The 1,019,348-nt window shown below is 38.9% G+C and overlaps 1 protein-coding gene across 1 annotated transcript; it reads right to left on the bottom strand.

The window, feature by feature from the left end:
- Window positions 1-134,566: 134,566 nt before the first annotated feature.
- Window positions 134,567-883,591, bottom strand: LRP1B (LDL receptor related protein 1B). The gene is made up of 91 exons (XM_054208041.1): window positions 883,507-883,591; window positions 709,737-709,862; window positions 595,761-595,898; window positions 506,994-507,113; window positions 505,515-505,643; window positions 496,988-497,245; window positions 476,348-476,510; window positions 436,465-436,687; window positions 433,330-433,501; window positions 430,980-431,123; window positions 429,695-429,931; window positions 423,161-423,341; window positions 420,118-420,337; window positions 417,226-417,415; window positions 410,901-411,023; window positions 409,110-409,250; window positions 404,729-404,854; window positions 402,707-402,823; window positions 397,200-397,280; window positions 395,738-395,905; window positions 393,642-393,824; window positions 386,656-386,856; window positions 383,972-384,217; window positions 376,721-376,918; window positions 375,013-375,217; window positions 372,106-372,270; window positions 371,083-371,327; window positions 360,271-360,402; window positions 358,808-359,035; window positions 355,210-355,384; window positions 354,818-354,912; window positions 349,274-349,423; window positions 335,436-335,576; window positions 333,463-333,588; window positions 331,571-331,702; window positions 325,127-325,261; window positions 324,580-324,709; window positions 319,854-319,980; window positions 319,549-319,700; window positions 319,133-319,257; window positions 315,620-315,991; window positions 299,539-299,728; window positions 297,780-297,984; window positions 287,024-287,216; window positions 286,424-286,549; window positions 282,410-282,538; window positions 279,645-279,764; window positions 278,527-278,640; window positions 278,149-278,298; window positions 274,127-274,249; window positions 271,895-272,014; window positions 270,269-270,397; window positions 269,181-269,303; window positions 265,247-265,387; window positions 263,935-264,122; window positions 262,341-262,524; window positions 260,127-260,212; window positions 256,360-256,482; window positions 252,509-252,690; window positions 248,893-249,092; window positions 235,308-235,496; window positions 234,357-234,505; window positions 231,146-231,239; window positions 229,406-229,522; window positions 229,130-229,249; window positions 226,176-226,295; window positions 220,139-220,255; window positions 215,067-215,173; window positions 214,295-214,424; window positions 213,152-213,258; window positions 212,066-212,198; window positions 208,813-208,935; window positions 208,134-208,256; window positions 207,741-207,878; window positions 207,109-207,243; window positions 205,988-206,107; window positions 203,454-203,695; window positions 197,317-197,540; window positions 196,955-197,061; window positions 193,573-193,689; window positions 191,034-191,207; window positions 190,373-190,498; window positions 181,312-181,476; window positions 170,776-170,937; window positions 165,768-165,942; window positions 165,072-165,176; window positions 143,817-143,893; window positions 141,482-141,572; window positions 139,146-139,290; window positions 138,023-138,121; window positions 134,567-135,482 (listed from the first exon to the last, which is right to left on the bottom strand). The coding sequence occupies exons 1-91, from the start codon at window positions 883,589-883,591 to the stop codon at window positions 135,342-135,344; spliced, it is 13,803 nt and encodes a 4,600-aa protein (XP_054064016.1). The 3' UTR covers window positions 134,567-135,341.
- Between the last annotated feature and the right edge of the window lie 135,757 nt (window positions 883,592-1,019,348).

Raw genomic sequence — 1,019,348 nt, 5'->3', positions numbered from 1 at the left:
AGCAAGTTTCCAACAGGGCTCAGAAAGACCTCATGGGAGCTAAGGGCCAATTTATAGCCAGCTCAATGATTTATTTTCCACAAGGATTCCTCTGTTCAGTATTCTCAACCAGGCGTTTTGCACATTCCAGGGTTTCATCTTTTGAGATGGTAAAAATCAATTCATTACTGAATTTTTCTGAAGAAAATTGTGTGGAGGGAAAGCAGGTGTTAAATAAAAAACCAGAAGCACTTCAAACACATTATTTCAGCTCTTATAAATAAAAGTTTTCTCATAAATTCATCTCTTGTGAAGAGATCTCATCTACTTCACCTACCTTTGAAAACCTAGTAATATGAAATTAATAGAATAATATTTACTGTTATAGACCAGTAACATTTCAGAGGGAATGAAGGTTCTAGAATAGGTTTTATTTTGGATGGGTTTTTTTCACTAAGGCAAGCATTCATTCCAAATATCACATAAATTGGAATCACAACTCTACTTTACAAACCTGCTTGGCTTTCTGGGCACTAGATAATGGGTTGCTCTTAAAAAATTTTGTTGCTGTCTCACACTATACATAGACCTCTCTTGGGCTATTTTTTGAATGCTTCCTTTCTTTTTGAGCAACTTTTCTGTTGTCATCCATCTCAACAAGTGTGAGCATTTTTATGACCCCGGTTTGGATTAGCTGTTCTTTGCCACTTTTTAAAGGGACATTTCACCTTGAATACAACAGCCCTTGGCTTCTAACATTCATAAAATTCAGATCTTGCCTACAGTCCCTTATTGCCATTGTTCTCTTCTAGAGTTGCTTTTTTATCCTCTCAGTGTTACTGGCAACAAGAAATTTGTGATTAACCACCCAACAATTCTGCATTCACTGCTTCTGAAGGTTCATGAAAGTAATACAAAGGCAGCAGAGAAAATATTTCATTTTCCAGTTTTATTTTTTACCTTGACTCAAACTGATGCAATGCACGTACTTGAAATTAGTAGTCTATCACAGCAAATCTCATACAAGCATTATGGTATCTATTTATATAAAACCAAGAAAAACATTTTTGCTTTATTAGGGACTTTAATCACATTTACTTGTTTGGATTTTAGAGTTTCAATATCACGTGATAGGTTTTACACAGTTGACTGCTTATTAGTTGAATACTCTAATTCAGCCTCTAATTCTACCTTTTAATGGTTGAAAGCCCATTAAGGCAGCTATTTCTCTAATAGCTGTGTAGAAAAGGTGATGTTTGTTGTTTCATCTGATTGATTCTTCTCCTCATCCTCCAGCTGAGCAGTGTGATGGGGCTGCCCAGGCTCCTCCGTCTGAGCGGTCTGATGGGGCTGCCCAGGCCCTTTCGGTTTGAGTTCAGTGCTACAGCCGCACAAAGCACTTTTTCAGAAGCAGGAAAATAAGACAGCCTTGGTCTGTGTACATTATCCACAATAAAACCCTCCTCTAGCTGTTTCCTGTTAGCACATATCATTAGTCTAATATTATTTAGTAGCTTAAAATAATGCTCTGGAAATCTCTTTTCAGCATTTGAAATACTTTCAGAAAATTTGGGCCAAACCCTTTGCCCACTCAGCTGGGCAGACTAGACAAAGCTACGTAAGTTCTCAGAATATTGCACAGGAAGAAGGAAAGCTTTTTTTTTTTCCCCATCGTGCACAGAGCTTTATAAAACTTTTGTCCAACTTGAAGCAGACTAGGTTACAGGACACTTTTTCTCTTCAGCTATAAAAAAAGAAGCAGGCGTTTGCACCTGCCAAATTTGCTTTTGACTTCCATGCTGTGAACCTGTAATCACTGCAGGTAATGGCACCTCGCTCAAGAGTTAACTCAATAAGTAGCATTAAGGGACATGGAGCTTATGACTCATTTTGTTGCAGCATTTTGTTACACGCTTAGTAGAACAGACTAAATATCAATGGCTAAATTATGACTAAATACCATTGGCTAAGTTATCAAGGTAGTTGATTTTTATAACTCTATCTAAATGTGCTTTGCTCTTTTGTAGGGTCTCTAATGTACCACAAATTGCCCATTTTTTTAATTATTCTAGAATATGTCAACTTACATCGCTGCTTGGCCTAAAGTCAAATGTAACAAATGCTTTGTTAAATAATTGGTCTAAGACTAGAGAACAAAGTCATCCATCATCAAGTCACAGGTTTTGTTTTGTTTCCAATAAATTGTTTCAGTGCAATTTCCTTTGGTAATAAATCTTAAATCTGTGATATTCAATAACATTACACAACACTGAATTTACTATGTGTGTTTAAATACAGGCTAAATACCTATATGAAAACCAAGAGCTTACAAAGCCCTTTTACAGCATTTTTGAGTGTATAATGGACATAAAATATTTAAGGCATAAGCCAACTACTGTTCAGCTGAAGAAGAAACTTCTGTTATTCCCTGAGTGCTCATTATCAAGTTTGCTGAACTTTCCTCAGAAGCAGCTGGTGCCGGGCGGTGCTCGACAAGAGGAACAACAGTCTGGCTTGTCGCATCGCAAATAAGTCTCTCACGTTCGGAGTGGGTCACAGAACAGAAATCGGTTGTTTCATGGCGCAGGAACTGTTGCATTAGCCATATTTTCAGCCTTTGGATAAAAAACACGTTACTCCCTGCCAAGTAAGGATCCTGGCACTACAGAGCCATGCACTAGGTGCGCGGGAATAAGGTGCATCAGTGATGCAAAGCAAACTCAACAGCCATTTTGGGAAGGCACGGTCTATTTTGTAGCATGACTCAATAAATCTAAGAATCGAATTCCTATTAATTATACTACCCTTCTCTGATTTTTTAAAAAATTGTTTAAATTGTTTGGAAGGTGAATTCATTAGTAAAGGATTCCGTTTCATAAGGTCACAGAGATGTGAGAGTCCAAGTGGTTCGATAAATTGAACAATAAATGGAAATATCGTTGGATACGTTTTGGTTTTCTCTAGGTTTTAACATCTAAGTGAGCCAAAATGGTACAAAAAACCCAAGCCATATTTTGCCTATTTTTTATTGAAATTCTGAGAATGTTCCTGATTCTATAAGATTTTCAGATTAAATATGAAGAGCATTTTATCACAAGTTACTCTGAGACTGTTTTGCCAAAACTGAGTCCAGGTTTAGCTGGAAAAAAACTTGGGATTTTGTCCTAAAATAGCAGTATGGATCCATGTTCTGTTGTCCTAAATCCCACTAACAGTGCTAAAGCAGAGACACAACTGCAGAGGAATGCATGACTTTCAACTCCATGGATTAGTGTATAGACAGCTTCAAGTCTTTCATGATTTGCTATTATTTTGTAAGGTGAAGACGAGATATACATGGTATCTGATACATTAGCACAAGATCCCACAGCACATCAAGGGCAGAGAGTAAAAGCGTTGGCCGCTCAAAAAGACTTGTCAGGCATTTCTGGAATACCTGCAGCGTTTCAGCAATGCTTACAAATTGCACGTGTCATTTTGTGATAGACTGCAAATAATTAAAAATGGCTAAATGTACTGCGTGTAAACGGGCTTGTTGAAAACTTTGGTCACAGAGAGAAAGGAATTCTTTTAAAAACCCACTGTTAACAGTAGGTAAAAAGTTAATGAGAAACATGTAAATAATTAATTCTTCCTCCAGAAAGGATTTCTTGTTGCTGCTGATGGACTCACAATATAGGTTTTATTGTTTTTTCTGAAGTAAGCACTGATCTCCATACAAAAGAAAATAATTTATTGCACCAATAACTTTATTAGTATTTGTATTCCCAGTAAATAATATTTTCCGGGGTTCACTAAAGCAGCTCGCCTTGATGATATACATAGGATGGCAGAGCTAAATTGACACTTCAAAATAAGCGGCATACTTCAAATCAAAACAAAATGTTGAAGGAAAATGTGCAAAGAAAAAAGTCTGGCACTTGATATTTGCCAGGAAGCAATTGCAAAGCACACAGAACTATCCAGTTGGAACACTGCATTAGAACATGTCTCTTTCCTCCATGTGATGTTCTTTGAAGCAGTGTCACCAGGAGAAGCAAAACCCTTCCTTTCCTTAGGCATATAGAGTACGCAGAGTCATCACAGCTTGAAGGTAGTTCAGGTCAAAAATAATTAGAGGATCCAGGTGTTCAGACGTGGTCATTTCACACCCGAACTGAAAATACACTCTCCCTACATTATTTGATAAATATTTTGGCAATATTACAGTAATCCCTCTTTTGACATTATGATATTAAGTAATGTGATTGCTTTCAGTTGCCCTATTGAAAATAATTCCTATGTAGTTCTGTTGAACTTATAAATTTCCTGCAAGCTTGCTGGGTACCTTGTCTGCATAGTATTAAAGACTGTGTTGAAGCAGATACATCTCAGGGACAACAGAGATACTTCGGCAGAAGCCAGTTGATAGCTTGGGGATAGGTAACAGGTTTTAAAAAAGGCATAACAAATTGTCTTCCGAGTTCTTTCTGTATAAGATAGACAATCAGCCCCTGGTACGGCTTCATTCATGTGTGACAGACACCGATAATATTTAATCATAATAAATGCACAGGGTCTACTGTTGCTTCTGCTACTGACAGAGAAAATGCACCTTGGCTATCGGATGCTATTAATTTTCATTTATATGTAAATATAAGTGAATAAATATATTAGAAGGAAGGATTATTTTTTTTTCTGAGAGGGAAAGTAGGTTTCTGAGGCTAGGGATTTACCACCATTCAGCTGTAAAAATATACATTAATATTAAACAATCTAATCTAATAGCCACCTAGAAAAAAAACCAGACTTAAATATCCCCAGTGAGTCTTTTCGGCTGTGGTTGCACCGATCTTTACTGGAGAAAGCCCTGGGAAGGCCCCCAGAGTGGATGCTGCAGCCGTACCGATGCCCATCCTGCTACAGGACCTGTCCTAAGCTTGGACCTGTCCTCAGCCTTGCCCTAACGACTACTCCCCTGGTCTTCGTGTACCCCGTAACAAAACGCCCAAGTTCTCCATCCAGCCTCAGGATCCCCACCCAGCAGCGTTTTGTCACATATGGCATTGTCCTGCCTCCAGGCAAATCTTCGCAGCTCAGGTAGCAGACTGCATCTCCTCTGGACGTTTCTTCCCAAAAGGCAAAGCATTTTAATTTTCGGTAACACCTACCAGGAGCACAAGGAGGTTTAATAACTTCGTCCTTTTTTTTTTTTTTTATCTTTATCCCATGGGGGCCTGAAATAGCTAGAGGCATGATGAGCCTGTACAACTTTGTAAAAACTCAAAGGGCTGATGGAGTGGGGGGGGGGTTCTTGCATATCTCCAGCAATTATTCCTCTGCAGAAGGAGGAAATCTCGCTGTCTTTCATGTGAAGGCTGTTACTCATCTTAATTTAAGGCACAGTAACAGATTGTCTCCCCACATTAATGAATGCATGTTTTAGCCTTGTTTCTGACTGTTGTGAACACGATTCTCTACTGATCCAGTTGTTAGCAAGTCTCTGGTCATTTGGACGGGGCGGGGAGAGGGTGGCAAAAATGTTCCATGTGATCCCAGCCACATCACCCTTGTTTGTGCCTTGGGCTATAGAAAATGATGTGCCCTAACCATGTCGGCTGATAGGCTTGTGGCTTTTCAGCTCGTTTTTGCAGAATACCACCTATGTGTCACAGATACCTTACATCGTTACTGGAAATTGTTTGTATCAGAAATAAGCGTGGAAGGAGGCTACAGGAACTCTAATACACCCAACAGCAAGAAATCCTGCAGCATTTATACGTCCTGCAAGAATAATTTCTCAGTCTTTGTCACATGCTGTTTCCCACATCTGGCCACGGCGTGCATCTCAACTTGCCAGTGGACGTTGCTATTTCTAGGTTTTTGTTTCGCAGGCTTGATGTGTGCAACTGCGTGTGACCTAGCAACAGATCTGTAAGAGCAAATCATATCAATCCTGATGGGAATCAAATTAATATATCTTTTACAGAGCACAGCTGCCGTACTGGTGCTGCTCCCTGCACAGAAATGCTATGAAAAATGTTCCCCATTTCCCTACTCATGTACATCCATGCAAGGCAGTCATTTTTTATTATGTATCTATTTCGCAACGTCTTACATAGAAAGCAGCCTAGAAAAGCACCAGTCAACATCAATAATAAAAATAATGAAGAATTACATGATGAGGGCTTACCAAGCATGTTCTGGCATGTACCAGAGAAGCCGTGGCTGGGAGTCGCACACGCTTTCGTCTCCGTACAATCTCTCCGATCGCTGTATTAACCGGCTGCCCAGTAGATGGTGGTGTTATTTCAACTACTTTCCTCTGCGTTCCCTGGGAAGCAGCCAGGCTGCACAGAACAACTATGGCAAAAGTTCCTTTAGGATTTCGCAACTCCTAGCATTGCACTTACTTCCTGCAGCATCCTGATATGCCTTCTTGTAGAAATAAATGTAACCGATAGATACATATTAAATTAAACATTTTTACAATTGTCTTGATGGAAACGCTAGTGACAGGAGGAAGGGCCCCTTCTCACAAGTAGAAAGAAATATTTCTTTGAAGGATCTCTTTTCCAGAAATTTCAGCCTGCTATAAGCTGCGCTCCAGCCCTGGTCTGGTATTATAATTACCTCCTTCTGGGATTTCCAGCCTTCTCCACGGCTTATGTGGGATAACCTAATTACTTATGTTCTTTACCACCAATACCCTGTTCCTTTCTTTTTCAGTTCTTGTAACATTTTTACTTTTCTCTGTTCCTGTCCCCTCCTGAGCAGATACTTCATTAGATTTGCTGACTCTCATGCACCTCTTTTTTGCAGTCTCTATTGTCTGCTTTCCCTTCTCAAGCTGCTGGCCACATCTAGAAACGCAGCAGCTCAGTTCCTGGCTGTTTGGCTGCCATGGAGTAAAATCCCGCAAAGGGGTAGCAAAGCCCGTCACAGATTTGGTGGTGCTTCCCCCTTTGGATGGGAGCTAAAGGGGGAAAATAATAGAATTTTTTAGGGTGGAATCTCTCTCTACGAGAGCTAAATAAAGTTATACTTAATATTTTTCTTAATTGAACAATTATGATAGCCATAGCAGCGTGACATGGTCAGTCACCAGCTGGAAATGATCATCCAAAGGCAGTTTGAGAAATTTGGTTGCTCAACTGATGATATTCAATCAACTGTGGTCTGACACAATACCTGGGGACCAGTTTATATTTGAGGTATGACATGTTTCAGTCCATACTTTTTTGAGTTGCTCCATGTATTTAGTTAGCTGGGTGTTTCTTCATGAATAGTTCAAGAATAGCATGCAATTTTTCCGATGCCAGCAAGAGTGGGAATTTGTAATAGTTGTTTAGGTCCGTGTTTCCGCATTACAATGCTAAGAAAGCAATAACTGATTATAAACATGACATAATAACCAGAAAATTTTAGGATCGAACCTTCTTCTTGGATACGGCAAAACTTTTAACAACTCTTGGGAGTCCAAGAAACTTTTGACATGAGTGCCCTTAACGACCTTAAAAGATGTGTAGATGTAGTGCTGAGGGACATGGTTTAGTGGTAACTTACCAGTGCTGGGTTGATGGTTGGACTTGATGATCTTAAAGGTGTCTTCCAGCCATAATGATTCTATGACCTACAGTAAAATAGAGTTCAACACAGGCATATATCTGTGTCAACATACTTTTAATAATACTATTTTTTCCACACTTTGATCACGAATTGAACTTCTGGGCTTTTCACATCCTTAGGGGCCACCAGCCCAGGCAAACCCACGGCTGGCTGCGGGTGAGAGGTAGGGCCAAGGGCCAATCTGGCCACCCTCCAGCCAGGCATCTTGTGCCACTGCCGCACCCTGATTCTGGACACCACCGAGACCTGCTGCACAGCAGGTCTCGGTGTCACAGACTGCAAACAGCAGCTGATCTCTCAGAGGGAACGTGGCTGTTGCTGTGTGGCTGCAGCCCTCTCCACCTCTGGGCCTGGGCGGTGCCAAAGGCAGGAGTCAGCCTCCTCTCGTCATCCTTCAGGGTCTGACAGCTTCCAGGGAGGAGCGCTCTGCCACTTGCACTGCCCTGCAAAGGTCCACAAGCCTTAAGCCCCAGTCCCTGCCCCTTCCCAGGGAGTGCAGAGATGGCTCCAAGTCAGCAGCTCCTTGCAGCGCGCTTTGCCTGAGGCTGCGTCACCTCCAAGCGGGGTTGCACGGAGGTGGCAGTGCACTACCAGCCTCCGGCATTTCTGGTCCTAGTGGGAGCTCCCAGAAATCTCAGGGTTTTGGGGCATCGACAATGCAGATACAGCTGAAATCTGTGGGCAGGACCCAAGCTTCTGTTTCCAGCGTGTTTCCTTAAGCATCACAGCCCATGCACCGTCAAGGGGCAGTTGCTAATGCAGCACTGTGGTTATCCCAAGGAGACAGCCATCCACATCCACTTAGCCATGCAGAGTAAGGTATAAAAATGTAAAACACATGAGAATGAGGCTGCTTGAGAAGTACAGAATATATTTTTTTGTAATATAAGGCAATTTATATGTAAAACATCTGTAATCACAAAAGTGCCTTAAATACAATATTCAAATTTCAGCAATAAAAATCCTGTATCTGACAATGATAAATCAGCACATTAAAAACATGTCACTCAGGGAGCAGATGCTCTTTGCAGGGGAAACAAGGTTTGTAATGTGGAGTTAAAATAGTGGTGACATAAACAGGATCAGTCATGCACAGCTGGTCTGTGTCCCCAGCAGTGCCAGGATGGGAGCTGAGGAGGTGCAGAAATACTTCACGCTGCAGCGTGTTGCTATGGACACAATGACTTCTTCACCGGGGCTGCCAGGATTGGGTGTTTACAGGGTCGGACCCCGTACTGCCCCTAAAATGATGGGAGCTACTTGCTGGTCAAGTGGTAAATTCCATTAAATTGGCTCTAATAGGAATATTCTAGCTATTTCTTTCTTCTTTGTGTTCCAGGACCCAAATCACTTCATTTTCAAATCCTCTAAAATAATCCATAAACTAAAAAAATCTTACCCTTGTGTATCCTAGTATGAAAATAGCATTTGGATCGTACATGTCCCTGGTCTTCTGAATGACCCTCTACTCCAGTTGATTTCTACATGGATGGTCAGAAAGCAGCTTTTCACATAACCCAAGGAAAAAGAAACTAAGATCTCTCAAAGTAGAAAACATAAGCAGTTCCATTGCTTAGAGAAAAAGGACCAAAAAAAAATCACTAAAGAGAGTGGAATTAGTTCATACCGTACAGCCACAAGCTCAGCCTGAAATGAACTTTAGACAGCTATATAGGAATGGGGAAATTTCACTCATACAACGCAAAGAACAGGGTCACAAGCTAACTTTCATGGGAATTAGACCTTTAAATATGTGGTCTGTGCTTGATTAGAGCAGTGGGCTGAAGTGCAAGATGTTTTCTAGTCTTTTCTTATCTTTTTTTTTTTTTTTTTTTTTTGGTTAAATCTATTTCTAAGGCAATAGATGCTGGTTTAGATGCTGGAAACCAACTATGCCACCAAGTAGCCTCAGTCACAGAAGACTTCAACGTAATACAGTATGCAATTTAACAGGATTATCAGAAAGTAATAGTTAAGGTTTTGTTCTACTAAATGTTCACCCATCCTTTGTCAAGTATTTCTAATTACCAGGATTTTAATGGTAATGTTTAACAGCCCCAGAACTCCAGGGTCTTTTAATATCTGCCACAACAGAGTTTTCAATTATCATAATTCCGTCCTTAATTTCCGTCATCATAATTATCCTTCGTTACAGCAACGTTCTTAAATCTGACTCATCAAAGCAATTTTTTTCCTTGTTTCACTTGATTTGCAGCTCAAACTGGGATTTAACCTCCCCAACAGTCGTTTCACCCTATAGTTCCAATGAATAAAAAAAAAAAAAAATCTTTTCTCTGGTTTCCCATATACAACCGTTGCTGCATCAGTGTAGGGGACACACAATACTTTTTGTCAAAACTAAGAGTCAAAGGTTGAGTATTTATACAATTCACATAACAACAGTAGCAGTACAGGATAGAAATCTCTAATGTTTGCAACAGTCACTCACATCACAGCATGGCTGACCTTCAGAAAATCTAGTATGTTTAAAAAAAAGTACTTGTAGTAGATAACAGCTATCTCTCTGATAATTCACCTGTCTTAGAGGAGCAATCCATTTGATATGCTATTAATTACATCAAAAAATACTGGGATACCAACAAGCTGCAGATCTTAATTTATTTAAATTGCTTATATGCAATTCACTTTCAAAGTGCCTTAACATTTGCACTTGCAAAATGTGATCAGCCTACAAAAAATGTAGGTGTCAGATGTTCTAGCCTCCACTGTCTCTGACTGACGCAAAACCAGGATAAAGTCTGTCTTCCTCAAAAAATGCCTTTCAAACCCACTGAAGAAGGGTCCCTGGAACTAGTGGTGCGCCGCCGCATCGATTCGTTCCCTACCTTGCCCTGCACTTATTGAAGTCAATGAGGATTTTATTGCTGATTTTGTGGGAGCAGACTCCAGCCCTCCATCTCTTTGTCACTGTGCTTTCGAAGTCCTTTCTGCAGTGCGTCAAGAACTCAATTTAACAAATTCAGACCAGGAAGACTACAAAACAAATATAGCTGTAACAAGCAGGTCATGATCAAGGGTTAGGTATTTTATATTACTTCAAGTACTTCTATGGTATTTCTCCTCTTAAGTCTGTGTAGTAGCCTCAGCCTAGAAGGTTTCTAAATTAAAACTAGACTACGAGAATTACTGCATCATGAGGCTTTAAGAGAGAAAAATAACTGGCAATCTCACTGTCATCTTCTATCATTGCCCTGTGGGATGCTGTGTGGTGTAAGGATTGGACGAAGCAAGCCCTGGTAGCCAGCTGAGCCTTGGAGTGGCTGTGTAATTTTGGACCAGTCGCTTGACCTTCTTTCGTTTCACTCAAGCCAACTGGAAAATTAGAGGTAGCATAAAGCCAGAGTGAAAACTGGACGTTGCTGATTTTCTGGAATGGTAAATTGCAAAACTATCATTTTGTAATACCAGCTTTATTCAGTGCTGTAATGTGCACGATACATGCAAACAACAATTCTATACATACACAGAGTGCAATATAAATTTATGTGAATTGTAAAGGCATGCCTTCAGTTTTTGGCTGTGTGTTATGCACTGAAGAGGTCTTCTTGCAACTGCCTAAAATCTACAGATAATGAAAGTGCAGTCCATACTCAATTGCTAATTAATCTAAGACCTTCTCTGTACATTTTTATTAATTTTAATGTAGCTGGTTAGTGGGCAAAAGGCGTGGTTTATATAAAGGCCGCAGTTAGCTTATCGCACGAGGCTTGAGCTGTTTGCTGTAACACTAAGGTCCTGCACACAACAGTGAAGCACACTTGGAAGCCTGGGCTTTTTCTCTCATCTGTATGCTTGATCTCATTAATCCGGCGTTGACTGCACGGTGTCGCCAGGAGGGGATAGAGCCTTTCTCGTTAGACCACAGCTAATATACTGGTCAGGTCATTAAGGCTCTGCTGGGAGATCGCAACTGGGAGGTGTAAATATTTTCAGCCTGAAATGAGGACTAAAGACATTTCTTCACATTTCCTTGGCAAACCTGGAGCTCTTTGCGCACTTTGTGCATATTCTTGCATTAATGTGGCTGATGGCCTCCAGTGACCAGCTCTCTGTACCACCTCTCTGTACCACCTCTGAGGAAGCTCAGGAGTCCTCTGAAATACATTTCTGTTCATCCTCATGTCCAGCCATCTCACTTGCCTCTGCATCAGAAGCAGATTGTGGCTCCTATTCCAGAGGGTTTTTAAGACTTGGACCTGGATGACCTGATCTGGTCTTGGTGATCATCCTGCTTCAAGCAGGCTGGAGTAAATGATTTTCAGATGTACCTTCAACTGGTATTTCTAGGCTCCCCCTCATCCTGCCTGGGTGGTGGTGCAAAATCAGTTTAGCCATGATGATGGCATCATCTCTGAGCAAGGGCAACAATTGGACTTTAGGTGCCTCATTTACCTATTTAAGAGGCTGTCTTGGGGACTTGGAAATCCTCAAAAGTTCACTTCAATTTGCATTCACCTGTGAACTCTTCTGGGTGTGCAAATCTGGATATGGGTCTTACTCATAGCTCCTCTCCTCCTTTGATCCAAAATCTGCAACTGATGTTAATGGGAGATAGTGGAACATGTCTATAAAAAGAATTGTGGATACTATAAAATATATTTTCAATCTAAGATGATAGTTGACTTTTAATAAACTTTTCTGTCTCACGTAAGTGTTCCTGAGCTGCTGCCAGTGCGAGAGTAGCAACTTGAGAGCAGTTTTGTTCTTCCTTTTCGATAAAACTGTTTCAGTTGTCACACATGCAGCAGTAGGATAATATTAGCACTGAGATCTACCTCTATCAGATCAATATGATTTGATTTAAAGTCTATATGTAGCTATTCCATTCATAACTATATAAATATCTTTTTTAAAAAAAAAAAAGTACAGCAAAGAAATACATCAGAGTGACAGGCAATAACTAAAATAATGTATGCAGATATCAATAATACCACATGTATTTCTGTGAGGCCAAAGAAAAACGTAATTACAAGGCATGGCTTAAATACTACTACTGTGCTGGGAAAACAGTGCCCTTATATTATACTGCAATCTAAAGCAAAGATGAGTATCTTTATTTCCTGATGGCATTATGAGAACCAGCCCCCATACAAGCTGGTGATCCTTAACTTAATACTGTTAAGAACTGTCATGACTAAATTTATGCACGTGAAAGCGTAAGCAAATGCGTGTGCTTGAATTGACATACTTGTGTTCATGCAGTTCGAGTGTAACTGCTCCTTAGGTCCATCAAGTTAAGCAAGACCATGACTTGATTGTTGCCCGTTTAAAATCTTCAGAAACTATTAGCTACCTTAGAGAATGAGATGAGGAAATGTCGTGTACATCTAGCTGGTCTTTGGACCCCGGTCATTGGGCCAGCTTTGTGCTGGAACCCTTGCAGTACAGAAGAATGTATAATTAAAAATAATCTTATTAAAGCTTGAAAAATAATTATTGAAAATACTTCTACTCACACTATGTTACCTATTACTTTTCAACTTGGATAGCTAGTGATAGCATGTTGAAACTCAGTGATGATCAAGGGAAGCAGCAGAAAGTAGTGTCCTAAGCTAAAGTAAATTTATAAAATTTTATATTTGTCCTGGATGCATTACCAGCCCTAGCTAGGCATTGCAACACACCAATCTGGATATGGACCATCTGTCATCCAGCACATTCTACCCAACATCTTCTGTATGATCGAAGAAAAAAAAAAATGTCATTCTTTGCTAAGGCTCTACTGGAGCACAATCAGTGGCTCATAAAATCTTACCAGCCCTTATGGGGGAAGAATCTGAACTAGCACTTGGAGTCAGCTGTGTTGGGAAATGGTTACATTTCAGAAGTCCTTCACAGCTGGAATTTCTATTTCATCTGGTGGAACTGAATCAGTTCATTTCATCCAAGCAGTAATTCAAGCCCCTAGAAGAGCGAGGCAGGCAAATTCTACCAGAGAATCGAAATTTGGCTGTGAGTGGAGAGCTGACTCCGGGCTTGAGTTACCTTTATGAATACAAGTGCATATTTCGAACTCTGCAAGCACATATGGTATTGGTTGGCAATTAGGCATCCCCTGATAAGGTTATTTGTCTTCGGAGTCAACAAATACAGTATAATTAACCTTTGTCTAGGTAAAGAACAAATATATTAAGGTTCCTTATTTTAAAATTATTTACTTTGGTTATAATTCATAAAAGTCTAATCAAGACATCATTTAATCTAATAAAATAATATTGAAAGACCCGTGACAGGTAGGCAAAATGTAACAGCAAAAGCTCAACAAGAGATTTTCTCTATACTTTGATTACAATAACTTACTGACCTAGCATAAAAACAGTAAAGAGAATGGAAAACATTCATCCTCAGCACATTAGTATCGTTAGCACAAGACTGTTTTGCTTTTTGTGTCTTCGGTGTCTTGTCTATTCAGTGTTCCTCACTATGAGACTCCTGAAATAATTTAGTAACAAAATAGATACTATCATTAAAATTTTCTCTTTGCTATGTATTGGTATTTCCCAGACATTTCACTCTTCTCTTATTAACAAGAAGCAAATAAATGTAAAGCTTAACCAAGCTCTTCTTCACAGGGCTTTTTTATTAAATTTATTAAATGCAATGAAAAGAATTTTCTTTTTTTAAAGTCACACTAAAATTAGGATTTGGTTATGATCACGATTGATAAAATTTAACTAGTTGCATTTGCAACCTTTGAGCTAATGTCCCTTCTAATAAATCATATTTTTCTGTCCTTTATCTCATATTTCTATCATTGATAAGAAGTAGCTACCATATAACGCTAGCAATCCCATCTGTTATTCACAGGCATGTTTTCAAATGAAGCTCTAATAGACAAATATTTTCAACGGAGCTTTCTTTAAGAAAATATCAAATGCATTTTTTGCAAATTAAATCATGTATAAAGAAAATAATGACAAAGGCAAATATGTCAACAATCGCAGGGTAGCCAGTCCTGCCCTTGACTGACTGAGGGAAAGCTTTTCTGCTTTGGTAAATATTAAGGGTAGAATTTGAAAAACACTAATTAATGTGCACAGCCCCTATTGACTCTCAGAAAGACATGACTTTCAAGGTCACTTAGCCATTTTTAATTATTTCATCCTTAGTCTTTAGCAGGAGACTCACATCACCATGGTATTCAAGAAAAAAATGATGTGCCACATATTGCAAAATACTCTAATGACTGAAAAATCTAAATCCCTTTTATTTCACTATTTAAAACCTCTCATTAGAAGTGACTTGCCTGGCATTTGTACAGGGGGATCCAAATATTCCTTAGATGCTGTTCCCTGCATAGGTGGGGAGAAAAAAGTGTATAGTTCCCACTGACAGTGAATGCAAAGCAGGTATGTGAATGCAAAAATGCAAAAAAAATCTTCCTCTGACTCCAAAACACTTTTTGCCTGGGCACAAAGTGAGCTGTCTTCGGGAAAAATATCATAAATAAAATATGATTTAACTATATACAGCAAATAACATATATAATGCTTTAGTAGCAACAGCAGTCTGAATGACTGCTTGTAGAAGAGAAGTATTGTTGTTATGATCAGCATCAGAGTAAAAATGAATGTCTTGGAATAGCTTCCTTTTTGGCTTGTTATTGGGTGTAAAAAAACACTACCTGTCCTTCTCCAGGGAACAGCAGATTGTTTGTTTGCTTGTTTGTTTTTAAGGGAAAAAGCCAAAAGGCAATAAAGAGGAATCATACAGTCTGCCAGCAGAGCAAACAGTGAAAGCTGGACACGTACATCACATAATGCTTCGTAAGCTGACAACTGATACTGATAAATACCGTCAGACCACACCTCCGTCCTCCCACTGCTCATCTTAATCTTGCCTAAAAAAGATGGGAGTCTAGTTATGAGAACACAGAGATTCCTGACCTGACACAGCGGAGAGTCAGTGACAGGGGAAAACACGGAGCTAGAAGTAGGATTTCATAAAGGAGAAATATTTATATTATAATTAGCATAAGAAGAAAAATGAGCTTTGTGAGTAGCAGGAAGCTTTTTGTGACTGGAGATATTGAAATTTCAATTATTCCATATGATAGAGGTTTATAAAATTCTGACGTAGAAACATCTCTTGAATTGAACTGCCCCGTATCTTGCCTTATAACCTAGACCAAAGGTGTATTTCCAGCTCTGCCACTAGCACCACTGTGACCCAGGATGAGTCACCCACCAATCCTACGTCTCTGTTGCCAGCTATGAAAAATGGGTTAATAACACCTGTCTTGCAGGGAAGTTGTGAGCTTGCATTTTTCAGCCAGGTTGGGGATGGTAAGAAAGCTCGTGGAGGTAATTGACTGATACGTGGAAAGTGCTTTGAATGCAAATGTGAAGTAGTCTTACTTTAGTCAGACTTTCTTGTCTTTAATTTCCCATTTACAAACCAGCGCACTTGTGGCAAGTTTCTTAGTTACAAAAGACCTGTTTTAAGGAAGTTCACGAGCAGCAGCATATCAGAAGGTCTGAGCAGGATGGATTTGTTTTGCTTCTTTCAGATTAACTGTTTACAGCTTCTACCATTGAAGTTTCAAAAGTGCAAGAAAATAAATATAAATGCCTATTCCACTTTAAAAGCATTTGGAAGACGATAGCATGATTGTCTTCTCCCCACATTAAAGAGCTTGGTCATTTTTGGTGACTTTCCTTCTTTCGGTTTCTGTCTTAATCTTGTGCTTTTATTGGGTTTAGTTGTTCACCTTCTCTTCGATTTCTTCCCCTCTAAGTGCACACACTTACCGTCTCTCACTTCCCCGCTCCCTCTCGAGGTATGAAATGCACTGCAGCTGGCCTGTGCAAAGGCTCTTCTATCGCTCAAGGTCAAAGTCTTGCAGTTCCTGTGACTTGCCATATGTTTTGTAATTCCTCTTCTGTCCCTGAAAACGCTGATGCTGCTGCTGCACTGGGAGGCCAGGAGCCACAGGTGTGAAAGCTTCTGATGGCAGCAGAAGTGCCCCGGGCACACCCAGAAAGAGGGCGAAAGGTGGGACCCAGCAAATCTGCCAGCACGAATGGCAGCTCCTGCTCCACGGAAATGCTCCCAGGGAGCATCTGCTCTTCCTTGTGGCTTTGCAGAGGTGGGACCCTCATCTCCCTCCTCCATTTCCCAACAGATAATGTGGGGCATCACAAGTGCCTCAATTCGCAGCTCAACCTATGGAATTTGCAAAGCCAAATGACCTGGCAGATCTGCCTTTGGAGAGTTGAATTGGCCAGGTGCAAATGCATCGAGGATCTGGTGTGAACCCCATTAGCAGCGGTGTGCAGACAGCGCTGGTGTGAGTGGCCCTGAAGTTCACGACGACTTTCATTTTAATTTGTTTTCTAATCTGCTGAACAATCTTCAACATGACCTCTCTGGTGCTTCTGAACGCTCACAGACATGGTTGTTATTAAAACAAATACAGGAATTATTGTTCTCTTTAGTCAAATATCGATTCACATGCTGTTTCTCCTGGATAGATGTCGTACAATCATGATTACATTTACACAGCAGGACCAAGACGTGTGGACCAAGTCCATTTCCGTTCTACAGACTGTTGTGTTTTCTGAAGGATATAACATTCCCTTCGGATGATCTAGCAGAAACTTTTAGGGCTTTAACCAAGAGGCCTTTATAGCTCTAGTAGTATAAAAGCCCATTTTAAATACCACACTCTTTTGTGACCCTGATTCAAACAGGTAGGTAAAAACCTGTCGGCTGTAATAACACGCCTTGCCACTCTGAAGTACACTGAGTCTTCATCGAGTTCATGTTTTCCATTGTATTTTCAAGCTCTAGAAATCTGAAGTTCTATCAATAGGTGCACAAGTATTTAGCCTTTGATTTCAAATGGTGATGCTGCTTTTGCTAAATGGAAGTCCTTCTGAGACAATTGTGTTCCTGCTCTAATAATCTCTGCAGCGACTTGTTTCCATCACGCAGCTCTCTCTGTGCTGGAGTGACTGAAGTTTCTTCCAGTTCAGGAGCACTGCTACAGACAGAGACTGGTTAAAACTAGTTCTGACATGCATGAAATTCTGACTTTTTTCTGCGTGTCACTAATAATTTTATTTGGTCTTTAAAATGAAGAGTCATTGTGCCATGTTGTTCCAGAAGGCTTCAAAGTCATTGATCAAGAAATAAGACTCCATCACAGTGCATAATTGGGTATGAACTGCCATCCTCCCACAACAGAGACTTCGGCAACATCAGAAAGGAGCTTGGTAATACAGCTTTTGCTAACTGAGAATGCGGAAAATAATTTGACATAGCTGCTCAAAGAAGTTAGGAGCAACCTTTGAGCATATTGCACAGGCTGTCATGATACTGCAGGTCTTCTCTGTTATTAAAATGCATGAATTTATGGTGGCAGTGTTGAGTAGCCAAGTGCTCACCAAATCAAAGTCACTGTGCAGCAGTACCCAGAGTTGCCAACCAGCCAGTTTTCAGAAGGGTCTCAGTAAGGCCCAGTTGTTGTTTGTCCCATCCCAATGGGTGAACAAATATTCGAGCTGACCGGCTGCTGGGAGGAAGAAGACTGTCACGATAGGGATATTGGGTGGGGACCGGTCGGATGGGAATTTTAACTGGTTTCTTTAGAGGTCAGTCTTCCTGGTTTTCTTAGAAGTCCTGAAATACTGTCCTTTCTGCCATATAGATTTTAATTCATGGTTTGACCTTCCTAGGCACACATTGGAAGTTCAGATGCTTGTCTCACACTTAACTCCCTCTTATACACTCTCTCCTGCTGTACTATCGGCTGTGTATGAAGGCAACCGGTGTGTAAACTTATATTATTCCTTCTCTTTATTCTCTCTCTTTATCCCTCTTTGCCCGGGAGGTTTGCAGAGGAGGGACTGCATTTCTGAAGTGTTCAGGAAGCACCACACTCGTAGGTAGTGCTACCAAAAATTAAATAGAGTAAAAATGGAGCAGAGATTATTTTCAAAACCAGCTTGGTATACTTTATTGCTCCCATGAGTCAATAGGATGTGTACGAAGAAATCATGCATACAGATGACTTTGGAAATGGGAACACACATTCGCCTTCTAAACTAAGAGTGCTTATAAATATTTGAAATTACATTCAGCCGGCCTGTGTCTTTTTAAATGCACCTTGAATTCTTTTGTAATGTGAATCCGGTCAAATAAGGGTAGGGACCACTACCTTTTCTGGTTTTCGCATTATTTTTTTAGACAAAATGTTACCAAAAAAGCTATAGCAGTAGTGGCAGGCTTTATAAAATAGAGTTTTACAATGGATTTGCTGACGGGCTCTTAGTGCAGCACTAGCCAACAGAGCTATAATAAAGAGCTTTATCTGGGATTAAAGCTTCTGGAATTACTCATTAATTGGATTAATGAACTGTAATTCATCATGTATGTCAATCCTGCTTTAGTCAAACTCCTTCTTCCGCCCTCCTTGTAACATTCATCCAAGGAAGATCTCTGTTCTGGGAAAGTTCAAGAACAATGTTAAGAATTCCATGAATTCACTTTCATTTTAAATCCCTAATGTTGTCAAAATTCCCTTTATTCCTTCCCTGAACACCTCTGTAACTTTTCTTCATATAATATTTAGAGTACTTCAGGGAATTTTTAAAACCCCTCATTTCAGAGCCATTGGATGGTTTTTTTTCGATTTCAGGACTGCAGACAGATGTTAACAGGGCTTTTTTATTTTAAAAAATAAAATACTGGAAGTGTTTAGCTTAGATTTTGTTGTTGTTGTTGAAATACAGTACATTCTATTAAAATATCTTCCTAAGTAGAGTGAAAAAGAGATGCAGCTTAAAACTTCCAATAATTTGTGGTTAAAAGTTTTCTTTGGAAAACATGGTCCATTTTTTATTTCCTCCCATTTTTTTCCTATGTGCTGATAAACGATCTAAAATATTAAAACGGTTTTTTAGCTTTTGTCCTCAGATAAGCTCTTCCATTTGCACCTTCAAAGGACACTTCTTCATTGAATATACAGAATATACATTACTCCAGCGATGGCACTCTGAAACAGTAACATTAGCCCTGCTCAGCTGTCAAAAGCTGAAAAACAGATTCTGCAGATATCACTTCTCTGGAGTTGTTAATAAATTGCCTCGGAGTCTGGTCACAGAAGAATATGTGCATGGCAGGAAGTCAGAATTTGAAATGAAAATGTTTCTGAAGTTTGGAAGTTACCTAATCATATATCTTCCCATTTGCTCTCTGTGTGTCGAAGCCCCTTGGCCTGAAACTCGAAAGGGTAAGGAGCTCTCTGCTTTCATATCTTGGTGGAGAGAAAGAGCCGTTTCATCTGCATATCCCAGCGATTCTCTGTTTTCGGCAGACAGGAGTTCCTGAGGGAAAGAAGCTACCGACTCCCATTTATTTGTAGAGTGGAAGTCAAACATGGTCACAGAGACGGTTTAATGTACATATACTTTCTATACAGAGCATTCGCAGTGAAACGGCAGGACTCGCCCTGCCTAAAAGAAGTGCAGAATAGACTGAGGAGTGGAGTGGAGCAAAAAGAGCTTCTGCTATTTTATGTCAAGGAGCTTTTTCTCTGCTCCTGGCCCCTCTGTGTTGGTGGGAGGATGCTTTGATGGGAGGTGGTGAAAGCCTGCATCTCACTGAGGTGCCTTGTAAAGCCCTTCTGCAGGAGCAGGTAGAGGAGATGAAGCAACGCCGGGGGGATCTCACCAACTCAGCTGCTGAATGTGACTCACGGCATTAGAGCTGGATTAAGGTGTCTCGAGAGAGGGCTAGGCTCGGCAGATGGACTGGAAGACAGGTCAAGCTGGTTGCACCCAAACTCTGATATTAAAATACTCCCTGGCAGCAAAGCAAGGATGTAGTTTAGCCGAGGAAGAAGAAGAGGGGGCGGTGATATCCGAAGCAACATTTTTCCATATGCTTTTCATTTGGTTTGGGGGAATTGAGTTAATGGAATACTGACAATGTTTCTGTGAGTGAATGCATTACTTAGCATTAAGAGAAATAACTTTTATAAGGAAAGGTAATATCCTGTATTAAACCAACTAATATAATTAGAAAGCAGATAGACTCTTAAGCCAGAGTCCCTTTGTCAGTCTGACAAGAAGAACAAAATTCAACCTAATGTAGGTCAGACCCAACAGCTCATAATTCAGTCTAATTGTGTTAATCACTTTGTGGCAGAGAAGGGAGCCGGCACCTTGGTGCAGCGAGGGCTGTCAACAGGGGACAGGGACCATCACCTTACTTTGGGTGAAATATGAAGGTGCTCAGTGTTGTAAAGTGGGTGAGAGGAAAATTCTAACGTACTGTAAAACCAGAGCTTTTACAGATTTGTGTTAATCAGTTGGCTTCTAAGCTTTTAATTCCTGGCTTCTCTTTTGAAGGTATTTTCCTGGGTCTTCTGTGAGGATCAGCTCTGAGCGATTAAAAACAGAACACCTGTTTTCAGTCTCTCCACTGGAAAAAATAGGAATTGTGATTCACATGGCATTGTTGTCTTCCGAATAGTACTATTATCTCTGAAAGTTTCCCCTGTTTTGTACACAGGATCAGGGTGGGCTTTATATCACTGAAATTTAGCTGTCTTGTAGCCATCTCCCAGTCAGTTAAAGCAAAGAGACTCCTCCAGAGAAAAATTCACGTCACTTACCTTCAGGGGAGGCTGATATCGGATTAACTTAATGCATTTGACAGAAAACATTGGTAATTCAATAGCTGTCACGTTGTCTACAGCAGTCCTACAAAGGGGTGGTGACTCAGGGAAGCCCCAGCTGGGGATGGAAACCACCGAGGTTATCCAGTTTCAGATATATTTTATGATGGCTCGGATCAGCCTTTACTGGTGGTGAAACAGAGGTCACTAAGGTAGGAAGCTTTAAACCAGCTGCCTTACCTGCGCAACCATTCCAAGTTTAAGTGCAATTATTTCACTGTTTGTACGTAGGGCTTAGGAAGATACTATTAATCCCCGGAATTCACAGAGGCTGCTCAAGCCAGAAGTAGTTTTCTTTTAAAGAGATCAGCTTGTTATTTGAATCTGGCCCTTGCTGCTAACAGTAGGATTTGAAACATTAAATCTAAAGGCAAGTAGGCGTTGAAGATGTTTGCAATAAAAGTTATGCACTTTTCTTTTTAAATTAGATGGATAAAAGCAAATTGGGCTGAGTGTCCAGTTGATCCTTTTGCTTTCAGGAAACATGGGAAACTTACCGCTGCTCTGAGGTGTCTTGACATGGGTACAAAGCAGAAATGAACCAATTGTGAACCAATAGGATCTCTTAAGTATGAGAGACAGCTCTTTTAGTATCAACTAGAGACATTTTGTCTTGTTTTCTTCATTGCAGACGTAGCCTCGGGTGGTGACAGGTTGACATTCCCATGCCACGGACAATGAAGGCAAAGGAGACAGCTCATGGCTCTGGGAAATTCAGCCTCTTGCAACGCAGGTTACAAAGCCTCGGTCTTGTGGCAAAGCACAAGAATGACTGCACCAAGTCTATCCAGCTGCTGTCTGAGGTGGAGCTGCCCACAAACTCGGACCAAAGGCCAGCCTGTGCAGTTTACGTGTGCATAGATTGCCTAAACGCACAAATTCCAATCAGCATGTTTTTATAGCTGTAGTTATAATCTTGATGTCCCTGTAGCAGAACGCTACACTGAATAGATGTGTGGTTTGGGTATTTACGCATACAGATTTATGCCATCAGTTATGCCGACATCTTCATGTCAAGTGCCAACATTGATTGGCTAAGGTGAAGCGTTGTGTGGGCTGCAGTCAGGTTGTACATGTGGGAGCTACTGAAGGCCCACAGAGATTAAAAGCTGTCTACAGCTACCGATAACAGTATCAGACATCCTCATTTACGAGCTGCCTTTTGGAGTCTGCAGGCTCCAGGGTCTGTCTCCGATACCATCCATGCCAGCAGCCACTTGGTGTGCGTCGGTGAAGCAGCTGACTCAAAGCTTCAGTTACCCAAGGCAAAACTGTCTACCTCGACCTCAAAACCTGAGCAATTTATCGTGAAGTTTGACACACACATTTCAGGCCATGGAATACGATAACGAGCAAGCACTGTGTAGAAACGCCACCACATATATTAATATGCCAGGAGACGGTTCCCCTGAATTGAAATTGTATTTCTGGCTGTACCTCCTGAGGTGAAAATCAGGGTTGCACAGCTCACGGCTTGACCCACAGTGCTGGCACATCTCCATCCCACTTACAAGCGTCCTCTCTTCTTAAGCCCTCACACAGCCTAAATACAACTCTTTCTATAATGAGATAAATCTCTGTAGATTGTCTTTTTCTTGATTCAAAGCAGGCTTTGGAGTCTTTTTTTTATACCACAATATGCAAGCAATATACTCTTCATCTATTGCAATTAATCTGAGTGTTTTTCTTTCCAAACCGGGTAAGCATTGGTCTCATTCTGCTCCTGGATCACCTCTACTCTGAGTTTTGTTCTGTGCTTCAGATAGCCCCGATTCCCCATCCGAGGCATTACTCCAAGAAAATGGTAACACTTTACTTGTATTTTAGGGTGTAGATTGAGGGCTAAGGCTGCTTTTCTGAAAAATCCCACATCTTCCATGACTGTGGAGCTTTTCGTCAACACAGCTTACACTGTTTCAAATTGAACATTTTTAGATGGCTGCCACAAAAAACATCAAACTCTTCTGTTGAGTGTAAAAGTCAATGCCTGAACCCCAGCAAACACTGCTCAAATTATCATTTAAAATGTCAGCACTGGCTATAATGAAACCTGAATTCTCAACTACTCTGAGAAGCCCACTTACAAAGGGATTTTTCCACAGTTAGGAGACTTCTTGGTGTATGAGGGAGATATATATATATATATATAAAAATTAATTTGCAGAAGTATAGATTATATTGCATTATTATTTTATTAACACTTAATGACTGGATCACCCTACCAGGAAGATGACAGTTTCTGCACAACTGCAAAAAATATGTGAGCCTAGAAAATAAAATCTGATTTTCTAATACAGCAAAGATAAATTATGATATGTAGTTTTACAAAAGGGTGAAGGCCACAATATTAAAGAAAAAGTTTATTACAGATAATTGCTTGCTCTGTTTATGCCATTTCTGGAGAACTTGGATAAGCAATTTGTTACAGAGATTTATAACTGTTTTCATGAAGATGTATGAAACTAAAAAAATTGCAAGCCTTTTTAATCCATCTATAAATCATTTTATACATTTAATTTCTTCCATATAAATTTTATGGGTTCATATATAAAATACAAGTTGAAATTGCTACATGCTTTCAGATGAACCAGCTATTGCATTTCTTTTCACCTTTTTATTATTACCTTACGTATTCCCTTCAAGTATAATACATTCAAATTCCCACGGGTTACTTAATATTAAATATTTAATGGCTCTTATAATTCTGCATTTAAAAATATTTTTGTAGGGATGTCAGTGGCGGGTACTGCACGTGTTTCTTCTCGATGGGACTAACAATGTGTTCCTTACTTTGGAAACCAGAGGAATGGTGAGGGAGCCCTGGAGAAAAGCTAGCCAAGGCTGTCTGCGAGGGAATTGCCAAAGCAAGGGGAAACCAGCTCAGGCACGAGCAAGCCCCAGCAGTGCTGAGACCCAGCCCTCTTGGGTCAGGCCAAAGTCTTCTACATCATCCCGTGGGTGATCCTTGTCCTTGAGGCAAGCCCTAGAGAGCTGCTTCGATGTTGGATCCGCTGCTCAGACTCTCCTTTTCCAATCTGTTATCTCTCTTTGCCAGATGCGGCAGAATCCCTCTTTTGCTCGCAAGACTCCATGGATTTCATTGAAAGCAAGTGGTGGGCACCAAGGTTCTTTCTCCTCCCTGCCCTCGGTAGCTCACGCTGTCCTGGTCTCCTCCCTTCTCCTTGTCATACCCACTCCGCGGCTGGCGTAGGGCCAGACCCGCTTCTGCAAAGTTAATGGAGGTTTTGCTGTAATTTTAGTGGAAACAGGACCTTAAATTGTAAAATCCCCTAAAGAGTTTTCTGAAACCTGTTACGTCTACAGCGTGACTATGTCACTTCTATGGCAACGACATGACATTGTTCACTCCTAATTGTTTTGACTGCTTATTCATCCAAGTGGATTATTATGCACATTTGTGCTTTGCGAGAACCAAGTTCTGAAAAAATACCATTGAGGAAAACAGATTTAAAATGTCCTTTTAGCGTTACATTCTTCGCATAGGCTGACTACATATGGAAAAAAGTTAGGTGATCTTTTTTATTTGCATTTTATCTAATAACAGCAGAAGAATTTTGACTTTGGAAATGGGGAGATCTGATCTTTAAGGTTCCTTTTAAAGCATAATTAGAATTTTAAAAAGAATTAGAGTCGCGGTGGAGATAAGGCGTCCATTTTCCCCAAATGTTCTGTAGAGGAAATCCAAAGGGAAAATTTCATCTAGGGCAAATTTAGCACAATTCCTTAATGTGAAAATAGGCAGGAATGTCCTTTTTATTATTGTACAGAACTCTTGTCATCAATCAACAAGAGTAAAACTTAACCTTACTGTGAAAAATCCCTACTACTGTGACTGCAGGCACGGCACTGAGGAAATCAGCATGAGTTGTCCCTTGCCACTTGATTCCTGTTGAAGTTCCAAAAGTATCTGAGCCCGTCTTTCACATTGCACCGTCTCTTAAAATTGTCTCTGGTTATGTTACCTGATCTTCCCCCTCACTCCTTTTGGAAATTTCCCTCTTTTTTCATTGTGTTTGTGCATGTGTTTGCATTGTTGTTGGGGTACGTGCAGCATACGAAACAGATAATGCAAGATATTCCTTTTTTCTGTGAAGGAGCCCTCCAGTTCTCCCCTGTTTGCTCCAGGACATCGTATTCCAAATGGTCCACCAGGATTTCCATTTTCTTCCACTCTTCAGTGAACTCAGAGTCCTTGTAGGTTATTTAATGATTTTTCAAAAGACTTAACAAGGTTATTGCCACTAAAGTGCTTATATCTCAGAGGACTGGGAAAAAGAAATATGCAGTTTAAGCCACAGAACTTCACCAAATCTTTTGGGAGAATAAACCTCTAGACTTTGTCCCCGCATCGGGGACACATACCTTGATGATATGCAGCTATTATCAATGTGCTGCTACATATATTTTAAATACGACAGAGCTTCAATTATAAATTACTTACTTTTTTCTGTATTATTTTAAATGGTAGTTAAGAATTTCAAAGCCATTTCATTACTACAGCAAAATTTATCTGTGGGGACATTAGAATAAAAGGTACTTTATTTGCTTTGTGACTTAAATTGCACCATTGTGGGGTATCAGCTTGCATTTTAAAGCTGTAAATTCACAAAATTACATTATGTTTATAGTTGTCATCAAAATATAAAAAGGAACATTAATCTTCTCGAATTTAATTTTGCCTGGATTTTAATTCCATTGCTTATTACCAGAGGGATTTATAGAATTTTTTTCTTAATATCTCTGACTTCACAAAGTTTATGTTTGAAAAAAAATGATATGCTACAGTACTAAAGTAATTTTCTAGTTGATGGCTTTAGTATTGCCCTCTTATTCTCTAATAATTTAAATACAAGTATTACAGTACTCCATTTTTGTCCCAGCTCAATAGAAATTTTATGCCTGCAATATTTCAGCCTTCAGCTGAAACACAGTGCTGGGAATGAGGTCGGAGCTTCCCGGGTTCCGCGCCAACTTCTCACAGCTCTGCTCAGATTGGAGGTGGACCAGGCCTACTGAGAAAAGACGCTATGATACTTCTTTCAGCTGTCAAGTGTTTTTTAATATTAGATTCACGTTCCTTTTCCAGCAAACTTTACCTTTCCGTCTCTTGCTGGCATTAAATCTCCCAGAGCATGGGCTGGGTGTTGCTGAGGTTTCATGCATCCTTACGTGATCATCCCTCTCAGCTACACGAATTGAGTGAAGGAAAACACATCCTCCTTTGGGCAAACAGCATCGTTCTGTATTAGCGTAGTTCAGAATAATCATTAACTTGTTAATACCATGTTAATACTTATCCTCCATGAGGAAAAATGGGAGATTATTTTTCCTTCATTTCTTTTCATAGGCAAACATTTTATTCAGCAGATGGGACTCTCATACTCCAGGATCAGACAAGATATGCAAAATGTAATACCCCTGGCTGCCTTGTTCAAGCTTATATGAGAGAAGGCTGTTTTGTCCCACGGTTTTGAAGTCTTGCATGAAGTGTAAGATGAGAAAGGTGTGTAACATGGCAGATGCACATTTATTTGTCTAATGACTAGACGTGGGGAGAACAACTGGAGTAAGAAGATGCTGCAAGAAGATGTACTCTTGTCTAGATCTCAAAATAGTTCTGTTTAACGGTTTAGGCTTGTTCTGTTTTTAAGTTTCTTAATAAAATAAAAAGAATAACCTGAGAAATGGTGAGAAATTACTTGCACTCTCGTTGTTTGCTCTGTGGTCACTGGAGGAGCCCCCCGGTAGATTCATTCCTTCTTGGAGACTGCCTATATTTTCTATGAGTTCTGGGGTCATTTGTTCTTTTAGGCACCGGGGCGAGGAGGTCAACAATTGCTGAACTCCCCATTCGGGATGAACTTCTGATATTGGAAATTACCACCAACATCCAAGTTCAGAGAGAAACCTTGCTTTTATCTCTAAATCAGGCACTTATCATCGTTGCCTACCCCACTCCTTTGTTGCCTGAATTTTCATGGGCTGTATTTTAGCTCTGTTGAGAGAACAACAGCTCTTAGATTATGAAACATTTTCACACAGGGTAGCTTAGCGCTTCATGATTTCCTTATGGATTTTGCTTTTTCCAGTTTGTTCTACAAAAGCAGGCAGCAGACCCAGTTTCCAAAAGGGATGGTTCGCAATGTTTGCTAACCTGACTTGAGAGAGGGAAACAGTTAATTTGGACACGCTCATTTAGACGATCTTTTTACCAGTCCTTGTGGGAAGACAATGAATTACTAGCAGATATTAAAATCTCAAAAATGCGAGATGCTAGTTTAATAGAAGTCAGAACTTATAAATATTCCATGTGCCTGGGATTGTATATTACATTTCTGCAATTTTCATACTGCTGTTATCTAGTTTTATTATGGGCTTTATTCTATCAGCAGCTCTGATAACTTCAGTAAAAAGTTTATTTAAGAAAACAAATGTAAAATGGTTTTCGTTGTAGACTAAGTTAGCGTAGTCTTGGACTGTCAGTCATTCTTATTTCTCATTGGGATTTATTGCCTGTTTGGCATTTGTAGTCTACAGATTATACTTAACAGCAAACAAAGGCCTGTCTTTTATTATAGCCTATGCATGTCAAGGATGATTTTTTACTTACATTTGACATCAGACAAGCCAATTTCTGAATATCCTGCACCTCTAGTTTGTCAGTTCTTGGGATGACGTGTCACCCTGGTTGTCATTGTTGAGGGTCTAGTTGTATTTACTGTTATGTTAGTGTCTAATTCATGGATCTGTGACTGAAGGTACAAATGGGGACAAACCGTGATGGGTACCTTGGTTCTCACGAGTTCCTTAGGATTACTGTGGTTTGCAGTCCAATTTAAACTCAAAATTAAGAAAAATGTGTTTGATTTCAGAGTTTCAAGAATTCTTTTTCTATGATTAATCTGTTAGACTATGCGTCAGGGAGGGGAAACTAAACAGAGAGATAATTTACTTGTCTTATAAAAAACAATTGAGGATCTTTCTACCTATTTCTACCTACCTACCTACATTGGTTAGAGAAGTTACACAGAAGGAAGAGGAGGAGGAGGCATTTGCATGGGGCCACATTCTTCATATGCATTTCAGACATCCTAAATAAATAATACATCCATTACTAATGTCTCAGCAGGATGATCTTTCACCCTTTTGCTCTAGTCTCCGGGAAGCCATTGTAGTTCCAGTTACAGTCATGCTCTTCTAATTTTTGAAAAGGTTAACACAGTTTTATCTTTAATAGCTGCTTGATCATTGCAGAAGCTAACAAGTCATGTTGGAAACATTAGTCAGGGAGACAGGGGAATATATCTGGATGTCTCACACAATTATAAGGAGAGTTATTCTCCTGCTGTTATCACTACATTACCATGGATGGTATTGAAATGACATATTTATTACGGAAGAGTACATGAGGTTCAAGAAGCTTTGGGTGCCTGCCAGCAGCGAAGTGTTTGCCTCTCTCTCCTCCATCTGGTCATCTGATTGTCCAAACCATCTTGTGAAAATACTCAGGCTATTTTTGCGTCTCTTACGTTCAAAGATTCCATGTTGGCACTTTCATTAAAGGGTATCACCAAGTTCACTGCCATAGTGATTTGACTAAGTGGCAGAGCACTGTTAAGCAGACAGCCAAATAAAACAGCTTTTTTTTTGTTTTTTTAGTGTACTTAACTAAGCATATGCACCTCTGTGTAAATTGTCTTTGATAAATGAATTGCAATTAATTTTTTCATTCATTTGAAAAAGTAGCCTTGACATTTTTCCCACGTCTTCTCTCTGACCATATCCAGCAGAGCTCTCTCTTCACCAGGAACAAGTCAAATCCCTCCATCTCTCCGGCTTTGGCTTCCATCTTCTCTGAATGGTCTGGTCACTCAAGACCCATGCAATGGCTTGGAAAATCAGAAGCTGTCACTTCTTCCCTGCGTCCCCAGCTCAGTGTTCAAGGGCAGGCTTCAGTATTGTGTGGTGCAAGGCCAGCTTTGCTTTGCTCTCCCCTTCTCCTCAGCATAGAGGAGAACAGATACTGAGGTGGAGGCATCACTTGGGTGCATCTGCATGTACAGGATCCCAACAGAGAATGCTTTGCTGACCCTGACTGTCTTCTGTGTTCAGCACCTGCCTATCCTTAAAGACAAGCCTGACTTGAACTCTATAAATAGAGATAAACTGAACACACCCCCCTCAAACTGCTGTGATCAAAGCTGTTACTTACAGCCTTGTACCTTGCTTACGGTACATCTCGTTGTGTTACGCTTTCTGATTCCACCTGCACTTGAGTGTGCCACACACAGAGACACCGCTTTTGCACTGCAGCTTGGAAACCTTGCCAAAATAAAACTCAGCAGGAAATGTTGGCTTAGCCATTGTGGCTTGCATGTTGCATAATTTAATGGCCACCCACAACTAGAAGACCCTTTTTGTGTTTCATAAAATAGGAAACCAATGTAATACGATTGTGAAAGCGGATTGCATTTCTTATATATTTGCATGCTGAACTCCTTGAAAGAGCAGAGAAGCTTGAAACGGCCTGAACAGGAACCAGAATAAATACAAGAGGGAGAAAAGCTGGAAGAGGAGCTGGGGGAAGCACCGCTGCCAATGCTCTTTTAGCTGCCCTCAGCTGGATTGGAAACAGTGCGTTTTGCACTGTATCAGGAGCTGAAGTCACATGGAAACTGGAGTCAGGGGACAGATCAAGGAACATAAGCAAAATCAGTTGCCTTTCATGTGTTTTCAGCCACAAATCCAACCTCTTTCCAACAATTAAAATTAGGAAATGTTATCATTCTTCCCATGGTGTATGTAGCCATGTGCTCTGGGAATGGGGCAGGAGAATGTAGAAACGTTTAAGTTGCTTTTCCACTTGAAGAGAAGTGTATTAACTTGGAGATCAGCGCACTGATCTAATGTTGTGTGGCAGTAGTCTACAACTATGCCTTATTTCTAGTATTGTGATGCATTTCTTTGCTTGCTTTAGTTCATAAAATATTTCGTAAAGAAAGACTACAAACAAAAAAATGTCCGGTACATATTTCTTCTTATTACAAAATAGAATATTATTATGCTACTTTTATATATTACATATGTATACATGTATACATCTATATATATAATAATATAGATAGATAGATGATAGATGGATGGATGGATGGATGGATGGATAGATAGATAGACAGACAGACAGACAGACATAAATAGATATCAACACTTATATTGAGAGATATATATACCGATACGGATATTTGTAAAAACATCTCATGTTTAAGAAATGAGTACTCTAAGTAAAATATAACTAGCGACATCTTTGAAAAAATCTGCAGATGTTAGTCAGGTTCCTCAGGTAACTGTTGATACAGAAGTAATACGAAGAGTTTCTTATATGTAAAATATGGTGTTTTGGTGAAGGCTCACATTGCAAGTAAGGCAGAAAGAAATTATGCTCAGTGCAGTAAGGTCAACTTTTACCCACACCTAAATACATTTTAGCTGAATATAGGTTAATATTACAGCGTCTTTGGTAACAATTTTCACTAAAAGTTGTATTTTAGTGGCAATATTTGTTCCTAATTTCACATTGAACTACTATCAGATTGCATTTAAAGTATCTTAGTGGCTTAGCGTTACTGCTGGACAATGTTAGTTAGTCACTGTAATTGCCTAAAGATTCCATAGTACTTTTAAATAGGGAAAAGGAATACTAATGAAGTTATACAATTAGAGTAGTCATAGCTAGTGGTTAAATAAGGATGTGAATTGCATCTATGGAGCTGTTCTGGGTTCTTCGATGTCCTGGCTTTAATGACACTTAGCTGAGTCTTAAGAGTAGAAGCTTAAGAGAAATTAAATGTTCCTCATCTAGAGCTGATGACCTGAGATTGTACAACAGCTTAAAAAGATTAAAAGTTTAGCTGAAAGCCCAGCCTATTTTTATTATGATGTAGCTATCGCAATAATATTTTTATTTTTACTGTATCATCTGAAAATATTTTGGAACTAGAAAAAAATCTATAGCAGAGAGAAAAGAAGCAGGAATTTAATGCTTTAGCTTGCACAATTTCAGGAGGTGTTTTCTGACCTGAGCTCTGCGTATGCACTTGCAGCAAACCCTGGGATTCTGTCTTGTCTCCACCTCCTGGTATGCAGGACCTGGAGCTCCCAAGCAAACCTACGGCAGGGGGGGCGTTTGGGACATCGAAAGCATCTCAAAGATGGTAGAAGTGTCTTCCCTAAAACTTGTTAGATCAATACCACTAGCTGGGAGATAAATGCTTTGGACTGAGATATCTGGAGGCAAGTCTGTAATGATTCTGGGAAGTCTTTGCAGCAAAATGAAGGTTTAAGTGATTTTTTTTTTTTTTTTTACATTTTAAGTGAGCTCAAAATATGGATTTTTGAGCTAAAAAATTAATTTTATGGAAAATAATTTCTTTTCTATCTAAAGCACCCTCTTGATTTGTTTTATTTAGACTTTGCACTTGTGTAATAGTGGATGCACGACAATAATGTTGGGTTTCTCTGCTGCTTAATATAAACACTGGGCGACATCTCAGTTATTTTATCAAGAGTGTCACACTAAAAATGAATGTGTCAACATGAATAAACCTAGAAAATTTCAAAATAATTGGACAAGTAGCTTCCACTGCAGCCTCCAGTTGACTAAACTAATAGTAAATGAGAATACCATGATGGAAATATTGAAACATATGTTGGAGAAAACACGCAAAAAGCTAAATGATGACTAGTTTTTTGTAATTATGGCAAATGAAGGAGGTGCAGCAAGCATTGCTTCTCACACAGGCTTGTGGGCCTTTGTAGCTGGCCAGTCACATTTGTTGTTTCAGCTTTCAGCAGGGCCATTGGGGAGCTGCATACGAAAAGTAGATTTGTGTTCCATGTACCTTTGGCAATTCCTTGTCAGAGGAGGCTCAAGTAGCATCCGGCACCTACCGTCTGTCTTTGCAAGGAGAACATATTTTCCAACAGTTTTTTTTCTGTTTCCAACATTTTATTTCTGTTTTCTCTGGTATGTTTTGCCCATCACTGTAAACCTCAAGGGCTTCAAAACACAAAAACCTCAGGCACTGTTTTATGCTTTCTAACCTTGATAACAATGCCACGTCCTTACAAAAAAGATATTAAGTACAGAATTAATCATATCACTGAGCTTTAAGTGCAATGTCTGTAACATCTGTGGTACCATGGCCCATGATCCGGTGATCGTCAGCAAAGAATCAGTGAAAATCTGACATCAAATTACAACAGTGAAACAAAACCTGGCTCCAGAAGAAGGAAAATGGAACAGTGCCGACTGAAACTGCTGCTGTAACGTATGACAGATTTGGGCCATGATCCACCACCTAAGCCCATATTGGTGTCCACTAAGTATAACCCAGGTGTGAAAAGATGCAAAACCCCGTCTGCAGAATCCAAAGGAACAACGGAGGTAAGTTAAGTAAATGACTGCTTCTGCCTTTCCCCCCAGAGGCTGCTGGTACAAAAGATCTGGAGTCACTTGGAACTTCTACCAGAGAGCAAAACCATTGTTGAGCAGCTCACAGCCTGGCAAGAGCATCTCAAAAAATATCTGCAACTACCAAGACTGTCATTAAAAGGGCTCCTGCAGCCTGTCAAGTTAAAAAAAAAAAAAAAAAAAAGGAGATAGGAACAAACTTCCAACAGATGTAGCTGTCATTTAAGATTAAAGCAAAAAGCTGGCGGTACAAAACCTTACGACGTGTGCAATCATGCTTGTTTCTACCAAAGCAAAAGTAGCAACATCTCTTAAAATATTTCAGTTAAAAATAAAAGAACAAAGTGCACCAACAATAAATAAATCAAGACACTAAGTAGAAGAGCGCCACAATATGTCTACACACGCATCCTGTAAGCGCCTCAAAGCCCTGTCCTCAAGGACAAATAATCCCTCCAAGAAATCATTTACTTTCCTTTCCACAAAGCATGCTGAAACATGAAGTCATAAATTCTTCTTCTGACAAGAAGAAAACATACCTGCTCTGAAAGTGGGAGAAATAGGGAACAGGCATGGTTAACAAAACCCACTCGACAGTGTCGAGTCTGGGCAGAGAACAGCTGCTGGAGTCCCTGGCCCAGGATCAAGTGCTTAGAAAAGAAACAGCGAAGATCGTTGTTTTAGGAAAATTGCCCCATTTCAAACCAAGCAGACACAAATTAGTAGTGCTTCCGAAAACCAGACTCCTGCTAACCTGGAAATAAAGTAATCTTCCCATATTAATCTGTACCATGTCCAAACACCGCGTGTGTCCCCTCAGCCAGAGGAGTAAATGGTACAGATAGTGCCTCATGTCCCAGGGCCTTTTTCAGCTTCTCCGGACCAGAGAGGGTTGAGTGGATAGGCTATTGCAAACACAAAGTGGGGATAATTGTTTTCAGGTGAAAGAAGCTTACAGTCATATCCAAAATCCACTTTTACTCAAGTAGAAGCAAGATGTGTATATATATAGAGATATATATATATATATATGTATATATGGAGGGGAAAAAAGCTTCATGAAAAAAAATCATAACTTTTTGGTTGCATTTATATTTCAGAAATTATCTCTTTCTTATTCTACGTATATGGCTTTAAGGCATCCTTTTGTGCTGTGTTACCTAATACCTTAACACTTGCATACAAAAGAATGTAATTTTCGAATTACTGCCTCTGCCACACATATGAGAATTCCTTCCCAAGTGAGTGAAATCCTAATTTTTAAGAGCCTATCCAATTATTTGTATTTTAAAAATCATCTTGGCTAATCACTGACAAGCTGCACAGTACAAGAAATCAGTTGAGTGCATATTTTTTAAAAGTACTATATAATCAAACCATTTAACCAAGCATTTTATATGTCTCAGGACAAAACAAACCTCTGTCAATAAAATTACAAGGCATATCGCAATCTACAACAGATGCTTTATTGAATTCTTTAAATATATTACTCTATTAGCATCAGTTCGTGTCACTGTTACACTTCAGGTGAAACCTTCTTAAATGAGCACCAGATAAAGGATGGACCTGTTGCAGCAATAGATTTACTGTTATGGATTTAAGAGGTCTCCACTGTATTCACATTACTTTATTACCATTTAGTACATTCTAATTAAAAATAAAAAGACTTCTTCCCTTTGCCTTCTTCCCTTGTGCATTTTGAAGTGATTTAATTCTAAAGAGAAAGAGCAAACGACAGATCAAAAGAAAATGTTAGACTATAAATTACCTGCTTCTCTGGACATATGGACTATTCATTAAGTACGAGGTTGAATGCTAGTTAAATTCCTTGCCTGTCAGATACGCTAATTCACCCAAGCCATTTTACACATCATGTAAGACATTCCCATGCTGTGATTTAGGGAATTGCTTCTCAAATGGAAGCTCCGGTTCCCAGACACTCTCCAGCTGCATCTATGCCGGCACGGCAAAGACTGGCACCGCTCAAAGGGAGGGGGGGGGTTATCCCTGCTTTTAACTTCTAAGGATGGAAAAAAGGACTTTCCTCAGGAGTCGGGTGCCCAGGCACGGTGCGGTTGTGGCTGTACCACCCGGCCTTTCCAGCCCCGCAGAGCTGCCGGTGCCGGTGCCAGCACCAGGTCGGGCTGCGCCAAAGAAAAAGTCCCGCTCTCGGGACAGCAAAGCATCCTTCCCCTTAGCCTGTCCTTGGGGAATGGCTCACGGGAAGAAAGGTGCAACTGAGGCACCAAAACCACATCTACTTGGGCTACAATGAGGAACCGGGGGAGCCGGCTGAGCCCAGACCCCATCGGCGTGTGTGCAGGATCAGGGAGGAAAGCCCAAGCAGGTGTCTGCTCTACCACTGCCATCAAAAACCTTAAATTGAACTTTATTAGCATTGGAATACATCCCAAGAAGGTAGGCAATCTCAGCGGGGAAGACAGCCAAAAAATTGCTAGGAACAGAAAAGGGAGGTGTACGGACTTGTATTTTCCTTAGAAAGACTCAGGTCTACCTATATGGAAGTGGCACCATTCTTAACACTCATAAAAATAAGAAGCCAGTTTGCACTGGATAGATCCTGGCAAAACTCTGCCAGAATCAGCTTAGCCTTCTCAGCAGAGTCCAGTGAATGCAATTTAGCGTTCTCCAGCAACCCTTAGCACTTCCCAGGCTTCTTTTCATCAGAGACTTGCCAAAGTGTTTTGAACCACTTGCTTTTTTTTCTGACTTAGATAAACATCCTGTAGGAAATTAGATTAATACTAGTTCACAACGGAGAATCTTTATGACCCTGTTTCGTTATTACTGCTCAGATCATCATTCACATCATGAATAAAGATGTGGGGTATTGCCCCTGCACATACATTATGCTGCTAAAAGGCTGACTCGTTTAAAGCTGCCTTTGCCTTGCTGGGAGGGAAGAGGTGGTGTTGAGGCAGGCTGTCGCGAAAAGCTTCTCCTGTTGCCAAAGTGAGCTGCTACAGTCAACTTCCAAAAACCAAAGAACCTCTCAGAAAGGCGTACGAGCTGGTGCTGGTGTCCACCCGATCCCTGGTGGATCAGGTCCAAGGGTATCCCTTGCTTTGTTGGTGTGGAGCTCACCTTGGCACGGCATGCTTCACGCGATGGGGAGTAGAGGACGAGCGAACAGAATTAAGGATATAAGATCAGGGCCACAGGCCGTCTCACTCCTCACCCTCTCTCCAGAACTCCCAGCACTGAATGGCACAGGCTAAGAAATAGGGGGCATTGCCTTAGACTAGATTTTTTTTCTTTAAGGTCTTTTAGAGCATACCTGAGTCTCAGGTTAAAGTTTTTCCCAGACACGAGACAGGGAAAAATTAACAAAGCCAAAGTCTAATCCCAGGCTGACATTGCACTTCAACATGTTTTTTTCTGGGTGGATTTCCAAACCGAGGAACACACAGTTAAAATTTGTTTGGGGTGTTTCCCTACACAGTAAGTTTACGGAAAGGAAATTCACTTCTGTGACAGAAGAGAAATTTCCTGTGTATGTCAAATCACTTCAGTCTTTTGGGGTATCATGAAGAACAGGTTATCCAGTTTTAACTGGCACGTCAGAGAGCAGATTTTAACTACTAAGTAGGAATTTGGTTACAGGAATCAGGGTTCTCACCGTCATTTTTGTGAAAAGCGCCACTGATTAATCATGTTGTGGCAGAAATCATCAGGCAATTTTGGTAACAACAGTCTTAAAGTTTTTTTGTTTTTTTCCAAGAGGGGGCAAAGCAGAATTGTGGAAAAAAACCACAATATTGTTCTTTGTTCTCCTAAAGAGTGGTCCTTTGAGAGAAATTGTCAGATAGTTGAGAAGTTGTTCTTTCATTGTATTCGCCATCTTTCAAGGCAGTTTCCAGGACACAGTAGCTTTCTGGGAACTGAACCATGGTACAAGGGTTAAAGTTTTCAGAAGAATGGATTATGGATTGCCTGCATATGACTTTTTCCTATTACGAGATTGATGTGGATATGTATAAAGTAAGTTAAACTCAGACTATAGCCACACTCTGCTTCACTGATTTCTCCTCCCTGAGAGCCACTCTCGGAGCCTCTAAGGGCAATTCCAGCCCTCAGATGTACGTAACTTATTAGAATGGCATTGAAAGTCTGGCCAATTAGTGAAAGCATAAATCTGAATTAAAATATCCACTTCTGAAGATTTTTGTTTACTGACACTGATTGCGATCGCTCTTGCTTTACCGTACCGCAAGAAGGAAATCGTGCAGTGGGTTTGCATGGGTTTATTGGTAAATAATTGATATTGTGTGTCATTGGCAGTGGGTACAGAAGATTTACAGTGGCTGGAAAGGTGAGGGGAGGAGCTGGCAGTTCACACTCCAGTAGTCAGAGCTGCTCAACTTAAAATTCAAGCTACGTTCCCGTAAACATGAAATATGAGGATGAGGAAGTGATTTAAATTTATGAATAGGGAATAATGTTCTCCCGCTCTAAAATTCTCTTACCATTTGCTGTAGCTAATGATGGAATGGTTTGTGAATTTACTTTGTGACTAAAATACAGATTTAACCAATTCTGAGCTTTTAGAACATCAGAGTTGGATGGCACGCCGTAAGACGTAATTGTCAATTATCGCAATACATCCATAAAGACAAAGTCATTAAACAGCAGTGAAACTGCAGATGGTTTGAAAGGTATCTAAAAGTTTCTAAATTTAGCCCAATTAAAATAATAGACCAGTGTAAAAAATAGTGCTTTAAGGAGTCTGAGGGGGAAAAAAATGAGACTAGTGATCTAGTAGTCTGTACTCTGTATAAATAAAGCTCTAAAGATGCAGAGACAAGAGACCTTAATTGAAGTCCATTAAAATCAATAGAGGAATAAAAACTGACAGAAATAGAACAGGAAGGAAAACATGCCAGGGGAGTTTTAAAGTACGGATTGTACCAAGGGAGTTTCAAAATATCGAGTGCCCACCTGTAATTTCTACTGACTTAACAAGCACTATTGATGATCAAGAACTCAGAAATCCATCTCCTGCTGAATTTTGGCATGAAGTCTTGCTCTAAGGACATTATTCCGTTGACCTCACTCCCCCTGTGATTTCACCCCTGTCCCTCCTTCTTTCTTTTTTACAAGGTGTGGACTATAAATAAGTAATTATGCTGAATCACTCTCTCTCTGCAGTGCAAAATTCTCCGATCTGCTGCATTTGCTTCATCTAAAAGGGCGGAGAAAAGTATTAATGTTTATCCTTAGGCTTGTGACTAAGTAGCTCGTGAGCACCCAATATCTCTAAAAATACCGATGTCACTCAGAGAATACTTGCTTCCAGCCTGACCTCCTGTTCCTTGTGGCTACGAGGATCCTGAGAAGCCTCGTCGAGGTATAGGGACTATATAACAGCAGTGCTGGCCTTTGTGTTCTCAATTCATGAGCCAGGCTTCAGCAGCAAAATATTTTACTTTTCTTTGTTCTTTCCGTCTGCTTTTTTAGCTTCTAGTGTCATTTTTCAATATTTTCTTCCCATCTATGAAGAATGCCAGTTTTGCCATTCAGGGAAATCCACTTTTAAAGGACGTGATTCTAAGTGTTGAAGCTTTAAGAAAACATTAACTAGCATGAGATTTATAAGATGCAATTAAATGAGATTTTATTTGTATACCTTAGAGGAAATTTTCCCTTATTTGCATGACTTTTCTCTCTATTAAAATAACGCAAAAGAAAAAAAAAATAATAAAAATCCACAGCATCTCCACATAGTCATCATCTGAATTCACAGTGCTCTAGTACCCAGTTGACCCATTGGTGATTATCACTATGGCCAGATAGTGCTTATTTCAGGAAGAGCATCATAGTTGATTATAAACTGTGGAATACATATAATTTTAATACGCTACATCGGCCGGATTAACCACTCCTTCCTCTTACAATATAAGTAGTCCCATTTATTTCAGTATGGCACAAAATTAAGTTAAGGAAAAAATAAAAGAGAGAATGGGTCAATGTAATAGTCAGGAGACTGCACAGCCTGCACCGCTCTTTCTCTGCTCCACACAAGACAGGCTGCTGTGATAATTTTAAGTCTGCCTGATCAACGATGATGCAAAATGCGGGCCAAATGCTGTACACCTTGCTCGTGCCAGCAGTCCCACTGAACCCCGGTGTTTATAGCAGTTTCTGTACTCCATCAACCGGATGCCATGAAATGAAGTAGGATAGTCCATTAATTTCTTTTACTGCAGGACTGGCAAACTGATGAGCGCACCAATTGATGTGCTGAATAGGGGGCTGGGAGGTAAGAAACGCACCTGATAGCCGAATCTTTACAGAACAGCTCCACTAAAAATTATCGTTAATCAATAAGCAGCAAAATGTATTTTTCAGAGGAATATTTTCCAGTAAGAAATCAACCACTGAAATGGCTGTCAGAGGTAACATAGAAAAGGCTGGAAGTTTTCCCATTTCCAGTGAGATGTTTGTATAAATTGGCTAATAAACAAAAGAAACAAGATTATTTGGCAGCCACCCTTAAAAGAAATTTTAGGCCCATCAAGCAAAGAGATGATGTGTTACTGCGACTATGAGCACATCCCTGCCTCACAATTTCCTTTACTTTCATTCGATAGGCTAATTAATTCCCATTTATGTTTAAGTAAATGATTCTTTGCCGCATTCACTGACTAACTTCTTATTGGATAAACATAAACAAAATTTATGGATAGCACTAAACCCAAGTCCTTGGACTGCTGAGAAGACTGTCTTGAGATTTCAGCCTTCAATTTCTAACTTCTTAAGAAGTCCACAGTAAGTAATGATGCTCCGTATATCAGCCTGATACTGCCTCTGCACATTAGTGCTGGTTAGATGGTGTCCATAACTCCTGCGATGCTGAAACCCACACTAAAAACAAGTACCATCATGAGGCTTTTCTCCCTCAATAAAAATGTTTCCTTAAGTGAAGCCTATATCAAAAGAACTTGTCTAACTAAGTAGCCATTTGCTGAACACACTTTGGGGAGCAGAATGGAGCAGAAAGGCACGAGTTTCAGTGATCTGAGCTGCTACTGTGGCTTTCTTTCCTCTGCTGTCTTACAAAACATAAGCCCAAGGGTGGGTGAAGTTTGATAAATTAACCTGGGAACTTGTACCTATGTATTATCCTGATTAAGCAATCTGGCACTTAAAAATATCAGCAGAAGTGAAGTTTTCTTTAGTAACATTCTTGTAAACGCTCATTTTTTGATCCTTAGGCAAGGGCATAAAAATAAATATTTATGAAATAGAAATCATGATTATTCAATTTCCCATCTATAATATGTAGCAATCACATACTGCCCTCGCCTTTGGCCAGATTTGGGCAAGTAAAGTGAGTGTGAACCTGACTAATGGGCACTGTGCTGGTGTACAAAATCTGCTTAAGAAACAAAAGCAGGCAGGTATTTAAAAGGCAGGCAAACAAAACTACATTTTCGCTTAGAAAAGGATTGTAAAAAAGGAAATGGGAAGCAGGCTCTGAAAGAATATTTGTCCTTAGCAGATAGGCAGGCATTTATAGAGAATATCCAGACTACAGGGTCATTAAAATAAAAATAGGGCAATTTAATGAAGAGAACAAAACACTTCAAGAGCACTGGAGTACATTTTACATAATGAAGAATTCAAAGAAAAAGGAGGAAAAGAATGAATTTTAAATACTGTTTTCAGTAGTAACTATCTTAAAGTCTCTAATGAAAAAATGAAGCCTTTATACAGAGCACAGCAATTCCATCTATCAAATACCGTATGTTTGTTTCTTTCTTTTTCTTTCTTTTTCTTTTTCTTTCTTTTCTTTCTCTATTTCTCCATTTCTTTTTCTCTCCTCCTCGCTTTCTTCTCACACATGCACGCTATCCCTTTTTCATAACTTTTTCCATGCTTGTTCTTTTTCTTTTGTTTTGAGCAAGTTATTTCTAGAAAACTTTAAGAAATATTTGAAGTGAATGATGACATACTGAAAACATACACAAAAAGCACTCCTCTTTTTTTTGTTTTCTTAACATCTTTCTAAAAGCATGGTTGAGTTTTGACTGTGAATAGTTATATTTAGGGCCCAATTAGGTAACATGACCTCGATGAAACGATGTGCTTGGTTACCTGCTAGACTGTATTTTGTAGACCAGGATGTCTCACAGAGGGCTTAGGTACCGAGTGCTTTGGCAGCAGAGGTCTGGCAACAAGATAAAACAGGAAATTATGTAGGTGAAAATCAGTTATTTGTAGCTGGGCTCCATTTGCTGGGACTGCAGACCCTGAAAGGGCTTGTATCACCCTCGACAACAATGCCATTATACAGGAGATCTCTAATAATATAAATAAGATCACATTCAACCGCTTACCAACCATGATCACAACCAATCATTTCAACATCACACATACAGCATACAACCCTACAGCAAAAAGTCTGGGTAGCTTTAAATCATTTATATAAATCATTACTCTTTCGAGTGTTTTAGTTTGTCTCTCTCTCTCTCTGATTGTCTCTCTCCTTTTTTTTTAAGGTTTACATAATTTATCATTATAAACAGTTGGGAATAAAATTGCCTACATTAGAAAAAAATAAAGCATATAGGTCAGAAATTGGTTTATTTTATTTTATCCCCAGAATTTACCAAAAACACCGAAATCATATAAACACAAGGAACTTTAAACTCTCTATTGCTGCCCAATTTGGTTAAGCGAAGAACTAACACGACAAAGCTGTGGATGGAAGCAAAAAAAACTGCTGTTGTATAATTTACAACATAAAGAAACACACGCACATCTCATCTTTCTCTCTTTTTCCCACCGACACCATGCTTTGTGAAATAACACATCTTGCTAGACATATTTGGATGTCATGACGCCCACAAGATTGCCTATAGAAGACAACCTAGAATGCTACAGTGTCCTTTCATGAAAATGGTTTCTGTTTTCTGCTCTTATCATGGCAGATGAGCTTTTTGGTACACAGACTAGTTCCTAACAACATTGCCGATCTCGTTAACACTCTAAATATCTCTGAGGCAATATGAAGCCTCCAAAAATGATTAATGCCCATTGACATAATTTCCTTTTCAAGTGAAACCTTAAAAATTTTTAAAAGGCTGATACATTGAGCTTTTAAAAAGGCACTGAAGATTAATTGTCCTCTATCATGTCTGTAGCTTCTAAGACTTCCAAGCTGTTCATTTTCATGGAGATACACATTAGAGAGAAAATTAAAGGTTTTAGATTGAGCGTGAAGATTGTTAGATTGCAAATAATAAACCAAATGTGGCTGTCTGTATAGACTAAATTATTGGGATTTTTCAGACTCACCTACAAGAATGCTTCTTTTGTTACTAGTTCTACCACTTCTAGTAAATCAAGATTTCACTGGAAGGAAAATAAATCCATTCCTTGAAAAAACTTCTTGTAAAACGAATTTAAAATAGAGCTTAAATGTTTGGTTTTCAGCAAGATGCTTGATATAATACATTTTTACTACAAAAGCATCAGCCTGTATCTTCCTCCACTGGGGAAAGACTTAAAAAAAAGGAATTATATTGCATTAGTGTCTCCTCAGGAGACTTCCTCTTTTCCAGTTCTTTTATGATATCTAAAGTCCCCAAAAGAGAATCACTTATGACAGAAAAGCAGAAAAAAATCAGAAGCCATTTTCTTACAGCTTCTGTGGACTATGGTTTAAGTAAGAGTTCTTCTATTTTTCACCCCGGAATCATTTTCACTCGGTTATCAATATTGACAGTTTTACTCGTTTAGGAAAGACGTGATTGGTTTTGGCAGGTCGTTGCGAAGGATGCGCCAAATTGTGTGCAGGTCCCAGGCTCTCTGCTCTGATTCCCATCCCAGAACATTAAATCTCCACTTTTCTAGCAGGTCAGATGCCGCCGTCTTCTCCTGAGGAGATCAATTTCCTTGATGCCAGTAAATGAACGAATGAAGACACCGCTGTGTCAGAAATCGTTGCTGGATACTGGTAGTTCACACTAACAAGAGGAAAGAAGCCAGAGAGTGATTCCTACAGTTAACCTTCACACATACACAGATGGGCCTGAGCAAAAGAAAATGCCACATAGAGCAAAGCCATAAAGGCAGTATCAGAAAGACAAATGTTCCTGATGGAAAATGATCTTTCACCACCAGGTCATTGGTTCAAACCCATTCAAAAAACTGCAAGAGTAAGAAAGGTTAAAGGATTGAAGTTACTGAGAGCCCAAGGCTTTAAAAGAGTTTCCCTGTCCTCTCTGTATACTTAAAAGGAAAAGATAAATAAGCAGCAATAGCTAAGAGTACCTGGTAAAAATTTCAATGAAACATGAAGAATGTCCTTTTAAAACTACCGAAAAATAGAGTTAATACATTTCTCGTATACTCAAGCAACCTGCTTCTAATGATAAATATGGCCACAGTATCACAGGAAATACGGAAGGTAAGACTTGAGTGGGAAAATGAGCACCGCTCGTAGTAACAATAGTATGTAGAAAATGGTGATAAAAATAAATAAAACCAAGATGTGATATTGATGCATGCTTCAGAAGATGATCTGAGAAGTAAATAGATAGGGGAGCAGTAGATGTAAATGAAATAAAAATTCTTGATATAAAAATAGTATATACTGCAAGGTCATCCAGCCAGCACCTCAATCGCACCTCACAGTTGAGCACACGCTTGCCAAAACAGTCAAACCCCGTTGGCACTTAGACTGGAGTAGAGATGACTACTAGAGACATTCTATGAAAAATATTAGCCTAAGAAAAATTAACTCCTTTCAGATACGCCACTGAACATACACTTGAAAAAACCTGCACAGATACCCAGGAAATCCCAGGAAGTTAAAGTATGGTGCTTTTTCAGGGTCTTTCTCTTCTACTCATTCAATGTTTACACTATCTGTAACACTTAAAATACCTTTAGCTGCGGAGTAGGTTATAATATTGTCTTTGCAAGAGACTTGGATTGCTACATTTTCTGTACTGCTGTGACTGTCTTAGTAAAATTATTACTGAAGTACCTTTATTACCTCAGAGAAATTTTCAGTATGTCCTAGAGTCGCATAACCTGGGTAATGTTTTTAAACTGCATCAGTTTTTGTGGCGCAGGTCACGGCACATACCTTAAGAAGGAAATAAGATGCCTAATCATGGTTAAATATCTGAGTCTACAAAATTGGGAAGCAGTAATCCTACTGACTTTTTTTTGGCACTTTTGGAAATTCTGCCTTCCATGGCATTTATAAATGCTGCCACTTAATTTTTTGGTAGAGGAATAAGAAGGAATAAACTTCACATCAGATGTTAGTAAACTCAATAATGTACTTCTGGAAGACATACAGTTGATAGAAAATTAAGCTGATATAGGGACCTGTGCGTAACAATACTTCTTAAGCTCTTTTCTCTTCCTAATGTTGAATAATATGCGTTCCCTACATGCAGTAATCTATTCCACTATTCACTGTGTTGAAAAATTATTCATTTATACCTCTTTTTTCCACTGGCACAAGATTTTAGTGTTGAGTCTTAAGTTTTGATGCACGGCTTATTGGATAGATGACAGAACCCAGCATGGCAATGAGCATACGCAAGTATGAGGGAGCAGAATCAAGCTTTCTGGGCAGCACAATGAGTACTATGCCCCGTTGGATGCATTTTCTCTTTTGCTTGCAAGAACAACTGCACCATTTCCTCGCACTGAGTCTCAGTTAGAATTCAGGAGCAAATGGGGAGAAGTCATTGACAAGTTTTCTCCAGCACAGAAAGTTATTTTAATTTGCTAGTAGACTGGTTTTCATACAACAGCACCTTGACATCTGACACGGTATGCTTCCTCTGTGACTTAAATTGTTTTCACCAATTCTTACACCACCATTTGCTTAACTCTCCTTAATGGTTCAGTTACCAAATGAGATAGAGGAATATACTCTCATATCCCTTTAAAATATCCAGGAATAATTAACCTCTAAAGTAAACTTTTGCTCTACTTTTCAAGGAATCATTAAGCAATAATGGAAACAATAGACTTTTTAATTAAACTTCACTGGGGAGGCAATCCTGGTATCTGCTGAGCTTGCCAGATGCCCTGACAGAATTTCCCAATTTTGCTGGCATTTTACTACTTTTTCTCCGTGACTCTCACTGAACTCTAGCTTTATTTTGAGAGTCTCGATGTTGACAAAGATGTTCCCAGCAAACTGAATTTTCATCTCGCTTGCAGATGTTTTCTGGCTGCCAGTGTCACCTTGTGCACTCCAAGCGCTTGTTGGTCGCTGCCTTTCTTATCTCAAAGTGGTGGATCAGGGAGCAGAGAGGGAAACATGTATCCTTTAAATTTTGCTTTGGGCATTGGCTCTCTGCTCGTATTTTCTCATGAATCACTTGAGGTCCTGACTTCTCCAAGAGCAACCCAAACTTTTGAAGGTATTTCCAGTAAATTTCAAAGGGATGGTCCCTTGAAATTTGGGCCACCATTACTGACCACCTTAATCTCTGTTCAGGGAGTGGCAGGTACAAAATAGTGATTTGAGGGACTCAACCTATGAAGGATCTGCTGGGGAAAGGACCAGCAGAAGAAACACCAACATCAGCAACTCTAGATGTTATCTCCTTTTGAACAGTCTGTACAAGAGCACAGAAAAAGCGCAGAGTGAAAAGTGGACCAAAGAGGTGGAGCAGTAAATTAAGATGTCAGAAGCAACGGAGCATGATGAGTTTATGAAGTCTGTGTTAGATAAGTGTAATGCTTGAAATGTAGGAAAGAAAGTTGCTAGAGAAGGACACACACAAAAAGAATGATCAGAGCTGGGCCTATATTTGGAAGTTAGTGAGGGTGGTAAAACGTTTATAGGTTTTCAGTGTCTCAAAGAGGGAAAACTAGAAATCAGGTGATGAAACAAGAGTAGCTCCCCCAAAGGAAAAATAAAGAGAACTTACCTTCCATGGTGCATTTGAGTGCAGCAGAAAGACAAATCTGCTGCCAGGCCATGTCATGTTCCAACCATCTGCAAAGGCATAATGATGAAGGCACTAACACAAGTATCTGTTAGTGGCATAGCTCTCCTGAAAATGCTACTGCTGATTTTTTGGAGTCTTCGGTAGGCAAGTCCATAGGCAAAGTCAGAAACAAAGGACATAGCTCAGGCACGGTGCAACAATTACTCCTTCATCCCCAATCCGAGAAAAAAGTGTAAGAAAAGGTCTTAATAAACTCCATGTGGGGAAGTTCCAACCTAGGTTAGACAGGTATATCAAGATGCCATCATAAAAGGATCTTAGGAAATGACTAAAAATTGTGTTACGAGATTAGTATGAAAAGTGAGGTATACATAATCAATAACTGCCTGGATGTGCAGAAAACCTTGGCTGTGAAAAATCCATAGGACACAACTATTTACAGTATTATGAAAACTAGATCCTTAAAATCAATCTATATTTTAGCTGTTATTTCTTTTTTTGTGCAGTTATCCAAAAATTTAGGTTCCAACCTGTCCTTTGCACCTACACTAAAAATTAAAAATAGACCTGTGTTACCCTCTTCTACCACCTGTTTCAAGAACAACATTCAATTCTGACATAATAAATACGAAATATATAAATGATACATTTGGGTTTTTTAAATTCTACTTAAGAAAAAATAATTTGTTACTTGAAAATTACAGTTTTCAAACACCAGGGCCTTAAATTTCTAGCCAGGTGATTTTGATGGGAATCACATTGGACTACTGCCAGGCATTACATGAAAAATATGCTCTGAAGCGTCTTCGTTAAAATTATGAAAAGAGTGCAGTTCAGCTGAATCTAAAAAACTTATCCTTAAGTAATCTTGCCATGACTTTTCATTATGGTGCATTAGTTTAAAGAACACATTGAACCCAGGCTAAATCAAGACTTGATTTAAAAAGGAAGAATGGTGAGTTTTGTAAAACTTTAGAGGTGTCAGCATCTGTACATCTCTTTTTCCCAATAACCATGCATTGCAGTAACAGAATTTCTACCCTCAGCTGTGTCACTGAGAAACCATTTGGTTGGCATTTTCTACAGGCACAAAAACAAGCCCGATAAAGAATGTCTTAACATAAAGTCTGCAAAACCAGCTGAGGCCCACAACTGTATGAGGGTCATTTGAATAGCAGAATAAATAAGTGACCATTTTCCGACTCTGACCTGTTCATTTCTCAACTCACATAATTTGAGAAGTGCCGATTTTTCCCTTCCAAATCTTCCATCGTCAACAGTGTACCTAGCAGTCTGATCTAATCCTCCCAGCAGTTAATTTCCATTGAGTTCAGCAAAATGTTCAAGACTGCCTATTTTCATCTTTTGTTTATAACATGAGCTTTTAGAACGGATTCCTGAGGATACAGCAGAAGTTTTTCCTTATGTGTTTTTGTAGTTTATTCTAATATCTGTGAAATCTCTCTCAAATATCAAGAGATGAAATTTAATTTTTATGCCTTTTCCCGTAATAATAATTATTATCATTATGTTAATGCATAATTAAAATATTAATATTACATACATTTTAAATAGCAAAATCATTTCTAGTCTGAACTACACCTGGACTGTTGCTACATAACATCAATAACTGGGAATTCTTGGCATAGAGTTTAATTTTTCTTCCTAATTTCTCCCTTACACATTTTCTGCTCCCAGACTCTCTGTGGCCTTTTGGGGGAATATTCTCCTTTCTGGACATACGTGTTACAGTGCTGTGTCCATGGAAACTGGAGCCCCAAACAGGCAAGAAAAACAGAACTGCAGTTTTTGCCTTCTCCAAGACCCAGCACTTAGCCCCAAATCATCCTCTGTTTTTTCCTTATCTTCCAGATAATTGTTTGTTTCAAACTATTTATTTTTTTCTTCTGAAATGGTTTAGTTTTCATCTTAGTTTTCAACTATTTTTAAAGGTATAAAGATTGATTACATTCTCCCCCTTTCTTTTTAGCTGCCATTTGTCACTGTTGTGAAAAACATCAAAATGAAGGCTACTTCTATTAAACGGGAAACACTATAATTCCCATGCAATCTGTCCTTGTATAAGAAGAAAAGCAGAAATAGACTTTCCTCCATGGCTAGATTTGATTTCCTCACATAAATCCACACCTTCACACATCCCACCCACACATCATTTCATACATGCTGCCAAGTTAGTGAAATGCCACAGACTGCAAGCAAATATTTTAGAAACAATTGCAATTATCTTGTGAATGGCACCCTCTGATTAGCTTTCTTATAATCAATCACACTGATATCTGATTCAGAAAAGCTCATTTATGCCTCTGTAAAAGCAATTAGATGAAGACCTTAAAAGAACAGATTAAAAGGTTTGAATACTCGGAGAGGGTAATTTAAAAATATTAAAAGGAAATTACTTTTTAATTTTATGTATTCATCTATTTGTAAGTTAATGAAATTAATGAGGCAAGAAATGAAATGGAAACCCACAACTTTGCATTTCTATAGTTAGTTTGTTTGCCAGGAGCAATCCCAGAAAAGCCATATTTACTACCAGTCTACAGCTAAAAATAATAAATAGTCTAACTACAAGACTATTTCTATTAAATACTTCATCTCTTTTCTCTCATATAATCTACAAATATCCTAAATATCTCCCTGAAGGAGTCTCTGCTGGCCAGCATGAGGCTGAAACCCTACTGTAAAAGTATATGAAGTGACCCTGGAAAAATCAAGCATTTCTATTAAGATTGTTTTTTCCCTTCTGCAAACAATATCTGCTCAACTTCCCGTGTCAACATAACTTTGAAATGAATCATTTGAGAAACCGAAAGCCTAAGAACTGTGAAAAAAGCAGTTTTCGAAAGATATGTGTGTACTTGAAGTGTTTCCTTCCTACTGCTACAGATGGGGAAAGATTTGCTTGTTTCTCTCATCTTAGCTTGGAAAAATCAGCACAATCAAAATAAGTATAAGAAATGGGCTAAAAGTCAACATGCAGCTCCTTTGCAACCATTGAACATCTGTAAATTTTGATCAAGCACCCAAGCTACGGATGGATCTCAGTGATTGATTAGCCCAGGTACTCTAACGAGATAGCTGGGCAGCATCTCCTGCTGCTGACATCTTGTTGAGCATTTTCAGTCTACAGTTGGTTCTTGGTAGGCTGCCATCCTCAACCCTTCTCCTTAAAAAAAATAAATTGTAATTCCACATCCCTGCTCTGGGACACAGTAATATATATGAGGAATTAATTAGAGCCTCAGGGATGCAGGTTGGGTTATGTTGCTTACAGCTGGTTTTGCTGCAGGCAGGATCACATCTCTGGATTAGGGTGGGCTATGCTAGGAGATAGGAGGTGCCAAGCAGGCAGTAGCAGAAAGTTTTTGGTTGTTTAGGCCCTAAAAGCCTTCATCAGTGACTGCAGACACAGAGTGAGGGAATAAAAACTGGCAGTGTTGAAATGAAGCAAAAATGGGAAGCCCTGCTCTTGAAAATTCTCCTCCTAAATGTTAGGAAGGTCATCAAATATAGCCTTATTCAAATAAGTATTAATATTTGATGAAGATCTGAACCTCAAGATCTGATTTGGATTGAAAGGAAGGGAAATAAGAAACTTGTTTTTTTGATAAGCAAACTAGGAACATTTCTGTAAGAGCTCACATGTATCAGAGAACTGTGGAGGCTGGGCAGAAATGTTGGACTTTCTGCCTACGTCCTTAACCTCTAAAGAAGCCAATATTCGTGTCAGAGCCCTGGTGTCTGTTAATCCATTTAATATTGAACATGTATGTTAACAATTGTACAATGTAATTCAGAAGCGGAGAAAGACTGTATTTCTCAAAATTCTTCAAGCTTTCCGGCTCATTTCCTGAAGAATTTGGAAGAAAAGCAAGTCTGACGCTGTTGCTCATGAAATCAGTGGGAGTCACTTGGTTGAATCCTAAGCTCCTCTGGGAACACCCTTAGAAGGAACACAAAGGGGAACATGAAAACCATCAAAATCTGAATTATTACATCTAAAGTAAAAAGGAGTCAGTAAAATTATTCGAAGAAAGTGACATCAGTAGCCCATAGTTCTTGTGAGGAACAAAATGAGAAGATAACTTTTGAGAAAATTAGGAAAAAATACACCATCAGGGATGTGTTCTGAGCTAATATAACACCAACTCAGAACATATTTTGCTTTTACTGGAAGCTATGAAATACTTAATTAAAAAGATCGTGTTGGCAAGAAGTCTTTTTATTAGTTATATCTAATCACAAGCAATTACTGTAGTATTAAACAGGTAATATACCAAAAGTGTCATTTATTGTTATGAGATTCTACGTGGTTTGATGCGCTGCTTAATAATACCAACGATGGTGATAATAATAATGGACAAGGCACTAGCAGGAAGCTTGTGAGACCATTCCCTCTCTTTTCCTGCCCAGAAGAAATCCTTCCGGCAATTTTGGATCTCAAATTGCACTGCTAGTACTCAGCCAGGTAGACAATTGCTAGCTTGCAGCATTTGGGTCTCACCTTATCAAATATGAATGTTTTCAAGCTTCTCTATATCAAAAAGAGGTGGGTGAGCAGCTCCCCTTTTCTCTGAACCAGATTTCCTTGCTGGAACCAGATTTTCCTTGCTATTGGCCCCCCCGTCCTTGGAAACCAGGATGCAGCATGGCTGTTGCAGGGCTCCCCTTAAAAGCACCTAGGAACCAAGCCTGGGAAACCCTCCTTGCATTGATATCTTTCTTTAAGATGAATGTTTACACCAGATTTTTTTCGAAGTAAAGTAACTCCTCTGAAATGAATGGCTGCAGATGGACACACAGCACTTCAAAAGTGGAGATCTGTTATTACATGCTCATTAGTCACTCTGTGCTTTGGCTGATGTAACAAAGATATCGATCTGGATTTAATAATAAAATCCTGTAGGTATTTCTTTTCTTAATTTTCCCCATTACTTTTACACGTAGACCTTGACCCTAAGAATCCTTCCTGTACCCCATTTCTCTTCTGCTAAGCAAGGATCCACTATCTCCCCTGGCCTATGAGTTTCCTTCTTCTCTTACTGATCTCATAGTTGAACAGGACCTATCTATTATTAAAATACCCCTTCTCTTTTTTTCTCCCATTTAAGCCTTTTAAAAATGCCTCTCACAGGGATCTTCCCTTTTATAATTTCAAGACACATTTAAAAAAACCTCCCAGGTCGCTCTCAGCAGGTGAGTTAAGTGTTCCGCTGTGATTTTGTCCCAAACCAGTGGCTATGTTTCAGGTCTGATGGTCGTCCATGTGCCTGAATGGTCATCAAGCTTTAACTACTTTCTATTATTTCTAGAGAAAATTGTGCTAATGGCAGATTGCACAGGACTCAGTATATATCAAAGCATCCAATGAAGGAACAAATTTAGACCTTTACCCAGAATTCATAAATCCTGCATAAACAGATTTACCTGCTAAGTTAGCTGTGAATATATGTGGGTAAGTGTAAGCGCTTATGTAAGTAAAATAAACAAATAAAGTAGCAGGGTGTTCAGCCTCCTGAGCTGGAAGATAAGAATGGAGAGCAGAACAACCCACCCATAATCCAGGAGGAAATAGTCAGTGATCTGCTTCTGCACCTAGATGTACATAAATCTATGGGGCCGGATGAGATTCACCCAAGAGTACTCAGGGAGCTGGCAGGAGAGCTCACCAAGCCTCTCTCCATCATTTATCAACAATCCTGGTCAACAGGGCAAGTACCAGATGACTGGAGGGTGGCTAATGTGACGCCCATCTACAAGAAGGGTCGGAAGGAGGATCCGGGAAACTCCAGGCCTGTCAGCCTGACCTCGATACCAGGAAAGATCATGGAGAGGATCATCTTGAGTGAGCTCTCACGGCAAGTGTAGGGCAGCCAAGGGATCAGGGCCAGCCAGCATGGGTTTAGGAAAGGGAGGTCCTGCTTAACCAACCTGATCTCTTTCTATGACCAGGTGACCCGCCTTCTGGATGCGGGGAAGGCTGTGGACGTTGTCTATCTGGACTTTGGTAAGGCCTTTGACACCGTCCCCCACAGCATTCTCCTGGAGAAGCTGGCGAATCATGGCATAGACAAGTGTACTCTTCGCTGGGTTAAAAACTGGCTGGATGGCCGTGCCCACAGGGTTGTGATTAATGGGGTGAAATCTTCTTGGTGGCCGGTCACCAGTGGTGTCCCTCAGGGCTCAGTTTTGGGGCCGGTTTTGTTTAATATCTTTATCAATGATCTGGATGAGGGGATTGAGTGCACCCTCAGTAAGTTTGCAGATGACACCAAACTAAGTGGGAGTGTTGATCTGCTGGAGGGTAGGAAGGCTCTACAGAGGGACCTGGACAGGCTGGATCCGTGGGCCAAGGCCAACTGTATGAGGTTTAATAAGGCCAAGTGCCGGGTCCTGCATTTCGGTCACAACAACCCCAAGCAACGCTACCGGCTTGGGGAAGAGGGGCTAGAAAGCTGCCCAGTAGAGGTTGTAGGGGTTTTTTTGTGTGTGTGTGTGGTTGGACTCGATGATCTCAAAGGTCCATTCCAACCATGAAGATCTTATGATTCTATGATTCTATGACATTATATCTTTAGTACACTAACCTAAATTTTCAAAGTAAAAATTGGATTTAGTACATATTAGTCTGAAGATGGAATTTGGCCTAAGATATTCAAAAACCGTTAAGCAGATTGACAGTCCACAGCAGTAAAATATTTAATTTCCCTATTTGCAGCAGCCCACTAGCCATATTGAAAATTTCAGGTTCTTTTCTGCAATTAACTTGAATTGAGAGGGTTTTCGAACTAACTGGAGTCACTTGCAAGATAAAAAAAAAAATTCTACTGAAAGGAATCTATTACTGTATATTTTATTTTAAATTTGAAGGACATATCCTTTGAAAGTTTAAATCTAGCCAAATTTTAAACTTTCTTTATGATCTCTGCACTATTTTTAGAGGGAGAGATTTTTATTTCAGTGTCTGTAAACCAACACAATATGTTGATTTTCTCACCTACCCAAATTGTTATATATAAAGTCACATTATCTTCTTTGATGCTTTCTCATTGACATTGGTATCAGTGATATTAAGTATATTGGCACCTCTGTGATTTTAGGTATGTCAGTGCATCCTTAGGTATTTATTATTTTTGTATTTCTTATTGCTATCTTGTGTTTTTCTCAGCAGCAGCATTCTCACCTCTGCTCACATAATTGTCTAATACAATTAATCAATAGGAAGTGCTGGTCTGTACAGTCACTGACTCATAAATATTATAAAAGCTCTGTCATTGCACCCTGACAATATCAAAATTACAATATCAAAATATATTTCTATTAGTCACGCAGTTGCTTCTGTGGAACCGCAAATACATCTTTTTTTCATGGAAAAAAATGGACTTTTTGGTAGAGTTTGATTTCCAGAGAAAGAATTCACTGTATCTCTCCCATTTCGCTTGTTCTTAATTTGCTTCATAGATAATTATATTCAGAATATGGATATTGTAATGACTGAATCTTTATTTCAGTGACAGTTTGAGATGGAACTGAATCTGCTCAACAGAAAATGAATTCACAGTAAATAACAAATTACCTTTGTCTTACAAAATAAAATAAATAATGGATTCAAACTTTATTGAGAAGAAGCATGGAATGTTTTCGAAATGTTAATTTAGAAAATTGGATGTTCACATTTATTTCATGCATTTCAGGCTGATCTGCAAATGGAATCACTTGTTAACCAAAGCAGAACAGAGAAGTAATAAATTTGCAGAAAAACTTAGAGTAAACCTAAGTGAAAAAATATGTATTTTTCACTAAGAAAATATTTCATAATAGTGGGAGAAATCCATGTCAATTCCTGCGTTTCTGTTTTCCACTACATTGACAACCTTTGCACTGTGATCTTAGCTCCATTGAAGCCATAGTATAACACAAAAATCCCTCGCTGCAGTAAAATCGAGCACTTTGTGAAAAATGTAGCACTCCGAAAATTAAGGCCTTGAAGACTGCAAACACTTTTTGTTTCGCCCTGTTTTCTTATTATTACCTCTGTGAGCCCTCAGAAACCTTCAACTTATTTGTCATGGAAATTGTGAACTCATTTCTGGCTCTATTCTCTTGACCAACCACCAATGCAGAAGACAACACTTATCTTCGTATTTGCAAAGCAGAGATTTGGAGCTATTATTTACCCACAAAACAGACATAATATAGGCAGCAGCAGCCAATAACTGTTGTCATGATCTCCACATTTTGCTCCAAAATATTCCAGTCTTTGGAATAAAAACATTGCTGGAGCTGGAAAAGCCCTTCATTCGCAAACCCCTCAGTAGGACTATGATTATTTTAGTGGTCCCTGCCAATAAGTCAGGACATTTACTTTGGCCAGGATTCATATATGTTGACAAGGGAATGAACAAAGTCCTAACCCACTTTACGCAGGCCATGAAATATTCCCATCAAAGGGTAACACCGCTACACTAAGACGGGCTGTTTTAAGAGGTGAAGAATGCTGTATAAGCATGAATCCTTGGAGCAATTAAATCCTTCAAAAGGCAGCCATATAACAGGATTTAATCTAGAATAAGAAGTAAAAGACCTACATTCTTGGGTCATATATGAGATAAAGCTCAAATTCTGCATTTTAATTTTTTTTTCCAATAACTTATTTGAAGAATATTCACTTTAATCAACTGCCAGAACCTAAAGCTTTCCTTTGATCCTACTTTGGCGCAGGCACAATATGCCTCATTGTAATCCGAATCCTCTCTTTTGTTTCCTGTTTAACATCAGACATTTTAACAGAAGAAAAGAAGTCCCTCTTCAATCCAGGTCTCGAAAACATCTTCTCTGCATCTTTTTCTTTACCTCTGAAACTGGCAGATCTCACAAGTGTAAGACTGTGTCTCCAATTTTTCTGTTTCCCAGCCCCACAGCTCTTGCATTCACAAATCTGCAGTTTGAACCCATAAAACACTCTCTGTCCCTACCTTGTGGAAAACACCAAACACATGCGTGTTCTAAATTTGTGTTCAGTTCCCAATCACATCGAGATGGTCCAGTTGAGGTTGCTGCCATGAACTCAGGCCCTCAGATTATTCACCCTGACAACAGAGAAGTCAGGCTTTAAATCTAGGCTCACTATCATTGACTACAGCTAGGATTTATGACTGAGCTTCTCTTAAATGCTTATATCAATGAATCATAATTGCTCTTCTGGGACAAGCTGGGTTTTGCTATTCAAATCTTCCCACTGCAAAATGAGCTGGCTGCCCTTGACAGTCACATTTTCAAAAAAGTTTCATAGATTTGCTTCATATAGGCATTAAATATTACCCAGGCTTTCGATCTATCTGTGACACAGCAGAGTCCTGTACTCCACGCAGAGCAACGTCATGGTGCCCCGTAAGGGGTGTTTTTGGAAAACGAGTCCCACAACAAAGCAGCCCACCACTATGACTGACCACTTCAGATAGTACAAGAACTGTTTCGTAAGTGGTTATGAATCCTTGGTGCCACGTATTTCTTGCTGGAAGGTCTTATAAGGGATTATACAGACTTCTAAACACCTTAATATTTCTTCTCGTATTCTCCTCCGCTCATTATCAATGACCTCAACAGTTGCGTGGAGTTGTCCATCTGTTCTACACAGGCTTCAAATCATTGCATCAAGCCACATACTTTTCATGTTAGCCTGCATTTGTATTTGAGACAACAAGGTTGAAATATTTAACTTTTCCCTTGCAAAGTGGTGATTTAGTTAATTGTTGACCTTAGCTCCTTCTGGAGTTTATTCCTGGTTTGGGCTTGTCACAGTGCTTTCTCCCAAGAAAGCTGTTTCCAGTCTACACGAGATAAACAACTACAGCAGAAAGTTGCATTGCATCTTTCACTGCATCTTGACAGAAAATCTGTCACTCATATTGCTCCTCACTAAGTTTTAATTACTCTTTTAGATATCCTTTAGGACTCAGGTTTTCCTGACCATCTTGGAAGAAAACTATAAAATTTTAAATTTGGTTTTGTTTTCATTTCACTCTAACGATTTCAGTGAGGGTGGACTGAATATAACAATTTGACTGTGCACAAAACAATTAAATATTTTCTGAGTGCAAAAGCACTGCACATTTTCACCTCACTTGTTCAGAGCGATATAAATGAGTGTGTCAGATGGGAATCTTTATTCTTTCTTTTTAAATATCTACTAATGGAGCAATTGTCAGAAGGCTGAGTCATACTGTAAATGCATTTCTGACCGAAGGCCTGACTATTTCAGCACACCTCAGAGCATCCAGAGAAGTACGTATAATTTGCATCCTCTCCAGTTATTCAGCAGACTCCTGTAATTCTCTCAAGAGCACGGTTGGAATGAAACTAGCAGACATGGGGAAACTGTTGGAGTAAATTTTGATCTAACTGAACTCAAGCTACTACTGCTATTATAGGAAGAAAAATTCCTTACAGAGGCCACTTACAGTGGCCTTACAGTGCATCTTGACATCAGAAAGGTATCTGATGATTATTTATTTTCGGCATAAAGACTGTCTTCTAAAAGGATACTTAATTCTCTCCTTTTTCATATACAGGAGAGGGAAAAGAGCCACCAAAGGAGAGGGAAAAAGTGGAGGAGAGAACAGTGGTATTAGTACAAAGTAGAGCCAGGGCATTTTGATCAAATAGCTCAAGAAGAAGTAAACTAAGATTAATAGAGCTTCAAATTACATTTGAAATTATTAATGCGAAGTGAAATCACGCAAGAGATATGGCGAGAAGATTTAGGATTACTCACTTAAGTAGAAAATGTTTCAAGAACTACATTGTCCCTACCCCTGAAGAGTATATATCTTTCATAATTGTTACTCATATTTAAAGCATTCCATACACTTTTTCTAACCACACTTTTTCTAGATGGGTGGATGAAAGAAGGTCAGAAGTTTAATAAGTACATAGGAAAAGAAGGGACAGTTAGCAAACAAAAGGAGCAGACAGTGAGAAAGAGGATGTTAAACTAATAAAAAGAGAGGGACTGGGATATTTAGTGGCTTCTGCAAATACAGAAACAGTTTAAAAAGAAGTTAAAGACTTTACATAAAGGGCTTTTTCAGAGGAAAGATGTATTTGCAATTTCATCAAATCCTGAAATCAACATCTGCTTTCCTATAGATCTGCATGTCTTCCTTCCACAATTTCAAAAGATTTTTTTTTTTAAAAAATAACCTCACTAACTATTTTCTTAACTTTAATTGTCGTTGAAGACCCTGATCTGCTTTGACAGTCACAGTGCATCTATATGCAGCCTCTCAGCTGAGAAGGAGCTGAAGCAGAAGGAAGGATTTTTCTAGACCAGACTGCTAGGACACAAGTTTTTGGCTCTGCAAACAGGCTCTGACTCTCAAGTAGGTATGTGCATGTGCTTTCACAGTGTTTCAAATATTTTTAGCTTTGGATTGCCACCAACTTGTAAACTTTCTGTGTGCCTGTGCACATTAATTCTTTTTCTCACTGTAAACTTCCTCACCTTTAGGGAAAAAAATGGCTTCAGATTACGTTAGGAGAGTAAACACACAAAGCCCAAGGTCTAGGTCAAACATTGACTTGGAGAAACAATAATTGTGTCAGTAAATTATTTCTGGCACAATATCTGTCACCTGTTTCAAAAGAGTTGAAGGCAAACATGCCCATTTCTCAGCTTAAACAAATCTGGCCTCCATGCTGCTGAGCTGGCAAGAGATGGTTACATTTCTTTTCTCCCTTTTTTTTTAATCAAGTTTTAAAAGATCCTTGTTGCCAGGTTTCAACAACAGCCATTTTAAGCCCTGGGTTTTTTTTTTCCTGCCAATTTCTGGTTTCTTCTTTGTTTTCTGAAAGGGGAATTTGAGGGCTTTGCTCTGCAGGAGATTGAACAGTCGCTTCCCTTGTGCTCATGCCTCCCCTTCTGCTGGAGGGTCAGTGCTTGGGAAGGACTTAAAACTTGGGGAATCAGTAGTGACTAGCAGTCAAAGTACTCAATGCAAGAGTTTGTGTAAATATTAGGAAATTAAAATCCTACATATTGTTAGGACTATTGCATAGGAGAATAATAATATTGAATAGATGTATCCTCACATCTGTTCTGGAAAGCTCATCTTAAGTACGTAGTTCAGGACTCACTGAATGCAGCAGCTTCTTCTGTTGATGTACTAGTTTAAAGCTTAAGCGCAGTGTTATTATTAGTTGCTTCTCAGTCTGCTTCTCACTTTACCCATTTCTGAAGTTTTTTAGACCAATCCTGTTATTTTCCATCCTAAATGAAGAAAAACAGATGGACAAGATGGGTCACAGACAGCCTTGAAATGATGCTGTATTCTCCAAGGAAGGGATGAAATCCTGCAGTTCTATCATTTATGAGTGGTTGTTTACTTATACTGCCTCATAACTAGACCTTGGAATTCATTAATGACTAAAAATCAAAGACCCTTAGCAAGCATTTATGTAAACCTCAATGAGTAAAAAAAAAGAGTCATGTGTATCTTTCATATTAGGGTATAGGAGAATAATAATATCAAATAACCTAGAGTATGCTGCAATGTAAATGTATCAGCTGTGGGTCTGCATAAAAATAAGAAGACACATAAAACTTTATAGCCAATGTCTTTTTAATATTCTAAATTACTACATAAGTATAAAAAATTATTTTGCCTATGTCCTGTTAGCCAAAGAGGCCAGAGGTCTAATGTTTCATTTTATAAATTTATTTTAAGAAATAAAATAAACTGTCTTTGAAGTGTATGCCAATGCAAAAACTAATGATTATATGAAAAATCCTTAGCATAAAATGAAATTAGACAAGAAATGATACAATGTTATTTGAATGACTAGGTCAATTTAGACTGGGGTCATGCTGCATTAAGGGAAGACATTAGATAGGCAGGACTATATTTTCCCTTCCTTTAGAGAGGAGTGAAGTTTATTTGACTCCCACAGCTTAGCAACACATGTGACACAGAGGAATGTTATTTTTCACTGCCATTTTAGTAGGAAATGAAAGCCGTTCCTCTTGAATGCAAGCCTTGCTGCTGTGACCCATGTATTCTTGAGTTTGGATTATTTGAAAAGGCTATAGCACTAGTCACCTCAGCAAATGAAATCATCAAGGGCAACCGTATCTTGCCCGTTCAACGTTTTAGCAGAAATAAGTCTCATTTTGTAAACAAGCACCCCTCATCTGCTGATCCTTTACCCCTTCTCTGTACCTATTCCAGTCTGGGTTCACCTTATCTGAAGATGGACAACAGGCAACGTATACGGCAACTCACTTCAGGGTCTTATTCAGTAACCTAAATATTTCATTGTCTTCTCTGGAAAGAGGCAGCCCTACAGAGCAGCTCACATGCAGCATGCAGCTGAATTCTATGTGTTATATTTTTACTGATCATCAAACTGATGACTTCATCACCATCTTCTCTACCTGAACTAATAATTTTCCATATCGTACCAAATCAGATATTTTGCTGAAAGCCAAAAAGCTGAGATATCCATTTACTTTTCCTTTTCCTTTTTTCAAAACTCTGTAATGCCTAAAAACATTGTGGTGGTATAGTAAATTTATGGAACATTTTACTCTACTTCCTCATATGCATTTTTTTCATTCCAAATGGAGATGGAGGTGAGCCTAGCAGATGTACAGCAGTGGTCTCACGTCTTGCCTCAAACCTTTTTTCTCAAAGCCTCCTTGTAGGGGTTGAAAAGGCTACATCAAAATGTCTAGACAATGTTTGTGTGAAGTTGCATGTCAATAGATAAGATTATTCAAGACTCTCAAGACCTTAACTTATCATTCAGTTACATGGTTGGCATCACTTTGAGCACGAAAAATGCAAACTAAAATTGAGCTAATGAAAGGACTGGTTTTTAGACTATGCATATGCAATTTGTTGAACTCACTGCTGTCGGACGTTGTACCGGGAAGGAGTTTAGAAGGATTCAAATGAACGGTTGGCCATTGGTATGGATGGAGTGAATGTTGACTGAACATCAAATAAGGACATAATGGAGGGGCTATGAGCCCTTGTGCTTCAGGCTGTAACAGTTAACTGTGTGTTTGGGTGGAAACTACTGTTATGATTGGGTCTTTCCATTGCCAACAGTATTCTTGTACTTTCTTCTGAAACATCAAGCAACACTTCAAGAAGCAAAGGATGCTGCAGTAGATGTGCCATACGACAGTTGTGATATTCCAATAAACAAACCCAGAAAATCAAACCTCATCATTTTAAACCTCTTAATCTAGTCTATCATTTATTCTGCCTATTCTGTTTGTAAACTCCATTAAAGTGCATTAACAAACTATAATACTGAAGGCAGACAAAAAATCTAATTATCTTTTGTTGCAAAGCACCATATGCTTCTTTTAACTTCAAATAATAGACTGAAGAACATTAGTATTTTAAATGAATCTTTGATGAAGTTGAACAAGAGAGAGGAAAAAACAAGTTAACCAATATATTCCAGATACATTGTTTTTCACTAGATGGGTTTACCTTGTCACATACTTATTTTGCAGCATACCAAAGGGTAAATGAAAACAGGTGACACGCTTAGTCACTTTTATGTCAGACATTATTTTCCTTCCAGCTGTGGCCCTGAAGAAGTTTTTGTTCAGGGTTTTTTTTATTATTACTGTATTTTTGGCATGCTCATCTAGTTGCAAAAGCACCAGATGTCTCCATTGGCTTTTTGAATGAACAAGCAAACTAGAAAAGAACATTTTTAAACCCCTTCATATAATGCACACATAAAGGATGGTCCTGTTCTTTGGGATTTATTTTTTACTCCAAAATGCTATACTGCAAAAAATAAAAAACAAACACCTCAACCCACCAACACAAAACAACTCCCCCTCAAAGCCATACCTTCTTGTGGCTGATGACAAGTATGGGTCCACTGAACTGAAGATTACTTATTCAAAAGGAGTGAAGCCAATGCATTCCCTCTCCATCCTGCTGGGTGCCTGTGTGTGCCGAAAAAAGCAAGGCCATGTGAGTGCAGAAGTGGGGCCATCAGCCCACCCCAAACCATGATCTTCACCCAGGACCTCAGACACTGAATTTGTGCTGTTGGCACCACCCAAGGGATTTCGCCAGCCCATATTTCAAAGAGGGGCTCATTGCCCCAGGGAGTCTGAACAAACGCCCAGAGTTCACCCCGCTTCACCCCTTTCCCCAGTGGGCTGGTGAGCCACGTGTCAAATGCGGTGTCCATTTTTCCAGGGGTATCTATAAGAAGATATGTTGCCTTTTTTCAAATGTGAACCCTTCTGGTGATAAGAACGGTATGGAAAAATAGTTGTTTAAAAATATTTCTATTGCCCACCTCTGAAATTTTCCTTTTCCTCTTCCTTCCTTGTTCACAGGTGTCATGGTTTCAGCTGGGATAGAGTTGACTGTCTTGCTAGCAGCTGGTATAGCGCTGTTTCAGATTTGAGACGAGAATGGTGTTGATAGCACACTAGTGGTTTTCATTCTGGCTAAGCATTCCAGGCCTTTTCTGCTCTTCTTACTACCCCACCAACGAGTAGGCTGGGGATGAACAGAAGTTGGGATGTGACACAGCTGGGACAGCTGACCCCAACTAACCAAAGGGCTATTCCATACCATACAACGTCACGCTCAGTATATAAAGCTGGGGGAAGAAGAAGAAAGGGGGGAATGTTTAGAGCGATGGCATTTGTCTTCCCAAGTAACTGTTATGTGTGATGGAGCCTGGCTTTTCTGGAGATGGCTGAACACCTGCCTGTCAATGGGAAGCTGTGAATGAATTCCTTGTTTTGCTTTGCTTGCATCTCTGGTTTTTGCTTTACCTATTAAACTGTCTTTAAGTCAAGCCACAAGTTTTCTCACTTTTATTCTTCTGATTCTCTCCCCCATCCCACCATGGGAGGAGTGAGTGAGCAGCTGCGTGGTGGTTAGTTGCCGGCTGAGGTTAAATAGCGACAACATGTTTTACATGAGAGTTAAAATGCATGATTAGTCTTTTATTGAGTAGTCCATAAATAAACTTTAAAAATAAACAAATGGCTGTTTACAATCTTGAAGCTAGAACTAAAAAAAAAAAAAAAAGGTTAAAAAGCTATTTTAGATACTTGGCAAGAGTCATTTTGCTTTGTCTACAGCTAGAAAGAAAACAGAAACCATTTGGCATACCTGCGAGAGTAATGAAGACATACACATGGAATATCACTAGCACTGCTTCATGAAGCCATTGCGTGCTCTTCCAGGTGATTAGTACAAGCCTGTAAATTTAACAGTGCATTGGAAAGAAAAGTGAAATAGTTATTTGGATATTTTGGAGCCAGCCTTCTCTCCCTTTCTCTATACTTCCCAACCCATTGTTAAGCACAATTCATAACCCCTAGTTACCTGTGCTGAAATTACATTCCTATTCAGGAAGGTGGAGATCTGGTAGAAATGTCAGTGGGCTAAGAGTTGCTCAGTTTTTACTCCTCTGCCTGTTTCTCAACAGAGTTATAGGCATGTGTCTTGCAGGAGCTGAATTTTTTTTATTTTAAATCCATTTTTCACTTTTATGTTACTGGTGTGACATGATGTGCTCATTTCTTATTATGTGTCTTTGCCTTGATGTACAACATAAACAATGTACCTTTACAGTTGAGATTTAGGGAAAAGAAGAAAAAGGCTTTCATACATGCACACGTATTTGCCCTGTTTTTCTTTTAAAGGATTACTCACATTCTTTCCAAAAGAAGCTGGCAATACTTTTTCTCAGAAAGGAAATTAATTATAACAGCAACTTCTGGTTTCCTTAAATACATTAGTACTTTAATATTTGATATTGGGTTAAGATCTGAAAAGAGAAATAAAAGCTGTTAAATCTTTAACACATTGCTTCAATTTCCTCAGAAGGTCTGGGAAAGCAATTCCATCTATTCTATTCATTGCATAAAGCAAAAGAGGATTATTCTAAATGTGTTCAGAGACCTTAACTATGCAATATCCTGGCAGAATTCACACGTAATGAAGATTTTAGACCAAATTCTGCTTTCAGATAAAGCCACAGTAATGTCTTTGACTTCAGGACCAGTTTGACTGAAAGCAGACCTTGACCATATCCTGCTCTGGCAATTTTTTGGGCAATGTCTCCTTCTTTGCTCAGAGAACTGTTCGTATGGGTCAATCCTGCTCTGAATGGAGGCTCAGAGACCATCAGTCATCTGCAGTATGCTCTCATTCTGAGTGCAGAGTGAAGGAATTTGGAAACTAGATACAGAAATGTAATATCGGTTAGCCAAAGAATTTTACTGGAAGCAATAATCCACAAATTATATTTTTTTTAATGGGTCCTAAGAATACCTTTTTTCAGTTTCACCCACAGAAGGAGAGGCATAGCTGGCTAATATAATTTCCAGACCGAAAAAAATATTTTCCTAGTAAGCATTTCATTTGGATACTGACAGTTCATTCAAGATCCTTTGGGTTTTCATCTCTCCACTTCAAGTATATTATTTCAGATAATAGCTACGGTATTTACCATTTTTATCTCCTCCTCTCAGTGGTTCAATAAAAGTGCTTTTTGCATATATTGGTCTAAAGTGCTTCTTGCAGGGTCTTTGAGTGCACTGAGGGACACTCCAGCCAGTGCTGGGTGAAAGTGGGTGCTTAAGACTCTTTTGACGTGTTTTTTTCCCCTGTTATCAATCACTCCATCAATACTAGTCTTAATTGCGTTTCTTTATAAAGTCTCTCTCCTGTGTCCTCTTTACGATGATTCCTTTGCAGCTGGCCTTGTTCTTTTTTGGGCTGCATGTTCAATTTTCCGGGACTAATGAACCTTATATCACTTCTGAAATGTGGAATACAGTTATAGGGAAGGATGGTGGCTGCATCCTCACCAAAAACTGCTGAGAAAGCGACGTAAATTTGATCCCATCTCTGCCTGAAGAGGTCTTTCAGCCCCATCTCAGGCTACTCTTATAACCTCTGTCTACTAATAAAAAGTGCAAGATTACCTCTCTTCTAAAAGTTCCGTTACACATTTAGCCAGGGTGCTGTTTTTAAGTGAGCCTTCACCAGTTTTTCAAAAGCAAGCAAGTAGATACCTCTCTTCATTCAATACTTTCAAGTGAGATGCATGTGGATGATGGCTTGTCTCCACAGTCCCAAGCGAGAGACCTGTGCTGCAGTGGGGACAGCGTGTAAGGGACTTCCCTCTTTTTATGTCTTCCACTTACTTTTTTAGATGAACTTCTCCTTAATGGTATGGTTGATGATCCTTAATAGTTGAGACTCCTTATTGTACAGTTTTGGATCCCAGATCCCAGATACTTTAGAGAAAGAATAGAATGCAAATAACTGAAATCTACTTTTTCTTTTTCTCTTTTCTTTTTTCTTTCAGTTGGACTAGATGATCCTTGTAGGTCCCTTCCAACTGAAAATACTCTATTCTCTATTATATTCTTTTTCATGGGTTCAGTCTTCAGCATAATTTGCACTGGTAGCTCCCCATCCTGTCCTTGGGCAACAGCTTTTGTAAGTTTCCTGTCTTCACTGAAGAGTGGTTCTCTGATCACCAGGAAGGAAGAGAGAAAAGGACAGTTTCCCCTGCGCCATCATAAATATTTCCTGCCAGCATCCCCATGATAAGATGGAGCTGGTGATTTCATTTTGCAGCTGCATCACAGAATGGCAAAAAGGAATCGTGCGGTGTTACTGCTTACAGAGCTCATAAAACCCTATCGAGATCTCTGTCCCCACATGCCCACGCTAAAGAATGGATACGATAAAGCTTGGATATGATCCAAACCCTGCTTTCTGTCTGCAGTTTTCTGTTTTCAGCAGCCGAGCTTTTCAAATTTATACTAGAATAATGTGACCTCAGGAGATCTTTATTTAAACAAATAGAATTAGGTTATATAGCTATGTTGCTAACGACAGTTCCTGAAACACATTTAACAGCGATTTGATGTTATTATTACCATTAAGTAGTTTTCATAAGGCCCCAGTTAAATATTTCTCCACTAACTCATAAAGACAAAGAGTTGACCTCAGCTTTCTTTCAGAGTCCATCAATACAGCTCCTTGGGAAGCAGAGGGGCCGTTTAAAACAAAAACAAAGCCAAGAACTTCCACCTCCTTCTGTTCCATATTAGCTAAACACACTGAGCCTGCAGGGCTGCCCGTCCCCTAATGGCTCGTAACAGCCGTTTTCATTCTATTTTTAAGGGGAAAGTTCTTCATAAAGGTGGGCTGCCTGCTGGGCTCCTGATGGATTTAAGATCTTGATATTCAGATTAGAGTGGAAGTAGCTGAAGAGGGAGGAAAATACGTTCTAGTCTTGCTGCTGTGTTCAACGGAAGTTTAATCACAGCAGACGTTTTTTTTCAAATTAGCATTATTTGTGTTTAGCCTTCATTAGTGCAGTTTAGATTAAGCAGTTGGTTACAGTAAACCCTACACAAACCAGGCTTTGTTTTAAATGCCATACCGTAAAAATCTCTTAAGCTTCCCTACAAAGGGGCCTAAGGGCCATATACTTATAGAGATCCATGAAAAGGATTAGAAAGGAAAAAACGCACATGCTTTTTTGTGAATTTAATTTATATGAATAAGATGAAGCTATTAGCAGGAAGGAAAAAGATTCTGCCAAGCAGGGAGCATCACTGCATTCTGTCGGCATGATGGAAATGTTTTGTAGCTGGGTATTTTCTACAGAATATGCATATCGCAAAGCTCACCTCCCCTGAGGTTGCCTCAGAGTCTGGGGTCAGTACCGCCCATATTCAGAGGCACATGTCCCTTACCACTGAGTGCTCCTCTCAACGTGGTCACCCCGGAGGAGCTGGGCTCATTTTCCTGCCCTTCCTGCAAAGAAGAAGCTGAGATAAGACACTGGAAACACAGACACGTATTTGCCCCAAAGCACAGCTACAAGAGACTAGCATGAATTTTTGAGGATGGCATACACATTATTTGGTGCTTGATCTCACTGGCCTTGGAAAACTCTCCTGGAGCCAGGGAAAGGTTTGGACTGCCAGGCAGATCTGGCATCCCAGAGGTGGCCAACAGGTTCTCAGAAAGGTTTCTGAGTTACCTGAGGTTGTCTACTGCCCAGAAAAGTCCTTCTACCCCACGTCCTGCTGGCAATGGCATCGCTGTTCATGTCAGTTTGTGAAGATGTCCTATTATCCTGGATGTCCTTGTCCATGCCTTCTACTCGCCCTCTATACTTTTAAGCCTGAACTAATGTAAATTGACGTTCTCTAAAACGTCAAGGCCCATTTCCTTCAATCTTCCTTTCATGAGCATTAAATCCTAAACAGTGCGGGATACATACGGTTTCCTGACTGGCACTCAGCGCTCTCTTCCAACTCCGGGTAAAATTAACAGCATGAGCTGCTTTATTCAAGGTCAGATTTTTGCACCAAACCTTTGGAGTCTGGGGACTAAAAAAGTCATCAGACACGTCTGGATGCAGAGCTTGGCTGCTGGTGGTCCAGGGACCTTGTCAAAGTCTGCCACATCCTCGGCAGCATCTGGCAATGCATCAACCAGCAGAGCTGGTGCAACAGCAGGAGAAGTTAACCCTGCACCGGAGAAGCAGGACACTGCTGTGGGCATCTACAGTTCCTCTCTACGGTCTTTGCAAAGAAGTAACTACAGAAAAATAAACAAAATTTTGCTTAAAAATGGAAGGAGATACGACTGAAACCCCTCTGCAGAGAATTTTAAAGCAACCAAGGGACCATTGCCTGAGTTTAGAAGTACTGCCTGAGACTGAGTCATCTCAGCATCTCCTACAACTATGTGCATGTGTTGAAAAGTGAATAAGCAACGTTATTTTTTTTCCCTCTGGGGGAAAACTCTGAAAGCACTTTCTCCTCTTTAATATACTAAGAGGTTTAAAAGATTTCATGCTACCTTCAGATGTCAGCGTCAGATTAGGATGTGATGACAGAGGGCATAAGGTATTGCTGGACAGTGAAACGCCTCTGGCCACCAGCAAGCCTGTCCTTGTTAATTTTATCTCAACCCCATCTCCCTGATTTGTCACTGGCTCTGAATTCTTCCATCCCTTCTCTCCATAAAAATGTCTAGCTGTCTCTTAAATTCATTTATGCCATTGCCTTTTATGACCTTACTTGATAACTTACTCTTTGTGTTTTCCATCCTGAGTAAAAAGCCCTGCCTGGGTGAATTCCCTCGTTGCTCCTAATTTCCTAATTTTGAGGTTACATGGCTGTCTGCTCTGGTTGTTCAAGTCCTCACCAATATGAGCATTATTTTTATGGTTGCTTATTTTTTCTCACTAGCAAAAGAGACCGTTGTTTTGTGTTGTTTTGTTTTGTTTTGCTTTGTTTTGTTTTTAATGGCAGTTCATTTACTAAAAGATCTGCGGGCAGCATTTTTCACATTTTTATGCTAGCTGCAAGTTCAGAAAAAGTTTTAAGAAACCTTACTTTTACAGCATACTATACACATAGCAGGGACTCATTAAAAGGGTTGGGCGTGGGCCAGACAAACACAACCCTGAGTCAGGTTGCTAGCTTTGGCAAGTTTCTTCCCAAAATACTAGTCTTTTCCCATTTTCTATGGATTGTATATTTTAAAGCGTCCTCCTCTACTATGTCAGCCATGTGATGAGAACACAGCTTCTACAAGAACGTTCCTCCAGGCTGTCTTGATAATTTTTGCAATGCTTAGTACATTAATAAACTTTAAGAAACAGTAATAAGAATACTATGTTCACATGTGTACCTCTACGCTTCTCACCTCAGCTTGGGTTATTCGCAGAACTCTCTTATATGCATTTTCTGTTTTGAGACTTTGTGCTCCAGTCCAGCTCAAAGGGCATTATTAAGACTTTCCCTGATTCATTTCTGTGCAGATTTCATTGTCTGTCATGGTCAATATATCTTCCCTTAATTTTCACAGAGTCCAGCTAGGTAGGTCACGACCAGATTCTTCTATAATCTTTTTATATATTTAGACACTGTAATAAGATCATCATCCAGTCTGCTTTTTCTTCTAGGCTAAATATGCTACACTTTTTGAGTCTTTTTCTCATCTGTGGCATAAATTTAACTCCCTACCTTTACCGTGCTGCTCTAAAAACTGACAAAAGTGTCAAAGCTGTAGGTGGTATTTCAATCTCTGTACTTGTGAGTTAATGGATTATTTTAAAAATATGGTGGGTTCAGCTTAGGTACAGTTCTTACACCTTTCTTAAGCAGAAATATTGGCCTCCACAACACTGCTGAGTGTTACAGAAGCTGCTATTTGGGAGCACTAAAAAAGAAAAAAGAAAAGAAAAAGAAAAACATAAAAAATCAAAAAGTGTTGGCTATTCCAGCTGGTTATCCTGGGACCTGCTGGTTATCCTTACCAGCATCCAGCCCATCAGACAGAGGAAAGGATAAAGGCTCAAGGCATTCTTGCTCCTTTATTATAAGCCATGCAGACCACAGAGCCTTGGTAGGAAATGGAGTAAATCCTCAGCAAAACAACCCGAGGTCTGGTCTGAAACATGCCTAATGCTCTCTTGTAAAGGTATTTATTTGTTATAGACTTATTAGTGAGAAGAAACTGTGAATCACTGAACCCATGGATTGTGCTGCAACATGAAATAATAATAACCCATTCTTCTAGTGTTTTCTCTGGGCTAGTGATGAAATGACTATGGCCTTTCTCTCAGTCTTTAGCAATATTAATTCCTGTATCCCTGAGTTATGTGGAAAGCATAAGTAGAGAACCCGGAGGAAACGCTGCATTTATTTTTCAGTACAGTCTACAGTCTCATGGGGCTGGTGTGGTTTGTACCAAGGAAAGATAATAATATGTTCTGCTTGCAAGGAAGGAAAAAAAGTAATTGGGGGTGGAGGGTATTTACCGTAGTTGTATAAATAAGAACATTTTGATGTTGATTTTGGAGGTAACTGTGACAGGAATTGTCAGACACATGAAAGACTATTGGAGTTTGACACTCAGGAGCTAAGACAGGCAGCAGCCACGCCAAGGACAAGGTCATGCAAGTGCAAGAAAGATAGTGGGCTAATGACTGTGTTGCTGTCATGTGCTGCGAGGCTAGCACAATAGACATGCACCGCGTAGCACTTGAAAATATTTGTTCCTAGCTGTAATTTTATGTATGAGCTGCAGCTGCTTTGCTTGGCTGCTGTATGTCCTTCTTCGGTGTTTTTACAAAAATGGGAAAATTTGCTCAGCAGAAAAGGACAGTGTAATAGGTAAACCACTACAAGCAATTTTTTTTAATATTGTCAGACTGGAACTAGCCCAAGATGATAGTTATCAGGGAAAAAAAATGCTGTCATTGACTTGATTTGCTCAAGTTTGGCTGATTGTATGAGCACAGAGCTACACTTTCTCACATCCTCCAAAGCATGCCTAAGATCTGTTCCTGAAATTGCATCCAAGAGCCATTCATTAACAGTTTTACCATGCATATTTATTTTGTACTGCAAATGACAATGTGTGAACAACAAAAGGGATGATGTCATTATGGAGGTGCAAGTAGCAGCTCTGTAGTTATGAGTTTTATGTTTTCATTCAAAGCCATACAACATTTTCTGCTCCAAAGATTTGCCTGCGGTAATGGATGTGTTTGCTTAAAATAGCAGAAAAGAATTGTTTCGGGAAATTTAAATCTGGATTAAATATGTTGCTATGCTAATTAATAAAACATCATTTAAGTATCATCTTGTGCTGTGCTTTTAATACAGATCTCTCACACCCAAGAAAATAGCTAGGGCAGAGATGAGCTTTAAGCCTTGTCTGTCTCTGCTCCAGGACTTGAAGCGGCAAGAGATGTAATTTAAGCAGCCCACCCTGGAGATGGCAGCGCTGGCCACATTTCCTGAGATCATATGTGTTTTGACTGTGCGTGCTTTACTTGAGCAAAACTTTGGTTTTTGCAAACCCCGATGGCAGGATTCATAGCGGGAAGCGTGGAAAGCCCTCAGGGCTCCGTGCAGCTGCCTTTTGCAGCACGTGCAATAACGGCCTTGATTCAGCAGTGAGCTCCACGGGTTTAGTCACTCACAGCGGCAGGAGGAAAGATGTGATTTTTGAAGGAAATAAGAGTCACGCCCAGGAAATGAAGATCTAAAATGGCTGTGAATAATGCGAGAATACGAAGAGACAGGAAAATGTTAGTATCTCACCCTAAGATGGGTCTGAAACCCATTTTGAAGGAAGCAAGGGTAACCAAAAAGAGTTACGGGACAGATTTATATAGCTATTTGCGTGCAAAAGCAGGCTGTTGGTGTATTTGTTACACATTAGGAAAAGGTACATGCACAGGCTCCCTCGGTACTGCAGCAGGAGCCGAGCTGTCCTGCCTTGAGACGGAGCGGGTTGCCGTCACCAAGCCTTGAGCACTGACTGCACAAACAAAGAAGGAGGCCGTGTCAGCGCCGGCCACATTTGGGAATTTCTTTGACAAAATGAATTGCCACCAGTGGAGAATAATTTATCATAGCTGAATTTTTTTTTGGTAGAAAACACTGGCTGAGCAAACCCTTTTGTCAGGAAATACTTTTTAGCTGCAAGTTCTGTTCAGGATGAAAAATGCCTCCCCTGAAGCAAACTGATACCCAGGACAGCCAACAGGGATGTGTGAGGAAAGGTCCCATTTCCAATGAGTACACCTCTGTGGCTCGAACAAAAGAAACTAAAAACCCCCTTTCTGCACAGCGGCCAATAACCCCATGGTGAGGGCTTGCTCTTGGAAGACGGAGGAATGGCAGTGCAAGGACATGAGCGTGTGTGTCCTTTGCCTCCAAATGCCAGACTTCAGCTTTCCCAAGGAAAATTATTTAAATCCCAATATTTCCTAGGAAGGGAAAATTCTTCTAATGAGGGAAATGCTTCTTTTTAGGAAGAAAGTGCTTGTTCCTTCATGCTTTCTTCAAACAGCACCATCCAGTGTTGGTTTGATACCTTTCAGCAGAACACTTTTAGCCGTACTTTGGAAGCACAGGAAGAGTCAGGGAAATCAGATATGAAGAAATAGATGTGTCTGAGGTTGGAGAAGTTTCTTCAAGTTTGGTTGAATGTGAACAGACAGAGACGTTCTTCTCGGGAGCCATTGAATTTGATGATATTTCTTGTACCATGTGCATTTGCAGGTTTTCCTCACTCTAAAGTTAGTCTGTGGTGTCCTAGAAAACCTGGGCACCATGAAAAATAAAATCCTGGTTTTGTTTTGTTTTGCTTTTAATTTAGGAAATATTGCCATCTTTCCTAATGATATAGTAAACAAAGCACCAATTGAATCAAAAGGACAGCTTTCTTTGTCTCTTCTCTCAACTATGTTACAGTTTGCAGGAAACAGGAATTACCTATGGAATTTGTACTCTTGGGTCGCTGCCTCTACTAGGTTAACTTGCACTTTTAGCTTCCAACTTCTTTCCTCTAGAAGATTAAGGAACTAGTCAATTAAAAGTATTAGTCTATAAGAAGAAGAAAAAAAAAAGGTGGGGGTGGAAATCTGGAATTAATATGTCCTATAAAGCATTTTCTCATCACCCACCAGTCTCTGCTACTACCCTTCTTGGGTCTTTCCCATCTACTGGGATGATCAGAGGGCTGGAGCGCCTCTCCTACGAAGACAGGCTGAGAGAGTTGGGGGTGTTCAGCCTGGAGAAGAGAAGGCTCCAGGGAGACCTTAGAACGGCCTTCCAGTCCCTGAAGGGGGCTACCGGAAAGATGGGGAGGGGCTGTTTGCAAGGGCATGTAGTGATAGGACCAGGGGTAATGGCTTTAAACTGGAGCAGGGCAGGTTTAGATTAGACGTTAGGAAGAAGTTCTTTACAATGAGGGTGGTGAGACACTGGCCCAGGTTGCCCAGAGAGGTGGTGGAGGCCCCATCCCTGGAGACATTCAAGGCCAGGCTTGATGAGGCTCTGAGCAACCTGATCTGGTTAAAGATGTCCCTGCTGACTGCAGGGGGGTTGGACTAGATGGCGTTTAAAGGTCCCTTCCAACCCAACACATTCTATGATTCTATGATCTGAAACTAAATGAAACAACTATCCGCTATGCGTTAACTAGGCAAGAAATAGTTTTCTGGTCTCACCAGAATTTTTGTGGGTTTGGATGTTTGTGGCTGCCAGGTGTGGGTGAGGAGATGAAGTCTCGTCCCCTGTTACAAGAGGACTGTGAGGCTGAGGGAATTCTCGTGGGTCCAGTCAAAGTTTTTATTTTTCTCACGTTTCATTTCAGTTTTGATCTAATATTTGCACTTCAGTAAGGGATAACAAGTATCAAAACAAAACTAATTTTCAGCCTTCAGAAAACACTTAAATAGGTTTAGAAAAGGTTGCAATGGAACACTTCAGAAACATGCAAGCCTTCCTCTCTGAAGAGTTTTACATCAATATCTTTGTGGAAACAAACATTTTCCTGATTTCAACAGGCCACCGTTTCTCATTAATAGACCTTTCAAGGCTCTTTCCTAGTTCAGACTATTGCATGGACACTGACTCCTGGAAACCCTCTCACTTTAGGTGTTTTGAACCCTCCTAAAACAAAAGTACTATTTTCTATTCCATTTTCTGTGTTAGAGAGACCTGTGGAAAATTGTAATTGTTTAACATTCAATGGACTTTTGCAGCAAAGCCCCAAACACAACAGTTTCTTCTCAGGTTCTCCTAAGCCCCATACTTTATTGTTGGGGGTCCAGAAGAGAGCCAGTGACATTTTCTCAGTGTCCTCATTTGTCACTGGCAATGGGCACAGACAAAAAAAAACCCTGTGTATTTTGGAATCGCGCTCTTCAATACATGAACCTTTTTGGGAGACTGAACACGTTATTCAAGCTCCACCAACAGAAGGAGAGCAACTTGTCCATGAGCCAACTGCTTCCTCATTTCACTCCCAGTGTACTCCTAAGAAGGCCAGTGGGTAATAGAAATCTTGCTTTATTACCATCCTTCTATGTATGGATTAATGTATTCACTACACCCTTTCAGCAAGACGCCAAGCACTCCCCTGCTCAAGTAATAGACTATAATATCCCTGACATTCAGGAGGAAACAACGGAATACAATTAAGAACCGAATACGTAATATTCGCTGAAATAAAACAGATTCCAAATCAATTAAAACAGACTCTTCTCCCAATAGCACCAGACAAACAATAAATTTACAAAAGTAATCGGTTCTACACAAGCTGAGCTAATGAGTGTCATTTGGGTCACATCCTCAAATTGCAAATAAATGTTATCATTTATCAACCTAACACATTACTCAATAAATCTTCTGCACCACTGTTCATACTTATCAGCTGTGTCATTTAATATTCCTTTCTGATTTAGAAAACTATTTCCTCTGGTGCCTGACCTCTTGTAATGGAAAACCACTGGAAACAGACAGTAGCTAATTCAAGAATTGTATCATTTAGAGCTAAACAGAGCTGTGGACAGAGTCGAAATGCTCTAATATTAATTTTTCCATGGGTCTCCTCCCAGGTTGCTAATATTACAAGCTGTTGAGATAAAAGTTTCATTTAAGGAAAGTCAGACTGTAGGCAATGCGGTAAGAGCTTTTACGATGTGTAAAGTCATGAAAATGATTATGCTCTGTCCAGACAAGGAGATCTGTTATCTCATTTATGCAATGGAGAATTTTGGACCCTCCCAATCACAGGCATAAAACCTCCCAATCTCAGCCGCGTGGTGTGCTGCACACCACTTTGCCTGTGTGCTTGTAGCCTGGGGATTGTGGTGAATTCAGCATTTCACAATCGCTGTCAAGATGGGAATGAGAAATGGGGGAGCTTCCAAAAACTACCCCTTCACCAACACCGCCCGCCCCCCCAAAAAAAACCACAAACAAAAACAAAACAGAAGGGGAAACAGGTCTTGCTGCCTCACAAGGCGCATCACCCCACAGGTAATACCTGGTGGGTCCTGTCCTTTGTCCCAGCCTGCCCCATCAGTGGCGTCCTTTCAGGGCTCACTGCAGGTTTCTGTGCCTCGCACAGGTGCAGACCTTTTTCTGACACTTATCCATTGCAGAACTGAATTACCCAGATTCATCTTTTTCATTGCAGACACATAAAAGCATAGGCATACAGCCACTGGGACACATCTAAGCGGGACATCTTGTGACCGACCTACTTCATAAGTGTCTTTGTTTGTGTGTCTCAAGAGCACGTTTAGATTGACTGTCAAACACTAAAGGAGTTATGAACTGCGGTGTCCTCTTTGTGCACCCGCTTTACAACCCACTGCGTAGCTGCACACAATATATAGGTACAGCACCATATTTTACCAGAAGGGCCCTTACTAGCGGCGCACCAGGTAGTAAATGATCAATTCAACAAACTCAGCTGAGCCGGGTGTGTCAGTGGTCGGCTGGCCTAGGTTATTACGTGGATCTAACTCGCTTCTAATTCCCTTTCCTCTAGCTCCTTCTGCCTGCTGCTATTTTTTGTCTCCTGCCCCACTCTTGCTCTTTCATTAATTCAAGTTCCCCCTTTACCATCGTCATCACTTCTCTCCCTTCTTCTTTATGGCTCCTACTATTCTCATCGCCGTTCTTATTTTTACTTTCACCTCACATCCCATCCATTCCCTATGACCTCATTTGGTCTCCTCCTTCATTTCCCTCCTTTCCACTCATCTCAGTCCTTACCCTTCACCATATGAGTCAGATAAGTTACCTTATCCCCTACCCGCCTCTGGCACTAGCACGGCTAAAAGCAAAAGTGAGACAGCCTTTTTGTTGTCAGTTTGAGACTTGTTGTGACAGAAACCCCAAAATGCAAAAAGATATGTCTGCTCCAACAGTTGGAAACCCACCATGAGCAGGCAAAGTCACCCCCCCGGTAGGAGCAGTGGGTGTACAGACCATGTGTGATGTTCTCAAAGCTCTGCAACAACTCTCTCCCCAGCCTGGGGGGACCGAGGTTTGCAAAGGTTTCCCCTTTGGGGAAGTTTTTATTACAAAGACACCAAAAGGCACCTCTGATACAAGAGGACACTGCTGCCAAATAACATGTTCTCGCAGGTATAGCTGGAGACAAATCCAAAATAATGTGGCTTAAATTACGTAGCCAAAAGCAAACATAAGTGTGGAGAGAGTTATAAGCAACTGAAAAATTAGAGGTTGATTATGGAAACTGTTAGGCAACCTTAACTTAAACATATTGTGTTTCTCACTATAGAGACGCTTCCCATTCCGCTTATGAAGGATTCTAGACCTAATGAAATACTCCAGCATAAGCTGGTTTGCAATCCTCTTGAACTGGCCTTAACATATTAAGTTCTACCTTATCTGATTTCACTGAGAATGTATGGAAACAAGCAAATTTGCCATTTCTGATTTCCATATCAACAGAACTCAGATAAAGATGCCAACACTTCAACTGCTTGTTTGAACCGTAGTTTTGATCGTACTGCTCTTTCAGTGAGAGTCCTGAACATTTAACAACACTGGAACATCCAAACTGGTATCTTACGTGCAGATCTGCGAGGGAACTTTACACTTGACTGTTACACTTATTTTAATGTTTGTTTATATAATTTAATCAACAAAGGAGTACTATAGATGGAATCCAGCAATATGTAAATACCTCAAAAATAGTATGCATAACATTTATGGCACAGCATAGTCATAGCACATCAACCACTGTTAAAAACACATTTACTTGAATTTTAGGGTTGCACTTCACACTGCTAAATGTCTTAGATATGTTTATCCAGCCATTTCTAATGTAACGTGCAACATTAAATTTAAAGTAAATGCATTTGCAGTGTCTGTTGACCACTTTAACCAGTTTAATAAACCATTCATAATAAGATACATGCACAGGAGTGTTGCATAAGTATTGGATAAATCATCATTATTAAAATACTCAGCCCTCCAACTAAAACAAACACCTTTTCTTTGAATGTTAATATGCTGAAACTCATCGAGTTATAAAGTCTCTTTGCACTTTTGGTAAATATTTTGCTTTGCGTGCCTAGTCTGTGTGTATTGTGTCTGTGTGAACACTTCAGATGGATGTTTTCTGGCAGTATTTACATATCTATATGCAGTTCACCTGTAATGATAATAAACAATTGCTAAGCATCTCGCAGAGCTTTATCCTTGCTCCAAACTATTTCTTTCCTCTTGCATATAAAGAGACTGCCATTTCCTTAACTAATTGTGTTTCAGCATTTAAAATGAACTCCAGCTTTATAACCTGGAAATATTTTTATTCGGTCATGTTATCTACTTTAGGCAGCTTTTAGGTAGTCTCACGTGAGGTGAGCACGCTGGCTACTCCGTGACAGTATCTATTTTCAAAAACATACAGGCCACAGCTGAGAGCACTCACAAACCACACTTCTAGTATTTGTTATTTTACTCTAGTGCATATTTTTGCATAGAAGTAACAAGTAGATGTCCACTGGGATGTGAACTTTATACAAATCCCCTGCCCCTTTATTCCGTGAAGATATACACTATACCTTTATTCCTTCGCTACACCATTCTTCATTTAATTACCTCTTTGTGCCACATATTCATTACACCCATGCACAACCAATTTCCTCTCTTTGTGCTTTCTGCTTGTTCATCTCCCGTTCAATAGCGTGCAGAGCCCCAGTCATTCCCTGCATATATCACTCCTCTTCCTGCCGCAGCCTCTGCAAAGCCTGGCTCGCAAGCTGAGGAAGAGCCAGTTTCAGGGAAAAAAAATTACCAACCATTTAACCAGACTTTGAGCACCAGTCATCTGGATTTACTCTGCGTGTCCTTAAGCAGGTATTGATCATAAGGACTATCTCTGAAATAGTAGGGTTCTGAGCAAATAAATAGGAACAGCGGAGTAGTTTTTTCTACCCATACTTCCAAGTATCGAATGCTCCATCATGAAAGCCACTCTGGTTATAATTCCTCTCTTATCCTAACTTCTTTCTGCTGCCTGCTTTTTTTCAGTAAAACATAATAAATAGTTTCTGTGGGGTTTTGCTTTCAAAGATACAGAATAATGGTTGTGACTTCCCTCGGGTGCCTGTTCACCATGGTTACCTTGTCACGTTTCTGAGAGTTGCCCGTTGACTGAGCTTCGGACCGCAAAGACGTGGGATGAAGGAGTGAGCCCCTACCAGGACAGGGGAGCAGCCTGGGGTCTCCTAAGGTAGCAGAATAAATTAGAGGGTAAATGTCACTGTGTAAGCAGTGGCAATCATAATTTATGTTTCAAAAAGATATGACATCAGAAGCCCTCAAAACACCCCACCCTTGGAAAGCCAGGCAAATTAACACAGGTAGGTATGTAGCATGTCTCATCCTACAGTTGATGGTAGTTATTATTGCAAAACCCTTGACCTTCTTCCCCACAGATTTCAAAATTTTAACTCTGAGCTCTGCCATTTCTTAATTTTGACCTTCTTCAACAGTATAAATTAGATTTCAAAAAGATTTGCCCATAGCACAAAGTAGAAATCACAGGATGATGAATTTTAAACTTTGATTGCATGCAAATTAGACAAGAATGCATCAGTATGCTTCTGTTCTGAGAAATGAGTGAAGTCTATTCTCTCATGGTGTAGAAGTATGACTTGTATGAAGGTACTTTGGACTTATTTAATTATATCACAGAGCAGGATACACTCTATACAGTGTAGTGTCTGCTGACTGAGATTTCAAGAGTAGTAAGTATGCTCCAAAGATTCTGAAAAACACCACCTCATCAGTGTGCTCTCCTGCCATGGATTTTATTGCACATGTTAGTTGGCATTAGCAGTCTGTTTTACTTCAGGCTCTGCAGCATTTTGGACATCTTTTGAAACTATTTCAATAAAGTTTTGGTAGAGCGCTCAGGGTGTTAAGCACATGTTCACCATTAACAATAATGGGAGACATGCACATACTGCAATCAGGACTACATTTACTAATTACCTCCAAGGCTTTATATTCTAAACCAAATACATTAAGTGCAGCAATTGCCAGAATGCACTTGAGTTTCTTCCATTCATACTTCTGTTCCGGTCTCCAGACAGACCAAATATTCTGATCGTGTCACTCTTTGCTGATAAATTGGATACAAATGTACTCACGTAATTAATCACAGTCGGTGCTTATTATGCATCTTTCTTATTACTATGCAAGCAGATTTTGCACAGCTTGTAGTTCGTTATCAGATTGCATGAAAACAGTTGATTACCTTTCTTCTCATATAATTACATTAACAGACAAGCCAGCTTCCTTTCTCCATGTATCTTTGACGACGCGAAACATTTCAGGAAAGACTGATCAGGAAAAAGGAGCAATATTTCGCATTATTCACGTTTCAAACACTGTAAGTTCAGAAATACTCAGAAATACTGTAGAAAGCAGAAGAAAATGAGATTCTTTTTGCTGTCCCTCAAGTCCAGCAGAGATAAATCCTGCCCTTAGTTGCACACTTCTGCCACTGCCTGGTCATGCTCATGGTCGTGCTCAAGGAAAGACTCTGCCATGGCTGTTACATGAAGAATCTTTTTCTGTTAAAGCTACTAGCATTCAACTTTTCTCCATCTAATGAGGATCCAGGGAGAAAACAAACTACTAACATGAACCCAGAAACCCACCTAGACTGATATAGTTAGCCTTTTTGCTGATGTCAAGGGATTACACAGAGTAAAACTTGGCTGAACTCAGCACCACCTGTCCCAGGAAGAGTCACATTCTGGAAAATGTCACTAGTCCAACCTCCTTCCTAGACAGCATCACTCCTGAAGCAAATAAAGCCTTAACATTCACAGGTTACCTTAACACCGTAATATTCACAGTCTACCTGCAAAGGCTTCCTTGGCCTCCCCTTAATTCCTCCAGCCCCCTCAAAAAAAAAGAAATAAAAAAAAGAAAAAAGAAGAGTGCAGAAGAAACCTAGATTAATTTGTCTGCAGAAATATGGTTTCTGTGGGCCTTTATTTTCATTGTTAAATTACTAAAACATCCAAAATTACCATGACACAGGTTGCAACAAGTCACTGACTTTTACTTCTTATCACTCTGGCTCATTAGGGCTCAAATTTATTTACCTTATCCAGATATTGCTTTACTCCCTCTCCGTAGCGCTAAGAAAGCTGGTTGGGGACCTTCTGGGCACGAGCGCTCTTCTTCCAGCCATCCCGCAGCTCCCTCTGTCCTTCTGGTGTTCCCACCTTGGGGACCTGCCCTGAGCCTCCTGTTTTCCCTGTGACCTGTGTTCTCTGCATAAGACGTGGACGTTTATTTCACTTCAGCCTTCTAATGATGGGTAGAGCCTAAATACCCTCACAGAAATTTATGCTGCTGATGTATATTTTTAAAATAAACCGAAATTGTTATTCGATGACTATTATTTTAATTTCCTTTTGGCAGGATGTGTAATTGTTAAATTTTATTAGATTGCCTGAAAGTGCACGTACAAGATTTTAGCTTCCTTTTTGAGCTCCCATAGTAGATATTTTGCTTTGTATTGAATCCGCATCGTATTATTAATAATTGCCCCTTTTTATCTGATAACTTCCAGGAAAGGGAAGAAAAGTGGCTTAAATTCTATAAAGAAATTAAGAGCTTTGCTGGCAAAAGATTAACACTGTATTGACCCACTTTAGTGTTCTTTTCAAGACTAACATTAAAGGAGAATTCATCATCTAAGCCTCCCCTAAACATCGAGCGTTAGCCCATCGCTGATACAGAAAAATATTGATACTCTTATTAAAAGTAATGGTAAACATAAACCAGAGAAAACTTTGTTCAAGGTGCTCTAATTGGCTTGATCCATTGCAAATAAACATAGAACATTTGTCCCCCAGAACAGCAGGTAAAAACACCCTTCTTCTCCCTGTGCAGCTTTTGCTGATGTCTACATACAGCTGAGCGGACAGATTTTATTCGCTCAATATTTCGGTAGGAAGGACTGCCAATCAGGCATTCATTTCCAGGAGATGGATGAACCTGTGCTAGTAAGGGTTGCTTAAGAGCCATGGTTTCTTGTAAGTGTTTGTAAGAAGATTCCTCAGTTCAGTTCTGTCCCACAGTGCAATTACAAATTCTTGTTTCTTACCATACGTCTTCTTTTGTTTGAAAAACAGAATGCCTGAGCTGTTAATATGCTTATTTGCATATGGGCTCTTTATAGCACACACCATAAACACTGTTCCCTTATGTAATTATTTCAGTTCAGCTTTTTCCTAGGGCTTTCTCTCCTTCTCATTATGCCTTCACCAGCGCTAAACTTCTCTGTGTGCGCCTCTAAATTATCTTCTTGGCCCAATCAATGCTTAGAGCTTTAATCAAACTGAATTCATACTCCGTATTCTTTCTCATTAGTTTGGTTACACTTAAAAAACTGTAGAGACAAATAACATTCATTTCTATTATACTTTGGAATCGCTTCTGGGATCAAATTATCTTTCACACCTGGATGGAGCTGTTGACTTCGGTGGGATTGCATGTGCAGATATGAAAATAGAACACAACGAGATCATCGGATACGTAATAAAATAACGCTTTCGGAAAATTAGCTCTCCTTTCTGCTGGGATAAAGCAGTGGCACAAAATCAACTGTAAACACATATTTACAATTCAGAGCCCTCAATTATTTTCCCAAAGGTTATCTTTAGTTGTCTGTAAATTTACTAGGAGGGTAAATCCCTCTGCTAGCTCTTATGAAATGTCATTAGTCTTTTATTTTCTTATTAAAGACTTCTCTCTGAAATTTTCAAAAAAGGGAAGGTACCTCATTAACTTTTTACTATTTTGGTATGTCATATGCATGTTTAAATACTTACTACTTACACATATGTATCTTACCACTTACAGCTGATGGGGAAGCAAACCTTTCAGTTGGGTTCCACAGTACCAGGTTTTCTCTCAGCTCTGCTTTTAACTCGAGGAAGAAGTATTGAACTCCACTCTTAATTTCACACATTAAGCAGAATAGCCTTTGAAATGTCTGTATGATTTTTGTCTATATTTGTTATGAACATGAACCTGTACTATATTTTTACTGCTAAAATATTGGAACTTTTTCAGGTGGCAAATTGCCCACAAGCTTTATCCTTGCAAACAAGAGCATCATTATTTTCTTTTTTATTTCCTTTTCAAAAATTAGTATATAAAAAGAGAGAAGACTCTGCCCTCAGATAATTACCTGAGTAAACTAGTTTCAGTTTATATCAAAAGCAAGCAATAACTATGTTGCAACAAAAGACATAACCTAGCATAAATAAAAGGGGTTTTAATTACTCCTATGATTATATGAGATGAAGGCAAAATTACAGCTTCAGGTCTCTGATGGGCAGGAGTTATACCTCACCTTCTACTTCTTGTTTGTGGAAATCAGGATGTTTCCAATTATGCTATTTTGGGGTATTGTTTTAGATTTCAGGATTTTCCTTCCTTTTCTCTGCCTCCTCGCATTTTTTATTGCTATTTTACTAAGAGCTAGGATTTAATTTCTTTAGAAGGCCAGCTTTGAGCATCTCACTCCATATATGTGTTTGAGTTCATATTCTCTGGGCCACTTTGAAAACGTGAGATGAAATGCTATTGCTCTCTTCTGATATTCCCCGGGACACAACGCGCTCTGACAAATACCTCCTCAAACCCAAATTACGCTGTTTGGATTAGCAGAGCTTGCTGCATCCCAGGAGGAACATTCCGTCTGGAGGCAGCACAAACATGTCCTCCTCTTCTTGCTGTGTCAGAAATAAAGCCTAGATCAAACATCCTCAACACCAAACACCCTCGTGACAGAAGAACAGATGGACATCCACAAATTAAAATCTCTCTGGAATTCCACTGGAATACTTAGCAGTTTTTCTTTTGTGGTTGCTGTTGTTGTTTTATTAAACAGAGCTAGATTAAAAAGTATCATCTCACTGAAGAAGCTGAAAATTGTAATGAGTTTTGTGGTCAGGCAGTAATTATATTAGCTTTCCCTAAAACTGGATATATTCAAATTCTCAACTAATTACGTTTTCCAAATGAAGCAGGGGAGAAAAAGGTCATAGTATTATAGCGAGTATATTTTGTTTTCCTCTGGAAAGAGTACAAGAATAGTTTCAATGGAAGCAGTTTGAGATTATGCTTGATAATTTGTAATTAACTCTCCAGGGTGCTGTGAGGCCTAATTAATTACTTATTGGAAAGCATTTGGAGATCTTTGGATGAAAGTTGCTATAGTAATGCCAAGAATTGTTGTTATTGTTATCGTTAGGTATTTTCCATCCCCAAATGCAGTTAGGTGGAAAATGTACCTTTATTACCTTACGATATCTTACAACCAGGACTAATCTGGTGAAAAGCAGTATTTAAGAGCTAAGAATCATTCTCTCTGCAGTGGGAAGCTGAAGATGTTTATTTGAAAACTGTGAATATAATTTATGAATAAGCCAAATACATAAATTGCATTCAGAAGTTCCACTGTAATAGCACACTTTATATTCTCCATCTGCAGATAAGCAGGTGCATCTATTTGTAGAATTTGTCTTATGTTATGAAACTGTCTTCAGTGCTATGAAACTACTGCATCATGAATGTCGCCGTGTGCTTAGCATCCAGCATTTGTTCTCAGGTCTGGCAACAGGAACGCGTCACCTAAATGCAATTAACCCAAATCAATATAATAATAGAATTTTGTGAAGGTATTAGGATTCCCATTCAAATTAGGATGATACCTTGGTACAAAATTGAGAAACCTGTTCCTCCCAATTTATTTTTCGAAGCACTCACATTTGCAGAGCGGGAGACTCACATGTAAAAAAGGAGGCGGGTGTTAGCCCTTCTCCCAAAAGTCTGAGAAGGAAAGGACAGCTTCAAAAAAAGATTCTCAGGAGGCGTGAACTGGAGGAAGGAACTTGCTTTTGCAGTACGGTCACTGCTGTTCAGCTGAGCTCTGAGCTGTGGAGGAGGGAAGCTGTGAGCAATGGAATAAAAGTTATGTGCAAGGAGCCAAGAGCCTTCGGGTGTCTCCAGCCAGAACACAAAAAAAAATACTGTTTTATGGCAGCTAAATCTAAAACAATGGTTAAATTATCCTCTGTAACCCCCAACCATATCTATGTATTTATCTTAAGTATCAAAACCCTTTGAAAATACCTGCAGTTGTGAAAAAGGATCTATTTGTCTTACACCAAGGAGTCCAGGGATAGGAAATATTCCTCAGGTTTCCTCGCTGTGAAGAGCTAACAACCCAAGAGGCTAAAGCAGAATGCTTTGCTAGACTCCGTTTACACAAAGAAAAGCCGAAGTTTGAAGTTAGTGTCTGTCTTCCCACCAGAGATCTACCCTGGAGGAGCCCTGCCAGTGCTGCAAAATTGTCGGTAAAAATAGACACAAATACGCGTGCGATCTGTGGTACCCATAATAACTATGTACAGAAATACAGTTTACTGATAGTAAAGTCGTCATGCGTTCTTCAGAAGAAGAAAGATCTCAAAACGTATTGCTTTTGACATTTTTCCCATGTAGTAATACATTTATGAATAAATATCAACATGTGCACAAGATAAATACATAATGCTATTTTTTATGGTGTTGAATGCGTAGTTCCCTCAAGCATTAGCTGTCTCTAACAAGCAGGTTGTGGTGTCTCTCTGTTTACCTTGTCAGCAGTATTCATTTCTGTTATCACTCTTCTGGAAGAACAAAGTTTCTAGATATGCCTCAAAGGTGAACATAATTACGCTGTTTACATTGCTATTCCTACAGGGATCATAAAATAGTACTCAGAACAATGTTTACAGTCATCAACGAGGCAGAAATCACTCTGTACATACCAGAAAGGCAGAAAACAATACCCCGTCACTAACTAATTGCAGATGGGACTGCGCTGTATAAAGATCCCCCATCTCCCATGTGATCTAGGTGCTGGGTACATCAGTAGCCTGAAGCGTCCAGCAATTACTCCGACCATCAAATCAAAATTTCTCTAAGGTGTTTTCTTTTCACTGGGGCCCTGCAGACAATGTAACTTATCAATCTCTAACTTCATATTCAAAGCAATGAAATTAATAAACCAAATGTAATGAAGCGTGCTTTAACGCGACAACTAAACCGCATCCTTCCTCAACGGCAAACTGTTCAATTTTTCTGCTAGGGCCAGGGACAAACTTAAGTGAAGCCCGTAGAAGAGTTTCCTTTAATTTCAGGGTGTTTGGGGTCAGACGTTTGCAGTGGGGCTCACAAAAACCAGGAGTGAAGCGGGAGTCCTGCAGCAGGGGAGTTCACAGCGGGGCAGCATGGCTGCTCGTCCTCCTCCGCCCTGCGAGCTGCCTTCCTCAGCCGCACGTGTGCAGCGACAACATAGCTACGGCAACACGTTTTAAAGTTAGTTCTGTAAAATATACAAGAAATACTGAAGTCAGACAGCATAGCAAGGATAATTTGTGCACTGCTCCTAGATGACAACTCGGAGGCAGCTGGGTTTTAGCACAGAAACGGGTGTTTTCCTTATTTATTGATTGCTAATCACCAGTCAGTCTGTTCCATTCAACCTGAGGTAGCTGTGATGCGATCTTATATTCACAGTCTTCCTGTTGTAATATTAAGCTTTTCCTGGCTGACACATTACATTCATCATTTGGCGACTTGATAGTCAAATATCCTTGCTGTTTGCCGGAGGGAGAGCACAGGGGAGGTATCAGCTCCATCGCACATCCATGGGAACATCAGCGACAGAAGTTCAAACTAATCAGCCAACATCATCAAATATGTATCATAAGAACCCAAAAGCTATCATTTTGGAGAGAGGAAAAATAATAAAGGAACTACAGCATATGAAATGCATCAAGGATAGAGCAAAACCAATTTTTATGGGAATCCTTGGACCTTGTCGACACAGCGCTGTTGTTTATGGAGGCAGTTACGCTGATACAAACATATTGCTGATATAAAAGTGCAACTTTAGAAGCTAATCAGAAGGAGAACATACTTTTACCCTGTTTAACCTGGACAGCACAAGGGTCTGGAGAGCCGTGCGGGCAGTCGTGCCGTGTTGCTGGCCCAGCGTGGACACCTGTGGGTCCCACTGAAACCTGGGGCTGAGGTGGGCAGAGCCCCCCAACACTGGTGTGCCAGTACAAGAAAGGCACCAGGGCACTACACCTACATCTTTTTGTATATATACCATGTGCTTGAAATTACTGTCTAGAGACCAAAAAGGGTTTTGAGGAGTTTTAAGTCATTTGCCTTTTTTTTTTTCTATCTGTCGAAGAGTGAGAGCTGGTGAAGTCACTGAGAACAAAACCATGGATGACAGCGAGGTCAGAGCTTCCACCAAGCTGCGAAGTTTGTTCTTAACTCAGCATTTCCAGCTGCAAAACACAGGCCAAATTCAGGGTTACTGCTGTCACACATATTTAGGAGGTGGCAATCATGAAAGAAAGGGCATCAGAGTCCACCAGAGGCACAGTACATACATTATCAATTTCACAACCCATCTGTTAAATCCTGATCTCTTTAGACCTGTTCCCAGCTTGACAAAATAAAGCTCTGAGAAGACAGAGGCATCTTCTCATCACTCGGAAGACTGAGATAAAATGTTTTCACATCATGGTTTGCTGTACCTGTTTTGCCATTTACGCAGCCTGGCACACTCTCAGTTGCTCATTGAGCTCTGCGCTTGCGCTGTTTAAACTGAGACTGGAGCCAGCGTTGAAACTTTGCAGTTTGAAACTAAAGAACTTAGCGGGTCTCGAATGCTTCGATTTGTCATCTGTCTTCAAATGATTACAAAGAGGCGGTTTTGGTGTTCTTGTCTTTCCAGAACATTATTCATATTATCCTTTGCAAATGGGGAAATATTTAGAAGCCTGCACTACCTTTAAAAGCATTGAGAAAACCAGTTACTTCTGAGCAAATTGGTTGGTATATATGCATTTTTTTAATTATTTCTTATTTCATCTTAGACTAAACTCTCCAAGTTCAATAGCCATTCACAGGTAAGAAGTCTCATTGATTGTGATGGACTTCTTTCTACATCTTTTAGTAATAATGGATAAATAATGGCCGAATTGATTATGTAATTAGCTATCCTCGATATCATTATATAGCTAGATTTTTTTTAGCCATCTACATTAATGTGATTAAGCAATTAAGATCCACATAAGGAAAAACAAGGAAAAAAAAAAAAGAGAGAGGAATTGCTCACAAACTTTCAGACACATGAAACTTGCCTGGAAGCTGGGGGTAGCACAGACAGAAGGCTTCAGAGTGGTGCTTTCAAGTGTCAAATACAACTTGCCCCCTTCCTCTGGAGATTCATTCTCCTCGGAATGACCCCTTTGTCATGGCCCTGACCGCCCCCCGAGTGGAGCCAAAGGTGCCGATTAACCCGCGAGACCAAATGAGCAGGAGCAAGCAGCAGCAGCTCCCCTCGCGCTCGTGGGGAGGTTTGTGCACGGACCGCATCCGAGCGCTGTGCTGGTGCGGGGGGTCGTGTCACCCCAACACCTGCTCATCCCAGCATGGTCGTCACCCAAGGAAATACCCTGATTGCACAGCTTGTACCCCAAAAAGGCGTTCACAAAAATGTGCCTTTTCAATCCCGGGGATAATATTTTCATGTTAGACATCTCTTAGTCATCTGTAAATCACCTCACACTTGTTTCCTCTGGTTTCCTTCTTCTCCTTCCAAACGTTGCCAAAATAATTGCACCCTTCACACCGATCGTGTTGCAGCCGCTTTCTGCACACACCACTATTCCCTAATGATTGTTTTCCTTTTTGTTTTTTCTTTCTTTGAGACCAGAAGGGACTATGGATCGATGTATCCGACCTTCCGTAACATGTACTGAACACTTGTCTTCCAGACAGGCACTCAACCTTGATATAAAGATGTTGAAATTAAATTTGTCATTTCCATTGCTGTTTTAAATTCTAACTATCTTACTTTTCTGAGTAACACCTTACACTTCTTTATTGCAATCATATTTTAATTTGTATATGGATAAATTCATGCTCACTTTCTTAGGTGGACCAGGAGGACTAGAACACATTCAAGAAATCTGTTTCTAGGAAGCTCTAAATTACATTAGCAATATATTTCAGTAATAACAATCAAGCCTGGCTCATTTCCTTGGGATTAATGACTAGCTGGGAGAGCTGATGGCCCCAAGTAGTAGTCATTATATTATTAGAGATTTTTTTTTTTTGTTTTTAATTAGGCAAAGATTAGAAAAAATCCTGTCTTCTCTGTGCGTAAGAGGAATGAGAGCATCACGGGAGAAAAAAATACAATCACTCGGAGTAGGCAAAGGGTCTCCTTCAAACGTTTGATAACCTTTGTAAGATCACCAGGTTAATACTGTAACACACCAGTGTTTTCTGTGGGTTTCATCTGTTCTCTCGGTGTTTGCTTTTCTCGGTTCCCAGAGGGGTTTTTTGTCAATGTTTTGAAAAATGCAGCATGTAGATTTTGAGGAACATTTGTAAATATATTGTGCACTTTTAGAAAATGTTTTACAGCAAAATCTTTTATGACAGGTGGCTCTGACTTCAACTTTGTCAACTAGGATACATTGAAAATGGACGAGGAGAAGGAAGGCTGGAAAATGTCAAAGATATTTAAAACAGAACAAAAACCCCACCCTTGGGAAACAAAAACAACCACAAAAAAAAACCCAGGAAAAAAACAAACAACAATGAAAGAAGAGCCAGAGATTTACAATCCAGTCATTTTAACTCCTCTTACCAGAAAATATCGGAACAAATAGTTAAATTAAGTAATTGCAAATGGCCAGAAGATAATAGGGAAATGGGTAACAGCCAACACAAGTTTCATCAAGAATTGTGTCACTATTGTGACATCGTTCTTCATTGAGAATTGTGTCAACTATTTCCTTCTATCACCAGGCAAGATGCATAGTGCCTACCTCCATGAAATTTTCTTAGTCTAACATGGCTTAGATGAGCTTGCTGGGGTGGATAGTGAAAAGCTGCCAGCAAACCCACATTGAGAAGGAAGCCAGAAGCCGCCCGGGTGTCAGAAGAGGAGGATTTGGCAAGCAGCTCCTGAGAGAGCTGCTGCATCCTCAGCCTCCTGCAAATCCATGTTTCATCAGTGACCGGTGAAGGTCAGAGCACAGACTTATAACATTTACTCTTAACATGGAGCAGAAGGGAACTGCAAGCACACTGGAGCATGAACATAAAAAAAAAAAAGTTCAAAATGGTCTTGATGAATTGTGGAGTTGATCTGGGGGGGAGGGGAGAAAAAAAAAGATGCTGTTCAATAGGAAAGAGTTTCAAGTTTAAGTAGGAACAATCAGCTGCACAAATAGACTAGAATAGACTATTTCAGTTGGAAGGCACCTGCAATGATCATCTAGTCCAACTGCCTGACCAATTCAGGGCCAACCAAAAATTAAAGCACATTATTCAGGGCATTGTCCAAATGCCTCTTAAACACTGACAGGCTTGGAGCATTGACCACTTGTCCAGGAAGCCTGTTCCTATATTTGACCACCCTCTCAGTAAAGAAATGTCTCCTCATGTCGAGTCTAAACCTCCCCTGGCACAGCTCTGAACCATTCCCACGCGTCCTATCACTGGATATCAGGCATAGGACCTCATAACCTCCCTCTCCTTGTCCCCTCCTCAGGAAGCTGTAGAGCAATGAGGTCCCCCCTCAAGCCTCCTTTTCTCCAAAATAGACAAGCCCAAATTCCTCAGCTGCTCCTCACAGGACATTCCTACCAGCCCCTTCACCAGCTTTGTTGCCCTCCTCTAAAAGCATCCAAGGACCTTCACACCTTTTTAAATTGTGGGGCTCAGAACTGCACACAGCGCTCAAGGTGAGGCCACACCAACTGTGAATACAGCAGGAAGTACAGGATGGTGAAGAGCGCCTAGTTAGGGACTCTGTAAATCAGAAAAAAACACAGAGCTCAACCAACCATGTCTGAGAAGAGCAGAAAGTATGATTCGAGGTTTACAAAATGTGCAACTCTCATAGGCACGTACTCGCGGCTGCCACCATTGATTTGGGGGAAAGAAGAGGCATTGAACTAAATGACAAAGTGGTACAGGCAGTGATTTCATAGATAAAGACAAGGGCAAAAATGTTTGAGATCAGACTGATTCTGAGAACAAGTTTTTCTAACAGTACCTCACTAGGTTGCTCTTGGGTTTCTTTGCAGCTTTTGCACTTCTCAAAAAAAGCTGCCAAGAAAAGGAAAAGGGAAGAAGCCTTCTCAGTGTGTCTGATATGCAGGAACCACATATCTTGATTAAGAAAGACTTAACCCACTGTAGAAAAATTGGTGCACGAACTTCAGATCGGTTTGATCTTAATTTTCAAAACAACTTATAAATCACCAGCATCTTGTGGATTGGCTTTCTCTTTGCGTGTTATTTCTAACTTTAACTGTTGTAGCTAAGGAAAATTAGTGCCCGTGACAATGTCGTTTTCAGTTCAAGCAGACTCTTGATGACTTTGTCTTTGTTAACTTATTTGTCTTTGCTTTGTGAAATTATCTGCCATTAACTCATCACGTTCTGTAAATCCTCTGCAGTAATAACTAGATGCAACAGCCCTTCTGTCTAGTCAGTTGAGATTTGACAGCCTCTGTTTGCTAAACGTATCACTTCACTGAGACTTTGGAACACACTTTTCATCTCTCTCCATTCTCATTATCCAGCTAAGGTCCTTATAACATATGGTCCTATTTTCCTAATTGCATTCACTGTTACACGTCAAACCAAGCTAATCTTTCAAACCGTCAGGCTAATCAGTACAAAATGCATGGCCACTGTTTGCACACATGCTGGTAACAAGAGGGGAACAGGACCTACACAAATCAGAAAATGCCACTGAGTCCCAGCTGGCTTGTTTATTCCTCCTTCATTTTCTAAGATTATCTGAAATGCATCTTCTTTTGCATTTACATTTTCGGAGTAATTTTCTCAGCAGAGAACCATTAGCACTGGTGGCTCATGTCCTACCCAGCCAGACCTTCATCATAAATTATGACATTGGCTACTGATTCCCATGAGACAGATCTTAAGGTGAAGGACAAATATTATAGTATAGAATCATAGAAAAGTTTGGGTTGGAAGGGACATTAAAAGGTCACATAGTCCAACCTCCCCTGCAGTGACCAGGGACATCTTCAACTCGAACAGGTTGCTCAGAGCCTCATCCAACCTGGCCCTGAATGTTTCCAGGGATGGGGCATCTACTACCTCTCTGGGTAACATGTTCCAGTGGTTTGCCACTGTAATTATAAAAAACTTCTTCCTTATCTCTAGTCTAAATCTTACCTCTTTTAGTTTTAACGCATTGCCCCTTGTCCTATCGCAACAGGCCCTGATAAAAAGTTTTTCCCCACCTTTCTTATAAACCCCCTTTAAGTACTGAAAAGCAGCAATAAGGTCTCCCCAGAGCCTTCTCTTCTCCAGGCTGAACAACTCCAACTCTCTCAACCTGTCTTCATAAGAGAGGTGCTCCAGCCTCTGATCATCTTTGTGGCCTCCTCTGGACCCGCTCCAACAGGTCCATGTCCTTCTTATGTTGGGGGCCCCAGAGCTGGATGCAGGAGTCCAGGTGGGGTCTCACCAGAGCAGAGTAGAAGGGCAGAAGTATGTTGTTATTATTATTCAAAAGAAAGTATAACATATTATTTAACCACCTTTAAGGCAGCAAAAATGTAGAGATAATCAGTGTGGTACCTACCACTTGGCTGTAGGTTTCTTTTTTGGTAAAAATAAGAGGTAACATGCAGCCTGTAATTTACTTATCATATCTCTGACATAATCACAGCAAGGCTGATCATTCTGCTAAAGCAGGTTAGCTGGGGACATGCCGAGGAAGCTTAGGGGAGGTACTGATTTGTACATTTAAACTTACAGCCACAGACTCTAAGAAACAAAGCCAAAGAAAAACTCTGTTCTTGCATTTAAAAAATATTTTTGGTAACTGGGCCAACTGATACATCATAGACAATTCCATCAAAGCTCTACAAATTCAGTAGACTGGACCTAACTTCTAATGCACCTACAATAAATCATTGAATTTTCTTTAATCTTGAATAAATCTACCAGGAACCTGAAGCCTGAGCCATCAGCACTCTCTTGAAGAACCTGCATTAGCTACGTGCTTTGGTTTAACCAAGCGAATTCCAACAGCTAAAAGCAGAATACACACACAGACGAAAGGAGCTCTCATTGGGCCAATTAGCAATTTTCTGTCTACAAGCTATTTTTCCTAATTCCCCTGTAGAAAGCTTACAAGTGGAGATGAGGCTGCTGCAGCTCCATGCCCTGAGACCCAACCAGCAGTGGGCTTGAACATATATTCTCGGCAGGCACACCACAAACACACGTATACAACACACATGTACAAGTTGACACAGTAACACTCACATAAACACAGATGGGACCAATGGCCTCATCCTGTCTCCTTCTCTGGCTGATCTGGATGAAGGTCCATTCATGGGAAGTACATGCATATATGTGGTGTGGGTCTCTCCAGCAGCTGGACTTAGACGCCTAGTCCACCCAGTAGCTAGTCCTGGATACTCCTATCTTCACGCTGCTTCACACAAAGACACACGCACACAAGCAGGTGTCCCAGCCAACTTCCAGACCTTTTGATCTTGCCTGTAGCCAATGTGGACCCCCATGCCTTCAGCAGCCATCCCACAGACCCACTGGTCTCCAGAGCCAGCCCTGACTTACGATTTCCCCCACCTTTGGTTTCATCCCTCAACATCCCACAAAACCTCTTGCGCCGTTGTGCCCTGGGTCCCTTCAAGTGTGTGTGGGGCTGAGCCTTTAGCCACACAACACAACAAAACCCACTGTTTTTCTAAGTTTGGTCTGCAAGCAACACCACTCATGCCTGTGAGCAGCATTCTTCGCAGTCTTGCTCCACCAGCTGCAAATGTACCAGAGGAACAGCCTGAGACCGTCTTCTCAGTGGGCTGCACAAGAGGTGTAACCCATTTTAAATTAAAATCTGGGTGCCAAGGGATGACTGGTTTATAAGATCAGATTTTGAACTATCTTTAAGTATAAGTAAATGTTTCAAATATAATTAGTACAAATCCTCAGAAGCCTTCCTCAGAAATTAGTTTCTGTGAAAGCAATTTAGGAGTCACCCCCCGTTCCTGCGCCATGGATGATCGCGTAACTTGCTCCTGGTTACGGGGATCTGGGGTTTCTGCCACAGCAAGGTCTGTTGCCCAATGCATAACAATGAGCAGCGACCGAGGGAAAGGACTGTATTTTCTCATATAAAGGGAACAAATACAGAATTCAAGGGTCCTGCTCTCATTTCACTCACACCTTGCACGTCTCAGATTTATTTGAAACAGGAATTGTGGAACCGTCTTCCGTAAAAGAAACCTAAGTACTGCTCCCTGAAATGAATGTATTCACACTGGGACCCTGTTCAGTGCTTTAGTTTGATCTCTAGTCTAAAGTTATATCTGAAGTAACATCAAAGCATGGGTTTAGAACAGTTTTTCTCACATGTATTACATAGAGTTGACTTCATACAATTCAACTGATCGGTCCCAGACTAGAAACCAAGTAGGTAGTTATTTAATGGGAGATACATAGTAGTGCTAGGAAAGGTGAATAGAAAAAAGCTAAAGACTATTAGGTATAGGGAGCAGCATCCACGTTGGGAGAGATTAAACAGCTTGGTATGCAATCTGTTTGGGAAAGAGATGGCTGAGGTGGGATGTCACAGGGAAAGCTATGAACAACATAGAAAAAGTTAATAGGGAGCAATTATTTGCCATTTCTTACCACAGAAGACTTTGGGAGGGTGCGCTAAATTAATGTATGTAATTTAAGAACAGGCAAAGGGCAGAGTTTTTTTCACACATCCACGATTAAACTGTGGAACTGATTATTATAGGGCGTGACAGATGCTAAAATCATAAAAAGGTTCAAAGGCAATTAAACTAATAAAAGGAAGAAACGCACTTCTGGGGCTAACCTCCATAAGATGCGGATACAACCTCCAGCTCAGACCCCGCTAAGCTGCGAGGGGGAGAGCAGAGGTGCCAAACTGCAGGTGTGCTCTTATTCCTTAGGCATTTGCTAATAGCCACTGCCAGAGACAAAATACCGAACCGGACGCCGTCATAGCCTAGTCCAGCACAGTCGGGTTTATGTTTTATATCCTGAGATTCCCTTGTACACAGAGGCCTCTCCGCGGGTGGCTCCGACCCTGGCTGCTCCAGAGCCCCTGGCAGGAGAACACATCCCACCAGCAAAACCCCCCGGTGCAGCGCTGAGCGGGCAGCAACCGCCTAGCAATAATTAATACTGGTCACGTAAACTGTAAAATGACTCGCTTCTAAACACATTACTAAAGTTCAGCTAATGGCCGAAAGAAAACAAATTGTAATTAAGAAAATTATGTGCTTCTCTGTATTTTCAAGGCTTTCTGAAGAAGAGGAGGAAAAGGATGCTTTAGGAGCTTGGATTTTCAGATTCAGATAATTAAGCTCTGCATTAGAGGCTTATTAAAATATATTGCCCAAGAGACCAGACAGAATGTAAAATGGCTGGGTACAAAACTCTCAGAGACAGAGAGAACAAAGCTGCAAGGCCTAAATGACCTTTTACTATTCCTGAATATCTTATGATGTTTGAAAATGAAGATTGCGAAACAGATGGAGCTGTTAACGAGTTTAGGAAACAACATGACATATGCTCAGAAGAGCTTTAGGAAAAAGCTTGTGTTCCGTATGAAATGCTGTGGGTCAGTTAAGATCAATCAAAAGCAGAAAGGAAAAAGAAAGGAAAAAGTCACAACTTTTTTGTTATTAAAAGCCAGAAGATACAAAGGTGTAGCTCTAAATCAGCTGCGACTTTCGTTCATCCAGATGGTACCCCCCACTGGCTCTGGTGGACAGAATAGGCTGCGTACGTCTCAGAGGAAAGAAACTGAAGCTCGCAGGTTTATACCAGAGCTAGCTGCCACGCTTTATGCCTACGTAAGTGAAATCAATTAAATCCAGCAAAAACCTATGGATTTGTACCAGCAGTCAATTGTTGCTTAAGCAAACAGCACTAAAAATTCAGAATTTTGTCTGAAAACTAAACGAGAAATTAGCCTATGCCTTTTCTCAGTGCAACCTTTGAAGCTTGTTTTTTCCACGCAGAAGACCCAGTAAGCTTTGCCTGCTGCCAGTGGAGTACTGGGAGATGTTTAACTTCAGTTACTTACTGCTCACTGGAAGACACAGTTTTCAGTATGAAAAGTTTTAGCCCTTTACATTTCATGCTAGCCAGCTGGATGAGCAATTCCCTACCTCTTGGAGCTCAGTAGCTTGCTACACAGCAGATTGTCCACATTGTCGACGTTACCCACCGCTGTCACGACGTGTCCTCTCCGACAGCGCATGGAGCTTCGCAAGCAACGCAGTTACCTGGCCTCCAGGTCATGAGAGCTGTGGGGCTACAAAACTCCGGTTGTCCATTGCACTTGCATTTATAAGGAATTTGAAGAAAACTTCTCCGCTTAGTTTTCAGGCTGAGGAAGTGGTCTAGCCCTGCAAAATGTATTTCTGGACAACCACCCACAGAGCGGTAGCATGTTTTCATGAGATGAAGCCATATATCTTATTGTCCTTCAATATCCTGACATAATCTTCTATTTTTTAATGATGTTAGCATTTCATTTTCTTAACTCTCTATAGGCCATTACTGTCAATTTTATTACTACAAGGCCAAGGGAACCAGGGGCAGTAGCTTATAAGGGGCTGCTTTCACAGCTCCTGATGAGGAGGAACACAGCGTTCAGGATTGGTACCCCAGTCCCTGAGGGCAGGGTAGGTTTATCTGCTATCAACTAGATGATCTGAAATGTCCCTTCCAACCTAGGCAATTCTATGATTCTATGATCTTCTTCGAGGTTTTTTCCAAACTTACGATTTCTCTGGATTTCCTTTCCCCCCGGCAAAGCTTGCTTTGATTTAAACCCCTCAGCTTGTTTTCTGTGGGAGGAGAAAAACTGTTCCTAGTAGGAGCTCAGGTGAGGTAGTTTAAGGTCCCAAGAAAGCCTGGATGGATGCGACTTGCGTGTGTCTCAACTATTGAACCAGGTCTGTGCCTTGCCAAACCACACCTGACAGAAAGGTTAGATAAGCTTTCTGTGACATTTCATGCCCACCACACACAAAATATAAATGTTAATAATTTATTAACATTTGTCATTAATATTGCAAAGTCAAGCATTCATAAGCCAGGTTGTCTGGGCAACCTTCTTTTTTGCTCTCTCGTGCACTATATTGATGCGATCTGTAATTACACCGTGACATGCTATTATTTCTGTAGGACCCTTGACTCGTTTGGTGCACGGATCAACCAGGGCTCCTTTAATGAGTACAGCTAGTCAATATTTTATTTCAGCCCCACTGTTAATTGTGTGGCGGTATCATATTTACCAGCACTGTTTAAACATCGTGCTGAGGACCGACCTGCTAAACTCCTCGCTGACTTTCAAACCACATTCATTATTTCCCCAATTTTGTGTGGAGCGTCCGGTTGATCTTCACATCAGCACCGCGATGACAGGATGGTAACCTGCGACTTTTGTTGTAGGAAACTGAAGTGCAACCAGATGAAGGTCAAAACGGTTTGCTAATTTTGGATGCCCAGTCTGGGACCTTTGGGATCTGTATTTTTTAGAGCGCTCAGCATTATGTGACATATTGGGTACGTGCAGTGCACCCCTCCTGTTCTCATCAGCTGCATCTGCTATGCTCGGCATTTCTACAGGTCACACAAGAGGGTGCCGAGTTGCATACCCAGAAAATGTTGCTACTGAGAAGGGCCAGCAACTACTATGACTTACAAATATTTATGGGATGTCTTCTGCCGTCTGTCTGGCAAAAAGACAGAAGAGCTACGTGGATTATTTTATCCACTTTCTTTGCTTTTAAGCAATAACAATCAAATGCTGTAGGACAAGCACCAGTGTGGTGCAATGTCCCCACAGTTATGAACATGAGATGTCTCCAAAGAAAACATGGGTGTAATGAAAAGAAAGGGAAGAAAAGTAGGCTTTTGTACGTGGTGGTTTTGGAGATTTTGGGGCACAGAGTCACAGAGGTTGGGGAAGAAAACTCCTCTGTAATTTTCACTCAAATTTAATAAACTGGGGTTTGGCTTTTTTTTTTTTTTTTTTTTTAAATCTTGTGGAATATTTTGAAAATATTTCATTTCAATGCTTTAGAAAGAAAAGTTTTCTTTTGGACAAGACGCTATTTTTCTTTCCAATCAGAAAAAAAATATCAAAGGGTAAAAAAAATCCTAATTTGAAAATGCTACAAGACTTACCACATTAGGTTGAGTTAAACGCTCTTGATTGTCCGAATTATTTTGTGTTTCCATCATTTTTACTATTTTATGCTAATTCACAGGAGTTAGTCGACAGTTTCTGTGTCTCTCACTCCCACACAATCCCATGCAATTATGTCCTGGTTTTAACAGAGCCAGGCTTGGCCCGAAAAGAACAATACCTAATGTTCTGTTCAATTTGGTAAATAATCTTTTCTCGCGATACTGCAAACAGGGATGAACTGATCCATGGAGTGACCTGTTTCTTTCTCTTATTCCACTACCTTCCACCATGTAGCTAAACAAATTAATACAACTTCAAGGCAACCAAGTTCATAAAGGACAGTAAATAGCGTACTCTCTTCCCAAAGCCAAAATAATCTACATTGTTTTGGAACAGTACCATGAATCACTTTAATCTTTCATTTCTTGAGATATTTTTTATTTCTTTCTATAAATTCCATCCTTCCTCGGCTGCACAGCGTCTATTCCAGTTGCATTTGAAAACTCCTTAGATGAGGGTTTTAGTCACTTGCTTTTTGGTGAGTAATTGTACTCATTTTCAGCCAGAAGACGGTTAACCTTTTGAGACAGTCAATTGCCCTCTCTATGTACCTATCACTGTTCTTACTGGTAGTGTAAGACTAAAACTTAATAACCTAGAAAAGATGAAGCATTAACTTCGCTCTGACAAAAACTCATTCTAAGTTTTAAGACCAGAAATTTTCAAGGGAACCTGAAGGATTTGGTTCTCAGAGAACTATAGTTTAGTAGAGTTGGAAACCCGAACAACTTAGTACTTATTAAATCAAAGTCTCGATGACTCAGACAACATCTATAGTACTTTTTTCATATTTGATTATAATAACTACTTGAGTCTGAAGACTATTGCTGAAAGATATTGTAAAATATAGGAAAAGCACAGCTAGCTTTATATATCCCTTTTATCAATTAGAAAATCTTGTTTTGCTTTAGAAAAAGAAACCTATGTACTTAAATTAAATGATAGCAATCTTTAACAAGCACACAAGGAGATTGGAATTATCTATAAGAATATTTAACTCTACATATCTTTGTGAAAATTCCATGAAAAGAAGCATTACATGCATAACATATGCAAAACAAATATTGCGATGTGATACTCTTGGAATACTACATTTGATAGTAACTTAATAATCTCCAAGTTATAGAAGACTGTGCAAACACAGCAAAGCCATAAATCTTTAACAGTTTATATGCAAAATTCTACCCAGCTTTCTGGAAAGGCTCATAATTAGCCAGACAAAGCTCAAGGTGACCTTTAAAGATGAGAACTGTAAAAATAAAGTGAGGGGGTAGGATCTTTACCTGCGTCCTTGTAGTGTGAGATGGGCTTTAAGCACGTACGTTTCCTTCTGCTTTCTCTCCTCTTGACCCTGGAGGGCCACCAGAAGTGCCCTGGCCTAGGGTAGCTGGGACAGCAAGAGACCGAAGGAGATCAGAGAGTGATTAGACCCATCCAGCACTAATGATGAGAAGAGGGAAAGGAGAGGACAGGAGAGGTGGGAAAAGACCAAAGCCCGGCCTGGGCAGTTACCCTCCATCAGTCTGGGACTTCTAATATATATGGTCACAATCAGAAATTCTGAGAGGTGGTTTTGAGGGAGAGGAGACGGGAGAAGGTGAAGGTGATGTCTGTGAGAGCTGGCAGGAGACACACAGGTGAAGCTCTTCATCTGAAAGTCAAAGAGAGAAAGAACTAGGTATGGCTTTGGGGACTGGTTTGTTTGACTTTTATTCCCACCCACTAGATGAAGAGGGCACATGGCCTTTCCATTGGGTTTGGATGTAAAACGGATCTGTAAAATCATTCTTCACTTGACAGACTTGGTCTCATGGGTGGGAATGGTGAAAGCTTTGAGAGAGATGGTTTGAAAAAAAATCCACAAAAAAATCCCAACCAACCAACCAACCAAAAAAAAAAAAATCCCAAACAAAACCTGCTTAAGATCTTCTTAAGTGTAAAATCTAAATAGCCCTGTGTGAGATATGTTGAGCTTCTGCCCCTGGCTGAGTACGCTGATGATGACGTTGCTATCTCAGAGGAGAGCATATATAAAGCTGAAGTTGCATGGTGAGGTGAGTCTCTGATTCATATGCTTTATTCTTCCACTGTACATCATGAAAAATCAGACACTGGGAGTCTTATCTATGCTGTACAAAGCAGAAGGCCTTTTGCAGCTCCTCAGCTACCCTGGTCTTATCTCAGTATCTTCTAACCGGCCACGGCATGGCCACCAGCAGCCTGTGGCTGGGAGTTCAAGATATCCTTCCTGCTCCAAGAGCAGGAGAAGAACAAACCCCCAGACCGGCACGCTTACGGCTCCTTTCTCATCCTCATTTGTAGGAAAAGATCTCACTTCTAGAAGCCTTTGCGTGGGCTTGAAAAATTCTGAGTAAAATTAATCCTTCTTATAAGCCTTCTAAACTCTTAATTCCTCAAATGTTAAGAACATTTACCACTGACAAATGTTTTGTAGAAAAAGTTTCTTACTGCTAAATCCATCTGCCTGCTTAAAGGTGAAAACTTACATACGTTTCTTAACAGCCCCCAAATGAGGTGTTCTGATGTGTCTATTTTCAGATGTTTCATGTTTTGCTGCAATCAAAATTACAAAACTTTTTCAAATGATAGCTCTGAAAATTATATTTTTGTCTCATTTTCATCTTCCTTTAACTGACTACAGAGTCAAAAAGCTAAAAACCATTAATATTCTTTAGGCAGTCATTATCTGGCAATTCTTAAGCAATTTCTTTGCCAAAACTAGAATGAAATATCCTTACAAAGATACTTAAAAAGAGACAATACCTGCTTTGGTGATCCCTCCATGCAAAGTCTTTGTGAGAAATGAATTTAAGAAGACATGCTTAAAGCTGGAAGTCTTTCTTTGTTCAAATAAGAATGAACTGACCTGAAACAGCATTTCGGCTCCTTTTCAAACCCTTCAAAAAATGAAAGGTGTAGCACAAGAAATGTCCTGCATGAAAAAAATAAAATGGAAACTTTCACAATATGCAGTAATTTCTGCCCAGACAAAGGACATGCAACCACCAAGCTCAGTAAAAATTATAACCCAACTGCATGTGTTGCAGCATATTAGCTAGTCATGACCCGATCCTGCTGGCATGGTAATTCCATGGAAACGCTGGGGAAATGACTATAAGGAAGGAATGAGGATTTTTATCAGCCAGTGCCTGGTAGAAGTGTTTTCTCATGCTGTGTGATATGTGGTGATGCCAGGCGAGCACAAGCCCCTGTGGATAAGGGAAGAGCACGGTCAGCCCCCCCAGAGATGCTGGGACACAGCCTCACCCAAACCACCCTGCTCTTTTAGCTGCTTTTTGTTTTCACTGGCTTGGAAGAGGTTGAGCTAACCAAAGCTCTGCCAAGGAGTTACATTCAAACCTGTCTTGTAATGCTTTTATGGAATAATTAGAGGATGCTGTAAGACAAAATATCATCAGCTTCTCTACCATACACTTCTCCTGTACACTTGAGGTGGGATTATGCGACCAGAAAGGAGGTGACGGTTAATCTTGATAAATGTTAAGAAACAGCACTATGCCATTTGCCATTTTAAATTTTAACCTATTTGGCTGTTCCAAAACACTTCCTCTAATAACTCTTGATTAATTGTTTTCTTTGATCCCACAGGACTTAGTTGAATAATCAGCTTTGACCAATTCTAAAATTGTTTATTTAAAATGGTTTACTGTATGAAGCATAGTTCCCATAGCTTTACAAGAAATTATTCTATCCCTTTGTAACCAACTTTGGTTTTCTCTGGAACATCAGAACAAGACACTCTGGGGCATAGGACATCCTAGACTTGTCTCTCTAAGGACACGTGCCTGGTCAAGCACAGGTCCACCAGGAAATTTGCAATCTTTGTCAAAAGCTCTGCAATAAGATTCTTACGAAAGAGGTGGTAACCGATATAATGTCCACTTTGTTTATTTTTTCTTTCCTATCGAAAGAAAATATTGATGTGAATAGATGGCTCGTGCTAAGACAGAGCAAAGAAATGTGTGTGGCTAAGGCACATTCCTCAACTTACAACGAGGCCAGCGTTCAGATGAGACCTACCACACTACTACATTGTTCGAATGCAGCGGCATGAGCACTCTCATGAGTTGAACAAAGTAATGAAAAGGCCATGAGTGTCACTTCATAATTGAGATGGAAAACACTGTAAACATCTCAGGCTTTGCAGGGTTTGCCCACACAGGGGGATTTAGCTTAGTTGGGAACATGCCCTACAGGCACAGAAGAGGCTACGTGGACCACATCTGCTCTGCACGTCCATGGGATGAGCCCACAGATACGCCTGCATGCTGAGCCCGGTGCAAGCCGGGGGCTTCTCCCAGTCCAGGAATCAAAATGATTTCTTTATAATCACTTGCTCTCTGCTTTCTTAGCTACTAAGCCAGACAATGGCTTCCTAAAGTGTCCTTTTACTAAGAGTCTTCAGTGCACTCACATTTTTCATCATTATCTGTTGGGGTTTTTCAGCAACTCTTCCTGACCCAATGCCTGGAAATTCAAGGAACGTGAAATAAATTTGATTCTCCTAAGAAGCTTCAAATACTCCAAATCTCAGCAAATCAGGCAATGATTATTACACAATTTCCACAAATCATAAAATATTCCAGAAAATCTCCCCTTTCTCACGATTTATGAGAAGCAATTATCACTGCCAAGCCTTATTTTAGGGCTGCAGCTTTAACAGACTGAGAGCACTGTGATTTCATTAATGAGCAATAAAAGATTCAACAGAAGCCTCCCCTTTAAGCATCCTATTCACTGTGAAGGAATCTTCTAGTTTAAGGCAAAAATGTAACGCAGATGGATGATGACAACATCACTGGAAAGATCTTCAGGCATTTACATATTTTTCTGATTCCAAAACCCATTAGAGAAGTCAGGCACATTTTGCACTCGCTTTTGAGCACTGCGAACACCATGAATTTAATAATAAAGAGGGTTCCGAGTCACTGCTAGTGTAGTGCTAAATGCAACCCGTATTTCTCATAGGTTTTTTCCTAAGTGACAATCTCGACAAGTCTAGACAGACTTTTTCTCCCACATGTTCACTGAATTCTTCCCATTTTGCTACTGAAAAATTCCAGCAGCTGCCGCAGTGAAACAATGCAGCCAAAACCGAACTATGCTACATAAAACTATGCTACAAACCTTCAGTGGATAGTTGTGGGGAAATATCTTTTTCTACAAAAGCCATATTGATAACTTGAGCATCTTGCTTTTATATATCCAAGTAAAAAATTCATATTCCCTGATGGTATCAGGGAATGGCTTGCAGCTGAATAGATACCGCTAACATTTTCCTGCTAATATTATGATAGTAGCATTGTAATAGCTGTGATGGTCTTACAATATAGGAGAAACAAGGTTTTCAGGGGGCGAGGTAATACCTTTTATTAAGCCAGTTGACGTAGCTGGAAGAACGACAGCTCTGTGCCCCTGGTAAAAGTTATGTGTCTGAAAATATCTGTTGGGTTTTTTTTTTTTTTCCTCTACTGAGAATAATTGGTCTTCTTCCTACAACCAGTTATAATTAATTCACATCAGCTATACCAGGGATTCCCTAACCCTCATAGGAAGCCAATAAAAAAATCTCACTCTAAAGCGACATCCAGAACTTCTCCACAGCCTTTGGGGTGAAAGTTGTCCAAGAAAGATGGGGAGGAAAACAGGACTGGAGTTCTCTGTCCTGGCTTACCTACCCATGGACGTACGTGACACATAAAGAGGAATAAACCATACCATAGGAGACGCTGAAAAAACCCCAAGGAAGACAACGCACTGTGCAATCTCTGTGTCGATGGGCAGATCCAGGCTGAGACAGATGCAGTCAGGGCTTTGCACAGAGGCACCATCGACATTGCCTGGCCCCTTGCACCAGCCTTGTCCCCAGCAAAGAGCGAGGAGCAGGGCTGGTGTGGGGTCGTGAGCTGGTCACCCTGGCACAGCTCCTGCAAAAAACAAAGCCAGGACAAGGAGGGGGTAACACCACTTGAACCAACAAAGCCTTCCCTAAAAGAGAGGTCAATATAGAATAAGGGATTGTCTTAGTTGTCAAAAGTGCCATTTTTTAATGAAAATGGCGAGCACAAAGTCACTTGTTTTTCATGTATTACATGGCAACACTTGTCTTGCAGTCAGGTATCGCAGGCTTGCTTTCAGTGCTGGGGTTTTAATGAGGTGCTTGATCCTTATGTAAAATCAGCACCACAGCCCTTATCCAGCAAGAACTAACAAGGAACTATAAATGGCCCAATTACCAGGCTGAAATGTCATTCACACATTTGTTATCTCCCACACCAACAAGGAAAAATAACACAGAGACGCGGTAGCTGAAGGCAAATTGCAATTACTGTTGATTGAACTAGAACTTGTGAAGCTCTTCATGTAATTCAAAGCTTTAAAATTTAACGTGAACTATATTTAGTTTCAAACATCAGTTGGGTTCATTGATACTTTGTTTTTGGTTTGCTGAAAGTCACAATATCCTTATTAATAATATTAGCAGCTCTAAGTGTTGCCTACATGATGCTGCATCGAGTTCTTAACTCCTTAGAGAAGTTACTCTGGGAGCAGCAGCACTTGGGGTGGAAGATTTCTGTGACACGTGGTCCTGGAGGTCAGATGCTCTTCCTCCAAGTCACCACCACTTCAGTGTAAGGCATGATACTCGAAGAAGGGATTTTGCATGTGTGTCTTTTTAACTGCATTTTGCTTCTCAAATCTTAACCGTTCTGTTCCCAAAGCATATGCTGGTAATCTTTGAAAAACAGATGCTAATCCCATCTAATTTAGATGTTTACATTAGCAGTACTGTAATACTGGAGCACCTAAACAAAACCATCTTCCCTGGAAGAAAAAAAAAAAAAAAGGCCTGCTCACAATACCATCATCTTAACTATTATAATAGCATTATAATATGAGCTACGCCAGATAGTGTGAGTGCCGCGGTCATGGCACGGCAGGACTCCGCTCCTCCCAGCTTTCCCCATTTCTCAAGCACACCAGCTAATCCAAGCAGAGCTCTGAAATAAAGCTAGCACAGGCAATTCCCAGCAAGTAGACATAATCTAAATCCCTCACCGCTTTCAGAAAAATAAGGTTGTTTTTTCTCTTTTCTTGCCTGTGAACTGCATTATTACTGCTGGATACCTGGATACATATCAATAGGAGATGACGTGATCTGCTATAAAGCACTTTGGGTGTAAAGATGAAACAAAGCTGTGCACTGAATGTCTCATTGCCGAAGCGCTCAGGGAAGATCCGGGATGTGTTTAGACACCAGCACTGTCAAGTTTAAAAAGCCTTCTAAAAGAAAGAGGAGAGTGCTTGTATTCCCCCTCTTACCGCGAGCTGTCAGTAAATTCGCTAATTGGGGCTGCAAAATTGCTCATTGCTGGTGTTATCTGAAAGGCAAAGAAGAGACAGGGATAAGGACAGGAGCGGATCAGGCGCTGAAATGGAGGATGCTGTTTTGTGTTTCACTTGATCCCAGATTGATCTTATACAGGTGTAAATCAAATGTTTGCAATATATTTCGGTTGATTTCCGGCCAAGAAATATCGAGCTGATTTTAACACACGGTCCTTAAATGTGCTTGCAAGAACAAGAGTTGCACTTTATAAAAAAACTGGTTATGATGATACGTGTGTGCAGAGCGCTAAAAGGACTGGAAAGAATAAATATGTCTTATCTCCTTACCGTTGGGAGTGACAGTACTTCAGGCTTTTCATAATGAAATAACATTTTTTACTTTTGGCATAGCTTGTTCCTCCATTGGATTTCACTGGACTTTGGTATACTGAAGGGAGACAGCCTAATTTTCAGTAATTTTTGGTAAATTGTACTTTACGAGTCATCTTCCAGAAAATATTGAAGTCTTTTATAGATAGACCATGTTCTGGACTGTTTTGACTCCGAAGTGCATTATTTCCAAATTAAAATTTGAAAAGAAAAATGTTACTAGAAAAAAAACCCTGGTTTTCATCAGGACCAACCATAGCATGAGAACTTGTCATTAGAATATTGCTATAAAATATCAAAAACTTTTTAATGCAACCAAAAAATTGCTCCTCAAATTTTGCTATTTTTGCTACTCTTAGTATTTAAAACACAAGGAGCTACTTACTGCCATTTAGTGAGTCCTTTTTCTCATGTGTTTACTTTTGTTCTGTTATGTTTTGGCTTTTTGGAGATTTTTCAGGTGGTGGTGGTGGTGGTTGGGTTTTTGGGGTTTTTTTGCATTGCAACTATTAGGATGGAAGATCAAGATAAATTACATTTTCTACCCATCGTTTTTCTCTTGGAGTATCCTTTGCATCAGCATTTCCCTCAAGCTAAACTCATGCTTCACCAGTTTTTTAAGCACAACAAGCAATCTCGGGGTTCCCGTCTCATAGCAGAGTCAATCCAGCTTGCAGGAGAGGATAATACATTATGGTTTCTACCCCACACACATCACTCCTTTGAAAATATATGCTCCTTTCTGCTGATTAATAAGGGAAGCTTTGGCCTTTGGATCAAATGTCACTTCTAATACCCTTTGGAACAGTAGTGTGTATTATGGATTTGCTGCAAAATCCACTACATTATGGAAATTTTCCTTAGGAATACAGTGGTCAGTGGTTCCAGAAAAAAAAAAGCAATAAACCACAGACAGACGCATAGACAACTGCTGGAGTGGACAAAGCTACTTCACTTTATTCCTTTTTGAATATCACCTGAACGAAGGTGCCCGGTTTTGGCTTGGGATGGCTGGACACTGAGGGCAAGCCAGACTCAACAGCGTCTTTCCTCTGTCATGTAATGTATTGGTGATGGAAAGCTACAGCCAAACACTTATTCTGGCAGCACACGTTGCATGAAATCTGCTGTAAGTAACTGCTGTTATTCTCCTGATCCACCATGTAAGTCAGGGCAGCAAGCCACCCATCTCCTCCTTCTCCTGGAGCGAGGAGGGAGGGGTGTCCAGCTTCCAAGGCTGTAGGTACTGCACAACAAAGTTTCTCGTCTCCTCTGGTTTTGGAGTTTGGTTGTTTGTTGTTTTTTTTTTAAATAAAGATTATTAGTTTTGCCCATCGGTCTAGGTTGTGTGAGTTTACACAGAAACTTCGTTATAACCGAATGAGCAGGACCCTTACTTGAAGTCAAACAAGAACTTAATCCCTTTGCAGGAGCGGTCCCTACATTATAGCCTTACTTGTAGATTAAATTTGCCACAGGATAAGAATTTTCAAAGGGACTAGATAATCCTCCAGACATCCAAAGTATCCAGAGACATAATTAGTAGCTCCAAAGAAGCTGGAGGGGAATTTAAACATTTATGTTTCAGGTATTAGCAGGCTGGATTGCATTTTGTATCTTTGTATCCTGAATTTAGGGAAAGAGCTTCATTAGTTTTTTTCAGGCGTTTCACCGCTGACAGAGACAGATTACTGAAATATATGGTCTTTAGGTCTCATTCAGTTCCTAATCACTGGATCCTGTGATGCAGTCAGCTAACATTTTTCTCTCTGAGCACATTACAATTTGTAGGTGAACTCGGTAACGTTTTCTAAGCTTGTTTAATATTTCTAGTGTGGTTGTCAGTTGGCTTATAAAATGTTTACCTTTACAGTGGTTTTCGTGTTCCTCTTGGTGAGTTTCTTCTTTGGAAATTAAACCTATCCATGATCCTGTGCAAAGATATTGCTGACCAGAAGGAGTACTGAGTTTCCCGAGGCCACTTTATAATTGCATTTTGGAATACAAATGAGTTTACCTTCTGAAGAAGATATTTCATTTGAATTCTTCCAAGCTAAATTTCTTTTTTAAACTCCACCATCCAGTGCTCATGCGGTCTGTCCACAAGTTAAATAATACTATTTCGTGACTGTGCAAAGCAGTTCCTGTATGGGATTCTACCACGCTTTAGGCCCTTTTTGGCCCTGCTTTAGAGCCTGCTCTCGCTGAGGATGAAGGCCAGATGAAGCAAAGTTGACAGAACCCAAAGCCTGCATGACGCTAAGTTGTGCATCACTCTGCAGTGATACTGAAATTGCAAATTCAGAGTCCCTGACTTGCACAGCTGTGAGTCAAATCGAAATAAAATAGGCAACAAATTGCAAGTAGATAGTATCTCAGACCGCCCAGAGTCGCTCTGATCGAGTAATGCTGTCAAGTGGCGGTAGTTATTATTAGAGCTGCCTCACTGTGGGGAACTGGAGCAAAAATTTCTGGAAATGTGGGATTGTTCCCTATTTCATATTACTGTTTTGTGATCTCAAAAGCCCTGTGTGCCAAACCCCCTCAGCAGCTCAGAGACTTCCACCTCTTAATATATGTCCTGCCAGAAAAAATGTTGCCGCTAGTAAATGGTGATTCTCTACTTCTTGTATTCATGCTTTTTCTCTTGCTTCTTGGTGGCATTTTTCCTTATTGAGCTACTAAAACACACATATGTGCACTAGACAGGAGCTCCTGAGATCCTTTGGTCTGTACCCCAGCACTGCGGTGTCCTCACCACCCCCAACTGGCCACCATAGACATCTAAAGAGGGATTTTCTATTTTATCCCCACATAACTTCTGTTAGCTCTTCATTATAGTTTTAACACGCTGAATTCTTCCGCTACTCATGTTCACATCCTTTAAAAATTTCTAATCATGATTTTCCAGCCAGTCTAGACATAGATAGCTCATTTTATCTTTCCGCACGGTGCATGCTTTGCCGACCCGCTAACCATTTCGATAGCTTTTCTCTAAACTCCCTCCAAATTAGTCAACATCTTTCTGTTAATGATGCATTCAGAGTTAACCTAAAAGGTGAAAAAGCATCAGTAAACGAGCTCCTTTCTACATTAGCAGTGGCTTAAATGAAAGCAAGTTCAAGTGAAAAAGCTGATTTTAATGGTACTAGCGGCTGAGTAGAAGTCTGCTTAGATGTGGAGCCACTAGGCAGATGGATGGTTACATGCATTTTAACAGACCAATATGCTAATGTGGAGATGCCAATAAACAGAACCATTCGGATGGACATTTGACAGATTCAGGACAACTTCATAAGGATTTCAATTTCATTAAAAAGAAAGGTCTTGGAAATTCGAGAGAGACAGAAACGCGTTCTCTTCATGCTGCTTAAAGAGAATCGTGGTGGGTTTTTTCAATCCAACAGCATGAAATTTTTTAAGACAAGGCATAGTGAGCAAGCAGCCTCTGTGTCTATAGAAATGTCAGTCTTCAAGGAAGGACTGAAATATTGATTCTGCCTGCAGCAGAGGGGACATTTGGGGCAGGGGGCTTGAGGTAGAGAATGAAGTGTTCCGAAATAATAGTAGGGAAAGCAATGCATTGTGATGAATGGTAACTACATGCTATTCCTCTGTATCCATAGACTGCCATACAATTTCTTTGGCGTTACAAGTAACATGGGATTGCGTGGAATGGCTCAGGTTATAAAAAATTGTTGGGCACGTAGAGGCATTTATTTTAAAGCTAAAATTGTATATAGTTCTGTGCGTGCCTTGCGCCTAGCACAGTGCAGAAATATAAGAAATTAAGTATCCAGTCCTTAAAAAACTCTGCTCGCAAAAACAAATAAATAGAATGCTAAAAGTGAGAAAACATTAAATGCCAGAGTCTAGATCCACAATTGCTAAAGTCACTACTTAATCTTTTGTACCTTAATTACATGAGTACTAATTCCATGGCAAAGTGCTTCTGGCTGGGCTAAAAGAAAAATATGAGTAAAGCAACTTACATTCAACATAAAGTCATGAGAAAACTTCTGATGCTTCCCACAGCTGAGTATTGAGCTCAAAACGTTGATGGAAGTTCATGAGAAATTATAACTTCTAATGAAAAAGAAGAGGGTCCTTGTAAATTTTTAATATGAACTACACAGACAATTACATTAATAAGATTTAATTATACCATGAAATATTTAGTGTTTTTCTCTATGCTAAATATTATTTTGAACATAGTTCTAGAAAGAATTGAAAGCTTAAGACATACCTAGAAACGTTAACAGGAAAGAGTATTAAAATAATAATTTTGACAATGTATTCATAGCATAGACCAGTATTTCCATCTTTCCTTAAAAAATGGGAATGTTTTGGTCAGCTATTGCATTTTAGTCTCTTTGTAAATAGAGACATAACATAATAAATATGTTGTGCAATATGTTTAATAGAAAAACAGCTCATCTATTATAGATTTCATTTTAATGAGTATGTCACAATCTACAATTAACATCAAAGTTTTGGCAGAAGTGCATAACTATTTATTAGCGTCTACATTTGCCTTGAATTATGCCAAAACTAACCAGCCATATATTTACTATCATCCACAATGTGCCTAGCTAATTAATTCGCTTGTGAAATACTATTTCCTAAATTGTATGCTGCTGCTATTTTTGTTACATGGCTCTTCAGTCTAACACTACTTCGTAATTAACGGATGCCAAGTTTCCTGCAGGAAGTGCACTGATTTCTGCTCATCCTAGTCCCCAGCCCTGGTCCTGCTTCTGTGCAGGCTACGTCCGTACTGACCCACAGGTTGGGCTCCCATTCCCACCCAAACCCCATCCCTGGCTTCCCACACGTGCTGGGACTTCAAATTGTAATTTAAGCACATTACCAAAAGCAGTGAATTACCCTTAGGACAGCTGTAATTGGATAAGCAAGTTGTTATTCTATAAAATGGACATTTCTTATGCCATGGCAGTCTCCCCTGTGGTATCTGAAGCACTGTAAAACACATCCGTGTTTTACGCGGAATCAGACCCACTGATTTTGCCAATATTCGTAAGAAGTAGGTGCCAGCATACAATCAAGTAATTTTTTTCACCCTAAGCATGACAAAATACTTTATGCATCTAATATGGCCCAATGTCAAACACCCAGACATGCCCCCCAAGGGTTTACCTAGCTTCCAGGTGAGTGCAGGGCAGGCAGAGCATCCAGCGCAGTGTGCTGGAAACCATGCGGGACACCATAAAAATATGCAGGACAAATCCTTCCTGGGGCTGCCACCTCCTCCTAAATGGGAATGAGTGCTCTGGAGGCAACCCTGAAAAGATAAACATCTCTGATTTTTGTAAACGGGAGGTCTGTCTTTACATTTAATACAGTTAATCTGTGTACAGACTTATAGCTATACAAATTTTTAATTTGTATGTGCATAGCATGTATTTGCATACTCACGCACACTATCTATACGTGCGGGTGCACACATACAATCTGTACGGCAGCAAAGCCTCCAGCCTGTGCCTCCGGACCCCCTCCCACATCAGAAATACAGATTATTCGCATTTCCACAGGGCACCATCACGATTCGTGGAAAACAGAGGAGCGGAGTGTGGGCACGGAGGGCGTCCGTGCTAAGATGCTCGCTGCTTTCCGCAGGCATCTCCACGTCCCGGACGCCGTGTGGTTTGACGGCACGGGGTTTGCAGCCTGATCCCCTGCACCGACGGGGCTTGACACACAGACGGGGGAAATGGTACACTGTTTATTCAGCCCCAGCAATTCTTAATGTTTTATTTATTAATTTGTTACAGGAGGAGGCACTATTATTAATTTTTAATACAAACCGTGCATGCCGTTTCGCTACGGGAAGCTGTTTAAAAGTTCTGCTCGCAGCACACGTAGGTTGTGGTTTTGCCTGTCTACCTGCTCTCACAACAGCCGGGGCACCACAACTTCTTCTAAAACTGCCTTTCTGTTCTGCTTTATGGATTTTCTCTGCCCTTTTACACCATTGTCGCCTGCCTTTTTTTTTTTTTTTTTTTTAATAATTCTCTCATTTTTTATCTCTGTTTCCTGTTGTCTACACCACCTCGTTAGCTTTAATTCACTGTATTTCCTCCTACCTACTCTGCCAGGCCGCGGTTTTGATTTGGTTCTTTTCCGTTTTATTTGGAGGCCAATAAAGGAGGGAGCGGGGCGAGTGGCCCCACGTGCACAGAGGCCGGCAGGCAGCACAAGGGCTGGCGCCTTGGAGCCTCCTGCCCCACACGCCGCGTGGTGGAGGGGCAGGAAAGAGGAAAATTACAGCCGGGGAGCCTGTAGCTCAAGGAGAGAAGCTGCAGTAAAGCACGGAGAGCCAACAGCCTGGCCTCAGAGGAGACGAGCAAATAAACCTGCCCGGGGATGAGAGAGAGAACTGCAATTTGCTGCAGCTCAGAAACTCCGAATTAACCGAAGGAAATCCCACAGTACAGACCTGCAAGTGTGCGGCAGGGGAGGCAGGAGGAGATGCTCAGAAACCCTTTTTTGGTGTTGTTCTGTCTCTGCTCACTTCTTTGAGGTTTTTTTTTTTTTTTAGAACGTAGCTAGGCAGATTTGAACTTCAGGAGAAAGAATAATTTTTTTTGCAGCTTTTTTTTATTTGTTTTCTGTTTGTTGGTTGGGTTGGGGTTTGTTTGTTTGTTTGTTTGTTTTTAATTTAAAGCACGTTCTTCTTTCTTGGACGCTCAGAGCCAGAAAAAGGCCAGCGCAGACCCATCTCGGACTGAGCTGGTTCAGGGCCCCATCACATCTGCCCTGGGAGACCCAGACAGGTATGGGCAGAGCTGGTTCCCTGGTTAGCACACACAGCAGGGGAAGACACCCAATTTTGTCAGTTCAGAAAAGAATTCAAAATTTCTCTTTTACTGAAATGCCCCTAAGGGTTAGGAATTTAAATTCCTCCAACTTTCACATATTCGGCTGAGGCACTATGGCTCACCTTGTATTTAGTGAAAGCTACAGCTTAGCTTTAATATACACTCCCCACTTCTATTTCCACTCTTCCAGGCGCAGCAGACATCACCTTTTCTTTATAACGTGTGGGACAATCACCCTCGCATCTCTCCGCACTGGCGCACAGAGAAGTTGCCCCCTTTTGGGACCAGCAGCCCGTGGTTAGAAAAAGCAGTCGGCTGCTGTCACTACTGACTCCATCAGGCTCTGCAACAAATTTCACAATGTTTGGCAACCCCAAATCTTGAATTTTCTTACCTCGGACACATTGCCATGCACGTGGGCAGGAGGAGAGGGGAGAAGAAAGTGCCAGGGCCAGTGCAGCACGGTATTCATGGAGGGCACTAGGTTCAAATTTAGGCTTTAAAGACATGGTGATTTGAAAATAAATATCAATTTACCTTGCCACCTTAAAAGGTTTTCCTAGAACACTAATTCCTGATATAAATAAATCGATTAAACGTGTCTTTGTTAACTTTGCCGTTCCTTAAAGGAACTTTCACAGCACTAAATGTCTCTAACATTTTGGGAGATTATTCTCATTGCAAATATACCTTATCCTTAAAATGGGAGCTATTCTCTCTCAGGGCCTGGACAGCCACGTTAGAGGTGATCTCAGCACCTGAGTGCTGCCTCTAAATACTAATACACATGGCTGTGGGGTTTTTTATTTCACTTTCTATCTTACCAGCCATCATCACTGCATCACAAGCTGATGTTCCTCCCTCGGCCAGAGAAGGTAGTCCCATAGCTACACCACAGCCACCTCTTCTCTGGATGCTCTTTGTCTTAATCAACTTATTTTGTTTTACACAGAAAAAATTAACCAAAGCAAAGACACAGCAAAGAAAAACAAAGAGAAAACACATCAAGTAGCCTGCTGACAGCTTGGAGTGTGTCCACCCGGAAGGCCATGATGGTCTATGCTTTTAACAGCAGTTAGATAATTTTAGTCACCGGTAAAAGCATTTGTAGCCACAGCATGGAAGGAAAGAATAAAGGCAATGCCGTCCCATGCTCCGGGCAGCGCAGACGGCTACGGGTACCTCCAACCTCTGGACCTCTGCAGGGCAGGAGGCCTGAAAGTGGTGGGAGGCTTTGGTGGGCCCAGGGTCTAACCAAGCGCAGCACGTTTTATGTTCTGAAAACAGAGGAAAACAAAGTCAGTCGAGTGCAAGGAGGAGAATTAAAAACAGGACAATTTTACAACTAGCGGAGGAGAAACGAAAGTAAGATTTGGCTAGAGATTGGTTTTAACTGGGAGGCAAATCCAACAGGCGATAGTGATAGTATTTAGCTATTATCCCTACAGTGACAGAGAAAAACATCAAAATAGATCATTTCCTTTGTGTCTGGAATGTGCCTTTGTCCTAGCTGCGCACACACACAACCTGGGCTGGATAATACAGCCAGCTTTATCGCGGCACCGATGCTCTGACAAGGAGCCTTGTGAGCAAAGCAAGGGAATGTTTATCATCACAGATCGAATTATCAGTCCTAAGAATACCTTCCATTTTAGTTTGGTCATTAAGATGGATTCATTGTGCAAGTCTCTCCTTAGTACCAGGCTAAAAATAAGCTAATGCTTCCCGTTCACCCACACCATTTCTGTAGCAGACAAAATAGTTTGATAGACCCATACATACGTATATACAAAATGGCATTTTCACACACAAAAATTTAAGAAAGCTCATTTCTTTACAGTGAGATCCGAGGAGCCCAAGATAAAATATGCCGGTTGAATTTAAAATGTTTTCTGCTATAACAAAAAACTTTTCCAGGGACAGATGCTCAGATAAATCAGCACAGCTCCTCTGAAGTGAACTGAGCCATGACTGGGTGCACTCCAGCTACAGAGTTTGTCCATATCAGATACCTCTGCAGGCTGATCCCCATCCTGGCAAAGTCAGCCATCGAATCCCATCTATTTTTGGGAGGGCAGGATCGGTCCCGGCGTATAAATCTAGTTGAATTGCCAAAAAGATGAAGGAAGAAAAGGGTGTCATAAAGTTCCTGGTTTGCTAAGCAGATGGGCGAAAGGCGGCCAATTATAGCGTAAAGCATCATTTCACTAAAAGAAGTGTGAGTGCTGGAAGAGCTCTGAACAGAGGGGATTTTGCTTTGCCATGTGTAGTCTCTGGGAAACAAAAGGAAGGGTGTGACTGAAATGAAGACAGGCAGAGTGCAATATTTTCCTTTGATGTGTAAACAGATTTAATGCAACAAAAATCAATGAGGAAACTCTCCAAAGGAGAGTATTTTAATGTGTTATCATATTTCACATAGATTTCATAAAAATTCAATTTCAATTATAGCACAGTTTACAAACAGCGCTGTGCCTCCCTGGAAAACATATGGCCATCAAAACTTCAAACAAAATACTGCCAAAGTCGCTCATAAAAAATAAATAGCCATAAGCCAGTGTGTTATTGTCCTTTTAATGTTTGTTGAATGCCTATAATTCTTCTCGTGTCCGCCTTGGCTGTCAGCTTTCTGACACTCGGGTCTCCCATTCGCACACCTCCCCTTGAAGATGTCTTGGAGCTGGAGCTGCATTGTGAGCAGTGCTTAATTATTTTGGATATTATCTTACGTCTCCAGCTGGGCTGCTGCAGGAAAAGAAATGAAATAACCAACCACACACACCCCCCCCAAAATAGCGGCGTAGCAGCAGCAGGGAGATGCTGAGCCGAGGCGCGGGCCAGAGCCGCGGTGGCTGCTGGAAGAGGAGAAACGGGCTTTACCCCGAACAAAAGCAAATGGTTTCCTGAGAGCTCTGGGCTCCATCCACCAGCTCCCACTTTGATAAAATAATAACCCCCTCCATGGCTTTGTTTGCCCAAGCCAGGCAAGGAGGCTTGGCGTGGGCCACCTCGCCTCTGGCCCCACCGCAAGAGGCAGGATGGAGCTGGGCTCTGGCCCCGTCATCAAAGCAAACATTCTGCACACAGGTAGGGACCTATTTTTCTACTTTTGCAAAGGGATTAGATCAAAGTGAATTGTGAGCTTTTGCAGTGCTCGGTGCTGCTTAATACACTGCGTTGTGCACCAAAAGGGCATTTACGTCTTCCACGGAAGTTGCTGAAAATAGATCAAAACATTCAGCGTTGGCCTCGCAGCTGGCTCTTGCCACCTGGGCTCGGAGTTGCAAGGCGGATAGGAGTGAGGGTAAAAGTCCAGGCAGGAAGGCAAAGGTGGATTTGAAGAATCACACAGTCAGCACAAATGCAGCTTTGCCCGCAGCACAGCCTGTACCCCAATGGCCACGGCTGGGATATGCGTGTTACAAATCCCTTCTCATACAGCTAGGATATAGGCGCCATTTTATGGAAAAGCAGCAAAGCTTTTCCCCACCTTTATCATACAATCATAGCATGGTTAGAGCTGGAAGGGACCTTAAAGATCATCTAGTTCCAGCCCCCCTGCCATGGGCGGGGACACCTCCCACCAGACCAGGCTGCTCAAAGCCCCATCCAACCTGGCCTTGAACACCTCCAGGGATGGGGCAGCCACAGCTTCTCTGGGCAACCTGTTCCAGTGTCTCATCACCCTCACAGTGAAGAATTTTTTCCTAATATCGAATCTAAATCTCCCCTCTTTCAGTTTAAAACCATTAACCCTTGTCCTATCAGTACACTCCCTGATAAAGAGTCCCTCAGGTACTGGAAGGGGCTCTAGGGTATCCCCGGAGCCTTCTCTTCTCCAGGCTGAACAACCCCAACTCTCTCAGCCTGTCTTCATAGCAGAGGTGCTTCAGCCCTCTGTTCATCTTTGCGGCCCTCCTCTGGACTCATTCCAACAGGTCCATGTTCTTCTTATGTTGGGGGCTCCAGAGCTGGATGCAGGACTCCAGGTGGGGTCTTACAAAAGTGCAGTAGAGGGGCAGAATCCCCTCCCTCGACCTGCTGGCCAAGCTGCTTTTGATGCAGCCCAGGATGTGGTTGGCTTTCTGAGCTGCGAGCACACATTGCTGGCTCATGTTGAGTTTCTCATCAACCAAGACCACCAAGTCCTTCTCCTCCAGCTTTCAATCCATTCTCTGCCCAGCCTGGATTTCTCCTTGGGATTGCCCCAACCCAGGTGCAGGACCTTGCACTTGGTCTTGTTGAGGTTTGCATGGCCCCACCTCTCAAGCCTGTTAAGGTCCTTTATCTTCAAGAAGATTCACTACATCCCTCCCTGCAGTTTCCAAGTGATGGAGAGATGAGCTTCCATTAACAACCAAACTTTGCCCTTTTTTCAATGGAGACATTTCTCTTTTGTCCTTTAAGAGCTGTTGGATGGAGACCAGCATGGACAAGTGAAGGGATGCCGTGTCTGGAGGAGGAGAAGGTGCCCCATCCCTTGCTGAGCTTTCTCCCCTTTGCAGTCCCTGTAGAGGGTACAAGGGAGGGCTGAGGGGGAGCTGCTATTGAGACAGGGCAAAAGCAGCATGCAGGGAAGAGCCACCCTCCAGGGCAACCCTACCTAGCATCCTTAGGTCCCAGACGCATCCGGGAATACGGTGGGGAGCTGCTGTTTAGGCAGGTTTTGTAGTATGCTTGGGCTGGAGAAGGCAACTGGTGGTGGAGGGAGGTGACTGTGGAGCAAGTGCTGATAAAATACCAGGAATGCCTCAGAAGAAATGAAAAGAAGAAATATATGGAAGAAGGAGGATGTTATTGATAGCATTAGTGAAGTGTAAGCGTGGGGGAAGAAAACATGATGTATGCTGGCAAGGGAGGAAGAGCTCAGAAAACTGATGTATTTCAGCTGTGAGAGAGAGGACAGCGTTCAGCGCTATTACCGTTCCTCGGTACACACCTGTCGAGCAAAGACTGTGCGATGCGATGGCAGGCAGCGGCGGCGGCTGCACCTCTGTGAGGGTGTTACAGCTGGTACTCGCAAATTTTGCTCTGCTGTCACTGGAACAGGGGACAGACATCCTACATAAATATAAAGAAGAAGAAAAATCATCTCCTCCTCTCTTAACAGTAGCCTGCCCCTAGGCTAGAGATTTGTTTTTTAGAAAGGATATAAAATATATCATCCCTACCCTCCCATTGGCATTAACGTGTTGCCTAAAAACGTGCCTGGTCCCGACTCTAGGATGTGTACCCCTTGGAGTAAGGCCAAACACCCACATATCTGTCGTTAGGATTTTACAGGTAACCATTTAGCGTCAAGGTTTTCCCACAAGTAGTTCGTCTCCTCACTAAATGAGCCATTTTGACAGCTTCTCGACCATCTTTCTAGGTAAGCTCTTAGGGGCAGTCTGGCATTATGTCTCCTCAGCGTAAGCAGCCACCAGCTGTATGGTTTTCATCACTTCTAGAATAATAAAGACAAAAAGGAAAGACTGGGGTTTTTTGTTGCCGTTTTTCCTATTATGAGCAAAAGTAGCTAAGTGCAAAGTAGATGTCGTAGGAATGCCAAAATAGGTGATTCCACAAAGGCCTGAGAAAGTAGAAATAATTAAATGTTAAATATAAACGTATGACACTTCCAAGGTAGTTCAAATCAGCTTCATCAATAAGTATCCGTATACAGAAAGATGAGTCTCATAACATCTCCTGAAAGAACTTACAAATGATCGGAAAAATTCAAGTACAATTACAAAAGTATCATGGTGCACAGGAACGTTCATTTCTGCACACTAAATATTCCCCTTACGACCTACCATCTGGGTCTCTCCTGTGAGGGCAAATTTGTTCCAATAAATTCCAATCCTCTATTTAAAGATCTTTAATGTCCAGGTAGCTTGAACCCGTAAACTATGAATTCACACTGAGATGAAAGCCCTGGAGGACATTCGTAGACGTGCACGTTGACTCAGCCTCATCCCTAAGCACAAAAACCCAGAATCTGCAGCGGTTGTGGGTCAGATACAATGTGCTGCTGCTTTTTTTTTGTCTTTGTTTTCCCTCTACCCCGTTAGCTGAACACCTTCCCACTCCAGAGCAGGCAGTGCTGGGGTGGATGGCTCGGGTGTCAAGTGGGGAGGGTTTCGGGTCTACACTCTACAGAAGCCAACAGGTATTTGGGAGTGACCTAGTGCACGTACAAGAAAGCAGTGGGCTAGTATCTAAATGCTCTTAAATATTTAACAAAGAGCTGTGAAGAGGAAATCTTGCCACCTTGCTTAACTTACAAACAGCCGGGCTGCATTAGCTGACAAATACAGTGAGTCTCTAAAATGCTAACAGAAAGGGAAAAAGAAAGGAAAACAAACACTGAGGTAATGGATGCATAAAAGCACCTTTGTTAAGGGATAAATCAGCGGCCTTGCTCTGTGTGGGAGGTGGGACTGGAGCCCCCCGGGGCATGGTGCCATGGGCTGTGAAGAGCAATGGTATTTCGGGGGCTCCTCGGAGAGCACCGCCTGTCCTCAGGACAAGGCTGGGGGAGAAGGGAGCGGATATATCACCTCCAGTTCGCTAGCTGCTACTGAAAACCCCGGCTAAAGCAAGAGAGAAATATATCCTTTTTCCTTCCAAAAACTCTCCAAGGATCCACAACAGTAAAATTAGAAAGGTCTAACCTGACACCTATAAAGAGGAATAAAAAATATTGTGGTGGTGGGTAAGTGGTTGGTTAAATCAGGCTGGAAGGCCAGAAAAATTACGTTTCATGTGATGAAGCGCAGCTGAGGAGATACCAGTGGGAGGGAGGAGCGTTGGGTCTCACACGGAGCCCCAAAGTGGCCAGGAAGCAAAACCTGCTGCTTTCCCAGGATGCTGCGGCAGCCTGCACGCTCGGGCAATGAGGCCCTGCCTTGGTCATGCACAGAGGGAAGAGACAAGGGAGCAGAGGACACGACTACGGATCTCCAGTCAAGGTGAGGAACAAGAAGTAGCTTTGCAAGACCAAGACAGACTTGCAAAAACTTGGAAGCTCTCAGGTGGACCCAGAGTTGACATTGCACTACCACCATGGGCATCACTGGGGAGGGCTCCTCGGCACGAGACGACTTTTAGGGAGCTGCAGTTACCCCCGAAGAAGCGTGGGTTTGTGCAGGTCAGCCCCAGGCACGCTCTCTGCCAGAGGAGCGAACAAGTTTGGGCCAGAGCTTCCCCGCCCCGGCTGAGGAGGTGGGAGAAGGTGTCGTGTAAGAAAGCTGTGCTGGACTTCAGTGGGGCTCCCCATGAGCAAACGTGAAACAAGTGAAAGACAGCTGATGGAAAGTAATTATTGCTTAAAAGAGTTCAGTACAGGTGCATTTAAGACAGTTATGAAAGACAGGATTTAACTTCTATTCCAATAAAACCTGTGTCGAATGACAGCCAAGCCCGACACAGTTAATTAAAGCGCGGCGTTGAGACACTCATATATGGAAAGCAATAAACAGCTTTTGCAGTTGATTAAACAGGAAAGGCTGGGGCTTTTAATTTGGCACAGGAGATATTTGCTGTAAGTACACCTCGGAGTCACAGGTATTACTGCTCCAAACAGGACGGTCTGCTCAGCTTACCTCCCCCAAGCCAGGAGCAGCGACGGCACAGGTAGGGACACATAAATTGTCACCACCGCCCTGCAACGGCGAGGCCTCAACGAGGTTGGACGTGGTCACCAGCGAGGTTGGGAAGTGGCTGGCGCGTGGAGCAGAGACAAGCCAGACCTCCGAAAGCGGGTAAAAGTGTTTGGAAACGGACACTCATTACATTGCAGTGGTTTGGTTTTTCCTCTTCCATTTCACAAATGCTCCTCTTGGTTTCTAGACAGAGGAAAAAACAAACAAACAAACAAACAAAAACGTGCCAGAGCTGAAAAATGAGTTTGGGAATGCAGAGGCTCGCTCTTAGAGCGCCTGGCTTTCGTAGTTCACAGCTTTCAGCCATCACCCTCAGCAACAGCCAGACGCGCGGTGTGGCAGTCAGGGTACACAATAGCGCAGCGCCTTACCCCAGCTTAGTCTTAGAGACAAAGGAAGAACAACAGAAAAGCAAGAGGAGCATTATGTGCGTTTCACAATGCCCTGACATTAACAACAGCCTCCTGCAGCCTTTATTCCTCAGCAAATAGTTTTACTGAACAGTTTACCAGCGCCATAAAGCTAGGCGTGGGGGAATTTTTTGTTTTCCACCTCACTGGGTTCATTAAGCATGATTAACCCTCTACGTGAGGGTGCCGCCAGTTGTGCTTTTCACTGCTCTGTCATCTGCTATGTCACAACCAGCAGTGACGCTGTCAGCCCAGGATTTGTGAGCGTAGTCCCGCACTTACAGAATATTTGCACGGATAGGGCGTATGCAGCCCAGACGAAAAAGAGTAAGGTGGTAAGGCAAAAATTTTGTTACGCATTTTCTTTCTCTGTTAAGCGACAGCACCGTGTTTCCCAGCTGTATCTACATGGTAAACCGTGTAGGAAATGAAATCAGAGGAATTCTACTCAAAATATCGTCTGAGAACTGCAAATAATATAACAAAATATAACATAATATAATATAATGCAATGCAATGCAATGCAGTGCAATGCAAGCTGCATACTAGGGTCAGAGGATTGACAGCAAAGGCAAGAGAAGTTGCTGGATACAGGGGTTCATCAAAACCAATTACCCCTCATAAGTGGATAATATGTATAAAACATTATTATTTGTATAGGATCTGGATTGCTGAAGGAGGATAAAAACCATCTGATTACGTTGGGAGGAGCAAGGGGGCAGGATGGGTGGGCTTTTGTCAGGGTAGGTTAAAGGTTGGACTTGATGATCTTAAAGGTCCCTTCCAACCTCAGCAACTCTATGGTTCTATGAAAGGAAGGGACATATTTTTAATGGCCTTGTGCCACTTGCAGCCAACAGCTCAAGTTCTCCTGGCTCAGGAACCAAGCAGGGCTCCTTGTCAAATCCGTACTGAACTTAAAAGTAGCAGAGAAAAGCAGGAACTCAAAATGAGCTTTAGTAATGAAGCTGCACTTTACTTTTCATAACAATGGATTTTTTTAAAAGGTATGTCAAAGAGGATTGAATTTGGATCCATGAATGTGGCAGTAAGTGATGTAACAAGCTAATTAAATTCTCTCTGTCTCCCAAGAGCTAAATTCTTCCTTCTTCCAGCAGATATACACTATATATTGTACTCTTGGTTGAATCCAAGCATCTACTTTAGATCAGCTGGTTTTCCTAGTGAATATACTTTGAGTGGATAAAATATTCTCACGAGCCGAAGCTATTTAGAATGAAGAAGATGGGATAGTAGACACAGTGTGAATCAGTTTGAAATTCTTTGCTGTGAAATTTTGGTGTCTGTATAGGAGTGTTCCTCACCAAGACCAGCCTGTGCTCTGGGAGGTGGGGTATTGACAGTCTCTCCCCTTTGGGTAATACTAAGTATGGGACAGCAAAAAGCTCCATTAATGCACAGAAGAGCCCACGGGACCAGAAAATGGCCAAACTGTTACTTGCAGGATTAAATCAAGGGGGGTCCCAAGGTGTAAATGGGAGAAATCAGTTTTTTTTCCAGGCTTTGTGGAGAAGATGGTGCCGCTGACAGGGTCATAGAAGACCTGCTCTCTTTTTGGCCTTTGGCTTGTGAGGATCATTCACATCCAGATGCCCATCAGCAGCGTCCAAACAATGTTCATTACAGTGGCATTATTATTATTGTTGTTGTTGAAAAATGGAAGTAAACAAGATGCAAACCATAGGGCAACAGGGCTTTACAAGCACTTCAAAATACATAATTTTTCCTTTTTTTTCACTTGAGAACTCTCCATAGCAATATTGTGTGTTCTTGCAAGGGCTTCAGACTGCAGATTTATGCTTTAGTGCGAACTACACTGCTACCTTCAGCAGTAAACTTGGTTCTGAAGAAAAAAAAAATCTCATGTGTCCTGACTGCACAGTGAACCTAAAAAAAACCACCTATCATTAAGAAGCGGGTTTGCTACGCAGAATTTTGAGCAGTCTTTAATTTCCACCGTACATTCTCACACACGTTGGATGGTAAACTCCAAGCTCACACACGAAACATCCAAAGACAGGATTTTAAATCCTAGAGCATAAAGAAGCCGATTTAATCAGCTCAGAGCATGTTGATAAAATAGTTAAGTAGATTACATTAAAATTCCACACTTACAATATTTTATGAGCAAAGCTGTTTAGTCCTATGGGTGGCATTTTTCTTTGCCATAGTCTAAGGCAAGCACCACGAACAGCTGTGTTATGTACACTGAATACATGTTACTTATATCATAATAACTGCTCAGTTCCTGGCAAACTTGGAACTCAGAGTACTCATAAAGAGCAGGTTATATACATAGCCATTTCCTATTAGAAATTTAATTACCCAAGACCAGGCTATAAAACCCAGGCTTTTTGTTTTTTGCCCACGTGCCTGGACTTTAGAAGTCATCCACATGTTTCTGTGGCACGATAGCCCCAAATATCCCTAAATTCCTAAAAGTTCCTAAAAAGATGAGTGTCGCCACATCTCGTACTGACACAAGAAATACTTACAGAAGTGCATTTCGATACTCAAGTACGAAGCTGAGCAGCATCACGAGCAGTATCAAGTAAGGCAGGTCCCTCTCTGTGGTGATCGCTGCCAAGTTCCCCTCAGCTTGGCACGCAGAATGGGTATGGAGAAAGCTTAAAAGCATTCAAAACCGAAATTACAGGAGAAAAGGTAGGATAATGGAACACTTTGCTTTGCAAGGCTGCTGCAGGTTAGGGCAGACAAAGTTTTCAATGGAAATAAAGAATTTCTACAAAGTCATAGCAATGAAAACTAAGATGCAAGATGCCTTTATCATCATAAATTTCCATCTCCCTATGTGTTCTTTAGAAATATAACTTCTCAGGAACTCCAGTACTTTGTGAGGTTATCATGATCCCCTGACTGCCTCGAAGCAAATAGGGATCTTTGCACAACGCGCGTGGGCAGCCCGGTCCTCAGGCGGGAAGCGAGCCAGCCATCCTCGTGTGCCTGATCCCCAGAGGAGGTCAGCACGAAGTGGAAGCAAGGGCGAAGGTGAGAGCTGTCAGGATGAGAAATGGCAGAATTTCAATTCCTCGGGGCCAGGAAAACAGCCAGAGTGGTGGCGAGGGTGAAGAGGGAGAGGAGGGGACTGGAGTGCAAGTTAAGGGTCCCCGAAACCAGCTGGAGAGATAAAGGATGTGATCCTTGCGATTACACAGAACAGACCTAACGCTTTATACAACAATAGTGTCTACACAGAAGCATTTTTTCCCCCCTTCATGAAGGAAACGTGTGGTCGGGGCATCCCTGGGGTTGCTCTGCATACCCACATTCACTTCTCTTGCCTTCTTTTCTGATCTCCGAAATCCTCTTTTTGCCAGGCAGTGAATGGGCTTAAAAGCTGAGGAGGAGTTGGGGGATGAACCCAAAAGAACAAGAACAGAAAACCCGAAACACCTCACTAGAAGACCTGGGAACAAGACAAATCACCAGCCATTTGAACCAAATGGTTAAATGGGTCTTTCTTCCAGCTGCCTCATAGCCCGACTCTCTGAATCCACTGGAAAATTAGTCATTCTTGGGTGTATAGGAGGAGTAATACAAATACTTTTTTTTTTTATTGTACAAATACAATGCTATTTTTTTTTCCTGAAGGTTCACAGCATTCAGCCATTTCCTAAATATAAAACCCCAAGCACAGTTCAGTTGTGCACCAAACTCCTGGGGTGTTTGTTGACTTTCTACCGCCAGCAGTGTGCTCGGTAAATACCACGCGTTGCTCTTCCTCAGCTTTCCCTGACGGTGAATCTCTACCAAAGTACATCTGCATTGGTCCGGGCATTAACTATTCTCTCCCTTTTTTTTTTTCATCTTTTGGCTTAATTGTAGCAGAGGGGAGGTGGCAGCTGAAGGGGAAACCTATGGATTTTGAACCGAAGTGCATGGAGTGGAAGCTCGGTGGGAGGTGGACACCTACCTTCTGCAGTAGCCGTGCCCCTCAGCCCACTGCCTGAGCCTTTTCTGCCGCCAGCCCATCCGCAGTTGCACTTCTTACAGTCAGTCGTTAGTGCTACACTGTTGATGGACTCACTCATCTCGGGAACTACAAATGGAGCACATCATTGCTTTCTTGCTGATGCCACGAGTGCCATCAGACAACTTAATCACGCGCGTACCTGTGGCTCTGCATTTAAAATACAGTTGAATAATGTTGTGCCCATTAGGTGCAGCCTGTTACCTGTGTAAAATAGGTGACTTGCAGCTTCCCACTGTAATTTTCATCCTAGAAAATGAAATGGCAGGTTTTAAATAAAACATTATTTTTATTTAAAAATGTTACAGGTGCGTAGGGGGGAGTCCGTGGTGTAATGTTGCACCTGTCAGGAAGTTTTCAGCCACTTACGAATTGCTTTCCAGTTGAGACCACAGAATCATAGTCCCCGTGGCCTGAATGTCACAAACTTCTAGACTGAACCCTTGTGTAACGTAAGACCCACTTGAATTAAATCTTGGCTGAATAACAGAATTATCTGTTTCGAAAAACCATTTTGTTTTGATCTAAAGATTTCTAGTAATGGAGATTGCATCAGTGACCCTTGGTAATTTGATTGTGAGGTAAATACCCTCGCTGATCGAAACCAAAACCTCACAACTAAACAAAAATAGATTGCTATCCTGAACATCGCCAAATTTCACTCACCTGATTCTAAATTAATCCCATGGATCCCAGACTCATCCAGACTCCTCTATCCTGTCTCATGGAGGCCTCTGTAGACTCTAATCAAAGGACCCCTTAAGCTGTTCTTTGTAGTAAGAAGTTTGCAAAGACGCAGGTGTTTTTTTATCAACGACCCATCCCAGTCCCACAGCTTAGCCGTGCCCTTCCTCCAGCAGCCCTGTTCAAGATACTCTTAAATCTCATAGAGTTAGTATTTCCATTCATTACACTTACTTAGGAGTTTGTTGCAGATTTGGCGTTAGTGATTCATTATCATCATCTGCGTTACTGACTTGGTGCTTCCAGAGATTCAGCCCGCTCCTGTGAAATAAGGCAGGGCAGGGGGGTCAGCAGAGACCTTCCTTCAAGGTAACGAAGCTCAAAGGTTTCTCTGGCAGAAATTATTAGGAATTCTTTGTAGGACCAAGTCTTGTTATTATAGGTATAGATACAATGAAATTAGATACATTTGCTATATTAGGTACGTTAGATACTGTCTACGTGATTCTCTGATGTCCAGAGCTTTGCGGAGAAATTACCTCTTGCCTTTTTTTGATATGGATATAGCCTTGTATTTTCCTCCTGAAATGTGAAGATATTTGCTCACAGTGCCACTTAGTCTGAGGATTAGTTTCTTACAGATCGTGCTTGGCATCAGCGAGGGATCAATGCATGTCTTCATTTACAGAGCAAGATTTATAAGCAAAGAAGTGATAATTTAGAGTTCTGTGTTCATTTGGCTGCAGTAAGGAGGAGCCAGGAAGGAAAGTGGCTCCACGAGTCCCATGTCACTCACGGACATTTTCAGATAGCAAGAGCGGGGTCCAGAGCTGGAGTGAAAGAGGACAAGGTGACACTGTTGGTCTTTGTGCTGCCACCCATAGTCTGGTTGGAGATACTATTCCAGCAGGGTCCGCCGTGCTCATGAGATGGGGAGCAGGACCGAGATGTGCATGTCCCAATGGCGCCATCTTCTCTGCTTGATTTTAACTCTTTTTAACTCTACACTTTCTTAAAGGCTGTAGAAAGAGGCATGGTTTGTCCGCAATGGATGTGATAAGCAGCTTCAAACTTCAGTGATGGAAATTAAGACAAAGAGCAAGTGCTGCAGTTGGTTGTTTAAGGACATCATTGTCACTCTTCAAAAATGCTGGAGAAATACCTGTAGAGGCTGGTTTAGCTATAGCTGATGCTGTTTGGGAGATACAGAGAGGGCAAGGTGTCCCCCCTGAGGTCCTGTCAAGCACTGTGATGCTGTGTTTGTAATTCTTAATTAAATAGTTCCCTCCCTCAGTGCTGTCTACAGGGCTTCTGCATCTGTCGCGAGTATGACTCTCTTTCTATCATCCAAATCTTGCTAAAACATCACAAGTTTTTAAATTGCGATTCAAACTCTAGAAATACAATAAGTACAAATGAAAAGAACAGTTGAGTACAAAGAACTCTGTTTCATACTAACTGTATGCATGGAAATCCAGTTAATTTCCCTGATTTTTTTTTTTTCAATCTGCCAGTGTACTGCTTTATAGAGAGTAGGAAGTAAAAAAACCCTAAGAAAACATTAAGAAATAAAAAGGCATTTGAATACTTTGGACTATGAATCACAAAGGGTTGAAAATAATTTAGCAAATAAGATGCTGCTGGTCTCTGAGTCCAGCAGACTTTGGATGAACAGAGGTACTCTCTAAAATAGGTGAAAAGAAGAATTAAGAGACTCTCATCTAATTCTTTTAATATATGTTATATATAACGTGATTTACTGGCTAGACTCCTTTTCTTGTTTAAATCATTCAAGGAACTTGAAACATTACAGTGAGCCAAAACTGGCTAGTAAAGAGGTAAGTACTGGGGTATAACACTGTTCCCGCTTGCTGCACTGGAATTTTTCATATTCAGGCAGCAGAATCTGGGACACCTAATTCTGGACTAAGCCCCCCTTGTGTAGCACGCCAGTATTTCTGGTGGTGATCCTTGCACAGAAAGTTAAGCGACACATCACAAAATCACTGTAACAAGAGTCCCTGGAGGTCTTCAGGGTTCAGGTGCGCTCCCCGCTATTGTTCAGCCGCTGGTGAAACCTTCTGGATTGCTACCGGGGTGAAGGAGACTTTGTCTTCTCTTGACGTGTGCGTGGAGTCTCTTCACAGGGCTCATGTGTCACCAGTGGAGGTTTATTCAGGTGCCCTGTGGATCCTCTCAAGGACACTCTGGGAGTCCAAGGCAGTGGTTAAGAAGTATTACTTGTCTGATTTACAGTTTTGCCATACCTTCCTGTGTGGAGTGCCTGGTTGCTTTCATGTATTTTTGACCTCCCGCAAAGCTCCAGCCAGTGAAGGGAAAAATCTAAACACACATATTTCTTCATAATATCGACATTCAAAATAGACCATGTAGTTGCAAATGAAAAAGCAACACAAAACAAAAAACCACAAAATCGTAGCCTCATTCTTCCTCCTGTGTTTTGTAATTTTAGGTAACTTGCACTGAAGCCTCCCGTGCGCCTCCTGGAGTCTCCATCCTTTTGCCCACCTCTGAAGTGGCACCTGTGCAGACCGTCCCTTCTCAGTGCACAGCACTTGCTCACGTAGCCCAGCACATTTTGCACGTCCCCCAAAGGCTTGTCCCAGATTTAATCTTGCTCTCTGAAACTTGCTGTTACAAGATCGTGTAGGTGGTGTTCTTAATTAAGAAGCGCATCGTTTCACTTCCTCTGAGACACAACTGTTGCTTTATTAGGTCAAGAGCTATCTCCTTTCCTGATGGACTAATTAACTGCTCCTTGTCCCAGTGAAGGGTAATGCTTCCTACTCCCTCCCCTTTGGAGAGTCACCGGGCACATCTCAGTGTGAAGTGTCCTCTTCAGTCAACTTTCATATTTTACATCACGCTGCACAAATATACACACCTGAGGCAGCATCTCAATAGAATTTCAGCCGTCACAGGTTATTGTTCCCAGCTGATGCGATAGCAGTTAACCACACTGGAGCGACAACGCGGGTGGGGTGACTGACCTCAACATTTTTCTCTTTGGTAGCCTCTAACAATTGTTCTGATAATAACGATGTCCAGGAAAATAGGATGTGATACAGTAACACGTGACGAGATTCAGGCTGTCATACTGTGTTTATTGGCTATGGATATTTAAACAGACAATATAATTGCTGCTTTTTGATTCCACTATCATTATGGTCAATGTTTTGCTATTTCATTTAGCATTAATGTGCTTGTTAACCTAAATTATTTTATTCCCTCATTAAAATACTCACTTTTCAAAAAAAATATATTTTTTAAAAAAAATCTAATTTATAAGACATGAGACGAAAAATCTTCTCAGTTATTTTCAAATATTGAAATGTTATTCACATTTTAGAATACTCATGGCAGTAGACGCAAATGCTAATGGATGTATGAACTTCTCAGCATGAAAAAAGGGGGTTGCCCTGCTGATCATAGTCCCTTAAAAGCAACGGAACATTGTTTGTTTCAATTTTGATATTCCTTGATATTCCTCTGGCACTATGGTCCAGTCAGACGTGATTAATTAGGACTATTCAGTCACAAGAGATGCTGTTCAATCCTTTAACACTTATTAATTTGATAGTAAAATGCACAGTGAGAGCAATCGTATATTTTGGCAGATATTATTGAAATTGGGTAGACAAGATTTTGATTAGGCCTAGGGAGAGCCGTAACTTTCCAGTGTGATTCAGCTTTGGAAAAAAAAAAAGGTTAAGCATTTTGCTGGTCTACAGAAGCGGGGCCACAAACATTGAGGGTGGTGGTGTCCCCACCAGTCCTTCATACGGCACGGTGGGACACGGCGACGTGTAATCCGTATTTCTCACACAGTCCTTCAGTGCCTGAGATTACTTCTTCACTGTCGCCACACTACTGGGGGATTACTTTCAGCTCTTCCACTTGCTGTGTCCCAGCGACCTTGCATATTTAAATCATAATTGGAAGTCAAGTGACTTTTACGAGACATGAATGTTAATTAGCTTTCAAATTGCTGGAGAGGGTACTTTGTCTGGAGTTCCTCTGATTGGGATAATTAATTAGTTGTGCGAGGTCAGCCTCCTGTCTTGCACAGTTCATTGAACAGCGTCTTTTCAAATATTTATAAAGATGTTTTAGTACCTATCACTGAAAGCTACATTAATGTTTTAATTTTAAGCAGAAAAAGACAACCTGATACTGTCAGACACGACTTTGGTGGTATATATAATAGCTATCTCAAATTAGTCTTTTTATTATGCTTTATTTTATTCATGTTCATTAAGAATAGGGGAAAAAAGATATCTGTTTCTGCAATATAGGAAACAAACTGAAAAAATGAATTAAAGCTACAATTGCAGAATGATTTACATTAAAATACTGTTCAGGGCAATGAACTACTAAGACTTCAGGAATTTCAAGATGCTTAGAATAGCTAAATGCATGCAGAAAATCATCACACATCTTTCACAAAGGCTTAACACCTTCTGAAGTGCCAGATGAGACGCATCAGGGCAGTAACAATGTACGAACCCAATCAGGCACCCACAGACAAAACCTGGAGGAGGTCACTGTCTGTTTATGACAGAACTATTTTCAGACTGCCTATTGAACTACGAAACCCTAGAGGGTAGATAGAGGGGTTTTTTTAACCAACGTAGCTCACCGCAGCCAGCTGAAAGGCCACCAAAAGACCACGGGATCTCCAGCCTGGGCACGCAGGGGCCGCACACCAGCCTCGGGGAGCTCAGACGCAGCACGGCTCCCACTGCACAGCCACTCTGACTGTGCTCTACAAAGCACCCTGCTGGAGCCTTACTACATAAAGGAAGCTCAGATGACTACCAGGGATTTATAATTGGAATACTGTGACTCCTGCAGCAAGGACAGCAGCGCAGCATTGCGTACTTTCATACCTTACGCTATTTCAACCAATGGGCCCTGGTCAGTGGAGGATGCACTGGCCGCCTTAAAACTGCCTGGATGCTACACTCCTCTTACTATGAAAAGCAGCAAATACGATCAGATTTTTAAAGTAGAGCATTTACGAGCCCGCACACTTACAAGTGCAGGATATGCACACATTACATTTTTGGGTGGTGTAGGAGGACAAGAGAGATGTTAGGATCTAGGAGAAGGGTAACCTTAACCTGATACACAAGAGCAACCTCCCATCCCACCTTATTCTCACCAGTCTATTCTGCCTTAAGGAATTGCCATTGGGCAACTCCCAAATTGATACTGAGCTCCTTCCTCCAACCTTTTTCAAGGCTTCCAGAGTATTTACCAAATTCCTGTGGGCTATGGGAGCTAGCTCCCACAGGAGATGAGGTTTGCTAACTCTATGGCAGCAAGTTCTGGACAAGGACGTCAGCTACGCAACTAACACCAAAGCTCTTAATAAGATCTAGGCTTCAGAATGAACAGATAAAAATATTGGGGTTTTTGTTTGGTTTTTTTTTTTTTTTCCTATTTTAGGATCACAGCATCAGCATCTAATTCCAGAAAAGATCGATTTGCTATGCTTCACACTTTCCAACAGTAGGAGCGACTGTTTGAAATTCAGGACTCATATGAGTCACCAGGAAGCATGTATCCCAGTAAAAAGGGCCACCTATGACCTATCTAATGCCATTTGCCAACCTTAGAGGACACCTAAACTGATTTATCATCACGCTGCTGTCAGACACCATACAACAGCGATCACCATGGTATCTCAGAAAAACTCTCTCTATTAAATTATCACGATCCCCTCAGATACCCAGGCAGAAAACCACTTTAGAGACTTGTTCCAGCAAAACGCAGGGCGGGACACGCTCATTGTATCTGAACAACCACATCGTTTCTCGCTGCAAAGAAAGGTCACTTACCTGGCACTGCTCTTCTTTAAGATGCTTTGCCTATACGTACGCTCACACTGGAAGGATGATGTCTATCTGCAAACACTGCAGGAATGGTATCCGTAAGTACATGCCTAAGTCGTTTACTGTATTTTTTAAGATTTCATGAAAGGAAAGAGGAGCAAACATTCTTCTCTTTTACTTTCAAATGAAGTCACAACCTATTCCATACCCTGTTTCTTGGCAGTGAAAAATACAAGGACGGGGCTGTGAAATACATACAGACAACATGCCGTAGAGAAAAACCAGAGTTCATCCACATCTTTGTCAGCTTCTCAGGGGAAGGTGCAGACTGCTCACCAAAGCAAAGGGGAAGAGCATCCTCCTGGGTGGAGTAAGAGAAGCGTGAATGGAGCTCCAAACAGCTGCTCTAACCACGACAGGAGCCAACACATTTTGCTCGAGTCTGACACAAGCCCAGATACAGTCAATTATGCAGGGAAACAGTCTCCGAGCTGACAGCACACGCCACAAGTTCTCGGTCAGAGGTATGGATACTATTCTTTCTGAGCACCATGAAAGGAAGGCAGTGCATGATAATGTCCACCAGTAGGACATGAGGTCTTGGACAGAAAACAGAAAGCTCCATCTGACGTGCCCTCTGCTACAACTTTCCTATCAGGTGTGACTGCTGTCACACCCAGCAACGATGTGCTCTTCAAAGGTTCATTCCTGCCTTTCTAATAGACAAGGACTCCACCACCCGTAGGACTGGGATACCCTATCAGCCATGTGGGTGATGCCCAAACCTTACTGTCATCAGTGGAATTAAAACCTTGTATCTTAACACCTGATTTAGGTGTTGGCCTGTTACAGAGCTCACACACACAGAGGCCACCAGGTTTAGACATCAGCGCTTCCAGACTGCCGATGCAGGTGGAAACCCATTCCCCGAGGCTCCAGTGTGATCCCTTCCCAACCTCTTGAGCTATTCAGGTGGCTGAACCCTGATCTGTTGAGCAGATCATCTCTTCAGTCAGCGCTGCCGTGAATCTACACGTGCTTACCTTATTCTGTTTCTCTCTAACAAATCATTAAACGCCTACTTCTGTGGCACAAGATCGCTGCTTGGGCATTACCGACACGAAACCCAAGTGAGAAACTGTTTGACTACACAGCTTTTTTTCTGAAATCTTTTGAGGTGCCAACTCTTGTAACATTCAAAATTGTTTATTTAAGATTCAAAAAAAAATTCAGTGACCAGCTTGTATAATCCTTTTTTTTTTTTTTTTCTCCAGGTTGAACACTCACTTTTAAAGACCTTAACAGCAATCCTAAATTAATATATCCCCTGACTTTCCATGGCAGTCTCAGACCTTCCTTTCTACTCACCTGTGAAAATGAGTTTTTACTCAGCGTGACTACACATCAGTTCTGATACTACACGTATTGTGCATATGTACAAATCTTAATATTTAAAAACGACTTTTTTTTTTTTTTTTTGGACAAATATGGATCATTATTAGGTTTAGTAGCAGTAGTGGAGGTAGTAGTATCATTATCTTCTTTCCGGGAAAAACTCACTCAACATCCCCCTGAGGCCAGCAGACAGTTCCCTCTATTCAAGTACTACTTTGTAGACCACTGTCAGAGGTCATGAGAGTCACAACATCTACTAAGTGATGTGCAGCTGGCGTAGGGAAGCAAAAAGATGCTTTATGCTTCTGTGCTCCTTTTTGCCATCTTACAATACGAGCACTAAGTTAGAAACCTTTATTTTCATCGGATCTGTATTTCACACATGTGGAGATGGTAAGCGCAATAAATTAGAGAACTAGGATGATAAATTACCATTCCCTCCATCAGCCATACTTCTGCCCATCTAAGAATTGAAAAATTCCGAATGCCTCAATATCTTTGCAGAGATGCCCAGGGCTAGACAGACAAGATTCACTGTTGCTCTGCTTGTTCCATGTGAAAAATGTCTTTATTTTTAAGGCTGATTACCTTGAGGACCTTTTATTATCACTGACAGTTTTTTCCTTTATCATCTTCTCATCCTCCAAAAAGGGGGATGCAGGAGAAGATAGTTGGTTTTATTCTGATACATTATGCACTTTTATGTAAAATAAATTATCTGAAATACATTTACACAAAATTCTATCACATATGTGACCGCACTGATTCTGGTCACTAAGAGCTTGATAAAAATGAAATAATTACTGTTATATTAGGACCTTCTCCACAATCTTACTGGTAGATAATAACATTAGGTAAAAGTTTTAAAGGCATTTCAATAAAAGGCTTCCTTCTGCAAACATCAAACACCATGATTGTCTTGGAAATGAAAGACCAGTTAAAAAATGCACATCAAAATAAATATTCTCAAATGCGCTTCCTAGTGTGTTTGTCAACAGGACTGGATTCATGTTGGCACTCTTAGTTGTGTGAAATGACTAATCAAAGAAGCACGAGCATCATCCATCTCAATTTGTCATTTTGAACTTTCGTTGTCATAATTTAGTGTTTATGCAAACTCTTGCACAGAACAAGAGGTTCTATCACAAGGCAGAGTCTCCACTGCACTGCTGTTACCTGTAAATACACTAGTGTAACCTCTGCGGAAAAAAATTACAATCCATTAGACACAACTACATAAAGGATTATTTTCATGTGTTTTGCGTAGATCTTCTCCATTCAGCAAAGAATTTAAGAACCTAGTTTGCGATGGAGCACATCGTATCACCCTTCAAGCTTACGTGTTTTTTGGGTTTTTGGTTGGTTGGTTTGTTGGGGGGGGTTGCCTTTTTTTTTTTTATTCTGTTGAATTAAAATGTGGGTAATGAAAGTAAAAAGAGACATAGAGCTGTACCATGGTCACCCAGGAACCTGGAACCATTCCTTAGCCTAAGAGTAAAAAGTAAACGAACAGTGTATTTCAGGGTTAGATTTATCAGGAGTTCCATTTCCCTGAATAATTTTAATACCTGATATTTATGGGACTCACAAACTGCTTCACGCCGCTAAGAAAAATTATTAGTACTGTGGTAGAAAAATTTTACCCCGATGTGAAATAGTGAAACAGTGAAATAGTACAGAACTAGCATTTCACATGAAGTGTCATTAGTATCTTCAGGAAAGCAACCACAAAAAGCCTTGCAACTATACCCTGAAGAGACAGATGTTTCAACCAGTGATACAGGCACATTTTTTTTCTTCTTAGCTTGTGTGAACTTAAAACACACATGAACCTGTGGCATTAGCAACAGCAAGGCGGCTATGGAAATGTAGAAAGTTAAAAATTTTTCTTGTTCCTTATAAAAATTTATAGAATTTCCTGGCCAAAATTATTTTACTGAACTTATGAGAACGCACGTATATGTTATTGATCAGGTTCTCGATCTTTCACCCTCCCGCTCCTTGTGTGTTTCGCACAGCTGCAGAGCCTAGGGATTCTGGGGCTGTTAAAGGATTGCGAGAAACAGTTCCTATGGAGAACCTTGGTAAAGTAAAAAACAAACAAACAAACAACCCATTGGGGATTATTACACTGCTGTCTGACTTAAACATCTTGGAGGCGGGGCAGTGCTAGAGCTCAGTATCTCCATCAATATTCTGCCCATAAACTTAAGACCAGACTCTGATCTAACATAATACCTAATAGCTCCACTGACATCAACTGTGCGTTTCTAAGACAATAAATAAATTTAATTTTTTTAAAAAATTAGTTTACATTTAAGCCAGTGTGAAGTAAATAAAAATGTCTCACTGAAAGGAACGTGAGACATGACAATAAATAGATTTCATCAGGTCCATATAAGTTTTCATGATTTCAAACTCATGTTGTTTGTATACTCACTAGTTACAATTTACTTCTACCCAACTATCAAAGATATGAAATTATCTGCCAGAAAACAAACAGTAATGTTTCTGAAAAGACCAACTACTTACACCTCGTAACAACTGTAATTATGCAAAAATTGAGGGCCAAATCCATCTCTGATGATGTCAGCGGAATAAAGGCAGAACCTGTGGAATCATAGCTGTATGGTATGAAACTATTTAATAGAGTACTTTTATAGAAAATAAAATCGTTTTAAAATTCTATTGACATAATATACAGCTATACACCTAAGTTATCCAAACATGTGCAGAGCTGCAAAAACACTGAAATAGAAGTTGTATCAAAAGCAAAAATTGTCATTAAGAACAGGAATTTAGCGGTTTGTACAAAGTAATATTCTTTCCCTTCGAATCGCTCTTTAGCTTTCGTTTCATAAGTTAAATTTAAAAATTAGTCAACACACTGAATTAAGTATGTAGATTTTCATTTAAATAAATCAGTCAACAATTTTTTTATAAAGTATTTAACACTTCATTGTAGAAACATAGGCAAAATGACTATTATAACCAAAATGAAAAATACTGTTCAATTTAAAAAAATGTACTTAAACAAGAACCTGAAAAAGTTTATGATATGCATAACATTGTTCAAGCAAAATTGCACTAGTATTACATAAATCAAGAGTTTTATAAAGGCCCCAATATGGCAAAGTTTAGAAATAGGTAGTATGCATGCACAATAGTACAACAAAAATCTTTTATAAAACAGCAGTTATTTTTGTAATGCTTGTACAAAGGGAATAAAGAGCAACCACAAACATATTTAATCTGTTAGGTTAATATATTATGATAGCTAAAAGTCAGTCATGTCTAGCAGAGGAAGGAAGAGTCCTCCACAGTATATGTGTGAATAAGTCTTTTGTGCCTTTAAAGTTATGTATAAAATATTTCGATTCAGTTCAAACCTGAAAGAAATTGTATTCTTTATTTCCATCAAAATTAAAAAAGGTGAGTCAGATTTTTTCCTCTTAGCAACAACAGAAAGCAGACCAGGTCAGAGCAAGTGCTGGAAACCGATACTGATGCTTTTCACTTTTGATAATTGGATTTTGATATTTAACCCAGACTACTGAAACTCAGGCTCAGGTAAGGTTTCACTAATATGCAATTTGATTCTGTTTTACCTCAGCAACATCACAGTTTATATTCATTTAAAGAAACTGCTGCGTTTTGTATTCTTTTATGTCTCTAAACAGGTATGACTCTTTTTGTGATTGTCAAAATTGAATGCTGTGATCATCTCTGTGTGCTTAAGGTTTGGGGGTTGGGTTTGGTTTTTTTTTTTTCCCTACTGCTTGGTGTGTGTTGGGGAATTATTAATCCTTAAGTAATGCATGTGATTAAGTGAATAAACATATAATGCATGTGTAGGCAATGCCCTCTTGTGCTCTAGGGTGGCTACTGTCCTACAGGACTGTTGGAGTTCATATGCTTTGTCCCACAGCAAGTAAGGTTTCAGCTTCCAAGAATATATCTTTACTATGTTCTATAAGGTTTTAATAAATACAAAGCTTGTTTACATGGTATATATGTTTAGTATATCATGTACAGTCACTGAATTTCTGAAACATAATCATTGTGTTCATGCAGATCATTAGATGTTTCATTTCTATAGTCTTGCTTACTTCTTGGCAACCTAAAGCTAATTTAAAAGCAAGTTATGTTTGTTTGTGAAAAGTTATCTAGCTTTATCAGGATCCGAAGAGAAATTCTAATGGGCACAAAGAAGAGAGTAGACCATTCAATCATTCTTTCACCATTTAAAATAAACAAAATTACACACTGTACTACAGCTTCCAGACTACATAATGAAAAAGTGCAGATACCATCTTCATTGATTAAGTAGAACCAAAAAAGTTCATAGAAAATAGATTGCTCATTTTCACGCTACAAACGAATATGTTGTTTGCAATTTTAACAAATTTAAAGGTGTGTTATTTCAGCAGCATTGTTGTAAATTGTACCGTAGTGCAGTTTCTTTTTCATAAAAATACCTTACAAATGGTCAGTCAAAAGTCATCAGCAAAAGAAAAACCCAGAAAACAATCAACCAAACAAAAAACAGAGGTAATGCTGATGCCAAAACAATTATAATACTGTTGGTACATAGAAAAGTAATCCTTATATTTTATACATTTATACAGAGTATAAAAGGTTACAGCAGATTATGCCACAGTCTCCCTTATCCCAATATCTATTTTCTTTGGAAGGAGTTCTCTTCTTTCATCAACACTTGCTAAGGAGTTTCGACAGTTTTGTCCATCCATGTATAACTTTGCATATACTGGATTGGCGTAATTTGTTGTCTGCAGAGAAATTAAACATACATTAGATCAGTCGGATTAAACCAAAACGAACATTTATGGAAATGGAAATGGTTTTGTTAAAGCAAGAACAAGTACACATAAAATATAATTGGACATATTTAAGAACCTGGACTTCTTCAAACCTGATGAGTTAATTATTTAGTTAAAAATTAAATTCAGGATGAGACATGCTCATGAAATAATCAATGACATGACATGACATGCAGCTATGATATTAAAACCGTAAAAACAATGACAAAAATAATAAAAATTAAAAAAAAACTTGAAAAATGTCTCTGAAGTTGACTTGTCCACCTTATCACACTGGAAGATTTCAGAATAGATATGAAGAAGTTTATAGAGAAGGTGCACTGTGAGACCATGTGACAAGTTTAACAGTAGAAAACTGCAACCGACAGTTTCCATGTATTACCTGTTCTAAGACATCAGCATCCCATCAATAGCTGACCATGTTTTCGAATTCTGTGGCCCAAATATACAACATGATTTGACCAAAAATTCAATACTTCCGTAATGTAAATTAAACTTTAAAAATAAACCAGCATAACTCTTAATATATCATAGTAGTTACAGATTGAGAAGTATTTTCTCAACAGTTTTGGCAGTTTGGACTGTAATAAAAAACTCCACTGAAATGAGTGGTACGTCAGTATAGGCCAAGTCCATTTTTAATTCTACAAAGCCCTTCAATATATGAGAAATCTCCTGAGTCTGACAGCAGAGCGCGATGTATAACATGGGTGAAAACTCACTCATGCTAAGGAGAAAGCGCTAGCCACGTTTTATCATGTAAACATCTCCAACAATGCCCTTATACTTTGTGCCCTTACTGTCTCCCAGAAGACCTTTGCTATCCAACTAGACGTTCAGCTTTTTACCTATAATAACTGGTAAGGGTACTGTATGGTGCAAAATATTCCCCTTCCTTGGAACTAACAAAACAGCACAGCTTTGCTTACACACAAACCGAGTGGAACACCAATAAGCTATAAAAGAGGTAAATTAATTTGTTTGGTGTGCTTAAGAAGTGGCTAAACTTTAAATTACCCAAACCAGAAATGGGCAGGTTTTCTTGACTTGCAAATACACCCAGGGTAACAAGGAATAAAAGATGCCTAGAATCTTCGTTCTTCCTTTCCCTGTTGGTCAGTACCATTTCTGAACCCAGGATTCAGATATTCCTTAGGCTGGCTAGCGGCGGTGGCTACTCATTTAGTTACTTAAAAGCTGCCTATTCCATTTATTACAGATGACAAAGTGATTGCTTGGTGTTTCACACTTTCATGGAATGGAGGCAGAAAAAAGTGAGTCACATTTATTTAAAAAAAAAGAAAGAAAGAAGCGGCTACTTTTCTATATTAATGGCACATAAATACGCAATCAACTGCTGTAGCAATTTCTGAGAGCAAACTCTCAGTTATAGCTGTCTGTCCCCATTGAATTAGAGATCTTTACATTTGTCACAATCATTATAATGAGAAATTTAGGCAAACAGAAATTTAGTTTTATCTCAATTGACCGGGCTTTTTATTTCATTGACAATCATTATTAGGAATGATAACCACAACAGAACAGAGACACTTGGCATCTATAGAGCGCCTTATGGAGTTATTAAAATTATATATAACAGTAGGCTCTGTCTCATGATACCGCTTTGAGTGGGTACTGATAGCACGATGCAGTACAGCGAGGTACAGAAAGTACCTGGAGTGACTTGAATAACAGAAAGAGTTAATGTTAGAGATGGGCATATAGCCTAGCTTTATTCACCCATGGCTTTGTGCTCCATCAGAAATATACCCTATATAAATTGTTAAGCTTCCAAATACCACATGTTGCAATCATGCAAGAACACCAATGGCACAAAAGATGAATATATATATACTGAGGCACATGAAAATGAATGTCATATTGATGTCCCCTTTTAACATTTTAAATTTCAATGTTTGCAAACATCATGCTAAATTGGAGTCAAATTCTGATGTATTAAAAGTAACTATTTTACGATAAAAATTGACTGAAAGCTGAACAATCAGTAATTGCATGGCAAATATTAACGGAAATTGTTCATTTTAGTGTGTATCAAATTCCTCTAAAGTAATAGTACTCGTTTGCATTTATTTCGGAACTTCCTTCAATTTGAAAAACTTCACTAAATGCCTGTAATTACGCACAAACTGCAAATATATGAAGATACATGGCTGTGAATGCTACGCTAAACTCATATAATGCTATGGAAAAGCATCACATTGTCTACTGGTTTTGCACTCCTTTGCAACAACACGTTTGCAGTTTTAGATCATGTTACAATGAAAGGTACAGATGAAATTCTGTATGCAGAGAGGAACCCTTTGTTCCAAATAGAAAATGTATTATTTACTGTCATTCTTCTTGCCATTAAAAGAAGAAAAACAAAATTAAAACCAAACAGAAAATGCCTCTATTCTGAAATGACAGACAAACTTTCTTTAGAAAGGGGCTGTGGTGGAATGAAATGGATTTGAATCATCATTTCTCACCCCTGTTGATAGTGGTCCTTTCAAGTCAGAGTTTAGGTAGATTGATGGAGCTGTGTGGGGAAGCTTGAATGCAGTGGGCCCTCCCCCTATGTATCTGGCCTGTATAAACAGAAAATTTTAGTTTCTGTGCTAACAGAGCATCTTCCACGTGTACTTATCAACACTGTTAAATAAACAGTGCACTGATTAAAAACATTGTTTTAGAGTGACCTACAGTTAAAAAAAATATATATCTACTTACAGGTATTCCTCAGCGTGAAAAATTCTTGTATTCAATAAGAATAAAATTCAGCATTTTAAAGTCATTTTCCATTAAGGATTAGAGGCAGACTTCACAATAAGCGTTGGCTCAGTTACCCTTCCTCCGGCGAGCAACTCCATTTTCAGCTTACCTCTTGTATTCAGCACACTGACTGTGTGATTCAGCGATGTCATTCCTAGAGCTAACAGTAATCCGGTTATTGCTTTGTCAGAAATGCCACAGAATGATGGCTGCCCTTTGGTGTATGTCTGATTACAGAGCTCTAGGAAAGATATCGCAGCATTACCCGGTTCATCCCATGTCACATCACTCAGGGAGTTCAATCACTGAAGAGTGGTGCTGCAGAAGTGACAGCATCTTTTACAAGAAAATGATAATACTTACTAGCTTTGTGTAAACATTTAATCTATCTATCCAGCCAGGACTCTGAATTCTTTAGGCTTTTGGAAGTTTTCATATATGAAATAAGTTTTCGTATATAAATACACTCTTTCACACTTCAAAAGGTAGACTGTACGACAATGTATTTCCATTCAGTTTTTGCAACCAGACTAAAAAGATAGGTTACAATTTGGCAACTTAAGCAGATATGTCTATGAAAAAAAACCTCATTTTGTAGTTTAGTTCTAACTCTGTTTTGGTAAAATGCAAGCACTAGGAATACTGTCCATCAGCAAGCATCAGACTGCAAAACAACTGTTAATACATGCATGAAGTTTATGCTAATGAAATCTAGCTTGCCTTTATATTGCTAAATCTAAATGTCATTATTTTTTGTTTCTATTAAGTACATTTAAAGTCAAAACCGTTGTAGGACAAAACAGGTAGTGATTCTGCCATTAGAAAAAGAAAAAAAATTACCTTTTCTGCATTTACAGTAAAATCTGAGGCTAAAAGACCACCTTCACCGTGATCATGGCCCACCTCATACATGTTGTATGACGGATTGCCAATTTCTACATTGATTCCTCCATTTATAATAGGTTGTCTTCTGATAGTTTTTGTCCTATAATACATAAAAACACACACAAAAAAGAAGCCAGTGACTTGACAAGTAACGTCTTGGATGCTTCATCCTCTAATACTACAAATTTTATTTTACTTCTCTTTAATCATTAATACCAACAGGATGAAAAAGTGTTTCCTGCAGAGACAATCAGAAAATCCTTCCATTTTTCAAACCAAGTGCAATCTGAGTTCGTGTGTAGATCTCACATAAGCTGGAAGTAGTTTTTGTTCTTTTTCTCAGTTTGGCTGTAGCGGTAAGAATTCATACAAAGTGCTCAGCCGTTGTCTATAACCCTGACTTCCCCTACTGTTTCCAGATTTGCCTCGCTTCCCAAGGAGAGCCTTGCAAATTCATTGCAGATTCCCTGCGGTAATGAAGATGGAGCGAACAGGAGTCATGTTCCCTTGCTCATTCATTTCACTCCCGTTTGAAATCAGTTGCCCAAAGTCAGTTGTAATCTGAAGACAAGCAAATGGTTTCATTACGATGCATTGAAAATGTATGAACTTCTCATAGTTCCAGTTTGCATTCCCTGCCAGTGGTTACTGGAAAGCTGAAGTTCAACTTGAATTTTTCCAAACTTTAATAAAAGATAGAGTCTTATTTTTAACCTTGAGTTGGGTATCAGTAAAGGTAAGCTATTGAGTTGAATTGTTTTAGTGGCTGGATTCATTTCTTTTAGGTAAGGAGGTGATTTTAGCCTAAGCAATTGAAATAACCTCGAGAGGGTAATTTTTCCCAATGCAATATGTTCTCTAGAATTACAAGGGAATAATAGGGAGGTCACACTCAGGATAATAGTAGTAAAGTCCTTTTGTTTGGTTGAGAAAGATGCAGTCAGTGTCTGAAATCCAGTATACTAAAAGATCTGTGTTTTTCAGAAATGGCAGAGAAAAAACATTTCCTAAAATAAGCACTTATCTGTAGCGTAAAAGTGCTGAACACCTATACCTAATTTAATACTTGACAGTCTTTGAAGAGATAAAAAAAACCCCAAGCTAAAATACATTTTCAAATATAATTTTAAGGCAAAAAAGTTCTTTATTGAGGTTAGCTCTGTTTCCCTACTGAAGCTCTATTATTTAACAAGTTATTCTCAAGAACTTGCTCCACTTAAAAGATTTACAGACCAGCAACTGGTTTTTGGGATTTGGCTATCACTACATTTGGTCTTTAGGTACATAAACACGTGGTGACATCCACGGAGCCTGGCAGGGTCAACATTACTAACAGTATGGTCAGGGAATGTATTTATCTTGTTGGCTCTTCAAAAAGGATTTAAAAATTAATGCTTACTACTTAGCACCACAGTTTGCAGGGGGGGTGTTATGCATGATGCTAGATGATAGTACCTTAAAAGATTCTTTTAATCTAAAGGACTGAAATAGTCCAGGTCTTCCCCAGTTGGCCATATCCTTATTATTTGGAATCTTTCCTTGTTAAACCTGAACACGAGAAAGGCGGCAGCTCTCAGTTGTCTGCATACAGCAGAAACACCCTTACTTCCCCTGCCACCCACCACGGCCTTGGAAGAAATGGCCAAAGTCAAACTCTCTACTACACTCCCTAAATTCATTGTCAGCTCGAAGGCAGCTAAATTCAAGAGAACCAAAGATTCACTGTTTAATGCTGGAATTTGGCTTCCTATGCAAGGAACTAAAGAAATACAGCAATGATGACACGGCTTAGGACTCTACGGTAGATGCTTTCACCACTCTTTCCATCTTCACTATATCTTACATAAAATTGAAAAGAACTAATCAGCGTAAATGCATTTAACTGTAACTAGAAACTGGAAATTCTGCACAGGCTCTATCTGAAAGTATAGCCATAAACACTATTAATTACATGGTTCCAATGAAATACATTAATTCTGTTTACTAAGTCTCTGGATAAAATTATTAACACTTATATGGCCTTGGCAGGATTGAGCAAACTGGATAAGAAAAGAACTACATTTTCTTTACTAGTGTAGGTGGAATATAAGTATAAATAATCGACATGATTACTCCAGCAAGAAGCAGAACGTAACTAACTCACTGCACCCAGAAAGAGGTTTTGGGTTGTTTATAGTGGGTTTTTTTAATATCTTCTCAAACATATATAAAGTGAATGTTTTATATCAAAAAGATGCACATACTTTAAAGATTTACTTTTTTACTTCGTACACCAATATAAAATTACTTACCTTCGTTTCCTTTTGCAAAGAAATAGTCCAATTACCAGAGTAGTGATCAAAGTCACCAGTAAAACAAGAGGAACAATGATAGCGATGCTTCCTAAAACAGGAAAAGGAAGCATCATTGAATACTCACAGCTACACCTAATAATTTCTTCACAGCTGTAAAACAGTTAAATTCATTTAAAAAGAATAATTTCCCTCACCAACAGATGGAATTTCATGTGATGAGCTTCACTGATTTGAGATTTTAATGTGGATCAATAAAAAAAAATAATATCATTACAGTTAATGGTGTACACGCAAGTACTTTTATCAACAGATCAGGACCTTCCTCTTTCCGGATACCAATGTACTTTGGACTAATTCCCTGCCCTCATTTGCAGTGATGAAGGAGTAAGATTTCACCTAAGCTTCAGGCTGACCTGAATAGTGGGCTTCGTTTTAGTGCTCCGGTTGGGTTAAACGTGAGGGAGAGACGTCCATTTGCAGTATGAGGGAGCGTGGAACTGCTGAACTATTTGGACTGGAGAGGCACGGCCACTGACTTTAACTGCCCCCATCATCCTCAGTAGTTTATTTAAGACACGCAACTGTTCATTTAAAATATCCAGTAGGCATGGCTCTGATTGAAGGATTCCATTATTAGCATTTATATGTATTTATAACTCGTATTTGGGGGAAAATGAAAAGTAGTAAGCAATATTCATTTCTAGATGGTTGGTGCATTCCTGCGTTTTACTGCATGGCACTTGAGAGCCAATAATTTTGTTATGTTGATATAGGCAATCAAGGAAACTACAATAATGCTTAATGTAGCAGAAAAACAGTGCACAGATCAGACAGCGATGCTAAAGGAGGAGGGAACAGGGAAGAAAATGGGCTTAACATTATTTTGGTGGGTAACTTCACTGAAATGAGACTACCTGCAAAATTAAGGTCAGGAATTGTACCTTTCTAATAATTTCTTGGCTTTCATGTACGTACCTGGCAATAAAGAAATACATGCAACAAATGATTTTTATGTTATAAAAAAATGGCCTTTATAAACTACAGGGCTCCAGTATAAAGCCGATGTAGAATGTCGTGAGTTTCCTTTAATATGACAATCCTTAAGTGGTGGAAAACAATAATATTGCTGGTTGTTTCACTGATTGAAAATTGTTAAATTTATTGATTAACTAAAAAAAAAAAAAAAAAGCTGTTGGCAGTCTCTGCTCCACAATAAACAGTGTAAACAAAGAACTGAATTCTGCCTGAAGGCTTACTGAAAGCCAAGTCAGGATGTCAGAGGCCTGAAATGAAGTACTAGTGAATAAATACTTGAAGCGTCCTGAGTTCACTTCAGCTTATGAAGATTCCACATATAAAGGACATTACAACAATGCTATTTTAAGATGACATTTGATAAACAACTGGATCTTCTACTTAGGAAGGAAAAAAAAAAAATAAATAAAAGGTTTCATTTTGTCTTGGTAGGTAAACATGAAAAAAAATAATACTGAAAACCAGCCCACCAGGCACGAATTGCCATCTGGTGACCGTGGTGCCACGTGGGGTCGAGCAGCAGGCACAAGGTGGACACCCGTTTCCTACATCGTAGCAGGTATTCTCTCAACGAGAAATACTGATCTAGGTTCTGACTGCTTTTCTGCCTGTTTCCAGCTTGAAGTGTCATTTCACTTGTCCGGATCGCTAGGAAGATTTCATCTAAGCTTCAAGCTGACCTGAATAGTGGGCTCCGTTTTACTGCTCCGGTTGGGTTAAATGTGACGGAGACATGTACAGCAGGGTACCATCAGCATACTCAATGCACCGCAGGGAACCTTGTCCAGTTTAAACTGCCAATAGTGTAACAATACCATCCTTTTATGCTTACAGACATGTTTAAAAAAAATAAAATACAACAGGAGCTATTCTTACTTCCAGGATGATTTTCACAGTAGGTAAAATTCAAACCTCTGCAGACAGCCAATGCAAAAGTTATGCACTACTTACAACTCTACCTTTGATGCTTTCAGTAGAACTTAAATGGTCAGAGGTCTCATACCAGTTCTCTGCACAGCAGTGATTGCACCAAGCACTTGCCACTTGATACACTTTCTTTAGGAAAAGCGTAGGCTAGCCCTTGAAGCAGTGAATGTACAGCACATGGCTTGTATCCGAACCATCTCAGGAAACACCAAATGTCAATCAAAAAGCCAAGAGATAGCTACATTTTATTTCATTTTATTTTTTAATACAGGTACCCAGCACGTTTCATAACATTCTAAAACATCACCAGGTTAAAATTTCTAAACTGAGCCAAATTTGACAAGTGATAGCAGTTATTTGAAGTACTTACTTGTACTGATATTGTCAGACTTGCTGCTTTTGGGAGCTGGCCTCTCACACTGTGTGCCTGACCAGTTGGCTGAACATCTAAAAGGAGCCAATTAAGATGGTAAAATTAATAGATGTCAGCTGTTAACACACTAACCTACCAAAGCGACCACCAGCATCTTCTCAAGAGCTATGCGAATGGCAACAGTGATTCTCCAAAATAAAGCATAAGCTTTGTGGAAGGAGTCAGCAGTACTCCGTCATGGCACTTACAACATTCTGACTAGGTTTTTAGTTTAAAACTACACCTCTGTATCTTCAGCTCCTGTTATTATCATTACAATCTTCATTCCAGAGTCCTCTTCCAGAATTCTTGAATAACAAAACAGGCATAATCAACGGTATATTAGCATCCCATTAAACCAACTACTGCCTACAGTGCAATAACGAAGGAAAACTTGAGGTGGATCCACGCCAAGCCAACTCAGTCCAGCAGGGCTTATTTGCTAAGGCACTTTATTTGCACCATGTTGGTTTAGGGTCAGCTTTCACCTAGAAGCTCTAACAGCCACGTCCGTATCGCACAAAGCATCCGACTGGGCATAAACTGTTACACGCGTCCAGCGACCTGCAGTATCCACATCAATTGGCCCCTTCCCCAGTTCTGCTGTCCCCCATTGCTCTGGATAATGCGAAGTTTACCACAGAATAGTTCTTACAGACCTGGTTGTAACAATTTACTTGAACAAAGACCTATCTTTGACGAATATTCACAAATTAACTGAAGTTCTCCTTTTCTTTGCTTTCAGATTCAAACGTTTTCCTGGAAATTCCACAATTTAATGGCTTTATCTTTTTTTTTTTTTAATTTGAACTATATAACTAGATATGTATTTGTAGAAATATATATATGTGTATGTGTAAGCAAGCATAAAGAGCTGTCCTGAAGGAACACGAGGATCTACTGGCTTCAGAGGGCCCTGAAAACTGTTTATGTTCAGAACATACGCCTCATGAGCCAGGTGCCTGGATGAGCACAACGCTATTCTGCTGTAATTTCCTTGTGTGAATATCAATATGCAAATATTTCTTCAATTGGGATTCAGAATGCTCTCCATGCATGCAAGCAAACACAAGGAGTCCATGTGTGCAGACTCAGCGAATCCATCAAAAAGTGGAAACGAGTACCTGAATGAAATTCAATTGCTTATTCATCCTGCTGTAAATATAATTAAGTTTACCACAGAACCTCAAACTCTCCTTGTGGAAACAGCAGGAAATAGTCACTTTTCATCTGCCTCTGTTGCATATTGTGCAATGAATCATATTTTTTCTAAGTGTTTTTGAATTATTTATGAATTTCAATGTGGGTTATCTTTAGGAAAATGCAATAGAGCATTACCTTCCACGCAGTTCTAAGAACTACTGTTACCTGATGCCTTTCTAAGGATTTAACAAATTGCAAAGTTTAGAAGCGGACATGCTTAATAACTGACATTGTTCTAGAATATAAAAAGGTTTGGAAAGGTACAAAATATTCCAGGCAAAAATTGTGGAATTCTTCCAGGAGAGCCCCAGCCAGCTTTGCTGGTGGTGGTTTTGACTCTTTGACTCTTGGTCTTCGCAGCTCACTGCAGCGGAATGGGTAGTTTCTCTCTTTGCTCCTAAACCTATTCCAGCACAATCCAACGTTCAGATAAATCTCTTTACTGGGTTTCATATTAAGTTTCAACTTTTTTTCTGGGAACTAATTTCCTTTCTGGTAGGATATGTTATGAAGGTGCTTAACTCGAACTCTACAGAGATAAGGCACAGATGGTCATTAATTGATAGCTGATTCAAAATTTTTCACACAATAGATAAACTGCACTATAATTTAGAAGTTCTTCATGTTTACGGAAATAAATTTGTTTACTTAAATAAACATGGTAAATACACACTTAAATTTCCTCACTGCAAAGGAACCGCCCAATTACTAATTAATTACACACATTATGGTTCACAAAAATATTTTTTTAAACTGAACCCAACTGACATTTCCCCTACTGCTTAGCACCATTTTAGCACACTCTAAGTCACATGGAACACATGATTTTCATCTTTTGGAACACATGATTTTCATCTTTTAGAACACGGATCTGTTCCATTTTTTTTTACAGTCTTTGTATAATAATAAAGTCTTTGTATTTCTTACTGGAAGTTTTGCATCATTGCTGCTGGGGATTCAGCTCATGTGATTAAAGCTTGTTATGAGAGGCAATTTTCATTTAGTACTACACGATTGAAAGAGAAATATTTCTTTGAGAGTTAGACATATCTTAACTCTGTACCTAAATCCTTATATTGAAGGTTTCGAATGCTTCTGCTGTATAAGGGAATCATTATTATAAATCTGTCTTAAGGGAGTTTAAAGTATGTAAGATAGCGAGACTAGCAAAAGAATCACTATGAAGCATGCAAGTATAAGCTTATGAAAAAATTGTGTATAATGTACAATTATGTTCTTCAGAATCTTACAGCAGATATGACACCACAACAGCTGGTGAAGACAGAAATCCTACAGCTATATATGTAGTAAACACAGAAACGAATTAAGGTAAGAATATTAGCAGTTCTTTACTTATCTTGGCATTTTAATTGTAAAAGTCAGCAATACTGAAACACTTCTGAGGCATTTGGTAAAAGTCTCATAAAAACACGATAGCTAGTCACCACTTCGTTTTCATTTTTTCCAAATGCTTGCTGTCTCCAATAAAGTCCAAAGGGACTGACGCTGACAGGATGGCAGTCATTTCCTTCTATGCTCAGAGGTAAAATGATTGCCCTTTTACGGTTCAGCAAGCTCCTAAAGACTTGTCTTGGGCAGACAGAATAGAAAAAAAAAATAAAGCCCAGGGGAAAGGTATGTTGTCTGCAAGGGAATTTGACACAGAAAATTAGCCATGAGCAGGCACGTGAATAATGATGGGGTTGGGACATGGACAACTGTTCTTGTCGGAACAAGGGAAATGAGCCGGTCTTAACCAGTTTCAATTGTCTTCAGATATGGTAGATAGAAATTGTTCTTAATCATAACATTTTCTGATATTAAGACCCTTAAACTCAGACTGCTCAGTGCCCAGCATGGGAACTGACTTCTGGTTCAATTTGAAGCACGGTTCTTTGTACCTCCTTCAAATCGTTTGGTGCCAGGAGCTTTTGTTCTGTAGCATTGCCAATAGCTGTGTGGTCAGAGAGAGGACATTTGAAGTACGGACAAACAGAAAGGCATTAACAAAGCAGAACTGCATAAAGCCAGTGGTTTCGTTGAAGACTTTCATATCATCAAGAACTGTGAAGAAAGAACAGTGATAATGTCTAATCTGAGATACACATAAACAAATACAGATGGAAACAGATGGGGAGCCCGACAGCGAAGGACAGGCTGGAGTCAGTTGAGTGGCGCAAGGCGCGACAGTGAACGTCTTAAGGTGAAATCTCCAGTTCCCAACAGAATCGGCAAACAGGTCAAAGAGCAACAATATCAGAGAGAACGCCAATATAAAAACTGAAAGGGAACGTAATAAATAAAGGCTGTACCCAGTCTGCTGCCAAGGTCATTCATAAAAATATGCTACAGCTCTCTGTGTTACAATTTAGCTCTGCATTTAGAAAGAGATGGCTGCTTGGGATACGCATTCTGAGATGCAGCATGCCTGCGCTACAGGATTTGTCTATTTCGAGGAAAGAGTATTACAGGAGAGATGTTTTAAAAACTTTAAACTGAAATTATACCGGTTGAAATTATACAAGTGTCCCGCTTGTAATGAGGAATAGTTAGAACTAAGATATTCACATTTCAGAGATTGATCACTCTGCTGTTACCGAATCTATTCATGAGAGAAAATGTCTTTCTCCTCTATTTTTGTATAACCCTTACAGGTCAGTGCACTGAAACACTCTAAACTCAATTATATGGGCACTTGACCAAAAGGAACCATTTGACTATGAAATGTCTGAACAAACAGAACAACCTAGTAAAAAGGCTAATTTGGTGGCAGTGTGTAATTTTTTTCTGGTTTGTTCCTCTTTTTTTTTTTTTCCATATTTTTTGGTGCCACAGGCATTGTCATAAAAATATAATATAGCAGGCTTAATATGCAGCTAAAAGTGCTTTTGTAGACAACTGCTTTCCAACTCAATATACCAGCATGTATCAAAAAAACCGACAAAAGCAGCATTGAAAGATTAGTCTAGATGTGTAACAGAATCTGTGAAACAGTCATTACAAAATAGAGGTGGAAGGGGAATTGAAAGTGTTTCTTACCTATAAATGATATTTCTTCATTATACAAAGTCATTTTCTAACTTTGCTTTTCTTTTTACATTGGCATAGATAGGAACGTATAATAAAACATCCTAAAGAAAGTATCCAGCCTCATTACTTTAGAACACTTACATTAAAATTTCACTGGAATGCATCTTATCATTAATATTAAAACCATTTGTAAGACGAGAGAAGAGAACATCTGGATTATAGTTATTTACTATCTGTATTAAATTGCACTCAAATATGGAAATAAAAATAGTCCCCTTTTTCCCCCAGACTCTGTAGGATGACATAGGATGACGAAATCCTTGCACAAAACCAAATCACTAAACTATTCCTTACACTAAATTTAGCAATATTTCATACAGGGAGCTGATAGTATAGACTTATACCCAAAGATAAAGCCTCAAAGTTACCAAGAACTTTAATATTAATGAAAGACCAAAAAAGCCACCTAAAACTTTGATCAATAGCACATCCTGTACCTTCTCCTATATTGTATGGCTTAATTATTTTCAAATAATAAATTTTCCATAATTATTTTATACATGAACAGACCACATTTTAGTATTTTTTTTCTAATAAGCATCACTTGGTATTTTTATAAGGAAAACAAAGTGAAGGAATTCAATGTAGAAGCCAAGGGACAGAAACTTCACTATGTTACTTGAAAATGAAATACAAGTTACCTTACAATCCAATAAATTAAGAATAGGAAAATTACATAATCCATAAGCAGGCAAAACAGCAGAAACTTACTTTTGAGGAACCCAAAGAATCTTAAATTTAGTAACAACATACATGAAAAAATAAAATGTGACTTTAAACGTGAATGTTAATTTGTGCATGGCATTACTATACACAAATCATCATTCACAGCTGCTGCACGGTGTTGACTGCAAAGGAACAAGCCTTCATACACAACTCAGCCTCTATCATTCCAAGGTAAGAAAAAGAAGTAATTGAGGGTCATTAAACACTGTGCTTTTAGCAATATGTCTACCGTACATATGCTACGCAAGTATTACTATTAACATAGACTAAATATATAAAAATTAAGCATATCTAGATGACTATGACTGTAGCTGAAATTACACTGAGCAACAAAGCAAAAGGAAAAGAAGAGATTGAAATGGTAAAAAAAAAAGAAAAAAAAGAATGAGAAATGACTGGATCAATAGGTATATGACAAACCACATTTTTGCCTCCTCACAGAGGCGAAGTAAGCAGTGATGTACAGGAGCAGCTACTGCGCAAGTTTTATCCAAACAATTTTAAACTCATGGACAAAGGATATCTGCGTTACAGCCTAGCTAGTAAACGTTCAGTGAAAAACAGACATACTCCTCTTTTAGAAGGTCTTCTCATTTCTTCCTTTGACAACCGCTCTTCAAACACCTGTTTGTATTTAATTCTTGACCTAATGCTAGTTTGCTATACAAACTGAATGAAAGATCTTCTATAATATAGTTGTAACCTGCTGATTACGTTTCAACTTCAAGACATCTGCAACAAAGGTATTTTCAGTTGAAAATTCTCAAAGAACTAGCGTAATACTGTAAAATCCCTATCGTAATTGGGGAGCTCATTAAATATACCCCAGGAAATCATATGGAAAACACTTATTGCAAGATACTTGATAAAATTTTCCTGTTCTCTGACTTATCCTGTCTGTCACGGTTACAATTGCCTTCTACTCTCAGGCGCTCTTCTCAATGCTGCAATTGTTCTATGCTGCAGTGGCTTTTTCTACTCAACCTTCAGAAAGTGCCGGTCAGGGGAGTGCATGGTACAGTCTCTTTCTTGTCCGCAACCGGACTATGGATGTACCTTAACCTATTTTTTTTTTGGAACCGACGTTTGCCATAGTTATGAGTTTTAAATTTACTTCCGAACTTGCATGTACTTAGAGCATTTATACAAGACATACATGAAACCTGTTCCTATTTGAAGATTTTTCAAGGCGAAAGGAACGTCCGGAGGAAGATGCAACATCACAGGAATACGAGCTGGAGGGAAGTTCCTCCATCAAGAGGAATGCACTCTTTTCTTTCTGATTTCCATCACAAACACACACACACACGTGTGCCCACACACAGTGTCTCTCTGCAGCCTACTGGACATAAAGCTGGCAAAGACACATCTTCTGTTTATGTCAGTCCTGCAGGAATTATTTTTGTAATTTATCCATGTCTCCACTTCCAAGTTCAAGCTTCTTGTTATCACTTTTAAGCAATTCCAAAACTTGTTCTCTGCCCGTTTGTTTGCTGTTGTCTTTAACCTATTACTCCACCAAAATTCTCAGTTTAGAAACAAAGTAATTTGTTATTTCTTCACCCTTCACTTTTCAGTTTCCTCTGTTGCCAAACTCGTGCTGTCATTCAAGCTCCTGTATGGTATGTGCCTTTTAATTAAGCTGAAAGACCAATGATTTATCTATCTAATTTGCTCTCAAAATCATGCATCTGCTTACTGCGAGCAATTAAACTATCCAGGATGACTTATTCTTCATTATAGAAGAACTGATGTTGGTTCTAATGTAGAAGTACAACACACACAACTTGAAGCCCTCCGAACAGTCGACCCATCTAGCCACAGGCAACTAGTTCAATGCTGTGCATTGTCCTCTGACTTTCTCTGTTTCTGAGGACACCTAGGAAACAGAGGTTACAAACTGCAGACATGCAGAATTGCACACACTTCTAATGCAGGAAGTAACCTAAGGACGACTAAATTACTATCCTCTTAATTAGCCAGCATAATATAATCTTCACCTTAAAGTCCTCAGCCAGAGTCATGCAGCATTGCTCCAAAGCTCATTGGAGGACTTAAAGTTCTCTTTAAATTTAGTTGGCTTTAGATAGGCATCAATATGATTTATATCTTCTACCGGTTTTGATTGTAAACTTATAACAGAAACTATACTTCATTATTGTCCTGGTTCCGGTGGGGATAGGGTTAACTTTTCCTGGTATTCCATGCCATGTGAGCCACGCCCACCCTGAGCTGCCGGGGGAGGGGGCAGGAAGTTGCTGCTTAAAAGCGGGCTGGGGCGGCCTGGGTCCGGCCGGCGAGCGGCGAGCGGCAGGGGGAGCGGCGGTTCCGTAATCGCGTTTGTATATTCCCCTATCCGTGTTGTTGTTGTTGTTGTTTGCCTGTTCCCTTTGCTGTTCTATTAAACTGCCTTTGTCTCAACCCAAGAGTCTTGCCTTTTCTTACGATTCTTCCTGTGTTTGGAAGGCACGAGCGAGCGACACGTGGTTCTTTGTTGCCGTCTGAGGCTAAACCACGGCAGTCCTTTTTGGCGCCCAACGTGGGGCTCGAAGGGTTGAGATAACGACAGAATCCAACTAGAACGTGGAAAAAACGGTTTTGGTTTTTTTTTGTATGCATTTATTTTATTAGGTAAGTAGTCACTGGTCATCATGTTGCTTGGTTTGTTCTCATGGCTGTGTTACATAAATTCCTATATGGCTTATGTACTCCCTGCGATGCTGTTTACCATGTCTGGAACAGGGATGAGGATTATCATTCTGCTGTCCTGTGCGATATCTGTTTATGATATGATAACATCACTGTTCAGACGGCTATTTTGGGGTGTTTATGCGGTTTTGCTGTCCTGTCCGTACATTGGACACCGTCTCTCAGAATTTGTTAATAATTTCCCCAGCCCTTCTGCCTCCCTTTTCTCCTTCGGGTCAGGTATGACAGCTTTTGAGAATTTTGAATATCCTTGGGATACTCAAACTAGCGTGTTCGTAGTGCTATGTCTCCTGAATACGTTCCAGGTCTTGTTTAGGGTTAAGCGACTATTTAAGACTACCACCCGGAGATCTGCTCCGAGGCTGGATAGTCAGGGGTGGCATGGCATGTGGGAGAGCATGGGCAGGTACCTAGAGAACTACTCACCTCCAATGGTCTGGGACTTCACCCCTGAACAATTACAGGACCCTGATAAAGTGGTAGAATATTTGAAGGGAAAATGCTGTGGCTATTCTAGAGAGGCACAACTCACCGCGCTGTGCTGGGCCCTGGCCAGTATCTACCAGGCACTGCTCAGAATTATGCAGCACCCTCAAGGGGAAGAGATGGAAACCAGACCTGCGGCGGCCCCTGCGGCTGCTGCAGCCCCTGCGGCGGCCCCTGCGGCTGCTGCAGCCCCTGCTGCGGCCCTTGCGGCGGCCCCTGCGGCTGCTGCAGCCCCTGCGGCGGCCCCTGCGGCGGCCCCTGCGGCTGCGGCGGCCCCTGCAGCGGCCCCTGCGGCTGCTGCAATCCTTGCGACAGACACTGCGGCTACTGCAACCCCCGTGGTAGCCACTGCCACTGAACCAGGGAACCAACCCATGCCAGTATCAGTTGCCCCCATACAGAAGAAGAAGTACACAAAGAAATCAGTTCGCTTAGTAAGAGATGATGATGAACCAGGGCCATCACGAGAGCAGGAGGAAGAGGCAGAACCAGAGATAATTACTCGATCCCTATCCTTGAGTGAGCTGCGGGATATGCGAAAAGATTTTAGCCGACTTTCAGGCGAGCACATTGTCACCTGGCTGCTCCGGTGCTGGGATAATGGGGCCAGTAGCCTGGAATTAGAGGGTAGGGAGGCCAGGCAGCTGGGATCCCTGTCTAGGGAAGGCGGCATTGACAAGGCGATCGGGAAAAAGACCCAAGCCCTCAGCCTCTGGAAACGACTCCTGTTAGGCGTGAGGGAGAGGTACCCCTTCAGCGAGGATGTTGTATGTCAGCCAAGCAAGTGGACTACCATGGAAAGAGGTATCCAGTACCTGAGAGAATTAGCCGTGCGGGAGATGATTTATTATGACTTGGACAATGCAGACTTACCCACAGACCCTGATGAGGTGCGATGCACAAGGCCCATGTGGCGGAAGTTTGTACGGAGCGCACCATCGTCATATGCCAACTCCCTGGCAGTAATGGAATGGAAAGGTGAAGAGGGACCAACGGTGGATGAGGTAGCTGGCCGGCTCCGGCGATATGAAGAAAGTCTCTCTTCCCCCCTTGTCTCAGCTGTGGAGAAACTGTCGCGGAAGGTCCAGCAACTTGAAGAGAATATGTCCTACTCCCCACCTGCACGGGCCAGCATCTCAGCTATTAGAAGCAGGCATTTCCCCACTCAAGAGAGAGAGTACAGAGGGTACACACCACGAGGCACCCTGTGGTTCTACCTGCGGGACCACGGAGAGGACATGAGGAAGTGGGACGGACAACCTACTTCGATCCTGCGGACACGGGTACAGGAGTTGCAAGGAAGGACAACCACAAAAGGGGATCCCTCCAGGAAAAGTGCCGCCCCAGTTTCCAGTGGGCCGTTCCCCAGACAAAGCAGAAGGCTTGATCTTGCTTCTGATCCTCTTGAAGGAACTTCCAAGTCATTTATGCAAGAAGTGAGTAATGGATACTATGACCAGTATTAGGGGGGCCCTGCCTCCGGCCAGGTGGAGGAAAGGGATAACCGGGTTTATTGGACGGTGTGGATTCGATGGCCTGGCACATCAGACCCACAGGAGTATAAGGCTCTAGTGGACACGGGTGCGCAGTGTACTTTAATACCATCAAGCTATAGAGGCGCAGAACCCATTTGTATTTCTGGGGTGACAGGGGGATCCCAAGAGTTGACTGTACTGGAGGCAGAAGTGAGCCTAACTGGGAATGAGTGGCAAAAGCATCCCATTGTGACTGGCCCAGAGGCTCCATGCATCCTTGGTATAGATTACCTCAGGAGAGGGTATTTTAAGGACCCAAAAGGGTACCGCTGGGCCTTTGGCATAGCTGCTTTGGAGACAGAGGAAGTTAAACAGTTGTCTGCCTTGCCTGGTCTCTCAGAGGATTCTTCTGTTGTGGGGTTGTTGAGGGTCAAAGAACAACAGGTGCCGATTGCTACCACAACGGTGCATCGGCGGCAGTATCGCACTAACCGAGACTCTCTGATTCCCATCCATGAGCTGATTCGTCAACTAGAGGTTCAAGGAGTGATCAGCAAGACTCGCTCACCCTTTAACAGTCCCATATGGCCGGTGCGAAAATCTAATGGAGAGTGGAGGCTAACTGTAGACTATCGTGGTCTGAATGAAGTCACGCCACCGCTGAGTGCTGCTGTGCCGGACATGCTAGAACTCCAGTACGAACTGGAGTCCAAGGCAGCCAAGTGGTATGCCACGATTGATATAGCGAATGCATTTTTCTCAATCCCTTTGGCAGCAGAGTGCAGGCCACAGTTTGCTTTCACTTGGAGGGGCATCCAATACACCTGGAATCGACTGCCCCAGGGGTGGAAACACAGCCCCACCATTTGCCATGGACTGATCCAGACTGCACTGGAACAGGGTGAAGCTCCAGAACATCTGCAGTACATTGATGACATCATTGTATGGGGAAACACAGCAGAAGAAGTTTTTGAGAAAGGGAGTAAAATAGTCCAAATCCTTCTGAACGCTGGTTTTGCTATAAAGCGAAGTAAGGTCAAGGGACCTGCGCAGGAGATCCAGTTTTTAGGAATAAAATGGCAAGATGGACGCCGTCAGATTCCAATGGATGTGATCAACAAAATAGCAGCTATGTCTCCACCAACTAGTAAAAAGGAAACACAGGCTTTCTTAGGTATTGTGGGTTTTTGGAGAATGCATATCCCAGATTACAGTCAAATTGTAAGCCCTCTGTATCAAGTAACCCGGAAGAAGAATGATTTTAAATGGGGTCCTGAGCAACGACAAGCTTTTGAACAAATCAAACAGGAAATAGTCCATGCAGTGGCCCTGGGGCCAGTCCGGGCAGGACAAGATGTTAAAAATGTGCTCTACACTGCAGCCGGGGAGAACGGCCCTACCTGGAGCCTCTGGCAGAAAGCACCAGGGGAGACTCGAGGTCGACCCCTAGGGTTTTGGAGTCGTGGATACAGAGGATCCGAAGCCCGCTACACTCCAACAGAAAAAGAGATATTGGCAGCATATGAAGGGGTTCGAGCTGCTTCGGAAGTGGTTGGTACAGAAGCACAGCTCCTCTTAGCACCTCGACTGCCGGTGCTGGGTTGGATGTTCAAAGAAAGGGTCCCCACCACACATCATGCAACCGATGCTACATGGAGTAAGTGGATTGCACTGATCACGCAGCGAACTCGAATGGGAAACCCCAGTCGCCCGGGAATTCTGGAAGTGATCATGGACTGGCCAGAAGGCAAGGATTTCGGAATGTCACCAGAGGAGGAGGTGACGCGTGCAGAAGAGGCCCCACCATATAATAAACTGCCAGAAAATGAGAAGAAATATGCCCTGTTCACTGATGGGTCCTGCCGTATTGTGGGAAAGCATCGAAAGTGGAAGGCTGCTGTGTGGAGTCCTACACGACGGGTTGCAGAAGCCAGTGAGGGACAGGGTGAATCGAGCCAGTTTGCAGAGGTGAAGGCTATTCAGCTGGCTTTGGACATTGCTGAGCGAGAAAAATGGCCAGTACTTTATCTCTACACTGACTCATGGATGGTGGCAAATGCTCTGTGGGGATGGTTACAGCAGTGGAAGCAGGGCAACTGGCAGCGCAGAGGCAAACCCATCTGGGCTGCTGACCTATGGCAAGATATTGCTGCCCGGATAGAGAATCTGGTTGTGAAAGTACGCCATGTAGATGCCCACGTACCAAAGAATCGGGCCACGGAGGAACATCAGAACAACCAGCAGGTGGATCGGGCCGCTAGGATTGAAGTGGCTCAGGTGGATCTGGACTGGCAACATAAGGGTGAACTATTCATAGCTCGGTGGGCCCATGACTCCTCAGGCCATCAAGGGAGAGATGCGACATATAGATGGGCTCGTGACCGAGGGGTGGACTTGACCATGGACACTATTGCACAGGTCATCCATGAATGTGAGACATGCGCTGCGATCAAACAAGCCAAGCGTTTGAAGCCTCTTTGGTATGGAGGGCGATGGCTGAAATACAAATATGGGGAGGCCTGGCAGATTGATTATATCACGCTGCCACAAACCCGTCAAGGCAAGCGCTATGTGCTCACAATGGTGGAAGCAACCACTGGATGGCTGGAAACATACCCTGTGCCCCATGCCACTGCCCGGAACACTATCCTGGGCCTTGAAAAGCAAGTCCTGTGGCGACATGGTACCCCAGAGAGAATTGAGTCGGACAATGGGACTCATTTCCGAAACAGCCTCATAGACACCTGGGCCAAAGAGCATGGTATCGAGTGGGTGTATCACATCCCCTATCACGCCCCAGCCTCTGGGAAGATAGAACGATACAATGGACTGTTAAAAACTACACTGAGAGCAATGGGTGGTGGGGCTTTCAAACACTGGGATACGCATTTAGCAAAAGCTACCTGGCTAGTTAACACCAGGGGATCTAACAATCGGGCTGGCCCTGCCCAATCAAAACTTCCACGTACTGTAGAAGGGGATAAAGTCCCCGTAGTGCACATGAAGAATATGCTAGGGAAGACAGTCTGGGTTAGTCCTGCCTCAGGCAAAGGCAAACCCATCCGTGGGATTGCTTTTGCCCAAGGACCTGGGTGCACTTGGTGGGTGATGCGGAAGGATGGGGAAGTCCGATGTGTACCTCATGGAGATCTGATTTTGGGCGAGAATAGCCAATGAATCAGATTGTGTGCTGTTAATTGCTAAGTAACACTGTCACTGTATGTCCTCATTGCTATCAGTTGTACTACAAGTAAGGCACAGGGGTGATGGGATAAGAACTGATCTCAGCAGCCGGCGCCCAGCAGTTTCCTCAAGATCTACATCTTCAGCCTACAGACTGCGTGCATGAGCCACACCAGGTGCACCAGTCACAAGCTCCGAAAAATACAGCATGCAACAGACCAGCACCACCCAGCATCTCACCTGCCCTGAGAGACTGTTCTAACAGATGGAGCCCAAAGCCGTGGATTAAAAGAACTCAACGGACACTTTGGAGGGATGACCCATAAACTAAGGGTATTATATGTGTGTATATATATATATATATATAACAGGGGAAAGTGGTGGCAATTCATTGGAACCTGCTGGGCATGGCATAGATGGTATGGAATAAGGGGTGGATAATGTCCTGGTTCCGGTGGGGATAGGGTTAACTTTTCCTGGTATTCCATGCCATGTGAGCCACGCCCACCCTGAGCTGCCGGGGGAGGGGGCAGGAAGTTGCTGCTTAAAAGCGGGCTGGGGCGGCCCGGGTCCGGCCGGCGAGCGGCGAGCGGCAGGGGGAGCGGCGGTTCCGTAATCGCGTTTGTATATTCCCCTATCCGTGTTGTTGTTGTTGTTGTTTGCCTGTTCCCTTTGCTGTTCTATTAAACTGCCTTTGTCTCAACCCAAGAGTCTTGCCTTTTCTTACGATTCTTCCTGTGTTTGGAAGGCACGAGCGAGCGACACGTGGTTCTTTGTTGCCGTCTGAGGCTAAACCACGGCAATTATATTTTTAGAATGCCTAGTATAAGGGGGTTATGATTTGATCACATTCATTTGCACATGCTAATAATAATAATAGAATAGACCACATTATATGCAGATTCAAATAATAATATTAATGCAAATAAAGAAATGGAATTATAGCCACCTGTTGTTACAGTTAAGGTATAAAAGAAACACAGGTGAGAGAGGGCAATATTCTGTACTAAAGAAACATGTAACAGCCTGTGACCAAATTGTGTACTTGAAAGGTTTAATTTTTCCCCACTCTCTTCATTGGTACCAGACAAGGCGTAATCTCTCTCTAAACCTTGCTTCTCCTGCATGAATGTATATGCAGTTAGATTATTAGTGAGAAGGAAACAGAGAGGCAAATAAAGGTAATCATTAAAATAGAAGACACACTGATGAAACAGATGGAACTGACAGTTTGTGAAAAAAAAAACAAAACAAAAACAAAAACAGAAAAAGCATTTCTTGATTATTTCACGTCTGAATCTGATCTCCTTTTTATTCTGTTTTCAACGGATCTGTGAGGTTACTGGAGCAATTCAGACATCTCTCATATGTTTCTAACATTATACACATCACAGCCCCCCAAACTACCAGTGACTAGTGCTAAAGATATCCTTAAAAAACTTTGTACGTGAATGCCAAAAAGACAGTAACTGCATGTAAGATAACACTTCTTTAAAAGACACCCTCCGTGGTACATTTTTCAGAAAAGGTCAGTACCTCAAGTTTTAACATTCTGTATTAAATTCTCTCGCAATCTTCGTTATTAAGCTAGAAGGACAATAATGGGGGTGGGGGAAGGGAAGAATGTTCTTCATATGCATAAAAATAATGCTAAGAATTAATAATCTAGATTATGCAGGACATTATATCCAAAGAAAAAACACAGTATATTCTGTACCTTTTAAAACCTGACAGAGCATTCATTGAAACTGGAGACTAACTTCACAAAAACTTCCCTTTTTGGTGGCATACATGCAGCCACAGCAAGGCCTTAATTCATTCCTAAATTGCTTAGGTGAACATCAGGACTTCTATTTCCAACGTGCACCTAATATTTAGTGCATTCAAGTTTAAAAAAACCTTCGGGTAGGAAGATAAAATAAAAACGTACCCTAACAGTCCAGGTTGGTAAGAGGAGAGTATGTTCTTGCAGTCTTATAGTTCTCCTTATAATTATGGCTTTAAGATTGCCCTTTAGAACAGATAAATCTTATTCTCTATTGTCTTTACTGAATGATAATAAGGGCTTGATTAGGTATAAAGTTTGCATTCTCAACTGATCTGGCTGCGAGAGAGAGAGAGGAGTTCCTGCTGAATGACAATAAACCCAGACATTTCCTATTTCTTCTAAAAATCAGCCAGCCATGACTTAGAGACCGGTTAAGAAAAACCTTAGCCCTTAGATAAGTGTCTCTCAGAGACAGATGTCATACATAGCACGGCCACACATGAAGGTTGGAGGGATAAGCCATTTCCCTAACAACGGAGCAGAACTTACAGAGAAAATCTTTGAGACTCCTCTTCCCTGACACAATGACTCTCGTGAAGCAGGGGATTACTTCATTCCTTCATGATGTTCTCTACTTGCCTGTATCAGGTTGATATAACTATAAACAAGCTCCAGTTAAGAACTAATTTGATGCCAGAAAAACACAAGATATTGGGAGCAACTGGAGCTTGAACTGAGGCTGGCAAGGAGAACTGAGACATATGGAGTTACGCTTCTTCCCCTCTATCACTGTAACTGTCTTCCACTCCATCAAACAACTATTTGCTGCTCTTCCTCTAAGCCACCTTGGCTTTGTAAAGAAAGAAACAATTTAGAAGATTCTCTTAACAATTCCTAGACACAGACAGCCGCGGCCGTACTAACCCAGCAATCAGTCTAAAGAGACAACAGGAACACTAATTCTATCTCTTCTTATATTCTGAATGTGAAGGGAATTACCTACTAAAGTTTCACTTAAACTTTAACTTCTGATTACCAATTCGCCTGAAATCCTTCCCCACACTGAAGAGAAACTTGAATTTAACCTTTCTCTACCCCCTTCTTTTCTTCCGCATTTCCCCCTTTCCGCCTTTCCTTATCAACATTATTTTCATACTAAGTCCAAACCACAGGCCTATAACAGCTACTAGGAAGAAAATTAACTCTACAGAATCACAGAACCCCTATCTGTGATTCTGTGATTCTATCCCAGCTGAAACCAGGACACATACATTTAATAAAAAAAATAATTTCCAAAACTATATTTAAATACCCTGCCAAGTTGAAAGCAAAAGGATAGTTCAGTTCCACAAAAATTCATTGTATTACTGCTGTGCTTTACTGCCTTTTTTTTTTTTCCTTGAGCTTGGATTATTATCTCTACTGTATAGCACAAGTGCCTAATAAAAGCAGAATAGTAAGAATAAATAATAAGTAAACAAAATAAGTTAATCACAGAATCTTCATGGTTGGAAAGGACCCTTAAGATCATTGAGTCCAACCAAACAACCTACAATCTCTGCCCTTCAGAGCATGCCCTGAAGTGCCACATCTAGACATTTCTCAAACACCTCTAGGGATGGTGACTCAACCACCTCCCTGGGCAGGCTGTTCCAGTGCCTGACCACTCTTTCAGTAAAGTAATTCTTCCTGATATCTAATCTAAACCTCCCCTGCCGCAACTTCAGACCATTTCCTCTGCTCCTGTCATTATTCACTTGGGAGAAGAGGCCAACACCCACCTCTCTCCAACCTCCTTTCAGGTAGTTGTAGAGGGCAATGAGGTCTCCCCTCAGCCTCCTCTTCTCCAAGCTAAACATGCCCAGCTCCCTCAGCCTCTCCTCATATGACCTGGTCTCCAGACCCCTCACCAGCCTGGTAGCTCTCCTCTGGACACGCTCCAGCACTTCCATGTCCCTCTTGTACAGAGGGGCCCAGAACTGAACACAGCACTCGAGGTGAGGCCTCACCAGTGCCCAGTATAGAGGCACCATCACTTCCCTGCTCCTGCTGGCCACGCTATTCCTGATACAAGCCAGAATGCTGTTGGCCTTCTTGGCCACCTGGGCACACTGCTGGCTCAAATCACTATGTTCAAAATGTGGCAATTTGCTCCTCATCCTTTCTGTGGAACACAACCTTCCCAAAGGGAGGACCCACAGCTTTCATCAACAAAATAGTCCTTTGGGTATCAGCGTGTCACTTTTTGGAAGGAAGAAAATGGAGACTAATACCACTTTTGCACAAGCCCAGCTTTTCATTTTTTGTTCTGTCTTCTTTTAGCCTTTCTTTTCCACTTTTCCATAATTATATATTTCAGAAAGAAAGGAAGAGTCCCACTTTGTCCTAGAAAGCTAACGCATTTCTTTGGATTTCTGAAGCCTGTTTCATTACTTTCTATAGATGAGTCCAGCCTTTGACCAATGCACGTCCTGGACAGTGTATCGTATGGAAAAATAAATTCTTCATTTATCTGGAAGAAGGGTTTGGCAGCACAGCTTTTCAGTATAGTTCCTGTTCTAGCAATCTGTCTCCACGCTTCTTTCAACTACACAGTTAGAAAAGTGGGAAGAAAGGATTGCTGGGCCTGTAGATCCTATGAGACCTTTTGTTGCTAGCCTGAATTCTTGCCGTTGTCGGCATCTGGCCTCACACAGAAGCTCTGAGAGGTTAAAATTCATGTTATCAATTCAAAGACTAAGTAAGAGATTCAAACATGATTTAAAATCTTTGGTTTTAATACTTTTTCTCATTTTGACAGTAAATATAGTTAAATGAGATCAAAAGACCATGAGAACAGGCAATGCCACAAAAATAAATATCAATGCTACTGCGGATGTTCCTAATTCAATTAACTTGGCTAAAATCCTACTGCCAGTATATGTTAGTTTTGACTCCAGCTGAAACAGAAATTAACCCTTATTGGCTATGAGATTTCATGTTAAAAAAACTCCACAAAATTATTTTACATATTTTTTGTGTAAAAATCCATCATTAGATTTTAAAAAAACCCCACATTTTACAGTTTAAATGGTTAAAATATTCCTAAGAATTGTGAGAGTATGTAAAATTCAGAAGAGATTCTCAATACTTTATTTTTAGACTGTTTTACCTATCAGAATGTGCCACAAGAAATTTTGCACTGTTGCCTTCTTGAGAGCATTTTAGAGGAAAAGGAGGAAAGGTACTTGCAATACACGACCTTACAGGGAGCAACAAGTTGCTCTTAGGGCTGCATTATTCTGAAAACCCAAGTATGATCCACAGAGATACAAACTGTTGCAAGGAACAACGTCCCATACAAATGCTGTTCAACAGACCCGCTCCATACTCCTCGAAGTTTAAGAAGTGGTAGTCAGAACACTAATCTGGTTTCCAATGGACTGGTGATAGCTCAACTCATAGAGTTTCATTGCTTGAGAACGCTGACAAAGGAATTGTGATCATATTTTTCAAAAAAATTAGACGATAATTCACCATACCTAGTCACTGTCATTGCTACCCACCAGACAACCGCATCACATCCCCACAGCGTATTATGTTTTCATAAACCAGACAGTTAGATGAGATAAGATTAAAGCTGTTCAAGTTACAGACTGTATCCCAAGTCTAGGTCTTTGGCTTATGATTTCACTTCTGACTTTTGCATCACAACTGTTGAGTAAAGCTCTGTCGATCAAACTGGTATTTCATACCTCTCTTTGAAAATGCCTTACAGCGTTTTCAAAGACTAAAGTTGTTTCTTTCCCTGATGAGGATTAAAACATTCTCTTTAAGAAATAGACATAAAATCCTTCAGAGAAATACAGTATACAAATGCATCTGGTTTATACATTTTTTTTTTTATCACAGGAGAAACCGAAGTTATGATGTAGCTCACGTATTTTTGTTTAGCAGCTTCTATTTAACACCATTATTTCTACAAAGTTAACAATGAGACTTATGAATACAATCTCAACTCCTGAAGTGGTACCTAAATAGTTCTGTTCCTTTCCCTGTGCAGATGAGACACAGGACGTCAGGTTTGGACTACAGAACCTGAGCAACGCCCCTGTTTGCCAATCTTTTTGCTATGTGGGATTAACTCGGTAAAATACCTCAAAATGTGAACATTTAAAGCCAACTGGCATTTTCAATATTTTCAATTCACTTATTAAAAATAAAGTTTTTTATTTCTTCTTCCAATGACACAGGTACTCCAAAAGTATGTTTAAATACACTCACCAGCGCAACTATCGAAGGGTAAGTGTGTATTACAGAAACGAGCCCCCAGATTAAGTATATATTGTGAAATGTATGTGAATGTGCATGACTTGAACCAATGAACTGTGGCCTGAAATGATGTCACAGAATGTGCGGCATTAAGTGGAAGGTTAAACCTACTTGCATCTCGGTTCATTAAACGCGGTTAAAGTGCAAATTCCCTCATTCTGACAGTAGTAATCACAAGGGTTCACTTTCTGGTCACAGCGCTGACTTTTAAACCCCACAGAGCATCTGCAGAATTTCAGTAAAATAGACCTATATAAATATTCTGCCTTTTGCTGAACAGATTTTAAACGCATTATATATCATGATGGCAAGACACGCACACATACACAGGCACACACCCACAGATAACAAAATTAAAACTCGCTTTTCATGGAAGGTCCAATCCGACTACACCAAAAAGTTTGCTCATGGGCGTTGATCAAACACTTTTAAAACAATGAGCCTACGCTAACTGACGGGTTCAGGAATCTAACATTCTTAACGAAGTATTCTTGTCAAATGTACTATGCCTTTGTATTGATTGATCCAGATTGCAATGGCCTTTAAAATATTCATGACCATTTTTTTAGCATTGTTAACACTGTTGGCATATGCTGCAGCATTTATGTATTGTAAATCCATACACAAATTAAGGCAGGAAACTTTTTTTTTTCCCTTGAGATGCTATGGTGTTCCATATGAAATTGAAAAGGAAGAAGCCAGTTTTATAAGGAAAAAGAAAGGAAAAATCACAAGCTTCCAAAATAGCCATTATAAGTGTTTAAGCAAATGAATCACCAGACTTAGTCATCATATTTGGGCTTTACATATTATAGCTGTGATATTCTCCTTTTGCTGAGATTTATGAGTCTCTCTAGACCTCAACTGAAGACATTTAAGGAGGTAAAAATAACAGGTAAAAAGGGCTGGATCAAAATAAAAAGAACAAGAGACATAGGCACTTAAAGCATTTTCAGCTGAATAAGGACTACCATGCAGAACTGCATTCCTCTGTTTCTAACCCCTAAACTGCAAACATCTATTGAGAACTTTTCTTCGGTAGTGCACCAACTACAGTTTTGCACGTTCTGAAGTGCTTGAGGTCTCCCAGGGAGGAGCAGTGGGTCCGTGTCTCACACTGGTCAGACTACAAAATCTAGGCATTTCCCTTCGTAACTCCCATGGGAGTCCGAACACAACCGGCACTCTCTTTTGAGATCACCCACCTCATACGCATCAACAAAATGAAGGGATGGCTGGATCTGTATTTACAACATTGTAATGCCAGATCCCTTGGGACAATAAATTACTTATGTCACCCTGGAAATGAGACACTCGAGTCCAATCCTCTCTTCCAACACCTCATATGTTCTTGGAGGATACTTTGACTCCAGATTGTCCTGAGAAGTGGAAGACTAGCCACAATGAAGCCTTTCTGCAGTGCAGAAAAGATCGGATCATTTATTAGGCAAACGTAAAAAAAAACCCGGAGTATGACTAGGTAGCTCAGTGTAACTGCGAGCAGGAAAGAAATTAATTTCTTTCTACAATGACTATTTCTGTATTTTATAGCAGCTGAAAGAGAAGATACACCATAGCTCTCAAGAAAGGACTAGAAACGTAGGCTTTTCTACCTGTTAAGACAGTTCTTCATTGTCTAGACTACAGAATCACCTTTCCTTTGGTATTTGATATCTGGGCTTAAGAAAAGCATCCTGAATGATTCTCTCAACAGTGGTGCAGGAGGGAGAGAGCAATCTCACCACAGGACGGCCAAGCTACTGTGGGCAGTGTGAAGGTTGGGGAAGAAACACGAGATACACAAGCATATCCTTGACCCATAACGTATATAAATGATACGTCGTTCTTCCTATTCTCTAGCCATCGGGTTCCTTACAGGCGTGTACCACCCCACCTCTGACCATCTTTGTAGGAAAAAAGACTTAATCCACCTTTGAGAAGGAGGGCAGGCAACCATCCTGTACCTCCGGATTCCATTCCGGAACAAATGCCTAAATGGGCTTTAGATCTGGCCTGAAACTATTAGAAGTCTCAAAAGATATACCTTTGTATCTATATGCATCCACAACATATATCTTAAGTTATCACAAAAAGGTAGACAAAGTATCAGGTTACAGAAATCGCTAGAAAAAGTACTGTAAGTTATGACTGCAACCAGCACATTATACATCCCAGACAGATCAAAAACACAGGCACGTGCATAATAATTTTGTTATTTGTTGGCACACAGGTATTTTAATGGTTATAATGCAGGATACTCACAGACAGACAGGAATATTTGTCTCTGGGTCCAGCTGACACGTACCACCATTGTAACAGTAGCCGTCACATAACTGACAGGTGGAGGCAATCTTTCCGTTAGTGCAACTGCCACGGTTAAAAAGAATTACAAATAGCAATAAGTATTTTATTAAATCTGGTGAATTCCCTCATAATTATCTACATATTAAATATTTATTTTATTATATGTATCAGATCTACTGATTGCAAGAATTCTAGGCTTCCACTTTGAGAAGCTAGCACAGTCAGTGAGCTTATTATGCAAAATGTTTTTAATCTTTCCTTTTATGAAAATAAACTATTGTTCTAGAAAACAATTACTGATCAATATAGCAGCACATCTTACTACATACACTTTCATTAGCATACAATGTGTCTCTATCACTGTCACAGATACTGCAGAATGAACAGATTTGAACAGTGTGGTAGAACTCGACTGTTAATTTTATTAAATATTCCAATTTTTCCAAGCGAGGACCCATTCAGTGTCCTGACACATTATGCTCCCCGTGGTGAGGAGTGCTCCAAAAGTTGGTTTGAAAAGGCAGGAGCCACACAAAGGGACTGTTCTGATGTGACCTGTTCAAGGCTCGGCACTGCATAAGAGATTTAAACAATAATGCAATAAAATCATTATTAAATATATGATTTTGAACACAAATTTGAACACACACTTACTTGCATACTATGTCGTTACCGTCCTTGGTTATTATGCAGTGTCCCCCATGACATCTGACACACTTGTCCACTTCACATTTTGGACCTTCAAATCGTACCGGACAGACACATTCGACACTCCCATCGTCAGAAATAGTACACGATTCAGAATTCACACAATAATGGTGGCAAACATCTGCGAGCAACACGACAGCTTATTACTAAAAGAGATTAAGGAGTATCATATAAAAATAATACGTTATTTTTATATGTTTTAAAAGGTACTGTAACAAAAACAAAATGATGAATGAAGCTGGTGGCTCAGTGGCAACTACAAGAATCAAGAACAACCCATAAACAGACACATAATATGTTAATGATGTAGTCTTGAGAAGTGAAATAGAAGGATAAACTCATAAGAGATTTTTTTTTTTCCCCTTCTAGGTGTCTAACCATTTATGGCATCATCCCACATAATATAAAGGCTACTGATGAGAAAAGCAGAGTAATGTTAATGTATTTAATGGGACATTGGCTGAATAAAAACCTTTCGATACGTTCACATTAGCATTAACGGCATTATGCTAAACTGAAATGGAAACAGTATTTTGAAATAATTAAGTTTTATTTTCATTTAACCACATATTAAAATTTCATGAAGTTCTAATAATAATACATAAAGACATAATCCATAAGTTCTACAAAAAGCTACATACATGCTTATCTTTATAGACTGTGCGAGACCCCATTACCTTATTTACCTGCTTAAATGCCAGCAGGACAGAGATTTCAAGTAGCGAATTCTTTAACTCTTTAGAAGCACCAGTAACTGTCTCATTTTTTTCACATCCCTTTACAAAAAACAAGCGGCCTGACTGAAAAAGCTTCCAGAGCTACAAAACACTGCTATCTTAACATTTAGGTTCATTTTTATTTATGTGTTCTGTGTAGTTAGCGTGTTGCGTTGACCTTTTGGTGGTGTTCTTGATGGACAGATGAAGTAATTGATATGTAAGATGCATCAATTCTGAACTATGCATCTGCATTAGCTTAAACCGGTCCATATTAATAAAATAATACCTTTCTGTCAAAACTAAAAAATTCACATCCTTTAAAGCAGAAGATGCGGCTGAGGGTGAGCCAGCAGCAGCTAGAAGCAGGGCATTATCAGGCTCTTCACTGGCGAGTGAAACCACAGCCAAATGGCAACTTCAGCCTTGAGTCTGGCCGTGTGAACTCTCAAGCTGCCGTTTGACTGGGGGCACGCTGCAAGCGGCACATTGGAGACTCCTCAAATTGATATATTTTACTGAGTGTATTAAAACAGATGATTTGTGAGGGTACCTCATGAAGTGGGGAACGTTTTGCTTATGCTTCTCTGGGCTCAGTTTTCCCCGCCCCTCTCAGAGAAGACTATCCTGAATGCCATACCATTGATACTCACCACAGAATCACAGGAGCGTTATGGTTGGAAGGGACCTTTCAAATCATCGAGTCCAACCGTTAACCTAACACTGCTAAGTCCACCTCTAAACCACATCCCTCAGCACCACGTCTACCCCTCTTTTAAATACCTCTAGGGATGGGGACTCCACCACTTCCCTGGGCAGCCTGTTCCAATGTTTGATAACCCTTTCGGTGAAGAAATGTTTCCTAATATCCAATTTAAACCTTCCCTGATGCAACTTGAGGCTGTTTCCTCTTGTCCTATTGCCCGTTTCTTGGGAGAAGAGACCGACCCCCACCTGGCTACCCCCTCCATTCACGTAGTTGTAGAGAGTGAGAAGGTCTCCCCTCAGCCTCCGTTTCTCCAGGGTGAACACCCCCAGCTCCCTCAGCCGCTCCTCAAAAGACTTGTGCTCCAGACCCCTCACCAGCTCCGTTGCCCTTATCTGGACTTGCTCCAGAATCTCAGTGTTTGGAAGACTTCTGCTAAAGGACAAAGCTTGACTGTCGGAGGGGTTATTTCTGTTTGATTATTCATTGTATGTCTCCACCTGTCTATGCAGGCTGTAGACTCATCTACTTATGGAATCACCACTGAGCAACCAGAGAGGCTTAAAAGACACTAAATGAAGTAGTTCATTGTTTGCCGTTCCCCAATTCAAGGTACAGAATGGTAATTTGCAGCAGGAGGGCTGTTTTTTGAACAAAAACTACCATAGTTTGAAAGATAATATTGAAAGACATTTTATGAAAAAAGCGTTGCAAGGGAGAAATATTTAAATGTACATTAGGACAAAAAAAACCAACCGAACCCAAAACCTAGGCATAGGAATTTCATGCTCTAAAAAAGTATTTGGTTTCAGTATTGATTGTAGTCACAAACACCTTTAATCTTCTGCTATATCTAAAATGTGTGTGCTACATTTGGATTGAAATGTCACAAATTTTTTTTTTTTTTTTTCCTAAAGAAAGGAATTTCAGTTTCAGGGAAAGTAACAGCTTGCGAGATCACTATATCCACTTTGAATGATGGTAACTGCATGAAACCACATTCTATTTTTTAGGTTGTTTGGGCCTTAAATGATACAAGAAATGAACTTTAACTAGCCTGCATGTCTTATTTCAGGAATTTAAAATAGAGAATTATATTCAAATACATCAAATACATGTGTATATAATAACATGCACAATGTTAGTAGAATTCTATGTAAATTCATTCACTTAAATTTATTTCAGCAGTGCCAGTGCCTTGACATGGAGCACACATTTTGGTTATTAGCCCTTATGCGAACTAATCACAGGAGAAACTCTGCATTGGGTAATTGGAGACGATAAGTATGAGGAAAATAAGGTCTTTGCAATCTGGCAATACTGCATGTAAATGTCTTCTCCCTGCCATAAACCCCACTAATAATATTTTCAGCTTGGGAGCATGAGTAAAATACCTATGCACACTCATGTATCATCCTTTGCATATGAAGTAGTTTCAATCGTATCATGGAAAGACTGAAAAAGATATCTTAGAGGCAACCAATCTTTGCAATAATGCTACATTAATATATTCCAACAGGCATACAAAGTGAATGTGATTAATAAAGCAAAAAATCATACATACGCGTGAATAAAGCACAAAATCATAGATGTGAATTTGTATACACATTATTAACTGTAAACCCCTACAATTTCATAGAACTGGTTTTGGCCACAAAAAAAATACTCTAAAAGATTATAAGACTTTTTTTCCTAAAAAATATTAAGGTTTAAATGAACAAAAGCTTAATTTTATTGTGTATTTTAAAATGTGTTCCAGTCTCTGTATTGTGGCGTTTTTCCAAAGTGTCAGCAGACAACCCAAATCTGATAATAAGCACTGTTTAAAAAGTACCCCTAGATTTACATTTAAATTAATTCTTTAAAAAGAGAAAAAAAAAAAAAAAGGATGTTTGCAGAAGCATTCAACTAGAAACAATTTGTTTGGGTTTTGGGTAAGCCTCAAGTAAATATTTTTTCTTAATCTGTGTGTCTGTCTGTGCATGATTTATGTACTATACTGTTTTCAAATACCCAATTGTGTTTGCAGATAGTTATTTGTGGATCCATGCAGTTTGTTTAATACCAAGTGGGAGAGAATCACAATTACTGCTGGTTTTCCATTCAAAGGTTTCAATTTATTTCATAGTCTCCCAACTGGAAATACATTCAGTTAACTTCAGTACAAATTCTATTTAAGATAAACACTAACCCTTTCCTTGTTTGACAGACCTTTCACTAAAACTAAATACTTTTTGCATCTTGTAGATAATTCTAAACCAGAACTTTATAACAGCTAATTTCCCTTCCATTTTGATAAATCTAGCTTTCTTCAGCAAATTCACTGAATTACGTTCAAAAGAGATGATGGCTTTCACATTTATATGTTCAATTCTATAACAAGCACTACGACAGTCCTCTATTTTAGAGTGATAAAGTCAAAGCAAAGCAGGAGTAGGAAAAAAAGATTAAAAATAGTAATTCTGATCTCAGAAAAATAATCAGTTTTAGGTTAGGGTCGCTGGTGAGTCATCATGTTGAAGAGACATGAGGAAGACAAACTCTAATTTTGAAATCAGTGACCAAAAGAAGAAATTCAAAGTTATATTCAATTGTCTTGAGTCACTGTAAAACCAATAATGGTGACCCATGCTAGGAGAAAGCATGGAGAGAAAAGAAAGATAAATGGAGTAAGAATAGGCGTATTGGTTGATAATCTTCTTTCCCCCCTCCTCTATAAAAGAAGTAAAAGATTAGAGAAAGTTCTAAGAAGCAAGAAAAGCCTTTCTAAAGACTTAGAAACCTGTAGAAAACATTACCTCAACGAGAAGAGACTGATGGGTCAGTGGAATGAAAAACTATGGGGAATTTGAGATGCAGAGGATAGAACCTAAACTCTGAGAATTAAACAAGAGCAATGCTTAGAAATCCTGATTTTCAATACCAGGACGGGGCAGAAACCATAATCAAGGAGATCTTTGACTGAGCAAGATGAAGGAATATAGAGGCAAGACACTCAAAGCAGTTGTGAATATAGTGCTTAATGGGGTTAGAAATAAAAACAAAAGGCAAGGTAGCGATTCAAGACACATGCGTTGGTCTGCAAAGATATGGGATACCAGACAAATTTTTTAACCAGCTACGTCAATTCACTATGTTTAGGTATTCCACAAGTAAAAGATAACAACTATGAGAAGCCGGAGTAGAAAATTTTAACATAATTATCTTATTTCTACTGACAGTCAGCTGTCTTGTACAACTCCGTTGTACGTATTCATTCGTGAAAATACCAGAATAAAAAATTCCTAAAAAAGCTCTTTCTTCACCTACACATGGTAGGCGGATATGGGAGAAATACGTTCAAAGATCACTTGAATATATCAGAGTCCATTGCCTTAGCAGCATGAATAATTGCAGAGTTAAGTTTACCAAGGTGCATCATTGAAAAATCACTCAAATCATGTTAAACTTCCATTTTATAGAACTTTTATTATAAAAGCCAGATTTAAGAGTATTTTATAGCAAGATTTAGGAGTTTGTGAAGATTACTTACAGTACTGACACCTGTCTCCCGTATACTCAGGCAAGCAGTTGCAAAAGGGTTGATTCCCAGCAGTGACGCTGCAGGTTCCTCCGTTTTGGCAAAAGCGATCGCAGACCGTCTGATTGCAGTTTGGTCCCGTAAAACCCAGCGCACAGTTGCAGGTAGGCCTCCCTATTCAAAACAAGGAAAACTATTTTATGATAAAAATAAATAAACATTAAAATAAAAATCAGCAATTTAAAGATTGATAAGCCTATAAGAGTAGCAAGTTTTAATGTCTGAGCCCAACTACATTTCTCTAGACACTAATTAAACATGCCTTTGCAAACACTGCTTGAACTCACAACTTTTTAGATATAAAGCTAGTACTGCAAGATATGGACACCTCGAAAAGTGCATCTATGCATTTGACACTTGTATGTGTACAGTCATTGACTCTTTATTTGGAAATTTTTTTAAAAGATGGTCTTCAGTAGGAATGTAGGATATGACTTCGCTCTTCAAATCATCCTGCCAGGCTGCATTCCTCCGGTTGCAGAGGATAAATATTTGTATAATCAACATTGATTCCTCTTCAGAATACACTCCATTATTCTCAAATCTACAAAACTTTACATATAATCACATGAATATACAAATATTTACGAATGCGCTAATAGCCAAACTTTACATAACAATTTTTACTAAAACACAAATATCTGGGCCTGTTTTGTTATCCACTGTAACACAAAAATTGCTGTCTTGCATCCAACCAAAGATGCCTGTAAGGTCAATATTCAATGTCTGAAAAGTAGCGAGCACCTACTGATGAACATTTGCACAAAATGAACTCCTCGTCTATAGCTTCTTTTTAAAGGGTTTTAAAATAGTTTTCAAACATTGATGCATTTTCCTCCTGTGATTCTTACCAATTTTAATTTTTCCAGTTTTTTTCCTTATCTAAATCTCATGTCTAAAGGATTAATAGCATTGCTACAATTCCACTATTTTATTAAATGCTTACACTTTTCCCTGACTTTTTTCCTTAAGGCTTATCTTATTTAAACCAAACTTCTAGATCCCATAAATGTTTTCCAATCTCCTGACTTTGCTTTTATATCTCATTTGCAATCTTCTCTTCAAATAAATGACCTGATGTGTCCAACCTGCCATCTTCCTTCTCGCTTCCTAATAACCTATTCTCATTCTTGTTTATCTCTTGCAAAACATTATTTTTCCCCACCCTCCTTTCCATTTGCTTTCATTCCGCCTTTATGGGTTTCTTAAACTTAGGGAAAAGGGACAGAGTTTAACACTTTTCTTCTTCCTGGCTTCCAAGATGGGTAAGGAAAGAGATGAAGATTAATCAGGACCTGAGGACACTTCTGAAATAAAGACAAGATGGTCTTTCTTTGAGTGATAAGGAACACAATCCGCTGTGGCAAGTACGATCAAGAGCTTGACTGGGTCACTCCAGAGCAAGTGATAGCTGACATACAGGACTAGATTGGATATAAGGAAAAATTTCTCCATGGAAAGGGTTGTCAAGCATTGGAACAGGCTGCCCAGGGAAATGGCTGAGTTGCCATCCCTGGAGGTATTTAAAAGAGGTGTAGATGTGGTGCTGAGGGACGTGGTTTAGTGGTAACTTGGCAGTGCTGGGTTAACAGTTGGACTCAATGATCTTAAAGGTCTCTTCCAACCATAACGATTCAATGATTCTATGAGTCTACGACTCATCCCTTTGAGTAAAGTCACAGAAATACCATATCCCTGAGTAAGGGACCATGCATGGGCTAAGCAACAGTCAGAGAGTAAACAGGTATCAGGCAGAACAAAAGGAATGCCTCATAAGTAGACTACAGAAAACCAAAACAGTAACACGGGTGCTTTACATAAATGGTAAAAGCCTAAGAATTAAGATGGGAGAACCAAAATGTCCAGTCCTGAATGGGAACATCAATATCATTGGCTATAGCAAATTTGGTGCAGGAAGGTAGTTAATGGACTGTTGTAAAACCAATCCGCATTTCCTTAATATCTAGTCTTTGCCCAAGATAGAATAGGGCTACATGTTAAGAAGTGTTAAAGTCAAACAGATTAGCAAGTTAACTACGTAATGTACCGTATGTGCGATGCAGAAGCCCTTTGGACTGGAATTACAGGCATAAACAGGAAACCCAGCCTATTAGATTTCATTATTGAAAGCCCAAGTCAAGATAATGATATGACCGTGGAACCCAAAAGAGATCAGAGAAAGTCAGGGAATATGTTAACGATGAGAAACTCCATACTCCCTGTATTTACATTTGAAAGACTTCATACCAACACCATCGGGCAGAAAGAAACTTCTCGCATATAAACAGTCCTACTTCATGAAGGGGGGGGGGGGTTAGCGAGCATACAAGAGAAACTCTGCTTGACTTGGGCCTGACTTGGTTTAAAACATACACAAGAGCCAAAATCCCAAGTAGTCCAATGAAAAAACATTTATGAGTTACTTTACCATAATAATTATCTCTCATCTTCATACTGATGTGCCAAGAAGTCCTTACCGCTGCCTGACTTGCTGATGGATTATGACTAGGTCCCTTCCTTGCTAGCTTTGGTCTCATTCATCGTTTCCTCGTTTTAATACAATGCCTGGTGTAGGTATCCACAACTACTTTCACGTTTGCCTCCTGCTGTCTTTTACCACAGCTGCATCGAAAACTCTGAAATGTGCAACCCTTCTTACTTTTTTTTTTTTGTTTCTTCCCTATTTAGTTGGCTGTCTTATTAAAGTAATGTAGACTAAACTAAATATTCCACAAATCCCACAATTTTGATTTTCTTCTGGTCTGCCTTTGTTTTAATACTATGTAATCATTTAAGATCATATTCGTTGGAGAAATTTTCAACGCAAGTGAAGTGCCCTCATTTCTTCTACCGTCTCTGATTTATGCAGAATGATTTATTTATTCTTTTTCCTTCACTTACTTCTTACTCTTCTTACATGAAACCCTTCACGTAATTCTTTTCTATATTTTCTATTTTAAGACATGCTAATTTGAAGTGGTTTGCAAATCATCCTAAAGGCCATGAGATCAGTTAGTCTCTTCCTCTAATGAGTACAGCAGGAACAAAACCATTGACTTAAAAATAGCTCCAACTAGTTTAATATGCATCAGCCTGGTTATTCATATCTGTCCCCTGTGATCTAAACATTAAATCAAAGATATTGAACTCAGATGTTAGCACAGACTCTTTTTGTTTTTCCCCATGTATACACTTGTATTTAAATTTCTCCCCCAAGCCAGGTGCTTTCACATAATCCTTCATCTGAATCAGTGTTTCAATAAAAAAGTTAAAATAAAATAGTGATGGAACATAGATCTGGAGGTCTGAAATCAGTTTTTATTATTAATACTCCTCTCTTTTTTAAAAAGATGGAGCAATGGTATTTCCCTAGTTTGTAGGAAAGATTATTCTATTCTTTGCTAATGTGGGCTGATAAATATGCCAAACTGCTGACAGCTACATGAAAGTATAGGCTAAACCCCATTTCTGTCACTCAGTTTAACATGACTTTTAGTAACCTTAATAGTTTATTGCCTATTTATACACAGACTGTTGCCATCTAAAATAATACTAATAATGACATTTTAATCTGCCTTATTCTCATACATTATTTCTGATACAAAGTAGTTCCAAGAACAGTTCAATAAAACCGCAGTATTAAATAATGACAAACAATGCCAGAAGTTTTTGTATCATAGAATCAGAATATTGATTTATGTTTGCAAGGGAAAGAGTCACGTTAACCAAGATGTCACATATCCTAGCTCACAAGCGCGTCAAGGCAATCTCATGCACAGAGAACTTCAGCATTTGCACCGGTCATGAAGTTTCGGGATTAGAGCTGTACGGAGACAGAGGCAAAATTGCCTCTTAATTCCCAACCTTCACCACCACAGAAAGGTTCAAAACACATTACAGTATAGAAAACATTAACGGGGAAAGTGGTTTATGGAATACCAAATGCCTCAAATTCAGATAACCACCTTTTTGGTTTATTTTATGCAAAAACGTGCTAAAATATTTTTCTGGAAGAAAACAATAAAAATTCCCCTGTTTCGAGCTCTTCCTTCTTCAGTGCAACCTTCTGCTGGATTTACTGTATGAGAATACTGTCTTCTCTTCCTCTGCCTGTTACAGATTAGCATCCTACCTTTCCTTATGCCCCTTCTTCAGTCTATTCCCTAACATAATAATCCCAAGAAAACTTGCCCGTTTCATTTACCTATGTTGAAAAATGTTGTTTGTCAAAATGTCGAGGAGGACAAGGTGGCAGCACATTCTCAGCATCTCCTGTGTAAATGTTCCAGTTTCAAAACCACAATAACAATAATATCTAGAGAGCAAGAAGCACATCTTTTTTTTTTTTTTTTTTTCCTTTTTTTTTTTTTTTTTGGTTCAGGATTTCGCCACTCAGTGATTTGCAATGAAAGCGCATCCACTTTGCTATTTACTATCTCTGACGCAATTCTTGGATACACCGAATTTCTCACTACAGGTATAAGCAAGTGGAAACATAATGCATGTAGTCCCTATATCGATGAGAGTATTTAAAATAATTCTAAGTAAAAATGCTAAAGAAATAAATTGCTCAGAATACATTGAAGTGCACCTAGTAAGACATATAAAACAAGTAACAAAAATAGTAACAAAAATTCTCTGGGGAAACAATGTACTTGAAAGTCACTAGTCTCTGAAGATTCTTTATGTAGCCTCACTCTTAATAAAATAAGTATAATAATTTACAGATTTTTTTTTTTTAATCTTAATTCTAGAACTGATGGAATTTGAAACAAACTTATAAAATTCTCACATATGTTTTTCAAATGTTTTGCACAGAAATTACTAAATTAAAGGAGAATACTTTATGGGGACCATAGGACATAGGAAGTTATTTTTGGCAGTAGGACATGAACAAAATACGTGAAGTTTTTGGCATGAAGATGAAATGCAGTTTCCCTCTTTCATCCATGAGAATCATCCATAGGAAGATGACAGGGATCAAAATCCTACAATGTTCAGTTAGGTTTTGATGACAGAGACTGTAGTTACTCCTAGTTTGCCAATTAATTTGGTATATAATAGCAAATAACTTTTCAAATACTCTTCAAAAATATCTAATAAATATTTTATTGCACTATTTCTGTAATATCTAGGGGATTTCTTCTGGGAATCTACTCATATCTTTAACTCCCATTTACATTTATTTTGTAATGAACATAACTCTAAGGAGATCAACTTTGATTCATGCTCTTGCCTAAGAAACAGAGAAATACTATGTATTTTGTATGACCACAAAAGGCATTTTGCAATTTAAAGAAAAATATATTTTAGGGAAATAGCACTGTTTTCGTAAGCTTTCTGAAAGTTTCGAAAACCAAGATCATCCAGATGAATGCCTGCACCAAGACACAGATTATTTATCTCTTCCAGTCAACGGTAAATTCACTACCAGCACTGTCTGTTTTTAAGTTGTTACGTGTGAATATACACATTTACTTTGCATATTTCACTTGCTGTCACTATTAAAGAGCACAACGTGGCACTACGCCTGCCTACTGTAAGTAATGTTGTGTCTTCTGGAGTTATCAGCAGTCTGTGGGATCACAATAATTCATTTCTCTGCGGCTGAAGAACCATAATTAGCTTTACTGAAGCAACGGGACTGGAGAGAAGATGTATGACCGTACGTAATTAGTAGGTGAGCTGATTGGGATCAATCCCAAGAGATACACATTCTCTCCATGTTGTGAAAGAAAGGGAGAAAAGAACAATCTCTAAATGTATTAGAGTGGCCCCAAAGGCTGCTCTCACCAAGGCTGCTTGTGGTGGTTCTGCTGGGACCATTGTATCGAGCTAAATACCACCCCCCTCCCCTTCCCACGCTCCCCGGCCCGGTGACAAGATGCTGTAACATCCCCCTTTGAGACTACTGGGACTGACATGACGTTAGCAAAGTAAACGGGTTCTTCACTGACAGTGTGCACCATTGTTTCCCAAAATCAACTTGTTTTGCAAAAAAAAAATAATATAAAATAATATCTACGTTATATATAATTCTTTTTTGGAGAATATTTCATCAATTTTCATTTAGTGGAAAGACATAATATTTTTTTACTCATTTTGATACAAACATCACAATTCTATATGGTTAGACATACTCTTGTACTGTAAGTATAGTACAAATAGGTATTCATCTAATTTTGTGAACTACTTAGACCTAGTTAATGTGTTCAAGACATTTAGTAAATTATTGCTCCAACATTTTTACTTTAAACTGCAAGGAGAATGCAAGTGCATTTTTATGGTAACATTTAATTTTTTTCCAAATTCCCATTAATTTGGTTTACTAGAAAGTGTTCATTCTTATACCCAAACTTTTAATTACATGTCTCAGATGTGTACTTTTAATTAACTGATGACATTTTCTTTGTTCAATTATTGTAGTTCAATACAACTGTCATAAACTTATAAATTTTAATTAAAGCTGCCCCAATCTCTAGCTATATAACGTTCACATAGGAATTTGCCAAAAGGCTTAGCAGTAAGTAAACCAACAGTGAATAATCCCTGAATTGCCAGTGGGATTTGTTTAACAAATTAACATTTGTGTGCAGATAATGAGGTTCTACAACTTACCACATCCAGCAACGATTTAGCACAATCATGTTTTAAAAAATGAGTAATACTCCGCAATTTACTTAATTAGTTATCACATTTCTATTATATATTAGGCGGCGAAAGAGAACGGGATTTACACATGCACTAGGACACACACATTCACTAGAAGAATATTTTTATACGCTGAGTCATTTTGTTTCAATCAGAACGTGATGAAAGGTTTGTTTTCAGGATATCTCTTTCTCGATTTTTGAGCCAGAAGCCAACAGTAAGGAAATTCCCTGACTCCTAGGGAAGCCTCCCAGCAGCGGGGACCCTGCAGAAGCTCATCTCCCTGTGAGGCTAAAGTTCTTGGCCGTCCCCAAGCTTTCCAAAGGGCACGCGTGTAGAGTGACACTCATTAGATCGACTGCATCAAAGCTGTTTGAGTTGGATAATAGACGAGAATCAATAAGGGCAATCAGAGCTTCTAAGGCAGGCAGAGTCAAGCAAGCTGAAATTATCACAGATCATTTATAGGATTTGGATTGGCACTCGCACACATAAGACTTCTGCAACTTCCGGAAGAAAAAGCTGCATCGTTTTGAACAAAAATACATTTTTAAAAAAGAGAAAATTGGGAAAATACGTACAACTTGATTGCATCGGTTTGGCAGGACTGTTTGATGAGCCAATCGTATAATGGATCAAAAATATAAATGCTGCTTTTTGAGGAACTGATTGTGAGCGTCGTAGTCTGGGAGGAGGGATGCACAGACAGAAATAGCGCAGTAGAAGAAATTAAGATGATATTGAGCTGAATTCATTTTAAAATAACAATTTTATATTTTCCAGAAATGTGAGAGAATTCTCTACCAAAAAAACCCACAAAAAACCCAAACCAAAAAAATCCCCCCAAAGCGTGCCATGTACCTATTGCTGGCGGACAGGTCCGTTTGGTAGGATGTAATATTACAAATGTAGACACAATGTAATGCTTAAGTTCTACAACCATTAAGAAAAAACTGATCAATTCCTGGTAATAGGGAACTTTTATACTCCCGCATGTAGCAATGTGCAAGAATAAATTAACACGTACACTAAAGACACTGACATGAACCTGACAAAGCAGATCAACTCCACCTTGAAGGCTGAGACAAGGAGAAGGAGGCGCGTGAATGCTGCTCTGGATTCCACACCCCAGTCCAAACCGGGAACGGTGTGTGCAGCCCTCGCTGATGCACTGACTGCCTGACACGCTTTGCACCCTGGTGTATTTGACTGGAAAGAGGAAACGGTTGTTGCAAAAACCCCTTGAGGAATTAAGCTTTCTTGACTTAATTACAGTTTTCAATACTTTTGGGGTATCGAGTTCAGCTTCCCTCTGTAAGATACATAATGGCTTTAGTATATCATGGATTAGATTAAACGAGGATAAGGGGACATCTCACTGACATGCTACTTTGTTTCAGAAACACAGGATTTATGGCCTGATATAGATAAGAAATACAGTCTGATAAGAAATAGAGATTTCTTCTTAATAGAATATTTACAGGGTCCAGGGGCTAGGCATGCAAGGAAGATGAGATGTGGATCAATTTGAAAATTTTATCTGGAATGCCGGATAGGGTCACATTGATGTAGAAAGACATACGGTCTTTTTTTCCATGTCTCCAGCACATGAATGTTCTGGCACAGGCTTCAAGGCATGGCTACCCTCATGAATTAGAAACGGCAGGTAGGAAACCTTCTTAACTTGAAATACGATCATGAAAATTTAATTAAACTGGTAAAGCGGACACAGCACAGCAGAAGAGTATTCCTATTAGCAGGTTTGCTCAGTCAGAACCAGCTCTACATTGGTCTTGGCTTATAAAGGCTTGGCACACTTTGGCCATGTGTGGTATGACTTTAGTTGGCGTTAAAGGTTTGGATTCCCCAAAATCAGGCAGTTGAACAGTGAGATGTGGACTGTGGTGACATCCATGCCATCTCTCCTGATGCATTTTCGGTGCAGGCACATTATCCTGTTTGAGACCAAGCAGAAGTAAGGCTGTGCCTGCATCTCCAGGCTCTCTGTAGGAGCTGGGGCCATGATTAACAATTTAGCAGAACATTGTAGAATCTGTTCATATCTCTCCTTCGCTCACTGGCGACCAAACCCACCACACTGTTTCAGAGGCTGGATTTATCAGGAAAAAAAGATAAAAAATCCAGGCGATAGCATAGCTGTGCAAGCACAGCAAGTTTGAGCTGCCCGGCAAAGCAAACATGAGCTGCTGGAGGTGAGTGGGCCCTACGGCTACTGCCAAAAGAAAAGGACCAAATAAAACCCTGGGGTCTCTGCAGGATTCAGAACTGAGCTGAGTTCTAGGAGCCGAGTTGTTAATTTTATGAAGCCATTGAACCCCATAGAAGTATCAATTAAATGCCAGGCATGTAAAGATGTGGGAGTAAACATCCTCTGCGCGGATGACAAGGAAGTTCTGCACATCATTTAAATCACCCGTGACTTACTTTCATTCACTTGCATGTTCTCACTAACCATGTATTGATCTCAACACATTGATAAAAATCTCAGCTTATCATTTGTGTCAGTAGCTCCATCGGCTGTTAGAAGCAGTTTCAAGTAAAATTCATCAACTTCAAGTACAAGTAATTATCATTTCATAACATTTAGTCATTATTAGTGGTGTTAACCACAAACAACATTATTAACCCTCAAATACTTACAACCGAAAAATCCTCTGTTTGGCACACAACAGATTACTGGGTTTGCATTCACTTGGATTTCTGCCACCACACCTCAGTACATAAGAGGAGGCTCCAGAGAAGCCAGCAAGTGAAGCTAAATTACTAAACTATATAAACGAAAGTTAATTAGTAAGGTGTGCTGAGGAAGGCACGGGGACCTAAACCCCCTCTGTCACAGAGATTAAGATATGTGATTCTGAATCGCAGGGAGCTCGCTCTGGTTGTGCTGAAGTCAAACTCCTGTTCTAAAGTCAGATGCCTGTACTTTTCTTACAGAGATCAAGGCGTTAGTCATTTCATTACGTAGGAGAAAATGATACACACCATCTTCAGCAGCTGATAAGCTTCTGAGATGAGACGGCAAACTCTTCTCCAGCTGTCTGACTTTGAATCAAACATTTAAATATTCCTTGGAGCAGAAAATAGAATTCAACTTCTCCTTTCTCACATAATTACTAAATTTCAGGCAACTTCTTATCACACTTTCCCTCTCTAGCCCAAACACTAATAGCATTATACAAGCTACAACAGCCTACATGTTAGGGACAAAGATAACTGCCAAATATCCCAACTGTTTTGACAGTTAGGATAATCTCCCTGAAGATAAGGGATGCGATTTCAAATTCCTTCAGGAAAAAAAAGGATCTGAGTTCCGATCAACCAAATCTTCCTGAAAATTAGATGAGTAAAATGTCTATTTTGTGAATTCCGGTATGACAAAGGTGAAAGATTGAGGTCACACAACGCTGTAATTTAAGGAAATAACTCTGCGTATGCGTGTAAAAACTTAAGAGGGAGAATTGAGATAAAGAGAGCGCAAGGTGTGTGACGTTGTTCCTGGTGTAGTTTGACCGGACCTTACGCTTTACAATTCCATTTCTACACCTCGACACGTGCGTCTATGCTGAATAGGTACTTACACGTTCCCTTTTCAGGGATGCAGCTTAATTCTGCTAAAACACCAAGATACGTGGATGAAAAGCACTATTGATTACAAAGTATATATATGGTATACACTGCTATATTGTACATCGTTTAAGTACAGACAAAGCAAATAAGTTACAAAGAGAAAAAATATCACAGACAAGGAACAAATTAAAACATTTAAATTAAGGCAGGTATAATAGTAAGATACAGCCACTGAGGAATATTTACCGAGGAGAGAGGCTCCGCAGGTTCCTCCATTCTGGCAGTAGTTGTAGCAATGGTTCGTTTCGCACCTTTCACCGGAGTAACTGGGCCAGCAGTGACATCGAGGATCCCCCTTCTCGTTTATAATGCACTTTCCTCCGTTTTCACAGGTTAATTTACAGGTATCGTCTGCAGCAAGAGCACACACAGAATTCTTTTCAACAATTCCATTTCTTGTAACTGGCAAAACAGAACCTGTTTGTATCTTAAATGGAGCTACAGATCTCTATCAACGAGGGGGAAAAAAATATCACTTTTCAAGATGGAGAAAGTAAACTATCACTTCTGTTTCTACAGTGCTGGTAAAAATGACAAACTTAGGAGACCATAAGCCCCCAGTGAGAGCTGCAGAGGTGGTGGGGGCTGCGCTCGCCTGTAGAGCAGGGCTGGGAGCTCCTACTGTACCGAGTCGGGGGCCTCTGCACAGCAGTTATGCTCCATCCACACGATGCCACAGGAAAGTCGACCTCCTTAGGATGTAAGTTAGTAATGACAGTATGGGTTCTTGCTTGAAACTATCATTCCTTAGTTAGTTTAAGCAATGAAAAAATGAATCTTAGTTTCACCTGGGGGAATCTCAGAAAACTTCCCAGCCATTTTCGGGTGACTTCAGCCTTTTCCTGTTTGATTTTTTGGACGTCTCTTCCACTCTCTCTATTAACTAACACACTTCTCAACCAAACCCTATCCAAAATATTTTAAAGGAAATTATTCAGCCTTTAAATCCTCCTCAGAAATGGATATATGCATACTAACTTCTTGCTCCTAAACCATATTTTCTGATTTATTCTTATTCTCATCTGTTCAGTCTGTAAAATCACTGAGAAGAGATACTGCCTGCTGCTCTGCATTCATCGAGTGCTTACGGCAATAGTGCCACCGTCTTAGCGGTGAGGTACGAGGTGTTACAAATTCTGATTAGGCCAGATTCACTCTTTCTATAAAGCTGTTTTGCAATTAGAGTTGTGCCTGTCTTGGAAACACTTTGAAAAATAAATCTCTATTCATTTCAGTGAACAAGATATAAAATCATTCAATGATACCAACAAGAAATTAATTATAGACTAGCACGCATACAATGCTCAAACATCCAAATAATTGTAATCCTAAAGAAACAGACAAGCACCTTTCCAGCCCAAAACATGCTTTCGGCAATAAGACCTTTCATTTCTTACGTAGCAAAACAAATCCCGTGAAGCTAGACTGCTGCCTAACTAATCCAGCATTTCAAACTACATGGCTTTTAACAAGAGGGGTACCACTAACACTGAGAACTCTTCAGATGCTACGCTGAATTAATCTATTGTAGTTAAACAACTAATGAAAAAGAGCCAAGGTTCCCATTTCATAGAATCATAGAATGGTTTGGGTTGGAAGGGACCTTAAAGACCATATAGTTCCATGCCCCTGCCATGGACAGGGACACCTCCCACCAGACCGGGCTGCTCCAAGCCCCATCCAGCCTGGCCTTGAACACCTCCAGGGATGGGGCAGCCACAGCTTCTCTGGGCAACCGGGGCCAGGGTCTCACCACCCTCACAGTGAAGATTTTTTTCCTAATATCTAATCTAAATCTCCCCTCTTTCAGTTTAAAACCATTACCCCTCGTCCTCTTGCTACACTCCCTGATCAAGAGGTCTATTGACAGACACAGGCACACCAACTCCTTTTTTTTGACATTTAAATAAATAGATTGCGTTGTAAGTGCAGCATTTAGGAATATCGGATATTCTTTAGCTGAATAGTACTCTCCAACACGGACTCTGCGGAGCGCATTGATATAACTGTGCTTATGCAGCAGCCTTTGCTTTGGGTGCACCCTTTCCTGCCCATGTACGTCCCTCCTCGGCAGGGTCTGGCTGCCTCCTTTCACGGCCAGAGCTGACATGGTGCAGACACCTAACCTGGGATCAAACCTACTTAAACAGAACTTCTGGGAACTGATCATCTTTCAGGCAATTGCACCTCTCAAATGAAGCTGAAACTAGAAAACAAATCTAAAAGTTATCGTGGGGGATTGACTGGCACATCATTATTTCAGTTGTTTCCCATTAAAAATACGAAATACTGTGCACACTTAATTTTTTGTTATCCACCCTGGACACATACATCTGCTGCAACAAAGCTACTTCATATTTGGGAGTTTGAGGATGCCTCGGTGTTTTATTTATTTGGGTGGTTCATTAAATCCTTTGATGTTCCATGAACCATTCTTCAGTTACTCATTATAGAAGTTGTTTAAATGGATAATGTAGCATATCTTATTGGAGAGAAGGTCTATTTTTGTTTTGCTTATCTTATCTGTTTTACTTGTCATTAGTCGTGAGTTTATAGAGCAGAACTTGGTAAAAAACAGAATAAATAACACTAAAGTACAGACAAGTGCTCATTTTTATGAACCTTTCTCATAGCACATTAAAAACATGTTATATTTCTCTTCTAGAGCAATTCTGCAGAATTAAGATATAAAATTTGAAAAAAACATGGAAATTAAGACAGACTATGAATTCAAGAGAAAAATAGAGTACCAAAAGGCACATTTAGAACTGTAAAACATGAACTACAAGCTCAAAAATTACCCAAACCATACCAAGAAAATATACTGAGCCAAAAATTGTGTGCAGTAATGATTTTCTAATGCAATTGTCTTTCAAAGATTGGGACACTCATGTCTTATACTTTATAAAATTCAATATATGTTATAACTTTATGCAATGGTCAACTGAGAAGGTTCCTGAAAAAAACATAAAAGTTTGCACTATGTTGTAACACCCTAGGATTATTAAAATTCACTACTGATTTTGTTCTCTATAAAACATTTTAAATTCAAGACTTTGAACACAAATCTAACATGAAACAGAGAAAACTTACTACAACAATTTTGGACTTTAAATAAGCTAAGAAAGAGGACTGAAAGATGTAATGGATAAGCCAGTTTTAAAATACTACGTTAGATTTTAACAATATAGGGTTTTAATGCTGCTGCTTTGTTGTCTGAGGGTAAGTACAAGAATCAAATTACTCTTGCTGATTCACATCAACTGAGTACAAAAGGGATCAGATGCCTTTGTGTGGGAGACAGGAGCAGAACGGTCCCACAGGAGAAGACAGGAAGACATAGAATACAGGAGAGAAATACAGAAGAACTGATATAAAAAGCTGAATACTCTTTATTTGAATTACTGAATAAAGACCTCTGAAGAAGAACTGGGAACAGCTCTAGTAAGAACCCTCTATTGGAACAAAGTTTGTTGGGTTTTTTTGTTTTTTTTTTTTTTTTTTAAAAAAAACAAAACCAGAAAGGTTTCTATCTGGAGTCAATTCAATACTGGCTTGAGCTTGCTGGAACTTGGACTAAAAGACCTCTCAGCAGCTTTTTTCCACTTCTGAAATGACAGAAGTAAATAATTTCACTTGGTATTCTACTCCTAGTCTAGCTACCGGAGCTCTCTAACATGAAAGAAAAGAAAGGTCGTGTAATTTTAGATATTCTTTTGTAGCCTGGTTCTTGAGTCTTCTGCTGCCTTGATTTTCCATTTCAATCTTAATATATCTTTAATAAAGCATCAAATAAATTTGATTTGCAGTTTTTCTTATGTTTTTCTTCCTGCTATGACTGTTTGACACAAACATTAACGGACCTATGGCGTATTTGCTCCATCTTTGACTCTTTCCTTTAACTCAAAGTAAAAGGAAAATATTACACAGAAGAAACACTGATAAAGCAGCAAAACAAAGCTCTGTGAACTCTACTGGTATTTTTTCCTTCACCCGTTCAATTTTTTTATATTCCATGCCTCTCCCCCAGTCACACACACATATACACACATCTTTTATTGGCATTTCTATAACAACCCTTTCCTTCTTGAGAAAAATGCCTCTTACTTTTTTGCTATTTTTTCCCTTTGAAATATCCACTGATTTCCGGACCAGGCAATTAAATGGAGATGATGCTATAGAGCACAAGGTTCATGAACCACCTTCTTTGGGACAAGAAGAGCTGCCCCCCCCAGTGGCAAATACTCATCTCATGGGACAGAAAGGTATTTGTTCTGGCCGATCCTTCAGTCAAGGGGGTAGCTCAGCCTTTACTGAGCTGAATGCACCTATTAAAGACAGAGTGCAGAGTTCTAATCTTGTGGTAAGGTTTTATAAATCTTCCTGCCCCTTTCCAGATGAGGGTCTTACTATCTGCCCGTTCTCTGTTTACTGAAATTTATGAGAACAAGTTGTAATCTACAAATTTTGCCTGATTGCTGTAAGACAGACCCTCTCTCTTTGGTTTCCCTTCACATTTTTTTTTTTTTCCGTTTAAAAATCTATTCGCTGTACAATTATAAATGGAAGACAAGGGTTAAGAAAAGGATGCACAGTGGGAAAAAACTAATGGACACCTGTTGTAATGCAACCCATTTTCTGTTATTCTGGGAAATATCAGGCCCAAAAGTAACCCCTTTGTAAATACAGAAGATATTGCTGTAAACAAAAGATTTCTCTCAAACCAGAAGTAGCTTTCTGTATTTGACCCTGGTTCTGTTTGATAGCTAAAAACACTGAAAGCAGGGCAGCAATCAAGAAGATGGCGTGGATTGAACTGCCACAGCTTTTGCTAGTACATTTCCCTGAGGCAGACTTTGTGGGTGAAAAAGAAGGTATAGAGGGATTAACCTCAACATCCCCAGCCAGAGCACTTGGTCCGCCTGCAATCTATGCGTGTGCAGTGGGCAAGTCCCCGCAGAAATGTGCTGAAGGAAACACCATGATAAATTACATGTTTCATCTCTGTTCCGAAGCAACGTCAGATCTGAGTCTTTGTAATTTTTCTCAGGCTTTTCATCCAGCCAAGAGAGCAGAAGTATTCCCTTCTTAAAACGAAAGTGATAAACGTGCAGCTCCAGAATAGTGAACCCTTGGAAGTGTTCATTACTCTTGCTCATTCAGCTGTGGTACGCAGTCTTCCTCCAATGCAAGTCTCTGTATTTTCATCCTCTTGGTATGTTTTTAGCTTCATTGTGTTACAGACAATTAGAGAGAATAAACCTAATGGATGCAAATCCAGTGGTCTCTTTTAGGAAAATGAAGTTGTACTCCGCCCATTTGAAAACTAAAGGGTAGCTTCTAAACTGAAGAAGTCAGGCCCGCTATAGTCAATAAATAAACCACAAAAAGAAGTGTGCTCTGTCAATCATAATCATCTAGGGAGAAATGAGATGGAAGCTTATCAAAGAACACACAGGAACTCGCTTTCATTTTGTTATAAAAACACATTCTGAATGATACAACACACATATGTTGTAATAACTCCAGCTTGAAAAAGCCAAATCAAACCCAAAAGCTGTTTTCTCATCAGTTGTGGGAGACACTGGTGAAACAGCTGTCTGAAGCAATCTGGATTCAGTCTTAACAGAAAGCCGCCGAGGATTCAGTACGTAGAATTCCTCACATAGGACTTATGAAGAAAAATCATCTCCATGGATTGAGCCAGTCGTAATATTACGCAGAATTTCAAGACTTACCTCAATTTTCTTTTGTTAAAAAAAACATCCAAAACCAAAACAACAATCCAATGAACCAGAATCCAAGTCAGTTTTTGGGATACTGTCACAAGAAAGAGATTACCTCCCTGTCACCAGCCTTACCGTAGACTGACATGAGAGGCATCTTTGCAATAGTCATGCAAAAAACTACCAAAATGAAGAATGGCATACTAATGTTGAAAATATTCATTATTTGTTGAAAGGCATTTTTCACAAGGATAGACACGCATGCGTTGTCAAAACAGAATCTTCAAACAGAGACTCTCCTGGGAGCAGTAGTCAAGATGGACAGGAACTGGAGACGGCTGTCCCATTTTGACTCTCTCAAGTTATGGAAATCTACTACTAGCTTCCTTACTACGTTTTAAAAGACCCAAAACAAAGACATTAAAAAGTATTACAAATGTTCAATATACTACTCTTTACAATTGTAACTTGAATTATATGTTATTCCAAATGAACAGTTTAGTAACACTAGTTCTTGATATCCACAATTACCACTAATTTGTGAAACTAAAAGACTTAGATGACTTGAAAGGGCTTCTGTGCAAATACAAAATAACCAGTGCACCTCGCTTCTATCACTACATGAATGATGTCCACTAAAAGAGACTTACAAAGTTGAGTTTTCAGATCCGTAAATTACCGGTAGTGTATTTTTGAACACATAAAATATAATGTACGTAAATCATTGTAACCTATTTACTATACAACTATTACGTTGTGAATTAACCAGTAACAGCACCAAATGAATACATCAATTAAAAAGTGTTTCACAGATACTCATGTCTCAAATGAAAATCTTCTGGTTTTCAATCTTTTAGGGACAAACCAGAAGACTACCAAAATCAACTGGAATATTTCAACTGACTTTGAATCAGGATTTTACTGCAAACCAGCGAAAAAAAATATTATTATATAACCTCCCTTTGGATTTATATCAGGTCAATCTTCTACAATATACATATTTTGACAGTTATGTAAGGCAGGAATTGCTGTTTTGGGTTACTGACATCCATAACTATGCCAAAAATGCTCCGAGACAATGAAGACAACACAATGCTAAATTTAAACAAGCGGAATGTATGCAGTTTGGAATATTTCATACACATTTTCTAGCCCTTCATCAGAAAAGGAAAGGAAGACTACAGCTTCTATTTTTTTTTTTTTTATTGCATACTGTATAACTTCCTACAGGAAAAAAACCTGGTTTAGAACTTGACTTCCATTAAGAAAAGACATTTACTGATAAACTCCACAATGTCTTTTGTTTGCAGACTATTCATGACCTATTAACAGCATGTGGGTTGTCAGCCAGCCATTAATTATAAACCTGTATTAATTCAAGACACTGATCTTGAGGTCAACTCTGATCTTTCCCGGAATCTTTGCTGATCCTTGGAAGCCAAAGTGGAGTGTCAGCATGAGACAACTTTTAACATCCACTTCATACTTTTTTTAAAAAGTCAAAATAGTGCAAAAACATACACTTGTTAGTGTGCTATGACACTGAGGCTTGTTTCAATTCATAATTTATGATCTGCGAGGCTACAAAACCTGCAATCTACTATTACAAAACTATCATACAAGAAGAAATGTACAAAAAAGCCTATGCTAGGCATTACTGGAAATATAACTGTAATCAGAAAACTAAGAAACACTTATTCAGCAGCCCTTTAAAAAGGCATAACAGATACTGTAGTTGTGGGAAGATACTGAAAATTATCAATATATTAAAAATGCTTCTCTAGGCATTTTCTGTCTATCCATAAAAATTTACAACCAGCAGTGAAATAATTTAAAAGCCTCTTCAGTTCTTTCTCTAATAAAAACATACCTTCCTGAAAAATCTACTGCGGCATAATCCTTTTCCCCACTAGCAAAACTGTAACATTACTGAAATTACGGGTTCAAATTACTACCAATCACCAGAGAAAACCAATATTCTTTTATGTGTCCTTTCTTCAACACCTAAGTAGTAACTATGGGTCATTTTAAATGGTTTTTAGGTGGTACTGTATCAGCAGAAAATCTTGATAAGAATCCATCTGGGATGAACAAAGAGCTGACACGTGGAGGGGCAGGGAAGGTGGATGCTCTGTGAAGACAAAGGGTGTTTAGACTGATTCGCCTCAAGAGTTAGAAACGTTGTACAGTTTTCTATTCTATTTCTGGTTTCTAACACATCTACTTCTCCCCTAACAGTGAAAATTGTTGTAAAACAAATATACACTATTTTATAGTTGTGTAACTATTATATAAATACACATTCATAGGTATTCAGCCAAGGGGGGACAGTCATAAAGCTTTCATTTACTGTATTTTTGCTAAAGCATGGTGCAGTATGTATCAAAGTTGGTACTATAAACACATTGCATACAATATACGCCTTTAGAAGCAAAAAAAAATGAATGGGTTTGTTATCTAGAACGAGTTTTATAATGTTTTACTCTAAATTATTCTTAAATTTTTTGATACAGAAGGCGAAATGATGCCAGACAGGATAGCGTTATTAATACCACATCATAAAACACCAAAACACAGTTGTGTTAATCCAATATTTAAAGAGTAGGCGGTATAAATAGGTGAGATTTTCTCCACAGAATGATGACATTTCAGGCAAATTAATTTAATTGCTAAATTGAGCATTTTAAGTACTAAGGATCTCACCAAAATATGTATCGCTTACACTTCTGAGCCTGTAATCAAACATTAGAAAAACATCCTCATACATTTGGACTTCTCGTACACATAAGAAATCCTATTCTATGATTTCTAGAACCTTTTAAGATTCAAGCTGGCTAAGAATTCATTCCAGCAGTCTGACAACCTTACGTTTGGCCTCAACTGGAGCGGGAAGAGTTTTAGAATACTTAGTAATCATCTTCTATGGAAAAGAAGACTTTTTCCCCTCTAAAATACAGCAAGAACTTAATAGCTCTTTTGCCATGAAGTCAGGTTTCCTGAGTCTTGATATTAGTCATTATAGATATTACTGAAAGATATAATTTTAGATAAAAATATTTCAATTGTTTTTTTCTTTTTTTTTGCCTGTTACTTCAAAGTCATTATTACACGCTATTTACTTACTGCCTTTTGACTATTGCTGCAGCCTAAGCAGAGCTCTTTAGGTGTTTCTCGATGGTCTTTAAGGTGTTGTTTTTTTTCTCCTGAATGGCTAACGTTTAATTTGGACTCCGAAATGCTTCAGAGCTTTTCAACTTATTTTGGTCGATATATACACATTTGCTTTTAAATACCATCTTCTATCAGTTCAGCTGAAAGCTCATTTATCATTTTGATGAATATAAACAGGTTTTTTTAATCAGGGATGTTGCTTCTTCGTATTTCGTTTCCATTTCAGCTAAGTAATATGTATATAGAACATCACCACAAAACTCTGGACTTGCAGACAGCCTAGCCTTTTAGAATGACAAAAACCAACCAGTTGTTCATATTCTGGTTCTCATGCAGTTTTCAATACCTACCTAAGAGGCTCTGATCAACGCATGTTCCGTTCACCAATGATTTTCCTTCTGGACAAGCACACGTCGCACCAGAAGGGTTGAGCAAACAAATGAACTCACATGTCAGGTCCAAGCATGGATTAGGCACTGTTTAAAAAGATAGAACATTAAAAATATTGATTTTGTTTTTCTTTTGGAATTACACCATGTTCTAGAACTAGGAAAAAAAAAAAATAATCAAATATAAAAATTCATATACACTTCAGTTTTCAGGATATCAACAGCCCGAAGTCAGGGAACACACTCACTCAAATGGCACTGCAAGACTCACACCAGGACAGAATTTATTCTAGTAACAAAAAAAAAAAAATCTACTGGTAATATGCAGTAAAACCCCTCCTCTGGTTGTGGCTAGAGACATTTGTATTCAGCGCTCTTCTAATTTTTTATACCTCATTTACAGTGCGGGTACATAAGGCAAGCATTTGTCTAATGCCCTTTCAAAGGAGAGAAAAACGCATCCAAAAAATCTAAATTAAACTTGTATAAAGAAATATGACTAAATCTATTTTCAGCTTGTACAATCAGGCCCTGGTTTGTATTTGTACAACTTGGTTACACTTTTTTTCCCCCTGAGGTGAACTTGCTCAATCTTGAGCTTAAAGTAATTATGCTTACTCACAGTCCATTTGTTTGTAGCGGTGAAAAATCAAGGCACTTTTTGCTTTATCAACATCCACACTTAGATACTCTACAAGGCTCCTGCCAAATTTGTGTACTCTAAATGCACCATTTTTAGGACCTGCTCCATATATGTAATCCTCAAAAACGTCAATTCTATGCGGATGCAGTAAACCTGAAATAAAAATGAATAATAAATACAAGTATATATTTATATTCAAATAATAAACAACCTTGGTTTAATAATAACTTCAATTGCATTATTGCATTTCTCACCTAAAGCTATTATTATTCACAGCTTGTTTTGTACCCACAAAGTTTGCCTTTTAAAAAGCATCTTTTTAAAAGGAACGCTTTCCATACTACAAGCAACTAAAATCTCTAGCTTTGTATTAGCTTTCCACACAATTCAGCCTCAGAAACTGGTTCAATATTGAAAAGTAGGGAAATCCCACAGTAACAACTAGCTAATTAGAACATAGTTAGCTGCAATACTTTAACTAGAAGTATGCGACGATAAAGAAACATTATTCTGCTGTACATAAAAGAAACTATTCTGACAAAATGTTTCTTCAGCTCCCTCTTAACATGTTTGAAATGCCACCTTTCATACCACACTTAATTTAAGTCATAATTACAGTAAATTATTACAAAATGAAATGCTAAGCCTCTACCAATTTCTCATTTTTAAGAGCTACGAGTGCCAATTCGATCACCTCGTTGGATTTCCTGTACACACCTGCCTGTAGAATTTCACACATTTACCCTTGCAAGGAGGCAATAGCTTCTGACTAAACCTTCTTTGCCAGAGATACATCTCTTCGTGATTTGAAGCCATAAAGAAACAGAACCTATCCTTCCTTGCGATACCTTCTTCCTACTTCTATCCCCATTTACTGCAAACTGGGTTTATAGTAGACTTGCATTTATTCAGTTTCTTTCTACTGTTTTTCCGCTCCATCAATAATTGCTACTCAGTATTTTATTTCAAAAGAAATATTTAGAAATTTGAATTCGTTATTTTGTACTTGTTTCATTAAAGGGGTCAAAGTTTTTAGTCTGATTACAAAGCAATTTCTAAGCTCTCCCAATTTTCTTTTGGTTCTATTTCTGTAATTGTTCCACAGTTACTAAAACTGTCAACAGGAGATAAAAGGTGGTATTGCATTACTGATCTTCTATTTCAGTATTAAATCTTACATATGGAATTTAAAAGGTCCCAACATTACACTCTCCCCTTCATAACCCCCAAATTTGCTGGGTTGGCACAGTTTAAGATAGACTGTCTGTGCTATAAAATATTTTGGAAGTCACCGCATCACCTTATATGCCTTTTAGTCTGTAGCCATGTTGTGCCTTTTTTTTTTTTCCTCTTGAAGAATAACCTCACGTTTATTCTTAAAATACAAATGACTATCGAGACACATTAAAACAAATCTAGGCTACTCTGTCAGTCCTTGTACCAGCCACAAGGACTAGCATAAGCACCGAGTATGGATTCTGTGACAGATTACAGCCTAGCCACCATGGGCTACTGTAACCGAAGGAGGTGCAAGCAACTTCATGAGGAGGAGTTCCTGCCTTCTTAAATCTTGCGTCAGGCACCTGCCTGCTTTGGTTCAACGTTACAGGCGGTCGCAGTCAGATCCCTGCACTCAAAGTGATCCTTCTTGAGATGACTGCTTCCACGTATATTGATCCACATTGTGAAATAAACCGCTATTAAACCTGCATAAGATTATGTAAATCTAAATTTGGATTATTGGAGATTTTTCCTAGTATCTTCCAGTTTCCCCCAGTGAACTCTAGATCATTGGTTAAAACGCCCAGTAGCACAAGATGTAACATTATCCTGATGAAGCTCCACTACCAACTGCCCACTAAGTAATCCCCCCAAAAAGCCTGCTTTTAAATTATTTATTTTTTAATGTTTCCTCTCTTTACTCAAATTGCATAAATTGTTACATGTATTATCGAATTGTTAACAAGCCAACGGGCAATTCTGTAAAACCAAAGTTTGTTTAACCAGAATCTCTTTCCTTATAAAAGGAACTTTCCTCATGCACATTCTGTGAGCAGAATTCTGTCGTTACTTATTGACCTGAAAGCCAAATCCATTATTTTTTCCAGAACTGATTGAGGTCAACTGTTCTATAAACTATACAACTCCTGTGCTATGCAGACAGCTCTAACTTCTAACTAGTCAAGGTCCTCTTGTTTTTACCAGTCCAAGTGAGGCCAAGCAAAAATATTAATCACAATGTTATCTGATAACACCTAAGGTAATGTTTAGATAACAATCTTGGAGATTTGCACTTATCACTGAATCTTTGTTCCCCTAAAGTAACTTTATCAGATTATGTAAAAGCTAAAATTATCTTAAATAACTATTGTTTAGACAATATCTGAAGTGTTATCTAACAAAAGCAATAAGTATTACTTAATAATCACTGCTTCTTGCTTACATAGTTTCTTTGATTAGTGAAACTTCAGCCATATAAAATAAAATATAAATCACGTTACAGAAAAGCTCTCCATACCTTGTTTAGTGCTCACAGACACAACTGAATCGGAACCATCAAAAAGAACGCTGCCAATAACAGATAATTCAAAATCAGCCCAGAACAAACGCTGACTGAACTGATCAACTACGAGACCTACAAAGAAAATAAAGTTCAAATAGGTATATAAAACCTGAAAAAAATGTAATATTTTTATGTAACTGGACATTTTTATATCGCTCATATTCTTGCGAAAACAAAATACGGTGACAACGTAAAAACATGACTGGAAACCAAGGAGAATAAAATATAACACCTTCCGCTTAAACCTTCCCCTTGAGGCAGATGTGGGGTTTTTTTACTTTCTTTAGCTTACTCTCCCAAGGTCAGTACCTTTTCAAACCCATTATCCTCAGCAGGTAGGGATATATACCTGGTGGGAATTAAATACAGAATCCAATCCTGTAATTTGCTCTACCAACAAAAAAAGTAAATCTATTATGTCAACAGATTTGTAAGCAGTAGCACCAGCGTGACCACGCGTTAAGAACAAGGCATTCAAATTTCACAGTCTTCCTAACCTATCCTGGTTCCACAAGTATATAATTCTGTGCTTTTTTTTTTTTTTGCTGTCACCAATACTGCACATGGAATTAATTGTTACAGAATTAAAAATCAGATGACATTAATTAAATTAGTGTTACAAGACTTAAACTGCAATATTGACAGATGTGTATATTTGCATACACATGAAAAGAAAGCACAGGAGTGAGGGCATGACTGAGAATAAAAGATAGATAACGTTGTGACTACCCAGCCTCCAGGCAATAACTAGTTAAATCAAGCAGTCCGTGTTTCATAGAGGACGATTAAATGACTAATGTGCCATTTTGGGTCATGTCAAAAGCTTCAGCCTGAAAAAATATTTGAACCATAAAATAATTTAATTCTAAGCTTTTGAAGTTGTGGTGTATTTTTAATAAGAATGGGAAAAAGTATTTTTCTTCCTATTTATGTAAGTAGGTAAGTCAGAAAATACATCAAAAGAAATGATACATAACAGCAAAAATTCTCCTCTTAAGGTCATAAATTAATCAGCTACACATAGATGAGAGGACGTGGAGGAAGTCTGACGCACAGACCAATGAAATATATTTACATTTGCAACTCCGTTACCAAAAACACCTCTTTAAATGAAACACTGGTATTCAGGCATACCGGTAAAGAGAATCATTTCTGGTTAAAGATAATCACAATGTCTCAACTCTGTTTGATACACGCTACCTGTAAGGGGGAATATTTTAGAAGCAGTCCCCAGTTTCTAGCTCTAAATTATTCTTTGCACTTTAGTAAGAGTATTTAAATATCAAATAATAAATAAATAACATTCTCAATGTATCTTTCACAGTATCAGAGATAACACAATGTAAGAGAGTACTTATTTTTGGGTTTTGCATAAAGCAATCCTGTGATAGCCATTTTTATGTAAATCCCGTGAAGTCAAGGCCAAATGCTCAAAACTCGCACTCTCTTACTTGAAATAAGAAAGGCATGTTTAGTAATAAATCTAAGAGTAGTGGAACACAGATGCTTAGAAAAATCTTAAACTTCATTGAAACAATAGTAGTAAAGTCTCATTTAGGAGGAAATAGTAAAGGCTTGGACTCTGACTTTGCATTCTCTCCACAAAGTCATGGATCCGTGTGAAATATCTGTCAAAAGAGTAAAAGACTCCATAAATGCCTACTTCCTACCATGAAGTCAAGGAAGAAAAGCACAGAAGGATGGCACAAAAGTGTTTTCGAGCAGTAGGGACAGGAAAATGCCATACTGTGGCAAAGTATTTGTGAAATTCCCTCTTTGCAAAGTCTGTTCATTTTTGACAATTCCGCTGATTTTCTTAATTTTCATTTTATACATCCTCGTAAGGAGACAGAGGTCTGGTTAAATGTTTATATGAAACTTTTCTATATATATCAAGGAAAATTTTATGAAGATGAGCCTTTTGCAAGTTCTGCTCCTTGTCAAGGAAGAAGTAAATACTTGCATTTTCAGATGAGTTTGATACCATTACTACCTACAAAACTCACTAATTTCACTAATTCAATGCTAATGGCCAAAAAACAAAAAAGGGTTTAAATGCCCTTTAATGACCAAGGAAGTGGTGACTGTCTCCGTAGCACATAACCTTGGCAATCAACCCAACCGATAATAAGAGACAAAAAAAGCGCAATTCCAGAAATTAGAATTAAATCTAATCATTTCTGTATCTGCTGTTTACAATGTTTCATCTAAGAAGTTCAGGAAAGAATATACAACCACTCCAATAAACATAAAATTCTGTTGTCTTTCAGTCTGTATAATCAGAAGCTTCTTACTGAATTTACTATTGCCTTTGTATTTTTTATTATTACTATTGTGCTTCTTACTTACCTAAGGACCATAAGCCGCCTCTCCTCAAAGCTTTCCTTATCACATCAGTAATTTCTTAAGTTGCTATATTTAAATCTAATCATGTCAATAGAGTGTTTCCTTTAAGGGATGAGTCTAATTTACATACGCAACACCATAAGCCCACCTTAGCTTGGGACTTAACAGTCCGTTAAAATATTATTACTTGTTGCTGTGATAGCGGCAGCTTCTGAGACGCTTAGATATTCAGATAGCATCCTCTCGAAAGAAGCCTATGTTTCAACAGATATGCGTACCAAAGTTGGACAACCCCTAATTTGCAATGCAATAATAACAAATTATCATTGTAAGCCTGGAGAAACATCAAATATTGCATGAGAAAATGGGTCATGAACAAATCATTTGTGGTTTCAAGACAGGATGTTGCTATTTAAGAGACACATTTCATTCTGGATTTATCATTTCCTTTGTCATAAAAATTACTTTTATCCTGCCAATGGAGTCTTAATGGTAATTCACAAGAACTTAATATGTACTGCCAAGCTTCAAAATAGTTCTGTAAAATACTGAGATAATTAAGTTGTTGCTTCTTTGAATACTTAAACCTTGTTTTATACTATTTTGCAGTGTATTCAGGAAAGTAACTAGAATAGGCTGTGAGATTTCATATGCATTCTTCAAAAAACGTTCTAACTGCTGTTCCCTTAATTGATTTTCCTTGTTCAGTGCTATTGAAGAAATCATATTTTAACTGATTATATATAGTCCTCTGGTACTGCTTTGTAAAATCATCATGTTAAGCTTTGTTACAAAAGTTTAAGTCATATTAAGGCGTATCATTTGAAAACAGAACTGAGAATTCTGACTAGTAACTGCATATGAATAACCAGAATACATATTTTAAAAAGTATATAACTTTTTTGCAAACTGAGAAACTGGAATTCAGCCAACAAATCCACACTGAGCTAGCAAGTGCCATGGAATTAGGAAAAATGGATAAGCTGTATACCTGTAGGTCTTTGTAAATTCTTTTGAACCAATATCCTTCTCAGAGTACCATCCATAGATGATTCCTCTATGTGAGAGCGATCCCCAATAACTGTCCAATACATCATCCTAAAATATTAAACATAAAAAATAAGCTGGATGCCTACACAGAACCTCAAAACACTTCACTGATATTAAATTCTTGTGAACTTTCCAACCTACCTGAGAGATGGGAAATAACTGATCCCGATTTATACACAGGTAAATTGAGCAGGAATGTTCAGTACATGACTTGAAAAGTTGTAGACATCATTTTATTTCTCTTACTATGCTTTGCATTTTTGTTTGAATTACCAAAACAGAGTAACGTTGAAACGTACATACCCTTTTTTAGGATTTACAGCAATTGCATATGGTTCTCCTGCCATGCTTGTAAGGAGCCTGGTACAGTTCGGTCCGTTCAGTTGACCTACGTTGATGGAGTACCTCAGACTAGTCCAATGAGTCGTATAGTAGCTGAACCAATGCATTCTGGAATGATCAGTCCAGTAAATATTTCCAGCAACCCAGTCAACAGCAATGCCCCTAGGTCTTTTGAATTCTGGACACTAAAAGGAACAGATGTTAAAGTCAGATTGATGGAAATGATCTTTCACAGCAGCTGCACAGTCACAGATTTATGTAACTTTTTACAGTAAAGTAACTTTTACCTTTAATATTTTGAAATATTTAAAAACACTGCAGTGGAAAGACATAAATTCCAGCTGTAGGTGATAAGTGCTATGTGATCTGTTAACAGTTCTATTCAGTGCAGAAGAACAAGTCAACGGTTCAAAACTGTTTTCTCAAGTCTAAGGCTACCTACATGAACAAAAAGGCACTTAGGCATGGACTACTTGATACTGAAGCAAATAAATGTTACATACTGTAATTCGAAAGGAAAAGGAATCATTAAGATTGTATAGCTATTATACTCCACGCAGAGCTATGGTATGATGTCCCATCCCAAAGCCCTCAGTGAAAATGGTGCTTCAGACCATCCTGAGGTATGGCTGCTCAGCGGTCTGCCAAGGAGGCATAAAATCACTGCATTTAGAAAACTGCAGAAAATTACCTCTGTATTCTGACCAGTACCAGTATGCAATTGTAAGGAAATTTTTAAATGTTTCTCTTCCCTTGCCACTAACGGTTCCTGTGCTCCACTGATTAAAACTAGAGTTATACAATATTCAGCTTCACACGTAAAAGAGGCTTGACTGATTATAACTTCAAAATTATAAACTATAGTATCTCTGTAATCATTTCACAATTATCATTAAGGCCTAGATCCAAAAAGATGGTCCTAAGGATAGAAATTCATATTGCAAATAGGAGATATATACATATGAACAAGTTTCTCTAAAGTTTACTAGAATTCCCAGAGAGAGGAGTAAAATCTGTAAAATAGGACTCCCCAACTATTTCTAACATGAATAAAAATATCAAGCTTATCATAAAAAATTCAAGACCCACGTGAGCTAAATACATATGCAATTCTTTGCCTGTTTACCTATAATAACATCAAGTTAAATTAGGAACAAAAAATGTCTATTCCTTGACAAATGCAGTAATGGAGTGATACTAAGCTACGTAACTAAAAGCCAGGAAAGAAAATCCTAAAATAACTTGTTTTCCTCAGATGTCAGAGTTCCCTAATACCACAAGACATTTGTAGACTATTTTCATCGTAAAATAAAGGTCATTTTATTCTCTAGGTGAAATAATAGGACTACAAGGGGGAATTTAGATAGTTCATTGTTCATAAACCTTTAATTCTGCAAAAATGTCATAGAATGCATGTTCAAAAGTTACTGAGAACCCTGACTTTCTATTTAGATGAGTATTACAGCAGAAAAATCAATCACTGCATTCACAAAACAGTATTTCTTTAAAAACAGGGTCACAGTCAATTTTTTAAACTGAAACAAAATAAAGTATCATAATTCTTTGTTAAGAAATGATGATACCGGCAGCATATGCTTCCAGAAACACCACGAAAATAAACTTCCCCCCCCTCAAAATGTAGCATTTGCATTTTTTCTTTGTTACAGTACCCAAGTAACATTCAAGTAAAGCACAAGACAGCCAAAAATATGGGTATTTGCAGATAAGCGTCATTTTATTTTTAATGCAAACTCCTTTTAATTCTGGGTAATATTCAGGCACACGTGTCAAGAAGCCTCTCGCACCTGGAGGTCTCCAGTTAATACTTTGGAGACTGCAAGGTTAATGGCATTGGCCTACAAGGCTGGAATCAAATATTCTTTTAAGAGGAGATCGGCTGTCATGGACAGCAAGTCCCTTGCCTTTCTTTGGATTGTTTACAGTAAGACTGTATTTTTTGGAAGCTGGTAAGCACACGATGGGAGTTACCACGCATGGTGAGAGATGGCTCCCAAAAACCCGGCAGTAGAAGCGAATGAGACAAAGGGGATGTCCTAAAATGATTCTGGAATGAGGTTGGGTTGCTTACTAACACTGACCCTTTCTCATTCTTCTCAACTCTACAGAAGGAAAATTCCAGTAATGCTGGGATGTGTATGAAAGATCAAATGAACAAGGAGATAACCAGAAGAAATGAAAAGCAGCCACCTGATGCAAGAGATTAAAAAAAGAGAATAAAACTCACTAGCTGATGCTATGACTGTAATTCTCGGTTGTGTTCGTTAAGTTTCAGCCTAGCTACGTTGTATTTCTGATGTCTTACACATCTTCTCATGCTGTCTAGGAAAATGACTGTAAATGAGCTTTTACCAAATAGTTTATTTGGATTATGTTAATTTTAAAGAATGATTTAGCATACAAAATAGGGATGAAAACACAGGAACAAAATCATATTAATATTTTCTACAGTCATTTTAGTCCACTTTGATGCTAAATGCCACATACTACAACTTATTAGAAAAATTAGGGTTTGAAGCCTAATCGCCTTTCATGGTATGGTAGTCTCTGCACAGCTACAGACCATGTCAGCTCGATGACTTTTGATCAGAACTACTGCGTCTATTGTAAAAAAAAAAAGAAAAAAAAAAAAAGAAAAAAAATAAACCCTGCAGTACCAGCTTGGATTTGGAAACCATTTTGATATAATGGCAAATTACAGAAAAATTTTCAACCCCTAAAGTTGAGTTTTGAAAAGACAATATGTTACACATGCAGCAGGAACCCACTACATTGCATTGCTTAGCATCTTAACACAGGAAGACCAAATTACAAATCTAATTTATATCCTAAGCACATGGGAAGAAATATTTTCTCTATTTACTTTACAGATGGTTTTGGTACGGCATTGCCGCAGAATAAAGTAAATCAATGATTTATTGTTGCTTAAAATATCTTCATTAAAAAAATAATGATCTAATGAAATATTGTTAGAACAGAAAAAACAAATGAGAAACGCTAATATTAGGAAACTTTTAGACTTCTACTCATCAAAACAGAAAATGTTCCTTGACAGAGGAGCAGCCCAGCAGGTGCAATGGTTCACCAAACCACCATTTGTATCACACAAGTAGGATCACTTAAAAATCCCAACCAGCTGATTCCTGGAAGAGAGGGTCTCCTAAGTACCTAAACTTCATCCGTACAGAGATATAGCTTTAAAGTAAAACCATAAATTAATGCTAACTAGAGAAAACAGTCTAGAAATTGTTTCCATCCACAGCGATGCACTGAATTTGACTGGGCCCTGGGGCAAACATCGGGAGTATCTGTGTGGATCTATCACAAGAGTGGTTAAGGGTCCTTGTTAAGCTCTCAGAACAGTGGGGCTGGAGCAAGCAGCTAATATACTGACTGGATACATTACAAAACCTATGTTTTTCTTCCTACTATATGGTACAATTATTTTAGTGTTCAGCTTTGTGTCCTCTTCCATGAGAAACAGCACTTGAGTTTAAGCGGCAAGTCACTCTGTGTTGAATATTCACCTCAGATAACTTATACGTCTCTCTCCAAGGATTATGCCAGTAACAGCTGGACCAGTTATCACCAATTCACTTACACCGTCTTAACCTGATTGGAACGCGGTCCTCTTCTGCATCTGTCAATAAACTCTGAAGAGTTGATATTTACTATTTCCTTTAATGCTTCAATTTGTACCAAGCTTAAACCTCTTTTCACAGAAAAATACAAGAGATACTTAAAGCTATTCTCTGAGGAAGGCTCTTGATATGCTAATTCCATGGAGCAATTTCATCTGAGATGGATTTTTGCATTAATGTAATTACCTGAAAATGCAGGTGACTCTGTTCAAGCTTACGGTCCTGATTTACATATCAAAGTCTAGATAGAAAAGTTATAATGTAACCATTGAAAACTTATCCATTAAAAAACTTGGGTTAAATTTAAGGAATTCTCAAGCTTTTCAAAACCAGATTTGAGTGACAATATTAAAGCAACACTATAAAACCAATTAACCTAATGATCAGTTACATATAAGGCAATAATATTTGAGTATTAATGAGATAATGCTGGGAAAATATTCTGAATAGTTTAGCACAATGAGAAGCAGGTGTTTCACAAATCTAAATTAAATGTGTCCAAGATATATTCAGATACAGTCTGTGAATTTTCCACGTACAGATTTGTAAAAAAGCTTCGCATGGATCAAGCATCTTCATGAGCACCTACCTGCACTGCAGAAACAGGGGAAAATAATAGTGTATAAAGAAAAATATAATTTTTTCAATACTTTTGAATTAAGAGGAAGTGCCTAGAAAGTATTCTCGCATAATGGTGAAACAGAGATGAGAAAAACAAAAAAGTATTTCAGTACTTCGGAAAAATACTAGTACTCCTAAGAACATTTTATCTTTATTAGTTTAAACAGGCAGACGATGTCAAATGAGCTATGAAAATTTCAACCCCTGGACTACAGAGAAATCTCAAGGAAGCTTATGTTCAATTTTATGGACCTGTAAGAAAGTGTAAATCCACTAGAGAGGTCATGGGTCAGCCGACTACACTTATCCTTGCAGAAGGCATCTGCATATTAACCAAAAAGAAATAAAATAAACAAATAAAACAAAACCTCCCAACACTTGAATTTCACAAGACTTTACAAGTTTGTTATTTTCTAATAACGAACTCGATACGGAGACGTGTCTATCAGGATTTCGTAGGCACAGGTATCTGCCACATTTAAATGAGAAAAATGTCCCAGTAGAATTACTCCACACCTTCAGTACATGCTCAGGTTCTCCAAGTAGCCTTCCCCAAAACTCAAACCACATACCTGGCCTACTAGAAATGCTAGGAATAATTTTCTACTTTAGATCTACTTTACATATATACACTTTCTGCCAACCAAATCTATTCTCTCCTCTGCTGGGCAGGTGGAATTGTGGGGTTCTAACCACTCTTCCCGTATATATGCCATCACAGACAGAAGGTATCTTCAGTGTCCACCAGTGTCTACATCCCCAGGCTTTTTGCCCTGCTGGCATCAAAGGTCAGGAATGTAATTCATTTGCAAAGGAAATATCCTCGGATGAAAGGTACTTAGACGTGGTTTCACATGCATAAGAGCTGAAGGAAAGATGAAAGACTAGCCTACTGTTGCTACTGCCCTTTGTTCTACTGGGTACGTAAAAGCATGTAAGGCCAGCCCTGTTACCTCTCCTAAGTTTAAGGAAACAGCCAGACAGGTGTTATTTCTAACCTGATTTCTTACTGGCCAAGAGAAAATTAAAAACTCTTCCTCTGGCATCACATTTAATAAAAAAAAAAAAAAAAAAAATTAATCTGAATTTCCAGCAGTATAAGAAACACCAGTGGAAAGATCACATTGTTATCTTCAGTTTGGCACTAACACTTCCTTGAGAATCTCATAGAAATATATTAGGCAATATAAGTATCGATCTGCGTTTATTTTATTTTCAAGTCAAGGGCACTTGAAATTACCCTAGGTTATAAAAATCAACATTTCTGTTGTAAAGTGCAAAATTACATTTCTGCTTATTCAAAAGAAGATAGTATGTCTTTCAACGCAAAGAAACATATACTCATTGTTCCAATTTTAAAATGTTTGTCATAGCTTTGCCAGTATTATTGTTTATATGGCCACTATAGAAATCAAGCTCCTCTTTGGCCTATCAACATTTTCTGTTTTCTAAGGATTTGAAATTCATGCCTTTCTTTAAACCATCTGTTGCTTATATACATCTATTATATCGTCTATTTTCTTTCTTAAAATCAGAAATCTTGACGGTATACAATCTTTCCAAGCCTCTAACACACTTGCTTATTTCTCTGCACAAAACTTTTTAAAATACTATAGTTGTGTTCTCTTAGGGACTCGACCGAGTCTGTCAGAGCCTTGAATGGAAAGGCATTAGTAGACATATATACCATTTGAATAAAATCATTCTCAGATAGACATTTTAGTTTACTAAATCAGCACAGGTTACTACAGATAATCAGAACAGAAAAGTAAATGACAAGAAATTTGTATCATGTAATCTTTGATTTTGATGACTTACTATCAAGCCACTGTTACTTTGCCTTCTCTCTCTCTCGTGAAATTTTCTGTAGAAAATCCCTCCCGGGTTAAATTGAGTACTCCAAACAATCATGTCCCCTTGAAAATACGCATCCATTCCAGTTATCCTTGAATTATGTTCAATATGTGATATTTGCTGATGAACATCACTGTAGTTGAATGGATATGCAAAACCCAGGATGTCAGTGTCATTAGCAACATAGAGAACTTGATCTTCAGAGCCTAGGGATTATTACAATGAAACAAAAATAAGGTAAATGTCAACTAATGCAAAATCTGTGTTTTTACTCAAGTAGCTTTTTGGTGTTTGTCTGACACAATTTCTTACGTTAAAATTATTTTCTGATTGTTGAAGACTGCAAAAACACTCACTCCGGGCAATAAATGCAACTCTTCGTTCTCTGATACCAATATATATTACCTCAATGCGCTCCAAGCTGACACTGTGACACCTAAGACTGTATTTTAAGGCGTATGTAATATAAGAATTGGAACACTTTAAGCAGTATACAAAAATAGGGGCTATTATGCATTAAGCCCATATTTTTATTTTTATATAATTATATTTATATATTTATTTAAAATAATTTATATATTTATATTTTTAAGTTACATATTTTTACATGCGTGTTGTGCCTAAAGGGTCCCAAACGTATACATTACAGGAACACAAAGTTGCCAATAAGCATTATTTTAAATTTTTTAATTGGAAATTAGAAATGAAATGATCCTATCTTTACTGAAGGCGGTGAAGTTTTGAAATAGACTGCAACATGAGCAAACTGGGCCAAAGCTGCTACAGAACATGTGCAGTTGTGTCTTATATCTCCTCGTTTCAGACAGCGAACATTTATGGATACCTGTGAATGGGTGGTATTTACGGATACCTAGTTACCATCTTGTTCAGATGTTGTAAAGTACATTATTAATAACAAAATGCTGTCTGCTATCTATTCATTAAGTTTTGAGAAAATCTCAAATTTGCCGGATACATTAGAATGCATTTGCAATATCTTAGTTTTCCAATTTATATCACATTTATCCATACAGAAGCAACTTATCATAATGTCTCTCCAAAACATTTGAGTATGAAATATCAAAACCCATTTGTTCCCTCGCTACTGCTAAACACAAGAAGAAAAAGGAGTTCCATTAAGGCAAGTATCAATGAGGGAAACATTAACTGTATTACAAGGGAAATGAAGCTTGTGAAAAATTCAGATGTAGGATAAGGACTTTCAGATTTTTACGTTAGAAGCCCTCAGAATTATGTCTGTGTCTCTATAATAACAAGCCACTCTCCTCAATTGGTAACCTTGTTTGTTCCCATGCCATAATCCGACTGCTTTTTCACTAATAGGCAACGATGCTAAATCCTGATAAGAGTCCACATTCCATATAGAGGAAATTACGAGTGACTCAATAACATGGTCCTCCCATGGTAAATTTGCTTCAAGAAAATATGAACGAAGCGTGCGAGAAACCTGACTATCACCATCTAACTACCCAGCATGGGGGTACCTATATTACTGACCGGTGTGCTACAAAGAAGGAAGAACTGGAATTAACGTGATCCAATCTGTTACTGTTCTAGGGTGTACGTCCACAGCATGTGCATACTGGCCCTAATGTTCAGAGCAGGCACTGCTCACCATCGTGCACCAGGTACGGACAGAGAGGTACAAGGAGCCACACCTTGTAACGCCAACGCTTACTCTGCACTGAAGGCTCCAAGTGGAGATATTAGTCAAATTCACACCAAAATCTCACTAAATTGCAGGTGAGATGCTATGATCATACTTTCAGTTATTCAGATGCAGATCCATAAAGGTTATGTTAACTTCACTCAGGCGGATGGATTATTGCTTGTTTAATTTCTAAAATGATTTAAAAGTTACGTAACGCCCAGACCTCATTATTACCTCCATTTTGTGCAATACCCTGCCTTAGGAAAGACAGAAATAGCATCTAGGTGTCCATATCTCTCTATCTCCACTGGACCGAGATCGAGGCAGCTAATTTATGAGGAGTGTATCTTAGGTGACTATACTCAGAAAAACTCCACTTAAATGACTTCTATAAGATTTCTCAACAAGACAAAGCAAAACATGTTAACTCCAAATACTACTTAATTTATTCCTAAAGTTCTAAAACGTGTTTCTATGAAAGAGTTGATTCTTCCCTCACCCTTCTAAGGCATCCCCAGAATGCTCACAAGCTTGCTAATATATAATCTCTGTTTTTCTTATTTTTGTGTATCTTTCTGTAGATAGAGAAAGCTGGAGTTGGAAATGGACTTTCATATTAAGGATGTTCATTTACAGGGAAGTGATGAGGATTTACTGCTCTCCAAAATGAAAGGTAAATCTGAGTGGTTTTGAGAACTATTTCTGTGCACTATTCAAGAAATATTTATCTAAATATAAATCGTATATGCAACACATTAGTGCTACCGCCTATGTAGATGACAAATGATTTAGTACTGTCTCTCTATTTTGATTTTTATAGCCTTACCTTTTGCTATGCAACTGTTATTCCTCTCCTTATAATTTTTCTCACATGCACATTTGTATGACCCCTTAATATTATTGCAGTGTTGGGAGCAGGCACCGAATACCATACATTCATTGATATCTATGAAGAAAAGAATTGTAATTTATATACCTACAGTATAATAGAGTATTATTTAACATGTTCAGAAAAAACACGGAGCAAAGCAGATGAATAAAAGGAACTCATAAGCATTGGCATATCTTGCAACAGTAAAAAGAGGCCTTCTGCAATTACCACTAATGTTATTTCCGCTGCAATCAATATATCTCAGAAAGATTTTTTTTTTTTTAACTTATTTCTTCATCCTTCCTATATCAACCTATTATCATTACAGCTTGAAATCAACTTTGAGAATGGAAATGTCTGTTACAATTATCTCCGACATACCTACAGTCAAAGCTACATGATTATCCCCTCCTGGAAAAGCTCCTGCGTACACATTTTTCTTGAGAGCCAAACAATGAAGTTTTTATATGGAAGTATATATTCACTTTGAAAGTCCCACTGACGTCATCTCCACTTTTTCTGTAAGTTACTGCTCACCAGTAAGAAAATGAATTCACAACCCACTCTTTCTGATCAACTCTTTCATTATAACAACTATGTCTTTTTCTGACCACTGTGGCATCATACATATTAAAACTATATTTTCTAAGGAATTTTACTTTCAATCTGTTTATTTTCTTTTCAGTTTTGTTTTATGCATCTTCATTATTTTAAGCATCTCAAAATAATCTCGTGTACCAATTTAAACACCAATCCCAATTGCTTAGTTAAATAATCTACTAAACCTTAAATCACCCATTTACCCCTTAAATTATAAAAATATTTATGGTTCGAGCTAAGCCTTTTGACATTCACCACCAAAGTTAATCTTTGATAACCTCTCCAGTTAAAAGGCACAAATCTACATCCTGTAAATCCTTTCAGTTTTTCTTGATTTCTTATTCCCATAAATATGAATGATTTTTTACTCTGCAGAAAAAAAGTATGTGATATGTATCTCCTTCTCCAGAACAGAAAACTGACAATGCAGTTGACTTTAAATACTTTACAGCAAGGGATGATGGAAGGATCTGTACCTTCACATTGTCTATTCCTCTTGTTTCTCTGAAATCCAGGTTTACACTGACACAGGAGGGATGTTTTTGTTTGATTACAGTATGCATCGTCTCCACAAGGATTCACATTATCCTCACACGTATATTCAGCAACACCTAAACATAAACAAAGTGTCTAAAAAACCGCGGATAGATTTGTTTAAACTGTTAAAAATGGGATCTAAAATAACAACAGCAAATAATAAATTTATCTTCCTGTTAAAAGAGTATCAGGTAAATTTTAAACAAATATATGACATTACAGTATTTACCTACATATGCATATAAATTGACAGTATTTGATTGAGATACTTCACTTCACATCAAGAATTTAATACTAAAATTTATCTTGTTGCAAGTATGACATAAAATACAATCGCCTTATACCTAAACTACTACAAAAACTCAAGAACTATTCTAAAAAACTACTATGACCTGAACTGATACAAAGTCTGCCTTCCCTATGGTATGTCAAATAGAATTAACTTTAACTAAAAAAAAATAACTTTAATTAGCTTCTGTGTCGTTGAGTAGATTTTGCATGGATGAAAGTCTCAGTTAATTATTTCTTTTCTGCTACAATCACGAAAACATATCTTGTCAGCCAGACTCACTTATTTTGCAGTCTTGCTCATCCGAACCATCTCCACAGTCATCAAACCAATCGCACTGCAGCTCCATTGGAATACATTTCTTATCATTACAAGCAAACTCATCTTTTTTACATGGTCTTGCTTTATACGTGATTTTATCTATATAATTACAAATTAATAAGAGAAAAATAAATCAGCATTTAAGATTCTTAGATTATTTTAGACATAAACAAATTGGAATGACCATGAAGCATTCCGCAGCTGGAAATTATTTCAAGCTTAATTTCTTTCAATTTCAAATTCTGATCTACTAACCTCCAGTTAAGCTTTACTGAAGGACAAGCAGATCTTTGTAACAAAGTTTGCCAAGTTGTTTTCTTTGATCTGAATGCCTTGAAAGGTAACATCACCTACCGCAGTGATCTTCATCCGAGTTATCACCACAGTCATCAACCTCATTGCAAATCTGCTCAGGTCGCAGACAAACCCTGTTGTTTCTACATCTGTACGGCCTTGTTGGAGGGCATGGAAACTTTACTGTATATATATATAAAAAAAAAAAATAAATCAGCTATTACCAAGCTAGTATTCTTGAACCTTCTTTACTGTCTCCTTATCAAAGCAATAAGCAGGCATGGGAACGCAGCTGTACTTGACACATGAACGGTACTTGATTTTAACTTCTGGTACCTAATGGAATAACACGTCAACAATGTTTACAGTGCAAGTTCTTCATTTAGGGAATGAAATTATTTTGTGTGATAAGGGTAATTACACTTCTGTTGGAGACTCAGTAAATATGACAGAAATAAAACAAAGGAAGAAGGAAGTTTAATGATGATCAATATTTCAATGTGGAGGTAACCTTTTCTCATCTGTGCATTTCCTACAAAAAGATGAATTTCTCACAAATATCTTACCTGAAATTACATGAATAGCAATAACAACAAAAAACTATATACCACATTTCAAGCTAATCTTCTAAAAGTAACATAAAGAAAACTTAGACACGTATGTCCTTGTATATTTATGTATGTTACATGTCATTTATTGCTTTACTACATGAAAAGCAATGAAAAATGTAACGTCTCACCACACATTTCAGCAACTTCATCAGAGTTATCTCCACAGTCATCCTCGCCATCACAAACCCAAAAATGTAGTTTGCAGAGGGAATTGTTGCACAAAAACTCATCAGCTCTACATATATTTCCCCCTGGGAAGATGAAAAGACGACAGAAAAAACCCCAGGAAAACAGAAAGGTAAAAGAAAGAACATCAATTATTGATAAAACCAGTACAACCGCTTATCACAAAATATCTGCAGAGAATGACACCCATAGCATAAGTAAACTAACAAACCCCAAATGAAGGGGTAGGAGAGGCAGAGAAAATTCTCATTTAAAAATCTCTTCCTTGACCATACATTTCTTTTCATAACTTTTATCTAGGAATTCCCTATTTGGCCTGACTAGAACGGGCAGTCACCAAAGAAAGATGCTGCCAACTCACCAGCTAGGCACGTTCCCCTTGCCTTTAGCCAGGAGATGCTTAAACTGTCTCTCTGTCTGTAACTTCCATTGGTGATGCTGCCTGTCAGAAAAGACTTGGCTGGGTACATCAGTAATTTGTGCTACCAGAGAACAGTACAAACCAGAAGACAGAATATGGTCATCAGAATACGACTTGTGAAAGGCCACTTTAGTCCAGGTTTGCTTACACGAATATCTGATCCTCCGCCTATTCCTACTCCCACTCTGTGTGCCACACGTTGTGCTCAGAAGAGACAAAGTGACTGCAGTCCCTTAGCCATGAGGTGTCACCTTTTTCTTCTCCTGAGGAGTAAGAGGCTTGTCACATCCCTATCAACTATAAACTCTGTAATTAGGGAAGATCTAGCCATGTAGGCACAGAGTAGATAAGACTAGGTGACCTCTAACAGTCTCTTCCTTTTTGTAACTTCTGAAATTTCTCATTAGGATATACTGAACACATACTGAACACAGAAGGCAGCACAAATAGATTCTTCCATGTAACTTCAGTATTGATTGAACTCTGAATCATCTAACCAAATGGAACAGAGGGGGACAGAAAATGTTTTAAGCTGGAGCACTCAAGCTTTAAAAACTGGTTCAAGTTGGATTCAGTTTTAGTACGTGTAGCAGTAAGAAGGCATTTTATTTCAAAATTACGACTAAATTTTAGCATTACCAATCAACAAAGTTATGGAAACTTCTTGAAATGAATTTTCCATATAACGCATTTTTATGGCAACTGGATTCTCAGTTTCCTAAGAGGAGTAGAGTATAAAAGAAATAAAGCTGTGTATCTGCAGAGGAGGAAACATTGAAATTTTATATGGTAACGCCAAAACTCTCGCTGTTGCTTAGCTCAGTGCGTTACACCCATGATAATAGTTAGATCAGGCTCCAGTGGCTTTTTACTTATTCATTCAGTGCCCTGTTCACACCCCATTAAAATCAACAGAAGGCTTTCTTTCGCTATAAAGGGTTCAGAATGGCTTCAATTTTTTTTCCAGAAAATTAATTTGCATGAAATACCCACCGTGTAAGAAGTGGGGAACTCTCACACTATGTTACCAAATACAATTCACTCCCATTGCAAATATAACTTATGAACATTAACAGAAATAATCTTTACTATCATCCAAGGAAAAATATATAAAAATTCAAGTATTCTTCATGATAAAAAGACATGAATATAAATAATTGTGTGTGTAATCACAATAAAAGCATAATTCTAGTTGTACAATAAGATTGAAAAGAGCAATGTTTATAAATATGCACAGTGGGCTACACATAAATATTTAGGAGATTGTTTTAGAATGCTGTAGAATAAAACTCCATTTGTGTTTGCTGAATTTCCAAAGAGGAAAAAATTAGTTATCAGTGAGATAAACTGGCATTTGTTTCATGTGATTGCTCTGCCTGTCATAATTCCATTATAGAATAGATTTCTGTAACAGAAATCATAATTGTGACATGAATACAAAGTATTATAGCAATAACCAACTAGGCAAAAGACTTCTTATTGCATTATGAGCAATTTGCAGTTCACAGAAGCCCCATTATGCTAGCCAAAGAATAATGTGGGCTTCAGATAAAATAAGCGCGTTGCTACTTACACTTCATTGGTTTGTAAAGAGATACAGTCCAGATATTTTAAAAGCAGTTTTAAAATGGGCTAGAAGATTTTTAAAACTTTGTTATCTCTGTCTTCTTAAAACAACCCATTCTTCAACACTTCCAAATACGATGTTTTGATCTTTGCATACAAACATCTCTGGAACATTCTTCCCATTTTCTTCACTTTCTGGTCTCTCTTTCAAACTTAATCATTCCATATAACTTTTTTTTTTTTCCCCTAGTAGTAAGTGTTGCTAAATAGACTTATGACAAAATAAGGAATTACTCCATAATTGCTTGCTTCATCTCTAATTACTTACAATTGTACTGCTTTATGCTTTTGAAGTTACACCCATGTCATGTGACTGTAGATGACACACAGAGAATTACTCACTTTAAAGAAAAGAAGAAAAATCTGGAAAAAACAGGAAGCTGACAAAATGCTCAGTAACATTTTGCTTTAAAAAAAAAAAAGTCTTCAATTTGAGTTGAAATGTCTGTTTGTCACAATTTTGGAATTACTACACTTGCTAAGAATTTTGTGCAGAGTTACACTGCTGCTGCCTAGTAGCTGAAGCAAGGTCCAGTTAAAAAAAAAATAAAATCAGCAGCAACTATGAGAATTAGATCAACAGACATATTTCTCAAAAACATATTTAGAAGCTTAATCATAAGCATGGAAGTCTGAGCGTAGTGTTTAGCTTCATGAGAATCAGTTTATGTGCATAGTTCTGCTCTCTGAGGAGAGTGAGAATTCAAAATGTGGTTTTATGGGTTCTGGTTAGTTGCAACATTTCATCTCCATGGAAATAAATAGAAAACTGGGGTCTTAAGATTACTTATTTAGCAATTTTTCATTATATTGCATGGCTTTGTAATTTATTGTTGCCTATAAAACCGTAAATTAACTGGACTTATTACTGATTTCTCCAATGGGACAGAATATGCTTCCAGTAATAACACAACCTTTTGGTCCTCGGGGAAGGAAAGACAAAGAAGGAACAATGAGCCGTGTTATAAACAACGTAAGTTTTGCTTCGTCCTGCAAATCGATTGTGAAACCGCTATATTGTCTTTGTCAAAAGAGGTCACAGAGCTTTCATTTCATCACTCAGAACGGGCAGGGTACCACTAACTTACAACATGTGTTAATACAAAAACCAACAAAGTGAGCCTTTTTAAAAGAAAAGCGTCTCTCGCCTTGGTCACAGTGTTCTTCATCGCTGCCATCCACACAGTCATGGATCCCATCACAAAGCCATCTGACAGGGATACAGTAGGCCTTATTTTTGCATCGAAACTGATCTTCTTTACATTCTGTTACACAATCCATCTGTGTGAACACAGATATCAACTCAGCATTAATGAATGAGCAAAACAACATCCTTAAATACAATCCTAACAGAATTTACCACCGCTGTTTTTTAATGCCCTAAGTATTTAATACAATAAAGTTGTGCCTGACAACGGAATGTGCAATTTAAATAGTTGCTAAAGTCCAAGTGAAATTGTAACCCCTCGTTACATATGTTCTGATATTACTTCTTTACATTGCTTAGTACTAGCAATGTAAACGATGGCTACATTTACACCTCTGAAGTCAATTGCCCTACAAGAAACAACCCCGGACATAAGGCCAGTTAGCGCAAACTGGTTCATACCAGTCCACCAGGAACTGGTTCCAGCAGTGAACCAGTCCACCAGGACTAGGAACCTCCAGAGTGGATTGTCTTTACGTGCACTACGTACCATTCAGCTATGGCACTTTTCATACTCTAACTGCCACCTTTATGGCTCTAAAAATAACGACTATTTTTGGTCTTTTTTCTTGAAGTTTTTCACGAAGGTGGTAATTTCTAAAAAAGATATCAACAGTGCAACGTGTAGGAAGAGCATGGCATGAAGGCCCACAGAGGGCGAGATGCCTGCCAGGGTTGTGTTGGGTCAATCTAGAGGCCAGAGGGAGCCAAACGTGACACAAACTTGTCCACGCTGCCAGTACAAAGCAGTCCCCGAAGCAAACTCTCCCAGAACCACACTGAGGTTTTGACTTAGGGGAAACAAATTTGTCTGCTCCAAAAGGTGGCCACAGAGCAAACAAACATAATGCAGTGCAACTACCAGGGAACCAAAATCATGAGGCTGTTATCTGACAGTGCTCAATGGATGCAAAAAAACCCAAACCCCTCATTTGCCCTTTTAATTATGTTCAGATCTAAAACTGTTACCAAATTTCATGTCAGACAGCAGGGGGAAAAGAAAAAAAAAAGGATATTTGTCAGCTACCTCATCAGATCCATCAGCACAGTCATACTCTCCATTACATTTCAAAGATGCCGAAATACAGCCTCCACTTGCACACACGTACTCACTTGAAGAGCAGGTTGGAGATGCTGGTTACAAACACATATTTTAGCATTGAGAAAAAGACAATTCACAGATAAGTTGCTTTACAATTTCATGTTTTCATCCGGTTAACATAGTGAGCAAACATGTATTTGTAGCTGACCAGAGCTTTTACAAACATTTGTAAACTACAGTGAAATATTTGACAAAACTGAATTGTTGCATCCTAAGTGAACTGTATAACGATAGTGAAAGGATATCTGTGTTTTATCGCTAAGAATTTTTGTTTGCGTTTTCCTTGTGCTTGGTAACAATGGTAACTACACACATCCACATATTCATAGAATGAGTATATTAATAAAATCGGCTTCTTTAAAATGGGCTTAGGGTTTAGCTATAGTTATGTAAGTGCTTATAATTAAATAAGCTAAATTTATAAGAAACCATGGGTTTAGAAAATATATATCATTACAATTAAAATAAATACATATTAGTTTTATTTAAAATGTAGATGGGTATTTTTGTTGCATTGTAAATCAGGGGAGTTTTGTCATAGGCTTTTATCAGTTGCATTCATCTAGATGAAGCTTGCAAAAAATTTAGGAAAATTCCTGCAAAAATAAACAACGGCATTTTCCAAGGCAGTAAAAAAAGGGAATACAACAATAACAAAAAAAATAACAATTTGCTAGAAAAAACCTTTGCATAAGGACCTGTAAACTTTGAATGAACACCACAAAGCAACATGGTGTTAGTAACACGCCAAGAATTACTGCTGTTTTCAGAGCAGGATTTTATACACTGAGTATACATTACCAAACTATATTTCAAAATAATTAAATTAAGTACCATTCCCCCAACAAGCTTCATATTGCATAGCTGTACGTAAGTGGGATTTTCAAAACGCAAGTAGGAAGACATAATGATACACATTCAAAAGTATTTCAAGCATTTCAGATTTCTTTGCATTCCTCCCTACTTCTAGTGCCCAAGGAATTTCTATTTGTTGATTTATTTTGTCTTTATTTCATTCTGATTTATCCCTCGCTTCGTTTTATTTCTCAGCATTATTTAAAACAATACCTGGTTCACAATTCTTCTCATCATCCCCAAGTTTGCAGTCTTCATGCCCATCACATTTCCATTTCGTCGATATGCACTGACCGTTGGAACACTGGAACTGATCTCTTGAACAGCCTGTTTCACAATACCTCTGGTACAATAAAAACAACATATATACGGGATCAAGAGTTTAATATAAACACTGGTAAACATAGAGCTTATCACAGAAGTTAAAGCCTACACTCCTCCACACTAGGAAATATAGTAATGCCTTGTGAAATAAAATGCATTTGTAGATACGATTCATGAAAGGTGGCTTGCACCCTCTAAGTAGGTGGGCAGCACCTGAGCAGGAAAGGAGAAGGGCCAAAGGGGACAGGAAAGAACAGAAAAGCAGCAAAGCATTATCCAGGGAGTTTCTGCTACACAGCAAACAGTCTACATTGTTTTCTCAAACAAACCCACAAGCCAAACCAAACCACTGCTATACGTAGAAGGGGTGGTTCCCCAACCAAGATAAACATTTCCAGGATGGGAAGAGGTCAAGATCATTGCTGGGGCAAAAAGATGTAGACTATTGTCAAACACAATTTGGTTTTATTTGCATGTTCTCTTTTTAAGATAACTATTTCAATACACTTATTTTTAATTTAATAAAGATATTTGCATATATGGGTTCATACGTAGAATTCCCATTGCTGCTTTTTAAAAATACTAATACATGGGAATCCATTCTCCAACAACGCAAAACTACTAATTTTCTAAAGTAATATTTTTCCTGGAAGAAGCCTACCTCATCTGAGCCGTCTGCGCAGTCATAGTCTCCATCACACCAGAATCTTGCTGAAACACAGTCTCCATTTGCACAAAGAAAGTCTTTCAAAGTGCATGTTTGAGGCTCTGAATAAAGAAGAGTAACAACCCTGGGTTTATTAGCATTTTCATATGATATTTTGTACCTAAACCCCCCCAATCAATGAATGACTATACCAAAGTCAACACCACTCACTTGCAAACTATGAGGATTTTTTTCCTGTAGGATTTTGTTTCATAACATTTTATAATTAAATTTCATTTACGTATAGTAAAGCAGTAATAAGAATACTTTCATCTCAGTTCTGTCGAATGAAACGGCTAAGAGGTAAGGTTTGGAGTTTTGAGTAAAATCTGTTTTCCAGAAATTAAGTATGGGAGGAAGCATAACAATAATCCACTGACTTAAATACTGACAAAATTATTAGAGAGATTTAACAGAATGAGAATGCAGCAAGTTGCAAAAGCCAACGGACAGTATACTTTCATAAAAAAACACTACCGTCAATGTGTTAGAAAACACAGAAAAGGGGAAAAAAAAAGTAAGGGTAAGGATGGAATTTTCAAGTAATTTAGGGAAACAGAAGGGAGATGTCAGATAAGAAGAATCTAAAGATCTTACAGATGGATAAGAAACAGTAAAGGCTGGAAGGTAAGTGGGATATTTTTGATAAATAGATATGTTATTCTACTCCCTGGGAAGAAACAAAACGCAGGGAGGTCTGAAGTCATTATGAAGGTGGACGCAAGAAAGGGGAAGAGTAGCCACAAAATTAATTCAAGGTACAGGCAAAGCAAACAGGAGAAGCAGGCTGCAGGGAGCGATGGAGTAATCCTGAGAAGGTGAGATCGGCTGTTTCAGCCTATTTACTTCACTGTCTTGCACAGCTCTGCGTTTTCACTGCTGCTGCCACAAAAACACTGGCAAGGGGACCAGCGCGAAAGATTGCCCCAGCAGAATACTACCTGCTTTCCTCCTGAAAACGAGGACTATTACAAAAGACATTGGAAAAAAAATGAAGTTAATGTCTGGACTTTGGACCATTAGGTTAAGCAAAGATAGAGAAGTAATGGGGTTGAGGAGAATTTAAGCAAGTCTCTACGTGCAATTTAGACTGCCAGTCAGAGAGAGCGAGCTTTGGGGAAGCTGGAGTGAAAAAGCAAACACGCCTTATTTGCGGGATTATTTCCATCACAGTAAACACTGCATTATGTAAATAATGTAAAATCAAGAATAAGGATTAACTAGCAAGACCTTTTCAACAGAGAAATGGGAAAAGAGTTCAGGTAAATCAATGGAGGAAGGGTAAAAAAGAAAGAGGAGAGGCTGAGAGCAGACAGTGGCAACGGACAGTAATGGCTTGGGCAATGCCAAAGGGTTCCATAGTTAGTTACGGCAGGTGGAAACACGAATGCTTTGGAAAAAAGTGATCGAGGAAAGCAAACACAAAATTTGAGGCTTCCAATTCAGAACAATATTGCAAATACCAGCATGAGAATATAAAATATGTGAGTTGCACAGATCTAAGGTAAAGTTGAACTCAGTTTTTTTTCCTGGATTTATAAAAATAAAAATTTTTTTCAAGAAATGAACAGTTTTAAATAAACCTTTCAGCTTCTTTTTTTTTTCTTCACTTCATAAAAAAAAATTCAAAATGACCCCGTTTGAAAGTTTTTAAGAGAATTTTCATTTTTCAGGTAGGCACAATTTTAATTTTGAAGTTGCAGGAAAGTCATAATAGAAGCAGATCTCCAGCAATTGCATCAGTTCTCCAGAAATGCTATATTTAAGCAAATCAAAGGTTAGCATTTCTATGGATTCTTAGTTTATATACATACTACTTCTAATTTTTTTCATAGCAAAAGCTCATTGTATAAACATTAGTAAATCGCTGACATTTGATTCTTTCTGTTGTCAACAGGCCAGCAGGAGGAAGGTCTAGATATGATAAACAATGTAAAGCAAATAATTTGTGGAAAAAGAAATTCACATGCAAATACACATTTGTCATGTTTCTATATCGATTTGCAAAATATAAGCAAATACATTTTCTATACTGCCAATGAATTATTTATAAACAGAGATTCGATTCTGGAAAAATGTACACAATGAGCTAACTTCTCGATTCTCTGTTTGCAGGACGTATTTCTTGTGCTGCTGGAATACATCTCTCTGCGATTTACATATGAACACAAAAGAGCACTTTCCCATCAGTGCTCAGATTGTTAGTGAAAGGAATAAGTATTAATAGACTTCTGTGTAACCAATGAAGGACAGCATCGTTCAGCTTCTGCTTTATAAAAACTCTGAAACTCCTTCCTGAGAAAATCATTTTTGAATTATTAGAAAGAAATCTATTTGAAACACAGCACACAAGGTGATCTACTTCTTTCACATTTTTAAGACTGAAAATGATCTGTAGAGCCAACAGACATTTGTCATCAACTTAAATAGTAGCAAAAAAAGGATGTAATGAAAAACATTTAAAACAATTTCGTATTTGGGTTTATATCTTGCATTTAATTACCACAGATATTATACTAAGTCATGAACTGAATAGATTTTTAGGAGACTGATTACTTATATACCAGTCAGAGGGATAAAACATAATTTTTTTCTTAAAGTAGGATATGAAATTGAAACTTATGGTGTTCTTTTACCTGGCTCTGTACAGATTAAATATATTTACTCCTTGTGAGAATTCTATGTCTTGTAATGGCTGTTACAAAGTCAACTTTGTATATTAGAAAAGGTTGAACTTGTACATAGAAAAACAAACAACAGCAATACAAACATGGGATAGAAGCACCTCAACCAAAATGAATTAGAAGCCTACGTTGACCTCTTGATTCATCCTGGCACTTGAAAGCAGATCACAAAGATTTAAAGGAATTACTTGGGCCACACTTTCTTGTGATGAATGAGCATTCATCGGATCTACTACTAGATGGTTGTGTTGGAGTTGAAACCTTTCAAGAAGCCAAGCCAGAGTATCCAGTATGATGCATCCACATAACATCAGCAAAACAGTATTATCAGGATGCTGTGGGTTAACCCCGGAGGGCAGCTAAGCCACACACAGCCACTCAGAAGGGTAAAGGTTCAAAAACTTGTGGGTTGAGATAAAGACAGTTTAATAGGAAAAGCAAATCTGTGCAGACAGGCAAAGTGAAATAATAATTCATTCACTACGTCCCATCAGCAGGAGCAACAACACAGCACTGAGAAGATTCTCTAGCAACCATAGTATTTCTACTCTGATTAAATTAATGTCTTTCTACAGCACTATTACGTTTGCTTTGCTTCAATGTTTACAGCGTACTATATTTTCTTTAATTACACTCAATAAAACGGTACTGATGCGTTCTTTTGAGCAAGAATAAGATAGCCATTCCTATGGAGACGTCCATTTTTGAAGTTCCCTGAAAGAGAAAATACTATTTTTGCCCTAATTTGTTTTAAGAAATCCAAATAAACTCCAAAAGCAATTTCCCTCTCCAAAAAGATATTAAGAACTCTTAAAAAGATACAAAGAACTCTTCAGAAGAGTTAAAACTGCATTCTACTTTGCTTAGTGCTCAGTATGGATCTATAACCTTCTTAATTACTCTTACTTATGGAGAAGGGTCCAAATGACACTTGGCAACCTTCATTTAGTTTAATATTTTAAAGAGTTCTTCCAAATTTGAACATATTCACTGGAAAATTGAGCTGCCACTCAATGGTATTTACAGCAAGCATTGAGATCCCATTAGTACTGCTCTCTCCAAAATAAACTCTGCTTCCCATGGGGCCTTGCCTAGATGCCCATCAACATGACTCCTTCACCTCTGCTGTCAGCTGCTCCTAGCAGACTGCTTCTGACACAAAGCCATGGGAGAAAAATGTAATTTCCTCCAATAACTTTCAAATAATAGATTTACATTCAGCTATATAAACGTTAGAGAAGAAGCGAAAGTAAAGAAATAAGCTAGGAAGGATGGTTCCCACTACAGATTGTAAAACAAATATAGTTAAACAGCAATAGACAGCAAGACAAATACAGTTAAAGAACAAATACATGACGGGCACAACTATTTGCATTACACCACTAATACTTTTTCACACCCATATATGACAGTTTTAAAGAAGCACTCTGGTTCTCTAATGATAACTTCACCAGGATGCTGTGTGAGCATGTGAAGAAACTATAGAGAGAAATTTGAATACCTGAGCTGAATTTCTATAATTGAATGAATTCATTCTGCATTCTTGAGAAACAACAACTTTTCTGATGTAGTTGCCTGACAAGCCATTTTGTAAATTCATGTATGCTATGAGCAACTTATTATAATGTGCAATGTAATATATATTGCCAATTGTTTTGAAGTTCTAATGTCATATGTATTTGTTTCATTATTCTATAAGGGGCTTGACAGCATATAAAGAATTTTATACTTCTATTTCAAACAGCTGAACAATATTATATATTTTCCTAATGCATCCAGGATTTTTAATTTTACAACTGTGTCAGCTTACTGTACTTAATTTAAGCAGCAGAATAAGGGAGTCAACAGTTAGAAGTGAGGTATGCATTTGACAAGCAAATGAAATGGAAAAAAACTAATACAAACTACAGTTCACGCGTCTGGCCTTCAGTTGGCTGCACTGTCTGTGTCTGGGTACTCTCAACTCACTTCATTGTTAACAAATGTTTATTGCTTTATCACTGAGAAGTTTTTATGATTCTTATCTAGAAATAAGAAACGCGATATGTAACTTATTGACCAAGGTAATCTAATTGTAATATTTATTTTGCATTAATCAGATTATTGAGAAGTCATAGGTCAGGCACTCCTGCATAGCTGATACAGAACTACAGCTCCTTATAACAATGAATAAAATTGGAGAATTTCAGCAAGGGACATGTTCAATCCTGGCCAACTGATTTTCAATGGATCAGATGGCATTGTATAATACACGTGCAGTTTATTAAAACTGAAAAGTCTTCTCTTGCATGTTGCTAAATTGACCCCACTCCTTATAACACGTACTTAGTAAAAGTTACTTACTACAGTTTTCTTCATCAGAATTATCACCACAGTCATTTTGGCTGTCACATCTCCAATGATCCGGAATACAGTTGTTGTTTTTGCACTGGAATTCATGAGGGCCACAAGTTTTTTTATCTGTAATTAAGATGAATATCATTTACATCACCGCGGACAAAAAGTCAAAATAGGAAAGACTGCTGCTAAACAGTTACATGAAAATATTGCTAGATACATTTAAGGAGCAACCATAATACTTGAAATGCTACTTTGGGAAATAATTTCTCATACCACATTCTTTCAGATTCTATTTAGTCATCCATACCAAAAGAAATATGCTCATAAAGTTGATGATAAAATTAAAATATGGACTGTATACACTGTCATTTAAAGTAAAAAAAATTAAGTTCAGAAGTGATCACAAATTAGTTTGAAGAGAGGGTATTGATGTATGGAACCGCAACAGCTGCACTGGCTTTTCCTTGAATTTATCTGTAAGATTGCTTTACAAAAGATCAGATCGCAGTAAACCACAAGAGTATTTATTTGAAAATGTACAAAACATACATTTCTCTAAAGTTATGTTTGCGTATCATAATTTAAGACTAATCATAGCTGACAGAAAACTGCATTTTGATTTACTTTTTCATCTTCTGATGTCTTGGATTGGAAGTCTACTTACACAAAGTAAAACATTATGAAGCAGATAATGCTAAGCTGAGATTAATTTTCTTTGTGCAGTAACTTTCAATGAGCCTCCCTGTTTACAGAGTAGCATCGTAGGCAAAGCCTCTTGGAGATGCATGAACATCCTGAACTCCTCCAGCAGCAAGGAGCTGCCTCTGTGTTTTATTTATATTTTTTTATTTCTCGAGTAATTCTCTCAGGTTCTAAGGACTGAGATGAAATGAATTAAATTAAGAAGTCATCAGTGATGTTTTCTTCGAAAAAAAGAAAAAAAGTTTGATTTGTAAAAGCCTCAATGACATATTTAAAATTACATGTCACTGTGAGGGTATTTCAATAGAATTTTTTTTTAATTTCCATTAGGCTATTTCATAGCGTGTCAGTTCAGACTTCATATTGCTATCACAACAACTTGATGAGTTCTAATAACTGACGGAATGAAGGAAGACTGAAACACTAACTTAAATCATCCTGCTTTCTCTGCCTGTGAAATGGAAAGGAACACAAATTAGACGTATTAGATTTGATGCTACGGCCCGAACTGCTGCTTTGTGTGCTTTGTTTTAGGTGTGATTCTGAACCTAGAGTGGTAAATCACAACCACGTTTGAATACCAAGAAGGTGGAGGTAAACGGCATTGCAGCTCAGTTGTGTACACTCAAAAATTTGGTAATTACAGTACTTCCTTTGGCATTTATTCCTTATTCTCTGCCAATATTGTGATTGTGAGTAGTTTTCTCCCAAAATACTTTTTCCTATGACGTTTCTCAAGATGACAGTCTATGACATTTCAATCATGACATTTCCAATGCTTCCACTGGCAAGCACTTAAAAAATATTTAACATTACAAAGCATAAAATACCCTCCTCCACCTTAAATTAAGACAGTATTGTATTTTGTTTCTGTAGCTTGGCAAAAGATAGTTTCAATCCAGAAATCCATCCTATATTTATTAAAATACTTCTAGTAAAGTCTACACTTTCCCATTAACATACCTGAATGAGTCCTAAAGACTAATGACAGATTATATTCTATTTATCCTTCCACATTCAATAGCAATACCAAGATCTAAGCAGTAATACACAGAAGCCAGAGATGACATCCCTTCATTTCAGCTGCCTGCTAGGATGAAGAGAACATGCAATATATATTTTCTTAGTCTTCAGAAAGAATTATCCAATTCTCAAGAATGCCAGATCTATTTTCTAGCACTGCCTCTTTACACTTGTGAAGAAAGGCAAGATATTTTTTTTTAAAATGTATCCATGTGTAGTCTAACCTTGTGATTACCACTTGAATATTAATCTTTCTCTTCTTACTCTATTTTTACCAAAATCAGAAAAAAAAAATCATTGTTTCATTACACAAAATCTTTTGCGTGTTTGTAAGGCTCGCTCTTCTTCACTTCACAAATCTGAAATCTTTATTTTTCTTTTGGGTTGACTCTGATCTCTCATAGCAGCTTACACTTGACAATGTCTTACAAACCAGGTCTGCTTGTCTTGTATTTCCTTCTTCACAGTAATGAGAGTTGAAGAAAACACAAGGATACTAGAACTCAGATATAACAGAGGAAGATTTGGGGAAGTTGTGTAACAAATATCCGACCTTTGAGAAAGACTGATTTACTCAACTCAAAGGAAATAGTGCAAGACCTTATTTTTTGAATCATGGAACCCTGAAAACCACACACGGACCCGCACCCATGTTGTCATTGCTGTCTTCAACCCTAAATCGCTTTCCATTTTTGTTAAAATGAGACCACCTTAAAATGTGAAAGTTCAGAGAGGAATAGAACACAGACAAAGAAGTAAGTACTGATAACTCAATATTTCTCTCTTCAAATTATTATCACGAGATTCACTGGTTTACTGTAACAGGCTAAGGGCCCTTTTCAGATATTTGTGTGGCCGCCCGAGAAAGCTGCGGGTGTGTTGGGGTTCGCCTTTTGCGCACACTGAACTACGATTATATTTTAGAGGTAATTCTAAAAGAGCATGAAGAAAATAGGATGAAAGCTTAAATGGCAAACAAACCAAACCCCAAAACATTACCTATGCACCCTTAAAGTATTATTCAAATATCGATCTCTATGAAGTAAAACATTATTTTACCACTACTTTCACTACCTTGTCGTTTGGGGATTTTAATTCCATATACATGCATGTTTGTGTGCTTGTGTGTGCATGCCTGAGAGGAATAAAATCCAAAATGAAAAGAAACTCGCTTTTGATCGAGAATCAGCTAGCTGTTCTGGAGCTTGGCAGCCTGTCACTGGTGCCGGATACAGCAAATTATTAGCCTGTTGAAGGAAGTTTAAGTTTATATAATGCATCCTTCAAATATCTCAAGGAACATATTCTTCATCATCAGAAAAAAACGCCCCACTTTGACTAGGCTAAAAATAACATTAATATTAAAAAAGTGAGGAAGCAGAAAGCAGTCATACTACTGTTGACACATTATGCTAATAAAGACCTGAAATACATATAACCTTTAAAGCAGATTATAATAACTTTCCAAGACCGCACACAGCTTTCTTCAGATTCTAACTCAAACAGGGCCTTTTATTAAACTTGTGAGCAAAGATTACCATAATCTAAAGGCTTTTTTTAATTGCCTGAACAGAAAGCATGAATTAACTCTACCCACTGTTCTTGGATAAACACCGTACACTCGTTAACAAGCACACATTTCCTAATTCCACTTCAATTGTCCGAGTCTGAAAGTAACCACAGAAGACTGAACACATTCAGTCTACTTCTAACAAATTTACTCAATATAATATCTCCAATAACACACAGTGGCAAATGTTGACTATGCAAAATATATGACTATGGAGCACTTAAGGAAAAAAGAGATTATCCTTTATACAAGTTTTGCATTGTAAGCATTTTAGAAATGAACCATAAACGATAACAAGTCAGCATTAGCACCAATACTGGCAGATCTTTATTATACTCAGCTTGCAGCTTTATAATTTAATTCTATCAGATTTTGTTCATAAAAATAACCATCTTTAAATTAAAAAAAAAAAACAACCAATGCAGAAGACCAAACCATGTTCAAGCTACTGCTATAATAAGGTCATTTAAACATAATTCAAATGCTAAAATTACGGAAAACTTTAAAATGTGATTAAACCCTGTTCTTGTCAAGGCTTAGCTGTTCTATGAGTGTACGTAACTGCGAGTGGCACACAGATTGGGAATACAGATAAATTGTTCTGTCTCCTCCAACACAAAAACTAAGACCATTATATGCAGCTAACAGATTTAAAATAAAAATGGAGGTGGTTTTTCAGAGAGGTGGGTAATTAAGCTGCAGAACTCCTTGTTACAGCCTGTTGCGAAAGCTTTACAAAGGTTAAAGGAGAGTGAAACCCATCAAGGGTTATTGCACACAGAGACATATTTGACTCACGAGATCTCTGATTCTCAAAAATTGTTAGAGGCTGGAAGAGTTTCCCAGGGAAGTTTCATTACGGGCCTGCTTTGCTCACGTATTCTTCCCTAGGTACTAGCTTTCAGCCACTGCCAGAGACAGAATAAAAAGCAAGTGTTGTCTTAGACACGCACCAGCATAATCAGTTGTATATATTGTGCCTGAAAATACCTACTTGATTTGGGACTGCCTGCATTGCACCTCTATATGATTTAATTGTTTGAGTAATTTGGACTTTATTCTTTCTATTGGCTAAAATGACAAATCACAACGAAGTACCTATTATAAATACATGTTTTTCTGTTCAGAGTTGTTTTGGTTTTTTTTTATCCTCTTTGCTTTTAAACTTTGTGTCTTGAAGATATTATTAGATTAATTTTTTTAAGACCCTTTGTTCCATATCAGTAGGGCTTGTATGGGTTACTCAAAATATGAATCCACAGTTTAGAAGCTTGGAATGCTGTCAAAATTGGAAGGAAACGACGGGTTGGAGATCAAGGTGATGGGGGACAGTGCAGGAGAAAACTCCCATGATGTGGATCGGAAGATGAACGGTGCAGCCGTAATTCCAGAATAGCTTAGAACAGGATATCAAGAAACTCTATTGACACAGGTCTCCTTTTATAGCCTTGCATTCACTGCTTCTTCAACCCAAATGCTTTTTGGACTGTAACTTCTCTCCACTTGATATGATTAATTAGTTTCCCCTTCTTGACAATTCAAAGGATCGTCTTGCATTGTCAGTGTTGAGGAAGAGTTCAACTTCCTAGACATATTTCTGCACTTGGTGATTGCAGTGGTTGAATTGACATCCATGATTTTCCAACAATACCGATCCACTTATTCTGACTTTGATTATCTGTAAGTCATTTCCCGGGTGGAATACTGCATTTATGATTTTCTTTCAGAGCTGACTCAGTACTTTCCAACAATGCAAGTAATGACTGATAACAGCTTCTATTACTATTGTGTGATCTTTTCCAAGTGATGATGAATAGCAGGCGTATACAATACCACATATAGACCAATGTGAAAACTGCTTATATATTTTCAACTTTCTATGAGTATTGTCTTAATAAAACCATTTTAAATGTTTCTGCAGAAACATAAACAATGAATTGATTATATATGACAGAACAGATATATATATATCTGTTCTGTCAATGAGAAACATCCTAAAAGCTATAGAGTTATAGTTGTGATCTGACAATAAATCTTCAAAAAAGCAATGAAAGAAATTCTTGGATTCAAACCTACTACTTAGATTCTAAAAAATCTGCCTCAGTGGGGAAGAACACTGTGGATACTGTATAAAATCTAACAGAAATTAGGGCTTGGTTTATTCTATCCTTGATAGAGTATCTGCCTCCTCAAACTATGAGGTTTAAGTACAGAAGTCTCATAAGTATCAGGGGTTCTTGGAGGAGTCCTGTGGGGATGCAAAGTTTGTGGAGTGGTGGGTTAGGGCACATAACTCCCTGGACCTCAGAGGGATACGCAAAGTTGGTCACATCGAGTTGGATTCTGCTCTGGACCCTTCTGCACAGCCAGCCTTAACTAACACAATTTGCAAATTATTACATTTTTCACTATTTATTAACTACAGCAGCATCAAAGTATGCAGAATAAATTGACAGCAACAGGATGATACCATGAGAAAAATCAAGAACGTCACTATATTCAAAATGAGATACTCATTTACAGCTTCTACCAATAGAGCAGTAGTATAACATGAAGAATATAGACTACCTGTACGAAGATGACCATTCAACAAGAACTGTATGAGCCAGATACAGCTATCATATCAGCGAGGTATTATTGTACATTGAAAGAGGACATATTATAAGTGGGATGATTATTTCCTCTTGTTTTTTTTTTCAAAATGTCAAGCTACAGTAATATATTCAACCCCACTGCCGTACTCACCGCAGTTGGCTTCATCTGATCCATCAGCACAATCTGGGTCTTCATCACATACCCACAGTTTAGAAATGCAGTGTTTTGTTGTTTTGCACTGGAAATGGTCTGGAGAACAGCTGTTTTCAGCTTTAAATGAAAGGATTCCAAATTAAAACTAGAAATTTCTGCTAATATTAAAAATATTCATTTTAAAGAAAAAAAATCAGAAACTGGATATCTCTAGCATAACTTATGAAACATCTGGAAGAAAACAGCATTCAGGTTTATATTGTTTATAATTTTGTCTTCTTTTTATATATTATGTATACCAGTAAGGTCAAACAAATCTCACAAGCAAAGTATCTATTCCGTCTATAACAACAAATAGGCTTAACATTGATATAATCAAACCGCTTCAAGTAAAAAGCAGTGAGATGGTTTTTTTCTAACTTCCTAAAACACCACTTATCAATTCTGAAAGTCAGTTAGTTTGAAGGACTGAGGCAGCTCTCAATGCTTTGATTGAAAAGGCAATTAAAAGTACGTACAATTTTGGTGAAATTCTGGGCTCTCTGTGAAAAGAGGCCATGGGTAAGTGCTGAGAAAAGTTTGAAAATTATTTAATTTTATCAGTTTAGCGGAACAATTTTTTGAATGAATCCTACAGCAAAAGAAAGATGCAGCTAACCTTCAGCCTGTTCTTTCAGGATGCTTTAAGTTCAAGCTTAACTGGTTTAACCTCAGAACAGCCATTTGACAACAAAAAAGATCCTCAGTGCACTCACGTGATTCTCCATCGACTCCCTCGCAAGCATATATGCCAGATCTTACTATTTCTTAAACTGTTATAACTGAGAGTAAATAGGCAAGATGAATAAAGGACATAAATCTGGACTAGACTGCGAGCAAGCTATTTGTGGTCAGACACATAAGGATTTCTTTAGAGATAAGCGTAAGTACAAGAACCTCCACATTGTTCTACACTGAATTGAACGTAGGTGGAAAATATTCGGACCTATTTTTTTTATTATGGTTTCCCACATGAATGTTTGTCTCACTTTTACCTCGTGAACTCCATAATGTTTTTCCTGTTGAAAAGCAATTTGCTCCTTGATATGATCATTCTTGTTTCTTGGGTTTGGCAAGATGAAAAATGTTAGGTTTGTTAAAAGTTGGTGTATTATTTCTTTTATTGTCATATTTCCATACATAAATTTACAGTGCTGGAATGAAAAAGCATTTAGACTTGGCTATGCTGCTAACTCTACTTATAAAAAATAACAGTGATTCTCAGCTAGGACACCTCACCAGGGGATTTCAAAGTGCTTTACAAGGAAGACCAGCATAATTACCTCCATTTTACATATGGAAAGCCTTAAGTACAAAATGTGACTTTTTCAAGGTCACTTGAAATATAAAATGTAACAGTGGTAGAGCTGAAAAAGGTCTGTATCTTACGAATCCCTGTCCAGTGAAATTAGAATGAAATAGATAATCTCATCTGTTATCTGCCTTGTGACAGGAGCCCAAGTCATACGAGCTTCGTGGTACGCCTACGTAAAACCCACCCTTTTTGTAATCTCCCCAAAGGCAACTGAAGAGTTTTCAGAAGCGACAAGCAAGGTTTTATTAAAATATAAGCTAGAACACTTAACTTTCTTAGAAGCTAATAAAGTCTAGGCAAAACAGAACAGACATAAAAAATGTATATAATTAACCTCCCCCACTCCCCACTGTGTCTTTGCAGGTGGGTTGATGGCTGAATTTCAGACAATCCAAAAGCTTGCTTTATGTCACAGCCGACTGTCTCCTCACTAATCCCTAGGAAGTTTCGACTCCATCACCGCTGATCCCGACCCTATTCCTCCCACGGTCCCTGAGCACTGCTGCGCTGCAGACTCCGATGCTCTGATTTCATTTCATTTCTCTCAGCTACACCTCAAGGTTTTGGGAACCTTCCATCTACCATGTGCAGTTCTTTATAAGGAAAAAAACCAAACAATTTCCTCTGTCTTCCAGAGGAGTTTATCTGACACCACTTAATCAATTTTTACAGAAATGTAACATGCAAACCAACATATCACACTGTCTGTCAGAGGCTACAGCTCTGCTGAGCTGTTTGGAAGATGGCCATTAAACATGACCATCAGCAAAGCCTTTGTATCCTTAGCAACCCTTCCCTTGGAGAAGGCCACGTTCTTTCCAGAAATGCATCACATGCAAACTTTGAGAAAGCTAATTCAGAAAATAGGAAAAAGCACCTCAGATCAGCAGTAGATCTGAATAATGGACTAAGAGAAGGACTGAGATTGTAAGGGAGCACCATCATTTAATTATAGAATGATCAAAGACACAAGCCACTCAACACATTTCCATTCTAAATCTGAAAATATTTTCTCTACTTATACCTAAGAAATATGGAGTGAAAATGAATTTATTAAAAGAAAGATGTATTAAAAGCTGAGTAAATGGAACTAAAGTTGCACAGGAAAATTAATGAAGAAGTCCCCAGAGGAAACAGAACAGAAAAGGCAAAGAACACCATCAAAGAAAAAGGATGTGGAAGGAGCTACGGATCTACATCTTTTCCAATAGAAGACACAGAAAAATATCTTTTTCCATTGAAATGTGTTGCTGCAAGGCATGGCAGATGAAAGCCTCAGGAAGATGAGTCATTTGTGAGGTGCTTAAGAGTAAAATGGATGTTTCAGCCTAAACCAGAAACCCGACTGAATGCTTCAAAATAATTGTTTACACACATCTCTTCCTTGAGATGACTTTAAAAACAACAGCGTTAATAAACAATGTTTTAGTTTGATCTTTTGTATATGAAGCATTGTACATCAAACAATCCCATTAATGAACTCTTTTGCACGTTAATTTATATAGAGGACACTTACAGTATTTTAAATATTTCACTTCAGTTTCTTGTTTAAAACCAGCTACAGTTCTCAGAGCAAAATTCTCTAAATATAACTTACGACAGTCTCTTTCATCTTCCTCATCACCACAGTCATCCTGTCCATTGCACCTCAGATTGACTGGAATACACTTCTGATTCTTCGTGCACTTGAACTGCCCTGACAGACACACATGTGTGTCTAAGTTAAAAGAACAAAAAATACCAAGTTAAAAAGACGAGAAGTTAAAGATTGAAATATTTAAAAATATAAATGAGTTTCCTGATAAGATTTAAAGCATGGCATTTAAATCAGTTTAACATGTTTCTGAAGTCTACAATATATATAATCACCTACCACAGTTCAATTCATCAGAATTGTCCCCACAGTCGTTCTCTCCATCACAGATAAAGGCTGGAAGAGCACAAAGTCCAGTTCCACACTGAAAGCGTCCTGGCTGACATCTGAATTCAGCTGAGAAAAACAAAAACTGATTATCAATACTACCAGAGGACTAGTTAAAGTATCAATAGCATTTTTCTTCTTCTATTGACTAATCAAAAGAACTTATAAACCTTTGTATTTGCCTATTTGGTCTCAATCTGAGTAGATTTTAGGAAGTAAAATGTACATGTACTATTGAAAAATTAATTTCAAATTCTGAGATTTTAAATTTCCATAACTATAGTTCTACCTTACTAGTGATACAGTGTGCGACCCGCTACAGATGGACGCTTACCAGTAGCTCAACAGAGACTTGCAATTAGGATATAAACACTCGAGTTCAGGTCTGCATATAAGAAACTATAATCTATCCCCCTCTAATTCTATTTCCCACGAAAGCTCTAACATTGTTCCTTCTCACAGCCACCGCCATTTGAGCGAACGAGCAATTATGTACCTCTATAGTAATATTTTATATAAACATAGTGTAGCTTAAAATGTAATCTTATGTAGAATGATTACATATGTTAAAGCTTTCTTCAAAGGCCTCTGCAGCAGAAAAAGGGAACTAATTATAAAATTGTAAAAATGCTGGGGAGACATTTCAATACAAAAATATCGAATAAACCATTACTTAACTGGAAGTCTGTAGAACACATAGCAGACCATTTTGTGTATATAAACTTGAGGGAAGAAGGCAAAAATCTTTTGATTTATGTAGATCAAACAGTACTAGTCACTGACTGGGACTGAAAAATAGCATCATCAACAGATATTACTGTTTACGCATCCAGTACACTATAAAGGTACTTTTCTAACGAGTAAGTAAACTTGCAGTCAGCTACCATCACAGCAACCATCCTTTGGGATGCTGAAAACATCATCATAATCGACTTCCAGTTGACTACAAGTCAACGGGGGAATGCTCCAGTAACCTACTATTTGGACTACGGCAGGCTATTGCGAAATACGCTGTGTCTGCACCACCTTCAGGATAGAGTGTCAAAGTTACACAGGATGCAGAAAAAATATTAACTGCATAAAATTCTTCACACTGGACGGGTGAGATTTAGCTCTCCAAAGTTTCCTTTGACTATAAAGTGGAAATATTTATACAAAACATACCGTGAAAAATACACAGAATCTTAGTAGAAATCACATGGAGAACACTGTTGTTATTCAGGAAATTGTGCTAAATAATAATGTGTGGCGAAACTTGTATAATTGCAAGGAAACATAAGCAAATGAGTTTAGAATTCCACATTTCTATTATATACAAAAATAAACCAAAGAAATCTATCAGGTTTTTGGATTTATATATAAAAATCAGCCACCTCAGAACATAGCTTTAAAATAAAAATCTTTAGCAAAAACATAACTGGGATCAAGGAAAGGCTTAAAACATGAAAAACATCTTCTTATAATTTTCTGAAGACCTTAAAAGATGCTTAGTAGATGAGAGTTAATAAAAATCTTTTACAGGGTGACAAACAAGAGCCTGCGCTCTTTGTAAATCTGACAGAGACCAAGGAAAAGAAAACAGCATGGCAAACAAAAGCGTTCAAAAAATTCCTCCGCCTAACATCTATAAAGCATTATATTTGATATGGACCCTACTGACAAAACTGCGTTCCAAATTCAGAATGCACTTACGGCATTCCTCAGGCTCGTCAGAGCCATCTCCGCAGTCATCGACAGTGTCACATTTCCACCAAAACGGAATACATTTGTCAGTTTTGCAACGGAACTGTAAAGGGAAGGAAAGAAGGAAGAAAAGCTTTGATATGCATATTTATCTATTTTTAAACAGAAATAGTACAGTTTATGAAAAATCATATTCACTGCTTAAGTCATTGTTCCATTAATCAACTCTGGCTCTTCATTTTGTAAATCTGATTTTTTAAATATTTTTTTTGGAGACGTTTTGCACTGAGACTTCCGCCAATACAAATCATTGTCGTTTCAAGGACATTGGCACCCTGACTTAAAGTGCCCCTGATATAAACCACGCATTGCATTTCTGTGATTTGATCCTTTAAGATCTTATTCAAAACCGCTCCAATTCTTAAATAGTCTTTGCAGGCTGTTGAATCAGACTTCATACAATTTTTCCAGATAAACCAAGACATCCACAGTTACAGAAAAGGGCCTTAATGTGCAGTGTTGTACTTGTGTACAGTATTGCTTGCATTGTTTGAATTAAATGAGAAAGCCAGAAGGCTAGGCCTTCCAACCCTTCCAAAGGATAAAATATTTATCCAAAAAAGAAAAATCCGTTACAAGACCTCGTCTCTGAGACTCTGAGCTCAGGAAACGCTGTATGTTTTTTCTGACTGAAAGACGAATGCAAATAAAATAAAGAGTAGAAATGACTTGATGCAATCTTCTAGGGCGAAACCTAAAATCAGAGTGGCTAATACTAGGGAGAAGAATCTGGATAGATTATCAGCAACTTTCAAGAAACGTGTTTCCTACCTGCTGTCTATGCAGACACAGAAAGGAAGGAAACAGACAGGTTTAGAAGCGCAAGACGTTTTCTTTTCCGTGACTAGACATAATTTTTTCATTTCTTCACATTTTAAAAATCATTGATTATTCAATAAATCTGTACTTAAAAGGTATATTAAATTTGGTGCCTTAGCTCAGTTTTATGGTTTCTGCCAAGAAAATGTAGGGTTTCATGGCCATTTATGTAGTAGGACCTATAGTTGGAGCTACATCATTCTTGCAGCACGTTGAGGGAAGTGCTGTGTAACAGGCTGGGTCTGAAAGGCAACTATTCTAAACTATTGACCTGTTGCACAAAGGTACGCATCTCAGAGCAGCTCAGCAAAAGGCCTCCAAATACAGAAGACAAACAGAAACTCAGAGAATTCTCATTCTGAGTATTTTCTACTTGCTAGCCCAGCCATCCTGCTGCTCAACTGTTTTAAGGTGCCAGCCTTGCTCTGCTCACCACAAGGGACTTCAGGCTGTTAAAATGACATTATGAATTTAATTCCAGGAAACAGGTAGTAACTCGTAGGTGCTGCTATGCTCTGCATGACAATGCTTGCGTTCCCTCCTAAACTGGGGGGCCAGCCACTTTGCAAAATCAGGGGTCAGAGTCATAGTGGTGTGTCCGGAATGGCCTGAGTTTTGGTGCTCTAGAGTCTGATGCGTTTTGTACTAAAAAATTTCTCACGTTAGTTTAGCCATCAAAAGGCAGACAAAAGTCCAAGAGACAGCTGAAAGTCTGCAGATGTGCAAGAAGAGCGTATTGGCCATCCGACTCCTTTTCATCAGAAATAGCTAACAGTGGGTGTGACGTCAAGAGCGATTACATCGTAGGAACAGCTGTGATTTTACAGCACCATCTGAACATCTTAAGTAGCAAAGTATATTTTTGCCACTGATCTCAGCATCTGATGCCATGAGATTGATGATTTATCAAACAGTAAACAGATTTCAAAATTGGAAGAAAATGACTAATAACCAATGTCAACTTGTATCTGCCTGAAGCAGCTTCTTCTATTTAACCCTGTTCTCCCACCCATGGAAGCCACAAGCGATAAAATATTGCTCCTGGAAGATCCAAGATGTGATGCTATCCTTCAATTCAGACTACCAATGAACTATTTAGGAAGGAACGGAGCCATTCAATCAACTGTTAGCATATAAATTTATGGTAAAATAAGCCTCCAGTGCCATTTAAAGAAAACTTTAAAAATGAAAAAAGAAAAAAATGGTGTTTTTTTAACCAAACAATTTTGAGAAGCCAGATATGGGGGGAAAATAGGTAAGAAATTGCTCATTTTACAAGTGGTTTACACTTTCTTTTTGTTCATCACTTAATGGGAAGTAACAAGCAGACAATCTAAACAGAAAAGATATGATGAACATAATAAAATCACACCAAACACTACCTTAAAGGAAACAGAGGAGGACAGTGGAAAGGTTTCTTAAATAACAATATTACTTGAACGAAACTTTACATCATTTATTAAGATGACCACTGTTATTTAAAAATTAAGAGTGAAATCATTTCCTTAATGAATACAGACAAAACGCATCATGATGTAGAACACTGTAAGAGGTCATTAGCAAAGATATAATAATAGTGGATACTAGAAAAGCCGGACTATTAGAAAGATTTTAAAGGCCATATGTACTATTACAATCAACCAATTAATTGTCTGGGTAGAACAGTCCAAAGACTCTTATCAATGTGGTTCTCCAAGTAGAAGATACTGATTTCTTATAAATCTACCTTATATTTAAAAAAAAAAAAAAAAAAAAAATCACCAAGTATTTATTTTCAAGTACTAGGGTATTCACCTCCTATAAAGAATTCAATGTTTTAATTGATGTTTAATTAATTTAATTAATTTATGTTAATTAATTGCATATTCTACCATTTTCATTTCAGCTACTGGATTGTTTTTTAATGTAACTGTATTGTTTACCTACCTAGCTAACTGGACAGAGCTTGTTTTCCTGTATTAATGTAAAGTTCATTCATGCGTGAATACTCCCAAATCATTGTTATATACACTTCGTATTTTTATGTTTCATATTTTATACAAATGTTTTTTCAAAGCAATTTTTATGGGTTTAGTAGCTGTATTTGTTCTAGTGGCTGGCAGAAACATCCACATTTGAAAGGGAACAAGCTCTGCATTCTCTGGAAAAAAGGCATTTGCAAGTCTATTTTCAACTAATAGCCTTGAAGATGAAACGCTTTAAATGCACCATGACTTACCTAGTCTTCAGCTCCTTTGACTGATGCTTCCACGTCTCACAGGCACCCACATTCACTACTTAAAGCGGAAATCCAGTAAAATACAATCCCCGCACGTCCTCCCCTCCATAGGTACGCACTCACCTGACTGGCAGTGCAGTTTGATAAGCACGTCTTGTTATCCGCAGCGAGGTAAAAGTTAGTGGGACAGGCACAAGTATACATCTTGCCAGGGGCTAGAAGGCATAAATGACTGCAACCGCCATTGTTTAGTGTACACAGATGTTTAGACACTGCGGATAGAACAGGAAAAGAATATCAGAGCCTATTATTTCAGTATACTTCAGGATATCTGCTTTCTAGAGGAAGAAGAATGTATTACACATACTATTTTTACAATGGAATGTCTCAAATCAAAAACCTATAAGAGGCAACTTTTTCCTTTTGCCTTTAAGCTAGTCTCTGTTCTATGCAAAAATTAATTATCACTATGGATGTAGATTCAATACTGAAAGAAAGTGAGGGGAAAAAAAAGCATTAGAGTTTTTTTTATAATGAGACAAAAAATTAGCTTATCTAGGTCAAGTGCCAAATGGTGTCCCGTTAATAATTCCAATGCAGGGACATCAGGAGATCAGACACAACCGTAACGCTTACGTTCTCTGACATTCCCTCAGTCCAAAAACTTTCTAAACAAAAGTGTTTTTCTGTATTATTAACACTTTATTACTTTTCGTATAACAAAGTTAAATGTTTTCATAACACACTGTTCCCATCTTGATAACCGGTAACTTGTACTGTAATGCAACTTAATGGTTCTGTACTTTCAGTCCGGATCTGGGTTCATTTTTAAGCAGACGAAACGTTATCTTGACGCTCTACAAGACATATCACATTTATTTAATTACAGATATGCTTACAACATTAATCACAGATTTATGTTTAAAAATGCTAATTTGAAAACTTCCACAATTTGAAACAAAACAGAAATAAAAATAAATTACTGCAGATAAACGAGCTTCCATTAACTCAGCACCTGGCTACTCAGTGAAAGACATCGACGTGCTGTACAGAAAGCATAGACTGAATAATTACCATCAGGTTGCCGGTAAGAATGATACACCTGGATGTCTGTTATGGTATGCCATGAGTTAATCAGTGATAGTCTGTCTGATCCAGAGGTTTTGTGGGCACGGCTGAGTGATTTGGTTTTCCCATCTGTCCAGTAGATGTAGTCTTCAAACAACGTTAGCGCAATCACCCCTGGAATATCTTGATTAGGGACTGTAAGAAGAGATGCTAAGATTAATGTTCGCTCTTGGAAGACTGCCAGTTAAAATATTCCATACTGCATGGGTTGACAGATACAACTGCTCTATAATGTCTTGAGAATAATTGTCATGACAATATGTCAAGCCTAGAGGGTTCTTTATTACCAGTTACAATAAAGATGGATGGGGGACGAGCTCTGCTTGCTTAGAATTAGTTGGCCCAATCAGTGTTAAGGAAACGAAAGAATTTCAGTTAAAAAAAATCACCTCCAGATTCTAAACCAATGACATGTTAAGCTTTAAAGTAGTACGTAACACAGATATAACTTAACCTACTCTTTACAAAAGGCCAATATTCATTTGCTGGTTTAGGGGAATAAGAATTATTAGAAAACAACCATAATGTAAGGTACACATCTCCAGATGTGCTGTGTTTATCACCCTTGAAGACAATTCATAGTATTTTATAGCGGCAAAATACACTGACAAGAGAGACAGGGGGAAAAAAAAGTTTTACCTTAAAATCAACATAGCAGTGAAAGGGCTTATTGCTTACTCTCAGCATAACCAACCATGCAATTAAAAAAAACCCACAGAGTGATGATAATACCCCATTGTTAAAATATCAAAAAATTATGAGCCAACGTAATTTTTAAAAGGAAGGACAGAAGGGATAAAAAGCTTTGGAGTGCTCTTTATCCTATCGTACCCTCAAACTATTTATTCTTGGTAAACATAAACTGAATGCCACTTTTTTTTTTCCCCTTTTAACATACCTATCTGTAACCATAAATGTCACAGGATAACATCTGACCACAATGGTCAATTTGTAAATTAAAATGTTTTGTCACTGAATCACTCTAATTACTGATAGAACTGAAAAGGCAGATCAGAGCAGCTGAGTCTGCCATTTTTAACCAGCACACCCTTAACACCTTTACCTTGTTTTCTCAGATGAAAATAGCTTCATCTTTTTACCTGGAATGTGCTTAAATAGAATTGGCAAATTTCAAATTCTAGTGGGAACATTCCATAGTTCACTGTCAACCGATGACTTGGAATGTACATGGAATGACAACTTAGCAAATTCAATTTCGTATTCAATAGCCTTGCTGATAGTCAACTCCAGTGCAGGGCAAGTTGCCTTCTGGTCAAGGAAACCCTTCTTCTTAGACCTGAAATTATTTTCCCTTCTTGTATGTTTACATATTCCATACTGAAGTAACAGTATGATATTCTTTTAAAGAGCTTCGTAAATTTTCTAAGAAATTAGTTAAAGTGCAATGAAATCTTAATTTTCGTACTTATTACATAGTCAACTTTGGCATCGTTCCTTACCTAGCATACTACCCCCAAGAAAAGCTTGTATAATTTCCCTTATTTGTAGAATCACATTGTGAAAAGGGGGTGTACAAGCTGGAAGTGAATTACTCCCCATGGTGATTGTTGCTATCCTGTTCCTCAGCAAGGAAGGGAACAATTCTTGAAGTACCATTACTTTCTGTTTTGCCACCAAAGTAACAAATCAAGTACAACAAAACAAGAATACAGAAACTATAAGTACAGGTATTTCCATTATATTGATTCTTTTTCCTCTTTCCTCTTTTTCCGTATTTTCTCACCGCTGGATTTATCAGAATAAATTGGAAGAAAAACCTCCTAGATTCAGGAAAAAAAACAAAGGCTAGAGCAGGGTTTGTGTGTCCACTGGAAGACCTGTATGTGCTACCACCTAATTCGATCAACTTCTTGCATGTTAATTTTATCCCCGCTCTGCTCTGGAGTGAACTTAATAATTTCCTTAGCGGGGCAAGTAGTACCCAGCTTCACTCTAAACGTAGTATGGGGCAACTCTGGTACCACAAACAGTGAAACAAACCCTGCACCGAGTCACAACTGAGCCCAAGCAGTCAAATGCCAGTCATTACCTGTATTCTTTTAATATTCTTTTGTTCAACATGAGTGATTTTCCTTGGACCTTCTTGAGAGATTCCTTAAGGTCTGCATACATCTTTGATAATGATGAATTCAACTTAACACTGTTCCAGAAAAGGCATGTATCCCGAATGTTAATTTCAAAAAGTGACTGATCTTTAAAATGTCTTAGCATAATTACTAATTGGGAATACTAATTATCATATCATATGCTTACTACTGCAATTAATTAAGGAAGCATAGGATTTACACATTCAAGTCATTCGGAAAAAGGAAATTATAACTCTGAATTATTTCAGAATTACCAGCTCATCAAAATCTGCGTACGTGCACGCTCTGCAAAGGAAACACCTTTTGGGTTTGAATCACTGTCCAATATTTCATCAGATCCCGCAAAAACTGGATTCATTCTTACTTCCTCTGTTGCCACTCTCCCCAGTCAGTTACTTCCTAGAATTTAAGTCATTTAACTGCTTTATTGTGCTATTATATTTACCATGGGATTTTGAGTACATCTGGGCACAATCCACTGTGCCATCTTTATATATGAAGACTTAGTTATATTAAACTCAGCACTTTTTTTACTTTAGGTAGATAAGTGTTTGCTATTGAAAGTTTTTTTGTAACCTCTAAGTCATATGGTTGTGCCACAGCACAAAAATTAAAAGACAAGCAGGAATTTTTGGTAAATCTGCAAAACTGCAGGAAATTCCCCACAGATCTTAAAGGGCAGTTTCTAATGAGAAATACAAAGCGGGCTGACAGAAGAAGCGGGAAGGAACAGCAGAAAGAGAACTGCTACTCTGAGCAAACCCCTGAAGCTATCCATACAGCTATTTATTTCACTTTTGCTTGACTTCTAGAAAAATATCTGTTCGTATAAATTATGACCCTTGCTGCTACTTTTGACATCAAATTAAAGATGTCAAAGATACCATTCCAGTCTTTCTAAATAAAATAAACGTGCTTTTTTCTTTGTCTGTTTTCTCTTATTCTGATCACAGTTAAGATTAAAATGAGAATAAATGGGTGTGTAAAAACCTTAATGCACATGAAGAGGATTTATATAGGAAAATTAATTTGATTTGGTCATCTTTATTATTCCCCACCAAGGAAAAATATGCCAAGCAGTCGTCGTTTTTTTGCCATGCAGTAATTGCAAGTAAATACCATCTCCTGAGTATAGATGAATGAGTAAATGCTTACTTTTGTTTCTGTGTATTACGCATACATCAGAACCCAGATGAAACTTTATATTCATGAACTAAAGAAGATTCAGGAGAGTAACACATACTGTTTGAGTTGTCTCATCACACCTTATTAATGGGGAAGCTAAGTTAAGCATGTGGCATAAAATCTTAAATACAACCGGTAGAGAACTGCATTTCAGAAAACTTTCCGTTGACTCAACTGCATTTTTCTTTGATTTATTTTAAGCGAATTTTGTAAGCACCAGGTTTAGAAGCTCAAATCATCCAATTATCTTAAAAACAAAACTACTTTACCAAACACAATGCAACAAATATTATATTCTCTTTTTTATTTTCTTTAAAAGAAGTATGACCGAGTGTACCTGTTTCTAAAAACTGAATTTTCCATTACTACCACACATTGGTTAAAAGTTGAAACTGTCAACAGTATAAACGCTCACAGATTAGGACTGTAGGTTGTCCTGCCACTATTTCTGATTTATGAGCAACTTTGTAATTTTAATGGGCTTCTATGTTAAAGTCAACTTTACATTAAGTAATGTTCAACACAAACTTGATCCAGAGTCTTTCAGAAGCTTGCACTGTTTATAGTTACGACTATGGAACTTAGAGATATTTCTAAAAAAAAAAAAAAAAAAAAATCAAGGAAGCAATGAACGGCCCGTGTTAAACAAAATAGTACAAATAAATAAATGTAAATAAAAATATACGTAAACCAAACCACACAGAAAATAAGTAAAATATTTGCATCAATGGATGCAAATATTTCTTATAAAAATTCTAAGCTGACCATAAAAATATAAAAAGTCTTATAAAATAAGAATTAATAATAATTACATAAATATAAAAAGCTTATCAATTTTTTTCTAAGCTGGCTATAAAAAAAAAAAAAATGTATTTTCTTCCAGTTGGTACACCTGTAAATACTGAGAGTGTTTTCCAAAACCAGGCATTCAATGGCAGCTTAACTGCCATTAACTTTAACTTCACTGGTTGAGGAATAGTTCTATCACAGCTGAATATTATTTTTCTTTAACTTCTAGTGTATTGCAAAGAATGGAACATCATAACTGTTGATGCAATATGTTGTAAAATCTACAGATCACATCAACTATGAATGACCAGAAAAAATGAACACAAAACTATGAGGGAATTTCTACGTCTTATTTTCTGATGGAACAGCAAAATCATCTCTCATGCTCTTTATTCTTTGCCTTTGAGGACATCAGCTTTCCAAAATTTCAGGCAGTGACAGCTATTAATTTATCATAAATGTATGTACTAGGAGAAACACCCACTTTCTTTCTTCAGTCTTTAACTTCAAGAGAACACCTTAGCCACGTTACTGATCTACCTCTTCATAAATGACATACATTAGTTATATGTTGCAATACTAATTGCTAACCTCACAGCATACATTTTTAATCACAGTTTTAAACAAGGAAAGCAGGACTAATTGCTCTCCTTTCTTTGGTAAGTTCTGTGAAAATGGACTACTTCCTACAAATTCGAAGTAAGGCCAGGTTAGTCATAACTGATAAGTAGCTCTGCTTACCCTGCATCACCTGTTTGAAAACATTTAATCAAGACGTCTACTTGACAATCCATTAGTAAGAAAGTAATATATTCTGTTAAGCAAAAAAAAATTATATTACACCAACAAAAGGGTCACATCTCCACCAGCAAATTCATGGAGAATTTAAATAGTCACATTTTAACACAGCCATGAGAATTGCACTCACTTGCTATTAATGACTTTCCAGAATTACCTATGCATTCAACAGATTATTATTTTCTTTTAAGGTTTCTCATGACACTGTCACTCTATGGCCTCTATGAAAGCTTAAAAAATTTGGCTGAAGTAAACCGAAGCCAATCCATATCTCAAAACACTTTGCAAGAATAAGTAATAAAACGCCCCACCTGCAGACCATTAGTCCACTGGACACAGTTCTAGCAGTCCGTAAGTATTTTACTAGACCAGTACTTCCTACACCTGTTTTTTTACCCTCGTTGTTAAGAGCATCAAAACCTTAAATAATCCTTTGTAACCTATGCATATTACTTTTCTCTCAGATGAAGAAAACTCAACGCCTACAAGTGAAGTGCAGTTCAATCAGAAAAGGGATAATCGCCCAACCACCACAGGACTCCATCGGCATGGAGGGGCACACTGGCCAGCTGCTATGGCGTAAGGCAGGGGCAAGAAGTGCCTTCAGCCCCTTCCATAACTCCTTGCCTGAACAGCATTCCTTAGCTGACTGCTTCCACTCGGTCCCAAACAGTTATTTCGGCGACTCAGGTTTCTTACAGCTTACGACCCAGTACATCTCAGAACATATACGCCTGCTTTCATACACTGCAACATACCCTGTGTATCATATATGAATAAAAAAAAGCTTTACGTTGCGCCAACAACAGAATCTTATGAATTCAAACTGATACTTACTTTGATTTTCAAGACCTTGCTCTTATTTGTGCAATAAAATGCATTATGGGGAGCATATTCAACAACTTACTCAACAAAAAAAACCATGGAACGCAAAATCACCACCTTAAGTAATTTCTGAGGAACAACTGCACCCAGAATTTGGTTTTGTGACTCCTTTTCCTCCCACAGCCTCCTCCAACCACAGATGTGCGAGTTGCTTGCAATCCCTCCCTTTCCTGTCAGGCTTTCTACTGCCACCTCTACCTCTCTACTGCGGTTTCAATTTTATACATAGATCATGGATTCTCTTACACTGAACGCTAATCCCAAACAGTGCTTGACCAAGCAACAAGAAGATGAGAAATGGGATAAAAAAGACAAGGCAGAGAAGAGAAGGAATGCACAGACCTACCACAAAGCTGCAGAAAACAGGAAGAAGAAATAAAGGTGGGCAGTAAAAGTTCCCCCTGTTTTAAGGGGAGGCTCTCAACAGGTCAGAAGCAGTGGAAAATAAAAAATTATTAGATACTTGAAGACAAATAAAAATGACAATAGATAACATATTAGAGAGATAAAGTGCTGCATGAACTTTAGGGAAGAAGAGCCACATAACTCCGTAAAAAGGAACATAGGAGAAGTGAGCACAGACTTAAAATGTAGGTCTCTCTCTCTCCCCTGCATTTTGTACTAATTTTGATCCAAGAATTCATATGCTGTAAACCATATCTGTGATAAAAATGTCTACTTTTCTCTTGCTTCCCTTATATTTTCTAAGTAGCTCTACTTAAGCATAAAAAATATTCATTTGATTTCAGGGGTGAAAATCATGCCAACTGGGATTTCCTAACTATGAAATACGTTTATTGAAGAAGCCACACAGAATAAGCCCAGTCCCACCCACCTCGTACTGTAACACAAAGATTTTCAAAAGTAAAGGCAAGTACTGTAACTAAAATCAACACTAAAAAGAGGTCTCAACGTCAGCTTTTCAAATCCATTCCCCAAGAAGAAGGGTCCTTAAAAAGAACAAATGCTGACTTCTAATCAATGGACACTACAAGAATATCTGGACTCTATCATACCCAACAAGGCTACATTTCTTTAGCATTCGCTTCCTGGCCAAGCCGAAGCTGGTTGATCAGTTCTAAGCTAGAAAAAGATCTGTCCCTTCCCAAGCAGAAGGGATTGCAACCTTGCCACGTGTACAAGAAGAGAAGGGGTGAAAGATTCCTGCCATGCTCTTCCCAAAAATGCACTCACCCAACTGGAGCTCCAGTGCTGATAAGTAACCGCTAAAGGTTAATTAGTTGTTGTTATGCAACGTTTTAAATGACCACCTCCTCTCACTGTGGCATTAGAGCAGTTTCTGTTGAAGAATTATGGCACCCAAAGACAGAAGATTTACATTGGTGATCAAAGCTTAAAAACAAGGCTGCATTAGTTTGCATTCCACTCTGAAACTCTTGATTTCCGGAACTGCAATAAAATTAAAACAAAAAGCCTACTGACATCTTGACCCAAATGGAACCAGTGATAAAAATCTTAGGAAGAATTAAGAATCTTCCAAAAAGAAACCGCATCAAGGAAGAACAACACTTAATAAGAAAATAACCATTACACCTACAAAAAAAAAAACAAACTTGGAAATTGCTGATCCTCTCCCGTGCTGAAATCACTGCCCCATCCTGTCCTCTTTTCCATTTGAACTGCCTTATATCCATTTCCGTCTCATTTTACTTTCAACTTCTGGCCTCTTTGAGACACAGTCAATATTTTTTTTATTTCTTTATAGTACTTACTCCTGGTACTTGTTCCTTTTGATAAAGGTTCTGAAGTGCTTACACAATGAAATTAATAATGAATAATGACAATAAAATTATGTCTATTAAGCCTGTGAAAAAATACGTAATTTCGATTATATTAAAACACTAATTTTTTTAAAAGATGAGACATTTCAAAATCAATATTACTTTTACTAAATTGACACTTTGTTTAAAAAAAACAAACCTGTCAAACTCAATGAACAGGAAAAAAAAATTCATATAATATATACATTAATTCTAGTAACTGAAGCCAAGTTTCACAGAAAAAAAAAATAAATATGAATACACCTTTGGGATGATATTACTTATATTTTTAATAACAACATGTGCATGCATACCTATTTCTTTCTGCAAAGGTAATATATACCTCACACATCCATACTGGGTAAGTATGGAAGATACAAGTCCTACCATTAAGCGGTAAGATATTTTGCCAGTCAAAAAACATAATTGAAATGGCGAAAACTGAGAATATCTCAGTATAATAAACTCACACAAAAATTGTTATGCATCCCAAAATTACTATCACAAAAGCAGCAGGAAATTTAGACTTGAATCTAAACTTCATAAGGCACAAATGTATCTGTAGTATTGAAGCTGACTATTACATATGACTTATAACAATACCATGAGAAGAGACTAATAAATTTTCAAAAATCTGCCTATAACATCAGTTGATCAAATCTAGGGACTGCAATATTTTATCATCCCACTTTAAAATGTTTTATTACCTTTTTAATTTAAGTGTGAGCAGTTGTTATATGCCAGTTACCCTGTAGCAGTACAGAGCGGCATGCTGTCACAGCAGTAATCACGTCGTTCTCACATATATACAAGTCACTACTCGAGTACAACGACTCAGAGTGTGCTAATGAGTTTCAAAGACTCTTTAATTATTTTTCAGATTTCCAGAGACCGCTTTCGTGCCTACCAGCCCCTATGCCTTAGACTCTTGTCTTGCTGCTGGTTTCAATACTGATGCCCACTCTGCCCCCCAAGCTGCTGCTTCCTTCATCTTTGCTTTCCATACTCCTGCCACCCCCCAGCGCTGAGAACATAAACTGCTCGGCCCCTTTTGCTTTATCTCATTTATCTTCTACCGCAACCGCAGGAGCCATTCAACACTCTGCAACCTTCTTCATCAAAAACCTCCTGGTTTTGACTGCATTGATTTGAGGAGGGGGAGACCTTGTGACACAAGAAAAACTGTATTTTATGTTCTCTGTTCTGGTTGCTTTCTGACAGGAGCAACTGTAAGTAATGGAAAGTAATGCCCATCCTCTAAAATTTGTGATGGCGCATGTCCAGCTCATACAGAAATATACAGTGAACGTCTGCTAAGCTTTTAATGAGCGCACAGAAAAATTAGATTATAAGCTTCTGAAAATAAATTTGGGTATATTATCACAAGAACAGTGGAAGATACAGAAACCAACCTGTTGGCAAACTTCATAAACTGAGCTCCATAAACTGGAGACTGTGGAACCTCAGAGTAATTGTGTGAATTGCCTTTAACATAGGGGAATATGTGTATTTTTCCTGAATATTATCCTTTAAAAGAGATAAAATACAATAAAATAAAAAAAAGCAGACTTAGGAAGACATATGAATTGGAGAATTTTACCTGAACAATTATGAAAACTGAATCTAGAATGTAGTACTGGAGGTGAAGCAATTGTCAGTCTGAGCTCTCAGATGTGGCTATAATGACTAAATCTACAGACTCCTCAAAAGTTGGGATTTTGAGGAGTTGCAATATCAGAACTACTGTTTATTTCACAGGAGGACAATTTCATAAATAACTGGATTTACTGTTTTATAAAACTCTGGTGTCAAAGATCAGAATTAGATACAAATACTCTCTACCTAAAAAGCCCATACAATTAGCAGTTTTTGAAATTACGTGATAAAAATGGAAAAAAAAAAGCTTATAATCTCCAAAAACCTTATACTTGATATTTTAACACTTGCATATATGTACACCAATTTTGAGATTTGTAAACACTTGGACAGAAGCCAATTATGAGGAAAAGGTTTTTTCAAAATGAGATACTATAGGAAAGTTTCTCTCTGACAACTATATATAGCTAAGGTATTAATTTATGAACACTTAATTCATTTAAGGTTCAACACTTTTTCATTGCTTAATTTTCATGCCGCTGTTAAGACGAAGCAACGAAGCGCTCAATTTTTGTTTTTACAGTATAAAACATCAAAGAACTCGATGCAGTCAAGGCCTAACCTCAGCTCAGAGGAGCTTCTGTACTTCCTAAACCGGACTATCAGATTCTACTTTTATATTATATACTGAAATTCTCATCTTCAAAGAGCGAACTGGGAAAATGGTAGGCACCCCTGGGTTTTAAGAGCTCTGAAGGATAGGAAAACCTGCATGAGGCAATCAGATACCTAGGGAACTGCGAAGCTTGCAGCTCCTCTGGGCAGTGGGAACCAAAAGCAGCTGTTAAGTCTCACAAATTCTTAAACGTGGGTTTCTTTTTTTAAAGCTCACAGAAGTAAACCAGCTTAGTGCTTAGCCAGATTAGTGCTTCAGTGCTTGCTTAATCATTTATTGTGCATAACATTTGTGAATGCTGCAGTGCTAAATTGGCTAAGCTCTAAAGACAGTTTACATAATCAAGCATTAAACTTCAAATAGAGAAGCAAGGTCATTGCTGCCCCTAGCGCCAAAAGAGCTCCCAAGCACTGCAAGATTTCTGGCCTAGTTAGCATGTTTTCAAAGTTCTTACTAGGACTCTCTTGGTATTTATAAAAGCCTATTTCTCTATTGAAATGCAGAGGAACTTTACAAGAGGAAAGCACCAGATGTTCTCTTTTCCTGAAAAATCTTTAAGATTTGTAAGAAAGAAAGAAAAAATAAAACTCGTTGCGAAAAGTGTTAACATTAAGATCTAAGTACATGTAAACTCCCATTGCGTGGAATAAACACTCCTTGGTTTAACGTACAGCATGCCAATAATTAGCCCAAGATTGTTCTGTCTGTGCTCAAGAAGTATCTAGTGCAGAGCAGAGGACACTGCAGTCTCCTTCATATAATAATATCTCTTTACGATAGAAGAATCACACATTCTGACAAGATACTTATTTGCTGGGTCTTGTGAAATCTCTGTGGCATTTTCTGATACATTTTGTAACAGGTAATTTGGGATGCCCAAAAAAATATTCTCCGAAAAAACCCTCACAGCAAGCTTGCCTAATCCTCAAAGGCCACAGAAACAGGTGAAAAAAATACTCAGGTTATGCTAAGTAGTACTTCAGATTGCATCACTCACGATTCCCATTTAGACTTCTCTCTCTGCTCCATGAGTATTTATTTGATGGTGATCATATCTATGCCTTTATCCTTCTCCATTTGAAAACACAAAGGATAGAATAAACTCAACCATCCCTTAATTAACTTAGACAATAGGAAGTGTCTCAAAATGACAAAGGAAAATGGGACATGGAATCCGTGTGAACGGATCAAGAAACAGTTATCACAAGATATGAAACCGATCTTTCTCGTTTAAGTGCCTATCACTGTGGATTAGAGTTTCTTATATCAGAAAGCTAGAAGGGATCAGAGTTTCACCTCCTCTAAACTCCAACCAATGAACTTCCCCGAGTTTCCCTTATTAAGACAATTAATTTGAATAGTTAGTTTTTTTCTCCCAGAAATATTTCTAGTCTTGTGCTGAAACATGAAGACATGCAAAATTTATTTGGTAATTTGCTCCGGGAGAAAGGGGGACGCAAGGAAAAGATTCTGATTAAAGACAAACTGATCATTATGTAGGAACTTCGCAAAATTCTCAAAGCAGCCTTTGGAGCACCTACAGGCACGTTTGAACTGTTTGACACCAAGAATTCTATCGCTTCTGTGTTAAATCCACAGAAACTTTTTCTACAGCTTGATTTTGGTGCCATAATCATATTTTGAGTGAAGCTCCTGACAACAGAAAGTGACAAACAGCATTGGCTAAGAAGAAAATCTTCCTCCCGCGTAATTTAAATACATCAGGATCGTTCTCCCAAAGCAAAAGTTTTTTATTGTTTGAATGTTTATATATGACCTGTACTTAAAATGGACATGTCCTCAAAAGTAGTGTGATATCAGGTCTGCAGAAAGTCGCTGTCACTTCTGGAGCTTGCCTCAGATATATAACTGGTACCAAATTTTTATGAATTTTCATTCACAAATGGAAATGGTAAAACTATCAGGCACGAAAGCCTACAGAATGTCCAGTAATACGTGATTTTAACACTGTAATACCTAGAGAGACAGACATGCTCCTTAAACAGTCACGAATGCATTTGGCTCTTTCAAACCAGCAGAGGTGGGGCTCTGTCGAATGAGAAAGAGAATTTGTTGTAGGAAACACTGCTCTTCACTGGGACCAGCTGGGGATTTGTGACAAATTTCCTGCTTCTCTTGGTTCACATATCCTCAAGGGAAGACATTAACTCCGTGAATATAAAAGCATTTGAAGCTGATGTTACCCACTTGGGCAAGAGAAATCCAGAGGCTGGAGACCGAGGCAATGGACACCAAAGACGGCATGACTGGAATTTTGCAGGTATCTTCTGAAATTTAGCGATAGGAGGACATTTTCTGAGAAAGAGAAATTCTGAAACTTTCAGGTTGAAAGAGAACATTGATGAAGGTTTGACCACTGCAGTCAGGTTAGGGCTAGGAGAGACACATTGGCTATTAATTACTTCTTTCCTTTGAAAGATCCAGAAAGAAGAGTAAGAGGATAACTGTGAGGACAAAATAGCAGGAGAGCAGCACAGGGAATAACACCAAGAGTCGTACGGAGCTTTGCCTCATCTGCCAGAAAAAGAGTGTCAGCAGGAATCCAGCCGGCACTCGGGGTACGTCTGGGCAAGCACTGCTTAGGTGAGCAGGTTACCACCGTCCTGTGCTCACTACAAAACCCATGGAATTTAATGCTGAGATTAACGGGAATGTTTACAGCTCTCATAGCTATTGCTGCAGTCTCTCTAATCTACCATCTCAAATAAGTGCCATTGAATTGTTCATTATCTATTTATAACTTACTATTCGCAAATAGAAGGGCTAGAAAACTCTTGGGTTTGTTTTGTTTCACAGCGAAGCTTCGATCTGAAAATAAAGTAGTTCTTTCATGAACTCTGGTTTGGAGAAAACCTGGAGGCACCCACTGTAAGGTAAAAGCCTAAAAAAGCCCAAATGCATGAAGTTTTACCAGGACAGCAGCTGTTCTGAGGTTTGGGTAAAGCTTGCGGAAGGGAGCTCAAGTAACATTGTTTCATCCCAAAAATAATCCCACAAACCCCCAACACACCAATACTGAGTATTTCATATATTCAAATTAAAGTGAAAGATCTTTAATTATACCACTTGGAATATGAGAACTATTTGTCATAGTGTAGAACTTTTTTTTTTTTTTTAACACTTTATAGATAGAAGATACTAGCTTTTTAATTATCTGTCAGGTGAGATGCAGAACACAGGGGTAAAGATTACTTCATTACATATGTATTTCAAAAGTTATTATTTTATCCATCTACCTGGAAAGCCCCAAATTACATTTGCAATAGCGATCTTCTTACTGGCTCATGCTGAGCAGACTGAGGGGCATTTCCAGGCTTTCTCAGGCTGCAGAAAAGGCTGCTTTTAGCCATGTTCTGACACGTGGCACCCAGGGCATATCCCTGGACACACGGCATATCCTGAGTCTGTTCCCAGAGTTTCTGGTTTCATTTGACACTTTTTCCATGGACACCTATTATCGCATGCTTAAAAATTATTCATAGTCATAGCAGAGAAGGAATATGAAAAGCAACTTTTAAAATATTGCTAAGGAAACAATGTATCAATAAAGGTTGCAAAAGGTTTTAAAGTACAGTTTTACATAATTACACATAACATGCAAAAGCACCTTCAATTTAAAAATTATCAAAGAAAGACAAAAGCACATTTTTTTTAAAAAAAAAAAAAAAAAAAAGAAAAAGCTGTTAACCAACCTTTATGTCTATGAGATCCATCCATGTCAGAAAACTCGATATGATTCTCATCAGCCCAATACAGTCTGTGGTTGACATAATCTATCGTAAGAGCCATCGGTCTAGATATCTGGGTTTCTATGACAACTGTTTGACTGGAGCCGTCCATGCCAACGCGGCCAATGTGAGGATACTCACAGCAATCAATCCAGTACAAGTATCTACAAAACAAAATACAACAGCTGCTTTGTTTAGAGATGCAAAAATAATAACAATAAATTAATTTTTTTAGTTGATCTCAAGAATATATCAGTAATTATTCTGTAATGCTACCACTTTCCAGATAGATTTTTGGATTTTTCTAGGCCTATCTGTAAATGAGAGTGCTAAATGTGAAACGTTTGAATAGCAGAGCCCTCATGCTAGATGTGATTTCATCAAATTCATTACGGACTAGTGAAAAGTGCATTTAAATTGCGTAGATTTGATACCTTCGAATTTGAAGTACCACCCACATTGGACTTTGTGAATCCCATATCTTGCAAAAATTGCATCACTGCTAAACTTACGACAAATATTGTATTATTGCATTTTTTTTTAGCACATATTACAAAACCTTGTTTTGTTGCTAACAGTGGTACGAGGCAAATTGTATTACTTCAAGAAGTACTAGTTCCAAAACGTTAGAATAGTTTCTCACATAAAAGGCTTAAAAAATAGGTAAAGCACTGAGAAAGACTGTTGGAAAGGCGAGCAGCAATTTTCTCTTTAATATACTATCGAGCCACAATACAGAGCATGTTTTTCAAATAAAAAGAAAAAGTCCTATTATTTGGTACACGGATGCACATTGCTCCTGCTGTATGCCATTACTTAGAACCTCAGGATGGAGCCTTCCAGTTGGGAAGCTGATATGCCCCTACTCTTCAGGTTTTGGAGAGGCTCTCAAAGACTCAGATGCAGTTCATATTCTTAACAGGCACCTGGAAAATCGTTTGTGTGCCGGAGAAAATAGTGGCCCTAAGAAGAGCTACGGGTATCCAACAAAACACAGGAGCAATACGTTGGCACTGAGCCTGTTCCACAGAGGCACTAGAGAAAGGGAACTTCTTCCATTGACTCCAACAGAAAAGTTTTTCTTCGGAAACATATCATTACTATTGTATGGCATCAGCAACACCGTTGATCTAGCATTTCTCATTTGTGAGAAGAAAACCCTAAGATACAATTAATACTAGTTCCAACAATAAGTCTGAATACGAAATGCAAACACAGTTTTTATTTCCAGCAACTTTCCATATTAAAAAGAAATGACCAAAGAAACATATTTATATATTTTAAAAAAAAAAAAAAAAAAAAAAGAAAAAGAAAGAGAGCTTGGTGTCGGAAAGCTAAGTCTGTGCACATACTGTGCACTGAGCTGGAGCACGGCACGGATTTTATGCCTGTGTATATCTAAATCTTCCCAGAAGACTGTGACTCTGTACAAGCTTTGTAGAGTTGATTTTTGCACACACAGGGAACATATCCTGGATGTCCAGGCAACCAGAGAGAGATGCCATGTATTGGTTTCTTCAATACATTTAACAAATGTCCACATCCTCCCTACCAAATTTTACAGGGAAGAAAGGGTACAGTTACAAGAAAATTCAATGCTAGTCCTAAGAACCAGTAGAAAATGGCTTTTCTCTTAAAAATAGGAAAGTAGACAGGTTACATTTCTTAGCTAGGAAATTCACTGCTTTGCTTTATTCAGGCAGAGTCCAGAGGAACTCAACAATTTTCTCCTGTCACTGACACTTGAGATGATTACTTGAGACAGGATTTAGAGACAGAAAAGAATCCTTAATTTGCCATGATACCATAAGAGTGTTACAAGACACTACAATAGTTTTATTCATCCAATTTACACAGATATAGCCTAATGTTCCATAAAACAGGAAGCATTACATACAGAATTCAGATCTGAAAAGACATATGGCAAACTTTCCATAGTCTATATTTCATTTATTCAAGGACTAGATAATCATTTAAGTATTATGATTCAGAAGTATTATTTTTCTTAAAGATTACAAGCAGCATAAGTATCTATATTTAAGAGAACACAATTGGTTCGAAATTCACCAGGTTTTAATGACTTTCAATTAAACGTACGCTGCAGTTTTAGTGGAGGGTGTTAATACAGACGATGGTTTACTGGCAAATCGAGAGGCCTCAGTTTATGAGGCATAAACTGCATATTGGGCCATACAGAGCCAGTGACCCATGGCCGTGGCGTTACACATGTAGTCACACAAACAGGAAGTACCTCAATGAATTTGCATTTTCTATTTCAAGAATATAAGATCTTTCTTCTTCTATCATCTGAATTAGAGGCTGGCATGAAATGGTTAGATGGTTTATTTGAGCCTGCCTAATGCTCATTTGGTTTTGATCAACTAGCAATGGCTAGAAAGTTTCGTTTAGAAAAAACAAACCCAAAGCCCAAACAAACAGGAAAAAGTAAAAAAGGCTTGTATCTCTTAGGGTTGGACAAGATGACCTTCAGTACTCCATTCAAACCTCAACCATTCTGTGATTCTGGGAAAATCAAATATTAAATAAATTTTTTAGTGGAAAAATTTCTTTCCTTTTTTTCTTTTTTAAAAATCATTGTATTTGGTCAATTTTCTCAAGGACATCCATTTTATGGGGAAAAAATATAATATTTTAAACTTATAACTGTGAAAAAAAAAATGTCCATAGCTCCTAAAGCTCTCACACCAGTAAAGAAATCAAAAATGGTGGTGGTGCTCAAAACTGCACTCAGAATACCAGCACAGATTTATACTAATAAATAAATAAGACACGTAACAATTAATAAAATTAGTAATTAAAGGTACTACTTAACAAACTACTTAAAATAACTAGTCAGTTCTCACTTACCACTGTTGTTGCAATAAATTTTTCAAGCAAAGTGATCGTTTCAAATTTCTGAAACTAAAGTTAGAAACTAAGTCACCTAAAATAAACCCCTTGTATCCTAATTATGAATCAGTCCAGTTATTAGACATGTGTGAAAATCAAAACTTTAATTTTATAGAGTAAAAAAGGCAAAGGCTGTCTTTAAATTAAGCAGGATTAAACATTTTCACTCTTTGATTAACATGCTAAAACTATCAGAAGAAAGTCTTCATATACATGGTAGATGAGTCGCTTAAATTATTTTGGAAACTAGTAAACACAGAAGAGAGTGCTAACAAGACAGTTTGCTTCAGTGAATAAACAAAATAAAACGTAAGAATTGTCTTCCATGTAATAGGAATTTTTTGTTATTCAGTAACACACTTTAAAAAAGATACAGCTATTTTTTTTTAAATATCTGCTTTCCGCCTACCAAAAGAAGACATTCACAGAGTAGTAAATATAACGAAACATGGCTTAGTACCTGCATTCATCTTTCTATTATACCAATTTTATATGTAATGATGATATAGTAAGCATTGATAATGCCTTTTAGACTACTGATATCCAGTATAGATGAAATTTAGATAATAAAAAAACTAATTAGTATTTCCTGTCTTCTGTTTTTATAAAAAAAAATTTCAATATAAAATTAGGTTTAAATGTGAATTACTGCAAAATGGCTGCTTCATACCCAGCTTGAGGATCTAAGGACAGATCTCTAGGAAACTTCACTCTTTTGCTCACAAGGACGGTGGGGTATAAACCATTGAGTTTAGACACCTCGATAATTCTCTTTTCAGTATCAGACCAATAGAGATTCTTCCCAATCCAGTCAACAGCCAATGCATTGGGAACAGCTGTATTGTGGACTACCTAGAAAAGGAAAAATTACATAAATTATTTGTATAAATACCGGGAAAAGGAACAACAATTTGAGAGTTAGTAATACTAGAATATTGAGAGGTTGGATATATGATACAGTAACATACAACATGCGAAAAATAGGTATTATTCCCTGCTAAACACTGACACTCCTGAAGTAATGACACTTCTTAAGTATCTAAGACAATATTACGCTTTCCTTACAGTAGGGCAGAATGGATAATACCATGATGTAGTAAAGATCAAGTTTCCAGCTTCCCTGCATTATGTGCTAACTTTGAAGAATTTTCTATCTTCCATTTCTCATTTTAAGTTTCTAATTTTCCTTTTGTCTTAATTTAAAAAAAAAAAAAAGAAAAAAAGGACTATTTCCCTTTATTTTTCTGTTTATTTTTCACAGAACCAAATGGAGACGAGGCTTCTCTCCCCATAGTGCGCCCTCAAATACATCTGCTCATTAGCTCACCACTCCTCTCCCCAATCTACATCCGCATATATTTCATTTTAATATCGCAGTAGTGCCATATGTCATCATGATAGACTGACCATAAAGGCACTCAACTCAAGCAAACCGGGAAAGATTACCTTGTTGGAAAGTAAATACTGTGCTCTTATTTCCAATATTCACGTGGCAGAAGAAAGAGGAACTTTCTAAGAATTAGTTACATTTCAGAAGGACTACATTATTAATAAAAAACCCAAGAGACAGAAGCAATTTAGTGACCTACTGGAAAGCCCAGGCTCTAGTGACAGGGATGTGCTATTCTCAAGGTTTTTGATGACTAGAATAATTCTGAGACTTGAACAAACGCCTCTAGTTACACATGATTACAAATCTCATCGTGATTGTATGATTCAATCTTGCTTGGCTGGGAGTACTTCGTGCTAAGTGTTGAGTGACATCTGAGTAGTCCCAATCATTAGAGTCCAACTTCTTCTAGGCTTAAAAATTCTATTTCTGATAAGGTCTATTCTGACTTATTCTATTCCTGATTAGGTCTGTGCAACTAGAACTCAAGAAAAAAAAATCAGAGAGAGCAATACTTGAAAATATTTGAGATTTCTTAAGTACTAACAACGGGTTTATTACTGTAGTGTTCATTGTAATTTATTGTCGTCTTCAGCACTAAAAGCGTGTGCAATAGAGTATAAACATTACACATAAACCTGATTATATATAACGGAACGTGTTATTTTTAATTTTATTTACCATTTGAAGAAACCGAAAAGCCTTCAAGATAAGAAGGGATACTGTGAGATACTTGAAATTAATTTCATAGTTATGAATATGTAAAAGCACCCTTTCAGGTTATTACGTTATTTATCACCTTATAAAATCTTTTTAAAATTAAATCCAGGCACGCACCCATTTTTTTTAATATGAATAAAATACTTTATTTTCTCATACCTTAACACTTCCAGTTTCACTGTTTTATCAATATGTAATTGCAGCAACCGCTGCACTGGGACATGGGACTTTTCATGTAGAAACGGATAGCTCTGCAAACTTAGATAGTGATTTAGCTACACTATCTAGAAGCATCGAGCAAAGTAATTAGCCTCTTTTTTCTGATGACTTTTCCTTTGGAGAGTCACTTTAAGCTCGTTCTAGTCACTGAGATCATCAGTGTGACATTTAACGTACACAATCCAGCTTACTACAGCATTTTCCAATAACTGACTTCATTTGAATCTACAATACTATACATAAAACTGTGTTAATGTTTGAACACATTTATGTGAAAAAGTTCTTGCTTCAATTGTATAAACATCTCCTCCGTGATCAGATGTAGAAGAAAAATGAGATGCCACCAGGTTACCCAGAGCAAGAAAGCTAGAGTTGGTATACTGAACAGATGTTACCTTCTAAAGGGGAAATCGTAGGTAATATATCAAATAGTATCATTTACACTAACAGTCTATTTATTTATAGTAAATAGTAAAACAAGAAGTATGAAGGAAATAAAATAAGAAAGTCATACTTCAAGGGAAAAAGTTGTCAACCATACAACCTCTCTTCCATGACAAAAAAAAAAAAAAAAAAAAAAATTAAAACAGGCTTGCTGGGAAACTAATTATTTGTAACATCAAATTGAAATCTAAGTCAAAGAGACATAAAGTTATGATTTGGCACTGGATAAAAGATTACTGACAGAACATCAGGCAGCTACAATATATAATTCTTGATAATTTTTTGCACAGATTTTTAGCTTTCAGAGGCCAAATCTGAGCCAATTTTTTTCAGTGAAAAAATAAAATACTCTTATGAAAATTAAATGCACTTATTTTCATAATTTTTTATTTCAATATGGCATCCTATTTGAGTAAAATCTCCATCAACATGACACTCATTCTGTAAATTGCAAAATATTAATGAAGGACAAAAGAAATACCCTCCATGCCCCCAACCTAATTTTCTTCTAATGTTTGTTCAAATTTATGCAACATTTCCTTAAAAAAAGAAATTATTACTACATCATTAGAAAGCAACAGGAGGTTTTTTTGTTGTTAATTGCTCTCACCTGGCAATTACGACTTGTTGACTGGGAAAAATTCTTTGTTCTTCTTGAAATAGTTAAGATTAGAAAGAAAAAGTCTGGGGTAATCCCCAGTCCTGAAAATATTCCCTAAAATAAGAAAATACAAACTCATCCAGAATGGACAAGAAGCTGAATAGGATGCTTTGTAAAAAGTTTAAAGGCAATAAGTACAACTCAAGGATTTAATGGATTTTGAACCCTACACTTGCCTGTCTCCTATTTTTTGCAGGAAAAAAAATCTTTGCAGGGACTTGCTAGAACTTTTTAGTGCATGCTGGATTTTAGGTTTACCCCAGTGGAATCAGAGCACCATAACTTATGCTCATCCACATCTGTTTTAAATTCTAAGAACAATTATTTCCATGTGAGGGATGTAAAGAAGGTTCACCGATGGCAGTCAGTTTCAAAACAACCCTCAAAAAGAATAAAGTCGGTGCGCTCTGAGGATGTGTCTGGTCCATGCACTAAGATGCAAATGAAAAATAGAAATCTATAATTTACTGGTGTACAATGAGAGAAAAAAAATCACAGGATATGTTCCTGCTCATTTGTTCCATGTTTAAGAAGGTTAGACATAAGAGAATAAGCAACGAAGAATTCCTTACTGCTCATCACACATTCTGGAAAAACGTTCGCATAAGTAAACAAACGTGCTTAATATTATTCCACTACAGAGGCAAAACAGACAGGTTGTGCAGAAATGTGAGCGCAGTTTTACCCTAGATTATTCACAGCAAAGACATTGAGTTATTTTCACTCTCAGTGTAGTGGAGGTGAGACAAAAGCAAACTGAAGACCATAGAAAATTGTATATACACAACTTACACCCAATTATACCTTTTTTTTTCCTTTGGCATCCTGTAAACCACACTGAACTGCCAATTCAGTCAACTGTCAATTAAGTCTTAAGGAATTCAGATCATAAATACAGTTCTCTTAGTCCCTACCTCTACTTCAAATAAGATACAAACACAACTAAATTTTACTAGACTGGCTACCCCTTGCTGTGTTTGTATGCATATACAAAAACCTCACGATCTGGGTTAAAAGCATGAAGGAGCATTTCCCAAAATACTAAAAAAATTTAATTCTAGTAGTGACATAATTAACCCCCAATTACCTTGATGTCACTTCCATTTAAACACATTCTGTTTATGCGGCTGCCATTTGGTCTGCTGGAATCAATCCAATAGATGAACTCTTCTCTATAGTCGAAGTCTATCGCAATCACATTGTTCAGCCCCTAAAAACAGAAAAAAAAAAGTCCATTTATTCAAATGTTTGAATACAAACTGTTGAATAGCATTCAGAATGCAAAATACATTGCATGCAACATTCAAAATGCTTTATTTTACTGACTGCATATTTTTGAAGTACCGCTCTCATTTTTCCACACATAACTTGTAAACAATCAGAAAAAGATAAAAATTGTAACAGAAATAAATTTGGTGACAAAGAACTATCTCACTTCAGAAATGCAGATGATGTATGAAACTAAACAAAGCTTCTGCGTTTTTCTTTCCTATTATTAAAATGAACTTTAGCAGGATATACATTTCCCTGTTAATGACTACCTTTGTACTACTTTGGCAAACTAAATGACATTCATTTTATAACAATAAACTCAGAAATAACATAAAATTATTATCTATATTAATAGTGAAATGTTTTCATTAATAAAAATTAATCAGGAATTCAAAATTGTGATCTTCAAAGAAGCATTAATTTTAGTTCCTGAATAAGGAGGTTTTAAATCTTAGATGCCATATCGTAGGTATTCTGTACAACCATATACGTGACAGCTGGAGATCCAGCAAGCATCTGGAAGTCTCCTACGGCTCCAATTACTAAGCCAATACATTGTAAGAAAGAGTGGTGGATCATATTTGAGGTACTCCTGTGGGTTGGAAAGAGAAGTCATATAATAATGGCTTTTCATCCCAAATGGCAGATAAGAAATAGGTACTGCACTCAGAGGCTAGCTCTTATTTCCTTAGCTGAGATTAGGGAAGTCTTCCGCCATAAACTGCTTAACATTCTGAGATGCAGTGAAATCACAACTATTCTTAATATACAAAGATGTTGTTATTAATCAAACATGCCCAGAGAAGCTGTGGCTGCCCCATCCCTGGAGGGGTTCAAGGCCAGGCTGGACGGGGCTTGGAGCAACCTGGTCTGGTGGGAGGTGTCCCTGCCCAGGGCAGGGGGTGGAACTAGATGGTCTTTAAGGTCCTTTCCAACTCTAACCACTCCATGATTCTATGGAGCAGCAGCGGTAAAAAGAATGGATGCAGTTCGCACTCCTTTTAAAACCGCAAGATCAGTTAATCAATTCCCGTATCAGCCCAATGCTATTCCACTCTCAGGTAGATCAGCAACCTCCCTCGTTAATGTAACTCATACTTGTAGAGGGGACATGCTGGACTAGCCAACTCTGAAATAAACGACTAAGAACAACCATATTTAGTTGTACAGAAAGTGATACAGGGCTCATCTGCCAACTACTGCAGTGTAATCCTGTAAATCTATCTTTTGATCTAAACGTAGAGGAAAAGAGTGATTCAGCTGCACAAGCCGTCATTAAAGAAAGCCCGAAACAATAGTGTTGGAGGACTACTCTCATTTTCAAAACTCACGTATCCATGCACGGTGTTTTAACAAAACCAACTGCAGCTCTGTCAGTGATAACTATGCTGCAAAACACTTTTTCTGTCTCTTTTTCTACTACTAGTATAAATGCATCTACAGACAACCCCCCCCCCAATTCTTAACAAAGAGACAACAGATGAATGAATACAAGAGAGCATCCAAAATTTATAACATTCATGAAATCAAAGTTAGTAATTTATGAAAAATTAGCCTTATATCTACATATTCTACAACACTGTAAAAATTTCTTAAGTATCCAGACTAATAAAGAGAAATGACTGCCTGCAAGTCTTTGGTTTCAAGTGTTTTATTTTGGGGTCAGTTTAGTTCCAATATTTATCAGAACAACAACTGCAGGTAAAACTATTTCTGTAGACCCGCAACAGAGTTCTCTGCCCAGACAACACCTCCTCTTCATGATCTACATGTCACTTTTAAGTCTTCCTAACGTAATTCTTTGTCTTTTCTCACGTAATCTGCTTTTAGAAGGAATAGGGAAGCTTTCAAACGGCATCAGCTGCGTTAGTCTCTGATTTTAAACCCGTGGTTTTGTTTGTTTCTGTTACACACAGCACACGGTATCCTAGGCCGTGATTTGCGTTGCCTTGGTGCTCCAATTAAAAAAACGCAGATAAAACCCACAAATAATGAGGAGGAAGATTCTCTCTATCTACTCTATGGACACCCTAAGAATTTTGATGACTAGGAGTGAAAGAAATGGAAGGCAAAGAACATAAATGAAACACAATTCAAACAGTTGTACTGTTTATGTATATTCAAAAAAAAAGAGGAAAAGACTGGTATGTAACAACTCAGAGAAGACTGAATGAATTCCTACTTTCAGCTCCTTTACTCTGAGTTTATATGAAGAACTGTTAGAATGGCAAAGAACAGCTCAAATACTCAGAGAAGGCTGGTATTTGCCTTCATCTGGTAGATGTCTAAGAAAGAGCCGATCCACCATAGCATTACAAGGACAAAAAAATGTCCTTATGAGGAAAACAGCCCACCTGTTCTGCTGGTATAGCTCCCTCCTTTGCTTTCAAATCAGGATGTTTTTTAAGATGTCGTATTTGTAGGATCAAAGGCCAGTACGTTCAATATTTTTTAGACTAGTGAATTAATGTGATATGAAAAACGCAGGTTCTCTTCAATGGCTGGAGCTACATGGTCTCTAACGTACTGAAGAGGAGTCCATTAAATTCAAGACTGATGAAGGTCTGAGTCAACCTGTCAGCACCAACCATAACGAAAATTTACTGTTGCTCCCCTCTTTTCACAGACTTCGATTAATTGATATACCAGCAAAAGAGGAGAGAGGCAGTGAGATGTGAATGAGAGGTAGTCAGAAGGATTTCAGAAGAACAAACAGACTTTAACATAATGCTTGCTATGCTTAAATAAAGTCAATGTTTAATGCAAGATGGTTAATTTTGTAATTACTGCTGTGGAGACCTGAGCACCTTGCGACATTAGGATGCACAGCTCACTGACGCAAGAAGTCACAAAAAGCCTAATGCTACTGACTGGCAATAACTGATTTTCTAGTTTTCCTACAATTCATTAATTAGTACTCAAGGAAATAGATGTTCTTATTAAAACGTATTTTGGAACTCTAATCTCTGGTAACTACACTTAGGTGAAGCATCGAAGCAGAGCAGAAACTGCTAAAAAATGACAGCTCTGTACTTACTGGGTGACTTTCTATTTTTGTAGGTTTTTTTTCGAATAAGGTTTGGGTTTTTTCCCTGCAATAATAATTTAGAGTAATTATTTAAAAATTAGATTTAGCCAATATATATGTTCGTGTATTATAATATTTTAAGTCTTGGATTTGTCTGTCTAAATCAAAAAAATAGACTTGGATTATGACAGTAAGTAGCCCAATAATACACGGCCGAATAGTTTTGGGGTTTTTTTTGATTTGTTTGGTTTGGTTTTGTTTTGTTTTTTAAACAGAAATATACAAATTGCACAAAATATATTGTGATGGAAGAGGATCACATATAACGTAATTTTTTTAGTACATCAGACTGACTGACGAAACAACTGCCTGAGCTTTAACCACGTCAAATTCAGATAAAATAGTCAATTTAAAATATTAAGAAAACTCTGGATACTGCAGTTGTTTTGTGGTGCACACAATGCCAATTGGAGGATGATCTTTCTGTCAGTTGCACACTTTAGAAAAGAATAAACGTATTGAGTTAAACTTAGAGCATGGTACTATGATTATACCTGTTTCAACAAAGTGTAGTTGGATCCATCAGTGCTAATTTTTCTTATTTCATGATGATCAGCCAGAATTAAGAAAGGTTCCTCATCTAAACCCCGGGAGAAAGAATATATTAGACTAGCTTTTACGTTAATTTATGGAAAATCAGGAATACAATGCTGAAATACAGATGGTTTGAAAAATAAATGTTACATGCTCTGATCAATGTTATGGATGAAAGAAATATTTAAAACATTCAAATGTTCCAAGAAAGATCAATGATGCAGTATAAAAATGAACAAAGCAATCAATTAGTATATCTTTCAGTGTAATTTAATTTTTTTGCCTTTGTAATATGGGAACCATATTGTATTTTATGCTAATTTAATGTCAGAGTTAAATTTGAAATATATTTCATACCACTTGTTTTAATTTCAACATTCACTTTCAAATCATCACTAAGACTATTATTTGTTGTGGTTGCAAGCCAAGAATGTTTTGACCATTGCTTTCTGAGATTTCAATACTCTGAGCAGTATAGCCACAAAGAAACAGCTGTTTGGAGAAACCTTGATTCTCTAATTCTGAACTGAAGCCAGATTTGGCTTTTTTAACCCTGGTTTTCTAAGTTCATCAAAAAATATTCCTTTAGATACTTAATTCATGCCATCACATGAAAACATCTTTGACATCTTTGAAACATCTCTGACACTGACATACATAATAGGAAAAAAAAAACAAAACTAAAAAATTCTTTTTTAAAAAAAAGTTGTCTTTATTTTAGCTCTATTAACAGAGAGCTCAGCTAAAATGAAAAAAATACTATTACTACTACTAATTAAAAATGTATTTAAGACTTGTATTTACTGCTCATACATTCTGGAACGTATTGTGTTGTCCAGCCTACTCTGCTCTTGTACTGAATACACTGTACCGCTTCGCTTGCATTTTCTGCTCCACTCTTAAGACATTCTCCAGTCCTTAAACGATCCAAGGCACCATCCTCAGCACCGACTGTTAGTGCTTTGTGGAGAATGGCTGTAATGCTCTGCTCTGTTGTAAAGAGTTCAAGGCAACTGATGGAAGAAAGTAGCACTAGGCCAAACATTGACGTGTCGGCACCTCCTCCTCGCAGCACAACCATCCTTGCCACAGCACAAACAGCTCTGTCGTGATCACTTTTGAAGTCTGATGCATTAGACTTCATCGAACTGTATGAAGTCAGTTCATACAGTTTGAACTGCTCCAACAAACTGTACTATGATGTGTTCCAGCCCCCTTCTCGTTTATGGCTTCTAAATGTATGGGTGGCTTGCAAGGCATGAGATAGGAGTAAAGCAAAAAACAGATACTGTATTTCTGCCCCCTCCCGTGTTTCCTCTGATTACTTGGGGAAGAAGCTGAGACAGGAACATGAGGCAGACAGAGGTTCCAGTCTTCTTGCCATTTAGAAAGAAAAAGTTTTTTGACAGTTAAAACCAAAACACACACCAAAAAAACCCTTTTGTGCAAGACTGGAATAAGGAGGAGTGTGCTCAAGCTGAAGATTGCCTCCTGCACTATGAAGGAAATCCAGCAGAACGCAGTAATGAGATTTTTGGTTTTTTCCTGTTGAAAAAAGTTTGCTCTTTCTTTTACTGATCTAGAGAATCCTACTCATTGAAACACATAAAAATAATATCAGTGCCATAGACAGAGGGATTAGGAAATAACCAATGTTCTTAGATATCTTGAACTTTACTGTGTATTACATGTGAGACTGGAGGATTTCATATGCTACAGGAATAATGGATTTTGCAACTTGTATTGCTTTTTCCTGTTCCTCTTTTTTATACCAGGAGCTTGAAGTATATTCCAATATTCTAAAGTTGATGACATAAACCAGCAGAAGTCTTTTAAACACTTATCATAAACATACTATTAGCACGTGACTCAGAAGTAGAATTAAGTGATGTATTTTAAGTTTCCTCATACTTTTTCTAATACAGTTACTAAATCAAACTTTCATAATCCACTGTAACTATTCACTGAAAACGATTTGAGCATAATAGATACTAAAAATAGAAATTACTACATTCAGACATCAAATCATGTTCTTACTGTTCATTGAAGTGTAGCGTGCTTCAAAGTAACTCTATTTATCTTGCATAAAAGGGTAACACAGACCTTGGAGCTAAGGTATTTCACAAATTATTTTGGATAAAGCTGTGGATTAAAAAAAAAAAAAAAAGTGATACCTGAAAGGGATTTGCAGCCATTTAGGTTATCAGGCTGTATTTCATACCCCTCTGCACACAAGCATTTGTAAGTTCCGTATGTATTGATGCATTGCTGGCTACAGGGAAATCCAGATGAACATTCATCGATATCTATACACGTTTTGCCATCATCCTTCAGCCGGAATCCAGGCCAGCATTGGCACTGGGAAAGAAAAGGAAATACATTAACTTTGAATTACTCTTTGATTCTGTTTGTTAGCTGTATTTTCTTCTGAATATGTTAGCATTATAATCTTTTGCACGTAGCCTCGGTTCTCCAAGTAACATCTTAATTACATCGCTATTTATACTGTTTACAGGCAGACATACCCACATTTCTTTTCAACTATTGCTGCTGTGATCCTGTGAAAAATTCCCTCCCAAATAATCCTGCAGAATGAGTAATTATTCTTTCTTCTTTAACTGAAGCAAAAGTAAAATAACATCTTCTCACAAATATGGAAAGGATTCTTCCATTAATTTAATGATGGATGGACCCTTTGGAGCTTTTTATTTTCAAGTACACGTGTGCTTTTTGGTAAAGATAGACAGTTTTTAATAATTTCTCTTGATGCATTGATAACATCTAGCATTCTGTGCAGCAGATACAGTAAAGTGAATGAGAACTCTTGAAGCTGATTTTTATTGGGATAGATGATCACGGTGGCGAGCTCATCACATGCAATGTGAGCGATGCAAAATACAACTGGGTAGAGGGGGTTTGACACAGGGGCACAGTTTAATCAATGGAAAAAAAATTGTGTCCTGTTCCCTCCTGGATCCTCTCTATCATTCTCTGCAGAGACCCATGACATGCTTCCTCCACACCAGTGCTGCTTCAACAAGGTTTTTGCAGTACCCAACCTAGTCTCCAGCTCTCCAGTCTATGACCTCCTAACTAGGACATGGTTTCAGAGGTTTGAATACCTTTACAGCTAAGCCATGTTGGACAGATTTTATTTAGTTCTCAGTGAGGCACTATTCTATTTAAAAGATGAAGAGTTTTGGGGTGCAGTTGGGGTTACTTCATAGTTAAACCCTGAAAAAAAAAATCTCTTCTATTCCCAGCTTCTATTTACAGGTTAGTGCAGTCAGTGGCGAGGGTTTACACAACATCCAATTCCTCTCTATGGCCCAAGGCCAAAGAGCAGATTCAGGCGATTCAGAAAACACCACCACATGCAGACCATGGTTTTATTCTGCAACTAAGGCAATTATAGTTTGTTTCAATATTTCTGTGTCTTTGACTTAGGAAAAAAAAAATAATGGAGAAAACTGTTATTCCTGCTACTCATTCCTATGAGTTTTCCTTTTTCACAACCGATTTTCAGTGCTCTGTATACATCAGTATGATTTGTTACATTTAAAGCACTGTATGTTCTTTTCCATAGATTTAAAGTATATATTTTACCAGGTTATTTTATACAATTGGCTATGGTTTGCTTACTTGAAATAAAATTTTGAATGTTCTTACTACGGTAGGTAAGCTACTTCATGACAAGAAAGCACAACACAGAAGTTAAGAAACAGTTAAGATTTGCATTACGTTACACCACAGTTTGTAATTATTCACCTTGTATCCAACAGGAAGATCCTGACAATCTTGAGAACAGCCGCTAACTTTCTTACTGAGGCATTCATTAACGTGGCAGCTTTTCTCGTCAGATCCATCACTACAATCTTCTTTGTTATCACAAACATCACTTTGAGGAATACACTTGCCATTTTTACACATAAAAAAAGAGCTGTTACATGACTGCTCTGGAAAACAAAAAAAGAGAGCACAACTTTGTGTGGTCTATTAGTATTTCGAATGGATTTTCTCATGGACCAGCTGCGATGTGCGCACGTGAGATGGAACAATTGTGTACAAACTGAATATTCATTTCTTATTGATAGTATTATAATACCTTTTTACATTTCAGTGTCTTTAAAATTTTATTCCACTCCTGGAAAATGTGTGAATACTTCAACTTATTCCCTCCTACAGATTTGTTTTCATTTAATTGAGAATACATTATCTCTGCAGAAAATATAGTCGATAGTTTGCAAAACTTAAAAGGCATGGCTTCTCTGCCCTGTGGATGCTGAGGTGTTTAGTAACACGACTGACTGAATTCTGACACATTCCGTCTCTGAGGACATGCACACATGGTTTTTTTCCTGTTTGGCAAAACTTGAATACATCAGCTCAGCTACATTCAGTTCTTCAAATCAGAATACTTACAGTTACAGCAGGTATGTTGCCTTACCTCAACGCAAAAGCGTGACTTCCATCAGAATCGGTAAGGAACTGGGCTACTGTACAATAAAGTCATAAGATCTAGACAGAAGAATTGGTCTTTCAAAAAGCCACAGAATAGGATGTGATATATGCACCAGGATTCATTTTCTACTCAAAAACCAGTCAGACCTCAGCAAACTTATGTCAGGAGAAAATATCAATAAAACAAATCACATTTGGTCAGTAATTTGCTAATAAAAATAGACCCGGTTTTAATATAGCAAGAACAACCTCGCATCTCCTTTTGTATGATCTATTCCTGTGTGATGAGTATATTAGATACATTAAATATTTCTGGGGCAAGCTATAAACTTTGACAATAATTATGTTAATATAATTTTATTTTAGTGCTAACAGAATTTATGCCTTAACGAACTAGCAGCCATCTTATGCTGTAGGAACTGATGGCTTGAACTTTGTGCATTGAGGTTTTGGATGCTGAGGACTGACAACACATTCTCCTTGAAAGACATAAGGAATATCACCATGAAAGCACTGGAGATTTAAGCTATGAGGTTTTATATCCGCCTGTCTACAATCCTAAACAATTGCTTTCCAAAAAGAAAGGTCACGCGTGTTATTCAAAAAATTAAATACAAACCTGAACTTTTGCATTTTATGTTTATAGGTGCTTCATCAGAATGGTCTGGGCAGTCAAAATCACCGTCACATTGCCACTGGGAATTTAACAGGCATCTTCCATCAGCACAAGTGAACTCTCCAGGGCGACAGTGACGATACCCTAGAAATACAGCAATCAACGACTCCATACTTTGCTCATATTTTTGACATACAATTTTGCATATACAAGGCAATGTAAGTAAAAGTGTCTCTTGTTCCGTAAAGAGATGCAAAGCATTATATGCTTATACAGGAGTGTATACCAACAAAGAGAGAAATCAAATGTCCTGTTTGGGACAGAGAAGTGTAACTTTTCCTGTATTCCATGTGTATAAATTCTGCCTCAAATAATACGTAGTCCTTTAAAAGCGCCTTGAAAGCAAGCCTTGGTTTAGTTTAAAACTCAAGGAAAAAAATATGACTATAAAGCAAGAATTACGTAGCAACACTCATTCTGATTAAAAATATAAATTATATTGAATTATGTTCAACACACTTTACTTTTGAAAAAAAAATGCAGATTTTAAGCTCAAAAATATAACCAAATTGTAGTAACTACTAAAGCCTTGGTTTAACTCCTGAATCTGTAAACATCTGGAATGAGCACTGATAACTTTCTACTCTCTAGAAGTAAAAAGTTAATACTTGTCCTTTTTTTTCTAATTGCTCTATTTCCTGCTACCTCGTATAGCTTTTTTTCCGATAGCAGATGGAAACATAACATTTGACCGTCTGGTATGAGATATCCATCTACATCAAGAGTTTTAAACCTCTTGTATATCTTTAGTCATCATTTAGAAATGTGTTAATGTACTGTTTTCAACATGCAATATGTTATTTCATCAGTTACAAACATTACTTGGAATTCAAATAATTCTGTGGTCTCCTGAAGGCGTTTTTTTTCTCTTCTTTACATAGATCATGCTTGAAAGAAGACAGGGTGGTTTGATAGAGAAAAAGGGTGAAGCTTTTTGGTTGTGTGAGACACCTTGGCGTGCAAGATGTGACAGGCCACCAGCTTTACCTCCGGTCTGCAGCATTTCACAAGTACGTCATGATCAGAAAGGTCATTACAAATGTGTCAAACGAGGGTTTCTGCTTAATGCTGCCTCTGCTCTGGATGGCAGGGCATAATGAAACTGGAAACTGAAACCAGAAAATGCTTCCTATTCCTGTATTGGTCTTTTGATTAGCCACACAAGCCAAGTATCTCACCTTCTTGATGAAATTTCTTGGTTTTGAATGGACTCCCTAAAACTTTTTCTAGATTTTCAAGACCATAAGAAATACATGCAGGATGAGACAGTGGCTCACCTAGCTCAGTATTCTGTCTCTGACAGCAGCAAGAGATGAAATTTAGAGAGAATGCATTTTGTTCTCATGCTATTTTTTTTCTTTACAAGTAATTAATTATTAAAATTCCATTTGAAAGACAGGATTCTACTATCAAAACTTCCATCAAAGAAATTTTCAAGGATTAGAACGATTGTGAACTTTTAAAATCTGTTCAGATGCAAACTCTGACACAGAAGTAAACAAGGAAATACTGGTTGCTCCAATCACCAGACCCATTCTCATATCTAGATAATGCTCTAGGAAAAAAAAAAACACAACAAAAAAATATACCTTTCATTGATACAGATGGGAAAAAAAAATAAATCTAGATTTTTAAATGGATTTCCTTAATTCAGCTTTTAGGGGTTTTTTTTAATTATTTTTTTTATATATTCAAGATGCAAAGGTCTAGTTCTAGAATCTGACAGAGGATATCGAGTTTGCAGTCACATCAGAAATCACATGTTTAAAATCTTGGTGAATTAGGTGGTTACAGCCTAACAACACCTTGAAAAGTCTGTTTTGGAATTGGTTCCTACTCTCTACAAGTAGTTCCCCTTCTTGTAAAAGAATGCAACCCTTTCTTAAAATTACACTATACTGTTTTTACCATACTAGTCACATACTAAGGTGTGTATTTGATTACCAGCTAATAAAAAATTGCATTGGAGCAGTGCAACATGTAACAAATGTTGCTGTAGATTTCAGTTTACTGAGTAGAAATTCAATAGATCTAGTGCCTGAAAGCAGGTCCATACTACAATTAGATCAGGAGTTTGTACATCCTCTGCTTCTCTTGCTATTTCTTCCTTCTGTCTTTTCCAAACGTCTGTCAAACCATCACTATTTATTTGTCAGTATTTTAAGGATTAGCGGGCAACATGTGCTTGGAACCCCGTGTCCTGGGCGAGGGCAGAAGGTGCACGTAGCTCTGCTCTCTGTGTTATAAACTGGTGTTTAAAAATGCAGTAGATATATCAACACTTTGCAGGTGTGAGTTACCCATTGCATTGCTGCTATGGATATTGAATGCACAGTTCACTGATTTCCAATGAGTTGTCTGTCATTAATAAATCAATAACCTGCTTCAATCCTGATTTGGTTTAAACTACACAACCTAAGCAGTTTTTCCCTACAAGAGCTCATTGTTGCAAACTGCTCCTTTCAAAACACCGTGTAGTTTACACAAGCGAAAAGCAAATGGAATTTGCAAGGCAAGGCGTGTTTGTTCCCTTCATTCTTCAAGGATCTGGAAGTCTACATTCGTGAGTGGCACGATGCAGTAAGGGAGGAGCAGCAGAACAAAACAGCTGGTAAGGAGAACCCAATAGCCACACTAGATGAATTTCAGGATTTTATTTCACACTAGCTCTCCTCTGCTCTTGTCTTGTGGACTTCACGCCACTACTACCCGAGGTGTATCAACTGGCTCAGCTTTAGAAGGGTTTTTGTGGGTTTTTTTTCCCCGATCAGTTCACTTGCTTCGACACTACTCCATGTGAGCAGTGGGAGATTCGCTTCAAAGGTGCTCTCCTGATCTCACCCATTTAATGTCGATGTGGCAGGAATGGCTGTTCCCTCTTAAGTACCAGCCTACTTCCAGTGAGCACAGAGAGAAAAGGGACAATTGGGTGACAGCCCAGTTCATCACAGGAACAGATTTTTTCCATGTCATATACAGTTCTAAGTGATGCTGATGAAACCTGTTCTTTACATAACCAGCAAACTAATAAGTACTTATTTGCTGCATTATATTATTTTCCTACAATGTTGCATTACACGTTTGACTCAAACTTTACATGAAAAATTTTACTAAATGCAAATACCAAACATTCTTTTTCTTACAGTCTTTGGATGTCTAATCGCACCATTTACGCACATACACTCTTTAGGTGGTGCATACAATGCAAATGTCTAAAATACAGAGCTAGCTGTCTTCTGCTGGGGTTCTCATCCCTTGAGAGCATTTCATAGAGTAAATAAGCAATATAGATTTTAACTGCACAAAATCAGGCATGATCATGAACAACTTGCCTTTTTGGACAGAATGTCTGCTCTGTATTTTCTATAAATACCATTTAGATAGGTGGATGTTTCTGAGTATGGCCTAGATGCACCCTACAGACATTCACGTAATGTAAGAACCCCTAAATGCCTATGAATGGTGAAAATTAAACATTCACGTCTGGCTTTAGTTGATACCCTTTGACTGCAGCGATAATCATGGCAGAGATGGTTCATTATTTGATAGAAAAAAAAACGCGTACAGAGACAAAGATATATAAAAGACACATACATAATGAACAAGAGTTTATAGACTATACATTTTTAAATTCTGTTAAATGTTATTAGCAATCAACTGTAAGTCACAACTATAGCAAACAATTTGTCATTGTAGCTCCAGCTCCAATTTGATACCAAGCTGTATTCAGAAACGCTTAATTTACAAGTTAACATTAAAACAATTTTTAAAAGCTAACCACAAATCAGAATAGTGATTTAAATTAACAGACCTCACAGAAGGCCTTACAGTTAACAGTCTGAAATTTTTCTGTTTACTCTACTTTTGTTATACTTGCCACATTCCAGAGATTCATCCGATCCATCTCCACAGTCGTCATCATGGTCACATACAAACTGTTTGGGAATGCAGACTTTGTTACGGCACATGAAAGCATTCTCGTCACAAGTGTTATTAGGAGCTAAGGAAAATACAGTACATAAAAATAAATGGAATTGAGAACAGTAAGATATACAACCATTTGCTTACAGAAAGATGAAACGAGAAGTAGTTAGCCTGAGTGGATTCAACAGATACAACCATAACTTCTGAGTCATACGAAAAGCACTGCGTAATTCAACAGCAGAAAAAGCTAATCGTCACTAGACAGATAGCTAAAATCTCATGTAATCCAAGACGTAAAGGCTTCAGAAGTTGACGATGCCTACAACTAACCTAAGGTCTGCCCCTGAGGAAAAGAATATTTGGGAAGCAGAGATCCTTCCTATGTTACTCTGCTCCTGAACAAAAGCTCTTTAAAAACCATAAATACTCAAATTATAACTCAGCCTAAAAATGGTAAGAGATAGAATATGCATTCAGTGGAGAGAACATATTTCAATATTTTTAACCTATACCATTTTTATATACATTAATAAAAGAAAACCCCTGGTGAAACTGCGACTGAACTCCTGACACTTTTAATAGAAACGTATCTCAGAAGACTGTAAGTACCAGGTCATAGGGAACAGATGTCAAGATCTGAACAATTAGACAGCATAAATTGGAGACAGAAATATATCACCCTTTTTGGTGCACAACCTCCCTGACATGCAGCAGCAGTTTCTTCAGGATGAGGAAAAAAACTGCATGGTCACGAATGTGCTAATTTTCACGAGTAAACATGCTGTATAATGTCGATGACACGACACACAGACTGATCTCCAGCTGGTGTGCCTCAGTATATATTAACAAAACCTGAAGATGTTAGGCTGATTAAAACATGGAAGGATCCTGGTACGTACACTTACACGTGGTCCATCAATCTTTATGAACAATCTTGACAGTATAAGGGTACGATATCGCAGACACAAACAACATCTGGCTATTGTAAAGACAAAAGCACCAAGAAAAGTAACACCATACATATTTAACATGCAAACATACCACAGCCTGCTGTGGACAGTTCATCACTTCCATTGGGACAATCTCTCTCTCCGTCACAAAGCCAGTGCTGGGGAACACAGGCATGGGAGCCCAAGCAACTGAACGTATCTGCTGCACAGGTCACTGAACCTAAAAAAACATTAATTGTGCATCTTGAACACGTTTTAACTGATTTATTATTTTTTTTAAGGTAATGGGTAATAACTAAGGGGGGTTTATCTTAAAATAAAACCAAAAGAAGATTTTGTTCTGCACAGTACGATAAACACACTGGCTAAGACTGTATTTTACAATAAAATTTTGACAATCTACTATTTATTTCATTCTTCCCAGTTATTCAAGTCACAATTTTCTGCAAGGAAATTTAATTTACCTTACTTCGTGAGAACTATCCAAGAGAATTAACTTTTCAAACCAATTTTATGGTCTTGTTTGGACTGACAGAACTCATCCTCGTATGATCCTCGCATGACTGTACCCTACACCAGGAGACTAAAGGCATTCAAACCTTGCATGAATCAGCCCCATGTAGAAGAGAACAACGTGTACCAAGAACAACAGTAGTGGGAGTAAGAAAATATCTGACAGTTCTATCTCAACCTATTGTTTCTTTGACTGATTTTTTTTTTTTTAACTGGGATTTCTCCAGATAAGAATATTCTATCCTAGGATTAATTTTACACTGTGTGGAACTAAACTTTTGTGCAACCCATGTATTCTCTTATTTAAGTTAAATATATTTCACTAAAAAGGAGACCATGTATTTTCTACTAATTTTCATTGGAAATTAATAAAATACTAAAACAAATTCAAAAATTTGATTTTTTTTGTACTAGTTATACAACAGGGACAACATTTGTTTCCTTATACTCATTTGCCATTTTTTGATACTTCTGAAGTTAAACTTGATGTTAAATAAATATTGATTTTTAAAGACTGAAAAATCTGAAGTCATCTTGATCTCTTTTATTCTTATTTAAGTTAGAAGTTGAAATTATAAAAAGAAAGTCTTAAAATACAGCACAGATAAGGATGGGAACAATGCACAAAGTATCATGACATTGTGACAGTATGACTTGACACAATGGGATTTTCTTTTAAAAAGAATTTACACTTCCAGTCAACTGAGCCCCAGAATGAAAGTAAAATTTTCAATTTCTTATGCAATTTGAAGAGTTTGGGAATTTGAGAGGACTAATACGCAATAATGCTTATGACTGTATATACAAAAATTTAAAGGGAATAGGAGAAAAAGCTGGAGGAACAAAACCAACTTTTGAACCTTCAAGCACCTGCCACTGAAATGTAGAACTCCCATAGCGATGATACAGGGGTTCTACCTCAAAGATGGGAACTGGATAAAGTTTGGTTCTCCTCTTGCCCATGCTGGTGTGCCATTTCTATCTTTGCTGACAGACTACACACAAATCACAGAGTCCCCATGAAAAGGGTATCTAGCTATGGGTTGGAGGGCCTGGGGGAAGATATCCCTTAACACCCTCTCCTTGAAGCTTATGCTCTTTGGAGATGCTGTACTTGTTCCCTTTCCACCACCTTCTTGGATCGCTTGGTCTCTTTCGGTATGTATGATCTGACACAACACAGAACTAAAATCATTCTACTTACCACAAATAGCGTCACTCTCATCTAAACCATCTCCACAGTCATCCTCACCATCACAGGTCCATTGCTTAGAGATGCATTTGTTGGCAGAGCAAGCAAATTGGTTCCATGAACAAGATGAATCTAGGAATAATACCAATCACTGCATTTGTTAGGTTCACAACAGCACTGTGCTCCCTGTGTTTTCTAGCACAGTTTAGGAACCTCCACACTGCTCCCTTCTGTCCTCCCTATTTTTTTGTGTATTAAAACACTCAAATACAGTGTAATCCTAATCTTGGCATTCAGGATGTTACCGGGTTGTCTAAGAGTTTGCATTTAGCCATTTATTTATTTTAATACATACATAAATAAATAGCAAAACATTCAAAACACATTCTAATATCTTTAAACGGTTTGCCAGTGAGATGAGGACAAACACTTTCAAAACATACATCTGGTTTCTGTATTTCACGTGGATGTTATAACTATAGCGAACCGCTTTATTTTGGTAATAGGGGAGAGATGGCACGGTCCAAATTTTCCAACACTGCCTTCCTGTTGGTAGTGCAGTATTTAATTGCATCTTTAAAAGACTTCACGTTATTTTCTCTCACAAGAAAAAACGCTGTTTATTTGATTCGTACACATTGAAATTGATGGCTCGCTTCTGCATTTCAAAAATCAGTCTGCACAACTCTTCTAAATAAGTGCTACTATTACGCCTGAAAACTTCAAATCATTCACTTTTCCCAGACTTCTTTAAGAATAAAATTCATTTTGTTTTAACTGATGACAACATTATATTATCAACAAAAAGAATTTTGGGTAATACAGTCTGAATTTAAAAGTAGCATTGTAACAACACCTCAAAGTGGGTAAGAGCAATAAATCCACAAATAACAGCTAATAGGTATTAAAATATTTCTTATAAGTACGTATGTGTAACAAAACCTGGAAATGTAAAAACTGAGTCGCACTTGATAAATGTGGTCAACACAAAACCTTCTGATTCTCATGGTGCACAGCAGTTCCAAATTTGAAGTTGTAAGATGTATAAATATAATGTAAACTGCAAACCAAACATGGAGGCATGTTAATGGAAACTGGGTCATGAAGGGAGTAATGTATAACTTTCAGTCATGTTAAGTGGTAAAGCAAAAAAAAACCAAAAAAACCCCCAAAACAGATCTCAGGTTTTATTTAAATAGGGAATAGGAAAACTCGGTGCTGCCTTTTGCTGTTCTGCTACAATTTAATTATAGAAATAATCCGTTCAGTTAATCCATACAAATTTAAGTTAAAAGACCAGCTCTCACTATGAGCAAAACCAACCTGCATGGCTCCTCAACTAGCTAGAGTTAAGAAGCGAAAAGATCTGAGACGGAATGGACTCTTAACCTGGTTCACAGTTTATGCTGTATTTTGTTCACATCACTTCTGTTGTTGCTTTAAATAATTATACCTGTATGGCCTCTGATGCAAAGTAATGTCTATTTTTATGTCAAAAAGGTCTGTTTTGGTTACTTCCTGTTGGGGTCAGAAGACCGGGTCATATGAGGAGAGGCTGAGGGAGGTGGGCACGTTTAGCTTGGAGAAGAGGAGGCTGAGGGGAGACCTCATTGCCCTCTACAACTCCCTGAAAGGAGGTTGGAGAGAGGTGGGTGTTGGCCTCTTCTCCCAAGTGAATAATGACAGGAGCAGAGGAAATGGTCTGAAGTTGCGGTAGGGGAGGTTTAGATTAGATATCAGGAAGAATTACTTTACTGAAAGAGTGGTCAGGCACTGGAACAGCCTGCCCAGGGAGGTGGTTGAGTCACCATCCCTAGAGGTGTTTGAGAAACGTCTAGATGTGGCACTTCAGGGCATGCTCTGAAGGGCAGAGATTGTAGGTTGTTTGGTTGGACTCGATGATCTTAAGGGTCCTTTCCAACCATGAAGATTCTGTGATTCTGTGATATTGATAAGAACCTAATTCCTAACGAGGAATCATGAAGACTTAGTGAAATCGTTAAATGTTAAAGCAATAGAAAAGTCTGTATATAGATGTATCTTTAGGAGAAGAAAAAAAAAAAAAAAAGATGAGACAGCTTAAAATATTGGCAGCGTGAAGTATTAGAGAGTTGAATCTGGAAATGTAGCATTAAAAACCTTTTCATATAGCTCTATATTCAATCTGTGAGATAAATGCACGCTTCTTTCTGTTTTTAAAGTGCATTAGTCATTACAGAAATACAAATAAGATAAAACGCTCACCACAGTGCAATTCATCTACTCCATCCTCACAGTCTTTCTGCCCATCACAAAGCCAGGTGGTCAGAATACATCTTCCACTAGGACAACCAAAATAATTTTCTTCACATGTGGGTTTGTTTTGAACTGTGATAAAATAAAGAATGTAATGTAAAATGGTCTCTACTAGTATGATTAGGAGCCTAATACATTTCTGCTAAATTTCTGAACACTGATGGACAGCAAAGTGTTTATGTCTAAAAAGGCAAAAAAATACTATTTATATTATTTAATTGTGTTCATACAAATTAGAAAATAGTGATAGCTAAGCAGTTTAGGGAGCTGAAATACTTCACTTGCTTAGAGAAGAATCAGACCACAGCTTCAAACTAAATTAAAAGGACCTATAGAGAAAAGTAGTTCAGTTTGCAGGTTTTGAGCTCAGGTAGGTCAACTTTGCTTGTTTTTTTTACACCTGCTGAAGAAATTGCCCTTCTGATCTACCTGCCACTATCGACAAGATAACCTGAATGTGGCAGTCTTTTTGTCTTATTCACTGAGACAAACCACAATCCTAAATCACGCATTGACTGGCTACACCACTGGTGCTGGGGTCAAAAAATTAGACTTTGTCACAAATGAAAAAGTTCTTCTTCCTCGCCTTTTTTCTTTGTAGAGCATGAAAGTAATTTATAATTTGACTTTTATGAACGCTTAGAAAACACATGACATAAGCGCAAATATTAATCTAGTGAGTGGCACGGGTTATTTTCCAAATCTCAAGCAAGGTCTTTGCCTGGGAAAACCCAGGGAATATAAACTAGTGGTGAGCGCTGGAGATCACTGAAGCTCTCTACCAAGGTTTCTATTACTTCTTAAATGTACCGGGGCTATTCACCCTGGTTTTGGTTTCCCCCCCTCCTCTCTCTCTTAAAAAGAAAGTTAAAGTCATCATTTTTATGGCTTCAACTGTATGAATAGAAAAAAAGAAGAAAGAAAGAAGTGGGATGTCTCTGATGACTGGGTAGATATTAAAGAGTGTCTATGTATAGCCATCCCAAAATGAATATTTTGCCTTAATTTTCTGTAAGAACAATGACACTGAACAAAGACTGTTAATGGGAATTATCATATTCATAATACAAACAACTCTCAAAAACTTAATGTGCCGAAGTTGGTCAGTTTTGAATGAAATGGCGAAGGAAATCACATGTAGGTTGAATTGGAATAGCATTCCTTCCAAGTAAAGGGAGGAATGATCCAGGCAATTAGTCACACATTAAAATGATGGAACTTTTTGGCACACATTTGAAAGGCAGAATAAAGTAATACAAATAAATGGACTATGGAATAAAATGCAACATTAGTTTACTTATGCAACATTACTTTACTGAAGCTATAGCATACTGCCCTCAGAATCTCCTTTGGTATGAAAAGTCCCCATATAAAAAAAGGAAATACAGTAAATCTGTTTTGAGCTCAGCGAAGCTTTATATACAGCAAATTCTAAAGAATTATTAGATAAACTGGAAAATATGGAAATTAGTATGAAAACTATAATCGAATAGGCATCTGGCTTATAGGGAGGATGAAAGTTCTTAATGTCAGGTTGACTGTTGTTAGTGCTGACGTTCTAGGTTCCTTCTGGAGCCTGGTGATACTTCCATCGATAACGCTGGCACAAACTGTATGAGACTTCTAACAGAACCTTTTGGTCACATAATGGTCTTATCACACAGAAAAACACAATATTAAATGGGAATAATCAGATGATGTTAATTACTAGGCTAGTAGAAAACAGGATGGTATTTAACAACATAAAATTAAAAGTTTTATTTTGACTAATTAATCAAATTTATTAATTAGTAAATATTTATTTTTGCTAAATAATAATTCTTAGAAGAAAGTGAGAGGTATTGGTCACAGGAAGATAATTACAATCTAGAGCCATTCAATTATGAAAACAAACATAAAAAAATTAAAATGCATTTTCACCGATGCAAGACACATGTATGACTTCATCTGAGATACTGGATGGCGCTCCGGTATATTCAAGAGAATATTCTAGAGGTTGAGATGACTAAGATGACACAGACAGATATCCCTGTCTTGAAAGCGGGAATTCTAAAATGCCTTGGTTTATTTGCCATTGCAAGTAAAGAGTAAGGACATGATTACTGAAGGACGACAAGGTCCTTCTCAGCATAAGACCAGCTATAAACTGGAATACACGTAGACTAGAAATTGAGAGTGAATGAAGTTCTAGAAGATGATAGCAATAACAGGAATACTATGAGCAAAAAATACCACTAATTTTTAATTCTATAGATTTTTGCATAAAAGCCTGAGGTGCAGGAAAGCAGATACAGACTTGTTATCCCCAGAGTTTCTTCACTAGTGCACTGTTCTCACTTTGATCAGAATTTCATAGGATGGGCCTAACCCTACAAATATGTGTCAATAAACCTGTGTTCATTAAAGTATTCTCATTCTAAATACAGTTTATCGCTTCTTTATTTATAGGCATGTTTACATATTGTACTTAATATTCTCAAACTTAAATGAGAGGTTCTGAGTAATAAAGGAGCGAACACATAAATGCCACCCTTCATAGGTAAGAATTTAATATTGTGAATATTTCATTGGTTAACATTAGATATGGTACTAAATGTCTTAATGGTTGGGGTTAAGGATTGCATAAACCCTAAAAAAAATCCTACAACCCCCCCAAAATCAGAAAATAGGTATTTATTTATAATACAGCTAAATATTTATACTTATTCAACATTAAGAGTTTGATTTTGTACAACACTTCAGAATTTAGGATAACCCAAATAACTTATGCAGTAACAGAAAGCAGATGCTAAAACCGTGATTATGAGATAATGAGCACTTCTTGAGACTGCAGAAGAGTCTTGCATAAAAGCACAATACCCCTGCACCAGGGATCTCTCCCTTCAGTGCTACTAGATAGCCTCAGAAGGCAAAACTGTTTAAACTTTAAAAACTTTATGTTCTCTTCTGAAATTCGTTAACACTTCCTCCCGTCATTCTGATAAAAATTGCATCATAAACTCTCATGAAAGTAGAGGCTTTCCTTCAAATTTATACACACATGTATCTTGAAAATGTGTATTTCCAATGTGTTAATATTGTGCCTTCTCATGAAAAACTCTCAGGTAAGAAGTCAAAAAAAACAACTTTAAAAGCCAAATAAGTTTGCTTCTTGTTTCTTCCACGTAAGATATTTGCCTCAGTTGTTCTTGTTATTGGTTCTTTGTCCATCTCTATTTTAATAAGTTTTTCATATGATTCATTTTCCAAGACACTAAGTTTGTGATTTTTTTATTTATTTTTTTTTTCTACATGTCATGAGGCTGTAATGTGTTTCCCATAGGAGAGCAGAAATAGACAGGGGAACCCCAGAAAAGCAACACAATCTCCATCTGTAAATACCTCTCCCTTTTCTGGAAGCCTGAAATCCCAGCACTGGGGCTGGGACTCAGGTGTACCGTGATCTCTTTGTACTGGCTGAAGAGTAGAACAATCACACAAGCAATAACCCTGGATTCTACCCTGTCAGCCTACTCAAAGTACCTCAACAAAATAAAAGAGAACATTAAAAAAGTAAACAAGAAAAGGAATACCATCCACTAAAGTAGTAGCTAATAAAAGTTCCCGAGTGATTGTGCTGAAGCTTGATGCGCTTGACATTTTAATGACTGATGTTTTACTTAAATAAAAATGATTGATGACAGACACAACCTTGAGGAAATAGAAAGTCAGACATTACAGTTTTCTTCAGAGAAATGCGTTAGTAATTTGTAATAATTTGAGTAATCTAATGAAATACAAAATAAAGAGCGGTGAAAAAACCTGCATTCAGTGTTATATTTATCTCCATAAATAAAATAATAATATAATATAATAAATAGTATTGCCTGAATAAATATTTTACAACACAATTAGAAAAAAGACCAAAAAATACTAGAATACACTTTTTGAGAATCGTAATATTTTTTTCTTTTTTTCTTTTTCACAGTTACCTGGGCATTTTAGTTCATCTGTATAATCTCCACAGTCATTAGATCCATCACATATCCATTCTGGCAGTATACAAAGGGAAGTTGAATTACAGCTAATAAATCCTGAAGATTTTATTCCAAGTTTATAGAAATAAGCGCAGTTTGTATTATCTGGAAAGAGACAGTAAATAATAAATAAATAAATAAATAAAACAGTAAAAGACTACAGGACACCTCATACAGATTGAGAGCCTTAGAGTTTGGTTTTCAGGTTTAGCTTGAGTCTGCACAGACCATGCAGCTGCTGGTATCCAACTAGTAATGAGTATGAATTAACTGCTGTATAACAAGGAATAATCACAGAACAGATGCTACAAAGAAGCACAAACACAAACTTACTGCAATTCTTTTCATCGGAAGCATCTGCACAATCAATGATCTGGTTGCACTGTGCTGATTTTCCAATGCAAATCCCATCTGCACAATGGAATTCTGTTGAGGCACACGTTGAATCTGTAACATATGGTTATAAAAGATGTAAATTTGTGTACTAAACAGACTCTTCGGATGCATATTATATGTATTGTGTTTAAACCCTCTACCTTTTTAGGATGAGGTATTCAGAACACACTGTACCTTCCATAGTTAAAAATTCAGTAGAAACATAAGATCTAATCAACTTGAAAAAAATATTATTTTTTGAGACCAAAGTGTGTGTCTAGATAATTCAACTCAATTTGAGATAATCACCATGTGAGGAAGGAGGAAACAGTTTTGGGACCATCTTTGAATCTCTCATATTTCTTTCACGCAACAGCAGGTTGGGTTTTTTGCCTGTATGCTTTTTTCTCTACTCATATTCAGCTAAATGATTAAAATCCATGCAATGCTTTCAAAAAAATGCTAGTTACTACAGCTACATAGGTTTTAGCTATATATTGTGGAATAATTTCCCCTCCGGTCTTTCTGAATTGTAAGGAAGTATTTGTTTTGTCTACTAGCTAGACTTTATTCACTGGCTGATGCACAGATATAAATATTCATGTTTTAAGACATAAAAAGAAAAACAATTCTGATATAAAAAGGAGAACAATTCTGGTAAGTTTTGCAAAGGACACAAACATTGCCATGCATCTGAGAAGCAAGGAAATAGAACACTAGCTGCTTCAAAGAAGAAACGGTGCAGCAGATGCAGAGAAGAAATCACCCATCTTTTAACCCTTCCATCTGTAGTAGAGATTCTCATTACTTCACAGAAGAAGCAGAAAGTGTGTTTTTGGAGTTTTCCATAGCCAAAAGCACTCTCCTTCCAGAGGACTGCAGGTGCAAACCAAAACTGGTCTTCATAGCAATCCCAACATAGGGGTGCACCTGCTGGCTTTTGAATTCTAACGGAACAAACCCCAGCACCTGTGATTCCAACAAAGCTATATGCATTTTTCTAGCTACTTCTATTTAGATACTAAGTATTTACGGAGCAATATTCTGAAGTCACCTTGGAAGTAACTGGCATTTACCTTTACAGTCAGATTCATCAGAGTTATCACCACAGTCATTTGCACCATCACATACTTTGTTACTTGAAACACAGCGACGATTAGAACATGGCTTGAAACCCTTCCGACAGCCTCTGTTTTCTGGGAAGTACAAGCATATAATTTCATTTAGACACTTTTATTAAAACAAGACAAACATTCCAGAAAAACACTGGAAATGAAAATGCGTTTGAAGCTACAGGAAAATCTTCAGAAATTGTTCATTTATTCTCCAGTAGAAGAACTTGGGACTGATAAACACATAGAGAATAATAAATGAAAGCACAATGAGAAAGAACGAAATAATGACAAAAAAGAAAAAGGAAAGCCTAAACCCCAATTTGCATTATCTCAGTATAAAAGGCCCATGTGCTTTAAATGCACTTATTTAGACACACTTTTGTCAGGCATATGACAATTTTTGCATATAGCATCAGTAATTCTATCAAAGAGGACGAAACATACCAAATTTGCCTTAAACCAAGTCAGGAATAAATGGAGAGTAAAATAAAAAAAAATATTATTGGAAAAATTTCTGAATTTGTGAATACAAATTCTACAAGTGTTTTGCTCAAGTAGGTACACGATTGAAGAATGTACGAATTTTACATACGTTGATATGTTTGAAAATCAAGGAATTATTTATTAAAGTCCTAACCACTGTAGAAGTCATGCCACAATAATAAATGATGTTCATTGGATTAGTTGATCAATAATAATGAGTCCAGCATCCTGTACTTCATCAGATTCAGAAAACAACAGACTGTATAAGACCTAGTACATGACAGAACCGCAGTTCTTCCTGCTTTTTCCAATGTGTAGCCAAAAGTTCAGTGCAGTTGATTTAAATCAGGCAAAATGTACACTGTCACGCTACAAATTAATATAACCTTCATAAAATTATGTGGCGAATCCACGGAAAGGCAAATTGTTGGATCTTGCAATTATGGTTTTTCAGTACTGTAGAATAAAGTCTAAAATAGTTTTAGCAGCTCAGTAAACCTCAAACCTATACTGACATATCAGATAACTTCTCTGCAATAACAAGAAAGAGTATTTTGAGATTCCTCACCAGCTACAACTTTCTTATTTATTCCCAGATCGCTTTCTCTATATTCCTTCATCCTACTCTCCTCTCCTAACCAAGTAAAAGAAACTACGTGCAATCTTAATCTTTCTCACATGAACTGTGAATGAAATAAATGACTAAAATTAATAGTAGAGACAAACAGGTTTAATCCATATAAGAACACAGCTGACTGGGGTTTTTTGGTGGTGGTTTTTTGCTTTTTTAAATTACCTCTTATGTCTAAGCAAGATACACACATAAACACAAATATGTAGACGTACTTAGTAAGGAAACCCAAGAAGGAATTCACAGACATAAGCAATTTACTTTTCAGTGATTTAAAGCTGTCACTTGTAATTCAAGGGCTTTTCCCCCCTGGTAACTAGAAGTATTTTGTATATTCCATATTCTTATTTCCTTTTCTGACGTGGGTTTTTTCAGATTCAAACAAACAAACCTCCTTAGTTGTCTACATGTATTATCTGACGGAATGTTGTTATTAGTTTTACATGACACGATCAAAGCAATTATCACATAGAAGTTTGAAAGCTAATGGGGCATAAATTGAAGATGAAACAAGAAAAAAACATTATGAAGTATCAGTTGCTATACTCAGAGGGTTGATGTTAATTTCTTTAAGGAATAAAAAAGGAGAGTGCTATTCCATTTCTTTTTTTTTCAGCATCAACCTTGTAGTTGGACTCCATGATCCTTATGGGTCCCTTCCAATTTGAGATAGTCCGTGATTCTATTAAAATGGCAGAAGCGAACTCCCGGAATTAAAGTAGACAGTTTCATAAAACTATCGAGCTGGCAGGTATAAACATAATAGGTGGGTTTGAAACAACACGAAATTGTTCATATGCGAAACAGAAGAGATACCAAGGCTGCGATATGAATATCCAGAAAAAAGGAAAAGCCAAGAGTTACAGGCACACAGGCAAGAAGGAGATTTCACTTAATACGCAGGATACGTGAGTTCTCTAAGGCGACTCAGTGACTTAGGAAAATTATTTGAACACTAGCATTTTAGATACTGCAGCAGGCAAACTCAGTTGGACACCAAAAACCTGGAAGTGATGCAGTTAGTGATTATCAGGTCAAAAAGAAAGAGAAAGATAGAATCTTTTGGGAAAAATGTGAAAATAAAGAGTAGACACCCTTGGGTCTAACTTGTTGCAAGATGGAGACCGATTGGTGTGAAGAATAATGATATTATAAACAAACAGAAAACCGGGTGGAAAGATTTCTATTACACAGCCATTTTTGCATTTTATAATACTGCTATTTTGGTGTTTTCTATTCACAATCAGAGAGAATCTTATTAAATATGGAAAACTAAATCAAAATTGCTAAATTAAAGCTGAAAATAACCAATTTTTCATCTTTGAAAAAGTAGCTAGCTGTGGGGTTTTGTATTTTTGTTTCAGAGATAGAAATATGAGAATATTTAAGATGCTTTTTAAAAATATCAGTCAGCTAATACATGAAGTTTGTAAGGAAATAAGTCATTCTATCCATATAACGTCAAGGTTTTTTTAATGTGTAAGTTGGCATTTTCTTGCTGTGCGTCTTGGTGAGCAGTTGGTATGAACAAGTAGAAAAGTCTCTGAGGAACCAATGTAAGCGTGTATAACCAAGATAGGAATGTGAAGGTGAAACGTCTGGAAATGCTTACCACAGTAGAAAAGCTTCTCATCAGACTTGTCCTTACAGTGGGCAATGCCATCACAAGTCAGCTGATAATCAATGCATTCACCATTTCCACATTCAAACTCAGAATAAATGTTGCAAGTAGAATTTTTAGCTAAAAATAAAACATATTAACATGTAATTTTTAATACCTTCAACACTCAGTGAAAATGAGAAAAACGTTGGCTGCATTTAAAATATTTCCTACAGAGTTTTTGAAAACCTAAGTACAAAAAAATCCCACCATGGCATCAGAATTTAAGAGCTTCTAGAGAGCGGTGGCCTGTAAGAGCGCTATACTTCTCTGTACATTTGTTGATATTATGCAGGACTGAAGACAGATATCTAAATAGCCAAAAGATTTTCAGCAATGTTATGTTGGAGTTCCCGACCAAGGTAAGGGAGCCTGTAAAAGAAAAATACACAGCCGAATATCCTTGAAGGAACACGTAGTGAAGCAGCTTAAAGGCAGTGATTCTGATGAGATGGTGACTTTGTAACTGCTGTGCTCGGGTGTCCTCTACCCTCTACGTGCCTCTCCACGGCCCCAGATTGTATGCAACTGTTCCTTAATAGATTTTTAAAAAAATCCCTTCAACACAACACTTACCACTTACTTAGCAGTTAATTTGAACTCTCAACTCTGTTTTGTGGCACTGTGCAGCTGCTCAGTGCGTACACAGGTCCCAGCATCAATGAACCACGTCCAGTATTGAAGATACAGCCTAACACCCGATGAAGAAAACCTGCTGTTTCTACTTATTTTTATTCACAAAAAAAAAATCACTGGAAGACATGTAAATTTTTTGTGTTCTCACCTTCTCAGAGTGGATGTTTTATCTGTTATTTTAGAAGAGACCAAGATGTACATTTAAATTTTTTACTCCTAATTTCTCTTGCATATAGATTTTTTTATTAGTTCAGTTAGAAAGTATCACAAAATTTACACAGAAAAATTTGGTCATGAACTTCATGATAGTACATACGCTGGCTTCATGTGTATGTTTCTAAACAAAATATCAAATCAGAGAGAAAGGAGAAATATATAGGACAACTCAAGAGAAAGAATAGGGAAAAGATACCTAATTATTATGCTTTTTTCTTATTTCCATTAGAATTAGTTCAGGATAAATTCAGGAGAACCAATGTCCACTATATGCAAAAGTAAAGCCAATACAAATTGAAAATATTTCTTGATTGTATTCAAACATGAAGAAAAATATAAATGTGAAAATATATATTCCGCAAAAGGTGGGATCTGATCTTGAATATGATTTACACAGTCCTTTAAATTTTAATCAAGTTTATTGCAGGAATTATTTTTTCTCTCTTTTCCCCCCATTTTTTAGCATAGCAAGAACTTAGATCTTAGGAAAAGTCATTCTCAGTTACACTTGTAGTTCATCTAGTTCAGCATCTTAGACTGCAATCTTTAGAGAAAGATGGGGGGGGGAATCAAAATGTATGCGTAGTATAATCTGCCCTCAGTTAAAGTCTGGAAACCCTTGCGGAGATTCCTTCAAGCCCCAACTTTCAGAAACAAAGACTTTTAATCCCTTTCAAAACTGTTTCTTTGATTAGAAATAAGTAGTCCGGGTAGTCTTATTACCCATATAATCATCCAATCCCTCTGAATTTTACTGAAGCTTTGGCTCAAGAATCTTGACTGGCAGTAAGTTATACAGTCTAATTACACTTTGAAAGGACAATTAATTCCTTTTCTCAGTTGGAATTGCTAACTTTCAATTTTATTGAGTATCCCTTTCAACTGCGATACGAAGAAAGAAAACTATTGATCTCCCAGCTAAACTATAAAGTCCACGTTGTTTCCATCCTTCCTGTGTTTGTCAACCCCAACATTTAATGTCTTAAGTCTTTTTTTTTTTTTAAACTAATAACTCAGACCAATATTTCCTGCAAACTTTCTACAATACCTTAGAAGATGGAATCTTACACCATGGCCTAGATGAGGACTTAAACATAGTTTTACCTAACAGCAATTTTAAGTTTTAATGATTTTGGAAAATATAAATGCCATATGACATTATAAAATAAATGATGGAATCTCACTACCACAATAGCAGTTACATTTTTCACCTTGGTTGTGTTTTTTCAACCTCTTTGAGATGTCAGAAGCCATCTTTCTCTCCCACCGCCAAACAAACCAGGACTTTTATTGCATTCATGCAGCAAGTTTAAATCATTACATGAAATTAATATTGTCTATTATATTTAATGAAGGTAAAATGAGGATCAGTGAAAGATTTGTCTCCTTACTGCTCCAGACATTGACAATTCCAGCTCTTCTTTGTATTTTCTCTGATTCTAACTAATCTAGGAAGCTGAAATGTTTATGATTGTGCTGGTTTTGGCTGGGATAGAGTTAATTTTCTTCGTAGCAGCTAGTATGGGTCTATGCTTTGGGTTTGTGCAGAAAACAATGTCGATAACACAGGGATGTTTCTGTTATTGCTGAGCAGTGCTCACATAGAGTCAAGGCCTTTTCTGCCCCTCACACCCCCCACCAGCGAGTAGGCTGGGGGTGCAAAAGAAACTGGGAAGGACACAGCCAGGACAGCTGACCCCAACTGACCAAAGGAATGTTCCATGCCGTGTGATGTCATGCTGCATGTATAGAGCCGGGGAGGAGGATGGTGGGCAGACATTTGGAGTTATGGTGTTTGTCTTCCCAGGTCACCGTTATGTGTGATGGAGCCCTGCTTTCCTGGAGATGCCTTATTAGGCTCTTGAGGAGCAACAGGCTACCACAGAAGAGTCTGAAGCAGGTAAACCGTCCAAGCTTCTAGCAGAATGGTAAGTCTTGCTAAATCATATACAAAAACTAAATATATTTTTTCTTGAATGTTATAGTGTCTCTCTACTGTTACGATTGAAAACAAAAATGGTTTAGAGAAAGCAGGTGGGTCAAAGCTATGAAACCGAAGCAGCAGAACTGGCACGCTTGGCAGACAGATATGGAAGTGGAGAGCTTGGTCTAAGAGGTGGGATTTCTGCCCCACAGAGGTAAAGGTCCAATAAACCACCGGAATTTAGAAGGGGTCTCTAACTGTGACAGAAGAGCTGTAATACAGTGACATTAACAAAGACGTAAGGAAGTGCATGCTTTCCCCCCAGCTTTCTTTCCATTCCAAATCGAGCCAGCTACACTTGTTGAGGGGAGAAGCACCAAGTCATGTTCCACATTATGAATCATCCCTGAGGAAACAGCCCAAAGCCTTCCAGTTTCCACTCGGGCTAAGGCATAGCATTTACAAAGTGACAGGGACTTTCTCCAAATGATTAGAAAAGCAGAAGACTGCAGGGTATGTATATACATCGCACCCTTCCAAATTACCAGCACATACTTCCATGTTCATAAACATCATAAACATAAACATGTGCGGGGATAGTGTGATCTAAAGAAGCAGCAATGGACGACCATATATTCTAAACCACTTCTGAACAATGAAGAAGTAGTTATATTTTCTTTATCACGTGCTGAGACATACTGGTTCAGAGGAAGTGTGGGAAGACGTGAGAAGAGAACTTAGAACAGTGCAGTACAGAATGTTCTCCAACAAAACCAGCATCCAAGGAGTCTGCTAACTTGAAGTGGTACATTCCCCAATTACTAAAACGCCAATTCTACATGATTAAATACAACTGCTGGTTAATAAGTTACAATTATTTTTATATGTCTAAGGCCATGAAATGAAAATATTTGTGCACAAAAAAAACCAAATTGCAAATATGAAATTTTCAGTACAACACAATTACCCAAACTGAAATTTAAGGAGAGTATAAGTATTAATGCTTTTTAACCCCCCAAAAGCCTTACAAGACGTAAAAGAGTTGAAAGCCTGGTATGTGCTGAATTGCCAGATCAATTTTTACAGTATATGGAAGCAATAAAATTAATGGCTTGGGCCAACTGTCTTTTCTTATGAGAGCCAACTGCATCACAGCATAGAAAAGCATTATGTCAGCTAGTATTACTTACTCACACATCTGTTATCATCTATCAGTATTCTGTCCCCTCTACACGAACAGTTCACTCGTCCGTCAGGAGTCAGAAGGCATAAATCATGACAACCTCCATTCATTTGTGCACAAGGAGATAACTCACCTGAAAAACAAATGATAAAAGATGAACTCTGCTTTATTAAATTTGCTTCAATGGCCAATGTCTTTGAGAGAGCAAAGATCACCATATCTCAGATTCATGGGCAATTGATTCAAGTTTTATCAGCCAGATGAAAATGTCAGCGTGCCTCAGATGCTAGCATACTAAAGATAAACAAATGGAGTTACCTTGAATATAATAAATTTAAAAACCCACAACATTCAAAACTGCTGATATTTGACAGGAAATGATTTAACTGCTGTCAAATGAGCACAATGTCCATAGTAGAAAGTGGTCATTCGATAACATTTGTTTACTTGGGGAAGAGGTTTTATCCCATCTTTTATTAACCGTTCCTACAACAAAAAGAATTTATGAAACACCGTGAAATATTTTAACTTGGTTAAGACTAAGTAAAATTCTTGAAATGAATGATATTGGAATTACCAAAATAGCGTATCTTGCTGTGTAACTTACAACTGTTAGTATCATTGGCAACAGCAATAATGCCCATTGGCTGATGCGGGATATCAGAACGAAGAACTTTTGTATCTCCTCCTGTATATTTACTGGAACGCAGAATAGCTCTCCTCACTCCGTCTGACCAGAAGATATAATCGTCATATACAGCCAGGCTGAGAAAGGTACCTGGTCCAGATTTGACAATTACCTAAAATACATAAGTAGAGAGGAGAAACGTGAGAAGGAACGTTGTCGCCAAATAAGATGTTTTGAAAGTGCAAACTGACTCACATCACCCACAGACAAAACACTTAATTCTTCTACATTTACAGCACCTGCAAAAACGAGACAGCAGCACCAAAAATGTGTTAAAAGGATGCTACGAGTGTTAATTTACTATTTATCGATACGTCCAAGTTTCAGAAATCCAGGCGTCTATTTCCTTAAGTAAAAAAATCACAGTTTAACGAAATGTGCTTGTAAAAATATCTACACAGCACACTACCTGCTTAACAGCCTGAACAGAAGAGAGAAAAAGAGGTACTGTAGCATGCCTGAAAGTCTAAAAACTCCGAGTCTTTATGAATCAAAGCCAGAAGGATGTTTCAGAACTGAAGCTTGTTCACCACTATGATCACATTAGAACCAAGACAAGAAATGCTTTGTAATTGTCTCCCAATTTAAAAAAAAATCTCCTCAGTCACAGGCAAAATTGAGACATGTGAACATTTTGACAATTTGCTCACATAAATAACTGTATTCCAGTGCACAGAAGCATTCCTGGCCAAGTTTAAATTCACTTACAGATATAATGACAAAATTACTTATTAATCAGATAATTATAACAAATTCTGCACCACTAGGCACATTATATATTTCTGCATATTTGGAAGAAGGTTTAACCAGCAAATACTTTTTCCAGTGATAAATGTCCCAGGAGGACAGCTTTTCTCTAGCCAACCTTTTTTTCAAAATTAAAAGTATTAAAAGACAGATGGAAATGTATTAGTGGCAAAAAAGATCACTTTTGCAATTTACTGTAAGATACTTTTCAGAACACACTCTTAAAAGCCTATGCTATTCATATTCAGACACATTTCAGAAAAAAAAGACAGCAATCACATATGTTTGTAAAAGATCTGTACAAAATCTGGCCATGCGGATTTTGCAACCCTGTATTTGTTCTCCATGATAATTGTAAAACTATCCCAGCCTGAAGGATCTTATTGTCACAGTCAATGCTAAAGAAGGCACTACTCCGTTCAGCATTCTGTCTTCTGTAGCACTGTCGTAATTTTTCTCAAACTGTAACAAAGGAATGGAAATTCGTTACAGAACTGGTCATCGCTGTTCAAGCTTGGGAGATCTGAGATCCAAATAAGGGGTCACAAAAGCTAACATCCAGGAACATTTGGTTCACTAATGCTCAGAGCATGTCATTCTCCGGGGTCTCATCTATAATGTCACAGCACTATCCAAGGACACTGGTTTTATTTTAGCATCCAAAAGAAAGAGTTCCTATTTCTGCCCGCTTTTGGCCAACTTTACAACCCTTTTAACATTCTGCCTTACAGAATAATGCTGAAAATGACTGACAAATTTTTATTCTTTTTTTTTAAATCTTGATAGCGCTGCTGGATGATCAGAAGTAACTGAAAATGAAAGTCTTCTTTAAAAGTCTGTTCATCCTTTGGTTACCTGTCAAATCACGTTTAATTCCTAAGGACTCAGTGTCAAGCAAATTTGCTGTGTATCAAAGCTGTTGTAAGTCATCTATGTTTCTAAATCTTCTATTCTGTACGGCTCGCTTGTTCATTTTCCTAGCGGTGTCTGTAGCTCTGGACAGAGATAGCTGCAGACTCACCAGCAGGATCATGTAACGAAAGTGCAGGTTCCTACACTGTGACCATACTGAAATCCTCCTCGGATGGCCCCATCTGGCTGGCTCAGGAGGAGTAAGAAGCATAAATGGGTCTGCCCGATACTCCCTGCTTCCTTTTTTCTTGCTGATTGCTTGTCTCTGACAAAAATAATGATGGAAGCCAATACAAGCACTTCGCAGATTTATTCCTCTGAGTTATTGATAGTAATCAGATAAGCTTTGGATCAAGACATAAGACAACTGCCACAGTCTTTCAGGGAATGCATGTACTCAAATACATAACAGAGAGGAAACTCAATGCAGAATCAGTGATCACCATTCAACCAGAAGAAAAATTGTGTTTTCAAACTGTAAAAAACTCCAAGATAATCAACTTATAGCAAGTTTTATATGAAGTGGTGGCTGGGTAGCAACAAATGACAAAAAGCAGTGCTCCCACTTACGATAATACAGGCAAAAACCTTTACGTACCCCATCTGGAAGCACATTATCAACACAAACATAATGCCCGGTTAATGCGCAATCACACAACTACAGTCTATGCTGCCTGTTGTTCAGTTAAGGATGCAGAAAGTGCTGAAATGGGAGAGCCGTTGTATATGCTGAGTCAGAGGAGAAAAGGACACAGTTCCATAAGAAACTGAGCATCTATGTTACACAGAGTGCCATACATGGAACAACTTTCTAACACGTGCAGACAATATACAGGTAAACAGAACTAGAAAGTACAACCTCAACCATCAAATTTAGTCCAGAACGATATAGATCACAATGTCAGAGAAATTTAATTCACAAAGGCCGCATTCATGCACTCCCCCAAACTATTGCAGAACTGTAAAAATACTTAAGACCTCTTCTACGAAGGACAGAAACTGTCAAAAAGCACCCTGTGGCACAGGAGAAAAGTAAGAATAATTATGGTCATCAGCAATGTTTTTGGAGGCAAATGTGGTACTGAATGAATGTGAACACATTGGAAAAAAAGGAATGTAGGAATGTATCGCCATTCTGCATTACAAAGATCTGAACTGAACAGATTATTTTTTTCTACTTTTTTTTTTTAAACGAGGTTCTTAACAGTATGAAACAAAATCAATCATATAAAGATCCTGTCTTGACATATTTTATCATAAGTCTAAGTTGATACTAAAAATTGCAACAATATACGTACAATTTTAAAACATGAAGGAAACCTGAACAAGACACCCCTACCATCCCCTCCACCTGAACCAGCGAAGTCAGACACATCCAACAGCACACCACGGGTTTTAATACCGAATGACGCCACCATTCAGTTCCAGCCTGTACTTCGAACTCTGAATAATAGATTAAAAGTTTTCTCTGCTTCCTGGAAAGAGACAAGGAGACTGGGGGCTCGGGGAGGAATGTCACAAGTAGCGGGGCAATTTAATTTTAACTACAATCCTTTCTTTTTTAAGTTCTGATTTTTAAGTTCTCCACATAGCTTCTGCTTTAACATGCAGCTGCTCTAAATTTGAGGTACGTGTAGCAGTTTCTCTAGAAGAACATGACTATAAAAGGGGAGAAGCCAGTCGGGTACACACGTTAGGTGGACAAGAATTTGTGCCAGGATACTAATATTTGAATGATTTATATAAAACTCTTATTAAAGTCTCAGTAAGAATTAGATTCATAACAATTCTTACCATGACTACACTTCACTTTTAGAGAAAGACAGGGTTGGGTTTTTTTTAAAGATGAGTGCATAAAGTTAATGCATCAGCTTAAAATATGAGTTGATCTTAAGTATTTTAACTCTACTAAATGGCTTAATAAACGGGCAGTGCCATCTACTGAAGCTTTTAAAAGCTTTTTCAGGGCTTTTTGCTCTTCTACAGATATCCAAATCTCTTTGCAGATTGTCTACAGTAGAATGACAAAGCTAGTACAGAAAACTACACTTAAAAAGATTGAAGTTAATGAGAATTTAAAGTCTATTGCATAATAAAATCATTACACAAGTATAAAGCACTATCAGTAATCTAAAAATAAATAACATTTTAGATGAATATCAGAAAACTCAGCCTGACAGAACCAACTTATACAGAAAACATTAATCTAAAATTAGCCAACGTATTTCATTCTTTCAAAAGGAAGACATAAAATAAAAGAAATCAAACAAATTTCTAGTCTAGTTTTAAGTTGGGTTTTGTGGAAGAACAGTGCCAATCACTGTTATATCCTACTAAAAATAATCATGCTTTTTGTTGATTGGTCTGAATAAAGACCATATTTTCATCGTTGTCATATCTTTAATGCATAGATTTTCTTTTCATTTATTGTATCTTCAAAAATACGTTCATAACAACTTGAAGTGCAATCACATAGCAAAGGATACAAAGGACATACCAGAATACCACATTTACCAAGAACACTAAGATCCTGTTTCCATAGAATTGTCCAAGTCAGATGCAACAAAATCAGAAGTGCTTCCTCTTCAAGAATTAATTTTTGTTTCTCCGTGCTAGACACAGAAAACCAAACGGCAAAGCTAAATTTGCAGCGTTCCAGCTGTTACTTAGATTTGCAGTTCAGTTCAACGATATATTAAGCAACTCTTTAGAGCAGGCTTGTACTTTTCAGTGCCATTCAGATGGAAAGTATGCATCTCTGTAAATTTTTACTATATTAACCAGGTTTTTTTGCAACTACATGTGTATTAATTACAGTTAATAGATATTTATTAATCACACTTACTACTTACACACTTATTTTCAACATCATAAATGACAATGAAGAACTTAATCTAATGTTACCTTTATTTCTGCCTCTAGAATTTTGTGGGATTCTGAAGTATTACAAATAATCTGATTCTTCATAGCCTTAGAGATTATTTTCATCTTTTCATTAATTCCTTCTTTCAGTTAATTTTTACCAGGCTACTGTAAGGGATGGGCTGTAAATTCCCTGACAAGGGGTAGAAGGTCCTCCAAGACTTCAATGGAATGCCTCGAACACTCACAAGGAAATAAATAATGCAGGCCTGGCCTTCAAAGAACTGATAAGGCTCACACTTCTGGCGCCTGAAAGTGTGGGAGAACTGTCTTCTGAAGACAGGATAGTTCTGTCACTCGTGTGGTGAGGTTGCTAGTTCTCAGTTCTCAAGGCCATTGTGTCCCATGACTGACCTTTGCTTTATTATCTGTGAAATGCATATGAAAGCGCGCACCCTGCATATACTAATGAAGATTATAGAGATCATGCTAAACATGTATGACTATGGCACTTGTCTCTCCACCCAAATCATGCTACAGGTCACCAGGGAGAAGGGAGAAACCTGAGATGAGGATGTGCTCAGCACCGGGGGCGGACTGTGCTAATTCAGCAAACATAAAAGGGGAAAATAAGTGCCCCTAGGGGGGAACAAAGAAGAAACAATAGAAGAAGACTGCGCCTGGGAAGATTCTTCCCAAGAAAGAAGATTATGCCTGGGAAGATTCCCTGAAAAAGACGCTGGAACCAGGACCAGTGATCTCTTTATCTCTGTCTTTTTCTCCATCTTTTCCTTTCTCTATCCCTCAGTTTCTCTTTCCTCTTAGAATTGTTAAGTAACGGTTAGAGTTGTTAAGTAACGACCTTAAGTACCGCTTGCCATAAGTTGTCCTATACCTGTTGTTAAGTAACACAATGCACACCTCACCACTTGCCATAATTTGTTATATACCAAATTAATTATCGTGGACTTGTTAAGACCTCTACTAACCATTTTGGTAAGCTAATAAATGTTTCTATATGGACCTTGAGATTTATCTCACCTTAGTCTGAATTTATGAATCTGAAGTCACTTACCCCCCCCTCTTTACTGAGAGTGGGATGTGACAGCTTCCAACACTGGACATCAAGATATTTCAGCAAACAGTCCCAAACCAACAGTGTTGTATCCGTGTCATCCAGCCACCCAGCTCAAATGCATTAGAAGATTTTATTGCCATTGGTTAGGGAATCACTTTCGTTAGGTTCGATCTTAGAATGACTTTACAGAACTACTTCAGAAAAAGGAACTCGTCAATGGAGTGAACTCCCTAGAAGCAGGGGGAATGTTTCACCCTTTATTTTGGTTCTGGACTTTTTCAGACCAATGTTAATGCGAAACACGGACACTTGGAAAGTTGAGAAACAACAATTCTTTTTGATCAGATTTACAAGAGAAAAGAATCAAGAAGAGAATATTCCTGCTATAACTAATGTATTTATACTGCTGAACAGAAAAAATTAAAAATTTCACCACAACTTCACTTCTAGTACCATTAATTTCCAAGATTATCCACACCACATGAGCCGCTTTTCAAAGAAAGAAAGAATGGATTGATTAAAAAGCCTGAAACCTAACAATAAACTAACATAATAGGGGCAACAGGAGAGGCAAAACACGATGAACTTAAATGTCTAGGTGGTAAACTGTGCATGTTGTGCCAACTGTATAAATTTTTACTAGCATTTCTTGTTTCTCTACTGTTATTGCTTCTACTGCAGTTTCACGAAATCACAAGAAAGCAGTAGAAACTGCTGAAATAATTTCTCTGTGGAGAGTAGGCTCAATTTTATTTTATTTCTAGACAACCATCCAAGTTTATTAAAATATCTGCGTTCTAGTTGACATTATTTTCCTTCGGGTTAGTTTTCACATCTGACTATTTATTAGTATATAGAGAATACAGCAATGTGATTCTTCAACTCAGAAACACATTCAGGACCTGCATCTTTTTGTAACTGCTCACGTTCAGATCTAGCGATAATCTTTTCTAAGATTTTTTAGCACGTTCTGATTTTAATGGGGTTAGATATTCTACATTTCTAATTGTTAATATTTTGCATGCTTTGTCTCCGTGCTGGATACCTTGGCTGATTTCGCTTCTATCCTGCCTTTGTGAGTTATTCAGCTACTTCCCAAGGTAACATTGATGTCATCGCGAATACCTTCCAAAAGCTGACCAAAATTACTTTGCTGTCCTCAATCATATTTGTACTACACATAAGTATAATGACATGTCTGAAAAGTAGTTTTAGATGTCAGTCATAAAGTCAAGTTTTTCATAAATGCACAGCCAAGCCTTCAACTTCCATTTCTGCATTTAGTAGTTGGAAGAACTGATCTGATAAAATGTTACTGAAGATAATGGAAATTGAACACCAACTTCAGAACTTGTTTAATTGCTTAAATACACAATTCCAACAGAATAAAAACATACATTCTAGAAATTAAAAATTACAGTTTCTGGGAGGTTGCCATTACACAAAGGTTATAATTACTGGAGACACCTCTAGAACCATAATGCTTTGAACAATCACACCTGTAGGCCAACAAAACCACAACTGATACCACAACATTCCAACCTGCATGTTAGAAAATAAACAGACTTCTGTTTACAGGAAATTAACTATATTTCTAGATACTTGATATGTAAAATGTTACAAAATACTCAACACTGAAGAAAAGGAAAAAATCAAAATAGCTCACGATTTATTGGAAAAATAAGTCTAAAACACAAAATCAGCTTTATTTGCTGATGGCTCAATCTCTCTGTTCCTGAAAAAAATGTTATAATTAAAGAATATTAAAGCACTAAGCAGCTAAAACCAGTTATGGCCACAATATTAAATCCAACTAAGGGCAGGAGCTAACATGGAAGAAAATGGGAAAGGGATTGCGAAAGAAGCAATTGCCACGTTCGCTTTCTAAACAGGAAGATCTGACAGAGCACAACAAGAAGTGTTAGAAAAACCCAGTACCCTGCGTATCTTCTAAGTAATAAAAAGGAACAAAAGTTACTAAAAAAAATTTCCGAACTCGAAAGAGTATTCCAGCAGCCAATACCAGTATTAAAATATCAGCGTAACACAAAATCAATAAACTCTTACATTCCACTTAAAAGAGTCAATGCAATACTGTTAAATTATTTTCTACCCATTCCTTGTACTAGATTATTGTGGTAAGTGGAATGAAGAAAGAAGCTGCTATCTGGAAGAACATCCATTACATTAGCATTTCATGTTCTACTATACAATTTCTGCCTTTGTTAACCTAAGTGAAACCAGAAAGCAACAGAGCAGAGCGAGTGAGGAAAAGGACGATCTGTTTAACTATTTTTGAGGGGTGGTTGATGGCAGGACCTTGCTGAAACACCCTGAGAAATCTCAGATCACCAGAAGGTTGGAATGATTATTACTTGTATTACCCTAAAGTTACAGAAACCAGAGATCTCGTCAAGCTGGACAGCATATGAACGAATGAATAAAAACAGCTGCCCTGGAAATATTTTTTCACCAGATCAATAATACAATTTCATGGTTGGATTCTGGCATTCTTGTATCAGTAAGAGTGCATCTACATGGCACTAAGTAAATCTGCTGAAGCACTGCTAGTGAATAGGAAAAAAGAATTAATTCTAACTGAAAAAAGTATAAGAAACTAGTTTAAGAATCCCTGTTGAACTAGATGAGGAACAAAAGAATACATGAGATTTTTTTTTTCTCCTTTTCCCTAATAAATAGGACAAAAATATTAGTGACATGTAATTAGTAGATAGAGAAAAATCAAATCACAAAGCATATCACTGGAATAAAATGGCATGAATATAAGTATTTATGTACATCCTTAAGCTCTAGTAACTTATTCTTAAATTAAAGAATAAGTGTCTGAATCTGCAATAAACTTGCAGGCAAGCACAATGGAGTATTAGCACAAGTTCCTACTTGTGAAAGAAAGAAAAGTTGCATGTCTTTTAAGTCGGTGTTTTTAACTGACCAATGAACCGTACTTCAAGACAGGAGTTTGTCATTTACAATTATAATAATGTAGATGAATACATCGCGTGATGCAATAATATAAAAAAAAATCTCAAATATACTGTTAGTCTTCAAAAATTACAACAAAACAGAATATAAAGGGGCCAGGAAGTCAACAGGAGGACAACGTAATATAGAACTTTCAAATTGTGATCAAAGTCCTACAAAGGAAATACTTGAGAAAGCTGATGAGTATGAGAAAACCAGGTAATTTCCTCTACCTATACTTCCTATACCTGTATTTTAATATGGCAACAAGTCCCTCAAGATTCCATTTGAAAAAACACTTTAATGTGGTAGACAGCAAACTGAGGTACCTTCCAGATACATAATTACTCAAATTAGTCAAGAATAAGAACAGATAAGAGTGAATATATTTTAGGAGAACTGGTGAATGAAACAGGATTTCAGAAAAACATCAAATGGCAGAAACTAAACAGAGATCATTTAAACTAGTTAGATCCTTTTGTATTTTAAGTAGGAACTCCAAGATCATTGCATACAACTCAGCTAACACTTTTGACTGCTTATATTTACTAATGTAAGAGAGAGAATAATAAACGATTGTGCAAACACTACTGAGCTGTTCCCGGTTCAATACAGATCCACCACATGTACGTCTGGAAGACCACGTGCCGTTCTGTTACATTACCTGACAGAAGGTGCAGCAATAACTGAAGGACACACAGATCTAACCGACATGAATCATCTCTGAAAGTATGACCCAAATTTAAATAAAAAGTACAGATTTTGTACAACATTTGGAATCACGATATAATTAAAGGATAAAACCCAAGGAATAATATGAAAGAAGGGAAGACAGTAATTCCATTCTTATCTCCCAAGTGATAAAATAAAAGAAAAACAAATCAAACCCAAAGTAAACCACCAAACTGCCTTCTGTATATTATTCTCAGATACACAGGTGGATTCACAAAAAAACTCAGAAAGTCATCAATTTTCACAGCAAATAGTCAGAGATTGTATACTTTAGCATCTATGTAGCTTTGGTTTGTCCAGGTTCTGATATAGTTACTGCATCTGAAAACATTAGTGAGCTGTGGTTAATTTACACAAATTAAAAGCGAAGGAGAAAAGAAACGACCCAAAGCTACATGCCTCTTCATGCTGATTTTACTTCTGCCGTTACAAGCTTGGCTCTCTTATTTTGCTCTGATAAGGAAATTTTGTTTAAACAAAGTATGGGGAACTTCTCCGCAATAAGATTCCAAAAAAACCCCCACGTAATTCCTATTTAAGATCCAGAAAGATTTCAAAGCTTTTATACAGTATATAAAGGAATTTTTTTAACATTAATAGCTATGAAAGTGCCCTAATGTACTAAACATTATCTTGTAGAGCTGGTTATTGAAAATACAAGCCAGAACACGTCCTTCATTTATTTTATCATGCACTTTGGGAGGTACCAAATCCCCAAAAGGAAGACTTCATGAAATATGAGAAACATAGAGCTAAACATGCAACAAAATCATGAGCACACATCAAATGCCTTCTGCATATGCCAAGCAAAAGGTCTACTCCAGATGAAACTAAGAGAGCACTCAAGGACCAAAAGGTATTATGATAAAAGAGTAATGGAGTGCAGTTGAATGTATCTGAAAACAAATAGGTAGAAAAGAAAAAAAAAAACAGAGTTGTAGAGTAACACTCAAACATTGCACAAAGAAATTCTAGTGCATTCAGAAAAGTTTGGCGCTGGAAGGAAAATTATAATCAGCCTATGTAAAGCAGAACATTTCTCTACCTCGTCTACTGAAGTTCTATACTTTTTTCAAGCTGATATAGATCATTTAGGACGGTGATGCTTCAGGCTCAAAACCCATGGGAAATAGATTTTGTGGTAAGGGTCTGCATCTCCAGACCATCCAGAAACCGCAATGTGTTAACGCAGCATTACTTGTAGCTCAGAAGTGTTTTCAGTTTTAAATCTAATATACAACCAATATTAGGAGAAACGCAGGGAACTAATGATCTTTCCGTAGCATTTTCATTTTAAAGATGCTAAAAAATGCAAAAAAGCAGATTTACAACCAATATGTTTGGGATTTTTGTTTTACTTACATATCTTTGTGATCCATCGTATTCACACCGCTCAATTTTTCCCAGGCTGCCATCTGAAAAGTAAAGTTTCTCCGCCCTATGATCAATGGTAAGTCCATTTGGTGTCAGAATATCTGTACTAATGATAACCTGTGCATTTTTGCCCGAGAGGGTAGATCTCATGATGCTTGGAAGCTGCTCGTTCCAGTTAGTCCAAAACATTAAGCTGTATTAAAATCAAAATAACAAACAAAACCATGAGATACATTTTATAATTTAATTCTCTACGAAATGAGCAACAGAAAAAACATATGCCTTCGTAGACAATTGCAAATGGCATCTATAAGTAATTGTGATAATCAATGTGGAATAAGAAAATGCGATAGCCAACATCCTATAAATTATCTAGCAGTATCACACTTCATTAACTTGTACACAAGTACAGATATTTTTGCTCTTCACAGGTCTGTTCAATTCTGATCATGTCTCTGCACTAATATACCATTACAGATAGATATAAGATGCTTAGCAATATAAACTTAATTCGGCTAATGTGTTTATTAGCAATTTCTAACAGTGAAAGTAAACTGCAGCTTTTCCCATATTAGAACAGTGATACAGACCAAAGGAGTGGTACGTAGAAGGATGATAATGGGGAATCAAGTGACCTTAATATGCTCTACAAGAGGCACAATTGGCCCCTTGCTACTGTTAAACAAGGGTGGACAAAATGAGCTGTGGCTGTAATTTATACACTGATCGGAACCTGCGCATTCTGTCACTGCAGTCTTCACCGGTATTTAGTTGATTTATGACATCTAGATAAATCATATTTCACAATACAGTATAAACTCCTCATTTGCATAAACTGTACGTGAAGTCACACATGGAAATAACCTCCTCGACTACCCATGCAACATCGTACATTCAGCTATCACAAATTAAAAATAGAACATAATAAGGCAGAAATGTAGCCTAGCCTTCCCAAAGGGGAGATAATTAAAAGAAGCAGAAACATCAGGTTGCTTTTCTTCCAGAATTAACAAAGACGACAGTGGAAGAAGTAGTAACTTGAATTTTAAGACGCTTATTAGCAAAAGGCTGAAGTAGAAATATAAAGCTTACTAGGAAATACAGTTTTCTTGAGAGTGGCAAGAAGGGAACTAAGTTAGGCTGCTTTCCAGGATGTTGTCCACAAGCTCCATAAATGTACATCTCTTGTTATATAATTTTATAAAAACACTGATCTTTGCGATAGACACATGGGCCTATCAGTTTGCCACACAAGAAACTCAGATTCCTCTTCATAAAGGCTTAAATTCATTTTGATTTTATTTAAACAATGAGAGTAACATGTCTGACAAAATAAATTAGTAAACTGATTGCTCTTTATAATCTACATTTAGCTCACTTTTCTTGAAACAAGCACAATTTTTTTTTAATATTCCATGAAAATATAATGATTATTTGATCTCAAATATCACAGAATCACAGAATGGTTCCAGTTGGAAGGGACCTTCAAGATCATCTAGTTCCAACCCCCCTGCCCTGGGCAGGGACACCTCCCGCTAGACCAGGCTGCTGATAAAAACATATATAAAATATCTTAATTCTGCAATTGCTTTAAAAAGTTAGTACTAACATTTGTCTCCTAAACGAAGAAATCTACTTAACCTTCACGGAGTTCAACAATATTAGTTGACTGTGAAATAAAGAAGTGGTGCTGTGTCTTTGACATCAGGCAAAAATTAAAATCTGGTAAGAAAGATATAATACATACTTTTGACATTCGTCTAGAGCTAGCACATGTGGATGATCATCTTCAGACATTGTTATTACTGCTTCCCGGTTGAAAGCTCCTCGACGTCTCTGGTCAACAGTGTGTCTTGTGATGGAGGATGTGGTTGAACTGGTCCAATAGAGAGTGTCCCAAGCTCTGTGGTAAGCAAGTCCCTCCACTGACCCAACATCTGGAAGACATGGTTATGGACAGAGCAAATAAAACTCCTTCTAACAAGACATTTGTTCTTCTTTTTCCTTGAAGTTGATCCTGCAGAATCACAGAGTAATTCAGCCTATTGACTGTCAGTTCTTTTATCATTTCACCTGTTTAGGTTTTAATTGGAATAAAAGACTTATTGGTTTTTTATAAATTTAAATAAAAAAAAACATAGAGGGCAAGATCATCATTAATAACCCTGGACTATATTTGTAAACTCTAATGCTCATTAAATTAATATTTTTACTACAGCGTCCCCGGATAATACATTAGAAATAATAACCATTTATTCAAGACAGCAATAATTTAGTCACAACTTCAAACATCATGTAAGCCAAGTCTCAGGCATGTTTTCTCTAATTACTTGTATTATTTAGCATTATCTTTCGATATATTTTCTAACACAGATACAAATTACATTAATAGGGATCAAGGTGTCCTTTTGTTATTAACTATAGTTGATTTTTTTTAAACGCCTGAAAAATACTGAAAAAAGACAAACTCTGAAGGTCTCAGCATCGATACATCGTTTTAATAAGCCACAATACCACACACTTTCATTCTCTATGAAAAATCGTGAGCTAGAAACAAAGGCAAATATTAATAAGCAGCTAAAACATATATTTAATGTCCAGAAAAGATAAATTGAATCTGATTCCAATATATAAAAGTGACAGACTGTGAGAAATAGAAGTAATTATGTCCTACCATTATTTTTGAATTACTACAGAAATGTACGTTGATTACTTCACTTATTATTTTGTTAGAAACAAATACTTTTGGACCAGAAGGTTCATGCAGCTTATTAATGAACTACAGAAGGCAAAAACCTAGAAATATAATAAGGATTACGCTACGCTAGTTATTACAATTTACATTCAGCTAGCTGGAAGATGTAATTTTTAGCATGCAATTCATATACACAGAAGAGAAATATGTTTGATCACACCGAAAGTGCTAACACTAAATCAAAAGTGAGGCCAATAAATCAAAACTATAAGACAAATAATTATTTATCAGCTTTTTATATTTCTCTTTCTAAAGCATTTGGAGATCTTCTGAGTACATTTTCATGATATATCTGTCAAAAAGTCTCAGTAACTTGTCTTAAAGAAGAAAGAACAGAAAAAAATAAATTAAAGGGAGGTGAATATATCAAAAATGGGTTTTCCTGCTTACAAAGGAGAATTTATGAAAAAAAGACATATTCAGCTCACTTACAAGCAACTCAAGAAAGTGACTGGGTTTAACTTTAAAGTCGCATTGAAGGCAACTTGAAATTTCAAAAAATTCTACTGACCGTTGCAAAGATGACCCTTCAGATAAGAATTCTAGTTTTCAAAAAGGTGAATGAGTTATAAGTATTCTTTCTTTAAACGCAATATTTAGTTGTCTTATTAGTTTATTTTGAATTTGAAGCAACAAAAATGTATTGAGATTTCGCAAAGGTTTTATTTTTTATTTCAGAAATCACCTACTAAAAATCAAAGATAAGCAGTTCCTTCAACCACCATGACAGACATGGGCAAACACCTACTGAAGTATTTTAAAACCAGTTAGAACCTGCCTGAACGCAGGCTCGTTATCAGCTATGGTTTCTGCAGCTTCTGGGTATGTCTGTCTGTACTACGAACTGAGAAAATCAATTCATTCTTGGGTCTTGCACCCCCGAGCACCCACACCACATGAACATTGCATTACACCAGGGCTACCTTCTGGAATGAAACAACTAATTCCTCCTGAGATGTAATGGAGGTATTCTTCTGGCAAAAAAATTTGCTGCTCTTTCAGAAAAAAATTTTCTTTTGGGAGTATAAACAAGACCACATCAGGTTTTGTTCCTTTTGCCTACAGAGACCTTCCAAATACTAAAATCTCTACACCTCAAACACACCTTAACTTTCTCACACCATGCATCAGGACATGCAAAAAAGCTGGATGTGGTTTTGAGCAGCCTGGTCTAGTGGGAGGTGTCCCTGCCCAGGGCAGGGGGTTGGAATTGGATGATCTTTAAGGTTCCTTCCAACCTAAACCATTCTGTGACTCTATGAGCAAAATATCACCCTTAGGACTGACATACAGCCAGCACACAATTTTAGGCAGCATGAGACAGAAGAAATCGTAAAAAAATGATGATATCTTAGAGCCAAAGAAACACGGCATAGGATTCAAAGAAAACCCAGACAGCCCAAATCATCCTAGTGGCACCAGGCCAAGCACTGTGTACATGAACCACCCCACTCCCTCGTCTGGGCCCACGGATCATTCCCAGGGGCAGAAATCTGTGCAGTTTAGACATGGGCTCTGATATACTTCTGGGACACTTCTTGCAAATCTTCCGCTAACTGTGAAATTAAAAGAAAACTCAGTAAGAGTGATAAATGTTAAAATAAAGAGTCAGGAATACAATTCTAACTTAATCTACTAATTTCTATTTTAATTATATGATGAATCCCAATTTACTAAAATCAACACTCTTAGAATATAATTTGAACAAAGCTCTTAGATATATGGTTTAACTCTTAGGCTTCCCTGTGCGGAGTCAGGAATTGGTCTCAATGATCCTTGTGGGTCCCTTCCAGCTCAGGGTACTCTATTAAGAAATGACAGAAGATGTATTGACATTTTCTGACCAATTCTACACTTTGTTTGTAATGAACAAGCCATCAGAGCATTTATTGCCCTGGTTTTACCTTTCATATCTGTGAATTTCAAGTGCTTCCTCATCTTTATTATGGAAGTTTTTAGAAAAATGTCATCAAGTCTTTGTCTTGTGGTGAAAGACACAGTCCTCTGGACATGAGGATTTCACTAAGATTTGTTGCAAATGCTGCTCTTCATTTGAAAGATGACTATAAAAAAATAAATTGCAATTCCCTCATGTAACCTCTTGAATTTTTATCAACTTCAGTTTTGTTCCTTGTCTGAATCTGTCAAGAAATTTGAAAGCAAACTGTTTATACAACATCGCCTAAAACTCTTCTGTAGTAGACAAAAGATAATGATGTTGTTTGTTGTTCCTGCCACAGCTAGATGTGATGAACTAGAACACAACTGGAACGATGAAAATGCTCTTCAAATACAAGATGTAGGTTTACTTGTAATTTCTATACTTAAGAGAAGAACTCATTTTTTTCTACAGGAATCAGAAAGTACAGCTTCACATTCTTGAACTGGATTAACACATCATACTGCAACTCCCTATCAGGGTCTGTAACGTGTGACAGAAGGTTTCATTCAAAATTACTATTTATAAAATGGAAATTTCTAAATTTTGAGAAAATGGAGTCATGGAAAGTTATGCCATGTATGGAGACAAGCAAACTTCTAGCATACAGATGAAAAATGCAGTTTCCTCTTGTTTTAACAAAATATCTAAAATGTGCAGTTTTGGAAAACCTTGCCATACATACTTATGTTCTGAGTGGAGCAGAACTGAAACAAAGTAGTCAATAAAACATTTTCTTTAAAACAGAAAAGCAGCAGCAACTTTAAAAGAAAATAAAGAAGCTAGGATAAAAAAAACAAAGAAATCTCTATCTTAATGGAAATTTCAATGATTAAGACTGTGACTGAAAAGAAAAAAAAAGAACCAACCAAACAAAAAAAAACCCCAAATAATCTGAAAATAACCCAGCAACAGAAACAGGCTGTAAAAGCTGCCTGAAAGAAAACATCTGATATCCAATTAGGGAAATGTTTTATCACAAATAAAACTTCAGGAACTGCTTGATGTATATATGCTTTTCAAAGAAGAAGAGAGGGCTCCTTATTAGATGATCACATCTTCAAGAAAATTAAATCTGAAACTATCGAAAGGTTCAGGTTACAAGCCTGTGGATGATAATGGTTTCGTAACCACCACAAACACAAAAATTCAGAGTAAAAAGATACGTCTTTTGTTATTAAAAAAAAAAAAAAAAAAATCTTTCAGAGGAATTCAATTGCCTCGATGTAAGACAAGAAAAAAACCCTAATTAAATATAAAACTGTCTGCTGCAAACACATACCAAGTGTGTCTGCTTAGCTGCACCAAAAGTATAAATTCTGAAGGATTAACACCAAACACTCTTTTATTTGCCAATCACCCTTTAGTTTTATCACGTTCCTTACTTATGTAATTGAGAACGCCACCAACACAGAGGAGAATCATTTAGAACTTCTAGAAATCTGTGAGTAAGGTGGTTTTAAAGTCAATGGCATAAGACCTAGAGAGTAGGTGCTACAGCGATCCAAGATTTAGATAAATTCTTACAACGGAAATTACAGCTAACTTTATTCTTATTAGCATGTAGTAGGAGCCGGATGAAGTACCACCACTACACTACTCAGGCAAATCTTCAGTATAATAAATTATATTAATAGAATATTTTTTGTTAGTTTATATTGTTTCTAGGTTACAATAAACTGGTTTTGAGGTTAGTGAAGAATCCCCAAATTCATATAAATCCTTTTATCAATGCTAATACAGGTGCCAACTGAGGACACAAACATACCTAGAAATGGTCCTCTGGCCACTTTCAGGTGGTTCGTTGAAACTAAAACCTTCTAGCAACTTCGTATTGCCAAAGACAAGACACTGGAGAAGATTCCCAAGCAACTGCATTCTAGTATTATATCATTACCAGTTTGCATTGATATTATTTTATATTTACTTATTTCACACATCCTTAAAGAATATTCTAGAGCAATTTTTTTTTCCAAGCTAATTTCTCGTTAGATATTCAGTTACTTTCAAATACATCAGAAACATATACTCATCCAATTTGGTGCTACAATTGGGGGATTCAGTCCCAAAATCTACTGACAGGATGAAAATTAGCAATTTGTTTACTCTCAGCTTCATAGTTTCACAGCATCATATAATATTCTGAATTAGCAAAGCATAAAGAAACTGGAAATGAAAAGAAACACATTTGTTTCACTGACATACTGAATTAAAACACTGATGGCATTAGATGCCTACAGCACTGATTAAATTTATTCTAGCCATGAAGCAACAGTTTATGATTTTCACATGAATAGCATACTTAAATGAAAGGAACATTAATACAATATGATATTAATATACAAATACTCACATTATTCACCTGCCACTGACATTCTGAATTAAATCAGTAATGGGGTGTATAACTGATTAAATATCTACACAAGAGAATGCAACAGCTTATGATTTACAAAGGCAATGGTAGAGTGATCACATCATTACGTTGCCAAATGCTATCTATCACTTTTACTGAACTTAACGAAGATGGATTGCATCCCACAGATGAGACGCAGCCTATAAATATTGTCATGCTGATCTTCATCTGACTTTCCCAGGGAACAGACAAGCAACAAATCAATAACTGAAGAACGCAGATTAGAGCTCCCTCATTATTGCAAATACAAAATAAAAATACTAAATTCATAAAGCTTAAATTATCTAATAGTTGTTGCCAACTAATGTATATATGATGTAACATATATATTATTTCTCCGTTTCCAAGATTTTTATCTCCTATCGTCTACTTTTAAAATTCTCTGGAAAGTTTATAGTCAAAACTTCCCCGGTTTTGACAAGAACTGCATCAGTTCAGCTACCTTTTCCCTTTAATTTCATATTCTTACACACTCCTTTTCTTTAGCAAAGTTGTAAAGCGAGAACAACTGTCAACATGATAATTTTTTTAATACTGACAAGCCATCAAAGTAATAAAATTGAGCATAAACAGCACTTTGATATCAGAACTTTGGCTTTAATGTTCAGTACGTAACATTAAACACCTGCTTGATCTTTACTGATTCTGGGGATTGGCTTTCACAATTTACCTTTCGGGATACCACCCGTCAATTGGTACACCAGACCGGCCACAGGACACGACAGTGCTTTCTGTCAATCTCTTTGTTGACGATTATGGTGCTAGATAACAGGCGGTCACCACTTGATCTGAGGTGAAAAGAATGCCTCACAAGCAATAAAGCACCTGAAGAAAAGGGTTTATAGTTCACATTTCTAACTGACTGCACAATTACAACTTTAAATAATTCTTTACTCTTCCACTTTGCTCTTCAAGTAGCCATAAAGCAGGAAGTCTTTCTGCTTAACAAAAATTCTAAAACAATAATAAGTTGTAATAAAAAAAAAAAAAAGCAAAACGAGTTCCATTGGTCTCAAAAATTAGAGGGCGATTTAATTTCTTAATCGCTTCTGTCAGTCACATGTAAAACAAATCCATCATATATTCTAAGAGAAATCTTAAATACCAAATATGGCATAAACAACTCTGAACCGTAAGAAACAATTATTTTATTACCATATTTAGCCTAAGAATATTATTTTATGTTAGAGCACATGTAAATTTTGCTAAAATTATACCATAAATCAGCAAACAGCTGTATAATTTTCTGTATCTCCTACATATAAAACCATGCTCTATGCTATTACACATTAAAAATTATTAAATTTAATAAATAGGATAAACAAAGGCTTTGGGTTCCTCAAGGCAACAACTAGCTTAAGTTCAAGGCACTATAAATATCTCCATGGATGTAACCTTATTATTCCTTCAAACGCGCTGCAGTAGCCAGTATTGGAAAGCATGAACATTCGTTGGGAACAATCTAAAGAGATAATTCATTTTAGAATCCACAAAAAAACAACACCCTTTCTTTTTTTTTTTTTTTTAGAAAGTACAATACTGAAATCTCACTTCTTCCAAAAGGTCGACGACTTTAATCACACTTACATGAACTCACCACCCAACTGAATAGCGTATGATAGACGGATGCTACTTCCGTGCAGTGAAGTGCATTAGCTACTGGTCCAGCGCACCCGTGGGACAGCCCTGGTACAGCCCACTCTGGAGCCGGGCAAGGCATGGGAAGCTGGGCCTTGGAGAGAATACCTGCACGCTCACTCAGTGGGAGGTTGTCACTTAGAGAGTGCCGATAATGTAAACAGGACAGAGATACCAGAAGAAAAAGCTGATCCTGACAGGATCAATCAGTAAGTCGTACAGTGTTTCTGGAACATTTTGTTGGTTTTCAAAGTCATTACGGAGACTGACAGAAATACGTTATTCACTCTCATAACAATTTTCAGTTATTCAGGCAAAGCTCTCTAAAATTTTTATGCCAAGAAAGAGATAATTAATAGCAGCATTTCAAATTTTAGATTTTTTAGGGTTTTTTTAGTTTTTAGTTTTGTTTTTTTTTTTTAATCAGTCACCTATCCACACTGGTGGTTTTTGTACATTTCGCTTTGCAGCTTAGCTCACTTCTGGATCAAACAAATGAGCTCAGAAGCTCACAGTGAGAGAACAGAAATACCACCACTAACTTTTTGGTCCTTTTTACCTGAATATACACGGAACAAGGAATTGACTTGTTCAAATGAGGGAAAAAGTGACTTTGAAAGCAGTAAGCCTGTTCCAGAACTATGCCCTGCCCATATATGCATATATATGCATTTTTGGCTCCCAGTTAACAGCATTTAAAAAACAGACTAGTCAAGCCATAGTAGATAGTATCATCTTAATTTGCTGTGATAATCAGCTTTTTAAAGTCAAGTCTGGTTTATGTTACAAAATACAGCAATTATGTATTTAATCCTATGTCTACATTCTTGTGGACCATAATATTTCTTCAAATAATGACTTCGCCTTTTTCCCTCACGAGCGAAAAAATAGCCAGCAACTTTCTTTGAGGAAATCTATATCTACCTCCAATTACTTTTTTTTTTTTTTTTGCAACAATGGATATAGCCCATCCGTAGTTATTCTCTGACAGCTCGCTGAAGAAACCCACATCAACAGAAATGTAAATTTACAATATTCTGTCCTCTATTATCCTAGATATAATTTACTCCTTGATTAGGTTCAGGGACTGTCTCGCGGTCAGTGGGGAATAACATAACAAAGGATTAATGATACATGATATACTTAAGGAAATATAGGGAACTCAACAAATTAGAAAAACAATAGTATTTTGTATAACTGTAAACTGTAACCCTCTGAGTATAGTTCAATATATTATTACTAGTTAACAGGTGTTATAATATCGTAAGTTCAAAATAGTTAAAAGTATCCATGTAAAAGAGGCTTTAAAAGCAGAAAGACTTTTAGAATGGGAAGGCAGCACATAGAGATGGAAGCCTTTTATTAAGTTTTTTAAAATCTCAACAGTTGAGCCCGCATTATCTTTTCATGCCTTACATGTAGACTCTCAAAAAAACCTCCTTTAAATCAATACAAATTACTATTACCATTAGGGTGCCTACGCTAAGATTAAGTCAGTCTTCTAATAAATACATATAATCACACATTTTTCTTATTGTTGTTAAAGTAAAACCAAACAGTATAGAGATATTAGAAACATTAAGGGCAGAATAGCCTAATAACCTATTAATATTTGCTGGATTACATTCCTCTTTAGAATAAAACAAAGGAGAAATGTCAAGAAATGTTCTTCTGTAGAGCTTTTTCCTGACACGTCACCAAATAGTTTTGCATTTTATGAAACTAAGCCACAGCTGCTGATGTAAAAACTTACTTCAGCAGATATTTACATCAATAAAAATTTAAGGGCAACGTGGAAAGTTGAAGCAGTCACAAACAATATTAATTCTTCATGAATAATCTCAAGTTTAACAGACAGAAGCACCTTTGCTGAACACTGAGGCTGGGAATGCTCGGGACACACTGAACGGAAAGATCAGAGGATGCCAGCTCCCACCATGAATACATTTCAGAGTTTCAAACCAGCAACAGCTAAACAAAGCGTGAAATCTGCAGGAACACACATTTCTAGAATAACAACTGCTTAATATAAAGTTAGTAAACTTTATCCACCTATAGTAACAGTTATTTACTGAACAGCTCATAAACTTGATCCATTAATCATAAGATGCAGCCACATCCAGAAATAAATAGAGGATAAACCAGACCGTTTGGTTTTCACTCATAAGGCAGCAGTTGTAATTATAAATTTTGGGTTTTAATACTTAAGTGTCCTAGACTTAACAATAGCCTCTCACTTTCCCTCCTTTAAAGAGTAAAAATCACTGGACCTATATTCCAACAAACACAATTAAAATGAATCTAAAAACCACGGGGCCTATATTCCAACACACTCAGTTATAACGAATCTAATTCATTTATGAAACGAAAAGCAACAACATTAAAGTATTTATTTTTAACAGATTAAAAATTTCTTTCCTGGAGAAGAAAGCTCCAAAACTAAAGGGACCTCACACAATATACCAAATTTAATGCTCCGTAAGAGAAATGGGAACATAAATGCCTTTTTGACAGTTAAATTGGACCCATTTAGTTAGAAAGAATAGTAGCGCACACTGGAACACCTTTAAAAGATTCAGACTGTAAAAAGCCTTACAATACATCACAGGATCTGACACACTACGTTAGCAGTGAAAAGATTTTTGCCTCCTGTAGACACCAGCACCTAAAGTTCAAAACAGAAGCAGCGTTTTTCCACATAACACTTCCTTTTGTGCTGTGAAAGACACTGGCAAAATGTCTCAGTGCTACTGTTTACAAAGTTAGGAAGAAAACCAGTTCACTGAAAGCACCTCATCTTAATGCTTTCTCCTTTTTCTCCTTTGCTTTCTTTTGCCTTTCCTCCTCCTTTTTTTTTTTCCCTTCCCTTCTCTCTTCTTAAGTTTCTAACTTCTTCAATTGCTCTCCTTTCTAGTGTTGTGCCACTACATTAAACCGCCTTGAACGCTGCACTGCTTTTCTACAGATAGACTGAGGCAGGCTTTGGTTAATGAATATATTACCTCGAACTTCTACCTGTGATAATAAAAGGAGACCGCGCTATTAGCTCAGGAACTGAGACTCGGTTTTAAAAAAAAAAAAAAAAAAAAAAAAAAAAGTCTTCCTTGCATAAACGTAAGCTTTTAAACAAGTTAGGAAAACCAAAAGCAATCTCCAGAAATGCTACGAGGCAGCATTTTGTTTCCCACTGTAAATTAATCATCAACTAGCACATCATCCACTGTCTAAAGCTAATCTTAATTTGCATTTTTACTGGGATGAAAGATAGCTCACACAGATGGTTTATCAGAGAGATGGTTTAAGATGGTCTTCTCTCCGTTCTCAGTTGACAGAAATTTTAGGCTTTTTCAGAGCTGCTGATCCACAATGTCATGTTCACCAGGAAGGAAGAAGGAAAACAGACGCTCCTCTGGCACGCTGCTTCTAGGCAGGCAGAGAAGGAAGGATGTCAAAGTAAAGTGCAGAAGTTTAGCAGACGGTTTGCAAATTAGGGCTTAATTTTGGATGTCATAGAAGAAAAAACACCATACGTTTATCCCATCCAATAGAATATATGTTTTGCTTAACGGGTCAATCCACAGCAGTAATCATCTTACGTGTAATGGGAAACAAGAAGTTTATCATGCTGGTCTTCCTTATTTTAATTTAATTAAGGCTCCCATTAGTTGCTTGCTCCATTATAACATAAAAAAATCTACTTTGTGAATAATATACTATCTTTCACTGACTTTCTCTGGGTCAAACTGAGACCTCTAATTCCCTGTAGAAGAAATCTCACTTGAGATCATCACATCATTAAACATAAAGTCAACTCGCGGTTTGTCAGTTGACAAAACAAACAACAGGCAATGGGAGATGTGGTCTGAGAGGGGATAAGCATATAATATTAAAAATCGCATATATCAGATAGATGCTTGCTTCTGTTGCAGCATTTTGAATTCCAAGCGTTTCAATCTACTTTTAAATTACTTGAAGATGGAAGATAGGTCTATTTAGATCCATAAAAGATATATATATCTTTTATCTATCTATAATCTATATATATCTATATATCTCTATATCTCTCTATATAGATAAAAGAGATATATAGATCTTTTTATATCATATATATCTCATATATATATATATATCTTTTTATATCATATATACTTATCAGAGTGCCTTTGAAATGGCTTCCAGTTTGAATACTACAGAAACTGGTTCAGAAGTTTGAAATAATAGTGTTGTTCTGTCCAGAAGTAATTAACGGCAAAGAAAATAAGAATAAAATTCTCCCCTGGGCTCCCTCTGAGAGTAGAATAGACTCTGTTGTTCCAAATGGAACCGGTAACCTGTAGCAATTTTGAACACGTACAATTTCCACACACCTCCCTACATAACCCTCTGCCTTTAACTGCTACCGATTCCTGTTCATTCTTTCTGTTCTGCTCCATTACCTCATTTTAACCTTGGTTTTCAGTAACAAATTCTCCTGGAGAGACTTGCAACAGTTAGAAGGTCTACTACCGGGAGGGCTGAACAGAAATTGTAAAGATTATTTGGAGATGGCCACCCCAATATATTGATTTAAACTCAGTGTCACTTGCATATAAATGTTTTACCTGCTCTATTTCCTTTTGTATTTAATGCCTTCTTTCTATTTTCTACAAAGACTACAGGTCATGAGGGACTAAAATTAAATGAAAAACAACTTCCAAACTGTATGCAATTTCTCTGGATCTTGTCTGGAATACCGCCCTAGGATTTGGTTTGTCGAGGCGCTGGCTCTCGCAATCTAAAGCGCCAGAAAGCTTATATGAAATGAAAAAATACTCCTTTTTGCAGAGTGAATCCTGCACGATCTCTCAAACTGGAAGAGCAGAGAAAGCGCATATATATAGCATGAATTTTCCAAATATAATCCCTGTGACTTTTTGTTGTACGAAGGACTATCATTGACAATGAAGAATAGCAACATCATCAAGGTTCTCAAATATTTTGCCTTAGCAGGTTCACGAAGCTTTTACAACATGACAGGGTACAGAAGTACACACCTGTGCAGCTGGCTTAGGTTACAGGTTAGAAGCAGATGCGGTTTAACCTATGCAAAGTGAACTGCAAGGCTGACCTTTACAGCTTACAGCTAAAATGTGGAAAGTTAAAACAGAATTAGTGGGTGGGCGGAACCACGCAGTAAGTACCTACTCACTCCTACATAGCCTGATACTTAAGTGTGTACTTAAAGCAAGAAAGACAATAAAATATAACCTCTTACGCTCTTTTTGTGAGGAAAGACTGAGATCAAAACCCGATACAGATGGTAGTCGTGTCACAACATATTTAAAATAGGCATTGGTACGTTGGTAAGGTAATTCTAAAAATGTCTGCAGACTGGATTAAACTGTGCATGATGCTATAGCAACAAAATCATGAATGATAACGAATGATTAGATAATTCATCACTGAAAAGAATATTTGTGGGAAATCACAGCCAAGAAGAGCATAAATTTTTAAAAATTGGCAATCAAGAAAGATTAACCCCATAAAATTACTTATAGAAATACGAAAGAAAAAGCCCCTACTGACTGACCAAAGGAAACAATGCTCTTTTCGCCAGTAGAGTTCAGGGCAAAGAAAGATTTCACCCCCCAAAGAACCACACTGCACAAAAAATAAAGGTTTAGGCTATGGCTTACTATGCACATGCTACGCTGGGTTTTTTTGTTGTTGTTATTGTTTCTCCCTGCTGAAGACAGTACCCTATCGGGTACTGGGTTCTTGGTGAGTTTTGAATCCATTTTTAGTGAACTGGAAGAAGTTAGATAAAGTTGTTTATATGCTGTAAATCTACTTTCCCTGAGCCAAAAATGTGTTAGCTAATGGGTTGTTTATGAGTTGCAAATCTGTTCAGTGAGGTGAAAATTTGTCAGATAATGGGTTGTTTATGAATTCTAAATCAATATTCAGTGAGTCGGAACTATGTTAGATAATAGCTTGCGTATGGGTTGTAAATCTGTTTTCAGTGAACTGGAAACATGTTAGATAATGGGTTGTTTCTGGGTAGTAAATCTGTTCTCAGTGAGCTAAAAACATATTAGATAATGGGTTGCTTGTGAGTTGTAAATCTGTTTTTAGTGAACTGGAAACCTGTTTAATAAAGGGCTCTTTACATATCTTAACTCTGTTTTTAGTGTGCAGAAAAGTTCAATAATGTGTTAGATTTGAGTGGCATATCTGATTTCAGTGAGGTAGAAAGCCATCAGCTAGTGGATTCTTTATGAGATCTCCACTCGGTGAACTAAAAGTCTGGGACAATAGCGTCTTGTATATAAAGTACTCCATTTTCACTATTGGAGTCAAATACTGAGTGAAGATTTACAGGATTTGTAGACTTCAACTTAATGAGTTATGAAGGGGTTTGTAGAATTTTTAGAACCACATTAGATCTTTCCGTTGTGGTTTTGAAACTCTTCCTAACAAAGACAAACTTGCTACAGATGTGTACTGATAATTTTGGAGGAAAACATAGCAAAATGAATGTCAAAGATGTTAATTTTTAATCCTGCAATGAAACATTATTACTAAAATCTCTCAGCTGTACTCCATTTCCTAATTTCTGTGTAATCACATATAGTTAACTTTGAAATCAGTAAAGTTTAGAATTTTACACCTTCCAGTGAATGGAATCACTGCTGTGAACCAGTCTTACCACTGCTTTTTCCTTTATAGGTATCACTGTTGGTCAAATACTTCCATTATATCAAGCAGCTTCATGAACTGTTTCCTGTTTACAGTGAGAGGAAAATAATGTGCAGGCTGTGGAAAGGAAGGATATGTAGTACAAAAATACCAGTTTAAAATGAATGACTCAACATAAAGAAAAGGGGTTTAATACAGATGAAGGAGAACAATAAACTAACACATACTGGGATGTGATATCCCTTCTCATTTACAATGAAAAAACAACTGAAGCATTTCTAGAAAAAAAACATCATTGTTAACAAACACATCCCAAGCATATACGGTAAATTTTTTGCAAGGATAGAAAATTTCATCTGACATTCAATTATTCAGAGTGCTGACTCTGCTAATGAAAAATGAAATCGGGCATATTAAGAGTACAAGTAGAAACACTTCTTAACAATTTCTTAAAAGTATAATTCTCAACTATGCTTTATGGAATGTCTTTAGCTCTTGTACAACAACCTATTATAAAGTAATGAGGAATATTTTATTGTTCTGTTTAAAAAAAACCCAATTTGTATCTGCATTGGTGCTTTACCAGTATTTCTTTCTTCTCTTTGTCTGTTTTAAATGTAAAAATTTCCAGTGGCTTTTCATATTATATTTTTAATCTCTTCCTATAGCACCAGAGTTAAAATAGTGCTTGTATGTCACCACTGCATATTTCTGGGAGCTGTTTGTGTCTGTTGTGTGGCTAACATCACCTCTGAATCCCTAGGTTTTAATGCTTTCCTGGGAGCAATGCGAACATCCGACAACATTGCTTAGTTTCTCTTTAGCATATCTTAATACATTATCATTAATTCCTCTAAAATATGCACACATAAAAACTCAAAGTAAAAAAAAAAAAAAGCCTTGTATCATATTTGCAAAATGCTTTTCCATTCATTAGTGTCAACAGTTTTCATGACCACAAATACCTTCCCAGAAGCACAGTGCAGAGGTACACGATGATTCAATTATCAGTGTCAGTTGTAGAATAATATTTCGTCAGTTTGCAGCTGTTTAACTTCCTTCTTTTCTGAAAATATTTCCATTACCATGCAACAGCAAAGGGTGATACGTCCCATATCAAATGTACTTCCATTTTTCCTAATCATTTTCTTTGGTCTTGTTATTAAACTGTTTGACCCTAACCAATAGCTAAATGTAGCACTACCATAGGCAGAAGGACATACGACATCAGAAATTCAGATGGGAATTACCCACAACATATGGAGCAAATGCTACACAGCCCTTCAGACATTTTGGAAAACAGTTACCAAAACAAACTGTGGCCTCCCAAAAAACCAGACAGTACTCAAAAATTACAAGGAAGAGAAGAAACATAGTAAATATGTGCATCTGGTATCTGACTACAGATGAATAAGGTTTATTGCTTATTTAAGAACAATTAAATTGGAACAGAAATGAAAGATAGGAGAAGTTTTTAGAATACGTATTTTTGTAGCATGGATTTTGGGATGTGTAGAATTAAGGATATATTTCTTACATATCCGCAATTCAGATTTTCCTTGAATTCTAATTTTACCATGACAAGCCATGATAACTTTTTATGTACACCTAAAGTTATGTTAGCCTTTGTTGATAAAGATTTCAGTGCCAAATCCTCAGAAGATTTTACTGAGCTGCAAAATATGTTTTGTGTCTTGTCCTGAAGACTTTGCTGATGATACTGGCGTCAATTCCTTGATAGCAGTGTCAGGCTTCAAGTTTTCAGAGGCTAAGAAAATGTCAAGCTTCATACAACTCCTCCTACTAGTGTGGCGAACGAAGGCGTAGGAAGCGCGCGAAGCTGCTGCGTGAGCCTCTCTTAAAATAGACAATTTTGTGGGCTGAAATTTGCCATGGATTGTCACTCAGCACAAGCCACTTTTCTTGTGCTCCTTACAAGAAAGATGAGTCAACTGGACACGCTAATATTTCATACTGAGGAACTGTTATCTCAGCAGAGGTATCTTATCCCACTAACTAGAAAAATAAACAACCAGTAGGTCTGTGGGATAAGGAGACTTTTTTCATTTCTAGGTATTGCACAATGAGGTTTTGTTTCGACAGTAAAGCTCCTTAAAACCACAGTAATAAAAATTAAGCACTGTCATTATCGCTTCTATTTTCTAGTAATGTGCTTCACACATCGTAAGACTGTTATAAAACAAATTATTTTGAAGTTGGAATTCTAAAAATAATGTTTAAATGTATCTTATAGAAATAAGTTACAATAATTGTGTCATATACTTAAGCATGGCAAAACTTTATTGACTTTTTTCCTTTATAAAGTCAAGCAATCATCAACTTTTCCCTTAATAAATTTTATTGAAATAAAATATGTATTTTGGGAAATAATTTTTTTTACTTACTTTCGATTAGCACTTTTCTGCCAGCCCAGTTGTCTTTAATTACTTGTATATTTCCAAAGTGTGCATCGCTGAAGAATATGCGATTCGTACCTCTTCCTTTCAGACTGTAGTCAAAAGCAAGAGCTATCACATTTTTGAAGTACTCTGGATTTTCATATGGCCTTACTGGGGAATTTAAGTTGGTTTCATCTGAAAGATGTATACTCTTAAGTATTGTCCTTCCCGAGTACAACAGGTAACCGTCATGTCTCAGGCAAGTAATTCCATCTTCTGCAAGATAGCCATGCGCACAAGCACATGTTCTGCGTGCATTTCCTCGATAAAGGCAAAGTTGATGACATCCACCATTATTCTTGGCACAAACATTAGTACCTGTACAGAAAAATAAATAAATCTATCTTCTGTAACATTACATTTAGCTAACTTAAATCAAACCAAAATTTTATGTATTCTAAGAATTCTTCTCTTAAAACTGTTTCTACAATATTCCCAATAAAACAACGGCCAAGACAGTTAAGAACGTAACTTTAACCACAACCCAAAGACAATTTTAATGAATACAGTTAGTGAGGAAATATAGTTAATGTTCTTTCCAATCCATGAGAGTGCATATTTTATTAATAGAAAGTGGTAAAATGGGTTATTTCTCCATAATCAGCTAAAGACTGTTTCAAGTGCTTCAAAAGTTTAAAAGTTTTCTTTTTTTTTTTAAAACACCTGTTACTGTCAAAAAAGTCTAATTTAGATACCATGAGAACACAGTACTGTTTTTAGACAATTTCTATCAAAATGAAAACATATATCCTGACAGGTACAAAACTGTGTCAATCCAGTTCCCTGTTTTTAATGAAGACATTTCCCTAACATTTTGTTCTAATTTCCTTTAAAACCTGACTTTAAAAACTCACTCCCTGAAAAACGTATACCATTAAGAAATCATTTCCAAATTAGTAACTACAGTGACTTAAACTATACTTGTTGCAAGCAATATTTAAAATTATAGTAATTGTCAATAATTAGGAGCTACTTTCCTTTGTCATTTTTGGACTATGTATGAACTATTATTATAGTTTGTTTAGATAATTTATTTTCTGTTTCTGACAGCACTTTCCATATAACAACTCAGCTCTTTCAACATAGCCATCTTCCCGTTTCTGAAAGTCTTCCACATAGTAAAGGAGAAGAAAACATTTTAAATAGACTTTTTTCAGGTAGAAAACCGTAATAATTGTCAGGGAATATGCAGTATCTGAAAGTACCGTTGATTGTATTTTCTAACTGCTATTTTTCAAGCTGAAGACACTTTTAAGAAAAAATAATGGGGGATGAGAGTTAACTTGCTGTTAAAATTAGAAACATTGAATTTTTGTGTTCCTAGGCAAAAATACATGAGACACATTCCTCTATAGTCATGTAAAAACACTTGAAGATTTAGCTGGATACATTTTTTGGATTTGGTTTGTTTTAAAGATTCTTTTAAAGTTATATTAGGCTAGAAAAGTTAATATCTGTTTGGAAGGATGAGAGGTCGAGAAGAGAAAGGGAAAATACATGAAAGAGAACCTCAAGCTTCTAAAATCTCTCTGAAAACGTCAATGCTTCCACAGGTCACCAGCTGTAAAGATCTTTAAAACTTGCCAATTCTAAACCCCGTGTACTTAGGACATATCCTCGCACACACGGCAAATAGCACTGAAAGATAGGAATCTGCTTGTGAATAGCACTGCAGGACTGGCTCATCAGAAAGGGTAAAACAGGTGTTTGAAAAAAAAGCGTTTATCACAATCAGCACAGGTTCTTGGGGTTTTGGTTGGGTGGTTGGTTTTTTTGTTTGGGGTTTTGTCTGTTTGTTCTAATAATAGAAGTTCAGGAAGCTAGCTAATTACAAGTTTTTAAAACAATGTTAACTACTTCTAGTTCGATTAACTTAAAAAATATATATAATAGTGTGATATAGAAAAACATTCCAAAAGTATTTTTCACCTGTTTTTTCCCTTTTGTCCTTCTGGCTCACTGACAGCCCCTCCCAAAGACATTAACCATTTGTACCCTAGTAAAATTTGAAAAACGTATTAAAAAATCATTCAGTAATGTTTTTCAAACTAACATCAAAAGATTTGTAGGCTCAGTAACCATTTCTTCTATTGTTCATGTGATTGAATCTTTAAAGCTATAAACAAAATCATTACATTCAAAGAAGCATTTTTTATCCAATTGTTCTATTTTCCTAATTCTATAATAAAGCCCTTCCAAGCAAGCAGACATTAACTATTTGTAGCCTAATTAAAAGAATTGATAGGTTTTTGTGTGGATTTTATTTGTATCCACAAAATATGATGCCCAGAGTACTCTGAAATTACATGCAGGAATTCTTAGCAAAATTAATATGCATATGTTTGCAACGTGATTTTTTTTCAAAACTATTTAAAATTTCCTTTAGAAAAAAAATAGACAGCTTTTCTTATTGATTGTTAAAGATGTTTTCTTTCAAAATGCAAATTTCTTTTACAAGTCACATTTAATGTGGTTATTTAGGAAAGATGTACATAAAACAAACAGGATCTTCGGGTATGTAATGCTGTGATTAAAGCAACTTTTGAGCACTACCAACACCAGACATATATTTGTATTAAAAATTTATCTTCTGTTATAGAAGCATTTTCTTTTTCTCTCTTTTTGAAGACATTTATAGGAAGTTTTGTCTGGATTGAGTGGTAGCAGTTTGTTCTGAGGAAATCATCATCATTGTTGGTAGACTTCTAACCACCTTTGCCCACCGAAACAAGTTTTTCAAGGTCTCTCCAAAATCAGAAATTTAGGAGGTAAAAGACAACTAGAAGCAAGATTATTCTTAGTCAGGTAGTAGAGAATAAAATTTAACCATCAATACTGTAAATCACTGAGAGTATATGATAAGTTTTGTCTCTTGAATTCACAAAATAAATTAAATATAATGGAAATTGGATAATTTATAAGGTCTCTTCCCACACAAAAAAACCTAGGACTCAAACCCAAGTAATTTCAGAAAATAAATATTTGAGACACAGAGGCTAGGAATTTCTAGCTGTGAAAAAAAAAATAAACTGGTTTGCTTTCCAATAGAAATCCAAGACTACCAGAGATTATTGCTCTTAAAAGCACAGTTCAAGGTCACTCTCATTCCTAACACTGTTTTTTCTTTTTCTAAAAAAAAAAAAAAAAAAAAACAAAAACACAAAAACAAAAACAAAAAAAAAACCAAACCCCAAAAAAACCCCATCCAAACAAAACCCAAAACGAACAAACCGGGAATGACAGGAAGTGTTTTGGTTTTCGATTTTCTCCTTAAAACACTCAGAAGAATTTTAGTAGAATTTGTACTATGTTTTCTTTAGTACATTACTTTTAAAAAAAATACTTCAAAAGTAAAGAGTGGAGATAAAATCAGTGATTACTTAACTTTTGGTATGCTTTAATATACATAAAAAGTAGGTGATATTAAAACAATTAATAGCATCCTTAAGAACAGCCAACCTTTCTCTCGTGCTCTATTAAAGACTTTCACTTCCTTCAGGTTTATTCCAAGGCCAGTCCTCATGGTCACAGCATCCGTGGCCTCATTCTTGTGGCCTCTTCTAATAGAGCCATTTGCATGTGCTCTGCCAAAAAAGTTGAAGATGTCTGATCAACAATCCTCAACTAATTAACACCAAACAAATGACTGAAGGGCAGCAGAGAGTTCGCCTAACAGAAGGTAAAGAAACCTTTTCTCATCTATGACACTGATACGCTTTAGCTTTCAGTATCAGAAATGCCCTTTCTTTGGAAATTGCATAGCTTTCTGCGATCCTTTCTGTGACCTTGCTAAGGAATGGCTAATCCTAGAAAGGTGAAGCACCTGGCACTGAAATAACATTTTGAGACTCAAATACTTATGAAAAATAAATTACCTGTCAGACCAGTAGATGTAAGCTCCAAACACCGCGACTGAAAACATATCCACATTGCTCCCTGACAGCACAATCTCCCGATTCCCTCCACTCTCAAGGTCAATTCTTTCTATCTTGTCGGTACGAGCATCACACCAATATAATTTATTTTCCTAAGGATTAATTTTAAAGGAAATATCAACAGTCTTGTCCAAGTATTCATTAAGAGTTATTAAGATTACATCAAAGTGGAAGACCAGCTGGCTTTAATGAAACATAACAAATACTCTACTTTTTAACATATGCTGGAAGACAGAGGAACTAACCTCATAGTCGATGGAAATCCCATTAGGCCACGCAATCCCCAGGCTCACAAGCACAACCTTCTCAGACCCATCTAAGTGTGCCTTGCCTATGCAGGGGCTCTGTCCCCACTCTGTCCAAAATAAATACCTAAAATGTTATAGAAATGGCCAATTAAAAAACCATCAAAATAAGAGTTGAAAATGCGTAATACCGTACACTATAATTGCAAACAAAATGCACCATTACCATTAAATATGTATTTAAAAAACATGACACAGCTCATGTCTCTAAATAATCTTTAGAGATTAAATGTATCATAATACTTGTTTCATAGAACACTTTGTTGAGAGATTTTTTGGAAATGATACATATGAAGCAATTCTTAAAGCTATAATTGATCAGTCAATACGCAATGCTATTCCTTAAAGAATTCAGCTTTGCACTTGGGAAAATAAAAGCAAATTACAAAAAAAATAATTACTGGAACAGGAGCACTTGCATCTAATTACTAATGAATGTTGTGATAATACAAGAGATGTATGTCTAATTTAGAAACGGCTTAAATACGAAGCAGTGAGGAGCACTGTGGGAAATGGTAGAGCAAAGGGATTATATCTGGGACGAAAATAGTTTTCCTATTCCTTCTAATTCACATGGGAAGAATCTGCATCTTACTTATCTAATTTATATTGCTGTACACTTACTGGCCCAGTAACATCACTATCTCGGGGTAAGATGCCAGGTCAGACTGCTGCCTTGACCTCCTACTTCTTAATCTGTAGCTTTAGGTGTAACAAAATGAGGTCAGTTTTTAAAGATCACAAAAGTCTTCTGTGCATTACTAACCCATTCTGTCCCTCAGTCAGGTGGTATCATGCCAATCTGTTGTTAGATTGGATTGGATGACTGCAGATACGTGAAATAAAGAGGGATAAAAATGGGAGAGGGGAAAAAAATATGTATCCTATAATTAGCTCATCAAATTTATCTTCTGAAATAATGCCCACCTTATTTTGGCTCTAATTATAGGGCTTATTAATTAAATTGATCTCATACTCCTTGACATAACAAACAATGTTATGATTACTAACTATAAAACTTATACTACATTAGGAAATTGAACTTCTACATTAGCTAAATTAAAAATATGTTTTGGAAATGTTAAAATAGACAGTATTAACCAGCTGGATATCAACAATCACTGCTTAAGTTTAACACAACTTTAACCAGAATAATAACAGCCCCTCAAAACAGATTTGAACTTGCTTTTGGGCACCTAGTTAGAGGTACTTTCATAACTAAACAGGACATCAACTAAATGTCGACTACCAAAAGGTAGGCATTCAATATACTTGAATTAAACATTCCGTGCTCTTTCCTTAGATTTGTTACTCTGAGAAAAAAAATAAAATTAAATTAAAAACCATAATTAGCACGTTAAATGAACCTAGAACCACCCCCCCCAAAAAAAAAATAAATCCTGAATAGCTGCCAAAAATGTAAGGCAAGTTACTTAATCTTATCTTAGTGCATTAATGATTATAAATATATCGATATATAAACTTACCTAAACTATTAATTAGTATAGAAAAACTTGATCTTCCCATACCTTCCCAAAAGACCTGGGAAGTACCATCTAAAATACTTGTTTCCTGGACCTTTGTAGGTAGCAATACGCTACTGACATGTTTGGTGTATATACTGCAATGTTAGAATAACTACGACTCCAGTTATTTTGGAACTATCCCATATATAACTTACATAGTTGACATGGAGATGCAAATGGCAGAAATTTCATGCTGGCCTAGAATCAAGTTTCCAAAAAAAACTTCTTTGGAAAAAATTAAATCAAGAGTTTGAACTCCCTCTCCCCCAAACCCTAAACACAAATGAAATTCCTGGAATGTTTTTCAAGGAGGCATCTTCAAAGTCTAAGAATTATTTCAGTATGAGCTTACCTCCATATTTTGATTACAATTCTGAGCTTGGTCAGAAAACTATTATTTAATTGGGGAAAAAAAAAAGTCAGCCATGTTGTATGAATAAGTACAACTGCTAAGGGACAAAGACACTCCTTTGTAGGACTACACATTCTTAACTTTTTCCTTAGTAACAATAAATAAAGTTACCAACCAGCTGAATGCTGGCTGCTTCATATCTTGGTATAACTGTCAGATTCAACGAGATCTAATAACTGCTATTTTCCTCTCCATTCTTATAGCTGTCAACTCAAGCTCCAAGAGAAATGAAGAATGTGAAGTCAGGGCAAGGGGAGAGAAGAATATCTTTGAAAGTTTTGCCTCCTAAAGGGAAAGAGATATGACAATAATGGAGAGGGTAAAATGGCCTTAATCTTCCCACAGAAAGGTATGCCTGTACTTCACTAGCAAAACATTGCTGTCCTCCTCAAGAAACTTTGATCGGAGACATCTCAAGATATCATTTTGTGGCAGTACAGTATTAAAAAAAGAGAGATGAAGCTTACCTACCTTCACAGAAGATATATACCATTCTACCAGACACGTAAAATAATTACTAATCTGTGGTCCTCTCATCCTCCTATGATTTCTCAAGTATTCTAAACACATCCGAAAACTAACTATAAAACTCAACCAAATCAAAACATCTAAGGAATGTTTCACAACTGAATTCATTTCTACATTTAACATTTCTCCTCATTACTGTTTTTTCTTTCAAGTTCAATAATTTAAACTCCTTCAAATTACTTTTTCCCCACATTCTATTAACATCTGCTTTCTGGTGGCATTACACTATTTTAAGACCTAAGAAGATGGTTCAGTGGCATCTCTAAATACGCATTAACTTAAAAGCAGGAACTGTTTCTTTCCAAAGAATCTCGTTAATATTGCTGGCTATTATTTCACCTGCTTATGTGCACTCTTGTCATTTTGGCAAAATAAAACGAGGAACTGTTGAATCAGAAAGCATCATGTGAAAATATTGTCATTAAAATAAAAAAATCCGCACTTTAGTAAAAAAGCAACTTTTCTGTCAATAGCAGAATTAAATATTATTCTGCCAAGGGTTCTACAGTTACTCTTCCTTATAGCAATTGTTAAATGCTGTATCTCAGCTACAGTCCATCTTCCCTCTCTAAATACTGTAGAAGAATTGATTACACTTTTTACCATTTCTAGCTGAAAATAATGGATTTATGTAGTTAATATTACTTTAATATCTAAGTTTTCTCCAGAGAAACCACATCTGCTGCACTTAGGGCTCACAGACTTCCTGCAGGCTTTTCCTTTCCTTTGATGTGAGGGGTGAAAACCTATCTGTATATGTGTACAGCAAATGCATTATATGCATATTGAGGAAAATTACATTATACATTAATTATTGTTTTGAAGAAGTTTGATCTACCCTTCTGGTCAGAAGAATTTTATCAGGCTTCTGCGTATTTACCTTCAAAAGTTTTTTAATTTTTTTTTTTTTTCCCCTAACAGAAGACCACAGCTATTCTGGTACATTAAAGACAAAAATATAATAATTAATTCAACCAGATCCTGACCAGGATCGGGAGAAGATCCTACCCTGAAGAACAGCATTAATCCTCAACTGTGAGCAGATACTGCCAAGCAACCAGTGCTGCTATAGGAACACAGCTGTAATGATTTGTGGCAAAAGCTATTACATTATGCAGAAAATAAAACCAGTTATTGCTTCCACCTTCATTCTAGTCTGAAAAATACACAGACCACTATGTCTAAATTCTCATAGAAGAAATCATGGCAAAGATCCAAACGGCATTTTGCATCGCTGGTATCAATCCGGCCTCAGTGAGAAGTCAGAATTCTTCATTACTATGGCTGCAAACTCCTCTGAGTACAGAGACTGCTTTCCTGAAAATAGCGAGATACTGTTTTGATTGAATCTGGGGGAAATGAGCTACAGTGTCATCTCTGGCTTTGGGGGCAGGTAGTTGCTCAAATACTTCTTTAAGATTTTGATACACACCATTTCACGCTTCGGTTTTAGCAGGGTATGTGTAGCAGTTAAATCCACTGAGTCTTGCTTATATGCCTTTTCCTCAGAAAGTACATTTCATACTCCCGTGACAAAAAGACGGGAATTCTTTGCAGAATTTACTGCTTTTGTTTTAGCTGTACCTCTGCTAACAATAGCTTTGGAGCTGAAAGGGGACAGAAGGTTTTCTATCTCTGTTAATGCTGCAGCGTAGTCCCTACTCTCAACAAACAGTTGGATGAATACAGGTGTCATTTTTGACACCCCTTACTCTCCTACCCACACGCTTCATCTCCTGTTACTTTCAGCCACCCTGGCCAATCTCCTTGGTGGTTGTAGTGGGATGTTACACGCTACCAGAATTTATAACAACCAAATGATTTCATCATGATGTTGAGGTCTTCATTAGCTAAATGTGACTTCCTTGGGTTTGCTGGAAACTTAAGAACAGATTTAAGCATGCTTCCAAGCAATGTCTATAACTTCAGTTGAAATGATTTTGGTAGAAAATGAAAACTGTTTTTCAAAGAAAGTACAGTAATTATGTCACGTATACAGAGACCAATGAAAAACCTCAGCATATGATAAGAATACCACTTCCTTCCACCCATGCTCAGTTACAGTACAATAGTTTCACATACAATCCTTTGGGGTTTTATTAAATGCTTATTTATTAGAACAAAGGCCTTGATTTACTTAAGAGCTTCAGCGCTAGCACGCAAACTTTAAAAGAAATGCAAGTAGCCATGGTCATGTTACCCTTTTTCTGGGTGTACCGCAATAGATCTTGGCTGGTCCAAACCCTGGGATATAATTACATATCGGAATGAGCCGTTGAGCCTGGCAACTTCAATTAAGTTGAAGCCATGATCCGTCCAATATATGTTACCTAGGAAAAATACCTTGAAGTTACTGGAAAAAGAAAAGACTACTGCAAAGTGTTTAAATCTTAAGTGCGTAAGTTAGGACCAGAACCTAACTGCTGTATTTTAACTTATATGTATTTATACTTATTTGTAATTTCTAGTCCTATTCAGCCTTCCATTTTAAAATACAAACCTGTGTTCGTGGTTGTCACCGTTGAGACAGTCCATCTAAGAAATAGTGTCCAAGATATTTAAATAATTTTTCTGTCTGCAGTAAAACTGCAAAAACCATTGGTGGTATATTCAAAGTAAACTATTCTATACATATGGAATATTAGAAATAACAGCTAAAAGCAAACCAAGTTATTTAGTCTTGAGCTGAAGATGCAAGAGCGCACTGTCAGAACTCATGACAATTCCTGAAGCAGGTTAAGACCTACCTGCTATCCAGTCCACTGCAATGCCTTCAACTCTTCCCAAACCATTTGTAACAATGTCTTCCTTCCATGTCTGGTCTCGTTTAGATCTGCTAATTTTGTTGAAACCCATGTCTGTCCAATAGATTGTATCATTTCCTGTAAAATACATACCAATGATTCTTAGGTTAATTCAATTACTTCAGTCCAAGTACCTACAACAGTAACTATAAAACTTGACAATTATAATTTTATTAATTTGTCTCAGAGTAAACAGAAGAATGGTATCAAATCTATCATCTTTAATTCCTCATTCTTTTTCCTATTTTTTTATTTTATTTAAAATAATAAAATCAGAATTCTAGGTTTTCTAGCGGTCGTTTAGTACTGCACGTATAACGCAATAAGGCCATGAGAACAAGACGAAAGCTACTACCCCGTTGAAGATCACAATAAATATATCATCCTTTTTTTTCCTAAAGGCATAAGTCTTTGAAAAACATATCATTTTGTTTATAAATCACCATTCCACAATATTTAGGAGTCTGAAAAACTGCAGTGTAAAACTGCCTATACAGTCTTTTCCTTCAGTAATCACACAGATTGAATTTTGGCAGCATAAAAATAATTTAACTAGGAAAAAAAAAAGCGTGACATTTGAAGGTGATACACTGATAAAAGAATAAAAAATTGACCCTAGCCACAATTAATCTTTTATTGTAAATGTCCTGACAAGCTTTCACTAAGAGACTTTTTTGGTGTTTTAAGGCATTTCAGCTGTCTACCCTGCCATTCGCTGCAGTTGGCTGTCCATAAGGCAGAAGAGAGGGACCATTACGTAGTCTTAGAATACAAACCTGTTTTCACTGACCATTTAAACTCATCAGTCAGGCTGAGAATTTGGAGTGGCCAAAGCACAGACACGCACTCCTCTCTGCTGCCACAAAGCACCCTTGATAAAGAGATGGGGCAAACAGAATGACAACGTCCCTCAAGCAGAACGCTCTGTATTTCCATTGACAGAGTTCCGAGTTAGCAACGCAGATATGCTGCAACCCACATTCTGGTTTCAAAGTCATCAGCTGGGGACCTCCTGAGTGAGCTATTTTCTCTGGGAAAGACATTTCTCAGAGACAGATAATATTTGTTCCTTCTTTATTTTTTCATACTTTATATATCTGCTTTTAATTCCATAAGAGAGAGTGCGTATGTATATATAATATATATTTCTATATAGAAATAAAGGCATATTACATATATAAGTATATATAAATATTTATATAACTACATGTACAGACACACACATATATACACACACACACACGTATGTCTGTATGTAAAGAGAGAAACAAAACTTACACAGGTAACAGTCAATTCCAAGACCAAACCAGTTTGGTACGCTCAAGAACCCTAGCCACATCACTAATAAAATGAATGACAGATTCTGACTTCAAGTATCCCAAACATATAGTTTGATTATCACATATGGGAGCCATGAATTTTGCTTCTTATTTCAAATGGGTACAAAAATTACACAGGTCTTAATACTAGCTGCACACACATTCAACAATAAGACACTGATCTATGATTGTGTGCAAGTGTATGCCAAATAGCCTTCACAGGAAAATGACATATACAGAATTATGACAAAGTCTTATCTGAAAGTACGTAGTTAATAAAAAAATATTTCTATCTAACGTGTTTACCAACTGGATAACACATTCTACAAGTGAATTTTATGTACTTCATATTCCATTTTAATTCACCTCCATAAGAATAAACCACTTTGTATTCATACTATGACTATTTAAGTCATCCACGTGAGCAAGAATCCACATAACAGCTTAGAAACTATTATAAGAACACAGAGATCTCTGTGGTTTCACTTCCATGACTAAATTTTAATGTATATAGCACAACTGACTTTGCAGTGCTGTTTTCTTAAAAGAGTTTTTTTCAGTAATCCAAAAATTCAAACAACTGGATTACCTGGATTTGCTTCCAGATAATCAGATGTTAGAGATAAAACAAATTTTAAAAAAATCACATTTCCCTTTAAAATATGTCATTACACAAAACAACCATTAAAAGTCTAAATTACTAATTTACTTTCTGTAAAATGCAGTGGTTTATGACACAGCTTTGTTTTGTTAATGATAAACATTTTTCCTTAGTACACAATATACCTGACCTGAATATAAACAGGTACAAAGCAACTAATGTACATGTACAAAAAGGGATGCTGAGGACACACAAAATCATGGAGCTGTGCAGATGTAACTTCAGAGATGTAAAAACACTTCCCAGTAATGAAGTAAAACACATCTTCAATATAAATATTACAGGCAAAACTAATTTAACATCCATCAAATTGGATTTTTATTTAGTTGGTAGCGTTCCTGTAAAATGACCAGAATTTTTAAGTAGAATGTATCTGTTCTACAAACAAAAATTATGTAAGTAGTGTTGGGACTGGAACTAATCAGGGAAACTCGAGCAATATTTGCTGTGCTGAAGAAGTTCTCAAAGCACATGCAGTTCACTGCTTCTAGAAAAGTATCCTTAAAAGTAAACGCTAACAGCTTGAGTATGCTAAGATAATAATTACCCAACCATACACTGATATTAAACCTCAGCTAACACATCATTTCCTCAAAATTCTCATATTCTTTTATGGTCCTACGTCTTAGTTGTCTACATTTTGTATCCTGAATTAAATCTTCGTTAAACTTAGTTGTAAAATGCATTGACTATGACATTTCGATGTAATTGTTCAAAGATGCTCCAAGGGGGTGGGGGGGGAATCTTTTTTTTTTTTCACCTGAAGTACTGATAAAGGTTATTTATTCACAGCAATGCAAAACTTTTCAGACATTATGTTCTTTCTAGACATTACACTGGAGAATATTGTTTTGATTTTTTCAGGTACTTCATGGAAGCTTAAGAAAAAAACCCAAACCACTACACTCTCTGTACAGTGTGAAAATATCCAAGCAATTAGTTGTCACCAAACTAATAAAGATGCCTGTGGGTTTCAAATACAGCATTTACTGAGTTTCAGTTTACACTTGGATACAGATGGTATGATCCAAATGAGAAACCCCTCTCATTTTACGGATACCTCCCACCTAGTACACACCTGTACGTACACCATGGATACCAATGCCTGGAGGCACAATGAGACATGAGTAAGAGGGGGACAGAAAATGGAGACAAAAGTGTGGAAGAATACGTGACAGAACACCTCTGGGTTCCCAGCTCCCACCAAGTTCAGCAAAATTCAGTAAGGGAATGGGAAGACTCTGCTTTTCAAAGAGGTAAAATCTTGCAAATCTTAAGCTGTTTCTGCGATGAACTGCTGCAGAACTGAAAGGGGCTCAGCAATAACACTGTTATTTCAAAACTATCAACAATTTTAGCTATTACTCCACCTTTATGGAGGCTTTTCGGCACTAACGAAAACATTCCTGTAATCACTCCACATTGTACTTTAAAAAGACAAAAATGCTACTACTCATTAAGTAGTTTGTACCCTCTAAGTTAGTAAGAGTTAAGATAGCGTCTCCCGATGAACAGGATCACTTTCTTGGAGACTGTCCTGCCTTCAGCTGGGATGGAGTTAATTTTCTTCCTAGTAGCTGCTGCGTTTTGGATTTAGTAGTTCTACCCATCAATTTGAAGACGATCAAATTACAAATAAACAAATGATGATGATGCAAATAAACACAATGCTCTCGTTTCTTCAATACTTAGAATGCCTTTGGTGTCTCAAATACAGTAGTGTCTCTCTGCCGTGCAGATTCTCCTCCAACCAGACCAAGCTTACGTACGGAGTACCTCCCACCATGTGAAATAATGGTTACAACAAATGCAAACCAGGTACTAAGGAAAAAAGTATGATGAACTTCCTGGAACAAGGTTGACAGGAAAAAACAACGGGCGTTTGCATTTGTGAAGAAGTCTTCAGCAGCAGGGAAGAATCAACGCCATTGTCTTTAACAATAGCGAAATGAAAGGCTACTGGAATCACACTCAGTTTTATAAACCTACATCTTAAATAACACTGGCAACCCCATTCCCTAACAACTTCTAAAAAAGTCCAAAGGTCAAAACTACTCTTGTAGTTCTTTTATGAGAATTTAGAAATACCAAGACATTTTTTATCCTAGCATTTATCCTAGCGCATTTATCTCCTAGCTCTTTCATGTCTGCAAAAAATATTGCTGTAAGTCTTTTAACTATGATACGCTGTACTATGAGAATATGTTAATGTATTTTAGCCACTCTGCACACCTAAACATTACTGAGAGTAAATCAGAATGTGGGAATGTTTCACGATTAAAAATGAAATGCAACCAATAGTCGCTAAGTGAAAAAACCCAAGAATAAATCAGGTCCACGTGCCTTCTGAATCATATTTGTTCATCAAAGGTTTTAGGAATGAATTCAAAAAATATCAAACTGAGAAAAACAATTGCTTTTTAAGCTGCAATACTGTTGAAAGCTGAACTGTAACTTTTTATAACACAGTATCCCCTCGTGATTTCACTGCTACAGAAGATTTAGATTCATGTTTAGCAATGCATTTGTCACTGTCAGTCGTATTCATGTTCCCTGTACTGATCATCACACAAGTGGCAAACCTCACTCAACTTCATCCTTCCTCAAATCTCATTTTTCCAAAAAGCTAAAATTTAGTACATGCATCTTATCCTTCCAAAATATTAATTTGATATCGACTAGTGAAGTCCAAACAAAGCTGTCTAAAGTAGGAGCTAGCATATCCTATAAGTAGACTATACTAAAAAAATCCCAAAAGCAAAGGAAACACAAGATGCAAAATCCCCAATAAAATCCTAGAATCAGTATTTTAGAACAAAAAGTTCAAATTTTAGATTTCTGTACTGCATGTCGTAACTTTGTAAAGCTTGCAAGACTTGAATTCAAAAATGGTATTTTTTTGAAGGTAAGTATACTATAATAAAAAAATATAATCCCTGGAAACCCAATCGCATTGTCTTAGTACTCTTTGTCACAAACAGACGTAGCCACCACTTCTCTATCATCCTGTATCTTTCCAGGAACAGATGGAATCAGCTGCATCATAGTCTTTCCCATCTAAGATATGCGTATAAAGGCATTGGCTTTTACGAGATTTTTATGTCTCAGTAGACTGTGACTGAACTATACCTAGGATATCATGAAAGCTCTGAACATTAGCTGTCACTGATTTGAAAGCAAAATACACAAGTATGAAGGCACTGTTAAATGTTGAGTGAACTTTAGATTTTGCTAGGCAGAGTAGAGGTGCAAGAGCATCAGTGAAGAACGGAGACCAAAAGAAGAGAAGACTTCAATGAATTTAACTCCTAACCCATTAATAAAAGTTTAGCGATATTTGTGTGATGAAGTAGACAAACAAGCATAAAAAGGTCTGGTTTCAATATGAAGCCATATATTAACATATACTTAAGCAAAGACTTAGGCTCTCTCAATGCAGAATTCCCAGGGAGAAATTATTTCAAAGTGAAAACCAATGGAGTATGACAAAATAGTTGTACGTTTCAGGCAGCCAGTGTCCATATATATATAACATAGGTAACTTAAAATTTTATTTCTAAACTGCTAGTTTGTAAACTCAATGGGTAAAAAAGAAACAGCTCATGAGAAAATTGGTTGAGAAGGAAGGCTGGTCAAAGACTCAACGGGTTGAAAATATGGAGATATACAAGATGTCCCTAGAGGTATATAAAAACCGTGTAGATTTGGCACTTCACGGCATGCTCTAGTGGCAGAGATTGTAGGGTTCTTTTTGTACGTGTATGGTTGGACTCAGTGATCTCAAAGGTCCGTTCCAATCATGAAGATTCTACAATTCTGTGATTCTGTACACTCCAGTGGAATGGTACATAGTACACTTAAGATAGAAATGCCTGTTCTTCAGGCTGTTAGAGCATCCGCTACTAAAAGGAAGAAAGAGATAGAGAGTTGGCTTGTAGGCTGCAGTGAAGTTGCTGAGCTTTACTGAACAGAAAGAAAACAATCCCACACAGCTGCCAAAATCACCTGCTAGCTACAATTCATAGGACTAAGAAAATTCAGGGGAAAAAGTGTCATGACAGGAACAAGCTTTTTTCTATGAAAATGGAACTAATGAAACCTGCTTTCCTATGGATTTGTGACCACTTTCTGTAAAAACACCCGTTTCCTACTCAAGTTTTCAGGGATGTCTCCACTGAAAACCAGCAGATAGTGCTGCTAAGGCGAGCTACATATACATAATACATTTTTCTACTTACCGTAAATAATAAACAGCTGGAGGTTAACGCTGTAACACACAATCAACTTCAAATTCCTTTAAATGTAGTTGTAACTACTTCGAAGGTTTAAAAACTGGGAACTTAGTTCATTTATAAGAATAGTATACAATATTTACCATATATACAATAAACTATACATAATAGTTACCTGCATGGAAGTCTACGCCCACAGCAAATGAAGTTCCAGATATAGGCATTAAAGCATCCATTTTATCATTTGGATCAAGAGGAATTCCTCTAATTCCTTCATGAACAGAATACATAAGAAATGATTCAATGCCTATGGGAAAAATAAAATAGCCAATGAGAGCAAAGCAGAGACTTCCCCAATTAACAAGACTTGAGGAATTAACAAGTACTAGACATATTTTTCCAATACTGATCCATAGTTTCCAGAATGGTAACTCCACCTCTTTGAAAAAGCATCCATGAATTATTATGGTGTATTTCTAAGTAAACAATAAATGCAGTCTTATAAAGAGAAAGGAATCACTGTCTATTTCAAGCATCACCTTATAATTAAGTAATTAGCAGTAACGAAAATTAAAACTTGAGAAGAAAATGTTTTTGAATTATGAGAAATTTAACAATATTTTCAGTGCATGTTTGCACTTTCTGAACATATTCAGCAAGAGACAATTTTAAAGAACTTGTGGAAAGAAGGACTCAAGACTGTAAATTGTCTTTTGAGGCATGGGAATTATCTCCCCGCATTTAGTCATGCACACTTCCTTCCCAGACAATAGAGAGAACAATGCAGCTGATTCATTTTAAATGTCTACTTTTGTGTTAGATTAATCACACTCCAGATCCACCTATTTCCATTAAGTAGGAAGAAATTCTAGTGCTTGCAAGTCTTGCTCTGTAGTCATTCCTGGTTGAGATGAATCACACCTAATTGTTGACAACCAAAATTAGAACAAATACTTTGTTGCCCTAATCCTTTCATATATCAGAACATTTCCTAAGTCTAAGGGAAATTACGCAGCGTGACAATATTATTGAAGAAGTCAGTCATATTATTGAAGAATTTTAACTACCATTCAGAAAAAAAAGCTCCTTTTTCTTCACACCAATTCTTTGAAAAACGCTTTCTTTGTAAGGAGCTAACTAGTAGAAACCCTAGGAATAGGGACTAAAAAGTTTCAGGTAGAGAATTAGAAATTATTCTTCAAAGCCAGAAGAAATCTAGCTCACAAATGAAAAGAACAATGCTAAACTAGTGTATGTACAGAACAGTACTTGTCAGCTTTTCTCCATGAGTTTTCAAGACAGAATAAAAATGTTTTTGACTCATGACCTCTCTTTAACTGAAGGAAAATTAAATCATAAAAAGATGTTATGTTCTAGAAAGTAGTATAAGTAGACATAAAGGAGGAATACATTTCAAATACACAACTTCCACCTGTTTTACCTTAACCCACAACTGACAGTTATAGATATCTGAAGAAGTAATTGTAACAGTAAAAATTACTATTTTGAAAACAAATAAAAAACCGTTAAGAACATGTTATTAAATCACATATGAAAAGCACTGAAGAAGAAAAGCCACGTTTATGTTGCTTAATTCTGCTTCCATGTATACTTTACTATTATTATAAGGTAGCAATCCCTCATAGGAATAAAAAATATTAAATTTATGCAACTCTAAGGCACCTTGACCATAAGGCTGTTTTGTATTATTCAAGGAAAAAGTAAGACTTTGGATGTAAGCTATGTTTTGATCTTTTACATATTTATACTGCTATTAACGATGGCTCAGATGGTTTGCTTTTCTGCCTATATTTAAAAAAACAAAAAACAAAAACCAGAAAAATATTCCTCAGAGTTTCTATAAAGAGCTATGCAGATATAAATAAAGAAATCAAACACTAAATTTAAAGTCTGTCCTAACTGAAACAGACACGTCTCTGTACTGCTTTAATGAAGCATATTAAGGATGGTTATTTAACTTAAAATTAATAATGAAAGTTTATTCACTCATTACGGTGTTTCCATAAAACTGAAGTTAGTTAAAACAAGTATTAAAAGGCATTTTACCTTTGCACGCCATGCGGTTTTTTTGAAGGTTGTAGCCTACTGTACACACACAAGTCCTGGTGGTTTCTGACGTTGGTAAACAAAGCTGGGAGCAGCCACCATTGTTTAACTGGCAGGAATTGCTACCTATAACATGACGGGACAAGAGACAAGAGGAAACAAAATTTGAACACTGCAATCCCGACTAAAAACGAGCGTTGGCATCCATTTATTAGTATTACCAAAACCAAATTTTGTTCAGCTGTCTTTGAGAAATTGAGATATGCATAAAATATTTCAGGTTAGCTACTGGTCATGTACTCTTCCACGCTTCACAGATATGCTCCGATGTGATCTCACAGATCCACGCCCCTACTTTTAAGTAATAGATGAACACTTTTTAATAAGATTTGTAATAAACATTATACACAGTACAATAAACACATCTCAGAAATTTGAAGCTTCGTGAAGAAACATTTAAGTCTACTAAGACATTCAAGGAATTAGTTGATTACAAGTTACCATGTCCATATGAATCAGAGTGCTGCTTGTCACATTTCTTTTTGTATTCCTCATTTTGAAGTAGAAAGCATTTCTTCATCTAAAATCATAAATGTTTTCTAACAATCCAACCATAAAAATGGAAAAGACAGGTGAGGTTTCAAAGCCTCAGGTATCCTCAAAGGGACAAATTGTAGAGTGAAAAAAAAATAATAGAAATCTAGGATGCCAGATTTGTATACAGAGAAATCTGTAAGTGCCCTCCTCACATTTGCTCTCATGCCACTTTGATTTAATGAAATGCAATATGCATACAAAATATGCAAAGATTCTTTAAAAAAAAAAAAGTGCAAGTGTAAAGTTGAATCCCATCTACAGTGTTTAATACTTATATCCCAAACCCTTACATTGCTCTGTCAAAATATAGATCAGCAAGGTGACATTTCACCGCGCAACTTCAGGGCTCTCGTTATGGTTAAAGTTCAGTAGTACAAAAAGACAGAACTGTTCCTTTTCTTGACATTTTACAATGGAAGATGCGTATTGATGCCTGAGACACCAGATATTGCTAACGTTTGGGCACTCATGAGGCTACCTGTATGTCTCCATGGTAGGGAGTTCAAGCATTTTAAAATGATGCAAACATTACTGGATGCCCAAATTTTTATTACATACTGTTCCACCACACTTAAAACTAAAGGCAAGACTGGCAGAGCACCTTTGGTGTATCCTAGATTAGGTAAAATGGCAAGTGTTCCCAGCAGTGCTCAATATGGAACTGAATTAATGTACTCTGTACAAAGACTACTTATTGTCCACCAGAGATCAGGCAGTTTAGCTCCATCCTCTGTTCTTTCAGAAGCCTCTCTGCAAAATGTAGATCCCACGCTCATCCCTTTCAGGGCAACCATCAATACTTTGAAAATAGCTGGAATCAGAAATAATCTCTTTCTAAAGAATCTCCCAAAAGTCTTCATCTCTGATCTCCAAATTCATAAAACTGCGTGTATGACCTCAAATTACACTTTTTCATATTATCTTAGCTCCCACTTTCCCAACTAAGTTTTGCCAGTATTAGCAATATTCCCCCATTTTTCTCCTGTCTCACTTTTGATTTATACTACTGTCACCAAGAATATTAATGAATTCTCTCATAATACTTCACTTACTTAAAATTCAATAATTTGAGATGAGGTTCACACAATAACTGTTTTTTTTTTGACTAAAAATTTTAAACTTAGATTATCTCAAACTTCACTATAGTTTAAAATTCAGAAAACACCTTATAAATTAAAATATATCAGGCAGATATTCTAAATAAATTACCCCATTATATTCAGTAATTTGTTCAATAATAAAATATTTTATATTATTTTATCACTGAATTACAATGAAATACATATTCTTTTGTTCTAGCCACATTTGGAGAATAACATGCGAAAAGATACCAGGCAGTCTAAAAGCTGGTTAAACATGCTTAAAATTTAACATACCTTGCTGCGCTGCTTTATCATACACTTTCATATGTACAACACCTGAAGTTTTGTTTCGCAGGACAGTTGGGTTTCTTCCATCTTTTTTGTTACAGGTACCGATCTGAGCTAAGTTCTGGTCTGCCCACCAAAGCTTCTTATCTGTCAAATTTTCAAGTTATAAAAATTAAGAGGATCACTACCAAATTATATATGTTTGCAACCTAAGGTGGGAAAGAGCTTTTGAGGTTAATTCTCAGATCAATTTAAAGGAAAGTTGCTCAAAGAATAAATAATGTAATTTTTTTTTATTTTAAAAACAGAAATTTTGGATTTATAAATTTTTTTTTTCTCTTTAGGTGATAGGTTTTCGCACATTTTTAAGTGGAAAAACTGAATTCCCAATTCAGAACTGAAAATTACAAAACCTTATTCACAGATCATAAACTACTGCCACACTGGGATTGTTCTCAAACTTTGCTCTATCTGTTCATTATATACATAGAAATGACAAGGACTCCAGTTCCAGGTTCTCATTGCTTGATTTCAATGTTTGAATTAATAAGTATGACAGTTATCATAAAAATCACTAAGGATCTTGTTACTGTCTTAAAGAAATTATTAAAATTACCGACTTACATCAATAAAAATTTTTTCCATCATAATTTACATAAGATTTTAAAAGAATAGAAAAAAAAATGAGATCTGCTATGCACATAAAACTTCAAACCATCCTTCTCCACCCACACCTGCAGAATACTTGAATCACAGGACCGGTCAAAAAATTATGACAGAATTCTCACTTGCTGCACAATTGCAGTATGTGAACATATTTTTCAAGGGTGGGATTTCAGGTGGCTTGGTCATAAAGATTTCACTTAAATTCAGCCAGGATTCTAAGTGATATGAGGATAGAAATTCTAAGCTTGGTCACATTGCCGTGGCCATATTGGTTACTCTGGATGGTAAATTTTCATTAAAAAAGAGACAGAAATGTCAGTATTAATGTAAAGATAAACTTCATAACAATTTAAACAACAATGTACAAAGACAAGCAATTTTAAAGACATTTTAAGAAACTGAAAGGTATACATGAGATCTTTATTCTCTACTTCACTCACGTCACTTCAGGAAAATGTTATTTTTGATGCCCCATTAATGTAATTTAAATATCAACATTAGAGATTGCTTTAGTTTTGTTCAGAAATATACAGAAATTCAGAAATGAGACTTTGACTCATTACCTGCTGGAATTAATGAGTCTCTTCAGTTAAAGAGCTTGATAGTCTTTTATTCATTTAATGAAAGCTAGTAAGATGCCGCCGTGTTAATTGTTTACAATTTTGTAAGGTAATAATCTTTACTACTTTTCTTTAAATCTGTATTGGGGTGGTATTCCTACCAAGTTTTGAATATTTCATGTTTCATACCATCACTTGATATTGTACAAATGGGCTATAAAATAAGTCACAAAAACCACAAAGCTAAAAGGAAAAAGCAAGGACGACCTATCAGGAAACACAGCAAGAAGAAATAAAGCAAACAGAAGAAAAGAATATTAAATATACTTTTTTGAAAGCCTTCCCAGCACTTCTCATAGAAAATCTGTATTCCCTATTGCTAAGGCTTGGAAGACAGAATAGGTTAAAACGAGGGGAAAGCAGAAGAAATCTACAAACGCCTTTCACTCTCTTGGTATTTCATTCTGCGCATATAAAAGGCCACATTTATTAGCTTTACTGTAGCTCTGAAGGATGACATCAAGATCATTGAACTGCTTTTTACACCAGCTACTTCCTGTCAGTGTTTGGATGAAGACACCAGGGTGACGATGGAAAAGCTCTATAGTATGGCACTGCTACTTGTAATGGCCATATTGTCAGGGACCAGAGTCGAGTGTCACGAACCGGAGGTGCCCAAGGACTGCTCACCCTTATGCCATATCTGAGACTATCACTACTTAAGAATCAGGGTACCGAAATCAGCCACAACATGCTTTTGTGACTTGCCAAGACTGAAAAAAACCCAACCTTTAAATGTCATAGAATCACCTAGGTTGGAAGGGACCTTTCAGATCATCTAGTCCAACCATTGTCATTGAACACTCAAGGTGGAGTCATTTGCTTAATGCTAACTAACATATTCTACAAAAATAACTTCCATGAGGTACATGGCGATGGTTCAGTTTAGAGGCAACTAAAGAATACGCTGATATTGCAAGAGCGGTTTTCTGAAAGGCAAGCAAACTTTTGTCAGATGCCAAAGAATAAGCACAGTAATGATGCTCACTGTCTAATTTTAACAGACTAAACACTAAACACTTGAGAACTTAAACTTGCTTCCAAAACAAGAACTCAGCTAACTTATAGCGACTGAATGTCACAGTGAAGAGCTCCTTACCTAACCAAAGCAAAGTCCTTCAGCTGTTTTTCCCCTTATAATATAATAGTTGCGTGTTTATCATAATTAATTTCAGCCAGCTTGTTCCCATTATTCATCAATCTCAATGGTTGCTGGAAGCAAAGCAAATCAGTCCTTTCCTGTCTGGGTGAGACTGAAACACAGAGCATACCGAACACACAGAAAACACTTAGCCAATGCTAACTCTTAATGACATCCTTCTGTCATTGATAAAAGCATTATTTCAGCGAAGAACTTCCTGATGGTTCTAGCTGTAGACAAACAAATTCAATGCCAAGCACTGCCAGCTATTTCTATCAAGTATAATGGGAACAACACCATCCCATATTCTATTTTTCACAGTAGAGGAATGAGATACTTCTCCTAGAAAAACAATGTACAGAGCTAGCACAACCTTTGTCAAAATACAGATTTCCTTTTGAAGTGAAACCGAGAACACGCATATGCCATGCTTCCTTGACAAACTCAAAAGCCACCCCATACAAAATCTTGTCTGACCGAGCCCCATCATACTGCGAAAGAGCGGAATGATTGACTGGTTGAATCCCTTCGGTTTGCTGGCAGGCAGATGGCCACGCAGCACATGTGCTGGCCGGCACCTTGCTTCATGTGAGGCTCCAGAGCGGCAACAGCCTGTGCTTTGTTTTGACACAGAGAAGATGGGGAACAGAGTGGAGAGAAAAAAGGGAAATTTAAGGAACATGTGAAGAAAACTAGGTATTCTGATAGCAAATTGTGGAACTGTGAATGGGGACAGGCTCTACAAATTCTTGCAGTAGAGACATCTGTTGTGCAGAGGAGAAACTGGAGGGAGGTCTTAGGGTGAAAGAAGACGTGGAGTATTGCGCTCGAGGTATTATGGAGAGAAGGTTATAGAGAGAAGCTGAAGTAACGGTATTACTACGATGCAGGAGACCTGAAAGCAGTCTTCACCAGTTCTACTTTTCCAGCAACAACTGCTGATTTGAGGCTACTTCCATGGAAAACTCTCAATTAAAATGCCTAGTTACATATGGAAATTCTACTGACTTTACTCTAGGGAAGAAAATTCATTTTCACAAGTGAAGAAAATTGCTTGTAATGATAAAAAACATTTTTTCATTAAAAACAAATTATAATCAATAACTAAGAAATCATGGAAAAAAAAAAAAGAAAATCAGCCTCTACCGCCCAATGCATCAGAATATATTTTTGAACAGCTTTGATATCAAACTCAAACTTCAGTGAACTAATGGGCAAACACTGACACAGAAACCACAGCCAGTCCTCTGATTTCAAGCCTTTAACACAGTCCTCACTCTCTCTAGAGTAGAGACAGATGTATGATGGGATGGCCTCAGTGTTCCAGGTGCACAAATAAGTTTCCCAGTTGTTAACACACTTCACAGTGCCTCGTTTCTCATTTTCCTTGAATGCCAGAACACCCTACCTCAGTCCTTAAGACTTAAGCCCTTAAGTCCCAAGATCTAAACAGAACGATGACCTCCTCCTGGCTCATTGTGGGTTATCCATTCCTCCTGGCTTAGTCAACTCAATCACCTTAGTGACTGGCCAACGCTCTGTAGCTCGCTACTTCACTATGGATTTTTAAGTTACAAATATAAAATTACACTTCTGAGGATTTCTCCTATATTCCTATATTATAAAGAAAGTCAAGCTATTTTGTTAGTAAAATTTAATCAATCAAATAAAATGTAGTTCTGGTACTAGCCTTCTAGGAAGTCTCAGTAAAGAAACAAGGTTTCATTGGCTCATCTCTGTTCTATTCTCTCAGTTAACAGAGCAGTATAATAATAAGTGCAAGCAAGTCCCTCCTGCTCTCAGTCTTTTGGAAAAGTAACTATTTTAAACAAACTGAATTAGCTAACATTTTAATATCATGTTACCTCAGACCTAGCTTTGACCAACCAGTCTTAAGGGCAACACAACGTAGTTTTGGTGCGGATGTTAAATTTAACCATGGAAGGAAAAACAACAGAAAAAGGAAAAGAAATCATAGCAGCAATTTGATCTCAACTTTTTCTTCAATTTGTCACATGTAGTTTCAAACTGGAACAATATAAATGGCTATATAGAGGCAGTAGCACATGCTTAGGTTACTAAGAAACTATTGCTTTGCAGTGAGTTAATGTTTCACTCATGACTACATTTAAAGTATTAATTACTGTGAAATATAATCTCACAGCAATGTTCTACATGAATAAAAAAGTATGAACAATTCCCTTTTTTCTCTAAATAGTTATGTATCTTCTATACATCTTAAATGAAATAATCAAATGGGGCAAGTCTGTATAATTGCAAGTTTAACATCATCAGCATTTTCATTTCAGACAGAAAAAAAATTACTGTAGATGAACCATAAGTAAAACCCTAAATCAAAAAAAACCTTAAACTTCAGGAACACTGCCTTTCCAACAGATGTTGTATATTAGCTGAATTTCTAGTTCATTTTCTTTTCAGTTAAATTAATTGTTGCCTATGCTGTAGTTTTAATATTTAAATAACTGATTTATAGAGCCAGCCAGTTGAGTGTTTCGTGATGAAAGCTGCAGATTTGAAAAATAATTTCCATTGCAGTAACTGTAAAGAGTTACTGCACAAAAGAAAATAAGCTCTGAAAATATCAAGGAAAAAAAAAGCATTTACTGAGTAGTCTTCACAGGTATATGATGAGACCACAATCTATACAACAAAAATATTCTGAATATAAAGACTTGGAGACACAAATAGAACTCTCCAGTGAAATCTGTGTAAAATATAAAGGAAATCTATCATCCTATGCATTCAAAGGTGGCAGAATTAACTGAGTGAAATGATCATCCTGTGATATCAATCTGCTAAATTAATAGTAGGTTGCATCTGATTATGCTTTTTAGCAGACAATCCTTAGAACAAGAAATTCCTGTGCTCAATTTTGATGGTGTGAATTATAACAGAAAGACAAATGTGAGAAAAGAATATAAAGGTGACTATGTGGCATAATCCATTAGTGAAATCATGGGAATTCGCCTTCTTTTTCTTTTTTCTGTGAGATTATGACCCACAATTATGAATTATATATTCTAAAGGTTTAGGATAACTTTTTCAAAGAAGATACTGTATGCGAAGAAGTGATTTCATTCTTCAAATCACCCATTTCATCATGAATCAGAATGGCCCATCAAACAATTCTGGTAATGACTGCTGTCTTGTGCATAGCATAATGCAACTTAACATTTCACATGTCCAAACTCATCCATAAATTTAGAGGAAGGAAGCAAAACACATACAGTTTTGGTGTTTTGCATCACTTCAAAGCAGCAATCAAAAACTTTGAGGCATTTCTTTAGTATTTAGTGCAAAAATTCATGCTTGGCTATGGTTCCAACAGTTCCCAAAACTGCAATCTGCTGACCCGCCTGTCTCTTTAGGGAAGGGAAATAAACAAAACCCCCAAATTACCAACTTTCCATATTCTTTTACTGACGGATGAAGGCATGGTGTGTGCTTAAATCAAGAAGTTCAATAACCAACAATTACCTACACCACAAATAGTCTCCTTTCTCCCCTTTAATACTGGTATAGAGCAAAACTATTTCTACAAAACCAACCGAATGTCCCATCATGTGGCTCTTTTGCTTACTGAGCTACTAAATGAGACTATTGCTACTTTTAACATACAGTTAACAGTATTTAGACAATTTCCATCAATGGTGTCAGGCATGTCAGATAATGAAGTTCTTCTTTCACTCCCTTCACAACACCAGAAACCGAAATCATCACAGCATAAACTCGTTACAAGTCCTTGAAGTACTTGACTGTGAATACAGAGGTAGTTTCCTATGCCGCCTATACGATCAAAAAGAACAAATCACTAGTGAATACTCAAAACGCACTTCATAATGACTCTTTTAACTTCCTCTTCCATCCTTGTTAAGATGGCACCTGCACAAACATTTAATTAAAAATATAGCTTACAAAAATCTTACTGAACTAGTATTTGTTCTTCTGTTACATGGAGGCTTTGTATGGTGTACTACAAGTTTTAGAAAGATATATGGATACAGTATGGAGAGTTCAATGAGAAACACAACCTGAAAATTTAAGTAAGGTGAAGCTGATGCAAATCCTGACAATTCAGGTATATTAACCAAAAAAAAAGAAAAAAAGCCCCACAAAAAAGCCCCACCCAAAAAAAACCCCAAACACAAAAACAATCCCAAACAAAAACCAAACAAAATGAAAACCAAACCAAAAAACCAGCCCACAAATTCTGAAGTACAGGTATCTTGAGGACAAACCTCTTATGAATACATGCCACAAAACATGAAACGGTCACAGCTGGCCAGTTATGCCCAAAGACCTAAAGAACACACGTTTTAATTGTTCAGAAACTGCTGGGTGGCCAATATATGCCACAACACAGCCTCACACCGAAAAACCCCAACATGTCACACTGCTATTTTTGACCACAATTCCAAGGAGAATTTTAGACTATTTCTCTCAGTAGATAACTCATCTGTGATTTCTAATATTAGGATGAACTAATCCATTTCTATATTCATTTTAAAATATACTAGGTGATTTTACAAAATGACGTGACTGTAGCATAAAGAAAACTTACTTTCACAAACTGGGGAAGAAATAACACTATCTGAAACCTTTAAATATCAACCTGAAGGTAAATCATTTTTCCTCGATTATGCTAACAAGAGTGTTGTTCGATCACTAATTACAATCTTGTTGCTGAAACTGGGTTATAATATACATTAAAATTGTTGTATTTATCCATTTTGTTGGGTAATTAGCATTAAGCGCAGCAACATATTGGGAAACAGCAATTTCAAATGCCCCAAATTGCTACACTAGCATTGTGGACAGTCCTTCGGAGATTTCAGGCAGTACTCTGAATGCAAATTTTGATGGGCCATTAGTTTTCATTAATGGTGGTTTGAGTATTTATGGAAGACAACTATGTACTGTACTTAGAACTGGGCAAATTGCCTAGATATATTTCATATATTAATGCTAATGTAATGAATGGTGTTACGGCAATTAGAAGACTGATGACTTGGAAAATTAAGGTGTATGTATTTGAAGTTTCGTGATCTAAGCAGCCCCCTTCACTTCGCAATTATTACATCCAGCAAAGTCAAAGCTCCCACCATTTGAGTTACTAGAAATGCTAATTTTGAAACTTTATTGAGAATAAAACAAAAATCAAATAACCAATATATTATTTAGCCACATGATGAAAGGAAATGGCATCATGACTATATTTTGGTAATATGAACCCACATTTTCTGTCTAAAATGAAATATTGCCATTGTTACTGTCTATTTTGATTTTTTGAAAATACACCTTGATGGCAGTATTCTATACAGTTTGTGTTCAAAAGACATTGTTCTAATATCTACACTCCCACTGAAAACCTCATTATATGCCTGATTTTGTTGTATTGCCGATTGTATTTTTTTTTCCTGAATTTCAACAGAAATAGCACTTATACACAGATTCATTCACTTCATGAAGTTAATCTATTTTATACTAGTAAACAACAACTAGAAAATGGTATTACTTAGCATCACGGAATATTTCCTTTGAGATTTTTTTAAAAAAAATCACCAGTGCACAACAAATTACATCCTCACTATATACAACCTACATCATATTGCTGTATTGTAGTGAAAGTAGCTGAATATTTTGTGATTTTGTGTAAACCATTTTTATGTGAGGACCTCATACAGAATCCAATCAATACCTCCACCAAAACTGCTGACAGGAGCCTTCAATACCTTTTTCTTCTCAGCGACAAACGTACAATAACTAATCAATACTTTTCTGGCAGTGCTTAGTTTATGACTCAGAGCCACATGTCATTCAAGAAAGAATACACCAGTTTGGAAATACATCAGATGTTGCTGCAAATTCCTTTGTAATACAAATCTTGTAATAGAATGGCTCTGCTCACCAATCCAGAAATATATCTAGTTCTCACCACGAAGGTAAATTTACAACCAGTTTCAGTTACAGTCAAGGAATCATTTTCATTAAGTATCTTGGAAGGCAGGAATGGGACTTCATGCAGAATGCCAAATACTTCTATATAATTTGATTACATGCAGACACTGGCTACCAGGAAAACTGCTAAAATCAGATGCTTCAAATGATATATTAAACTCAAACCTGAACACAAATATAGAAAGCATTTTCTTAATGTTGAAAAGAGTATTTCTCTACCCTAAAAGAAAATCAGCCGTTCTGTCACATGGAACACCCTGAGTTTCAAAAACAGTGGCTGTATTTGTTATCAATTTGTAAATGGCATCAGTAATGGGTGTTGAAAATTATGCATGGCATAGGGTGCTGCGAATTAGACAAGCTTTTAAAAGACCAGAAGAAAATTCAGAGGTTTTTGAACAAAATAAAATGAACAGTTATCATAGTAGCAGAAGAAAACTACCGTTGACCAAATGCAAGACAAGAAACAGTGGGAGGTACTAAGCAAAGTACTCACGGGCAATTTTGAATGGTAATCTAACTAAAAATGACTGATGTTGCATTCACTGACTTTTCAGGCAGTGAATGTGTATTTGAAGAAAAACTGAGAGAAAAACTGAGTAGAAAACCAAATGTGACTTCATCATGGATTTATAGCAACATCTTTGTAATACCAAATGGCAAGAGTAAAAATAAATTTCTGTAGGCATGAAAAAATAGTGATTTTGTACATATTCAAATGTTTTATTTTCAAATGGAATATAATTTTCATCCCATCTATATCATGCTCAAAAAGAGGTAGCAAAAGCAGGCACCAAAAGACTAGAAATTTTGGAGCTCAGCATATGAAAAAAGAAAGTTGACTGACACTACTGAGTACAGAATCAATAAATTAAAGAACCAAAACACAGAAAGATGTAAATTGTATAACTTGTTTCCATTTCCCTCAAGGATAAACCTGAGAGTTGCTTTGGCACCAACTTGTTTGCTGACGTTATCATTACCGACTATACGCTTCCACTAAAGGATGTGATTGTAGGAAAATGTTAAACAGAGTGGGGAAAGGACTAAACAACAGTAAACACCTGAAAGAGTAGTGCTAACTTCCAAACGGTTTACAACAGCTAAACTGCAACACTAAAGTAGAGGGATTGAACACAATGAAGTACAAACAATGAGGAGACTGAGGAGTAGTACTAGAAGGAAGTGGCATTTGGCACTGCCTGGTGAAGCTCTGAACTACTCCATAAACTATATTAAAAAGCAAAACAAAACTTTACTAAGTTAGCTAGTGTTATTTACAGAGTTCACATCACAGAACATAGCCAAGGAGTGCCTAACTGCTTCTCCTTTCTTTTCCCATTTTGAAATTAACAGAATCAAAGATGTGGATAATACGGAGATATAAGAACAGCACAGAAATTACCAAAGCAAGAAAGAAGTCAGTCTTCGGCCAAGCCTCTGTCAGTCATTAGTTCTGAAAAATCTTCTGGAACATAAACTCTAAGATACAGCACAAAACACAGAAAACTAACAGATCTTCTGACAGTTTCCAGTGCAAAAGGCTGCCCAGCCAAAGAATGGAAGACACTAGCTCCTCATGCAGACTATTGGATTATCCCCAGGTGTCTCTAGGAGCTTGTGCTTTCTGATAAGGAGACTCTGAGGGCTGGGAAAGATGCTAGTAAGGAGATGCTTTACAAACGGTGAAAAAAAATTTCAGAAGCAAGAAGGACTGAGGTGCTAGAAGAGATCACTGCTAGAATAAATTTATTAGAAATTCAGCAATTTTTCTGACAATCGCTTCTCCCCTAGTGCACCTGCCCTTGGTGGGGGGGCAGGGGTCATAGGAACTGGGGCTATCTCGGATCACATTACTTCGTCCCCTCAATCCACTGAGGTTCCCTCCAACGTTTCCTTGTTTTAGCTCTTCAGCCTGTTATGGTTTGAAGACCCCACAACAATTTATTATCATTTAGGCAATTATTCTATCACTCAATGACCCCTCCCCACCTTGGAAGGGAAATCGGGAAAACAAAGGGAAACCCAAGAGCTGAAATATAAACAGATTAAATAGAATAAGACTAAATAATTAACATTAATAATACTAAAGAGCCAATATTGATCCCGATACCAATATAAAATATACAAGGATTATACTGAGCCCATTCTATCAGCAGGAAGCTGCACACTTGCAGCGTGGACAGCAAATGCGGGACACTGCGAGCACTATGGCTTCAGAAGGAAGAGAAGGGCTCAGGCGTCCGACACCAAGGCAAAAAGTTCTCAGGATCGCAGCCATCACAGAAGAGAAAAAATCCTCAGCAAACTTTCAAATTTACATCAAATGTGACATTCGTGGTATGAAATAATCCTGTTGGCCAGCTTGGGTCAAGTGCCCGGGTGGGTCTCGCTCCTCATCATCCCTGCACCTGGTGAGCTCGAAAACACTGAGACCTTGAAACCTGCATACCATAGCTGGCTATAAACTACGTATTTTCACAAATTCAGACACTAGAGTCTTCTAGAAATGCAGTTTTCCCTAGCAATAGAAGAGACCTTGCTGAAAACTAAAATTACTGAAAGAGAAATTAATCCAGTGTTGCTCAAACCAGGACACAGATCAATAGAAGTTCTGATGATCAACAACAATTGACCCATGTATGACCTGGTGAGAATACTGTACAAGGGGAGTCTCAAAATACCCGACTCCATCTCCTCTTTCTGCTCCAGTGGAAACATAACCCAACAATACAACACGATCATATACTTAAAATAAAGAAACAAAAAATATAATCTCTCCAAAATGCTGCTTTTACTTGAGGAGACACTAAATGTGAAAGACAGAAAAATGAAAAGACATCAGAAGCCAATAGGACTCCATAGCACTGAGTGGAACCCAAATGCCACAAAACAGTTAAGAATTTGTGCGCAGATATCATATCTGTTTTCAGTCACTGATGAATTTAAGTGGTAAAAAAAGTTAGCTTCCTATATACACAGAGAAGAAACATTCCAGCTCATCTTGGATTTTACGCATTTACTGTGTTTTTAGATAAAATAAGCCAAAACGACACAATAAACATTGGAATTCCTACTAAACTTGCAGGCAAAAAGATCAACCGGGGTACTAAATTTTCCTCACACTACTGTATTAAATCTTACATTAGAATAAATTTTTTCATTCTTCTTTATTTATATATTATTAGTTATGATGATTTATCAATTAAAGATCTCTTATATTGCTTCGTATCACATTGGATTTTCCATTCTCACCCATTTTAGATGCACGAAAGCCTGACTTAAGCTGATGTAAAGCCACCAGCACTTCAGGAAAATAAATGGCATTTATGTTGCTACAATATGTTCCACAATATAAAAACATACAGGAAAAATGAATACAGAAACTTTTCATGTTTTTCAATCAGCACATACAGTACTGTTTATAAAACTGTATTTGTTTGCACTTTTCTCCAACAGATTTATATACGGAATCACACTGCAATGTCGTATTGCAGTTTATTGCAGTTTATAGCTCCAAAAGACAAAACCCAAAAGCAAATCAAACAGAAAACCCCAAACACATTGTAAGTTTTGTTTATCAATTTTGAGTAGGAAGAATTGTCATCACCCGTAAAAACAAAGCATCCCAAACTAGGAATATTAGATGTATACATATGTTTAAAAACTACACAGAAAGTCTCGTACCTCCACGTCTGCAAAAATTCAACTACTTTCATGCAAACAAGCATGAAACACTCTTCTTTCAGTGATAGCTATAAACTCTTTGTTCAATATCCCAGATGGATCATCACTGTTGTAGCGTCTGATTCACAGATGAAGGCTTGATGCCACAGGCATCTCAGCGACAGTATGGCCAAACACTCTTTACAATATCTCATATTAAAGACTTCCAATAGCTCCTTCAAGAAAGTTCATCTATTCATTCTATTTCTAGGCACAATCAAATCAAGGAAAGACAATTTTTCTGAATTAACATTCATGACTCCTTCTGACACAAAACTCGCTTTTGTTTATGAATGCATATATAAAAGCATTCCCTCTCCGACAGATTTTGACAGCATTTGGAGTTCAATACTAGCCAAATATGTGTATAATAAAACTGTTGTAGCAGTTACTACTTTAAAATATGACTTAATTTACACCATGTGCATAAAACCTTTGGAGTTCATTTAGCATAACTGTCACAAGCACACCAACTATATGTACATTATGTAATTAATCAATCAAATAAAATATAAAAAGACTCTGGCAGTTGATGAGTCAACTATCCCAACAAAAGTCTACTTATCAACTGAATGTTTTTTGGAACATCTAAGATAAATGCAAATAATTTTTAATTGAACCAGAACAGAGGCGAGCAAAGCATTTGGAGGAAATGTGGAAAGCTCTAAAGCTATCTCTAGAATAATATAAACCACTAGTTCTCAGTCAGACTGGAATTTCTTAACACGCTGTACCCTAGCTCCAGCAAGGGCCAAGAGCTGAAGACACGTATGAGAAACAGTCATTTCGAAGCAATATTCTCATAATATTCAACCATCTGCAACTTAAAGGCTTCTTGATTTTTTTTTAGGAATTTTTCCTTATGTTACCGTTCTTCTTTTGATATTTTGATAATTTATACATTTTTAAACACTCTAAACATTTCTAATGTGCAAAGTATAAAAAACAGAACTTTTTTTTTTTTAACCGATTTAATAAATAGAATTTTAGAAAATCCAAACCATCAATCATCAACTCATAACCCAAAGAAGTCTTCACAAAGCGCAAGATAATGCCACTAACTAGGGCTATCCTGAACTAAAATAGGACAAGAGCAAATGGCTTAAAGTTGTGCCAGGGGAGGTTTAGGACGGATATTAGGAAAAATTTCCTCACCGAAAGGATTCTCAAACATTTGAATAGGCTGCCCAGGGAAGTGGTAGAGTCACCATCCCTAGGGGTATTTAAAAGACAAGTAGATGTGGTGCTGAGGGACATGGTTTAGTGGTGGACTTGGCAGTGTTAGGTTGATGGCGGGACTAGATGATTTTAAAGGTCCATTCCAACCTAGATGATTCTATGATTTCTCTATTAGAAAAGTGAGCAGCAGAAGAAACAGGTCATAGATAATTCTCTGAAATAAACAGCATAACACACCTCCTTCCAACATGCTTTACAAGTAGCTACAGGTAATAAAAGTCATCAGTCGGTTACCTTCGTCCTGTGTATATGTATGCAAGACTATATTTAGAAACATATCCTTGTAATACAGATTGTAAACTGTCTGTTCAATGAAATATAAAAATGTTTTTCACAAACAAAACATTCTCATTATTGAATGTACTGTATGTATTATTTACGTTAAAGGAACAATGGCTTCTCCAAGCTTTAGATATTTCATTATTAATTAGCTTCCAATAATTTAAAAACTAAGTTATTACCACTGGACTTACCCATAATAGTTAAAGCTGTGGCTTTTGTTAAGTCTTCTTTCATTGACTCCATTATTTCAAGATTACCACCATCCAAGTTACATCTATTTATGGTTCCATTTCCTGAACTGATCCAGTAAAGTTTGTTCTCCCCATAATCTATCGATAAACCTGTAATTAACACATATAACTTTAACTGTGGCTTGAATAGATAATATACACTTAGTGTTAAGCTGTTTTCATAATAAAAGTGTATTTAAGAAATATACACACACAATTATGTTATCTATCCACTCAAACTTTGAAAAAGGCAATTGAGAAAACCAAACAAACTTGGCCATTCACAGTGAAAAAAACAGGCTTTTAGAAAGATTTCTGCCTTTTATTTCTCCCAACATCTGCAGAAATCAATCAGTGACTGACTGATGAAAGAATATTATCTGGCAATGAACAATTACTTGAATGAACTGAGGTCCTAAGCAAGGTCATTAACTGCTACTAAATGTGAACCAGAAACCATCATTTATGTTCTAAAATTATGAATACATAAAGCCTTCAAAAACAAGCTCCTTTTTGTGATTCAGAACTATAAAAAGCCTCTTCTCTCCTTGCACGCACAGCCCGCTGTTTAGAATGCTGAAATAACAAAAGCTAATACTAGTATTAATAATTTAATTTAATATTTTATCAATAAATTTACAGTATTAATTTTAATTTCGCTTCATAGTGAACTGACCTCACAATCAGTTCTTTGGAGTTAGAAGCAAGAGAACTGTAGAAATAAAAATACTTGCAAAATAGACTACTAAACAAACAAAGCATATAATTTCCTGGAAGTAAGAGCAAAGAACTAAGAGATAATGTATTTCAGACTTCTATAACCCTTTAAAAATGTTCAAGTAATTGTATCAGGAGATTTTCCACCATGAAATACACTTGGCTTGGTGACAATACATGCCATAATAATTTGCTTGGATACTAGACTTTTCCCAGAACTCATGTTAGGTGTCCAGCAGCAAGTTGCCAAAAACCACTGTATTTCAGTCCATAGGTCAACCTTGATATCGTACAGTACTTCTTCCATCCTGTAAACTGCTTCTCTGTGGAAAGCCAGATCTATTTTCCCAGTCCTGACAGGAGACAGCAGGGGCATGTGCTGCAGTATACAGCTGGCATCGTGCCACTACTTTACGCACATTTGACATAGTAGGCCAAAACTTTCCAAGCTTTTCAAAATCAACTTTCCAGTTCCTTTAAAATTACTGGTATTTTTTTTCCCCTCTCTGCAAGCGTATCACCCAGAAGAAAAGCAACGCACGCTCCAGGGAGGACAAGGATACCAAGTGGTGTCTTCAGGAGAGATGGATCTTGCAGCGTCTCTCTGCACATACGTGTTCTCTTGCTTGTACAACAAGCATTGCCCACAGCACAAAGACAGCGCCACAGGTGAGAGAAGCAGCACTTAGGCCTAGCACAGGAAACTTTCCTGGCAATATGGATGAGCCTTGCTCTGCGTTACAGAGGTAATATGGAAGTATAGACTCCAAGATAGACAGCACTTATTATTCCCTGTAACTCCTGACTGCTACCAGTCAGCTGCTCACCGATTTCACCTAGACGGATCTATTTATGGGGTTGCTGTGAATGCAATCTACACAGCCATTACAACGTTATCTTGTCAGGTTTTCTACTTCAGATATTAAACTGGTGTTTCTACACATGAGTATTCCAATAACACAGCAGCAACTGACAGAAATAACATTCCTATCCCCTTCTACCCAAGTCTACCACATTTTTCTTCCCAAAGTATTTTCCTGTTGTGTCATTCCACCTGTTACCAACCTTTGTGAAAACATATTTTCTTATGTAGGCAGAGCGTGTTTATTTAGATTTTTTCAGGAATTGTCCTGTTTTTCCTAATGAAAATGGGTGACTTACTAACCATAAGCATAACAGACACTCTTGATGCATTCATCACCTTATGCCCCAGCTGCCAAAGTCAACCTTAGCATGTGGATTGTGAAATACTGCTCTCGGAGTATTCCGTTGAGTTTAAAAAAAAAAATAAAATATTACCATGACTAAGGCCACAATGTTTTCACCTGCACTTTCCAATTTCCTTTCCCAAATTCCCAGAAATACGGTACTATTTCAGCAATTATCCCAGCAATACACAGAGGTACCAAACTTAAAGCCATAGATGTAACAGGATCTTAGCTTCCACTGCCAGAAAATCAAGCTTGATGTTTTAATTTCCCGCATCTGTGAAGTTCAAGTGAATGACTCTTGATAGTATTTTTTTCATATACTTATTATTTAAATAATAAATATTCCCATAACTTTATGTTTACCTGTGCAAATGTTCTCTAAAAACCAGAGGATTCTTAAGGGAACAGTGTGTTCCAAGAACATTAAAGATGGGATTGATTCTTATTACCTAAATCAATTAAATGTTGGACACTGTTATTACAGTTTAGATGAATAGGAACAGCATTTGGAATTTTTGTTCACATTTACCACCTTAGCGACTAAAGAAAGGATTTTTTAACTGTTTATGGCAGATTACATTTCAGGCGAAAAAACAGTGCTTAAAATTAAGAAACCCTTAGGTTTATTTCTCTGCTAAATGCACATACATACTTAGGAAATAACTGTTTTAAAACAAACAAAATAAATTTAAGACTAAAACTTCAAGAGCCAGTCTCAAGAAGATTTTTTGTTCGCATCTGCAACCATTCTGTTTGTAGATTATGCTATATATTCAAAAGAAAGAACAAATTAGCAAGGGATATCCAAAAGTAGAGAATCAGCCAAGGAAATGAAACAAGAAGAGCTAAACAGCAAACAGGGCTGTACTATAATCATGAGCAAAATGAGAACTCTAAGTTTGTTCGTAAGGATTGAAATCTATAAATAAATAAATAAATACATACATTAAGGGGGGGGGGGGGGAGGCGGACCAAAACCAAACCCAAACAACCCTTAAAAACAATCCAACGGATGAATGGTTTGTAGATTTAGAGTTTTATAACAAACAACTGCTTAGCTGAAAATAAGTTCAAGACACCAGTGATCAAATGATCTGCCTCATAACGTATAAAATTCAGCACTAATTCTGAATCCCTAAGAATGCATTTTAATGGGACTCCAGGGACTAGTTCCTTTTTCAACAGAGCTATTCAACGGGAGACTTTTAGAACTGCAGAATGGACTAGCAAGTCATATCTAGTATGTACCAGTTCAGATAAAAAGAAGAGAAACAATCTGTCATCCTAAGATTATCAGTTTCCAAAATCTCCAAACTAAATACTCTTGGTGTTAAAACAAATTATTTTAATTGAAATCGTCTCCTTTTGCTAGAACTCCAACAGAAAAAAAGAATCCGTCAGGATACCTCAGGTCACAGACTGAAAAACTTTTGCTCGTTCTTCAAATTCTGAAATTATGTCCCAAGAAAACTAAAAAACCCCATCAGTTATCAGGACATCAACGTTAATAGGCCATATATTTGTCTTTTTGAGGAATTCCCCTGTGAACTCACTTATTAGATCATTCACCTTGCTCCTCAAATACTCAAAATGAGCACTGCATGAACTAGAATTTCACTTATGGAGAAAGACAGTTTCTCAGTTAGAAATGAAATATTAAATTAAGGTTTTAAGACTGCTACTCTCTGGCTCTTTAGCAGTGTTTTCTTGTTCTTACCATTAGCACGTCTTATGCTAACGGTAAGAATAACTTAACCCATTAAAACAGGCATTTTGCATAAATTTGAATTTAGAGTTTGACATTGGAAATTTAATACTCACTTTATCTATAGTGTATCTGATCATTTTTCCTCAGACCTGCTTTCCTCAGAATCTGCTTTCATTTCCATCCTAACTGACAATTAAACTGAGCCAAGATGTATACCAATTAATACATTTTCAGCAATAAACAAGCGCAAGATTTATTTTCCTTTTACATACGTGCACGTATATATATACACACACTCTTTACATACTACATATTCTAGACTTTACATACTTTGCAATTAAGCACATCTTCAGACTGCCAAGAAGAAGGGAAAAACAATTAAATCCCTATGGTCTCCTTATTATGCAATAGGTCTCATTATTAAGCAATAAGAACTTTCAATCTGGAATATAACCTATTAAAGGTAATTCTTATCAGATCTCAAAGGTGTTAAAAATTTATGTGATCCTACAGCAAGAAAACAAATTGTCTCACTTGCAACTCTGTGGTGAAGCAAAATAAACTTAGTCGAATTCATTCCTACATGGCTCACAGGAATGTTTAACGGCATGAATAGTCCATCTGGCACCAGTGAGACCGTACACATCCATGAAGAAAAACATCACAAAACCCACGTGGATTTGCTCATGCAGCCGTTGACAGTACTGATATACTTACATTTAAGAAAAAAAAAAAAAAAAAAGGGAGCACTTACCGTTCTACCATGTATTTGGCTCAGTGGCTTTACTGTTACTCAGAACAAACTCAATGACAGACATAAGGACTGCAATTCTGCAATTTAGGACCTTGTGACCTATGATCACAGGGTATTCAGTGCAAAATTTTGCACACGGCCTTACTTCTTACTATTGTTTTAATATTATTGAATGTGTTTATGCTTCACTAATTTTAAGTGGGTTTACCGCTCTTTTTTTCTCCAGATAAATAGATAACTGTCTCTTCAAGAGCATAGATAAAAAAATCAAATCAACAGTAAAAGAGTTACCAAATAACATCTGCAAAATCCTTTGAGTTTAGGGTCTAAAATGCACGTCGTGTTCCTCTAATGTCATATTTATTGACTTATTTAACTAAGTCATTTTTGCTTCTGCTTGCTTAATGCATTCAGTTATAAAAACCCATAAATGCTTTAAAATGTAATCACTCTATTGATGCACCATTAATAAGGCAACAACAATTGACGTAACCACTTTAGCTCTCCAAAAAATGAAATTACAAAAAGAAAGAAGTCTGAGCCCAAAATAAATAAATAATAGAGAGAGAGCTTTTTTTTTTTCATAGAAGTGCCGTAATTTATCATCAACTATTTTAACTAAAACGGAGGTTAAGTCATTATATGAAACCTATGCTTCAACTGTTGCTCTTTTCTGTATGTGAAAAGTTAGAAGCCAGACTATCTTTTGATCATGGAGCTGGTGAGGAAGGTTCTACATTTCCAGTCATCCTCTGACATATATCCATAACTTATTAAAATCCTGCTTTCTATGTTTTTTTTTTTACCCATGATCTAAAGATTGAGAGCTACAGATGTGTTCTCCTTCACCTTCAATTTACACAACTACTGTAACACCCTAGCAGTTAATAATACTATACTTAAACTCGCTACAGGAGATTTCAATTAGAATGGGCCAAAAATATCTTAAATTGTGAAACAGAAAAGGACATCCACGTTTTTCATGTCTTTATGCCTCTTCTTATCACTGTTATATAGGATATGAAAAAATCATGATATACTTAAATAGTATTTCAACATAACATCCATAATAAGGCACTAACAAATAAAAAAGAAACAGGAAAAAAGGTATTTACCAACAGGATCTTTTTGATTCTGAAAGAGTATTTTGCTGTTGCTGCCATCCATGTTTGCCATGTTAATTGTGTTTCCATCCGTCCAGTAGAGCTTACTGAAGAAGGAAATGAACATATTTATAACGTTGCTTTGTGTAGACAGTATTTTTAATGCATCGGTCTTGAAAATATTCATAAGTTTAGAAGCAGGCAAAATATACAACTGAGAGCTATATGATTTAATCAACAGTAAGCTTTGGTAGGGAAGCAGTACTCATTTAAGAAATTCTGAATAAAATCTTTCAAAGGCATGCATTTACTTTAAGTTTGAAAGAAAACAGAATGAGCAAACTCAAAACCTGAACTAAGAAGAAATGTTCTGAGTTTATTTAATAAAACAACAGACATCTTACCCCTTTACTGGGTGAACTGCAAGACACTGGGGTTTATCAATTCCATGGATGATTGAGGTTTTCAAGGAACCATCTAAGTGTGCCACGTTAATTTGCGTTTCATCAAATTCTGAGCTGATCCAATATAAATTACGTGATATCCAATCCACTGCAAGACCTCTGATACTCTGAATATCTGTAAAAAGTGAAAGTAGTTGTTCTTTTGATTATTTTTTTCTAGATTGTTCTCAGTCTTGGTGAAAAAAAACCCAACAATTTCTGCTACAGTTTGTTAACAATATTGTGCAATATTCCATTAAGATGTGTTTATAAACTAGTTGCCAAGAATTGGTAATCATTAATTTTCTTCTGGAGCCTCATACACTTACAATAAGAGCATGAAAACTGCACTGAAGATTCGGGAAATCCCCCATAAATACTTCTCAAAAAATTAGCATAAAATCAATTGTCCAAGAATAGTAATCAGACTAACGCTGAATTTTTGCAGTGTAATTTTCTAGTTAAGAAAGCATCTATTACTCAGTGTCCTATTAAAAAGCGTGGTTTGTTGTGGTTTGGTTGCTTTTTTTTTTTTTTTTTTTTTTGAGGTGATGACGTAGAATGAGTTAGCCTCCATTAAGAGGTTCAATAATCATATTTAAGAAACAAAAGAATTACTCATAAGAGGAAGGTTCATACTTCTTTAGTTGAGAGTTATACTTTACACATAGAACCTTAAGTGGCTTTCTAAAAGAAAACTATGCTGACGCTTAAAAGCCTACTTCCTTCTTTAGCACCAAGAAGGCTCAATACAGAATACTGAAATTAAAACAGATACAGCACATAAGTACGGAAGTAGTTACATCACTGAAGATGTTTTTTGGTTTTATTTCTGAAGATTTTGAAGACTCCAGCTTACTCCCCTGCTTGCCTGGAAATGGCTAAACATCTGTCAGCCGATGGGAAATAGTGAATGAATTATTTATTTTGCTTTGCTTGTACACGCAGTTTTGGCTTTTCCTATTAAACTGTCTTTATCTCAACCCATGAGTTTTCTCACTTTTACTCTTCTGATTCTCTTCCCCACCCCACTGTGGGGAGTGAGCGAGCAGCTGTGCGAGGGGTTAATCCACAACACCAGTGTTACCTGAGGTAGCAAAACGTGTGTAAGATATGATTTATTTGGCAGTTCATCAGTGTCTTTGTATGTGGTAGCCTTCCTTAGCAAGACACTAATTTAAAAAATGTTAATATATATATTAATATATACTTGCCTTAAATAATGGGTATCAAATCATTGCTCAAGATCTAGACACCAACACGCTGCTCTCTCTTGGCATAGCTCACATTGGCCTGCATCTTTTTAGATGAGGAACCAGGCCAAGGGTGATTTAATGATTTCATTGCAGTTCATAGTTTGTACACTATCTCTTTGTCAACTTAATGTGGTTACTTCCACCGACAGGATTATTATCATTGACAAACTAACATGGATGTGGCCGCAGACTGGCTCGCATATACATAAGGTCAAACGGTGATCGGGCATTGGGCAGTTTGCCAGCTTTAGAGGATGTAACAGAGGATAGCAAATACATATCCTTGACCCATTTTAAATTGATCCCCTGCCTTTTTAGTTTGTTTTTTGGGGGTTGAAGGAACTAGAAAACAAGCATTTTATACTCTTAAAAAGATTAAAGTATGACTTTGGCATCTTTGTGACGCTGGCATAAGCCTTCATCCAAGGAGAATCCCACTAGTATGTGTTTACTAAGCTTCTTATAAGAAATATGAAAATATAACTGTAAACAAATGAGATCATTTTCACATAATAAGTACTCCTTATAACATTTTGATGTGCCAGAACATTATAATTTTGCAAATTTTACGTATAATAAGTTACATCTGGCACAACATACCCCCTACAAAAGCCCACCACAGAAGTTACCATAATAAAAAGAATATGAAAGAATGCAGGATAAACAGAAACATTCCCACATAGGAAGTTTCTTTAAGTTTCATTAAGTTTCTTGGCAAGTTTTGTGATTTTTCATTACATATTTTGCATAGTAAAACAATGGTTTTATTCCACTACCATTCAAAAAACTAACAAATCTTTCTCTTTTGAGCACCTCAATTCATGATGTAATGAAACGCTCTATGATGCACTCTAAATCTTGTTCTTGTTACTGGTACTGAAAAACGTCTCCCAATGTTATTAAAGTTGTCTTTGAGATAGCAGTGGAAAAATAAAGCTACCCACACAGAATTACTTTATCAATCTAGACAGTCAAGTAGGGATATTGCCATATTTATCCAATGATTTCCCAAAATACGCTAATACAGAACAAATTTCTTCTAAAGCGACACCTGGGGCAGAGCTTTAATTAATTTTCTGAAGTCCCAAATAATCAAATTTTCAGTTTTTTTTTTTTTATCTGCTCTCAAAAATTGGAAAAGATCTGATCTTACAAAAGTGAGTTACTTCTTCTCTCCTCTTCCCCTTCAAACATACATTTAATTGCTGAGGAACCAGAGTTTTCAAAATTTGCCTCCACGTAGTCCCTGTCAGACGGTTTTCCTATTTCCGAGCAGGTAGCTACATTATAAAATAGAAGAACACCACGTGCTGCCAGGAGAGGAACTGGCAGTGGTTGGAAAAAAACTACCAAACAAAACGCACCACTAGCGAGGACAACAAATGGCATCACTGTAGTACCAGAGTGACTGACGTAGGGTTGAAGCAATCAGGTATAGACTTTACACTCCGTTAAGTTTCTGTATTCAAAGTACAGAGCAAAAGTGTCAGAACAATGAAGGTGTTAACGGCAGAAAAAACAGCCAGTCATGATTTTCCATTTGCAATATTTTGTTTCCTTTTATTGCTGTAACCAACCTACCTATAATGAAAAAGCTCAGTAAAAAGGAAAACCTCAATTGTAGTATTTTAGGTAACTGAAGCACCAACGACAGAACAAACGTATACAGGATTCAAAGACACGTTATCAAAAGACTCCACTTTGTCATGGCAGCCAAGTACTGCAAGCAGCCTGATGGCAATCAGTTTGAATATGACACGTGTTGCAAGACGACAACAGGTAAATGCCTAACATCAGTAGCACCAAAATTACAAAGCCACCATAGCACGTATTTCACTGATGGTGCCCCAAAGCTGAAAAATCTACATGGACTAGAAAGAAAAAGTAACTCTGATGGAGCTAATTTCTTTGCTAGGTTGGCACAGAAAGCCAAAGGACGTAAAAAATCCACAACAAAATCTTCAATGCAAACCTACATCAGGATGCTGTTCTTTTTCTGCTTTTCATCTTTTTTCTTTCTACCATCCCCAGGAGACATTATTTCCATTGTTTACTACACATTTCAATCTTGTATAAAAGCAATGTTACAATTACATCCCAATTTATTTAAATAAAAATGAATTATGAATCAATAAAATGAACTAGAATCCTAAACAAAATTGTGCTTTCTTATTGTTTAGATCAATTATTCAATACCAGTGAAAGATATACCTAAGAAGAACTTGCACACTCCTACTTTAGCATCCTTATAACACACATTTACCTATAATGAATTATTTTTACTGGAATGTTATGTTATTTACCTCTTGAAATAATTGTTTCTAAGCCAGTCCCATTAATGAAAGCACGCTTGATGGTCTGTGTTTTCACATCAGTCCAGTATAAGCGTTCCTCAACAGCATCAAAGTCTATGACCGTCACATCATCAATGTCAGGAACAGTGAAGGCTGTGATGAAGTTGAAGTATGGGTTTTCTATGTCCACCCCTCTAATTTCTGAACGCCTTGCATAAAGAAGAAATTTCTTCCTTTCTGTTAGAAAAAAGGAAAACATCACTCCTCATCCTGTTCACAACATCCTTAACAGAAGTCAGCCGTTCATCTGAGATCACTCTACAAATGTGTAAATAAAGTTTATACAAATGATTTAATATCTCCAGAAAATCTGCAGCCTAGTGACAACTGAGAAATAACATATGTTATGGAGGTGTAAAAATCGCAGGAAAAATATATTAATTCTGGACACAAGACAAGATGTAACCACACCACAAAAGTGAAATGGTCTTGTGCAAGTCTACAGAAAAAAAGTTAAATGCTATTTTAAACATTTTACCACACTTCTCCCAATCATAAAAATGCTGTTTCGTTTGTACATCGTAACAGACATTAACATTTGGTATCTCAGGGAAACAGAGTATCACTTTACAGGGAAGTTTTGCAAACAACAAAACTCAGAAGGAATTGCACAACAGGTGTGTAAGCGGTGAAAAGTAAATAGGCAGAAGAAAAAGAACACATTAATTTTTCTAATTTAGAAACCCACTAATGAAAAAGGGCGATACATTAAAGGCAAAACAGAGCTTTTTTTTTTTTTTTAATACATCAACAGTGTAAATTATTGGAGTCAATTTCTGTGAATGAAGAGTAAAGGTAGCTTTCCCCCCCCGCGATATCCTTTATACAACAAAATATTTTTTTTTTAATTTCCTAAATATTATTAATCAACACTGAAAAGAGTAACGTAGTACAAGATTTTACAGATAACAGACACTATTATTTGACATTTTGAGGGCTTTTATAGCTTTAAAGTGTTTATTGTAACTTTTTACAAAACGCCCCTGCAAGGCTGTATGTCTAATATTTACTCTTCATTTCATTTTTTTAATGCTTGAAAATGAAACTAAGAAAATTGTAGAAGAACGGGTAGAGATTTAAGCTATTAAGCACCTATTTGTTATTCAGCTTACCTGACTCATTGTTTTTTGATGACACACTTTGCAGTATAAATCTTTCTGTTTTGCAGAGATAAGTTTTACTAAGATATTATACATGTGAGGAACAGAAAAAATAGCTGTGGTAATAAATATCAAAGCTCCACACGCATCGTATATTGATACAAGTTATCAATTCTCAAAAAGTAGATGTCCCTTTAAAAATATATCATTAAAATGCACTGTAGAGATTGTTTTTAAGAGTATGTATTTTAATTTTTCCAGTTCAAGATTCTAAAATCAATACAACTGTCAGGCTTTGGGAGGAAAACTTACCATAACATGTTTTCTTGTCTAAAGACAGCTTCATCAGATGTGGACATGCACACGCAGCACTTCTGTTGTGATTGATCAGACACATGTGAGAACATGGACCTCTGCCCTCATTAGCAGCGCACGGATTGGAAGCTAAAAGTGAATAATGAAATACACAAAATATTAAAACACCTTTTGGGATGAAGGTTTGTCAAACTAGCATAAGCTACACTGGTGAGAGAGTGGTGAAAATTCTGTCTGAAGACAAATCCAGCCTCATTGACTGACTGAGCTTGTACTCTAATCACTTTCTCTATGCTAATAGGCTCACATTCAACTCTTGTCCAAGCATTTATTTTTTTTTTATTTTTTAGTACAACCACAAAATTTATCATTCGAATTTCATGAAGCCACTGGATAAAGTTTTCCCAGTGAGATATTAATTCTGCAGTCTATTTATAATGTTTAAATGTAAAGAATTGTACACTCCTAACCAGGACACATGGGATAAAAAAAGTGTTAATATGACGAGGACCTGAACAACAAATTTTGTTTTGTGAAGGGTCAAAGCTTACATTATACAACAAATTTTGGCAGATTCGATGTTCCTTCTCAATTTGATCTGCCTACTGGAATATAGTTGGAAACCTCACGTGCAAAGATAATTTGAAAAAAAAACCACGCCAAACTATCTCTACTCTTCTCAAAGAAAAACCTCTCTTAAGTGTAGCTTTTTTCAGGTAGCTTCCTATATTTCACTGATTGAACAAGATGGCCAAAAATTGCTATAAAAAGCAGAAAGAAAGCTGACCAGAGACTTAGTTTACAAAACCTAGAAACTGTTCTTACTATCTTCATTCATTATTACACACACAGAGAAAGTAATGTTGATTTTTCCATTTACTAAAAAAATCTTAGAAAATTAACAGTGCTGAAAAAAGGAAGCGGGAATGACTGACTCATAAAGACAAACTTATAATTAACGAAATCAATTAGTTTAGAATATATTCCTCCAACGCTGTGCTAGCCTGCAATATAAGTAATTAGATAACTAGAGAAACCTGATGTTTGAATTTCTTCATGACAAAAATTTAGCTCAAATTCAAGCCCTAAAATATGAAGACAAACTCAAGGCTTGCTTCATTGAGCCATCTCTTTTAAATCAATGCGTGCTTTCCCTAGATTTATCTACCGACTCCTGTATCCTTTAACTACTTACTTGTCTGACCAGTACTACAGGAAGAAAGAAATTTTCAAAACCTTGGATAAACAGTTAATGGAATTCTATCCAGCATCTTCCATCCTCCTATCAAAAAATCACAGAGTTTTACAGTTTTCTGTAAAGTCGTCCCATTTGCCCCTTTCAAACTCTGGCAGCACCGGGGCCACTCAGCACTCTCCCAGCCTCTGCAGTTTCTCCCGCTATTCTAAGGTTACTAAAAAGGAGCATCCCATATCCTCTCTGTCAGCTATTTTAAATCTCTGATAAAAAAACAAATAAATAAAAAAATCAGCCGGCCCAATAAGCTTAAAGATATTTCTTCTTGGTTAATGACTTAATATCTTGTTTGGCTGCTAATGGACTGTAAATACCTTCTTATCCTTACGTGATGGCTGTATTTGATTCTGCCGTTCTCAAAAATTACAACAGAGAAATATTTATTTCACTTCATCACTTTTCTTAATCTGTAGGAACAATGTGAAAAAATCGAGTGATCTCTCCCAAGTTCACAACTTTGTATGGAAGATAAAAAATGTGAAGCTGAAGAAAAGAGACTGAAGTTAAGAAGGTTCCAAGAGCCCTTCAAAATAAGAATCAACTACTAATGGTCCATTAATATTAGTAAATACAGGTCATCTCTCTCTATGAACTGCACACCAAAAGTGAAACATAATTTCGGGTTTTGACAATATTGTGAAGATCACAGAATCATTGTTGTAAGGGATTCCAGGAGATCACCTAGTGATTCAGCTTCCTGCGTATTTTGGCATTCTTAACACTGCTTCTGCGAGATTTAAAATTTAGTCATACATTTTGTGAAAAGCATTTCCTTTAATTTATTTGCTAACAGAAGCCAGTAATTTCAGTGGAACCTCAGCCTCTTTATATGCATACAACTGTCTGTGACAAGGATCTGCTTTGGGCCTAGGTGCAAGCAGACCATTATGGTCTTCTCTACCAATGCTATTATTTGAGTGTGGAATTCAAATAGAAGAACATATAGAAGAAAAACCAAAAGGCATGCTGGTTAACTGTCATGTTAAAGAAGGAGTTGTGGTTAAAGTATGCTACAAGCCACAACAAAGAGGAGACAGTACAATTTTTGTACTATATGTCCATATCACAATTCCCTTCGTGTATCATGGAATACAAAATTGGTGGAAAAGAAAGAAGTGTTATAAAGCATATTTGCTTCCACATGCACGCACAACTGGAAGATTAAACCATCATAACCTAGAAATTACTTATACCAACACATATACATATATTCCTTTCATATTCATACTGCTTTCACTGAATAACGGCTAAGCCCATTTTTTATGTTCTAATAAAAACTAATTTTCTTGAAGGCAAATAGGTATGCTATTGCTTTGACTCTCAAAAATCCGGCTCTTGTATTTCCTTGAGCTAGTTCTAACACTTTCTTCTATTTCTATTGTGAATACCCACCTAACCATTCCTTATTCACTTTTTCCATGCCATTTATGATTTCACAGACTGGCATCACACAGAAGCCTGTCGATGAGCTGTATTTCAAGAAGCATCAGCTTACCTGTTCTCATACAAAAACCTTTCCCATACTCTTTATCAGCCTGTCAAGCTTTCTTGGCATCTTTTATCCGATCTGTGTACAGAGTATTCAAGATATGGGAGCGATATGGATTTATATAGCCATCACAGTTCACTACCTGCAGTTCTTTATTCCTTTCCTAATCATTTCCACCAATTTGTTCTCCTTTTGATCATGGCAACCCACAGAACTGGCATTTTTACCAACTGGCCAGTCTTTTGCATTATCTAATTGATCCCCACTGCTGATTGCTTGTCAATCTATTTCTCTTATGGTACCGTGCACAGATATACCTATGTCACTCTTTTGCATCATATTTCTTCTTGACTGCTCTCTAAAACATTATTTAAACAAAATGTTTATTTTTCTTGACCAGTAGCCCATAAAAAACCCCTCAGACATTCTACCACCAGTTGACAAATGAACGGTTACTCTGACAACACCTGAATAAGCATTTGCTATGGACCAACTTATCCTCCATGTGAAATTCATACCAAATCCACCCCTTCTTGGCATCAGATTTTAGCTAGGCAAAATTTTAATCTTATACTTGAATGGTGCACAACATGATTAAATTCTGCCTACACCTTCAAATATATGCACTACAGTTATATCAAAAGGATACTTTAAATTGCTGACAATCTATTCCCACTCATATTTAAAACCAATTATAGATCTAATCCTCTGCTCACTGTCAACACTTTCTGTAGTGTTGCTTTCCATAGGGCCAAAGATTCTTCTGCTGTACTCAGTCAAGTTAAAATCTTTATACTGCCTGATTATATCTGATTTACAATTAATCTTTGAATTTACAAATTAGGACTGATCAGAAAATGTATTAGTTCTAAAATACATATTTATTGCCTGTATTCACTATTTCTACTTCAGTTTTTCATTATTCACTTGAAGAATTAGTCAGTATAACACCTAAGAAAAATTTACATATTCACCATGAAACAAACAATAATATTATTAGTTCACAGTTTGCACAATTATTCATGACACTCTATTGTATATGGTATGATAGTAATTCTGAAAGCTCTTGTTAATAATTCTCTGTCCCCCCTGTGATCCCCCCCAAGCGTACAGTTTGAGATGAAAGGGTACTGCAAAAAAAAAAAAACAAACCAAAACAAAAAACCCTCACCAAAACAAACAGAAAAATGTAATAAATGATGTAACTCCAAAATTAAGCATGGGCTACTTGGAACGTCTGACTTTAAAAAATATGCTGACAAACTAGGCAGATAAGAAACACAGACGTAAAAGAATAACAAATGTTGTAATGCTATGGTATTACCACAAGGGAAGGCCAAAGGCAAGATTAGTTTTAGGAGCAGGTGGTACGCTTTATAGAAAACTTTCAAAAAACCAGAAATTTACTGTTAAAGTAAAAAAAAAAAAAGAGGTAACAAAGGATGAAATTAAATCCAAGTGCGAAAAGCTGCGCAAGAGTTACATGACAGAGTGACCGAGAAATAAAACATATGATAACACTCAATACATGTATAGTAATACACATGGGAAAAAAAACAATCTCAAGTTACGTAGACAAGGGTGAGCACTGAAATAGCATCCATACCTCCAAGATCCTTTTCTGAAGCAACAGATAATATTTATACTTATGAAATGGCTATCCAATACCCCTCTCGTTACAAGAACTAGGACACGCTGAACAGAATTATCAAGTATTAGGGTGCAAACAAGCAAGACAAGGTCCTCTCTCACACAGAGCATAATTACGCACGAGAGCCATCTGCCCAAAAAATTGTAGACATGAAGAGTTTGTGTAAGTTCAAAAGTCAACTAGTAAAGTTCATGCAAGAAGAATCACTCAAAGGCTTTAAAGCCTTTGAAGCACAAAGATATCATTTTAGGTTCAACAGTCACTGAGTTACAGGTTACTGGATGCTGACAGGCTGTACGGGAGGAGCACGGCTGTTATCTTCCCTCCGCTCCGCTCTTTCCTGTAGGCACTGATCGGCCCTTGTCAAAGACAGGATGCTGAGTTAAGACACATGCAGAAAAGACTGCTTTCATAATTCCGAAAATAAAACTGGAACTTTCACAAGGCACAAAGGAATCCAATTTAAAGTTCAGAAAGACTGTTCATGTTTTGCATGACTTATAATACTTATACAAATCTTGCTGCTGGTTTTGCAGCAAAAAGAATGTGCACAAGAATGTTGTGATAAAATCTCAAACTAATAAAATTTTTTAAATCCCCCCCCAAATAAAATAGTCAAAACTTTGCTCATCTGCATCTTAAGCTACATTTCTGCAAAAAGTTATTTATTTCAAACAGCTGGCAATCCAGGCCTCAATAGAATATTGTAACAAAACAGTGCTACAAAGTTAAATGTTTTTCATGTTTTAATTACAAAAGAGCCCAGTAGTACCAATATATTTTATATTCAGCAGTTATTATACTGCTTGTCCTGATTTTTAGTCTATAAAAATTCAATCTGCAAACAGAAAAATAATGTCACGCCCATGTTGTTTTTTTCTTATTATTTTTAATTCAAAGTAATACCCTTGAGAAATGCAGAAAACTGGGGAACGTGTAAGGAATTCACAGCTTTCTAACTGTTTTCAAGCTGTGATCCTTCCAATGCACTATATTTACTCCTCTCATCACTATCCTCAGTAGTACACCTCATGGTACAAGTACAACTTCTTGTGCCTAAAATAGAAGACCTTGTTCCCTGCAGCAAGTGAATTTTTAAAATATAACGGTAGTTGAGAAAACGTTCTTCCTAGAAAACCTGTGTTTGCTATCTTAATAGTGATCCTGAAACACAGCTTTGATTCTTTGAAGATAAGTCGGTCTCAAACTCATATTCCTGAGACATGACATTCTTCTGCGTTAGATCATGAAGCCTTCCACATTACCCTGTGATTTACTGACAGATGAACCCCTCATCCACACAAACATCTCAGTATAACTTCACTACCTTAAATTAGCACCTGTCCTAGATTAACTGAAATAGCATTGCTTTAGGCTACAGGAATTCATTTAGCCCTGCTCTACTGTATTTCAATCAAAATAAGTTGCATGAAATATTTTAAAAGCTAATAACCTTTCACCTACACAGGTGACCCAGATGTATACCTACGGAGCTGAGACTACAAAAATGTTTGTCCTTCAGAGATATATTTATACTGACGTTCTGCAATGTAAATCTACCGTTAATTTTATTTTGGGATTCTAAACTGCATGCTACCTTGTTTCATTTATTGCAAAATTGCTACAAATTCAAAGGAAAAATTAAGAAGTAATCACATAGTATCACCATTTTTCTCTAGCTCCAATAAAGCTAGATACTGGAGATTTGCAGAAAGAAATTGCTTCCATTGAAAGAGAATAATTTAGAGCAAACCCAGAAGGCCAATCATAAACCGGAATCTGGTGTTTCCTACATCATAAAATAAAAGCTGCAATTACACAACCTGATATTTGAACTTCTTGATTCTGGCAAAGAACTGCTGAAAACTCTTCTACACCTTATACCTTGCCTTGAGGCCAAGGTATCAGTGACTATGGAATACTGACTGATGTCTCCCTCGGCTACGGTCTCTCTCTAAAGACGTTGCCTGGCCCCAGGCCAAACAGAAAATAGTTGAGTTTTTCTGACAGCAAGAAATGGCTAATGGGAACTCTACTGCTACTGTGAAAACATCAAATATAGAACACGGTTCCTCAAAACCCTAAGGTTCAGGAAGTGATTAATTATAAAAAATAGCAAAACCTACTACATTAAAAGGGTGTGCAGAGATACATATTTACTCCATCCATAAATTAAAATCCTGGGCATACATACTCTTTTGTCCAGAAGGCTTTGTTGGAACAGTACCCTGGCCTGAAGACTAAATTCTCTTAAGAGGCTTATTTCAAAAAGTAGAAAGCTCAAGGAACCTAACGACCACTGAAAAACAGTAACATTCTTCTTTAATCCAAGTTCATACTTATTTTAAAATAAAACCATCAGAAAAATGTATCCTGACAGCAAGTCACATATTGCAAGGTAGATTAGGAGTTGATCATTGCGAGTCCTTACCGCAGTTGTCATCATGCTTAGACTCCCGAACTAACGGTGAATTGTAGTCGTTGCTCTCCTTTTTTCAATGCATGCTATTAGAGAGAATTCTTCAAATCTTTTGACTACTAGTGGGCAGGGAGAATGTTACTTCCTGGTACTCATTTACATTAGAACTATATCCAGAGTGCTCTATGTATAACTAATGTTCTAAGACATTTACAAAGCCATACAAAATTGTCAGAATTTAATATATGCAAATAAAGATTGCTCAGAACCTACTAACATAGAAGTATGAATAGCTCACCGAGCACTACCAACCCTAGGTGAAAAAAAAAAAAACAAAATATCATTTCTCAATATTAAAAAACCCAAGTATACGTGATGGGAATTTTAAAGCAGTTTCCACTACCATCAACTTTTTGGCAAAAGAGTTTAAATTTATCCAGAGATCATGGAACATTCTATAACTAATTAGTGGTCATCTTCCAGTAGTAGTTTTTACTTTCATATATTTACATATAAATTAAGTCACTGTCCTTTGTTATATCTCACAATAAAAACACATATTCAATTCTTTTTTTCAGCATTGGTATTTTCCAGGGCACATCCAAAGAGCTTCAATAGCTAGATATGGCCCATATGTGTCCTATTACAACAGAACCTAATTTACTAGTAGATAATACACCTGGTCCTATCTCAAGCATGTCAGAATGTAACATTAAACTCAAATCTATAAAAATAAAGGGAAAAATGTACACATACATTTGCATATGTGAAGTAGATTATATACAAAGGTATATGTTTAAGTATATACTCGCACAATAACTATGCAGTATTAGAGATGTGATATCTCTAAAACATGTATTATTCACAGCCTAGATTACCTTTATCCTTAAGGCCGTTTACACTAAATAACCTACAGAAATTCAGACAGGTGATGGAGAACTTGAGACGGTAAAGTTACTAGGGAAGAATGGACACCTTATGGCAAATGGGAGGCAGTAAGACCGCTGCAGAAGAATAGCTGCTGGAGTAAACTCAACTCAATAAAAGAGTAACTCACCTCATTCATTAATCATAACTTGTTCTGTTCTTGATTAACTGCTTTGTTGCTTACAAATAACCCATGAGTTATTCATATAAGAATACAAAAAAAGCCTTCAGAGACTTAATTCTTCCCTCTGATGGCTGCTACGTGTGTACAGGAAAGCTATATTGAAGAGTTGGATTATTTTGAGAAAGCTGGCATTTCAGCTGTGCTTGAGAGGTTCTGAGCTCTGTTCTTTTTGATCAGTACTCTAATGTATCTCTTTCCAAGAATGGGTTTTGAAATTATCAGCAATATCATAATAATATCTTCCTGTCCTATATTTGGTTTTGTAACTTTAAATTTATTTTAAACTTCAATGCAGCTATAGTCATATCAAAAAATGTCACTTTATTTAATTCTTCATTTTACATGGGGATACGCTGAGAGAACTGATCTCCAAGTATCCTTCCAACAAAATAACTGAAAAAGTTTAATGAGGATCATTTTCTTCTGCTCAGCGTCCTATCATATCCTTTCATTACTACTTCAGCTAACCACCTCATCCCCATTATTTCACAGTGAATTAAGTCAAGCCTCTGATTCAGAAATCCAAAGACTCCTAGTAAATGATCATGTAACAACACTTTCCAACTATTTCCGTTCACATTTAGGTCTCCCAAGTCAGGGATACAGGGACTTTGAAAGCTCAACGGTTGAAAATTCAGAGAAGGAAGGACTATAAAGCCCAATTAAAATTCTGTTGTGTTTTTTTTTTTTAATGGTGGTAAAAGTGGACATAACTGTTAGGAAGAAGAATATTGCCAGCTGTCAGCATTGTACTAAGTATCTTGGTATCTTGGATTCACCTATACTCAACTGGAGAGCAGCTGGGGAAAAAAGGAAGTATGAGGGAATGCAGGAAGCTGTGTTTGGATCAGCAGCAGATAGTGCTACTAACAGGTAGGTTTCAAGATGAAATCACAGCAAAATGTGACAAGTCCCTATATAATTAATTTGGATTTAATTATTGCTTATGTTATTAGCAACATGCTTAGATACAATCTTACAATCTATATATTGCCATAACCGAAGCCAGAAAATCTAGTGAAAAATAATTTTGCACCAGTTAAATATAATACCTGTGGTTTTAATCCTCATAATCCTCAGAGAAGTAATAAATACAGTTAGACTCTAGAAAAATATTAGATATGCAACTAATGGGCTACTCTGTGATTACTTTCTTGGTCCTCATGAAGTTTCACACCTAGGACCATCTGAATGAGAGATTCACTATTCAGTGATAAAATCTTTTGAAGCTTCAGCTGAAATTATAGGAAAATCATTAGTCTTTTTACCTATGTGACACATTGTAAATCTGTCTCAAGGAGCTAAGTTTTAACAGGTTGCTGCATTTTTCATTAGGAATTAAATAGAATATTTCATTAAACCAGATAGATAAAATCTGGTCATTTTTCATTTTCAAGAATACAGTTTTATCTTTAGTTATTGTAGCTGAAGATTACTAAATACACAACTACTGTTGGACTATCTAGCTAATGACAAAGCCTATGCACTTACCATAATTATACAGCACTGCTCTGCTATAAATAGATGTCACGCTATAAAAGCTGGTGTAAAATTGAAATGGAAATACACACACACAAAGAGGTAACCTCTATACAGATGAAAGTGGGACGTTAAAGTTACAAAATAATGTATCAAGATATAATTAAAGAATTTCCTACTTTTTAATTAATGCATATACTGTGAAATTCCTTTCAGTTTTGATTGTTATGCGCGCCAAAACTAAGTTTTTTGGTACTTTGTGAAGTTTTGAACTCCAACTCATGCCTCCGGCAGGTTGAGTTAATTCTCCCATGAAGGACATACTGTGTTAATTTGAAATTAAAAATTGTAAATGTTATTTTCAGATAAAAGCTGTTGAGTGAATAGGATACACTTTGGAAATGTGTCAGTTTATGGACAACACCCAGTTGGGGCTATTTAGGTAGAAAACTAGTAGTCTGCAGTCCTAAGAGTGAAAAAGACGACTAAGAAGTAAATAGAGATGGAGAAGTCAAGGAGGGCCACGAAGATGATCAGAGGGCTGGAGGACTTCTCCTGTGAAGACAGGCTGAGAGAGTTGGGGTTGTTCAGCCCAGAAAAGAGAAGGCTCCGGGGAGATCTTATAGCCCCTTCCAGTACCTAAAAAGGGCCTACAGGAAAGATGTGGAGGGACTCTTTACAAGGGTATATAGTGATAGGAGAAGGGGTAATGTCTTTAAACTGAAAGAGGGGAGACTTAAATTCGGTATTAGGAAGAAATTATTAGTGGTGAGGCACTGGAACAGGTTTTCCAGAGAAGCTGTGGATGCTCCATCCATGGAGGTGTTCAAGGCCAGGTTGGTTGGGGCTTTGAGTAACCTGGTCTAGCGGGAGGTGTCCCTGCCCATGGCTGGGCTTGGAACTAGATGATCTTTAAGGTCCCACTTCCAACACAAAACATTCTATGATTCTAAGTGAATGAGTAAATTAAGGCAAATTATAGCACAAAGTGAATATTTAAACCTAAGAATTATATACACTGTTTATTTCACAGATAAGTTCATCTTTCTCTGGAGAGAAGCAAGAGAAAGAGGGCTAACACTATTAGGTTTACTTTTGTCAGACTAGTTACTCCAGTTAAAAAAATAATTTAGTTGGAAGCCTTTTAAATAAGTGTGGTTCAGCACTATATTTGTAACAGATCAAGAACAAGAGTCCAAATGGGCAATATTCACAGACACTGATCCCAAGAAGCTTCTGGTTTGAATGAAGATTCTGTTGCCACCCAAGGAACACTAGTGTTGAATATGACATTTAATTAATAATTGCCAGTTGAAGGCAAATTCATATACAGGTATTTGTACATAAAAAGAATACTTTTTTTCCCCTCATAGGAATAATATTTAATTATTCTATAAGTAGTCACCTTGTGGTTGACGACTTGGATGATATATCTGAAGATCAAAAGGCTGAGCACTTGTTTTTTGTATTACACTGACGTTTTGGCCAGTCCATTTATTGGCTTTTGCAAGTGTATTGGTCCGCCAATCTGTCCAATATACTTCACTCCCATACAAAGAAACAGCGAAAGGGTGAGAAAGATATTCATGACCCCGTATAATCTCGATCATGCCGGTTCCATCATATAATGCAGAATAAATGGCATCTGACCTACAAGATAACCCCAAATTTAAGATTAAATAAAGCTAAAACAAAAATCCCACAAGTATTACAAGATTGGTGCAAAACGTATAAAAGCATTACTCTTGCATGGTGGTAAGAATGTTTACAGTGCAGTCATTAACTTCAGAGATGACGTAGTTCACATTATTAATTTAACTAGGGATGCAAAGGGGCGGCTGCTCTGTAAGGCACAGGGAGTCAGAAGCTATGGACGATACCACAGCCGGTAGGGCAGAAGCTTCACTGTCCAGGCCCACATCCCACTGTCCCTGAGCAAGGCGAGCAGGGCAGGCCCCAGGGTAGGTAGCCAGGTTCAACCAAGAGTCCAAATCAGCAGAAAAGTTTGTGGTGATGAGATGGCTCAGGCCAGGAAGCCGCCCTGGGGGTTGGGGCCTGGACCAACAGGGCCCATTGCCCGGCAGTGCTGGGCTGGAGACTTGCGCTCCAGTGGTGTCACTCAGGCAGGGGCTGAGTTCCAGGGCTGAGCTGAAATGGGCTCCTGGGACCACGGGCAGGGTGTTGAGGGGAGGTCCCTGAGAAGCCTGGTCAGAGCCATTAAGGTCTGTTGGTACAGACCATGAAGAAATTACATAAAATAGTAATGGAATTAAAGAAACATATATACTGTACATTTGCACACAAGACTCTTTATGTACATAACGTACATAACTACAATCCTCTTACAATGCAGTTCACATCTCTCTATGTAAGAATAAGGATTTATAAACAGATAAGAAGAATACTGTTATCACTGTTATCACTTTACCTGGCATCTGTCCATACTATTCTTTTTTCAAAGTGATCTACAGTAAGGCCATTAGGCCACGCTCCAGTATCCATATCTTTATATATGATCTTTCTTTCCGCTCCGCTCATGGAAGCGGATTCGATGCGAGGAAAATTTGCATCCCAGTCTGTCCAAAACAGAATTCTGGTGAGAGGAAAGGGAAAAGAAAAGAGATATAAGAAAATATCAAAGCACACAGAATAATTTCAAATTATATTTCAATAAGACACAGTTGGAAAAAAATTTCAAACATTCACTTGTTTTAAATTAAAGAAATAAACAGATAAATTTGGGCAACTACATAAATTCCACAAAGTAATAGGGTAACATTGAGGTAATATTTCATCATTAGTGTCAGAACAATCATGAAACTCAAGAAGTTTCTTAAAAAACTAGAAGTTTAATAGCGTTCCCTTTTTCATGTCCATTAATACAAGTAACAGCTTGTCTTGTCTTCCTTCTATAATTAGAAAACCAGCTCATTACAAAAAATTATAATGAGAGTCTTTGAAAGCAATCCACAGATGAGGAGGATTGGGAGGGGAGAAAGGTAAGAAAGGTGATTTGAGGTAGCAGGGATTAAGGAACATGACGAACTAGAGATTTCCATTTGATATTAAGAGCGTTCCAATAAAGACCCCTAGATTTGGGCATTTCACTAATGAATTTTAAACAGATTAGTCTTTCTAAGAAAACTGAAAATATTTGTTGTATGGTAGGCTCTGTCAGTTATGTACTATCTCCAATCTATTTTCCAATAAGGAGAGCTTTCACCTATATAACCGAAGAAGTTTCCTGTTAAGTAACAGAAGCAGTGTCACCAAAAGGCCAAAAATACACTAACTGTTCTTAGCTTGTTTTCAACGACAGAGGGGTTTTTTTTATATTTTACAGGAAAAGAATATTTTTGACACGAAAACTTTTAATTAGCTGTAAAGAGATAATTGCACAGAGTCAGACTGTAAGAAAACTTCTGACAAGTAACACTGGACAGCTTCAGTCCTGAACACATATTCTAATAAGGCCTCTCCTGTAGTGCCTGGGAACAAATAGTAGATGCTACATTTAAATAATAAGGGATAAGGGTATAAAAAGGCCTGTCTTCCTGCTAAACTCCATTTCTGTCTCCGTGGGTGCGTGTCTCTGCTCCGTGTGCACTGTGTGTACAGACAGCTGTGTGCCAGCAGCTGGAGCCAGACAACAGGTCCCAGGGCCTGTACTTCCGGGGTGCCAGCCACCGGAGCGAGCGAGGGTGTGCACGTCAGCGTGGGATCCCTGGCAAAGGCAAAGCCAGACTAACTGCTGGGAGGGGTTAAGCGGCTTGGCAGCCAGATGCATGCATGTGTCTCTGGGAGCAAGGCACCTGGGGGAGTTGGTTACCAGAGGGACCGGGGGTCCAGGCCAACTGGCAGAGAGACCATGAGGTCTGGGACCTGGCTGAGAGACATTTATGTGTCTGTGTGTGCGTGGCAGCTGGGGACAGCGAGGATCCAGGCTAGCTGCTGGGTAGGACCGGGTGCCTACACCCAGCTACAGCAGCGCATGTGGTGGAATCCCCACCAGCAGCTGGTGTGGGGCTGCAGCCTCAAGGGCTCATGTGTCCTGGAGTCAGCGGTGGGGCAGCCCAGCGATCCTGGGGCCAACCGCTGGGTAGGCTGACTGTCTAAACCCAGCTCCTGGAAGAATCCATTTTATATATACATATATATTTCCCACTAAAAGACCTTCATCCTTGACAGCCAGAGAGGTTAACAGGATAAAACCACTGGTGCTGTTTGTTTGTGTCAATGCTGAGAGTGTCACCTTTGTTGCCAGACATGTGTATGTGTACATACATTTATGTATATGTGCATCTGTGTGCGTGGCGACTGGGAATACAGCCTCACTGCAGCTTGGAATCAAAGGCATGGAGCTATGGCAGCCTCGCCATCTACTTTGAATCATCAGTGTTTGTTTATTCATATTTATTTGTGAAAAGATTGAAGAGCTGTTCCCATCTGCGTTCAAAGATTCTACTCCTTCCTCACTTCTAACAAAATGTAGCACAAAATTGCTTCTAGCTTTTCAAAAGGCAGATTAAGCCTTCAGTTTCAGGAAGAGTGGCGATTTGATTCCCCCCCCACCCCCAACCATTTAATTTGAACAGCTTATCTGCCAATTCTTCTGCCAACAGGATGTCTCTATAGATAAGTGATGCACTCTGTAAATAAGCTTTCTAGCACCTGAATTGTGAGGGCATGGTCCTTTCATTAAAGGAAGTACTTCCTAATTCAGAATTTTAGGTCCCAGAGGGACCCCAGGTCCCAGAATCTGGGACCTTTACCTACTTATATTTTTACGTCCACAGCAGCGTTTCCAAAATAAATATTCAGTGAAGACAAATGCTAGACCATAGCCGGTTCCTAAAGAAAGTTAAACACGCTGATTCTGCAAACTCATTGTAATTTATATTGGTTTTGGCCACATTTTTTTTTTTTAATTTTTTTTATTTTATTCTCTGAAAGAATAATAATTATGAGAAGAGGATGTAGCTATAGACCATTACCTTTTGGTCACTCTAAAAGGATACGGCTACATGCAATATTGGGTAACGGGGTTTCTGTAATGAGTTTGTAGTTTCATATAGCCTCAAAACACTGCTCTAACTCCAAGAACCACAAAATTTTTGTATTTCAATACAGAATTGAACTGACAGTTTTTCTTAACCCTTTTCATTGGGGCAAAACACACTAATAGTGGATTGTATTTCACTCAACATAGACTTTCAAGAACTGTTAAAGACAAATTAGGAACTATAACTCACAGAGAAAAGGAAATCAAAATCCCACACTTAAACCTGTCTTTAAAATACTTTGCAACACGAAAAAGTAACTTTTTTCTAATTACCCGTATCTGGGATCCAAAGCAATAGCCCTCGGGTGTTCCATAGCTCCTGCTATTAATGTTGTTCTCAAAGTTCCATCTAGTTTTGCTACTTCAATTTGATCCAAATTGCTGTCTATCCAATATATGTTTCCTGCAATCCAATCTACAGTAAGACCTTCAGGTGTGGCCAGGCCATGTTGTACTACAACCTCAATGGCACTAACACCTTAAAAAAAAAGAAAGGGGGAAGGGGGGAGAAAGAGAGAGTCTTAAAGAACTAATGCAGAGTCTGATATAGTGAACATGGACATACAAGTCTAACATATGCTCTTGGAATGAATTCTTGATTGATCTTTTGGACGATAACACCTTGTTCCACATGACATTTTTTATTTATAAATGCAATAGACTGCTGTAAAAAAGTATGCTTTTGGCAATATCCAAATCAACTTCATTCCACGGCAATAGAAATTTTTAGTTCTTTGATGCTTTAGTAAGTAACCAGAGCTCTGAAACTTTCAATAAAGGTCAGAGATCACATGAAGAGTAAGACAGGAGACGTGCATGTGCCTTATTACCAGGGACCTCTTCCGCAGCATCTGTGAAAGACACGCTCATGCTTTGCCTCCCAGAGACTAGACATACTAGATAAAACTCATGCAGCTCTATTTCAGTTCTTTCCCAATCAGAAAAAGAGAAAACTGAAAGATTGTGATGAAGACAGAAATGGCAGGGAGAACCCTGTTTGGACTACATATATTTAAAAGCTCTACAACAAATCACCTTACTTTGTTCCTTTGAATTCACATGCACAATTCATGCTGTCACTGTCTAAAAACAGCTGACCCCTCCAGAATGTCTGGAGGGTCTCAAAGTTTTTCACACAAAGGACAACTGCAGAAGCATTCTGTTAGCCCTCAGGACTTCCATGAAGGCTGCTTTTTGCAGTTGCAAGTTAGCTCTTGACAGCTGCAAGACTGAGGGAGTAAATTATTATTTTGTTTTAATCCAGCACAGAAGTCACTTGGGTTCTGGTACAGTGTGATTATAATACAGCGAGACGACAATAGATTACTTTACTGGTTTCATACAAACACCACAACCATTAATGAAAGTGGAAAATCTTTGGCTGTCTTTACATACTTAGCAGTGCAGGATATTTCTTTCATGGTCTGGGTCTGTGGATATAAAAATACCCACAAATGCCATCTACTAAGGAGAAGAAAAAAACCAAGGAAACAAAAAACCAAATGTGTCGGAGAACATACGCGCGAACGCATATGTGAATTTTTACAGAAGCAAGTTAAACATGCTTATGCCTGTTAGCTCATGCAGGAATGAAACCAGCTGATTATACACTTCAACAAAGAACAGGTTTTAGAACAGTTTTGTACGTATTATGAGATTATATTGAAGTATAGGCCATAATTATGTCATCAGGGCAAAGTACAAGTCTTGCTGAACGCAATACAATTTTGAAGCAAAGTCTTTCACCTAGTGAGAGGAGATAATTTATCAGATGTCTTATAGACTCTTATACTTTTTAATAAGGTGAAGGTAAACTACAAAAAAAATGAAAAAAACAACAAACCAAACCAAAAAAGAATACTGCACTCATTGGACCAGGAAGAAATATCAGCCCTTTTCATTTGCCATTTTCTTCCTCCTACAGCCTATCCTGTAATGGCAGTTGTTGTTACTGTTAAGAAATTATAGATTAAATTCATACCTCCAGTATCAGAGAGCTTGCCTCTGTAAATTTTGTCCTCTACCACATCAGTCCAGTACAGTAAACTCTGACTGAAATGAAAATCAAGTGCTATTGTATTTCTTAAACCAGGAACTAAGAGGCTGTAGTCACGTTTGTGAAGATCGATTTTTCTGATCTCATGTCGAATGGAAAAAATTATGAAAGCCTCAAACGGATCTGGAAGCAGAAGATTATACATTTCAAAATAATGAAAAAGATATTGTTACATATTGATATAAACGACAAGTAGAATAAGACCAAGAGAATACTTTATGAGGAGAAACAGATGATTAGAACAATTCATCTTCTGATAAGGAGTCTTTCAAATGCATTTTTAGTCCCACAGACTTCTCATTTTTCCCTTCTAGCATTATCTTTGATCCCAACTACAGATATCAAACATTAAATTCTAGAATATCAAACGCAACTAACTGAACTGTGTTTTGTAGCTCTATCAACAAGGAGTCCATAATTAAAGCTTTAAAAAGTCACATGTTAACAAAATCAGAATCTGTTTTCTCAAAAGTTTCAGAAAAAATTAATCCATCAAAATTATACGTTGTTTCAAATGCCAGTTAATTGAAACAATTTACTAAAATATATTTAACATACCTTTGTTTTCAATTGAATTTCTTAAAAAAAAAAACAAAAAAACAACCCTCACCCTAGACTACTAAGCAAGGAAATGAACATTTTATATGATTATTGATACACCCCATCACAAATACAACTACTCCTAAAATTCTCTTTCCTTTGCTATTCAATGAATGCTAGATTATTTGTGCCTGTGAGTTTATAGTAAATTATACATAAATATCTCTAAATGCTCTCTACATATGTCAACCATACTACAAAATTGATTTTTTTATTATCGTTCTTGCATATATTAGATTAGGAAAAAAATTTCAAACAAGTAGCTGTTTGACCAAAAGCAAACTAGAAAGACAAAAAATGCATTCTTTAACTGTTGAATCAACTCAGCATATCCACTTTAATACAGAAAGTTTTTCACACCAATCTTCTCCTCCTCCCCCCAATTCTTTCTCCTGGAGTGAAATACAAATGATACTGGGGGTATTGTTTTCTATACAATTAAACCTCCATTTTATATAGAAGACAGATTATTGGCAGTTTATGGCAATAGGCAATATTGCATTGTTCTTCTAAAATATTCAAAGAAAATGTCACCCAAGTTATCACCAAATAGAAAGATGCTTATACACCTCTTTTTGAAGAGTTTAATTTCATGGTCTTCTCCCGATAACCATTGCACATACAGATTACTTTATCTGTGATGATTTAAATTAAGCAGGTACCTCAGTAGAGCTATGTTTCTGCTCTTGAAGTACTTGTTCATAATCTGGCTTGGACTTTCCAAATGATCCTCCTATTTGTTAAAGCAATGAATTACTTTCTGCAAAGCCAATTTTTCAAAGCTCTGCAGTAGTTAAATAATTTAACAAAGAACAGGATCACTGACGTTTGTAGCTATTTCACAAGTACCAGTTATCCGAACCTGAGAAACACTTTAATGGCACTTCCCAATTTCTGATAAATTGGCAGCTATTACGCAGGAGACCACAAGCTACTCACATACTGTTTTTTGGGCAACTCCAATGCATAAGAACATACATGATGAACGTCGCCAGTAGCTTCTTTTATGTTTCTCAGTAATTAGGCACCACAACGGAAAAAAGAAATCTAATAAATCTGTGCCATGTTGGAAGGGACTTTTTCATTCAAAGTAGAGGAAGTCTAGCTTAAGCCACGTAACTTACAGTGCAAATTCTCAAGTACACTGATGAAAAGGGTTAGAGTTCAATGGGATCTTGACAAATTTAAGGTATAATACTTATGAATGTAAATCAACAAGAAGAAATGGGTAAGAAATATGTGTAGGCAAAGTAACGCCATTTTCTTTATTTGGACATTTTGGTTTAAATAAGCAGGTCATATGCTGCTTCCCCCCCCCTCCCACCTTTCTTACTCCCCCCCTTAATGCAAAGATGTAAATTCAGATCCTTGGTTACGGTGGCTGATATACAGTCAAGTCACAGATGTGATACTACATAAAACAAAACGATGATTGATAATGCAACAAACAAGACAACGCATTGCACTGCAAAATTTCTCTGGAAAGAATTCAGAAAGCAGACAGAAAGCAGTTTTACATAGGTTCCTCTACGATAAGGCTATTTAAATATTACCAAACGGATAGCAGTAATTATTGCCTGGCTGCTGAGTTGTGAGCCAGAGTCCAGCCAGCACTCCGCTTCACCTAACGTAGCAATCAATCACTGTAGCCTGGATGACTGGAGTCTAGAACTGTATTATTGTATGTGTACCAAGTACCACGTTTCAAGGATAATAAGCTGCATAAAATTGAGTATACAACTGATGGGATATCACATCTGTTGGAAAGAATCTAGAAAATTAGGTTTGCACTTGAAATAAATACGACATAACCCTTCCACTCCCTCCTCTAAGCTTTGGTGAAGGCAGTCTACAATACTGTACCCTGTTCTGAGCACAGCTCATAAAGAAGGATGTGAATCAACTACAGGAATGCAAGAGGAAATCAGGAAGGGTTGTAAGAGGTCTAGAAAGTATGGCCTGCAAGGAAAGAATGAGCAAAGTGGAATTGCGCAGTTTAAAAAACAACAGAATAAGATGATAAGTGGAAGCACATAAAATTCTCCAAAGACATAAAAGTCTGATGAATTGAAAATGGGAAACCCATTGTTTTCTATATAAATAAGAAGTAGGCCAAGGATTAAGGGCTTAAACTGGAGTAGGAAGACTCAAAAAGACTAGAAAAAAGCTTTTCAGGAGAATGAGGCACTGAAACATCTCACCCCTGGGAAACTTGGAGTTCACCACTGAAGGTGTCTTGAAGATCTATGGAAGCAGATAAACAATGGCAGTATTAGATAGCCTTTGATCTTCCTTCCTTATCATGAACTTATCATTCAATGACTGTATAAAATGTACTATATTATAGTGACTTAGAATTTTCAGACTGAATCAAATCAATTTTATTTACAGTAATGCTTCCATCACCGTATAAAACAAAAATTTGATATTTTCCCACCTTGATTCCTTTTCTGGAAATTGAGCACAAACACTTTTTATTTTACCAACTGATTAAGAGTATTTTCATAAAATCTCACTTTAACTCAATTCAATATAATGGTTATCGATTCCATTCTTTAAAACTTTTTTAAAAGAAAAGTAATTGTTAACAATTTATTAGAGAAAAATCATACATTTCTGTACCTTCTGATTTCATGAAGGCACCAAGCTTTTTCACTATATAGGTAAGTGTATAAAATACATGATATAAACATAAGGCATGAACTGCTTTAACAGTTGTAAGAAAAAATTCTGATAGAAGAAAACTGCCTAAACAATGCCCTCAAAAAAGATCGTATAGAAAGAATAATGCTTCACCTTCTCCAGTGGTTTTAATTTAAAATTCCTTCTTGGGAAAAACGCTAATGGAAGCTTAGCGTAACAGCAGTCACACAGCAAGCAACCTACACTGGGCTTTTATGAAATTTACCTCAAAGGAAAATGATAACTTCATAAAGAGTCCAAAAAAGAAATAATCATTAAACGTTTGACATTGCTCAGAGAGGACTGGACCACCCAACCCCCATTTTAGTATTGACAGCTATCTGGAAAGTCTAACAAAACTGAATTTAAACCCAGCTAAAACAGATCAAACATACAGATACATCATGCTTTTTTCCGAATACACGTATCGGGTCACATAGCAGAGTTCCCACAGCTTAGAAAAGGTTGACAGTCATTTTTAACTAAATCTATACTAAGCTAAGTGTTTCTGAATTCATCTAACTTTTATTACACCAAATTCTGAAAGGCTGAACATAAACATGGAATTTAAATACCTTTCAAGAACAGGGTTTTTTTCTGTATGCTTATTATCATCTAAAAGAGTTCAAGTGCAATGTATCAGCACAACTTATTTTGAAATGTGTTCCAACAGAAACTAGGAAGAAGAGTATGAAAATATATAATTTATATTGACTTTCTATCTGACTAATGGAGCTCTACAGTATACTTCTAGTTCAATCAATACAAATTTAAATGTGAATGAAACATTTAGTCTTTGGGCAGTCAGCAATGTAACAGTACACGTGCCAGAACAGCAACAAGAAAACTAGATGAAAACAAGAGATAAGGAAAGTGAAGAAACTCTGAAGGAGAAAACACTTCAACACTTAAAACCCTCAAAAAATGAAGAAAACATAGCAGAAGTAAGGGAAAACTAAGAGAAAAAACATTGAAAGAAACATTGAAAGAGAAACTATAAAGAAAAGAACTGCTTAATTCAAGCAATTTATTTCTGTATTATTCCATTCCATTATATTTCTCTCGTAATTCATTAGACTCTTCTGAAAAACACGCTATTTGATTCCTCTGACAAACACATCATACAAAAAAAAAATAAATCCCATACATTACTGCATCTTCAGTATTCATATTCCCATTAGATTTCTGACGGACACTCAAGTAAATGTTTTTACAATATTTTGAAAAAGCGAAGTGTTGCATACCAACTTTACAGGGTATTGCTGCCTGCTAGTGAAATGTTTGACTGCATATAGGAAAGTGCTATTTTAGATAGCAAAAAAAAAAAAAAAAAAAAAAGTATGTAAGGGCAAGGTAATCATTCTCCTCTGAGTAATTTTTTTTCTCCTGGAAAAATGATTATTAGTTACTGCTCTAATATAATAGACATCTACTCCCGGTTCAAGGCACTTTAAATCACTATGGCTCTTCTAAGAATTACTTTATACCAACCGGTATTATTGAAGAAGTAGTTTGGCATTTGGCGGACTGTTTATCTTTGTAAGATCACTTTGAACTCTACTTGTAATAGTACTTGAAAGCTTTTTTTCTTTATTTTATGTTCATTTAAGATCTCATACAGAGAGACATAAATGGTATGGACATTTTGAGGCTAACAGATTCACAAATGAGACCAAAATTGTGCTCACTTTACTAAAATGCTGTTCACATAGTCAATAACTAAAGTATCTGAGGACCTGTCCTTCAGAGTATTTATCATGCCTTTCAAATGAAATAAACTGAAAGGGGTCAAGAGTATTAGTGGCTATAAAAGCATATGTCATATTTAATACGGAATAATTTTGTTGCAGCTCTGATGGTATTAGGATAGTATCTTTACAGTTTTTAAAGAAAGGTATCATTTTTTCTTTATACCAGCTGACATCACTGGTCTCAGATCATATATTAAATACTACATTCTTTGCGAAAGTCTGTAAAAATCAATTTGTAACTTCAGCTTCTCACCAACATCAGTAAACATTAAGCTGAACTATCTCACACGCTTAAGAAAACCTGAGAAAGTCTAGTCTCACTTTCCTTACTTTTCAGTACAAGTGACTATATTTCACTTTGGGGTTTTCTCCCTTCCAAATACCAGACTTTTCTATCTGCTTTAATTTAAAGCTTCTTTCAAGCTTTCCTCCACTACATTACTAACGTTTTTTAAATGCTTTTAATCCTTTCATTTCTGTAATCCAGTAAGAATGCACTTTTTGAATTACTGGAAATGTCCATAATAAAACAAATCAGATTAATCAAAAGTCAATGAGAATAAGACTAAAGCAGTGCCATAAAATAAGAATTTTAACAGCAATAAAATAAGGTTCAGACATACAGAACTACAGCAATATGCCAGTGAAGGATGATTTGAGAGACTATCAGCATAGCTCAGTAATGACTGAACAGCATAGATTCCTGATCTCATGCTGAAGTAGTAACTATTTACATGTGATAGTAACAATTATGGAGACACAAAGACTCAATTGGGAGACCATTCTGGAAATTATAACAACAGTTATTCCAGTCTGATTAATGCAAACCACATTCTTAATGAATTGAAAGAATAGCTCAAAGGCAAGATGTGTAATTTAAGAGAACATCCATGACATAAAACTAAATTTTAATTATTCATTGTTTCCCAAAAAGAAACATTATTTTTATTACATGCAATAGATATTTTGGCCATAAGTAAATTATGGGCTTCATTACTACTCTAACAAAGTTCTAAAATGTTTTGTAAATTAGCTCAAACATTGTCAAAGCAGAATTTGCCTTTTCTGAAATATGGACCATTAAGTTGCCTACTAACTACTAAATTATTTCAGGTGAGTAGGAATAGGAAACTTGGGCTTTTATTTCTAGCTTACTGATTCAGAGTTTTTTCATGTGATTTGTCTGAGGAAATGCTGAGTATCTGGAATAAATCAAGAATATCTTAATCATGATATCTATTGAATTAGGAAACATCCAAATAAGTTGGGAGATATTTCTATTCAGAATTGATAAGATACCATCAATGAATAACGATAATAAAGAATAAAAATATCAAAGAATCTTAAATGGAAATTTTGAAAATGAAGACAGCAAAATCAATGATATTTTTAAATCCCTACACAGGAGGTAAAGATGTGATGCCAGTCCATACTGCACATACATGTTTGTGTTTATACACACATTCACACTGCACTTGAAAAGACCCGTGTTTTCTAAATCATGCTTCAGTCCATATCGGTACTGAGCAATGAGGGGAATGCGTTCCTCTCTCCTATTTTGGCTTATGTTGGTTTTCTTCTTGATTAGTGAGCTGAACGGACTTACTGATGCCAAAAAAAGTAACAGAATGTCACACGTGAAAAATTAGCTTAAATTGTGAATGCTAACAGGCAGTAGATAATTGACTACGTGTGTGTGCACGTAGTTGCAAAATTAAACTTCTGAACCGTCAAGTAAAACTGACCAATACCATGATGTCACAGATTGATCCGTTTCTTCAAAGTACGTAGAAAATCCCTCCCTCATATTCCATATATAGATACACACGCTTGCATATATATCTCCGCGCATATTAAACATACATGAAAACTGTATAAAACTTCAAACAACTTAGACATTATTTGGTATTAAAATTCTTAGAAAGTCTTATAAGCAAGGAACTAACATTGCAATACCCCTTCATCCTGCATCAAGGATAGGGACAGTTTTAGTGAGTTCTTCAGATTGCCATCAGCCCCACACTTGGATAACCCAAGCCTACATTTCTTATTAAAAAATAAAGGAAGGAAATAACCTCTCACTAAATGGATATAACAGCTATTAACACCTGGAATATGGAAAATTGACGGAATTTCAACTTACCAGTACTAATGCAATTTTCTCCATCCTTACTGAGCTTCCAGCCTTCGTAACATGAGCACTTGACAGTATTTTTATGCTGTTCACATACTTGGCTACACTTCAGGTGCTTGGTACAGTAATCCATAATCTCACAAGTTTTGTTGTCTATACTGAGACTGAATCCTGCAGGGCAGGAGCACACAATTCTTCCTCCAGGAACCACAGAACATTGATGGCTACATCCACCATTGTTGAGTGAACATTCATCTGAAATAACATGGAAAAAACCCATTAAGGTCTGTAAGGGCTGTCAGTTATATTGTATATTCTTAAAGTCACCACGTCAAACAAAATGCATAAAAGGCTACTCAAGAAACGCAAGCTGAATTTTAAATTTTTTAAACAGCTTTCTATATTTAATTTTTAAATTATCTAATTTGTAAGTATCCAGCGTGGTAGCTTTACTGCAACCTTTCAAGATTTCAGCATAGCAGATGTACAATGCATGTACATTTTCAGACTTTCGTGCATATTATTAATTCATTAATAATTAAAGAGTGTCCATACAGTCAGTTCAAAGACCATTATAGCTCAACCATCTTCAATGGTGATCAAAAACTGATGCACAGAGCATCATTTGGGATGCTCTGTGCATTGGGGAAAGCATACTTTCCCAAGTACTTCCCCCTTGCTTCCAGCCACTTGACCTTTCAGGGACAAGGCTCCAACTCTTACGTCCTACAGGTCTGCATCACAAGTAACTTGTCAAAGAAACATGTACAAATATGTAGTAAATATCAGGATTTTTTTCTCCTCCTTTTCCAAAACAGCTAGTGGACAGTACTTCTGTATTCTCTGTGTCGGTGCTCTCACATTATATTCTGCAGGTAACTGATGATTTGCAAAGCTCTGCTAAATGAATTGAAGGTGATTTGTGAAACCTTTAAAGCATCTGCGTTAAAAGCATGATAATTGTGTCTGTGAGAAATTTTGTGACCTCTGGAGCAAAAAAGCATAGAACTACTCCTTACCTCATAGTACTAGCGATATCCAGGGAATCAATGGGAGGGCCAAACTGGTCTGTTGTTGCACTGGAAACTAGGCTTCACTTTGATTTTTTAATCTACTTGTGTCTGTAGTTATTTTGTTTGATTCTAAGAAGTCTCTGAAAGCCTTGCTCACTTGTGATGAAAGTAAGAAATACAACAGTTTTCCATAGAACTATTTCCTTCCCACTCAAAAAAAAAGGGAAAAAAAAAGGCCTTCTAACAGTTCAGATTTCAGGTTTGGTTTTTCAGGGCTTTTTTTATCATCACAGAAAGAATGAAGCTCCTTAATGTGTCTAACATGCAAATGTGTTGCTCAGCATCCCACATTTTGCCCTTCAGTTTATGCTTAGGTATGCTTTAAAACTAAATACTAAAAAAAAATACTAAAAAACTAAATAATAAATAAATAAATACTAAATAATACTAAAAATAAATACTTAATAACTGCTGAGATACCTGTTGACCAATAACACAGCATCTAGAAAATAACCGTGAAAACCCAAGCTTGGCCCTGTACAGTATTCAACAGGATATAGGTGTCATAATGGGCACCGAAATGGCATAGAAATAATATAAATGACCTTATGCTATAATTTCTTTCCCCTGGAATCTAGCCAGCATGGGATCCATATGTAGCTCTCAGAGGACTTATGGCTACAACATAATCTTAACATATTCCAGAGGAGCAGTGAATTTAAGATCCCCTCTCACAGTAGTCCGCGGACCAAGAGAGCAGGACAGTGTGAAGATCTCTTTGCCACATCCTGCAGCAGCTGTTGCCCAGCCAGTGAACTCTGCCTCCTGTGCTGAGCAGCTGCGCTTAGCCCAGCGCAGGGGCTCCTAGTAAAGATAGATCCTAGAGGGTGAAAAACCTTGCAAACATCTCCAAATGCTTTGTAGCAATGCTGGAGATTGTAAAATATTTTATGCAAAGCAAGGTCAGTGAGGAGCGGCAAGTTGTTGATATAATAAAAAAGAATTATAAAATTACTTAAGTTTTTCCTACAAACCATGTTTCACTTTTATCCCTAAACCATCGCTATAGTACACCACTACTGCTATAGTATTATAAGCTCTTTTAAAATCTATTCATTTTATCTTTGCATATATTTTAGAATAATTCAATTAGGTTATCTGTTATATTTCTGTTAGATTTATAAAACTACTTTTGTACATTTTTTACTGAATATAATTTTGCTGAGATAACCTACATTATCTGACATGCCCTGAAATCCTTTCAACACCAGCATCAGGGAGACATGTTAACTCCTCCTAGTCATCCCAATGCATTTCTTCACAAACTCCTACACAGCTACAGCCAGGATTTTACCAACTCAAGCTTCTGTAGTTGGAGAGAACTGCAAATTAGCTTAAACCCTTTAATATATACCAGAGCCTTTTAAATTGTTTACCTCCAGGAGAGTTTTAAGGCGTTAGGAAATTAAAAACTTGCCTAAGGAACTATGTTTTCCCTTATTTGAAGAAAACTAATACTTAAAGCACAACCCAGTATGTTTTAAATTAAGTAAAAATCCTCACATAGGCTACACTGTGACAAAGTTTCAGGCAGATTAACGTCAGAACTGTTTTTTCTATAGTAAGTATTGTGACAGACAATATGAAGAATAATCAGGAAAATGTGTCTGAAAGTAGTACCACAAAGATCGCCTTCATCAGATCCATCAGGACAATCTCTTCTCCCATTGCAGAGCTTCTCAGGCTGTAGGCAGATGGAGGTATCATTAGCACAAGGGTATTTTGGTGGTCCACACATATAGCCCTCGCAATTATCCTCATCAGACTGATCCTCACAATCAATATCGCCATCACATAGCCACGCTTTGCTAATGCATCTCCCTTGGAGAAAAGAGACAATAAACACAGGAAATCAGACTGGAAGCACACTTTAGAAAAAACCTTCAGTAACAATACACAGATATTCTTTTTTATTATGCTTTTCTATTAATAGTACTTTCCTCTTAGATGAGCAGAAAGAAACCAACTTGTACTTATACTCTGAAGCATCATCCACATCAGCGTTGACAGTCTAATTTTCCAAAAAACATCAATCCTAATCATTCCTACACGGAACAGAACTGCACGCAGGCAGGACATATCCTCATAATCTGTTAAATATATCAAATTATACTAAAATGTTTTAACTTTTTTTTTTTCCTGCTTTTCTTCATCTCTTGCTCTTTACTGTCTACTCCAACAGCCTTCCATAGGAGCAATGTTTCAACATCTGACTTTATAAGCACGGCTTTGAGAAACAAAAATCTTTCTAGGAAGTATACCCAATACATTCCCAGATTATGTCAGATAAAGGATCAGCTTTTAGACAAAACTACAGCAGATGAAACTTCTTACATGATTTCAGTTTTATCAAACCAGGGTCCAGATCATTTCCTTCACTCCTTAAAAGGGGGAAAAAAAATTCCACTTTTGTGCTGACCATCATTGTTCAGAGATGCAAGACATCTCTTGATTGAGAAAGGAGTTATGATCTTTAGAAAACATACAGGTATTAAATTCGAATCACCCAAGCCAGGGATTTTAATAGGTGAAAAATAACCAAGATTGTCAATGCAGGTATGTGTCTGTGTGTGCTCCTGTCCCAAACAATTTTTCAACTCTCAAGCATAAACTTGTGACTTGCTAGTTACAACCAGTAGGGGCTACTTCTAAATTTTGATAACACCTAGACTGAACAGAAGTGGCATGTTCAGAACTGGCATTTATTCTCCAGTTAATAAAGACACAACAGGCAGAACCATGAGTTAAGGAAGCTGATCTTGCACAGTGTTTCTGCCTATAAATTATTTAGGTAGGGAAAATCAGACTGGGACAGGAGACTGGAGATCCTGGAAACGTTTGGATCTGTTGACAGCAATGCTGGTGGATGCCCTTGAGTAACTGGTGATGCCTGAGACTGATAACTGGAAACTGTTGCACAGCATGAACTGACACAACTTGGTGCCCAACCGTCCCAGTTTGGCAGCAATCTTCTCAGTAAGAAATCGAGACTGATTATGACTTTGTGGGGGAAGCAAGGAAGTAAGCGTGTGAGATAATCAATTCGGGTAAAACTCTAATCTTCTTGGTTCTTTAATAAACCTTCAGTGTCAAATCTGCTACAGGCTTTTACTCTGTATCGCCCATGACGTGGTTCAATATAAAACCACCTCCAATTCCGTGCAGTTGTCCACACAATGTAGGAACTCTCCCCTAACCATAACTCTACTCTCTGCCATAATATAGTAGTAGATTTCAATTTCCTTTAAAACAAATATTTGCTTAAGATTAGTGTAATGCTTTCCGTTTGCTATTTTCGTCTTCTTTTAATGGGAAGGGTGCCGTCGTCCTCACAGAATGACAGTGGAATAAAACACAGTGAAACCAGACCAATGGAAAAAAATACATTTCTGCAACGTCTCACAAGGCAAATGTGAGACTGCCTTCACTTTTGGAGAAGAAAAGCAGGAAGTGAACCTTCATCTACCGTGAGTGCAGTTTCAAACACAACATAATTTTACCAGTGCAAAATCACCTGGAAAACTTAAATAGGGAATGGTGTCAATTAGATTGAAAAGCTTTTGCCGTTTTCTGTAGTGGTCAATGTCCCAAATATCCTACACTGAAAAGACAGAATTGCACTGACACAAGGAAGCAAAGCTGTCTGTATTATATATATGCAGTTTATGCAATCACAAGTGTTTCAAAAAAGTGTCCATATTCATTATTATCTTGAAATGATCATTGATTTTATATATTATAACACAGCAGTAGAATGAAAGCTAATGAAAAACACCATCAAGCAAGCTAACCAGATCCCAGAGTAAACTGACATTGCTTCCACGACAGCTCTTAATCTGTTTTTTAATCTTTTATACATACAAATATTTACAGCGCTAATCAGTTTTCCTGCCTTTCTCTTACCTTAATGAAGATATATTTTATAATAAAAGATTCATCTTCCACTATGATAGCCATGACATGTTCTTAAGCAGAATATACTTTCAAGGAATTAATCTTTGCCAAAATTCTAGAGATAGACTTAATGAAGTATTATGACTGTCTTCAAATCGTTACTTAAAATTCACTGATATTATTTATTGCCCCTTATTGAAATTCACATTTTTGGTTTCTAGGAACCTTTTTAGTAAGATTCCATCACAAATTAATTGCCTCAATGGATATATCTGTTCTTTTCCATAGCTCTTCTGTGTTAACACAGAAGATATACACGTAAAGCAGTGAATCAGAAGTTCTGAAGCAACAAGTATGTGGGCAAGCCAGATCCAAATGCTTCTCCAACATTTTTTTATTTCTTACAAATACCAGCAAGTATAACAGAATTAAGTTCTTATATACTGTTCAGTCTTTGTTGGGATATTGAGCCCAGGAAGTTTTTCGACAGATTATATATTCAATTGTAGGAAAACTACTTTGGTGGAGCGTTAATTCCATTCAGTTTCCTCTTACACTTATTTCTTACTGCCTAAAGCTGTAATGCCTTCCTAACCTATAGAATGGACCCGATCTCATTTCTATCAAAATGAAAGAATGTTCTAATCTGACATATTTAACAAAATGCTGTGATGGTCAATGATCTTGCTTGTCTTTTAGGACAAACCTGAGACTTAGACTGAACTACTTTGTTTCACGAACATAATAATTTCTGGTATTTAAAAGCTTTTAGTAGAAAGCAGGTGTTTATAAATGTCTCTTGGATGAGACAGAAGAAAAAAATTCTGCACCTAAAAAAAAAGACACCTGTTACCACAGAAAACAACGATAACATGAACTGAGGATAAAACCAGTATTGGAACGGCATATACCATTTTCTAGTTTACTTGCTTTGGTGGTTTCTTTTAGTTTAAATTTTTAATGTCAACAGAATTCACCCCTCCAGTCAGAAATTTCATCATTCTGAACAATCATTATCTTCATAAGGTTATTAAAGTAGTTGTACAAGATGTACAGCTCTAAAGATCTCAAAGTGAGAGAGGACATGGAGCAGGGAGGGAACAAGAGGAAGCAATGCTGGTAAACCCACCTTATAACTGATACCCTTTCCACCCACCCTTTGAACTCCTCCATGCTTCCCATTCTGATGTTCTGAGTGTTCTCCTCTACCAAAACTCTTCTCATGCCATATCTCCACCCTTTCCTTCTCATCAGCCTTCACATAAACTGTGGGGCAGCCCTACCAATTTCTTCATCATCTTCTTTCTCGAAAAGCCTTCCTTCCCAGCCCTCCTCAGTATTAACATCTCTCCATTCTTCTCTACTTGTCACATACTTGTATCTTGACATACACTCCCCATTCAGACAGCGCTATCGCTACTGCCCTATTCCAGTATCACTACGAGAATCAACCCTTGACTTTATTTCTGCTCTATGTACATTCCTTGTTTTCCATTCCAAAGAAATCCTACTTCTTCCCTCATTTTCCCCCCCTCTAGTATATTATTAACATGTGAGAAAAAAGAAGTACAAAATAATAGCCCATAGGGCAGCATTAAAATGGTAAGGCACAAAATGAACTGCTTCTTGAAAGAAATAAAAAAAAAAGCAGTAAGTATGACAAATACACAATACAGTTCAGATCTACTGCTTACAAAACTGAAGTATTCATGGCTCTCTTGCATTTGTCTTCACAAAAGTACTTAGTACTTGATTATGATCATTAGAGTAATTAGTTGACTTTTTAAGTGAGATTGCACAGATTCTGCTCTTGGCCCAGTACTACTAACTGCAAAGTAGGACAATGTAATAAAAAGGATAGATTTATGTAGCCCATAAAAGTGATTTGAAGTACATGCCTGTAATAATTTTTGGAGGACAGAATCAGAATTTAAAGTAGGAAGCTGGATCTTAGTCTAATCTAATTTAGTCTAGTCTAATTTAAAAGAAGTCTAATCTAATTTAAAAGCAGAGAATAACTACCTAGAAGCAGCCCAACAGGTCAATCTCAATCAGGTAGTTATTGCATTTCATATCCTACTGCTGCAGAAGCTCTAGTATATTTTTCATCACATATCACCACAAACAACCACGTGATGATTTTGAAGAAACTAGAAACGTCATTGTGACATCTGTTAACTCAAGTACCCCGCAGCATTTTGGTTGACTTTGGATACCACAGCTCACGAATTGCAGAGGCGGGACAGCTCCAGTGAGATGAACAAGAATACTAAAGGTTTACAAATATAAAATAAAAATAGAAGACATGTGAGGGAAAAAGAAAAGTATTTGTTTATTTAACAAAAAATGTGGTTAAGGAGACATATGACAGAAGTCTTTCAATACTCAAAAGATTTTTATACCAGTGAAAAGATGAAGACAATCAACTAAGCTTGGAGCAAAGATTCACACGACTTATTAGGAAAAAAACGTTCAACTATTAGAGGTAAATTATTAAAATGCTATCTATATAAGTTACAGAATACCCTCTTATTGGATATTCTTAAGTGCATATCAGAAAAGGGGCTGGATATGATGGGTTCTTGAGACCAACATTCCTCTAAGCAGAAAAATCACTTTTGTCTGAAGACTGACAAAAGCTGTAATTGTAACACGACACTCAGGCCTGTGGCATTGTGACAGATTAACCAGAGCCAACAAAAACTACAGTATGGAAAGACCTTGCAGTTACTACTTACAGCCATAAAACAAAAAAGACGTAAGCAAAAAAGTGGGCAGTAACACTTCACTATTACTGTTCTCACCAACTGTCATGTCCCTCAAGATGTATTGGCTGTTTCACCTCCCCCCATACACACATTCCTACCCAGACCCATCTTATTTTATATTAGGAAATCAGATGTCACCACCTAGCAATCTATAAGGGGAGAATTACCCAGTTGCTCCTCATGTGACCAATTCTTATGAATGTGGACGCCAGACAGTATTATTTCTTTAGAATAATCCACAGGGAATAGGATGTTTAGTCTGAAAACTGAACGGATTGTGACAGAAACTATTTCTTATAAACGCATTACTCATTTGTCCCACCATATGGAATTAAATTGAAAAGTAGCTAAACAAAAATTTGGTTTTTTTGTTTTCTGTTCCAATGCATTACCAACATGCCTCCCCCAGACCAACAATCTTGCTCCTTCCAGAACTGATGGAAGGAAAATAGTGAAAGAAAAAATTATGGATGAAAAGTGTCACAACTGATTCCTAAAATGATGTTTCCAAAGAAGCAAGAAGCATGATTGCATCTACGTCTAAATCAAAGCCATATACCTTTGAATTTAGCAAGTGTTTGATGAAATTCTATTTTTTTTTTCTGTACTTATATATGCAGCTAGAGAAGTCACATTTCATCCTTCATCCTGTAAACTGAGATACTGCCCTCCTGGCAATATGACTGTAAACATAGGTAAGTGCATAATGAAGCAGCGTAGTTTAAGACCTTTTCCCCATTTATGCACTAGGAAAAAGACAGTACCAGGAAGAAGAGTATTTCCTGTGTCAGGGTTTCTATCAGCCTATTTCAGGAAATAGACCATTCTATTAAAAGTGAATAATCCCTTTTTAGTTATTAAAGCTATTTCATTTAACTGCTACTTGTTCTATGCATCTTTATGAAAACTGTAAAAACACAAAAGGAAATGTTTTGATTAGACAAAGTTCAGTATTTCCTATTTGTTTATCCGGACATCATGATTTCTCTAACTTTAAAACCAAAGTAGTAACAAACCTCCTTTTCTAAGCTTTTCTAACATGTTCTAAAGTAGTTCACTTATTAAAAAGGAACTCTCGGTTCACAGTATAGATTTGAATAAAGTATTTTACTGTATCCATACACGTTCACAAATACTTTTGGACAGAGCGCTCATAACTAGACTGCAACATTTATCACGCCTCGCACGATAATGCTATGCACACAGGCATTAGAATGGATTCTCCTTTCCTGTAATAATTATAGTTGCCTAATGGCAACGATATTACTACTTATTATATCCTGAACTAAATTTTGCTTTTAAAGTTTATTTTACCTCCAGTATTTGATTAAGCTTTGAAGAAATTGTAAAAAGATTAATACAATGCTGACATATATTAATTTCTTCCTTAACTACACTGTCCCTGAAGAAAATGTTCTATTATTTTGCAAAATATCCTCATGCAAAGATTTTCACATTCTTTCCACATTTTTTAATAAAGTATACTTAGCAAAATTTTATTTTAAACATTCTCAAAGAATTTATTTTTCTTCCGATATTGTGGTTCGAATTTCCAGTGATGTAGTTCTAATTCTTTGAAGTCTTCTACCTAATTACTTTATACCATTTCAACCAACTTACTTATAGGGCCAAGATGGAAAACAGACAAAAATACTTGGACTTTGAAGTACTATTAAATGCTACAATTAAGTATTTGGTTTGAGGTACTATCATACAGAACAGTTTCAGCTTTAAGTAATCTCAAACCCCATCAATTTTATATTGTAAATGAGAAAACGGGTTAAGAGAAGTATATTCATATTCTTTTCCTGGTGTAAGTACAATAAGTAACATCACTTCAGTAGTATTAAACATTAAAAGCATTATTCAAATAGTAGATATGTGATCAAATCACACAGACAGACACACAGACACACTTGAGTAAATGTATCTGCAAGCACATACCTGTACTCTTGCAGGAGAACTTTGTTTTTTCATCACAAAGTCGTATAGTTCCATTACAGCCCTTTTCATCACTACCATCTTCACAGTCCTTTTCTCCATCACAGCGCCACAACTCAGGAACACAGTTCCCGTCAGGACTGCACTGAAATTCCTTCCCATTGCATCTTCCAGGGGAGGGAGTTTCTTAGAAAAAGAAGAATTACATTGAAGAACTTGCTCACGTGAGTTTTTTCCACTCCAAGTCTACAATGCCTTAGAATCCTCCTTCCTAATCAAAGCCAAATTCAGAGTCACAGGCATAACACTCAAAACTCATTAATCCTTTCTAACCCAGCACTCCAACAAGAGCTTCAGATAAGCTCTTTCTTATCCTGCTCACTCCCTCCACTTCCCCCCTCCACTACAGTTTCAAGGTAAATACCAATTTTTATTTTATTTTTTTTTGCATAGCTTTCAGACAAGAACTCATTTGGAGATGTAAGGAGGACCAAGGCTGATGAAGTTTTCCTGGTGCTTCGTTAGCCCTGCCTCTCACCTTCAAGTTACATTCCCTCCTCTTTCTTCATTCTCCTCTTTTTTCCAACAAGGTCCATCTCCAACTTCACAAAACTTGAAAGATCACATCTTTGCTCTACTGCCACAAGAGTTCTGGCTCTGACACCTGCCTGCCTTGTGCTATGACAGCACTGACAGACTAGTTGTAGCCTTTCTGAATTCCACAGCAGTGAACTTCAGTTCAGTGCAGCTATGAAATTAGTCTTGAATGTTTCAAAACATAAAAACTATGTTTTAATTATTATGATTTTATTATGATGATTATTATATTATTATGATTTTAATTATTCATCACATAGTAATTCTCTAAGTATTTTCTAGATTGTGTCCTTTTCAATTTTATCCTTGCCCTCCTTTTCCCAAACTATTACCACTGTGAGCATTTCTAGCATTTCATAACTTACTAATGACAATTACATATATTTTAAAGTAATGATAACCCTATACATTCCTGTTTGTATCAAAAAGCATTTAAATAAAGTCTTATAGGACTGTCTATAAATATATGGTTTATTTTATTAAAAGTTGCTGTGTCTTTCTTTTTCTCTAAACTTTCTGCATTCTTGCATTCCATTGTAAATAGAGGAAAGCCAAGGTGCTGGACACGTGTACGTCACGTAGCAGAGCAGGACACAGAAGATGTACGAACTGACAATAACTGTGCTATTTCAGAGACAGGTGCACATCCCAACTTAACATAGTATTGTATAAAAAGATAGAGCAGGGCTTTAAGCTCTGAGATAGACATGAACAGGGAGGAAAGTGAATAGTTTAGGTCCAGAACAATTATTTTGATACAGATAAAAAATAATAATAACCTTCCTAAATATATAAAAAAATAAGGACTTTACACTACTCCTGCACAGCATTCTGCTAATTCATCTATTTATATGAGGTTTGCAGCTAGACTTAGAATATAAACTTATGAGAAAGAACCAATAAAATTGTGTAAATTTACTTTGTTGTGGACAAATCACTATGAGAAAAATATGAAAGAAAAATATTCCCTCATTCTTATCTGATTATTCTTTATCCTTTGGTACAAGCATCCTCCCCTTCTCCCCCCACCCAAATAAATACAATCATCTGTTGCATTTAAACAGGAATGTAGTTTGTTAAAACATTTTTATGCTTTAGTAACACTTGAAAAAAACAACATGCATCAGACAAAAATTAGTGTTACTGCATAAAAAAACCCAGAAAATATAAACAGTAACTTAAGGAATGCTGCTTAGTACCTCTTTATCTAGGCAGCATGCATCTCTGTAAAAGGAAAAGCATCACATTTAGCATAATTCAGTATAGTAAAACTACAAAACTTATCTCAATATAATACCCATTTTGTTTTCAAATACATTCTTCTTCTATAATACACTTCTATATTATCATATTATGCTTGACATATTTTCCATTCCAACCTTTACCAAGGTTAAAAGCATTTTCTCTTTTTCCATTCACTGAAGACGGGTCCTCTGTATATATCATAAAGCACTCTCTGTGTCTATAAGTATTAAAATGTGGGAAGAAAAAAAACCGCTAACCTTCCTTGCTGCAGTTTGTTTTGGTTTCATCACTGAAATCTCCACAGTCATTGTCACCATCACACGCCCAATGACTTGGGATACATCTACCATTATAACATCTGAACTGATCAGCAGAACACGAGTGAATACAGCCTAGTTCATCACTTCCATCACCACAGTCGTCATCTGCAAATATTATTATTATTTTAAAAGGTAAAAAATGTGAATAAAAGATGCGAGGAGAAGATATTTCCAAGAAGGCAAGAGAAAAATAACATGCAGTAAATAAAATAGTATGTTTACTGACACAGGCATATGGTAAAATTATTTCTGATAGAAGTAACTCCTTAACTCTAATTTACCAACAGCACTTGGCTCTCCGTCATGTTGGACAGTCTAACCCCTTACACTTATTCACATTTATTCGATCAGAGACACCAGTAAGCATGAGAAGGCTGTAGATTCTCTTCATTTCTTTAGTCATGTAACTACACAGGCTTTCAAACACAGTGGTTTTACTTTATCCTCAGTGATTCGTTAACTTAGACAGTTAAGCATGCACACACACAGAGCTTCATAGAAACCAAAATGGAAACCTGATGTCAGAATTTCTTTTCAGTAGTATTCCAAATGTCGTTTCCATGTACTTGCAACAGTGCAAGGTGGAGAACGACAGCACATAAATAAGGGTGCAATGTAGTTTCTCATTACTTTAATGTTGTAGTCATTACAACAATCTTAAGGCAGTTCCTGTAATTTGATTGTGATCACCAAGGGAGGGAAAAGATAAATATGTCAGGTAAACACTGTAGGGTCTCCTTGCACAGAATTTCAGTAAGCACACTGTGACAATTTGGAGAATTTGTCCATTTACGGCTATGAATCCCTGTCAGCCTCATAAGATTATAGTAATATTGAAATGCTACGGTGGATGTAGAACCAACCCAACGTTATTAGGAGTGATGTGACATCGCGCCCATATCACAAGCTCCAAGAGAAGATTCATTTGAACAGCTGTCATTCAAATATGTGCTCTTTCAGACAAAAGAAATAACTACATTGTAAAGTCTTCCTAGGCTTTGCTCTTGAGGATGCTATTTATTAATTTGAACTTGCCCACAAACAGAAATCAGATATTTTGGCCACTGGAACTATTTTGCTTTCTAAAAGTAGAAAATGCTTTCATAAGCAATAACTTAGCTGCCTTTTTTTTTTTTAGTAATGAAAGTTTACACCACACTTCTTTCTACAGAATATACTATTTGTAACTATTACCATATCCACTGCATCATTCCTTGTGTAAAGCTTATTACTGCTGCTCTCTAGGCCAGGTCAGTAATTTAAAAACGCTGTATTTATTCTCTGACCACTTACAAGCCAAACTAGCAATATCAGTTTCAGAAGAAAAGAGTGAGCATCAAAGCGATATTTATGTAACATCTCCCATATTCGTTTCAGATATAGAACGCTTGATACTTGCCTGAATCACATAGCCATTTGCTGCTAATGCACCTTCCATTTTTGCATATAAATTGAGTTAGTGGCTCACACGTTGGGAATTCTGTGAAAGTGTTCAAAAAGAAATAAGAACTATTTAATGTGTATCCTCTTTAATTCTTCCACTCTCCTACATGCATAAATTACACAAGTGTATTGTATTAAACATTTGCACCTGCCAGATATTTAATCTGGGGAGGAGAAAAAGGTGAGACACCAAAAAAAGAGGATAAAAAGGCTTTTAACTGTAAATATTAGTCCAAACCCTATCCTTTCTCAACACACACCACTGAAATGCATTACTCTGCGTCATACAACATGATCCTATATTCCCATCAGACCATGGTTGTCTCTACCACTAAGCATGCTAATATTGTACACCTATATTGTACATCACAACTAAATATTATAGCCTGATGAGTGATACAAACCATATTTTCAATGTGTTTATTTATATAAAAAAGTTCTCCAATTGCAATAACACTGACAGTAAAAGACAGGAAATGGAAGACTATAATATGAGAAGGCTAAGACCAAAGCAGAACAGTCAAGACAAAGGTGCTGTACACTGACATAATACAATCCAAAAGTAAAATGTCAGTATTTACAATCATTTCTTCCAAGCATTCCAGCAAAAGCAGTAGAAAACCGAGCCAATAACATTCATAGAGACTCCTCTATATCAGAGATTTGTTTTTATAATTGTTTGTTATGCTTCTGCATGGAACAACTAATTTTTTCAGACTTCTTTTTCTTCTAAAACCAATGACATAGCTAGGCACGTGTATTCATAGCACTAACATTTTAAACAGCGCTTGCACTTATCCAGTTTGGAAAAATCTACTTTACAAAACCTAGCATTTCATAGGAAACAATCTAAAAGTCTAACTTTATTCAAAAGGAATAAGAAAGAGTCTAAATTCTCTATACAGACCATCAAGAGAATAAGACACCTCTCAGTAACTGATATCTAATGCAAACCAAAGACGACAATGTGAACGATCTCCCTGAACTGCTACTTCAAGGTGTCTGTCCTTCACTGAAGGATTTCAGGTTGGAAGTTCCTGCACAGTACATTCTAAACGCAACAGAAAGAAACATCCAAAATCATGCATAGTCCTGTCAGCCACACCAAAATTGCCCAAGATTAGAACAAATCTCCAAGTGTATTTCTCATTAAGTTGCTGCAGCTAGATTGGGTTCTTCTAGTGTTGTCACAACTGAGACTACCAAGCTAAGCTTCACAATGATTTCGATAATTAGGCCATGTAATTAGTACTGAAGAGTTCTTCTAAACTTTAAAAACATGCCACATAAACTTTTCTTAAGGACAAGAATTGAAACAGTCAATGAATTTCTGACTTGGGTTCGCTGTCTCTTGCCCTCTTTGGTGCAGATAACATTTTAAAGTTAATTCAAAAGTTGTTGGGGTTTTTTTGTTTGTTTTGGTTTTGGTTTTTTTTGTTTTTTTTTTTTTTTTTTGTTTTTTTTTTTTTTTTTGTTTGTTGTTGGGTTTTTTTTTTTTTTTAACAGAAACTCAGGGAAAGTTTTGGCCTAAAAAAGTGACACATGAAACACCAAATCATACCAGCTACATCAAACAGTAATATTTAGAGATCACCAAGAACGTCCCAAGACTGAAGTGATTATTCTGCTTCAACTCAGAAAAAGGTGCGAAGAAAAGTTAGCACTTATGACAACACTTTGTCAATAACTCCTAGAAAAGGTTGTGGACTTTGGTTTGTGTTTTGTTTTGGTTTTTTTGTTTGTTTTTGTTTGTTTGTTGGGGTTTTTTTGTTTGTTTTTTTTTAATTTAACAAAAGAGAGAAAAAGCTGTTTTTCCTGGAGGAAAGCATTACAGTGACAAGAGAAATCTGTTCCAAGACAAATAATGGAGATGTGCAACTACGATGGTACTTAGATACTTAAGTACCTTAAATGCTCCAAGCAAAACTGAAAGCAATTTTTAATTTAGCTTTTTATCTGTTCAATAATTTTCCCACAAATTTAACTAATTTTCCCCTTAACCATACATGAACGTCTTCATGACTTTATTTTTTTTAATGTTCATCTGTCTACCCAACAAGACCTGTATAAAGAGACTGAAACTAATTAAAATGAATTGTGATTACCCTCAGCCCACCACAGTCTTTCCAAGGATGTTTTGCACTATCTCCAGCGTTTGCTTCTCGTAGCCCCAGCCTCCACCATCATCCACAGCTCCCTCTCACATCCTAGAGGACAGGCACAATACCTCCCCTCCTTGTCCCTGTGGTCTCCCCAGTACTCCTTCCCTTTCATATTTCACAGAAAATAGATGAACATCCTGTAGCTGATTCACAGACATCCCTGTGCTGATTGCCCTGCAGACAAAGAAAGCAAGAATGGTGCCTCTTGAGCTCACAGGGAAGTCTCTCCACAGTGTAGACACCGATCTCGTTTCTCTCTGCTATCCAGCTGTTTTGTAAAACTCTGGTTCTTTGAGACTTCTTTCACCCTTTTGTTACTGAGGACAAATGGTATGACAACAAACCGATAAACACATGGACACAAAAAGTGACCACGGGTCTTGTTTCCTTTATGAAAGCAGCAGAAAAATAAAGAGGGTCTCTTTTCACATTTTCTTCAGAAATGTCACGCTTCTTAGTAAATCTGGTTGTATCTTATGACAAAGTGTATGCGTTATGATGCTAGCATTATCTTTCCAGTCCTGCTCACCCCAGCACTATGCCACTATAAGTATGCTTAAGTTCTTGAATCAAAAGGAGACAAAAGCTATTCCTAGTTGAAGACTGGTGCAGCTAAAAATCAAAGATTTGTAATGGTAACAAAAAGCAAACCATGGTTTTACTTTTAATATAAAAATTTGCAAATACAAGAAGAATTTTGAAATGTTTCATAGAAGAAGATATATAACACTAAATAGAACAGCTAAGTGAATACCATTAGCATGCACATTAGCCATCAAATTATAAGCAGAATGAAAAATGTAATATTTGACACATTTGCACAACATTTGCACAGTGCTCAAGGATAAAGAAACAAGATTCTAAAACATGAAACATGCTTGAAGCTTGGCGAAACTGAAAAACAAGAGGTGAAATAAATGCAGATTAAATGACCTGAAGAAATATTCCAGACCAGCTGACATGGCTACCAAGATGATTAAGGGCTACCAAGATGATGAGGGGACTGGAACACCTCTCTTATGGAGAAAGGCTGAGGGATTTGGGTCTCTTCAGTCTGGAAAAAAGACGGCTGAGGGGGAATCTTATCAACGCCTATAAATACTTAAAGGGTGGGTGTCAGGAGGACGGGGCCAGGCTCTTTTCAGTGGTGCCCAGCGACAGGACAAGGAGTAACGGGCACAAATTTGAGCATAGGAAGTTCCACCTAAACATGAGGAGGAACTTCTTTACCCTGAGGGTGGCAGAGCCCTGGCACAGGCTGCCCAGAGAGGTGGTGGAGTCTCCGTCTCTGGAGACATTCCAAACCCGCCTGGAGGCGTTCCTGTGCCACCTGCTCTGGGTGACCCTGCTCTGGCAGGGAGTTGGACTAGATGATCTCCAGAGGTCCCTTCCAACCCCCGCCATTCTGTGATACCAAACAAAACACATGGGAAAAAATTACAAAGATGACATTAACATCTGCATATTGATAAGGTGTTTAAGAACACAAGGTACAGTTAGTCAGATAAACTGTTATAGCACCAAGCATCATGGTGTACCACTACACAGAATGTGATAATTTTAGAGCTGGCAAAATACAGTGAGTCCACAGGGATCACCTTTCTACCTCCCTACACAACAGAACTTACTTGATTTGAAGCATGGCAATTAGAAATCTACCTTAATAACACTCTCATTTGTAGTCACATAATGACTTTATTTTGATACAGATTTTATTAAATGTTATGTATTTTGAAATAACCGATCAAATATCAGTTACTGTCAATATAAAGTGAGCTTTCTTTTTTTTCTGGTTTATATCACCATTAATAGAAGAAAAAGGAAGAAAGTAATAACAAATAAGACAAGAGAAAGCAGGTGGATATTCCAGGAAATAGAACAACTATTTACATGTAAAAATCTTGAATGCAGTTACAGAAGAAGGAGATATTGAGAATTACACATGGACTTAAAAAGTAACAATGTAAACTCAACTAATGGATCACGAATAATTCAAAATTAAACAAACTTAAGGGATTATGTATAAACATAATTTACTGATGGGATCCTACATGTTGCCTTCCATAGATTCTCTGGTAATTGAGGTCCTGGAGATTTATGTTTATGGAACTCAGGGCATCATGGCACCAGCACATGATCATGGCGTCAGCCCATGACTTTTATTTATGCATTTACTTTCTATTTTTTTTCCCCTGCTCTCCACTGCAAGTGCTTCATAGGCATAGAGATATTTGAAAAAAAAACAAAAAAACAAACTGTCATCAGCAGTAGAACTTTAATAACTACAGAAAGGGTTTACAGCGGTAAGAAGTTTAAAAAAAGAAAAAAGGTAATGTTTTATGAACTACATTGCTTTTATAGTTTGATTTTGATTAAGAAACAATATATTTTGATGACAAGTGAATCAAGTTAGAATATCAGCCTGAGAAAAATACAGGTCTAACTACTAAGTATCCTAACAAGTACACTTTAGGTTTTAATTTCTTTTGTGCACAACCTGTCACTTCATGTTTACACGGCTGATGCTACTAAAATAATCAGTCAGCATTCTTTCTTGAAAACTCTTGATAAGTACTTTCAGAAACATATCCTATTATATTGCAACACACTTACTAATTCATATTAGTAATTCAAATATCACAAACATTACCTTGTAAACAGGGAACACCCTGATGCAATAGTTCGCAGACCGCTCATTGACCCTTTTGCTCTCAGACTCACACGAGTTACCTGTGACCTACCAAACAGATGAAGGCAGCCACGCTGACTCATAAACACCTTAATTGTTTGGAAGCAGCTGATTAGAGAGAGGCACCTCCCTTTGCCATATCTCAGAAAAGCAGCAATCAGCAGAGGTGCTGATACTGTCTCATGATACAACCAAGAATGACTAATTTTTTCTGCAAAATACAACATCAAAACATCCTTCTGTTCAGCCTTGAAACAGTCTCATTTTATTGACATCTAGAATATGCTGAAGGGGCCCATGTGATGAGGTGTGTGGCTGAGATAAATATCAATTTCTGAGGGTGACAGTATTTGCTAACGGGCTGTAAATTAGGAACGTGTTGACTGATCTGAATATTTGGTACTCAATAATAGAAAATGCAGCCTTTACTTCGGGTTTATTTAGTAATCAAATAAATTATATTTGGAATTTCAGAAAGAATATTATCAGTTCATATAAAACCAAGAAGGCCCCTCATAATTCTATCCAAAAGTTCAGATGAAATGAGATCCGTATCTGTTTAACTTCTTATAGAATAATTTTATTTTTTCCCCCCAAATAAAGTTTACTTACCACAGGATGTCATTTCATCGGTTTCATCTCCACAGTCATCCTCCCTGTCACATAGCCATGATGTCGGAATACAGCGTCCATTCCCACAAGAAAATTGGTCGACCTGACACGTTCTTGCTGTCAAGACAAAACACTCCAAAAATGCAAGGGAAATGGACTAAACCTGTTAGGTGCCTTGGTGCACGTCTGTCTGTAGAAGTTCCAAGTCTGGAGGGCATCTCCTGGCCTGCTGCTCATTGTACCTGATCTGACTAAACATCACCTGCTTTCATTTCAGAGAAAGCTGAGGTCACCTGCAGGACTGTGTTCTACCTCCAATGTAGAATTCTTAGTGGTTTCTTCAACGTATGAGAAAAAAATGTTTTATATGTAATTATACAAAACTAGGTGGTAAAAGAGCATTGATGTTTGGTAAAATAACATTAGTGCTAGAGTTGAAAAAAACAAAAATCAAGGCTTAAAAATGCCTAGCTTGGAATATTAACAAGTTGTATTTCATAACACGAACAATGATCTAGTGAGATTCGTATTTACCCAGAAAAATGGTACTATAGTATGGGTGTGATGTGCCTGGCCTCACTGTTCTTAGAATCTTTTGCCTTTGCAAATATGCAACTGTAATGACTCATTAAAGGAAAAGGTGTGTGTCTTCTGAAGAAATAAAGATCACTAAAAGAAATCACGCTATATAACTACATAAGTTACTTTGAGACCTGATTAACAGTAAAACTTCCATAAAAATCTAACATATAAAACTGACATTACTTAATAATTTTGTTTATTCTAAATGTGAACCCATAACTACAATGCCAGTGATAGTGACGCAGATTTTGATTCCAAATTTAAGCTTTTAGAGTTCATCTATATGTCATTCCATACTTCAAAAAAATGACTGAGATGACAGAAACCCCAATAATCAAAATAATATTCCTTCATTTGCTATTCTCAATTACCATTTTCCTTTTTCTTGCTGAAAATAGCCCAAAATGCAATAGAAGAATAGGAGTTTAAAATATTTCAAAGTAGTGGGTTTTTAAACACGAATAGTGTTTGCCACTGCAGGACCAAAAGCAACAACAAGAATACAAAATTCAACCCACCGCCAACTGACATAGGGAGGGAAATATGCTCTTCAAATCAGACTCTTGTCCTACAAGCAAACCGTTGAATATTAAAGGATATCAAGATGTATTAGAATCCATATGAATACTGTGATATGGATTCTAAGAGGTGATATGGACACTATAGGTCTGCATTTGCACCAGCGGTCTTCTAAGCCAAACCGCGCAAGTAACAAAGTGGACAGGTTATTACACACATGAAAATTTAAATCAAGGAAAATGACTTCAGGGAATATTTTAATACACAACGTATGCTGTCTGTCACTACATTTCAGTTTAAAACCGTCATCAGCTTATTGATGTCTATTGATATTTTGTACATCAGATATTTAATGACTGTTTAGTGTACACTACTGCTAAGCACTAAATATCACTTCCATATATGCAAAGGACAGACTTGGAACTCCATGAATTATTGCAGTGGAATAAGTAAACAATCTCCACCTTGGTATTTCCTTAAAAATCCACTATGCACTTAATAACTTACAAATGAAAACAATTTCAAGCTACCAAGGGGAAACTGAATAGCTAATTATGCTTTTGTCAGCATAAAATAAAATTTACTAGTGATACGGCACTCATCACAGCATGTTAACAAACAAAATTCCAACTGCTAAAAAAGATTTAGCAGGGACAAGTTTGTACCCAAGCACTGCTTTGACAGCCAACCCACATGGACAGCTTAAGTGCTGAATTACTTTGGAAAGCACAGTCAAGCACAAAGATTAAGTAAAATATAATTTATTTTCCAGCCTTAGTGGCATCAAAATCCGAATTAATTTAAAATGGCAATAATCAGATTACTAGTAGCAGATTGGTTCACTTCACTTCAGAGAAGTCTTGAACTGTTTATAGAGCTGGAGTTAGAGAACTCGTATGCACAACCAAGTAAAATTTTTACCTGCACAGGTTTTATTTGATTCGTCTTCATTATTACCACAATCATTAGCTCCATCACAAAGCCACCTCTTGGGAATGCAGCGATTATTTTGGCATTTAAACTGATCATCGGGACAACTATGATTGACTAGGGAGAAAAAAAAGAGAGGTTTTTTTTCCTAAGAAAACAATCAAAGAAAATCAGCTGAAAATAATACACTAAATGGTATTCCCTGGCAATGCAGTTAGTATGGTTATCTTGTATATATAATCACCATGACACAAAAATTGTTCAGCAAATCAGTCAATTAAAAAAATATTGCAGTACTTTGATCATAAATTAAACAATACATAGTAAAGATTCTCTGATCATACTACTGTCACTATAGAGATCCTCTTCTATGAACTACTGGGTGATAAAAGGTAGCAGCATTTTACAACGTTGCTATTTCCTTGAAGAAAAATATCCTCCATCACACTTTATCAACCTGATGAGGTTTGCAAACTGAAGCGCATATAAACAAAACACCAAAGGGAACAGATGCAAGTTGCAAAGTGCAAAATATTATACCACAGTGAGCAGGGATTTGTGCAGGTACCAAAATGCTTCTAAAATGATGCACATTACTGTCAATGGCCACACATAGATCTGCTGTTTACTTACCATGAAATTGTAGGTGTCAAAAAGTGAAATATGCAACACAGTGTAAAACTGACAAAAAAATCTGGTATTCAGGAGTGAACAAGGTATCTCACAAACATGTTTTTGCTAGCTACCAAGCATCACGGGAAGGATGAAATTATGTAAATACTACTGGCCTGCTCTTGCAGCTGTAGTAAATATATATGTTCTGCTTCTTTTATGCTAATAACAGGATCTATTATTAGCAGGTCTTGCTAATCTTAATCTACGCAAGAGCAGTAAACTATACACACTTTGAAACGCTGGGTTAAAAATAATCTCAAGCTATTTTCCACCTATTCAGCCATCCACAGTCTCTTTTTAAAGTTTAACATATATCTGGAAACAAATGGTATTTAAAATGAAAGGACGTCTTCCAGGCTTATCCTTGACATTTCAGTAGCTTTTATCTTTGACCTTTCTACCTATTCTTCCTATTGAAAACAACACAGAGCGAGTGCGATATCAATAGCACATGAACCCTTCATGAGTGCTTTGTGTGGAGGGTGCAAGAACATTGGAAGATTAATTAATAATCCGAGCAGAACAGCATTTCAAGGCTCGTAATAATTATGAAGCAACCTAGTTTGCAATGTGACTGGAGACCAAAAATGTTACATCCATGTAATAAAGTTAAACATCAAAGTCACTTTTTTTAAAAATTGACTTCAATACTAGATATAAATATTGTTTTTAAAGGTGCTTGGTTTTGCTCATATATATTTATTAATATGTTGTGTGCGTATGCTATTCATGATTACAAATATTGCAGACTAACTCAAAAAGAACTATTGAAGTTACTACAGCAACTGCTGAAAAGAGATTACTGTTATCATACTGGCCACTTAAACTATATATCACATACAGATTTGGGACCAGATTATTTATATCTGTATAAATCCTTTGAGAATTACAAGCTTTGATCTATGAATGGGTCTAAATTACACTAATTTAAATGAGAATCAAGTCAACTCTGCCAAAAGATTTTCTTTTTCACTGTCTTTATTAGTTGAGCTCCTTATTTAAGTGTAAGAATCCCTGTTATTAAAGTAAAATATTAGTAAGCACTAGAATTCAGAACTGGACAAATGTTTTGAAAAGAATTAGGACTGAAATCTGTAATGAGTACTACACGGAGCTATCAAAATACATAAATGCAGGAAAAAAGAAAAACTGGCTATGTAACAGCCATACAGAAAAAGACCTAGACACTACAGAGGATCACAAGCTCAGTGTGTATCATGAACATCACGCCAGTGCGACGCAGACAAGATTTACCCAAGGATGCATAAACAGGACTATCAACCCTCGCAAACGCGTTCTCTCAGTCTGATCACCGTTACAAAGGCCTCAGCAGACGTATATATGTCCAGTTTTGGACATCCAACCCCAAGGATCACCTCGCAAAGTTCAGAAAAGAGCAATGAAATCTAAAAAAAACCATAGTCTACTGGGGAAAAAAGAAAAGGGAACAGATTAGAGTTGTTTTGTCTCAAAGCGATAAGAATGAGAGACTATGATAAGAGTTTTCAGACACATAGGACAATGCTGCCCAGAAGAAGAGTGTATCAGTTCTTCGTGTCTACAAATGATAGGGAAAAAATGTATTTTCATTTCAGTAAAGCAGATTTGATTTAGAGAAATGATGTAATGACAGAAATAGGAAGCACTGTGACAAACCGAGTAAGAAAAGGAATTTTCACTGCTGAAACTCGAATTTTATAGCAGGCTATCTAAGTATCTTCCAGGAAAGACACAGATACATAATGGGTATGTTTTCTATTCTTTTTCATTTCAACACCAACACTCTACGGGAAAAACCCCAACAACCTAACTCTAGTAAAACTGTATTTTTAAAAACAAAGTACATCTAATTTAAAAGCGGAATTGGGGGATGGGGGTGGTAGGTTAGTCTCTGCTGTTGCTGGTTTTGTTTTGATTTGGGTTTTTTGCTGGAGTTTCTGTGGTGGGTTGTGCGTTTTTTTTGTTTTGTTTTGTGGTTTTTTTTGGTTTTGTTTTTGGTTTTTTTTTTTAAGAAATACATTACAAAATTACAGAAATGTTTACGGTTGGAAGGGACCTGTTAAAATCACCTAGTCTAATCCCCTGCTCAAGCAGGGCCAACTACAGCAGGTTTCCCAGGACCATGTCCATATGAATTTCAAGTATCTCCACAGACAGAAACTCCTCAACCTCTCTGGGCAATCTTTTCTAGTGTTTGACTATGCTCACAATAAAAAAGTGTTTTCTTGGGTTCAGATAACATGCCATGCTTTTCAATTTGTGACAATTAGCTCTTCTCCTGATAGTGAGAAGAGCCTGGCTCCCTCTTCTTCATTCCCCCCCATCAGGCATTTATACATATTGGTAAGATCCCTCCTGAGCCTCCCTTCCCTGCAGACTGAACAATCCCAGCACTCCCAACTTCTGGGAAAGATATGCCAGTCCCTTAATCATCTCAGTGATCCTTTCCTGGACTCGCTTCAGTAAGTCCCTTCCTTTCTCATGCTGGGGAGTTCAGAACTGGACACAGTTCTCCAGACATGACCTCGTCAGGGCTGAGTAGACGGAAAGGATCACCTCCCTCAACCTGATGGCAATGCTCTTCCTAAAGCAGCACAGGATGCTCCTGGCTGCCTTTGCCATGAGGTGCATTGCTGGCTAATGGTCAGCTTGTTGCCCACCAAGACCCCAAGGTCCTTGTTGGCAAAGCTGCTTTCTAGCTGGGTGATCCCCAGAATACACTGATGCCTGGAGTTATTCCTCCCCAGAAGCATTTCTGGTTGCTGAATTTTACCATATTCCTCTCCGTCCAATTCTCCAGCCTGTCAAGGCTGCTCTGAATGGCAGCACACTCATCTGGTGTATGAGCCACTCTTTCCAGGTTGGTATCGTCCACAACCTTGCCAAGTTTGCACTCTGTCCAAATCATTAATGAAGAGGTTACTGACCCGAGTATTAACCCTTGGTGTACACTGTTAGTGACTTATCTCTGGACATTGTGCCACTGATCACAAGCCCCAAAGTCTGGCTGGGCTGTTTAGATAGTTTCCAATCCACCTTGCTGCCCACTTACCTAACCCGTCCTTTGTCAGTTTGTTATGAGGATGTTACGGCAGACAGTGTCAAACGCCTTACTAAACTTGAGATAAACAATATCCACTGATTTTCCCTTATCCACCGAGCTATTCACATCATTGTAGAAGGCTATGAGGTCGGCTAAGCATGACTTCCCTTCATAAACCCATGCTGACTACTCCCCATCGCTTTCTTGTCCTTCATGTGTTTGGAAATGGCTTACAGGACTAATTGCTCCATCACTTTCTTAGAGGTTGAGGGAAGGCTGGCCCTGCTTTATGAAGGTTGGACTCGAGATATTCTGAGGCCCCTTCCAACCTGAATAAGCCCGTGACCCATATAAAACAGTGCAATAGTGGGAAACAAAGCAAAAAATACCAATGTTTAAAGAATCAGAAGTGATGATGTCAAAACCAAAAGATGACTGCTCTTGTACTATGATATGAAATGAATACATGAGCATCATTTAAAAGGACTACTATTATTATAAGCAGGAAACGAAGAAAAGGAAAGATTTACATGAATGACCTAAGGATTATCACTTTTGTTCGACTCCCCTTAGACTTACATTATTTTGTTTCCCATTTTTAAAATGAAGTATGAATTGTGGGTTAAATATGTAAAAATGTAAAAGCATACATACAGCAAATTTCAGAGTGCTCATCACTGCCATCCAGACAGTCATCATCCCCATCACAGCGCCAGCGATCCTGGATACAGCGCTTATTGTTACACTGAAACTGTTCAGCTTGGCACAACTGTGGCAGCACTTCTCCATGTTTAACTAGGAAAAATAGCCAAGAAGCACATCTATTTTATCAGCTTGATACAGAATGCAATACCACCTCTACATAAATAGAGAAATAGATACAGATTCTTGTTATCACCCTTCAGAACATTTTTTTAGTAAACTTTGCGTATTTGAGGTAATTCCACCTGAAGCCTGTAGCAGCACGCATATCTGAGTGTATGGTTGAGGCAGTATATTTTTAATAAACAGGAGAACTCGGAACAGGATGGCACTCGAACTGTTTTTTAAACTGGTGCGTAGTTGATAGTGTTAAAATATCAGTTTATAGTATTGCAATGCCTCATCAGCAGTGAAAAGAAAATATTCTTACAGACACAGACCAAATTCTTGTGCATGTTAAAGGGCTAGAAAATGATTACTGAAAAGCTCATTCTTGTATCCAAGCAACAACTCAAACACCTGCATTATGCACTGGTACAGACTCGGCAAAGAAGAAAGGATAAAATTCTGTTGAGGTACAATTAAGTAGCAAGCTACAAGCTTATTGATAAATCCAGACAGATACATTTCTCAGCATAAAGTTCAGAATCCTTAATGTGTAAATACCACAAATCACGCTATGACCCTATGAGGAACATCAAAGTCCTTGGAAAAAGCTGGGCAATGAAGTGTGTTGGGCAAAAAGCAGGAAGCCTGCTTCATTCAGATCTGAAAGTGTCTAACCTCTCTTCCTAATGCTTACATTCCATCTTACCAGTGAGAAGTCCAACTTCCAGTATTTTCTGCTAAAAAGAAAAAAGTTTTCTTTAGCAACAGTGATGGCTCTGGCAGCCATGCATTTGGGTCAAATTCAAGGTAATCGCAAGCTAAATAATTTTCATCATGTTATGAAATAATCCTTATGCTTTACTCATCTCTACTGGGTTCATTGCTGGAGATCTGTGTAAAGTTTTACACACTTCAAGAAAATGATCAATGAGATTAAAACAAACAAACAAATAAAAAAACATACACAAGCAGAGAATTTTGAGTAAGTTACAAATACCAAGTCTAAACATTTTAAAAAATACCTGTATTATCTGATGAGTTATTCTTTTTAATTGACAATCCCACATTTTATTATTAACACTTCTTTTTTTTTTTTTTTTTTTTTTTTTTTTTAAAATTGGCATTTCAATGAAAATATCCAAGGAAGAGATTCAAGAAAAAGACAGCAAAATTTGTGTAGTCTGTGTCAGGACCTATTATATACAAATATATCTGCTTGACATATTTTATGAACAGCACGAACATTTTCTATGTGGGAATTCAATTTAAGATACTTAGTCCATATAAAATAATCTGAAACCAGTTTATATAGATTTTATCACATTTTCTGGTATTTCTGATATTCTTTAAAAGAGGTCAGTGAAATATTTAAGTGCTTTATCATACCAGACATTCTGAAATATTTTCCAATGCATTTCATTCTCAAATGTTGTGTACTATATATTTTGTATTTTTTGAAAAATCTTTATTTTATTTAATAAACTCTCTTCAATTAGAATCTTCATTCAAGGAATATTTCTTTGTCTTATAGAACCACAAAAAGTCTCTAGGAGACCGCGCTTTCTTGGTTTATTTTCAGATTTGACTTGATCCCTTAACAGCAGCATCAACTCAGATGTTCTTTAAAAATCTTACTTGAGCAGGTTGTACTGTTTTCCTCCAAAAGCTGATTATCAGCACAGGCACAAACTCTACCTCCAGGAATGGCTAAACAAAGAGTGCTGCAGCCTCCATTATTAACACGACATGCATTATCACCTGTGAAAATAAAAAAGCAACTTTAAAACTAACAGCCATGCTAGAACAAAAGATATTTTCTTTTTTAGAATATAAGCACATGAATAATATTTTACAATTATTTTCCTCTCATTTTAGGGACACATTATTCTCACAGTTTTGTTACTACAGGTTATAATATATATACAATTTTAGTTACAGATTACAATAACCTGTAAGAATAGAAAAAACAATTATACAATCAGCTCATGACGCTCTATCTCCCTTTTTTATGAGGGGAACAAATATTACAAAATATTTAATATGACACAGCTACACGTACATAGTAGTTACAAGAAATTAAACAGTATATAAAGGAATGTTCTGAACTATATTGGCATCTGCACATGTTAAAACAATGTGACTACGAATGCAGATGCAGGAAAAAGAGAAAGGAAACAGAAATTAAAAGTATAATGAGATCTATGGCAGATAGAATACAAGGCGGATATTCCAATACTCTCTTATGAACACATCTGCTATTTCTCTGCCTTCTTTTTCTGCGTTATTGTTTCCTCCCAAAAGCTGTATGCTGTTCACATGAAGATACTGACAGCTGTCAGATGTTTTAATCATCTACCAAGGACTGCTGCATCCTCACTACCTCATTCCTCAGGCAAGGAGACTTAAAACCGAAGCCCACTGAAGCAAATGTTACAATTTCCTTTGCGTCACTTTGGTCACAACCTAATTGCTTCTATATGCAATGCCTCTCATGATCAAAGCTCTGTTAATTTCACATGTTGATGATACCTGACTATGATCACACAAGCTATAAACCTTCACGTTTGCTGAAACTTTAATTTAAAACTACTTTTTTCATCTTCCTGTCCGAGTAAAAAGCAGGTGTTCCCTCCTCTGCTCCTCACGTTCAGGTGTACAAAGCATTCACCACCTTCCTGGCTTTAAACAGACACTGCCCACAATTCCCTCTCCTCAAAGCACTACCACTTCTATTTTTCTATGAAAATATAATATTAAGTTCTCGTTGAGGTAGCTGTGGACATGCATATTAAACTGTCCTGTCAGAGACATACCTGCATGTTCAGGGAAACACTTTCAAATTATCAAACAAATATCAGATAACCAGCAAATAGTTTAAGAATTGGAACATTTTCAAATTTTATGATGTGCCTCAATAGGTCTTAAAATACAGACCTTGAGCATTTCACAATAACCTGTTCCTAGACATTTTGTCCCACCTACCATACATCACTTTTTAGAAGCAAATGTGTCTACAATCCATTAATATCCCACTGAACTTTCAAATAAACTCATATAAAGTAATTAATACAGAATGCTGTGGGAAGCTGCTGTGGTTATTGTACTTTCATTAGGCAGGGTGTGAGGGAGATGGCAAGAACATGGCTGTATAAACAGGGAAAACTGGAAGTCTCTATGCAGTATGAGGGCTGGACCGCAATTTTAAACAGAGCAGTTCCAACTTAGACTGGGCACTTAAAATACTTTAATTGATCTTGACTTCATGTTTTAGACTATGACCTAAAACTTTGTACAAAAATCAACTCCTTTATTACACCTATGCTCACCAAAACCCAAACATAAACAAAAGATATGTACTTGCATCTAAACCTTGGAAAACCTCGGGTACAACACCGCTCAGAAAAAGTAGCCTTGAAACTCTCTACATCTTTACAGGGCCACCCATTATACAAATCAAAGAATGCCCGTAAAACAAACACGTCAGAAGATACAAGCAGCTGACAAAACAAACAAACCAAAATAATCTTCAAAAGTGAATCCAAACCGATAGAGCACAAGTCAAAGAAATTTGCAGTGATTTCATTAAAGAATATACATGAGTTTGTCAGATCACTAAAAAAGAAAAAGGCCAAAGAAAAAAAGACTATTTAAGACAAATATAGAAAACACTTTGAAAATCCATGATGATTGTGAAGCCCAATGCAAGCTTAAAATAAATAAACTCAAAATTAAAACACTAGATCAAAGTCAACTGGTCGGTCTTGAAGATGAAAAGTTCCTACTTAACCTCATAATTGTGATGACAAACTACAGCACAGTAGGTTACTTGCTAAGTAAGTGATAAAAGAGAGGATGACGACAAGGAAAATACAAGCACCAAGAGTTAAAGCAACAAGATCCTAGATAAAAAGGTTTATAAAGCGAGCTTTAAAGAAGTCCTCAACTTGAAGGTGCAATGAGACCTTCAGTCCCGCTCAGGCCCATCAGTCACACTGAAGAGACTCCTGGGCCAAAACGTCTCCTGAAATGCAGTGCAACAAACAGGTTAAGTCTCTTAATTGATTAAGCTATGGAACTTGTTTAGCTACCAAGTATTTATGAAATTAAATTTCCTTGACTGCTGTTCATAACAGCTATTTTATATAGGTGTTCTTAAAATATTCCCCAAATTTTAAAACTACTTTCAAAGCTATTATCATATTTTTCCAGCTTTTGAAACAGCTGCTGTCCTGCTACTTGCATATGATTAAATTAGGCTGATTCCATTTTAATTTTCTAAATAATCCAGAGCTAAAACAACATACTTGCATCTTAGTCATCATTCTCGGAAAAAAAAAAACAAACAACCACCCCACCACATTATGGAAACCATATACATTTTTTAATATTCTCATTTAAAAGATACACTGAAGTATTTATTGATGCTTAGTAATCATTGTACTTCTATGTTTTCATGAGTATTCATTTATGTTTGTACCTTCCCATAAACCTAACTTCAAGTACTGCTGAAGTTGTGTAAGCCTACTTTTAGGATCACACTACACATATGAAGAGCAGCAGCCTGGTGCTCAAGCAGCTCTTCTTTGCAATCTAAAGAGCTAAAATATCAACTGATTTCCAAAAAAGCTATTTTAACAGCTGTAAATGGACTTATACAAGAATCACTTACATATCAATAGCAATCTCCCCTTTCATAGCAGTGGAAATACCCTTAGGCCTAGGCAGGTTCAGATGCTGACTGTAAATCCAGTTCCTATGATTACTATTCTTCCTGCCACCTCCCCATTTTTAAGATATTCCTGACACATAGAGACACAAGGACAATGCCTAAAAGTAAAATGAATTCTAATCCCTGAAAGCAAGAAAAAAAAAGGTTCCCCTGCAAGAAGATCATGCCTCATGAGATACAAATACGGTGAAAACAACCTCTTCTTAAGGAGATACCAGAAGAAGCTTAATGTTGCTACCCATAGTACTAAGCAAAGCAGGATTGGCACAGTCAAGTATCCTGTAAAAGACCTCCTAATAAGAATGCCACTCTCAATTCAAATATGCCAAAATGAATTGTCATGGTTTCGGCTTGTAAAGACAGTGACAATAACAGCAGTATCAAAACAGTAATCTCAAAAATAGCAGAGCAAAATGTTTTTAAGGCACGTGCGCATAAGCTATAAAATATAGCTCATACCATAAGATGAACTACTATGGTTTTCTCTGTACTACATGATTCAGCTTTGATCTTGCTCTTTCAAAAGAAACACACCAAAAAAAAAAAAGAAAAGAAAAGAAAAAAGAAGAAAAAAATTAGCGTCACTTTCTTTAAAATGAACTCTTATTATTCCTTCGGGAACAATGCAAGATCAACCTCACTGAGAGTGACAAAAAGGGAAGATCCTAAAGGCTGCAGTTAACTTACAAAATTCCAATTGCAATTTCAAACAAAGAATGCATTAATGAGCCAAATCCTCTTTCTCGAGATTTAAGCTCGTTCAGGTAAAAACGTCTAAAAGGTAATATTTTAGTATTCTGTCTCTGATGCTAGCTTATTTGGAAGCTAATAGCAACTGCATTCATTTTTAAATTCCCCACCCCACCCCCATTTTTTTTTTTGTCTAAAAACAAAGAAACTTTCTGAGTACTGAATAAAGCAGCAGAAGTACTAAGTTTTTAAAGCAATGACCACATCCTCTCTTAGCAGACACAGTTCAAAGCATTCTGAAATTTGGCGACCTTGAGGGTAGATTTGGGGGCAGACTTTGCCTTCAAAAAAACCCCAAACACAACAAAAAACCTCAAACACATGTGACACTAGAAGTAAGAGAGCTGAAAAGCATCTGTGGTAAGAGATGCACTGTTACAATGACCTTGACACAGCACAATACTACACATACTACAGTTTGCTTTAGGTATTGAAAATTTAGATGTTACAATATCAGAAAATGGAAACTATCAGCATTGCCTCCATACTCATAAAACCAATTACAAGTTGGCTGGCTGCACCTCAGCTCTCCATAATCAAGTATTAATCTCAATTGCTTTCCCTAAGAAAGCCTAGCTAGGCATATAAAAATATTATTCAGCAGGAAAGGGAAGACTTTGCATTAACCCGTTATAAAGAAAATCACTAAGCTTTTCAGTAGGGCCTCAGATGGTTAAGTGAGACATTTTAAAAAGTGGTTTTCCCACAGAAAAGTAAACTGGAAGACTTTCTTTTAGATAGAGAAGTCTTTGTCTTTTCCAAGGAATATTAACTACATATCTAAGTCTTCAAAACCAGTAAATTTTAAAATGAAACATAAAATCAAACACTATACATGCAGACATTACATGCCAAGTATTTTGCCCGTACACATGTGCACTTCCCATTTTATACTTTAGCATCAATTTGAAAACAGAGCTGTTTCTTCCCTTTGCAAATCACCAGTTGTTTTATTGAGGGATGGAAAAAAAATGGTAAGACTAGACAGAAGAAAAACAATAAAGAAATATTTAGTATGCGTGGTATGTAAAACCTCTGAAATAAACCTATGCAAAATATTTAACCAGTATATGTAGGGAAAATACTCACTATACTTTATTTTCATATATACATGTATCAATTTTGTATACAGATAAATGTGTGTGTATATATATACACACACATTAGACATATAGATATATGCCTATAACAAATATAAAGGCTAAATATTTTCTACCTATGATTCCTAAATATTTTTGCTAACGTTTTGATTCTCTCCATTCTGTAATAGTTTTATCTAAGCCATTCATTGATTACAAACAACAGAGACATAGTCAAATCTTCCAAGTGCTAAGAATAGACATGAACAAGACACTGTACCCACATCTAGATCTGAAGGTCATAATACTGTGAAAAAAAAATTGGCCTTCATGCACAGGGACAAAGTACTCGTAATAGAGTCTGTACACTTAAAAAAAAATAAAATAATAATAATAATCACTGTTTTAACAAGCATATTTTAATGTTGTATCTGTACTAAGTAGCATTCGGATAAATGGTGAAATTTACATGTTGTCACTTTTCTGGTTCATGTACAGGATCAATTGCAGCAGGACTGCCAACACCTTAGTACCTGATTTTCTATAGGAACTGTTGAACTGGAAATGTTCTACATGTCAAAAATTATGATCTACAGACATTAATATTTAATATGGTCGTCTTTTAAACGGTATTTTTAGTAGACTAATTCCTGATGTTCAGTTTTATGTTTGGTGGCAGGCATTAACTGGACATTAACCAGAAATATGTTTTCATTAAAGAGAGCAAATATTCAACAACTCATCTTAATGCTGTATGCCATAAATGGATTCCAAAGTTTTCTTCAGTAAAATATATTTGTAAATTTCCCTGTATAGTAGCAATTGCACTTCATAAACTACATCCATGCAAACCTATGGCCTTTATCTCATTTCTCTACTGATATAAGTAGCAACAACTATGTATTTTTCCACTACTCTCAAAGGTCGCTTACTCCGATTCCGTGTAACACGTACTTTCAGGAGATTAAGTCATATGGTGCTGATGTAGACCAATATGGGAGAGGAAATTCCAAAGAGGAAAAGACAGACACGATCTATGATCTTATTTAAGAAAAGGCAAATGCAATAATATATTTTATGTCTATGCGCCAATATGTATATGTTATCTATTGTATTTTATCAACACAGTATCTCTTTGACACACAGGAAAAATGGCAATAAAGGCAGTGTAAATACATGGAAAAAATCCAGACACGTATAATACTACGATTCACTTTTTAATAAGTATGAGATGATCCATTTCAGCATCAATGGATTGAAACATTGGAAAGTATCTTTCTCACGCCACAAGTTTATTCTTTTTGCTATTGTTGTTCATCTAGTCACCTCAAAATACCAGGAGACTGTAAAGTACAATATCCTTTTATAACAGATCTTTGAAGAAATTGTATGTTTTGAATACCTTGCTGTTTACGTGGATCATAAATCTGGAGCCCAAACAAAGGTGGTCTCTCACTTCTTAACAGCGTCACATTCCTCGTAACCAGATCCAACTGGAAAATTGACCCATTCATATAATCTGTCCAGTAAATATAATTTCCATGATGTGACAGTCCAAAGGGATGATTCAAATCTTTTCCATTATAGACTACCTGCAATTAATTAGTGGTAGGTAAGCATTTGCAAGGTTAAAATAATTATTAATTTTTCTTAGCATACACTACAGAGAACATAAAGAACGAAATAGGAATACTAAGAGAAGCACTGTGCCCAAACATAACAAATTAATGTAATAAAATAAAGTGTCTAAAGCTGTTCTAATATGTAACTTCAGAACTTAATAAATCAATTCTAAGCGTTCCCTTTCAGGTAATGCAGAGGAATGTAGGCAACCATGCAATCACCATGTTCAGTAAATATCTACCTTCTTCCCCAGCAAGGAAGCGTGGTTCTTCATATAACTTTGAGTGTATGTAAAGTATATCAAATATCTGCTTCTTTTAAAGTAAAGAAGAGTGTGTATGAGTTGTTCATTTTTGTTAAAGTGTGAAGTAAGAGTAGAAATTGCTTATTCATTTCTGTAAACTTCCTCTCGAGTCTGGGTTAGAAGTTAAAAAAAAAAATAAACAAAAAAAAGCGACACAGTTTGTTCCCAAAATAAGACAAACTTTCTTTCATGCACCTTCTACCTCTGGTTTATTAATTCATACATAAAACTACAAATTACCCCCCAAATCTTGTCTTTACTTTATTGGCCACAGAAATGTTCTAAAACTGTGTCATTTGCTATAGCTCCAGTCTCAGGAATCCTTCATGAGAAATGCAACTACTGCTACACCAGAGATGTCTATTGATAAAGAGGAATAATTTAAAAATACTTTCAATCCCTACAGAACGAAAACAAAACTTTAAAAAGAATCTAAATTTACCATAAAGTAAATTACAGTAATTAGAATGATCTACTTTAAAAAGACACAGAAATCTGCAGAACTCTAAATCATCTACTTTTAGAAGCCCTGCCTTTATACTTCAACATAGCAGCTGCAGTTTGGAATGACTAAGTTCCAGTTGTCTCCTGTTGGCTGGGGTCTTAGCTTGAACTAATGCCCAAGAGTGTATTTCTATCTTGCCTCTAGAAAGAAGGAAGCTTTTTATCAGATGCCCTACCTTGTCTCTATTTAGAGACACAAACCCAAGAGAACAAAGAGATAAAGCCAGCTAAATTACAACTACTTTGAGGTGACAAACATTATCCCCTTCTGCCCTTCAAATTTTCTCTTTGGGCTTGGAATTCTTTTGGTCAAATCTCCTTATCTCAGTTAACTGCTTGTGTTTGTGATCAAAATTAATCCATCAGTCAATTATCCACCAACTACTGGTGGAATTCTTGTAGGACTTACCCCCAAAAATCTTCACTATACTGACACAGAATTAAAGACACTACTGATTCAGTTAGATTTTGACCAAAAGATTCTATAATTAACCATAAATAATTCAGCATCAAAAGCAAGTATCTTCTAGTTATTTTTGGCTACATAGATTTTACTTGAACAGTTATGCATTTTATTTAAATCACAGGATTACAGAAAAACGCTTTCCAAAAAACCCCAGAACTGTTCCGTGACACACTTCAAAATAAAACCTGTAAAGACAGGTGGCTCTTGTTATTCACCAGTTCTAGTGGGCGGCAAAACCAGCAGTTCTCACTAGTAATCCATGTGTAATCCATAGCAGCTGCATTTAACCTTCCTAGACCCATCTGTCATGGATTTTTTCGGGAAGTCTAGCATTGGTAGTGGGCAAAGATCTCTAATTAAAAAATGTCTTTCTGCCAATGTGCTTAGCCCCCTCCCTTGCTCCATTACAGGCCCATAATGGATTTGGAGCAGAAGTGCTAAATGTAAATCCTGACATAGCCGTTATGACAAACTGCAACACTACAGCATTAGTACAGGTTTAACAACAGATCACTCAATATAAAGGGTTTTAAAAGCAATATTAAAGCAATATGAGCTTGTACAGGGATGAGTTCCAGGGAGGACTGTGTCTACAGTTACAACCTTCAGTACTAGAAATCTATATATTGGTCCTATTGAGCCCGTCATACAAAGGAGTTATGAGTAAAGGATAAACAAGACGTCACAAGACATGTACTTTTTGTGACAAAATCCTCACACAGACATAATGCTTGCCATTCTCAATTAATGGTGAACTTTCAGTTGTCAGGGTACTAATTTTATGAAGCACATGCTAAACCTTCCCCAAATTATCAGACTCCTGTCTAAGATTTAACTGATTTCCAGATGTCTGTTCTGCGCTTGTTCCTTCTACAAAACAGCACAGAACTTCTATACAGATTTGTATCTAGCTAGCATAGCCATAACAGCTAAAACAATCTCTTTCCATCTTTGACAGCACCTGTTGAGAGCTTCGCCTCTACGCATTACCACAACTGCTCAAACAGGGCACTGAGATTCAGCGAAAGCAGCTTATCCAGTGAAGTTAAATGAAAGCCTCTCTGGCAAAGCCAAAAGAAGTTGGTTTTTTTCTTCCTACTGAAAAGCTCTTTGTAGGTTTGTGGCTCAATCAGAATGTAACTCATTATCACATGAGAAAAAATACCTTTAAAAAAAATAAAATCAACTTTTGTGCCACTTTTTAAAGATGAAAATTTTAAGCTGTGTTATAGTCTCTTACAGGAGACTGCCAACATCGCTTGTTTCAACCGAGATGACACTGGACGTGCCGGGGGGTTATGAAGCCTTTAAAAAGCTTGAAAAGTATTTTTAACATAACACAATAAAATCCAGAGAAAACGCATGCCTGTGGCAAAACAGCAGTATTTTTCTTTTACCTTTCTGTCAGTTCCATTCAAAAATATCCTTTCAATGTGATCATAATAGGCATCACACCAGTATAATACATTGGCACGATAGTCCAGAGTTAAACCATTTGGCCATAGCATCTTTGATGTTACAAAGATCTGCCGACTGTAGCCATCCATCCATGCCTTCTCAATTCTTCCCACACTGTCATCTATTTCATCTTCTTCCCAGTCTGTCCAATACATCCAGCTATGAAATTATAAAAATGAACATTCAGATACCGTTTTAATCACCTGAATTATACTGTAGACTTTCAGCAGCAGTTCACAACCGTACATCCACAAGCCAGAGCAACTTTGGCTTTTGCATGTTTCTTTCCACTGCTATTTCTATGACTATATTTACTATCCCTGTGTACTGGGTGCTGCCGAACTGACACTTATGGTGGTTTTGCTTTGCTCATATTGTAATGAATTACATGAATATCAAATGAGTTAACTGATATGAGAAGTGGAATAATTGTTTAAGATCTTATTTAATGACACCGGAATTATAATTCTTTTTTTTTTTTTAAACCAGCAATTTCATTGACTTTGTCACAAAGTTCAAACTTTCTCAGTTTTTTTTGGTTTGGTTTTTTTTTTTTTTTTTGGCCAAGTCTAATTTGCCTTTATGATACAAATCTGCTTTTCATTATGCTTAATACTACCAAAACCACTACTATATATGAATTAATTGCACTCTAGTTTAATAGGTACAGGATAACCTTGACATTCTGTGAATTTCACATCCCACATGAAAGCAGCTAAATTACTCAAAAAACTATTAGGAGCACTCCGTCCCTCACAAAAATGTTTAGAAAGATAGATGGCAATAAAAATTATTTGAAAAATAGCTGCTAGGAAATTTTAGCATAGTTTTATGGTTTATGGTGCAGCAACGTAGATAACCAAAACAACTCTGAAAAGTAAGTACCTATTCTACTTTGGAAAAGTTAAGCAAGCATTGGAGTAATTAATCTAAAAGTATTAGTTCAGATGAGTTCGCTGAGCCATTCTCCCCTGGGCAGTAAAGAACACACCCGATGTTTCTTTTTTTTTTTTTTTTTCCTTGAATAATCTGATTATCATATTTTATTACAGAATTTACTTGTGACAAGTCTGATTTCAACAACTTAAAATATAAATCTTGAATTTTTAGAAAAGCAGAGGGTAGCAAATATACAAAGAAACACCACTTTTCTCTTTTTGGTTTTTTTTTTTTTCTTAGAGTTCTTTTTCCCTCGAAAGGAAAAAGAGGTTCACAGGAAGAAACACATAAAATCTGTATGTAATCTATGAAGTGTCTAAACAGTTTTTCAGCTCATATGATGCACAGTGACATCGATATGCTGAAAACATTTACTAGATAGTAGACATTTACTTTTAAAGTGAAATCTAGGATTTCAATTATTACGAATTAAACAGAGGAAAAACATCATATGGACCTTAAATGTATCCTCCTTGTTAAAGTTGCTGTGATTTAATTGGTATTTATAGACCTCACCTTTGATTTCACCATATTTAGGTTTCTGAAATTCTACAAATTTCTGAAATAACTTGTATGATCCTAACCCACTTAACCTGTCTATAATTTGAAGAATAAAGTTCTGGAATTTAAAAACTGAATTTACAAAGGAATGAAACACTGAAGTGAAAAACAGTTTTGCCATCAAATCTGTGTAAATGATGCCAAATCTACCTTTTTTTGTTTCTTTTCTGGCTCCTCCAAGTCACCCACCAGGTTGTTTTATAAATATATGCTAAGAACATCAATCAATTTTTGATCCATGAGGCTTATAAACTCCATTGCATGTTTGACTCAAACACCACTAGGTCTAACCACAGAATTAGAAAACCTGCGTACGCCCTAAAGCTCAGGCAGAGATGCAGGTCAGTATGGTATTTATTTTACTCAAAGACAAAATATGTTTTACAAATATTTACATGACTGCGCAACAGCAATTACTGAGCCTTTCTCCATCAACTTTTTCTCTGTGCTTATCCTAGTTATCATGTCATAAGCTAAAACATGCTTACAGTAACAGACATCTACATTAATGTGCTTTAATTGTATCTCAAAATGCAGTTAATGCTTCTACATCGGTTAAATCAAGACTAATATTTTCTAAACATAATTAAAATGCCATAATAAATGCTATCCCTCAGGAAAAGATTCCATGAGAAGTATAATCATGAAGGGCACACTATTTTATTAGAAAAGTGTTTTATATAATAGCCCTTTTCAGACTGTACATCTTCATACAGTATTTCCTTTGCCATGCATTTACTGAGCTGGAAAATTTAACAAAGTAATTGTAGGTATGGTTATGGTTTGTGGTCTGATTTTACATCCTCACTATCTGACTTTAATTAATTGTAGCCTTTCCACAGTCACTCCCATTCCTCAAAGGACAAGCTCAAAAGTGAAAACCTGATAGTGTAAATACATTCTACTACTAGGAAAACAGCAATCAATTCAGCCACACTAGAATTACTTGCCTACATCACTCTCCAGCGACAATTCCCTGAATAAACGTTACAGTGAATTTTCAGGTAAAACACAACTATACCACACTAATATAATGTTCTTTTTATTATGCAGCCTATCACAATTAATTATGCCAGTAAGTAATGGAAAGCACCTGTCTCATTTAGTTTTGTAAACCAATGTGTACAGGGATATAGTTACAATTATCTTCAGAAACTGAGACTTACAAAGAGAGAAATAAAGGAGAGTATTATAAAGTTCTCTTGGTATTAAAAATACATACAGGTCTGATACACTCAATTTGTTTGAGAAGTAGGTGAATCACATCCAAATTAACTTGACATTAGTTCAATGGTGTCTGGGCATACACATTTTTCTGAAGGCTTCAGGCAAGAATGCTGGACAGGAATTACAAATATTGTAAACTACTGTAGAGTTACAAACTACTACATGACTCTACAAACCCCAACCTAAGGAAAATTCAATCCCGTATTTATGCTATAAAGACACGCATTAAACAACATTAAATAGTCTACATCATACCCATTGACAGGATCAACAACAATTCCTCTAGGGTGGGACATGTCTCCCTCCAACAAAGTTTTTCTACTCTGAGCAGCTTTTTCCAGCCTGGCTACAGCTATTGTTTTCCTGTGACCATCGTTTGTCCAATAAAGATTATTTCCAATCCAGTCCACTGCGATGCCTTCTACATTATCAAGATCTGTTGAGAGAGAGAGAAGACGGTAGTAAGAGATTAATATTATATGTGTATGTTCTAACATTATCCGTTATTATAAACAATGGACAATACATGGTCCATATAGCTAAATTAGATTTCCTTCAACCTGAATTATAAACTTCCTTCAATCTGAATTATATTTGCTGTGTCTGTCAGAATTAGTCTTTGCTGAAAACACCCTATAAAAGACAAAGACTGGTCATAAAACTTGCGTATTGCACTATAAGCCTTCATATGTTAACCATAGCTGGCCCTGGGCAAACCCTACACAGCAATATCACTCAAGTCAAGAGCAGCTTCCAGGATCAGCTCCAGTACTCTAAATTATGCTTTTATCCAAGTCACAAATTTCTTTCCTATTAAAAAATAAGCAAAACAGGTATTTAATTTACATTAGTTCCATTGTCCCTTGACCCTGCAAAACACATAAGTGAGAACATCACAACAGTCCCAGTTATTCTCCACAGCTAAGTATATGAGCAAACTATCACCGCAGGAAGCAATACATGAGCAAGAACAATGCTACCATTGGGTGTACTGATGGGCTCAGGAGTTTGACAGTGGTAGGGCCCCATCCAGAACCAAAAGGAGTCAACAACGCTCATTCCATGCAGCGTGGAGGTCTCCTCATTTGAGAAATAATAAAACAATTCCCCAAGCAACAAGTTCTCCCTCAAGCTTATCCAACACCCCGTAACATTAACTGAGCTCTACCCTCTCCCATATGATCCCAATTCCTTAACTGACAACGTAAGGTCTCTAAAAAGTTTTCCACCTCTCTTCATCATACCCTTCCCCTTTTCTTTCAGAAAGATATCGGTCTCCAAGTGTGTGGGGGGGGGATATGGAGAATTTCCAGTCATTCTCCCCTGGCCTTTGTAGCATTGTGAAGGTCGAAGCACTAATTTAGTCATCGCCCTTTGCCAAGCAGCTGATCTTACAAGCCTGCCCTCTGGCACGCTCCCGCCGGCACAGTCAATTCTCAGCTACAGGAGGAGCCCACCATTTGCCAGGGGATACCTGAGGGCTGTAAATGCTGGGGGGAATGACGGAGCTTGGGCCATGGCATTGGTGACCACCATCTTTTCTGTTCCCTCTCCCTCACCTTTAAACACGCTCCAGCAGCCCTGCCACTTGCATACCCCCTTTTCCTCCGTCCCTCCACAGAGTATTTCTCTGGGCAGGATGGAGCCGCTGTGTTCCACTACCGCCTCCTAGGCAGCCCTGGCCCCGCGCCGCCCACAGAGACCCCTCCCCAACGCAGGCACCAGCGCTTTGCCTGCCCCTTCCCTCAGAGGCAGCTGGGACCGGTTCTGACCGGCTCGGGGCGGTTGGCAGCCAAAGCCTCACCCCCAGCAGCAGCGCCTTGGAGGGCCTGAGGGGCGGGTTACCGGCTGCTGCCTCCTACCGCCTTCCCAGAGCTGAGGACGCCCCATTTACTTGCTTTAATATCCTCTCTGAGGTAAACTTGGGGTGGAAACGCTCGTTTTACTGTTAACCTTCTTTGGCATCTTGTCACCTGGATTAAAAAAAGGTAATGGAGTAACAGCGTAATAGCTACGACTCCAGTGCTTCCAGTGCTGAGAACTCACAGCACTGAACTGCTGCCTCTCTGCTGTGATAAAAAATGAAGGTCGGTATGGCTGAAAAGGTAAAAAATAAAACCACAAAACACCCCAAAAATAATAATAATAAAAAAACCACACTAAAATAAAACCCCTCCTTACTGCAATGCTATGGATTGAATTACTTGTTTGTCACACTCTGCTGTACAATCCTACAGTACAATTTGCATAACAGGAATCATCAGGACTTGAAAAAAAAAAAGGAACGAAAATTGCTTTTTCTGTTCACATTTACACTAGTAATGCCATCTAGATCCAAGCTTTCATCAGATTCATTCTTTCTCACCAGAGTAGACGTCACCTTCTGATCAACATGAGTTTTTTTGAAAGATTTTCTTTGAACAAATATGATGCAGAGAGATTTTTATCACAATGTACAAAAAAATGCATGTATTACCATTTTTTAAGAAAAGCTGATGTGAGAAAATCCTACTTAAACCCTGCTTACACCAGATATGCATGTGAAAATCTGCTAAACTGAACACAAGTGTTTACTATTTGAACCGTTCTGCCAGACACATGTAATTTAACTGTCAGCTTTCCAGACAACAGCTCCCTCTGAACTCCTGAAGTGCTGGTTTGGGACATTTTAAGTTGTTACCAGAGTCATTTTTACTGCAGCAGCGTTGCGCAGTGGCACTGTGTTGTCATCGTCTAAACTCTCCCTCCGATTTCTCCAACAAGATGCCGCCCCATAATACAGTCAGTAAGTACAAATGGAAAGCTCTACTGACATTCATAACTTCAGCATACCGACAAATTTTATTTTGCAACACGTCAGACATATTTTCCTCGGGACAAACTCTTCACTAATAATATTATTTAGATAACTTTACCGACTATCACTCTAACAAACTATCTCATTCCTTACAAGAGATCAGCAAAATGCTTTGTGATGGACAGGAATGCAAAGCTATTTGACTGAATCCCAGACCACGTAACTTAGTGCAGTACAGAAAACTTTCTGCTTACTGTAACCCACAGATAACATATGGTACGTCATCAACAATACTCTAAGATAAAATATGACAGTTTTACCCAATAAATGAAATACTAGGCTTTTTATACACCTGGATGCAATAACGGCATCTATAAAAGGTGCTGTTACAACCTCAATAGCATTGGAACATGATAAATTACTTCACAGTGTTTTGTTGAATAAAGTTTTTTAGTCATTGTAATACCACCATATTCCCCATCAAGTTAAGAGAGCTATAATGTTTTCAAATACCTTGTCATTGAAAAATGTTTCATTTTTTGTTACTTTTACAACTATTTACTTTTAAAATAAAGCAAAACGCATTTGAATGTAATGTTGAGGTATTTAAAAATAACAAGGAACCCCTGATTAAGAGAGATACTTCAGTCAGTATGCTTTCAATGTTTAAGAATAGAAAAATAAAGGAAGCTGGTACCTACTGAAAGCATGACAGCCATGTCATGTTTTTAAAGCTACTTTTTCCTTTATCAGTACTTTCTGTGTGGGCACAATGGCAATGGACAAACAGCACAGATGAATAAATATGCAAATGAGATTTTTGGTTTTTAATCATAAAAGGAAAGAAATTTTTGAAAATAATGTAGAAAGTAATCGAGAAATTAGTTTACTTGTCTTGAAGAAATCAACAAGGTCTAGAGTAGTTCAGGATCCTTTCTAGCTTTAATACTGTCTATAATTTCAAGTGTGTAATCATCCTATCCCATGCATATTGCTTATGTTCAATTAAACACTCATGGAGACCTATGTATCTTTGTATGTACATAAAACTGTGATGTATTTTACACTTTCTGGGTTTTGGTTGTTGTTTTTTTTTTTTCTTTAACCCAGGTACTGCAAAGTGCAATCTACCACCTGCAGTGACCTGAACAGTAACAGGAATTAAATGTACATAACATCTCCAGCTGCCATTTTTAAACATGTAATTCTTTGAATGTGGGAGCAATTGAAGCCTGACTACCACTGTATTCTTGTGTTCCTTTGTTTTTTGACTACTTAGCTGAAGAATAGTGAATTCTTTTCTTCTCTCTCGTTATAATTCCATTTCACAATTTCTGTGTTCACATTGCTATGCCCAGCTGTAGAAATCAATAAAATAAGAGTGAACTTGCAAAATAATGGCCATTCTGGTTAAACAAAATTTGATTTGACTAGAGTAAGCCAGGCTTTCTACAGCATAGCCCTTTCAACATAAAAATGATTATGTGAATAAAATACCATTTTGATCATTCTTCATTTGATAATTGAAAAGTTGGTAATTCTGGAAATACAACCAGAATTTTACAATCAACATAAGGGTGACAAAGACAAGTAGAAAAAAAAACAGAGTTTGTGTTTATGTTACTTCAACTGAACAATATTTAAATCACTTTAAAAACGTCTGGTTTGTTCCAATTTTTTTAAATTAAAAACCTCATTTGACATGCAAGCTTGAAACCTTAATTATAGTAATTTCTGTTGCTGGTGAAAGTACACTACTATTGCAGTTGTGCCGCCAACTCTAGGATAGGCCGTGCTGTGGGCCGTCAAATATTTATCCGTACTACACAGCAGTTTGTCTCCTGACGTGAAGAATAAGAAATCACAGCTAAAACTATATGGGAAATCAAACTCCAGCAGTGTTAGGTGCTCAGCATTCTCAATTCCCAGTCAACAGCTTGTAGGATCAGGCTCTCATGTAGGCAAACTGTAATTATCTGAGTTACAGTGCTGTTTGAGCTAGCATATCTGTTCTTGCAAAACCTGATAGTCAGAAAAAAATGACAGCTTCTAATCTGAGAAGTGACACCTACCACAGACAGAGTTCCTTGGCAGCATGCCGTTCAGAACGAATATTAAACCACCTCCTGACGCACCTGATTTTCTCTAGTAGCCTTCCACCAAGGAATGATTTAATCTGTCCCTGCTGAGTTCTTGCGAGCTGACAAGAATAAAAGCTAAGGTGGTATGGCTGGGGGCCATATTAATTTTTTAAATCATGAAAAATACATTAACAAGTGTTCTTTAAACATACTTCAAAGTTATGAAGTTGGACCAAGTTCTAACTAACAATGTAAGCTCCTAACCAAGCTCTAACTAACAACGTAAGGGGAAGGTGTAGGGGAAGAATGACAGCGAAATTTTTTGTGTCTTTGTAAGTATTAGGACCACCAATAATACATCGTCGGATAATCCATAATTCTTTTGGTGTTGCATTGGTATTTTTGCTATGTTGTACTTATAAAGAGTTCCAGTTAAATACTGATTAAAGGAGCCCCTTCGATTTGCTGGTTTGATATACAAAGTTTATTCATGTTTGTGTGTTTGATTAGACTAATCCCAACCTGTTTGACAGCTTTCAGTGAGGATGCTTGTTGGTGCTGCCTTATGATGTTTACAGTTACATACTGTCTGCTCCTTCCTCTACTCCACATTTGGATTACTGTTTTGTAAAATGGAATGTGTGATGTTGAGTAAAAGGAGGTCAGCAATGGAAGTTCTGTGATTGTATATTATCCATTTCCATATTTGCAGTGAAATGAAGAATTACCAGATTGACAGTTGAGCATTTTTTACCCAGCTGCCTTTTATTAAGCAATCACCAATATTGCGTAAAGTGCCATCTATTCGTTGCAACTACTACTGAAGGGATCTTTGTGCAGACTCTGCGGTCTGGGGAAAGACCTTATACCAAAACAGCATCATATCACTGCAAACTGGAGATAACTTCTCTGAGACAGGTGGATTAAAACACGGGTTCCAAATGACAGCGATGAAAATCCCTCTACTAGAACAATGGTATTTTAGTTACTTTCACTGTCTTGAGCTTCAATTTACAAATACGGATATTAAGCTCTCTGAAGGCCAAGATGAATATTCATACTGCTTATTTTCTTGAGTACTAGAAAATGAAGCAGTTGTTACGTCTTGCTGAAGCAGTCTTTCATTGAAAAGGTCCATAAAAGAAAAAGAAATATGAGTTGACAAACTGGAGGTTTTATCACTGAAATAGCATTTAGTAACACAAGATCTGATTCTAGACCAGGGAGAGTCTGTGAAGTGTGGTGGGAAAGGTGGAAAGTAGACAACTGCTGGTATTTTCTCTCATTGCTATAATAAATGGTACAAACATCTTAATCAAGGTTCTAAAGAACGTTTAGGTCTTCCTCTTGCTTCCACATGTACAACTAAAAACGCATCAGGAAAGACAATGCTAAATCACCTGTATTACCTTTTTTTCTAATGACTTTGCAAGCACTACAGCAAGTCTCACACTGCCAACCTACTTGAATAAGCTCCACAATCCACACTGTGATTCAGGTTGGAGTGAAGAAGTCTTGTAAAGTCCACAAGGGTACAGGATGGCTCCGTGAACGATTACAAAGAACTACATTATGGATCCATTAGAAATAAATAAATGAGAGAATACAGTGGAGATGTAGGAGTTACTCACTGGCAGAGATAAGCTTAAATGGACAAAGTAAGAATTCACAATAGAGCAACTTAACCAAACTTTACATTTCCGCACTCAGGAAAAATAAACAGGAAGTTACAAAAAAAAACCAAACACAAAAAACCCAACAACAAAACCAACAACCTCCAACTTTGTTAAGGCCTAGTTTGGGTCTGTTTTCCATGAGATTTAAATAAAGCTCTAAATTATCTGTTAAATGTCAGTTCAGCTTCTCCTTAGTGAGTTTCTCTGAATGTCACTATCAGTTAGTGTTGCCTACCATCTTTGAGGATTGTTTCTCGCTCTGTGCCATCAATTTTTTGTCGTCCAATTAGGAAACTGGTAGTATCGGCAAAGTAAATGTAATTGGTTTCGGCATGGAAGTCCAGAGCACGAGGATTGACCAAGTTTTCTATAGGGATCATGTATTCATCAGATACTTTGGTATTCAGGTCCATTCCCCGTATTATTCCTGGGCGTCCCTTCCCGTAAAAAAGAAACAATTCATTCTTTGGTCCTGCAAAAGAAAGATTACAAACATAAACAACTGATGCTGCCTAATCTTCTTTACAGTGCATAATGTCACTGTTTAATTAACTGGCACAATTAGTGGGGGAGCAGGAACATTATTCAATACCAAAAATTAAACTTTCATATATTCTGAAGGTATCTAAACTCAAGAAATCTCGCTAATTATATTACCTTAATTAAAATACAAATTACTTCAGTGAGCTGCTTACATGTAATTATTTTTTTCTATAAAAGTTCACCCTGAAAAGCAATGCTAGATCACAGAATAACTTTGCATCTATTGTGAAATGGACATATATAGCTTTGTAGACATTTAATTTTACAATTCATTAGGATCTATCAGGGTAATGTAGACCATGACTGAAGTAATCATTAAATCTAACACGACCATAAACCCCAGCAAATATAAACCACCATTTTTTTCACCTGATGTTTCTCAGAAACAAACAAGACAAAAGATTACAGTAAATTTCTTTCAAATGGGAAGGAATACAATAAATCAACATACATTGTGTTCTTTCATACTGAGATACAAAACATGGATACCAATATTTCCTATTTCTGAGGAGATTTTTACAATTTAATCAAGTAGGTTAATTACAAATAACTAAAGCTTAGTACGGTGATTTTCTTTCCTTAAAGGTAAATATCTTTAGATGCTTAGTACTATCAATATACCTCTTAAAATTTCAGCTGAACTAAATCAATGCCATTTGATCAAGAAATCAGACAAAAATAGGTGTTTCCCCAACACTTTCAGGACTGTCCTGTTGGCTGTAGGTGACCAACGGATTGTGTGTACCTAATATTAGGTAGAACCGTAGTTAAACAAATCAAACTTGCTCTCACAAAGTATTATGAGAAAAACCTTGCTTGACTTATGCATATGAATGGTCTGCTTCTGAGTCATAAGTTGATTGTGTGGGTAGAAATGAGGTGGGACAAAATATTTAACAGCATTTCAGTACCTCTGTGCCCAGAAGTATACCCTGAAATACAAGTGACCGGCAAACTCTTTGATTTAGATAACATACTTTTGCATGACCTGCCATCACTCCCCAAGATGAAGCCAGTCCTGCAGCGACAAGTCCGTGCTTTGTAGTTGCTGCTGAGCAGACAGATGTGCGAACATCCCCCCGGCATTCCATATGGGTCCACTTCACATGCATGGCTTCTGACTACGACGAGTGAGAAACAGCACAATTGAAACCCATTTAAAGCAAGATAATTATATGCATCGGCTTGTAGAAAGTTTAGACGGGGAAAAAGAGGAAATCTGTGTCACAATAAATCTTTCGCCAGACTATAACTTCAGAAGAAGGTGGGTTTTTTTAAGATGATACCCAAACCAGACAAGTAATCCAAAGGGCCGTCTTGTGGCTTTCAAGCCATTCCCATCGTTGTATGTGATCACCCCTTTTTGAATAGGCTTCTGCACAGCGTTTGCCAGGCAACACTCCCCTGGGGTTGCTGACACTTTTCCCCTTTTATTATTTGTTGCTTTGGTTCATTTAGCTGGTTGGTTGGTTGGCTTTCTGAGAACAGAGCGCATCCCATGCCAACACAGTTTGCTATTCATTCAACTCCATTAGACAGCACCATTCTGGGGCAGATGCCTGTGCAGAAACTAAAGAACAGAACAAGCCTTGTAGCATTTTTCCATATTTGTACAGTTGGGACATAAATCCAGCTGAAGAAGCCAAAGAATTCCTTTCCCTTGACTTCATATTTTCAAATGCATGGTTCTAAATTAGTAGACTAATATATCAAATTCATTTTCCTTAAACTCTTTAAGGTAAATCCAATGAGAAAACAAACTTTACCTTGCTATCCTACATTTACTAAGCTGGTTTACAACAGACCAACGGTATTTTAGCTCAAAAAAATGTTTTTCTCTTCTTTCCTCTTTCCCTCAAGCTTTTTAGTTGTTTTAAAAAAAAAGTAATCAAGTGGTTTAAGGTAGATATTGTTAAAGGTATACAGAAACTCTACCAAGCTGAGACAGCTTTTACAGCGAATCTTGACAAGCAACAAAGATGTCCATTCAAAACAAAAGAAATAGCAGAGTGAACAAAGGGCAAGAGGAACAGAGTAATCACAGGATGTAATAAAAGATTACACAGTGCTCGTGTCTCTCCTCTACTCAGCCTCTCTGCCTCCCTCAGGGGTACAAGAGGGGGCCTAGAGCAAGGAAAGAGTCTTTGCAGCCTCCTTCAGATGCTGACATCTGCAAATCAATGCTCTCAGCTATAGGGTGAAAATTAGTTCACCCGGTCTACATCAATTTAGAGTTTGTTCCCGCTTCAGAAACTTTTCTAACAGCAGTCAGTCTGTTTAATAACATTGATGTTGATCACTAGAATTGATGCATTAGCTTTTCTGTCCAAGCAGTCATGGCAACAATTTATTGCTATCAGCCATATAAAAAAAAAATAAATCTCATAAAGCACCGCTGTAAACATTTTGGCTCTTGCTATCTTTGCACAAAGTTCCCGCAAATCACACTCCTGTTCTGCATGCAGAAAGCACGCCATCAGAGCCGTAATTATAGTCATACGGGACTGTGGACCTCAGAAATTGCTATTTTACCAAAAATCCTGGGATTATAAGAAGTTTTTCATTCTAGAGGAAAATGAAGATTTCTTTCACAGAAGGCAAAGATGATATTTATACAAACCAAGGAAAAACTTAACAGCCATTTCCTATCTCACCAGGTGCTGTGCTGGCAGTTAGTCAGGCTAGCTGCCCACATCTCCATGCTTTTTTGGCAACCCCAACCTCTCTTGAGGTTTGTCGTCTGTCTGCAAAGCAGGCCCAGAGGAACCAGGAATCTCTGAGGTCTGAGACACAATCGTGGGGACTGTATTGGACATCTAACAATTTTGAAGGTGTTAAATTCTGAAAGTGTTGAGTGTGTGAAGCCAGAAAACTTGCAGACCAGGGGTCTCTGGCAGTTCTGCAAGCCGAATGCTCAGGAAGCAGTTGTGTTAGGAGCTTAGAGACACAGGAAAACTGGCAGTAGGCACATAGAAAACAGGGCAGATGAAGAAGCAACAACTTTTCACTGCATCTTCTGATACATTTTTTCTGGAAGAACCATTTTAACCACACATCCACCTAATATCACAGAATCACAGGATAGTGGGGGATGGAAAGTTGGCGATCATCTAGTTCAACCCCCTGCCAGAGCAGGGTCACCTACAGCAGGTTGGACAGGAAAGCATCCAGGCAGGTTTTGAATCTCTCCAGAGAAGGAGACTCCAAGACCTCTATCGGCAGCCTGTTCCAGTGCTCTGTCACCCTCAAAATAAAGAAGTTTTTCCGTCATGTTGAGATAGAAATATCTAGGTTTAAGTTTCCTAGAAAGAGGAATTTTGATCTTACCTGCTGTTTGAGTTCTTTTCTGGTATACACGGATCTCTTTAGCATTGTCAAGTCTAGCAAGAGACTGAACATCAGTGCCATTATATCTGTTTATTCGTAAAATGTTGAGGTTATCTGAATTAACTGTATATAAATAGTTTTCAAATACTGCCAAACCACAAAGATGCCTAATCTGCAAAAGAAAAAAATTATATTATTTTAGCTAGATATTTTAGGTATGTCTATGATTTGTAAACATCAAAGACTATTGTGAATTGCACATGATAAATTGTACAAAAGGATTTCTGAATATGTTGATGAATGTTTGTAAATAATAAATACAAACTGCGCTACAAGTGTAGTTCACATTCTTGTAGTCTGAAGTTTATAATTAGAAAACCTTTTTACAAGACAGAAAATTCAAAATATTTAGCAATCCAAATTAATTTATCCTCTCAATTTCCCAGTTTCTGTATTTTAAATTAAAACTCCTTCATACTTTAAGTGCGATGGCTTATTTTAATATTAACTAATATTAATTCGTTAATAATAACTAAGATAAATTAACTAATATTTAGTAGCATTAACTAATAATATAGTAACATAGATATTTAAAACACAATTTACAGGTTGAATTGATGTATTTTTTGATTATGTTATAATCAAAGCAAGGCAAATAGTGCAAGATATACCCACTGGATATTTCCTTAAGTAAAAAAAAAAAAAAGAATGAATAAATAAATAAATTCCCTCAGCTATGCTTGTGTTGGCATCTTTGAATATGGTTATGGTCACACAGTACTGCTTGCTTCTCAAAAAGTGAATTCTAAAATTGTATTAATCTGTGATGTGTCTGGGTACATTGATTAAAAATTACCTGACATTAGTTAGTTAGCCAATCACAGCTCGAACATGAACTGTTCGATAATCTAGCAGTTGTGATTGATTTATAGATTTAGAAAATGTAAAATAGCTCATTGGCAATTTTGAAAGCTGAACAAATTAAAGAGAATTTGTTGGCAGATGCTCATATATTCACAGACTGAATATCTTATTAGTTTAATCAATAAATTGTTCACCACAGAGTATTTACTTAGCTCATTTACTCACAAATTCAGACGTACGTCACCAAAAAAAACCCAAACCAAAACAACGAAACCCCCCCCCCCCCAAAAAATACCCAAACAAGAAATCCCTGTCGTGCTTCAAATATTTCAGTCTTTTCTGGAAATTACGTCCCAGTTGACCAAATCTTGCCATTGTATTCTCCCCTTGCCCAGAAAAGAAAAAAAAAAAAAAAAAAGAAAAATAATTGAGATCAATGAAAGTGTTTGATTAAGACCCAATAAAAATTCAATCCAATTATAGTAAGATGGAAAAGAAAACAGCCTTGAAAATAACGATGCATCTGCACCAAATTGTCGAGTTCTTCTCTACATTATAATCCTTTCTTCCCTATTTCCATTTGCACTCAGTTTAAAGCTTTATTATTTAACTCCCATGAGAGCTTTTCTATATTTACACAATTAAAACTATGTGACTCTTTTTACAACACATTTTATAATGACTTAATTATTTGTATTTAATTTATGCATTTGTTGTTTCTTACATCTCATGAAGCTTTCCAGCTATCTTATGCATGAATGGAAATCTTGCTTGCTACAAAGAATAGTCCTTTGAAAGCCACCCAGGCTATCAATCATAAAAGCCTATATCATTTCGAAAGCATGTCTTTCGATATGCTTGTACTTATGAAACAAACTTTAATCCCTAAAATTTCTTGAAAATGGTTTTCTGGTCTGCTGTTTCCTTGGACTAATGAGGAGTAACTTGGAGTAACAGTCGTTCTAAATCCTGGCCAATGGAGGCACAAAACCTACTGAAATTACCAATTTCTTCATTTGAGTGGAAAGATAACCAATATGCTTCTCCTTTTGTGATAGCAGTGACCAACCAAGAGGGCAAACTTTTTAATACCCTTCACCCATATGTAAAGAAACAGACGTCCTTCTCCTTTCTTAGGCAGTTTAGAAAAGAAAGGATCCCTCTGAACTTGACCAAGAATCCTCTTTGCATCTAAATTTCAGAACGAAGAGAAAGTATCTATCCCATGACACCAGTACAACTCAGTTACAAGCCTGTAAAAGTATCTGTTAGTTGCTTCTGAAAATGGCTTTCTTTTTTTAAGTATCTATTCCAAAATGTTACCTGAAAAAAAGAGTTTCCAAGACCTGTTATTCCAGAACAACTGGCTAAAGACTAGGAGTAATTTGGTAAAAAAATAGGACGGTGTTTGCTATTTAGTCAGGTGACCTAAACTGGTTTTTGTCACGTTTTCTGCCTATTTTTAAATGGTAGTTATACTAGTTGCCTCTTGGTAAACAGTGATTACTTGGAAGCAAGCAAAGAATGACAGCAGAATAGGTAAAATGTCTATTCTGTCTGCACGTGTTTAAGCTCAGGCAGAAGCAGATGTGAACACGGTACCCACACCAGCTCTGGGAGTCCAAGTAGCAACCAGGACCAGTTTGGTCACTGCTGATTTCCCCTCAATTTACAAGCCTCAGGACTGCCAGGGAACCCCTTCCTTTCCCTGCTGCCTACGACCCTGCTCCCCAAGCTGAAGCGACAATAACGCATTGATATACTCCTGCTCAAACACTCATACAGTCTCAGCATTTGTATTTATGACACCGAACATCTGGATCAACTGGGAAAAGCATCATTGCCATCAACAAAATATGATTTAAGGGCATCCAGATTGGTCTGAACAGGTGAATAGCTTTTGCTCTTCTGTTTCTTTCACATTCTTGTGCCTGTTAGTCTCTTCTTCCCAAATTGGCATGGACATCTTGTCATTAATAATTTATCCCCTAGTATCTTTCCATCGACCCATATTTTCCCTCCTGAAGCCTTTTGCGATGGGGAGTGTGACCTACACGGTGCATTGTTAATGAGACACTGCATGGAAGCTTGTCCATAGGTTGCAAAATGGGCTAAATTGCAAATAAAACAAAATATGCAGATGGATCTTTTAATGTCTAAGACATTCAAACTAAAAAGAGAAAAAAATATGAAATTACTGTAACTGTTAACATTACGTACATTCATTTATTGATATCATTACTTTTTACTCATTTGCAAATAAATACCTACTTGTCTTCCTTTAGTTATCGTATGCCTCTTTCTCCCTTGATAGTCAACAACTTCCACACTATCCAGGTATATGTCAACCCAGTACACATATTTATTGACGAGGTCGAGTGCAAGAGCAGTTGGCTGTTCAATTTTAGAGTCTACTATCCACGTCCTGTTCATTCCATCCATGTCACATCGCTCAACCTTGGCAGCATTCCCGTAGTCTGTAAAGAAAAGCTTTCTGTTGAAAGAAAATAAGATGTTGTAAGTTTCAAAGGGTGTGAGCAGAGTGCAAAGCTCCTGGTGCTCTCTGCAAGGGAAGTTTTTGTTCTTCCCATTCCAGGGGGTTCATCTACCCATAACCCGTATATTCCATATTGATAACCATATAATTACCAAAAAAAAAAAAAAAATCACGTTATCTTCTTACAAATTCACAATTACACAGAATTTTCTTTGAAATGGAACATACTTGTCTTTTAAACGGATGGTATTCATACATACAGAGCTCACATTGCAATCTTAAATATCACTTTAACCATTATTCATAAAAAATGGCAAGATCTTTACACATACCAAAGAGTGACAAATCCACAAAGCACTTACATGGTTTGGAGAACAATTCATTGCGTGTGAGGTATAACAAACACAGCGATCCACACTGTCATGTTTTTGAAAATATATTTCTAAAGAAGATGCTTTAGTCTGGAGTAGTATCCAGCCTTGGAAGGATGTTCAGGCTTTAAAATGTTTCCACAATCCAATGAGTCATTCCATCCAAGAACAACGGGAAACTATCAAAGACTTCAAATTGCTACTAAAGCTTCCTAACCTGATACTTTATTAGCATTCACCGGATCTAGTACACACAAATCAATTTTGATTAACATGACAATATTTTAACAAGATTACCTATTTGTGAGACTAAATGATGCTCGCGATCTGAAGACCACCTTGCCATGACTTTAACATGCTCTAAAGAATAATCTGATTCCAGACTGACTGTTACTAAAACTACTTTGAGAATTAGGATTTCATTTTCCTAATGAAGTGAATTATCTCCTAGTTATTATCGCTAATGGGGATAACATTGGATCAACAGTACATAAACCTTGAGATAGCTTTATGTTAAAGAGTACTAATTCAGAGTCTTGCTTCTCATAGAAACTTCTCATAGAAATTCAGCATTGCAGTTTGTTTTAGGCTGGAAAGAATACATTTGCTAAAGAGCCAAATGAGACCTATATCCTTTATTATTACTGTCTTCAAATAAATAAGAATACATTTTAAATGTAGTTAAAGTGTTTCGCGTGCAAGTTGTATAAATTCAAAAATCATTAAAAGTATTAAGGTGGTAGAATTATCTATGGTATATGTACAGCAGCTGTCAAATGCCAAAATGAATTGATCACAGAATCATAAAATAGGGCTTGAGGAGAATTTGAAACGTCATGTAGTCCATCACCAGGCCATAAGGCAGAATAAACTTTACCTACAATATTCCTGAGGGATAACTCCATTCCTGACAGGGATTTCTATTTATCGAAATCATTTTGAATTCCTGTCTTGTCCTTCATTGTAATTCTGTGTCCCAGGTGTACTTTAAGAGCATTTTAAGAAACACATACTTAACATTCAGGTCCATATAAATCAAAACGTGCATACTACAGATGACGTGCAAAGTAAAAATTATGTCTGCAAAGCAAATGTTTAACTTGGAACAAAAACAGCCAAAGAACTGTGTGCATATAGATGCATATAACACACACATGTGTGTATATATATATATTTTTCATCAGCAGTGACAAGGCCAACACCTAATACATTTAAAGTAAGTTGTTACAGTGTTACATGTAGTCTCCTAGAGACTGACAATAATAAAACTTTATCTTTTAATGTAGAGGCAAAAGACAGAACAAGGAAGTCGCTGCCTAAATGCTGCCGTATGATCAAAGCGTACTGAAAATTAAATTAAGAAAATTAAATGCTTTACCGTGTAATCTTGAAATGCAATTCTGTATTTGAAAAACTAATGCAGATTTTTAGAATGAGGTTTAAATTGGAATTGCACTTATAAGACATGAAGCTGACCCCCACTTACACTGTATTTCCTTTGCCTTGGGAGTTCTCAAGGATATATTGTAGTAGTATTTATTTCAGCTCAAGGCTAATTTTTCTGCTTACAAATGATGCTGGATTTGCCTGTCCATTTCAGCAGAGGGTGGTGAAATTTTTTATCAATTCAGAGAGCAATTCCAGCAGGAATACTGACCCTGTACAGCCCAAGCGCTACGCGTTGGGTACTGGCCTTGAGGGACCAGCTCCGACAGGGACAGGGAGGGTGGTGTTCATTACAGCCTTTATTTCCTGAGACTACCAGTGAGGATGCTAATTTACGTTGCTATAAAATAGTAAAAATTTTGGCATTAAATTGAATATTATTAAGGCTTGTTACCTATTGAAAGCTACAGACCTCTTCATGCATAGAAATTCTGAATGTTCTCCTGGCTCTTTGAAACTGTAGAAACCCTATTACAAATCAAGAACAATGAGAGCCATCCTCTTCATCAAGTCCAGGTGCTTTGCAGGCATCCTATACTGCTATTTTTTCAAACGTCTTCAACTTGTAAAAGTATTTAGTTGTTTTGACCCAATGTTCCGTCCAGAAGCTCTTCCAGAATGGTTTCGTTGTTGTTCCAACAGTTAGGAATCTACATCTTACAACTAATGATGATACCTTCTCAAGGCTAAATTATACCTACCCATTTCTGCAACACACTTATTTGGCTTAAACAGTGCTTTTCAGCTGTCTTGCCCTCCAAAGGTATTTCTAGATGGCAGTCAAATTCTTTCACTCTCTACCTAGCAGCTAGAGACAAGCAAAGAAAGTCAATCTTTGTCAATCTCGTACGACAGGCTCTTTATGTTGCCCTTCTGTGCAGTTATTCCAATTTTAGGTCATGCTATTGAACAAGCATGGTCAGCACTGGATGCACTGTTCCAGAGAGGAGTTCACCAGTGTCTGTACTGCAACCTCCCTGCATCAGCTGGAGATTCAGCCATCACTGCATGACACTTTCTATTTTCACAGCTCTATTACACTGCTGATTTACTGCCATTCTCCTCCCTCTGCTGATTTCCCAGGGTTTAGCTGACTTTCTCCAGTCTATGAAATACAACCCGTTTCATAACTTAACAACTTAGTCTTAAAAAGTTATGGTTGGAGTTTTTCCAACAAGAGTTTGATTTCAACTAGGGAAACACAGGGAATATTCCCTCCACATCTGAGCAATGAAATCTCTGTAACATTTTAAAATAGCCTCATCTGACAAACCCACTGACTACAAATAGCAATAAAGTCATTTTACCAAATAAAACTAATTCCAGAGGAGCAGAATGCTACCACGAGACAAAAGTGACAGTGAACTTCTCAGTCCCTATTCTCATACCAGTCACAGATTCATCTTTCCTTCATTATCAGGCCCCAAAAACACATTAGGAGGGCCTCAGAAGGTTCTTTCCTGACAGAAGACATCTGCCCTCCATAGAAACTTCCTTTCAAACCCAGACAGTTTCTGTCTCAGTTCAGCTGCCAACATTATATGCCTCCCTCATCACCACTGTTCTCTTACAGCAACTTCTCTCTTGTCACTCCCTTTTGTTTTCCAAGCTCTCAGTCACCATGTTGACAAACCAGCTATTTCATTAGCTGAGAAAGAAGTACGTTTTCCTCGTAAAGCTACATTTCGATGACTGAAAATTCTCGATTTCAGAAAATCAGACATTTGCAGGGCAAAATTTCAAAATTCTGCAAAAAAACCCATGTATGGAACAATATTATAAGGTATCATTAAGTAGTTTTCAATTTTTTTCTTGACACATGCAATTGTGCTTCACAGTTGAGTATATTCATGCGTCACTATTGTTACTTTTTATTCTTTATTTCCCTCCTCAGTCTCTCATTACTCTTCATACTAGGGAAGAGGTGCACTTGTCACCATGTCCAGAAGCTCATCTATTCAGCTGCCAGGCCTCAGACTCTAAGCTGTTCCCTGTATAACTCCCAAGCCAGCCTATTCCCACCTCTTATTGCTCCTTTAATTCCCAGGTTGGCTTTTAAACCTCAAATGTTCCTTCGGTGGACCTACGGAAGAGGAATGTGTTATGGCACAGTAACCTCAATCCACAACGAGGAGCAGCAAAACACAGTTTCAGGCATGCACAAACCAGAGAGAAGTACACAAAATAAACCACCATACATCTGACAGTATGGTGTGGCTTAAGAGCAAATGGAAGAGTGGAGGCTAAAAGGACACTTTAATCACAGACGTATCCAAATTATGCACTCTCCTCATTCTGTGGAAGGAAGATGTGGTATCCTATGGAGTTACCTGAAGATCATATATTAAGGCAACTGTCAACGAGACCCAACCCGTGCCAGCTGCCACGTGGCAGTCAAACAGTAATGCCAGGGAAAATGCCATCTTTTGCCTCTCCATCCATTTCTCTCTTCCTTTGGTCTTCTCTTATCAGAGATAAAGATGTGTTAGTGTAAGTGCTACTTGGTAGGAAAAGGATTACAAGCACACACACATTTAAAGGGTAGCACCTTGTACTTAAGTTGAAGAACCAGAAAGAATGTTCTTCTGAAGTAGTTACAGGTCCACCAGCTTAATCTCAAGAAGGTGGGAATTGCTGGGGCAGACTTTGAAGGGAAGAATGACAGAGAGCTTGGCAGACTCCAGGGAAGAGTCAACCATCAGAGGTAAATTAATAAAGTATAGATAGAAAGAAGGCTGCTTTCTTAGACAAAGTTACTGCCATGGACCAGAACTACCCATATTAAAGTAAACTAGATGATAGCATACCTCAACAGGAGCTAAGAGAAGAAAGAACAATATTTAATTTTCAGAAATTACACTGAAAGGATCATTATCGAGACAGAGAGCCACTAAGGATATCCTGCTGATTTTGGGAAAAAATGAGAGACAACAAGTTGGGGGCTTTTTTCTAATTTAGAAGAGGGATTACAGTGTGGGAAAAACCTCTGAATTGGAGTACTAGAAATGAGGTGCAATTTAATCGGTTTAAAACCTAATGAGAAGACCCTTGGCATGGAGAGGCACCAGCCAGATGTACTGCAGGACAAATTGTAAACACAGAAAGATCCACTGTAGGAAATTAAAATTATTGGGACTGTGGTGAACAGGGAACCTTCTTCAGAGGAGGTGATCAAAACACTTAATTAAAAAGACTGTGTGAAAACTTGTGTGGGACACTCTGCTTGTAAATCCAATCTTATGGTATCGGGATCTACTTACGACTTGTGGATTTACTTACTGGATTCTCAGAAGGGGACTGCCATGCAGTCCTGTATCTGATTTCTACTGCATTTAATCAAAATGAATGTGATTTCATTTGATTTACATTGCATTTAATTAAAAACATGCTTTATAGCACGGTCCAGGAACATTTTCCCCTCTGTTGATGATTAAGTTGATTTCTGGGTTCAGCAGTTTTCTTTTTCATCTGCATCTCAAGCAAAAGAAATCAGCCACACTCAGATTTAGCCCATTTTTGGTAGTAAATGAGCCATGGCCCTTAGTGTACCAGACAAATCTTCGGTTCCTGAAGAGTACTACTTGCTCTACTTGCTAACACACCCACATTTAAAGAAATTGCCAGGATTGGGGCAAAGGCAAGTTTTTCCCCAGGGCAGAAATGTAAAGCCATTAGATTAGGGCATTTGGGTTCCCCCTTTTGGCTTCTTTCTAGCTCAACGCAGCACCCATCTCCTTGAGGATAATTTCCCCTTGCAAATCCATGCTATTTCGGGGGGGGCAGGGGGACAGTGGCGGGGTGGTGGTGTAAACACTAGCAGGCTCTCCAGCACAGAGCCTTTAATTTTTGTAACTCGTTTTGGAAGGAAATATTGAGCGGATGGGTTTTGTGCTAGATAGGACTGAAATTCTATTAATGCTCCTCCATGATTTCTGCAACCTGAGGGAGGCCATGTGTTTCAAGTGTTCATAGTATTTTGGAATCCTAACGATGCGTGCATAAGAGTAAAATAATAACAGTTTCTTCTCAAGGAGAGCTGCAGATTCAGTGCCACGCGGGAAGCAGCCCAGAGCTGAGCTGCAGATAGAAGTAAAACCCAGTTAGAGAACTCATTCCCATCGCACACAGCCCAGCTCGAATCACACAGAACAAGGGCAAAATCAGCAAAAGCTCAACCCAAATGCCTTCAGGGGGACATTTCTAACAAAACACCTTTCTCTTTACAGAGAAATCACCGGTTCAAAGAAAGTTTTTCTCATTTGCAGTCACACGGGCGGCAGTCTGAGCAGCAAATGGGGTAAACAGCTGTGAATTTGGAGGATGGATTAAAAAAAGAGCAATTCTGGTTCACTGCTAAAGTAGCTACAAATTGTCGTAATCTGTGGAGTTCTTACTGAACAGAGCAGCACAACATGGGGGAAAAGAGAAAAATCCTGCAACTGTTTTTTTTTTCCTTCTTGTTTTTCCCTACTAAAACTGTCCATCTATAGAAATATGCCAAGTATAAAGCCAAGATCCTTTCCACTTCTGAGGGAATAAAAGCCTTCACTTTCTTTTGTCTTAGCAATGGCAATACATAAAGTAAAGCTTTTTAAAGGTCATAATGTCCCTTAAAAAGTTTTGTCCCCTCCCTTTTCCACCCAAATAGGCCTCCTCTGCAGGGAGGTAACTGCAAAAGGTGCTCCAGTGCGCCTGTCTACCATCCCTGGGTGCAGCAGGAATAATACACGGTAGTAAGATGCACAGCTAACTTTCTATCTTTTGATATCTTTTCACAGTTTCAATTTTCTCTCGGAAGTTCTACTTCCCCACACAGAGTAAATACGTAGCAAACCCACATCAACCCTACCATATTCTCTTTCTTGCTCCGCTTACGAATAGGTGTGAGTTTCTGTACATGCTAAAACAATGCATGGCTGGAATATAACACCAATAACTCAAAGCAAAACACCCATAGAAACAAAAATCCAATTCATTGGTTTTTCTAGAGGATAAAACTGAAAGGAAAGTTTGTCTTACACGCATTATCATCATAAGAGTTAAGTGTGTTTTTTTTCCCGGCCCCACCAACAATAAGATTACAGCTGAGACATACTCTTGAAAAACTGCATCCCTTAGCATATATCAAATTTATACTTGCTTAATCTGCTTTCTGTCTAAATACAATTCAATATTCTTTCATTAAAGCCGTGTAATTACCTTGAGTAATATTGTGCAGCAATGGTGCTTTTTCACTGTATTTCTCTTTCTTCTGAACAAAAGGATGTTGTCTGAATTTTGGAAGTTTATTCCCAATACAAAAGTTTAGTCAATAAAATTTTACCTTCTATGTCACTTTTTTCATAAACATATGCAAAGTTTTAATAACTGTTATTTTTAATCAAAAGACACATTGCAGTTGTATTTGTGGATTCAGTGGATTCATTAAGGGCCCTGCACATTAGTATTTAATTTGTCAAGTTATTGGCATTCATCTGAAAATGTATGGCTTTGGATTTAAATCAGATGTGGAAATCTGGAAGTAGAGTCCTTTCAGACTGTAAGTGTACTTCCCCGGGCGTTACTACAAGCACTTCAATTAGAATAAGACTGAAGAAACATTGATTATTCCCAGTTTATCACAAACCAGCTGTGCCAAATTGCTGTGTTGATCCACTGAGAAAATTCATTTTATAAAGACACTCAAACCATCATGTAACATGCTTTTATATCATCACTTAAGTAGACTTTCGACCTGACAGACAAATTGTACCAGGAAGTCTTTATAATGCTATTTCACAGACTTTTATATATTTGTAAAATGCGTGTTTACATTCAAATCATGCACACGCTGTTAGATATACTTAAATCTGTAACTCTGAGCCTGGAGAAAGCATGATGATGAATGCAGCTCTTGGATTACCCTGAGTAATTATTTCCGAGGATTAGATGGTTAATTTCAACTACTGTATGTTTTATCAAATATACAAGAAGCAGTGAGATAATTTTGCCATTGAAAATTGAAATTCTGTTTCCTCAGCAGACACTCAGGGTCTTGACATATATGCTCTCCTTTTTGTATATGCTATACAAACTCAACTAGAGATATGTATTTTTAATGTAATATTTTTTTATTATTCTGCTTTGAACGATGGCTGGAGCAACAACATGGTGCCACTTGACCGTTTGCAATATTTACACGAACCAAAGCACATAGCAGACTACGCATATTCAAAGACTTATTTTCAAAGATTTAATTAGTATTGTACTGAAGCTCATTCACAGAAAAAATAAACACAGTACTTTTCCTGAAGGTATTTAATTTTCACAATATATTAGTACATGCAGTCAGAGTCTATTTTTTCTTCCACTTGATAAACAACTTTTTCCTTTAGTTGAAAAGAGACAATTTTAAAAATTACTTTTTAAGAATAGGATTTTGGGGGCAGGGCGGGGGGAAAATTTTCATTAATTGTTCAGTACTTCGGGGTGGGGGAAGACAGACCCTGAAAGTGTGTCCGACTCGCAGCCTGGTGAAACGCAGGCGAACAGGAAAGCAGTCTGGAGCTTCGTGGGTTTAACTTTTGTCCTAGAGCTACGGAGCAAATCAGGACAGCACTTAGCAGTCACTCGCTTTTTAAAAGCAATTTTCTAGACGCAGGAGGCTATTATTTCCCAAGCATAACCCCACTTCTCCAGTGGCTTTTCTTTCCCAGAATTTGAGACATGGCCCTTTCAACCCAGTTTGAGAAACATTAGTTACATGGACTGTTTGGCACCATGAAATGCAAGAAGTGTACCCATTCAATTCTTCAGATTTAAAATCATGGTTTCTGCATCACCTACATCTATCACAACACAGATATCTACTTTAAAATAAGAATGCTTTGTCATCAAATTTGTGATTTGTCAACCAACTTTTTCTATTTAAAGTTACAGAGAATGAAAAAGGCAGCATTTTTGCGATATTCATTTATTTAAAATTTATTATTAACGTGAAAAATAAATTATAACAGTTCTTCCGCCTTGGTATTTTATGACCTATACCAGATTAAATGTCAGTAATAGCTGGCATTTGAGAACCTGTCTCATCCATCTTATACAGAAAATGCTACAATAATCATCGTTATATAGGATTATATTAAACTAATCAAAAATCCACAGTTTGCAAGCTTTAGGAATCTCAGGCAGACCTGAAGAAAGGCTAGGATTATAATTAGAGGTGTAGTCTTTAGATCCCAAAAGCTTCAGACCCCAGTTTTGAAACCCGAGAATTTAAAGTCGTGGTGAATCACTAGTCAACAGCAAGGATGGGGATTTCTTCTTTCCAGCAAATTCGTGGAAGAATATATCGGTGGCTATTAAATGCAATGATGTTTCTAACTCTGAAAATCAGAATGTTGTACACCGCTGGAAGCTGACGGGTTTGCTGTGGGTACTACTCCTGTATGCTTGTTTTAGTCTTACTTTCTCATCTAATCATTCATTTTGCTACAGGTATGCAAAGTCACAGCTGTGCTGGTATGTGCTTCAGTACTACTGTCCGCAGAGCTCTTGGCTTAGATTTAAGTCATTAAATATAATCAGTGACATCAAACCTGAGGGTGATCTTGGATGAAGACATAGGCTCTGCTGTAGAAGAACTAATTTGACAAAAGCTACACTTTAAATTTCTATTTTAAATATATATAAAAAAATTAATTTATATTAAGAATATACTTTAAAGAAAACTTTGCACATGCTAATAATTTCACTTTCTGCCAAAGGGGAACAAATACATCTCATTTTGATCTAGACAAGTAAACACAATGAATCCTTAAGTTAGTTTAAATTGTGCATGTGTAGAATAGAAAAGCGACAGCCTGTATTTGACGGCAATGGACAGAGCTGATCTTTATCTCAACGTGCAGCTTTCCTTTGGGATGAAGCAGTAAATTTTGCAGGTTAGGGAACTACTGCAATGTAATTGAGGATTCCAGTCTGTGAACACCTATGAGGAGGTACTCAGGGCTCACCAAGGAAAAAAAGTAAATCATAAATGTATCTACCTCAACCATAATAAATGAAATATGCAAAGTGAAATAAAAGCAAGATTCTCACCCAGCACTTCCATGTTCCTGATTAGAAATCTCCTTTCTTTGATGTTGGGTTGTTTTGGTTTTTTTTGGTAAGGTAATAATTCTGAAGCGAATATTAGAACTTGCCCTTCATCCTGAGTTTCCGATCAAATCTCTCCTGCCGGAGAGATTGGTTCGGACACTGCTGGTCTGCTCAAGGCTTGTTAACGGCACATCTTTACGCAGGTCTGCAGAGCCCCTAACCTCCCCGCTACAGAGTCCCAGCTGCAGCATTATTTAATGTCAGCAACAACCAAATTACTTGATGCCGTGCCTCAGCTTGGCATTTGACAGCAAGAAAAGAAAAATATGCACTTCTGCTTCCCCATTAACTATCAACTAAACAAGTCTTTTTCTCCCCAAAACTGCACTTGCAAACTAAATTAAAAAACAACAAAAATAAAAGCAAACGCCGAAAAAAACAAAGTCTGGTGTGAAACAGAGATCATAGACAATGACCTTTTAATGATCTATTAACCAAGTTAATAGAAAGAAAAAGCAAAACATGACTTATACAAAACCATAGTATTTGAAATCAGATTGAAAATATTGCATTTGCATTATTTTATTTATTCTGAGATGAAAGACACTTTAAATCTTTGAGAGGCTGTGGCTGCCCCATGCCTGGAAGGAGTGTAATGATAGGACACGGGGTAACGGCCTCAAACTGAAAGAGGGGAGATTTAGATTGGATATCAGGAAGAAATTCTTTACTCTGAGGGTGGTGAGACACTGGAACAGGTTTTCTGAGAAGCTGTGGCTGCCCCATCCCTGGAGGTGTTCAAGGCCAGGCTGGATGGGGCTTTGAGCAACCTGGTCTGGTGGGAGGTGTCCCTGCCCAGGGCAGGGGGGTTGGAACTAGATGGTCTTTAAGGTCCCTTCCAACTCTACAATATTTTGATATGATTCTATGACATTTTTTCTTAAGGCATTAGGAAACAAAACTCAATTTTGGTTAAGTGACAAGTAAATTGGTTGGATTCCACCATGGAGGAGGCTCTGCTGTTCTTGCTGTTGTTACTCTGTTGTTGATCTCTGAACCTTTCATTTGCAGCAGCTAGTCCTAGTGGGAAGGCAGAATTATTCATAATACTATTCATAATTAGTGCCTAATCACTAGAACTAATATGAAACTGCTAGAAAACTGACTGGTGTATATATGCCGGATTTAAAGCCAATGCATGTTGATTTGAAACACAAATATATAAACAACAGAAGGATTTTAATTTTGACTTCCAGAGGTTGACACAATTAAGAGCCCACCAATGACCTGTGACATTACTTGTTATATTTCCACTGTGTCAGAGAAGTTATACAAATAATAATTGCCCAAGAATGTTTGCTCTAGTTCTCAAATGTTTCCATAAACTTTTCCTCAAAGTTTTACTGAAGAAGTTTTACTGCTATGAAGAATACAAAGACAAAAAATGCACAAAAAATTGCACATGGCAATATCTAATAAGCAGCAGGTACTCATGTAAGCGTAACAATAGATTAATGGAGGTTGCGTATTTTGATGTTCAAAGTGATTTTAATTGAGCTGGGGCATGGAAACATGGTATTGCACACGGTGCAAGTCACGCACCTATATTAGTGAAAGGATGGAACAGTTCTAGTACTCTGATATTTGATGGCAAGTGGTAAGATATGAAATAAAACATTTTATGTTAAGGGATTTTGCATATGGAGTCATTCTCTTGTCCACTATTTGGTACTGAGAGACAGATATGACCACCAGAAGCGGGTCAGAAACGGTCCGAGTGAAGTCACCAGAGTAGGAAAACAAGAGGCAATAAACACTTTTTGCAGCCGCGTGCCATGGTCCAACCACATAGCCCCTCGTTTCTTGAGGGTACTTCCAAAACACGTCCATACCTCCTGCCAAGCTGAGAAGGGCTTCCCCCAGCTGAGCGCTGACGCAGAGGCGGATTCCCCTGCTCAGGAGAGCAGGAAGTAGCAGTTACAGGACTTCTTAGGGGGAACTTAGGCGTATTTCCACACCCTTCTGTTTCACTAACACTTACCATCACATAATCATAAATTTAAGTCATAACTCAGCAGTTCATGCAGCTGCTTGGAATCTGCAGTATTGCCACTTTTTTTTTTTTTTTTTCTGCTCAGCCAAGCTTTGATAAGAGGTTATTTTTAAGATGCTGTTTTTCGGTCCTGAGGCTTTTTGATGCTTTCGAATTCATGGCAATGGCTACATACACTTAACTTCCGAAAGCGGCATTATCTTCTCATTAAAAACAGCTTTATTGCCTGTGACAGTGACTATAAAAAAACCCAAACAACTTTTTCCTACAAGTCTACAGTCACATACACTTGGCTTTCAACAGCTTACCGTGTTGTCTTCACTGCCAATTTTCAGTGGAAATTAAATGAGTCGTGATTAATATTTCTTGAGTCTCGTCTTCAGAAAACTAGCATATCGGTACCAATTAGATAAACTACATTGTGATACAAATTATTGAATGACTCTAGGGCAAGGCTCATTCCCTAATGACCCCTTACATGAACAGGACATTGATCAGAATATTCACGTTTCACTCATGTACCTGTAAACGCTGAGCTACGGTGTTTACTTCAGTACTGGAAAAGTACAACGGCTTCCAGTCCTGCAGAATTCTTATTATTTCATAGGAAGAATGACAAACCTTTATCATCCTCCATTTATATAGACTTTATTTATAAGTCAAATACGGTCAGCGGGTATTAAATCCTTATCCAAAATTACACCTTATCACAGGACTGGTATTAGTGTCATCTAGCCAGAGTTAAATTTCATTCACTCAGATAATCAACTGAAAACATGAGAAGCTTAATAAGGCAATTTTCCCTCTGGAAGAAAACAAAATCTGGGTTTTTTTCTGACTACAATGCTGATTAAGATCCAGTATCTACAAATCACAGGCACAGAACCTGACAGTCAAGGTCCATTTTTTTTGGGTTTTTTTTAAATATTTCTGTTGGTGTTCATAGCTGCTCAATGAACGGCATGTGGACAATCAAATCGTATTCTTAGAATAGTTGGAAATCTGATAAAGAATTGTTCATGACAAACAGGTATTAACCTATTTTACATCTCTTAGCGGCCTTTCCTATCTCCCATTTATTCAAACCCATTTCCAACTGTTCCAAAGATGAATGTCTTACAAATGGCTGTAACAGTACTTACAGCTTAAATAGTCTGGAAATATTCAGTGTTAGTGGTTATTCCAACAGATATTTTTGCAAAAATATTCTCAACCAAAACCATATGACCCAAGATGTTGCTAATAAATACGTACCGTGATTTTAAAATACCAGCAAAGCCAATTGGTGGCTTTTATTCACTTAGCATTCATAGGCAACTTCTCATCCTGTGCTCTCTCACCTTACCTAAGCACTACAAACGCTACTTTTGTTCTTCTAAGTTTTGCCTGAGAAACTTAGTACTCAGAATTAATGAATTTGGTTTGAGATTGTTTGGAAGCTGTTAATTGCCGTGAGGGCATGGCATATTTGAAACTTGAAAGATCTGAAAGATCTTTCTTCTTAGGAAGGTCTAAGATTTTGCTTATATATATATATATATATATATATTTATTTATTTGAGTTATCGGCTTGACATTTCCCATTTCATTTGAGTGGATCATTCTAATCCTTATTTACTGAATCATCTGCCGCTATTTTCCACCTGAAGCTCGTCTCATTTCAAGAGCAGTGAAAACCTGTGCTGGCATGACAAAGTACTTTATAGAAAAGCCGTATCTGTAACACACTTGCCGTACTTGCTACAGAATTTTGAACATAAGTAATGAATTAAACAAGAGACTGCAGGAAACAACCTGGGAATCGCGGAATTAAAGAGGCTGTCAGCTGATCCAGAGGTATAGCATCCACTTCTGCTCCAAACACACCACTTATTTAATTATATGGTTTTTTAAAAAGATGTTAATAAAATGTATTAGCACAAAGTTATACCTTATCTTTGTTTACAGAAGTGATTGATGGTATTAGCTGGAATAAAAACAAAAATAGATCCCAGCCCCCCCTCTCTCCCCCAAAGAGCCCACAAAACAACCAGCCATGGGAAAAAGTCACAACAACAACAACAAAAGACTATTTTAGGAAAATAGTGGGCAAGTTTATACATTTATCTCTCTAAATCTATATATACCTCTCTCTATCTATATCTGGCAGACACCCTCAGCTATCAGATTGTGACTCCTGCTCCACACCTGCTTGTTCTCAGGGGCAAAAGCACAGTGCAACAGCATCATCAGCACGGAAGGAACTTCGGGAAGTCCCAAAGCATTACTCAATTAATAAACCAGGAAGCTAAAGGCCACTTTACAACTTCCCTTCCCCTCCTGCCCTGGTCCATGCAGGAGCCTGGCGCCTGCCCGCACCCAGGAAGCCTCGTGGGCGGAAGACGACCTGCCCCAGGGAAGGAAACCTCCACCTGCGGAGCGGCTCTGACACTCAAATAAGAAATTTCACAAGCAATTTTGAAGGAAACGCACAAATCTACTTCCCAATTATTCTTCTGAAACACCGAAAATGTAGAGATGTATTAGCAGCACTGACTCCCCAGCAGAACGAGGGGAAAGAAGGAGAAACCAGTACACCCTGGTGACACCTGCACACACCATTTCTGTAATAATTCCTTCAAATACCAGCCCACCCTATGTAGAACTAGACAGGAAGACAATTTCTGAAAATGACTAAACTGCAAAAAAAAAAAAAAGAAGAAAGAATTGCAGCAAAATAAGATAAAAATACTTTATGTATAGGATTATACTCGTGCAAAGTAATTAGATGATGCCAGCATGAACAGATGCATTGATAGCTGAGCTCTCCAACCTACCTTGGAAAATTTAATACCAATTCTAAGTCAATTTTCACATTCAAAGAAGTGACAGTTTTAGTTCATGTCGTTAAAAGATATATGAAAAATGGGATTCCGGCATATTTATGATGCACGGCACCTGGTCTCACAGGATTTTACACGCCCAAGCTGCGTAAGTGGTCACTGACTCCCTCCTCCCCTCACTCTCCAGGCCACTGGGCACACAGTTGCCTTTTAGAGCTAATTAACTAATCAGTTTTATTAATCATTTTACAAAAAGAAGAAACAAGATAAAACCCAATGAACACCTCTTCTAACACTGTGCAGGGAAGGGAGCTACGCGTCCCAGAGCAAGATTTATCACTGGAGATATCTTTTATTACAGCAACAAACACAGCCTGAGGAGAAGATTCCCTTTCCAGTAGGCAGCACTTCAAGTCTGAAAGCCTATCATGGTGCGCCTGCAAGTCAGGAAGGTTTAACACCTTCACTTTAAAACAAAATTGATGCACACTGACACGAGTGGGGAGCGGATCGGAAAACAGCCGTGTGTGTTGTGGAGCGGGGGGCAAGGGGCTGACTGATGGTTTGCTTTGCAAAATGAAAGCAATAGTCTACAGGCATGATTAACAAAACATATTTAAAGGCTATTTTTGTTATATTTATACATTATTTTATTTGCCATCAGAAAAATAATGAATATCTACTTTGCATATTAATTGCAATAGCAGTTAATTCACTCTAATCAGCCTGAGGTGAAGGGAGCACAGATTAACTTGAGGCTTTCCCCCCCACACACTTCATTTCGACGTAATTGTCCTCCTCTAACATAACCCCAGTAAGTAATCTTACAGTCTCCGCCACTATTTTAATCCCTCAAATTCCTTGCAGCTCACTATGACAAGGTGGACGATGGCCCGGGCTGGGACGTACAAGCCACCACCTGCTGCAGAACAGTTATTGCCTTTCTCATTGAAAGATGCGTTCCTGGGCTTTTCACTTTTTAGTCCAAAAGAGGGAAAGGAGCGGTAAAGATACTATTTTATATTCTTTAAAGGTGTTCCTGCGTTCAGCAAGCAGTAATTGTTTGATATAGCCTGCTTCTTGATGGCACCTGGCAAGGGATGTGCTCACTTGTCAAAGCATAATGGAGAGAGCGCAGCGGTGACAATCAGCACGGCACATCATGTAGTACCCAAGTCCCAGTGAAACCCACAGCAATATAAAGGATAAACCCTTGGGAATTGGTTGTGCAGATGCCTTTGAATATCCTGATTGCTTTCTTTCCATGTCTAAACATCTTTGAAATCTCGTCTTCATCCCGGGGAAGTCAGAGTCAAACAAGAATTCACAACACAAGTTACGAACCCCAAGTCCCTTCACGGCAACTAGAGGGGAGCGAAGCACTTTGGACTAGGATTCACAGTACAATAGAATTCAATTGCAATGCCAAACTACATCCTTTCTGTTATCGTTGGGTTTATTTATTTATTTTTTAATTAAACTAGTAATTGAGGCTGTCCTATGTGCTGAACTCAATTAAACGTGTCAGGGTATGTTCAAAACATGCTCTCGAAACTCTGCCACTCAAAGTCCAGGCCAGAACATCCAATCTGCAAGTAGCAGACAGCTGTAAACAGGAAATAAATTACCATCTGAGCAGCAAGCTATTAAATATGTCCTGGAAAAGGTAGCGCTCATCTCGCTATTTATGTAACAGGTGACAATCTAAGGGCAATTCCAATGGCGAGGAAAAAATTAAATCAAAAGGAAGTGTAGATCGGAGAGGGCAGGGCATTTCTTTTGTTTATTGGTTACGTTATTCCTCATTAGGAATTTCGGTTGGATATTTTATCAAGCAGTGATTTTTGGCATCACAGGAAGTTTTCGGTTCAAGAGGCGCCGTGCTGTAAGGGATACCCCACTGGCTGGCTTACACCTGTTGCTGAGTAGTGGGTTTTTCAAATCTGTGCGCACTCATTTCAGTGTCAGAGAACCTCTCCCAGCGTTTCCTTTTGAAGCTTTTGTGCTTTCTATTACTAATTAAACATACAGAACAAAATAAGAGCGTGCATGAGAGAGAAAAAAGTTCTCATCTTTGCTCTGATGAAAATTATTTATTTATACATTGATAAAAAGCTTCAGTGAGAGAATATCTGGTGGCTAAACACTTGTTTGGTTTATTGGAGGAGTGGAGATACTCATATCATTCTGGGACTTCCAGGTTCAGGTATTTCCCGTGCTTGTGGCTTTCTCAAGATATTTTTCATTTCATGGTAACTTTGAAAGTTCCCAGGTTCATCTCAATATAGAACACAGGACAGAAAAAAAGTTTCCCCAGCAGCTCTACTTTTGAAACACTAAAACATAAAAGCCATTAGACTTTCTTCACATATGCCTACACTGCTGAAGTACGCATCCTGCAAAGCAGAAACCCAAAACGTACCAAAGTACAGAGGTTTCCATCTTTCTGATCGTCTGTCTGAAGAAGTTACAAAGTGCTATTTTGTATTTGCTCATCCGTGTCACAGAAAGTGCCCTGGAATAAGTTCATAAAACTAAAGAGTAAAACAAAAAAAAAACCAAACCAAAACAAAAAAAACCCATAAAACAAAAAAAAAAAAGCCCAACCCATCTTGGTGCCAGAAATCCTAGATACCATGTAATTCTTCACTCCGAAATACTCTTCCTTGAATCACGTTGAGGCACAGCCGAAACCGAAGAGGGCAGCTCAGCAGAGCAGGAGGAGTCTGACTGACATATTCGGTGCTTCCCTTATCTGTTAACGATATCCAGCTATTCGCGTATTCAGGAACAGATAAGCTGTTTCAAATCAGTGCTCGGTATTTTTTAAACTGCACACCGCCGCCCCATCTTTATGAAAACACTAGCTATTTATAGAAGAAAAATAATAGGACATAATGCCTGTTCAGTGCTCATAACGGACCACTGTTAGTGAGATATTCATTAATCTTTGTTCTAATTTGAATGGGAATGCATTCTGTTTGAAGTACAGAAATGGAAGCATAAGAGCAGAATACACACGTGTTTTATTAGCAGTTGTTTTTAGAATGCATTCTCTAATATCACATAATGAAGTCACTGATCCAAGAAAGCTAAGAAAATCACAGGGTAAAAGCACTGAAAAGGATGATATTTATTAAGCCTCTTTTCAAGTTTTCCTAGTAAAAGTACTGCCACTAATCAGTCATTCATAACAAATACTGATTGATTTTCATCCTTCTCAAAGCACTCAGGAAAAGGAAGGTATTTGTAGAGGTGTTGAGGCTGAGGTTAAAGCGGTGGGCTCACACAATTGACAAGTATTAAAACAGGGAAAAAACTCAAGGCTTTTTTTAGCTCTTCCACCTGTGCTTTATCCATCTGTTTATAGTTGGGTCTTTCCTAAACACCAATCAGGCAGCGTGCCTAGAGCTTAAATACAGCATCAAGTGACAGAGACATGTTCACATTACCTTGCTCGCTAGGTATGGCAAACATTTGCTTTCATTTCCCAAGCCCTTCATTGATATAAAATAGTTTATAAATCCATTGAGTATAAAACCTCAAAATAGTATGATTTGGCTCATGCAAAATTAATCTGATGCGCTACAGAAGAAGAGGAGGACTCTACACAGCCGTGACACACACCAAAAGTTTATAAACACAAACTAAGCGCTCAGTTCTGCATACTCCTGAACACATAGCTACAAAACGATTTTTGGTAAGGTTTCATTAAGAACTTCCCTACCTTCTCGCCAAAGGCTTGAGGCCTGTGCCAGAGACAATGCTACGGAGCCGCAATGGCAGCTGCTGCGACTAAGACACGACGCTTCGTTTTATCAACACAATGCATGTACGTTCTTCAGTTTCCCCGCGCCTCTGACAAGTTTCCTAGACACATTTCTGTGCAGGTGATTCACTTCAAGGGACTGAGATTTTGCAGCTAAACCGCCTTATACGCACAGGTCCTCAGATTCTTTTTTGCCCAGATGCAGTTACTTTTTGCACGCTGGATTCATAGTTCAGCTTTCAAGGACACGCACTTGAGGAATCAAGAAGATGCACATACTGTCTGTGGATTCTCCCACCAACCAATTTTTACCTCGCTGGCTACAGTACGTACTCAGGCGTACCACAGCCTCCCTGTGAGCCTTGAGCATGTGTAAGTTGAAGTTAAAGACTGAGATTGTACCACCTACCTGAGGCTTCTTTTCAAAATCATGGAGTTTCTTCATATTCTTTCTTTATATCTACTCCCAGTCTAAAATAAGACACACTTTATTTGTTCTTTGGCCTAAATGCCCACCTCTTTCCAAGTCTCTCAGCCCCTCTGTTCTTTCAGGCCAACACTGACTGACCCACCCACCTCCTCAACTGGACCCTCACCCAGGTCCCTCTCCTCTCTCTTTTAAAGCCCTGCCCCGTGCCTGAAAGCCATGAAGGTTAAGCAGTCTCAGCTGTCTCCATTTGGGAGATAAAAGGCTCAAGTCTTTCAGCTTGTTTTTGAGATTTTGAGTTTGGCATTCAATATAGAATAACTGCATATTCTTGAAAAGAACGCATGTTGCACGTAGATAAATTCACTGTATTTTAAACACACAATAAATTTTAAAATGCATATAATGATTAGGAATATTTCTTCATTTCTGTCACAAAGCTATTTAAGTTTTTTTTAATCTATCATGACTGTAGCTATAAATCCAATGACGGAAAATAAGCATTTTTATTTGATTATGCATTTTTAAGCAGCCTTGAGTTTGGGGAACACTGGCTTGAAGCACAAAATGAAAAATAAAATGACACGATGAAAGGTAAATCTCACCAATCTTCTGATTTAGAGAAGACTTCAATCTTATAACAAATTCCGTGTATGAATTTTCTCTTTAAGCTGTACTATATATGCAAATGTGCATGCTCCATAGAGAGTGTCACCTCTAGAGGCCAGGGCATGGTCAGCCAATGTCCTCTGCCGAGCGCACCCCAAAACATCCCTGGCGCGACAGACCTGCACTCTGACCTTTGCTTCTCTGCTTTATTTGGGAGAGTGGTGTTAGAAACAGAAAACAGGCGTAAAAAAAAAAAAAATCACATAAAGCAGAACTGGAACAACCTTCTAAGCCATGTCTAGACCCAGCAGCAACACAGGAAGGGTTCTTCACAGTGAATTTTCCAGGTTTCTCTAAGTCTACTTTTTGCTATAAATGAATGAAGTCATAGGGCTATGCACGTATGTCTAAAGTTTCGTGAGATTTCCTAGTTAGACAATTATATTTGTAGCCACAAACAAGATAGAATATGTATCTAACGGTTAGTGAGAGCCACCTCCCAGATAAAACTTTAGCATCTTACCTTTTTTCCCTGGTTTTATAGCCTAATTCCTGTCAAAGCAGCTTCCAAGAACACCTAATTCTACAGAGAATCTGAGATCTGAAGTGCAGTTTGCCTGACAATTAAATTAGGGAAATGGAGGAAGCAAAAAATACGGTCCATCAATATCCCTTGAAGCTGGAGGGGTAGCTCTAACACCCACAGCGCTACTCTGTTTAGCACTTCGATAGATTGGACTTGATGGTACTGGGTTTAAAATGACACTATTTACTTTCACAGAGAGGTAAACAAAATATGGCAACTATCAGACTGAGTTCAGTGATGTATACGTAATGCCGTTAGAGCTAGACACAGTGCCAGCACTGCCCAGGCTAGAGGGGCTGCTGAACACCCTAAGAGCTAATTTACCTTCCCTTCTCTTCCATAATTCACAGCAGCTGGCATTACCCTCCTTGCAGCTTCCCAGAAAAAACCTATCCCATGATGGTACCGGTTCCAGGAGACAGGTAAATCATTTTATTGTTCGAAAAAGTACTTGAGCAGCTCTCATTTTATTCATTTTGGTTGCAAACAAGCAGTGACGGTGAAGTATAATGTATACTTTCTTTTCTCCCCAATCTTTCCCAGCCCAAATAGAAACATCTTTCCCCAGACATTTGGCACTGACAGCGACAGTCATTACTCTTAATACTGAACTGCAGTATCATCTCCAAAGCCCATAAGATCTCCACTTAGAAAAGGAAGTCTCTGCAATCTTCATCTTGAGGTTTTCTTACCACTTGTAGAAATCTATACTACTTTGCAGTGGCAAAAGCTTCCTATCAGCACCTGTGGATTTCGAATTGCAAATTAGGAGCTCTATTTCTCTGCAGTATCACCACCGCAAAATAGCACACCAGCAGGAGACCAGATGTGAAAATGCTAGGATTTGCCTCGTCAAGGAAGATTTGGGTCCCATCCAAGGGTGAGGGAAAATTGAAGCTTCTACAATGTTTTTAAATTCTGTTTTACATGCAGTGGCCCATTCGCTGCTCTTATTTTCTCTTTACCTAAACAAAAGTTAGGTTAGTTAAATGGGCATGTAGTTCAGCCAAAGACGATTAGCAGATGGAGATTTATGTCACAGCACCGGAGAAGATATTTTCCCACAACAGAAATATATTTCCTTCATTTTCCTTTGGGTGTTCGGATAGACACACGTTTAGGAACATATAAACCGTGTGACCAGGAAGGCATTGGGTAAACATGCCATTTACATAGGACCATAGTTGCATTCATTCTAGCTGCCTGGAATACTGAAAACGTTACCAAGGATTATTTAATACACGCACATTTTATAACTGCATGTAATTACTTACATGACAGTAAGACAGAACTTACAACTTCATAAACATATGAAAGCCACTGTCATAGCTTTTCTATCCACCACATCTCTTTCAGCAGTTAGAAAATGGCTAAATTACCTTTCTCATCCCTGGCAAACTGTTAAGACGAGCTCTCAAACCCACCACATGCTGAGGAGAAAATACAGCCCAGGTGCCCCTGGTTATTACTAGCTGTCACATTTTTTTATTCTGAGAGGCCTGTAAGACTTCATTATCTGATTTTACAGTGGTACTTTACTGTTAACGAGTAAAATCCAAGTAAAGAAAGCACAGAGAAATGAAATTGTACATCCCGGGAGGTGGCTGGCTGGCCATCCCGAAAGCGGGATTCTCCACAGCAGCCAGTCTGGGTTTGAATGGCAGCCAATTCATCCCAAAAACTGTAAATCAAAACAAAACCTGTGCCCTGGGAACAGTCCACAAATTGCATGATGTTTTATGAATGTGTGGGATCATGTCTATTCTTTTTTCTAATATGCCATCTCCATCTGCAACATCCTATTTTTAGTCCTCATCCTGAAGCTGGCTTCACTGTCTTCCTCCTTCCCCTTGGCTGTCCTCCTGATTTTCTTCTCCAAATAAAGTTCTCCACATCCTCTTCACATGCTTTTGTCTCATCTGGCCCAATTTGTTCCTTTTGCATCTTCACTTGCATCTGCTTGTCTGAGCTCAGAGTATTTTTACTGCACTATCTACAACCTGGTATTTTATATTGTCTTTTCCACATCTGTCCGTACTCATTTTAAGCACTAAATTGTACTTTCTTTTCTACAAGACATGATAACAGAAAGGACTTGGAGCTTTCCAAAGATGTTCCAAAACCGAAGAAGCAATGGCCTAGAGACACTAAAAACCGTGTATTTAAACTTGATCATAGACTCTGTAATTGTGAAGTTCACATCTTTATTACAGTCTCTTTTCCCCTGAAACAGCCCTGCAAAGAAATAAAATGACAGAATAAAGTACCCATCATTAAGGCCCAGTATGTGTGAATGTGGACGTAAGCCAAACCAGAAATAGATGGCTTATTTGGCTTTCGGCAAGATAGTATTTGGCATTTAATATATTAAGTGGTAATCTGCATTGTATTTATTTAGCTGAGCATTTAAAGTGCATTTAAATATGCGAATGATAAATAGAAAAGGAGTTATTCAAACTGCAATCAAACTGTATGCTTTCTAGGCCTGGGAATTATTAAAATGAGATCTAATACAAAGAGAATTGTGGGTCCGGGGGTGTTATTATGAAGGATACTAATAGTAATACTTCTAGGGTTTTATTTGTAGGCGCATTTTTTTTCTGTCCCGTTGGAAAACTGGACCTCTAAGGCAGCTGTCTTAGAAAACCCCATCTACGTATGGTACAATAATCTATATATGAGCTTTTCTCATTCACCTTTTACAAACCCTCAGATGCAATCCAAAAATTTCTGCAGATTGCTGCTTAAAAGCCAGTGCAACCAACGCAAACCCCACAGGTCAGGCACTGACTCAGAATGAACTTGTGATTGAACTTGTGATTTTGGAGTCATTTTTGGAGTTTTATACTCTCATATATATGTGGTCCCGCTGCAGTAACTTGATTTCAGATTTGTTCCCCCACACTATGATTCCAAGAATGTTAATTGCCAGACATTTACATGCTGTTTGTCATGTGCTTATATCAGTACCTTCAAGGGACAGATGTTGAACAGCTGCCGAGGCGTAACATCTTTTTGTATGTGTAAGCAAGTAAGTTTGTATTTCTGCCTGGGATTCCAATCCTTCTCTGTAGAATACCCTAACTTATTCATCTTTATGCAAGACAACGTTTGCCATTTAATATATTAGAGGCTAATCCGTGTTGTATTTGTTTAGTTGCGCTACTCGGAACATTAAAATCCAGGAACGTTTATTCTGCAATGTTCTCAATCGGTTGCAGAGGCTGATAGCAGAATTTTCTGGAGATTTGGACTGCAGCTGTTTCTCCGTTTTGCTTTATGCAGCTTATTATGCATTACAGTCAGTCCTACAGCCCCGTCATCCATACCTTTACTTGAATGCAAATGCCCAAACTTCTTTGTGCGCAATTTTTTAACCAGCTGATGTTGGAGCCAGCTGAGGCAAAAGGAAAAGAAGTGTCGATATGCACATCGGTATTGCAGTTCTCCAACGAGAAAGAAAGAAAGAAAACCGGCAGCTTCTTGAAATCCCAGTTTGACCTTGCTTGTGCGCAGGGTACCTAAACTTTGTGGAATTCCAAGCTCTACTTTGCAGGAGCCCAAAGGTCAGAGCTACGGCTGCGAAGCCGGAGCAGAACGCAGACTGCTTACTGGGGTGCGATACAGGTATAAATTCAGGCAGTCAAAACACAACACTGTTTTGTCCACGGGACACATTCGTGGTCTCCATGACAATGTTTGCCCCACAAGACCACTGCCTTGACGTCGGTGACTGGAATACAGCTGGGGCACTTCAGCCCCTGACTTCAGGTCTTACGCTCTCCTGCAACCCTATGAACTACTGAAATTGTTCGGGCCGAACAACACGTCTTCAGCTGAATACCACAACATGTATTCACGCCACATTTAAAGCGATGTTAACAATTGTGCATAGTTTTGCAATGACATGAAGAAAAGACCATGTTTAAGAGCAGAATGCTGTGAGGGATGGCCGGAGCCTGCCTGGGAGCGCCTGCAGTGAGTACGCGGTCACTTTGTTATTGATGTTTTTAACTGTGCTCTTGCTATCCTAGGATGCAAGCAAAACTTTACGTTAAAATATGTTTAAAAAAAGTTTTCATATGCAGGATCACCTGCCACCTTCATCTGTTAACGCTGATGCCTTCAAGGTGGAATAGCTAGTTGGTCTTTGGACAATAAAAAACCCCAAAACATGTTGTAATAATGACGTCCCAGAAAGCAAAAGCACCATCTGACACAGAGAGGCGAGCAAGCGCCGTGGGGCGCAGGAGGCACCAGGGGCCCCAGCTGGTGTAACTCGCAGTGTCAGCAAGCGCAGAGCACTCACTCGTGGGTGCGGATACGTTACTGCTCACGCCTTCTAGCTGGTCAGTGATGTTAATTACAATTAGGTGCTCATTGCAGAACCTTTATAGCTTGTACGGACAGATGAACATAGACTCGATTAACTAGCTATGGACTAAACGGAAATATTTCTGAAGCTGATGTTTCTGAAAACTATTAACAGAATTTAGTCAAGTAATATTTCCTGTTACTAACAGGCAGCAGGGAACCGATCCTACAGCCAGATCTCTAAGGAGTACATTAGATGAAAGATACGAATATCCTTATCCAGTCCTGTGGTTTGTGTGTGGATATTCACAGTAATAAATCTCTTGTCAAAAAGCTTTTGCATTGTATCTCCCAGCATCTGTACTCCTACTAAAACCAGTATTATCCTGTATGCGGTTATTTTTTTCCTTTTCACCGAAGGGTCAAAAGCCAGCTCACACACCATCATGCTGACAGGCAGCCGCTGCCAACTTCGCTCTGCTGTAAGCAGTGTAACGTTAAGGTGATGACAAGCAGGAGCTCGCACTCCCCGCGCTCCGGCAGCTGTGACTCTCTGTACCTTCCAATGTCACTTGAAAAAAATGGAAGTGGGAAGGCTGTAGGAATAATTTTGTGAAGTTGCACTGGGTAGAAGAAAATTACCTTTAAGAATAATGGGTAACAGAATATAGAACACATCCTGCTTCGAAAAACAGTAGCAAAAAGTAAGGGATGACAAGTAGTATGGAGAAGAAAAGTTGACATCATACTGTTCCAACTGAAATAGGATGCAGTTGAGTAAGGATGCACAGGAAACGCTGTATGTCCACGTGGATTTCAACAGAAGCTGAACCAACCCCATGGCTCACCCCTGCGCAAAATCCCCCCGACCCTCTTCGATAGTGGGTCATCTACACAGCTACAAGATCGGGGGCGCCTGGCTCAGCAAGAGGTCTTCAGGAAAGGATCTAAAGGGTGGAAGGATCTCAAAGCAAACATAAAGGTCCCGGTCCTGTTACTCTTCTCTCGACAGCAGCAGATGTAGCTTGACTTGGTCGTACTCCCACGCTGCATTGCGTCTTCTCTGGCAGCTGCTCACCCGCTCTGCTTTGCTAAGCCCCTTCCTGCTGTGACCACGCTCAAGCATTGTTTTAAAACTGATTTTTGTTTATTTTGGATTCTTCTACAGGTCTGCCTTCGAACGTGGCAACACCAGCTGCTCTCTGTTGGCTTCCCTCAGTTGAGGAAGTGACAGCTGGAAGAGCGCGCGGAAAGAATAAGAGCGAACTGGAAGAGGGAAATCAGAACAATTAAATCTCTTTTACCGAGGTAATGCCTAACCCAGAATCTATCCCCAAGTCAGTTACTTCACAGTGCTAAGGAAAAACTCCAGAAAAAGAGCGAGTATTATACTTTTACAATGAGAAGACAAACTTACCTACTTCCCTTAGCTTACTAGGAAAATGGAGACAAAACGGAGACTATACAAAGTGCAGTCACTAAATTATCAGAAATTTGGATGAAGGAGTTGCTGCTAGTGGGAAATATATGGAAAAACGTTGCAAGAAGCCAGTTTTCTTAGTCTAGATTAAGCGAAGGTCTGTCAGTTGTCCTGAAGTATCTAAAAAGTCACTGCAAGAGGAGGGAAATAAACTATTCTTCATGTCAGCTCGCAGCATAATTCAAGGCAATAACCTTAAGTTGTAAGAACCTGAAGTTGTAAGAAGCAAGGAACGTATAGGTTCACAGAATCTGTTCTCTGAATATTATGAAACTGTTAGACAAGGCCTCCTTGAGGCATGTTGCAGGCTTGTTTGTTCTGCCTTCAAACAAGGAGATAAAATAGGTGACCCCTCAACCTTGAACTCTAATCTCTACTCTTTTTCCATACAGACATGAAAAGGGAGAGCAGGTGTGGATTCATGTAACTTATCTCCACGCTGTGACAGAAGTAAGAACAAAATAAAAACTTGCATCAAAAATGTTACAAGCGCAAATTCAAACATTCAAATGTTAGCAAGTATTACAATTCCTGTGTTGTCTTAAATTATCTCATGATACGACCAATCAAAATTCTTTGATTGCATCCATGCTCATAATTATTTCCAAACACCCTGCCCTGAAGAGTGACTCTTGCTTTCTTACATTATGGGCAGCCTCGTGCCCTTCGGCAGAAATGCATTTTGTTCAAATCCTGCTCTGAATACAAAGCTGTTCATTTCCGACCGGGCACTTTTCCACTGTTCGCACCACTGTCTCCTACTGCTTCCCACATATTAATGAATTCTTCTTCACAAAATCCTCCCAGGCTTAAATGAAGTAATCTCCCGCAGAACTTAAACCCAGAATTTCAAACCTATCCGCTAATTATGACTGCTCAACTTAGAATATGTTAAGCCTGATATTGCACAGCCTGATTTCGCCTTTGACGCTGAGATATTTCCAAAACCGTATTCCAAATCACGGATAGCTGAACACAGTCAAAACTTCTGCCTACCAAGGACACCGGTGGCTCATGCTGGCTATTCAAATAAACTCAAATACATAAGCATTAGTGTCTTGTAGAACATTTGGCTAAAATAATTCACTAACAACAGACAGGAATCCTCTCCTAAAATCTGGGACAAAATACTACGGAGAATTCAGTTTTCTTTCCCAAGAAAAAATATATTTACTTTTCGCGCTTTCCCTGCCTCATTCATGTCCTTCCTACCGAATGGAGATAATGAATGAGGAAAGCTTCACTAAGGCTGAGAAGTCGCTATGGTCTACAATGTGCCAGCCAGCTGTGGTCGGAGAAATGAACGCCCGGGCACGTGTATTCTGTGTGTACATCACACAGACACACACGTACACTATATAAGCAGCCTAACAAAACCAACTCTGAACAATCTCAGCTGCTGGCTGAATGGGGTATGACCTGTAGGCACTCAAATCTTTCAAGATAAAGCTGCCAGTATATTGAATGTTTAAACATGCACTGAAGTGCCAATATTAAGATTTCGCTTCTGAAAATGTTAGAATACACATCAGTTTTTGAAACGTGAGCTGCATATACTGAAGTATTATGATATACTAAAATATTATTACCTTCAGAAAACTGTCTACATGGCAAATAACAAAGCATTCATTTCAGGGGGAGCCTCGTACATAAAAGACAAACAAACAAACAAATCCTTGAACTTTCAGAAGTTGTAACACTTTCACATCAGTAAACCGTGCGAAACACTGAGGAATACAAACTAGAGCTTGGCTCGGTGTCGTCAACCATCTTCTGTTCCAATTTAAATATTTTGGTTAGAGGTCTGATTTTCTGTCGAAGCCAGTGTAATCCCTGCTGGAAAAGCAGTTTGCTTATTCTCCTCTCCTTATGCTCAGCCAAATGAGCCGTGCCGGCAGAAAGCCCCACGTATTATCACGCTGCTGGCTAAGAGCAGCCGAGGGATGGTGCCGTACAACTCTTGTGCTTGAAGAAGTCTATAGGCCAAAGTGCACATTTGTAAAATTTACAAAACTGTGAGAGTCTAAGTGGTTATTTTTCAGCAGGTAAAAAAGGCAGGGAGTTTCAAGTATCCTACTATTAACATAATCTTCTCATTTAAAATCTGTTAAATATAAATCCCTGAGTATTTTTGTTTAGGGGTTGTACATTTGCTGTCAACTCCTAATGAATAAAAATGATCTGCGGAAGCAGACTCAACGAGACCACTTTTTTTCTTGTTTCTTTTTTTCTTTTTTTTTTTCTTCCTTCTAGACTTCTCTATGCGAGAAGTTTGTGTCTTCAATGAGCCAATTACCCATTGATTCCAGGTAAGCATGTTTTCAAGTGCCAGCCTGGACGCCGTCCAAACTCATCAATTCTGTAGCTTTGAAACACCGAGCCTTAGGCCAACTGCAAACTTGGACAACATTTTGTGTGTGTGTGTGTGCGCGCGCACGCGCACATGTGTTATCTTATCTCTGAAAACGAATTACCTAGCTCAAGCTAACTGGTAGTGAGCAACCTCAAAGTCAAAAAGCAGTTTCTAGCACCAGAGTGTATTCATTTCAAAAACTAGAGTAAGCCAGTGCTCCCTCGCTTGCAGTTATTGTGCTATCGTTTTCACTATGGTAAAGCAGCACTTGGTTCTCCTTCCCCTGTGGGTTGCACAGTTGTGTATTTCAATAGATAACTTTACACAACTTATTTAACAGCTCCGTAACTGATCGAACAGCGGAAATAAAATTTTGTAACTTGGAAACACTCATCTTCAAAGAAAAGCTCCTCGTCACCGACAATGTTGGTAGCCCTCTGCCCCACGCAGTAATTAGCCGTCTCAACCGCAACAGGGCAAAGCTGCTCATACTGCTTTAGGGATACAAAACTAAATACAACTTTTAAACTTAGAATTCATTCACATTCTCTGTTAAAACCAAGGCAATTCTTAAAAGGCAAGGATGCAGCCTGTGGACAGGAACTTTTGCTGCTCTTTGATTGTACGTTTTTTATTTTGGCATCAAAATCCCTTTAAAACCCAGTTTTCAGTTTCATTTGCAGTAAATCCTACCACCTCTAAAAGAAAAGAATTTAAAAAAAAAACCCTAAAATTTATTTTTTTGACCCTTTTTCCTTAAACTCTCTCCAATACCTTCAAGTGGAGAAACAAAACAAACTGTTACCTTGGTAATGTTTCAGCTGTGCTTTTAAAATAGCCGTACTGAAATGTTAGGGAATACATTTATTCTTCTACTATCCCTTTCTTTGACATTCTAAGCTTACAGACAGGTACAGCCTCCCATTGTGAGGAAGCGTAACACAAGGCTAGAATATCCCTGCCAGGCAGAAATAGTCCTAAGCGTCCCTAATGACAGAGATTACAACTTCTACATGAGTCATACGCTAACTTCTCCTCAGCCTCGTCAATTTTTCCTGTATCTATCAAAGCCTCTGCTAATTATTTTTTTTTTTATCCCCCTGTCCTTTCTTTAACAAGGAGAATAATAAACCACCTTTCTATTTAACCAGTCTTTTATAGAAAATAGTTATGGATTTTCTCAACTTTCTCTTTTCTAGATTAGATTACCACGGCTCCTACAAGTTTTACCCAGGCTGGTTTTTTTACATCTTTTATTTCTTATCATCATCTCCAGATTTTCCTTCAGCTTTTCTATACCTTCCACCAAAAGGGGTCTCATTTCAGCCGAGCTTTAGCAAGGCATGTTCACGCTGCTGAGCAGAGCAACGAGGGCACTGACAGGCACGAAACCTCAGGAAAACAACATTTGGAAAAACAATATGAAAAACTAACTATCCATGTCAGCAGCCCTGAGAGAACAGCGGTCGCCCTCAGGATGAGATCACCATACTGCCGGAGAATTAACTGAACGGCTTGCATCATTTTTGCGAGCGTGGGTAGCTCTGGTTAATCCAGAACAAGAGTAACGCCAATGTTTTTATACTACAAGCACTGCATATACACAGGCGGTGATTTATCATCATTGAAGAAGGAAATGAATGCTATGACAGTAGCTTATTAGGAAACCGGCGGTTTACACTATTTTGTACCGTCACAATACAACGACTGATGTAAAAACAACGCGAGAAATGTGCGGTTCGTCACTAGAAAAAAAGATTTGGGAAACTTTAGAACATCATAATACAGCATCTGGGTTAAGCGTGAACTTCTCGTTACTTTTTTCATTTTGTTCATTTTATAGAAAAAACTTAAAGGTCTCTTTCAATATATATATATACACAGACACACTCTCTAGGTCCACGATAATGAAAGTACATCTTAAAAAAAAGATGAGCCCTAAGCAGCTATTTTCAAAGTTATTTTTCTGTGCTTCAACTCATGCAGTGCTCTAATTCATGTCAGAACCCGTCTTCAACATAAATGACCTTACAGAAACTGGTTAGATAATAAGACAATCAGGTAATGAAAAAAAAAAAAAGAGAATTCAAATGGACATGAACATAATGTACATGCATTATGGAGCCTTAAACTCCCATTTATAGTCTTATTCAGAAACAAAGTGGCCTCGGTTCTCTCTAGCTTAATTGCTTTAATCTTGAAGAAAATCACTGATAGGGTGACTTAAATCATGCAGCTTTTGCCTGGACATTTCAGTTGTTACAAAAAAAAAAAAACAAAAAAAAAAGTAGTTCAAGACTTCCAGACAAGGCAGAATAACATGCCCATTTTCCATCTCCTTCACCAGTAACAAATTCTAATTCAAAGATTCACAGGAATTTCAGTAAAAGACGAGCGTTTTGATCAGAAGCTTAATTAACTAAGGACTGAAAGACAGGGATGTGAGGACAGGCAGAAGAGTAACTACACTAATTGCCCAGAGACAGCTTAAAACAAAAGCGAGAGGGCAGGTGTTGGACCAGCTGTGAATTGCCCCAAGCAGTCCCACTCCTGGAGTTTTATTAGTGCTGTTGCTGCTGGTGTGTTCAGCCCGGTTTGTTGAGGCGGTTCAAATGGTTAGTAGCCAAAAGCAGCAGGGACACCCCATCAAAAAGCAGGTTTGGGTAACGAAGATGCTGCAGACGGATGACAGCTGAGTTCTTCAGGTGGGTTCAGGAGAAGCTGAGCCAAGGGAGCAAGGCATGATCCCGCATGCCACGTCCTCTGGACCAACCGGCTGAAAGGCAACTTTTCATAAGTGAAAAAGGTTTTACTGACTCCTAAGCAGTTTTATTTTTTGCTGTTTTTTTTTTTTTCACAAACTACAGCTATTTTGTGATTTCATAAGTGGTTTTGTATTCCCACTGAATTTTTTCCATAATTATTGACACTACTCAAATATTGTTCTTACTGGTAGCAACAGAGCTATGAAATCCATTACCGGGCATGTGCTGCATAAGAAAAAAGCTTACTGAAGTTCATGCTGTAAGGGATGCTTCGTCAGTATTACGCTAGTTAGCTTTTTATTCTCCAGGCAGCAGCACTCCTCATGAGATAATACCAGCGTTCAGAACAGCACTAAGTGATTCTAATAACGCTGCCAGCGTTCGTTTTGCCAACTCCTTCACTAAGTTTTACAATCACTGGAAAAATATATTCTTTATCACTCACAGGTCATCGTTGTTATTAGTACCCGGTTTTTCTTTGAATGTAACTTGTTTTAGGTACCCGGTACAGTACATCTTCAAACATATACAAAAGACTGGATATTAATTGCCATCATCAATTATTAATTTCGGTAATATTTTTTAATAAAAAATATGCACAATAGCAAATGCACTCACATAATTGCTTGAAAATATGCATATACCAAACCCGTTCAAGCTTTTTCTATTTATATTGTCTTGATTATAGTAGTCCCTTTGATCCAACTCTGGTGTTGTTAATGAGTGCCCTTTTGATGCAGTTATGTATGTGCTTGATATTTTCATTTTTGTCGGTGACTGTGAATATTTCCAGCTGTATTAGCTGACTTTCCTACAAGCTTTTTTTTTTTTTTATTTTCATAAATCCTTTTTTTTTAGTTTATTGAAGAAAAAACATTATTTCTTCTTTTTTTCCTTTGCACACGACAAACTGGTATCGTGTTACTGTGGGAAAGCGAGCAGAAAGTCACCCCTAGTTCCTTTTTGCTGTTAAGCGCAGCAGGAGCAGGAAGGTCTCCCGGTGAGCGGGTCTGTGCCGCTGCACCAGAGCCAAACCTTCAAAGGAGACGGGCTCCAGGGGGAAACGTAAAGGTGACAAAGTTGTACGCCTCAGCTTAGTTAGCAACGATTAAAATTAAAAGATGGAATAGCACAGAACTGGAAGCAGTATCCTGAATACCTGGTATCAGACAAAAAAAAAAAATAACCTTTTTTTCCTAAATGTTTAGCAAGCATTTGAGCTAAAGAGATGACAACAAAGGGAAACAGAATTTTAAAAGACAATGATTAAGTTTCTTTTCTCCTCTCAGTTGCTTTGGCTCCACTATTATACTACTACCAACTGTTCACAGCCTGAAAGAGGTTGTGTAGGGGGAGGATGAGCAACAAAAAACTGAATTCTTAATGAAAACCTTCATATTATCATTAGTTATTGCAAAGTTTTTTGGGGTGTTTTTGTGTTGGGTTTTTATGAAGAAGATTCTTTATTAGTCATTACAAAGTTTTTTTGGGTGTTTATGTGTTGGGTTTTTTATGAAGAAGATTCTTTTTCAGGTCACCTTTAAAACTTTCTAGAAGTTACTGTGTCTTATACGTATCTTACAGCTCTTTGAAACTGCTTTGTGACAAGAAAAGGAACTGAGCTCTTTTAATAATGGCATGTTATTAAAATACTAAAGATTTTGCTGTTTAAAAGTGAGCTTTAACAATTATAACACTCCTCTTTGATCAGCAGAAAATGGTGACTAATCTGAGAGGAAAAAGTTTTAAGCCTCAGAGATGTCTCCCAAGCCTTGTGGCTGCTATAAAAGCTCAGAGACAAGAGAGTAAAAAGAGAATAAAAAAGGCAGCAGACAGTAAGTGTAGATGTTTTATTTTTACCCTGAAAGACTCCCCTGTCTAAATAACAATGAAGCAAATAAAGAAAAATATATACTGGTTTGACCTTCCCTGCTTTTTCCATTCCTGCTCTCTTCCTCCCCTGTAAGAAACTCGATCTCCGCATTGATAACAAATTCCTCGACTTCCTCTCCCTTTTCCTTGTTCGAGACATCACTCAAAATCCAATTGCCATTTATCGCGCTGTCAGGGCATTCTGCCAGGTCGGGCCGAAGGCTTTTTCTTCCTCTCTGCCTAGCCGAGCAACCCCGCGGGCATCACGCCGTCTCCGGCTACTGTCTAACAACAGGCCAGAAGCTAAAGGCCATGTCTCTGCACAGCCTGGACACGGGGAACCCCTTCACTAGCCAGGCAAAACCAGAGAAATGATTCCAAAAAAAATCGTTTGTAATAAAATTTTAAAAAAGACAGGAAAAAGCAGGGGGGTAAAATAAAGATATTTTTCATACTCTCACTGAGGTCCAAAATCTCAAGGTGGACAGCCCAGTGCCACCCAGTCCTCCTCCTCGCCGGGTCCCGGAGGAGGGGACCCTCTGAATGGACAAGGGGATCCGCAGGAACGCCAAAATGCCTCCTGGCGACACCCAGGACCCCGCTTTACTCTGCAAGAGTGTTTTGTTACCCATCCGTTTACCTTACGTTATGCTTTACTCAAGGCAAATAAATGGTAAATTGAAACTCTCTTCATCGTGCCTGAAATGGTTTGTTTTTCTGAAAGATATAGGTACAGAAAAGAAGAAAAATGAAATGACTTTCAGTAAAGTTGATTCGGAAAGGTCTCTCTCCACCCCCTCATCAGCCGACTTGCTCTTTTCTGGCTATCGTAGGTTTCATAATTCAGGATTTCAGGGTTGGCCTCAGGCTCTGTCTCATGCTCCATCAAAGACTTTACCCATGCAAAATTATCTCTTAGCTCTTGTCTAACATCCCACCACGTAGGATAGCTCTTCCTGGCTTACCAGTCTTCCCATGCTGCCAAAGAGGTTGAATTGTCAGCCCCAAACACTTTCTATTTATATCTTCACGGGGAGGGGGGGAAAAAAGAAAGAAAGAAAAGAAAATCTCTTTGACTTGTTAAGGGTTGTTTTCCATCCTCTGGGATGGCTTTTCCGTACCCCAGGAACTATCTCCTTTTGATTCAGTGGTGTGTGAAACCTTTCCCATTCCCTTGGCTTTTCAGTGTGAACTGCTCAGTGGACCTTACATTACATTTCGATCTGCCCAACGAAGGCAGGCGTCGCAGGAGGATAATCACGCGCAGCTTGAGTAGGGACAGACGCAACCGCAGCTAATCGCTCTGGATGATAACAGGATTCACATGACCAACCTCCAACTTCTTCCTCTTACACCTATCAGAATTATTTCAGATGTGGAATAAATTTACAAGTAAAAAGAAAAACTTTATAAGGCAGAAACAACTGTTTCTTGTGATTTTTCTAGATCTCTCAAATACGGTATTTTAAAGATGCTGCTCAACTTTGTCCTTATACAGAAGGCGGCATTGCAGAGTGTCATCTTATCCCTTGCTTTCTCCTTTTTTCTGAAATTTTAGACTGAGGCAAACTTCCCTACTGTGTTTCAAAAATATCATTATATATCAGTAGTAGTAGTAGTAGTAGTAGTAGTAGTAGTATCATACTGCAGCTTTAATTTTAGCCATAGAAAAACTTTTGCTTATAATCCTTAGAATCAAAGAAGAAACAAATGGAATAATATTTTTTTTTATTTTTTCCTTAGAACAAATTTCTGGGATGAGGAAGGGGAAAACTGAAGCTATTAATTCTTCCTTTGTTTCCTTGTTCACCTTTGTGGGTCAGAAAGGTCCCAATGTGGTGCCTGGGGAATGGTTTAGTGGCGGTTTTGGCAGTGCTAGTTTTGTGGTTGGACTTGATGATCTTAAAGGTCCCTTCCAACCTAGACGATTCTACGATTCTATGAAATGATGCTATTACAGACTTAAAATGCAACAGATTTTTTTTTTTTTTTTTTTTTGCTGTTGTGCAGTTGTTTGGCTTTTTTCCCCCGACTTATTAACACTACCAAGAAATGGTACTTAACACCGTAGCATGCTAATAGATGTTGTTCTTTTAACATCATCATATCACAATCGCTTCCTGTATGCATTTACAAATGCTGTGTGAAAGAAATAAGCAGAGCTTCTGTGGATTTTTTTTTTATTTCTACAGCACAGCAGAAGGAAGAGCTGATTAAAAGATTTATTCAACTATTTACATGACACATACTCTTGCAGTATTAAAGTGTGAGCTTGCTCCTTTTACAAATCTCTTTAGCAGTAAGTCTTTTCTCCCCGTTGTTACTGGTACAACTTTTAAATGGTAGCTACGAGCTCCCATGTCAATGACTTCAGCTTCTGATGGGGCATCCTCTCCAGTCCTCTCCCTCCTCCTCTCCTCCCCCTCCAGTACGCTGTGCCCCTATAGTGGTTGCTGTGGGAGGCGTCTCGCCCCCCTCCCCTCTCCCAGCACACCCCTCGCTCGGCTCCGCACATCCTCCCACACGCCGGCTTTGCTCTGCGCGTCCTCTTTGTCACCTCGCCCTCCGCACCCTTGCTCCGCACAGCTCCTTATGTTTGGAACAGTTTTCTTTCTAAGTGGGTGCTAGATCAATACCCTCTGCGTTTCAAACGCTCTCCTTAAAATTCATCTTTTCCCATAGGCCGGTGAAATATAGTAGAAAATGATGATCGGCATTCCAAACAGCATCGGAGCCATCGTTACAAGTCGCACACTTCTGGAAGCTGGAGTAGCCCTTATCCCACAGGCCCTGTCTGCTATTCCTGCCTTTCCCCGGTTCCTGGCATTCCCAAAGAAATTGGAAAATGGGTCCAAGTAGAAATTAAGTAACTCTGATATACAGATCAGTCCAGGTATGGTAGATGTCTAAGCAGTACGACCATTTCAATTGCTGCTGTTGGGAGGGAACTGCAGTATCTCCCAACTCCAGATGCCTTTTTTCTTTTGTAAAATGTCATTATACATTCTCCGTTGCCGCCGCGCTGCAGAGGAAGGCAACAATTTACTTTGAACGCTGGAGGTAATTAAGTATACATATTTACAGTATAAATATGTAGATGTACACAGTTAGCAGTGCACTCTACAATATTAATTCCTAGTGGTCCTGAATGAATCCAAATATCAGAGAACCTAAACAATGTGCATTTTATGCTCCCTATTAAATGCAAGGAGATACTGAGACATAAGAAAAAATAAAATGCCCTGTCTATAGATACTTAGCTGGTCGGTGGCAGAGCTGGGAGAGAACCTAAATCTGATCTATCCTCTTGTGAGTTTTAAATGTATTACCCTCCCTATCTTATATGTACGGTGATCACAGTCTCATGAATATGCATGCTGATTGCCAAAATAGTTGGAATCCTTTAAAAAGTCATTCCTCACGAGTACAGCAGATCTGCACTGAAGGAAGACATTAGCGAGAGACAAAATCATTCTAACTCAGCTCATATTTGTTTCATGTGACAGTCATCAGCACCATCATCAATTTTACACCAATTTCAAGGACCAGTAAAACAAATAGCTTCTGTTTCTTGACCATGGAAGAAAAGAAACCCCATATTAAAATTTATCAGAACTATAAACTACAGACATACGGAGCCAAACGTCTTACTTCAAAGGCATTTGATAGATAACATATTGTTCCCAAACAATTTGTTCCCTCTCTGTTTCTATTTTCTTTTCACTTTATTTCCTGCTCGCATTGTTCTAGCTTTTTCTTCAATACATGTTTCACTGACAGGTCTGGACTCCGAAGTACCCACAGGGATGAGAGGAGACACAGCCCTTCCCGCCGGTGATGGCCCTGACACGGGTCCGATACTTATGCTGTGCTACTCGCAACTGAAAATTAGTTGATGCGACAGATGAGTATTAGTACTGCAAAATCTCTACCTGGGAAAACTGTTAGTTCATTGCTTGGGAGGGGAATTTTTCAGGTGGGCATCCATTAGACATAGTCTGGAATAACCAAAAACATGAAACAGTTCAGATTGGTAAAAGTGCTGAAATCCTAAACCAAAGTAACATGCTTAGATTAGAAACATAACAAACGTGCTTGTTTAAGAGCTTTGTGAACAACAGAATCTTTCTGCTCTCAATTTAAAGTTCAGTTTTAGAAGACTAACAAAAGCCCTTTCATTCATTGTATGATATGAGATAAGCTTAATAGCTCAAGTTCCATTGTGGGACCATAGAAGAATATATAAAACCATCATCACTAAACATCTAGCACAACTCGCAGGCACAGAGATGTAAAATTAATCATACTGAAAATATATTCTTGAGTGCAGCGAGGGGAACCATTCGGAATTAAGAAATTTTCCACGGTGCTTTAGTTGTTCTATTGATAAATGCAGAATTTCTGGTTCACGAAACAACTAAATGCATAACAGCACAGACGTGAACATGTAAGAATAGCAGGGCTTGACCCTGTGCTACTGCAGGACGTTTATCATGGATAGAAAGGCTTGGGATCAAGCTCTGAATTCCTTAGCAATGGAAACGGTCTCGTCTCTGCGAGGGGACCTTCAGCTTGTAGAAGAACACTGGGGCCAGGGAACATACTATGGCAGCAATGCATGTTACAGGAGCAAATGCCTTACAGTGTAATTGCATTTAATACCTGAATATGTAATTCTTACAAGAGATAAAGCCTCCCAGAAGAGCCTGGGGTTCACACTTCAATTAAAAAAAAAAAACAAAACAAAACACAAAAATGTGATCTATAATCATAGGTTTACAGTGTATAAACATAGCTGCCTTAAGAAGCTATCACACACACGCTTTTACACAATCCACTCATTCAGTGCTCAACTTGCAACGTGTTTTTTTTTATATGGATGTTTTTGTGATTGTTTAAATAACATAAAACCAGCAAGTTACCCAGACAGCAGAACCATGCTAATACTTTGACTTAGAAATATGATTCAACTAGTATTAGCATGAAAGAGTAAAAAGAAAGCCAAAGAAGACCCAAAAAAACCCCAAAAGGAACAAAATATTTTTCAGTGGCCAGAATGTTTTTCGATTATCTGTTTGCATTCTGTACCAAAACCCACTCACAAACAAGCAGAACTAATATATAAGGTGGGGCTTATCAGTTAAAATATATGTTAGATATCCCGTTACCAGAACAACGTATGTCAGACAATTAAGAAAATTGCCAACCAACCCGGTAAAGAAATACATGGCGAAATGCAAAACCTGCATTCTGAGAAAAATTTCCAGCCAGTGCTTCCATCCCGAGACAAATTGGTATAGCTCTGAAGAATCACACTCCGGACTACCATAAACACTTCTGGCCTTTCCTGCAGGCCAGCGCTCAGAGCTGCGCTGAACCAGCCACTCTTACCCTCCCGTACAGCGCTGAAAAAGGCAACTGGCTGAATAGGAATGGTTTGTAGCGAGCAGATAACAAACGAAGGAAAACCGGCCTCTCTTCTTCCGTTCCACCCCTCCTCCCAGAATCAAAGGCTTGGCCACAATTCTTACATCCCTGACAGAGAAGATTAGCTAATGACAAGCTTTGGATTCCTCTGGTAAATCCAGCAAAGAATATACAAGCAAATGTATAAAGAAAAGGCTGCTGCTGGCAAATTTGAAAGCTTAGAGTTCTTTCAGATCAGAACTTGCAGAGAAATCAATTTATACATGAAATTTTATTTTTCTTTTAAAACAACTCTGCAGTCAGATCAAGTCCAGCTTACCATCTGCTGCAGACAGAAATACAGCTATATTCAAGAATTACATTATAAAACTTCTTTGTAAACTTTACACGCAAGCTGTTCTTGTCAGAATTAAAGGCATTGTGATAACGCATCTTAATATTCAATCAGGCTTTAAATAGAGTGACAAAAGTCCACATATGGATGACAAGCTGCTCTACAGTAAATATTTTTGTATTTATTGAGAAGGGGCTTATGGCAGTTTAGGACATATTCCACCAGGCATTTCAGTCTAAACTACTTACAGACTGATAAAACCAAGATAATATCCCTGTTCTAACATCCTCGCAAAAATTTAGTTTTCAAATTAACTTGATCCTATTCCTGTTCATATTTAGTTATGCTCTTACTTCATCATTCTCTTGAAAACTTTTCCCAGCTGGTGGCTGTTACAGAATGTAAGACTTTTAGGACCCTGTATTTTAAGCTAGGCTTTATTCCCAAGTGACGCTGAACGTATCTATGGAAGAGAAAAAGCAAATACAACGTAATTTTACCATTATAGCTGACCCTCTAAAGCAGAGTAAAAATTCTTCCACTTCTTTATGCAATGAAACTTTTTAAAACCATTTCCGATATTCCTGCAACTGAGGGAATAGAGTAAGAAAAAACCCTCAAAAGTTGCGTTTCCACATGCTCTCTAGTTCGAAACACAATTTACAGAGAAACAGAGGCAAAAGAAAATCTTCCGACAGGTAGGCATAATATTGTTTCTTCACTTCCAATTCCATTTTTGAGAAGGCAGCACAGGTTGCAGCTAATATAGTTAACTACTTGCTACAAGTTCATTACACGTCACTATTTTATTAGAGCAACTATGCAAATAACTCAACACAGCAAGGAAAAAACAGTTTTTAAAACACCTGAGTGAAACAGATATACTATACGCAGTCACAGACAAGCACACATCATGTAAAATAAATCCTAATGCAGAAAAATAACCTTACCCTGATGTTGGATCAACAGCTATGGCCTTAGGGTTACTGAGATCCAGCTCGATGAGGGTGATGCAGACCGAGCCGTTCTGGTTGCAAACGAAGATCCTGTCGCTGACGTGATCCACAAAGTAAAAATTTCCGGTGATCCAGTCGATTGCTATCTGCTGTACATCTGCCAAAAAAAAAAAAAAAAGGAAAAGAAAAGAAAGAAAAAAAAGCTCAGAAGTGCGATTGTAATACAAATAACTGTAGTGCTAGCTGCCTCACCACGCAGACGCTCTGCTCCGTTAAAGACCTCAAGCTGGTTTTACAGGCATTATATGGTATATAATAAGGCATCCACTTCTCAACACACAAATGCTGGTTGGAGAGAGCTTTTCCTTTTTAAGTACAAAAGTCTGACTGCAATTTCAAGGGCATGAAAGATACACACTTGTTTGTAGTTCTCTTAAATATTCTAAACTTCGTCATTGTGATTTTTTTTTTTTATGGTATATCGAGAAGCATCATCACTGCGGGACGGTGCAGCCGTGAACCAGGGGTGCGAAACGCTGGCGGTCGCAGGTCGCCGTGGGAAGGCAGCCTCCGAAACCACTCAAGTTCCGAAGTGAGTGTTCTAGGAGGTCTGTCCCGCCGTGGGGATGCTGCGCTGATAACGCTTACAAGAATTTATTCATTATGTTTAAAGGGGACTAAAACCAGGCAATAAATACTTCACAGAAATTCAAAAAAAAGTGTAGATACACATGTCTAAAACCACTGTATGTAATGGCAGACATGCGTGTGCATGCCCTCATTTTCATTTAAATTACTTTTTTTTTATAGTTCTCAGAAATCTGGCTGCTGCAGATTCAACTGCCACAATAAGTAGCAATAACGTAGCTGTCTACGTGATGTTTATATAGAGATGTTTCTTAAAAATGACCTGGGATTTTTCCTTCCCAGGACGCTAAGGCAGCCTCACAACTCCCTAACGTAACTGTTTTAAAGCAGTCAGTCCTTTTCTTTTTTGTGGAATCCCGGAACCACTCCAACTCCTGCATTTTTCTTACAAGTCAACCTACCCGTCCATATAGAGACTTAGTGTTACAGTAAGCAAAAGTAGAAGGAAGCGCAAAGAACATAGCTATCAATTTCATTTAAATAAGATTACTTCCTATTCTTGTTGACAGTACTGCATTGATAGCACCCTGTAAGGCAGAGTTATCCCTAAATTAAGAATAACTCAATTAATATAACAATATTTCCTGTTAAATGTTTTCAATGGTAACTATTAATGGGTTTTTATTTTATTTAAAAAAAATATATATTCATTACATTACAGTGGTTTCAACATGCTGTTAACATGAGTTGCACTTCTGTCATATAAGAGAAGCTAGATGTGATAAAACATCATTTCACATAGTAGGTTTTTTTGGTAACTCTTAGTTTTCTGCATTTCTATCATCCTTCAGAAGATGAATTTTTAGTGGTTTTTTCCGCATTCCAACCAGAACCTGTTGCTCCCGTCACATACATGCTGCACTGGCAAATACAAAGTAAGGACAACTCAGAAAAAAATTGCAGTCACTAAGTTTTTGATAATAACCGAGGGCTTACAAGTCATGCATTTGCTAAATACTTAAAACAGACCTGGAGACTCTCGCATTGTCCTTCAAAGCGCAGGTGACATAAACAAGATTTACTCAGTAAGATCTCAGCAAGAGCCACCAGCTGTATTCCGTCTCAGCCATCCCATTACACAGTTCACTGCTGTCTCTTCTGTCTCAGAGCTCTCCCCTTCCGCTATTCATTTTCCTTTTAATTCAAAGCGAATATTACACCTCTTCCCTTCTGATAGCTCCTATTACAAAGATATGCTGAGCCGGAATAAAGAAATGCTCCATTTATCCCAGTATCCCACCTCTCAAGGAGGCCAATGTCAGGTGCACCATGAGGCGTACGTGAGCACTAAGAGGTTTTAGACAACAGGGAGGAAAAGGATTTTTTTTCCCTTGTCCAAACAAAATACAGGACACACTTTTAAAAACACCAGAAAAACTCTGTGGAAACCGGGAATAGTTTAAGCATTTCCAATGTGTCTTGCTTTCCATTTGCAGAAGTTGGATTCGTGGAATTAAAGGTTTACGGCTCACCGATTCCACGAGACTTTTGAAAACTGAACACAGGCCACCATGTAAGAGGAGCATTTCTGAAAATATCATTTATAAAGAATGAAAGTTACGAAAGGGATTCAATTTTAAATAGTTGTAGAAATGAAACTAGTAATTACATTCCTGCAGCGAGCGCTCTGGAAGATTGCTATTCGTTGGGAAGGGGGGGAAAAGGAAGAAGCTGACGTAGCAGCCCCCTGGAGGAGGGCACTCTTTTCTTCTTAACCTGTGGGAAAAGTACCTATTTGCACATAAATGTGACATGTACCTGAAACACAGCTTATTAGCTCTGTTAACATAACAATACTCACATTTCTAAAACGTTGGCTCTATTTCTTCCTTAGTTATTTATTAACATGTCACAAGAAACTGCAGGTATTTTATATGGAAAACAAGGATAATTAATTGACGGTCATATTAGGGATAGCCATTTGCATCAAATAGTTAAAACTCAGGTTGCTGAGCAATCCAGGAAAAGTGCGACATCCAGAAGCAATTTCACACCATAACTTTTGTGTCAAAGCCTTCAAAAAGCATCAGTAGCTCTCAACACCTATGTACGCGATTTCCCTTCCCCAGCAGGTGGTCTTCGGGAAGGGCATGGAGGTACCAGCAGCACGGGGCTATTGGCAAGAGGGAGGCTCATTACGGCTGCGTTCCTTGTACAGCTGTGCCGTACAGAGCATGCTATGCCGAAAGACTTTGTCACAGTTTCCAGAAAAAGTGGCACACTAATTCACATTTTTTCTTCAGAAGTCTACTGCATGAAATGGAGGAGAGAGCTCCCAATATGCAAAGAACTCCTCTCTTAAAAGTGGACCTTCTGGGGCGGCACATCACTGGAATCTCGTAATTAACCTGAACATTCAAGGCACAGTAACATTTGCATTTAGCAGCTACAGACGCGTTGTGTATTGTAGATGCCACCGATCTGGGTTGGGGTTTGTCTTCTTTGTACCGTGTGCTCTGCAGCCACTTGGGAACATCCGATTTCTCACAAGAGAAGAAGTTTATCAAGAATTGTCCAAGTCCACTCCCCCCTAAAATTATATTCTACATGAAAAATCCCCTTAGCTGGCAGATAACAGTTTTTATGAATCAAACTTTTAATCTCTCTGCTTTCTCTAGCAGCTATGCATTACGCTGCTTTGAATGGCTCTCCACTCATCGCACAAGTTGTCTCTCTATACCATAGAGATAAGGTTCGGGTTGCACCGGGGACTTTTAAAATATATATTTTTGTACTCAAGAAGTTACTGAATTCATTTCATGCCTATTTCTGGATTCATATATTAAAACCCAATACGTACAGATGTCTAGTCCACTCACATCTTCAAAGTAATTAATCTTTTTTTCTTTCATTCACAGTTTCCAAAGCCCCTAAGAAGAAATGCCTCCCCCTGAAAGCACACATATTTATTCTGAGCAATCTAGTATATATTTTTGAGGGTTTTTTCTACTTTAATAACAACTTCCTTGGAGCATTTCTGCCAAATGTGATCATCCTTCCTTTATTACTTTCTAAAAACCAGGATTTCCTCTTAAGGACTTCATAAAGAATAGTTAAGACATCATATAGTCTAAATTCTACTCTAATTAACGACATTATATAGAACATGGGCACTAGCAAAAGTGTGGCTAGAAGTAGACTTTTTCTATTTTGTTAAACACACAGATATTATTATACCTTTAGAGAAAATAGCAATTTCATATGAGGGTGGCTAAATCTTCAAAGGGTACTGGAAATATACCTTATGGCTAAAATATAGTTTGTGAAAATCGGAGCTGTATTGCATGACTGTCTTCTTTCACTTTAATTTTCAAACATGTATCTTGTAGTGTCTGCGTTACTACATTTATTTCCATTTCAAACCAAGACTTGCCTGAGAAGACTTCAGTTAGCGGAAGAGAGGGAAAAGCAGTGCCTTATTCTTCTATTTATACTGTTGTAATTGAGGATTCAGCACAAGCACTGCCTATAAAAATCAATATTATGTTAACAGACTTCATTTTTTCCAGATGTTGAAGAAAGACTAGAAAGAGAAAACTTAGTAAGCTTTCTCCATTTATACGCTTCAGCAAAAGCATCCCTTGCTTTTAATGTGAGAAACGATCTAAGCAAACTACTCAGTGGAACTCATAGGAGTTGGGGTCTTTTTTAGAAACTTCTGAGTGAACCAGGGAATGATTTTGGATGAAATATAATTAAAAATTCTCAGTGTGCTCTCCATATGCTTCTGGTTAGTAATGAAAGAGACAGACAACCTCTATTTTAAGGGAAAGGACTTAGCTTCTACTGCCTTATGTACTTAAAATTTCCCTCGCTCTGAACACGACTGCGATGAGGACTGCCTAAAGGAACCTGAAGTCTCCTCAAGACTCAAGGTGCAACGATTTCATTGACAGTGACTATGGGAAATTAGAACCATGATTCATTCTCTCTTTAGGGGCATGGGTTTGGACATTTTTTTTTTATATATGTACAACAATTCAGTATTGATTCCTTGCGTGCATTTTCCTAAAATTAATGTATATATTTGCAAATGCTTAAAAATAATCTCTATTTTTGTCGCCTTTTTTTTTTTTCTTTTGCAGAAGTTGATCTTAAAGGAAGAATTATTTTGATTTTCACAAAAACTTTACAGAAAAAAAATACTAATTTTTCTTCTGTAACCCATATACATCTCTTCTAAATGAATGTAACATCCAGACTTCCCCACAGAAAGTATTCTGGGCTTGCTTGGGGGAGATGAAAGAAGGGGAGGTGGTTTAAAAAGTGGTGGTCGTGTCTTCAATAAAAGAGCACGGATGGGCTGGTACCCTGATTCCCCATGGCTGCAGCCTCCAAACCACAGTCGTGGGGCGCGAAGCATTCGTTACTCTTAACTGCACCAAAACATCGAATCATAGAATAGTTTGGGTTGGGTTAATTTTCTAGAAATCTTTCCACTTTGCAGAGAGCAGCTCAGCCTTGTCACAGGTCGTCAGGTCTGCACGGAGGCACTTGTTTCATTTATTCTGTAATAGAAACGCGGTGGTTTTGAGGATTGTGCAACAGTTGTTTGGACGGTTGGCCATATGCTAGGGGAATAAATGCATCAGAGAAGCAAGAGAGGATTGTTGTAATAAAACTTTCAGGAGCTTAACATTTCTGTAATGAGCATCCTAACACATGGAAGATGTCCGAATAGTCCCCCAAGGGCAGTGCAATAGAGGAGCGCAAGGGTGGCGGTGCTCAAGTGCCTCGTGCCAGGAGGAGTCACCTTCTGGTCCCCTTCCCCCAAAGGCCGGGAGAACGGAGCTGCAGATCTCCCAGGCGTCTTCACACCCGCTCACGCCACAGCCTGGGATGGCAGTAAGTGTTTGCCTCCGGGGCTCGCTTTCATAAACCAGCCCCAAGTAATAAGAGCTTCCTTCACACTATTTTGGCTAAGGACGCATCTCCTGCTTCCTGCTGAGTCCGAAGAGGTGAGAAAGAAACACAGGTAAAAAAAAAGATTAATCTGGAAGCCAAAACCATCAAAAATGAGATAACATAAAAATAAGTAAAAATAGAACAACATATTTGAGACATTTTGCCTTTCCCTATGTTTTCCCAACTTCGGGGTGTATTTTTTCCCACATAAATGCATTTTATTTCTCCACAACTGAAAAGCTGCTTTAATTTTTTGACTGAAAGCTGAGATTTTAGCAGGTGAGGCCTTGTGAACTGTGTAAGGTAGCCAAATAATAACAGTGTCAGGCATGGCCAGAGTCGCTTAGTTTAATTTACTATCTCTGTAAAAAAAAAAAAAATTGTTTATTTAGAAACAAACAAATTTTATTCCAAACAACAATAGCAAGGAAGTTTGGGATAGGCTTCTTGCCTCCACCTGCGTAAAAAGACAAGTTTTGAATAACGAGAAAGACAGCTGCAATCCTTTCTTTTTCTAAAATAGCCAGTAACGGTGAGACCAGGTAAACGGTAGTTAAAAAATGTCAGCTTGTGAAATCCCGCAGAAGCAGTGCCTTTGCTGTGCCTCTCGTCTGAGAGTAATGTCCCTAATTAGCAGCCCAGACAACCTCACACCGACACTGTGGCTGGGGAAAGTTAAGGTGGCATAGATTTTTCCGTGCCCCTTCTACTGACAGCAATTTGCCGTAATTATGTCTGCAATGCCATTTACGGAATAGGATTTTTATTAAAAATGTCACCATTCAATAAGTTAGACACACTGGTGTCTAAACTTTTAACAGCCATGTCCTGAGTGATTATTGCATATGTTTAAAAATGAAAAATCAAATGACAAATATCCATCTATCTTTTTCAAATGACTCATCCTCAAATATCTAATTCCTTTGAATTACATCAGGCTTCTTAGATTTCTAAAGAGTATAAGGCAAAACCTAAAACATACTAAATTTAAGTAAGCCCTTTAAAGCATCCAGACTTCAAGTTCCTCGAAAAGAAAGCTTTTCCTCTTGTTTGCTGAGTAACATAATTTAAATTTCAATAAATTGGGTTACTGTCGAAAATACAGTTGGTATTCTTCCAACTCTACAAGATATTACAAGATACCGCTTTAAAAAACTATAAATGTGAACATTTAGACAATAGCGGTTTCCCCAAGCTGAAGAGTTTTCAAAAATATGAGCCTAATCTAAATATTATGAATACTTAATGAAAGCATCCTGATGGCTCAGGAAGACACCTAGTCTCTCAGAGACGTAGTCGATCCAGTCACTCCGAGACTCAAGCGTTCAGCTTCCAGCTAGGTACAGAAAAAAACACATTTGGGCATTTATTCTGTATAAGCCCTTCTCTTTCTGTATAAAGTCAAACTTTTATCCTTCTGCTGGATGCAGCTCACGTATGAAGAGGAGAAAATCCCACGCCTGAAACTTCACATGATTTAGGCGTTTTTAAAATTAGCCGTTCCATACCTTTCAAAGGACTCCACGAAGACCGTGACACAGTCTGGCCTACAAGATCCCTGTCAATCCTCACATCTCTGACTTAATATGCGAGCACCGATGGCAAGATGTGGTCACAGAAGCCAGCTTGGGGTCTCTTAAGCAGTAGAGCAGATAACTATGTATTTTGCTGCTCAGCTCAAAACACAAATCTTAGCCCACCTGGTGGCCCTGCTCTACCTACACCTTGCCTTGCGATAGTCCTGTTGTACACCTCAATTTCTACAAAAGCTAGAGATTCTCAGGGGTTTGGCTTGCTTTCTTAGGCCGCTATGAGGCATGTTGCTACAGGTGGAAGTCAGGCAATGGAGTGTTATTAAGACAGACGCGCTATAGCGCATTGGCGGAGGTTGAGCATCGAGCAGGTACCGAGAGAGAAATGTGGGATTAACGATAAACTGCTTCCTCCCATTGGGAACCCTGGGATCTACAGAACAGTAACAAGAAACAAGCACAGCTTCTAACAAATCCCTCTGTTTACAGAACATTCAGAGGAACCATGATGATGGCGGACCCCAGATATTCTTGTGTCTGTGCCTTTGCCAGGAATTTTAAAGCAGGGTAGCAAAATCCGGTTCTGAATTTTTTAGGATATTTCATCTTTCACTGGTGTTATAGAACGATTCTACCACACGATGCATCGAGTTTCTGGAATGAGTAAAAAGAGTGAAATTTTCTGTCGTTGGGTCTTGAGTCACAGCGTTGGCTGTGATGCCAACAGATTGAACGAGCAAAGAAAAAGTGTGAAACAATGAAATAAAGGCCTTATGAATGGCCCTATCTATTAATCCTGAGTATTATGATTTTTATAAGGAGCGAATTTTCTGACACCAATCTCATGTCAGAAACGAGTAACAATAGTCAAAAACCATAATGTTTCTAATTCCGCATTACCAAGCTTCAAACACATTGCCCAGTGCTTGTAAACTTGTGATGGGGTCCCAGTAGCCTGCGTACATGCTGAACAATAAAGACAGATTTATAGAGGTACATAGCTATAACAGTCTCTTTTTTTTTTTTACAACTGCACATTCAAAAGCTTCTTATAAATCTGCTGAGGCTGTAAATCAAACCTAGTTATTTACTTCAAAGCAGTTAAGTCATCCACTGTTAAAATTAAAGCATAATTCAGCCGCAATAGGCATCCCATCAAGCACGTGGACTGAGAACTGCCACGGGGAAAACGATGGGGCTACATCAGGCTGTAACACTTGCCTCGTTCAACCACCTGCCATCAACGCAAAAGTCTACAACCTTCCACCTTCCTAGGGCTGCCTGACACACGTATTAGGAACTTCATAACCTACCGTCACACAAAAATAAGGTCACTTAAACATTTTCCCATTAAAGGCGCTAAGCAGTAGATTATTACAATTTTAGAGCTATGACAATAAAATATGGAGTTACTTTTGCAACACAAAGTATTTAAGGAAAATTACTTCCAGAGAAACTTTGAACAATTTAATACCAGAGACAGGCAATGGTGCTTTAAGGAACACTTTTGGGGCAATCATGTAGAAGTAAATTATCTTCGTCAGCACTTAAAGAAAGGGTTAGGGAACAAAGGAAACTCCTATTGCACATTTTTTGTCGAAGGTAACACTTGTGAACCCTGGTTCACAGGAGCTGGACTATGCTGTAGTTTCTCGCAGGTAAAAGGCAGATCATAATTTTGTAGGATAATTTCATTCCGAGTCCACTACATATGGCTATTAGCAATATATGGTCTAGAAATAGGAATATGCAGTACGTGACATGACCTGGTGGTACAAATCAATCTGTTTCTTTTCCCCAGAGGGCATTATTACATTCAGTTTTAATCAGAAGGTAATACTGACCATAGAGTATTTCATTCTGATATATAGATATAAACATATTGGGCACAAAAGTCTTTATCTTCATCTCAAACATATTAAGGGAGAAGGCGAAGACCTTATACTTCCAAAAATTTTCTTTTTGCTAAAATAAATTTTATTACAGAATTTGTTTATAATATAATTAAAATCTGCATACGAAGTCCAATTTAAATCTAGCTTGAGAATTACTACTTAGAGAATACTAGAAAATTTTAAAATAGCTTTATAAAACCTATAACATGCACAGTTAGCAGATATATACCTCATTGTTCCACATAATATCTCTGAAACAAAACCATATCATGTACCTTACTACATGAGACAGCCTCCTTTTTTAGGCTTGTTAAGGAAAGAAAAAGAAATTGCTTCTTATATTAAAGGACATTAAGGTGTTTTCTTCATTTTTTTCCCCCATTGCTACAACACAGAGGAATTGCTGTCACCACCTGATGCTTTCAGCGTGTTTGTGCCTCTGCAAAGCACCCAAACCCACGGTACGGCACCCACTAATGTCACTTCCCTCATATTATAGTTTGAGTAAAACAAACAAATAAAATCCCTCATGTCCCTGAATGCTGACTGCCAACCGACCATAACAAATGCATGCTCGTGTAATCACTACCTCACCCTCCCTTTCCTCCTATCTTTGCTATTTTTCATCCATTTATTACATCTTTTCAATATCAAAATAGTAGCTTCTGAGAAGACTGTTATTTATTATATTTGACCTGACCAACAAAGCAGACGACTGCCCAGACTTTAAATACAGGTACTGTTGATGCACTTATTTAAAAAAAAAAAAAAAAAAGTTATTTTTTCTTGCTAACTTATTTCCAGTAATGCAAGAAATAAAAATAAAACATGGGTTTAAAGTTATGCATTAATTATTTTTCTATCCATTTTCATCCAGATATCATGACGCTGCTTTTTTTTTTGTTTGTTTATTTATTTCAACCGTTATCACTATAGCGGTGGGATCCAAGTACTGGTCTCCCTGAGCATTATCTTAAAATGGAATACCACCACAGACTCCATTAAAAAGTCTCACAAACCACTCAAATAGCTGTTGCTTCCAGTAATACAGCTCAAACTCAATGCTCTTGTATTGAGCATTGTATTGAGCATATCTTGTTCTGAAAGCAGAACTTGAACTTTGCTTTCAGAAAGCTTCCAGCCCTTTCCAAAACTCACCACTTCAGATTGATACGAGGCCATAATCCCACTTCTTCTCCCCTACAGAACTTATGTACTTTGCGCTAACTACTTCTACCTTGTGTATCCCCCATCATTTTAGCATTTCAGTTTTTAAACCTCACGGCATCCCTCTGCCATATGGAAATGCTGTTATTCTCATTTTACATTTAGAGGGGAAAAGACAAGATTACTTGCTAAATGTCACCCTGTAAGTCTCGGGAAAAACAGCGGTCTCCTGACTACCAGCATTATGCTTTTCTTCCTAAATCACCCCTCCTTTCACATAAACAGTACAAAGAATTTGGCTCACCACTTGCAAGGAAGCACAGAGGAGAGACACGAATATGCATTGCATCCCTCCTCTAGGTCCCCTCTGCAATGTATGTCTTTCTCGTAGCAATATTTTTCGCCTGCCCTAATGTTAAATTACTCGGGCGGGGAGTGTTCCCACAGGCAGCCGGTTGCAGGGTGTTAATTCTCCCCGTGTTTAAGAGCGGGGCAGGGGCAGGATGAGGGCACCGGCTGCTGCCCAGGCTCCACCTTCCCCTTGCCCAGCACCCCTCCAGCCAGCACTCCCCTCTCCAGGCTCTCCAGTCCACGCAGAAGAGTGTTTCAGTTCTACTCAGGGCCGCTATCTTCAAATATATATTTTTTGCTCAGTCTATAAAAGAATAATTGTCTGTCCATGTGTATGTTTTTTAGTCTGGTTTACCTGGTCTAGTGGGAGGTGTCCCTGCCCAGGGCTGGGGGTTGGAACTAGACAATCTTTAAGGTCCCTTCTAACCCGAACCATTCTATGATTCTGTTTGCAAAAGGAAAAACCCCAAAAACTCAAACTGTGACCAATTATTTCGTAAGATACAGAACATGGATTACAGTGCGTTCATAGACGGTTATAAAGTACGTTTTCCCAGCACTTCGTCTTACTTGAGTCTCCTTTTCCCCATGGGTTCGTTTCTGAAGCAAATGCAATGGTTAGGACTATTTAAAACAAATCTGAATTTTGCAACCAGTTGAACAGACTCAATGACTAACTGTTAGATCCTTCAAAGAGTCTTAAAATGAAAATACATATTTTCAGGATATTCCTAACTAGAACATTATATTTATCTCCTTATAGATAAACATAAAAAATACTTCCCCGTATTAAAAAATGGAATCATATACTTCAGTAAAATATCAACAGATGACGTGCAAGCGAGTCCAACAATGCCAAAAAGAGCAAGAGGCTCCGGAAATGCAAGTCCTGGCAGGTATCCCCACACACTCCTCAATCAGCTCATTATTTTTGCTTATACAGTGTGACAGAGATTTTACGCAATTACACATGCAAAGACTATCCAAACTTTATCATCAGCTCGAGAAGTGTCACGGTGAATGCCGAACCCGACACATCAAACCGCAGCTGTTCGCTGACATGTTGATAAAATGCGGGGCTTCAGCTTTGCGCAAACAAACCAAGCCTTTTGCATATTCTGTCCTTCTCGTTTAATTACTTACAGTGATCAAAATGCTTTTTTCCAGAACTAAGAAATTTATACAGCTTAAGCCTGACTTTGGAAAAAGTGATTTAGTCCACTTAAAAGATGTGTTACATGTAATTTTCCAATTTCAGAATAAGTGCTTCACTAAAACGACCGTTAAGAATTTTAAAGCAAACCCAAGATTTTGTTTCATTCAACCCAACTGACAAATAGCGAGAAGGATAGGAATTGTTCTTCTATTTTATTTATTTCATAATGCTGACATGATCCATAGGGTTTTCAGCATTTCAAGTTTTACTCCAAAGCTGAAGTCAAAAGACAGTTTTAAATCAAATTTGCTTCATTCTAAGTAGAAACCCACAATGTACATTCTGTGGATTGAGGAGGCAAAAATATTTCTACGGACTGGAGATAATACTTTTTGAGCTACTCATTGCTTCTGCCGTTCAAAGAAGTGAAAAACTGAAAAAAAACCCCCAATCATATATTAAACCCCCAAATCAGATGGTGGTTTTAATTAGTCATGTCCACCACAGTGTAAATAATAATCACAGCTTTATCGGCTTTTGCAAACATGCAACTCCTCTGTCAGTAAGAGCTCCTGAGAAAGTGCTAAGAAAAGAGCACGGCCTTTATTTTACTCCGACCCATAGGAATTCCTTGGTGTGGCTCCGTCACCGCCCGGAGCACAGCCCAGAAACACCCAGGCCACGGTGAGGACTGAAAGCAGAGGAGCCCAGAGCCCAAAGCCACGCAGCTGATATAATTTCTTAAAAAGCAGTGACAAAGATGCTGCAACTGTTTTTTATTTCATCAGATAAGTAGCTTCTGGTTTCAGCTTTACTCGGATTAATGCAATTTCTTGTTCATTTATGAAAAGCATGATCTTTATTTACCCCTCACCCTGTAGCAATACAAGGCATTAGATCGAAATATGAACTGCAAAACACAACAATTAGTCGAGGCCACCAGCTAGATCACAGCTCCCAATACTTGTGTTTTCATTCTGATGCTCTTTTCATTGCATAAGAGACGTAAGCAGATTTTTATTTTTTTTCTGCCCGCTGCTTCCCTAGAATAATACATCAGGCGGAGTTTTTCGTATTACTGTGCATCTGATACAGAAGGGCAAAGTCATAGTACCTGGGACTGAGTCCCTGCTAACGCTAACAGGGGTTGTGCCCGCTCACTGTCGGTCACTTCACTGATGTCCTGTAGACTCAGTTCTGTTTGTAGCAGATACAGCACGGGGCGTTCCGGAAACCTCGCAGGCTCTTTGCTGAAAACGTACTGTCTCGTTATGCTTTGAGCTCTTGGAGAAATCTCTGTCTGGATGGACTTTGGTCTGTAATTGCTCAAGTGCTTCATAAGTGGTACCATATTTTGGTATCAAAATAAGGTTCCAGTTATCACGTTGGATGTAAACAGACAGTATTTTGGGTTTATAGATTTTCTTATGGCCCCTTCTTTCCTATAAGGACAAAAGCCCTTCTGAAGAATCCAGAGACTTTTCTTTTTTTAATTTCATCGCAATGTTCGTGGAACTTGTGTTCTATGAGTTGTGTCTCAGGGAAAAGTCTCTAGGGGGCAGAAGGACTAATTTTAACTACATGATCTGAAGTACATTATGCAAAAAGAAAGTTTGACATTAGTGGGTTTTTTTGGATAAAGTCTGAATGAAATATTTGCATTAAGAAATTAATATCTGGAAGTAAGCGGCAAATTTGCTGACAGTTAGTCTAACTGAAGAAAACTTGATTAGCGTTGTGCGTGACATGAATTTACAAAGAAGCTTAGGATGAAAACCAGTAGCTATATCTTAAAAAATGTGAAACTTATAAATAAAATAGTTAAGAACCAGGAGAAAATGGGAAAAAAACTTCATGCAAATACAATTAGTTGATGGTATATAATACTAAAACATTAATCGGATATTTTATTGCCATTGAAGGTAGCTCCTAAGAGTGTGAACCTGAAGCCTCAAGTTCATAACCAACTTTACTGAAATGGGCAGGTTACAAGTATATGCCTCCAATGTATCTCCTATATACATCTCCTTCCTGAGAAGAAAGGCAGAAGACAAGCTTCTGTGAATACTGAGGCCATCTCAAGAGCCTGAAAGCTGTAGCATAAAGAGTAGGGGACTTTGCTGTACAGCATATATATGAAAGCTGTAGCATAAAGAGTAGGAAATTGCTGTAGCTAGACAGTTGCTTAGATCCTGCATGGGATCAGGAGGGGGTACAAGTTTTGGTTGTAAAAGGCAAGGCCATTCTCTTCTTGTTTCATTTCCAGCATCATTGCAGTTATCAAAAGTAAAAAAAAAAAAAGCATTTTCTGGTTTCAGCAGAGATCAAAGAAACTGCTCAGCCAGAGCTGGAATCAGAGGAACGATCTCTGATGATCTGTGAGAAGGCTGTGCTATGCAAATGTCTGCGTCTCCCTGGACATTTGCCCATTGTGGAAGTCCACGGTGGATTTACAGAAGCAGAACAAGTTCAGTTGTTGTGAAAATTATATTACAAAGAACAGTTCCCGTGGCTACCAAGTAAAAAACAAAATGAAGCCAACGTGGTGCATATACATGTCAAAGGCTTATGGGAAAATGTGTGTCTAATCCCGTAAAACATGCATTATTAAATTCCACATTTCATAAAAAAAAAAACAAAACAAAAAAAAACCAAAAACCAAAACATTTGTGGGTTGCCTTTTTTTTACTGACCTTTCATTATTCTTGTATCTGGGGATATAAATGCATTTGTAAAATATTCACTACAAAGTTGTGCATTTTATATTTGCGGCAACCTATTTATCTATGCGTTAGATCTTTACAGCCCCCACAATTATTTTATTCCGTCTTCAAAACCTTGTTAACAAAATACAAATGTTCCTGTTCTACAAGGAGTATAATAATTCAATTTAACAGAGAGGAAGAGTCCCTCCGCATTATGCCTGACAAAGATAAATTTGCATGGTTACCGATACTATGACAAAGTGTTCATTTTTTATTTATAAAATCCTGCTGCTGCTGCGGGAGATAGCCTCCTTGCTCTTGGATTTCCTCCCTGGTACAAGACCTTTGCTATCAAGGAGAGGTTGGGATGTAAGGAAGACAAAAGAAAAGATACAGTCGTGTCCCACTGTAGATGGAATTCTGAGAATGGTCAGCTAGGAAGCTGAGAAATCGGGGAAGAGGGAATCCAGCAATGCAGAACTGAGAGTAAGGACGTGCAGAGACGTAGGCTTTGCAGAGACAGCGTTCAGGAGACTGTCCCACGCGGAGCCCAGGAATTTAGAGGAAGGAAAAAAAAAAAAAAGAAGGAATCACAAATTTGCACTGAGCCATGCCATTGAGATAAGACATTTTATTTTCTGTGCTCAGTCTGAGAATTAACAACCCAGGGCACGACTACTGAAAAGCACATAAAAAGCAAATAGACAGCACACCAGCTTTGCGACGAAGAGAAGCAGGGGTTTGACTGATGTCAATGAAAGATCAATTGTGGAAGCTGGATAAGTAACAAAGCTTGAAGAAACAGTAGTATTATAATTTTGAATGACTGAAAAATTCCATTCTTGGCAATTAATAAGCAGTTAATAAATAGTCCTTATGTCAGAAGGGATTACTTTGGAGGGAAAGGCCACCAATTCACCGCATCTGCCATGGAAGCTTCTGCCTCAAAACGACATAATGCAATGGTACAGGGACGCTATTCAAGCTGGTAGCACAATCCTCAACTAAAATTGAATGGACTGAATCAAAAAGATGCAGTAAAAGCAGACAGATCCTTCACAGCTAACATTTAGAATCTCCTAATATATGCAAGGCCCTCTTAGGATCTCTGTTCTCACAGATTGTATCTTAACTTTTGTGCAAACACCATCAAGCATTGAGATACACGCTACATCCATGAATACTATTCGTAACGCAAGATAATGGATTTGCCATACCCACCACAGCGAAAGGATGAGATCCAACTGATCGTCCTTGTTGCAACAGAAAGGCTGAATGAATGTTTTTAACAAAAAGATGTGAACTACCCTTTTTGTTCTAGTAAACCTGATGATCATAAAAAAGTCTATGTATAACCAACAATTGGAAAAGACTAGCCAGGAGCTAAAGATAGGAGCATACCGATAAACGGAAGTTTCTGGACAGGCCTGAGTCTCAAAGGAGTCTTGTCATTACAGGGGGCAGAAAAACTGTACGTGAAAGGACAGTTATCAGATAACATTGTTTCCTGCACTAAATAGAAGTCCATACTGTCCATCAAATACTGGATCAAAAGTTCTGTAAGTCCAGGTACACCAGAATGAGGAAGGAATGTATGGACAGATGCAAGGATGATGCAAAGAAAACATTTCCCATACCAGGCCATGGAGTATGAAGGTTATCCAACTGGAGATTTGGACTTGCGGCTGCTCTGAAGGGGAATAGCTAAAAGCATATGGAAAAGTAAAATAAAACATAAACATGGAAACATATGAAAATCCCAAGAGACATTGAGGAAGACATGAGGGAAGACTCAGGAAAGATTTAGTCTTACACATATGATAGTGATGTACGCATGTACCTAAGATGGGGTCCAAATCTGGCTCCCCGTGAAGCATCACCAAGTTCCACAGCAGTAGTCTGTGCTGGAACCCATGTGAGATAACATTCGCAAGTCACCTAGAAGACAACATGTGTAACAGGGTGACAAAATCCAATAATAAAAATAAGGTTTCCAGAATAATAAAGAGGAGGGTCAGTTTTGAAGAACTGCAGGACTTCAGGAGACTGAGTGACTGGGCAGTAAAAGGAGATGGAAAATGCAAGCTGAATAAACATGAAATTAATGTGAAAAGTATCCTAATTTTGTATATTTAATGATGGCTCTGTCTAGAGCACTTACGCATGAGATATTGACATTATAAAAAACAAACAAACAAAATAAAACAAAACAAAAAAACAAAACCCTTTGGACAAAGTAAGAAATGGCACTATCCCAGAAACATCATTTGTCCAGTCTTCCCAGAAATGCAAGAACAGCAATGCCGATTAGTCAGGGCTCTAGAGTGCTAAGGGGATGCCAAACAGAGGACAAGTATGCTGTGATATTTCTTTATGATACTCTTCTCACATCCCATTCTTGCTCCCGTTACTGTATCAGATACTTTGAATGCTACAAAAGCGCCGTTTGAGGTGTCAATGACCGTTGTCATGAAATCTTCTCATTTCTGTTCATCTTCTAGGAGGTCTGTAAGCGTGGGCTGTCTATCACGGAAGAAAAAGAAAAATCACATTCTACAACTATATGACAGCTTATAACGCCTGTCTGGAGACAAGCTTGGTGCTGACTTTATGTAGAAATAAACACCTCCCCCAAGATCTTCACAGTTGTTCTCCTCCTGAGTAAGCTAAACTTTGATTTCTCATGAATATTCAGAGGAACTTCACAGGAAGGTTGCTGACAGAAGCACCACATCTAGAGCTTAATGTTTCCTTCAATGATTGAGCCTCATCAGTGCCAAGCTAAATGACTGTAGCACTAGAAGCTGTGGTTAATTGCTACTAAGAAGTGTTTTAGGTCAGGGGGGTGGGGGAGGACAATTTAGGGGGACCAAAACCTTGGAAGAAAACAGGAATGTAACCAGATACTATTGGATCCTGGTCAATTCCTTTGGGCACCCTTTCTGATGGTCTTCACAGCAACCACATCCAAGAAGTGGGAGAGCCAAAAAGTCAGCTTTGGCTTGTGATGATGAGGGCAAGTAGAAGGTGATAGATTCTACAAGCAGAGAGGTAAATACTTCTGCTCGCTGGAGACCTCAGCCCTCCATGCCCATCACCTGTTTCAACCTCAGAGCAACTCTTCCCCCATGCAGTGGTAGGGCAGGCGAGGGAAGGAACCTAGATGAAAACTGAACTAGTATGGAAGAAGCAACAGGTTTCTTTTCATCCAGATTGGTCCTGTACAAGCACATCTCCCAACAGAAAAGCCTGTGAGCCTTCCAAGGCGAGGTAGGATCGACTGTCTGGAGGTATAAAACACCACAAGGTAGCAAAGCTAGAGACAAGCAGTCCAGGATTTGTACTGGTGTACTGTGATAACTGAATGCCAAGAAAACCCGAATCAAGTATCAGCCAAGCAGAAAATATCATGCTCTGAAGCACCATCCCAGAAGAGATTTTGTTATATTCTACAGAAGAATAGTGGCTAAAGCCCAGGCTGTTCTGGCTGGTGCTTGTTTGGAGAGCACATAAGGTGCTCAGTACTTGTAATGACGAAGACAAAAAATGCCTATTAAAATGAGGAAGAAGGAGATTCTGTTATCCAGAAGATGCTACTCTTGCCACCACCCCCCACACTCCAGCACAAAAAAGTATTAGTATAAGGTTGCACATCAGGGCTTTGGAAGGGCAGAAAATTGTGAGAGATTTTACGCCTTCGTGCCATTAAAAAGATTTTTTGCTATTTGGTCCTAGAGGTAGCAATTTACATGAATGACTGTTCTGAGCGTCTTGCTGTACGGGCCTGCCTTATACGAGAATCTTCCCTGAAAGCCCAGTTGGCTCCAACACTGTCTGTGTAAATCCTTCCAAGAGGAAATTTTCCAGCTTCTCTTCCAAAAACTTCTTGGTCTTGAAAAGATAAAGATGAAACAACAAGCCAATGCCTGGCCTTGGCTAAGACAAGAATGCCTGTGCTGATATTACCATGCCTACGGAAACCGATCCTTATTTAAAAGGCTAAACCTATCAAACAAAACCTATCCATGATATAATAAAACTTACAAGCCTGAAACTAGCTTAATAAACACAGGTAGACAATTTCTGCATTGACTACTGGGGGGAAAAAAAAAACAAAACCAACCAAGAAATCAGCAACAGATGAGTTTTGATTGAACCTTTGAAAGTTCTTATTCCAAGAAGGAGCAGCACGCTGTCCGTGCTGTCTCGCGCCTCAGATGCCCCAGTGAATCAGTCTGTTGAGACCGTTCACTGCAGAGTCATGAGCAGGAGCAGGACAAAAGCAGTTTTCACACTTCTTGTTCCCCTGAGAAGGCACGCTCACACCACGGGGACGGCCGCTGCTCCGCTGCAGCAAGCCAAGAACAGCATCTGGGGTGCGTGTGTCTGGAAAAAAACCACCACCACGGCTGAATCTGCTAGATTTTGTCAGTCAGAGCTCCGAACTTGACTACAAGCAATGTTTCTCTACGCCTCCAAGAGCTATTTCACAAATCAAAATTAAAGAAGAACTTGTAACAAGTCTCTGCAGTCGATTCATGTCCATGGGAATTTCTATTCTTCCTTTGAACAAGATTGAATGATTACAGTCAAGTTTCAGAGAAAATATTAGAGACCCCAGGCTGATGTGTACTAGCACTATGAAAAATGATTAGCTCATTAATTCCAGGCACTGTATTCATTTCGAACCCATCACACGGCCTTAATTTTGCAAACAGCTGCACTAATGCAGATCCGAACACCACCGAGATTAGCAATTCTCTTCACACGCAGAGAACGGAGGGAGAGGAACAAGGGAGAGAACTGGTGGAGAACCACAAAACAGTGCTACGGTCCACTCTGAGAAGGAAGGTAAGTGACAGAACAGACACGCATGCAGTTCGGTACAAAACAAATTTTGCTAAAGACTGTCATTAATTTGATTGTACCTACTAAAAGGAGAAGAAAATAAAATATCAATAACAGAGTGAATTAAAAAAGCACAATCAAATACTACCACCAAGGTTTTTATGGCTCTTAGATATCTAGAGTGTGAAAAGCCCTCTAAAATACAAAATTAAAAAAATCCTGAGTAAAATAGGAAAAAGGAAAAAAAGAACAATCCAACCACCGCACATCTAGGATAAGAAAGTCCTCTAAAAGTAGAATAGTCATAATAAGTGGTGAACAAAAAAATCCAAACCCAAGCCCTTTTTTTCTTCTTGTAAATTTAATTTTCTATTCTAGTAAATATATTATTAGGAAATTAGATTTAAAAAAAACCACTTTACTCTGACGAAATGACTGCATCTTACAACAGCTATCTTGATAGTCTAAACCACACTCCCTATGAAGAATTTATCACTTTGACATGCACCTTTAAGAGTTATAATTAAATTTGTGATTTGAATATTCCTGAACTGGATGGTCAGAGACTTTGGGATCTGTTCAGAGCTATTCTTTGATGCCCGTCTCTCCGTAAAAGGACTTTTCAAAATCTTAGGTCCAATCTTAGGTTCCAGTCTTGACTTTTTAGAAGCCTGTTATTAACAGCACCATCGCACTCCTCAGTGCTGCCATTTCTAAGCTGATCTGTGGGCATCTCTTCTGGGCAAGATGAAGAAAATTGCGTTTTTTTGACTGCATGCTATTCTGCAGTCTGTTCACAGGAGAATGTGTAAGTGGATGAACACCTCCTTCAGAAGATAACAGCGTTCCACAGATTGAAAAGCTGATTGAGAAATAATGCTGTAATGCCTGAGACTAATTCAGCAAAATGAGTTCAAGTATTTTTAAATTTTTTTTTTCTTAACTGTAAAAAACGCCAATTATTTCCAGTAAGCCATGAAATATTTTGTTATTTTCAAGAACTAACATACCTACGATAGCTGACAGCAAATGTGATAAGCATGTGTCTCTCCAATTCATAAACATAGTCCCAGTAGCACAGAATCATTGTCAAGCTTTACGTAGCACTGCTTTGCCAGAGTAAAGGAAGTACTTTACATTTCCACTTCTGTTGCACTGCTGTTCTTGTCACTTCTGCACATTGTATTTCGTCTATAAAAATGCATATCTTCAAGCACTTTGCTTAGATATAAATATGGCAACTCATACTGAATATATATATATATATATATAGGTGTGAGAAACATAAAAGTGCTTCAGTGTGAGTTGCAATGTTTAATGGTCTAAGACAATTTTCAATGGCCAGCCCCAAAATACCTCTGAAGGTTCCAGCAACATTTCGCCAAGGCGGACACCACTGTTTCGCTAAAACACTGTCAAATACTTACTGTGAAGATACTGAGCGATGTTTATTGTCCACTCGTCTGTTAAATTCCCAGCTTTTGTTATCTTGGTACACTTCAGCTGGCTTGAAAGATCTCTTGATTCAATCCAACAAAGTGTGTCCTCTTTGTAGCTATAGTCTAGTGTCAAAACTGCCGATCCTTTGATGGGAGTTCGGGCAGTTACTTTGCTTCCATTAAGGTATAACACCTCAATTGTTTCAGAGCTTGCAATCAGAAGAAGAGGAGGTCTATCAGCAGGCTCTAAAAACAAAGTAAAGAGAATTTAAAGGGTTACCTGTGTGTGTATACCGTATTTATCTTCTCAGCTTTAATGTAGTTTTTAATGTTCTTACCTGCATGTTTTAAGAGATATAATAAATTGGTTTTGTTTTTATTTTCATAACTATCATATATTCCAAATTACTAGTCTATTTTATCCCGCTGTTCTAATGGTTCACATCATTAAAGAAAATTAATTACCCTAGCCCCACAGCTTCTGTTTAATTCCAAGTATCATTATTGCAACATTTTTCATGCCTAAGTCATAAAATGAAATACAAGTTATGCAAATTATTTCTATCCCGATTACTGGCATTTCTAAAAGAATGAAGGCCAGGAAACCCTGCAGAACTCATGAGTACATATGAAATAGTTACGTACTTTTTATATTAGAGTCTGTAAAATAAGACAAAAACTGAGGAGTGGGTGCCGCTAAAAATAAATAAAAAACAACCTAACAAAAAACCCAGTGAAGCAAAACCTGGCTATATCATACAGATGATGGGCCTAACACCGTACATTATAAAGGGGAAAGTGTCCTGACAGCAAAAAGGGAACCGAGAACACGTAGTTTCCATTGGGTTACCTTTAATGTCACAATAAACAAGCAAACAAAAAAATACGAAGAAGCAATCCACATTAAGATATTACATGCAACTTAAAGTGTTGTCACGTTCACCTGAATCACTTTGCCTAGAAATCCCGTTAGTAATTTAAAAAAATACTTGAGCAATATGTGAATAATGAAGGAAACAATAATATCCCGATAGTGAAGAATGTGTATCTTAAAATGCAAAATGTTCCAGTTCAACTTAAAACTTTAAAAAGTTGAGTTATCCACACAGAGGAACAAACAATTCTCATTGAGACAAAGTATTTTTAGCATTACGATGCGCGCTACTGGGTACACAAAAGCAGCTGTTCTTGCTTTAGGGGTATCTTTAATTGCATTACTGTCTCCAACACCCAGGGCTGGTTCGTAATTATGCGTCTGACTTAGTCAACAGCAAATGAATATTCGTCTCCGTAGGATGAGGAGTCTGTTGCACGTGGTGTATTTCATACACTGCTCAAATTGCATGGCATCTTGTTCTAGATCTAGACTAGTACTTCAAGCCGAAATAAGATCCCACTTAATCCAGAACTGTCAGGGGCACATCTATATCAAACCCATATGCCAGCAGTTTCTCTTTTTTCCCCTGGGAAGAACTCCTTCATTAGAAACAGTAGGGCAACACTGCTCTGCTTCAATTTGTAACGAAGAACTGCTGTTGACATAAAATATCATGTGAATTGACTGGAAAAAAAAACATCAGAAAGAAGTATGTGTTTAAGAGAGAAACTGTTTCCTGAAAAATCCCCTTCCTATTAGATGTTGTTCTGCATTCAGACTCCTGCTCCAACCGAGATTGAGGTGATGCAGGACCTTACGAGAAGATTCTCTGAGAGAGGAAGATATGGTGACCCTAAAAATTGCTTGAGGTTTAACTGGAATAACAGCGATATCTGATTTTGCAATGAGGTATGTTCATGTGAATCACTTAATGGAAACCTGTCCTTTGCCAACATGGTCAACACCACTACAACATGTCTATTCATCCAGTTCATTTGTTAAATTAAATGATGTTGCCAAGTGGGCAAACTTTTGGATGTTGTATTTAAAAAAATTACCCTAAAACATAGAAAGTCACTGTTGTGGTTTCAGTTGGGACGGAGTTGACTTTCTTGCTAGCAGCTGGTGCAGTGCTGCCTTTGGATTTGGGATGGGAAATGGTGTTGGTGGTGCACTGGTGGTTTTGGTTATTGCTGGGCAGTCGGAGCCTTTTCTGCTCCTCACGCCACCCCGCCAGCGAGTAGACTGGGGGGGCACTGGGGGCTGGGAGAGGACACACAGCCAGGACAGCTGACCCCAACTGACCAAAGGGATATCCCATGCCATATGACGTCACGCTCAGGGCATAGAGCTGGGGGAGGATGTTCAGGGTGATGGCGTTTGTCCTCCCAAGTCACCGTTACGCGTGATGGAGCCCTGCTTTCCTGGAGATGGCTGAACACCCCCTGCCCATGGGAAGCAGTGAACGAATTCCTTGTTTTGCTTTGCTTGTGTGCGCAGCTCTTGCTCTACCTATTAAACTGTCATTATCTCAACCCACGAGTTTTTTCTCACTTTTACTCTTCTGATTCTCTTCCCCATCTCAACTGGGGAAGTGAGCGAGCGGCTGCGTGGTCCTAGTTGCTGGCTGGGGCTAAACCTCGACACGCACACTGCAGTGGCAAGCTTACGGGAAAAATACTTGTGCTGCCAAGTCAAGAGCTCTCACCCCAATGTAATCTGCTTGTATTCAAAGGAATAAATCAATGTTTAAATGCTGTGTTGAAAGGTAGTACTTTCAATTGACGTCATTCTACTTAATAAAGTTTTCAAAATTTTACAAACAATTCCAGCTGTCTAAATGGAGACAAAAATTTGCATAAATCAAAGTATTTGACAAATAATACTTCATCAGCAAGTCTGATTAAAGAGAAAAAATGCTTCAGTGAATACGGTCTCAGTGGTCTCACTCAAATCCACACAAGTAGGTGTGAAATTCTTTGGCAGTATCTGCTTTTATTTAAATATCTCTTTTGCTGACTTCTTTTTTGGTTATGTAAAGAAGTTCTTTGCTGTAATAGATCAGCATGTATTTTTCCTAAAGTGGATCTCATTTACTCTTTCCCTGTTGTTTCTCATTCCATAATGTATATTCTACCTTGTAACAGACATTTCCCTCCCCAGTAAATCCCACACTGACATCTGCAAAACCACACTTCTGTAGCGTTACTTTCTGAGCTTACTGCCTCCTCATCTGCCTCACATTCACTTCCGCCAATACATCAGTCATACCCATGCATAAGAGTTTTTTTTCTTAATTTCAGAAGATATCTAACAGCTGAAGGGCCTGAACTTATTTGTGAAACAACCTCATGTGGTATAAGCCACAAGTGAAGCTCCCTAGTCTTGCTTTTTCCAAAAGAGAAGGCAGTTGGGTTCTTAGTAAGCAAATTTATTTGAAAGCTGCCAGGTAGTTCCCTTTGCAGTCAGTAGGTGGCTGGTGTATATAGATCTCTCTTCCCCCCCCCCGCCTTCTTATAAAGTTCTGTTACCCATCAGAAGAAGAGCACCAGACTTAAGAGCTTCTGTCTCTATTACCCACTCACCCCTGAGAGTTTCCAGATTGGTACAAAAGGCGTGTTTCCATCTCCATCCCACTAAGTTTTGGAATTCTTTTTCCATCTGACAGCTCTGTGCTCAGCTTCTCCCTTCCCACAAAAGAATACCGCTGCCTAATTCTGCACTCAATCACTCCTTTCCCAACCAGCAACAGGGTGAAAAATCCTCTGTTATTATTTTTGCTCTTATTCTTTGTGCTAAGTAAGATATTTCCACCATCTATAATCTATAAAGCCTTCGAGAGGAGGCAGCTACGCAGGAGCTGTTTGCAGTTACAAAGCCAGCATCGTAGTTCAATTGTCCGAGGTTGCGATAGAGAACCACATCCTTTCTTGCACCGTTTTGAACCGACCTATTGAAAACTGTAATGAGGATTTAATACCTCACTGAACTCCGGAGAAAAGTTGCATATTAGTATTAATGTCTAAGACATAAGGGAATTCTGAAAAAGAATTAGCATCAAACCTCCTGAGCAACAGCTGTAATCAAACCTGGCTGCAGACAAAGGAATGGTAAGGACCCGTGGCACTGCTAAGAGGTTCTGCTCAGCAGGCACTATTAAACATTAAAAATACATCTGCGTTCTGACAGAACATATCCAGAAACTAGATTACCGAGCTTGAAATTATATTTTCCAAGCAGCCCATACATGAAATAATTCAATGGATTGAATCAGTTAATCACGTCTTTTCACAGTAGGGTAGGTAACCTGCTTATTTCAGTGTTGCTCAGATAAAGGCTGATTTCTTAATTACTTATTAAAGAAAGAGTCAAACTATTTTAATGATAAAACTATACAAAAAATATTACAAGTTCCTACAAAAAATAAAAAAAAAAATTAAAGCATCTTACTGTACTGTATAATGCAGATGAAAACAAGAACTAAGATGAAAAAACCTCTTGTTTTCTCGCTCACAAAAACAGCTTGTCTGTTTCTCAAGAACAGAATCCACAAAGATTAAAAGTTTAGTGGACAGATCTAGGATGAGTTACAGGGAGCTGACAGCAGCTTTTCGAATAACTGGACATCATGTGTGTCATTTTTTCATGAGTTTTCTTTCTTTTTTTTTCTTTTTTTTTTCATTTTATAGGAAAGATAAGAAGTGAATAGCTCTCTAATCCGGGAAAGTTTTATGATTCATCCCTCTTGACTAAAATGAAGGCATCTTCCTTTGAATTATGTTTTAAGATAGAGTAGTGGAAAAGATGAAAGACTCGCATTTCCCCCCTCCCTGATCTTGTCTAAAATACAGATCAATAAGTGATGTCACAACAAATCAGAAACTAAGGCGTTTTGCTCTGCCAACAGTTCTCCTCTGGAAGAAAAGCTTCAGAAATGCAAGCTTCCCCCCCCCCGCAATGATATGAAAAGGATAAAAAAAAATAAAAAATAAAAATCAGAATTCAGTGTTTACAAGCAGCTTAAACCCCCTTCTCCTGAGCTATGCGTTGTAAATTATAAGTACTTTGCTCTTAGCAATACATGTATTGTATGAGTCTGAAAAATACGTAGTAGCGTTGAATAAAATGCAGTCCAATTTTACTCTGAAATCAATTTTCAATGTCTATCCAAGAAATGCCCCACAAATGGGCTGCTTTATTTCTAAAATCCTCAAAACTTAGTTCTGTGAGTTTTTGCACGAAAACTGTGCTGTGAAATCAATTTAAGAACGATGAATGTTTACTAAAGACCACAAAAAAACTTTTTGCTTTAATCATTATGAGTTCATCCTGCTTTATCTACACGACAAATGTTTCTTATCGCATGGCATTTCTCTCTAGATAGGCTATGCAGGTGTAAAACATACCAGGAACTTTTTGGAAGAAAGATGAGGGTTTTTTTCCTCAGCTAAAGATTTCCAATTCTCTCATTTTGCTTCCTTAAATATTCTTTTCATCAAATGCAGGCCTTGCAATACAGGCATAGAAACTTGGTAAACAAAGAAGTTCTAAAATTCTGTTCAGCAGAGCTGTATTTTGTTTCATTTTCACCTCAGAAGAAGTCATTAATTGCTGCTTTATTCATAAAAGACAACGTGGTTAAGAAGTCTGGAAAAAAACCATGGCGTGCCCCCAGCTGTTTTGATACCTATTTTAACATCCTTCCCAAAGGTACCGTGCAGCTAACAGTTTACGGCTCCAAAGTTATTTAAATGAGCTGAGGAAGAAAATGCAGAATTTAATGAGGGATAAACCTTACCACCTTCACAGCCAAGTATTTGGCTGCCTCAAGGGGAGGAAAAAAGTAGCTTCTGTGAACTTCATTCCTAATTGTACCACACCGCGTGCGGAAAGATGGTTGTGCAAGTGCTGCTGGTGATCTCCAGCGGCCACCGCACCCGTCCCCTGCACCGGGACAGGGCTCCTCCAGACCCGTGCTCACAAACACCTGTCACCTGCTCGGCACCTTCTGCAACTGGGGCCTCCCAACGTGTCCCCCACGTCTCTACTCATAAATATTCAGAAACCTCCCACTCAATTTACAGAGACGACTAAAATGTGGCGAAGGGCTGATGCGTATTGCACCGTATCTAGGATCTCAGCGTGGACGGAAATTCATATTCTTAGCAGATCTGCTGTTATTAACATTGACAGTTTTACATAATGCCTAACCTGACCTAAACCTCTACTGCTGCTTCTTATCTTTCATAGCTTTTACACACAGAACAGAATATTCCTTACCTCATTTTCTTTATCTATTTGACAACTACTTTTGTCAAATGTAGACAAAGCAGATAGCTTACTCTTTCCATCCTTATTTTCTTTAGGCTTTTTAAGGAATAAAAAGTTGATAATTTTTCTAAATGCCCTTTTTTTTTTTTCCTTAAGACCCCTTTTTTTCTTGATTCTGTTCTACTGATCCACATCCGCTTTGTGCAATGCCCGTTGCTGGATGTCATATCCCAGCTGAAGACTTCCCAGCATTGAGTAAGTAGCAGGATTTCTTTGTATTTCTTGGATTCTACTTATATGTAGAATCATAGAGTCATAGAATCATAGCATGCTTCAGGTTGGTTGAAAGGGCCCTTAAAGATCATTGAGTTCCAAGCCCCCTGCCCTGGGCAGGGACACCTCCCACCAGACTGGGCTGCTCCAAGCCCCGTCCAACCTGGCCTTGAACCCCTCCAGGGATGGGGCAGCCACAGCTTCCCTGGGCAACCTGGGCCAGGGGCTCACCACCCTCACAGTGAAAAATTTCTTCCTGATATCCAATCTAAATCTCCCCTCTTCCAGTTTGAAGCCATTAGTCCTATCATACCCTCTCATACCAGGGTAGTATCTCTTCCCCCATGCAATGGGGCAACATTGACTCATTTTTGACTTGTGATCCATTACACATTTTGGATACTTGTCACCACTCTATTTATTCAGGGCCACACTTTGTTTTTGTCCCTGCTCAAACCTTATCCTACAAGGCAGGAACTTGTGAAAAACAGAAAATCAATGAAGCTACGAATGTAAGGGTGTAGGAGAGCAACCTGCCGCTACATGGAAACTTCACAATTTCCCACACGGTAAGCTGGGCCCAGTGAAGCAACACAAGCTCTTACAAGTCACTGCAGCTCTTGCAGAGCTCTGCAATAAAAGCACCTTCGTTACTGTGCCAGGTGTCTTTTTGACCTCTGCGGCCTATGAAGTATCTGTCCCAAATAGTCATAATATTGATAATTTAATCCGGCATTAATTCAAGGAAAAGTTGTGTTTACACAAAAAAAACCTCAATGCAATGAGTAACACTCATTTCTTTGCAGCACCATGATCTTGATTTGTACTGTCCTGCAGTGACTTCTCTCATTAATGACTAGTGATTCCCTTCTGAAAATAACAGAAAAGATCAAAACTACCATAAAATAAACACGATGAAGTACAGAGGAGTAAAATAAACATGATGAACTACAGAGGAGTAGTTCTTCTCTGTTTATCTGACTCATTTCATCACCACCACCACGATACTGCCAGCTCCCTACAACACTCAGTTGTTCCCCAGCCTGCTGGATCTAAGGGAAACTCAAAAGGCTCAACTCAAGCCCAGTACTGGCACCACACGGGTTTCCTGGTCTAGAATTGCGTTACTGAGTTTCATGCAGCGGAGGAAAAAGAATATTAAAACATTTTTACTTTGCATGGACTTTCTTATCTCACAATACTTCGCTGTCGATTTTTAAAAAATTGCTCAGCTTGTGTAAATCAATAAAAAACTTGGTACAAGCAGTAAAAAACTCTGTAACTCTTGCTGGCGCTCAAGTCAGAACAGATTTAGCAATGCTCTTTACGTGAGGAAGCCTCAAACAATCCAGTAGATCTTCCTATTTTCTGATAGCAAAATAACTACAAAAAGGAAGACTCAAAAAATATATTACAAACAAGGCTTTATACTTGTGTGCTGAATCATTGTACACGCTGAATAATCACCAAAGGAACTTTTTGGGTTTTTTAATATAAAAGCATTGTTAATTCAATATGCTGAGTAAGAAAATACTGTGTACAATTATCACTTCATTAAACACAATTCATTAATTTCCTCAAATACCCAATTTACTATTACTAATGAAAACATGCACTAAGTAACAAAGAGCCTAGTTTGAATATGCATATCATAAAATTCACCTCTTGGGATATTGCAAGGACAAAGCAATCTCATGTCTTTTTTTATCCTCTGGCTACAATTACCTCACGATCATTTCCTCTGCCTTCCCACTATCTCCGTTGTCTTCCCAGAGTAAACAGCCTGTTTGGTTTGTGTGAGGAAAATCTTTGATTTATTTATGAACAGGGAAGCTGGGAACTGTTCTAATCTTGGCTGAATTGAGCATTTCACTTTAATTAATAATAACGATATAATAACTTCTAATATTTCCCTTGGAGTATTGTTGTAATATGTGAAAAGTTGTTCTGCGGTTGTTGTGTGGCTCTTTGTAGCACAGTGAAGGAAAGGCGATCTCTCCGGCGTTCATCTCCGTCTATCTTTTCATATCTATCCTCTAGATATGACCAAAACACAAAATATTTTCATTACGGTAAAAAGATATTAAAACTTACCATTTTTGGCCTTGCAGGACTTGTTATCAGGCTGAAGTACATAACCCTCCACACAGCTGCAAGTGTATGATCCATCTGTATTTATACACATCTGGCTACAGCTTCCATACATGTCGCATTCATTCAAATCTACAGGGACATGAACGAGATCTTGTTTAAGGATTAGGGAAAAAAAAAATAATTTATTCAACAGTAAATCAGAATTCTGCGAGAAGAAGTTTAGTCATTAAGTCATTATGGTATGATGCTTTATGTTTTCCTCTTCTCAAGCCATGGCATTATTACAGATGTTGGCTGTTGAAGTTATTCCAGTAACCAAACAGAAAGCCGGGAGTTTTCAAGTATAACAGCTATTAAATTTGAAAGATGAAACGTTCATTTGTTCAAGTAGGATCCAACGTCTACAGCATGTTGGGGAGACATTTAGGTTCTTGTTAGTACTAGAGACCGCTAGTTATCAGGGTTGATGAATGAAGCAGTGTTTCAAGACAGGAAATAACTGATTATCCTTCTCAACCTATTTATGCTGGCAATGTCTTCTAGTTCCTTAAATGAACTGTCACAACTTCTACATTAAACCATCATCCAATACATCAAAACCTATATATTTCTCTAATAAATATAAAGAACAATTTTCTCAACTAGGGTATATAGGCATAATACCATAAAATCAAGATATGCTATTTAACAGCGGTTGAGGGTTTAAGTAATAAATTGACATTTTTAAAAACTGCTGTTGAAATTATTTCCTCAGATATATTTTCAATCAGAAAACATGACAACCATAGAGCTAAAGAACTTATAATAAATTATATTTATGTAGAATCTGGCTTAGCACTATTACTTGGCGAGAGGCGTGATTGGTAGCGAGCACATACATAAGGCAACAGAACTCCAATCTGCTTATAAAAAGAGAAAAAATAAAACAAGAAACAAATACCTGGACAGAGAATTAAGAAGTCATATATTTCAAAAATGGAAAAGAACACCAATTTCAGTCTACAATTAATTATGCCGAAATAACATTCCCAGCTAAGTTGTATGATCCGGGAGTGTTCATTTATCAAATTCTAATCTAGGTGTGACTTTATGGGCGTGAGGCGAAATGCTACGAGTTTTCCAGGGTCTCCTGGCAGTGAGGGCTGGAGAGCGGCTCGCACAAATGAGCTGTAAGCTTGTCTCAGCCCGGGGAAACGCTCCCCACCTCCTCCAGTCTGGCTGAGGATGTTTTCCTCCCAGTAACTACAGAATAACTGGGGCACGGAAGCACCGAAGAGGAGACCCTGACTCTCGTTTTGGGGGGCACTCTCTCCCCATTGCCTGCCCCCCAAGCCCACGCTCCTTCCTGAGGAACATCTTTGAAGATGGGCGAGGAAGCGGCTGTGCTCATCATCCCAACCCCAGCCCTCTGCCCCGCACAGCCGTCAGGGAACCATGAGGATACCCGGGTGCTAATGTTACAGCCGAGGTCTTGTTTACCTGCGCAGCTTCTTCCATCACTGCTTGTTTCATACCCATCTCCACAGTAACACCTGGTGCCGTTCCTGGTAATGGCACATCTGTATTGGCAACTCATCTGTTGGCATTTGGGCAGCAATTCTGGAAATAATATTAATTAGAGTAAAACATTACTAAATATGTTTATTATTCCTAAATTGCAAACTTTAGAAACTTTTATATTTATATATCTAAGTGAGCGTCTCAGGAAGGAAACACCACCACCATTTACGTTAGCTGTTTCTGGAAATATACTTATGACACATAATACATTGCAAAATGCTTGCTTTGGAAATTGCATTTCAGCAAGTTAATAAATAGAAATCAGCATTTTATTTCTATCAAAAGTTGCTCACAAGTTTATTACCGAGGTGTACTGTTGCTCTGCTTAGACATCCATTTTTTGCACATCAGTCATTTGCAGTCAAAGCAATGATTTGGAAAAAAACCCCGAAACACCAAAGCTCACACAGTTATATTATAGTTACAAAAAACAGCCAAGGTTATGAGATAGGTTTAAACATCTATGTCTACCCTATTCCTCATATCAATTGATTTTCTATCTTTTTAAAGCTTGTTGTGATTTACTGATACACGTATCACCTTCACGGCAATCAATGGGAACACATTCTGGTTCAATAATTTAACGTTGGACACGTAATGTTGGATAAACAGTGGACATTATACATGTCATTACTGCTGAAGTCCTTCATCGGATCTATTGCTTAAATATATACCATCAGCACAAGGCACGATGCTAACAACCAGAGGAAATACTGCAGAAATATAGACTGCAATGATTTCCACACTGAAACAGCATGAAAACAAACCCAAAAAAAAAAGTCAAACACTTCTCAGCCCTAAGACGTATGACATGTATCGATAATTTTGCTGATCAAAAAAAGAGTACATTAATGAGCAACTGCATTTTTTCCTCCAGGACGATAGGAAAGGGATTGAGGAAAACAGCTTAAAGGTTGATCTGAAGATGTTTTTCAGGCCTATATGCAGGTGGATCAGGAACTAACCTGCAAATGGACAGAGAAAGGTTCTGTTACAGGGCTGGCTGAAAGTAACGGGGTATGTCCTAACAGAAAAGAGCAATCCGTATTTTCATACGTGGACAGTTTTAATCTGTCTGATCATTATTCATCAGGTTCTGCTTGGGAGTAGAATGAAAATGAATGTGAAGAGGAGTCTGCACCAGCGTCTGAGCCCTGGAGCTTCCATTCTGGAACGTCTGCCTGTGTCAAAATAGAGCTGCAATTTTGGGAGAAAAGTGGATGTGGCTGGCACTCAAACTTACTACTTACTATAATGCAACTATTCTAAAAAAAGAGAGATTTCATACAATTACCACAGGGCATTTCCTAGAATTCTGTAATCCACGCAATCCACAGGCTGACTAGAGCCTGATAAACCCTCCACTCTCTAAATCTGCCCATTTTCCAAGTGGTTTGCGGGTTATTTCTCTGCCTTTTGTGCCCTTGTGAATAGGAAGATAACACATTTGTTGGCTGTAGCTTCCATCGTTGGTTTTTGTCTCTAGTCCAGTCCTTAAATCCATCACACCTTTCCAAGAACAAGTCCCATGCGGACTGCAAACCAGGAAACTTCCCTAAAGGTACCCTAAAACGGGGCTGCACACCGAGGTGTGGAGCTGGAACCCAGGCTGATCAGGTGGTATCTGTTTATTTAACATTTCTATCTGAACAAAATCAACATATACATTTCAGTTTCTAAGCAAACATGGATCAACCACCCTTTAAAACCTATAATTTTCTTCCTCAAATATTTGTCTGATGCTGTACAGCCAGGAGCTTTTACCGCATGATGACTCTTTGACTCACAACCGGGACTTGACTTGTTTGCCCTCTTTCCATAATGGATGCAGCCAGCCAGAAGCCTAAACCTGAACAGCGGGACCCGCACACAGCCAGCGAAGGCTGCTGGAGAACAGCAACGATAAATTGGCAAGTGAGATCCATTAAGGGAAAATTAATAAATTAATAAAAACAGTCTATCTGCTCACATTTTTTACAAAAAACTCTTGCATTTCACTGATTTTAAATCATTGCAGTATCATGTGGGTGGGTTTTAACAACAGAACGGTTGCGTTGTCCTTACAGTAAGCATAACTGAAGTGCTGTGGATAGACCACTTCTGCCCCAAAACATTTCTTGTCACACATCCCAAGCCTCCTTCTTTCTGCGCTTCTTTATTTTTCACGCTGTCTCTCACAACTTCGTTGGTGTCCTCATTCCATCTGCTACGCTTTGAGCAAGGGCTTCTCTGAGGAGGCATTCTACTAATACTTTCTTCTCTTACGCAAGTCCTTACGTTCACTTTCTTGTGAATATTGGTCATTTATTTATTTATTTATTTATTTTCCCCCCTCAAAATACATGTCCACTGGCCCATGTGAGAAAAACAAAATTTTATCTCTCATTTTACGCGGCCACGCAAAGAAGCAACCTGTCACTTGCCTCAAGTTTTACACTACAACGACTTTTACCAGCTTCCCTGGAGGGAGCCTGGTGGCCAGGCGGCCAGCTGGGAGTCCTTCAAACACAGCAGACTGTCCCACAAATCCGTTGAAGAAGCACTGTTGACTGCCATACGTTTCCGACTTCAAACTAACAATCCTCTCCTCCAAATTATCCATCAGATTATTACAACAGTAATTTGCCTCCATTTGCAGGTCCAGTGAAGAGCTTTCTCACTGCCTGGGTGAGAGCCACCTTCATGCCCCAGAACATTTTTACTCTGTTGCTGATCTGCTAAACCTGCCACAAGCGGGAAAGCACAAAATACAACAACTTCAAGGCTAAGCAGATGTATCTTCTATCTTACTAGTTCTTTTGTTTTCTTCATTTTAAATAACTGATCCTGGAAAACCTTTGGAAGAGAATGGAGTCTACTTGCCTCTGGAACTGTTTGAAGTATTGAAGGACAAGCTATGGAAGACAGTGTATACATTTATGGTTTGGTCAGATCTGTAACAGGCTTCTTGCGAGCAAAGAAAAATCATGAAGCAGCGAACACTGATATTTTTAATGCTCCAGATAGGAAATTTAAAGAGATAAAAACCAGGGACCCTCATTTATTGTCTTTCCTACGTTGCTTTCAGATCAGAGTAAAAATCTGCACCCTTTGGTCTCCCTTTCTCAACGTGAATTGGTTTACAAAGTACATAGGCAGTGAAGCATGAGCATCGCTGAGCTCTCCGCTTTTATCACAGCTACAGAAACCTCAGAATTTGTCAAAGCATGGTATTTCTGCCGTAAGATTTAAAGGAAGAAGCTGCACTGAGGGAAAGCAAAGGGACAGAGCTTTATAGCTCGCAAGGAGACCCACAATTCAAGACGTGGAGCTGCAGAGCAAGGCAGGAGATTTGCTGAAATACCACGTAGCAGAAGTAGTTGTCAGTGCCTTTAGGATGATCTATTTTCTCCAAGTCCAGGAAGTACTGACAATTCATCCAGCTCTGACTTAGGTCATTTTGTTCAGTGTTTTCCTTCTTCCACAGGAGACATGAAGGGCAGCATTTTTTTTCCTCCCTGCATCCCCACGAACGAGCCTCTCTAAAGTTGTGCTCCAGCTCTACCGCAAAAGCCACCCTGCCTTCTCAAAGACACCCACGTCAATCGTGTGCTTCCCGACTTTCATATTCCTCTAACTCCCAGGTATCTAGTCCCATGGGAGAGCAGTCAATCAGGCAAAGACGCTGCTGATCTCATCTCCCCTAAAGGGAGATACCTTTGACAACGACTCAGAGGAGCTGTAAGGTTCTTGGACAAACTGCTCCCACGGGACTTCGTAGTTAATAGAATCATGGCTTCATTTATTCCTCCTGTGTTCAAGGAAGTACACTGCTTATCATAGTTCATCCAAGATGAAGGATATAAGGAACTATCGTCTCTTGAATGGCGTTTTAATGAAGGGATTAACCAATTGATCTGACAGTTCCTCCTGAGCTGACATGAGGTTCACAATTGGTTCACACCAGGTTCTCAAACGTAAATGTTTTGGCTGTTTCTGTTAACAAGAGAAGCAGTTCAGCTTGCAGTTCCTTAATACCCGGAAACGTTTTTGGCTCTTGGGGGTTGTCGAGTAATAGAGTGGATTTACGAAGATACCTCGATTAGCTTTGCCTTTGCTGAAAGGCTGAAAGAGGACTAGATTTACACCCAGCAAAATGCATTTGGAAGCCTTTATTTTTGAGACGCTTGGATGATGATAAGGCCTTTTGGCCGTAGCGGGTTCCCAATTATGCTTCCTAAGTACATTTATAATATATAAACCCTGCTCTTTTTGCAATGACAATATATGCTGGGGAGTATAGACAACATTACAGTACCCTGTAAATTAACATTTACTGATAACGTTGATAATCATCATTGATAGAGAGCTGGAGAAAGTAAAAGAAATTGGCTGACGTTTAATAGTTCAAAGTGCCAGATAATATGCTTAGGGAATAATAGCAGAGCTTCTGCTGTCAGTTCGGGATTTCACGATTCGAAACAACAAAGGATCCTTGTCAGAGCTCATCAGAGAATGACTATGAGCTACCAGTGCAACGGCGCCTGGGAAAAAGGGAAATGCATCACGGAGAGTGCTGGGATAAGTATTTCCCATGGAGAAAGTGTTGATATGAAGGCCCAGGATGTTCGTGAGTCCTTTTCGTCCAGGGTGCAGCTGTCTGTGGCTGTGTCACCCCGATGGACACCTGGAGAATCAACTCAGATTTGAGCAGGATCAGAGAACGGCCTCAGGGATTAGCAGGGGAACGGAGAGCTGCAATCCGAGGGAAGACTGCAACTTTTTGTGTTGATTAGTGCCAGGAGACGAAAACGAAGAGGAATTATGACCGCTATCTATGAATATATCAGAGGATCAACAGTGGGGAAAGAGACAATTTATGCTAAAGGGCTATTGGCAGAAGTACAAATAAGTATAAATTGCCCATTAATAAATTCTGGCTGAAAATGAGAAGGTTCTTAGCTATTACCGTAATCAGGTTCTGGAACTCCTTGTTGAATGGGAACAGCAGGGACAGAAAATACATAAATGCTTTTGACATGGATCATGATAGATTCATGAAAGACAGCATATGGAAAGGCCCCTGAAATACCAGAAACTGCGTTTGTGACCCAGGAGGTTCCTTCTATTACTATACTCCTCAAGCAAAGCACTATCTTATGCTAAAACATCATTTTACATTATGGAACTAAAATTAATCCTTTTTTCCTTGTCTCTGGAACATACCCAAAGGAAAACTTAGGGCAGCTTGTTACTGCATTAGTCTTCTAATTGTACTCCTTACATATTCTTATTTCTCTTAAATATTTGTATTCTTTTTGGCAGCTTTGTGCTTCATGAATTTACTCGATGTTATCAGTGTTATTCGTTTTTGTGATTCAATATTCATACAGTGATGTCTAGACTCCTCTTATCACACATATGCTGTAAGCCTTATTTTTCTTTTCTAGTTCATTTTCCGAGTTTTTGAAGTACAGTTCTTTTACAGATTAGACTCTTTAATGTAATCTACCCTAAGTTTTTTGTTTGCTTGTTATTGTTGATGTTATATGCGCAATATAAAGCTCTATGGTTTGCTTCTCTGACAGAAAAGGGTAGCTTGATTGATAGAACTCAGTTGCTGGATTGAAATAACGCAGCAAGTTTTTATCTTACATTTGTTGGTCATTTTATTAGTTTTGACTACCGTACCATAAAAAACAAAAACAAACAAAAAAAAACCTAGAAAGTAATCATCTTTGTCACGCACCTCGGCCTGTAACTCTCTTATGGTAGATATTCCACTGAAAAAGAGATATGGAAATCAGAGATCAGATTCAGAACCTCATGCTCCTACTAGAGGTGACCTCAGTCAAAGTTCAGCAGAGAAGCAGAAGGAGCCAAATTAAAAAAAAAAACAAATAGCAATATATGGCAGATGTGCCCCATTACACACAAATAGAGGGGGGAGAAAGGGACCAACACCTTAGGCTGGAAAAAATATTCCTGTTTGCCCTTAGACGTGGGCTGAGGTGAACATTTCCTCCACCTATTTTGTGTTTCCCATGGCCAGCGCAGGGCAAGCTGCAGCCTCTGCGTCCGGGCACCGTCCGGGTCACTGCTGCTTCCCGACTCACGGTCAGGAGCCTTGGGAAAACACAGGATTAAAGTTGTGGGGTTTTTTTCCTAGTTGCTAAAATAAAAGAAGAATTATCTAAAAGTTAGATGCATTAAAAACGGAGACATTTACAGTTGGGGTCTGCAAGCCAGGTCCAGCCGCCTGGCCCCAGAGATCCATTAGGCAGGACGGGATTTCTATATAATGCACAGACTGGGTAACAATAACCCAGAATGACAACTGGAAAACCCTGCATCCTGCACTGCCTATGGCAAGTTACAGCAAATTGTAAGTCCCGGGTATAACTGCAATCCTTTTCCTTCACAGTGCTTAGATATCTAAGCCTGGTCTGCTGGTACGTAACTCCATTTGCTTAAACTCCAGAGTGCAAAATCTTTCCCTAAGGCCAGGGCGTTACACTAATATATCCAGGACATAAGCAGAGAAATGATGCTTGAGAATGGTGCTTTGTCCTGGGTACCAGGCTGCTCCTGAATTTTCTTCCATTAAATAGTTACTGGAGAAAACATATTAACATATTGCTGTATTTCCACCCTTTGCCATTACTATAACCATCAGGCAAGAGAGTCATACTCTAGTGTTCATTCTCTGAGCCCACAAAACTCCCTTTTTCCTAACAGTACGGATTCAAGACAAGAACACCTTATATTGCGCAAGCTGTAGTGACTGGTGCATCCTATGGGGGAATGGCTGATGGGGTGTGAGGTATGAACACCCCTGAGGCTGAAGGCACACCTGGGTTATCCTGGGTCCCACCTCCTAAGTCAGTGCTATAAGGACAAAGCTGTCATGTAAAAGCTGAGCACGAGCTTTTGTCATATTAGTTCTCATTTATAAGAAAAAGCCATCTTAACTATACCATATCTGAGCTCACTCCCATCAGCAGGTGCCTCCACACTGGGAAACCTTTGGTCCATAACATCAAGTGATGCAGAAAGTTTTACTGGAGATGGGGACGGTGTCTGCTCAAGATAAGCACTGCTGAGCACGGTGGCACACAGATTGCACTTCATAAATTCTACTTGATGTATCTCAACCCTCTATTGGATCTTTCTACACATCACTGTCTATTTGTTGGCAATCAGCTGCTGAACAAGTTAATATATTATTTTAAATAGACACTAAAATGTATTTGTCTGTTTTATGATCACAAGAAAATTACACATCTTGTTTAATGCACTTGTCAGTCTGCTCAAAGCCAGAAGTGTCTTACTGTGATTACTCTTCAGTGAAAATGGGCACGTCTTGCTGAGTAAGTTCAGGCTGATTGTGATTAACAAGGTATCTTAAAAAAGACAGGTAAAAAATCCTTTTCATTTGTCATTTCTAACATAATGAAGTCAGAAAGAAGAACAAATGTTGCAGGAAGAACAAAGCTTAAATAAGCAAATCACATCTTCCAAATCCAAGCCAGTCACCGCTCCTTTTCAGATCTCAGTATATCCATCTCCAAAATACTACCTAACAGTATCTCCCTACCATGTTCCTGGATAAATTTATTTTTCAAGGATGTACTATTGAAATGTCTTCCTGCCTAAATCTTGACCTACAGTATTTGGCTGAGCTTCAAAACAATTTGTTTTATGTGGTGTTCTTCAACCATAGCATCACAAAACACTTGAAAAGATGAGATCAGCAGGTAGTAGGCATGTAGTAAAATATTAGCTTCACCGGTGGAAACGTCTCATTATTCTGACCTTTTGCTGTTTTAGTTATACCTTGGCTGCCGCACACAAGCGCGAGCATAAACTAAAGAGAAGTTCACATGGGAAAATTTAAACTGGGTAAGTGATTTCATGACTGAAGAGAGTCGTTTATCCGGTTACTAATCTGGATAAAAGACATAGATCTAAAAAATAGACATCCCTCATATGAGAAGAACACACTTGTTTATTTAAGTTTATACAAACCAGTTTCTAGCTTTAGGTATTTTCACAGTACTGAATACATACTGAAGCAGGTTCACTGAGTTACAAAGAATCACTGTTAAACCGTGTCTAATGAGATACAAAGCCTCACAATAGTGAACATGTTCATTAATAATCCAGAAGTGAAAGTTGTGACTAATAAAGTGTGTGAACGGTGATAACGACTGGCAGACAGGATAAAATACAGAGTTTTTTTTGACCGGCAGTCAACAAGAGCAGACCACCTGGGCTGCTCAGGAGTCCGGACCTCGTCATATAAAATGCATTTACAGAGTTAGCTCATCATTTCTCAGCCTTATAAGTAAATTGCGTTTCAGTGCCTGAGGAATGCTTAGAGAGAAAAATGTAACTTGGTGGCAGGGTCAGAGCAGGCTCTGGTGTGGAAAAGGTTCACTAACATTTTGGAGAGGTAAAGGATGTTAGGAAACCTCTCAAGGGGAGCTCTGGAAATCTAAATACAGTTGAGGAGTCTGTCCCTGATGGGGCAGGACCCCTCTCCTGGGCTGCCTCTTTCCTAAGACTTGTCCTTAATTAGTCAAATTCTAAAGGTATGAACCCTATTCCCCTCCCACCAAAAAAAATCTTTCTAGGATTTCCATCTGAACATAAGAAAACACTTTTTCACTGTGAGGATGGCTGAACACAGGAACAGGTTGCCCAGCGAGGTTATGGAGCCTCCATCCTCGGAAAGATTTAAAACCTGACTGGGCATGGTGCTGGGCAACTTATCTAGGTGACCCTGCTCTAAGCAGAGAGTTCATCAGCTAGATGGTCTTCAGAGGTCCCTGCCAACCTCGGGGAATCTGTGGACCCTACAGGCTGTCCCTTCCTTGCAAAGACCTGCTACCACCCCTTCATCCTGCAGCAGCCTGAAGCCTACAACAGGGAAGGGGCACAATTAAATACTCTCTGCAGAGGGCAGGTGGCAATGGGAGGAGAACAAGGTCAAGAGGGGGAGCTGGGGAAGAGCTTTCTCTTCCTCTCCCTTCTCCTGCAGGCAAGACGGTGGTGGGAAGGCAGCTTGGGCAGTATTGCTCCCTGTGGAAGCTGCTATCACCTCCCTCTTCCATGTCTCTTCTAACCCCCAACTCCCCTCCAGCAGCGAGAGCTGCCCAGAGCAGGCAGGACACAGGAGGCTGTTCATCCTTGCACAGTAAATCTCCATGTCTTCAGGCCAAGCGTACAGCATGTCACCTTTGAGACTTTTGCACTAGTCAGCTACCTACTTAGGCAATAAATAGAGCCAGCTCTTGTATCTTAATTCAGCAAAAAGCAAAGTCAGACACTAGGGAATAGGAAATGCATACTATATTCAGCAAATGAAGGAGAAAAGGGATTGAAATTCCCTAATTGACAGGCACACAAATGTAAACTCCCACATGATGCTGTCCTCTGCTATAGTACAAGTGCTGTTGTAAGACTCTGCACAGTTAACCTTCGGATATGAAAAATAGCTATGAAATTTTGTAGCAGAAACAATACACTAGCAGGACCCATACGGCATACTCATAGAGCCCTTGCATTGGTTATTTTTTAAAACCAAAAGCAATTGGAAGGTCTGGACATCACAGTGGGCTGTACGAGGCTTCCTTGTACTTTGGTGTGAAGTCAACCAAATTAAGTTCCAGAGACTTCTTTAGAAGAGGTAATACATAAGCTTTCCCTCTGATGAAACAACATCTTCCACTTCAGCTTCTTAAATATCACTTACTTTGACCGTCAAGTATTTCAATGACCTTGTTCACTCTCATATTTAAATACTGAGCCTTATTTCACATTCTGCTGATGATGGTTTTTATTATGCTCAAACACACTCCTCTTGAATCTTTGCAGCATTCATTTTTTAATAATGCTTTATACTTTTGGCTTGTTTGTAAAAAAATATACACATGTGTAAACATACCTACAGGTCAGTAATTTCAAACATTTACTGAATACATTTTAAGAAGTCATCTCAGAAGTAATAATTTTAAGCAGTTTTTTAATACAACAACCTCCAGCTGAAAACTGCTGAGTGAGTCCCAGAGTGCTCTGGAAACATTAATTAATAATTGAAGCCCCACAGTGTTCTGTTGTAATAGTTACGCACTCCATAATTAGTGTCAGTTCACCTGCGATGCCCACTCCTGTACACGATTCCACTTAGCACATCGAGCCACTGGATAACAAGGACTTCTACGTGGAAGAAGTGTGACTGTCACTGTAGTTTTATACATGTTTTCCAGCTCTATTTAATGGGAAACCAGCGCACAGTATGTCACCATCACTGTTCACTGTCTCTCTTAAAACAGGCCCTTGTAGATGACTGAAACATCTGACTTCCTCACGCAGATCTCCTCGTTCAAAACCAATTACGTCTCCAACATCCACCTACATTAAGCCATACAAAGTTCATATGAATTTGTTGTACAGCATCATATAACATAAGAATTAAGAAACATCTCCTTTGTTGAAATGTACTTCAGGACCAAAGTCATACTACGTATCTTAACACTTTTTATAGTCCAGAAAGAAATACAGATAAGAGTTTCCTATTGACTTAAGGGAAATATTTATGTTTTGAAATATTATTTATTGAGAACCCATGGAAAAGAATGAAAATCTTTTTATTAAGGCTCTAAACTAAAACTTTCTAACATCTCATCAATAAAGACTCATGACTGACACCATTGTTGCCAAAGTAATGTCCGTTGCCATTTTACACCAACCAGAGTTTTATCATAAAATAGACCAGAATATGACTATGAAGGTTTTTAACTGATGTTTTAATTACAACAAAATTATGGGATGCCCTCTACATCAGTAACCTCTCTCCCTGCTTCGTGAACCCAAAGCAGCAGCTACACAGCATCACCTCCACATGTCTCAGACCCAAGTGACCCCTGCGGTGTGGTGTAAAGAGCCGCACTTGAACTGGCCCAAGACTGATATAGATCCAGCGACCAAGGAAAGACACTAGAAAGCAGGAATCCCTCTCCTGCACTTCAATAGCCACTGATACTATGTGCTACAGCCACAGGCCCAGGTCATCACAAGGGTTCTCAGTTAACCAACCTCAGTCAATTTGCTTGTAACGAAATGCTTCCACTGAAATTCTTAATACTGTAATTTTCAGCGCTACTATCTATCTATCATGGCTGCTAGACTTGGACTTTACAGCATCAACAGGTTGCCCAGAGAAGCTGTGGCTGCCCCATCCCTGGAGGTGTTCAAGGCCAGGCTGGATGGGGCTTGGAGCAACCTGGTCTAGTGGGAGGTGTCCCTGCCCAGGGCAGGGGGTGGAACTAGATGGTCTTTAAGGTCCCTTCCAACTCTAACCATTCCGTGATTCTATGATTCATCTCTACAGACATTAACATTTCAGCTATTCAACGAGTTCAAAGAAAGTTACATTTTTGACGTTTTCTACAACTTGAGAGCCACATACGAGGTCAACATAAGTCACATGAATCTTCTTAGGTTTTGACTGGCTCACCTTTGCCCACATCATAGAAAAAACAAATTTCACAAATGCCTGTCGATTCCCCCTAGATCAGGCAAAGTTAATTGCCTGATACTCCTTGGCATCTTTTTAGCCTTTCAGCCATCGCTGATCACTTTTCTATCACCTGTGGTGCGATGCAGGCAGACAGCGGTAGACTAGTACATATATTATTTTACTGGGACACAATTTACAAAAGCATAATCTATATGGATAGCAGTGATGTGTCTTGAAGACGCGGTTATACATTTGGGCTGGGGGGCACTTAGTTTGCTTGTTCCGCTGGGTACTCAGCTTAAGAAAAAAAGATTAAATATCCATTAAGCAATACATTTTAAGAAGAATTACTTTTCCAATTATCTAACTACAGTATACTTGCTTCAAAGTGACCAAGCTTCATTAGCAAATAAACTTTGTGGAAATTAGATGCTGTGCAAGTCAGCAGCATAGGTTAGAAAAAAACCTCAGCAGAGTTGTTTTTCAAAGATAATTCAGAAATGCAGAAAATACCACTGGTCAGGATTGATAATATCCCAGGTTATTCTGCGCAGACATGCCTTTGAACAGCGGAGCCCAAGAGCTCTGGGCTCAGGTATCGCAAACATACGTCCAGTTCACGTTCTGTCATGCTCTAAATCCATCTGGATAAGAGGAGATATTCTGCTCCCGGCTCCTACATCTCTATTCTGTCTTCACAGTATATTGCTGCTTAGTCTTTCACAGTATTATGAATCAGAATTTACATATTTTAAAATGTCAAGCCTCTATTAAAAATACAATCAGTGAGACTGTTACACAGAACACAGAGTGCTGTGAAATGACGGCATTCACAAGGGCTGCCTCTCCCTAAGAGTCCCCGCTTCAGGAGAAGGTGCATGCAAGGAGCAGAGGGCCGTTAGTTGGCACTTTAATCCACTACTGCAAGAAAACGGGATGGCAGTGTTGCCAGACTGACTCTTACATGAGCAAAGCAGGACCCAAAGGGCATTTCACACAAGCTTTAATAACGTTGGGGAGTATTGTGCATGGCCACAAGTGCTCTGTGGAGTGTAGGAGCTGTCATGCGTAGAAAGCCCTGGGCCATCTGACAATGTAAAGCAAGGAAATTGTGTATTTTCATATCTTGATGTATGTCAAGTCTCCAGTCCGATGGCCCAGTCAGTTCTGTTGATAATCTCCTTTGTGCCTCAAGCAGATACAGCCTGGCAGTTCAATGCCATGCTCCCCTTACGTGGCGCACCAAGACGTCTTGGTCCTCTTCTGGAATGACAGCTTGCAGGGAGAAATGACAAGTTCAGCCTCTGTTTTTTTTCTGTTGTCTCAACTAGAGCTGGAGATATAATGGTGCAATAGAGCTGGGAAAGGTGTGGGAGTTTTAAAACATTCCAGAGAGGCCAAAAGATTATTACTTTTCTTTTCCCGATACCAGTAAAAAAAAAAAACCCTAGCATCTTTATTTACTTTGCTCAGTTCTCAGTTATGTGGAAAAACATAATTAAATCATTTTGAAATCATAAAAGGCACCTATAATAGCTTTTTCCAACGTCCAATTTCATGCCTCTTCATGGAAGTAGTACCTCAGAAATTGCTTCTCTTCATGAATACAACTTCACTTGACAGATAAAATCCTCAAAAAATTGCCGAGCAGAAACCTCAGGCTCATGAGGCAGCGCCTTCCTGGAAACTCAGCCAAGGACTTAGAATCAATTACATAAAGGGATTGAATAACAACGAATCCCAGAGAACCAAACCCGCGATCAGAAACTGGACTTTTTTTACGTGCACAACTAAACCCAGTGACGGATAAGAGAAAGGACTTCAAGCTAGAAGAGAATTAAAAACTAGTAGCAAGGAAAAATTATACTGGAGAAACAAAATTCTTATTCAATTGTTAATTTATTTTCTTTCCTGGGAGACAGACATACTTCTGAACTGTGGCAGGGGCTAGAATAAGTAGTGCATTTTTTCACAAGCAGCATTTACAGTGTCTGCCAGTTAAAGAGGCTGAACGTTTAAATTTTTCTCTGCAGCAAGCAGGGCTGGATGGCAAGTTGGCTTCTGAAGTGTGTTTGCCCAATTGGAGGTGCACAATTCGTGACAAATTCCACTTAAGAGTTGTATATTGCTGCCAGTGTCTGCGAAGACAATTGCCAATTCTCAAAATGCTCTTGCAAGTGGTTTTCTTAGCAGCTCCTTATCGGAGTGTTACAAATCTGAGTCTTGTCTCCTAGGTGTATGTTAGCGTGCGTAAACGCAGACGTTCAGAGAAGCCAGAAAATATGAACCCATGGAACCCAAAGCCTAGAAAATCACCGTGATTCAAACTTGTTCTCCTGATGTCTGGGAGAAAATGCACAATTGTATGTCTGGTGAATTGTTGTCATCTCACCTTGCATCCAGCTTGGATTGTTTAGTGGTAACTTTTCTGGAAGACCTAAACATACTTAGAGCACCAGCTGAAAACATGAAGTCAGCCACAACGCTGTAAAGTGCGGTAACATTTGCTGCCATTTTACCATGACTCATCTTTCCTCATTGCTTTTCTTATATTTCACCCAGCTAACGAGACTTTAGCCTTTGGCAATGTGTAATTGATTCAGTGGTGCCGAGTTTGAAAGCAACAGAGGCACAAGAATTGCTTTTCATTCATTGCTTCATTTAGTTGTAAGTCAGAGACCTACCCAGCGCAGCACCTCCACGGCGCAAAACTCTGCGTCGTTAATGCCCACACATGCTACTGACACAGGCACAAATAATACATAGGAAAGCTTAATTTTTACTGAATATTTTCCATAGGACAACAACATTTGTTATTTTTCAGTGCGAGTTCCCCGGCTGTTGTTTCAGTGCTTTGTTTCAAAGCACTTCAAGCCTCTAGAGCCCCAAATGAAACCCTTCCCTTAGTGCATCCTATAAATCAAATATCTGGTGAGTAGCATACTCCAGTGATGAAGCTTTTCAGCCACGTGCAGCTTTTACGCTTAGGTAAGAGTTATATTGTTGTGTAGCTGTACCGACCTTTGCATGTACAGGAAAATAAAAATGCAGTTTTTCACAGGAGATGTCACTTCCACGTTTTATTAGTGGGGACAGTGTAAATAACTGTCATCCTCGTATCCTGCCCCTTTAGCTTCATTCTCCAGGGCATAAGCAAAAAAGGCTGATAAAGAAGTTAATAGAACACGATGTAAAAATTCTCAATGCCAATTTCAGCACGCCAGAGCCTGCAATGATTAGAGGCACAGCTGCAAAGGATAAGACCGAAAATGAGCGACTCGGGTGATACGCTTTAGAGGTTAAACTGTACCATAAAGATCATCCCTATTTCTAGCTACTGAGAATAAATAAGGAATTGCTATGGTATTTACACAAGGGCTTCATGTATTATTGCAACATTTGGCTACTACGTTCCGGCACATTAGAAGTTAACCTGGCTCTTCCCTGGCTTCTCGGGGGGGGGGGGGGAAACCAAAAGGGAAGAAAAAAAGCATCTGTTTCTTTTTTCTCCCATTTCTTTTTCTAAAGCTTCTGATTTTTTTAGAGAAGAGTCCAACTGCGCCAAGCGCTTGGCTGAAGACAATGGATATTGCGGCAGGTTTGCTGGGGATCGCTGCCTCTCTCAAACTCTATTTTGATATATTCTCTCCACAAAGTATAGCAAAATTCTAGTATCTCTCAGTGAAGCTTTTCACAACTTCAGGTAGAAACACAGGAGATGGATGTAACCCTAGTTGCTTTTGGCTCACTCCAAGTTTGGCAGAGAACCTGACTATTTTCTCATTAAAGAGCTATTAGGCTCCAGCTATGCAGGACTCAGCAAGCAGCGCCACCTACATCCAAATTAGGAAGTTAATAAATAAATGCATTGCCTTAGTTTATATTTGTAGCTATTTTTTTTGCATCACAAGAACGGATTTTTGCAGGATTAGATTACTCAGAAATAAAATTATTCATTATAACAGTATAACATTAGCGTTATCGCGACACTTATCTCTATATTGTATATAAGTAAAAGTTACACTTAATAGTTCTAACTATTTGTAACAAATTAGTAATGTCAAGTTATTGTTAAAATACTGTTAATTATGTATACATTCTAATTATATTCCATAATGAAATACAGAATAAATACTGTACACTATATAGTTAACAGTATTTTCGGAAGCCCTAAGTTACAGGGTTCTCCTATCTGCTACTATCAATCAGAAGTTACACATCAGAAGATAAGCACTTTATCATTTGGGAAAATGAAGAATAGATTCATTTACTTCTCTCTAAATGCTTCTTGCAGGAGACTGTTTCAAGCATGCTGTAAATTTTGCCTGTCATTTGAAGACTTTCATAAGGAGTAATACGGTTAATTTCGAGTAATACGATAATATGGAGTCATCAAACACGGTTTTGAAATTGGACCAATTTATGTTCTGTAGTCTTCCCCAGATCAAAGAACAAGAAGCAAACCTTTCTGCTGAACCATGTTTGTTTGTCGGTATGTTCACGAGTTGTGCTGTGAAAGAAATCTAGAGCAGCTTTTATCACTGCCAAGAGTAACAAAAATCTTTTAGTGGAAGAGCTCTGTGAGGGCAGGAAGCCTCTTACAGCTGTGGAACATCTTTAGTTGGGATTAGGTGTCCTTTTTGCTTGACTTAGTAGCAGAACTTCTTAGAGGATGCTCAGACTTCAAAGAGACTTTTTCTCCACAGAGATAAGCACTCCCATAATTTCTAGAAAATTCAATCATGTTAGGAGTTTGAACAGCAATTACAAGAAATTCACAGTTATGGAATCACTTTTTTTTTTTTTTTCCCCCTTGAAAAGTCATATTGAAATAAAAACAGGATACAAACATCTTGCCCACAGTATATTTGTATTATTACTACCGGACTTGTGCCTGAAAAATTATACTGTTTCCATATTGGTGATAGCACTGCTGTGAAGAGACGTGCACAAATGTATTTATAAAACACCAGTGAAACAAACTTGGTGGCTCTTAATGGCTCTTAATTACCTTCTTGCTATTCCCTGTTACCAAGCCTAATGGAAAAGTGGTATACTGAAAGATGAGACTGAAGTAGCTAAGAAAAAAATAAAATAAAATCAAGTCCTATATTTATTTAGTGACTTTTAATAAACGCCATTAAGTACATGAATTTCAGTACAATCTGTAGAGTAGAACATCTGAATAGAAGATTACCGTGAAAATAAAAAGGCAATTAAAGAGGGAGTGATTTAAAATACTTGCCGTATAACTTAATTTTTCATGAAGAAAACAGAAATTGAAACTTAAATTGGGAAAGCATTTTCAGCAGCAACTAGATATGTGTTTACAGTTCACCTTCGCTTTTTCTAACAACCAGGATATAATAATTCTTTTTTGTGTTTGGTTTTTTGTTGGTTTTTTTTTGATACTGTGCAGAAAGTCTTAGAGCTGTTCGGTCTGTCATTGCTGCCAGGTAACCGACAGGGATGCTTTACGGCAACAGCAAAGCAGCATTTCTCTGCTTTCCTTCTTTCTTGGCAAAGCCTCCCAAAACACACACAAATTTCTTTGGCTAAAGTGATGTTTATTATCTAGGATACGTAACTCTGTAATACTGCTTCTGAGTAGAAGATCAACTCTAAAGCAGTTTGAGCTTCAACCCTGCTCTTTGAACTCAAGTTTCCTGCTGCACTTTTATAGCTCACAGATTCTTTTCCTCTGACTTTCTTTTGGCTGAGCATCAAATTTCCCTTAATTTACCCATTGCAGCTGATGAAGACATCCCTGTAACTGATTTATGATAGCTTCATTATACTTATACATTTACATTATACAGCATGATAATACAATATTATATGACAATTATTATATATAACATATATAACATGTTACACGTTATGTATTATATATTATATTTCTATATTGATCTTTGAGAACATTACCTGGACCTCTTTTCTTGTGTATGTGTTTCAATAGACAGACCATGTTTTCAGGCCAGGATTGGAGATGGAGTCTAAAAACTTATAAATACAACTTCTAACGCAGAGCCAGCTATTACTTGTTTTCAGCAATGATCTGTTAGTTGCCGAGCAAGATACAACCCAAAACTTACAGTCCTGAGAGGTTTGAAATTTTGTTAGGAAAACAATTATTCTTTTCTAAGTAAATCCTTCATTTAATCTATTTCGTAAATTAACTGGTTGAATTTCAGAAGCACTGAGCATTTTTTTAACTCCAGCTGCTAGAAGGAATTGCCTCGATGGGAGCTATAGCAGTTCAGCGTATCGCAGGAATACATTTGATGTGTGTATCTAAATCTGAATTTAAGTGATTAATTTAGCTACCATCTCTAAACAAAAAATAAGGTCTGCTGAAAGAATAACGTTTATTCAGTGTTATTTTGCAGACACATCAATTTTCAATGGCGTTGGGGTTGAATAAATTCTGACATTCCTGCCTAGGAGAGGTTTTTTCTTTTCTTTCCAAGTTTCTGGGTCTGACTCTTGCAGTAAGCAACTCTTGCCCTCTTTTTGATCTCTCCCAAGTTTTTAATTTTGATGCCCACTCCTCATTGTCTCTTCCACCAGCACACTACCAAAAGTTCTGCTTTCTGAACGTGCTGAAGAGTTCTCCAAAAAGCACCATTTTCTACTTCTCCCAAACTGTTTACCTGTCCCCAGCCCAGCAGACAGAACAAAGGACACTAGAAACAGAAGGACAAGAAGCTTTCCAACCGCTTCTTCTAACAGACACAGTCTCTCCAACTAAAAAAGTAATATACAATACTTACACAACCGTGAAAAATAATTCTACTATCGCATTTAAAAGAGAGGTTTCAGAAGACAAAAATGTATTATTTTGCAGCACTTTTAATTTCTTGTTTCTGTTCATGAGGTTATAGGGCAAGTCAGAGCAGGTGATTCATTACTGCAAGCTCCTCCCTGTTATCTGACTATAACTGTACCTTGTAGCACAGTTATTAGTAGCTATTTAGTATACGTTAAGTCTATAATATATTTTTCCATTTCATGCTTTAGTGACTATTGTGAGTGACCCTCCTTACCTCCAGCCGTACCTGCTGCCAGCCTCCCTCCAGCAGCTCTGGACACCACCTCCCCCCAGGGCAGGCCACCACCAGGTGGTTCCATCCTGCCATCATCTGAAGCATTGCAAATGCACAGCATTTTCGTGAACTTAATCACACCTTTTCTGTATGTAAGCGACAGCAACATTCCAGAGCGATGAGGAGGCAGTAACTGCCACCTCCGCCAGCAGTTCTTTGACAGTCCTTCCACACATCTCTCCCTAACTCTCACCAAACTCCGAAGGAGAAGGCAACTCCTTCGATAAAGCAGCCTTCAGTAGTTAAACTTCAGTTCATAAGCAGCTTTGATGATTTCTTTGGTGTAGCATTACTATTCGTTGTACGCGTCTTTCTTTTAGTAAGAGAAAATGCATTCTCTGGATGGCATCAAAAAGGTTTCTTACTCCAGTTCTGGTGTTAACTTATTTTTTCAACTTTGTCTTGTTGTCTCCCTTCCCTGAACCTGTTCTTTCTTTCTGTTTTTTCCCCACAGTTAGTTATATAAAACCCACAAAAGTTGTATCCTATAATCCGGGCATGCACCGTTTTCAGAAACACGTGATAGGAACCAAACTGATAACAGACACAAACATCAGGGGAGTACAGTAGATCAGGAGATGAATCTGCACGAAGAAGACAGCAACAGAGGGTTGTTTGGTTGGTTTTTCCTTTCCGGATTTAACTTCATTATTGCATAGCATGGCTTTCATATTTGTAATAACACCTAAAATATCAGAAAAAAATCCACCATCTCTGTATACAATAAAGCTAATGAGCTCCGTTACAAAATTATGCCATTTACTTAGTCCTGTACTACGCTAAATAGTGTAACTTAAGAACTGTGGTACAACATATGGTGTAGTTGCTCTGTGTGAAAACAGCAGTTTAAACACAGTTTCATTATATGAACATTTGAATACACATAAATACCTCCATCCATATTTAACAGATACAGTTTCAGAACTCCTTTCCAAGCCTCACTATCTAACGCAAAGTCAGCCTTACATTTGCCTGATGGAACCCGCAACCTACGTCGAAAACCTAAGCCAGAAAACGACCCAAACCAGTAGACAGCCTGCATCCCAGGAGTCACAACCAGTTTAAGTTATGTCCTTTAAGTAGCTGATAAATGGATATTATTATAAAGATGTCTATAAGATGGGTCTATCAGAGGAGCTCAGAATAAAATAAAGACTTCAAATACCATTAAAATTAATGAATTAGGTCAAGTCGGGTAATTCATCACCTGACTGAATTGGAATCCAATCTGAGGCATCCTTTAAAAAAGACACATTCAAATGAGGCAGTGTGCACTGGGAAGTTCACAGTGGAGATAATCATAATTTAAATGAGAAAACGCCTGCATAGTTTTAGCAAAGTCTGTCAGGGATTCTGTGCAAGAGCAGCATGGTAAGCAAAAGCAAATTTCCACAAATTAATTTGACCTTGATGAAAGGCACGCATTTTTATCAATCAGACTTAACAAATATTGGCTTTAGGCATTAACCAAAGACATACATAAACACCCAGGTTGTTAAAACAGTTGTCAAGTTCATTTTCCTTCTGAAATCACAGTTTGCTGATAAAGGTCTAGCTGAACTTCACCTCTGCAAAAAAACCCTCTATTGCCTTATAAAGCAAGAGTTGGATGGATTAATCTTCTCTGCCTATCAACTGCTACAAAAAAGATGTGTTGAACAGGCAGACTGAAATCTAGAGCCGGAGTGCTGGCTAGGACAGACATACAAATGAAATTGTGTAATTGCATAATTAGAACCACAATAAGCCCTGTGACCACGGCCAGCAGCACCAGCCGGGGGACTGGGGGAGAGCGGGAAGGGCAACACTTTTGCTTGTGACTCCCGTTTATCACAAAGGTTTTATTTCCACTGAAAGGCCAACAGGGCAGCCTGCTTCAGGGGGCATGTTACGGGTCACCAAGTAGAGAACTTTCCTAAGAAAAGAGTAATACATGGTAACTGCTTAATTTTCAAAAATATGAAACATGAAAAGATGCTTTAATGGTACTTTCTACTCTCCGTTCTTAGCGGACTACTGGCTCTTCCCAGAAGTGGAGGACTGCACCTTGTGAAAAACAGTGCTGTCTTCTTTGAAGCCACTCCATTAGCAGTTGAACGAAGAGTCAACCATCACTTTGAGGAAAAACAAGATTCCCAATACATTTCCCGGGTGAAACGTGCTCGCCAGCACTCCCTGCGAAGGTAGGAGATCTGAGATCTGTTGTGCCACGCGGGGTGGGAGCTCCAAGCTAATGCCGGGCGTCCCCGCAGGAAAGGCTCCCCACTTGCGAGCACGGAGAGCTGGAGAACTTCTCTCTCCTCCAAGATCAAAACCTTCTCAACTCTCAAGATTCCCTGAAAGAAGGGAAGAGCAGGGACCGTAGCAGCAGTCAGGCTTCAGCCAAGCACTTTCACACATTCGGTAAGGTGAGGGCGAGATTAGATTTGAGGAGTACACAAAGGCTTTATTCTGTACCACAGTATTCAGACATCTATTTTGTGTCATACCCAGCCTTCACCGAAGAAACACCTTGAGGCATTTCATGACTACGCTGACATTTCAATTATGCTGCATTTAAATAGATTTGGTTGTGCTGAGTCTTATTTCTTGCTAAAATACTTCCCATTCTAAATATAGATTCAAAGACTTATTTACTAAGTCAAATTCTGACAGGGAACACACCAAGGCGGCAGCAAAGCAGAAAGTCACAGCATTTGCCTCCCCTTTTTAAAAATTCTTTCTGTCTCTCCGCCTTTTTTCATCTGCTCCATGACTGGAGGCTGTGCACAGAGAGCACTGCAGAGCTCTGTAAGGAATCCTCAAAACGGGTTCGGCAGGAGGGAAGGCAAAAGAAGGTTTCTTTTCTCTGCAGCCCCCTAGAACTGGCTGGGAAGTGAGCTGGAGACCAGCCTACCCGCTGGCCCGGCCAAAAAGGGTGCAGGCCAACAGAGGGAATCCGTGAACAGCCTAGAAATGAAGGGCTGTAAGTAACTCGGGGAGCCACTCAGCCAACCGACTGCACCCATGCTTTTTCCTCAAATGTCCTCCGAGTTTATAGGAAGCAATAGTGAGTGGCAAAGAACTGGAAGATAAAAACTGCTTCCATAATTTAGCAGCCTCTCTGTAATGACTGACTTCTCTACAAGCCATGAAAATGTCAAAGCCTTTGCCGGCAGAGCTTGCAGAGCTCCCTTACCCAGCAAGTCCTCGGGAACCTGCAGGTTCCTAAAACATAGACCAATTTCATACCCTTCGAAAAAAAGAAGAAAAACCAAGAGTCGGTTAAGTTTCATAAACGTCTCCTCTTCTGCCTATTCATGGCTAAAGAAAGTGAAAGGTGTCTAATTCCACACTCTCTGGGTATAAAGGTTTACATTAACATTTTTCTAGCTCAGGCTGTGCATCTCTGTTGCTTTGGCTGCTCTGCAAGTGACAAATGTTATAGAGCCTGAATATTTTCCTACATGCATATTTAAGACTTGTACTAACTGCTGTTTATCCAAAGGAAGTAGTGGCTTTGAATACTGTCGAAAAATATACCATAATATTGGTGAAGTTTTTACTGAATCTGGTTTTATGAGAAAGTATAAAACAAGTGTGCATAGCTATTCAGCAATATATACTGCTCACTGTTTTAATACGCCTAGAAATACTTGAGGGAATGTGAAGGTGATCTCTTGAGAATATATCCAATACCCACTCTTACCCTTAAAATCCCATGCTGAAACATCATCGCCAAAAATAGCCTCCTAAAGGTGACACTTCTATGAAAGATGTCACAAGTTGCAGCAAGAGCCGCCTGAGTATATAAGCCATATCTACAGTGCTACTACAATTTGCAGATCTATTTCATGTATTCCTTTTCCTATTTGATGTTCTGCTTCCTATTTTACATGAAGTTTTTTGGTTTGGAGAATACTTTGAAGTACACGCAGTTATGCACGGGGCTTGCTCGAAAAATCTCATTATTAAGGGTATGTGGAATATACCTACTAAACAGTGTTTTTGACCAAAAAAAAAGGAACCTGGAAATCAAAGAGCAAGAGACCAGTGTTGTACACCACACTGTTATTCCATAACAAAGAGATTTACAAGGCAAAGAATGCAAATATTCCAACCAAAAATATAATTTAATAAAAGAAGCAAAAATATAACCATTTCCCACATTGCTTCACGTGAAGCGGGTAATAAACAGATGTTAGCACACCTACTCACACACAGGCTTTCACCGTATGTATATTTTACAGGTGAACAATACGTAGAACTATTTCAACGTGTCCTTACACACGTATGTCTTTGGATGAGCGGTGTAGAAATGTTTTCTCACCAGCTGCCTGCCTTCCCCCAAACCATTCGCACACAGACTGGAACACGGGGGAGAGTGAAAGCAGACTGGAACAAATCCTGCTGAAAATTCCCCGGAAGCTGATGGTGCTCAGCCTGGGCTGGTTATTGCAGCACAGGCAATACCCATCTCTAATACCCATCCTCTGGCTGAGCAGAGCCCAGCAGCTCCTCGCAACACCAAAACCTGCCCAGGAAAACGTGGCTGTGGCAGGTCACAGCTTCTGAGACCTTCCTCTGGCCCAGGCACACGGGTACCAGCACATTAGTGAGCTAATCTGAAGCCTTAGAAACATTTTTTAACGTCTCAACCCTATGACGAGACTTTATTGCAGCATCTCCTGCAAACAGGTTTTTCAGTACAAGGACCGTATGTTGCTGCACTGACTTGTACACTTCTTAGACCAGCTGAGGCTCCAGACCTGGTTCAGATTTTGGGGAATCATACGTGGCTATCGCTAAAAAAATAAAATCCTATGGAATATTCACACAGAAAATAATTATCATTATTATTCAGATGACATAAAGGTTGTGGTACCTAGAAGCGATGCTAATTTTAGGTAATATTGTCAACTGTAGTGAATAGCTTCATTTATTTTGTATTTCATTTCACTTCCATTTGCTCTACTTGTCTCTGCAGTAGGTGATTCAGCCACAGGACGCAGATGAGCTGCAGGGTGTTAGCTATTGGTATAAGAAATATTTCCACGGTTTTACTATAATGCTTCGGATTCATTTCACATACACGACCATTACTATAAAACACGGGGAAAAATGCAACCCTGAATCATTAATAAGAAAGGAGTTGTGTAATCCCACCCCCTACTCTTTTTATGGGAGGAAAATACAATTTTTTTAATAGCTTTTAGCGCAACCAAGGAAAATCTACATTTTAAGAAGAAGCTTGAAGAAAATACTGAACAAACAGAAATTCTAGCTTTCCTTCAAACACAATTTGCTGTATTAATAAAACACAACTGTGATCCTCATTGAACCACCCCCCCCCCCCCAGTACAAAGTTCTTTTTTGGAGGTAATGGGAACATTTTATTAAAAATGCCAAACTTAGCAAGTTTGTTTTTTTTTTTTCTACACTGATTTAAGTTTAGTGAATTTAATAATGGCTACCTTTTGCAAAAAAATAATAATTTCATAACCTAAGATTGAAGTATGATTCATTCATACATATCCTCTTGACTCTGATGTTAAAGTTGATTATAATTAGAGATAATCAAGTTCTTTGTTTTTGGCATGGTTGGTATAAAAATGAAATGCACAGATTGTTCTGAGGGGACCCAAGCACTGCAGTGATGAAGGGAGAAACATCCCACTGATTGAGAAAAGGCATATATCTTCATACTCCGCTGATATGCTACGATATTAAAATTATGTCTGCTCACTCTGAGGGCAGTTTATGTGCTTTATGGACCTGGGGATGTGATGTTGTCAGCTGCTCTCTGTCCCAAAATGCACACAGGAGCAGACTGCCACTTCCCCTTCATCAGTTTACTGAAGGATAGGTAAAGGACAGGAAAGGTTTGGGCTCCCACCATTTTTAGTGCAGAGGCAAATATTCCTACAGTTCTTCTCTCTTTGTAGAGCTCTTCTTGTCTCTAACAAGCGTAGCGAGTTGCATGATAGCTACACAGGCGTGGAAACTGGGATTGTGAAGAGTCACATCCCTGCTACCCTTTGTTACTGGGCTATTCTGACCCACCCGGTTGATAAGGGAGGAGACCTTGGTTGGCCTCTAGGATTCACTCTAATCTATTTCAACAAATTGCTAATCATTATAATAATATTGGCTCCTTGGAGTAAGGACAAAAACGGGAAGAAAAGTCAATTTCCTTGTGAGAATGAGGCACTGTATCAAGCAGAGCTGTGCCCAAATTCAGACTTCATCTTTTAAAGGCAAAACCAGATCTTTATTTCAATACAAATGAGAGCAAAACTGGGATTATACTCTGATGTAAGGACTACTAACAAGACTCCCAATTAAAATTATACCAGCAACATCCAGCAACGTGTCAACCTGTAAGAAATCCTATTGTTCTGCCAACCCCGGCTGCCTACCAGGCTTAACTATCAGAAAAATACAACTACATCCAAAACTATTTCCAAAAATTCGTATGGAGAACTTTTAAGGGACCGGTGTTATTTTTACTGACTTTTTACAATGTACAATACTCTCTGAAGTGCCTTTATTAGTTCATTCAGGGTTTTAATAAATTGAGAGACCATACAGGATCAGAGATTTACTTTCTTTCAAGCAGTACCTCCAAAAACCCTTCCAACGTTCAGAAGTTCAAACCAAATGCTGACTATCACAGTGTGCTCTTCCTGACCTGAATATTTCAAATTCAGAGTTTCCTAATGAAAATCTCCCATCAAACATTTTTTATTGACAATGGTCTGCTCTTCAGAACAAAGAGAACTACACCTTGAGAATAAGAAATGTGTATCTGCAACCCTCCACATTTTATTGGCTACAAAAGTTCTCTGACTTCATGCTTTCTCCACACGAAAAAAATGACAGGGAAAGCTGTGCCATTAAAATCATACGAGAATCAAGACTGCACTAAGAGCCCATTATTGCTGCTAATGAGGCTGATACCGCTGCGTCGAGTTGCTCTTTTGCTACCGCTGCTCCACGACTCAGGCAGTCTGACGAACTCGGAGCTGCATTGTCAAACATCAAGAAGGCAGCGCGGGAAGGTCACAAAGTCTACGTAGCATTAGGCACGTTGGTAAAGCCAGCAGAAGGAAGATTGTTTAGAAAATAGAGAGTATGCAAATGCCTTGACTTTTTCATTAGCAGAATTTATCTCTAGCATAGGAGACTGCTGCTATTAACAAACTGGAATGCTCCTGTGCTCCACCCAGGTCCTGCAGCTGCAGTATATTCCCATTTTATATTCCCACTTTCCCAGCCATTGCAATGTAACCGGAGGATGACTTAAAGGAGCTTTCGGAGCAAAGTGTCACAACTTTCCATGAGCAACCTGAGATACAGCACAAATGCGCGCCCGCACCCACACCATTTGTGCAGCCTCCAACTCAGCATAAAATCACGCGCTTTAAAATACGACAATCATAACTCCACATTTTCAGATGGTGCCATTTGTTACAGGATGGTTGTCTGCTGTGTATTTTATCTTCTACATATGAAAAATTTATAGTCACTCTCGAAAGCGTTTCTGAAAAATTCAAGGAACTCACTACCAACTTTCTGTATAAAACAGCTCAAATAAAAAATGTCTTCCTAGTGACGCTAACACATTAGGACTCGGTGTCGGAGAGCAGGACTCCAAGAACCGGCGTATGGCTGACTTAACTCATAAAGAGCACACACAGAGTAAATTAACCAAAGGAGGCAGAGTCATATGGGGAAGGCTATACTGAACTCCATACTCCTGCCGTCATTGAAAGAGTAAGACAGAAGACACAACGGTCCAAGTATTGCTGCGTCAGGCAGGTCAATGGACTAATACAAGGGACTACTGAATCACATGGACTATAAAAATATAGCTATTTATATCCAAAACACGATTCAAAACTGAAAAAAAATCCAGAAATGTATTAAAGCCATATTTAAGATACTGATGTCTCCCAGACTTTCGGCAATCAGTTCACCTTCGGCTTTATTTTCCCCAATTAAATGGAAACAACCCGTGTACATTGATAAGCAAGCATTTATTAGCTATGTTGATCATTTAATTCCATATTTAAGTGATTTAATTTAAGTTCAGATGAAATTATTTAATTTCGTTCTTCAAAGATGGAGATAGCAAATATAAGAGGTGGCTACTGATAAAAATCTGTGGAAAAGCAACTGAAAAATGGAAAAAAATGAAGTGTAGAGCACCAAAAATCCCAAGTTAAGAGACCCGGTAAGATCACTATTACAGCTGAAAAATACAAAGGTAATGTATTTTCATGATCTCCCATCTCTTACAAGAATGACTATATCCCTAGATAAAATCTTTTTTTTTTTCTTTAATGAAATGACATTCAAAAAGCCCTTCAAGAAGAACAACTGGTAGCAGCTGCAATATTCTTCTTTAGATTTTTAAAAAGAGAGAAGATGACCTGATTGAAAAATGCTGGTCAGCAACAATAGCTTTGTCCCATCTTTTTTTTTCCAAAGGAGAGAAGTGCTCCCTGACTGAGAAAAGAGTGGGCAGAAAGCATGTTCTCCTAATCACTCTCAGGTAACAGGCCCCAGCTGAGCTCTACCAGGCAACAAGCTTTCTATTTTCTTTCAAAGAAAGGGAGGTAGACCTCATTTAGAAAATTTAGAAGTTGGATTTTTTTCTTCTTTTTTCCCTCCTTGTGAATAGAAAAGGCTGCAAAATTGGCTCACTAATGCTGCAGAAGCTCCTCACGGCCGTATCGGTTTTATTGTGCAAAATAAGGAGAACTCGGTACCTCTTTGGCGGGAAACTAACCCGTGTGGATATCCACGGGCTCTTCTCAACCTGGCCAGTATTCCTGTTTCTACAGCGACTATTAATAAACCTGTATTTTGATCTGTTAAACGCTGTTTGTAATGAACCATCAAAGTATTTCCGAACAGATGAGAGATATAGTTCAATACTTGTTTTAAATAATAAGATCTGCAAAGGAAAAAAGGAGAAGAAAAAAAGCCAAAGGTATAATTTGGGCTAGTTTCCCTTGACCCTGACAAGGAATGACACAGAAAACAGAGCCTGGGGTTAATTTGGGATTTCATAATCTAATGAACGGAGCCTGTCAGTCTGAGAGGAAATGTGTTAATAAAATCAAATAAAGTACGAGGGGGGATTAGAATTCCTTTCTCTGCATGGGACTACAGTGGCAAAAGGCTATCGTTCAGAATATTAAAACTAAAAGACGCTGATAAAACAGCTTAGCATGTTCAGTAGCTGGTGCACAAACACGATAATCATTTCCACGCTGAGCACAGAATCAATACAGCGAATTACTCCCCAATGCCTAACGGAGGGTTTTCAATGTCACCAAGGGAAGTTCTGTCTCAAATCTCAGCGTCTTTCTCTCTTGCCCATACAGCTCCCCCTCGCTTCCCCCGGCGACGCTCCTTTCTAGCTCGGAACATCTGCCTGGTCTTTTGCCATCCCGCTCTTCCACTGCACAACTGCAAGTTTCACCCGCCCTGTGGTATCCTCCCCCCCGTCACGCACTCCGAACACTAGAGGGACCAGCAGAGTTAGTTATTTCTTAGGCAACTCCATCAAAAAAAGAAAGACAAAGAAAAAAATTTTGTCCCAACGACTTTCTAATTCTAATTAGTTAACGAACTTTTCTTTTTTTTTTTTCCTTTCCCACCTCCAATTTAATAAAGAAAAAAATCTGTGGCCAGTTTCTATCTCCTCTCCCGACAGCTTTCTAATTCCATAATTCTTCCCTTCATAACTTTGTAAATATTTTTTTTTCTGTTAACCTTCAGTGCTTTGTAGTTACTAACATAACTTCTAAGTCTTTTATTTTGACTTTCTGAGCCTTTTATCGTCAAGTCTTTTTGGCTACCACATCTTCTGAGTTTTTAAAGAATTTCTATTATGCTTGTTCATAAATCTTTTTTATAAACCAACTATGCTGCATTTTTGACAAAGCTACAACTCCGTGTTTTGTGCATCCCAAAGCAAACAGTGCCAAAAAACAACATGTCAAACAAATAAGAGTTGCAATAATTACAGAATTAATCTACTTTTAGTTTTGATTTGAACTAAATCAAAGAAGAATTAATGTGGTAAAGAATTCCACAAAAGCATCACATAAACAAAATCCACTTAAATTAGACCAATAAACAAACCAAAAAAAAGTGTTATTAAAACAGAACAAGAGATTGAGTGGAAACCACTGAATATCTATGAAAAGAAAAGCAAGCAGTGACACCAAACAAGAATGAACGATATCAGACTTAGGAAGACAGAAAGCACGCGAAGAGCTGGAAAGGCCTAGAGGCTTCCTGAATGATGGATTCAGAACAGAAAAACGTGGAAGACAGTGGGTTTATGCTCTACTGTTCTTCTCAGGATCATGAATTATGTTCTGCTGTCCGTGTGCACGCCCTTTCCTTTAACATCCTCTGCTTTTTCACGATGAATTTTTGTGGGCAATAATCTCTCTTTTTTTTTTTTCTTTCCCTTCTCCAACCCAGCTTTCATCTATTTCACAATTTTTGCTTCTGTGTAAATGGTGACACTTCTAAAATGTACTCTGACAGCTCCAGGGCATCCGAATGGAGAGCAGCCCCCAGCCCACCCAGTTCCCAGGCTGACCGAGAGTCCCACGCTTCAGCGCTAGTCACTGTTTCATTGGGTATTACTTCATGATATTTCTACTTGATTACACTAACTCGAACTGTAAACTGTTTCTTCTTGATACAAGCAATGTTTTATATAAAAATGGTGTGATTAGATGGAATACCTGAGTCTTTGGTGCTAAATGTTCACCAAGGGGGATGTGGTACCTGGGTGTGGGTAAGGTGCAGACACTCTTCCTTATATCCAACACTTTGATAGAAGAACTACCATGATCCGTATTTCATTCTTAAACAAAAAACCCAAACCCCTCACCTCTTCCATGCTATGTTTCAATATTTAATTGTCAACTTTAAACTCTCTCAACTATTTTCAACAATTTATTCCTTAACTACAGGGGGGAGGAAATAATAAAAAAAACCCACCCATATTTCTTTTTATAACTTAGATATAATCTCTGGTAAAAATCTTCAAAAGTACTGGATAACCCTAAGAAACTCTCTTCATGAAACTCTCTTCATATAACCATATATTTTAACTTTTAAGGAATTTTTGTTCTCTTACATCTGAATCATGCTGCAAAAAATGCACATACAATTTTGTGTGAGCAAAGAAAATCAGGACAAAAATATACAGAAAGCCAATGTGAAGAAATAATGTTAGTGCTGATATCTAGGATTGAACATACTTTTTAAAGATGACGAATATGACTGCATCTGGTAAAAAAGCTTCTAAATCAGAGAAAACTTTTAAGTAAATGGAATGCATTTGTCCAGCTCACTTACTGAAGTCAAACTAGGACCAGTAATGACCAGCTGCCATCCAGTTAAACATGTAGGACTCTGCAGAAGTTCAAATTCTTTGGAGCGTGGAGGCACATTCACACAGCAAATAGCTAGCCCAGTGATGGCTAGCGTTATTTCACCTCTTTGGTATTGCTCTCCGGGGAGTCAATGGAATGTGGGAGCACTGCTCATCTGCTCCAGAGCAGAGCCAGCTGGTGGAGCGCGAGAGCATCGAACCCCATCAGAGCTGTTTCACCTCGGTGTATCTGCCCATGGCCACGGATTCGAAAACTGTCCTGTTAAAATTCAAATCTCTTCCTGCAAATGTAACAATCTGTGCATGTTTGCTGGTTCATGTGCTCCCATCTTTCACACTTTTTGATCTTCCTAATTTTTCTTTAGTTCTCCTTTGCTTGCTCGAACATCATTTAGTGAAATCTATCTAATATTACGTTACAAAAGCTATCCAATACCACAGAATAATAATTATTGTTGAAGAGACAACAGTGGTCCTGGCACAGGACTAGCGATGAAGAAAGAAAGAGGCTGTTCTCTGGGGAGGTCTAGTACACAAATTGAGTTCTAGTGTGAAAACTACTGTTTCAGTGACTCTTCAGCCACTTATTGTGCAAATTGATTGTTAGATCAGCTTTTATTATCGCTATACATCTACTTCTCTACAACTCCGTACAATTGAGTTTTTAAATCAGCAGTATAAAAAATATGATTTCCCAGCCGGTGCATTCCATCTGCTAGGAAGTCTGCAGGCTCCCGAGCTTTTAACACCAGAGATTTTGAAGGTACTGGATTGCAAACTATCTCACGAGGCAAGGCAGACAGCTCACTTATTTTCCAAACCAGTGGTAATTTCAATATTATATTATGAAATTACCACTAAGATTGCACTATGGGGTTTGTTTTCTGTCAGAACGCCCTACCCTTCACGGCTGGAGTGGAAAAATGGAATAAAGCATCTACCTGCTGGTGTCAACTGGACTATTGTTACAACCTACAAAAAAAAAAGGGAAGCTGGACAAGCCTATGGAAAATGCAGGAATGCAGGGATATAATAGGTTGAGGGAGAGGTGGATTAGGACTGGCAGAAAAAGAGATCTAGAGGACAGAAAGGACAACTTGAATAGTCAGAAAAAAATGCCGCTGGCAAAGGACACGTTCTATATATACATGTGATGGCTGTGTACCCTATGGTGTACTGACACTTGCCTGAGTGCCTCTTGATGACACGAGCAGATCATAAAGAACACCGAGAATCCTCATCGGAATCTCCATTCTTAGGATTTTCAGGTGTGGGGACAGTAGGAATGCTCTGTACAAAAGCTTTATTCCTCTGGGAGCTGCGCAAAAGGAAAACCTTGAGAGAGCAGCAAATTGGCAGGGACAGGAGCTGGTGCTGAGCCCACCTGCAAAGCTACAGAAGTTGCATCATGCAAATTAAACTAAAAACCACAATTCCGACAGAGGGGCTCTTTTCTGTATCTTGCTGATGATTGTCACTCATCTTGATGAGAACTGTTATGCTCCTGGTTGCAAGCTGTTATTGTTTTTTCCCTGCGTATTTCAGGCATGCTGAATGCCAAGTCTTTTACTGCCACGCTACTGTTCTAAGGATCTCCTTCTAACTTTATGCTTTTCTGCCCATTTCATTGTTTCTTCATTTGTGCAATTGGCTCTGGCCTAGACTCATACCCTGTTTTTCTAAAAACTTGCTTAGTTTTGATTAGGTGCCTTTTATGCAGAGTAAGGTTTCTTTAAATACGGATTTTCATATTTCTCCCTCAATACATGAAATCCTGGAACAAATAAAAATACCTGCCTGACCCAAGAAACCGCAGGTAGCCCTATGTTGACCACATCTATTATTTATAAATCGTTCAAAATCTACGTTTTGACCCAGGGAAGAGGGAAAACAGTACCTTTCAAGTCTAATTTTGAAACACTATAGAAAATTACAGGAAAATAAAACTAGCAAATATATCCCCAGGTTATTTAATTCTGTTTCTACAATTTGAAAGATTAGTTTGTAGGATTTAAGAGCAGTAAATCAAAATGTTGTCTACTGCGCAATTGCTAACATCATGCCCACACATTAGTTCTACCAGCAGTTCTCGAGAGAGCGGATCAGGATGTGCTGCTGATGTGTCCACAGGAATCAGACGGAAGGGTTTGCCAGGTCACGCTCAAAGTCTTGTTCAGAGCAAAAGGGACCACACCATATACACAGAACAAAGAATTTATTGTTAGTCCAATTCTTGTCTATAGACTAGAAGTCCTAGAATCCTAGAATGGTTAGAGTTGGAAGGGACTTTAAAGATCATCCAGTTCCAACCACCCTTCCATGGACAGGGACACCTCCCACTAGACCAGGTTGCTCCAAGCCCCATCCAGCCTGGCCTTGAACACCTCCAGGGATGGGGCAGTCACAGCTTCTCTGGGCAGCCTGGGCCAGTGTCTCACCGCCCCCACAGGAAAGAATTTCTTACTAAATTCTTACTAAATCTCCCTTGTCCTTTCACTACACTCCTTGATAAAAAGTCCCTTCCCATCTTTCCTGTAGGCCCCCTTTAGGTACTGGAAGTCCACTATAAGATCTCCCGGAGCCTTCTCTTCTCCAGGCTGAACAACCCCAACTCTCTGCTGGCCACGCTTCTTTTGATTCAGCCCAGGATGCGGGTGGCTTTCTGGGCAGTGAGCGCACGTTGCCGGCACATGTTGAACTTCTCATCCACCAACACCCCCACGTCCTTCTCCTCAGGGCTGCTCTCAATCCATTCTCTGCCCAGACTGGATTTGTGCCTGGGATTGCCCCGACCCACGTGCAGGACCTTGCACTTGGCCTTGTTAAACTTCAGGAAGTTTGGACAGGCCCACCCCTCCAGGCTCTCCAGGTCCCTCTGGATGGCATCCCTTCCCTCCAGTGTGTTGACCGCAGCACACAGCTTGGTGTCATCAGCAAACTTGATCCCACTCGATCCCACTGTCCCTGTTGCCAACAAAGATGTTAAAAGTACCGGTCCCCGTATTGACCCCTGATGAACGCAACTCATCACTGCTTGCCACTTGGACATCGAGCTGTAGACCGCAACTTTTTGAGTGCGGCCATCCAGCCAGTTCCTTATCCATCAAGTGGTCCATCTGTCCAACTCCACTAATCTAAATTATACAATTAACACAGAAAAGCCTCAATAATAGTAGAGCACTTCAAAGCTAAGCCAGGTCAGGCAATAATTGCTTGCTCACTGCGCAGTTGCTAAAATGAGGTCCAACCAGCTGAGCCGGGTGCTGAGACCTGGCTTTTATGGCCTGCTACCTATACAGGGTGCTCTTTGTCGGCGGATTCCAAACCAAGAAGGTTAAATCACTAAATATTATTAAAGATATTTTTTTTTTTTTTATGTTTGATTTTGATAGCTTCATTGTACAGCCCTGTGCTAAGTGGTATTTGAGCTTAAAAAGCCCCACAGAAACATTCTTTAAAACACTACTACATCATCTTTGACCTCTTTTTACTATAAAATATTTTGCTTTTCTTTTTCCTTGTGGTAAAATATTTTCCTTGCTACTGTCGCTAGAACAGTTATCTTCTAATAAGACGACCATCGTTTTTTATGAGATGGTATTTTGGTTTGAGATTCAATAATTAATAAAATGTGAGCTGTGATGGTCACATAGTTCAAGGTCCTCACTTCGAGGTCTCAGATACTGTGGTGGTGAATGTAGGAACCTCACCAGCACAAAATACATTCTCCTACAAAGGAATATTATAACTCGTTATCTGCATTTCTCTAAATTTTACTTTGTACTTGGACACCAATGAACACTTTCAAAAATTAATTCCGTAAATATTTTAAAATGTGTAATGTGTTCTACCCTGTGGCTACTCAACATAAATACAACCTTATTATACAAATTATTATTTTTTGCCAGTAGCAGAGGGCAGAATTCCCTATAACTGTAATTTATCCGTTTTCTTGGTGATGCATGAACGGCTCAATTTCTTTTACTGGCTCGCACTGAAAAAATAGTAGAGATGTGCCTCTATTAAAAAAAGCAGCAGGTATTTTTTCTTGACTGTATTGAATGCAGGTAGGGGGCAGATTTAATATGTAATCATATTTTTATTTTTTTTACAGACTTGAATTTTAGAACCAACCCTCTTTTTAAGTTGGTACTATCTGATGATGCATATTGGATCTATCAAAAATGGAAGTATTAAAGTGCTAATTAACAAAGGTGATGCTAATGAAATATAAATATTCTAGTGGCTTAGCAATAAAGAAAATGACTTTGAGACGGCTTTGGGATCATGCTTGACAGCACTACACAGAATAGAACGACACTTTAAATTTGCCCCTCCTCTTGCCTAGACGTCTGATACCAGTTTAATTTGTAGCTTACATCTAGTGAGAAAACATAGTTTCTTATCCTCTTCTTATTTACATTTTTTGAAACGTTACTTAAAGTCAAAGTTCCTTTCTAGTTTGGAGCCCAGAAACTGAAAACTTTGGCCAAAGCCCCACGTGGTTAGGACTAAAGGTGAAGGAGTAAAACAGGAAGAAACACAACCAGAAGAAAATGTAATAGGAAAGGAGACAAGGTGCCTATTTTCCCTCTATTCTTCTTTCTTCCCATTTACACGAAAAACCATTGTGACATAAAAAGAAATCACAACAACAAAGAAAAGGGTACGCATTACTTCTGAGTAACGAGACTATCTAAAGTCGGGACAAATGAGCAAATTTCAATTTCATTTCATTGTACTGGAAGAGGGCTGTCTAATGACACTCTTTAGGAAGTTCTCCTATATTCAAAAACAAAAAAACCCCAACTTTGCTAAAGACTATAGAAATGTATACACCATCTTGTTTTTACCTTTGGCCCATAATAAGCAGTGGAAAGTGAAACCATTTCAGTAAGTTCACTTTTCCAGCTGCTAAAATTCCTGCCTGTATTTTACAATCTAAAGGAAAAGTGTTTGGTTTTTTTAATATATCATTAATGGGTGCTTCATTTTCAAAGGGAAATGGTGGAAGGCTCATCAAAATTATACTACAGGGAGCAATCCTGTACCAAAAGAGGGATGACCAGAAGAAGATATAGCATAAATATTTCATCTCTAATTTCTTAGATGCATTGATAAATAACTCTGAGAGTCGATCATGGTAATTGTTAAAAGGGTGCTTTATAAATGACAAACAGACTGCTCAGTAGCACTGTGCCCACAAGATAATAGTCAAAAGTTCTCCACCCCCAGCTGAAAGGCAAGAAATTGGTTTACACTTAATAGCGATTGGGAGGGAGAACTACAGGATCGCGCCCTACTTGTTCCAAACCGGTCATTACCACTCTGAGTTTTCCAGTGAATTAATGGTACTGGGTCTAGTAGACTACTGGATGAAAACCTTGAATTTTTGATCAATTTCATTTTTAATTGAATATTAATTTTGCATTTTCTCCAACTCTTCAGCAGATATACTAAATCAAAATTCCTACTCGAGTTCTACCGAGTGTGCCTAATTGATAATACCAGCTAATTAAATTTACAACTTCTATGCCTATTAATTCTCCATTTTTATTTTGGCACTCTGAAATTCCATCAAGCTTCAACTAATAAAGAACGCAAACATTAATATATAGCCATCTCTGTTGCTCAGTATACATCTGGAGTTTCAAAGCACAGGACCTACTTCCAATAAAAAAAAGACACTATTTGAACTCACTTGGAATATGAAAGAAAACCTCAAAAAAGCCAGACTTTTCTGAACCTATGAAGATGAAAGTTGTGGTTTACTTAGGGAAGAGAGCTATTTGAGACTGCTTAGATCAATACATATCATCATAAATTAAAAGCCTTACAGATCTGTTTTAACGTACAGTATCAACTTACAGTTTCCTTCCCCTACATAATTCACTAGAAAATAATAACAACGCACAGTTTTCACTAGCAGTTAATGATGGATGCTCTTTGGACTGATCTAACCAAAACATTTTGTGAATTTGCCCTCCGAAGTCTGTTCCTACATGATTTTTACTCTAACTCTGCATATCATGAGATTTTGAACAGGTGTTAGAATTATATTCTTCCTTATTGATATGAGGCTTCTTATGCACACAAGAATTCGGTGAAGAGGGCCATATCTGTAGTGCTAGAATTGTCACAATCACTCTCATTTTGCAGCCACTTTCATAGCTGTGATTGCAAAAGTTTCTACTGGGTAGAAACAAAACATTTACTCTTTCAAAAACTCATTCCATATCATCATCATCTCACACCATCTTAAAGGAAAGTAAAATAACAGAGACCAGAAAGAGAGAATGAAGCCTTGGGTTCAGAGCAGTAGCAGGACTCCCACCGGAGCTGTACATATGTCCAGCCACCAGCATATTCCAAATCCGGGATTACATTACTGACATGAGTGGCTGACAGGTTTGACAGCACTTGAGGAAAAAAAAATGAATTCTAGGATGAGTGGGAGACCGAATTTTCCCTAGAATATTCTGTTCTTCAAATTATATTTCAAAAGAAAGATATTTTCTGTGCAATGTGAAATAAAGAAATAAAAAGACTATAAGTATTACAGAAGGATAAAGCAAAGAGATGGTTTCGAAACCGACTTAGACCATTTCATTCAATAAACTACTTTACCTGAAAAAATCAGAGAAAAATGTGTTTGACAACCAATAATAAAACCTGCATGTTTCAGAACGTTGTGTTAAGACCTGAACTTGATGGACACGTTTTGCTGACCTCACTGTAAACCTTTTACATTACGGAGATTTCATAAACAGCACTCAGGAAGAGTAAGTGTGCTTGTTGAAGAAAGGAACTAATGTGGATACATTGGCATTTATTAGTACATCATTGTTTTGTTAGATTGCACTTTTATTTTTGAAATTGCCATAGAATTCAGGTCACTGATAATGACCACCATTCATTCCCGAAGGATTTTTTACAGTGTAACCCCAGTGAACTTCTATTGCTATCTATTATACACTCCAGATGTGTGCCAGTAACTAAGCTGAAATTTACAGCCTTCAGGAGTAATTTGTAAGTGGAAAATTAAAATTAATAAACTATATATTTTTCCATATGATAAACTACAGCTAACCCTAGGACGACACTCATTATTGCTAAAAATCTCAAGGAATATAGCAAAATATGTGACTCTCCGTCAAAACAGCTGTCAGCTGTTGCTTACTTTGTTGGAAAGAGTCAGATCTACCCTGTGTCAGTCCCTGAATTAGACAGCGGTAATAAGTTATGATAGCAATCCTTCTAACACTGCTAAAATCCCTGCCTTCACAAGTGACGCCGCCTAAAGAGAAGGCAAATGGAGGAGGAGGATTTTCCCTCTGGCTCAGAGCGAGCTGGTGCCAGCTCCTCTGGGGCCTTCCACAAATCCTCCCCGACCTCGGGGGTGACACCAGAGCAGAGCAAGGGGCTTGATCTCGCTCATCAAACTCCATCTATCAGGTTGAGCAGTCTCGTGCCTTAATACATCAAGTCTGATGGAGGTTGGAGATTCCACAGCTGTGAAGAAGTTCAAGACATTTAATAAGGATCTCCTCTATGCCTGTTCTTGTTATCGCCATCGATTGTATTACTAGGAGCTAATACCTAATTGACAAGATCATGGTCATACTGTTATGGAGGAAAAAATATAAAATGTTTCAAAACAGATGAAAGAAATTCATAAAACTAGGCGGAAAAGGGTAATCCAGACGCAACGTGACTCTGGAAGATGCTCATCTTCCCAAAAGAGAGGGCGCGCACACCTGGTCTCTCCACCAGTCCTATTTCTCATATTTTGCCCTAGCACTGATTCCTGGCTCCTCGCAGAGGCCAGATCCTTGGCCAGATGGACCTTTGCAGAGAAGTTTTTTTTAGGGTCGGAATTACAAGAAAAAGCTTCTCCCTTTGTCTTATAATCCCCCTTACATTTACCTTTCTCAGTTACAGTACATAAAGCTATCGAGTTAGCCAATAAAGGCCAAGTATTAAAGCTATTATTTCTGCACTTCTAAAGTTACACTTGAGAATAGAAGGCTTGGAAGAAGTTCTGCTTGATTCTTAGGGGAGAGAAGGCTTATTTATAAAAAGTAACAGATGTAGCCAGATGAAAAGAAGCCAACCATACCAGCTTTTTTTAAAAAAAAAAGGAGCGCAATCCTTCATTTAGCAAAAATGGATACTTGTCATAATTTGAACACAGTATTAAAATGCTTCTGAAATTTTCAACTTAAGAAATGTTTTTTATTCGTAAGTAAATCAAATTATTTGGAGGAAAATAACTCCTAAAATCACTGAATCATTTGCGCAGCATTTTTCAGAAAATCACAAACATGGCTTCTCTAGTTTTGTCATTATTTCCTATAACTTTCTCTTATTCTTCCATTATAACTCTTACATTCATTAAATGAGCTTCAGATGTCACAATTTATATTTGAAAACGGTTATTCTGCATCAAATAATTTGCTCTAGCGGGCCAAGTTAGTGCATGCAATTCCCTCGCGTGCTCTTACAATGTATGTAGAAGAAGAATTTAGGCTGAATTCCAACGATGGGGAAGACAACAGAACGAGACGTGAATGACAAATGGCCACCGCTCCTGCGCTCTGAGCAAGTTTACAGCCTGATTTGAAAACGGAGTTCTTTCTGCACGGGGCTATCCAACTACCATCGCACAGCAGTATGTTTTCTAACGAGCGCTGTGGCTTATAAACCTTAACAAATGAGGTATATTTTAATTCTTTCATCTAAAAGCAGTTCTCCCGGGTGGCTTATAAAGACCGAGATAACTTATATTTGTGTGACGGAGAAGCAGAGAGAAAGCGTAACATTTTATTGATGATGTGAAAAAGTCATCAGCAGGCTGCAGTTTGTATTCTAACAAACAAGCTATCCCGAACGGTGTTGCCACCATCCTTTAAAATATCTTATCACCCAGCCAAAATTAACCTAACTTTGTTCCCTTAAATTCTATCACTGATTCATAGTCTGTAGATCTCTGTGGGCCTAATCTAACACTGTTTTTGCTAATAATCCTGTGAGTAACACAGACCTAATTCCCAGCAAAGTGCCTACAGACTGTGCTGGTGGAAATTCACGGTGCTAAGGATTAAAAGAGAACGACAATGATTACCACAGGTATGTGTTCTGTATTTGCAGACTGCTTTTTATGTTTATCTTCTTATAGGAATAATTAAGCTTGTTCTTAGAAACATTGAATAAAAGCCAAAAAAGACACAAACATAAATACATAAATAGCTGCGGGTGCAATTAGTAGGAACTTAACAGCTATGTCACTTGATTATTAATAAACAAAACCAAGTTGTGTAGCAATAGAAGAAAGTACTATGAACTGCAGGACCACAGAGTTGTGAAAAAAGCCTCTTCCATTGCTTATTCTGGGATGCTCACGCACAGCAAATGCTACTTCTGCCACCTTCGGTGAATGTGAGAATCCACTACCCTACATTTAAAACCAATATGCCTTTCAGTAGTACATTTATCTTCATTTTTATTTTGGTAATGTAATAGAAAAGCATCTAGGATTCTTGAAATACAAACATCCTAAAACTTCACAGAGTAGTAACGTCACCGTATGTCTCCAGTTTCCTGCTCGGTTTTGGTCCCGTGTGGGTACTAATGATAATGCTTTTCAAAATAAAGAAACAACCCAAAATGGCTGAAGCCATCACCACTCTTGGCCTCTCTGATCAGAAACATCCCAAGGATATTATTAGCACAAGGTTTATGTTTCTGTGTACAACAATTACTCAGAATTTAGTATTTTTCTTCTGCATATTTACAATTTAGAATTGATCCGGTTGCTGGAGGTTATTTTCTTCTAGTAAAAACAAAATAAAGAGTACAGTATCAACATCTACACCCAAGGGAATGATACCTTCTGTAGAGAACCCCAAGCCCATCCATTTTCTATAATAGCTCAACGGGAATGACTACTTAAAGTAACAGGTTTTAAAATCTTCTCTGAGATAAAGCAGCAGTACTCCAGCATTTCTTTTATTTATTTATTTTTTCATTGTGATTCTGTTAGGAAACAGGTAGGCAGCAGTAATTCAGTAAATAATTCCATTTACACCCAGATCTGAACATAGACTTGAGACTCCTTTTGTGTAATTCAGGGCTCTGGAATTGTCACATTCAGTGTATCTCGCTAAAGCCTTGTATTATAGTTTGCAAATGCAAAACAGTTGTTAAGTTTCCCATCCCAAGGGAAAGTGCAGGCACTGCAGATTTAGAGTATTCTGTCTGCAGGCGAGAAGCTCCGTGCATCAGCTTTTCTCTTGGCCAAGAAAAAAGTGACCTTGTTCCCTGTCCTTCTTAGCAGGTTTGAAAGACATGGGAGAGACCGCAGGAGAAGTACGTAGCCACGGGGAAAAAGGTGGTTATATTATCCTTTCGGGCTGTAACGCAAATATGCTCCAGAAGACTGTACATATATGCCTGACTATCTTGCTCTAAGCTTTCTTTCCCATTTTTTCACGTTCACCTTCTCTCTCCTGCCTTTCCTCTTAGGCAGGCTGTTACTGTCTGTCACCTCGCCATGGGACCAGGTGGCACTGGCACGTAGGAGAAGGCGGCAGCAGCAGCACTGATAAAGGATGCGGGAGCCACACAGATAATTATGTGTGGTGCTTAAGAGGAGGAGCAGCAAAACAACCAGCATCCAGCTCCTCTGTCTGTTAGCAGGTGCAGCAAGTATCCGTGAAACTAAACTGCGCTGTGGGAATACAGGGGGTGGTTTAAAAATAATCTGTCAATAGACAGAAAGTCCATGCAGACTTCAATTTGCTTATCTGCTCCAGTTGCACCGTTCAGCTGGGCAGGCTTTTAAGTGATACCGAACTTATATATATTCACATTAACATATACGCACACATAGGTATATGTAGAAATACGCTATACATCTTGCACTGATCTCTATGGGACGTAAAGTCAGCTTTGTCTTCATCCACGTGTTCAGGCTAACCTCCTGTCCCCGAGTCCTGCAGAGATGCTCTTGTCCTCTCTAATAATACAGCTATCGCAGCAAATGTTGTGTGTCTCATGAGCTCCAAAATCAGAAGGCATATATAAAAATATGCAAGAGAAATGCTGGGACTTGACATGACATCTTTTCACAGCAAAGCCATCGGATGTTCCTTTTTGTTCATGTATAATTCAGAGTGGGAATTCAACCTGAAAGGAACACATTGTATGTGCAGTTATGCACTCACAATAATGAAGAATTTAAGAATAATGTTAAAAAAAGAAGAGCATTCCTCTCCAAAACACAGCTACATTTTTCAAGTGTTTTTCCACTTGAACAGTCAGTTTACAATTTTGGATGCTGTTGGCCTATTTCAACCCAACTGAAGGCTGGGAGTTTCAAAGGCATTAAATTATGACAAGATTTGTGAAAATCGATAGCTTGGCAGGTGAAAAACTTACTTCCCTGCCTCCGCTAACAGGGAAGCTGCGAAAAAACTCCCTTACTGGTTTGTCTTGGCAATCGGCTCCCACACTCTGCCGTGCCAGCGAACACAGGGAGAGCGTGGCGGAGGACCAGCAGACGGGGCTGCCCCCCGGGGGGACCAGCGAGGGGACAAGCAGGGGCTTGGGGCCATCGCCGGGAGGCAGGCAAGGCGCTGGAGAGCAGGCAGGGGAAATGCAGCGTGTGGAGGGAAGGATGGCAGCAGAGGCAGGTCTGGAAGGAAAGCTTGGGTTAGCATAGGAAGGGGAAAGGTAGACTTGTGGGGTTCAGGGAAGATTACAGCAACCTGGCATTTTGGGGAGGGTGGATGAAGATGCAAGATATTATTCCATTTTTTAATATAATTTGTGATTAGGAAACAACTCTTCGTGTCTTGGCGAATAAGGATTTTTTCACTTTCTGATGCACTGCTTTCTTGGTCTTTGCACTGTTTCTAATAGTTGAACCCCGCGTTTCCCCCGGAGGACGCTGCATTCCTGCCTTACGTTACAGCAGCAGCTCTTCTCGCTGACTCCTGCCTTTAATCCCTCCAGTCCTCCCGCAGTGCTTTGATTCACATCTTATATTCCTCTCTCTGGTTTTCAAAGTCCTACCCCCACATCCTCCTACAATACCTATCCCAGGTGTTTTCCTATCTGCTCCAAAGTGCAGGCGTCCAGTTTTCCTGCCTCTCCTTCTCCATCTTACTTTTATTTCTGTAGCATGAAAGGAAAGACAGGACCAACATGGTGCCCCCGGTCTCTTTGTCTAACAGCAGTTTAAAGCCACCTCCAGGACTTTGCCAGTCATCAAACTTCTTGAATAGCCTGCAGCTGTTTTTCAACTGCTTTTAAAAATGTCTTGAGGTGTTAAAGTGAATACAATTTCCTTCAGCCCGAACGGCTTGGAATCTGTTATTTCTCTTCTATACCAAAAGGCAAATGTGGATTTGATGTCTCTGACGGTTGTCTTTGTTCAGGGATCTATATGTCTCTGCTTGTAGACTGTTGCAGCAAGATAAAAACCTAAGAAGCATTAAAAATATTAGCCGTATTTCAACTGACAGCACATATATCTCAGTATTAACCATGAGTATATAAAGAAAATCAGCTTGTTTTATGAACAGGCTCTGCTGCAATTGTAGTAATAGACCTGGTGCTATTAAAGAGTGACAGTTTGTTGTGTTTCCATTACAACTGTCAGGTTTCAGAATTGTACAGCCCTTACAGGATTGCCTCTCGTCGCACGCCATGCCTACGATGAGCATGAGAAGCGGAGCGGAAAGATTAACCGCAAATCAAACTGAACGAACCACACAGGTGAGGAAAAGTTTGTAGAAGGGTAATGGCTCGGTGCTTCTGAGGAAGGTACAGGCGGTGAAGGGGAAAGTCTTGTTTTCCGAGTCCAAGAGGAGATGAGGAATGTCAGAGATTTAACTGCAGCCCTGCAATACCTGCTCACGCAAGCTATTAACGTGCAGATACTCCAGCAGGGTGTTGTGCAGCTCGATTAATACTTGTAAAACGTTTGAAAATGAAATGCTAAGAATTAACCTTGCTATCATGAAAATCAGTGGGAATTATGCCAAAATCCTGTTTTCCAGCTATTCGTAATTTCTCTCTTTTATAAAAGAGTCACAATCGTTTCTTCTTTGTGATAGCCTATTATCATTCACCAGTTCCCTTTTAGCGAAATCTTCTTAGTAAATGGTTCTGGTTTTCCCTATTTAAAACTGTTAATTCTTATCTCTCCTTATGTTGTATAGCACAAATCCAAACCCAATTAAAAGAAAAAAGGTAATTGTGTTGACAGATTATTATCAATATTTTTCAAGGAAAAAAAAAAAGCCTCAGAAATGACTACAAAGTACAAATATTGTTTACAATTAAAATGCAAATTCTGGGCCTTTAAACTGAAACTCCGTACATGAATTCCGTGTGACACAAGCTGGTCAGAAACGCTATTACGTTTCGTTTATCACTTCCCATAAACAGACATGAAGAAATCTGGTAGTTAAGTCTTTCTCTCTCAGATGTATGAAGTATTCTGCTGAGATCTGACACCCATCAGGACGCCCTACGGAAACTTATTGTACTGCTAAGAATGATTTATAGTCTGCTATGAGCATTGTTGTTTCGTATGGTGAGGTCTTGTTAGAATGCTGATGTATTAAGACAAAGTGCCATCACCTCCTAAACTTAGCTGTGATAATATATAAAACCTGTCTTGGTGGCCATCCAGCTGCCGCATCGCCATCCATAAGAAACAGTATCTTTCCGCTCCGAGGAGCTCTTCATAATGCAGCACCTTCCCTCGGAGCCGACAATTTCTAATCAATCCTCAGCATCCAAAACCACGTTAAGGAAAGACATCTCAGATGTTCATCACGAAACAGAATCGTCCCCTTGCCCCAAGACTTAAAACAGTGTGTTTGTTAGTCCAGTTCTTGTTTAAACAGTGGCATTTCAGGCGCTTAAACAGTGCAGAACACCTAGTTTTAGTGTTACGACTCTGCAGTGGTTTCCCATTTGGTCATTAATTTTTAATTAACTTACAGAGCCTTAAATGTAGGGAATTCCTCTTATGACAGCTAAAACTACGCAATGTAGCATTTTGGCCAAATTATCTGTTTGAATTGTATTTTCATGATGGTTTAAGCACCATATTACATACATCCTAATGGCACCGCCCAACCAAATTTCCCTTCTCCAATTACATGCATCCCTGATATTTCATAAACAACTAAAAACCAGCACAGATCTCCCTCTGCTGCACACAGGACAATTACAGATTTCAGCCTCGTGGCATACCAGATATCAGCATGCAGATTAGCTGAAACTTTCTGAACTGAATCAAGAAAGAGCAAACTATTCCCAAGAGAGATGTTATGTAGATGCTGAACGTAGGCCCGAATCTTTGCCCATCTGACGTACAGACTTACATCTTAGCCATGGAAACTCTGAAAAAGCTTATAGAAAACAAGAGAAATAGGGAAGCAGTCAAGGTGCTGCTTACGTCCATTAGTATGTTAATCAAGGAATGTTTGTTTTGTTTGAATTTAGCAATCAGACTGCTACAGCTTACATATGAGCATATATTTAGCAAAATTAGCAAACAAAGTTAGCAATCAAGTAGCTAAAAGGGCTCATCCCATGCATCCAACGGGGCACAAAGGTTTCTACGTGAAGAAGACCAAGGCAGGGTCCTTGGGTTTGTCTGCATTGCAGCAGAAAGGCTGCTGCAGGGAGAGACGCGCCGATCACCCAAGTCTGTTGGTGACTTGGGTTAGCCCAAGGAATGGAATGTTAGCCATTCCAACAGGAATGGCTAATTGATAGGGAAGTCATTTGGGTAATTATGATTTGGTTGCTCAGATCTTACACATTTTTCGTTAAATAGATCTCTGCCTTGACAGATGGACAGTAGTCTGGTACCTCTTGAAGCTGAAAGGTTCGAATCTGAACATCTAATTGGAGGTTATAGGAGTGAGGAAATAATGTCCCCATCTGTAGCTCTCAGTTACACAACGCGAGCATTAAGTACCTGGTATCTCTGATACAGAGCAGGGTCAAGATTCATTTTTCATATGGATGAACTATTATCGGATGAACTATCGAGCAGTATTTCCAAAATCCCATAATTCGATGAAAATGAGTTTGACTCTACTATTAGTACCCTTTAAAGGAGCTGATGAAAATGCCTTACTGCCAAAGTAAAGCAAGAAATAGAGATATCAATATACGATTGGTTCTAACGAAGAATAAAAAGGTTATAGTCAGTGGATCTTGCAGTTACAGGGTAAAATCAGACATAGCTGAACACTTTCAGTACCAATTTGAAAACGGGTATATTATATACTGACTATTAAAACTGCACGGTCATCTTGCAAAAAAACCCACATTATGACAGTTAGGTAAAAATTTTACAAAAATGAAAGGAAATCCTGAATAAGAGGGATCCTCCATCCAACTTTTATTAGACTGTTAGTACTTAACGATGGGAAGACTGACGGGGTATTTTTATGTTCACTGGTTGGTAGAATGAAGGAATTTCTCTTGAATGCAGGGGGGGAAAAAAGTGGACCTTTGCTGACTTTACAAGAAGAGAAAAAGCTGTGTTCTAACTATTTCCCTTTCTTATTCAAGATCACCTCATCCAGGCGGCTTTACTGTATCAGAGCTCCTTTGAAAAGCCTTGGCAGCACACCCTTAAAATTCACCGAAGTTCCCCTTTGCCCTTCCAGTTGCTTTCAGTGGAAGTTACAACTACTGCTGTGCAGGATCTGACCCACTCTGACTGTCAACAGTTGGGGAAAATACCGTACATTTCCCCCTTAAAGCTTTCGAAGCTTCAATTTCCATCCATTTTGATGCTACAATAAATAATGCAATAGCAGACAACTTCATGAAAGGATGCTACGAAACATGAAGTGCAAAGAAAAAACAACCCACCGACCTCACTTGCACTGGGATTTTGACCCATTGAGTAAGTATCCAGATTTGAAATGAACTTGCTAACAAACTCCTAAGTGTAACCTGTTTTTCTAGCCAAATGCATCGTTAACCTAATTGCACAAAAGAGTAGGAGCTGATAGTAATTTTTACATTCAACAAACATGTAAGAAAAGGAGCTTGTTTTTGGAGAAACTATAGTAGGGAATTCAATCGTTTGTTCTCTCTGTTCTTACCTTCAGTAGACAAGTATTTGTGCTAAAGAATAAAATTTAGTGACAAGTGCTCCATACATACATACCCAATTATTTTATTCTCTGAGGACTGGTTTTTTTTATGTATTTGGGAAAATAAATGTGTGAGGTAGACTGTGATCTTTCTCAGAGGCAGCAGATCTGATTGCTGTGTTTCTACAAGGCCATGTAGCTAATACAGCTTTAATTTAAGGCCACAGCAAACTAAATAAATCTTGTTATTGTCAGTTAACTATAATCTTTTATTTACTTGAATTTGACACTAATTATAGTAGAGCTTTCATAATGATAAATATCTTCTAATACATTTATCAGGGGCAAAATAACAAATACTGTAAGAAGACAGTGACTTTTGGTCAAATTCTATTAATTTACATTGATATCAATCAAGATTCATTCTTTGGATTTATACCAAGTTACACAAAAAAAATATTTCGTTTTATGCTTTATATTTTGATGCTGTGCCTCTTGAATGAAGTTAATTTAGACTCCATTGTACATGTCAGTCTTCTGTGTGTCATTTATATTTTTTAATACAAAACTAACCATTTCCACATACCTCTCCAAAACAAAACATTTCCACGAAAAAAATAAAGAAATCAGGGTCCTCTTTGTTTGTTGCTCAATGCTTCAAAACGCCTTTTGATAAAGGAATTGTTAAATACAGCTTATAGATCTGGAACAAAAATAGCTTATGCAATTGCAGGCAACACTCAGATTTGTAGCTGAACGTGCTCATAAAAATCCGGCGTTGTTCAAGCCTCTGCCAGAGCTCTCTCATCAGATGTTCACCAGGTGTGTTGAGATACACAAGCAGGCAGCATGTGGGGCAGAAGCCTTCCGTAGGGAACAGTCTCATTCTTGACTGTGTCATAAGAGGTCTTTTAATTTCTTCCATCTGGCAGCTCCCATCGTAATTGAAATCTAAACCTCTGGAGAGAGATTTGCACGCACCCTTGAAATGCTGTGGCTGGGTGGTTAGACCAGAGAATCCGCACTAGGACATGCTGTTTGCACTAAAATTTAAATCATCACGTTACAAATGCAGAGAGATGGGGTTTATTATTATTGCCGTCAGTGTTTTGAAAATTTGCTGAACACAGCTACAGCCGGGGGAAAGGAGAGAAGAGCGCTGCTCCTGTTGACTCTACTTTCAGTGTGGCTCAAGATCTGGGAAGCCACTACTCCCTGTTCCAAACCCGGGACTTTTAGAAAGGTGGCTGAACGCGATACACCTGCCAGGTGAGTTTCCGGGAGGTGCGGAGGATCGCTGAGAGCAGGCGGGCAGTGGACGGGCAGCAGATGGGCAGGTCGGTGGGAAGGTAACCCCAGGCTATCGGTAGATGGCCAGGGCATGGAGGGCAGCTCTGGGTAATCAGCAAGTCAATCAAAGAGCAGAAAGACTTCAGCTCGTGGCTCACCACAAGCCATTAATCACACCTGTAGGGTTTTGTGAATGTCTATTTTAAGACGTTTTAAAGGCCTGGCCAGGCCTTCCTCCTCGATTCAGTCTGGGATTAAACTGACACATCACAAACTGAGTACTCTACATTTCAGCAATGCCATTTTAGAAATGTGCGTCTTATTTCTGTTGAGTTACATGAATATTTTATTTTAATCCCTGAAATAAAGATGAGCGTAAAAACTTGAAATAGGAAAGTATTGCTAAAGACTATGTAGTGACTGTGGCCGTAATGGCCATCAAAACACAAGCTGTAAGAGCTAAAGATAAGGAGTGCAATGGAAGAAGGGAAAGAAAACACAGAGGTAACATTCCCTTAGCGAATATCACTTCTGAGGCATACAGTGCAAAAACATTAATGACGCAAGGCCCTTAAAGTTTAGGTTTTAAAAATTCATTGTAACAGTACAATTTTGTTACAATGAAAATCATTCAAATGCAATAAAAAAGCAAATTTATCTGCTTTATTTTTTCCCTATAGCACAGCACGCAGATAATTTGCATCGGCTCAAAGCGCAGCAACCTAAGGAAAAGTACGCCCTGATATAACGCTGAATTCTTATGCACGACTTTGGACTATAGCTCCCATCTCATGTCGCATTTTATTTTTCTGTAGAAATGCACTTTTGTATTCCCAGTTCCACAAATGATTAAATCTACTTTTGTCGTTTTGTTTTGTTTTTTTACTGATACTTTGAAAAACTGGCTAGCACACACCAATGGCACTTTGTCTGTTTGGAGACCAGCCATTAATTCAGATAGTAAGCATCCAATTTGCATTTCTATCATAATAGAAAAAGACGAGAACATTGCCACCAATTTAGCACCTCCTCCTGCTCCCAACCTTCTTTTCCTCTCCCGCTGCCCTTATAGACCTTTCCCGAGCACAGCTGAAATTAGCCTATCGGCATACACAACATCGACAGACATATTCAGAGGTTCTTCTAATTTGATATTTATCAACTCAACAGGGAAAATGTGAATCTTTGCTGCATCTCATTAGGGACCAACCAATTACACTTACTTGAACTCCGAAGTAGAGACGGATAAATAATTAACAATTTACTAGATGATTTAAGATCCAATTTTTACTCATAAGAAGATTGTCGTTTTTTGCAAATATTTTTATTACGGCCTTTGGAAATACCCTGTGAACTATTTCTGTAAATAATTCTTGGTCTGTAGTTTCCAGTTTTGCAAAGGACCCTTTGGGGCGTTTGTTATTCAGCACTTACAGGCTGAAATAATTGTCTGAAACCATAGATCACATATTACGTTTCTGTCATGTATTTGGATGGCTGCAATAACTATAATTATTTTCCGATGTGAATATTCAATTTCTGCATCTAAAGAAAAATTTTCTGCAATGTTATTTTAAAAACGAAGTTTCTATAAGCATTCGTGTCATTAAAACCACTAGGCGGTTTGAATATAACAAAAAGCATGTTCACTTCAACTCCTAAAATTATGTGTGTTAACAGTGGTTTGCAATCTTTCTGCAATGGTGTTGGAGAGTAAGATATGAAATAGATACATCATTGCAGGCACTGAGGGTCGCTTCTGTTCTGGTATTCTTCCAGCCTCGGGGGCAAGAGAGTCAAACACCCGTCTCAGATCTGGAGTCTGAATGAAAGTAAAAAGGGAAAAATCTCAATACGCAAGTAACCAGAGCTGGGATCAGTAGGGAGGAGCAAGGAACTACGTTAAGAACAGGAAAAGATACGGAACTGACAAGGAACGAAAGCAAGTATCCCTCGCTAACAACGTATAGAATATTTAATGGGTTTGTTCCAGGACCTAAACAGCTCTCCACATGAATAACACATGCGCCTCTCTGTTTCAGACATTATTCTTCCTGGTTTTAATATTTTTCACAAGTCTTTAGTGTGTCCAGAAACCAAGGAAAATAAGAGGGAAATAAAGATGTGGATATGGAGGCATGTATAGATTAGAAAATATGCACATATGTAAGTTCAGAGAGCTTTCAACTTGGAAAGCAAGAGCTATCAATGAATGGATTTAACCCATACTTAATTAACTCTATATTTAATTATTAAAACACCACAATACAGCAGTATTAAAAATAGCTGACTGGAGACTATCCTTCTTTCCAAACTGTATAATTACAAAGTCCACAATATTGAACTCATCCCAATACCACTAAAAAAAATATCCATCTACTAACAGAACATTTTATGAATATTGCTGGATAACTGAAATTGTGCAAAACTATTCACATATCAAAAGAATTAGAAAAATATTCACGTACACAGCTCCTGTTAAAGAAATGTGGAGGCATACATTTTTTTTTCATTGGGAAAAAATACCCAGAAATAAAAAGACATACTAACACATCAAAGAAAAAACAGCAAAATGCTTCTGGAGAACAAACAGTGTTATGAAAGGAAGCCTCATAAAAAAACCCAAGCTTTTCTCGCCATTTCTATAGCTAAAAAAAATCTGTGGTAAACATATATTAAGAATGAAGCTCAGTAATTCTTTTGGCTTCTCAACATTCCAAAATAACAATCTCTTATCTTAAATCTTTCTCTAATTTCTTTGCACAATTCTTTGTCTGCAGCCTCTTTATAGTGGAGTTAAATACTCAATAATCCAAAAGTGAGCTGCTTTGATTCTAAGCTTGCTATGTTCTGCTTCTTGAGTGGATGATAGGTCTTAGAATTAGCTGTCTGTGCGAATTCATTAAAGATACTGGTAAGAAGCCGGTAAGCTCCTTTGTGCAACCAGGTAGCCGAAACAATTTGAGACTTCCTTCGTCACTATTCAGCTTGATAGGATACACACAGGACATTTGGGAACAGGACTTTCACTGAGTATTATTTTGTGACCGTTTTTCTATTAATGAGAAAGAAGTAGAAAGACCAGTGAAGCAGAGCAAAAAAAAAAAAAAAAAGCTGCAAAGAGGCGCGGGGCGCTGCCAAAGAGGTTCTGGAAGCACTGTTCTTAAAAAAAAATTTAAAAAGCTAAGAAGGAAAGCTCCTGGGATGAATGCTGGAGAGCTGTGTCGTAATTCCTGGCCAAGGCAAAAGAGCTTTGGACGTTCTTTGTGACTAAAAAGGATTGTGTTAAAAAAAAAATAAAAAATAATAAATTACTTACAGCATAATATTTTCTTCCTACCTGAAACAAACTCCAAGAGTCTGAATTCGGTTAACTGCTCCAAAGAAAGTGGGGCAACGTAAATGTTACATATAGAATTCAGTTTCCAAGGGAAGTAGGTAGGAATTGGTCCTCCTGATGATCCATGATAGAACAAACAGTTTAGGTACTTCCATAGCTCACTGATGTCTCAGAAAATGAAAAATATGATTTAAAAAAAGGGCTGGACACACAAAAATGAATTAAAGCAGTGTCTGAAAGGTTTCTAGAAAACAGCTGAGGGATGTCTTGCTTTTGGAGATCAAACATCTGTTAAAGTAACAACCAGACTGTCTAGACAGATTATGAAGCCCATTTGTCTCGCATGGTAAGACAAAGCAGGACAAAGTGACTAGTAATGCAATTACTACTGACAAAAATATTTTTCATAGTAAAAGAGTAGAGAAGTTAAAGGAAACTTCCAATTTCTTAATAGAAAAGAACCACAGCAAGGACCTAAGCACCTGAGAGATGACTAGAAAGATTGCAGAGTGCGTATTTAGTAACATCGGGAATATTGACAGCAAAAAAGCCCAACCCTATTCCCAGCACCCAACCAATGGTGCTAAATAGCTTAGAACTTCTCTCACTGATGTGGTGCAGTTATCCCAGTTTAGCGCCTGGTCATTTTGCAAAGTTTCGTTCCAACCATTTGTCAGTGATGGGTTGAAAGCTAAAGGGAGACAGAAAGAAGAAACTCCGTCCAAGCTGATAGAGGAGCTTGGGAGACGTGCCTTCTTGGCATAACAGATTAATCGCTTCTAGGATAAACCAGAAATGACCCGCGTTATATCTCCTGTGAAATTTGTCATGGAATTTGCAGTGATAACCAGGAGAGGAAGCATCTACCAGGGCAGGGAAAATAAGCTGTTTGCAATAGTCCCCAATTCATCCTGATGTCTAAGATGTCCGTGGAACAGAGGGTTCTCATCTGCTCCATGACATTCCTGAACAAATATCACCAGTTTGTAAAACAAGAAAAACAAAAAGTAGTGAAAAAACGGAGGAAAGTAGCTCAGGGAGATATATGTAATACCATAGTGGCTCCCTCACAAAATCCATCAGCTCAGTGTCCTGTTTCTGTAAATTGCCAGAAGGAAATGCTTAGGGAAATACACTCCCAACAAGACGTGCAGAGTCATCTTTCCTCCGGTTCATCTTCCCAGGTACCGACAGCCAGTGGCCGGCGAACGTCTCACACTGATGGCTGTATGAGGTATACTAGCTACTGATCGATATTACTGCCAGGAATGGAACTAATCCCTTTTCTGCACCTACGTTTTATTTTTTAGAATTGCAGGGAGTAGTTAACTGAGTAAAAAAGTTGTGAAGAGAATGACAACAAAACCCAAAGCACCACAAGGATTAAGAAGTCCAGTTATACAGCAGACCAAGCACCAAACGTAAACCAAACAGGAGTTGAAAGTCACTTTCCTGTTGCGAGAAAAAGAGGCAACACAACTTGGAAGCACCAGTCTCTAAGTGCTGTTTACCTCTGGACCTCTGTTTTTCTTTGCTTATTGCAAAGTAATAATAATGTTAGCAATGTAATTATGTACAGGAATAGCAGATATTTGCTGAAACTTAATAGTTATCAGATCAGACACGCTGAGACAGCCTGGGGGAATATTAGCTTCTAAAGTTCTTGTGGGTCTGGAGGAGGAATGCCGTACCTATCATTGCCTGCTGAATGTTTTAATTGGCAGAAAACGGTAAAGAAGGAAAAACTGGTGCAAACCTGAAGTAGAAGACTTAGTAAGTAGTGAGAGAGAAGAAATCACAAGAAGGTGGTGTTTCCCTTCGAATGGACAAGTCCAGTTTTAAGACACTTTCCAGTCTGGGACAGTACTTGGCACTGTTCAATAAAGACAAACTTAAACTGAAATTGGAAAAAAAAAAAGAAAGAAATATGTCTATGAGGCTCTACTTGAGCATTTAGTAAAGAAGGAAGAGACTTTGCAGGCTGTTTGGTCATTGATCAAAGGTATGAGAGAGCCTTGGGCCATTTTGTAAGCTTCCACCCAGTTCCAAAAAACCCCCAAACTTCACTCAGGATACGCTCCAAGGGAGCAGACGTTACATGTCGATCTTAATAATTGTACGTACCTAAATAATTCTTACCTATATTTACTGATGTATTACATTATGTAATTTATATGAGTAATTCATTTTTATATATGCTAATCAGTATCAATCCTTCTTGTATTATTAACTTATCCGCATAATTTCTTACATTTGTTTTATTTCCTGACCAACAATTTGAATCACCTTTCTGGGTTATACGGTGACTTGTTTACAGCAGCATTCCCACAGTTCAATCCACTTAGGGCAGGCAGGAAAACTTCTAATTAACTATGTCTCTCAAGCATCTAAATTGCTCCGCTTGAATTTCTGCAAAGTTAAAAATCTCAATAGGATCAACATCATCTTAAAGGACTGTTATTCGCTAACATCCTAAATGCAATAGAAAGTTCAATCGTTTTTTCCACACCACATAAAAGGAAGGTATTGGGAAGGGGAAGTGGATCCAAAGAAGGTGGAGAGATTGCATGCAGAGCCAGCCAAAGCCTGTTGTAATTTAAAGCCACGGCTTTTGAGCCCAGCCATATTTAAGCTAATGGTGACAGTGCATGACCTGCCCCATCAGTTTGTGTGTTGTATTCGGCAACAGTTATTTTCTGTTGCATGCTAAAAGCTTTGAAATGTATGAAAGATGTGTGAATAAAAAAAAAACCCACCTAACCTACACTGTGAACATAAGCCATGAGCGAGAATTTCCTCTCAATACATGAAAACGCAGACACTGTAGAACTATGGCCAGACACAGCTGCAGAGTGTTGACTCCGCTCTTTAAAAAACAAAAGGAAAAAGTTAATTTATTGATTTCTTGATTAAGATAAACCTTATATTATACATGCTGACAATAACTGTATTTTCAAGTCTGCAAAGTTTTGGCATTATGACAAAATCTGCCTTAAAATTACACAAAGGTATTGTCAGAATCCTAATTCCCAATGGAGGAACGCGCAACAGTAGCGCAAATTTTTTAAAACTGCACAGTTAAGACAGATTCTCTAGATCTCCATAAGTGAAAGATGAAGCCAACCAAACTACACCTTTTAGCTAAGATCTGGTTATCAATTCTTAAGTCTCACCAATGTGGACATCTATTATGAAGTTGCACTGGGAATTAATGCTCTTTTCTGACCAGGTCACGAGCCACTTCCCTCCCATGTGGCACTCAGGCAGGTTAGGAACCTCTGCAGCTTAATTATACACAGTGGTTTTTTATGGCTATTATCATGAGTTATTTAGCAAGGTTATGAATTCCCAACTTTTTCTTCCAAAAAGGCCATATTTGATAACTTTAAGAAATATATAGCAACGGCTGAACGTACAGTAATTCCCAGCGCTACCAGGATGATGAGCAGTATCTCACCTGCCTAATCCAAACATGATGAAAAGGTCAATTAAGAAAGGCTCGGTTCTTAAAATAAAATAGGTGAAGGTGTAGTATATTTGAAAGGCAAATAAAAGGAGAAATGAAAAATTAATAAAAAGTAAAGCCGATGGAAACTTCTTACTAGTAAACACGATACTTTTTTCCCTTGGAGGACACAGTGGACCCTGTTAGGATTGGAAGCCAGTGAGCGCTCACAATGCGTATTTAATCCAGTGGGTAAAGTCCTAACTGTTGAAAGCATTAAGTTCAGATGTTGTATGTTCCATTGGCATAAAGGAAACAAAATGCTTAACTACATACACATCCACTCCCAAAGTTTAGCTGTATCTGGCCTATAATATGTATTTAATATAGCAAGGCTCTCAAGAGAGTTCTGGTGACTAAATACTATTTCGTGAAGGAGATCGCATTTCATTTATATTGTGCACTCCTGAAAAATTAAGTGCTTCTCTTACACAACATAAAGGTCAAATCATTAGCCTGTAAAATTTCTGCATTCAGAGTTAGAGAGAAGAGCTGTCTGAAGCTTTCTTATTCAGTATCTGTTCAAAGGTTTGGCTGGGCATTTCATAGGATATCTCAGATACCTTCAGACTGGTAATACGTACTGTCCAACTTAGTCGTACAATGCTCTCTAGAATGCAATATATTTGATTCTTATTTTGTTTGCTGTGAGAAGTCTTAGGTTAAGCATAGTTTCTCTGTTCCAGCACAATGAACATGTCTTTCTGTATGGCTTCTATTGACAGATCACCTACGTTCAACAATTTTAATGTCAAGGTCAATTATGTGCAGAGTCAATGATTACTTGCACCTTTTTCTTTTCCTAAAAATCATAAAATTTTGACCTACCAAGAACCTTTCCACACTTTATTTCCACCGAATCATCTCAGCAAGAGAAGAGAAAAACAATTCTGGCTGAACCGGTTCTGTCAATTCTTTAAAATACTATATCCCTATCTGAAGTGATTTATGTGGCACATGAGATGAATGGGAGCATATATCAATTGTGTGATCTATGATGCATGCGCGTCAGGTATTGCGACCAAAAATTAATGGAACAATAAAATGCAATAGGTGCAGTCACAACGGACCAATATTTTTGTTAAATGCTTTAAGGAATACCACAGAGCAAAATACTTCACCTATTTTAATATTTACAAAAAAAAAAATTGAATGTGTGAGAAAAAGATATACAGGAAAACTTGCTCTCACCTAACTTTGCTGATGTGACATATTTAGGTGTGGTTTCCTTCATTTTACATCCTTTGCATTTTTCAGGGTGGAGCAAGAAGGACTACCACTACCAATACCATAAATCTTCATTCTTTATCTGCCAAAATCTGAAGTCAACCAAGGCATATATGTTCAAGTCATTCAAACAGCTTGTACCAGCACCTGGTACTCAATTTTTTTAGGTTCATTCCTTCTTAGGAAAAGAAATAGCATGTACATATTTAAACGGGGACGTTTAATCTTACATAAATCAGGTAATATCACAAATATAAAAGTATTTCATCAAATGAACGAGCTACACACGCTAATCCGTGGATGAAGGGACATCAGTTGCAGATCAACAGACATAAAGCACTTCAGGTCCTTACGGTAAATGATTCCTGTAATAACAGAGTATCTCCAAAACAAATTACAGCCTTTGCATGGGGCGGGCACAGCTGACAAAGGAGCTGTGGGAGACTCATGTGGAGTAACAGATGAAGAGTGGGTATCCTACATGCAAAAACTATTGGACCCTTATGTTTAGTCCCTGAACCTCTGTCTTAGTGACGTATGGATTCTCTGGCAGACTACAGAATGTATACAGTGTATATATAAAATGATATAGAATTTTGCATTTAATAAGGTGGTCTAAAACTCCACTCTTGCTAATAGAGACATAACCTCATACATGCAAATCTACACTGCAAAAGCAGACATTATTTTTTCATTGCAATTTAGGCAAAGCAACAGGCACAGTATTTTAGTGGAATTTGTTTCAATCTGATAACCGAATTTCCCTCAAATAAAGAATAATTATATCTGACTTAATTTAATAATTATATAAGATCAGGTAAAGATCTTTCATAGTCAAAAGCAAAGTAAATAAAGGGGAACAAAAAAAACTTAGTTGATGTTCATGAACTCTTTGTGTACTATAAACTGTGCATTCCTTACCATTTTTCCTAACGCTTTAAAAATCCTATTCTAGAATTCCTGCAGTCACCCATAGGGATAAATAAAGAGCTAAAAAGAAAAAAAAAATTGTCTGTGATCTCAGTTCCTTCCTAGCTCGTGCTTTGACACAGAGCTTTTATTTTTATTGTTTCCTTAGCACCGATGACTCAGTTCCTACACTACATTTCCATCAGTGTGGTTGGTACCTAAGCTCGGGTTGATTCTCAAGCTGAGGTTGATTCTCAAGCTGGGGTTGGTACTCAAACTGGGGTTGATTCTCAAGCTGGGGTTGATTCTCAAGCTGGGGTTGGTACTCAAGCTGGGGTTGATTATCAAGCTGGGGTTGGTACTCAAGCTGGGGTTGATTCTCAAGCTGGGGTTGGTACTCAAGCTGGGGTTGATTCTCAAGCTGGGGTTGGTACTCAAGCTGGGGTTGGTACTCAAGCTGGGATTGATTCTCAAGGTGGGGTTGATACTCTTCAGCAATAGCTCAAAAGAGCAAAGGAGCCAAAACTCTCAGCTCAAAGGAACATTTTTAGAGCAAACCTCTCAAAGCTGCAGAAGCAGTTGCAAGGTCTCAGTCTTTGGCCCCTCTGTCGCAGTGTTTTAGATATCTAGGATTGTTAAGTTTCTAAAGGAGTGTGGGGAAGACAGAAGCCAACTGATCACTCAAGCCCACAAATTTGATGGCACAGAATGTAGATATTTACAGGACGGCATTACACCACTGTTACAACCTGATGATTGCTTTAGTTTCAGAATTAATTTTCTTCCATATCTTGATTACATCTCTGTATTCCCTTAATCTTGCTGTCTAATTTGGAACATTACCATTTCCTTTGAACTGACTTCTCACAACTGTTTAATGTCATTAGCAGACTCTGACATCTCACTGCATTGTTCGCTTTAGACATAAAATGCTGCATTGTCTGAAGACACCCCTTCAGTCACTGTCTTCCCTCAGAAGACCCATCTGTCATCAATATCTTCACCCACTGAAGTCCCTCACGGTTCTACTCTTGATACGTTCACCAATTAGTGTTTTGCATTATACTTTATCAAAGCTTTCCAAAGCTTAGATCAGACAAATACATTTACATAAACATTACTGCCTGGAAAACACACTTTATAATGCCCAGCTCATATACCTCTTTCATACGTGCTATTTTCTAACTTGTTAACAAAAGTCCCATGTAATCCACTCTGCAATTAACGTAGCTACACACTCAGCAAAGATGGGCTCCTGCTTGACTGAATAAGAAGGAAGAATCTATAATTGCTAAAATTATGGTCCCAGTGCTCTAGTTTGGGATAAAATAGACAACAATATTATAATTAGAAGATTTAAAACTACTATGAAGTTCAGCACTAATTTTGTGAATAACACTAATTGCAGGAAATAGGGAAAAGAGAAGAGAGCAAGGCATAAATTGACGCATAAAACTACCGACATATACTGTGTACTGATACATGTCTTAGAGCTGCCCTGAGCGGGAATGAGGATGATGAGACAACCAGCGAGAGCTGTGCTGCTGCCCGGGTGGGACTGGGCAGACCCACGCAGACCCACCTCCATGAGCCCACCTCAGCTGGTTCTAAACCCCCTTTTCCCAGCACTCTCATTAAGGAGTTTCCACGCCTGTGTGCAAACCAGCCTGTCCTCAACGCAGGAGCGGAGGCACACCTTAAAGACACACCAGGAGGATGCTGCCCCTCACACCCTCCTTTCCTTCACACGCTTGCAGAGCATCTCTGCAGGCAAAACAAGGCGCAGCACACATTGCTGCTCCCCCCTAGGCTTGATTTTATGTTTGAATGCAACTTATTACACAATATAAAGCAGTGTCACATTTAAAATCATTGATCAGGTGGCCTAGCACATTAATTTTTTTCATAATCCCATTTAAAAGAAAGTTTGACTAAGGTGGAGTATTTTATTTTAATACACGTTGATTTTTATTTTATTTTTTTTAAACAAGGTAGAAAACACTATGTTTTATCTAGTGACATTTTTAACAGCTGAGACCTTAAATGCCAGGCATTGTATTTATAATGGAAATGCTTACACGCATTTAATTGTTGCATTGTTAGTTGTGCTGATATGATAAAAGTAACTTCATATATCCTCTGATTTTGCCCTGATTGTTTGTGTCAGTTAGTCTTGTAAAAGCAAGGGGGGGCACAGCGTGCTCTCCTGGCCTCTAAATGGCAACATGAATTGTGGTCATTAGAGCATTCATGACCTGTGTACAAAACCAGGCAGCAGCGTTAGCACAAACTGAAGGATCCTCTGGGACACAGATAATTGCTCCTACTGGTATGTATCAAACTCTGTCTCCGCTGCATGGGTTTACAAGTTTCAAAGAAGAGAGATCTTTTCACTTTGAGATTTAGGAATGATAAATGGTGGAGTACATTCCATTTTCTTTCTAGAAATGAGACTTATTGCTAATCCAAGGATAAAATAAGGATGACACCAAAAAGAAAAGAACAAACAACAAAAGCAAACAGAAATACAGTAGTTGGAATAAGGCCTAGATCTGACCACTCTTACAAGGAAATACATATCAAATTATGTGTCTTTTCTGTGATCAATATGTCTTATTTATTCATGAATAGACATCTGCATGTGGAACCAATAAGACTGTATATAAGTTTAAATGAAGCAACTGTGACTACATCATGTTAATCCTATTTCCTTTGCCAAATCCCTTGAGCAAACTGAAAAAGAGGAATTAAAAAAAACATCTGGTTCAGCCAAAAATGTATATTCACAGGCATTGATTTATTTATTTTTGGCAGAACAATCTTTACCCCAGATATTTTCTAATTCAGAAATAATAAAACATGAGGTCAGGGGTGGGTCCCGCTCAGTTACTACCAATGACCACACCTGATGCTCACGGAAGGGTAAGAACAGGGCATGTATGTGACACCTCCCCCTTGCAAGTCTCTCAGACTCTAAGTATATTCAGGTTGGGGATTTTCTAAGGAAGCTACATTTGCTATATGTTCAGTAACCCTCAGTGGTTTTTTCTTCCATACACTTAACCAGTTTGCCCTTACACCCATGTACACTCACGCATTTACAACTCTTCTTGGTGAAGAATTTCATAGGTTTCTTCTCCAACGTGTTGAAAAAATACCTTCTATTGATTGTTCTCAAACCTGCCACCCACTGGTTTTGTCTGATGCCCCATAATTTTTGTTACAGAAGAGATACTGAACGACAATCCCTACCCATATCACTCATGCTTTTATAGACGCCTAAAATATTCCAGCACGGACAACAATTTTTGAGGATGAAGAGTCTTAGCTTGCTCCATTATTCCTAATAAAGAAGTTACTCCATCATCATTGTTTAATAAAACCAGTTGCTATTCACTAATTTCTCCCCAGTTCCACGAAGTATTTTATTTCTATCATCTTGGGCGTTTTTAATAAAGTTAGCCAATAAAACTTAAGGACAAATTCAGACTTTTATTATGAAAACAGACAGGAAGAAGCTGTCTTCCATTCCCTAACTAGTGTCGTTGATACCCAGTCTGTGGGAGACTGGAACAGAGATCTCGCGTGCCTGACTTGAAATTGTGTCTTCCTGGGAAGAGCCTTCGTTAGCATGTTCCACTTTAAGAAGTTGAATATATATAAATACATTTTTAAACAAAAAGATAAAAAAGATGATTATTCTAGAAGTCAGTAGTCATCCTCCAGAAATATACACCTAGCCATATAGACCATTTTTTCCCTGAAGGATAACTCAGTAATTTAATGAGAAATCAGTGTCAACAGGGGTTAGGAGCTGCCCACCCAAAACACCTTGCAGCATGATGATGTGGTGGACTGTGTTAGGCCAGGCAGGGAGAAGTTCACATCGACCCAAGCAAACAGAGTTTGAAAGAGTGTCTCCTGCTTCCTGGATGAAATGATTTAAGCACAGATATTTTAGTTAAAGCAAGGGCCCTTCCCCCAAAATTCTGTGCATCTCAGGATAGTACGTTCTGAAAATTTGATGAAAATTCACCATCACTTTCACATTGCTCAGTAAAACCTGAAATGTCCATTACAAAGTCGCCAAAAACATTCACCGACTCCTAGTCTGTTACCAACCTTTCTTTTCCAGAAAAAAAAGTACTATTTCTTAAAATTCAAATCAACTCGGTAGATTTATTCCCTCCAATGCTTACGACCTTTACAAAACTCAGTAACGTGCAGCATTTCTCTTCAGGCGCAGGAACATAATGTTTGCACACAATGTATTTTGCAAGGCAGCAGCCAAGTGTGTTAGCAAACAAACACACTCCCACAATCTCCAGACCTGAACAACGCGTTAAATCTGAAATTCGGAAAGGGAATAAAACGTCAAAGTTGAGTTTTGAATAGTGTTTGACAATGAACTGATGGATGAAACGAGCAGGATATGCATTAATTACTAAGTGACGAGTCAATTGAAGTAAGAAAATGAAGAAATATTATCACTAGAAGAGATGGGGAGAAATGGGTTTGCATCGAGGCAAACGCGCAGTGCCATGTCTCCCATTGCACGGGGCTGGTTTTCAGCTTTTGGCTTTCCCTCTAATTAGGTTAACGGTAACCTGACACGTGCATCTTGATTAGGTAGAAGACACGTATATCACTTTTAAGCTGCTTGTAGCTTTTCCATTTCTGTTCATTTTCCTGTAGCTATTCTACACGTCAAAGCACGCTGCGTGCAAATGAATGCTGAAAGTCCCTGAGCTCAGCAGGTGTTCCATCTTTGTCTGAGAAAGGTATTCCCACTGTCTCCACAGTCAACGAACAGCTTCCTTATGCCATCTTTAGTAGATGCTTGAGGACAACTCTCTAAACCACTTGAACTACTTGATTTTCTTCTTTCTTCTTTGGAAGGGAGGAGTATTCTTGCACTGATTTTGTAACCATGAAGGAAGAACAACATTTAATGGCATTTTTAATCACTGCTCTTCCTAAACCATTTTCAAAATTTAAATTCAAATGCAAATTTAATTTTTAAATTAAAACAAATATATTTCTAACAGTTTGTTTTACTGCTAGTAGTCTCCAGAGATCAACAGTGAGATTCCACAACTCACATGTACAGTCACTGTCCTGCAGTGTTTCAAATGTCAATGCCCAAAAGAGGCAAGGATTGCGAATATGGGGGGGAAATGGCATTGAAAGTTAAAGAGGTTTACAATAAACCCTAACACTAAAAATATCAATTTGGATGAGAAAAGAAAGAAAACTGTCACAGTTAAGGTTCATAACTGGCTATGAGGGTCTTATCAGTGATTTAAGTGACTCACCTTTAGACACTGCCTGCAATCCCGCCAGACTTCATAGGGATCTTTCAGTAAGGGACTATTAATTGTGTTGATGTCTGGTTACCGAGCAATAATTACATGTATGCTTCTACAGCTAGCTTTATAACTATAAAATATTACATAGGTATTATTTAAATTGCTTTGTTATTATTAAGAAGAAAATACGAGCTTATGAACCAGCTTATCTCAGCTTTGGAAGCTGTAGAGTAAAGGAAGACAAACAGAAATAAGAAATGTCTCAGTAGTTGCCTAAGTAGGGTTTTCAGTTGGCAATGCGCAGTTGTTTGTGCAGTCCTTTCAGATCCTCAAAAGCAAGATGCTCTGAAACATACTGCTGTTATGGCAAAGGTCACCAGATGGCACTGTTAAACATTTAAAGATTTAACTGATAAAGATTTATTTTTTTTTCAGATGAGCGAGGTTTTAGTCTTAAAAGATGATGCTACTGTGTTGCTTTTTGGATAGAGAATCTTTGAGGAACCTCTGACAATTAATTAGGAAGTTTTCTGTCCATCTTGGTTTCTCTGACTAGAATCAGTAAGAGAGGAGGAGTGATCTGAGATCTCTGGTTTAAGTTCTCCAATGAGAGGCAACTGCCCATGCGGGTTGCTTTGGCCTTTTTTGTTTCAAAGACCAACATATGTAGGGTAAAACACGCTCATTACACAAAGAGCATAAAGCTCTGGTTGGGCAGTGCTCGTTTTTTTTTTTCATTTGGAAGCAAGCCACAAAATTTTGATATTCGGTACCACTTGTTAAGAAGGCGGAAATTATTACTTACCTTGGAAAGGGAAAGTGGGGAGGGTCCCCCCATTCCTTAATAAAGATTTCCTTCTATTTTTCCCCACACTTACAAGTCCCCATATTTTTTTCTGGAGAGATTTGGGAATCTTTTGTAATAATAGGAGAACATACTTTGACAGCAACTTCTTGGCAATGCTTTATACTCGTTGATACTTTATGGTCTAGGAAAAAACATACTGACAACGTCTCAGTATTACTCTGTTCTCATGGGAAATTCACGATCTACCCAACAACGAGGATTTCTTCTTCCCAAAGATCGGTGGAGTTCCATCAATTTGTTAACTTGAAATCTTTATTTTCAAGCACTGGAAGATATATTGATCAGCACACAGGATATATATATATCATATTTGTCTACTTAGATCTAACAGGAGTGAAAGGAGTGGGAATGTGTACAAACTTGCACATAAAATGATAAACAGCATAGTCATGTTTGACATGAATTTTATCAGCTGGCGAGATGCTGAAGAGATTTATGAAGACAAGTTCTCTAACTGGACCTGAAACCATACATAAAATCTCACTGGCTGGTCACTCAGGCAGGGAAAGCTTTGAGGAATTTTAGACCATGCTTTTATATTCAGTGAATTTTCTTGTCACTTAACACGTTAGTATAAATAATACTGTATTTTTAAAATTTCATCCACAGGAGTATAAAACCATCAGCATGTATAAATTGTTATAATAATATACGACAGCACAGTTTGGGCGAGTCAGCAAAACTGTATTTAGAATTAACCCAGTGATTAATTTCATTGGCACCAACTGAAAAGAAAGTCAGCAAATACAGTCCTTTTACAGCACCATAATAATACAGAGAGGACCTATAACCACATGTTTTAGGTGCTTTGAAATTTCATTTTATTTCCTGGTGAGGCAACAGGCTTCCTGATAAGTCACTTAAACTCTTTTGGGTTTCCTCCTTATCTATAAAACGGAAATAATAACACTGTCTGACACCTTTTTAGCTGTCTTTTGAAACTATGGTCTGACTATAATCTCATTCTAGCCAACGACAATACCCACGAGAATGTTTGATTCGGGCATTTGGGTATTTTAGGATATCACTATTTTCCTGTGTTTTGTGGGGAGGAAAACTCGAGAGTCTTGAATCTCTTCTAACATAAAGCAGAAACCCTTCTGAAATCTCAAAAAGTAGCATCAGAATATTAACATGACCTTTTGCACTGCCGATGTCTCTACACTACACAATTAGTATATAAATAACATTACCTTAATACCTTCCGTATTCTGGAACTTGCTGTCTCCTTTTATATTAAACACAGATGTGCTTCAGGAAAAAAAAAAAAAGTATATTTCCTTCGCCATAAACTTAACTTTGCTACAACAATTGGTCTACCTACATCTGGGATTCCATCAAGAATTTAAAGAAAAATGGCAAATACTATCAACTGAATATTACAGTTCACTTGACCATGTAACAAAACTCCAGAAATTGGTTCAGCGAGGACAATAAATAAAATATCTTTCAAATAAAGGTACTCAGAGGCTCTGTTGTCAGTCTGAAACATGTATACATTTATTTTCTTAGTAATTAGAGCTAATATCTTGCATACTGTAGAACGCATTGTAAAGTCCGTCCATCTCTCTTTGCATGACCAAGGACACAAGTTTGTATATTGGACTGTATTTTACTGCAGAACTCATCTAAGAAAGGCTTGTTCGGTTAGGTTCAGAAGCCAGTTCTGCCAATTACAATTCAAATAATCTGACTGAAATCAATTGAATTACACTGATTCAAAGTTGGCAAGAATTTGAATTTAAATTCTAATATAATTCAAGAATCATTGAGACTGTTACAGATTTAATTTTTATCCCTTGGAGTCATCCTGTATGTAATTTCTTTTCATCAGTGCATGGCTAAACTATAATACCTAAGGAAAGGAAAGAAGGAACACAGAAGCCTATTTTAATCTATTGATTGAAAGGAGATGTCTGTATTATTTTCCTTTACGTTAAAATAACTGAAATGCACAGACTTTTGGCTGGGGAATACTTGTCAAAAGTGTAACATCTGTTAAAGCTCTGGAAATGAACTATATTTAGTTTATATACCTGTAACGGCATTTAGGGGGAAAAAAAAGACAAAAAACCCAAACCAAACAAACAAGAAAAACACCAACTGCACAACCCAAAAAATGAGATGCTAAAGTAGAAAATTTGTATGGAGGATTTTTTTGGTTTGGTTTGGCTTTTTTGTTTGTTCAGTCAGTTTCCTTACTGAATATGTGGTATTTATTGCATACTAACGAGAATGAAAATAGAATTTAAATGGAGATTTTTTAGAGGTACCTCAGCCTTGGTTCCACAACCAAACTATATAAACTTAATCTGATTTTTAACATTAACATTTGCATTAAATACATACCTGCTGCCCTGCCTTCCTTAAATGAATTTACCACTACTGTTGGCTCTCATCAGCTTCCAGTGTCAGAAATTGACTGAAATGGACAAGAAAGATTCTGGAACATGAAACAAAGCTGATCAAAATAAACCCCTAAATATATCAGGAGGAAAACAGAGTAATGAAATAGTATTGGAATGTATGGAACCAGGCAAATCTGCAAGAAAAAAGTTTAAAAACTTTTCTCACATAAAAAAAAACCTGATTTGGAAGAACAGTAGAAAAAGTCTCCCAAGTGGTGGTTGTTAACCACGGCACCGTGAGACGTGCCTTCATACACGCACACGAGACCATCAGCAAAAATAACTTCTAGTTTTCAAATGTTGTGCCGAGTTGGAAAACGTAACGTATTTCAAGTGGGAAAGTAACCACCTTATCCAGCCCCGTATCCCCAACTCCAGAGAGAATAGTTTAGCAATAATTCCGTAGCTTTTTTAGGCTGAAGATTTCCGTGTGACACAACACACACCCCCCAGAAGACAGTCAAAGCCTTTTCTTCACGTCCATCTGATCTACCCAACAGAAAGACTGGCAGCTTTTTGAGCAGATCTAGGATATGAGAAGCTAAGGAAAATGGGTGCTCACATAAACCAGCAGATATCCCACTGACTGCGATGCTCTGGAGGCTTAAGACTCGAGGAGTAATTTACCTGTGTGCATCTAAGTGTGTGTGTCCTTCTGTTCTTACTTATACAACAAACTAACACGAAGTGTTCTCTTGTCATGTGCATGACAAGAACAGAAGAAATACACAGTTGCCAGGAACGTTTCTGATGATTATCTGTATGCATCCCCCTAACTCACCCGACTCAGCTTTAATTAGAAGGAAAAGGTGTTTGCAAAGAGACCAACGGATAGGACCTGGAGGAAAGACAGAAAATATATGAGAGACTCTCAGTGCCACCTTTATGCCATTACTCGGCAAGTCTCACCTACGGCTGAAGTTCTTATTAGAATCATCGGCAGTTTTAGAAACGGCAATAGAGAAAACAAAGGCAAAAGGTTTAGAAATTGCCTTGAAGTGAAAAAGGCAGCTTATAGGAAGAATTCTGCTGTTTTCACAACTTTTTCAAGTTTACAGAGTCAGAAGAGAAACTGGTGGTTTCTTATGACAGACTACTGGGAATGATCTAAGAAGAAGGAAGACTCCAAAGATGATTAAATAGAGAGAGCTGTAATTACTTAACCTTCAATGGTTACAGTCTGGAAGCTTCTGAGCTACAAAACATTAGAGCTCATCAGCAAAGAGGCAGAAGAACTTGAAATGTGGTAAGAGAAGAGGACGACCCACTTAAAAGACAGAAGAGAAAGTAAACAAAACAGCTTTGGGGTTATTTAAGTTGGGGACATGCATTAGAAAACATGACAACACATGCAATTGCAGTGCTAGTTTGAACACACTGCGAGGGACATACTTTTTTAAAGATATATAGCAAAGAGTACCACTACAAACGACAAGGAGAGGTGACGAACTCGTGATGGGACTGATTAAAGAAGCAGTAATTGCATAGGTGACAGGCTGGATAAAGGAACCCACCCGTCCTAGGTATGTATCTGGGAGAGGTCAAAAGTGTTAGGACACTGCGGTAAGGAGTTAGAAAATAAAAGAAAACCTAGAAACTGGAACTCTCCCAGGAGATAAAGGAGATACTAAAGGAATAAGAGTAATAGGATAGTGACTAATAGTAAAAGAAGTGACTGTAACCATGTATAGTCACGGTGACTATAGCACTGAAGTATCTATAGCTTCAAGTGTCTAGAAGTGCCAGGAAGATGACGTTAGAGATAAAGAGCACGGGGCAGACTGTCTATCAACGATGCAGTCAGGACTAAATGAAAGTATATAGAAATGGGCTCTGTTTAGTCAAATCCACTTTGGATGTCAATGGTTGAAGAGACTGAGGCGAATATCAGAAGTCTGTTATGTGGACCTGGATTTAACCGACAATAAAAATTATGTGTTAAAGCTAGCAGGAAAGCAGTCATCTGTTATGGGGCAGTGTACATGCCTAAGCGGCGCTGGGTCGTGCCGTGGAAATGACTACAATCCCCAGTTAAAACTAGCTCTACTTACAGGTTGTTGTATGCATTTTGGCACGTATGCACACCCTACCTGGTTAAAGCAAGTCACTTCTGAACATGACAAGAATGCACAGATGAAACACATGGCTAGGAGAGACACTGATGTTTGCTTGTGATTTAAGTACGCAAATCTGCTTTTTAACCAGCTGGAAAACTTAAACCGCGATGTATTACAAGGTATTTTTCACTGTGAAAAAACATATTATTCACCAGGGTTTGGCAGGATGGCCAACAGACTTCAAACCAGAACTGCCGGACAGTTAGCGCCCAGTAGGCTCTGCCTGAAATGTGAAAGTAACAGCTGGCATCACGGCCAGCTTGAGACTGGAGATCACGGACTGGAAAAACCTCTTCTTTCTGGAAAATGAAGCCAGCGTATATACCGTAGTAACAGAACAGTTCTCTCTGCAAGAAGACAGGCATACTCCAATGAGTGCTCTTCATAGTGTACTTTATCCCGTGCCCTTGCTCCCATGAGTTTCCCTTAGCATGAGTAGCAGATAGCAACATTTCCCATGTAGGAGGAAAATCAGTCGCGATACAGTTTTCATTTTCCTTCTAGAGTTCCAGCTCCATAGAAAAAACTGTTAGAATTTGCAACAGAAAAGACCCTGCAGCTTCTCCTTAAAGAAAGTACATCTGATATGAGTAAGTGTTGGGGTGGACACAAGAAAAATGGAACATCATTAAAATGGATTCTAATTTTGTGCAGTATGGAATATTAGAGCAGCACATTCCCCATTTGTTCTTGCCTTCATGCTAGAGGGGTCACTCACAAGGTTAACACTCCTGCGCGGGACAGACGGTGGCTGCCTGCTGGTTTCACCGCGCCAGAGCGAACTGCACAATTATGTTGGTCGTTCAGGGGCAAAGAGGGGTTAGTCAGTGTGAAATACCGAATTGTGGATCCCTTTTTGAAAGTAGACAGTAAGGAAGATTGACAAAATCAACATCAAGATTCTCAGCTGTTTAACTGCTTTTCCTATGGCACGTAAACGTCTCTGGGAGACTGAAATGCTTTTATGGGTTGTCATGTCACCTTAAATTTTGGTGACTCAAGCATCATAAATGACTTCCCTGAAGTACATAAAAAAACAGCAGGAGCAGTAGAAGTAGCTCGTGAATACCTCTGGATATTCAGCACAATTTAGACTCCATGAAATATAGATTTTTCAGTACAACTTATCCACGGCAATAACATGCTGATATTTACAACAATACATTTGATTATTTCTGAGTATTGCGTTAAAAAAGGAATAAAAAAATCAGGAAATCTGACAGCAGAGTGGATGGTGGCTGCCTTTGATGCCTTGGCTGCTCTCCACTACCTTCATTACCCAGCTCAATGGGGTGCAAGATCAAGAAAGTCTGCTTCCACCTCTAGGCCAGGGCGGCACAACTCTCACAGGGTGCAGTGTTCTTAAGGAAGCATGTGAATTGAAATTACAAATTACGAACCCCTCTTCCGAAGAATATTATTATTCTTCCAGAAGTCAATACCAAGGAGGAGGTGGTGAAGAACGCAGAAGAAGAAGGGACGAAAGCACAGACAGTGCAGTAATGAATAACAATTTTGTTAAAAAAATGTGTAAAAACAACCTACTTTCATTTATTGTCTTCTTAAAATGCACAGTTGGACTTCTGTCATATTTATGCACTTCTGCCGATATCAACTTATTTCCATTGAAACAGTACATACCTTTGTTGTACTGCTTCTAATGTGTAATTTATTTTGGCGAGAATAATCCTGTGCATTAGAGTAAGTCAGAAAACAAATAAAACCAACATAATGAAAGTAATTTCTTTTCTATTTGATTTCCATGCAGAAGATTAAAATGTGTTTTGGGAAAAAGCATGAGGAGCGAGCAGACACTGTTGTTGAGAAGCCACTGCAGGAGAGGTGCAGCCATCTCAGAGGCCCCCATGCTGAGCCTTTCCCCCTCCTACGCGTGCCAAGGGCTGCCAGGAGGAGAACAGCAGCTTCCACCCCACACAAATCCTACGGCTGGGCAATGTATCAGCCTCCCAAAAATCAAAAACTATGAGCAGGACGTTAGGATTTCATAACCGTTTCTTATAACTTCATACCACAGCTTTTTGGTGTGGGAGGTGAGGCTTTTATTCCTCTATTTGGCTTCCAAGTGCCAAGCACTTGTATTAACCCATAAGAAAAATATTCAGGTCAGTGCTGAACAGTGACAACCTTCCATGCAAAAGGATCATAAAGGAATTGTAAGCTATCTAAGAGTCGTTCTCAAACCGACATGCATCCATGTCTGGGATGGAAGGCAGGGAATCTGTTACAGCAGCCCTACGCCTTCTAATAGTGATAAAACAAGATAAAGTAAAATACAGTATCTAATGAAAGTTAAGTCTACGTAGATCTCACAGAATGAATATAGTCAAGAGAGTGAAGACGGCACACCTGGACTTTGGAATAAAATACGGCAGGAACTGAGTGCTTTCCTAACCTGAGACATGGAGGTCTAGTTCTGATTTCAACACATCCAGAGTACCCGTGAGGCAGGAGGAGCAGTGCCGGGCCATCACTTGGGTATTCCCGAGGCCTTTGGCATGACCATTCTCCTCTGTTTTTACCCACCTTCCCAGTAGACTGCGTTTTCCCCTTGAGCCCATTCCCATTTACGAAAACATCCATTTTGGTGCCCTTTCTACAACCAAGGACATTGATGCAAGTTACACGTAGGCTGAAACTGGAACACGCATGATCCTGTTCAAGCCAAATTGCCCTCCGTGCTACACAAAGCACTCTGTAGACAGCTTTTAGGAAATAAATCATGTAAAATGGACTGAATCTGACTCAAGCTTCCACTGTATGAATAGGTAAACGGTTCCTAGACTAAGTACTTAAGGATCTGCATTGGCTCATCAGCATTCATAACTTCTGCCATAACATGAAGGAGATAAAGCACAAACAAGCGCTGAAAAGAAGATAAAAGAAGAGATGTTAAAAGCAAACATTCTTCTTTCATTGTGCCGTTAATTTTCTCTTTAACAGACCACATTCCCAATCCACCCTGAGCAAGGGAATAGTCTCAGTGGTGGTGTATTTTGCAGATCTCTCAGCAGTAACACACATAAAACTGTACCTATATAGGACACAGCTGCTTGAAATTTCCAGGCAGCCGCCAGATTTGTTTTCGTTTGGGAGGATATCCCCTCAATTGATGCACAGATGGAGAAGGCAGTTAACTAGCAACAATAATAATCACCCTCCACCACAGGCTTAGAGCTGAATCCAAATCTCAGGTGAGGAGCGGCGGGAGATTTTAAGGCTTGGAGTCAGTGTCCTGGTCGTTAGTGACAACACCAGCACGCACCGTAAGAAAGGCACAAACGCGCTGTTTCAGTTGGGGATGGACTCTTCCGTTCAAGCCTTTAAGCCCAGATCGAGCTATGAGACAGAGCCATTTATTAACACGCCTGCTGCAGTACAGGATACAAAGCAAAGAGAAGCCACTGTTTCAAACAGCTATTAACCTTGGTGAACAGGTGAATCCCGTAGTCATAAAAATGTGTTATCTGGGAGGCTATCGGAGCAGGGAAGGACAGGCTCTCTCCTCTCCTAATCTCTCATGTGATTCCAATTTAAATGATAAAAAATCCCTCAGAAGCGAAAGGTTTTGTTATTTCTTTTTTCTAAACAGTCCTGTTACCCCAAAGAGAAGTTTATCACACAAATGTTAGATCCATTATCTTATTAATTATTGTTATCGTAATATTAGTTATGGGTAGAAAGAGTGATTAGTTCGGTCTGGGTTTAGATACGCATGCTGACATAGGAACGTTTAGGAAATTTAATTTTCAATTTAAGATGAAGTTCTCCGAGGCAGGCAGTCCAGTACTTCTGGCTCCACACCAGTGTAAAATATGAATAGTGGGTGAAAATTATACCAATGCACCACAGTAACCGTGAACTCCAGGGAAGAATAGAATCCAAACATTTTGGAGCACACCAAATTCTTGTTTCCCAATTGTTGTATCGGCTTTTCCCTATGTACTGGAAACTAGGGCATAAAAATGTTCCCTTCCCCCCATGAATAGCTGCTGTACTATATTATTTTTTTTAGTGCGTGGAATACTCTAAAATGAAAGTAGTCTTGTACTTTCTATCTATAGCCCCAAATTAGAAGAGGGAAGGTGCTGCAGATATTCCGCAGTTCAAGAAAAGCCAATCCATTTTGCTGTAAATAACTACGGAAGCAACAATAGAAATACAAAAATATACATATATACAACATCTCTGGCTTATTCATTTTAAAACAATTCAAATTACAATTCCGGCACTTCCCAAACTGCAGTTTATGAGCTTTTATGATGGACCCTCAGACGTTTTGGAGATGTCCACCTGGGTAGCTCTCCAGGTTGGAGTGTGTCCCTGTGCCTGGTCCCTTGCCAGCAGTCCCGGCGGCAACCACAGCAGAAAATCAGCTGAACCTAACTAAGATTTATGCTCCATGCAGTTTCATTGCAAAATACAAGTCTGGATTGTTTTTTATTTTATCCAAATGGTTCCAACCACCCTTACATTGCAATTGCGTGAGGAAAGGACAAACAAGGTCAGAGAATAATGAAATTATAATTCACTGACAAAATAACAAGCAACAAATGAATGCATTGGCAAATCAAGCCCAACAATGGAACATTAGTCAAACAACAACAAAATGATTAATAGATTTAAGTATTCCTGTCAATGATTAAAACACCTAACTCTTGCACTTATGAATTCATCATTTTCTCTCTGTGAGTAACAACAGCCATGTGGTAATTGCTGCCTCCTTGAAGTCACCGGTGCAGATTTAATGTGCTCAAAGTAAAGCTAACACTGCTTTAAAGCGATGCAAAATGATTGCAACCTTTTTTGGCACCTATCAATAAAAAATGGGTTTGTGGCGATATTAAAGGATGAAAATCACTTTCTTTTACTTACTGACATCTCCTTTTTGAAGTTAACTTTATGAGTAAAAAGAGAACAGCCACCTTTTGTCACTGTTGAAAGATGGATGGATTAAAAGGAGCACATATCACCGCTGCAAATAGGCTACAGATCTTCATCAATATAAATCCACAAAGCATTTGACTGCACCAGGGAAACATATTCTGAAATTTCCATTCCGTGAAGAGATTACGGGAACTTAAAAGGCAAATAGCGATCGATTCTTATTACACAAACTGTTAAAGCAAGGAGAAAAACCAAACATTTAAACTATTCCTTTAAAATCTCTTCCTTAACTTACGATTCTTCTTAAATGCTAAGCACTGTTAGCAATTTTGTGGAGCCTGTGCTACGCTTTCCCCCTCGAACTTTCTTGTAGTTTGCAAATCAAATTTCAAATTTCACAGAAACTCTTTTGTTTTTTCATTGAGGCACAGCGGGCAACACGTTCCCTACTCTTGTTACTGCAATTTTTGATTAGGAGGGCCTGTTGAGTGTACTTCATACTATAGCACCCTACAGGGTCATTGATCCTCACTCCATGTAATAACCAACTGGTTTTCCCTTATAGGCATTCTTACCCATGTGCTAATTGTCTCTGGAGTGACTAGGTATAATTATTATAAGGTAATAATTATTACCTTAGTACCCAGGAGTTCAAGCCACAGACCAGTTCCCTCTACCAAGTCGGCGTTTTCTCTGTGACCAAAAGCTCCCAATCCTTGACAAACCAGGTACGCAGGGAAATAGGGAAATCATGAATGTCAGCAAATACGACGGCTGGTATGAGACCCAGTTGCCTAATGTGCCAAGGACTCCATTTCGTACAGACTAATTAGACCTTTCCATGTCTTTCCGGAACATCAACGCATCTCTTGATTTTCTTAAAGATATCAAGTGTCCACAATTTTTAGAATAAACTTGATTTTTTAAAACCTTTCTGACAAGAAATAGGAATGAATATTATGAATTCCAATTACCTTCAAAACAGTAATAAAAGCTTTATCCTGCAGTGTTTTAGATTATGCATCTCTTTTTTCCCTGAAAACATCCATCTTTAGATGACTCTCTGAGGAGACTAGAGAAATTTTAGCACTATATTCTAAAAGTAAATGACACTGCAGCTGGTGACACACATCTCTTTAAAAATAGCATATGTGGATTCAGGTAAAAAGAATTAGTAAGCTTCTTTTAGCATGTCATGGCTATTTATTCCAGGTAACATTAGATGTGCTTTGAAAGGTTCCTACCAGTCATGCTCATATATCAGCATCCGTGGTTAAACGGTCTGTCCTGAGCAACCGCAGGGAGGACACCCCGGGAAGAATAATGATGCACCGGCACGAAGATTCCCACGTGAACTCTGTGATTTCAGATAGCACAGGGCTCTCCTCCTCCCCTTGGGCATTCTCCTGCCTGGACCCACAGGTCTCCCACATCCCAGCACCTCCTCCACTCCCTCCGCAGACAGAATGGACTTGATCAACTGTTATGTTTTCCCAAGTTCAACTAACTCAGCTTTGCAAGTAGCACAGAAGAGTTACCATAATAATATCACAGAGACAAGGCACCACTCATCCAATCGCAGGGAATCTTCACATTCTTAAAATACTTCATGTTTTATGAGATCTTACTTTCCGGTGATTATTTTAAATCTTTATCACAAGGAATAAAATCTATTTTTCCAAAATTCTAGATTCTAATTCTATACTATGTTGTCTGACCTTTCTCTAAAGTAAACATCTCTATGTACAGCATGGATTCCTTTGGAGGTTTCTGCAACTCTCTTCTTAAAATGCATCAGCATGGGAAAAAAAAAAACAAACCCAAAGCTTATATTCTTCGTATTTAAAAGGGCAGAGTTTCTGTGATGTTTTACTAAAAAGCTGATATAAAATTGTTTTAAAAATTCACCTTTGACTTTTTAATTTACAATCATTTTAGTCTCCTGTATGCAGCAAAATTTAACCCCCTTTTGATTAGTTTTTAATAGAAACTCCCCAAGTTGTTGGCTAATGTCTATTAAGAAAGAACAAAATCAGTTATCATGTTATTGTTTTCCCACACATACTTTTTTGCCCACAAAAATGTCATTTTTAACATTCAGATGCAAGTACCTTCCTCCAGAAAGTTAGCAACAAAATGCCACAAATAAAAAATACCTGCATCGGCTACGCTCAAGAAAACCACTTATTGTGCCAAAACTGCCCATGTAAGAGTCTTGCTCACTGGTAGCTCACCTGAGAAAAATCTAAGTAAAAACTGAGTAAGTACTTGGGCTGTGCCTCAGACCCACAGCTGAATCCCAGCGTCTAATCGCACCGACTCCGTACATGATCAGGTCTTTAGAAATATGTATAGTGTAACTGCAGTAGAATCTATAAAATGCTAATTATCAGCTCACTACTAATGCTAAAGTTTGTTCTGATTATAGTTTCTTCCCGAATACTGGAATTGCAAATGTGCAAGCTTTGGTTATGGTCACACTTTCAGGTATGACAGGACTTCCCAGAGTGAGAGACAATGATTAGTAGCCTTTTTAGAATTAAAACTACATTATCTATAGCCCAGGTCAGTTTAGAATAGAAAACAGTCTCTGTTACAGCTAAAGCACGAAATACATTCTTGATGTATGTTTAGCACTACAATCAACGTTTCCAAGCGACTTGCCAGCAGAACTCACAGTGCTGAACATCAGCATTGTCAGCTCCTTGGAAATATCTGACATACTTTACATAGCCCAAACAGACTTCTCGTCTACATTAATAATCCTTTCACACAGGGAGGCGAGCTCTCGAACAGAAACTCAGGATAGAACATGTATTCCAGCTAAAGAAGATCGCAGCACAGTAACTTCTCTGGCCGTAATTGGCATGGGATGGATGACTAGAGTCCACCTCTCCATCGGGCAAACACCACCACCAAGGCTGAGAGCTGGTAAGGGAAAGTCAGCAGGTTTGTGGTTGCCCGCTCACCTTCTCCTGTGGTCAGGAGTAGGGTATGACTATGAGAAAACTCCAGCTGATGACTGTACAAGCTGGGAGAGAACGAGCACAGTTAAACGCTGCTCTTGTTCTCTTGTTTAGATTTCTCCCTTGCAGCAATCACCCAGCTAGCCCCAAAAATGTGTCCCACAGGAGGCAGTGATGGCAATCCAAAAGCAGTAAAACTCATAGCAATAAACAAGAAATGGTCAACTCCCCCCACCCCCCCAAAAAAAACCAAACCACACAACCAAAAAAAACCTCTAACAACAACAAAAAAAACCAACACAGAAACCTCCAGTAATTTCTATTTGAACTAAATGTTTTCAGATTCTACAGAGTCTGTGACTTGTTCATGCAGACCTCAAAATCAAACTGAAGCACCATATAAATTCTGGAAGATGCTAAGATTTACTACTGCTACAGCTTTTCCATGCTTCTACCACCAAAAATGCCCACGAAACGAGACAATAATAAATCTCACCAAGAATTAGTTGCTAATAACAACTCTTTCTGAAGGCAGATAAATTATTTTGGAAGCCTAGAACTCCTAATCACACTCTTTGTCAAGTCCCTAAATGCACAGCTGTGCTTTCATTAGGGGAATAAGAAAGATGTGAGAAGCACTTTCACAGCTGAAGTCAGAAGCAAAGGCCTGCAGATGTATCGGTTAACAAGAATTGTATTTCATTCACATCACTTTTTACTTGGAAGATGACTGTAACTCGTGCTAACGCAAGCCAACAGCAATTGCAACTTCATTTACAGTCCATATATTGAAGAGAGCTTCCTGGATCCTTTAGTGAATACTGATAGCGGCTTTATTAAGATCAACAGACTGACTTTCTTTATGCAAGCACTAGAAGACTAAATACTTTGAAAGCACTAAGGTTCCTTTTATAAGTATGTTGGGGTGTACACGGTCGTCTGTGGAGCTGAGCTCCAAAACAGCCCAGGTGCTGGGCAGCTCTGTGTGAATGTACACCAGACCCAGCTTCTCTCTCCCGCTGCACGCGGGGAATTTGCATATGATTTATGTACATCCTTAGGAGTGTATCATACGTATTACCAATGTCCTTAGGTATGCAGCAAGGGTTCTTTCTGACTTTGTGATGAGTCTTCGAAAAACTGAGGCATCTTGCCAACAGCTCCTCCCAGCTGTAGATCCTTTTGGCATCAGGAGGGAAACCTTTCCTGGACTGGCAGAATGATTTTTTTATTAAACGTTATGTATGGACTTCTTAAGGGATGTAAATCATGAGATTACAAATTTCTGCGTTTAACAGGAAACGTATGTTAGTTCTTACATCCCACAAATTGAATAGTTTTAGCACTGGAATGATTCATCTCCTTACAATAGTTTCAAGACAATATTGAGAAACCTGGCACATACTGGTGGACTTCAAAACAAAAAGTTTCCAAATAGTAGAAAGCCTGATTTTCTGTGGGGATCATGTAAGGGCATGTTTTTTCTTTCATCTAGTTCTCCTTTGCAAAGCCAAATAGGACACATATGTAGAAACCAGTAACCTTTTCAGTAAGGGAGGGAGCATCCATGATCCCCATTTCGCTTCATCTGAACAGTAATCCGCAACACGTCACGCTAAAAGGTATGTTGCTATTTAAAGCATTTTTCCATTAAGCTCAAGAGGGAGAAATTACAGTTTGAAGATCACTGTGTTTTACCCTTTCCTCTAATACCAGCCGTTACGACCACCAGGAGATTTGGATTGGGTTTGTGCTTTCTTCTCTTCTCCAAAAATCGCAGCATCCAGCTCCCACGTTAAGGGCAGGAAACAAGCCCAGGTTTCCCCGAAGGGCTTGTACAGCACTCCACGGTTATTCCCATCCTGTTTTATCTTTTTGATGCCAGCGCATGCCATTAGTTTGAGAATTTAAAACTATATTCATGGCTTCCCTGTAGAAACCTAAAAATTACCTGCACATAAATGTTTCATGCCATTCTTCTATCACTTCATTGTCTTTCAATGCAGAAAAAAAGCTCAAATTTGCTAAAAAATAACCAAATGTTTTGCTACTTCAGAATTGTGACCTATTCTTTTTTTTTTTTTTTTTAACCTGTAAGTCTGTGTCACTTTCTACAATAAAGCCTTGATCCCAGATGGAACTGTTCTACCATAAATATTTGAAAATAGAACATAAAATGTGACTTCTCATTGTTTTTATTTTTGTTCAAGAATTTAGTTTGGCAAGTAAACCAAGATCTGAATGCTCATTAAGTGAAGATGTTTGTTTTCAATAAATAAATTATAGGAGTCAATAACAAAGAACGCAACTAAACAAACGACTATGAAAATGATGAGACAACCAGTCCAGGGCACGAGCTTTGGGACAGCTGTTGAAATCCTCTTAGAATAACAGTGAGGCAGCACCTTGTTATCATGTTTAAAATTAATAAATGGGTTGAGATTTTTCCTTCAAGTACCAGAGCTTTACCCTGAAAGCAGGAAAAAAAACAAACCCTGCAAGGAAAAGTTTCTGAATAGGCAGAGCGGGTTCCAGATCCCCAGGAAAAGAGGGCAGAGCAACTAACGGTTCCTGTCATTCATCAGAGGGCATTTTCTCTCTTATAAATCCCCTTGGACAAAAGCACACGGGTCACAGCTCCTGTATCCCTATTCCAAAAAGATCCTCTGGGGCTGGGACCCCCATCACCTTTATAGTCGTGTTACAAGTGTATGCAACTGATAGAAAGAGCTGCCTTTCCCAAGCGTAGCTGGATTCACTTCTGCTAAAATTCTAGGAGACGCACATCATTAAAAGAGGGAAAAAGTCAATTAAACAAGTGGCAGGTCCTACATCCGATGCATAATTTTGAAAGAGGTTATCAAATATGCAGGACCATTACAAAATAAAAAGCACCTCAGACAGCAACAAATTGTGCTGAATTGCCTGCTGGTAATTAAAAAGTGCATTTGTTTAAAAGACCGCATATAGTTCTTAATGAGTGAGGATTTTGACCTTCTATAGCAGGGCGAAGAGATGTGTTTGGGGCTTAAATTACTATAAATGAGTCTTTTATTTTAAATTTTCTCTCTGACTGATCTGGCTCTGGGAACGTGACATCAGCTCTTACGGAACCTCACACAAGTGTGGAAACCAAGATGCCTCATGAAGGGCTTAGAAAAGTCTCACTGTGCGTCAAATAAACCTATTTTTGGAATCATAATCTGGTTTGCTACTAACTCCCCCTCTTTTTTAATCTTAGTGGTCATCGTTTCCTTTGAGAAAATGGGAAGGCTGAAAATGGTCCATTGTTCTCTCAATCCATCCCACGAATAAGGTATCTTATCTTCCAAACAGCATTTTTAATACTTTGCTACATGGAAATGGATTTTAAGAATGACTGGATGGACAAAAATTATTTCTGAGACTAAATATAGTCTCAGAAAGTTTGATTTCATAGACTATGCTCTACCACATGATATCCCACCGTTAAAAACAGAAGCTTGGAGAGCAGCCAATACAACTACAGCAGCCTTATTCAACAGTGGCATGCCAGAAAACACTATTGTTTGGTACAGAGTGGATCACAGTCACATCCTGAACTTTAAATACGGCTCATCCTTCTCCAGATGCAGCATTTTCCTAGACTGTCTTAAAAAAAATAACCAAAACAGAACACCAGATCCTTTTGCATATGTAAATGCTTAAACGGCACCTGAATACAAGTGATCAAAAAAAAAAAAAAAATTAATCCCATTTTTTTGCTTTGGATAGGCCCAATCTGTAAGCCTAAAATCATGGGAATGTTGACATTAGTTCCACTAGGAGTCAAGTCTCATCCTAACTAATTTATTATTTTTGTTATTCTTGCACATTGCTTATTTTAAAAGTTTTTTAACAAGTGTCTTCACACTTGAAGGAGTTGTTAATGAACTTAACTTGAGAGGACATCATCTGCACAGAGACCAGTAAATTAGCTCTGTATTTCCTTGGCATAATGTTTATATGTTTATATATATGTTTATATATAAATGTTTATATATATGTTTAAAAAACAGCATTAGTAGAAATTATTAATCTGTCTATTCTGCTATATGCCACCAGTAAAGATGTGGTTCAACATGCATTACAATTATTTTACACTTACTTCGTGAACAGTATTGAAGCATATATCAGTATCGTTTTACATCATACGAAAATTTTCTGAACTTCACAGTTTCAGATGAAGAAAGAAATGACGAGCCATATAGATTGGCAGCGCTGCATGCACAGCCATGATGCTTTCAATACACCTGCTTTCACAAAAGAGAAGATATCCTTAGACTACGGAGTCTCCTGGTAAACTCTTCTTATTTGAGTCAGCGCAGGGGGAACACGTCCCTACCCTTCGATGCACGCATTTCCAAACAGAGAGCAGTGACTTAAGACAGGTCTGCTTTACTAGCCCTCGTAGAAAGGATTGTACCGAGCCTTGTTATTGACTGGTCTCTGTATTTTCCCAGTTTTTGTTCTTACTTGATTGCTTCCAGTGATTCTTTTTACTTGCCTTTTACTGTCTGTACTTTCCCATGGTACCACTTCTTTTTCTTTGCTTTCTCGCACAGTTTTTAACTCTTTCCATTTCACCTCGCAGTGTTTTATGTGTACATTTCACAGATAACTCAAATTATAGGCATTATTCCTGTGACTTAAAGACTTTCTTGGCACCGGTTTTTGTGGAGAAAAGATGACTGAAGTCTTCCAGAGAGGATGAATTCTGAAAATCAGTTTTTGTTTGCTCTGTGCATGTTCTTGCTTCTGAGCGGAAGACCAAGAGTTATTTCTCAAAGTGTCAAAGCCAACTTCTTCACACCACCGACTACTATCAATCTCACTTACAATCGCTGGTGACATCTTGACTTGTTTACCATAGTCTAAGAAATGATGGTAACTCTTAATTTTTAAACTATATTACACAACTTGAAAATGACTTCGACTTTTTGATTTTACAGTTTCATGAGCTTAAAATTGCAAAATGCAAGAAGCGGGATGTGGTAAGAAACTGAAGTCCGTGTAAAGAAGAAAAATTTATGAGTTCTTTTCTTTTCAGCTATAAATTGTACTGTGTAAAAAGGCAAAATACGATGCATGCCATGGCCAGGAAGGTGGATTTTGTGTAGACGCATATGTCTTCCGGGTGGGACTACCCTACTCCCAGAATTCTGTTAACAATCCACAACTAATTGCTGAGACGGGAACAAGCGAGAGACCAGAATTGACTCTTTGCCACGAGAAGCCAAATGAACACTCCTGGAGCTTCAAGTATTTGCTATAATAAATGTTTAACTGTTTATTCCACAAAGAAGAGCACCACGAGGAGCCAAAGCACCCCCACACACAGAACATCTTGTAGTTTGCTGGTTTGTTTATTCACCTTGGGAAGACGAGGAGCTGGGAAGTCAAATCCCCTCAGGCAGGGAGTGAAAGAACTTGAAACCCAGTCTCATAATTTAGCTTGGCTGAGGACTCCTGGGGCAGAAAACTGACAACTGCACTTCTGACAAATTATGTGATGCTGGCCCCGGAATTTGCTCTTTTCTTTCTTCTTTTCTCGCTTCAATTTGATACAATTCTGTACATTTAGGTCGACTTTATGAATAGCTTTAGGAGGAACAAAACCATGTTTTTCAGCACACGTGCCTCGCACTTAATTTTCTTCCTCATTTCAAACACCAGGCTGCCCAATTATTTTCAAACTCTGTTGATATGAGCCATGAACAGGCAAATAATGTCACTGGAGTAAGAGGCCATTGAAATTTAATAACATGTTTTATTGAGGGACGGGTGCTTCAGGTGCATTTTCCTCATCAGATGTAGTTTTACTATTAGCTAATGTAAGAAATATGAATCAAATTATTACGTTGTATGTCTAAATTTAAAAGTTCCTATATAGCCTGAAAAAGAAAAAACGCTCAAAAGGAAACCGAAAAAAGCATTACTCCTTCTAAATAAGATTTCAGTATGTCTGAGCTATCCCCGCACCCCGAAAATTGGTGACAATAGATAAAACTTGTGCTATCGATTCTCCCTCCACCTCAAGGTTACTTGTGTTTTGAAAGCACTTGGTGTCAGGCCCCAGTTTCTCCTTACTAAAAAGCTGTCTCCAACTCCTACATATCGAAAACGCAGTTAAGAGATACTCTGATGGGAACTAACGGGAGCCAGGCAGCAGCTCCGATTCCCGCTTGTGGGATGAGTTTATGAGTGTCAGGTTTTTTGCCATGTGAATATACCAGGAGCTCCTGATACTGAGATTATACCCAGAGTGTTTATCTTCATAAAAGTACTTTGGAATTTATTTGTACAAAAAGCATCGCGCATGTCTTACATAAGATAATTCCTTAAAGAGTTTCATTAGCTGTAACAGGGAAAAATAACCAGGTAACTCTACACACTAATCAACAGAAAGAAAATAAAAATTGTTGAATAAAACTGAAAAGGAGATGCTCATGGTAAGAGTTTAAATGTTTGTTTTCTTTTCTCAACAGAGGGCAGCCTCAAAACAGTAACAGCAGGCAACAACAACAGCAGGCAACAATAAATACCATTTAACCTAGATCCCTGGAAAGTAGAACAACGCTTTCTCAGATCATTCCATCGCGTCCCCTACAACGCTGACTGCAGCTGTTTTCATCAGGTTTGTGTAGCCCTTAACACGAGCCAGATAACTACCACCACGACTAACTGGCCCTCCTAGTCTTGCTTAAAAGCCCTAAAAACTAGCCCTACCATCATCTTGTTTAAAATATGGCAATAACGTTTACTACACTTTGTGCGTTTTATTTGGCAACTGAATCATAGGAAAACTGAAATCTTGGAGCTAGAATCTTTACTCCCCTCTCTCATAAGGAAGATTAAAAAGAACTCCATGGTGCAACCATTCAACGCTGCATTTCCCAGTGTAAACAGGGTTTCCATGACCTTGAAGAAAGTTTATGTATTTAATATGTGTGCTAAATAGGAAAAATAATCAGTATTTGTATTCATGGAAGCCAGAACTGACCAACACTTGATTTGTGCAATAAGGAACGGTATCCAACATTTTCTCCCTGGAAAACATACACTGCAACTTAAAATGGAAATATCGATTGGGAGCAGACAAGACACACATCGCTCCTTCAGTGGACAAGATCATAACGCTCTACGCAAACTACACACTATATAATGACTTGTTATCATATATTATTATGAAATATAGTCAAACATTTTAAGTTCTACACTTAATTTGCCACCTAGGCAATGCTGATAGCTTAACAATGGTGTTCATTTGTGCGTTCTGGCCTCTTTTAGCAACAGCCCATGAAAAGTGGGATGAAATCACGTCACTCAAATGTCTATCCCCTGCCAGCCACCTTTAATTTGCTTTGCTGCAATAGGATTTTGTGATAGAAAGTTATTAAATCACGAAGCCCATGACTTCTTTGTCTTGACAGCAGGATAGACTAAATGACCTTGACTAATTTCAATGAGCCACATCATGCTCTATTAAGGCAAAAAGATGGGAAAGAGAGTAATATACAAGAAATTGGATATTTGGATGGTGAAATGAGAAGGAGATACAATAAAACCAAAAAAAAAAAAAGCAAAATAAGCTTTTCCCCAGACAAATGTAGTTACTTACTAACAGCTCTGTTCTAAAGCAAAAATTCCTACAATCGTCTTAGTTTAGTGCCTACACTTTTTTCTCTTCTCTGTCTTATACCCACAAGTAAAAAGCTTGAGGCAGAACCAGAGCGGTTGCAGAGGGAATCCTTTTGAATGTTCCTTGATGGTTTCAGCAGCCCCAATGGTACCTCAGGCACACTGTGAGATTTCCTGGGGGTTCAAGGATTCAGTAACCTGATGTGACACTTTGTACATCGCCGTCTTAGAGGATGATTGATTTAAAGCTTGTCAGAATAAACCAAATGAGTTTACAGGGATTCCTTTGGCAGGTGTGCACTACATCCATAAACATTCTCATGAGAAAAGGGTGGGAACATTTCTAATTCTAGACTAAATTAGGTTTTCTTTGTTACCTTGTTACATGACTTCATGAGAATGGGGGAAAAAAAAAAAAGTAAAAAAAAAAGTAAGACTAGAATCTAAATGCAGCTCCATAACTTTCACGTTTTTTTAATTTTGCCTCATTCTTGAAAGGCCTGAAGTTTCCATAAAATTCTGAAATTTGTATTTTCCCCTCTGGTAAACACTACTTAAAATTTCCCAGTGTTCCAGCTGTACAAGTGCCAGAACAAAAACATGATTCAGTAACAGCAGCGTTTATCTTCGTCTTATGATAACAATTCATTCAAAAAGCCTAAACAGAAAAATAATACTCTGATTGTAGGCTGCTATAAACATAACAATTATTCGGCCAGATCTTCTGTATGTGTGTTCTGCATTTTTTTAATACTAAATGATCCAGAGTTTGCCTTTGTATATTTTATTAACCAGAGATTATGGTTCAGGTCACAATTAACAAAGATACAAATAATTTGAAGACTTGGAAGGATTCTATAAGATCTGTTATGTTCAGTCAAAATCTCAGTTTTAATTAAAAAAAGAAAGTATCTCAAGTAACGTCTGTGATCTCTCCTAGATCTTCTTACTCCTAATTAACCTACTAAAAGATGTTGGGTTACATCTAGTGAATATATCAAACAAAAATTTGAAGTTATTTTCATAAGATATTTAGTCTTCCAAAGGTAATGCAGATTCTCCTGTATGCCCAGGCTCATCTTGTCTATGGTGCAAGGTAGGCAGAGGTAGACATGCAGGCAATTACCTTGTGTATAACGACTCTCCAAATAGCAAGGGGCTTTAACGGACATTGCAGTCTTGCGATTATGATTAATTTCAATATAAGATGGTATAAGCAACCTGAATAATCGCTATTTTAGATGGGAAAAGATACAGTCACATTTTTCATGCAACTCCATCTTCCGTGGGGAGCTGTTGGGATTCAGAGCCAGGAAGAGCAATGTCCTGAGCTCTGCCGAGCCCTGGTCCAGTGACTCCTGCACGTCACAGAGCTGGGATACTGGCTAGATACCATCAGTAGATAATCAGTAGCAGCAACTAGAACGAGAAAAAGCGTGCTCAAGAACGTGCTCAACTCTCTGTGCTTCAGGGTGTTAGTGCAAGTAGACTTCCCGGGAAACCCTACAGCATCCTGCTTTCCCCTTCCCAAAGCCCTGCCTTGTCTATCCTCAAGCCAAGGAAGCACAGAGCACAATCCATCTCAAGGCTGGGACAGAAGGCTACTTAATGTATTTTATGGTCAATGTGTCTATTGGCGAAGTGTACATGCAGACTATTAATGCTGTTATTATTTTGTCTTGTCAAGTGTGATGGATAAACTTGCTGCAGTATTCCCACTGCATAATATAACACAGTCCACAGAAACGCAATGGATACTGCAGTATAATGCAAAATATACTTCAACTTTAAAGTCAGAGCATCAGTGTGTAATTAGTGCCTTCACCGGGCTCTTATCTGAGCCTCTTCATTCCGTGTCAGTTTTGCTTCTTGGTAATTGTTCCAAAAATGTTCCATTTTATGACAAATTGGCAAAAGCCAAAGATATGCAGAGTATTTGCAGCAGCATTTTTTTCGGTATTCTTTTAGTATTTTCTGACTGGATTATCCAGAGTTTTAGCATAACTATTCCTGCAGCTAATAATAATAACTTATCCTTTAAGTTTGTTAAGTGAAAAAAGACATTTCTATATTTTGTAAAAGTTCTAGTTTTCTATAGCTCTAATTTAGAGACAGACCAAAAACTAAGTTTGGCACATCACCTTCAATTTTTTGCCATATATATATATATAAACATGTAAAGTACTGATTTATAAAACTGTCCAGAACACCTTTGCAGCCCTACAAAAACCCCTTTCCAAGATTCACAGTGATTCTAATTCTCTAGAAATTATCTTAAGGATGTATCTCATTCTTTACCTTCTCAAGGCCAGGTAACTCTGCCTAATCCATAATGGATATTTGTCTAAGCTGTTCCTAAAGCCTTCAGAACAATACGAGGTATTTTAACCTTCAAAAGACCACAGAACGAGAGGCTGGAGCAAGCTGGAGCCGTATGACATCTACTTTGACTGACCACAGCCAGACTCAGCCCCAGTCCCGTACCAGCAATGCCCCCGCCGGACTGGGATGAACCATGGGAAGGAAAGACTTAGAGCTAAACAGTTCTGCTTGCACTAATTCGGCGACTCCCCTGTGGCAGGAGACTTCTCAGCTCATTGCACGGCTGAGCTTTAAAAGTGTCTGAAAATGCAACTGAGATAAAGCCCTGGCTCTCCAAAGAAACCTGAAGAACTGTGTTAAAGAAACTTAATTCTCGACAGCAGTTCTGGGTCAGTCCTCTACCAGAACCACTCAAGTTCAGGTTTTGGCATTGGAAAATTCTATCTGAGCCTTATCAAGCCTCCAAACAGCTGATGGGCACCAACTCCCCCGTTCCTCAGGCCCGGATGGGGGTGAAATTAGGTGGTGAATCTCAGAAAGCTGAAGAGCCCCAGACCACGCTTTATAGGAGGGTTTAGTATATACTTTGATCCCTTGCTCATGCAGCCTCCCTAAAGCATTCTTTAAGTAGTCAAAAAATAGCAAAGCACCCAAAATGACCAAATACAGATGTGTTCTCACTATTATCTGCTGTGAGTTTGAGTTCCAGTGAACTACGCAGCCCTTCTCCTCTGAAGGACATTGAAACGCATAATGTGAAACAACCATACATAATAAAACATTTTTTATTTCATATTGCCACAACCCCTCCTGAATTTATGCATTACATTCACCAGCAAAAATGCATATGTGCATGAAATAAAAGATGATGAGACAGGAATGTCATTGTATTTACTACTATTTCCTTGAAATTTCACATACATTACCATTTCACACTGCAGATACGATCATATTTTCACTTGCCCAGGGATAGGTACAGGCCTGACTATATCTCTCAAAAGTCATGATATAATGAATTAACATAAGAATGTTAAATTTAGACAAAGAAATTAGAATAGTTCCAGTTACTGAATGCTTATGCTCCATTAGTTTGTAAGCGTTATTAGAAGCTTTCGGTCCTGTGGAGTCGTGCCCTGTAGCCTGCGATGCTCTTTGCCATGGGCACACACCCCACCCCACAATTCACCATAACTTATTTTCCTGGGGCACAGACCGTGACTTATTTACACAGCACTATCAGTGTCGCTCGCAATAGATTATTGTAACATAGTCAGCTCTGTGACCAACTGAGTCGTTTGCAATTAAATATTTAAAACTGATATTATCTTCTTCAATCAAAAATCTCATATGAATGACGTTAATTAAATTATGAGAATGCCATTTTTGTTACTAACATCAAGAAAAAGCTAAGTATTTGGCTAGGTTTCTGAAGCAACTTTGAAGTTTTTGGCCACCGAGGTGATCTAAATATATGACTTGCATATTCAGGACTTAGAATAAAGTACAACAGAATGACTCAATGGTTGCCCATGCACTGTTCTGACATATAGAGTCATAGGATGGTTCCAGTTGGAAGGGACCTTAATCATCTAGTTCCAATCCCAAATATATAGACAGATAGAGAGAGAATAATTCCAACTATACGGCATTCATACCAAGTATCTAATACGTAGGAATGTATGATAACGACACATTATTGGCAGCTGTTAGCATCAAACTACATGATCATGATGTAAAATTATTGTTTTCTATATTCTTTGGCTTTGTTGATAGAAATGTGTCCACTGATAATTTCAAGAAAACTGCCTCTAGTAAGCAAGTCAAAATACGTAATTGCTAAAAAATCAATATTAATGAGTTGTTAACCATTTACTAGATGAGATACTGGGAGACAATTTTAAATTCTTAATAAAATATTATATAAAAGAACTTCATTATCTATGTGTCTGTGTGGTTTAGAGCAAATGTTTGTTTAGTATATTTTACTAGATTCTATAGTAATTTATTAGAGCAGACATTAATTTTACCATTGGGAAGTTTTCATATTCATATATGATAATAAAGAAAGGAGTGGGAATCAATATGAACCTTACAAGGTGTATTTGAGCATAAATTAAAAGTGTATGAATAAAGATCAGGTATTTTATGTGCTATCACATTCTAAAGCATAGGCTACATGTACAAAATGCTACATATGAAAACCAAACATATTTAATTTACAATAACATAGGATTCTATTTTTAGTCTATTTATTTTTTTTCTGATTCCATTAGTCTCCTAATTTAAAGAACTAAAACACAACAAAAATACAAGACGGTTATACCACAATAATTATTCAGCACTGGAAGTTTTTAATCCTCTGCCATTTAATCCAGAGAAATTTATATAAATATATGAATTATTGAGGAATATACATTTAAACAGTTCTCTGAAAAACACTCACCTGCAACTTCAGAAAGCTTCAGTATGGGCCAAATACTGCTTCGGCCAGTTTAACATTTGGGGTTTTTTAAATGCTGGGGCCTGTGCTAAAATCAATATGCTGACACAAATTTTGATTTTCTGTAATGCTCATTGAACAAGGACTATAAAAAAGTAGAGCCTTCAAGAAAAGAAATTATTCCTATCACTGTGAATAAGAATTGTCATTTTTTTTTATGACAGCCTGTATCCTCACCTGGTTATATAAAAATAACTATTTGTAGTTTTGTGAAGTCAGCAGTATTACACTGATTAATTCCAGCTGGCATTTTTTTTCATTCTTCTTTGGGTGGTTTTTGGGCTTTTTTTCCATATGATTTATTTTTGGTGCGGGCTTAGATTTTACTGCGACAGTTCTGGAAATCTGTCTACCTGAACTTTTAAATTCTAATTTAACTTTCTGAACTATAGCATTAATTGTATCTTTTTACTGAATATTGTCACACTGGGTTGTAGCAGAAGTCCCGGGCCCTGTCCCTGAGTTTCTGGTTTTGAACACGAGATCTGTTGAGGGTCATCAACAATCATTTCCCTAGCAGTAAAGTCAGATTGAGAATAACTGACACGTTAATGTCTCATGGTATCCAAGATGTGGGCTTAATATGGCAACCTTATAACTATCCCCAAGGCAGATCTTAATAAGTCTTCTGAGAAGCAGAGCTGAGATATAAAAAAAGTTGACCTCCATCAATTTCTAATTAAGATTTCTCATTGCCAGAATTTGGTAGCTGCACTCTTAAACAGTAGATTGTAGGAATAAAATCCCCGCAAAAGGAAGTCCTCAATGCAAAATAATGCTCGCAGCAAAGCTGATGTATTTTCAGTGTTTTTCCTTGGCTTTTTTGTTTAAACAAAAGTTATAAGGAAAAAAAAAAAAAAAACATTCTGGCAAACAGTGTGCTGCCCAGGCTTTGCTCCCCAAGAAAGGCCTTCCTCATCCTTCTTTTGGTATAACCATTTCCATCATACATGGTTAGTCATCGTTTAAGACAAAGTCTGAAAACCTGCACAGGCTTTTTACATGTATTTGCTTCACACAAAATATTTTTAAAATGAACCTGAAACATACATTAAAACATGCCTCTATCAATCCATTTTTCTTTTATATGTATTCCCAAGAATAAGAAAGTTCTGGTTTTCTTTGAACTCAAGAAAAAAAAAAAACAACAATATAGCAGAAGACTTCAGGCTAAAGCATTATTTCCCCAGCAAATTTACTCACCCCGGCAATGTACTCCTTCGTCATACCCATCAGAACAGTCATAAACACCATTGCAGAGCTGGGACAAGCGAATGCACTTGTTTGTGCCGATGCAGCTGACATAATTCAGGGGGCACTGGAAATCTGCTTCTTCAGGACCTAAAAAATACAGAGAAAATTTCTTTTATGTATTTTTATATCTACAACAAGGCAAAGAAAGTTCTATATCGCATTTCCATTTTAAAGCTACGGGCAAGACTTAACGTATTAGTCCGTTTTGCAGATTTGCAGTGTATTATCATTGCTGTATTTAGGCAAATTAAAATCATCAAGAAATGATCAGTGCAATTAAAAGGAAATCAGTGGGTCAGAGAGGATTATTTCCCAAAAATACAGGTGTTTTACAGATGCTAAAATTAAGCTTTGCAAACATTAAGAAGTATCATAAAATTTTCAATTGCCTTATGAATATCGTATTATGAGTCATATAAAGAGTAATAGGTACCAGTATTTACATGCGTCGTTGTGCTATATAGATAATTTTAGATATTTATGGAATTACATATAAACGTTACATATTTATGGCTGCATTAGATCAGAGAAAGTGTTTCTCCAGCCCAGGAGTCTGCCTCTGAAACTGCGCAGCACAGGATGGTCGGGAGAGGATAAGGATGCTGTGATTGCTCCCTTTGGGATACCACCCTGTGTCCCCTTATCTCTGAAGTGTTAAGTAAAGGGATTTTTGTGGAAGTTCAGGGATTTTTGCGGATCTCTTTTGTTTATCTCTTAGGGAGGGTTCTGAGTGATTAAAAAACCAACAAACATAATTTCACGTGATAAAGACTTTGAGATTTTTGACACACTGCAAAGAACATTTAGAGGTCTGAAGGGTTTAGCTTATTTACAGGATGAATCATAATTTATACACGGTCTATGATTAGCTACACAGAGACTGAAGGTGTGGGAATTTTTCAGGAAACAACTTAAAGCTCCTTGATTGCATGTGTTGGAGCCTTGAGTCTGTGCTAAAGTCTGACAGCTTGTAACAGTCCTCCAGGGAAATACACCCTAGGACGCACCGTGCTCAAGTGCAATATGCTTTCACCTTCTCCCAGGCGCTAACTCCAAGAGGAAGGACAGAAATCACAGACAGTAGCTGAAAGCTCCCTTCTAAGTGGGGAAATCTCAGCTTTGGCAGATCTGGTCTCTTGAAGCCAGCAGGACAAAGCAAAGGAGAGCTCTGGGGGGAATTTACGATTTCCAAACAAATACAGATAGTTGTTAGCACAGCCTGTATGTAAATAAAAATACAAACTTAAAGCGCTTGTCCCAACTAGAAAACTTTAATTAAAAATTTCCATACTTAAAAATTTCCACTGCCGTGCTACATGTCAGGAAGCCGCCCAACTTTTAGGATGGGCACAACAAATACCAATTTTCAGCAGTTTCCAATGCATTTGCCTGCAGAAGGGTATTCTTTTATGCAACTCCCGTTAGCACCGGGAGCTCCCCTTCCCCAAGCAGAGCAGGCGCCCGCAAAGCATAGCAAGGATGAGGTGCGGCATCTGCGCCCCTCCTCTGACCTTTCCACCTTCCCACCTTGCACCGATGGAGCGACACCAATTATATCCTTGATGTATCACTGATTAATGGAAAAGGGTTGTCAAGCATCGGAACAGGCTGCCCAGGGAAGCGGCTGAGTCACCGTCCCTGGAGGTATTTAAAAGAGGTGTAGACGTGGTGCTGAGGGACGTGGTTCAGTGGTAACTTGGCAGTGCTGGGTTAACGGTTGGACTTGATGATCTGAAAAGTCCAACCAAAACGATCCCATGATTCTATGAAACACAGCGTACTGTGGATGGTACTAGGGATAAAAAGGCAATGTATATGGGGATGAATTTACTCTCTCAAACAGTTTATGTGCTTCCAGGATGAAAAAAGCCCCTTATTTTTTTATTATGGCCATATGCTACATACAATTTTTCAAGAAAACCGCATTCCTAAGCTAAGGATAAGGAGTCTAAATACCTTTTGAAGACAAAGAAAAGAAACAACTGTTCTCACTATGCTCTAGGTTAAGTAAGTGCTTAGCAAACATACAGGTATTGAAACACTTCACAAAGAATACAACTTTCCTCTATTTTCCAGTAAAATATAGGAAGAAATTAACAACAGAATGTTGAGACATAATTAAAACTTAACCTAAATGTTAGAATTTAAACGCCATGGTATTAAGAATGAGAGAGGTGTGACCTCCTGGTGCTGGCAGAGACCCCTGCACCGGGCAAGGAAAAAAGAGGTGGGAGCAATGTGGCTCTGTGCCCTTCCCAGGCAGCATGGCCACTGCGGGGGAATGGAGTTTTTGTGCCTGGGCTTTGGGAATTTTACTGGGTTTTTTTGTTACCTGGAGGTAAGACACTCCATCCCACGAAGCACCCCATGTACCGAAAGCTCACTACAGTACCTCAAACCTCTGGCAGTGCCCAGAGTTCCTTCAGGACTGTCTTAACTCTGCAGAGCTTTCAAAGAGGAACTTAAATATAACATCTTAGGATAGCCAAGTGCTCAGTGTCAGGTAGGTTGTATAAAACTGAAAGGTTTCATTTGATTTGTCCAGCTCAGGAGCCCTCAACACAGGAAAGACATGGACCTGTTGGAGTGGGTTCAGAGAAGGGACACAAAGATAACCAGAGGGCTGGAGCCCCTCTGCTGTGAGGACAGGCTGAGAGAGCTGGGGTTGGTTCAGCCCGGAGAAGAGAAGGCTCCGGGGAGACCTTAGAGCCCCTTCCAGTCCCTAAAGGGGCCTACAGAAAAGATGGGGAGGGACTCTGGATCAGGGAGCGGAGTGACAGGACAAAGGATAACGGTTTTAAACTAAAAGAAGGAAGATTTAGACTAGATATAAGGAAGAAATTTTTTAAGATGGAGGGTGGTGAGACACTGGCCCAGGTTGCCCAGAGAGGTGGTAGATGCCTCATCCCTGGAAACATTCAAGGTCAGGTTGGACGGGGCTCTGAGCAACCTGGTCTAGTTGAAGATGTCCCTGCTCATGGCAGGGGGGTTGGACTAGATGGTCTTTAAAGGTCCCTTCCAATCCAAACTGTTCTATGATTCTATGATTCCAACTTCAGTTGCATCAGGACTTGAAGGCACCGAAGATTTAACAAAATCAAACTAATTTTCTGATTTGCCATTTATAGCTTGTTTATTCATTGCGTTACAGCAACTGTGAATAGAGTGTGAGGAGTAAAAAAAGATCTTTTCTTCTGAAGCAGAGAACAATCATTAAAAACACTTAGATCTATGAAGTATGTAAACCATGGTACTTGTATTACTTACATAGAAACCCACGACTGCTGAAGGGCTTTCAGCGTTCACAGAAATACTTTGTCACGATACTGTATCAAATAGAAAACTGAAATATATATAAGCATCTATATTTCTCCTCTAAATTTAATGAGTGAAAAGAATGAATCTCTGAATTAACATTTAAAATCTCAATAGGACTAGGCTGATATACTCCTGTCTAAAGATTTCGAGATTTAATTTTGATTTGATGCGTCTTGCTTTTAAAATACAAGATTCCTTTGAGGACACGAACATACCGCAATTTTAAATACATTACTTAACTTAAAATCAGTATTAGGGGGGCTTCCTAAACTAGATTTTTTGGAGAGGGAACAGTATATGAGGGAAAACTGAATTACGCTCCAAGAAGTATTACTCACAATCTTTTGTTTTCAAGAGAAATTCTGTGCATCACTTGTGAAAACAGAAAGGTTATGATGAGAAGTGATCACCTTATTTTTCTGATTAAGATAAATTCATATGTACTTTCTTTTTCATTTCAAGCATGATGCTACGGAAGGCAACTTGACTTACTAATGAAGACGAACTTCAGTCCAAAAAAGCCCTGTTTTATAGAAGACTTGGGATCTGTTTTGTAGAAGACTTGTGTCTGCAAAATGACTGGAAAAGGTAACAGGTCTCAACCATCCGACAACACCAGTGGAACAAGCCAGCACGTCCCAAGGCCGCCCTGCCCACAATTCCCACCACCTTCCATGAATAAAAAAATTAAGCTAAACAAAGCTGCATGTTGCGATGCCTTTGAAGCAGCACGTGCTTTTCCCACTGATTCCTACCCAGCTGCTGCACATTCTGAAACGTCTAATGCAAATAAAGATGAGTAGCTTTTTATCTTGTTTATTCCTCTTCCCTCTTCCTTTAACAGACAGCCACTTCTGACAGCGTTATCAAGTGAACTTTGGGAAAAGGAATTTAAAAGTGCTCTTCTTCAAAATAATCTCAGTGTATTTTACATCAGTACAAGAATGCTAAGAATATAAAAGACAAACGGTGTCTTTTCTTCCCTTCAAAACCCACAATAATTCCTAGACTTGCCAGTTCATGGAGAAATAGTCAAAAGTACTGGCTGCTATTAGGGTAATACACCATCTTGGTGTTTCAAACGCTCACACCAGGACGCTGCTTGGAGGGCGAAGAGGATGGAAGCAGCGTTGCTCATACTGTGCACCCCAAGAGACTGGCTCAGGAAGCGGAATATCCATCTCCATGGTTCAACTGTCCCTTAACAGATGGCTAAATGAGAAACATTAAAAAAGCTGAGCTGCGGAAGGGTGAGCCAGGGGCTCTGAGGGATTCCCCCAGGGTGGCAGTGGGTGTCTGGAGCAGCCCCACCCTGGGACATCAGGCACCTCCATGGGGCTGAGCCACGATGTCAGCCCATGGGTGTGGGTCAGGGTCAAGCCTGGTGAGGCTCCCAAGGTTAGACACAGCCCTGGGATGGCCAGGCAGGGCAAGGTGGGCAGATTACTGCTGCTTTCCCCAAATCCTCCAGAAGGCGGGCTGTGCCCAGGAGCAGACACGCTGAAAAGAGGACACCCATTCATTTCAGATCCAGATTTCTTTGGCTGTTGAATTGCCTGGGACGGCCCTTTCTGATTTGATCACAGTGTGTCAAGGCTCACTGCACTTTCCCAGCATGGAAGAAAACTGCACCGTGTTTTGGCAATACCTGTGCTGTGTACAGTGAATCCAGCTGAAGACCCTTCAAAGAAAGTGCCTGTCCTTCAGTGGGGGTTGAGGAGAGGTAAGAGAGTCCTCGTGATATCCTCCAGCAGGACGCGATGGAATCGATCAAACCACCTCTGGTTTCCCACCAAAGAAGCATGGTGAGAAAGTATTAAAGGCTGCCGTCAGAACGAGCAGAGACATTCTACTGTGCGCTTTTGACATGGTATTTGTCTTGAATTTCTGCTTAATCAAAATTGTACCTGCCTCGCTTCAGGCTCACGCCATACTAAATTTCAAACTAGAGAATGCCACTGAGAATCTATGAGCTGCTTATTTCCGCTAGTTTTTGTTATCATAAGCAATATAAAAGTGTTTATTAACAAAAATTATGGATGAAAACTATTTCATTATTTACATTTCCTTATTCCAGAAACATTCCTCCTAATCTGATGTAAATGAAGGTACAATTTCACGTGCAAAGTTTACCAAGGAGTTACAAAGCATTAATAAAAGATATTGGCAAAGATTGTCGAGATAGCCAGACAAACGGAGACATGCTACAGTGCCCAGCACAAATTCAAGGACCACAGAAAGTTATTAAATCACAGTAAAACACACAGACTTATTGCAAACTCGTTTGGAGACGCTCACATATGACAACTGTTACAAAAAAAGCAACAAAGCTGCTACTTCTGAGTTTATTTTTTCACCTTTGGCTTTCTCAGCTAAATTTTTACAAAGCGTTTTTTTTTTTCTTTCAACTTCTCAGGTCAGTAAGGCAAATAAGAGCCTCGGCAGCCAAATGTGGTACATCCCTTTTACTTCACTGCATCCAATTTACCTGAAGATCAGCAATTTTCTAGCAGCTCTAATCCTGGGCTGTCCTCAGCCACAAGAAACAATTCCACCAAACTGTGGGATGCCTTCACAAATTCCCATTTGTGTTGTACATCAATGACTCACAGACCCATCCCGCTCTCCTAAGTGACTTTACGGAGTCAACCGTCTCCACGGTGAGCAGTCACCCGCAACAAAACCTTATTCCACTGGTTCAATGGGAACCCTGGAAAAGGTATTTTGTACCTTTCCCGGTAAAAAAGCACTAACACAGCAGTGGATGGAATCTGACCCAAAGACAAAATTGATAATTTTGACGCAAATCACAGTGTTGTCAAAAAATGTCTTTTACTGTTTTGACTGCAGCACACATTCCTCTAGAGAAGTTTTGGTATAGCAACTACCTAGGTCTTCTCTGTGCCATTATCGAATGAAGTTGACTAATGACTGTAAATAAGCCAAATTAGCCCAAAGTTTAAGAAGGAATAATCCACACAATTTTTAGGATCTCTCTGGATAAATGGGCTTAAATGAAAATAGTCCGCTATGGTACAATAGAGCATTTGGCCTGTCCAACACACACGTGAGACTGTGAGACCTCTTTCGCCCTGTTACCTCACCTCCACAGCGTTGCCGCTACCCCTGTGCATTCAGAGCATGGTATAAAATATTTAAGATTGAGGAATTGATTGAAAAACTTAGTATTTTTTCTTTAACATAGGTCTTGGCAACAAGAAACAACCTGCCACATGCCGGCAAAGTAACATAAAATAGCTGATACAGTTAAAACTGTAGAGTTTAAAAGTGAGAGAAGTCATCCTCCTCACAGGTGGTTTTTTAAATCTATTTTTTTATCCAGTTCATCACCAATAACCAGGGATTTTAAAAGTGCTTATCTTTTATAGAACTTGAAATCATAACATCTTAAAGTAATGTTGCTGACCCTGCCAAGACAGGACGTGCTATATCATAAAGGAATTTAAGGTTTAGGCCTAAATTATGGCCATTAGAAGAGGTTGGTTTTGAGGGAAAATTAGAGATTAATGGGGAAAAGAGACTATACTTCCATGATTAATTCTTGGGTTTTTTTTAAACTTTTTGGAAGTTTTGAAAACTTCCAAGAGGTTGAATACTACACTACATATCCCACGGTATCATAGTTGCTTAAAAAAGTAATTTTTCACACAGACTAGATGCACACTTTTAATATCAGGACTTTGAGACACTGGGATAAATTTATGGAAATTACTTAAAATCTTTACACTTTGGTATCTTATATATATGCAAAGAAAGGCCTTCATGTTTAATAAGGATTTATGTATCACAAGTAACCTCTCATTCATCCCTACTTTTATCCATATGCTTTATTCAGCCATGTAGACTAATAATGAATATAAGTTTGAAGTCACCTTCAATTAAATCAAGTATTCAGATGTCCATGAAAGAAGGAGAATAATAAACACTTACAGTAGGATGTGGACAACGGAAAAGAAGAGGAAAGCGGGCAAAGTATTGTGCTGTTTATGGCAGAGCAACAGCTGTAATCTCTGACCTCACAGATCCAGCACACTGCCTCCAAAATATTTCACATGGTAGAATAAAACCAGTGGCAGCCAGTGTGAGTGTGCAAATGAATCAACATACTCATAGCGTGTCCTCATAACGTATGGCCAAACGTAAGAGGGGAGACTGCTAAAGACTGCAGAAAGCAATCCTGAAACAAACAGAAAACCAAAAAAAAAAAATATGCAGGACTTTGGAAATCGAAAGATGTCTTTGAGTCATCACAGTTTGAAAATCAGCGATCTGCACTAATCCACAGCCCTTACGCATCTAGCGCCAAGTGCCTCATCTCTCCTCTCTCTTCATCAACAGAGGACGTGGACACCATCAGCCCTCTGGTACCTCCCTCCCTTCTCAGGAGCAGGCTTTGCCTCACTGGGCTTTGTGCAGGGAGAAGAACCACAGCTATCCAAGCCAAACTTTTCCAAATCCAATCAAGCATGTGCACTGATCTTAGCCTGTATTAAGAGTGCTGATAAATAAATTAGTCAAAAATTCAAAATAAAAAATTAAAAAAGCAAACACATTGAAATTCAGTTCCGAAGGATGGTTTCCAATTTTGCCTGTTATAGTAGACAAAATAGTTCAAAAGGTTATATCTATCTGTAAAGCTTAACAAGCCTCGTAGCGGCACACAAAACTCCGATTTCTATACTCCTGTGATGGGCTTTTACCACCGGCACCAGTATTACACACAAATGAACTCACAGCTGCAAAACGCAGCACATGGATATTGGCTTTATGATGCTCTACCGTTGCTTGCCTTTTCCTCTGTCTGCCTGTGTTTTCGGAAGTACTAGAAAAAAGCAAACAGCAGACAGTCTAAATCTAATATTATACAATAACTTTAATTGTTTAAATACTCTTTCGTTTAAAAACACGAACATTGTTTGCCTACTGCCGTTACGACTCGGTCAGGAGCTCTGTTTGAGATGGCTCTCCAGCAAACCCTTTCCCTTTGGCTATCTTTTTTCTGATCGCTGCTTGCTGTGTGGCAGGCACTTGCTCATCTGTGTTACACAGATGTAAATAATTAACGGAGCCACAAGACTCATCTTTTCTACTGTAATGTAGCTGATAGCCACTGGAGAGAAGCAGAATAACTATACTGAAGGTTGAACAGAGGCTGACGAAGAGGCAAAAAAGAGGCAGAGGAAATTTTTCTAAAACAGTTCAGCTTTGGATCATTATCCAAAAATTCCTCCGGGCAGACATGGGCCGGGACAGGGCTGGAGTCAGAACCCACCAACCTCTCCGGGTGACCACCGTGAGAGCAGCCACCGGAATCGGGACCCGAACTAAAAGTGGGTTTTGCCTAACATAAACCGACCTACTAAAGCTGTAAAAGCCATGGAGGTAATCGGGCTGATAATGGTAAAATCAGCTCGTAACAGCAAAATCCACCTAGATTCCTAAATGCAGTTGGACATTTTGCATCTAAGAATTACCTCAAATAGAAAACTGCCCCGGCCAAAGGGAGAAAAACCACCTCCTCAGCCAAAACCCATCTAATCAAACAGTTCGACAAGACTGGAGTAATTTTTCACTGCTCTAAATTTAACTATTTCTGGATTGAATAGCATGACAATGTGATTTATTTTTTATTTTTTTTTTTCAAACAAGGTTACGGTTGGTCAGAGAAATCAATGGCCACAAAGGGAACACCGAACCTTACCTGCCCACCAACTTTTCTGCAGCCTCTCTAGTTAGAGAAAAAAAGCAAAGAACAAACAACGGCAGAGGCAAAGAGAAGGGGAGAGGAAACGAGACTGGAGTCGCCTGGAGTGTTCCAATATTCTTTCCAAAGAGTTCATACACTGTGTCAGAAGATTAACATAATAAATCAATTAATAAATATACAGTACTTAAAGACTGCGACACTGTATCAGGCTGAAAATTACTTTAGAGGAGAGGGTAATGCAGTACATAACTGCACTTTATAGAGGAACTGACACGGACCTAAAGACCGAAAGAGAAATACGTTTTAACGGGATTTTTTTCCTTTGGGCTTGCATTTTTTTGGATGTCAGTGAAAATGTCTCTTGATATCACCAGCAGGGCTGCATCGTTATGCAATAAGGCAACAGAGTGTACTTTGCATATCACACATTTCTAAGACATTTCCATCCCTATAGAACAGATTATAAAATTCTGGCCTTTACTAAAGTTAAGGTAAATATCCTAATTTTTTGCCTATTGCATAAAGCAAAACCTTCTGTTCTCTCCACTGCTTCATTAGATGCTGGAAAACTCATCTTTTTGTACACATTATCTGACTTCCATTGTCCCAGAATTACCAATTATCTTTGTTTTATGGACTCTAGAAATACATGCATATGTACATATATATAGTACCTTAAAAAAGGTATATAGGAACTACTAGTGTGTTAATACAGTAAATCACACTTTCCCATTCCCTGTTCTATAATACCCTGGAGTTATGAATATAAATATTAGAAATGGGTCTTGCACAGTTGTTAAACCTCTGACTCTTCTTAAATATTGCTAAATTTCACCCTTAAATTTTTCATTTGAATTTTTCATAAATGGAAAAATGTAACCTCGTAAAATTACACAGTATGGAAGAAAATGCATTATCTTACACGAACTATAAAAAAACCCCTCCCTGCAGTCAGAAAATACTAATAAAAATATCTATGTGTAGAGAAAACGGGTTGGTGTTTGGAAGCAAGAGGAATGAAGAACCCACAAGAGGACACACGTGGCATGAACTTTTCTTACAAATCAAGTCTATATCTTTTCTTGAAAAACTCAGTGTGTCAGAAGTGTTTGATTAAAAACAACAATAAAATAATGCTCACCATTATAATCTTCCATCACAAGTGCCCAGTACAATATAGTTACACATCAATGACTTTTAGTATTTTTATATACTTGCTCAATGACCGCAGTTTCCACTTGTGCAGTAAAACTTACCACATAGACAACAAGAGAGAGATAATTTATGTTCTTTGCCACAGTCCCTAAAAATTAAAAGCTAAACCACACTTTTACTATGCTCTTGCATGTAGGACGCGTGAGAATATAAAGGAAGGTCCTTGTATGTACCTATATGTAAGCAAAAACATTGCAAATTTATATTCCCTGGTTATTTTTGGAGAATGAGTTTGCAAACATTTGTCAATGAAGACTGTAGGAAGAGAAGAAAAAAAATTCTCTGTTTTCGGGAAGCAAAAATAATTTATATTCTTTGTACTTGCAGAGACAGAAAAGCTTTGTTAATGAATTTTTTTTTTTTGATTTACTACAACACACTAAAGCAATACTTGATGATCACTGAAGTAAAACATGAATATTGTCTCATGTAGATGGTCATTCCTCATTAGTTACAAGGAACCTATTTTTAATTTGGAGATTTTTCCTTAATTAGTGTCACACATCTCAAGGCAGTCTTGTGTCAACGGTCGTAATGACTTGATGTCTATGCGCAATCCGGAATGGGCTGCTAATACAGCCGCAGCTTGAGAAAAATGATAATGAGGTGAACAAAAGAAGTGTTAATTACTTCCACAATTAAAGTACCTAATACCAGCAATATCGTAGCACATCAACCCTTACAGATATATACATATCCAAAGCGTATAAACGTCAGTGGAAAAATGCATGTACATCTTCTTCATAGAATAATACAGTGGTGCCATAGAACAGCTGGATACAGGGCGGAATACGACATCTGAATCTCTGCAGCGTACTGGCTCTATTAGACATTATAAAAACATGTTAGACTACATTTACACGCATCATCCAGCTATATATATTCCATTCTATCCCGTTCCAGCTCGGCTCCTCATTAGCCTGCAGAAATTCTATTAAAATAAGGGAATAGTAGGAGTTATTTACTGGACCATATCTGTAACAAGCTCTGGAAATTTTGATGGAAATCCTTCTATGGCCCATATCTTATGAACATTTATGAACACGCGCACACACCAACCTCAAAAATGTCTATGGATTGAGACAGAATTTACTAAGTTCATGTTTGCACCAGTATAAGTGGAATCCAAACCCAGAAATAGTTCTCAAGTCACAAATAATGTGAAATTTCACAGGATCTATGAGATTTATAACATAAGACACAAGTGCTTTAAAAACAAGAAAGGACTAGAACATACACCGATACCTTAACTTCTTATTTTAAACAGCAAAAAAATGAAGTTTCCGTCTCGTTTGCAATACATTAAGACTTTTTAGTAGATGATGTTAGTATCAACATGCATGTTTTATTTATGATTTTGGGGGAGAAATTCACCATTAAAGTGCGTAACTGGGTTCTGTAACCACATGAAAATCTAGCTCAGAGGGCCAACAGTTTCTAAGTATTTGAGCTTTTTTAAAAAAAATGTTATTAAATCTGCATTACTTATTCATTTTAAAGATTATCTTATATGTTCAATTCAGCTTTACTGCAGTAACTTAGAAATACATCTCATGCATTTTTAAACTGAACTACATAGTTTGCAATCATAAAGTTATTCATTTTTATTTTGTACACAGACACATAAATGTAAATTACATCTAATTAAAATAACATCGTGTGACTTGTTTCTCCTTATGCAGTCACGCGCCAAAATGATGAGAACCAATTTTAATTGTTCTAGGCACAAAATTTAACAATATAAAGGATGTAATCAGGTTTGTTGAAGTACACACTATGTCAAAAGGTAAAAATTATAGGGCTTCATATTCTATAGATACTGAGGGTCCTATTTGATTCAATATTGGTTTTTAACTATAAACTGACCTGGAATGCCTTTAATTTCAAACAAAAAGTAACGTAGTAGCGTATATCAAAGTAAAGCTTCCATCTCTCACAACGAATCCAAGTCCTTACTTCCTTAGAAACAAATGCAGGTGAACCAAAACTCATATAGACAAAAAAATTAGAACAGCTGTTAAAAAAATCCTGTATTACTTATAGGAAATGTTAAGTTAGTAGTTCTCAGAGGCTTCTAAAAGGCTTTGCAGTGTGATAAGTGCTACAATTCAGAGAGAAAATTAGTTTCGTATCTTTACCAGCTACAAAACAGAACAACCTTCCCTGCCCACTTTTGTACTCCTGGACTAATTCTAAAGGGGCATTATTTAACAGGATTCAGCCTTGGCTGTATCTTTTTCACAACACAAAACCCAAAGCGCCTTCAGACAACAGCCCGGTGGAAGCAGACAAAGAGCCCATGTTAGACACAGCCGCGGTAAATCTTAGTAAACAAGCCACCACCCTCCAGCCCTTTCAAGCCAGATCTTCCCCCATTATTGGACATGTACTAATGAAATTCATGGGAAAGTTCCAGCTCATTCAGCTCCATTCCCATTGAAAGAAGATTTTGCTGAACTCAAGGCCAGGCCACTTCAGCTGCGATCGAACACAAACACTCAGAGACATGATCCTTATCCACCTGCTCAGCAACTCTGGGAGGCTCCTGCTGGCACACAGGCAAGCCTGCACAGAGCTGAAGCGCTCATGGTTTATCCAACGTGATAAAATGTCAGTTTCAGCGTAATTCTGTATAACAATGTTGTTTGAAACAAAAGTTCACGACCGAAATAATAGTCCAGCACACCGTAATTTCCAGGAACCTGTACCCGGCTTGAAACAAAATCCTCACCAAGATTAGGGGACAACGGCACTAAAGTCTGGTCGGCCTGAAGAACAATTTCATGTGAAATACAGAGGAGAAACAGTGGAAAAAAATATTATTTGCCTGCTGAATTCCAGTCCCCGAGGAGAGCTACAGAGACTTTTTCTCCCTCATGGGCCAATAACACAGTTTTTCAGAATGGAATGTTTAGACTTTTCATTGCTTATAATGCATTTTGAGCCTTCCACCACGTCCTCAAAGAGCTGAAGACTTCAGAGGGCTCAAGAGGAAAGGGAGTCCAGGAGCGTGGGGACATTGGTAGAGGCAATGGGAAGTGACTGGTAATACCCCAGTGCTAACACCTACTGAACACTGGGAGACAGAAACCCAAAATATGTTCAGCTTTTCCATAGCTGGCCGCATTACTTCTAAAAGCAAGAATGCCATAAAACTGAGGAAATGATACAGTCGCAACCTGAAAAGTCTGACCAAAACCTGCCATGCCCAAATGTGAATGATCACTCCAACGTGAGGAAGAGCTACTCCTCCAAGTCTCAGGTGTGACTAACTCAAGGCTTTCCTACTTGGCAAGGCATTCTGTGAGGAGAGAGAAGAAAGCCACCTACTCCCAGGAAGGATCTTAAATGAGGAAAGAGAACTAGTTGGGGTTTTTACTTCCCCTTGTACTTCATAAAGGTAAATGCCCCATCCCTGGAAACATTCACGGTCAGGTTGGAAGGAGCTCTGAGCAACCTGATCTAGTTGAAGACGTCCCTGCTGATTGCAGCAGCATTGGACTAGATGGCCTTTAAAGGTCCCTTCTACCCCAAACTGTTCTATAATTCCATGATTCTATGATCTTCTCAATCTTCTTTTTCTTCTCTTCAATAAAGTAGTGTTGTAAAGCCACGAGATTGATCATTTGTGACTCGGGAAATCACTTCCATCAAGGGGAGCTTGAAAGAGCGCTTACTAAATAATCCAATCTTTATTGGTACTCATCAAGGACTAGCAGAGAGGTGTGTGTCATTGAAAAGTCTTTTAAAATTATACTCCAAAACGAGAAAAAAACTTCTTGTTTTGTATAACAATATATTTCAATGGATCCAAGCCATTAGTAAAATCCTAGGTTTCCAATCTATTCAGAATGAAATAAAACCTCAAACTAACTTCTTGTTGTTATGAAATTATGAAATAAAATCAAACCTGTTCCACGTAAATCTATATGAAATGGTAAAAAATTGCAAAGAAAAATGGACACAGAACACAATTTGTGTTAACATCTGTGCACGCTATTTTTAGAAAGGTTTTATATATCTGTACTAGAAGTTTATGGTGATTAATTAGGTAAAAAAGTGTGTTGAAGAGAGAAATGAAGATATGCTTGTATTTTTAACAGTCTTAAAAACAGTTTATTGAGAGTATTTAATCTCTTTCACAATAGGAGTGAAGAGATTTCCAGTTAATCACAACAGAGTGTGCTGAGCTGGACTTATGATAGCTTTTAAGACCATTTGCCCCAATATTGAGCTTTAACTGTCAAGAATCAAGATTTAAAAATATATTCAGGTGAATAGTTGTAATGTTTTCAAACATCAAACCCAAGAAAGTGTCAAAATGCTTTATAAACAAGATGTGTATTATGCTGGGTTTATATATAATATTCTAAACTTTAGAACATGTTCCTCTGTCAAAATAAAGGTGGAGTTGCTGTCTAGAACTTTTTTACTGTCTTCTCCTAATACATTGTGACTCAACAGTTACAGGAAAATTCAATGTAAACCCCCCATTATTTAACACTGGATCTATATTTAGCAAACAATCTAAAGTTCTTGTACAGATCTATAAACAAATCTTTTCAGATTTAGACAGGAAAAGCTTACCATTGTCCCTGTAATTTCATGATGGTTAAAAAAAATTAGAAAATCCTTTACCAAGTGTTGAGTAAAGAAATATTATCCTTCCCATTGATTTACCGATAACAATACAGACCTAGGCCATTTTGCTATGCATGAATTTTCTGGTACGACCTTGGTATTTTCAGCTCCAGTTCTACACTATGCTTTACGTGTATAGGCACAGAATCCTGCCCTTCAAGAATAGTGGTGAGAATAACATCAAATTGATTATTTTTCTATTATTTAAAACAAACAAACAAACAAGCCAGCCAAAATCCTTAAGACATGGCTCCTAAATACTAATAGTGAATTAGGCTTACTGCAGCTCTGAGTAAGTGCTGCTTCTGAGCAGGGACATTTATTGTTCTTTTTAAATAAAAAGTGGAAATTTTCCAGGAAAGTGACAGGACGTAACAGATACTGTTGGTGTACCGGTGGTTTTTAAAATAAAGTCTACAATGGTTAATGGTTGACTAAATAATGACAGAAAGTATATATCTGATAACTACAGAAGATGCACGGGTGAGGTTGAATGCTGTCAGAATTATTTACGCTCCTTACAGGCAGATTATAGGAGAAGTAGTTCATTTACTTGAATATAATTTCAAAAAATTCCTTTTGTGGCTACTGAACCTATCTGCTTTGCTCTGGCATCTGGTGAAGCACAAAAGTCACTTTATTCTGATGAAAGCAGCTCAGAGAGAAAAAATTGTAAAATCCACGTTTTACCTGAATACACTCCTAAAGACTTTAAGAACATACATATTTAAAGCACTCCATTTACAGACTGCAGCACTGACAATAGTATCCTATTAATCTCAACAGTTTGCCTTTGCGCTGTTTATTTCTGGGTTAACACCTAAAAAGTAACATAATTGTGTTCCTTCTCTTAGCATTTCTTCGTTTTCATCCATGCTCAACTCCTATTAACCTGAAGCAACTTCCACAAGAGCAGGATGGGATTTCAGCTATCGCGTGTTCATATTTTTTTTAATGTTCAGTTTCTTTCCAAAGTAAAGCAATCAATGGTGTCCACAGGTATTTTGCTTTAAAAACATTTTGCAAACGTGTAATTTTGTGTCTGTTAACTACTTCCCATGCCTTCAAAGTTCTGGGTTTAGGTCCAGAGCATGTAAGGCTTGCGGAGTGAAATTAGGTGAAATTTGAAAAACTAAGTTCAATATTGAGACTGGAAAAGTCCGCACAGCTCGGTGAGTGACACCCGGCTTCACTTCCAAGCGGCATTATGTAGTAACACCTGAGATGACAGCTCAAAACAGAGGTGTTTGCGTGGCACACTGAAGTGTCATGGTAGAGATGCTAGCTCAGCTGCCACAAACAAACTTTCAATTAATTTAAATTACTTTACCTTGATCATTAACTCCAGCTGGGATCAACCTGGGCTTTCAGTGCTGCAACTATACGAATGCTGGTTCTTAGAGCCCTAAGGCAAAGAGGAAACTGAGTATTCTTTCTTATTTCCTAGCCAAAGAACTGAATTTTAGCTTAAGAAGGATGGGAGTTGCTAACACATGGAAGAATTTGTAGTCTTTTTTGTGTTTTACTGGAAAAAGAGGGAGGTAGGTACATTAGAACAGTCATCTTTATGAGAGCTGCACGAGTACTCTGCAACGGTACGTGGTTGAACACGCATAACATTTTAGTACAAAGCCTGTCGGGATCCAATGTTGTGCCAAACTACCCATTTTTGCCTTGTTATTCTTGTGTAAAAAAGAAAAAATGTCCCAACCTCTCCCTAGCGAAACCTGCATTTGTTCTCTGACTGAAAACAGAGACCAAAACTGATACTGTTTGTTTTACAGTCAATTTGTGGCAGTTGATTTGCCTATTGTGTGAGAATTTTTTGATGCCCTTCTAAATTCAAGAAGATCAGCTAAGAACATAGTAGCTGGGATGACTTTTTATCCCCATTTTGCTGTTTCAAAAACTATATTTCATTCTTGTGCTATTGAAATTCGTTTCAGTTTTAAAAGAATGTAGGAAATTTCTTTTTTTCCTGATCTTTGACCCACGTGTCTCAATTATAAAGAGTATAAGTAAACAATGGAGTTCGAGGGAAGTATTTTAAATGTAACTTTTATTTTTGCTCTTTCTCACAGCAGCTTTTTGCTTTTTCCTATGCTGGAGATGATTAAAAAAGAGAAGCCCACAACACGAAGAACAGTCTCAGCCTCTGGAACCCTTAACTACAACAAATTGTTGAAGAGTGATGTTTCCTTTTCTCTTGGCTATTGTCCTGTGGATGCTTTTATGGTGAAAAAAAATTGAATATGCTATTTGGGGGACCTTTCTCCCATCTTTTGTTATCTTTGCCTCCTGGTGGTCTTTGTTTTTCGAGTTCTTATTTTAAAAAAAAATAAAAAAATACCACTTTTAAGGGCTTCTTTTGTCCTGACTCATTTTCTGCTGTTCACATTCCTTTCTCTGACAGTCACTGGTTTTACCCCGGTGCATTTATTTTGCACATTAAAAGAAAGGTATTGAAGCTGAGATCACAATGTAAAAATATTGGCCCCATTTTTCCTTGCAAAGACATCGCCTAATTTTCAGGTCTGTTCTCTGGAATGTTATTCCTCAACTTTGCTTGTTTCAGGTTTGCTTCAAGGTAATTCTCTTTTATCAGAAGAACAGAAACAAGTAAACCTCCCGGCCTATGAACCAGTATCCAAATAAATTTCAAGGACTTTATTTTACAGTTAAACAGAAGTGGTTTTCCCATTTACTTTCATAAAACTACAGTTGTGAGGCTCCTTGCTCCAGGCAGTGGCTCACGTGTGCCTTGGAACATGAATATTAGTTTAAAAAGTTTCTTCCCCTCACACTGACTACAAAGTAGCTACAGAATCCATCAGTAAGTATAGATACTAAAAATAATAAAAAAAATAAAATAAAAAAATAAAAGGTATTAGTACAAACGTATCTGCATAGTCAAAGTAACACTGGAAGTATTACCCAGGATCAGAGACAATAAATTAACAGATGCATGCAGCAAGTGGGGGAAGAAAAAAAAAAGATTAAAAAAGTAATCAAGATCTACATTTGCTGTAACATTTTTGAGCACTCCTTTTCTTAAAGCCCTACAATGTTTGCTGAAAGACTTTGATTGATGACTGAGAAAATAGCTTCTTCCTAAATTCAAATGAGTTGAAAAAATAAGGTCTTAGATATCTCTATATTCAATAAACGTATTTGTATGTCTAACAAATCAGTAGATAGAAACTTTATTCACGGGCATGGAGGCACCTTGATACGTAGAAAGATAAACACGAGGAAGCTCCATAAAATTTCCAAAGCCTTGTCAGTCCTCGCATTGTTTCCCTGGTATATTTTCTGGCATGCAGACACAACCAACCACTACCTGAAAGATTTGCAATCAGAGGTCTAAGGTAACTGCCTTCGTTCCCAGTTAAGCTCTCAGAGGAATTGCCATGGTTTCGGAGCAAAGAAGTCCATAGACTTAGGTGCCTAAAAGCAGAAACCTATTTTTTAGATACTTAAAGTCTGAGACATTCTGAGTTTCCAAAAATCCTTTGTTCCCGATGAATTATTCAAAGTTTAAAATTTTACATCCACCAAATCAGTTTATCAGACTATTGAAATTCTGTACTTCCCCTGCCAGGATTTTAACTGGTTTAACAAGTGGATTTCGAGACAGGCACAGCATTTTGTTCATCATTCAGCTTCTTTTTCAGAGGCCTTACGTTATTTCATGACTAATTGCTGTACTGAACATCCTCGTTGCCGTTCCCCAGTTTGACTTTTACCCGGCTCCTGGGTAGTGTACCGCGAGCTTTGCTTTCAGAGCCCCCGTGCCATAGCGGTAATGGAATTCACGCTTGGCCTATTGTGCAGAACTGCCAATTTCGCTCCCGCACGGCTATTTCATAGCGTGACTTTTAGTTCACAGCAAATCTCTCCCTTTCTGAACACGAACTGCAAATTATACAATTAGTGGCCTTTTCTATCTGAAGAAAGAAAGCTAAATGTTAACTAAATACAGTTTTTTCCTCTCGATGTGTATTCACAATGGCGCCTCAGTCTTCTTAGTCCACCAACCACATGCTATTAATAGACTTTTTTTTTTTCCTTCAGACTTCCTATTTCATCTCACTTCTAGAACTCTGTTTAGCACCAAGATTTCACTTTTCTGAACACTTTTGCATCTTCGTTTTCATCAGCTTCAGTTAGTCCCTGCGCCATAGCAATTCCAGGGAGACCGTGCATTTTACCATCTTCCTCTCATCTAGAGAAGCAGATTTCCCAACAGCTCTCAGTAAACAAAGAAGATTTTAACAAAATGTGGGCAGACTTTTGAATGACCCCTTTCGTCACTTATTGAAGTTCATGCCTTTTTTAATTTGTATGTTTTTGAGAATTTTCCTCGTTTTTCTATTGCTAATCTTCATTAGCTGTCTTGCTAGAGCTTGCTTTTTCCTTTCCAAATAGAAATGGAATAGAAAGAAGAAAATTGGTTTTGTTTTGTGAAAACGGTCCCCAGCATGCTGTTGAGATTTCTCAACTGGGGCAGAAGAAACACATGAACTTGAATTTTCCACATCTTTGATGAATACTCTAGCCACTGGATTATTCTGTGCTCTCCGATATCATAACTTGCTCAATAACGTTTAATTAAAACTGATGCCATCCCTGCAGTGTGTCTGTTTCAACAATAAGCATCTCCTGTTCACCAAAGTCCATATATTCCAACATGACCACCTAACTCTTAACACAGCAACGTGACTCTGTCTTGCACCACTTCATATTTTTGAGACTATGCCCCAAGTGTCTGCATTAGTCCATTACTGTAGCTCTTAGACAACATCAGTAAGATCAGTAAGTAAAATAATTTTGTTTTGCTTTGTTTTTAACGGGTAAGCTGAGACTTCTTCAGCCCGTAGCTTGAATTGTTCAGCATTTCAGAGACCATCTGGTTCGTGCTGGACACATGCCACAGACAGACAAACACTTACAGAAAGAGACTTGGTTGTTATTGCCGCATTCATCCTTTGGCTCTGGTTTTTTTTTACATTGCAAGTCTTTCCTGGTTTATAACCATATTTACCTTCATTTGCAGGAAATAATCCTCTTTTAACAGACTACTTTACAATTTATTTTAAATACAGCATGCCCATGAACTGAAGAAAACAAATAATTTTCATAAGGGCTTGGAACCTTCTGCTACCTCCCATCGCTTCTCATATGAACTGTGGGTAATGTCATCAGGCGGGCAACTTCTAGACCAAGGACAAGTGACGCAGCAAGAGTTATTTCAGCCTTGACAGACAACTCCACCCCCCGGCCCGTCACGCACACGGTACAATTCAGTGAAATGAAAAGCAGTTTTCAATGGGGAGAAATTGATTTTATGCCTGCACTGAACTTGGCAAAATACCTTATAAAGAAAGGGGTATTTTTTTTTTTTCTTCCAAGTTTTGAAAATTACTTAAAACAAAAAATATTTTTTTCTGCTCTCTCCCTCTGGGTTTTACAGAAGGATGGTTCTCCCTGTCAAAGACTGCTTGAAAGTGTATGTACGTGTATGCACTCACAGAGCTGGCAGCCAAACACCTTAATGCTCGTTAGGTCTTCTAAGAGCTTCCCAGCAGAAAGCTGTAGGTAGTTAAACCCCTTCTCTCCTGTATGCAATTTTGCATGCGCTATGACTGCTGTTCTGATTTATTTTACCGGAACTTGATAGGACCAAAATCCAGTATTGTGGTGATGCTGGGACGTCAGCGCAATTTCAGGCGTCCCTTGAGCACAGCAAAGTTTGATCACATTCATCCTGGAACGCAACAGTGCACTGCATATTATAGAAATGGATTATCGCTTTTGATTCTTGTAAGTGTCTCCTATTCAGCCAAGCATGCCCTCCTTCAAACCCGTATCTTTTTTTCTGGTGGTAACGCTGTAACCAGTAGTTCAATCCCTTAGATGAACATTTCTAAAGCCAGACTGCTTGTTTGAAGACTGCATTGTCGCAAGCAGCTGCATTAATTAAAGTAGAATATCCAAATGCTTTTATAGTTATTGATGCTTTGAAGGACTTGAAGCTTTTACAAGCTGCTTTTACAAGCTGCTTTTCCAGCTGTTATCTCACTTTTTCACCTAGCTCTCCCTGTGCCTTCTTGCAAGTGTTTTTTTTTCCCTTGACCTAAAGTGATTTACAACTTATCTATGTTCAACAACTGGAAAGACTGCTTGAGTGACTTGACATCTGTTTCCATACAGCTAGAGATCTCTCCGTCACCCTTGATCTGAGGACAGTTGTTGACATGCACAGATTCAAATGATTGTCAGATCTGACTGTAATCGGTCTTTTGTAGAGCTTCAGTGAGCTGTTGAACGGAGATAAAATCTCAGGAGAACAAGTCCCTGGTGCACATGAGCTCACTGACATTTATTCTTCAGGTCAGCATAACAATCAGGCTTTGACGCTGTTTTGGTGCTTAATACAAAAGCAACCTTAAAAGAAAAGCCAAAGGGGATAAAATACTTACCCCCTCTTCAATCTAAAACCTACACCCTCACCAACCAACCAACCAACAACAAAGATAAATTAAAGTAAATTAAAAAACCACCAATGAACTCTACAGATAAACTGCATTTTATCAAACTTTTTAAGTCAAATTCTCCCAAATTCTCCCAGAACCACAAGATTTGATTCTGATTTAGTTCATTATCCTCCATCCCCTATGGAATGAGTACGCCAAATGTTGATCCTTGCAAACTACAAGGTGAAACCAAAGGCCAGGATGTCGCGTTGGGTTTCAGGACATGGAATGAATCTTTTCCATTCCGGTGGATGTAGGCAGATAAGTAGGTGGGCAGACTGGTAGGCAGGTAGGTAGATAGATGGGATATTTTGCTTATTTTTTACATTATCTGAATTCATGTCAGAAGAACCAACATTATGAAAGGAAAGGAGAGCACAGAGTGAATAGAGAAGTACACCCATCATTGATTTTTCTCCTTCTGCATTAGATGAAGCAAACAGAAAGCTTGCGAAAACACCATTTTACAGTGACAGAGAGACTTCAAAAAGAAAAAGGCAAATATCAGTAAAAAGACACCAAATAATATATGTGAAGTCATTTTAAGAAGATAACGAACAGCAAGAACAGGAAGGATGAAGAACAGTAATTACATTTATAACAGAAAAAAGCTTTGAGAGCACTGGGTTTGATAGGTCTTTCAGTGAATATGTCTTCAAGAGCAACAGCTGCTTTTATGGTGCTGACCCTTTAATGAAGTGCTACCAACTTTTAGTCAGAGAAATCTTTTCTGAAAACTGTTACTAATTCTCAGCTCTGCTGCTCTTCATGTATTTGTAACTGATTTTTTTTCATGATTTTGTGTAGACACACCTGATCTGGGGATTTGGTAGTGAGCAAAATCTTGAATCTGAGCAAGCAGATCATGTAACCAAATGATAAAAGTCACTAGCTGGGAAAAAGAAGGATAAAAATAAAAATCAGATGAAACATCTGAAAAAGCCATAGTGGTAGCAAGTAGAAGACACGGCAACAAAATACAGACAAAACCCTGACACACCAAGTATCTAGGGTTTCACAAATTAGATGTATTAGATGATGTACTTGTCAATAACGCCATTTCTGAAACAGGTAATTATTTCACTAAAACGCAAAAGCATAAAGCCTCACATGCAGTTCTCAGAAATACTACTACGTTAAGAGCAGCACACAACATGTATTAGGGATGACACTGATTATTCACGCCAAATAAACACTTCCACATGCGAGCTCAGGCGTAATACGGGGAGACAGGCTGGATGGCCATCAGAAAGTAAAGTCCAGGCTGGGAATCCTGCACACACCACCTGCGCGATGGTCTGGTTAATTATTCTATTGATTCAGAACTATTTAAAAGAAGTTTAAAATGACAAATTCCCAGTTTGAAACAACATACACAATTACCAGACAAATCATTCACGTACACATGTGGAACACACGGACAAGAACTGAACACTAGCAGAACCACAGCTCACATGCCTATAAAAAAGAATCTTAAAAAAAAGATTCAGATCAAGATTTCAAGATGATTTTCATTCCAGTCCCTGAATTCCAGGAAGAGATGTCAATATTGATATGTCCTTCTCATTTTTTCAGAAATACATTTAGCTCCATTTAACATAACCAATGAGGCTTTAATTCGAAAAACATCAGATGAGGGTCTCAAGGGTATGTTGATGGAGAGACAGTATGTAAATTATTAAATTCAAGTAATCGAATATACAGAAAAAGCAAAAAAATGCATGCAAGATCATGCATAATTGACTACTTACTAAATGCATGCACAATATATTTTTGAGCAATTTGTTTATTAGACCCATAATTGAAATTTTTCTAGTTGGGGCTATTAATATTGTCTAACCTTTCTGTAAGGCAGATGATGTTCTTTATTCCAGGCTTTCAAGTATGATGTTAAGAGGCTAACACAGCTAACATAGCTAACATCTATATAATTACATGGAGATCGTGTGGCTATATTAGTTAATATTTAGTTATTTATTTATAGCAACATAAATCAAGAGTAAGTTCAAAGAAATCAAGGCAATTACAGGGCTATAAAGCAGATGTACCTAAAGAGAACTAAACCCACTGAATAAAGGTTCATTATGGCTGCTTTTCAAGTAGGAAGAATTGATGATAGGGGGACTATTTCCCATGAACAAAGATCCAAGACATATAGAATGCTTTACCTGACAGCAATCATATTTAGTCATCATTCAAAATCAGATTAATCATTTATGCAATACATTGGCCAGTATAAGTTTCTTACTAGCCATTTGACTATTTATGTATCTCGTGGTGTTATACAACTGGTTTCTGAATTCCAATTACATTCCTTCCCTGCTTTGATCTCTCTTCAACCACACCAGCTACGAACATCAGTTCACAGATGTATGTGTATCATTTCCTTTGCGCAGTTTTGTGAATAAAAGTATGTTTTTATGAAAGTTTGCAAGGAGAAAATAAAAGGTCCCGTGAATAAAATACAATTAATGGATTTTTCTGCAAATTGGACTGGCAAATACCTTTTTGCAATATTCGTTTGGTCTAATTGCTGATATATAATGACATTTTTACTTAAATTAAAGATCAAATCAAGGTTACTTGCAGTTCTAATTAAAGCCGCAGCCTCTGAGTACAGACTGGGTGAAAGAAAGTTTGTATTGCTGGATGAACTGGCTTCCAAACTTCCTTACGTTGTTTGTTGTTCACGCTGTAGTTCCACAACAGGGTTAAACAGCCTGACATCAACCTGGAGTCTGAGATTGAAGAACGATTCCGTATGCTACTATTCACATCAACAAGAGGAGATGAAAGGAAAAAATAAATAAATATCTGTCTTCCTCGCACCCCCACTTCAGTTCCTTCCTCCCAAATTTTTTAAAACCTATTACATGTTATAATCACAAAATATCATTAACTTAAGGCAACAAGAAAACTTGCACCATTTCAACATGTTTTCTCTCTAAACAAATGCACATGAGAAGGACACAAATTTGACAGAATAGAAAAAACTAGTCTTGAAAAATTGCTAATAGTTAATCAACAAAATTTGTTCAGAAGACTGGAAGATCTCCTTTACTCACGTAGGAAGTGCACATCCCTGAGCTGAACTAAAACATGAATGTAGAGACAGCCTGGTAGTGAGGTGGAATCTCTGCTGTCTCCATGGAGCAAAGTGGGCAGAAAACTAATACAGGGAAAACAAAATTTGTAAAGATGAATTCTTGTCTTAACCACAACGAGGTGTGTCAGCTCCCAGAGAGGTCAAGTGAGAGCAAACACCAGCGTGAAGATGGCGATGGTGGGGCATTTAGGGAGGAATCACAGCAGTACCACAATGGATCAGCTAAAATCCTAACGAGTTGTGCACGTGACATGTGACACCGTTCCTAACGATTGCAGTGCTGGGACAGTTTGCGGTCAGAGCAAATATTTTCAAAGTGTGCAAATTTGAAGCCTGGGAGAGCCAACGCTGAGATTCAGCTGGATTGTCTTTGGGGACCATTTGGTGAACGCTTCCAATCCGAAGCATCAGAGGGTTATGCAGAAATCAAATATAAAACAATTTTTTCCATTTCGTAAAATTTAGGCTGAATTGTTTAATGTGCCACTGAATAAAAGCAGCAAGATGACATTTTTGACAGTATTCTAAATTGCATGTTGATTTTAAATCTGTACTTTCTCATGCATTTGAATTTTTAACTACCTTTAGTTTAAATGAAGTTCATACTACTGAAATCTAAGCAACTTCTCTGCAGACTATCCAGAAAGTAACAGATAACTCAAATCTATATCCGTGTACACAGTGACACAAGATTCATCAAAGTCTTACTTCTCGCTTATTTTTCTTAACCCAAATTACAGACACTAAGATAGGAAGCTTTTTCTGACTTCGGTAGCTGTCAAAATCTTACCTAAAAGAAGAAGCTGGGAGAGAGTGCTGCATTTTAATTTCCATCTGATTTCAAAACAAGATATTTTTCCTTCCTACGGGCAAATTCCTTCAGAACACGATGGTGCAAATGTGCCATTGTTTCAGGCTGATAAATACTGTGCTTTCAGCTACTTTTTCCACTCCTGCACTTAAAATACTTTGGCTTTAGCCTTTAGCTCCTGCTGCTTTTGATAACAATTCTTTGCCCGCTCTTCTTTATTTTTTCAGATTTTACTGGGTTGGTCATCTACTCATAGATTTAATGTTGGGGTTTTTTTCCCACCCACATTTATTACTTATCTGCTTTCTTCTTTAATATATAAGCAAGCAGGTTTTCTCCCCAGAGTTCCTGGTTGCTTCTTAATTTTTTTTCTTAGCTTCCAGTAGCATTTTTAATCCAAGCCACTGCAGTAGCTCGCCCACTCAGCTTAAATAACATAAAGGAAAATATTTCAGGTATGAGACTACTACTGCCCAATTACAAGGTCCTTTTAAAGATGTTCCACCTCAAATAACCCCCGTTGCTGGTTTCTTCTGAGTTGAGAAAGCAGTGAGTTGGTGACACGCTCCACAGCTTCAACACAGACTGTTAATCTAATAGTGATATAAATTGCTTGATTATTTGTTACACAGGTGCAGGAGAAATATGCCATGTGTCGTTTCTATTTGACGTATCATTTAATTGAATAATATTTTAAAGTAGCTTGAACACAGTAAGAGTTAAATGGAAAATTCTTCACAGAACAGGGTAGGCCCTTATATGTAGGTCTTGACTTCTACAGATAATTTTTGCTATATGATTCTGGGTGAATAAACTGAAAAAGGATTCAAAAACCTTGTCTAACTCTGTAAATTTTATATTGACCTCTCCTTTAACTGCTTTTTTGCCTTAAGCATCAATCTGAATAGTGTTCAGTTTCCATAAATGTTTGCAGAAAGAAAAGCTTTTGCATCTTTTCAGTGTTTTTGAATGAAATTATTTGTTCAACAACTTTAAGATATTCTTTATCTTCCCTCCATTTGTAAAAATGCAGGATTTCATAGGAATTAAAGATCTATTGACAGTTCATTACTATGCAGACTAACAGCTTTAATTGGTCAAATAATTATTTGCTAAGAAAATTTCAGCCAATTATCGTGAAGTATGCTGTTGGTGGAGAGGAAGGATTATTTGTCAAGAGGATGCAGCTGCGGAACGCATTCCATGATGTCAGAAGATGATCTGACTGTGTCCGGATAGGCTGAAGAACGGTTTTTTATTATTATTCTATTTTGTTGAAGGAATATGGAAGAATCCCTCTGCCAGCTCTCCCTTTTATCCAACCCCCTCAATATCTTTTAATCTTTCAAAAAATGATAAACCAAACGGTGCTCTGCATGGGAATCTGTCCCTTTTCAGAAGAAAGCATCAGAAATTCCACCAGGGCAGCTCAGCTCCGTGTGAAAGGCAGTTGCATATCATGGTAGAAAAGGTAAGAGAAGACACTCGTTTGATCTGTGTGTCCTGCAGTGCTAACCAGCATTAATTATCCCGTAGCTCTAGGAACTGTATACAAGACAACAAAGAAATTCTCAGCGGTCGTTTACAACCAAAATTTCATTTCTTTAGACAAGGATCTGTCCATACCTGAGAACACGACCTTATCTCTGCGGCTTTGTTTACTTCTCCCATTGATTTAGATCAAGAAGATAGAACTTATTTCAGTGACCAACTTCTGAACAATACAGACACAGTATTTATCCTCTCGTGTGTGATCTTTTTAAAAACTCATAAAGCTTTTTTATTACAATCACACCCTCAAAATATGACTTATTTCCCAAGATGTGCCCCACGCAGTGAATGCATCTCACTTCATTAGACATGCAGAATAGGAAAGTTCAGTTTTTGAAGACAAATACGCAAGTTTTCAACTTTGAAAATATTAAGATCTTGTCAAAGAATAATAGGGGAAAACCAATCAGAACAGTATATAATAATTTAGAAAGACAATTTGCCAATCATTTGCTCTACTCTGAGCTTCTGTGGGGAAGTTCTCCTAAATGACAACAATTTGACTGGTAAATTGTAGAGCTGCGAAAGCTCATCTTTGGCATCTCCATTAAAAGGCTTTCAGCTATTCCTTAGCTTGCTGAGTGTAGTTTTATTTTGTTTACTTGTTTGGATGTAATTGCATGCAATTTGTAATTGTGCCTTCCCCTATAATTACATATGCCACTTTTCGTAGTGAAAAAATGATGCAGCAAAGCATGGCAGTATAAAGATATATGTGGTGAAAACTGATAAGATTTTCACGACTACATATGTTTTTAATGTACATGCATACCAGGTAAAAGACTGAAGACCTACTAGTTTCCGTTGTGCATGCATTTCAAAGCTGCACCAATTTTTCAATGGAGATCTAAACATGCACTAAAATTCTCTTCATCTTACTGATCACAGCACAATAACTATTTTGCTAAACTAAAATCCTTGCATGGTTTTCAATCTTTTTTTCTTTTTTCTTTTTTTTTTCAGATAACGGTATAGACTCACAATGCTGCAATTAACTGAAATAACGATATTTTACAAACTTCTCTATGGTATCCAGTGATCCATGAGCGCAGCATTTCACATGCTATCTTTCATTAATTTTTAAAAATAGGTCTAAAATACAGAAGTCTTCCAGTCACCAAATGGATGCTTTTGATAACCCCTTCAGAAATTAACTGAAGAAATATATATATATATATATATATATATGTTTATACAGAAATGGGGATCAGGTACATAGAAGAACTGCCCAGTAACGGAAACTGATGTCAATGCAATTCACTGAAAGGAAAATCGAATCCAGAGTTTAAGAAATCCAAATCTAAACAATTCAGAATCCAAACCTGAAGAAGAATATTGCAACTGTGGATACGAAATGATGAGAAACTAGGGAGGAAATTCTCCTTGTCCTTCTCCCTGTGATGGTGAGATGAAGAGGAGACAATCCCCTGAGAGTCAGTTCGAGCTGGCTGTTACTCTCTCATTAAAGCACTGCGTTCTTACGCTTAACCACTGCTTCAGGTTTTTTTTCCTTACTTTCCTTTTTCTTCTCATAAATCTCAGACCTAAAAGCAGTGGAGAATCCACAACCAAGAAATAAGCACTTCAGTCGCCCCATGGTACAAAATGTGACACTCCCGAAGGATCTTCTGAACACATGCACATGGAGCAGAGAGACACAGGAAAACACTGGCTACGTATTAGACGTCTTTTAATTGGAAACTATGACTGGAACAAAACTAAATCCCCTAGTCCACAGCCTATGGTGTAGGCATGGATATGAATCCTTCAGGAAAAAAAAGGGAACAGAGAGTGCTCTGACCACTAAGCCATTATAGCTGAGTGGGATGGCAGGAACACCATGAGTTCTTGTACCTCCAACTCTCAGTTAATCAAACGTCCCTGAAGTTTTAATTCTCACCATGCCTTACTTATGAACTAGGTCTGCCCAGCTTAGATGAGAGTTGGTCCTTAATTTCTCTAGCTAAGGTGGGTTTCGGATGCACGGAAAAGCAAAGCCTGATACACCTTCCTATTAAAAAGAGGACTGTACAGAAAGTTTCAAGAGCCTTCACCCTCCCTTAGCCACTGCACGAGGGTGGCTGGGACCACGCACAGAGCAAAGCTACTGGTGGAATGAGGAACTTTGCTTTAGTTTGGAAAAAGGAACTTTTCTCCTAGTGCTTCATATACGTGCCACCCAAACTTCTGGCCCATGGATACAGAGTTACTGTCAAAATGTATGGAAACGTACATCGCACCAGTTTACCAAAATATTTTTGCAGTATGATGGAATACTAGCAAAATACTTAGATTCCTCTAGGTTCATCCTCACCAAAAGCAGAGTGAAGGAGGAAAACATCTCAAGCAACTGGCTACAATGAAAACATTTTAGTCACTTAGACAAATGGCTGCAGTTCCCACAACAGCATGAAAAGCGTGTGCATAAAACCTACTAACTAGCAACGGCGTCTGTGTACTCAAGCCTAAACGTTCTCCTCTGGCATAAGAACATCCGCATATGGTGGATGTCTGTATATTTAGAAAACATGAATTACAAAGCTGGTGAGGAGCCTTACAGTTCTGCATACAAATCCTTGGTCACGTTCATGTGATGACAGTTAAATTATAGTTTATCTGTCAATCACAGTCATTAACTCTGTGTGTGTGAATGTGTGTGTGTATATAAAATACACTCTATTTCCCAAGTATAATGCACATGGATTAACCTATCACATTTTACTTTGAAACAAGATGGAATATTCATACCTTTTTTGCTGTGCATTTGACAAGCAATAACTTCCTGAACTACTGTAATTTGTCTATGCCACTGTATTCAGACCAGTCCACCCAACAGACATCCTATTATCCTCATTTTACGCATGAGGATAACTGAGACATCATAGTAAAATAGAGAAATGGTGACAGATAAACTTCTGACTTTTCATTTCTAATCTGCCCTTGCTGTTTCCACACTGTCTTCAAGATATAGCCAGTCTTCAGTAGTCTTCCATACTTCATCTTTTCCAAGTTAATTTTTACAATTTGTTTTGTACTGCAATAGCTGCAATATATGTATGCATAGATCTTTTGTAGGAAATAAAATTATTAAGAAACTTTACTAAAATAAAGCATGCCAGGTACTAGAGAAGCTTCACAATGATGTGACTTTTTATTGTTTTCCGATTTTATTCATACATTTTACCCCTCCCAACCCTAATTCTTTTTCAGGGCAGATTTTTGTAACACTCTGCTCAGCCTTTTACTATCTCCATCAGGAGCTGGAAACACATCGAATGCGTAAATATAAAAATACAAATTAATTTGCAGCTGGTGGCAGTCCAGCAGTCTCTCTATAATTTCCAATGGCCAGTTGCTTCTGGTAACCAGGGGGAGGAAGGGAGGGAAGCAAGAAAAAGGAAAGCCACATTCAAATGCCTTAGAAAATTTCCTCCAAAACACAATCTCAATCTATTTCTCCATCAGCATTCCGACTGACCTCCTAGGAACAAATCTATTTCTTATTCCTCCGTCATCAAATGAGAAGGAAAAGGGGAATGAAAACAATCGATGCAACGAACAATGAGCATTTCTCGGGCAGGCAGGAGAGGAGAAGGGATGTTCTCCGATAATCTGCTCTGCTCCATCTTCCCGCCCTGCCCCTTTACAACGCAACACCTGTTTGTGAGCCGGGCACAGTTACAATCGCAATACTTCTGCTCTGTAATTCAGGTAGTCATTTACCGATGAGCTGATTTTAGCGTGAAGTTGTGGCAGAGATCATGCTGAGACAGGCTTCTGCGATGCAGCGGGTAGTGATGCCAGCAAGGACTTTTTGCTATGCTTTCCCCCAGTTTGAGACACTTTTCACTGGACCTGGCTCAAACTCCCTAACAGTAGTTACCACTTCTCAAGCTGTTACCGCCAACTGGAGAGTCCTTGATCAGGTGCAACCATGGTGTTAGGATTAGTGACTACACCTTTTTACACATGTACTGCTAGGTAACAATTATCAGATATTTAAATGACTGCAGGGGGCTAGAGCACCTCTGCTATGAAGACAGGCTGGAAGAGGTGGGGTTGTTCAGTCTGGAGAAGAGAAAGCTCAGGGGGGATCTTATTGTGGCCTTCCAGTACTTAAAGGGACTACAGGAAGGAGGGGGAGGGACTCTTTATCAGGGAGTGTAGTGAAAGGACAAGGAGTAACGGTTTTAAACTGAAAGAGGGGAGATTTAGATTAGATATTAGGAAGAAATTCTTTACTCTGAGGGTGGTGAGACACTGGAACAGGTTGCCCAGAGAAGCTGTGGCTGCCCCATCCCTGGAGGTGTTCAAGGCCAGGCTGGATGGGGCTTGGAGCAGCCTGGTCTAGTGGGAGGTGTCCCTGCCCAGGGCAGGGGGGTTGGAACTGGATGATCTTTAAGGTCCCTTCCAACTCTAACCACTCCATGATTCAGAAAGCAGAAAATAAGGGGCAGGAAACAGTTACGAAAGGAGGGGAGGAGCAGGGTGATTCTCACCCCAGCAGCAGTTGCTTCCCGTGAGAACCGCCCCCAGGTTTGCACGCACAAGACCATGGGGACGCCGGCCCAAACCCACAGCACAACAGCAGCACAGTGCATCCCGGCCACAGGGGCCTGGCAAGCACAGCCGCAGCAGCGACACGAGAGGCTACGCAGGCTGGAGAACATAAATGCACGGCCTGTAGCTACACAGCAGTGAAGGCACCTATGGGAGCACACAAAATCCTCTAACTGTGTACCCGGGTATTGCTGTCTGTGTTACTGTCAGAACACGGTTAACTCCTTAGAGGCCTTTTCACTGGGGTACATGCACAGTAGAAACACTCCCCGCCTCCTTAGTTTGCATTATCTTAGCTTAAACACTTGTAAGTCACATTTGCCTTTATTCTTTGTTCTGCTCTTCCTCCTCAAACTGAATAACTAGTCATCTACATTCTAAAAACTGACATTATAACAAAAAAATCATATATGAAGCTACTGTTCCAATACATCCATTTTTCATCCCGTGTACTAGCAGATAATCTAGTGAACCTACTACCAAAAGAAACCTTTAAAGCTTTGAAGAATTCAACTTTTAACCATATGGTACCCTGACTTTGAGGTCAGTATAGAAAAGCTCAAGTTATATTGACAATGTCAACTAATCACAGATAAACCTGCATTGCATCATGGATATTTGGGATTCCAATTTCACGTGCGTCAACTATGGTGTTTTTCTCAAACCATTCTTGGGTTAACTGGGGTTTTGCAGCTCTCAGATTCTGGAATTGAGGCAAGATTTGTGTGTCACTTCTCTTCCACAGCAGCAAACCCATTCTGGGTTGAACCAGCTCTTCTCCAAGATGTTCTACTGCTGCAGATTTCCATAATCTACTAAAGATGCCTATTAAAAAAAGTAAGTTTAGAGCAGCAATAGCTCATGGTTTAGGCCATGTACAGATTTCCTCCAAGTACAGATACATGCAACAATAGTTGCAAGCGCAACAGCGGAAAACAGGGTTGCAAGTAGTGTATGTATTTTTCATTTAACCTCAGTAATTCTTCAGAAGCCTTATTATGTCAAAATAAAAGTGTTAGTATCATTTATATCCTTCTGGGAAATATATTACCTTATATATCAAGAAAACTAATTAGAGCCAAGAACATTGTTTTCTTGTTCTTTCTAAATCGTACACAACCGTTTTATTGGCACAGTGAATTGTCCCTGGTTGAAAATGATGATTCCTTCAGAGCTCAACACTTAAATCTTTATTTAGCAGTGGAGCAAGCCCTGAAGAAACAATATTCCCATGTGTCGAAGCAGTATATTTTTGAATATATAGCCTTCCACAGAAACAGATTTCAATTACAGTTCTTAATGCTTAAAATACAGTGACCTCATTGACTAATTTTCCCATCTAGTTTGTACCTATGGAATATACAACAATTTCAATATAAATGCAGCTGGCCATAACCAACAAAAACAATATTTACTTCAGAAATCAATTGCTACATTGTAAATCATTGCATAAATTGACTTTCTACACTCACAAATGTCACTTGCTCCAACCACGCCACAGCAATGACAAGTTACTATGGAAACTAATGTATAAATTATGTTTTAGAATAATTAAAGTGTGCATTTACTTCAGCATTAGTGTATTTATAGGAGCTATGTAGAAAATAAGCCATCTTGCATAAAGGCATCCACCATCCCAGAACTGACTCTTGAACCCCATGGAACTGAGAAAGAATGCATCTTTCTGTCAATTAAATACTTGATAGTTTATCTAACAACACTTGTCCTCTTTGAGAAGAACCATTATCTGTGTTTCGTAGCTCTGTCAGGCACTAAACGCAGAAATCAGCAAAGGGCAAAGCAGACTTGAAGGAAGAACAGACAAACATTTTGGATGCTCTGAACATTGGCAATCAAAAATATTTCTGAAGTGGATGGAGATCTGGAAACATCTTCCTGAGCGTCTACGTCTTCACAGAAGGCAGCAACGTAACTAATCATTTTCCCTCACATGTTAACACAGTGATAAGCAAATGGAAAAAACCCAACACAACAGCATCTTAGTCCCAAAAGATCGAACCCTTTGTTCTACAGAGCATGTCAGAGTATCTGTAGAGGCATCTGTGAAAGGGATGGAGTTAATTGCTCTGTGAGTCCAATGCACTGTTAATAGAAATTTCTTCTGAATAAATAATGTGGAAATAGGAGGATTAAATAGTTCATGATTTTCTAATTTACCTTAATTTGCACTCATTTTGAATTGCCAGAGCAGAATGTGTTCTGCTTCTCAGCTAACTAAGGAGCGCAGAAACCACCCCGCTCACCCCGGGGACGCCAGCCCAGGCGAGCTCCCGCACTCTGGCGGTAAATACGCCCCACCGCGACCCTGCGCACGCGTGTCCCGCGCTCCTCAGCTCCCGCTGCCAGGGCTACGCGCGAGATCCAGGGAAGGTGATTCGTTCATGAAGGTGTGAGCAAGGGGTTCCCAGAGCTCTGAGGTGTGAAACCCTCAGCCTGATGGACTCCCAGATCCCCGTCCCAGGATGGAGTGGGCATTGGCTGACTTCTCACCTCACAGCTCATTCTGGGGGAAAAGGGTTAACAGCAACATTTTGTGGTATTGACTCCCATAAACACACCTTCACTGGGACTTGACTCTCTTGATTACTTTGGGCAGTGCTTATCTCTTCTTCTAAGCGCGAAATGTCTTCCATGCCTGCCCCCTCTCCTCTCCACTTCTCGTAAAAAATAATTTAAAACCCCCGTACATTCAAATCAAAGGTTCTGCATCCACTAAAAGAAGAGAAGTAATTAAAAATATTTTATAGTTCAGATTTATTTTTGCTTTTGGGAAGGAGCATCCATGCTGCGAACTGGACACCTGTATTTTTTTCTGTTTTGACTAATTAAAATCCTACTCACTAATAACGCTCTGAAGAAAAAATAAAATAAAATAAAATAAAATAAAATAAAATAAAATAAAATAAAATAAAATAAAATAAAATAAAATAAAATAAAGACCCCAACCCTACCCGTCCGTTCACATTTAAAGGCTGGCTGACTGCAACGGCAGCAGGGAAACCTGAGACAGCAGAGACCTGTTCATGTACTGGAACAGCAAAGTTACAGCCAGTTCTCGGTCTCCTCAACAGCCCCCCTTTTCTATTGGAGTGGGAACCTCACCTTCTGTTGGCATTTAAATGTCCTCTGTCTCTTAGTCCCTTTGTGTCCATCACACATGTCCCCAACACAGTGCCACCGAAGTGCACTTCTGATCGAAAAAAATCTGCGTCCCCCAAAATGTTACTCATGTTTACTCACTCCTCCCCCACATTCAGCTAATTGGAGTTAACAGCACAGCAATTTGAGTGCAGAGTTTGTTATTTCCTCATTTTTAATGTGGTTTGTTTTGTTTATTAACAAATTGTTTATTATTTCTTTGGTTTATTAAAAAGTATTTGTGTCCAATGGTTAAGAGAGGACCTGAAGCTCAGGACTGCTGGGTTCTGCCCCATCTCTCACAATGAAAACGCGGGACAAAATACTGGTTTTGCTAACTTTTGCTTTTCCTTAATATTACTTACATGGTTATAATAGTAATCTTCTAAAGGATAATTAATTATGTGTATATAACGTTTGAACTCCCCCCACTGAAAGGTGCTATATAAGCTTTATTTAACCTTGAGTTCATTATCACTATTTAAGTCTTATAATCAGAAGAACTCAATAATCTTATTCGTACTAAGTCATCATTTAAATATTAATCATTCAGAAGGTTAGGAAACATTATTAATACCAAATCTCATTTTTTTGGCTTTATTGCAGAACTTACATGGAGAAAAAAAGGAGGAAAAAAGAGAAAAAGCAGTGTAGGTTCTTAATTCCCCCACCTCACATCTGCTCAGGAACAACTGGGGAATCCACACTGTCTTTGAGGCAGCACATCGTGCCACTCCAGACAGCTTTGTGTCGGGAAAGCTGCTGCTTTAGAACATATCGCAGTGACAGAGATCATCATTTGACACGAATCTGTAATTTCATACTGCTGGGAACTTATTTGAGAAAGACAATGTATCAAAACATCTGTTTTAGCTTAAACTGAGTAAGTTTTCTAACAGTAATAACAGAAAGCATCAAATTTTGCTATTGAAAACACAGCACTATTCTGCTGGTGGAAATGAACTTTGAAAATTAGCTTCTAGACAACAATGGAAAATGTTCTTTAAAGGAAAGCCTAGCAGGACTTTCGTCTTCCTAGTGTCTTGGGGTCTGCACAGTGTCACATTTTAACTGTTAAATATTGAATTTTCTTAATTTTCTCCACCATCCATAAATTGATTATGGAAACATCATTAAGAGATGGATTAAGATTTTCTAAATGAGTTTAAATTCTGTTTCACTATATTGCTAAATTTAATCATGAAGGCTAAATGTATATAGAACAATTCTTCAGAGGCAAGTCATTTTCATATTGTCAGCTTAGTAAAAATCCAGATTAAAAAAACTGCTAAGGGAACATTTTTTTTTTCCCTTTCATGTAAATAAATAACCACAATCATCAAAACTTCCAGGTATGTACGGTATTCCAGGGTGTAGACAATTATCTTAGTTTTCAGATTAAAAGAAATCATCACCTTGGTCACTCTGGCTTAAAAAAAAAAAAAAAAAAAAAAAAGAAGAGAGAAGAGAAGAGAAGAGAAGAGAAGAGAAGAGAAGAGAAGAGAAGAGAAGAGAAGAGAAGAGAAGAGAAGAGAAGAGAAGAGAAGAGAAGAGAAGAGAAGAGAAGAGAAGAGAAGAGAAGAGAAGAGAAGAGAAGAGAAGAGCAAATAAAACAGTAAAACCGTTCAGGTATTTCCATTCTATAATACTATTACTATGTCCTTAACCTCTGTGCCTGTATTCCAAAATCTCTGGTGGCCTCCATTTTCAGCATTTTGTATCATCAACAACAGGACTGAGTCTAACTCAGATCACAAATTGTGGGGAGGGGGTCTTCAAGGTAAGAGGGGTCTCCATGTCCCTTTCAGCAGGATGAAGTGCTGTTAACCACTGAGGCATATTGAGGCCAAGGGTAAGGTCCTGCACATGGGTTGGGACAATCCCAGGCACAAATCCAGGCTGGGCGGAAAATGGATTGAGAGCAGCCCTGAGAAGAAGGACTTGGAGGTGTTGGTGGATGAGAAGCTCAACAGGAGCCAGCAATGTGCGGTCACAGCCCAGAAAGCCACCCACATCCCACGCTGCAACACAAGAAGCATTGCCAGCAGGTCAAGGCAGGCGATTCTGCCGCTCTACTCCACTCTGGTGAGACCCACCTGGAGTGCTGCATCCAGCTCTGGAGCCCCCAATATAAGAATAACATGGACCTCTTGGAGCGAGTCCAGAGGAGGTCACGAAGATGATCAGAGGGCTGGAGCACCTCTGCTATGAAGACAGGCTGAGAGAGTTGCGGTTGTTCAGCCCGGAGAAGAGAAGGCTCCAGAGAGACCTTACAGTGGCCTTCCAGTACTTAAAGTGGGCCTACAAGAAAGATGGAGAGGGACTCTTTATCGGGGAGTGTAGTGATAGGATGAGGGGTAATGGTTTTAAACTGAAAGAGGGGAGATTTAGATTAGATATTAGGAAGAAATTCTTCACTCTGAGGGTGGTGAGACACTGGAACAGGTTGCCCAGAGAAGCTGTGGCTGCCCCATCCCTGGAGGTGTTCAAGGCCAGGCTGGACGGGGCTTTGAGCAGCCCGGTCTGGTGGGAGGTGTCCCTGCCCAGGGCAGGGGGTTGGAACTGGATGATCATCAAGGTCCCTTCCAACCCAAACCATTCTATGATTCTATGAATCGTTTGCTTGACCTTGGCTGTCTCCAGCAGAAATGCATGGCTCTGTGCCCGTGTAAACACAAATATAAACTCCTCCCCGGCTCTTAAGGAATTGCATCACCTTAAGCAAAATCAAGGCACTGCAAGAAAACACGGTATTTCATTTCTTTCCCTTTATAGGATTAATGAACAACCTAAATGTGACAGATCATATTCATATCCCTTGAAGTATTACTAGTAGGTGCAGTATTACAGCAATTAGTCTGTTATTAGTATCTACATAAAAGAGAAGTGGGTACAGATAGAAAATGAGACTTCTAATCCTGGAAAACAGGTGGAAATTGTATCAAAAAAAGAACTAACAGACATATAAGTTAAGAGAATTAATAGGATACATAGAGAAACAGTTAAAATATGGTTTAAGTGCCTCTCAAGTCTATACAAGCCCATGGAAAAGACAAGAAGCTTCTGGAAAAGAATAATTAATATAATCTATGTCTATATGATAACCTCTTCCGCTAGTGTCCTTTACCTAAATATCTTAAAATAGTTATATCATCATGAGATAAGAGAGGGTGTCATCTTGTGAGTTAAAGATTCCCTAAAAGACAAAAAGGATATGCTAGAATTACTTCTTTTTTTTTTTTTTTTTTTTTCTCATAATAGGTGAGGTAGGTTATTTCAAGGATCAGTGCTCAGATCCGTGATATTCAACATTTAAGCAAATCATGTGGCAAGTTTGAACGTTGGTACATAAGTTTGATTGAAAAGGCATGGACAATACAGAATGTCTGGTGATAAAATGGTAGATACAGCTCAATGGCAACGAGCTGCACGCAAGTAAAAATAACCCTACCTAGCGCAATAATAGGCCCTAGATAATACATTGCCACGCATACAAGACATCTGGTGTCATGTCAGACAGCTCTCTAAAAGTGTCAGCTTAATGCTCAGCAGCACTCAAAAAGGCAAATAGAAAACTATTAAGAATTTCTCAAAAACATCATCATGCCATTGTATAAATTCATGATGTGCCATCTCTGGAATTTTACAGGCAATCCTAGACATCTTACCTCACGAAGGACTTAGAGCAGAACTACAGAAAAGTACAAAAAAACTAAGATACACTGTACAGAAGTTTCTAAATAGAAAAAAAAATAATAAAAAGAAAAAAAACTCACAAGCAGAGCAAAATTTTTTAGTCTGTTAAAGATACAGGAACAAGACCTGAGTACGTAAAATAATGAATCATAAGATGAAGCTGAAAAAAAAAATTATTATTTCACGTGTTTCATACAAAAAAAAAAAAAAAACAAACAGGCTAAATTTAAAAAGAAAGAATCTTGTAAAACTAGAATTTAAAACCACAGTTTTTGCAAGACACTGTTGTAGGAGTTGATGGAAGTCAATGGGTCCCAAACCAGGCCAGGGGCAGAGTTTGTCGTTGCCTATCAGTTATGATATACAGACACAAATTCAAGCTAAGAAATGCCTTTCTTTTCTCCTCAAGTCATCAGTTAAAACCTGTGAGGTTTTACCCAAGGTTGGGTACGTCTCCATTTGTCCTCTATGTTTTATGTTTCCCTAGTGGCCACTTTCTAAAAGACTTTATTGAATTGGTTGGACTCGGTATCACCAGCTTAGCTGGGTTTATGCTTCTGGGCTATGCTTCTGAATCCTTAAGCTTATTTATTATTAGTGTATACCTGATCCAACTGAACTCTGATTTAGCTACTATTTTATTTATTATTGGATTAGAGGTATCTTACCAAGCTGAAATAGCTAGGAGGTAAGAGTTCATTATAAAGCTATGTCCCAATACAAAACGTTTTCTCTCTTTCCTTTTTTTTTTTCCCCCCGCCATTTATTTTTGGATTTGGCATTCTCATAGCTTTCCAAAAAAATAAAAGTTCTTTAAACTCCATTTTACGTAATGTGACAGACGGAATGTGTTCCTCGCCCCGTGTCAAAAATTTGTATCTGTGCAAAGGGGGGGTTGAGAGCACCCTGCGCAAGGTCAGCAGTGAGACAACATTTAAACCAGCGTGAACCTACTCATGCAGAACTATTAGCTAACCGAGAGCTGAAAATCTGCTGAAAATTTGCTGTACTGCAAAAAGTGACAGACAATTTCATGGCAAAGGTCAAGGACTGAAATCAACAGAAAAAGATTCTGCTTGAGCCACTGGGCAGTATTATCCAGTATTTTTCTCTAAAACAACAACTTACCCAGCAAATTGCTAAATTCCTCCCATTCAAGACACACATCAGGCAGACAATACAGCAGGATTGCAGTCCCCTGGCAGTTTAAAATACCTGCTCCTGATCTTTCTCTATACCCCAGGCTTGGCCGTCCTCCTCCTGCGTGCCAACATCAGCACTTGCACAATCCAAGCCTGCTTAGAGAGCTGGAACATGTAAGAGCTAACCCTACCCATCAAAAAACTGAATCGTCTGCAGGCGGATCAGCTCCCAGCATCGCTCACTGTGCAGATGAACAGATTTTAAGTGACAGCAAAAAAAGGATACGACAGAAACACTGCTGCTAGAGGAGCCATATGCAAATAGTCTGATTCACTCTATTTTTTTATCGTTATCATTATTATTATTGTTGCTCAGTATAAAAAAAGAGCCTAGACTTCCGTAACATCTTATTTCCCCGAAAAAAAGTCCTTGCTAAAGAGAAGAAAGTGGGAGGTTTCCTCATCTTTTCAGGTAATTATTCACTTCTCTCTAGAAAGATATTTTTCTAAAGAGATTTAAAATGCTTTCAGTCCCAAAGATAAGTAAAGACCTCCCAGTAGTACAAGGAGATCCTAATTGATTAGCATTAGCGACATGTCCAACTACATAAAAATAATTGAATTGGTCAATGAGCAATTGTCTCTTCTGCTTGTGCAGAGGCGTTACGAGGGCATAGGAGAACTGAAAGAACATGCTATTGTTAACGTGTCATGTCAGATTTTGTAGCGTTAGTACTATTACCAGACTATATCTTGTTAAGGAACATCCCAGCTGCCAGGCAGCTAATTATAATACAACAGCTAAATATGACGTAACACTGTCGGTCCTCATGCGTGTCATCTCTGGTACGTTTTTGTGGGCTGGGGTCCTGACTCAGGCAGCAATTCGAGTTTGAGCTATAGAGCTCCATCCTGATACGGAAGAGGTGACTCTTCCATCAAAAGTCCTGCCAAGCCATGGGGTACCGCAGTTAACGATAACATCCTAAATCCATTCACTTCATAGTTATTGTTAGACAGAAAGCCACAAACACAGGCAGGCAATTAAACCCTTGCAAGGCTGTGGCAATGCTCTATCGCAGCAGTTTTAGTATTTCAAAACCTACGGTTGTTCTAAATTGAGACAAATAGAAGTGTCCTGAGCAGTACTGGCAGGCTGAAATGTCTTGTTTCAAACTTCTACTTGCACTCCTTGGTTTCATGAAGCGTACAAGTATGTAAGATGGTATTTGGGAGGAGAACACAGCCCATCACAGACCACGCTGAAGGTTCTGTTCTCCGTCTCTCCCAGCACCTGATTCAGGGCACTCAAACACAGTCCTTTTAGCTGTTTTCAGCACAGTTCTGACTAACACAGTACCTTGGGAAGTCCTTCTTCCCCTTCCCCTTTTCACCCAAACCATCAAACTGACAGATCCCTGTCAACATGCTTTGGCTTTACAAAGCCCACAAGCTCTACTTATATTTGCTGTTGTCCAGCACCCCGTCATCTCAGAGACACATCTACCTTTCTCTGCTGCTCTTCTGACACATTTGTCCATTGCACAAACCCGGCTGCTCCCCTCTTCTGCACCAACTGGCCTGTCCGTCATAAGCACAATGTATTTAATCAAATCCAAACAAACCTCCCAGCCACCAGCTAGGTTGAGAAAAAACAAGAATGCTTCAAAAGGGGATGCAACTCTTTCAAAAATAGTCATCTCTCCAAGCACCAGATTTCAATAGCTTAGATTTGGGATTTCTTTGCCAGTTCACTAGGCTTCCAGATTTCCTTTCACATCTGCTCAGGGCTGGATACCCTACATCTACTGAATTTTATTCAGCTTCTCCAAAGGGAATTTATGCAATAATTTAATTAAGGCTTCCTTTTGTTCAGCTAGCCAGCCTGGTCAGGGGATTACAGGGATCCCAGGCCCAGGCAGGATGAGTATGTGTTTGTGTTTAAGCCATTCTGATGATGAATTACACCACAGGGATGGAAAAAAAACAGATTAATATAGGGACCATATGATATCACCAGGAACCTATTGTACTTTTAAAAAAACTCTTTTAGTAAGAATGGAGGAAAATTGAAAAATACTAGTGCTTTCAACGAAATGTTTGGTCAATACCAGTAAGAGACAGAGTTAATTGAGCCTGAGGCTCAGTTATGAGGAGGTCCTTGGTGTTTCAGATGTTCGACAGAATCTCCTATTAAGACAGAAGATTTCGGAAACTCCGAAGGCTGCCTCCAATGAATGATTTATAACATTCTTCATACTTCTAATCCGCACAAGGAAAAGCTTGCCTTAGATTATTTTCAGCAATTTCCTCCTCACCCCAAAAGCAGGTCATACACCAAAAGTACACAGGTCTGTAAAAATGAAATATATTATTGCTATGTTAAGAATATGGGTATTTAGGAACATTTAACCATGTTTACTTCAGGCTTACCTGAAATTGTAGTCTGGGGTTTACTAATGTTTTTGTTTTATTACCCTGCCTACTCTCAAGACAATCAGAACTTATCCAGCTTGATAGAGTAATGCAAACTAGACAATAAGATAATTTTAAAAATATATATCGAAAGCATGACTATCTTGAGGATGTGCACTACACATAGGGGCACATACCTGAATACAGATTTATAATGCTCATTGTTTAAGCATATGAACAGTGAGTGAACGCTATTCATTTTTATGTGCTCACAAAGGTAGCAGCAGACAAGAAAGCCAATTTTACGTGTGCCGAAAAACTAGACTTAGAATATTGTCTAGGATCCTTTCAGAGACATATTTTACTAAATTATGCCCTTAAAACAAAACTGAATTTTGCATAGAAATTCTAAGTCGATTCTATATTCAAAAATAGCACTTACTTTCCTAATGCCAGTTTCTCCTCTTCTCCCTATATGATCAACCGCTACTTCTCCCCTTTCCCAAAAAGGACCTCTTAATTTAACACAAAATAATAATAATTTAAAAAAAACTTCTCTGAGAATCATTCTCCATTTCATCTCTTCTAGTTGTAGAACTCTAAATCTAGCTCTCTGAGCATATTTACAATAAACTGAAGTAAAAAATGAGGATTTTTTTATTGAAGCATTTAATCTCTTTTTTGACTTAAGAAATGAATAAATGTAGACCACTTCCTCAAGGAAGATCAACTGTAATGGCTTCTTTTCATTTGCGTTATGGAATGCTGACAAAATTTCAGCCTTCTCTGTCCTATTTCATTATCCTTCCCCAGTTTTTAACAACATACGCTTTGTCAGCACTCTTCATTTATAGCATATTGCTCTATTCTCCATGACTGTTCTATCCTGCTAAAAATAGAATTGGGAATTTGTCTTGCATAACTCAGGTATGGGACTTGTTCTATCTTCTATTTCTTCTCACCTTCCAAAAATGCACTTACTGTCATTTCTGTCTTGAAGCTTCTCAAAATAATATATACCAGTGAGGTATATATATATTGCTCTTTCTTGACAATTGCTGATTCCTTAGCTTGATAGACATTTTCCCTGATCTTATAGGCAGCATTAGTATAGACAAAATTTATCCACTCTTCAATTTGTGCATGGAATTTTGTAACTTGTCTTTAGCTATCAGAAATTTCCACTTCATTACTTTTAAGACAGAAATGTTATAAGAGAGAGTTGCATATTTACCCACACGGCAGTGCTTGGAAATTTTTGCTGGACCAAGTTTTGATGCCCTCACCGAGCAAAGCTCCAGACTCCATACCTTTGGAATGTTTTGTTGGAAAGTGGCTCAGCTGGCCTCACAAACACACAGTTCTCACCATGATGCTGATGATCCCTCAGTGTAAAATGGACGGGATCGCTGCAGTGAGATAGTCCAGTCACCTCTGTAACTATGGCAAAAAAATGGTTTGAATTTTCCTCTATTCAGCCCAAACCATACACCTATGGTTTCAGCCTTTAGCTACTATTATTTGATTGACAGTAAAGTACCCCTTCCCTCCAAATTTCTATCAAATTACTGTTCCCCATGCAAAAAACAAAGTCAGCCTTTAACCTTCACTTCCACAATTTGGACAAATTAAGATCTTTTAGTTTCTCCCACTTTTCCATTACAGGGAAAGCATATAGACTTCTCATTTTGCTTGCAAGGAAGTCTTTTACGAATATTGTTTAAATTGTCAACAGATGCCTTGAACTGTGGACAGAGGGGACTTTCTGACAGTGTTTATAAATGAACAAAACTCAGAGGTACCATTTTTCCATTCCTACCTGATACACCTTGTGTACACATACCAGGGGATGGCACTAAGAACTCATATTTAATTCATTTCCATCAAAATAACCACTTGCAAGAGTAATGACTTCCTAGGCAGCATCTTCCTTTCAGAAAAGTATGGCTTTAATAAAGGCATGGGCTTTTTTGCATGCTGCTTGATTGCACACAAGAAATTCCGGCCACTCTGAATCTGATGAGTCACTATCATCACTAACCGCATCCCCAACCCCTGTCTAATCTGAAAATATTACGAATACTCCTTTTATATTTATTACTTGTGATAAAAAGTGTTAAATAGTACAGAAAAAAAGAACCTCAAAACATATCTACTCAGTGACGCCAAAGTTTTTTAAACAAAATTGTTCTAAAATATATTAGTTGCTTATTTTTAATCTACTGCAACGCGTTGTTTTTCTGTTCTTCTTAAGGTACCATGTGCTACAGATGTTTTTGCCAAGGCATATGACTAATGTCAACATCTTTATTTTAACAATCAAGCTTGTAATCTCATCAAAAGCGATATCAAGGTAGCTTGATAGGATCTATTTTCCCTCAGCTAATGCTGTTAGGCATTAATTACATTATCTTCCTTAAATTTCTATTAAGCAAGCCTTGTATTAACCACTACATTATTTTGCTCTGGATCAATATCAAGTTAACAGGCCAGCAATCACCAGGACCGTTGCAGTTACTCTTTTTAAATATTGGCACAACATTATCCTTCTGTCTGGCATCTGTACCTTCCCCAGATGAGTTATGTTAGTTATTACAAAGAACAGTTCTATACAAACAACAAAAATACCATTGCCGAAGTAACTTTGACATTTTTGGTATAAAACTCCAGAACACATTTTCAAGAAGCCTTAGGCATCTACATCCATGAACATTAAGAGCCTACATCAAACTTTCTAGCACTTACGGGTACCCAGAGCTCCTCTTACAGAGCAGGCACAAAAATGAGGTCTCAAAATGTTCAAGTTTATGGTCAAGACCCATCAGGGCAAGACTACATTCAGCTCTTTCTCTTATCGGGCTCATCATGTAGATGAGCTCTGATTATTTCAGGAAAAAGAAAAAAAAAAGTGCACCCCTGCCTACTACTGCCTACCCTGCTGACAAAACACTCCCCAGGGGAGATCCCAGTCCACATCCTCCTCCAGCTGAGGAGACTTTAATCCCTTTTTCACACCTCGTTGGAGGGTTCCCAACTGTTATGCTGTCGGGTATTATGCAACTCCATCTGTTTCTACTATCACATTTTATCTGGATTACATATGTAGTTACTGAGCTGAAAAGAGGGAAAAAAGTAAACCTGACTCTAATGCGTGGGTGGAGGGAAGAGCTGCATCTCCGGGCCCTGCTTCTATCACCATTTGTATTTCGGTGGCATGCTCCAGCCAGTGAGCTAGTGGTCGAGAAGAGGCTTTTAAAGAACAATATAGCTAATTGAAGAACACAGCATCAGCTATTGACAAAAATTATTGCAGAGCAGATAGTAGTAGAAAGCTATTGATTAAAAACATCCAGAAGGAAATAGTTCCTAAAATTTCTTAGACTATGTTTGTATAGCTATATTCATAGAATGGTTTAAGTTAAAAGGGACCATCAAGATCATCTGGTTCCAAACCCCCTGCCATGGGCAGGGACACCTCCCACTAGACCAGGTTGCTCAGAGCCCCATCCAGCCTGGCCTTGAACACCTCCAGGGATGGGGCAGCCACAGCTTCTCTGGGCAACCTGTTCATATATATATATATATATTCATATATTCATACACAAGCACACACATATATTTATATATTTAAAAATAAAGACTGCAGTGAAATAAAAATTGACATCCCTGTAGAACACAAATTGCATTGTAAGTTCTGAAACAAATGAAATGTCATTTCATTTTCCTTCTACTTCTGGATATTATACTGCACTGCATGATGTAGAATAAAAAAAACATGTATCTTATTAAAATAATAGATGTTGCTACAATATAGATTTGGCATAGTTTATACATCTAGAAAAATGAATCAAAATTATGAAGCAAAAATGAAATGTTGCAGATGTCAAGATGAAAACTTTTGACACTATCAAAACAAAATGAGGAGCTTATGTAAACCTACTGTAACTGAAGACAGCAGTGATACAGATGGGAGCTAATACAAGTTTTAGATCTCAAGGAAAGTTCAAACTCTGGTCAAAAACATTGCATAGAAAATAGGTGTAACTGCTTTACTACTCATATCTCTTTTAATACGTTTTTTTTTTCCCCCCCAGAAATACTTCTTTCTGAGGGGTAAACCGTCTTCCACAAACAATACAGTATTTCAAATCAGTGCAAATTATTTAACTGTTTTCTGCTAAAACGTTATTATCAGTGACATAATTACAATCGTTCTTTTATCAGCTAATTTTTCAAAACAAGCAATACCACTTGCTTATAACATTTGACTGTACAGCGCCCAGCAGATTTCCTTTTCCTCTTTACAAAGCTTTTGAAGCAGCAATGCTAGTAAACCAGAGTACACAATACCCAAAGGAGCAGTTTCTCTTCACTGCCTTTCTAACTTCGCCACTAAAAGTAACCATATTCTTAGTTACTGATAATCTGTGCCTATATTTTTTATTATTTCTTTTATTGACAGTTCCCTGAGAACAGCAGCAAACCAGTAGAGTAATTCAACCCCAACAAATAACGCTCTGCACTGACACAAGGAACTCAGCATCTTTGAAACTTGTACGTGTTTTCCAGCTCAGAGAATCTCAAAGAAACATGAGGTGAGCTGGAGGTCTCCCTGATACCACGTTCAAAGTAACAGGACTCTGTTTATTTTCTAAGAAATACTCTGTATACTATCAAAAAGGAAAATTCTGCATGTCTCCAACACTTTCATCCACCCTATATAACAATGACAATGAGATGTTTGCATTTCATTGAGTATGCGGCAAAGAAGCAATTTCAACACGCCTGAATTCTTTTCTACATTAGTGTACTCTATGCAGTGTTAAAATGCCAAATGCTTACCCATTTCACTCACCACTGTAACAAATATACGTAAATAATGCATAACAAAAGATCACAATATCAAGATTCTCCACAGAAGCCTCACGTTAACTCTTTTTTTCTATTAATTCTTAATGCACAATGAAACGGCTAGTTTCTCAGAGTGTACGTTGCTGGAGCAGAGCAACTGATCTAAATACAGTGAATGCGATGGATGTCCTGTAGCAGAAGCAGGATGATTTCACAAGCCAACACGGAGATGACTAGCTATTTTTTGTGTGATACCAAACCACAGACAAATACTTCATCAATTTTTAAAAAACTCAACCCTTCCTCCAAACCAAAATATCAGTTCAAGCCATGTCTAGATGACACTGCTCTCTCATATAATTTTAAAAAAATAAATTACATAAATTCAGAGGGTTAGAATGTAGGCGTGGGGTTAAAAACAACAACAACAAAAAACCACAAACAAACAAAACCACAAAAAACACCCCAACATCAAAAAATGAAACAAAATGAGTCATCTAGACAATTGATTTTTAGCCACAAAGAAATACAGGCAAGGAAAGAGGCAAAAAAAAAAAAAAAAAAGAGAGAATTATTTATTCCAGAAAGCCTTAGGAACTTATCAAATCCATATAAAAACAAAAAAGGTATAACACATTTCTTAGAAACATTGGTGTAGTTTAAGTTAACCAAGCCTATCCTAATCCTATATATAATTTATATACAAAGTCCTGTAGCCTTTTAAAAAGAAAGTACTCTTATTGCAACAGCTTACTTCTAATTATGATCAGTTACAACTTTAACAAGCTTAGGGAATCGATATGGCTTGAGAAAAAAGCTCAAACACAGATTAAACATGCTGCAAAACTCTCAAATCGGTTATGTTTTGGTACAGCCATTTTATATGCTGTTCATATTGGGTGACTAGTTGATATTGCCGACCCTTAGCTGTTACCCTCCTGCGTTCATAACGTCTATATTTCAACATTTTCATCAGGTTGAGTCTAGTCAGGAAACTGCCATATTCCATTATGGTCCAAAGCAAACAGTTACTTGTGGACTCATTATTGCCTGGTTTTAACTAGCGTAACGAGTTTTTAACAGATTTTCAGAGCACAAGCGATTAAAAGTAAGTAGCGCGTGCCAGACGCGAGGGTTGAAGTTCCTGCTGTGAATACCAGATCTCTTTGTGCCCTCGTCTGCATTTTCAAATGCTGGCTCACGTACACCCACGCTCAGAAAGCAGGACACTTCACCATCCCACACGCCCATAGCATGCAGGAAATAAAACAGAATGGTTAATTATTGTCTTTGGCTAACTGGTTCCCTACCTTTTTAAAAAGTGTGGCCCACCTTGGTCAAATTCAGTTTGGGCAATTAAAATAACTGCTTTAAATGCTTACTGTCAGTTAAGAAAAACAATGAATATATTCTTTCTCCAACAACATACTGTATTGCAATAATCCTCACAGCCTGCCCTGGGTTCCTTCTGCACCTTGGGAACAGCCACACTTGGTCGTCTCCCCGTTTCTGGTGGCCTGTCCTTGTTGGAAACAGAATAGGACAAAACCAAACCTAGGGATGAGGCTTTGAGAGGAGGAATCAGAAAGGCTGTTTGTCTTATTTGCTGCAGATTTTGGAAACATAAAGATGTTCAAGAGACTAGATATTTAATAAAAAATTCCCTTTTTCCTCCCCTTGTGTGAGGGTGCTCTGGGAATCGTAATCCCACCGCAAGCACAGCAAGTCTCCAAGGACTGCTGTTACTTCCTGTCTCCACAGAGACTCTGTCCCCTCAGAAGTCCCATCCCAATCAGCTGCCTCTTTTTAGGCATATGTTCTTCCCACGTTCTGATTATTTGAAAGTTTGAATATGTGATACTGTTAAACTAGTATTAAGAACATTCTTTTTCGCTTATGCTGACTAGCCTTTCTGGACCAGGTCAAGAGGAGGCAGAGATTTGAAGGACATCTCCGGCGGCTCTGCCAGGCAGAGATCTACACAGGCAAAATTCATCTTCGTGCTTGACACAAACACATCAACGGTGACAATATTCCATCTGGGCACTCTGTTTTCTCAGGCTGTCCACTAAAGCCTCTATTTCTTTGAAAACAGTTCCATTTGCTTACTGTGGAATAAACTGCTAGTGAGCTACGGCAATTCCAGGTATTTGTAGCTACCCAAACTGATTAACTGGTTGTCAGAATACTTTGGTAGAGAGCTGTAAAAATCACATTTTCAATCAGACTGAGGACGTGGTAATTTCATGTCTGAAGTAAAATGTCTTCCAAGGAACAGTTCCTAAGACTACAGTAGAAGAGTAGTTTAAAGTTGCTGAAAAGTACAAATTAAATAGCTATTTTGGTAATGTGATTTTAGAAATTAAATAGCATTACAGGAAACATGTCACAATTTGATTTTGGGGTTTTTTGACAACTCAGGAAAAATGTTATTAGAAGATGAAATTTCTTAAATACTGCTTCCCAAATTAGAAACAGTTAATTTTATTTTATTTTTTCATTTATTTAGGCTTTGATAGGGGTTTTGGATTTGGGGGAATTCAGAGCTGGAGTGGAGAGGGCAAAGAGGAGATGGAAAAGACAAAAAAAAAAAAAATCATCTTAAACACCGAGTCCACTTCAATGGAAGAAAAACATAGAAAATTAATATGCCTTTTGCTGAATAAACCCTGTATAGGGGGAAAGCCTGTAATTTGAATTCTTTACCTAAGAATTATATACAATTATAACCAGAAAAAAAGAAACAAGACTGAGATCTAGTTTTCTGCTTTCTTGTCTCGGCACTTTTTCATTCAAAGAGACAAGGTTTGAAGAGTCCTCCCTTGCAGTCTTGGGGGCAGCTCTATGTGCTGCCATTTAACCTACAATGGAGCGCCAGACAATGCAGAAGAAAGTACACGCACATTTTAGCCAGCAATTAGAGGGGTTTATGAGCTCACTCAGAATGTTATTCTGTGAATTGATGAAAAAAAACTGGTATTTCTTTCATGAGCCGTTGACATTTGTGAACAACAAGGCACCAGACCATCAGGTGGCTAATTTAAGCATTAACAGTCCTTGGCAGGAAAGACAGCCAGACTGCACACAGGCATTTATGACAGCATTTCTAAATGTAGGTTTTAGTCTGTAATCCTATAAATGAACATTCTTTTGTGCAATATTTTGACAAATCAAGGGAAAAAATGCCAGGAAAAATCCAGCAGATAGTATGAGTCACACCTTTCCTAAGCCATTTCAGGCATCTGTTACTATGGGACCATATGGATAAAACAGAAGATGCAGGTACCTTTTCCAGTCACAAGTATTTTCAAGATATGCAGACAGGCAGAAAAATGTTAAAAAAAAAAGAGACCCCAATTTCATTGTCTCTTAATACTATGCACTATGCTTACAACAGATTTTTTGTTATCACCGTTACAGTTGTCATTCACTGCTGCTCTTTACACTCTGATCTCCAAGTGCCAAAATCAAAACACTTCACTTTTAAAGATTTTGTTTTGTTTTCCTTTAAAGTGTGTCTGGGACTGTCCAACACTAAGCTCCTCATTCCTCATTCAGATTTCAAAATTTGATTGTTTTACTACGAGCTTATTATACTGTTAGAAAATGAATTAGTTCAACAGAATAGGCTGGAATTGTATTTATTTTCCCCTTATTAGAAGGTCACTGAATGATGAATATGAAAATAGCTTTGATACCATGGGTTAATGGATCATTACCTACATTTGCATAAAATAGACTTGTCACTGTTCTTTTATTTTATAGCCAAACAAGTTTCAAGAGATATCACCACTAAAACCAAGAAAACCTAACACATATTAAATGCTATAAATAACATTTGCTTACCTCATGTGTTTCTATATCAGGGTTCCAAAGTGTTGGCAGACCTATAAAGAATCACAAGCTTGGAGGCAGAATAGCCCCTGCTGGCACTACATATGTCCAACTGCACTTGGGAAGGAGATGACACAACCAAAATCCCAGTTTCTAAGACAGATAAGCGAATCCAGGCACAACTCTTGGGAGGGTTATTCATCTTCCACATAAAGATCATAAATTAAATTAACAAATTACATTGTATGAGTTCTTTATTATTGGCATGATATATCAGTTTAAGATTTCTAAAAGTGCCTGCCGGTTTTAGTGAATTTTCCCATTTGGGGTATCAGAAACATTTCAAGAACAGACTGGTAAGTATTTTTCAAGCTCTTCTTGAGGTGTGAATGAATTAAAAAATTACAGAAAAGAGCCATTTTCAGGCACTCAAAGAGCTATCAAAACTAGAAAGCAAAGCCTAAAATAATATGCCTTTTAAAATGCAAAATCACATACAAACATCTATAAATCTGTGTGTCAGAGTTTCAAATCAGCTGGGCTAAACTGACTGTAGAAGGTAAATTAGACAGTAACATCAGAGGAATCTGTCACAGTATGTTGAGGAATATCTAAGTCTTATAGTAATTTAGCAGTACGTTTTGGGGGGGGGGGGTTATATGCATTTTTTTCTTAAGTAAGTGCTGCTGTTCTGAAAACTTGTTTTGCTTTGCTTTGATCTGCTCACAGCCTTTTGGCCTTTACGCAGGCCTCTGTGCTGGTTTGGATCCAGCAGAAACATTAGCACAGTCAGGGCTTTTTTTCTTCCTTCCATCCTGAAGGTTTTTAAATATAGTATTTCCTTTCCAACTTCCTTATCAGTAAACCATATGCAGTGCTCATCGTGAAAGCTGTGTTATCACCTCTGGTCTTCCAATGACAATTCTAAGAGAAATCAGCTTTAAATCAATTACGGCATCAATCAACCTCCATGCACTTCAAATTCAACAGGATCTTGGGTTTGAAAATATCCACTGCAAAGAGGGGCTGAGTATATACGCAGATGACTATCTTTCTCTCAGTTGCGATGTCTTTTTATCATAGTGATAAGCAATGACACTTGAAACAAAAGTGTTTGAAACCTGAATCTCCCAGCCTGAAAAATGTTAGTGTCTCAGGACATTAACAAAGGAAAAAAAAAAACCCAAATCAAAACCTAATGCTGCCTGTTTGATCGTCTGTGCTTCTTTCCAGCAAGTGAAATAAAAGCGCAAGTCTACAGAATATACAAGGAGTATAAAATGTTCTTTCTTTCCCTGTATACCCCTTGCTGTCCTGCACTGAAGGTAATTGCTGCTTAGTCAGGAATTGGTGAAAAACAGAATCAGCAGCCGCAACAGGTAGGTGCGATTGTAGGCATAACACAGAGGTGGACAGGGGTCCAACCTCTGAATGTGCTCCATTGCAAGCCAGCGTGCTCTCACTTATCCTTTCAAACCCAGCTAGAAAAAAGGTCTATTTTCTGTTAGAAATCATTTCCAGGACCAGTATATAAATAAAGCTTGTCTATATTGACAAGCGTATTTATTATCCGTCTCTGTTCATCTTTCACTGAAATTCCACTTCTTTATTTTTTTCATTAGTGAAATGTATCAGCAACATCTTTTGCCTTGCACACCCCTAAGCGTCCCACCAAACTATCGCTAGCACAAGGAGAATGTTATTAGAGCTTCGCATGACCATAGGAATCCTCGAGTCGTCCTTTGCAAATCGCTTTAATGATACCCTTCTTTGAGATTTTCGTGGCTGTAGTCCAACACATAACACAGTAAATTTGAAGCACATTTGAAAACAAATATAGTATCAGTATAGTATTAGCAAATAACCTGATATACATATGGAGGACTGTTTCAAGCTGCTTTTCTGAGGTGGATCTGAAGGTACATCACTATCAATGAAAATGGGTGGGGTTTTTAATTCAAAATAAATCAAGAAAGATTATGCTTCCTGCTCTCTTTATTTTCTCCAGAGGAAGTAATCAAGTCCTATTTTGAAAATTAAAGGATATTATATCAAAATGATTTTACTAAGTATAATTAGAAAATAATATTATTTCCAATTTTCAGTAATAAATCTAATGTGTTCTTACTAAAACATTAATTAGAGGTAATTTAATTGTTACTTAGAACAAAAAAAAAAAAATCCTCCCAATAACTAAATTACAAAACTTTATGACAAAAAACGGCAGGTCGTCTGCCCGCGTATATAATCAGAAAAGGCCTCGATACTCATATATTGAGGAAAAGAAAGGAGACGAAAATGGAAGCCCAAATCTTGGTTTCGGTCTTACAGTAAAAGTATTTAAGAATGTTTGCTTTGATGAGAACAGGCTGACTTTAAACATGTGCAAGCATTAGTCAACAAATTGTTGTTAAACAAATTGAGCAAGCTAATACCAGTAACAGCCTCCGCCTGCCATGCCTGTTTCTCATCAGGTGTGAGACTCTTGATCCTGCCTCTGTGCATCCGTGGTTGGAACTCTTCTATTCCCACACAAAAAGGCAGGTTCAATAAAGCAAACAGGACAGAAATTCGGATTCATTTTTCTTCTGTGTGCACAGGTTAGTGTGGTTTATTCACCTATTTTTAACGTTTATATGTATGTACGCATATATTCTGATAGCAAGAGAACTAAGCCAGGGCAGAGATAATGGAGGGTTTTTTAGAAGTAAAAGGACAATTTAACTTCAGCCTTCTGTTTTTCCTTTCTTTATAAAGGAGGTCAAGGTTGAGCTAAACTATTCATACTGTAAAATCATTTCATAACAAAAGTAATGTCATTCCAAAGTAACTGCAAAACAAACCCAGTTTTTCCATTTTAACAGCAACTCTAAGAGAACAATGGGAGATCATATTCTGGAGAGAAGTACTAAGCTCAGTCGTGACCTTCTTTTACTATGAAATATGAATGTGAAGTGAGACGTGGTCTTCGGGTCAGGATACACAGCTCGGCTCTCCTAGTATCCAGGTGCAAGACCGATACATCGGTGCTCCCAGTCTCTACGGTTCTGCCAGCTGGAGGGAGTTAGGGGAGGAAGCACCAGAGAGCAACCTCTCCTCCGCTCATCATCTTAGGAGGGTCAAGAAGCAGCAAGTGAGGATGCTAGAGCTCAGGAGCTGATTTGGCAGAGCGGTTTAACAGATAGTTTGGCCTCAGCTGATTTAAATCCTTTGGAATTCTGTTCCTGAGAAAACCCATAGTTAGGAGACTTTCTACAATGGATAGAAAAGGACTAATCAAGTAGCTTCCCTCTGAAGGCACGGGCAGGAGAAAGAAGTGGGTATAATCCAGAAGCCTTTAAGACCAAGATACTTCTGAATTCACAGAGATCATAAAGCAGCTGCAGGAAGAGCACAGGGAGCCCCTCTGCTGCTCCTGGTGCCAGGAGGCACAGGGGACAGGGTAACAGGGGACAAGTTTTGCTCATACTATTGGTAAAACATCAGCCTGATGTGCTGACTGCACGTCACAGCTGGGCAGGGACAAGTTCTAGAATACTTGAAACAGAGATTTATCTGCAAATAGCTCTCATATGGGTACTCAAGACTTCAAGGGAAGATTCTCTCATGTGCCCATCTTTGCTATTGAAGCCAAGTTTTATAATCGGTGTAATAAGCTGAAGAATATGGCTCTACTGTTTATTTTTTTTTACCTTTTTTTCTATCAAAGGCAGTTCAAGAACCTAACTCCTGTGGTGATTAGAAACTTTCTTTTTATAAATAAGGAAATAATAGTATGAAAAGAGAATTCAATGTGAGCCTTTCACTAAATGTAATTCCCAACTTGAACCGAAGGTTTTGTAAATATTCTCCAACATTTCCTTACAACTGTTTCACATATCTTTGATCTTCTTGTTTCTCTCTGGGGCAATTTTTAAGTGTCAAAATAGAAAGAAGAGAATAGATTGAAGTTGAGTCCATTCGAGTAGATCAGTTGGAAGGGGCCTAAAATGATCATCAAGTGCAACTGCCCGACCGCTTCAGGGCTGACCAAAAGTTAAAGCACATTATTAAGGGCATGAGTCCAAATACCTCCTGAACACTGACAGGCGCGGGGCAAACCCTCAGCAAATATTTCAGTGATGATAACAAAGAAAGATAATCCTCCTTCGAACAGGAATATCCAACCATATTAATTTTCTGCTTTCGGGGATATAGCAAGCCAATGGTTACTTTTCTTGTTAAAGCTTATAAACTGATGGCTAGTGTGAGATTTTTCTACCAATTAATATTTCATTTGGAATAAGAAACCATACTTTGTTACGTGGAAAAACCTGATTTTTTTGAGTTTACATATTCCTTTATACAGACCACAAACTTTAGCAGTCATTTTTTGTTCATTTAACGATCTACAGTATTTCTTGACAAGACTTTCTCCCTCATTTTACCTCCATGCAAATATACTGCATGGCACACGTTCCATCCAAATCCGAGGCAAAGGTAAATGTACTGTAATAAGCAAAAAGCTATATATCGTTACACGGATGCATTAAGATATCTTATAAAGGGCATTATACCCTTGGGAAAGGCACCATTTATGTTTCATTATCCTAGCAATCTTTCCTCAGTAATAAGTAATATTTAGCAACACAGCATATTTAGGGCAAATCAGCAAAGCACGTAACTGTGTGCTTACATTTAAGGATGTGCCCAAACCCAGCGCAGGCCGCTGACCCCCATTCAGAAGAGCACTTAGGAATTTCTGCGTAAAAACCTGAAAGCACGCATACATTTGAGAAACTGCGTGTATTCTCATCAGTTTTGCTTAAAAGCAAGGAAATTGCCTACAAAATACTTAAATCACTGCCATGCTTGTAAAATATTCCTCTTCCTGTTCCATGTTATAAACTCTTCTCTCCGGAGTTAATAGTTTTGCTATGTTCAAAGCTATTACAATAAACTATACAGATAGGGAAGTTCACAGAAGGAAGTAAAGTATGAGATACTCTGTACTGACAGCGAATGTTGCAATTTTGCTCTATTTCTACAGTCCACTCCACAATGCAATTCTCACTAGAATAAGGTTTAACATTTAAGAGCTAAATGGTTAAATTTATTTGCCACTAACCCTCTTGGCTCTGGAAAACCTGAAGCAAAACAGAAAGGCAACTTGTAAACCACACTCTACTTCATGTGTTTGTGTGTGTCTGTTGGAGAGATAATTAGTTTGGATTAAAAAAAAAGATTTGTTGCCCTCCACCAAAGACACTGATACTGATGTGACGTTATCCTATTAGTCTTAATTTTCCCAATAAATACCAACCTTTAAAAGAAAATACACAGAAGAGAGGAAAACGGGCACAAGATCCAGCTTGCAGTTTTGAATGGTACCCCATAAATAGCAGAATGACAGTTTTGACCTTTTGGAATCTGCTGAAGGACAGAGATTTCTGAAAAGTCTGCATTTTGAATCAGGGTTTTACATAATTTTCTGGAAAGAAAAGAATCAGAAACTGCCTGTATACACGGAAGTTAGATTATGCTTGGCTCAAAGCTCTTAAGTTTGCAAGTGCTACTGTAATTCAAAGTACGTTTACCAGACTTGTTCATCCACCCCCCATCCAGTTTTAATACTTCAGCCCGTTTGGATTGTGGGGTTGTTTTTTTTCTGAAGTTGTTTCTAGGTAAATCAATAGATCTTACACATGAAAAAGGTCTAAGGAATTTGCTTTGAAGAATTATATCAGTAAGTTACAAAACACGAATAAAATAAACTTCAAGCACAGAGCCTCCCAAAGCATCTTCTGGGAAGACAAAACTGTACTTAGTATCTGAGGTTATTGTATAGAAAGCCCTGGAGAATTATGCATTTGCAAATCAGACCGCATTTGAATGCCATTCTATGAAGGCTGGTTTCTGAGAGGCAGTTGTCACCTAGAGGCTCTCTGATATTAACAGCAAATCACTCCTGATAGTGTGTTTTGAATCAGAAGCAAGAACATGGTTATAGCATTTTGATCTTATGCTAAATATTCATGTAATGGCCACAGGGGTGAATAGTAACTATTCTCCAATGAAATTATTTTTTGTATATAGGTGTCAATGTCACAGGAGCCGAAGATTAATCTTTCCTTTGGTTGCTACAGAAGCGCACGGACAGGACAGATGAGTTCTTACCACTGCCGACCCAGACTCCCAGGCTTTGCCTGATTGTTTGTGTTCTCCTGCCACGAACCAGAAATAAGATCTCAGCTTTACTAGATGTTAAAATGCTGGGTTGCTATTCCACTTTCATCCATTTTTTTCAGCAACTACTGTGACTTAACACCATCTACATTTTGAACCTTTTTTATTTTTTAATACTGAACTAACACGATGTTATGTAGAAGGCAGAGATTTAAAGACGCTATGTCAAATGATTCCATCACATATTTTTTTCTCCCCTTCATCTTACTTCATATTATGTTTAAACCAAATAGATCCAGCCTTTGCTAATCAACCAGTAGAACCAAAAAGTCATCACCCTGTTTATCTAATATAGCTGTCTTGATGAGTTAAAGGCTGCTACCATGGAAAACATTCAACTAAATTTATTCTAATCTTGGATAGAGATAGCTTCGATACGACATTATTACTAAACACAATGATCTGAATTGTAATTAAAACCAATATTCAAGGTGTTGTGCAATAATGTAAGACTAACCAGGACTCTGCTGCCGCTAGAAAGAAAGCAAACTGTAATCTTAAATTCTTTATCTCTCTGTAATCGGAACTTATCCTTTGCCTTGGTGCCCTGGCAGAGGTATATCCGCTATGACACTGTGGTTTGAGTCACTACCCTGTACGAAAGCCAGAGAGAAAGGAGCTGATCTAGAGAGTCTGTTCTGCTCTTCTCTTTCTGTTTACTTTCCTTGATAAGTGTTTTGGCCACAACTGATATCACTGCAACATATTTACAGACCTAGAGCTGAGAAAAGAGAAACACTGAATGACAGCTGGCTGGTTTGTGGATTAAGCTTGGTTTTATCCTGACTCTCTTGGCAGGTCCTGTCATCATACTGTGGTGAGCAGAGAGCAGATACCAACTGGCAAAACCATACTGCAGGGCTGGAGACGCGCAGCCCGTGCAGAAGAAAAGGGATATCACCAGGATGGCTGGTCTTTGAACTGCCAGCTATCAACTTCTGAAAAGAACAACAACCGAGGTCCGCAAAAATACTGGAGCAAGACTAAAAGGAATCTTTTAAATATCTTCTAAGGTGCTGTTAAAGAGAATTAAATAAAAGGCTCTGCACTTGGAACAGCTCATACCCCAAAGCTACCTCACTTCTATTTCATGCCAAATAAAAGCTGTATGAATCACATAATAAAATGTTATGGCTGCTGGCACAATTAATTAGAGATGGAGGAGAGCACAACTTTCACCTCAAACAGAAGTGTCATATTAGAAGAAGAAAAGCTGTTAAAATATTGTGACCATTTCTAACTGATTCAGCACAGAAATTAAGAGATGCTAAAAAAAATATTAATTCACAGGAATTAACGAGAGTATGTATCACTGTAGCATTCCCACTACATGGTAATGTTTGTAAAACATCTTCTGGAAATCATGTTGTGATGATGGTGGATCAGCACTTCAGATGGCAGATCTCTTAATTTCTCTACTGCTACTCACGGCAATGAGAAACGTAGCAGTATCTTTATGGGCCAATTAAGTCTATATATAATTTAGGGACAAGACACTTCCGCAATAAATGCAGTAAGTGCTAAAGTCCACCTTCATACTCTTAAGTCGGACTATTCCTTCTACACTTCCAAAAATTATACTGCTTCCCCCATTTCAGGAACAAAAATGAATTTAAGAATTACTCAGGATCGCTCAAGACTGACTACCCAATTGAAGAATTACTCGAGATTGCTACTGCAACGTAAACCCCATGCTGTATTATATTTGTGGCTGGGTTCATGAAGCACCATCTTTATGTAATTTGAGCATACGAAGTCCATACACCACACGCTATGCTAAGCTGCACCGCACAAAAAACCAGGGAATCTTCTAATAATACAATGAAGCAACAGTTTTGAATCAATGAGAATAAATGTAACGGTTTTCAAAGAATGTTTCTATTGTGAGCACAGGTAATGCCAGGTCTATTAAGTGCAACTACAGTTCCATTTAAATTGACAGACTTACTGGTGTGACTGCTTAACCTGAATGAAAAAGTTGCAGTTCTTGCTGTAAGTTCGACTTTTCTGAAGTCATATGGATGGTTGGTTTAGGAGAAATGTAAGCATAATAGTACTCAGAGTCATCAAAAAAAAAAAAAGTTAACAATGGTCAAAGTATACCTTCTGTTCACTAAATATGACTATGACCAGTCGATGCTATCAAAAGAGACAAGATTTAGGACCCAAGTTTTGGCAAACGAGGATTACCCTAATCATGTCCTGCTCATTTTAAACAAAACGAACAGTCAACCGAAGCAGGGTGTCATCGTGTGACTTAACGGATGACAGCCAAGATGTCAGGTGTAACCACTGATGCCTGATTACGTCAATTAGCACAAATACTATTTTAGAAATACTTACATACACAGGGCAGTTCAGCAGAGTTTGGGGATCTAGTTTTGACAAAAGCAAACCACGATTACACAAGGGTTCGTTTATAACCTCCCAGCGTGTGTCATTTCTAACTTGTAAAACTGTCCATTTAGAAGACCCAGAAATTACACATCTCTATTTCAATTATATGTGATTACTAAACATGTCTTCAAAGTTTGTTTCATTTTGGTCTTTTTAAGGTTCCTTTAGAGGCAGAGTTGCTGTTTGTGTAGAATCCTGGAAACTTTCTGCTAAACAAGCTGTTAGTCAATAAGACTTTTCTTGGTCTTATGTTTTGATATTATGGTTTGTATGGTTTGTTAGGCAAGAGTTACGCTCCAGCGACTCAGTGCAAATTGCAAGACTACACAGATACACCTAGTGACACGCTTCTGTCTCCAAACCTTATTAACAACAATGATTGACAAGAAGCTCTGTGTCTTAGAAATGAAACTTAACTAGGTTTTCTTCTGTGATGTTTACCCACAGGGAGTGCGGAAAAATATGTATTCCTAGTTAGAATTTTTGCTCCTTGCATGTAAGAGGAGCCAAGGCTCCCCTAGGTATACATCCTTCTATGTTTATGAACTGATGTAGGAAGGAAGCACAGCTTATGGTATACTACTTTTAAATTGACTCATTTGTGATTTCATTAAAATGCAGAATAAATTTGATATCCCCGGGCAATATTTCCACAGAATTCTTTAGGTTAAGATTTTCTATTTCTCTAAAAAGAAAGAGAGATTTTCTAAAGGCTTGCTGATTTGATATATCATTAAAACTGCTGCTGAAAGAGGAAAGGAGAAAAGAACAAATTTTGTTCCTCACTATTCTCCATCACTTCTTAAAACAGCATATATCTCATGAACATGAGAAACCTAATCAGAAAGTTAAAGAGCCTCCACTTGCTGAGCATCTATGCAAAATCCACAGAGCAAATATTTTTGCATATGTTACTTTTGACTTCTCTGCCTTTTTCTTCCTTTTCTATTAAATGTATTTGTTCTGGATTAGATACACCTGGGTTTCGCACACTAAAAACTGAAAGAGAAAGATCTTGGTATGAAGTTATATAGAGCAAGAAACTACAGTATCATTCCCTTCATTTCAGGAGTTTGCAAGATTAATATGAAATAAGCAACAGTCCTTGAAAAGAAGATATCATTAAGATGACGGAAATGCTGGTAGCGGTGATCACGAAACTGTCTCTGCTATCACTTCATTTTTAAAATATTGAGCAGTAACACATCCTCATTATCATTACCTTTAATTAGGGAAATACCTGCATTCCAAATCACAGCAGAAACTTCTAGGGAACTGCTACTTTGAACTGATCACCATTTTCACAGAGGCAGGGTGTCACCTCCCAACAGCAGCACCTTGTTCCTGGAGGAAGCAGCTTCTGGTGAAATCAAAACCACACCATGCTTTATTTTCCACCGTCACCTTAAAATAGTGATGAGGGCTGAGGGCATACATCAATGATATTTAGCTAAGGCAATATGGAAATGAAGACAAGTATTTAGTGTGCAAGATCATACCTCTTTTCCTTAAACAAAAAGCCTAGAGATTTAGGTCTGAAGTGACAGTAAATAATAATGAAGCTCAGTAAATATCCTACAGAGATACCTGTGAATATTTCCTAAATTCTATAATCAACCAAAAAAAGAAAAGCCTCTATAGTTAAGGATACCCCATTCTATATAAAATTTAATCTGACAGACTACTTTGATGATGAACGATAAACTTTGATGAATAATAAAAAAGCATTAATGTACTTCTGGTTAAATATTCATTAGGCCCAAATATTTTTTATCTTTCATGAAACTTCTAATAATGCCATTCAGGTGCATTAGTGACCCTATAAGCTACCCTCAAGCAATTTTTGAACTAATGCTTGAAAATTTGGCACACAGGGTATGCATCTGAGATGCCAAGATGAAAAATCATTTCAGAATTTTGTCATGGGAGATTTAGTCACAACCAATTATACTGAGGTTTTACACAGGCGCTAAAAGATAACGCCAGATCTGCACTGCGGGTGATCAAGGGATATTATTATTTGCAAAATAGCCGTTTCCTCAGTTGCAACAACGGTAATTAGCCAAGATAGTGACAGGGACGTACTCTTGATAGAGTAACCAAGTCTCACAGCAGAGGGTACAGTTTCCTTCAGCTGCAAGCTTGTATCAGACTCCCCTTATTAGCTATTTCTGCCTTACTCTTCCTGACAGTAGTATTCTTTACACACTACAGTGTACCAAACTGTTGCATACATGGATTTTAGTAGAAAGTGTTAACTCTGACAAATTTGATTATCTCATTAATAGTTGGACTTTCAGTTCAGTACCAGCTTATCAAAGGTAAAAACTGCCACTTAGGCAGGAGACATTATATATAGGTCATCTGAAAATGCCTTCTGGTCGTAAAGCCATAGGGCAAACAATACAATACAGTATTTATCTTCTATATATATGGTGAAGATATAATAGAAATGTAGGGTGAAAAAAAAAATTTAGAGGAAAAAAAATTAAGAGAAAAGTTCCTTTATTTTTCCATAATGCTTCCACCTAACAGATCCATCATTACAGCTATTATTCTATGAACAAAGAATGAAATCTAGTTTTGAAAGTTTAATTAAAGTTTTCGTTTTGTGACAGAACGAGTTCAGATCTGTTTACTTCAAATAATCGTACTGCTCCTTCAGTAGTTCTCGAGTTTGAGTAACAGCAGCCACGTTGTACGTAATGTAACAGACTCTTCCACTAAAACTCATTCAGAGAGAGATCAGAGATTTTAACAGGAATGCTACTCTTCTTGGTCTATCAAACTACTAGAAAAAGTGAAATAATCTGTGTGTAGCATTTTTTGGTAGTGTAGGGTGCTTATTTACAAACTGGCCATTTGAAATTCCTGACATTTGGATTGCTGCAAGCTATTTATTCAGTAAGGACAAAAAAAACAAAGACTAAGGGAGAAGGAAGGTCAAGAAACTGATTCAGAGTTCACTGCCCAATTAATTTCATCTGCTGGGAGTCTTGAACTTCTCTAAAAATTGGAATTCAGGAGGAAACATATAGCATGACCTAAGTATCTGTGACTGGCCTGATTTAGACTGCAAAAGCTGTGGGGACAACCAGACAAATACTTTTCTTTCCTGCATAATACAGGAAAGAAGTAATGTAAAAGAAGGCAGCATTTCCCAAGTGACCACCAGAAGGTAAGCGTTGCAACAGAGGTTTTTATTAATGCTGTCTTAACTGCTTATCTTCTGAAAAGCCATTTCTCTTTGAAAGAGATGAACAGTTCATTGCAAAGTTAGCTGGCGAGGAAGTGTATGGACCCACTGGGAACCCGAGGTTGGAAATAGAAGGCAATATCGCTAAGTAATAAGCCCTATTTACCACATTAGGGTTTTTCTTTCATTTTGGTTTTATGTTGGGAAACTGTAAGCAAGGGGAAAAGTCAGTCTCCAAAAACCATAAGTTACAAAAAGCCTTGAGCTGTAGCTGGGGGCGCGGGGGAAGTGGAGAAAAAAAAAAAAGGGGGGGGGGGGAAGTATTCTGCTTGATTAGGTTAGAACTGCTCTGAGAACAATAGAAATGGAGTAGAAAACAACTATCGAGTACAGAGAAGTGTACGGAGGGGAATATACTGCTCTGATGTCAGCTTCCAATTTCAGCTCAAGTGCATATATTTCTTCCCATTAATAAGAACGTATCTTTAATAACTTGTCTACTTACCTTAATAAATTTAGTTCTTGTGCAAATGGATGTTATACTAGGTATTTTAAGAATATCTAAGACCAAACTTGGCCAAACACATTCTCTGAGCCTATCCACAGATCTCAGTTTCTCTCTGTGATTGCAAACATTTAATTTCTTGTGCAATTACCTTATGCATTGCTCAATTCCAGATCACATAGGGCTAATTAAAGATTTGTTAACTTTTGCAAGGTTTCAGCTCTGACTAGTCACACTGAAAGGCGTACGTGAAGACTAAACATCTGTAGGCAGAATCTGCCTATCTAAAAAGCAGACTAATGCATATCGGTTTGGCTGAAGAATCCCATTCTACCAGGTGACCTTCCCTGGGATGACACATAGACTACGCTTATATTTCTCACCATTCACTTGCCGGCACTGGCTCTCCATCTATGCTAATGAACAACTACTTCCCTTTGCTCAGATCACCAGAAAGGAGCAAAAAAAAGGCTTTAGAGGAGGGGACATAGGGGAGAATCTGTTTGGCCACAAGCAGCCTCACCTTTTGTGCTGCACCTACATGCAAGAGGAGAAAGAAGGAGCACAGAATTGGCTCCTTCTTCTCAGTTCAGAGATGACATCTGTTGAGTGCTGGTGAAACGATGGGGAACATAAAGGAAAGAGGGGGGAAAATAACATTGTATGTGCAATCATATGCATGGGTGTGTAGAACATGCTCTGTGCAAAAAGGAAAGGACCTTTCAAGAAAGTAGATGCTAAAATGTAAGAAAATATCTAGTAAATATGCATGAATTTTTAGACGTTTATAGCTTGGCCAAATACAGATACGAAGAATAAAGATACTGGTGGTGTATTCCATCGGCAGGAGGTAGAGTAGAATATGTACACTCACAACAACATTTTTTAATGGCCGTTTGAATGAAGAAGGTTGTGGGTCACTTCGGATGAACTTCGGATGGAGGAATACAGAAATTTAGGAAATGCTTCCCTTCTTCATCGAGTCTTTAGAGCATCTCAGTGAAAGGCTGTACCATTTATCTGGAATACTCAGCCAAACAACATGTTTTCCCTTAATCTCTCTTTCTCTTAAATACTGGATATATTTTGTAGGCTGAAATATCCTAGTATTTATAGCTTAGCTCATCTAACCGACATTGACATTTCTGCCAATATATTTAAAGCTTAGCGGAAGATACACAACTGAAAATAGGGTTTGATAAGGGAAGGCAGTAAATAACCTCAACTGTAACCCCTGCTGCAAGTTCTTCCAGTAACACATACAAAGCAAAGTTTTTCCCATAAACCTCCAAAGATATTATGTTAGATTCTTTTCAAGTCAAACCAATAGAAGTAGTAGTCTCCTACCAAATTATGAACCTGTCTGTAACCGAACTTATCTGCTGATTTGCTACATCTTACGTGGCAGAGCCGTCATCTCTTCAAGATGTCCTGCAGGAGCTGGGACAGACAGACTTCCGACATCTCTAATATTTGCTTAGAAGAATTGTAGGAAAATTGGTCCGTCTGAACAGTATTCAATCCAAAAAGCAATTTACATATCAAAACAAAGTACATCATTGAATGCACTTTTAAAACAGAAAGGGCACTTGCAAACAAAGTATTCGGCAGCATGTCTATTTTAATTATAACTATACACACAAAGCATACACTGCAGGCACAGAAATGGATGGCAATTCTCTCTCATTCTCCATTCGTGACCTGATTTCAAAACATTAGATAAGATGTCAGGAAACCATTTTGAGGGATGGTGAACATTTCCACTTCAGGACTTATATGATTTTTTCAATATTTCATCTGCCTGTCCTGTGCCTTCTTAGTTGGAATGTTCTTTATTAGCCTTCACATAACAAGACTGAGTGCCAAAAATGCAAGCACTCTAAATGCTCAGGATATTTCTCTTTTTAAAATCGTAAGTATAATTGAATACTACTTGCCTGAGGAGATTAGAGTTGCAATATGTCTTATATATCTTAGTTGATTGGATAATATACTTAATGGAACATACCTGGGAAGATGAACTGCTTATCTGGTCGTAGCATATGCCTCCAGGAAAGATAAGACACTTGACTTTTTTTTCCTCCCCAACTGATAGTTCTTGATAATTCACTTGTTTGCTCATTCGCATATACAAACTATTTTATGGAGCCTTGCGCACCCACTCATCAAGAGTAAAACGCGGAGAGGAGCAGCAAGCAAGCAGTAGCTCTCTGACCTCTCTGAGCTCCCCTGACCCCCTCTCCCAGCAGGTCTTCAGAGCTAAAGTAGCAAACCAGAAGACCTTCCGCATGTCCTGTGCTCTGTAAAAGGGGCTGCAGCTTTTCCTGCCGCAGCAAGTGAGATCAGCCAGCCTCGCAAGGGGTCTGGCCTGAACTGTAAATCCTTAACCCAGTGATTAAGCATCCTGGCATAAAGTTAAATGTACTGGTCCTTCCTTCACCCCACGGCCCTCTACTACTTATCAGCCATTGTCAGAAAGACACCTCATATGCGCACGCTACGAGACATTTTGTTAATCACCAATAACACCTAGAGTTCATGTTTACGAAAACCTGCTTCACAGGCCTAAACAGAAAGGTAGACATTTTCCTAACCCTGGATTTGGGCTGGTAATTATAATCTCCCCCTCCTCGTTTCATTTGTGTATGATGAAATTCAGGTGGGAGGTCTACTCATTTCCACCACAGCCCAATATTGTGCCTTAGCCAGTAACTCTATCCATAACTGAAATTCTCAGCTACTGGCAATAGTCGTTACTTAACAGCTCATAATATATACCTTATCAAAAATATCTTATCTCTACAGAAAGCCTTGCTATTAATTGTGCTGTTTTTAGAAGTGTTAGCCCGGTCCTAGAGCAGTATCTATATTTGGTGGCATATCCCAAACATGTCACAGATCAGGTGCTGAAGGGACAATGTCCAGTTAGTCCTTTAATTAGATTTTACTCTGGAGGAGGCAGGCAGAGTAAGGAAAACAGTAACCTGTCCTGTACTTTCCACCTGGAGAACAATCAAGCAACCACCGCTGCCCTTTGACTGACTGTCCACACGCTCATTTCCACTATAGCTGATCACAAGCAGCACCCACAAATGAACAACTGGAGGCTGGTCCTCAGCAACTATTTAACTGAGGGCAGCAGGATAACTCTTCCTAAGACATCAAGCCAGAATCTGCCCCAACCAGTGGGGCAGGTCGCATGGGTAACCCATCTTGGAGATAACAGTAGGGGAAGAGGAGGCCACTGAACACCCAACAAACCAGCATCCTTCTGCTTATGGCCAGAGACAAAGTGAAGGTAAAAACAATTGAAATGCCCAGCAATTTTTATCTTTTTTTTTTTTTTCTCCATGCAAGCTCCCCTTTGCTGAGGCTTAGCTGTCTCAGGAAGAACACTGGCAAAGAGTACCAGGCATAAGCATTTTATTTTATGATCCTTCTATTCAGCAAACCCTTTTCTTTAATGAACAGAGATGAGAGCTATTGTTCTGTGAAAGGATGCAGTCAGCCTCCTCTGCAGCTACTTGGAGTCATTACATCCCAGAGCTTTACTGAAAAGGTAGGAACAAACTCAGCAACGGGAACAACAGATAAGGGGGGAAATGGTTCTGGGCAGGCCAATCTTTGCTTTGAGAAGGGGATTTTAGTCCCAAGGAATCAGAGTGAGGTCTGGCTCTGAATAAAAGCTTCTGTCTGGTGGATTTATGTGGAAGCTCATGGAGCTGCAGAGTAAAGGCTGTGTCCTGCTTGGCTCTGAAAGGTAGGCAGGTGGGTACTCATTAATAGCACGGCTCTCTCCCAGGCAATAAAGGCAGCATTTGTGGCGAACTGAGGTAGGAAACTTGCTGACACAATAAACACCACTTCTGAAGCCATTTGGCAGAGTCATGGCCAAAGTCAAGAAACCAGTCATATGAAAAGAGGGTCTACAAAACTTCAAAAATCCTGAAGATTCTTTGGTGCATTTTGCTGCACCACATGTAAGTCCTAAACTGCTTAAGCCTCTAAGGGTCAGAGAGGGGGACAGACTTCCCCCTCAAAGGGCTCTAGGGAAAGATCTACTTTGGGAAGGCAAAAAGGCTCCAGCGAAAGATGCTGACAAAGGCCAGAGAAAGAAACTGGGTTTTGGCAAACTCCTTTTTACTTACATTACTAAGGAAAGGGAACAGACAATTTTTACTGCCAACAACCTTGCTAGCCAGTATCTCACAAAGAAATGACTTAAGAGATTTAATAGGTGAATCATTTCCTATATTAAGTTACCAATAACTATAAATATAGTTATGACAGCTGAAGCTCCATAGTCTTGGTAGCAGGTCACCCTTGGGCCACTTTTTCTCATACTAGCGGGTTCCTGATATAAAGGTCAGTTTTAAGAGCTCAACTTTAGGAACTCACTGAGTCACTATTAGCATGGTAGAAACCGTTCATGGCTCATGGACATTATATCACTTAAAATTCCTGACATTGCTTACAACTGAAAGAAATAAAACAGACCACAAAGGAGTGGTTTAAGCTTACACGCAGCCCTTTACTTGGTCAGTGCAGATTTTACCGACAGCTGAAGACCCACTGTAGTAAAGATTTGGTGTAAATCATCATAATCCTACATGAAATTCAACTGTACTCCCATTAGGTTTGGTGAGAATGGTGTAGGAATTGGATTTATACCACACAAAAGCATTCCCATACTCAAGACATTCCTATGTGATCAGGGAATGCACTCCTGATACTGAAAATAGTCTCCCTTTTAAACATTTCAAAATATTTCCTTTCTGTTTGCTGCAAGCTATCAAATCTTGTGAACAAAATAGTTGTGATAAGCAGACTACAGGATCTAAAATGTAATGTCTTTCTACTTTAATACAGGTCAGTCGTCTTAGAGCAGGATAGAGCCTATGAAAAAAAAAAAAAAGCCACCACATCCTGTGCTCCTTTTCTTACTCTCTGTTGTTGTTTTCCTTTTCTTTGTAACAATATTCTATATAAAAATCTAACAAAAGCATTGTTAAATTTTACAGTCTACATCTAAAAAAGCCTTTCAATAAAGTGAACCTGCAAGTGTATTGCTTTGAAGAAAGGAACCATCCCAACTTGGACAAAATGTTACAATTTTATCAGCAACAACAATAAAGAGAAAAACCAAAAAGAATGGGGAAAAGAAAGAAAAAAAACGCTACATGGCCATACCTTAAAAATCAGATAGTTTTGGCACTGAAGATGGGACAGTAAAAGAGAGAAGAAACGGATTCTGAGGAAAGGGGAAATCTACCCTACTCTTATATACCTCATTTGGACTGATATTTGAGGAATTATTCCAGGCTTTTTGAAAATGGGGAGTTTGACTGGACTTCTTTCCTGGAAGACTCCTCTTAAAAACATGGAATACTTTCCCACCCCGCCCCCCACCACTGTCTAGTAACAGTATGAGAAATGGAAGAACTGATTTACTAATTCATAGAAACATCTTAGAGTCCAACAGAAGGTAATAAGTAGTTTAACATTAATTGCATTTGTGAACAGAAAATGAAAATGCTTCAAAACCAGTCAAATTGATACACAACACCGATACTCCTAAACATTTAATGTCAGTGTAAAATGGACACCACCACACTAATCTATTTTAAAACCTACAACAAAATTTCACTATGCGAGCGTGGCCTCTCCTCCACCTAAATATAAAGCCTAATTGAAACATAAATTTTAAGCGAAACACCCATGTGGCACAATAAATAATAAAATAATTATAAAGTTGTTTGAAGTAATTTTGATCTGTGTGCTTGCTTAGAATGGTCAGCTGCATAAGCAACACAAGTCAGTGCTTGCCAATAAAGCAGACAGAATATAAAGTGCAATACCCATGAATGCTTTCAGTCTTGACGTATATATTTCCCCAAGACTAAACTACATAACTGATTTATATTTTCATTCCTTCCGTTTTCCACAATAAATCCTCAAAAATGTGTTAAGGAGGAAAGTTCAAGGTCCAGCTGCTCTCACAATCAACTTTCCTTCAAAACAGTTGAAACAAATTAGGATAAAGTGATTATCTTGAATTTTACTGTGGTTGGGGAACATGCTGTTTCCAAGCATTCTGATTAATTATATCTCTTTGAATTTTCCTAGGCCATGCTGTGGTGCCAGTAACCCCTATGTTCTAACAAAGTGTATTTTTATAAGGAGAAATATGCTAAATTGGGGAAAAAAATTACACCTGGAAGGGTGAAAGCAAAACGAAAATAGCATAAAACAAAAAAAGCTTTTGCTCCTTTGACTGTGAAGCAGGTTACCTCTTTGGCTTCACGTCTTTCAGTGACCACAGAGGGCAACCTAGCTTTCTGTTCTGATCTTTAAGAGAAGGATTAGCAAGACTTTGGAGCCACAGTTTTTATTTTCATCTAGATTCTCCATTCCTGGTTAAAAACAGTGAGATCACATGAATTCATGTGTCTTGACAGAGCTTTTCAAGTAAATTAAACTAATCTGGATGAGCCTACTTGATTAATAAAATCCCCAAGCCTCAAAATATTTCATTTTGATGGACAGAAAAGACAACACATAAAGCTGTGCAAGACAAGAAATTTGAGCATGTTATTGGGATGACAAGAATTTTTCCATTACCACTCTGTTTTGATAAACGTGCTCAGGTTGTGACCTCTATGCTTGCCTGTATATGAAATAGTACGTATTGTCCCTCCCTAATTCAATGGTATGTAATGCTGATGAAACTTTCCAAAGGGTTGCCATCAATTAACTTTTCAATGTTCTACCTTTAGTTACACAATAAAATCTAAGGATTTTTTATAAACTCTCAGCATCGACCTAACTGAGCTCAACAAGAAAATTTATTAAAGACTTCAGATGAAAGAGCAGTAGGCCAGCCTCTGAAATCCCATATATGTAAGGTTCTGGTACATGGCAGCTCCCATATACTGATAGTGAATAAAAACATAAGTTATCTTAATGACAATATTTTTAAATCAGTTTTGAAGTACAACTTTAAGTGGTTACCTAATCTGAAACTCTACAAATGAGAACTCAATAATGTTATGTGCTAACATGTAGCACATTTCAAGATCTTCCATCAGTTTAGCATGCACATTCATCTATCGCTGACATTCATATATAATTTATGAAACATTCCCGCACATTATCAGATTAAAAAACGTGTTTCTGCTTTTGTTTTTAAAACAGTACAATGAGAAATGTTGAAGGACTTGAGAAATGGCAAAGGCAAAATCACAGAACAGCGTTTGCTACAGTAACCAAATCCTACCTGCAAAATCCATCTGACAGAGCAGAGTATTTGTTCTTTTGCTGCTAACCTGACAAGATAAACCACAGAGTAATAGACCATGACTCCAGAAACCTTCTCATCCCTTGTCAGCTTCTTACAAAGATCAAAGCTTCAAAGCAATACATAAAGTTGAGAAAAATGTTTAGGGGCAATCTAAAGTTACAGCAGCTTATACAGCAATGCCTACAGGAGCAGCAGCAGACTGAGGCGCCTACACCTTTGCTCTTTAATGATGCAAGCGGTTAAGTCTTCAGTGCTAAGGTGCTTTTGGAACACCTTCCCCCTAATGGTATGCTCTCACATTCTTGCAGCGGTGCTATAATCATCGTCTTGCTTAAATTGGCTCACCGGACCTTAAAGAATTTGCACCCGCTTCTCACTTACAACCTGATCCAAAAATCCTATTTCGGCACATGACAAACTTGAAGCACATCTGCGTTCACCAAGCAACTCCCAAGGGATTACTATTATGGTAAGTATCAACCATCATTTGCAGTAACAGAGATGTAAAGGGGCAGGTAAAGATAGGGTATCTTCATGACATCCATTGGAAAGGCTTCTGCAGTTTGAAAATAGAAAATTTGAAGTTTTGGCTTTTCACGGAAATGTGTTTGCTGTAATTTTACTTGTAGGAGTTTCTAAGATTGTTCTTTGTCTTGTTTGTTAATGAATCACAAGAATAAGAATAAACAGAACATTTACAGAAGTGTGCTCATTAGAATAAAGTCACCCCTCCTTGCAACATTTCACCTTTCTGTGTAGTAATTATAGCTCAAATCCCAAGGTTAACCCGATTATACACAGCACAACAAACACAACATTTTAAGCATCAGCACCACAGTGGCCAAAGTACAGCCCACGTGCAGACTATCCACTGTTAAAGGAAGGAAGAAATGTAAATAAAAACAATGTGTGAACTAAGCCTAGAGTGAAAGATGGGGGCGGCCATGGCACTGCAACACGTGCTGAGGACGCACCACTCCGCTTTTGCGTGACTCTGCAGGGGTACGACCTGTGCTCGCTCTACCGTGCGCACCAGTGATCGGTGTTGGTTCTCTTTCCCTTTGGAAGAAAGGCACCCAAATGAGGGCAGATGGATGCACAGCCCCCATTTCACCACAGCACCTCTAAGTAGTTGGTATCAACTTGCTGGACAGACAGACCGCACACCCCTTGGGAACAACAAGCAGCCCCAAGAGGCGGTACAAATCTTCGTAAAACCAATTTTCACATATGCCTTCTGGATTACAGGCATTTTGTGACAAGTGTTTCTTTTTGACTTTTTGTTCGCTTGTAAAGTACATATCTGACCTCTTCTTGCTGTAAGAAACACCTGCATATAAACCTCGTCAATAAACAGCCTCACACACTGCTGTTATTTCTGTTTTGAATTTTACACATCAAATTACTAATGTAAGATGTAAGCTGTTTTTGCAGTAATGTGATTTTAACCTGTCTTTCTAGATTTTTTTTCCTTGATTAATGGTAAATTACCGTGAATATTCAATGTTTTTTAGTAGTCTACATATAACAACAAGATAATTGTAAGTAATTCATTTTAACAAAATTAAAAGCTTTCACATGTGCAACTTTCAGCCCAAAGATGATTTGCATTTATTCCAATAAGACTACAGATCATGGAAAGGTGCCAGTACTTTTCTGATTGCCAGCTTACTCCTGGAGTTTTACAGAGATTTTATTTTTTAATTTTGGAGTCCTTTCATTCAACTTCCACACTAGAGCAACATCTCAAGCTTTTGAAATGAAGCCCAACATCATCAAAATCAACGCAAGTAATTTCTGTTTTAATGAGGCGGTCCGTATCTGGCATTCAGCAAATACCCTCGGTAGACTCTGAAGGGGGTGGAAGGGCTTATAAAGTTGCTCAAACTTGCCATGCTGATTTGCAAATGAGCTGGCGCCGGCTGCACAAGTGACTCCTTCAGCTTCCTGTAGGACCTTCGGTAATAAGATGCAAACTGGAATAAAGCCATACTCTGGTTTTCTGACTTTTTAAAGTTTCTTTCACGTTTGCCGTTTCGTATGAAGATATAACCTTGCTATTAATTTTTTGCACAGCACTTCCCCATTGATTTCAGGTGGATGGATAAAACGGGATGCTGACTGGAAAACAGAGGACTGATTGCCAAGCCAGTACCACGCCGGCGAGGACAGGGAAGCCTCTGCCTTCCCCCAGGAGGCAGCCAGCAACGTAAGGGTAACGTACGCACCGGTCACCCATATACTGCCCACAACATTTTAATTGACTTACCAAGAGTCCCCACCACCCTGTCTTCCTCTCTGTGAAAGAAATACATCAAAGAAACCAGCCATATAAATAACGTGGTGAATAAAAGTTGCTTCTGAGGACAGACCTGATAGAAAATAATCCTTTAAGGCACCCAGCTATTTATATTTTTACCATGTCATTAAGAGTCATGTATTTCTGTCCTGGGTTACCTATATATATGTCATATTCAGTGCATCTTATCTGCTTGGGCTTACTGAGGAGCACACGAGCAAACCTGTTGACTCGCTGTGGTTCAAGAGCAGACCTGGATTCTTCCAGTCTAACCAAAGCACTGGCTATGACAATACTACAGTATGGCTAGTCTGAAGTTCTCCCCTTCAGCCAGAGCAGATATTCACCAGGAAAATAAACATATTCGGGGAAGTACAGACATGCAGTATTCCTGCTTTTGCCAAACTACTATGCAGGGAAAAAAAAATAATCTGCCTTCAAACATATTTCTATCAGGTAATGTCAAATTGTACTATATAATTTTCAGAAAGCAAACCAAATAATCAAAACCAAAACCAAGAATCAGAAAGGCCTGAAGAGTATAAAGCACAACAAATTCAAAACTGATCGATAAAAAATATATGAAATAATTCTCTGCCATGAAACATAATTGAGACAGTAAAATACAGTAGAAGTTTAGGCATCTATATGAATCCCTAAAAGATTTCAACGTTGTCATCACTAAGGACGGTAAATTTGACAGAACAATATTAAAAATAAAATATCTATAATCAGCAAATAACTTTAGTTATTTGTACATATTGGTAGAAGCAAAAGAGCTGAGACTTCGTTACAGAAATTGCTATGTTAGACAGACATTGCGATTAGAAAATTATTTATTTTATAAATAAACAGTTGGGAAGAGACCACTCTTTCTTATGAGTCTCCAATGCAAATGGACTGAATTTTGGGTCAGTTACTGGCTTTTTTACACGTTTTCTATGTAACATATATTTTAGTTGTCTCCAGATGCACCAATCGCTTTTAATTCTCATGCTCCACTAAGACAGCGGAATGAGTCAATACTGTACGCTCATGCCACGACCTTCCCTGGTTTCTGGTTACATACTTTTTCCGGTGCGATACCAAGTTTGATCTTACTAATCAATCCTAATTGATGCTATTGATTCATTTGGAAAGAAAAGACAAAAGCTTCCAAGGGAAGTCTAAGCCTTGATAAATATATCATTTGTGAAAGAATCTCCTAAGGAAAAAAGAAATAGAAACCTATTGTTTGGGAGTGTTAAAACACAATGTGACAAAATCCATTGTAAATATATCACCTGGAACATTATTGCCCTGGGGAGAAGATTAACTTCCCTGTCTTCTCTCCAGCGAGTCTAAACTTATTTGCTATATACTGAGCTTTGCCTCATGTGCTATTCAAGGCAACTTTGCGGCAAATCGTTTATCGCTAATTGCTATCTGTTCACTGTGGTACGAATACGTACACATCAGTTTTTAGGGCACTTTTTCCTTATTTCATTTGTAATTTAAATTGGCTCTTGAGTGAATAGGAAACATCCCTCTTTAGTTCAGTGACATGCTTTTAATTATTTTTGTAGGTATAAGAGCCAGAAAGTCAATGTTTTTATTAAGACAAATACATTTTATGTAAGTCACAGAAAATACGATTACGAGCTAGTCCCCTTTTAAATGTGTGTTTTATTTTCTTAGTATTAAAAAAACTTTTCTATTAAAAGCACAATTTAGCCCATTCATAAATCACAAGCTACGTAGAAAGTTTTCTAGGTGAATTAACTAGACTTTGGGGAAATTCGCCAAGTCAGGCAATGGAAAAGTTGATTTTTCAAGTGCAGGAAGGCCACACTTTTTTTCTAAAGCAGAATTTATCTGCACAAGTCTGACTAACATACAAGTTGTTTAAGGATCAAGAGAAGATCCATCCTCACACTTCCGAGATCAAACCCCAGCCTACTCGTCCAGTTAAATGTCTAAGCAGAAATGAACTCGGAAAAAAGCTCCACTGATGTTTCTAAATATTTATTCCATGTCACAATGACAGGTTGCAGAAAAATCACAATCACTCCTTTCACTGTTAGGAGTTGACTTAATCCATGGTGGTTCTATAGATCAGAGGAAAAATTAGATATATTCTACCCCCTATTCTCAAGAACAAGTTGTTTACACACCACTTTTACACTAATACACCCACAGTATCAAGGAAGCCAGGCTGCACTTAGATTATTCCTAAAACCTGAAGAAATAGAGTTCTGGGAGCGAGAAGAAGAGATTGCGTGCAGGCCATAGGTGAAAAAGTATAGGTAACAGGGAGAGAGGAAAAAAAAAATACCACCATGGATTAAAAAAGAAAAAGTCTTAAAATGAATAATAGACAACTGCAAAAAGTAAAGAGTCTAAACAACGTGGAGAGAAGGAGAGGAGAAGGAAGAGCTTTGGGAGACAGAGAATGTCGCTGCAGTGAGCAACCAGGATTCGTCCCAACCCCTCACCCTGGTCCATGCTGTCACTGGAGAGAGTTTATCTGCGAGGCTAAAGAGCTTCAGAGGAACAATTTAATCTATTTATTTCTCGGCAAGCTGTGACTCAGAATTAAGTTCCGAACTTCCTGACTAACTGGAGACCCAAATAAGGAGCCGATGTATATTGGGATTTGCTTTCCCTTTTTGTGCCTCGTTGTGACATTATCTCCCTCGTTCTGTTACAATTTCAATGTAAATCTATTTGGGGTGTTTTATGCTAATAACGCTACAATTTAGTATTGCAATACCGAGAGTCCATTTTAAGCGCTAAGTGCTCCCAAAAGGTATGTGTCATACTGCCACATTTTATTATGCTCAAACATGAGTGAGAGAAGGGAGAGGACGAATGCTCGCACATTACGATGCTTTCCATCGAGGTTGTTTCCCTGATTGTGCAGGAAACTGCAGAGCTGTGCGGTTTTGGATAAGCTCTCAATTATATTGATATAAATGCTCATAAAAAAAAAAAGTAATTTTACTTTTAGGGTCATTAATACTGAAATGTAAGGAATTTGATTCAAGATACATTCTATTAAAGAAATGCAAGTAATTTAAATGGATTTCTTTAAGTATGCTTTCATCTCACAAAAATCTCCACAGCAACATACCTAACTTCATCGTTTTCCAGCAGTGCATTTTGCAGACAGCTGATACACCACGGCAGTGCAGCTTGCCTTAAAAGGGTCAGGTAATTCCCCATTGGCCAAGAACTCCTAGCATCACAACCAGTTTTTTATTAGTGATTTTAAAATATCATCAGCCATCAGGGTCACCAGAAAATATTCAGAGTACCCATTTCATTGACAGGATGTACAGGGTGATTTTGACACCATCTCCTTTCACTAAGTCTTCTACAGGACTTCCCTGTAATAGTAATAATTATGTGATCAGCAACATCATTGTGATAGAATCTGCAGGATGCAGCTTTTGTTATTTAACACCAAGTACCACGGAAGTTTTAACATGTAAATAGCAAAGCATTTATCCCACTTGATATGAACACAAAGTTCTTGGGAATAAAAGACTCTGGATAGAAATTTATAATTAACAGAAAGCTGAGTTCTGAAATTTCTCTCTAACACTGAAAACTCAACTGATATTCCCTTTGGTCCACATTAAGCATACACTGTGCAAAAAACCATGGTTTTGTACTCAAGACACAATCACAAAGCAAGTTCATAAAAAAAGCTTTTGCGAACACTGAACATACACCACCAATTGGTAGATAGCAGGGTGACAGTGGAGGACATCTTGGGATATTTATGTGTCTACTTTACCAAAAATATATATATATATATTTGGAACCAGAAAAAAATTCGGTGTACGGTCTTACGACTGCCTTAGATGGTATGTCTGTCCTATATACAAGTTATATTCCCCTAAAGGCAAGTTTATTTTGTAATATAAAGTGCCTGTGATCACACGGTGCGCTAAATTGCACGGGATGACCAAGACCTGCAGCATTACTATTGCAAACTAGTTCTGTTTGTATGTTCTTCATCATCTGAAAACTGATATTTTTCTCCCATGCAAATATTGTTGATGAGATTATTATTATTAAAAGAAACTTGGTATTCTGAATTCTTTCCCTCCAACCCAGAGTTTCACGCCTTCAGGAAATACTCACAGTGAAACAGATTTCTGCAGCCCCCCAGCCCACGGCTCACATGCCGGGTTGAGTTTCCAGCTCACTTCTGTTTAAGTTGGATTTAAGTGTTTCAGCGCTCACGTAGCTCTAAGCAGTATCTTCTCATTTGTATGTGTCTGACCTAATTTGATTCCATTTTTTTCTAAACCTCAGAGGTAAGATATAAATGTCAATACAAATTAAACTCTGGCCAATGTAAGTCTCTTTAGTCTTCTATTTCTTTTTAAAAGCAAACAAAAAGGAGGAAAAGAAAGAAACAAAGAGAGAAGCAGGCTGCAATCTCCTATGACTTCAGTCTGTAAATACCCATTCAACTTAAAATAAATATTATCCTGAGTTTAAACAGCTATATTGCCTTCCACTAATTGGTAAATGCGAAAATGATCATTAATAGTCCAACGTGCACAACTGGTATTTCCCCTATTCTATGAAAATTCTACCTATGTCTTGTAAATACTCAGTCCAGCTTCCAATTTAATGTCTATTGCAATAACTAAATTCAATGAATCTGGAAACTGGAAAGTTTACAGTAACAGTAGATTCAGATCCTTTAATTGTATTCACACAATTGCTTTTTTTAAATAAAATAAAAAAACCCCTAGATTTTCTATGCAGCTAAAAGAGCAATCCATGGCATTTTCTAAAGTACCTATGTAGCATTTCAGCCTTTTCACTGTTTGAATGAAATATGAAGTCAGGCGAAATAAGGATAAACAGAAGGAGACAGAGTTTATGACTTCCTAATTTTGAGCCACAGAAAGCCCGTTCACATCTTTCTTACCACAGTAGTAGTCCATGGCTCCAATTTATAAATACGTGGGATGTATTTAATGCACATTGAGACAGGGTGGGGTTTTTTTTTTTTCTATATCACTTCTTCAAGTTTTTGTTCAACTTCCAAAAAACCTTTGCAAAACAGTCAGATTATGACAGTGTGATATTTGGGACTAGCTCTATTCTCCGCTCGCATCCTCTCTCTTCTGCTTAGATCTGGTGAGTTACCTCCCATCACACCGTTGTGCCCACGACGGAAACCAGACACATCCAGTCTTCAGCATTCATTTCTAGTGCTTTTTAACAGGTCCTTGCAGTAACTTTTATTTCCAAGAACTTAATCACATTTCAGCAGACATTCAGCAAACGTCAGCTACCGTAGTAGAAGTGAAGGATATATTATAGGGTTTTTATCTTTATAAAGTTCTATAAAAGCTACATGCAAGATTGCTGTCTGCCTTTTCAATCAGTGCTGACAAATAAAGAGGTATAGAACAACTGCTTTCTGCTTTATAGCTTACAGTCTCCGAATTTCCTAATGAATGAAAATCAAATGTCCGTGCTGGCAAAGGGCACGACCTTCATTTTCTGACTCCCCCAAGTTTCACCTATGAAGTGAAACCTCTTCTAAATGAGCCCAGCGATGCACACCCTGCTCGAGGTACAGCAACCCCCAACTCCGCATTCCTGAAAGCTCCTGATCCTCCCGCTTTCCCCCTCTCCTCCCAGCTACCTCTCTACGTGGCGCTATTTTCGTAAATAGTTATATTTTAACAATAACCACTGCTGCATATCCAGAATCGCACACAGTCAAATGCCAGGGCTGTTCTTAGTTCCAGATTTAATCACAACTTTAATTTTTATTTCTTGGCATTGAGGGAGGAGGAAAGAAAGGAAAAGGATGAAAATATACTCTTAGCAACACATTTTTCAAAAATACATACATAGCATTCATCGCTCAGAAAACATTAAAGAAATTACATTCTACAGCAAACTGCTAGAAGTAGCTTGAAACAAATTCTGCTAATTGTACTTTTCAGAAAAAACCCTGCGGTTAAGATAACTAATCAGCTGGGAATATTATAATCTGGCAAAGAAAGCTGTCAATTGAAGGAGGAATTTTTAGCATGGCTTATGAGCCAGAATTAGGACAGCTACAAATGTTGCACAGTACTTGGCAATACTTGAGGAAAGGCTAAGTTTTAAGTAGGTTAAAAAAAGAAAAAACATTCAACTTAAACCTTTCACCAACAAAACAAGACAGCTGGGGAAAAAATAATATATATAAAATATATATTTTTAGCACTACAAATATATAAGCACTATATCTATATAGACACACACACTATACGTGTATTTGGTGCTAAAAGACAGGATTCCAATGTTCCGTTATTCTCATTTTCACTGGAGAAACCACATAACCCCTTTGTGCCTCAGTGTATCATCTCAAAAAGGAAGGATAACAAGTGTTTATAAAACTTTGAAGTATAGTGGGAGACTTCAGTGTCTAGAAAACCTCAGAAAGCTAGAGAAAAAGCAACTGGTTGGCAGTTAAAACAAACAGCTGAAGAAACTGCACCTTCCCTGATGCGACCTTACACTTAAATCTTTTAATAAAATCCCTACTGCTATTTTCTTGCCTCACATCTCAGCTCCTCCATTCTGTCCCCTGTCCCATTAGAAGCAGACTGGTTCAAGCTGGTCACAGATTTAGCCATTTTTCTGCTCTGTGACAGAGCAATAAAAAAGAAAGCAATGTTTACCCGGATAATGAAAACTCAGAATAATTTTGCCTGTGACCGGAATACTTGACGCTGTACTTAGTTATGTGGAAGCCAACCTTACCCTTGTGAACCAGAACACCAGGGTCTCTAACTGGGGTGGTGGAGATCAGAAAACAAAACGAACAAAAACACCTCAAAACCCACAAACCATTCCACACAAAAAAAGACCAAAAACAGAGACAAAACCCTCCCCCCACCACCACCACCCCAAAACCAAAGCCAGAAGAGCGTTCAATCTGTGCAGGCTGATGCAAGCAGTCAGAGTCAGCAGCTGTTGCAGAGTTTATAAGCACCTTGTAATGCAATCCTAACTCCAGAAAAGAAAAAAGACATAAATGCCAAAGAAATTTCAACTTTCCTCTCAAACTCTAAGGAGAGGTAACGTTTGTAATTACCGTCATGATACTAGCAATTCACAGAGTCCCTGGAAACGCAGAGTCTAGGACAGCAGGATGAAAAACCTGCAAAGAAAGATCACTAAAGAAGATTAAACCATTTTCACATACAGACTACACAAAAAGAAGTGATGAACATTTGAGAGTAAACAGAAGAAATACAGAAAAGTGCTATCAAAACTGCAGCTAGTCACCTCAGTTTTCAAATGGCAGTCTCTATATAGAAGTATCATCAAAGCAACACCTGTACATTCTGATCTATCATTTCTATATAATACATAGCTATGTATTATTATCTGTTATCAATAAAGAAAAAGTGTCCTTGGACCACACTCGGCCCTTGCTAAAACAGCACTGAATAGGTAGAGTACATGTTACAGTCTAAAGACTTGAAAGAGATAAAATTTGTACAGAAATGCAGAACCTTTTACTGGACTAGTTAACATAGTTTGGGGGGAATAAACCGAAAAAATCAAATAAGATACAGAGCTTTTTCAGCTTGCATGTACAATGCTTGCTTGTATTTTCCATCTACTTCAATCAAATGATAGACATTGCCTATCCCTACAAAATATGACAATCTTCAGCCTTATAACAGTAGAATTAGTGAAGATGATGTTATATAGTGACAGCGTCGCTTCATTTTACTTTCTGTAAAGAAAAAAAAAAAAAAAGACTAAAAACATCTTTGGATATCCATGCATATTTAAGGAGTTCCACAGACTTTTAGTTATTCAGTGGGATATATGCAGTATTTGTACTCAAGGCTAATAAGATCATCTGGGGAATAACCACTAACGATTAAAAGTCAAAAAACAAAATTTACAAGACTGAATGGCACTCAGGCTGAAGTGATCTGGCACATTTAGGAAAGATCACACACCAATTAACTAGCATATTTAAAGAGTTTATGGAAATGTGCAGTTCTGTTTCTTAAAAGGTAATAAATAAATTTCATGTGATTAACAACTGGTGTATTTGCCTGTGTACACTTTATATGATCCCTTTTTTTCTGTTTTTAAAGAATTACTATAGGATCTATAGCAAAACTGGAAGACTAATGAAGCAAATCTAGAGCTTCTAAATTAAAAAAATAAAATAATGGATAATAGATGAGAGAGAAAGACAACTAATGGGTTGCATTAAGTAAAAGACTCACATTGGTACAGGCATAAAGCAAAGGAGGAAATTTACTTTAATTTACTTTACTTCAATCTAAAAGCAGTAACGTCGATCCATAGAAACAAAAATTACTCAAACTAGAGCTAGGACAGTGCCAAGCAGCACTCATGTAATAGGGAAATGCTGATTAGAGAAAGAGTATGAAGGTCATGTTCTAATTGAAGACTAATTGATCCTCGTCCACTGGAATCAATGAACTCTTTACCACTGACTTCAGTGACAGCAAACTGCAAAACTCATCCATTGTAGCTTCCGCTCTCAGGGCACACACCAAAGCTCCCAGGCCCGCAACGGTTGCTTCGTACAGCCGAAGCAATGAGTGATGGCAGCAGTAGAAAGCCAACCATAAATACGCCCATCGTGTATCACACTGCGTAGTCCTTTATGCCTGGTAATTTGATTTAGTAAAAATCACAGAACTGTGAGCTGCAAACTTCCTGCCAAATCTGGGATATGGCATTCATGTTGGAGTTTTAAATGAAGAATCTACAGAATATTTAAAAAAAAATAATCTATTTGTGGTACCGTAAAGAAAAAGAAAATGAGGTGACACAGTAAATAAGGAATGATTTATTGGTCTGATACACAGAAAAATTCAGAAGTTACCTTTGATGGAAGATGGGCCATTACAGTAAAAGTGCCTTTTAAATGATATATTTTTATTCTGGATCTCCCATACCTCGGCATGCCCTTGATAGTTTTAGTTTAGGACTACTCATAAAGAAAACATTAGTCTCCTCTAGCCCTATTACCAGAACTGTTACACTTTTTCCCCCATTATAATTACTATACGATCCATCTCTTGCTCCTCCTTTAACAAGCGTTGATTTGACTGTGACTCAAAGCCAGTTATTTTCTGAACACATGGTTGCCTGTGAATTGAAGTCACATTGTACGGATGAGTTTGTTGCTTTTGTTGCCTCTCTCAGTGAGTCCACTTTATCCTCTTTACTTCATTCCTGGTGACAATTTATGGTGCAGCTGGAGATGTATTGAGCCATCACCGCAGGACTGTCAGCCACTACACTTCTAAAGAAGAACGCCTCCAGCTTTTAAACTCCAAAGGGAAACAAACTGAGCACTGACTTTTAGGAACTGCCCACTAACACTAAAGTTAAGTTAACACTGCAGAGGACAAGAAACATATTTCACTTTGCATACAGAGACACTGGAAGCACTTTGGTCATTAAAGGAGTGTTCTATGTCTATTAGCGCTCCATCTATCGATGGGGATTATTTTTACTGTATCATTGCAGTTTATCTGTTTCAGATTTTCTTTCACTACAAAAAGAAGTTGCAATAAACACTATCACAGATGCAAACTCAAAACAGGGAAAAGAGACATTTCAAAAGAGCAAACAAAGAATACAACCCCAGTACTGCTCAACAGCCATCCTGAGCTGAACCACTGTCACCCATACAGAGTCAATGTGCTGCAAGGAGTTCTGAACTACCAGAGACTCTGCTGGTAAAGCCACGCAAAGTGGATCACCATGCAGAGACCTGTCAACTCAGATCATGCATGGGGCAGAATAGCTGGGTTCACGGTGCTGTGCCCACCACCGCAGTCTACACACACTGGTGGGAGCTGGCTTCCCTGAAGAAGTTACATACCTTTCTCCGTTCACACTCCCATCTCTTTCACTCACAAGATAAAGGAAATGAAACCAGTTTGTGGTCTCTGTTCCCATAGTGTGGACGTGGAGTTTAAGAGGGTCAGAGCCTGCTTTTTCATGGGACGTGGCTCAGTGCTGCCAGGAGGAGTGCAGACACCTGCTGCCCATCTCCTTCTCCCTCTGCTGCTGTGGCCTCAGGGTTCTATCTCCTCCCTTCCACCAAGACACTGGCACTTGCCAGATCTTCCACTGAATCAGTTCACTTGCAAGCCCCATAGGCAAATACCCATTCTTAAAAAGAAAAAAATTTACTCCCAATTCAGCAAGCTAAATTTGCTCATGGAGCCATTTGTTAGGCATTGGGATGAGTTCAAAATAATTAGTGGGTGCATGGCCAGTGTCCTGGCAAGAGGAGGGACAGGATGGGATGGCAGTGGAGCTAAGCTGTCGCAGGCTCTGATACCCCATGCTACATCCTCACACAAACTAATGTGCTATTGATAATAAAACTCCAGGACAAAAAAAGAGCATTTCCCTGCATTTCATTAGGTATCAGCAATAGCATTCTGTTTTGCCATGGAAACATGAAAACCACATCTCAGAACCACCGGTGAAAGTTAAAGGGAGTTCATACAACAGCATGTTGTTGGTAAGTATAAATGTATCTCCATTCAATTGCCTACGGCAGATCCTGCACATCTTACTCATTTAACCACCACATCAAATCAAAAAGCTCAACATTTTTGCGAATATTTTTTTAAATATCCTATAAATAAAATACTACATACACCCATGCTACATATAAATTTCAGTGATTTCATTCAGCGTGTTCAATAACACTGCTGTTTACTTAGGTTCTAAAACATTAGGATATTTTATCTGCATTTGCTTCCTTTTTTCTGTCTCTGTTTATTCTTAGACAATTACAACTACTTCTACTCCCATCTTCCAGTTATTATCCTTAATGGTGACACTGAGATAATGAAATCACCTCCAAAATGTAACACTAAAAAAAAATAAGTATTCATATCTCACTATTAATTCAACATGAAAACTAGATGTATATTCGAAGTCTTTTTGACAGAAACATCTCAATTCTATCAGAATTGGTAGTTTTGAAGCTCAGTATATACCAGATGCAAACTTCTGTGTCCATTATTTCAGGTCAGGTCTATAGATCGCGGTCCCTGGCATCTTGGGTTTGCACAGAACAGGCTGCGGTGCCGCATGTTTTGGTGGAACAGAACTGGTTGAAACAAGGTAAGAAACTTAGGAAGGAGTGGAAAACAACAAGAAGAAAATAACCAACCCCAGGCACAATTAAATAGAGAAATTTTCAGAAAACTCTTTTAAAATTAACATGTTCCTAAGTGATTTCAAAATATCTGTTTTGGGCTGCTAAGAAACAATTAAAAGAAGCAATATTATAAACCATGGATGGAGTGTTTATACAAAGTCCACTGTTAACCCTCCAAGAGCATAATAATTTCTGCAGGGACCAGGGCATGCAAATGTATGAGCTCTGATTCCAAAACCATAGCCAGACACAGCCAGATGTTGTAGACTTATCATTAAAATCACATGGAGAGACACTGTTTGCAAAACAATTTCATCCCCTAATCTCTTGACTGATGCTTGAACACAGGCCCAGTTTGCCAACTGGCACCGGGTTGGGAAGGCTCTTGAGCAAATCGGCACATTGCTAGCCCTCACTAACACAGCACATTCCCTTCTCCCTTCCCCGCCCCCAGTGCAAAGAGGCAGACATAAGCTTTTTCTGGAAACAATAAAACCACTGAAGATTTCACGCCCTTCTTCATATTTCCATCGCTGTCTCTGAGGTCTTGCTCCCCAGTGAATCAGAAATTCTGAATACATTCCAACACGAGGATGGCTGTTCCTAACATGCAGCGTACCAAATCTCTGCATTTGAAAGCAGCCTCAGCCTTCCTACTGCTACTCCACAGCTTTCCCTGCTTTACTTTGCTTTTTAACAGTATTTTCAAGTACCATTAAAGCTTTCCCAGGCCTCTGTGTACTGCAGCTAAGAAAGAACAGGGAGTGGAACCTGCTATACTTTATCTCCATCTTTTTCCAAATTGTATCACCATCCCTGGAGGTGTTTCAAGACCAGGCTGGATGGGGCTTTAAGCAACCTGGTCTAGTGGGAGGTGTCCCTGCCCAGGGCAAGGGGGTTGGAACTAGATGATCTTTAAGGTCCCTTCTAACCCGAACCATTCTATGATTTATCACCCACAGTCATTAGGAGAGCAGGACTTGGGCTTTCAGGCTCAGAGGCTACAGGCATGGCAGCTGCTGGGAAACGCTGACCATCACCAATGGCCCCCAGCGGAGATGGTGTTGGGGTCTCCAGCGCACAGCAGCCTCCCTGGGGCCCTGCCTTGCTGGCCCAAGCAGTGGCTTGGCTGCCCAAGCGACGCTTAGGAAACTGAATTTCAAATCTCCCTTTGTCCACTCCCATCCCCTTACCCTGGCAGGGCAGGATGAAGGGGAAGGCAGGATCAAGAGATACCTTAGTTTAAGTTAAAAGATGCTAAATCTGTCGTAGCCTAAAAGAAGAATAGCAGAAAGTGAACTGAGGTGCTGAAGCAGGTGAAGGGCCATTTATGATTAATAAGATCTTATATTTTTCATCTTCCCAGGACTTTAATTAAAACACAAAAAAGCAGATATGAAATACAGTCCTTTACTTCGTGGGATTAAGATGAAAGCATGTAACGCTTTCAATCACAATTCAGTGCCCTAACACCACACCTCCGTGATAGCTTGGCTTTCAAAAACTGTCCCAGACCACATCAGAAGGGTCTAAATGTGCATCTCCTGCTTCTCCTACTCCACACGCTGCCCTACGCAGCATCTTTGAGCAAGGTGCAGCAGGCAATCTCATTCTGTTTGCTGGCACAGCTCCATTTTACATATAGAATATTCATTGGGTCAGCATCAAAAGAGCATTTTGAGTCAAAAAATCATATTCAAGAACCAGCCGGTCAGGACATTCAGCTAATGACAACAGCCTCACTCGCAGTCCTGCTCCAACGAATGCCAAATACTTAATCTACAGCTGCCACCAGGATTTCCTACGTAACCCAATCCGTCACGCACACTCTGCATAGCAGAGCACGATTCCTTGGAAAGTGTTAAGTGGCTGGTGGAAACTGCCAGTTTGAGTGGCAGCTGAGCTGCTTGTTGAAGACCTAAAACCTGGACTTACAATTCTTAAGTGACAGGCGTCTGTCTTAAACTCTGTGGATGTAGCCTTTAATTGTTCCGGTGCCTGGCAGCCCAAGCAGACAAGAAAATGGCCATGTAAATATCCTACTCAACCACAGCGATTCCCACCGAATGCGGTACAGGAGGAGTCTGCGCTGTGGATGACACCGTGGAGCACAGCATGCCAAGCATGAAATAGTCAGAGAATTCCACTGCCAGTTTGAATTGTTAACCTGTACACAACATAAAAGTGAATCCTGGCTACTTGGGCAAGTGCCTCAGGAGGTAGGACAGTCTCTACCAGAAGCAGAGGAGGGCCTCAAGTGATAATTCTGGTAGGAAAAAAGGCAAAGAGCTCTTCTGTGGAGGTAATGCTTTCCCCACTGCTCCCTTTTATAACCAGAGAGATAAGGACCTTATTAATTAACACAGCATAAGAAAGAGAGAGGTGCTAAAAATGTGAAGGTAAAGTTACGGAATGCAAACCTGTAAAGACACTTAGATCCTACGACCCGTTACGGCCTAGTGCTGCAAGTAAAACTTTGCTTTTCCCATTTCAATCTGGTATTACTTCTGGAACAAGGACACAAGTTTGCGAGAGAAAGCAATTTCTGCAATAGCTTTCTTTTTCAATTACATTATCCTTTGCATTTCTTCAATATAAAAAGAATGAGTGCCTTGATGATACAGGAGAATCTCTTTACTGAACCTGAGGTTTCTTCATTATACTTTGAACACCGACACCTGGGAGATCTGCATAAAAAGTACAGGAAAAATACAGTCCCCTCAAGGGAATTTAGATTGCAAATTACTGATGTGCTAATAAGATTCTTTATGTATGAACAGGAATAAAGAAAGCAAGCATACAGGCAATTTCAATAGGATACATGCAAATACACAAAATTAAATAACGCTATGGGAGTAATCCTCTGTAAAAGGCATACTTTGGGGCATTTTATTTCTCTCCACTTAGTTAAACTAATCAATTGACTAATAGAAAAAATCAGAATTATGCCTTTTTTTTTAATTTAACTAATGCTTCATTTTTTAAAATTGTTTAAAGAGTCTAATTATTCCAAAAGTATCTATGCAATCAAATATGCTATAGCTACAAAAATTCATCCTAGTATATTATGTTAGGAAGTTCTACAGACATATGAGCTAAAATTTGGAAGCTAAAGAGATGAAAATAAGAGAGGAAATGCTGCTTTTAATTCCACTGAAACATGCTATACGTGTAGAGTTACTCAAAGTACTGAAAACCTAAAAAAAAAAAAATCTAAAAGCAGGTATCTGTCCTTTTTTACTCTGGCTTCTCAGTTCTGTTTTTCCATTTTGTTTATCAAACGTTCATAATTAGATTTGGCTTTATATTAAGAATATCTACTCCCATAATAGCATATGGGCTCAGGATACTGACCACATATACTCATTTTTAGTTTCTGTGGCATAGAGCAGGCACCTTAAGCAGCACAAACTCTGCAAATACTTGGACTTCTGAGGAATATATTGCTGAGACAAAAATAATGATGAGAACAAGTTCTATTTGGACAACCGAAAGGAGTTTCAGGCAAAAAAATATTTGGGAAAAAGAAAAATCACAGCCTGGACTTAACACCAGGTAGAATCTGATGCACAAGTTCAAGGGGGGCAGGCCCCCCAAAAAGTCCTAAAACGGAGATGTTTCATCTTGCTGTATCCAAAGTGTTCTGTCTTTTTACTTTCAAGAAACATTAAGCATTTTTCTGCATTAAACATTAAAAAAGGACAAAAAATTAAAAGCTAATAGTGGTGTTCAGGGTTTTTTTATTGTTGGTTGTTTTTTTTTTTTATCAACACAAGTGATTTAGGTTGTCTGTTTACATCAGAGATAAAAACAAAAATAAAATTATTTACAGTGCTGCTCTGGTGATTTTATTTTTTTTTTTTTTCCATTTCTTTCTGGAATGACAAGAACATGAAACCAGAAGTGATGGGGAAGTTGATGACACATTTCAAAACTACAGAGGAGCTTTAATTTCTGAACTGATGTATCAGTCACTGGCTGTTACATAAAATCCAACTTGCCAATTCTAAGAGCAGTAGGAAGTCCCTCTTTTAAAAAAGGTTTTCTTCTTTTTTCATAGGATTTCAATTTTTTCCTCCTTGGAATAGCGTAACAATGAGTGAGAATCTATTTAATTGGAAGTTTTAAAAGAATGGATACACTTTATATGTTACATAAATCAGAGCAAGAGATGAGAGTTCTTCTCTACAAGAATTTTTTCCAATTTCCAAGGGCTTGAAAAGATGAAGTTTTCTAATACGTGTAGTTGAGTGAACACACCTGACTTTGACAAAAGATTTTCCCCCCCCCCCCCGGGAAATTTTAGAAGACAAATAACTTCTAATAATACAAGAAAGTCAGCATACCAAAGCCCACTAAACCATGGGCATACAACTCTTTCCCTGCATCAAGAAAATGATCACTTACAAAAAAAACAAAAAACACTTCGAATGCTTAGAATTTGTCAATATTTGCAATGTAAGTATCATTGCAAGTATAATACATAGATTTAAATGCACATTTAACTTTTTGTGGTTTGGTTTTTTTATCTATTAGATACCATCGTGATTACAACAAATTACAACCAAGTGTTACAGCAAACGTTACTATTTGTATCCATAAAGAGTTTATACTATATGTAAAAATCTAGCCTTATTTATTTTGTTAAATTATTCTAACAGGACAACTGAGACTGCATTGTGGTCAAAGGAACTGATCTCAAAATCCAAGTTTGACCACCAAAAATCAAAATCCAGTGACAATGACTCATTCCCAATCCTCCCTTTTCACATACAGAATTAATTTGGGCACTTTACACTAAGATGCTCTACCAGACCCACTTTTTTACAAACACATGTACTTTGCTGTTCTTCTCTGTATACTTAGGGCTGACACGTGAGCATCTTCCTCCAATTTATTGCCCAAAGAAAGGTTGGGATTTTTCCCCCTTTTTAAATCAAAACATAATATTAAAAAAACCCTGCCAATTATTTCTATTTTCCTCAACGCTTCAACAATTTGTAGCCTCATACCATTGCTATTAATCAGGATAATACCAACTTAAAAATCTGTATGTAAAAGAGCCTTCCTTTAGATACCAGAGCTGCCATCTAACTAAAGGTTATCCACACCATTTCCCAGAAATATGTATTTCTGGTTCCTCCACCAAATACTGCAAATCCTTCTTGTGCTTTTTCTCTCTAATAAAGAGCAATTATCTTGGTAGAAGGAAGGCATCTTTGGTAGAAAACAGACTTAAAAGCCTTGGAAATAGCAGTCTTCTAAATTCACAGCCCTAACTTAATGCTGGGCTGAAGATTTTTTTTCTTTCAAGTCCCTCTCAAAGCCAGGTCTCGTTTTTTCTCTTTCCTAGTCTCCAGAGTATCCTCCCATTTCAGCATCCTGTTCTTTTTATACCTCCCTTTCATTTTTTTTTTTTTTGGGGGGGGGGAATAAAAAAAAGCTATACGGCAGTGGAATTTCAACAGCTACTAAGCACATGAAAGAAAAGAAGTAGCAAGCAACAAGCCAAAAGTGGAAGAGTTTTAGTATTTGGCTCCTCAGCTACTCAGGACCAACTGTTGTCGCTGTTGGTTGGAAAAGTAAGCGTTGGCTGGGGCAGTCAGTGGCGGTAGGGAGCCCGAAGCCGCCCATTCCCTTCGAGATGTTCAACAGCCGCAGGGAGCTCGCCGACATGAAATCTTGGCAGAAGCTATCGAGGCAGCTCGGGAGTCCCGTACAAGCTACACAATTGCTCATTTGCCTCCCTTGTCTGAGCTCAATACTGCAGCTCCCAGTGCAGTATTGCTCTTCTCCACAGGAACGCGCAGAACTTTCGCTATTCAAAGGCAGTGATCGACAGGAAGGTCAGCTTCTTGTCTAACACACCCTTATTCTTAAAGTGAAACTTAGTGTTTTTTCTGACTTTTCATGGGACAGAGAGGGACTTTATACATTATTTAATAGGAATTTTAGCATGAAACAGTAACTCCCCAAGGATCTTCCAAAAAGTACAGGAGATTAAGGAAACAGAAGAGTAAAGCTGGAGTTGCTAGAGGTGCCTTTCACGAAAAACAGCAGGCTTTATGTCTTCTGCACAGTCGTTTGGAGAAACAAAATTTCTAATATATTTTCCATTTCACCACATAGCTTTTGTGTGCAGTTTGCTACATGATTAAGAGATCCAAAGGCACCACATTGCTGCTTTCAACAGGATTTAGTTCAAAACCTTTCTTGGACAAAACATCCATTAGACCTACTAACAATGCTCAGCCTCCTATGCTACAACTTATTGTAAACAATGAGTAGCTATAATTAGCAGCTGAATGTGTGTAGACATGAATTAAAATTAATGTTTGGGTAACAAGGTGCTGTAACTGTAGATGATGTATCACCGCACGTGTATTATAGTATCTATTGTTACAAAAATTCTATACCGATCAATTTAAAATAACCTTGTAAAGTTTAATTGCTATCTAACATGAGTAATGAATTGAACAAACGTCAGATCCCAGTAAATGTGTCTTTTATCATAAATCAGTATTTCACATACAATAATTATCCCATTAATGCTAAATGAAATGCTTATTGAGTGTATTTAGCATGCACTGTAAGTGGTTGAAATGACCAGGTATATGCAATAATTTCCTGACAGACATACTTTAAAAAAAAAAAAAAATCACTTTGAGAGGCAAATTATACTTGTTAAATAAAGGTACAATACAGAAGATCATTTTTAATAGAAACAAAGGTATAGTGTCTGTCCTAAGTTCTCTTTAACAGTTTGAGTTTAATAAATAAAAAATATAGTAGTAACCTCCAGTATCTTCCTAAGGCAAGAAGGCGCTATGCTTCATTTGGTTTTAGTTCTGTCTTTTAAGATAAAGAATGGAGAACAGGTAGTTGCCAATTTATCTAACTTAACACATCCCAGACTTGCCAAGTATGCTGTGATAAATAGCTTTAACTACCTTCTGCTCATCTTTTTATTATAGGACATGACAAAGGGATTTGTAGATTAAGTCTTCAACTTTATTTGCGATACTTTACTGAAGAAAGATGGAAAGGGAATTTAAGAGGTTTAGTATGAAAAATGCAATTAAAAAAGTAAACAAAGAGCAAAACTATATTTTACATTGAAAATATTTAAGGTTTTAGAGAAGCCTTTAAAGAAAGCTCAATGTTGTTATGATCACTGAGCTATGCCATAAATAACTACATTCTCCTTGCTTTCTTTCTGAAATATGTTTTTATAGATTCTGTCTATCTGAGATACACAGGTGTAAGTACACTATTGTCTCGGTCTGGCGTGCTGCGGAAAAAGTCCTTTGCTGTCATATGTAAGAGGAAATTAAGATAAATATACAACTGTACTGATAAGCCTATTCAATATGCTCTGTACAACACTGCTGTAATACTCCTAATGCTCAGACAACCACAAACACTCCCCCAGTCAGATTAAAGGGACACCATCAAAGCTTCGGCCTCCTCTTCCCTCGCCGTTCCTAAGCTCAAATCCATCACTGCTTTTCTTGTGTAGGTTTCAAAATGAGAACTCATCTTCGCATTTTTCTCTTTTGGCAAATGACTATGTCCTAAGTCTTGCATCGTTTTAAATCAGTTTGCCTGCAGGCCACTACAAATATCACAACAGCTTCTTTTAATAATTTTATGCTGCCACAATCAGCATGCATGCATCTGTATTTGCCACCTTGTAAATAAAAGGCTTTCTAAAAAGCTTAGGAAGCTGAAGAGTGTGACTCCTGGTTCATTAGCAATTTAAGTGCACCAGTAATAACCATCATCATTAAATCATTATTATTAAGCGATCTTTATCTTCATCCTCTATACCACTTTAACACATCATGCATCATGAAATAAAAAAGTTTTTTCAACTCTTTCAATATATCTTGTACAATATATCATGTAGGTCACCTCAGGTTGTGGGACACCTTTTGCCTGATATGGAAAGTAAGGAATTGTCCAAGTTAGAAGGCAGATTAATTTACTTCTTACCTATTCCGAACTGCAACTGTTTTCCAGCCATCTCATTAGAGTAGTGGTTCTTAGCGACAGTTTTAACAACCCTGAGTCCCCAAAACTGTCACATGAATCTTGAAGTACATAACGATTACAAGAGAGAAAGAAATGGTGTTCATTGAGGGTCTGTACTGGAACCAATACTATTTCACATCTTTGTCAGTGACATGGACAGTGGGATTGAGTGCACCCTCAGCAAGTTTGCCGATGACACCAAGCTGCGTGCTCCTGTCGACACGCTTGGAGGGAAGGGATGCCATCCAGAGGGACCTGGACAGGCTTGAGAGGTGGGGCTGTGCAAACCTCATGAAGTTCAACCAGGCCAAGTGCAAGGTCCTGCATCTGGGTCATAGCAATCCCAAGCACAAATCCAGTCTGGGCAGAGAATGGACTGAGAGCAGCCCTGAGGAGAAGGACGTGGGGGTGTTGGTGGTTGAGAAGCTCAACATGAGCCGACAACGTGCGGTCGCAGCTTACAAAGCCACCCGCATCCTGGTCTGTATCAAAAGAAGCATGGCCAGCAGGTCGAGGGAGGTGATTCTGTCCCTCCGCTCCACTCTCGTGAGACCCCGTCTGGAGTACTGTGTCCAGCCCTGGGGCCTCCAACATAAGGAGGGCATAGACCTGTTGAAGGTAGTCCAAAGGAGGGCCATAAAGATGCTCCGAAGGCTGGAGCACCTCTCCTATGAAGACAGGTTGAGAGAGTTGGGGTTGTTCAGTCTGGAGAAGAGAAAGCTCTTACAGCAGTCTTACAGAACACCTAAGTCTTTCAGTACTTAAACAGGGCCTACAGGAAAGGCAGAGAGGGACTCTTTATCAGGGAGTGTAGTGAAAGGACAAGGAGTAACAGTTTTAAACTGAAAGAGGGGAGATTTAGATTAGATATTAGGAAGAAATTCTTTACTCTGAGGGTGGCGAGACACTGGAACAGGTTGCCCAGATCTGGGCTGTGGCTGCCCCATCCCTGGAGGTGTTCAAGGCCAAGCTAGATGGGGCTTTGAGCAACCTGGTCTAGTGGGAGGTGTCCCTGCCCATGGCAGGGGGGTTGGAACTGGATGATCTTTAAGGTCCCTTCCAACTCTAATTATTCTATGAGTCTTTGAAATATGTTGATTGGAATATTATTGAATAAAGTTAATTAAATTATGACTGAATTCCTAATATGATCAATAGTTTAATTATCATATCATTCCGTCATCAACATGAGAGAAGCCTGGCAGTTGTTGCAAAGCCATCATCTAACAAAACACTGATCCAGAATCAACACAGATTTTAAATCCAGAGAAAGAAACCCAACATGTTTATGTAAACCCATAAACAAATATAGATGGGCTAGATACCTGCCAAATATGAAGTCACCATAGGCTCTACTTCTGCCCACTATTTCTGACATTCAATATACTTTGTCCTTATCCTCTCTACGTTTGGAACATTTTGAATACTGTTTTACAGGCCATTTTATAAGGTAAGTATCACTGTAATGTTTTAATTTGAAGCGTGAAATAAAAACACTTACTGGAAAAAACACTGGCCAACTGTTTTACTAATTCTGCTTATTCCATTTTCAAGGGAAAAAAAAAAACAACAAACAACCCACGTGCCTTAAAGAATAGTACTGCTTACAGTGACAGCATTGGAGCAAGGTACATTTGTACAAGGAATGGAAGCCGTCCCCATTTGTCTAGCCAAGAGCACATTTTCACTGCTGCTTTTCCCTGTCTTGGCTCATAGACTTCAGTGCTCTCTTGATAGTTATGCTGCTGACTCAGGATATAGGTACGGGCAATCAAATATTACCTTTTTTTAAATCCCCAAATATTTAATTTGTTCAAACAATTAAGTGATTGTGACTAACTTGCAAAATAACTGGTCACCAAGAGATACAGCCGTTCTCAAAGCTATTAGTCTGCCGATTCAAGCTCAGAAACCATTCTAACCTCAGTGGTAGCTCAGCTTCTCTAACTCCCCCATGCAGCAACGTCACAGGTTTCACATCATAAGTTCTTGTTGGTGTTCTATTAGAACTATGCTAACATACCATTCAAAGCATCTTTTGTTTCTCTCCCCACAATGTTCACTATGTACTTCACTTGTGGTACCATTATAAACCTCTTGAGAATAACCTACCACTACAAGAGAGGTTTTTTTGTATGCATGTCTCGTGCATGTGTGCATATAAATGTAATCTTTATCACCTTTAAAAGAAGTTAAAATGCTTTATCTTTTAGATACATCTACCATGTGATATCCATGACATCTATTAACAGACAGAACTTCACAGAGGTTATATAGCTATGTTTTGTTAATGTGACATTATTTTCATATACATAGATCTTCTGCAATAGATATTTATCAAGTGCTGATGGGCTGATAAACTGATTATACCACTACTCACCAGAAAAGCTTGTGATATTCTTTATTTCACTGTACTGTTTAAAAAACAAAAAAAAAAAATAAAGAACTTTTCCCCCCCTCACTATTGAGCAGAGACAATCCTGGAAACAATGAGATACCATGTATTGTTAATCTTAAAAATTTCCCTTCCAGATAGATCTATATTCTTCATGTGTCACTTTGCATTTTAAAAACAAGTACAGGTTATTTTATTGCACCTATTTACATTTCTTATTTTCTATTCATGCTACAACGTGCTTCACAGATTGAACCTGAGAATCCTTATTAAAGACGGGGCTAAAACCTTTCTTATTCTCTTACAATCCCAGGAACTTTTCAGAGTGGCCTTAGCATGTGAGAATCTGTATATTTAAAAGTCTCTGTGAAAAGTGTGAAAGTGGTTGTTATTTTATGTCAAAGCTAATATTGCAATATACTGGTCACATTTTTACGGCCGCAACTAACCAACCCTTCTACAGACCCTTCATGGCTGAGTCATTAGAGAATAACATTTATAACTGTATAGCTTTTTTTTTTTTTAATGACATGGCTGAAATAGAGCCCGTTACAAGCTATTCTGTCTCTTAAAATATGAGGTGAAAATTCTGTTAAAACAGCAAAAAGTTTCCAGTTGACTCACGTTAGAAAAACAAACAATGAGACTCAAGGACCACTGCATTCCACTCAAATAAGAAAGAACAGTGAGCGATATTTCTCCTGTGGTACAGAATACAAAAACAAAGTAGAAACACGGAAGAGATTCAAGGTAACGCAAGACTAAAAATGGGAACCACACTCTTCATAAGTGAATTAGCCCTTAAACAATAAATAGAACAAAAATAAATGCCAGACTTAAGGACTACAGTTCACGTGGACGGACAGCACTGATTTACATGTTGGAGGTAACACAACATTAAATCAAGCTATGCTGAATACAAGGCAAAGCCTGTGGGTCCCAAGCTTTACACCTGAGGATGTAACCAAAGGATGCAGTTACCCTTTATCTTAAGACAACCTCCACTTAAGCAGGGTCCAGGGAGCACTAGCACCAATTCCTCCAGAGCTGGAGTCAGGTTTTACCATGTTTCCACCACTCAAAGCATTGCCCCGGGGTGAGTGGTTGCCCTGGCATGCAGTAGCACTCTGGCAATCCGACTAAATCCATGGAAAGGTAGGCAGCTGAGGCTGCCAAAAAGGAGTTGAAAGAACTGAAATTGCATCACTTTGCAAAAGTTTGCATGGCATAGCAAAGATCACAGAATCACCTCCTCAGAAGACAAATTCTTTACAGAAGTAACAGGTGATACTACAGCACAAAAATGAATAGACCATTAGCCTTCAGCAAATGGGGTATTTATTGTTTTTAAATTGTACATTAGTGCTCAAGCAACAATGATATTTATACTGCTCATCAAACTGCAGAACAAGAAAGTAGTGAGCTAAAACTGAGGACTTAGATTAGTGATCTTGTATGCCCTGAGGGAGTATGAAATCTAAATAGATGCACACATAAAGTAAACAAGATACAATGATACTGGGGGAATAATGCCAACTGAATCAGCAATATGAAAAAGCTATTGTTAGAAGTGTCCAATGGATATTAGACTCCAATCTCAATAATCAGTTTGGAGACAACAATCCTGAAATAAGAGTCAGCACAGAGCTAAGAACACCTCCAAGAAAACCACTGGCCAGCCCTTTTACAGTATCAGGGCCAGAAAGCAGCATACAATACCTTCATACATAGCCCTCAAAATGAGCTGGCATATACCAGAATGCTATTCTGTTATTTTAGATTTGTATTTAGAAGATTTCCTCAAAGGAGTAAGCTGAAACATCAACATATCAGTATTAAAAATTCTGTTTTCTTCCTTCAGCTTTTAAGTTGTAGATATTAACAAAGACGAAATGCTTATCTATTAAGATAGAAAGGTAAATCTGACCTTAGCACATTAGTGTAAAACCCAAATGTGTTGTTTTGATATTTGAAAGATGCCAGAATTATCTGCACTTCACAATCAGCCTCATACCATCCTTCCTAAAACAGCCTTGCAAAAACCCCCCAGGAGGATGAGATACAGAAAATAAATAAGAAAAAAAAATACAGTTACCAGTAGAGGATTTACAAACCAAACTTCAAAAACATCAAATTGAGCACTTGAGCTCTGTAGACAAGGATTCATGAAGCTGAAACTGGAAGCAGACTCTACATATATCTAAAAATCTTTTCCAACACCAGCTAAAGAGCAGCCAGTGATTGCCAAAGCTGCTGCAGAGGACGAAATCCACTTTCCAGGTGGCAACGAAGGGTGCCACGTAGATTAATGAGAAATCATTAGTCTGCACTAGCCACACTCTTCCTGATTTTTCCATATACCATTCCATTTGTCTTGCAAAACATAAGACAGAGAACTATTATTTTGAGATGGTTTGGCCACGTAGAACTGCTGTTATTCAGTTTATTAGTGAGACATGCCGAGCACTCAGAGCTTAGGCACTGAGCAAAGCAGACATGCAAAAGAGACTGATTTCAACTCAAGTCTTAATAGTCAATAATAACACGTAGTGGCAACACAGTAAGCACTGCAGCGGCATCAGTGACAGGCTGCGCTGTGGGTGGCTGGAGGAGGCCCTAAACACTACCTGAAGATGCATCTACACTGCTTCCGAACTTCTTATTTTGTTAAACATCTCTCAGTAATACACCTGCATAAGGTCTTGTACAGCCTTCGAGGATTTCCAATTTTTATTTTATTCACTTCTTATTTCAATGACAAAGATCCTGCATGCCTTTAGAGGAATATTAATGATGCAGAAGGCCCAACCCTGAACCCTGTGAAAGCCATTACAGCTCCCTGAGAGTAACTGGGCTGATGCCAGCTCAGTTTATTGTATCGCCTTTGTTTGTTTCCCCGAAAACACGATGCTGCAGTGAACCAGGGGATGTTAATGTATTTCCACGCCATGCTGCATTTGCTTTTATTGCCAGAACTCCGTACTTAATATAGCTGATACCTTCTAGGAGGCAAAGACGTCTTAATGAGCTCAGCACAACCATGCACAGAGGCCTACACCAAAGATTGCTGCCTCATGAGCGGTTTATTGGGGCGGGCATGGATCACTGTCCAAGTATTACTGCTGGCTGCGGACTAACTAATGCAGTTTTAACAAGCTAAAAACATCTTGCTGAAACGAATCTGTCATTATAAATAAGTGACAGTGTAATACATTTACCAAGGCCATTGCATGGTGGGAGGAATTAGCTTTGATACTTGGCATATTTCGATACCAATAATGGTTGGAGTTTTTTCATATATATTTTATTCTGGCAATTTCAGTTGCTAAAGGGGATCTTACTATCAACTTGAGGCATACATTTGGTATAAGACAAAATCCCTACAAAGAACATCCCAGTATCATTAAATTGTACCACTAATAAGCCTGTGCCTGAGAAGAAGTCCTACCTACCCCCGTGCGCTGAAAAAGCATTATCCCGGGCAAAACCTCTGATCTCAGCCTTGAGAAGTACAGACAGTGCCAGACTAGAAGAAAACCAGGTGGGTACTGCTCTACTGACCTGCGGCGCTACAGACGGTTTCTGTACACATATAGCTTTACTCAAGATAGTAAGATGCGCTTCCGAAAGATGGGATTCAGCCCAACATTGCACCAGAGTAGCGAAAGATCTGCCTTCAGGCTTAAACTGAATCCGTGCACTTAACTGTGCTTTTACAAGTACGGAGCTCCTTACGTGCCATATACAATTACAACGTGGATTGTTATAGCAACATACACCCCCCCAACACACACAGACATTTATGAGAAAGTTCTTTTGCACTGCTCTGAGAATGGAAATATAAATAAAAGTAGGTCTGATGTAGTGCTGCCCTGCTCAGTCAGAAAAATATAAACAGGGCTCAATCACCAAACAGAGCTCCCCAGCAGAGACAGAGACAGCCATGGAGAAGAGACAGCCATGGAGAAGAACCTTAAACCCAACGCCTCCTTCTGCTATGAGTAACTTTTCACATTGATTTTCCAAGCATTAGGAGGTTTTTTTTTTTAGTAAGTTACCAAACCCTTCCAATGAGGGTATATGCAAGGAGTCCAAGTCCAGATTAAAAAAAAAGAAAGTTTGAGGTAATTATGGGTGCTGCACCACTGCTTTTTCTACACAATTGACTCCTCAGTTGCAATTTTATACAGCTCTTAGTGTTCTTCTCCACGATGGAAAAGGAACTTTCCCCTTGACTGTGCATGACATTTTCCAGCTATTTATCATTATACCAAAATCAGATTGAAAAAAGTAAAAGTCTCAAAGAATCTTACAATAGATTTATTTTTTTTTTTTTACGTCTTCAAAATTGTAAGCCTGCTGGCAACTAAAACGTGGCCACAAACACAGCTGAGTCATGGAAAAACAGAATAAACATACCATGATTTATGCTTTTATGATGTACCACAGAAAAGCAACTGACATGTCTGGATCACTGCAATTTTCTATTCCTTGGATCGTTCCCAATTAGAGCAAAGTATTTCAATTACTTTGAAATCTAACTGGTTTTTAAAAAAATTGTACACTGCAGACAGGACCCCAAGATAAAGCTGGTTGACTAGAAAAAAAAAAAAAAACAACCACCACAAAAAGGAGCTGAAAAGCACTCAGCAATACTCTGTGACTAAGTGTCTGGCAGAGAGGGTAGGGGCAGGTGAATCACGAGTGCGAGACTGCATGTGTCACCGTCTGGCAGCAGCCGTTCGTAATCCGGGCTGAGGTGTAAAGGTTGCACGGTCTGCACTGACCTGTGTAGACTGCTGGAAGACTTGGGAACTGATTAGATCCTGTTGCTCCTCCATCTACAGCTTCCCCTGGCAAGGCCAAGGGCTCCTTAGCCATTTGTCCCACGCAGCCTTCTGAGGCTTTTCAAATGGGCAGCTGCAGCAGACCATTGCACCAGCATTAGCTGTGCTTCCTACATTACTAAGCTGCATTATAGATGCTGGCTGTGTAACTACTGTGTGCTCTCATCTTTCTGGGTACTATTCCTGACAGTGGCAAGCCAAAAAACAAAGAGGCCAGGTCTGAAAGGTCAAGGAATATTATATGCATCATTTCAACCTATCGTCAGCTCCAAAAAAAGCTAACCATCAAAGCTCTTTTTCTTCAAGCTTAGCTTAGTCAAAGTTAACCTTGTTCTAGCTTATTATGTTTCTACATTTATCTATTTCACATTTTTCCAGTACTTCTACAGAAACAGAAAAGAATGTTAAATAAAATGTTTAAATCCATATACATCCTGGAACTCAATATCACCATACTTCACAGAAACAATAAATTAGCCAAGTCGCTTCTTCCAGCATCCGCTTCTGTGCTAAAGTATAGCTCTATGAAATGGCTTCTTTTAATATTCTTGCTTATCTGCACCGTTATTGTGAACAATGCTCATGAACAATGAAAGGGTCACTTGGAGGGCAGACCTATGCCCAAACCCAGCACCAGGATTACGCTCTCTCCTTCACAAGCAAAAAGGGACATTCTAAACAGTCCTTGTACTGATCTTCTACTCAGGTACATGTTTTACCTTGTTTATACATGAATTCACTCTCCCTCTGAGTGACCTACTGTTTTTGCTGTTTTGGTGACTTGTCCCTGATAAACCAGTCTGAAAAATGCAGGAGAAAAATCTTGTTCATCTGAAAAAATGAAGTATCAGTGAGAGTTTTCCAATTTGGGGCTTAATATTCAGAAGTGTAGAAAATGTATTACATAATATTTTGTCAACAATACCAGGTGCTTTTCTAACATCAGTAATTTGTGGGATATTTAATTTATTGATATTTCAGATGACCAAACATTATTATCTCTCAATCTTAATTATATTTCGTATAATTTGGTAACTGAGTAAAGGTTAAGGACCACACCTGACCCCTTTATAAAGTTGTCAGCAGTGTTTCTTCATAGGTGAGAATCCTGGGGTTGAATGTGAAACTTTAGCTTTGCTACTATTTAGTTGCAGTTGTGCCGTAACAATTCAGCTTTTCTGGTTTAGGTCAGTACAAAAAAGCCTGCAGAAAGGGAAAAGGCACATAGCTAAATCTATACCAAAATATAAACTGATGATAACTTAAATCCCAAATACATAATTTCATCCTGCACTATATCGTCCTAAACTTGAGCTCCAACCTCTAACAAACGCTCACCGTGAATGCAGAATTTTTCTCTGCCACACAACCTACAGAGAGTTTCGGACAGGTACTTCACACCAGCCTGTTCCTGTGGCCTAGATGCAGGAAGCACAGCTAAAAGGCCAGAGACAGTAACTTCAAGGACCAAACCTTAACGCACATGGGTAGAGAGGGAACCGTTCATCACCTAAACTGTTTCAAAGCCAATCTTGTTTCTTAGGCTGGAGACAGTGGCTTGCCCATACAGAGCAAATTTAAAGATCAGGGTTCTTGACGTGGTAGATTAGGCTCTTCTTCCAAGCATTTTGTTTGCTGTGTAATTCGATTATTAACAATCTTTGTGTCAGTTCCAGGCAAAAGTGTCCTTAATGCCTTTTAATGGCAGCATTTTTTCTCCTGAAATTAAAACCTTTTCAGGTTATTTTTTTAATCACAAAAAATTTCTTGCTGCCAGTACTAGTAATATATGAATTATTTAACTGAAATAAATGCATCTGTTAATGTGTTTAATTAAGCATACAAAGCTCTTTATTTGATGTTATTTGTATTTAAGATTTCCTGTTTTCCCTGAAGTATTTATTATCCAAGGCATGATTCTTCTAATCTTAGATATACTCTGGGACTGAAGTACTATTTTATATCAGCATTTCTCAGCTGCTTTTATCATGAATAGATATATTACAAACCATGTTAATGAGCTGTTTAGTATTCATATATTAGACTTTTCCTCATTTTATATGGAAATAATACTATAAAAATTCTAAGAATACTAGTTTTATGTGCATGATAATGATGAGATTCAAAGCAAATAAGAAGGAGGAAATCTGTGGTGGCAGTGAATATGAAATGGATTAGTACATCGTCAATGTGCTTTACATTGGTATAAAATTATTAAGCATGTAATTAAGTAGGATCAATTGCACTGTTTGTTTTGGGGGTAATGTTTTAGCTATTTTAGATGTTTCATCTTTAAGAATTTAATTTCACACTTTAATGATCTTCTTGTAATTTCCTCCTCCTGCTATGAAGTCACATAGTCAGGATACGCGTGAAATCCACTACGTATCAAGAAGTGACTAGGGTGGAAGGCCAGGCCAAAGTCACTGCAAAGGAACATAAGAACAAGGCAAATTAAATAATTTTGTAAATACAAAAATAGTTCAGTTCGACTGACCTTATTCATCAGACACATTCAAATCCCCAGGATTATTAGCAGGAAAGAAATTATATAGTTGCTTGCAGCAACTGCAGGTTTGACCTGGCTGACCTCTGAGACATCTCCAGTTCAGCCAAAACGAAATGAGATTTGACTTTACAGGGGCCTAATGAGTAAAACCGTCAGCCTTCAGTACACTTACATCTGCATGCAGGTCACAGAAATAAATAAAAAAAACTAAAACCCCAACTGTGGGTAAGGTGGAGAGAGAGAAGACTGTTCTCTATCTTGGATAGAGAACTTACTACTGCATTACTGAATAAAAACCCAACTGTGAAAATCGGTCGGCTACTAAACTGAATTGTCTCGTTTTGAACAGGGAATTACAAATCAATGAAAAAGTATTTGTTACTATGGAAAATCCAACATCTGAGTAGGTTCCCTTATTAATTTTATATGCTGGATAAAGCACACGCTGCCCCTGGGATCCCAGCTCGTTGTGTGTTCTCCTGTACGGGACTTCCCAGGGACGGAAAGCCGAGCTATGGCCACCAGCAACACTAGGGATTGAAGGGGGTGAGGAGGTTGGAGACAAATTCATTGAAAGGCAAGTCAACAACAGCTGCTCTTTATTTTACTGAAAACATAGTCAGAGAAGATAGATTTCAGTAAGAATAATGTATCTTTATTTTACTATTGTACTGAACAGGTATTATACTATATAATTTCTCTCTAAATAGTAGAGCAGACTTCTATTATTTATAATACCCATTATTTGTACTTGTTTTTTGTACTCAAACTTACCATTGGCTTTAGGTTACAGAGCACACTTGTAAACTAAATTACCTCTTGCAAAAAGAAGCTAAAAAACCAAAGATGGCAGCACTTTAGAGATCTACCTTAGACAACTTTAGATTAACTAGTTCAAAAAAATACCTAAAATATCAAACAGTTGAGTATAGAAGTAGAGCAGAAAAAGTCAGAATGAGTTAGAAAATGCCATCTCATTATTCTCTATAGCCTGAGCATAAAGGCAGTGAGAGACACTCTTTGTAGCCTTGGCATACTTATGAATGCTTAAGAAATGAAGCAAAGAAGAAACACTGTAAAGGTAATTATATTATAAGATGGAGGGGGGAAAAAAAGAAAGAAAAAAACCCCACAATTATTTTTTTCCACCTAGATTTTAAATGTTTCAAAACTTAAATAATGAAAAATAAGTTTGCCACATCTTTACTTCGAAGTCACTCATGTTACTGCAAATACCCCATTAACAGCTATACCATCTAAGAAGCTGTGCCTTTAATGAGGTTATAAATGTCAGATGGTAAAAAGTAATTTAGCATTCTCCAAAGGGAAATATATACACAAACTTGGGTCTAATCCTATAAATGCCTGTTCTCATAAGTAGAACTAACTTGAAATTATTTCATATTGGGCATATCCAAGTTCTACATACAATTTAAGACCTATTTCTGAGGGCACAGCTCCCAGTCCTACGAAGTAGATGCACATGGATGTTGATGCATCTTTGAATAATGTAAGATGAAGGCGTTAAGCAACACAGACTTTTAAAATGTTTCATTTGGCACAGTTAAGTTTCACCCAGAAGTACTGGGGTATGAGTAAGAGCTGCTAAAACATGGACTTTCTGGATTAGATCTGTACGTCCATAAATTAACATGAGGACCTAAATCCCAAAGTATACTTTTTGAAAGGAAATCTTTTCCATCATTTCCTTTTCTACTTTATTAAAAGGCTACAATGTAGCACAGCTGAACCCAGACTGCTGGCTCTAGTGAGTTACGCTCCTTTGCCGTAGTTCTGCAGTATTCTTTGTCAGCAGAGGTTTTTGTTTTGCATTACTTCTTCGTCTATAGCAAAGTGTCCTCTTTGCTGATTAGAACTACTGTGCATTTTATCTCTAATAACACATCCAAACTTTTATTTTAAATCACAGCCCTATTTTCAAAAAGAGCAATTTTACTTTTCTTGCAGAAAGCCATCTGCTTGCTAATGAGAGTTGTTTTCATCAGTAATTTTGAGAAGAAAAATGGTTATTGGACTTTAGCACTTTTTAAGTGACCAATAAAGAACACCATCCAGCCCACTATTTAAATACACTACATCTCTCCCAGTACAGGATCTACAGGCCAGACATATCATTATAATTATAAACATTTATAATGAGTCTCAGTGCAATTGGTGCCCACAGTGAAGTAGCATCACCTCAGATAAAAATCTTTCAACAAAAAATTTCATACATAAGATTGCCGTAATGTATAAAACCTGCATTATCAAAAATTACCTTCTTATACTAGCAAAGCCCAAAAGGCTTTTGATGATGCTATGTACTTACTTCTTTTTCTAAATATGTTTTTAAATTTTATCAATGCCTAATCAATAGACAATTCCATGATACAGTAATTTCTCTACCTCCCTTTTACCAAAGCTATTCCTGGTAAAGAGTGCAATGACAAACCTAACAATCAATGCTCTCACAATCATCTTGATATTTGGCTGAATTATACTGCTTAAGGTGCATTCCCTATTTCCGAACTCTCTTTTCCTGATGCTGACTGCTGAACAGCAGTAGCATGACAAGACAGCAGGAGGCAAAGGACAGGAAGATAAAAACTGAGACAGAAAATGAAGGAATAAGAATTAGGACATCAGTGAAAAGGATGAGACCTATGAGAGGGGAAAGGGAATCTGTTTAGGATGATGGCAGAGGAAAAATAAAGGAACACTGAGGATAAAAAAATAGTTTTCATAGTTGGTTTAGTAGTTTTGTCAGCGTAACTAAGAAAAAAAAGCAAGAAAAGTGGGGAAATAATGAATAAAGAAACAGCAAGGACGGGGCTAAACAAAAAAATTGCGTGAAAGTGCAGAGCTGGAGTGAAAGGTATAACTGAAGTACAAAAGGCCCTGAAAGAATTGCAAGGACATAGGTATGAAAGGAAAGAGGAGAAAAGAAGGCAAGTAATAAAACTAATAAGTGGTAAAAGAGAATGCAAATTAAACAGATTACAAATAAACAGGTATGGAAACGGGGACAAAAACATCATTGAAAAAAGCTCAAATCAGTACACATCCAACTAAATAAAGTACATATCAAATGAAACGAAGAGCTTCTAAAAAAAAAAAAAACCCAATCCCCGCACTGCAACCTCACATCCCTCCCCTCTGTCAATTGCCTGATGATCAGTTATGCCCCACTGTTGCAGGCAGACAGGCTTTTTTTTTTACCCCAGTGCATCTTAGAGACCCGCTGGTGCAGTTTCTTTCAACCCCAGTGCTATTGTTTAGCTCCTCACTGGGGTCTCCTGCGCTGACAGTGCAGGAGACACATCCCTCCTGTGAAACCAGAGAGGACTGCCTCTGTACCTGAAAGACCAAACCGTGATTAACACTGAAACATGGGTCTTACTTGTGGCCACATGCTGTCAAGAAGGTCAATGCTTAAGGGAAAGAAAAAAACCAAAGTCATTAGGTTAGGCTTAACAGCCAGCACAACCTTATGAAAGAGAAACTGTGCCAAGTCTTTCCATCTCTTCTTGCCACGTGCACTTTTTTTGGGTGTAATTTATCGCTTAGCTATGAAAATAAAATTGCTTTGGGTTAAAAACCTGAAAACAAAGTCTTGGTCAAAGTATGAATTACTTTTATAGGTTTTTCGAAAGATTGATCTTTTCATTTTCTTGTCTTATGAGTATATATCCCATTAGATCTGCTTCTGTGTAGGAAGCGCAATTTTAGCAAGCAATTAATCCATAAATGAGCTGTTTCAGAGTTTTAGGTGTTGGGCGTCATCCTTCAAAGGCTCTATCCTGGCCTTGTATTATACCTACATGTTTCCACAGACCTTAAAAGAGGCTCATTTTGTCAGCAATTATTTAATTGAATTCCCCATGAACGACTTATGGAAAATCATGCACAAGACAATCAGCCACAGAAAGAAAAAAAAAAAAAAAAAAAGAAAGGTAGCATTTCTAATGACCACGTCACTGAGAGATACAATGACCTTTAAGTCCTTCAATACTGAACTTCTTGTTGCATACTTTATTCCAAAAGAAATTATGCAGCCAGAGAGCTAAAAAAATTATACCTATTGAACCCGGACCTCTTGCCAGGGATGCTGAATTTCTGTGCAATAACGACACCGTGATTCCTCATGTAGTTCTCATCTTTCACACAGATCGGAGATGCTGTGATTTTGACAGTACAACCACCCTCCAAATTCATAAATAAACATTTTTGAAAAATTTGCCCTATGTGGAAAGGCAAAAGGAAATCTAATGCTGCATTTTATGTACTCAGATGGTCACATAAACTCTAGCACTTTCCTGAGTACAAGGGAAAATCTCGTCTGAAGAGCTTTTCATATTACAAGCTCAAAGCATTTAATAAAACAAAGGAATTCTTCTTTCTTAAACTTTTTGCGCACCACACAGATCTCCCACTACACATTTGCAAGGCACGAATCATTACTTGTAAACCAGAAACAAGCTAGCCTTACAAAAACCTATGGGCCTATAATAAAAGTTAATGTAACTGTTTATATTGCTAAGTTGTAAATAGTAGCTTAAATATCTCCATATATAACACTTGTACTAACTTTGGAATGATAATCAAAATCTAGTGCAATGCCTTCAACTACCTTTTAAGGCAATTATGTTTGGCTGGAACAGGACTGGGTGTATGGACTATATAAAGGACAACGTTAAAGAACATTCAGACTGTAAACCAGAGTAGAAATGTATACACAGAAGAGAAAATAACTATTAAAAAAAAAGAAAAAAAGGTTATTGAATGCTTTTAGTCTTTAAAATGATTTAAAAAAAATAATAATTAGCAGAAGCAAGCAATTCTATACGCTGCCAAATTCCAATGTTTACCAGACTGTAGCATGTCACTTTCAAAGCAATTATTTAAGAAAAAGATATTTTTTATTCACAAAATTGAAATTGCAGCCTCCTAAAAAATGGACGCTGCTGGAAGCCAAGCCCCTGTTGCTAACCCTTCAAAATCAAAGCAGCCATGCCCCACAAGTCAGCAGGAACAAGACTCACTAGACTTCTGATACCAGTGGGACAGACTCACACTTTGCTCTTGCAAGATCCTTGTGTTCAGTGCGGTGTAAATTTTAGTTCCCACAGCGTCACCTGGCTGACAGGGTATATGATACATACAATAGGTGTTCAGTGTACCACGACATTCCTCAAGCATTTTGTTATCTATCCTTTCAAACATTCCCTCTTGTGGATCTGATCTTCCTATCCTATTCCAGTTCCCACAGTTATCATGGACACACAGATCCACCCTCTATTATTAAAAATATATATATATATTTAAAAAAAAAAAATAAAAGCAGGCACAAGCGTAGGCACTCCATGCGTCAGATGGCAGAATGTGATACAGCTCCAGGCAAAAGCCATATAACCACCTTCTGGTGGGACCATCAGCTCGTGTTCAGCGCTATAGCAGCGTTCAGCGTTACGCCGGCACATTCGCTTGGCTTTCATTCGCTGCAGGTTTAGATCTGTATATGGGCTGTACAGACACAGCCCCGTGGAATACTGGGCTCGGACAGGGGTAGTCCTGTGGTGGCCTGACAGTGGCCGGCTGCCAGACACCCACCCAGCCACTCACTCGCTCCCCTACCTCAGCCCGTGGGAGAAAATAGGATGACAAAGCTCATCAGTCGAGATAAAGACGAGGAGATCACTCACCAGTTACTGTCACAGGTGGAACACCCTCAAGTTTGGAAAGATTAATTCAGCTCAGAGCAGGACTGCAGTCCCTGACAGAACGTGCTCCAGCGTGGGCTCCTCTCCACAGGCCGCAGTTTCTTCAGGAAATATCCACCTGCTCCTCCATGGCCTCCCCACGGGCCTGCAGCACCTCCGCTCCCTCCTCCTCCTCCGCCCTGGCTGATCACAGGGCCATTTCCTTCCTCGTGCCCGGCAGCGTTTTGCCCCTTGGTGAACACATTTTGCCCAGAGGTGCGGCCAGCCTTGCTGACTGGCCCAGCTGTGCCCTCTCCTGTGCTGTGTCCAGCACGGGGCAGCACTGGCCTCTCCTCACAGCGGCCCCCACAGCCCTGGCTGCCGACAGCCAGTCACCCACGCCCGGTACAGGCCCAAATAATAATAATAATAATAATAAATTCTATAGTAGGGCCACAGCTGTGTGTTTAAGCACACCAAGTATTCAAAGTCACTCACACAAAATGAATGAACTAGTTTGATTCAGAGTAGGATAACGCACATATTCCCATGATTTGACAACGTCTCAGAAGTAGTATTACTGTCCGTTGGGAAATTATAAAAAGGAATCGCCTCTAAATGTTCTCTAGGGCCTCAATACCTTTGCTTATATGCTGGCTGTGACAGAAAGTAAGTACGAAAACGTAAAGGTTATTCCCTGTCCCAAGAGAAGTGCTCTCCTGCACCCAAGGACAGGGAGGCCCGGAGGGAACAGTACAGTGAGTGGTAAGAAATGTAGGAACATCCACAAAGTATGAAGACAACTGGGCCTCATCAACACTGCTCCCAAAGGCCACAACCTGGTACAACCTGAACTCCTCCAGATCAACTGCTACGCAGTGTTTGTCTCACCAGGATGCTTCTCTATAACCTTTCCTAAAGGCTTAGAGGGCACGAGCACCATCGACATTCATCCTTTCCAGACTGTTCACTCTAATATTCCATTAACTACCAGAACATCAGCAATCCCATCACACCAGCAAAATAACCTTTCCTGGAGGAGCTGAGCATGGCAACTTCCATAAGAAGATTAAGGAGAAAGCAGAGGTCAGAAGCTGAAGCCCAGGGTAGCAGACAGGCAGGTGGTCACCACAGGGAAAGAGGGCAGACTAACAGCAAACTATCTGAATGGGATCAAGCACAGCAGACCTGAGAGGGTATATGCCAGAAAATAGGATGGCAAAAACACCGGCCACAATAAATACATCTTTATACATCTTTTCTTTACCAGTGGTCATCAGCCACAGTAGCTTGCAGGGTAAACTCCAAGGAGACCCTCAGGGGGAAGTGTGTTTTCTTTAAGGTCTGTAAAAATGGTATCAGGGCAGTTAATCCCATTTCAAAACATTCATCTTGTTTTGTCAGAAGTGCTTCTTTTCACCAGCTTACATAAAAGCATGTCAATATTTTATTGCTGTATTAAGCATGTAACTTATTTTATGTACCTAGTATCAGTTTCACAGAATTTGTTGACATTTGTCATTTTGTTGTGGTTCATTTCCTACAAGGGGTTCAGAAGTTAAGTTTTGCACTACTGATACGAAAGCTCCCGATTCAGAGAGAAAAAATGCGTATACATTCATCACCTCAAAGCAGTTTAAATTAATACGACCAGCAACACGGTCAAGTATCTTGCTGAATAATAGGTGTAAGCAGGTATTTTATGTAGTAGATTCCTCGTTCAATAGTAACTACATACAGCAAAATTATAAGGAGTGAAAACACAAGTCCTCCTTTTTCCCCTCATGTCCAGCATTTTCTTCATTTACCTTCAATAGCCTCGTGGCATCTCATCTTCAACGTATGCAAGTTATTTATTGATCTGGGATTTTCCAAAGCTACTTAAGAGTGGTTTGGGAACCTGGCTTCTATCGAATTTCAATGAATCTACTCATAAAAGAATTAGGAGCTTTAGGAAATTTTATCTCTATTGTTTCATACCACAGGCACAACATGGCATCCAATTATCTTATCCTTTGCTTGCAAAAGAACTACAATCGAGGTACCCAATTAACAATTTTTAAGCTTGTGAAACTAGTCTCACACAATTAGCATCCAGAGAATGAAAGAAGCTATTTTAGCAAAGTGAGACTCAAGCTTTTAAACAAGGTATTTCTGGTTGCTGCCTGTCTTTTGCTCCTCCAACTTCAGTTTAACCATGATTATAGAAGGTGATATTCCCTCAAAATCCCAGAGAAAGATTATCATCAGAGACAATTTCAACATCTTACAATAAGCCTACATCTACTCGAACTTCTAGAGATGGGGACCATTCAAATTTGATGATTTGCTAATGGAAACTGGGGTTCTTTCAATTCAGGACCAGTCAGCTACAAATAAACTCTGTGTGTGGCATACAGGCAAACAGTGACTGTTTAAGAAAGCTCAAATACAACAACAGTGCCAGGATAACAAAGAAAGCACAGTTGCGGACAATGCAAGAGACAGAGTTGCACTCTGGCGGCACAGAGTGAATTGTTTTCAGAAGTTTGATGCTACTAAAATAACTGAGTGTCAAGTACTTTCATGTCTTGGCAGCAGATCTCATATTGTACTGTGTTTTTTTCCCCTCTCATAAGATATTCATGATATTCAAGCAATACTTAGGGTCATAGATGATTCTAACGGGCAACTGTGCCGTAACAAAGCACTGCTGCTTGCAACATGCCACAGAATGATATGAAAAGAGCTCAGGGTGTACTTGTGCCAGACCCCAAGTCTCTCTTCACAAGGCAAGTACCAGGCATTGTTATAGCACCTTCCTCTACTTCATGGCTACGAAACAATAAACCAGCCCTTGCTGGAACTGCTGCTGCACCAAGCATTACAAAAACCAAACACAATCAATGTGTACAGTTCCAGAAAGAAGCTACAGAAAATAAGCAATTTCTTTTCCCGCTCCTTTGTTTCACCTTGCCTTAGCACAACGCATTCTGACAGAGACGAGTTTGTGAACTAAAGATTAGAAAACAATATGCAAGCCAGACAAATTCTGAAGCTGCAAGCACACAAAAAAGATCCTTAAGTACTAAATGGATGGAGTCATTTCCCAATATACATTATAGATCTCAACCCTGTTAGTCGGAGGTTGAGGAGGAAACCAGGTAATAGTCCATCAAATCAAATGTCCAGATTTCAGAAGCCATTGGTATTCCTTGGGCAACCACATAGCTTATTTAAAGGTGAATACGTTATTCAGAGGTACGACTGTGGAACACAACACAAACTGGTAACCCAAAATGACCGTGCTGTAAACTGGATCTTTGAGATACAATTAGTAAACTTCCGTACTTCAGCCCCTAAAAAAAGCTGCTGAGATAGGCAAACACTTCATCCTAAGACCAATACTAGTGGCAAGAATGTAAAACAAGCAAAAAAAAACCTAACACAAAATGCAAACTCCCCCCTCCAAGAAAAACAGTATTAAACTGAGTACCTAAAGCAGGCAACAGTGAACAGACACTAGGGCGAAAGAAAAGGTCGTCACTATTTTTGTTTTTTAAACTCTCTGCATTTTAACAGTATATTTGACTTTATAATTGTCCCACCAAAATAGTCCAGCAGATGAGTCTACAGAGAGCATTTTTTTTTATCTTCCTTCTTTTTTACAGTAAGGAAGTCCTCTAAACATTTGCATCAACTTCCAGACCAACAGCTATCTGTAAAAGTCAAACGCGTCTGGCCAGATTCTGGGGTGTCTGATGGAGTTCTATTGATTTCAACCGAGCTTGCTGATTTAGCCTACTGAAGAACCTCGCATCATCCGATTAGGTTAAGTAAATTGATTTTTGAATCCTGACTATTTACAAAACCTTATGAACATCCTAGAGACTTATCACCCAAGAAAGGGTAGAAATTACTCGGTCAAGAGTTTTGTTAATACGATTTTTTTTTTAAATCAATTTTCTCACAAACAATTCACTAACAGAAAAGCAACAGAATTTGTTCACTAAATTATTCATTACGAATTACTGAACCAGGTTCCTTGGTACTATAAAAAGCAGCAGCTCCACTGAGAGCAGAAAGAATTACAGCTGCTGAGAAACAGAAGAGAACACAGGTACAGGTGCCGTAGGAATTCACTTCTGGTTTTACAAAGCTATTTGTGAGACCATTTAGTGGCAGATGGGAAGTAGAAGGGGAACAGAGCGGTGATGGAAGCTGTCGGTCGATTCAGAAGGGCATGGGCAGTGACAAGACACCTCCATCACACTCATCGAAAGCCTATGGAAGCTGTGCCTGCATAAAGCCCTGCCCCAACCTTTGCCAATGCAGAGACCGAATTCAACTGTAACTAAGAATGCCACCCTTTTCTCCTCTCTGTCCAATCCTAGATCTCTTTAATAATGCTAATAAAGGGACTGACTTGTATGATTTCGAGTGGATTCCTGAAGAAATCTGTTGATACTCTCATACCATATGTATTTTTACAACCTAATAACTTTCAGGTTCTATTGCAAAACCCAGTTAAGATGCCACCAGGAGAGAGACCACAAAGATATTGAGCTCCTAGAATGTTTCTGCAAATAGATGGTTGAGTGATGAGAGTAAGATGAAAGTAAGACTTTTCATATTCTCACCACTGGAAGAGTGGCAGCATGAGAATTTCTCTCCTTTTAGATACCTCGAAATCCCCACGGCAGAGAAGTTAAGAACTTCCACTTGCAGGAAAAGCTTTGATCAATGCTTGCACATTATTAGAACCCAGAAAACCCTATTACTAGGCACAAATCCACAGAAAATCAATCAAACTCCATTTGTTTATGGCTATAGGAACAACTAGCAATATCTGTCAGGCTACACCAAATAATTCATCGTAGGTAAGTCAGCAAAGAGCTGACAAATAGAGGCTGCGTTCATCTGTAAACAAACAGACACATGACTCAGTGCAGTAAAACTGGAAGGTGCTGTGTCCCTCGCATTAAATATTGCATAAGAATATTTTTAAGGTAGTTTATAACTCCTTACATATACTGTGATGCAAAACATCAGCAGGAAAATTCAGGAACATTATACTCATCTCTAATGAGAAAGAACTCGATGAATCTAGAGTACATACACATATTTCGAGAAGTACTATGTTTGACAGTAAATTATGCTAACTAAACAAATACAGAACCATCAAGACCAAAACATAATCATTAACAAATATGTAGGAAAGTTTATCCCAGCGCTGTTGCTTGTTTCTCACACAGAGACCTGGGCTGAGTTGAACTGGAGGGATGAGGCAGGGCATCAACCCGACACGATTACCACCTCAGCCTGGACAGTCAAGTGTTGCCCAGGCATCTCATTAACCAGCTGTTCGTCAGCAAAATGCTACGTAAGCTGTAGGAAGAGCTTTCCTACCTCATCCCCCTTTCTTCAAGCCATCGATAAACTTCAAAGGTTATGCTTTTAGTATGTCATGGCTCTGAATGGCATTACTGAACACAGATCCTATGCACCAGTACAATAAACATGCAAAGTTCTTGGGACGAAAATATCTAGGCATCCAGCAAGCTGCTGGATCTGGAACTACGTGCCAAATTACAGGAGGCAATTTAAAAACCTGTGCGTGTGACCATTGTTGTGCTCTCATCAAAATATTCATTAGTTACCAGAAAAACTTTTAGCTGCAGATACTATGCTTGAAAATACTGTATTAGAGAAGACAGCAATCAATCATCAGTGCGGTAATAAAATCTTAACTGTACCTGATGCTTCCAACTACAGTATTTGGTTTTTGAGAATCCCGAAGTGTTTCAAAGGTGGTTAATCAGAGCACCCTCGCCACAGCCCCAGAGGCAGTGTTCCTGTCCGTTCCAGGGAACAAATGGTGGAGCAGGAAGGTTGCAGTCATCGGTGTAGCGTTTGACCAGACAGAAACAGTTTCCAAACATCTCTACTTTCTGCCCCTCACGGTAAAGATTAGACTCCTAAATACTGTCTGACATTTGATATTTTCTTTTCTTTTAGCAGTAAACTACATTTCTAGCCTTCCTGATTGTCAGCATTGCTTTGATACAAAATACATGGTTCTTCTCTTACGTTACGTGATTATCCTGGGGATAAAATCAGGAAATTCCCTCATTTTCTTCAGAACGCAGGAAACAAGGGAACATTAAGATTTAATATCACCTCATCAGTAGTCTACAAGGCTGATAAGAGAGAAGTCTGTAAGGTTGCTACTCCGGTCTTCAGAAGCTCTTAGCCACATTAAAAAAAAACAAGGTCTTTTATTATAATTAACCATGTTTTATTAAAGCTTTCCCTCATTTTTCTTTCTTTGCTTCTTTCTCCCTCGTAGTTTTTACATCTCCTTTCATTCCTCCCTTTGATGTTCGCATGCTTTTCATACTTTTATTGAAAACATTTTGCACTATTCATTTCCACTCCACCTCCCCCCTGTTTTAGAGGAATACATTTTTCCTGGGTCTGACTTTGCCTCTGCCCTCTGCAAGCTCATCTACAGCTCAGTGAGAGCATAGGGAACATATGCTCTGGCGACAGTCTTCATTACAAAGTGGCATATGAACAAAACACCCTCCATCTCTTCCATTTCTTTTGTCTCTCACCTAACACAGCGAATGTAACCTGTTCCCCATGATATGAAGATTTATTCAGGAGTTATTAAAAAAAAATATTGAATCAGTCCTTTCAATTATATAGTTAGTGCAGCTATAAATGCTACTCTTAAAAAGAAGATAAAATAAGAGTGGCACCTTCTTTACTTACATGTGTCTAAAGACTCATCTGAATCATCAGGACAATCAGGCTCTCCATCACACAGCCAGTGGCGGGAGACACAAGTCGCGCCATCACGACACAGAAACTCTCCTACGTCACATAACTGATGTTCTTCTGAAAATGAGAATGTGTTAGAATGCAATGAGTGAAAATGAAGGAAAATAAAGTGGCACAATGAAAACGAAAGGTGAAAATACAGTGATTCTGAAATCAGAAATCAAAGCGCGCAATGGAAACAATGTGAAGTCATAACGTAATGAGGTATCTAATGCCCTTACTTAGGCTGTAGAGCCCTAACATCCAGCTGCAGTGTTTCGGCCATAACCCGCATGAAATAAAACTTTAAGAAATTCTATTTTTCTCTATTTCACCATGAAGTAAATTTGTTCACTAGACAGAAATCAGCAAGTTTTACTTTCATATTATCAGCAGGGAGATTCCTCATTCTCCTCTCCTGCCCCAGAAAATATTTTCAAAGTATTGTTTCAAGTAATCAGATTTTCAAGGACATATTTTTGTAAGCAGCCAAAGATCTTTTTAAATAAACTTATATAGTTCTTACTATTTCTTTAGGTACTTATTTTAACGTAGGCCAAATCCCGTCTCAGGCTTATATAAAAATGATACGTGACAAAGTTGCAAACAAAGGGTTTAGTTATTTAAGGTCAACACTGAGGCACCCTGAAAAAAACGGCCTTAAGAAGAGGGCAGTCTTGGAAGCCTGGCACACCCAAACTATCTGCTGGATTCGACCACCAAAGCCTGATGTCCTTGAGATCTAGGGTTAATTAACTCAAGACTATTCCATCATTAATTAATGTGAAACTATTCTAACATTAATTAAAGCTCACAAAAGTTCTGTGCAATATATTATATTCGTTTTATCAATATATAAATTACAGTAGTGCCTTCCACATTGCAGATTGCTGGGAAAAGGTTTCTTGATTGTTCTTACGCTGCTACAAGTGAGAAATAAACTTCCCTGGAGTCAATACCGCTACAAAGACAGAAAACCAGGTATAAATAAGGAGAGAATTAAGCCCAATTCCACGTGTCGATCTATCCATCGGGTTAGTTCATACCAACAGCCAATGGATAATGTTATTTTTTTTCTTATCACTATTAGCATGCTGTAAGAGGGTGCCCTGTACACCGCCAGCTTCAGTGCCTGCTGAACTGAGCTGCTCACTTGGAAGACCTTCGTCGTGATTAAGTGCTTTGACTTTTCAGGAAGCGTTACGATACTCATTTCTTAGTCTGATATGTCAGCTAGCAATTACCACGATAGTGAAAAAACGCTGTTCCTAAGAACAACTCAGCTGGCCTTCTGAACAAAATATCTATTTTGCAGACGCTACATACATATTGTGTTGTTATTGAAAAGCTGACTCTGAGCTTCAAAGGAGAACCCTTATGGCACAGTTTTGGGGACATTTATATATTAGTACTCTAGGAAATAACAATGGGAACACTTTCGTAAAAGTAACCTACCATTCCATATGTGCACACCTCATTTTCAAGGTCAGTCTCTAAAGCTATAGATGGCTACAGGCAAAGTTGCAATTATTGTTCATATTCCTTAGCCTAGCTACAACACAGCTTCTATAATTCTGTAGGAATCAAAGCATTTTTTTAATATTTTAATTCCTTGTCTTTACTTCAACAGCAAACAGCGCTCAGTCATTTAAGTTATGTTCGCTGAAAAAAAAAAAAAAAAAAAAAAAAAAAGAGTGACTCTATAATTAAAAGTGTAAGTTTACATGCACAGGGAAGTGGCTTTGCTTAAATCTTTCAGGGAGATGCTTAAAGGTCCTGCCTTGATGGCACTTCCTGAAAAACCAGCTTTCAGTCAGAAAGAGGAAAGGAGTTTGGCAAGTTTCAGCATCTCAAAGATGTACAGCTGTACAGGCAACAGCTGTATGAGGCTTTTTTAATATTTGATTTTATAATATTTTTGAAATCCACAATTAATTTCTGGTTCCTTACGGAAATCTTATAGCACAGTGTGAACCGTCATTTTCTGTGTATTACCTGACTGTTCGTAATAGACCTGGGAATATTAAAACTAGCACAAAACTAGCACTTAACTAGTAGTTATCTACTGTGTTCACTTATTTATACCACTAAGTAACTTTTTTTTTTTTGATGGCCTTGTCTTAAGTATCAGAACCATAGCAGAAATACTTAAGTGCTCACAGTATCAATATTTTTTCTTCTTTTTGCATATAAATATTTCTCAAAGAAAAAAAAAATTGAAATGGCTAAGTTGCACAAATTAAGATTCATAAGACTAAATTATTTCAAGTTACAATTTTTCTAAAGCTTATTTTTTATAGATTTCTAAACTGGTAGTTAAGTGAAAAGAACATTAATGAATAAATACAAAAATATAAAGTAGTGAAAACACTTATGCAGTCAACTTTACCCAAGCAAATGGTTCAACACTAACCTACTCAGTTACACACATGCAAAATACCTATCGAAAAAGCAATCTTGTTTCTTTCCCAAGTCCTGTCGACAATTGGGTAAAAGGAGAAATCAATGCTGTCATTTATGCCACAACGTAACACTCCGAGTCTAATTGTATACTGCAGCGAGCAGAGCCCAGTGTTATGAAAATCACATTTGAAGGCAATGAAGAATTTCCGTCTACTTATTCAAGTTTGATGCCAATGAAATCACTGCGATGAAATGTGCAGAACTGTTCCTTTGTAGGTGTTGGGTGCAACATCTGCCTCAAACCCTGTCCCTAAGTCCTGTGGCTGTCCCTGCAGAGACCCCAGTAGCGAGGGAGGATGCCGGGGCGGAAGAGACAGGTCCCCTTCTACAGAGTCCGTAACATCGCTCCCTTGGAAATGCAAAATTTAAAGCAGAGCGAAAGACAACCAGTGAAGTCAGGCTACCAATTAATTTAAAGACCTTTCTCCTCTGCAGCATTCCCTTCTGTTTTATCCTTTTCTCTGTAATAAAATCCCTTTTCACTCCTCAGTGTCAACTGCCAGTCGAAACGCATCTGAGCACTGCTGCTGCCAGCCGTAATGAAGAGGAATCCGACGGAAACCTCTGCATGACACCATACACGCCTGAGTAAACGGCATTCAAACAAGGAGCTATATGGAACAGGGAAGGATCCTATCGCCGTGCTCAAGGGTAATGAGAGACTGACACAAAAAACAGGTAGGTTGCTGATGGGAAATAAGATATCAATCTTTTTTTTTGTTTTGAGGAGGAACATTGATAGAGCAGTCAGTAAGCACTGTTGTAGGGGATTATCCCTTGCCTCTCACTGCACCAGGATCTTCTGAAGCTGCAGGTGGTCACATCTATCTACACAAATAAACCCTACATTGTTCATATTTTGGGCAAAAATTATGAAAATAGCCTAACTAGACATAAACAAGTTTAAGAAAACTATTTCATGCATACCTCAGTTTTGAGCACAGTGCTTGGAAAAAAGGCTTATTTTCTACTTTTTAAAAAATGTAAATAATTTAGCTATTTCCATACAATTAAATTCTTGGGGTTTATTTTATGCAACAGTACAGAAATTACAGAGATCTAAGCTTTTTTATATTCTCTATCTTGAGAAAAAGCTATCAGAGTGAAAAAAACACTAACTTACAGAACACTTTGAAAAACAGATCTTGTTTAGAATAAAGAAGCCGAATATTATCTCAGGGTTTTATTGGCTCAAACTGCTTTTTCAAACTGTTTTCTTTTGCCTATCTATAGAATTATCTTTATTTTCAGCTGCTACCTTTACAAATTAATTGGGCCAGTTAATCATAAACATGCATTAATTAGTGGGTTTATTTTTTTAAAAAAACACTTCCTAAAAAACGGTCATCTAAGATGGCCTTATTTTATAAGTGAAAAACAGTTCTTTTGTACAGAATGTTTCCTTCTGTATTATGTGCGCTGCATAGGCAGGCTCCCAGCGGATGAGAAAATTCACATTTTTAACTTACCAATTCTTTGAGATACAGAGCAGATGGTTAGAAATCATCTCTCTATGGGTAAATGAAAGCTTTGCCTCCCTAAGGATGGCATGCCTTCCTATGTTGCAAACACCTGGCAATGCCTCTTAGAAGGAAAGTTTCACTAAAAAGCTGGTGCTTTTGTGTTAAAGTCAATGTTTCTAGAGCCAAAAATGCATTTTTTTTCCAAATGACTGGCATATTTTTAAGGGGGCAAAGCTCAAAATCTCCATTAGAAAACTAATTAGAATTATAATTTATGCCATCACACTAAACTTGGAAACGCAAAATTCTATTATGCTGTTAATAGACAAGGAAAAAGAAAAAAAGGCAGACAAACAAACAAAAGAAACCCAGCACACAAGACAGTGGCCAAAGTCTGCCTACATCAGGAATGCTCCCCGTTAAATAACGTAGTTGCCTATCTAAACATGCGTTCGAGCTCCGAAATGATGAAGGATAAAGGTTCCTGCCCGTCATCACATTGATGGGTAGAGGTCAAGGGTATCTGCATCCTTCGTATTTGAAGGAATGCAATTATGAGAAGTAGGTCAACAGGATTCTTGAAAAGAACTATACAGGAGATAACATTTATATAATTGAGTGCTTCTTCAGTTCTAGCATGAGAATGTAAATGATTCACTGTGAATCTAATTAATATCTGCCTTCGTCAAGGAACCAGATGCACAGAGAAGCCGTTGTATTTCTAGAACTGTTTTTCCGTGCAGGAATCAGCCCTGTCCCCGCTTTCAGAAGTCCGTTCTTTGAGCGCTCCGTGGATCTGCCAGGCTTCCGCTACGGTCTAGGAGACCCCACCACCACTTGGTGGGCCATCTTCGGAGCACTTCAATCCCCATCTGCTATGAGCACCTGAGAGCCTGAAAAAACAAATCTCCCATATGGCCACGCTCTTCAAAGTGAACAAAACTCAGTCTAATAAAGTCTTGATCTGTTCTAGCAGGGAGTATGCTCATTAGGCTTTCACTAAATATTCATAAAAACCACACGTGCAAGCTAATCCAGAAACCACATTCAGACAGAAGCTTTTGAATGATATGATATAGCACCGTATGAATGAATGTTTAAGGATAATTTTTAAAAGCTTTCACAAAAAATAGCTTAAGATTAACTTGAAGTGAGTGAGAATGTTTCATGAATTCATAGAATCATAGAATGGTTTGGGTTGGAAGGGACCTTAAAGATCATCTAGTTCCAACCCCCCTGCCCTGGGCAGGGACACCTCCCACTAGACCAGGTTGCTCAAAGCCCCATCCAGCCTGGCCTTGAACACTTCCAGGGACAGGGCAGCCACCACCTCTCCGGGCAACCCATCCCAGTGTCTCACCACCCTCATGGTGAAAAACCTCTTCCTAACATCCAGTCTGAATCGACCCATCTCTACTTTTAATCCATTCCCTCTAGTCCCACCATAACCCGACATCCTAAAACATCACTCACCAGCTTTTCTGTAGGCCCCCTTAAGATACTGGTAGGCCACTATAAGGTCTCTTCGGAGCCTTCTTTTCTCCATTACATTTCAATGTAATGTATTCTTGCACTCATTAGAAGATATTTTTACTGTGGTTCAAGTGAAACAAACAACTTCGGAAGTTTCAGTCTTCTCTCCTTTTTGAAGAAAGCAAAAGGGCTAGAAAAGATGCACATAGAATAGGGGTATGTGTGTGTAAACATGCTTTCCTTGGCAATTTGGGAACAGCGAGATCAAGGAAAGAACCACGAAAACCATGAACTTACAAGTGCTCAGCTGTTTTTTCCACAACTGCATACCCAGAGAAAACTCCCAGCAAAGAGGGGGAATTGCCTGCCAAACAGTAATTTTTTTCAGAAGCAAAAGAGTGGGAAGATTATGAGCGGAAAGGCCAGGAAGAGTGGTCAGAAAAAAAAGCGTAACTCAGCTGTATGGTTTCCATTTGGATCCACTGGTGACAGCATCACCTGTCTGCATGACCAGGAACTTCTACTGATGATGATAAACCCATTCTCCCATGTTTCAGGGATATTATGCAACCAAAAACTTGCACTTTTAAGTTCGTAATTAGTTTTGCTTTGATTTTAATTAAGTTATCTTCATTACAAGAGCTTTAAGAAGCGAGAACTTTTTTCCCCCCTCTCAAAAGCATGTTTTCCATTTGGGATTTTCTTTGATCTCTCACTGAAACAGGGAAAGGGGTTTGCAGATTAATTTCTGCAAAATTTAGTCAAAAGTTGAAAAGTATATTCCAGTAGTAATTTATGATAGAATTCATCATATGCTAAGACCTAAATTACTGTAACTGAAAGGGAGATGGGAAGAAAGAGCATGCACAGCACTTCCTACTTATGACTTTTCAGACTTTTATATAATCCTTTTCCAACCTTTTATACCTTTTGAGTTAAATCTACATTTTTAGAGCCCAGCATACAGTAAAACATTTATGTTTTGTCTGCATGAAGCTACAGACAAAATCCTTGGAATGAGTCTTGCAAAACAGTAAACAGGGTTTTACATTCAGAGTATAAAAAAAAAAAAATAGTGTTATGCTTTATTTCTGTCCTACCCAGTTCAGTACATTGCTGTGTTCAAAGTCAGAGAGTAAAGTTTTATTCACAGGATCCAAAAATCTCTCTCAAGATCTACCAGACCCTGATTTGTATCTCTTCAGCTGCGTGTATGTTCATATGTATATGGCATTCCTAAACAGGAATAGATATCATTTATGTGATACTGGCATATTAGTTATCACTTACTCAGCACTTACTAATCAATTAATTGCTTTATCCATGGGCAGAGCTCATCTTGTTTAGAGTTTGGTCAGTCTTTTGACTGACAACAGACATCCTACTTCTCAGTCCATAACCGACTCTGTAAATATTCACGCTCAAATTCCTTATTTACATCACACAGCTGTAATAATTCTTCATATTTTTCAGACTTGGTCAGTACTACTATAACTTACGGATCAGGCTGTTAGAGATCAGTATTAACAAGACGACTAGGAATATGCACTATTTCATACAAATCCTGAAGTATTTTTGGAGGTGGGCCAGTGATAAGTCTAGGGGCAGCCTCGTTCCCCTCATTTTTGCTCTTCCTTTGACAAAAAAAAGTATTTCTATTAAGGGGGCTGACCCTGAGTCCCCTTCTGGGGATTTGAAGATTATTATTCAGCCTTAATTTGGCACACTTTGTGGACAGAGAAATCTAAGAAATATTCAGATAATGAGAAAGACCCAAATATTCCCGAGTCAATTTTTACCGAATCAGCAAAGGGTCACACAATCATACGTATCTCAGCAAACTACGAAACGACATGATGGTGATGTTCTCTAATGACACAAAAATACTACAGAATAGCCAGATGCCTCTTTTAATACAATGGAGATATACTAATAGAAAAACATTACCTGTAATCTTATTATTTGCCAATCCCTACTCCAGGTAGCCCCATACAGAAAGGAAACTGGAGTCCCAACAAGCTCACTACAAACCAGTTCTTCACAATTATCTTCCGCCTCCTTGGAAACTGGAGGAAACATGCAAACATGTTCCCCAGGGGAAAGTTGTCCTTCCTTCCAAACAGCCAGACTTAGGCTGAATGTTAATGTCAGGATGAAGGGTCAAAGTGACCATCACTTATCCCCCTCTGTATGAAGAATGACAAGCCCCATAACGGAGTCGTCAACGTGCCCTTTCAGCTGCTGACAGCTAGACGGTGACGGGGTGAACGCGAGCAAAAGTGCTCTCATTTGTGGAAAGCCCTCAAAGGTTTCCACTGCAACGAGTCTTCTCTTTTCCATGCCAAACAACAAAATATCTTTGAAGAAACCATTTATATGGAATGTGAAAATCTCTGAGCCTCTCCACCTTGGTCTGCATTATCATAACCTCTTCATAATATTATCAGTTCATTTGCTCTGGTGTAAGCCACCTCGTCAGGAGGAAATGGTTGCAACAGAAGACTTAACATATATTTACATCAATAAAAAATTAGTCTTCATAAGGAACGGTGAGGAACTTGGCAGGAACCTTCACAGGACACTATGCGCTTCCCAGTCCAGGTATATACCTTGATAAACAACACAAACTTTCACATGCAAAGGAAATCCTAGGAGAGAAAACTTGCATAATACATGTTTTGTACACACATACACGCTTGCTGCTTCTTCAGGAAGCTCAATGGAAAAAAGACTAAGGCTTTCAGCTACTCCCAGGATCAAATCTCAAAAAGGTCTGAAAGATGAACTCTTGAAAAGCAGAAGAAGTGAGCAGAAGGATTGGGACTGAGAACAAGTCGCCCTGAGCCCATTTCAAACCCAATTTGACGCAGTGCGCCACTTACTGTGCCTCTAAGCAGAACTTCAAATGAATATTTTTCATCTGCGATCTGTGTTCACTGTTTTAACTTAGGTATTTCCAAGTTACACTTTTAACTTCACTAGTTGTAAAGCTTCCAAATTTAATTGTAATGTTTTCAGGGCAAAATTACTTCTTTTTCTTAAAGTGGCATGCAAGTCCCGACTTGAGACAAATTATTTAAATAAATGCCATACACGGTATTTTCTCTTTTGAAAGCTGAAAACATTCATTACATAGCTTATTACAATATCTTTGATAAGTCCTCTGTTGAGCAGATGTTCTATCATTGTGAATTTTCACATACTAACATTTTTAGCAAATACTGAAAGATAATTAATTTAGATAAATTTCATATATCAAAGGGTAATCAATGATGTCATTGTTTTAATTCAGTAGTTTTATTACCATGCAAAACATAACAAAACCATTTCCTTTTTTTTTTTAAACTCTAATAGAACAACATCTGCCCAAGCAAGGAAGGAAAATCACATACTAAACTATTGCAATATTTGAAGATACCAGGAACACTGTGGGAATAAAAAAAAAGAAATTCTGCTCTGTTTATCACCCCTTTGAATAAAAATAATTTTTTAAGTTTTCTTTTAAAGCGCAGATAACTTAATGAAGGAAAGATAGAGCTAGTTCAGATGTAGGTTACTCAGACGACTGTATAATGAGAAAACAAATTTATACTTAAAAAACAGAAAAGGAACTATAATCAGCGATTTATCTTAAAGGATGAAAAAACCCAAAGCAGTATGGAAGGAACTATGAAGTATCTGGACTGAACTAAACCATCTTCTTTGCTTTCTCCTTTATTTCCCCAGAGGAGGTGTTGAGGCTGCGTTATCATTGGTGGCCTGTTTGCTTCTTTGCTTGTTTTAGGGCTCTAGGACAAATTTTGTTCCTTTTGCCAAAAATTACATTTTCAATATTGCACCAGATAGTTGCTGGAAGACTGTACAATTTCAGGATTAAACTAAGCAGTTTGTTCAAGAAGAATCCCAAGAGCTCATATGCTCTGTTACTTCTTTCGGATTTCAGTGGGCTGTTCGCCCTTCGCTCCCAACGGCGTGCTTTGGAACAACGGGGAGTCACCAGCGGCTTCAGAGGACCTCAAAACACACGCCGGGTTTCCCAGTCCAGCTCCTTCAATGTACGGCCCAGTCTCGTTTCCTAAGACCTATGTAGCACACAGTTATCAACGCAGTTCTTAAATCCTGCCCTGAAATGTCTTAGCTCATCTACTCCGGTACTCAGCTACTCTTACGAGAGGCCGTTTGCCGTAACGGGCTGTCATTACAGCAATCGGAGAATATTTACCCGGCTCTCAACTGCCACGTACAGCTCACATTTAAGCGCAGCAACAGGGGGCTATCCATCTTCTCTCCCCACTCTTCTGTCGTTCCATTGCCAGTCGTTTAATGCTAACTGCTCTGCTAACCATGGTCAGTGGCACGGAGATAGTGGCCAAGCATGACGGATGGCAAAGCTGGTTTTTATCCCACAGCGATTAACGGAACAGGCTGGGGGAGATGTATGGAAGAATTTGCGACTGGCACACAATTTAAGTACACAAAAATAGTACATAATGACATGGAGGATGGCAAGGCAGGAGAAGTAAGAACCAAACTCTTGGAGAAAACCTTATCAGAAGGCAGTAAACGTTAAGATATTTTCACATCTGTGAAGGAAAGCCCTGTCCTACTATCCTGTCACAGTCAGGAGCGGCAAGCCTGCTGCCACTAACATATCTCAGAACGATCCCACTTAAAATGACATGAAATAATGATGAACAGGTTTCGATAGCAGATGGAAGCCTATTGCATAATTCAATTTTAATGACCAGAGAAGTCTTAAATGCGAAGGTTTTGTTTGGTGCAACAAGAGATTAATATGAAATGCAGCAGCCAAATCTGCTACCATAAGCAACTACATATGTTTAATGCATGTTCATTTTATAATGGAATAATTAATCTACAGGGAAATGTGGTTAAAGACTGTAAGATATCCTTATACTAAACTCAATGATTAGAAGGATGAAAGGACTAGGAGAAAACCAAGCTAAAACTCCTTTCTAAATACAGTCTACATGAACAGCTAAAAGAAGAGTCTTACTACCAGGGTTAAGCATTCAACTCAAATCAGACTCTGCATAACTTTAATATCAAAAAAGCTCAGAAAAAATATCGCAAGTGTGGTAGTAACGCTTAGAAACTTGCAACACCAAAAAAAAAAAATCTATTTTTCATATAAATAATTTTAAAATTGACTCCAATCCTACAAATGACTCCATATGCATGCTGGACCCTACTGAAGTCGTATCCATGATTTTAAATAACTCCCATCAACAGTTTTAAGTTAAATTGCAGGAATTAAGTCAATAGCACACCAAAGAGTTGCCCGATATAGGCTTAATTGCAATTTAACAGTTGGGAAAGTAGTTAAAATTGTGATCTTCTGCAGTTTGGGTCTTACTTTTTTTGATAGCATGGTCCAAGGCTGATAATTTAAGGTGTAATTTCAAAATATATTTGTTGAATAATAATTTTCACACCACTAGAGAACAATACATTGTGATTTTAGCTGCTGCTGTCAGTATGCCTTCAAAGTGAATATCTGAGTAGGCAAACATATTATTTAGAGGTAAGAAGGTGTAATATTTAGTAAAAAGCTACTACCGGGAAACAAATGGTATTTACAAGGGCATCTTGTATTCTTTCTAAAATGACAACGTTACAAAGAAGGATCACATCAAAATAATGGATGGACTTCATATCTGAAGTACCTTTCTGCTTTGTAAAAAAATATAGCCAACACATATGCATATTGCATCACCTACAACAGCACAGTGTCACCCTGTTACCTACAAACAAGTTTTGAAACTACCCCTGCTTGGATTTATTATCCCGCCCAGGACAGCGGGAACAGCGCTGGGTGAGTTATGTGAGCCTTGAGTAACGACTCGCAGGATTAATGAGCACGTATGCCCATTTGCTCCTCGGAAACGAGAAGGAAACAGTCAGAGTTTTGACACTAGGGAGAAGAGTTGCGTTGATAAAAGGCTGAAGAGACCATCACAGGCCTCAAGTACAGACTGGTTACAAAAACTTTTATTTTTAAAGCAAGGTAGGAATCATCCATCTCTGCTGAGAACTTTGTTGCGGGAAGGAGCTCTCGTCTTAAGTTGCATTCTAGGATTATCATCGGTTCATCATGCAACGAAAAGCAAGTGCTATCACTCGGAACTATTTTGTTACTTAAAAAAAATCATCTTAAAAAAGTATTTACTAAATGCTTTGAAGCATTAGCATATTTGTTTGAAAAAAATCAATAATATACATAAATTAAGTATTTAATTATTCAAAGACAAGCCAACACCAAAGAACTGTACGTTTAGATGATTATTCCTTTGGCTTACTAAGGTAAAGTTCTATTATCCTTCATAAATGTTCACTTGCTTTTTTTTTTTTAAATACTGTAGAAAGAAAGTTATGAAAATAGATATAAGGAGAAATAAAGACAATGTCTGATACAATGTTACCAAGCAACATTGTAGAGAGACTTAAAAAAAAAAAAAAAGTTTATTGCCAAATAGTCACTTGGCAAACAAAAAGCCCCATGTCCTTATGGAGGAAACATTTAATTCAAAGGCAGTGCTCCTACGGGAAGCCTTACATCTGCTATTGCCTTTTCAGATCCCCACAGTCCCTAAGGCTATTTGTGTCACGCGGGACGGTCAAGAGGATGGAAACAGCCATTTAGAAAACTGAAGACGGCATCAAGAACAGAACTGATATGATGGTATGCAGGATCCCCCACACCTGCTGAAATTTTTAGTAGTACGGAAACCAAAGATGAAATAATTTCATTTTTGGCATGACGGCTTTCTTCAAACTGCCCTGCTATCTGAAGGGTGGCCAAGGCAATCCTAACTTTTCAAAAGTTCCCCTGCAGCCATGGAAATCGGGCTCACAAGCCTGATGTGCTGAGTAAGGAGTTAGTGGGCACCTGAATAAATACAAAACACCACAGCTTTCGCAGAGGAAGGGCCCACCTAACAAAAACCCCGCTGGAGGAGAACCATCACAAATACATACTTAGGCTCCCCTTTGTCCCCACTCTCTTCTGTCCAAAAAAACTTTAAGTTACTTCAGAGACTTTCCACATGTGGGGAACATTAATTAAAATTCAAGCGATGGCTGAGGAGACGGGAAAGGAAGCCAAGAGCTTCACGTTCAGGAAAAGTTGGCCAGCTTTAAATAAAAACCAAGAAACGACATCCTCAGGTAGTAAGCTCGGGATAAAAACTGCAGATATCATCATTTTAGGGCAGGTCAAAAGGATGATCGATGTTTCACCTTTGTTAGCCATAACCAGGCCTCACTTCAGCAGGAGGGGTGCTGAGGATTTTATTACCAGCTTCGCTGGCTGCTGAGATTGCGCTACGAAAATTATGCCTTGGTTTTACCACACATAAAGGGGAACAAAGACTCTCTTTGCATTGAGCCACTTTGGCTCTCAACGCTTATTCCTGCTTACCTCGAAATGATTTCATGCATATCGAAGGTGAGCCATGCCGTGTACCATAAAATACGCAAAATCTTGTAAACTGTCACTGTCTTGACGGTGTTGCCACAGTCGTTCCCAGCTACCTCCAGGTGATATGAAAACATATGCTTGAACTATCTCTGCTGGGACTTATTAAACAAACAGTATGTTCTGTAGATTAAACCATAATTAGGTATGATGTCAGTATTGTAAAAGCACGGTAATTATGCCCCCATTTGTTCTACTGGTTTACTTAGCACTAAAAACGTGAATTCTCACAGGCTAGCATGAAACTGGTAGTTCACAGTTCAGAAGTCTCTTCTCATTTGATGGGTAAAAATATTTCTGTAAAACTAACAGAGCCAGCAGGTTCCTCTGATTTTTTTTTTATTGTTTTTTTAATAATTTAAAAACTTCAAGGGACTTTGGATCAGGCCGCAATAAGGAGCTCTCATATTCTATGTAGCATGGACCACTTAATAGAGTTAAGTAGCATGCAACCTTGTACCATCTCCTCCCTTGAGAATAAAATAATAGCTGATGCCTACACAGAAAAAACAATATTAGGAAGCATGTATTTTTAGCAACTTTAATTATATTCTAGCAGCAGGAAAGAAAGAGATGCAGAACTGTACAACCTGGCAGTTCTCCTTAGAAGACAGAGGGGCTTTGGAGCTCCACAGCAGAACAATTTCACTTGCGAGTGATTTCGAGTCAGGGAATTACTGGGAAGGCTGTTTTCTGCGGTGCTGCCCTAGTTGTTCTTTGCGGCTGCTCTCCAGAATCTCAGCAGCTGGGCTAAGTCACTGAAGCAGACTCAATCCTTACACTTCGGAGGAAACGTGCGTGCGTACGCGCGCTCCAGAAGGAGCTGGTTTGGGCTGATCTGTTATCACAGTGATAACAACACGTTTTGGTGCTTACACATATTTTTATTTATAGCACCATATTTCTAAGTTCCCCCCAGCTGGGTATTCATTAAGAGCGGTCCGCTGTACTTTAGGACACCGGCAAAAGCAGTTTGATGTCTCAAATGCACCATTGTTGAAAAGATGCAGAACTGAATGCCAACCCTGATCGTGCAATTGCATCCTAAGCAACTGATATTCCAGCCATCTAATGGTCAAAATAACACGGGGGGATCCAAAGAAAAGGGATTTTGAAGTAACTCAAGTTGTTGAACTCAAGTAATTTCTTTCAATACACTAACGAAGTAGTTTTTCTGGGCAGCAGGCTGAAGATACAGGACAAAACATTCACATCACTACTACTACTGATCACACGCCATCATTTTTTCATGGTACCTCTTACTTTTGCTGTATGCGAGGCATGATGCGTAATTTAGATTTCATTTAAGATGCGAGTGAAAAAAAGAGCTTCGTCCCATTCACAACAGACAGATTTTCCTCCTGCAAAGTCTGTATCTCTCACCGAGCAGCGCAAATAACTACAGGAGTTGATAGAAGCTCAGCTTAGGAAATATTTACATCACAAAGGTAAATGTTTAGTTCGGTGGTTTAGTGTCATATTAGTTTAGGGGGAAATAAAGCCTCCTATGTTGACTATGCAGGGAGGTGTTTGTGGAGCTGCTGGAGGGCACCTGCTCTGCTCAGTAAGAGCCCCCACTGCCACCTCCATCGCCAGCCCAGCACAGACGGCGGCAGCTCCCACCCAGGGGCTGCTATCTGGTTTTTGAGATACACAGATTTTAAACCTGTAATAGGAAATTACAATTGTAGCAAGCAATACAGCATCCCGTGCATGTTGCGTTTGCAGGGTGGATGTTATCGGCATAGGCAAAATTATACCTACACTACAGATTTCGTATTGTAGAAATAACTAACCAGTGAAAGAAACCCTTGCTCAGAACGACGTCCCTTTACAGAACAGCATTCAAATGCATGAGTTTTACAACCCCTATTAAAATAAGTGTTAATAAAAACCACACACTTAAAGCATATGAATAAACACTCTTGCGCGTGTATCTATTACAGCTTCCAGAACCAGGACCAGAAGTAAATACTCCCCAAGTACACAGCCCACTTCCAATGTCACAGCCCTGAAGAAGGGGATGCAGGAGGCATCTGCTGCAGGGCAGCTGTGGTGTCCCCTCCCTCCCTCCCAGGTGCCGCGTTGTCCCTGGTCCCCAGCACTTCAACAGTATCACAATTTGGGGTTATCTTTGGGGGAAGCACCCATGAAGCACCCTCACCACTCAGAACAATGCTTTAAGTGAAACATAAAGCATTTAAAGCCCGGCAATCAATAACCCAGGCAGGGGTCACTCGCACCCTGGGTCTTTACATTTTACGGTGCCATTAACACATCAAGACTGAACCTTGATGTATTCTTTAATAATCCAGAGGGATTATAATGCTAACTGCGAGTTCTTAGCAAAGGAACCTGTGCTCACTCGAGAGTATTTGTTGTCTAAAACTCCACCAGGAACACATGCTTGGCCATATCAACACAATACTCTTTGCACATTAGTTCTGGGGCCAGTTCAAGTACCAGCTCTTAGAAACCAACTCTTCAAAACTTCCCCCCCCCCAAAAAAAAAAAATCAATTAGTATTTATTTTATGCTAACAAAATTACATACAGTATTAACTGTTTAAGTCATCATTCGAATGCTTGTGTAATACATATTTAAAATATTTGATTTCTTAAAAATAAGTGCAACAGCATATATTATGGTGTGACAGTCAAAAAAATATTAACTTTAGTTTCACTTACTGTGTTTGCAGAACAAATACAAGGCCGAATTAGGGGTCAGGGAATGGAATATTTAGATTGTACAGTCTAAATATATCTCCCAGGGAAAAACAATTAATTATCTTTGTTACTGCCACTACTGCTGAGAACAGCTGCAATTCCTGGCTTGCCAAGTTCACGTCATTGAGGGTTATTCCTATTAATATCAATTAAGATCTAAACTGTTTGAGTCTCTTCAATAATGGTGCTCAAGTAGATTTAAAGTGCCATTTTGCAGAAAGTGCACCTGTAGCAGAATTGGTGGCACCTATTCTTTTTGATCTTAAAAAAAGAAAAAAAAAAGATTAAAAAAATATAGATATGGCTCACTGAAATGTGTTCAAGCACCGGTAACTAAGACACACTAATTCCTAAGACAGCCCCAAAGACCTGTGTATTTACTTCCACGTGAGAAGCGTGGTAAAACCCTTGTTCCTTAATTGAACTGGAGATCCTATTACACCATCACTTACAGACTGCAATTAAATCAGCCCATGAAGTCGTGTCGAACTGGTGTTAAGCGCATTGTATGACTTCACCGTGAGTGCACTTAGAGACCCCCCCGGCTGGCAGGAGCTCAGCCCTGCCTTTCATCTACCTGAACTATGGGATCAGCAGAGAAATGAATCTTCTCACCTTCGGAGAAGTCCGTGCTTTCCCTCACACACCTTTCCACTTTTGTTCCTACGACTGTTTTAAGATCTTCAAACATATTTCTCACGAAGCCATTGTGGGCTGAACGGAATAAAGAGCAATTATCACCTTGCTACTAGTTTCTTTAAACTACAGAGACTCATATTGATTGGATCAAGCCTAACTAAACTGAGGCTTAGGAATTAATAACTCTTCATCATTTCCTTTCTATTTCACTGATAACAATAAAGGATTTCCACCATCCCCACCACCCCCCGCCTCCAATGCCACTCTATGTTTCAAGTACACATTTTTAAACAACTTTTTCCTCAATTCATTTTCTGAAGTGGCTTTACAGGAAAAAACAAAAAAAAACTAACAAAAAAAAAAAACCCAAACAAAAGCCACAGCAATGGTTTCAAAGATATTTCCGAAGACCACATTGTGAGACTGAAGTAATTAATGATGGGTTAGGAGGAAACATTAGGTAAGATCCAGCAACATAGACAGGATGTTTTGAGAGCCGCTTTGTGTATCTGCACAAAGAATTTATTTTATTTTTTTTCCATTATTTGCTACTTAGTAATGATCACTATCATAAACACAAAGAAAGCTTAAGCAACAAGTGTTCAAACCCAGGAAGAAACAGAAACCAGAAAAAACAAAACCAAACAAACAAAAAAAAACAAACAGAAGAGATTTTAAGGGCAATTTGACAAGAAAAATAAACCATATGTTTCATTTTGAAGAAAATCACATGTTATCACTAAGGACAAAAACAGCATTCCAGGTAGAAGACGTGAATATTGAAGACGACCAAAAGGTGATGAATGCAGCTGGAAACACCGGGGAAGACTTTTTTTAAACTCACACCACCTGTATAAAGTTATTTCGAAGATACCTTGAGACACACATTAAAATGACCGGATATTTTAAAGTATTTTGGAAATCTGCATTTTGAGGAAATAGAAAGAAGATGACATTGTAATATTGCAAACAGCTGATCAAAATATTCAAAACTTTGAAACCCAAGAGAAAAATCAGAAGAAAAGTAGGATAAGACGCTCTAGTTGCAAACGTTTTGTTCACTGCTTTGCTAAATGGACCGAGGACTTTTTTATCATTATTATTAGAATATGACAGAGAAGATGGTAAGTCAAATATAGGTGGTCATGACTCTCCCAAAATCTCCAGCTGGGAACACTAATGTGTTTTAAGCAGTCAGTGGAGGGGGCAGCGGGAGGCCTCCTGAGGACACACCAGGTCAGTTGTATCTCATGGTCCGAGTAGCTGAAGGTTCAAGGTTCTTTTCAGATCTCTGCACACTGTTCCTGTCATCCCCATGGACTGAGGCATAAACATGCAAACTATCGATGTTATGCTTCACTACAGAAATAATTTTTACACCGTCTTGGCCATTGGCTTACATTTGCCAGTGGGATCACTTTTTCCTCCTTCCATCTCCCGCTGTGCTGACGGAGATCCACGTCAGAACATCGCTTTACCCCAGCCCGGACCTCGGGCAGCACTTTCCCTTGCCTTTGTTCAATCAGAAATATCACACTGTGCATCCATTTCAGCTAAAAGGGGCATGACACAACGCAGTCTGAGGAGCGAGGAGGTAGAGCCGGGTCCATAGTTTCCCTCTTTTGGCAGATGTGTGACTGGTTTAACCTCCCACAGAGATTTATTCGCCGTTCCAAATGAATTTTGTCTTCTGCAGCAGAAATAGTTGTGTATTTGTGAGCACTAGGGAGGAGAAGTAAAATCTCTCACGCTTTACAAAGGTGAGTGAGTTACAAATCTATGTTTCCACAGAACCTTCCAAACTGCACTGATTTTACCCCAGAAAAATCATAGAATCATGGTTTGGGTTGGAAGGGACCTTAAAGATCATTTTGTTCCAACCCCCTGCCCTGGGCAGGGACACCTCCCACTAGACCAGGTTGCTCAAAGCCCCATCCAGCCTGGCCTTGAACACCTCCAGGGATGGGGAAGCCACAGCTTCTCTGGGCAACCTGTTCCAGTGTCTCACCACCCTCAGGGTAAAGAATTCCTAATATCTAATCTAAATCTCCCCTCTTTCAGTGTAAAAACATTCCGCGTTGTCCTATCGCTACACTCCCTGGTAGAGGGTCCCTCCCCAGCTTTCCTGTAGGCCCCATTTCGGTACTGGAAAAATCAGATCCTTTAAGGCTTTTATTCGACACTTGCATGAGAACCGCTTTTCATGGTTTCACTCCACTACTGTGCCCGACATCAGCAAGGACAACAAAGGTGTTGTTTGGTCCTCCTGGTTTTCTGTGCTGGCCCAGACACCACCCTGGACACCATCTCCTCTCTCATTCCTACCAGGTGACATTACTTAATGATGCCACAGAAAAACCGCTGGGACAAAAGTCGTCTCTCATTTGAAGAGGGAAAAGGCCAGCAGTACCAGGGGACTGTTGTTAAGGAAGCAAAACTGAGGTGAAATGATGTTGGAGATAAGGCAGATAAGAACGAGATGAAAACAGAAACAACTAAAAAAATATTTAAAGTCATCAGGATGAAGACAAAACAAAGAGCAGCCCAAGGAGTTACTAGCTTGTGTGAAACATCTTTTATACACTTCGAGACTGGACCTCTGCACATCCGAGATCCGCAGAGGAATCAGGTGAGTCAGAAGGACCCTTTCATCAGTGCTACACTAAGTTTACATCAAGTAGACAGAAAAATAACGTTTGAAACCAAAGTCCTATTCATCATTCAAAACCAAATGCAGTACCGCTCCTGTTTAACTCAATGCTGCTTCTAATAAAGTGATTTGGACTCACTTTATTGGCTTACAAGTTCATTTTTATTCTGATCAGATTCACCGATAGACACCGCTGTGCTTCCTTGTCTTGTCAAAAGAGCGCAAGACCAAGACAATCTCTAGCTGACATTTCAATACATAATAGGACATTCATCATTCAAAAGCAAACATTTTATTTAAAAAAATATCCCAACTAGCATCCTGTGGCAGGTAAAAAACTTTCTGAATTTTTCTAATCATGGTTTGGTCAAAGAACACCAACATAAAAGAGACCACCACTTCATGAAAAATTCCTATTTTTCCCCCAAACCCTGAAGGCAATTGCTTTAAGCACTGCAGAAATTAAAATCCAGCAACACTGAACTTAACCTAGATAGTTACTTTACATAACTTAGAACTGATGAATAACAGAAATCTGCAGAACTACACAGATTATAGGAAAGTTATTTTATGACTGTTTCAAAAGTAACAGCCTCTTTAAATAAATTCAGATTGCATTTCTTTTGTCTTACCGGATGCAAGCTAACATTTCCCACCTTCTGCACTTCCTATTCTTTTTCAAATAGCTCCTGAGAAATTCTGTTATCATTTTTCATAATTCTTGGTCAGGCTTCTCCTGCTCTAGGCACACAATTATATCATTAACGCAGGCAGACGTGCCTTCCTTGAGTTTTCTGGGGTACTTTCCACAGAACGACATGAAGAGCACTAAACTATATTTCTACTTTCAGCAACGCCAACATTGGAATCATACAACTCTATTTGTATATACCAAACTAATTCATGCGCAACATGAAGCATAACTTTTCCTTGAGTATTAGTACACCCACATCAATAATTAAGAATTCCAGCTTGCTGAAATCTGACCTGGGGAATAAAGATCACCAAGAGAAGAGATCAAGTGAAATTTATTTATTTAGCAGAATGAAACAAAAGCCTAAGGGAATATCTTCACCATCTATGAAGATGTTAGAATTGACATGGGAAAAAGGAATGTTTATATAGGTGCCCTTGTGCATCAGCATCTAAACCAGCCATGATTTATTGTAAAGAAGGGTAGAAAAGCTAGATTTTGAGAGACTTTCCCTAAGGAACAACAAAGGCATTAAATAAATAAATAAAGTTACAGCAGAGCTTAAAGAAAGTTATGAATGGGATATAAAGCTATTTTACATAATACATTCCCAACTTTCTGGATCCATAAAGCACAGATGGTATAACCAAAACTTTCCATAGTCCATATTAATGAGCATGTTTTCACTTTAATTTAATGTGTTTACTCGGAGCTATTATCAATAGCTTTTTTCCCTGCATTATGAAGACCCAAAGCTGGCATCAACACCCGTGCATTTAAAAACAGCAGCCAAAAGGAAAGCATAACGTTACCGTGCTGTACCCCTTTAAAAATCTCTGTCCTCCACTTAATTGCAATGACCCTAAAGTAATAAGCATTTCCTGGAACATACAAAGTATTCTTTCTTGACGAGGACAGAATACATTTGTTTCCCAAATTAGGTGGAACCCTACAGATGTTGGCATTAAGTGTACTGATGGGAATCATGATCATCTGTCAGAAAAACGTATAAATCCTTTGGGCTCTATAACAAGTTGACGGCATTCCTGTGAAATATTAACTAGGCACAATGCAGACATTGACATTTAACTCTCTGTTTCCACTGGATTTTTTTTTTCCCGACTCATCATTGCTCTCTCCAGCTTTCTCAGGCTCTGCATTTTATAGAAATGACCATATGTTTAGATTTGTATTTGATGACATAATTGCAAAACTGCAGCGAGCGAGCAGCTAGAGCTCTGCATGTTCGCTGTGTTGTGGCCACAGAGCTGAAGAAACCTTCTGCAATGCAGCGAAAGCCACATTAACAACTTCCAAATCTTAGCAAGAAACGGGTATTTCTGTTGTCAGCTAGAGTAGAAGCATGAAACCAGGCAGCCCTTAATATAAACTAGGTCCCTCGGTTACTTTTACAAAAGTAATAGAGGAAACAGTAAATTCGAATCTGTCCAAGTTGCTGGTTTCTGTGGAGAAGAGGAGTTGGCCTTTCTGTAGATCTATCATGGTTTGTAATACAGCAGTATGGCAATACAGAAACTTCATGAATGTTTTATGAAGTTGTAGGTGGTAGAAAACTGCTTCTTGCTCAAAAGAGCAAAATTAGAGTTAGAATCTTCTCGCCAAGAATTCCTTCAGGAAGCCAAGGACCCTCTTCTTCATTAAAAGTTTCCCTAGAAGTGGTATGTTTTTTCCATAGACATGCAAGATGTTTCACTTTTTGACAAACAGGCTATTTTTCTGATTAAGTGCACTTAATTGAAAAAACTTCCAGCCAGCAACTTCTGAAACACTCAAAAGAGAACGTGCTCAAGGTACAGCAGCATGAGATGGGCACGGGGCAGGGGAGATTTAACAATAACTACAAGTATCTGTCCTGCTGTCTCACGTGCAGCTCATTAGAACATCCCTCCATAAGAGCTCCAGAAGATAACAAGTCATCAAACACAGGACAATATTTCACTCTTAAATCACAACACAGCTTTCTAGGGCTTTCAGCTCTTGACAATCTTATCTAAAGAGGTAATTTTCAAGGCACTGAAGAAGCCCTGAGCACTTTCGTCGTCTTCAGGTTGATCTCCAAACTATAAAAGCAGAAGAAAGTAACTGAAATTGAGACACCAACTGAAGCTGCAAATTACCTCCCACCGACTTCAAGGTTTCATCCACTCACCTGTACAGCTGCAGGGTTCGGATCTGCCCTGTACCGCACTACTGAAATCCTGGCCTGAAAGGACAATCCCACTGAACCGAACAGTCCATGATTCCACACAAAAATGAAATGAAGCGCCTCTGTAAATCTGTGGCATTTACTTGGACACAACTCCCACCTGGGTGACTCTTCCGTCAGTGGAAGATCCACAGCACCACCTCGCTACCAATCCTTTTTTGTAAAGGCAAGTCATACACTTACAAGCCACATATTATACAGGCAGTAAACAATTTAAAGTGGAGGTGGCCAAAGAAGCAAATGGAAACTATTCCCTCCCACTATACGGTGTCGTGGCTGTGGAAAAGCTTTCCAAAGCCAGGATAACGACACCGGGGGGGTCTGTGGGCACGGCATGCCGTCCTGCCAGCCTTAGGAGCTGGGGACCCGCAGGCACCTCCGAGCTGTGCTGGAGATACGGGCTTGCGCATCAGGTTCCTCCAAACAGGAGACCACTCCATGCGCTACTTGCAACGCCTTCAGACTTTTGCTTGAATTCCTTCTCTTTCTCTGTATTTTTAATTACTAAAACTGTTAATAGGCTTTAAGTTTACAACTGAAACCAAAGTAAGCATTTAACTTTGCTAGTGGTTTGTTTTTGTTTTTTGTTTTTTTTTTTAAAAAATTCCTTTATACACCAGAGAAGGAAATGCCTGATTTTCTTCAAATGCTACAGAAAGCCAAACTTCAAAATCTTTCATGGAACAAAACTTGTGTCCTCTGCATTCTTCTAATCGGAATATTAAAGTAATTAAAACTCATCCAATGGAGCTAATTATCATTTCAACAGAAGCAGAGCCAAGATTCAGGAAGGGAAGCGCTATTAAAAAAAAAAAAAAAACAACAAACCCAAACATATAATCAACTAAAACTTGTACTCTCTAGAAAAACATCATTGGCCTAACGTGATATAGACGTACATTAGTTCCTGGATGCAAAAAGCAGAGCTTGATTACAGCAGTAGAGAAAGCTACCATGATTATCCTAATTAAAAATTTGCCAAGTTATTTATAGTATAATACAAGAAAATGACATTCATTATCCTATAAACTATTCAACAAACCATTAAGCGCTGTAATAAAATCAATTGGCAAAAAGAGGTGCAATTATATTTATACTCGTGTAAACTCCTTGGTGAACTAAACCCAAAGCATCGCTCAGTCTCAGTGTTCTTTACACAAGCAGCGCAAAGGTGTTTGAGAGATTCAGAAATATAAAAGTATCCCTCAATTAGCGTGCTAACGGTTGTTTAATCAGTTAACTTCCAATTCAATAGCCAACCGGCAATTACACAACAGGTTCGCAGAGCACTGAGTTCAGAAAAAGACATTTAAAATAGTAGTTACCGCTCAACAAAACATAAATGAAAGTCTAAAACTTTTTTACCACCTTTTAAAATGTGTTGATTTATTCTTAATTAACTGATGAAGCAGCATTCTGAAGTCTTTCCATCACCACACACACACAATTAACTCATAAGCAATCAAGGAAATTAGAGGAAAATTAGAAACAGGATTGTCATAAAGCGTTGATCATCTACACCTGCGATACACATCTGCTGGAATTTAACTTGCATTATGAGACAACTGGACCAGCCTACTGATTTATTTTTTTTTTTTAATATTTTAAGCACAACATTGTGCACAATCTGAACTGTTTAAGTTAAAGAAAATAATTGCCCTATAGGTCAACCTTTCTGATTCACGGTAACTTTCAAAACCAATTTAGATGAACTGGAATCCATTTCACAGAAGTGGAAGCGAACGCGCCGTAATCTGCCAACACCTTTTCAGTGCCAATCCTATTTAAGGCCGTTTAGAAAGTCATTACGTTACTATCCTATCAGTTCTACTGCCCTATCAATTTCTCAGGCTAGGAAATAAGAGTTCATCAACCTTATTTCTATCAGCATGTCCTACAACAGGTCCCACACCCAGCCTGGGACTGACCTTTGGCTACACCGGCCGAGAGCTCCCACCTGCCGGGGTTTGCTCCACATCAGCTAAACTGGAGAGTAATCTCTCACCGGTTCATTTGGCATAAAGAGCAATAAAATAAATAATATTTTTTTTTCAAGCTCAAAGGCTGGTTAAGCACCTGCAAAAACAAAATGAAGTTCTGTGGGTTTGCCAACACACATATATTTTGGAGAAGCAATTAATGTCTCCGAGGTAGTGTGTTAGTGCAAGGGGAACTCTGTGCTTTGATCTCATTAGAGAGAATGAATCGCGACTGGAATTCACCAGGGTAAATAAAACCAGGAGCCTAAGCTCACATCCATCTCTCCTACTGCAGGAGAACAGGAGACTATAACCAGGACTTCTTCACAATAATGTGCATTATTCCGCAGATTCATCCCTTCATCTCCTAAAATGACAAATAAAATAGAAACATAGCTATATTTTATTATTTCTAAGTAGCCTATCTTTTCCTCCTTTTTCCAAGGGATCTTTGACAACCTCTATTTCCAAGAGCAAGTATAGGAAATGCTTGTACCATATCTTACGCCGGCTTAGACCTCTGAATAAGAGATGCAAATTAGTTGCGCATACTACTAAAAACCCCAACCCTCTTACACATACTTGCTACAGACTTTGAGATAAGCAAGTGTATCAACTTACATTAGTTACACGGATAAATCTAATACCCTGTACTGATGCTACAAGACTCTCCCCACCTTCTGCAGCGTCCTCCTGCCCCCGCGGTACCAGCCACCGGCCCCCGCTGGCAGCAGGGCTTCGAGGCAGCGCTAAGCAGAAGGATGGCTGGAAGCCGAAGCTCACAGAAACAGCTGTTGTCTCTCTGGGAACGCCAAAACGAAGTTTCACATCACATTCTCTCTCCTGAGGAATGCGAGCAATGAAAAAGCCGGTCCGTCCTTCTGCATTCAGTCTCCAATTGAGAAAAGGGACATCTGTTTGGGCTGAACACCCCCTGCCAGCTGACAACCTTAAACGCACGCAGAGGAGCAAACACGATAGCAAATTTTCATATTTCTTTTTCTGTTATTAATATTTCTTCCCTTAAAATACAGTGGGGTTTTTTGTTTTTTGTTGTTTTTTTTTGTTGTTTTCGTGGTTTTTTTTTTTAATATATTCCTAGTGTACAGCTTTAGAGTCAACATGAAGAATTTCAAGGCCAGGTTGGATGGGGCTTTGAGCAATCTGGTCCAGCGGAAGGTGTTCCACTTAGTCCTTCAGCTTTACAACGTACGCAGCGATGCGTATAGATGCTAGCAGAACAATAATTAGAAGGGGGAATTATTCAGTATAAGACATGGAGGCACCAGATTTAGAAGGAGGGTTCCAAGTGAAACCAGCAGCTAGCTTCAAACCCGCCTGAAAGCCCCTCAGTAAAGCGGAAGGTACCTGCTACCCAGCTCCAGCAGCAGTTCCCCCTTCCCTCAGTGCCCTGGCACATGACTGCAGCACAGGGACCCAGTTATAAATCTCTTTTCCTTCCACAGAAGTTATGGATTTTCCACTAGGAATTACTGAGCAAGTTCTTATATTTATGTATTATGCACACATTTATATTACAGCTGAGGGTAGGAGACATAGAATAAAATAGTTCAGTTGGAAGGGACCTTCAACGACCATCTAGTCCAACTGCAGTACAACATAACCATGATCAGGTGGCCCTGAATGTCCATAGAGCACAGCCCGGGCTGGACTCAAAGGAGCAGGATCTGGCCCCTCAGAACGCAGCAGTGAGGCTGTATATTTCTTGCCTTGCATTTTCCTGTGTGTATTTCAGCTTCGTGTCATCTCAAGCGTTGACAGCGCTATTAATCTCAGCTGGAGAAATACAAGGCAATTAAAATATTAGCATCTTCCTTAAGCCTTCTGGAAATTTTCAGTAGTGCCATTTCAGAAAGAAGAGGAGAGAAGTCCAACCTCACTCGCTCTTCCTCCCACCAACTTCAAAGTTACACGTTTAATATCCACAGTGAATGTAAGTGAATTTAATGGTTTTATTGGACTACGCTTCATGGGGCAGACACTACGCACACAAAGCAATGTGGGAAAATAACAAAGACACAAATAGAATCATCGAATCACAGAATTGCCCGGGTTGGAAGGGATCTTCCTTCAGATCACCGAGTCCATCCATCAACGCAACTCTGACACCATCACTAAACCACGTCGCTAAGCACTACGTCTACTCATCTTTTAAATACCTTCAGGGATGACGATTCCACCACCTCCCTGGGCAGCCTGTTCCAATACTTGATAACCCTTTCAGTGTAAAAATTCTTCCCAATATCTAATCTAAACCTCCCCTGGCGCAACTTGAGGCCATTTCCTCAAGTTGAAGCTCAAACAAACAGAAAATGGAATTAAATCTGCTTATTATCCTGCTTTTCCGAATTAACGCAGAGTCACACAGCCTGGGAGGTGCGGAGCCATTTGAGCAGTCCCTTGGCTGGGGGGGCAGCCAGGCAGCCGGGGTTAGCAGCGCCGGGTGCCACCAACGCAAAGCTGGGAGCTGCTGAGCCAAGAGGATGAATTTGGGGAACAGAGCTATGAAAAGCTAGATTGCCTGTTTAAAAGGCCTACTTAATTTTTAATAGGTTTTTGATAATACAGGAAAATGTAAGAGGCCACATGCAGGGAAACAAGTTCTCCATCTAAGGAAGCTAAACCACATTTCTTGTTTCAGTAAAACGTTAGAGTGGTAGCAAACAATTTTAGTTCTAAGAAATGTTGATGGTGTTTTGGTTATATCATTGAGAGAAGAGATGAAGGGGAGGACGAAGAGGAGGAATGCGGTATGTGACAAATTCAGTGTGAGAACACACTCAGAGTGAAAAACCTCACTTTCCTCCAAATTCAACTTTCACAATCTAGCAGACACTCGCTATTTTTGCCCCAGGCAAACTTCATGTTTTTAAACAACTGATGACCTGTTTGTGATTGCAGCTATTTGTCACGAGCCACCAAAGGGATCGTGTAATGGTTTCTCCAACTAGACTCAGGAAAGAACTTTTATAAACTCTAAAAATAGGATTAAGCCCCCCGCAGCGCTGCCAGCAACATTCCTCCCGTTTGCCAAACCCGAGCCTGCCGCCCCTTTTTAATTACTCGAGCGCACAAGGACAAAGACAGGCAAAAAACATGTTTTCCTCTCCCTTTGCTAATCCTACCGGAGGGGCTACTTCCCTTATCATATATATTCCACGTTTGCTGAATATTATTCCCTTTTTGCTTTTTCTCTTTTTGGGTTATTTCAATTTTTATTTACATAGAAGCTAAGAATGAACAGCCTTCCCCCCCCGCCCCCAAAGAAACCAGCTCTTGTTAGAAACCCTTATGAAGTGACCACATTTTTCTGAACGCTTGGTTCAGCCATGCGAACAGCTAGGGGCTGAAGTTCTTCAAAAATGTAGACCCCAAATTACCTGCTGCTGTCTCTAAGCCTTCTAAAGAGATAAAGAAAATGAAGACAGGGAAAACATTTGATCTTTCATGCTATCTCCTGGTAGAAAGTCCTTCCTATCTTTTAAACACATTTAAGGCAAGTTCTGGAAGTAAAAGCATGAGTGCAGGTGAAAGTAATTGCATGATACTGCAGAAGATCTGGCTTTGAAGAAAATTGGAATTCTTCAATGGTACATGTGCTGCATTTTGCCTGGTTTTAATGTTCTGTAAAACTTGTGCGTGTGTATTGAGGTTTAGTCAAAGTCACGGAAAAAGGTTATTTACTTGTACAGTCTTGTTGATACATGAAGATTTAAAGGCTGAACGAGTCAATGGCATTTTGCCACCAACTTCAAAAGGGTTGGGATGTTCCCCTTAGCAAAATTACATAAAAAAGAACCACAGAGTTGTTACTTTTATAAAACTTTCATGAGATTAGCATAAATTAAGCAAAGAGCTTTGCTCCAGATGACATTAACACTTGCCAGCTTTCAGTGCGAGAAGAGCAGTGTCCTGTTTCCAGTGGCTTTACTTGTAAAGGGGCACTAGAACGTGTCCAAGAAAACCGCGGTGAACAGAGCAAATGGATCCATCCCTCACCATGTATGCAAGAGCTCTTGTAGACAAAAAAAACCACGCCAAACCAGTAACAACGTCGGGCCCAGAGCCAGCAGATGCTGCATTATGCAGTCTCAGCCTCTGCTAGCGATATCAGGGATGCCGCAAAAAGGGTCCGGAGCAGTGGAGACAGAAACCCCCAGCTAATGGAGCAGGTCTGTATTCAGGGACACCTGAACAACCCCAGCACTGGTCCTCCGAAGGATGCGCACTGTAGAAAGACTGGCCCAGGATTAAAGTTAACAAAAAATGCTGCCCATATGGGCTTGAAGTCTTCCTCCTTCCAGAGCAGGTACTTCTGATTTAATATGTGGGTGTGTGCTTCCATCCACACAAGAGTTGCAAACTGGAGCCTTCTCCTCAAGGCTGGTATCAACGTCCATTAGATAAATAATAAGAATTATGTTACTGATTTCCTTTCAAACCATGCTGGAGGGCCATTTCTATAGTAGCCAAATGGTTAGAGTGTCTTTGTCAAAGCAGTTGACATATATCTCAAAACTCCTCAGCTAAGGAGGACAGTTCACGCTAAGTTTCCATCTTCCAGGACAGCAACCAAACTGGGGCTTTTGGCTAGGGACTCCACACTCTTCCTCTGAAACCACGTCACCCTGCAGCTGGCAACACAAGCTTCCACAGGCGAGAGAGGGCACTTGCACCAAGGAGCCCATCAGACCATGTGTCAGGCCCTCCATTTCTAGGAGGGCCCAGGCAATTTTGCATTGAACAATTACTGAAAAGCAATAAAAACAACATGACTATTACCTTGAAAAGTCTAACTTGTTTTCCCAATTAAATCTCTTTATCACCTTTCCAGGAGGATGCTCAAACCTCCCTGAGAAAAGTTAATGGAAAAGTTCAATAAACCTGCGAAATCTATCTTGAGAAATCAACAAGAATTAATTGCCAAAAAAAAACTGTCTGCTGTTAAAGATGGAAGGGAACAAACCACTTGGGCAGGGAATTTGTGGACTTTTTGCAAAAAGACATATTCGATTAGTCCTTTCAGACAGTAAAACATTAGCAATCGCTAATGATAATGAAATAAAACTCAAAAAAGCACACATGTGCTTGCTTTTTTTTGGTGTTTTGTTTTTGTTTTTTTATTATTTTTTTTTGTTGTTTGTGGTTTGTTTTTTTTAACCTTTCACTCATGGAAGTTCTCATAAAGGAAACTTAAGTTGAAAACTACCAACAACCTACCTAGGCTTAAAAATAGCTGGTGGCACGTCATGACCAAGACCACAAGTCTATGAAGTTATTCTGCTCCTTATTAAAAGTCACTTTCCTTTACAATTAAGCCCTCAGGGAAACAAGTTTTGTTAGCAAACGATCTCCCAGGCTTCATGGCAGCCCGCTGCTGACCGGCCTCCTCCAGCTTACGATCACGGAGAGCCCGTGCAACACGTAACACCTCAGAACAACGTCCAGATTATGTAGTAACATCGGGCCTGCTGTAACCAGCAAACAGAAACACGGTACTACGGTATATTCCCCAGGGACTAGACGATGAGAGATGCCGGCAGCTGCTGCATTATACAAGCTGCATTAAAGCAGCTCTCACATCAGCTCCGCAACTAAGGGACAAAGGTTTTGAGGTGGGAAACAGCATTTTAAAACACAGCATTATCATAAAGTCCGATATATGGGGAGTCCAGACTACTCCCTGTTGCCAGCCTCCTGTTAAATTTACTCTGCAGCTGAAGCCTCAGCATTCTGCACTCAAAACCTTGATGTTTCTCACTTGCTAATAGGCTCTTACCAGGCTCAAACACGAGCTACGCACCAGGAAGAAACAGCTCCAACAGAAGCAGAGACAAAAGAAAAAACTATTCTGTTGGTACAACGATCTTGGGACCATTTCATCCATTCAGCTTGTTTTTTCAAAACATACTTCACCTGGCCTTTTCACAACCGCCTTTCAGAAAATAAATTTAAGAAATGGTTTTAGCAGTTTACCTACGTGACAACAGCTGGCAGGAAATCTAGTTAAAGTTTTCTAACATAACAAAACTACACACGCATCATGTTATCGTCCTGTTTGTAAATGCCAATGGATACAGGCCAGATAATCAGGATTTTAATTAACAGCTAATTAGAGACATGAGCCTTCTCTTGGAGACTCCCAATAATCTCTAGATATCTTTAAGATGGTTATCATGTCCTTTACAACAACTGTTTTGCACAGATTGCAGTGATCCTTTTTCACTTTTAATGCTCCACTCTGGCTTTCTTGGGTATGCCACTCGCATTAATGGTGACAGATAAGTAAGGTCAGAAGTGGCCCAAAAATCCAGTTACTTCAAATTAAAGTATATGGCAAAGGCTGCGGTTTTTTCCACTAAAATTTAAACAACATTTATGCTTCCATTTACTGAAAACTAGGTTTTGAAAGTCTGATAAACTTCCATTTTTCAAATAAAGACATGACTACATTTGAAGGATGTTTCTTTGTCAATAGTGCACAAAATGGCAACATCGTAGAAGTTTTCTAGTATTTTGGTGAAGAAATTCCCCATTACTTCTGTTTAAATATATACATATATCTAGATAGATAGATATCAGTCAGCTGAACGTCTTTAAAAGGAAGGAAGTGCTCGATACAAAAACTCACCTTCTCCCTTGGGCAACCACAGTTTTGATTAGCCCCAGCCTACAAAGCTCAGTGCTGAACGGCACAGGTAGAATAGAAAAAAAGAGAAGAACAATTTAGGTAGTTCTGGGACTCTACAGCTCTGGAACGCTACAGCATCCCGAGACGTAACCCTGGGATTTTAAATTGCACAGTAGCACCGCGGCTGCCAGTCAGCCTCAAACACCAGAAAGTGCTTTTCCAGTCACATTAAGAAGGGATCCACTGTGTGATGCTGATTAGACCGATACGTTTTGCTGACATTGCCAGAAACTTTCATTTTAATATAATGGAGTAAGTAGACAAGGCAAACTTAAGTTTGACCTTGAAAAAAAATTTATATTACGCAACAGACAGACTGAGTACGCAGGGATATATACAGAAGTACAGGGAAATCAGAGCAGTTCACCCATCAACCAAAATACTCAGCCCCCAAATATGGGGGTCAACATGATTTACCCTTATCTAACCAAATTCAGGATCAGGCCCCCAGTGTGTTCCAAATAGCAAATGTTGCTATTTCAGCATCCTCTTTGCTTACCCCCTACTCCAAAATAAAACGAAATAAGAGCAAGATCTTTGCTGGAAATTTGTATAGTTATTATCTAGGTGCGTGGATACAGCGTACTGTGCCTGGAGCTAAGAAACACGCTATCTTTGCTTTTCAAAGTGCCTACATCAAACCCCAGGAAACAGAGAATTGATACAACCCAGACACACAAATCATTTTCAAGTAGACAGTCAATCCCATTTCTCTATCCATTTATATCCAAGAACCTAAATGATTCTCCTCTGCTTAGACCAGGGATACAGTCTAGCTTGGCAGAAGTGCTCTGACACTGCAGAACAACGTACACGGGTATTTTGCAATCCAAGTCACTCTACAAATGATGTATGTTTTACACGGTTTACTTCAAACGACAGAAAGACAGTATTTTATTCCCCCCACACACACACATAAGGAGCCTTATCAATGCAGGAGTAAGCTTCAGAGCTGGCTCCATGTCATACAAAATCCCCCGTGCTTTAACAGCCAACTTCAAACTAACTACCAAGAAGTATTTCCGAGGTTGCAAACCGCATCAGCTCTGCGAGGCTTTGGGAAACACTTACAGAAACCAGGGCCAACACCAGCTCTAGTCTAAGACTCCCCGGTGACACCTGGGCAGGTTTTTCCTTTTTCATACTCAGGTGTCCCCGGTTGTTAGTGCTGTTGTGCTGCCGCTTCCCCACAGCGCTCACAAGTCACCGTTCGACTACAGCTATTAATAGAAAAATTGACTGTTTCTCTGTTTTGTACTTAAACTTGCTTCCACGGGTCTTCCATAAAAATAAACCCGAACAACAAGTTACTTTTCTTGAACACTGAAAATAAGCTTTGCTCTTCCCCCGAGTTCAGCCTAAGACCTACTTTCAAGAATTATTTATAATGTGGGCAGTATCAGCAGATTAAATTCTCAGCAGAACAGCTCTCATGCCCGAGACCCCTGGTGCTCCCCTGGGTTGTGGTCCTAGGGCATGAATGCTGGAGACCTACCCCAGAGACAACATCCCCTGCCTTACCTCTCTTCACAAAATTTGCTATTCTTTCAGTGCCTCAAGGTTTCTGTCAAGAAGCGTCCTTTCCCACGTCACCTCCCAGACCCTTACGAGCTTTGCCCTCAATAATAAAAAACAGCACTCTCTTTCCGAACCCTAAGCCACCCTTAGTTAGGACGGCTCTCTCCTTTCACCCCCAAAACTCTATCATTTTTTCTAAATATCATTAAACTTCTACCACTCACCTTGTTCATTCTGCACAGCTCTGTATTTCTGATTTTTCATTCTTCCCACGTTAAATCCCAGAAGCTGCTTTCCTCTTACAGCACCATAAAAGCTGCTGCTTCTGTCTTTCCATCCTTGCCTCCTGAGTCTTTAGAGGGTCCAGGTGTTTTCCACCAAGTCCCACGAGGAGGCAGCTGATTAATCGCAGCTGACCTGAACTCTGCTCCCCTTTAATCACACCTGACCTGACCTTTCACCACCTTAAAAAATTTTGAAGTCCTGTAGGATGCCATGGAACTTTATCAAGTCTTTTAAAAACTGTATGATAGAACATAAATACACGTGAAATAAAATAAAAAAAAAATTGAACTAATTAGCTCTATTGCAATGGTACGTGCTTCTAGATTATGGGACTGCTGGAGGAAATCATTACATTTTGCAGTGTTTTGCTCAGAATATGCCGTGCCTCCTTGCCCTGCTCCCTCACCCCAGCCAGGAGCAGCCCTTGGGGCTTGCTGGAAGGAGAAAGGGCAAATAAACAAGTTGCCTGCATGATCCCAGTACCCGTGTGTTTTATAATGGTGTGATCCCAGTACCCACATGTTTTCTAAATGGTGGAGAAGGCTCACATCCACTTTGAGCCAGGCACCTCTTTCCAGAAGAACAAGGAGCTTCTGCAGATCTTTAGATGCCTGGGTAACCTTTAGCCAAAAAATCAGCAGATGAAGGGTGGTTGCTGGATCTCCGTTCTAGAGCCAGTACTTAAATACTTCATAAATCTCACATTAGTGTCTAGGTCTTGCAGGGAGGATCCAGTGATGGAGTCCATAATCACTGCCATCAGATGAAGCTTAGAAGAAAATGACAGATGCCTTCAGGCTCACCTGCCGGTGGGGCTATTAAAGAACAAAACAAACAGAACTGGAAATTATATTAATAAAGGGTTTTAAAATAAAATTGATTCTAAGTTCATGCAACTGTCCTGTAGTATTACCTAATGCGCTGCCTTTGTGGCATTGTTTTTCTTAGCCCAAGAAAAACATTTTGAAGTAACGTGCCCAAGTTACACATCATCAGGATGGGGTATCGTGGTCCGGAGAATTTAAAAAGCTGCAGGTTGCTAGAACCCGTGGTTAATGATTGGGCTGCCCGTATTGTTCTTTACATCACTTTTTCTTACTGCCTATTGATATTTCCAACAAATTATTTTTACCCCACAGTCTGGGGATTCATAGAGACCAGGGACGGTCGTCTCAAATTAGCAGTTGGAAACGCTGCTTTCTTCTTTTTGTATTTTTCTGGTTTTTTTTCATCAGAAAAAACATTTTTTTCTGGTTTTCATGCTAATTCTGTGCCGGCTGCACTCATTCTGTGCATATCCTGTACAGTTTTCTTGAAATTTATTTTAACTGATTAAAGATGGATACTAAATCAGCACTTATCTAAATTCTATAGATCCTTACTTACTGAGAAGTTAAAGTTTACAGATAAATACAAATATCGTAACAGAATATTTATGTATTACTGCTGCAGCTGAACAGGAATATTATTGTCTAAAATAATTTTACGTAAATACATTGCAAAATAGTACAAAAGAGCAAATCAGACAAAATCACAAATCTGACTGTCAATATGATCTTCTGCCTCATGTAACAGAAAACCAATGTATAATAAACTAATGCTTTCCGAGGACATTATCGATACATTGCAGTCATCTAAAAAGGACGCATTCCAGTGGCTGACCCAGAGGTTTAATTCTTTTTTCCAATATTAATTTTTCCTTTTCTACCCTTCTGTTGTCATGGTTATGGTGAACAATGATTAGGGTCATCGTTATTTTTTTTCCATAGACTTTGTATTTCTCACGAAGAATAGCAAATATCATATACGAAGTAGAATATAGTGAATAGGTCTATGGTGTGACATCACAATTTTGTATTATATTTGCATATTAATGGTGCTGATGAGAAGAACAAATTGAAAGCCGTTATTAGAACATGTAAGCTGAATTTTCTTGCATAAGCCATTTTCATATCATGTCACCATAAAAAAAATTGTGATGAATGTTCCCTCTGAAGCTGACAAGTTACAAGGGCTTGTACTAAGGGAATAATAAGTCCAAGATTCATAAAAACGGTAATTACTTTATCAACCTTCTAGTCACATTGCAGACACATATACTGAATCACTCCAAAATAACACTGACATAAAAATTAGACTTTATGTTGATATTACACTTCCTACCTGAGGTTTCCTTTTTTTTTTTTTTAAAAAAAAAAAGGTCCAATATATTACTAATTACACTGAAAGTAAAAAATCGGGTTTATGTCATCTATCTTTAAACACCAAGGCAAGGCTGGATGGGACAGGGAGAAGAAGGAGCAGGCATCAGGAAGAAAGAAGTATTCAAATTTAAGGATGACATTGCCAAGGAGTAAGTTACTATATATTTTCTCCAGGAATAGCAAAGGTTAAGAAGTTGACAGCTCCTTGCAAGCCACCATCTTCTTGGACAGCCTCCCAGGAAGGACAGCAGAGACAAAAGTACACCATAAACCCAGTCATCTTAAAATGGAGTTTGATTAATTAATAAAGAGATTAATTAATGAAGAGATTATGTGGTCATGCCACGATCCAGGAAGGTCTCCCCTATCCCACATCCCCCTCGGCTTCGTCCCTCACCACATCAGCTGTGAACGAGATCCACAAATGGGTCCAAACTAATCCTAAACCCATGTTTTATTTCTCACATGAAACTGCCCAAAATATCTACAACTGCGCAGGTACAATTACAGATAGCTACATGCATTAATAAAATGGATATTCTTGTCTCCAGAGGTAGACCTGGCATGCCTTTTCAGAGCACATCTGGAACCTACAGAGAAGACAGCTGAGAAACGAAGTGCTACCAGCAATAAAGAAGACAAAATGCTAATTGTGATCCCCGAGTTTATTACTGAGCAAGGTAGGGATCCCTGCACTCAGTCCCCGAGCCCTGTTTTAACTGTATAACATCTGCAAAGTGGCAGCGGCCTGCTGACACCTTTGCCTTCACGTACCCATTTATTCCTCGGCCAAGAGAGCAGCGCGGCCCCTCGCTGCAGGCGGCAGCGCCGTCAACTCCATTTCCAGCACTTAACTCTCCTCGGGCAATCGATAAGGCCGGCAAGCATTTCCCTGGGACCGCGGATACTAAAAGATGGTGGGGTGCTTTGCTACCGCCACGCTGAGCTGTGCAGCACTCAGGTCCTTGCCAAAGGCCTAATAGTTGGTCCTCTGCAGTGCTCAATGTCCTCATCGGCATCCCTGGGAGGTAAATAATATCACCGTCGAGGAGTGGCGGTAGAAGCATTTGATTTGCTTGCTCGGAGCTGAGTGGATAAGCAGCATTTATTCTGTGTTTCAGTAACAGGGTGCAACTGGGGGACAGAAAGGAGGTGCTCCTTACTTCCTACTCATTCCTTTGCCTACGTGCTGGTGGAGCAGCCCGGAGGGCTACTAATAGCACTGGGCTGGAAATAAATGGGATGATGTTCCCTCCAGTTTTATTTTATTTTTTAATTTTAACATGCAATTTGCATCATCCACCAAACCAGAATTTACTTTTTTCTGGATATATTAGGTTTGTGTTCTAATAAAACACAGCTTTAGAGACTGGAAGATTCATGGGATTTTTCTGATGTTCTCACTTAAAAAGGTGTCGGTCATTTCTCCACCAGGGAAACATTTGGGCCCTGAGGCAGAGATTCTGTTTGGGGAGGAGAGAATGGGATTAAACGTATTTTAGTGCATAATGTTCATTGAAATGCACGGGATTAGAAAGGTATAAAATTAGAAATGTAAATATGGCTACAATTTTTAAAGGTTACTCAAAATAATGCTGCAATTCTTCTGCCTTAGGTATAAAGTTGCCTGCCTTGTTCTCTCTGTGTGAGGTTGAACTACTCTTTCTGAAACTATTCATCATGTTAGTTTAGTTACTAATCAGTCCTTAGGTCAGGGCAAAAATACAGCTGGACATTTTAGCACTTTAAGAACAGTCTCTTGCAGATGGAAACCTCACTACAGAGTGTCTGTATCTTCCCTGGGAACTTCCAGGCTCAATCCAGCCTTAAAAGAGGCAATAGCCCGGCCTTTGTTCCAGTTTGGTCCTTGACCTCCTTGTTTACAGCGCTAACGGGGACAGCAGTTACTCAGACTCAAGATGGCATTTTTGAGATGTGAATAATCACCCAAGAAAATAGACCGAAACAGTCGGTACATTCACATCGCCTGCCTAACTCAGCTATTAGCTAGTTATGATGGTCAGCCGCTACTACTGATCTATGTGGGAATACAGACAGTGACCTATAGGGAATATAATCCGTATCCCATTACCAACTCCCTGAGACATTTTTTCCTTCTAAAGCCCAAGTTTTTCAATGACATCCTTCTAAAAAGACCCTCTTTCATGACCCTTTTATCATTCTGACCTTGTTCTAGTGGGAATTTCAGTTCTGTCCTCTGAGACATGCAAATGGTGCAAAACTACACTCTTCTCTTGCTGCACAAAGATCCAAAGAGTAAAACTCCAGCTCGTGATGTGGACTGTCCCCCCACAACTTGTGTTACCGGTGCCCAACGCATGTGCTGCTGCTCACGATGCAGGAGCTGCCTGCTCACGTCGCAGAGTCACCGCTGGCCCATCCCTCCGGCCCCAGCTATACTGCCAAGAAAATGCAGTAGAGGAAGATTTGATGTATTAAATAGATATTATATACAAACTATATTTACAGAACTTGTTTTTGCAGAAGCGTAAATTATCCCGTTTGACAATATAGTCTTTACAAGTGGAAAAATGCGACCTTCAAGACATCAAGTAACCGTCTCAGTGTTTTGCTTGGCAATCAAAATCACAGATTACAATCCTAGAGATTTTAATACGCCTCTTCAACAGACCCCTGTAATGCTACTTGAATGAGCGCAAAGCACTCTACATTGAACCACTGTGCCCTGGATTTCCTTAATTATATTGGAATAAGATGAAGATTTCCCCAAAGCACGGCTGTGACTCAAATGCACTCAGGTTTGCCCAGCTAATGGGGTCAAAACCTCTGCAAACATCAGGTTCACAGGTACCACGGCTCAAGGGCTGTGGCCTTAAGCACAATGCACTCAGGGGAGTTGTAATTTTAACACTTAAAACTATTCAGAACACCAAACCCATGCATTAAGTAAAAATGGCAAGCATAAAATACTGTTCGGAGAGTAGACTGTTTGCTAGAGCTCATGGTTTTAAGCATCCTAATTCAGAGAATTTAGCACTTATCACTGTACTTTGCATCTGACTTTTACAAAAGACTGGTATTTTTTGTACCTCGGTGCCGGTAACACACAGGAAAAGAGAGAAGAGTATCTGAGAAGATGATAAAGGCTGTGCTAATCTGAATTTCTGATGCCACACTCGTTACTATTCTTTATCATGGCTTTGAAAAGCAAGACCTTTGATTAGTGGAGGACTTTCACCACCAGTGTTAGGGTCCTACACAATGACTGGTGCATAAGAAGAATAATTTTAGGACAAGGAGACCAAACCCTTGCAAAAAAAAAAAAAAAAAATTAGATTTTATATTTTTCTACTTTGTTTCTGGAGCTTTGATCAATAAGCAGTAAAATTTCCCCGAAACCTCAGGAACCACTCCTCTGTATGTTAGTGGAATCACGGCCCCTTCTAACTTGATTCACAGTCTTAATAAGTTCAGTCATCCGTTCTATCCGTTCTTCCGAGTCTCACTTGAATGTGGAGGAAAGCCTTATTTTGATTTATCAGTCTAGGAAATGCCAGAGCGGTACCACGTACAGAACATACCGTAATCGTTTCCTTACAACACCACTAAGGTTACACAAATAAGAACTATCATTTACAGCTTCCTGAATTCCACAGATGAAGAGAGGAAAGCCATTCTGCCCACCGCAGCTTTTAAGAGGCGTGAGAGATGTGTACAAAAAATCTTAAAATCATCTCCTCAAGAAAAAAGAGCTTCTGCTTCACCCTCAATTTCCCTGTAATTTCAATGTATTTAATTTTCAGACTAAGTTGATATAAAGAAAAGTGACATCACTGAAATGCTATTAGCCATCTGACTTTCTAAGCAGAGCTATAGCCGTGAAAGATTACTGGAAATCATGTGGTTAAAGCACTGAAGTACATGGAGAAAATGCAGCAAGTAAGGTCAAACTCGCAAGCAAATTCACACGATAAGAAAGTATTGCTTTGATGATTTTTAAAACATCATAGTCATACTACATTGGGTCATCCACACTAGCTTGAATCTTTTTTAAAGTTATAATAAATTGAAAACTCCAATTTCTTGGATGAAATAGTTTTATTTTTAAGTCAAATTCAAGCTTGATTGAAATGTACTTGCAGGATTTGCAAAGTAAGCCAAGTCCGTAAAGCAATCAAGAAATTTTGATGTAGGTAGCTGGAATAGTGTCACTCGTGATCTCCAAGTTTCCCACACACAGTTTCCCGGCGATGTACGAGGGAGGGGAGCTCGGGGGTTCGGCATACCTGGTAGATATATTCTCTTCTGGTGGAACGAATGTATTTAGTTGCTAAAACTAAATGGGAAAGATGTAAAGGGGTATTTGAAAATGCATTAAACCCACCTAGAAGCTCTGCTTCTGATCAGAGGAAGTTGAAATAAAATAACGTTTCAAACTTTAAAGTAACTTTCAGCAATTCGTCTATTTTTCCTATCAATCAATAATGCATTAGCTGCCATGTAAACTCTAATTAAAGCAGATAATAGTGATTACACCATTAATGTGGGCCTGACCAAAGAAAATTCTTGCATCTATTTTGCTGAGCCAGACCCAGGAGCGACACATAACCTGGGCACCCCGTTCTCTCTACAACACAAAGACAATACACAGGAGTTATTTGTTGCAGAATATACTTCGGGCAGCCTGTCACCACATGGCACTGTGCATACACCGGCGTGTAGAACTTCATATCGCTGTTTGCTTTAAATCCGGCCACCTGTAAATTAAATGGGCGATCTAACATTTTGCCCCCTAGTGTCCATTGGCTGTTCTTTGAGGATTTCTGGATGTCAGCGTTCAACCAGAATAATCAAGACTTTTTTCCGGAGAAATAAAAGCATTTTTCCTCTGTCTCCTTCTGGTTGGAATGGGATTATCAGGCCAGAGATTTCAGTGTTATATTATTGTCTGGCAGCTTTAAAATAGAATTGAGATATTACACATCCGTTTCCTTGATAGCCTTTGCAAGATTTTGTCTTTGAGAGCGTATGAAGCTGCATTTCCCTTGGATCTCTTGCCATGAAGTGCTCTGACCCCTCTCTGCAGCAGTCTCTGTGCCCTGTGCCTTCAAAGGAGGCCGTGGCACCGCAGCCTGCAGCCCAGCCCCAGGGGGCTCCGGGCCAAAACCTGCAGGAAACAATACCTTGCAGGTTTAGGACCCTCCCCGCAGAATTGGGAGGGGGGATGTTAAAATAGAGAGCGGAGAGCTGGGCTAGGAAGGAATTCAGACAGCAGGCTATTTCTGGGTGAAGTGAACTGGAAAGAGCTTTTGTTTCTGTAACAGTTGGCAGAGTCGCAGCTCGCTGGCAGAGAAACCCCCGCGCAGGAGATGAGATTTCGGATGGAGGCAAAGCTCACGCAGAACTCGTGTTTTTCACAATCTTCTTGTAAAGAGGATCGTCCTCCAAAGAGACCCCAGTGTACTCACTTTCGCAGGTTTGCCATGCGCTGTTACTCTGAAATATTGTTGTCCCGTTTTCTGGATTATTTTAGGAAGGTGGAAAAAATAGCGGAGAACTTGGAGTACTTACTCGTGGACTACACCCCGGTTGCAACCATCCCCTCAGCTTTACATGTAGCTGAGGTCCAGCACACAGATCACGTTGCAGCACTCCAGCTTCATGCCCACACTCTGCAACGGCACTTTAGGAGGCAAAAAAAAAATGACTTCAAATGCAGTATACCTCAACCAGCATCATTTTTCTTTAGATGGGCTACCAAAGGACAAAGCCGTTTTAAATAAATCTTTCATGCCATCAAAGAAATCCTTGTATCGTTAGTTATTTGCTGGGACAAAAAGTATCTGCATATTGCTTGAGGGGAGCTCTTCTGCTCTTTTACTCTATGTGTAACAACAATTACTTCCAAAAGTTCAGAGAAATGAAACCTTAGCGGAGCTCGTGGCAGGTATGACATAAACGCCTTTTACAACAGGATCAACACAGGCTCTTTGCTGCTTTGTACCCTGAAAATTATTTTAAATTGGCTTGTTGGGACCAAACTGATTTTCCCCAAACTGTGCCTCCAATTCCGCTGTAGCTTTGGAGATGAGATAGCTGGCAAATATTATAAAATACCTGCTGTGTCCACAGGCTTTCTGGAAGGCTTGAAGCCGACTTCGCTGCTAGAAGCCCCATCTCTCAAAGGCTTCCTTAGGTACCGTGTTTTGATTAGCGCAAAATCATTTGTGTGCACAGAGGGTCTGCATAGGAAAAGGCTGGTGGAGAGGGTGGATTGGGAGGGAGAGGGGGGCAGAAAGGTCTGTACGGCTCCCCAAGCCTCCCTCTGCTTAATTACTCCCAAGAGGGAGAGTGTTTCAGGGAAGCGGCTAGGATATATCTCACATCTTCGTCGTTCCCCAAGGTGGCCAGGGAAGGGAAGCTCCCATGCAAACACCAGCAATATGTGGGCTTACCCTTAAATCACCTGTCACGCCACGTAGGTAATGTCACAATTACTGGCATCTCTTGATGTTAAACTCTGTTATACGCCGATGCGCATTGCTGCAGAGCAATTTCCTTAAGTTTTCCTTCAGGTAGGACATTAGAGAACACGTTCCCTTTAAATACCCTCATTCTAGATGCATCTGATGCGAGTATTATTTATTTATTTATTTTAATCTGCAGTTTTTCTTTATATTTCAGTTGGACAATCCCTCCCAACCCCTGTCACTTTTTGTACTCGGACACTTGCACCGATAATGGGTGCAGAATGAGCTCCCTACGGATATGAATCTGCTATGAATCCACGAAGGCAGATTTTCTTATTAAACAGCAGCTTTATTTGATGACCTAGAGGGTACAGCAGCATGCAACTAATTTCCCTACCAACCACACCTTCTAACACACAGAAAAAAGGCAATGGCTGTCCTAGAAAATTCACCAAAAGCCAGGAAAGTACGATAAGTACAAGTCATTGTATCAGAAAGAAACTAAAGTACTTCTACAATGTCACCAACAACTTTAAAAACAAGCAAACTTGAACAATAATAAACTCACACCAGAAGAAATAATGAGAATAATAATGATGCTACATCTGAGTGAAGCGGGTCACTACGAGCATCCCAGAAATTTTAGCCGAAAATGCGTACGCACATAGCTAAGGAGAATCAAAAAGTAGGAAACCTCTTAGCGTGGAAAAAGTAGATGACCGATGACTTTTTTTTGTTGCTGTAAGGCAACAAAATAGAGTTAAGTATTGAAAAGCGTACTAAATACAGCAAGGTGATATACTAAATGTGAGACTCCAACGAGCATTTATGCTACCCTTAGAGGTTGCACATAAGAAACAAAAGGCTACTGGAAGAGGTGACTGATGTCTGTAACCCTGGAAAAGGCAACTTATTAACAAATAGAAGTAAAAAAATCACATCCCAGATCAGTCTTCTATGTTTTGACTTCAGGTGCAAAGACTTAACTCTCATACAAATAATTAAATAGAAAGTTGAAATTCTTTTTAAATACAAGCTTTTAAAGATGTGGCTTCAATACAGTTTTATTATACCGCCAGTACCTAATTACAATGTACAAGTCTCTTTAAACATAATCCCCCCCATCACTAATACGGGGAATGCTTATGAAGAATTTCTGATTTAGATGTTCTGTTTGTTTGTTTTTATTTCCAAGTATGACCACAGCAACCTCTTAGAAATGGACCCTTGTTGGAAGCACAGGGCACCCGAACAAATCCTTCCTATTTAGACGTGGCTCCTGAAAAAAGCTACTTACTTTTTATATCTTTTGGATTATCGTCTGCCATGATCTCATCTAGGATTAAGATATCTTGTAATAAGGGACTACGAAACAAGAGGTAACACATTTAGCTAGTTTTTTGTAAATAGTTGGCAAAGCCAAACTACATTACAGCTGTAGTGAAAACCCTGTCCTATGACGGTATGATCTCTGTCTAGAGAGAGAAGTGAGTTAGGATCCATCAGGGCAGTAAAAAGACACTGTCGATTCCTCAAGCTGTCGATTCCTCAAGCAAACTCTGTAAAAATGGTGGCAAGACATTTCAAGCGGAGGACCCTCATCTGAGAAATCTGCTCTTGCATTTTGTTGGAACCAAATGCGTCCGACTTTGGGATGCAGCGCAGGTACGTTTGTTCTGGCAGCCTTTTAATCGAATCTCTTCTCTGGCAGAGAGGCACTTCTTGTGTGTGACAGTAATGTAGATTTATGGAAAATAATAAGGTGATCAGCTGCCCTGCAGAGTTATTATTTTGTTTCATTCAAAAAAATAAGACATTAAGACTAAACTGATGGGTTGATGTATGCAATGACACCTGGCCTTGTTTCATAGTTCAATGGTGTTAATGGAAAACCTCCCATTGCCTTCACTTATGAATCAACCAGCAAGTTTAAAAATAAGGCAAAACAAAAATTTAGAAAGAAAAAAACCTAGTGCTAGGTAAATACCAGAACAGTAACAATTTTATAATTATCCAGATTGTTAAAAAGAGTTTCTTTTGACTCCATTCTTGTCCCTTTGTGTTCCCTGCGTTTCAATATTCTAAAACATTTGTTTAAGGCAAGATTAATCACCGAAGCAGTGAATTAAAAATTAATATCCCAGAATATGAATAGAATATCATTAGGACATGAATTTTAGATTTATAGTCATGTTTATGCAAAAATAATTATTAATTTTTTTCACTCCTCTAACTCCTGATAATAATCTCCTCCTAATAATAAACTCTGTCAGATCAATAAAAGTTCTTTCTTTGACTTCACCTAACCAGAGACTAAAACATACTACCTGAGCCAGTGCATCGTGTAAAGCTGCTGGTGTTTCAAATATCACTGTACAACAACACTCGACATTTCTATTTCTTCCTTCACAAAAAATCCCTGGGAAGATACTACCGAGCAATGAATACTACTGAGAAAAGGCACAGGGCAGAAATTAAAGATGATGCAGTTGGACATACATATTCTCATCTTTTCTGTTAATGCACAAGGAAATGGCCAGGTCAGTCCCAAATGCTGTAACAGCTTTGAGACAAAGCCCTATGTCGAAATCCCAACTAGACACAACACACTTTGTGTCCTCCCTCTTTTTTGGTTATCAGGCCAGAGATATTTTCAGAAAACCTGACAATTATGATTTTTTAATGAATATTTCCAAAACTTCCTGTCATGCACACAGAATTGTTTATGCTGAAATAGTTGGAATTATGAGAAGAATCCAACTCTCTTCACAAATATTTTTATATAGGTAAAAACTGTGGCTTTCAGCAAATAGAGTATCAACTAAAAAAAAATCATTCAATTAACCACAAGCGAAATATCATGGTCGCAGGCAGGTCAAGCTGAAAAGAATATACTTGTCCACCAGGATACAGGCTACCTGGAAAACACGATGCATCACACTGTGTAACTATCAGCCCAAAGCAAGTCCTCCAAGCTGAGCCCTTTTCATTCCCACCTCTCTTTGCAATGGGAGTCCCTCTGAGGAAGCATTTCCACCGCTCCTTTTTAAACACAGTAGCTCAATTCCGAGCATTGCAACGCTGTATGATCTAAAAACAGGTATTATTAAAGAAAATATGGTGAAATTGCTTTACCGCTAACAGGGCTCGCATGCGTCCTTGCACCCTGTCTCACCATCAGAGCTCCAATGCAGACCCCCTGCCCAGGCTGCACGCACCAGAACCAGGGAAAAAATGTAAAAAAAAAAAAAAAAAAAAAGTACTCTCTGATGAAGTAGATGCTACAGTAGCTGCTTTTTCTACTCACCCACTTCTTCTGCACTAAATGGCAAAGTCAACTCCTTTTAAGCTACCCAGCCCAAGTTCTGGACCGGCCCCTTCATCTTTTCATAGATGGGAAAGTTTCTAACTTGAGAGGATGTCAGTTCTCCATCTGACGCTTTAGCTTCCTTGCAAAGGTTTTCCTTGGGTTTTTTTTCTTTAGAAAAGACATATAGTATAATTATTCTGCGTCCCAACAGCGTTTTTTTAGTAAGAGATTGGTTAATTTTTTGTAGACTTAATTGGGTAGATAAGACAAAGTAAAGGGAGCAAAGTAAATGAAATAGAAGGGTACTGGGCTGGCTAATGGTGCTCATGATCCCACCGTTAGAGTTGTACCAGTTGTACCAATTTACCTCTTGAGGCCTTGTCCCAGGTCTTACCCAACAGCCCTGTGTGATGAGCAGGGTCTCATCGTTGTGCCAAACACCCGGCACAGCTGCAGCCCTGCAAGGCCACACGAGTGCTAGCTAAGACAGGATTGAAGAACTATCATGTTTTATTCACCCTTTCCCTCAGCTTCTGTGTGTAGCTTCTTCCTGGGGAAAAAAGTCCACGCGAGAACATCTTTGGTGGACACAGAGCAGTAACCCGACAGGGGTGAGCAGTTCCTCTGATGCACTGCGACGTGAAATGTTTTGCCTCTTTCTTTGCAAATGTAAGTGGCAGTAGACATTTGGGATTGATGTGTGTCACCTTAACATATTCTCCCTGACTTCCATACAGACTTCAGCATCAGCAAAACTCTGCTGTTGATGCTTAAGTAATTTGTGCCACAAGTCCTGCAACACAAATATAAAGTTTCTTATATCCCTCATGTCAATGATACTTGGAGCGGCAGAATATTTTTTCTCCCTCTTCATTAGGCTTCTGAGTCCAGTCCTGCCATTGATCAGCTCACCAAACTCCAAGTGACTTCAATGCGAGTTCATATATAGCTCACCGGAAAAGCGGGATTTATTAACACACCGCCGGAGCTCGCAGACTGCTGCTGCTACCTTATTGATCAGATCCTGGGAAAAGGCATGTCCGCCCAGGGAGATTACGGATATAATCTAGTACGGGGCATCAGACTGACTGATATTTTTACACATTTCATATTGCTTGTTATTTTCCTGGTGCTGCGTGTGAGGAAACAGAGGTATTAACAATGCAGGAGGGAAATAATCTCTAAAAAGTGAATATAAAATGAACTTACAAAAACTAAGTGGCATTTACCCTAGGCAAGAAAAGATTTTATCTGGGTCTTATCAACAGCGCTTTTCAAGGTATGAAGTCCTCACAACAGATCTTCTTGAGTTTGGTGGGGGTTTTTCTCACTTGGTTTTAACTTTTCCAGCCAATCTAGCCCTACAATATTTTTTTTTTCTGATAAAAAATCCCAACTGACTCCGGCACAGGGTCTACCTAACCCATCCAGGATTGAGAAACCGAGTTTGCTTTCCCATTCGATACGCCTGGGCTCCTAGCTTCAGGTGGACTTTAATCAAATCCACATTGCCCTTTCCTTGATCCGAACAATCAGCTCAGAAAATTTCTCATTATGGCTTTTGTAAGAAGAAATAATAGCCTGTCTTCTTGCGAGCAAACACAATTTGAATGAACAAAATTAATGGCTGTTTCTCTTAATTTTTTCCTCCTACTGATGTGATAGGTTATATATGAGGTGTAATTACAGCAATGTCAAAGTCGCTATTGAAAGAGTTAATCCGCTAGGAAAAATTCCCACCAGTAAAAAAAAATAATAATCTATGGTATGCAGATGAACTGTTTACTCGGTAGCTCTTCTGTGATCAAAATGAAACTAAGCTGAACTGCTGAAACAATAAAAGTAAATTGTTACTTGGGGTTTGCAAACCTCAATTAAATAAATATTACGCAATAAACAACATTCTGGATTTTAATTAGGATAAAACAACTGAAAAAGGAGTTACCAACCATTTGTGTTTATCTCATAGTAACCTTCAAATACTTCTTACAGGTGCGTATATAACAAAGAGGTTTAGCTTAAAAAAACACACAAAAGAAAACTCCAGTTTTACTTTCATCAGCATCAAAAAGTCATCTTAATATACATTCCCCCTCCTGAAAAGTTTCTATAAAACTTTAAATTAGTTAAATATGGGTATTGATGGCGGTGTTCTGGTCCCAGCTTTTCAATTACTTCTAAGAAAACAAAGCATTTTGAAAATAATGTGATCAATTTGTTGCACTTGCTCTAACAAGACGGAATAGCCCTCTAATTATCCAGCCAAACAAAAATGAATGCTAACTGGGGGGTAACTAATTTTAAATGGCAGGTACCAGTATGGCTAATCATGCCTCATTTTGCATTTTTACTGCTAGGTATAATGCCATGCAATACAGTATTTTCATTATCCATTAGCTTTTTGTGTAATGCTGCGCACTTCGTAACAGAGTTGAATTCCTTGCTGAGTTACCAGATTCCACTACGCCTTTTGCAACGGAGTTAAAGCAGATTTCTACAGAAACTGAAGACACGATCCACGCTCACATCCCTTCCCAGTTTATCCCAGCTCTGCAACTGGGTTCCTACAGCAAACCGCAGCTTTTTCATCCCAGAGTGCAGTATGTAATGGAGAAGCACAAACCATAACATGCATTACTGTGGCTTAAAGGAGAATAACATGTCTTGTTACTTCTTCAAGTGGCGGAGTCAAGCCAGCGACGTGCCCTTTGGGTGATCTAATTCTTTCCCCGGAACGGCGACACATACATCACGCGTGTGTCCATGGGGCTGTGCAAGCCCAGCGCCGCTTGACTGACTTAAAGCACTAAGTGCTGCATTACTCATGGGTGCTACCGTATCTGCGCTGCCCCGTCCCCATCGTTATTTTTAAAGAGGCTGTCTGGGAATGGCTGAAGGAAAAAAAAGATTGACAGTGTGTAACAAACAGGTGGACCCTCGTCACCTCGGGGAACATGCCATGTGTGAGCTCTCTGAATAAAGGCCATTGCTTACTCCTGCAAGCTGCCTGCTCTTGATGCAGCCCCAGACGTGGCTGATGGCTGATAGTGGGTCTCTCCACGAGGTGCCAGTCACGTCTCTGGGTGCTTCAGATCCTGAGGATGGCTGAAGCATCAAAAGGAAGGCAGGTGATTCTCCTCCTCTACCCTGCTCTCTTGAGAACCCACTTGGAGTACTGCGTCCAGCTCTGGGGCCCCCAACATAAGAAGCACATGGACCTGTTGGAGAGAGTCCAGAGGAGACAACGAAGATGATCCGAGTGCTGCAGCACCCCTGCTGTGAAGACAGGCTCAGAGAGTTGGGGTTGGCCAGCCCGGAGAAGAGAAGGCTCCAGGGAGAACTTACAGCCACTTCCAGTACCTAAAGGGCCTACAGGAAACATGGGGAGGGACCTTATCAGGGAGTGGAGCGACAGGAAAAGGGGGAACGGTTTTAAACTGAAAGAGGGAAGATTTAGATTAGATATTAGGAAGAAATTCTTTACTGTGAGGGTGGTGAGGCACTGGAACAGTTGCCCAGAAAAGTTCTGGAGGCCCATCCCTGGAGATGTTCCAGACCAGGTTGGATGGGGCTTTGAGCAACCTGGTCTAGTGGGAGGTGTCCCTCCCCACGGCAGGGGGTTGGAACTTAAGGTCCCTTCCAACCCAAACCATTCTATGATTCTATGAAAACCTCCACGATCTTCTGTTTCATCTAGGAGCTGTGGCAGCAGGAGATGGGATACAAACCTCTCCCCTGCCTCCAGCAGTCTGAAGAACATCAACTTGGCAAAAAAATGTATTTATGTACATGAAGTGTCAATTAAGCTGTCTTTAACATGCTGAAATTCTAACCTTCTTATAAATATTGTTCCATTTTTCAGCAACAAGACAGCACATTCTCAGTGGAGACAAAATTCTTTGCCTAAAAATGAAAAGTTAAGCTAGGAAAGAAATAGCCATGGCATTTCTCGGGGCTGACATTCCTGCACAACATGGTGAGCTATTAATCTGCTAATTACTCACATAAAACTATTTCAGTGCGTAGTTTAAGCAACAATTTAAATTGAACCTGAAGATTAAAAAAAAATTGGCCTAAAGGCTTGGCTTTCTCCCTTCATTTTACACTACAATCTCTAAAGTAAATTAACAGGCTCCATTTTTGTGTGGCTGACTCAGGAGGAGAGGTGAGAACCTCGATGGTCAGACCCTTCCCCGCCTTGGAGCAATAGTCACAACTGCCATCGTCTCCTGTTTACCAGCAGAATTGGTATATCTTGGCTAACTTTTGTATTCCTGAGAACGCCTGTGTCCAGAAATGCAATTGGTGTTTTGCCATTTCTCTCCCTCTGCTTTTTAGCGTGCTGTTAAACACCTGCATTCACACCTGGAGTAAGGCAACTGCTAGGGTGCTCGCAAACCTCCTCTGTACGAAGAGCTTGGGAAGGCATCATTTTACATCACATGTGTAGGTGTCAATACCTTCTGCTGCTGCTTCTTTACGTGATGATTCCCTAAATCAGCTTTCAATTCAACTTTATTAAGGAGCCAATGCCTTATGAAATGCCATTACACCAGACCTCTGCTGCCAGGTCATTTTCACCAACCCGATATCCTGATAGGAAGGGTTTGGGTAGGAAAAGAATATTTTTTATTTTTTCTTCACTAGCAATCTGGAAGTGAGGGAATTTTTTTCCCAAGAAAGTGACAGAATGGTCTGTAAACAGCAGGCCAAAACCATCAAGTTAGATTCCCACCGCGATCTCCAGCCATTCCCCGGCCAAGACTGACATACTGTCTTTGACAGGCCAAGCCAATGCTGCATTCAAGCGTCAGCTGACAGCAGTCTTCTTGGCTCTCCTTTCATTCCCTACCTCTTACCTGCTCCCCTTAACCTCACAGTCTCCTTGCTAGCATTTTTCCCCTGCTTAGAAAAAAACAGGTCCCTAAAATAGGGTTCTTGGCCTTATTTTAGAGATCCCAGCAGAGACAAAGACCTCGGCCACCCCCAAGCCCTCAAAGTTTTGTTCTCTGTTACCCAGAGGACAACTGCTGAAGGACAAAAGGCAAAATTCCCACCACCCTTACATACATATGACCTTCACTTCCATATGACCAAGAGCTTCCAGGTTCACAGATGAAAGACTGGCAGTTCTGTGATGTGGAACATCAAGCTAAATCCAACCTAATTCATTTGAAAGAAAATCCATCTTTCAATGCTTCAGTTGGTTGATTTTTTATCAGCATAATACAAAGCCCATAGCATAGCCAAGTTCAGAAGTGACACTGGGGCTATTTCTTTCTCTCCTTGTTCCCAGTGTCTCAATATTTGTTTGGATAATGTGTGTAACAAAGAAATGGAGAAAACAGCAAGGGGAAATTAGGCAGCTCCAAGTTACCTGGCAGCACACTACATTGCACGCTCTCTGGAAATCAGCTCTTCTTAAGTTCTCCAATGGTACTGACCATTAGAAGAAGAAAATCCATGTCTGGATGATCTAGAGCTCTCCAATTATTATTTTGTCATTTCCATGTGTCTCTTGAGGAATGCTGTTTCCTGCGTACATTATTTGTCTCTACCTGAAGTCATCCCTCGTGCCTCGGGGAGCCCCATGCCAGCGTTCAGCCAGCCCCAGGCTCCTCGGAGCGCCGGTATCCCTGCGCTGACACGCAGGCAGAAAGCAATCAGTCGTCTCCGATTGCTTTATGGGCCGTATTTGACCAACCTCCCTAGCTATATTCCTTAGTGGAAAGCTTATCTAAGTGTACATAGATGAATCTATATGGGCTTGTATACACTACTTCCATAATGTCCACACATTATGAAAGCTTTAGAAGTTTCTTTATGCTCATCCCCAGCCTATCACCTACATTTTCTTTCCATAGATAAACATTTAGGGTACATTAGAGAATGGGATGCATATGACTAAAACTTCCTCTGTTCCAGCAATATTCAGCTGGTCTAGGATGCCTCCACTGCTGCAAATTCTACTCTAAACAGAATTCTTTCCTAAGGCACCAGAAAGCTGAGATGTAGCAAGCTGCTATTAGCTGGCTAATGTCTTTCTTTGTTGCAGCCAGGCAGAAGGTCCCCAAAAGACATGTCAGCCAAAATCTCCCCGTTCATAGTCCTGGAAGGCTGAGAGTAACAGCCTCTGCAGAGCACGATGCACAAACCTTGTTTCTGGAGATGAAAAGGAAAGCAGGCCAGTTTCACATCAAATGCGTATAAACAGACTGGTGGATAAAACAACGCATTTACAAAAAAAAATTAATGTTTAAGACAAATGCTGTGACCTCATATCTGAAACAGTAAGGTTGGGTACCTATGGGTCTGGAGAACCAGGAAAAGATGAGAGTGTGAACTTGGGAGAGTGCCAGCACAAATTTACAGGAAATCACTGAAAGCTCACAAGGCTGCACTTAAAAATTGACTTTCCCCTTCAGTCTCTCTGTAGATCTTGTAGTGACATCTTATTGCTGCTAAGTGAACAAAGGAGCCCTGAATATATGGTTAAATCACACACAATAGCAAACATTAATTAATTGATATTTGAGTAGCGTATTGAGAGTGTAACAGTTGTACAAGTGGGATTTGGAGAGCATTCGCTCAAATTTGACATCTTTGGTATTCTCAGTTCTCTTTCAGCTCCCCGGTGCAGGGAGAGCTGTGATTTTAGCAACACACAATGCCTGATGTACTAGTTCCTGCAGCTGGCAGGTTAAGGTGGAGATCGCAGCAGCTTTGTTTTCCTTGTCACTGCTAGAAGCACTCATGCTCTCTGTGCACAATGAGAGGATGCAGGTAAGCTTTTACTTTTGAAAGTCTCAAGGCATGTATGTTTTTACTCAATTTTTCTGAAAGGTCAGTACCATTCAGATCACTTGTCAATGATACTTCCTTGCCTACGTATCATTTTTACACCGTGGCATCGGTTTTCCTGGTTCAACAGTCAGCTCCTAATAAAAGAGGATGACATGTATTAGAAGTAAAGAAAAATAGCTGTAATAATAGCACTCCAGTCCTACTTAGTTGTCTCTTAACCTCTTTCTTTCAAAGGCTCCCATGCTGCAGTGCTCAGAAGAAAGTTACCATTCAATTATCTACCGGAAATCTATTGGCATCTATTGCTGCTTTGCTGCAGCAGCGTATGGGGCAACAATAACAGATAACTCTTCTCAGATCCCTGTCCCTCTTGGGGGCCTCTACGGCCCCTCTATGGGTCTAGAAATAAAACCCGTTGCAGACGCCGAGTATTTTTTTAAACGAAGCTCAGAGTTTCAGACAGGTATCAGCTCCGACTGACAGCTCGCCCCTCCCCCAGAACCACGGCGCTCGCCCACTGCCCCCCTGCTCCTTACAGACATTGTTCGGGGGAAGCAGTTCTACAAAATTCTCACTGATCGTGAAAGGCAAATAAACCAAATCCCAGAAGCAAAGGCAAATGCATCAATACAGTTTTCTCTAGCAGCCCACTGCTATTTATACAGGTGGCTGTGAACGTTCACACATCAAAAAAGCGGTGTTTTGGCATATCTTCCAGGAGCAATTGTCTCCCTAATGGATAGCACGGTAAATACACTGTCCCTGATGAGGAAAAGATGCTTGAATCATTACAGCAAGAGTCTGTAATGAAAAGGATGCAGACTCAGTTCCCTGTCAGATTTCCCGACACGAGATTTTTTAGAAATCTCACAGGTACCTTTGGATTTCAGTACAAGGATCTAGGTGGCTCTTAATGCCACAATTAAAATTTCTGTGCTTTTCTTAACTTCACAGAGGAATTATCAAGATTGATACATTAAAGAAGGAGGGATTCATTAGGGAGCTGGCAGCACACAGCTTTGGTATCTAAAGCGGATGGAAATTGGGACTGGGTGAACAAAGCCTCCAAACTAAAACTGAACTATTTTCCACAAATGATGGGTTGAAGAGGGCAGAGGAACGGCTGTGGTCTGCTCCCTTTGTCAGGCAAAGTAGCTATGTAATTGCTGAGTTTTACCTCTGTCCCCCAGACCCACTCTGACAGGGCCCAGAAAACCTCCCAGCGGAGGACGGCTGGGTGTTTCTCTCTGCATGGCATGACGGCAGGGCTTCCCTCATTCTTGTTGCCTTCACCGCAGAGGTGGGACAAAACATCCATCCAGTGTTTTTCATGGACAGGCAAGCCAATTTCGTATATATATATATTTAAAAAGCACACCTTGTGCTGATCTGGTAGCCCGGGCATTTGCACTGCAATCTGTGCTATCTCATTTCTAAGATTAAGCAGTTAAATAGTCTTGGCCTGGATCTTCTTAATCACACTAACACCACTTTTACAATGATCTGGGCTGAAAGGTTTAGTATTAAGGACATTCTCCCTCTTCCTTTATTACCAGCCAAGTGCACTTAATAGGAAAATCATCGTGGGCTTCAGAAAGAATAGGGTCAAGGTTAGACTCCTGTTGACATGGAAATGTTCAGAAATGTCTATTAAGAAGCATCCCAAGCACTGAAGTTCTCTGCATTCCTCATTCGTGTCTTAATGAAGATGCTGCCACAAGTCAAAATTTGGAGCTTGTCTTCCTGCTGAATGTTAGTGCAAAGAATAAATAAGAATTAAGATCGATTAAGAGTCATTTTGGCACTAGAAAAGCCAGTGTACTGCATGTCCTTGCCAGTGCTCCCCCGTGTATCTGATAGGAATAGCTGCAAGGACTGGAGAAGCAGTAACTTTTGGAAAGTACTATAACCGCTCCAGAAGCATCACATTAAGTAGACCATTTCCAATGAATCCCAAATGCTCGTGTTCATTAGCTTTTTGTGAAAGCAGAATACCATGTAAGATGTACTTTGCACAGCATGACTTGTACTAGTGCCCTAAACGGTGAAAGAAGCCAAATCACATCCCCAGATTAAAAATTCACAGGAAAAAAAATTATCTGAGCAAAAGAAACATTGTTCTGTAGAATTACAATCGAACAGAACTGGGAAGACTATGAATTCTTTACACAAGAGCATGAAGTACATGTATTTTAAAATCAGCTAATATCTGCTTTATAGACCTTTAAAACAGAAAATAATGTATTTTGCTATTACTTTAGATAAACAGCACATGATGAGTCTCGGGACTTTGTGCAGCATGGAATAGGATATTAAACAGCAAATGTGTCAGTTATGTTATTAAATCAAAATCCCAATATTAATATATTAGCTTTTTTTTTTTTAACTTGAGAGACAGCGCCTTATATAAACAATGTTCTCTGTAAGTAAGAGACTACGGGAGCTGATGCTGAAAGAAGCAGACGTAATCCCTAAGGCTTTGCTTTGATGCAGGAACCTGGCAGCAGTTCCCAGTTCCTGGGATGGATGAGGCCAAAATGCAGCCTCCCCTGTCCCCCTCTATGTGTCCTCTGGGTTGCAGCTAAAAAAAGTCTCATCATATGGCCCGGAAGGACCTCCTGCTTGGACACCTGCTGGGAAACTTTGTTCTTTGGAAAATGTTAGGTATTTCTGCTTTTTACACGGACAAATCAATGAGTCAGACATCCAGGGCTTCACAAACAACACTTTGAACCGGTAAAGAGATTGAGTTCACTAAACGGGATATGACAAATGTCATCGTTGACTGGAAAAATTACTGGTTTTCCTCATAGCTTTATAAAAAGTGCCATCTATCTCATATCTTGAAGAAGTATTTTTCACCATGTAGGTGAGCCAGACCGAAGCAAAGAGTGGATTTAAACTGGAATATTCACTTGTTTTTAGTACGGCGATCACCGTATAAATTTTGCATGTGGTGAGCATCAGGATGTTCTTGACTACCGTGCGCTTATTGCTAGTTCTTTTTGTTCATTTATATAAAAGTAAAAAATGAACACGAATATTATCTAACTCACCAGGGAGTTATGAACTGTCACCGTTATTGATAACAACAGGAAATGAGATCTGCGCCCGTTCCCCTTGCTCAGCATTGACGTGGTAAAATCATAAAGCAACTGGAAAATGCAGAGCCTGTGTTTCTACGTGCAAGGCAAGCGACCAGTTCCAGCACCGCGCCACCCCAGTCTGACACCTCTGTGACTCCAGTCATTTCACTGAGTCAGAGTGGAGCGGTGAATCAGACGCCGGCGGCAACTCCTTCCTCTTCATTTTCCAGTTCACCAAAGTTTGTCTACAGCAGTTCAGCAATACATTTTTACGTGTCTCCGACTTTAATAAAACGCTTCAGTGTCTGCTGAGCTGCGGTCCAGACGTGTCACTATATACTAAAGAAGATGTAAGTAATCTACTTAATCAAATCTGAGGCCACAGCCAGGATGCTACAGTGGATGGACCATGGCCAAGGACAAATGCTTCACAAGAAGGTAGACTTTGCAAAAGCACATTTAAAGTTGATTTTAGATTAGAAGTCATGCTTTTATTGTGGATATTTGTGGCGAATTTACCTACAAAGATTTTTTTTATTAATATTTTGGAAGGAATTATGAATCTTCCCTAGCAGAAGTGTAGCAGTGGGATTCTTTGTGGAGGGGAGGTGGTGCTCACTACCAGCGTGGCCCAGAATGGCCCACTGGCTTCTCCCACCTGGACACCTCAAGGTGACAGAATAGCCCCTGTCCTCCCAACAGCCACCAGCATGAAAGATCTGGAGCACGTCCTGCATGTTCCTGCTATGATCCTCCAGGCATCTGTTGTCAAATTCTCCTTGGCCTCTGGAGAGCACTGTAGACCTGTCCCAAACTCCAGAGGGTACACAGCAGGGACAGAGCAAGAAGAGCAACACAGGGAAGACAGGTATCATTTGGAGGAGAAGAGGAAGCCAGCACAGATGAAGAGAGAAGATCTCTGTTGAGTCATCAGGTGACACAACTTATCAAAACAAAGAGCAAAAATCAGCGGCTGCTGCCCAGGACTAAAGACTCCATTCACACAGGGTATTGGCCAAAGTCCTCAAAACAGCCTTTAAAAGCAGCAATTCCAGGGCCTCAGTGCACTGGAACTAAAGGCGCATAATAAGTTTACAGAGAACTGAATTAACTCTACTAACTTGTCCTGGACTACGGGAAATACCTGACAAACAGCCGTGACTACGTCACGAGGACCCGGAGAAAGAAGTTTAACAAGAGAGGAGCAAGATTAAGACAACATTTAATGTTTAGTCCCTTTAAATCCTCCAGCTTAATCATGCTCTTGCAGCGAATGCTCTTGCCCTTAAACTCTTTGGAGAAGAACATCTTCCCTCTGTTCATCAAGGCTGGTCACCTAAACAAGATTCATGTCAGGCCATGAAGTCAGAGTGACAAAATTGTCCTGTACTGGAAGAAAATACTATTGCACAATTTGTGGCAACACAGGGCAAAAGTCTAAAGATAAAGCAGTGTCCAAAACCTTTCCTAACCCAACAACCCTTTCCCTCATTATTTCCTTGACCCATTTGCCTCATGACCTACCATCAAGCTGCAAGCCAAACACGGGAAGAGGCGGCTTTGCTTCCAAGCAGAGCTGCAATTGTTCCTATCAAGCGTACATCTTGACCATGAAAAATCACATTTATTCCCAAATCCTGCCAGAGGACTCCAGCCTTCAGCTTCCATTCAAGAAGTTTCCTCATGGACCTCTTAAACTGATCTCAAGCCCACCGCCTGGATACCTGAATACAGCTGATATAGCGATGGCGTAAGCTCAGGTGTGTGCAAGTGGTGCCATCCTGCTCCAGAGGCATCAATTCTGCACGGCAGAAAAGCAAGCACTTTGCTTCAAGTAACATTTAAAAAACCCAAGCTTGGAAAGCTGTGCTCCCAGACACTCTGCGAACTTTTACCCTCTGTGTAAGCACAGAAACTTCTACAGCTGAAGAAATCAATCAAGAAATATGGATAAAATGGAACAAGCACTAGAGCTTGAAGATGTTCTCGAGTGCCATCTGGTTCTGAAGCACAGCCACTCCGGTGGGCGCACAGGTACCTCATTGGGCTGTTTTCAATTATCAGAGTCCTCACATCACAACTACCGGCATCATCTTGAATTAATTGCTGAAAATGGTATAAATGGACTAAGCGCAGGAGTCTCACCCTTTTGTAAACCATTCGGCGCCCGCCCATTACTCTGGATTCACAGGAGCGAGGGGAAAGCCGCTGGTGCTGCCCCGGTGCCGGAGCCGCAACACGTCCTCCTGCAGCATCCCTGCCAGCTTCTGCCTCGCGTCAGCGGGTTTTGCTGTGTCCTCTGACAACTTCAGCAGCACAAGGCTCCCGGAGGATGATGTGCTGGAATTTAATAGCCTGTTGTTCTACAAACTGTTTGGCCACGTCGTTGGCATGAAAGAAAAGCATTGGTGTTGCTTCTATCTGTGCTTCAGCCTTTTGAAAGAAAATATTGCCTTTTTTTCTTTCAAATCCAAGTCCCCTCAATGAGCCCTGAGTTTTTCATTTCCCATCAAAACCACAATGCGCACAGTGACTCATGCATAAAAGATTGGCAGCAAACTCATGCAATGCTTGTGTAGGTATACTTGATGAATGAGGCTAGAGATTTCCAATTTGTAAAGTTATTATTCCATAAGCACAGTTTGCCACGTAGCAACTGTAAAATTCAGGAATATTTATTCAGATAAGATCTGATGCTGATCTTCATCGCATTTCCATTTTGTCAGAGATTTTTAAGGACCTTACCAGTTATCTTCTCCCAATTACAGTACCAGAGCTCCACCTATAATGAAGCAAATCCCTACTATCTTTACAAAAGCACAACATGTGAATCTGACTTCCACATTAATCCTTGAAAAAATGGATACAGTCTACGCAGTGTTAATATGGCAATTACCACGCAAGTGGCACTTTTTTTTCTGTGATTTCCTAATTAACGTGACTATCAACTACTTATTAATAAAGCAGTTTCCTATGCTTTGACTTGCAGCATATTGTAAACAAATTTAAGATGCCATTTCTTGCTCCGTCACTTACATCACACTGTTAATTCACACTTGTATTTGTTTTTCCTATTTGTTAGTGTATTTCAGAGAAAACAGTACATCACGATGGGGAAGAAAAGTGGTATTAGAAACAAAACCACAAAAAGCAGATTGGTGGATTATTTCCTATTAAATTCTGCACCCAGGGAATTTTTTCACAGTACGTGAAACTACATGCCAGTAATCTGGACAAACTACCTCCTCCTGCATCAGTATTTTATTTGCCTTTCTCCAACAGATGCTACTGACAGTTTACTAAATGGTGCACTGCTTAATAAATTTAGCAGAGGAAAAAGAACATTTATTTTCATACAAATTAGATCATGCATGAACCTACGTTAATTGCAGCATTTGGGGGGAAAAAAAGGCTTTGGTCCAGTGAATGAGTGGGAAAACAAGGATTCCTACTCTTTCTGATGTTAACACCAAGCAACTTCCAACGCGACACATTCTTCTGATTTGCTGTTTCCTGTAAATGCTATGCCGTGGCTAAATTTTCCAGAGCCAGCAATTTAAATATCCAGCCCTTTGAAATTACCTCTCTTCAGTGGTGCAGCTGTCTGCGACCGAGCACAATCTGACTTTGATACACACAGTGTTATACTAAGTGGTGGTTTTATACATAAAAAAAGCCAGCACACCTTTGCACATTCCTTTCTGATTGACGGTTTAATGTGAGAAAATATTTCCGACGGAACTTCTGTTGAAGGTTGTGCGAGCATTTAAAGGCTGGGGAGACCGTTTCCTGTAGTATCTAACCTGCACCACCACAGGCTGACTAATGAGTCAGAGAGTGCTGAAACCCTCAGGTCCCATAAACATCCACTAATGAGATGAAACAAGATCTAAAGTGCTCAAATGTTGATAAGTACAGAATGTAGCTCACGATGTACTCTTCACAAATTAGTGAAGGGTTGCTATGGCTCCTTAATGAAATGTTATTATGTTTTAAAACTGAAACCAGACATCTGGGGGGGTAGGGGGGGACGACAAGGGGGGGCTGGGAGGAAATGGGAGCGAGTGTTTGAACACCGTTGTCTAGGCTTCCTTTCATCAGCCAGCTGAATTTGCTTACTTGTCCTGAATGAGTGGATCCATTTCTTCAGCTGGTGCAGTGCCTTGCAATAAAGCCGAGCAGTGTGTGCCGTCTTCCGCTCCCTGGGAAGTAGAAATCTCTGGTATGGGAGAGAAGGTTTCTGCAGGAAAGACTATACGAGCTGCTCTTTCCCTGCTGTAAAAGTCTCCTGTCCTCCCGCAGCGACAAAGAGCATCCAAAGGATTCAACGAACGCGAACGCACCGATACATTCAGCCCATTCTCAAAACAGTCAGATCTTAAAAATTTAAGCACTAAAGTCTTGAGAATCGCTTGTTTCATGCTAAACTCGGATGTGAAAATACTTATTTCAAAGTTCTTTATATGAAACCATACCAATTTCTTTCCTTACCAACCTTCATATACATGTAGATAGACAGATACAGACAGACAGATAGATATAGATAGACAGACAGATAGATAGATACAGATAAATAGATACATACATACATACATGCAGGCATACATATATATATACACGTACATCACACATATATATATATATATATACAAAATTTGAGTGACAGACAAGGACAGGTCCTTCTCCAACTACAGCAAGCCCAAGGATATGCTACCTCCTGGTGAACACTGATTTTGAAACAGTGCCCAGCACACACACAGCTATTTTCCTCCTGAGTTACAGAGCGATCACTGTAGTACGAGCTTCAATAAGAACTAATGCATCGGAGGGGACTCTGAAATCACTTGCCTGGAAAGCAACGGGTTAAACTAAACCAGGGAGATACCGAGAAGCACACTTCCTCGAGCGAGCCTTGAAAACATTTCTTTAAATGCATCCTTTTAAACTTTCTTTTCAGAGGATGAAGTGAGGGAGGCCCAGGCTGACAGAGATTAAACGAGCTGACATTCACTCCCCAGCACTCTGGGACGCCGAAGCCTGCTGCCGGCGCTGCATATCAACACCGCGCGTGGGCGGCCGGCGCAGCCCCCAAGGGTGCCTTTGAGAACCAATTCCATCTTTCCTAACAAACAAGCACACAAATATATATCCATTTTGAATTTGATTCAACTTAAATCAGCCCCATCGAATCAGTTTAATTCTCCCGCTCGCCTCCTCCGCCTCCCCTGTGGCAGCGCCCCGAGCCCCCTCTGCCTCATGGGGATGTGACTTGAGAGCCTACGTCCCTGTTGCCTTGCGAGGGTCCCTGTTTTCCAAACTAAGGATAGTTTCAATATTTCACACTACCTTCTGCTGGCAACTCTGGTAATAGCTCTCGAGGGGAAAATTTTAAAAATGGAGAACAGAGCTGTTCAGCTCAGGTGCCCGACAGCTACTCGCCGGCTTGGCAGGCCTACAAATGGCAGGCCAGGGCCCCCACGCCCAGCTAATGACTATCAGCCCAAATTGCAGGACCGGGTTCGAATAGCTCCGTATCAATCATTCTGGCTGCTGAATCAATTGAACCGATACATCAAAGCAGAGGCCCGACCCACTTCTTATTAGAGTCAGTGAGATATCTCTTACATTAATGACCGAACCTCCCCTACGAATACTTGAGCTGGATGCAAAGTGAGCAGATGACCTTCTGTAGCCCGCGTTTTCCTGTATGTTGTTTTTAGGGTACTCTGGTGACTTCTTCTGACCTTAAAAAAATGAGTATGACTTTACCATTTAAACATTTAAACCATTTAAAATGTGAAATTGTAAAACCTATCGTTCAACCTAGTCAACAGGACCTGGCTCTCCGTGGGCAGGAGCCCAGGGAGGTATTTAAAAGAGGTGTAGACGTGGTGCTGAGGGACATGGTTTAGCGGTAACTTGGCAGTGCTGGGTTAACGGTTGGACTTGATGATCTTAAAGGTCTCTTCCAACCAAAATGACTGATCCTGTGGTTCTGTGATCCGTGATAACACAACAGATGAATTAACACATCAACATCGCAACGGCACTGCATCTGATGACAGCTGAACGTACAGCTTCCTGGGGAAAAGTTCTGCATGAAAACAAGCCCTTCAGTATACTGAGTGAAGGATAAATCTTGCCACTCAAACTAATCATCATGGTAAAAATAATAGACTGGATTAAAATCAGCTTTACTCTTTATTAATCACACTGTTTTCTTCCTCTAATTACAGTGTTCAAATCATACAGTGCTACACATGCATTTGCAACATTTTAAAAGAAGGATAAAGAAAAGGAAAGAAGGTTTATGTGTGTGCATACAGTGTGTGTGTACATATATACACACACATATATATGTACACATACATGGTCTAATTGTCTTTAAGTTATTCAAATACTGATCTTAACAACCTGGTAGTGGAAAAACCAGGTTAATACTACAGTTCTGTAATCAATATTCACAGAGTAATTACACTTCTACAAGAAAAAAACAAAACCAAACATTAAAAGACTCAAAGTGATTTCAAAGTAAACGAATCAGATGACATATTATTTGATTTCTGTTTATTACTACCTACTCTTTCTGATTTTTAATAGAGGTCTCAGGACAAGACTTCCAACCAATTTGGTCTTCTTCCATTTGGCAAACACTGTGCCTAACGGAGCCTGAAATTAAACCAGCTTTTTTGGTTACTTCCTGCTTTGCAAAATCCCAGCAGTGATGACAGGCTCTCCTGTTCACGGGCTGCAGCAGAAGATGCCCAAAAGAAAAAAGCATGTTATTGTCACTGTCACACATACAGCTGAACTACTCTGTGAGGTTCAAGTCCATGAATGAGGTCGGTAGGAGCTACCAATTTAAAAATGGATAAAAAGTAATAGTATACAGTATTTTGATTTTTGCTCAAAGTAGAAATGATTGTGATTTATCTATTTGACCGCCTATGCTGGGACAAATGCAAGTGATAAACGGTCACTATAAATGACAAAGCAGTAGATATGGTTAGTACCTCACTTGGAATCTGACAATATAGTCTCAGAAATCCCTGTCTCACTAGATTAGGAGCGCATGTAACTTAATTAAAGAGACTTCTTCAACTCTTATTGAGTCTTTCAGTCAGTCAAATAAATGCACTCACAGATCTGTTTAAGTTTGTTGTTTTCTTCTTAAGGGTACTTGATCTTTTCCTGCATCTCAGAATCTGTTTGGACAATCTAATCTGCTCAGAGAGATGAGCAGTTACGCAAGCCATGTTTTGAAATGTCTAAGAAACACTTGACAGCCACAACCTGGACTTTTTCTTGTCCATTTGGGAAATTAAATATGTATTTAAGTTGAAAGTTACTTACGCTGAGAATTTAAAAGATTAGTCATCATCCAGACTTCTAGTTTTCACCTCAAAAAAATTAGTATCTGCATATACGTACCAGCTACAGCTACAAAGGATATTTCACTTTGATTTACAGTCTGTCACTAGGAAAAGTATTTTGCTAATTTTTCCATTTGTTTAGTCTGTGCCATCTGTTAATTCTGCACGAATACTTCATTCCACTCCTTCCTACATTGCAAATGTCTCCCCCTTTTCCAGTATACCCCACGGTTTCACGTTGCAAAGGGGCTGGGTTTTGCCGAAGCCATCCCTCATGGAAAACATTCAGAGTCACTGAATTGACCAGCTGTGCTCTTTCAAACCACGCTAATCTGCTCCAGGGCAGTGACAGATTGACAGTGTCCAAGATTTATGCTCTATTTTCCAAACATTTCCTGGGAGATCATGACCTTGTTGTGGATTTTCTTGGGGGAAAAACTTAGAATTATTAACTTCACATGATATGTAAATAGATAGATCAATGACCCCCTCAGCAGACGATTGCCAGACTATTCAATGACTGGGTTTTTTGTGAAAAAGATACCGTCAACTCTCTCCTTCCCTGAAAATCTCCTCATAAATGTCTCTGATGGCAGATCGTTAAATGCTGAGCTGTGGCATTTCCCTGAAGATATAATTATAAAGCTGTGGGAGGAAAAGAGACAACTCTTTAGACCACACTCTTCTTTCTTTTATGGCTATGTAGTTCAGTGGCTAATGTGTATATTGAGTTTAATTTAATCACTTCTGTTATTTCTACTAGTTAGATAGCAGTCATTTCATTCAGACATATTATTTAATTATTTATATGGGACCTTCTACTAGCTCAACTTCATTAAGATGGAGTTAAAAGTTTATAAGCTCCAAAATAGCATGACTGTCTGAGGTCATGGCAAGAAAGGCGAAGTACAAGAAGATTGAATTTCCGTGCCAGTATGCATATGCCGGTATACGATGCCTAAAATCCCATCGCCACTGGAGATCCAGCGCGTGCAGGCAGAGGAATTTGCAGAGCGACGTGACGGGGAGCCCGAGCCCAGCCACTCCCCAGGGTTCATTGGCTTTATCGATCAGGTCTCCACTGGCACAGCAGATGAGACACGTTGGCTGCATGTAGATACTGACATTTAAGTTAGTCTCGTATTGAATCCCACCGAAAGAGCCCGGAGTTGAGTCACTACTTAAGAAGTTTTGAAAAGTTTTTTTTCCTGGAAAAGAGTCCACTCTTTTCACTGAATCTTTCTGAACTTTTTTTCCCCCAGTATTAACTTGAATAGTGTTTGAATCCAGGAGGAGTGTTTGGGTAATACCATTCATGTATTCGTTTTCGCTAGGGGCATCACGGTCTGGTTTTAGAAGCTCGAAAAGAAGACAGGGATGCTAATCCAGGGATGCTGATCCGTCCCACTCACCTGTACCACACAATCAATGTAATGCAGGATTACCAATTTTACCTATTCAGCCTTCCATGACAATTTTCCCACTCGTTCCCTACAGAATCCATGCTATTGCCTACTTTCACTCCACGGTTCCCACCTACTCTCAAGCCCATGACGCATCTCTCAGCTATCCCTCGCGACGTGAACCCAGCTGCTGGTTGGACTCACACATCGGTGGGAGGCAAACCCTGTCCCTGGCGCTTCTGGCTGAGCTAAATGAAAGCCTTTTTCCCGAGCAGAGCACGGGGTGATCAGCTCTCTTCAGCACTGATACCACTATATGCAACTACCTGACATTAAGTTTTCTTCCAAAATTACCTGCTTTTTCAACGCTTAGCTGGAAATTGGCTCAGCTCCATTCACAATGATTTTGTATTCATCAGTTTATTTTCACTATATGAAAGCTTCAGTAATTATCTATATTGCAGACACATTCTTCCCATCACACATGCACTGACTTGATAAAATGCATGTGCAAATATCCACAGAAATGTGAACTTTGTGTATCAAGTTTCTGCCCACAGATGGTGGAGCTGAGTAATGATATTATTACGGAGCCAACCTATTTTCATTCCCAAATGTGTTATTACTGAAGTCAATCCAGTTACACCCAGTTACCATAACAAGAACAAAATTTAGAGCACTGTGTTTTGGCTTTCAAAGACTGAGATGTTTCCTAGCCATTTAGCTGACTGGGCATGTGGTTAGCTTCCATGATCTTTAGGTACTATAAGAAGTACTATTTTTATAACAGTGAGCTGCAACTATCTTCTTTCAAAAACCTGGCCATCTCCTGCAGCTGCTGGGGAAAGAGCTCAAAAGTTTGTGTTGTTAAATTATACCAAAACTTGTCATGTAATATACATAGCCATAAGAGATTATAAGAACAAGGGACATGTGAGAGAGAAAGATAGGGAAAGAATAAGGGCTTATCTACCCCAAGTTGTTATTTGACTTAGCATGATTTTAAATTAATCTAGCTAAACTAGTGCAAAGACTTTGTAAACCTTATAAACCATTTTTAACGTGGTTTAAATCAATTTTAAAAAAAACAGATTAAAGTCTTGGACACAGGAACTCGTTACCATGAGTAACAGATTTCTGCACGGCAAGCAATCTGCAGTAAAGGGGAATATGTCATATAAGCTGAAATAACACTGTCTGTAGAGACGCTTGTTTTAATCACCTAAGCCCGTATGAAATGGAGACCTCCTGTAAAAAGAGACCAGGAGAGGTAAAGCGATGAATGTGCAAGAAAAGAGCATGGATGGTGTTTCAAATTATACACTACGTATATAAAGGTCACGAGATAAACATTCACGTAACACAAATTCATAGCTCTGTTGAGGGCTCTTCATAACATCATAACACCAGAAGAACAAAGCTGGAGTGTTTTCTTGCCAAAATGGGATTTTCTAGCACTTTATAGAACAATCGGTTTATTTGACTAGTTTCAGTCTTTCTGCATTGCGGTTTCTGAACCTAACCTGCACGAATAACGGTGTTTGAAAACTTAAATATTGCCAACCACATCAAAGATCACTGCAGTCAGCTGAAAAATCACTATTAGCCTCAGTGATCTGTTGCCTATGTGCTCACGGCGCTCCAACGTCCAACCTGCAAAGACGCCACTTTATAAAACACTTTGGAAGATTAGAAAAAAGAGGTGTGAGTATTGAGTTGCTCTCCCATCCCAAAGACAGAGGGTCTGCACATTAAAGATAATCATATTTACCATTCGAGGTGGACAAAAGTAATCAAAGCGAGTAACTTATTTAACGATCAAAAGTCTCCTGTAATTCTTTGTAAAGCGTCACTAAGATTGTATGAAAATCATACCATCAACAGTCTTAAGGACAACTGAGCAATGCAGTTCAGAAGAAACTCAACAGCATACGCTGCATGCACAAATACCTTGGACTTCTAGATGTTTGCCGTTTATTTCCTCTGCTATTTATAGTCTTAATTTAGAAATAATATTGATTTACAAAATTTATCAGCTCAGGTCTGCCCTTCTTTCTGCTTTCTAATTGCAGAAGTTTGAAGAGTTAGAAACAATTTGCATGACGTAACAGAGCAATGCCAACATGTGCCGCTGCAAGTTTTTTTAAGCAACCTCTTTCCCCCTTTTGCCATAAAACTGCATAAAAAAATTAATCACTAGGAATCCCATCAGAACAGGTTATGTCATAAATAAAAGCCTGCAAATATTTCTTCTAGCATCCCTTAACTATACCTTTAGCCCTGACCCCAATTCTCCAGGGAGTTCAACTGGACTCCTTTGAGAAAAGCCTTGCATACAATTTTTTTAAGAGCCAGTGAAGTGTTACGGTCTGGCTCCCCGCCACAAAAGCAGGGACGCTGGAAATTAAAAATTACATTCCTGGCTTTTATTCACACTCCCAGGTTCTTTCTCGATCTTATGCAGCAGACTTGTTTTGTCACTGACCTTTGTGGAGCTGTAAGAAGAAGGAAAGGTTTGACACAATAAATCATAATGTCACTTTTGGTGTAATTGTATAATACCAGGCATTTCTTTTCTTTAATCAAGGTGAAATATAGGGCTACCCTCTCCTTAGCGGGTTCAAATAAACCCTAAATCCCAGTAAAAATTAATTTTCTTGTCCTAATCAAATCCCCCCTTGATCTGGGCTTGTTCACGGCCAAATTTAGTTTGGCATGATAACACGCAGAAAATTGGGTACATTAGAAAACGAGCTAAAACTTCGCATTGCTCAAGCCCAGCCTATCATGTTTACCTGCAGTACTTTTAAATAAAACCCTTATGTTCTTGGGCTAAATTATGAGCACCTTCATACTCAGCATGCTTACTCCAACCCGTTCTGATGCTCATTACCTTATTTCTGAGTCACAGCTCTACGTTAACTCCCAGCAGAATTTCACCTTTATGGGGTTAAATGAATTGGTGGAAGGGTTGGGACCAGGACTAAATGTGATTTGTCCTTTAATATCTTCTAAAGTGTTTTATTCTATTAATATTTCATATTGAAGAAAAGCCTTGTTTGTGCATGCCAGAAAATAAAGGTCTCACGGACCTGCCATCCAGCCAAGAAAAGAAGAAAATCTGTATCAGAATTCCTCGCCCAGGGAGAAAAGGGGGAAATGCAGCTCCAGGAGCAGGAGTCAGACACTTAAACCGCTTCATCCTCCCAAACCTGCATCCTCAGCTGGCAGAAGAGCATGTTGCTGCTGCACCGCCACCAAAGCCTGAGAAGATCAACATTTGTGTTTAAGGGACTTTTGTTGCTTGTTTGTATACGAGTTTTCAAAATTGGGTCTCTGTGTTAGTTTAATTATGAAAAGAGGAGCAGTAAGAGGTAAACTTCCCGTATCGGCTGCCCAGGGAATTCCTATAGATACTGGGATCAAAGTCCTGGAAAAAAGGGCAAGAAGACAACCCTAAAAAACCCAAAGAAACCAGGAGCAGCCGGAGAAAAGGAGCAGCGCTAACAGCTGGCTTGCACCACAGTCACAGAGTTTTTCACAAATTCCCTCAAAGGGTCTGGATTATAACCCATTCTGCACAGATTATTTCTGGCTTTACTGTCTCAAATTGGTGGAAGTGAGTTGGTTTATTTTCCAGCCTGTAAAAAGATAGAAGATTGCACTGAAATTCAAACTCTGGATAGTATGGTTTTAATCAAAGCCCATCTTCTGATGGTTTGTTTGAGACAGACCGACGCTGAGGATTTACACTTCACTGTCGTTCAAAAGATTCAAAATTCCCAACAAATTTCAGTTTAAAGACTATTCCTAATGGCACCAAACACAAACATTGTTTCGAGAGCAATGGAGCATTTTTTTTTGCAAAGGAGAAGTAAATAATAGTGAAAAGCTATAGATGGCAGACTGCCGTGAAGCTTCGATAGAAATTATATTTTAATGCAAACTTCTCACACACCTCCTTCAGGAGGGAAACTGGCTGTGTGCACGGGAAAGGGCGTTTAATACTGAGCAGTGATTCCAGGTCTCATTGATTTGATCCTGCCGCAATATTTAAATACTACTACAGTATTCTCACGTCCCCTTCCTAATAAACATAAAATAAATGCATTTATACTTATTAGAAAGGTGATGTGAACATGTATTACACGCTTTTGGAAAGTTATTTATATATTTGCAAAATGAACAACCCCCATCATTTTTTTTAATTAATAACGTGTGTCGTGGTCTTGATATTTATAGGTACAAGTTTTTTGCAAGAAAATGTTAATTACATTCACCGGCCATGAGCGGAATATGTAAGAGGCAATTTATAAATTAAAGAAAGTAGTTTGTGGTTTGAGAAATCGGAGCTAAACTGAACTTACGTTTAGATTCACGGATCCGAAATATGTACTGATTCACTACAGCATATGCAAACATAATCAACAGATGGCAGAACACTAGTGGGGTTTGGGGTTTTTTGTGTGTTGTTTTTTTTTTTCTTAGCACACATTTATCTACATTAGATTTATAAGACAACAGTGTCAGAGCTTAATAAGGATTCGGGAACAAATGCGTGCTTTAAAAATGTGGCATGTTCTCGGATTCGGTGGCTGAGTTGTTCCATATTTAGGAATAAACACCTGTGAAATTCCTAGCAAATATGAGGTGCTATAAACCAGACATGCCTAACAAGATGTAAGATGAAGTCAGGGCTGTTTTCTCCAGCAGCCCATACCAGGTCATTATGGCTTTCTATTCATCACCTAAGCTCTAGGCTAAGAGGTTTGGGTACGCAACTGGGAGGGTGACGGTGACCCTAATGTACTCCAAAGCGTTCTGGAGGTCAGCCCCAGGACCCAGGGGCTGAAGGCTTCCCCTGTCTTGAGCAACCTGCTCTAGTGGGAGGTGTCCCTGCCCAGGGCAGGGGGGTTGGAACTAGATGATCTTCCAGGTCCCTTCCAACCCAAACCATTCTATGATTCTGTGTAACATACAAGAGAGAGGTGAATGCCACAGGAGAAGAAAAGCTCTTCCAGTCAGGTCCTGAGATGCTACTACTGATACTCCCAATGCTTTAGCCCAGATTGTAATGATGCAGAGGTGTGGTTTTGTTTATTTGTTTTTGCACTGGAGATTGGCTCCAGGAACCCTCATAGCAGCCTTCCAGTGCTTAAAGGGGGCCTACAGGAAAGATGGGGATCAAGGAGTATAGTGATAAGATGAGGAGTAACAGTTTTGAACTCAGAGAGGGTAGATTTAGATTAGATATCAGGAAGAAATTTTTCACTCTGAGTGTGGTGAGACACTGGCCCAGGTTGCCCAGAGAAGCTGTGGCTGCCCCATCCCTGGAGGTGTTCAAGGCCAGGCTGGATGGGGCTCTGAGCAGCCTGGTCTAGTGGGAGGTGGTCCAGGGCAGGTGGGTTCAAACTAGATGATCTTTAAGTTCTCTTCCAACCCAAACCATTCTATGATTCTGTGAGACAGATGCTTTGGGTCCTGTGGTTTGCAAAGAAAACGTCCTGACGTTTAGCAAGATGGCAGCTTCCATACTTGAAGCTCAGCAAGTGTCTGTATGAAGTTAAAAAAATCGAAGCAAACCTGAAGTCCTGAATGTGAAAAGCTGTTCCATAGCATCAGAACAGCATCATGAACTCAGGGAAAACAAGCCGTGGCGCTTGAGAAAGCGCTCAGCAGAGCTAAATCCCTCATCTGCTAATATTTATTGGGGAAGAAAAAAAAAAATAAGAGAGAAACCCACCTGCTTTGAACAAACTCACTACCAGAGAGGGAACTACAGGTAAACCGACCCACTCAGTAGGAATGAACCGGAGAGGATAATGAAGAAAAACACTTTTTGTCTCCATCTATTGGTCAGAAGTCAATTTAGCTGCTGTTTGGTTATGTATTTTTGCAATACTATTCCAGAAAGGACATCTGTGTAGCGAATACCCCAATATCCCCATCTTTTCTATCTTGTGATGAGCCCTTTTGATGCCCTGGAGCACATTCTCCATCTGCCTGATAAAACCTTTTTGTACAAAATGCAGGTGTCCAACTTCATTATTTGCTCATAAGGCTGCAATAATGCAGCACCCTCTGACAAACAGCTTTCCTCCCTGAGAAATAAAGTATGTGCCTTTACAAAAGGAGAATATTACAGACAGTATCATAATCCAAAGAGGTAATTCGTGTTTTTAACTAAGCACAGGAGTTAGAATAGCATATTGACAGTAATCTTGATTTCTGGTGACCTGGAAACCAGAATCGGTTTTTTTGGTATAATAAACATAAATGTAAAGGTCTGAACCGCACAGAACTAATGCTTTAGGAATTCTTCAGTCAGGAAAGAGCATTAGCACTTCAGGAGAGAAGGTGCAAAGGGAATAAGTAGCTATTTAAATGTGAGCAGCATCCCTTTCTTTTTTTTTTTTTCCTTATTTTTTAACATTAGCATCCACAACAAAACAACCTGTATGTAAGTTAATATTGGCATACCGTCCCTGCTCAGAAAGCATTCCTGCTGCATTACAGAAGGCAGCTGGGTGGCACAGTAAATGTGTCATTTGCTATTTAACGTCTCTGTGACCTGGATTTAAATTCAGAGTCGCACAAAATGAGACTTCAGTTCCCTCAGAAGGCTATTAAGGCACACACAGAAAGAGTTGTGAGGCATCCAAAGCCAGCAGGAACGCGCTCCCTGTGCTTGCCCCTGCGGACGCACACCCTCGGAGGCCGCAGGGGAAGGGGGAACTGGATAATTTTTATTAAAAGGATGCCTTCAGTTTGGAAGAAAGGCACCCGACTACTGTGAATAAATCTTCTGTTTATTTAAAAGTTTACCCACAACGCTTTAACCTCCCCGAGAGAAAAGGCATTTGAGATGTCGCTGCCCATCCTACTGCCTCATCACAGAGCTTTATAGGTCTGATTGTTTTCCTAACCACAAACTACAAAAAGAAGAGCTCTGAAAAATTCAAAAATGTTATATTCTTTCCCTTAAAGCATCATTACCCACTGTCTACTGCATAATACTCTCGCCTTGCTGGTGCATCTGCATATGAGAATGAATTGCCTGCCTTACCTTTACGAGGCAGGACAAGTGCTTATGATGAGGCTTATCTTTAAATTAAACTCAAAACTCTCCCTTTCTATCAGTTTCAGATCCACCACCTCAAAAAGATTAAAACCTCAGCTTCAGCATGAGTCAACTTTTCTTTTTATCATTCCCGGGCCCATTAATTACCTTTTTGAGAACTGGCCCAACAAGACCTGGGTACCAACATACATCTCTTTACCATCTCATACCACAATTGATGTGAACACCACGCCTCTCACCCAGCTCCTGTGCCCTCCATCCCATTCCCAGTTTGAGGACACAGTTTGACCTTCATCCCATGCCAACCCCGATCCCTGTGGCTGCTGCACTGACCCTGCATTGCCCCTGCCTCCAGCTCCAGGTTCCCGTCCTCAGCCGCATCCAGCTGCTGGCCAAGCTGAAACTTCCTCTTTGTTTAATCTGATTTTTTCTATCTTTTTTTTTTTTTTTTAATGGATTCAAACAGATCGATTCCTCGGTTCCTTGACTACCACATAGGAGCCCGTGGTAGCTGTGAGCCGTTGGCACAGAGAAGGAGGTACAAAGGAGGTACATCTACGTACAGCCTTAGATTAATCCTGAAGAAACCCTAGACGTGAACCCCAGAAACTCAGCTGAAAGCAGAGCTACTTGTGAAGTTTCCAGGTACATAAAGTTTACCTAGAATTTGATTTTTGCCATCGTTTCCTTGAAAAATGGAAAGAAATAATTTTATTTCAGACAGCTGAAGTTTAACCAAAGCATCTCAATTTGTCAATCTAGACCAAATCATTCAATATTAATGTATACCTGGCTGAACCACCAAGGGGTCTTTTCATTTTCATTAAAAAATAAAATATTGTGAAGCATTTCTAAATATAATGAAGAGAAGGTACTGAGCTGTGAGTAATGCTGAGAGGTTCTTGAGAACGGAGCAATCAAAACCATATTTTTTAGCATACTTTTATTGGTCCTTTTATTTTCCTATCTGAAAGGTAGATTCAAAAGAGAAATTTAATCAGGATTTGGATAAAATCCCGTTGGATGGACTCTCTGATGTCTATATCTCGCAAAGTACCAGTGGCCCTGCCAGCTTTCACTCCGTGCCTTGTTGCTGCCCTGCTCTGCTGTAGGGCCAGTACGTTGTCCATTTTTAACATGAACCTCTTTCCACAAAGCACCTTATTGTTATTTTTCTTATTTTATCAAGTGTCTCCTGCAGCTCAGACCGGTCCCAGTGCAATCCAAGCTCTGGGAGCATGAGAGCAGGCAGGTCCCCAGCTGTCCTTGCTCCCCACACCCAGGGATGAAGATGACCTGCACCGTCATTCTCACTCCCGCTCTCCCTCACTCTTTTCCTAATTTATTTTCCTACGCCTTTCAGTATGCTTTGCAAAAGAACAGCTCTCAGCAGGAGACACAGTCTTCAACCTTTGGCCATGCCAAGCATTTTACGCCAGCAGCATAAGGAGATCCCACAGTCTGTGGACCTCATGTGGACCCAACTGAGGCTCCTGCATCTCTCCATAGTTTGAGTTTATACACATATGGAGTTAAACCCACACACTTGTCTACTTACATCCTCAGTTTTATCTGTATTTTGTCACTGTCACCAACAGTTACGTGTGCTAAAACACGTATGAGCCCCGGGTTTCATCAAGGATCTCTTTCTGGTGGCGTTTCCTTTATTTATTTTATTTCATTTCCCTCCAGAAAACTCTCGTCGGGATGTTATCCACTGCTTTATTCAATTCCAACAGGACTCTTTGGGACTTGGGAGAACTACAAATCGAATGCTTCAGAATAAATCAAAGCATAAAATTACATTGTCTCTGGCAAGAAAAAGATTTGATTATCCACATTTCCGTACAAAGAAATTACAGGAGAACTCGCATTCGAGTTTAAAGGCCTGACTTATTCTCAATTGAAATGTAGCAAGCAAATGGATACGTCCCTCCAATCTTATCCTGACAGGAATCAGTTTGAACTGATTTGTCCCCTCCCTGGTGACAGGGAGTGAATGCAGAGCGCTCAGTATTGCAGATGTAGGCTATTTTCGGTCCGTGCGGCAAATCGGTGGGGATTTTATGTGTAGCAGGAATTGAATTGTGCATCTCTCCCAAATGATGGGAAAATCACTCCCCATGAAGGTGAGGCTGTAGAAGGAATCAAAGTAACAGTACAAAGCACACTATAAATAAAGGTCAGCCTCTCTGTATTTTCTCCAGAGAAAGACTAAACTTGGAGACAAGTTGAAAACAGATAATTGCATTGTCTGATGCATATTTGTAGTCTATAAAATCTTGTATTTCAAAAATACCATCGAAGCTAAAAATGGGCTATATAAGGATTAGCTATAAAAGTCAGTAGTTAATGATTCACCATAATACATGATTTAGCTGTAAGCTAGAAAAACATAAAAATAGCTCAAGAAACTAATTTCTTATGCTGTTTCAGGCATACGGATGATTTAAACTCAGGCATTTCCATATTTTTCAGATCCCTGAGCAATGGCATCTGATGAGAAACCGATCTGTTTAGACATTCTCTTTCTAGGGTAAATAACGACACTTTATGGCATCCTAGAAAAGATTGTGTAGTTCCATAATTGGTAATTTTGTACAGCTTGCATGAGGTCTGTGTCATCTCACAAATTTCACAAAGCAACTGCTCTGACCGGGGTGCTATAATTGATTACACAAAATTGCCGGGATAGAGAAACGAGCACACTATCAATTACATTGATAGAAAATTGGTGGGACCGAAGAGCGATTTATGGTAACCACAACTAAACTCCTAATGGCAGGGACAGGTACAATACTCATGTCTTCGGCTCACCGTTAATTTACAGATCACGTAAGAAGTAATTCTGGATAGACTGTGCTGGCGGATCAGCCTGGGGTAATTTCCAGCGGGACGGCACAGCTCTCCAGTGCGTATCGCAGGGAAAAGCCAGAGCTCGGCATGGCAACGCCTGCATTTCGTTCCGTGAAGCTGAATCCCGACTCATTTCCCTGGCGCTCTGCAAGGGATGCCGGCCTGATACCAGCTTTGCTATCGGCATCTCTACTCTCCTGTTCCCTTTGCTCGGGAGGTACCAGCCCTCAATCCTCAGACAAACTTCTGCAAACGCAAGATCTGCTTTTAAATTCCCTTACATTTCTGTCTGTGAGCAAATGAGATTTTTAGCCATTGAGTTCAGCTCTTGTCAGATTTAGCTCTAACTGAGCAGAGTGCCTGTGATTTTGTGGGCTCGGGTGATGAGGCTCAAATGAGCTCAAATGATTTTCCATAGGCTACAGCAAGAGAGGGTCTATCCTGCCCTTATTTCACCACAGCAGCTCAAGTCCTGTAAGGAGTCTTTCTGCTTCTCAGCTACAGGAAAGAGAAGACTGGATGGACGATATAGAAACAAACTTTCAGTTCTCCTCATGTATTTTGGATGAACTCTGCATCTGGATCCAGGATTTTCTTGGCTTCAGCGTGGAAAAAAAGCAAGCTTTTAACACGGTCTTCTGAAATTTCAGCATCTATTACCATTACGTGGTACAAGAATGGAAGATTTCCTACACAAATGAAAGCGTACAGCCTAATTCACATCTCACCTTTCAGAGAGGAACACTATTACGTGTGTCAGACCACGGCCCTGACCTCCTTCCCTTGCCATTGCTGGGAGCCCCACCTCTTAATTGAAGCCCTGCTATTGCACAAGCTGTAAGATAACTAATGAACAGAAGTCTGATGATTACTGAAGAAAAACCCTAATAAAGAAAAATTTTATACTTCTATATATATAAGGAGCATATATATATTTATATATATATGTATAAAGCGTACACGTATATATAAAGTGCATATATAATCTTACGTATATATAATGTATACTTTATGCTCGTGCATCTCAGACTGATGTCAGCAAGAGCCGCGCCAGTTCTTGAACTCAGACCCCAGTGTTTTTGTAAACACCACAAAATAACTGAAAGTGCTTGTAATATCAAATTCCTACACCAAAATCTTTTATGTAGCTTCAGAGCTTCCCATAAAGACATTAAGCACAGTTATAAAAAACAACAGTCTTCCAGGAAGTACACTACAATGACTTTTTTCTGACAACAGTCATCAAAAAAACTCTTTAAGATGTTCGATATGGTAAAATATGTAAATGACATACAGTTGCTAGGAGATAAAAAACTACGTGAACTTGTGAAAACATTGCAATCTGCTGCCTTTGAATCTGCAAGGTCAGCTGTATTTTTCATGGTGATAACTTATTTATATTGTCTCCACGCTAAAAATGAGTTTCTGTGCAGGTTACCTCTTTACGTAATGCTGGCTGACCTACTGTTCCTAGAAATTGGTATTTATTACAAGGCTGGTTAACTTCCTCACAGAGTTTACAGCCCTTTAATTACGTTTTGCCAGACTAATTAATAAACACATTGTACATTACTCCTTTCTGCTGAAACAAGCAAAGGGTCTATATTCAACTCTTCTGTGTCCATTTATTTATTTAAGCATTTCATTAAATGTTAGATACGTCTCTTTTTTAATGAAAAATGCCGTAACACGGGAATGAAAGTGTGGTTTACTGTCCAATTAACAAATCTAGTATCTTACTCTGTCACTCAATGAATGATAATGCATTGCTCATAAATCAAGAAGAGAACTACTTAGGCATAGACCTTGTAATCAATGCTACAAGTATTGGCTGCTCTCCACATAATCCAGCGCTAAATGTGCAGCACGATTTTATTCCAGTAACACATTAACAGACTGTACAACCATTTTGACTTTTGTAAATGGTCTAACGGCGTCGCGGCGAAAAGCATTTGTCCATTTTTTAAAACAAATGTATCCCGATGACGAATGTGTTTAGTAGTTTTAGTGATGAACCAGCAACATGAACTAACTATGGCCTTTTAGTGCTTTTTCATCCCTACGTTTCAGATGGGCTCTCCACCAACCGAGGTGCTCTGGCTAGGATCCAGTTTTCATATGGACCTTAATTGTTCTGTGTTTCCATGGATATTCTTGGGATTCCTTTACTTCTGCATCTGCCAAGGAGGATACTGCTTCTATGGGCAGCATCAGTTGCACTGTTTGAACTTAAAAAGAGTGCTAAAAGGATGTAGTTCTTGGGGCAATGGTCAGAGGCTTTGTAATATCATTGTTCCAGAACACTCGGAATAAAAGCAGCAGTTTTCCCACTTCCATGTGTCCAGGAGTTGTCCTGGAAGTCCTGGACTTCCGGGATTTGCCCCTCCACCGGGGAAAGATGGCAACATTTCACTTCTTGGAACTTAGTTCTGAACCTTTTCTGATGTAAAGCTGTGTTTGAATGCTCAGAGGGTATTAAACAGGGTAAGTGCTAAAAGCATCTTGCAGGAAATAAAACAGAAACACGCTAAAACACTTCACAAATATATCAATAGAAAGAAAAGGGCAAAATACATAGTTTATGTCACTTTTTGGTTGACAACCCACTTTTGCTGACGCAGATGAAGCGTCAGTGGAGACCCCAGTAAAACGACATGCGGTACTGATATGTCAAACATAAAAGGCTGGTGAATCCAGCAATTTTTTTCTAAAGTGAGCTCACTTATTTGCTAAGCAGCTTTGCGTGAGCTTTCACAGCCAGAGCTGCGCAGGAACAGTAACTGAATTATGAAAGATCCCCCTGGGATATTTGAAAGGGTGAGAAGGTTCCAGAGTAGTGGAAGAATAAATCCTAATTCTCATCCAAAAGAGAGAGAATGGGATAATCACGAAAATACTAGCAGGATAAGTGTGTTGAGTAACAGCCAGAGGATCTTTACCAAAGTCATCCTAAGTAGGATTGAGGAAACACTTAAATTAATAATATGTGGATTAGTACAGTTCCAGGATGAAATGCTGTTTATGTATCAAATCTTTCCGATCACAAAAAGTGGTGAAAGAGAGGGATTTTGTATGACATATTTTGCAGAAGTTTCTTAAGCACTTAAAGGTGCGCAATAATGGAAAATTTCTGAAACAGGAGAAAACAGGTTTGACTGACTGTTCTGCTGCACTGTCTACACATGTATTGAAGCAGATAATTTAGATTGTTTTAGAAATATAATGGAAATCTAATTCTTTTTTCCTACTTTCCTCTCTTCCTGGAAGAAGTAATGCATTTCCTAAGGGAAATAGTTGATGTACTGCCAGGCTGATCTTGGCACTACCAGCAAAGAACAATCAACGCGTGTTATTATGAGAACTAATGGGAAATGGGAGGGCAGAGGGAAAGAGATGTATCTGAAATCTAGCTGAAAGAAAGGAAATACTAACAAAGAAAATAGATATTCTGCGACAAAAAGAAAAAAAAAATCAGATGAGTTTAGAGACGATGTGAAATGGAATCAGAGGAATTTCTGAACAGACGAAGTCTCTACCGCTACTGAAGGACTGAACCTTCCTTCCGCAGCAGTGGAGCTGTCGCCCAGATGAACTTACTGGACTAAAGAGAAAGCAGAGCTTTCGTACATTTGTTTAAGCTCTACCCAAACGAGACTTTAGTTAGTCGAGAAGGCACAATTTCATTGCGGTTTAGTAAAACATTGCTATCACGCCAGATCACGTCTTGTGAAACTTACCGTCTCCCTAGCAGCAGTCAGTACAGTAAGTAAACATAAATGTAAAAGCAGAATTATACAAAGACCAATGTTCAGTGAAGTAGGAGAACGATTACTTATCATCAGTGGCTAAACATGTATGAGACGAAATGCAATCTTTCTGAAGCGTTTCAACAGCTCTAACGTTGTTTGAGTGTTGGGGAATGATCTCATTAACACCAATATGCATTTATCTGGCCTCACCTAATGTCAGGCTCCATGACAAGCTCTGGCTGAGAGGACATTGTCACGAAATGCCATGGAACAGCCCCATCAGTATGTTGTTTCAGAAAACTAAAGAGTTCTTGGGAATGAGGTGAGCCTCCACGTGTCTTCTCCAGACTGCCTCTGCCACTCTCCCTTCTCTTAACCCTGCGAAGGTACCATCTCGCTGCCTTTTAAAGTCTCTTCGCTCCCCAGTTGCCGTATTTGATGGACACTGGTATAGGATGAAGGTACGGTGTCACCCTTCTTCCTCAGACTGTTTTGTTATTAATCAGGGCCTGTAAACAATAAGCGCCCAAGGTAGGTGGTTGATTCGGGCATTGGTGTTAATTGCCTGCAGTTTTCAGTCTCATGTCTGTATCCCCATGAGAGGAATATGCTGGAACTGAACGCGTTTGGAACTAGTCGTCTTGTTTTAATGGGACAGCCAAGATAAAGCAAAACTAGGCAGAATGGTAAAACTGGAACAAACAAAATCTGCCAAATCCATTTTAATGCTTTCCATTGAGAATATCATGAACATCAAAACCAGTGGTACCACACGGATAACATCTGTGTCAACGGCTTTCAGCAAGTTCTAGTTGGAAGTCTCTTCTCCAGCATGCCATCCAAGGAATCCAGTTCACAAATGCTGTACCGTGCAACACTCATAACTGAAGACACTACAGCATCTGGGGCACGGATGCAAATTAAAAGAATAAATGAGAAAAGATTCCTTAGACTTTCTGAACTTGTCCACCTTAATGACCACTAAAGTGACCGTGACATTTGTGACCTCACCCGATTTCACAAATCCATTTTTGCCTTAGTCTGCAAAAGTCTGCAAAATATAAAGACGTCATTTTTGTTTCCCCCATTTTTTCCACTTAATAATTTCATTTCTGTGATTGAAATACTCATTATGTTTAGAACTACAAAGCCTTGCAAAGTTTCGTATAATTATTGTACTTTTCTAATTAGGTCATTCACACCAGTGAAGTTTTTTCCTCACTGCACCTACCTTCCAGAGCAGGTCTGTTTTTCTTTTTCCTGTTTTTAAACAAAAGGCAGATTTAATACTTTACCTAAACGGACTAATTAGTTGGTTAGATACTTGTAGGGTGACTGCTAAAGGAATAAGTAGATTGCATTTCATTAATCAAAATCAGCTTTAAAACCCTATTGCTCATAAAACATTTACATCTACAAATCAGCGGCTATATTCGCAGACTATCCATTAGAGGTTTGCTTGTGCTTATCTAGGATTCAACTTCTTACCGAGGTTGCTGTGCATCATCTAATGAGTACAATGTGTTCCAGTGACCTCTGCAACGTAAAAATGCTGCCCTTGTTTAGACACAAATTGCTTTTCTCCATTTTACTTGGTGAACATGAAAGTGGTTAACACGCTATTGGGCCATGCATAATTTAACGTTATATTTATTATTCTCCTGTTCTGCTTATATTGACTTGGGGTGAAAAACTTCAAAATTTAGGTACTGAACTCAAAGACAACACTGGAACAAAAGCCATGATACAGGCATATTAAGTAAGAGAAAGTTGTCTTTGAACAGGGGTTATGGGCTAATATATATGGAATTTTGCAACCATGAGAAAAAACATGTCAAAGGACTTAAACAGAAGTTCTTCATTAGTTGAGCTCTAACACCAAATATTTCCAAAAAGCAAAAGCAGAAAAGGCCTGGCTTAAAAAAGCACAATAGTTAAATTGCAGCCAACAAAGTATTGACTGGATTTCTTTGCTTACTAACAGCAGTGCAACGCTCTGCCTTAGACTTCCCGGGAGCCGTTTCCCAAATTGCTCGATCTCTCTAAATCTCTAAAATGATAACAATAACAATTCTTATCTCCTACTCTAAAATGCTGTGAAGTGTTTGTGCAAAGACTTCCGTGGTGGCTCTGAGCTCAATTGAAGTCTCTGGACACTGTTGAAATTTAAATAAAATTATTACTAGCGACTATTACCAGTGATCACCATCTCGCAAAACTTAACCATCAGCGGCCATTTGAACGGCCGGTTTGAACATGACAATTGTAATTCACCCTATTCCAGAAGTGATTTCTATCTATAATTTATATCGCTATAAAATTTAAATGGATCAGCCGTTCTTCAACCGAGTTCGCGTTTCACCTGAACGAAAAGACACGGTATGCCCGATATCGAAAGGATGTTGTTTCACCTGCGTAATGGACTTCTTTCCTTCTTTCCTTCCTTGCAGGGCGCAGTTTTACAAGGATTTGATCCGACCCCTGCGGAGCCATGCCGCCGCTTTCAAAGGGTGAAGGAAGAAGCAGCATGGGCTTTACCCACCATAGCAGCGGCCAGACTAACCAGTTGGACGTTCTGTCCTACTGCTACCTGATATATGCACAATTTCTCCCTCAAAGCCCAGCAAATCCTGAATTCATTACAATATCATGAGCTTTAAATAAATTAACACCCAGCTTGTGTCAGGGCTCGCTGCATGCTGAGCAATTTGCATTCTGTACTTCCATGGATGTTTCCTCCCCGTTGCAACTCTCCTGTCAGCAGAAATCAAACCAGGACACGAACGATTTCACCTAATTCTAATTCTTTACATCTTTTTCTTGAACTTTGCTCAAAACTGATATGAAAATTGTAAATTGAAGTTTTAATAAAAGTTGATATTAATCAAGGCAGAAATTAAATAAATCAAGTGTGACAGAACACCCGTCTGACTGGACTGAATTTGGCTGTCCTAATGGCCCGGGTTAATTACCGGTCCCCCCTTCCCCAGGCAGGCTGACTCACGCCCTGTGAATCGCAAGGACTCTGTGACTCACCAAAAGCATGGAAATCATAAAAATTCAAGGCAGTGCTGAATGCTGGAGTACCAATGTAACCGCGGACTCTCGGACCGTTTCTGTAGCACGCTTTGGTGCAGTCTGAATGTGTGAAGTATATTATCCTCTTTCAACCAGCTGTATTTTCTCACAAAGCAGCCCCGGCGCACTCCTGATGTAATTTAGAACTGAACATGTCTGACGTTACTGGCTGCAGAGCTTTTCTATGTATTACTCTCAGGTTTTCCCCACTCCAAATGCTTTTTACTTGCCTCGCTGCTGGCTGCATTAACCTGGTGGAGTCCTGCAGAGAGGAAGGAAAAATGCGCAAAGCGTTTTTTTTCCTGCGGGTACCCCATGTGTACCCTGCCTCATTACGTACATGCGCAAGCGTGCCGGTCCTCTCTGCCCTCTGCCCTTTCTTCAACGCAGAACTTTACAGTTCCTATGAACTTCTTAATTTATGTTACCGAAGAAAATTATTTCCTAGTTATGAAGCAACATAAATGACAAGGAAATAATATAAATAAAATAAATTAATGGTTATTCTTTCTGTTAGTACAGGGCCTAGACTGCATTTTAGCAACAAAATCTCAGAATTATTAAAATAGTTCTTTCTTAACTTTAAAAATAAACACAGTTCTCCCAGCATTCAACCAAATGACCAAAGCACAAAATCACGTAGCTAAATCTCAATGTTCTCATGACTCATCAGGGACACCATGCCCAGCGCTTTACTGATGAAAGTACCACAACTTTCCAGAGAGGGAGAGATGTCATCAATTTTTGCTAATTTTAGGGATAAAAGCTGTGCAAACCAAACCTTCCTTGCACGTTAAAATAACAAAGGTATTTAGTATGATGACTCGTTTAACAGCCAGCCCAAAGTTTCCTATTTCATCCCCATCCCTGCGTGCTCTGCGCTTCTCCTGCCCCTCCGGTTTCCAGCTGTCAGACGTATATTAGGAAAAGAGGGTGCATTTTTCTGCCCCCCCTCCTAAAACCCAACAATCACCGAACAGAAGAACTGACAGGTTTTGGCAACGCGCCACTACCGTCAACAAGGTTTTCCCATGGCACTCAGACGTCTCCATGACCGTTAAGTCTTGAGGTTTAAGGGGAATATTTTCTGATTTATCTTGGTTTGAAATTAATTGAATTCAGTTATTTATAAACTGCGTTAGCCTCCACCCTTCCCACACTACTGTACCACGGGTCTGTTGATTAAAGATCCATCTATTCCATAGCAAGGTCATCTCACCCATGAAAGCTATTTATGTATGGGATGCAAGCTCAGGACATATTGATCCATAGGATGAAGAGAGATCATAGGGCAAAATGCCCTGACTATTTTTAGTTGGGTTAATTTCCACCCCCCCTGCATCAGATAAAAGGAAATGACTGCTTTAATGCGTTGTGCTGGCTCCGTTTTCAAAGGAAAAGCCACGTATGTCTGTATGTGCTGCAGTTTTGCCGTCTGTTTTATTATACTACAGGCTTTACATTAGCAACATCGAGACAGGATCTGAACGCTGGCCATTAGGTCAGATTGATGGTCCCCGCTCGGCGTGCTTGGAGAGGCTCTGAAATCCCTGGGATTCCAACATGATTTCAGGACAGCAAACGCCAACATGCAAAATATCCGATCCGTCCTGCACTGCTCTTCTGGTGAACTGTCGGGTTGGGGTTTTCATGGCTACAAAGTCCAGCGCTGCGGTAAAACGGAGGCGAGCATTTCTAGCCCCTGACGCTTTCAGTCCTGGACGTTCAGAGATGGCTTGGCTCGGGATGTTTAAATGGTATCTAAAACCTATTTGTAAGAACTACCCAACCATAGGGTGAACTCGTCTAATAGAAAAAATATATTTAGCAAAAAGCTTCAGTTCTCCCATTTACCTTCTGTTTGCAAATAAAAAACACTTCAATTTATTTGCTGAAGCATTTCCATAAAATATTAAAACAACCACCGGCATCAATTTTTCTCCTATTGCATAAAAAAATTTGCAACTCTATACAACTCCAGTTAGAAAGCTTTTATTGCATTTATTTCCATAAGATAAAATCAGAATCTGCTCTCTTTTACAAATCTGATTGCTTTTGCCTTCTGGTCTGCTTTATCTCTTTAATGTTTATTCTTCCAGTCAGCACTTTGCAGCACTGATTGCTTCAGCTTTTTTCCCCATTAGACAAAACTTTTTCACAAGTCACAAGCTGCGAGTCGGGCTCGGCGCTCGTACCAGTTCTTATATCTGCGTCACGGCAGGGCTGCGCCCCCTTCCACTCGCAAGGAATGCATTTATTTCTTCAATATCTTGTCATATTTGGCATTCCTATTTATAACAGCGTCCCCACTTTTTCTCTTTGATGTGCTTAGATATCACTTAGTTTTCACGGGCAGCAGAGAGGTTGATGCCACAGCCACCCCGCCACCGTGGCAGGAGAGGACGGCTCCGCAGGACCCACGTGCCAGGACACGAAGCACAGGCTTTGGGACAGGGCGGATTAGGAAAAGGACTATCAGACATAGCGGGACTGAACACTTTGGGTGAGGACTATCTCTTTTTCTCCATCTGGTTACCTGCCTGTTTGGGGTTAAGTCTTCGTTCCCTGAGCTCCTGTGCTGTTTCTTATGAAGCCGCCAGCTGACATGAGCCAAAAATTAACCTGGAAAAGCAATCCTTGGGAGCAGCTCTGCCACGGACCAGTCAGAAGGAATTGATACAGAAACATTTTCATGCAGTAGGAACGGTGAGAGATTGTATTGCTAGCCCCGGGGCCGACTTGTTTCCAGGCTTTCAGGCAGGTAACGTTGAAGAAGTTTGTTGCAGATACTGTTTTACGCTCTGCAGAAAACACAGCAGAGGTTTAGCTTTCCTACAAGCACCTTGTTTTAGAGAAGCAGTAGATACTGCTTGAACCTGCACAGAGAAAGAATTAAAAGAGAGATTACTATTAACAACACTGTGCTTCAGTATTTCGGTCCGGGGATGGGTGATAGATACTGAAGGTGGTATCATGGTACCACCCGCTTACTAGAGGCTGCATGCAGACGCTCAGTGCTTTGCAATAATAAAACTCCCACCACTTTCCCACAACTTACATCCATCTGGAGGCCTGGGCACATGAAAAAATACTGCAATTGCATTCAGCACAAATATGAACACTTTTTGGCCCGAAAGAGGTGAAGCAGATTACCTCTTCCTGCTTGTCCTGAACTTTATTTTTTAGGGATAAAACCTCTTTGCAAATCTACACAATTCCAGTTAGAAAGCTTTTATTGCATTTATTTCCATAAGATAAAACCAGAATATGCTCTCCAGCAAAGAAATGCTCGCCTCCGTTTTACCGCAGCGCTGGACTTTGTAGCCACGAAACCCCCGTCCCGACAGTTCACAAGAAGAGCAGTGCAGGACGGGTCGGGTATTGTGCACGTTGGCATTCGCTGTCCTGAAGTCACGTTGGCAGCCCGGGGATTTCAGATTAGGGAAACTCTTTTCATAATGAAAGGTTAATTGTCTTTTCTGTCATTAGCCCAAACGAAATTAAAAATAAAAGTTCTGGAGATGTTAAGAACTAAACCATCTGTGCTCTTCATGCTTATGGCAGCCCATTGTTCTCTCTGCTGGGAGGGAGGACACGGGAGCTGCTGCCTGATCTCCGTAGAGCCTGCCGAAAAAAGGATGGAGACGGATGGAGTGGCTGGTGCCCGCTCAGCAGAAGCAGCGGGGACTGATGGTACTCGATGCAAATCAGAGCGGTCCCCAAGTTGTGATAATCACAGTTCAACTACGAGCATGCTAAGGCGAAAGTAAGAAATATGAAACCTTCTGTCATGCTGCATTTCTCTTAAACGCCAAGGCAAGAGGCACCACAGAAGAGCTAGCTTTGTTTTGCGAGGATAAAAATGCCTGACGTTAAGGAGCTGAGCATCCACAAAGGGAAAGTCAAAGAGCATTTCAAACGCTCTTCTAAGTTATGTGTAACAAAGCCTTCTACATTCGTTACAGGACACCTTTCCCCATGCATCTGTTTTGCTTATTAGTATAATGAATCCTTAATTTAAAAAAAATGGAGAACAATCCAAGTATGTGGCTTCCTTCGCGCTTGCAGTGTTAAAATCACTGTAGCCCGTGAACGTTCAGTATCAAAGCTCTCGCTGTTCTCTGTGAATAGATCTCAGAAATCATCCCTTGCATCACGCAGCCAGTGATCTTGATGCAGAAGAAACACCATCTTTGAAGGATGTTTTCATTTGTTTTCATTTTCTCCTCTGTGTGTGAAAGAGCTACGGCATATAGATGAGTCGGCATATACCAAGTCATGTTTGACTCTCTGTACTGTTGACTTTGAAGCTCCCATTCGTAAAACAGCCCTCCATGGAGGGGGGATCATTTTGACAAGATTATACATAAGCAAATTGTAACAAATAAATGAACTTGGTGAATTGTACTTCACAGCCCACAACTCTTTGCCAGAATCATGTATCCTGTTGGTCAGAAAAAGCTCCATTAACATTATTCTCTTTATTTATGCCTTTCAGCCCAATTTTGAAGCAGAAGGGATGAAATGACCGTGTGAGTCTCAGCTGCAGCACGTCGGGGAGGCAGGTGAGTTAGATGGCAGAGGCGGAGAGGAGTCCAGGACATGGAAGGAACTTGGGGTGAGGCATGGAAATGCCTTGAGCTACACTTTGCTGGTCCTTCTTGGTGGGGAAGGTCCTCCTCTCACTGCGAACGTGGATGAGGCTGCCCACGGAGCAAAGGGCTGCCACGACAAGGCTCACGCGATTTATATTAGCTTCTGAACAACTTAGCCAAATTCCCCCAGCAAAATCTACAAAAATAGGAACCGTTGATCTTCCTGGTAATTGCAAAATGAAAAATAGCTATGTTTTCTGCTACAGATTGTGCCAGAACTTGCAATCTGCTCATAGGAAGCATGAAGTCATAGAATGGAAAGTTCTGTTATTGTCTCTGCATTGCCCTCTTTCTGTCATAACATTTCCGAGCCACTGTGAATTTACTAAATTCTTGCTCCTCTATTACCAGCTATAAAGAGCTTAGCTTCATTATGCAACTGTAATTTCGCTTAATTTTTTGAGACTTCAACATAATTTTCTTCATGCAGGATAAGAAAAGTTATTGAAAATGACAACATTTCAGCTGGGTTGAATGAGCTTATCTCCATCGCTCTGCTAGAGCTATAATCTCTGCTGCCTAATGTGGAAACCTACCTGGTTTCTATCTAAACACAAAAGCAAGGAATATTTACTTTCTGTTTCGTGTACATATTTTAGGTAAAACAACACGAAACGTTCCAGGAAAGCTCAGATTTTTTCCAAGTTAGTTTGACCATGAGCTGACTTACTGTTAGTATAAGTAAAACTAACTTTACAAGTATTTTCTAGCAACTTTTAAGAAAACCTTTAACTGTTTTGGGAGAAAAAAAAATCTCCCATGTTTAAAAAAATAATTGTTGTTATAGGTTTCTGTTATTTATGGGGAGATTTAAATTTCAGGTAAGCCTGGGGTTCCACCCAGCTTGTTTAAGGGCGATGGTCTGGGTACACAGGGCAGGGTGAAAAGCACAAGACTGTCTCGATCCATCTTTTGGCAAGTTCTGCAGGAGCCACAATTCAGTCTGCCTTGGTCTGCAGGATGCTTTTAAGGTCTTTTATGAATGCTCCATGCCACAGGTAGAGACAGCTCCTCTGTCACAGCACAGGGTGCAGATCTGGCCACAAAAATGACTGTGGTCTGTATTTTGATTGAAACCGCGCCTCGAACCTTGAGCTTACAGTTATGTCAAGCTTGTTCATAAAAATGAGCATGAGCTGATTAACATGGACACCTCTTACGATGTCAACCGAGTGATTTTTATGGGTGAAAGCCTGCCACGAGCAATGCCGCACAAGCGCCCTCCGAGCCTGTACATCTTCCCGAAGTCTTGGTGCAGTGTTATTAAACGCTCGCATTGCACAAGAAGCAATTTGGCAGCAGAGGACATCTGTCAAAGGGGGATCAGCTTCAGCCAAACGACTCGCCTGTCAAACTGGAAAACTTTCACCGAGCTGTGCAGGGGGCACAACAAATCGCAGTGGGTCCGTGGTGGCCACTCCAGCCCCCTGCTGCCAGCACCCCGGCGACTCACTTATTTAATAACCCACCCAATTATGCTGACACCTAAGGGAGAAGCAAAGTTTTAATGTAATCTACCGTAATTATGAATTTCTCCTTTGTCTTCCATTGCTAATGACATGTGCAAGAAAAAGGAGCTGTGTTTCCTAAAACGTAATTGTTCTTGATACTTTTCCCCATGCCTTTTAATTAGAAGCTATGATTGCTCGTTCATTATCATTTCCACAGCACAGGGCTACAAGTAAATATCAGCTTTTTGGATCACACACACTCACAATGTCCTAATGCTTCCCAGTGAATTAAGGGAAACACTGGAAACACGTTTCATAAACAGAATACTCCCCAAAGTCTTAATGGTTGCTGTTTTATTTTTAAGTTGCCCATTAGCAGCTCTTCAAAACTCCTGAGGCTTCATATGCAAAAAAACTGCAAACATGCCTCTACAGACAAAACATTAAACCATTTTGAGCTGGGAAAAAGTCAGGAATGCATATAATGTGTCATCCTATCCTTTCCACTTCTGCATATTCACTTGGTTTATACAGGTAGGAGGATATACATTTCAGGGTACAAGGAAAGAGCAAGGAAGAATAAAAGTAGACTGTGATGTACAAAACAAGATAAACCACCTCCGTTTAATGAAGACTGCTGAAAATTTGGAAACTGTCTTACAAAAAGGAGGCAAATAAAGCCAAACTGCTGCTCTCACAGGCTCCGTGTCTTTTTCCCTCCTTGTCTCCCAACATTTTTTAATCTCTCAGACTAGATAACCAATGTTTCCCTGTCTTTAATACATCTTTTACTTTTTCTTCTGAAAAAGACAGACAATATATTTTGAGTAGCTGAAGTCTAGAATTTTAACTCCATTCGTCTGCTCTGGTTTTTGAACTAATATGTTTTGTGTGAGTATCATCTATGACTATGCCGGTAAATTGAGACAAATTACTTTAATAGCCAACAGAAGGGCTGGGATATTATATTGGACCTTCTTTTTCCTTATCGTGCATCTCCGCGGAGTGGATCTGAAAATGTGGTAAGAGCTAATTTAAGTGTACATAACATGCTAGGTAAGGTGCATTTACATTTTGTACAATTATTTTATTATTTCTAGTAAATCAAAAGCATTTGTTGTTTTTTGGTTTTTTTTTTTTAGACTTGATAATGTATCATTTGTATGATCTCGTGTTTGTATAAACGTAACACAGCCTTTTATTTTAACGGAATAAAAGTGTTCCTTATATGAACCCTTTCCCCCCCAGAAAAAATGTAAAACACGGACTATATTTGTTTTACCCATTGGAACTATTTTAAGTCATCGTATGAAAACAGGCATGAATGCTCCGTTTTAAGTCTTGAATAGCAAGCCAGTACTGTAACAGCTGGACCTGGTTTTCCTTAGTCTGTCTGTCTGGTAAAAAGCATCAGTCTATCTTCTCCTTCACCTGAACTCTGGCAGCTCGGGATTTTAAAATACTAAAACCTTCCCAAGAATTTAACGCTTTTTCACTCTACCACATTCCAACACGGGAATTCACACTCTCAAAACCGGCAAGTGCAGGTGTTAATGACTGACAGGCCCCAAACGAGAGAGACGCCTGGTGTGGTGTCATTATGGGTCTGAAAAATAACTGCTGTGAGGTCAGGACTAGGAGAAAACGAAGGCTTTGACCCCACAGAACCAGTCACTTCTCCAACGGGCTGCAAGTAGCCCATTGCTGGTTTTCAGGACCACCAAAGGACACCTGCAGAGTAACTCCTCGCCTCCCCTGCTCCTCCTCTTCTGCCCTCAGATGAAGGCTGCTCTTCCTGCAGCCCTCCCAAACCACGCTGGGTGGGCAGAGGCACTTAGATGTCCTCTGCAATTATTTTGACTGCATTATAAAAAATTGCTACATTGCAGGAATGCAAGTTTGGCCTCTCAAGTCCATTATGCTTTGACTGTGGAAGAGTTGCCAGCAGTCAGCATTTGTGAGCAATTAATATAAAGCACTGTGAGATTCGAGGTACCATTACTCTTCCTTCATTAGCCTCATATACTTGCCTTTGACAAGTCTGTGGTTGGCAAAATCTGACTTTTAAGAGCTTCTACAGTATGCAATTTTACCTTCTAGTATGTTGAAATTTCCAAAGAGCGTATTGAAAAAACAATACATCAATAACAAGGAGCACCCTAGCTATCCTGAAAGGATTACTCAGTGAGCATGGAGGGGCGCACGGGCTGCACGGCAAAACCTGACCCACACAATTAGGACAGTCCTGGAATAATGTGCTGGTAGAAAATACAAAAATGCCACCTCTCACTGAGATGGATGGTTCTGAAGAGAGTAGGTGAAACCTTTAAAGGTAAAAACACAAATAAAGATGCTCCTAATGGTATTTCCCATACATATTTCCTATATATATTCCTATATATAAAGTAGAGATTCACAAATGAACACGTACGTGAGTCCATCATTAGTGATGTGGAAAAATGACTTTGGGAAGAATGAGACACGCAGTAGGAAAGGACCGAGAACAAACACTTGTCCATTATTCATTCCCACCCCAAGTAGTGGCCCCAGCAGATAAAAGCAGCAAATGATGCCAACATATCATGCCATGTTCACCCGAAGCTTGTAATTCTGGGAGTATTATACTTGTTATGTTCTTGTTAACCTTCTAGAACCAGTATGTCATGATTAATTATTAATGAAAACTGGTTGGAATATGTCCTTTGGGGAGTACAAATACTCTGAAAACTCTATTCCAATCAGCACACTCACTCTTTGAAGTACACTATTATTTAAGATATGAATTTATGGTACAATTTATAGGTCACCTTGCAAGTGGATATAATAGATTTTATTAGTTTATTTTTATTAAGTAATGAAGGCATTGGCTCCAACAGATAACGCAAGTGGCACTGTAGCAATGGGCAGTCATTATTTCGGTGTCAATATTCATCAAGTTTGATGTCTCACAGAAAGGTGCTGCAGATCCACAAGGAAAACAAATGAATAACAGCTAGTTCAGGAATCTGCGCTTATTCCCCAGTCTTTTATTTAAAGGAAACTCTTCCTAAAAAGGAAAGCATAATACACAAAGATTTGCAAAGCAGAAGAATTCAAAGTCTTATTTGTTTTTTGAACCACCGTACCCTTTAAGTGAAAGGCAGCCCTTAAATAAAAGGCTGACCCTGTGCACGGGGATGCAGAATGGAGCGCCAGGCAGCGAGAGTGAGGAGTAGTGAGCGAGATGCTGCTCATTTGATTGACAACAGGAGCGACAACGACGTGTGACCTTGAAATAATGTCCAGAAAGCTCAAATTGCTGAAAGAGCAAAGCACGGCCTCTGAATGTTAGAGTGTGTCTCTGGGCTGCTTCATAACAGGGTTATTGACAGGTAAGAGCATTTTTACATACAAAATTACTCCCTCCTGTTCCTCCTCAAAGACTTGATGAGAATCTGTGCTACTACTTAAAACTTATCTACAACCATCCTGCTGCCATCTGCCCCCGTAGCCGCTTCTGTCCCGTCTTTTTCTCTGCAATAAGCTTTTGCCTGAAAACGTGACTTTATTTATTTTTTTTTAAATTAACCCAGAGACTGTCTCGCTGGTGTTTATCATTACCGAGTGACAGTTTATCATAATTCTTCATTTCCTTTTTGAAAGATGCTTAAGTGCTTTACAAATTCCGCAAAGAGGGATCACATCCCCGAATAGGGCCCCCATAGTGAGCTACTTGGCAGCCTCTTAACTGGCACGGCAACGCGGCACAACGCTGACAACAACAACAACTGTCTCTGCACATTCCTGATGGCTTTATGCAGGCAGAACAACAGTACGAGTTATTTTTGGCTTTCTCCTGCAAATATGTTTGTATTATTATGTTCTCCTTTGAGGCACAGATAGATTATGATCAAAAAGAGAGTCAGGCGGTTTCTCCCTTTATACAGCTTTCCATTTCATCACTTATAATAGAGATGTCCATTTGTCCACAGTTGAACAGGGTTTTGTTGAATCACACTAAGGCTGATCAAACTTAGTCTGAAGAGAAGTATTATGGATAATAGATCACTGCCTCCTTCCCCATCCCCGAAGAACTTGATGTTTGAGATAAGAGATTCTCCTCATCTCATCTTAATAATACTTAGCACTTTACAAGCTCTGCTTCAAAGCGTTATACAGACATGAATTGTCACGAAGCCCCAGTGAGATAGCAACGTATTATCTTCATGTAAAAGATTTAAAAAAAAAAAATAACCCAAACCCGGAGAGCTTTAGTGACATCTCATGATGGACAGAAACTCCAGGTCAGAGCTGGAATTACATCGCAGAGGTTCTTTGCTGCCAGTTTAATCTCTAAATATGATTTTACCCTGTCTACCTCCTCTGGATATTAACTATTTATAGAAGTATTGTCTCCTCCTCTGTCTACTCAGATTCTTCATTTTCAACGTTACTAGCAGGATAATTACACAAAATTGAACTATTAGCACCAATTTCTATACAAATCTATAAACTGTGAAGCGTAGCCTCAGTGTCACATTGTCTAGGAGAGAAGAAGGGCATGATTTAATTGAATATGACTTTTCTTCTTTATCTAATTCAGTTCGTAACAACCTCATGGCACTGCTAATATTTCTCCTCTTTAATGGGTGGATAAAGTGCCGATTCCTGTGATCCCATCCCTGTTGCGCTCCCCTCTCGCAGCAGTAACTTTGTATGTGACTGAGACTATCCAGCCAAAGCCCAACAGCATTCCCCGGGGACCGGCAGCAGCATGCAGGAGCTCCAGGCGCTCACTCCCACAGCTGGCCCCGTTGGCAGCATCTGGCATCTGGTGCCCTGCCTTGGCCACCAAATTTATTGGCAGTAGGGAAGAGAGCAACAGGATGATACAATTCCCCAGCCATCTGGCTGTGGTGCTGATCTTCTTAACCTTGTATATGCTAAATAGTATAATAAAATTTGAAATAAGACTTTGAGATGGCTCAAGGGATCCTTTATTATGACAGGATGAGACTGTTATGAACAAACATTACCAACTATATCTCACACATCTCCGAGTGTACCCGCACCCTGCTATTTTAGCTTTAGGTTTTCTAGGTATCTCTTTTTGTAAACTTTTGTGTTGTGTAACCCTGCTCTGTGCACTAAGAGCTACGGCCGTAAAATAAATACATCAGTTTGGGAGCTTTAACCACATCACACACAGAGAGCAGCCTTCTTAGGGAGTTGGGAAACTTGAAAGTAATTTTTGCTTTCCCCACTGATCTAGCCTATTAGTTCAGCAGATGAGAAAGCAAGCAAAATGAATTCCCCTGCACGGCGAGACTCTTGTTTCGGGCCAAGGTGAGCTGGGAGGCTGTGCCGGGAATTCCTCCGACTCATCAGCGCCAGAGCCTGCTCATCACGGAAGCATCCCCTGTGGCAGGACAGGGACACGGCGCTCCCGGCCACATGTTCACAAGCTACCTGGTGGGGACTTTCAGCTGAACCACCGGCCCAGGCACTGCGATCATGGTAGGCAAGAGGCAGAGAGAGAAAGGGAATACACCAATATGAAGGGAGTGGGTTCTGGGTTTGGTTTTAATTCTGCCACTGACCTTGTCCTTGAACAAATCATTTCATCTTCTACCATCTCCATCCCTCACCTTGGCTGCTTGTGTGCTGTCTGGGTTAGAAACTGTCTCCTAACATTTCCCCACAGCAGTTTTGGTTGGAGCTTCTTGGCTCTACTTTAATGCTAATAAACAACAGTCTCTTCAGAGCATTGAACTGGAAAGAGAAGGAGAAGATGGAAGCTGTGATCCCAGTCCCTCCCAGTGACTATCCCAGTCCTGTTTCTGTGCTCCACAACGCACACCCTTCTGGGGAACCACCCAAGTCAGCCAGTTCATTTTCCAAGAAGATTCTTCCCCTTGAGCAACTGAAGGCAAAAAAAAGGGCTTTCCCTGTTTTTCACTACAGATTCAATATCTATTTTAATCTAAATAGAAATGACCCAAAATCAGGGGGTGGACTTCTCTAAGAATACCCTTTTTTGCGAAGCGCACGGGTACGGTCTCACGGAGTCCTTCACAGAATTGCTGGTCTCAACTTTCCTAATGAAAACATTTTGTTCTTTCCATCACGCCGCACAGCCCCTAAATTAATTCTCTGCTGTAATTATATTTGTAAATTGTCTGAGTTAGGTTTGCAAACTGTACCTGCTGAGAGGGAGGAAAAAACCACATCTGCAAGCTCAGGATTGTTCCATATGGGTTTTTCCTTGTTTCTTTCTTTTTTTTTTCCTTTTTTGGTTTTCATTATCAAATTCAAAGCTACTTTTCATTGCTACAGTACTTCACAATTAATTGCAATTAATTAACCTTCGAGAAAACCTGTAAGTTGCAGTTATAAGCTCCTTTTTTCCTGGTCTGCTTTTCTCATAAGACTGTTTTGGGGAGACGTTAGGCTAAGGAAGGATTAAAAAATCCCTGAAACCAAGACTGAATACTAATTCATTTGAGGTTTCACCTGAATTTCCCTGCTTAAGCTGCTCTCTCTCCTCTTTCTGAAAGCATTTTACCACCAGAAAGAACAATCATGAATAAAAATAAAGGAAATCATTTCTTTTTGTTGATTTTTTTATATTTCTGTAACTAACATACATTATGGGTGCACAATATTTCCATAACTGCTATTTTCTAGAGAATGAGCCTAATCAACCAATACGGACTTGATGGAAATCTGGCTATGAGCAGAGCTTTGAGGGAATTGGTGCCATTTGCACATTACAGAGCCCATGGGGAGAAATTCTGCTCAGGGCAGAGCCCAACAAGAGCCCCTCTAAAAATGGGACATGACGACCTTCCATGGCATCTGCAATGGCGCGCACTAGGCTGCTCTTCGGCAGAATTGCCTGTAGATCCTCAAACCAACACTTTTCTAAATATCGACTATTCTGCCCGTAGGAGGCCTGATGAGCTCCCCCGGAATTAACCTGTGTGCCCAAAGCCGGGCGCACGCTGAGTGAAAACATATCAGGTTTAAGGCAGGCAGAGTCCTTTGCAGCGAAGAGAAGCGTGATTAATCCTGTAACGAGTGTTCTTCTATGAACCCTAATCACAATTGGCATTAGCTGGCATCATTACTTACTTCTGCTGTCTATGATATCCCTCTGGGGAGAAAAGTCTCCTGTTCTTTTCTCTAAAGGCTCAAACTCATCCTTCGTGTGCGGTCCCCCACCAGTGACCGCACATGGCAAAAGGTGCTTGGGATTTTCTTCAGTACTGGGGGGATGTGTACAGCATATCTGGACTCCAGTATTCCCAAGCATCCTCTGCATTGGTCTGTCAACAGACTCAGCTTAGGAAAACCACTTCATCGGAACGGGGGACACAGGAAAAGGATCCGTTTTCTATGCTAAGGTTGCAAGTGGGGGCACTTCTCGTCTGTCTTTCTGAAAGAGATCCTGGCTTGCTGCAGAACAACCAGAGCTTAAGGGCTCCCAGACATGTTTTTATGTAAATCAGACTTCATGCATTATTTGAAGACACATTTTTGAACGTAATTTATTAGTGGGTCATTTTTTCCTTAAAGTTAAGATTCTATTTCATGGAAGACTGGCTTTTGTCAAAGCCTTTCTATGTATCTCAACTTCCACTACAGTTTTACCCCCCTAATATGAACAGAAGGAGATGAAGGCTCATTAACAAGCATAAAGAAATTACATGAGACAATGCTATCAGTTTTAAATACACCAGCTATTTCACCTAACCTTTTAAATTATGGTAGCCTGCAAAGTATTCTTCAAAACCCAGAGGAAAACAGTTGCTAGGCACTCACAGATGCACAAAGGGAAAGGAATCCTTTACCCATGATCGCTGGCAGGAGGAAGATCCATCATCACAGCTGTGCCTGTCCACAACATCTCCACGGGGCGTTCCAAAGGCGTGTAAGAGTTCAGACAAGCACCCCAAAGTGGTACCCAAGGAGCCATGCAGGAACCACCCCACATCTCAGACATATTCCCTGGCTTGGAGACATGGGAGCATGGCCAGTAGGTCGAGGGAGATGATTCTACCCCTCTACTCCACTCTCGTGAGACCCCACCTGGAGTACTGCGTCCAGCTTTAGAGGTCTCAGCATAAGAAGGACATGGATCCGTTGGAATGGGTCCAGAGGAGGGCCACGAAGATGATCAGAGGGCTGGAGCACCTCTCCTATGAAGGCAGGCTGAGGGAGTTGGGGTTGTTCAGCCTGGAGAAGAGAAGGCTCCAGGGAGATCTTATAATGGCCTTACAGTACTTGAAGGGGGCCTACAGGAAAGCTGGGGAGGGACTCTTGATCAGGGAGTGTCGTGATAGGATGAGGGGTAACAGTTTTAAACTGAAAGAGGGGAGATTTAGATTAGATATTAGGAAGAAATTCTTCACTCTGAGGGTGGTGAGACACTGGAACACGTTGCCCAGAGAAGCTGTGGCTGCCCCATCCCTGGAGGTGTTCAAGGCCAGGCTGGATGAGGCTTTGAGCAGCCTGGTCTAGTGGGAGGTGTCCCTGCCCAGGGCAGGGGGGTTGGAACCAGATGATCTTTAAGGTCCCTTCCAACCCAAACCATTCTATGATTCTGTGAAATAAACTACAGGAATAATCCAAATGGGAGAGAGAAGTGGGTAAAAGCCCGCAGTGCTGAAGCACTGGAGATACATGGAGGACAACTGAGAGCACAGAAATAGTGTTTCTCTCTGTAAGTGAAGGGCACTGGCATAGAGGAAGACAGTCAAAAGGTAGCTTTAATTTTTAAAACAGCTGGCCTGACATTGTCAATGCATTTGTATTGCAGCAACAATTAAAAGCTCTGGGTTGGGATTACGACTGGAGTATGCTAAGTGCTGTACAAACAGCGATTCCAGACAGACAATCCCCACAACAACGATTTCATAACCAAAGCATAAGGTGAGGCAGAGACAACAGATGGGTACAACAAAAGGTTAAAGCCGCACACCATGACAGCGAAATGATGATGATCAGCGCCACAGTCAGCATCTACAGCACGCAAACACATGGCTGTTACTGAGGATGTTGCAAACACCACACCAGGGGCAAGGTGAGGAAAGGACCTGAGTGTGAAGGTCTAATTGTGGCAGGAGCTCTATAGAGCAGCCAAGAAAAGAGTGAACTGCTTTAAGAACAATTGATTAAGCCTTGTGGGCAATGATATATAACTAAAGGCATATATGGTTGCAAAAGACAGACAATGACAGCATAAGGGTGGTAAGAGAACTCCTTAGAGATGAACAGTTGGTATTTGGTGACCCCATTTTCCTCTGGATCAAGATGTCTTCTTCCAGGCACACCAACCCCTGCTATCTGATGTCTTTTATCCGTTTTCAGTGGAAAATGCACACTTCTTTCAATATTCAGGAGAAAGTTGCCACTAATAATAGAAAAGAAAACCTAACTGCTCCAGTATATGGGTTGTCATTCTCTGAGACTCCCATAACACCTGACTAAAAATCCATCTAATAGTGGCGCGTTTTAGTCCAAAGGAGACTATAATTCTGTGTAATCACTGTAACTCTGCTTAGAACTCAGCCTGTCAATAGGGTCTTTCAAAAAAGTATTTGCAAAAGCTGCTTTCAGACTGAAGGCTTTAGCACTTAATGCATATATGCTTTTCTGTAGATTTTTCCCAATTGTAGTTCCACAATGCAGCCTTCAGACGTATAAATCACACGATCATCCACACACATCTGCAGGGAGTTGATTCCAGCTTGCCTTTTGCGAGGGCCTGCAATTATGATCTGAGGGGGGAAATCTACGTTTTACTGGTTTTAAATAAATGACATAATCTTTACCTATACTAGCCATTTTCTTATCCTGCACACATAAAAATGTCACATCTACTGCAGAAGACAGAACCACCCACCAAGTGACTCAAGCTGGGTAGCCTCTGGGGCTAGTGTGGAAGAAGGTGATTTCCATCTCTTACATATCTCACCTTCATGTCTGGGTTCTCACAGGGAACTTTCTAGCTGCCTTTGCTCAACCAACACCTAATCCCCTGCATTCATAGCAAATGGGATGACATCTAATGTCTTCAAATATCAAGTTTTCTGCATATTATGGAAAAGCAGGTACCCCTGCACAGGTAACTTCTCACAAACCCTGGGGAAGAAGTCCAACATGCAGTTTGATGGGAGGTGGGAAAACTGTGTTGACATCCACAGACATCCACAACCTCTCCAGTAGCACATTATTGAGAGCACAAGGCCCCTCCCAAGAGCAGAACTGCTCTGTCGATACCTGGACAATGGCAGAGTACTGTTTCCAATCTTAAAAATCCACCAGCTCTTTTGAGGTGTGATTCCATCAAGCTGTGCGTTTCCAAACCTAGTTTGATTATCCTTTATGAAATTCACACTTCTTAAATGTCTGGTTTGGGTATTTTTGAGGCGTGTACTGCATGATTGGCTTTATCAAAATGAAATCCACTGTTTTAGAAAGCACCCTCACTTACATCTTCTGTTCAGCTAGTGAATTGTGAATAAAGGAGGAGATTTCATAATGAAGAATGGATTCAATTTCTTCATAGCATCTACTACAAAGGAATTACAGGCAAGTGGCTTCTTTCTGATCATTTAGGACGAGCTGAAGCCTTCTGAAATTAGTGAGCATCCTTCCACCAGTGCATGGACATAGCAGAGATGACAGGGAAAGATACAGAAGTGGCCAGTGGCTTAACAGTGGTGTCCACGCCAGGTAGAGAGGGAATGCTGATTTGATGTTGAAAATGTCTCTGTTCCCAACATTTTACAGTTCATGAGCACAATCTTCTGTGGCATCTCACTAGTACAATACTGTATTGATGTTAATCGAGATGTACTGGTCCAGTATGAAATGCTAAGGGCTTAGATTTTATTTCTGACAAAGCAGCATTTAGCTTTTGAAAACATAGATATAATTTCACAAGTCCTTTCTATCTGTAAGAGTGTGAATACAAAGGAGAGCTTCACTTAGCGTCCACCTCTAACAGAGAAAAAGAAGAATCATCTCACTCATCTCACAGGATAATGCCATGTTTCTGTACCATCTCTTTACTCAGCCACCATCACCAGCGCGTGGGTGACCTTGTGGCTGTCCACAGCCAGGTTCACTCCCACCCCGTGCTCTGACGTCCCCACCAGCCCAGCACATAGGGGCAGGCAGTCAATCATGCCTGCCCACCACCAAGCCCAACCTGACACAGGGGAGGTACCAACTCACTCTTCTAATCCTGGAGGTCACTCGTTCGAACCCTCGTCTTAGCCGGAACAGAGCCCCCAGAAGATGAATGGACAGAGGTTAAAGCACAGGGCTGGAAGCCCAAAGACACTTATATATAGACCTGCCATGTGCCTTGGGGGAGCATCATGAATTTTGTAGCTCTGCAACATGCTTCTGCGGAAACTGATAAAATGCCACATTTGCTCCAAAAGCCACTCGCCACAACACCCTCGACTTCGGCACAAAGAGCACCAAGGTCCAGGTGAAGAGACCACGAGTTATTATCTCAGATCTTCTACTGACTGACTGTAATATTTCTCTACTCTTTATAATTCTTAATAACCAAGGGATGGATAACTGTAATTTACCAAATGTATAGCTACGGTGACGGAGAGGTTGGGCAGGTCATGGCAGGCAGACCTGGGAACGGAGTCCACACCACTGCTAGACAGACTCGCCTCTTATCCGTTGGGTCTTTCAGGAGCAGACAGAAAATTATAAGATCTCTGAATGGCCGTCTGCCTGGCTGGCAGGTCACCTAATGATCACAAAATGAGATCACGGAAGGAGATTTATGAGTCTGGTTTTTCACATTTCTGATATTATGCACTGTACTTGACATCTCAGATTTAAATACACATTCACAAATATTTATATAAACGATGAGTTTCCTTCACTGGGTGAAAATTCCAGAGGACAAAAGAACTACAGTGAATGTTGGCTAATCACCCAATTAGTGAAAAACTCTATTTAAATTAATTTGATTAACTAGGCGAGGTGTCAAAAGGAGACTAAACTGCAACACAAGCAACACATAGGTGAAAATGGGAGTTTATGGATCTTACCACATGCTGAAGAACTTGTCCTATGCCACAGTTGATGAAATTAGGGAGGACAGTACCTGAGTTTTTATTCTGTTTACAGCAAGTGGACACCTGCTTAGGATGGCTTTAGAGCAGTTATGATTCAACCTAAAAATTGCATCTCTGCAGCAAAGATGCCTCTTTCTTGAACACATAACAATAAAACTAGTTAGAGTGTCACGGTTTAGGCTGGGCTAACAACAGATGTTCTCTTGAAGAGAAATCAGAGTTCTCAGAAGCTTTTGAATGTCTGAACGCAAAGGCCTGAGTCCAACCCAAGCAATTAGGCAGTAACAGCCATTGACATCAAACGGATAATTCCGGACTCCAATAAGAAGTAAGTTTTTTGAAATTAACTTGTGAGTACATTCTCTTATTTGCAGAATTTTGTAATTGATAACTCATAAAGGTAAGTTTTAAGCAGAGACAAGACCACAACATAAAGCATTAGCAGGATGCAATGCAGAATACTGTCAACCATTCTACACACCTTGGTTTGAAAAAGTACAGTTAAGTCCTGGTGGGATGATCAAGGAGGAGAAAATTAAAAAGAGCTTGGTCTGTTTAGCCTAGAAAAATGAAGTCTGAGAGGGGATACAATTATTATTTATAGGTACATTTGGAAGTAAACAGCAGGGAGGGAGAAGAATTATTTAACTTTAAAGGCTGATACTCATACAAGACCGAGGGGCTATAAATTGTTCATGAATAAATTTAGACTGGAATTTAGGAGATTTCTGACAATTTGCAGACCTCCTAAAGAAGCGGGTATAGGCAAATTGATTTGAAAAGAAGCTTGATGCATTTTTGGAAAAAATAAGATAGAGCAGATATGATCCTGAAGACAAAAATTAAAGTTTTCAAGACAGGATTCAGGAGTTTGATTTGCTGTGATTGTTCAGATTTGGCTAAAGCAGACTTGATATCCTTGTGTGACCTTTTTCATGGAAGTCCCTCATAGCTCGATCTTGTTGGGCACAGGAGACAGCCGGACTGAGTGTCAAATGCTCAAGATCAAGAAATAGTTTTCAAGGTGAAATGCTGTTTCTCGGATGAAAGTGGCAGGTTAGTTTTGGGATGATGTTTGCTGGGATTTAGTATCTGTGCCTTCTATCTTTGTAAAGACATGATTTTCTCTCCTGTATAAGAAATTATACTGCTTTTAGTGATAAATAAAGGCAAACTGGACAGTGGTGTGGTGGTCATTTGTGGATTGAATGTAGAGATATTTTTTTTTATGACTACATGCACATTTTCCACAAACAAGTTGATTAATATATGGAGCTGAATAATATCGGTGAATTTTACATTTGCCACCAACATGCTGCGTGATCTAAAAGCTCATTCACTTTGATCCCGTGCTTTGTTCCTTTCTCGGTTTTAGATACAAATTATACATAAAAATTATCTTCCTTCTACGAAAACGTCTGCATGTATGATGTTCGCTACAAGTACTTCTAAACAACCCTGTTTTTTAAATATACAGACAAGCCTTTTAACACCTCCCATAAAAGTTTTTGCATGCTAGAGAACCACAAAGTTTTTCCCAAAGACTGTCCACAACACTACATTTTATTACAAATTACAAAAATTAAATTATAAAAAGGATGCATTTGCAAAAAAATGCAATTTTTTTAAACCTCAGTAGCAAGTTTTGACCTCATGATTTACAGATTTGTTTAAGCTTACGTTTCTTCATAATATTCCCATATCCCTTCTAAATCCAGCACATTTCACCAAAACACCTTTAAATATTCTTGCATACCTCTGCACTAAAGCCGTTTTCTTCTCCAACGCATTTCAAAATGGGCCATTGCCACAGCGAGGATTTTAGTGCAATCCATCAATCTCACTACATTACGAACATCAGTAATGACAGAAAAACCTTCCTGGAATTTTTCTTGCTTATTTGGAGAGGAGAATTGATGAATATCATGATATGTTTGAGCACAGCGTTCAGGAATTGATTAAGGCAAGTAGACAGAGAAGGCTGACTCAGGTATGCCATACCCCCTGCTAACCTCTGGAAGGGCTTGAGGACTGAGCCTCAGCTGGTGGAAATCCCGGTAGCGCTACTGAAGTTGATGGGTTATCCTAATTTATATGACATGAGATCCCTCAGTGATTAATCCTGAATGGGGGAAACAAACAAACAAACAAACAAAACTTAGGAAGAGGGGGAGCGACGTTGACTTTGTGCCGTTCTCCTCTCCTCCAGCGAGAATGTGGGTCACACTGGTCTGAAGGAGGCTCCTGCATGAGCGTGTGTGCTGGATGTAACACCCATCCGTCTTCCCACGTTTACACAGTCATCCTCTAGAAATCTTGTTCTTGCATTTCTTCCCTCTTTTATTCCTTCAGCTTATTTAAAACATGCGGAGGCACATAATGATAGAGATAACTCTCCTGTAACCTCCGCAGCAGGTTCAGTAGCTATCAATGTCAGCCTGTGTGTGTTCAAGGTCTGCGGTGCAGCGATTGAATAATGTGTCTGGTAACATGATCTAAATATGAAATTACCTATCTATCTACCTAAAAAGACAAGTGTTAACATTTTGATAGCAGAATCTGGCTTTTCCACCTATTAATATAAGATAACACTATACGCTGCGACTTGAAAACTCAGGCATCCCTGCATGTTTTATTTACAGACATCTGGAAAATACACAGACTTCTACAATTATTTTTAGTACTGTAAACCAGATACTATAGCTTATGAATTTAGAATAGAGTAGAAGAAAAGGGAAAAGAAAGTTACAGTTCTAACTTTCACTTCAAATGAGGTACAGATGGATGTCAGTCTCCCATCTGGGATACAGAAGGAAATGTATTCAACATCATTTACTACCCACTGTAGAAGGAGAAGCAAATTAAATGCAGCAGTAACAACATTAAAACTGCAACAGTTTCCAAGAACTTATCTTTACAGAAAGTGCATCCCTTTCAAGTGTCAGCCCTCTGGCACTCCAGGTCCTTATATCACGTTGTTATTACTAACCTCTGATCCTCCTGGATTCAAAAGCAAAATAAAGCAAGCCAATTAAGTAAGAATGGATCCATAGCGTTTTTTTCTGCCATTGCATTCAAGATGTGACATCATACCATCATTGTCTAAATACGTACGATGAAGAGCCTAGTTTCATTAGCTCTGGACACTCAACGGAGAGTGGAGAGGTTCCTCCAAAGGCCAGTCGCCTCGACTTCTCCAAGGAGGACAACAGAGGTGGAAAATACAAACGTTTTTCTGCCTGCCTGAGCAGGAGCAGGCACACTGGTTTTTATTTTGCTACCCAATTCTATTCCACTTCTTTAGCATCATTAATATTAAATACCTATTAAACCAAAAAGGTAGGAGCTGAGACTCACCCACTTTAAAATAACCACTTACATAGTTTTGCTCATTCTGTGTAATTATTAATTACTCTTTCGGAGCTGTATTTGAAACTGCTGTGGATTATCAAGCTTACAGCAAGCCCTAGGGATGTAGTAGGATGCATGGCCTTTCCATCGTCCCTAAGTGGTGACTGTCCCTGAGAGTGGGAGGCAGATGAACCCATACAGCTCTGGCCAGGACAGCCATTGCTGGGGCACAGCCGCTCACCAAGGAAAGGACATTCGTATGGAGGGTGGAAGGCATATTGGAAGACACAGAGCTATCCTCTTCAGCTGCAGGAAAAATTAAAGTACAAGTGTAATAAACATGGATTTTCTAAATTGTCACCCTTTATTTTGCAACTAACACTCCGGAAGGAAACGCACCCAGAGTTTCCAAAGCTGGGCAATGAACCTCCAGCATCACAATACAAAGCCTTCCTTCTGCTGACTTTATCCTTAAAGCAGATCCCTACCCATCACCTAGGGATCATGTCTGTCATCAGTAGTAAACACTAGTTGGGAAAAAACCTACTCAGAGCAATCACATTTCACGGCATTTTGAAAGATGAATAGGTAAAAAATAGCAGCTAAATACTTAAAGGATCAGGGTTCACCAATACGATACAGCTCACGTTAGCGAGAGCTACACAGCTAACTGCTGCAAACCACTGATGACATTTACCACATGGTGTTTAGAGAAATACTGGAAAAAAGCTAATTGAATTGAACAAGAAAATGAGTGGTTAAATGCATAGTAACCGTACAGAAAAAATATCCACCTTTGTGTAACGGGACCTGTTTTGCAGACTTAAGAGCAGAGGTCTGAGATGACACTTCCTCCACAAAACTAAGATTTCATGGTCTTATTTACTCGCTGAAGAAGAAAAAATCTCATGTTGTGGTACATACAGAAAGTCCTGAATGTGGTTCAGAAGGGAAAGACTCCATTTTGGAAAGGGCGCAGGAGAAAAACGTGGGGACCTGCTGCAGCGACACCCGTCCCTGTGTCCCATCCCTCCCCGGCTCCCACCCATCAGCCCCAGGTAAAATCCAGTTGTGCTGGTGCTGTGTTTGCCATGAGCTGGCCCTGTTGCCTTGAAGTTAGAGAGGGAGAGGAGCAACAACAGACTGTGCAACAACTGATGCTCGAGTTTGCTCTCCCGACATAACCCAAAGCACAATCAAGGGAATGAGGAAACATGTTTTGCTGGTTCCCACTAGACTGCTTTTGGGGCATGAAATCCGAAAGGGCTTTTGTCCCATGTTATCATCCAAGCATAACTACTCAGCAGCAGGCAATCCGTGCACAGAAGTTGGATCTGTTCATAGGATGCTAGCTCTAGGGAGATGCTCTCTTGAAAAAGCTCCGGCTACCTAAAGCAGAACAATTAATCAGTTACTGCAATACTACAAACTTCCTTCCATCACTAAAATGTTGCTATGACACACCACTGGAAACTACATGCTTTTCAGTAGACTATTAATATCGTATCACAGGCAAAAAAGCATTAATCTAGGAATGGTTTAAAATGGGTAGGACTATAGGATCTGAACTAATGATTCATAAAATCATTTGCAGCTATTAGTCTACAAGGATAAGTGCTGCTAGTGCTTTTATTTCAGTGCTTGGTGTGGTACCATCAATTTAAAATCTATCTCGTGCGCTGTGATGGATTTATGTGTGCTGTGGAACCCATAGCAGCCTTGTCAGGATTTTAAAATCTAGATTGCTATATACAATTACAGGTGTCACAATATGAAATAACAATCGAAGACACTGAGAGGAAAACTCTGGAAATTCCTGTGCATACCATGCAGGAAGGCAGTTGTTTAATATTCCTGTATCATACTGTGATTATTTCACTTGATGGAAGTGATGTATTTTTACATAACTTGATCTAAGGTTACATCTCTCATGAAAATGATTTGCAGTCTTGAAATCCCCGAGGACGAGGAAAAGTAAGAGGGATATTTTTAATGGGCAGATGTCATTTCTATGAACATTTCACCAGCTGTCAATACAAAATCTTTCGGCTGGACTCTATCTTGAAAAATCAGTTGAAAAGACCTTAGTTGGCAGATATTTTCATTCTTAACCTTTTTCTTGAGTAGCAAAAAGGCAGAAATATGCAGTGCTAGGCATATCTAGAAGTGTTCGTATTACGTAGGTGAAAACAGTTACCGAGCCGAAAGGAGGGAGTTGGTTTAAGGACGAGCCTCTCGGAGGACACGCCGTGGCCCCTCTGGGTGGAGGTTGGGTCTCTGAGACCTCACAGCACGCAGGAGCTCATTTGCTCCCTCTCCCCAGCGCGACCTGACAGCAGCACTTCATTTCTATCTCTATAATAAATTAGATAAAATGGTTGAGGTGTTGGGAGACTCATGAGCCCAAGGGATTGCTAACTTGATGAAGATTTTATTTTTAAGTCACTAATTGACATCCAATCATGGGAAGAGTAATGAAGAAATCACAGTCGTCTGGAGACCGCATGGGGCTGACAGACACGCTCAATTCGTTTTCTGTAGGGCAGAAACGTGTGAAACGCAACACAGTTATTACAATATATGTTGTTACACAGGGCAAGGGCAACCTTTCCAGGAGAGGGATTGAAGGGGCAGAGAGACACATGCATCATTTCAGCCTCTGCAACGTGATGGCCATCCGACAGCTAAGGGGAACCACTTGTCCTACAGTAAGAGCACTTGACCCCCTTCTCGTAAGCACGAGGGGCCCTCACTGGGCTCTGGGGTCTTTTCTGGACTGTTCCTATTCCCTGGCACTTCCTTGTGCTGAGTACGCTGAAAATAATCATCTCCAGTGAAGACGAAGACCGTACATCTGGCAGTATAAAAACGGTAACTGGGGTTTCCGAGGACTTCAATTTAGCAATGTTTAAACTTAATTAAATTATTTGTATTGTACAATTAATTATGCTAAACTGCCTAAGCCTTGAATGAATGTACTTTGCCTTTTAATCTAAATAAAACACACGCATAGCAAACCAGCAACAACGGAGAAGTCCGCAGCAGATGCCAAGACCAGCAGAATTTGAGACTCACATGACCTTTCGGGAGCAACGCTGAAAAAACCAAACAAACTAGCAAAAAAAAAAAAACCCCAAACCGCTAAGAAATGAGAAAGTGCATAAGACATTTTCTTAGAACGTAGAGCACCTCATTATTCAGTCACCAGGAGAAGTAAGTGGACTCTACTGGATACTTGCATCTGCCCAGGAAGTTCTTTCCACTGTCAGTTAAAGAAATCATAAGGAAACCCAAAGTTTCTTTTGAGGTTCATCATCTTTGTCCCTTATGATTTGCCTGGTGAAGGAAACCCAAAAGGACACAGCTATTGATCTGCCTGTTTTAACTTGCTGGTGTGCTGGGAGTGAGCCACCAGTGATTCAGAGTTTGGCTGGATTATAACAAAGGACTCAATGTTTACCTTGGGGCATACGAAAGATTTGGGAAGTCTCCTCTTTTTTTGAGTGGGAGGAATGAATCAGTATGCCCAGGCCTGTATCCGATTTTAAATTACAGAAGAGCTATATACACATACAACCTCATTAGCCTTTTACAAGAGTAACTGTCATTTTTATTCTAATATTATGACTGTAATGCTGTGGCTGGTTAATGCTTCTGATATTTAATCACAGAGTACAAACCATAATTGTTCTATTTCTAATACGTCTCTGACCTCTATCCTCCAGATGATAAACTATGTAACTGGTTTTCAAAATACATAAATGTCTGTAGATTTTCACATACACTTACTTACAATAAATATTTGAAAATATTTTAAGAACTTACATTAAGCATTTACACTAAGACAAAAATTTTACAAGATTTTGAGTTACACGCGAAGACACTACTTCAAAATTTTTAAGACTATTGGTAAAGAAATCGAAATGCCATTTACATATCGACATGTCCATTCAGGCCAATTAGGGGATGATATTAAAATGCCCTTTGGTTGCTCTAAAGAAGACTAGGAGATTAGAACATCTCTCTTATGAAGAAAGACTGAGGGATTTGGGTCTCTTCAGTCTGGAAAAAAGACGGCTGAGGGGGGATCTTATCAACGCCTATAAATACTGAAAGGGGGGGTGTCAGGAGGATGGGGCCAGTCTTTTTTCAGTGGTGCCCAGAGACAGGACAGGAGGTAATGGGCACAAACTTGAACATAGGAAGTTCCACCTAAATGTGAGGAGGAACTTCTTTCCTTTGAGGGTGGCAGAGCCCTGGCACAGGCTGCCCAGAGAGGTGGTGGAGTCTCCGTCTCTGGAGACATTCCAAACCCGCCTGGACGCGTTCCTGTGCCACCTGCTCTGGCAGGGGGTTGGAGTAGATGATCTCCAGAGGTCCCTTCCAACCCCTGCCAGTCTGTGATTCTGTGACATCATCAGGCTTAATCTAAAATGTTAAGATCCGGTAAAGTCGTTCATTTTCTTACGCACATTTGGATCTTGCAACTAGTATTGATTCAGTGTTTGTGTAAAAAAAACTCTCAAACATCTCATTCACTTGATAAGCCCTTTGGGGCATAATATTGTTTCTTCTGCTATTATGGACCATTGCCTTCAAATACTGTAACATCTGTGGTACATGATTACCAACTTCTCAGGCCAAATTAGTCCCTGATGTAACTTCACCAAAACTCATCAAATTATGTCAGGGTGAGTCTGAGTCTTTGCCTTTCCACATTTCTTCTCAAAATTTATAGTGCAAATGGTGCAATCCTTCACCTAACGTTTTTTTATAAATAAATAAGCCAAGCAAATGGAAGTGGCCTGTAAAGAAAGATTCAAGTAAAATCCAGAATTATTATTGTTATTACTACTATTATTATCCTTCTGTATTTAATTCCCAGTTTTCTATATGGGAGCAGTCATTATTAATTTTCCCTATTTCAGAACATTAAGTAGAAAAAAAAATCAAGAAGTTCAAGACTAATTGAAACTTGATATTTCTTTACCTCTTTTGGAAAGAAGCCTAATACCCCAGCTGTGCTTTCAAGTGTGGATTCTTTGGGAGACAAAATGAAGTGCAGAAATCCAGATGGGGAAGAAGAGGAGATGCTTCATGCATCCTTAGGGAGTCTTACACGTCTCTTTGAAGAATTCTTTGGAAAAAAAGGCTATATTTGGAACCATACAATAATTTAGGTTGTAAGGACCTCAGGAGGTCCAACCCCCTGCCCATATAAGGGCTGACTTCAACGTCAGATCAGGTTGTAGATCTTTGCCCCCACCATTCAATCCCATCCTGGGGTTAGCACTATAGATATAGAATCATAGAATCATAGAATCATTTAGGTTGGAAAAGACCCTTGGGATCATTGAGTCCAACATACACGTCCAACATACATGTCCAACATACAGGAGGAATCCTTAATGGGGTTGTAATTGTCATTAATTGCAAAGGCTGGCTCATCAAGACGGGTATTTTCCACAGCTGGAAAAGTGGCAGAAAATGTGAGTTACCACAAAGCTGAAACACAAAATCTGTGCCATGGCTGCAATGAGAACAGACCATAGTGGAGAGCAGGATAAAAGAAATACTGCCCGGGGCCGAGCACAGCCTTGAGTGGTACACAACTGGAGAAAATATGAGAGGCTGAGGAAGGCAGCATTTATCCAGAGGAAGAAGGAAAAATGAGAGAAATAAAACACGGCAGAGTGGAGAAATTTGTCAGAAATGGCAAAGAAGGATCACAGAGGAAGAAGAAAAACCTGGGTGTAATGGTGAGAAACAGACTCTCTGCTACACAACATGCACTGCCTGCAAGTCTCTCATCAGTCCTGTCTTCTACAGATCTACAGCATCAAAGACGACGACTAAGAGGGAAACACAGGACATAATTAATGATTAATCTAAATATATATGTATTCGTATGCAAAATATGCCAGACTAAAGGGATATCACAGGCAATCATAGATCTATCCAACACAAAGAGACCTAACTGGATCTTTTTAAGAAGTCATCTGTGCAGACATGTACAACCAAACAGATATCAAAAGAAATATAAAAACTTTTGCATAGGAAGAGTATGAAGGTGAGTAGATAGCCAGGAGGGAACCGGATTCAGATCAGCCAGGACACTGCAGAGAAGCTACTGAGCTGCCACCGGAGCACTGCGACTCACGTGGCACGGAGACTTCTGTCTGGAGATAAACTGTCTCGATTGCCAACGGGCACTGGGAAACTGTCCCTTCTCCTGCTACCAAGTGATTTTGAATGGAGTTACAAATGAGTTGCACTGCTGAAAAAAATCAGACTTACAATCGATAAGACTCTTCCTCAGTGGGCATATGAGAAAGGCTTATAAAATTCACCCATGCTGCAGTTTATTGTACTATGAATTATCATAATGATTTTTTTTTCAAATAAATACATACTAAACGTTGCAAATCATGCAATATTTGAGAAATACATTTTTCCTGCAAATATCGCCCACCTTATTTCCCGTAGATACAAGTTGTAATCCCTATTATTGCTGTAAGATTCAGCGTTGTCTCTTCCAGCTACTGTGATATTTTAAGTGTTCCTAACATAAATGGTGGTTGCTCACAATCGATGACAAACCAGCAGCTCCCTGTTGTTTCATAAAAGTGCTCCTATTCTACCTTTATTATTTAATGCTGTCAGATACTGTCATGGATAACTAGTAATTATTGCACCCTTGTAATGATGGATAAAAGTAAGCTACGATTGACTAGGAATTACAGAGTTATTGATTAAATCAGGCTACTGAAATCCCATGATGCATTTTTTTCACGGTGTGCAGAAAATAATTTATCAGTCACACAATCTTGTCTTTTTAATATCTGTAGCGTAATTTAACTTTCATTGTTAGCAGGAATCTTCAAGAGCAGTTTATGACCTTGGCTCGCTATATCTAGAAATAAAACTGCTTAATAATTTGTTGGAATTTACATACTTTTTCTAAAAATAGAATATACGCTATATAATATGCAGATAATATATGCTGAAAAAGATTAAGTAACTGAGGGAGAAGAAAGGGGAATAAAAGAGAAGAGAGTTTCATTTTAAAAAAATCAAATGATGGGAAAAACTAGCTTCTTAAAGACATGGGACCTAGAACAGATATTCACAACTTCCTCATGACTTTTTTTAACTGATGCTTCCACTAATAAGGCATATGAAAAGGAGGAGGGACACAGAGGAAATGAGAAACAATTGGTTTCCTGAAAAGTCTTCTAAACAACAACAACAGCACTTCCACTTGCTTTAGCAGATGCTCTTGATTTCTTTTGACTACTCTGAAATGACCGTGCCTTTTAATACCGTTTGTTAAACCTAATTTCATTGGCAGCAAGTAAGAGTTAACAGAATAATTTTTATAAAAACATTATGCATTTGCTTAAAATACAAAACTTTTTCATGACAAGCAGTTTGTCATACTTTTGGCAAGGTTATACATGATTGCCTTTTTATTTTTGGCTGTTACTGAGGCTAATGGCATACTAAAAATCTTCTTTCATGTACAAATTAATTGTGTCCTTTTGCAATTCATATTAGCCTGCCTTACTTTCCGTTCCGAAGCTTTTAAAAGGTTTATATGGAACCAATGGATGTTCTCATTTATTGTGCACACCACTTCAATTACCCACTTTCCACAAGTTGAAAGCAGAAAGACTATAAATGCTGGATACAGCCCATTGTCAACATGCGGTAATTTGGCAGAAAAATGTTTAAAAAAAAGGTTCTCTTCAAAATTAAAAAAAAAAATATTAAACTGTCGGAAAGCTTTGGAGGTTGTTGGCAAATTATTTTTATATTTAGCAACTACAAAGCAGTGCGTGCTCCTTAATGACGGAACTGCGTGTTAGCAACCTGCAAAACTCCGTGTTTCACTCCTGCTTCGGAGAAAACATATTATCCGCTCTTCCCTGGCCATTAACTGAAGTTCAGCACTCTCCTTTCTGCACCCCATATTTTGCAAAAGGCAAAAGATTTTCTTTTACATGTGAAAAAGCCTATGTCAAGCCGGAGCTTTGTTAAGCATGGCTGCAGGGGGCTCCTCGGACATGCCGTGTTGGCTTCAACGACAGGTTGGCCACTGAGCCCGAGCATGGCCGTGGCTGCTCACGGTGCTGAGCTGGGAGATCTCCTGGACACACTGAGCTCGTATCACTGCACTGGGGCTTGGTATACGGAGACACTTTTATTATGAGCTTGAGATTTCTGGAAGAGCTCATGGTATTTCAGCCAGCAGGCAGCAAACCCAGGGGACGGCATGAAACAGGGCAACGAACAAGTTTGCCACCACCAGCAATTCTGAAATCCTGAAATTTTGATAACAGACCTCAACTTGGCCCATCTAAAACACCTGCAGGAACACGCAATCATTAAAGCTATCCACAGACTTGGCGTCTTTGCAGGCTCACCTCTAGCACTGCCAAGTACTAACTTGTTATCAAGCAGAGTGAAACCACCCTATAATTTATGCTGGTCATTGAAATACTGCACCTTTGTAAACACAGCTAGAAAAGCTAACAAGAAAAAAAATCTATACTTAAAAGGCATTTATTCTCCTCGGACTCAAAACACAAATCCTTCAGGCATGTATTGACTACAGTAAAAAGAAAATTCAGTCATTTTTTTCTTTTCCTTTTTTCATAAATAATACCTTCTATCTTCTCAAGAATAGTATTAATTTTTCAGCATTTGGTTAAAATTTTTTCATGTGTTCCATAACATCAGGTAGATTAAGTTGCAGAGATGAAGAAAGTTGCCTGCCATCCAGCCACTATTGCCGCAGAGGCAGCAGCAGGAAATTCGGGTAACTGGATTCATTTGGGTAGAAGGAGCCATTGTCTATCAGCCCTGGTAATTATGTGTCAGCGTATGAGATCCCGAGTAACAGATAAGTGTGATTTCGAGAACTGCTATATTATTATCAGCTAGCACTGGGTTGTCTCATTTTCTATTCTCTGGAAATTTTAAAAAAAATAATTATGTAATCAAAATGTATATACATATTACTTCCTTTTCTTGTTTCTACCTTCATTGAAAAATAATATTTTTTGTACCAGAACGTTTACATTTTTAAGGAAGGAAAAAAAATATTTTTCTGTTTCTTTCCCTCTTAGCATTTCGTGCTTTGTGTCACTTGATAATATACATGACTAGGTTTAATACTCAATCGTTTCCCAAATCCAATTTGACTACCTAACAGGGTTTAATTTACATGATGATACAATTTCTCACACCAGAAAGCATAGTAACCCTTCTTCTTTAGAGGTTAATGGTGATCTAGCTTAAAGCCCAAAAGATAATTACAAGGAATGTGCTTCAGGTGACAAAGTACTTTTGACAATCCCAGACTGTTGATAGCTTTTTAATTATACTTCTTCCCACCATAGGAAACAGTATGCTTTCTCCTAAATAGTTTGAAGGCATTTCTGGGTTTATTTATTTATTTTTCAGTAAATTGCTATGCACTGTAATCAATAACTGACTGTTACCCCAGGCTCTGCGCTCGCTCCTTCTTTTCTTTGGAGGAGAGATTAAACTTTGGGTTAATTTTTTTTTTTTCCATATAAAATGAAATACAAAAGAGCATCAAGAGAAGAATACAAACATTTATTGACTTGCTTCCTGTCTTCTGCACCCATTTGATATTTTGTGACATTTAGAAATTGAAACTTTGCAGGATTTTTAGGTGCGAGCTTTGCTAAGAGAAGGTCAGGCTCTTAAGCAACAAGGCAGTTTATGATTATTAAATATGACCAACTAAGAAGAAAAAAAAGGAAAATCCCATGGCTGGTTTTGCATGTTACTGTGCTTTCTGAATATTTTTCTGCCCCTGCTTTCCTCTGTGGATAAAAAAAAGGCTGTTTTGGTCAAGAGAAGAAAGTACTTTCTGTAAATGAATGTAGTACACAGCAGGAGCAATAACGTCCAGGGGTATACTCTTTTTCCATTTACTTTATATGCAAGAGTTGATTGTTTTTTATGCCACTGAAATTAGTTTCCCACTAGTATTTATGTGTCTTACAACAAATTGTTTGTCACTTTCTCTGATTAAATGCGCTCTTAATAACACCCAACTTTAAAAGTCTTTTCAATTTGGAGCCCACAGTTCAATCACGATGCCCACCCCTCCCAGCACCTCTTACTTGTCCTTAAATAAAAACCTCTATTATTTAAAAAGAACGACAGAAAAGTGAAAAATGAGACTGGGATTTAAGCGCTTCTAAAAAAAAAAAAAGTCTTAGAATAGAACCAAAAATGCAGAAAAACAGTAACTGCTGTTGAACTGAATTAAAAGAATAACGCTACCTGCTCCCCAAACTTTTACTGCACCTTATTAGTCTCCCTGCGTGATATTATTAATATGCACACAGCAAACAAAGTCCTCTATCAGGGCACACAGAAGTGAATGAAATGAATTCAATGAATTCAAAGTAAATCTTTGAAGGGTCAGATTTACCCCAATGATTTTCTTACTTTTGATTTATGCTTTTCTTAGTCCCATCTCTTGTTTAGCTACGACTCAGATGAATTTCCAAGCCTTTGAGGGAATACATACCTGCCAAGGTAACGGCAGGAATTCTTAAACCTGGAATAGCGCATCTGAATCTGGTTTTGTCCTATTAGTTGTCAATCCAAGTAATTAATCCCTGGGGTAGGACTGAATACCTGAGGCCGGCGGGAGGGAGGAACTGTAGGCAAGTTTTCAGGGCTTTACAATGCAGCTGTGCAGCTCCTGTGTCCTTGCTCCCGCACTGGGCCAGCTTCATCCCGCAGAGACTTGTCAGCAGCAATTACAGTGGTCCAGCTCTGCTAGTAAAGCCTCTAAACAACAATGTAACTTATCCTAGTTTTTTCTGACCATTTTTTCTTTTTTTTTGTTTTTGCTTTTGGTTTTTTTTCCCCAAATATAGCTTGTATTGACTCACTGAGTGAAATAAGTGCTCCTGAAAAAAATTATAAAAAATTAAAAAACCCCAACCTCCCCAAAAAAGCACCACCCAGCTGGACCAGCTGCCCTTGTGCTGGGGATTGCACAGGATCAGCTTAAAGACGCCACAGACAGAGGGTGTTTTTGCAGACAAAGCAAACAGGGAGGAAAGGCTTAAGCATAGTATGAAATTCATGAAGAGCAATATTTGTTGATAAACAAATAGCTTAAGATACTCTACCCTTAACGAAAGCTAGACTGGAATGAACTCCTCCAACAAACTTCAAGGCGTATCTTTGCTAAGGATTTATCATATATTTACATTCTTGTCATAAATGACCTTTTATTTTATTGTGTGATGTTTGCCCTTATTAAAGTTTAGTGACAGTGGAGGGTAGTATTTTAAAAGCATGTCATAGTTAAAAATATTCAGCATTTCTATTTCTTTAAAAAAAAGGAGGTTTGCATACAGCAGTGATCATACTTCAAAAGAGGTGTTATTGCCTAGAGTGTGGTTACAAGGAAGTGCATTATCACTGTTGCTACAGTTCCATCTGAAAATAATTAAAAAAACCCCTGTAAATACATTGCAGCTACAGTGAATTACTGCAGCGAGAGCCCCGCTACTTACTCCCTGTGAAACCTTACTATGTGTGGCGCTGGTAGAAATCAGAGTGGTCTTATTCTGTCTGATTTATTTGAAGTTTCAAGGACAGACTGAAATAGCAAATGGCATCTTAGACTTGCACTCTTTTTCCCAGTATAGACGTATATAGGTTAATAGATAGATAGAGCAATTGGGACTGGAACACATTATGTAAGTTTAAAAAGTCCTGAGTATAAGGTTTTTTCAGGGCCTCAACAAAAAGCGCCGTACAGATGGCTGATGCTGGAGTTCACGTTTCCCTCCTGACTCTCTAGACCAGGGTAGCACCTCTGCGGTAAGTACGGCTTAAATTAGCTTCCACTAATTTGCAGTAAGTAGAGTAAATGAGATCAAGTTTATGCCAGGACACTGAATCACGTTTTTTTTTCTTTTTCTCAGGTAGCCCTTAGGTCTTCTGGCAAGTTTTATCACTATTGAATCTCAAAACAGACTAAATACATTATGTGAATTTCATGAGTCATGAGTTTGGATTTGGTTTTGTTTTTCCTTAATCAGTCTAATATAAAAGCATAAAGTCAGAATTATAAATATTTTCTAAAATCCTTCCAGTTCTTCCTCGCCTCTGCCCTTCCTCTAGATAGCGTTTCCTCTTCATATTGTCAAATGCTTTGATGTGGTCATCACAGGCATTACATCTGATTTACTTTCCGTCAACAGTTTATTTTCTACACAGCTCAACATCTCCACATATATTTCTTCTGTCACATTATCATCATTTTTTCAAATAACTTATTGACAGTATATTCAATGTATGATTTTGCTGCATGAAAGACCCATCCTAAACCAGACTTCAAATATAATGGCTTTCAACGTCACTTCTTCTGACACCAGGCAGTTGTGAAATCTGCATGGGATGCTTTGATTCTCTCTAGATGGCTGTATATTTAATAAGCTAAGAAGCTACATAAACAGTGGGGTCAAAGCAGTAGGTGGAGAATTGTAAGAATAGTACAGATTTCTAACTGCAGTAGTGATTTTAATTTCAGGTATTTGTAGAGCTGCTTTGTATTATTTACACAAAATACAAAATTTGCATTTTCTGAGTCGTGCTTATTAAAAGATTCTTAAGATTTATCCATGTACTCAAGGTGCTGCTGCAAACTATACATTCAACTCCACACAGCGATGTACAGCAGCCTTCCCTTAGAGACCACAGTTCCTCCAACCATGAATGACTTAAAGCTTTGCTTTCTAAAGGTTCAGACAGGCACCAAGCTACTCAGTAAAGTCTTTACTAGGTATTCCTACTTTAAATTGTGAAGGTTAGCGCTAGGACCTGTATCTGTTTTTACAAACACTGTAAGACATAGCTGAAGCCTTATTAAAAATAAACGAGTTTGTTTTTTGGGGTGACCAAATAGTGAATGGCATCAAAAAGCAAATGTTTCGTGCAGGAAAGGTGAAGAACCAGAGCCCCTCTCACCCAACACGTCAGCAGTAAGAGACAGCTGTGCAAACTTTAATAAAGGCTGATTCATATTTTCATTCCTATTTCAAACGTAAGGATCACATCTGTCGAGCCACGATCCTTATGTCTGCACAAATCCATGTTTCAATCAAATTGAACCCTTTTTTTTTTTTTCCTTTTTTTCTCTGCCATATGCATAATGATGCAGTGACAGTTGAGAAGAGGCCGGGCTGACATGTTCATGGCTGTGAAGGATGGCCTCCTGTCATCTCAGCTGTGACAGGACGATCACAGCCCAAACGGGTCTAATGAATAAGGAAGGATGTATTTTGTCCTTCCTTAGTGAAAGGCTGCAATAGCACCTTTTTTCCACTTAATGCAACAATGCAATATTATGACAAGCAATACCGCACGTATCTGTTTCCTCGAGATATTCAGGATCCGGTTTTTATGAAACTGAAGAGTTTAGTAAAATAAAAGCAGCAAATCTCAGGCTGCTCCTTAGCGCCAGAGAACCGTATAGGATAAATATGTCAAAAGGTGATTTCCACCCACATTACCCAAAGAGACCAAGCAAAACATGCAATGCTCCCCCATTCAAATGGCAAGTGTAAACACTCGCCTGTTTTCAAGGATACCCATCCTGGAGCTATTAAAGCCAGGGAAAGGTCATTTGTCAAGGTACGATCCAGGAATACATCTTGTCCTTCTAATAAGAAGGATTCCTTTTCTCCTGTGACAGCAAAAGAGAAACAGGAGCACTGAGCTAAAATTTCTCAAATTGACAGTAACTATGACTTTTATGGGTGCTCGAAGAATATGATCTATACACTTGTAAGTAGCTGGAAAAGATTTTGTAATTCATTTGGTACTGCAGAAGGTCATCCTTTTCCAGATGGAGCCGATTCAGTATGTCCTTATGTATACGCTATTATAACTGTGCATTTGTATACATACGTATGCATTTTGGTTTGTGTGTTTTATATGTACAGTGTATGGACATCATACATAGTAGGATATACTGCCACTGTTAATGACTCGTCGTGTGTAGCTTCACATATAAATCATGACTACTTTGTGATGGTACAGGTTGACAGGATAGCAGGAATTAAAATCCTATATTGCCAGATAAAGCAGATAATTGATTCTTACTTCTAATAAAGGAAGGTTCTGAAATGTAGTCAGATGTACAAACTCCTATACTTCTGGTTTCTTAATAAGTAGTAATTCAGTCCTAACTCTAAATGCTACAGTGAGTATTGACGTAAGTCAGACATGATGAATGATTTTTCTTCTTCTTGATCAAAAAAAACTCAATTTACATAGCTTATTCAGTACAGTGTTATAAATATATAATAATGAAAGTGTTTTATTAACTTGCTTGGTTGGGGGGGGCATGGTATCATTTGGATTCAGCATAGTGTAATTTTATTCAAATCAGATATGAAGCACATAACTAACAACCCAGATACTCGAGGTCTTATTTTTGTTCCAATTCTTGACAAGCCCTAAATTTTCAAAATGTGCGTAAATGAACGTTCTAAAAAAAAAAAAAAAAAGTAAATGGGTACAAATAATTTATTTTAAATCAGGCCTGTCCTTCTTGCAAATGCAAAATAAACCACTTAACAAGAATAATTTCAAATTGAAATCCAGAAACATTTTTTTTTTTAAATTATCAGATGGGATGTTTCAGCATTGCCTAACAGAAAAACTTTCCATGATTTGCATCTGAAATAGTGTCCCAACCTGCGATAACTTTGCACAGCCTAACTGAGCCAGCAGAGACAGTGGCGAATGGACACAGTGAAGGTTATTTGGTGGCTTCTTTGAACATTCCCTGGTGGATTGGGACGTGGGTGTCCCCTTGGCATTTCTGCTTCTCCCCATGCAGTTTGACATCCCATGAACTCAAGCCCTGTAATCCTCTTTCCTGGAGCTGTGGGCCCCAGGTCTCAGCATAGATGCTCTGTTTATTTTCCCTTGGGCATTACAAAATCAGTTCAAGTATTGCTTGCCCTACCTGCTGCAATGCGATTTCCAGCTGTTATTTCTAAAAGAAGGCTACATTAGCTTTTCATGTGGAACACATGACAACTCCTCCAGGCTGCGAAATAGCCTCCTAAACCTCTCTGTAGCTACCAGCATGTTAACAATGTGCAAGCATCTTTCTTAAAGTCTTGCTGAGGCAGCCCAAGAGGACTGAATGGAGCACTGCGAGTCTGCGCAAATCTAACTAGTACCACCTCGCACGGCCGTCTGCCAATCGTGCCTACGAGTAACAGGTTTTTATTCAAAGTCAACCAAAAAAACAGCAATAATGGAACTGAACTCCCTGTCTTCGTTTGTGAAATTGTGCACAAGTTTGCAGGTATTCAGTTTTAAATGGAGAGATGCTGAACCCAAGCCCCTGGACAGGTGGAAGACCAAGGATTGAGCCTGAATCACAGGTCTCCGAAATGTGAGCCAGAACTGCTTCAGTGCACAGTGCAAGGGTCACTACCGAAATAAATTCAACTATTCCACTCCCAGTATCCATAAAACCTACTTATTATTAGTTATACCAATTATTTGGGATACAATGACTTTAAATTTTTTTTTTTACGGTTCTTACATTTGGTAGCTTTTCTCATTTAGCATATTCCAGGACATTCCGTGTGGATTCTAAGTTCTTTACCATGTAGACACTACTATAAATGTACATTGTGCTTTAAAATATAAACCATTATCTGGTGATTTAAAGATCTGAAAACCCAGACCCCTGTCTTGCAGCTGTTTCCAGGGACAGAGACCCTCTTACCTGCATGAAACACAAGGAATTTCAGTGGAAAAGTGGACATAGTCGACTGCTGTGAAATAAGTCTCAAGCACCACAGTGTACATCACTGCTTTAAGAGTATGAAAAGGCAGTAACCAACTAAAGGGAGAAAATTAAATAGTCACAATTTATTTTCAACAAATCCTGGAAAACATGAGGATTTTGCCTATAAAGAAGTTAACTTGCAGATGTTGTTTTTAAGAAGGGTATTAAAAAGAAGAGAGGATGAGGGCAATATACTGCTCAATGTTTAAATTACTTACGTGTACTTTAGTGACTTGCTATTACATAAAATGTGTAATTAAAGAGTTAAATTGCTTCCAAGCTTGTACATAGCCCATGTATCCACTTTATTGAAAATGCCAGGGATTACACAACACAGAAATGTGTTAAAATTAATTTACACCCGCACACTAATCCTACCTAGAAGTGCTGCAGGGAGGAGTGGGGCTGGATGCTGCTACATGAACCACGCCACGGGCTGCCTGCCTCGGTCCTCAAACTTGTAAGGGGCTGTTTCACAAACCTTCAGCATGGCAACTACAAAGAACTTTTAGGAAAACTCACAGACAGGTTGGCAAGTCATTAATTTTTTCTGGAAGACAAACTATGATATTTAATCACCCTGTTGTCTAAATCTGTTGAATTATTCCCTCCCCTAAGCCAGAAAAAGCAAGGGTGATGCTGGGGGACTGCCCAGGCTCCCAGTAACTGATCTGCAAGGAAATCTGTGAGCAAGCTGGCAGAAAGCAATCAATTCTGTCTCGAGTCCATCACCATTTTGTTGAAATCAAATTATCGCTGCTAAATGTTTCCATTCTGACAATTCGGTCATCTTCTGCTACTGCAAAACACCCGAAGTGAGTAAATTCCCAGCTGCATTTTACCAGCAGTTGGAAATCTGTATGATTAGGAAGTCACCTTTTGGGATTACCCTGCTGTTCCTTTAGCATGGTGATTAGTTTAAAGTAACGAATGTGCTCGGCAACAAGTGTTTGGCATTACGAGTAACTACTGCTTACATCAGGCATGTGTTAGTGGAGATTTGTGGGGGTTTTGAGAGTTAGTCCTTCGTTAGGTGGAATATTGTGAATTACATGGGGCAGCCTTCTCAGGCTGAGACATTCTGCACATATAATGCAATATGGCAATTCCTCCGTGGACATTAACGTTCTACATCACTCGATTTGGTATTTTTTGGAGAACTAATCAATAAACTGACTGAAATTCAGGACTCAATTTGGTTCATAAATTCTTTTTTAAAGGAGAACAGAATTTTGTCTCTGTCATTGTTAATCTCTAGCTTCCCTAACCCTTCTTGATAGATGGAATGATTTTTTTACCATTATTTGCAAAATACTGCTAAGTAACCTACCTGTATAAAAAAAGAGAGAAAACACCTTTTAAAAGGACATGTGAACTGTCAAAAGAAAGTTACTTTGCATGAAAAATTACGCTGCAAGCATGGCATGTTTGGTATAGAAAGTCCACAAACAAAGGAAAATTTCTAAAACTGCAAATTAGGATGTTCATATTGTATGTATTTTTCTGTACAAGAGAAATTAATGTCATAGTATTTCACCCTTCTTGTATTCTGCGTGGTTCTAAAAGCCAACACAGGCGAGAGATTACCGTAAGCCTAAATGAATTTAAAATTTTAGCAAGTTTTGAAAAATTTCATTTTCACAAGATTATATCCCAGATTTTGATACTATATGTGCCTGACTAAAGTTATGAGATTTTGAAAGTCTAGGTTTAACACCACCTAGAATTGGTGTTGTTACATACACATCTTTGGGTGGTGAGGCAAGTGAAATAGGGTCTTTTTAAAATTTGATTAAGAGCAAAAAAGCATGGAACTCAGCAGCGAGTATAACAGAGACAGTGGTATGAAAGCAGCAATAACCCATTATCGTTCGGGCTTAGCAGGAACAATATGAAACTCTCATCTCTTCTCACATTCCCTACGAAGACTTGCAAAGAACCTTTGGCATAGCACTGCAAATTAAGCCTGTTAACAAGTATGTATCTTAGGTTTTCTTTCTAATTAAATGGAAAAAGATTTCCTCAGGAAGCAAAGAGCACAGAAATGCAAATGGAAAGAACTGACAAACACAGCTAACACCCTGTTTCCACAAACATCAAAGAGTTTCCCAAGTGACATTTTGTACACTATTGAGATTTTGTGTTGGTTATATCAAAGTTTTATTACTGTTTCTTTCTCTGTTTTACGTACATATTTGACACTACCTATAACAAAGAGCAGAAAGTCAAGAGACCTAACTTGCAACCAACACGGCTCAGCCAGTTGTCAGATCTCTGATAAAGCAAGTAGAAGTTTCCAACTAGTAGAATAATCTTATACTTGAGGTTTTCTACAGGGCATTTTATTCCCTATTTACAGTAAGGCTCATTCTTACAGGTATTTAATTGTTATGTTTGCACCACTGGAACAACAGTTCTGTCCGTTACAGATTTAAACTCTTAATTCGGCAACTTCTGGTTTGTATCTGAAAGAAAACTTTTTAAAAAGTTGACTACACCATGTCACTGCTACCCGGTCTTAAGAAAGTACATTTTTTTTATGGTTAAACATTAAATAATGGAATTTTAAAACGCCAAATTCAACTTCAAAGTACTATTTAAAATACATTGTGCACTTTGTGAGATTTTTCATCATTTTGTTAACAGCCACTGTCATATTTGATCTCCATCCTGTACACAACCAAAATGGACTAAAGCATTTCAGCCTTCAAAGAATTCTGCTGTATATGCCACATACCACAACCCCTGCATACTAATAATCAGCTTTGATTGACAGTTCTTTAAATTAATGGCATTTGGACAACAGTAGTGAAGATGATCAAGTTTAAAAACAACATAAAAATTAACTGGCAGAAAGTTCAGCCTGCTGTAAAAACCCCTAAGTGCCCCATAATGGCCAATATAAGCTTCTTTGCTTCTGCTGGTGTTTGAGTTAACTAGCATGTTAATTTATAGACCATTTTGCAGTATGGTATTTTGGCCAAGATCTCTCTCTTTATGGCTTTTCTTCCATAACATCTTTTATTTACCATTTAATAAAACATCTATGATGTCTGACCACTGGGAACTTTTCTACTGCCACCAAAAATTTCCTCAGGAGCATCACCTTTGACACAAAGGTAGAGAAAAAAGAGCAGAGCAAGACCTTTCTCACCGCAGCAGACCACCACCACCCGAGATAAGACAACACCCCTATTACTACTAACAGTGCAGGGTCTGCAACACACAGATGAGTAGGTTTAACATTACCTTGGCTCGACTGAAAGAGCTGAGTTTGCAAGACTTGGCTTCGACCTACACTTTGCAAGAAATGCTTCTGTTGTGTAAGCACCGTTTTACATTCGTCCTTCCCCACCGGCACGTGCTGGTCCATCCTGCTGGCAGCATCGATCACAGTCGCAGGAGATACTTAGTTCATTGCTCCAAGCTGAGCTACTGTGCAAGTCGTTTGCTAAAGCTGTTGGGGCCTGACCATAAATACGATAAGAAGCAAACTGGAAGAAACAGCATAGACAGATAGTTCACTGAGAAGACAGGTTTTTCTTCAAGCCCTTTGGACAGACGGAAAGGAACAGCTTGTACTTTTTTTTTTTTTTTACTTAGTTTTTATCTAGTTCATCGCTATTCCTAACTAATTCAGCCTTCAGAATTGTATAAGCAATTTAAGCTCTGCAAGGTCACTATTTCCTAAAGGGATTTTAATTTTTAAAATTTTACAGATGGTTATTCAGTTCAGACCTGTGGGTTCATAAACAGCTTTTTAAATACATGGTTTACAGTTGTATTCTAATTGTAGCAAGATGAAAGAGGAACAGGCCTGACTTTTTTTTTTTCCTAGCTTCAAGCAGAATATTTTTCTTTTGAGATATACATTTCAGCCTCTCTAAGAGCATCTGAAAGGTAAGAGAGCTAATATAAATAAGATTTTCTTCCTACAATTCAAGCAGGAAGTCTTTCCACCTGCTGCCAGATGCGTCATATTAAAGTTTACAGATATTTTGAAAATATAACATCTCACTCTCTTTTCCTCAACACCAACAGGCACCTGGATTCATTTTTTAATTGCAAGTGCTTTCAGCTAAAGTGTCAGTGTGTAGGTGTGAGTGGTGATCAAGAGCAACAGCACTGCACCACTCCTAGAGAAGTTCACAACCACACTTATTCCCGTTACACTCCACATCTCTTCCATTTTTACTGTATTTTAAAGCAATGCTCACCAGGAGATAAATAATCAAAGAACGAATCCATTAAAACATGCTAACTGTATCTACGCTTATTCCATTTTTTAATGGTTTTACTATTTTTGCCGAACTGGTAATATCTTAATTAACTGGGATCATTTACGAAATTCTCCTTGGGTTCAATTTGCCCTAACAGGAATGCCATTACGCAGTTACTGCGCACCAGGGATGACATCCAACCAGCTGAGGCACTACTCCCCTCTAAAGAGATCCGACCATGGTGATTTATGGCCTTTAATGATACATAATCCGTTACCACTTCTACTTTGCTTGGCCAACTGCACCCAAGTTCTTACATGTGACATCATTTAATTTCCATTAAACGGAAATGTGTTATCCTTTTGCCAGCAGGCCTCACAGGCCTATCTCCCGTTTGGCATAGAGGCTGAGAACACAGAATTGGGCATTTTCATCGTGAAACATACTCATTTATGAGCATAACCTCTCTTTTCTGTAATAAAGACCACAAAGAATCTTCGTACAGAGTAGTTAAAAAAGGGTTTCCCCTAAAATTATTTTCCTCTACCCCAACCAACCAGCTTCCCTCGGTCTTGTACTCAAAATGATCGATCTCCTCTGACTCTGAGCACTTATTCCAATCTTGCCCTCTCAAGTACTTCTAAAATTTCTCATTTTTTTTTTACCTTTTTACAGCCATTTCCAACCTCAGGATCTCCACTGCTTAAAGAAGAATTAGTGATATAACCTATTTAATTTGCCTTCTGGGACTTCTGAGAACCTGAATTTTTCCTAGAGAAATTCTGAGCTCAGTAATTATGGCACTTTCTTTTAATGGCAATTCCATACTCTATATTTTTAACTGTATTCTATACATGTGTTACTGTGTATGTTAAAAATACATGCATAGTAAGATACTGTCAGCAATTTTTGCAGTGAGTCACCAGCTTCACAGTTGCTGTTCTGAAATAATATTTTTAAGCTGCAGTTTTTCCAGCTGTGTCCAAGCAGAGCACTGCTCCTGTGCTGAAATCCCTTCACTTTAATGGGTACTGGGCACATATTCCCATCAGGGGCAGACTGCAGAATAAAGTAACAGTCTGGCTGCCTTTTGTCCGTGTCAGGCTCTCATGGAGCTGTAGAGGTGACAATTGAGAGAAGTAGAAAAAATTACATTGTTGACACCCCGGGCACAGCTGTAACACCTGAAAGTATGTGTGGAGTATTGTAAAAATATAATCAATTAATTGGATTTCAGGCTGATGATGTCTCCTGCAATAGTCAGAGCACCTCCTCCTCTACCAAGAGCAAGTGGTTGTCCTGATTTCCTTTCCAACAAACTCCCTTCCTTGCAATTAAGAACAAGTTGAATGCAAAGACTGTTTGCTTCCCTGTCTTCTTCCTGCAGAGGATAAAATACATTACACAATAAAAGTCAATGAGCCTGCGTAACACAAGGCCAATTCCAGCACTGTCTCAGGGGGGTTATGATTGACTGAGGCAATTGGAGACACTGATGCTATAAGCTTATACAGTCCACTAGGAATATTTACTCTCCATTTCATATCTGCCACAAAAGCCTTAAAACCTGTTTGCTGAATGTCACTGTTTCAGTTCATCAGCACCCAACACAATGATCAAACTTTATTCAGCGGGGATCTGATATTTCCTCCGCCTTTCCTCTGCTAAGCAGCATGGGTTAATAAACTGTGAAATGACTCATGGCATCCTTTCTATGAATAATAATCTCTTTGCCTTTTAAAATTTTTAGTTTCAAAATTGAGCACAATTTTTTAAATAAATAATTTATGGAGACACAGTATTTCCAACCAGGATTGGAGGCATAGTATTTCCAACCAGAATTAAATGTTCCTTATTTTTCAGTTTCCTTCTAAGTCACCAAACTTATTAGAAGCTATCTAAAGCAGACTGTTCGACAGCTGCCTTCTTAAAAATAAGTGTTCTCTCTCCATTTCTACCATAAAAACATTAAAGATTTAGACTCCAAATAAGCTAATTAAAACCATCAAAATATCTCCTGGTCTTTAGGAAGCTCCATGATACCAATGATTAAAATAGAAAAGAATTTAGAAGATCAGGTATTGCTGTCTCATCTCCTGAGTTTCCTTTATTATTTGCTGTGATGGTTTAGGGAAATCTGGAATTTAAAATCAAGTATTCTTGAATGTCTACTGGAAATTGAGTGTTGTGGCCAAGAGAGTCCATTGCGCCAGACGAAGGCTGCCCTTGTGGGTGCTCTGCCTGTCTTTTATTCACCCAAACCTGCTCCCACTACTTTGTATGCTGTATCAAAACAATACTATTAATAGCACATATCTCGCTTGTGCTATTGCAGCCATTTGTTTTTCATTTGGGACTGGGTAGCTACCAGCACGTGTTGCTGTCAACAGCCCCACTCTCCGACACTATCTTGGTGCATGCTGGTGCCGATTCAGTATGTGAACACCAGAAGAAAGGTGTGGGGATCACTGCCCATCGCCTGCTTTTGCTTTGTGCTCTCCTGGACTGGAAGGGGTCCTATCAATAACCATATGCAGGCAGATAAATGGGAATATAATTGACTTTCCATGAAAAAAAAGACTGATTTATCTCAGAGTAGCAAGCAGATACGGACTTCTTTGTAAATCTGGGCCAATTTAGGCATCGTCACCAGCACAAAAAATGCTGGAGGCTTCAAGAGAGACTCCTGAGAGGATACATGCCTGCTTCAAAGCAGTGACAGAAAGGCCCAGCAAACAGCTTGGAAGCACTGGCTCTTGGCTGCTCCTGCTCCAAGGAGACCCAGACCTGGAAGCCCCACAGCCCAGAACCAGCAGAATTGGCAGCAAATGAGAGAGATGTGCCCAGCACCTCTCGCCTCCACCCCCGTGCACACACTGTGCTATTCCAGCACTTTCCCCCCTGGCACGTAAATGACTTTGTGTCCTAAAGGAGACAAAGTCTCTTAACAAATGGGGAAAAAAATAAAACACAGTTGCAACTGCTCACACAGGACGGGTTGGAACCAAGCCTTTTTGAGCCACCAATTATTTGAATAAAACAATGATGTTTCCCTTTTCATTAACATTACCTTCCTCATGGATACCCGAGGCTGGTATTTATTAATGTTAGCCTTTAAAAGTAAGTTTAAAGGCCCTGAAGTCTCCCTCCCCAGCTCCCACCCTGCTCTGATGCACTGACTTGGCACATCCCCGCACCACAGGAGCCCCCTGCGAACCGCGGGACTCGGTGGGTGCCAAGAGCACGCTGTGTCAGTGCCTCTCCTGGCGCGAATCCTTGAAGGGAAAAGGTAAGGAAACCACAGGGGCCGTGCTAATTGATTTTCCATATAAACAAATAAGTCATTAAATAAGCAAGTCAATGGTTTTACTTGCATGAAGATAATAGCTAAATGCTCAAGAGGAATTACACTTAAGTCCTGGTTAACTCTTAAATCTGTACATATGCTGCTTATGCTGCAAACTAACATATGCTAGTCAGGAATAACTGCAGTAAATGAAAATATTTATTTCCTGTATTTATGTGAAACAAAAGCAAATGGAGCTATTTGTCATAACAAAACTACATGTTTCAGAATAAACAAAGCCAACTGCTTATACTTTAGATTTACTGGGGAAGATATTTCAATAAAAGTCACACTGCATTTATATACTTACTATATATACACTACATTTTTATATGTGCAAAAACTTACAAATTAAGGGAAATGCAGTCTACCAGAAAGGAGTTAAGTGCCAGCCTGAGCCAGGGGTCTCTGATGCCCAAGAGATGTCTGGAGCACAGAGCTATTTGTACTGACTCCCCCAAGCAAACCTCAAGCAGTGGGGAGCCTTCACCAATGGCTGGATCCATTTGCTGCACACACAGTCACACCCCATCCCTCCTTTTGGTCTTTTTCACCCCCACAATTTTCTAGACTCTCAATATCCACAATTCTCATTTTTTGTGCTTTGTAATTTTTATTGCTCTCAGCATCCAAGATTCTCTACAAACCACAAACTCAACAAGCTACTAAAGCCATTGCTCAGCACAGTGCTTTCCTACTAAATGCTTTCCTTCTCCAGGTCTTTGGCTTCCTTTCAGTTCCCTACCTTACTTTGCAATGCCACCTATTTTAGTTTGCAATGGCCCTTTCTATCCACCAGCCTGCTCTCATCACTACGACCATCAGCTTCTATGACCAGCTTTCCCATATTATTTCCCCAGCAGTATTTTCTTTAACTCCACATCGTCCCAACATTTTGTCTCTGCCAAGAGCTCAGTAATGACTCTTTGGAACCAGCAAGAGTTCTGCTGTTTAGATGTAGATTATGGAAGCCAATGTTCTACATAATTTTGGGAATAAGTTTTGTAACTCTTACCAACAAGACAGGAAAAGAAACCGCAGAAGCACAAAAGCTGACAAACATATCTATTTATTTAATACACATGCAATTTTAAGGAATAGCTACAACCTGCTACAGTTTAAAGCTCAGTCCGTGCCTGCACTTGGAAGCAGCGTGATGCCACGGGGCAAGTGCCACTGCTGACCTGAACTGAAACCTACACTGGAAAAATACTGCCTTTTTCACTTATATTAAAGAATCAATAAAGGAACGAACAGAAGTCAAATATGCAAATATTAATAATTCACATAGATAATGCTTTGCTGAGATCCCATATTTCACCACCGCCCCAGTACCACTAAACTTCCACAACTATTGTTCCTGCGTCATCACAATTTGTAAGACAAACATATTTCAAAACTGCAAGACATGCACAAAAAATTATTATGAAAAGCATTTTTTTTAATTTCAATGTTAATAATGCTTCTAATAACTGTTTTCATTCTAAGTATTTTGAGATATTAACTTTTATACAAAACTCATTTTATGAATTACAAATTAATGCAATAACTTCCATATATCTACCTTTGCTAATTTCTAGTGTATTAGCAGTTCTGCATTATTTCAATATATTTTTTCATTGACTGCAACAGCAAGAAGCTCGGATTACAAACTTTTTAAATACTGAGGTATTGGATTTTGAAGAATTAAAACCAAATTAAGTATCTTGGGAATACTGATGAGAGCGTTGCTTGGTCACTTCCTACAGATATTCTGTTCACATAGTAGGCAGATGGAGGACGCTTTTCAATTCATTCAAGTCAGTAAAGTGTAGGGTGGAATTGGAATAAAGCATGTCTGTCTGCAAAATTCAATGCAAATTAAGAGTGGAACATGAAAACTCAAACTCCTTGTAGCCTGGGCTGCATTATCTTGGTCCTCAAACATAACCCAGAGTCTAACAGATGACTTAAAATAATGACAGTAGTCAAAAGCCATAAGGTAATGGATACAGAAGGTATTAAAAAATAAATTGCATCGAAGCCCTAGAGGATTTCCCTCTGCTGTGAAATTCTGCCAGGACTGGCTTGGTAGCAGAGCACCACCCACCCCCAAGGCAGAACAGCCCCAGAGCCCAACAGCCTGTATTTAGTGCTGCTCACAGAGGTGATCCTCAAGGGCACCTGCCTGAGACAATCTCAGAAGCCAGCTGGTTATTGTGAGATTTCTTAGAGGTTCGCTAGCCTAGAGCAATTTTTATTGGACTCAATGAATTCATATAAGAACACTTATTTAAGTGGAATATGAATTTCAGGTACCTATGGAGGTTTACCCACCATTGGTCTCCACACTTTTCAAGGATGATGCTCTTAAGCCATCATTCTCTAATTTGACAGGTATGGTCTTGTATTTTCTAGTAAATGCTGTAATTTACAGGTCTTCATATTCCTGGCAAAGAAATGCTGCACAAACCTTGAACAGACCTTTTTCTTTCTCAGTCACTTAGTGCAAAATGGGGGGAAATACATGTTTTCTATTTGAAAACTTCTATTACGGGACCAGCACTAAAGCAAAGACGATGACATAAACTTTAGTATGTCAACAATAAAATCCCAATTCCTTTCTCTTTTCAAATCCTGCAGTACCTAATTGACTTGAATGGCAGAATAAGATCCATGGAGAGTAGTATAAAAATAGGGGTTAAAATTAAAGTTTAATTTATTACAAATTCTGTTTTATTTGACAGTCTATAAACTCTGTCAAAAATTCTACAACTTTGGTTTTGTACATTATTTAAATTAGTTTTTAGAAAGATAATGTTACATAGAAATTCTAATGAATTTTTTTTGGTTGATCTCTTCCTCTGTCACCTATCCCAGATTTTCTGGTCATTAGGTCTTTCTCATGCATGTCGGACCTTTCATTTTTAATGCTCAGAATGATCAAGGAGCCTGATGTTTTGTCATTTATTTTAAAATTAAGATGACCATGATAACTAGCTCAGTTAGTCATTTCTGTATAGTAGTCCCTTATCATTAAAGCAGCAACATTTTCCCAACCTCCATAATTAACCTTTTTGTACAACCGAAAGCAATAGCAATCTATCCTTTGAAAGCCCTTCTGGGGCTACTTAGCACACTTCTCTCACAACTAAACAGAAATACACCAGCGAAGATGAAAAAAAGAACCAAACCACCCTGCTTAGAATAAAATTAGATACTTTGTTCTATATCAGTCATAAAAATATCACAAATCAGAATTAAAACCTCATTTAACTCTTTTTTTTTTTTTTTTTTCCCAGGTCATGAATGCCCTGCTTTATTTTTTATCTCTATGCACCCATCAGTTACTGGTAAAATGTGTATTATCCAATTGCTTTCAGCATAAGATTACTTCCCCTTTTATGCAATTGTTTGCTTCTACTCACTATTCAAAAATCAATTTTTATTGATCCAGCCAGTGGCTGGCACACTGTTTCCAACAAAAAGGAAAACTATGTCATGCAAATTCAGAGCACTACAGAGAAGCAACTTCCATGACCATATCTGCCCTTCTTTTTCAGAAAAGATACGTTGTATTTTTCTGCTTCCAACAGGGAGAGAAGCTGATAATAAACATAGGCTGACTTCATAAAACTGGATGGAACACTAAAGGAAAAATCGCAGCAAGAACTCCAGCTTCTATCAACAGGCATTAAAGCAACAGTGCCGATTTACCCCAAGAGCTTGCCTCTCACATGTAAAGACAGGACAATAACACCAGCAAAGTTTTATTTATCATTGTAGAGCTACTTGGTGTTTGGGATTGCAGAAGTCCTCGTAAATGACAAAGCTGAGATTCACGCTGGGCAGCCCATGTGCACGTCAATAAGGCACTCCAGTACCACTACGTACGCTACAGAAAGCCTCTTCTGAGGGACTGCAAAGTTGTTAAAATTATTAGAATAACTTTAACTTTTCCTCTTGGAAAACAAGCCACTGTGCATGAAATACGGGAAATGATACTTAGCCTGTTCATAAAAGGGCCACTATTTAAAAGTTAGCATTTGAAGACCTATCTGTTTCTTACAGTTTGGCTGCAAGCCTCTATTTCTGTCATTACAGAGAAAGGAAATATCCGATGTACAAATTTGCCACGGTGGCAGAGATGAAACCCGTGTTTGTAGGAGGAAAAGGAATCAGGGTCTTGGCAGAAGGGATTTTGTTTGTTTGTTGTTTGTTGTTTTCATTTTTCTGGCAGCTATCTGAAGCAGTTGAGTTTTGAACGATGGAATAAATCTCAGTAGAGAGATAGTGAGCAAAAGCAGGTGAAGTGAACAAAGCTGAAATTTAATCACATTTCTATTATAATCAAATATGTATTCACAGTTGTGTACAACATATTATAAAATCATACAATGAGCTAAACTGTGATTTCAGCAGTGTAAATAGCAGAGAAAATGCATTGATCTCAGGAGAGTACTTATGGCTTCTCACTGGTATAACCAAGAAGAATTTTGAACAACATATGCTAATTATGTATAATATAATCTGGCAATCTGTACAGCCATCACTGAAACTCAACTTTGATCATCCTGCCAGAAGGCTCATTGGTCTGAAACTTTGCTGCAGAAAAAAATATAACCCTCTTATTTTCATCAGGCAGCAAGTCAAACTTTTGAGTCATACAAGACAACAGTACACATGTAACAAAATATCTGCATTCTAGTTTACCTTCCCAGTTCGCAGACGAGGTATGATTTCATAACATAATGACTCACCAGAACCGCAAAGAAAAATATCCTGCAAGTTTATTTTTCCATTCTCAATTTTACATAATTTGTTGTTCGATTAGTAGAGGCATGTAATTAAAAACAAAGCCCAGGTAATTAAATTAGGAGCTGATTTATTTCTAAATTGTATTGCTCATGGTTAGCAACAAAACTCAGCCCACACTTAGAGAGAACACCCGTAAGAAAAAACACATTAATAAAGCAGGTCAGTGAAGGCAGACAACAGACCCAGGTTTTTTTTTTGGTTTTTTTTTTGTTTGTTTTGTTTTTGTTTTTTTTTTTTTTTTTTTTAGATTTTTTCAGTCAGAGGTAATCCTATACAAGTTGTTACATGCATGTAGTCATCATTTATCAAGTGCTTTTCTTTAACAGGTACAAATAGCACAAGAAGATTAATACCATACCAGTCATCTTCATCTCCTCAGTCCCAAACTGGCTTTTATCATACTTAACAAAACTGAGTATCTTGTCTCATTTTCCTCTGCTCTAACTGGAATCACTGTGGTTTCATTGTTACATGAAGCAGTTTGAAACCTAATTGCTCTTACCTCTACTACAGAGAAGGGAGGTTCTTCCCTGGTGAAGAGGACTCCGACTCAAGTCCATGGAAAGTCCCTCCCTGCCCTGCAGGTGCGTGGCTGCAGCCTGCCCCAAAGCCCAGTAAAAACAACATGGAAAACTGTCCCATTGCTTTTTAAACTCATTGAATTGGGTTTTTCAGCCTTAATTGAAATATTGCCTCTAATTTTCATGTTCCCAGATGCTATCCATGACAAGTGTGGAAAACCATCTTACAAACATTTCAATTCAACACCTGTTGACTGTGATGACTATTTCCCCTGCAGGTAGCTATGCAAAAGGTACCTCTTTACCTGTATGCATTTTAACATCTACCCAGTGAACTCTTCCTCAAAATCAGCTGGTTTGAACCTGAGATTACAAGTAAACCATAGTACATACGATCATTTGTTGCTCCTGACACCTTCCCTTTTTTCCTCACTTGAAAAATTGATCATCTTAACACCAAAGAAAGTTTGTATTAACATAAATCTATCCCACTTAAGCACTGGCTTAGACAACGAATTATTAAATCTTGACAAAAAGAATATTTATGAGATACAGAAGAGCCTTTTGACATAGAGAAATCAATATTTTTCCTCAGAATTCTCGGAATCATCAAAAAGATAGTATTTATATAGGAAAAAACCCTAAGGCAATGACAAGCATGGTATCGTATTTTTCTTAAGTCAGTGCAATAAAATAAACAAGAGAAGAAATTAAATCTAATGAAAGAGCCTATAATATGTCACAAGGACAAATTATTTTATATACTAGGAAAAAAGAAGAGAGTTCACACAGTTCCAGAGGAGACACTGCCACAGAGAGAGTTGCACCTACCCACAATTTATAAAAACACATTGTGATGGAGCATGCAAAGCTTCTATTTCAGGATTCATGTCTCCATGTTTTCACATTGGACACCAGCATAAATCCTCACCAGTAACATGTATACAAAATAACCTGAAAAACCCTCTCATTACCAGCAAAACCTCCTTTAAAATGCATTGCCACAAGTGCAGCCCGCTAGCTGCCATGTGGTCTTGCATCAAACACGGGAAAGGCAAAGCACTGGTTCTGCAGCCATGTACAACGTGTGCTGCTCCACTGTAACTGCTATGTTAGGCGGGGGGGGGGAAGCTAGACACCTTTAGAGATGATTTGAGATTTTCTAGTGATGTCGTACACAAAAAATTGCACCCCAGGATTAGAGGATTTGGCCCTCCTTCACCTTCAATAAGACCCTTGCAATTTCTGAAAAACCCAGCCATGCTTATCTTCCCATATTCCAGTTATCACAAGCTCTGAAACGGGAACAATATGACTTTTTTCATACTTATTTTTAAAGGTTAATTAATGTTTGTACACCACCTTGTAACATGCTTTGATGACTAGATTCCATTATTATTGATTTCCTCATACATCACTGCACAAGACAGCATGATTGACATTTTTTGCTTCCAACTGATGCCGTACTGGAATCAAAGGATATTGATGGTCATGGTTGAGATGCTGTAGAAGACCATGTTGAGAACTGCACCTATTACCTTCTATAAGCAAAGCTGACCCTAGCCAGCAGTATTGATCTTCCATTAAATTCACTTGTTAAAAAAATCAGAGGAGAAAAAAATACCTAGTTTCCTCCCTTCTAATTCATTTTTCTTTTATTTCCTTTTGTCTATGATACAGTTTAATGATTTTTAAAGGTACCAGGTACCCAGATTACGGCCATTTTTCGAACTCATTGATTGATATATTCAAGTGAATTTAAGTACAACTTTTCTTTGGGAGATTTAGGCTTCTGCCAAAGGAAGACCACTCCCCAGGCAGAAAAGGGCAGCAGCGCAGCCTGGCGCAAGCACTCACCTACCAGGGAGGGAAACAGCCCTTTTGGGAAATGACAAGATAAATCTGAGATCAGACAGCCTCTGATATTTGTAGTGTTTGAACTTGAAGGGAAAGAAAATTAATTTCTCCTGTTTTCACATACCAGAGTGAAAACATTCAATTGCTCTACTTAGGACACCCGATTTTCTTTCCAGATTTACTATTTGCCATATTTCTAACCTGGAATAAATGAGGAAAGAACTCTTTCTAGCACTTACAAAGGGATATAATCAAGCCTCCCTTAATGGGATATTAAAATTAGTTGCAATGCGTAATTATTGTTTAAAGAAAAACACCTGGAGATCTTCCAGTGAAAGGCATTAAATACCAGAAAGCATTATTACTTTTTACAGTATTTGAATGCATTCATCTGCCATTGCCTTTCCTTTTAGACAAGCAAAGCTCAGAGGAGCTCAGCTGACCCGAGCGTTATGTATTTCCCTCTTATGCTCTGTGCTTCTGTTCAGGTCTGTAACGTAATTTAAATGCTAGTTTCCATTGTTCAAAGGAAACTATACTTCTGAGATACTTCTGATGGGAGATGACTTTCATTTCATTTTGTGGTAGTTTGAATTCTGGTCAATCTTTTGTGTCTTTTCTGTTCAGTGCCAGCTGCTTTGTACATTAGCTGGCAGCGAGTTTTACATTCCAGTGTTATGGGAAGGGACTGCAAGAAAAGATCATCCTCCCTTTGTACTGCAAAAGGAAAGGTATTTCACTTGAGACAAAACGAACATACTTTTAAGCCCAGTATCAGTTGATACTGTAGCATAACATCCACTTGGTTTTTTTAGACACGTAAAAACCATGCCTCTGGGAACATGCAGTACTTTGCATACGATGGCAGTAAATAATTTGGCATTGGTTTATGCTAGGCCAACTTAATGCCACACTATTAATTTAAATACTGCTACTGCATTCACCAAAGAGATTGAAGAAGTAACAAAACTATAAATGGTTTAAAAGTCATTCTAAAAAACTCAAGAATAAAATATAACGACACTTGGAATAGATTTCTTTTAACTGGATGTGGAGTTGGATAAGGAATAACACCGTGACAACGCACCTATAAGACATGTCAGAGAAAAGAAGGGTTATTTTTCTAATCTGTGCCCTGTTCTCTCTTTGAATAAGGTGGATTTTTCTTTCTATGACACAAGTAAATGTTTCCAATGATCATATGCTTGTAATTTCAAATATGCTCAAAGCAGAGTCTCACTAACTTCAAAAGTATTATTCTGGCCACAACATTTAAAATACACATTAGCTGAGCGCCAGGCACCTACCCAGGGTAGCAGGTTACCTGAGCAGAGTCATTCCCATGCACTTAATGAACTTTCCTAAAGTTGCTGAAGGGTATTGCTGCTCTGTGCCTGTTTGGGGCTTTAAAAATCTTCCCTTTGAGATCATTAGCAGCTGCTATGTACTGAACGGTTTTCAAAATCCAGCCATCTATCTTGGAACCAAAAAAACCCATATGCACAGGAGAGGTCCATGGAGAGAAATGTCTGTGAAATGTCTGTTCTGATTTCATCTTCAAACCTAGACTTGGATAATAGCAACAACTCCAAAATAAGCATTTGATTGATAATATCCTGAAAGCCAAATTTGTGTTATTTAAACACTTTGACAGAGCCACAAAACAATCACCTTTGCCTCCTTTTCCGGAATTTCATACACAAATTTTGAAGAAATTCTGTTTTATCATACTTGTATGCAAAGAGGAAGAAAATCTAAACACTTTTGGATATGTGATTTTGAGGCTATGATTATATAGTAAGATGCACCTTCCTGAGTTTGTAAAATGCTGCCTTTTATACTCACAACCCTTTTTCTTTAGATGTCAATACTTTCAAACATTCCAACGCTTGACAGTGAAGCAGACACAGATCTGAGTGTGGTGGGTCAACCCTGGTTGGAGACCAGGTACCCACCAAAGCCGCTCTATCACTCCCCTCCTCAGCTGGACAGGGGAGAGAAAATACAATGAAAGGCTTGTGGGTCGAGATAAGGACAGGGAGATCACTCTGCAATTACCATCACGGGCAAAACAGACTTAACTTGGGATAATAAGAAGTCAAACTAATCCTTAAAACAGCTTCCCCCCACGCCTCCCTTCTCCCCAGGCTCAACTTTCTTCCCAGTTTCTCTCCCTCCTCCCCCAGCAGCGCAAAGGGATGGGGAATGGGGGTTGTGGTCAGTCCATCACACCTTGTCTCTGCCGCTTCTTCCTCCTCAGGGGGAGGACTCCTCACATCTTCCCCTGCTCCAGTGTGGCATCCCTCCCATGGGAGACAGTTGTCCACAAACTTCTCCAACCTGAGTCCTTCCCACGGGCTGCAGTTCTACACCAACTGCTCCAGCATGGGTCCCTTCCATGGGGTGCAGTCCCTTCAGGAACTGCTCCAGCGTGGGCTCCTCTCTCCATGTGTCCCGACAGGAGCCTGCTTCAGCGCAGGCTTCCCACGGGGTCACAGCCTCCTTTGGGCATCCACCTGTTCTGGTGTGGGGTCCTCCATGGGCTGCAGGTGGATATTCTGCTCCACCATGGACCTCCATGGGCTGCAGGGGGACAGCCTGCCTTACCATGGTCTTCACCACAGGCTGCAAGGGAATCACTGCTCTGTCACCTGGAGTGCCTCCTCCCCCTCCTTCTTCACTGACCTTGGTGTCTGTCCTGCTGCAGTTGCCCTTGCACACTTCCCCCCCCCACTTCTTAACTATGTTATCCCAGAGGCGCTACCACCATTGTTGACAGGCTTGGCCTTGGCCAGCAGAGGGTCTGTCTTGCAGCTGGCTGGCATTGGCTCTATCGGACACGGGGGAAGCTTCTAGCAGCTTCTGACAGAAGCCACCCCTGTAGCCAGCCGGTACCAAAACCTGGACATGTGAACACAATACACTGAGAAAGAAGCAAGACGGCTTCTGGCAAATACAAAGATGCTTCATGTCATCCAAACCAGCCATGACATCCTTTCTCTGCCTACTGTCCCATGTGTAAGAGGAGGTTCAGCTTCCTTGGAAAGACCATTTTGATTGGTATACCAAACTTCAAACGCATGCGGGTGTGAAAAATGTTTATTTAGAAATTGCCTTTTCCCACCTAATTTTCTTTGCCTTGAGCCACTACTGTTCTGTTAATGGGGTTTAACCAAACTGGCCTCTAAATTCTGTATGTGGGAGGCAGCATTAGTACACTGGGATGTTTTTATTGTCAAGCATTTTTTGCTTGGGCCATAGACGCTGTAGATGAAACAAATACCCAAAGAATAAAATCCCACCATTCAGCTACAAAGACTTAATAATAGCTGTCTTATTTAGGCTTGAAACACGATGCAAAGACAGTGGAGAAAGCTGTGTAACTTTTTTTTTTTTCTGAGTTTGCTTTGCCCTCGAAATCATGCTTCTATAGCACAGACTTTGGCTGTCAGGGTGAAGACCTGCACATGTCAGATACAGAAGCCTCCCAGATGTTCAGAGGATGCAGCTACTCTTGGTACCATGCAGAACCCCTTCTTGGACCCATCTGATACTGAACAATATCTGCAATTACAGACACCTGAAAGGAAGAAGTCTTTCTTGAAAGGCTTTCTAAAAAATGGTAAGAAAAAATGTTTTCTGTTCTGTCATGCATCCTTCCCGTGGTGATTAAAATCACCACTCTGAGCACGGTCAGCAGAGCTGGTCTGAGGACACCAGACTGTGAGCATTTTTATTTCAGGAACGTGAAGAGGAGTGAATATTGCTACATGAAAAATTTTACTGAAGTTGTGAAGTCTGAAGATTTCAGGGAAAGAAGCACTCGTCGTGCATCAGTGAAACCCTGCAGCTTCCTTGAGCTACCCCTAATTTACACCTGGGGAAGGAAGAAGCAGGATTCACTCTGGAGAAATTGTCTTGGCTCTCACATCTGAAGTGTGAGAACACACAAGATTCACACTACCCCTGCTCTAACACCACACCCCATCCCACAAAACGGCACGGGGCAAACCCTGCACCCTCTAGCGACCTGCTTGAAAGTCAGAGCTTGCATCTTTATGCAGTGCCTGGAAACATCAGTTAAATAACATTTATATCAGAAATAACATTTCTATCAACCCCATGCAACACAACTGCCCTAAAGCAAAAACATCTTATGCTGGTCACAAAGTATTGATAGATTTTTGTCAGCAAATGTGACACTCGCTATTAAAAATAATCACCACATTTTTGCATGCCATTTTGCAAGTCATATGTTAATAGGCAGATGTATACATGTCATGTCTGATTTGAAGGTAAAACAACAAACATTTCAATAATGTGAAATAAACATCCCACATTCAAACTAAACTGACTGCAGAAAAGTTGTAAGTCTTCCTAACAGTGAGCCACTCTTCTTCAGGAATGTTTTTAAATGATTGGCGTAATGATAATAAAATAAGAAATACAAATATTCCTCATTCATTCCACAACAAGCCTGCAGACATGGCAGCTCCTGATCTTCTCTCTAGTTACAATAAATCCTCTTACTTTAGTTGTTTTATTACAATAACGAGTACAGTTACCACAACATGGGATCCAATTTTTCTCCCATCCCCTCCTGAATGCTGATGACAAGGCTGTATTTTATAAACACTTTCCAATTATTTCCCTTGGGCTGGATGAGACACACACTGGTGAGCACTTAAAAGTTCAGCGTTTTCTCCGACATCTGCAGTGAGTGCCTACGCGAAAGCTCTCACTGCAGGGCACAGTGTATTTGAAACATAGATTTCCTCAGCTCCCCACAGGATCTCACAAATACATCTCGCCAAGGAACTCTGCTCTCTACAAATCGACAACGCTTATATTTGCCTACAAGGTCCTTCAAGTACCCCAGCACTGGAGGGAGGTCACATAAAGGAAAACTATCTAATTACAACCCTAAAACATACGTGTGCCTAAAAGCTCTACGCAAATACTCTACTCCTTGAGTATTTTAATAACATAATCATTTGTTGCAATGAATAATAATATCATGTTATGTGGACAATGACCCTTCAGAGAAAACAGTCATTGAAGCTATAGGACACTCTGTGTTTGCTCCACCCGTACGAGAGAAAGAAACGATAAGCACACCCCATGTAGGTATTTTGGCAATGCCACTCCACCTAAGACTGGCATGCCTAAAAGAAAATTTGGATCTGGATAAACATTATATACCAGAGAAAAAGAAAAAAATGACCATTTTGCACTGGTAATTTACATTTTTTTCTTGCATGGCAAAGTGATTTGATGAGCCAAATAAAGTATTTTAATAAGCCTCCTCATGAAAGTTAAAACTGGTGAAATCCATTTCTTTCTTTCACAACTCAAGTATTCCAAGAGCAGCCACAGACCCACCTGAGAGCTAAGTGTCCTTGATGCTCCATTCAGACATCTCCAATTAACTGCAATAAGTTCTAAAACTCATATATCATCAAGACTTAACAAGAAAATGTCTGGGAATGTAAGAAAATCCTTACAAGCACCCAGTCAGATCACATACTCCCACTGCTTTTAAAGGTAACATACACCTTGCTAAAAAAAGTGATCTGCAACAAAACAAAGCATTTTTTTCAGTTAAAAAAAAATAAATCATACAAAAATCCTTGAAAAATACTACTGGATTGTAATGTGTATTCTTATCTCCAGAAAAATCATGTTCCAGATGAAAGAGAGGATCTAAATGTAGAGATCTCTGTTAGAGCACCTGAGTTTCCTACAACAATCAGATCAGCAGTATTGCTATATACTCACGAGGTGCAAACCTCAAAGTTCAACAAGGCCAAGTGCAAGGTCCTGCACATGGGTCAGGGCAATCCCAAGCACAAATCCAGGCTGGGTGGAGAATAGATTGAGAGCAGCCCTGAGGAGAAAGACTTGGGGTTGCTGGTGGATGAGCAGCTCAGCATGACCTGGCAATGTGCGCTCGCTGCCCAGAAAGCCACCCACATCTTGGGCTGAATCAAAAGAAGCGTGGCCATCCAAATTGTTCAGCCTGTAGAAAAGAAGGCTCCAGGGAGACCTCATAGCAGCCTGACAGTACCTACAGGAAAGATCGAGGGGGACTCTTTATCAGGGAGTGTAATGATAGGACACGGGGTAACGGCCTCAAACTGGAAGAGGGGAGATTTAGATTGGATATCAGGAAGAAATTCTTTCCTGTGAGGGTGATGAGGCACTGGAACAGGTTGCCCAGAGAAGCTGTGGCTGCCCCATCCCTGGAAGTGTTCAAGACCAGGCTGGATGAGACTTTGAGCAACCTGGTCTAGTGGGAGGTGTCCCTGCCCAGGGCAGGGGGGTTGGAACCAGATGATCTTTAAGGTCCCTTCCAAGCCGAACTATTCTGTGACTCTTTATCGGGGAGTGAAGTGATATGACAAGGGGTAACAGTTTTAAACTGAAAGAGGGGAGATTTAGATTGGATATCAGGAAGAAATTCTTTACTCTGAGGGTGGTGAGACACTGGAACAGGTTGCCCAGAGAAGCTGTGGCTGCCCCATCCCTGGAGGTGTTCAAGGCCAGGTTGGATGGGGCTTGGAGCAACCTGGTCTAGTGGGAGGTGATCCTGCCCAGAGCAGGGGGTTGGAACAAGATATCTTTAAGGTCCCTTCCAACCCAAATGATCCCACGATTCTATGATTCTCTATATCCCATTTTGGGGATTAATTTTTTGGGCTTGCTAGTTATCCTGGAGCATTCAGAAGCCAGAGTTCAGACCTTGCATTTGATTCTTGCAGAGATGAGTTGTAATTGTACATTCACAGCAAGTACAGCATATGCACAAATTTATCTTCATTATCAGTGTGTTTTCAATGACCAGGACACTTGAGGAACGCCAGATTTTGGTATTATTTATGATACTCATGAGAGTCCAGATATGCAACTAAATACTCACATCCGTATTACTAAGACATTGCTAACTTCGTTTCTTCAATTGTAAAATGGGAATAATAATGCTTAGCAGTCCACATTGCTCATTTAATGGAATAATTAACTAGATACAATTTATGTTCCAATTTAGATACCCCTTGTAAGTACCGCAGAAATAAGAGAATTTCACAGTGAGTAAGTCATGGCACAGTGCCTTAGAGGTGATTAAGTGTCCCCGGCACCTGCTGCGGCACAGTGCTACAACAGAGGGGCCACTGCTCAGGTTGTGACTTGAAATCTGCACGTAAGAAAAAAAAAATGCCAAGCCACATGAGGTAGCATGGAAAGCTTTTCACATTTCTATGTGTCAAATCAGTAAAGGCTAAAATTTATACAGATTAGAAAGTTTCACGTGGACTCAACTCATTTTGCAAGCTCTACAAAGCTCAGCATAAACAGCTAAATTATTGGACACTTTGAAATTATTCGCACTAATCAACAAGTTATCTGTAATCCATCATATTTCCAAAGGTCTCTACTGAGTTACACACCTCTACAAATACAGCTTTTGCCTTGTGAGACATTTTTTTAATGTGTAGTGCAGTAACGTGTATCAGAGGCAGGAGAGGCTGCAGACCCCCAGCAGGGCTTTGTGGGACTGCTGGTGGGCTACCACAAAACGAGCGTTGGGTAAATTTACCCTAATGACAACCTATGAAAACAGGTTACTTACTGGATAAAGGTTCCTGCTCAATGTTACTTCTACTTCAGCTTTCAAGATCACCACGACACACATTAAAGAACATTTCCACACACATTTTCTTTGTGCTAACAGTCAGTCGAGTACTTTGCCGAGGGTAAAGTGGAACTCAGTCATTTAATGACTTATGCTTCAGATTCTTTGTGAGCCATTTACAGCTATGAACTTTAACATAGGAGTTTAGGGATATTTCAGAAGACATTACCATAACGATCCCTTGTTAGGATCCTCAAATGCTAGAATTCTCAAATGGCCTTTTTCAATTGTAAGGTCAGAACAAACATGCAATCAAATTGCTAAATATGTCATGCACAGGAGCCACACATCTGGGTTTCTATGGAAACTGTTCCACTTATGTTTGGGGTTGACATTTACTCATTTTTCTATTGTTTTACCATCTCTCAAAACTCACCTGTTCATCCAAAATTTTCCACTTCCAAAGGCTGATCTCGGTACTGGGAACACTTTCTTTGAAGCAGAGTTAAGAACAAAATGACTTTTCATTCATGAATATTGAATGAACAATGGTTTGGTTGGGATTAGTAGATATGTCAGAATCTGAAAAGAAACTGAATGCCTTAAGTTTGCGATTTACAAAATCTCAGCTGAGGCATTCTTGTCCTTCACACTTCTCCTCTACACTTTCAAAAAGGATACCGTGCTACTTCAGCCATTAATTTACACAGCCTTTACGTTTCTTATTTTTATTGCAAGTTGACTGCTTAGCCAGGATTTTTCCCCTTGATGTACCCATCTTGTCTGATTTTCCTTGATACATTTATAGAAAAGTCCGTAGACATGTTATGCTTCACAAAGCTTTTTTTATGCGTGCAGGAATTCGTATTAGTGTAGCTTGGGAAGACTGAACCAATTTAGCTAAAAACAGGAACTGACCCAAAGTGCTGTCAAAAACTTAAAACCTGAACTTCTTTAATCTTTTAGATGAACATAACAATTTAATGAAAAGTGTCATTCTTCTGAACTTCCGTATTGCATTCATGGCCAAAAAGAAAATAAAACCCGTTCATGGGAGATTACACATCCAAAATGTGGAAACCAGAGGAACAGTGGTTTCTATATGGGTGGGGTAAGGCCACCATTAAACAGCACAATTTTATCCAATTATTTTAGATTATCAGAGCCATTACCAAATTGTATTTTCACTGGTTATATTTTGATATTTTTCCATGGCTATTAGAATAATAAATTATGATAGGGATGTCTAAACAAGAGAAAAAAAAACTTTCAAACAGATAAATTCTGCAATTAGGCATATTAATTATGACATAAATGAATTTTCATCTTTTTAAAAAAAAATAAGAAGAAAGCAAGAAGGTTGCTGCTACGGCCAGACTATTCCAGAAGAACATAAAGCTGGTATTTCTTAACCTCTACAGACTTACAGAGAAACATCTATTAAAATTTGCCCTTCCCACTAGCTCTCTTGCCCTGGGAGGAGAGTTATTGTTTACAGACATTTTTCCACATTACTGTCTGTTCCCAAAGAAGCATTTCCTCCTCTCAAATCTTGTGGTCCCCAAAGCAGCCCTTGCAACTAAGCAAAACTGTAATTTATCAGCTTTTGAGTATATTACAGCAGTTTGTTGACCCTGCCAAGCACTATTTCAGAATAGCTTGGTTTTATTCTCAAATTTCTCTTTTTATTCTCCCCCCATTAAACCTCAACTTAATTAATACCACTGGTCCAACTGGAAAGTTGGAGAGACCCTTTAACTTTCCCTTTTACTCCTGCCTTTTCAATATACAATTCACTTTTCCTGTATTTTTCCATGTTGCTCCTATAATTTGCTCTGCCAGCAACATAGACTGGGTGCATTTGTAGAGTTCCAAGATGCATTTTTCGACCAACTTCTGATTACTACCACAGTAACGGAAACACATGTCCTTCACCTGTAAAACAAACGTCTTCCTGAACAAGTGGGATTTGTCGGCAACCTTTGTAAGGAGTCGTTAGGACTTGCTCAGGGCACCTATTAGATCTCCCATAGGCATTGGCTTCACTGCTGTGTTAAACCCCCATAATTCACACCTCTCAATCTTCAGCGCTCATAACCACTGCAAGAGCTCCGTGCCTGCAAGACTTGAGTTTAATTCTGGTTTCAGTAGGACTCTTACTTCCTAACAGGATACCTCTGTCCCACCATGCTCATGTCACTGATAATTAAAACAGGAAATAACCCACAAGTCACTTGGCTTATCACAGTCTCTTCAGTACGTCTGCACAGTGATTTCTACTTCAACATCAAGGATTTCAGTCCTCAAAGTCAATCTAGGGTCATGATGCCTCTCAGCTCTGCTTATGGCTAGCTTTTAGATGTGATATTTTTTCAATTTTGTTTTTTGTCCCAGCTAGCTCCATCAATGCATACTACCATTTCAGAAGATTAGTTCCCAAAAAATATTTGCACCTCACAGAGCAAGATGAACACATGAAAGAATGACTACAAGTGTGGAGGAGGCCTCTGGGACTAGCTCTGCTCCACCAAACGCTGACTTCCAAATCAACACAGAGTTTCTGAATACGTTTAGTGGCTGTTTGCACTTTACGCTGAAGGACAGTTTTCCAACAAAAGTTGGCATTAGTCAAAGGACTTCTGTCTTCCACTCAGAAGGTCCCTTATGGATGAAAAGCTCTAGGTGCCTTATCCAAATAACACTTCCATTGCATTGGCTCAACTATTACAGAGTTATCCAAGGGCAATGAGATAAACATTGCTATACAGCCTTTAATACACAGCCAGCGCATCACCTCTCCTCCACTCCACATTCATAGTTTTGACAAGTCAAAGTCAAGGCTACTTTTACTTGAGGATCAACAACGCTTTTCACTAGCCCACGCTGAAGCCAAATTTCTGAAGCCGAACCTTTCTTGCCAGTCTTTTTTTTCCAGTTGCTGTGTCAGCAAGACTCAGAGTTCTTTGTAAAATTTCCAAGCATGACCAATGTCACTATTGAAAGACAAAACCTGTCTTTCTCCACTTTATCAAGCTGCTTAGAGTATCTATCTTAACTGTTTTTCAACCCATAAGCTAGTTTTCAGTGAAAACGCACCTCTGAGGTTGACATTATATTACAATGCCATCACTGTATTATCAGCTACCCTACATATATCCTGTAGCAGTTACTGTACTGGTTAGAAGCACTTTAATAGACAAAACAGCTTTTCCAAAGAAAAGCCTTTTCTATTCCGAAAATTTCCTTTGCAAATTTACATAGTGGCTCCTTCCTGAACTTTTGATATTTTGTGCTATCTTACAATAATGGTTTCCTCAAATACCACTGCTTTCACAAGTCTTTTTGAAATAAACCATGATTTAAGCTAACTGGAAATACATGCATATCTGGCCTCAACCATGGGACTGTCTCTTCAAGGAGCCTACTATTTTGGTACAATTTTCAGGTATGTTTTAAAGGCTTATTTCACAGCCCCTGCATTTTTCAATAGCTGACATGTACCTTTTATTTTTTAAGTACTTAACTGGGAAGGTAGTTCAAAATCTTTTAAGACTATAATATTGTTTGAATTCTCCCATTTTGAAAATCATACACTACTGTAAGTTGGAATAGACCTTTGAAGGTCCTTATCCAACTCTCTTGCTCAAAGAGGAATTAAATTCAGTTAGATCAGCTTGCACTGGAGCTTGTCCAGTACACTGTTGAATATTTCTAAGGGTGGAGATATCACAGCCCCTCTGGGCACCTGTACCACCACTAAACATCCTCTCATGGTGAAGTTTTGTTATCTCTAGTTGGAGTTTCCCTTGCTGCAACTCATGCCCATTTCCTAATGTCGTTTCACTGTGCACCACCAAGAACATAGAAAGTCTTCTCCCACCAATTGCATAGAAACACTACTCCTCTAGCCAGTCCCTAACTGCTCAGAGGCAGCATTCAAACCACCGCAATTCATTTCTCAGACAAACATGCAAATTAGATATAGAGGGATTAATGCACACTTATTGCATTTTTTTTTTTTTTCTTACAAATGAGACCAGACACAGGTTACCAACCGCACTATGGTGATACGAGCTTTGGGATGAACCATCTCTGCTCTGCTGCTATCTTTAAGGGAGACTGGGAAAGCCCTTCACTCAACTAATATTTATTTTGAAATGAGCATTTTACTGATTATTATACTGATTAGTCAGAACTTAAAATAATTTGAGGAGCGTTGACACGCAGTGGTAGAATGACTGTTAATGCAGCCGATGTAAATTAAGAACAGACGCTGCAAGCTTTTGCAAGACACTACATAGTGCCAGCAGTCAGTTCCACAACACATTGAAAATTCACGATCAAACAGTCAACATCATCTGATACTGCAAGTACCTTCTGAGACAGGCAGACAGACAAACTAACTCTATTGGCCTGGCAAAAAGTCAGAAGCTGGACCAAGATTTTAAAACCAGAAACACCCCCCAAGCCTGCTAAATTCACCCTCCCTGACTAATAAGCAGCTCTTGTCTGACTTTGTGGGAAGTGCAAGGAACTCTGCAATTTTGATGATCAAATAATCTGTTCTGGTACCTAAGCATGAATTCATATGCTAACCTTTAGAGTAGATTTCTGAAAATCCAGGCTCCAGATCAAGTGAATCAGGTACTAAATCAATAATCTAGGTTAATGCAGGAACAGTCATGCTGGCGTGGGACATAAAGACAGAGCACCATACTGTCTAGTGGGGGTGGGGGAGTGGGAAGATTGACATTTAAAACTCCATGGGATGTACTACAAAACAGCGAAGGGGATAACTTTGTAATTAGCATAAAAGATAACAATGGCTCTGAAAGCCATTTGACATGAAAACAGAAGCACACGCAACATCAGAAATATGCATTATTACACTCAAAGTAACATAACAACTTTCCGGAGTAGCATACATATGGTTATGTGTTTCCTTAGGATTTAAAATTAACTACTTGATAGATTGAGGGGAGTAACAATCTGTCATAAAGAGATCTCTTAAACAAGGCGCATATGCACTGTAATACTTTATTTGTACATCTCTGTATTTTAGAAACAAAACTGACCTTCTGCATACTAAGAGTTCATTGATTTTCAATAATTCTTAGTGCTCAGCAGGATCCTTGATTCTCAGAGCAATCCAACAGCAAGTATTTGTAAATCTGTCTCTTAAATTGTAACTGCCTTAACAAAAGGTGTCTGAGCTTTTTTTTAGCAAATTTATCTTTTCAAAATGTAACAAAGTTACGTGTACATCTGTCGCTGTAATGCTCAATCCTTGTGATTACAGTCTTATGAAAATAACAGCTAGGGAGTCACCACATTTCTTCCATAAATATGAAAGAATTTTCTTTTTATCATTTTAGGACCATGCAGCTTAAACACAAGGGTTATTTGTAATGAAGCAATGATAGGGTCAAATTAAATAAATTCGGCCATATGCGTGAGTTTCTTGAATTATATTGAAAAATTCCTCAGCGTCTTTGGGCTGGGCATCACATAACCATGCACATAGCAAACCAAAACCAACATCTCAAAAAGTTCTCCTTTTTGTCCTCGTCAACTACAGTCTGGCTAGTGGAGATGAGCATCAGCAGGATCAGCTTTTGCCTTCAAGTTCCTGTTACTCCAACCCTGGGTCTCCCTTGAGTTACACAGGCACCACACCACAACTGCAAGACCACTCTTAGAGACACCAGGATGACTAGGAGGATCAAGATGCCAAAATATTCCCCTTACTTTTCTCATTTTGCTTACTGTTCCCTTGATTGGTTTTGTCAATCTATTGTTTGCCTTCTCTTTGATCTGCCTCCCATGACTTATCCCCTTTGTTTTTAGTCTACTAAAGAAAGTGTTTTGCATTGAGGGGACATTTTTTCAGAAAAAAAAATTGTTGGGTTTAAAGACTAGCTATTTTGATCTTTGAATGATGCTCAGCTCTTGCTTTACATGTTGTCTTTGAACTGTTAAATTCTATTGTTCTTTTATTTGTTTTTTAGTTTTAATAATCTGCAGGTTTTTAAAGGTACCTAGCAGTTGTTTTCTGTAATCATACATAGACAGTGCTGGAGCAAATACTCCACAGTGAACATCACAGACAGTATACTTTCCCAAACCAAAATGAAAAGAAGTGAGATAAGAAATGCCAGGACTGGGCTGGAAGCTAAAGGACAGATACTTCCTTCAACATATAATTTTCCAGTGGACCACAGTGCACACTGCTATCTCATCAGTAAACACATCCTGGCAGTCACTTTTACTTCATTAGTAAAATATCACATTTTCCCACCAATTAAGAACATTGTTATGCATTTCTTTTTTAAACTCTACTTATCTACTAGGACAAAGAAAAAAGTATGAACATTGTGACAGTGAAAAACATTCTTCTAAAAAAAATTGCAACACTACTGGAATTCCTTCCCCCCCCCCCCCCATCTTAAAAGCAGCATGAATTATTCTTCAGCAGCCAGCAAATAACATCAATTAGGAGCAAAAGCAAGATGTGCTACTATAAAAGGACATTATCTCCCCTTGGCTAAAATGACCTTTTTAAAACCAAGGTAAAACTTTTAATTAAAATCTGAGTTGCTTCTAGGACTGTCTTAAAACCAGGAACTTTTCATTAAAATGAGGTAATTATGAAGGACCAAACATTTCAGAGTTAAAAATAGGTTACATATGTCATGTATTGATTCATATAAGTTATATAGATTTGTATAACAAAGAGACTGATGTAAGCATATTTTATTTAAAAAAGGAGAGATTCAATCTATGTCCTTTTTTGTTATATTCATAAACCAATATGTATGAAATATGTTGTGGCATGTCTATTTCATTTGCTTGTATACAAAATAGGCGTTCATTTATGACAAATTGATTAATATATATAATACATTGGCTTGCAGTTACAGAATATTAAATGTATCAGAATTACCTTTGGGTTTGTAAGTCATTAATTTGTTGATAGCTATACTAGTTGGATTTAAACACATAAAAGTCTATTTGCCTTTACTTAACTTTGAGTAACAACCATTAGAGTTGACAGGACTTCTGTATGTAGCTAGATTCTTTCAGTCCTTAAAAAAAAATATTCTTACACTTATATGAATTAAAGGTAGCCATAACAAAATTTGAATATGAACCTAATACTTGCATGAGATTTAGGGCTAGCTGAGCAGCCAAATATGGAAAAAAACAGTTAAGTTCACAAGACAGACATACAGAGGTAAAACAACATTTCCATAACAGGTATGTGTTGCGCACCTTATTCACAGGTATTCAGTCTTAATATTGGACACATACTTTCGTAAAAATGTTGTGGTTGGCTTAATGATGCACATTTTAAGCTATCTTTGAATCTCATGTCATTCTCATCATACTCTGGCAACAGATTTATCAGGAGGAAGACTACTTGGCAGGAGGAAGGAAGCAAGAGAAGGGCTTCTCCACCCACCCCAACATGGCCAAACAGCACAGACCACAGCAGTCTACAGCCACATCACAAGTAGATTTCTTTCACAGAAGTAATGGCTTTATAAGCCAATTCTATCATAGCCTGCTTGTTCCATCTGTGTTATAGCTGGTCACATCCATTGTGGAAGAGAACAACAAATAATGCATTTTATTTACAAACCCAGGACCAGACTGCCGGGCGTTAAGCAACAACTGCACTGGGCAGTCAGAGAGGCAATTTGAGTGTTGGCAATGGAGCTGAGGTCCATTGGAGCTCCATCTGCTGACATGTACAACAAACTCAGCCAAAGCTCGTCTGGAATTATCACATTCATAATTTCCACAGATCTTTGACAGGTCTCTACCAGAGATGAAAAATCTGAGCCAGTGAGTAGTCATGGAGAAGGGAGGAAGACCAACTTTTCCCAATGGGAGACTGGTGGAGAATTACAAGGAGAAAAAAAAAAATGGGGGGGAGAGGCTCCTCACAAAACAACTGCATATTTCTTTTGTCAAAACCTTTTCCATGGATTTCAGTGTTGGCAGGGAAAAATCATAGAATCAGAATGGTTTGGTTTAGAAGGGATCTTAAAGAACATCTAGTTCAAGCCCGCCTGCCCTGGGCGGGGACACCTCCCACTAGACCAGGTTGCTCAAAGCCTCATCCAGCCTGGCCTTGAACACCTCCAGGGATGGGGCAGTCACAGCTTCTCTGGTTGTGGGTGCATCTCGCCACCCTCACAGTGAAGAATTTCTTCCTAATATCTAATCTAAATCTCCCCTCTTCCAGTTTAAACTGTTATCCCTTATCCTATCTCTATGGTCCCTGACAAAGAGTCCCTCCCCATCTTTCCTGTAGGCCCCTTTTAGGTACTGGAAGGCTGCTATAAGGTCTTCCCAGAGCCTTCTCTTCTCCAGGCTGAACAACTCCAACTCTCTCAGCCTTCCCTCTCACAGGAGGGGTGCTCCAGCCCTCTAATCATCTTCATGGCCTCCTCTGGACTTGCTCCAATGTGTCCACGTCCTTCTGATGCTGGGGGCCCCAGAGCTAGATGCAGTACTCCAGGTGGGGTCTCACCAGAGCAGAGCAGAGGGGCAGAATCACCTCTCTCAACCTGCTGGCCATGCTTTTTGTGATGTGGCCCAGGATGCAGTTGGCTTGGGCTGCGAGCGCACATTGCCAGCTTATGTTGAACACTCCCAAATCCTTCTCCTCAGGGCTGCTCTCAATCCGTTCTCTGCCCAGACTGGATCTGTGCTTGGCATTACCCTAACCCACATGCAGGACCTTGCACTTGACCTCATTGAACTTCATGAGGTTTGCACAGCCCCACCTCTCAAGCCTGTCCAGCTCCCTCTGGATGGCATCCCTTCCCCCCATTGTGTCGACAGCTCCACACAGGTTGCTGTCGTTGGCAAATTTGCTGAGGGCACATTCAGTCCCACTATCCATGTCGCGGATAAAGATGTTAAACATATATATATTTTATACATAAATTTACTAAGGACCACAGCAAAGAGTTTGCATAATAACTGTACAGAAGGAAGAGTATTTCCTTTGAAAAGGCATTGGTTTGAGCTTCAATATTGGGTCTCAATTCTGGTTCAAAGGTGGTAGTTTCTTATGCAAGGGGCATTGGTTTCCAGTACCAGCACCAGTAACTTCACTCTATGTACTAATGACAGAGTTTCAGACTCTGACAGTGCCAGAAGGCTCTAGAACATTATAATGCTTTTAAAACATTACTATTTAGTCTTTGCCGTGCAAGATAGGAAAGTATCCCCATTTTAAATGCAGAAAAGGAGGCACAGAAGAAAAAACAGTAACTTTAGACCAGCAGAGGCTTTGGAGAGGTTACAGCATACTTGGCAGAAGTGATGGAAATCCGTGTCAAATCAATAGGTGCAACTGATTACCTGCTATCACGGATGATGTTGATAGCACTGCTTCAGACCAGAAGCTTGAAGGCTCTTGTTTGATGGTAGGTTAAAGACTTTGCATTCACATCTCACTTCAATTACATTGCAGAGGTAGGAGAAATTAAATAGGCATTAGTCAGCCAACCTTATTATCTCCGAGTTAAGACAGAAATCACTAATATAAACACATATTTTAGTAAGGCAAGCATCACATTACATAGAATATTTACAATTACATACATTAAAAATATGATTAAGAGAGTACAGTTAAAAAGCATTCTTTCAAGTGCCATAATATTTTACATGTTAGAAAGAATGGCATGTTTGAAAATATGCCGCCTGACCAATTAACTTCCCTTTAATCTTTTCAAATCTAACATTTGCTTTTAAATGGAAATGTATTTGCTGAAATACAAGAGCTCTACTGACTCCAATGCACTCCTAACCAGAATGCATCTACCCCGAAGCCCAAATATTTCAGCCAAAAAATCAATGCATTTTAACACAAGCCAATAAAATTACATCTGAGACAAAATATTCTTATTATAACAAATACATTTCTTCTGGAATATATGTAACATTACTGTAATCAACCTAGAGTCATTGGGACCCAAAGTTAAAAACTGGTTAAAAAGCTAAAGAAAAGAAAAAACAGACAAAAACATTACTACCAGTGCTCCAACCCTTACTGTGTATCAGAAAAAACTGAATATTCCTATTTCTTCATCACCAAACACTCTAACCTCATTTATCTTGTACAATTAATGCAGTGTCAACAACTCCATGTCCCTGACCAGAAGATATTTTAGATCATAGCAATCTCACTTTAGTCAGACAATAGATTTTAAACACAAAAAGAATGAAGTGTGAAGAACATTGCACTACTCTATTTTCTTTTGGTTTAGTTTCTCTTTTTATTTACCTATGTATTTTATGAATCTCATGAAAAAAAAAAGTCTTCCAAATCATATCTGTATTGCCTAGATACTACAGCTTTTGTGGGGCAAGGAAAACATTGAGCCCTGTGGGAAATGACAGCTCGGCAGAAGGGCAGGCGGATGTTGCCGGTACCCCCCTCTCACATCCAACCATGCAGCAGTATTGACTAAAAAAACAATACATGCTTGAAATTTGCCAATATTGCTGTACCATTTTGAGCCTGATTTGTATTCTAGACTATGCTGGAAAACGTAAGGTGCCATTCTTGCATCCTAGAAAATTTGAGAAATACTTTATTATTTTTTTAGAAGGTTTTTCAAAATAATGTTCTTTATCCTTTGTATGTTTTGTATGTTTTCCCCTTGACAAGTAACTTGAGATAAAAAAACCTGACTACTAATATCATATATTTATATAGCACTATAGATTGTTGCCTGATTAGGTCATGCTGGTTTGACAGGACTACAATTTTAAGTTCGTGAAACAATATGTGCTCCCTCTAGTGTCCACAAAAATCCGCTCCAAATGAAATAAAGTGTATGGAATCAGAGCTAAGCCATATCCAGTTTTAAAATAAAGGCATATAAAAACTAATACATGGCTTGAGAATTAATAGACACTGAATTTAATTCCACCCATTCACATTTCAAACAGAAGCTAAAAATTTATGAATAGTTAAGGTTGAATATGGACCTGGTCAGGAAGAGACCCACGTAACTGGGAAGAGAGGCGTGTTTCACTGTTCGGCCAAAAATATATCTGCTAAATTTCTCTTTGCCCACAAATCAGTAGATTTAAACTGATACACCAGTCAAGTAATTTGTCTCAAGAAAACAGCTAACACTATAAATTCACAATATGATTAAAATCAATTATTTAAATAAAAGTTTTCTGCTTGTTGGTTTAATTCAGAGCTAAATCACTTTGATTTAAGTCAATTCACCTTACTGAACCCTTTAATCTTTAAGTCAATGACAAAGCTGCCATTGATTTCAAGAGGATGGTTTAGAAAGATTCCCTTAAGGCTGCGCAAACCAAACTCTTGCCTGCATTTTGCCAGAATCCTATTTAAACAATTATTCGCCACGTCTGATAAATTTGTTTTATAGACTGACATAGAACAGCATCAAGAATTACACGGCATCAAGAATTACATGACTTCACGCTGTAAGATGAAGGAAACATACAGTCAGAAAGTTTTCCTCGTGTCATCCCCCCATGTTTATCTTCTAACCAGCCCGGGCTGGAAGCTAACTTTGTTTCTTCTCCAGGAACATTTAAACCCAGATCCAGCAGCACGTACATAGAGCTGATTGAACCAGCGTAAAACTGTTTACATCAAATCAGGCCCCATCTGTCCACTCACACAGAATATATTGGCAGATCCGGGTCTAAGAGTTTTCTGCACTTGAATTGTTCTTTTCTGGGGCATAATTACAAATGCAGCATTTTTAATAAAAAGCCAGCTAATGTTTTACTGCCATTGCAGTGAAAGAGAAAGATCCTGCATTCATTATTCACAACTCTCTCTGAAGTCATGGCTGGATTTTGCCAACATGTTAATTCTCACTATTTTTCTGAGGGAAAAGAAAAGATCTTTGGAGGAGAACCAAAGTAGTGAGCATACACAACAAGCACACACACACAAATCCAAATAAGAAAATGTTTTTGCTAAAAAATGGTTGCATGTAAAAATAGAAAGGCAATTTAAACAATCAAATTAAATAATGCCATTAAAACAAAGTAATTCATATATTCCCATGGGTGTCCTGATGAGCTCCAAATGTAGGACCAAGTTAACTGGAATTGTACTTTTAATTTATCATAAAAGCGTAATGATCCTTCCCCCCCAAACTGGCTGTTCCACTACATATCCCATCTTTATATATTTGAACTATTCCTTTCTTAATAGCCATTTCTGAGCATCCAAAGGGAATTTGTGACTGGTTACAGCTTTCCGGGAACTGTATGTAGTTCTGATAAACACTGATATAATAAAATCAGAATCTACTGCCCATAATGAGCCAATTATCTTGCAAGCTAAAAATAAATATGAAAAATCCAATTAAATTACTTCATTCTCACTAATACTGACCAGTTGTTTTTCTCTGCACCTTTTAGTCAGAAAACATGCAGAAGTTATCATGGAATTTGCACCCAGAAACACAGTCATGCTGCTAGATAGATATATATAGAGATAAATACACACACACACAGAGATGTGCAACCTAGTTTCACACCTTATGGACACACCTTTAAGAAAAAAATGGAGCCCTAATTCAATAAATACTGGTTTTACATTTTCTTGAACTCTTCTGGAAAGCATCAGCAACAACAGCATTACCATATCCCCAAGGCGGTCAAGAAATTGGTAGCTTATTACCTGTGATCGTACCAAGCTGCAGATGAATTATGTAATTCATCTTCACAGGTCACATCATGGTGACTACACTTGCATGGGGTGAATATCAACACAAAATTGTCCCCATGGTTACACCGTGATTAATTCCTGTATTATTTGTAGAACTTTAGCATAAGCAGCTGCCGGGCAGAAACCCAATGTAAACAAGGTACCCTGCTTAACTGGGATATCCTATTGAATTATCTTTTATTGTACCAGCAGAAGGCTATTAATAGTGACATTTTCAATATGCTGGATTTTTGAAAGTGAACTAGAAATCACCACAGTGGGAAGGCACTTAGAAGTTATTGCTATACCGCTGAAGAAATATGAACACAGTTATTAGATGTATTTTTAAAGGGAGACTTTTTTCCCCTTATATGATTTTCTACAACTGCACTCACAGTTTTAGGTCTTAAGGTGTTGCCTGAGCAAAACAAGGGTTGTGCTTACTTTGCAAGGAAATCCTAAATTGATGACGACAAGCATGGCATATTAAATACAAAGCTAGTAGGATTTTTAAAGGCTATAATGGGAAATAAATGGCTAACCACAGAGAACCACATGGGATAGAAGAGGTGCCTCAACTCAGTCTGATGGCAGGCTGGTCCAGGAGCAACTGTACAACAGTAAATAAGTAATACGTTTTGGTCACCCAGAGCTTTCCAACCATAAAACCATGGCTGTTGCATTAGAAAAGGATCCTTTTGAAGATGGTTTAAAATATGTATGGCAAGAAGATGGGAAGATAGGGCTCATACACCAGAGACACTAGTACTGTCTCAGAAACTTCTGGTGCACCAAAAGCATATAAAGGAAAAGTGTGGGAGGGGGAGGGGGAGGGGGTAGGCAGAGAAAATAATAAGAAGAAACAAACAGAGTAAATCTGGTGGATTTCTGCAAATCTATCTTTCAGCAGGTTTTGCCCTGCATCTATGCAGAATCAGATACATGGATGTGGGCCAAGAAATACAGAGTTATGATTTTATTGAACAATCTTTATAGGAGGAGAGGGGTTGTTAAACTTTCACTTAGAGCTTTTTTTAAAGGTAGTTTAGTAAAAAGGTTGAAGCTCTGGGGACGGTTATTCCAAGATAAACGTGAGAACTTCACAGACCCAGAGTGAACCTGCTAATGTAGAACAAGGAAGGAAAAAAGAAAACATTCTCGAGAAATTAAGGTCATCTCCCACTTTTCATTTGTCCTTTTCTTTCCCAGAACCACCTATCTCACCCTCTTTTTTTTTTTTTGCTTCGAAACTTAAGGACTATTCTGGCCACTTTACACAGTGAAAGCACCTGAATTAGACCACCCATCCTTCCCTTTTATCATGCTAAGAGAAGACTTAGACATTATTTTTTTTTCAAAAGCACCTACTCAAACTATTTTCCAGTCGCTTCACCTTTCCTTCCCCCCCTTATCACCGGTTAATAGGTGGCATTTGAAGCCTGGCAGCTCCTCACATTCATGGAGTGGGTGTCCTGATCTCTTTTGAAGAGAAACTTTGATTTACCTCCATGCTCTCTTCCTAAATGCATCCTTTTTCCCATACCAGATAACCCCTGACTCAACATACATCCGATATGCATTTCATAATTTTTTTGGTAACCAATGGTCTACCTCGGAAGGAACTCAATTTTGCAAAGGCAAATTACGCAAAAAATGTATTATTCTTGAGAATGCAATTGTTATATAATTCCCTCATTTATAAAATTATTCACTGAATAATGACTTTGGGAATATCTTGTGAAGATCAGTTTTACGTGTCTATTAGCCGCCAGTCCTGAACCTTATTACTCATCCCATTCCCTCAGACGAGAGCTGCATTGGCAGATTTGTCTTTAGTTTTTATTAGTTCTAGCTTACAACGCAAGAGAAAAAGGAAGTAATTCTTAATCCTCTCTGTCCAGCTAAGAACAAAAGGAAATAATGCAATTGAGGCACAAGTGAACTTGTTCTAGAGCCCCAGCTACCCACCTGCGTTAAGTAGACCAGACATTAGGAGACCACAGGGAAGAAGATCCGTTTTCAAGCAGGTTGCAGAAATAAGGATACCAGGTGGTAAGATAGCACGTTTTCAGCAGATAGCACAATTTCACGTTTATTACTAGAGACAGTTTAAGGACTCGGCAAAGGGAAAGACGAGAGCTCCCCCAGGAGCCTGGCTTTGGGCTTGCCTGGACAGGTCAGCTGGCACAAGCTATTCTGGAGAGGGCTCTGCCTGGCCAAGTAACAGCTCAAAAACACCACATCACCTTGAAAAAGTGGTGGAGCTTGGATTTTTAAGATTTATTCTGGCCTTGTACAGAACCAAAACGAACACAATTTCCATGCAGGCAGGCAGACTGCCTCTCCTGGTGGCAGTGGCCAGTTTTCTTGCCCGAAAACAAGTTATAAATAGCAGTATTATTCATGCATCAATAGCAGATATTCAAACACGTCTCAAAGACAGAGTGACTGTAAACCAAGCCAAAGCGATACACACAAATCCATACCATTCCTAAAATAACCTCTCTTTTGTAGCTCTTAGCCAAGGAGCGGCTGCATCCTCCTGGTACAGCAGAAATGTCAAAGGCATCTTCCTCTTTATCCATTTGGATGAACTTGCTAAGAGAAGCCGTGCTGCTGGAGCAAATAGGTACAGTTTCAAACAGAGATTAAGTGACTTTCACAAGTCGGAAAGAACACTGGAATAAGGGGAATGAAAGGGAGGAAAGATTAAAAGAAAGGTGAAGAGGTGACCTCCTTTGATGAAAAAATGAACAGGTTAAAAAAAATATGAAAAAAGCACATCCGAAACCCAAAAGCTCAAGCCTTTCCAACAGTATTCAGACAAACCCCAAATAGGAACAGATTGTTGAGATTTATGGAATTAAGAGACATGATTTTTGTTAAATACTATGTAATGATAGTTAATGATTTACATGTATTTTGGTGGAATGTTTTTCCTTTCAGATTTTAGGAAAAAAATTAGGATATTTTTAAAAGCTTATCTATTAGTATACACTTTGTATAAGTGAGGCAGATTTATGAAAATGATTTTCTAATTAAATAAAAATCAACAGATGGCACTCTATAGGCAAGTCTCTATTTTCCTCATTTAATATATGGCTTTGACTGAAAAATCTTGTGTGACTTGAAGAGTTTGTAATTTTAATAGAACTACTCCGAAAAAGTTGCATGAAACTTGTTTAAATTGTATTGTCCTTAACAATGCCATTAATGACAGATGAAAAAGATACATACAAGCCAAAAGATCTGAATGAGCTGATTTCAGAGGTACAAAGCACTGTTTTCATTCCATTCAGCAATTAAGTTTTTCATAATATTTTATATGAATAACAAGTTTTCAGACACTAGGATTGCAATTACCTTCTGTTAACAAGATCAGTTAATTCAAGCCCCCACAAAGACTTACTGGCCACAGTTATATGAGTGACTTTGCACAAGGAATCACATGATTATTATTTGCTAAGTGTGAAATGCTGTAAGCTCCACTTGCTTAACTCTGCACGGAGTATTAAAAAAAATAAAATAAATCAGTAAACTGAGCTGCACACAGACAGCATCTCAACGATGAATAGCAAAAGTGAGTCTTCCTCACCTCAGCCCTCTGAAGAAGCAAGTTGGCAGCCTCAATGCACTTTTTACATGACAAGCACAACCTTCATCTAGCTAACTTTACCTTCTGTAACCCTTGGCTGGGAAACAAGATTGACTGGGTCTGACTTCTGAAATACATCGCTCAGACACAGAGGGAGTTTTGTGCAGGACTATGTAGGAGACATGATTTCAGCAGTGTTTTCTAGCTGAGGAACCATCAGAGGAGACTTCGGCTGCAGCAGCAGCACTGGCACAACCCATTCTGGGCTACAATTCCCCTAAAAGAATATTTCAGGCCCTACTTTGACCCAAGTGGGAATTTTCAACTAGCACTAAATTAACTCCCCCCTCCCTTCCTTTTTTGGGGGGTAAACAATTAGTACAATAACTCAGCAATGTGTTTTCAGTTGGTTATCACAGATGAAAGATGACTACATTGCAATTCCAAAGAGCAGACTGCCATGTAATTGCACGTTTTTTGTCCCTCTGCAAATAAGGCACAGTTTACTGTAGGCCGATTTTTCTATGTGTAATATCTGGATTAGCAATTAACATTTTAATTAAAGATGGATTAACCAATATTAGGAAAATTATGTCTGGAACTGTTCAATTTAAAATCTACCACGTATATACAGATAAACATATCTTTAAGTGCAAGTCATTTTCTGGTCTGTGTAAAAATGATACGATTTACAACTTTGAGAGACAGCATAATAATTTAATATTATTATACATGGAGTTAACTACTGAACAAATATAATACATAGGAAAAAATTTTTTGAGAAGCTGTATAATTACCATTAAATTAAGTGTTAGATGTTCATTTAGCTAAAGTTCTCACTGCAGTTCAAGAAGCTCTGCCTATAGACTAGTTTAATTTAGCTATGTTTAAACAGAGCATAATGGCGAAGGAGGACACACTGTTCTAAATGTAAATTGTATTAGCAACAACATATTGAGATTTCTGTACTTCTTGTTCCATTTGCAGTTTTTTTTGCCACGAGAATAAATCACAGCGTGTTTTCTGTTCTTGTAGCAATCTTTGCAGGGAGAAGCCAGAATCCGTACCATGTGCCTTTCCCTCTGCATCTGGTCTCCTTTTGTCAATGCATCCTGGGTGCTGGGTTTGCTTTTCCTGCTGTGTTTTTGTTTTTTGGTGTTTTTTTTGGGGGGACACCTGCTAATCTCCATCTCACCTTCTTTCCAAAGAGGACAAAATTATGATCAGGGAATAAATGGCACTAATGGAACCAGGACCGCAAGCCAAACAGAGAATAGGAAAAAAATATAATGTGTGGAATATTTGAACCTATTTACCGGTCATTAAAATTACACAGAAATTGCACTTTCAGTTCACTTGTAGAAAGAAACTGGGACAAGCACAGTTATGGCAAACAGTATTATCAGAACCTGCAAAAACCTTAAATGTTCTCATCAGCATCTTTTGAACCAATTTGGATACAGCCGAATGATTTTGCATTTATAAAAATTTAGTATACTTGGAGGCCTGGTAAATAGCATAATAAATACAATGAAGCATTGATTTATATAGCTAGCCTTTTTACTCTTTAGTATCAAGGGATTTTAGCTTACGATAAAATACTCAAAAAAAAAAATCCAGATCTTTACAGTGCACTGTTTCTAAAGCAGCAGCAGCAAACAAAAAAAAAAAATCTTTTAAGCCAATTAACTTCAAAAAGGCAAAGCTTCCTGGGGTTGAATACAGAGCTCCTGAGCATCTCCCTGGGTTTAATTTCACTGAGATGAGTGGTGATAAAGAAGTTTGTTTCCAACAAGTAGTGAGGTTGCAGAGCACCCACTGGTAGGTAGAGGCATATGTCAGATGAGAAGCAACTGTAACAATTCACAGCTAAGCAGACAAGCAAACTGAACACTTACTGGAAGGGAACAAGACTTTTCATCCAGGCCAATCTTTAAGGCAATATTTATATAGGTCATGTCAGATTTGAGTATGGCTCCTTTCTGTACGTCAAAGTCATACATTTAAAAACTCACGTTCAAAGCTTAGAAGGAAGAGGAGACTGAACAATGAAGCTACCCATGTCTACAAAGCAACTGGAAAACACTGAGGCTGCAGAAATACATTTTAGAGCTGCTCATTTGAGTTTAAACATGACATTTCGCTATTTCATAGGAAAGCAACAACAGAGACGCATTCACAATACTGACTGCTGACTCTGCCACCATCCTTCCTAAAGACTGGCCCAACATTTTGATGGAAAAACATTGTTAAGTAGTGGTGGGGGTTTGTTGTTTTTTTTTTTTTAAAAAAAAAAAAAAGAAAAGATACTAGTATCAATGTTATTCTGGACCACATTGAGGTTCAAAGCCTTGGGCTTGGAACTACCTCACCCACATTTAACCTGTGCAGAAGTTGGTACTGGACAAGAATAAAGCCAGCGGAAAAAGGTAGGGATGGGGTAAATTGGTTTCTGAGAGGACTGGCTTCTTTCTCTCCTACCCGGGGAGCCTACATGACTTGGGCAGGCAGCAGCAGTAAAGCAAACACGACCTCAGTGCCTGCCCAGGCAGCCCCATGGCTGACACCTTCTGCACCGGGGGCAGCAGACACAGCACCCACAGTGGCATGTACCATTTGGTTAACGCCTCTCACACACCAAAAGTCTCTCTGAAAAATTTAACTGATTTAACATCTATGAGATAGAGACATTATAGGCAGCTCAGCTGTGGATCACAACCAGCTCCTCTGAAGAGGCAAACTGTTGCATGCACCTACACAGCTGCATTGTAATGGGAATGCTTGTATTCCTACCAGTATATAATAAACATTTTCCGTCCACTGAGAAGTTCTGACACAAATTTAAGACAAACAGGTCCTGCACATTTCCACTGTAAACACTGTAGTGTATGTGCCTGTTCTTTCTGTAAATCTGTTGACTTAGTCCATAGAGCATCCTTTGAAATCGGCATAGAGTTAACACCTTACTGTTTCTTTAACTTGTCAAACCATGCATTGCTATTAAAATTTCAGAAATAAAAGCAGAAATAAACAGCCCGGACTATCAAAACCTCAGCTGTGTTATTGGGAGAATAGAAATATAAAGTGCTGGTCATAAATTCCACTGAAAGGGAAGTTTAAAATCTGCTCGCAGAAGGTGCTGTAATATTTGAGGGTAGAGAGGGTATTTCGAAGTGGCACGTGTGCCGCCTGAAGCTGAGCTGTCATAGCAACAACCTCATTAAAGCACCCCTCTTGGGAGCGCTAAGCTGTATTCCGACTGTTGGAAAGATGTCATTTATAATGGGACTTAATTCAGTTAAGAGTCAAAGTACAGTAGACTTGCAGAAAAGTGAAATTGCTAATTTAAGGAATTCACAAAGGAGCATGAACATGAATACTGTATCAAACGGCTGCTAAAAATTTGGCTTTTGCCCTCGTCATCTTCCATTCCGTCAAACCACCATGAGTACTTCAGTCTTGTAGGCGTACAATTTGCAAATTATTGGTGATTCCTCTTTCCTCCTCAACACCCTTCTAACCAGGGCTCAAGACGTGGACCTTCTTTTCTTATCTTTTATTACCCCTACATATAAGGCATCACCATCTCATCTGCTCACCCTAAGCAACTCACAACCCACAACCACCACTGCAGCTGGATCTGCTCGGCTCCCCTACTCTGCCATCCTCAAGGCTCATCCTTCTGTGTCCATCTTTCCCCCAAAATGGACATTCAAATGAACATTTCAATCCTTCAAAAGAAACATCTGCCAATGTCTGCCTCGATACGATACTTGGCACTTCTATAACAGAGTGGCTATGCAGCGACTGAATATATTAATGCATATTTGGATTTCACTTTTAAAGATCTATGATTTAATAAGTTTAATTGACAGCAATAACGCTTAAGTACAATGCATTTTGGAAGGGCCTTTCAGTTTTTAAAGGAGTAGAGATAATTGTAAATGAAAAATGAAAGAAACTGCACCGCTTAGTAAATGAGTCGTTAACCTTTCAACCCAAGAGCTACCGCTGGAAGCCTGACCAGAGGGACTGCAAGAGCTCCGGCGGCTGCTAGAGATGTGAAGTTAATTCAGTAGTTTTAGATTTCTTTTAGGTTTCTTTTGAACTATTCCAAATTTGGTCTCCATGTCCCAAAAAAATAGCTGCTTGACATGGCATTAATGTGTCACCAGGCATCTTTAGACTTTTTTCTCCTTTGGTAGATCTTAGAGAAAAGGTGAGCTTTACACATTCTGTGCCCATAAAATGCGGTCTGCGGCATTTTAAGCTAAAATTGACACCAGTGCTTTGACCTTGAGTGACAAATACAGAATTTTTGTTTTGTGTTAGCAGTTCCCCAGACAGCGGGTGCAACCTCCACAAGGGTCAGGGAGCTGCAGCAGCCCGGGAGCCCACACGGCAGCACTCCCAAGGGAAGCCGGGAGAGGCACCACTACCAGCAAAGCACAGAAACTTCCAGTTTAAACTTCTAGGGCATCCCAGAGAGAGAGTTAGGACTCACAATTCATACTGTTCTCTCTTGCTCAAAATTGCTTGGACAAATTATATGAGACTTTATCTAAATCAGGTCTCCAAAAAGACAATACACACTGTATTTTATTTTGTTTTTTCATTAAATCTTGTAAGGCACTAATCCACAAGCTTGATTCAAACTGTTGTAGAATTTTTAAGACTTGCAGCTCCTGTATTTTGATAACAGTTTATGGTGTCACTTAGAATAACAATATAATACAGAGAATAAGTAACAAAAGTGTCTGTACAGTGTGACTTGCTACCAGTTAAAAAAAAGCACTACTCATATTTGCACTGATCTCTTAATTATCCCACACAGACACATTTAGCAAGAGATAGACTTGCTATGCTTATAAAATAAAATACTAATTGTCTTCTAATCAGTTTCTTTTCATTACAAAATGCAATTATTATATTCTGGTTTGTTACAACAAACCATCTCTGCAGTTCAAGGTATGATTTTATCTGGTAAACGTGGAGCTGTACAAGCCTTTCTGTACTTTTGCAAGCGTTTATTTGCTAACTATTGGCAGAGTTGTACAAGAGTGAGCTTGAAGCCAGTTGCAACTTACAGATTTTTCAATAAAAAGGAAGAAATATTGGCCAGATAGTTAATTAAATGGCACTGGGACACTTTTTTTCCCCTCTTCCACAAATTCCAGTTAGTACTCCAAACCCGTATTAGGTGTCCCAACGACATCAACAACAATCAATCTTCATTTATTGTCAGTAGATATCTAACCTGGCTGTTTTAAACAGCATGATGAACACATTTTAGCAGAATATATTAGCTATGCCAATTTAATAAGAGGGAGATTGATGGAGCCTTTCCTTTTCTTCCTCCATACGGGGCAGAGACCAGCTGCAAACATTCGCTCAGGGAAGGAAATCCCTTGGGTTTTCCTTCTTCAGCAACACTTTTGCCTTTTCTGGACACAGTTTCTCCTCCCCTTTCTATTACTAGCCAGTCCTCTCCAAATCTCTGCCACTGAAATTTAAAAGCGGTGTCAAGCTTTAGCATCACACACCCAATGAGAGTGTGGAAAGAAGAGCAACTTTAGCCCCAACAGCTGTATTGCCATGCTTCATTTTTTTTCATAAGGAGCAGGCATTTAAACGCAGACTTATCTTGGCTCAACAGACTAGCCCCGTTCCTGATGTCTGCCTCAATCACACTATAAACTTGAAGAACATGCCCATGAGTAACCCAGCTCCACCACCAGCACAGGCACAGCTGAACCCAACTCCAATCTTCCCTACAGTGCTTTACCTACTCTCATCTGTTCAGGTACTTTCCTTTAAAAACTATATTTAACTTAACAGTTTTGCAAAAGCTTGCCCCAGCCCCTTCTGCAGAAAAGCCTACAAAGGGGAGGCAGAAGGTCTAACCTTGGGAAGTATATGAGCCCCACGGGTCCAGCAGAAAGTACATATTAAGTGGTGGTTTTCCCCCAAGTATGGGTACGCATATTGTTACCAACTAATGAAATTCATACGCATACCTCCTACTTACTGCTTTTGAAGGATATCCTTTTGGATGTTTTGTGGTCCATCAGACTTTGACATCTAAGAACATATTAGTCTGCTTTTTATTCCTCCAGTAATTAGAAACAATGTTCAGGTTATTGAGAGAATTAAGAAGATCAATATTAATGAGTCTTTGGACTATGTTATTAGACAGTTTGAGCCCACAAATGCAAAGTACTCTGGCTTAGTTTGCCAAGGTTTAGTTTTTGTCTGTTGGTTTTAAACAGTCACAAATTTCTCAGGAAAAACAGTAGGTCTATCTATGCATTCTAAGTAGCCAATTTTGACAACTCAGTTTATACCAATAATTATACACTCCTGCTCCTAAAAAAAAAACAAGAGCTGTAAAGATTAGACTACTCTACAAAATACAGTTTTGAAGGATGTGCTTATTTTTAATATAACCAGTTGCTTTAAAGGGCAATGATTTCCACAGCATAAAGTTCACATAAATTTCCCCACAAGTCCCAAATGCAAACACTATCTGCAAAGTCCATATGCTTTGTATTTCACAAAAGCTTTGCAGAATACATTTAACATAAGAGAAAACAGACTTAAGTTTTAGTCTTCTCTTCATCTTTTTGACAGAAAGATGTCAATAGAAAAATGCTGACAAGAAAGCTAACTGTAACCCATGCAACTTTATTACTGAAGTATGAGGGGATTACTTTGTGTTATTAAAACATCACTGCACTACTGCTGACACTTTTTTTTTTTCTTTACAACAGTAGCAATTTCTATTGGGAAGAGCTGCTTTAAACCTTCAGTTACTTATCAGTTGCAAAAAAACAACCAAACAAACAACTCAAAGTGCAGAATAATGGCAGGTGAATGTAAAATACACACATGCAGACCTGAAGTCCCACAGTGTGTTACCATTCATTTCTATAAAAATTAGATCCAGATCATCCATGAATTCTTCACTAACACATCCATTCCCAAAAGCAAGTGCTTCAAGGAGGCTCCTGTATTTTCAGGAAAGAAAGAAGAAAGCTTGATTTCCCCATGGCTTATAAAAGACAATACTTGCACATGCCAAATGTTGCTGTGACTCTCCTCACCTAATCAGAAATACAAGCTCTTTTTGGTTCAGAAGCACTGTGGAAGCTGTTGCGGTTTTTTTGTACTGGACATGGCCTTTCTTGCTCCCTACCAAATAAAATAATCCTGTAATTTAACCAGTAACCTTCCTTGCCTCTCTTTGTTTCCATTATCCACTTCTAGTCTGTTTGTTTCCCTGAGGCTGCAATCCCAAATAAAAGCAGCATTCAACAGGTGCCTGTATTGTCAAAAGCTGTTTCTCTCTGATAAGCTCTGCAGCACCTGGTCACCTGAAGTTGTAAGAGATTTTCCCAGGCATGAGATTTTGTAAATTTGATAGAAAACACAATGAGATATCCTACTCGAGGTGCCAATGTGAAATCAGGAGGGAACAAGTAGAATTACCACTCCGCTTGCCCACAGTAGGAACACAAAGATCACGGCTAGCATACGCTTTTGAAGTGTCACGTGAAATACGAATATTCTAAGACTTCCACTTAGGTGGGGCAACTTTTCCACTCAACATAAAACAGGATAGCAAATGGAATGGAACATACAGGGATTTTTTAAAACTAGTAAAGAGAAATTACTTATGGGTATGGATGATCAGGCAGTGGTGACCACTTCAATATGACCATCCCCATCAGACAGGTATTTCCTCCTCAAAATCAGAGACAGAGTCATTAGCTGGCTTCAAGAGAAAGCTCTCCACAGCGTTAATTTACTCCTAGGACCACCAAGGACATGCTGTCCTATCTTTGGAAAAAAATGTCTACTGTGGGGCTAAGCAGATTGTTGATCTATTACACTCTGACACTTTTCATTAAGATATATAAACTTGCAGAAGACACTCTTAAATTTGCATATTTGCATCATGCTTTTCATAGACACATAAACAGCCTTTTATAATGCGCTTAAATTATTGTGAGTTGTTGGATTTGCAAACGCAATGCAGAATCTAAGTTGTGCCGTACCTACTAGCTCTTCAGCACTTATTTTATACAAAAGGTCTCAGTTATGCTCCAAAGATTCACAGCCATGTATTAAGTTCTCCTGCATTTTTAAGTTTTTCACCAGTCAACAACAGAACGGCAATCACAGGCAACCACTGCTAGTTCAGTTGTATTACAACTTCTTGCAAGGCACTTTTGACGCAGTGTGACACTATTGTGAGTAGACAGGCCACCAATTAATGTAAATCAGTGCGGTTTCATTGAGGAACATTTAATGATTCTAACTGACATAAAATCATAACAGGGTTCATAGTGTTTTACTCATTACTGAATACCGCTAATTGGTTAAGGGAGTTCTGCTGTTTTTAGTAAAAGAAACCATTTGTTATCACAGAAATGGATGAATTGTACCAAGAATATTCCACAGCAAAGGTAGTAACGACATTAGAAATATAAGCAGGTTTTATACGCTTGAATGTACTTTAAATACTGAGCCTCACAGTTTGTATTGGAGCAGTATTTCTGAATTTTGTCATCATCTGTTGACAACCATCTGCTTCAAACTTCTTACCGCACTAAAAGTGCCCAAAATTGAGTATTGACAGACAGAATTTCTACACTGAAAGGAAACTATTCACAAGACGAAGTAAGTGACAAAGGCTGGAGACCTGGAAGTACATGCCTAGAAATCTGGGAGAAATAACAAAATTACAGAAACCTAGATCTGACACTCTCCTGCAATATTACTGGAGATGCAGTTCGCAGGTCTCTAAAAACGTAGAAGTGGCAGATTAGCTGACACCAATTCTCCAGAGGAGTATAATCTACAGAGTAAATGGGTAATATTGTGTACTGTCAACTCTGTTCAAGTCACAGCCATTTGAAACTCAGAGAAAGAAATGTAACACAGCAAGCGCAAGCCGAGGAATCATTCAGATGGGTCTGTACATACACGCTGACCTGAATAGCTTGCTCTAATTTGAAGAAATGTGATAATGGGCCACTTGGGTCAGGGCATAAGATTTTGCCTGCTCAAAAAGAAACCTGGTACTCCTGGCTTTGCTGTACTTAGCAAGAGTACCTTTCATGGCTCTCCCTATATACCCAAGGTTTTATATACACATGTATATATGGGCAATACATTCTCACAGAAGTGGTTTATAGCAGCCCTACACGGTTAACTGCTGCAGCTCAGGTTAGCCTCCAAGACGCTGCCTGCAAAATACCTTCTTGCTCCAACATAGCCTGGCTTTGTTTCTATCAAAGGCATAAAAGCAGTTCCACCCGACAAGCTGTAGGCATGGGACAGTGCTTTAGTTTTCACACTTTTGTAGTCTCCACTTGCTTCATCTCCCTCGTATATGATTTAATATTGCAGCCTCAAGTGTTTTGCCTAAGACAACTATAAGACGACAATACTATGAAGAAACCATTCACTATTCACTGTTCTTTTTGTAATCTGAATATAAGAATAAACCATTTAGCTTAGAATGTGGGACCCAAGAGGAATGAATTCAGTTTTGCAGCCTTCTTCCCTTGCTTCCAGTCCTTAACTCCTACTGCCTGCAAACATCCCTCAAAAACCAACTTCAATACAGTTACACAAAATAACCATATTTTAAACCAAGTGTTTCTGATCAACTTGGAAGTCAGGTCAGTTTCCCTCCAGACAGTACATGAGTATCAGAACTGGAGAACACACAGGGTTGACCAATCCCTAGCTATGCTTTATGAAATACTACTGGGAAAATAGCTATTTTAAGGTAGCTCTCAAAAGAAAATCAAGTGTGCTTATCCCTGGATAAGTCTGCAAAGAGTCACAGGGAAGCAACGTGCTGCATGAGAAGGTACCACCTTCACATTCCTTCCACATCATCAAAAGCAAGACAAATTTCCCATGATGAAGAGTGCAGCACTTTACACAGAAAACTAGCAGCTTCATGTGTATTCCACAGACCTAGGTTAAACTAACGTAGTGACTTGCAAGTAGTAGACTATACACATCTTACCATATGGAGCTGTCTGGAAATTTTCTGGCCTCGTGAGAGAGTGGTCTCTTCACAAAAAATTATTTGTTAAAATGAGAAATTATCAGTTTATCATTTATTAAAAATAAACAATTCATGTAATAAGTCATCTTCTAGAGGAATATTACAAACTGAGAAATGGAAAGCAATCAAGACTTGGATCCATATATTTTAAAATTAGATGTGGGAAATATAAAACTGGGTTCCACATAAGGAACTCAGGCAAAACTGAATCAAAGCCTGGAATAAAAATATTGCAAGAAATATGTATTTCCTGCATAAAAGCCATAGGACAATGCAGACTATAACTGTCTTCTAATCAAGACTTCATTTTAATAAAGTGGTCCAAAGTTCCCTTACACTTATGCAGCCTGACCATATATAAACACCAAGGACAAAACAAAGAATCCACTGACTTCAATGGTGTAGAGTCAGGTCTGTAATCTATTTGTTAGCACACAAACATAAATAAAAACTCTTATTCTCCAGAGAAGAAAGAGTTTCATTGGTGAATGACATACTTTCATTTCATAAGCACACAGTTTTACACAAATACCAATACACTTTGGGTAAATCAGTGTGTGTTTGCATATGCAAAAGAGCATCCAACTAGCTATGATCTTACTTCGCTCTCTCCTCTTTTATCTTCACAGTATTTGCAAGCAAAAAGAGGCAGGTGTTTTGGGGAAACCTATCTATCATGTAGAAAATTACTGTGATTTTTCATGATCTTCTTGCATTAGTGTAACTTTTTAAAATTTGTATTTTTATGACTACACAACACTACAGCATTTTTTCCAAAAAGGTACATCTGAACAAAGATGTATCAGAAACACCAGCACCGTGGTACTTCTAGTGCCTTTGAATTATTCAGAAGAGCTACGTTTGAGGAAAAATACTTGTCTGCATGTTAAGGGATCTACAGGTGAAAACCCAAGTGCTCTCCACCGTATCACAGTCTCTGAGAATAGTACAAGTAGCAGCACAAACTATTAGACAATATCAGAATTGTATTTTAAAAATTGTTGACAAGAGTATTTTTGCTAGTTTGCAGGTAGTTAAATTAAAATCATAAAACATGATATAAAAGATGGACGGGTATCTTTTTGTTCTGTGGGAGTGTGTGTACACGTTAACAGAACAGTCTTTCTCCTTGACAGAACACCTCACATGAAAAATACTGCATCTGCAAAGCATTGCATCAGCATTTGTCTTGCACATGGTCTATTCCCCCTCCAACATATCATTGAAAAAGAAAACTGCACCTTTTCATTCTCCAAGTTTTCTTTGTTCCTTCGAGGAAAAACAATAGTGAAGCTTATAAACTGCTATTAAAAAAGAGCTCCATGGTGGTGAAAACCTTGAGGAATTATACATATTCTTCTTATTCTCAAAGCTGAACATTTATCTTACAGTACTTATCCAATACACTTGAAGCACGAGTCATTCAATAATGCAACACACAAAAGTTACCAAGGGATGTCCTCCTAAAAATCAGGCAATAGATAATCCAAAATGATATTATCAAGAAAAGAAAATAGGTACATTCTTATTTCTGAAGTGACGCTCAGTTTCAACAGTTTGGCTCCCTGGAAGGCCACATCCTTCAGTGGGAAGCAGCACATAAGATGTTTGGGAATACCCGGCGGGTGTTGAAAGCGCATTTCAGGATTCAGCATACCGTATCTAGAACACGTAATACTGTAATCTCTGTTTTTCCACCTCAGAGAATTACACTGCATTTCTAACTGAATAGAAATAAAAAATCTCAAAGGGTACCTCACTTCCAGACTGGCATTACATCATCTTTAAAAAGCCCTATTACTTAGTAGTACACTCTACATATTGCGGTGTTTTGTTATTAATACACAATTGCTATTTACTACAAAAAGGTCAATAAAAATGTGGATGCTAAAGAGACATACAACCTTCTTTCTAGAAGCCAATTCTACCCTCAGATCGTTAGGGTTCATAAGCACCATACATACAGCCCAATTCCAATTTTATATTTACATCCTGCTTGGGAAGCAATGACATATATAATAACAACATATAATAGACCCATATAACACTTTCCAGGTATGTAGATAGATCTTTTTTCTGCTATGAGGATCTTAGAAATTAAATCAGATTAATAATATAGTGAACATATTACTGGCAAAAGCACATGTTTGTCTCTCTAATGATCCTTCCCACTTGCCATTAAATCTAATTAAAAGGCACTGACTGAGTTTTATTGGAATTCCATTACTGAGGTCCAATCCTGTTCGCACACAGCCCGGCACCCCTGGGAAACAGCCCCTTCCCCAGCTCACAGAGGCTCTGAAGCATCCTCGCACACACAAAGCAAAGGCACCCTGGCCATGGGATCAGGGCTGGGTTGGGTGGCTGATTTTACAGTAACAAGTCCTGGTTATTTCACTTTACCAATGACCCAAAAAGGAAGATTCTGCTTTACAGCAGTAGGAAGTTCTGATACATCTTGGGAATTTTTCACATTATGGTGAACAACTGACTAGCTAGCTGTAATATAACTACATTTACAAATATTTTCATCTTTTCAATAGATGAAGTTTAAGGGCAAAAAATCAACTTGTTTAATTAAAAAACAAACTAGGGGGTTGGACAGAAGGTGCATAGTCATTATTTGATTAATTATATTTTAAAAATCCAATTAGTTCCTAATTGCACTTACAAATTTAGGACCTAGTTCTACAATGTCTACATTTAGCCCAAACTCACACTAAATACAGACTCAATAGTCTGCATGGGTTGCCTAAAAATAGTCAAGTTTGATATTTTCATCTTCGCTGTTCATCATTAAGAATGTTTTGGGTAAGTGCAATTAAAATGAGTTCTCTAAGCAAAATTTTTTAATTGCATTTGAAGGAACAAGACTATTAAAGAACAGATTAATACATAAAAACTAGCAAAAAGCAACAACACGCTGGGCCTCAAAATATGCTACTGTAACAAAAACAATGTTCTACTAGCTAAATTACTAGCGTTTCTACAGATAGTCATAATTTTAAATTCACAAATTAAAATTACATCCATCCTTTCGAGTCAATACAATAAAGAAAAAACTATTTTCTTCAACTGCAAACAACAGATAAAAGGACCTGTAACAGGACACTAGAGGAACACACACTTCCAAGCTGCAGACTTATTTCATTGAAGTCAATGGGTGTTCTGCCACTTTCTTTAAATGAAGAAAGACTGAGGTCCATATGAAACTTAAAGGTATGATGTATGCTCAAATTTACATAGAGGCATATGTGACATATGAAGTCACATAACACTTCAAAAAAGCCACTACGTGAAGTAAAAGCTTTTCCTGCAAGTCTTTGGAAGACTTCAACATGCAGAAATATCAGCAGATACTCTAGAATAAATTAGTAAAAGGTTTGCTACAAATCAAGTTTACATATAGTCTTTTCACACCTAACACCTAGTTTTGAATTTCAAAATGCATATTACTCTATTAAATAGTTTGTGTTTCTACCACTTCTCCTTTTATTACACTAATGGATTGGGATTCTCCAAAACAACTGAACTTAAAATAACAATCCAGGTAAGAAGGAACATGCATGTCAGTTCACAGGAAACCACGCACGCAGTATGTTCGGTCTCCAGAAGTGCCAGGGTTTTGTGTGTGCAGTCACATCCTCAACTGAGGACATACATACATCACTGATTGCCTATAAAACCAGTCACTGAAATTGCACTTGCGGGCACCTCCCACCATTTCTGTTTTTAATTACCTCTTATCACACATCCTTCTAACCACTCTCCTAAATTCCTTGATATATTTTCACCCTCCTCTGTAATTTTGCCTATCCAATCATAGGTAAATTCTTAAGTAATACTGTTCTTTGGAATAAATAAATAAATGACAATGTCACTGTGACCTTGGAAGCATCTCTTTTGCATGCAAGATACTAATACTTATTATCTAGGTTCAAGACATAACAAGCTTAAGTATAAGAACATACACCTCTGTAATACAGCACAGAAACAGTTCTGTGGGGTTTTTTGAGAATCCTTTCCAATGCATGGCCAAGCTGCAGCTCAGTCTGGTGAAGTCGAGCAGGGCTTGGTACACCCAGTTTCAAACATTAAGCCACTAATAACGAGATAGTTGTAAAGCCTCCTGATGTACCCACTGCTGCTGTGACACCTTACCAGGGAATGAAGGCCATCAGCAGTCATCACAAGGAGACAGATTTATTTCACCTGGTTTGCGTTTCTGCTGCCGGGGTGAGTAATCCAAACTCACATCAGCTGAACCTTAAACCTGAAAATTCCATTTCAAAGTCATTTGTTTCCAGCCTTCACTTAAATATGGTCAAAGGACACTGTGAAAGCAATAAATTCCCTGCTAAGTGGAATAAAGACAGAAGTTTTGGAAGTGTTTGTGACTCCAGAGAGGAGTAATATTCATGAAAATTTGTCTTTCCTTCTTTAAAACAGCTTAAAAATTACCAAAGGAAAAAAATGAATGTGTGATATGCCATCACTCAGGGAACCTGGATTTTAAATTCCCTGTCTACATTTTCCCAATCAGTATAAAGTCTACCTTCAGAGCAGTACCTCTTGTGAGACTTTGATGATGAGCTGTTTCATCACACCAGCACTGTAAGGACAGATGCGAAACACTAAAGCTGCATGTGAAAGAGTCCATAGGGAGATGACACTTCAGTGCCACTGACTGGAATGGTTTGCCCCCAAAACCGAACACAACCAGCAGCTTCACCACAGACAGCAAGTCAATTAATAACAAGCCATGCACTTATTAATACTACTGTGGATATACATTTCACTGACAACACCACACATTTGTGAAGATTATCCAAATCCAGCTGCTCTTATCTGGGGCATCTATGTAATTTGGATAACCTCTAGGTAATCACATCAATTAGTACAGTGGATTCATGTAATGCCGTTCCACAGCAGCAGAGCCACAAAAACCAAACAAGTATGACAAAAGAGGGGTGTCGGAGCCCAGGCATGAAGCTGCAAGGCTGGAGAGAACTGTGGGAAGGAAATACACCCCCCAGAGCTACCAAACACCTTCAGCTCAAGCACTCAGGAGGTGGAGATGGGACCTGTGAAGTTCCTTGCATGTCTTTAGGGGGAGCAGGTAACAAATGTAGTCTTCTCAGCTTCCTAAACTGTTAGTGAGGTTTTCCTCAGGCTCTTGAAATTCATTTATTGCAACAGTTGCAACTTCTTCACTAGGATAACTGTGGGTTAAGGTGGGATAACTGGGTCCATGAGCTTCCTCAAGAAGAGGCCAAGAAGCATAAAAAAGGAAATCATACCTCATCATGGCTTAAATGGCACAACCTCAACTGCAGGACTTCTCCCTTATCCTATCTCCCCTCCTGTCTGGATTCCCTTCTTCTCTTTTTCCATCTCATTTCCAGCCCCCTTTCTCCACATCGTCTTCTCTTCTCAATTTTATATATAGATAGATTAAATCAGAGGAGTTGTAACCTGGCTGAGGACAGACCTGATACAATAAAATTCTTCTAGTCTATTTCAAACCCAGGGAAAGGTTTAGATAATTCAAACTTCAGTGGGGTCGTCTGTTGCCTGATGTTATCCACTCATCTGATAGAAGGTGCTACCTCTCCCTACAACACCTCAATAATATTTTATATTACCATGGCTACCACAACACTGCTATTAACACAGCCCATGACATTTTCCCAATTCTCTTATTACCAATGGTGAGCCTCAGTGCATTCTAAATTTCAGTGCCTTTCACATACATTAAGCTTAGCATGCTCCAGTGACTCAGAATTTCCTCCTGTAAAGGAAAATCAGCTTGGTATGGTCAATAATTTTTGCAGTGTATCATAAAGTTTATCTGATGTGCAAATGTAATTCTCTTTCTGGATGCCTCATCCCGAATCCCTTTTAGGTTGAGACCACTTGACATTTTTTAAACAAAATGCCTTTTAAGTCCTAATTTGTACTCCACTCGGTTTTGATAAGACATGACATTACGATATGATGAGTTAGTTGATTCTAAGTAAATTTGATTTATCCCACTTTTTGGGCTGGTATGATTTACAAGGATGTTGCCTTTTAAGATGGGATTGATTTTCATGTAAACTGACAGCACTTTTTTTTTTTTGTGAAAGACTAAATCAGAGCAAGGTAACTATGAAAACAAAACAAAGGGAAAATGAAGAAAAATTTAAAGACCAGAAATTAATATTCATGAATAACTGGCACCTGCTTATCTCCATCAAGGAAGACAGAGTGACAAATCTGTTTCCAGAACAATTCCACAAAATGTTTGGAAGTTTGATTTTTATTCATAAAATCAGATGCACACTACAGCTGCTGAAATGTAATCTGACCATTTTGTGAATACCATGGAAAGTTCTTGAAATATTTTCCATCAAACAAGCACCATCACAACCACGAATCTTCATGTATCAAAGTAAAAGCATATGTACCCTTCATAAAACTGAAAGATTTTCTAAGAACCTTTCCCATCTTGCTGTTCAGGTACCATTATACTGAATACTACCCTCGTTTCTTTGCAATATCCTTGTACCTTATGATGCAGTGTTTTAAACACGCAAGTTTGTGATGCTGCAGCAATACTTTTCTCTTTGATAGGTAGTTATTTCTCATTTTTACAGCATGAATCACCTAAGTAATTTTGATAGCTAGGCAGGAAAGCAACCGGAGAGGTTTGGCAGTTCGACTGAAGCAGAAATCCGTACCCTAGACTGACTATCTAGAGGCATCTGCACTCATCCAAACGAGTTGTAAGCAGTTAGTAAACAATTCAGTAGGTAGTGTGTACGTGATGGAGAGGAGCCGGCTGTCTAACAGTGTGAATTCAATGCTTTATAGAGTTATATCTCTACTGAAATCTAGCTAAATCCTCGCAGACTGGGTACAACAACGTTCAGTGCAGTCTCATTCATGAGACCACGCAGTTTTGAAGCTAAGGGGGCTACAAACAAGCCGACAGGCTATTCTCAGTAGTGTTCTCTACAGCTGTAAGAAAACCTGAGTCAGAGCGGCGGACTGCCATTCCCGCACCTGAGCGGCACAGAAGGGGGACTTCGCCTCCACTTTAGAAAATACTCAATTCAAACACCTTCCGGGGAAAATAAGAGAGGTCTGGTAACGGCACAAAATACGACGAGAAGCCCCGAGACTGAACTCCGGCGGGAGGAGACCGCTACCGGCTCCGATCAGAGACTTGTGCCGAGGAGAAAAAGAGTTGCAACTTCTGAAGCCTCGGCGAGGGGGTCCGGAGCTCCTTCTCCCTCACCGGCGGCACCGAGCTCGGCGCCCGCCCGCTGCCTAAATACGGGCTCGGGCATTAAGTGGGGGACAACTTGGGAAAATTACAGCCGAGGAACTTTTGGAACACCGGGGAAAGCGGAGGGCGTTCACCGTAGATCGCCGCCCCCAGCCCCGGGGCTCGCTCGGGGGAGCCCCCCGGCCGGCACCGCTCCCCCGCACCGGCCAGCAGCGGGTACTTCCCCTGCCAGGGAGGGCAGCACCCCCACAATTAACGCCAGGGAGGGGGCTGTACCCCCGCAATTAACGCCCGCCTTGCTTTCCTACAGCGAAGCGGTAATTCACAGCCGAGGGGGGAGGCACATCCCTTTCTCCCCCCCGTCCCCATTCGCCTGCTGTGGGGTTCGCTCCGCGGAGGGTCGGCAAAACTTCCCCGGGGGGAAGAAGCCAACGGGCGCCGGCGGAAAGTTGAGCGGGCGCCGCCGCCGCCGCCGCCTCAAGGTCTCCCGCGCCCCGCCGCGCCTTACCTCCGCGGGTTCCCGCTGCCAGCGCCTCGGCGACGGGCGGTAATCCCCAGAGCGTCGCCAGGGCCAGGACGAGGAGGGCGGACATGTCGGAAGGAGACAGCCGGCCGGCCGCGGGTGCGGAGCCTCTGCCAGGAGCAGGAGCCGGAGCCGCCGCCGCCCCGTCAGGTTTTCAGCCCGGCTGGGCTCGCCTCGCCTCACGCAGCCAGCGGGCAGCGCGGGGCGCCGGCGGCCGGCAGCGCCGCGCTCTGCCCCCCGCCCCCCCCTCCGCCCACCGCCCCGCCCACCGCGCAGCGCGAGGCCGGCGGGAAGCGCCTTCTCCTCGCAGGTTTTGGGGTTTGTTTTTTTTTTTATTATTATTTTTAAAATATTTGAGGTAATTTTTTTTTAAAATTCACCACGGCAAAGCTCGGGAAAGGAAGGGTGAAACGGCGGGTGAGTCAGCGAAAAGTAAAAACAAAAAAAACCCAAAAAACCAAAACCAGGTAAAAAAGCCCCACAAAGCCTGGTGAGAGGGCCCTCTGTGAGGAGGCTGCCTGGTTCCCTTCTGTGTGAAGGAAAAGTTGACTCCCAAAGCAGCTCTCGGCAAAGGAGGCTTCGGTTAATGGTGCTTCTTGAAGTGCATCTGAGCAGGCAGCGGCCTCACGGTTTGTGTTTGTTCCCCGCTTCGCGCGGCTGAAACATAACTTTTGCTTTACATAAGCGTATTACCTTGAAATTGTCACAGACACAAATATGGTTTGCTTATCACATTTTCTTTCCTTCTTTTTTTTTTAAACAGGCCCTTTAACAGATGAAAGGCGATAAAGCTTTTACATCGTCCTCAGGTACTAGTTTTCTCCAGAGATGGCAAGGTGCTAAAACCCGACTGCTGAGACCTCTGCATTTCAAGGGTAAAGCCTCAGTCCTTTTAACTTTGTGTTTATATTCCCCATCATGGAACCTAAATACCTTTTATATGAAGCAGTATGGCCAAGAGACTTCCAGGGGCAGAAAGACCAAGCAGTGTTGAAGGATGGAGTAATACACAACCTAGGAGAAATATGAAATATTTGATTATTTCTGTCAAAATGGGGGAAAGACCGCATGATAAGGTTACCCAAGAACTGCAAAGCCCAGTGCTGGTCCCAGGGATTCTTCTGGGGTCAGGGTCTGGCAGGACTCACAGGGGGTTGCTGGTAGCTTTATTACCGCAAGTAATTTACAGCTGAGGGGAAAAAATCCAAATTCTGCATTTATCTACTGTCTGTAAAGCCTGTGTAATTCCCCTACAGTCAATTAGTATTTATACGGCCATAACTGAGCAGAATTATAGATCCCAGTGTAGAAAACCTTTGCTAATACAGAAACGAGCAGATCTGAATTAAGGTGAAAAAATTTGGCAGTGTCCATGGTCTTGGAAATCAGTTGCTTTTATAACCAAAATGAAGTCATGCTGAATGTCACACGGAAACATTATTCCACCGTATTTATAGGCGAGATTGCTTTGCGTCCTTCTGTAAGCCACCAGAGCCACCTTTAAGGCTCTTACGCATTAATTATGATTTTATTTGAGCAACCTTTTACATTTCAAATATGAAAATAAGTAGATGCGAGAGCCAAATGAGAAAATGTGTGAAGGAAAACCAGGGAATTCCAAGTTATGAGGAACTCCTGCTTAAATCAGTGACATTTCCCACATGCCAGGACTGTCACATGGTATAAAGAAACACATATTTGCAAATGAACATGCTGTCCCTGTATTCCTGGGATACAGAGCTATCTTTACGGAATAGTCTTCTTTCATCTTGACGTCTTGCATCTTCTGCAAAAGTCTTGAGGTCTGCAAGGTTACAAGTGGTCATGCTTTCCCCCCAAATGCTGTCTGTTAATTAGCATGCTGCCCTTTTGTGCCTTCTCACAAAACCACCTTGACTAAAATACTGTTTTCAACCATCTGATGCTTTATTTCTAGTTTGCTGCATTTCGGTCTTACTCCATATTTATTTAACAACAGTGCTCGCTACTCTTCTTGAATAATTTCATTTAATGATATGGTGCAATTTACTGCCCATTTTAGGCATTAGCATTTATGAGAGTCTTTGAAGAATCAATTCATCTTGCTTTCAATACTGCAGATCACATATGCACCTAAACTTATTAAAATATTTAAATAATATTTATAATAAAAGTCAATGGCCTCCTTGTTTACAGGAAATAAAGTGTCAATACGGAGTATGCAGTCAGAATTATGACTAAAAATGCAATTACGTGTAAGTAATCATTTGTCAAATTGCTGCCTAAAAATGTAGCTTGCTTTAAGATAGTGCTATGAGGCAATAATTATCATAGAAACCTGGTTTTAAAATACAGGCGGTCGAACAAATACAAGTTGACCTTTGATAAATCATTCTCGGCTTCATTTCCATTAGATGTTACTCACTTGAAGTGATGGGAGGATGGGACAGCTGTATATGATGGGATGGGTTGACTCCAACAATACAGTAAAAATGCGTACAAGTAACTGGCATTCTCGTATCTCCTTTCCACCTCAAAAAAAGGCAGCACCAGGAGCTGTATGAAAGTTTTAATGTATATCTTCTATGAATAAACCTAAAAATGTTTGCTGAAGTGACCAGAGACACAATCCAAGCCAGTATCTAAATGTAAAGTATAATTCACATACTCTACACAATCACCTGTTGTATAACATACATTTCCTATACCTCATACCTGAGAAAAACTAAAGGAAATGGACATGTTTAGCTGGATCTAGTTTCTGCACTTTCAGCCTCCTGTTGTTTGTATACACACAACTTCATTCAGGTTTCTGCATGATGGGTGGAAATTGAGAGACACAGGACTGGTGGCAGATACACAGGTTAGGAAACAGATCAGTTTGTCAAATATTTATTGAAGTCTCCAGCCACTCCCATTTGAAAGAACCAAACCGGAAGCACTGGGGAGTTGAACTGAGAGCGGATACGGAGGAGAGAGGTAAAAAGGAATTGAGTGTGTAGAAATGTCTTTTCCTTGCTACAGACAAAAAAATTTAATTATATGGAAGACTGGAGTGAAGCACTGCTGGACAGAAAATTCAAAGTTAAAAATGCTGTTAGAGATCTGTTTGCTCCTACAGTGCTTTCTAACTTCTTCCTCCTAATCAGAGTTATTAACACTGACAGGTTAAACAAATGAATTCATCAAGCTATAGAATATTATGAAATCTCTTATTGAGATAAATTAAACAAAGTAGAACCAATCATTCATCCTCGCTGTATAACACAACACAAGAATATTAATTATCAGCCAAAGGTAATTCTGACATTAGTCAGTATGAAACTACCTCGATTGCATCACTGAAAATTGTGTTATGGCGTGACTTATTTATTGTATATTAGCCATGGCCTTCGAGTAGGCGCGTAGGTGGGTAGGGATGGTGGCATGGATGATTCCCCTGCTGCCCGATGTGTCGGGGGTGAGTGAGGGGATGCTGCAGATGCGGGGCAGTGGGTCTGAAGATTGCTGGTTATGTGTGCGGCCCTTTGGAGAGCATCACAGGCGCCCGGCCGGGTTGCTAGGGAATAACACTGGCAGCCAGTCTGAAGGCAGTCGGGTGCCCTGCCCTGTCCTACCAGATAGAGAAAAGTTGCCAGGCAGCAGCTGACACAGGAGCAGAAAGAAGGAAGACAGTATTTGAGAGGAGCGAGAAGGGAAGAAAGACCAAAGACTAAAAAAAGAACAAAAAAAATCCCTCCCTATCTGAATTCAGGGGTTTGCATTACAAGCTGTTCCTACTGGAGAAAACATCCCTGAAGGAATTTTTTATTACTGCAGTGCAACAGTGGTTTCGTTATTAAAGATTTTCTGAATGTGCATCTTCAACAGCTGCTGGAAAAGTTCTTCATGTGTGAGCTGTAATGTGTATATTTGCATTCCAAGTGCCATGGATGGAAATTGCTGCCTGGCATTGGAGATGTTTTGTCATGGCTTTAATACATAAATTGGAAGTTATTAAAAAACACATGAAAAATGTATCAGTGTGAAGACCTACCTCATAAGGGCAACAATAAATGGGGCAAGAAAAACCCAAAATCCTAAATCTGGAAACCATGATCTTGAGCTATTCCTAATCTCCATCTTCCGACTAATGTAAAGAAATTCCATTATATCATTTTGCTTGCAAATGCTTGAGAGGTGGTACTGGACCATACGCCAGTTCAGGGGAAATGCAATGAACTGGTGCATGTCTGCTAAAGACAAGGCAGCTAAACGCCAGCTTATGGCACCCAGACATCTGCTTGGGACAAGTGACATTTTGCAGTTAACTGGTTATGCTTTAGTGAAGACATAAATGGGAGATCTTAATGCCGATTGCAAGGTTTGTTTCTCATAAAAATAGGCTCATAAAAGTTATTAGAACAGAAAAGAACTCATCACCTTTTGAAGTCTGTTTAAAGGACAATTTTGCGAAAAAAAAATCTCTTTCAAATTATTTTATTACCCGATAAATTAAGTTTCTTATATAAAACAGGCCAACTTTCTCACCTGGCACCCTGCTGTACTCAGAGGCGCTGCACCAATGTCCAGGGAGAGATCAAATTTATTTCCGATAACTGGAGTAGAAACTCCTTGTCCAAAAAAATAATGTTTATGGCTGATGCCGAGAAAAAGTACGAAAAGTAGAAAAAAGAGAGAAAAATAGCTGGTTAAATCTGTTTCAAACTCTCCTGGTAAAATTTGTGTCCAGACCATGTGGCATATTAACCACTTGAAAGTACTTTCTCCAGTTTGTCCCAAAATAAATATATTCTGTAGCTCCGAGTACTATAATAAAATTACCTTTGTTTAATAAAATGTAATTCTGCAAGATAGTGGACACCTTGAGTTCATGTCACAAATACCTGTGAGCACATGCTTCAAGTACTACATCATTAGTCCTGAAATGTTACTGAAATGATTGAGATTCGGACACCTAAGTACCTCTGCAGTGCTACCAAGGGGTGGGTGGCAGATGTAGCCAGTCTTACCAGTAGTAACCTTGGATTAATTTCATAGTTTATAACATTCACGCAGCACCTATTCAGAAATCTACAGGAAAATTGCCTAAGGACAGAACTCATCTTTCTTTTATTAGATCTCAATGCAACTAATTTATGAAATTTTCAATTTCATCATGTAAGTGTTGTGAGGTAAAGTGTACGGCTTTATCTACCTCTTTTATTTCCTAAATATGGCATCAGGAATAACCTAGTGGGATCTTTCTCAGTGATAGCAAATGATTAAAATAATAATAATACATAATGTATAATGTCATTTGACAGAAGTCATTATCCATTTCCACAAGTTTCTATTAGGTTTCCATATTTTACTGCTCTCCATGAGCATATATTTGCCATTTCCCAGAAGCACAGAAACTAGAAGTAATATTGAAAAAACAACTATTTTTTTAAGACTTACATCTGGCGGTACTGAAATTGGAGAGAATTCATGCTACTTAAAAAGTATTGTAAATGGATCCCATTATGGCGTATATCAATCACGTATTCACAGTTGTGCAGCATATCACGAAGAAAAATATGGAATACCACAAAAATAGGTGTGCCTATACCGACAAGCCTGGGAGGCTCTTGATTATCTAGCATGCCCTAAGAAATACGTAAATCACTTCTCACAACAATAAAATCAATTATAATAAATTTATTTATTATAAAAAAAGTAAAGTTGCCACTATCTGTTGTGTATCAGCTCCACATGCAAAAAAAATCTTGGTTTGGAGCAAAGCAGTGATTTCACTTCAGATTTCCTGATGTGGGGTTACATTAGAGGTGCTTTTCCCAAGGGAAGCGCTCTCTTTCCATCCCAAACGTACCTCCACATTGTTCCACAGTGTTATAAACTCATAAAATTTGCCCTTCTTGATAAATGTTGGACACATGCATTACTGAAGAAGCCTGTATGAACACTTTCCTTCTGGCACAACTTTTTATTCTACAGAGAAGCTGAATTTTTTTACTTAGCTGGGTTTTAGCCCTATGGCTACTGGTGCATCGCACCCGCCTCCGCCCCAGCCCTGCTGCACTGCAGCGGCATCAGTGCCGCCTGGCCAGGCCCGAGAGCTTGTGTGCGTAACTGTTTACTAGCCAAACTTGCTTTAATATTTCCTTTAGGAGAAATTAGTAGCATTTACCAGTTTGAGATGTTTGGAAAACTATCCTGCTGACAGCTATTATATTCACTTTTACAGTATCTCCCTCCAAAATCTATCTGAATGAAAACTTATGGGTCTGCACCACACCATTTTAAAGATTAAATGAGCCTTCCCCCCCACTTCAAAGCAAATTATTGTGTGATGGCAGCCAGGTGCCATAGCAAGATTTTCATTCTGGTTTGGGGCTAAATCTGATTAATCATAAAACAGATCAAATAAAGGAACATCTGGTACAAGGTTTTTGCCATCAGATAAAGGCTTTACGGTAGCAGTCCAAATGACTGCTGTGGCAAACAGCCACGACTACAACAGTGGGCAAAATTTTCCTTCAGGGCCAAAAAAAGAAATTATTTTCAAAAGTAATTTGAATAAATAATTGTTTCACTCCATAAAATCAAGAACAGAGCATGTGACTGTCATTAAAGTTTAAAACAATACCAAAAACTCAGTAGGCGAATAATAATTGTATCTACCATTGAAACATAATGTACAAGGTACCTTGTTTAGAATTTTAAAAATGCAGACAAGCTGCACAGTCTGTGCGATGCTTTTACGCTTTTAGCATAATCAGGCTCTGAATGTCATTTAAATGCACCTTTTAATATAATTTTGTCTTTCATCGGGGACTAGTAAGGCTGCGACAAAAAAATGTTTTAGTTTATTTTACTCACTTTTGTTCTCTCTATAAAAGGTAATGTGAAAATGTGCCCCAGGGTCTGCCCCATCCCATCGCAGCACAATCTGACTAGTTTGGGAGGAGTAGGATCTGTTTGCAGTACTTGAGTGCCCCCCATAGGCTACTGCTCAAATAATTGTTTTGAACTGGGCACAAAACCGAAAATCTTTCAATCTTGGGGAAAAGGAGCCTAAAACCTTAAAAAAAACAGCTCCCCCCCAATCAACACGTATCTCACGAAGGAAAATTAAAGTGGTTGACATAACTCTAATGCAAATAATTCTTTACATTATATTTTATTTATTGAGAACTGTGTGTGTTTAGGGGGGTTAAGGTTTCAGTTAATTATAAATGTAACTTATTGAAATGCGGCCATTTAAACTGATAAATTGTCTTCCCTCACAGATACAGTGTATTTAAAAAAGCAGAATAGTTGCTTTTTCAACAGAATTAACAAACAATTCAAGGCTTATAGGAATAAAAGGTACAAAAGGATGTTGTAACTTGCAATGATATAGTTCTCAAAATAAGAGAATTAACATAAATTCATATATTCTATTAGACTAGAAAAAATGATTTAATTATCATACATACTTAAAAAGCAGGAATTTTAAAGTTGCGTTAATATTCTCTCTTTTTATAACTACCTTCCACTTATCTTTAGTAGGACATTAAAATATATTACTCTTTTATCTGCTGGTTGATGTTAGAGTAAATATTGCACTTCGTAGCTAATGAAACATCATGCATATGACCTTGGGGGTGTCAAATACCTCCTTGTCAAATAGCTCCTTACCTTTGGAGCCTCTTATGTCTGCATAAATAAGCTTATGGAGCACGAAGAGGGAAGGTGGTAGAAGGGGCAAAGCAAAGTACTGGGGAAAAAAATCAACTGTGATATTAAAAAAAAAAGTTCAAGAAGTGCAGTCATTGTGAAACATGTTACAAGGTGCTTCACAATGGAACAGAAACCCTCTGAGGGGTTAACTCCCCCAGGCCTATTCAGCTAATGCTGTTAGGGAATCACAGCATTTACTCTTTCACGTCAGTAGATGGAATAACAATGAAACTCAGAAATTGCTACATGGAGGAGAAGGAGAGCTAGAAATGAGAAAATACAGTGAACGATGCTGAGTGAAACAACTCAAGGTATTGAAAATTCAAATCCAATGTCTAAACAAAGATCACATTCATCTTTATATAACTCTTCTTCCTTGTAGCAGGTAGATGTGCTATCTATGCGTGTGCACAAATGGGAATAGCATGGCCCTGGACATTAAATTTAATCCCTGTCCTAAAACTGCAGAGTGACTCTTCCCATAGAATGACTTTGACTCTCCTCGGTTTGAAGTCTAACTCATTTGCTGTTAGCCTTCCCTTGCAGGGAGGACATTTGCTCACTTGGACATGGCTGATCTAGTGGGAGACTCAGAAGCCTGTTTCCCTTCCCAAGATCTGTAGTGTAGATCTGGAAGAAGTTTCCTTAAGCAAGTTGCTAGGTAGGTCTTCATTGACAACAGTTTTAGAATCACTGCCTGGGGCTTTAGATAGATTCCTCCTGAAAATGTGATTATGATTCAAAATGCCGATTTGCTCCTCTTCCCCTCTCCCTCCCTCCCTCCTTCCTCTAAAGGATGGGTATCCTCCTCCTCTGGGCGGTACGAATTCTGCCATGTTCTTTAGCTGGGATGAGGATACAGAGGGCGGTACTGGAGGCAAAGGAGAAGAGAATAGTAGCGAGACGAAAGACCTTTATGATAAACTGATCCCTTTTTCCAGTGATCCTGGTTCATACGGGTACTTACTTCAATAACCTGAGAAGCTCTTTCGTGGCTGTGTGCTACATGCCCGTCGAAAGAGAAAGCAGCAGCAGGCTGTGCACTCAGGCAGAAATAAAAGGGCAGTCAATATTAGGTACGATCCAATGCCAGTTACATGTGCAAAATAATTTCAAGCGCTCTAAATTTTTTGTTCAACACTGGAACAGCAGCAAAAGAAGGCAGGTGATCTCAAAACACGTGTATGTCTGTAGCTGTGAGGGACCTGGCCTGAGATACTGATACTTCACTTTCAGGTCTAATCATGAGCATATAAATAAGGACCTGTTGTTCTCCAGCCCTTTTTCCTTGATGAGAACATGACAGCTCTTCTCCCCACATGTAGAAAATTGGGGCTTAGCTGCTCTTCTTTGTGCAAGAGGGATGCAGTTCAACATCTGCATGTTCATTTCGAAGGATTCCTGTCAAAGAAGTCTTAAAATAAAATTGCAGCAGGATGAGAGAGTAATTTCTTTCATGGATAAATAACTAACAGATGAGAAACAAAGGGTGGCAGTAAATGGTTATTTTCTCTAGTGGAGAAAGTGGAAGTCACTACTGGAGTCCCCAAGGAGACCGACTATTTCTGCAATATCACATACAGGCCAAGAAGACATCACTTACATTGCGGTTTACACTTTGCTTGTCTTAATATATGCAGAAGCCTTGTGTACACCAGTAACCTGGTGCCCTTCCTCTGAATAAGAATGCAGGAGATGATTGAAGAAGAGCGAGTAAATGATACAGGAAGCCTGAAAAGACCGAAAGGGTAACCCAAGTAATGAACCCAAGAAACTAGCTGGCAGCTATACCAGTTGGGAAGAGTGGTCCTGGTGGAAGCCTTCTCCAGCTGATAAGCTTATAAGCCTATTCAGATCAAGAAAGAAGGGAAGTAGAGGCAGGAATAGGAATGACTTATCTGACAGAAAGAGGTGTTAAATAGCTAGTGACCCACAGGAAGATTATTGGATAAAGGGGTCCTGCAGCTTTCAAAATTAGAGTTTTTTACTCCTTTGTCAGTAAGGCTTTTTCTTTCTAGTGATGTACATTCCGAAGCTGGCACTTGGCCAATACTGTAAAACGATGAAAATAAAATTACAATAACAGATTCCCCCCATCAACTTGTACTGAGCACTATTTCTTAGCGGTACATGTGTATGCAAAAAAAAACAACAGCCAGATGCCAGGGATTGTACTAATGTCTTTTCTCAAAGTAAACAAAAGTATCTCTGCAAACCCATAAACAAGGAAGGAGGCAAAACCATTTAACAAACACTCATATTAAATGCACTTTGATAGAAAGCTTAATTCCTTCTTTCTGAAAAAATCTACAAGGGTAATGCTATAGCAGGACAAGCGTCTGAGGTTATTTGAAATGAAGACAGGAAGATCTTGTGCCCTATGACAATCCATCTGGGGAAGATTTCAAAAATATCCAACACTTACTTTAATATAGTCTGTCCCAAAGGCAAAACTATTTGCTTTTCACAAGCATTTTTATGAGCTACATCTTAAAAGTAATCACTGGCAGAGATAATTTATTGTTAGCCAGAGAGGATATTGAAAGGCAGGGGAGCTATTAATCTTCTATGCAGATATGGGTGAGATCCTGGCCCTATGGAAGTCAATAGTAAAATTCCCATTGACATCTGTGAAACCAGGCTATTACTCTGTGTGCTGGAGGTTTAAGTGTTTGCTCTATCTATTAGGTCAAGTTTCCCACTTGCATAACGCTGCTGATTTGCACAGTTACATCACAGTTTGACCGAGGAAGTATCTCCAGTTTGCTGAAATGAATGCTTTTCTGCAAAAGTCACTCCTTCTAACATAAATAATAGGAATTGTTTCTTACTAAGATCCAGGTATGCTGTAAAAGTCCAGATACAGAAACACTTTTCTTTTGTAAAGAATGAGAAGGAGGCTACGGTTCAGACCTTGTTGGTGAGACACTGTCACACTGTCCTCCTGGCAAGTTCCTCTGTATTTAATTCTGCTTTCCTCGGTAAAAGTCTGCAATAGAGCTGTCAACTAGAGCTTGCCAACAGCAAGTCCAATAAACAATTTCAGAAATACCCACACTTGAAATGCTTACATACAATTACATATGTTCTTCAGAATAATCTATGCTTTTCATATAAAGTGGGTTTGTGAGCCCCAAGAGTTAACTCTGCAGCAAAAAAAGCCAGAAAAGAGTATACCATTTTAGAGTGAGCTATTCTCTTTTCTGTTGGAGATGATATGTTTTATAGCAGATCACTTGGTGACATTACGCCACTTAGATGTCATGATCAACACACTCTCACTTCTGCTCAATATTTAGATTCTTTGTGAGACGTGTTGCCGATACTTCATACAGCTCCATCTCTGCTGCAGCCATAAAGGATGTGATCAAATTATTTCTACCTGGTTGTAGACAAAGTGCTCTGGAGGCATCATTTTTAGTCTCAGCCCAGGGGAACAGAAGTGATTAAACAATTGCTGTTTAAAAATAGCATCACACATCACCAACAGTCCATCTCAGAGTCAGCTGCAAACTAGCAGCAGCAAAGGTGTTTGTTTTTACCCTCTTCTGGGCTGCCATGGCAGCCAAAATATTCCCCTTCTCTGAATTGATTTGTTCTGAAAGCCCAAGTATATTTGTTTTCCTGAGCAAATCCTTATGATTAATAATAGTAGGTGAGAGTTATTTTGTGTGCTTTATTTTAATGAATAAACCCAGAGCACAGGGAGGTTTGTGTTCAAACAAGGCTTGAATAAAATTCAGTGAGGGATTTTTGCTTTTCATGTGTCTTTTGTTTGGTGTTCAGGATTCAAACCTGTAGCAGTACCACGCTCTAAATCCCTATACGGGAAAAGAAGGGTCTGACCCCAGTGATGGATTAAATCACTCTATCCAGAATGTGTGGAACTGCTACCTTTTGTTTAGAAGCATAGGGCTGATAGGAGGCACGATAGCCTTATCTATATATTTGTTTTCATGTATATTCTAAACAGACTGAAAAGCCTGATAGCCTGATCTTTCTTAATTAAATCATGAATAAATATGAGATTTCCTTCCTTTAAAGCCCAGCCTGCTCCCTGAGCTCAGACTTTACGTACTGGGCAGAGTTTGAACCTGCAGGTTCAGCTCACTGAACCCTGTTGTCAGCAGCTTGAGTGATACGCTCAAAGTGCAAGATCTGGTCTGGCGCATAGAGAATGAGATCTATTTAACAAAATCCTGGCAGCCTAGGGCCTTAAATTCAGATTCAAGAGACGCACTGGCCTCCTTCCCAGGGCTGCAGGATGTCAGCCCTGGCATTCGGCACCGTGATCCCACTTCTTGGGACCTGCCTTCCTCATTACAACTTCAGGAAGAAGCATATGCTCCTCTCCAAGGAGGTGGGCAGCACAAGGTGAAACCCCCAGCTTTGGGGCTCATCTGAGTTTCCTAAAGATGCAACCCCACCGCATTTTCCACTGGGGGAGTGAGTGCATGGAGCAGCCAAGGAGCTGGGGCAGCAGGTCTGGCCCAGCATCAAAACCCGCCAGGAGCACACCCAGCCCTCGGAGATTTTGGCATGTGTTGTTCTCCCTACCCTTAGGTCCTACGCATAAGCTGCATTCTGTCTGTCGCCTGTCATACTGTGGCTGGCCACCCATCCATCCCAAATTTTGGAGGGGAGATGCTCCTGATAATGGAGCATATGTTGCCCTTCCCTGCGCAGTGCAGAAGGCAGCCAGCGCAAGCAGAGGTGGGTGGTGGATGGCACGGGAAGAAGCAGGGGACGATCCAGGAAACGTGATCTGTGTTCGGCATGTAGAGAGGCATCAGATGCAAAAAGCATCTTAATTATGGAAATTCAAGACAGAAGTAAAACTGGCTTCCTAATTTTGCAGAGCGCTGATAGGAAACACACAACCCACTAAGGCTATAGCAGAGATGGAGCCAGACTGCCAGTGATAAGGTCATTCAATGGGGAATGAGGATGGGGCAATACCTATAGGGCAAGTTCCTGCCCTTCCACTGAATGCTGGCTTTGTGCTAAAATTGTCAGGCATTGCCTTTGGTTGCCCCACTTATTTACCAGTTCCTCCAGGACAGGTCTAAATGACATGAAATTAATATAGTGAAAAGTATGCATCTCTGGATCAAATACTCTCCATTTGTCTGAGCTTTTTCAAAGAGCAGCTGATTTCAGTGCCTGCGTGGCTCTATAAAATAGCTGTGGAGGGAAAGGGCTGTGATAGTGTGTTCCTCTGGCTTTTCCGTGCAATGCACAAAAGCCTTTTCCACTTTAACAAATATCTATATCCCCAGAACGGCATCACAAGCCAATATTCACGTAGACTTCCAAAGCACAGCAGTTTCCTTGGAGGGGAGTGGACTTTCCCAAGGGAAGTGACTAACCCTGATTTTCTAATCAAACAACTGAGAGTTGTAAAAGCAGACAGAGATTCAGATGCCAGCTTCACACCCCACTCCTTGGTGTGTTAACCCTCAGTAACACCTGACCCATCCACAGGCTGCAGAAAGAAGGACCAAGCTCTTGCTTGCCTGCTTGCCTGCCCTCAGCTGTTGAAGACAATGCTCATCTTGTTGGGTGGCAGAAAGAGGATTTGTGAGCTTGCCAGGAGCCTATAAATGCCAACACCTGAGCAAGAACACCAGGACAGATTGAAGAAGACATGATGACAACTTGAAGAAAAGGATTGATTAAGGGTCGTATCTCCCTTTTTGAAGTGGGAGAATGCACAATGCATGAAGAATAGATATAATTTTGAAGTCAGGCCATTAAACCCATGCTCTGCCACTTGCTATACCAATTTTAGGGACCTTAAAAGATGCTGTGGAATGAGTGTACATATGGCAAAGTGTGAGCATGCATCTGTACAAATGCAATGTTTGGTAGAAATGAAGGCAGGGAGTGGGGAACTAGCTAAACACAGATTTATGCTACGCTGAAATACTCAACACAGGGAAATCAAGGTCATATTTTTTGTGTGCATACTTCAAGTCCAGGGCAGATTTAATGGCTGAATTTAGAGTTATTTTTTTTTCCCCTCACTGTTACTGGGTTAAAAATCTCACAAAGTTGTTGTAGCAGATTGTGTAATGGCTTTATTTTTATGTGGACGGAACCTCTTTAGAACTTTGAACCCTACTCCACACACACCCCCCCCCCACCTTGCTATCAGGTGAATATACATGCTGTTGTGGTGTTTTCTACATTAAGTTGCATCTGTTAGGCCAATTCAGGACGCTCACTGTCAGCAGCACAGCACACAAATTTCAAATAAGCTTTCAAAGTAATCAACAATTTATCATTTATTTATGCATCCTTTTTAGATCTAGCTTAACATTTAAGCATTAAGATAAAAAAGTCTTTGAGTTTACTATTGCATTTCACTCTGCATAATTAAAACTATGAATCTTTTTTGTTTGATATATAAAACTCTTGTGATGGGGTATAATTCAGCTAACATCTCTGCTTTTAGTACATCTTTACTCCTGCATTTCACTAAAGGGAGTGGAAAAAAGTAGATGTCTGTCATACAGTGCTTTTTACATTTTGTAATTCATAACCCTCATAGGACAATAGCATAAATGATGCATCATCAACTTATGCATCATCTGCTGCATGTACCTGACACTGACTGAAAAGCAGCTTTCCTGAATAATCCCTTCACACAGTCAGACTGGAGGGGCTCTGCTGCCCTAGGCAAAACTGCATCTTTACCAGTCACCCGTACAAACGGGTGCTGCATGTTTTGCAAGAGCTACTCTCAAGACTTCTAAGTTCATCCTTTTCCTGTCACCCACGTTACATCTGCTTTTCAGAAGCAAGGCTGCTGCCATGGCTATTTTGTCTGAAAGTGGAAAAAACATTAGTTCTGTGCTTTGACACTTTTTTCCTCTTTTTTTTTTTTTAAATTTTTTTTTAAACTCTTCCTGCCTACCCCACTTCCCATTCCCATCCTGGCTCCCGCTGGCCGAGCGGAGGCTAACAGCATCCCTGCTACTCTGGAAGAAAGATGCAAAGACTTGCCACCCTGCATAAATCAGTCCACCTGAAAATGTCAGGCAACCAAAGCAGGTCCTTGTCAGCTACAGCAGGAACCATGAACTATTCAGCACTCATCTGAAATGCTGTCTTCACAACAAAGCAAAAGCAAAATAAGTAAGAGTGCTTTGCTGTATATATTGGTGTCTGTTGCTTGACAATGGAGAAATTACATAAAATTCAGAAATTTTAAAATTAGAAGGTGTCTGAAGAGAAAAGAAAACCTTGACACTTTTACAGGTTAAAAAAAGAAAAAAAGATCATGGAGAACAATATCTAAAACAAACACCTAGCAATAGTGAGTATTAGAGGGTTATTTGGTGATGGAGAAGAAAACTTATTAGGTATGAGTTCCAGTAATAGCTTTCTATAGCAACCACAGAAATATGAGATCTGGGCAAAAGGAAGAAGAGAAAAAGATTTCTTTTGCCTCTGCTGATGAAGACAACAATTTTTCCTTGAATAAGGCTGGAGAAATTTATCAAAAGCCATTATTCATAACATGCTCAACAGGGGAATATGAAAATATCTTACAATGTAATAAGCAGGTGTCTTATTCTTGCCCAGTATTCTCTCCTCTCCCACCTAACGATGGTGAGAAAAAAATTGGTTTAATTATTAGTCTTACTTCTTTGCTGAATAAAAACCAGCTTACTGAGAGGGGTTTGCATTTTGGACCTTGTTAGAAAGTCAGTACAAACCTGTACAGTCGTATACTAAAGGCCTTAGATGAGCAGATTAAAATGTCCAGTAATTTCAAGATAGAATTTGCATGTTCTGAACCTTAAATTGCAAAGATATAGCCATACCTATGGCAACTACGTGTTTTTTATTTACCAAACTAAAAAGTTAAGGATGTAAAAAAGTGGATCCAGAAGAGTAAAACTGATCTCACACTGCAAACAAATTAAACAGGAACAGCGTTGTTTCTGTTTAAAGTCTAAAGAGGCTTAAATAATAGCTGTGGTTTGAAATGTCTTATATATTCAGAGATATACTTGGTTTATTTTGGAGCTTCTTACAGACAAAACTTATCTACTTTGGGTCTAATGGTTATTAGTTAACTTATAATTCCTTTACTTCAACCATATATTAAATTTCAGAGAAATTAATATAAGATATGAACAGAAAGATGAGAAAAAGGAAATTCTGAGTCCCAGACTTGAGCCTGCTGCTTACTAAATGCTTTGCACTGATTGCTTATAGCTCAGACACACAAAATTTCTGTTAATCCTGTCCTATAATGGAAGGATCCTGCCAACTTCTTTCAGCCTCTTCACCTTAGCACCTATTTTCATATTTTCCTATAGCTGCCCCAGCCTATCCCCATTACTTGCTTAGATCAACCCTCACTCAAGCCTAGAGAAAAAAGATTGCAGGCCTAACAGATTTGCTGCCATCTTACTCAGTCCTGTCTGCCACGTCCTTTTGTGAAAATTCATGTACTCCGTATTTGTGCCACGGTTAGCATCTTGTTCAGGTCTTGAGGTGCCGTTAGTCGTGAACATGAATACTGACGGTAATAATGAACAAGTCTACTGGAAAGAACAAGGCTTTTTCTTTTTTTCCTCACCATTTGAAGCTCTGCTGTAGCCAGAAGCACCAAGGGCTTCAGTTTCCCATTGCAAATGTACCTGTCTCAGCTGAAAGGCAGCATTATGTAAGATTTATACATTGCAATTATAAAGTATTATTTTTAGACATTTCTCCAGCATTACAACGTTTCAGCCAAAATCTAAAGCTGCATAAAAGAGCCCTCAAAATGTAAACCTTAAAATGCAGTTTTAATAGCATCCTTATCTTGGCAGCTACCCAACATAGTATTGCTCCACTCCCATACCAGTAAAAGCAATAAACTATGTAAAAGGCTATGGGTGGGGGAACACAGTCAGGAAGCACCTATACATAAATACTCATTTCTGCTCTGCCCACCAGAAATGCCAAGAACATCCTATTCACAGCTTCTACAGTCAAAGTTTCAATCCGACAAATAAAGCTGTAATCCACACTCCAGTATTGGGGTGCATCTGTGTCTATGTCAAAACTGGCATGGTAGGTTTCTTTGGACCTGATGACCTAAGAATTACTAGATCTAAAACTGAATTGTGGTCAAGGTAAACATTTTGAATTAGGAGCATATTGGCAAAAGTAGCTTTATTTGAAGAAAGATGGCAACCTTAGCACAGGAGTTCTGATTAATTCCCAGCACCTGTCTCTCACCTGAGAAATGCCAGGTGAAAAACTAGAACCACCACAGCCCTGTCTCTCTCTTCCCCTAAACACCTCCCTGTCTTCACAAAAAAAAAAAAAAAATTGAGAGGAGAGAAAAGAAATACTGTCAGCTCAAATCTGAATTTATCCAGTTTATACTGTGCTGCAGAATGTGCTCAGGTATCAGTTACCCCATTCGTGCAGAAGTAAGAGACTTACCTTGCAGTACCCAAGTATTCATGAAGAAAATAAGCCTCTTAGGCATCTCAAAACGCCAGCTTTCATTTTGTATTGGGTTTGTTGTTTTTTTCTCTCATGGTTGTGTTCTTCCCTGTTATCTCTGATGACATTCTGTTAATCAGAGTTATTTCCATGTATATCTGATAATTAAGGACAATCCGATAACATTAAGGACAACAAAAAAAGCTTTTATAAACACATTAACAAAAAGAGAGACAGGGAGAATCTCCATCCCGTACTGGATGCAGGGGGGAAAGTTGCAACCAAGGACAAGGAGAAGGCTGAGATACTTAATGCTGACTTTGCCTCCATCTTCAATAGTCAGACCAGCTATCCCCAGGGTGTTCAGCCTCCTGAGCTGGAAGATAAGGATGGAGAGCAGAACAACCCACCCATAATCCAGGAGGAAGTAGTCAATGATCTGCTTCTGCACCTAGACGTACATAAGTCTATGGGGCCGGATGGGATTCACACAAGAGCACTCAGGGAGCTGGCAGGAGAGCTCACCAAGCCTCTCTCCATCATTTATCAACAATCCTGGTCAACACGGCAGGTACCAGATGACTGGAGGGTGGCTAATGTGACGCCCATCTACGAGAAGGGTTGGAAGGAGGATCCGGGAAACTCCAGGCCTGTCAGCCTGACCTCGATACCAGGAAAGATCATGGAGAGGATCATCTTGAGTGAGCTCTCACGGCAAGTGTAGGGCAGCCAAGGGATCAGGGCCAGCCAGCATGGGTTTAGGAAAGGGAGGTCCTGCTTAACCAACCTGATCTCTTTCTATGACCAGGTGACCCGCCTTCTGGATGCGGGGAAGGCTGTGGACGTTGTCTATCTGGACTTTGGTAAGGCCTTTGACACCATCCCCCATAGCATTCTCCTGGAGAAGCTGGTGAATCATGGCATAGACAAGTGTACTCTTCGCTGGGTTAAAAACTGGCTGGATGGCCGTGCCCAGAGAGTTGTGATTAATGGGGTGAAATCCCTTGGCAGCTGGTCACCAGTGGTGTCCCTCAGGGCTCAGTTTTGGGGCCGGTTTTGTTTAATATCTTTATCAATGATCTGGATGAGGGGATTGAGTGCACCCTCAGTAAGTTTGCAGATGACACCAAACTAGGTGGGAGTGTTGATCTGCTGGAGGGTAGGAAGGCTCTACAGAGGGACCTGGACAGGCTGGATCGATGGGACAAGGCCAACTGTATGAGGTTTAATAAGGCCAAGTGCCGGGTCCTGCATTTCGGTCACAACAACCCCAAGCAACGCTACAGGCTTGGGGAAGAGTGGCTGGAAAGCTACCCGGCAGAAAAGGACCTGGGGGTGCTGGTGGACGGCCAGCTTAACGTGAGCCAGCAGTGTGCCCAGGTGGCCAAGAAGGCCAACAGCATTCTGGCTTGTATCAGGAATAGCGTGGCCAGCAGGAGTAGGGAAGTGATGGTGCCTCTGTACTCGGCACTGGTGAGGCCTCACCTCGAGTGCTGTGTTCAGTTCTGGGCCCCTCTGTACAAGAGGGGCATTGAAGTGCTGGAGCGTGTCCAGAGGAGAGCTACCAGGCTGGTGAGGGGTCTGGAGACCAGGTCATATGAGGAGAGGCTGAGGGAGCTGGGCATGTTTAGCTTGGAGAAGAGGAGGCTGAGGGGAGACCTCATTGCCCTCTACAACTACCTGAAAGGAGGTTGGAGAGAGGTGGGTGTTGGCCTCTTCTCCCAAGTGAATAATGACAGGAGCAGAGGAAATGGTCTGAAGTTGCGGTAGGGGAGGTTTAGATTAGATATCAAGAAGAATTACTTTACTGAAAGAGTGGTCAGGCACTGGAACAGCCTGCCCAGGGAGGTGGTTGAGTCGCCTGCCCAGGGAGGTGGTTGAGTCACCATCCCTAGAGGTGTTTGAGAAACGTCTAGATGTGGCACTTCAGGGCATGCTCTGAAGGGCAGAGATTGTAGGTTGTTTGGTTGGACTCGATGATCTCAAAGGTTCTTTCCAACCATGAAGATTGTATGGTTCTATAAGTACTTATAGTATGAAGAATAAGATGTATGGGAGCAAGACGTGGAACCAGAGCTCCTTTCTACCAACAGAGAGCCCTAAATGTTAAACTCAGAAGATCATGTTCTTCCCCACTTCTGATCCTCTGTCAAGTTGAAATAGGCGTCCCTCCAGCCAGGCACCTCTGACACAAGGGAAGAGGAGTGCACATCTCCTTAGAGGGGGTCTAGAAATGGGTCTTTTGGACAGAGACGCCTACATTACGTATGGGTCAGTAGTGCTTCATCATCCAGCTGGGTTTTAAAAGGAGAAAGCCCTCCCTGGAAGGGCAATGACCATTCCAAGATGCCTCTGGGCTTCCTTCCAGGCAACACAGGTACTGGGCTCTCAGCCTGAGCTCAGGCAACTGAGCTCAGGACAGCAATGCGATTTTAGGTTTACCTCTGTCATCGGTATTTCTTGTTGCAACTCAGAGTGCATCCCTGCTGAGCACATTGGATTTTTTTTTTTGTCCATGCTTCTGAGGCATTCAACTTTTAGTCCAAGTTTCTAATACCTAGAGCTTTGAGTCCTGATACTTCTCACCATTTTTAATTCTAGACTTAAGTGACTTGTGGCTGTTTAGTGAGATGCATTTGCATTCTTGCAGGTCATAGAGGAGTGTCTTCCTGCTGAGCCATCCTCCCTCACCATCTCGGGAAGTCAGGCCTTTGCATTGTAGCAGCACTCAAGAGCACTCACTGGTCCTGTGTGTTTGCATGTGAAACCAGTTTCTCTGAATTTCATTCTGCTCCTACATAATGGCTGCTCTGCCTACTGCAGTATAAAATTAACTTCAAGGTGAGAGCTTAAACTGTGTGCATCGGCACAAAAAGAACCCACCCCAAAGTTATCAGCAAAAATATATTGCAAGAGATTATGCTGCAGAAAAATAGCTGCCGCTGCTCCTTCCATCCCATTTCTGATGCAATCTCATCTTGACTCAAGTAGATAAAATTTGTTTAAAGGAATAAAATGAAATAATATTGCAATAGTGATATGCAGTCATGATTCAAGTTACACCTTTGTCTTCTGCTCATTAAGAGAACCCGAAAATGTTAGCAAATTATTACTTCATTAGCATGAATTCAATTTTATTGACATATTTTAAATTTATGCAAGGTCTAGCAACTATGGTCTTTATAGATGTTGCCCATTAATAGTAACATTAAATACACGTAACTGAATTTCAGGACAGGACCAAAATTATGGGATTATATTGGTAGGACAATGTTAAATTTAGAAGCAGGAAAAAGGGACCCACAATCATTGCACGTATTTTTAGTACTTTCCTGGGCAGGATGAGTATGTGCAAATGAAGAACATAGGTTTGGTTACAATGATTTTGAAAAACCACAACTGTAGTTTTATAGAATTATAAAAGACTGTACTGAGTGATGTCAAATATAGCTCCCTACATAAAATGTTGTTAGTTTGTCTTGTCAGTCTGCTGATGCATGTGCACTGCTCCATTTGGCGTGAAGGGAAGCTGTGGGTGTCTTGCTGGAGTAATAGAGCCACAAGTGAATATGCTAGCAATTTTAGAATGATCATTTTTATTCCCTTTGTCTTTAAAGCTCTCTCTATAAAGACTTTTTGTTTCTTTGAACTGTTTCAAAGTTGACTGTTAGGACAATAGGGTTTTTTATCTACCATCAGCTCCATCCTTCTCTCTCTCCCCCTTCCTCTCTTGTTTTTCCTGTCTATTAAGCAGAGATTTCAGGATATTTTCTTTTACCACTCCCTTCTGTGTGCAGTGATTTGAGAAGAAACTCCAAATCTGAATAATCTCACTAGCTAGGTTAGTAATTTTGCATTCACACTGCAGTGGGCATTTGGAGTTACATCAGATTTGTTTCCAATAACCAGTGATCTTCTCTAAAACTCGTCAGATATTAAATGGAATACTGGGTGATTTTACATATTTTTTTCTTTGAAAATGTTAACAACAGTGATAAAAACTCAAACCTAAAACAATCATTTGATTTAAGAGCTGTTCTGAATACACAGAGATTCCTTCCGTAGTTTTGATTTTAAAAGCCTTTCTATTTTTACTCCCAAAGATAATTCACATAATTTAGGAGTTATTATAAAATAAGTGGTTAATAGATTTTTATTTTCCCTTCATTTAGTGTGAAATAGAGGTGTGGGCTTATTCCATTAAGCCATGATATCTGTTTCATGAAAACTACAACTATTATGAAGTTTCCAAAACAAACAACCCCAAACCTAAAAATTAGCTTAAAAACTCGGAAATCGGCCTGAGGGAAGCTCAAGGAAATGAATAAAAATATCCAGAAGGAATTAGAATCAACACTGGAGAGACAGTAATTGGGTTGACTTTAGGCTAACTAATTCACGCACTGAAAGTCTCATGATTTTGGGGGTTGATGTTTTTTTCTCAGTGTGCTTAGACTTGTCTTCAGTCTTGTTCTTGACCTTACTAGAGGTATAACACTTACGCTGCATATTTCCTACACCACTTTTTCTCATTGCCAGTATACACACACATGCATATATGTATGTACATGCATATGTAATATATATATTTCCAAATTTATATGGATAAGACTTTCTTTTAAATGAAATGCACCACAAGCAAACTACTATAAGCCAGGAAAGTAATTACTGCCAGAGGTATGCAGGCTGTAGTCCTTTGCTCATATGTGACATTTCCCTGTCATTTGTGTGACACAGGAGCTCAAACTTCCCCTTCAAATATGGTGCTAATGCCTTCTTCTTCATCATTAAAAAATAAGTTATGCTATCCTGCCTTTTTAGTAGGGAAAAATGCATAGTGGTGCAGCGTGGCTAAATTCTGAGCATTTAGCCCAAGGTAACACAAAATAAATTCACTTACTTCAATAAAGTAATTTTAAATGTACAATGAAGTAACTGAAAATAAGCATTTTTCACTTGAGCTCAAAAGTTCTTCCTAACTGAATTGTTCAAGGAGATCCCATATTTTCACCCAACACCTTTTTTTCCCCGCTTTGAAAAACTAAAACCTTCCCTTGCTGTATTAACTACCTAGATATTCATACGGTCAGCACAAATTACTGGGATGACTCTGCCAGAGATATATTTGCAGTCAGCAATCTCTTCTCCTCAGATGTCAGTGGTCATATCAAGAAAGTAAACAAAATTAGACCGAGAAGAAAAATAACAGCAAAAACCTCTAGTTTGGTACTTTCGGTAAAATAAGAGCTCACCTTCCTGGGAAACTTTCTGTGATATTTATATAGCTTCTGCATGGCTAGAGGACCTGACACTATATACTCGCTCTCTCTCTCTCTATATATATATGTATGTATATATGTATAGTTTGTAGGTCCTCATGCAGCCAGTGCTTTGCAGAAAAACACACTGGCACAGCCTTAAATAAGAAACAAGATCTGAATTTTGACCAACTTGGCCAAGCTAATGTGAGAAGTTGGAGGCAGAAAAAGGATGTGTGCCTCATTTTTTAGTGTTGCACTGCTCTCCCAGAAAGCAGTGATGAGGGGGCACTCTGTAAGACGTCTGCAAGCCTGCAAGGAGAAAAGGAAAAGGCAATGTTGAGAAAACCGAGCTGGAATTTATCCTTTGCAATTAAAGACGATGTTTGTTCCCCAGACTGGCTCATGGAGTCACAACTTACGGTTTATACACCTGGACTTTCTGGATAAAATAGATTCAATGAAAGCCTTCATCTGAACTCCCATCCATTCAAATTACTACATTTCTTCAGGTTCTCCTGTGAAGCAATATTGTCCCAATGCAGAGTAATATAGTTTGGCCTCTGGATTGCTCCAGGAGCTTTCAGAATGATTATGAGCCGGTATTTCTACTCCTAAGGTCTGTGAGAGTCAAGATGCTTATCAGCTTAGGTGATGCTATGATTGCAAAAGAACAAAAAGAACCACTAAGTCTGCACCCTTTAATCAGAAAGTACCTCTTAAAAGCATTACAGTTGCTGGTAAAAGTAAACATATCTATTTTAATTCATTCTCTCCGATTTTTTGAGTTGCGTAGTGGAATGTATAATACTATATCTGGCAATAATGGTAGAATGAAAGGCAAACAAAATACTAGGATATCTTTCTGCTGCATTTTTTACTACTGGAGAGGTTACAGTATCAACAAATCATCTCAGTGGTATGGCCTCACCTGTAATTATGTCTTCAATTTTGGTTGTTTCATAGAATGTGTAACACTAATAAAGGGATGTACTGAGCAAAGATGCAAATTGTAAAAAAGAGAAACCTTTAGATAATTTTGGTTTTATATGTGGATAGATAGAAAATAGTAAGATGGTTTAACTTCTGCAGAAATGATAAAAAAGGAAGCAGTAAATAAAATACTAAGTGCTGTATATTACTTACCAGGAGGTAAACTCTGAGATCATATAAACTTTCCTAATGTAAAAGGGATAAAACATTCAATAAAACTGAAAGCTCTCTCCTTTCAAACATGTAAGAAAACATAGAATTATACATCTTCTCTCCCACCTTCTTCTCACAGTATTAACCTCTGCAAGGGAATGTTAGTCACTGTCGGGATTCTAAAGAATAAGGGCTTGTGGAGACAGCATCCACCGTCAAATGTATAGTAACAACTTCATAAGATGCTCACACTTCATAGAATTGGCGAGCCACATGCTGGAGTTAGAAAAAAAATCTCCGTGAAACCTTGTCGTCCCTTCTGTGGTGTCCTAGCGTCTTTCTTGCAGGTGCTGGAGAGAAGAAAATTCCTTTTTGACCATGCCAAAGTCCATAGTGAGATTACATCTCCTGAAACATAAGAAAAGTGTATTTGATTTTTTTCTGTATCCAAAGCAATTAGTAACGTTGCGCAGGGTCCCTGAACCCCTGTGAATATGAATAATTTCCTATTACATGGAATTCAGGTCTTTTGTTCCCAAAATTATTCCTCCTGGCTTTTTCCTCTCTAGCAATGTCCCTCGCTAGACATAGCCAGGACCTCATCTTTGCAGATGGGAGGAAACCCACAAATGAAGAGGAGAGGAGATGCAATGTTTGTTTGAGTCTGGTACTGGCACTGTATTGATACAGTCTCTTTGGCTTGCACATGGGTAGATGGGTCATTCACTGCTCTACAAAATACATCATGCTACATTCCCTGCAAATAGTCTTGTGTGAAATCATCCCCGGGTGAAATTCTTCTCCACCTACCTGCTGGTTTTGCTGTCAAACTTAATGCGTGCTGCGAGCAGGGGTCTGGGGAATGAACATCCTATAAACGCTTCTAAAGGGCAGGGCAGGGGGGAAGTGGATAGCTCATGTTGTAGTTAAACGGTGCTTGCTATTGAATCATTTAAAGATTTCCCAGTTTTCAGGAGCTTTTAGTTACCATGGTTCAATATGACATGATATATACATAGGTGTACACCAGGTCACATCAACCAAAGAAATGTCATGTCAGTACTTGCAACATCTGAATGGAGAATAACTTGCTAATGTCATTTAATTAGATGTTAGGTCAGTCTTGCAGCATGAGGAGGTTGTTGCCACGAGGACGTTGGCATTACCTTTTCCTGCCATAGAGGGAAGAGGACCAGTGGCAGCAATCGGGTTGCAGGTTTCCCCTCGATCCTCCTGTCAGCCCTGCGGGACTCACGCCCTGCAGGAGCGGCTGCCAGAGCAGCTGCCTGCTCCACGCCAGAGAGGGGGCAGATGCAGGAACGTCTGCAGAAATGCATAAATCTCCTGGAGTGAGTGCCTAGGGGCAGTCCTCTTTGCTGGAGAGGGCTGCACACAATTTATTTTCATTCACAGCCTTTTCCTTTCATGCTAGCAGATAAGTAATCTTCCTCTTCTCAGCTGCATCCTTAATTATAGTAGACAGAAGATTATTTACCACATTGCAATTTCTTTCAGATCCATTAGTTTGCTCAATGTACAGCTAACCGTGGCATTACTTTCCTTTGACAGTGTTATTGCGAAAGGGTTTGGTAATACACAAAAGAAACATGTCGGTGTAATAACACTCAAACTGTAGCATCTACGCTAGCTGTGTTTTAAAAGGCTAGGGAGGTGTGATAACAATATACCTTGAATTTGAACAATCCACCCCACAGGATCATCAGAGGACTTTAATAAGAATAATTGATACAGTAATCTTGGAAAGCACTTTTGAAGTGGGACTATATTAAGTTTATTAGCATATAACAGAACTATATAATAGGTTAAATCATTAACTGGAATATTTTATAGATTGAAGAAAGAACCTGATTAAAAAAAAAAAAGGTTATTCCATTATTTTTGCTTTTACTATTATTTCAATAGTCAAATGTCTGTTATAAAATGTGCCTTGAAATATTTGAAGATGGATTTTGTATTCCATCCAAAGTAGACACCTCCAGCACCAATAAGCCAGTTACTTTCACATATTTCCGTGCTCTTACTATAGCCTTGACGGTAAAAAAAAAATAATGTTTTGTTCACTTTTTTCATTTTAAAAGAAATGGTTTTCACATGATTCCTGAAAGTGGGGCTTTTAAGCCAGTGACTATGAGAGTTCACATCGCTCCATATTGAGCAACAAAAGATGGGTAGAGTGGACAAGGAGTACCCAGGCAGTGCACAGAGGTAAACGGACAATTTCAAAGGGCCAGAGCAGAGTGGAGGAAGAGGAAGAGGAGTGTGAGAGGAATGTCAGGCACTTGGCCTTTGCTGGGTCATGTTATAAAGTGAATAAAGGAGTGAGAAGGATGGGAGCTCCTTAGGTTCTGCTTGTGCCATACCACACTGCCTACAGCAATTCCCCTGCAAACCCGGCAATCAGATTGGGTTTTTTTTAATCCCATTTATATTTTAAAGATGACTTCTGAATGTGTTAAAAACTCAAAAAAATCCTTTTAAAAACTCAAAAAAATGCCCAAACATACCAATAATAGCCCCTCAGCTTAAACACTTTAAAGTGACAAAAAGAAAGCTGAAACAGTTTTTGCAACCTCAAGAGCCTGTTCTCCAAGCAGGGCTCCTTTCTGGTGCCCCCAGACATCTCACAAGATTATTCCCAGGCTTCGTAAGAGCAGTAAGGTCTTTTCACATAACGCTCACTAGTGTTGAGTTTTTCCCTTAGGAGAAACAGTACAAACAGTTTTATCTGTTTCACCTCCCAGCTGGGCTGTAGGAACACTCTCCTGTGTTTCTCCACCTGCCAGCAATCGCCGCCATCCTACATCCTTACAATCAGCAGAGGACTTGCTGCCTGTGAAAGGAGGGTTTGTCTCTCTGGGAAGCACACGCAGACGTCCTTAGAAAGAGAACGCATCCCTGACGGTGTCTTACGGTGTGCTGTAATGCAAGGCACATCCCGAGGCTTATCCTACTATTCGCATTGACTCTCCCTCGTTACTTATGTTTTATTTTCCTTTGCAATGCTGAAAGAAATGCTTGCACAAATTATAATAATCTTTTTTTCATAAACCTAGTAATAAGCACCTATTTTTAAACACCAGTTTTGATCTTGTATGTGGCAGCACTTCAGGTTATAGATTAGTTAGTTACTGGGGTAGTGAAATTAATGAAATCTCTGCTGCTTAGTCTAGTAATAACAGGAATATGGCCAAAGGGGAAGTGGAGTTTCAATGGGAAAAAAAGAACAACATTCAGTTACAGTAACAATTGTGTTATATATTTTTATATTGATTTGAAATTCAGTGTTTCTTTAGGTCCCCACACATTCAATTCTCTGCCTGCTGTTACCCTAGGGTCTGGGATTTAACAAGCCTTTCAGATGAATGCTGCATTCCTGCTTCTCACAAACACTATTTCAGACTTTGAAAACTCAGGGATATGTTCTTGTAGCGTCTTCCCTTCACTTCGCTTTTTCAAGCTCTTCTTTGTAACCATCACAAATAGCAGCTGAGCATTTCAAAACCATAACCTGAGACTCCAGAAAATTATTTTGTAGTGAAGAACAGTTTTCCATGCAAATTCTGGTGCAGGGCACAGTCAGGCTTTGCAATATTCTATTCAATACTTTTGTTTGAAGCTTGCTAAAGTCAGTAAGGAGACTTCAGATGACTTCTGCAGACTGCCTGAAGCCCGTCTGTACTAGCTGTCTGTATGAGTGGCCAGCTTCTCCTCATGTTAGTCCTAGATCCCCTGATATTTGATAATTATTGAATTATTGGTTAAGTTAAATCTAAGTCTAAACTTAGTTCATTGAAAAAGTAAAAAAAGAAAAAAAAATCTGTTTGAAGCAACAGCTGCTGTTAAAACTTGGAGGATAATTTTTCAGACACGATTTTAAGAGAAAATACCTTTGTGTTACATATGACTTGCGATTTTTCTTTTTTTTTCAAAATATAGCTTCCTTTTCAAACATGTCTTTCTTTGATAAGCCTCAGAGCACTAGTGTTAGCAGACGTTCTGAATCAACATATCTGTCAGTGATGTTTTTAAAATGAAGCAGATATAGATAAATTAAAGATCAAAATGAGTATTGGAATAATACAACACATTTCTTCACTTGAGGGAGCGACCTCGTTTGCCACTCTGCTTTACAGGAGTGATGTGCCAGCAATGCTAATAAAGTGCTATCAATTCATGTGCTTTCTCGGTTAAATACTGTTGACTTCAAGAAGTGACACGTCTTAAATTGGATAGTACTGTATGATATGCGATGCACACACACACACACACACACAAAGCCCCATGTGATATAGTGCTTGCCTACTCAATACAGTATTGACCCAGGCGTGGGATGGAGCGTGGTGCTGGGGCTATGGCTCTTAGCTGAGTGATGCTTCAGCTTTGTCGAAAACTGGGTTCCTGTATACAGAAATGTAAGGATCAAAATACTGTATTATGACTCCTGAAACGAAGGCTCATGCCCATCATAATCGCTCCCCTGATCACCCGGGCCAAATAATATGTGGCTGCAAAATGTGCACGAATGAGAGTTTCCCCTGGCTTTCCTCTGTCCGACATGAGGACCTGTGGCAGGGGAGCAGGGGGCAGATGATAGTGTGGATTTCAGTATGAGCTGGGAGTTTCAGGTTCCCTGTCACTAGTCCATACTAGATTGTTTGTCTTTGCTCCTGTTGTTACCAGTGACTTCTAAATTAGAGTTAACCTGGGTAGGCCTTCTTTGCTGAAATCCTAACTTAGCTTTTCTGTGTAAACACCCATTTGGAATCTATATCTCGCTCCCACCTTTGTAAAGTAAAATAATAATATTCCCTTGCCTCATATGGTGTAATGAAGTTTAATACATTAAAGATAGTGAAGCACTAGTTGCTATAGTAATGTACTATTTAAATAACTAAGGAAAAAAATCCAGAGAGAAGTCTTTCAATAAATGCAGTTTATTGAAATTTTCTTGTTTTGCATGAAACATCTTTGGGGTGATTAACACACCACTTCGATAGTCTCCAAGAGGCTATTCAGGAAAGGAGCCTGGTAAGGGCAATGAGGTGCCCGGTGGTAGCAAATGCTGAGCATGGAGAGGGCTTCCCCATCCAGGCTTCGCTGTCTGCTGGCAGGGTGACAGCCATGGTGGATGAATTGTCCATCTGATGTCCATCCCTTCACAGACCAACCAAGGTTCATGGTTTGTTTTAGGAAGGGCCAGCAGTCATGTCCAGCACTTGTGAAACAGCCAGCTGGTTTGATCATTTGTACAGATGCAGAAGCTTGGAGTGCAGCTCCCTTCCCAGTCGGAAGCAATTAAACTGTCTTTAGAAAATACCTCTGGTCCTGAAATCAGAAACCCACCAGTAGCACGTAGTGCAATGGTTAAAGAACTACACTGTGGGGCTGGAAATGTGGGCTTTAACTTTCTCTGGCAGAAGGTGAAATTAAATATATATTCTCCATTTCTTGGGCAAACGCTATAAGAAATAGCTAGCATATATAACACATAAGCACTACTACCAATCATGCTCTCGAGGGCCAAGTTTTAAAAATAAAGTGACTTCATCTGTATTCTTCACATGTTTGTTGGCTGTGATCTGTGAACAGCTATTAGATCAAATTCCTCAAGAGATTTAGGGAAAAGAAGGCTGATTTCTGAGTCCCAATCAGCCCGACGGGTGAAGCAGGCACCACCCTGGCAAGAGGGGAGAAGCTGTGGGCATTAAAGGACGCCAAACCCTACATGCCCAGGGAGGTACCTAGCAGCCAGGAGGACATTTTGAGCAAAACCTTTGACTTAGATGCTTCAATTTCACCTAGGTCACACTTCAGGCACTTACATCGTTTTTTGATCTTGTCCACAATTACACCAAATAATTTCGTAAGTCATGCCATAAGTGGAAGAAGAAAATTAGAAGCCTATTCTGTTCGGTAAAGATGCTTCTCAGTTATGAAGGCAAGGATAATTATTTTCATTCCATTTCTGATCATGATACAGAAAAGGTGAATATGTCAAAGAAAATTATGAGTCTTTATGAACATTTTAAAAGTTGTATGTTTTCTAATTTGGCTTTCAAAGAGAAGGATTTTATATGTATATATAATTAGATGCTCTATTCCTTTGTAAAATTCTGTTTGGATTAAAATGCATGGATAGAAATGGAGAAAATGTGTAAAAATGTATCTTGGTAATAGGTCAAATGCAAAATGTATAACTTACAAACCAAACCTTAAAGCAAGTGAATCTCTGTTGAAATCAATAGGAGCTGAGATGGCTGACTGAGAAGAAGGTGGGAAAAATAATAGTTTGTTGCTTCTCTGCAGAGAAGATAAGTCAAGTCAGTCCACCATGACCTCAGCACGCAGCAGACTTTATACTTAAATGGCTTATTTTACATATGGGTAATGGTTTTCTAACCTTGACTCCAGCATGCACCAAATTCCACCAACAGCATTACTGATGGAAGGAAAAGTTTACAGTATAGTCAGACAGGAATTTTATTTTTTTTTTTTAAGGAGAGTGGTTTAATTGGGAAATTCTGACTCGCTGTAGTAAAGAGAAGTCTTTCATGGGAAAGTATCAGTTCTGAGAAAACTTTTGTCTCAAATGTTTTACAAATTAGGGTGAAACTTCTGATTCTGGTACTACAGAGAGAAACCTACCTCTAAAATAAACGTCTGTTTTTATCTGATGCAAACTAGAGACTTGAACCCATTCTTCCCCAAATACCATATGAGCACGTATCCCCATTGAGGTATAGTCTCGTTCTTTTTTTCCTATTCCAAAATAGCATTTTTACAAAAATGAACCGTTGTGATAAAAACTTTCTGAACAATTTGTTATGGCCCCCATCTGAAAAAAGGATCGTGTCATTGTTTTGAGTCAAGTAGTGGGTTGGCCTCCTTTCCTCACCCTTACCCCTCTACTTGTTCAAAATCTATTTATTTCTCAGCCAGGAGAAGGACAGCACAGGAATATGTGATGGGCACCAGTCCCCAGGAGAAGCCCCAGACTGAAGTCCCTGAACCAGCCAGGGGGAAGAGCTGAACTTGGCTTGGGCCCACCTTAGGTGAATGCCTCCAGCAAGGAATTTTTATAATTTTGCTTTATGGTGAAAACTTCTGAGACCTCTTCATTATACCTCACCTCAGCATAGGACTTTTGTAATCTGAAAATGTTTTATGGGATGAGGAAATTACTTCCTGTCTTGGGCTACTTTTCAAATTGGACCTAAAATACCATTATTGAATAGTTTTTAGGCTGTCCTGGCTGGTAACTGCATTGACTCCATCACGATGAAGCTTTTATACTGTTAAAAAAAAAAATGTTGGCAGTAATTGCCTGAATAAACTGAAGGGAATTTCAGGCCTGGAATATTCCTATATTCAGTGAATTGTCATACTTTTTTTTTAGCGTTCTGCAGCTATTAATTAGTTAGGAAAGAGCATTAACACTTTACTCGCATTCTTAAATATCTTCTCATGCAAATCAATATCTGCTCATGCAAATCACCATATTGATCTCCTTTTAGCATTTTAAATAAACGGTTAACAAAACAGATTTAATTATTTTGTGGTCCTTCATGTCAAGCAACTGTTTTCCCTGCTTTAGAGGAAAGTGGTTGAGACATCATGGGGTAAAAATAAGTTATTTGACCAAGACCATAGAAAGGCACTTTCAAAGCTGAAATCATAAAGCAATAGACCTTACTTAAATCACTTCCACGGAGGTTTAAGCTAAAGTATTACGCTTGTCATTGTAAAAAAAAGCCCAAACTATGTACAAAGTCAGCCACAGTCAGTCAGCGAATAAGTGTAATCTGTTAAACTGCTATAACTCAGACGTGTTTGATTATGTGCACAGCAGCGGTGGCTCTAATGCTTTTTAGTTCGTGGGGTTCTTAGCAAAAAAAAAGTGGTCGTGTGTGTGTGCATTTGTGTGCATGCAGTGGAGGTTTGAGAGAACGGTATTATACAAACCAAAGCCATTCTAAATGATTAATTTTCAAGATAATTTGAGCAAGACAAAAATATTTAGTTATATTTGGGAAAACAGAAAAAGGAGACATTTCTTTGTAAATGTCCCTGTAACATGGTCCTCTGCAGCACTTTTGGTGGTTAGATGGAGTTGCCACATGCCCATCTCTGCAGCTTTGGGGCAGCCCGTGAAATCCCCCCTGAGGGCTGGTGCTCGGTGCATGAAGGCACCAGAATCCACTAATGCATTTACTGAACTTGTTTTCCATCACAAAACTTCATCATAAAAAAGAGAGTTCAAGAGCGCAATTACACATTTGATTTGTACATCTGACCTCACAAATAAAAGCAGGACTGGGAGGTGGGGACCCCACTCTCTCCCAGGCAAGAGCTCAGGCACAGGACCTGAGTTCAACGCCCACCTCTCTAACTCATGCTCTCAGAAATCCCGTCAAGCTTTTTCTTTCTGAAGCCAGGAAGACAGGAGGAGACCGGGGACTGCTCATGCCCGCCCCAATTTTTACCAGGGGTGAAATGACTCATAGCTGATATACTCTCAGAAAATCAAGGTACGTAAGGTCATATTTTTCAAAACTCCACAAACTTTTGAGAGCTAATTTTAGGTGCAGTTAGTTGCTTTGAAATGTAGTGATCACTGTACACAGAAGGAGATAGAAACTTTTTAAAAATTGAAATGGCAATTGACATTTCTAGGGTCCATATGTCAAAGGCAAGAAATTGCAACTACTAGTTCATGGGCTTGGGGGATATCTGTATGAATGGGAGTTTGTCTGGCTATATACTGAGAAAAAATGGAAAGACCTTTGGGATTTAATGATATATGATTATTATTCAAAATACTCAAATTCTGAGAATGTATGAAATTCCTTATTATTTTGGGTAACACACTTCTGCTTTTGAAAGGTATTCAGGAAGATATGGAACGTATATATCTACTGTCATCCCTCGTGCCTCCCACTTGCAAGGAGAGGAAGATAAGAGCTGTCATGATAACACAGAAGAGACCGGTCTGGGTACTTCTCTGGCCAAAAGGCAATCTTCTTCCTTCTGGAATATTGTGTATCAATTTTATGCTGAATTTAAATATCTGCAGAATCGTAGGTTTAATATAGATAATGTATTTTGTAAGTTTTTCTGATTTAATTTCCTGGCCCTCTTTCTCTGTTGTATACTGTAGGCTTTGTTATATAACAGGCTCTAGATGATAGATAAAAATAATATTATAATGAAATGTGAATTAACACTAATTCAATTTGGTGGGTTTTGGAGATGACAAGTATTGATATATGGATTTTCTTGTTCCAAAGGAATATATAGTCAATAGCACTGAAATTGGGATTGATCAAATGAATTGTCTTATTCATGTATGTAACTGCTTTCACAACTCATAATTTTCCCACAGATTCATAGATTTTAAGGATAACATTTATTATAATAATTTAGCATCAGTCTACATCATTGTGGCTGTAGTTAGAGTCAGCAATTTAGCTCAAACCTTATCATGGTTTGCAGCGAGCATCAGAAGTCGCCTGAGGAAGGGCAGGAGTGCACAGATGGGGATGGAGAAGAGCATGGAAATCAGTGAATTCAGGGAGCAACAAAAACTTGTCCCAGGCTGCTGCAGCCCCCCACCGCCAGCCACCGAGCTGACCAGCGTCCCATTGATTGTGACTTCGCCAGTCGGTAAAATCTCACTTCCTGCCTAATGCAGACCAAAGATCAAATAAACATGGAAGATCAAATACATGCGGCGGCATGAGTCTAGCAGTTTTGTTGAATTTCTTTGATATGCATGGTTACAAATTTCTCTCTGTAATGTATCAGAAATGGTAGCCAAGCCAGTGCAAGAAAACCCCAACAAAAACCCTCTACAACAAAATTTGGTAGCTGATTTTGTGAATAGCTTTTTAGCTTTTGTTATCACTGATACTGGAAAGTAAACTTGATTCACAGGTTAGTATACACATGAAAGGAAAACTTCAAAAACAAACCCCCAGAAATCTAGTCTAATTAACCAGTTGTTACAATATATTGGATGGTACATATGTACATAAAAAAGATTCAAAGCTATTTAAAGAATGCATTTATCTATGAAGAAAAACCAAAGTTAAATCTCACTGTATCAGCTGCAACAGTAGATTATGAATAAAAGATTATATATGCCGTTTATGATATCTTCAAACAGGGAGTGCCAAAATGTGTTTCTAAGATGGCAGGACAATATATTTCAAATTCAGGATCCTTTCCAAGGTCTTCTAAAGTCAGATTTAAAATAATTCCTCTGCAATCTGACTCTTCCTCGAGTCACTGTGGTAAAAAGGAATAAAAAAAGAAAAATATATTAGCACTTAATGGTCCAGTTGAGAACAACACCATGCGAAGCATGAGAAGCGTGTTACGATCAAGGGAACTGAAACAATTCCTTTAAGAAGAATGTGCCTCCAGCATCTTCTGGGATGGAGAATGAAAGGGGAGAAAGAAGAGAAAACCCACCTATTTTTTTTTTGTTTTTTTTTTTTTCAGTGGAACCCAAATAACTTCTACAGCACAGTACCACAACAAAAAAGCTTTCTTTTCTCAGAACTCCATATGGTGGGAGACTCCAGGAAGGGAGAAGCTTTCCACCCCCATCAGTGGGCTATGTGCACCATGTTATTTACGTGAACCTTTGTCCCCAGATAACTTTGGCAATTACTCAGGAGTCATTAAAAATGTAAGCAAACTCTGAATTGATTGAACGATGACATTAAAGGCGTCTGTGAAATGATTAATTTGGTCCAATTGATGCACCATATTGCATTCAGCTCCCGAGGATCGGAGATGCAGCGCTGTCGATAGCAGTGCTGGCCTTGTTCAGGGCTCTCAGGCTGGGCGACCCTTTTGGCTTGCCGGTTTTGACCGGCAGGAGTCAGGGAATGGCTACTGAAAAAAGGATGGACTCTGCTCCCCAAGCCTGCTGCGGCTCCTCACTCCATGGTGAGCTGCAGATGTTGCAGCATCTGTCTCGGGAGTGGGTGCATGCGGCGGAACAGCCACAGCACTGCAGCGCGGGAACTGCTGGCTCTGGGTAGAAATTCTTCACTACTCTCCTCATAGCCCTCTTTCTTCCTTTTTCCCAATGGATGGAAAATAAGGCAGTTCTGCTGCTGGCTTACCAGCATAAGGTTGGAAAAGAGGAGGAACATGAGGCTTACATACACTTTTTGTCTTTAAAGATACACTTTTTCATGCCTCCCCTCATCCAAATCATTTTCCGTCTTTTGGATGATTTCCCAAAGTCATCACGACAGAGGAAAGGCTTGAAGGGGATTTAAATTAGGAGAGTTTTTTTGCCAGATCAATACAGGGTTGTCATTCAGTATGTAAGGGGAAAAGTGCAAGTATGAGACACTTGTGAGGGAACTGGGCAGGCAGTTAATAGTTGAGAGGATAGGTAACAGGATAAGAAGTATTTAATCTTGTAGCAGATGTCTCCATCTTTTTATTTACAATGGACTATATCCTAAAATGTAAGAAATCTGCCAAATTGATAGCTAAGAGAAAGGCTTTAGGTAATTTCAACTTGAATGACTTACGAGAAGAAAGGCAAAACTCTGGTTACTCCAACACTTGTCTTTTTTTTTTTCCTTTCTTTTTTCTTTCTTTTTTCTTTCCTTAATATAAATTAATAGTAGCCTAAAATGGATATCCATGTTCAATCCTATATAGGTACAATTCACTTGAGGTCTTGTTCAAATCTGGTCACCTCTGTTGCTGAGAGGTGACTGGTATTACCCCATCTCAGGTGATCCGCCACGCTCTCCGTTAATGTTCACAGCCTGTGTTATGATGGAGAGGCGTTTACACGGAATAATCACTGGTGGCCAGCCTTGCAGAAAGGGAAAAGGCAAGAATTTCATAGCTAAAATTACTTTCTCTCTCTTTGAGATGGATCTCATCAAATCAACGTTGTGAGAGGTAAAAGAGTTTGGGTGGCCGTTCAGTGTCACTGAACAAATTGTTGCTGTTTTTGTGGTAAAATGACAAAGCCATTTCCAGGGTGCTCAGTCAAGGCAACATCGTTCCCAGACCTTGAATTCTAATTGTTAGATTTCTTTATTTTATTTTGAGGTAAGGAGATGACGGTGAACAGATAAGAGACCAAATATAGTAATTTGGTTAATATATTAGTATGTATGTTAAAACTAACATTTCCACAAGTGGGGAAAAGAAAATATATCGAGCATTTGTTGGAGTATCAGATTTCTTATAATGTGGTTAGAGGAAAAGACCATCTAGTTCATCCTACCCTCTCCAAATGAAAAGGAACAGGCTACATACCTGGTGCTGGGTGCGGAACCCCAATTGTAAATGCGCTACCCGCCCCAGATTTATTCATGCATTTGGTGGCTGTATCTGCATAGCCTGCAGGGATGACCAGGAGCAGATCTCCAGAGTGGAAGAGTTGGTGCTGATGTAAATCAATGTGATTTGAGGTGGAGGTTTGGTGTGGAATGAGGCCAGAGTAGAGCAGGTCAATGCCCAGGGCTGCTGAAGCCTCGGTGGCCAGCCCTGGCCAGGCTGTGCACCCAGAGTCCCAAGGGCGCTCACTCATTCGGGGTCCCACTTGAACATTCAGCTAGAGAAACTCTTGTGATCAATTTTTAGATTAGCTGAATACTTACTCAGTGAAACTGATTATGAGTAGAGGCTGATTATAGTAATTTTTACATCTCTGAACGAGTTTTGGATGTCTCTGATGAGCACGTATCCCTCCCCCCAACATGGAGGCGCTAGAAATCAGTGAACACTTAGCAACGTTGAAGATCTTCTCTTTCGTAGTCTATTTTTTGACAAAGGCTTTAACGCACATTTGTTTCACACAGATGTTGAAAGGATTAAATACAAACAAGGACCAGACCAAAGCAACACACCAAATGGGGCTGCAAAGAAGCCTCTGATGTGACTCTATGGCACATCATCATCAACTTATGTGGGTAAAGATCACGTACAGCCACTGAGATTTTAGGAAGATATTCATGTTTCAGAAGGTCTTCAGCTTCCTAAATAGCTGTAATCTGTGTCTCCCAGAAAAATTTACTTCCGAAGTATTGACATTTTGTTATAGAAAAAGAAACATTTGACAAAAAAATGACAGCAAAACACCCTTTTAATCCTTGATCCAGATCCATCACAATCCTGAAGCTACCAAAATAATAATATGTCATTAGAAGACTAATTGGCATTGTTTCATTATAGATTTTTATGTCCACTGGACTTTGACCAGGCAGATAAATCATAGTGTCGTTTACACTGTGCAAAAATATTCTACCAGGAAATAAATAATGTATTCCTATCCCTGAAACATTTATACAAGTTACTATACATCAAAAAGTGGTTGTCAGTCAAACGCACCTTACCTCCTACCTCCTCATAGGCACAGAAAATTCTCAGAAACCTTCCTGTCTGCAATCTGTTATGGCATGTTGGGGAAAAATATAAACAGTTGTTCAGCTGAGAATAAGGTGTGAATTCACTACTTAAATCAAGGGTTTACTAAATAAGTATAGGAAATCGTGTAGAAATTCAAGATTTAGAATCGCTTTAAAATTTTGAAGTGGCTCAATTTTTTGTGCTGGATTATCAAAGCAAGTTGTGGCGGAGCATGACGGGTTTCAGAAAGCAAAGAGTTATCCTGTTTATTAATCTAGGTCTACCTAAGTCCAAGTATTGACTGCTCGTTTGCCATGCTCCCTGAAAAGACCTCTAGAGACTGAAAATATAAGGATGGACTACAAAATTTGTAATCATCTAGGATTGGGCATATCCCTGATTAATGAGAAGACGCCACAATGACTTCAAAGCACAAGAAATCAATGCTATATGTTTCCCCTCTCCCCCGCCCCAAAAGGAAAGAAAAGTTATGTACATGACAATACTCAACTCCAACAACTTTTGGAGACATATAATATATGCACAATGGAAATGAATGTCCAGAGATCCCAAATATATCCACCCATAAACTTAGCCAGCTGCACCAAACAAAAAGAAAGAGGGGTTTCATGCACAGTTTGGAAGTGTTTCCTATTGTTTCTTTTATTTTGTTTTCGTCTGTATAGCTTTTGAGAGTAATCCTTAAAGATTCTTACCACGTACTTTATTACACTTGTATTTAGACATGCATGTTAGACATACTATATGTGGTGATTAAAGTTACCTTTTTAATAGTTTGGGTATAAGAAGTGAACATTAATTTTTGAAATAGAAAACTAACCACCTTTTTTTTTTCCTTTATATTGCTGCCTTTCTTTTAGGTAATTTCATTATATCTACAGAATTAATGACAACAAGCTCTTTACCTTTCCTTTTTCCAAATACATCTGTTCATATGGAATTGTGAACCACATTTGCAGAAATGATGACAACATTTCAAATAGCTGGGTTTGCTTCTTTCACCGAAATTACATTTTTTAGTTTTTTTTTTTTACTATTCTTGTACTATGTTCTACACTGGAGATTATTATAGTTTATCTTGCTTATCAAAAGCTCACTGACATTTATTGAGCTGGAAATATTGTTTGCTATTCACTGTCAATCAAAATCTTGACTCCTGCTTCTAGCTATCCATTCTGCTTTATGGTTCTGATTGATATTGGAAAAAAAATCATTACTGGATGAAGCTTAACACAGAAGTAAGTGGTGGATATGGTGTTGTGTTGAAGAGACAGCATGTGTAGCACCTACTGTCAGAATTTGGAAAAGTCACCCAAAAGCAAACTGGCTGTGTTACTTAAACTCAGCTGTTTCAATTAAGAGAACTTAATGGAAACTTAATGCTAGGATAAAGTCAAGGCAAAAAATCTACAAATCTACCTACTGCTGATTTTTATGGTCTCAGCGAAGCTTCCCTTGGCTTCAATATGAAGAGCATCAAACTTGCTGTTTGTTAACATTTCAGATATAAGAATGACAGGATAGATAAGGAATACTTCTGAAGTGTTGTAAAGAGACAACAGCAACAAAGCTGGGGGGAGGCATAGTCCTTTCCTAAGTTAGAAAAATTGGGTGTAATGAGTAGCCTATACCATTTACATCCGATAACTCTAATAGGGCGTATCATCATACAAATACTTGCATCCTTGGCAACAGGCTCAGTTCCTTAGATGTGATGGAATTATCAATATGAAAATATTTTAGTGTTTTAAGGCAGTCTAGGAGCACACAGAGGGCAACAACTTCAGAGAATGAAGGTGTTTCAAATGTGCTGAAGAGACGGCTGAGCGTGCCCACACCTCTAGGGAAACATAAGCCGCCATCCCAGCTCCCCATAATACCTCATTTGGGCACTCAGGGGAAGCAGTACATTTGCCTACTTAGCTTTGATAGACAGAGTCAGGGCCCTTAGAAGATGATGTCTGTGATTGGTCAGAGAAGTCCCTGTACCTCCTGCGCTGGATGTGGTCTCAGGCTGTGAGATGAGGTGGCTTTAAGCTTTGCTTAGTTGCTCAGACATTGAACCAAAATGATCTTTCTAGTGAGTTCCTCCTTTTGTGTTGTTTTAGTCACACACTCCCCTACCTAGTGTACAAGTTAGTGCCTATTTAAGGTCTTCTCTGGAGTGGACTCAAGGGTTCCTTGTTTGGGAACTCTGAACTCCCTTACAAAAGGATTATCCCATGGAGACTTGCTAACTAAGGGTTGAACTGCGTATTTTCTCACTCCCGTGCCTTGTGGTCATAGTTAGGGAATGACCTAGGTGATCCCTCCATATTCTTTCATGAAAAGCAGAATTAAAAGGGATCGGTGTCAATACCCTAGCAAGAATATAGCCACCTTCCCATCACTGTTACTCTGCATAAATCTCATGCCCAGCATTGTTAGGTCAATAGAGCATATATTAGAAAGCAGGCAAACTAGGTAAATCCTATTGTGTCCAACATATATACATAAAAAGCAATTAATGTTCCTTATAGGTGTTGGATGTACAGCCTGGTGGATTCAAATCCTTCCAACACCTTCTTTAATTCTTATGGATGGAGGCAGTGGGAGCATCACTACATTGATCAATGAATAGGACCAGCCCCGGCTTGCCTGGCTTGGAGGATGACGGGGAGTGGTGAAGTGAGAGAGCGTATAGGTCTTAAGTTAACTAAACATGGTAGATCAAGACATATTTCTCTCTTCTGTAACTACTAATCAAGAAAACAGTAGTGCTTTTTGTGATAAAGGCATACATTCACTTGGAGATGGTCAATTTAAAAACAAATAGTCAGTCTGTGAAGGGATCCTTAGCTGTGAAAAACTAGAACCTTAATTTTTTTTTCAAATCAGACAGCTTTGTTTATGCAGCTCAATTTCATTACCACTGGGGTGACTTTCAGGGTCACTCTGAGAAAAAAACCTAGCAATTATATTAAATAGGAGAACAAAATGAAAAAAACCTGACTGTTCTGTTTACTTGAATCCTGCCATTCTGTCATTCCAACATGAAAACTGTCCTTGAAGTCTAGTACAACCTGCAAAGGCAAACAGTGGAGCTAGTTTATATAAATCAAATTGGTGTCATATGATCCCCAAGCCCTGATGTGTTTCTATAAAGTTAGAAGCAAACTCTATTTTAAGCACCAAAGGACTATGTGCTGCCTCTTCTTTTTGTTTTGTCATTTGCCAGGGGCATGCATCTAAATAAAGAGAATATCTTTGTATCAATAAAGGTATTCTCCGTATGGTGATGTACAGCCCAGGCTAAACTCTAGTAAATGACCTGCTCATAAGTCGTAAGCAAGTGCAAAGCCTGAGTCATTCAGTTGTCACACCTGCGTCTTACACTGAGTGATACTTCCAACCGAGAGAAAAACAACTCATGCATTCAGCCTTGTGAAATACCAATCCTAAGAACTCAGCAGCAAAACTCACAGTGTTATTACTGGAAATGGGCTTGGACCACTCCTTGTATTACTCCTGCTTTTTATGCAGAAAAAAACCCAACAAACAACCAAACAACCGAAAATGGGTACGTTTTTTTATGAGGATGGAAAGCACACAGTAAGAATGGGGCAGCAGAGGGTTGTTTTGAAAGGGCAGAGAGACATCTATTCTAAATATTCCTTCCAATATTTCAGGCACCTAAGTTTAAGGTGGAAGAAATAATAATAATGAAAATAAAAGGAGAGGACAAAGAAAAAATATTTTTCTGGTCAGCTCCAGTTTTCTCTTATTCTTTCTTGTGCTCTCTTTCATTATTCCCCCTTCCCTCTCAACCTGTTTTTTAGACATAAAATTATTATTTTTTTAGGTTTCAATTTAAAAAAAAAAGTATTAACAAACTTAAGTGACTATTACTTCTGAATCCAGTTATGTCCATAGATATGGATTGAGGAGAAAGCCTTCCTATGAAAAAAATAAAAAGTGCCTTTTTCTGACAAAATTTATCAAATAAAATATCCAGTTTGCTGGCAAGAGAAGTGGAACGACTACACTTTAAATTTTTCTGAAGAACAAACATTCTCAGCACAGCAGCCTATTATCTGCTTGGCACTTGTTTCATTATCTATAAAATTATGTGACCTTGGCTATAAAAAACCTATAATCTGGACTGCCTAAAAAAATCCCCTTCCCTTAAACAGGTTTTGTGTGTTGTTCTTGTAGCTCATGCATTTGTACTTTCTATTTCAGCATCTTTCTAATAAATCCTTTGAGATGACACTCTCTTTTACACTGAGTGCACTGGTTAATATTCACATTTGTTTCAGAAATACTTAGAATTAAAATACACACTCATATTCATAATTTTTTTAATTCTTTCTTTCCTTCAGGTAGCAGCAGATTCTCTCTGAGCTTTAGTATAAATAGTCTTTGCTGATAACCTTTCAGTTACAAAGAATTCAGCATTCAGACCTATCAATCTTTTAACGCAGAGCTGCCAAATCTCGTAACAAAGGAGTATTTTGTTTGAAGGGCAAACCAAATTGACTTGTGTTTCCAATAACTGTAGTGTCCGGCTTCTTATCAGTATTAATAAGAAAATGCAAATTGCATTCCCGTCAAAAAATTGCGAAAAGTTAAACTGAGCAGTACAAGCAGTAAATTGCTTGCAATTTGCTATTATATTCAGATTTTTATTTTCAGCTATACAGTAGTTTACTTGAGGTGAGCAAAAAGAGCAATCAATGTAAAAAGGGACAAAAATGTTCTAAGTCTGACTTTCAAATATGAGCAAATAGAAGAACATAATGGATAATTGTACCAGAAACAATAACATATATCAATACGTAAATCATAAGCAGGTTAACTGTTAACCTTTTTATTGAGAGTTTTATTTAAAATAAAAACAAAACTACTATTAAATATGCAAGAGTTTAGAAATTCTGAACTACCCTTGGAAAATGATCAACATTTAGCGAATCAATTTTCTGTCTGCTTTGTGAAAACAACTTCTGCTTTATTGCTTTTTGGAAAAAAAATTAAAGTGAAGCCTTATAAAAGCTATTAAAAGAAAGAACTTGTGGCTTGCAAAGTGTTGCCCTCTCTGACTAAATTATATCGTTTCTGTTTTTCATTTGATTACCTAATGTTATTCAGAAAGTGATGGGTTTACTAATTTTTTGCTTGTTTCAATTAAATATCCGGTCGACTAAAATTCAGGTTTTTCTCTTTCGTGTTTGAAATGACAAGAAATCACAGTGCGTCAATATTGTGCATCAGGGTCAAACGCGGTCCAAGCGTAACTCTCACTAATGCATGACACGAACCTGGGGATCTGTAATCAAAGGACAGGCTAGAGGTCAGCTTGAAAAAGTTTGTTCTTTCAGTGAATAGACGGTGTTAAATAAAATATTCAATCTATTAGTCGTTCATCATCTTTTCAGGGAAACCTGCAATTTAATTGACATTAGGCATGACTATCCTGGTTTGTAAATGAAGGAGAGAATGAAACATCAACTGAAGTGTCTTTCTGGTATCAACATTACTCACTTTGACAACTATAAACTGATCAAGGGGATCAGTGTTAGGCCATGCTTTCTGGTATCTGGGAAGAATAATACCTGGGTACATTAAATGTTCACAAACATGGAAATTATTAGAATGTTCTTATTTGAATGTGAGCACTTAAAATGACTTTTGAGGGGGTTCTATCTTCAAGGAGGTACTGGTCAGGAGGAGATGCAGCCTTTCCTAGAGGAAGATCATGCGGCATTCAGGAGTTAATAGATGACCAAATTCCACACCAGATCCAAGCCATAAGCCATTCAAAAAACTCGTACAACACTGGTATCACTTAGGAGCTCATGAGCCTTCTGCAACTCAATCGATTACCAAGTAGATCCAAGGTGCATGTGCATGGGGAGCACTTTGCAGGAATCTAATCTCAAAGTGGTCGAGACAGAGAAGTTGGAAACCTACATCTTACTGTTTACCAGCGAGGTGCAATTATGAAAAAGCTTAAATTCAAACCCCAGAGGCCACTTGATAATGTAAGGGCTTCTTAAATCATGAATCAGGCAAATTGACTATTTAAATTCTGCTCAAGCTATGATATGAAATATTGCAAATTCTCACGTATCACCTCTGCTTTATATTATCAATGGTTTGGCATTGCACACACAAGGCAATATTAAATAACAATGCCAACGCTCCAAATGAGACTGGACACATGCTTCTGTCCTTTACCATGAGTAGAAGAAGAGGGAAAAAAGAAGAATTTTTGGCCAGATCACAGGTGCCATTCCATTTTGTTGGTCTTCACATAGCAGCCATATCAGTTTTTAAAAAATCTCTAGTCAGCTTCTTTGAGCTCTTCCATTCTGTTCTGCTTTTACACTCTTTGTTGAGGATGTGCGTGTACCATGGGTTTGCGCAGTGACGCAGTGCTGTATGACTTTGCTGTTTCATTTTCTGTGCCGTCCCTAACACGTCCTGGCATTTTGTTTGCTTTTCTGACTTTGAGTGAGTACTGACTTTCCACAACACTTCTACACCTATAATTTCTTTAGCTATTTTATTGCTCCGTTACTCAGCACTGTGAAATCCGTTCACTACTCCTTGCAGAAGGCATTCGTATTGCTCAGGTTTGCCCGACAATGCTTTCACATTTAAATTGACAGAGCTCATACTGTTTTCTATTTCTTTTATTTGGATTTGACTTTTTTTAAGGACATCTTTTTCTTTCTAATTATCTCCTGTGCAGTGTTCTTTAACTAAGCCCCATGATTATTTTTTTTCTTGACCTTTCTAAAGGTATTTTTGCTGAGAGTTTTCCTTAAGTCAAAAACAAGGTGGGTTTTTTTTTAAATAAATGCTCTCAGCCTACTGCAAATATTTCATGCCTCTGACTTCCCTTCTTATCAACTCTTTAAAAGTTATTCTAAACTTTCTATAGTTTTCCTTATGTTGTGTATTAACTTGAAAACTACTGTATAAAATTCAGGATGATTTATTAATTCAATAAAGTTGCTAGTACGTCAGTACAGCTAGACTTCCTATTACTCAGTGGCCTTTAGGACAAAGTCAGGAATTGCTTCTTCCTAACTAGCTAATCTGTTGAATTATCATTTAATTTATCTAAAAATTTAATCTGAACATCCCACCCAAAATGATATTAATCTCTGAGGACACTGGAATCTCCTGTTTTGTTTGAATTATGTTCTAGATAAGAGTATTTTTACTGGTTGGTTTTGGTTTTGGTTTTGGTTTTGGTTGGGTTTTTTTTCTGAAATACATCAATAAGGCATAAACTTCTAGAAATTCACATTTATTCAAATTAGAAGCAAAGAACTTAATTCTTGCCCTAATGCCATCTTTAAGTGCAGATAAGAAATGTTGTCAGAATTTTGTAAACATGTGAGCCCAACCCTTACCCCATTCATCCACTGGCCAATTTTTATGATTGTCTAATTCATGTAAGTGGGGGACCTCTGAAGTCCACTCTGGTTGATCCCAGTTTCACCTTAGAAAATGAACCCAGATGGAAAGCCTGGGAAATCTCTGAAACTAGACGAGCATTTTTATAATTGAGTAGCTGAACTTGAATGAATTAATTTATCTTTCACTCAATTTCCATTCCGTACAAATATCAGGATATAGTTGAAATCTTAAAGCTTTTGAAGTCAGTGAATTTAAGTGTGATGAGGATTTTATTTTATGCCTTTGTCAAAATAGCCTAATGTTAACTAAAGTGATTGAAAGAGTATCAGATAGTTATAAATAGTTTAGCTAGACCAGCTTTTTAATTCCGTATGTCCTGTGCCTTAAAGCTGATTTTAATGAAGAAGATAGAACATTTTGATATATATTGTCACTTTTCCTCATCTCTTGTATATTCATGATTTTAAAATGTTCGGATAATTCATTTCTCGGTAACCAAAAAAGCCCATGAAAATATCAATAGAATTATTAAAATCTCCTGTAAAATTTCAAAAGGATTTCCATAGTAAAGGGCAAAATTAATGGCAACATTTCACAAGAAGAGGTTAATCACAGTTCATTGTTTTGCTATTCACTGCAGTGACAATACTCATTACAAATGCGTTTGATATACATGTAGGTGTAATATGCAGTTTTCATAGATCCGCTACTCAAGTATTACTGCAAGACGTTTGCAATTCTTACTGTTGACTGGTGTTTACAGAAGGACGAGGTACTTAATGTAGCTAGAAACCATAGCTACAATGGATATCTGCACCCTCTGAAATAATTTTTGAAGGTTAATTCCTGCAAAGCCAGGCAGCGTGAAGTGTTAAGCACAATTCAGGAAGGGACAAAAATTCTCAGTTTTATTTGAAATTTGAACTTAATTACTTGGAGGTCCGGAGATAATTTTTGTGAACTACGCGGACTGTTGCAGAGTCTTGCATTTGTGAATTTTTCAATATACTGAGTGCTTTGGATGCTTGAACATAGCTGCATGTCTGAAATTAAAAGGGAATTTATCTTATTCTTTAAAGGTAAAATTCCCTCCATTATGGCCCACACAAAATATTTGCATTAATTTACATCACTTATCATGTGAGTAATAAGCCCTGTGCTTCTCTCAACATTGCAACAAAAGTTCTCCTTAGCAAACCTAAAAGAATTCATCACTCCGAATTCATCAAATGCACAAATATCTTCACCTCACTATAATTAACTCTGTCTACATACATTAAAGAGACCAGTCCATCAGGACTATTTGCTGTGCTTGTTCACACATCAGAAAGTCTAGTTCCCTGCAGCCTTGAGAGTAAATTGAATTTTAATTTCAGATTTGATGTCTGGTCCCCTAGTTCTTGTTTTATATGAGTCGTAGATTATACTGGCCAAAATACTTTCTGCATCCCATTAATTCCATGGATGGAATCTCATGATATACACCGCAGTCACGCTTCCATACTCAGAAAGAAAAGGTGAAAGGTATCGCTTATCTTACAAGAAGCTAATGCACAACCTACAGCTTCATGTGCAATGTTCTAGTAGGACATATTTTCACAGGGCACATAAACTTAGGACATGGTCATGAGGCAGGCTGCGTGAGATTACTGCCTATCACAACTGCAGAGCGATTCTTTTAGCCCCTGTTTCTCATAAAAATAATGGATATTCTACAGCTGAGCATTGCTTTGGCTGTTGGTGATCTTTGTAAGAGAGACCCAACGTCTTACAAGGAAACAGCGCTGATGCTCGTTAAGAAAAAACAAAATAATTCCAATACAGCTCTCCACAGCTTTCATTCTGCGTTACGTGCCGCGCAGTTCAAAAGGACATCTCACCTTCTTCAGTGTCTTTCCTACCTCTGCCAAAATGCCCCTGTCAGCACAAATGGCAGCGGGCGGTCTGCCCTGACTATCCTGGTGACCAAGGGGAAGTGATTGATTATCCAGAGAGAGGACAACATTTGTTAGGCACTGGCCGCAAATATCTGTTTCCCTCTGTGTCGTATGGTACAGGAGAGAGAAGGTGCTCTTGCCAGGAGGGAGCCTCCTTGCAAAAAAACCCAGAAGAAATAAAGCTCCTTGGTGCTGCTGAATTTTTTATGCAGCTGTCTTGCAGAAAAAGTCTCAGATGTCCTCAAATATTAATACTTATAATGAAACGCTCAGATTAGCAATTGCATAAATCCTTTCCTCAGATGGAAGTTTCCGCCTGTGGGATCGCAGCCGATTAAAAAGATTGTTTCAGCCACAGTCACCTTTACTTAAGCCCATGCCAGGTGCTATCATCCAATTTAGAAGTCAACACAGTATGCGAAATATGCTTCTCTGGGGGGCAAAATCTGACTCATATTATTCTCAGCATACCGGCGTGGTGGGTGTGAAATGAGGCACCGCGGGACAGGAGAATGAGGGCAGATTGTGGTAGGGAGGATAAAAGTGCTTCATGAAACCTTTTAATACATTTTAACTAAGAGACTTGGGGCTGTATCTTGTTCTCAATTTTGTATTGACCTTTATGGGGTTTTAAAAGAGAGCAGAATTTCCCTGTTCTTAATTTATGCCACTTACCAAAGATCCCTGGAGTCAAATCTCTGCTAATTTACACAATGTGCAAATCCTCTAAAGTCAACGGGCCGCAGTGTAAATCAGAGCATAAATCAGGTCAGAATTTGGCCCCTGATGAAGAGACAATGAAAAAATGCTGCCCTAAATGATTCAAAATGATTCAAAAGAAGTGGCTAAACCTATTGATTTTTCTTTAAAGGAATCACGTTTGGATTAGATCTCAAAATGTTATTAAAATTGAAACAGAATGATCTTTATTCTAGAAGATGAAAGTATTTAGCATATCTACTTGCTTGGGACCTGAAGGGAAAACCTGTACTGATAGCAAGAACCAATTCCTAAACAGTCCCTGAAAATTTAAATATTCCATGAATGACAAAATCAAAATTTGATACTAAATATCTAGATAATTTTGAAATAGCTAAGCAAACGGGGGATAAAGAGCAACTATATATTTTTTATTTTTATTTTTTTTTAATGCTCCGTGATTTGCTACAGTATTTGCTCCAAGGCCCTGGATATCTTTGCTATCTCCACATATTCATAAGATATCATTTTGGATCAAATCATTGGCTAGTTTTCACAGGTGCAGTCACATTAATTTCACACCTCTGAATTTAGCTCTTTGCTGTGTATCTGGAGACCATTCATCAATATTCTCTGGAAACTGGCTTGCTCCCTTCTCAACAAATAACCATATCAGCCTCTGATATTTTCACCCAGAACAAATTCCACTTGGTGGCTTTCATTTATGTACGTATATTATTCTAAATATAGGAAATATTCTAGCAGATGGAAAGCAGGGTGTATATGAGCTTCTATGGCAAACTTTAAATAAATTGGGTTTGTGAGGACTTCTTCTCAGGTGGTTATTATATCAATAAATCAAGAAGTATCAAATGTGGAAACATTAATCAGATTTTGATAACGTCTTCTGGAGTCATTCAGAACAGCTGACATAAAATAGCTATAATTACACATTGTGGTATTGTATTATGTGTTTCATATTTCATAACATTTGTTCTCAGTGAATGTCTCAGCAGTCTCCTATTAGTGGAAGACCATTATCCTTTGACAATGGCCTATTTTTCCATTCTACTGACGTTAACTCTTAATTATCTTTTTTCCTTTTTTTTTTTCAATAATAATAAATTAAAGTCAGTGAGGATTATGGAAATCTCTCTGACTAATACCCTGTGACTGTTACCTCAAATGCTTAGGGCTACAAAGTGAAATTTAGTGTGTATGAGCTCAAAGAAGCTATTTACTACTTTAACATTTTACAAGTCATACATTAACATTTAGCAAGTCATAAAAAATTTACATCTTTAAGCGATTTGTACTTAATAGGTTAGTGATATGCATTTCATTCAGGACACTGGGGAAGGAATCTATAAAATGAAGGCATTTTGCGTTGTCTGCAAATAGTTTATACTGCTGGTGGATGTACCATTGAACCAACAGAAAGTGTCTGGTATGCTTCTCCTGTTTAGTTAGAAGCTATTCTCCATGGGAATAATAAGATGTCTGCAGCAGCAAACTGATACAAACTACCTTGAAGTTATTCAGCTGCTAGTAAATCGGTTGCAATTTAAGGAAAAAGACTTAGACTAATCACAGCGACCACTATAATGAAGTGATGGACATGGGTTATTGTGATTAGACAGGAATAAATATTGCTATGTAAAGTCTGTGAATGTCTGCCCTATTTCTTTTCAGTAGGTTACTGCAGTTATTTTTCATCACTTTCTATATACACTGAAAAGATCAGTTATTAAGGGCATAAACTTCATCTCAGAGTCACAATAACCTAACTCTTCAATGGTCTGTAAATTAGTTACATCCATCGTTAACCAAGTTGGTGCCACTAGGTGGTACCCAAGAATACGAAGCATAGACAGTCACTTTCATAGGATTTCCCTTGTTTTGCAAGGGAAGAGGCTTCTTTCGTACTTCTGAAAAAGACTGTGATATTCTCATCATCTTTCAGGTGGATATTAGAGGCACAGACAAATTAAGGCCAAATCCCCCCGCGATGTGATGCTTTTCTCCCAGTTCCCATGCAGCAGCGCTCAGCATTGGGGCACCCTTCTTTTCAGACATGGATTATTAAAAGCTAATGAAGAGGTGTTCCAGACGAGACTACAAGCTAAAAATTCTCCATACAAAACCACAATGCAAATTAATTCATGTAAATTCTGAACTTCTTTCAAATGTACTCTTAACACAAAAAAATATAGCTAGGTTTTCCAGATACATGGTTCCTATTAAATTATTTACTCTGCTTTACTCGTGATTATAGAAGCTAATTTGGACATGTCGCTATTTTGCTATTTGCATGTCATTGCCATTGAAAGCTGAAAAATGAATAGGATGACAGTACAGAATAGGATGTTTAGACAGCAAAATACTGCAACAATAACTGGGAAAATGTTTCATTCAAAATATCCATCTAAAGTATTGCAATTTGTTTAAAAAGAATAAATTACAGACATGGTTTCTACTTCTGTAAAGTTTCTCTCTTTTACAATACAATTGTGTATTACTTATCCCTTAAATAAAACAAATTTTAAACTCATGGAAAGCCTTGAATTGGGCTCCACAGGACAGTTTGGCTTTTTCCTTTGGGAGGTCTCCCGGGAAGTAGGTTGGTGTTGCAAGACCTCTTCAACTTTTACCCTGTGGAGTTGCTGTCACATTGCACTGCTGTAGAGGGAACTGCATAGCACATATGGCACAACCTTCAGCAGTTAAAAGTGTAAATTTACTGTGAAAACAGGGAATATGTGCTCCCAACCTGATGCTGTCTCAGGAGGGGCATTAAAAAAAGTCCCCGAAAGAAATATTAATATTCTTGTGTCATAGATTTTATGAAATGCTTTGTTTATGCTTAGTAATATTAATGCTTTTGAAAAATAATTTTTTCAGTTAATCTTTAGAACAAAAGTATGGGTTAGATCCTCCCACATCTCCAAAAGAAGGCACTATTTAAGGCACTCTGGTCAAGTATGTACTTCTCCCTCGTAACTTCTCTTGTTGTTCTCTTCTGTCTAGCCCATCTTTGGAAAGGAAAGGAAAAAGGTATTATAAACACTGTCAAATTTGGCTTGTACATTTGTGTCCGTCTGAATTAAAAGTACCTTGTTCCATGAATATACACACAGAAGTATTTCTAAGGTCTTGAACACAAACAATGTTGTTGATGCTTCTGCATCAACTTTATCCCAGGCACTGAGTCCCTCCTATCTCCTCTCCCATCCTTTGTGCCTTCCAGCATGCCAGGGAGCAAAATGTCCAGCCATTTTTAAACTATTCCTTTCATTAGATGGGTAGTAGTGCTATTTCAGTGCTCAAAAACTGAAATAAATTCTACTCTAAACTATCTGAAAATATCTTCCCTCCCCCCCCCACCAGTTAGAGAGAAAGTAAACTTTCAGATTTTTTGATCTTGAGATAGCTTTCCAACTGTTGAGTCAACATATACGCATTAATAGCTGCAATTTCTTTTGGGATTAGAAAATTTTTTTGCTCAGTTATCATTTTGAGCATGTCCTGAAGCACATACACCTCAGGGAAAAAAAAAAAAACAAAAAATCTTGCAACATCCTCTTGCGAACAGTGCAGCAGAGTGACATCCGCAGCACTGATGCTTCTCAGATTTGCTTTTTCCCTGGGGTGCCGTACTCTCTGCCTCCCGAGCGGCAGGCAGAGTTCAGACCTGTCGCTCTTTCATCTCGCACAGGTAATTCTGCGCCTGTAACTCCCGGTTTAAAAGACTGTGGGGACTTCGAGCAACTCGCGGAGGAAGGAGAAGTATCACAGTTAATGTTCCAGCTGATTTCAAAGCACAGTAGGTTAAACCTCCTCATACGGGTAATGAAGCAGCTTGAAGACAGGTCAATGGAAGTTTAGAAAATCGAAAGCTGTACTGTTTGCTGGGTTTCTTACTGCAGAAACTCCTACCAGAGAGACCTTAGACACCTTTCATTAATCCCTGCCGGCACATTGGGTCTTTGAATTAAATGCTCAGCGCATTTTCTCTATTTTCACTTTAAAATCCAAGAAGAAAAAAAAAGGAAAATGAATATGAAATGGTCATGTTACAATTCATAATTTTGTTGACTTTTCATTATGCTTTTATTAAATTGAATATCATGTGAAATCTCAGAGTAGTGCTTCTGGCACTCAGTGCTATCAACTGTTCTCATGTCTTTGTGAAAAACAGTGGAGGAAAAAAGGACACAAGAACATTATATTTTGCTGATTCTTAGTAACACATTTTAGATTATCCTGATTGTACAGTCTGAAAAGGTCTTAGCTGGTGGGAGGTTCTATAAAAGATCAGGCCTGAGGAGATAGCTATAACGAGTTTTTAGCAGGGCCTGTGAGGTAGGACAAGGAGTAATGGCTTTTAACTAAAAGAGGGAAGATTTAGGCTAGATATAAGGAAGATATGAGGGTGATGAAACACTGGCCCAGGTTGCCCATAGAGGTGGTAGATGGCCCATCCCTGGAAACATTCAAGGTCAGGCTGGATGGGGCTCTGAGCAACCTGATGTAGTTGAAGATGTCCCTGCTCACGGCAGGGGGTTGGACTAGGTGATCTTTAAAAGTCCCTTTCAACCCACAGTATCCTATGATTCTATGAATTACCCTGCATATCTGTCTTGATTTAATGACTGTAGTTGCAGAGAGAGGAAAGAAACAAAATTATTTTCAATACATTTTACACATAACTTGACATTCAATCGAGCGTATCAACATTAGCAATCAATTAGTAACTCAATGCATAGTTTTGAGTAGCTGTAAATTACCGTATACACTCACGGCTCTTAAGCAAGCCTCCAGAGCGGGTTCAGTTTTTTCACTAGTAAAACAGCTAACATCATAAAGCTACAACAGGGAAAAATATTAAAATTAACTTAATCTATTTTAATTTACAAATAAACAAATCTTACTTGGAGTGAAAATGGCAACAACGAGAGCAACACAATTCTTTCCAGCTCTCTCTGGACCGCTTAGAATATTTCTCATTCATATTGTAGCTCAGAAAATACTTTTCTCCATCTCTTTCTCTCTCTTTCATCTGAAATATCTGTCACTCCAGTATGTTGTGCTTGGAGACTTCTGTGGGGTTTTTTTCTGCTTGATTCTGTTTTCCCTTTGCTCTAAAACTGTAGCATGTTTAAGTGATGATAACTCCTTAACTTCCCTGTCCCCATAAATTTGCCTTATTCTCATTGAAGTCCCTATGAAAATACACTATGAAATAATGCCATTAAACATTTTTTTATTGCCTTCCGGCAACTGTGAGGCACATATGTTTTGAAGTCAAACGTGTATTTGACAGACTCCGGTGATCATCAGGATCAGAACTGCTAAGTAAGAGAATGTGATTTTTAAGCCTATTCTCTTAGCTTTATCATCACTAATGGTACATACTTCACTGAAATTTTCTTTAGAAGCATTATGTCAAATGCTGACTTCATAGCACATATGTCATGCACTGATACCATTATTATTACTCAAGTCTTACTGGAAAGAAGTTGGGGCCAAAGTACTTAATTTACTTAATTAATGGTTAACTGTTTGACCAAATATGTCTTCCACAGAGAAGATGGGAGTACAATGAAGTGAGTAAAATTTCACAGGGCTTTAGATCAGGCATTAAGTAAATCAGTTATATCTTTTGGAAAAGTGAATGTCATCTAATAGAGAACTTCTTTCCTTTATTCAGAAAATTTGTTAATAATCTTGCTTATGCCTGAATACGAGCAGAAGTTCTTCACACAGACACTAAGCCTTCCTTTTCCCTGTATTTCTAGTACGCATCGTTCACCTTTAAAATTAGGTCTTTTTAAAAAAAACCCATCGTGATATTGGTCATAATTCTACTATCTTGTAGGCGCAGATAGTGAAATCAGAATGAGTATTCTTTATTGTATTCTTGAAGAGAAATATCAGGTAGCTGATATGCCTATTCTTCAGGTATTTATACAGGGAAAGTAATTCTACTCAGAAGTCACATGAAATGCTTGCATTTATTCAGGCAGTTTGATTGACAAATAGTGAACTGTGATTGTGAATATGTGTTTATGTCTGTTTCTCTCTCTCGTCCCTCTAAATAGCCATTATATCCATCTGTCATATATCAGAGTCAATATTAGTTTGCTCATATCTTCTGTAGTTAAAATTAGGAAGTGGAAGAGGTGTTAGTCTTCATTATTACAATTTACAACGCTTAAAAATACAAAACTGTAGAAAGACAGAACATCCTAGAAAGACAAGAAAGTAACCAAATGCTCCTTTTTCCTCTTTTTCTGAATATACATGCTACCTTCTGTTACAGATTAGGAGCACAATGATGTGCACCCACTTAGACTTCATTCCAAAAATGCAACTGCTGAGACACATTGGTTCGCTTATTTAGAAACATCCAAAGGATCACATGAGGACAACATGGGTTTGTGGAGGTAATTTACACAACATCTAAAATGCGTTGGGAGCCAGTTCGACTTCTCAAGGCTGCAACAAAACTTTCTCTGCCCTTTAGCATGCATCGGTATGCAAAGATATGGAGATGAGCCCTTGAGAGAGTTTATCCTTGGAGTTTCTTTTGGCTTCTCCAGTGGCTGCTTCTCACTGTGCTGCCCGGGAAGCCTGTGGCATTGTTGGTGTGGGGTGCTCCTCGACCACCTGCCAGCGTCTCCTCAGTGTTTCTGACTTGTTCTTTCCAGTTATTCTGCCAGAGATAAAGCTGTATGGAAGCTCTATTTACCAAAGTCTCCCATGCCTTTGCAGTTAAAGGATAGGAAGTTCGCTTACATCGTATGGCCCCATTTAAGTCCTCTGATCTGAACTACGAAGAGGAAATTGAATTAAGAACTGAATCAGTCAATTATACGTTACATTCACAAAAAAATAGAACATCCAAAATGTCTGTATTACACATAAAAAAAATACATTACAAGAATGTTAAGTTAGCAAAATCAAACACTTAGGAGCTTGGAAATGCCATAAAAAACACTGCTGCCTCATACCCCTTCAAACTAAGCCTCCTTCTGCATATGAAACATACTATCTTTAATAACAGCTTTTCATACCTTTTTCCACAGAAACTCTCCCTCGCTCCTTCACAGTATTAATCTCCCTTTGCCTTATCTCACCTGTCCTTAAGTCTTCTTACTTCTTCATTCACCTTTACTTTTCCCTCCTTATTTCTTCCACATCCCTGAACCACCAAAATCTCCTCTCCCACACTCCTGTCCCTCTCTACCCCATCCGCTTTCTCATCCTCCACCCTGTGTCTCATGGCCTCCGATAACTCATGGATGTTTGCTGACCGCTCTCACTGTCATATAACCTTCTCAATCACTGCCTCATCAGTCTCGTTAGATACCTGCCTTTCTGATATAACTCCCACAGTACTAGTGGAAGAATGAATTCTCTGTGAGTACCAGAAGATGCAGAGTTGTTGATCAAGGGCAGGGTTCAAGCCGTGGGGACTCCGAGGGGATGCAGGATGACGCAACGGGTGCAATATTGAAGTTAACTCTTCGCCTCTTGCAGATCTTTTTAACTGACACTATTGAAAGTTTTCACTGTAGTTTATCCCATATTTGAACTAACAGAGGAGTATCACCTCGATAGGCAATCACTTAGGAAAAATATCTGTTTAAAACTAAAGCAATTACACTGCAGCCTGAGTCCCACATGGAGACATCAGTGCGTGTCATTGCAGGATCTGGCCTAGGCAAGAAAAAACAGTGAAATGACTGATACCCAAAATACTGTCAAAGGAGATATTTTCTCTCTAATGCCTTTCAAGTGTACAACCTTAGGGCTTACTCCTAACAACAGAAGGTAAAAGATTCTTAAACAGACGTGCAGTTTTCAAATTGACAGTGTCCCTTTAACAACTTCAACAGTTGGAGAGTTTTATGTAGGTGGGTGAATCTGATGCTAAATAGTTAAACCTGTTTTAACTAAGAGCTTGTGACTTCCAAAATAAAATCTTTACTGTAGAAGACAGTAACAGCAATGGGGAACAAAGCACAAAGGAATCAACCAGCTCTAATTTATGCGGGTTCAAGGAGGCTCATCTACATGCTTGATTTTTATTTTTTTTTTTAAATGTGAAGAATTATGTCAAGTTTCTTATACCTGTCTCTGTCAGAACGAAATGTTTCCACTACCATTACACAGTAAGTTCCAGGTCAAAGATGTTGGGAAATATCTACTGAGAACAGAGTGCATAGAAAGTGCATAGGAACCTCCATTTTATTATAAACAACGCATGCAATTTTTTTTATCAAATTCATACTACCAGCTTGTCCTCATTTATGATTTTTAAGGATGGCCAGGTGTTGTAACTGTTCACAGGGCTGCTTTTGTCTCCTGTCTGCTGCCCTATACAGGGTATTTCAAGCTTCTACATTGCACAAAATCTTCCTCTTCAACTTCTGAGACTACAGCTTCTGTCCACTAATGCGTCTTTCCAGTCTGTGCCCATTCTTGAAATCGACTGCCCTGTTTGTCCTTCCACCACCCTTCTAGTCTATCATTTGTTCTTTCAACTCATCTCCAAATCTATTTAAATTTTTTTTCCACCATGAACAGACCAGAAATAAAATACATAGCTATTAATGAACTAATAAACAGTCACATCAGTTTCATCACCACTAAAGACCCAAGTTCTGCTGCTGTGATGAGTGTTTTTGGTGAGATGCCACTGCCCAGAGCTCCACTGGTGTGAGTAGTGAGCTGTAGGGTCACCAGGCTCTTCAGTATGCCAAACAGATGGGCAGTGCACGTGTGTTTTACACCTTTATATTCTGCAGATGACACGAGTGCAATGAATCTCAAGACTGCCTGCCTTCACAGTATCTAAGATATGGAGCTGATCTGCAACCAGCAGGAGGAGGTCTGGGGCTTCCAGCACTGGGCACCTACAGTCGTTCTGCATTGACCAGTGTGTCCTGTGCTCTACCGGCACATCTGTGTGCACCAAGTAAAATCACTGTGGGCTGTTTCTGGGCTTGCAAAAGCTGATAGATCTGCAAATGCAAATATATTCCTATTAATTAGAATAAATGACCACATGGTTGCATGGTTAACTAAGTTCCCAAACTCCCAGGGAAGGAACCTTTTGCACCGTCAAACACTGCAGAATTTGCATCTAAGGGAAACAATTTAGGTTTCTGTATTTTACCATCAATTAAATAACTGAGCTGGTGCTTTCCTTGCACATTTACAATTTAAATCTAAATTTTTTTGGCCACCACAACATATTTTGGTTCCCATCTTGTAGATTGACTCACAGGGATGGAGAGAGCGACCTTGGGTGTGATGATGGTAGAATTTAGAACAAGAATTAGCTACATTGCCCCCCAGAAATTGTTTGGCTCGTGAGGATGATTTTTTTGGGCAGTCTCTGCCACTGTACAGCGTAAGGCAGTATTACATGTATCTCTGTGTGTAACCAAACATAGAGGGGAGTGAAGCAAAGGAGCCCGGCCAGCAAAACCGGGTGAGGAAGCCATGAGGCTTGTGTTCAACAGTCTGCAGTCATCTCCTCCAAAGGAGAGTGCAGTTAAAACCTGGACTGCATTTTTACATATCACCCTGTAGCTGATCAGCCAAGGAAGGCTGGTAACACAAACAGCCTTCTCTGCAGGGCAGCACCGCCAGAGAGCCACTGTTCCTCCTGGGTCAAAAACAAACCACTGTCTACAATTTCAAAAATATTTCAACATTCACCGTAATCCAATATTACCACAGCCAAGTCCACTTCTTCTCCGTCCAAAGAGGAGCCCCTAGTGCGGTTTATCCTTATTATGTGTACTTGGGAGAATTACTACCGACTATGGGAGAAAGCCAAGAGGATAAACAGCCACCGAGTACAGTCGCATTCCTAAAAATGAAGAACAAACCCCAGAAAGGAATTTGGAATAACCTCAACAGTGGGGAAGCTCTCTCACAAAGAATTAAGCCCTTGAAAATGAACTGTAAATAATACACTTTTAATAGATTGACCAGATATTTATATCCAACTTTTTGATCTGCTTCACCTCTGTGAAAGTGCTGCATTGAGTCCTCTCACATCCGTGCTGTTACCGACATACCTGTAGTACCCCAGTTGTCGCACCATTTAAAAACTCTTGACTAGACTGCACAGAGGAATATATATTAGAAATGGTTTACACTTGAGAACATTAAAGCTAATCATCATTTTTGTGTTTCAATCAAGATTATTTGTTGTATAGACTTGTGCTGTGTCTTGGTAATGTGCGTGAACATCATATGGCAGATCTGTGGAAATACCTAATTAAAAATATGAAGGAAATAAATTATATAAATTGAAATACTATGGGTTTCACTGTGACTCTGTTTTGAATCTACAACGTACCAGGAGTTTTCATGTAGCTGAGCTGGTATGATTTTTAACTTTCCACTCAGAACAGATTTAATTTCTGCATTTCTCAAGCTTCTTTCAAATCAGGCTGGGCACTAAATCCTCCCCCTTCCTTGGAAGTCTCATCACAAAAAAGGTCATTACTACGTTTTAAGCAAATCGGATGTGCAGAATAATGAACTTATTGGCAGGTGTGGCAAAAGTTAAGCTTCTTGTTAGTAACATTTTGGAATACTGCGTTACTCTTTCAATGTAATGAAATCTTTGTAACTCATGGCATCCTCTGCTACATAGAATTTTGGTGAGAAGTGATATGAGATATCCATCTGGAGAAGGGGAATGCTGCTGTGAGTTTAGTTTTGTTGTTATTAAAATAATTTAATGACAATATCTGGGTATTCACCTCATTGTGGGGATCTTTGTGGATAGATATGAAAATAATATCCCCCCTCAAAGAATGAAAAGCTTGCAGCCCTAATCCTGCCGGCTGCTTCAGAGGGACAGGACCGGTACGGTACCATTTCCGTGGAGATACTCCACTCAAGCCCAGGACAAATCTGCACAGGGCAGCTTGGCAGGATCAGACTCAAAGTTTTAAAAAACAATTCCATGACAGTTAATAAAAAACTCGATTATAAGTCACATAACATTAAAAAATATGACAGGAAGAGAAAACAACTCATGAGACACCTATTATCCAAAGATATTTCCAATTACAAATTGCAGCGCAGCTTGAGCACCTGGGCTATTCAAGTACACTGTCCCGAAAGCTGATTACAACATCGTGATATGAGTGATACAATGACTAATACAGTATCGGTACCACCATCTCCCACTCTATTCTTTCAGTATCATGTAAGTGGAAAGTGTTTAATTAGAAAGCTTTCAGTATTCATTTTCTAGCTTAATAGGCTTTTCTGGTTGATAACAACCTTATTATGGGTTGGGAATAGATGCTTAGCCAACCCAAAAATATCTTTTTCCCCCTTCTTGTCTTTTAAGAAAAACAAGCAAATGTATTTCCCGTGCATTGAAATGCTGTTATTAGATTGCATGCATTTTAATAGAGCTGTGTCAGTTCAATTAGTATAAGGGCAAGAAATCTTAAATTATATTCTAATTTTGTGAGTGTAATATCATGGGTAAAACAGGGTAATTCCAGGCTACGGATGCAATTTTGCTGGTACTTTATGGTAACTCCAGGCAAATGTGCAAGCCAGCAAATCTATCCGTAAAAATTCCTTCTTGTATATGGCAATGCTTAATCAAAGTTTTAGCATTTTATCGGAATTATTTTTTTGCTTTACTATTCAATACATGTACTAATTTCTTCCAGTTTCAGCAAAGTCACTGGTTCTCTACCTGGTGCCTCTTGAATAAGTTAAAAGCGTAAAAGTGTAAATTATTAATTCGTTTTTTTGGTTTGTTTGACATGAGAGTTGAAAAGAACTACGCCACATAGAAACTGAAGCTTCTTCTGCTCATCAAACATAGAGCTTTCATTTTTGTTCCAAGGAAACTTGTAGTATAAACAATGGGGTTTGGTATCCTTTACATTCCAAAAACTTTCCTTTGCCTTTCTTAATAGCTACGGGGAAGAAAGATAATTTACCTAAAAAGCACTCCTTGTCTTGCTAATTACTAATCAACATTTTCCTCAAAGTTTCCATTCAAGATACGGGCTTATTTTCAAAAGTGAAAATCTGGGGTGTGCTTTGGGTTATCCTTGTAGGTAAGGACAGGCAAAAAATATTATCACCTTTGTTTTAGAGGAAAATTTTACATAGTACGATTTTTTGTATTTTAGGAGGGGTTTTAGTATTTAGGAGGGTTTTTACATAATACTTGAGTCAGTTGTGTTTGATTTAGTTTTACATGGTTCTAACAAGCTCTGGAATGTGTAACTTCAGCTGGAAATCTGATCCCTGCCAAGTATCATCGCTGCGGTGCTGAACATTTATCGTGTAATACAGTTTAGGGTGGCCAGCCAGCAGGTACGATCCCACAGTCCATACCTAGGAGTACGTGTTAAACCTTGAAGCATGAGAACGGATTCGAATTTCACCTCCTTTATCTGAGGATAATTATCCTAAAATTTTGCACCAAAATGGTAAAAAAGAAGAAAAGAAAAAAAGAAAAAAAGAAAAACCTTCCATTTTGTCAAAGCAACATAGGGTCTTATGAGTGTCAGGAACAGATGGGTGCAGGCACACCTTCAGCTGACTCTTACAGTCAGTTGGAAGCAGTGGAGCCAGATAGCAAGTTGGGCAGATTGCTTCCCAACACCAGAAATGGGGAAGAAGTGCCTTTTTAAGGATGAGATTGTTTTTAGGTTAATGATTGAGATGTGGTACAGGGATTGTTTTGTTCGTCCTAACTGCGTGGTTTCAAGCTTCATGTTTTTCTCTAAGTATAGTCATAATTCTGACTTCCTGCGTTTCCTAATCAGGAAACTAAATCCTTCCTCATCCTCAGACGTAACCTTTCCTCCTGCTCCTGGTTCTGTCTGCTGCGGTCATTAACACCTCTACCTTTGCAGCTCCTCTTTTGGAGCTGCTAGTGCCTACAAAAAAGGGATTATCCTTGTTATCAGCTGCTACTCTGTGTTTCTCAGGGATATTTTGTCAGAAAAGGAGTATTTTGGTCGTGGTTAAAATGTAAAAACATAACTTCATGTTGCAGCGCGGTATGTTCAGCCATAACTCTGTAGGGTAAAACAATCCTTTAAAAAATCTTCAAGCATTCCTGCCAGTGCAGTGAAAACAAGTACAGTCGTTAGGTTTTTGTGTGCAGTTTAACTCCTAGGAGTGCCTTGCTTATAAGAAATCAAAGATAGTAATGATGAAATGTTCAATATGTAAGCTAGTGCTGTAAAAATAGAATGGGTAAGGATATTTTTTAGGTTTTTTTTTTTTCTGTAACTATTTTCATGTCCTGTTTTCATCATCATTACAAAGAAGATAAAAATATAAATAATAACCGGCACTTTTAATGTTGCTCTTACCTGACATGAGAAAACCTGATCTTTAAATGTTTACAGGGGTGTTTGATCCTTTGTTTTCAGTGTAAACTGCTAGTAGGTCAAAGCCCTAATGCCTTTCCTAATAAATAGATTTATATTTTTGTCTGATCTGAAGCACGCAGCAATAGCTGTAATTAACTGTGTTTTAGGTGTTCTGTTTGTCAGTGATGCTCACTGACTTAAAACCGAAGTACTGCGTACGTGCAAGGACTGAAATGGTCTCGGTTCTGCTGGTTTGGTTGTCAAGTACATAATCTTTGTGAACAGGACATGATATAACTAGACGGATGAAGCTTGAAGTTGACTTTGTACTTATATGAAAAGATATAGTATTGTTTTTTATGTGGTACTGAACAGTTTGTGTCTCCTTAAAACAGTACTCGGTAAATGAAGAGATCTCTTGCAAACTCCATGTTGCTGATTCTTGCCTTTTTATTGTTGTTTTTGTCTCGGTTGATATTCCCCTTAAATCTCCCTTATGAGCTACAGTTAGTGATGAAAACTGAGCTTTTCAAAAGAGAAAAGAATGAGAAAGAAAGAAGAAGACATCCCAATTTTACATTTTGGTGGAGAAAAGCTTGAGGAAGATGTCTCTGTGATCCTAAAGGTTTAGCATCAGAAGTCAATTGTGAGAACTCCCATTTTTTAAGTCACTATTTTCAGTCTAATCTAATGATCAGGCCTGGCTTGCCATTTTAACAGCTGCATCTTTCCTGACACCCGTAGAATTATTCATAAGGCTGACGTCAGACCATGCCGAGGTAAGTAACATTGGTGGGATCAGGCCATTATGAGTCAATCTTATGCCTCCTGGAAACACAATTTTGCTCTTAGTACGAAAGGTATACAGATAGGCCTTTCCATTGCATTTAAAATATTCTGGTTTATATTTATAATTTGGTTTCTGTATACTCTACTTTGTGTAAATCGGATCATTTTGTAGTGTCTATTTCTGTGACTGTGAAATATGCCTTTATAAATGAAACATAATATGTTGTTTTGAACGCATAATGGTAGTTTGCATATTGTTCTATAAGTTTTGGGTTTATGCAAGTCACATTGACTTTTCTCATGCATTCTTTTGAATATATTTAACATATATTATTTTGTATAAGAATCCTATTTTTTTCCAAGTGATTTTTGTTTGTTTGTTTCTTTCTTCTTGTTTTCATCTGTATTGCTCTATGCGTTTTGACTGATACCTGTGTGCAGGCTCTCTCTGAAGGCAAACAGCCCTGGCACACGGCACCGGAAGGTTACAGATGAGCAGCAAGAGACATATATAAGACATAGGTAGCATTACAATAGAGAAAAAAGTGATGCATTATTATTGTCTGCATGACCTCCCTCTGAAGCAATGCGCAGCACCAACTTTGATATAATTATTCCTGAATGTGCCAAAGCAGTACTTTCTGAAATAGCCCCGGTGTCAAACATGATGAATGGCCAATTCTGTAATGTCAGTCCTAGTGGTAATTCCAGCAATGGCACAACCCCCCAAACCCCGGTTGTCTGCAAACCCGGCCGGGGAGAGGGACCGGGAGGGACTACGGACACCAGCTCCTCTTCTCTGCGTAACGCAGGACATCGGACTCCCTCGGCGTCAGTCCTGCTTCATCAGTTCAAAGTGGGGGCACTTGGAGCAATAATCCAGTCCCAATTTGTCCAGCTGAGAGACAGCACGTAGAGTTGCTTTTACACCTGCTGGCAGGCGATACAGGTATTTGTCAGACTCATCAGAAGGCAAGATGAAGTAGATTATAGATACGTTTTCAAACTGAGCAGCAAAATACAAACAGATTTGAACACAACTACAAAAATCCAATTTCTGTTAGTTACACCTTTTCATGGTATTTTAAAAAGAGGTGCATGAGTATTTTAAATGAAGTTCATTTTTGTGAATAAGTTTGCATGAAGTTTAAAATCCAGCATGTCTGAGGGTAGCGTTCAGTAACTTGTCTGGGCTGTAAAGGGACGCTTTCCTTACTCAGTGACAACTTCCATTTCTGCCGCTGAACTGAACATCACCAGACTTACTTCACCCCAGGAGCTAAGTCCCACAAGAATATCACCTCAGTGCTACGCTGGGAATTTCTGACAAAGCAAATTAGCGCAATGCAGCACTTCGCCTCTCGACATGCATCTATCTGCAGTGACTGTGCTGCTGCTCATCAAAGAGGAGTCCAATGGGGTTTAAAAGATAAGAGACTCATGTTGATGACTCACCTTCAGTATTTAACACATGGTATCAGTACATATGATGTCACTAAATTTCTTTTTTTAATCTTCTCTGAGCTCCTGTTTACACTGTTTTCCATTCCAGCAATACCCCATTTTCCTTTTACTTCACTTAAAAATGCTTTGTACTTCCAGAAAAACACGTAGAATATGTGGAATGTATGTTACCTAGAAAGTTTTTTTAAAAAATATTGTTTCTCCATCTTGTATTGGTATTTACTTTGAAAACGTTCACTTTTGACTGCATTTTTAATAAAAATTAAGGCCATTCATAAAAATAATTCATGTTTATATGCTGTCTTATGGAAACTCTTCTAGCTTCAGATTTCATATGAATTGCCACATAAAGCATACAATCAATAAAAAATGACATATTTAATACAGATTTGGTTTCAGAAAGTTGTTTTTCTTTCGTTCTTCCAAAGCCCCAACTTAAGATATATACAAAAAGTCATTAGCATTGGACATCAATTATTATAATAAAGCTTTATTTGGGGTTTAAAAGCTAAAACTTTTCTGTTCCTCAGATCTAAATGAGAAGTTATTCCTTTTCTTTTTCTCACATGTCCTGTTTGTAAATCTCAGCTGGAAAAAAGGCTGTTGCCTCTGCTCTTCACCTCCCGCCTATGCTTAAAGACCATTTTTAAACTTCTAAGTTCGTATTTAATTTTGTTCAAAGAGTGAAAACCTTCCAAGGATTACTTTTTCCATAGCCGGTGGTAAATATCAAATTTGAAGCACGCCAGTCAGATATAAGATTTAATATAATATTTCAATCTTAAGCCATCATTGTTTCAAAGAACAATGTAATTTATTAGAGTAACAAACCAGGCTGTAATGGACTCAAATCAATATAATACAATTAAACCACATAAAATATGCAGAGCACAGTGGCATTTTGGCTCTTCTAACTACTCTATTCTCGTGCTCATATGCGGTGCTGTCTCAAAGCGTGGGCCCGTGGGGACCGTCTCACGGTCCCCTAATTTGAAAGGGATACTGCAAGCAGTGCGTAATACCTAATGTACATGCATCAATGCCCGTCTCACTTCTCCTGGTGCTCGGTGAATAAGGTGTGGAGTCTGTACAAGAGCTCAAGATGCTTAAGAGAGCCATGCTTGTTCATATAAACAGAAGATATTACTGCATTGTTCTTTAGAATAGATGCATTAAAAGTGGTTTGGTAGGTGGATGGGAGAAGAAATACTAAAAAAAAAAAAAAGACCTTTTGCAAATAGTACAAGATCAATTTTAAAGGCTTAAAAGGGTAATTATTAAAAATAACACCTAACACTTCCCACTATCAAAATCCTGCATAAAGCAAATGGTTCATACACGATAGTGAAATATGGAATACCCTTATCTGATTACAAAAGGCATTTGAAGCATCTAATGTTTTTAGGCTTTGGTCTGGAAAGGTGCAGAACACCCACATGTGCTAATAACGTGTCAACATTGAGGATCAGTCCTTTAATGAGTTTTTCCTCAAACTTTTTTCTTTAATTCCCTTCTGATCGTAAGACTTCTTTCATTATGCATATTAGTCCTGGAGTCTGATAACTACACTGTGGGTTTTTCCAGTATGAATAGCTTTAATTCTGTCAATTTAGTTTTATACTCATGATATGCTAAAGCCAAAAATATTGTATTCTGTTACAAACCTACTTAAAATATCTGACAGATTTCAGCTTTTAGCAATTCTTTAAAGTTTCTGGGCATAAAAGAACCTTCCACCAACTTAATTTTGCAACAGATATTTGTAATCGATGGTAAGTACTTCACAAGTATATTACTTTCTATTTCGATACAAAGCATGTCTGGACATTTTAAAAGGAGAGGCTACAGAAAAATTGTGCTTGAACCTTCTCTGGGAATCAAGATTGGCATATAAATTGTTCATGGTGGCTTCTAGTGGTGATTCAAAGGTCAGAAGGCTCTGTTATGTTTAATGACGACCCTACAATGGAAGTATTGTGGCCATTAAATATGAAGGACCAGAAAGCATGCGCTACCCAAATAACTTTTGCAGATTTGAAAAGAAAGAGCTGATTCTCAAGATGAGTGTCTCAATCCAAGTATCATATTTTCACGATTTTATAAAGGAAAAATAAACCTCTCTTGAACTGAGCCTTATCTTCAGCTGGTGTAGAGGCCCACTTGGTCGCTGCAACACGGCTGAGTCACCGTAGCTGAACTTACAATCATAAATACAATTTCCCAATGTACCACAATGCAGCACGGGACTTGAGAGCCAAAGCATTTTTGTGGTTGGTTTTTTTAATAGGGTTAAAATGTTTTTTTTCCGAAAATTGTGCCTTTTTCTTTAAAATATGTAATTCTCAGAACTGCTAAGAACACATTCAGCTTGCTTAGGTTTTATTTGTGGATTCCTTTTGCTTGCAACAGAGCCTTCTTATTTGGCTTACTGGAAATGGAACTTTCTTATTTCACCTTTTTCATTAATTTGAGACGGTATGTGTGGTCTGGCTTTGGGTCAGAGCTGTCTGACAAGTTCAGACAGTGAAAAAATGAGGGAATACGCTATTGATGAGAAATCTTTAAAATCAAAAATTGCAAAATCATGAACTGAAACGAATACGTATTCTTTTCCTAGGTCCCTCAATATGTTAGTGCCTTGCTGAGATAACCCTAACCTGATGGTTCAGACAGTCACAACAGGCTTTCACCTGAAACCCTGACGCTTTCTGTCAGCACATGGTGGGGATTTGGTGCTTGGCAGTTTGGAGCCCTTGTGCCAGCACACCTGGTTTTTATTTTTGGTAGAAGTCAGCTTTGAAAAGGATGGGTCTACATTGTGTAAAGCCCAGTACCATAAAGCTTGGTCCAGAGGAGTGACTAGGTTAGGGAATTTCTTGGTGCATTGACACTCCAGGTAGGGCTTTTGTGGCTTTGTTTGCCACGGTATTGACCTGTGGTCAAGGTGACAGCTGACCTGTAACCTCTGGGTGTGATTATCCCTCCATGAACCTTATTTTCCCAGTGCCAAACTACCTTTCAAACTGGGACAGGGAAAGGTGACTTGGCCCTGAATCTCTCCCACTCTCTAAATGTTTTTGCAACGACAAATTGCTTCAGAACTTCTGCAGAGCTGAGGGCTTTTGCAGTGTTTATGTGTAATTTGTTTATTCATTGGATTTCTTGTCACGCATGTATGCAAAGCCCCTTTTACTACAGGCTCAAATATTTGTTTACTTCCAGTGATTGCTTTTGTGGAATCTGTCATTATTCTGAGACCTCTGGCTAAAGTGTCTTTGTCTTGGATGGAGCTAGCTAAGCCCTCGCTGATACCTGCCTTTTGTTGCTGTACTGAATCATGGAATTTGTGCTTTGCTCCAACTATATAAGATAGATTTCAATCCCTTGAGTTATTTCTTTTTTTTGTGTCTGTGCTATTTGGTTTTGTGGGGATATTTTTGTACGTGCATTGGTCTTCTTTCAGCTTTCTTGGGGGGAGGGTGAACAAACATAGGGGCTAGGGAAAGAGAAAAGGAATTAGGGAGTTTTCAAGTAATTTGAAAGACAAGCCCTTCCCAAGAAGTTCTCCATTTTTAGAAGTCTTATTTTTGTGGCACTAAGGGCAGGGATGCCTGATTTTTAATCTCCTCATATTTTTAATTGCTTGTTTGCATTTGGTTATCGTTATATTACATGGCATCTATATGCTGTCAAGAGCATTTGCATCTTGCTATCACTTTTCTGCCTTAATCCATATTACATCTGGCACCCTCAGGGTGCACGAAATCCCAACTGTTGATCAGCTAATTGCTCATGATCCCATTAGCATTACTGGAATGACTTGATTTCAGATTGTACCTTGCGTTCTAAGAAAAAACCAACCAAATAAATCCTATATACATATATTTTCCTTTAACGAGTCCACAAAATTACGTTCTCCTTATGCTAGAATGTTAACATATGTTAGCTAACATGCGAAAATAAATATTTTCCCTAGCCTGGATCTGATTGTCAGATTTCTTTTAAACAAGCAGAGGGTTTTCACACCCAACAGTCTTGCTGCCATTAGGCCACCAGAAGTGGTCAGCTGCTGCTCCCTGTGTGCAGAAGCTCACGCTGTCTTGCAGATCAACGTCTGAGACTTGCTCACCAGCTCGACTGCTTGTGATTCCTATGGAAATGAGAAAAAAATTCAACAGTGAGTGGCAAAATGGTATCAGCTAGGTAGAGAAGGCTTCTGCTGATAGTACTCATCCAAGTACCCTGGGTACTCAGTGCAAATAAATTAGACTGAATACACAAGACAGCTAGGGCAAATTATGCCTTGTTTATAGATGTAGAAGTTGCGACAGAATAAAAATTAAGGAATCTGCACCCGAGCACAGCAATAAATCTGGGAAATGATAGTCAAGAAAATGTGGCCTTGGCCCTTTACTTTACCCACATTAACTTTTCTCCTTCCAGCACTTATGGCACAAGCTTGTGCCATAACAGATGCTGCTTGAGACAGCCCTCTCCTTTATTTTGCTAAGAAAGATCAATTCTCGGAGACAAAGTATTGGTGAACTGTGTTGGCTTTGCTTTAAGCACTGCTGTAAGCACGGTTTACTTCAGGGTGATGCGACAATAATTTTTCTCACTTCTCTTAAATAAAATAAAAATAAAATAATAATATTATTGATAATGCTTTATAAAATAATTATTTCTTTGTCTCCTTCTAGTTTGCAGTATTACAGGCCATTTCTTCTTTGAGTATGGGATTTCAAGCTCACTTCTCTTTCCACGGAGAAAGCTAAATGCTGTTGGTACAGCAGCATTGAGGTTAACATCATGGGTTTCATATTGAGCTGAAGCCAGGTAGCACTCATACTTCATTAAACAGTCTCTCCCAGCTTTTACTTATAACTTCTGGACAATGCAGAAAGCTGCCCGATCTGTCCCACTACGCATTATTAGATTTGGAGATATGACGTGCTCAAAAAAAGATTTCCTTTTTTTCTTTCTCTTTTCCCTATATTGAAATGGACTTGCTGACATATGGGATCAGCTGGACCCAGGCCAAAAGCACTTTGAGGCTATATATTTATAATGGTTTTCTTACGAAGAATAGCATTTGGCTAATGGACCCATACAACTGCTAGAAGAATATCGACATAAATTCAAATCACAGGCCATATACAAGGGGATAAAGTCGTGAAGGATCTTGCAGAGGTTAGTTCGTTGTGTTTGCGTGTTTTCTTGCCATTTGTCTGTTTGTTATATTTTCTATTTTAAACTGAGTTCAGTAACGTAGCAGATATGTACTATATTTTCTGAGATCTTTTCTGGCCACTCTTCTGGTACAAGATATGCTTCTTATAGCTCTGTCATCCAATTCAGGCTTTCGTTAAAATGTATTAAACCTTTTCACTGAATTCACTTCTTCTGCCAAGGATGCTTCTGTGAAGTACATTTTTCACACTTTTTCCACTGTGGCTCTTCGCAAAGATTAGGTCATTTGTGTCAACTTGTAAACAGTCTTTTGGCTTATGATTCTTTTCTGTTATTATTATAGATTAAAGTGGGTTTAGTAGCACAGTACTGTAATGTTGAAAGATAATTAGAATGTCCCAGTTACAGGAGCATAGAAATTATTATGGTAAGCCAAAGCGATGCTCAAAGTAGGGTTTTGACAATAACTCACACCAGATGATTTCAGAGAAAGGTGGAAAAACCCTATACAGCACAACAATATAATAGCTAAGTGGGAAGTTTCTCGTTATACCTATCAGCTAAGAGCTTGAATGCCCTCAAGCATAATACAGGAAATGTTTGAATTCTTATTTTATCCACGGTTGTTCTTATATATATTTAAAAACAGGTATGGATCTTTATCTTGCCTGTATATTAAAGTATGCCACCTTTACCTGAGAGGCTCTTAGTGCTCTCCCCAGGTTAGAAACAACTCTGAAATACTAAGCAGTCACAAATCTCCTTTTATTATTCAGGAGATTCTTCTTTCTGTGTGGTTAGGAACTATTACCTACTTTTGGCTTGTACACAGAGAGGATATATAACATGCCACTAATGTGCGTTTTGGAAACGTGTCCTACAATGTAGGTTTAGCGTGATTAGAGATGAAACACTAATGCTGTATTCTCAAATCCCAATGTGTGCAATGAGTCTGTTTTGCAAAAGTACCTTGTTTATGTGCATGAAAGTCCTGTTCATCATTAGTACATAAGAAATACCACATAACTCATTGCACATGCCAATAAAAATTGTTACCTGAACAAACTAATTCAAAATCTCATTGCTTTATCTGCTTTATTAGGGCATGTATTCTGCCTGGTTCCATAACTTAAGCCCCAACAGTCTGTTACAAATGTCTCCAATCATGGGGTTTTACTGTCCAAGTGCATTTGGTCCATTTTCCTGATAGATTGCTTTTGGTTCTTTCTAATTTTTTGTAAGTGGTACTTCAAGAGAAAACCAGAAAGAGAACATTTGGAAAATATTTCAGCAAGCTGTTTTCTGTGCTCATGGCTAGAATATTCAGTGAAGAGCTAGACAGACTAACAGATACTCATGTCGAGTATATACGTTCCATAAAGTAATATGAAAGGCAAAAAAAATATGCAAGGACTGACAAAAACAATGTCATAAATGACATAGGTAATAAGTACAATGTAGAAAAAAAGGTTGCTAGGCATTTGGAGACATTATTTGCAATTACTTCCTCTCAAAACATTTAATTCCAGCTGTACTGGAGAGCAAGAAACAATATAATCCCAGAAGCAACGTGAAGAAATATGGCCAAGTAGTAGTAATGTACAGTAAAAATATTCTGAAACTAGTGAGAAAATTGAGGCTACCCAGAAACATCCAACAAATGTAATATATGCTGCTTATCTGCACGCATGTTTGCCTGAAGTAGATGCACAAGGGTAGTGTCTACTCAACAGTGTGGCAATAGGACAATGTAAGGTGTGGAGTTTATCGAATACACCATAGAGTTCTCAACGTGAGAAAGCAGTAACCTATTGCTGAGCCTACCGAAGTACGCAGCTATTTCAGCTACTCCTGGAGAGCAAGCAAGACTTAGAAACAACAAACTTCCCTCCTCAGTTTCCTCCCAAGAGCAACCTGAAACACAACTGAAATACAGGCTTCTACCAATTCTAGTAAAAGTGAGCAGGAGGGAAGCTGGAAACCAGCAAGGAAAGGCAAAACGTGTTTATTGAAGGTTTTGCAAAGCAGATACTTCTGTGGGTAGGTTGGGCTTGAATTCATCCACTATCACTGAACAAAGAGCAAACAGAAATGACTATTCATTATCAGCTGCAGCAGACAGACTGTCTGACCTATGCAGAATAAATGTATTTGCTCTTGGTGACTTCTGACATATTGATCTTCTGGAGTCATGGAGCCACTTGACAGCATCTTTCAAGATGCTTCTTTCGGCATGCATGCCTAGGGGATCCAGGAGCTCTTGCAGAAGCTCTGTGCTTGGAGGACTTCTACATCCCATGTAGTTCAAGCTACAGTTAGTGTCATTCTGACTGTGAGGAGACAAGAATATAATATAGGAATACAATAAGAAATTCCTTTGATTCTTAAAGAGGTCTCCTATAGAGAGACTGACTTCTGAAGGGCTGTACTGAGAGTCCAGAAAATAGAGAGAAAAGCATGAAAGGAGTCTTGTTCCTTCCTGCTCTCCAGATGGATTTGGTACAAACACTATTGTATGCACATAATGATGCAACCTGAAAAAGGTTAGAGGTACAAAAATGAATTTTCAAGAGAGAAGAAACTAATGATTTTAGGCACAAGTGGCCCTTCTGTCACTTCGGAGGTCAGTGGCTTTAGAAAATGAATCTTCATTGAGTTATACAACTTCTGTCCCCAGCAGATGTTTGTGTGAAATACAAACAGCAAACACTAAAAAGGAATTTGTACCAGCCAACAAAGAGCTTAAGCAAGAGCACAGGTTAGCAGAGAGAAGAGGTTCAGGGGGAATCAGAAAGTTAGTGTATTCTGTGTGGAGTGTGCAGCTTCTCTGTAAATAGTTATCACAATAAAATAAAAAAAAACCCCAACAGTTTAGTTTTAGAAACATGGAGTCCTTTCAGATTATTATTCAATGTGTAGTATGTGAACGAGAATCTTCAGAAGGAATTACAGCATAATGTTTGAATTCGGTTTTGAAATGCCATTCATATGGAGATATTCTTGCCTCCAAAACTCTATGAATCTGTATAAACTCATCTGAAATGTGACATCTTCTTGTTCCTGTTGAGGTTATGGAAGTATGCTAAGAAAAGGAATAAAGATGGAAATGCTTTTTTCTCTATATATGGCTTTCACAAGAGAACAAACTATAAATAATAAAAAAATCCCTCAGCAGTGGTATAAATCTGGGTTTGCTGTGAGATTTAGCCTGAACAGTCATTGGCGGGCGTGAAAAGATAGCTGAATGATTTCTAAATATGAGGGATTGTGATTATACCACTTCCAGCAAGTTTCCGATTTGTAATCCTTTCTTTTTGTTTTTACTTCTTTTTCCAAAGCTTTAAGAACATAAGAAAATCTATTCACAGTTTAGTTTTGTAATTGTCAAGTCCCCCGATTAATTAGGCATGCAATATAAATGAGTACAACACAAAAGTAAATGTGTGGGAGGCTGATGAGATCATAGTTGTACTGCAGTTAGTTTATTTAATCCTCAGTGAGTCTGAAGTTTGTGGAGCTGTCAAACATTTTTTTTTTTTATCAGGTCGAGGAAAAAAAAAGGAATCTTTGGGATTCATACAGAAGAAACTGCAAAAGGCACGTCTATCACTGAAACTTTATGCTTCTGTTATACACCATTTATACTATCAAAGACGGTCTTAAAGCAGGAAGACTCTATGGGCATTGTAGGCTCTTCTTCCAGAGAAGAAATGGATCATGGCCGTGATCTCATAGGTGTGAGAAGGACTCTAACTTTAGCTGCCAGGCTTTCTCCAGATAGGAAGGAAACAAAATGACTGACACAGATGCTCAGCACTACCCCATCAGACCTGTCCGATTTCGGCTATAGAATAAACGCTGGTGGCCAGGGTTAGGGGACGGAGTCCATCAGCCTAAAAAACCTAGAAAGACCCTGAGAAAGGAAGCATCCTTGCCACGTTTCGGTGCTAAGGTGAAGCTCTGCTCTGTCATTTACTTGTGTGGTACCTAACGTGAACCTTAACAGTAAACTCAACAAAATCAATAGACTAATTGCAGAGAAAAGTGTTACCCAATGGGAATAATGATTGGCAGAATTTTGCCTTTAGAATTCAATTAAAGTTATTTACCAGATTGCTGTTTTCAGCATCTTTCTTATGAACTAATTTCAAAAAACAATAGCAATTATGTATCTGTCAAAAAGTGTGATTTTCTGAACAGTAAATAGCAACAGGTCATGTGCACTCCTTTACACACCTGTAGGAATTAATTCAATGATTTACACTGGGAAGGATGGGATCCAACAAACTGCCCCTGCCGTGACTGCTAGGGATGTGCAATGCTCACTGCATGCTCCCTAATACTTCGCAAAATTTCGATAATTTATGACCTACCTCGTAAAAGCTGCTTTTACTTGCCTCAGCTGAATAATGCCTACCTTTGCACCAAAAGCCTCTTCTAGCTAATTAAGCTGGTTTCTTCAGAAGAATTTCCTGGCCATTTGGTCACATCCATTCAATACAGCACACAAGTGGAAAATTCATTTGAGTAACTCATGATCATGGAATCTGGGTGAAATCATTTAAAATGAATATGTGTTTAAAGAAGTGATTAAATACTGAAATTGTTCAATGAAAATTCCATATACCAAATGGTGAGATATAATAGCTATCCGATCTGTTAAAAGGAAAAACCTTTTAAACTAATCGATCTTCTGCACAACAATTTATGTCAGTGCCTTTTAAGATGATCCTTTCTTAAATGGGTAGCTGACAAAGAAATATATCTGATACAATTGCTAAATGAATAGATTTGCAACGTGCTAAGGCAATACATTTAAGAGGTCTTTCATGTATTTTGAGAAGAGGTTAAAAATCCTGGCAGCTCTTAAAAAACAGATTCTTAAGTGGTGTACTTTTTGTACCAGAAGTTTATGACTGAATCGGACAGCACCGTTATGGCAAAACATGGTTTCTCTCCATCTTCTCAAGACTTTCTTTTCAAGTGAACTAGGTAAAAACGTGGGGCTTTGTTTTTTACTTTGGAAAAAAAAATAAAAATGAAAGCACATTTTAGAAAGGGACAGACTGTCTACAGACGTTTTACAAAGCCTGGAAGCAGTATCTCATTCCCACTCACTCATCCGACCCATCATGGTCTTGTCCAAATTATCTAGTCTCTGGCTGGCCTCCAGGACAGGCTGATGAAGGTTTTGTTTGCATGATTTCCTTTGGCATTCCACCATCCGTACATGTAAAGGATTATTAAAAAATATTGGAGCTTACCGCTTTTTTTGTCCTTAAGAGAAAAAAAAGAGGTGGCATCATCACCATTTCAAGAGCATTTTAGTCAACAATTTATCTAATGTCTCTAAAAAGTAATACAGTGATGGATCCTGTGTCTCCTGTCATACCTCTCCTATGCTAGTTATTATGAAGAACAGTGCAAGGTGGGAAAACAACTACCATTTTTCATCATAATGTTAGCAGACAGCAACTGCTATGGGGTGGGGAGTCTTGTATTACTTGTTCCTGCATATTGAAGTGCATGTGCTACATTATATGTAGTATTGAACCAGGAAACACCCGTCCTGAAGAAGAGGGAAAAAAAAAAATCATTGTCATAATTTGCTTCCTTGTCTGCTTCCAGAAATAAGCACTAAAGAATGACCCCTTGTTGGGGAAGACTACGAAACGCTGGTCTTACAAAGACTGGCAGGCATATTTACCTAGAGGTAAATCCTACCGAGGATCTATACCTTTCTCCTGTAAAAAATGAGCCAAGGCATGGCTATAACTCAAAGTATCTCTCTGTACTTAATGAGAAACCACATGCTGCTCACCGCTGTGTCTCCATCCAAGTCTGGGTGCATCATCTTTTTAAAATCAAAGAACAGTTGAGATTTAACGTTCACTAGTAAATTTCCACTCTGCTCCCTTTAGGAGAAAGCTTCCAATTCGCAGACATCTTTATATGCCTATAACTCTTTATTTTTAGTGTCACTATATTGCCTATGAGGCTTCATCTTAGGGGTGGGCAGCTATCTAAATAAGGTGAACGTGCAGGACTAGAAGATGATTTTCTAATCTCAGAGTCAGACAGGCAAGAATGTAGAAATAAATAAAAAAGAATGGCCGAATATGAGAAAGCAATGAGGTAATATTGATTAACATGGTATGTAGTACATCTCGGTGTGCCCATAGCCAATGAAAAACAAAGTCATTTCAAGAAAAGAGAGGTTTGAGGGACATTTTGGAGGAGGAGTAGTTATTTTTTCTTATGTTTATGGGGAGCTCCTGCAAAGAGGGAGTGATAGTATGGGAGAAAGCATGAAAGTGCCAACTTGAAAAATGAACATTTTAAAAGTGGAGTTTAGCAGTATGATCCAGTCGGAGGTGGGGATACAACATGACTTTGGAGGAGGAAACTAGAAGTTTGTGTTTGACACAGCAGAGGAAGCAGGAGGAGTAATATGAGCAGGATTAAGAACAGTATTCTGCTCGAGGCAGGCATGTATTGATAATGCCAAAGAAAAGAGTACTGCAGAAGCTGAAATTCATGATGTAAAGAGGCTGGGTTAATTTCTAGCTGTTTTGAAATTTATAAAACTTAAGCATACTAGACATGCTGAGCCGAAAATATCTGCAAGATTAGAAGAAGAGCTAGAAACTGATGGAATGACAGCATGATGGTGTCGTCCACGGCGCTCACGGGGAAGAAAGCTTTTTATTCAAATGAAGTGTGTACCCAGGTTAGGTCATCTGAGGCCAGAAAGTGTTATGTGTTAATAGAAAATTAGTGATGGGACATAACGTGTGGCTAATGTGGATAATGCCAAAGGAAATTGTCAGCAACCAATATGAGAAGAGTGTGATTTTTCCCAGGTACACCCTGAAAAATGGGTGCTGCGTTCGTCAGCTGCTGAGTGGGTTAGCATGGAAAGTGAGATTTAGAGGCCCAGTTTTTTCTTCTTATCATCTGGTTTGTTGTAAGATCGCTGCAGAGGTTGCTGCTTGGCCCAACCTGGTCCCAGTGTCATGAGCAGAGAAGGCACCATCTCTGTGCAAGCAGCCAGAGGGGCTGAACCCGAGGGGCAGGCGCTCGTCCCTCTCACCTGCCTGGATGTGGTTCCAGGAGTCTGGATGTGACCTTGGTCCAGTATCACTGCCCCCGTGCCTCATCCTCTGTGCTGTCATGTCTTGGCCAAAAATAGCAATGCAGGTGATTTTATTTAAATCCACGGAGAGGAGAGATGATGCAGCGCTTTGAAGTGCTAGAAGCACCTTGCCAAGGTTGCAATGACTTATAGGCTGGGGGTCAAGTCCATAGATATTCCACATAGTATGGAGCATGCATGAAATTCAGATAATCTGAAGGACAGAGTAGTGAGTGCAGAGAGGACACTCCTCAGGAGGTAATTAATCGAGAGATTAAAGATGCCTTCTGTTGTTACTACATACATTGCCAACACGCTAGAGAGAGGCATTATAGAAATTGAGATGCAAGATAGACTGCCCTCAAGTGAAGAGCAAATGTTAATCTTCAAAGTAAAAAGAATGGGTGATAAAATTTCTCACTTTATGTTACGCATCCCATTTTCTAATAAACTGGTGCGTACAGGATACTTGTGCAAAGGATTTTCCAAGTAAAGAACATGAAATAGGATCCTATCTTAGAAGAAAACCAAGGTTTAAATAACCATTAGTATTTATCACTTTTTATGGATGTAAAGTGTTCCAAGATGTCAATTGAGACTTAAGGCCCACCTCTGACAGATACAGAAGAAAACAACCTGCCGTCTAGTTTAATCTTTTACACAGTGACAAATCATGTAATGCACAGGATAAAGTGATTTCATTATTATAGTTTTTGTCACGTGATTGTCATCCTCATATGCCTATTAGGGGGTGAGGTGACACGGCAAGTAGCTCCCATGAGTTGTGTGACTGTGCCGGGTATGGAAAGAATACCTGCTGGCTTGGATCCTGAAAGGAGTAATACTGAGAGAGACACAAGGCTAAACTAGCAAAGTGGTAGGCATGGTTTCTCTGTTTGTAGTAACCTTTAAAAAGCGAGAGATCTTCCGTGCAGAGCAGATAAATTACACCTTTGCCTCTGGAATGGGGTATTGAATGGAGGACCGTAATAGACATGCATGAAAAGACGTGTCTTGTATCTGAGTGTGCCCGTGTAACCACATCTCTTGCAAACATCATTTCAAAATTATGTAGGATCTTACTGGTTTCCTTGCTTTCAAGAACTCAGTTCACATTAGCCAACAAATGGCAATGCTTTGCAGTGACATGTGGAAGCAGATAAAATATATATATATAGTGGTTTAATCTTGATATGTGTCTTGAAGGGAAAATTAAATACATTGCAAATTCAGGAGTATCTGATTTACATAGAACATGCTAAGTAGAGAGGTAGGGTGTCATTGTTCTGAAATTTTTATCTTTCATTTTATTTTTTAACTACTGCATTACATTAGACAGATTAAATATGGAAACCAAGTAGTGGCTGGATTATATCTTTTTTACAAAATCTAAATTCTATTGTAGATGTACATTTTTACTGAATATAGTTTTTTCCACCACTAGAAGAATGGCTGGTACCATGTTTAACATAGTATTACAAAGGCAGGCTCATTGTGTAGGCTCACAGTTGTATTCATGCCAAAAAAAATTGATGAAAAGCCACGTTTGTTTCCATGGGAGTGTTTTCATCTTGCCTCCATATGGAGATGTCAATTTGGTGTCGCGTTAGGAAGATGTCCTTCCCCAGCCCCACAACACACCGCTGACTGGAACCGGTCCTCTGCTGTTGTCTATGGGTGCTGCAATGCAGAAATGTGGTTAGAAAATATGGGAAGAGGATTGTTCCCAGTATTTGTTTTGCAAATTCTGGCATGGACCAGCCTCCCGAGTAGCCTGTTTGTATGTATGTAGGTAGGTAGGCAGGTAGGTAGGCAGGTAGGTATGTTCCGACATGGGGCAGCCCCCAGGAGCCTGTGGGAAGGAGGGCAGTACATCCACCCGTGGCTGTCACCCTGTTGTGCTATGGATCTCATCATCTCTGAGCACCTTCAGGAGGAGCTCCCAGGCTCCGTCTCTCTTCACAGGAGTCAGACTCAAAAGTCCATGTATGAATATTTAAACAAAAGGCATTAACGAACCTGCCTGGGAAATGTAATAAGAATGTCTTTTTGAAGAAAATATGCTACCAAAATGACAGATAGCCACATTTTTCACCTCTTCCATTCTAAGTGCTCTTAGTGTTAATTTGTGAATTATGGTTTCTAATGAAAATAGTACTTTATGCAGTAAGGATGGTATTATATTTTCTTAATCTATTTTACAGAAGCCCTTTTGTTGTTCAGACTGTTCTTATTTAAAAGCTAAGGCTTGTTTTGTATTTCACTGCCTGTCGCCAGCTTGCTGACAAAAGTAAAGGCTATGAATTTGTTAGACCCTACTTTATAATATATTCTGTTTATCATCATTTCTTTTTCATTATGGTGGTGTTATTTTCACCGCTGTACTGAAGGTGCTGTCAAAATTTCCATTATAAATATTGTTTCTGAGGGGTTTGTAAGTCTAAGGGTTCTGTATTAAAATTCTCTCTGGCTGAAATTTGACATGCAAGTCTCGGTAAAGAAATGTTTTCTTTACATGCAGTTTAAATTGGCTTAGTCATCTTTTTAAAAGAAATTTGCATGTAAGTATCAGGAGCCACACATATAGTACAGTCTCATATATTTAAATAACAGCTAAATAAACATCTATTTATACAAAATGTTTCTGAATCTCAATAGGTATCAGTCTACTACCACTAAACGATAGGGAAGAAAAAGCCCTGACAAAGTACACCTGCTCCATAAATACACACTGGCAATCTTATGACTCCTAGGTTGCTACAGTAGATTTATAAGGTAATGAGTAAAGATGCTGTGTTCAACGTTTGACAGAGATGCGATGCAAAAATGTAGAAGTTAGTAATGGAGGAACTGATATATCAGTGTACCAGCACAAGACAGGTGTTTCTTTTTGAAGGGATTCTGTTGACACACGCAAGAGCAATCTTTTAGTGACCTCTTATTTCATGAGACATTCAAGATGCTTAGTCAGAGTTTCTTTACATTTTAATTTATAGAACCTAATTTGTCCTGTCGTTTCTCTGCTTTCACTGACTTCTCAGGGATGATACACCTGTCCGATGCTTATTCCTGTTGCAATACCTTGTTACAGGCTCTTTCCATGGTTTAGTTCACCCGCTCACCTCAAGGTCTCATGGTTCCTGCTTTTCCTCCTCTAAATTTCAGTAGCCTTACAATGGCAGAAAAAGTAAACAGCACTCTAAAAGAAAATGATAGAAAAAAATATTTTTAATTAAAAAGCTGTAAAATATGAAAAAATAAGTGTAGCATGTGCATCAGGCGGTAGTCAAAGAATAACCGTGCTACAAAAATGAAGAAACACAGATGTTTCTCATGCCTTGATTTCTGGCAGCGTGCAGTTTTCTTAAAATAAAACAAAGGCATGGTAAGAGGATTGAAAAGGGGTGATTTTTTTCCCCCAGTTTGTTCTACGCCTCCCCTGCCCCCCGCTGGGCCCCAAGATGAAGCACTGTGGGCACCTGCCTGCAGTGCAAAGCTCTGCCTTCTTGCAGTCTTGTGTATGAAATACAGACCAGAGAGGATCCATCCGGAGATGTTCTGTGCTATAACCTTCTGGGAAAAGGCAGCGGCAAAGGTTTCTAAACATATATTTACAGCCTTTGTTTCAAAGCAAAAGAGTAGTTGAAATTCAGTGGGATAATGGTTTACGTAGCCAGCTATTGCTCCTCGGTGTCATTTACTGCCACGTGAGCGTGGCGCAGAGTAACCTGCCCGGTGCAGCATCCTGCGCTGTGGGTTTCCTCTGATGGGCACGCTGTGGAAGCAATGCTCCCCATTGCTTTTCAAAAACCTCCAGAAATCTCCATAAAATTCTTTCTGAAGGTTTGACAGTTTGAGGTTCTTGTTGTTTTCTTTTTCTTTTTTTTTTTTTTTTTTTTTCTTTAATAATGATTACAATTCATGTAACTGTCTTTGGAGACTAAGAAGTTTCCATGGCTCGGAGCATATGCAATATCTTGCCTGATTAATATCAGTATATATATGTGTATGTGTGAGTCTAAATTTTTTTTTTTAAAAAGATCGTTCATTAAAGAAAAATTCCCCAGCGATTAAAGCATGTAAAAGATATTATGTTTGTTGACAGAGGTAGAGGGGAATTTGGTGGTAATATATGTGAAGGCTGAGACTGTTACCCCTCTGTGCGGTCCATCCCCCTTGTATTCCTCTATCCGCCAGAGATGTGCGGCAGTTAGAGGGGTGTGAGTCTAATAAATCCAGCAGTGCCCACTGGGGGGACCAAATTCTGCTCTAGGCTCTTGTGCGCGCTGTAGCAGACCCAGAAAGCTTTGTAGTGACAGCAATGCAGCGGGAAGACGCTGAACTCCTTTTTAACATCCCCAGATGAAATACCTACGCAAACTCCCAGGTCCTTCAGTCAAGTAATAATTCACAAGGTATGAAGAAGAGTAACTAAGAAGATCCTTCATGCAAAAAAAAAAAAAAACCATGAAGGTGCAAAAACTCTCGTTTGCTGACTGTTTACTGAGGGGAAAACAGTTCTATATAATGACCAAATATCGTAAAAGTGCATTTTGCTTCATATATGTGCACAAATGACCATACTTCCGAAAAATTCACAGGTGAAGCTTAATCTTTCCCTAGGACCATTTTGTGGAATGACTGATAGTTTAATTCATTTCCCTGTATATGTCCTAAAGTCCAAAAAAATAGATCGTCATATGCACTGTCAGCAAGGTAAGCTACTGTGGTGCCCTTTTTATGGACTAGAGAATAATAGAGCATTACAGAGTCTTTGAAGTTCCTTCTCCTTCAAAAGCCTTTCTATATTAACGTATTTTTCAAAAAAGCAAATACTTTCACTTTTGGAAATTACACTGTAGTACTGAGTTTCAGTGAAGAACCTGGGAGTATAAATAGATTTGTAATGTTGCCTTTTGAATAGTAATTTACTTAATCTCTGAAAGATATTGCATGCAGGAATGTAAGTAAAGAAAAAAAAAAGGAGAGAGCAAATGTGTAAATCTAACAGTAAAATCCAGGTGGATAAGTGTAGAGCTATAGTTAGTTCTCTGCAGAATATAGCAGGCTCATGGGACTGACACCATGCCAATAGAGCGTTTCTATGAGTCATTTTTTTCATTTTCTTTGGAGGAGAAGGAAAGAACCCAGATAAATACTGTGTGGTCATCTCTAGGAATGAGATTCTGCTGATACGTGGACCTAAATCTCCAGATGTTTCCATAACTTCACCCCTGTAATGGTTAAAAACCTTCCTATTTCCAGTTCCATTCATTTATGAGCATTTTATCCTTTTTGTTTTACTCTTGTGCCAATATTGTTCTTCTTCCTTCCCAGCGTTAAGCTCCATGCTGTATTCAGAAAGGAGATCATGTCCCCTCTCAGCCTTTCAACAGTGGTAAATTGTTCCATTCGGATACCCCTGGGCATGCTTTGAACAGGAGTACAATGAACTCGTCCCTTCTTTCCAAACGCTAGCTTAAAAGTTGGCTTCCTGCCACTTGTCACTCAAAGCAGCAAACGCAAGAGTGGTTGAAATCGCACAAACTTCTCTATTATTGCTCAGCTTGTTTTGCCTATCCCTCTGGTGACCAGAGCCAAACAATAACTCCTGATACAACTGAGAAAAACTGCAGTACACAGGAAAAAATTGACCCAATTTAACATTCAGGTACACTTGTGTCAACCTTAGCAACCCCATGGACTATTACAAAAAATATTTTCACTACGTCGACTGTGGACTCTTTTAAAAATATTCTCACTACTTCTACTATTAATCGTAGTAGAATTGTACCCAAAGACTATTTTATTATCTACAGTTTCTTGTAGGAGGCTAAGATTTCCATTTGGATGTTCCATCAAGAAAATATCTGAATGGTGTCCAACACGCTCCAGTACTGGAGGGTCCGGTGCAAGGTGCAGCGAGCATCATTTTACCTCACTACGAGACAGACATCAATAACTCTGTTTCTCTGTCCGGATTGCTACTTCCTTCGTATGACGCTTTTGGAGGTTGCATTACTCACTCCCACAAAGACACAGGTGCAGCGGGTTCAGTGCCAGTGAGTTCAATGCGGTGCGATAAAGTCAAGGCAAGGCAACTAATCAATTTTGGATGAAACACAGAAAGCCCTCCAAGAAAAATAAAACCCAGAGTTAATTTACTCAGTCATCATCACCATCAATTATATATACGGCATGTTTAATATTAATTGCCGCTGTGAATATGCGAGGCTTCTTTTTCTTTATAAAACAATCTGCGCTCCCCAAATATAAAAGAGGTGGAAACTAAAATTCTTGTTCTGTGTCCAGACACTGTGCATCTTTGGTGGACCAAAACTCAAGGATCCAGATCTTTCAGCTGGAAGTTTGAAATTCAAATCCAAAAGAAACATTTCCCATGTTCCACTCCTCTTGCCTGTTAGAGGGACGCTTGGATAGCGCAAGCCTGGATTCAGTGCTCGGGTTCAGACCCAGGCTTTTGGCTTGAGCCCATCTCTTAAAAGTAAAACTGAAGCAACCCCAAAATATACAAATCCTGTTTCTGCCACATGAATTAAAGCAGGAGAGAATCCTCCCCGAATGACCCTGACCCAGAATAACGGCGAGCCTGCTTAAAACACTCTTTTGCCATTTAGGAAAATTTATGGCACTGTAAGTACTGAACATTTGGTCACAGCACTTTCACTAGAGGTTTGCCTAATGAGTCTGTAATCATCATCTTTTTGTTGAGGATTTTCGTCCCGACAGGGTTGGCCTGACATTCGCCGAGGCGCTCCCATTTGTTAGGAGGAGGAACCCCGCAGCAAAGGGGGGCTGGCGGCAGCAATTAGGCATCGCTGGCAGGAGCGGCGGTCGGTGGGAGGGCGGCAGCTGGGTCTCAGCACAGCACTGGGACCCTCTGGAAGGGGAAGGGCGGGCTGGTGTGAAGTCTCCTTACACCGCTACCACTCGTATCGCTCACTTTTAGACTCTGCGTTATGAAACTGGGTCTAGTGTTTAATTTTGAAAAATGTGTAAGTTTAGCGAGAAAGATATCTTGTTTAAAGTGCATGTACATATGCAGCTAGGCAGAAAAAAGAATATTTAAACTGATGTTTAAAGACAGCATGGGTGTCTCACTTGCTTTTTCAGAGCCCTGACTCCCCTGAACTGCTGCAAATGTATTCCAAATACTTGGAAAACAGCATAAAGTTGTTGAAAGGATATTTTGTAGAAAGGTGACCTGAAAAGTAAACCATTGCCACAGGCAAAAGCATGTTACCAGGAACTCCTCAGAGACAGGGGTCTAATTCTTCCCTTCCGTAGCCTGGTTTTACACCAAAGCATCTCTGCGTATCCTACTGGAGTTGGGATTTACACCAGCGAAGGATGGCAGAGCCAGTATTCCTCAATAAGAAGGATGTTTATAAAATAGGAAACCTGTATCTCTACCGTCTTGGGTACCATTTCCAGCTAATTCCCACTAATTCTTAATTGCTTTCAGCCTGAACTGCAGCTCACTCTAAACCTTGATGGTGGAGAATATTTCAACATGAACATTTTCTTAGGAAAGCATTCTTCTTCAAGGAGATGAGTGTTGTAAGAACAAAAGATTTTTTAAATCTAGGTTTAGTGTCTTTAAAACATCTTATCATTAAATATCTTTCAGCCATATGCACTTCCATTGCGCAATAGTAGTGCTCACTAAGACGTCATGATGTTATTTTTACATTGCAAAGTACAACACAAATCTAACAGCTTTTTATGAAATTTGCTCAGCACAAGCCACTCAGAGACACCAAAGCAAAATTGTTACATGTTTCATGGTCACCAAATCTGATTCCTCTCCCCCCCAAAAAAAAACCATTCCTGTCAAAGAATTATCACCCAGCTGTCAAGAGATGTCACATTTCATGTAGGAAAGGAAAAACCCAACCTGCAAAAAAACCCATATCCAAATTCATATCAGCTTGAATCTTGGAGGAAGTAGAAGGAAAAGAAAAAGAGTTGTTTCAAATAATTTCCATAATGTTGCGTGCAGGGTGGCTGTGTTACGAATGCCATTCTGCAGACGGCACAGTGTGTAGGGCATCGGCTGGCTGTGTGTCCTTCAGCTCCAGGGGCTCGGGTTGTATCTTCTCTACCTTGGCCAGCCCTGGGATGTTACCTAGCACTACCCAAAGGCTGTACATTGTTTAGAGCGTATTATTACAAGAAGTCTCTTAAACGATCATCCAACACGTATGATATTTCCTTCTGAGGTCTGTATCAGAGTAAAACTCAAGATCTACAGTGTTAAAGACCATGAGCTTTAGGCCGCTAGCCTTAAAGAAAATCAAGCCATCTAAGGTGTTGCTGAGGCTCAACTCCTGTGCAAAGACAAGGGGAGGGAGCCGAGGGCTGAGCAAGCCATGCAGAGAGAGAGAAGATGGCTCAGAGAGTGCCAAACCCTTAATTGGGATGCGCAACACCCCTGTGAAGAAGGCGTGATTATCCCCATTTTTACAGATGGGGAATTATTTTAGGTGTGACTTTTTTCATTTGCTCACAACATTAATTTCCAGAAGAAGAAAAGCAGAATGAACTGCTGTGGCTTCCCTGCTAGAAAGGAGAACAAATAAAGGCCTCCGAGAAAACACCTTGCAGGAAGAACACAGCACTTGCCATTTCTCCATTTCGGTTTCAGAGGTGACTTCCTCAATGGCAGCAATATATCCTGAGAGCCCCGGCGGTGACGGTAAGGAAGGTAGTCAGCACATTAAGAATTTACAGCTGCTTCTTTCTATTTATGTCCTGTAATATCCTGCCCCAGTCCAGTCTGTGCCCCTGATGGTTTGTCTTTTGGGGGCATTTGTCATATGGTGTTGAAGGAATGGAAAAAAAAAAATAATTAAAAATCCGGGGCCTACATGAAGAATAATCCGGAAGGCATGCTGGGCTGATGGCAGTTGAAAACCAGATTAATCCAATTTTCTACAAAAAAAATACAGGGCTTGGATTAGTTGCTAATAAACAACTAAGCTGACAATTAGTTATGAGCTCTTGAGACCACCCCATCTAATATGATTTTGACAGGCATTGCCACAGTGGTGTCCTGACACCCTGCCAGGGGCAGAATAGAATTCAATATTAAAATGAGAATTTACACAAGAGGATGAGATTTGGGTCGAAAACATTTCACCTAGACTTTCACGATGGTCCATCCCTCACTCCGTGGTACACCCGTCTCAAAGGATCTCCTCCCGCAGCAGCCACAAAGGGAGACATCCACCTCACCTACAGTCTTGTGGTGCCTGCAGGAAAGGAAATCTCACTTGATTCTCTGCTCCTTATCAGATTTTCTTTATTTTACCTATTTACTCATTCTTTTAATCAAAAACACTTCCTGCTGCTACCTAGCTTGCTAAGGAGAAGCTTTTGCCCACAATTCTGCTGGGCTTTGTTACGTAAGATCATCCTAGACAGTGCAGCTTTTATTTCTGTGTATCGGGATTAATTATTGAGACCCAATTGTCATCAGTGCAGCAGGTTCGTTGTTCTCTCTTTCCCAATACCTAATGGAAGGATGCTGTGATTCTCAATACTTGTCTGTGGTTTGGTGGGGTTTTTTTCATTCAATGCAGTCATCTGTGTCAACTTTCTGTTGTTTTAAACCTTTGACTGCAAGATTGACACAATTACCACTTTTGTGTCCTCACAGCGAGCGGAGCAAAATATTTCACCATAGCCAGGGAGCTATCATATGATCAATCGCACAGTGTCCTTTTCCTTGAAGTCTAATTGCATCCTACCAGCAGGATCCTCCTTCCTCATTGATTACCTCCCGCCCTTTATTTCTTACTGATTCATTTCTCCCATTCTCAGCTTTAATTAACAGGGATTTCTCGTCTTTTTCCAGACATTCAGAAACTCCTTGACAAGCAATGAGACAACCACAATGCATCCACGGTCACATGAAGAGATAATAGCCCTGCTGGTATAACTTCTTGCAGCTGAACTTTTTTAGCTTTCTATTAACCTTGCCCGTGTGCATATGTATGCGCGTGTGTCTATATCTGCATTTTTAAAGCACTTCTAGAGAAAGCCTTTTATCTTTTCAAACCAATAACAGGTCAATGAAATTATTCTGCATTCTGCAGCTGAAATCTTCTTATCTCTCATAGAGTGGCAATCATTTTGCTCTCATGACTGACTCTTTTTCTTTAGTTTTTTGAAAAAATATACTAACAGCTTTGCCCTTTTTCTTCTGTTTTGGCTCTTGGCAGTGGAATGGTGGCAACTGATGCACTCTGTCTCTGGGTGCATTTAGAGAAACAGCAGCTTGTCGGAGTGTAAATATGCCGCAAGGAGAATGATATTACCAGTTCTCACAGGTTGTATAAATGTTACTGTAGAAATAGCATGGAAAAAAAAAATCTAATTAAAGACATATCTGACAAGAGTTTTGATTGTACTCAGCTAAACCTGAAAGCAAGTACTTGTGTTTGACACAGACTTAAATCTTCCTGAATGCATACATAAACATATTGACTCTGAGACAATATTTCTTTTCATATTGGTGCGGAGAAGTTGGCTTCAAGGTTGGATGACCTGACTATGCTATTTAGGCACCTTGGGGACAGCAAAGAAAAGTTAAAAGGGTCCTTTAAAACAAAGCACCCCCTCTTTTGGGCATGCGGGAGAAGGTTAGGATTCTCTGTGTCACATAAAGCCAGAAGCAGCAGAGTCGGAGACACGTGATGCCTAGAGAAGTTGTTTTTGCTGTATTTCTGGAGAGAGCCCAGCTCTTACTTTGCTGTTTTAGAAGCTCTTTTTTTAAATGCAGAAGAACTACATCAGAGCTCGATGAAATTCACAGCTGTGCAGATAGCAAACATAAGAGACACTTGCGTTCTACTTAAGACGCACTTGAAATTACAGGAATAGAAATAAACTTTCTTACAGTGCTAGGGACAGCATTGCATGTCGTGATTGTTAGCTGATACAAGACCCCTATGTCTTATGTCCTTTACCTTGGGAATCATAACATCTCCCAGGTTAAATATAACTTGTGGTAATTTATGCTCAATTATTAACCTTTCTTGTTCATATTCACATTCTCTGTTTACCTCCCAGCCACGTACCAGCAGTGCAGCAGCCCAGTACAAAACCACAGCGTACTGGAAAATATCTCACCATTCTGAAGAAGATCGGAAAGCAGCTTTAGAAAACGCATTCTAAGTTGTCATAAAAGTAACATTATCTGGATACTAATATTTGGATAATGATTGGTTAAATTTATTTCTGACTACTTTGGCATTGAAATATTATGTCTTCGATAGCAACCTTATCTGTGGAAAGCTGCCAAACCTTTGAGAGAAAACCCAAAGAAGGTAAATAAGAAGGTTCAGGGAATGGCAAATCTGTCTTAAAATAGGCCCATAACAAAGAGAGAAGGAGCAGGAAGGGCATTTTAGCAGACTCAGATAGAAGTGAGTAGTCACGAAAAAGAGCTCATGGAGCTTGCATTATGGACAGGATGCACAGGCAGACAAGCTGGATTCGCCTGAATTTGTTTCCAAGCTCAAGCATAATATTCCAGCACAACCCCATCATGCAGATGATTGAACGAAAGCTGCAGAGCATCATTTAGTCTATAATTTTGCAAGCCCTTACGGGGCTAACTAACTACACCAAAGGCAAACTGTTTGGACTGTTCCCACCCAACAAGTATGTCGATATGTTGAGTTGCATTGTTCCTGGTTTTACTCATGTGATGCACAATATGACAATTCTTTTGTTCTTGTGTAAAAGACCTCATGGGAGAACAATGCTGTGTGATTGCAGCTCCTGCAATCAGTCACCATCTCATTGATTTAACTCCTGACACGATCAAAACCAAACAGTTTCATATATGTCCTTGCTACTGAAGTCACGTCATCAAAGTAAAAAACAAATTAAACTTTCCTGGCCTTATTTCACCAAAATGTTTTCCAGGCGCACCTTCGCTAGCTGGTCATGATGTGTTGCATCATCTGCCTGCGCTTTTTGTTCTCTGAGCAACACTTTCTCCCTTGATATTTCAGAAATCTGGGCTACAATATAACTTATTGTACAACACTGGGAATGATAAGAGCTTTTGAGTTTTGTCCCCTCACTGTGCGTTCGGATCTGAAACAACCCCCAGCTGTCGTGTGTGTCCAGTCAGAAGTGTATTTCACAGTGTACAAATGTTCACTGAGAAGCAAAACAGAGAAGAGAAGCAAAGACTAAGCTGAATCTCCCAAAGTAGCAGTCAGAAGGAAGCCTGAGAAGCAAAAATACCCTTGCTGATTCGAGAAATCAACCTTAAGTTGATAAAGATCTTGCCAATACGATCTTTCCTTTCAATCTGGAGCAGGCAGGCAGGCACCACTCTTTCCTGTTGATAAACCTTTCCCTTTATCTGTTTTGTAAGACAAAGAATACCCACACTATCTATGGTTTGACAGCTTTACAGGTGGAAGATTCTCAATATTGCTGTGTCCTGCCAATCTCTTTATGACCTGGCACTGCGGCCTCGCAAATTTCCATGACAACAGTCCATACAGTTGATCTACCAACACTAAATTAACTGCAATATCAGCAATCACGAGTGATAGACTTTAATTAAAGGTTCAGTAATGATAGTAAGTTGGTGACTGGCCACAGACTTCTCTGCAGTTTGGCCAGGTAGGTAGATTGTCTATAAAAATAATTGAGCAATCTTCTGCTGAGGTCTTCCCCTGCTCCGATCTGCTGTTGCCGTTGGCACAGCAGCACACCACCACACTCCGGTATCAGCTCTGCTTTGCCATTGCGAGTCCCAAATTGCAATCCAAATATTTCCTCTTCGCCGTATAGGAAGCTGCTGTAAACCACACGTTCCAGGTGCTAGGCGCAGCATGCACGAGGCGTTTGGCAAGGGATGCTGATGATCTGAAATTTTCAGTCAGTAAGCAGAGCAATGCAGTGGTACTTCTGACTAAAGACATTTTAATTACAAAACAAAAGTTGAGATAATAGGCAACCTGGCACTCTCCGACTGTGGAAAAAGGCACAGCCAGCTTACAGGGCTACCGAAGTTCCCACAGTGTTACACATCTGATATCGATTCGATCCGCTATTTCTTGTCATCAGCTTTCCCCTGCCTAAGAAAAAGGAGGAAAAGAAATGCAGCATTTTTACAATTCTGCCTCTTTGTACCTCCGTGTATGACAGGAAATGGATTCTAAAAAGCTGCCAAGAAAACTGTAAAAATGACATTCAGAAGTACTTCTGTAAAAATCTGATTACACTTTACATCTGGTGAAAAGACATGAAGGCTTCACTGATATCAGAACAATCCATCAGCTTTCAGTCTGCATAATTATTCCTTGCGAAAGTGGTGCTCAGGGAAGAAGGCTGGAAAATGCCCTTAAGTTCTCATGACCTCCAGCTGTGGCAAGCGTTACTATCAGCCTTAATACTGCTAGCAACTATTTGCATGAAAACCTGGTTATAATGGGATTAATTGCAGGACCTAACGGACTTCATTAAAGACAAGGTTTCCCCTAATATCGTATATTTATTTTTAAAGTAAATTATTTAGGCTACACTTTCTCCTACTTTTACAATGTGCTGTTTGCTAAAGATGAAGTCAGTTAGCACTAGTGTATTTTTAGTATGTAACTCTTGTAATGTTCACATCCATCTTTGAGTTCACCATTCTTTCTAGGATGTGCTGTCTGAGAGGGAAAATGAGATCTTTCTGGAAGCTGCATATTCAGAAGGAGTTAAGCGCTCACCTGGTTACCAGCAGCTCATGTCCTGTCCTGAGCATCTCAATGGCTACTGAAATGTTAAACCCGTGTCTTCCATACTAGCTGACAGAGAGAGAGAAGCTGGGTGAAAGCAGGACCGCGGTGCTCCACGGTTATTGCCGGAGGCTGGTTTGTGTGGTACACCAGCTCCCTCTGCTTTTGCTCCCCCTTGGCCAGGTGAACATCAGCTCAACTCGATTCCCAGCACAGGGTTCTGAGGTGCGTCTCGGCTCAGCACGTAGGCGAAGACAGCGCTCCTCTCCCTGGGGTGGGAGCAGAGCCTGGTGGCATCTCTGGGCAGTGTCCTACCTAGACGTGCAGGGCTACTTGTGTATTGAATGCTCCTGAGGCAAGGATGCTCGTTTTAAACTTCAGGTCTGTAAACTCAACTGCAGGAATGTTTTTTTTTTTCTGTTTTAATAACATTCTTCAGTGTTTTCACACCAGCACGATCTTCATTTCATGTTCTAGAAGCCTTGATTTTATCTCAGTGTGATCAAGAGACATTTAATGCATCATCCCACTGAGGGGTCCGTTCCACCGTGTAGCTGCTCCTTTCCCCTGCTCTGATTGTGGAGTTTCTGCTAGGAAGAAAAACTCCCTGCGGTCATAATTTTGGAGCCTATTTGCACATAACAGAGAAAGACGGTGAGAAAGAAGTCTCCTTTCTGAGTAGAATTTCCATGGTCAAGCTATATTCACCCACGTATGTTTTATACACGCACACATAAGCGTTTATATACACACAAATGTAACTGCAGCACTTAGCACCCCTCACCGACCATCAGCTGCCACCGCTCCACAGATCAAAGATCGCTCGTGAAAGCGTCCTTTAACAAACTAGAGCACAATAAGAACACATGTATACACTGGCAAAGACCGACCAGACCGTAAAGGCCATTTCATGTTGACTGGTGGAAGAACTAGGTTTTCTGGGTAACCGTAAATTTCTAGGTTTTTATTCAATCTAGTTTAACAAAAATATATTAAACAACTCGCAGTGTTCCTTTTTGGAAAATATACTACAGTGTAACATAGCTTTGGGAAAAAACCTCAACCAACCAACCAACCCCTTGGCAAGTTAATCCTACGCATTTCCTTATTTAAATATGTAACCTTACAAGTATACTTAAAGCCTTATTATAGTGTTTATTTAATCTGTTTAAAATGCACTCTGTATGTAAGCTACTGCTCATGAATCAGTACATCCCAGGCTCTGGCACTTTTCCGAATGTTCTCTGAATTTGATCGGTTTGTCCGGATCCCGTTGGTAACACAACTTTGTACACTGAGTACCTATTTAAAAGCTATTTTAAAGCTCAGTGCATCGCATAAGAAAGCACGCATCCCATAAGCGATAGATCTTTCTTCATTTTATCTCTTCCACTTTATTTACCGCTATCTGGTTATTTTGATCATTAATGCATTGCTATTAAGTATCCAGAAAGAAATGAGGTTTCTGCCCCTTAAGTAAGGAGTGTTTTTCCTTTCCAAGATGCCTCGTAGGGATTTCAAACATCAGACATAGTATCCACTCACACTGTTTTATTACTCGTTTCTTTTGTTGTGGGAGGGGAGACCCCTATTTGTAAATACCATACCCCCACACCATACAACGTATACAATAGGGAAGGGATCCAGGTGAATTAGACCAAGCTACAATGTTTTTGGTGATTCTAAATCTGCACAGTTGCTGTTGCTATGTTACATGAAGACATTTTGTGGCACCAGAAATTATTGAAGAGTTTGACGAGCTGTGCCAGATGAAACACAATGCAATGCCATTCTAGTTCATCTTTTCCTTTTTTTTTTCTTTTTTTTTTTTTCAAAATTTGGAAAGGTTGCTACAAAAGTTTCCTTCAAAGTAGAGAAAAATCCCTTGCTTGGAGCTTAATTGTGAGAAATCCAAGTGCCAGCGTATTCTCTGAGGCTTATTTTTCAGTTGTTTGGGGTTTTTTTTATTATTTTTTTTTTTAAACTGAAATACTCTTTTTTTAAATGCTTCTGTTTAACAGCCATACTAACACAATTTACTACATACTTAAGAATGCTATAAAGCTCACAGAATGATGCTACTTACAGAGGTTTTCAGCTTCCCATTTCATACATTGGGTATGTTAAAGACTAAAAGACAGGTTCCTGCTTTGTTTGTCGACGCGGGATATCTCAGGGAGCAAACAATGCTATTAAATTCATGCTATTCCATACTGGAGAATACAAATCTTGAAGACTTGAAAGGTACATTTCCATAACAGAAATACCTGCGCCAACTCAAAACACACACAGAAATAACTGTGACATCGCGTTCCTTCTGTGTCTTCTGATGGAGCTGAGCTTGTGAAGTCCATTCGAACATGATGCTGTCCTTAGGGTGAGCAGAAGAACAAACACCTTTCTCCTTCTCAGCTGCAGAAACGGAATGGAAAGTTCCTATTTTGTAAGGTCGCTCAGAAGTGACAGCAATAGCTAAATGGTAATTCCTTTATTTGTTGGTGTTTGGGTTTGGTTTACGTGGAAAAACAGCAAAGAAAAAAGTTGCTCTTGTACAGAGGAAAAGCAGTAAAGCTTTTCTGTTTAGTAAAAGTGAGCCTATTGTCTAAAAAGTCGCATAATGAGAACAGCAATGCAGGGAGTGATTTCCCTATAGATTTTATCAGAGTGGGCTCCAGTGAGGCTGTCAAAAATCCATTGTATAATAACTTTCAGGTTTTCAATGAGACTGCAGTTCTGCTAGTGTAACAGATTATTTATCAAATAATTGTAGTAATGATTGAGATTAGGCTGTTATTTGTAAACCACACCAAGTAGGGCGTAACACGTAACGCCTGATCTGCAAACAGACTAGAAATCAAAATGAAAAAATAGAAAAATCACGGTTGCTGCTTCATGCTCTTTGGGGGTACCCGTGCACGAGTTCACGTCTCCTCACAGGGCGTCGGGATGGCTGCCCTGGGCTCAGTTAATCATTCTGAGCCCTTGCCTTGAGCATTCTGCCCTCATCCTCCTCCCTCCGCATCACTCGTCCCTTCTTTCCCCCGCCTCCCTCTTCCTACCTAAGCACAATTTCCTAAACATAGGAGGAAAAATGTGACAGTGGCTAGCAGAAAAATGCTCAGCGATTAAAAGGAAAAGGACGTACATCACAGGACCTGATTTAAAGCTGTTATCGCACTATTAATAATTTGGTGCTATGCCAGTCACCAAATGCTGTAGGCACCAACCACGCTAAGCTTCTCCCCACTCATCCCCGAGATGGCTGCTGCCTTCCCCTGCAGCGAAGTGGCTGCAGGTAAATACAACAGGGGGATAAAATGCTAAACACAAGGAAACTCCACTTTTGGCAAACTCCCGGGAGAAATTTGAAATCGTCTTACAGTGCATTTCAATTTCCGTATGAATTTCAAATGATATGAGGAAGGGATGAAATTTGAACAACACAGATTGTCAAATAGTTGGGACAGATCTACATAAAACGTCCTGGTCTCCGGAAGATGTCCATAAATTATATATCTTGATTTGGAAGGAACATGCCTGTGCCTCAGCAGTACTGACGAAAGGCTATGAGCCTCATACTGATGGCAGTAAGTTCTGGAGCCGTCCAAGAAACCAGAGGATTCATCCATGGCTTCTTGGACTTAAGAGAACAGCGTGGAACCCAATAGCACAACACAATTGTAAGCAAGGACCTGAAAACTTTTCCTCTTCTATTCCTTTTCTTTTCTGTTGCCATCACCAATGAGACCATTTTCAAAAACAGAGCGAGCATCTTTTTCATTGTTTGTTTTTTTTTTAGCTGCATAGGAACATACAGAACTCAACTTATTTTCCTGGGTTCGTAGTAATAAAGATTTTTCCCTTCACAGAAAACAAATAGCTGCAATTCACAGGCAACAGAGACAGGTTGAGGAGAAGAGTGATGTCAGTCTGTATAGATTCTTATATAACCACTCCGTAGGTGCAGAAAGTGTAAAACAGAAGTTGTATATATATATAAAAAAACCCCCTTTGTGGGCCAGCAATTTTGTTTTTGATATTGTTTAGATTTACAGTGCTGGTTCTGAGTTTCGTTTGTTGTGCTGTATTTCTTAATGATCTGCTTGCTGCAGTAAATAATTCAAGCAATCATCCTGTACTCTATTGTTCTTCGGGCATATGGATTATTTTTTTTTCTCTTCAAAGCTCGAGTTTCTACTCTATGTTGAAAATTTCAAAGCTCTCCGAGGAACTGAATACAGGTTTTGTAATTATAACAATTTCTAGTCTAGCACCTGTACATCTGCTATACCCTTTAGGGAATGGAGCAAAACAAAATGTATCAATTCCCTCTGGATAAAGTGTGACAGGATTTCCATTTTCTATTTTTCCAGACCACCTAGGCTTATTATCTTTAGAACATTATGGATCGTTGTTAAGCAATAGTGGGTTGTTGCGAAAACACAGACGAGATGCAGAGCATAGCCCTTCTAAACAAAACCAACCGCACAAGAACAACTGCTGCTCCTGCAGCGGCACAACTGGATTTTTGTAGACGGTAGCAGAAAGAGATATAGGTGACTTTACAGTATCAGTCTTTTATAGAAAGATAGCTTGAGGTCTTCAACAAGAAACTACTGTTAACCGCTTTTGGTCACACAGAAACGTCTTTCAAAAGAAACCTTTCAGAGGTGTTCTAGTCTGCTAAGGGTAACAAATACTGCAAATTTCCACTTTTTTTTTTTTATTTTTTTCCTGAAATAAAACTTATACTGTGCATGCACGTGTGCATAGGCAATATAAGCCATTATGTGCAACTGAATTTTGTGGAATGTTTTTTATAATACCGTTCTGTATCACCGTGTTGCATACATATTATTTCATGTAAAAGGAAATGCTGAATTAGTGCACTGAGCTATCAAATAAGTATTAGGCTCTAAAATGAAAATATTATTTTTCTAGGGTAAAATTTTCTATCGCAATGTTTTGAAAGTGTGACACAATGAAAATGATCTACCTGATTTTCACCTGTGTAGCTCCTAATAAATACAAAAATTAGGTCGGACACCTAGAAAGGTATTAAATTTGTAAGGGAAGCCCAGCCCTAGCTAACTTAATGTTCGCCTTGGTGCTTTCTCAAATCACCTTTGAAGACGGGTTACCTTTCTGCCTCTGTTATCATTTTAATTATGCTCCTGCACTTTTTTAATGTTATGCACGCATTGGGTTGTGTCTCCTGTGCTGCTTCTACATATTCCCCCATTCAAGATTTGAAAGCTAGGGAGGAATGCCTGATTAAAAAGGATATCTGAGTATTGCTTTCGCTGATCCCGCTCCACTTTCTTGAATTTCAGTGTGAGGGTGCACTGGGACCATCAAGTCTTGCTCTAATCGATGCTGCACTGGTGCTTCGCAGTTGCTTGAGGAAGAAGAGCAAGAACATGGGCACCACACCAGCCCGGCTCCTCTGCGATATGTGTGCGCTCTTTGACCCAAGCAAGACTGAGATAAGACCAGATCAAACTTGGTGCATTCATAATATTGGGAGAGGGAATTATGTGGGTTTTTATTACACATTATTACTGCAGAGTAAATCTGAGGTGGTGAAGTGTATACGTGTACAAGGTGCGACCAACGAAGCAGAGAGTGCCCAGCTGGACCCTCAGAAGGAGCATGGCTCCTGTGCGCCCGCAGTTACGGGCACCAGCGGATCGAGCCCCTCTGTAATCACTGTGTAGTTTGCAGTGAAGTATATTGAGAGAATTTATGGTTCATGAAAAAGTGATTTAGACTGATTTAAGACAGAACTCCGAATCTAAATTTGGGGCAGAATATATGCAAAATGTTACTAAGTCTATTTCAGATAGACCCCCAATGTTGCAGATGTTTCTTAAAGGAAAGATGATTGTGTGATGCTTAATTCATACAAAAACGAGTGAACAGCCAAAAGTTAGAAGGAAAAGTGTCAATCTAATTCTTATAATTGTTGCCAGGAGAGCTGTTAATAATTTTCACCATAATGCCAGACTATTTTGAGGTGCTATCCCTCTCCGGGAGCTACTTTTTCTGCCTTTGACCAAAGAGATGGCATTTTTCAACCCTGAATCAGGCCCCTAGAGGGGCAGGAGGAAGAAGAGCTACAGCCAGCCCTACTGCCACTCTTCCGAGGTCCTGCTCCACCCTTCCTGCCAAGTGCCTTGGTCCTCAGACACTCTCTGTTCTTTAGCTATCATATTTTTTTTCTTGAAAACGAGAGAATTGGCTTGAACTGTTTCCGAGCAAGATGCAGCTTGGACGGTGGATTGAATGACAGAGTCATAAAGAAACAAGGAGATAAGAATAACTAAAACCTAAGAGGTGTCAAGGACAGCTTTTTAAAGCTCTCCTCAGCTGTAGGTGGTGTGACTGTAAAGGGCTGCTCCTAATTCAATCCAGTTTAGTTTAAATGACTGCTGAGGAATGGTTTAAGCTGCTCTGCTCACCTTTGCACTGAGCTGGACAGGTATCACTTACACAGTCAATCATTGCATTGCAGCTAGAAACGTTAGGAATTTAGGGCACAGCCCAAACTAAGACAAGTCTCAGAGCTGCCATCAGTCCCTCCATGCAAGAACAGAGAGAGCAGATGGATTACCCATCCTGATAATCCATTCCAAAGTCCTCATTTTCACTCAAGCCATAGCTTAGAAGTTGTTTGCTTCCTAATCCATTGTGAAGTCCTGGGCTCTTGATTGCCCACCCTGCCTGCATGCATGCTGCTCTGCTCCTATGATCTCTTCTGGAGCTTAGCTTATTTCTTGAACTGTGTGGACATGCACACAGTGAGCTCAAGTACTGACTTGAACACAATAAAACCTGGTAGCTACGCTTGTATGGATGTGCCTTGGCTAAATGTGCCATATGGATGCAACCTCTTTGGTTACTTTAATCATTCCCTGCAGTGACCAAGGATCATAGACACTAAGTCCGCACCTCTAAAAGAGGAGCAATCGGTATTGTTTGGTGTTCCCAAATAAGTAGGTCTCCGTGGGTAGGGTTGCTGCAAAATCTAGTACTGAGACAATGCCATAAAGAACGAGTTGGTGTTTTCACATGCATGTAAAATATGACATACAGCTGTGCAAAGTGTCTTTTTTTTAACGCTTTCTCCAAAAAGTCCCACCAATTTGTAAAAGCTTTTTTTTTTTCATTTCGAAGTAGCGTGAAATATTATTGCACATCAAGAACGAAGTGCCCATTTCCTTGCATAAATAATGATCCCATATACACAACCCTGTTTTACGCTGGCCCACAGTGTAAAGGTGGTTTTAGCAACACAGAACGCTTTTACAAATACTTATTTGCCATCCCCTAAAAAGGATCCAAGCCTACACTGGCTTGTTTCTCACTTTGCCCTGAAGTCCTGCTCTCTGGACAGTCCATGTTGCATGCATCCTTGTTTCTTCCCGTGACCCCTGCTTTTTCGCAGGAGACGTATGCAACCCATGGGAATGCAAACCAAGCGCTCTACGGTTTAGACCTGGCCAGTCTGCTCCAAGGAGCAATAGCAATGCACACGATGGGAGTGAGGTTACCCACCTCTGTTGACGTGAAGATCAAGGCTCTCTCCTTGACATGGTCTGCCAAGACAGACAGAAGCAATTTTCCCTTCTCTCCATTGAAGGGAACTCCAGGAACTAACGCAGTTGGTGTAACATAGGCAGCAATTGCTGATTAACACAAGTAGGGACTTAGGGAGATCCTGGGTTTTCACAGTATTGTTGTAGTCAGCTGGCTTGAAATCTGGAGTATGAAAGGACTATCATATTCCCTCCATCCAAGGCTTCATAAAGCAACTCTCTTCTCTATCTCAGAGGACATTGCAGTTGGGCAATTGCTTGGGCAATCATGATATGAATCTTGTCATATCATTTCTGCCACTTTGACATTTGGAATAAAAACCCAGGATGGCGTAAACAAACCTTTTAGCTAAAAGGGATGGCTAAAAGGGATTGATAGTATCAAAAATGGATCTCGCAGTGATGCTCTTTATCTTTTCCCTTCCTCTGCCTTATAGCCCTTTATCTCTTCCCTATTTAGAGCACAGAACTTCTTAGTTCCTGCTATCTAAATTACAGGTCTTTCAGCAGTTTGTTAAATGTAAAGAAACATGGATCTTTTGTGCAGTTCAGTAAAGCTCTCGTTTTGTTAGTTACTAAGTCAGTACTCACAATACACTGTTATTTAGGGTTTTCTCATATGGTATCACAATGTCTAAAGGCACAGCAACCACAGCCTCAGCGTAAGAATGAAAAACATGACCTCAGAAAATCAGCCGGGGAGGGGGATGTTTGAGAATGTGCAGAATGTTTGAACACAAACTCAGAGGAGATGTTTTTAACCTTTTCACTCATTTTGAAAGGTTTGTCATAGATATGCGGTCCTTGACAATAAACAGAACGGTAGTGCTTTGGAGAAATGTGTCAGATCAAGAATAGGGCTAAATGCATTGACAAGTTCGTGATGAAAGCTTGTGTTCTTTTCAGAAATGAAAGATGCCTTAGACATCCTTTGCCATGTTCTGCTAATTGAAAGTATTTCAGGAACTGAATGCCTTCTGAAAATCGAAGTGGAAAATAATATTGCTATCTTCTGTCTTAAGAGTTCAGCCTGAAAAATTTGCTTAAATGGAGGAGGGGGGGAAGATAGACCTTTAACTCAAGGTTAGAGAGAACCATCAGAAGTGTAATTTAATGTAGGATATCAAGGGTTAGGAAACAGCACTCCGGTCAGAGATGATCTGCAGATTAAATGTTGACATATTTTTAAGGTTTTCTTACTCACTTTTTATTCCTCTTCCTGTCTTGTCAGTGGACACAAAATAAACAGTTAGAGGTAATACAGGAAAACAGCCTCAGGATCTCCACCAAGAAACCAATTAAAATTGCATGCCATTTCTATGTACATAAAGAAGAGAGGGCAAAACATTCCTTTCCTGGATTGTATTGGCAGCAAGTGGATGACAAGTGCTCTCCCTTTTTGTAGAGGCCGATGGAACTTAATCTGCAGTTCAGAAGTTCTCAAGATAGTTTTAAATTCATTTTCTCATTCTCAGTGCGCACAATGTTCTGAATACAAAGCACACCTTACACAGACTGGTTTAGTGGTTGGGCATATACACTAATGTTCAATCAGTGCCGGTGCTCCATTTTTTATTAATCATTTTCCCTGTATGTTCTCAAAATGGTACCCTTTTTAAGAAACAGAAGAGTCTATAATTCTCCTGTTGGGGTTTTAAAATGAAAAGGACTGCATGGATAGTGTTTTTAACTGGTAATAAAGAAAAGAAAAAGCAGAGTATTATACTGAATTCCTTCTATTTCTTTGGGTTTAAGAGTGGATAGAAAAAATTCCACAGCCCGGATAGAATAGGAAAAATCTCTGTTTTAAGTCTACCTAAAGCAGAAAAAAAATTGTCTCCAGTTTAATAATCTTATTAAATTTTAGTTTGATTGCGGTAAATGTGATTCCAATTAGTTTTACTTAGCAAGCGCAGATGGAGCCAAAATCATATTGATACAACTGAAGATAAAACTCAAATTTTATGCTAGGAGAAATAGTAGTGAAATTGCCTTGCCATGTTTGATAAAGTCATAGAGTCATAGAATTTCCCTGGTTGGAAGGGACCTTTCTGATCATTGAGTCCAACCATTGACCTAACACTGACAAAAACCATCACTAAACCATGTCGCTAAGCACTACATGAACCCATCTTTTAAATACCTCCAGGGATGATGATTTCACCACTTCCCTGGGCAGCCTGTTCCAATGCTTGACAGCCCTTTCAGTGAAATATTTTTTCCTAATATCCAATCTAAACCTCCCCTGGCACAACTTGAGGCCATTTCCTCTTGTCCTATCACTTGTTACTTGGGAGAAGAGACCGACCCCCACCTCTCTACGACCTCCCTTCATGTAGAGTACAGAAGATAACTTCACACTGCTTGGATTTAAGTGGTCAAAAGATACATCTGATGCCAGCAAAGAGCATTTAACATTGTTATTCTCACACACCAGATTATGAAGATGAATGTTCAATGAATAAATTCTCAGCATTTACAATTCCTTTTCAAAGCCCAATGGAATATATTAATTGAGATTTTTAACAGAAGTCAGGCAATTGAATTAGTTAAGCAATTATGCAGGTCCCATTAGTATTTATGTATATATTTTAGACTGTTGAATAAATCCACAAGTCTGACCCTAGGTCATTTCAAAACTTTGAGTTGGGGCCAAGGGTACGTGGAGATATATGGATGCATTTGAAAAATCCACGCTTATTCTTCTGTACATGTTTAGTCACTTGAATAACTTAATAGATTTGATCGCGAGGCACTTTTGCGGAGTTAAGCTTGGGTTTTTTCTGTACATCAAATTATTTGTCTCATTCACATTGATGGTCCAAACTGAGCTACAAACCTATTCAATCATATGTGAATTTAAGATTACTAAACTAATTTCTTGGGATCACACTCAAAATTTGTTGTGCTTTCTGCCTTTTCCTCTGTTGCTCATTGGCTGTTTGCTGAACTGTGCAAATGTTTCTTCTCCAGTAATGAATACTTATTTTTCATTGACTTCTTAGAGCAAATACTCCCATGCGCTTGTTATCTTTTTTTCTTCTCCCTGCTCTGAAGATGTTTTTCTTACACAAACAGCCTGTATTGCTCCGAACCCTTTGATCTGGAGATAAAAATTCCCACACCAATGACTCTTCTGATTTCCCTTCTGATTTTCGGGGGCACATTTCTCCCCTCAGTCATAGATGTTGTTAAGGATTTTTTTCCCCTTCTGTAGTTTCTGCCTCTGTGAACCACAACTGTACAGTCTGCACCAGGGCTTAACTCTTCTCCTCTGCCAACTCTCACTCACTTTGAGTGAGAGATGTGTTCACTTTGATTTTAAAATTGCCTTAAAATTAAATGGCTCCACTTTTGTGGAAGATGATTGTGTAGCGTGTTTCAATAAGACATTCAGAACAGTGTTCCTAATCTTCTGAAATTTCATATATTTAAAATGTCACATTTTGAGTCTTGTGCCAGCCTCCCCAGACTTGGAGCTTTTTCCAGTAATGAACCATCATCTTCTCATTTTGCCATCCTCCTCCCTGTTTGCTGTTGTTTGTAAAGAACTGTGGACAAAACTATGCTAGTAACTTCTCCTTTTTTCTGCAGCATGGATAATTCTTGGCATTCCACGCCTCATCCTTCATGGTTTAAGGTGTACTCAGAATTACACGGTAAAATCTGAAGTGAAAACCATATACTTTTCTCTATCTGTCTTTAATTTGGCAAGAAAAAGAAAGAAGAAAAGAAAAAAACCCCAAGCTTACAGTAGAAATTGTCCATTTTTTTTTCTTTTTTTTATATAGCACTTACCATGTTGTGATAATCTACCAAATTAATAATTTTTTAAACAGTGGATTCCTAAGAATGTAACTGAACTCAAGATCTGGTATGTTACTGTTAATGAATGCTCTGCTCCTTCCATACTCTAGTGCATCCCCTGAAGATGGAGCTCCGTGGTTTTGGCAATATGGGAAAAAGATTAAGCAGGATCCAGAAAAATCCCGACTTCATGTATTGATCCCCGACAAAGCTATCATAACAAGAGCTCCCTTCTACCTACCTCGCCAACTTCTCCTAAAGACCGGAGTCTTTCAAACTTCAGCAGAATCCCAGACTTTCACCATTATATTAACAAATCTAGGTGAAGCAAAGTGCAGCTTTGCAATCAAGAGTAGTTGATCCAAAAATAAAGGACATTGATGGCACAGAGGTCACAAGATCAGCAGAATGTTTCAGATTTCTTGGCTTTCTTGTGGCAGACCAATGATGATAGTCATCACACCTAATTGCAGATGGTTTTTTTTTAACAAACTTGAAACTACGAAGAATTTCCATAAGGCTCTAGATCAGAAGTCGATATTTTGGCAATGGGTGTTTGGTTGGTTTTTTTTTTTATCCTCAGGAGTAACAAAATTGAGGTGGAGAAAAAGAATCCATCAGCTCTCTGATAGCAAACCTCATGATTGTAAAAAGTTGGGCAGAAACTGTTCATAGATTTCTAATGCTTGTGACTGTTATTAGTGAAGATTTTGCTGGTTCAGAGACCTTTAAACTTTCGCAGAAAGGGAATGGCTGAGACTATTGCAGCTGGGAGCAGCAGTGGTTCAGGCACTCCCCGTTCCCTGGGCAGCACCCGCCTTTCCTTGATCAAGGGGCCCGGGAGTTTCTGAGACCCAGAGCACTTTTACTGTGATTTTATACCGAAAAATGTGAGGATGCCTGAGGAGTGTCCTCTGCCAGCCCAGCCTCTGAGAACCACTGTAAAATAATGAGGTGTTCGTTTTTGTCAGCAAACGCACTGTATGAGGACAGAAGACAGCTGTGAGCTTCCTGTCCATTTTTATAAAAATTATTATTATAATAATTATTTTGAGATAGTTTGAACTGCGAGAGCCTAAGAGTTCTAACTTGGGTAGCAAAGCTGATAACTTTGAATATCTCATGCTACCAGGATAAGCCACTGCAATGCTAATTATAGGATTAAAAACCAGACATTATAAACCCAGGGAGATAGTGCTCTCTATTTTTTTTATTTTATTTTTTTTTCACACAGAAACTAATTAGATTAGGTGTTAACTGCTCTAGAATATTAGCAGCTAGCTGTATGGTCTGTGGACAACTAGACAGTGATCTGCAGAGCTCCTGCCGGTTACCCATGGGCTTAAGTTATTCCAGCTCTTGCGTTGCATTGGGCGTTGCCAAACGCCCAGTGGCTTCCTTAGGTAGTCGTTATACGAATGAGATTAGTGTTCATATCGGGGATAAATTCTCACATAAAAATAATTTTTAAAAAGTATATTTTCGTTAGATGACATTCTGAAAAGTTTTTTATTATTTTTAAAAGCAGCTTTTCAATTAGAAGTTAAAGAAAAAAAATCAGGTACAAACGCAGAACAACAGAAAATATATAGACATATGGATCTTGGATGAGTTTTGTTCGTGTCTGAAAGATCATGAAGGATACAAAAGAGAATTGTGACATATGGAGGAAGCAGATTAATTAATTTGAAAACAACCTTTGTACAAGGAACAGTTTCAGCTAAAGTAATTAAATTTAAAATGTTGTATAGTTGTCAAGGTTTCTGTAAGGAGAGGGACTCTGAACTGTTACCGGGTTCTGAGAGACTGCTGTAAAACCTTGTAATCCAATAAGGTAAGGAACTTTGATGTGTAATACTTAACAGCGCATTTTACTTGCAGAATTATTCCACGTAACCAAGAACAAGCACATCATTCCGCCTGTAACATATGGACTGATTGTTATTTACCGCTCCCTCCCTCCGCCCTGCTGTAAGTTCAGCTTTGGGGAAACTTGCATCGCTTTCTCTGTCATCATAATCATTTTCCCTCTTCATCTCCGGCAGCACTTTTCACTTCTCGCTTTCCACTGCTGATAGACTAAAACTACGTTCTTTCCACTCGCTGCCCCATCTGTCACAGCTGGGGATGTACTTGCCCGGCTAACTCTTGTCAGACACCTTGCTCGACACTGACAACATCATAATCACCTCTTTGCATATTCTCCAGCTTCATGACTTAATCATGGGACTGTAAATAACCATAGAATAAAAAGCTAGTATTTTAGATCTTTGTGAGCATTGTTTATTTTGAGGAAAATACCCTCAAGCCGTCTAGTGAGGAGATAGTCCAATGAAATATGAAGAACAATTTTGTCAATGTAAACTCTGAAATATTGACAGGGTTATGGTGTAGCTTTTTTCTTCCTTTGTGAATGTCAGATGCCAAGTAGCCCTTGCCTCAAGCAAAGAAAGATTGTTGCCTGAGCAGAATGGTAGCCTGGGCACGGCTCTCACCGTACTAATAGCACTCGCTCCTCGCTCCTCTTCAGCAAAGCGAGATCTGGATTTTGCCCTAGGTTTTCAGGGAAAATCCAGTGCCCCATTGTGCAAATATTGGTAGATCCCCCTTGAACACGTCTAGGAAAGAATTTTGAGTTACGTTAAACAGTAGCATGATTTACTCTGCCTGTGAGGCAAGGTAAAAAAAGAGAACAATTTGTATTGCCTACCTTGCTCAGCAAAAACAATGTTTAAGATAGAAGACTCACAAACCTCTTGGGTTTTGTATTAGGCGTGTATTTGGGACTTCCTGAAACTAGCTAACCAGTCCCAAATGAAAAGAAGGAAATATACCAAAAAGCCAGTATCTGAATGCATTAAGTCTATCTCCTCTGAATTCCCTGCCAAAGTCACTTCAGTCATCAAACTCACACGCAAATGATATGCATGCATTCTTACAAGCAATTGCCTTTTCCTTTCAAACATTTCTGAAGAAAAAAGTAAAGTTTAATTATGAAGAGATATCCAGAGGTGTTACCCTCAGAATTTAATTATTATTTGATTAAATTTCAAAAAACACAACCAAGCTATGACAGGGGCAGAAAGTATAGTAAAATGGTAATTATGAAATAGGAGATATGAATTAAGATAAGTTAGGAAACATTTTTTAAGTGCATGCCTGTGGGAAGGGGAAGAAAATAAGTGAAATGTTCCCTCATTCTTATAAAATATTAACATTTTGAGTTAGAAGACGGATTAATTGATGCCATCTGCTGAAAGGATATGGAAACCACGCCACCTTTTCTCTTCTGAAATACCTTTCCGTGAGAAAATGGGGGTGTCAATGTGGAAAGGCGGGCTGGGCTGCACGAGCTGCACCCTGCGTTTCTTTGGAGGGGTATCAGAAAATCGTAGCTGGGTTGTGCCGGTGCCGTTCAACCTCTCTGAGGACGGCAGCTCCCTCAGAAACGCCCTGCGTTTGTATAAATGGCAGGATGAATGGCAGATGTATAAATCCATGTGGCTTCCACGATTTACTCTCCAAGCCCTGCAGTTGCAGTTAACGCTGACATATTTTGAGCAGCTGGAATTTTAGTCTGCTGGCTTCTCGAAGACAACAAAATTAAACATACTTTCAAGGCTTCATATTAATGATGGATAGCCTTATACGCGTCTTTAAACCGTCAAGCTGTTTCTCGGCATAGAGAACTGCTTGCTCGCACTGCAGAGGGGCGGAGAGCTGAGAAGTGGAAATAAGGGAAGCTTCATACTTTTGAAGGCATCTGCCCTAGAAGGCACCTAAGCTGAGGACAAGCGGAGCTGGAAGCAGGATGGTGCAGGATGGAGCAGCATCCCTGCGCACGTGTCGGGGGGCTGAAGTCCTCATAATCTCCTCCCTGCTCCCCGGCACAGGGGAAGCCAAACCTGCCCATCCCACCTTCCTGCTGATCCCAAATACTCACCCTGGGGTCTTCAGAAATGACAGCAACTCAGTATTTAGCTTTCATGACTTAAATTTAAGGGTAATGACCCAGGAATGTCTGCTGAGAGCTCAGTCTTGCAAGTCTTTACACAAGCAGAATATTCACTCTAAAGTTGGGATTAATTTCCCATAAAGTCCTGCTTCCCCAGATATAATTTACAAGAAAGCAAATCTGTGTTGTTAGGTTTCACCTCCTAAAGAGGTCTAGCCCCTCAACTAAGCACTTATCCTCGTTTCTCAGTTCTTTAGCACTTCAGCTCCTCTTTCACTTTGGATCTGCAGTCTGGTGTGGAGTTAATTTTGCTGCCAGATCGTGAAGGCACATCTAAGGAAAACATCTAATCCTGAAGTCAATTAATAAATCCATTGAAACAAAATTTTATTAGAACTGGGGAGACGACAAATACCTTGCCTGTGTGTCTGCTGAGATCCCTTTGTACTGCCTTTAATTAAGGATTTAACAGCTTACAATTATCCAACTGTCTTCTCCCTGGGTTAACTAGTTGTCTTACTGCCCTTAGGAAAATACCAGCTTTTTCCTCCCAGCACCACCAGTGGGAGGTTTCCTTGAGCACAAAGACAAATCTGCCATTGCGGCTCCACCTTTGTTTTTCCAGAAGGATGCACAAGTGCTGCAGTCTTTCGGTCCGATTTTAATTCAAATCACAGATTTGAGTTCTACCGATACTCTGTGTTTCAGTGGAAACATGCTGCTTTTTTGCTACTGACACTTTCTTCGGTAGGCACTGTGCCTAATTTTTAAAGGAAGAGGCTTTTATAGGCTGGAAGGTAGAAAGAAATTATGGGAATGGTGCATTTATTCTATTGCGGTCTTATTTCAGTTTCACAAAGAAAAAAATGCGTAAGGGTAATGTTCCAATATCAAATTTTCTGATCACATTGGACAGGAGCTCAAACACATATTTACACGTAGTTACTGTAACAGTGGAAATTAATTTGCTGATACAGTTGCTCTGTGTGGGGAAATAAAAAAAAAACCCAAAAAGTCTTGCCTTACTTTTCTGACGTGTTTCATCTGTGAATTACCTAGAAGGGTAAGAGAACGTATTCTAAAAATCTTTAAAATTTAACCTGGCATCCTTTAAGAAATCTTTTAACCAAGTAATTTCTATCAATTTCAAATCCAGTTGCTAGAATTTTAAAAAATTACTTACTTTTCTCATTTCTGTCGTGCCTACAGAAGCTTCCCTAACCCAGTGCCTTATCTCAGGAATATATACGTGGAGAAGTGACTGTATGCCAGAGACCTCTGCGCACATTCATAAATGGGAAAGTAAGAATCCTAATACTTGACACCACGCAAAAATACAAAGATGTTTCTCCTATGGCACAGTACTTGTGGTCTCCCATCCTCTGTTGCTAGGAGACCTGTTTAAGAATTAATCAGGGAAACATCACAAATGCTGCTAAATCATGCACCACACTACAGATTGAGCGGCTCCAAAGAGATGAGAAAACTTGCTTTTTCTGTTAACCCGGCACAGACTGGTATGCGGCACAATTTCCTTCAGTAAGTACACTGCTGTACAAGTGCAAAATATTTACACTGTGTCTCCAGCAAAGTTGACAGTTATGTCTAGCCAAGAACTACTTGTACAACAAGGACAAACATAGGCATATTAGAAACTGAGGATGGAAGAATGCGCTCAGCCAGCTTCAGAGCACGCTGGAAGTTCAAAGTTGGGCTATTGATTATATTTTCTTTTAAAAAGACTATAAAAGAGGGTTAGTGGGCACTCTCCACCCTGCCCTGAGATCCTGGCGTGGGGACCGAGAGATGCTAAACGTGACAAAAGCAGAGACAGAGTTGTCATGGGAAGGAGCGATGCTGCGACCTGGAGAAAAGCGTTGCGGGCGCGGGGAGGCTGCACCACTTTACCTGTATTGGCATAGATCCGGTTATTCCAGTGTAATTGTGCTTTTTAAGAGCACCCCAGTTCCCAGGTGGGAAGGCAACGAAGCCATTCCTGTATCAGGCGCTTTCAAATCAGTCTGGCATGTTCCTGTAAAGGGATCGCGCAGAAAAACAGTACTGCTTAAAACACACATGCACTTCAACCGAACGCTAGAACCACTGCCAAAACCGTATTTAGAACAGACTTGAGATTGGGGCTGGCATGGAAAGGAGGGAAAAGATGGCACTTTGTGCACAAACTGGGACCCGAGGGCTCAGAAAAGGATGCCGAGGAGCAGGAGGCTGAGAAGTGCTGGAGTGAAGGGTCAGATACTCCGTTCTGCATTTCACAACATATGTTTTATAGCTGCTCCACCTCAAATTGTGGAGGTTAGATCTAAGATTCCTGCCATCAAAAGCCAAAATTTTACAAAAATAGCTTTTCTCATGTGAATGCAACCATGCCTTAACTGAGGAATGGGTCCATTGTGGTTTTGGGCTTAGAAGTGGGTTTGTGTTCTGATCCAAGGGATTTACACTTCAGCCCTAGGTTCCAGTTTCAGGATAAACTTAGCTGGGATTTCATTTTATTCAGATAAATTTAAATTTCATTCAGGCTTTGACTATGATGGGAGCTGAAAATTGTCCCAGTGTCTTTTGGATAACAAAAATGAGGCCTCGGAGAAAAGCCTGTGCATAGACTCCAGGGAAGGAAGAGCCGGCTATTTTGCTTTTAAAGCTTTCTGCTGCATTCTGGGGTATTTCTTATGCAAAGTGCGAAATAAAGGGCATTTTTTAGAAACAGACGGGGAATTTCAGAGCACTGGTAACAGAACTGAGAAAATCTCAACTTTTCATTCAGCCCTTGGAGGTTACCAGCTTGAAGTCGGCACAGGGGATGGCAACTGCTGCTCTGCTGGTGGTCTTGGTCGAGTTGCCATTGGACAGATGTCTCTCCTGCAAACCCACCATAGTAGCTGGCAACCTGGCTGGAGATTTGTTTGCTGATATTCATAAAGCTGTTTTTGTTGTGCTGGTTAAAGGTGCTATTAAATACAAAAGAGAAAGATTAATCTTAGTGAAGGAGCCAAAAAATGAATTGGTTTGGAAAGTGAGTTACTTGCACTTCTCAACACTTGGTCTCTCCTCATCGGGCCGGGGACACATTGGCAGAATGAACAAGCAGAGCCTGCTGCTGCGGCTCGTACTCTCGCTCTGGAGAAAGAACCGTTTTCTGGGTCTTGCAGCATGATCTCTGCAGTCACTAAGTACATTTTCAACCGAACAGAAAAACAGCTATTCCAAACCAATCTTCCCCCCAGCCCCCAAGTGCAGCACACCTTATGTTAGCAGGTACCTTCTGCCAGATCATACTTTTGGGGGCACTTGGTAATTAGAGTAGAGTAGAATAGAATAGAATAGAATAGAATAGAATAGAAAAGAATATTTTCAGTTGGAAGGGACCTACAGTGATCATCTAGTCCGTTTTAGATGGGTAGACATGGTGCTTAGGGACATGGTTTAGTGGTGGTCTTGGTAGTGTTACATTTATGGTAGGACTTGATGATCTTAAAGGTCCCTTCCAACCTAGATGATTCTATGATCTTCATAAAATTTATCCTGGCTTCACGACACTCTGCAGGAGTGTTTCTACATGGGTAAAGTCACCAGAAGACAAGAAAATGAAGTTCCCTTTTGCACCCGTGTGCTCCAGAAAGCCTGCTCCCGCAGGCAGGGCAGGGGGTCCCCTTGCTGCTTCAGTTCCCTTTAACTAGCAGGTAAGTGGGAATACGAGCATGCCGCACCAAACGCAAGTGGGTAGGGGAAGCAAGCAGTTCTTTAAAGGATATATGGAGCTACTGCAAAGCCTCTCCTCATCTGTGCCCACCGTGTGTCAGCCCGCCATCTCGGAAAGGCTCCAGCAGGCGCTCAGATCTTGCTCACCGGCGCTGTGCACACCTCAGACTACACGGCTTTCATCACGACTTCATTGCACCTAGCATAAATCCGTAAAAATCCACACCTGCAGGATCTCCTCTTCTTCCCACGTACGTCACCGGCAGCAGTTCCCCTGATGTCTATGGGAGCAGGATCATATGTCTGTGCTCCGGGTTTTCAGAGAAGTACGTCTGGCTTTTTTAAGCATCTTTTTTAATGCACCCTTTTAACGCATCCTGAGCTGCAGTGACATGAGCTCAGCCTTAGAGCTAATAATAAGGAAGCTTAGAAAGATTCAAAGCAGATTAGAAAAAATATTTGAAATAACACAAAAATACCCCAATAAAATATCTGCAGTTATACTGAGAGATTAGAGATATATGAGGGTCATAAATCCGTGCGCACCAGGAGAGAAGTTATCTGGCTGCTCAGGGTCAGGGTGAGCAGTTGTTATAGACATATCCAAGAACTATTTGAGCGGTATCAGACATCAATATTGGCCACTGTTGATAGACGGATCTTGCGCTAGACTAATGTGATCTGGCAAGGTGAATCCTATATTCCCAATACTCATAAAATGTACATTGGCTTTTCATGTAAAAGCTCTCCAAAACTAGAGCTAACTCCCCCAGGCTTCAATAGAATATCTATTCATTTGTATTGGTTAAACCCTAAATCACTTTCCAAAACAGAGTGCTAAACCTGGAAAAATGGATCTGGCCCTACGCAGCCAAGGAAATCCTCCTTCTTCCATCAGGAAATCTGGTCACTCTGCTCCATCAGCATCCCATCCGCCTCCAGCACATGCTCCATTCCCTGCAATGGGCTTTGCTATGTCCCTTTGAGGAGGATTAGCTGCTAATTTTTCATTTTCCTTTTTCTCTTGCATGCTGATCCAGCCAAACAGATGTCTCGAACACCTTGGAATATGCCTGGTCCTCCTTCTTTCCAAATGGTAATTGTTCCAGCATCCGAAGAGATAAAAAGGCATTGTTCTGATTTCACATGCGGCTGGGCCTTACCCAACAAAATCCTAATCCCTGTTTTACAGATAATCATGTATCAAAAGTGGTATGTGTTCTGTGACAACAATATATTACCCAGAGAATACTAAAAGACTGCTGTATCTGTGAGTAACCAGACGTGTGTTTTGAATGCGGTGTTGTGGCAAACACCCCTCTAATGCAATGTTCGCAGAAGCGTTTCTCTTTTTGGAAACCGGATCATAATTTTGTGTAACTCTCAACTGAAATTTTGAAGGCAATTCTGCGTGCATTCAGCACCCTTGCATCTCTATAGTTAAATTTTATAATGGCACGTTAGCCTTGAATATCTATTAAAAAGAATTTGTAATCAGTTAGATGAGAGATGGCTACAAAGATGCTGCAACGCTGTTTTAAAATTATTGATTAGATCAGTAAAAAGACATTAAAAGTAAGCATGAATAGCAAGCTAATTAAATGGTATTGCCATGTCTCTTTCGGCACCAGCTCCTGAAGTAACTTTAAGCAATGTAAAATATATTAACGCAATACTAATTTAAAAGAAGAGAACACATCATACTCCTTAAATTCAGAATGAAAGCTGATCAAAATTAACAGGATCTGGAGGTCAGGAACCAAAGGATTCTAAATGTGAAAGCAGAGGAAAACAAGGAAAATAATGTCAGTTATTTAATTATTTTAGCTTTTAAAGTTCTTTAACAAAGCAGAGTTCAATCTGAGAAATCATTATTGTTCCAGAGAAATAATTGACAACTATAACTTCAGCATATTTAAAACAGTTTGAAACCAATTAGCTTCTCACCTAGACTTGAAGGAAGGCCAGTGCTACTTCTGTAGTATAATGTAATCAAAATCACATTGAAGTTTAACAGGAACTATCCTGATACAAGTGTGGGGTTTTTTTCAAGTTTAGAAAGAAAATTAATTGGACAAGTGTAGACAGAGTCACCATATGCTAGGTTCATCAGTGGAAAAATCCTTTGTACTGCAATTCAAACACTATCCTCCAGCCAACACAAAGCAACTTTTTAATAGGTTTAACTTATTATTGAATAATGCACTGATGTGGGAAGAGAGTGGCAAGTATCCAACTAAACCCTAAGGACTGGATTAAAACACATTAAAACTTACTAAGATTTCAAATGCAGTTCTATATTTGGGCATGTGAGTGTTTGGCTCTGGGAAAAGTCGTGCACTCAGATTCTCCAGTTGTGTGTGCAGAGAGTGATTTCACCTCCATGATCGATGTGCGCTTGCATTTATCCTTTGGTCTTCGGAGGATCTATACTTCTGAAAATCATGTCAGCTGTTTTTCTTGATTTTTGGCCATTTGCTCTCCCTAGTGCTTGGACTTGCTAGATCCAGGGTTAACATTGCCCCAGTGCAGTTCCATTCTGGCATGAATGGGAGTAAGGTTTGCGGTCTAGGAGAAGGCTGAGACCCTGTATATGACAGACCACAGGCTACCCAAGGTCCCTGCTCGGTCATCATCTGGCAGGGCTTCTGCGACCAGGTTAGAGCCACTGTGGCCACACGATACTGGAGTCCTGTGTCCAGTTCTGGGCTCCCCAGTTCAAGAGGGACAGGGAACTGCTGGAGAGGGTGCAGCAAAGGGCTACCAAGATGATGAGGGGACTGGAACACCTCTCTTATGGAGAAAGGCTGAGGGATTTGGGTCTCTTCAGTCTGGAAAAAAGACGGCTGAGGGGGGATCTTATCAACGCCTATAAATACTGAAAGGGGGGGTGTCAGGAGGATGGGGCCAGGCTCTTTTCAGTGGTGCCCAGTGATGGGACAAGGGGTAACGGGCACAAATTTGAGCATAGGAAGTTCCACCTAAACATGAGGAGGAACTTCTTTACCCTGAGGGTGGCAGAGCCCTGGCACAGGCTGCCCAGAGAGGTGGTGGAGTCTCCGTCTCTGGAGACATTCCAAACCCGCCTGGACGCGTTCCTGTGCCACCTGCTGTGGGTGACCCTGCTCTGGCAGGGGGTTAGACTGGATGATCTCCAGAGGTCCCTTCCAGCCCTATGATTCTATGATACAGAGCACCAGCCTGGTTCTGAACCCACTTGGCTGATCCAAATGTGTTCAGAAATTTTTTGATGGGTTAACTTTGTATGAGGAGACACCGTGCTCATCACTATCATCGGATGCAGAGACAACCAATATTTGTCTTCCTTCAGTGTCATAACACTGACAGAAAAACCATGTTGTGTGCAGTGGTTACTTTGAAAGCAATGGAGACACCAGGTCAAATCTGGTGTAAAGATCAAGTATTAGGTCTGTGAAGGTCTGAAACTGGCAGGACCCAGAGTCCGTTGTCACTTGAGGGGTGTATCTGGCCCTTGCCACCCGGTGTTGAACCTGTGGGACCATCTTAGGTTACGAGATTCTCCTAGAACATTCTCCTTTAACATTCATTTCTTTTCTGAAACATTTGCAACACTTTTTCATTCGATACAAACTTATCTAGTTACATATGCGTTCTTGCTCCAGCTCAGACTACCTTTCCATGCACAATGACATATGTCTTGAGACCGTTGATGGCAACGCAGGACTAGAAGGGAACACCTGCTTCCTACAGGCCAGGCCCCCACTTCTGCAAGCGTATCGTGTCTTACACACACTGACAAAAAAAAATATCTTAAAGAAAGTTACACTTGTGAAAAATAAACTTTTTTGCCGAGTGAGTCTGTTGAAGAGCAGCTCTTCGCGTAGAGATCGCATCGCAGCTCCCAACCTGCTTACGAAGGGCACTACATTTTGCCCCAAAACTACCGGGGATATGGTGGTTTTGTGAGTGCTGGTGCAGCCGGGCAGGTAGATTCTGTCCATACCACAGCAGCTTTAATCAATGTTACCCCATATTTTGTGACGGCGGGTATGAGGTCAGGGGGTGCTCCCACTGTGCTGTGAAACGTTGCTCCTGCTGGGGTTGGAGCTTCGTATCTTTACAGGCGTTTGGGCAGGCAGGGAAGGGAGTCAGAGCTAGATCTGGTGTGAAAACAAGCCAGATTAAAATAATAGATAGATAAAGGGTAGCTGTAACACTTCCCAGGTGGTGGGGATGCCCACAAGGTCTGCATGGGGCATCTTCTGCTCTGTGTGTGCCTACTGCCCCCGTGCCAGCGTGGGGCTGGTGTGTCCTCCGCCCTGGAGGAAATAAGGCTCAGAAAGATTGTACCAACAGCAGTAAGGGTGGTGAGATGCACCTCACTACCCCCAAGGAAAGAGCTGCCTCTGCTGCAGACCGTATTTAATTTAAACACAGTTAGTCATGTGTATATTACATTTGTATACTATATCATAGCTTGTTGCTATGAATAAATATGAAGACATAAACAAGGTCATTTATGTGAAGCCAACAGCAATATTACTGCTGGAGAAAGACACATGCAAAAATAGAAAATAAAACTTTTAAGTGTAGTGGCGAGGGGATGTTGCTAATGAAGAAATAAAACATATTTTCTTTTCCAGTACTGTCACTGATGCTTTAACTTCTATCTTAAACATCTGATATCTTCCCTTGAATAATATTTTCACTTTCTAAAAACAATTTGTTATCCAGAAAACATTAAACACTAGGAAAATCAGGCTGCACTGACTTTGATGCATTATCTTCAGAATTACAAGAAGAATGGATACTCAAGATGTCAGTAAACAAAAAGATGAACCTTCATACAAAAGAATGAAGCTATTTTTTTTTTAATAAATGTGACATTGGATTGATAAAAATAGAAAAACAAAGACGACCAACCGGAATGAGCACGGAGCTTCCTGCTAGGAGTTGTGTGCCAGTTTGACAATTAATTGATTCAGACTGATTGGTGACTTGGCAGGTACCATCAACACAGTTTCCTGCAATCTGCCAGTCCAACCATCCAAAGGATGTTACTGGATTCTGCCCCACTCTGTTCTCTCTCCCATCTGCTGTGTTATGCAAGATGAGACACAGCAGTCCTAGAGAATTCAGAAAGTATTACAGATAAAATTACAGTATTACAGGCAAGTGATAAAATTAACGTATTACAGGCAAGTGTAGGGTCCCGCACCTAGGGAGGAATAACCCCATGCATCACTATAGGCTAAGGGTTGACCTGCTGGAAAGCAGCTCTGCGGAGAGGGCCCTGGGAGTCCTGGTGGACAACAAGTTGACCATGAGCCAGCAATGTGCCCTTGTGGCCAAGAAGGCCAATGGCATCCTGGGGTGCATTAAGAAGAGTGTGGCCAGCAGGTGGAGGGAGATCATCCTCCCCCTCTACTCTGCCCTGGTGAGGCCACATCTGGAGTGCTGTGTCCAGTTCTGGGCTGCTCAGTTCAAGAAAGACAAGGAACTACTGAAGAGAGTCCACCGGAGGGGTATGAAGTTGATCAGGGATCTGGAGCACCTCTCTTATCAGGAAAGGCTGAGAGACCAGGACATGCTTAGCCTAGAGAAGAGAAGACTGAGAGGGGACCTCATCAATGCTCATTAATATCTAAAGGGCGGGTGTCAAAAGGATGGCACCAGACTTTTTTCAGTGGTGCCCAGAGACAGGACAAGGGGCAACATGCACAAACTGGAACACAGGAAATTCCATCTCAACATAAGGAAAAACTTCTTTGAGGGTGGCAGAGCACTGGAACAGGCTGCCCAGAGAGGTTGTGGAGTCTCCTTCTCTGGAGACATTTAAAACCTGCCTGGATGCATTCCTGCCCAACCTGCTTTAGGTCACCCTGCTCTGGCAGGGGGCTTGGACTAGATGATCTCCAAAGGTCCCTTCCAACCCCTATGATTCTGTGATTCTGTGAAAAGAAAAAAACATCTTCCACCTTACACTCAACATATCACTGTAGGATCAAAATACATTGAAAATGAAGACACAGTAAGGGAAATTCCTGCCTACTTTCGGAAAACTTGAGGAGCTTTTACCACACAGAAGTTGGAGGGAAACAGCTGCACTTTTGCAATGCAATTATCCAACAATAATGCAATAATCAATTTTATCAGATTCTCTACAGATTCATTGTGGCTTCCTAGTGGAAACTGTGCTTTACATTTTAAAAGTGCATTAATATGCTGGTTTTCCTAAGGTAGATAAGTATCCTCTGCAGTTCCTACACAACCACAGATTTTTAACGCCATTAGGATGAAGAACCTATCCTGATTTGTGAGACCATCCATGATATCGGCACAGATTATTCACACTTTTCAGCTAAGAGGGCCACCTCTGGAATTGACACGAGGGCATGCCAGTAGATTTATGTGTTGACTTCTTGTAAAACATGAAGTGTCTCAAGCCTGCCAGAAACTACCATGGGAGACCTAAGGCTTACCAGACCCATATTTTCCAGCCACACAAGCTCCCAAGAAAACTCCTGAAAAGGCCACAGCAAGTGCCTGAACACCACTGCCAGATCCAGCTGCTGAATGTTGGCAGCCTGTTCCCTTTTTTGTGTTACTGCCTGGGTGACACTGCTCATGGCCTGCTCATGCCACACCAGCCACACCAGCCCTGGGTACCTCCAGCAGGCCAGAGCTGACTGGAGTTCAGGAAGAAGTGTGGCCTCTGCAGCTGGCCAGGCAAGGGATGAGTTAGGTGGCTCTTTCCATGCCATGGGCTCCATAACAGCCCACCTGCACACCAGCTCCTGGGGTGCATTGCTGGCTGGGGGCTCTCCTCCACCAAAGCCTAGTGCAGATGCGACCTAGGCTGGCTTCCCCTGGCAGAGAAGACGCTGGCCACCAGGCTGAGTGTGTCCATTAGCGCCACCTGAGCTGGTGCAGCCGGGGCTCCTCAAGTGGCAACTGGTCTACATGTGGCTTGTGCTCCTGCTGGTGATGGGGATGCCAGGGAGAAGGATGGGGTCTGTATTCACTGGCAGGACTCCTCCGCAATCATGCTGTACATGACGATGAAAACTACCTGACAAAATTGACAAATGAAGGTGCAGTAGGCAAGGGACAATCCTGCTCAGTGTCTGTGGCAGTATGGCTGCCCCAGCAGTGCCCCCAGTCTGGAGTTTCAGGTGCATTTGCTTACCTCATGGAAAAGCCACGTGGGCCCCTGGCTGATGTCCTCCTCCAAAGCTGTAGAGATACGTTGGGTCTGGGCACTGAGATTTCATTTAATGCTGAGGCTCATAACAGGGAGAGCACCAACATCTGTCTTTTAAAGAAAGGGGGTGATGTGGGTCACAAGCTCTTTACGGTTCAGAAAGGTCCTGTGCAGCAAAGAGGCTGGAAGGGTCTACAGGAGCACATACCAAACTGTTGATGGTACCTGTCTCAGCGCAGTGCAGAGGCAATCAGGACACTCCAGAAGTGACCTCAACCTCTGACGTGTGGGCGCGTTTGATATTGCAGCCTATCCTGCGGAATGATGGATAGCACTTGGGGGTGCCATTAAGGAGCAGAGACAGCTTAGTGAGTAAGACTTTCCATCAACTTTTATAGATCGGTACTGTTCAAACATTTTTAATATTTACATTGGAAAATTTCCTAAGAGTCTAGAAAAGAGACTGTAACCGTCAGTTGCAGGATGATATTCCTGTTCTATAGACAATGGGTCTGAGGAAGGAAGAAATGAATTTGGCTAAAGTTTTATTCAGCATAGAACAAAGATCGGTTTAGAGCAAAATTCAGCCTACTAATCTTTATTATTTCTTGCCTGTCCTTGTCAGTGTTTGTCTGGAAAGTATTTTCCACAGACAATATGTCTAAATATTGTCTTTGAAAGAATGAAACACTGATGTTTAAAATTGTCTATGAAACACTTGAAAATGTAAAAAGGGAGAAATTGGTCCTTGTATAAGGCATGGCTTGAATGAAACCAAAAACCACTCCCAGGTACTTGTAGGAGGTGAGTATGGGTGCACAGGCAGCACTTGCAGCACTGGTGGAAGACAGAACAGAGATCCCAGATCACTTCTACTATGAAGGGAGGAGAGATGGCTGCTTTTAGCAATCTTTTATCTGCTCATTCTTTGTTTTCAGTGGGTTTTTAAGCATCTTCAAGAAGTTTATTGAAGTGGAAAGGAACCACTGAGGCTACCAAGGTGCCACGCTCTCTGCCCTGTGCCGAAGGAGCCCTCTTAGCTTCCCAAGAGGCACATCTGTTGAGACAAACATTTATTTAGCAGAACATGCATAAGATCTAGGCAACTCATACCATAATCGCTCAAACAATTACCCTACTGAATAGCGGTTCCCTCACTCAGGTGGTCACTGTGTTCTACATGATCAAGGATCAGGTGAACTTCACTGAGAGCTGCTTCTTCCTACAAAGATTTTTAGCTTGTAGTCCTGTACTTCTGTCTCCTCCTGTAGAGTTTCACATGCGTGTGATCCTCTTTAGTTATTCAGATGCTGAACTTGTTTGCCGATTTTGCTAAATACATAATGAGGCATAATAAGCTGCAGCAATCTTGCTGCTAAGTGAAAGGGGATACAAAGAAAAACTTGCTGTCCTATGTTGTACCTCCTAATGGGCAAAACCAACATTTTAGTTAGATGACAGTATTTTTGGGGCTTGTCCATTTATCCAAAGAGATTCTGTGCCAATGACAAAGATGGAAAGCAAAGTATCTCTTAAGTTATAAAAGTTTTATACCTACATCAACGGCTGCAGATCCACGAAGGCTTGTGAGAAATACAAATTTCTACCCCAGACCTGCAGACTTGAGGTGCAGAGAAAACTATGGATAAAATCTGTAGTGGAGTGGAGGAGGAGGAGCAGGAGGTTCAATGAGAAACAAAAAGGAATATAAAACAGGCTCATAGGTAAATTTTAAATTTCCTCTATGCTCTTCATGGAGCTGTGCTCTAGGAAAAATTATTTCATTGTTTCAGCCATAAATGAGAAGGACTTAAACATGTCCACAGTTCAGGTACCTGCAGGGATAAGCTTAAAGGTTCAGTGTAATTGAAAGCCTTCTAAGTATTTCCTCCCTAGTCTGGGCATGAAACTGTCTGATGATCCTAATATTTTTTCAGTAAAGTATTTTATTTCCCAATGAAAATTATCACAAGACTTAAATGTAATTGAAACTTTTGTTTTTGTTTTTGTTTTTGTATAACATCTCTGTGGTGTTGATTCATTCTAGTTGGAATTAGAGGAAATTGCCAGTTTGTTTCATTGAGAAAGATTTTCTCACAGAGATCAAATCCATCATGTTTCTTCTTCTCAAGCAGCTGAAATGCCACCAAGGGAGAGAGATTATTACGCTAGAAATTAAATCAAGCAACACATTGCATAAAACCCTTCCATGCCAGTTCCAAAAAGCCCAGAGAATTGTACCCGATGAAGTATTTCACCTTATGAAAGACAGGTCCATTTTTTCTTTTCTTGCCTAACAAGACCAGAGATTGATTCAATAGGAGATATGGAAAACATAAATACATTTCCATTTTTTTTAACTTTTTCAGGTAGTTAGGTAATTAGATAATTATTTTTAAAATGTGTGTTCCTAACCAGGGTCTAGTGCTGTATCATCCATGTTCAATGTATTGAAAACAGTGCCTTTGACTCGTGCAGCTCCACGATCTGTCATGAGAATTGCAGCGCACAGCCGACGTACATCTTCTGCTGGAAAAATCTGTGTCCTCGATAGCAGAAATTACCTCTAGAATAGTTGTTCTCTTGCAATCTTATGATGCTACCATTAGAAATTTGCCTTAAAATGATCTGAATTTTAGGCTCTACCTAAGGAACCCAAAGAAAAAAAATGACCTACATTCACATCCAGCAAACCCCCCAGTTCTTCAAAGATGTTTTTCTCTCTATCCTGTCACTCAATAGGAAACAAATAAAATTGTTATGACTACATGAAATCGAACCTTACTAAAAATTTTGAAGGATGGCCAAAAACAAGCTTACAGCTAAATCTTCATTTTTCTGATAAAACTTCAAAGCTTCACAGCTAAGTTCTAGTTCTGAAAGTCTTCCCTTCAAAAAAGATAGCAAGTACTATATATTTAAATGAGACATCCTAAAGTAAAAAAAAATAAACAACCAAACAACCAAAGCAAAACCAACCCCTCCCCTGACTTTTATATCATTTCCAGATCAAAATCATAGTATCATAGAATGGTTTAGGTTGGAAGGGACCTTAAAGATCATCTAGTTCCAACCCCCCTGCCATGGACAAGGACACCTCCCACTAGACCAGGCTGCTCGAAGCCCCATCCTGCCTCATCTTGAACACCCCTCACCCTGCCTTTTTATTTCCTTGTAGGCTGAAAAGCAATATAAAAGGTTTTCATGTGCCAGGGAATAAAATTGGTTTATTGGGAAATGGGCTGTAGCACTACCCTGGGACTGCAGATGAGCCACCCACCAAGACCCCTTTGAGCTAGGCTTGCTGTGATTTGCTGAGCACCAGTTGTTTTCTGGCCCTAGTGTGGGAACTGCTAGCCAGGGCATGGGGACAACCTCGTCCTTAGCTGGAGAAGACCTTCCAGAAAAAGTTTGTGTCTCAGACATCCCTTATGTCTGAAACTCCAACCTAGAAATGAACCTATAGGTTGATCTGGGTCAAAGTGCCCCCTTGCTCAAAATGCGGGTTTCCCTAGTTAGCAAGGTGATGCATGACCTGAAGGGATGTGCAGAGGCTGAAAGCCTCAGCAGAGACAATGAGTCCCGTTTTCTAACCCCCAACATTATTATCTTTCTGCATCCAATTATCATAATGAAGAACAATGCACAAACTACTGCCTAAGCATGGATTTGCACCCAGGTTTCCTGCTACTTGACGTGCCGACTATCCGCTACTGCTTGAGTTTTATATCCCATCTTGCTAATTCTTTCTGACTCCGAAACTCCTGCATCCTTTGCCGTACAGTGACCCCACAGCTGTGCATGTACTGCCTATCTGTAATGTTCTCTGAGGTGAAAAACGCGTGTTTTATCTGCTTACCCAGAGCAGGGAATTGAGTCATGGCACTTATGCTAGGCTTTTGCAGTGAAGTTGAGACTTTTGCAAAGTTAAACTTTTTCAAACTTTTGATTTAAACCCTTGGGAATATACTGCAGACTGTGGAGCCTGGAGGGAAAGGGAGTGCCTTTTTTCCAATCTGATTCAGCCTGGCATTTAATCTCCAGAGAGGACCAAGACTTCCAATACAGTTATGTGTTTAGCATTTCCTAATAGCTAGCTCCTGGTAATGCCCCACACAATGCAAAAGTTTTCTAGATTACTCTTATGGGCTTTAGATATCTAAACTCCTTGTTTTGATTCTGTTTTGAGTTTTAAATTCTGTTCTTAGGCTAATTTTTATTTTAATTTTTTTTTTACTTAGGTCTCACTGTATCTAACTTAGATCGGAATGCTTGTTTGGAAACGGACCTGGTCTGCTCTGTTAAGAAGTCAGATCTCAAACTGAAATAATGCTTTTTCAGAAAGGCGAACCTATTGCTTAGTCCAGGCCAATGTCATTGACTGATTGATTACTCTTCCTACTTCTATTCTATATGTATTCAAAAGGCAGCTTTTTGAACATTTCTGGGTAAAATGAGTGGTTCAATTCAGCTAACTTCAACTGGTACTGCTTGTGTTTTTTTATAAAAGGCCAATAATCTAGATAAAAGCTATTTAGATTTCAGGCCATCATAATTCTTGTGAACATAGTATTCGCAGTTTGCACTGCTGGAATTCTAAATCTAAGGTCTGCTTAAAAAAAAAGTCAACTCCTTCCCCGCAATCTCCATAGAGATACTTAAAGACACGTTATGTGGTGTAAGAAAGTTACTCTTCCAATGTCTCAGAGGATCAGACATCACTGAGAGCACTATACTCTTAATTACTTAACGATCACTTCATTTTTAGGGGCTTAAACAGTGATTTACAGCTTCAAATTACTGAACAGAAAACATATCAAGCAATCAAATCTTAACAAAGTACCTGAGTGCAATAGCTTTCCAGAAATTGCTGCCACCATTTCAGCGAGATATTTACCCAAAATACCATGTGGCAATGCACAGCTTTTACAGCATTTTCCCTTTCTCCTTTTCGATCAGGACTGGCTGCAGAAAGTTCTTTAATCTCAGCTGAGCTATAACTTCCCTGGTGCCCATCACACCCTTATAATTCCACTAATGTTCCGTGGAAAATGGAGCTTCGCATAAAATAGGAGTTCTGCCTATTTTCTTTCAGAGCAGGTGGTTATATATCCCCTCTCATTCATTGTTTACCACGGAGAACACTTGCCTGAGGCGGAAGGAACATGCTGAATTCCCAACTTTGCCTGGCAAGACCCGAACCCACCTCTTTGTGCAGCGCGTACCAGCCACCAGTGTACAGCCTACGCGGGCTGAAGGCACCTATCGTCTCCCTTTCTCAGGCTGCTTAAAGTACTTCAAAGCATACTGGGAGAAGGATAAAAAACACAAAAGAAGCTTTTGCAGGCTTGTGGTTTGGATGCCAAGGAGCAATGGACCTTGGTGTGTAGTCCTTGCCTCAAAGACCAGCTATTTATGTAGTGGAGTATCGTGTAAGCTGTATAATCATTCCCCTGCAGCAGAGATTCACGTACAGGACTAAACTAGGGCACGGGGCTGTAACCACTGAGTGGAGGCCAGGCTATATGCTGCCGTGCAGGTGATTAAAATGACTGAACGGCATCAGAACCGGGAAGTGTCTTCTGCGTTTTTGGGGACTGCCGTAGCCCCAGCTCTCTTTAGGAAGATGTGTCGTTCTAGCCTCAGTCTGTGGTTTTAACGAAAAAAAAATAACGTGAGCTGTTGCTGCGTTCCTGGAGGAATCCAGCTGAGGTATCTGCAGAAGAGTGTGTGACATTAATGACGGCAAACAGGGGGCTCGTGCTGAAGGCAGCCCTGAGTGGCTGCGCTCGGCGTGTGCTGCTGCTCCCTCTTGGCAGCTCTAGTCTGAGCATATCAATTTTAGCTTGCTCCCTTTGCTGGCTGTTGTCGACCCTAACAAAACATTGCTTTAGAGAGGAGCAGACTGAAAGATATTACAGCACCAATTAGATGCCTGCGGGTGCATTTCCACCGGGCGGTGAGCTGACATAAGAGCTTGTTGCCACTGGAAAGGGCAGACCCCACTCTCCCCATCCTCCGCTCCCTGTTGCCTGCTCCGACTGGGTATTTTGCACCAGTTTTGCTGCCCGTCAGACCCCTCTGTGAGCTAATTCCACTACATAAGCTGGTGGAAAACGCACCCAGCAAAAAGATAAGTTCCTGCTAGATGACACAGATGACTGGGCTCTCAGACAAGCCCAGCGAGGGCAGAGCTGGCAGGAGAGACGAGGGACCGCAGGGGTGGGAAAGGCAGAGGAGACAAGACCCCCCACCTGGGAGCAACAAAGCATCGCAGCGCATTAGCCTGAGTGCAGCCACAGCTTTTAGTTTCTTTTTAAAATAACACAGAATCTCATCAGCAGTGATCCAGAGCGCTGAGCTCAAACACTTCTAAGTAGGAGAGAGAACAGCCCGAGAGCCCCGCACCAGCCTGGCAGGGATGCGCACACAGCCGCGGAAAGGCGACAACAGAAAGAGAAGGCGAGTGATACAGCAATCGCCAGCAGTCAAACAAACAGCCACTGCAGCGACTTTTGTTAGGGATCTTATTGGGTTTTTTTGGAAATGCTTAGGGTTTGGGAGGGCTCAGCTCAGGTTTGGGAAGTCTGGACTTGCTTGCCTGAATGAAAGCGGCACTTCTGAGCTTAATGTCAGGATTAGCAAGGAATTTGTTAAGTGAATTACGAAATTGTTATCTTCTTTGGGTGTTCAAGAGACCATTTTTAAAAGACTTATTTTTTATTTATTTTTTTCAGAGGTTAGTTAGCTTCACCAGTTGTTGTCCTGAAGCTGACTGTTTTATCCCACATTGCAATTTTATACCCTACATATATAACTTAAATGTACTTTCTGTGGGAAAAGCAAAGATACTCTGTTGACTTGAGCGACTATCACAAAATTAGAAGACCTATTCTTGACAGTTTTTATTTAAGGATGATACAATTCTCTCAGACTATCCCAGGGCAAGCCCTTAGCTCAGTTTTAGCTCATTTCTTCTTTCAACAGTTAGCAACCAAAGGTATGATCGCTCTCATAACACTTTATGACTTTCTATTAAACATTTTCTAAATTCTGTTGTAGTGAATGGGAAGATGGACAGCAGTTGGTGGATCAAGCCTTACAACGAAACAATTGTGGCTTTCCAAAATAACCCAACGAGGTGAATTCTACTTTGGTGATTCATTAACTGTCCTACTGCTAAAGAAGCATCAAGCCAAATCCAAGTCCTTTCAGGGTACCAGGCTGACTGGAATGAGATTGAGATACTGGACCTTGTGACCTGTTATTCCTTCTTTCCAATATACTCCTAAGTGTAACCCAGAGGCAAGCAACTTCACAGCTTGGTACAGGCAAAAAAAGGTAAAGTTTGGTGGATTACAACTACTTTCTCATTTCATTATATTAAGCTACACCAATTTTCACACTTAAAATGATCATTATAAAATCCTTGTTTGCTCTCAAGTTGAGCTCAATTCTAGGGTTTCACGCGGTATCTATGGAGAGGCAAAATTGGAAATACAAACTTCTGTAAAATTGTCCACAGAAGCCAAATTTCTTAAATGTGAGTCCCGCCAATGCAGTGTGGTGCATGTAACATTAAATTTACCAATGCATACAGTTTTTTTCTCCAAAGAGAATTCAAGGATTTAAGATGCCAGAAAGTCCTTTTCGGAAACTTTGGTTTCTCACAATTTTTGTTCCTTCTTTTCTGGAAGCATCGCTAAAAGGCAGATTAGATAGGAAACTAGAACTCAAATTCCTGATAATGCTTGGATCCTGAATGTACCAACACACTCCCGACACTGAGGTGTAGTATTTTATTTGCTGATTGCGTGAAGGTTATAAATGCTTTAGTGTGTACTCACAATTATCAACAGTCGAGATAACAAACCCTTATTTGTGAATCCATGTTAATATAAATCCGCCTTAATATAAAGCTCATCTGAGTAAGTACCTCAACAGAAATGCTGTTCATAGAGATACTTTTGCCGTATCACCACACAGCTGTAATCACAGGATTTGATAATATTTCTACAGTATTTCTGAAGGGGGGGGGGGGATAAGAGGACCCTTAATGAACATATATAAAACCGCATTCATAAAACACCTTCAAAACATTTTAAATAGCTCCTTTGGAGTTTGATCCTCTACCACTAAAGTCAATGGAATTTTTTCCTATTCATTTAGGTAGGATCAAATTCAAAGCTTTAATGTCCCACTGTGTCACTTTGGGGAAAATCTCTCCTTATTATAAGACAGTCCTGTAATTTGGTTTCCAGCTGTAGAAGATTACTTCTTTCCTTTTCCCTTTCTATGCATTTTATGACAGAAATAAAACACTGCACAATCACAGTGCAAAACAGAAGCCCCGAGGGCATCTTACAAACACTAGTGGCTCCTTAGGAAATCTTTAAAATCTCCAAAGCCACTGTGATTGCTTTGTACTGCTTACTAAAGAACACTTTCCCACAACTGGTAAATAATATGATATTTTGAAGTGTATTGAAAATGCTCACAGAAGGTCAGCTGCATACACTCACTCAGAGTCAGTCTTGTTATACTGCGATTGAGATATAGCAGAAATATTACATCCTTAATAGCCAGGACTTCATGGAGGGATGACAAGTGTATGTGCTGTCCCAGTGTCTGGCTCAAAAAGCATTTTTTTTGGGTCTGTTTTCCTTTGTTTACTTGTAATCTTTAGTAGAAGCCCACCTGGGGAAAAAAACAAAAGAAAAAGAAAAAAAAGACAAAAATTCTGCTGCAATTCAGAGACATATAGAAAAGCTCAGGGGAAACCTTAAAACAAAGCAGACCAAAATCACGGAGGCCTTATCCTCCCTGTTCTGGGGCAGCAGAGGGCTGAAGAGATGCTCTGCGCAGCCCTGGCAGCGTGGCGGCTGTGGGGCACCACGGCTTCCCGACCTGCGAGTTGGCAGCGCCGGCGCGGGAGCAGGAGCCGCGTCAAGCCAGGTAAATCATGCATAAAACTGACATCTGCAGGAACAGATTGGCTAAATCCTATGGATATCACAGAGCTTGCACAGAGCCGCGCGCACGCCGACGATGGTCCCTCCCTTTTCTTAGTGCTGGCACTGGGGCTGGCACCGCTGCCGTACATTTTCCCTCCCCACTTACCCCACCACATAGGTCAAGTTAAAAAAAAAAGGACAAAACCAAGAAACTTGGCAGTCTCCATTCCTCGCTTTTCCTCAGACCCTTCTTGTTACCTGTGTTTAGTCCTGATAACAGAATACGCTGTGCAGCACTTTCAGTTTTCTTCTTACAGATGAAGATTTCACACGCAAAACTCAGTTTCAGGATATTCTAGCCTTTAAAAATTGAATGTTTGTTGAACATTGTTCTAACAAGCAGTGTACACAAAGCATGTGTATTTGACAGGAAAAATAATCTCTTCTTCCCAATCAGAGACAATTTGCATATCTTATGTTACATGACATCTTAAAAAAATGCATTCTGTTCTCTTACCGCATTTGCTCCAGCAAGATGGAAAGCAGGTATAGCATATGATATTAGCAATTCAAGACAGGCCCATACTGAGGTATATGCATATGCTGAACTTTGAAAGATATATAAAAAGCCAGGCTTGGGACACGGAGAAAGAAAAATAAGGGAGAAATTATGAAAAGAAGACGGAAGAGAAATGATGCAAGGGGTTCATTTATCATTCAGATAGTTCTGAGGATAATCTTCATCTTGCGGGATGAAAATGCAGAACCAAGGGGTTCAAGCTGCTTCCCGTAAGGGCACAATTCAAGTTCAGTCTGTAAACTTTGTACAAATTTTATTGGGAGCAGTAAAACATACTACAGTGGAATCATGAATATTGTGTCCCTGGATATCACCTGTAATAACTTGGGAGTTTTACTGAAGGGAGGAGAATAAAAAAGAGGATTAACCGATCAGTCAGTGGCCAAGAAATACATTCTTGGAAGGAAATAGGTTATATTGATATTTAGTTTCAACCTCTCTGGTATTCACATTCAGCTAAGCCATATAAACTCTTTCCCTTTCTGCTCTTGCTTCTGCTCTTTGCCCAAACTAATCTATGCAGTTCTGCTCTGCAGAGCCAGCTGTCCAGAAGCCGGTGGACCAGATACCTAGGGCCTCTGCAGAGGTTCGGGCTCTCTGTCACTACAGGCAGCAGCCACAAGAGAGGACTTCATAGAATCACAGAATGGTTTGGGTTGGAAGGGCCCTTAAAGATCATCTATTTCCAACCCCCCTGCCATGGGCAGGGACACCTCCCACTAGACCAGGTTGCTCAAAGCCCCGTCCAACCTGGCCTTGAACACCTCCAGGGATGGGGCAGCCACAACCTCCCTGGGCAACCTGTTCCTGTGTCTCACCACCCTCAGTTCCTGTCACTATGACCTGCAAGATGCTCTCACAGGCAACAGTTGGCAGAAAGCAAACTCCTATTTCATGTCCAAGAGCACACCGGACGTCCCAGAGTTGCTCAGGACTCTTGCTAGGATTTGACGTCGTAAATAGTATTGGTGACGTGCAGCTGACTTCAAAATTGCCCCTCATGATCATGGAGGTGACATGTTGCTCCTCCAGATCCCCATGAGATGCTACTGTGACAGACAGCAGCCGGGACAGCCCTGAGGACTTTCACTGGTTGGAGCCGGAGTTGCTCTAATGCGCCACTTGCAGCACTGGGGTTTCCCCTACCATGTGGACACTGTTTTCAAAATGACACGGACTCAAACGTCGCACGGCAAACAGCCAGGAACTACATGGTCTGGGTGAATTCTCAGTGCATTGGATGGATACCACAACGCGGCCACCGGGATAAATCCAATAACTTCTCTCTGGTAACAAGGTGTCCTCTGCTAATGAGGTGCTGGTGTCTGCATACCTACCCTGGCTCTGTAAACATCCAAGTTAGAAAGCTCATCTTCTTCACCTAGATGGATTTACACAATGTATAACACAGTTAAGAAATTTCCAGTATTTGCTTTCTTTTCCCATGAGCTTTATTCTTAGAAGAGATCCAAGACTTTATTCATTACTTGATACTCATGATTGAAAATATGTAGGGCTTTCATCTGGTCTGCCTCGTCTTTCCAGCCTGTAGTCAGGGTGCAAGCAGTGGCAGCCCGAGATAGATGCTGCCTTTTTGCAGTATAGCATATATTCGTGTTATGGGCCTTTAAGAGGGTGAGGGTGAGCCAGGCTGCCCTGTAACACAGGTGGGAGGAATTCCATGTCTAATTGCAAGGAAGAGCACTTAAGAGCAAGGGAGCCCACAGGGGGGCATATTGCTGGGAGGAGGGATGAGAGCAAGGCTGGGGCCAGCAGCGAGGCAGGTACGTGCGTGTGGCTGGGTTGGGGATAGTGGGATCCCCCTGGAAAAGCTGCACAGATTTTGTTTTAATTTAGGGGAAAAACTGGCAATACGGCTCTCTCCTGGTGGTTTTTGCCCTTGCTGTAAGGTGGGCCCTCCTCCAAAGTGTGGCTGCCCGAAGGTGTTACGGACAAGGTTGAGTTCACCTTCGCCCTGTCCTTGGCTCTGGGGGGAGCGGCTGGGACGCAGTGGGCTGTTGCACGCAGGCATCAGCTGTGTGTAGGTCCTTGGTTACTTGGCTCTGCTCTGCCTTTATCCTCTACTTTCTGCCAGAGGTGCTTTTAAGAAAGAGAGAGTTATGAAGAAGCTGCATCAATGAAGTACGTTTAAATCAAAAGCTCCAAAGGACAAAAATTTTCCTGAGGAAAGTCCCCAGTTTGCCAGGCGATAATGAATTTGCCCAAGCAAACCTCTGCAGATGCTGCTTCACTGGTGCTGCGTGATGCCTCCCACTGGTCCTGATGTTACCTTTAAAGGTACTTTAAAAAAAAAAAAGAAGAAAGCTTTCAAAATGTACACCTGTTTATTCTGTCATGTTTTTATTTAGCAGAGAAACAGTTTATGGCTGCTTGTGTGTGCTAAAACTTGGTTTAGCTAGTTTAATGCAATAAGGGCGGTTTGAATGAATGAATTGTTCCACAAAGTATACAAGTTTAAGGATGGCTTAGTTGATCTGTATATCTTGCAGTAAATGCCCCCAAAATGAATGCCTGTGTTTTTCTTAACATCAGCAGAAGTCTACAGCCGCTTGCAGCCTGGCTAGCTGAACTTGGACTTGCGTCATAGTGATAAGGGTAAACTTTGCCTCCTTTGTGGACGTAGGTGGATGGAACATACTTCACCATTTTCCAGTGCCCAAAATACAGATTGGCTGAGAAGAGCTAATTATTGGTTTCCCTGTGGTGCTGGACGAATGCTTAAATCCTTTAAGAGCCCTTTGAAATTCCTCATTAATCCTTAAAAAGGTGTTTTTTATCCTTTAAATAGTTCCAAATGTATTTCTTGGTGTACAGGCAAGAACTTGCCAACTGAAATGTAAATATTTTCAGTTTTCTTTCTTGCTGGTCCCCATTTAGCTAAAGGTCCCTCACTTAAGAAGACCTGATGTGTCTTAGGGTGTTTGGCACAGGAGTTCTTCTAAATTCTCTGCCTGGTTCTCGTAAGCTGTGACACTCCTCCTTGCGCGGGGGGAAGAAATGGAGAGTCTCTCTTCATGGAGAGTCTCCAGGATGCCCCTGGTCACAGTAGCAGGTCTTCTGTAGGTGTGAGTAGCTTTTGACTGCGTACATTATTTGTCTTTGCATTAGTTTCTTTTTAAATGCCATCATCAGTAAACCATGCGACTGTGGAGACCAGACTTTCAGAGATGCTATAGCTTCATCAAGTGAAGCGCTGAGGTATTAACCGCTTTTGAAGATCTGTTCCCTTCATGTAGACACCTGGCTCAGGCAAAGGAGGCAAAGCAATGCAGAAGATATGAAACAGCACAAGCATAATTACTGAGTGAAGTTTTTCAAGGGCATACAAAAAAACACAGAAATATTATAAGATTTCCCTGTTTTTCAGAAAGCTGTATTTTATTGTTGCTCTTACTGGCAGAACCAATGTCTGATTGCTTTAAAAAAGATCTGTTAAAAGTACAGAAGTTTTATGTTGTGGAGTTAAAAATACTAGCGAGACGGTATTCTGAGAGGCTTGGTGTGCCTTTTTAGGATAGGTGCCACTATTTTTCATACTATCCCTGGGATGTTATTCTTGATATTTTTCGTTTTAAACCTGATGATGTGGGATAACTTGCGTTGCCACAAACTGTATTTACGGACTTGGAGTTTGAAGTTTTTGTCATGTACTTTATTTATAGCAGCGTTTATACGGCTGCTTGGTCTGGGACATGTGCGAGGGGAGTCAGCTCCCTAAAAGCACAAGGGGAAACAGAGGCTGCTCCAGCTCGTACAGATTTTTGGGACAGAGCCAGAGTTACAAGCCGCCTTTTCCTCAGTCCAACATGTTCATATTTTCCTCATCACTTGTCAGATGAGTCAGAACTCTGAGGCTTTCTTTTCCTTTTATGAAGAAGAAAACCTGGAATAAGACAAAGGGGAAATAATCTAATTTAAGAGTGAGGAGAACTTCCTTTATGCAATTCTGCCTCTGTTATCACAATTCAGTGTCAGCTATTGATACTCAGTCAAATTGCAGCCTTGACGCCTATTTATGACATGGTGTTTATGAACGGACAGAAATTCTTCCCTCCAATGTTTGTGGCTTAGCGCTGTGAAAATCTCACTCTGTAAATACGCACATGAATACAACATAAACTAAACAAGTGGGGAAAACAGGCTGAGTAGGCTCAGGAAGAGTACATATAATCTTCCCCAGTGTGAGGAGTAACTTCTCCAGCTTTCATTAAGAGAGTCAGGTCGTACATCTCTCTTGTAGCATCGTTGCAATGGCTGCTTGTGACTGAACGTCAATTGATTAATCTAAACTCCTCTGACTCTTCAGTAGCTTTCCCTATATAGAGCATCTTAGGGGGGCTAAAAGCAGCCACCTAAATTCTACCTTTCTTCATCTGGCCTAGGTGTCCCTAATAGTAACTCCTCGCTTTTTTTAAATGTGCATTGATTTTATTTTTTTTCCTCTCTAACTTCCTTTCATTGCCCTGACATGCTTATAGTCGCTTCTCCTCCACTCCCTTCTTGCATTGTTTTTCCCATTTCTAAGATTCTGCTGCTCTTGCCCCCGTTTGTTACGTTTCTGAGGTCATAGTATAGCATGGCAGTGCATTACTACTTTTTATTATATTTATTGGAGGCACTGCAGACACAGCACAGTATCATAGAGATGCCCAGCAGCAACTTGATATTAAAGCAAAGTAGTTTTCCCCAGTGTGAACACCTTTTGTGTGAGAAGTAATCAAGTCTAGGCTTAAACAGATCATCCAAGGTCTCCTCCCGTGGCGGTGGTGAGCCTGGTCTGTTTTGTGAAGCAGTTTCTCTAGGTTTGTTTTTAATCTGTGTTTTAAAGGACTGTGCAGGCACTTTTTTTAGATAGAGGAATTGTAAACCCAAGAATTTTTAGCCAAGATGGTAATCTGTTTTCCAGGCGTGCAAAAAAGGGGTGGTGGTTTAGTGCAATGACAGGAATGATTGCCGATGTAAGGTAAACTTTGCTGACTGTCCAAATATATTATTCAGTGCGAGTTTCAAAATACCATCGTGTGAACTTGCAGGTTGCACGAGGTGATTCTTCCTGCCTTGGTTTTCAACTGGCTGAAAAAAACCCAACCAAACAAATGCCTCTTTATTAACGTACACTTTGCAAAATGATTGTGCCTGTTTTTACCAGGATGTGGCTTCTTGAGGAGCTGGGGTTAACATCAGCTGGTGTGTCCACCATGAGGGTTGAGAATTCACTGCACTCTCCCCTGCCATTTTCTTGTCTTGTACCTGCTCTAGGCTTAGGTCACCGATACAAAGAAATAGCCTGGTTTTTGCATGGTTGGCCTAAACTTGAAAGATTCATAAGCTACGCTTGCTGAAAACAGACTCACCTCCCAGATAGAATTTAACTCCTTGATCTGTTTTGTTTTTTATTAGTGCATTTGAAGTAGTTCTCCAATTTATTGCTTCTTTTAGACTAAAGGGCCTCTTTATTAAAAAATAAAATAAAAAAATCCATAAAGTATATGAGTCTTCCCTGGCGGCATTTTATATGGACAACTCCTAATGTTATCAGAAAAGAAGTGATTGCAGCTGTCACTTTCAAAAGCATAAGAAAAGGCAAAAGTATGTGGGGTTAAGAGTTACTCCTTGTATTTTAAAAGCCGCAATACAAAAAGTGATGTGGTGAGACAGTTTGAAAGTGGTGTTTAGCAAGGATGCTCTTTTGTCCCACAACACTTCACAGTAATTGTGTACGGAGAGCTTGGTGTAGAGCCCTTAATGTTAGCTCTCTATTTCTTTTCTCTGCGGGCTTTTAAATTTAAGGGATTTCTTTTCAACTGGGAACCATGCGATATCTATTGAAATATTGCATATTCCCTTCCCTGTGTGTAAACGCAGGGAAAACCACGGAAGGAGGATGGGGGGCAAAACAGATAAGAGTTTCCTACTCAGTATCACTAACACCACCACCCCCCCACCCCGAATGATTAGCTTCCTAGAAAGATCCACAAGAAGATTGGTGTTACCTCTGAAGGGTCAAACAGTTGATCAGGAAGGGTATTATCTAGTTTGACTCCAAGAAAATACAATGAGGGGGAATCTGCAGAAAAGACAGAGACAACCTGAGTGAGCACCTGCGGAACTGCATGGGCAAAGCCATTCATTGGCTCTCTTTAATCAGTCTCTGACTGATAAAAGCATCACCTTCTCAGAAGAATAAAGTTCTCTCAGAGCACGCTGGTAATGTGAGCTGACTGGTAAGGGTTTATTTGCCTCTTGTTAGCATAACTTCAGGGGTAATAAGTGCTTGTAAAAATGTATGCAGCACAGCAAATGGAAAAGAAAGCATGGACCTGACTTGGGGACACAGACGCTTATTTCAATACTCTACTTGTTCTCTGTGGAGAATAGTTTATTGATTATGTCATGATGGGCTTGAAATGCTACCACAAGGCTACAATTACATACCATGAGTATGCTCATTGAACCAAGCCTGGATGTTTGACTTGTAACTTGGATATATGCATTAATTGTTTGTCTTGAGAAAGTTTTGATAGTCAAACCAACTCTTTGATTCAGAAAATGCTGACGTAGAACAAGTCTGTTTGCACGTGCCTAATTACTGAGTTGTGACAACTACAGTACCTGAGCAGAATGAGCAAATTAATTAGACCAGCCAGTTGGTAAACTAACTCTTCTGGCAGAAACTAGTTTGTCTAGAAAAGCAGTGTAGATCTGTATGTAACTTTTAGCCAATGGAAATGTACACTCTTTCCTAGGCTTAATAAAATGTACATTTAATATTAGAGCTGCATGGTGAAATGGCTTGCTTGAAACTTGAGCCACCAATTTCTCTGGTTTTGATAATGTGTCTCTTCGGAAATGAGCTTAATTTCCCACTGAAATCTGTTCTTTATCAAGAGTGGATAGCTCGTATACATGCTTGAAGGCTGTACTACTGCGTGAAACCTCTATGATGTGAATAAACAAATGCATGAAGTCAGGGGTTTTTTGGTTTGTATAAAATACCCTAAAACCACTCCAGAGTTTGCTTAAGGATTTCTTGCTCCTCTTCTCTGTAGTTGAATTCTTGATGTGTTTACTACAGACAGTTACTAGATTATGACCTGTAAGTGTACTTTTACCTGGAATCCTATTCTGGTCTGCCCCAAAGGCTATTAGCTTAAAAAGATCCCCAGAGCCCGCTAGCGTGGGTCATGGCATGTAAATTAGCAAACACTACCATTCTGTCAGAACTCTTACTATCTTATTACACATGCTAGGTTTCTTACAGCAATTAAATTCTTTGGTTTGGTAACATCCAAAGACAAAGATTATGCATCATCCATTTTTCCCAAAGTCAACAATTATTACTTATATAGGTAGGATTAAAGTTTATAGATTTTTTTTTTTCAAAGCATGATTATCTGCATATAAATACATACTATGTCCCTGGCTGACTGAAAACATTCAGCACTTCAGTTGTGCATGGTGTTAACAGGTGAGAGCCTTTTACGGCTCAATGGGTTTCCAGTTTTCCAGCCACTTAAGTATAAAAAACAATGGACTGCCAAAGTGACGTTTATGTTTCCAAATAGGTGAAGTTTTGAAGGAAAAATACCTTTCTAAACAAGTCCAAGGTTAGAACAGATGAGGTGTGAGTGAATCCCAAAGCAAACAGCAAATCTGGCTGAGGGTGATGCCCCCAAACCCAGATTTCCGACTGTGAAAACATTCCTGGGGAAATGGATGTGGATTAAAACTAGGCTTCTGCCTTCTTAGACTAAATAGGAGTCTAAAGCTTGGCTGCTAGATTCGGAACAGAAAGATCTTTTTTGCTTAACCTTGGAGTACGTGCATTAAAGGAGACTTTCTGTATTCCCCATTTTTATCCTTCTAAGCCTTTGTTTTTGTTTGGACTTTGCAAAGAGGTCTGCGTTGTCTTTTATCCAAGCCTTGTTAAGGTAGAAACAAACAAATTCTGGAGTGTTCAGGTATTTGGTATTAAGGAGCAAAATATTTGAGGCCAGTGTGTAGCTATAGAACGGGTAAGAGATCCTCCTTAATGTGAGGATGCTTCAGGAGCTGGTATCACAAACACGGGAGTGGAAGAAGCAGTTCCCAGTGACTGGTGTACAGTCACTGACACGCGACACCACCAGGGTAGCAGGGAAAATGTTCGAGCTCTGGGTTTCCCAGGGGGCTTTGGAAAACCTTCCTTAGTTCCTGAGCTAATTTCTCACAAACATACCACACAGCCACTCTTCTAGAGCCATAAATAATTTACGTAATCTACTTAGAAAAAGCATTTTGAGGAATTTGTCAGGGTTGACTCCAGAGCTTTGTTTTCAGCTATAGCATGTTCTCAGTTGCTGCAGGCACTTCTGCTTGCTACAAAATTTTTAGGTGAAATGATTTTTGTGTCTGTTCATGCTGGGTAACACAGCCAAGGAACAACTCTGTAAGGCTGGACCAGTCATCTACGGAGCTATGCAAGAGATGCTTATGCTGGAGCCTACCGATGTATTTAATTACTGTAAAATACAGTGCGTGTTGGCTAGTGTTATCTCAGTATTCAGCATCTCAGAGACAGCAGTAGGAGCAGAGTATGCCAGAGAATGCTTTGGAGGGAAAATTTCTTGTTTGTGTTAATAGTAAAATGTCTTGGGGTGTTGTACTAAGAAGCATAGATAACTTGGGTTTGATTTTTGTGTTATTGCCAGAGGAATCTTACAGTAGCAGCTTTCACTATATGACTGTAACTTGCTAGTGTAAGCACATGACTCTCACTATCCAGTCTGGGATTTGCTTTATAACCACTGTTCTTGTACTTAAAAATAGTCAATAATTATTATTTCTCAGTGGCGTGGTGCTCAACTTTCACAAAATGGAGTTGACGTAACACAAACCAGGTGCCTGTATTTTGTGTACTGCATTTCATGCAAAAGGAGAGAGAAACAACACTGGACAGATCACCAAGAAGGCAGATACAGCAGAACAGGAAAATATGAAATAACTCTAACAGCTGCTTGTTGAACAGATGTACACCATCATGCATCGAGTGCTGGTATCGGAACAATTGTGTGATTTATGTATTGTGGAACGGTTTATGATGGGAAGTTTTCATGAGCCCTTCTTAAAATCTTTTCGATCTTTCTTTTCCTTGGTGTAACTTCAAGAAAACATCCTGACAACACATGGTACCTTTTGTCATATGATCAGCTAAGCAATGCAGCCATCAGAAAAAAAAAAGCTGTTGAATGAATGATGTGAAAAATGGTTCTGAGGACTTGCAATGTGCTCGCTTAAATTGGGTCATCCCATTATGACTGGTAAATTCAAAGCAACCCACAAGCTTTGACTTCTTAGGAAACAAAAACTTGAACTGCAATAATTATTCACTATGCATCCTATGCTTATCTTTAAGGACATAATTTTCCCTGTCCAAATAATTCAACAATTTAAAGGCCACGCTTGTATTGCTGTTTTTAGGACATCATCAGATTTTTTCACTGGGTATATCAGTTAACCTGCTGTGCTTTTGATGAGTTTATCCCAATAATTTACATAAACGTCTATAAAAATGGCTTTAGCCATGTTTACTGCTGTGTGTTTCCCACTCAGGTAGCTATTATAGAATCGGAGGTGGTTCAGCATTTTTGTGAACATACAAAATATTACCATTATTATCAACTTGTCTTGTAGCTCCTATGACCTTATAGCGAACACTGTACAAACACAGGGCAAAACCCTCTCCAAAATCTAGTTACTGTTCCAAAGTGCTTCACAGCAGCTGAATTATGAAGAGTTTTGAAGGGGAATAATGAAGTACCTTCCCAGGTATTTCTAAAGTGTTCCTCCCAAGGGTAAAAGATAGCATGAAGTTGCTTGTTTGAGAAACCTGAGTGATGGAAGCCAATGTTGTGGAGTGAATGGGGAAAGGCTGAGCTCCTGACGTGGCAGGAGGGATGCTAGAGCAGACATTATTTTGCGAAGGGCTGCGAAAGTAGATAACCTGTTCGATGCTTCTAGGGAGGGATGCATGAAGAGGAGCAGTATAGGCAGCATGATGGGTTAGTAAAATACTCTTTATGTCATCGCTATGAATGAAGATCAGTAGAGCAGGGTTGCTTTCGTTGGGGCTGTGGGAAAGCGGTGCTGTGCCTGAAGTCCAAGAGCTGGCAGGGTGGCCTTGAGGCAAAAGGAAAAGTCTCATCCCTGAAATATTTTGTGGATTAGTTCTGCATAACTTAAATTTAAGGTTATTTATAGCTGTTTTGCTTTATCGTCCCAAAACATCTTTTGAGAATTAAACTCTGAAAGAGTTCTTCTAACATGTAGAGTAGGGTCTCTGCTTCTGCGTAAGTCACCTACAATGCCGTTGCTTAGCAGTTCCTATTTCTGCCAAGCATCCTTGCCATCTGCAATGGGCAGTAAAATAGTTAGTTATGCTTGACAAATTGCCTTTTTCATTCTGTAAAACTGTTTGTGACCAGTTTTCTGATACTGTTAGCGAACAAAGACTACAATCAGCAAAGTAAATCAAATACAAAGTGGTATCTTGACACCCTACTTTCTACTGAGAAATAATGCTATGAAATCACCTCTTTTTTTATATATGCATGATAGGAATTCAGACCTTCAGATTTATCACCCATCTTGGATGCTTATAGTAACTGTACCCCTATAACTAATGGGTAATGACTGATGTTGTGAGTACATAGGAATTCTAATGAAATGAGAATTGATGCAAGTAAAAGATGTGCTAAAAATGGGAAGCTGGAAATAGCACTGGAAGCTGGTATAGGAGAAAGGACTATGTTTATAGCCTAATTTGGATAGTAAACACTCTTTTAAAAGGGAGTTTCTAAATCAAAATAGGAAGATTTTAAGCCAGGGCAAAGTTGTTGGGGTAATTCCATTCTAGTGTAGTTTAATAGTTGACACAAATATATGAACACATTAATTAATATTTTTATGTTATTTTATACATTTCACACTCTTTACTATTGGATGCTGTCCCTATAGATGCTGGCACAGGACTTGGGTAATTCAGTGTGACGCATGAGTGTGATGATGTTGTCAGAGGATTAGAGTCCAAACCCAAGCATTCTCTGAAGAAATGCCTCTAAGATGTTGGAAGAAATGTAATATTCCTAATGTCAGGAAGATTTAAGCAAACAAATCTTTCTTATAGTCCTTTTCTAGGTGTAGACTAAAACTTCAGAAAATATTTAATGCTGGTTTTGTACTGGAAGAAAGGATATTG

The sequence above is a fragment of the Rissa tridactyla genome, chromosome 7 (assembly GCF_028500815.1).
Source record: "Rissa tridactyla isolate bRisTri1 chromosome 7, bRisTri1.patW.cur.20221130, whole genome shotgun sequence".
NCBI lineage: Eukaryota > Metazoa > Chordata > Aves > Charadriiformes > Laridae > Rissa > Rissa tridactyla.
Note: the sequence above shows the minus strand (reverse complement) of the source record. Positions and strands in the feature narration are given on the sequence as shown.

Coding starts and splice junctions, on each gene's coding strand:
- LRP1B (XM_054208041.1), bottom strand. CDS start 883,591: ATGTCCGCCCTCCTCGTCCTGGCCCTGGCGACGCTCTGGGGATTACCG. Junction 319,701..319,853: donor GGATTTCCATCGACTATGAG/GTTAGTTCCTCT, acceptor ATTAATCCTTAG/GAAAATAAATTATATTGGTG. Junction 191,208..193,572: donor GTCTGTGAGCACTAAACAAG/GTATGGAGAGCT, acceptor TTTTTATTTCAG/GTTTACTGCATCCGCATAGA.